The sequence below is a fragment of the Apis mellifera genome, linkage group LG8 (genome assembly GCF_003254395.2).
Source record: "Apis mellifera strain DH4 linkage group LG8, Amel_HAv3.1, whole genome shotgun sequence".
Lineage (NCBI taxonomy): Eukaryota > Metazoa > Arthropoda > Insecta > Hymenoptera > Apidae > Apis > Apis mellifera.
The window spans coordinates 9,567,378-10,433,990 of record NC_037645.1 but is presented as its reverse complement, the minus strand read 5'-3'; the positions used below and the strand labels follow the sequence as shown (position 1 = coordinate 10,433,990).

General features: G+C 34.4%; 15 protein-coding genes, 4 long non-coding RNA genes and 1 other non-coding gene across 49 annotated transcripts; 12 read left to right on the top strand and 8 right to left on the bottom strand.

The window, feature by feature from the left end:
• The first annotated feature begins 300 nt into the window (after window positions 1–300).
• On the top strand, window positions 301–3,143 carry LOC725804 (cuticle protein 18.7). The gene is made up of 2 exons (XM_006568268.3): window positions 301–886; window positions 2,089–3,143. Exons 1-2 carry the CDS (start codon window positions 432–434, stop codon window positions 2,513–2,515), a joined length of 882 nt encoding a protein of 293 aa, XP_006568331.1. The 5' UTR covers window positions 301–431; the 3' UTR covers window positions 2,516–3,143.
• A 944-nt stretch (window positions 3,144–4,087) lies between these two features.
• Window positions 4,088–6,420, top strand: LOC102655690. The gene is made up of 5 exons (XM_026442256.1): window positions 4,088–4,260; window positions 5,141–5,408; window positions 5,507–5,596; window positions 5,663–5,807; window positions 6,267–6,420. The coding sequence occupies exons 1-5, from the start codon at window positions 4,088–4,090 to the stop codon at window positions 6,326–6,328; spliced, it is 738 nt and encodes a 245-aa protein (XP_026298041.1). The 3' UTR covers window positions 6,329–6,420.
• Window positions 6,421–20,982: 14,562 nt separating this feature from the next.
• Window positions 20,983–568,592, bottom strand: LOC552709 (polypyrimidine tract-binding protein 2). 16 transcript variants are annotated; one of them, XM_026442206.1, is made up of 17 exons: window positions 567,807–567,888; window positions 305,390–305,441; window positions 282,285–282,361; window positions 219,065–219,118; window positions 177,663–177,767; window positions 143,207–143,356; window positions 106,851–107,000; window positions 71,313–71,453; window positions 48,012–48,063; window positions 44,197–44,255; window positions 36,567–36,795; window positions 33,817–34,034; window positions 30,834–30,867; window positions 29,124–29,216; window positions 28,012–28,228; window positions 27,747–27,888; window positions 20,983–26,615 (listed from the first exon to the last, which is right to left on the bottom strand). In XM_026442206.1, exons 4-17 carry the CDS (start codon window positions 219,068–219,070, stop codon window positions 26,547–26,549), a joined length of 1,665 nt encoding a protein of 554 aa, XP_026297991.1. In that variant the 5' UTR covers window positions 219,071–219,118; window positions 282,285–282,361; window positions 305,390–305,441; window positions 567,807–567,888; the 3' UTR covers window positions 20,983–26,546. The 16 variants fall into 16 exon arrangements, with proteins under 16 accessions (XP_026297991.1, XP_026297986.1, XP_026297987.1 ...); XM_026442201.1 differs by lacking the exon at window positions 282,285–282,361 and having other exon boundaries at window positions 567,807–568,591; XM_026442202.1 differs by lacking the exons at window positions 305,390–305,441; window positions 567,807–567,888 and adding an exon at window positions 327,980–328,061.
• On the top strand, window positions 460,068–468,493 carry LOC413047 (venom carboxylesterase-6-like). The gene is made up of 9 exons (XM_006568066.3): window positions 460,068–460,645; window positions 460,750–460,887; window positions 462,536–462,698; window positions 463,360–463,889; window positions 465,456–465,621; window positions 467,226–467,404; window positions 467,627–467,774; window positions 467,891–468,032; window positions 468,135–468,493. The coding sequence occupies exons 1-9, from the start codon at window positions 460,433–460,435 to the stop codon at window positions 468,409–468,411; spliced, it is 1,956 nt and encodes a 651-aa protein (XP_006568129.2). The 5' UTR covers window positions 460,068–460,432; the 3' UTR covers window positions 468,412–468,493.
• A 13,757-nt stretch (window positions 568,593–582,349) lies between the features above and the next one.
• Window positions 582,350–589,678, bottom strand: LOC413048 (bifunctional 3'-phosphoadenosine 5'-phosphosulfate synthase 2). 2 transcript variants are annotated; one of them, XM_006568065.2, is made up of 10 exons: window positions 589,379–589,678; window positions 586,725–586,895; window positions 584,685–585,210; window positions 584,417–584,517; window positions 584,080–584,267; window positions 583,775–584,021; window positions 583,462–583,668; window positions 582,902–583,007; window positions 582,662–582,838; window positions 582,350–582,578 (listed from the first exon to the last, which is right to left on the bottom strand). In XM_006568065.2, the coding sequence occupies exons 1-10, from the start codon at window positions 589,424–589,426 to the stop codon at window positions 582,475–582,477; spliced, it is 1,875 nt and encodes a 624-aa protein (XP_006568128.2). In that variant the 5' UTR covers window positions 589,427–589,678; the 3' UTR covers window positions 582,350–582,474. The 2 variants fall into 2 exon arrangements, with proteins under 2 accessions (XP_006568128.2, XP_396499.5); XM_396499.7 differs by lacking the exon at window positions 589,379–589,678 and adding an exon at window positions 587,031–587,478.
• Window positions 589,679–590,558: 880 nt separating this feature from the next.
• On the top strand, window positions 590,559–593,913 carry LOC725186 (chromatin modification-related protein MEAF6). The gene is made up of 4 exons (XM_001120359.5): window positions 590,559–590,762; window positions 591,006–591,209; window positions 591,497–591,533; window positions 592,888–593,913. The coding sequence occupies exons 1-4, from the start codon at window positions 590,691–590,693 to the stop codon at window positions 593,220–593,222; spliced, it is 648 nt and encodes a 215-aa protein (XP_001120359.2). The 5' UTR covers window positions 590,559–590,690; the 3' UTR covers window positions 593,223–593,913.
• Window positions 593,914–594,282: 369 nt separating this feature from the next.
• On the bottom strand, window positions 594,283–596,652 carry LOC107964828 (cuticle protein 19). Its single transcript, XM_016913470.2, has 4 exons — window positions 596,491–596,652; window positions 595,361–595,413; window positions 594,980–595,229; window positions 594,283–594,675 (listed from the first exon to the last, which is right to left on the bottom strand). Exons 1-4 carry the CDS (start codon window positions 596,524–596,526, stop codon window positions 594,403–594,405), a joined length of 612 nt encoding a protein of 203 aa, XP_016768959.1. The 5' UTR covers window positions 596,527–596,652; the 3' UTR covers window positions 594,283–594,402.
• Window positions 596,653–598,119: 1,467 nt separating this feature from the next.
• Window positions 598,120–599,902, bottom strand: LOC100577575 (28S ribosomal protein S15, mitochondrial). Its single transcript, XM_026442480.1, has 4 exons — window positions 599,502–599,902; window positions 599,202–599,335; window positions 598,828–599,023; window positions 598,120–598,405 (listed from the first exon to the last, which is right to left on the bottom strand). Exons 1-4 carry the CDS (start codon window positions 599,726–599,728, stop codon window positions 598,141–598,143), a joined length of 822 nt encoding a protein of 273 aa, XP_026298265.1. The 5' UTR covers window positions 599,729–599,902; the 3' UTR covers window positions 598,120–598,140.
• Window positions 599,903–600,210: 308 nt separating this feature from the next.
• Window positions 600,211–606,255, top strand: LOC413051 (uncharacterized protein F13E9.13, mitochondrial). Its single transcript, XM_396502.7, has 8 exons — window positions 600,211–600,456; window positions 600,847–600,929; window positions 601,000–601,140; window positions 601,225–601,424; window positions 601,519–601,646; window positions 601,717–601,904; window positions 605,801–606,057; window positions 606,246–606,255. Exons 1-8 carry the CDS (start codon window positions 600,381–600,383, stop codon window positions 606,253–606,255), a joined length of 1,083 nt encoding a protein of 360 aa, XP_396502.5. The 5' UTR covers window positions 600,211–600,380.
• LOC725263 (tumor protein p53-inducible nuclear protein 2) lies at window positions 605,905–624,326 on the top strand. 5 transcript variants are annotated; one of them, XM_016913469.2, is made up of 4 exons: window positions 605,905–606,057; window positions 617,946–618,132; window positions 620,434–620,843; window positions 621,225–624,326. In XM_016913469.2, exons 2-4 carry the CDS (start codon window positions 617,970–617,972, stop codon window positions 621,378–621,380), a joined length of 729 nt encoding a protein of 242 aa, XP_016768958.1. In that variant the 5' UTR covers window positions 605,905–606,057; window positions 617,946–617,969; the 3' UTR covers window positions 621,381–624,326. The 5 variants fall into 5 exon arrangements, with proteins under 5 accessions (XP_016768958.1, XP_006568121.2, XP_001121135.1 ...); XM_006568058.3 differs by lacking the exon at window positions 605,905–606,057 and adding an exon at window positions 606,571–606,592; XM_001121135.5 differs by lacking the exon at window positions 605,905–606,057 and adding an exon at window positions 606,659–607,153.
• Window positions 624,327–625,697: 1,371 nt separating this feature from the next.
• Window positions 625,698–627,500, bottom strand: LOC100577889. Of its 2 annotated transcripts, none has more exons than XM_026442481.1 (3): window positions 627,219–627,500; window positions 626,694–626,858; window positions 625,698–626,538 (listed from the first exon to the last, which is right to left on the bottom strand). In XM_026442481.1, the coding sequence occupies exons 1-3, from the start codon at window positions 627,328–627,330 to the stop codon at window positions 626,225–626,227; spliced, it is 591 nt and encodes a 196-aa protein (XP_026298266.1). In that variant the 5' UTR covers window positions 627,331–627,500; the 3' UTR covers window positions 625,698–626,224. The 2 variants fall into 2 exon arrangements, with proteins under 2 accessions (XP_026298266.1, XP_006568120.1); XM_006568057.3 differs by having other exon boundaries at window positions 626,694–626,888; window positions 627,219–627,310.
• Window positions 627,501–627,729: 229 nt separating this feature from the next.
• On the top strand, window positions 627,730–629,890 carry LOC113218919 (dynein regulatory complex protein 9-like). The gene is made up of 5 exons (XM_026442062.1): window positions 627,730–628,144; window positions 628,253–628,508; window positions 629,028–629,185; window positions 629,276–629,340; window positions 629,492–629,890. Exons 1-5 carry the CDS (start codon window positions 628,079–628,081, stop codon window positions 629,685–629,687), a joined length of 741 nt encoding a protein of 246 aa, XP_026297847.1. The 5' UTR covers window positions 627,730–628,078; the 3' UTR covers window positions 629,688–629,890.
• A 5,321-nt stretch (window positions 629,891–635,211) lies between these two features.
• On the bottom strand, window positions 635,212–653,318 carry LOC413052. 2 transcript variants are annotated; one of them, XM_016913467.2, is made up of 5 exons: window positions 652,901–653,318; window positions 649,522–650,058; window positions 646,346–649,432; window positions 645,449–645,610; window positions 635,212–635,332 (listed from the first exon to the last, which is right to left on the bottom strand). In XM_016913467.2, the coding sequence occupies exons 2-4, from the start codon at window positions 650,037–650,039 to the stop codon at window positions 645,511–645,513; spliced, it is 3,705 nt and encodes a 1,234-aa protein (XP_016768956.2). In that variant the 5' UTR covers window positions 650,040–650,058; window positions 652,901–653,318; the 3' UTR covers window positions 635,212–635,332; window positions 645,449–645,510. The 2 variants fall into 2 exon arrangements, with proteins under 2 accessions (XP_016768956.2, XP_396503.5); XM_396503.7 differs by lacking the exon at window positions 652,901–653,318 and adding an exon at window positions 651,058–651,778.
• LOC102656668 lies at window positions 638,862–644,901 on the top strand. Its single transcript, XR_411079.3, has 2 exons — window positions 638,862–639,772; window positions 639,999–644,901. It is a non-coding gene; the product is annotated as an uncharacterized LOC102656668 (long non-coding RNA).
• A 1,601-nt stretch (window positions 653,319–654,919) lies between the features above and the next one.
• Window positions 654,920–670,043, top strand: LOC408973 (neprilysin-1). 4 transcript variants are annotated; one of them, XR_001703863.2, is made up of 15 exons: window positions 654,930–655,094; window positions 657,337–659,219; window positions 660,528–660,750; window positions 662,785–662,823; window positions 666,093–666,338; window positions 666,482–666,690; window positions 667,080–667,259; window positions 667,352–667,563; window positions 667,688–667,904; window positions 668,110–668,292; window positions 668,367–668,529; window positions 668,600–668,916; window positions 669,000–669,268; window positions 669,409–669,584; window positions 669,768–670,043. XR_001703863.2 is itself a non-coding variant. In XM_016913409.2 (14 exons), exons 2-14 carry the CDS (start codon window positions 659,112–659,114, stop codon window positions 669,410–669,412), a joined length of 2,370 nt encoding a protein of 789 aa, XP_016768898.1. In that variant the 5' UTR covers window positions 654,920–655,094; window positions 657,337–659,111; the 3' UTR covers window positions 669,413–670,043. The 4 variants fall into 4 exon arrangements, 3 of the variants coding, with proteins under 3 accessions (XP_016768898.1, XP_006568118.1, XP_006568117.1); XM_016913409.2 differs by having other exon boundaries at window positions 654,920–655,094; window positions 669,409–670,043; XM_006568055.3 differs by having other exon boundaries at window positions 668,113–668,292; window positions 669,409–670,043.
• LOC107964818 lies at window positions 660,757–666,086 on the bottom strand. 2 transcript variants are annotated; one of them, XR_001703867.2, is made up of 4 exons: window positions 665,728–666,086; window positions 665,232–665,446; window positions 664,724–664,850; window positions 660,757–661,086 (listed from the first exon to the last, which is right to left on the bottom strand). It is a non-coding gene; the product is annotated as an uncharacterized LOC107964818 (long non-coding RNA). The 2 variants fall into 2 exon arrangements; XR_003305166.1 differs by lacking the exon at window positions 664,724–664,850.
• Window positions 670,044–686,191: 16,148 nt separating the features above from the next.
• Window positions 686,192–807,044, bottom strand: Ecr (ecdysone receptor). 4 transcript variants are annotated; one of them, XM_016913298.2, is made up of 6 exons: window positions 806,201–807,044; window positions 753,212–754,470; window positions 689,148–689,629; window positions 688,777–689,037; window positions 687,632–688,007; window positions 686,270–687,089 (listed from the first exon to the last, which is right to left on the bottom strand). In XM_016913298.2, exons 2-6 carry the CDS (start codon window positions 753,735–753,737, stop codon window positions 686,845–686,847), a joined length of 1,890 nt encoding a protein of 629 aa, XP_016768787.2. In that variant the 5' UTR covers window positions 753,738–754,470; window positions 806,201–807,044; the 3' UTR covers window positions 686,270–686,844.
• LOC107964817 lies at window positions 746,813–778,602 on the top strand. The gene is made up of 2 exons (XR_001703865.2): window positions 746,813–748,664; window positions 776,041–778,602. It is a non-coding gene; the product is annotated as an uncharacterized LOC107964817 (long non-coding RNA).
• Window positions 807,045–819,079: 12,035 nt separating the features above from the next.
• Window positions 819,080–831,156, top strand: LOC113218920. The gene is made up of 2 exons (XR_003305088.1): window positions 819,080–824,815; window positions 830,314–831,156. It is a non-coding gene; the product is annotated as an uncharacterized LOC113218920 (long non-coding RNA).
• A 7,354-nt stretch (window positions 831,157–838,510) lies between these two features.
• Window positions 838,511–838,593, top strand: TRNAL-CAG. Its single transcript has one exon. It is a non-coding gene; the product is annotated as a tRNA-Leu (tRNA).
• The last annotated feature ends 28,020 nt before the right edge of the window (window positions 838,594–866,613 follow it).

Genomic DNA, 866,613 nt, shown 5'->3' with positions numbered 1-866,613 from the left:
CTTCCCGCGCGCCACTCCACGGCGAGAGAGAGAGAGCCACGAAAATGGAGAGCCCCCAGTAGTGGCGCAGCTCCATTTTTCCACGGCTTCTCCACACCCGCAGAGCCGGCCGTCTACATCTCGTTTTACAAACACTTGCTTACCTTGCCCCCTTGGGGAGAACGGAAACGCGGGTGCCCAGGCCACCGTCGCGAAAAATCCGCCCTGGTTCCATCTACCCACCGCGTTACGTGATCCCACGTTGCGCGACGTGGACAGCGACCAGAGTATGCACGGCTATAAAAGCCGTCCTAGCGACGACGCGTCTCATAGTCATCTCCTCTCGCAACGATCCTCCTCTCGAGATCACGATCCCTGAGTGAGTCAGAGAATCGGGCAGGAAGGAAGCCTGAGAGAAGCCTGAAAGGAACGTCTCTAGAAGAACGATCATCATGGGGCCGGTTGCCGTTGGTTTGCTGTTGGCGTGCCTCGTCTCCGCGGCGTCCGCCAAGCCGGGGATCTTGTCCGGGCCCCTGATCGCCACTCTGACCCCGGCGGCGCCGGTTGGGCCGGACGGCCGGGTGCTGGACACGCCGGAGGTGGCCGTGGCCAAGGCGGAACACGCGGCCGCCCATCTCAACGAGAGATTGAAGCTGGCCGACGAGGCGGCCAGGTCGGGCGGCGGTGGCCCCTCGCCATCTCAGGCGACCGTCACCCTCAAACAGCCCTCCCTGCTGGTAGCAACCCCGAGCGTCTTGGTGCCGGGCGCGCCTCTGGGTCCTGACGGAAGGGTGGTCGACACGCCCGAGGTGGCCGTGGCTAAGGCGGCTCACGCAGCGGCCCAGGCGAACGAGAGGCTCAACTTGGCCAACGAGGCGGCTAGGTCCGTCGCTGCGGATCTCAACAGGTGATTTTCTTCCTTCCTTTTTCTTTTCAAAGACTCAAGGCTTTCGCTAATTTCTATCACTATCATCATACCATCCTTCCTTTTTCTTTTCTTTTCTTCTTCGACAGAGCGAAAGACTTTCACGAATTTCTATCATCATCATCCGAATTTATTAATCTCTAGGATTTAAGGTTAGGGATCGATTTATTAAAGTATAAGACTCGCTTTTAGACCACTGGTACCTCTGGTCACAGGTCTCAACAGATGATTTCCTTTCTTCCTTTTTCTTTTCTTTTCAAAGACTCAAGGCTTTCGCTAATTTCTATCACTATCATCATACCATCCTTCCTTTTTCTTTTCTTTTCTTCTTCGACAGAGCGAAAGACTTTCACGAATTTTTATCATTATCATCGAATTTATTAATGTCTAGGATTTAAGGTTAGGGATCGATTTATTAAAGTATAAGAGTCTCTTTTAGACCGCTGGTACCTCTGGTCACAGGTCTCAACAGGTGATTTCCTTTCTTCCTTTTTCTTTTCTTTTCAAAGACTCAAGGCTTTCGCTAATTTCTATCACTATCATCATACCATCCTTCCTTTTTCTTTTCTTTTCTTCTTCGACAGAGCGAAAGACTTTCACGAATTTCTATCATTTCTATCATCCGAATTTATTAATGTCTAGGATTTAAGGTTAGGGATCGATTTATTAAAGTGTGAGAGTCGCTTTTAGACCGCTGGTACCTCTGGTCACAGGTCTCAACAGGTGATTTCCTTTCTTCCTTTTTCTTTTCTTTTCAAAGACTCAAGGCTTTCGCTAATTTCTATCACTATCATCATACCATCCTTCCTTTTTCTTTTCTTTTCTTCTTCGACAGAGCGAAAGACTTTCACGAATTTCTATCATCATCATCCGAATTTATTAATGTCTAGGATTTAAGGTTAGGGATCGATTTATTAAAATGTGAGAGTCGCTTTTAGACCGCTGGTACCTCTGGTCACAGGTCTCAACAGGTGATTTCCTTTCTTCCTTTTTCTTTTCAAAGACTCAAGGCTTTCGCTAATTTCTATCACTATCATCATACCATCCTTCCTTTTTCTTTTCTTTTCTTCTTCGACAGAGCGAAAGACTTTCACGAATTTCTATCATTATCATCCGAATTTATTAATGTCTAGGAGTGTTTAAGGTTAGGGATCGATTTATTAAAATGTGAGAGTCGCTTTTAGACCGCTGGTACCTCTGGTCACGAACGGAATAGTGGCGCCAGCAGTGATCCAGGCGGCAACGGTGGGCCCCGACGGAAGGGTGCAGGACACGCCGGAAGTGGCGGCGGCGAAGGCGGCCCACGCGGCGGCCCAGTTCAACGAGAGGATCAACCTGGCCAACGAGGCGGCCAGATCAGGGGGGACTATAGTGACGGCTGCCCCGGCAGTGGCGGTGCCCCTAGTGGCCAGCAACGCTGTCGTGGTGCCAGCTGCGCCCATCGGCCCTGACGGAAGGGTGCAAGACACCCAGGAAGTGGCCGTGGCGAAGGCAGCCCACGCGAACGCTCATCTGAACGAGAAACTGAACCTGGCCAACGAGGCAGCCAAGTCTGCCGACGTGCTTGCTGTTGCCGGCCCCGCGCTCGCCTATGGACGCCTCGTCTATTGATTGAACCGGTATCGTTTCTGACACGTTCACCGCTTGCTGCTCGAGTTACTCACACTAGGAGTAGGAAATCATGAAATTTTGTCGTTCGAAAAGGCAAGAGAAGCTTTCATAATAATCCATATCAAGTAGTGATTCATGATATATATATATATATATGTAATGTGTGTGTAAAGTTTTCCGACGTAGAAATAGCTTTTTGTATGAAAATTATTCGTGTTAGAATATTATCGTAGGTTATCCAGGATTTGGTCATCGCAGTGAACGTGTTAATTAAAAATAAACGAAGGATCATTCGTGATTAATTAGTCGATACTTATTAGTTGCTCGTAGCGAGGGGAACATGGGGATGGGGAACACACGATATTCGGTGTTCTCTCGAAGAAGGTATACCTTTTTTTTTTTCTTCCAACGATTCGATTGGCCAGCTTCTGTTTTATCGTTTAATTATTAGATTCGAGAGCAGAAAAAAAAATGGGCAAATTAATCGTCATTGCTTTCTTATCCTTTTCCGTGATCCTTTTAATTTTGTGATGTTATGATTTCGAAAAGATAAAATTGTTGAAATACTGCCATGTAGAAGTGAAACGATGATTGTAGACTGGTTTAAATAAAGTGAATTTTGAAGAAATTATCGTGTTGTTATTGATAAATAATATATATATCTTTTATATCTCTGAAACTAATAAATTAATGGTAATTGTATCACCAGACAGAAGAATATCTTACCTTTCAACTGGTAATAAATTCACGATTTGTTTGACAGGAAAAAAAAAGAGAAAAAAAGTCCGAGCTTCAATTTCACTTTGACACGGTAGTCTAAGGGAATTGATACATATTAATATCGCGGCAATTTTAGAATCGATCGCATTGAATTTGGGTCGAGGATCGTATGCAAATAGCCTGACAAATGATTACAAAACGGAAGATTCGTAGACAGATGCAATAATGGCACATTAATTTCCTAATAAAATAATATTTAAAATAAGAAATAAATTAATTATAATCGTGATTACGTAAAATTTATTAATTTTACGAATTAAGCTTTTATAATTTTAATAGTTGTTGAACTTATTACTAGGAAACCCTACTATAAAATAATTTATTATATAATTAATATAATTATTTGTAAAAATGTATTTAAATCGTGATGCAATTTTCTGAATTTTCTTAGCAAAAAATTATTGTTTCAACCATTACACCTTTTATTAATTTTTTTCTTGAAGACATCAGCGACGAATCTTTATTAGCCAGACTCTGCCTTTCACTGATGTAATATATAAGAGCAGAAAATAATAATAAAAAAAGGTTGCATCAAAACAGACAGAATCTACAAAATTCAAAACACTCTGAAAATTCCAGTTTTACTAAAATCTCTATTACCTCCATTCAACGCCATCACAAAAAATTCCCTAACCTCAAACATATGTTGTCCCCAAACAGAATTCCAATCCAGTCGTTCAACTTCTTCTACAAACCACTTCTCCCTTTAAACTGTCTTTCAAATTCTTCTTCACAACGTGCATTCCTCTGTATAGGTAGTGGCACGAGAAAAAATATCTTGGCTCATAGATTATGACGATAGAAAATGGCGACGGTGAGAAGATTCCTTGGATCGCAGGCGGATGTTTGCGCCAGGACGGCCCTGAAGAGGCGTACATATTAGGATATGGCAGGGTGTTCAGGTTTTCGAGGAGGAGGAAAAAAGTTCCAGGAGTGAAAATGTTCCAGAGCCGGATTCCAACCGAGTGAGTCCTTGGGCCCGTACTCGACCAGTTTCAGTACTCGCGCCTTTGATCCTCGTGTTTCCGCGATCAGGCTAACACCCCTCCTTGCTTTCTATATATAAGTGGGCAATACGTGGCTGGAATTTACAAGATATCGAATCGAATCACCATGAAGAGCGTGCACGTAAGAAATAAGTGTGGTCGCGTGGGTGAATGGAATGGAAACGTTCGGTTGCTTCAGGCCTCTGTGGACGTAGATAGATATGGGTGAGAATGGTCTGGTGTCACGGGGGATGGAGCAGTGTCTCTCAAGCATTTGGAAAGATCTTTGTCCCTTGGTTAGATTTAAGAGCGTTTGTCAAACGTCTCGAGGATTAGAGAGTGATCGAAGCAGTGGAATCGAGTAGGGATTTGTTGTTCTCTTTTCATTTTTATTAGATCTTCGTGGCTCGTAAAATGAAATGGATTTTAGGAAATATCATCAGTTCTTTAACAGTTGTTACATGATATAGATAGAATAAGATTGGCATTTGAAATTTACAAGTAAATATCGATTACCTTGAATTTTAAAATTATAATCTAGGGAAACTGTAAATTAGAATTTAATATATATATATTATCTAAAGATAATCTGATGATATTGAATTTTGCTTATCCAAAATACATTAAATAAATTCAATTCATTTTCTAATATTAATCTTTTCACCTTTCGTGAAAAAACTCTCAACAATTTTATTTCAATAACTAGAAGCTACAACAAACAATTGATTAAAAAAATATTCTCCGAACGAAACGAAATACTCGATTGTTGATTTTTAATTTGTAACTCAAATTGCTAAGATTTAACGATATTAATTTTAACACAATAATTTAATCGAGCGATTGATCATTATTGTTTGTAAAATTATCCAAAATTTAACCAGTGCCCTTATTTACAGATCCTTCTCTTCTCTTGCTGCTTCATTTCTTCCTGTTTGGCTCAGCTAGCTGCTCTCACGTACCAGGACAGTTTCGGTTACAGTAGCCCTTACTCGGCGAGGTCGGAAATCAGAACGTCGAACGGCGAAACGCGAGGCGCTTACAGTTACATCGATGACGCAGGAGTTATTCAGACCGTCGAGTACGTCGCTGATGCAACGCACGGTTTCCGGATACTGTTCACCAATTCAGTAAGATTAATGGCAACACCGATGTAGATTAGATCTTTTTGAGTTTCTTTATTCGACTCGATAATATTTATATTACGTATATATATTTTCACTGTTAGATGCAAAATATCGAAGGAGTTGGTGATCAAAGGAAACAGATGGAACAGAAAGAAGATAGATTAGGGAAGGATTATGCATTGCAAGGATCTGTAAGTTTCTTTCTTTTTTAAATGGATTATTTTTAACGTAATAAAATTACTTTCAATATATCTCAGATGGAGTTTAATAATGGAGCAAGAAGGAAAGAGAATTTACAGTTTAAACCTTCGATTGTCAATGAACCTAAGATATCCGTGTTTAAAATCTCTCAAGGAAATCTTCGGATTAATCCATTCCATTTTTATATACCAATAAACGAAGGTAATTAAAAAGTTAAAATATTTGATATATATTTTTTCTCCCTCCCATAAGTTTCAACTTTTTCAATAATTCATCATATTTTAAAGAGGTTAAAAATTGGAAAACTCGTAATTTTTTTTTAAATTTTCCAATCTTCAATTTTATTTTGTCCATTCTAAATATATACTTTTTGAGAAATTAATTCAGAGAATTTTCATCTTAACCAATTATTTTATACAATTTTTCTTATAGATAAGAACGATCCTAATTAATTTTTTTCCTCCAAAAAAATCTCGATTGGAGCGTAATCACGTATCTCAGTGAAGGTCGTTCTTCGCTTCCTGAACCGATGATCTTTCAAGAATGAAATTTTGTCACCAACATTTAATCACACTTTCATCCACGAGAGTTAAATAGGATTTAAATTTTTCAAATTTTCGTTCAGCTTTACTTTATCCTCTTCTTCTTTTCTTGTTCCAGACCGAGCTATATTAAAATATGAAGAAAAAAAAGAAAACGAAAAAGAACAAGACGATTCATAGAGAGGATATATCTGAATATTTCTCAATCCACAATTTATTTCTATATTACGAAATTTTATATTGTTTATATTTTGATTGAAATATTGTATTTCGTTAATAAATAACACGTAAAAAGAAATTAATTATTTATACAAATTCCAAAAAAGATTTTCTTATTGGGATATTTTTATTGGATTAAAGAAAAATATACCATGTTTAAAAACATGGACAAGTAGAGTGATTTGTGAGAGAAAAAAAATGAAAAGTCGTGCGGTTCTTGTACATTTGTCAATTTATTTTTATTCTTCTTTACAAAATAATGCCGGCTGCCGTAGGACAATGAAACGTAGGAATACACGACGCATATAATTCATGTCAATAATTAATATCGATCGAAAATTAACTCTAACATCTCCATCGTCCTCTTCGTCGTCGTCCGCTATTTGTCATTTTTCCTTTAGAAAAGTCACGCTTATTAAAAAAAAAAAAAAAAAAAAAAAAAAAAAAAGGAAAAAAAAGGAAAAAAAAAAAAAACGTCTGAATCGTGTCAACACACATTGTCAAATAATTCATTGTATTCGTCCCGTTTCGTTATCATGAAGGGAAAACTTAAACTTAAATCGTAGAAAGGCCATTTTGTCAATTAACGATACATATCAATACTTTGTCATCAATCGCATGAGAAGCTTATTACGATAAAAACCTATATTTACATATACCGAAGATATGGATAGCGTGGTGGAAATTTTTATGGATAGATTTGCGAAAAAAAAAAAATAAAAGGAAATTAGACAGAACAATGAAACATCGACTTAGACAATTATAAATATTTCTTAACTTATTAACGTAACACGTATGTAATAATTTTGCAGCTTCGATTGTGTGCAGATTCGAAGAGAAGAAGAGGGATTAAAACAAAAAGAGGAATGATGGAAATTTAAGAATTTTTTTTTAACAGATGTGAAAAGAGAATGAAAAATTGGAATGGAAATATGGTGGGATTATTTGAAACGTTCGGGACAACCCTTTTTCCTTTTTCTTTTTTTTTATTATGCACAATATTCGAATTTACCTTTGAAAATTAACCCTCTATAATTATTCTCATTATCTGTCAATATATCAATTCTTTTATTTCGTTATATATATCGGAATTAAATCTTTAATTGTTATTATATTTATAAACTTAATTCGTGAATTTTAATTACAGAGAGTTAATTGTTTAAACGAAATTTTTTTTTAAATATTTTTATTTCTGTCAAATAAAATAATTTCTCATTAATCAAGTATCGAAAGATGAAGTGAAATGAAGAGTAAAAGGGTTGAACCGAATTTCCGTCCCTGGAACACACTAACCTCGATTAATACTGAAAAAACACCGTTAAACGCGATCGATAGATCTTGATCCTAATGAACCTCTCGGTTCTATCCAAGTCTTAACCAGTTATAATTCTTAACCATTAATGATCATCGTCATATGCTCAATGATCGATTGATTAATTTGTGGCGTTTAATGATAAAAAAAAACCTCAGTAATAACGAGGGTTAATTAAAATTTTCGATCGCTATATAATCGATATACATTAAGAAGATAATAATAATTAATAATATTTAACGGAAAATTTATTATAAACTTATCATACTAATAATCGTAATAACGTTAATGAATAATAATAATAATAATAATAATAATAATAATAGTAATAAAATGACGCGAATGTCCCCTGTGTCACTCGTTTTTCGCACCCCGCCGTTACCATTATCGCAATATACGTCAACATCCCCTTATACATATAATATAAATCTAAATATTAATATATATATTTTATATATATATATATTTTTATAATATTCATATTTATATATAACATATTCGTCCTAAAACTGCACGTTCACGTGCGATTAAATCTGATTAGCGATTTTTTTTTTTTCTTTTTTTTTTTTAAACACCACCTCCCTCACCCTTCACTTTCCACCCCTCTTCAATTATATATCTCTAATTTTCTCCTTTTTTCATTTATTGTTATTTCTTTTTTTTTTTTTTTTTTATCCTTTACTTCGAATTCCATCGAACGTCGAATATTTTCGTTCGATCGAGAATCGTTTATTTATAATCAGGGAACGAATTTTCTCGAATATTTCCATTTCTCTCGTGTCGAGAGAAAAGTGATAAATAATTTAACAAAGCTATAAAAATAATCTTTCAATCTTGATATGTAATACTTATTCTTCTTTGTTTTAATAGCTTTGTTAAATTATATTATATCTAAGTTTAAACACTTTAAACATTTTCTACAATGTTGAATAGAAATTCATTTGTAATATTATTCGTTAAAAAGAAAAGAAAAAAATCGATTAAAAATAATTTTTACTTGCAAATTGCATTTAAACGAATTCAATTTCTTTTTCTCCCGAACAAACTTTAATCGAGATTAATTTCAATTTTGAGAGATAATAGATACATTTTATTTTTTTGTTTGCAAATTTAAAATTCAAAACGATTATCAATAATAATTTTTTATTCGAATAGGTCGACAGAATTCGAAGTATTCGAAGTATTTTCCTTTCGTTTATATTCTTTTTTTTTTTTCTTTTTTCTTTTTTTAAAGCGTGGCAAGTGAACGAGATCGGAGGATAAAAGAAATACTGTTGGATCGAGAAGCATTTTATTCAATGTCCTCCCCTCCATTGCCGCACAGCTCTAGATTTTTTTTTTCTTTTCAATTAATTTTACAACGTACTCGACAGTTTGATATATTGATGCTTCGACAACTTCTCCCCCTTTTCTTCTTCTTTTAATTTTTTTTTTTTTTTTTTCTTTTATTCGGTCCCGAACTTTTCACTGTAGAGCTACCCCTATCGTTTTACGCTCCTCTAACCTCTTCGACCTCTCTCTTTCTCTCTCTCTTTCTCTCTCTATCTCTCTCTCCCTCTCTTTCTCACTGTTTTTTTTTTTTTTTAGTAACGTGGGCGGTATTCTCTTGAAACGTTAACAAAAGAATTCACACTAAGCCACTTTTCGTCCTTCTCACGATACACCCGATCGATCATCGAAGTTTTGAGTGAAATATCATTTGTTGTGTTTTGCATACGTTTAAAACTTTCTCATATATTCTTTGCTTAGTTTTAAAATTGTTCGAGGATAAAGTATTTTTCTTTCTCAACATTTTAATAATTGCTGTTTATAATTTTCGAAATTATATTAAAATTTTATTTTCAATAAAATTCATTTTCTTAAAATATAAAAAAGAATGAAACACATTTGGAAATATACGTTTGTGTTGACGTTTAAGAATGAAAAAGATTTTTATAGTATTTATAGATATATGATAATGATCGAGTTTTGTTAATTAATTAATTCCAGGACGAGAAGTGGCTCGACAAATATTTATACGGTTCCTCTTTTAATCTTTTAATTACACGCTAATAATTCGCGAAACTACGTCGATTTATTCTTAGCGACGATAAAACATTATACAACGTTTCTTATTAATCTTTTTTTTTTTTTCTTTTCTTAATTCTCATATAATATATATATATATATATATATGTCTATGTTCCTGTGTGTATCGTGTGTTTCTCATGTAAGTGTGTATTTGGTGTATGCACCATGTGAGTATATTCAGCTCTTCGTCTGTGCTGGTTGAATGTAATATTTCCAATAAAAATTGTATAGGTTTATTATATATCTTTTTCTCTTCTTCCTTTACCTCTAATGCTTGGAATTATTATTTAAGTCGTGTCTTCACAAAAATGAAGATGAATCTGGATTGGAAAATAAAAAGAAAAAAAAAATAAATAAATAGATAAAAATAAATGAAAATTTATAAAATTACGGTTGTACAAATTGTTTGGCAATATAGATTTGTTAATTATTGTTAATTTTTTCTATAATAACATTAGCAGTTTGGCATTTGAATATTTATATATATATATATATACATATATAACTTTCACAATATTTATTTTTATTACTTCATTTGGTCTCTGCTCCAAATAAATGAAATTATAAATTATTATATAATTTTACACTCTCAAATCATTCAAAATTTGAACGAAATAAGAATTTTTCTTTTCAAATAAAAAATTTCTAAATAAATAATTGCAAATACTTATCAATGTTAATTAAAATGCACCATAGACCGAATAATTATTCCAAGTATCAAATATAGTAGTATATGATTTCTCATTGACGTGTGATATTTTTCGGAAAAAACTTTCTTTCTTTTTTTTTTTTCTTTTTTTTTTTCTCGAAGAACATCCAGCATTGACTCTCGTAGCATCGTTAATCTTATATCTACACAATACTGTTGCGAGTATCGAATAATCTTATCGTCGACTAATTAGTATCAGCGACAGTTATCCGACGTTACACGATAAATTACGGGCAATTGACTTTTATGTCCCTATATTATAGTGTTTCAGACGTACACGTCTCGTAGGAGACGAGTTTTTTTTTTTTTTTTCGATATAGAAATAGAACGATCATTCTCTCTTTCTTCGTTCTCTCATTCACGCTAACAGCTTTCATTTTCTCGGAAAGATACGAGTCTTTTATCGAGATTTTTTTTTTTTTTTAGAGTTATTTTTCGCTCTCTGTATACACACAGTTGGATATTTTCTACGAAAAAAATTAGAAACTTTTTTTTTTTTTTTTTTCTAGAAAATTCTCTTCTGGAACATGCAATTAGATCGAGAAAATGAACTATTCGAAGTTTTCCTTCGAAGCCACGATGCAAAAACGATGATAAAATTGATTTTGAACTTCTTTCTTAGAGATATCTATTTGTTCAAAAAAAAAAAGAAAAAAGAAAAAATGTAATTCAACACGGAGAGAATTTTTCAATTTTGAAAACGAAAGAGTGTGGAAATAAGAAGTTTTAAAAAATTGTATAAATAGAATTTTTATACAATTCTTTGAATCAATTTATTACACGACGATAATTTTTAAAAATTCACTGAATCATTGCATCATCATTCACCACTTTTTTCAATTTAATTTCTTTGATGTTTGATGTTTTTATGTTGCAAAAAAGTTTATGCATCGTAGCGTGGAAGAAAATCGATAGAAAATAGGAAAAATTCAGATAGGGAAAAATGTCGATACTATTCTATTCTCACAAATTGTTGCAAAATTGTGCAATCAGTCGTAATTCAATATTTTCAAAAACAGTGCATTGTTAAATTTCGGCCAAAATCCGAAAAGTATACTTTTCTAACTCATTAGGAATAATGTAATACAAACACTATAGTGCAATAATTAATTAATCCGTTAATTATTAATTAATACTCTCTTTTTCTAATTTTAATTATTAGAAAAAATGTAACTTAATGTAAGAAATATATTTTTATCTTCAGAAACAAGAGAGAGAGAAAAAAGAAAAGAAAAGAAAAGACAAGGGAGAGACTACTACTTTTTTTAGGATACTAACTTAGCAAGATTAAGTTAGATTAATTAATTATCACATACTATATCTCTACGATTCTTTAATATTATTAATACACATTTACAAGGAATTATCGTCGAATTATATTCTCCTATGTTAAACATTATCTATAATTAGTACTATCATTATTATCATATTATCGATTAACGTTAACGACACTAGATTCAATATTACTGTATTTCGCTTAATTAATACTTCCCGCGATTTCAACCACGTAGAATCAAATTTTTTCTTTTTTTTTTTTTCATCTTGCAAACGCTGCTCAAAATTTCGAGAAATTTCTTCGATAGCACGTTCCTCCTCTTATCACAGATAAGATATATGATAGCACACGTCGCGTTTGCAATCGATCAATTTGCGTCGAAATTTACCAATGCACTGCACCCTCGATTGAATCGAAGCTTACCCGAAAAAAGAATCGGATCAAGACCCCCATTTTTCACGCGAAAATCAAAATGTGAATTTCCTTCGCCTTTTTTTCGCCGAGTTATTAAATAAGATATGTGAAACGTGTCGAGGAATTATATAGGAAAAATACTTTTAGAATGTTTTTTTTTAGGCCTCGTTAAAATCGTGCGTTTTTTTTTTTTCTTTTCATTTCTTCTTTTGCGATTATATTTAAATTAATCATTGATGATCATCGATGAAGAAATTTTTGTTCTTGCTTTGAAAGAGAACGTATTTTGATTTGATCTGGTTCAAATCATCCTGTTTCTGATTTGTGAAAAACAAAAATTTATATTATATTTTGAAAATGAAACGCAATTACAGTGAAACAGAACAATTTTCATAAGATACATATTATAAATTATTTGTTCGTGTTTGTACATGTTGTTCGAATGATTTAGCATAATGGTGTACAGAGGACAGCATCATGCAAAAGATCTTATTGAGAAATGATTGTCATTATTGATTCGTGATAGTCCCATTCCATCGTTCATATTCGTTTCTAAATATTATTAAACGTGTTATTTCTATCGCTCTTCGTCATCAATAAATTTTAATTACATCATATTTACATATGTGAACAAATTACTACAACTACAATATTAATTAATATTTAAATCAAAATTAAATCAAAAATTATGAATTTAAAAATATTATACAATTTATATGGAAAGTTTATAATCAAGTAACATAATTACAAACAAAATAAAATTGAATAAGATTACTTTAAAACCTGAATAATAATAAAATCCCTTATTATTGTAATCGAAATCTTAATTAAAGTGAATTAAAAAAATGATTTCTTGTTAAACATTGCAGAAGATTCTAAAAAATATAATCAGAAGAAGGAAGCCTCCCCTTTAAAATGCCGTTTGTTTCGTTTCGATTCGACTTCTGGTTCCGGAGATATCATCGTCCGAAGGGAATAGTAATTTTTTCTGCCTAGCGTATATATCGCTCTCTCACTTCCACACTCGGATCTCTTCCTCGCGCTCACTAAGTTATAAGATCGAGTCACGTGACTGGTAACTCAATACTCAATGAAACTTGCCGAGTCATTTATCGCTAGTATTGCTAGTGAGTCAATCACTTTCAGGCAAGTATATAGGTCACGTCGTTGACCTACATTACCATCCGAATTAAAGTTGAAATTTTTAACCATTTATATCTCCGGAACGGATCGAGATATCGTCTTGAAACGAAATGCGTTTTAAAAGATGATGTATCGACTACGTTTGGGGGAAAAAATTTTAATTACATCGATGAAATTTTTCTCCTATTTTAAAATTTTTTTTCATTATCGACGAAGTTGATCGTGATGAACGTGTGGAAATTATTTTCGTGTGATATTATTGAAATTTTGATATTTTTTTTTTTATTGGAACGATGGAAGGTAATTACGAATCATCAATGACAGCAATAATAAAGATGCTCCAGTGAATATTCACGTGCTGAGAAGGTCGAAGCTTCGAGTGACAGTAACAGCATTAGTAAAATAGAGGAATTTGTGCAAAATGGAATCTGCCTTCAAAAAAATTCTATCGTATCGAACAAGTCAATTTTTAAAACATCTTATTCGATTTTCTTTTGTTCGTCCCAAGATTTCGATAGGTGAAGGTGAAGGAAAGATTGGAAATTTTTTTTCGAAGGATGATTCCTTTTTGTCATAATAATTATAAATAAAGTGCCGACAGTAGTAGCGATAGTAGGCCGTTCATAAGTTGACGAAGAGGAGGAAGACGACGATAGGCAGTAGAGTAGTGAAATGGTCGATGATCGGTTTTTGAGCTGGAAGAAAAGTTAGTGGAAACAGAAAAAAGGCGCGAACACGCTGTTGAGAAAAGTGGAAAGAAAAGCGAAGGGTTGTCTAAAAAGTTGAAAGGCTCGAGTGGAAAATTTCTTAACGCAATTCCATATAACTATAATAATTAAATTGTTTGAAAATATATGCATATATATATAAAAAAAAAAAAAGAATAAGAAATACTTAAAATAAAAAAAAAGGAAAATCAATATATTCACGAATATCTTACTTTTCTTTCTATTAACAACTCAATTTTGTTATTCTAAAATAAATAATGAAAAAATTATTATTATTATTATTATTCTGATGAAACGACGAAGTCCATGAAGCAGTCTCCCTTCTTTTTCTTCTTCATTTTTACGTCTCGTTTTCTTTTCACGACAGAGTTCATGCTGGAGAATGAAAACTTTCGAAAAATAGAAAAAAAAAAAAAAAAAAAAGGAACGAGATACATGTATATGTACATCGAGTATTACAGCATACAGATAGAGCTACATATAAGTATATTGAAAATTATAAAACACTGTTAAGTGAAATCTTTCTTTTTTTTTTTATACAGCTACCATTAACAATATCGAAAAATAATAATTAATCAAATTATTTAAGCTATACTTTTTTTCTCACAACTGTAAAGTTTAACATTGTATACAAAACGGAATAGGAATTTTCAACTGTAACAATATAATTTTTATTTTATGATAAATTTTAGAAAAGAATTTTATTCCGAATTCTCTCAACCGATTCGTTTCTCTTCGTCTTCGAAACGTGTTCGTCAGTCCGTTCCCCAATTTCTACGAGACTCGATTATCCACTTTCAATCGTTTACCAAATCCTTAAAATCATTCTTAAGTCCTTAAAAATAAGTTAGAATAAAATAAAAATAATGATTACGAGATAAATACTGCACGTAATGTGTTAATTAAACAATTAACTAGCGATGGAACATATATCGAGCAAATAAAAAGATACTTAAATGGTGAAATTTGAACAAACGACACACGTGTCTTCGTTTCCATTCGTAAATATCTTCTTCTTTTTTTTTTTTTTTTTTTTTTTTTTTTTTTTTTTTTTTTTTTTTTTAAAAAGCCTTTCTGCCTTTGGCCATTTCAAAACTTGTACAAACGGACTCGTAACGAATTCGTTTAAAAAACGTATGGCCTGTGCCTTCTTCTTTATTTTTCTCTTTTTTTTTTTTTTTCCCCTCCTTTCTTTTTTGGCATTTAAAAAAAAAAAAAGCTTCAGGGAGTTTCATAAAAATTCAAGACCTCGCAAATTGCGAGTTGCTTCGAGGTGAATTCATTCGAAAAATGTGGCCTTGTGCTGCTCGATCCCGAAGAAGAATTTTCGGGGTGGGGGGGGGGTTAGAGAGATTCGGATGCAGAACTGAGCAGTGCTTGATTGGATTTGGAAAACGATGAGTTTTAGTTTGTTTGAAGACAGAGTTTAGCGGATTTTTTTCTCCTCGTTTTTTTTTATCTTTTTTTTTTTCTTGTTTTTTTTTTTCATGTTTGTTGTTTGTGCTGCTTTTCGAGTTGTTGGTTTAATTGGATTTCGTTTGAATTTGATACGTTTTGTGATTGGTATCACGATATAAATTAAATCTGAAATTATTTTCTAGGAGAATAAAAATCGTCTACTATTTCAATTATTCTGTGAGAAAATCTATACGTTTTAAAAAATTCCGTAGTTTTCATTTAAAATATTCCCCGATGTAATTTTTAAGTTTTGGAAATAAATAAATATTTTTCTAAGAAGCTTGCTTCGATTTGTTGATATTTAAACATTTTGGTCCAAGAATTTTTACCTCGGTATCCGAATTGATCAGAATTATCTTCTTTATATTTCCAATAAAGATTTATATAATTTTTAATTTTTTTATTATTTTATTAAATTATATTTACGTAATATTCTTTTAATCCTTCAATATTATTATTATTACATTTAAATTTTATATAATTTAATTCTTTAATATTATCGATTAAATTATAGTTTCTTATCCAACTTATCTATTATTATTATTACTTAATTACATTAACGCATTGAATGCTCAAGATAATTATTCAAATTATTCATTATCCTTAAATAATAATAAAAATTGGAACAAGATCTACGATCACGAATTATTATCTTAACATTTACAATTACCGATTAAGTGATATTTCTTTTTTTTTTTTTTCAATTTTAAATTAAACTTAAATAATTCATATCTATTCGTATAAATTCACTTAACTTCTAACAAATCTATTAACATTTCCTGTTTAGCAACACCAACAACATAATGCATAATACAATTCCACTTTTCCACTATCTAATTGCCGATAATAAAAAAAAATAAGATTGCCCAACTCTGATCTTGAAGATAAGACAGAAAAGACAGAGATAGAACAGCGTGTCGTCAAGGTTTTAGAAGAAAGACGATTATTGTTAGAGAGAAAAAAACATTAAATGAGAGACGATAAATAAATAAAATAAATTTAAATTGCAAGAGGAAAAAAATTTTCCGTTGTTTCGATGCCATCTTTCTTCCGTTCATTCCGTTAAAAATACGGAAATGGAACGTCGCGAACGATCGATCATTCGTGACGTTCAATCTAAAAAAAAAAAAAAAAAAGGAAAAAAAATTGAAGTAGAATTAGCATGGACAATTAGTGAAGTGAAAAGTGATCGAACGTGTGAGAAGCTTCTTTAAAAAACGCCTATTCGTTGAGTTAAATGTTTGAAGTAAAAATTTTTTTTTACTGCAAAAATAATATACACCTTTATTAAAAATTGTGGGAATTTTTTTTTTTAAACCAAAAATTCGAGTTTAATAATTGATCAATTTTTCAGCAAAATTTTTCGAATAAACACGCGAGGAATACGATTTTTTTCATTCTCCAATTATCAAGACGAGTGATAACAGGATAAGAAAGGAAAGACGAAATTCACAGAAGCCTCTCACGCTTCGAAATAAAAGTTAAAAAATAGTTCGAGTATAGAAAAAAAAAAAAAAGGAGAAGGTAGTAGCTGGATACACAGAAAGAACACAAAAAACGGACAGGTTTATTTATCTTTTCATTCATTGTTGCTTTTTTTTTTTTTTTTTTTTTTTTTTTTCTTTCTCTTGACAAATCGGCTATATTTTTGTATACGTAAATTACCCGCTCGCTAGTAAATCATATTTCCTCATCGTGCATATATATATATATATATATATTTCTTTATCGCGTTTAATTCTTCTTTGTATTTCTCTCTCTTTTTTATTTTTTTATTTTTTTTCCCCTTTTATATTCTTTATCATATAGAGACTTTACTTCCCTTCCTTCACTCGATTACTGGGTTCTCGTTTTTGCATTTTTTTTTTTCCAAGACGAGAAAATCACGATTAGGATGATGGGATAGGGAGGAGGGGGGGAGGGGTGGGTGTGAATGGAGGAGTGGAAAAATAATAATGTCGAAACTGAAACTTGCTTGTAATCTGATTGACGGTTGAACGATTGATCGAGAATCAAAAAAATTAAAAATTAAGAATGCGTAAATATACACGTTGTATAAACGTGTACCATCATCGAGAGGGAAACAGGAAGTGAGAGAAAAAAAAAAGAGAGAAAAAAAAAACGGTGGTTCCTTACAATCGATAATAGTAGCAGTGACAGGGGGAAGGAGGGAAGGAGGAGGAGTAGGGGGGGGGGACGAACAGGCAAGGGAACACCGAATCAGTTGCGAGAAAACCACCCCTTCGCTCGGTCGACCGATTCTCACCCCTTTGCCTCCCTCCATTCAATTATCGCTCTCTATATTTCGATATAAATGTTCCTAGAGGGGGTGGGGGGTTTTACAGATAAGTATTATTCGAAAGTAATACTCGTTCGAGGCCACTGATGGGGAGGAATTGAACTTGGGGATGGCAAAGGGTTTCAATCGCGAAAAATTGACTTCTTTGAAAAAATTATTTTTTTTCCTTTCGATCGAAGATATTATTTGGCAAAAATTTTTCTATTTTAATTCGTTTCGATTAAACTTTTAACTTTTATATACGAAAATTAATTCAAACAGCTTTTTCGAAATTTTCCAATATTTTTGTGGCGGGGTGAGGGATCACGTTCTCGAAGCGACGTAAATTTTTCGTAAAAATCTTTTTTCTTTTTTTATTCGGATTGATCACGTAAAAAATTAAAACAACGTTTTCGAGAACGTTTTTGAGAATTTGAGGTCGATACGAGAATATTTAATTTGCGTACTCGAAGTAAATTTTTTTCGACGAAAATGTTAAGGGGTGGTTATACCACAGACGAAGATAATAAAGCGCTACTAATAGTAGTAACAGTAGATAGATAGATAAAGTATAAGATATAGTTATAGTAGTAATAATAGCAATAGTTATAGTGATAGATGTAGTAGTAGTAGTAGTAGTAGTAGTAGTAGTAGCAATAGTGATAGATAGTATAGTAACAGTAATCATAGACGATAGATAGATACAGCAATAGTAATAATATGTAGTGGCAATTACAGTAGTTAATTAATAATAAATATAATTAATAATAATAGTCATAGATGATAGATAGATGTAATGATAGTAATAGTAGCAATAGAGATAATATAAGTATGAAATTATAGTAGTATAGTATAGTTTTTTATCGTAGTAGTAGTAGTAATGGATAGTAGTGGTAATAGTAATAGATAGAAGTAATAGATAGTTATAATAATAGTCGTAGATGATAGTATGTAGTGTTAATAGCAATAGTGATAGATATAGTATAGTAGTTATAGTAATAGTAATAGTTATAAGTGATAGATGCAATATATAATAGTAATAGATAGTAATAGTAATAGCAATAGATAGTAATAATAATAGTTACAGTGAGTAGTAGCAGTATAGTAGTAGTTATAGTAGTAGATGTAGTGATAGATATAATATAAGTCATAGTAATAAGAATAGTCCATACAGCCGCAATAATAGTAGTACTTTATATAATCGTAATAGTAAAGACGATATAATAAAAGTAATAGTGATAAGAGTAAGAAATATACGATGCACGTATATTAAGATAGCAAGAGAATATGAGAGAAAGAGAAAGAGAAAGAGAGAGAGAGAGACAGAGAGAGAAATAGAAACAGAGAGAGAGACAGAGAGAGAGAAGAGGATAGAGAGAAATGAGAAAGACAGACAAAGTGAGAATAGCATGACTATAAGAGAAGTTATAAGCAATATAAGATAATACAATAAGTATATCTTAAGCGAATAATAACGATAATTATAATAATAATAAAATTAGAAATAGAGGATAGAATTAGAATAGAGAAGAGAAACTCGAAACGGTGAGAGGATGTGAGATGAGAGGAAAATCAAAAAAAAAAAAAAAAAAAAAGAGGGAAGGGGGGAAATCGTAGCGCCGAAAAAATCGAGAAAAAGGAAAGATGAAGTGTGATTGGTGAGCCTAACAACTAAAAAAAATATTCGAGACCTTTTCTTCGAGACCTTTTTTTTTTTTTCATTTTCTTTTTTTTTTTTTTTTCCATTTTGTCTAAGAAGAACTGAACCAATCGAGAACGCTCGATCTTACAAGAAAAAAAAAAAAAGAATCGTTTCACGTGTCCGTGTGTACACAGATTCGTGTATTCGTTTATATATGTTTATATAACGTGTATATGTGTGTGTATTCTTTATCATTTCTTTATTTTACTTTATTTTACTTTATTTATTTTTTTTTTTCTCTTTTTCGCTTGTAACTAATACACTTCTACATTTCGTATTCTTTCTCATTCTTGTTCGCTCAGTAAAAAAAAAACTAAGCTCGTGCGTCGCATTTAACCGATACAGTCTAATGTTAGGTTAGAGAATTAAAAATATCAAAGTAAAAAAAAAAAAAAAAAAAAAAAAAAAAGAGGAAGGAAAAAAAACAAAAAAAAAATAAAAAATTATATAGTGACATAAGTAATAGTAGTAAATAGTAAATAGTATATAGTAAATAGTATAGTAGAGGATACGAACTAGGGAATAATTAATGACAATGTTAAAAAGTAATTAAATGAGTAATTAGCGCTTAGAATTAATAATAATAGTAATAGTAATAATCGTGGATAGATAGATAGATAGATAGATAGATGATTATCAATAGTAATAATTATAATCGTAATAAAAACGAATGCGTAATAACGATTAAAGAGGGGGGGGGGTGAGGATTAATTAATAGTAGCAACGACAAGTCGTATGATAGTGTATACGTGTGTTTGTCGGACGATTAAAAAAATAGGCTAAATAATGGATTAATTATCTTAAAAAAAGAAAAAAGAAAAAAGAAAAAAAAAAGAAAAGAAAAGAAAATGAACGTGATTAAGAAATGAAAAAATAAAAATATATATATATATATGTATATATATGTTCAGAAGCGACGTTGAACGCAATGCATGGATTAATACCGGAAGTCAAGAAACCTACGCGACAATATGCACCTTCAGATAAATGGTGGGAAATATTCGCGTCGTTGGACGCGTGAAAGACGTCGAAAAATGTGACCCGGAAGTGGTTTCTGTTTCGCTTTTTTCTTTTTCTCCTCACTTTTCCTTCTTTTCTTTCTATCTTCAAAAAAATCAAATTTCCCACAAACATTGATTTCTGTGTAATTAATATTCCTCTCTCTCTCTCTCTCTCTTTCTCTTTCTCTCTTTATTCCTTCCCTAAATTAATTATTCCTTAAACCTCGCGAATACTCCAAATACTTTTCCACTCTTTCCAGCATTTCTTCGTTTCCTATCTCTTCTCCCTTCTCCCTTTTCTTCTCCTCCCCCCTCTAATAAAAAAATTCGGCAAGCGGCAAGGGAGAGAGCGCTCGAGAAAGAAGATATCGATTCCTCCACTTCCGGGTCGCGTAAATCGCGCGCGATTAATCAAAAAAAAATACTTTCGTAATGGGGCGTTGTAATGTTCGTGTCTGTACGTGTGTGCGGGCGGGGGGGGTGGGTGGGGGTGGCTCCGTTCGTAATCGAGGTATAAAAATCCGTAAATAGTAAATCGTGTATAATTAATAATAATAATAAATCGTGTCGTGTCGAAAGAAGACACGTGGAAGAGCGATCGTAAAACGTGTCCCATACACCGTTTCGATATTTATTCTATAAATTCGATCGTGATGATATGGGTGTGTGCGTCTCTGTCAAGATGGTCAGGTGTGTAATGCGTATATTTATACGTACTTGTGTATATGTGTGTGTGTATGTGGTGTGTATTCGTGTGTATTTAAATGCGAAGAAACGTGAAGGTGCGAGCGCAAAAGTGTATAGGTACTTAAATGCTTCGCGGAGATTATCGATCGTCGTCGAACTAATTGTGTTTCTAAACTATAATTATATGTATGCTCGTAGTATAGTTTCTTTCTTCTTCTTCTTCTTCTTCTTCTTTTTTTTTTCTTTTTTTTTTAATTTAGTCTATTATATTGGTTCGATATTTCATCTTCCTCTTGCTTCTTCTTCTTCTTCTTTTTTTTTTTTTTTTTTTTGTTTGGATTTTAACAGTTTCCTAAGGATTCTAAGTTTTTATTAAAGTTTTTATTGGCTATTAATGCTGGGTAACTCGTTCCTTGAAGTTTTCTCTGAAAGTTCTCTAAGGCTCTGAAAGTCTAAGTTTTTAAATATAAAATGATTGTCGTGAGTTGTTCGATCTCGTTAAATATAAATTTGGATTTATATTACTTTTCCTCTTTTCTTTTTTTTTTCTTCTTCTTTTTTCTTTTTTTTTTTCTTTTTTTTTTTTTTTAATAGTTCACGCATTCGGGAATTTATTCGACTCGAGATGGAAAATGAATTTTCTTGAGTTTTTCTTGACGACCCTTCCAGATCTTTTCGAAAATTTCGAAAGATACAGAAATTTGTAAGCGTAATGATAAAATTATTCTTTTTTTTTTTTTTTCATTTACTTCTTTAACACGACGAAAGAGAATGGAAGACTAAAACATTATTTTCCTTCGTGAATGTAACGAAAATAAAATTTCAATTTTTTCAATTCTTCCACTGAGTCAAGTAAAACTGATAAAACAAACGAAAGAAAAAAAAAATTATTAACTCGATTAAAAATTTTTATTTTCACTTTAAAAATCATATTCTTTGTAAAATAATATCTGGAACGGGTCTTCCTGCTAAACCAGCTCAACTGTAATTGCTCAAACTTCCATTTCCATATCTGATCGATCAAATGAAAAATTTCAATCCTTCAAATCTCAAAAAACGATCCATTGTTTCCAAAATCCGTTTCCAGTTTTCGAAACGAAACGGACGTCTAAAAAAACATAGATATTCCGTGATCGTTAAAAAAATCTACTACTTCTAAAGTGTCTATCAAGGAGTTGGATCAACTCTTAGAAGGGTGGCCCATTCGAATAATAATAAAAAGCTACAGGGTTGAAAAGAGAATGAAAGAGAATCGATTTTCGTTCCAAAAAAAAAAAAAAAAAAAAAAAAAAAAAGACACATTCGATTCGACGACGATCGATCGACGAGAAAAACGAGTCTCTGGGTTTTCCTCTGCCTCGTCCAGTGGACATCGATCACTAATCATCCCGGGTCTTCTGGGTGACACAACCGATTTTTTCCCCTAACGACAAACTTACTATGAAACAGCTTAACCTTTAAAGCGCTCGCTCGGACAAATCGCGAATAATCCATCGCGGTATCTCTACTACGTGTATATCTCCGTGTACAAAAAAGCAAAAAATTGATTTGTCTCGCGAGCTGATTGTGACTTGCAACGCAATTCCTGGCCCACGATTCCGATTCCCTTGATCGTCTCTCTCGTGATACTTTTGATAACAAACTTTCTAGCAGCAAATTCTGTCTCCGAAACGAAAAGATTTTTTTTTTGTTGTTAAAAATCGATTTTTTATACTCGATACATTTCTTCCTCATCGTCAAATTTACTTTTTTCTCTTCTCACTAAGAAAAGGATTAGAAGTTCTTCCGATCGGATTTTAGAATTTGATCTCTTCTCATTTTTTTATAATAACGTATACTTTTGATTTGATCGTTGAACGATTCTTGTTTCCTTTACATTCCTCAGAAATGTGTTATGTTTATGGTTATTCTCAGGTTTGTCATTCTTTCTTGAAAAAAACAGAAATTCGTACTATAAAGATTATATTCTTTCACGTGAAAAAATCTCTTACACGATCTATCCTATTTCTTCCTCTCTCTATTCTTCATCCATTTTGAAACTTTTATAACGCGAAGAGAATATTTCATCTCACGTTTTTTGTTCTTTTTTTTTTTTCTTTTTTTTCTTTTTTTTTCTTTGTTTAATATATATATGCATATATATATATATATATATTATATAAAACGCATTCTATTATTAAGCTTAACATTTCTCTACATTCGCTCATTTCCATTCAGAAAAATTCTTTCCTCTTCGTATTGACTTAAGGATCTGATCGTTACGATTACTATTTTCCATTCTCAAATTGACAATTGTAGAAAGATTGGAAGAACTTCTAACGAAATAAGAAGAAAAAAAAAGGGTCAAATTCAAAAGAGAAACTCTCGCAGAAAGGAACGGCGTGAAAAAGTGGCGCAACGAAAGAGAATTCCCACTTTCCTTTTAAAGTGACGTTTTGAGAAAGGCGAGAAGAATGCTCGAAGAAGGAAAAAGAAGTAGAAATAGAATGGTGAACTCGAAAAAAAATCCCGGCAGATAGCTTGAAATAACAATTCTATCTCAAGAAATAGTAGCAGCTTTTTCCAACTCAGGCTCAGGGATACCCTTTTTTTTTTCTTTTTCTTTTTCTTTTTCTTTTTCTATCCTTTCATCTTTCCTCTCCACTCTTGCTTCTCCTTTCTATCTTTCCTTCTTTTCTCCATCCCATCTTCTTTTGTTTCCTCCCCTCGAGAATTATCAATACAGAGAGTCGAGTGATTGTCGAGTTCAACTATACATTATAGTACTCGTTAAGATCTGGAGGCTTAATTAGAAAGGGGGGGGGGTATAGGGGGATAAGGGGACTCTACTACACGAGTCTCTAACACGCTAAATCGTGTGTACACTGTGTGTGTGTGAACTGTGTTTAAATGTAAATGTTCTTTTTTCCTCTCTTTGCGTGTGTATGCACGTTTGTTTCCTTGTCATCTTTGTCATGTCGTACGTTTTGTTTTTTATTCTTTTTAAATCTTTTTCTTTTTTTTCTTTCGTCCACTTAACAACTAATTCCTTAGATAAAATTCTTTAATGCTCTAGTGTCTCGCGACTGAACGCAAATTACTGTCTCCCAAGCAAAGCAAGAATCATCGAGATGATCTCTTGCTTTCTCTCTGTTTTCTTTCTTTTTTTTTCTTTTTTTCCATTTTTCTTTTTTCTATTCTTTTTTTTCTTTTTCTTTTTTTTCTTCGAAATTCGATGGGGTCGTCGAGAAACTCTTCGCGTTCAATTAATATTTTAGGCTCAGTTTTCTCAGCTTTCTCTTCCCAGCACAGCTGTAGTGCTACTTTCATCATGCGCTGCTCTTTAATATTCTTCTCTCTCTCTCTCTTTCTCTTTCTCTTTTTTTCTTTTTCTTTTTCGTCGCGTTTTGGCGCAATTGTTTATTCGACGTCGTAATGATCCAATTGACGAATAGAATAGGATAGATAGAAGCCCGGTTGACCGATACTTTCGCCCGGAAAACCGATATTCTATCACGTTTCTTCCCTGACGAGCATTTTTAATCATGTCAATTACAGCGACCGTGGAAGAGAAAAGCAGAAGATTACAGAATCATACTCATACAGGCACACCGAATCGCTATCCTGAATCGAAATCTAACTCGAGGCATCACTATATATATATATAGATATACCTCTTGGAAAACAAGAGAGAGAGAAAAAAAAAAGGAAAAACAAAAGAAGAGAAAACGTTGGATCGATGCCCAAAGCACGATGGTGCTTTCTTTTCGAGGGAAAAGCACACAATGATATGTGTCGTCGACAGAGAAATTTTCTTTTCTTTTTTTTTTTTTTTTTTTTAAAAAATCATAGAAGAGGAGAAGAGAGATGCAGAAGAAGAAGAAGATCACTCGAGAGATAAACATACTTTCGAATCGGTCCAACGATTCTCTATTCCTTCCTCTTGCTATAAATCGTGTTAATTAGTGATCCTCTTTTTCATCGCCGTTTATTTATTTATATATATAATTCGCGTAACAGCCATCGTGGAGAAAAGCTTGCTCGAAATAGGCGCGAAATATCGTCCCCTATCTTTCTTCCCCTATCGTTCTCTCCTTTTTTCTTTCTTTCTTTCTTTCTTTTTCTTTTTTTTTTTTTATGGGCGAAGAACAATCGAACAAACAGCTGGTTCCCTTGTGAATTGTGGTGTGAACGACGCCTAAGGCCCCGATTAGGCATACAAACCACCGTACAACGTTATCCTGAACTTTCAACAGAAGGATTATTCACGCATACATATATATATTTATCATCATACTTATCTCTCTGGATATTCCCTGGATTTTGTGTGCTTCATTCGCTCGCTTCCATTCATTCTGTCTCTCTCTCTCTCTCTCGTGTTCACGAGCTCTCTATCTCTCTCTTTCTCTTTCGTTCTTTCGGCTCGTCGTGCTCAGATCATCTGTGTTTCTCTAATTTATATAATATTTATATATATATATATATGTATATGTACCGCGTGTGTCACGACAGATTCGTAATAGATTAATTTTTTTTTTTTCTTTTTTTCTCTCTGCTAGCTCTCGATTACCACGAAAACCGTTAACGTCGATAATCCTAAGTCCTTATCAGTTATTAATAAAATATAGATTATTGGGATGTATTAGCCGCTGCGCACTTTTGGACACACCTGTTACATTGCGATATATCAAATATATATATTATGTTATTATATTGAAGTTTTTTGCTCGAGTGTGTGTTGTTGTTGTTGTTGCTTTTTTTTCTTTCTTTTTTTCCAGTGTGTGTGTGTGTGTGTGTGTGTGTTCGAAGGATGTCTGAAGAAATGTAATGCAGGGTGTATAACATAGTGTGCGATGGTTTGTCCGTGTTTGCGTGGGTGTTTGCAATTATGGTGAAAGTACAGATACCACGTGTTGCAGGGAAAAAGTCTTTTCTTTTTTTTTTTTGGAGATATTAAAGGAAGTGAAGACCTTGTGTGTTTTCCATTTTGCTCGCCCCTTTGATAAAACGCATTAGATGCAAGATCTTATTTGAGCGAGTGAGGTGTCAGACTTTTTTCGCCCGATATCCCTATTTTTATTGATTGATTGATCGATATTTGGTCTGTATAGGAGAGGATAACCGATGAAACCCGCCCATTTCAAACGCCTTCTTCCGAGCAATACGTAGCATCGTGCTTGCATCTTGCTTGTTTAATTATTTATCTCCTAATAACCTCTGTAGACACTAAGACTCTTGTCTACTAGCGTGGCTCGAACCAGACCCCGAATTTCCTTGGTCCGCACAGGTTTTTTGGTTTTTTTAACAGGTTTTTTTTTTTCAACGCTTTTAACATTTGGGAGTTTCACTTAAAATTTTGGATCACCTTGGGTCCCCTTCTCATTGATCGCGGTTTCTGCAGGTTGCTTAATTGTGACTCTTGTTAGATGTTGCTCTTCGAGAATGACACTCTCAGGTGATTGGACTCGCTTAACTGGTAATTGTGCATTTTCTGCAATACAATGAACAATCTTTGTTAGTGAGAGGTAAAGAAAAAGTGGGTTTAAAGAAGTGATTTTTAATCAAGGATCACCCTTGAAATATTATTGAAATTCTTTAATGTTATTTCTTAATTTTAATCTTTATCTTTTTCTTAAATTTTAATAGAAAATATATATTATATATATTTGAATTTTCACAGATAAGATTGAAGATCGCATGTGAATCATGACAGGAAAAAGAATATATATATATTTTTTAAAATATTAACTATATTATTCATAATTCAATGATAAATGTTTGAATTTGAATTTTATTTCTGCATTCAATTTCAATTCTTCTAAAAATATACAATTTGTTAAAAATAATATTATTTTGTTATAAAAAGAAATATATATTTTTTTAACATTATTTACAATAATATTCCACGTATCAATTTTTTTTTTAATTACAATATCCGGAATATTTTTCATCATTCTCTGGTCGAACCATATCCATATTTATATTTCCACGCGAGTGACAATGTACTATAATAAAATAATTCATTACCTTTACAATATGTTTTTGATTTCATTGCACAATGAAAAGATATTCAATAACCCCCCCCCCCCTCACGATAATATTCATATTTAATGTAACAAAAGATTAATTATCTTGGCTGGAATCACGAAACTAGGGAACAGGCGCGCAGGATGAATCGTGGAAAATGACGAACAATGATTATTTTATGACGAGTTAAAACGATTTAATTTCGAGCAGGCGAGTAACGCAGATTTGTTATTTATAATTCCGCTCAATTGTATCAAAGGCAAACAATGCCAGGCGCCAATGGCTAAACTAATTACGCCCCTCTGATGAATTTTCACATGGTAAATAATAAACGCGTTATATATAAATTCACCTTAGCCTCGTCAACGCTGTTCGAAGCACGAAACAAAACGAGAATTACAAATATACAATTCGAATTCGAAGCATTAAATCGATCGAACTTTTATATATAATTTCGAATTTAGATTTATTATAACATATGATAATATCACAATCGTTGGTAATTTCATAATTAGAAAAAGGAAAATCAAGTGTATTAAAAGAAGATAATAATAATAATAATAATAAGAAAATTAAATCCAAAGAGGACACTTACGATCAAAGCAGCTACAGCATCGTCCATGCTTGGCATCTGTATAAGCGCCATCTTTCTGTCTTTCGGGAAGAACTTGAATGCCTTCACGGTGAAGCCATTTTTGGTGAATGCATCCCTGATCTCCTCTTCGGTCACAGTTGTACTGAAAATATGAACAAAATATTTCAAAATTCTCAGGTATTAATTATTGAAATGCTTCGTTATTATTCTTGGAAATAAAACTTTATATATAATTATGGAAAATTAAAGATAAAAATTTGCTTACGGAATATTTGATAAATGCAGAGTGGAACTTGGTGGATAAATGTTCTGATAATTCTTGGAGCCCGGTTTCTTGAACCGATGAAGAGGACTATTGGTGTAATCTTTCGTCAATCCAGCGTCTGGTTGGCCCTCCTTCGGCAATTGAACCGTCTGATGCTTGCTGAGCATTACCTTGATCTGCTTGCCAAATACTCGCAATTTGTCCATGTGCGTCAGTGCTGGGAATTAAAATTTTAAATTATCAAAAAACGATTTCTCAAAATGATTCGACGACTAATTCTTTATACGTGTGATAAACAATCATTGAACCGTTGATGTCGATCAAAATTGATCGATATTTTAATAAAAAGAAAAAAAAGATTTTTTTTAAAACTTTTTCGAACTTGACAAAGTTCGACAGATTTTTTCATTAAAATTTCTTCTGTCGATCGATCATTAATTCACAAAAGATCATCAATGAGAGAAATACAAAAAAAAAAAAGAGATTTTTTAAAACTTTCTTGAACTTGACAAAGTTTAATAAATTTCTTCTTTAAAATTTCTTCTGTCGATCGATCATTAATTCACGAAAGATCATCGATGAGAGAAATACAAAAAAGAAAAAAAAAAAGATTTTTTTTAAAACTTTTATACGAAAGAGATAAATATTTTTCATTGACAAAGTTCGACAGATCTTTTCTTTAAAATTTCTTCTGTCGATTTCTTCTTCGATCGATCATTAATTCACGAAAGATCATCAATGAGAGAAATACAATAAAGAAAAAAAAAAAGAGATTTTTTTTTTTAAATTTTTATACGAAAGAAATAAATAATTTTCATTGACAAAGTTTAACAAATCTCTTTTTTAAAATTTCTTCTGTCGATTTCTTCTTCGATCGATCATTAATTCACGAAAGATCATCGATGAGAGAAATACAAAAAAAAAAAATTTTTTTAAAACTTTTATACAAAAGAGATAAATAATTTTCATTGACAAAGTTTAACAAATCTCTTCTTTAAAATTTCTTCTGTCGATCGATCATTAATTCATGAAAGATCATCGATGAGAAAAATACAAAAAAAAAAAACTCTATTTCAAAAAAAAAAAATGGAAATTATGGAAGAGACAATTACCCAAGTGCGCCTGATGCGGTTCGGCCATCTGAATCAGTGCCGAGTCCTTCTTGTTGTAGAGAATCTTCACACGCTGTACATCCCCGTAAACGCCTACATGCACAACACGCAACACATCATTTTAATCAGCCCCTCATCATTAACAATCGCGGGCGTCTAAAGATTATCGAGTCGAAGAAACAGGACAATAATAATAATAATAACAATAACAATAATAATAACAATAACGATAATAATAAGAATAATAAGAATAACAATAATAATAATAGTAATAATAATAACAATAATAATAACAATAATTATTGATAATAATCGGTGATAATAATCGATCGAGATCGGGGTACGATCGGACTAAGATCTGGGACATGCAAATTAGGCAATCGGTTCAGCCAATCAATCATGTGTATACGTGTCGTTAAAATTTCACGATATATCAAAATCGATTATATATCAATTATATATAATTTAAATATGAACTTTATCATCGATAACATTTTATCATCGGATAAAAGTGAATTTATGAATCGTTAAATTAAATTTTCTTTAATAATAAGTTGTTATTATTATTACCACTGGATAAAATTTATTTCATCGTTTGCAATAGGATTTTATTATTGTTTCGTTCTTCTTTTTTTTTCTTTCTTTGATATATTTGATATATTTCTTTCGTAATTTTCCTTTGTAAAATTTTTCGAGGCGGGTTTCATTGATCAGAAGAGATTAAGAGATAATATGGCTGAACCGTTTGACCCGCGAAAAGTGAGTTCCTATGGATATATTACGATAAAATAAGCGAAAGCTTATGTAATATTAAGGTGTCTGGAACTGATATTAATAAAATATTAATGAAACAATTTAGAAGAGATGCTTGGAAATAGAGAACATGAAAAAAACGGTGTCGGCCGATGATTAAGAATCGAACAATGATTATGGGCATGGGGGCGGGGGGGTTGGTGAAAATTCGATGAATGAGAATAAGAACAGTTATATAGCGTAATTAAAAATAATAAAATAATAAAAAAAATCGTAGAATTAAGAATCGTAAGAGACGTATAAAAATAAATAAATAAATAAATAAATAAATAAATAATAAAAACAAGAAATTCACAGAGGTGAGTAAAAAAATAAAAATTTAAAATAAATAAAACGATAAATAAAAAGGGGAAAGAAAAAAATAAATAAATAAATAAATAAATAAATAAAAATCATAAGTACACGTGACTGAGGAGAGTGATTAATGATTCATAAATCTTCCACAAAAAACATTCTTTCAAAAAGAAGAAGAAAAGAAAAAAAAAAAAAAGAAAAAAAGAAAAAAAGAAAAATCAAAAATCAATAAAGAACAATCATGACGAACGATCGATGATACAAACTACTATACATATCGATTTTTACATTATATATTCTTGTTCAGTGTTTCCATGTATCATGTATCAAGGTAATAAAATTTGAAAATGGAAAATAAATGAAAAAAGTAAAAAAATTATTCGATCTATTTTTTTCTTTCTTTTTTTTTTTTTTTTTTCACTCTCCAAAAATGCTCACAGTTACTACTGATCTATGTAAAAATGTCTATGTGTCTAAGAAACGTGTCTTTGAAAGTGTGGAGTGTACTTGTACGTGTACTAGTAGTGTGTCAGTGTATCCCGCGCGTGTAAATATAATAATTAATAATGTAATATAATTAATAATATAAATGTGGAGACGTACCAAACAGGGTAAAGAGAGCGTCAGGCGTGACCATCTACACAGAGAACAGACAGAGTCCAGTCAGTAGTCAGCGAGTATAATAGGATTCAAATGTATAGTGTTGGCACGCGCACAAGTTTCGCAGGCCTCATTTGTACGGCCTTGTTCTCAGAACAATTTACGAATATTCCAGACTATTTACTGACTTTGTAACAAAATATATGATAAAACTGTGTCACTATGATGAATTTGGGTATCTCAAACGAAAAAAAAAAAAAAAAAAAAAAAAAAAACAGACAAAAATTTGGAAAAAGAAGCTTCGTTTATGAATTTTTTAAAATTTAAAATGATTTTTTGGTTGAATTTAATTTTTAATTTTTTTCCTAATTTCTCTGATTTTATTATAATTGTTTTGAAAATTCATTTGACATGCATATTTTGCTTAATTCGTTTTTTTTACTTAAAATCGATTTTTACTTTAATCTAATAAATTCGAATTTTATTTTAGATTCAAAAAAACAATTCTTTTCTTCGATTCTAAAAGAAAATAAAGTTAAAAATAATTCGACAATTTCCAAAAATAAGAAAAAGAGAAAAATTGTTCAAAAATAGGGACCACAGTGACCATAGTTTGCATTAATGAAAAAGAAGAAAAAAAAAAAAAAAGAAAAGAAAACCATAAATCAAAGTCAGCGAAAGGGCTGGAATTTCTTCTCCCAATGAAATTTCCTGCGGCCGCGATCGAGAGAGGAGAGAACAGGAGAGAACAGAGAGAGAGACAGAGAGACTTAGAGAAGCAGAGAAAAGAGCGGGGCCTTCTCGTCAATATGAATCCCTCGCGGTTCTAACCGTTCCTCGATACAGGTGATTTCACGAGGGGTTAAAAAAAAATAAAAATAAAGAAATAAAAGTATAAAATAAAAGTAAAAATAAAATATAAAAAAAAACAAATAAATAAAAAAAGAAAAAAAAACATTTAAAAGAAGAAATATCGTAACAATATGTATATAGATATATTGCACCCTTTCTACAAAAGTGAAACAATTCGAAAAAAAACAAATTCTTACGAGATATTTCGAGATTAGATAGAAAAATTAAAAATTGTCTCCGATTTTTTTTTTTTTTTTATCACTTTCGAAGTCAGGGTGAGATACAAATATATGTATATATAAAAGAGAGAAGGGGATAGAGATAATAAAAAAACACTTGATCGTTTGCTCGCCAGAGGAAAAAGACACTTGGTTGGAAGCTTGTGCGCGCGGCGCAACGATAGTAGTACACATAGTTATAGTACAGTAGTGACAATAGTTGCAGCTGCGAAGTGTGACGTCAACACACAGTTTCTTTGAGTGAGGCGCCTTTCGTTTCCATCCGAGGATTTGCTTTCGATGTACAGTGATACGATAAGTGATATAGCATACCACAAACATTAGTATATATGATAATTCAGAAAAATAGTATAATAGCTGTTATAGTACGATAAATTAGAAAAATCAATTTCTTTTTTTTCTTTCTTTCTTCTCAAGTTGAGAGAATAAAGTTCGAGTGAAAATAGTATTTAAAATGAAAATAAAATATAGCGTAGAAATAGCAGAATTTTATTATAGCATACGTAAGAGAAAAGTTGAGCTTGTTCTGTGAAAAGAGATTTATGAAATATATTGGAAGAATGATCTTGGACATCTTGAGAAAGATAATTGTCACAATTTTTTTTTTTTCTTACAAATTATTTTTACAATTACATTTCTTTCTCCTATTCTTTTCAATAATTTTCCTTTTAAAGAAAAGGTTAAGAAACGAAAAACGCCTCGCCGGAAGTAAACGTCGCGATTAAACAAACGCCACGAATTACTTAGGAATAGAGGATGATGATCGTTCGGAACGATTTCTATATGTGTGTTTCTCGAAAATGAAGGGGGTATAATAAAAAATAGGGGCAGAGGGTAAGAGAAGAAGGGATAGTCACGTAAAGAGGGCACATACGCATCGAGATCTCGATTTTTTTGCTTGTCGAACGAAACAACGCTTCATTCAAAATAAAGGGGGGGAGGAGAGAGAAAAAAAAAAAAAAAAAAGGAATGAAAAAAAAAAAGAGATAAGAAAATTAATAATCGATAAGTATTTTTTTCATCGTATTTGGAGACGGATCGAGAAAAAAAAAAACGTTCGACAAGGAAAATTCGGATCGAGGGATGGAGAAACTGCTAGGGTTGCCTACGTAGCACTACGTTATAATATCATATCGTTGTATTTAGATGAATTTTTAGTGGATACGTACGTACCTAAGCCAGTTTCGTGTACATAGGTAGACGTTGAGAGAAATAAAATTTATAACGAGAATATATTGTTTGAAAAAATGTTTCTTCTGATTTTATAAAAGTGGAAAAATATAATAAATTCACGCTTCATTCAGAATATTAAAAATAATTGTATCTAGGATAAAAGAAATACTTTTTAATAAAACGTTGAAATCTTTACAGCTTTATTTCTCTCAGCGTTGATTTAAAATTATCCTAATCGAAAGCGTACAGCACGTTGATCATAATTTGCATATCTCATCGATGCTGATTTTTTTTGCTTAAAACGTTACGGTTGGTAACGTTCTGTACACTTTGGCGGTTCGTTTCTTTGGCAAGGCACGAAGGAAAATTTGAGGCACGATAATTTTACTTCCGGATAAAAAATAAATAGAGATGTGAAACATTTCTTTTTAAATTACCATTAATGCTCTTAATCTCATTAATAATTTTCCTTTACATTATATAAAAATTAAAAAAAGAAGAATATATGATTTTATTTAAAACAATCTTTTGTATCATTATTATTCCTTTTAATTTAATAACAAATAAACAAATAATTACAGAATGAAAGAACAAATAATTACAAAAGAAAGAAAAAAGAGGAAAAAAATCGAGATTTTTCTTCGTGCCTCCATTTTTTGGATCTCCATGTCCTCGACCACATCGCATAACAATTCCATTGAACGCCATTCAAAATCACTCACCTCTTCGTTGAGATTACTGACGAGCAGGACAGCGGAGGTTTGCGCGTTGGTGGGGACGCGCACCCCAAGGCCAGCTGCGCCCAAAGGGAACCCACCGAGGCCAGCCAATCCGCCGGCAGGTGGAACCCCGTTGTACGGGCCTGCTAAGGGCGAGGGTAGACCGTGCATGGCCGCAAAGGGCGTGGGCAGCACACCCGGTGCCCCTGCAATGGACTCTACTTCAGAAAATTTACAAGCTATAGTTAGCATTGTTTCTCTAATTAGACTTGGGTGATGGAGGGAATTCTGGAGACTGAGGGAGGGGGAGAAGTCTAGGATTTTAATAGTAGAGATAGAGAGAGATGGAATCGAACTATTATTATTATTATTAGCAAAATTATTTAATTAAAATTAAAAAATAAATTATTTAAGAGAAGTTTGAAGAGAAGTAAATTTTAGTAGAATTTTTTGGAAGGAACTCTAGGATTTCGATGATGAGGATATATAGGATAAATGGAACTGTAATTAGCAGAAGGAATTTGAGAAAAGAAAAAAGTAAATTCTGTAAGATTTTGATCATGAGGAATTAAACTTGTGTAATAAGGATCTAAGGATCTAAGGATCTTTATTATATATGAAATTAAAATGAATAAGATTTTGATAATAATCGCAGAAAATGTTTTTTAAAAAAAGCATAATGCTACAGAATTCCTTTTTTTCTTTAAATAGAGATTATGGAAGAATTCTAAGATTTCTAAAATGGTGGGCAATTGTGGGAATTTCTAAGATACTGAATGGGACTATATATTGTAAGAAATAAACTTTGTAAGATTTTTTGTTTCTTTCCTTTCTTTTTTTTTTAATCACGTAGATATTAATGTCTTAAGATTTTTGTAATTGAATGATTCTTCTCTCAATTGTGATATATTTTGTTATACCTTTAATTCGGTATAAAAAATTCTTCGATATAAATAATTTTTTAAAATTAATAAATGTTACATTATATAATATAGTTAGTTAAAAATAACTCAAGAGGTAAGACTATTAGTTTACAAATTTAAAAAAAAAATTTTTTAAAATTATTAATAAAAAGACGAGGAAGGAAAGGAATTTCAAATGCGTAAAATAAAAATAGAAACGAAAGAAGTGAAGATCGAAGATGGATATAAAAAATTCTTCGATATAAATAATTTTTTAAAATTAATAAATCGTTACATCGTACAATATAGTTAATTAAAAATAACTCAAGAGGTAAGACTATCAGTTCGCAAATTTAAAAAAAAAAATTTTAAAACTATTAATAAAAAGACGAGGAAGGAAAGAAATTTCAAATGAAAGAAGTGAAGATCGAAGATGGATATAAAAAATTCTTTGATATAAATAATTTTTTAAAATTAACAAACATTACATCGTATAATATAGTTAATTAAAAATAACTCAAGAGGTAAGACTATCAGTTCGCAAATTTTAAAAAAAGATTTTTAAAATTATTAATAAAAAGACGAGGAAAAAAAGAAATTTTAAATGCGTGAAATATAGAAACGAAAGAAGTGAAGATCGAAGATGGATATAAAAAATTCTTCGATATAAATAATTTTTTAAAATTAATGAACGTTACATCGTACAATATAGTTAGTTAAAAATAACTCAAGAGGTAAGACTATTAGTTTACAAATTTTAAAAAAAAATTTTTAAAATTATTAATAAAAAGGCGAGGAAGGAAAGGAATTTCAAAATGCGTGAAATAAAAATAGAAACGAAAAAAGTGAAGATCGAAGATGGATAAAATCGAAACGTCGGCCTGGATCGATCGCCACTGGCGTTGAAACGTAATTAATTAATTTGCCGGGGAAAATATATAGTCTAACCGCGCGCAATTCGATACCGCGCGAAAATGAAGCTGAAAACGAGGGGTAAATTGGAAACGAATCCGATACAGCGACTGACTCGCGATACGACAATTTATCATAAACCTATCAGCCTGTCGAGTGACAGGGAGAGACCTCCCCCCGTCTATTCTATTAATATAATTAATTCTAATGGACTGAACTGTTCTAATAACACGGTGACTAATTGATCGATCTGATTTTTATGGGTTCATCATTGGCAATCGATGTCGCGACAATGATTTTACGAAAAATTGCAGGGAAAGATATTCTTGGATATGTCAAAGCGATGGAAACATTTATTCCATTATTTCGCAGAAACGAAAATTTATTATTTATTTGTGAATTGTATTCAATTATCTTATAATTTTTAATCATAATAAATAATAGAGATTTTTGAAACAAACAAATAAATAACATTATTCAATTATATTCTCATACTCTTGAATTTATGAGCAAAACTGCGTTGAATTTTTTATATTCTCATCCCTCTAGATTTTTTATTATTCAAAATATATAAAATTCATTAAGAATTTAGAACAGTAGAACATCCTGTTTCAAGAGAATGAAATAATTATTATAGTTGCAAATTGTTGTAAACTATTTTATTAATAATTCGTATAACTGCTAGTTTTACCTCTTGAATAAATAATCTAAATTCAACATTTTCACGAAAATTATAATATTTAAAAATCATTAAACATTACACTGTTCAAAATAAATAAATAATAACAATTCAATTTCGAATAATTTAATTTCAAATAATTCAAAAAATCCTTAAATAATTAATTTTCAAAAAAGTCTATACATATATACATCTACTAATTTCTTTTCCATATTAATAAAAAAAAAAAAAAAGAAATCGTGGAAACCCACGGTTCTCACCGGGTATTCTTGCACGTGGCTGCGATCCAGCGCCCATCAACAACTGTGGAAGAAGTTCGCCGCCCAAGGCAAGAGATGCCGCGTCCAAATTCGCGTCGCCAGTTGGCAAAGACGGGTTGGTATAATCCCTCGACTTGTCGTTGTTGTACTTCACGTTCAAGTTCTGCATCTTGCTGTAGTCGATGCGCAACGTGCAACAGGAATTATATATGTTCTGACCTTCCAGCGACTGAAACAAAGGAAATGAAACAAACGTGAAACGAATACAAGCTTACATTATCCAACGATTTTTTTTCTTGACAAATTTCAAGGACACATTTATCAGCATAATCGCCGTGTAATTGTATAACTAACCCCCTTGTATCGCTGGTCTCCACCAGTATCCACCAATTACACTAATTAGATCCCTCCATCCCCATTCGAATTACCACGAAACACAAAATCCAGCCAACCCCCTCCCCCAAATAGAAACCGATCTCCCACCGAAATGATTCGACCGAAACCGCATCGCCCCCTTCGCGTTTATCCTTCACTCTCCACCGCAAACGAATCGCCAAACCGAATAGCGCCACTTCTAGCGGCAACCAGTTATACCACGTTCGAATCCACGTGGCTCCCTCTATCAAAATCTGCTGTGCCAACTTAATATCAACGATTTTACTTACTGCAGATTTAATAACACAAACATATTTATCCCGAGCTAACATATTTCCATGCTCTCGACCAAGAAAATTAATCAAAATCATAACTCGACGATTATTCGAATCACGAGAGAGAAAAAGAGAGAGAGAGAGAGAGAGGGGGGGGGAGAGAGGGAAGAGGATAACAATAACGATTGCTGGCCCGTTCGACGCGTTTCAACGCTATTAATAGCAACTGTAGCACTCGACTAATGCAGACGCAGGAGCGGAAAGATGCAGCCTAATTATGTATGCACGTTTCGACTCTGGGCGGGCATAGGCGTAGCCAGAGAGTAAACCCGTTGTCGGCCGGGGCCACGATGTTTGACCTGCGTGTGCATTGTTGCAACATGCACGCGTGTACACGCTCCGCTGTATCTCTCCGCCGGCCATATTTACACGGGCTAATGAATTTCATACATAATTACCAGCTTGCCAGGGCACAGCCGGCCCTGGCCCCGTGGCGTGGGATCCACACCCCTTTGGCCGATCCTTTGGCCAACTCGTGCAAGGATATTTGGAGCGATTAGGTGACGATGTTGGCCCCTTGTTAAGTCAAGTGGGCCGGCTGGTATTTAACGCGAGGTCAAACGAATTTCCCCATTTAATTGTTAATTGTAAATTGTTCGTCTTCGGTTGGAAAGAGATGATCCAAATTGAAATTACACTCGAAGTGTTCGCTATGTTTTTGTTATATAATATTATCTCACATTGTTTATTAATTATCATTCTTCTTGAATTATTGGAACTTTGAATGTAAATTTTTCTTGTTGAAAGTTGTTGAACGAATGTGATTTAATATTGGAAATAATATTGTATTATATATACAATTCGTAGAACTAAACTAAACGTAAAGTTAAACTATTGAATTTATTTCAATCAAGGATCAAGAGCAATCGATTCATTTTTTTGAATTATTAGAACTTTGAGTCGAATCTAAATTTTTATTGTTGAACATTCTTAATAATATTGTTAACAATATTGTTGACAGTTGTTGAACAATTACACGAATGTGATCTAATATTGCAAATAACTGCACTATATATACATAATTAATAGAACTATTGAATCCATTTATTTTGAATTTGGAGTTCATTCGAATAATTAAAAATAAGGACCAAGAGCAATCGATTCATTTTATTGAATTATTGGAACTTTGAGTCGAATTTAAATTTTTCTTGTTGAAAGTTGTTGAATAATTACACGAATGTGATCTAATATTGCAAATAATATTGTACTATATATACAATTCATAGAGTTAAACTAAATGTAGAGCTAAACTATTGAATTTATTTTGAATCAAGGACCAAAAGCAATCGATTCATTTTCTTGAATTATTGGAACTTTGAGTCGAATCTAAATTTTTTTTGTTGAACAATTACACGAATGTGATTATATTTAGAGCGTAATATTGAAAATATTAATGAAAATTTTTAAAATTTTTTAAATAAGAATTTTTAGTTAGGATTTATGTAATCCAAATGATTTATTAACAATAAATTGCTAATTATTTAGCTTTAACTAATATTTAAAAAATTATTTATAATAAGTATGTTTATATAAGAATGAATTAAATTATAAATTTTAAAAAATAGTTTAAATAAAATATAAGAAGTAATTATTTATATTAATTACATTAACTGCACTATATATACATAATTAGTAGAACGAGCTAAACTATTGAATCCATTTATTTTAAATCTGGAATTCATTCGAATAATTAAGAATAAGAACCAAGATGGACTTTTATTGTTTGTCCCTTTTCAGATTCATTTTCTTGATGATTATTGGAACTTCGAATCTAAATTTTTTTTGTTGAAAGTTGTTGAACAATTATATAAATATGATCTAATATTGCACTATATATACAATTAGTAGAAGGAGCTAAAATTGAATCCATTTATTTTGAATCTGGAATTTAGTTCATTCGAATAATTAAAAATAAGGACCAAGAACAATCAATGAACTTATTGTTTGTCCTTTTTCAGATTTATTTTATTATCTGTGGAAGAAAAGTCTCGTGAAAGGGACTGGTTGATTTGGAAGGAAATGATATCGATATGACATAAAAACTTTTTTACTTCTCGTAATACGCTAATTTGTAACTTGATAATTTAATTTAGAAATATAATTTTCGATATTTGAGTATTTAAGATAACTTTTTTATACGAATAAGTATAATAAATAGATATATTAATACTACATCTGGAAGCAATTAATAATTTCAGTTTCCAGTCTAATTTGATGAAAATGAAAATAATCTAAATAATCTACGATTTTGAACATTCAAATTTTACATATATATATATATATATATATATATATATATATATATATATATATATATATATATAACTTTTCTACCACCGATGCTTCAATCATTGCAACCCATTATTGTACAAACGTTTCACGTGTACGCGATTACCTTCTTTTTTTCATGATTCCATCTCCAATTCCGTGCCTTCGTTTCATCCCTCCCTTCCCCAGAAGGGAAAGGAAGAGGAAAAAAAAAAAATAATAATAATAAAAGAAATACATCTCCCCCCCTTTTTCGCAAAGTTTCTCCCTCCTCCCTCCTCCAGTTTCAAACTATTTTCAAAGCTTGACGCTCGTTCGAGCGGCGGGCACGATATTAAAATAATTTCATTCCAGATATCCGGCCAACTTTGTTAACCCAGATTACGTATTCTTTGTACGTCATAGAAAGCTGTAGCTTGCCATTTCGCTGCGTACCGTGATGGGCGTGCACAGGGCGAAAAAGAGAAAGGGGGTGGAGGATGAGGGGGTAAAAAAAAGAGAGAGAGAGAGAGGGAGAAAAGAAGAAAAAAGAAAAAAAAGGGAAGAGGGCAAAAAGAGACGGAGAGGAATATTGCGTTTCGGATTATGCGCATTCCGCGTTCCGTGTTCAAGAGTTTCAGAATATTTTTCAATTGAATTTTTCAACCCGATTTCCCTTACAGCCGGCTAATCAGTTTGAAATTTACCTCTCCCCTCCCCTCCTACTCTCCCGTTCCAATTAATTAACTCCACGCCACGATTTTATGAGAATCGGCTAATTCTTTCACCAAGGGATTAACCAAAATTAACGTATGGTGCCATTTAGAGAATGGTAGAATTCATTCGTTCGAAGATTTTTTCAGATTGGATGGAGAGAAGGGAAACAATGAAAGAAAGAAAAAAAAAATGTTTTGGGGGAATTTGTATAATTTCTAATTTCTAATTTCATATTATTTTAATCTTCGAGAAATTAGGATGAATTTTTAAGATGGATGGAAGAAAAGTTGAATTCTGTACAATTATTTATTAAAAATAAATTCTTTCTTTTTCTGGAAAAAAAATTAAATTCTATACAATTATTTATTAAAAATAAATTCTTCCTTTTTCTGGAAGAAAAGTTGAATTCTGTACAATTATTTATTAAAAATAAATTCTTCCTTTTTCTGGAAGAAAAGTTGAATTCTATACAATTATTTATTAAAAATAAATTCTTCCTTTTTCTGGAAGAAAAATTGAATTCTGTACAATTATTTATTAGAAATAAATTCGAAATGTTAATATTAAGGAACGGGAATATTTTTGAAAAAAAAGAAAGGAATATTTCGTGGATGAGTAGTCAGGAAGCTTATACCTTTTATTGACTTGCTCGTTCGAAATCAATTTATGCGAAAAAAATCGCGTGTTTGTATTTAAAAAAAAAAAAAAAAAAAAAAAGAAGAGTGTATCGAGGCGTATGCGAAAAAAAAAATCGCGTCACAGAACGATGGAGCTCGTTAAACAGTGAAAAATATTTCGCTCCGACTTTTATCTAACGTCACTGCTCGAACCGCCACTCACTGTCCGCATATTCCATGATTGGAAAAAAATATTTATACTACTTGCTGCTTGCGTACATCGAAATACATTGGAAAATATAAAGAAACAATATAATAATACAAACGAGTTTAAACAATCTCGATACCTCAAAAAGAACGAGACCTTATATCGCACTTTGAAAAATTTTTAAGAAGAAGATATTACAACGAAACGTACTCAAATCTAATACATCTAACGATTCTTTGATAATTCCTCGGAAATATAGAATTTTTACAAATTTTTCCAACGAGAAGAGACGAGAAAACGTGGACATAATTCCATCGAATTAAAAGATTAATCGTAAAAATTGTCTATTACCCGATACATTTATTTCGTGTTACGTATGAAAAATGAAATAAAATAAAAAAAAAAGTGAATTTTGGATTCACATTTTCCTTTTTTTTTTTTTACCAATTTATGAACATTCCATCAGTATAAACTCCATGAATAAAGAACGAGGAATATTCGCGAGTAGAAGGGAGGAGGGGGGGACTGCTCGCGTGTCCCCCTTTTTCTGCAATTTTATATCCGTAGAAATTTCAAACGCGATTATTTGCATTTCTCCCGGACGGTGATGTAATTGCCTGCCGCGAAACATATTTCGCTGCGTTCAATTAATATTTACGGTCCGCGAGCGAGTTCAAACAACCGGGATTATAATATCCGTGGCTGGATTAAGTGCACGCTGATGTTTCCGAGTTATGAGAGTGGAGACGCGGAAGATTGCAGGGGCCCGGTGTGTGTGTTTAGCTCGTGTGCACGGGGCAGATTGTTTGTCAATGTGGCACAACGTTGTATTTCGTTGGATCATGTTGGAAGGGTAATAGAGTAATTGGATAGTTTTTTTTTCTTTTCCCTTTCTATTTATTTATTTCCTTCTTTTTTTCCTCCTCCTCTCCTCTCTCACTCTCGACAAACAGGAATTGTTTGAACAAGCGAAGGGATTAGAAAGGAATTGAGTGGCTTCTAGTGATGAGTTGGTTTGCTTGTATTTTATACGAAAAGTACGGATTTTGGGAGAGAAGAAGGAAATACGGAGAAAGGAGAGGTTCTCGTTTAATTTGAATTTGGCGCGCGCGGTGGCGCTTCGATCGATCGGTAAAAAAGAATTCAACATGGCGTCGAGGGCAAATTGCCTTAATGCAAAGTCTCGAAAGATCTCGAGACTTGCGATAATAATAATCGGTTTGAAATTGTTAATCCTCGTTTCTCGAAATTCTTCGCGAAGATTATTTTTTATACGGATGATAAATTGGATCGGGGTATAGACGCGATTAAAAGGGCAAGTTGAAACGTCGATATAATAAAGTTCCATTTATAGAGGGTAAAGCTGGCTGGCTAACAGAAAATGGAAAATTATACAGAATAACATTTTTCTTCGATTGACTTTAGAATTCTATAAACTTCGATCGGTTCGAGCTCGTTCGAATAGAATCGGGACTTATATCTAAGAGGATTATCATGAAAAAACAGAGTGATAAAAAACAGAGGGGAAAACAGAGGGGATAAGAGGTTGGAAAATAGTAAAAGTCGTCGGGTTTCGACTGGGAATCACTTAAAGCGTCTCTGCGAATCAAGATTCTTTCCGGACCGATGTATGGAATGAAAAAAAAAAATAAAAATAAATCTTCCTCCTTTACAACGAGAACAAGAATTTTCGCGATCGATACGTTAATATTATTATATCTTTTTTTTTTTTTTCAATCCTTCGACAATAAAATTCGTAACAAGCTGATTTTAAACGCACAAATATACGAAAGAACGATCTGTAAATCGAATTCAACGCTTGGAATATCTTTCGTTGTTCGATGAAAAAAAACTTTGACAAAAATTATTCGACGTAGAAGAATTGGACCACCCCGTATATGAAAGTAATACATAATCATAATCCATAATAAAATACTGATATATAACACCGAAAACATTTGATTTGGACGAAACACCGTGTAAAAATTGCGACAAAATTTCGTTGCACGGCTTGATAAACGCGAATAACTATCGTGTAACACGAATATCGAACTATTTTTGTTCACACGTATATCTTATTGATTTGCTCGAACTTTCGCTCAAAGCAAGGACGACAAAATAATTGTATTTGTATAGAAAAATTAACTTTATGATTATATAAGATTTTGTGAACGAAAAAGTAGACGCATCTTCTTATTTCTATTAAACTTTCTTCTCGATGAAAGAAAAAAATCAGGATGAATTAATTATTCGAAATTCAAAAAAGTCTAACTCGAATTCGAGCGAAAATAAAAAAAAAAAAGAAGGGATCGAAGATCGAAAAATTCGGACTCTCTCTCTCTCTCTCTCTCTCTCTCTCTCTCTTTCTCTCTCTCTCTCTATATATATATGTATGTATATAACTCGAGAGTAACCGCATCGAGTAAGCTGTTGCAGTTAATTTTGAAAGGGGATGTTTATTACAGGAAACTGTGGACTGTTGGCCGAGCTTCCGCGGATTTCTATTCGAGTGGCCGAATTAACGTTCGTTAACGAGCACAATCTCGCGACAGAATTTCGGACCAGAGATCGTGGCGAGGATAGAGGTTTGATAAGAAGGGAGGGTAGTGATGGTTCTTGTGGAGGATTCTTCAAGTGGTGCGAGTGGTTTTTGAAACTGGTCCGACTTTGCTTGTATTTTCTTGTGAGATTTGCGGTTACTTAATTCTTAGGGAGAGAAAAAGAAAAACCTCTGATAATTCTAACTCAAGAATAAAACAAAATAAAGATCCGATTCGTTGTTGAGAATCGAAAAAAAAAAAAAAAAGAATAGAAATATAACGGGAGGGAAAAGAAAAAAAAATCGTTATGTTTCGTTATTATTATTTTTTTTTTTTTGAGAGGAGAAAAGAGATTAAAATTTACATCATTCGCCCTCGCGGCACCTGGACCTTCTAATGGACGACACTTTGGCTGGTATTTCCACGAAAAATTTCGATCTGTCCCATGGGAGAACGGGGATAAACAATGGGGCCGCACGAGAAACACGGTTCTCCAGAGAAGCGAAGAAGAAAAAGGGGGAGGAAAAAAGGGAAGGTAGGTAGAAATTTTTGTATACGTTTATGGTGAAAAAGTTAAAATGGAATACTCACGAGTTTGGCGGTTTGCGCTGACAGCATGTCGGCGTATTGTATTAGTGCCTGGAAAGTATCTGAAACAAAGGAAAAAGAAAAAAAAAAATATTAGATTGGATTGCTGGACAAATTTTTGGGGTGTAATAACGATAAAAGGGTGAGAGGAAAAAATATATCATTAAACATAAATAATTTGATTTACGAGAATAATTGTTTTAATAAAATATCATAACATTATTATAAAAATAATTATTTTATAATAATAATAAAGATCTTGCAAAAGAATTTTAATTCCAAGCCCATCTTCCAAATCGTTCGAATCAATTCCACCAAGCGCTTAGGTTGCTTAAAACAAAAAATTTAATTTCTCTTAACCTCTTTGATGGAGTAGAAAGATTAAATTAAAAAAGTTTCGTTAAAAAACTTTCCTTGGAAGAATCTGTTTATGGAAAAACAAAAACCCATTCTCTACCTATGAAAACGAATCCCTATATACAATATCCTATACGAATGAAAATAATGAAAAGAATATACGAAACCAGGGATTATCGTTCGATATTCGAGAGCAAATGCCATTCTCACGGTGGTTTGCATCGGTGAAAATTAAATAAAAGCCGAAAATTAAATGGAAATAAAGGGGGATCGGTCTGGATTCACTGGTAATATGTTGTGACAACGGTCACATTTTTTCCCCTCTATGGAACAGAATTTTTATTATCCCCCCTCCTCCCCCGATCCCACTCCCCGATCCACGATCAAATAACGATGGAAATTGAATAACGTTGCTACCGGCAAAAAATTCGATCTCGTTGTTGCATTATATAGCTAATAAAACGTTTTTTCATGCATTTTTCTGCCTTTTCCATTTTTTTCCCCCTTTTTTTTCTTTTTTTTTTTTTTTTAGCGAAAGATCCGATCAACATCGACAGTTAGTTTTCCGTCATTTTCTTTTATATATGTATTTTCCTTTTTCGCTGTTATTTTATAATACTTTTATAAATAAAGGGAAAATGATATTGATTGATAAAATTCGGTTTTGTGATTATATAAGAATATCGAACATAATACACGTTCTATACTAAATTCTATACTCTATACAATTTCAATGGCATCATGCTATATTAGATTCACATAACTTCCAAGATGTTTCATATTAGATTTGTACAATCGGTACAATTTTTCTTTGTTAAATTTACAATAATATTTTGATACTTGTATTGTTTTATATTACATTATGTATAAATTTGCGTCCTATACTCAATTCAAATTCATTATGGATTCCATTAGATTTAGTTCATTCGAATAGCACGCGCTTCTAATCCTATCCAATGCTATAATTTTCGACTAATAAATTCTCAATAACAAATTCTCGATAATCGATTCCTTTAACAGACTATATATAACTATATTATATCGTTTGCATAAGAAATTAAAAAAAAATCAGAAGATCTTGATTATTCAATTTTCAAGACATGATTATTCAATTTTCGAATCTTCACTCATAACTGTTTTTAATGTTTCTCCTTGCAAAGAGATTTCAAAGTATTGAGAAATGCCAAGTTATCTTATATTTATAAAATGCCATCTTTCTTCTTTATCCTCTTCTTTCTTTGTTTTTCAAATGTGGAATCAGCATTGTGGAATTTTTTAATTTGGATTTTTCATTTGTACCGACTTTCGCGGGTAAAATGAAATTTTCAAATACCTAATTTACGAAGTTACAATTGGATAAGTTCCCCCTCGTGAATTTTCAATTGACAAATGTTCATTCGGTGGGCGAAGTTTTGATTAAGGAAATATTTTCATTACGATATTTCGCGAGCGATGAATTTTCAATTTTTAAACTTCCAATTTCGAAATTTCTCCCAATACCTTTCACTTTCTAGAGTTTTTAAAAGTTTTTAATATTTGTACAACTCTAAAGTTCTTGTTTTCGCGTATTTAATCTCTAAATTTGAATTTTTAATTACCATAAAAAATATTCAAGGAAGAAAAAAAAAATCTTTTCGATATTATGATTTTAAAAATTATGTTATCCGTTCCTTCAACACGATATACGATATACAAAATATTAGCTCGAACACATCATCTTATAATTATATATTTCTCTTCGAAATAAATACTATCAAACTGTGCAAAGTAACGAACATAAAGGAAGAAGGTACAAAAAAGGAAGAAATAAAGAACCTAATCAAAGAAACAAAAACTAAAAAATTCAAAAAAAGAGGCAATTGGAAATTGAACGAACGAATAGCCACTTGACCGAATGAAACTTTAATTGGACACTGAATGCTTCTTCGCTTTAATTTAGGCCTCCGTGATTTCGCCAATCAACCGCTATTTGTCTCAAAGCCGTCCTCTTTGAAAATTTCTCGTCCCTTTCAATCAAGGACAACAGCCTCTTTTGTTCGATCGAGCGTCCATTGATTGAACGTCTTTTGGACAACCAATTGTCGCCAAGAAGCAAGGTATCGATATTGTTTTTTAACAGCCAGCCATATTTTCTTGCTTCTCATCCTCGAACGTAATTGGTAATCTCGTTTCTTCGGGATGTATATAGATCAGTGAGCGAGATGGTGAGCAAGAAATAAATTTAAATTGTTATCTCGATATCGAGATTTGATACTTGGGCTGGAATTAACGAAACGTAGAGGAACGTGATAATAAAAGTTTGAGAGGAAATTATACGAAATTATACGAAATATATTTTGCAACAGATCGAGAGATATATCGTGAAAGATTTAAGGAGAGAATTTTAAATTTCATTCTCTGTGAAAGTAATTGGACAAAGGAAGGAAATTTTATTGGATTTAGAGAAGACGCAGAGAAGATGAAAATAAATAATTGATCGATGTCGTATTTGAAAAAAAGTATATAACGACGTCCATTTTGTTATTGCAACGGTTCTTTCGAACATCTCGAAAGTAGAAAGGAAAGAAAAAGTTGCCACGACACGAAATAAAATATTCGAGAATTTTACCAAGTCTGAATCGGTCTGAATTTCTAACTGGTATTTTTACCCGGAACGAAGCATGCTTTTATCCAACTGGTGTCTAAAAAAAAGAAGAAGAATATCGATCTCGAAATTTGTTCCTCGTCAAATCGCAAAGAGAGAAAGAAAAAAGATTCGAGGCTGAAAAAAAACATTTACATTCAAGAAACGAATTTTATTTAACGCGTCAAACTCTCTGATCCCAACAACATCCGATCGAGTATCCGACTACATTCTAGATCGAGAAGCTTCTTCTCGAGGATCAACGAGAACAATCAATTTCAATCCTTCGTCGAGGATGTTACAAATGTACAAAGGAATTAAGGGAGTAGGTACATATTTCTGGGACACCCGGTATACTCGAGTGGCACCGAAGGTACTAACGGTGTCGACGTCGTCGAGGCAGAATACACTTCAAGTGTACACTGAAGTACTAAAGTGCCGTGCATGTCTGCCAGCAAGAGTGGCGTCTATACAAGGTGGCCCAGTAGCTATTGCACTGGAGGAGGAAAACAAGAGCCACTTTGAAATGTTCGAAATCCGTCAGTCTTTCTCGGTTCTACTCCTACTTTCTTTCGAGGTGTACGTGGAAATTTTTCAATGGAAACTCGCCGCGGAGATAGAGATTCTAGAATTTGTCATCAAAAAAAAAAAAAAAAACAGCTTATATTATATTTTTCTCTCTACACAAGTATCGATCACGAGATCGAGTAATTTTAATTAAAAAAAATCACGAGAGATGATGCTTCGTTTCCATAATTAATATAAAAGAAATAGTTTCAGATTCTTTTTTTTTTTAAATAAAATAATTCGTTATTTCAAAATAAAAATAAATACTTACTGTTCTTCGTGAAAGTGACGATTTTCAGCACCTTGCCGAAACGTGTGAATATCTGGAACAGAAATAAGAAAAAGAAATTAGAAGGAATCGGGAATTGTTGTTCAGCCATCGACGTGGCTATAATCGTCGCACAATCGTCGTATTGTTAGGACACAACAATAACACAATTGGCCATCTTCCTTCTCTTGTCACAATCTCTACAACAACAGAAGGGGGCAAAGCAAGCAAGCCTCGGGAAGGAAGGAAGGAAGGAAGGAAGGAGCAAGCCCACATGATCGTTCGAAATTGGTACTTGGTACAGGTGATTGCCAAGGCTGCGTGCAGGGGCAAATATTGGCCTTTGCTATTATTAATTCGATCGTCTGGCCCACTCAATCGGCTATATGTATGATAATGACGGCGATTCGGGGCCGATGATTATCAACCCGTGGCGTACATGCAACGTAAGCAACGAATTTTCGAGCACGCTTCGCCGTTGCTTCCAGCCACGATAACCCTTTCGGGATTCGATATATATATGTGTGTGTATTGTGATAAGATAGGATAAGAATAAATGAAAAAAGTGTGGAATTTTTTTCATTTAAAAAATTTCTCCTTTTAGAAGAGAATTAGAAATCTCTATTTTTCATAAATATTTTATCCTTTCAAAATTTTTTACTCTTCCTGTGTAATAACTTTCGTTTCAACTTCGAGCAGAAATCTTTCCACAATTTTCTAAATCAAAATTCTTTACCATTTCCTTTCGTTCGTGATGGATAATCAAAATTCTCCCTATAAAATGATATATTTTCTTTCTTCCACACATGACAAAGCAACGAGCAGATCTCGTCAGAGATGGGACGAAGAGGAATGATGTATGTGTATATATATATATATATATGTGTGTATTATAAGAATAAGAAGTCAAATAATAGTGAAAAAAGGTAATTTTTTTAATTTAAAAAATTTTTCCTATCAGAAGAGAATTAGAAATCTTTATTTCTCATATTTTATCCTTTCAAAATTTTCTATGTAATAATTCAAATTATTCTCTTATCATTTCCTTTCGTTTCTTTTGAGCAGAAATCTTTTAATCACTCAATTTTCCACAATCTCCAATCTTTTAAATCAAAACTTGACGAGCATTCCTATGAAACGTATGTAAATATATTTTTTTTCTTCTACGCACAACAAAGTCGACAAAGCACGCAACGAGCAGATCTCGTCAAAGATGGGACGTGGAAGAGGAGTGATGTATGTGTATATATGTATGTGTATTGTGAAGATAAGAAGTCGAATAACAGTAGAAAAAGGTAATTTTCTTAATTTAAAAAATTTTTCCTATCAGAAGAGAATTAGAAATCTCTATTTTTCATAAATATTTTATCTTTCCAAAATTTTTTACTCTTCCTATGTAATAACTTTCGTTTCAATTTCATCAGAAATCTTTTAATCATTCCACAATCTCCAATCTTCTAAATCAAAATTCTTTATCATTTTGTTCGTGATCGATAATCAAAATTCAATGAGTATCCCTACGAAACGATTTTTCTTTCTTCCACGCACGACAAAGTCGACAAAGCACGCAACGAGCAGATCTCGTCAGAGATGGGACGAAGAGGAGTGATATATGTGTATATATATGTGTGTATTAAGAAGTCGAATAACAATGGAAAAAGGTAATTTTTTTAATTTAAAAAATTTTTCCTATCAGAAAAGAATTAGAAATCTCTATTTTTCATAAATATTTTATCCTTTCAAAATTTTCTATGTAATAATTCAAATTATTCTCTTATCATTTTCTTTGGTTTCAACTTCGAACAGAAATCTTTTAATCACTCCACAATCTTCTAAATCAAAATTCTTTACCATTTCGTGATCGATAATCAAAACTCGACGAGCATCCTACGAAACGATGTATTTTCTTTCTTCCACGCACGACAAAATCGACGAAGCACGCAACGAGCAGATCTCGTCAGAGATGGGACGAAGAGGAGTGATATATGTGTATATATATGTGTGTATTAAGAAGTCGAATAACAATGGAAAAAGGTAATTTTTTTAATTTAAAAAATTTTTCCTATCAGAAAAGAATTAGAAATCTCTATTTTTCATAAATATTTTATCCTTTCAAAATTTTCTATGTAATAATTCAAATTATTCTCTTATCATTTTCTTTGGTTTCAACTTCGAACAGAAATCTTTTAATCACTCCACAATCTTCTAAATCAAAATTCTTTACCATTTCGTGATCGATAATCAAAACTCGACGAGCATCCTACGAAACGATGCATTTTCTTTCTTCCACGCACGACAAAATTGACAAAGCACGCAACGAGCAGATCTCGTCTTGTCAGAGAGAGAGGAGTGATACGTTTAATCGAGCGTGATAACGCTGCAGTTATTATCCCTGAGACAGAGATTAAAATTTTAATTGCAGCTGGTTGGACCCTCGTCGTGTCGCCTGCCTACTGTTCCACTTTTCCGTTCTCCACTTTTTTTCTCGGCTTGTTTCGCGGTTTGGATGGATAAAAATACGGCCGATCCTTTTGTTGTTTATGAGAAAAACTAATTACCCGAGCTTTAGGGCGCATTTAAACGAGAACGAGCGAGCGAGCTCTTTAAACGTAGACTCGTCGCTCTCTCGCCAACTTTCTTCTTCTTCTTCTTCTTCTTCTTCTTCTTGCCGTGACGTGTTGTGTGTCAACCGCAGTGCGGTATTTAATATGAAAAAAGATTTTTAGCAACAGTGGATTCCAACGAATGAAAAAAAAAAATTTCGAGAAGAGAAGATTCGATTTTTACGATGAACGGTTGATTTCTTCTTTTTTTTCCGCGAAAGTCGATCGAGAAATTAAAATTGTATTCCACATTCCACGTTTATCTATTTAATTAACGTAACACTTTTAATTATCATAATCCATCGGTTTGATCGAAAGGATTAGGTAAGGGATTAAGTCGTTTTAAAATATCATTCAATTAGACGGACGGATATTGCAAATTGTAAACACTTTGGTTTATTATTAATTAGGTTTTAAATTTTTTGCCGCATTGAATGTCAATTATGTAAATACAATTATTGCGAGAATCATTATTCGAAGAAAAAAAAGAGGAAAACGTGATTATTCTCGAAAATATCAATCTTACAAAAAAAAAAAAAAATGAAAGCGATGAAAGATGAAAGTGACTATAATTAAATATAATAAAAAAAAAAAAATGAAGCGAAAAACGTTATAGTTGATTTAAAAGAGTACCATAGATCAAATGTAAATACTTCTCTGCCTGAATGCTTGCCTGTCCCAACCCTTTCTCCTCCTCCCAACTCTTCCCCTCCTCTTCCCCCCATTTTCATCCATCATCCTCTTTATTTTTCAACGCGTCGGATTTATCGTAACGCCGGGGAAAAAATATAAATTCTTCATTCGAGCCGTCACAACGGCTCGATATTGAATATTCGATGAGAGAGTTAAAACGCGTGACACTGCCTGCATTAGCTATCCCTCTCCCTCCCCTCCCCCCTCTCCTCACGTCGATGCGATTCCATTCACATTTGCAGATATTTCTCGCGTCGTCCCGCCGCCATGCATTTTTATGAGATTTCAGTTATTTACCGACGGAATTACCCACGTTTCGACAAGGAAATAATAATGGTCAGTAGACCACATTACGCACTATTGCTTTGTTCATTCTCTCTCTCCCTTTCTTTTTTCCACTCGATTTCGTGAAGAAAGCGCGTGAAGATCGTTGGTTTGGATAAGTATGGTTAGTTCTTTTATTCCTTTTTTTTTTTTTTAAATGGATAAATTGTCGTGGAAATTTCGTCCATCGATTATATATATATATACAGTGATACAAATATTTTTGATTAAATGAAAAATGATTATAATAATAATGCACGATAGTTTTGTAGAATAGAAGATTTTGAAAGAGGATTTTTTTCATTATTCGAATTTCTAAAAGTGGAAATTTTTTTATGAGATAAATTTATTATTATTTACAGATTTTATAAAAATTATTCAAAAAAGTGTTTGAGCGAAACCAATCGTTAATTAACATTAAAGATTGAAATGAATAATAATCGAATTAATTTCAAAGATTTTTTTGAATTATACAGTTTTAAGGTGTATGTGGATGAAAAAAAGGAGGAGGGGAGGAAGAGAAGGAGGAAAATGATATATCAAATTTCGCGGATAAAAGTTCTTTATCTTGTTCGTTTCATATGAAATTCTAATTCATACGTTTCGAATGTTGCCAGATAGTTAGATAATGATTTTTATGAAATTTAAGTTTTAACGATGTAAACGTAACGATAACGTTTCATGTGAAAATTTTTTTAACGAGCCACTCATTTCCCCTCATATCGGATAAATCATGACCAATTAGCGTACTGAAAAAGAAAACGAGGGAAAAAATATTACTTCCGTATATCCCGCGTATTAAAATAGTTGGTGCAATAAAGTTGTTATCTATTCGCTCGTTCGATATTCGATAAAAATAATTAGAGGATCAATTATAAAAATATACTCGGATTACCATTAATCCGATATATAATAAAAAAAAAAAGAAAGAAAAAAAAAGTATTTCATCCAATTTCAAATCCGATATATATTTATATCCGAATTTTATATTATATCAATTTACGAAATTTCATTTTAATTAATGAGAATTTATTTATTTTTCAGAAGCGTATCTTTTTTTCTCTCTTTCTTTTTTTTCTTTTTTTTTTTTTTTTTAAGTATTTAAACAGCTTTCAAACGCAGCAGTAGCTCATTCAATGAAAAAAAATACTTTCGAGACTCAAAGGATTAATTTTTCTTCCATCATAAATTTATAAAATCAAAGGATAAATAAATAAACAAAACAAAAGCGAAAGTTGAAAGCTTCTCGAAAAAGCATTAAACACATAAAATCAATAGGATCTCTGTGGAACCATTTGAGCGCTAATTATTTAAGCTCGACTCTTATTTCCCCGCAAACGAACCACAGTGAGAGCGTTCTCCCTCTCTCTCTCCCTCTCTCTCTCTGGCCAATGGATTCCGCGAAATTAACCAGAAAATGAACAGAAACAACAGTAGGCGGATGCGCGTAAAGTATCGCTAATAACAATAAAAATCGCCACTTTCCGCCGCCAAATGCTCATTATCGTTAATATTCTCGATGGCTCGTTTTTAGGCTAATTGCACACAGATTCGAACGTATTCTCCAAAGTGGAATCGCGTGTTTAACATTTATTCGCCTCCAGTCATCAGGCTTTTATTATACAATCATTATTACTCTAAGAAAATATTTAGATTAGAAGAAAGACACAAGTTTTAGGTTATTAAACAAATAATAATGTAAACTAATAATTATTAATAATTAATTAATCCTTGGAGAAAGGGAGGAATTATATTGTGTCAGCTTTTAAAATTTCATCTTTTAACATTTATTCGGCTCTAGTCATCAGGCTTTTATTATACAATCATTATTCTAAGAAAACATTTAGATTAGAAGAAAGACACAAGTTTTAGGCAAATAATAACGTAAAATCATAATTATTAATAATTAATTAATCCTTGGAGAAAGGGACGAATTATATTGTATCAGTTTTTAAAATTTCATCGACTCTTCTTTCAAAGAATAGTAAGAAAATTCCTTACTTAACGACAACACGTTAATAAAATTTTTCTTCAAGTTGATTAAAAAAAACAGACTGTTCAATGTTAAATAATTCAACGACGAATCGCTGCGAAATATTCCAATGGACGAAGTTGGAAGCATGGATGCTTCCTGTTTGAAATGCCGTTTGTTTCATCCCGATACGAGTTCCGGTTCCAGAGATATCATCGTCGGAACCGAATCATAATTTTTCTCCGTTTCTCGCTCGCATTTCCCGCGCATCGAGCGTGGCCGCTATTCAACGATATCCCGCTGAGTCAACGACTTCTATCAGCGAGTACTCACTTCCTAGAGTAGGCCAAGTAGTCACTGACCACTATCACTTTATGCTTGTACTTTTGAAACCGTGTATCTCGGGAACGCATTAAGATATCGATTTAAAACAAACCGATTTTTTAAGGGCATTGCTTCGTCTGTTTATCTAATACGGAAAAGACTCGAAGAAAAATTTTTAAATTATTAGATCCATTATATTTTTGAATATGCGTTTCTTGAAATAATATAGATAAATTAAGTCATTGATCTGTAACACTTTAGATATAGAATTTTGCAAATCTGTATTTCTGGAATGCATTGAAATATCGATTTAAAACAAACCGATTTTTTAAGGACATCGCTTCATCTATCTAACACGATTCGAAGAAAAATTTTTAAATCATTAGATGCATTGTATTTTTAAATATGCGTTTCTTGAAATAATATAGATAAATTAAGTCATTGATCTGTAATATTTTAGATATAGAATTTTGCAAATCGGTATCTCGAGAATGCATTGAAATATCGATTTAAAACAAACCGATTTTTTAAGGAAATCACTTCGTCTATCTAACACGATTCGAAGAAAAAATTTTAAATTATTAGATGCATTGTATTTTTAAATATGCGTTTTTTGAAACAATATAGATAAATTAAGTCATTGATCTGTAACACTTTAGATATGAATTTTGTAAATCGGTATCTTGGGAACGCATCGAGATATCGATTTAAAACAAATCGATTTTTTAAGGATATTGTTTTGTCTATCTATCTAACATGAAAAAGAATTGAAGAAAAATTTTTAAATTATTAGATCCATTATATTTTTGAATATGTTTCTTGAAATAATATAGATAGATTAAATCATTGATCTGTAACACTTTAGATATGAATTTTGTAAATCTGTTTCTCGAGAACGCGTCGAGATATCGATTTAAAACAAACCGATTTTTTAAGGACATAAAAAATCGTCTATCTACGAACAGATTTCGAGGAAAAATTTTAAAATTATCACAAGATTTTCAAGTTCGACTCGTTGCTGCTTTTAACACGATATCCATTTCTTTGAAGAAATGTTTAATTATATATATCTCTGGTCACGAGATCGCATTTATAGAAATTGAATAAGAAAAATTGAACGAACGTTTCCCGGCCAGTATAAACGCTTCCGGATAAAGCAACCGACGTAATTAACGAAAATCGAGGCCGGGTGCAATCCCGGGCGCTCGGCCCGATTCCGATTGCATTTTCGAATTCCAGGGAATCGATGATATTTCTTTCGCCGGCGGCCACGATTCGCGCGCGGTTTTGTTTAATTATTGCCGACGGTTATTTCGTCTGCTCGCCACGGTTATTTCGCTATCAGTGACGGGCAATTTGCCTGCCGCGTTTTTCAACCGATTGACCCCTTCCTCCTTCCTCCTCCTCCGTCTATCTATCCGCCCCTCCACCTCCTCCCCCGGTTCGACTCGACCGGTTTCATCGCGGCGACGAAACTATGATCGCAAATTAATGGAAGGAAAATTCGTATCGTTCGTCGGTCGAGATTTCTATTAATCGATTCGTATCGGAATCGTATTTACCGACCGAGTTTGGACTTTAAGGAAAGAAAGTTACTAGATCGGTGCGTGATTATTTCTCGGTTTAGAAGAAACGATTATTTTTAATTGGGGAGGAGGGGGAAATTGTAAATATCCATTGCAATTATTCCAAATCGAATCGCGAGAATATTGATAAAAATTGCGCTCCAAATGTGTTCCCTTCTCTCTCTCTCTCTTTCTCTTCTTCGATGGTAAAAATTACACTATTGTCGTTTGTCGAACGTGCGAGCTTTTGAACGGGTTGATTTCCCGCGGGATTTTTTCGTTGAAAGCTCGAATATCTCGGCCATCTCGGGATCGACGTGGATATTACGGCGATTGAATACCGTATGGACATAATTTATCCCCCCTCCCCTATGCGGAAATTCATACACGTTAATATCCTTAAATCCTCAACCATTTCGATTAATTCATACGATGATTATTCTTACTTTTACTTTAATCTTTAAGCAATTTTTAATTTAATAATTCGGTCAATCGAGTCTAGAGAGATTCTATTCTATCGATTTTTACGAATATATTCGATCCTTTCTTTCCTTTCTTGCAATTTCAATTTTAATTTTTCGAGAAAAGCTTACGACTTACGACAATTTTGTGTGCGGGGGAAAAAGTATATGGAACGTTGCACTTTTTATACCGTTTTATAAAAATACATAAAAATATTCCAACCGGGATACAAGCATCAAAATGATTTATTCGAGACGGGAAATGAAGCAGAGGTTTTACTACACGTTCCCCTACGTTATTTTAATTTTTTTTAACAACTTCGTATTACAACCCAACAACATTGCATAAAATTAAAATACAGTTTACGAGGGTGAAGTTTGGAAAACGTAATTTTTCGTTTCGCATCTCTCTCTCTCTATTTTTCCACGATTTGTCAATGCCCAGGGAGGAGTAGCTACTACGTCGGTTGATTGAACATTTATCCGCATCATGAATACGTCGTTGTCGAATACGTCGTTTTTCAACAACAACAACGAAAAAAAAACGTATTACATATCGTTTGTTTGATACGGCGGAGGAAACTGGGCGAGGGAGGGAAAGAGGGAGGAAGAGGAGGGAGAACGAGAGGGTTGGAAATGGAAATGGGAGGATAAAAAATTCAACGGCACTCCGCGGTTACGTTTAATTAAAATACAGACAACCGGGGCCTCGATTTTTTTTCAATAAATATCCGCCGCCGCTTTTATCGCGTTTGACGTCACTTGGAAACTCCACTTAACACCGTTAATGTGTTTGTTATTGTCGCACCTGTTTTAATATTTAACGCGATTCCGACGATCTCCTCGAGTTTTTTTTTTCTTCTCAACTTTTTCTTTCTTCTTCTTCTTTTTTTTTTTTTTTTTTAGTGAAACATCAACGCGAAACTCGTGAAATGAACGTGCGATCACGTTTATATATGATTAGAATTTTTTCAGAATTTAAATTTAAAAATAATAATTCGAATTGGAAATCGAGGAAAGAAATTTGCAGCTTGGTTTATTTAATATATAACGTTTGTACATATAGAGCCACGATAATAGATAAAATAAATTAAAACTGCCAAAGTCTCATAAATACTCGAAGCTCTCCTCCCCCTCCATCCCCATTGAATTTTTCGAAAGAACTCGGGAAAGATAATTCGTTTGGGGCACACCAGGGAATGCTTTATTATCCGACTCCTTATTGTGTCATCATTTCCACCCGACTGGCTTCTAGCAGCCACCGAAATGGACTTTTGTCGTTGTCGATGAAACGAGAAGGGGTGGCGGCAGAGTCGTTTAAGAATTTTTCGCTCGAGTTTGTCGCACGAATCGAGATCCTGCCACCACCGATGAGAAAACTTTCGCGGAATCGACCTTAAACTTGCAACTGTAAATTGGAGGACGTGACTCGAGCATTTTTTTCGTTTTTCCCTTTCTCTCTTTCTTTCTTTCTTTCTTTTTTTTTCCTATCCTTTCGTTGATTTTTATTAGGACTCGGACTCGTCGAGGGACGAGCTTCGAAATTGATATGGATCAATGGTGGGCGAACAAGTTTGGAGAACTATCAATTGGTTAATATTATCATTCAAAATTAAGGCAAGAAATTCTTTGTAATCCATTAAATGAATAGTTTTAAACATGATTCTCAGAACTTGATACAGTTAAAAGAAAAAAAATGAGATATTTGAATTTTATAAATTTATCATCATTACATTATTTTGAAAATTCTTTTCTTTTTTAAACACTCATATACGTATTATTATCCAGAGAATTAATTTTTAACGCTTGATTGGATTTTTCGATTAAATATCGAGCGCAAACGCGAATTAATTGTGAACTTTTATCAAATAAAAATTAAAAATGAAAAATTCTTTCGAATATAATAAATTATTTTTACACGCTCTTTACGTATATGTGTATACAAATTATGATCCAAAAATAAACTAAATGAAGGTAACGACAATTATTGCGAAATGGTATAAAAAAAAAAAAAAAGAAAGGTCGTTGCAAAATGGGTAACGATAAAAAGAGCACGACACGTGCTCGTAATTAAACACAATCACGTGTGTGTCCTGTGACAAAACATTTTCCAATAAACCTTCACTTTCAATGCTTTTCAATTAACCGACCTTTTCACCGTGCAAAAATTTCTCTCCATTACGTGTCTCGTTATTTAAAAACGATTTCCTTTAACGATATTTCTCTCAAAACACCAATTTCTGCTTGACGAGGCCATTGACTGCTTGATCGATATAATGTTCGATTATGTCCAACAATTTTTTTTCAGAAATTTTTCCCTTTTTGCATAATGCGGATATAAAGAATTTTACGTTTAAATAATCGAAAGAATCGAACAAAAAGAAAAATAATCGATTCACGTATTGATATTACCAAAAAAAAATTTATAGTTTATTTTAAAATTGGTTTAATTTTTTATCGATCATTCGTAAGCTACAGATGAAGGAAAAAATATAAAATTCAATCGCAGATATTATATTTTAATTACATTTCTCCCTTCATTTATTTTTTTCCCCTATTATTACTATTATCGAATGGGGAGAGAAAAAATTAAAATTGCGATCGATGGACAATTCGATTCCAACAATTTAACAAATTTTAAGCTATTTTATTTAGGAAGATTTAATAAACATTTTTCTCATCGATCGTTTTCAATATTTCCATTGATATTAATATCGTATTTCACGTCTACTACTCTGAAACTAATATCGGTATCACGAAACGCCTCAAAAAATAAAAATATTTAAAAAATAAAGAATTTATAAAAAAAAAAGGAAGCAAACACGCGTTAAAAAATTCATAGAAATTTTCAGATTCATACGGATTGTTCACTCTTCTGCCGACAATGCTTGTCCATTGATCGTCAAATCACGTCACTGTCAATATAGTCAAAATATAGAGGAGCAATTTCAATTTGAATCGAATATCCATAGGAATCGATTCAACTGGTTAAAAGTACCAGAATACGTAATACGTTTAAACGTACGCTTATCCGTTAAAATCTACAATATTATTCCACATACGAAACGAAATCGATCCAAACTATTTTTCGATGATTCGATGAGGTTTACAAATATTTCTCCTTTGTAACGCTGTTCCTTTGAAAAGAGACTCTTTCTTAACATTTCCATGTTGCATTATTAACATTTCTTGCAAATTAATCAATCAATAATTAACATTCTTCTTCGAATTCATCAATCTCCAATCTTATTACTTATCATACGTTCATTTCTTTACACTGTTATTCTTATTATCTCATCTCATTTATTTACTCCGATAAAATAGATCCGCAGAAAGAATACTCGAAGAAATTTGAAAAGAAAAAAGAATCATTCACACAAAATTTTTCCCTCTCGTAATACGATAATTTAATTTTATAAATATATTCGAGGAGCTAAAATAATAATTGTACGTATATATACTTTAATTATAAATATAATTTCATTCAATATAACTTTTCTATCATTGGCAGGTCAGGAAAATCCCTCTTATCCTCCTGCCATCCCCTCTTCTTTCCACCAGTGAACAATAATATCAGGTAGCAGAGGAATAGAACATCTATATACGTCTTCTCGAACGCTGCCAATCAAAGGCAGGATCGACAACCCTCGCCCAATTCCATTGCCAACAACAACAACCGTGACAGGAAGAAGGAGAGACAGAGCGAGAGAGAGAGAGAGAGAGAGAGAGAGGGAGAGAGGAGAGTTCATTTATCGAAACGATGGCCGTTTAACGATCTCGAGGGGGGTGAGCAACCCCCGGCCCAACCGTGGCAAACGTTGTCCCTTTCACGGCCATCTCGTGGCACGCACCGTCGACGGTGGCCGCGCATGTACATATTGATCGATGTAACAGTTATTAATTCCCGTTCTCGATTATCGACGCAACCGTCTCTTACTGATGCAATAACGCCCCAATAATAGTAACGTAATTCCGCTCCCAGTGTCCACGATCCCGGGGATTATTCGTGGACAGGGCACGGACAAGGTGGCGAGAGTTTTTTTTTTTTTTTTTCCTCTTTTTCAGATTCGGGTCAAATTTTCCGTTTCACCGGGTGTCCCGTTTCAATCCGCTCGAATTTCTATTTGAAATTGTTGACAACGGTCGAGGAAAGATTGGAACAGGGAGGGGGAAAAATTTGAACTCGAAAGCCGGGGGTAATATCGGGTTTCTCTGGTTTTAGATCAATGAAGATTGATCGTCGCGTTCCTTTTTTCTTTTTTAGATTCGTCTAATTTTGATCGCGTTTAAGAATTTAGGTGGAAATCACGCGATTTAAATTTTGGTTTAGATTTTAATCGTATCGAAATCGAATGTTTATAATGTAAACAAGTAACTTTTGATCCTTCTTAATTATCTTAAGAATTTTTGTAAATACGTGTCTTTAAGAATTTAGGTGGAAATCACGTGATTATATATGTTTATAATGTTTGCTATTATTATTTGCTTATATTATTATTATTATTATTATATTATTATTTGCTTATATTATTTGCTATTATATAATGTAAACAAGTAGCTTTTGATCTTTCTTAATTATCTTAAGAATTTTTGTGATTTAGATTTTGGTTTAAATTTTAATCGTATCGAAATCGAATGTTATATGTTTATAATATTTGCTATTATTATTTGTTTATATTATTTGCTATTATATAATGTAAACAAATAGCTTTTGATCTTTCTTAATTATCTTAAGAATTTTTGTAAATACGTGTCTTTAAGAATTTAGGTGGAAATCACGTGATTTAGATTTTGGTTTAGATTTTAATCGTATCGAAATCGAATGTTTATAATGTAAACAAGTAGATCTTTTCATCTTTCTTAATTATCTTAAGTATTTTTGTAAATACGTGTCTTTTTATTATTATTATTATTATTTACAAGCTCGTAAGATTAGTATTCGTAAAAATGATGGGAGGGGAGAGAAGGGGGAAGGGATATATCTCTATGGTAAACGATATTGAAATTTATATTAAAATTTATCGTATTTATGTTTACGAGAATCAGGATATTTTCTACAAATATTGTTACTTGGTAAAATCCCCCTAAAATAAACCGGCAATTTTCATAACTCCGACAACAATAATTAAAACAACAAATCCTCCAAAATGAATACCGAATCCGTAATAAACACTTTCATATAATCAAAAGCGTGTTACGCGAGGCGGACGAGTGAATGAAATAATTTATAATCCTATCACAATAACCGGCCACGAGCGCGATACATATTTTTAATCCTTATTAAAAATTACACGTTATATAGCAAAAATATACAAACTTTACCGCAGTTTTACCAGAAAATAATCTCATCGATCATCCATGATACAAATATCTGTATTTCGTATATTTTCTCCCTCCCTTTCTCTCTCTCTCTCTTTCTCTATCTTAATTCTATAATAAACGGAGGAATGTTTCATTAATTGGAACAGAACACCCTATCCCTGGGGCAAAGACTGAGATAAAAGAAAGATAAAGCCAAAATGTAAAATTAACAATATAATTAAAAGGTAGTAGTAAAATTAACAAATAAAGATTAATCCTTTAATTCTTAGATCAAATTAGATAAAGTAAGGGGAGCTTAATGAATTGCGTGTCAACTCGATGTATTTACAGTTAATGCATAACCTCGGTATACATAAATAAAAAAGAGAGAGAAAGAGAGAGAAACGTTATAAACAAAAATAGTTTCATTCAATTCTACGTTAAAATTCTAATTTAAAACACGATGTATCGATTTAAATATATTTTAAAAATATCGTTACGAATTAATTCTTCTTGGAGAAACGTTTTCCAATAAGAATTTCATCCCCAGGTATTATAATATAAAATATAGAATATAAAAACGGAATAAAAATTAGTTCCATGGAAGGCGTACGCCTGAGAAATCTCTTGATCCAACTTTGGCGCCCACGAGAGAACAAAGATAAAGATGAAGAAATGACGAGATCGTTCCACAAACATTTCCCCCCGAAATTTCTCTTTGAATAAGAGAAAGCGTGGAGGGGAAAAAAAGGGACAGGGGAAAAAGAGGAATCGTTCGCCATTTAAAGGGACTACACGCATAAACGTCAAAAGAGCGACGTTTACGTTTTCTTTCGAGTAGCATTTCCAGCCTAGGACTCGGGGAACGTGTTCAGAGAGAAATTACAGGGTTGAAACGACCGGTTTCGAGGATGCCATGCCGCTTTACGACCGTCTATCCACCGACTGTATAATCCGATTTACCGAACGAACTCGCCTCCATTTCTGCTTACCTTCCACTTTCTTTCTCTTCCCCTTCTTTCTCTTCCTTTCCCAAGCCATCTTACTTACTCTTGCTTCGCAACAGGGATGATTTTTCACGGTTTAGCTATGGTAACCGATCGCCTCTTCGAGGCTGATGGCCCTTTTATTTCCTCTTTCCAAATGACGAGTTGAACGGATAATTAAAGGATATCCCTTCTGGCTTCGTTTGCTTACATTTCGTTCATGGGGGATACATTTTATCCTTCGATTTTTCTTCCATGGAAATAAATTTTCGATAATCTGATCGAAAAGTCTTTGAGAAGAATTTTTTTTTTTGTATACAGGATGATTTGAATCAATTCATGAAGTAATTGATTTTTGAAATATTTAGAGAGAATAAGTGCTTGTTTTTTTTTTGGAGAAAATTGAAATTAGATTAATAAAAAAAAGTTATACAATCGGTGAAATTTTATATTTTTGAATTTAAAACAATTTTGTTATCAATGGTTTATTCATATCCATATGGGAAATGAAATAACTTTACTCGAATTTGAAAAACTTGTTCAAGCTTTTTTCTGAAAAACGAAATCTCCCAGGCAATTTCGTTATTTTCGCTCGTACCATGAATTCCATCTTGCATCGAACGATTTTAATATTTCTGGTTCAACTTTTATTCTTCAGATGGACGATCTGGATTGAACGCATTTAATTTCTTTCGAATAAATGCTCGAATTAAAGACCGCGAAATCGGTGATTCTCGGGGGACTTGCACTTTCCATTCCACTTCGATGCGAAATCGGGGAGGAGAAGGAGGAGGAAGGGGTGCTTCGAAGTGACGCCATGAAAACTTGGTAATCCGACGGGGCGCTATTAGTCACCGCCTTAAAATTTCTAATGATCCGTGAAGTTAACGAAACGTATCCTATTAAAGGAGCAATTGATCATGGACCAACTTTTAATGGTTCCCTCCTCTTCTTTATTGTCGATTACTCTTTGGTCTGGCAACAATGAAAAAAATCGCCTTCATAGGGGATGCTTTCTTTTTTTCTTTCTTTCTTTCTTTGATTTGTACTTGTTGAACAATAAAAGAATTTTCTTTAATTACAATGGATACTTCCAATCAAATAATTATTCTCCTTGTTAAACTATAATTTCTATGGACGGATACTAAATTGACGAAAAATAAAGATAGATTTGAAGTAGGTTAAAAAATGGTGGACTATTAAGGACTGCGAGGGATTTGCATATAATGTAAATCGATTATTCGGATACAAATGGTAATAGGGCCATTGGATCTCGCGGACTTTTTCATTCGTTATTAAATTTTTCGCGTTCCAACTCCACGGATATCCGCTCCCCTCCCTCCCCTTCTCTCCTCCGTGTTTCAATATTTGCAGATTTCTTTAAGTTGTCCCGCATCGATTTCATTTAAATTGCGAGGATTATATTCCTCGACAAAAGGATTACGATCGAGGCAGTTATCCAACTCGTGGAAAATTCTGATTTAGCTTCAGCTTTCTCTCTCGACACGTTTGACATCTCTGTAATTTAATCCACCGTAACGTTACCAAGCATTTCTCCTCTCATGATTCGAATACGTATCGAGCAGTTTTTTAATATTACAAATAAAAAAATAACGTATTTCAAATAATATTACCCGTCCACGTATTATTGTTTATATATATATATATATATATATATAATTAATTAAAGGAAAATGCACAATTTTTTAACCGTACGTTTCTCACCACGAAATATGCAAATTTTCGTCGATAATCTCATTCACTCGTATTTAATTACAATTAAACAGAAATTGCGGTTTGAATAATGCAATGGAATTATCCATTAAATTAATATTAAGCTAATGTGAAACTAACGCCCCAGTATTAATTAATCATGATTATCTATCACTTTGAAATGACATAAAAGAAAAAAAAAAAAATCTAAACGAATAAAACGAGTGAAGGATAAAATTGGAAAAATTTTATTCAAGCAATATCGTTTAAAACTCAGCATGAATTATTATCCGTATAATTCAAAGTGAAATCTAATAATAAAAATATTCTAAAAAAAGAAACTTTTTGAGCATCTTTGTAGAAACGAATTCATAATCAAGCAGCGAAAAATTAAAAAAAAAAATAATAAAAAGATATATTCAAAAAATTTCACCCTTTTTTTATCTATTCCTTCACCAAAACTGAAAATAAGATAATCCAATTGCAATTAAAATTTTCCTCCCGTGAAAAGTGTCACGATCTCAAAAATTTACATTCCTTCGAAATATCAGTCGCGAAACAAACGACTCGACTGACAAAATTTCTCACACGATCCAATTTCAAAAATTTATTTCCCTTCGAACACGGAAAATTTTTCCAAACACTGGAAGAAGAAAATTTCTCCTTCGAAATAAAAAAAAAAAGAAAAAGAAATGTCTCTCAAATACCATGGAACTCTAAAACGGATACCTTTGCAACACCCACGACGTGCACAAAAGCGGCGGAGTAGCGTTTCCGGTCAGCGGGCAGCGAGTCGACTTAGCGCGATGGTTGGGAGAGCTAATCTTTCGGAGCGATCGCGATGCGTGTAAATCCGGCGTCGAAATCGCCGCGTAAGCCTACTTACGCGGCCAAACAACGGCCAATGCCGCCTCCTGTAATCCAACCGTGTTTTCTACTCGGTCCATTATCGGCTTACCACCGCCCCAACTTCAAAAAGTTCGAATTCGAGAATCGAAATCTTCTTCTGGACGGATCTTTCGAACGGTATCGAAGATGTCTCCCTGTCTTTCGCAATTTCCAAAACTTTTTAGGATGCGATTTTTCTTTTTTTTTTTTTTTGGATCGAAGTACATCGAAGCTTTCCCGCGTTAAATTATTCGTACGATGGCACAACAGAAAGCGTGTGGTTTTATTGGGAGGAGTATCGAAGATTTAAGGAGGGAATATATTTTTTTTTTTCGAGAGGAGAATGAAGAAATAGGAAAATGTTTCTTGGCTTCTTCTTCGTTTCCCAAACTCGAAGAATCCCTTTAAATTTTTGAATATTATTATTCAGAAAATTTGAAAACGTCTTACTTTTCATATCTCGTATCCCTAAATATAAAAACCGAGATAAATCAAAGATAAGCTAAAATAAACAAAGAGAATCTTTTTCGGAGTTGACAAATATCCTCCTCCCACGTTCGAACCGAAAAAAACCTTATTTCCTCTCGCGCGTAAAAAGGGGAAAGCGAAGGAAACAAAAAAAAAAAAAGAAAAAAAAGAAGAAGCAAAGAGCGCTTTTTACGACACACTTTCCATTTTTCCTCGCGAACCCGCGAACTCTTCATTCAGAATCTTTCTAAAAGCCACCTCCCTCTCTCTCTCTCTCTCTCTCTCTCTCTTTTTAAACTGTATTCAACAAAAAAGACACGACACTCAGCCGGAAAGGGTTCCCAAATTCGTGGACGAATGCAGCACGTGTATCGTTCGATCGAACGACCGAATTCCTCGTTTTCCCAAAAATGGGCTGAAAAATGGGCGGCCCTTTAATCGAAAACGGGCGTTTTCAATTAAACAACACGTTACATTACACGTTACATTTCCCGTGTCCCATTATCAACTTCATTATTATTTATAATAATGAAGTTCGATCGATTCGAAAATTAATAATTTTGAACGGCACGAATACGCGAAATAAATAAAATGTAACGTGAAATTGTCGACGGGGGAGAGGGGGGATGATATTTGTCACGATACAATTTCTCTAATTTGTTTTTAAAGCAAATAAAATGTAAATTGTTTAATTGTTGCGGAACAAAGTCACAAACAACAATTTCTTTACTTCTTCCTGTCGAGTTGGATCGAGAGGTTTACGAATTATTGATCGATTGAATTAACTCGTTCGAGGGAACGAATGATTTTTTCCAATATATATCTTCTTATACTCTCTTCGAGTAATTCTTGGAACAATGAAAGAGAAAAATGAAAGAAAGAAGAGGAGGGGGAAACGAAACGGAGCAATCATTTGCTATTTCATTTTGTACGTATATACATCGATCTATATATCTCTCATTTCGCTCTTATATTTTTAACAAAAAACTGTACCGTATTTACAATAGGCATTGTCTTTTACATTTCCTTTATCCGAACTTTTATTGCACATTTCCCCACGGTGAATCGCTCTTTTGTTCCTCTTCCTTTTCTCTCCTATTCCTCATCCTCTCTTCCTCCCCTTTCCTTTTTTTCACTATGGTGCAAATTTTCTGTTTTTTCGTATCGAAAATGATCGACACGGGAAAAACGAGAGAGAAAGTTGTGTACGATAGAACACAGCGTGCGCTGATGTCGGAGGATTCCTTTTCGAGATCGATTTCTCGATAAGCGAAAATTCTCGAAACATCGCGATATCTTTTTTTATCGCGGTTCAGCGATCAGATTCGTTCGAAAAATTGAATTCGTATCGTTAATTAATTGGCTGACTTTATTAAATTTATTTATTTATTAAATTTATGTAAAAAAAAAGTAAAGGATATTCAGAGTTCAGAAGAGGGAAATATTTTACTTTGGAAAAATATCAGTGAATATTATATATTCCGTTTATGAAAAATTTATAACTTTTAAATTAGTATCGCTGCGGTATTATAAATAAGTTGCGCGGTGCAGAGGATTCGTAAACCGATCAATGAAAAGGTATTTTTATTATTCGAATTTTCGACAAATAATTGATTAAATAATTATCTTGATATTTTATATATAATAAATCGACACGATCGATCTGAGCCTATTTTTAAATAATTGCGACTAACATTAATTGTCTTCCGAATTCTTCACATTATCAAAATTAAAATTCTCCAATTATTTATTATAATTTGTTAAATATATCAATATTTTAATTTATTATTTTATATTTTATAATTTTTATAAAATTATAAAATAATAATATTTTATAATATTTTATAATTTATATTTTATATTTTAATTTATTATTTTATATTGTTTTATTATAATTTGTTAAATATATTAAAATTTTGTTCTCCAATTGTACGAATTAGTATCGAGAAGGAATGAATCTTTTTTAAAAAATTGTTAAAAAAAGATGAGAAGTCATCCATAATATAGAACATGCTTCTTTAACATTTCTTTATCATTATCATCATTATAATAGTGATTGAATAATGATAATTTTAATCGACTCGTTAATCGATTACTATAATCTTCAAATCTCGTTAAAAATTTTCTTTTTCAATTGTATGAATTATCGAGAAGGAAGGGATTTTTTATTCGTTAAAAAAAGACGAGAGATCACTCGTAATAACCATAAAACACGCCATTATCATTGTTACAACAGGCAGAATAATACTTTGGTAAATTTAATCGACTCGTTGATCGATTATTACTATAAATCTTACTTATTAAATTCATCAAAAATTTTGTTTTCCAATTGAATTATCGAGAAGGAAGGAATCTTTTATTCCTTAAAAAGAGACGAGAGATCCATAATATTATAGAACGTGCTTCTTTAACAACCATTATCATCATTATAATAAGCAGAATAATGGTAATTTTACTCGATTACTATAATCTTATTCGTTAAAAATTTTCTTTTCCAATTGTATGAATTATAGAGAAGGAAGGAATCTTTTATTCGTTAAAAAGAAACGAGAGATCGTCCATAATAACTATAAAACACGTTTTTTTAGCAACCATTATCATCATTATAATAGATGGAATAATATTTTGGTAATTTTAATCAACTCGATTACTATTATAATCTTCTCATTAAATTCATCAAAAATTTTCTTTTCCAATTGCATGAATTATCGAACGAATCTTAATTATTCGTTAAAGAAAAAAAAAAAAAAAAAAAGATAAGAAATCATTATAATAGGCAGAATAATGCCTTGATAATTTTAATCAACTCGATTTCTACTATAATCTTACTCATTAAATTCATCAAAAATTTTCTTTTGTAATTGTATGAATTATCGAACGAATCTTTTATTCGTTAAAGAAAAAAAAAAAAAACATAAGAGATCATCCGTAAGACACATTTTTTATTTTTTAACAACCATCATCATTAGAATAATGCCTTAATAATTTTAATCAACTCGTTAACTCGATTAATATTATAATCCTACTCATTAAATTCATCAAAATTTCTTTTCCAATTGTATAAATTATCGAACGAATCTTTTATTCATCAAAAAAAAAAAAAAAAAAAAGATAAGAAATAATCCGTAGAACAAGTTTATTTTTTTTAACAACCATCATCATTATAATAGGCAGAATAATGCCTTTATAATTTTAATCAACTCGATTACTACTATAATCATTAAATTCATCAAAAATTTTCTTTTCCAATTATATGAATTATCAAACGAATCTTTTATTCGTTAAAGAAAAAAAAAAAAAATATAAGAAATCATCTATAAGATACGTTTTTTATTTTTTAACAACCATCATCATTAGAATAATGCCTTGATAATCAACTCGTTAACTCAATTACTATTATAATCCTATTTATTAAATTCATCAAAAATTTTCTTTTCCAATTGTACGAATTATCGAATCTTATTTAAAAAAATCGTACGAATCTTTTATTTAAAAAAAAAAAAAAAAGATCATCCGTAACATCGTAGGACACGCTTTCTCTTTTCCCTTTTTTTTAACAACCATCATCGTCATAATAGGCAGAATAACGGGGCGGTAATTTTAATCGAGTCGTTAATCGAGCATCGTTCAACGTGATTAATCGGACGCGAGAATCGGTTTCTGCGCTCGGTACAGGTGAATTAATTCAATAACAACGCCCGGTTCCACGTTGCATAATTCCCGCGCATCGTTAATTGCTATTCGTAATTCCGTAAATATGTAATCCACCCACCCCCAGGAGTGGTGAGGGGAGAGGCCCCGTTTCCTTATTACGAATTCGTAATGCAAAATTGGTGCGACGAACCGTGTAACGCGATCGCTCCACGCAATTGCGTGTTCCAATGACTTCGCATTATGACAATCAATCGCTCGTTTTCGTCCTTGCTTCGTTGCAACCGCGCTCGCTGCGCCCTTCAATTAGAATTAATTCGAACACGGCGACATAATCTATTCGTAATCTATTGATACAATGGGGGCTGCTGTACGCTGTATTGCATTGTATACACCCAATTGCAAAAATTCCCATCTACACTTTGTGAACGCGTTCGATATCGCGCGACACAATCGACGGGGCATCCCACGTGTCATAAATTTTGTTGCACAATTCGCGATGCATGTGGATTGCATATTTTACGAAGCGTCCTATCCGATGACTCTACTTCCACTACACGCAGCAGACTTTTAAAAGTGTGAAAGCAGTGTATTATGTACGGTACACGATGATAATCGTCTTACTTATTTTCGTTCTACTACACTTGTACTACTTGCATATTATCCGTGTATTATTTCGTATTATGCTATTTTGTATTGAAGGGATAATTGAAAGAGATGAGGGAAAAGAAAAAAAAAAAGAAACGAGCGTTACACGTTAAACTGGAATGAATGAGAAGTTTCGTGGAACGTAACAATAAATTTGTAAAAGATTAAGTCGATGAAAGGGGAGGAAGTAACCAGGGGATAATTTACCACTGAACTTTTTCACGTTGGCATCATGAAAATCCTGATATTTTGAACGAAATACTTTCAAGGGTAATACGGTTCCACAACTTTCGGGGAAATACGGGGCATACTTTTTACAAGTATGCATTATATCCACTCCTTTTTATAACATTTACAACGAGAGAGTTAATATTTTACTTTGCCGAAACGTTGGTAGAATTATTTTACATTTATGAAATAATTCCCCTTTCCATGGGAACGATAAAATTTTGTTAATCTCACGTAACGTTTTTATCACTGCTACTTTTATCTTTGTTAATTTGGAACGGTGGAAAATAATTATCTTGATTTCTTTTCCTATTCACTCGTACAATCTATATATATTTTATTATCGATTTCTTTAAGATTGTCTTCCATTTTGCCGTTCAAAAAAATCTTTTTCATAGAAATTACACGAATAATCCGTAAAAAAATCTGTATACATATATTTCCTACATTATCGACCGGTTCATCCGCCATTTCGTTGTATCGTTGAAGAAAATGGCGCCCGCCGAGAGAAACCAATCCTAACCTCAATCTTTAGCCGCAAAAATGACAAAGTTGGAAATATTCATGAAATGTTCATCAAAATACATATCAAAATCGACGAGAAATGATCGAATGCGTTGCATTTCGAACGAGGGAAACGAAATAATAAATCCTGGGAGCCTGGATGATTTGCAACGAAACTTGTAAGCGTTATATCGGGGATTGTTTAATATTCCATTAACGAGAACTCGGAGGAGGGGAGGGAAAATCTAGCGAGATCGGTGAACGAAATATGCCACGTCCCTTTTCTATCGTAATCCACGCGCGCGAACTGGCGAAAGGAGAAAATATCCGATTAATCGGGAATCGAATTCGCCGGATACGCCGCGAAATCCGATTAATTTCCCATCTCCTGCATTATTCCCGCCGATTTCGACCGTTTTTACCACGCGAGGGCACAATCTCTCGTGTTGTTTTCGAATAAATTTCACGCAATTCGTTCACGCCGATTCTCTTTTGAATTCTTTCAAGGTGTGAATATTCTGCGGGATGCGAAAAAAAAAAAATTTGAAACGTTTTGTTCGATTTCCGCTTCTTCCCCTTTCCTTTCTTCTCTTTCGAAAAACGTTCGACGAATTTTTTGAAAATTCTTTTCTAATATATAATTTTTTGAGATAGAAATCATTCACGTTCTTCGGAAGTAAATAATAATTCAAAATTTTTAAAGTTATAGAAATTGGATACGGTTTCGATAAAATTTATTAAGAATAAATGCTTCGAAATTCTAGAGGATTTTTTGATATGTTTTTTTGATACAGTATTTCCTAATTTTCTCTAGAAAGTTCAATGAACAACGATGAAAAAGAAAATATCAATGGAACGCATAAATTATCGAATCTTACACGTCGATAAGCGGTAAAACATGTCCAATTATCGTTTTCCAATTAGGGTAAACGAGAAATTAATCAATTGGATGTAGAAACAGAAGTCATAACTTACCTGATAGAGCACGTCTAAGGAAATTGGATAAACCATCTGCTCGACGATGACTCTGAGAACGGTATTGGGCCCCCCTTGGGTCTCTGCTTGTGTCTGAGCCACTTGATTCTGTCCAGGAAGCGCGACTTGGTTGTTCGAGTTCTATAACAAACAAAAAAAAAACAAGTTAAAATTAATCATCTGTTTTTTGAAAACAAAAAAAAATATTCCGAAAAAAGAAAAGAAAGAAATATCCATTTTTAAAAAAGTATTTAAAAGTATCGTCTCCTTGTTCGTTTCATCGAAACGTTATAAAAGTTGTGAACTCGTATAAGAATCCCAATCAATATCTTCAACTCAACTGAGATAACAACTTCATTATCAATTTAAATTAAAAGCACAAATATAACCGTTTCGCAGATTTTCAATTTCCCATCCAAATATAAAACAAACACAATTACTACAATCCAAATAAAAAAAAAAAAAAAAGAAAAAAAATGAATGAAAGAAAAATAAACCGTTTCAAATTGCACAAAACACCCAAATTCATATAAAATTAATAAGTTAATAACTTTGCGTATTGTATCGTTATAAAATTTTTAATAGAACGCAAATATTAATATTAATATATATATATAGAAATATATTCCCATAAATGTGATTAAAAGAATTTGAATTTTCTACGATCGAATAAAACTCCATCGCCAGATGTCGCCCAAACTTCATTCGCAGTTCGCGATTAGCATAAAATGGCGAAGAAACAACCAACGGATCTGTATTACGACTTTCAATCAACGACAACGATGGAACGAAATTACGAAATAGAAAAATCGTACTTTTTTTTTTTTTAAACGATACACGATTGATACAAATGTTTCCATACGATACCGTTATCGTAATTTCCAAACCCGTTCCCCGTTCGGGCAAACACATTTTTCCAGATTATCCGCCGATAAAATAAAAATAAAAATAAAAAAAATAAAAAAAAAAAATAAAAAATAAAAATAAAAAATGCGAACTTTATGCGTCACGGGAGTGTATATTTTCATCCATTTGCGTCATCCCTGTCCAAATAAAAGTAAACACGTTGTGTACACCGAAAAGTAAAACACACATGGCAATTACTTCGATTCTGTACAACCCGTTCGAAGGAAGGCGAACGGCGAGAAATGTTTGAAAAATGAAAGATCAATAATGGCGGTAGAGAGAGAAAAAAAATTAAAGTATACGTTTTTATATAGGGGAATTAGAGATAAACGAAATTACCATTTTAATTAAATGGTACTCCGGTTGCGTTTAATCAAATATATATCCGCGTATGTATGTGACGACAGAAAATCGATGCACGTAAGATGAGATTGGCGATGGAATTCGTCATGGTGGTTTTTCCATTATCCACAACCCTACTATACTTCGATATAACGTTAACGGATCGAACGTGAGTTACGTGAGTTACATATTTAACTCACGCTCTATTTAATCGAAAGATTCTGCGAATTAAATCCAATTCACATCCAGTCGACTGGACCCAACGCAACTATGAATCGAACGTGCTTCAATGTATGTAGTACGTAAGTAACGTTGTTGTATACAAATCACGAGTGGAAAATCGTAGCGAAAAAAGAAAAAAAATCATACGTATTTGAATATTCCTCAAAATTTGTCGAATCGATAAAAAAATGTAACAGTCTTCTTTGACGTTCGATTTGTAAAAATATTCTGTATACGTTAAAGCTAGGAAGTATCACGAAGTTTTTTTGGTCTGAAATAAAATTTCACTCTTTGGATCATAATTTTATAAAGTGGATACGATATGTTACAAACGAAGTATCGTTTAAGGTATTCGAAGAGGTATTATTATATTATATATAAGGAAATTTTTGAAGTTATAATCGTAAAATAAAAATTGCTTTCGAGAATCGACAGGTAAAACTGGTGTCTTAAACGAATTCTACAAAAATACTAGGATAATTGAAATTGAATCGAGATTCTTCGAGTCACTTCACTAACAAAAATATAATCTAATTTCCTGAATAACAATGAAGAGAAATTATAAAGTGTCTATTAGTTAAATCAGTAAAAAAAGAATTTGTCAAAAAGCAAGAATATTCTCGTAGATAATTCGTCTACGATAAAAGTTCGAATTTCCTTCCATGATGGCGAGTTTCCGAGAATTTTGAAGTGCTCGGCATTTACGATGGTGGCTCGGTCGGTCACGTAGATCGTTCCTGTGAAATTAGAATGGCCACCGGACACACACGGAGGAAGTTGAAATATTTTTTTTATATCAAACGCGGTATATAAAAATTACTGGAAATTCAATGTAGTAAAATGGATAAAATAAAATTCGAAATATTCAGATCTTCCAGATATTTTATTTCGTACGAGCGAGTTAATTTTTCGTGGCAATATTCGGATAACACGGAGGTTGTATTCGACTTTGGATTTGTCCCTCATCGATTTATCTTCAAATTGTAAACATTAGAATATTATCCAACTTTCAAGATATCCAAAATTTTTTCTTTTTGTATTACTAACATCATCTTCTTCGAGACCACCTCGAATAATAATTTTCAAAAGTCACGCACATTTCTCAAATAAATCTTGAATCATTTTATCTATTTAGAATTCATTTTATTTATTTCTCGATTCTCGAGACCGATCCAACTTGACCGATCTGTAAAATTGTGATTGAAAGAAGGAAATTTCATTTTAGACGGTAAAACTCGATAGGTAAAACAGGGAGCAAGGTTACAAGTTTCTTTACGCCTTTGGAGCCGCGAAGAAAGATAAGTGGAAATTACGGATGTGGTGTGTTGCCACCATCACGAAAGCGCTCTCGTTACCGAGTTTCGTTTCAACTTTGTAAACTGTTGTCGCTGGTGGAAATCGTGTCTCGTCCACTTTTATCTCGGTCACGTGATCCCTCAACCGTTCATCTCGATTAACCTCTAATCGCTCTGGAACCCCTCCCTTTCTCAATCTTTTGCTGCAGATCCCCGTACACGAGGATTGTAAATATTTTTCGATTGTTAAATATTTTTACACTTTTGAACTTCTGAACCTATCTATTCGTATCGTATAATTCAATCTCAACGTTACAACTCGATTTTTAGAGTTCCCTTTCCTTAGACGATCCTCGCCTGATCTCGAGATGATTAGGAAAAATTTTCAAATTTTAGAATAAAATAGAGTGAGTGAACAAACCAACAATTTGCAACTTTTAACGTTATAAAGGAATGTTGATAAAGGATTCGATTCTCTCGACGCACACGCTCGTATTTTTAAATGCGATTATTAATTAAAATTCAAAGAAGCAGCAATTCTGAAAGAGGCGTCCCGCCCCGGATCGTCGTCGTCATACATCCAAACAAGCATCAAACATCCTGTTAAAATTTTAAAACGCCACTCGAAAACACCGTATGTACGCTCAAGGGATCATCAAAAATCCACGACCGGTAAACACACGTTTTCAAACATTTTCACAAATTCCCCATTGAATTATTCCTCTTGCTGCAACAACAAATAAATTTTCAACTTTTTTTTTCCGCCATAATTGTTTAAAGATTACACATACATATATAAAATATTGGGTTGGCAACTAAGTAATTGCGGATTTCAGTTGAAGTTGATGACGACCTAATCAAAGCAATAATCGATTCGGATCGTCATAGTACAATTCGTGAAATTGGAGAGAAGCTTCATGTATCGCATACATGCATTGAAAACCACTTAAAACAACTTGGCTATGTTCAAAAACTCGATACATGGGTTCCTCACGAACTGAAAGAAAAGCATTTAACGCAACGCATTAATAGCTGCGATTTGCTAAAGAAACATAATGAAAATGATCCATTTTTAAAACGACTGATAATTGGCGATGAAAAATAGGTTGTTTACAACAATATCAAGCGAAAAAGATCGTGAAGCAGGCTACGTGAACCAGCTCGAACAACATCAAAAGCTGGTATTCATCGAAAGAAGGTTTTGTTATCAGTTTGGTGGGATTACAAAGGAATTGTCTATTTTGAACTCTTACCACCCAACCGAACGATCAATTCTGTTGTCTACATTGAACAACTAACGAAATTAAACAATGCAGTTGAAGAAAAGCGGCTCGAATTGACAAATCGAAAAGGTGTTGTATTCCATCGTGACGATGCAAGGCCACACACATCTTTGGTCACTCGGCAAAAATTATTGGAGCTTGGTTGGGATGTTTTGCCATATCCACCATATAGTCCTGACCTTGCACCATCTGATTACTTTTTGTTTCGATCTTTACAAAACTTCTTGAATGATAAAAATTTCAATAATGATGATGATATCAAATCGTACCTGATTCAGTTTTTTGCTAATAAAAACCAGAAGTTTTATGAACGTGGGATTATGATGCTGCCTGAAAGATGGCAAAAGGTCATTGATCAAAATGAGCAACACATTACAGAATAAAGTTATTTAGTTCCATGAAAAAATTGCCTTTGATTTTCTAAAAAAAATCCGCAATTACTTAGTTGCCAACCCAATATAACAAGGGTTAATATTTTAGATCGAACCTGCAGATAATAATTTCGCATTGGCCCCCAACAAATGTTTTCACCTTGGCTCCAAGAATGCTTTTCACTCGGATGGGTGACGTGGGTCGTCGCGAGATAATCAACCGCACTTCCACCTCCCCATAAACCGGCGTTTCCGGGAAAATGGCGAGCTGCAACAATGCTTCCAACGCTGCAGGATGGATTTTCAAAGTCGAGGTTTGGAAAAAGGGAAGAGGAGGGGGGATGTTTGCCGGATGGTGGATTTTTAAAGGGCTGGAAATGGTGTAGGGGTTTAATCAATCGACGGATGGGGCGGTTTTAATTCTGACAAAGAGGAGAAGAAATCTCTTCTCCCATCGTGCATAATTTGAAATGAAAATTCAATTCCGCGGGGGTCCTCTCCCTTCCCCTTTTCTCCATCTCTTGAACGAGTTTTTTCCAAGCTTGAAGAAACGCGAAAGGAATTTCTTTTTCAATTGTTAAAATTCGGAAGAAGAGGAGTTTGGAGAAATAGAGAAGAATTTGCAACGATTTTGTTCATCTTTTCGATTTTTCGATAGAGAATTTGATTTTTGTTGAATGGGAAATTTGAAAAAAAGAAGAGGGAGGGGAGAAGAGGGGAAGAAGTTAAGGCTACACGATAATTTCCACTCATTCCACAGTTCTCGTTTTCGTTTCTTCAATTAGCAACCCAATAATTCTCTTTGCGTGCTGGCCATAAATTTGACCCCTGAGCAAGTTCCCCTTACCTCAGAGGGTTTCCTCCCTTTTTTCGAAAGAATCCCATCAGACTCGTAGATCTTCCAAGGAGACACGCGAAATCGAAGGAATCTCCCGGCAACGAAATGGAAAAGCATTGTGCAGCTGTGAAAATTCACCCTCTTACCTCAGATTTAATTTCCTTCCAGGTTTTTCCATCTCGACGAATAAACTTGGGGAATTTTTAATGAAATTGATTTTCGATCGATTCGGGCGAAACTCGAATCACGATGGAAATATAAATTTTATTATTTAGAAAAGAAAACTTTCCAACGCGAGTTAGAAATTGAATTTTTCCTGGCGAATTTTAAAATTAGAATTATCAATTCTTTTTCTTTTTCTTTTTTTTTTTTTCTAAAGTAAATAAATTAATGCGTCGAATCAAATCATTAAATTGAGCAGCCTAGAAAAGAATAATATTCGATGAATTGATTTTCGATCGCAAATCGAATCATCAATGGAAATGTAAATTTTATTATTTAAAAGAAAACTTTCCAACGTAAGAAAGAATTTTAGAATAATAATTTTAATGGCGAATCAATTCTGGATATATTTTAAAAATTTCTTGGATAAATCATTAAATCGAGCAACCTAGAAAAGAATGATGAAATTTTCGATTACAATTTTGGAACCACGGTGGAAATGTAAATTTTATTATTTAAAAGAAAACTTTCCAACTTTTCCTGAGAAAAGTTTCAATTTCTAACTTTAGTGGATATATTCTAAAAATTTCCTGGAAAAGTGAATAAATTAGGGCGTGAATGACACATCGAAATCATTAAACCGAGCAGCCTAGAAAAAAAATGATGAAATTGATTTTCGATCGCAATCACGAAAAGAAAACGTGAGAAAGAATCTTAGAAATTGGAAAAAATTCTCATTTCACATTTATAATAGCGAATATCAATTCTGGATAGATTCTGGATCCCTTGGGAAAAGAAAGAGAAGCGAATAAATTAGCGCGTGAATGACACATTGAAATCATTGAAATCAGCAAGCTGGTTAAGAAAAAGTCAAACATGTTATTCCAATCGTACTTGCCCCTTGGTATTAAATAAAATTCCATTTGAATTTGAATGAAATTATATAATACAACGAAATTCTATGACAACCCTGAGGAAAAAAAAAAAAGAAAGAAAAGAAAAAAGAAAACAAGCGTTCTCTCCCCATCTTTCGACCAAAATTTTCCAAAGAATATCGCGTGAATTCACGTTCTCGAACAAACCGCCTTAAAACCTCCGCCTCCTGTGTCTCCTTTCTTCTCCAGCTGGCAAACTTTCCAAAGAAAGTCTCTCGGTAAGAGAGAGAGAGAGAGAGATAAAAAAAAAAGAAAAACCAAGGGGTTTGCTTCTGTTGAAGAAGCTTCAAAGGAACGCCCCTTCTCGCCGTTTAAAAAGATGCAGATGGTTTAATTATAGTGAATGTCGATGATAAAGTCGCCAGCTGCGAGCTGGAAAGGCTCAATTAAACTTGTATCTTAATTTCTGCACGGGGACGAGGAGATGGCGTGGAGATAAGAGGAGAATCGTGGCGGGTGAAAGAAATGTAAAACAATCGGTGAGAACGAAGCGGAAAAAAGGAGGAGGGGATGAGAAAAAGGAAGGAAGAGAGAAATGGAGGAAAGAGATTAGTACGACGAGAATGAGGTGAAAATAAAAAGAGAAAAAAGTTTCGAATCGATGAAGGATGTTTTTCGATCGATTAAAATAAGAAAAGTATCTCCTCCCCTCCCCTGTTTTTACGAAATTTATATTTGAGAAAATTACTGTACTGAAAAAAAATAAAAATTGTAATATAAACTTTCGCATTTTTCCAGACAATTTCGTCCCCAATTTTTAAAAAAAAAGGTACGAAATGAATAATACCTCTCGAAATATCCCACGAATATCCAATTATTTCGTCGTACAATTTTTCCTTTTTTCACAAAATTCTCGCGCCAAGACACGATCGAAAATTTCGAACGAATATTTCGTTCTTAAGTGACGAATAAATTCGACACGGGAGGCACACATTCGCGAAATTCCATAATCTCGTCGTTCGAGTTGAACAAGCACAGTTTAAACACGCACACACGTATATATATTCGTTGATCGGATACCCTACTAATTACATTCCTCCCGAAATGAAACAACAATTTACAACAACGAGGCATCCGTATAACTCGAAATAAATTCCATTCCTTCGAAAAACGATGCCGTTTAAACGTTCACGACACGTCCTCCCCTCCCCTCCCTTCTTCCCTAAAACAGGAAATTCTTCTGCAGAAACATTTGGAAGATTTGGAACCGGGTTAAAAGTTTCGTCGAATTATAAATTCCCTTCAGCCACCTGTGCATCCGCGTTCATCTATCATTAAGCACGATTTGCAAAAGAGAAAAAGAGAGAGAGAGGGAGGGAGAAGGGTTACAATGGGCGCAGGTTCCATTGTGTCGAGGCAACAATAATACGTTAAACTTGCATTGAAAACGTTCGGTTGTTCGGCGGTTTGAAATCTCGGAAAACGATCGGCTCGATTCACCGTGAATATCGGGGGAAAAAAAACGATCCGAGCGTTCAGAGACGTCGATCGGTTGGGATAAATAAAATCGTTGGCAAAATTGATTCTGTTTATTTCGAATTAATTTTATTACGCGATTTTGTTACGCGAAGATGAATATCCACATCGGGATCAGGATTTTCCAGGATTTTCGCGCAAATGTGCGTGGATAATAAGTTATTGTTGCGGACGCTTCGTTCGATTTTCCAAGTTTTATTCGTTATTCGAATTTCATTCGATGATTTTATTTTTGAACCCGATGCTTTGCGGCTCGGTGGAAAATTTTGAAAATTAATGTTTGCCGCGTTTCAAATTAATTTTAATACGATTTTCTCGTGTTATATTTCGGATAATAAAGTATTGCTCGCCGAGTTTATTTATTTCATTTGAGAATGCTTTATTTACGATCTCATTTTTGAACATTTCCTTTCTGATTTTTCCGAAAATTTTAATTCTTCTCTTGCGTTATTCGATATATATATTTCGAGATATCGTCGATTCTTTCGATTCTTTCTATCTATATTTCGTCTATCTATATTCATTTTGCTTATAATTCAATTTTTTACGAAAATTAAAAGAGAAATTTAAAAGAGAGAGAGAAAAAAAGGATACTCGCTGTATTCTTCCAATTTCAAGCGAGTACAAAGAACCTCCCCGTTCGAGAAAGGAAAAAGGAATTTTTTAAAAGAATAAAACGCGAGAAACGATTAAAAAATTTCGAAGGGAAAGAGATCCGTCCAAGGTTTCGGTAAATTGCAAACGTTGATGTTACAATTTTATTTGGCCGCGTTGAAAAGTCGGGGGAAGGAGGGGAAATGATGAAAGGAAAAGACGCACACGAGTTATGCTTGCGAGTCGAAGTAATCCAAGAAGTTTCGAGAGTAGCAAGATTGCCTCGGCTGAGACCGTTACTTTGACTATGCACTCGAGCGAAGCTTTCAACAGGCGAAATAACTACTCTAAGGGGGTAGTTTCCAACCCCTTCTGATGGCCCGTCCCTGAACTAACCGTGTAAGTGCTCGGACTGAGAACATTACCATAACCTTCCTACTTGTTGCGACTGATATACTCCACCTTTTACTTCTCGGCTCGAAACAATGTAAACCGATTCCGACCTTCTTCACGATCTATTTAAAATTTAATACCTTCTTCCTCTTTCTCTTTTTCTTTTTGAGAGAATTTTTTTTTACAAAAATTTTCAACCTTTCTAAAAGATTCTTAATTGCTACTTTCTCTTCGTTCACGTGTGTTTATTCATCATCCCAAACTGTCTATAAATTGTAACATTCGTGATTCGAGAAATGATTCAAATTGCACTCCTTCGAACTAAATCAAGTGAGGGAAAAGAAGGGGATGGCTTAATAAGAAATCTTGAGGAATCTCAAACGGAAACGTGGAGTACAACTGTAATAAAAATATAGGAAGGGGGAGCAGAGAATATTTTTTACAAAAATTTTAAATAATATTTATATCTAAATTAAATTTATTTCTAAAAAGAACTAGATATTAATAAGTTCGTATAACATTTAATTTCTATATTAATAAATAATATATATTCTATATATATTCTATATTAATAATAAAATCTATATTAATAATTTTATTGCTACAAAAAAAATTATATAAATTTAGCTCCCTTATTTTCGAGATATTTAAAATTATTAAACAAATTTTAATCAACCCTGATACAAAAATTAATTCTACTTTTTAACATTTTTTATTTTTCATTTACATTACTTTCTAAAAGATTCTTAATTACTACTTTCTCACTCTTTCTCTTCGTTCACCTATATTTATTCATCATCCCAAACTATAAATTGTAACATGAACGATTCAAACAGGATTGCACTCCTTCGAACTAAATCAAATGAGGGAAGGGAGAGGAAGAGCTTAATAAGAAATCTCGAGGAATGTCTCAAACATGGAGTACAATTGTAATAAAAATACAAGAAAGGATAATAAAAATACAGGAAGAGAGGATTTTTTTTACAAAAATTTTAAACCTTTCTAAAAGATTCTTAATTATTATTTTCTCACTCTTTGATACTTTCTCTTCGTTCACCTATATTTATTCATCATCCCAAACTGTCTATAAATTGTAACATCATAATGAACAAATCAAACTGGATTTCCTTCGAATTAAATCAAGTGAGGGGAGGGACTTAATAAGAAATCTCGAGGAATCTCAAACAGAAACTGTAATAAAAATACAGGAGAGGGAGGACAGAATTTTTTTTACAAAAATTTTCAACCTTTCTAAAAAATTCTTAATTATTACTTTCTCACTCTTTCATACTTTCTCTTTGTTCACCTATGTTTATTCATCATCCCAAACTGTCTATAAATTGTAACATGAACGATTCAAACCGGATTGCACTCCTTCGAATTAAATCAAGGGAAGGGGAGCTTAATAAGAAATCTCGAGGAATATCTCAAACGGAAACGTGGAGTACAACTGTAATAAAAATACAGGGAGGGGGGGAGGGATTTGTGACAGGTATATAAGACAGTGGAGCACCACCGGTTGGATAAGAAACGAAGAGAAATCGGGGATTTGTGAAATATAGGGGAACACACCTGGAAAATACACCGGGATCCGGGGAGGAACGTTGAGATATGGAAAAAGCGTAAGGAGACGGTGAGAGGAGAAATATGAGAATTGGCGGGGCATCGGGGATACGAATAAACATCAAATTTGAGAAATGCCAGCCTGACAACTCTTCAACAGAGATTGCAAGAAAAGGGAAGAAGAAGAAGAAGAAGAAGAAGAGAGAGAGAGATTCATTCCTACTCTTGGATCATAATAATAAAAATGGACTTAATTTTCCTCGCTTGATTAAGTTCATTCCCAGCCTTGGAGTGAAGTTTTTTTTTCTCTCTTCGAACCAGGAATTAACGAAATTAATTTGACTTTCTTTCTTTCTTTCTTTCAAGATTGAATCTTTATTTGTTTTATTTACTTTCTTTTCCCTTTTTTATACAAAGACTTTGAACTTTTCATATTAATATATAAATTAATTTATCTTCACAGAGAATAATTTTAACACAAATTTCATACGATTTCTTCTCAGAGGAGTGATGGAAAAAGAAGGATCGCAATTTGGGCAATAAAATTCTTCGCGATTGCCAATTATTTATTTCCACTACTTAACCAATTAGAATCAATGGATACGAATATATATATATATATATATATATATATATATATATATATATATATATATATATATATATATATATATATTTCCTCGAGAATCTCACACTTACTTATTTTTATTCATACTCAATTTATATTAAATAATTAGCAAGCATCCACTTGCAAAATTACTCGCTGAAAATTACACTCCAATTTAACTATTGTACTCGATTTAATAATAAACTGTGAGCAACGACACCAATTGTAACAATCTGAGAAAAACAAGAATAATTTCCAATATTTAACTTCTTTCTCCTCAAAAGTGACTCGAACAAGATTAAAAAATCGAATCTAATTTAATTAATTATTCCAACAACGTGCAACAATCCTCCTCCCTGAAACGAGCAAGAAAGAAAATTCGTAAATTCACGCAGAGACGCATTGTTCTCGAAAGGCAAGGAAAGAAGAAGGAAAGTCGTTGAGCGACCTCGTGATCCACATTCGCGAAAAATTCGTAGCAACCTTCAACTCTCGCCGTCTGGTTAAATATACATCGACCGGCCGCGGGTTGTGGTTCTTTCGACAGAGGACGGTCCAAATAATACGAGCGATAAATAACAATGCCTGTGGCGTTTACTATCAGTTGGACGATTTTTAACTCGGCGAACTTTTCCGAGGAGCACATTTTCGGGGATGTTTCATATTTGATCGAAAAAATAATATTTATTTTTCATCCTCTCTCTTCTCCTTTCAGACAACTCGTGAAAATTAATAAAGCAAGTCGTAGATATAAATAAATATCGTAGTATCAATTCATATATTTAAATCTTTTTATCCCATGCATGGTAAAAAGGGTTTTATTTGACTGCAATATGATTCATGATCGATATGATGTTAAAAATTACAATATACTATAATATATATAAGGATTATAAGACTAGACTAAACAAATGTCGAAGAAATAAGATCTCAGGGATGGATGGTATTATTATATCCACGTTAAAGAGGGTAGAAAGGAATTTCTTTAGGGTCGTGGATTCGCAGGGGTGCTCTAATGTAGCATCATCAAATGGTACTCCATAACCCTTAACCCTCGTCCATCACGAATATTCCATCGTCCTCAAACTTATTTTCCTCGAAAACTATTCCCTGATCCCAACTCAAAAATTTCTCGAATCAAAAATCCAAATTCCATCCATCATCCAATCCTGTAATTACCGAATTATTAAGTCAAATTTTTTCTCGAATCTCGAAGATCTCGAACAGATCTCGATACTCCAACGAGGTTCCCTTTTCCTCTTCCTAATAAAAAGAAAAAAAACGCTCTGAAACGCGAAAATAAAAAAAAAGGAACCGAATTGCAAATATCCCCGGTTCAATTTCCTCTCGCAGTGCACGAGAAGAGAGAGAAAGAAAGAGAGAAAGAGAGAGAGAAAGAGCGCGAGCTTCTTGTTTATATTCGTCGAAACCGAAATATTTAAACGATTGTTTCCCGCTGGCGGGGAAATGGCGGGCGCAACGCGGCACGAAAAGAAAATGAAGAAATTAAGAATTAACACGATGACGAAAGACGAAGAATGGAGGGAAAGAGAGAGAGAGAGAGAGAGAGGCCCGCCTAGAAAATTGCGCTTGTTCAACCAGCCTCGAGGAACACGGCCCTGCGATTTGTTTGCGGAACGAGCCGAGCATCCTGTTACGAACAGGAGGGGTGCCAGGAGAAGGGAGGGGGTGCAACGAATCGAAGAGGAATGGCTGTTGGAAATTTCGATGCGGGGCGGAGAGGAGGAGGAGGAGGAGGAGGGGAGAGAATCGCGATGAAAAATTCCAAAGCTACCCTCGGAATTTGTTCCGGTATAGCTCTGTTTTTACCATCTTAATATTTGATTCGCGGTGATTTGTCTAGGGAGATCGGGATGGGAGATAGGTGAAACGAAATAAAAGTTTTTTCTTAGATTCTTAGGAAAGGCGTTTTCAAAGAGAGAGAGAGAGAGAGAGAGAGAGAGGGGAGGAATAAGAAGTTGTTTGTAACTTTTAAGGAATGGAAACATGGTTTGTGAGGGATGGGAGGGAGAGTGACGAGTTATAGGAAAAGTGAATCGTGGAATAGGAAACGTTATAAATTGCGAGAAGTGGTTTAAAGATTTTTATGAATTTGATATTGGAGAACATTGATGATATATGTATTGTTATTCTTGTCGATAGATGCAATTGCAGTTCATATGAATCATAATCAAAATTAAGAAAGTCCAGTACGAAATTAAGAAGATCCAGTACTGAGTCCTAAGTTCCAAGGAGTTGGCCAAGTTGCATCTCTTAAGACCAAAAATTTAGAACTGGTTAGAATTAATCAATGAACTTGAAAATCTATTTCTTCTCTCATTGAGCGAATTTTTTCCTAATCCTTAGAAAATTGACGTTCTAACGAATGAATCTAACAATCTACTATAATCAAATATATAAAAGAATCACACTATCTGAAACTTCGTCGAAAACATTCAAAGTACAATCCTCTATGTAAGTATTAACGAAATAATACGAAAAACAACAAAATGACGATAATCTGTCGCAATCTTTTGCAATCTTCTAATTTTCCAGTTCAAAACAATCATAATCATTTGAAATTTCGTCCAAGAATTCAAAGATACGACCATCTCTATAAATCTCTCATGAAACAAAGATTGCTATCTTTCGAAAAAAAAGAAGCTCTCAATATGAAACAAAGAACATGAAAAACGGGACAATGACGACGATAGTCGGCCATCAAGCTGCAATTCGTCGAAACAATCCGAAACAGTCATACTTCGAAACTATAATTCGAAGACTATAATTCAAACAGAATACAACTCTTGCTATCCCTATACAAATCTCGATGAAACAACGTTAAAGTGAAGTTCTCAATATAAGAAACAGAAAAATAATCGGCCACTGTGCTGCAATCCGTCGAAACAATTCAAAACAGTCACACTTCGAAGACTATAATTCAAACAGAATACAACCTCCGCCATCCCTGTACAAATCTCGATGAAACAACATTAAAAAGAAGCTCTCAGCGTGAAAAACGTAAAAATAACGATGATAGTCGGCCACCAAGCTACAATTTGTTGAAACAATCGCAACCACACTTCGAAATTTGATCCAATAATAATATAATTCAAACAACCTACGCCATTCCTGTACAAATCTCGATGAAACAACATGGAAGGTTGCGATCTATTGTTAAAAAAAAGCTTTCAACGTGAAACAAACAACGTGAAAAACGGGACAATAGTCGGCCATCAACCTGCAATCTGTCGAAACAATCCAAAACAATCGCAACTACACTTTGAAACTTGATCGAAGAATACAATTCAAACAACCTCCGCCATCTTTATACAAATCTCAACGAAACAACGTTAAGAAGAAGCTCTCAACATGAAAAACGTAAAAATAGCGACGATAGTCGGCCACCAAGCTGCATATAATGCTCTGAATATAAAACAAATATAATACAATATAAAACAACGTGAAAAATGCGACAATAGTCTGCCACCAAGCTGCAATCCATCGAAACAATCAGGAAACAGTCACGTTTCGAAACTTGATCGAAGAATACAATTCAAATAGAATACAACCTTCGCTATTTCTGTACAAATCTCGACGAAACAACATTAAAAAGAAGCTCTCAACGTGAAAAACGTAAAAATAGAGACGATAATCGGCCATCAGGCTGTAATCCATCGAAACAATCGCAACTATACTTCGACAAACTCGATCGAACAACACTAAACGCAAGCTCGTTACGATCCCTGGCAAAGAAGAAGGAAACAACTTCGTTCAAGTTTGCGCGGAATATTTCTGATCGCGGAAATGGGAAATCCAGAGGGCGAAAAGTAGGTGGCGCTGAGCTGGGCGGAAAGGGAGAAACGAGCAGGGCGGAAACATTGGCGGGAAGACTGATTATTCTGACTGCAGAAGAGTTCGTCTGCGTGGCTGGCCACTCCATCATTTTGACGGCCGCGAATCCCTCTCGTAATATTGTCCAATGAACGCGCCCTCTCCTTTTTATTTCTCCACGAATCAAGTACGACGGGCATTAAAAAGGGGAGGAGATGGCCGTCGAGCGCCGAAAAACAGGCTGATAATGGAATCCAGCGTTTCGAGGGAGAAAGAGAGGGATGAAGACTGGAGATACGTCAGTGGAATTTCTCGTGATTGAAATCGATCACGATCGATACTTCTGAGAATACGGATCTTTCTTTTATACTTCCCTCTCCTTCCCTTTTGCAAGAAAGAGTGTTTCATGCTTTGCCTCTTTTTGAGTTTAAGAGTGAGCTTTCTTCTTGAACATTTTGAATTGGAGATACAATTTTTGGAAATTGAGAATCTTCGTTTTACACTCCACTTTATAAAAAGAAATGTTGCTTGATGCTTTGCCTTTTTTTTTGCAAATTTAAGAGTGCAAATTAAGCTTTCTTCTTGAACATTTTGAATTGAAGATACAATTTTTGGAAATTGAGAATCTTCGTTTTACACTCCACTTTGCGAGAAGAAGTTGCTTCATAATTTTTGCGAGTTTAGGAATAAACTTTCTTCTTGAACATTTTGAATTGGAGATACAATTTTTGGAAATTGAGAATCTTCGTTTTACATTCCACTTTGCGAGAAGGAGTGTTGCTTCATGATTTTTGTGAGTTTGAGAGTGAGCTTTCTTCTTGAACATTTTGAATTGGAGATACAATTTTTGGAAATTGAAAATCTTCGTTTTAACATTCTACTTTGCGAGAAGGAGTATTGCTTGATGCTTCGTCTCTTTTTGCAAGTTTAAGAGTGAGCTTTCTTTTTGAACATTTTAAATTGGAAATACAATTTTTGGAAATTGAGAATCTTCATTTTATACTTCACTTTGCGAGAAGGAATGTTACTTGATGCTTTACTTTTTTTTGCAAGTTTAAGAGTGAGCTTTCTTCTTGAACATTTTGAATTGAAGATACAATTTTTGGAAATTGAGAATCTTCGTTTTACACTCCACTTTGTAAGAAGGAATGTTGCTTCATGCTTGGCCTTTTTTTGCAAATTTAAAAATCAGATTTCTTCTTGAACATTTTGAATTGGAGATACAATTTTTGAAAATTGAGAATCTTCATTTTACTCCACTTTGCAAGAAAGAGTGTTGCTTCATGATTTTTGCGAATTTAAGAATGAGCTTTCTTCTTGAACATTTTGAATTGGAGATACAATTTTTGGAAATTGAGAATCTAGAATAATCATACATATAATTTAATTTATGAAACACGCTTGTCAAATTGGATAATTGGATGATTGAAATAGTTAATACATCGAATCGTGGATAATATATATCCTTTTCCCTTTTCGCGTATTTAACAAAAAATCAATCATTAAAGGACTCGAATTTTCCGAATCTTTGCTTTTCAATCCTTATCACGAATCGAGGTGCGATTAGCGCCTCTTTTCGAGATCGCAAGTTTTCGACTTTTCGAAACGAATTGTGACGCGGAGAAAAGATGAGAGCAGTGGTTGCGGTGAAAGGACTCGCGTGAAACGGGGCGCAAGGTCCCCCCGCTTCGATTTTTCTTTCCGCCCGTTTCGACGATGGCGGGGGATGAAATATGAGCAAAACGGATAACGGGGTGAGCCTCGCAGCCGGAAAATGGAAGCCGGGGAAGCTGAAAGAACGTGTTTGGATTTCGCACGTTCCACGCGAAACGGGGGTGGGAGGGTGACGGTGCACATCGCGTGCCGTTCGTTCGATTAAATTCGTGAAAACGAGAAGCTAACGTTTCCCCCTCCCCCTAAATGGAATCGTGATTGCGTACTCGCTTTAAGAATTCTGACGACCGTTTCAACTGTCGTCGATCAGTTAATTCTTGCACTGGAATGGGGGGATTAAATGTGAAAAATGTGTACAGTTAAATACAGGATAGAGCGTGGAATTTAATTAAACGGATCAAAATTGGACGATTAAAATGATTTTATACACTTCTTATGTGAAGAGATAAGGAAACCTATTCACAAAATTCAATGTTATGTTCTTATTAATTGGAGATCTAGCTATGGATGAAGAGTGAAAGTCAACTCTCGAGGTTTAAAGGGTTAAAAAAGCTACCCTTAAATGAGATATCAAATTAAGTATCTCTAAACTATCATCTATATTGATTTTTAATTGATTGATAATTGACAATATAATAATTTTGTCAAACTACGAAAAGGGAAAAATTCTTAATAAAATTAACAAACTAATAAACTCTAACAAAAATATCTAAATAATTCATTAACAATATAATAGAAATCATTTTAAGTATCGTCGATATGTTAATTTTTTAGAATATCAAATTGTCAAATTAAGCATCCATAAATTACATCAAGTATAATAAATGTCAACATAATAATTCATTTGGCAAACAACAAAAATGTCTAATAAAGATCAACAAACCGATAAACTCTAACAAAAATATCAAAATAATTTAGTAACACAATATTAGCACATTATTTTAAGAATCATCGATATTTTTTACTTGGAATATCAAATTGTCAAATTAAGCATCCATAAATTACATCAAGTATAATAATTATCAACGCAATAATTCATCTGACAAACAACAAAAATGTCTAATAAAGATCAACAAACCAATAAACTCTAACAAAAATATCAAAATAATTTAGTAATACAATATTTGTACATCATTTTAAGAATCGTTGATATATTAATTTTTTGCTAGGAATATCAAATTGTCAAATTAAGCATCCATAAATTACATCAAGTATAATAATTATCAACGCAATAATTCATCTGGCAAACAACAAAAGTGTCTAATAAAAATCAACAAACCAATAAACTCTAACAAAAATATCAAAATAATTCAGTAACACAATTAGCACATCATTTTAAGAATCATCGATATTTTTTACTTGGAATATCAAATTGTCAAATTAAGCATCCATAAATTACATCAAGTATAATAATTATCAACGCAATAATTCATCTGGCAAGCAACAAAAATGTCTAATAAAGATCAACAAACCGATAAACTCTAACAAAAATACTAAAATAACATGTAAATTAATAACACAATGCTGTAACTGTCCACTTCAACTGTCGTCAATATGTTAATTTTTTGCTTGGAATAAAATCAAATTGTCAAATTAAGCATCCATAAATTACATCACCTATAATAATTATCAATGCAATAATTCATTTGGAAAACAACAAAAATATCTAATAAAAATCAACAAACCAATAAACTCTACCAAAATAATTTGTAAATTAATAACACAATGCGTAACTGTCCACTTCAACTGTCGTCGATATGTTAATTTTTTGCTTGGAATATCAAATTGCCAAATTAAGCATCCATAAATTACATCACCTATGATAATTAACAACGCAATAATTCACTCAACAAATAACGAAAGCGAATAATTCTTCTAACAAAATCAACAAACTTGGATAAACTGTAATAAAACGAAAATAATTTATCGATTAATAAGCAAGTAACAAGTATCCAAAAGACGCTTTTTTCAAATATTCAATCGCAATGGTTGATGGATGCAACGAGTTCGACGATACTTCTTTCCGCCATTTTCGAAAAAACGGGTCGATACAACGGTTTTAACAACGAGCCATTGTTATTCCTAGTGCGAATTCCACGTGGCGATTTCAAGTCGTAGTCGGTCGCAACAACGGTCGCAAGATGGCGTAATATTTTTAATGGAGGGTGTCTTGGCGACTGATCTACGCGACACGGTTGGCATTGTTCCTCGCATTCCTCCCTCATCCTTCTCGCCTTTCTCGCTCCTTGCCCTTTTGCCCTCTTTCACCCTCGACATCCTCTCCCTCCCCTATTATATTTCTCGAACAATCTTTGAAAACGTTCCGTGGAAATTTCGAGACGTTGGCATTTTTCGACGTTTCACGATTGCTTCCGAGAGAGAATATCATTTTATTATATCCGATCTTTGACAAGCTTTGGATGCTCCGTGGAAATTCCGGACAGGGGTTGGAATTCAGTGAACGTGTTATCAAAATTTTCACGATTGGAATATCGTTTCCGAGATTCAAGGATACTTTGGCGTCAAGTTTTTTCCAAAATAACAAATAAATCTTCCTCAGTTCACTTGTTAAAAGTGATTGCGAGAAGATTAAACGACGTTGAAACGAATTACTTAAAGAAAATTCAACGAAGCCTAAGAGAGCTTGAAGGTGTGGAATAACACGATAGATCGATATCAATTATTCAACGCACGAACCCATCCTTTCCTTCGTGTTTTTCACGTTGTCCAACTTACGTCAATCCCTTCGTTATCCTTCGTGTCGTTATCGTTTCAACACTAGTTCGTAAGAAAAAAAAACTTGATCCCCTTCCTGGCTCGAGTGACCAACTAAGAACTACTCTCCAAGTCGAAAAGAAAAAGAAGAAACAGCATAAAACAGGAACAGAATCGTTCGAGCCTGTTGGAAGAATCGTTGTGTCAAATTAAATCTCGATGTTGCCTAAAAAAAAAAAAAAAAAAAAGATCATCGGTCTTTGATCGCCCTTCCTCGCTCGAACGAAATTCCTTTTCCCTCGTCGAGAAAGTTTCGTGAAGAAGAGGAGGAGGGGGAAGGAAGCCGGTAAGGCAGAATTATGTCACGGCTTTGCGAGGGATATATTTTTTTACGGGGCTTCGTGGTTAAAGGCCGGCGAAACTTTCCTTTCCTCCTCCCTGCAAGGTAAAAACCATTAGCCAACCCCGTATATTCTCGTCACAAAGACGAGGAGCCGGGAGGTCCGGCTGGGAAACAGGTGTCTGGGCCCTGTCGCGGGAAAAGAAATCCCCTCCCCTCCGCGACATTCTTGGTTGAAACGATGGCTCTCTCTCTCTCTCTCGACTTGACGTTTCCTTCTGATGAAAATGGAAGCGGAGGAAGAGGAGGGAAGAGTTTGATTGGAGGAACGTTAACTCTACGGTTTCTTTACGATCAAGTGAAACGCGTTCCTCCTCTTTGATTATTCATTTTGATTTAACACTTGATTTTTTGATTTGACACTTTCATCACTGCGGCAAAAGTGCAAAGAGAAATGATCGAGTTTTGCGGCATTTTTTTGGTGATTTTTATCATCGAGGAATCTCGTGAGAAAGGAATGATAAAAAATACCGATGCTACATTTCCAGAGGAAGATACTCGACGTACGACAACTTCAATTGCGCGTGTTTTATATATACATGGCATTTTATGGAGAGTCGCCTGTAGTAGTACGTCAGTGGAATTTTATGGAGAGATATAGTGTACAGTCGGTGTATAAAGTAACGAAAGGGTTAAAAATATTCAATATTTCGGCAATGACGCACTTGCTCTCGAAAAAGAATATTTCGAAATGATTTATGTTTGTTTAATTACATGGACAATCATAGAGAATGAAATTCGATATTAATTTTAGAGAGGATATATATAGTTGATACTGTATAGTTGATTTATATATTGTAACGAAAGGGTTAAAAATATTCAATATTTTGGCAATGACGCACTCAAAAAAAAATATTTCGAAATATTTTCAATTTCGACCTACGTTTAATTACATAAACTATAGAGAATGAAATTCGATATTAATTTTAGAAAGTATATACTTAGAAAGTATAGTTGATTTATATATTGTAACGAAAGGGTTAAAAATATTCAATATTTTGGCAATGATGTATTCAAAAAATATTTCGAAATATTTTCAATTTTGACTTACGTTTAATTACATAAACAATAGAGAATGAAATTCGATATTAATTTTAGAGAGGATATACCGTATAGTCGATGTATATAGTAACGAAAGGGTTAAAAATATTCAATATTTTGCCAATGATGCACATGCTCTCGAAAAAAAATATTTCGAAACGACTTACGTTCGTTTAATTACATGGACAATCATAGAGAATGAAATTCGATATTAATTTTAGAAAGCATATACTGTATAGTCGATGTATATAGTAACGAAAGGGTTAAAAATATTCAATATTTTGACAATGACACATATGCTCTAAAAAAAAATATTTCGAAATATTTTCAATTTCGACTTACGTTCATTTAATTACATGGACAATCGAGAATGAAATTCGATATTAATTTTAGAGAGTAAGAGATTTTCTTACTTAACATACAGTTAAGGGATACGGTTAAGCTAAGATAAGAAGGAACGCGTCTGAATTATTCCAGATTACCGACTAATGGGGAGGAATAGGGGATACAGAGTTAGGAGGAGTTAAGCGATGGGGAGTCGCGTAAAAATGCCTCTCGAGCCCCGAGGTCTGTCAAATTGCGACAGAAAGCTCTTTACGTTGTCTTGAAATTCGAGCGGCAAAGAGAAGGAAAGTGGAGAAGGAAAGGATGAAATTAAGAGGAGAAGAGAGGGGGAGGGGCGGGAGAAAAAGTTTTTGAGTTAACGACACGAATCGGTTCGAGAGATTGGGAACCGAAGATGTAAATAAAAAGTATTGGAAAGCAGGTGGAAAGTAACTGGAAATTGGAGCGAAGCGATTGAATAGAGGGAGGGAAAAGGGCGTTACAATTGCTTGTTGCAATTTATAAACAACAAGAATAACTGAGAAATAATAGCGATAAACTGAGGAAGGGGAAAAAAAAACTGGAAATGATTTTGATGTTATTTCTGATTCGATCGGGAACAAGAGTTAAAGACGTTTCCTTCTTCGATAGGTGAAGTGTCATTTCACTCGAGACGAAGGAAATGGGAAAAGAAAACACAAAGTTAAGGATTGGACGTAGGAGTGGACGTAGATTTTTCTCTCCTCCCCTTGCGTTTCCTCTCTGAGATAATAAAAATGAGTAAAGAGAGGGGGGAGGGGGAATATAAAGGATGCGATAAAAAGAGAAAGAAAGAAAGAAAGAAAGAAACAGAGAAGTAAAAGAGACAAACGCTCTTTGGGAACGAACCAAGAGTCTGTAGTAATATAATTAGTATACATAAAATGTAAAAAGCTGTTTTTTTTAACGTCTTTGTTAAATATAAATTCAGAGGCGAGCTTCTCGCGCTTCTTACTTACCAACTGACATATTACCCCCAAGGGGGGGGGAGGTGGACCTATGTATTAACCGTACTCCTTCTCCCTCCCCCACCGTGTAATAATACTTTTTCTCCACAACGCGCCAACAAAATCCCCTTGTTTCGCGTTTTTGTTTATGCAACGAAGGGCCAGAGGACTTGCATAACGCTGCGATTACGTGCTCCACTTAACCAAGGACCAAGACTTAACGGCGAATTTGTGGTGAACTTGTTCGTTGAAATATACGAAATGTACGGACAGTTGTTGTCTATTATTATCTATAATCCGCTTATCTAAGCATCTCGTTGTTTTTTTGACAATTGGTACCCTGTTTTCCAAATTATCTCGATTTTGAAAAATCTGTCTACGAGTAAATTTCTTTACCGTTTCTGATACAGAAATTGATAAAACGAAGGAATAGTTTTACATGTTTCAAAATTCTTGCGCCATAGATACCTTTATCTTAAATCTCAATAATATACCTTGCCAATTTTCACATTATTTCTCACACATATCTTTTTTTAATTCCAAAATTCTTATCTTCTTTCTGTGTCATCCACAATTCTCGATACAAATCCATATTACAAGTTTACATTTTGATATCTTTTCCATCTCCTTTTAAATTCCAAAACTATGTCTACGTAATCAATGTGAAACCTACGAAACTATCGATTTGAGGGTTATTATATCCCCATTTCACATTTTTCCAAATCTTTTTTTAACCCCAAAATTCTTATCTCCTCTCCTCCCATATCGTCCACAATTCTCGATATCGAAATCCATGTTACAAGCTTACACCTTTACAAGTTGACGTCTTTTCTATCTCCTTTCAAATTCCAAAAGCTCTAGCTTCTAGTCGAATTCTACATCTACGTAATTAACGTGAAACCCATGAAACCATCGATTCGAGCGTTATTATCTTTTTCTAATCCCAAAATTCTTATCCTTTCTCTTCCCATGTCGTCCACAATTCTCGATATAAATCCATGTTACAAGCTTGTATCTTTACAAGTTGACATCTTTTTTATCTCCTTTCAAATTCCAAAATCTCTAGTTTCTAGTCAAATTCTACATCTACGTAATTAACGTAAAATCCATGAAACCATCGATTCAAACAATTTTCACATCTTCTTTTAGCTCTAAAATTCTTATCCCTTCGTATCACCCACAATTCTCGATACAAATTTACAAGTTGACATCTTTTCTATATCTTTTCAGATTCCAAAAGCTCTAGCGAATTCTATGTCTACGTAATCAATGTGAAACCCATGAAACCATCGATTCGTTATTACATTGCTCATTTCAGTTTTTCAAACAATTTTCACATCTTCTTCTAGCTCTAAAATTCTTATCCCTTCGTATCATCCACAATTCTCGATACAAATTTACAAGTTGACATCTTTTCCATTTCTTTTCAAATTCCAAAAGCTCTAGCGAATTCTACGTCTACATAATCAATATGAAACCCATGAAACCATCGATTCGTTATTACATCCCCATTTCACATTTTTCTAAACAATTTTCACATATTCTTCTAGCCTCAAAATTCTTACCCTCCCTCCGTGTCATCCACAATTCTCAATACAAATTTACAAGTTGACATCTTTTCCATCTCCTTTCAAATTCCAAAAGCTCTAGTGAATTCTACGTCTACATAATCAATGTGAAACCATCGATTCGTTATTACATCTCCATTTCCACAGTTCTCCAAACAGTTTTTACATTTTTTTCTAGCCCCAAAATTCTTCAAAACCCTCCCTCCGTGTCATTTACAATTCTCGATACAAATCTATTACAAGTTTCCCTGTTACGAGTTACATCTTTGCAAGTTCACAAGTTCAGAAACTGGCATCATCTCCTTTCCATCTCCTTTCAAATTCCAAGCTCTAGCGCGTCGAATTCCACGTAATCAACGTGAAACCCACGAAAGCATCGATTCGAGCGTTATTACATCCCCCATAATCCCAATTACCAGGCGGAGCTAGATGCGGCTTCATAAAATTCTTATCGGGAGCATCAACTTCCGCCGCGTTTCCCCCTCATAAGGGGCATGAAACACGATGGTCAAGCGGTGTTCTACAAGCTGGCCGCCGCTATCAAGAACCGCACGTGCATGCAACCGAGGCTTTCACGGCGATTGCTTCCCCGGCGTCGTTTGTCACGAGGATGCTCAGCGAGAAATCATTCGATCCTTGACGCGGGAGGGGGCGGCCTCGCAAGCCGGAAAATCAAACAATCTTCAACCGTTCCGTTCACGAAATCCATCTGCATCCGTCTTCGTGGAATCTTCCCAATGATTCGCGAAAGAATCTTTGCCAATTTTACTGGATGAAGTTGAGAGTTTTTTTTTTTTTTTGAAAATAGATTTTTCGAATAGAATAATTTATTCTATGATGGAATATTCAAATTTTGTTCTAATATTCGAGTGTTCAAGTTTATTCTAAATTATAGAATAATTCTGTATCGATCTTTGATTTTATTGTTTTTGGGATCTATGTAAATGATTGAAAGAATACGATTGTTACGTTGCATCTTTTTAAAATAATGTAACAATATAATATGACGAGAAAAAGAATGGAGAGAATTTGTAATTTAAAAGTTTATTTTATTGGAAAAAGAAATGGATGACCATATTCATGTTTTTGGAATTTTTGTAATTGAATTGGAAACAGCATAGCTTTTTATTTTCGGGAAAAAATTCGATGGGGAATAAAATGTTATGAACGAAACTGAATTATAATCTGTATTTACGGCGCACGAACGAAACAAATATCTCTCTATGAATCAGGGAGGAGCGGAAATTCAGGTCGAAATAGTGTGCGATTCGTGCGGCATTCCGGTGAATCTTTGCACACCCCTTGGACAGTCCACTGCTTTATTCTTCTGGCGCACTTTATGCGGCTAAAATACTTCGCATTCGCGGAAATTTCCGCTTGAACGACGCGGGTTGAAGTGGTTTCGAGAAATTCTCCGGCGTCTGTCCACGCGTGACTGCGTTTAATTTCGTGCTTCGTTCGAGGGAAAAAACCGCCCCCAGATCGAATTTCTCGTTATATTCGAGCGATCATAGAGAAAACGTTTGAGGTCTCCCTTCAATAATTTTCTATTTTATTCGCTTCCGAAAATCATATGGCGTTATCGATAAGAGGTGAAAGAACTTTTTTAAAAATAGATCTCGAATAAAATGATAAATATTCTTTGTATTGATTGAAATACTATCTGCATTTTTTCCTATTATCTTCAAATGTATTAATATATCTATTAAGATTCTCTCTTTATAAAATAGAAAAATATTTTTAATAAAAAAAGAAATAATGAACTTTTTTTAATTACAATTTCAATCTAAAACTATTATCTTTTTTCGAAATATATATATTGCATCAATAGTAGCAAATCTGACCAATGATGTATTTCTACCATTTTTTCTTTACAAACTTCCAATAACCGAAACTTGTACGTATTCATAATACGAATATTATCTAAACTATTTCTTAATAATCTTAATAATTTTTGCTCGAAAGTCTGACCAACGATGTATTTGTATCACTTTCTTACTTTACAAACTTCCAATAACTGAAACTTCGTATGTATTTATAGTACGAATATCATCTAATCTAAATTACTTTGTTGATCTTAATAATTTTTGCTCGAAAGATTAACCAATAATATATTTGTACCACTTTCTTACTTCACACGAAGTAACCTCGTAGTATGAATACTATCCAAACTAAACTACTTCGTCAATCTTAATTTTTGCTCGAAAGTCTGACCAACGATGTATTCGTACCACTTTTTTATTTTACAAACTTCCAATAACCGAAACCTCTATGTATTCCTAGTACGAATATTATCCAATCTAAACTACTTCGTTAATCTTAATTCCAATAAATTTTACTCGAAATATACAATACAATAATAAGTCTGACCATCGATGTATTCGTACCACTTTCTTATCTCGCGCGTTAAATTTTCAATAAACGAAACCTTTTACGTAGTACGATTATTAATCCAATCTAAACTACTTCGTTAATCTTAATTCCAATAATTTTTGCCCTAAATATACAGCAATACAATAATAAACCTGACCACCGATGTATTCGAATCACTTTCTTACCTCACACGTTAAATTTTCAATGATTGAACGTATTCGTAATACGATCTAAACTACTTCGTTAATCTTAATTCCAATAATTTTTATTCGAAATATACATAATTAACATTTTAATTAATAGTAATAAGTCTGACGAATGATATATTCGTACCACTTTCGTACATGATTGAACATATTCGTAATACGATTACTGTCTAAACTATTTCGTTAATCTTAATTCCAATAATTCTTGCTCGAAATATACAATAATATAATAATTGCAATAGGCCTGACCATTGATGTATTTGTACTACTTTCTTATCTTATCTTATCGCGTTAAACTTCCAATAATCGAAACCTCCATAGTACGATTATTAAACCAATCTAAACTACTTCGTTAATCTTAATTCCAATAATTCTTGCCCTAAACATACAGCAATACGATAATAATAATAAACCTGACCATCAATGTATTCGAACCACTTTCTTACCTCACACGTTAAATTTCCAATGATTGAATTCGAATATTCGTAATACGATCTAAACTACTTCATTAATCTTAATTCCAATAATATTTGCCCTAAATATACAGCAATACAATAATAATAATAAGCCTGATCACCGATATATTCGAATCACTTTCTTACCTCACACGTTAAATTTCCAATGATTGAACGTATTCGTAATACGATCTAAACTACTTCGTTAATCTTAATTTCAATAATTTTTATTTGAAATATACATAATTAACATTTTAATACATTAATAGTAATAAGACTGACAAACGATATATTCGTACCACTTTCGTACATGATTGAACGTATTCGTAATACGATTATTATCTAAACTACTTCGTTAATCTTAATTCCAATAATTTTTGCTCGAAATAATTACACAATTAACATTTTAATACATTAATAGTAATAATGTCTGACGAACGATATATTCGTACCACTTTCGTGCATGATTGAACGTATTCGTAATACGATTACTATCTAAACTACTTCGTTAATCTTAATTCCAATAATTCTTGCCCTAAATATATACAGCGATACGATAATAATAATAAGTCTGACCATCGTTGTATTCGCACCACTTTCTTATCTCGCGCGTTAAACTTCCAATAAACGAAACCTCGTATTCGTACAATACACTCGGCGATATATAGCGACTCTGTTTGATACAGTTGGCTGATACGCAAAATCAAGCTTCCAAGCACGTAAACTTTCAGCGATCCTAAACCACGTGAAAGATCGTTCACCCTTATCCGCCATTTCCCTGCTCGCGTGATCGCGAAATTTCCCATTCCCCGCGGAATAGGTGTCCGTTTCCGCCAAGTTGCCGGATCACCGAGGAGGAGGGAAGGAAAGAGCAGTTTGACAACTCTCCCTCCCCCATGGGGATCCTCGTGTCATCGTACAACTCGAGCCACTCCCCTTCCACTCCCCCACAGCTTTGTCAGACTTTATCAACTACCCCTCTCCGCTTATTAACGGTTAATTAAACATTTTATCATCAGAGATCCTCGATTCTCCAACGAATCACGAGGCTTTCGATTTTTTTACGCGAATATTCGATTTATATACACCGGGATGATGATAAGTTGGAATCCATCCATGAATTATAGATGGCGCGGAAGTGGGTTATGAGGGAAGTTTCGAAGACGATGGGGGGAAGGGAAGGGGTAAGTTTCGTTTTCTGAAGAACGAACTTTCGAAAGATCGGGTTAATTCGACGAATGAGAGCGGAGGGGAGGATAATTTCAACAGGAAAGAAATGTAAAAAGGTAAATTTTGATCAATGAAGAGCGTTTTACTCGACATTGGATTATGTTAAATGTAGAAAAATATTATCAAGATGTTGAATTGTTTGTTCAAACTTTCGATTTGTCGAAATCATCTTTTCCTTTCTTCTCGAGATGTACAACGACTATTTTCGATTGAAAAAAAAAAAGAGAGGAAGGGGAAAAAGAAGGAAGCTCGTATTTCCTGTTCCTTTCCAAAGCTATAAGAAAACTTTCGTAATTAATAAGTAATATCCTCACTTTATGGCGGGGAGGAAACTGTCGTAAAAAGTTGGCTCGCTCGTTTCTTACCCGCGAGAAAAACAATACAAATAAATATCGACGATATCGTGTCTCATCGGAGGAACTAATTCCTCCGGAAACGCTTCCCCAACGGTGTGAATGCCATCGATTACAAGCTACACGTTAATTGATTTCCTTCTCTGAAAGAAGCAAGCAAGAAAGAACGACTGGTAGTACGATCGAATCGAACGAAACAGATGGAGAGAATTCTTTGTTATTAACCTCGTTTACAAATTAATTTTTTCAATTCGTGTCTTCATAATTCACTTTTAAACATCGCGGGAATAAACATGAGAGATACGAGATAATATTTATTTTGGAAAATATTGGGTTGGCAACTAAGTAATTGCGGATTTTTTTTTAGAAAATCAAAGGCAATTTTTTCATGGAACTAAATAACTTTATTCCGTAATGTGTTGCCCATTTTGATCAATGACCTTTTGCCATCTTTCAGGCAGCATCATAATCCCACGTTCATAAAACTTCTGGTTTTTATTAGCAAAAAACTGAATCAGGTACGATTTGATATCATCATCATTATTGAAATTTTTACCATTCAAGGAGTTTTGTAAAGATCGAAACAAAAAGTAATTAGATGGTGCAAGGTCAGGACTATATGGTGGATGTGGCAAAACATCCCAACCAAGCTCCAATAATTTTTGCCGAGTGACCAAAGATGCGTGTGGCCTTGGATTATCATGATGGAATACAACACCTTTTCGATTTGTCAATTCGGGCCGCTTTTCTTCAACTGCATTGTTTAATTTCGTTAGTTGTTCAATGTAGACAACAGAATTGATCGTTCGGTTGGGTGGTAAGAATTCAAAATAGACAATTCCTTTGTAATCCACCAAACTGATAACAAAATCTTCTTTCGATGAATACCAGCTTTTAATGTTGTTTGAGCTGGTTCACGTGGCCTGCTCCACGATCTTTTCCGCTTGATATTGTTGTAAACAATCCATTTTTCATCGCCAGTTATCAGTCGTTTTAAAAATGGATCATTTTCATTACGTTTCTTTAGCAAATCGCAGCTGTTAATGCGTTGCGTTAAATGCTTTTCTTTCAGTTCGTAAGGAACCCATGTATCGAGTTTTTGAACATAGCCAAGTTGTTTTAAGTAGTTTTCAATGCATGTATGCGATACATGAAGCTTCTGTGCAATCTCACGAGTTGTACTGTGACGATCCGAATCGATTATTGCTTTGATTAGATCGTCATCAACTTCAATCAACTGAAATCCGCAATTACTTAGTTGCCAATCCAATATTTACGAATTAACAAATGTAAATATCAAATTTCAATCTTTTTTATTAGTTGTCCAACCAATGACAAATACTCGACCCTTGTCTCTTCCTCTTCGTCAATTTTCACATATATTCGGAGACTAGAAATTCTCGTTGAACTTTGAAAAGTAACGTGACACGATTGTGCATGGTTGGAAGGACTATCGAGAGAGAGAGAGAGAGAGAGAGAGAGAGAGAGAGAGAGAGAGAGAGAGAAAAAATTGTCGCGGAATGGAACAAAAATTCGGCGGGGCACGAGCAATGGCAAAAGCCCTGCACGTTAGAAGTGGATTTGTTTTCCCGGGGTACAACGCGCGGTGTAAATCGAGCTCGCATAGAAGTACAATCGAGGCCCGCTGTTTGAACCAGGGAATTCAACAGCAACCGAAGAGGGAAATTTTATTACATGTTAACAAATCGGAAGAAAGAGGCGAGCTGCAAAGGGAAGCAGAGGGGGACGCAACGTGGAATTCGATTTACTAGATTGTTGACTAGCTGATAGAAGAACATTACCGCAAAATTTTTCCTCTAATGATACTTTATTATTAACGATATTTTTATTCTTTTCAAATTAAAACATTATTACGTAATTGAAAATCTTCGTAATTGAAACGTAACTGTCTATGAAGACTGTCTCTCTTCTCTTGGAAAAAAAAAAAGAAAGGAATTCCTTTGCGGATAAATATATCGAACAACCAAGGATAAATGAAGCAAAGGGATGACAAAAGATTGTAGAATATCTGGAAAGACAACTTATATCGTATATCGTATCCACTGGGCTGAGAAACGTAGGGGAGCCAAGTGGACTCGATTGCCCCGGGGATTGTTCATAAATTATGGACGTGTTAATTATAATGGAGTTTCCAGGACCGTCCCCGTTTATTGACTACGAATCGTTGATGAGGCTTTGCACGGCTTCCCATTTTGGCAATAATTTCGACGATCGTGTTGCGTTGTTTCGATAGATTAGTCACGAAAGGGAATACAATTTCTTTTTTACAAAATTAAAATATATACCCTTTTATACAATATTATTACAGATATACACAATTATAGATAGACACGTTTGTTGCTCGATAAGAATATTCATCCGAGTTTCAATATCTAAGCACACGATCGGATTCTTGGTAAAAAGAAAATTTTGAGGTCTGAATTTTATTTTAATTACACTTTTCTACGAATCCTCGAACATTTTTGATTGCTCAAAATCACAATATTAAAAGATTAAGAAATTATTCTTCGAATACAACGAAAGAAATTCCATAAATTCGAAAATAAACAATTTCGAATAATTTTTCCATTCATCAAGAAATGGAATAATGTTTTTAAAAAAAAGGTGTCCAAATGAAGATTTATTAAGAACCTTGTAATCATTTCGCCTGTCTATCCAAATTCAAACGAGTGGAAAATATATCGGTGGAACGATCGAGATGGGGAAATTTATCGTAAAAATCCAATTTTCCGCCCACCGTAAATCTCTCGATCGCGTAAAATTCTTGGAAGCCGAACATTTACACGCGGGCATCGAATGGGATACGTTAATTAATCACGTTCATGGAATGATATCGTGGGTGGTGAGGCGGGATGGAAGGAAGACAATCTGAATCTCGAAAACGTGTTTCACAGGCTTTGAGAGGAGATACTCGACATTGTCTGCGCGTAAAGCTTTCGATTACGCGCTTCCAATGAGATACACCGGCCAAGATATCGATAATCGAAGCGTGAATGTACCCGCAAACGGTTCGAATATTATCGGAGCCGAGGCAGACGGCCGTCTTAATCATTTTAGGATAAAATTAGACCCAAGTTTCGAATACAAGTTTTATTCGTCGAATTTAATGTTGCAATTGTACGAAATATTGAGAAATTCAAAGATGTCAAGCATTTTTCTTTTCGAAATTCGTAAGAAAAGAAACTTTAAAAATAATTGAAAACATAATTGTAGTCTTCTTCAAAATTTCCAAAAATCTATATATGTTTGTTCGAATGTTATTCTTTATTTGTATATATTTATTCTATCTTTATATAACCATTTTCCAATAATTATAATTTTTAATTTTCGAAAAGACAAACATATGACCATTTTCTTTTCAATATTTTATTAATTTTCAGAAATCTTTACGTAATAAAAGAAATCTTAAAAATAATATTCAAAAACATAATTGTAATTTCGACTCCCATTCTTTACTTCTTTCTTCCAAAATTCTATTTATTTTACCCCCGTTCTTCTAATATCTTTCGAATCCAATATTCCACGAAGAAAAGAAAAGAAAAAAAAATACGAAACTCGAAAAGTATGGCCTCAAAAAGTATTAGAATTCTCTAATTTCGCGCATCTTTGTTCACGATGGCGAGGGAATGAAAATCGAGAGGTTGAATATGGTGAAATATGGTGAATGTGAAGAAGAATTGATAATTTTCCGTGTGAAGAAGAATTGATAATTTTCCGTGTGAAGAGGAATTGATAAATTTCCGTGTGAAGAGGAATTGATAAATTTCCGTGTGAGGAGGAATTGATAAATTTCCGTGTGAGGAGGAATTGATAAATTTCCGTGTGAGGAGGAATTGATAAATTTCCATGTGAGGAGGAATTGATAAATTTCCGTGTGAAGAGGAATTGATAAATTTCCGTGTGAAGAGGAATTGATAAATGACCGTGTGAAGAGGAATTGATAAATGACCGTGTGAGGAGGAATTGATAAATTTCCGTGTGAGGAGGAATTGATAAATAATCGTGTGAAGAGGAATTGATAAATTTCCGTGTGAGGAGGAATTGATAAATTTCCGTGTGAAGAGGAATTGATAAATTTCCGTGTGAAGAGGAATTGATAAATTTCCATATGAAGAGCAATTGATAAATTTCCATGTGAAGAGGAATTGATAAATGTCCATATGAAGAGCAATTGATAAATTTCCATGTGAAGAGGAATTGATAAATTTTCATGTGAGGAGGAATTGATAAATGACCGTGTGAAGAGGAATTGATAAATGACCGTGTGAGGAGGAATTGATAAATTTCCGTGTGAAGAGGACTTGATAAATGACCGTGTGAAGAGGAACTGATAAATTTCCGTGTGAGGAGGAATTGATAAATTCCCGTGCAAAAAATTTTCTACTTTATTTCTCATATGATCTCAAATGATCTCCATGTTTAATAAATACAATAATTTAAATATTGTAAATTTTTATGAATTCAAAATCAATTCAATCGATTTTTCATAACAAATTCAATTAATAAGTTTACAGTTTGTTCAGTGTTTATCATTCTTTGTATGTAAAAACTGCGTAGAAAAAGTTAGTCATATGCATTTATATAATATATATCGATTCGAAGCTTCTGAGAAATGAAAAGTTTCGTATGACAATAACGTTATTCTATCATCTCTATCTTTTTTTAATTTTCTTCACAAAAATAGGGAGATATGGTAAAATATTAAGAAAAAATCGGATAACAAATTAGAAATGACAATATCAAGATAGTAGTAGAAGAATCGACAAAGGAAGGATAAGGAAAATAATAAGAGTGTGAAATGATAAAAGCAGGAGAAGGAAAAGCAGAAGCAAAACGAGAAACAGAAAATTGATAAACGATTGTGTGAAAAGGAATTGATAAATAATCGTGTAAAGAGGAATTGATAAATTTTCGTGTGAAGAGGAATTGATAAATTTCCGTGTGAAAAGGAATTGATAAATTCCTGTGTGAAGAGGAATTGATAAATGATCGTGTGAAGAGGAATTGATAAATGACCGTGTGAAGAGAAATTGATAAATGACCGTGCAAAAAATGTTTCTACTTTATTTCATAAGATCTCCATGTTTAATAAATACAATAATTTAAATACTGTAAATTCTTATGAATCAATTTAAAATGAGTTCAATCAATTTTTCGTAACAATTCAATTAATAAGATTGCAGTTTATTCATTGCTTATCGTCCTTTGTATGTAAAAATTGGACTCATTCAAGGATCTTTTATATTTTTATTTAATCTCTATTATTGTAAAAACATTTTTTTTTTTTTTTAAGTATTTTCTTGATTCAGCTTTCGAGTTCGTATGTTCGAAACGGGTAAAGAAGAAACACATGAATGATAGTAGTAGAAGAATTGACAAAGAAAGGATGAGGAAAATGATAAGAGTGCGAAATGATAAAAGTAGAAAAAGAGAAGGAGGAGCAGAAGTAGAACTAGAAACAGAATTGATAAACGATTGTGTGAAGAGGAATTGATAAATGACCGTGTGAAGAGGAATTGATAAATTTCCATGTGAGGAGGAATTGATAAATTTCCGTGTGAGGAGGAATTGATAAATTTCCGTGCGAAGAGGAATTGATAAATTTCCATGTGAAGAGGAATTGATAAATTTCCGTGTGAAGAGCAATTGATAAATTTCCGTGTGAAGAAGAATTGGACTCATTCAAGAATCTTTTATATTTTTATTTAGTCTTTATTATTGTAAAAACATTTTTTTTTTTTTAAGTGTTTCGTTGAATTGCTTTCGAGTTCGGATGTTCGAAACGGGTAAAGAAGAAACACATAAATGATAGTAGTAGAAGAATTGACAAAGAAAGGATGAGGAAAATGATAAGAGTGCGAAATGATAAAAGTAGAAAAAGAGAAGGAGGAGCAGAAGTAGAACTAGAAACAGAATTGATAAACGATTGTGTGAAGAGGAATTGATAAATGACCGTGTGAAGAGGAATTGATAAATTTCCATGTGAGGAGGAATTGATAAATTTCCGTGTGAAGAGGAATTGATAAATGATCGTGTGAAGAGGAATTGATAAATTTCCGTGTGAAGAAGAATTGATAAATTTCCATGTGAAGAGCAATTGATAAATTTCCGTGTGAAGAAGAATTGGACTCATTCAAGAATCTTTTATATTTTTATTTAGTCTTTATTATTGTAAAAACATTTTTTTTTTAAGTGTTTCGTTGATTGCTTTCGAGTTCGGATGTTCGAAACGGATAAAGAGGAATCACGAAACACATGAATGAAGAATCGACAAAGGAAGAATGAGAAAAATGATAAAAATGCAAAATGATAAAAGTAGGAAAGGAGAAGGAGGAGCAGAAGCAGAATTAGAAATAGAATTGATAAACGATTGTGTGAAGAGAAATTGATAAATGACCATGTGAAGAGGAATTGATAAATTTCCGTGTGAAGAGGAATTGATAAATTTCCGTGTGAAGGAGAATTGATAAATAATCGTGTGAAGAGGAATTGATAAATGATCGTGTGAAGAGGAATTGATAAATTTCCGCATGAAGAGGAATTGATAAATTTCCGTCTGAAAGGAAATTGATAAATTTCCGTGTGAAGAAGAATTGATAAATTTCAACCACTCATTAAAAAGTAATTGCGCGAACAGCCTTCGCAATAAGTGAATATATATAAAAGGTGGAGAGGAGGGATCCAAGAGAGAACGCTTTCTTTCTTCGTTTGCCTGCAAATTATCGCACATGTCCGGTTCTCGCATATTCACTCGTCACATTGGAAGGGGTAAACAGCCCTTGGCCGGAGGAAAACCGCGCCAGGGTAGTATGTTTTTCAGACTTCAGCCTCTTTCCCCCAAAGCTTTTTAATAGTAATTTCGGTTGGAAGATAGCGTTGAATGCGCTTCTTGAACGGTACGGGGGTGAAAAAAACTAGGTGGAACGGCCGATTTTTCTTTGAGTTTTCCACTAATGCGCGGTAAAATTCGTTTTATCGTGGATTTTTAGAGCGACTTGTTTTTGAATTTCTTTCTTTCCTTTTTTTCTTTTTTTTTTTTCGTATGATATTTGGAAAGTTTGCACTGTTGCAAATTTATTTCTTCAAATTGAACGAAAAAAAATTTTTTTTTTTTGGAAAGATGGAAATGATATTACTTCTCTTTCGTGAGAATAATAAATAATTTTTTTTAAAACACATAACTATGTAATGTTAAGAAGGAAATTTTTAAGGAGATTAATTAAATAAAAAGAAATTCTTGAATCAATTCCTCGCCTCGAGATCAATATTCAAAATTAATATTGCAAATTTAAATATAACAGGCAAGAAATTTCAAAGTCATAATTAAATAATTGATTAATTGGGGACGGATATTGATGATGGATTACTTACCGCATTGTTGGTGTGCGTTTGATCCGTTTTGAGTTCACGATGGTTGCTGAATTGAACGTAGACTGCTCTGCCACGGAGCTGGGCCATGCACGAGGCATAGTAATTTACCATTGTTGCTGCAGCATTTTCATCCGCCATTTCCAGGAACGCCTGCAACATAAAATGGAGAGGACATGGTTAGAAAAGTAAAATTGGTCAATGATCATCCCTAGATAGATAAATTAATTATAATATCCTTTTTTTAATTAATATTTAATCTTGATATATTAACGTTTCTCGTTAAACGAAAATTTTATATATATATAAGAAAGAAAAGAGAAAAAGAAAAGAAGATAATCGTCAGATAAATAAATAATTTAACAAGACTTAATAACTCGGGCAAATAAAACACTTTTTACGACGTAAGGATGGGGCAATAATTTTTCCCCAACAGTTGGCTTTAATATAACTTGATCCAATTTAATTCCTTTTGCACGGAAGACTCACGCGAAGAATAATAATTCTTCAAAAATTCCCGGAGGCAAAATAATTTCCACGTGATCGATAAATGATTAATGAACGAGGATTCTTTGAAAAATCGCGAGATGCCTTCGAAACATTTACGAAAACGAAGAGGAAAGAAATTTTCTCCTCTTTCGTAAGACGATTATCAATTATCGAAGTCGAAAGAGAAAAAAAGGGCGAATTTTGAAATCGAACGTAATTGTTGTATGTGTGTTCCTCCTCTTTCGTGAGACGATTATCAATTATCAAAATCGAAAGAGAAAAAAAGGGCGAATTTTGAAATCGAACGTAATTGTTTTGTGTGTGTGTGTGTGTGTGTGTGTGTGTGAGTGAAAAAGGAAGAGAGAGGAGGAGAGAGGGAGAGACTCCACGTCGTCCCGTGGAATCCAAATATTAATGCAGAATTATCTCTGTAATTGAATTTCCGCGTATTCTTCCGTCAATGTTTCATCCAAGCGAGATTTCCTCCACCGACCACAGATATAACAACTTAAATATTTGCCTGGAACAATAAAAACTACTTTGCAAGCCAATGAAACGTCAACATTCCGCGGCTTTTTTTATTTTTTTCTCTTAGTCTCAAGTGCGTGTGTATTTTTTTTTTTTTTTTTTTTAATACAAGGAAAGAACGATTTAAAGGAAACGGGGAAATTCAAAAGTGGAAATTGAGAAATAAATATAACGGTGTTAAAGGTAAACTGTTAACTATAGCATAGTCGTGAAAGAGGAAATCAATGTTGAAATTATGATAATGGATGGGAAAGATTGTGTACACGCGTTAATGGTATGGAATGATTAATTGTTAAATTAATAGATATTAATAACTGGAAATGAAATTAGAGGATGAGCGTGTGTATTATATTAATTATTGTTAATTCGAAATTGTGTAATATTTGCATATTAGATTGGTCTCATCTGGAAAATGTTTCTACCGATTGATCTCAAATTGGTTTTCGAATCAAATTTAATGTAAAACTGAAGTTCTTTTTTTTTTAGAAAAAATTTTATCATAAAAGACAGACTTTTTGCCATAAAACAAAATAAAAATTCTGCACCACTTTTAACGTTTTAAAAATTCAAAACGTTGGAAAAATTAACATTATTTGTATTATTTATCACGTTATATTTTAATTTAAAATAATTTTTGAAAAATAAGAAATTCTTATTATATTTGTAATATTATAAAATCTACACGAAATAAAGCCTAACAGTATTAGCAACGATTGAATCTACAAAGGAGTGGAATGTGTTTTTAAAAATGATAAATAATTAATTGTACTTCATTGCTAAAAGTAGAGGTATCGATTTCTCGTTAAAATGTCTCGGAGAACACTTTTTCATTCTTCCCTTTCTCCTTCTTTAAGCATTCTCTATTTTTCCCTTGAAACGAGACATTTCACTTTGAGCTCTGTAAAAATCCAGAACAGGGGATACCTTTTTCCCTTCTCCCTCCCCCCTTTTTTTTACACAAAGAAAAAAAAGAAAAAAAAAGATATAAGAAAAATTAATCTTCCAGCGGATATTTTTAAAGATATCTTTGAAGACCACTGATTATATTTCCATAAAGAATCTTTACTTTAGGTAATTGGATAAAAAATTAACAATGTTAAAAGTAGTTTCGAGAGAGAAGGAAAATAAATAAATAAATAAAAGATTCTGAAATTTAACGACGAGTAATACAATTTTTAGAAAAATCTCAGGCGTATAAAATTACCGAGAAAAATTTTACATCGAGTTTTATAACAATAATTAATATAACAAATCGCTTATTAATATTTAATCCCGCGTCAAAGATAATTTGCATAATAAAGATTTTCTTTTCTCCAGGTATCAGAATCCAAACTCAACATTCTAATTTTATTTAACTTATTAATTTCCCTGTATTTCGTTACGCTAGCTAACTTTTATTAAAAAAAAAAAAAAAAAAAAAAAAAGGAAAGCAAAAAGTCACTCGACCATCCCCTGCAGTAATAATTTCCTTAGCCATTTCTTTTCTTGAAAAGAGAGAACGAGAGAGAGAGAGAGAGGGAAAAATCTGTCGAACAATCCGGCGGAGCAAGTTCGAGATTCCAGGTCGATTCGAGATGGAGAAGGAGGAAACAGCCATGGAACGCATTTTTACATTTGCCTCGGAGCACAGTAGCCGCCATAATGGAATATCTGAAGTTCAGCTCGGGTAAACACACTTGGGACACGGGGAAATTCAGCGGAAAAGAAGCGGGATGAAAAGGAAAACAGACGATTTTTTTTTCCAGCCCCCTCCCTCTTAAAAAAAAAAAAAAGAAAAACTCAGCATGCACTCAGGTTAAAGCTCGAGCTTCAATTACGTTATCCATATTGAAAACGATATACGACTTCGATTGTAACGAGGATCTACTTCTTTTCTTCTCTCTCTTTCTCTCTCTCTTTCTCTTTCTCTCTTTCTCTCTCTCTGAAATTTCTTTTTCCATCTTGTTTATAAATGTATAAATATGTATAAATATTTTTTATATTTTTGTTTCTTCTTGTGAAGATTTAAGTGTAATTATTTTTGGTAATTTTTATTATTTTTGGTCTTTTTAATGGTTGAAGATCAGGTTGAATTTTTTCAAGTTTTCAAGTAGAAGATATTTTATTCTATATTTCTTCGTTTCGAGTAGTTTCCAAGAATTTCGCCTCATCCTCGTTTTCCTTTTCTCTCCTTTTTACATTTTTTTCCCCTTACATCTCTCTTTCTCTTCAAACTTTTTAATCTTCCCTTCCTCTTGGTCTCATTTTAATACGAATCTCTGAAGAATATATATAACACGGATCAAAAAAAAAAGTTTAAACTTTCCATACGCTTTCAAATTCCGAAATTTCAACTGATGTGAATCATCATGGAGAAATTTCCTGGAATTTGATTCAGATTTCAAACTTTCAACTGGGAAACGAGTTTCTCGTCATCGAAGTGGTTTGGCGAACGATTTCTGCGATTCAATCGCATCTCGAACTATTCCTTTTCTTTTTCATTTTCTTTTTTTCTTTTTTTTCGAGAAGAACAACAGGCAAAGCAGAATGTAATAACAAAATAATTCCTGCATTCCTGTTGTCGATCTCCAACGAGGAGGATTTTCTTTATTAAATTCCAGCCTGTACGCCTTAAGTATTCAACCCCTTCGAGCAGTCTGCTCTTTGTGAAACGCGGTGAAACACACTCCTTCCGATCATTCGAACGTCTTTTGTTCCTCCCACTTCTCCTCTCCTTTCTTTTTTTCTTCTTCTTCTTCTTTTTTCCCAGGAAAACCGAATAATGCACCATTGAATCCTTAAATACGAGAGAGGACGTCGTATATTGTTGAAAAAAAAAAAAAAAAAAAAGGTGGACTTGTAATGGAAGGAGAGGAAGGGAATACCACAGGCTATATTGGAACGAACGTTGAGAAAACTTTGAAAAATCGTTCGAAATGTAATCCAGAAGGAAGAATGTCGTACGTGAAATCTTCAGGATCTCAGAATGTTTCTTTTTTTTTTTTTTTTTAACAAAATATGAAAACGAGATAGGAAATAAATTATTATTATTATTATTTCCTAACTTACTTAAGATAAAGAAAGAATAAATTAGAATAGCTATGAATTCCACCTTAAGATTCTAATTATTCCAATAATATGCTACTTGATTGCACGATAAAATCGATCATTTAAAGCATACACATTTTATATATTAAGTTATACTTTACTAATATATTCTCATTTTAATTACGAATCGTTCGACGCTTCAAATTCGTTTCTTTCTCCATTATTTATACTGGAACTGCGCCGTATCATCCATCGATTGGAATTTGAAAGCGTGGAGCCAGCTTTGTTCCGCTATTCGTTTTAATTCGGGCGCGCGATTCCCATTAAACGAGTCGCAAAATCCGATCAAAGAAAGTAGTAGGAGCGAGGAACTTCCAACAACTAGAATTAACGACATCGAAAACTATTAAATTTCTGCAAACTCTCCTCGCTACGTAAACAGTGACGATGGTGGTGGTGGTGGTGGTGGTGGTGGTGTAGTAGAAAATGTGTTTGAGCGAAACACGGGATTGGAACGAGCGACGATCACGCACAGACCTCGAAACGAAAACGAGGGAACGTGATCGCTCCGAATCTCGAATTTTCTCCACGCTGCGCTATGATACTACGTGTACGTTTCATTGATTCGAACGATACGAAATTTTCTTCCTCCCTTATAAATAATAAAAGTAGAACATTAACGTTGAAGAATTAAGAATCTCGAAATCATCTCATTTTCCTTCCAACTTTTCAAATTTTTATTCTAATTTAACCTTTGCGATTCGAAGCTTTTCAATCTATCTATCTCTTATATAGGGTGTCCCAAAATTAACAAAATTTGAATTTGCCGCCATTGTTGGCAACTCTGAAAAAAGAACAGTTTGACAGCTGAGAGTTTAGGGTTAGTATTTTATGATTCACTTAAAAAAATAAATATCTAAAGACTAAAAACTCTCTTTTATATTTAATTCGAATCTTGCTTTAATTTTGGGACACCCTTTATGTAAAACTTTATATATAAAAGCATGTTGGAAATATTTTTCTTTAAAAGAGTCACTCATTGTTGATATAATATACCCAATTTTACACAAATAAATAGAAATCCTCGCTAAATCAGGAAATATTTATATATACGAACTCTCTTTTTAACTCTATATTTAATTCAAATCTTGCGTTAATTTTGGGACACCCTTTATATAAAACTTTATATATAAAAGCATGCTGGAAATATTTTTCTTCCGTCAAAAGAGTCACCTATTATTGATATAATATACCTAATTTTATACAAATAAATAGAAATTTTATTATATATACTCTCTTTTTATTATATATACTCTCCAATTTTACACAAACAAATAGAAATCCTCGCTAAATCAGGAAATATTTATATATACCAACTCTCTTTTTAACTCTATATTTAATTCAAATCTTGCGTTAATTTTGGGACACCCTTTATGTAAAATTTTATATATAAAAGCATAGAAATATTTTTCTTCCTCTTCAAAAGAGCCACCCATTGTTGATATAATATACCCAATTTTACACAAACAAATAGAAATCCTCGCTAAATCAGGAAATACCTATATATACAATCTTTATCTCACAATATACAAATCCACAATTAAATACATTTTAATTAAAATTCGAGACAAGCTCGACTCGACTTCTTCGAAACGCGACACTATTTATGCGACACTACGTATTTAAAAAGCCCAATTCGAAAATCTGATACCGACGAAAAAAAAAAAAGAAGAAGAAAGAAGAGGGGGAATGAAAAAAATTACGAGAACTCATATAGAAGCGGGGTTCGTTAGAGAAATTTCAGCATGCGGAAAAACTAGGAAATCGAGTTTCGGGCGATCATTCATTCATTCGTTCGTTCGTTCGTTCGTTCGTTCGTTCATTCATTCGCATTTCCATGAGAGGTCATCACTCTGAGGAAGGGGAGGGAGAAGAGAGAGAGAGAGAAAGAGGAGGAGAGGGCGAATAATATCGCGACGGGACCAACGCGCCGCCCCTGAATTTAACCCCGTTAACTCCGTTTCGAGGCGCTAATGACGCATAGAGCCGCAATTGGGTTTTCGTTCGGCGCGGGCCGAAACGCGGGGAGGATTTCTCGCGAGGGCAAACCGGACCGCGTCGCCGCCGTTCTAATGTCCGACCGCCGCCCATTGTTCGCCACTGTTAAACCGGAGCCGTGATTGCCGTGAAAATGATCTATTCAAGGGGAAATGAGTATGGCGCCACCCAGGCGAAAGTTTTCAAGGGGAGGAGGGGTAGAGGCGATGCTCGATGTTTCTATCTTCTCCAATGGGTGAAGGGTGGTGAGATTAATCTGTGTCACTTTCCTTCCTTTCTTTCTTTTACTTTCTTTTTTTTAATCTCTGGGATTCAAAGAAAGAATCCTGTTTAAAGTGATAAAAATAGCGTAACATTCCGAGAATTAGGAGTTATATGTCTGTCTCCATTTCAACGAGGATTCCTCGACAAATATTTCATGTTTTAGAGTAAAAGTTTTGGTGCAGGACGACATGTTTGTTTCAATTTCTTTGTTTGTAACGACAAGTGTGAAAGGTTTAGTAAAAGAGAACTATTGTATCTCTGTTCGAAAAAATGTCCATTCCAAATATTTCTTGTTTTAGAGTTTTAAAAGTTTTGTAGTATATTTGACGATTGTTAAACGTGGCTGTTTTAATTTATTTATTTTTCAGTAACGACGTTTACTGAAAAATGTCTATTTGGACGATTCTTCGACGAATATTTTATGTTTAGAGTAAAAGTTTTGGTTAAACGATGTTTGTTTCAGTTTCTTTGTTTGTGAAAGAATTTAATAAAAAATAGTGTAGTAATGTTTGTAACGTATCTCTGTCTTCTTAAAGAATATCTACTTTAACGATTCTTCGACAAATATTTTATCTTTAGAGTAAAAGTTTTTATGTAGGATGATGCTTAAACGTGTTTCAACTTCTTTGTTTGTTAAAAGGATTCAAAGAATACCTGGTTCAGTAAAAGATAATTTGAATAATGTAATATTTCGAGCATTAAAAATTGTATTATACATCTATAAAATTATTATTAATTTTTCAATATTACACGATATGGAAGAATGTTAATACATTCATTCTAAAAGCCAAAACGAATACAAAAATTTACAAGAACATCCATTGATCGATATTTTTCTGTGCCAAATTTATATTTGTTTTGATACATAAGAAATTGATCCAACAAACGTATTTATACCTCGTCTAACTTTGTAACAATATTACAACAATATCAATATTAATCTACATACACTATAACAATATAACAATATATACATGGAATATTTCTTTCAATCGCATGTAAATATATTTTTACGTATCAAAAAGAAGAAATTAGATATTGAAAATGTTTTCTCGATTTTCTTTCCCTCTCCCTCCTCCATCTCCCAGGATGATCTAATACGCATCGACACGAAAGTTCGATGCAATTTCGAAGGGAAAATCTTGGTAAGAAAGTGTGGAGAGATCCGGGAATGTACAATCATGGGAAAGAATGGGTGGCATGACGATAATCGTAGAGGCGTGGATATCCCTTGCGGTAACCAAGCCCATTACAGGGGTACAGGTCGCGTTTATGGGCTCGTAAATCAAATAGAGGGGTGGGTGGCATCGAGCGGATTATTATTTTGCGGATACACCCACCTTCCTCTTCCCTCTTCACGAGTTGCCTGCGAAAAGTTAAGGATCGTTCGATTTAAAGGAAGAAGAAGAAGAGAAGGAGAAATCGCGGCGCGACGATCGAGTATCAATCAAGATTCATCGATCATTATACTTTCGTCTAATCGATGGAACGAATAAAGAATTCGTACGAGGAAGAGAGAGAGAGAGAGAAGTAGCACTAAGTCTAATCGAATAAATAGAGAATTCGTATGAAGAAGAGAGAAAGAGAGAGAACTAGCACTAAGTCTAATAGAATAAATTCGTATGAATAAGAGAGAGAGAGCAGTAGTACTAAATCTAATCGAACGAGTAAAGAATTCGTATAAAGAAGAGAGAGAGAACTAAGTCTAATCGAATAAATGAAAAATTCGTATGAGAAAGAGAGAAAGAGAGAGAGAGAACTACCATTAAGTTCATTTAACGATTTATTTATATTGGCGATAATTATTAAAAAATTATTAAAGAATTCGTTTGAGGAAGAGGCAGAGAGAAGTACCACTAAGTCTAATTGAATAAATGAAGAATTCGTATGAAGAAGAAAGAGAGAGAACTAGCACTAAGTCTAATCGAATAAATAAAGAATTTGTATGAAGAGAGAAAGAACTACCATTAAGCTCATTTAACGATTTATTTATATTGATCGATATGGTAATTATTAAAAAATTATTAAAGAATTCGTATGAAGAAAAGAGAGAGAGAGAGAGAGAGAAGTAGCCTTAAGTCTAATCGAATAAATGAAAAATTCGATATGAAGAGAGAGAGAGAGAGAGCAGTAGTACTAAATCTAATCAAACAAATAAAGAATTCATATGAAGAAGAGAGAGAGAGAGAGAAAGAGAGAGAGAGAAAACTAAGTCTAATCGAATAAATGAAGAATTCGTATGAGGAAGAGAGAGAGAAAACTAGCCCTAAGTATAATCAAATAAATAAAGAATTCGTATGAGGAAGAGACAGAGAGAAAGAGAGAGAAGTAGCACTAAATGATATTACGTACGATTAATAATGAAAGCTCGTTTAACGATTTATTTATATTGATTGATATGATAATTATTAAAAAATTATTAAAGAATTCGTATGAAGAAGAGAGAGAGAAAACTAGCCCTAAGTGTAATCGAATAAATAAAGAATTCGTATAAAGAAGAGAGAGAGAGAGCAGTAGTACTAAATCTAATCAAACAAATAAAGAAGAGAGAATTCGTATAACGAAGAGAGAGAGAGAGAGAAAGAGAGAACTACCATTAAATGATATTACAGAATTCCAGACGATTAATATCGAAAGCTCGTTTAACGATTTATTTATATTGATTGATATGATAATTATTAAAAAATTATTAAAGAATTCGTATGAAGAAGAGAGAGAGAAAACTAGCCCTAAGTGTAATCGAATAAATGAAGAATTTGTATGAAGAAGAGAAAGAGAGCAGTAGTACTAAATCTAATCAAACAAATAAAGAATTCGTACAAAGAAAAGAAAGAGAGAGAGAGAGAGTAATAAATGAAGAAATCGTATGAGGAAGAGGGAGAGAGAAGTAGCACTAAGCGATCACAAAATTCTGAGCGATTAATATAAGGAAAGCTCGTTTATTATTACATGGCCCGTATATTACGGAGTTGTTTGCAACAGTTAGTTCAAGCAATTTATTTTCACGCGTCCCATAACGTCTCGTGAAAATCATTTCGAACGGGACTCGACGTCTCTCCGTCCGTCCGCGGATCCCCCTCCTCCCGTCCTCCTGTGAAATGGAAAAATGGGAAAGATGGCAAATATAACGACACGCGTGACGCGCGCGCGCGCGCGCGCTCGTGCACGTATACAAATGCGATGGAAGTTTCCACCGGACAGGTCGTCCCAGAGGATCAGGAAGAAAAGCCGCTTCTGTCCTCGAGCTCGGGGAACAAGCGAGGAGAAAGAAGGAGAAGAGGATCATCCTTTTCTTCCCTTTCCCTCCCTGTTTCTGTTTCTGTTCCTCTCCTTCGTCCTCTCGCGCGGAAGAGAGTTTCTTTCTTCTTCTTCTTTCGGAGTCGCTCGATCAAAATTTATTCACGCACAGAGGCGGAAATTCTCCGCGGACTTCCGCCCATCTCTGAAAGTACCCATATTTTTCGACACCGAAATGTACTTTTACTTTCTTTCTTTTTCTTCGTTCACGCGCGAAATAAATCCCAACTTGTTATTATTATCCAAAAATTAGTTAAATCGGGGAGAGGCGTTTTCCTGCGATCGAAATTTAAATTATATTCCTTTATTCCTTTCGATATATATTTTCTACGATGCAGTAGGATTTACGGTTAAAATATTTCCAATAAAAGTGACGGCATTCAAAATACAAAATTCATATTTGCACGAATTTTTCAAGGAAGAAGATTGTACGAAAGAAGAAGAAGATTATTTTGAATTATCGTCACTCAAAGTATACAAAATCATATCGAAAAAACTGTACCTGTAATAAATCTGCAACGTATCATTCCAATGGATAAAATATAATTCTATTTAGAATTAAAAATTCAATTTAACAATTGCAAAATTTCGCAAAAAAAAAAAAAAAACTACTTCTCCCCGTTTAAATAAAAATCCCGCCAAAGTATCAGCAACGAAGCTCGAACCGAAACAACCCTCCTCTCCGCGATTGATGAAAAACGTAAGCGTCCGGTAAGCAAACCACCCTCCACCCTGCTCCAGAGCTAAGAAGCAGAGTTATTTCTGATTTAAATAAACTCTCCGAGGATCTCGTCTCAACGATTCGAGCCCAGCCCCGGCTTGTTTGCTCGTCGATGACGCGAAGGCGCGGCTCACGAGGGGGTTGGAGCATGAATGTAATTTATCCCGGTTATAAGGGATGCGAAACGACTACGTTTGAACACGTCCATCCCCTTTACCGCGCCTCCTCGAATTCCCTACCTTCTTCTTTCCCTCTCCGTCATCCTCCTTTCCTGTGCCACCATCCCTCCCCCAACTCACCCCCACTCACCACCCTCTTCTCCCCCGTTTAAACGAGAAACCGGGCGCACAGAGAGAAGAGAAAGAGAGAAAGAGAAAGAAAGAGAGGGAGAGAGAAAGAGAAGAAGGGGTAGACCGAGGGGGTTGTTAAGGTGGAAGCTCCTAAGGTGAATCAAAGAAATATTATATCATTAATACAGACCCCAGGGTGCAATGGGGCCGACGAGTGTCTGCGCCGAGTTCCTCTCGTCCACCCCCCCATTGCCAAGAGGGCAACCCCCATCAGGTGGAGGGGGAATATATATCTTGATAATTTGACGGGGTGTACAGGGCGTAACCATTGTTTACGGCTTATAGGTTCTGTTACGGGACGAGTTTACGGGCGGCGGTTTACGGAGAGGAGGAGGAGGAGGAGGAGGAGATCGAAGGATAGGATCGAGGCGGAAGAAATAATTTATACGGTTATAAATTGATTCCGAGATAAATTCTCGTTAATCGAAGCCACGATAGATGTTGATCGAGGTGAAAACAGGATTTGAAAAAATAATCTCCGTAACGAGACGTGTATTTTATTTTCGTTACGTTACGTTATTTTGAGAAGAAGGAAAGTCCATTTACGAATTTACCCAACTATTTAAGATCTATTTAAGAGAAAATTACGATGGAATTAGAATTGACATTAAAATTTTTCGAAAAGCAAGCAGAAGGAATAAGATGAAAGAAAAAAATCACAAATTTATCGATCACCACAACTACGTAATAATAACAAGTAACGAATGAATAATTCCATTCAGTTTACAACGTGAACTCTTAAATCCTCGCCGAGTATTATATTAAATACTATTAATCCTCTCTCCTCCCTTCCCTCCCCCCTCCATCTCCCGCGTAAAATAAATAAACGCGGAAGAGGCGATAATTTCAATTTCACTCGTCATTACAGAATTAAGGGAAATCCTTAAACATCCATCCGGCTAATTATTCATCAAGAGGACGAGGCGCGTGTAGATTCATCACCGGACGAGCTGAATCACGCGACCGAGCCCTCCTCTCCTCCCCTCCCCTTTTGTTCATTTCAAGTATATATATCCCAGGAGGGAGGGAGGGGAAGGGAGAATAACATTTACGAGGCCCGAATGATTTATTATAAGCAGCTTCGTCCGGTGAAAACCATAATGCACCGAAGGAGGGGGGGAGGGAGGGGGTTATATCGAGTTTTGTGCGCGGCCGTGAGAACCGGCCGCGTGCTCGCGTCATTGTAGACTCGTGGAAACACGAGCTTTAACCGAAACCGAGGTAATCCTCTTAGCCTTTCGAGTGTTTATTAATTTTTCGGGCTAAAATCCGATCTCTCTCTCTCTCTCTTTCTCTCTTTCTCTATATATGTATATATGTATATATCTCTTTACGCGCGATCGAGAACGTGGAAAACGAGGGAAAATCTGAATCGAATTCATTCTGGCTGGGAATAAAAAAATCTCACGGTATTCACGTCTCAATCGATTGAGTTTCGTTCAAGTCCATTATTATTCTCTTTTCTTTTTTACATATATATATGTATATAACTAGCTTAATAAAATTTTACTTTGTCCTCCAAGAAAAGAAACGAAATGAAACAAAGGTTTCATTAGGAATTAGATTGATAAAAAGGAAATACAAGAACTCTTACGTTTGATTATGTTTCGGAAATTTAGAAATAAAGATTTCCTCGACGAAAGAACGCCAATAGAATCCAAATAATAACATTCTCTCCTATATAAACTTATATATAATAGAAATGCAATAAGAAGAAAATTTGTTTTCCAATTTTCTACACTTTTTGCTGTTTCCATATCGTTCACCTTACACGCAACGATAACATAAAAAGCGCAAGAGAGAGATCCAAAATTCTATGTTCGTTTAGAAACAGTAGAAAAATCCTCAACGTTATTTGTCTATCTGGAGGAAGGAGAGACTGGACAAGGAGAGAGAGAGAGGGAGGAAGTGTCCGTGAAGATGGCATTCGAGGAATTAAATTATGCGTTCATCCCCCTCCTCCTCGTTTCCGGGGCCAGCTCAGCCATCTGCTTTCTCGAGGGTAAACGGAAAACACACACACAGCGCCTCTCGACTCGAAACTCGATAATGGGTGCTAATTAATTAATCGAACCAATGGAGCCAGCCACGTGTCTCTGGAGAGCGGGTGGATATCAGAGCTTAACCTGCCGGAACCTCGCTTCCGGCGCCGTGGAAAATTATTAGCGCTGAACCGCTCGAGCAAAAATTGCCGCTTCGACAATGGAAAATGCAACTCGTGGAACGTTGGCGGTGGTGGTAGTTGCTTCGTTTCGTATTCGTCGTGTAAGAGGGTGAGCCGATACGGGGAGGGAGGGAGGGAATCGGAGCAGGGATTTCCGGTTTGGAATTGGACGGCGTTTGGGATCCAGTGATTTGTTGCGCGATTCGAGAAGATTTTTTTTTTTTTAATCGAATGATTCGGTTTAGGGAAAGTGATACGATTTTTCTTCTTCTTCTTCTTCTTTTTTTTTAAGTAAAGATATTTAAGCAGAGGGAGATATTTTTATTTGGTATATTGATGGTATAAAAATGAATATTTGGTATAAAAATGAATAAACACGCGATATTTTGTTTATTTATTTTTTTGGAATTATATAGGAAGAATAAAAATGTTGAAGTTACAGGAATTATTTAATTCTTGGATATATTAAATATCTGATTCGCGTTTGTTCCGCGGTTCGCTAAATATTTTTAGTTTTTAAAAAAAACTTCCGTTCCGGATAATTAACTTGGACAAATGGTCCACGGCCCTCGAAGAAAAATTATACCTACTTTCAGATTTCGAATTCCACCCACGGGACGTGTACGTTTAGTAGTTTATGTTTGTTCCTCGGTCATTTTTCAAAACTTTATGGGACACATGTGCTCCATTAGCGGCAAAAGGAATTTACTAGGTAAAAGTATTCGCGTGTGAAGGGGAAAAAAATAAACGCGAAATGTGCAGGATTGCGATAAAAAAAAAAAAAAAAGGAAAATGAAAGAAAGGATGATGGAATCGATGATCAGATGATTAGAAATAAATCGATAATGCGGAATGATTTAATGATACGTATCGTAAAGGATACGTAGTTGGTTAGAAAAGTTACAAAGGGGATTTAACGAAAGGCTAATCAATCGTGAATTGATGAACGCGCCAGTTGGTAACAACTATTTGGACCATTGTTCCGTGATTATCGTGGAAGTTGCTTAATTCATGGCTAGATAGATTTGGAATATTGAATACCCTAATAGTTGTTTCTGTTTCTCTGAACTTTGTAAATGGACTAATAGTGTTCCATCGCCAATTGAACTTGCACTGCAAACTGCTCACCGCCGCAACTTCCCCTCCCCTTTTAATCGGAAAAACAAATATTTCCCCTATACTTTCACACAAGATCTCTCGTATTTTCAAATTTTCTATTTATCTTGACGACACGTTTATACGATTGTTCGATTGCGGTGGCAAAGCATTCCTAAAATTCATTTACTATTAATTTTTTCCGTTTACACAGATCCATTTTATTTAACTATAAATTTAACTACACTTAGACTTTGTCCAAAATTTCTCGCAGCCGAATACATTGTCACCAATAATAATTGAAAAAGAAATGAAAAATGAAAACAGAGAGAGAGAGAGAGAGAGAGAGAGAGAGAGAGAGAGAGAGAGAGAGAGAGAGAGAGACAGACAGACAGACAGACAGATAAACAGACATATAGACAGACATATAGACAGAGAGACAGAAAGAGACAGAGAGAGAGAGAGAGAGAGAGAGAGAGAGAGAGACAGATAAATAGATAGACAGACATATAGACAGAGAGACAGAGAGAGACAGAGAGAGAGACAGACAGACAGACATACAGAGAGAGAAAGAGAGAGAAAGAGAGAGAGAAAGAGACAGACAGATAAACAGACAGATAAACATATAAACAGAGAGACAAAGAGAGACAGACAAACAGACACAGAGAGAGAGAGAGAGAGAGACAGATAAACAGACAGATAGACATATAGACAGAGGGACAGAGAGAGACAGACAAACAGAGAGAGAGAGAGAGAGAGAGAGAGAGAGAGAGAGAGAGAGAGAGAGAGAGAGAGAGAGACTCTATTCCTCATCACATCGTTTACAAAATGATATTTTACGGAAAAAAAAAAAAGAAAAACGATAAAAATCATCAAGATCATGCACCTTTCTACACTTTTATCCAAACCCACCCCCCTTTACCCGCCAAAATTACTTTCCAGTCACCGCAGTGACTTTTTTATCCCCTCGTCCAACGAATAAAAAAGAGCTACAGGTGTACTACACAGGTTGAGGGATTCGTGGAGGGTGTTCGAATCCAAGTAGCACCCTCCCCCTCCCCCTGTGTACCTCGGAACGGAACGGCCGGAAGTCGGGATGAAAAAGTTTCTCGACCAACTTTCCGCGAATAGATCGTGAGAGGGAGCCAAGTGAAAAACGTAACTAGCAATAGGGACAACACGACACATATACACACACACACACACACACACAGAGGATAACCCTCTGAGGGTGAAAGAGGGAAAATAGTGGCTCGTGGTTGGCCAATGGGAATCGAAGCCGCAGAAAAGCCTCGGTGAAAACTCTTGGTCGACCACCCCTGTCGGTTACCTACCCTCTAGCCACTCTCTCTCCCTTCCCCTCCACCCCCGATTCTCTGTAATTTCCTCTTTCTTTTCTGTCTTCGTCGCGGCTTCTCCTCCACGGAGAAAAAAAGTCGCTCGCAAGCCGAAAAGCCGATCGTGCGCTCTTTGGACTTTTCGGGTTTTTTTTTTTTTTTTATTACAGGATGTTCGTCGCTTTGGAGAAGAGTGTATCGCGTGCACAATGTGTATGTGTGTGTATGTGTGTGTGTGTGTGTGTTATGTGTGTGCAGTTGGATAGTCAGAGTGATACGTTTGAATTTCGAAGAGAGAGTGTTTGTTGGATATGCTGGAGACAGGTGTTCAATGGAAAATGGGATAAAGAAGAAATGGTTAAGAAATTATTTAAATTATTTAATCTGCTTGGGATTATTTTGTGAATCGAATAAAATTATTCGCGCGATTGCAATTGGATAGTCAGAGTGATACGTTTGGATTTCGAAGAGAGAGTGTTTGTTGGATATGCTGGAGACAGGTGTTCAATGGAAAAAGAAGAAATGGTTAAGAAATTATTTAAATTGTTTAATCTGCTTGGGATTATTTTGTGAATCGAATAAAATTATTCGCGCGATTGAAAAAGAAAATTTTAATCAAGTCGAGCCGATATTATCTCCGTTTCCACGGAGATATTCATATTCAAGTTCGATTCCTTTTAATTAGCTTCTGAAGAGATAATCGGATGCGACCACTCCCTCGTTATTTCGTATTTGCATTCCCATATAAACATCGTCGATTGTTTGCGTGGGTCGAAAGAATTCCTGTCCTTCGTCTTTGCAGCTAAGATTTTTCTTGGCTCGGGGAGAAGAATAATGGCAACATCCTCCGTTTCCAGTGTAAACAAGTCAGGAAATAATAATACGATGATAATAAGATGAAAAAAGAAACTCGACGAGGGAGATTTTTTAACCCTTTGCGCGAGAGTCACCATTTGAGTTATTTATGTTTGATTTTTTTAGAATATCGCTTTATAAAGATTCCTAAGCTGTTTAATCTTAAGAAATGTAGAATAATATATTGTTAAATGGCTAGATTTTTCATCTCAAATTAGACCTTGATCTTCGGCGTTAGTCTGAATCTGACAATCGTGAGAATAGAAATATTATTTTCAAAATTTTTAAGTTTTGTAAGTATGAAGTACATTAATGAAATTAATTTCAAGTAAAGATGAGTTTGACTTTTCATTATTGAATGACGAAATTATATTCATAAAGAAATTGGAGGAAATGTTGAACATGAAAATAAAATAAAAGGTATATGAAAAATAAGAATAATAGACAATGAATGTGAAAGTAATAATTATGAGCGAAGATATTATAGAAGATACAGAAAATTCCAAATGGATAATACGCACAGAATCGAAAAATATATCGCGAAGAATACAATTCGTACCCGAAAAGTTTGCAGGATCGCAAGTATCTTCAAACAAACCATAAATGAACTATTACATATTCTTTAAACTATTTCTTAATTTAATCTAATAAATTTATTAAAAACAAATAATTATGCGATAAAAAAATTAGAAAGAAACTGACAAACCGAGATCTGCACCTTGTTTCAAAATAAAATATTTCCACAAAACAACAATATATGACTTTTTTAAAACTTTATACGTAAAGACATATAAAATATTAAAATACAAAACTTCATGCGTCAATTTGTGCGTGAAATCATAAAAATCTCGTCTGGAGCTGCGAACGGTTGAACGTTCATTAAAGGCAACGCGAAATCGTGGAGGGATGCGCGCAACCGATTTCCCCGCGGGGAAAAAAATCTCTCGAAGGTGGAGCAGGGTTTTGGCCGCGTGCGGGTTAACCCGTACACGTCGGCCGAGTCAATCTCGGCCGAGGCTAACTTTTCAATTTTTCGTAAAGGGAGGGGGGGGGGGAGAGAGAGGAGGGCGGTTGGTCGTCGAAGCACACGTGCGCGCGCGCTCGCGTGTGTGTCGCTCAATTTCCTCGGTGACGAGCGGGCCAACTACCTGTAGACGGGCCGATTTATCACGGGCCTATAATTGAACGGAAGCAATTTATTAATCGGCCTCGCGCCCTACGATCGATCCCTGCCTCCCCTGCCGCCCCCGATTCTTTTATTCAGTAGCCGCGCGGCCAGGCCCTGGATAAGGGGGGTCCCGACCTGGTTTCCGTTTTTATGGAGGATTTATCGGCGTCTCGAGGGGCTGAGGAGAATTTCTCTTTCCTCTCCCTCCCCTCTTTTTCGAGGAAGCTAGGTATCAAGGAATTGAAAAAATTGAAAAATTTAAGAGGTTAATTGTTAATTGTTTGAGCTTGTTTGAGGGGAAAGTATTTGGTTGAATAGAGAGATGTCGGATGTAATTTTGTTATGAGGAGAATTTCTTTTTCTTCCCTTTCCTCTTTTTCGAGAAAGCTAGGTATCAAGGAATTGAAAAATTTAAGTGGTTAATTGTTAATTGTTTGAGCTTGTTTGAAGGGAAAGTATTTGATTGAATTGAGAGATGTTGGATATAATTTTGTTATATATTTTTCGAGGAAGCTAGGTATCAAGGAATTGAAAAAATTGAAAAATTGAACAATTCAGGACATTAATTGTTAATTGTTTGAGCTTGTTTGAGGGAAGGGAGGGGAAAGTATTGTATTGAGAGATGTTGGATGTAATTTTGTTATGAGGAGAATTTCTCTTTCCTCCCTCCCCTCTTTTTCGAGGAAGCTAGGTATCAAGGAATCGAAAAAATTGAAAAATTGAACAATTCAGGAGCTTAATTGTTAATTGTTTGAGCTTGTTTAAGGGGAAAGTATTTGGTTGAATTGAGAGATGTCGAATGTAATTTTATTATGAGGAGAATTTCTCTTTCCTCCCTCCCCTCTTTTTCGAGGAAGCTAGGTATCAAGGAATTGAAAAAATTGAAAAATTGAACAATTCAAGAGTTAATTGTTAATTGTTTGAGCTTGTTTGAGAGAAGGGAGGAGAAAGTATTGAATTGAGAAATGTCAGATGTAATTTTGTTATATTGATTTTTAAATTAGGATGGATTAGAATTGAATCTCGTATATAATATAACCGAGATCCGACACGAGTGGTTAACGTCGAAAGATATTGAATAAAATAATCGATCGTCGAGCACACGTGAAATATATACTAGAATAAACGGTGTATATTTAAAGTGTAAAACAAAGTGTAAAATTTAATTTCCCCGTCTCATTTCCAAGTTTTCCAAAAAAAAAAAAGAAAAAGTATATTCTATATTAAACGTCAATTCGTCAAATTTATCGACTGTCGATACATCGTCGAGTCTCTCGCGTATAATGCGTGAAAACAATTTCACAAAATTCGCAAAATTTCGAAAATAGAATAAAATAAAATTAAGACCATGACGGGATACCTGGAACTATGATCCATCAATCACGAAACGCGCGTAGAATCCTAGGTCAAAATTCAAAACGAAATCGGAACGAGCAACAAATTCGGAATCGGGTTTCGGTTCGACTGACGAGCCATCTATCGAATCACGGTACACGTTAGCCTACTTTCGACTAACGATCGCGGGGGAAAGCGACGATTCTACGTCGGTTTGACGAAGTTATCCACGGTTGACCGGGCGAAAATTCGCCACGGCCTTCCAGCAACTGCGAGTTAAACGACGGGATCAATGCCGAGGTTAGAGCCGGGTCTTAAGCGAGTTACTTTAATCCAATAGCAAACAGGATGAGATCCGATTAAGCCGTGTTAGCCGGCTATTTCCAGCGATCCCAACGCACCGGCTCGCCTCCATTTTCCGACAGCTTCCGCTCCGTGTCAACGTCCAACGTTCGACGTTCTTCCAATTCGTGGCGTATCGTGGCCGGCCAACGTTTTGCGGCCCCCTCCGTCAGGTTTGAAATATTTATCTCTCGCGATTAGAATCCTCGTCAGAGATTAATATTTATGATTGTTTTAGAAGGATAAATAAAATCATGTATCATGAAAAGATTTGTCGGGATTAAAGCATATTTTCCTCTCTAAATCCTAAAAGGAGGAATATAATCTGATTCTAGTCGTTGAGAATTGTTCTTTTTTTCTTTTTTGGTGTTGGTGTAAAAATCTATCTTTTTTTTAAATGGTATAATTTAATTTTTCGTTTGTGCACAGAGAAAAGAAATTTGTTCTGAACTTTCGAAATGTATTTTCAACGGATTCGTATAATACTCGAACTCGTTCAGTTTTATAGCAGACGTGATAATAATGTATATTGGCATAATTCGTTCTAATTAAGATTGAACGCATTGAGAAGAATTACGAGCTTTTTTCCCTTCCCCTCCCTCCCCGCGTCACAGACATCTGTCATTCGTAAGCTTGGCTCGAGGAGTTCATTCAACTCCCACAGTCAAGAAGTTCATTCACCTCCGTACTATCGCAATATTAGACGTCTCTGAAGGACCTTCCACCTACTTCGGATCTAATTTGCCCAGAATCATAGACAGAGATTTAATTACCAATCCCTCTGTATCTCTTGTCCCGAGAAATAACTTTGATATAATGATAATTACCTTCAAGCTAGAATACTCGCTCTTTAAAAAGAAATAAATTGATTACCAAATATATATATATATATATATATATATATATATATATATATATATATATATATAGCATTTTAAATCTCAATAGAAAAAATCATGTATATTCTATAAAAGACAAGAATCGAAAAATATATTCAAATCAATCTAATTTGATTGAGAATCATAGATTTAATTATCAATTCCTGTGTGTTTCTTATCCCGAGAAATAACTTTGATACAACGATAATTACCTTTAACTAAAATCATTTTTTAAAAAGAATAAATCGATTTTAAATCCGAATAGAAAAAAATGCTCAATCGATAAGGCGACAAGAATCGAAAAATATATTCAAATCAATCTAATTTGCCCAAAATCATAGATTTAATTACTAATCCCTCTTTGTGTCTTTTATCCCGAGAAATAATTTTGATGCAACGATAATTAATTAGAGTCATTTTTTAAAAAAAATAAATCGAATTTAAATCCGAATAGAAAAAAATGCTCAATCGATAAGGTGACGAGAATCGAAAAATATATTCAAATCAATCTAATTCGGCCAGAATCATAGATTTAATTACCAATCCAATTAATTACCAATCCCTGTGTGTCTCTTATTCCGAAAAATAATTTTGTTATACAACAATAATTACCTATAATAACCTAGAAAAAAATGCTCAATCGATAAGAATCGAAAAATATATTCAAATCAATCTAATTTGATCAGAATTATAGATTTAATTACCAATTCCTGTGTGTCTTTTATCCCGAGAAATAACTTTGTGTTACAACGATAATTACCTTTAATTAGAATCATTTTTTAAAAAGAATAAATCAATTTTAAATCCGAATAGAAAAAAATGCTCAATCGATAAGGTGACAAAAATCGAAAAATATATTCAAATCAATCTAATTTGTCCAGAATCATAAATTTAATTACTAATCCCTCTCTGTGTCTTTTATCCCGAGAAATAACTTTGATACAACGATAATTACCTTTAACTAGAATCATTTTTTAAAAAGAATAAATCGATTTTAAATCTAAATAGAGAAAAATGCTCAATCGATAAGGCGACGAGAATCGGAAAATGTATTCAAACAAATCAAACACCCACTCTTGTGTATTTTACGTCCACGTCACAAAGGTTATTCCATCGCGTAAAAAAAAAAAAAAAAAAAAAAAAAAAAACACGACTCTAACAAGCGTGCCGTTTACGAGGAGGAAAGAGGTGTATATAACAAACGCAGCGACATTGACATCGTTGGATCCTAAATGCATGGCGACCGTGGCTTCTGTTCCCAGTCGGGACGCGACAACGAATCCCGATTATTGTGGCGAAAATTGAACTCGTCCTTGGGTCATCATTGCCAATGAGGAATAGTCAAAAAAAAAAAAAAAAAAAAATTAGAAAATGTCGAAATTTAATATATGATTTTATTGCTTTCTCGAAATAAGAAAAATACAATACGTTTCTGGATAAAATTTGTGTATCGTGCAGCTTTATATTTGCTTATCGGTATGAAAATTGCGTTGTAATTTTTCTTTCTGAATGTTCCAAAGTTTCGAATTAACTTCGAACTTGGAAACAAAATATAGTGTATAAGCTGTGCAATTTTCATGGTGTATCAGGAATTGTGTGTAAAATTTTCATTATGCAAATTAAATTTCTTTATATCCGATATGGTTATCGGTATAAAGAAAATTGAAAATTATGAGAATATATTGAATAAAATTTAAAATTATTTTGAATAAAAATAAAAATGTACAAAATTTGTAATTTTGATTATCCAAAAATTATAAGAAAGTAAAAGAATTCATTCTAAAAATTAAATTTCTTTTATATAAAATATATAAAATTTTATTTATCGATATAAAAACTGTACCTCGATGCAATTTTTCTTTTTAATAAGAAAGATATGAATTAGGAAAATAGAAACAATTATTTTGAACTTATAACTTATATATAGAAATAAAAATCCATATAATTACAAGTGCAGTGGAAGTGAAATTTTTTCTGATATAAAGATAAAAAAATTTATTGCGCGTAGTTTTATATTTTGTTCATCATTCATATATAAATTTCATTGTCATAACTTTAAGAGAGTAATTATCGATTATTTTAAAAATAAAAATAAAAATAATACGCTATGTTGTATAATTCGTAATTTAAACGTTCAAAATCGTGAAACGAAACAAAGGGAGAAAAAATTCGGAGCGAAATTTAACGGATAACAGTTCCCTCTTTAGCATCCGTTAGAGGAAAAATCGTAATGACAACACGTGGTAACGAGGCCGTAAGAACGACGCGGCAGCATAAAAAACCATTAACCCGGCCGATTAACCGCATTAATTACCAATTAAACGCGACTCTTCCGGGTTAATGATCGCCGATCGCGACCAACCATCCTCTCGTCGACGAGTTTTCAGATAAATGGTAGCCAATGGTAGCAATGATGAAAATGGCAAACAGCCGGATGAAAGCGGATCAACAGCTACGATTATACGATGAAAATCTCGATTCATTAACGACCAAAAGGGAATAATGAGTCACCTAATCGCTGTTTCCCTTACATGTGATCCGCCATTAAATTTGATACGTTGTGTAGTTAGACGAAGGGTAATGTAATTACATAGGAGGGAGGGAGGGAAGGAGAGAGACAGAGAGAGAGAGAGAGAGAGATAAACGCGCGTGATAATGCTTTTTCTTTCTCCAACATTCTCGAAAGAACTCAATTCGAACGAATAAATTTGAATAAGAAATAATATTATGTTCCTCGATCCAAATATTTTTAAATAATTTTAAATAATTATTGCAAAGTATAAATATTCCGTTTCGAATCATCAAATGAATTATCACCTTCAAATTTTTTTCTTCCAATTGATATTACTTTTAATGAAGTAAAAATTAGAATTAACGTGCTTTCCATCTTGGAAAGAATTTTAATTATATTTCTCGTCTTCACGTATTCGGTTTATTTCTCTACAAAATTTCGAAAATTAAACGATTTTTTGATTTTAAAAGAAAATATCTATCATCAATATCGCGTTAGAAAAGCGTGAATCGAATTAAACAACGGTTGATTATTTTCGTTAACAGAGCACAGACCGGTCTTATGATACGATCCTCAAAGACGATCTTAATTAAAACTTTCTTATATCGTTGTAAAGAAGTCTCGAAGTCTCTTTCCATTTCTCCTTCCGCGATACGCGTGGATCAACCGACAAACGAGGAAGGGAGGAAAAGAGAGAGGGGAGGAGGGCTCTCTTCCGCCTCGTGGTATCGTGGAATCGGTAAAAATGTTTCATTTCCCCGGGAATTTTGTTGGCGGCCGGAAGTGATGACCCTGAAACCGGTTATTAAAAACGTTCCAACGCGTGTTTCAAGAGGTCTGAAACGGTTTTCATTGCGTCTGAAACGCGATTCTTCTCCCGAGAGGAGAGTTTTTCGCAAGTTCGACGGTTTCTCGTTCCCCTAATGACGACATTCTAAGTCCTCGAGTTCTCTTCAGACCGGAAACTGTGGTATTTCAACTCGATCGCGTCTTCCCCGGATTATTTTTCTCTCACATTCTCCCCTCCTTTCTCGAAATTTTAAATTCTATTCTAATCTAATATTTTCTAATATTTTCCAAAATGAACATTATTCCAATTATTCTTGTTATAATTATTTTAACTAAACTAAAATTATCATTTATTCTTATTATAATTATTTTAACTAAACTAAAATTATTACATAGGAAGATTTGAAAGCAACAATTACCATTTTATTCATGAAAATATCATAAAACAAAAATTTTTTGGAAACCATAAAGGTTTCAGGGGAGGAAACACAATTCTTCTTCTTCTTCGACAAAAATTGCAAATTAAATATCTACAAATCCCAAAAAGAATGAAGTACACTTTAAATTCTTCTTCTGCGCACGAAAATCAAGATATTCTTCCTCAAACGTACTCCCACAAAAATATTCGCAAGAAAGAACGGATTCGAAAAATCGGTTTCATCCGAACATGACTGAGAGAGGATATCTTGCCCTTTCACGTTTCCCAGGAAGACGTACGTCGGGGGAGCGCTGATATTAAGCCACTGGAATTCGTTCCAGTTTCTGACGGACGGAAATTAAGAAAAGAAAAACGCCCTCCCCCTCCCCCTGCCCCGATTGATTTCGTTCGCCGATTGTTCCGTTCGGATCACTGAATTTCGAATCCGATGTTGCTCGAAAGAAGGGGAAGAATCTTTGATCATAATTCGAGTACGAAAAGGAGGAACAACTCTTTTTTTTTTCTATTCATAGGAAACAATCAGCTGGTGGAAAGCAGGGAGGAAACAATTCTTACTTGTACACGATTCTCATTATTTCCAGCCTTCCTCACAAAGTTGAATTGAGAGAGAAAAAGAGATGCATCTCGATTTCCTCGAAGAAAGATAATACAATTCTCCGTGTCTTTTTATTTTTCTCGTTGCTCGATGATGTTCGATTGTTCGGGACGATTAGATAGAAATGAAAGAAAAAATTTGAAATTCGAGTTAGGGAAGAATTTATTAGAATGGGAATAAAATGGGATTAAATTAATACCCTTAGCGCATGGAAGTGCATGCCGCCTGCCACTTTTAATTACAACAGATCTCGTTATTTAATTTCCCTTTTCATCAAGAAAATTAACAGACATTTCCCTTCCCTCCTGCGGAAAGCAATTATCGAATTAATAGCGTCCCAGTGTATTAACAAGCCCCCGTTGGAAAGGGGGGAATGTAATTCCCCCTCTCCTCCGTTTCAAACAAAACAAAAACCATAAAACCGGCCACGGTAAATTCGACGTCGCTTTAAAAATCCCTTTAAAACGGATCTTAATTCCTTCCCCGCGAGAGCGGGAATCGACTTACAAAACCGAGAGCTCGGGCTCGTAAAACTACGAGCGAAAGTACACGTGATCTGATTCACGCCTCATAAAATTAAGGGAAAAGAGAAAGGAAAAAGAAAGAAAGAGGAAGGAGAGGAGGAAACGGCCACGGCTCGTAAACTGTAATTTCTAGAGAGCCGGGACAAAAGGACAAAACAGGAATTTCCTCGATTATCCTTCAAAAGATTGCAGCTTTGAAATAAAAAAAGTGATCGTGCAGATGCTTAAGGGATGCTGATTTATACATGCGAGTTTACTTTGTAAGAAGCAGGATTGACGTGAATGCACGTATTAGCGATGTAAAAGTAATATAAAGAGTGCACTTAACAGATTATTGGCGCAATGACTTGGCTCTAAATTCGACTTGGAAGTCTCGTTTGTATCTTTCTTTGCTACACGGGAAAAAATTAAATTGCGATAAACGAATTTGGAATCCAAATTGTGCATTTATGAGAAATTCGAAAATACGATCCTGAAATATATTCCACTTGGAAATACTGAAATTCGAATAGGATCCCGTATAAATATTTGGCATATGGAAATTATATACCGAAATTTAATTCAAACCTTCTTTTGTAATTTGTCGAACCCAAATGGAAAAAATAGCGAGAAGAAAAAAAGATGGACGAATATTTATGGATGAATTTCGAAAGTCACTACTTGTACAAAAAAAAAAAAAATAAATGGAAACACATTTAATGTAACATTTTCGCGAGAACTTTACGATCGAAAGGAGAAATTGACGAAATTTTTGAAAAATAAACGGAGCGATTAATTATGAGAATAAATTAAAATCGTGCAGGGAAGCGATACACGTACGTGTAAAAAAAAAAAGAAAATAATGCACACCATTTTTCACCGCTCTTGTCTTAAACAAACAGCAAGTTAACCAGCAGAGTTGGGCAAACTTGTTGTATGCTCGTTATTGAATTTATTAATTTCATTACAAGGCCGGGTAATTAAAAAATGAAATTTTCATCGCGACCCATCTCGCTCCCTAATGAGTCCGGCCATCGTCAAAGGTGGTGAAAGTTGCGATTCTCTCTCTCTCCTTCGTTTCGCCACATTTTTTTCTTAATTAATAAGTAAAGAGGACGAAGAAAAAGAGAGGAGGAAACAACAGAGAGGGAGAGAAAAAGTTTCGACAAATATTTAGAAAAGAAAAAAAAAAGGAAGAGGAACAAAAGACTGAAACATTGTTGAAAAATGTCAGGAAGAAGGAGAAGTAGGTCGTGAATCAATTGGGGGGGTTGATATTCAGATGGACGAGCTCGATACATGCGATACTAGCCTAGCGTGGAAATCGATGGACGCACGCCATAATGCAACAACCCACGATGCAATTTTTCCCTCCCCTTTCTTCAACTTTGACCCGATGCAACAAGTTTTGATTTTGCGAATTGCCAAGATAGATCGATACGAGATGTTACTCAGTCAAAAGGAACTCGTTCCTTGCTTCGAATATAACACGAAATACAATACTTGCTAACGATATGAACAAACATTAGGACAATTGTGAACAAACGTAAACGGAGGACGTTTAATAATTAGGCGAACGAATCGAGCGTTCGCGCAAAGTTCGGTTGAATCCACTTGTTCCATTCTGTTTTCATCCCCTCCTTCCCCCTCTCCCCGTTCATCTCGAGACGTTACCCCAAACCATTCGCTGGAAACGTTTGACCGAAGGTATATAAACGGTCTGGTTGGGCCAAGTTTAATCGAATTTAAATTGAATTTAAAATGTTAATATTAGAGAAGAATGGATCGGAATGCTCGCGTTTTTTATCATATTTCCCTGGCATTCCTTGCCATCCAAGTATCTTTTACCCGAACGAAACGTTTTCATATTATAACCATTTCCTTCCATCGTGACGTTTTCTGATTTCTCTTCCCATCTCTTCTTCCCTCCCCGATTCATTTTTCTTTTAAAATTTAATTTTCCTTATTCTCGTTCTTCGTTACTTGCGTAATCTTTTCTCAAGTCTTTCAAGTTTTCCTTTAACTTGACGAATTTGAATTTATATTTTACACCGAATTTATATTTTATATATTTTAGATATGGAATTCTTTTTTTCTTTTCAGATATCGTATCTCTGCTTTATCGTTTACTCGTTCGTTACTTCTTTGCTTCTCCTGATATATTTCCTAGTATTTTTCCGTGTGATTTGACGTTTTTCTTTTATACGGATTTCCGTTTACACTATTCCGTGTTTCTCCCATGGTTTGTGTCTTTTATACGACTTATGAATTTCCCATTATGTTATTTATTCTTTTTTTTTATCATCTTTTATCTTTTGTTTGGCTTACATTCTTCGTAATAACATATGGAATTTTTATCGCAAGAAAATTTTGAAAATGAAGATGATTTCTTCGTCAAAAAGAGTGTCTCGAAAATTTAGAATTTAATTTCTTCCCGCAAAGTTTCGAAAAACGCTTGGAAAGAGGCGATAAATGATTTTCGAAGAAAATGGAGAAAATTTTATCGTTCAAATGTGTTTGTGCATTGTAAGAAATAGATTTTATGCGAGTAGCGAAACTGCGTTAGATAGAGCGTTCCAAAATGTGTAACGCAAACTCGAAGAAACTAATTTATCTCGACGAAATAGAGGAAGAGATTAATTTAATTTATTCGGAAGAAAGTTACGTTCGCCATTATTGTTTAATCGCGTTATGAAATGTTTCCCCGTCCTTCTTTTTGATATCCCATTTTACACGGTGTTATTAAAATGTTAGAAAATTAAACAAAAAAAAAAAAAAATTAGAAAAAAGAAACGTAGAATAATGTTTGAGAAATTGCGAAATAAGTGTGAAAATTCAGGTGGAAACATGATTATGAGAAATCGATGATCGGAGCCATAGTAACCGCGATACTGACGAGCGAAACAAATATAATCGTACAGAAAATGGAAAAACGATCGGTTTGCGTACAAATCTATGTTTTCCTTTAACACAAATTATCTCGAACGTAAAATTTTAAAATGTGGAACAATATTCATTGATATTAACTGATTCCTTATTATAACAATAAGGAAAAAAGGAGTATACTAATGATGAAATGTTGAATAACAAAAACGAGCCAGTGAAATAAATTACCGCTTCATTTCGGTTATCCTTTAAGCCATGCAAATAGAATGAAAGATTCTTTAGTTTGGATATATACTTGGAGTTTAACTTTGTGTCGCAACACGTGGAACATGATGAAATATAATTAAAATTTAATATTTCTTAACTTCAACCTAGACCTTCCTCTTTTTCGAAAAATTCAAAATAAAATGAATTTTGAATTACGAGTATCAGATTGAAAAGATAATAAACTTCAAACTTTTGTTGCGTTATATTTTCTTTTCCAGATTCATCCATGTATCAAATAAATATAAATAATAGAATAGATAGATAGAAGTTTCATCACTTCACGTTTTCAAATTTCAAAATTTCTGATGAATGGATCAACACTTAAAAGATCCACAAATTTTTATTATTATAAAACATCATTAAAAATCTACAAGTGATTCTTCAGTCACTATTTCTCTTCTACATACTCATTCAAAAACAAACAATCTTTCAACACATATATTCATCACTCCTTTAAGTATTCAAATTTCAGTCAAAATCCCTGAAAATGAACATAATCGGTTCCCAAAAGGCTCACGAATTCGCAGCCAACTCTCTATTCATTCTACTCATTATTCCTCTTTCAACACGACATATACCCATCGCTTCTTTAAATATCCAAATTTCAATATTAAAATCCCTGAAAATGAACATAATCCCAAAAGGTCCACGAATTGGAAGGTAACTCTCTATTCATTACTTATTATTCCCTTTCCAAACACAAACAATCTTTCAATTCTAATACGACATATACCCATCACTCCTTTAAATATCCAAATTTCAATATCAAAATCCCTGAAAATGAACATAATCGGTTCCCAAAAGACCCATGAATTCGCAGATAAATCTCTATTCATTTTAGTCATTATTCCCTTTCCAAACACAAACAATCTTTCAACACGACATATACCCATCATTCCTTTAAATATCCAAATTTCAATATCAAAATCTCTGAAAATGAACATAATCGGTTTCCAAAAAGTCCACAAATTCGCAGGCAATTCTCTATTCATTTACTTATTATTCCCTTTCCAAACACAAACAATCTTTCAACTCTAACACGACATATACCCATCACTCCTTCACTCGTATATCCGAACTTTCAATTAAAAATGATCAATTCCTAAAAGATCCACGAATTCGCAAGCAACTTTCCACTCATTCTTCTCATTATTCCCCTTCCATACTCATCCAAACGCAAACACTCTTTCCACATATCCATCGTCCCTCCAAAATTTCAATAAAAATTCCTGAAAATGATCCCAACCGATTCCCCAAAAGAATTGACGAATCCTCCGTTCATTTTTCTCCCATTTTTATCCCTGTCTCAACACGACGATGCACACCCCTCCACGTTATCCGAAATATCAGTGAAAATCCGTGACAGTGATCATGACCGTGCATCCCAAAGGGTGCATGAATCCTTGGTACACACTGGCAGCAGGGAACGATATCGAAAATCCAGCGGGCCTGGCGGCTGGATCCATCCTGTTGGGATCGGACAAAGAGGGCAGCGGCTGTTCCGGTAACCAACTTAACCGGAAACTTCGAATCAAAGCAAACACAGCGAAAGTGCCCGCGGGGGTCAGCTCGCCCGGTTCATCGTGAAACTCGATTTACTATCCACCACCGCCAGGCATTCACCGCCCCGTTGATCCTCGGGGGCGGAGGCATCATACAGGGGGAGGAGGGGGGGGGGGATTGGCGGCGCTTTGACGCAACGTTACAGCCGTGGCACACCTCCATCCATTGTCGTGTTCCAACAATGCTGCTTCGCAGTCTGTTTGCGTGTAATTGGTAAGCTCGGCCCCGCGAGCTGTAGTCTGCTACGCGGTAATAAACGGCGAGAGAGTTTCCTCCCCTCCCCCAGTGACGTGATCGAGTTTACTTGAATCGTCTTGGGCGAGGGTTTCTGGTGGGGAAACACCCGTCAAACCCGTGAGATCGGTGTTTCGAGCCCCGATCATTCGTTTTCCCTTAGTTTGACGAACGTTTATGACGCGATTCCTCTCTTCGTGAAACACGGAGAAGTTTGATTACACGCCGTAAGGATCCGTTCAAAATCGTCCGAAATTTCAAGTGGATTATTAAGAGAAGAATTGAAACATTGTCTCGATCGATTTCACTTTCTGCAAATTTTCCAATTCTTTGGGATAACGTGAAATTGTAGACTTCACGCGATGTTGCATAGTTTATCCCCCTTTCGTCTCATCTTTCACTTTTGTAACCCTATCTTCGCTCCAAGTTGACTCTATTTCCATCCACTTTCCCGGGTAAAAAGCGTCAATTTTCTATCCATAATCATCTATGGTTACACATTTCCTTTCTCTACATTTTCTACCGAAATATCGGGCTACTAATGACAATAACCCATGGGGTGTATGGTATATTTTATCAAATACATTCTCCCTTCTTTCCAAAGCGTGTTTCTTTAGTTAAAATATTCTGCATGATCGATCAAAATACAAGAGCCATCCATATTGCTACATCTTTAAAAATAAATAAATTAAGGTTGAAAGTGCCCTAACAATAAATTATCCAAATTTTATTTCAATTTTAGAAACGTATATTCCAAAAAACTAAGAATCAAATTTCACGATCAAGATTCATTTATTCTAACGCATTCATCCTCTAAAAATTATCAAATTTTTCCAAGAAATTTTTCACTTTCAATTAGAACCTATCGCGACAATATCTTTGACAATAAAAGAAGAAGAAGAAGAAGAAGAAAAAGAAGAAGAAGAAGAAGAAGAAGAAGAAGAAGAAGAAGAAGAAAAAGAAGAAGAAGAAGAAGAAGAAGAAGAAGAAGAAGAAGAAGAAGAAGAAGAAGAAGAAGAAGAAAAGGAGGAGAAAAACAAATTTAATGGCTGCAAAATAAGTCGAGTCAAAGGGGAATGCGAGCAATGCAAGCTCGCGAGATCCTGATTGCGGATATTTAATGCATGCTAACGGAAACGTGAACGGTAGGCAAGCGGAACGCGTGTTAGGGCGGTCAGTACAACAGGTACGATAATGCGTGCTCCCGGTTTGTTTATACCGGGGGGGATTAAAATAATGCATCGATGCACCGGTCCGCCGCATTGAGCCAGATGAAGAGATTTAGCCGCTGCGCAAATTACATACGCATTAACGGCGGAAACGCGGCGTACGTGGTGCCGTGTACGTGGGCCGCACGATGAACGCGCGTGTGCGTGCTCTTTGTGCGAAGGAGCGGGTAATAGGATTCGATTTCAACCGTGCGAGTCTGTTTCAAGGTTTCCACCAGCCTCGCTTCCCAACTGTCGCGAAGAATTGATGGATAGGTTGATTTAATGCAACCGGGTGAAAAGTTGGAGTGGAAATTTTGTAACAAGGAAGAAAACTTTTGCTTGGGATCGAGTACGATTCGAGGTTAGGGCGAGGTTTGTTGCGTATGAAATATTATTATGGAAGGGAAAGAATTTTTAGCAAGGAATGGAAAGATGTTTGTCTTGAATTTGGATTTGGCAATTTAAGGAATATTATAATATCTTTTTGATCTAAGAGTTTGGATAGACGTAATTATAATTAGTTGAATGTTTAGGGAGTTGAATCTTATTGATTTTGAAGTTTTAGTTTATTGTATATGTTAATTACAAATATTGCATTATCTAATGTTAAAGTAATAGAAACTTTGGAGAATCAAAGTAAAAGGTATTGATCAAAACTTATTTGTCAAGTTGTGAATCTAATAAAAAATTCAAACATAACCTACAATTGCATCATATATAAATTTTCTTCACGAAAAATCATTTTAAATTCATCGTTCGAAGATTTAACGTAGAATAAGCGAATATAATCGAGGTAAATACGTGTTTCGCGACTAAATTAATATTAATTTATCTCGAATCGATGTTGTATTGTAACACACATTGCAATATAATCTAATCTAACCTAACTTAATCGGTGTAAGTTTGCATTAGACGAAGAGAAACAGATGTATACCAAGATGTATGTGGTATATAATAAAAATAGAGTTATATATACCTTCTATTTGTGAAATATAATTGCACAATTACGATTCAAAATTTTCACGAGAAATCATTTTAAAATTATCCGCGTCGAAGATTGAAACGAGGCGGTAATCGAGGTAAATGCACAAACGCGACTATTAATATTAATTTATCCCGAATCGATTGTATCGTAACACACATTATAACGTAATCTAACCTAACCTAACTTAATCACTTTAAATTTGCATTAGATAGACATATCGGTAAGACATACAATGAATAATAAAATAGATAGAATAAATAGAGTTATATCCACTTGTATGAAGTCCATGTTATAATTGCACCATTACCATCCGAAATTTTCTTCACTTTCGCGAAAAATCATTTTAAAATCATCCGCGAAGAAGATTGAAACATCGAACGAATCGAGGTAAATGATAAATGCGCGTGTTTCGCGACTATTAATATTGATTTGTCCCGAATCGATTATATTGTATATTAGATCGTAATCTAATCTAACCTAACCTAACTTAATCACTTTAAATTCGTATTAAATAGAGATATAATGAATAATAAAATAAATAGAATAAATAGAGTTATATTTTCCACTTGTATGAAGCCCATATAATAATTGCACTATTACAATCCGAAATTTTCTACTTTCGCGAGAAATCTAATCTAACCTAACTCAATTTAAGTTTGCATTAGATAAATATATAAGTAAGACCTATAATGAATAATAAAAATAAAGTTATATCTTTCCATTTGTATGAAACCCATATAATTGCAGCATTACGAAATTTTCCAATTTCGTGAAAAGTCTAACCTAACCTAAGTTAATCAGTTTAACTTTGCATTAGATAAACATATCCGTAAGACATATAATGAATAAAATAGATAAATAGAGTTATATTCCATTTGTATGGAGCCCATATAGTAATTGCACCATTACGATCCGAAATTCTCCACTTTCGCAAGAAATCTAACCTAATCTAACTTAGTTAGGTTTAAGTTTACATTAGATAGCCATATCGGTAAGACATATAATGAATAATAAAAACAGAGTTATATCTTTCCATTTATATGAAACCCATGTAATAATTGTACTATTACGATTCGAAATTTTCCACTTTCGCGAGAAATCTAACCTAACCTAACTCAGTTTAAGTTTGCATTAGATAGACATATCGGTAAGACATATAATGAATAATAAAATAGATAAAATAAATAGAATTATATTCGATACTTTTCATTTGTATGAAGTCCATAATAATTGCATCATTACAATTTTCCACTTTCACGAGAAATCTAATCTAACCTAACTTAATCAATTTAACTTTGCATTAGATAAACATATCGGTAAGACATATAATGAATAAAATAGATAAAATAAATAGAGTTATATTCGATACTTTCCATTGGTATGAAGCCCATATAATAATTGCACTATTACGATCCGAAAATTTTCATTTTCGTGAGAAATCTAACCTAACTTATCACTGAAACCAGGCGATAATCGAGATAAATAATAAACGTAACTATTAATATTAATTTATTTCGAATCGATTGTATTGTAACACACATTGTAACGAAATCTAATCTAACCTAACCTAACTTAATCAGTTTAAATTCGCATTAGATAGACATATCGGTAAGATATATAATGAATAACAAAAACAGAGTTTCTTTCCATATCTTTCCATTTGTATGAAGTCTATGTAATAATTGCACCATTACGATTTTCGCGAGAAATCTAACCTAACCTAATTTATCATTGAAACGAGGCCGATAATCGAGCTAAATGACAAACGCAACTATCAATATTAATTCATCTCGAATCGATCGTATTGTAACGCACATTGCAACCTAACCTAACCTAACCTAACCTAACTTAATCACTTTAAATTTTCATTGGACAGACATATCGGACGTAAAAGACATACGATGAATAACAAAATAGATAAAATAAACAGAGTTATATATTTTCATCTACACTTGTACATACAAGCCCGTGTAATAATTGCGCCATTACGATCCGAAATTTTCCACATTCGCGAGAAATCATTTTGAAATCATCCGGCGGCGAAGATTGAAACGTCGAACGAGGCGGTAATCGAGGTAAACGATAAATGCGCGTGTTTCGCGACTATTAATATTAATTTATCCCAATTCGGTTGTAACGTACACAGGATGCGACAAATTATTCCGCGGGACCGTATCGTTCCGCGGCGAAATATTCCGGCGTGCAGAGATTCCATTCATCCTCGGAACACGCGTAATTTTCCAGGGGGGGGGGGGGGAGGCGAGCCCCCTTCTAAATGAAAACGCATCGCTAAATCTCTCCCGGCTTTCAATTTCGCGTTGTAACGCGCTGCGCGGAAAGATGGCGCGCAGGTCGATTTTCGCCCACGCCTCGGATCGGATATTCTAATTATTTTTGGCAATTGTGATTAATTCGATACGTGATCGTGAGATGAGTTATATTTATATATGTATATTTAAAAGTACATAGAGAATATTTAAAAGGTATATCGAAATAGCGTTTTATCTCTAGCATTCCGCGAAATAAAACTGAAAATTGATTTTTTGCTTCGGTTTCGCGTTACGAATCTTGTAATTATTTTTGGTTATTTGGTTACACGATTGTGATTAATTTGAAACTCGATAGTTAACGATTCTTTCGTTGTGTTATAGAATATTTAGGGTGCGTGTATGTTTTTTTTTTTTTTTCCGTGTATTCCGCGCGAAACAAAATTGAAAATTGAATAAATTCTTTTTCTTTTTCTTTTTTTACCATTATATTTTCCGCGAAATATTTTTTATACGTGTATTTTTCCACCCGGCTATTCTTCCCGCCGTTTTACAATAAGCGAGTTTTTGTGGAAAAAGAATTTCTGTCGTTATTAATATTAATTATTTTTTTATAGGAAAGGAAGAGTTGCACATTTGAAAATTTCAGTTCCCCGGGAATTAGGATAATTAAAATTAATGTAAACCCACTTGAAAAATTTCGTATCTCATATCCAACGCCCATACACTTTATCTCCTTTTCACGGAATACTAACTTCACAACCTCGTTTTCTCTAGGAAATTTTGTACAACCTGCCTTTCAGAAAAATTTTCCCTCCACTTAAAACTCTACCGTCGTAAAACTACCGTGTTTAACAAAAGAATTTGCTTTAAAAGAAACTAAAAAGTAAAAAAAAAAACAGCCGTTTTTTCCCTAACGAAAGAATACTTAAATTATGTGTGTAAACGTTAGAAAGGCTAAATTTTCTGGAAAAACTACGGTTTCGGATGGCCGTAAGATATTAAGTAAATCACAAAGATTATTCAACTTGCAAAGTTTACGTTATTCTTATATAAAACTTATCCACAACTTTTTTCTTTCCCTTTTCGTTCTCAAAAAATAATAATCTTAATTTCCTCCCTCCCTCACGCGTGAATAATAAATTAACCTTAATTACAACCGAGAAAAAATTTCTATCGAAACTCTGAAAACTCTCTCCTAATTCTCTTTCCATTTCGTAGAGTATTAAATATAATTTAATTTGAATTCTGCTCTCTTCTGCTCTCGTCATCAACAACAAGATTCTCGTCTGTCATCGATATTATAATTCGAAGCCAGAATATATTAGGGAAACGAAATTTTGAATTACAGAAGGATCGAAACTGAAATCTCTGTGTGAAATGCACGTGATCAAACGCGGAAACAAAAGGGAAACAGAGAGAGAGAAAATGTTCCCGATGCGTAAAGTGCACTACGGATAATAATGGATAATGATGGTCGAACGGCCGATCATCTGGCCGAAATCGATGATTCGATTGTTTCTCTTATTGCTCGGCTCGGCCATCCGCGTCCCGGTTGCCAAGTGGCTCGATCATGCGGATCAAATTCCGTTTTTGCTTGGATTTTGGTCCAGTCTCTGCGTATCCCATCATCCTTCGATTCGAACCGTCATTTTTCACCCGATCCTTTGCTGGGTAATTCGATCGAGAAATTTGATAATCGATAAAACGAAGAAATTGAACGACATCAAATTCGAAACACAAAAATTCTGGCAAAGAGAAATATAAAAGTTTTCGTTATATTTATAACGGTTCGTTTGATTACAATGATTTGCAGAGAATATAGGATTAATTTAACATAAATATTGCCTGAATTGAATAACGAATTATCTGGCAATAAGTTTGGCAAATTTGGGGTTTGATCGATTTCTTGTCTAATAGATACTTTATTTCGAATTTTGACCGTTCAACTCTTCGTTATCGAGGAATTTCGAGCATCGATCGAATAATTAAATTTCGCTGATTGCTCGTTCCTTATTTAATTCGTCACCAATTGTTAATTTGTCATTTTTCAAGGACTATATCTCGATTAATTATTATTACAATTTGTCATTCCGTTTCCTGAATTTATCGATTCGATATCATAAACTTGGTATTGCTAAATCTTTTAATTACAAACAATTAACCGTTTATTCGAACATGGATGGAAATTTTAACTCACCTGATTTTTCCCTTTGAGAACGAGGACGTTTGTGACACGGCCGAAGGGGATGCCAAGATGGATGATTTCACCCTCCGATACTTCGTTGGGGATGTTTCTGATGTGGATAACCCTCGAAAGTTTGCCGTTGTGGCTCTTGTCGAGTTTAACCTGCGCACAAAGTTTCTACGGTTAGTCACAAGTTATACTTTTATTCAAAATATCTCGTTAAAAATCAATTATAATTCAAATTCCATCCCGATGCTACAAAATAATTTAAATAATAATTATATTGAATAACAAGTTGCGACAGTTTTTTGGAAATTGTAACCAAAAAAAAAAATTTGAATATTACATCAGTATCTCTTATTAGTATCGTTAGTATTTCTCTGCTCGAGGCAATGAACGATACTTTAGCAGGTAAAAACGCAACATTAGTACAAGATAATATAACCAGAATACTCGTCATTGCTTGTTTCACAAGAGAAACCAATCACACGTGAACCAGGATAAAACATTCCCACTGTTCATCACCTTCACCCTATCGCGGATAAGGTGTTCATCATCAAGAGCGAGAACAATGGCAATCCTCTTCAGCGTCGAAATATATACGTACAAATACGACTCCATTCATATTCGCCCCGATAAGGGCGAGGCCTTAATTCCTCTCTCTCTCTCCCTCTCTCTCTCTCTCTGAACGAAATAAAAACATCTCCTGGGCAGAATCCAGAAACATTTCCAAGCCGACCCATCCGATCGAATTCTATTCGATTTTTCTGAGAAGAGGGGGGAAGCGGCCTCTTAAAATTCCATCAGTCCTCGTTAAAATCGGAAGAGGAGGAGGCCGCACGCGTGCAGATCACACTTCCGGTGCACAAGTAACGAAACTTTTCGCCCGGTTTCGTATAAATTTAAATCGAAATCCCGCCGCAGGCGGAATTTTCAATCACGGCTCAATCTACTCGAGACTCTCTCTCGCAGTCGCTCTCCCTCTTCCTCCTCCTCCTCTTCTGTTCCCTTCAAGCCCTGGCTCCCTTTTATTCGAGGCGAGGTTTCGGGGTTTAACCGATCGGAAAACGCGCTTCTTACCGAGTTAGAGGAAGAGGAGGAGGAGGAGGAGGAGGGAGAGACACTTCTACATCTCTGTAAACCCTTCTTCCAGATATTTTCGCTCGACACGCGTTGGTTAAGAAATCGTATATGCTCGAATCGACGTCCCATTTCCTTCTTGTTTGGAAACTTAGTTACAGAAAGAGGGAGAAAGAGAATTGTTTCCTCGAATTTGGCGCCAAGTTTACGAAATTCGTGGAGGAGAAATAAATTTTTGTTTCGATAACACGATCTCTCTGTTGATATTCTGAAATGATATTCGTGAAAGGGGACGAGACTCACTGAAAGTGTCGAATCGAGAGAGCATTAAAGAGAAGAAGAAGAAGAAAAAAAGAAAAGAAAAGACACGATAAATATGAAATCTACGATTCGATTATTTACGTGGTTTTAAACAGGTGGCATCGATATTCCAGCTACTCTCGAGGACGAGAGTATCGAAGTAAGCAAATAAAACGATATAACGCGATAGGTGCACGCGAATTATCGTGGTTACAAGGAATAATGGTGGAATTACGGATTAAATCTTGCCTTCGAGAGATTTCTTGTGCGACTTGAATGCGAAGTATAATCGGTCGTGCTCGTATAATAGCGTATTATATTCGTAATATTATTCGATAATCGGGCGCGCGCGCGCGCGTACACGATGAATAATGAAGGCATCGTTTCGCATAATTCCGTTGCGCTGGATATATGCGCGAGATTCGAATCGAATCGAACACTTTAATTGCCGCATAAATACGCCCCACTTCTTCCGCCTGTTTATATCGTTATGCGTATTATCCTTTTTCTCTTTCTTTTTCTTTCTCTCTTCTTTTCTTTTTTTTTTTTTTTTTAATTGCATTCCATCATCGAGCGGAATAAATAAAACGGTATAAATGTTAATGCATTCGATCCAATTCGTAGATAAACGACGAAGGAGAAAAATTTTAATTATACTTAAGTTAATAGTAGGAATAGCGAGTGAGTTAACGGTTAATGGTATAATGTAAGAATGATTAATAATAATTTTTAAACGACACATCCTTGTTTCATCGAATAAATTAAATTTAAAAATATAAAAATAAAAGAAAAATGAAATGTTTCAATTTGTTGTGATGTACGTCTCGTTGTCGAAATTCGTTAAGAAGAAATTATTGGGATATTTTTTATCGTGAAATAGACGAATATTTTTTGCTTGATAAACGATCGCTCTCTCTCTCTTTTTTTTTTTATTTTGTATTTTGTGTTTTATTTTTTTATTTTTTTAGAAATCAGGAAAGTTTAGAGAAATTGCATATCGAGATATTTATTTAAAAATTGATCTTCTCCGAGTGACAGTTAATAAATCACTAGGAATATATATTTGTGAGGGATACATGATCAAAATTTGTAGGTGTCCCAGTATTGTAGACGTCGATTTGCCTGTCATCCACGTGCCACATGGAAAAATGCACCTGGCAGATTGAATATCGTTTTCCTATCATTTATCTTCTCCGGATAAATCGACGATTTTGTAAAAAAAAATTTGCCAATAATAATTTCACTTATATTCTCTTGTATGAATATTTTACTATCCCAACGCCAAAGATCAAAGAGGCAAAAATAATTAACCTATTATTAAAAATTTCACTTCCTAAATAACATTGTAATTTTGTATTTATAATTTAATCCCTTCCTTCTTTTTTTTTCTACAAATGAATCGTAGCTAATAATTCAAATTGTATAATATTCAAGATTCTGAAAGAATCTTTCTCAACCGCATTCCGAAATTCCGCGACTGTTAAAGAGAACGTTAAACGTTAATACAACACACGAATCGAAACAAGCGAAAGAAAAAGAGAGAGAGAGAGAGAAAGAAAGGATGAGTTTCTAGTCGAGCATGTAACAACTATCGAATACTCTTCGAGACTTGAGGGGCGGAAGAATTGGGGCGGGATCAAAAGAAATCGAGGGTTTAATTTCAAAGGCTAGCCGAATCCGCCAGGAGCCACTCAGAACAGAATCTCTTCGGGAAGAAACGGTGGAAAACTCGTCGAGTGGATACTTTTATGTGCTTCGAACTTTCGAACGACAGCACGATAAACGAGAGTAAATTATATAGATTGTACGAAAATGATACGGATTAAGAAAGAGATTGAGACTAATAACACAAATATTTTTCAATACAGTATCTTCTGAAGAAACAATGTCACACAATTTTAACAAATTTCTTCGAATAATCTTCAAAATCTTTATCCCCTTTCGATCAAGCTTAAACCATCCGATTCATCTGATCCGAATGAGTTTACGTAATTAATTAACGTAAAAAATTAATCAAAATTTCACTTCACAACAAAACTGCACTTTTTATTCTTCACAATTTTATTTATTCGTGTGGTTTCGAGTTTGCTCGATCTTTACTCGATGCTTCGAATGATAAATTATCCGACTGATTTTTTTTAGCCCACCTGTTAGCCCAGGTTCAGAATTCTGAGCTCGAGTGAAAAAAAAAAAAAAAAAAACCTAAAGGAAAATTTAATAAAAATCGGGGATGTGCGGGGAGTAAAGAGAAAGAAAGTTGGAGAAGAGAAATATCCCGGGACAAAAGTCGAGCGCGAGCAATTCCGAAGAAGAGGCTATCAAATGAGACACTCGAGATGTCGAGGGCGAAACGACGCGTCACGCGAGTGGCTGTCGATCGCAGGGAAGAAGAGGCTTAATTGGCCGGCGTTTCCCTCGCTCTGGCAAAGGTAGCTTAGGCAACGAGAAACGCTGCAAACAAGGTTTGCTTCGAGGATCGTTCAACCGTTCTCCACGACGACCTCGAGGACCACGGAACACGGTTCGTGCGCCTGGACAACGTGCTGCTGCTGCTTCCAGTGTCTTCGTTTCTTTCCACTTATCTGTACCAAACTCGACCGATAATTTCTTTCATCTCCCCCTCCCGTTCTTACTTTTGCCTTTCCTTTTATCCAGACTTACGAAACTTGTGCGAAATCACGAAATTATTTATTTATTTATTTATCATTGAGTAAAGTCAATTATAGAATTTGATAACGTTATCACTTTTTAAACGGATTTTTCAAAATCTATTTAATTTCTCTTTCTATATAATTTTTAGGGAAAATATTCATTTTTCGATCGATTGATAACGTGATTTCTCGATTTTATTTAACGAAACGGAGAGAAAATTGTTAATAATGATAATCGAACGCGAAGTTTGTTATATATAAAGGGTTAAAATGGAAGGGTTGATAAAAATATTACTACTTTCACTCCCCCCTTTCAGTCTCTAGGCAGGCTCGTCTCTCGTCGGGAATACGTCTTCCTTCATCCGAGCCGATAATTGGACATAATAGAGGCAATTCGCGGAAAATCGCTTGTAGGAAATGGGTACCGTGACCTCCTCCCATCGGCTGATAACGAGGGAGGATGCGCTCCGCCAACCGGAAGTCAACATTCCAATTCCGTTAGAAAATGCCCCGCCACGGAGGACCCTGGTTTTCTACCCCCGGAGGAAACAAGCGGTGCCATTTTCCTCCTCCCCTCCTCCCCTTTTCACCGTATTTTCACAACCCTTTAATAATTCTTTCGTTAAATTTCGTAAATATTGCTCCTTTAAGAAGAAGCCGAGGGTACGTAAATTTATCAAATTTAATGATAATATTATTTTACACAAAAGCAATTTAACAAAGATAAAAAGGAAATTAAATATTATTCGAATACTAAATTTCTAAAAAAAAAAAAAAGAAAAATTCAATAATTTATCAAAAATCGAAACATCGTTTTAAAAAATATCGTGTAAAAAAAGAATACGAATTCAAATAAATAAATAAATAAAATGTAAAGATGAAATGAAAAAGAAAGAAATGAAAGAAATGAAATTTTCAATTACCATATCTGTTGAAAATCGTGGAGGCACAACTATAACGTGGCTGGTGGAACACACAGGTCAAATGCCGCAAAGATCGTGCAGAAATATCCTTGCAAGAGATGCACCGCGATATGCAGTGGCAAACAAGTTCTGACGCGATGCACCACGTTCAAACACGCGAGAGGGGTAACCGATCCTGCCCCAATAATAAAAATCAGCTGTCGCATTATTCGTGGAGAGGAGACTCGGCCCCAAGAAGAGATTCCCATCGATATCGTCCTGTTTATCCTGTTCCATCCAGCTACGACGAGTCTATCCTGTCGTCTTTGTCGTCTCTGCGCTCAATAGGGTTTTCGCTAACGCGATTGAAAATCTGCCCTGAATTCCGACGTATAGCATATACTGCCACGTGTGAGAAATCGTGATTTTCTTTTTTTTTTTTTTAATTATATTTTAATTGTATTGTATCGCGAAATAATGATAGATGCATAAAAAGAAAAATGATATAATTGTTACAATAAAATTTCGTTTCAAATAAATTAAATTTTTACCTTGATGTAATTTTTCATATATAAATTTGTAATTATAATTCAGTTCAATGTTTATTCTCTTTTTATTTGGTTCAAAATTCTTGTTTTTCTAAAGAACAATTTTTACGAGAAGTTTTTATCTTTATGTATGTTATTTCTATAAGAAGTATATTGAAGCTTCTTTCAAATCGAATTTTATAAATATTCTATATATTTTAAGGATGCAGTAAGAATGTTTTGAGTAGTTATGAGCGATAACCAGACTTTAAAATTTAATCTTTTACGGCCTCAAGTTTGTGGCGTACTAACTTAAAATTCTATCTCTGTAATATTACGTATTTGAATCTTTAATGTTTAATCTCATTTCATAAATGCAAAAGTAGGATTTTTCTTGGAAAAAGAATTTCTGATAGAATTTTATAAACATTTATGCGATAAAATAATGAAATAAAAAGAAATAATTTATTTGGATACACATTTTTTAGTGAATTTTTAGTGAATTATAAAAACAATTTAAAAAGCGTAAAAAGCATTCGTTTCTTTCTCTATATTCACATTATATTTCATATGAAATATTTAATAATTGCATGAAAAATGATTATTTACGTATACGTAATGAAAACGATAGAAATTTGTATAAAATTTTAAATAATTATTTAAATTTAAATATATAAATATTAATAATAATAACTAACACAAAACAAGAATAATATTGCATTAATATTGCGATATTAATAATTAACTACTTTATTATTCATTCCGTATTTCAAAATTAATATATAAGAAATGTAATGAGAAATTTTATACCACCTAAAACTATAAACTTCTTTTCAATATGATAATTATTTTATATATATATACACACTTTACACGTCTTAAAATTACGTAATCTATTTCAAGGCAATATATTCCAAGAATATAAATATAGGTAAATATTACAATGAAATGAAATTCTTGGAAACATATCGTAGTCACGCAAGAACTTTCTGGTTACATTGTGTTTACATATTTAGTTTTTGTTATTTCTTGCATGGAATGGCCATGAACTAATATTCAAAATATGCCGATTACATCCATAAAAATAAATGAAAGAAAATATTGCGTGTATATATAATCGAATTATAATATATATTAAAATTTTTAATTTCAACCTTACTTCTTGTATTAATTCAGTATTAAAGTAAAATGAAAATTATTATAATAGGTTTTCAATTACAATAAAACAAACCGATAAATATTAAAAATATAATCTAACCTAACCTAACCTAACAGCGTAACATTCGAAGATCAAATTAACGTGCAATATACTAAACGCAATTATCACGTACCATATTTATGAATAATCATAAAAATATATATTAACGGTCAGAAATGTTATGAACAATGATATATGTTATAAACAAGACAAGCAATATATTCTACAATCACGCCATGACACATTGCATAGATACAACAATACTGCCATATTGAAATATCGATTCACATATCGAAACAATCGATACGAAACTTCGACTTCCATATATCCATACATTGTAACATTTTAAAATTAAACGAAACGCGATTAATTAAGAATAAAATAAGATACTCACTTGTACAGACAAGACATCCAATAAGAATCTAAATCGTTTTTTATTGCACGTTTTACTTTGCAGATTGTTGCGCATGCCCATGGATCGTTTAAACATTGACAGACGATAGAAGCACCGATACGAGATAGAAATAACGCGAGAACACGTGTCAAGTGAAAGAATACGTGAAATCGTTATTCCCCACGATCACGTTAAACCACGACGCGATTTCTCCATTGCGACACATTCGAAATACGATGATAAGCAAAACTGAACGCGCGAAGAAAGTAACAATGACGCGATGTGCCGGTCGATGTCACGTTGACGTTCGGGCATCTCCGTCGTTGCTCGACCTTTCTCGGCTAAGACGCGCTTGATATTTAGTAGTGGGGGATCTGGTGTCGCTCTTTAGATATAATTTCCCGCAAATAATGAATGGTGTAAATACGTATTATTCTTATATTTTTATAACTTAGATATATTTAGATATATTTATATATCTCTTTTAAATATTTTATTTTCATTTTAGGATAATAATTATATATACGTTTAGTAATTTATCGTAAATTATATTTTCGTATTTGCGTGGAGATAAAATATAATTTCTCTTTGTTTTCAAATTAAACAAGGCACGAAAACATTTATTATAAATTCTGTATAATAATGTATAAAGATTTATTTTATTTTAGTTTATTCATTTGGATTATAATATTTTCTAAATTAAAGAAATACGAATTATTTTCGCATTATTTTTTTCTTCTGATATTACAACGAAAATATATGAGAAGAAAATATTTGAAAACAGGGCGCACGTGCCAGGACGCAACAGGCGACACTATACTCGCATCCCCATTAGAATTCCAAGTAGGTTCCCTCCTCTTTTTCTCTTTCCTTTCGCTGGCGTAACTTCCGCCCTTCGGGCATGTTTCCACCCTCGATCGCAAACAGGGAACCCAGATTCTTTTCTTTGAAAACGAGCCAGAGAGTGCAAGTCGAAACCAGGTTTGGGTCGCTTTCTCGCGATAAATGCACTCGAGTGAATCTGTAGAGTGCATAAAGGCGAGTATTCATTGTGATAATGCTTTTTCAAGAGATATTAGATATTTTTCTTACTCGGATACCCCTTTATTTTTTGTCTATTCACGTATAGAAGAATAACTTAAAAAAATTTATAAAAATCTTCAAGATCCTTTTACTTGTCGTATCGTTGATAATATTAATTGCTTTTAATTTCAAGAAATATTACACTATGAAAATTATCCTGTCTTAAAAAACGATTATTATCTTGGAAATTATCTATATAAAATATCCATGCAAAAAACATTAACTTATTACGACAACCAGTCTCGACAAATTTATAACATAATTAATCCTCCGGCAAAATATATATATTTCCAATTTCCAATAGAATCCAATGTCATCACCATTCTGAAAGTACACGATAAATCAACGTAAGAGAGAAAGAGAGAGAAAGAATCGACGTCTATCAATTATCCAGACAAATCAGAAACATCATGGACAAAGCGTCAAACAAAAGAGGAAAGGAACAAAAAAAAAAACGAAAGAGAAAAAGAAAAAGGAACAATACGCGAATGCAAAAGTGCTCAGTTATCGCGGTTGATCTCTCGTCCAATCGAATTAATTGCGATCCACGAAGAGGGTGGATGGAACACAGATGCAACGATCCGTGACGAGGAAAAGCCACGTTGCACAGGGAATGAGAGATTCGAAGAAAAATCGAGCGTGGCTCGTCTTTCGTTTTTCAATTATCCGCGGTAAAGGATATCGACGATTCTATAAATGAACACCGATCACGGCGAAGACTGATGGACGTAACGGGGCGGGGAAAAAAGCAAAGGAGGCTGCTGTTCGTTTAATTGGTCGCCACCCTTTTTCCGAAGGAATCGCCCCAAGACGAATGAGAAACGGGGGGTGAAAAAGGGTGGATCGAACCCCGGCGGAGGGAAAAAGGGTGCAGGAAAAAAGGGTATCGAAAGAGTGTATATTCTGCGCGCAAAAAAAATTTTACGAAAATGAAAATGAATATTAATAAAAGTTGATAAAAATGGTTTTCCAAGTTTTTTTTTTTTGCTTTTAAAAAAAATTGTTCGATCGAGGAGAAATTGGGAATTTTTAATTAGAAGAATTTTTACTCGACAATGGGAAAAATTGATTAGCTTGTTAAATTTTATTATCGGTTTGAATAGAATTCGAAATGGCTGTTTTTGGGGAAGAGAAAATGTAGCTTTTTTTTTTACGTTCAATTATGAGCTTTCCATTAAGAACAATTTTTTATGCGAATATTGGGGATGGAATGTAATCTCATTCCTTAATTTTATATTCCGTTTGGGAAAGCGCGATTCAATTATTTAAAAAATATAATTTTACACAACGAACGGAGAAACTTTTTTTAGGAAACAATTACACGAGAAAATTACAGTACATAATAATAGGCTAATTTAAATCTACGAGTATTCAAAAATGAGGGAATAAAATGAAAAGATTCAACCTTTTTTTCAATACCTTAACCAATCGATTGTATAATATTAAAACAAAATTCAATGTAAAACCTTTCATGAAACATTTAATATCTTCCAGTATAATAACTGTATGAACAATGCTTCCGAATATTCCTTGTATTCCGTCTCTCATTATTCAAATTATCCCTGCGATCCTCCGTGTAAGGCAAGAAAAAGTTCCTCAAATTAAAATACCACGGATCAGTAACATTGTTTTCGAAATTATCTACCATGAAAATTACTTCGATATTTCTAAAGTGTCAAAAATTAATAAAAATAATAGAAATCCCCTCTCTTTCTCATCGTATCGATTGATAATACATCAATCAAAAATATAGTAAAAAAAAAAAAATTCCATCGTAAATAATTCTATTCACAAAATTTCCCTTTCAACTATTTTCCCTTTGGTCACAGATCGAGAACCACTGGCCAGGAAAGATTCGCATCGTGCCGGTATTATTACAAAGCGACGCATTAAACTACACGATATTTTACTTTTATCTCGATTTCCCCTAATAAAATAGCCAGCCTTCCCTTCCATACTCGTGCCCGTATGCGCCCGTGTAAATGCCAGTCGCTACCATTTTTCATCCCTCCGACACGTCCCCTTTAGACTCGCGTTTCGATCTCTCGATGAATACACACACATACATACACACATACACTGTGTATCGATTTCGATAGTTCATTCGACCTTTTTATACACGTATATATCTCCACCCTTCCACGATCTCGCTGCACTCGGTTGCTACATTTTCAATACCACCCTCGCGATTCGTAGCGGAGGCAATCCACGATTCCTCGTTCGGCCGACTGGTTTACACGATCAACCGTGGCACGATGGAGGAAGGGATGAAAGACAGGAAGAAGGAGGGGAGAGAGAGAGAGAGAGGAGCGGGAAAAAAGACAGGAAGAAGCGCAACACTTTATTTGAATGGATTGCATCGCTACACAGCTATGCATGAAAGGATAATTTAGAGGCTGAGAAGAATCGAGTTTCTTTCTCTGTCGGGGAATAATAAGTGAATTTTTTTTAAAGGAATTTTACGTGTAATGTAATATTGAATATTCAATTGAGGTAGAAATTAATCATCCCTAAATTATTTCATCTTGAAACATATATAATTTTATATTTCTAGAATTCAAAAGATTAAGTGAACGAGCATTAACGAAGGCAATTGTCTAAATTGTACCCCATAGTTTTCAATGTTTATAAATTATGAAGAAAAATTTATAAAATTTCGAAAACGATTACACGTATAACGTATATAATTGTTTTTGATACGTTCATTTATATATATATTCGATGATGTAAGACAAAGGATTAATCCGATAAAAATTGTTAGGCATCCTTTTCCCCTCGAATGGATCGAATTACACTGTTATTACAATCACGATCGATCCTCTTTCGTGAGAGAAACACTATTTTATTATTTTTTATTCTCCCCCCTTCTCCGCAATATCGATAGATCGAGACAGAGGATAGTCTATTCGGTTTTTTGCGCGATAGAGAGTTATTACCGCCTTTGTTTCGTTGAATGCAGCCGAACTTACTGTCGTTTGTCCTAGCTTCCTCTCCCTCATACCGGGCTTTTGTATTATTTTATTTTATTTTATTTTATTTTTTCTTTCTTTCTTTCTTTTTTTCTTTTTGGTTTCCTGTAGGTGAACCGGATTTTCAATTGTTTTACAAGTTGCTAGGTAACAGCAAAAGGCAATTGTCTCATTGAATTTTTTAACTTCAATTTTTTAGCTACGAGCACCCTTCTGTTCTTTTGAAGATCTCATTATCGTCTGAATTTTGTTCTGGTTAAGCAATTGCACAATTCTTTCCCCATTTTCGATATACGAATCTAATTATAATTAACGTTACGTGATATTATAATAAAAATTGATTTATATATATGTAACAATTTTTAAAACTTTTTAATTATAAAGTGTTCTACGCTGGCAAAAAAATATAAAATTTGGGGGATAATTTTATACAACTCTCTCTCTCTCTCTCTCTCTTAAAACATTTTATCTCTAGTTTTCATCCTTTATAATTTACATTCGCAAAAAATGGTTAGAATAGGACAAAACGTAAAATTTAGCGAACTATTTTATACAGAATATTTCATATTTCATATTCTAACATTTTCATCCTTCGTAATCTACATTTAAAAAAAAAAAATTATATTTAGAATGAAACGAAAACATAAAATTTAGCGAACTATAAAATCTCTTCCTTGGAATATTTTATCCCTTTTCACGAGGAATCAAAAATTTGCGTGAGAATGTCGAATCATCGGTTTTCAAAATTCCAAATTTTCTCACTCTCACTCGTTCTTTAATTTCTTTAAACGTTATTTTAAATTTTCTCCTAAAGAATTTCGTTACGAGTATAGAATAAAATCGAAAAGAAAAGAAATTATTAAAAAATTAACAGAAACGGAAATTTAATTCCCCCATCGCGAGATTGATGTAATAATTTTAATCAAGATACAATCGAACGAGTTCAACGAATTCATTCAACGAAGGAAAACGCGAAAAAGTGTGCGTGGTGGGTGCATGGATAAAGAACGACAGGGAACGGTTACGATTGGCGGGAGAATTCAGAAGCTGGAGAACGAATCATGAAATTCTGTCGGCGAGGGCAACTTCCGTCACTGTCAGATCTTTTGACGTGTGCTTATCAGTCGTGGATTTTCGCGTCAAACGTGCAGACGGATCCGTGCTCGTCGAATCGACGAACGAGCGAGGCAGCCAGCCCGGCCATTTTCCGGACATTTGAGGGACCCACTTGAAAAATTCCAAAGCGACGCGTGGAAAACCCGCTTAAGGAACGATCGAAATGTATAAATTCGAGGCGGAAAAAGCGGAGCGGAACGTCGGCGAAGAATTTATTATCATAGAGAGAAATTCTGATTTATTCTCCCTTCCCCTCCCGAATACATCAAATTTGTCTTTCTCTTTTTTATTATTATTATTATTGTTGTTAAATTTGTATCGTTGAACGGATGATACAATCAGGATGATATTTCCGATCTGGATATTCCAAAAGCAAAAATTTAAAATACGAAAATCTACGCGTATAATAAACTTATCGAATCATGGGGCATAAAAGCATCGAGAGCATAATACGCTTTACGATATTTGGAAAAAAGTAAAGCAAGCTTTTCCCATTTCTTTGGTCGCGCGGATAAAAATTTTTGTAAAAAATCTACGCGTTCAACGTTCGTTCGTTCGTTTCGATCATTCGCGTCGACTCGAAAAAATACGATTCGCGACGAAAAAGTTACGCAAAAACCGTCCGACGAAGAAAAAAAAAAAAAAAGAAAAAAACAAGAATTAAATGCAAAACAAATCGGCCAAAGTTCAGAGATCGCGCACTTCCTCTTCCTTAACAAATAAACCGTCCATTGATGCGCAAAAACATATCAAAGCTCGAAAAAACTTGATTCTAAATTTCTCTTTGTAACTCCATCGGAGGTAACAGGTATTATCCTTTTTCCAGGGAACACAGAGGAACGAGAGAGAGACAGAGAAAGAGAGAGGGGAGGGGTGGGGAGGGCAGAGTGTTCGGTTCCATCGGTTCTTTCTGCACATATATTCGATAAATTTCCGGCGAATAATAACAATAAACGGATACACGAAACGCACGGTTCCGTTCGAACCGTGTTGCCTCTACTCTGCTACATATATATATATGCCTCTCCCGTTTTTCGTTCTCGCCCCATTGTTTTCGCAAAACAGAGGGCAAACGTCAAATGTGAAAACAATTCGCCCGCTAATAGGAACAATTGGAACAATGCAGGCGTCGTTAAACTTTATTTACACACGGCGAGCTGGCGGATAAAAAAGAAGGGAAAAAAAAAAAAAGAAGCGAAATGGGAAATGCTTCACAATGTCCATTTTGAGAGAGAGAGAGAGAGAGAGAAGGATGGGAGAAGTAAAAATGTGAAATTTCACGAAATTTAAATCATATCCTTCTGTCCAGAAGACAGAAGACAAATTTTCCTGAGAAGAAATTCTCGAAAGACTCGAAAGATTATTTCCCGATCGGTGAAAAATCAAGGAAGGAATGAAATTGAAATGATCGATCTCTCTAAGAAGGAAATCGAGGGAATAATTATACATAATATACATTGAAAAAAATGTATTTCCTTCGTCGAGCTTTCAACGCAGACTCAAGCTTTCAACAAATCCAATGTGGATTCGAGTTGAATCATTTCTCATTGGTTGCAAGTAGCGGCAACAATATATATAATCGTCCCTAATGCGCTTCCACTGTCAACTATTTTTCCTTTCGGAAAATGCGTTGTCACGCGAGCCCAATAAGCGGTAATTGAACGGCGAAAGGCACAACGGGAGGGATACAGCCGTGTTTCACTCGTACTCGTCGTCGTCATCCTCGACGAGGAACCGTGTGGCTCTTGTTTACGAGGCTTTGTCCGCTACGTCAAAGAACGAGGGCCGTAATCGTAAAACTGTATCGAAGGATAATCGCTAAATCGAGGAGGAGTAGAAGAGTGGTAGATCCAGTAATAGTAACAATTTTAACGGAAAGTAAAGGATCAAAGGTTTCAATACTAGAAGTTATCTCTTATACAATAATTTAACCTTAAATATATATATAAAAATATATATATAAATATATATATAAATATATATATATAAATATATATATATATATATAACCTTAAAATATATATATAATCTTTGGAGAGTTGGATGAATAATTCAATTTCTGAATTTTTAAATTTTTCAAATTTATAGTTGCTATCAATTTCCACTGAAGGCATTAAGATAGATAGATAGTTTTTGTGAAGTGAAAGAGGAGAAATTCAAAATTTCTATTTGGATTTTTCTTCTTATGAATGCATAAAGATCTTTTATATCTATTATTTTTAATAGATTCAATAATTTTAATAATTTAATTTTAAAAAATTTAAGAAAAATACATTCATCTATTATTTCTTCTTATGAATGCACAAAGATCATCTATTATTTTGAATAATAGAAATCTATTATTTTAATAGATTCGATAATTTTAATAATTTAATTTTAAAAAATTTAAAATAATACATTCACCTATTCTTCCTCATGAATGTACAAGAATCTATTATATTATCGTGAAATCTTTTACAGAATTATTTTACATAAAACGAAATAACGAAATGAAAAAAAAAAAGTTTATCAATAATTTCCATAATTTAATTTTAAAAAATTAAAAAAAAATACATTTACCTATTCCTCTTCATGAAAGCACAAAGATCTACTATATTATATGCAAAATCTATTATTTTATATAAAACGAAACAAAAAAAAAGAAAGTTTATCAATAATGTTCTTTTCTTCTTTGCTCTTTGATTTTAATAATTTAATTTTAAAAAATTAAAAAAAAATACATTTACCTATTCCTCCTTATGAATGCACAAAGGTCTACTATATCATCGCGAAATTTATTATTTTATATAAAACAAAATAAAAAAAAAAAGAAGAAAGTTTATCAATAATTTTAATAATTTAATTTAAAAAAAATACATTCACCTATTAATTACAGGAATATTCGATTATTCATTAAATTAAATACTAATACTAATATTCAGAAATACTATTGTCCAGAACTGTCAGAGGGTTACTGCGATCGCCAGCGCCTACCAGATGAATTCCTCCGGCGACGAAAAGGTGGCAATAGGCGAAGTTGATAGGGGCGAGGGGTTAATAAATTGGCCGACGGGCCGATAGAGGGGTCTTGCCAGTTTTATGGAAAGGGTGTAGAACCGTAGAATGGACAGTCGGCTTGGAAATACCGGTTATTGATGAACCGTGCCAACCCCCTCCCCTCCCTCCGCCCGGTCGCGTCTGCACACCACGATACAATGGCGTACGCTGCGTCCATAACGCGTTTAGACACGGTGCATCCCTCCCCTCCCTATCCCTCCCTCACGACATGATTAATCGTGGGCCTCTGTTATCTCCTCCGAACGACAACCGTCCGGAAAACGGAGGAAAACGAAGGGGTGGATAGGTGGCGTTATTCCTAAGGGATGAAACAGAAATTTGCACCCTACCACTACTATTACAATTATTTTCAACTCTCATTTATGTATTTTTCTGTTTCTTTTTTTTTTTTTTACATGTGTTGGATTGAAGGAAAAAATAAAGGAATTTCTGAATTTCTGAAGCGAAACGAAAATTCGTTTGCGCCTTTTATTTATTTCTAACGTTTTTTTATTCTTTGATTGGTGATATTGGAGAGGAAAGAGAGAGACGAATTAGAATTTTTCTGCCACTATTTATATATACTTATTCTTTATTATTTTTTAATCTATCTCATTCAAAGAGATATTTTCAAATTTAGAAAAAATTATCGAGGTTTCGATATTTGTTTCTTCTCAAACATTCTCTTGACATGAAAGTTAGCGTACGACTGTTTATGTAAACAGAGAAGGGATAAATGGGGGTTGTTGGTGAATAGGCGATGTGGTCAAGGTTACATCGTAATAATGGAATTTCTAGGCAAGCGAATTGAGTTTCAGGGGGGGTGGTTAATGGGAATATATATAGGAGAAACAAGGGTTAATCGTGAGCTTCTGTTTCGCATGGTTGGTCGTGAATATGGAAGGGATATATAAATTCTCGATCGAAGGAGAAGAATCAAGAAATTAAGGACGAATTTAAGGGATGCCTGTCACAATAATTCGTGCCGAATCAAAATTTCATTCTCTTCATAATTCTGATCTTTGTAATTTAAAATCAGACATAAAATGAGATACAAAAAAAAGAAAATCATTTATTAAAATACAAAAATTGACTTAATCGATCTCAAGAATTTTTCTTCGGGATGGAATCGACAAAGATCGAGCCAAGTCGATTCGAGTCGTTTATCAACCCTTTAACGAAGAAGAAACGGGAATAATTGAGATGATGACTCGAGACAACGTTCATAAATGACACTTTTCGATGGAAAAAGTAGACGAATTGAAAACTTTCTCCCGATAACTGATCGATCGAACTGATATTTATTTTGCCTGTTTAATATGTTTGATAACGAGTTCCATCGTGGCAAATATGATGCACCCCCTTCCTTCCTGTTGGAGAAGGGTCGAAATATGGGTTGAAAAACGATTCGTTTAATTCCAGATTTTCTGCGTGAGAATTTTCTACGTTGGCCTGAAGAAAAGTCATCGAGAAAGCCACAATAGAAGACGCTGTTTATTCAATCAATCAGGAAGATGTATACACATGTGATGATATAAGGATCTTTCCATTAATTAATTTTTGTTTAATCCATTGATTTTATTTTTAAGTTTATAGTGATAGTAAAATTAGAAAGAAAAATATTACTTTGAAATTGTAAATATATGTTATACACAGTTGTGAATAGTTGTAAATAATTCCTTTTCTGCCAAAGATTAATAATACTTCTTTGCAAGTAAATAGATACATCAAAATGAGATTTTCTCGACTTTTGTCTAATCCTATCTTATTCGAAAATTGTATATAATTTACCAAACTTTGAAACTTCATACATTAATACAATAAATAAATTATATTTATTATAATTGTTCCAATTTTTATATAAAAGAACCGAAAATGTTCGCTTAAACCTTCAAATCAATTGAGAGAAAAATTCGAATCGAAGAAAACTTGGGAAAACGATTTTGGAAAACGTCCTTTTCATCCAATCGCTCCAAAAAATAACTCGAAACTTGTCCCAGACTGTATATCGATCCATCGTCCAAAATTTTGCGTTGGCCAGTTCCGAGGAGGCAGGGCGCAAATTAGAAACCGTAACTCGAAACGGGGGAGGGCAACAGGAGAAACAGAGAAGGGGGTTGGAAAGCGTCAAAAGCACCCCCGAGGGTACACTTGCCGGTCGCATGGTTAATATAGGGTTATATTTGCCCACGAATCCAAACATATGTAAGGGAAACTTTCGAAATACCCGCTCGCCCCGTTCAGGAGGAGCTTCTACTCGAAACTCGACTACGAAATTCAGGAGCAAACGCAAACATTCCTCGATTCCGATTCCGGGAAACGGATCGACGCTAAGAAGCGGAGATAAGAACGAAGAGATGGAGATTAAACGTTTCCGCGCGAAGATTTTGAAAGATTTTGAAAAATTCCTCTTTCCAGGGGAAAATCAGTTTCGTTCGACGAAACGCGAGATTTTAATTATACATTTCGCTCGAAGATATAAAATGTTGGGAGGGGATTCCGTAAAGCGGAAACGAAGAACGAATTTATCCGTCGTTTCACGGAACATCTGGCCGTCTTAATCCCTTTTGATTATCAACCGCGGAATATTTTACAAGGCGCATTGTCGTAAAACTAGCCGCAATATCGCGACATTGAAGTTTAACTAATCTTGCAAACGTTGAAAATACGTGGATGGAAATGAACGATTGGATAATTTAAACATTTAATTAAAGATCGAGAAACTTTCTTTAATACAATCTTATGAACATTCGAAGAATATTTAAAAATAGGAATCTCTTTCGAATTATAAATTCGTCCATCAAAGATCACGAAGATATCTTCTTGAAAAATCGAAGAATATATCGATCCTCGAATCAAACTGATAAACTTCGAAACTCGAAGGCTAAACCGTCGAAGAGTAATAAAAAAAAAAAAAGAAGGAAAGAAAACTTCCTCTCCAAAACTTTCACCGACAAATTCTTATCAAATTCTTCGACATCGAGGATATACTTTTTTCTCTACTTTCGAGCTATCGCAATAAAAGAATGGAGGAAACACGCGATCGAGCCTGATCCGACGATAAGGATAGGAGGGTGGATTTTTTAAAACGCGAGGGGAAGGGGGGAGGGATAGTCGTCGAAGGTTAAAGCGGCAAAGTTTCGACCGTTCGCAAGGCTTATTTATTCCGGACAGGGTTTGTTTAACGCGGAACCGTTTCCCTTATTTTTACACCCACCACCATTACGAAGCTCGCCGCTTCTGCACGCAGCGGCGTCCAATTTTTTTACGGCCACCCCTTCCCGCCTTTACGAGCGCCAATATCTTTTTATCGCCGCGGTTCACGCTGCTAACCAGCTCCCTCTTCGTTTCGGTTCCGAAGCACCAACCGTTTAAATCTTAATCACCGACTTCAATTCCGACGCCATTCTCCACGCCTCCTTTTAACTCTCGGTTCTAACTCAGCGATGCCCTCTGGCGAGCGAGTTCCGAACCAGCGTTCAAGCGTCGATTTTAATTCTTGCGATTTTCCATCGTGAAGGAGGGAGGAAGAGGAGAAGGGGTTAATTATTGTTTGTTGAAATTTTTGAAAGGAATAATTTTGGAGAGATATTAAAGGAAATATTAAGATGAGGGAACGTTTGATTTTAAGGTTTGTGAGAGGAAAATTTTTTTTTGCGAATTCATTTGTAAGGGAATAATTTTTGAATTGGAGAATGCTTCCCGATTCGAAACATTCGTCAAGTTTATCGCGATAAATTTTAATGAACTAAACGGAGAAGATATTTTCAGTAATTTCCTGAAGTGAAACGTTACTTCCTGAAATAAAATATCGCTTCTTGTACTTTTTTTCCTTGCATTTGAAATACGAAGAGGAGATTTTCAGTCTGGGTAATAGTATTGTTTCCTTTTTGTATTTGTTAATAAGAAGAGATCGAGAGAAAGAGAGAGAGAGAAACGTGATATTTAATATTTTATAACCATATAACTTCACGAATCGAGATTTGCATGAAACATAGTTATTAAAATTAAAATCTTTGTTACGGCGAAACATTGTGCACAACGTAATATTAATAAAATCTTTCCTTTCAGTTATATTATCACATTTAATTCTATTCTCGCAAATTAATTTTCTTTATTATTTATGCTTCCCGATATAATAATTTTGTTACGAAAACTTTTCATTCGTATCTTGGAATATTTCTGAAAGAGCAAATAATGAAAAATATTAATATCACGAATAGACTTATATTATTTTTAATAACACAAGAAATAATGCCCGTGAAATAAAATAATTTAAACGCATAAAAAATATCGTTGGATATAGTTTTCGTTAGTAATTGACAATATCGCGAGATATTTTTTTTCCTTTCTTTTTTTTTTTTTTTTTTTTTTAATCAATTTCAATAATCCTTCATTCGAATGACATTTTAAAACAACGAGTCGAAAAATGACCGGCGTTATATCTACGTGATACCGATTGTAAAATGTGTCTGACAGCAGACGATCTGTTTTCACTTGCAGTCTATCCCGCCAGCCAGTAGTACGGATCAATCATAGTTTGCACTGATCTCTGATACGCGCATTATTCTGAAAGTTGTTCCATGTAAAACTTAACTAAGATTCTCAAGCTACACCACAATTTACTCTGCCACGAGTAATTGGAAATCTTTTCTAATAATCTAATAAAAAATATTTCCATTACATTTTTTATTTCTTCATTAAAATACGAAAAATTATATATATATAATACTTTTGAAATAATCGAATCGATGAAATTTTATTTTCGTAAAAATTCTAATCTCTTCTAAGTGAAAAAATAAAACGTATTCTATTCGAAGATGGAAACGTTCCATCACACTTTCTTCTACAAAATTCACAACACACAAAGTTAAACAACAATTGAACCAAAATTTCATCGATTCAATTCTCAAGCTTCTCTCCTGTTCAAATATAAAACAATTTCGCGATCAAAAAAATATAGAAAGACATATATTCAATTACAATTAAATCACTAACACGATAGAAAACTACTTTACCCTAAAATATATATATAAAAAAAAAAAAAAAAAGAAAGAAAGCTCTAAACACCAAGTTCTTCCTTTTATATTTCTACAAATTTTATTTCACTTTCATTCAAATTTCGTTTCAAAGAGCCGCACACGTGGTGCAGCGATTTCCACGCAACAATTTTGCAAGGCGAACCACGAGGCGAACCGCCAACTAAATATATACCGAGATACGGAAAAGTGAACGAGGATGGGGAGGGTGAGTTACGGTCAGATTACAAGAAGAAACGAGACGGAACAAGAGGATAGAGAGCGAGAGGGGGAGGGGGGAGGAGAGGAGGAGGGTAGGCTGGCACGCAGCCAGCACCGGATCTCAATGGGAATCGTGTTACCTGTCTCGTGCTAGTTTGTAGCGCCACCCTAATCTCATATCCGGTGTGATTTATCGCCCCCTGGCTGTGCGGCGCGTGCCTTACGAACCCGACGGATTTCTTCCCAAGGGTAATCGGGAATCGGCCTCGAACGGATCCGCTCCACGGATTCACGTTCCGCGAAAAACGACGCGTCGTCGTGGAAAAGTATTCGTAAACGATCGATTGGACGAAGGAATATTCGTGGCGAGAACTGATCTGTGGGATGAGAGAAAGAGTTATTCGATTTTTGATGCTGTAAATGAAATTTTGAGTTTTTGAGGTTAGGTTTCCTACATTTGTAACATTATTGTATTGGAAAAGTATAAACGATCGATTGAATAAAGGAATATTCGAGAACTGATCTGATGAGAGAAAGAGATTTTGATGTTGTAAATGAAATTTTGAATTTTTGAGGTTAGGTTTCCTACATTTGTAACATTATTATATTGGAAAAATATTCATAAACGATCGATTGGATAAAGGAATGTTCGAGAATTGATCTGTGGGATGAGAGAAAGAGATTTTGATGTTGTAAATGAAATTTAGAATTTTTGAGGTTAGGTTTCCTACATTTGTAACATTATTGTATTGGAAAAGTATTCATAAACGATCGATTGGATAAAGGAATGTTCGAGAATTGATCTGTGGGATGAGAGAAAGAGATTTTGATGTTATAAATGAAATTTAGAATTTTTGAGGTTAGGTTTCCTACATTTGTAACATTATTGTATTGGAAAAGTATTCGTAAACGATCGATTGGACGAAGGAATATTCGAAAATTGCAGGATAAGAGAAAGATTTTGATGTTATAAATGAAATTTTGAATTTTTGAGGTTAGGTTTTCTAGATTTGTAACATTATTGTATTGGAAAAGTATTCGTAAACGATCGATTGGATAAAGGAATATTCGAGAATTAATCTAAGAGATCAGGGAAAGAGTTATTCGATTTTGTAAATAAAATTTTGAATTTTTGAGGTTAGATCTCCTAGATTTGTAACATTATTGTTGGAAAAATATTCGTAAATAATTGATTTTGATATTGTAAATGAAAATTTAAATGATTGAGGTTAGGTTTCACGTCAGGTATGACGTTATTGTTGAAAAATATTCGTAAACAATCGATTTGAAGGAAAATAATTGATTGTGGTGAAAGAGTTATTTGATTTTGACATTGAAATTTTATTTTTGATGGTTGTTAAGATTTGGATTTATAAACATCATTGTAAAAAAGTATTCTTAAATGATCGATTGGACGAAGGAAAATTGGTGACAAAAGTTGATTTGTGAGAAAGAATTATTTCATTTTGGTATGAAATTTTGAGCGATCGAGGTTAGGTCTCATGTGTGGCGTCATTGTTGAAAAATATTTATAAATAGTCGATTTGAAGGGGGATAATTAATTATAGTGAAACAATTATCATTTAATTTTGATATTAAAATTTCATTTTTGGTTGTAAAGATGTTGTAGACTCGATTTGTAGAGTGAGAAAGAGAATTACTCGATTTTCATGTTGTAATTGATAAATGAAATTTTGAATAGTTGTTGAGATTAGGTTTCATAAATGCATGACAGGGTTAGGTTTCATTGTGAAAAAGTATTCGTAAACGATCGATTGGACGAAAGAAAATTGATGGGAAGGGTTGATTGGATGAGAGAAAGAGTTATTATTTGATTTTGGCGTTGAAATTTTATTTTTGATAATTGTTAGATCGCAAGGTTAGGTTTCATAGACGTGTATCCGATCGATTGAGCGAAAAAAAAAATTGGCGGCAAGAGTTGATGCGTGGGCGAGAGAAAAAGTTATTATTTGATTTTCGCGTTGAAATTTTATTTTTGGTGATTAAGGTCAGGTTTCATAGACATGTGCGACATCATTGTGGAAAAAAAATATCCGTAACAGATCGATTGGAAGAGAGGAAAAACTGTTCGAAACATTAATTTAATATGTAATAAAAATTATTTAATTTTAACGTTGAAATTTTTATTTCGATCTTCGGAAAATTTAGATTTCATCTTTTTTTTTTTTTTTTGATACGTTTTATCAGAGAATTCCATCCATTTAATTCCATCAAATTCCTAACAACAAAATTCCTCCTAAATTTCTAATATTTTTTATTAAATTCAATTAGATTTCTACGAATTCCACTGAAAACCGCAATACAACAAACAATACCCTCACACCCTTTATCCGTCCACCTATTAATTATCAAAATGCGAATTTCTCAATTCACTTTACTTCCATCCAATCTCCGAAACAGCTTCCCAAACCATCCTCCACCACCACGAGAATCGAATCAAATTCAATACAAACACGTTTCATGAGAGCGATGAAAAAAACATTAAAAAAGAGAGAGAGAGAGAGAGAGAGAGAGAGGAAGAGAAGAGAAGAAAAGAGGATATCTGGAAGGAATCGAGGTCGAGGAACACGTCTAATCCGGTCATATTCAAAAACTGGCCGTTTCTCCACGCGTTTCTCCAGGCCAGGGAATGAAATTAGCGGAATACTACAAGATACTTCACTGTCTGCCCTCGTGTACCGGTAACGAAGCGAAATTAAAGCAAGGGGAATACACTTCAACCGTTCTGGTTACGCGCGAAAGAACCGGAATTAGACAAACGTGGGTGAAAGGAAGGGGAAGGAGAGAGAAAGGAGAGAGAGAGAGAGAGAGAGAGAGCTCTTTTTCTTCTCGTGAAAAAGAGAATGAAGATTCTCCATTCCAGGCGAATCTCATGGAATATTAATAAACGTGGACCGATGCTTTTCTTATACCGTCTCTCTAATTTTCGTCATTTTTAACGTTTCTCTATATTTCTCCCTCTCTTTCCTCTCACTCGTCCTCCCGTATTCTCGTTTCATTTATTCTTCTTTCGCCAGAAGAGAAGAATATTTTGAATGAAATGAAGAATAAGAAAGGGGAAATTCAACGATTGAATTGTACGTATTTTTCTTTCAGAATCGAATCCATCTTGAAATTCCAAGGAATTCTTAAATCCTCCCCTCTCCCTTCTTCTTCCATCTTCTCCAAAAGAAATGCAGAAATGAAGAATTAGAAGAAAAGGGAAGAAAAGAAATTCGATGATTGAATTGTACATATTTGAGATTTTTTTTAGAATCGAATCCATCTTGCAATTCCAAGGAATTCTTAAATCCTCCCCTGTCTCTTCTCCTTTCACCTTCTCCAAAAGAAATGAAGAAATGAAGAATAAAAAATTCGACGATCGAATTGTATGTATTTGAGAATATTTTTTTTTTTAGAATCGAATCCATCTTGCAATTCCAAGGAATTCTTAAATCCTCCTCTCTCCCTTTTCCTTCCACCTCCTCCAAAAGAAACGAAGAAATGAAGAATAGACGATAGGGAAATTCGACGATCGAATTGTACGTATTCGAGAATATTTTTCTTTCAGAATCGAATCCATCTTGCAATTCCAAGGAATTCTTAAATTCATCCCTCTCCTTCCACTTCCTCCAAAAGAAAGAAAGAAATGAAGAATAGGAAAGGGAAAATTCGAATTGTATTCGAGAGTATTTTTCTTTCAGAATCGAATCCATCTTGCAATTCCAAGGAATTCTTAAATCCATCCCTCTCCTCCACTTCCTCCAAAAGAAAGAAAAAAAGAAAACAATACACGATTTCGCGTTTAATCAACACCGAATTATACATCGTCGCAACAGAGAAGATCAGGAGATCTGCACACTCTGGAGTCCAGCCTATACTATACGGGAAAATTTCGCGAAAATTTTTCGATCAACGAGGAAACGCAGAAATTTTCCATCGGGATAAAATTTAAAAGCTTTCCTCCTCTCTATATGAAAAATATTCGACGAAAAGTGAGAGGGGGCGGAAATTCGGCATTAAAATTCAAATTCGAAAGGGGGGAGCAGAGGGGGAGAGAAAGAGAGAAAACGAGAGAGATAGTGAGAGAGAGAGAGGAGAGGATGGCAAGCTCTTTTTGCACGCTTTTACACCCGACGCGAATAATTATTTCCCTCTCCCCCTCCTCTCTCCTCCTCCCCCCCTAGCAAAATGGCCGTATCGAAGCTTATTAACGACCGTTTAATTGCCGGCTGCGATAATTATATCCGGCCGCGTCGATTAAATTCGCTTAAAGGTATATATATCCGGTGAAATATCGTAAGAGAAGGGGATAGGAAGAGCGAGAGAGAGAGAGAGAGAGAGAGAGAGAGAGAGAGAGAGAGAGAGAGAGAGAGGGCCGATTCAAATTCGGCGAAAATGTTTGGTTGCAAAACGTAAAAAGGAGGCTCCGAGTAATTACGTTTGTTATCGGTTATACGAGCCGGGCTTGCTCAAAATCCAATATTGTTTGGATGGAAATTACAATACTACTAATGAACGTGTCGTCGTTATGGAAAGTTTGCCAAGTCGGTTATTTTATCGATGTTAATTTCGATTCGCGCGCCACGCGATCCCCGTCGTCGCTCGTCGCCGCTATTTTTCCAATGAAAAAAGCGAAATTTGTTTTCCCGCGGATAACATTCCGCGGATGGAAAGGATGAAAACAAGAGGGATAAAAAGATATTTTTAGGAGAGAAAGGATCGGGGGTGGGGGGTGGGAGAGGAGAGGGGGGAGGTGAAATCGTACACGGTTTTTTTTACGAGAGAGCGAAATGTTATTTTCCATTCGGGGAAATGAGATTTTTTAAAAATTTTTCCTCCCTTTCCCTCCCCCTCCCGGCCCCTCTCCTATCTAAAACGCGGAAACGTGATTATGAAAAAATAAAAATTATTGTTGAAGGGACTTTTAGCGGAATATTGTACGTTTTTTTTCCCTTTTTTTCCTTTTTTTCTTTTTTTTTTTTTTTTTTTGATAGGTTGGAAATTATTTTTGACGTAAAACGAGAATTTTTAATATCCTTTGTTGTTAAACGAGATGAAGAGAAAATCGAAATTTCCTCGAAAAAAAAAAAAGGATTCGCAATGGAATGCTTGTACATTTATTTATAGAAAATGAATTTGTCTAAACAATTGTATTATGTATCACGCTCGAAGAGAGAATTTTTATGAAAAAAAAGGATTTAGAAATATAAAATATGTCATACAACATAGCTTTATTACAAATTTCATATTTCCATAATAATAATTTTTATGTTGAATAATTCTAAGTTTCAAACTTTTTGATATCAATTTTTCTACAAGAATTAAAAATAAAAAAAAAACAATATATGTTAAATCTCCTAATACGAATAACACAAATTTCTAGAATAAATTCCAACGATTCATTTCATCAATAAAAAAAAAGAAAAAAAAAAAATCCACCTTTCAAATATCTCTTCAAATTCTTCTTGTTTCCCTCGTTTGTTCTCGAATCTCTCTCAAAAATCAAGAAAATTGCCCTTTGTCGAAGGGTATTAAGAATCTAATACCGCGTATCTCGAAGCAAATCTCGAAAATCGAATAAAAAAAAAAAGAAAAGAAAAGAGAAGGAAAGACGAAAAGGAAGAGCGGAGCAAACAGATAAAGGGAACAACGGTTAACGAAAGGCACAAGCAAGGATGCTGGGAGCAATTTATCTAAACGGTTCGATTCACGAGGCCACTCGAGCCAAAAGCAGAGTCCATCCGGAATATTACTGGGCGCCATTGCGCTTTGCTTCCTTTGTGCGTGGACCACGAGTCCTTTAACTCGAGGCCACTGACGAGGCGAAAGGAAACTGAAGAAGAAGAAGAAGAACAAGAAGAAGAAGAAGAACAAGAGAAGGAGAAGGAAGAAGAACGATGGAAGAGTGGACGTACTTGACGGTCTACGTACGGAGAGAGGGTAGCAAGAAGCAGCGAGAGAGAAGTAGGGTTTTCCTTTTTTCGAGTGGGGCCATTTTCTGCCTGAGGAATTTCTAATCGATGGAAATGGAAGCCGGTGGATGACTGGAGAACCGACAAGAAGTTTAATCGAGATCCTTCCGAAGAGTTTCTTAGTTTTTGGGATGAAAAGGGAACGAGAAACTATGGAACAGTCGCTGCTTATTACGAGCCTAAGAAATGTTACGGACACGCGTTGTCGAAAACAAAAATTGTTTTCAACTTTTCTTTCGAATCGTTCAATCGTCCTTGGATTAATTGAAACATTTACATCATTGTTCGAGAATTCACTTTATTCTTTCCCTCCCTTGAAAAAAATAATCGCCAAAGAGAATCGAATTAAGCGAGAGAGAAATTTGATTAATGAAATAATTATCGATTTAAAATAGGGATGGAATGTCGATAACTTGACATTCTCGGCCGATTACACAGGAGGGGGTGGTGGTATTGGTGAAAATATCTAATGTCACGAGATATTGGTTGGAAAAGAGAATCAGGTTGAAATAAATGCGGTGGAAAGGCCAGTGAAATCAGGTTGGCGGTCCGAATTAAGCGACATCCAGATGCTCGGAAAATAGACGACCCAATATACGTGTTCCCTTAATAAAACTTATCACAGATTGATTTATTATCGTTTCAAAACCACGGCTTACGCTCGCGTACGTGGCTGACCTACAATTCCAACTCCTCCCACACGGATCTTATTTATCGTGATTGCGATCGATACGACAAATAATTTTACTCGAAACTTCGTATCGATTTATTTTTATATTTTTCTTTTTTCTTTTTTCATTATCAACTATTCGACCAACCAATTGTTCGCATGCATGCGTGCGTATAGCTCGATCCATAATGCTCGTCTCTGCAATTGTTTTCTCCATTCAGGGGAGGAGGAATTTCATATGAGAAAATGCGCGGGGGAGGGGAAGGAAGGGGCCGATGATCCACAGGGACTTGTGAAAACCTGACCGAAACCTTCTGCTGCTCGCCCCTCGGCGTGTCTCACATATTTCACGTAGGAATGTTTCTCCGCCAATGCGTTCTCTGGAACGGCACGCCGCGATTTCCCGGATGCCATCATCCGCGCATCAACTCTAGCGCGGATAATCCCGATTTTACATTCCTGAAAAATTTCTTTTGCCTTTTCCCGCCCCGAGAAGTGGATTTAAGAGGTTAATTAAGGGTTAATTAATAAGGTGCTTGCGGGGATCAAGGGATTTCGAACATCCCGAGTTTTCTATCTCAAAAATTTTTTTCCAATGAAATGCTGTAACTTTCTTTCTTGTTTGTAGAAAAGATATATCTTATATCGATAATTTCTTATTGCAAAGATTTCGCTTGATATAATATCTTCTTTTTAAATTAGTTCCAATCCCATAAGAGTTTGAAAATTTTTAATAATCCACTTGATTTCCGATTTCACGGTTTCAGTCGCATTGAGATTAGATCAATATTAAATAATTTAATGTGTCTCGACAACGTATTAAAAAGAGCTACTTGATTTTCTCAAATATTTCATCTAGAATATCCTAAAATGAAATAATTCTTTACATTCCTTAGAATACAAAAATCGAAAAGGGAACCCGTTTGAATCATCATTATTTTCCAAATAAAATGAGCAAAATGGTAGTAGCTACCTCTCCAAACTGAGCAAGAGGAGTGAAAAGGGATTCGTGGTTGGTTTAAAAAAAAAAAAAGAAAAAAAGAAAAGAAAGGTTTCCACCATGTTGGCCAGATTCGATCGAGAAGAAAAGCGGCGAACAATCGATTATCGGAGGGGCGGCGGAGGTGATCGGGGCTCGGGACAAGGAAGATAAGATTGCACTTTTGAAATTAGCTCGCCAGGCCGGAAACGACTTTTCTTCAGCCAAGAGAGGAGGAAGAAAGAAACAGGCCGGGCCGAGACGTTGCCGGGCTTCCGTCGGGCTTAATCGAGAAAATGGCTGAACCGTGGCGCGTCGTGAAAAGGGGGATATAGGCGCGTGATCTCGCGAGATCGGAAGCCATTTATGGGCCCTGATCGACTTAGAATCGTCGACTGCGTGTAATCTGCTTAGAAGATGCTATTCTCCCAGGTAATTACCGGATAGATCGCCCGCCCCATCCCATCTATCCGCGAGAAAATTGCGTTTTTCGCGTTTACGTACCTCGCCTTCGTCCGTGACATTATACAGGAATTCCGACGATTCTCAACCTTTTGTCCCTAACTATGTTTCCTTGCCTTTTCTTTACTGGAAAATTTTCACGTATTTTTACATTTTATTATATACATCGTCGAAAGATCGAACAGAATTCAATAAGATATAATAATGGCGAATGAGATTAGATAGAAGGATATCAACCTTTTGTCCTAATGTTTCCTTGAAATGAAACTTTTTTCTCTCTTTTTTTTTTTACTGGAAAATTTTCACGTATTTTTACATTTTATTATATATATTGTCGAAAGATCGAACAGAATTCAATGAGATATAATAATGGCGAATGAGATATTAACGGATTAGATGGAAGGATATCAACCTTTTGTCCTAACTATGTTTCCTTGAAATGAAACCTTTTTCTCTCTTTTTTTTTTTACTGGAAAATTTTCATATATTTTTACATTTTATTATACATCGTCGAAAGATCGAACAGAATTCAATAAGATATAATAATGGCGAATGAGATTAGATAGAAGGATATCAACCTTTTGTCCTAATGTTTCCTTGAAATGAAACTTTTTTCTCTCTTTTTTTTTTTACTGGAAAATTTTCACGTATTTTTATATTTTATCATCCATCGTCGAAAGATCGAACAGAATTCAATGAGATATAATAATGGCGAATGAGATATTAACGGATTAGATGGAAGGATATCAACCTTTTGTCCTAACTATGTTTCCTTGAAATGAAATCTTTTTCTCTTTTTTTTTTTTTTTACTGGAAAATTTTCACGTATTTTTACATTTTATTATATACATCGTCGAAAGATCGAACAGAATTCAATGAGATATTAACTAGATGAAAGGATATTGATGAACAAAATTTGTTAAAATTTGTGAAAAGCAGTGATTAAATATTTAATAAACCGAGACGAATGATTGATAAAAATAAATAAAATTTAGAACGTGAAAGCGCGAAATTTAACGAGATCAAAAAAAGACACACGTTGCGCGTCTCAGCGTAATCTTCAATGCGTTGAATTTGCATTCAACGGGAGGGGACAGCAACAACAACTTTCCAAATTTAATTTTAACCGTGATAACAAAAGAACCGTGTAACAATTTCCACCATTCGCATTCTTCGCCACCCCTTTGAAACATTTCGAAACTTCGAAAACTTGGGAAACTTGGACAACTTGAACCGTCGTCGGGCGGCCAACGTCCCACGGGTCGTCAACCTGGCCTTTTCATCAGAAGCGGCAAAAACCATGAGGGGAGAAGAGAGGAGGTGGAGGCGACGATTGAAGTTCAAAGGGGAATAGGAGAGAGAGAGAGAAAGAGAGAGAGAAAAAATAATAATAATAATGTCCGGTAATCGACTCTGGGTCTTTACACCTTTAACGAGACCTTGACGCGAACCCTTTCTTCCTCAAGGGGTGAAATCCACGCGCTCCCCCGCGAATGAGCGTCACAGTGACCATTTGTGGATAATGGGACGGAACGAAGCGGAAAATGGCACATCAAAAAGAAACTGGGACAAAGGGGACCCTGTTGTCCACCTAATAAAGCAGAGTGGCCAACGCCACTCACGATATTAGGGCTGGTTCTTTCTTTTTTTTTCATGGTGACCCTTGCGTCATCGTCGACCTTCCATAAAAGAGAATTTTTTGCTGAGAAGTCAATTCCTTGTGTATCGTGTGTATTATTTCGATAGTTTTGGAAAATTTTAAATAATCTTTTTTTTTTTTCTATTATTTCGATTAAACTTTTGGAAATTTTTGGAAAATTTGAAAATTCTAGAGTTCGACTATTCTTAGTAAGATTCTGGTTAGGTTAGGTTAGGTTAGGTTAGGTTAGGTTAGGTTATTTTAAATAATCTTTTTTTTTTCTATTATTGATGTGATTAAACTTTTGGAAATTTTTAGAAAATTTGAAAATTCCAGAGTTCGACTATTCTTAGTAAAATTCTGGTTATTGGAAAAAGCCAAAGATATTGGAACAAATTTTCTTTTTCATAATAGTCACTTCTCTCGTCGAGAACTTTTTCTGACAATTTATCTTTTTGGAAATTTGAAAATTGAGAAATTTTAGGATATTTTTAACGTTCTCACTTTGAATCGGTCAAAAATTATTTTTACCTCTTACTCTAAAAACAGAAAAATTCTTCGTTCGATTACCAATATTTACTTGCTCTATAGACTCATAATCCTCTTAAAACCACATGCACCATTTGTTTTCGTATTAATTATAATCTTACCACCACAATCCCCATTAGTAATCGATTCCATATGATATATTATAATATTATATATATATCCGATCGACTCTCCTAATCCAAACAGAAAACGTCACATTCGCCAAGAATAAATATTATTGTCAGAATAACACGTTTGCGTATTCTGCAAGAGATTCGCGACAACGACACTGGTTACGACGACGACGACGACGACAGGTCGTGGATCGTTAACCGCAGAGGAGAAAACAGACGTGGACAACGGATTCGGTGACAAAGCGCGTCCTCAACTTTTTACTTTGAAAACATATACGCTCTACTTTTCCACGCTCTCTCCACGCTTTGAAAAAAAGAAAAAAAGAGCGCGAAATCGTTAAAGGGCCACGAAAATTGTGATGTTCCTTTCTTTTCAAGGGTTAGGTCGGGTTAGGTCTGGTTAGGGACAAGTTAGGTCTGGTTAAGGATGAGTTAGGTCTAGTTAGGGACGGGTTAGGTCGGGTTAGGTCGGATATTCGATGTTTAGAAATTCTCTCAGGGGATTGAGTTGTCGAGAACGATCAGTCAGACGGAGTTAAGGAGATTTTTTTGTCTAGGATTCGTGACCATTAGAGAAAAATTGGCCCAGTGATAATTTAATGTCTCGAGAGTGTCTCGAGGTTGCCCTTAATGAACCCACAGTGCTTGGCGAAATGTCTCTTGTCACTTCTAGAGAGCCTACTTTAGCCGATCTCTTGTTGAAGAGAAGAAGTCGAAGAACGAAATTGTTAAGGAAATTATACGTAAAATTGTAAAACTGTATTTTTAATAATTTAGATTCTTAAGAAACACATTTTCTCTTGTTCACAGTGTGCAGATGGACCAAGCAAACGAATTTGGCTTTCCAACAAGCGAGTATATTTACAAGGAAAAATGTAAAGTTGTTTAAAATCGAATATTGAAAAAATTGTTCTGCATCATCGATCGAGTTATAATGCACCACCTCTCTTTGAGGCATCAAGAATCAGAAGCGGAAGGGACAAGGATCGAAAATCCTTGAACCATGTACACACAACCCTTTTTTTCCCCCTCCCCCTCCTTCCTTTTTCCATCCGTGCGGACGAATGATTAACGAGGGTTGCAAGTTTTGATGCACCCGGTGCACGTGCATCATCCGCAGAGCTTACGAGCACACAGCTGCCTCTATTCGCCTAAACTTCCGACATTTTTTCGTTCCTCTCACGTCACGCGTGACTGACAATAATAAATATTTCCCTCCCTTTGTCGACATCGAAAAATTCTCCCTTTTTCTCACCCTCTCTTTTCTGGTCATCTAGGAAAACGAATTTCTTCCATTCTTTTTTTTTTTTTCTCTCTCTTTCTCTCTCTCTCTCGTTCTTTTCCTTTTCTCCACGAAAATCACATAATACGAACGAAGAGAGATTTCAAAAGAGATTTTAAATTTCGAAATTTAGAAAGAGAAGTCGAAGATTAAACGAAGAATATATATTTTTTTTACACTCCGATGAGGATAATCTAAGTTGTTGATTATTTTTATATAATTTTTATAAGCTTATCTTTATGCTCTTTCTTTTTTTTTTTTAAATCCATACCAAGTATTCATCCAGAAATATTAATCGTATCAGCGAGTACTGATTTACATCAAACGCAGTTAATATCGCATTTTCAAATGGGGAAATTCACAATTGATATCTGATTGGCTGGGGTCAGAGAACAATTATAAATTTAACGAATTACCGGAGATATCAATTTATATAAATGTTAAAACGTGAAGATTAAATTAGAGACGAGATATAACGCGATAATTTACACAAAATAATTTAAACAATATAAATACTATCCATTTCGATTTTCAAACATACCGCGTGTAATAATACTTTATTGACACGTATCAAACATGTATCTATCATTCTTCTTCCATTTTGTCCATTTATCTTTTTCCATTTTAAAAAAATAATTATTACAGTTTCCTTAAAAACCTCGATCATACCAATCGTCCAAAATATAAAATATAATGAATAATATAAACTGTCTCAGAATGTCTCAGAATTTTTACACTTGAACGCATGCTTCCACGATGCTTAACATAATTCGATTTAGATTTATTCGATTTTTAATTTAATAAACGATTCGTGTTCGAACAATCGAGAGGAAAAAATTCGGTGGTAAGTCTCCCTCCATACGTCTTGGAAAATGTTTGTCAAAGGCGAGCTAGTATAATTAATATCGGTTGGGTAACAACAGGTGTGCTCGATTAATTTTCCCTCGATTCGAGACAATTTGTTATCAGTTTTTGCGGCTGACACGGGATGAACGTTTAACTGCTTAGCCGCGGTTCCACCCGTTAATTTCTGTTAAATATGCCAATTTCGTGCCATTTTTCACCCATGCGCCCCCCGGTTCCCCCGCGCGTGTACGTAAAAAACAGAAATTGGTACATCGTTGAAACAGGGATATGACTGACGAGTGATATTTTTTTTTTCTTTCCTTCTTTTTTTTTTTTTTTTTTTTTTGCTAACCTGTCATAGTTGGAAATTTCCAGAGGGGACAGTGAAAAATAGATACGATTTTTCGACAGAGACACGGAACGATTGGTTAATCCTGTCGTATTTTCAGCTTTCGGATACGAGGAGGGTACGAATTTTCCTACGACGTGTTTTCCGTGAAACGAATGAAGTAGTCCTTTTTTTTGGTTTACCTTTCTCGGGCACGAATTTTCCCATAATCGAATCGTATATTATCGTAAATTCTATTTGTAGGGTATTAAAGGATCAGTAAATTGAAAAATATATTTTTTTGTAATATTCTACGATTGAATTTAAACGAAATATTATATATTGCGATCGAACGAAACACGTTCGTGGATAAAAGAAATACAAAAAATAGTTACGAATTGTTTCGATTCTGCGTGAAAAAATATTTTCGAAAAGTTTTAAAAAGAATTTATGGGGTAATGAAAGATTCTTTCGCGATAAAAATTCAGATTCAATCACAAGGCAAAGCTTCCAAAAACTGCTCGATAACCGCTTCCGTTTTTTCTTTTTTCTTTTTCTTTTTATCAAACTCTCCCTCAATCTTTTGGCAAATCGCCTTTGATGGTGCTATATCATAAAGTTTCCCGGATTAACCATGTTGGAATAATTAAACTTAACGAGAAGAGAAAAGAGAATTTGAAAAAAAATCATCGAGGAAAAAGTGATCCGGTCGCTTTGGCGAGGAGTTTTTCGTCGTTTTAACGAAATTTTTTCACCGAAGAACGACTGAGAGGTCAGAGGATCTGCCACCTCTTTGCTCCGATTTCAAATGCATCTCCAAATTTCCATCGGACCTTGGCTTGGTTTCTTGTTCACCAATGCGAAGAAAAAGAAAAAGGAAAAAAAAAAGAGGGAAATCAAAATTTGAAAGGAATTCCTCGAGGGAATTTAATTTTTAAGGGAATATTTGTCGCAAGAGAGACTTTTGTCGTGGAATTTTCTTCGGGAAAGATGTAAAGAGCAAATCTTTGAAGAATAATCTTTGTTGGAAGAAAGCAATTTCTTAACGATTATTTATCAACAAGGATTTTTCTAAAATTTTCGTATATTTTCGTAAAAATCGAATTAAAATCGGAGCAATATCACTTACCTTCTTGGCGTCATTGTTGTTATCGGCCGCGTGATGTGGTTGAGGACTCATTGCAGCACCATTGCTAACTGCTCCGCTCTGCGACAAAAGCTCGTCGCTACCCCTCTGAAACAATAAGAAAAATCCACCAAATTTTAACAATAATAATCCATCAAATCAACAATAATAATTAAAAACATTCTCTCGTTATAAATAAAAAAAAAGGATACACACAAAAAGCAATAAACGATACCATTAATTAAATATAAAACACCAAGATTAATTCAAATCCAATTCTCAACCAGCTTCCATTCCCAAATCGTCTTAAAAAAAAATTCCAATTACATATTCCTCCTCCTCCTTCTCCATTCTCAACCCAACTCCCTAAAACTAACTCCCTCCCTCCCCACCTTACCAAGAAACCATACCGATTCCCCGGTTACACCGGTCCCAAGGTGGATTATTAAAATCCTTCCAACTCCGTAAACACGTTTAACCGTCGATTCTCCTCGGTAACAGGATCAGAACATCCCCTCTCCCTCCCTTCCCCGGCTCTAATTCCACGAGTTGATCCCTCAAAGGAAGCGCGACGACATATAAACAGGATCCTCGATGCGTGCGCCCGATTCCTAGATCCGATCCCCGCTAAAGTAAAGTAAAGAGCGCTCGGGTCGGCACACAAGTATGGCGACCTTTCAACCGGGGAAAATACCCCGCTGCTCGCCGCGAGATAATTCATAAGCTCGTGGCGGTGGTGGTGGTTGTTGGGAGAGGTGGCGCTGCCAGTCATCTTGCTCGAGAGACAGAATGGCAGATCAAAGAGTCCCGCAAGGATCATGCCGCGAGCTACCTAAGAAAAGACTCGAGTCGTTCGTGGGGAGGGAAGGAGGAGGAGGAGGGAAGGAGAGATGGGTCCTTTGACGAATACTTATGGAAATAATCCTTCTGCTTGGTCTTTGCTACCGCTCGATAAGATATGCATAGATGGGGGAGGGAAAGAGATGGGTTGCGAATTGTTCGGGATTCGGTTTGTCTCTTGTACCCCGTTTTGGACCCCTTTTTGGGATCATTAAGATCATCTCGTCGGCTGGAATTTATGGAAGAGGATCATTTTTTTAAACGATGTTAATGCATTAAGAAATTGGAAAAAGTGGGAATCTGTTTTCTTGTTGCTTTTTCTCGGACGTCTTTCGATTCTCGATTAAGTGGTTTGTAGAAAGAAAAAGGGGAAGTGGAAAGAATGTACGGTGGATGTACAACAACGTAAAGAACACTCGAGAAAGAAAGAAAATTTCTTAAGAATCTCTTACGATGTCAAGAAACGAGAAGGAAGAGGGTTTCTTGTATATATATATATATATATATATTCGTTGGATATACACGAACTGTTTTATCTCAGTTAACTGGGATTCTGTCGTGCAATTGAACCACTGCTTACAACTCGCTAATCTATGAATTATCTTCCAAAGAAAATTTACTCGATTCCAATTCTTCTTTCAATTCTCTCCAATCATCAAACCAAGACAAGATCGATTGTACTTTTTCGAAAATAAATTCAAACAATTTCTTTCTTTCTTTCAACATGAGTTTCGATAAAAAAAAAGAAAATTGGCAAAATCAAACCTCCTCGAGACAAAGATCGATCGAAGGTGATAACTTTCACGGAATAATCCTCGCGAAATCCCCTAAAATCCCGATTGGAAATTGGACCTCTCCTCCCCAAATCGAACAAGATGAAGAAGAAGAACGCGAAATGCCAAAGATCCTCTTCCTTCGCTCGTCATTTCGTCGCGAAACTGTTTCACGATCGTCCAGAGTCCAGCTGTCCCCTTCGAAAGGGTCTCCGGACGCTTGACAAAGCAATTTCACGTCCGAGCTGCAACGCGATCCGATGAGTTTCCGTGGCCTCTTCCCCTCCACCCTCCCTCTCCCTCTCTCTGACTGCCTCTCCCTCCGGTTATTTGCTCTCGAGGATTCGCGCGGCTCGCATTAATTGCAGGACAAACACGCGGCACGCTCCGCTCGCTTGACAATTTGCTCGACGACAGACCTAACAGGGCCGTGTTTCTTGGACGGCCAGTCCAGGATGGACAATGGATTTCGTGCCATGCCTCGTCTCTTGGGGGTTAATTGGTCTTTTGGGAGTTTCCACGAGTGGTAGTTTGTTTAACTGCCTTGGTTTCGGATAATAATAATTGCCGGCCACGCTTGTCGGCCAGGAACAGGCGAGGAAAGGTTCTTCTTCGCTATCTAGTGTCATGAACATTTCGTCGACTCTTTTCTTAACGAATGAATCGCGAAAAATGGTGTATCTCTGTCGTTAAATCGCGATGGTGAACAGGGAAAGAGTGAATCTTGAGCTTGGACAGAGTATAGGCATTAGATAATTGGTGAAAAAATTTCGAACACGACTCTATTCATAGCTAATACAGTATGAAAGTAAGTTCAACTATTGAATTTTACTGAACAATAAGAACAATATATATTTTTCATTCTATTTCCTGTTCTGTCTCAAACTTTCTCTTACAGAAAAATCATACATCCTGAATTTTTCCAAAAATTCGATCGCCACGAATAGAATAAGAAGGACGACAAATTCTTCTCACCTCTGGACCCTAGAGCTCAGTTCCCTTGATCTCCATTCCGTGCAATTTTCATTATCCCAAGATCCTTATCCCAAGGGATCCTCCTGAACAGATCCTCCAAGAAATTTCCCTGCTTGAAAAAGCTTATTTTCACGATTGAAATTTCCCATTTACCTATTTCACCACCTATTTCGTACAAGTGGAACACTCGCGAGCACTTAATTTAATTTGCCACGTCGAACGAGCGCTTACCAAGCGCTTTTTTGCTCTCTTTTTTGCTCACAACAAGGAAGCTGTTGCAACAAAAGAAGAAATCTCGACGATCGTCGATTTTTCCAAAAAATCGGGACGAGATGATGGATCGTCTCACCAGAGGGGGACGCGAAAGTGAAATCTTTTTCGAAGGGATGGGCTATCCTCCCCCTCTCTCTCGTGAAATAATATTAGCTTGAGACAGTCCTGAGAAGCGATAAGACGGTGCGCAACACCGTCGAGGGACTGGTTATCGTTTTCCAAGATGGATGGCTCTCGAGGATCGTGTCAAACTCGTGTATCGTTCTGGGGACAGGTGGACGGCACAGAAAAGGATCTTTCGCGTCTGCCAATCTTTGGAAAATTACGAGAAGATAGGCAGGATAAGCCGACTGTACTTGCGACAAGTACTTTCAACAATTCAGAGATTTGTTTTTTTCTTAAGCAGCGAAAGTAGAAATCGATCTCGAGAAATCGTGCTCGAGCGAGAAATAAATAAAACGTAGCCCTCTCTCTCTCTCTCTTCTCGGCGGAAAATTCCAATTTTCTGAGCTATTTGACGGATCAATCGGGTCCGTCGATTTCATTTTCCCCGATACACTTTAACCAGAAAATCATGTTCGATCGTATCGTGTATATACACGCTCGCGATACGTATATAAAGGTATATTATCGTGGAAGGCCGGCAATCAGGATGTAGAGAGGGAGGGACAGTTGAGGGACCAGTTTGTTACCCTTGGCGAGGCAAATGGATCGTGATCGACATCTGGGTTGAGTCAGCACGGTCAGCCAGAGGGATCGAAAGGTTGATTGTTTCGAGTGTAACTATATACTATAAGAGTCCACCATTGGATGGATGAAGTCCACCATTTCTTTTCTTTTTTTAATCATCGAAGCACCTTGTGAAAAAAAACTAATTTCGACGATCATTATTATCCTATTTCACTCCAAAATCGAACGAGACACGATGAAATTTAAATTAAATCGGTGAAGAAAAATCGATTGGAATCGGGGAAAGACTGGTCCAAATCAATCGTATCGTCAATTTTCCTCGTTCTCGAGAAAAGGGTGATCTAAAAATAAGATGAAAAAAGAAGGGAAGGGAGGAGAAGAGAAAAATGGAGAGGGAACGAAGGGAGGCAGGCAGCCAGCCAGGCAGATAACCGAATGAAGATTTGTATGAGCCGGAAGATTTGTGTCAGCCTGTCGTGATTTTCATCTAGCCCCTTCTTCTTCTTCTCCTTCCTCTTCTTCTTCTTCTCCAGGCCAAATGACGCGGAAACAGGGCAGAAATTAAAGCCGCTCGTTAGGGCGAAAACGGTTTCGAAGTCGAACGGATCGAACGGAGCCGTTCATCCGCGAACGCAGATTCGATATTCGAGACGCAAAGGAAATTCGAGGAAAAGAGGAGTGGATCCGTGTCTCGTGTCACTACTTTCCTAATATTAAATTGGATGATTGGTAGGCGGGCAGGGAACACACGTTTCACGGAATTCAACTTTGTCCCTTTCTAATCTCGAGATAAATAAATCGGTTGAAGGATCGTTTTTACCGAGTGTCGGTAAGTTGTTTCGTACAAATGATATTTAATCTCTTTTCCACAATTAAACGAAACAACGCGTATCCTTTCTTCTTTTTAATGGATTATTTACTTGATTCTCGTTCCAAAAAAGAGAGGGACAGAGATTCGCGAATAATCTCGATTTTTTTCGTCGATCGTAAAATCTCTTGAAAAAAAAGTGACGCGAATTTTTTTTTATCAGGACAAAACGATCTGAAAATAATTATTTAACATTAAAATTCTCGTTAACAACAACGAATGAAAATTTCCACGAAAGCTTCCTCCAACTGATACACACACATACTGACGTTATCAACAATCGATCCCGGATAAACATAAAATCGAGGGAAAACATTGAATTGCAAAGCCGATAGGGTAGGGAAATTTTGACCTCGATTTTTTATTCAAACCTCTCCCTCTCTCTCCTCTCTTCTCCTCTTCTTCCTTTTTCCGTTACCCTTCTCATCATCTCGTTGCGAAATACGAAAAGGAAAATACGAAAGGAGGATAACGACGTCCACTATCGACCACCATCGGGTGGCCACACTTTCCTAATCATCGTAATTAAATATGCATCCCTCTGCTCACCGAAACACTCCATCTATAGGTTAATGAGGTTGATTAGAAGGTTTCGTCTTAATTAGTACATCGTGGCAAGCTCGGCGGTTTCTAATTTGTTTCACCGTTTCAGCGATGAAGTTTTCGGAGACGTTATATCGGGATGTCGACGAAGAAGGGAGTTTGATCGCGATGGATTCGTTTTATTTTCGAAGAGAGAAAGAGAAAGAGAGGGAGAGAAGGATGTGAAAAAAGGAAAAAAAATTATTAATACTCGAAACGAAAATCTGCATATCTCCTGAAACAATTCCCGGTTAATTAATTTCACGCTTAATGATACAAATTACACTCCCATATTTTTAATTGATCAATTAAACACGTTTATTTCACGTTCAATTTCGTTAAACCGCGTATTTCTCGACCGTATGAAAAAAAGAGAGAAAAAAAGCCAATTAAATACAATTTAATAACAACGAATGAGGGGAAAAATATATGTGTATATATATATATAAAGGATCATTTCCACATTTCCGTGCCCCGTCATTGCTCGCTATACATCACGTTCGCCATCTCGAAATTCAATTTCCCCCATTATCCGCGCCTTCAATCGAAACAATCGAAATTAAAGTCCCATTCTCCTCTCTCGCATAATTTTCATCTCGCAAATTGTCGAGATCCATACTTTTACGATTTAACGATAACGGTAACAATAATATCAACCCCCTCTCCCCCCTCGGTATTCCCGATTAAAATTGAACCATCGATACAACTTTATCTAACTTTTATCGAACTTTGTTAATTTGCTCGATGAAAATATACCACCCTCCGATCTTGATCCGATTTTTTTTTTTTAATATCGATTCTCACAAATATAGGATCTTTCTTTCACCCTCAGTAAACATTTTTATTTGATGATTGTTCGTTAAGAAAATTATCGACGAAAATATTTCTATTCGAAATGATTTAGATTAGGTTAGGTTGGGTTAGAGTTTAAAATATAGGATCTTTTTTCACCCTGAGCATGGATATTTTTATTTGATGATTGTTCGTTAAGAAAATTATCGACGAAAATATTTCTATTCGAAACAATTTAGATTAGGTTAGGTTAAGTTAGGTTAGAATTTAAAATATAGGATCTTTTTTTCACCCTGAGCATGAACATTTTTATTTGATGATTGTTCGATAAAAAAATTATCGACGAAAATATTTCTATTCGAAAAGATTTAGGTTAGGTTAGGTTAGGTTAGGTTAGGGTTTAAAATACAGAATCTTTTTTTCACCCTGAGCATGAACATTTTTATTTGATGATTTCATTAAAATTATCGACGAAAATATTTTCATTTATTATTCGAAACGATTTAGGTTAGGTTAGATTAGGTTAAAATTTAATTTTAACCTAGCTTTTCACTCGGTACAAACAGATCGGTTAATTTGAAATTAATATTTACGTAAATTGCCGTCAAATAGAAATTCGTTTAATTCCTTAATTATTCTGTACAATGCGTTCAAATCAGGTTAATAATTCGTTTAATGAAACAATGATAATAAATCATCGAGATCAGAAGTAACTCTACGTACTACGAAATATTTTCCTTTCTCAGGAATGAGAAAGCAAGAATAATTCTTTTCTTTTAATCGAATCTCTCCGTTAACCAGCTTATCACGCCAATAAAGCAAAAAAAAAGAATGTAATAAAATAATTTCACAAAATTGCGGAATACTTTCACCAAAAGAAAAAAAATCTCGAAAAAATTTTGCAACTCTCGCGTTTCCAAAGTATCGCTCTTTCGAAAATGCCCTCGGACAGACGAATTTGCGCCCGTTTCTATCCGCGTAACGATGCGTGCCGCGGAAAGAATTTCTTTCACCTCTTCCCCCCCTTTCTCCCTTCTCCCCTCCCCTCCCTTCGCCAGGTTTTATTATCTTTCCTCTCCCTCTCTCCTTCCTTTTTTCGGCAAGAAGAGGAGGAGAAGCAGCAAGAGGAAGAGGAGGAGGAGGAGGAGGAGGAAGAGGAGGAGGAAGGGAAAAACCGGCAAACTCACTTTGTAGCCGGCAGCTTTGTTGCTGAAACTGAATCACGGCCAGATCGCCGGGCAAATGAAGCGAGCATCGTTCTTTCTGTTTTTTAATACAGCGTGACGCAAGCTCGGAACAAAGGGATGAATTAACGACGCTGAAAAACGAGGAATTCTCCGGGCGCTGGGCGCAAATACGTCACTGTGTATATACACTCACGTACGTGTACGTGTGTGTGTATACGTAGATTCGTCAGTTAGAGAAATTTTGGATTTTGTTTCATTTCGAGTCCGATGCCATTGCTACTTTTTTCTTTTCCTTTCTTTTTTTACGACCAATAGTAGATCGGATAAAAAGTTTCGATATTAATTTTTATTGGATTATTATTACTCTTCAAAGGGATCGCCCTCGATAATCGCTTGTCCTATTGTCATCGCCCAACGTCGATTTTAATTGGAATTATTAGATTGCGCTACACGGTGTACACACAGGTAGCGCGAGGGATTATTCTTCTTCTTCTTTTTTTTTTTTCCTTTTCTCGTCGAACGATACCGAACTGGAGATTAATTATCATCAGCAAAGGGAATTGGATAAATTAATAAATTTATGTGTACACACCAGGGAGGAGGAGGGGACAATTAAGCTTTCGAGCCTTCTGATCCTCTCTTCTTTACAGAAAATTTACGACGGATAAATGGAAAGGTTTTCAGTTACGAGTTTAATTTTGTCGAATTAATAATTTTTCTTCTTCTTATTCTTCTTTTACTATATATTATATTTATCACTATTATCTTATTATTTTATCTTCTTCTTCTTTTTTGATATATTCACGTAAATTTTATTATAATCTTTTTCAGTTTAATTTTGTCGAATCAATAATTTTTCTTCTTTTTCTTCTTCTTCTTTTACTATATATTATACTATATATTATTTTATCTTCTTCTTCTTTCTTGATATATTCACGTAAATTTTATTATAATTTTTTTCAGTTACGAGTTTAGTTTTGTCGAATCAATAATTCTTCTTCTTCTTCTTCTTCTTCTTTTTCTTTTTTGATATATTCACGTAAATTTTATTATAATCTTTTTCAGTTACGAGTTTAATTTTGTCGAATCAATAATTTTTCTTCTTTTTTTTACTATATATTATACTATATATTATTATTATTTTTATCTTCTTCTTCTTTTTTGATATATTCACGTAAATTTTATTATAATGTTTTTCAGTTACGAGTTTAATTTTATCGAATCAATAATTTCTTTTTCTTCTTCTTCTTCTTCTTCTTTTTTTATTATATATTATATTACATATTATTTATTACTATATATTATTTTATCTTCTTCTTCTTTTTTGATATATTCACGTAAATTTTATTCATACGTGTTCATAAATCTGGATGATCGGTATCAAGTTTCGAAAAGCATTAAGTTTCGAAGGGGGGAGGGGATGATGACGAAAAGGAAGGGAAGCAGCAGTTGACGTTTCGCCAAGTTTCCGACACGGGGTGAAATACAGGAAACGGAGTTTCCGTATGTGACACGATGTAAAGCAATTATAATCCTGCGCCGTTAGGCTGCCGTGAATCCGACCAGACTGCGGAACAGTTTGCACGCAACGATCGCGGTTTATACGATTTGAAAGGTGAGCAAATCAGACAGATGCATAAGCAAGAAGTAGAAGAGATACTACTAGCTCTAAGAACAATTTAATTTTTATAAAGGAATTAAAATTCCTTTGAAAAGAGATTAGTTTAAATTTAAATTAATGGAAATAAAATGGGAATAAATTATTAAAGAGAGAATAATCTTTTTGGAATTTTGTAAAAGGCAAGAATTATTTTCGCCATATGAAAACGATCGCGATGCGCACACGTGTTATTGTTTGCCTCGTGTTTGCAATTTGTTCCGCGTTTCAATTCAGCAAAAGTTCTAGGTCTGATTGAAACTGTTCCAGTTACGTTTGAGTTATGAATTATCACTGGCCTCTGAATTTCAAATAGGAACGAACGAAAACTGATTAGCTCGGACAAAACGGAATCGCGCGAGTAAATAGAAGAATATTGCATCGGAAATGAAATAACAAATGAACACAATTTAATCAAAATTAAAATGTGTAATCGAAATAAATGATCGCCCGGATCATTTGCAATCTCAAAGTATCGTAGTAAAAAGTAAAACAAATCTATGAAATCTAAAAATCTATAAAATCTATTTTAAAACTTTCTTTAACTAAAAGTTTCTGGTAAAACTAGATCCTAGCAAGATTGCAATTCCTCGTCTAACAAGAGTTCTGGAAAGATACAAAATAACGTTGCACGATTCCAAGTAGAGGATAATTTAAATGAAGTTTCATTCTCAGAAACCGATAACGATATCATCTGTTTAACCTTTTGATGCAAACAACTTTCTAAAGACAACTGTTTAGGAAAAAATTATTTACCGTATTCTATATAACTTCACAGAGAGATACATTTATGAGAAGATTAAGCATTCCTTCAATTAAACCAATCAAAAAAATAATCCCAATCTTTCAGTACAACAAATGTTTTTTAGAAGAAAAAAGAATCGATCCAAAACGTGATGTTACAATTTTCTAATTTTAATTTCAATGCTAACAAAAACTTAAAAATTGAGAATCTCTTCAGAATAATATTCCAATAATACAACGATTCAAAAGAAAAAAGGAAGGAATTCTTAAGAAGCTTCAAATTCGCTTCTTTTTAATCGCATCTTTTAGAACATGTCTTTTAGAGAGAAAGAAAGTTTTACCATAATAATTTTACGATTTTATAATTCCACCCATAGAGATTACGCGAATTCGTGGAAAGGAAGGATTCCTGTACAAACATCGGCCGATGATGAGAGAAACAAAAGCGAATCCTTCCCTTCCGACGTCAGACGAATTAATTACTCGGAGTCATCTCGAGCGAGACCGAGTTTTTCAACCGTTTCTTGATCCGCCCTTCTAAACGGCGATTTATCGAGATTCCTTCGACCGCACTGATCGAATTTTATTAATTTTATTTAATTCTCGATTGAATATCGGCCGCACAACCGGATTCGGTGCACGATATTTCGATTGTTTCTCGATCCCTATTCAACCAACGGGTTTCGCGGTTTATTCAGATCAACGTTGTTTCACGAAAGATTGCGATATCCAGTTATTAGCTTCTTCTCGAGGATATCGATATTCGGCTCAACAAGTTCCACGGTGTGTAATTCTTTGTTGCCGTTCTCCGAAAAATTCTTGTCTTTCGAACATCGAATTTTTCGATCAGATTTTTTTATCAACGATTTTTCTTGAAGATATCGATATTCGGCTCAACAAGTTCCGCGGCGTGTAATTCTTCGTTGTTGTTCTCCGAGAAATTCTTGTCCTGCGATTTCGAACTTGAATTTTTCCTTTTCGATCAGATTTTTTTATCAGAGATTAAGGAGATTAGATTTTCTCGATCTAAAAAATTTATATAATACATATAAATATTATAATATTTAAATATTTTTAATTATTCTATGTTATGATATTATTATACATTATAATATGTTTAAGATGAAAATTTTAAGATTGTACTATGTTTATTTTATTATTATCTTATTTAATAAAATCATTCAGATCGAGGGAACGAGAAACGTATATTTTTTATCGATGATTTTATCAACTAACTAAATTAAGGAGATAGATCGAGGGAACGAGAAACGTATATTTTTTATCAACGATTTTATCAATTATTAAGGTGACAGAGGGAACAAGTGTCATGTTGGTATAACACATAGATCTAAGGATCATCGAAACGAATTTATTAATCGAAAGAAGTTAAAAAATAATCCAATTAAACCGTAACTATTTGAGATGGTATTTTACGATCGGTGGGGAAGCAGGAATTTTATTTCGAAACAAAGTTTGTACTGAGTGATGGTCCTACGAGAACGAGCCACGAAACCGAACAATCCATGGGTGCCTACGCGAAGCCCATTTATTCCAATTTATTCCAACCATCTGACAATCTTCGAGCCGTATCCCTGGCCAAAGACAAACACTCAAATCGAGGAATGGAATCGTGGCCACCGACTCTCCGTTTCCGGTTTCTTCCTCCTCCTCCTCCTCTCCTGCAGTGGAGAACAAGAAGACGTGAGGGTGGTTGGAAGCCGCGACGACCCTCGCAATCTCGTTCCCTTCCAAACTCGTTCTCGCGACGGCAACCGCGGCAATCGCATTTAATTTCAACGAAAAGCGGATATTCAAATATCGAGGAAGCACTCGACGACTCGCCGCGACTCGCGCGAATAGAGGCGCGCCACTTTTTCCGCCGCGAAACTTCCTTTCTTTTGCGGACGCGGTTAAGCCATTCGGCCTCATGAATTTCAAAGCGGGCCGGGGAAATGCGAGATCCCCCGCGTCTTCCTGAAAAATAAACCTGAAACGAGGGACGGACGGGTTGGTTGGAAAATCTTGCCTCGTGAAATTTTCTTTTTTCGAGTGACGAGAGAGAGGGGAGAGAATGGAAAGCGAGGATTTGAGGAAAGGTGATTAGGAAAGTGTTTGTGGGTTTGTCTGATGAAAGGAGTTGGAGAGAAAAAAGGTGAAGGTGATGGAAAAGGTAGATGAGTAAGTTTGTGGATCTGATTGAAGATTATAAGATATAAGGTGGAAGAGGAGGGAATTAAGGGAGGGAGGAAGTGAATGGGGATTTAAAGGGGAGAGTGAAAAATGTTGAGTGAGTTTGTGGGTTTGTTAAAGGGATGGAGAAGAGGATTTGAAAGTAATTGGAATAGAAAGAGTTAGGTGGATTTGTGGGTGATGATTAAGAGTTCCATTAAAAGTGAGGAGAGTAGAAGATGAATGGAAAGGGTTGGTTTGATTGGATCTGATTGAAAGTTATGTGTGAAATAAGAGAGAACTAAGTTTGTTGGTTTGTAAATAAAAGAAAAGAGGAATGAGAATTTAATAGTAATTGGAATAGAAAATGTTGGTTTGTGGATCTGAGTGAAAATTATGTGTGAAAGAGATAAAATAGAAAGAGATAAAATGAGTGAAGAGATGAGAATTTAAAACTAATTGCATTTGTGAAGAAAGAGAAGATAAAGTGAAGTTTGTGGGTTTGTAACTAAAAAGAAACGAGGATTTAAAAGAAATTGGAATAGAAAATATTAAGTTTGCATATGAAGAAGAAGAAAATAGAGTATGAGGAAATGAAAAATGTTAGTTTGTGAGTTTGAAAGAAGAAAAAGTGAAGAAAAAACACAAATGAATGAGAAAATGGCAAATAGAAAACTAAGTAAGTTTGTGCATCTGATTAATAAAATTATGTGTGAAAGAAGTGAATTAAATTAATGGATTTGTAAATAAAAAGGGATGAAGCGAGTGAAGAGATGAATGAGAATTTAAAACTAATTGCATTTGTGAAGAAAGAGAGGATAAAGTGAAGTTTGTGGGTTTGTAACTAAAAAGGAACGAATGAGGATTTAAAAGTAATTGGAATAGAAAATGTTAGGTGAATTTGAATGTGAAAAAGGAGAAAATAAAGTGAATAAGGGAATGAAAAATATTTGTGAGTCTGAAAGAAGTAAAAAGAAAGAAAGAGAAAAGACAAATGAATAAGAAATTGCCAAATAGAAAACTAAGTAAGTTTGTGGATCTGATTGAAAATTATGTGTGAAAGAAGTGAACTAAATTTATGGGTTTGGTATTATGGTAAATGAAAAGGGATAAAATGAGTGGAGAGATGAATAAGGATTTAAAACTAATTGGATTTGTGAAGGAAGACAGGATAAAGTTTGTGGGTATGTGAATAAAAAAAGAATAAGGATTTAAAAATAATTGGAATAGAAAATGTTAGGTGAAGAAGAAGAAGATAAAGTGAATAAGGAAATGAAAAATGTTAGTTTGTGAGTTTGAAAGAAGTGAAAGTGAAGAGAAAAGACAAATGAATGAGAAATTGCCAAATAGAAAATTAAATAAGTTTGTGGATCTGATTGAAAATTATATATGAAAGAAATGAACTAAATTTATGAGTTTATAAACAAAAAAGGAAGAATTTAAAAGTAATTGGAATAGGAAATGTTGCTATGTGGATCTAAAACAAATAAAAATGAAGAGAAATTAAAATTGGCGAATAGGAAACTAAATAAGTTTGTGGGTCTGGTTGAAAGTTACGTGTGAAATAAGAGAGAACTAAGTTTGTTGATTTGTAAATAAAAGAAAAGAAGAATTTAAAAGTAATTGGAATAGAAAATATTGATTTGTGTGTCTAAAAGAAATGAAAATAAAGAGAAATTAAAATTGGCGAATAGAAAACTAAATAAGTTTGTGGGTCTGATTGAAAATTACGTGTGAAAGAGAAGAATTAAACGAGAGAGGAAGCGAATATAAAGTGAATAAAGAATGTTAAGCGAGTTTGTGGGTTTGTAAGTAAAAAGAGATGAACGAGGATTTAAAAGTAACTAGAGGAATAGAAAGTGTTAGGTGGATTTGTGGGTGATGAGAGAAGAGAATTGCACGCGAAGGAGGAGAGGATAAAGTGAACGAGGCTTTAAAGGATGATTAGGGAGTAAAAAAAAAAAAAATGTTTGTGAAGAATTCGAGGAGGGATGAAGTGAGAGAAAAGTTGGACGAGAATTTAAAATTGGAATAGAAAATGTTAGATTCGTGAATCTGATTGAGAATTGCACGCGAAAGAAAAGAATGGGAGAAAGAGAATGGAAATAATGAGAATATAATTGAAGATAATTGGCAGAGAGGAAATGTTAAGTGGGTTTGATCGAGAATAGGAGAAATGAGAGATGAAATAAACGAGATACGTAAGTTTCTCGGAAGAAAGTGTTGAAATTAACCGAATTAAATGCTCGAGATTACGACACACATACACGATAACCATAAAATTTATAAAAATTGATGACAATCATCCCATTTGTCCTCTTCAAAATTCTGAGAAGCTAAAGAAGCTTATTCCATTCAAATATTTCAAAAATTTAAAAAAGAAGCACACTTATTGAATCGTAGCCAAATTGTATAAAAATAAAAGAGCATCCGTGATATCAGGAAAAATTTATTTATTTTATTTATATCTCGTGATGCCCTAGAAGACATACACACACACACACACACATATATCACTAAGAAAAAGAAAGAAGAAGCACGACTTACAGCTACTACGAATCAGCAACTGTAAATTTTCATCTTCGCGGCCAGTCCGCGAATATTCCTCGGGGAATGTTTCGATCACCTGACCTGGAGCAGAAGTTATGCGCATACCATTCCATCGACTCGAAGAACGATGCAGATATACGAAAGAATTATGAATGGGCGAAAGGTTGATCGATATTCCCAAGAAAACGGTGCTTTCTCTTTATTTCTTCACTTCTTCCTATCCTTCGACCTCGGACGGATTCTTCGCAAGATAAGGAAATATCCAAGACCCGTTAAAATTTCTCCCTCTTTTCGTATTTCAATTCGAAAAATTCAATTCTACAAAATTGGATATACGCGGGTATTCGTTTCATTTTAAGGCGATAAATCTTGTAAAGAGGTGTTACGTGCTCCCCATGAAAAAGGATACACGTATATATCACGTGTATTTAAAGGCACACCAGAATAAATTATATAATAAATAACGGTAGACTTTCGAAACTGGTGCAAGATAATTGTCAAAGAGATGCTAAAATTTAAAAGTAAATATAAAATAGTAATATAAAATATAATAGTAATATATAATAGTAATAATAGTAATAGTATATAATAGTAATATAAAAGTAAATAGGATTTGGTTCTTCTCTGGATGGTTGAAAGAGTATCGACAGAATTAAATCATAATGGAATAGATTTATTTGACCGACAAGGACAATCTAATTATCTAATTTTCTCTGTACGAAATGAAATTTCTCCAAGAGAAATGTCTCACCTTATGATGAAATTAAAAAAAAATTTTCTAGATTTAAAGATTAATCGAATGCATCTCATGCGAACGACAAAATTTTCTTCCCTCCCTTTCTTTGCCAAAGGGAAGAAGAATTCCTTCGTATCGTATCCGAATAAATTTAATAATAAATTTATCGACATGTTGAAACGCGGGGGCCACGATCCAATCCTCGGCAAGATGGGGAAGATCAGGCTCGGATCACGGGAAAGGGCGTGTTATATTTCCGTTATATGCCCGATACAATTTCGATTTCATCCCCGCGTATTATTATTCCATACAAGCGATGAAAATGGTCCCGAAGGAGAGCTCGAATGGGAAATTTAGTCGGCCGGATGCCGATTAAGGTCGGCTCTGGCGCAGATGAAATTTAAAGCGTTTCCGTTTCCTCGCGAAACCTGCTCGAGATCGAGATCGAGTCGATACGAGCGGTCAGGTGACTTCACCGGATATCACCATCGTCTCTGGACGCCGTCAGTTTCGTAAATTTCTCCCATGTTTGACCATTATTTCCTCCTTGATCACTATTCGATAAATATTTTTTGAAACGAACGAAATAAATGATTCGTTGATGGAACGAATGGAATGAATTGAAGAGGATAGGGAAAAAAAAATGAGATTACTTTTATAACAAAGTTATTCGTTTTATCATCTTTGCGATTATTTCGAAGATTGAATTTGGATATAATGTTTACCGAGGAATAAAGGGAAAAAAAAAAAAAGTGTATCATCGTTACCATATTAATGGCCACGTCTACCGAGGAAAGTTTTTTAATATTCGTCGGTTAACAAGTTGTTTAACTTTTAATAATCGAAGAAGTAGTCGGAACAATTTACTTCAACGAACCTCGATTCTGTAAAAATAGAAGTTTCCTTCCTTCTCCTTCCATGTAACCTTATTTCAAAATTTCCTTAATTTTTTTTTTTTCTCCAAACTATAATCAATCATCAGTATAATTCCGTAGAGTAAATCGACTTTGCATTTTCTTCGTCGAAATTTAACGTATTATTAAATGCATAAAATGCATAGCTTCGATCATTAACTTTTCATTTACTCGTACGAAAAAAAAGAAAAAAATGAATTTGCAATTAATTCTATATTAACAACATTTCGATCTTTTCCCCTTTTTTTTTTACATGTATTTCACCGTTTAATTTTCTTAATGCTACGTCTTATCGTTCCATTAAAAATGAAGGTATAATTGTCACTTCGTTTCAAGCCATAGTTTCACACGGCCTCGAAAGAGATTATTTGCATTACATTTTGTTTCACAATAACAAACGTACGCTTCCCCCTCGCTTGTTTATTTCTTTCCAGTTTAATTTCCTTAATGTTCCCCTTAATTTATTATTCTATTAGGATGGAAAGTATAAATTATTACGTCGTACGGGTATCGTATATGATTGACACAAATGACAGAAATATTCTACTTCCAACAAGTTTTACTTGAACAACAAGTAAATTGAGATGAATCGAGCAATCGAGCCTATGATATCTTAAAAAAAAAATGAATGAAACTTCAAATATACTTCAAATTTACACCAAACAATTCTTCCCTTTAGAAAAAGAAACAAACGAGAAGATAATAATATGTCGAAAAGTAATTAGAAGGATTAGAAATGATATCTTAAAAAAAAAAAATGAATGAAATTTATACTTTAAATTTACATGAAACAACTCTTCCCTTTGGAAAAAGAAACAAAAGAAAGAATAATATGTCGAAAAGTAATTAGAAGGATTAGATATGATATCTTAAAAAAAAAAAATGAATGAAATTTATACTTTAAATTTACACGAAACAACTCTTTCCTTTGGAAAAAGAAACAAACGAGAAGATAATAATATGTCGAAAAGTAATTAGAAGGATTAGAGGCCTATGATATCTTAAAAAAAAAAAATGAATGAAACTTATATTTTAAATTTACACGAAACAATTCTTCTTTTTGGAAAAAGAAACAAACGAGAGAATAATATGTCGAAAAGTAATTAGAAGGATTAGAGGCCTATGATATCTTAAAAAAGAAAAAAATGAATGAAACTTCAAATACACTTCAAATTTATACAAAAGAATTCTTCCTTTTGGAAAAAGAAACAAACAAGAGAATAATATGTCGAAAAGTAATTAGAAAGATTAAAGGCCTATGATATCTTTAAAGAAAAAAAAAAAAAAAATGCCCAATGAAACTTCAAATACACGAAACAATTCTTCCTTTTGGAAAAAGAAACAAACAAGAAGATAATAATATATCGAAAAGTAATTAGAAGGATTAGAGGCAATCGTTCTCCAAATGAAGCCCTAACCTAACCCTTAAGATTAACAAATCAACCATCGAGGCTTCTCAGACTTCCTCCCCCCTTCCCCCTCCCCAAACACACACATACACAAACATACACACACACTCACACACAACCGCTGAAATCCAATCTAAAAAGAGGAGGAACAGTTTTCTGCCGGGTGGACGAAAATCGCGCGAGAGACGCAACGCAATCTTCAACGGCTTCCGGACAATCGTGGAGCGTCCCTTCCGGTTCCGGGCCGGGGCAGGGCGGGGCAGGGCGGACTCGATCGTTCCTGCCAATGTAATTGCTATTATGTGGTGGGGAAAAATGGCCGGTTGGCCGGCGTTCGATGGCTCGATTTTATCGTCGATCGACCCTAAGAATACCGCGAGACTATTCTTGCGCCCCGCCAAATTGTTTTGGGGAGGAAGGGGAAAGGTAGGAGGAAAAATTTGTTGGAAAAACTGTCGGGTTTGTCGTGCACGTTTTTTTCGAGGGCGGCTCGAAGAGCATCGAACGACGAGGATCGAGAAGGAAGAAAGTTTGTGTAAATAATTTTTGTTTAAAAATTAATATTAGAATGAAAAAGAAAAGGAAGAGAAGAGAGCTCTTTTATATGTCGCAAAATATTATTGAAGATATCTCTTTGTTTAAGAGAAAGGATTTGGAAAAAGTATTTTTGCTATTTGTCACACGTGCATTCTTCACCAAACATTTTCAAGCACATCGAAAAGATTGCATCCGTAATACGCGCACTGCTCGACACACGCCCCTTTTCCCACCCCTGCATGACCCTTGTACATCCCTTTCGACGACATGTCCCACCACCCTCAGTGAACCGCGACTGCCTCGAAATTGGATTGTTATTCTATTTTCGAAAGCAATTTGCAAGTGTTATCAAAAAGTTTCCTCGCGTCACTCCCTTCCCTCTCTCTCTCTGTCTCTCTCGCTCTTTTTCTCTCTGTTTAAACCCCTTTTTTTTTTTATTCGTCGGAGCTTCTTCGTGTCTCACTATTTAATATTTTCGCGCCTCTCGTCCCTTTAATCAACTCCACGATTAGATAAATGTCCTATTTCTGTTTCGACAAAAATGTATCTACTTTTATAACTGTGAGAAAAATTTAACTTTCTCATTCGTTACTCCAATAATCTCATCATTGAGCTACGTTGTAATTTTTTATTAATCAATGAACGACACCACACGTGCCTTCAAAAATATATCTACTCTCAAAAATTTAAGTTTCTCGTTCGTTATTCAAGTAAATAATAATCTTATCGTTATATAATTTTGTAATAATTTTTTATTAATCAATGAACGATTTCACATGCAAAATATAAAATATTCAAAAATATACTTACTCTCATAAGTTTCTTATATGTTGTTCAAATGAAACAATAACCTTATCATTATATAATAGTATAGCTATAATTTTCTATTAATTAATGAAAGAAACTAATTTTCAAAAATATACAATTTTCTCATTCGTCATTCAAATGAATAATAATCTCGTCATTATAGTATATTACATTGTAATTTTCTATAAACCAATGAAAGACATCACAAAAATACTCTCATAAGTGCATAAATTTAAATTTCTCATTCCTTATTCCAATAATCTCATCATTATAATTTCTTATTAATCAATAAATAATTCCAAATGTATCTTCAAAAAATACCTACTCTCACAAGTACAAAAATTTAAATTTCTCATTCTTTATTCCAATATCAATAATCTCATCATTATAATTTTCTAACATATTGTCATCTTCAAATAAACATTTACTCTCATAAGTGCATAAATTTAAATTTCTCATTCTTTATTCCAATAATCCCATCATTATAATTTCTTATTAATCAATAAATGAGTCCAAATGTATCTTCAAAAATATACTTATTCTCATAAGTACAAAAATTTAAATTTCTCATTCCTTATTCCAATATTAATAATCTCATCATTATAATTTTCTAACACATTGTCATCTCCAAAAATACATTTACTCTCATAAGTGCATAAATTTAAATTTCTCATTTCTTATTCCAATAATCTCATCATTATAATTTCTTATTAATCAATAAACGATTCCAAATGTATCTTCAAAAATATACCTATTCTCACAAGTACAAAAATTTTATTATTTAAATTTCTCATTCCTTATTCCAACGAATATCAATAATCTCGTCATTATACGTTATAATTTTCTGTAAATCAATTTCTGTCAAAATTTCTTCAAATCAAATGAAACACGCTTAAACATACTTTCAAAAATATTCTTATAATTGCAAAAAAATGAAAAATCTAAATTTCTATCTAAAATTCATCGATATCTTTTCTTATCCAAAAAAAGAAAAAAAAAAGACTACGACTTCTTAACTATCATTATTTTCCACGAATCAACAGGGGTCCGCCAGCTGGCGGCCGCCTTGGCCACGAAACGGCGCCCGATCGAACCAATTCCTGCCCCCCCCCCTTATCCCTACTTCGAAACCCCTTTAAACGGCGCAAGTCATTAAGTCATCTCATTACGGGGCCTGGATCGGAATTAACGGACGTGCTGACGTTTACCCCCTCCCTTGTACAAATTTCCCCACCCCGCGCCGCGTCCCCTCCAACTTCGACTTTAATTCGTATACACGGATATCACTTTATGCCCGACCTAATGTCACGAATTAATTAAACTTCCAGCCGTTTGGCAGTTCGGCGGGGGGAGGGGAAGAGACATTGAGAGACCGCGTTGGAAACTGGCGAGAAAGATATTCCTGAGCGAAAAGTGGGAGTCGTGTGTGTGTGTGTGTGTGTGTCGCGCGTTTCGTATTTACGAGAGATGGCGCTGCGCTGCGCACATGGGAGGGTTATGGTGATTTATTAGTTTTAAGAGAAATCGTCGGAGTGTTTTCAGGAGTTTCGAATTAATTAAATTACATTTTCGATCCCGAGACACGTTCTCTCTCGCCCTCGGGATCGGGGGAACTGCGTTCGGGAACTGGCTGTCCAATGTATTCGAAGTTGCGAAGTTGGAATTTTCTTTTTCCTTGAAATTTAAAAATTCAACTTTCGACGATCGATGCTTTTAAAGGGGGGACGTTTGCGTGTGCGTTTCGAGAGAAAATGATCTCTCTTCGATGCAGGAGAGGATCTTGGAGGAGTACTTGAAATTTAATTTTGAATATTGCTCGACTCGATGTTCCCCCTCTTCGAAAAACAAACAAAAGGAAACAAACTCGCGACACTTTCGATATTACGATGGAAAGACGCCTTCCATCGGCTCGTTAAGATTACTGTGGATCGAAGCGAAGTCTAGGGGACCTTTCAGAAACTTGTGTACATAACCATCTTCTTATTGTATCTGTCACTCGTCAATCGTGAAAATTACAAATAAATAAATTGATTCTAACATAAACGAGGGATAATCGATTTTTCGTTATCGTAAAATTAAATGCATCGTTCTCTCTAAAATTATCTTTATAAATTATCCCTTGGATTACAATCCAAACTGTATGATTGATTTAATGATTAGAATTAAAGTTATTATAAATTAGAATTTTCAGTTCTTAAAATTATACAAAAAAGAAAAAAATATTGAAAAAAATATCAATTCAAACATATCTTGATCAGAGAATTTAAAATCTGTAAAATTATCCTATGAAGCTAATCGAAGAATCTTCTAAATAGGGTACAGAGAATCGTAGAAGAGGTTGACACGTGATCGAAGCAAGGCGGACTTGTTAGCTCACAAACGCTCGAGCAGACAAGTTACTCCATTTTCAGCGTTCGAGAGTAGGCGAGTACCTCCCTTGGGCGATGGATGAGCCAAGTAATTCCATTCGAATACTCTCTCTCTCTTTCCTTTCATCCTCTTACACATCCTTAAATAACACGCTTGCCCTTATTTTAAAAGCACACGGATTCCTTTGTTTCCAGGAGAAATTCTCGAGTTGGAAAATGATCTTTGCATTAAAAATAAAAATTCTAATCTTTTCTCGTCGAATGAATGATCGATTTTAAGTCCGTATTATTCTCAATTATCGGAGACGAGATTCGATTCGAGCGATTGGCGATATTAAAAAAAATAAATGGACGATAAAATCGATTGGCCTGCAACTGCTCGTCGAAGAAGAACGTAACAAAAGAAACATTTAGAAACGTTTCTCGGAAAAGCTCGACTGAATTGCGAATTTTCTTCTTTCGCGTGCAGTGACATAACCCGTCTCGGATAGAAGCTTTTAATCATTCTTCTGAGAACTAGAACGAACCCAACTGTTGATGGCCTGGACACGGAACCGTACCGGCGCAAGTCCACTGACCCGAAAGTTTCGCCCGGGGCGGAGAAAATTGGAAGCATTGTCCGAAACACGCCGACTTCTTTCCAAACGATCTGTTTCGATACACTGTGATTTTGTGTTTCGGACCACTAGAATTCTTTGTTCTCTATACCCTCTCTCGTGGGTGTAAACACGTGTAAACACACTGGCCGAGCTATTCTGCGGGTTAACATTAGACAGCAACGACAAAATATTTCCTCCAACTAAGTAAAAAGTGAAGGATAGATTAAAAAAAAAAAGAATAAAATGTATCCAACGATAAAAACGTTTTCAAACATTTGCAAACATGCAACTCTACTCCACTGAACCGTGGAATATCATTGTAAATTTTCCCCTCAGTATTGTGAGAAAAAGTAGTCTTTCAAAAGATTGCTCACCTCCCCGTTCAAAAAGTTTCGAAAGCCATCGCCTCAAATTTTTGTTAAACATTTCGCTATCGAGCACGCTACGTGCAAAAGTTCGGGGCCATCGAAATCCGGACACCCCATTCTGCCATAAAACAAAAAAAACCCGAGAACCGACCGAGCCATCGATAGTATTTCAGTTGTGGAGTAGCCCGCGCGAGGAGGACGTACGAGCGTCGAGTGGCGCGTAAATCAAATTCCCTTATAGTCCCATGGCGCGTCCGGCGCGCGGTTCGTTCCCGCCGTGAAAATACGCGGCCCAGGTTTCTATATATATATATATATATATATATATAAATACGCGAAATAAAATACTGGGAAGAGCAGAGTTTTGCCGCGTTTCTCCGTTCCCGTGGGTGCCATTTTCGATGGGCCAACCTGTCGGCCACTCTTCCTACTCCCAATTGAATCAATGGCCCTTCCTTCGCCCTGCACCCCTAATAGCGGCCCATGACAGACGGCTATTGGATTTCAATTCGACTCGTTGCTTCGCGCGACTGTAATATCGATTCGCTCGAAGGGAACCAGTAGGTAAGGTTAATTGGTCGTGTTTGTTCGTCGTTCGTTAAGGTTTTTTTTGGAGGGGGAAGGGAGGGAAATATACAATAAACATATACAATATACAATTATACAATTTTCGTGCGATTACTCGCTACGAAGTGCGATGCTTTACGGAAGACGAAGATGAAGGTGAATTCGTACGAAATTTGTACGTTTGAGATTGTTTGTCAAAGTTTGATGTGAGTTTTGAGACGTGTATATTCTTCGAATGAATCATTTATTAGAAATTTCATCAGGTTTAAAGTATACTTGTACGTTCAAGGTTTATTTACCAAGATTTATCGAATGAAGAATGAATCACTTATTAGAAATTTCATCGGGTTTAAAGTATATAATACTATTTGAGATTGTTTGTTAAAGTTTGATGTGCGTATATATTCTTCGAATGAATCGCTTATTAGAAATTTCATCGTTTAAAGTATACTTGTACGTTCGAGGTTTATTTACCAAAGTTTAGAGTTCAGAGTCTTTGTGAATTATAATTTTCGAGCAATTACTCGTTGGAGGTTGTTTGTCAAAGTTTGATGTGCATTTTGAGACGTGTATATTCTTCGAATAAATTACTTATTAGAAATTTCATCGGGTTTAAAGTATATAGTACGTTTGAGATTGTTTGTCAAAGTTTGATGTACGTTTTGAGATGTGCATATTCTTCGAATGAATCGCTCATTAAAAATTTCATCTGGTTTAAAGTATACTTGTACGTTTGAGATTGTTTGTCAAAGTTTGATGTATGTTTTGAGACGTGAATATTCTTCGAATGAATCATTTATTAGAAATTTTATCTAGTTTAAAGTATACTTGTACGTTTGAGATTGTTTGTCAAAATTTGATGTGCGTTTTGAGACATTAATATTCTTCTTAATAAGCATGAATTATTAGAAATTTGATCGAGTTTAAAGTATACTTGTACGTTCGAGGATTGTTTACCAAGGTTTAGAGTTCAGAGTCTTTGTGAAAATGTATAATTTTCGAACGAATTATTTGGAGGTTTCGTCAGGTTTGGCGTGTATGTAAAAGCTTAAAACTTCGAATGATTCTTCCGGTAAAAGTGTAATTATTGGATCGAACGTGTGTGATGATTTTTATTAGAAAAATACGAGGGAACGAGGTCAACGAAACGTGTTTCGACCGAATTTATCTCCGTTTAAACTTCATTCAACAACATTCCATCGGGGTATTAAAACATCAAAGACTACTCGTTTAACACCCGCTCCTTTTCAAACTTGGTGAAACATTCCTCGACTCGCTCGGAGCGGAATCGAGGTTCTATTGTGTTGACGGGACATTTAAATTAATCATAGATGAGAGGGGAGGTGTGGCTCTATTTTTCCAAGCCTCGAGCGTTTTTTAACCTTCGCAAAAAGAAACGGTCGAGCACGAAAGGGAAACAAGGGTGACGCCACACACGCCCACTTGGTGTGTGCACTTTAAATGGAGGGGCTGGGCACCCGTATAAATATGGAAATTTCGAAAATTGAGTTAGCCCCGGCCAAGTGTCGTCGAGTTTTTTTTCTTCAAGGTGAACCGTGGTTGTCGCTTGATTTTTCCGCGAACTTCTCGCGATTAAACTCGTTCGTTTCCACAAGGAACGGGGATAGATTAGTTTTTATTAGGAAAAAATTGTTTGACGATGATGTGGATTGATCAAGGTTGATTGCATCTCGACGCGAAACGATACAGAATCTTTTGTGTTCAAAGTTATCGAAGTTATCGAGAATCCTTGGATTCAAAGATTTTTCATTACCTCGAATATCGACATTTTTTTAAAATTGTCGTCTTACTTTCAAATGCACCTCGCACTTCCACTCGAAGTTTTCCCGAAGTCTCTCATTCAATACTTTTCAAATTTTTAAGTCTTCGAACTTTCGCATCTTTAAGTCTTCAAACTCTTCTCACTCCTTTCGATCTTCAAATTTAAAGACGTTTGAAAACAGTTAAAGTTTTCACTTTCGCAAATGCCATATAAACCAGTTTCGAAATTTCAAAATCTTTCCAATGTGAATCTTTTTTACATAACACCTTCTCTGGTGTTCTTCACAATTTAAACAGAAATAAAAGAAAAGTTAAATTTTCGCAACAGATGGAAATAATTGTCGATCAAATTTCTTCCTCGTGAAATAATTTCAGATTCTGTATAAGATGTATGCCCATGTCTCTAATTTAACAGAAAAATAAAGCTAAGAAATGAAGAGTAATTTCTAGAAGAACGTCCACTTGGAATAAAATATACCCAAGACTTCTACCACTCTTAGCCATGCAGGTTCATCGAATATTTACCTGACCAGCGCCATTGAATATTCCCTGCTGGCAATAGATTTCGAGTACGGTGTAATACGAGGCGTTGTGGCGCTAGTGTGCACTTTACAAACCGGGTGTTCCTTAAGTCACTATTTCAATCCCTTTTCCTATACATATATATAATATACCTCATTTATCTTAACATTTATATTAAACGATACATCCGAATCCACCATTTAAATATAAATCAATAGAAAATCACTTTTTGATTCTTTTCTGATTCGAGAATAATTAACATTCGATCAAAACCAATTACGTACTTATTATAACACAATAATCGATTCTCTTCCCCAATAAAAAAATTTGTCTAAAATTTTATCGTTGACGTAAACTATTTTTAAAATTTTATTTACCACGTATACGGGACACCCAATAGCGAAGAGGCGGAGGTAAAACGAACACCATGAGAAATAGCGGAGGGCGTGGGGGTTGGCGTTGAGCGACTGGTCGAGGAGAGTAGGGAGTATCGAATTTTCACCCCATCCGAGAGCATTCGTATTAATATTTTACAGGATACCGGTGAACCTAGGTAAGCCAGCTAGAAACGAAGCTCGATGGTGCAGATGCGTGGCATCAATGGCGGAGAAAGTCGATCCCGCGTCTAACTTTAACCGCAGTAATGAACCAACGGGGAAAATTGAAAAGACACCGAATACACCTGTCGATAAACCGTATACAGGATACTCTATGTAAGAGGATTTTCAATGCTGGAATTTCATATGGGCGACCAGTTGAGAAATAATCGAATATGGATGCCATCTAAGACGATGATGTAAATGCAAGAGAGATAAAAAGGAAGAAGTAAAAATGTAAATTTTGAAAATTTCCTTCGAGGAATTGGAAAGAATTAGGAATCCAATTAGATTAGAATAATCATCTATTGATCGATTATTTTTATTTGTTTGTCAATTTTTCAACACTCTCTCTCTCTTTCTCTCTTTCTCTCTCTCGCTTCGTCGTATTATTTTCGTGTTAAATTCGTGTTAAATGGAAAGAGAAGGAGGCAAAGTTTCTCTATTAGGAACTATCCTCTCGGACTACGATGATTAGAAATTTCTGGAAAGGTCGAGTTCGCTTTGAGAAACTGCGATGGAAACTTTGAGGAAATTAATTTATAAAGCAGAGATGGATAAAAAATCGAACGAATATAATATCTGGAAAAGGCAGATTTTTTTTTATCGTGACGAATATAAAAAGGGTATGGAACACAGGTGGGAAAGGGGTTGGTGGACAGTGATTGCGGAGAAAACAGCGAAAAGGAGGTAAAGAATGAGGGAAAAGAAAAGAAATCCGTAATAATCCGGGAAACGTTTCCTCCAGATTATTTCTGCCACTCTTTCTCCCCCACTTTTTTTCCTCCTCCACCCTCTCCCTCCATCCATGGGATGGTCTGAAGGGGATGGAGATGTCTCTCTGGTGCAGGTAAACGTGCGCGAGATTTATCTCGTGAGTTTTTCCCCGTCCCAGCTGCGTGAAAACTTGCCCACCCCCTCCCAATCCCTTCTTCACCCCTTCTCACACGCACACGCACGCAACCTCCTGGCCGCCCTTTATTTATTTACTTAAAACGTCAACCCTCCCACACATAAGGGAGATGTAATAATATTTTTCGCTCGACGAGATAAATCTGCGATTAATTTCTTCTTCGTTCGTTGGAGTGGTAATTACGTGGGGGAGGATAGGATAGGATCGATTTTCTGAGGGAGAGTTGTCTTTTTTTTCTTTCTTCGAACTCGTGCATCTTCAATCGACGATTAATTTTTTGTGGAAAAATTGGAAGTTGTTAATATCGATCATTTTTTTTTATCATTATCATAGATTTATATCGTAATAAATATTATTGAATGACAGTGATTAAATTTGTTAATTTTGTAAGATTAGGCAAATCTAGAGAGAGAAAAATATATATATATATTATTCGGCCAATGCGACAAAAACATTGAAATTTAATTAAATCAACGATAGAAATTCGGGGATCTATAGTTAATAAAGGGCGGAATAATTTCAGATAAAATTAATTAACTTGTAACGCGAAGGATCACGTGATATTAATTAAATTCGACTATGGTCACGCGGTATAATTTATATCCCATTTCCCTGGATATTAAGTGTCTTTCCAAAAGCTTGGATAAAAATAAATTCGCCAATTCACGACGAGATCGAAGATACAAAAATCAAATGTACACGTTCAAAATAATTATATATATAATTAAGATAAATTACAACAAGATGGAATTTGTTTAAACAAAAATTCCAATCTTTACGAAACGTTCGTACAGGATAGTCAGATCTTTTTTCTTCGCGTGCACACACCTTATAAGGGATGCTATCGATATATTTATCGTGCAAACAAGTTTGTAATATGCTCGTGTAAAATCAATATTCTCGAATCGACGCCCAGTGAAAAATAGAATCACGTAGTGTAAACTATTTTCTCATGGCCTAATTTCCTCCTTCTTCTTTTTTTTTTTTTTTAATTAAACGAACAGCATCGTATTTGCCATCGATTTTCCATCGAATTTCTTTTCTTATAAGGATTCAGAGATATATTTTATTTTTATTTGTGAAAAAATTTTCAAATTCAAAACTGGATCCGATTTGATATATTTGGCATAGAATTAGGTTTAAAGATTTAATTGATCGGAAAATTTTAAGAGGAGCAAGAATTTTAAAAAAGATTCGAAGATAAATAATAAATTGAACAACGAAGTAAGAATTTTACGACTTGTGGAAGAAACACGATCGACTTTTCTTCGATAAATTTCCCACGGAGAATCGACATTGAAATGCTTCTTGATTGCGAATAATTCGACCTGTTTCCCCCCGGTGCAAACCTGTTTCGATTTCGCGAAACACAAACACGTCAAAACTTGGAATGGAAGACCGTGGAAAATTAATTCGCGCTAAATTCAATGGGATTCGAGAAACTTTCAATGCCACGAAAACGAAGCAACCGGGCGAGATCCTTCTTGCCGACTACTTCGATAATAAAGAAAGATGCAGATTCTGATTTCAATCATTATCATCATCTCCTAACTATTTTTTCCCTTCTTTCTTTCTTTTCCAAATTTGCATCGAGTTTACCGAATTACGAAACTGATTATAATTTTATATAAAGCAAAATTGCAAAATTGCAAAGGAAAATCTGTTACGTTAAAAAAAATAATTGAGAATTTCATCGGAGAATTTTCTGTTCAAAGAGTATCTTCGCCTCTTGCACAAAGATGGTATCGATGCGGTGCAATTACTCGAGCCGCGGGCAATTAGCCGCAAGCGGCGCGAAAAATTTAAATAGTCCGTCTTCCGTGGCCTTAAATTGCTGCGGCCGGCTCGCCCCTGTCCTTCATCCATCTTCCCGTCATCCGAAAATTTATCTGCGGCCACGAGGCCCGGCAAGGATAAGGTACGAGGCTGGCCAGGCCGAGGAAATTATATCGCCACGGAAATTGAAGCTTCTTTGAGAACCGAGCCAACAGAGGGAGGCAATTCGAATTAATGTTTGGCCACGAATGTTTTGACGTGTATATATATTGCAATAGTTAATTGTTAAGTAAATACGTATTGCAGTTTAATTATATAAGTCCTGTGTAAATAGTATTTTGTAAATAGTATTACTTTAATGATAAGGAATAAGGTGTATAACGAAAAACATAATAGAGTATAGTAATTTAGCCATGCAATGATATAGTAATTGTTCCATTATTATTATATCCTACCAGAGTTGGATATTAATAATTATTGAAAAATTAATTAGTTAAAAATTTTGAATAAAATTATTTTAAGCCCATAACAGTCAATGTTATTCCATGTTATGTTAGTCTAAATATAAAGTATCTTTGGTACAACAACGATATAATATGTATGATATAATAACAAAGTAGTTCTTTTCTATCATTGCTATATGCTATATCATTGCTAGAGTTGGGTATTAAAACATTGAAAAATTAATTAGTTAAAAATTTCAAATAGAATTATTTTAAGCTTATGATTATAACACATCAATATATTATTTCATATTGTGTTACTCTAAATATAAAGTATCTTTGGTACAGCAATGATATAATATGTATGATATAATAACAAAGTAGTTCTTCTATCATTGCTATATCCTATCCTATCCAGAGTTGGATATTAATACATTGAAAAATTAATTAGTTAAAAATTTTGAATAAAGTTATTTTAAGCCTATGACTATAACACATCAATGTTATTTCATATTGTGTTACTCTAAATATAAAGTATCTTTGGTACAGCAATGATATAATATATATGATATAATAACAAAGTAGTTCTTCTATCATTACTATATCCTATCCTATCCTTTCTATCCTTTCTTATCCTAGTTGGATTTTAAAACATTGAAAAATTAATTAATTAAAATTTTCAAATAGAATTTTAAACCTATGACTATAACATGTCAATATTATTATATGATATTATTGATATATAATAATATAGTAATTCTATGTTATGTTACTCTAAATATAAAGTATTTTTGGTACAGCAATGATACAATAATAACAAAATGGTTCTATCATTACTATATGATCATCCTATGACTTGGTATTAATACATTGACAACTAGTTAAAAATTTTGAATAAATTTAAGCCTATGATTATAACACGTCAATGTTATTATATGATACATTCATTGATATATAATAATATTGATACATAACATTATTGATATATAATAATTCCATGCTATATTACATGTCAATGTTATTTCAAATATGAAGTATCTTTGATACAATACGTATGATATAATAATAAAATAATTATTCCATGACCAGAGTTAGTATATTAACACATTGAAAAATTGACTAGTTAAAAATTTCGAATAAAATTATGTTATTTCAATTACTTATTAAAATGAATAACATTTATTTATTATATCATACAATTATTATGAAGCAACTTCAACTATTAAATTTTGCTCAGCATTGCCTATGATTATAACGCGTCATATGGTGTTACAATAGAATACAATATAAATGTTAATCTAAATGAAGTATCTTCGATACGTCTGATACAATAATAAAATAATTCTTCCATCACAATTGCTGTATTCCACTGCAATCAATGTTACTCTATTCAATTACTTTCAATTAACATAAATCATGCTTCATTACGAAAGATCAATAAAAATCATTGGCAAAACATTCTATCCAACTGAAACATCATCCTCCCTCCCGAAAAAAGATCTCGAGTCCTTTCTCGACCAATCATCCACCCATCTGGAAAGGGTGCAAAGTACCCCAAGAAGCAGATGATCACGAAGGGAAGAGGGTGATTCCAGCGATCCTTATCGGCGATTATCGCGGCAGACCGCCATGATCCAGCCGCGTTTCCAAGCTTGAGGAGGAAACCCATTAAACCGGCGCGAGAGAACGAAACGAGAACCGGCCACGGGGTGGGAAAAGACCCGGCAGTTCCTCCACCCCGTCGTGATTAATGCGAATGGGGGGACGCGGAAGAAACAAAGAATCCCGGCTGCTGGAGAACTTTTTCCATCCTTCGAAACGAGATCTTGGGGGTATCATTGAAAATTAGGCTGCTCGATTAAGGAATTGATCGTCGAACAATCATTCGAGAAATTTCGAAAGGATTTCTGAAGGATTCTTAAGAAATAAGAATATTTTTTAGAATTTTTTAAGATTGAGATTAGTGAGAAACTTATTGACAAAATTGATGGTGGAAAAGGAACTTGAATTATATAATGAATATCATCACTTTCCTTTTCCTATTAATCTCAATTTCAATTTTTAACAAAAGTGGAAAATTGAAACAACAATTAAATTAATCTATTTCATTTTCTCTTTACTATATTACTGTCATATTAAAACGAGAGAAAGAGAGAGAAAGAAAAAGAAACGTTAATAAATTTAACCTTTTTATATTATCCAATTCAACTTGGATTCTTAACAGCAGTAAAAAAAAAGAAAGATTCAACTTCTAATAAGAATTTAAGAACTTGAGGTAGCGTTAACGTCTTTTTAACGTGGAAAGATTATATTATACACGTCTCTTTTAACAAAATTAACTTCTTTAATAGCTTCATCTTAATACACACACATATATAACGTCCTTATTAAAAGAAATTTCATTCAAAAATATTTCTTCCAAGATCGTCGTAACGCAGAAATATATCCGAAAATTCTTCTCTTCGAATCTTAAAAACTTAAACGGAAATAAATATTTATTGAAAATACCCTTAATACGCTTTTTCATTTTCACCCTGAACGTTTTAAAATTCACCTAAAATTATCTAACCTAATTTAAACTATAGCAGAGGGGGAGCAGGAAGGGTAGAAAAACGCGCGGAAACGTGTGTTGGCCAGAGGCGAACACCGAAGAGAAAACACGGAACAAGAGTTGGGATAGGATAAATGGCGGCGATTCCGCGCGTAACAGAGAAGACGAACGGGGGACGAGTTTAAATGTTGAAGAGCGGTGAAAACGAGTGGAGCAACGGAACCCCCGTGGAGGGAATTTATGGGAATGGAGGGGTGGAAAACACGGACGGCCGGCAAATATTAATGCGCTCATTAGCCGCTCTTCATATTCATGCTATGAAAATTCATCGTTTATTATGTAACGATCGCCGGCGGCGGCCAACTGGCTGGATAAAATCCACGCTGGATTACCGATTAACGCTGATCGACGGTTCCCGATCGGTTTCCTGATACGCCCGATTTTAATCCTTCGTTTTCGAAAGTGCAACGTTTTCGATAAAACCGGTTTTCTTCCAAGAGAAGAACCCCTTTTTTTCGATTTTTGTTTCCTTTTGTTTTCATATTTGTGGAGAAGTAAATTCGAGGAATATCTGAGGAATGTTAAGAGTTTAACAGCTTCTAAGTAGATTTTAATTCTTTTTTATCTTGAATTTGGAACGGAAACGTTTCAACGTTTCTTCTCGATTCTTCTTCATTAGATATTTCGTTTTATTTGTGTTTGCTAAATTTATCGTTAAAATCTAGGAATCTAATCGAAACTTTAGAAGTTCGATCAAATTTACATTCCTTGTACTTACGAAAAAAAAAAAAAAAAGAAAAATATTAAAAGAAATCCACGTTCCGTGACCTTTTTCCTTCAAATACACGGAGCATTACGTTAAAAAAATAATTTCACGAAAAATAACGCGAATAAATATGAATTAATTAAATTTCAAATACATGATATTTCTCGCGATATATTTCCACGAAAAAAAAAATCATTTCGTTTCATTCTCCTCGACCAACCTCCTCGACACACACCTCGATTCACCACCCTCTCCTCAACTCAATTATATATATATATATAACCGCGACCACTGTTCAGTTCCACTTATTTCAATAACACAATTACATCCTTCATGCACAGCTTCCCCCAAGTGTTTGAAAAAGATCGTGCCAGTTTCTGTTCGCCATCCAACCCCCTCGTGCCACCCCCTCGTACATCTCAGCCGAGAAACGGCCGCAATAATGCGGCCTGGCCTCGTTTGCGCGCCACCAGCCGCATACGCCGGGATACCGGAAACGAGGTGTCCGCGGTTATCTTTTTAGAGCAGGCCGCGCAACAGGGGCCGAAGAGAATGCGCGCGGAGAGAGAGAGAAAGAGAGAGAGAGAGAGAGAGAGAGATGGGGACAAAGAGAGAAGGGGGACGACGTGTTTGTAACAGCGGTGAAATGCTCCACGATACGATTGTGCCACGCGAAAAACACGCGTCGACCCCATTCCACTCGCCACCGTTCGTTCGTTCCTCTGATGGGTCGTGGGGATACCGATTGCTGGATGCTGGCCGATGATGATGATGATGATGATGGTTCGATTGAAGTTTTTTAGTCAAAGTCGAGGAATCAAAAATTGGAATATTTCTTTTTGGAATTTTTTTGAAAGATTAAACTTATTAGAGACTGAAACGAATTCTATAATAGGCTAGAAGAAGTGAAAATTAATTTGGGAGAATTTGGGATGACGATGATGATTCGATTAAAGTTTTAGTCGAAGTCGAAGTGAATTCGTGAGGAAGAGAAAAATTGGAATATTTTTTTTGGAATTTTTTTGAAAGATTAAACTTATTAGCTTGGGAGAATACAAAATTCGTAGAGGAAACGTTGCTAAACATTTTACTTAAAGATTCGTGAGAAATTTGATAATGATGGTTCAATTGAAGTTTTTTAGTTAGTCGAAGTCGAGGGAGAGAAAAATTGGAATATTTTCTTTTGGAATTTTTTGAAGGATTAAAGATTTAGAGATTTTAGAGATTGAAACGAATTCTATAATAGGCTAGAGGAAGTAAAAATTAATTTGAGAGAATTTAGGATGATAATAGTGATTCGATTAGTTTTAGTTGAAGTAAATTCGTGAGGAAGAAAAAAATTGGAATATTTCTTTTTGGAATTTTTTGAAAGATTAAACTTATTAGAGATTGAAACGAATTCTATAATAGAAACGTTGCTAAAAATTTTACTTAAAGATTCGTGAGAAATTCGATGATGATTAAAGTTCGATTAAAGTTTTTTAGTCGAAGTCGAGGGAGAGAAAAATTGGAATATTTCCTTTTGGAATTTTTTAAAAGATTAAACTTTTTAGAGATTGAAACGAATTCTATAATAGAAACGTTGCTAAAAATTTTACTTAAAGATTCGTGAGAAATAATTCGATAATGATTCGATTGAAGTTTTTTAGTCGAAGTCGAGGGAGAGAAAAATTGGAATCTTTCTTTTTAGAATTTTTTTGAAAGATTAAACTTAGAGATTGAAACAAATTCTATAATAAGCTAGAGGAAGTGAAAATTAGTTTGAAAGAATACAAAATTCGTGGAAGAAAAATTTTACTTAAAGGATCTTGAAAAGATTCGTGAGAAATAACTCGATGATGACAGTGATTCGATTAAAGTTTTGTCCAAGTCGAAGCGAATTTCGCGAGGGGAGAGAAAAATTGGAACATTTCTTTTTTCGAATTTTTTCAAAGATTAAACTTGCGACCATGTTTCCTCATACTTATATTTCATTATAGAAACGAATTCCATAACACGTCAGAAAAAATAGAAAATTAAATGGTTTCTGGAAGAATACAAAATTCCCGTTTGAGAAATGTCATCCTTACATCCTTTAAACCATCTTGGAAAAAGATTCGCGAGAAATAACTCGTGCTCATCTCCCGATCCAACTGGTCGGAAGGGTAAAATCCATCGCAGGGCATTAATCACAGGCCAATTTCTTTAATTAAACCGCGACAGAGCCTAACAATTTCCTGTCCCTTTCCCCCTTATCGCGAGGGGACGGGGGTGGAAGGAGAGGAGGAGGGCGCAGTCGATCGGGGAAAAATCCTTTGAAATCCTGCGCTTCAAAGGCGATGGAAGTTTGACGGCGATGTCACAGGCAATCCACTTCCGGTCTTATTTAGTAAATCGACTACTCCCCAGGCCAACCTCCCCTCCCCTCCCCTCCTCCCCTATTGGCCAAGGGAGGAAGAGCACGAGTCTGAGAGAAGTATCTCAGCAATAAATATATCGGCTTATGGCCGTCTCGAGGAGTTTCACGAGTCATCGGAAGCTCGAGAAGCCAAACTCTCTGCTCGATGAAATAGCACTGGGATCCCTTTGGACCCTTTCCCCCCTCCCTCTCCACCTTCACCGATCGCCACGGACCACGCATTCACGAAATATCGAGACAACCAAAGAACTCGAGGATTCCCTTATCTTATCTTAGATGATGCTCGTTAGATGAATTAAACGAAGAGTTTCCGCGTGTTTGATCGTGCAAACAAGATTTCATTCTTAATGGATTCCTCGTTCGTTGAATAATTATATAAGCGTGTGAAAAAAATTTTATATATTTATTCGAAATTGTAAATAAATATTAAAAAAAAAAGAAAAATGTATCAAAAGTATCAGATCTCAGGGTTACGATTATTTTAATCGCGAGAAAAGAGGCGTAAATGTTGAAAATTTACGAGCATCGAGCAACTTCTTCTCTCAAGGATTACCCGAGGATAACGATCGGATATGGGTACACGCACTTCCGGCGCGACACGGGCGGAAGTTCGACGCTAGACTCGAGGAGCCCGATCCAACCCGATAAAGTGGATTCGATCGAGGCTCAGAAACACGTAACGCGTTATCTATTAACCCTCCGCTTGATAAACGATTCGCTTCCTTCCATAAACGCGAACTTGGAGCGTAAATCGACTGGAAAAGGGATAAGCTAGTTGAATATTCGAAACCGTTCTGGTTTCCTTTCTTTATTCCGTTCTTCTTTCTATTTATTTATTTATTTCACCAAAAATGGATAAAATAATTTCATGACTGATGCGTAAGAAAATTTACAGAGTCTTGTCAAAACATAATCTTTAAATTCTATAAATCCAAAAGAGAGAGTCGAAATGAAAATCGTCTCACGATTTCGTTTCGCCTTGCCTCGAGAATAGAAACTTTAAACGAAACCATGTCAAACAAGAAGACGTATAAAAATATTCCCGAAAGATCAGAAATAAGATCGTATTCAATCTTCTCACCCCTTCAAACTTCGTCAAACAATCGAGGAAAAAAAAAATATGAAAATCTAAAGGTACGAGATCCGTCGTTGTCTTCTCCTATTTCGATCAGTAACCCGCCCCCAGTAATTGGCCCCCTACGATCTTACAAAGGAATAAAATCCTTGCTCGGGATCAAAATCCCCGGTGCGCGCCGCACATTTCTCCATGCACCATGGCCATTTCTCCCTTCACTCGTGGCTGAGAGCTGACTCGACGAATGGAATTTCCATGGCAAGGAATCTATTCTCGCGACGGGGCTGACGTATTCGCGGCTCAGTGAAAGTAATCTATCATGTGACGGATAACGCGATATCCTGGATCACAGAAGATCCTTCACAGAGAGTTGGATATCCCTTGGATATCTTTTGTAGAGTCGTATCGTGCAAAAGGGATTCTTCTTCGAGTGGCAAAAGACAAAACGTAATTCGTAATAAATTTGAATTATAGACGAGATCAGACTCCGTTCTAATCCAATTGCGATCTAGCTAGCCCTATTAGCTTCCTTATCATTGACCAGCTCGATCATTACGAGAATATCTAGATGGAGTACGAGTTGTATACCTTTTCTTACACTTTGAGTACAGGTTAATAAAAGTGATTGGGATATTACAACGCGTCCCTGAAACTCTGCCGTCCATGTTTCTGTTCGACAAACTATTGCATATAGCTGTACAGCGGTGACAAGAATTTTCGAGGGGGAAGGGAAAAGAAGCAAATTTTCGAGAAATATATTTCGCAAAAATGATTGGAAAATGCCCTAAACAGGAGGGCAAAGGAACGATCCCTTTCGAAAGACTTGTCACCATTCATTCCTCTTCCAGTTCGATGAAAAATGCTGGTGACACAGTGTCGAACTAGATCGCAGCTATTCACAGTGTACACGGAAATGAACGTGCACTCTCGCAAGTTGGAGCTTTGAACCAGCCACTCCTCGCTCTTTTCTTCGAGTTTTGGCAAGAAGACGTACGACATTTTTCACCGAATAACGAAAATCCTCAAGAGGTAGTAAATCCTTGGAGAAAGAAAAAGAGAGAGAGAGATTAATCATGGTGACCAAAAGACGATGTAATTAATCGACTCGTGAGAAAAGCGAGTTGTTAACCGGTTATAATTAAACATCTCTTCGAGATTTCGATCTTTCCCTTTTTTTTTTAATCCTACAAACAAACGTCATCGATTTATCAAATATTCTTGATACGATAATGAATTACAGCATATAAATAAATTACTTAATGCAATTTTCTCTTGCTATTTGCTAAAAAGAAGAAGAAGAAAAAAAGAATTCTCAAAGGAAGAAAGTTTATTTCCAAATTTTATTTTCTATTTTTTCCCAATTTTCCAAACTTCGAAAAAGAATTTGAATTCCGCGGGAATAAAAATTTCGCAATATCGATGATGATCCATCCATAGCTCGTAGCTGCTCGCAATTTTACGACGAACGAAGGAATTTTATTCATCATCGTGGATAAGTTCGGTAAATGACTTATGCATGTTTCGATACGGCCGGCCGTTTTCATGGCCGAGTTTTATGCACGGTTGCATATGGCCAAGGAGGAGGAGGAGGAGCGGAGTTTACTGCAAAGTTGACTGTTTTTACTGGCGGGTGACGAGCCTTTACTCTTTTACGAACCGTCGAGGAAGGGAGGGCAGAGATTCCTGACTCGCGATCGACCCTTGTATCGCTATTTTCATTTAACCCTTTAAATTATTCGTGTCGAAGCACAGGTATAATCTAGTTTTTTCTTTTTTTTTTTTACGGTTTATCGAGCATTTTATCATTCTCGTTTCTCATCATTCATGCGGATCCTTGAATTATTTTGAACGGTGTGCCTCGACAAACCGAATGAAATTTTAACTTTCGTTGTACTTTTATCAAATGTTTATACACACACGTATAAAAGTTAGAACTCACGTTGGGATTAAAATTTGTGAGAAAAATTTTTATTCTCCGTTCAATTTTCCCACGTTTTACGCAATATTGCAAAAATATATTTAAAGAGGAGGAATATTAATTATTATATCGGGGAAATTTTACTTTTGCGAAATAAAAATTGACAAAAAATTTACGATTATAAAATATAATTTCAATTGGCTCGTATAGCAAAAATCCATCAAATTCGAAACACTCGATACGTATTTTCGAAATTAATTCGATATCGTTGCACAATGATAAGATAAATGGAAAAAGAAATGCGCTTAGGACGATACACCGTTCCTCCTTCGCCTTTGGAAGAGGAAACGGATCCAAGTCTGAAAAATTAATTAAAATCGTCCGCCTCCGGGGCCCTTGCCGATCTATAAACCGAATGAAAAATTAATATTTCTTTCTTTCTTTATTGCGCGGCCGCGCACAAGTGAAATTTCGTATTAATTAAAACGCGGTCCTTCGAACGCGGTGTTCGAAAAATAGAGAATTCTCGTTCGTCGTTCTGTCAAATCCATGCGCATATTTTTCTATAAGTTTCGACGCGATGGGGGATAAATAAAACGCGGAAAAATTCGATTTCAGTCTCGATACAATGTTCCTTACTACAACACAAGTGTCGAATAATTAAGGGATACGAAAATATTTCTTTCGTCCTTCGTTCGAACCGAACAGCGAAGAATTTTAGGAAACGCGAGCAACGTTATTTCCCTTTTTATTTCTTTCCCTTCCAACGCCACCACTTTTCATCCCCCTCAGTTATCGACTTCGCTCGTTGTTTCCATCTTCTCATGTTTCTTATTTCGTTTATTTTTTCAAAATTGTTGGATATTTCGTTTATACAATTATCTCTCCCGTAAAATAATTTCCTCGAAATTATTTTTAATTTATTTAGAAAATTTTTAAATATCGCCATAGAAAAAAAAAATTTAATATGATGATGAAAATTATAATTCTTCGAAGAGATTTTGTTCGAACTTCGCATTGATCCCAATTTTCGATATTTCACAGATCGATACATTCTGTTGTATGAAAAAAAAAAAAAAAATTGAATAAGAATAGAAATGTTTGAAACGAAACAATAATATCAGGAGTTAAAAACGCGGCCCACTCCTCTCAATGGACTCGTGAAACGCGAGATTCCGCTCGTTTCCTCCGCGATCCGTCTTCCTGTAAGCACGAAGGGCCACCCTCCCTTCCCTTTCTTTCACAGCTCTTTTCACAATCCACGCCTGGCGAGCACATCAAAGCGTTCGCGCCCCTCGGAATTTTCTCCTGCAAATTTCCCTCCCCCGAATAGAGGAACCCATAGTAATTTCCGCGAGACCGATCTCGCCCCAGAAATATATATATAAGATCGAAATTTTGGATCTGATCTTCTCTCTGAAGATATTAAATGACAGAACAAAATTACGTTACAAAATCGATAAATAATCTTTGAAAGGAAACGATCGATTAGCTGGTAAACGCATAAAATTCTTCTGTTAACGTCAGTTCGAAAAAAAAAAAAAAGAAAGGAAAGAAGAAATTTAAAGGAAAATGGTAGAAGGAAGAAAAAGTTGTAAAGTACAAGCTATAATAATAAAAAAAAGTTCATCAAAAACTTGCTTCGTTACCGAGTAAACATAATATATATGTATAAATAATAAATTCTCTCTTGTAGCAACTGTATTTTATAAAAAAAAAAAAAAAAAGAAAAAAAGAGACAAGTTTTATTATTACAAACGGATCCAGAAAACTAGAAATCTGATAATTTTCTTGCGAGCATTACGTCACAACGCATCGTATGGAAATGTAACGCAAATATAAAGGGGAAAAGAAAAAGAAAAGGGGGGAGGAGAAGAGCGCAAAGTAGACCGATAATGAAGCGGAAAATAAGAGAGAGAGAGAGAGAGAGAGAGAAAAGGCAGGTGTAAGTGGTAACGGCCGACTTGGAAAACGGCGTCGAGCATGTCAGAAACATGTTTGACTCTAACGATAACCGCTGGGTTGCCCGCTGATAAGGCCTGTCCTCGTTTATGCGGAAAATAAAGATAAGCCGCGGGGCCGAGGGCGAACAGTTTGTGCAACAGTTCCATTAAAAGAAGCAAGAAAAACAACGTGGCCAGGAGGGGAGGAGCGGAGGGGATAATGGAATCGACGTGTATATGCACACAACATGCATGGGGCTGAATGCATGGGGAGGGAGAGGGGGGATGACGTCGAGCTTTCGAGCATAATTTGCTGTTTACCCTGGGCGAAATAGAATTTTAACGAGCAAAAAGCTGGCGAGTGATCGATACCCCGATACGAAGATCGTTTTCTTGGAATCAAAATGGTTTGTCAAAAGGGGAGGAGAGAGGGGGGAGAGAGAATGGCAAAGAATGAATTTCCTCGAAGAACAAGAGTCAGTCTCTCTTGATTATTCAATACTTTCGTGTTTCGAAGTGGAAGCTCGTTCGCGTATTTCCATCCTTTTTCACGTTTAATAATTTCGTATATCGTAGAAATATTTTGAACATTTTTGGAAATTTTTTTAGAAATTTAGTAAATTCTTCATGGAATTTGGAATCACTATACATTTACGAATCGATCGGAGGAAAAATTTAGTTCGCGTTGAACGTAATAGTTCAATCGTTATACTCGCGATACACTCGATCCCATCACTACCGAATTTAAAATCGTCCGCGAGGCAATACGGAATTCCTTTTTCTTTCTTTTTCTCTCTTTTACGCATAAATTTGACCAAAAAAATTCGAAGCAAATTGCAAAAGTAAATGAAAAAAGAATGAATAAATTTAGAAAAAAAAAAAGAAAGAAAGAAAGAAGCGATGTATTAAAATGATGGAGGGCGAGAAACAGGGCGTTCTGGGGACGGAAAAATCGCCAGTTTCGCGATTCCTTTGTAAGAAGCGCGAGGAAAACGCTCGGCGCAACTCAGGACCAGGTGAAAAACTCTTTCTGGAAACTGTTTACGCGCCTTTGAGGAGCTGCAAATTGAAAGCGAAATAGGGTCGGATTTTCGTGCGTCGCGTGCCTCCATTTTTCTCCTCTGCCAGACACTTTAAGACCCCATCCACCCACTGTGTTTGCGCGCCTCTGTGCGGGTGACGATGGTGTCTCGCTACAATCTCTCGCTATTTTCACGACGTATAAACGACGTGGAATCAGTGTTTAAGTAAGTGAAATTGTTCCTATCCGTGGGGGAATTTTCCTCGCGAATTATCCGCCCTGGAAATGTCTGTTACGGTGGAACTGCTTCTATTATGATTCCTTAGAGGAGATATTCTGTCGCGAGAGGTGTTCCAATATTTTTCAAATTTTTATTTTCTCGATATAAAATTGTTCGAAACGGAATAACCGAGAAAAATTACCGAGTGAATCCTATATATTTGTAAGAAAGAATCATGATTATCATAATTGGAAAAAATATATAATACATTGATAAAAAAATATGCAAAGTGTCCCAAAAATATACGAATATTCTGATTAATTCTGAGATAACTTGATGAGATAATGACAATCAGCATTCTCTTTTGAAAAAATTCTTGGTATGGATTTAGATAGAATCACGATTACTTCAAAATATTTAGAATTTGGAAAAGAACACGCAACGTTAATCTACGAATTTTTGCAATAAAAATTCGAGGTTTTATCCAGTTACCGACAACAGAATTATTTTTCATGGAATTTCGCGTCCCTTGGTGGCCACCCTGATGATATGCAAATATATTCGTCTACATCCCCCCCTCCCTTCTCCCCCCAAGGGAAGTGTCTCATTTTATAGCGCAAGTAACGTAAGAGGGCGATACGATTTTCCCTGTTAAAACTGTCAACTGGAGATTCTAATATTTGCCCAATACAAATTGTTTACCGACGATACCTTTCCCGCGATATTTCTTTCCCTGTATTCGAAAATACACGCGTTTCAATTTTTACTCCTAATGTATTTCAAACTTTTGCTATTTAAAATCGTACGATTTTTATTAAAAAAAAAAAAAAAAGTAAATAAATAAATTTTTAAATTCGAACAAAATGTTTTCTTGCGATCAAATCGATCTAACTTCTGTTCAATATCTTCTAAATCGATTGGAATAAATGTCGATAATGCGGAGGAGAACGGATCTAAAATCTAAAATTGGAACGAGACGCGTCGATCGATAAAGTTTGATTTGCGTTTTTTTAAGAAAAAGAAGCGGAATCAGGCCACGCTGCGTGGAGGTATTGTTGCTTTATTTGTGGCTTACCATCATCAGGGACGCGCCCGCCCCTCGAGCGTACTGGAATTCCGGGACACTCACCTGTAAACAGAAAAAGAAAAGGGGAATTAAATACCTTTTAAAATTGTAATAATTAATTTATCATTTAATTTGATGCGTTAATAATACAAACGTTCGATTTCTTTTCTCGACATTTCTTTCGACTTTTATTATAAAGCATTTTTTTAATTAAGGTGATGGACAAAATGTACGATTATTACGAATAAAGTTACTCTGGCAATTTATCCCAATTCAAAACGTAATAATAATAATAATAATAATAATAATAATTAGAAAGAATCGTAATGCCAAAGGTTACGAAGGAAAAATCGACTGTAATATCTACGAATAAATGTTATTCGAGCATTTTAATAAGTTTAGATTATTCGAAGTAACTTTATTCGAAATTTTTAACTAGTCACTTTTTCAACGAGTTAATCCCCAACTCTGCATATGGTATATTCGCGATACGCGGAATGTATTTGTGGAAGGTTAAATTTTTTCACGACAGAATGCAGTATATCAGTATGATCAGATGGGAAAAATTTAATAGTTAAAGTTATGAATAAAGTTACCTCGATAATTTATCGGTTTAAAACGTAATAATAATAATAATTGGAAAGAATCGTGAATGCCAAAGATTATACGAAAATCGAGTATCTGCGAATAAATGTTATTCGAACGTTTTAATAAGTTAATCAATTATTAATTTATTCGAAATTTTTAACTAGTTATTTTTCAACGTTGTTAACGTTTAGAGAGAGGAATAGTTCTAAAAAATTGGTGGCAAAGGGCGCAGCGATCGCACGACGTAAAAATTCATACAATTTTTCTTCAATTATTTTTTCACTTATAATAGAAAAAAAAAAAGGGAGAAGAAGAAAATACAAAATCCCATATATTAATCATATGTATTACTACGAATAAATATTATTCAAATGTTTTAATAGGTTAATCAATTATTACTTTATTCGAAATTTTTAACTAGTTATTTCTCAACGGATTGTTAACGTTTAATTCCGGTTAGGGAGAGGAATAGTTCTAGAAAATGGGCGGCAGATGGCGCAGTGATCGATGTAAAAATTCATACAATTTTTCTCCAATTATCTTTTTATTTATAATAGAAAAAAAAAGAGAAGAAGAAAATATAGAATTCCATACATTAATTATATATATTACTACGAATAAATATTATTCGAACGTTTTAATAGGTTAATCAATTATTACTTTATTCGAAATTTTTAAATAGTTATTTTTCAACGGTTGTTAACGTTTAGAGAGAGAAATAGTTCTAAAAAATTGGTGGCAAAGGGCGCAGCGATCGCACGACGTAAAAATTCATACAATTTTTCTCCAATTATCTTTTCACTTATAATAGAAAAAAAAGAAAAAGAAGAAGAAAATATAGTATCCCATACATTAATCGTCAAGTTAATTATATATATTGTTATTCAAGTTATATATATATGTTATTCAAGTGTTTTAATAGATTAATCAATTATTACTTTATTCGAAATTTTTAACTAGTTATTTCTCAACGGGTTAATTCCGTTTAATTTCGGTTAGGGAGAGGAATAGTTCTAGAAAATGGGCGGCAGATGGCGCAGCGATCGACGTAAAAATTCATACAATTTTTCTCCAATTATCTTTTTATTTATAATAGAAAAAAAAAGAGAAGAAAAAAATATAGAATTCCATACATTAATCGTCAAGTTAATTATATATATTACTACGAATAAATATTATTCGAGCGTTTTAATAGGTTAATCAACGGGTTGTTAATCTTAATTCCGGTTAGGGAAAGGAATAGTTCTAAAAAATTGGCGGCAGATGGCGCAGCGATCGACGTAAAAATTCATACAATTTTTCTCCAATTATCTTTTAATAGAAAAACACTTATAATAGAAAAAAAAAAAAAGAGAAGAAGAAAATATAGAATCCCATACATTAATCGTCAAGTTAATTATATACATTACTACGAATAATTGCGTGTGCCTTATCGTATATATATACTCCGTTCTTCAATAATGCAACACGATAATTTCACGATACGTTCATTCCCATTTAGATGAAACAATGGAAGAAACTATATAACGATAGATTGAAATCTAATTTTATGGATCGTCGAGATAGAAATAGACTTGCACTTTCTAAAAAAAAATATACACGCGAAAGGAAGGAGAAGGATAAAAAAAAAAACAGGTTAGAAACAATATATTAGAAACGTTGAGGAAGAAAATCGGCATGAAACGATGGCCAATATTGTCTGTTTACGAAGCCGGGGGACCATTTTCTTGCCACGATCGAGGGAGCGAGGAGGGGAGGCGGTGCAAGTAGTAACGGTCGACGCATCGTCAGACGCCGGAAATTAATCCAGGGGAACGCGTTTACATGGTCGGGGCCGCTCATTCTGCGAGTGAATGCCGCGTCAGTCGATCAATTTCGCCAAGATATCCCGTGGTCTATTTAACGGAGCAGCAACAAAAGCCGGGCGGGAACAACAGGGATGGGAACAGAGAGAATTCCACCAAGGATGCCTCGAGACATCACGATTGAAAAATTATGTCGATGCCAGATTACGTGCACGATGGAACAGTATTTTAAATACCTTTTTTCTTCCTTCCTTCCTTTCTTTCTTTCTTTCTATGTTTATTGGGGAAAAAAAGGATATTATTGTATTCGTCGAGTATCTAATGTATGCGTATATTTTTTTTTTTTTTGTCTTTTAAATGGAATGGAAATTTACGAAGAGAGAAATGGAAAATAAATTAAATATTGAAATTGAAAGAAAAAGAAGAAATTAGGAAAGGGTATTGAAAAATCTCGTGATATCCACGAGGGGATTTAAAAATATCCAAATTTTTTCTATTTGCAAAAAAAGAGATATATTCGAGCGACATATTCGAGAATCTGAAAATATTCAAGACTTGCAAGAAAACTCGAATATAAAGATGCCCGATATAGATATCTAATATATGCAAAGAGTCTAAAAATATTCAATATATTCCGGGGGAATATATCTCAAAAAATATACTCTGAAGAATATTGGAAAACTATGAAGCAGGCTACTATTATATATTTCGGAAAAAAAATTCCAAAATATCGGAGGAATTCGACAAAAAATTTTCCAACATCTGAGGAAAAATTACGAAACATTCCGTGTCGAACTCTTTCGAAAAAGACATGGAAAACTACGAGAAATATCCAATATTCGTGAAAAAAAAAAAATCCAAAACATGTTTAATTCTAAAACGCCAGAAAGAATTGCAAATGGATGGAAACTTTGATACATCCGATATTAATAATTTAAAAAGAAAAAAGATATCGAGAAAGGATCTTGCAAATCTGTCAAAGGGCGCGAAAAAAAAAAAGAAGAAACATTATAAAATTCCCCTAGTATTCGTGAACAAATCTGATAATATTCGAACACCCACGACGACACGCGTAGCTTCGATTCGCCTTCGCTTAAGAACAGAAGGGGGGGAGGGGGGGGCGGTTCCATCCCCGTGGAAATGCAACTTCTTTTGAAAAGCGAATCCGCACGAGGCTCGCCTCGTCACGCCACGTCCAATTTGTGCGTGCGTTTTGAAGAGCTGTCACGCGCGACCTGCTTTTCCAGGAAAATTCGCTTATTAGCATCGTTCCCTATTCCCCCGGATATAATATTAAAATTTTTAACCCACCAGCAGCCTCGAGCTTCCTCTCTTATTGGTTGTTTCGATCCCACTACGATTCTTTTCCTTTCTTTTTTTTTTTTAATTTTTTTCTCTCGAAAGAAATCTAATATTCGCGAGAAAGGATGGAGAAAGAATTAATTGAATAGCGGATTATCGTTGGAAATGTGATAGGATGTGATAAGTGATATTATTATTGTTAAATTATTTATCGAGGATATTAAAATTCAACGATTTTTAGAAATATCGTAACACGTAATCCTTAAGTCTAATGTAACTCTGAATTTTTCTTAAAAATTCTAAACAAAAGTTCAAGATTGATCTTTTTCTTTATCCAAGTGTAATAGAGTAATGGAAAAGTAGAGTAGAAACGAATAATAAATCTGTTAAAAAAAAAATTCATAAGCTTTATATATATATATTTTTAATTTTAGACAAACTTTCAAAATAGGAAAGTAAGATTTAATGCTACGAGCATAAGCGACGACGACGACGACGACTCTTTAGATTCAGCATACGTAGGAAAAAAATAATTATTAAATCCCTTGAAGCTGTATACATTTTCGTTAGAAAGAGATTCTTCAACTGCATAAATGTAAAGCGCGGGAAAGATTTCCTCTCGGAAAGGTTTAAGATTCTCTTTAAAACATCCCTCCGTTTTCTCCATTAACATATTTCTCTATTTGCAATGTAAAAGAAAACGGAGGGAGGGGGAGGTTTCCTCGTCCACCTCGTGGGCCGTTTTAAATACGGATCCAAGGAAAAATCTGCCATCGTCGTCGAGAATTATTTTCTCGAAAGGTGAGGAAAAATTTCCAAGAATTGCATCGATTCTAATAGGCGATCGGGTTATATTAAATTGAGCCTTTCGAGCCGTGGAAAAATCGATAGCTTGTTGTTTGCACCGATATATATCTCCTCCTCGTTCACTCATTTTTAATCGTTTTTAATGCGAAAGTGAACCGAGTCGATTATAGAGAAATTCGATGTTTTCAACTCGATGTTTAGGTTAGACATCGATTTATTAATGGAGGATGGCAAAAGCGAGTGCATTTGGATCATTGGTCATCGTTTGATCGATGCAATATGTTTTTAATTATAACAGATAGATGATACGATAATCTGAAATTTAATAATATAAAATTCGTGAATTTCATTTGTTATCAATGCTTCATTTTTTACGGCTTTCAAAATAAATAAATCATTGTCGAAAGTACTTTCATTGAACAATTATAAATCAATCATAATATTCTTGCATACTCTTAGAAACAACTTTGAAATAATTTTTAGAATCGTTATTATAGAAGCATCTTCTTTTTTAAAGAAACCTCTTAAATGTCTGATAAAAATAATTGCAAATAACTTGGAACAACATCACTTTCAGCATATCATTTTTTCATTGCCCGTAAAAATTTCCATTATTTCAAGAGTTGCAGAGAATAACACGGTTAGTGAACTAATTCATGCAACAGGATAGGGAATTTTTTTTATCCCTATTCACCTAGTTCCTCCAATGATTCCCAAAGACAAAAAAAAATGTAAATTTTACTTTTATGATGAATTTGATATTTTCTTCGAAATTAATTAAAACATAAATATAAATTTATAATATAAATATATAAATAAAATATAAATTCTCGTGAAATAAAAATAAAGGGAAAGGAAGGAAGTGAAGTACACACGTTTCATTCACGAGCATCGTGAGTTGCTCGCAATATGGATAAAAGCATAAGAATTTTAATCATCGCGTGTTGCGGCTTGATTGGTAAGTAACGATTTGTCGTGATATTTTTTTCGTGACACGTCATCTCGTAACACGTAACTACGTATTCACGACTTGGTCACGCTTCGCTGTTTCAATCCGCCGAAACTTTTCATTGCTCGTAAACTAGCTCTAAAATAATCCTCAAAAGAAAAGGTGGTTAAATTTACGATGCTTTAATTAATCGAGTCGAGGAAACCAGCGAGAGAGTCGAGAAAAAGTTTATACTCGACGATCCTCTTTATTGATATTCTTAAAAAAAAAAAGAGAAAATTTCGACTAATTTACGACCTACAAGTAAAAGTTAAAACAAAGACAACCGAACGTTTTCCCACGAAACTTGTGCCACCCAATCTAAAATCCTCACACGGATCCTCTGGTATCGCGCACGAAACGTACTCCCTTTCCAAACCTTCTCCAAGCCCCTCCCCCCCCAAACCCCGCCTCAATTGCCATTTACATGCGGCTCGCTCCTCCGTCCCCATAAATAGCGAATATCGAAGGACGACACGATCTTATCGGTCGCTCGTTGCCGACCGTTAAAGGGTGTCCGATAATGGCGAGCTTGAAGGGGAAAAAGCTGGCAATCGTGCAAGTTGCGTGACCAGCCTGATAAAATCTGCTCGACCCTGCTTGCCCCGCCGCGCTTCTCGACAATTCCTGCCCACCAAGATTCCTCTCTTCGTGGTCTTTCTGCAGTCTAGTTGCTCAGGATTCGATCCTAAGTGTCTCTTAGACACTTTTCCTTCAACGTTATACGATCGAACAGTTTCGTCAAAAAGCTCACTAAACCTCTTGATCAAGTTAGCTACAATGAAAATCCCAAGATATTTTCCAAAAGTGAAAAAAAAGAGTCATTTCTTCAGTTGTCGGTTCATAAATACAACCAGGATCGAAGCCTATAATCAATTCTTGCCTGCCAAGATTCTTCTTTTCTTCGTGGTCTTTTGCAGTAGTTAGAATTGGATCTAGCGTCTCTTAGATACTCTTTCTTATCACTGAATCTCTTGACGAAAAATAAATATAACCAGAATCGAAGTCTACAATTAATTTGGAAATTCTTGTCTGCCAATATTCTTCTTTTCGTGGTCTTCTGCAATCAGAATTGGATCTAGAGTCTCTTAGACACTCTTTCTTATCATTGAATCTTTTGATGAAGTTAGCTGCAACGAAAATCCAAGGATCTTTACGATATTATCCAAAAGAAAAATAAATATAATCAGAATCATAGCCTACAATCAATTTGGAAATTCTTGCCTGCCAAGATTCCTCTTTTTGTGGTCCTCTGCAGTAATTACAATTGGATCTAGCATCTCTTAGACACTTTTTTTTATCACTGAATCTCTTGATGAAATTAGCTACAATGAAAATCCCAAGATATTTTCCAAAAGTGAAAAAGAAGAGTCATTTCTTCAGTTCTCAGTTCATAAATACAACCAGAATCGAAGCCTATAACTTGCCTGTCAAGATTTCTCTTTTTGTGGTCCTCTGCAGTAATTACAATTGGATCTAGCATCTCTTAGACACTTTTTTTTATTACTGAATCTCTTGATGAAATTAGCTACAATGAAAATCCCAAGATATTTTCCAAAAGTGAAAAAGAAGAGTCATTTCTTCAGTTCTCAGTTCATAAATACAACCAGAATCGAAGCCAATAACTTGCCTGTCAAGATTTCTCTTTTCGTGGTCTTCTGCAGTAGTTAGAATTGGATCTAGAGTCTCTTAAACTCTTTCTTATCACTGAATCTCTTGACGAAAAATAAATATAACCAGAATCGAAGCCTACAACTAATTTGGAAATTCTTGCCTACCAAGATTCCTCTTTTCATCTTCTTCTACAATAATTAGAATTGGATCTAGCGTTTCTTAGATACATTTTCTTCAAGATTATACAATCGAGCAGCTTCAGAAAACTGACGCGTATCACTGAATCTCTTGACATAGTTAGCTGCAACGAAAATGCCAGGATATTTTCCAAAGGAAAAATAAATATAACCAAAATCGAAGCCTACAACCAATTTGGAAATTCTTGCTTGCCAAGATTCCTCTTTTTGTGGTCCTCTGCAGTAATTACAATTGGATCTAGCGTCTCTTAGACACTCTTTCTTATCACTGAATCTCTTGACGAAGTTAGCTACAATGAAAATTCCAAGATATTTACGATATTTTTCAAAATTTTTCAAAAGGAAAATAAATACAAGAAGCCTATAATCAATTTAGACATTCTTGCCTGTCAAGATTCCTCTTTTCATAGTCTTTTACAATACTTAGAATCTCTTAGACACTTTTTCTTTAAGATTATACAATCGAACAGCTTCAGAAACGTATCACTGAATCTCTTGACAAAATTAATTGCAACAAAAATCTCAAGATATTTACGATGTTTTCCAAAGGAAAAGAAGAAAATAAATACAACCGGGATCGAAGCCTAAAGCCTACAACTTGGAAATGAATACGGATGAACAATCGTCCCATCCCCGTCGAGAACAGGAAAAATAAATAAAGAAAGAAAACATTCGTTTAGAATCATCCGCTCTTAGCCTCGTTCACGCTTAATTCCTCCCAAAGATAAAGCAAAGTGAAAGGCGAAGGAGAAAAAAGAAAGAAAGAAAGAAAGAAAGAGGCATCCGGCGGAAGGCGACGCCTTCTAGGTGTATCCAACATCTACCTTCGCCTCGAAAGACGATCGAGGGTTGGAGGGTTGGTATAGGTATGCGGGAGGAGAAAATTCGCAAGCCAGGGTGTAACGTTGCAACGAGGCAGGGCAATTTATCTTGTTGTATTAGTAAATGGATGATAATGACGTCTAGAGTGGAGGAGGGGGCGGTGGAAACTGTCGGAAGCCCCTGTAAGCAGCTGCAGTTACCGCCACCCCAGGCTGCGGCCGACTTAAGTGTACATGCATTAGTGTTGCGCTTTCCTTAAGTGTGGCAACGTGGCCGTGTAGTCGTGACAGTTCGCGTCTATGCGACGCGAGGCTAAGAAGGTGTATCTTTTTAAAGACACGTATTCCGTGTAGGGTGTGTGTTTGTCGATACACCCATCCCGTCTCACCCTAAGTGAAGTCGTATTTTGAAACAGCGCTTGGTTTTCACGCTGTGCTAAAAAGATTCTTATTTCCTTTTTTTTTTTTTTTTTTTTTTATATACAAGAAAACGTCTCCATCCCCGGTATCAATTTCAATTTTTCTATTACGATGAAAACGATATTTTTATATCAACGAGTTTTATACGAAGAATACGCATTATCGATGCGTTGTAAAAATGAAACATGAAAATTCTTCTTCTGAGGAAAAATTTGAGGTAGATTAAAATGGTTTTAAAATAGAGAGAAAAAGAAAAGTGGAAAAGTTGAATAAGGAGAGAGAAGTTTTTCTTGTTCTTTCTCCATTCGATTTCGAATTATTTATCGCGAAATAATGGAATAATTATAAAATGTAAAACGTTGCAGGATAAAAGAGCGTGAAATTGCTGCGATAAAAAAGGAAACGGACGCGTCAAATGTCAAATTGTTGAACGCATTCCGAGAGAAATAATAGAAAAAATTTTGTCGATAACTCGAATTAAAATTTTGTAATCACGCGTTATTTTAAACAATTACGATATTTCGTGCAAATTACCATTTCCCTGCTAAAGTCTTTCTTTCAACGAACGAGCGAAAATTCTGCATGCATCGACTCGGTGAATACCCGAGGCCAGTTTCTCCCACAAATTTCACCTCGAAAACGTCATTGTCAGAACGTTTCCAAGACGCCACGTCGGACGTCCCCTATTGTTTCTTGGCCCCGTCGTAGAAACGTCCACCGGTTACAATACTAATTGGTAGCCGGTTGGTAAACAACCGTGAAAGCATCCGGAGAGCGGCCCCTTTCCCTCGCCACAAAGCCGGCCCGCACGACTTTTCCACCCCCTGTGCAGCATCACCGCTCGAGGATAACAATGGGGGGATGAACGGCCCTCGGTGTGTTCCTCGGCTACGAGCAAGCATAACGACTCGCGTAAATTGGCGGCGAGACTTCCCGCCTGTCTTCTTTGACGACCTCGCGATCCCTGAATCGATTTTCTCTCTTTTTTTTTTTTTTCTTTGTGTGAGGTGGAGTGGACGAAAGGGGAGGAGAATAAAAATTAATTGTATCTCTGGAAAGATTCTTTTTTACGCGAAATAAAAGAGAACCGAACGAGTGAATTTGTCCGAACGGATGAATTTAAGGAATAAGAGGAGTAATCCGTCCGATTTAGATGCTTCTATTGTTACTCGGAATATTCAGTATTAATAAAAGCAATTCAGTATTACACTACTTTGATTGATACTTGAATTTCTATTGATACTTGATAGAATATAATACTAATATCTTATTGTTAATAATACTATAGTAATATAGAGAATACTAGTGCTAATATATAATTCTGGTGACATATATTCACTATACTAGTAATATAATACTTAGTATTATACTTGCCATAGTAAAATACTTATAATACATATTTATATTCATATATATACTTAGTATCTTACTAGTATCTACTAATAATACTATAGTATAATAGTATAGAAACTACTAGTGCTAATATATAATTCTGTTGATATATATTCACTATACTAATAACATAGTATTTAGTATATTATACTTGGCATAATATAATATTTATAATACATATTTATACTCGTATAAATACTTAGTATCTTATTACTAATATAATACTTATTAATATATTATACTTGGCATAGTATAATACTTATAATACATATTTATACTCATATATATACTTAGTATCTTACTAGTATCTACTAATAATACTATAGTACAGTAGTATAGAAAATACTAGTGCTAATATATAATTCTAGTAGTATATATTCATTATACTAGTAATATACTACTGAGTATATTATATTTGGCATAGTATAATACTTATAATACATATTTATACTTGTATATATACTTAATATCTTACTAGTATCTACTAATAATACTATAGTATAGTAGTATAGAGAATACTAGTGCTAATAATTCTGATGGTGTAATACTATATTTATACTGATATATATATTTAATATAGTTGGTATATATTTAGTATATTGTGATGCTATTGCAAAAATATATACCAATTAAACCACTCTGTATTTATTTGTTTCTTTCACAATGTATCAGTAATGCTGTTTTAACGCAGCTGTCCCGCAGTGAACGTTGACGAAAAAGATTGATAAACACACTAATGGACACTAATCGATAGAAAGACACGGGGAACAAAGCAAAGCGAGGAAGGTTGTTGTCGGTTCGACCCGCGAAAAAAAAAATAAATCTTCATTAATATCCACAAAGTTCGTTTAACCAAGGTCCTAATGAATCCTAACGCGTCCTTCCATTAATCTTCCTCCCGATTCCACTTTGCTCAAAGGCGGCGCGTGTAGCACGCATGCATCGTGACTATAATGCAGTCATCATAACTCATGCCTCGCGAGTTTCGAATACCCACGGTGATTCTAATTTAGTTGCGACGAACCGAGCCGCGAACAATGCAGCCTCCGCGGGCCAATTTACATTTTCGTTCGTCTGATGGGGAACAACGTCGACGATGACGACGTGGAAAAATCGTAGCCGTGATTTTCAGGCAAATGCCGCGACGACTTCTTCTCGGTGAGTTTCTTGGATACTTGTGAAATTTTCCATCCAGTTTCGTTCCGTTTTCTTATGTTTTAATGTACTCTTCTTTTCTTCTTCTTCTTCTTCTTTTTCTTTTTGTTCGAGTTGGAAGATCGAAAGTAATTTCTTTCGTGATTAAATTTCAATCGTCGTCCATTTTTTCGCGAGTTTAGTCGTATATAGTCAGACTGACATCTTGGTAATGAAGGGGAGGATGATGAGACAATGTAAGAAGGGGAAGACAAATAGTTGGAATTTGAAAAAATAAATCTTTTTGTCGGGATAATCCTTCGATCTTTACATCATCTTCAAACTATTTTAATTTCACCAATAAATTTTCCGCCTTATTAAGCTGTCACTCTTCTTCGAAAGAATGGAATTATAAGGTGGCTACTTTTATGCAAAATCGAATTAATCTCGGGGGAAGTTTTTCTGTTCGAAATTACAGCTTTCATCGTGTGCCGACGTAATTAATTTAATTTCGCGAAACTGTATTTCAAAATTTAATACGTCTTTCATATTTCTAAGAAATTTATGAAGACTCGCCTCATCTTAGAAATAAGAATCAAATCTTTAAGAAGAGGAATAAGAAGTTTCTTTCGCTTTCCATTATACGCAATTTTTATTTTTTTCTTTTTATATGTAAAAAAATTTCAAAAAATTGTATTTCCTTCTAGGAATGATAATAGTAACTTTTATTCAACCAACGTAGCCCCATTTTTCAATTGTTTTAGAACTCGATAAACAAGTCTTGATCGATATTTTTGTATACCAACTTTTAGCCTTTAAAATCAATTCTCGAAAGGTGTCTCTCAATCAAAAGAATTACAATTTCTTTAAAAGCATTAATACGATATTAAACAGATATTAAACAATTTCTCAATTGTTTATAACTTGATAAATAACTTCAATTGAATTCCTCATATACCTAATCTAATCGACTCTCCAAAAGTATCACACGAATATATTACAATTTTAACAATACTTTTTCTTCGAACACATAAATGACTTTTTGAAAAAAAAGCGAGAGAAATATGGTCGAGCCAATAATCTAACCTAACCTAATCTAATCAACTCTCCAAAAACATTCCACAAATATCATACAATTATATATACCAATTATAACAATATACTTTCTTCGAACACGTAAACGATTTTTCTTTTAAAAAGAAATGTGATCAAATCATGTCCAATAACCTAACCCAACCTAATCAACTCTCCAAAAGCATCCCATGAATATCATACAATTGTATACAACAATTATAACAATACACTCTCTTCGAACACGTAGACGTAGAATACGTAGATTCCTTTTTAAAATCGATAATCTAATCTAACCTAACCTAACCTAACCTAATCAATTCTTTAAAGTTATTCTACAAATATATTACAATTACAACAATATACTTTCTTCGAACACATGCACGATTCCTTTTTAAAGCCGATAATTTAATCTAACCTAACCTAACCTAAGCTAATTAATTCTCCAAAGCTATTCTACGAATATATTACAATTATAATAATATATTTTAATTGAACACGTAGACGATTCCTCTTTAAAGCCAATAATCTAACCTAACTTAACCTAACCTATCTTAATCAACTCTCCAAAGACGTTCTACGAATATTATATTTATACAATTACAACAATAGACTTTCTTCTAACACGTAAACAATTCCCTTTTAAAAAAGCTATAAAAGAAGCGCTAACCTAACCTAACCTAATTAATTCTGCAAAGTTTCTACGAATATATTACAATTATAACAATATACTTTCTTCAAACACTAGTAGACTATTCCTCTTTAAAACGGATAATCTAACCTAATCTAACCTATCCTAATCAACTCTCCAAAGGCGTTCCACGAATATTTATACAATTACAAACAATACATTTTCTTCTAACACGTAAACGATTCCCTTTTAAAAAACGAACCTATAAAAGAAGCGCGATCGAATCTCGTCCGAGCCGATTGCCATCAAACATAATTTCCCGCCGATGATCGGGAATCAGCATCGCGGAAATAGTCGTCTGAGGGTGTAATTCCCTCTTACGAGGAAGAGGGAGGAGGGAGAAGTTGACCCTTCTCCCTTCTCCCTCTAAGGGAAGGAAGGAAGACGCGCGTGGTCGCGTGCCCACCACGATATAGGCCGAGAAGAAATAAGAGAAGCGCGGGGCGATGTGAAAAGAGGCCGACTTCGAATTCGAAGTCGGAGGGGAGGAGAGGGAGAGGCCTCCTCTCCGGTAATGAGAAAATCACAAAGGGCTTGCGCGGCCGGTGAATGGGGGCGCCCTCCATCGTCGATCCTTTTCGCCGGATGCTCGGGATCACCTTCGAGTAATCCGTTTTTCAATCTTATCCACCAGCGGGGGATTTGTCCCCTCCCCCTCCCCTCTCCTCCTCCCAGATATCGCGTTTCCATCAAGGATGTCGGGATTAGCGTGCATTGTGTCGCGCGTAATGACGCGTTCGAAAAAGAGAGGGGGTGGCGGTTTCACGATTGACTTATTACGGGGAGGAAGAGGGGTGGATGTACGTTTTCTTTCTCTGCGGGGGATGAAGAAAAGGGATGCCTTTGTAGCCACGCCGATGTTAAAATTTTTTTTATTCATCAGCAGCTCGGATTTGGATATTCCAATTCGAATTAAATTTCGTTTCGTTTGAAGATTTTGAAGATTTGGTCGCGTTTGTTAGTCAGTTTTCGGAAGGTAAATTATTTTATATAATTTCTTCTTCTTTTCCAGTGTTTGTAGTAAATTATTTTATATAATTTCTTCTTTTTTCTTCTTCTTCCTCAGTGTTCGTGGTAAATTATTTTATATAATTTCTTTTTTCTTCTTTTTCTTCTTCTTCTCCAGTGTTTATAGTAAATTATTTTATATAATTTCTTTTTTTTTTCCTCTTCTTCTTCGGTGTTCGTGGTAAATTATTTTATATAATTTTTTCTTTCTTCTTCTTCTTCTTCTTCTTCTTCTTCTCCAGTGTTCGTGGTAAATTATTTTATATAATTTCTTCTTTTTCTTCTCCAGTATTCATGGTAAATTATTTTATATAATTTCTTCTTTCTTCTTCTTCTTCTTCTTCTCCAGTCTTCGTGGTAAATTATTTTATATAATTTCTTCTTTCTTCTTTTTCTTTTTCTTCTTCTTCTTCCTTAGTGTTCGTTGCAGTTGTGAAGTTGTAAGTCAATTGTCGATTTATTGTGATTCGGTGATTGGTGATACGGTGAAGGGAGAATTTTCCATCCCTTTAAAAATAACTTTGCAATCCTCTTTGAAACGAAGTAGAATATTTGAAGGCGCGGGTCAAGGTAAAAAATAAAGAGGAAGATGGTCCAGGGTAGTAATAATCGTAGGAGAAGGGAATATCGAATCTTTTTTTCATATTAATGAAAAAATTGAGGGGGAGGGGGAGGACATAGAGGTAATGAAGCGTGATATTCACGAGGTCGAAATTTCCTCGGAGGAAGGAATTCGAACATAATGAGTGGAAAATTGACTTCGCCGAGCTTCTTCGTCTCGCTGTTTGCGTCCCCGAAATTAAATAAACATGAATCCCCCCCTCTCTCGCTTCGGTTTCGGAGAAAATGAAACGAAATCACGGCGATTATTCCGGCTGGCTCCATTAAAAGTTTCTCATAATTCAATCTCTAACTGTATCGAATCGAGAGAAAGGAAATCTCGAGTTCCGCGATGATGACACGAATTCGTCATCGGTCAAGCGTGTCAACAAGAGAGATTGTAATAAAAAGTGTAATAACAAAATGACAGGAATTACGATATTTCAATTGCGATTTATTTGTTATTAAATCAATCGTTTGATTGAAACGTGTTCAAAATCATTACTGTTATTGTATTATTATATCCCCATTGAAATCAAATTTACATTACAAATTTAATATTATAAGTTTTCAAATTATCTTTATAAGTTTTCACTCTTCGTTATCGATATTTCATTTCCACACTTAAAATGTACGTACATTCCGTTAATTAACGTAGATACGAATTATTTATCATCAATTTTGTAATTAATTTTTCCCATCTGACAATTCGTAATTTGAAATTTGAACTTATTAATCTCGAAATGGTAATATTTTCAAATTTTTAAAATTTGGAAATTAAAATGAAAAAATTCTATTTCTTTCAATTCACGTCAACGATCGAATAATTATTAAAAATCAAAATTCAAAAATTTAATATTAATATCCCTCTACTTGTCTATGGGATCGCAAGTATCGAAGTATTAAAATCATCGCATAAGTATTCAAGAACACGTAGGGGCTGTTAACGCGGAATAATGATGGAGAAGGGATAGAGAAGAACGAAATTAAAGCAAAGGCTGACCGAGCTGTTTCCGGTTTTTCCATCCCGGATACCGGTAATTGAAAAGATCAGAATAAGCACGAATATATATATATACACGATAAAATGTGCGGTGTGGTGATTTTTAAAATTTTATCTTCATAAAAAATTTCCGGGAGAAAATTCGTTTTCAATTATTTTAGATAAAAAAAAATATCTTGGCTCTCCCTAGTTTATTAACCGGATTTTTTTAATTAAGGAACGAGAGATTTACGATCTAATGCAGAAGTAATTTATAAAATTTCAGGGGAGGGATAATATTTCGAAAAAAAAAAAAAGATCAACGTCTCGGAATATCAAATTGAACGACATCGAAAGAAAAAAAATGAATAAACAATTTTAAACGCACACAATCGAAACAAGCAATAAATCGCAAAAACGAATGGACAAAATTATCGTATTTGACGAATAAATTAAACTATGATTCGCTTTCATTGTATACATTGAAATACAAATTTTCGTTCCAATTCGTACGTCAATTGTGCCGAACACAATTATCAAATAAATTCGAAGATAAATATTTAAAAATTTCTCATTGATTCTCATCCATCTATCTATCTATCTGAAAAAAAACTGACCCGTTTAAAATTAATAAATTTAAAAAACCCATCGTTTAACCCGACGACCGAAAAGAAAAACGAGAAAAAAGGAAAGAAACAAAAACAAAAGGGAGGGGGGAGGGGAAAAAATAGCTCGCTAAATCCGACCGCAAGCAAAAGTTATAACCAAAGAGTAATCGATGCAAGAGCGCATTGCTCCCGGGGCAAAAAGCCGCAAAAAGCTTGCGGCATAGAACCGTGGAGCGGAACCGTGGTTGGAGAACATTCCTCCTCCTCCTCCTCCTCCTCCTCCTCCTCGGCTAGACGGGCGCGTGTCGCAGAGAAAGGGGGTTGTTGGAAACGGTGAAAATAGCCGGCAAAACGAAAATGTGGAACGCGCGGGGAATGGGTTTCCGCGAGGGTATCGAGTGGAACGCGCGAAAGGGATGGAAAAACGCGGTGGAGAGGAACGACACGTTGCCTTCCCGCCTCTTTGTTTCGACCCCTGGCTTCGTATGGCTGGGTGTATTGTCGACACGCGATAAAGGAGGTGGAAACGAGGACGGTGGGTTAATTTCGTTGAAACGATCCCGGTTGAAACACCGTTTCATGGTGGATGGTCAGCGATGAAAGGGGAGCGTGGCTTTCAACGAACCCGTTTCAACCAAAGATTCGAAACGCGTTAATTCATGTGACATTAATATTCGTAGGCATCGAGACTAATTCGAAATTTTCTCAGGAAAGTTCATTCTTCCGTTCTTCTTTTTTGAACCAGTTGTAAAGTATTCCCCAGTTTGTCTTATCTAAGTATCCTTAATTATGTTAATTATGCAGGACAAAAATGAGATATTCGATCGTGTACTCGCGATTTGCCATTTTTTCTCAAATATTTCTCTTTATCGAGAAATGTTGACTCCGTGGTTGCTGATGAAGCAGCATGAAGTGAGAAAACTCGCTAGGAATTAGAAAGGATGTAATGTACAGAAATTTAGGCAGAAATTTACTTGGGAAACAAACGTACGAATATTGTTCAAACCCATCGCTGAAACACAAGATTCTTCGAACACTTTTCCTCTCGCAAAAATGCACTCGTCGTTCAAAACGAGCTTCGTTCCAAGTCTCGATATCTCAAGTTAGGCTAAAGTTGAATGGGAATATTGTTAATGTTTGTCTCTCCAAAATGTGATAAAAGACAATGTGACAACGATAGAAATGGTTAAAATTAATGGTGACGAGCATTCTCGATCATACATATGCAAAATTAATAAAAATTAAATAAATTAAATTATTATATAATTAATAATAAATTAATCAATTAAAAATAAACAAAATTAGTTTTAGTATCGTTTTTTTAGAATCGAATCCATTTCTGAGATACGCGAGCTCTAAGATATTGCTTGATCATCGTCAAGCAATGAGTGAATCTTGAAAAAAAATCGCTGACTCAGCGAGTATCATCGAGACGACGATATCTTCAAAACTAGAAATCGTAATGAAACGAGAAGCATTTGAAAGGAGACGCTTCCCAGCTTTCGATCGCGTAAGACAGAAAGATGAACTTATTTTTTTTAATCAATCGAGATTCATCGTTGAGATAATCGAGAGACTGTTTCAAGTTCGTTTTTAAAAAATCGTTTCGATCCGTTTCAACTTGAAAGAATTGTTATTCCATTATTGAAAGTGGGAGAATCGTTAATTTACGCGCATAGCTGCTTTTGAATTGATAAATTCGAGAGGAAGCACGGTTGACTAGAGATTAGAGGGTCGAAACAGAAGGATTACAATGGTATTAAATGTTTGATGGAACGCGTTCAACTTGGTAGAATTTATTGGAAAGTTGTTATTCGCAAGTAAATTATATATCTTTCTAAAAGAAGTACAATAACGATCCTCCTTGATTTCCATCTTTTTTCTTTTCTCTTTAAACAAGAGAGAGAAAAATCTTCGACAATTAATCCACATTTTGCGACAAGACAAACCGAAAGATTTGTTAATTAGGAAAAGCTTCTATACACACATACATATATATACATAAGATAACGAATATATCTTCGTTACGCAATTTAACAAGGCGAAGAACAATTCGAAGGTGCCAATTAAACAAACCAGGGAACTGTAACACGAATAATACGAGAAGTTTAATGAAATAATTCGACAAACTCTAACGTGACAATTCGACAATAACAGAAAACTTATTGCCAAGTCGGTCGGTTCGTCACAATCTGACAGAAATCGTGCCTCGAGAAACATTCCTCGAATTCCTTCGAGAAATTCGAAATCCTTGATACGAAGAAGGGAAACTTAAACTTAAAATGGAACACGGATTATTTTGTTCGAAATTCGCAGAGAATCGAATCGAGATAAATAATCGAAATAATAAAGAAATAATTAAAAAAAGAAGAGGAGAAGGAAAGAAAACGGACAAAGATGAACCCAATTCCTTATGCAACGCGTGGAGGGAAGCGTGTCCCGGGTCCTTGACGGATTTTACCGCCGGTTTACGAGGAAACGAGCGGATTCGAAACGAATCGCTTCCGTTTCGCGAGTTCTACGCTGTAAAACCCCGCCCGACGACCATTTCCGCGAGTATATCGCGTCGTAAAAGGAACGAGTTGCCCGACACACGGCCCGATATTGGACCGCGGGAAGAAAGGGAAAAGGATTAGCGAGGGGAGGAAGAGGAAGAAAAAGAGGAAGAACGGAGACGTGGAAATTGAAGGGAAAACAAGAGGAAGGAAGTTCGAGAAAACGCGGAGAAGTTTGAGGAATGGAAAATCTCTCTGGAAACACTTTTTCCATCGAAACAGGGATAAAGAAAGAAAGAAAGGAAGGAAGGAAAAAAATAAATAAACTTGTCTCCGAAACTTCGTATCCGACGAAAAGTTAGCTCTTAAGAAAATTTTCTCCATTTCCTCCCCTCCAATACAAATAAATAAAAAAAAAACAGATATTTCGATATTTCAAATAAATTTTTTCCTCAAAGAGGATGCGATAATTTTCACCCCAATTCACCAACAACATCGAGCATAACATCGATAATATATCAAATAATACGAATAATAATCTCGCTCGTGGGATAAGCAACATCCTGGAGAAATTCACTTTTCGTCTCCGCCTCCGTCGAATTCCACCCAGAAGAGAAGGAGAAGGAGGAGGAGGAGGGAGAGAAGAAGGTTTCGAGCGTGCAAAATGGCGTGGCATGGTGCGGCCGGCAGAGGGGTGTTGCACACGGGCGAAATTACACGTTCCACGATAACGTCATTAATCATTCTGTTTCGAATGTTCACCGTGTAAATAGAGGATCGTTTTGAAGCGCGGCCGCGTTTCCGCGCGGATTATCTCCCCGCCGCGAGACCGGCCGGCCGCAGTTTGTAAGCGTGCATGAAATATTGAACTATTAGCCGGCGGCGATATATCATTTTAATATCGCCCCGAATCAATAGCGTTGTCCGCCGGGTTAATTACACGCCCTTCCCGGCTTGATCATCAAGCGACAAACGCTTCCGGTTCCCCCTACTAACCTTTCACTTCCTCGTTTTGTCCTCCTTTCTTCTTCTTTCTTCTTCTTCTTCTTCTTTTCTTCGCGAAACAGTTGCATCGAATCTCGGTATTTTTTACGAAGAAGAAGAGTTTTTCGCGCGATTTCAATTCAAAATTGAATGGAATTTGCTTCTCCATAAATAAAACGAAAATAAAATTAAAATTGTGTCGCATGTTACACCTTCCTTTCTCGTTCCAATAGTTTTGAGGAGCGTGTGAGAAGAGTGAGATTGAATTTTCGTATTAAAATATAATTATAAACTGTTGACAATCGAAGTGAAAAAGAATCAAGTCAAAGAATTTGAGAAATAGAAATTTGAGAGAGATTTGATTCGTCGAGGGATGATAAAAAAAGATTGAATTTTCGTATTAAAATTCGTGACAAATATAATTATAAACTGTTGATCGAGATGAGAAAGAATCGAGTCGAAGAATTTGAGAAATAGAAATTTGGGGAGGGGATAATGATTCGATTCGTCGAGGGATGATGAAAAGAGATTGAATTTTCGTATTAAAATTCGTGATAAATATAATTATAAACTATTGACAATCGAGGTGAGAAAGAATTGAGTCGAAGAATTTAAGAAATGAAAATTTGGGGAGGGAGGGAGGGATTTGATTCGTCGAAGGATGATGAAAAAAGATTGGATTTTCGTATTAAAATTCGTGATAAATATAATTATAAACTGTTGACAATCGAGGTGAGAAAGAATCGAGTCGAAGAATTTGAAAAAATTGGAAATTTGGGGAGGGGATGATGATTCAATTCGTCGAGGGATGATGAAAAGAGATTGAATTTTCGTATTAAAATTCGTGATAAATATAATTATAAACTGTTGACAATTCGATGATCGAGGTAAGAAAGAATCGAAGAAAGAGTCGAAGAATTTGAGAAATGGAAATTTGGGGAGAAAGGGATTTGATTCGTCGAGGGATGATGAAAAGAGATTGAATTTTCGTATTAAAATTCGTGATAAATATAATTATAAACTGTTGATAATCGAGGTGAGAAAAAATCGAGTCGAAGAATTTGAGAAATGGAAATTTGGAGAGGAAGGGAGGGATTTGATTCGTCGAGGGATGATGAAGAAAGATTGAATTTTCGTATTAAAATATAATTATAAATTGTTGACAATTCGAGGTGAGAAAGAATTTGAGAAATGGAAATTTGGGGAGGGATTTGATTCGTCGAGGGATGATGAAAAAAGAAAGGAAGGAAGATAAACACGAGGGGAGGAAGAGGTTAATGAAATGACAAACGAGTGGAAAAGGGGGTTTATAAAAGAGGAAGGAAAGATGAATTCATCGATATCCTGGCACTTGCGGCGCGCTTCCGGTTTCCGTGACTCCCTTCAACAGCCGTTGGTCGTTCAATCACAACGGGCATGCGATCGTCCGCGTCGAAGGTAATCTCGAGCCCGTTCGAGATCGGGAACCTCGTCGACCGTAAAAATGGATTAGAATAACGCCAACGTTCCAGATAAATGTCACCGATAACCCGTTGATAACAGGGCAATGATAGTTAACCTACGACGTTGATAAGCCGATGATAAAGAGACGAGGGAAAAAGTTTTAACTCTTTTCGAATTTCACGAATTTAATTCCTCCCTCGAAATCTAACATTCAATCGCAACTTCTTCTCTCCATATTTCCAAGAATAAAAAGAAAATCTAAATAAATTTACGCAGTTTCTTCTTTCTTTCTTTCCTTTTCCAACTTTTGATTCGAGGAAATCTCTTTCATCATTTTCAATACTCTTACTGTATTTGACAGTAAATCCTTCTCACTAAACAATCCTCGAGAAAAGTTGGCCAAAAACAAGCCAAATTCCAAATTCCAAGAAAGGTCATTGCAACAGTTTCGAAAATTAGAATTAATCGATAATTGAAGTCGGTGGCGGAACGCGAAAACAAAGAAAAGGAGAGAAATCTTGAGAGGAGAGGTATCCGACATTAGCCGATTCTAATCGAAACTGGGAAAAGCTCGTTATCGGAATTGTCTCGAGCTAAGCAGAACCGGGCTAATAGCGGAGCACAATGGGCACGGCTCGTGGTCGTGTGAAACACGGCACGTTGCACGGGATCAGGCGGAGGAGGCACAACCGAGTCGGATGTTCGCAGCCCCGGTTTTAATGGCGAGAGACCTCTTTCTCTTTCTCTCTCTCTACGCTGAAACTATTTTCTATTTCTTTCTTTTTATCGCGCGTGAAATAGAAGATATTTCTTTCCTCTATTTTATTATTGTATATATCGTATTTCAAAAATGTAATCGAATTTAAACACTGTCTATCCTCGGTGTACAAGAAAAGACAGGTGGATGTAATTCATTCATGAACAGTTCCAATACTATTGGGTATTAAAGTTGATGCACTTCCAGGACGAATTAACCAATTAAATTTAATTAGAAAACCTGTCCTGGAATCTTCTTCGGTCAATGTTCGGAAATTTGTGGAATAAATCATAGATTCGTGCCGATTATAATTGAATCAACTTCATTCAAATATTTTTTAAATCATAGATTCATTCCAATTATAGTTGAATCAATTTCATTCAAATACTTTTTAAATCATAGATTCATTATACTTGAATCAACTTCATTCAAATATTTTTTAAATCATAGATTCACCAATTATAGTTGAATCAACTTGAATCAACTTGAATCAAGTTGAATCATTCAAATACTTTTTAAATCATAGATTCATGCCAATTATAGTTGAATCAATTTCATTCAAATATTTTTTAAATCATAGATTTATTTCAATTATAATTGAATCATTCAAATATTTTTTAAATCATAGATTCATGCCAATTATAGTTAAATCAATTTCATTCAAATATTTTTTAAATCATAGATTCATGCCAATTATAGTTGAATCAACTTCATTCAAATACTTTTTAAATCATAGATTCATTATAGTTGAATCAACTTCATTCAAATATTTTTTAAATCATAGATTCATTCTAATTATAGTTGAACTTCAAATATTTTTAAATTGATAATTAATAAACAAAATTAAAAAATTAGTTAATCTAATATAACATTAGTTTGTCAAACTAAAATGTTGATCGACGAATTTAGAGGATTAACAATTCCAATTCCATTCTGAATTGTCAAGGATGAAATTTATATTTTGTCGAGAAATCTGTGTAGCCTTAGCCTGTTTCATAACTGTTTTCAATATGAAATTAGTCAAATTAAATTAAATTAAACTATACGGATAAACTAAATCAATCTTCGTTAAAAATGAAGAAATCTAGTCTAGAAGAATAGAATCGATTCGAATCTGAGTAGAGATTCACTCTTCACGAAAGTGAATCCACTCTGAACGTTATTCGCCAAATAAAACTTGAATCCTATGAACCGCTAAAACGACAGAACAACCTATCTAACCGTTTCATCCCCTGAAATCCGCGTCGGTAACTCAGTTGTCTCAGCAGTCGCGACACTCGCTATTCTTTATCTCGATCTGCCTGCCTTATTTCGTCGCTGCGTTATCGTCGGCAAAGCCAACTCCAATTACAACCGCCAGGTCGCACGCTCGGTCGGCCAATTGAAAAATAATAGAAACCCCTCGATGCTGCCTCGATGCTACGTTTCAACTCCCTGTTGGGGGTTGAACGAAACGCGTCGCATTCGCTTAGAGATCATCAATTTGCAATTGCAATTGCAATATTCGCGTATCGTTTCATCAGTAAACACTTTTGATTCGATGTTTATTGAATTGTCTTCTCGTTCTCTGATTAAATAAATAATCTTCAAACAATGGTCTTTGTCTTTAAAACAGTTCGTGTATCATAGACCATTCTTTCTGCGAAGATTCAAAAATCAGAAGATATCGAATCTGGTTTGAAACGTTTGCAATAGTTTGCAATAGTGTAAATTATTTTTTTAAAAAGTAACAAAATTTTTTAACAAAATTCGTCAACATATATTACTCAAGAATCGGATCTGATCCAAAAGGTTTCGTCTCTTTCAATATTTTCGTCGATGGAAGAAAAGAAACGAACTCTAACACAATATTCAATTATCGACCATCATCCAGGGAGTTTCCCCTCGATCCAGAGAGAGAATCGAGCGTGCAATTATTAATCGGCGGGGGAAGTGGAGGGGGGTGAAATTCGATAAATTCGGGGATGAAACGGCGATGTTGGAGCGAAAGCGATTATCGCGCCCCGCCCGTGAAAAATGATACCAAGTCGGGGAGGAAAAGACAGATGTTCAGATCATCATGACAACTCCTTCCTCCTTTTCCTTTCCTTTCCCTTCCCCAACCGATCCACCTTTCGAAATTTGATACTTTCTTCTCTCGATCTCTGCGATTCTGCACGAATGATTCACGAAAAACTCCTTTTCCTTCCCTGGAAAAATTAGTGAAAAATTAACGCGTGACGCATCCTGACCAAAGAGGCAAAGGCTAGCTTCGTTCCTCCTTTCTTTGAAAATGAATTCTTCATGAGTTTCTTTTTTTATTTTTCTTCTTGTCGATTAAATCTCGTCCGGATGATTCCTCGATTCTCGATCGAAAGTAGAAACATTTCCCCTGGCCAATTTCTAGGGGACTGAACGAAACAGCTTATAAAGGAATTAATTATCGTCTCCCTTGCGCGACATCTAAATCCCCCCGCAAGAAGAAGAAGAGGCGGAGGAGGAGGAGGAGGAAGAAAAGGGGGAGAAAAATGGGAGTGGAAGGGAAAGGTGGCGGGGGTATCCAATAAACGAGAACAAACAGAGGTCTAGGGGGCGATCACGGGGTGACACGCATCGGATTTCGGGATTTGCAGGATCCCAGGAGCCTTGGCCCGGGGAATGGAAGGTGGGGAAGAAGAGGAAAGGGGGGGAGAAAAGGAAAAAATGAGACAGGAAGCGTTGATCCACGTAAAGCGGACACCAAAGTGGACGGTCGTCGCCGGCCTGTCCGCTAGATATATTTTCTATTTTGTCCACGTGGACGAGACTCGCATCCCTGAAACGTTCCGCGAAGATTCCTTTTTCCTATTTCTTCCCTTTCGGGCCATGGATCAGGCGGATGGAAAATTGATTTGGCAAAATTCTTCCTTCCTTTTAAATAAAACAGAGATATAGTTTTGATTTTAACTCCACCATTCCTAATAATAAAATAATATGATCTATTACGTGGAAAAGAAGAGGACAATTAAAAGCAAGGTTCACCGGTTTCTGAGGTTCAAACACAATTCAAAAAATCCTCCAAGAAGCTCCCTGCTCATTTGGCGAGATCTTCAGTGAGATGCACAAGCTAATAATATCCCTTTGATTGAGCGACATCCTTCATCTAAGGAAAATTTCCGAGAATGAGATTCCTTCAGAGATATTCTGATATTCCTAGGAAACAGTGTTTGGAATAATTCTTCTCAAGGATGATATCGATTGCCTTATTACTGTTGAGACTGTTTGCACGGCTGGAAATGTCTCATTGACACTCAAGTCGAATCGTTTCCTCCAAATTCTTCTCTCAAAAAGGAGATTGTCACATCGTCATCGTTTGCACGCCTCGCCTCGAGTTAATGCATAATTTGGAATAATTAATTCTTTCCTCTCACGCGACAAAGTTAACAAAAATTGACAACAAATCTAAAAAATAGTAGTGTCAAGCAAAAGGAAAAATTCCGATCGACGAAAAGCATCGTCGAGGGAGGAGGAAAAAGGCCATCTGGCGGCGATAAATGGTAATTAACGTTTGCAACGCGGCAGTTTACAACTCGCCAGCCATAAATGTCCAATCAAGGGGTCGAAGTTCGCTCGACGACGGCTCTCTCCTTAAGCTGTCGAGTTAGTTTCCGCCACGCTAGTTTCCACCATTCCTTCTTTCCACCTCTTCCGTACCCGCCCAGATTAACCCACCATCCCTCCCTCCCTCCCTCTCTCGACTCGTATTTCTAAGTAAATTTCGTTGTATAATTAACGTTTAATATCCAGCCAGACCTGTGTGCGCGCCGCTTTTCGCGGTTTGCGTCACGGTGAAGCCGGATCGCCTCGAATTAACTGCACCGACGACGCGACGTAATCTGAAACGCGACCGGGGGATGGGGACCTCATCCTGTTTGATCGGGGATCAAGGGACCCTTTTTAATCCTGCTCTCTCTCTCTCTCTCTCTCCCTCTCTCTTATTTTTCCTTTCTATGCACTCTCCCCCTCCTTATTTCTTGCGGTCAAATTTATTATTAATTCGGGATTAACGGTGTCGAATTACGAATTCGATCCCCACAGGTTTCCTACGGTTTATCACGCGATGTAACGCGTTTCATTTTCGCGGCTAAATCTCTCGAACGAGGAGATGTTTGACGAAACACTTTCTGATCTTCTGACAAGTGAGACTTGAGAGCTTGCTACTTCTTCGAAGAAACTAGAACTAAGAATAATACAATTTCGCGGCTAAATCTTTCGAACGAGGAGATGTTTGACGAAACACTCTCTGATCTCTGACAAGAGACACTGTTTGCTACTTCTTCGAAGAAACTAGAACTAAGAATAATACAATTGGGCTTCGATCAATTTTTCACCAGCCAACTCTTCACCTAGAGGATTGATTCGAAGCCCCAAAGGAAGACGCAAGAAGGGGTGAACGAGATTCGGGATGCGCTCAAACCCTGTCGAACCAATTAAGTCGGGCGCATTGTACAGGCTGCTTTCAGGCTTTGTTGGCAGTTATATACAACGGCTGGGTTGATGCACAACGATGCAATGTATCAGTTTTATAGAGGCCGTTTCCTGCGGCCAGGCCCCGAGTTTCTTATGGCGCGTTCGATTGTTCGAACGTGTCGTAACCGTGTCGACGCCGGTTTTAATAGCCTCTGCAACGACGTTTCGCCTGTTTCTCTTAGGCCCCTTTCTCCTAGTTTCACAGTTTTCGTGCGTGGACGATGGGATATAAAATGGAGTGCGTTACAGGGACGAGATTACACACCCGATGGAACGATACGTACTCGAAAAGATATCTCTTGTCCAAAGACTCTGAAAATATCCAATATCCTATAATACTTTGGCTTACCAAAATGTAATACCACTCTCAATTCCTCGAGGAAAAAATATTCTTCTCAAGCCACGTCCAACGTTCCTCGAAACGTGGACGAATCCTCTCCCTTTCTTGAAACGGAGTCGAGCCACCGGATTTCGATTCGGTGTAAAACTATCGGTTTTTGAAAATCGATACAATATGAGAGAAGTAGAGAGAAGTACGCGCACAAAGGCGGTGAATAGCGGTGAAGGCATAATACACTTTCGTCGTCAGAGCATCGGTCGGGGCCAGGGATTACGCGTATACATAAAATCCTCCCTCGGGCAGTCCTCAACCCTCCCCCTCCCTCAAAGGCCCCCTGGCCTCTTTGTGCCCTTCGCCGTGCCCTCCTCTCTCTCTCTCTCTCTCTCTTTCTCCTTCCCCCTCTCTTTTCCCGTATCTGGCACACCGTCGCGCGATATGAGCGAGTGAGTCGTGTGTGATGTGGTATTTCCAGGAGAACGTTAATTAATAATTTAATCGAAGAGGCTGCTGCTCCGGTCCTGCAGCCTCCGGATCCGCTGCCTCTCTAATTAAAACCGACCCCCGCATGACGAACACGCTATTACACGAGCGTACGCGAGTGTGTGTGTGTGTGTGAAGGGGTGGCCAGACGCGTACACTCACTTTTGGGGAAAATAAGGGGGGGGAAGGGGTCCGGTTCTGGTCAGAGGGTCCTGGCGGACACTGGCCACGCGTTCATTGATCCGTCCGTTGAAATCTGACGTTTCCATCGGCGGAGGGGGCGGAGGGGGTGAGAGAAAGGGTGGAGGAGGGTCGTCGGTTTCGGGGAAGCAGGTGGTTTCGAAATTGTAAAGAGGCTCCTCCGGAGCGAGGACGGGTCGATTAACCCCTATTCACATTTTTATGATATATATAGATATATATATGGATTTCTTGCGAGATATTCTGAACGAATTATAATTTTCTCTTCATATAATGTTAGAGATTAGTTTTTGAAAATATTCCTTGGTTCTGAATCAATAGAAAATATATACATGGATATATATATATGGATATATATACATGGATTTCTCGAAGATATTCTGAACGAATTATAATTTTCTAACGTTAGAGATTAGTTTTTGAAAATATTCTTTGGTTCTGAATCAATAGATTTGAACTTAAAACAAATATCATATATATAGATTTCTCGAAGATATTCTGAACGAATTATAATTTTCTAACGTTAGATTTTGAGTTGAACATTAGTTTTTGAAAATATTCCTTGATTCTGAATCAATAAAAAATATATATATACATGGATTTCTCGAAAATATTCTGAACGAATTATAATTTTCTAATGTTAGAGATTAGTTTTCGAAAATATTTCTTGGTTCTGAATCAATAGATTTGAAGATAAAACAAATATCATACTATATAAATATATGGATTTCTCGAAGATATTCTGAACGAATTATAATTTTCTAACGTTAGAGATTAGTTTTCGAAAATATTCCTTGGTTCTGAATCAATAGATTTGAAGATAAAACAAATATCATACTATATAAATATATGGATTTCTCGAAGATATTCTGAATTATAATTTTCTAACGTTAGAGATTAATTTTCGAAAATATTCCTCGGTTCTGAATCAATAGATTTAAAACAAATATCATATTGAGAAGCAACAGTTATTACAAATCTTCTATCAGCAATCCCTTACATTAGAGACATAAAAGTATTATGAATTTGAGGATTATTATGGATTCTCAATTTAATAATATTTTAAATCTATTTTTTCTCCACATTTCATTCTACTATTGGTGATTCTATTTATAGTAATTCTCCATTTAATTAGTGATCGTCGAATCCACTAGACTCAAATTTCAATAATTATAAATATATTTATAATTTCAATTCATCCATACTTTTCAATCGAAGATCTTTAAAAATTTTACATTATCTTATTAATTCTCAATTTCCTTGGCGAAAGAGACTCGGTTCCTGTCCTGTTGTATCGAGTTGTTCAAAAGGAAAAAAATATTATCATGTTCAGATATAATCCTATCCAAAAAGATAGAATATATATATATATACACACACACGATCTCCATCATTTGGAGGAATAACAAGCCAGCGGCGGGGTTAAACAGGGAAAATCCAAAATTACGGGGGGAGGGGGAGGGGGAGGAGGAAGACAAGCAAGACACCGAGACTTGCGCGGAAACACGTTAAACCGGGGGATGTTACCGTAATATTACATCCACTATTAACTCGCGTAATGAGAGCTCATAAGAAACGTACACCGTCGTAAACAGAATATTTTATTACGCGAGAGTAATGACGAAAACCCCCACGGGTATCCGGCCCCGTGTGGATAAAGGTATGAAATATCCCCGGCTTATTACCGTCCCCCGACATTTCAAATTCCCGGATTTTTTTGCCCTTCCAACGGAATTTTTTAGATTTCGTCCATTCTTCGCCCGCCAAGAATTACGCGATATCGCGTGAAATTGTCGCGTGTGGATTGAAAAAGAATGTAATAACAATAATAATAATAATAATTAACGATAAAAATTAGACGGACTCACCGAGATGGACTGAAAAGCTGGAGCAAGTTTTTTGGATGCTTACCTGTAACAGAGAAGAAGAAACGAATCGTGAGTTATGAATAATGATCGTAATTTTTTTTTTTTCATCAGTTTAAATCAGTTTGGAAAATTGAAGATGGTATTTTTAAGAGAATTTTTAATCTGTCTCTGATAGATCTTTTTAAATGATTCGAGGAAAGGGATGCAACTATAATTATAGTTTGTTACGAATACGAATCAACAGCCCACCATAGAATATTATATTTATTCGTTTAATGTCGTGTAACTCCTTCGGGCAAGAAAATGAAATTATCATCACAGGTTCTGTTAAATATAATTTCCAGTCCGAATTTCCTCCCCTCCCACGTTGCCACGCGAGCGGGGAAAATGAAATGAACGTTTCAATTCGTATGAAAAATTAAAACGAGGGACAACACAACACGGAACGAGAGGAACGCGGATTCGGTTTATCAACATTTTAACTAAAACAAACGAGCCCTAACGCAAACGCGAAACAATGAGTTGGCCGGAATTTCGAACAAATCAAAGCTTGTTCAGCTCTCGGCGAAATTAAAAATTCACGTCACGAAAGTTGAAACCTATCTCTGACCTCTGATATATCGTGGAAAAAGGAAAGAAAGAAGAGCTAAAAAAAAAATAATATCATCTCGAATCTGATGATAAATTTTCTTAAGAAAAATTTATTATATATATATAAAAAAAAAAGAATTCGAAGAAAAGTAAGGAACGAAGAATTAAAGATACGTAGAAAATTAAATAATTAATTTTCTATAATTTACGAATAACACTGTTAATATAATAAAAAAATAATATCATCTCGAATCTGATGATAAATTTTCTTAAGAAAAACTTATTGTATAAAAAAAAAAAGAAAAAGAATTCGAAGAAAAATAAGAAACGAGGAATTAAAAGTACGTTTAACGTAGAAAATTAAATAATTAATTTTCTATAATTTACGAATAACACTGTTAATATAATAAAAAAATAATATCATCTCGAATCTGATGATAAATTTTCTTAAGAAAAACTTATTGTATAAAAAAAAAAAGAAAAAGAATTCGAAGAAAAATAAGAAACGAGGAATTAAAAGTACGTTTAACGTAGAAAATTAAATAATTAATTTTCTATAATTTACGAATAACACTGTTAATATAATAAAATCAAATCTGATGATAAATTTTCTTAAGAAAAACTTATTGTATAAAAAAAAAAAAGAAAAAGAATTCGAAGAAAAGTAAGGAACGAGGGATTAAAGGTATGTTTAACGTAGAAAATTAAATAATTAATTTTGTACAATTTACGAATAACACTGTTAATATAATAAAATAATAATATAATAAAAAAATAATATCATCTCGAATCTGATGATAAATTTTCTTAAAAAAAACTTATTACATATATTAAAAAAAAAAAAAAGAATTTGAAGAAAAGTAAGGAATGAGGAATTAAACGTTTAACATAGAAAATTAAATAATTAATTTTGTACAATTTACGAATAACACTGTTGGAAGAAATTTCAAACGTGTTCCAAGGAATGTGTTTCCAGGGTATGTGATGGTTTACAGGATTATTGAAACGATACGGAGCACAGAGGATCAGTAATGATGATCTAAATGGACCTTGTCGCGCCTCAAAGTTCTCGAGAGAGATAACAGAGTCCCGAAACAATGGAATTTCTGTGAGCTAGTTTATACTATTTTGCCTCGATATTCGCAAGATTTCAACAATGCAACGTACAACGCGGCTCGTTATACGTTATACACGTACGAAGGATTCGCTCCCTTTGAACGAAAATTCTGAATTCCGTGTTTTTCGAATTGTTTCGCTTTCAGAAAAATCGTCGAGGAAATTTTTGGTACATAATCGATTAAAAATCGATTAAAAATTTCAACTAAAAATAATAATATCGACGTTTAATCCTGCACAATAATACCAATTACACATTATATAATATTATATTATAATATTATAGTTATATCCCTTTGAACGAAAATTCTCAATTCCGTGTTTTTCGAATGCTTTTGTTTTCAGAAAAATCGTCGAGGAAATTGAAAATTTCCACGAAATAATAATATCAACGCTTAATCCTGCACAATAATACCAATTACATGTAACATATTGTACATATTACTTGGGTAAATTACGATATCAATACAATAATTAATAGCTCATTCTATCAAATATTTCAAATTTAATCGTTAAACAAAACAAGTACTTTGATCTAGAAATAAAAAAGCAACAACCAAAGCCATTGTTTCGAAAGAGAGTATAAAACGATTAGATTGGAAAAGCACGAAATACTATTATTATTATTTCTAAAAAAAACTATAAAGACTCTTGAATTACAGAATTTTCTAAAAAAAAAAAAAAAGAAAAGAACAGAATCCTCTCCTAATCCTGGCCTCAAACGCGATCCAAACAAAGTGTGTATAAATCCTCGCCAGCCGGCCATCTTGCCCGGCTAATTAGCACGGCAGGAAACGGCAAAGCGATCGTTTTGCAAAGCAGGATCGACGCAGGATCCTCCCGACGGTTAACGAGAAAAATTCAGACGCAAGGGTGAGAGAAAGAAGAAGAGGGAACGGGGGCGGCGGGGATGAAATTAGCGAGGACTAAGCAACGCTTAGACCGTATATACATCCCTCCGGGGGATGAAAACTCCGGAGAGAGGCGATATTAATACCGGCTCTCCGCATGACGCATGCTCTAATTTCCCGAAACTCCATTAGAGGGATCATGAGCGGTTCCCCGAGACAGGACAGATTCTGAGAAACTGGCGTTCGACCAAGGGCAAGCGAAACGACGTGTAGGATATATACTGCGTGTATAGAAAGGCGAGATGCGTTGTTGAAAATAATCTTTTCCAATCTAATCGTTCTTATCGTATACTTTATTCGTGGTTTCGATCTAATCTATACTTTCTCGTATAACATAACAATACGAAAGGAGAAGACAAAAACGTGCAAATTATTAAAAATAAATTTCATCAAAATACACGTTTCTTTATTTCAATTAAATAAAAATGTAAGGTAATGTATTAAAAATATTAAAAAAGAAAACGAGACAAGAGAAAGAGAGATGTGATAATAACAATAATAAAGAAGAAATATATAATTAAGAAACAATTAAGAAATATACAATAAAGAAGAAATATACAATTTCGAAAAATATTAAAAAAGAAAACGAGACAAGAGAGAGAGAGATGTGATAACAACAATAATAAAGAAGAAATATACAATTAAGAAACAATTAAGAAATATACAATAAAAAAGAAATATACAATTTCGAGAAATATTAAAAAAGAAAACGAGACAAGAGAGAGAGAGATGTGATAACAACAATAATAAAGAAGAAATATATAATTAAGAAACAATTAAGAAATATACAATAAAGAAGAAATATACAATTTCGAGAAATAAGAAAGAAATATACAAGAAGAAATATACAATTATATATATATAAAGAATATATATAAAGAAGAATTAAGAAACAATTAAAAAATATACAATAAAGAAGAAATATACAATTTCGAGAAATATTAAAAAAGAAAACGAGACAAGAGAGAGAGAGAGAGAGATGTGATAACAACAATAATAAAGAAGAAATATACAATTAAGAAACAATTAAGAAATATACAATTATTCGAAAAATATTAAAAAAGAAAACGAGACAAGAAAGAGAGAGAGAGAGATGTGATAACAACAATAATAAAGAAGAAATATACAATTATTCGATGATACTAGAAGGGAATTGGAAATACTTTGGACGTTCGAAAACACCTTCGATTCGAAAGAAAACGGACGTCGATTTCGAAAAAGAAGAAAGAAAAAAGGAAACACACGAGTCGAATCGAGTCGAATCGAATCGAAGGCATCGCCGCGTCGAATCCCTGGAAGCGCGTAGGGATGTATAAAAAAAGGAAGGAGGGGAACTCCCTTCCCCCCCGTCCCTCGAGACGCCTAATCGCGTTTCCTTGGCCAATCGGCCAAGAGGGAACCGGGGGAAAAATGCAATCGCGCGGTACGATTAATGTTTAAAAAGGCGCAACCTCCATTCCTGGAATTGCTGGCCCGGCTTCCCGTGAAACACCCGCGAAACGAGCGGAATTTTTCTCCACGCCAGGCCTCTCTCACGACCCGTGCGAGATTAGCCCGACCCTAACTGCCCACCACCGCCGCTCCATCACCCTTTATTAATCCCTCCGACGGCGCATGCCATGCCTTCCAGCAACGCGTTTCTCAAACGTACGAAATCGTGCATTGTATCATCGAATAATTGTACATTTCTTCTTTATTATTATTATTATTATTGTTACTATTATCACATCTCTCTCTCTCTTTCTCTCTCTCGTCTCTGTTTTCTTTATATATCAGTGTCTTCCTCTTAAAATTTAAATGTAACTTTCGATATTTCGACAGTTTTTTGTCTCTCTCTCTCTTTCTCTCTCTCGTCTCTGTTTTCTTTATATATCAGTGTCTTCCTTTTAAAATTTAAATGTAAGTTTCGATATTTCGATAGTTTTTTATCATTTCCTATGCAAGGAAAATTCGTTTACATCATAATAAGGCAATTCTCTGTTTTCTTTTTTAATATATATATCAGTGTCTTCCTCTTAAAATTTAAATGTAAGTTTCGATATTTCGATAGTTTTTTTAATTTTCTATGCAGGGAAAATTCGTTTGCATCATGATAAGGCAATTATAATAATAATACTTTCGATACTTATAATAATTACTATAATAATATAATTACTAAAACTATAATATATAATTACTTATAATAATAATCCCCATGATTTTTCTTCACAACGATTTAATTCAGAGTTTATTAACAATTTTTCCTATAACTCTTCATCGAGCAACTATATACAACAGAGACTATATAAAAATCGAGTTTCGATAAAAATGGAGGGGAAGGAAGCTTGTGCTGATAATTATTCGATCGCAATTTGATTGAATAATAATGAGAGTATCGATACGGATTGAAAAACAATTTCAAGCGATATCCAATTCGAATTCCATATCGGTGGCAAGGGATGTAAAAAAGAAATTCTACCAGCTCCTTCACCCTAAGGAGCGATCATCCCTGGACGCTTGGATTGGCCGAGTTACCTCGGAAGGGAATAATCTCGAACGAGGATTCCAACTGTTTGTCCACTCTCTCTCTTTCTCTCTTCTCTTTCCTTTTAGTTTGCTCGACGGAAGAGATGGAAGGAAAACCCTTTTCCTCGCTTCTTCTCCGGGGCAGAGACGACAGATGCTCGATCCCTTATCCACTCGAATCGAAGATATCCACGGAAGCGTGTCCTGGGAAGGGAATATCCGGTTGGAAAAGGTGGCGAGGTTTCTCAAATTTACGCGCCACGGATTTCGTTGCTCGTTTGCGAGTCGAGGACTCGTGAAGCGTGGCGGATCGAAAACGTTTCGATTGGGATGGAGTTGGATGCCCATCCGTTCACTGTGTCACATTGTTAAGAATCCATGGATACTGGATACTGCTCCCCTTCTAGAAATTGTCGACTTCGTTTCCTTAATCCGCTTCTTCTTTTTAAAAAAGTGTTGCTCGTTCGAAGTCAAATTTATTTACATCGTTTTCTTTTAATCTCACTCGAAGCAAATATTAATTTACATTTATTGAACGAAAGAATTCGTAGAAATATGTAAGATTCGTTTAGTAAAGCAGTTTACTATTCTGAAATATAATTTACTTTCTTGATATTATCTTAATTATTATCATTCCATCGTCGAATTTCACTTCACGTTCACTTCCTTCGAAATTTTTAAGAATACTGTTATTCATTGTTGCTCCAAAATCGAATTTCTTTTTTCTATCTGTGTTATTCGTTCGAAATTTAGTATACTCATTTTCTTCTAATCTTACTCGAAACAAATATTAATTTAATTAATTAATTTAATATTAATTTAATATTAATTAATCTGAACAAAAGCGTAAGAATTCATAGGAATATGTAAGATTTATTTAGATTCATTAAGATTCATCTTAATTATTATAATAATATATATATATTTCGCTATCATTCCACTATCTTCCAAGATCGAATTTCACTTCACGTTCACTCCTTCGAAATTTTTAAGAACACTATTCTTCATTGTTATTCCAAAATCGAATTTCTTTTTTCTATCTGTGTATTATTCATTCGAAATTTATTATACTCATTTTCTTCTAATCTCACTCGAAGCAAATATTAATTTACATCATTAAACAAAAGCATAAGAATTCATAGGAATATGTAAGATTCATTTAGATTCATTAAGATTCATCTTAATTATTATCGTTCCACTATTGTCTAAAATCGAATTTCATTTCACGTTCACCTTATTCACTATTATTCCAAAACCGAATTTCTTTTTTCTATCAGTGTGTTATTCGTTCGAAATTTATTATATTCATTTTCTTCTAATCTCACTCGAAGCAAATATTAATTTCCATCTATTAAACAAAAACATAAGAATCCAATATTAATAATTCGTACGAATAAGTCATATATTCACTTTTCAGAACACACCATTATTATCATTCCATTGTCTATCGTCTAAGATCGAATTTCATTTCATGTTCACCTTGTTATTCACTGTTATTCCAAAACTGAATTTCTTTTTTCTATCTGTTATTCGTTCGAAATTTATTATACTCATTTTCTTCTAATCTCACTCGAAGCAAATATTAATTTTCATCTATTAAACGAAAGCATAAGAATTCATAGGAATATGTAAGATTCATTTAGTAAATCAGCCTATTATTTTGAAATATAATTTATTTTCTTAATATTATCTTAATTATTATCATTCTACTATCATTCCACTATCCAAGATCGAATTTCATTTCACGTTCATCTTCTTATTCGCTGCCATTCCAAAACCGAATTTCTTTTTCTATCCTATTCTATGTTATTCCTTCGAAATTTAGTATACTCATTTTCTTCTAACCTCACTCGAAGCAAACATTAATTTCATCTATTAAGAATTCACATAGGTATATAAAATTTAATAAAGCAGCCTTACCATTCGTCTAAAATAATTCACTTAATCACCCTTAATAATCCTAATATATGAACAATACTTCACGTATTCCTTCGAAACTTTTAATAACCCTAACACCCGTTATTATCCCCCGTTATTATTATTTATTCGTCATTCCAAAATCGAAAAAAATTTCTTCCCCTCGAAACGAACAACTCGCCCAACTCTTCCTTCCTCTCCTCTCCTTTCCTTTCGACGCAGCAAGGCTCTTCTTCGCTCTCCTCGAGAATCGAGAATCGAGAGATGAGATAAAACGAGAAAGAAAGAAAGAGAGAGAGAAAGAAAGGAAAAGAAAAGGAAGCTATCGCCACTTTTCCGCCCGGGGAAATGCCTCGTGTGTGGGATTCGGTTGATGCATAGTCAATCTCGGCGCGGTCTCGGGGCGGATGCCGGCAGCGGCTCCGCGGAAAGTCAAATTTGCTCATGATAATGCCGCGAATTTCTCACGGAAAAGTGGAGGAACTGTTTGCGCCCGCAGCTCGTCGCCGTCGTTTTACGGGGCGCTAAGGCTCCCCCGCTTCCTTTCCTATTCCCGACTTCCGCCGCGGTGGACGGGGAGGGGCAGAGGGATAGGGGAGAAGAGGATATATACCTCGAGAGGATGAAATACCTCTGGTGTGAATTTAAGTTTGCTCGGGGTCGGGACTGGATAATCGCGAGGTTAATCCTTTGGAACGATTGTTCCAAAGAAGTTGGGCGCGTGTATTTTTCCCCTTCCCTCGTTCGAGGATAGGGGAAGAGGAGATTGGAGAGAGAGAGAGAGAGAGAGTTGGAACGTGTGGAGAGCGAGTTTTTTTTTCTTTCTTTCTTTCTTTCTTTTCCTCGTGGAAAAATAATATTATATTATATTCGATGCAGTTTAAGAAATGTATTTTTTCGATTTCTTTTCTTTTTTGGAAACGATATATAGATCAAAAGAGAATTATATTTATATTTTTATATTCTTTTATATTTTTCGTTGAATGGATTTCATGGAAAGTGTGATAGATTGTCGAAATAGTTATTTAATTTTATTAGTCAAAAGTTTAAACGATAAAGAGATACTAAGAGAATAAAAAGAATGTAAGTGATTCTTAGAAAATCTGATTGATTTCCAAGTGTGTAAAAGAAATTGAATTTCAGATAGAATTAAGTAACGATTTAATCAAAAAAGTAAAAAGAAAAATAATTCGAATACGAGCAAAATAAGAACAAGCATTACAAATAAAATGCAAAAATCGAACAGAACAGAATACGAATCTAAAATCTAAAAATAAAGAAATAAAAATAATAAAAAAGAATTATCTAAAAAAATTAATCATCGTAAATCAAAATCTCTAAATCTAAAACCAAAAGAAATTAAAAATCACATCGAACATTCAATGAACAAAACTTGAATCCTCCTCAAGAATTAATTTAAAGAACGAGGAGTTAAAACCTGAAATTTTTAAAACCAAAATCAACGAAAAGAAATTAAAAATCACACTCAAAGAACAAAACTTGAACCTTCCCCAAGAGACATTTTAAAGAACGAAGGGATAAAACCTAAAATAGCACGAACCTAACCTAAAAATTGTCGTGAATCAAAGTGTAGAAATCTATTTTTAAAACCAAAATCAACGAAAAGAAATTAAAAATCACACTCGAAGAACAAAACTCGAACTTCCCCAAGAGACATTTTAAAGAACGAGGACTTAAAATCTGAAATAGTACGAACCTAACCTAAAAATCGTCGCAAATCAAAATCTATCTCTAAAATCAACGAAAAAAAAATTAAAAATCACACTTGAAGAACAAAACTTGAACCTTCCTCAAGAGAAATTTTAAAGAACGAGGAGATAAAACCTGAAACATCACGAACCTAACCTAACCTAAAAATCGTTGCGAATCAAAATCTTGAAATCTATTTTTAAAATCAATGAAAAAAAATTAAAAATTACACTCAAAGAACAAAATTAAAACCCTCCTCGAGAGACATTTTAAAGAACGAGGGGATAAAATTTGAAATAGCACGAACCTAACCTAAAAATCGTCGTGAATCAAAGCGTAGAAATCTATTTCTAAAATCAAAATCAACGAAAAGAAATTAAAAATCACACTCGAAGAACAAAACTCGAACCTTCCCCAAAAGACATTTTAAAGAACGAGGAGTTAAAACCTGAAATAGCACGAACCTAACCTAAAAATCGTCGTGAATCAAAGCGTAGAAATCTATCTCTAAAATCAATGAAAAAAATTAGAAATCACACTCGAAGAACGAAACTCGAAACCCTCCTCGAGATATATTTAAAAAAAAGAAACGAGAACGAGGAGATAAAACCCGGAATGAAAACGAACTTAAAAAAAAATTAAGTAGCGCGAAACTTAAAAATTGATCAAAGTTCGGAAATCTATTTCCAACCTCGAGAAAAAGGATCGTAAAGGATGGAGGGGGGAGGAGAATTGCTTGGACGGAGGAAGGAGAGAAGGAAAAATCGAGCGTCGTCTACTCGGTTGGATTAATGTCGTTCTAACGAACCGTGGCTTCCGGTTTAAAGAAAACGTTACGCCCATCTCGTGGGACTCCTCGTTCCTCCTCCGTGATACTCGAGGGGCTACTTCAGGATCGATTACTAAACTTGGGACATCGATTCCCGCCCGTTTAAGCCTCGCCCATCGATCCCCGTGTCAATTCCATGCCGCGGTTATTCGTCAATCTTGTCGATTTTCATTCGAGCCCGACCTTCCACGATGCAATTTGGAAAACAGCCGGGAATGCCATGAATGGAATTCTTGGGAATGGAAGTGGTAACCAAATCTAAATGCGACACAACAAGTCTTCCGATGAAAAAGTCTTCCAGATTTAAAAAAACGTTTATTTGATTTCTTTTTTTTTCTTTTTCTAAATTGTTCAATGTTAATGATTTAGAAATGATTGTTTGATGGTGATTGAGATCGAGGTTGGATAAGATTGCCAAGATTTTAATTCGATTCGTCGAAGATCAAAATTTTAAGAAGACAATTCGATCGATTGTCGAATTTGAAAAAATATAAAGTTCTTGGAAATTTTTTAAAACCGTTCGATTCGAGAGAGAAAATTCTAAAAATTCTAAAAATTTTGAATCGTCCAACTCTTCGAAAAAACGTAAAATTCTTGGAAAATTTCAAAATCGTTCGAGAGAAATCATTGAAGAGAAGGAGAGAAAATTCTATTCTTCAAATTTTGAACTACCTAGAATTAGAAATCTGTAAACTATTCAATTCCGAGTTACGTCGAAAATGAGATCACCTCTCCAAATTCGCAAAGTACGTGAAGAAGAGAAGTCGGTTCATCAGGCTTCGAGTCTATTTCAACTTTGTATAAAAACAATCCGTCAATTCCTCCTCGGGAACAAAGGAATCGAAAGTCAAAGAGGGATCGATCTCAGAACGGACAAAAGGCTCTTCTTTCCGTTATAATTTAGTTAGCAGGCGATGCCGCGGATAAATTCCACGTTAACCCAATTTCGCCGAGATTTCTGGCACGCGTTAAGCGATCCGCGTCCCAAAAGTCTCGAGATCTCCCGGGGTGAGCATCAAAAGGCGAGCGGACGTCGTGATTTACGGAGCGAAATTTTGCCAATTCTCGAAGGAGTCGAGACGGGCCTTGGTTTGGCGAGCATGCACGAGGATCGAGCACGGCAGGTAAGCTTTCCGTTGGTTTCCGTGGAAAATTCGAGGGTAAAACGTGAGAGAGAGAGAGAGAGTTAGGGCTACCAAGGGCAATATAAATCCCCTTAAATTGCAACCACGACCTTCGATCTCGAGGCAATTATTCTCCGAACGTAGCTTTCTTTCGCCTCGTTTCCTTTGATTTTCCAAAACGGCCTCCTCTCTCCTCTTTGTTTCCATTTTCCAATAATTCACTTGCTTTTTAACAAGTATTATGAATTATAATACTTTAATAATTTTAATATAGAAATTATAATAATTTCCAGATTGGAAGATTGGCATACTTTAGAAGGAATAATTGAAACTCGTCATTTATAAGTTCGTTTATAAAATAATTATAATTTCTTAGCTTTTTTTCTTTTCGAACTTTAATACAAAATCAGATTAACATCGATGGTCCATGAAAATGGAAAGAAAATGAATAAAATCTTCTGATAGGTTGCACAACTTGTCGCATTTATTAATCTAAAGCAATCGATAATAGTAATAATCTCAACATTATCGCAAGCTTTTGGAATTTTCCCTTACCTTCGAATCTTTCCACTGGAATTATGGAATATAGGGATCACGGAGATTACAGAATTGCCTCGATTATTAAATTTTCATTTCTGTTTCTACGTTAAAAAAGAAAAGAAACAGGGTATCTAAGAAAAGAGCGGGGAAATAAATAAATGAAATTGGAAATAATTTTCTCTGCGATATATAAAAGTTTTGGGAAACGTTTCGGCCCGTGTGTTGGGGGCGGACACGTGAGCGGACGATCAAGCGGGACACGGCGATAAACCGGTCACGTAGACGTAGCACGGGGGACGCGTAACAGGGCGACATTTGTTTCCGACCGCGGAGAAATGGTGGCGCGATCAAATTTGCATGAGCTGTCCTCGAGAGATCCGCAATTTTTCGTTAATGCCTCGCCCGGAAAATTGAAACGATCGCTCAAACGATTTCTATCTCTCTCTTCGATCATCGTTCGTTTCAATTTCATTCCAGAGCTATTCTTCTCCCGTTTCTTCTCTCTCGCGATATAAAATGCGAGGATTGGAATGAAAATGTACCATTTCGATGTTTCAACAGCTTAACTCTTGCAAAAATTTTTATACCAGGAGGTTAATTAATTTTATTGTCAAATTATTATCGTTCTACTCCCTCAAACGTTCTCTTTCTCAACATCCTCTCACTATATATGCGCTTAGACAAGTTTCAAACGAACCTGAATATTCCATCTTCAAAATTTTCCTCGAAGTGAAAAGATATAATATTTTTATATAAAACAGTAAGGATTGCATGGAATGAAAATTCGTTGCCAAAAAATGTACCATTTCAATATTTCAATAGTTTTTTGCAAAAATTTTTATACCAAGAGGTATAATTAATAATATAATAATTAATTAATATTATTGTATTGCATAATTAATTTTATTGTCAAGTTATTATTATTCGCATAAAACTTGTTTAAATAGATTTTATAATTCAAGAAATTTGCTATTAAAAAATTTGATTCCCTCAAACATTCTCATTCTCACAATATATATGCGCTTAGATAAGTTTCAAACGAACCTGAATATTCCATCTTCAAAATTTTCCTCAAAGTAAAAAGATATAATATTTTTATATAAAACAGTAAGGATTGCATGGAATGAAAATTCGTCCCCAGAAAATATACCATTTCAATATTTCAACAGCTTTTTGCAAAAATTTTTATATCAGAGGTTAATTAATTTTATTGTCAAGTTATTATCATTCGCATAAAATTTGTTTAAATAGATTTCGTAATTCAAGAAACTTGCTATTAAAAAATTTGATTCTACTCCCTTAAACATTCTCATTCTCACAATATATATGCGCTTAGACAAGTTTCAAACGAACTTGAATATTCCATCTTCAAAATTTTCCTCGAAGTGAAAAGATATAATATTTTTATATAAAACAGTAAGGATTGCATGGAATGAAAATTCGTCCCCAGAAAATATACCATTTCAATATTTCAACAGCTTTTTGCAAAAATTTTTATATCAGAGGTTAATTAATTTTATTGTCAAGTTATTATCATTCGCATAAAATTTGTTTAAATAGATTTCGTAATTCAAGAAACTTGCTATTAAAAAATTTGATTCTACTCCCTTAAACATTCTCATTCTCACAATATATATGCGCTTAGACAAGTTTCAAACGAACTTGAATATTCCATCTTCAAAATTTTCCTCGAAGTGAAAAGATATAATATTTTTATATAAAACAGTAAGGATTGCATGGAATGAAAATTCGTTGCCAGAAAATGTACCATTTCAACAGCTTAATTCTTGCAAAAAAAAAATTTTTATATCAGAGGTTAATTAATTTTATTGTCAAGTTATTATCATTCTACTCCCTCAAACGTTCTCTTTCTTAACATCATCTCACTATATATGCGCTTAGACAAGTTTCAAACGAACCTAAATATTCCATCTCCAAAATTTTCCTCGAAGTGAAAAGATATAATATTTTTATATAAAACAGTAAAGATTGCATGGAATGAAAATTCGTCGCCAGAAAATGTACCATTTCAACAGCTTAACTCTTGCAAAAAAAAATTTTTATATTAGAAGTTAATTAATTTTATTATCAAATTATTATCATTCGCATAAAACTTGTTTAAATAGATTTTATAATTCAAGAGACTTAGACTCCCTAAAAAATTTGATTCTACTCAAACGTTCTCTTTCTCAACATCCTCTCACTATATATGCGCTTAGACAAGTTTCAAACGAACCTGAATATTCCATCTTCAAAATTTTCCTCGAAGTGAAAAGATATAATATTTTTATATAAAACAGTAAGGATTGCATGGAATGAAAATTCGTCGCCAGAAAATGTACCATTTCAACAGCTTAACTCTTGCAAAAATTTTTATATTAGAGGTTAATTAATTTTATTGTCAAGTTATTATCATTCATATAAAATTGAATTTGTTTAAATAGATTTCGTAACTCAAAAGAGACTCCCTGAAAAAATTTGATTCTACTTCCTCAAACGTTCTCATTCTCAATCTTCTCTCTCTATTTAATTCTGAACAAGTTCGATATTGAAATCCACGCGAAATTCGAAAAAACGAAGGAATCGAAGGAATTCGAGTTGTAATTCAATTCGATCGCGTAATTTCGATGAAAATTCTGTGTGATCAATCACCGATCGAGAAAAGGAGCGGAGAGAAATTTCTCCTTCGTTTCGTGGGATAAAAGAGAGAGAGAGAGAAAGAGAGAGAGAGATGGAAGGAAGATTTAAGTGGATAAGACCGCAAGTGGTAGACCCACCGCTTTCGATGTTTGTCTGACCATCACGGTCTGTTGCTACTTGGGCGGAAGTTCGTCTCGGTCTCCCCGCGTTTCTCTCTTTCCGGCCATTTCCGCGGTTTCCGCGACCGTGAAATCGACACTCGAAAAGCTTCCAACACGTCTTTCGAATTTTTCTCCCCTCTATTTCTGTTTTACTTGCTTGCGAATCAGCCTGAATTTTTATTAATTAGTTGATTAAAATTTTAAAACTGATTCAACTAAAGTCTGAATTAAATATATATATATATTTAATTATGTATTTTAAGATTGTACAATTTATTGCGAGACTATTCTCTTTCAACAACTTTTTTTTTTAAACTTCTTAACATAATTTAGATCAGAACGAGATTAGAAGTCGTACGATTGAAATCAATGGAAATAAAAAGTAATTAGTTACAATTTATTCTTTCTTATTATTATTATTTTTTATTAAGATTGAAACGGGAGCCAAGATTAAAACGATTAAATAATAACAATAAATAATTAGGCAAATTGTAAAGTTCAATTGTAGGAGGAGAAAAGAAATTCTTCGAGAAAGAAATTGAACAAAAGGGAAAAAATGAATCAAAGGAGAAGAGAAAAGGTTGGTTGGGATGGAAATCGAGGGGAGGAGGGCGAGGAGTGATAATTAGAGTGGAAAAAATTCGTAACAACGAAAAGGATACAAATAATAATTCGAAAGAAATGTTCTTAGGAATCAATTAAAGGAAGAGCACTGATTTATATTAATTCTCCATTGGATATAATGGATGGTAAGGGGGAAGAAAAGCTGTCCGAGAGACAAAAAGGAATCACGCGCCGTGAAGCCGAGTGTCGTGGGACGTTTAATTGAAACGAGAGAATAAAAAAACCAGTCACGGAAAAAAGGGAGGAGCGAAGGAAGGAAGGAAGGAAGGAAGGAAGGAAGGAAGACGAAAGAAGGATGAACAGGGTCCTCTTTTCGTCTGACAGCCACTGGCTGCTGCAACCTGTTGAATTCCAATCCACGTGGCCGAGAATCTTCTCGAGAAGTTATTTTTCCTCAAAATTTTTATCGATTGATCAATCCTCCTCCCCTTCTTTTCGAGAGAAAATTTCAACAATTTTTCCAATCCATTTTCTTCTGATACTCGAATAACTCTTGGCTCAACATTTTTATTCATTCGTATTGCTCTAAAAAAAAAAAAAAAGAAATCTCTTTCGAAAGAAAATTTCAATAATTTTTCCATCCATTTTTCAATCCATTTTGTGATACTTTTTGTGAATATATAATTGTGTACTTGAATAATTCTCAAAATTTGGACAAATTTTTATTTATTCGTGTTGCTCTAAAAAAAAAAAAAGAAATCTCTTTCGAGAGAAAATTTCAACAATTTTTCCAATCCATTTTCTTGTGACATTCGAATAACTCTTGGCTCAAAATTTGGACAAATTTTTATTTATTCGTATTACTCTAAAAAAAAAAAAAAAGAAAGAAATATCTTTTCTCGATCGAAAAGAAAAACGTAAACAAATTTTTCCAATGCGTTTCTTATAACTCTCAAATGATTGTTTCGATTTATTAAACGAAATCGTTTAAAACTGCGTAATGACGCGGAACCTTGGCAACTTTATAAAAAAAAAAGAAAGAAAAGCACTTGTAAGGAATAAGCGAAACGAAGCGAAAAAAGATTCGGATCGCAGAATAAAAATTACAAAGACGAAACGTTCGAAAGCGGGGACAAGGGCGTCCAGTTCGTTCGTTCGTTTTGCGTGTTTAAGAGACGAGGGCCTTCTGTCCCGAGGACGAATCCTCTTTTCACCGGACGAATCTGTATTTTTTTTTTCCTCTGACCGAACGAAACGAAATCGAAAAGCACGATTCACCGAGACGAGTTTAACGAGTTTAAATTGAACGAAGATGAAATTTCGTAAATTTTAGAAAAAGATTTATATCGAGATTTTGTCAATAACAAAATTTTTATCTCCAATTTCCATTATATTATCGTTACTCGTTTCAGAAATTTGAAATATGAAAATCTTCTGGAAATAAATTGAAGTTAATGAAAATTAATATTCGTGCGATTCGTGAAAATCTTTAAATGACGATAATTGAACGAGAAACGTTCAAACAATAATAATAATAATAATAATAATAATGATGTTAATAATAATAATAATAATAATAATAATCATAGATAATTCGATACGTAAGTGAACCGAGTTCGTTTGCATATCAAATTTGCATTTACATTTTATACTGCTTAATGAGATGTTCCGTAACATCTCTGGTCAATTTTAATTAACTTCTCCGCAATTAACATTCTCTCTTGCGTTAATTTTATTATCGTAATTTCATGCATGATAATTTATTATTCGAGTTGGTGTATTAGTTTGAATTTCACTTACCACCAGAAGAATATCAAAAAATCTCTTAACATCCCTAATTTCGGATTCTTACCTGAAAAAAAAAAAGAAAAAAAAAAGGATAAAACGATTGTCAACCAATTTCCAATTTCTGTTTTTAAATAGAAATTCGTTTTCGAAGTTGTTGTAAAATTAAAAGACCACTTTTACTACTACGAAACTGCTTTACCTACAAGCGATAACATAACCTTAATTCTCGCCTGCCTAACCTAAACAACAAACTCGATCGAGAAATGAAAAACGGAACGAAACGTTACTCATTAACACCAACGACCATAAATTTCTAAACCGTACATACGGGAAAATTATCACTGCGATATATTCGCGCGCCGATCATAAAATCAATCCAGATTTTCCACACCGTGTACTCGCAACGAATTGAATGATCAAACTTGGCAAGCTGTTGCACCGTGTTTCTTTGAAGCGAGCGCGGCCAATATAGACGCGTGTGCGATTCGGTAGCGCAATATCCCCTAATGCATCGCGTAAAGATCAACAATCGGTGAATCATGGTGATTGGATACACGAAACATCTGTGTCGCGTTTGATCGTACGTTTCAATACAAACAAACGAGCGAGCGAGCGTACGAACGAACGAACGAACGAACGAACGAACCGACAAGTTACGAGATTTTGTCCCAACGTGAACGCGGCTTTACATTTCACGCTCGCTGCGTACGAGCCGCCAATATTATCTTCGCCGTGGCCAAATACGTACGTGCGCATACATACTATCACGAGAAACATTATATTTCCTCGTCAAATTTGTTTTCGTCGTAGGAGAAAATTAATGGAATTACTGTTTGTACCGATTCCTTTTTTTTTTCTTTCTTTCTTTCTTTCTTTCTTCAATTCCTCTTTTCGGAATGTTAATCCTCTGGAATCGAAACTTTCATTAAAAGTAGATAGTCTTCTGCAAGATTAAATTTTTACGAACGTAATTAATGAATCGAAGCTCAAAGATTTGTTTCTTTTCTTAAATATTATCTTGGATATTTTATATACTTTTAAATTTAAATGCATATATATACGTAAAATAATATATTAATATGGAAACATTTTACTATTGATATTATAGATTGGATTTATTAAAATTGTCTAGTACTTTATAAAAAATAAAATTGCGAATATCCAAAATTTATGAAAAGAAAGGCACGTTCGAAGGACGAAAGATCCTTGGCGAGAAATTATCCCGGGTGTACGTGAATAGAACTCGAAGAGGCGGAGAAGGAAACGTGTTTGAAGTACGTGGCTTCTAAAATAGAAAGGAATGATAGGGGACTGTAAAAGGTAGCACACGCCATCAGAAGAAAAGAATGTGGTGGAAAGATGGAGGGAAGTGCAATGACCAAGTGCAGCCGTTGGCTGTGCAATGTTGAGCGCGCGAACGTTACGCTAAGCTGCATCTCCTTGCATTCCTCCGCTTCAAGGTTGAGGTCAAGGCGCGCCTAAACGGCCATACTCTCTCGGTCTATGCACTCGACGCGCGTGATTAATGAAAAAATGAATAATGCCAGAGAAATAAGATTCTTTCTTTGGGAAAAAATTACAAAACCGATTTCCCATTAACTCAAATATCATAATTAATCTTATATTATATTCTTTTTTCAAAATCTTCATTCGTATTATAAAAATTTCTTCTCTCCAAAAAGTTTAATTATCGAATCGAACGAAAATATTAATTGGAAAAATTATAATAAACCATTGTGATTTCAATGATAAAAAAATCAATCAATTTAAATTGAAGAAATCCTTCTAAATTTCCTAATACAATTTGTTACCTAACTTGTAAAAAGAAATTTCTTTTCTGCAAAAAAATTCGGATAAAAAAAACATTCGCAATTATCGAATCAATAAACGAAAATATTAATTGGAAAAATTATAATAAACCATTGTAACTTCAATGATAAAAAAACAATTAATTTAAACTAAAGAAATCCTTCTAAATTTCCTAATACAATTTGTCACATAACTTGTAAAAAGAAATTTCTTTTCTGCAAAAAGATTCGGATAAAGGAAACATTTTCAATTATCGAATCAAAGAAAACAAAATTGGCAAAATTATAATAACTTCTGAATATTTATTTACAAACTGTACAATTTCCACCATTAACGAAATTGCTGCTCACATTTAGCAAACAACAACAACAAACCGAACAAACAACCCAATCCTCGTCTCAGCACGAAAATTAAAGAAATCCTTTATAAAATTCTTCTAAGATGCAATTCAAACTTGGAATGAAATCCGAATGGAAAAAACATTCATGAGCCAAAATTAAAAAAAAAAAAAAACAAGCTCGTCCCGCTGCCAACTTTAATCAACCTAACCTAACCTAACCTGACCTAACTTAACCTAACCCAGCCTAACCCAACCTAACCTAACCTAACTTGGCCTAACTCGCAACAAAATCGAATGAAACTCCAAAATTTCACGGAAGAGGGAGATCTTTGGCTTCGAAAAATTAAAGGAAAAGAGAAAAATCCCCGAATCGATATTGGATAGAAAGAGCATCGATCCTTGCCCAGGAGTGGAGACACGTTTTCCAGCCAGGTGTGCGTGTGGGAAAATGAGGAAAAAAGAATAATAAAAGGGCGAGACGGAGGCAGCGAAAGAAGAAGGGAGAAATAATTCAAATCAAAGGGCTCGCGGGAGGAGTTGCGCGTGTGTCGGGTCGCGGGCCGGCCCCATATAACCTTTTAGCCTGGTCGAGAAATTGCCAGCCCCGCCGTCAAGCTCCTGCAAAAGGATGGAGCGTCGCCTTTTTTTTCTTTTTTTTTTTTTTCCTCGAGCGGCACTGATTCCATTTCGCAAGAGCTTCTCAAGAAGATGAAACTTTTCGCCATCCGTACTCCTCCACCGTTGATTATTCGTATGCAATGGATGATCACGTACGTGATCCCTCTTTCCCCTCCCCTCCCTTTCCTCCATCTTTGTTGCGCTCGAATGGTATGGCGAATACTCGATAATTTATGCGAATGTTTGAAAATAACGAGATGGTATCGATCTTGTTGTTGTTGCTGCGAAGAGGAGAGGAATTTGCATATTCGCGCCTCTGTTCTCGAAGCTAAGAAAAATTCGTAACGAAATCGAAAAGAAATGTTTTATTGATTTAAAAAATTTGACGAAGGGTTTTATAAAATATCTTTTATGAATTATTTTCTTTTGAGTATTTTGAGATGGGTGAACAGGATAATTGATTAAATTGTCCATGAAATTTATAATTGGTCTATTCTTTAAAAGGAAGAACCAAAGTTTGAAATTTGTTAAAAAGAATATCTGATTTTTAGGGGGTGTAAACTTTCGAGGGATGAAAACAATCGAGCTTTTCTTCTCTCGAAGAATAATTGTTTCGAGAGGGAGGAGGAGGAGGAAGAAGAAAGAAGGTTTTAAACGCGAAAGAGTGAAATCAGGTGAAAGAATATTCACGAACATTGCACGTTTCCAAGGATAGTTTAAATGCATTCCCGATCGTTCTACTTCCAAATGATCGATGTCTCGAATCTCTTTACGTATTACGCAACAAGAAAGTACGCCAAGGACCGAATAAAATAAATAAAAGATGAACAGATACAATGATTTATGTCTAATAGCATGGAATACTTTTCCCTCGCAATCCTCAACTGGTTCAAATAATTTCCAGAAAATCTCTTACCTCTCCACTTCAACTGTTCAGCAATTCTATTTCGCATCACTCACAATTCTTTAACGTATATCTTTAATTTCAATCGCTACATCCTTTTACAAAAATTTCCTCGACCATTTCCTTAACAATCCTCCAATTCTGTTCCACGTTGAAGATAATTAATCCTTATCAAATTATTAATCACAAATTGTCCATCAAATTTGTATAACTTTATACATAAACATACTTAAAAATTCAATTATATTTTATATTCTTGAAAAAAAGAGAGAGAAAGAGGAAGAAAAGAAAAGAAAAAGTGACAGAATGAAAGAGATTCCGATTTCTTCGAAGGGGAAGCTTTTTTTAAAAGACGCGTTTCAAGAAAGCGTCCACACCGGATTAATCGCAAAATTGAATCCGAACCACGCCACGAAACTTTGCATTATTCGGCCGGCAAGATATAGAATCACGGTTTCTATATTTGCGCGTGGTAGAGAGAACCCGTTTGGAAGGCTGTCTGGCCACACAGGCAGGATGTGATTATAGACTTGATGACCTCACGCTGGCCAGATTACATTGTTGAACCGAGCACACCGAGCCTGGCAATGCCATTCGACCTTGCCAAACTACCTACAAACTTGAAATACCGATCATCCCGATGAAACGATCTCGTTCCTCGGATTAAATTGCCCTTTTGGTCATTCCATGCCCTTTTCACGTCACATCTTGACCTATTAATTAAGGGAAGACGGGTTAACTCCGGTTAATCCCACCGTCCATTGCGTTCGTTTAATTTAATTCAACTCGCTTCGAGAATTAAACGCGGCAACTGGGTATTAATGATTAAAACGCGGCCTTTGCCGAAATAAGCGAAGGTTGGCCAGGATGCTAATTGGCCGCGCGTCAGTCTCCGCGTTTATTCGGATTTTAATGGGTCGATTTCATGGAAATCTTGGAAATTTCGTGGAAAAGAAAATCGAGGAGGAGAATAGTAGGCATTTGAAAAATTGATCTGTACAGATACTGTATATTACATTTTTGATATCTATAAATTGTAATAATACTTTAGAGATAATCGTAGCGTGTTTAAATTTATAAACAATCAAAAATCAAAGATAATGTATAGAAGAAAATTTTGCATACAAGGAAAAATTATAAATTATTAACGTTAGAAACGTAATAATACTTTGATAATCGTATCGTGTCTAAATTTATAAAACAATCAAAGATAATAATTTCTCGAGTATAGGGAAAAATTTAAGTTCCTATATAACTAGAGATTTTACAATTTCATCGTATTTAGTTTGCTAGAATTTTTGCATTCAAGAAAAAATTATAAATTAACGTTAAAAACGTAATAATACTTTAGAGATAATCGTATCGTGTTTAAATTTATAAAACAATCAAAGATAATGTATAGAGGAAAATTTAAGTTCCTATATAATTAGAATTTTATCGTATTTAAAATTTTTGGATCCAAGGAAAAATTATAAATTAATGTCAAAAACATCATAATACCTTGGAGATATCTAAATTTATAAAACAATCAAAGATAATAATTTCTCGAGTATAAGGAAAAATTTAAGTTCCTATGTAACTAGAGATTTTACAATTTCATCATATTTAGTTTATTAGAATGTTTGCATCCAAAGAAAAATTATAAATTAACATTAAAAACGTGATAATACTTTGGAGATATCTAAATTTATAAAACAATCAAAGATAATAATTTCTCGAGTATAGGGAAAAATTTAAGTTCCTATGTAACTAGAAATTTTACAATTTCATCATATTTAATTTCCTAGAATTTTTAGACCTAAAAAAAAAATTATAAATTAAAATTATAAATTAAAAACGTAATAATACTTTGGAAATATCGTGTCTAAATTTATAAAACAATCAAAAATAATGTATAAAATTTAAGTTCCTATATAACTAGAGATTTTACAATTTCATCGTATTTAATTTATTAGAATTTTTAGACCCAAGAAAAAAATTATAAATTAACGTTAAAAACGTAATAATACTTTGGAGATATCGTGTCTAAATTTATAAATCAAAGGTAATGTATAGGGAAAAATTTAAGTTCCTATATAACTAGAGATTTTACAATTTCATCGTATTTAGTTTAAGAATTTTTAGACCCAAGGAAAAATTATAAATTAACGTTAAAAACGTAATAATACTTTGGAGATATCGTGTCTAAATTTATAAAACAATCAAAGATAATATATAGAGAAAAATTTAAGTTCCTATATAACTAGAGTTTTTACAATTTCATCGCGTTTAAAAATGTTTGGAGGCTCAAAGAAAAATTATGAATTAAAAACGTTGAAATACGCTTTTCAAACGAAATTACCAGGAGGGAGGAAAAAGATACGTGCCAAAATTTTCGAGAACAATAATCGAGATCCAATCAACGGGTCGTTCTTTCGTTTCACGCCGAGTCGTTGTTCGTCCTCCATGGCATGAAATTCGCGTAAAAAAAAAAAAAGAAAAAAGAAAAGAAACGGGAGTTGGAGGGGAGCGGCGTGAAACCGTGGAACGAGGCGCGTGGAGCGAGAGAAAGGACGCGCAAAGGGATTTTCAGATAATGTGACAGGCGAGAAACAGGCGAAAGCCCTTAGAGCGGCGTTTCCCTCCGCCATACAGGCGAAATGCGACCGTTTACTTTCTATAAAGCGGCGAAACACTGTCGTTCCATTACGATTCCGTCTGTTCTTCGATTCGACACCTCGACGAGAATAGACTTTTATCGGGGGAGAGGGGGAGGGAGGAAGAGGGAGCCACGTTTCGAAACGGATTATTCTACGAATTTTCGGCAGTAAAAGGGAAATTTTATCAAGTTAGCCCCATTTGAAATTGACGAGTCTTGCTTCTCATTGCATACAATGTATTGAGGATCATTTTTCAAACAAAGATATTTTTTTTCTTTCTTCTCGAATCTCGAGGATGCGAATTATATCATGCACTCGAATTTACAGAATGGAAGTAACAATACATCGTAATGATTGATTATTTTCTTATCGATTCAAATTTATTTTTAACCGTCTGCCAACCTCGCTCAATCCTGCAATCAAGGCTGAAGGGAAGAAACTGTTGAGCATCGACGCTCAAACGGGAGGGAAAAAACAGAGAGATTTTCGTGAGTAATATCAACCTGTCGACGTTAACGCGACAGCGAGCCGAAAACTTTTAAAGCTTTTTTCTTCTCGAAAGATATATATCCCTATATATATATATATATATATATATATATATATATATATATATTTGGAATGGAATCGTTTCGAAACGAGATTCCTCCAGAATAGCACAAGGTAAAAGTGTAAAGAATCGAGCGGTCGAGGATTGAATTGGAAGGGAAACTTTGGGAATTTTTTTAAGAAAGAAATCTCCAACTCTTTTACAGGATTTTCGCAGCATTTGAACGTACGTTTCATAAACAGAAAATTATAAAATTACACACAATTACGTAACAAGTCTCGTAGTTCCACTCGCTCATCGTTAATTCCTCTCCTCTTAAAATAATCAGGAAAGAAAAAGCAAAAGAAAATAAAAAACCGACTGAAACCACCCAACCTTGAAGATCGTAACTCGAGATTCATAACTAACATCAACGTACATTCGAAAAAAAAAAGAAGAAATCCTAGATCTCGATCCTGGACGATTTCCTTTCTTCGAATTCTCCGAAAAGATATTCCATCCTCGAAATCGACTTCTCTTCTGCGCGGGAAACAGGGGGATGATAGCGGGTGCATAAACACACTTATCGTTCCCCGAGATTTAGAACGCGCGTTCCGTTTGAGCCGTTCCGGATAGCGGCAGATACACAGACTGCGAGCAACACGAATATCTCAACCGGCTTATTTACATACCCCTTCTTCTTCACCCGCTGTTTCCACCGGATAAGGTGCCTCCTGATAGTATCGAAAACGGGGGGAGAGGGAGAGGGGGTACGAGCAACCTCGAAGCGCAAGCGGAATCGACGCCGGTCTAGGGAATTTTTTTTTATTATTCCACGATAATTGTGATATTTCCGATCCGAGGATATTCCAACAAATTCGAATAATATTTTACGCAGAACGAGGAGGAGGAGCGTTGAATATGCAATAAATATTGTATATATAGGTGGAAAAAAGGATGTAAATTAATAAAAAAAAAAAAGAAGAAAAGAGAAAAAGGGAATAAAAAAAAATAATAATAAAAATCGGAAATGAGTAAAACACGATACGTATATACGATATTCTTGGGAATATATTAATAACTATACGCGGAAATATATCGAAATATGAATATAGAACGAATGTGTGAACGTTCAACAAATGAAACGAGATATATATATAAAATACGCGGGGTAATGTAAAAATGTATCGCGTGTAGAATAATATAGAATTTGAAGCGGTGTGGAATCGTAAAAAGTATGAGGAACGATTGAATCACGTATGATACGTGGATATGCAAAACGAATACGATATATAGAAATATATATATACGTGCACGGTTAATATATAATTTCGAAACGATCAACAACGCGTACAACCTAAACTGAATTATTAACCGCACAAATATGAAACTAATTAGTCTCTAAAAATTCTTCCCTTCCGCCAACATCGATCCATTGAACATCGATACCCCGAAATACGTATCCACGACTCTTTTATACACCGACCCATCGGATACCGATATCGCGTGCCACAACGATTCTCCAAAACGAAATATTAATTATCAATAAATAATTCCCTACAACCGGCCACCGTTCTATACAACTATTCTCCTCTTTAATTAACGCTAATTAATCATAAACACGCACGCACAATAGAGAAATAATTCGAATAATTAATGAAAATTAATGGGGAGATGGAGAGAAAAAAATACAAGAGCGTACAAATTATTACAATTAAATTAAAAAATATATATATATATATATATATAGAACAATGAATTTAATTGAAATCGAACGAAAACTGTGAATTAAAACGCGAACGAATTCGAAACAGGGAAAGGGGAGAGAGAGAGAGACAGAGATAGAGATAGAGAGCTAGAGAGAGAAAGATAGAGATAGATAAATAGATAGATAGATAGATAGAGATAGAGATAGAGATAGAGATAGATAGATAGATAGGGGAGAGAGAGAGAGAGAGAGAGAGAGAGAGAGAGAGAGAGATAAAGATAGAGAGAGAGAGAGATAAAGATAGAGATAGATAGAGATCTAGAGCGATAGATAGATAAATAGGTAGATAGAGAGAGAGAGAAAGAGAGAGAAAGAGAGAGATAAAGATAGAGATAGATAGAGATCTAGAGCAATAAATAGATAGATAGATAGAGAGAGAGAGAGAGAGAGAGAGATAAAGATAGAGATCTAGAGCAATAGATAGATAGATAAAGAGAGAGAGAGAGAGAGAGATAAAAATAGAGATAGATAGAGATCTAGAGCGATAGATAGATAGATAGATAGATAGATAGATAGATAGAGAGAGAGAGAGAGAGAGAGAGAGAGAGAGATAAAGATAGAGATCTAGAGCAATAGATAGATAGATAGAGAGAGAGAGAGAGAGAGAGAGAGATAAAGATAGAGATAGATAGAGAGAGACAGAGAGAGAGATAGAAATAGATAGAGATCTAGAGCGATAGATAGATAGATAGATAGATTGATAAAGAGAGAGAGAGAGAGAGAGAGAGAGAGAGAGAGAGAGAGAGATAAAGATAGAGATAGATAGAGATCTAGAGCGATAGATAGATAGATAGATAGATAGATAGATAGAAAGAGGGAGAGATAAAGATAGAGATAGATAGATAGAGAGAGAAAGAGAGAGAGAAATAGATAGAGAAAGAGAAAGAGAAAGAGAGATAAAGATAGAGATAGATAGAGATCTAGAGCGATAGATAGATAGATAGAGAGAAAGAGAAAGAGAGAGAAAGAGAGAGAGGTTTTATCGAGATTTCCGTACAAGTGAATGAAAATAAAATGGAGGAGGGGGTGTGTTGCACAGCGAAAACCGGCGTGTCGGATTTATCGAAGGGAGAATATTCGTGATATTTTGAGACGACGACAACGACTCTGCAAGAATCTCTCTTCTACGCGCGAATGCAGTTTTCTCGCGGCCAACTCCCACCACTCCTCCTCCCTTCTTCGTTATGGAAATAATCGTTTGGAAAGCGCTCGATGGGATAGAATTCGAAACGGACGTATGAAATGTATCCGCATGGATGGATGGATGGATGGATGGGTGGATGGATGGAAGGAGGGGAAGAGAAGATTAATAAAATGTGTTTCACAACTCATATTTTGAAGTTATCCGAGGGATATTGGAAAATTATGTCCCGGATTAAATTTCTTGATTAATATCGTATAATATTGAGAAATGTTACGCGTGTTTTTCTTCCCGCTTAATTGGCGAAATTTTTTTGCGTAACGTTGAATGATTCGCGGATGATTTTCTTTCGATTCAATTCGAGAAGAATATCGGTTATAACGAGCGAAATGTAGATATTTTTTTCCTTTTTTTTGGATCTTGGAACGAGAATTTTCACTCCGTGTCCGGAGGAGGGAAACTTTTTTGATCGAATTTCCCCCTTATTTTCGTAGCTTTTCACTGTTTTCGCACGCATATAACGCGGATAACGTAACAGAGTTACAACTGGTTTCGGTAGATTTTCAGCTCGGTAGCTTTTTAATAGACAAAGTTTATATATTTAATTAGTTACTACGAAGTTTAAGCGGATTATAGAATATTGGACGTAAGTTACTTTTCGATAAAATGCTTGTTGCTGAATAACGTGTTAATCGATTAACGTTGTTACAGTTTCCCGCGTCTTTGAAATCTTGATAAATACCCGAAAACTTTTATAAAACTTTGGCAAAACCTTAAAAAATCGCGCGATTATTAATACAGCAAATGCGAAATGCGCCAAGTTCTTGATCAAAGATTCTTAAGGAATTTCTTTGCTCTCATCAAGTAGTTCTGATAATGATAATAAATCAATCAACTGAAAGATTCAAATCGTTTATCGATGATAGTAGAGGATTAAAAAAAGAACACAAATATCTTAACTCGTTTGGAAACCAAATATTTTCTTATCAATTATCCTTTCTTTCAATCCTTTAAATTTCTTTAGAGATTTCTCTCAGATCTGCTCAAAACGGAGAAAAAGGAAGACAAAATCGAATGGAATTAGGAAGAAAAATCGCTTTTCAATTTGGTTCTCAAATCTATTCAAAACACAAAAGAAGAAAAGAAGAAAACATAAAAATAAATACAAATCAGAAAAAGACAAATCATATGGATTTCTGCATCCAGAAACGGGGAAGAAATCAAGAAGAAAATAATTTTCAAGTTCTCTTAATTCTTTTCCTCAAACCTATTGAAAAAGAATGACATGAAAATGTCATTTTCAAGTTCTCTTAATTTTCTTTCTCAAAAAACGACGCGAAAAACATAAAAAAAAAAGATAAGAAGAAGAAACCACAAAGAAGAAGAAGAAGACAAATCGATTCTTCCACCCAGAATCGAATAGAACCAGGAAGAAAGTCATTTTCCATTTCAACTTCTCCCAATTCCTTTTTCTGTCAAACCTACTACTAGAAAAGAAAGACACAAAAACCATAAGAAAAAAAGAAAATAAAAGAAAAAGATAAGAAGAAGAAACAGAGAAAGCAGAAGAAGACAAATCGCGCCATTTCAAATTCTCTCAATTCCTTTCCTCAAACTTACCGAAAAAGTGACATCGAAAACGTCAAAAAAATCATAAGAAGAAACCAGAAGAAGAACCAGAAGAAGATAAATCGCATCTCTACTCCTCCTTCATCCAGAAACGAAGAAGAAATCAAGAAGAAAGCAGTCATTTCCAAGTTCTTTTAATTTTCTTTCTCAAAAAGCGACGCGAAAAACATAAAAAGAAGAAAAAGAAGAAGAAACAAAGAAGAAGACAGATCGCAAATCGGTTCTCCTTCGCCCAGAAGCGGAAATCGGATAGAAAAATCGTTTTCCAGTTCACGGACGGAATTTAGCCACACGAGTGGCGGGTATTAAAGGGTAAAAAAAGGGGGGGAGGGGTGATCCTCTTCGTTCCGCTTCTCACCTCCTCCCCTCGCCGTGAAAGAATCACGGTATGGCGGCGCGAATCCGCAATATGGCGCCCGCCTTTCATCCCTTTCAAACCCAGCCATCCACCGCTCGAATCTTGGAAAGATTATTAAGACGTGTAAGGGAAGAGCAAAGTAACCCCCCTAAGTCTACTTAATGCTCGAGTTCGCCGGCCTGGCATTTAATTATTCCACGACATGATACTCGTTGTTAGTCAAACGCAGCCCCGCACTGGCTTTATTGCGCAAAAATGAGGATAGGTGTGTTTGGCCTCCTCCTTTCAGCGTCGCCAACCGAGCCTTCCTTCGCCAAGGATTTTCCACGTGCTCGTCGTGTTTGAGCTGGTTACTGGTTTCCGTTCTCATTTTAACGTTTCCTCTCCATCGTTTCTAAAATTTCGAGTGAAATTTCGAGCGAACCAGACGTTTCCAACCTTTTATTAATCCTTAAACTTTAAATTAAATCGATTAAATAATACGAGTTTGGGGTAAAAGAAGATTACTTATTTTATTATTTTTATTATATAAAGGAAGCTAAATCAGGAATAATTTAATTTCTTTCAATTTCAATTGGATAGAGCAGTCTCTTCGTTTCTATTTTTATTTAATTTCCTAATCGAAAAAATTAAGAGCTAACCTACTTTTTTTCAGTGTCACCCGAAATGGATATCGAATGATGAGACGATCGAAAAAGGAGAATAATAAGATTCGCGAAAATTCATCTTAAAAACAGTATATTTACTGTTATTATCCAACTTATTTTTCTCACAATCGATAGAGAAAAAAAGAAAACCAAGGATCCGATAATTTCGAAAATAAAATCCCTCGAAAAGAGTGGGAGAAAGAAAGGGGAGAGTTGGAACAATGGGAGAGGAAAGAATAAAGAAAGATTAGAAAAAAAGAGGAGTCCTTTTTTTTTTTTTTTAATAAAACGGAAGGAAAGATAACTAAAAATTTCGCAAGGGATTCGCTTTGAAAGAAATTTCGAACCGGCTGGATTTTCATTCTCTCAAAGGGGCAAACCCAGTCTCTCTCTCTCTCTCTCTCGGCGAAGCTTCAATAAAGCGGCCCTGTCGGTTACGGTTGAACGAGGGAGGAGTGGTGAAAAGGCTGATTCTGCCCTCCAATTCGTCCTGGGCCGTATTCACTAAGAAAATTACCCCGCGGGCAAATCGGAATCGGGCAAGAATTTAAAGAGCCGTGGCTCTTTTTTGCACAAAGCCTTCCTTCTCCTTTTTGCCTCGCTCGGACTGCTCACTTGTTGCTGTGACAACCTCGGCCATTGTTAGTGAATTTAAACCGGTGTACAAACGATAATTGGCGCGATTAATAATCCCAATCCCGGATCCAATCCGAGGGACAAAAGATTACAATTTGAAAAAAAAGGAAAGAAAGCATTAAAATTTTTATTTTTATTATCGAGAAAGTTACAACAGTCGAAACTTGTTTGCATCCATTATCCAATATTTCAAATGGTGGTAAAAAGTTTTGTTAATTAAACGTAAAAAGGGAATATTTTGTAAGAAAATATACGAAGAATTTTCTTCATCTTGGGAGAAATTTCTCTTTTTGAAAATTGTATCAATTTTGCAAGCTTCTATTTTGAAGAAAAAAAATTTAAAATTACCTTGGAAAATGTTTGAAGAAATTTTGGAAAAAGATTTACAAATTAGCTTTTTAAAAAATTCATTTTAACTCGTTGATTTTAATCGGTTAATTTTTGAGAGCTCGAAATTCCAATTTCATAAATTAAATCGTATAATTAAATCTCATTTACAAAAAAAAAAATGAAATATATATATAATTTTCAATTTCACAGAAAAAAATAATTTCTACCAAAAGAAAAAGAAGAAGAAGAAGCAAACAAGCAGAAATGCGCATAGAGAAACACGAGGAGCGCAGCTTATGCGCACTTAGACGTTGTGTTTCCGGGCAAATTCATCCGGAAGTCGAGGAATTAGACGAGCTGTCACGCTTTGGCAAACCGGATTGAATCTGGAACGCTTAGCAGGGACTTGCACTATTCCATGGTCTAAAGATTCTGGCAATTAGTGGTAAGAGATTCTATAAAGGGGTGGCGCGAGAGGGGCGAGATTTCGAATTCAAATGTCGTCGTCACACGTTTGACACGGTGACAAGTTCCAGTTATCAGCAACTTCAAACGTGCCACCTGTTTTACCCTAATTCGAGAGTTTCGATTTTGCTCGAGGCGATTGGCAGGCCGTGATTACGGGCCAATTTCCTGATTTTTAATTTCGCTTCATTTCGTTCCACGATATTTATATGTTAATGCGTTACTTTCGAAAAAAAAAAATATATATATATACACACACATATACACATATACATAGGAATCGAGGAATTTCAACGTGGAATAAAAATGTAGAAATTACAAATCGGAAAAGATAAAAATTATCAATTGGAAAATTTGTCGTGAAATTTTTCTATTTATAAAAAAAAAAAAAAAAAAACGATATTGTTGCGAATGTCGAAAGCACGGGCCAGGATTATGTGTTGGCGTGTAGCGTCGGAATTATGCATAAGAATAGCAGGAATAATATTTTAAAAATAAAATTCGGAAAATTCACTATGAATATAGATTGTGCCTCGAATAAATATTTATGGGCGGAATACGTACACAGAGTATTTCAGAGATTTTCGTACGAATTTTTTTTCTACACCCCCTCCTCACCTCCTCCTCCTCTCTCTTCCCTACCCTTCCCCCGAAAAGGGATCGCGCGAACGAAGTTTCGTGTATAAGAAAATAATGTAAACGAAATACGATTAGAAATATTGCATGGAGCAACAGTGAACGTTCAAAAAATAAATCGAAAAATAAATCCTAAGCCTTGTACCAATCGTAAGAGTTTCGAATCCGCGAAAATAATTATGGAAAAGAGATGTAAAAAATTTCTTAAAAGATTTTCGAAAGTGAATTTTTTTTTAATTCCAAGCGAAAGATGCTTAAGAAAAAAAAGGGAGAAAAATTTCAAAAATTCATTTCCACGAACATCTGGACTCATCGAAACGTCAAAGGATGAGAGAAAGAAAGAAAGAAAGTTTGGCGAGATATTCGTATACCATCATCTCCTTTCCACTATTTTCACTCCACTTTGCATTAAAGTATGCAACGCGCGCGTATAAAAATAATAAATCTTGGAGTTGTTACGAGGTTCCTCGCCGTGGAATTTCATTTCCTTCTGAATCGTCAACATTTCGTTTCGCATTATTCATTATTATACGTAGAAGCAACGCATTGGGCGCAAATACACGGATGAAGAAGATGGCCCTTTCATCAGGCGCAAGATATCTCATTTCCCCCCGTTTTGCGACGCGTTTCGCTTTTTAACGTTTCAAATCCGGCGAGGATTTCTTCAGCCTCGATAAAGTTCCCTTTTGCCAAGGCAACTTTGAGATCCAGCCCCCCTTTTACAGGGGGATCGACGAAATTTTTATCAAGTTTGGTTTTTTTCATAACATTCAGGGGTTCATAGCTCGACAATAGGGTTGCAAGAAGATAATTTCGAATTTTTGTCGTGCAAAAATATAAAAGAGATTCGAATTGCATTGAAACAATTACTTTCTAATCTTAGAGATTAATAAATTCGCTTATTGCAGATGCTAGAGGTGAAATATATTGGAAATGCATGTACCTAGGTTTATCTAGGTTTATCCTAGAGCGAAGTAGAGAAATGCAAATTTGTATTTAATCTCTTCCGTTGGAACGAAGTGATATCGCGTATCGATGATTATCGAGAAATGACGTTTGCTTCAAAATTTGCACGATTAAATTGTGGCAGAGTTCATACCCCTAATCCACGTCTGCGTAGATGAAATCTATCATCAAATCTAGTGCAAAGGGTTTAGGTTAGCATTTGTAATCTCATCTCAATCTTGAAGTTAGAGCTTCCTAATTCTCAAGGAGGCGCAAGTCCCTCTAATAAATCTCAATCGCAACTTCTATTACAATTTCTATTCATTTTCGAACCTACGTCGATACTTCAATCTCGAATTCAAGAAGATTCTCAAACACTGTATAGTAATAAATCACAACTATTGCACGATTTTATCAATTTCAATTTTTCCCAATTATTTTTTTTTTATAATAAAAATTCCAAATTGCAAATATAATTTTCTACCTCTCTTAGAATCTCAACTTTTAACTTCTTTTCAACTTTTATTTCTAATCTCTTAAGATTCTATTCTCTAAATCACCAACTCCATGCCAAAAATTGCAAATGCAATTTCTACTATATAATTTTATCAATTTCAAATCTAAATCAATATTTCTAATTCCACTTCAACTTACTTTCAAATACTCTTCAAAAAGTCTGTCTTCTATCCAAAAAAATTCCAAATTACAACTAATTTTCCATCTCCCCTTGAATTTCAATTCTCTTCAATTTAATATATTTCCAATCTCACAAAATACTATTCTCAGAATATTAAAAATTGAAATTTCTATTGTAATTTTATCAATTTCAAATCTAAATTAATATTTCTAATCCCATCCCAACTTATTTTCAAACATTCTTTAAGGAATCTTTCTTCCATCCAAAAAATTCCAAATTACAACTAATTTTCCATCTCCTCTTGAATCTCAATTCTCTTCAACGTATTTTCAATCTCACAAGATGCTATTCTCTAAATCACCAATTTCATGCCAAAAATCACAAATACAATTTCTACTATAATTTATTAATTTTAAGGAATCTTTCTTCTATCCCAAAAATTCCAAATTACAATTAATTTTCTATCTACTCTTGAATCTCAATTCTAACTTTTCTTCAACTTATTTCCAATCTCACAAGATGCTATTCTCTAAATCTAACCAACTCCAAAATACAATTTCTACTATATAATTTTATTAATTTTAAAGAATCTTTCTTCCATCCCAATAATTTTAAATTACAACTAATTTTCCATTGCCCCTGAATCTTAATTCTAACTTCTCTTCAACATATTTCCAATCTCACAAGATACTATTTCTCAAAACACCAAAAATCCCAATCACAATTTCTATTGTAATTTTATCAATTTCAAATCTACATCAATATTTCTAATCCCACCCCAACTTACTTTCAAACACCCTTTAAAGAATCTTTCCTCCATCCAAAAAAATTCCAAATTACAACTAATTCTCCATCTCCCCTTGAATCTCAATTCTCTTCAACTATTCCATTCTTCTATTTCCTTTTATTCTAATCTTCTATTTCCAATCTCACAAGCTCCTATTCTCAGACCGCCAATTCCAAAAATCCAAATCGCAATCCCTACCACGTAATTTTATCAATTCCAAATCGACACCGACATTTCTAATCCCATCAATCTCGAACGCTCTACTCCCAAGGACCCTGGCTTTAACAACTTCATCCCAGTTCCCTCGATACAAATACTTTTCATACCAATCCACAATATCCAACACGGTTGTACGGTATCACGGGCGATCCGATATTCCGTGGGCGGGTAGGGAACAGTGAGATAGAGAGAGACACATAGACACATAGAGAAAGAGAGAGAGAGAGAGGGAGAGGTGGAGAGGAACGGGCTGTACACGGGTTGGAGGCTCGACGCGGCACGTTAATGACAGGAAACCGGCAATATGAACTTGACGGCTCGGTACCGCATCGTGTACCACAGTAACGTACCGACAAACCGCAGGTGCCCCTCCCCCCCTGTGACGACGTGGCCGCTTCGTTGCTATCCGTTACCCTCTCTCCCTCCCCCTCTCCTTGCGTCAACCATCCATTCCGCCCTCTCATTATCCGCCGAGTTATGTGTGGGTTTGCTCGCCCCGGCTCGTAAGGGGTGTCCTCGTTAAGGGAGGATTTTCACGGGGGTGGAAAAGTTGCGTTGTTTCTTTACTTAGAAGGAGTACTTAGAGAACGATTTTACTCTCTTTTTTCCAAGGGACTTGAATTCCAGTAGGGAATCGAAATTAAGTTCTCTAACCTTAAGCTCGCAATTACTACTACGGTAATTTGTAATTTTTGAATTGAATTTGACTCACCGGTGGAGGGGATGAACGAGACTGGGAGCGATCGGCGATCGAAATATTGTTAATTGTTTGAGGTAGTTTGAGCTTACCTGAAACAGAGAAAAGGAGACAAATAGGTTGAGAAATCCGTTTTAAAATTTGTATCGAAAGACTGTGTATAGGAAATTGCATTTGATTAAATTTTTTTTATTACGTTAGATACGTTAATTCTCTCTCTCTCTCCGACACGACAATTTCGAATTTAATTATCGAAAATTGAAAAATGTTCCAGATTCCAACGAGAAAGAGGACAAAGGACGAGTATTTATTTCTTTTTTTAAGGTAACGATTTAAAAACAGACGTTATCTAGACAAATTCTAGACGAATCCTCTCGCACAAAGGGTTTATCTTGTCGTCTCCTCCCCGTTGCAGCGTACTTTTGCACTTGATCTTTCTAATTCCATTTTTTTATCCCTCCCCCACGGCGTAACGAGGGACGATAAATCAAGGCCGGCATACTTCCGGCCACGAGAGTCGTCAAAGAACGAATCACGGTTTCTTTTCCAAGATGGGGAGGGGGGGAGTGGCCGAGTGTCTCGTGAGGTGAGGCGGTTGAATGCCTCGTCAAGATGTCACCTATTGAGACGAGGATCCTCGAGCTTTTAAATTCCGTGGAAACCGAGAAATTTAATTTCTGCCAGGGGCCACGTGGAATGTCGAGGCCGATTTTGTCGAGAAAAAAAAAAAAAAAAGAAAAATGTTCGAGATAAAGGGGATGAATAGAGATGTCGCTTTTTTTTCGTTGGATCCTAATGTTTCGAATATCCTGGATTTCTTTGTTTCCCCTGTTTCCTTTTTTTTCCATTGGGAATATCGTAGAAATGTATCTACGTTTCTTCCCAATCCTCGATTCTCAAAGTTGCAATAAATATTTGAACGAGGAAACGTTACACTCTAACGCTAAATTTTAAAATTTTAAAAATCCAAGGAATCGTATGCTCGGAAATTCAGAAAGAAAAATCCAAGAATTCAAAATATAATAATAAGCAAATTCAAAAATCTATAATTCAAAGAATCAGAGATTTAAAATGCAAAAGTTCAGAGATTTTTATAATTCAAAGGATCAAAGATTTAAGAAATTTACGTAAATTCCAAATTCCAAAAAAACTGAAAACAGAAAAATCCAAAGAGAGTTCAGAAATTCGAAATTTAGAAAATCAACATTGATTACAAAAATCCAAAGATCCTGTTCCTAATAATTCAAAATTTAAAACGATCCAAAAAAATCAAAAAGATAAAAGAATCGAAAATTACATAAAATTCCAAAAAATTATTACGAAGAATTTCGAAAAAAAATTAATGATGACGAAACAAGATGATCGAAAATCGAGAAGAATATAGAATAATAAAAAAATCATCCCCCCTCTCCGCTCTTCTGAGAAGAAAATACGGCCAAGGAAACGGAGTCGCACGTAAGGGGTTGCGAGGTGGCTAACGATAATTCCTATCGGGCGTCACGTGCCGCCAATATAAATCACCCCTTCCCCCCCACTTCCTCCCTCATACCCATCCCCCACAATTACCTAATACGTCCGCCTACACCCTATCCCCAGACACCATCGGTGCAAACCACCCCCTGTGTACTTCGCCATCAGCCCCTGCGGCCACTAACTTACGTTCCAACGCCAATAATAGATCCGGACAGCCTTGGAACCGCGTCTGACGAATTCCCCTAAATCACTGAGTATTTCTCATCGAGCCCTCCCCCGCACTGGGGTGCGTTCGGATATTCGTCACGAAATCATTTCCTTGATGAGATATTAAACCGGGCGTGCGTTTCGAGGTGTGTGTATGTGTGTGTGAGTCGATGTGTTGGTAGTTCCGGGGAGGAGAGGGACAACTATGGGATTAATCGGGGGAGGGAGAGGTATGTTTTCGGCAGGTTATGGGGTGTGGTATTGGATTCGAAGGAAAAGGGTCGGAGCTTGGGTCGTTTCGAGCAACGATTTCGGACGATTTTCTTCTCGAATGTGCGATTTATGTCTTGCGGTGGGTAAATAATAATAATCCTGGTATTAAATTCGAGGGAGAGAGAGAGAAAAAAAAAGAAACCTTGAGAGAGAAAGATTCGAATTCACTGTTCCTTTGCTTGTTAATTAATTTTCAATTTTACAATCGATTTTGTTTTTCGTCCCCTTTCCGAATTTTTCGAGAGGAATCGATTAACAAGTTGTTATTCGAGAAAACATGTTATCGAGCATTTGCCAGTGAATGTGAATCTATGTAAGAGGGCGAGACGGGGATAATTTATTGCGCAAATTTTCCTCGCGGCGCGTCTTTGCACAACGTCAATTATCAACGACGTTCCATCAACGATGGACGTTAAAATTCGTTATGGATAATAGAGCCGGGCCGTTCGAGGGCATCTCGTTGCACGGCTATAAATTTTCGGCCGAGAAACCCGCCACGATCTTCCCCCGCGCAATCCCGTAGAAATCGTTATTAGGCTGGAACTCCTTGTGCGGAAACATAAATTCGATCCTCGTCGTCAACGTCGGCCCATGCATTCTCGTTTCAATATTCGACGAGCCATCTTATCCAGACATCTTAATGTACGATTAAAACAATTTTAAAAACGTTAGAACGAATATTACTGTGCATTAATGTACGATTAAAACAATTTTAAAAACGTTAGAACGAATATTACTGTGCACAAAAGTGTCCAAGTGTTATTTAACAATCTTTATTTAAATCTCTTGAACGAAAAGTCATTTTTAGTTCAAAGTGAAAAAGAAGAGAGTCGATGAGGTTTCAAAAGACAATTTTTATTTAATAAATAAATAAAACGTGCTTCTACGTGGAGAAAAAAGAAAAGAAGATACAAATTAAAATTCGAACGTTAATTGTTGCATAACGAGATAAAGAAAAATCGATATTAATACGAATCACTTTCTCGATTCGATTTTCTGAAATTCTTTCGAACAGGACGTGGAGAATTAAAAGAAGAAATTTCTCTATTTCAGAGGATAGAAGTAACGGAACTCTTGCTGATTTTAATCTTGGAATTTGGCTAAGTCTTCCTTTTTCTTACAATATCTTTACAGTCCCATATAGGTTCTCAACAGGTTGTACAATAACTTTGGTCGAGAATAAAGACTTTGCTCTCGTGCCATCTTAACATATTACACGTATCGATAATTAAAACTATCCATCTAAGACTCCATTTCCTCGAATAATTAATCTTAATTTCTCAATTCCTTAATTTTTATCGTGGAAAAAAAGAGAAGTTTCAAGAAGCTTCCTCGAAATGAAAACCACTGGGGTACAGAGATCCTTTCTCACGACTTCCACGGTCACTTACCCCTGCTGCAAACAGCAACCCCTGGGCCAATGCAAGCAGGCCGCGCACGTACACTCTCTTTACTATGTCCCGTTTACTATGTCCGCAATAGATACCCGGGGCATTACTTTGCCTACATAAGGGGATGGCTCGAGTATACATTTTCCTGTTGAGGAGGAGGAGGAGGCGACCTGGCCTACGGCCTCCAGTAGCTCGAGTGCAAATTTTGACAATTTTTTTTTTAAACTCAGAGATAAAGTTACCTGAATATTATCCCATCGTTAATATTTGAATTTTTTAAATTTTTAAAAAATTTATGTACGAAATCGAATGAAATTTAAAGAAGGGATGGACACGATATTTCATATACTTTTTTTACGTATTTCATATACTCGTTTTAAGTATTTTTATTTCGAAAATATTCGAAACAAATGAAAGACTGAGAAACATCTAAGTTTCCTAAGATAATGTGCACAATAAATATTCTACGTTTATAAAATTTTCATATATACGTGTTAGAGTGGAAAGATAAAATTTGTGAAAAGAATAAAGGCGAGTAAGTCTCGATTTCTAATCTCTTCTTTCCACTTTTTCTTTTAGTTTCGTAGAAATTTTTCATAATTTTATATAATCAGTAATGTAATCGAGTGTAAACAAGTTTAATCGAACAAAATTTGATCAAGGATACGAGAAAAATGGCCAAGGAAGATCGACAGTTAGGGAAGAAAAATTGAAAAATAAAAATTATTTGATAATATTTCTACGTGGAACGTTTTGTAAGAAGAAAAATTTTTGGAGGAGACAAAGGGAAAATATTTGTCAAGGAGCCAATTGGCTACGAAGAATTAAGTAAATCAATACTTGTCTTCCATACATCGATGCTTCTTCTTCTTCAAAGATAAAAATACTTTGAAGATTTCAGGGTCAATTTCGTCTTTTTAAAATTTCTTTCTTTTTTCAGTGACGAGAATATTCTAATATTAATGTTATTCCAGTGATTTTAGGATACGTTTAATATTAATGTTATTCAATATTACTATACGATTAAATATTAGCACAAATACTCTAATATTAATAATACCCCACTTATTTTAGTATTCTATAATTCTAACATTAATATTAATATACGAGCAATTGTTAGTATGAATATTCTATTTCATACACTTCGTTATATTTCATTAATATTAATATTAAACAATTTTACTGATTAATATTACTGATATACAACGTTAATAATATTAATACGAATATTTCGATACTATCAATATTGTCGATAAATATTTTTTCACAAGTTCAAAATCGTCTTACTTTTCCACGTATCAAATTGTATCGAGCAATAACTATAAACGCGTTGTGTAAACGTGTTATAAATTCAAGGACGATGAACTTTTTCCAAACGCTTCGAGGAGAAACGCGAGTCGAGGATTCTTGGAAAATGGGCTCGCTCGAAAACAAACTCGAAACACGGGATTCGACGAGAAATATGCCGTGAAAAATACACAGGAATCATTTCTCTATGTTAGAATAATTTTCAAATATTTATATCGTTCATCTTCGTTAATTTCTAACATAAATTTCTCCAACTCGTACATATAAATAAACGAAATCAATGTAATAATATTAAATAATTCATAATTACTCTTATATTAAATTATACACACACAGAAAGAGAGAGAGGAAAATAACCTTATTGCATCTGTAGAAAGGGATGGCGAGTTGGGGGGGTTGGGGCACGGCCACGCGGTCGTAGAAAATCATGGCGGCCGATCTTCCACCGATGCACAACGAAACGCACGCAGGCACGCAGGCAGGCAGGCAGGCAGGCAGGCAGGCAGGCACGCACACGGTGAACCGGTATTGTTGAAAACGCACGCACACGCGTGGTGGAACAAAAGACGCGCACACACGAGGGGGAGAAAAATTGGAGCTCGGCTCGGCGAACGACCAAACTCAACGACGGTCGAGGGAAGACTACGAATTCGTAAGGTCGGGCAGAGGGGCGAGGCCGTTTATGTTTTGAGTCCGCTCGGGCCCGCTCGACGTCGCTTCGGACCGTTTAACCAGAAGTGGCCAGATTTTCCTTCTTCCAATCTTTCCAATATTTACTATTATTAAATATTAAATATTCAACGTCTCTTCCTTTCATTGTAATTATACAATTTAATAATGCTTTGTTGATAATTTTGTGTAGGAAAAAAATTCTGAAGATCAATTTATATATAATTCTATTATACACGAAAATATATATGTATGTATATTTCAGATCAATCTTGGAGACAAATTGCTATACCATCTACATTATATTCGCGTCATTTAATTTTTCTATAAAGAAAGAAAGGGGAAAAAAAGAAATTCCAAGGCCTGAGAGACTACATCTACTATATCCACGCCATCTAATTTTTTTATATCGCACGAAAAAAATTTCGAAGATCAATCTCAACCCGAGAACGGTCGGCTACATACACTCTTCTTCCTCCCCTCTCCAACATCCGCGCCATCTAATTTTTTCGCATAGCCCAATGAAAAGAAAAAATTCCAAAGATCAATCTCTGAAAAAAAATTACTCACACCCTGTCCATCTAATTTTTCCCTCACGCTACGCAAAAAAAAAAAAAAAAAAGAAGCAAAAGAAAAATTCCAAAGATCAACCCTCGAGAGATGCTGAAAGCCGGCTCGTCGCCATCGTTGTCGAAGCACCCTTTCGTTCCTCCCTAACTGCATCTACGTCTCAGCCTCCCATCCCCGAGGCCGAGCGAGAAAACGAGAGAAAGAGAGAGAGAGAGAGGGGAGGTAAAGCGAAGAAAAGAGAGCCTGCAGGCACGTCCTCACAATACTGCATTACGATACCACCCCATTTACACCCGTTCCCTTTTCTTTCGGCGGCCACCCTGCGACTCTCGAGCCCACCCTCCGTGCTTGCGGAATCGCTGTCGAAGGTTCGAGGCTACGCAAGAAAAGATGGAGGGGGGAGGGGGGGAGCGATCCTCGAAAATGAGATCGAAAGTAGGCTCTCGCTTGCTTGCACAAAAAGGAAGAGAAGCAAGGGAAGGGAGAGGAAGAAGGAGGGGAGAAGATTCGCGCGTCCTTTCTTCCTCCTCCTCCTTCACCTCCCTCTTTCGTTTCTCTCTGTCTGTTTCTCTCTCTCACCTCTCTTCCTGTTTTTCTTCCTCGAAGGAAACAAAAGGGGGAGGAAATAGCGGGCAGAGTAAATCTCTCCCTCTCCCTCTTCGTCGAAAACGTTGTTAGCAGGGTGAATTTAGGTCGCGTGATTCTTTTCTCACCTCGCTCAACCCCTCTCCCCGGGATTGGCATTGCGATCGTTGCGCGTCTTCGAAGGCAACGATTCGAATTCGTGCATTCTTTTCTTTTCTTTTCTTTTTTTCTTTTTTCTTTTTTCTTCCACGATCGTCCACGCTTTAAATGACCAAGGTGAAGACGAGATATTACGACGAGTAACAAGTAACGTGTCTCTCGAAGTGATATAATAACAAGAAGTGCGTTTTAGAAATGCGTTGCGCGAAATTTGAGACTCTGAGCAATGAAACATGGAGAGATTTGTATAAGACTGTTAATAAGAGTAAATATATAGAAATTTCTTGAATTTTTTGAGTTATTTTATAACGTGATATTAGCGAGATTATCGAGCACGAACGAATTAACGAACGAAAATTCTCTCGTGCTCTTGTATTTTTTAATAACGTACATCTACGATGGAAATCTATTTGCCAATACCTTTCGCAACGAAAAAAAGTCCTTTTGAAAACCTCCCTTAAAAAAAAAAAAAAAAAAATTCAGTATTAATAAAACGGAACAATAAAAATCGTATCGTGTTTAAAAATAACTTTTCAACATTTCATTTAACTGTATTGAAAGTATAAAATATTTAATACGAAATATTTCCCCGAGTAAAAATAAAATAAAAAAAAAAAAAAAAAAGGGAAAAAAATAACTCGATAACTTTTCACCGTCGAGAATATTAATTCGTTTCAACCGCCTCTGCCGCTCATAATTTCGTCGTTCCGCTTGTGTATTTAAAAAAAAAATTTCGATTTTCACTATGCTGGATCATCGAAGGAAAACGTCAGATTTAATCAGATTTCCAAATTTCACAAAAGTATTCCTCCCCTTCTCCTCGACTTTTATCTCTATCTCGTTCCTTTTTTTTTTTTTTTTTAACATACGATTCCTGCCAGCAGTCGAACAAATTTTTCCCCAAGATATCTATCATCTACTTGGCGCCATATCAGCCGCGACAAACTTTCGAAGGAAGAGAACGTCCCGAAGTTTCTCAACGAATCTTCAATTTATTCTCCCTCTTTCCCCATCTGTCCCAGAAATCGTTTCGATTCTTACGCGATTTACCATCGCGCCTCGATTAAAGAGCTGCCTGATGCACTCGATTGATTCCCAATCGAAGTTGGACGAGCAATCGGCACGCTCGAACAACGATGTTATCGGTTACTTCGCCCGAGATGCCCGAATGGAACGAATTTTCCATGGAAAACGAGGGGGGAGGGAAAGGGAATGGACGGGGGTTGTAATTGATTAATTGACGAACGGTTTCGCGAGCAAAATTCTATCCCGTGTAACATTATATTTTTGACGATCCTTGACATTTTTTTTCAATATTGTTCGAATTGCGTGAGAAGAAAATCTTAACTTAGGCATTATTTATTATTTCTCGACGAAAAAATATTTTTTACATTTCATTTTATGAAACAGACGTGTGAAAATTCTTACGTTACAACCTCAGGAATAATTGATTGTAATTTTTTCAATTTGTAAGGACGATGAAGGCGAGATGAATACGAAAAAAAAAATTCAAATTGTCTTGGGATGTTCGATGTGTTAACTGTTAGGCTAAGCTCGTAAAATAAATAACCCAGTTCGAGAGAAGAAAAACTTCGACGGCCACTTCCACCGAACGAGGCCAACTTCTCGCCGCCGATGAGGCCAATGAGCCTCGACGAGCCAATCGCAATCGTAATCTATTATCATCGTCCACATGTTTGCCAATAATTCGTCCACGAATCGTTAATCATGGCGGACAATAATAGTTGAATCGAAACAATAATAGTCACTCTCTCTCTCTGTTTTATATTTACTTGGACAGCTTCGAGTACATAATTATTATTATTATTATTATTACGTTCGTGTAGAAGATAGCATAGGGCAGACAGTTGGCACGACGTAGGCCAATAATGACAAACCAGTCGTTGGCATTGTTTAGTGTGAAAAAGTGAAGAAGTTTCGCGAAGGAATTTTGCGCTGTGCACATTGTTTACGTCAGGAATTTACGTTTGGAATTTTATTTTAAGAGAATTATCTCTCTCTCTCTCTCTCTCTTTCTTTTCTGTGGCCATTATTCGATCCTGTTTTAACTTATAATAGGCAAAATATTCTTCATCGATCTCGAAATTTGTTTCTCTCAACAGTGAATCGATCTCCAGGATTAATCGCAACCAGATTATTCTTCTAATCGTTTCAATTCCAATTAATTAATACCTATTTATTACAATGAAAATGAAATAAAGAATTAAAATTAGAAGGATATCTTGATCGTTCCTTGATTAGCTTGGCTCGAAGATGAAAATAAATATTCTTCTTCACTCGTCGATCTCGATCTGCAACGCGGTTTGTCTCTCAACAGTGGATCGATCTCCAGAATTAATCGCAACCAGATTATTCTTCTAATCATTTCAATTCCAATTAATTAATATCTATTTATTAATTTATTACAAAAATGAAATAAAGAATTAAAATTAGAAGGATATCTTGATGGTTCCTTGATTAGCTTGGCTCAAAGATGAAAATAAATATTCTTCTTCACTCGTCGATCTCGAGATTTATTTCTCTCAACAGTGGATCATTCTCCAGGATTAATCGCAACCAGATTATTCTTCTAATCATTTCAATTCCAATTAATTAATACCTATTTATTACAATGAAAATGAAATAAAGAATTAAAATTAGAAGGATATCTTGATCGTTCCTTGATTAGCTTGGAGAGCTCAAAGATGAAATATTATTATAAATATTTCATTGTAGTATTTTTGCACAATTATAAAAAAAGAAAGAAAAGGAAGAAAACAGCGTCACAAATTACCAAGCCATGTAAATTGAGGAAAATCGAGGAAAAAAGTTTTGCTATACTTTTGAGACACACTGGACAAGTTGACAATGGAAGGAAAAGCATTATATCTCGGGAAAAATTTATCACGACACGGAAGAAGACGGAAGGTTGCCGAATCAAAAATTCCAGTCGATAAAACCGTGAAAATTTATCTCGCCTTTCGTAAGCTCGAGGAGAAATATTCGTGGCTGATAAACGTGGAGATCGTTGCTGTTCCTATTACAAATTAATTAGAATAATTTAGAAAGCAATCGCGTGGAATTGGAGTAGCTTTTTACAGACAGAAAAATTTTGTTTGCGTATGAATTTTATTAGAATTAGTAACGTGCCATTCAGAAGCGTTGCTTTCTTGAAGTTTTTGTTTAAAAGCTAAGTGGAAACGAGTGATTTTTGGATTATTGAAAAATTTAGAATTTTGAATCGATATGCACATAATTCTTCGTTTCTTTCTTTCATCGATGGAGAAAGATTGAATCTGTTAATAATTGTAAAGAGAGAATGAATATAACGGTTGAATACAGTTTACTTATTATGATTTCTCCTTCTCGTTCCATCTGATATTTTAATTTTGGATAGCTCTAGCTCGTGGCGTTTGGTTATGTAAAATAACGGTTTTTCGGTGTTATTTTAATTGCCCGTGTGCGTATATATGCGTGTACATTGTACATTGGATGAATAATTAAACAAGGAGGTGAAAATATGTTTAATTAGTTCGAGCGTAATGGAATTTTTAAGACTTTTCCTCCTCCCCCCTTACCGGTTATTATAATTTTATTTACGCATATATGAAAACGTTAGATTAAAAAATATATATTTATATACGAAATTAAATCTGTTTTGATTATTTGAAACAAATTTCGCAAAAAAGTGAAAAAACGATACGCTTTTTCTCCGAGAGTTTTCATTTATTTTTCACGCTGTGTTGTTAATAATAGAAGTTTGGATTTGAACGAGATATTAAAATATATATATATATATACATCAGACGGGATTATTTTAACTAAGATGGACATAATTTATATTAAATTAAACGCTATTCTCGAATCGATCAATTTTAATCGAGGAGTAAAAATGAAATGTTCCCGTAAATGGAAAAACGAACGATTGTGAAATAAATAATTAACGAATTAATAAGATTTTTCGCGCAATTCTACCGGGCCGGAAATGGACGCAGACGAAACGGTGGTTGAGCACGGAGGAAGGGTAACAGACGTAGCCGCGAAATTATTTTTTCTTTAATCCGTCGGCAAGAATCTATCTCAACAATCGAGTTGAAATAGAGGAACGATTAAATATTCATACGTTTATTCCTCGGTGGTTTCAAATTAATTTTAAATTAATATTGAATTGTATTAAATAAATAACTCCTCCTCGGTTGGATAATAATTATTTTTTAGGGAACAGGAAAAGAGCGTATTTTCGGAGATTTCGATGCCCGCAATCCTATCCTATTTTTTCCCCAAGAGAAAGTAAGAAAATTGTATCGATTAGAAATATAAAATTATATAAAATTGACATTTCGCGTGACTGAAATCACTTGTCAAAGTAAAGAATTCGATATTGTTCTATTTTCTCAAACAAAGATATTCAAGATTAAAGATTTTTTATTTTTGCACAACAAAATTTAAATAAATAAAAATCTATCAACCTATACTGTACACCATTTATTCTTAAACTAATTTTTATAAATCTAATCACCCAATACATGAATAAAAAAAAGTCACATATATAAAATAGATTTATCTCTCAATCTTAACTTCAACTTCTCCCAGATAGATTTTGAGTAAAGTATATATATAGAATAGACGTGCAACTTTTCAATCCTCTTCCATTGCATTCCGGTATAAAAGTGACACAAGACAAATCTGAGGATTAATTGTCGATGGTTTCTTTTTCTTTTTTTTCGGAGTATCTTTAATGCTCAGGTCGATTCGAGGTCCTCTTCCCTCTTTCTCTCCCTCCCCTTTTCTTTTTCTTTCTCTTTTTCCTTTTTTTCGTAAGAAGCGCTGCTTTCCAAGACAAAAATTTCAAGAACCACTCGAGATAAGCTGGCCAGGAAACGGAGCGAGAGCTTCCCTGGCAATTTTCAGCGCAAGAACATTGCTGTTGCGTTATTCATGCGGACCTAAAGTAGCGTTCTTAAGAAGCATCTCGTGGATGACGTGCTGCTTTGTGAATTTTCCTACGGTCACTTTCGCATCGACGAAGTCATCCAGAATTTGTTAGAAAGTCTGAATATTCAAGGAGCTCGATGCTTAACCCCGGTGATAACAATAACATAATGGAAATCTCCCTAATAATTCAACGATTCGTCCCCGGTCGAGGAACACGAATCGACAAGTCGTTAGTCGAGTATTTCCCGTATTTTCATTTGCATGCATATTTTAATTCCATTTTAACGAATGTATGAATGTTGTACACGATTTAAGGACAAAAAGAAGATTGAGAATTTGAGAAAATTTATAAACATTTTAAATCCTAAATGTTTGAACAACAATTTCTTCTCTCCTCAAAATAACTTAATTTCTGAAAGATCTAGAAAAAGAAGAAAAGCTACACGTCAGAGAGTATCCCTTTCATTAGAAAAAAATTCGAGCTGAAGAAGAATTAATTAAAAATAGCAGGATCACGAAGAAAAAACCTTGAAACTTTCCCAACAAATTCACCTGACATTAGGAAAATCGTAAAATATATATAAATCATCCGAGGTCACGCTCGACACCCGGAGAAATTCGTTTCACAATGACCTGAGAGAGTTCGAGCTCGAACGCTCGACAGACCGAAACGCTTGATTCTTGATTATTTTCCCTCGACAGACTGCTAATTAGCCAATGCGCGCAACACCGTGAACGAAATATTTTCCCGTCAGCCTGTTTACGTTTCCTTCTCTGAGAAATGGATAAGAAGGATCGAGTCCTTCGTTTCATCCGAAAGAAGATCCAAGTATCATTCGTCCAAATAGAGGCAAGATTGTCACTAGTGATTTTTCTCTCTAAAAGAAGTTCTCTCTAAAAGTTTTGACTTGTAATGGAATCAATTCACACATCTGAATCATTCTCTTTCACAGTCTTAAATATATGAACTGTTCTTGAAAACAAATCTCTAAAAGTATAAGTTTTGACTTGTACTGGAATCAATTCACACATCTTCTGAATCATTCTCTTTCACGGTCTTAAATATGTGAACTGTTCTTGAAAACAAATCCCTAAACACGTGAACGATATTCCTTTTCTTCTTCTGGGATCTCATCTGAATAATTGAATAATTTCAACCAATCCCTCGAAATTAATAAGAAGATTCCTCTTCTAAAAAATTTCCTTCGAGACGATTACAACGATTTGAAGAATCGTGTTCCGTAAAGATTTATCGCGAATACAGTATCTCAATATGCATTTAATCCCCAACGATCCCGCGAGATCGCGTGAGAAATATTGGAACGCGATCGATCGTCGCCGATATCTCCAAGAATATTCACCACCTGACCCCAAAATAGTAAATATTCATGATGATGGAATCTGCCAATGTTTAAAATTTCACTCGAATCGATGGCTTCGAAGGCCTCTCCGAAGGCGCGGGGAACAAAACTCCCCCGAGTTAACGAGGCGAGGCGAGCAAGCAGGCAGCCAGCTTGGCAACCACTGGATCAGGAACAGATTTAGCCACGGCGATGAATCATCCATCCCGTTTGTCGTGTAAACAGGGGCGAGTCTCGCGCCCGGGAACCCCCGACCTTGCCCTCCTATCATCCCCTCTGCTCTCCTCCCACCCTCGTGTTTGCCGAGGCTTGCCAAGGCGAAGACGCGCCACATCCTCCTCCTCCTCCTCCACTTCCTCTTTAATCCCCAACGATCGACAGGTGTCGGGAGAATGCTGATCGAGGATCCTGTTCAAACTTGGGCTCTCCAATTGCGTTCCAAGGATGCTTCTCGGCAAGATGTCGCGCCTGCCACATCATCATATCCTTTTTCTTACCGATTTATCGATTCCTTCCTAATTTTCTGATTCTTTATGAGATGATAGGATGACGAGTTTTCTCTTTCTCTTCTTCTTGCCTCTGCAATATCATGTGTCTATCGATGAGATGTTGGCAATCTCGTTACGAATTCGTATTGAACTATTGGAGAAAGGAAGGTGTAATATACGATACGATAGAAATTGGCAATTGGACGATACAATTTTAATTTTATTTTAGTTTTATTCATGGAGGAGCAAATTCTAGTTTGAATTGAAATCGCGGGAAACTGCTCGTGAAAAATGGCGAGATTCGATGCAACTGTTTCAAGGAGAAGGAAAGAAGAAGAAGAAGAAGAAGAAGGGAAATCGTGTTTCGCCGCGAGGATCGTCGTGTCTGGGAATTTTTTCGCGAGACCCGCGACGAATGGGGCTTACGTCACGCTCGAGGAGCTAGCTAGGGAACGGTCGTTGCCTCTTGACAGCCCGTCTCAATGCACCGTTCCCGGGAAGATTTACGGGAACGAGCTCGCGATTTCGACTCGCGTCAACGTGGCCCTGAATCGTGTTTACGAATTTATATTACTCGCCCGTGATCCCAGATCGAAAATCCTCCTCCTTCATCCTCGTTCGTTCCTTCGAATTCGAAACTATTCTTCGTTCCTCGATTTTACAGTTGTTGACGGCAATCAATCGTGTATATCGCTTAACAGAATGATACAGCAACGTCTGATGGAAGTGTAACTCGCGGAGAAATTTGTTTCTATTGAAAGGCGTGTAATTAGTGTACACACTGATGGCCTATAATATGATATTCGAAGGAAGAATATAATCTGTAAATGGTATCGATGCGAATAAAATTAGAATTCCAATTCCTCAAACTCTATTTATAACGGTTTATGCGTTATATAAATAGAATTCAAGATTTATGAATATGGAATATTTTGTATTTAAAAAGATTAACATTCTGTGCAAAGGTAAATTGGTCAGGAAGTTGTTGTCTGCAATATGATTCATTAAGACATAACTCTTTCATTTCTCTTCTCGACATTGGAACGAATTACTCGACAAACATTCGAACTGTTCCTGGCTGGAGGACTTCGAGAATGAAAAGAAATGATGCAGGAAATTATTCTTGCCTCTTGGCGTGGCAGTCAACGTGTCAACGTTCCAAAAATATTTGAACAAATAACATGAATAAATAAAAAGAAATCCATTCCAAAATTAATTCTATCGCTGAATAATCTTCTAAGGAAAGTGTAAAAGGAGAACAGTTGCCATAGACTATCACTTCCAGCCCAAACACAATTTGCCGCAAGATGCTAAGGATTCTCCTCAGTATAATTTTCGCCTCTGAAAATTTGCAGGGCTCCCCCACTAGGGAGAAACATGCCGGAACGTTCGGCTACAAGTCTAATCGCCCTTAACACATCGAACGCCCTCGCGCGGTAGAGGAACGTGGGACGCGGCAGGTTGGGGGCATCGAATCGATCGAACGAGGAACAAGGAAGGACACCGGTGCGGAAGTTCCGCCAAGTTGCGCGTATTGGGCAGCTTATTAGCCGAGCATAAGCAATCGTCGAATAGGATCGAATGGAACCCCCGCGGCTGACCTGGCGTCCAGGGACAATCGAGTCGTAAAAGCTACTTAGTGCTTCGCGGTGGCGAACAAATGGACATCCGGGGGATCCGTGGCTAATTTATGCGATGGGCAAGCGATATTAACGAGGATCCTCCACCCTGGAGGACGCGCCATGGGACGGACGGGTCCCCCACTGCTGGAAACTTGCAACTTCGAGGGGGAAATCCTCCCCCTACCTCGTTGATTCTCGTTCAACGTTCTTCGGGAGGTGAATTTAGAGTCCCCGGTTTGGAAAGATGAAGCGTTATGAATTGGTAATGATAGGACGATTGTTGGGAAATTATTCAGAGATTTGTGATAGAGTGTATGTAGCGATGACAGGTGAGAGAGACGATTGAAGAGATTATGGAGATGGCTGATTGAAAAGATTATTCAGAAATTTGTTTGAGAGGCTGTGTTGAGGGAAGATAGGGTAAGTTTTGTATGGAAAATGTTCTTGTTGGAGAACGTTTAACGTTTAATTGTTAACGTGAGAGTATTGAAATTAATGTTACTCTTATTTGGCAAACTATATAAAGAAAATAATTTTGTAAGATAAATTTAATGGACTATATGAAGATTTAATCAGTTTATTTAGAAATTAGAAACGATAATTTAATAAAAATCGATTAAATTTCAATTCGACAACTCTATCAGGTTTTAAGCCTGATAGATCAACTTGACAAATCGCGTAAAATTGGTATTTTTACTCTCCTAATAAGAAAAATAAATAATTACAGGATATAAAAACTGGTTACAATAAAAGAAGCGAATAAAATCTATTTTGAGAGGAAAGAAACGTTTCATCAAAAGAATCTGTTAACTCTTGGAAGAGTTGTAATGAAAAAAATATGTATTTTTAAAAACTTCATCACCGTAATTCCGGTAATAAGAAATTATTGTCTTACAATTAAAGTATCCCCCTATGAAAAGAATTCTGCGAAATAACATTAAATCCTTACATTTATTCATCGAGGACGTAAAAATTACTTTATCCATTCAAAAAAAAAGAAGAATTCTTTCCTAATCACAAGAAGGAAACCTGGCAAACCCGTAAATTTAACGATCCAACACTTTTTTTCTTTCTTCCTCGAAACGACGATGATCACCATAAACCGAGAAAAGATGAAAACGAAAAGAAGAACGTTTCCGAAAATCCTCCATCACCGCGTTCATTCTTAAAGAATATTTGTCGCACTCACCATGGTGTCTTTGATGTGCTCGACCGGTTGCAGGAGGACCGTGGTTGCGGCTAGCGGCCGATGATGATGCTGCTGCTGCTGTTGCTGCTGCTGCTGATGATGATGATGGTGATGATGCTGCTGCTGCTGCTGCTGCTGATGGTGATGGTGTTGATGGTGGTGCGGATTACAATTGGCGAGATTTGTGCAGGTGCAGGTGCAGCCAATGTTGCAGGCTTGCTGGCCGGCGAAGAGGTGTCCTACCAGGCCGGGGGTGATCGCTGCTGCCGCCGCGTTGTTGATGCTGTTCAGCAGGGGCGGAGGCAGGGACACCGCACCACCCGGGACAAACGGGTACGAATGAAAATACGTGGTGATGGAGGATCGTGCCTCGTCGGCGCCTATCGTCTCCGCTAACCAACACTTGCCGTTCCCTAATTGGGGTACGAACAAGCCGCGGCCGCCCAACGAGTGCAGCCTCCAGAACAACCTGCCGCCGCCGCCGCCGCCGCCGCCTCGTTGCTCCTCACCGGGCCAGCCGCGTTCCAACGACGCCTGATGATGGCGAGCTTCCGTCTTGCTTGCTGCCGTTCGCCTTGACTCGCACGACGGCCACCACACTTTGGCCACTTGACTCCGTTCTTTCTTTCCCTCCTCTTTCAACGGATTCGTTTCAGCGGCGCGCAAGAATCGAACCGCGAGGCCGATTATATATCATCCGTTTAGATTCGCTTACACCCCTCTTTCTATCTATTCTTCTTCTGTTTACGACTGTTTTTTTCCTCTTTTCTTTTTTTTCTTTTTCTTCTTTTTTCCCCGTTACGCGCGCGCCTAGTCGTCCGGACGTGAGACGTTAGAGTGCCTCTATAGTGAGGGGGGGGAGAGAGCGGGCTCTGAGGGCCTGATCGGGGAAGGGGATGGTATATATATATATATACCTTAAGAGCTAACACGAGCGCCGCGTCTGAATCAGATTAGACGGGCTGTCGCCGTTCAAGTCCTTACCGTACTATTAGACAGAGACACGCACATACGCATACGTACACGTGGAGAGGGGCGAGTGGAGGGGTTTACAACAGACACACACGAGGCACACCCGATACACCCGTGGCGATACACCCAGAAGATTCGAGCCTTAGAAGATTGAGATTACGAGAGATTACGATTAGCCTAGAATGAGCGATCGCTCCGCCGTTAGAAATACGTTAGATGATTGTCAAGATGTGTGAGCGAGTTAGAGGGGGGTTAGAGGGGGTTGGTTGTGCGCGAGGTAAAAACAGGGGTGGTACGGTGGTACACGCACACGCACGCGGTGGGGGCACGCGCGCATGGAAACACGCACGCAACAAACATATATACACGCGCGCGCGCGCACACACACATACATAAACACACACACACGCGCGCGCACACGTGTATGCGCGTGTCGAGGAGCGTGCGAGGAGGTTTGAAGAGGAGGCGAAGTAATAATGACCCTCGCACGACTCGCTCGCGCGAGTTAATTGAAACGTCGTAGGTACGTGGATTCTCGTGATTCTTCCTTTCCTCCTTCCATAAGTGATCGCGCGATGATCCTCCCTTGAAGATATGATCCTCGGGGGGGAGGGGATCGGGAGGAGGATTTCAACTTGTTAATAAAAAAGAGATTTCACCTAGTCACCGAGTATTTATTTTTTTTTTTTTAGCTAAGAGAGCTAGCTGAAAAATGATTGTCACGAAGATTGACAAGAGAACGCCCCTGGAAAATAGGAGCAGATAAATAGGGAAGAGACGGTCGGGCCTTGCTCTGTCTTCCGATCAGAGGATCAACTGGCTAGGCCCAACGATCGGATATGTGCGAAGGATGTATACGTATATAAACGTATGTATATAAGTGTAAATATATATAATATATATATATATATATATATGTAGAAGTTTATATACATAAATATCTATGTAGATAATATATATATATATGTATGTATGTGTGTGTGTGTGTGTATATGTAGAGCGTGTACAGAAGTAGTACAGAGGCTGGAGATCACATGAAGACACGAATACTCGTTTACTCTCTTTCACTCGATAATCCGCAGGGGAGGGGAAATACCGCGCGTAGCTACTTTTCCACCTCTCCCTCTCACGATCCTTTTTTTTTTTTTTTTTTTTTTTTTTTAAATGATTCCTCTCTATTATACCCAACCCACTACTGTGCTTGATTGTCTTGACGCGATTCTCTTTAATGCGATCGGTCGCTCATTATTCACGCGCGACCATCTCTTTTTCTTATTTATACTTATTTTATACTTGTTATTAATCCTTAATTAACTTACACATAAGGGGAAGGGGGGGAACAATGCGTTATTATATCTAAAAAAGGGAAAGAAATATATATTGACGTTCTCTCTCTCTTTGTAATCCGTAATAATCTAACGCGCACGTTTTTTTCCTCTTCTCGTTTATAATCTCTCTCTCTCTCTTTTGTACCAGGTAGACGCGCAAAAACGTCCAACGTCCGAACGACTAAGAGCAGCAGCGCTCCCTAGCACCGACGAATCGCGGCCCGCCGCGGAAAACAAAAATATAATAATTCTCTATCCCGGCCTCGCGACTCTTCCAGCGAGCTCCTCGTCTGTCGTCCTCCTCTTTCTATCCACGCTCGCCGGCCTCTTCTCGCCCGTTCAGCTTTAAATGATCCTCCTGCTCCAGATTCTTGCTCGGCCTCCTTCTCCTTCCTTTCTCTTTCTATCTCGTACCGTTCGACGGCAACCGAGACGTAAACACCGAGTATATAACTCGAGTTGGCTGTGCACGCGACCTTGAAAACACTACTGGCCGCTCGCTCGGTTGGCAATGTAGGAAGAAGCCTTATCTGTTTTCCTTCTCCCCTTGTCTTCCCTCGCTGGCTGCTTCTGGCTGCACGGGGGGCGACTCGCGTTCGACACACACAGACACACACACACGGTCGGACAACGGGGGGAGGGCAGTGTGAGACTGATCAAAGAGCCGGTGCATACATGTGCCAGCTCCTGTGACAGCTGCTGTTGGTTGAACGTTGGCGGCTCGGCAACGGCCTCGGCCAACGGGGGCGGAGAGAGGGGGGGACCAATGCAGATTTTAGACAGGGCTCTCTCGTGCACACGTCGTATCACGTGTCGACCGTCGTTTTCACACTAGCGTCGTTGGGTTGGTTGGTTGCTTGGTCCGCGTCGGATCGACTCTCTCTCCTCGGCCGGCTGACGCGCGCGTGTGGCCACCGACACACGGGCAGGCGTAAACAGTGAGAGAAAGAGAGAGAGGGGGAGAGACAGAGATAGAGACAAAGAGTAGACCGGGACGGGCGATCGGCGGAGGACTAAGTGGGCACCGACGTCGAGAGTTGAAGAGACGGAAGGAGCGCGACCCGCACAACAGCAGTAGGCAACAGACAATCGTAGTCGGATAAGAGGACAACTTTTTTTTTACAACTTGGTCGTATATTATTATTTACGCGCGCGCGTGTGTGTGTGTTTGTGTGTGTATATATATACTTTCTGTTCCGAGAGGACACGGAGAGATGAGAGATATCGGTCGGGCGCGCGTGTGTGTCTGTCTGTGTGCACGTGTGTGACTGTGGTGTCGCGTCGGCTTGGAGAGGCTGTTTGCCGCGACCTGCACGGTGGGGAGGGCGGGGAGGTGAGGTTTTTCCGAGAGAAAGAGAGAGAAGGAGAAAGTGTGTGTGTGGGAGTGTGTGTGTGTGAGGCGGTGTGTGTGTACGTGAGAGAGTAACTCGGAGGCGGGAACGATTAAAGAGCGTCCTACTCGATCGCCTAGCTTGACACAACTGAGAGTAGTGTCTCTCTCGCGGCGCCCGCGTAGGCCTCCACCGCCACCGTCGCCGCGGCCGGGTCGTGTCGCCGCGTATACGCGGCTTTCAAACGTTACCCCCTGCTCTTTGCACCCCGGCGCACGTAGCGGCGCCAATCGGGAGCGAGGGATTGCCGAGATCTCGCGAAACTTCACGAGCCGAGTCGAGTTTGCGCGCAACCGGGCGTAAGTTCGTGCCTCGCTCCTCGCCGCTCTCTCCCTCCTGATCGGCTCTTCCTCCCTCCCTCCCTCCCTCCCTATCGTCGTCCCGCTGTCCTCGTCCCCCGCCCCGCGCCGCTCACACCAGTTATCCCCACTCGAGGGAGAGCTCGGCCGAGAGAACACAGTGGTGTGTCTTTACTAACCCTGTTTCGCTCGCTTTCGCCTCTTTTTCTTCCAATCCGCCTCTCTTTCTCGCTCTTTGCCCGCGACTCACGACTTCGCTCGGGGGATTCTCACCGTGGATAGTTCCTCGCCGGCCAGGTTAGACCGATTCCTTCTTCGCGAAGGGGAACGCGAGTGCTGGTGACTTATGTTTGGGTTGGATGGGATTTCACCGTGGTTGGCGGTGTGTTTGGTGATCGGGTGGTGGTGGTGGGGGAAGGATAACCGGTGAACAGTGGTGGTGGTGGTGGTGGACAGGAGTGGATTCCGTTTCTACGTCGATGATCGTTCTGTGACGTGTTACTACAGTGGTTTTGCGTTAATGGGAGATAGTTAGGATTCGAGTCGAAATATATTGTGATAGTTTTATATATAGTATGGATAGGTCCATGTGTCTCACGAATGTTTTCTTATTTTTAAGATTTAATGGCGCTTAAATATTTAATCGGTTCTTTCAATCTTCGATGTACGTGCGTTTTCCAAAGATGGTTTAGATTTATAAAATAAATCCTCTCGATACGTCTATTTTAATAATTATTTCGAGACGAGTTTTCTTAACTTTAATCGAAATGTAACTAGATAAATAAAATGCTAAAGTTTCGTCCTATCAAGTAAGATCGTTTCTAGCTTTATCTGAGAATTTTTACAACCTCTATCACTTGTAACTCGATAGATATGTATTTCATTATTTATGAAAGGAATTAAACAGAGCTTGGATTGCAAAATGTACAATATTGACAAGAGGAAATGGAGGAAAACGATGAATTTTAACAGAATTGTTTCGAAATACGAGAACTTTTCTTAATTAAAATTGACATTATCGAGTTGAAATAATCATCGATGTATAATTATTAAATGTGCAAATTAAATCAATGCTATTTGAAATTGAAATATTATTTATGGATCACGATAATATTAAATCGTAAAATAACATCTATCGTTCAATTTAAACTATATACATCAAATTTATATAATTCAATAAAAAAGAAATGAACAAAACTAAACTGGCGTTCAATTAATTCACGAATAATTAATATCACCCCGAATTCGTAATCACGGATATAAAAAAAAAAAAAACCTGACCATTCGTCGATCAACAACGACCCTTTTCAAACAACGTAACGAAACAACGTTTCCATTCACTCCTCGACAACGACGCTTCTCGAATAGTTTGTCCAAGACCGAGATTACGATCGTTCAAGTGGGCGTCAAAGGGGGATGAGAAACGGGCGAAAGAATCGAAATTCGAAGGCGTGATCAGCTCTCGAGAGAAAGAAGAAGAAGAAAAAAAGAAAAAACCCAGGAGAAGTTAGTGACGGCCACGAGAGCGCTCTCGATGCGTTCTTCGGGATTCTGATTGTTCAGAAACGAGCGGCGTCGATCGGGATCGATTGCGCAACGAACCGATTCACCCTCCACGGCCTCGAGAATGCTCGAGCAATCGGCCCTCTACCACCCTCGAAAGTGGTAACCTGATTATCCACATCGAATCAATGAGGGGAATAAAGACACAAAGGTTTTGCGGGGAAGAATTCGGATTTCTGATTTTTATGGACGGAGTGTCTTTTTTTTTACGGTTCCTCGAAAAAGATTCTTCGTTGAAAGACGATTTCGATCTCTGCAGATCGAAGAAGTTGGCAAGAATTCGAAGATCGATTGATTCAAAGAGAATAAAAAAGAATGGAGAGACAATTTTAGGGATGGTTTTAATTTCCGTAAAAGAAGGGATGAAGGGAGAAAAATTATTAAGAATCCTCCTTAATACGATGAGGGAATGTATTAAAATGATTCGTTTAAGGAAATCTCGTTCTTTAAGAACGTTTCGTGTGGAAAAAAATTTGTTGTCGAAAGGAAATGTTTATAAAAAGTTCCTACGGTATCTCCTCTTATCGTCTTACAATGTATAATTAATACAGAAGAAGAAAAGAGAAACGAATGTTTAAATATTTTGCTAATCTTTCCAAAGAAACTTTCGCAAGATCAACAGAGAGGAATTTGCTAATCCACCAGACACGAGGATTTCCATGGAGGTAGGAGGAGGGAGGAGGGGTGGTATCGTTAATTAAACGCGACCACGGGTATCATAAGATGGAACGAAGGTTAAACAAGGGGGAAGAATGGAGCTGACTTCACGTCTGACGTGCTAATATTCGCTCGGCCAAGTAGCTACGTTAATTACTGTCAAATCGAGAAGCGGCAAATGAAATAATTACTAGGCGTCGTAACTCTTCGAGATCGTAGCCACCTTTAATTAACGTACGAGATATCAGAGACTCTCGCGGACCTCGTGGACCTCGTTTTTTCGATACCTTTCGAGAGTAGGAATCCTATCCTTTTCCATTTTGATCGATGATCAGTTGCAAACTTTTTCTTTGATCGATAATCTTTAATCTTTCGAATTGATAAAGTTTCTAGCTTTTAAAAAAAAAGTTAATCGAAGAGATTTTATTTAGAGGGTTTCAATAATTCTAGACTTTAAAAAAAAAATTCGCTCGTTCTTTAAAAATAATTTGGATAATTATAGGGAATTTGAAATGATATTCAATGAGCAAAATGAATTTCAGTGAAACAAAATATTGGAAACAAACGAAACATGTCGCGGTAACAGGTAAATACAGGACGATAAATTTCCTTTTCTTTTCTTAATTACGGCGATAAAGGAAAGGGAAGAAGACGTTAAGAGAAAAATTTAATCAACTTACCAAGCTGCTCGCGTGCCAAAGGAAACGGAGCCAAAGAAGCCAGAAATCTTACCTGGAACAAAAATTAATATATTTTCTTAAGATTTAGTAAGACATCCGTGCCAAAAATCGCGTGCATCTGTAAAAAAAGAAAACAGAGGGGTGCGAATCTTCAAAACAAACCAATTAATTTTCCAGTTTCGATTCAATGATTTGTTTGTCGAATATATTTATAAAAGAAAGAAAGAAAGAAAGATAGAAAAAAAGGAAACATTTTATATTGAAATAACGAGAATGAGAAAAAATATACGTCACATTTTAAAACTTAACAAATTTTCATTCGAGCACCACGAGAGAAATAATTAAAAATTACTAAAAAAAAAAAAAATTATTATACGTTCATAGCGTGGCGTTTTCATTTCAGAAAAAAAAAAAAAGAAAAAAACATACATTTTAAGCTATAAAATTAAATTCTTTGCCTCGTGTACGTTATGTATTCAGCTTTGTGAAAGAAAAGATTACCAAAAAAACTTGCCAAGTTTTTCTACGTCATTAGTACATATTTATACACGTTTATGGAATTACGAAACCGAGTAGTAAAAAATATTCTTTACGCGAAAACATCAAATCTTCCGCAACTCGGTAACACGATTTTTAAATACGTCTCTCTGAGAAAAAAAAATAAAAATAAAGAAAAACGATAATTAAGTTCCTTTTACCTCGCATAAACAATCTTCTTTACAAAATTGGAAGAACTAAGTCGAAACTTACTCCAAATTAAAATCATCTACTCTTCTGTACCAAAATATCACATTGGATAAAGAATTAAAAAAAATTCTTTATTTCAACTAAAGAAAGAACAACAAACAACAACAACAACCTTTGAAATAATCAATAATTGGAAAATAGAAGAATCGTTCCTCTCGCAATTAAAATTAAACGTACTCCTGTAATACTTACACGATCAGGACAAATCCTCAGGTTCAGGTTCCATTATAATCTCTATTTAACTTCCGTATCAAATCTTCCCCAAGATCCCCTCCTCATCCTTTATTACACGAGATCCACCAAGAATACGCCAAGAATATTTTACTTTCGACAGGGAGAGGGCGAATCGAATAGAAAAGGTTGAACAGAAAATCTGACGCAGGTGTGGCGGATCGCGTGGCGGCGCTGCGATCGTTAATCCTACCTTGGCGACGACTTAATACGATGGGCAAACCCCTCCGGTTCCGCGCCAGCCCAGTTGGGAACCGAGCCTAAGTCCCCGGGAAATTGCTGGAAGGTTGGGGCTAAGCAGTATGCAGATCGCGAAATCGCGACATACGTCGAGGATTAGCCACCCCCTTAAGGGGGAGGCTGCCGGAAGATCGGCAGATCGAAATGTCCCCAGGAATTTCCCTATTTAACTTACTTACTCCAAGCCCTCTTCTCTCTCGTGTTTAAGAGAGATAATAATTTGTGCAATCGCACGCAACGATATTTTCAAAAATTACGATTATTTCAATATAAAATGTTTTCTTTTTTTCCTTCCTTTCTTTCTTTCTTTCTTTTATAAATATATTCGACAAACAAATCATTGAATATTCCATCCTCGGCTAGGAGATGTGATCCCTAACGGCGAGGATTTCTTCTTCGATAATTTTGGGATGAAGAAATTCGATTTAATTTTTTTCTACATTCGAGAGAGATTTATCTTTGCGTAAAAGGAAGTCATTTCGAATAGAGGTGATGACACGTTTCTAGAGGATCTTCCTCTGATCTTCTAATGGCAAGGGATCTTCTTTCAACCTTTTTTTTTTAGAGCTTATCGAGAACGGTTAGAGGAATTAATCCTTTTAATTTGTTAAAATGTCAGGGGAAAAATTTCCACGGGAATTTTGTTGGTAAGATGTCTGTAATTGTAATCTGTTTTTATAATTGGCAGAGAAATTTGAATATAGAATTCGATTTGATGGATGGGAATAAATTCCTATTTGAGAATTCGTTCAATGGAAACGTTAAATACAGGGAGGAATATTAAGAAAGACGACGGCCGATCCGATCGATTTTGTACATCGCCGCTTCCGGGGATGCCAGTCATCGACTGGCGGAATTGTGTAACAACGATTTGTCCGCGTTTAGCGGCGTCGTTATCGTGGCATCGGCCGTGCATAATTCTGTTTGAACGAATCATTATTGCGGTCATCCGTACATACGTGCCGGTAAATCCATTTACGGTCACAGCTGTCGATTGTTCCACGCGCTAAATTACCAAGGATGATTGATGTCGTGCCGTGCCCGATCGCCGCCCCTTTAAAGTCGAAACGGAACGACAAAAATGCCAAATCATTGTCAAAACGCTCGATTTATACCCGATATTTCGACCTATCGATTAACCGCCCTGTCTTTCGTTAACTCGTTTACACGATATATGTGTATCATTATCTATTTTTTTTTTATTTATTTAGATATATATATATATATATATATATCATTATCTATTCTTTTTTCGTTAATCCTTGTCTTTCTTTAATTCGTTTACACGATATATATGTATCATTATCTATTCTTTTTTCATTAACCCTTGTCTTTCTTTAATTCGTTTACACGATATATATGTATCATTATCTATTCTTTTTTCATTTATTTATATATATAACATTATCTAGTCTTTTTTCATTAATCCTTGTCTTTCGTTAACTCGTTTACAAGATATATATGTATCATTATCATTTCTTTTTTCATTTATTTATATATATCATTATCTATTCTTTTTTCATTAACCCTTGTCTTTCTTTAATTCGTTTACAAGATACATATGTATCATTATCATTTCTTTTTTCATTTATTTATATATATCATTATCATTTCTTTTTTCATTTATTTATATATATCATTATCTGTTCTTTTTTCATTAACCCTTGTCTTTCGTTAACTCGTTTACACGATATATATATCTTTTTTTTTCACGTCAAAAAATTAAATTAAACTTTAGAATTAAATAATAAAGGGATTTAGGTGATCAAACTTGCTTCGATCGAATATTTTCGTCGAATATCCACGAAAATCTTCGATCACGCGAAGATATATCGATTTATACCCGATATTTCGCCCTGTCTTTCGTTAACTCGTTTACACGATATATATATGTATCATTATCTAGTCTTTTTTCACGTCACAAAATTAAATTAAACTTTAGAATTAAATAATAAAGGGATCTAGATGATCAAACTCGCATCGATCGTCGAGTATCCACGAAAATCTTCGATCACGCGAAGATATTGCAGCGAGGCATGCGAGACTTTCGAAAAAGGGGGCGCCACGCATCCGTCGAATGGCCTATCACGTGACCAAGCTGTCGCGTCTCCTTCGTGGATCTCGTTCGATTTTTATCGCCGGTCACGCGACCGCTCGAATTCCTGGCGAGAACAAGTTTATAAAGAAAAAGGAGCCTCGATGATGGATGGCCAAGAAAAGTATTACAGTACACCTCGATTTTCCGTTGATGAATAATTTGGACGTTTGAAGAATGGTGGAGAGAGGACAGAACGAGAGGCGAGGAGTTTTTCTTACAAAAAAAGATAGCCGCAAAGAAATGCTTCGCGAATTTATTGGAGCAAAGGAATCTGGGATAAACAGTAATAAGATAATTTGGAACGAGGTTGATCCATATCAGAATTATTTGTCTGGTTGTTTATATACACTGTACTTGAAAATTGATCACAGAGACAGGAATTCCATCTTTGGATGATCGTTGGAATTACAAGTCGCTATATATATATCCTGTGACGTGTCAATATAGTTTCGACTCTCAGGATTATTTAAAAATATCACAATAATAAACAAATAAGCAGATAAATAATTCTGGTATGGATTAACTCCATTACACTGCTGTTTATCTTGGATCATCACAAAAGTTTAACAAACTCATCGATATACATATCTATTCTACCATTTCGAAGTCTGGGTGGAGTTTCTTTTGCAAAAACTTCTCAAAAAAAAAAAATAAAAAAAATAACCAATTTTTCCAGAAACATCACGACCTCGTGTTACAGACTGCACACATACACACGTATATGTATGTACATCTACGAAGCTAGGAAGGGTAATAAGACTTGATGCATGGCTCCCAGGATGCTGCTCCCCTAGATCTGCCATTCGTCCTGCCACCCTGCCTTTCTCTCCCTTCTCCGCCTCTTTATTTATTTAAAGCCCGTCACCGGGTTGGTTCGCGGCTCCCTCAGGAATCAGGTTGCTCGCGCTTATTCGAGAGTTCGACGCTCGATCGGACCCCATCCAATTCCCGCCAGACTGATCTCCACTTTGGACAGTGTCTGCGGCCGCTAGGAGGAAGAGCTAGAATACTCAGGATTTTTGGAATCGGGGTTTTTGATCGATTTCTGAGAGAGATTATTTCATTGGATAATGAAAATTGTCCCAAAATTAACGCAAGATTTGAATTAAATATAAAAGAGAATCTTCAGTATTTAGATATTTATCTTTTAAGAGAATCATAAAGTACATAGGATAGGGTTATTTATGGAATAACACATCGGGCACATACGCACCCTCTCGTCCAAATTTTTCATCATCTTTCTGCATAATTGTGGCCGAATTTCGTCGATGCAGCGTTTAATTTCCTCTTGCAATGCACGCGTGGTTGTGGGATTGTCGACGTAGACCTTTCACTTCGAATAACCCCATAAGAAGAAATCTAATGGCGTTAAATCGCACGATCTAGGGGGCCAATTCCGATCACCGAAACGAGAGAGTACACGACCAGGAAATGTCTCGTGCGGTGATTGAATCGTTTCGTTGGCTGTATGGCACGTGGCATCGTCTTATTGAAACCACGTATCGGCCACATCGATATCATCCAATTTCGGCGGAAAGAACTGCGTTATCGTGTCGCGATATCGAGCACCATTAACGGTTGCTGCTCGACCAGCCTCGTTCTCGAAAAAGTATGGTCCGATGACGCCTCCTGGCCAAAATCCGCACCAAACAGTGACACGTTGTGGGTGCGTTTGTTTTTCGCTAATCACACGTGGCTTCTCCGAACCCCAAACGCGGCAATTTTGGCGATTAACGAAGCCATCGAGGTGAAAATGTGCCTCGTCGCTTAGGATTATTTTGCTGGAAAAACCAGCATCCACTTTTTCACGATTAATAATCCATTCCACGTTGTTGTATCGTATAACGCTCCATTTTTACTAACCCTAAACCCTCTCAGCTATGAAACTGTTCTTTCTTCAGGATTGCCAATGCAAAAATGGCGGCAAATTTAAATCTTGCGTTAATTTTGGGGCACCCTAGTTTAAAAATTAATTCTCAATCCTGCCTAAGAAAAAAAAATAAAAATATTTGACGTAAAATGCTTTTCGAAGATATTTTAATGTAAAAAAGGGAAGAAGAAGAAAAGGTTAGTGAGAATTATCGACAGGTATTCGTGATCGAGTTGAAGCGGGAAATTTGTTACGCGCAAAGTAAAGTTTATGGGTGGTTAGAGATCGGCGAGAGATTGCTATTTGCTTAAAGGAATTAGAAAGGTGGTCGGAAAAGTACAAGGGACACACGCCGAGATCTGGGGAGGGAAGAGTTAGAGCCCGTTGGAGGGAAATTCACGGTGAGGCGGAATGGGTCTCGAAACGGAAATCCCTTTCTTCGACGACCCTTCCGCCCGTCTGAGGGATTAGCGAGGATCGAAGACCCCGGTGATTTGTGGTCGACGGGCAAATAGATTTCTCGGCCAAGCCGAATCTCGTCGATACACGTGTTTATTCGGATTAGCATTCTTGTTTAACCATTGAAAAATATCAGGAATATTTTAGAGATAAATTGGCTCCTGTTCGAATCGATATTAAAAATGTATATATATAATTGTAAAATTTATTTTTCATCTCGTTGTAAATAATAGTTTCAACTAAATAACCAATGCAACTTTTCATGATATCCAAGTTTGTTTGAAGACATTGCGATTAAATTTCTATCCCAATGAATTTCTTCTGCCTTGAACTTGAACGAAGCCTAGAAAGTTGACCAGAAGAATAAAATCGATTAAAATGTGCCGAAAATTCGATTTTTTCCAAAGGCAATCGAACAAGATTTCGAAAGGGGGATAACGAGAAATATTAAATAAGTTATTTACGTGTGCCACGAGAAAAAGAAAAGGAGCAAAATTATTCTCGTTTCTAGAGTAAATGGAGGAAAAAATTGAAGGGAGAGAAGAGATTTCTTTTGTGATCGAAGGCTGGAGCCGATAAACCGGAAGGCGGTTAAATTTATAGGCCGGCTCTTTGTCGTTTCCTTGCGAATTTCGTATTACAATGGAGGATTAAAGCGTGCAACGGACAGCCTCTCATCGTGTCCCTCGCTTCAAAGATCCCAGATTTCAAAAAGATCGACTCGTTCGGAAATGCGTTTATTTATTGACTCGTTAATATCATTTCCCAGTCACACGCGAGAAGAAACCATATTTTACGATTGTATCAAATTTCCAGGATTCTGCAAAGGTTTCTGCAATTCATTCACTTCGAAGGATAAATAGAAAATAGTTACATCGATTTACATCAGAAACGTAGATTAAGACGATAAACAGAAGAGAAGCAAAACAAAGCGACTTACAGAACGTGATTTATCCATTTAACAGAAAAAAAAAAAAGTAAACTCAAAGTGTCAACGCTAAAAAATTCCAACCATCGATCACACGAAGAAGAAATTAACTTAATCAAGAATCGCGGAGAGAAGTAATTAAAGAAATCCTTACATCCTTGACAAATGAAATTTCGACATTCTAACGAGCATCGTGCAAAAAAAAATAAAAATTCCTAAAACTCGCGTTGATTACGAAATTCGGTATCGAGAATTGAATTTTTCCACAGTGTGAAGATCCATAGTGTGAGCCGCGGGATGCGCCTCAAGGGCATGGAAGAGGGATGGGAGGGACGGCGCACGCTTTTTAAAATTCGTCTATCAGGGTGTCTACGACAGCCGGGGGCAACATCGCCCTGGGACGTCTTTTCTCCCCTCCTCATGGTGGAAAAGAGACAGGGAGAGAGGAAAAAAAACAGCGTGGCAAACCGAATTAACGCCGCCGCGCCGAGCAAACTTTGTTTGCCATGTTGGCCGTCAACCGCGCCGAAAATTTGATCAACCCGACGCGTTCTGAAACGAAACGTTTTTAAAAACGACACTCGCCATTAAAGTTTTAATAGACCTTTCCCCTCATATCGATGCAATCGTTGGATTTCTCGAAATCCCAGCGAAATCCGTGCATAGCGTTCTTGCAACCTTGTACTGTCATGTGACAGTACAAGTTCCTCCAAAATCGTGTCTACGAACTTCTTTTTCTTCCTTTTGGATAATAAATTTCCAATTATTCCACACACACACACACACACACACACACACACACACACACACACACACACACACACACACACACAAACACACACAAATATAAGAATCCTGATTTCTTAAATACGTATTGAATCGATAAACAGTGTGTACGATCAGAGGATCAGAGTTATTCATTTATCCTCCATATTGTTGCCAATCGTTCCGGTAAGTAATTCCTGGACAATGGACGGTCGATCGATAATTCGAGCATTGAAAAGAAATCAGCTTTCGCGCGTTGGGAATGGAAATGCAATGCCCTATTAACCGACGATCCATTAGAGATGCAACCGGTCGGACAATAAGGGGTTAAACAGTTATTAAACCGTTCATTTCGACGCGAGAGGAGGACTCGACAACGCGCGCGCGCGCGACGAGGGTGGAACGAGCGTGTGTGTCCACGAGCGTGGCGGAGAGGAGGGGGAGAGAGGTGGGTATCGTTCAATCGCACCCTTAATTAGCGTACTCAATTAAGCACGTGCGCGACAGACTGTGCACAGCCAACGTGGACAGTTTTTGCGTTTAAACTGCGTTAGAGGATCGAATTACCGACAATTATATGACTGTTCCGTCCGAATTGTTTGCAGTCGTTGGATGAAATTAGAAATGGCAACTGGATGGGAATTAAAAATAAAAAAAAGGAACATCCCCTCCTCTCCCCCTTTTTACACCTTCTCTTCTCGTAACTTGGCAACTTTGGAGAAGAGATTACGAATTGGTTAAACCGTTTCATAATTCAATTTCATCGATTGGAGAGGTTTGGAGGGAGCTGGAATCCCTTCTTCATCGAAAAAACGACATTTCTAAGGGGAGAAAGAAATTTTCGTGAAACTTTTGAGAAAGAGAGAGAGTTTCAAGACAGAGAGAGAAAGAGAGTGATTCCTTTCGCGATTTTCTATGAATTCAAGTTTGCAGTATCGCAAGATACGCGAATTCGAGCTGTGTTCCAAGCCTTTCGCGTCTCCTCCTCCTTCTGAGGAAAGATGGTAACGCGACAATGCAATCGAAAGGGGATGTATCCGACACGTGATGCACTAAAATCGTACGAGGGATCCGTTTTCCATTTGCCAGGGGCGGGACACCGCGAATTTCACCATTTTCCAAGATCGTACCAGGTAATGTCTATCGAACGGGGCGCGCAGTATCGGCCCTCAACCCCTTATTATCGTTCAAACGGATATACACGGATTTTCTGATATCCTTCCCTGTCTATAATCTCCCCATTTTTCATCATTTTTATCTTTCCCCCTTTCTTTTCCACTGTTTCCACTCTGTACATGCTATCATGGAAGTATCGGTATGAATGAAAGTAAAATATTTACTATTTCTTCAGATTTTTATATCATTTTCTTGTATTTAATACGTATTTTACATTTGTTTAGTTTTTATTTGCACAGAATATTATAAATATAGTTAGAAATAATGAAGATTAGATGAAAAAAGCTTGTAATGAATGAAACCAAAATATTTACTATTTTTTCAAATTTTTACATCATTTTCTTGTATTTAATACGTATTTTACATTTGTTTAGTTTTTATTTGCACAGAATATTATAAATATAGTTAGAAATAATGAAGATTAGATTAAAAAAAATAGTAGATTATATTTTACATTTGTTTAATTTTTACCTGCACAGAATATTATAAATATAGTTAGAAATAATGAAGATTAGATGAAAAAAGCTTGTAATGAATGAAACCAAAGTATTTTAATAATTTTAATAATTATTAACCAAGATTTTTTCAGATTTTTACATCATTTTCTTGTATTTAATACGTATTTTACATTTGTTTATTTTTTATCTGCACAGAATATTATAAATATAGTTAGAAATAATGAAGATTAGATGAAAAAAGCTTGTAATGAATGAAACCAAAATATTTTAATAATTTTAATAATTATTAACCAAGATTTTTTCAGATTTTTACATCTTTTTCTTGTATTTAATATGTATTTTACATTTGTTTATTTTTTATCTGCACAGAATATTGTAAATATAGTTAGAAATAATGAAGATTAGATGAAAAAAGCTTGTAATGAATGAAACCAAAATATTTATCAAGATTTTTTTCAGATTTTTACATCATTTTCTTGTATTTAATATTGTATTTTACATTTGTTTATTTTTTATTTGCACAGAATATTATAAATATAGTTAGAAATAATGAAGATTAGACGAAAAAAGCTTGTAATACGATCGTTCAAAACTTGTTAACAAAATGTTCGAAAATTCTATTAAAATGTACCTACGAATATTTTCCAGATATTTTATCGAAATTATTGAAATTTTTGTTCTTGCAATATATATAATTAGGATATTGGAAATGATCGTTTACGAGTATGCATTCACGAGAAACGTATCGAAATTTTTGTCTCGTGGACAGATAAGTAATTCGGAGGGGCGTAATTAAAAACGCATTAATAAACAATCGACCGGAAGCAGAGGGGAAAGGGGAGGGGGTGAAGGCCCTTAAAATACCCTGGGAGAATAGTTTTTGGCCGATATAAATACATTAAACTAAATGCCGTTGGTGAATCTAATAAAACTTGAAAACTGTTTAAAGTCGGGCAACTTACTTAACCCACTAATTAATTATATCTTAAACGCCTGGGCTGAGCCATTAATCACTCTCCCGAGCAACTGAATCCATTATTTTCCACCTGCCCTCCTTTTACCCCATGAAAAACTTTCGATCGTTTCGAGGCTTCGAACATCAACCTTACGACCGGACAGAAACAATACCACGCGCTCTTTGTTTCTTTTTCCTTAAACGATTTATCCAGTTAGATAATAAAGGTATCTTTCTCGAATATTATCGTCGAAAGATTAAATTTTTTTTCTACCCTTAAAGTCGATTAATATCGTATAATATATATATATATATTGGATCGAGTTTAAAAAGAGATAATATTGTTTCAAAAAATATTGTAGATTCTTCACGAGAAGATTATTCTATTTTATTTTACGACTATTTCATTCACGAGGGAAAGAAATATTTCATTTTATCTATAAAATATATATATATATATTTCAAATGTTTGAATCCTTGAATATTTATTTTATGCTCTCTTTCTGCGCGAAATGAAAAAGAATATTTATTTTAGTCTTTTAATCCTAAATATTTATGTAATATTTTGAAATAAATTGAAATTTGTTTTAGACATGACAAATTCAATGTTTATATACGGATAAACGATGGAAATATAACTGTGCGTAATAAACTGATAATCAAATTTCATTATTAACCCCGTTTTCCTTCTTCCTTTGCGAAATGTATATATATAAAAAAAAAAAAAAAAGTAAATTCTATTTAATTATTTCAACTCGCGTATGATACTAAAATGATCCAATCATCCTCCGACTGTTGAGAGAAAAATACAGCGCGAAAATATATATTTGGAAATAAAAAGGGGGAGTTTGGCATACAATTTTATCTTTTCTTTTTTTTTCCAGGGGAGGGAGAGAAGTTTCGCGGCTTTCAACTGACCCGCGAGTCGCGCCGCGAATTTCAATGGATTGCGTCCCGATGTTTGCTCGTTTTCATCCCCTCCGGCGTGTATATATTTCTTGTACATCAACCTCAACTCGTACAAAAGCGGCGACTGGCTTTCCATTAGTTTAATTACAGACAAGATCGTCGTCGTCGTCGTCGTCGTTGGAAACGCTGTTTTGAAGATGTTGGAGCAACTAGGGATTAGTTCCGTGAAAAAAAGAAAATAAATAAATAAGAGATTCTGTCAGAGGAAAATGGACGATTTCGTTTACGAAACGAGTAACAAGTCGTCGAAAGGCTTAATTAAACCGCCTTTCGATGATGTTTGAAGATGTTTGACCCGATCGATCAATGTTTGAGAATGTTTGAGAATGTTTGAGAATGTTTGAGACAGATTTTTACGGATGAGAATTTGTTGTTGCGGTAAAGAAATTGGAATTGAGTTACTTTTTGAAGATTGAAGAATAGTTTTTCACCGTTTGAGAATGTTTGCTACGGATTCGTGCAAATAATCGATAAAAAAAAAAGCGAAGAAGGAGAAATTGAAAAGTTTGTAAAATAATCTGATTGATTCGATTTAATAAATAATTTCCAAGCTGGAACATTATTGATCTCATAAATCGAGTGTATCGAGTTTTTCCTCTTTCCTATTAATTACCAATAAAATAACTCGTTATCGTTTTTTTCTTTACATCGATCATTCGCGATTACATATATATCATTATCCCCCCTCCCCTCGATACCTATTTATCACTTTTTATCGAGGCAATTTGTTATAATTTAATATCAAATATCGCCACAGCGATTACTCTAAGGCTTTCTCTATATCGATTATCGGTAATTAGTACAAAGAGCTATTGTGCCAGTGATTGGACATTGACTGTTACTGATAATTATATTATTATACTATTATTATACCATTACTAATAATTATTAAATATCATTATTGATAATCGGTATTCCCCGATATTTCCTTATACATTTTCACCAATTTTACACAAATCATTGATCGATAAAAAACGATCATTATGCATGTGCAGTTATCCATTGTCACGAAACGCTATTCATTCCAAATGATGATCATTGATGGGATCATCGATGATCGGCTATGAAAGTCCGATCATCGATCACGAACATTGATAAAGAGCAATTGAATTACGGGATTATAAAGACGTTATTATTATCAATTATGAATGAAAGAAAGAATTTTCGCACGGAAGGAACGCGTGAAACGAAGCGAGCAGACTTTCGTCGAACTAAATTTTCCGAACTAGGCTTCGAAACTAATATCGAACAATAAGGTTGCCACCAGCAACCCGGAAAGCTTGATCACCGGCGACGTCACGGTGCGAGGCAACGAATCAAAAGCTGCCTCGCATCGAAATAGCTCGAGTTCGGGATAGCCTGAGGAGGGGGAAGGAGGGAATAGGCCACGTTTCCACCACGAAATGTTTGTTCCATTGAAATATGCACGCGTTCTCGCAATGAAACGCCCGTTGAATGCGCGGCCAAAGATCTTGCAAAATGCACGCTAAACTAACTTCCAGGCAAACGGGCGCGTCGCAACCACGCGTTATCTTAAATCAGTTCTTTGTTACCACGACTCCTCCTTCTCCATCCTCCCCTCTCTCTCTTTATTCTCTCTCTTTATTCTGCAAATTTTATAAAATGCGCTGTAAACGAGAGATAAAAAAAAAAAAAGAAACAAACGACCTTTGGGATTCCTCGACACATAATAATAATCGCGACAACGGTTCGTCATTATCGTCGAACAAAAAAAAGAGAGAGAGAGAAATAAATAAATAAAAGACTCGAGAGAGAATGGGAGCAAATCCTCGTGATCCTCGCGTATAATAAAATAAAATTGGAAGGTGCAATTCCAGGGGAAAAAAATAACTCGAGCCATTAAGCCTGATATCGCTAGATATCGTGAAAAAAAAAAAGAAAAATAGAATCCAAAAAAAAAAAGGAAGGAGGAGCAACATCGAACGAGAGGAGGGGGGAGCTGCAAGAGTGGTATATGGAATTACGAGAAGGTAGTAGGCTCGAAAAACGTTAACGAGAGAGCAGCCATAGGCCGTTCTCTCTCTCCTCTCGCTCGTTCGACCTTCGCCCAATCCGCCCGATTTTTCCCCGTGGCGCCGCTTTTTCTTTTTTTTTTTCGCCCCCAGAGGCGGCTTCCGCCATTTTATTAGGCCAGTTACAGAGCCGGTGTCGAGACAATAACCATTGTTAAAGTTTCGCGGAGCAACGCGCTGGCCTCCCCCCGCGCTGTTTGCACGGCCGAGCTTCCAAGCTTTGTTTCAGCCTAGGCGCTGGATTTCGGTTGGCCAACCTGCTCTTGGCCCGGGAATCACCTACCTCCTCCCCCCCCGGTTACGAGTGTTACGAGCCTATCCCCTCTCCTCCTCTCTCCTCTCCGGCCTCGTCACGCGATCGTTTTTCGAAGGGTCGCTCCGTTTGATCCCCCGGCTCCCGGTTCTCGACGAGGGACCGCAATTTTTAATTGCGAACGATTTTGCGAGGGAAAAAAGATCCGCCAGATGAGATTTTGACAAGTGTCTGATTTTGAGTTTTTTTTTTTGATTTTCGAGAAGTCGAGAAAGTACTTTACTCGAAACTATTGTTTTCTGCTGTGAATCCTTTTGCAGAATAATTGGATAAGGTGTAAGGTCTTGGTGGAAAATTAATTGATACAGTGATAAAAAAATTAAAAATTTGATTTTTTATCGAGAAAGCTTTACTATTGTTTTCTGCTGTGAATCTTTTTGCGGAACAATTGGATAAGGTGTAACGTCTTGGTGGAAAATTAATTGATGGAAAATTGATTGATAATAATTGAATTAAGTGATAAAAAAATTAAAAATTTGATTTTTTATCGAGAAAGCTTTACTATTGTTTTTTGCTGTGAATCTTTTTGCAGAACTGGATAAAATGTAAGTGTCTTGATGGAAAATTAATTAATATAAAAATAGTGATAAAAATATTAAGAAATTTGATTTTTTATTTTTTTTTCACTCGAGAAAGCTTTACTCGAAACTATTATTTTCTTCTGTGAATCCTTTTGTAGACAAGATATAATTTCTCGTAGAAAATTAATTAATTGAATTAATTGATACAAAAATTAAAAAATTTGATTTTTTATTTTTTTTTCAGTCGAGAAAACTTTACACGAAACTGTTTTCTTCTGTGAATCTTTTTGTAAATAAGATTTAACGTTTTGGTGGAAAATTAATTGATACAGTGATAAAAAAATTAAAAAATTTGATTTTTTATTTTTTTGATTTTTCAATCGAGAAAGCTTTACTCGAAACTATTGTTTTCTATGAATCCTTTTGCATATTGGATAAGGTGTAACGTTTCGATGAAAAATTAATTAATACAGTAATAAAAAAATTAAAAAATTTGATTTTTTTTTTTTATTTTTCAATCGAGAAAGTACTTTACTCAAAACTATTGTTTTCTTCTGTGAATCCTTTTGTAGATAAGGTATAATTTCTCGTAGAAAATTAATTAATTGAATTAATTGATAAAAAAATTAAAAATTTAATTTTTTTTTATTTTTCAGTCGAAAAAACTTTACTATTGTTTTCTGCTGTGAATCCTTTTGCAGAGGAACTAGATAAGATCTAACGTCTCTTGGTGGAAAATTACAAATACAATGATAAGAATCAACATCTATCTATCTACTCTAAATATATACCTATGATGTCGATAAAAATTTTCAAACTTCGGAAGCTTCGTCGAGAATGAAAGGCAAGTTTTTCATTCTCAAGGAGAAGAGGATCGTCCCTTGGGTGGCGAAAGAGTGCATAAAAAGATAAACGAGGATACATCGTCAATTGACTGACTGTTAGACGTTATTGGGGATGGAACGGCGGTTTGATCGAGTGTGATGGATTCCCAGGCTTCGTCAGGCCAGGTCTATTCACGCAAATAATTATCTGCCTAGTGGGTGGAAGGTAAATGATTGCGCCTCCATCTGCGGACCCCTTCCACCCTTCAAAAATCATTCTTGATAAGGCAAGGTTGAAAAGAATATCGAAACCGAAAAACCGATTCTTCCTCGCCCCTATTTCTATTTTTTTTCTTTTTTTTTATTCACAATCGAATTGAATTTGAAAAAAAAAGTTGTTTTAAAAAAATTCAATAAATTGTTACATAAAAATTTAATATTATTCAAATTGTTATATAAAAATTCAAATTAATATTTGAAAAGCGAAGAAATACAGTTAGTATTTTGTAGTAATATTTTGATACTTTTTTTTTTCTTTTATACTTTTTCTTTTATATATATTTCTTTTATAGAAATGGATATAGAGTAAATTTTCGAGAAGAGACAATCTTTCTTCAAGAGAAAAAGAAGGCCCAGGACACCCAGGACTTTAATGAAACTCTTAAGTCATGTTGAGGTCCTTTCTCTCTCTCTTCGCAACGTATAAGGGCAAACGGTGGAAAGTTTTTGAAGTATCGGCTTGCCAAGTTTTTCGCGTGTCATAAATAAAAAGTTACGCTGCATGATCATTTATGGTTACCAGGGCCAAAGTTGAGACACGTCAAGAACCTCTTCCTCGAGAACCTTTTTTGTCCCATCTTTTTACATTTGTCAACCATCTCTTCCCTCTTCCCGCGGAGGTGATTCGCGAATAAGAGAAAATACCTGCCACGTGTTTCGTAACATGTCATTTTAAAGATAGAAAAAAAAAGAAAAGAAAAGAAAAGAAAACTCAACATCATCGGTTTTATCGTACTTTAAAATTTCCTGAAACGAAATGGAATTCAATTTTATCTTCGAACTTTGCCAAAACTTTCTAAACTTCGCAGATAGAAAATAACTAAGAACGAGAGAAGAGAAAAGGGATTAAATTTCCCGTGGATCCATTTGGCGAATATCCCCATTTCGTATATTTACGGATGTTTATCAAAAAACGAGGGTAAATAAAATGAAAATATAAATATATAACTCAATGAAAAAAAAATCGAATCTAAATAAAAATTTTCTTTCTTTTTTTAGAAAAATACATCGACCACTCCTTGATCGCGTTGTAAAATCATTAAAACCAATAACCGGAATTCTTCGACGTACGTGCGCAAAAATTGTTGCGCGGAAGAAGAGAAAGGGACAAGAAAACGAGTCAAGCCTCTCATCCCGCCAATAATAAAGACGCCATTGAAACTTTATAAAGTGAATATTATTGAGATAGCGCGCGGCCATGGCGTGACAGTGAGCGATGAGATCGGGCTCCCACCCGATTTTCTATTAAACGCCGATTTATTTATGGAATATTGAATGGGTAAAGCGGCGTGGAGGAAAATTCAAATCAATCCTGCCACCAAAGCCACGCGAATTTTTCCTCGCGAAAATAATAAGGCAACCAAAGGGAGGTCTTGGAAGCGAATTCCTTCTTCTTTCTTTTTTTTCTAGATTCGAAAAAAAAAATTTTCAAAGCTGTAGCAAATCCTTCTTCTCTCATTTTCGAACGACGACTCGACACTCTTCACCGCTCTTCACTCTCCTCTTTCTAAAATTAAAGAGACCCGCGCACATCGGATTTATTGCGTTTCCTCCTCGAGGAAAATTGGAAATTAAAGGGGCGGTAACGACGACAATTTTATCGTTTAACAACAACACGTTTACAAATCACGATTAAAGCGAGCTCCACGCGCACGGTGTGCATTGGTCAAGTTTGCTCGTTTGCATGAGCAAACAAAGGAATTGGGAACGGACGCCTCTACGTCGCGATAGATAGGACAATCCTTCGCCTCTGACTGGGACGTTGCATCACGAAGAACGTCACGGAAATGTGACTCGACTCCTTAGTTAAATTTCACTGATTTAGATTAACTTAGCAATCCTTTCATATTATTAACGCAAGATTTGAATTTGGCGCCATTTTTGCATCAAGTTGTTGGCAACAATTGAAAAAAGAAGTTTGACAGTTGAGAGTTTAGGTTAGTAAAAATGGAGCGTTATACGATACAACAACGTGGAATGGATTATTAATCATGAAAAAGTGGATGCTGGTTTTTCCAGCAAAATAATCCTAAGCGACGAGGTACGTTTTCACCTCGATGGCTTCGTTAATCGCCAAAATTGCCGCGTTTAGGGTTCGGAGAAGCCACGTGCGATTAGCGAAAAACAAACGCACCCACAACGTGTCGCTGTTTGGTGCGGATTTTGGCCAGAAGGCGTCATCGGATCATACTTTTTCGAGAACGAGGCTGGTCAAGCAGCAACTGTTAATGGTGCTCGATATCGCGACACGATAACGCAGTTCTTTCCGCCGAAATTGGATGATATTGACGTGGCCGATACGTGGTTTCAACAAGACGATGCCACGTGCCGTACAGCCGACGAAACGATTCAATCACCGCACGAGACATTTCCTGGTCGTGTACTCTCTCGTTTCGGTGATCGGAATTGGCCCCCTAGATCGAGCGATTTAACGCCATTAGATTTCTTCTTACGGGGTTATTCGAAGTGAAAGGTCTACGTCGACAATCCCACAATCACACGTGCATTACAAGAGGAAATTAAACGCTGTATCGACGAAATTCAGCCATAATTGTGCAGAAAGGTGATGAAAAATTTGGACGAAAGGATGCGTATGTGCCCGATGTGTTATTCCATAAATAAGCCTATCCCATATACTTTATGATTCGCTTAAAAGATAAATATCTAAAGACTAAAAACTCTCTTTTGTATTTAATTCAAATCTTGCGTTAATTTTATAGGAAATAGATTGGAAATATTTTTCAGAAAATTAAGAATATTGAGTTTAACGCTTGGATAAAAAAATTCTCGTTCACCAGCTCCCTCTGCAATCTCATAACTCCCGGATTGATCGAATCAACATTAAGGGATGCAGGAGTCAGATTAGACTTCCACCGGCCACCAACTTCGAAACGTTACGATCAAGTATTAAACGCGTTATCATCACATCTCCTCCCCTCCTTCTCCCTCCCTCCTTTCCTAATTCCAGCATCCCGAATCTCATCAAAATTATCGGCACCCCCCGTAGTGTCTTTCCTTACGTTTAATTAAAGACTACAAGATTAATTAAGTGATTCAATTAACCGGATACAACGTGCACCTGTGTGTGCGAAGAAACACGTCTCCCTTCCGACAAAGGCAGTGATCGTCCCCTCCAATCGATCGATAAAAATTCAAATCGGCTGTCCCTCGGCTAACAATCGAGCATCAAGATCTATCGTTTCATTCCAAGATAATTCTTTCGTTCAAGGTTATTTTCTTCTGAGAAATCGATTGCTCAGATGGCGTCACGTTACGATGATCTTAGCATTTAATACTGTTCATTTACATTCTGTGCCACTTAATTTGGTGAACGAATAAGAAGGAGCAGAGGTGTCGTATCCAGTAATTATTTTCAAAGTTATTGGTCAAAGAAACAAGAGGGATGCTTCGTTGCAATTTGAATATTCAAAATCATTGAAATAGGATCTAATCTAATCAAGAATGGAAATGCTTGGAAATATTTTCCATGTATAGCGTGTCTAGCTTATTATTATACTAGATAGGTAATTATTAATCTTAACTACTCGAGTTAGGAAATTACATAGTTTATATTAATTGAACTGAATCGAGTTGCAAATCGCGTTACGAGAGACTTTTTTTATCACATCAATGCGATAAAATTCTCATTAATGCCTACTTAATGCATTTTTTGAAACAGTGAAAGATAATACATTCGAGTAATTACACGTCACAATATTTCCTATATAATCATTCTTATCTCAAGTAGCAATGGCAAATAAGCTGATACATGTATTGCACATCTTTTTGCCATTCCACCAATTTATTTGTATCAAAAAAAACATATCCATCTCTTCGAATAAGTTGGATTCAATCTATTGAAAAATTCCATTGAAAGGGATTTAATCGTTTTTTCTTTTTTTTTAGGAAAACATATTCGAGCATTTGATAGTAGAAATGAGAAAGTTAAATAACGCAAAAAAAAAAAAAAAGAGAGAGAGAAAAGGTTGTTGAATATATCTCAAAGGGAAAGGGGATAAAATTGAATGCATTTACATTAAGCGACTTAACGTGATTCACGGGCACAGTTCACGCGAAAGAGGCCCGTTACGTTCTCGAACTCTCGGAACGAGGCGAGTTACGTTTCGCCCCGTTTTGCATCCCTGCCTTTATAAACACTCGCCTAACGACAATTGTTATCGCGTCGAGAATACCCCCCGGCCGTTCCGAAAGAATGCGATCGGGCTGGGAATGGGGGAATGGGGCGAACGATAAAATCACGGCGAATCCTCTTAATTGCCGAACGGCCGCTTCCACGAAGCGAGAATCGTTTGTAATTTGCCACCACTAGTTGCTGCTCGCCCCGTTGGATGGGGTAGAAATTGGAACGTCCACGGAATCGTGCAGAAATTTTCTTTTCTAAGCAATTGTGTCGTACAATTGAAATAAATATGATACAATAACGATGATAATTTATTGTTATTCCGGGATAATCTCTATAAATACAATGACAATAGAAAAAGATGTGTAATGATAATGATTTATTATGATGAAATTACACTTCTGCGTAAAATGAGGAAGGTTGGAAGAACTCTATATAAATAGGAACAATTTTTAAATAATGTATACGTAATATGATAAAATAATAATAATGTATTATGGAAGAAATTATACTTCTGCATAAAAATAAGGAAGATTAGAAGAATTCTATATAAATAGTAACAATTTTTAAAGGTATATAATAAAATAATAATAATTTATTATAAAAATAAGGAAGATTAGAAGAACTTTATATAAATAGGAACAATTTTTAAATATAATATATAAAATAATAATAATTTATTATGGAAGAAATTATACTTCTGCATGAAAATAAGGAAGATTAGAAGAACTTTATATAAATAGAAACAATTTTTAAAGGTATACATACTATAATAAAATAATAATAATTTATTGGAAGAAATTATAATTTAGAGAAGAAATTATAATTTTATTATTAATTTTTGGAAGAAATTACTTCTGCATAAAAATAAGGAAGAACTCTATATAAATAGTAACAATTTTTAAAGGAAGAAGAATTTTTAAAAATACATAATATAATAAAATAATAATATAATAAAATAATTTATTATGGAAGAAATTATACTTCTGCATAAAAATAAGGAAGATTAGAAGAATTTTATAGGAACAATTTTTAAAAGTATATATAATATAATAAAATAATAATAATTTATTATGGAAGAAATTGCACTTTTGCATAAAATAACGAAGATTATTAGAAGAATTCTATGAGATAATCGATAATCTCTATAAATACAGAGAAGAATTTTTAAAGAAAAATAACGAAGATTATTAGAAAAATTCTATATTCTAGAGACGAGATAATCTCTGTAAATAGAAGATTTTAAAAAAAAAATAAAATAATAATAATAATAATTTATTATGGAAGAAATTACACTTCTGCGTAAAATAACGAAAATAAGAAGAACTCTATAAGATGCGATAATCTCTGTATTATAAATAGAGACAATAGAAGAACTTTTAAAGGTACATAATATAATAAAATAATAATAATAATTTTGGAAGAAATTATATTTCTGCGTAAAAATAAAAAAGGTAATAATAAATAAATAAATAAATAAAAGTAATGAATAATAAAGGTTAGAAAAACTTTATATAAATAAGAACAATTTTTAAAGGAAGAAGAATTTTTAAAGATATATATAATATAATAAAATATATAAAATAATAATTTATTATAGAAGAAATTACACTTCTACGTAAAATAAGGAAGAATTCTATGAAGCATAATAATCTCTATAAATACGAAAAATAGAAAAATTTTTAAAGGTATACATAATGTAATAAAATAATAACAATAATTTATTAGAAGAAATCACTTGTATGTAAAATAATAAAGCTTAGAATAACTGTTAGACAGAAGACTTTTTAAAGATATACGTATTACGTACGTAAATATGGTCGAAAGAGGTGTAAGGATGATAGAGGATTAAGAGAGGGAGCAGGATCGTTGAATAGGTTAATAGACACAAAGTCACGAGAAATAAGTTGCATAAGCTCGCTGAACCGATTCAGAGATTCCTCTATCCGACGCGGAATGGCCACGGACAACAGTCGGTACCTGTTGCGTCGCAACAGTGGCCTCATAATGTGCCGACTCGGATGCGGATCCATCCCCATCCGTATTCCACGAATTAGAATTTTCAGCTCAGCCTTGAATAATTAATAAATTTCGATTATGGAAATATCTTTTCTAATCTCATTCTTGCTCCACGCGACATTTTCAAATAAAAAAACTTGGAATATCGTAGAGAAAAGAGAAATATTATCTGATTGATGAAAATGTTAATCAAAAGAGTTGCATAAAAATAAGAGCTAATTGTAAAAGTTGAACGTGTAATGGCGCCACAATCAACAGATGCATTCTTTTGCATGATCAAAATCATCGCAAATGTAATTATTATCTTTCAAATAATACCATTATTAATCTAAAAATTATTATTAATAATATAGAAATACATATAATTTTATCCTCTTTCCTATAAATAACATTTATCATTAAATATTTCTTAATCGTAACTAAAATTATACGAAATGAATAAGATACGGTAAAAATTGTACCAACAATTAAATTAATTATTGAAAAATAAACTATTTTTCTAAAAAAAAATATTTCAATAATTAAATCTTTAGAATAATAACCTATTAAAAGGAAGGAAAACCACATAATCTTAAAATTGAAAAAATTAAAATTATTCTTTTTAATGAATAAATATAATATATTCCATAATATAAACGAATATCTTGATTACTATATATATAATATATATATCTACCAACACATATAAATATTAATGATTTAAATATTGCATGAATAAATAAATGTAAAAATACTAATTCAGTTGAACCAATTGATAATATTCTCATTATAAATCCTAATTGTCTAAGAGTTGAATAAGCAACAACTTTTTTTAAATCTAATTCAAAATTTGCAACCATAATACCATTATGTTCATTTTCCAAGAAAAGGGAACAACGAATAGAAGAGAATTGCATAAAAATTTTACACGAAAAATTATTTCAAAAAAAAGAACAACGTTGTTCGAAATAAATTATATATAAATTTTACACGATAAAATTTCAACAACGTACAATTTATTCATCATTGTTGAATCACTTACCGGATATTGTTCAGTCGATTTAAAGATCCTCATCTGAGATGTATGCAGAAATATGCAGAAACAATTCAATAGCATGCACGTTTCATTAACATTGGACAAAACTGGGAAACTCGAAAAAAAAAAAGAAAAAAGAAAAAAGAAAAATTGGCACTATAAAAGAAGCAAGCTCTCTCTAAAGTGCGTCAACAAAAAGAAATAATCACTCAGAGAAAAAAATTCAAAGAATGATTCTTCACTTACCCCCGACACCGACTAATTGGTTCACCCTTTTTATCCAAAAACAATTCGTTTAATAAATATATCTATATTTTATATAAGATTTCTAATCTTTTATCTAATTTTATTTCTATATAAATTATCTAATATAATTATCACATGTATCAATAAAAGTATGAATTTCGTGATTGTGGAAAAATTTTAAAAAGAATTTAAAAAGTTTTTTTTAAAATTCAATTTATCTTTTTTTTTTTCTTCTTCTTCTTCTTCTTCTTGAAAATCGTTGACAGATACGCTGCCAATCCTAACTGGTTGATCGCGACTCACCTTTATTCCGAGGGTAGGAGTCAGCATCCCATAGTCGGTAAGGGGTGGCAGCATAACGGGGGATATGTTTGCCATCATCATACTGTCTAGAATCTTCGCACGTACTTTCCCTTCGTGCACAGAACACAAATCAATTTATTGCTTACTAGACCTACCTGAAACACAAAAGGTAAGGAGAAGGTTAGACGGGTGAGAAAAAAGAAACAAAAGAAACAAAAAGAAAAAGCAATTGAAAAAATTAGAAAATTAGAAAATTAGAGAAATAACATTCCCCAACTCGATTAAAATTAAAATATTAATTATTCAAAGACTTTAGATTTTTATCATTATGCATATCATTGTACATATCATTATACGGTTATGCATTTATTATAAGAAAAAAAAAGGAAAGAAATCGTGGGTCTTGTAAAATTTTAAATCTTCCAAAAAAATCTTTCAACAAAATTATTAATATTCAAAGACTCAGACGTTCTTAAATTTATATAATAAGAAGATTTCTATCACTGTGCATTCGTTATAAAAAAAAAAAAGGAAAAAAATCGTGGATCTTGTAAAATTTTAAATCTTTCAAATAAATCTTTCAACAAAATTATTAATTATTCAAAGGTTCAAGCATTCCTAAATTTATATAATAAGAAGATTTCACAATTATGCATTCGTTATAAAAAGAAAAAAAAAAATCGTGAATCTTGTAAAATTTTAAATCTTTCAAAAAAATCTTTCAACAAAACGTTCCTAAATTTATATATATATAATAAATAAATTTATATCACGATTATGCATTCCTTATAAAAAAAAAAAGAAAAGAAATCGTGTGAGAAATGAAAACAAAATTATCAACATTCAAAGTCTCAAAACGTTCCTAAATTTATATAATAAGAAGATTTCACAGTTATGCATTCCTTATAAAAAGAAAAAAAAATCGTGGATCTTGTAAAATTTTAAATCTTTCAAAAAAATCTTTCAACAAAACGTTCCTAAATTTATATATATAATAAATAAATTTCTATCACGATTATGTATTCTTAATAAAAAGAAAAGAAAAGAAATCGTGTGAGAAATGAAAACAAAATTATCAACGTTCAAAATTTCAAAATATTCCTAAATTTATATAATAAGAAGATTTCTATCACGATTGTACATTTCTTATAAAAAAAAAGAAGGAAAGAAATCGTGTGAGAAATGAAAAGAAAATTATCAACGTTCAAAGTCTCCAAACCTTCCTAAATTTATATAATAAAAAGATTTCTATTCACGATTGTGCATTCGTTATATAAAAAAAAAGAAAAAAAAAGTGGATCTCGTAAAATTTTAAATCTTCCAAATTTCTTTCACGAACGATCTTTCACAAAGGTATCGCGTTATAAATTTAAATTAAAGCAGCAACAAGCCGATAACACCGTCAACAACCACCCTTATCAACAACGAGCTCGTGATCGATTCATTCCCTTAAACATAATCAAAGAGCTCTGTACCAAGCGTTCCTCGAGCTGATCGTTGGAACGATGAAAAGCTCATAAGCACGGGCACGGATTTCTGATTTCTTGGAACACCAGCTTTTCCCTCCCTCTCTCGGCAGCGAGATGGTAATTCCGTACATCCGAACACGCACGCTCCCCCGTGCAAATCACCGGCTTAGGAGCTTGATTGTTTGCTCGCCGGCTAATTAAAGTGTACTTAGAGACCGGTTTCGTTCGTTTCCCCGGGATCATCGCCGCTCTAAACCTCTCCGACGCCCCTCCCCCCCCCTCCCTCCTTTTACGAGAACGTGCATTCTTTACCTTGTTATTAATTTAATTATTATTATTATTCCGAAAATTTAAAATAACCATCATATCGTTTTTCAAGTTGTCGATGAACAATCAGAAATACTTTCGACGGAGTCATTTTCGAGGAAAATGATAAAAATTAGGGAAATTGAAAGTATCTATCCAATAACTACCAAACAATATTTCTCCTCCAATCTACCTAATAGAAATATCTAAACCTATCTAAAAATTTTTTAAAAATTTCACTTTTTCTTTTCTTTTTCTTTCATTCGATTCCTCGAAATATACAGATTTCGACGAGTTGTATTTTAATATGGCCGAGCATACGATTATTACAGTATCGATTCGAATACGAACTCTCTCGAAGAAAAAAATACTCCGAAGGAAAAAAAAAAAAGAGTGTTCTCGGTGGGTGGAAACTTAGATTGGCTGGCCACGTGGCTGTCGTCGATCCGCGAGTTGGAACAACGGATAAAGAGGAGGGGGAGGAGGAGGAGGAGGAGAGGGGCTTGGTATGCGCGCGAGATCGCACGAAAGGGGGAGGGGGGGAACGTTGTAACGGCACGATCCGGGCCGGCTTAACCGGCAAAGCCGACGTAAGACCTCCCGCGAAATCTCTATTTCCCGGCGAACGCCGTGTTTCCACGCTGTTTTCGTTCCAGATCAAACCGTTACCCTTTATCCCTCCATCCTCCCCTTCCCCTTCCCCTCTGTCCACTCCTTCTCCCTTCCCCGTACTCGAGTCGTTTAACGATGGACAAAAAAAAAATAAGATACTCGTTTTGCCAGATTTTTCTTTGTTTCGACGCTTCCACTCTCTCTCTCTCTCTCTCTTTCTCTCAAAGGGAAATAGCAGGAAAATTATCGGCTTGCAGCGATTCATTCTCTCTCTCTCTCTCTCTCTCTCTCTCTCTCTCTCTCTTCTCCTTTCTCTCTCTCTAGATCTCTCTTTCTATCTATTTCTATCTCTATCTTTCTCTCTCTCTATTGCTCTAGATCTCTCTCTTTCTCTTTCTCTCTATCTATTTATCTCTCTCTCTCTCTCTATCGCTCTAGATCTCTCTTTCTATCTATTTCTATCTCTATCTTTCTCTCTCTCTATTGCTTTAGATCTCTCTGTCTCTCTTTCTCTCTATCTATTTATCTATCTCTCTCTCTCTCTCTATCTCTCTCTCTGTCTCTATCGCTCTAGATCTCTCTCCCTCTCTCTCTCTTTCTCTCTATCTATTTATCTATCTATCTATCTATCTATCTATCTATCTCTATCTCTATCTCTCTCTCTCCGTTTCTTTTTCTCTCTAGCTTTCTATCTCTATCTCTGTCTCTCTTTCTCTCTCTCTAGCTCTCTATCTTTATCTCTATCTGTCTCTCTTTCTCTCTCCATTTCTTTCTCTTTTTCTCTCTCTTGCCACTTTGCCAGGTGATAAGATTAATCATGATCAAGTAAAATGACTGTCTGTAGAGGATTAAAGATCGAATTTATCTATCCGAATTTTCGAAAATTGGATCAAGGTGAAAAAATAAGAAAGTTAAAGTTCGTTCGAAGAGGCAGAACTCGCGAGGAGACGAAGATTCCTGTTGCACGACGATCTGTTGTTTTCACCCTGAAGGAGGATGTCCCCCCTCCCTCCTTCTTCTTTTCCTCCCTCTCTTTCTTCCTTTTCCTTTTCTTTTTTCCTCCTCCCCCCCTCCCTTCTCTTTTTATACGAACGAATATTTTATTCAACGGCACTCGGCCAGCACGACTTTCGCGGCCGTTTGATATCGCAGTCTCATTGCATAAAACCCGAGGCTTGCATAAAACAGGGGGCCAGGCGTTCCTCGAGCAGCACCGGTCGGAAAGACAGGGGTTGGGGTGCCTCGGTTGAAAAGGGAGCCAGTTGAAAAAGAAAAAAAAAAAAACTTCATCGGGATTAAGCGCGACGCTTCAGCTTCACGCAGAAAGGATCAGGATCTCTCTCTCTCTCTCTCTCTTTTTTATTTCCATCGCGATAATAATTTGATGATTCACCGAACTCTATAAGTCACAAAAGCGACGAGTATAACACTCGAAATAATTCAACGATTCTGCACTCGTCTGAAATCATACGTCATTTTTTCTCTTAAAACTCGCCGAGAGAGAGAGAGAGAGAGAGAAAAAAAGAATATAACGCGTAAGATTAAAAACGATGATGAGAGGGGGAGAGAAAATCTAAAACAGAATCCATATAGATTTTCACCATATCAACATTATGAATAATGGACCGCCTGAAAACAGTTGTCAAAACTTCACATACATACATACATACATATATATATATAATAATCTCCCATTTCTCTTCGCCAAATAACCACGCCAAACTATTATACGCATCGCTCGCTCCTTCATTTCCCCCCCCCCCTTCCTCTTTCCATTCAGAATTAATCAAATCGCAACTCGTTTATCATTCGACCGTGCGTGGCAGCACGGTCGTGCATGTCGTTGCAACAAGTTCCGAGGAGGGATAGACGCCTGACATTTCCATTTCTCTCTCGTCCAGCTTTTATCCACCACTTCTTTCCTCTCTCTCTCTCTCTCTCTTCCTTTTTTTTTGTCACCCCTCCTCTCTCGCGACGAGGAGGTTAATCGCCGGCGAATTAGCCACGCTTGGATACAGAATTAATCAAACGCGTCTCCCCGACTGCAAACGTGGTGGAAACGTGTGGAGATGAGAGGGATTCGCGGTGGAAATAAAAGAAGAGAGAGAGAGAGAGAGAGAGGAGGAGGTGGACGACGCGTGACGGGCCACCAGCTTCATCCGCTGGTATTAACGCGGAATAACGTGTGCAATTATCGCTTTGAGCCTCGCAACGGGGTCACTGCCGGTTTTACGATTTCCTCTCGGTTCTTCTTTTTTCCCCTCTCTCTCTCTTTCTCTCTCTTTCTTTTCGAGAGACGGGAAAGGATCTTCTTCTTCTTCTTGCCGTTTAATTGAAGGATGATGGGTTATGGCTCGTGTATTATATAAGACGATTAATGAATTAAGATGGAGAGAAGACGAGAGAGATACTACTGTATAAGTATTTTTGGGAATATATCGAGGAAATGAATCTTTGCATTCGAATAATGATTCTTACCATTTGGATCGATATATCAATTCACGAATATAAATTCGTAAGCTCTCTCTACGTGATGATCTTGTAGAGTGTTGGATAATATACTGTCGAATGGTTAGATTCTTTTATCTCGAATTAAAATTACATTTACATTTCAAGTTTGATGAGTCGTGGGAATAAAAATATATTATTTTCAAAAATATTTTTGAATTTTGTAAACATGATAAGATAGAAAATAAGATGAAATTAATGGACGAGTTTGACAGTCGTGGGAATAGAAATATATTATTTTCAAAAGTATTTTTCAGTTTTCTAAGCATGAGATAGGAGATAAGATGAAATTAATTGGACGAGTTTGACAGTTGTGGGAATAGAAATATATTATTTTAAAAAGTATTTTTTAGTTTTGTAAGCATGAGATAGGAGATAAAATAAAATTAGTTGGACAAGTTTGATTTTTCGAATAACGAAATTATTTCTACTCGTTGAGAGATTGACGACAGAGAGAAGAAAAGTAAGGAATATGAAAATAGAGATATAGTATAAGAAGAATATAGAACGAAATGAAAAATAGGAATAATAGACAGTTATTTGGATTGCAAAATTCATAAAATAAGAAAGACGAAAGGCAGAATCGAATATTTTATCGCGAACCGAGGATGCATCTTGGCAATTATTATTAAAATATCATACAAAGATCAACAATATATCCTTTTTTAATATTCTATAACAAATTTTCTTTCCTCACGTGCAAAGATACATAAAATATTAGAATATAAAAATTTTATACATTGATTCTAAGAAATTCACCGAATTCATCATTGATAACCGAGCCAAGGAAAATTAAAAAGAATTAATATCCATTCTGACAAACGATTAATTAATTATCAAAATTAGACCTAAATAACACGCTCAGATATCGAATAATCAAAGGATTGGTTAAATCTAAATCAACCCTCGGTTCGATCGAATCTAGATTCGAGAATTAAAGCAACGATCGATTCGATTATTATTCGGAATCTTGCGAGAATCGAGATAAGGTTCTTTCGCGTTAACGAATGTGATCGTTGGGCCGTGTAGATTCAGTGGCTTCTGATCGATCGACACCACGCCGCTAATTGGCAATCGGTGTAGTTGCATTAGGAATATTGACAGTGACGCGTGAATGATGACGCGACGCGGCAACGTTTAACGCGATTTTCCGCTAATGATGGTTGCTGCTAGTGATTCACCCTGGTTAATATATCCCCTTCCCTGGTTAAAGGGGATTAAACGATCGAATATTATCGATTCGAGATATTTATTCGGGTAAAATTTATATTTCGAAGAGAAAGGAAAAGAGACAATGTTGAAACTCGAACGTTTTAGTCGAAGCGCGTTATCTTTGGACGCGCGCAACGATGTCAATCGTGACGGAAGTGGACTGGAACCGGAAGCGACGCGCCGAGACCCCTGGCCGGAGATGACGCGTGTTTCCAATTACTTCGCAGCCGGTGCGCGACGAGTGGCAATTTGCATTTTTCGCCAATATTTCGAGCCATCAAACACGAGTGTTGTAACCTTTTTCTCTTTCGTCCTCCTTCTTTGTCCATCCAACAATTTCATTCAGGTTTCTTTACCTGTTGCCTTTACATGTTGAAATTCTCGCGATATTTCATTAACATTTGAGGATTTTTTTTTTTCTTTGAAGAAATTATTAATTCGATTAATTAAGAAATTGGTATTATAATTTTTATACATAGAATCGAGGCTAAATCTAAATCAATTACAATGTCAGAAAAATGAAAACTAGTATTGGCCGAAATATAAATATAGAAATTCAATCAAAAGGCAATTTGGAAAAAAATATTGGCTCAATTTTCCCTCCCCCGTTTTCCTATTTCTCGTTCAATTACGATAACGGGAAATTCGTTAACGAAACATTATGTAGAACCTTCCATTAGTTCAATGGAGTTTATCGTGTATAAAATAGAGAAATAATTTATTTTTTTTCCCTCTGTTCCATTTCAGTTTGTGTAAAAAAAACAAATTTAAAAAAAAAAAAAGAAGAAGGAAAAAGCACTCGAACGAATCCTCTAATTTAGAAAAAAAAATTAATCGTAAATAAAAATCAATTAATTCCATTTATTTTGGAGGTTTGTTTTTTTTTTGTTCGAGGATTAAAAGTTATCGATAATTAAGCTTCTGTAAACGTAATATCTTTTTTTTTTTATCGAAAAAAATAAAACTATTGCGCGAGAAACAAAACTAACAACGTTTCTCTTTCTTTTTTTTTTTTTTTTTATTCAAATTAACATCGAACGATCTTTTTAAAGTTATTAAGGTAAAGTTTCCATAAGAAGGAAAGATTTTTAGTTCCAAATTGAAGGCTAAACTTAATCCAACTGCGAAACGAGCACGTATCTATGGTGGTATTTGCGTTAAAAAGGACTTACGCGAGGCGAAGGATAAACCAACGGGGCAAAATAACAAAAGACTTGATTACTATGATCACGTAGCCATAGTCCAGGAAAGAAGCTTCGTTGTTCCTCGAATCTGGTATTAAGCTCACGTTTAAACCTTAAAGATCTCCAATCCAATAAAACACGAATCATCTTCTTTCCTTCCTCCTCATCTTATTTCCAATCTTCTTCGTTTCTTTAAAATCGTCCAAGCGACTGTGATATCTTTACTGAAATCAATACTTAACGTAATCTTTGAAAAATTAGAGAGAGAAAAGAATGACAAATCTTTCGTATTCATTTATCATCCATATCATTTGGAGATTTAAAAAAAAAAAAAAAATCATATCATCGAACTACGAAAGCGAATCCGCCTTGAAGAAGATACGGCACTCTTGTCTCAGGCATATTCATACTGAAATTAACGATCCGTGGCTAACTTGGTGGCCTCTTATCCAGGGGTTACGAAGAAGCCGGTGGTAAGAGACGTCTGGAGGATCCCAAGGGATGTTTCTCTCTTGCGCCAACTACGACTCTTACGAGGCTCCTACCAGGCTGAGTTAGTTCGTATTTATATAGGAGTCTGCGCGTGATCCTTGGACCGATCTGTAAATTTCCCGTCCGTCCTTCCAGAATCCTGCGATGGTGAATCTTCTCGACTTCGAGAGGATTCGGAGAACGTATTTAACGTTCCAGAAGTTTCGATGATCCGTTCCATTGAATTTGGAAGAAAAAATTTTCATTTTTTTCAAGAGGAATAATTTTGAATCTCATAGAAGATAAGATAAAAAAATGTTTCTTAAAGCGAATAAACAAGGAGACGTTAAAATGGCGGGCAAACTAAATAAAGACGATTCTTCATCGAATCTTCGCCGGAGAAAGAATTTGAGAATTATCCCGGCTTCTTTTTCCCCGTTAAGCTTGAGTGCATCGCGTAAAATATTCAAAGATATTCAAAGATAATATCGAAAGGCTTTCCACGGCCTTCCTCGTTTCTTTTTCTTTGAGAAGGGAGCGCTGTGGAGGAACTTTCATATCGGACAAAACGCGCGAGCTTAATCGCGTTACTTTAACGAGAAACCCCCTTCTTGGTATTTCGAACTAATTCGAACTTCTGTCCAATATTCCAGATCTTCGAATATTTCGAATTGATTGGGAACGAGGATGTTCTACATTTATCCACGTATAATCTTTCTTATTTTGTATATATAAAAAAATTTATCTTGTATAAAAATAGATAAGTAAAGAGAGATGTTAAAATTTACCCAGAAAAATGATAAACGAATATAAATTTTTTATCGAGATCATATGACAATTTACGAGCTCAATCGATAAACACAATTCCTTATAATGAATAAAAATTTCCTTATAAAATACATTTTATCTCCCTTAAAATTAGAATCAATAAATAAATTATATTACATATCTATTAAAAGCTCATAATTAAACAATATATATCTCATTGACTAATTCCACGATACATATGCCACTTCTTATGCTATTGATACGAATATGGAACGATGAACAGCATATTTAAAAAAAATAATTTTAAAAAATTATGATAGATGAAAGAAAATCCTGTCATCGCACGAAAAAAGACGACTCAAGTCCGTTTATTCTATCCGAATAAGTAAATAATACTAGCGAGAGTAGCGGTAGCGCTTGGAGCCATCTAGCGGCGAAAGTCGGTATTACAGATCGGCATATATATTGAAGAGGATTGCTTCATGCTCGTAGCCGCCTAGCGGCAGCGACGAGTACTAAAGATCGGCCACGAGCTGTGTTGACCAAGACGTGGCATTACGTTATAATTTTCTCCTTCGAAATTAAATTTCGAAATAAATAATGGCAAAACATAAATATATATTATCAAAATATACTTCAAAATCTTCAAAAATTTTTAACTATTAATATTAATAAATTACACAGAAATTAAATTAATTTAAATTTAAATCTGTTAAATTTGTTGAATAATTTGAAAGATTGAAACAATATGTAATACGAAATATAAGACTGAAATATAACACGATAATACAAGTTTCCGTGAAAAATAAGAACGAGGAAAGAAGGCTTTTGCTCGCATTTATTAACAAGTCGTATTTCAACGACAGAGAATAGCTAATTAAACGGACATTTCCCCGAAGATGAGGCAAGATTATTCGACGATCGTCCCAGAAGTCTCGTTAAAGCCGGAGGCAACAGGTTCCACGAGGTTTCTATGCAACGCAGCGACTCGAATTCAATTCTGACAGATTGCGAATGCGATTGCATTCGCGGCACGCGCCGCGTTATGACGTTTGATCCGCGTTCAAAATGGCGCCTATTCGCCAGGAATCAACCGTTATTGTCTTTACTTTCCGACGAATCGGGTGAAATCGTAACGAGATAAACGGTCATTTAACCTATTTTGTAACCTACTCGTGATGAACAATTTTGTTTTACGTTATGAATATTCTGAATTTAAAAAGAAACGAAAAGAAAGGAAAAGAAAAAATATATATATTTTTTAAATATATTAATTAATATTAATAATTATTTTAAATATATATATATCGTTGTGCGTGAAATTTTCGTGAATTTGAAAAAAAGAAATAACATTTTCAATATATTCTATCGACTTCAAAATCGACATTTTATCAACGAATTATTAAGTAAAATATTATATTACTCTTCTGAGATGAAATATTTCTTTGGATTAATCCCTCAAAGTTGTATAAACGTTTCGCAATTGAATAAATTCGAGTAAAACAGGGAGTAAAAAAATTCAATCGTAGATAACCATGGGAGTTGAGGCAAAGTTGGCTGAAATCTGTTCTTTCTTACGAGATTTTGCCTCGGAGCCCGCGGTCCGAACAATAGGAAAAAGCACTTCTGAAAAAGTTGCGCGACACAAAAGAGGACGTAACGCGCAACAGAAATAGTTTCTCCTTCTCTCCTCCTCTTTATTCCCTCTCTCTCTCTCAATAGAAACTACGCTCGTTTTCATCCTCTCACGCAATAACGATTATTGAAACGAAGTCGAGCAACAAAAGGAAATATCCTTTTTTTTATCAATACATCCTTTTTAATCCTTCCTTTCCATAACTTTACTTCCTAAAAGCATGCTAAATTAACGAGGAAGAAGAAGGAGAGAAGGAATTTCAGAATATTCTCTTCGATACGATTGAACGATAATCTGCCATAATTTTTTAGAATAATCTCATAAACATACGAGAAATTTTACTTTACCAATTTTATAATATATAATACATTAATAATACATCAATTTTTAAATTTTATACAATTATAATATATAATACATTAATTTTAAAATTTTATACGTGCATTTAAATTCAACTAAAATTCAAACTTCAAAAATAAAAAAAATAAAGAAAATCTGTCAAGAACGCAAAGCAAGGGGAGTGAACATCAAGAAGCATCGGAAACAATGGAAGGAGCACGTCGCATCATGGCAGATTTGAGCGCCACAGGTGAAATTTAATATATCGCCTCGGAAGAGCCGCGCCACCGTCTTTGCCAGGCGCGGGCTTAATTACCTCCAGCGGCCTGGAACTCGCGGAAATTTCACTATCAACGCGTCACAGGGATGTTTCGCGCCACAGCGTCCCGTTTCTCTTTCTCTAACCTCTCCTACCCTGACCACCCCCCTCCCCTCCTCGCGTCTGATGTTCAACGCGAACGGCCTCGAAACATAATTAAAATTTTCTAATTAAGAATTTCGATAAGGAAGCGCGCTCCGGCCAGCTGGAAAGGGATGCCTGCCTCGCTGTCACGAGGCCCCGCCTTATTTTCCCCTATAACCAACCAACCCTTCCTCCTCCCCGCCAAATAAGATCCCTTATCACCGACCCGCTGTATTCACGCTGCTTAATATCGCACCCCTCGGTGTTTACCGAATTAACCGATCCTCGCCTCCCCTCCCTTCCTCGATTCTCCAGTTTCGACACTTGTTTTCTCTTTTTTTTTTCCCTTCTTATTCACTCGTACGATCGGTGCAATCGAACCATCCTCTTCTTTTTCACTCGCGTAACTTTATCCTAAAAGCATGCTAAATTATCGAGGAAGAAGGAGAGAAGAAATTTCAGAATATTCTCTTCGATACGATTGAATAATAATCTGCCAGAATTTTTGAGAATAATCTCATAGGAGAAATTTAACTTTAACCAATTTTATAATATTGGGTTGGCAACTAAGTAATTGCGGATTTTTTTTAGAAAATCAAAGACAATTTTTTCATGGAACTAAATAACTTTATTCTGTAATGTGTTGCATTTTGATCAATGACCTTTTGTCATCTTTCAGGCAGCATCATAATCCCACGTTCATAAAACTTGTGGTTTTTATTAGCAAAAGAGTGAATCAGGTACGATTTGATATCATCATCATTATTGAAATTTTTACCATTCAAGGAGTTTTGTAAAGATCGAAACAAAAAGTAATCAGATGGTGCAAGGTCAGGACTATATGGTGGATGTGGCAAAACATCCCAACCAAGCTCCAATAATTTTTGCCGAGTGACCAAAGATGTGTGTGGCCTTGCATTGTTATGATGGAATACAACACCTTTTCGATTTGTCAATTCAGGCCGCTTTTCTTCAACTGCATTGTTTAATTTCGTTAGTTGTTCGATGTAGACAACAGAATTGATCGCTCGGTTGGGTGGTAAGAGTTCAAAATAGACAATTCCTTTGTAATCCCACCAAACTGATAACAAAACCTTCTTTCGATGAATACCAGCTTTTGATGTTGTTCGAGCTGGTTCACGTGGCCTACTCCACGATCTTTTCCGCTTGATATTGTTGTAAACAACCCATTTTTCATCGCCAGTTATCAGTCGTTTTAAAAATGGATCATTTTCATTACGTTTCTTTAGCAAATCGCAGCTGTTAATGCGTTGCGTTAAATGCTTTTCTTTCAGTTCGTGAGGAACCCATGTATCGAGTTTTTGAACATAGCCAAGTTGTTTCAAGTGGTTTTCAATGCATGAATGTGATACATGAAGCTTCTCTGCAATCTCACGAGTTATACTGTGACGATCCGAATCGATTATTGCTTTGATTAGGTCGTCATCAACTTTAACTGAAATCCGCAATTACTTAGTTGCCAACTCATATATAATACATTATGATAATACGAGAAAAGGTTAAGGAGTGGTGTTTCAGTAATTCGAGTGGAAAAATTAGGTTCTCTTTTTCCTTGGAAAAGAAAAAAAAAATATATTGATATTTGTCAAAAGGATCGTTTGAGGTTTTATTAATTTGAAAAAGAAAGAGAAAAATTGAAAAAAATCATGGAGCAAATTTTCTCCGACGAAGAATCAATTCTTCCTATTACTCTGCCTCATCCTTTCATCCACTCGAATTTGCCGGTTTCCGGTGGGCATTCGGCCACGGGTCAAAGTCTCGAGCGGAATAGCAGGGATTCCCGGGTGCCGGGAGTCGTCGAGTGGCTGATTCCAAGCTAACCTCGTTCGTCCCTCTAACTAAGCGATCCCCTGTCGTGGATTCTCTCGTTTCGAAACTTAATCGAGCCGCATCATCGAGGATCCGCGGGTCGAAGAACGATCGTCGAACGATCGTAGCTCCTCTCGAGCCTAACGAATCACCTCGGAGCATCCGGTTCTCGACGATCTCTGGCACGCGTTCGGGGCTCTATCTCTACCGTGGAAATATTGAGCAGAAGTTTCTGTGGATCGTTGAAAATGAAATTCCTCGAATCAATAGAGTCAAATGGATGAAGACTGGATTTTTCTAAAAAAAAAATTTCACGAATCAAAGGCGAATCAAAAATTAGAGAATAGAGTCTTGTCTTGAAGCGGTTCCAAAAAGTCTCCAGACGAACGAAACTCGATCCCCAGCCAAAATTAATCCTCATCGATATTCGTGGAAAGTGGGGCAATGTGAGATGGAACCGGCTCGAATCTGTTTTTATATAATCGAGGTTGTTTGTTTGAACAACAGCTGGAGGGAAGGGAAAGATGGTTGCTCGTCAAGTTTTGAACGATGTCCAAATCGTCGTCGTCGTCTGGGGATGATTAAAAGAATGAAGAGTGCCACGCGCAGCGGCCGGAAGAGCTGCAGGGAGAAAGGAAATAACGAGCCGACTTGGCCGAGCCGACTTTTTTTTTCTCTCCCCCCTCCTTTTATGGAGGGCCATTAGCGTGTCTATAAATAAAATAATCGCCGGCCGTGTCTTTTGTCGTATTCCCTCGTAGCCTGCCCTTCTAACGTTGCTTCGACCGTTCCGTTGAACAATTGTTGTAGGGTAGGGCTGACCCGATCGATCCTCTGCCGCTTGAAAGAAATCGCTTTATTCGAATCCTATCGCGTACGTCTTTAATAAGCTTTGCTCGGGAAAATCCGCCATTGTACTGTTTCTCGTGCTACGCTTTAGCGGTTAATTTTGACGCTGATGAAATACACGAAGTTACAGGAATGGACGAAAAAAAAATTTCGGAAACAGGGTCCACATGCACGGACACGGACCCTAAATGTGTATTTGTTGTTCCTTAATTTATTGTGAGAAGAGGATATGTTGAAAATTTTTATTCCTCTTCGAATTTTATTATTCTCAATTGAAAGATGTTTGAAGTATCATTGATATTATCAGAGATTCGATTGAGTAATTTCGAGGTAACGCAATATAATCTATATCATTGTATTATATTATGTAAACGGGGTTCACATGCACGGACACGACCTAAATGTATATTTGTTGTTACTTGATTTATTGTTGTAAATTTTTGAAAGTATTCCTCTTCGAATTTTATTATTCTCAATTGAAAGATGTTTGAATTATCATTGATATTATCAGAAACTCGATTGAGTAATTTCGAGATAACATAATATTATCTATAAAAAGTCATAATAAAAGTCAAACATAATATTAATATTATCTATAAAATCTATAAAAAGTTTTTAAATATCCATATTCTTTTTTTTATCTAATTATAATAGTGAATTATCATTGCATTATATACTATGTAAACGGGGTTCACATGCACGGACAGAAAGCAAGTTAGATGTATATTTGCTACGCTTTTTTTTCGAATTTTGTTATTTTCAATTCTTTGAAAGAATCATTGATATTTTATTGATATTATCAGAGATTCGATAATATTGAGTAATTTCGAGGTAACACATGATATGATCTATAAAGAGTTTTTATTTAGAGATTTGATTATAATAGTGGATTATAATTGCATGCCATGTAAACGGGGTTCATGGACAAAAGGCAAGCTGATGTATATTAAGTTGATGTATATAGATGTATATTTGCTGTGCCTTGATTTATTGTGAGAAGAGGATAGATATGTTGAAAATTTTTGAAAGTATTCCTCTTCGAATTTTATTATTCTCAATTCTCTGAAAGAATTATCGATATTTTATTGATATTATCAGAAATTCGATTGAATAATTTCGAAGTAATATAATCTATATCTATCATTGCATTATATAAACGGGGTTCACATGCACGGACAAAAGGCAAGCTGATGTATATTAAGTTGATGTATATAGATGTATATTTGCTGTGCCTTGATTTATTGTGAGAAGAGGATAGATATGTTGAAAATTTTTGAAAGTATTCCTCTTCGAATTTTATTATTCTCAATTCTCTGAAAGAATTATCGATATTTTATTGATATTATCAGAAATTCGATTGAATAATTTCGAAGTAATATAATCTATATCTATCATTGCATTATATAAACGGGGTTCACATGCACGGACATGATGCAAGTTAAATGTATATTTGTATATAATATATGGTTTTTTTTTTTAATTTTGTTATTCTCAATTCTTTGAAAGAATCATCGATATTTTATTGACGTTATCAGAGATTCGATAGTAACGCAATATGATCTATAAAGAGTTTTTAAACGCACACACGTATTTCTCTGATCTAATTACGATAGTCGACTATCATTGCATATATCACGTAAACGGGGTTCACACGCACGGACAGTGCATTCTTCAATGTATACTGAATATTGTATAGATGCATTAAATATACGAAAAACGTGTAATTTAATAATCATTGAATCGTTGAATTGTATTCAAAGGAAGAAGAAGCTTTTTTCTTCGAATTACGTACGATTATTATTATTATTATTATTATTTTCCATCACTGAGTGGTAGACACACAAGAGTAATCATCACGAATTGTCGCATTGCACTCGATATCAATATTTGAAATTCGTTGGAACGAACGATTTCCAATCCCCAACTTACAGCGCATAGTTTTCACCCTCTAGATGAAACTACCCCTTCCATCGGAACCTGTGTGGCAGCACGTGTCATCTTCGCGAGAAGTTGAACGTGGCGTGCCCTCGTTCAGGCCAGCAAATCGAAACTGCTGAACTACTCCGAGCAATTAGTAATAAGTAATTAGCCATCAAGCACATGGCGGGATAGGGACAGATGGGAGGGTTGAAGTGGCGGAAACTTGGTAGCTCGGGAACGAGTATATACGAACGAGTAGAGCCTATTTGAATCTTAGATCGATCCTGAGACACTTTGGAACCGATCATTACTCCGAGTTGATCGATAAGAATTATTTCACTTTGATTTTATTTCATCGAACAACTTATTTGCAAATAAATTTAATTAAAAATATTCCAAGTAGACACGAGTATAAAGAATTTTATTAAAACATATAAAAATCGTTTAAAGAAAGATAAGAAATGTAACGATCCAAAAAAAAAAAAAAAACAAGACTAGTTTTTCTCACTAAAAAAAAAAAAAAAAAAAATCGATACCAAAATACGAGGAAATGAATGAAAAAAGAAGGAAGCGAACAGGTGATTATATCGAGCCCGGGCTTCAATTGGACGGAAGCGATCGAACGAATCGTTGAAAATCACGCGATAAAATTGATTTTAAGTCTGGCCTAAAAAAAAAAAAAACGAGTCAAGTGATTCGTAAGAGAATCACCCCGACGATAATCACCCTCCTCCCCCGAATACAAACTATCCGAATGGATACTCGTGGAGCTCGTAAAATAATTACCGATCAATCGAATCGGCGTTAATCGGGTAATTAGCCATTAACTGAACCGTGCCGGCTCGATCGTCTGTAATGTCTGTTCATACGCGAAATAGAGCGGGAGGGATGAGGAGGGAGGGGTGGAATATCCGCGATACGCGTTCATTTTAATCTCTCGAACGGTGCACCCCCGAACAACACACTGACACCGATATTTTCATAATTGGGAAACTATGGCCGTTTTGGTATCGTAGTCCGGCGAACGCTGTATAAAATGTATAATAGGCGAGATAAAATGCATAATGATGGCCGACGGGTGAACGGGTCCCGGGAATTATTAATTTAGGAAAAGGGTTTTATTTCGTTATCAGATATTTCGCTTTCAGATAATCGGGGTGATCGAAATGAGAGGTGATATGAGAGAGAGAGAGAGAGATAGAGACAATCTTTCAACGCTTTTGTTTAATTAAAATCAAACCTTTCGTTACTTGCTGGGACGAACTATCCGTCGTTCTCCATTAAAATGCGGCTGGCTATAGCCGCTCTGATGTAGAGATGTATAGTATAATACGTGTGACGATTATATATCAATCTCAATATTTATAATCTTAAATTTAATTAATTCAACATTAATCGCAAGATTATGATTTCGAGAAAGAACATTTCAAGGTATACATACATTATTTATTATACATAATTTTTTTTAAAATTTAGAATAATTCTATTTATTATTTCAGAATTAATATTTTTTATTTCATTTTTTTGAACATTCTTTCGTTCATCGATTTCTCCAAATATTGAAATTGATATATCATGACCTCCAAAAGATATTAAATTCTTTAACCCAATAGAAATTCCTCTACTTAATTCATTTATCTTAGTATCTTCAGGATTTACATTAAGTCATTATTACTTAATTACTAATAATTTAAAACTTAGAAAATCATATTTATTATTAACAATTCTATTAGGAATCTATTTTACAATTCTTCAAACAATTGAATATTTAAATTCAAATTTTTTGTTTTAACGATAGAATTTATGGATCAATCTTCTTTATAGCAACAGGATTCCATGGTTTACACGTATTAATTGGATCAATTCTTTTATTAATTCCTTTTTATCGAATATTAAATATTCATTTCTCTAATATACATAATATAAATTTTGAATTAGCAATTTGATACTGACATTTTGCTGATGTAATTTGATTATTTTTATATACATTCATTTATTTATTAATTTAAAATAAATTTTTAAAATAAATAATATCATTAATCTATAATTAAACATATATTCGTAGAATATTCCTCGATAATAAATATCATAAAAAAAAAATCCCATTAGAAAAAATTTTCATCGTGATCTTCTCCCTCCAAACTCTTTCGAATCCTCGATTGACCGCAGAGAGAAAACAAAGAATAAAAATAAAAAAAAAAAAAGGACGAACGAAAAACTACGTTCAGCAGCAATTTTGCCGGAATTATCCTCGCGATCGTCCGTGAAAATGGGGGTGAAAAAGTTCGTGCTTCCGCTGGCACGGATGCGGGCGCCATAAAATGACACCAATAGGGTAAAGATAATTCGATGAAACAACAACGCTCGTTATTCACGGGAGAACAATTCGATTCTCGGGGGCGGCGAGTCGCCGTTTCGGGGGGGGGGATCGTTGGATCGGTTCGTTTCATTCATTCATTCGTTCGTTCGTTCGTTCATTCATTCGTTTCGCGCGAGTTTCCCCATTTCGAGGGAATCGTTTACACAGAGATCGGGCCCGATAAGCGTGGCCCGTTCCCGATTTTATTAATTTGCAGAAATTAATTCGACCGAGCGCCACCGCTAACGCTTCAATTAAGACTGGACAGTCAATCAAAGCTAATTGAAACCGGAAAGGGGAGTAGTTGGCGTTGATTGGACGCTTTTTTTTAAACGCGGCCATTATTCGGCCGTTGCCTTTATAACGCGTCATGCCGTTTACGCACGCTTTTCATCCTGCTATGAAAAATTCCTCTCTTTCCCTTTTATTATCATTGATCGTCGTTTCTTTCCTCTTTCTTCTTTCGAGGAAAAGGGTTTATTTTATTCTCTTAATACGGTTTGGAGTTGATGGACGGTGGCGAGTTAATGGGTTCGGGTGGCGCTAGTGTGTTAGGATCGCGATTATTTGTAACCCGACTCTTGGGATAAGTTTGATTAAAGCTCGATGAGCTACGGTTAAATGGTAAACTGGTTGTTTTGCAATAACGTGTAATTAAGAAACTTAACCTTAGAAATTAGTTTATAACAGCGTTGTACGAATTGTAATTAAAGGTCGGATAGAGAATTCGCGATAAACGATGATTTCGCCCATGTTCCTCCCCCATTTCATTTCATTTCACGGCCATGAAATCCGCAATTCTCGTTTAGCATCCGACCCCATCTATTTTCAATATCGATCGACGTGTCATAAATTCGCGCTGCGAATGCCAGAATCGAACGACACAATCTCTCTCGTTAAAATCCCTCTTTCCTTGTCCCAATTAAACCCTCAGTCGATTAATTAAAAACTCCTGAAATTGAATCGTTGCGACATTAATCAAGACGATCTGGCAAGAGTCCGGGGACTGACTATCAATTATTGCCCCGAATGGAGCGCAAAAATCGCCGAAACTTTCGCCAAAAAAGAATTAAAAATTCGAAGAATTTAATTCTTTAAAGATTTGAAATAAAACCCTTCTAAGATCTTCCCTTTTTTATTCATCGAAATCGATGAATTTGTACACGTTGTACACTTAAGAATCTTCCTATACTCTTTCCTTCCTTCGAAACAAAAATATCTCCACCAATTATTACCGTTCCATCAAAGGTACTTGCATTAAAGCAAATCTTATTCTACCCTTCGTTCCAAGTAATTCATTTGCTTCTTTGTTGGGCAAATAATTAAAAAAGAAGAAAAAAGAAAAAAGCAAACCTCCAAATGTGCTATCTATTTCCTCCACTCGTCGTTTCGTTAATCATTTAGAAGAATTATTGGGCTAAAAAATGAGGGAGAAGCGGATCGATGGAGATCGAGCCCAACTCGGTGCGAAACTTTCTCACGGGCAGGCTTTCTCCTTTTTAATTCAACCCCGGTCCAATTGTTCCACCCGCGTTTCGGGATCGCAGTCGAAGCCGGGCATCGAGTACACTTGGCCACCTCAATAGGAACTCCCGGCGGATGTGTCGATAATTTTGTGGGCCCTCAATTAGCGAGGCCGGCCGTTTCTCGAGAGCCATTACTTCGATTACTTTTCTAGTGTTCCCCATCCGACACCTCCACCCCACGCTGGTTAATTAATACAGAGGAGGGGTAAAGCCGCGTTTTCACGCGCCGATTTCCTACGATTTCGGGATTGCTTCTCGCATTTTCCTCTCGGAATGGTTGGAGACAACAAAGTTCTTCGAGGAAGAGTGGAAGATTGAAAGATCGTTAGTGGTTTATGTTATTTTAAGCTTGTTCGCGTTTGTTCACAGAATTTTTAGTGCAAAGCAAAATTTTTGTGTAGTGTTTTATATACTGCAATAGTTTCTGTCTTACGAATTTTGATTGGCATTGTGTTCATTGACAATTAATAAGGAATATTTAGGAAGAGTGGAAGATTGAAAGATCGTTAGTGGTTTATGTTATTTTAAGCTTGTTCGCGTTTGTTCACAGAATTTTTAGTGCAAAGCAAAATTTTTGTGTAGTGTTTTATATACTGCAACGGTTTCTGTCTTACGAATTTTGATTGGCATTGTGTTCATTGACAATTAATAAGGAATATTTAGGAAGAGTGGAAGATTGAAAGATCGTTAGTGGTTTATGCCATTTTAAGGAGGAACTTCTTTGTTCTCAGAATTTTTGGTGCAAAGCAAAATTTTTGTGTACATTTTATGTACTGCAACAGTTTCTGTCATTATGAATTTTGATTAGCATTGTGTTCATTGACAATTAATAGGGAATATTTAGGAAGAGTGAAAGATTGAAAGATCCTAGTTAGTGGTTTATGTCATTTTAAGGGGGAACTTCTTTGTTCTCAGAATTTTTGGTGCAAAGCAAAATTTTTGTGTACATTTTATGTACTGCAACAGTTTCTGTCATTATGAATTTTGATTAGCATTGTGTTCATTGACAATTAATAGGGAATATTTAGGAAGAGTGAAAGATTGAAAGATCCTAGTTAGTGGTTTATGTTATTTTAAGGGGGAGCTTCTTTGTTCTCAGAATTTTTGGTGCAAAGCAACATTGTATGTACTGCAATGGTTTCTGTCATTACGAATTTTGATTGGCATTGTTCATTTTGTTGACAATTAATAGGGAATATTTAGGAAGAATGAAGATTAAAAGATCGTTAGTGGTTTATATCATTTTAAGCTTCTTTGCATTTGGTCTCAGAATTTTTTGGTAGAAAGCAAAATTTTTCTGTACATTTTATGTATTGCACGATAAGAATGGAGTCATTGATTTCTGTCATTATGAATTTTCATTGATCAAATGTTGACAATTAATAGGGAATATCTATTGAATAGAATGAATGTGCATCAGCTACTTTTGCATTTGTTCTTGGAATGTTGGAGCAGAAAACAAAGTTCTTCGAGGAAGAATGGAAGATTGAAAAATCCTAGTTAGTAGTTTATATCATTTCTCAGAATTTTTGGTGCAAAGCAAAATTTTTGTGTAGTGTTTTATATACTGCAACGGTTTCTGTCATTACAATTTTTAATTAGCATTATTCATTTTGTTGACAATTAATAGGGAATATCTATTGGGATCAATAGAATGAATGTGCATCAGCTACTTTTGCATTTATTCTTGGAATGTTGGAGCAGAAAACAAACATTCTTCGAGGAAGAATGGAAGACTAAAAGATTCTAGTTAGTGGTTTATGTCATTTTAAGGAGGAGCTTCTTTGCATTTTTTCTCAGAATTTTTGTGTACATTTTATGTATTGCAATGATAGGAATGAAGTTTTTGTCATTAATTGTCATAATTTTGATTAACAATTAATAGGAATGGATTGGAATAAATAGAGTGAATATGCATCAGTCTCTGATACTTTTTGCGTTTGTTTTCAGAATTTTTGATGGAAAGCAAAATTTTTGTGTGCATTTTATATATTGCATAATAAGAATGGAATGATCAGTTTCTCTCATTATGGATTTTGATTGACATTGGTCAAATATTGACAATTAATAAGGAATGGATTGGAATGCATCAGCTTTTTGTATTTGTTCTTAGAATTTTTGAAAGCAAAATTCTTGTGTATGTCATTGACAATTAATAAAGAATATTTATTGGGATGAATAGAATGAATATGTTTCTGAATAATTATAATTATATATATATATATAAGAATAACTCTTAAATTTTCTTTGTTAATTTCCTTTCTAATAAATACAGAGAAGAAGAAGGAAAAGAAGAAGAAGAAGGAGCAAAGCCCGCCATCTTGAATCTTCGACACAGAGCCTTAGCTACAATTTATGAAGATAATCCAACTATCAAATAGAATTACAAGAGAATCAGTAAAACCGTTCCATCAAAGGTACTTGCATTAAAGCAAATCTTGTTCTACCCTTCGTTCCAAGTAATTCATTTGCCTCTTTGTTGGCCAAATAATTAAAAAAGACGAAAAAAAAAAGGAAAAAGAAAAAAGAAAAAGAAGAAAAAATAGACGGAAGAGAAGGAAAGAAAAATCTAGGGGGGAAAATTGGAAAAACAAGGAAAGGAGAGAGAGAGAGAGAGAATAGAGGAGATGGGGAAACGAAAAGAAGCTTTTTCCAACGAACGATGGAAGACACACTTTTACCTTAATGGAATTCGTTATCGGGCAAAAATAATTCCCTTTGACGACCAACGAGGCATCGAGCAAGAATCGAGAATAAAACGTGGCGTGGATAATGCAAAAAAAAAAAAACGCGGGAAAATCGAAACAAGGAAGAAGAACATCTCGACCCGAATCCGTCTTGTTTCCTTCCTGAAACGAGGAACATCTGCCTTGGGCCATCTCTTAATAATACAAAAACCATAGCTCAGTATAATTGAAAACAGAAATGTATTCAACGATTAATATTACAATTTTCGAATAATTATAATTATATACAAATTTTTCTTTTCTTTGTTATATTCTTAATACGAAATAATTCTCTCTCGTTTTGTAACTCGATATTGCCAATTGTATATTGAATTTTTTTTCAGAAAAATCATACATTCATCATTTCAATAATTAAAAAATTAGAGAATTATTAGAACTATTTTAAAATTAGAGAACGAATCTCCTTAATGATATACAAAAATTAATCGAATTATTCCTATTTTTCTCTCTCTTTAAACTTTTCAAAACATCCGTCCAATGATTCGTGTGGACGAGGCTGACTCGATAACTCAATTATTCCTGAGAAATCAAAATAAACGTCCGTCCTTTCGCTTTCCCTCCGAGATCAAACTCGAATTTAATCGACACACACCGAGAACTGGGAAAGGATCGAAAATATTTTGTTTCGAGTGGAGAAGGGAGGAATTCGGCCCTCCATTTAAGGAAACGGCGTCGCAAAATGGCGGACGCCATTAGTCGGGAAATTTCGGACAAAGCTGTTTCGTACACGCGGCGCGCATCGGAAAAGCCATCAGCGCGCCATACACTTCCCCTCTGCTCTTTTCTATTATTCCAAGGATCTCGAAGACGTACGAGCTGACGGGTGATGCTTGTCTCTATTTGAGAAAAGGGGGCTGGAAAAAAAAAAGAAAAGAATTCCACGATATTGCCCCCAAAAATTGAAATTGAAATCACGAGAAGAGAAAGATCGAGAAACAATGACGTTTGATTGCTTCCAGGATGGGAGAAAAAAAAATATTATGTGCCATTATATAAATGGCGAATTTATTTTTTTTTTCAACACGCAAATATTGATATTTAGGTGTGAACGAAGCAAAGGTTGAAAGAAATGTCATTGTGACGAGGTGGCAATTTTTTTGATTTGAATTTGCTAAAAAAAAAAAAAAAGGGAGAAAGGAAGAAGAAAAGGTTATTTCGTAGTGGAGAACTCGAGATGGAGGCATCGACTCGTTTTAAAATTTAAATTAAAATTAGAGATGGTGCTAGAGATTTTAACAGGTATATAAAATAATCGATACGAGTAACGAGCTGTAACGAATCTCTCGAAATCATTGCGAAGTTAATGACGCGTTGAAAATTGTAGAGGATCGTAATCGAGAAATTATAGATACGATAATAACGATTTCTCGCTAACGTTGAAAAAGAATTTTGTGAAAAAAAAAAAGAAACATTGGGATAGATGTCGCAACAAGTAGCATGTTCGACGTTTCAATTGAAACTTGTGAGAATAAGTTATATATATTCAAAAATTTCAAACATTCAAATTCTTAATTCCATAATTCCTTATACAAAGATCTTTTTATCGAATTGATCCAATTTTTCAAATACCGAATAGTTTGAATTATAAACAAGCTTCAAGGAACTAACTTTTCAAAATTATAATAAAGAATTTGAATTAAATTATTAAATTGATTCAGAATTTTTTCTTCAATTATCTTTACACTTTACTTTATATATATTCTAAAAATTAAGAATTTGAATCAAATTATTAAATTAAATAAATTGATTCAGAATTTTTTCTTCAATTATTTTTACACTTTACTTTATATATATTCTAAGAATTAAGAATTTGAATCTTCAAAGAGTTCTCCAATTTTGGAAATAGATTATATCTAAAGAAAATTGCACATTTTCAAAGATTCTTAATTCTTAATTCCATAAATCCATGTACAAAGATTTTTTTATCGAATTGATCCAATTTTTCAAAGATAATACCAAATAGTTTGAATTATAAACAAGCTTCAAGGAACTAACTTTTCAAAATTACGAACAATAAAGAATTTGAATTAAATTATTAAATTGAATAAATTGACTCAGAATTTTTTCTTCAATTATCTTTACATTTTACTTTATATATATTCTAAGAATTAAGAATTTCAATCTTCAAAGAGTTCTCCAATTTTGGAAATAGATTATATCTAAGGAAAATTGCACATTTTCAAAGATTCTTAATTCTTAATTCCATAAATCCATGTATAAAGATCTTTTTATCGAATTGATCCAATTTCTCAAAGGTAATACAAAGATAATAATTTGAAGGAATTATAAAGCTTCAAGGAACTAACTTTTCAAAATTACAATAAAGAATTTGAATTAAATTATTAAATTGAATAAATTGATTCAGAATTTTTTCTTCAATTATCTTTATGTTTATATATATTCTAAGAATTAAGAATTTGAATCTTCAAAGAGTTCTCCAATTTTGAAAATAGATTACCTAAGGAAAATTGCAAAATCCGTATATACATTATCTTATCTACACAATTCGTCGAAGATAACAATGAACGTTTTGAACGAATCAACAAACAAGCTTCAAGGAAACTTGACTTTTCAAAATTACGAGCAAAAAAAAAGAATTCTTCCCCTTGGAACAAGCGCCACTATTGCTCGAAAACGAAGAAGAAGAAGAAGAAGAAGAAAAAAAAATCGGAATGGAGGAGTGGATGAAAAATGATGGGCGCCTAAGAAATAGCGGCAAGCAGACTCGATATCCGGAAACGAAATTGCACTTGAGCCGGCAATCGGCTGGTAATGGCCGACGTACGTTCACGGTAAATCCAACGAGGTGCAATCTCCAGCGACTAACGAACCGCGTCTAAGTGCCACCTACCACCAACTTCCAACCCCGTTCCACGCCTTTCCTCACCCCAGACGTCTTCGAAACAGGTGATCCTGATACTACAGACTAATCAGAGAGATTTTATTAACTGCCTTAACGGATTCCTGCAGACCTGGCTACTTTTAGATCGTAACAAAAAACCATATTTATTCATTTCTATAATCCTCAACTCTCAAGCAATTCCAATATCTTTTCCCCTCAATCTCAATATCTTTTTCTGCACCCAGTTTTTAAGTTTTCATCGATTCGAATCATTGCACCCAGTTTTTAAGTTGAAGATTGTTAAACAGTTCGCTCAACAATCATCATCATCGTGGACGGAGATTAAATCGAGATTCTCCGGGATCGAATCGAATCGAGTCAGTTGAATCGGTAGACGCGTGATACACCGTCGAAATTACCGGTCATAAATCAGAGTATAGCGTGTATATATAGAGGGAGCACATTCGTCACGGTTGTTCGAACGAACGAAGGGACACGACGGCAGCTGCGGGCTGACAGCTTTCACCGTAAAAACGGCCGGTGTGCTCAACAGATTTTATCGATGTTTCGCGGTTTATGCGTGTAACGTTTTAGGTTAGGTTTATTAGCCAACTGGATTCGATTATCGAAGGGATCCGTTCGTCGGGATAAATTGATGGCAAGGGATGAAATTTGTTTCATCGATTGCCACGCGCAACAATGTATCAATCTGGCAGGAGGCAATCGTATGGCAGACGAATACGATTGATCCTAATGATTTGTCGAAGAATCGAGAGGGATCCTTGTAAATCTTGATCTTTTGGAAAATAGGAGGAACGAAAGAAGGAACATGAATAATCGTAATTGTAAAATAATATAAATTTAGTGAAACTTTTGAGTTCTTTATGTATAATATAATAAATGTAAATTTTGATCTTTTATTATTAGAAAATAGAATAGGAGGAACGAAAAAAGAAACATGAATCTTTATAATCATAATTGTAATAATATAAATTTAGTGAAACTTTTGAGTTCTTTATGTATAATTGTAAATTTTGATCTTTTATCACTAGAAAATAGGAAGAACATGAAAGAAGGAACATGAATATTTATAATCGTAATTGTAATAATATAAATTTAGTGAAACTTTTGAGTTCTTTATGTAATAGAGATGAACATGATTTTAATTTAGAGGGATCCTTGTAAATTTTGATCTTTTATCATTAGAAAATAGAAACGAAAAAAGGAACTTATTGTAATAATATATTACAATATATTGTAATAATATAAATTTAATTAAATTTTTTTATGTATAATGTGTGATGGAGATGAACATGATTTTAATCTAGAGATATCCTTGATATCCTAAATATTGATCTTTTATCATTAGAAAATAGAAAAAAGGAATATGGATCTTTATAATCATAATTCTAATAATATAAATTTAGTCTTTTGAGTTTAGAACTTTTGAGTTCTTTATGTATAATGTATGATGAAGATGAACATAATTTAAGGGATCCTTGTAAATATTGATCTTTTATCATTAGAAAATAGGAGAAATGAAAAAAGGAACATAAATCTTTATAATCATAATTGTAATAATATAAATTTAGTGAAACTTTTGAGTTCTTTATGTATAACATGTGATGAAGATGAACATGATTTTAATTTTGAGGTATCCTTCCAGAGAATCGTTCCCCAAATAAACAAATTTAGCGAGAAAATAGCTGAGCCTTTATATATAGAGTCTTTATGATTAAAATTACAATGATATTAAATATCGTGAAACTTTTTACATAAAAAAATATCCACGCAAAAGAACGGGAGCAGTAAGTAAAATCTGAAAGAAATAAAAAACAAGGAAACAAAACCGTAGAAAACTGTCCTCCGTCGTTTTCCTCGAGTCCATAGCTCGCACATCGAGAACGAATTCTCTTAACTGCGTATATACCCTTTCACGATTCTCTCATAATCATTAAAAGTTTATCACATTTCTCGAAATGTGCCTCTCATCTCGCTTACCATCTCTCCTACCATCCAATTTCCAGCCCGTAATATCTCAAAACTAACTGTTTCGTCTTAGATTAAAAAGTTTCCTTTCTGAAATTCGTTCTATCCTATTAATTACCATTTACCAATAATTCAACGCTGTATCACGCGATTTAATCACAATCTTTGTCCGAAATTATCAACATCGACGCTTCGAAAAGAATAAAATAATAAACGAACAAAATAGTCTCCTTTCCGAAATTGGTTCTATTCTATTACCATTTACCAATAATTCAACGCTGTATCACGCGATTTAATCACAATCTCCGTCCAAAATTATCAACATCAACGCTTCGAAAAAAATAAAATAATAAACGAACAAAATAGTTTCCTTTCCGAAATTGGTTCAATTCTATTACCATTTACCAATAATTCAGTATTTTATCACGCGTTATCGCGATTTAATCACAATCTTCGTCCGAAAATTATCAACATCGATGCTTCGAAAAAAATAAAATAACAAACAAACAAAATAGTCTCCTTTCCAAAATTGGTTCTATCCTATTGATTACTATTTACCAATAATTCAGTATTTTATCACGCGTTGTGATTTAATCACAATCTTCGTCCGAAAATTATCAACATCGATGCTTCGAAAAAAATAAAATAATAAACGAACGTCACAAAATAGACAAAATAGTTTCCTTTCTAAAATTGGTTTTATCCTATTGATTACCATTTACCAATAATTCAACGCTATATCGATTTAATCACAATCTCTGTCCAAAATTACCAACATCAACGCTTCGAAAAGAATAAAACAATAAACGAATAAAATAATAAAATAATAAACGAACGTCACGACAAAATAGTTTCCTTTCCGAAATTGGTTCTATCCTATTACCATTTACCAATAATTCAACACTGTATCACGCGATTTAATCACAATCTTCGTCCGAAAATTATCAACATTCGAAAAAAATAAAATAATAAACGAATATCACAAAATAGACAAAATAGTTTCCTTTCTAAAATTGGTTCTATCCTATTGATTACCATTTACTAATAATTCAACGCTGTATCACGCGTTGTCGCGATTTAATCACAATCTTCGTCCGAAAATTATCAACATCGACGCTTCGAAAAAAATAAAATAATAAACGAATAAAATAATAAAATAATAAACGAACGTCACGACAAAATAGTTTCTTTTCCGAAATTGGTTCTATCTTATTGATTACCATTTACCAATAATTCAGTATTTTATCACATGTTGTCGTGATTTAATCACAATCTTTGTCCGAAAATTACCAACATCGACGCTTCGAAAAAAATAAAATAATAAACGAACAAAATAGTCTTCTTTCCAAAATTAGTTCTATCCTATTTATTACCATTTATCAATAATTCAATGCTATATCACGCGATTTAATCACAATCTCTGTCCAAAATTATCAACATCGACGCTTCGAAAAGAATAAAACAATAAACGATCAACTAGGTGAACAACTTCCAACGCTACGATCGGTCATAATCGTTTTTTTATCTCGCGAGAGTTATTTCCACGGGAAATATTCGTGATCCACCTTAACCGCAAAAACCAACATCGCCCGAACCTCTTAAACATAATCACAACCCGCCCAGCGTAGCCCAACGTTCCGGAGTCTCTCGTTAATTAAGAGTAATTGCTATCTCTGTCCCTATCCGGGGACAAAGAGACGGTTTGTCCTGCAGTTTGCAATCACTTAATCGCGGAACCGGGGAACGAGTGACGGCTAACTCGTCCCCTTCCCTTCCCTCCCCTCCCCTCCCCTCCTCGAATCCTAGTAATTACAGATGCTGAACGTAGGGAGGAACGTAGGTTGCTATTTCAGCCGATATCATCATCCCAACCTGTCTCGCAAGTGCAAGTTTCGTGCAAGGATTTCTCGAGGAAATTATCAACCGTCGATCGACCGAACATTCCATTTTGTGAAAAAAGTACAGGAACAACAATCGTCCAACCGTCTCTGTTCGCTGCTATTCGTATAGAACAAGCGCAGTGAGACGATCATTCACGTTAACGGAATGAAATATACACGTATCGAGTCCATCGACGAGCTTAATTAATAAACGAGTGGAATGATCGAGTGGAAATAACAAAGTCGGTTGATCGAATGACGGCAAAGTGGCCCGTTGACCTTACCGAACGATTCGTATTACAACGGCTGTGTATTATCCTCGTATGTAATACGATTTTGTCGTAGACGACAAATTGTGCAAATCGAGAAATTTATATATTTATATTTCCCTTATAATTTGGAAATTCGTTCTATAATTTCTATTATATCGAACACGTCTCACGGTTTAGTTTCACTTTTATCCACTCCCACTCGTCGTATTTCTTTCTACTCGAAGCGAGAAAGTTCGTAGGTTAACCGTAGGATGCAGCGTAGATGGCGCTACGTTGCGTCGCGAAACGTAAACATCGCTGCGCGAGAAGCAGCGCAGAATACAGGACAGAACATAAATTAATGATCTTTGCGTAAGTACCGTAGATAATTTAACGGGTATTAACTAACTCCCCTCCACCTCCTCCTCCTCCTCCTCTCCCTCCTCCCCTCGGTAGCCGGGGCCAGCCGTTAAAGCTACTCGGCCGGACTGGTTTATGAACGTTATTAATTAATTTGTATTTGTCGCGCGCCGCATGATCGTTATGGCTCGGGCGTCGTTAATAGCCGACCAATCAGGCTCACGCTGCCGCGTCCCACCCTCTGCCGGCCCAACTTTCAGTCTCATTAGCCGAAATATAATATCGTTTCCGCAGAAAGGAGACCACCGATTCCCGTATATAGCCGATTTATTAAATACAACCAACGATCGACGACTCTCGCCAATCCCCTTTTCCCCCCAATCGCGTTAATTAAATATTATAAACATTTATCGATTGATTTTCGATCGAAAAGTGCGTATATCGATAATTGACAAGGGAGGGAGGAGGAAGGGGAGGGTAATTGGATGTCGAGGAGGATGGACAGGTTTGACGGATAACTTTCACGCGAGCTGGGTAAAAGCTAAATGGAAGAATTTTAAAGGGAAAAAATCTTTGAAGGGGGAAGTATAAATTATTTGAATGGTTCGTCGATGCGCAAAGAGTTGGAGTGTTCCTTTCGCGCGTTTTAATAAATAAGTCAGAATGTGTGTAATTCATGGAAAAGGGTTCCGATATCTTGTTCCACGCGCATGGAATCAAAGGTGGTATCTCAATTTTTAAAACAGAATTATAAAATAAATAATTCGTCGAAATAATTAGAATATTCTTTTAACGCGTTTTAATAAGAACATCAGCATCATTCACAGAAGAAAAGAGGGTTCCAACATCTTATTCCACGTCGTTTACATGTGAAATCAAAATATGAATTTTTGAAACAGAATTATCCAATAATTCGTTATTATTTCGTTATCAAAATAATCAGAGTGTTTTCTTTAGCGCGTTTTAATAAGTAGATTAGTGTAATATAATATGATAAGTAGATTACTCATTCACAAAAGAGGGTTCCAACATCTTACTTCACGTCGTTTACACATGAAATCAAGATTGATATGAATTTTTGAAACAAAATTATCCGAATAATTATCCAAATAATTATCCAAATAATTAATTCGTTATTTCGTTTTCGAAATAATCAGAGTGTTTTTTTTAGCGCGTTTTAATAAGTAGATTAGTGTAATATAATATGATAAGTAGATTACTCATTCACAAAAGAGAGTTCCAACATCTTATTCCAAGTCGTTTAGATGCATGGAATCATAGTATTTCAATTTTTGTAACAGAATTATCGAAATAATTAAAGTGTTCTTTTGGCAGGTTCTAATAAAAAGATCAGCCAGAATGTACATCATTCACAGAAGAAGGTTCTACGTTTATATGCACGGAACCAAGAGTGGTATCTCAATTTTTGAAACAGAATTATCGAAATAATTAGAGTGTTCTTTTGACACGTTCTAATAAGAAAAGGAACCAAGAGTAGTATGAATTTTTGAAAGAAAATTATCGAAATAATTAGAGTATTCTTTTGACGCATTTTAATAAAAAGATGAGCCAGAATGTATAGCATAATTCACAGAAGAAAGTTCCACATTTGCATGCATAGAACCAAGAATGGTATCTCAAATATCTCAATTTTTGAAACAGAATTATAAAATAAATAATTCGTGAAAATAATTAGAGTATTTGGCGCGTTTTAATAAGTAGATTAGTGTCATGATTCACAGAAGAGGGTTCTTCTTCAACATCTTATTCCACGTCGTTTACATGCATGGAATCAAAGGTGGTATCTCAATTTTTGGAACAGAATTATCGAAATAATTAGAGTGTTCTTTTGATTTTATTCTAATAAACAGATCAACCAGAATGTGCATCATTCACAGAAAAGGATTCCAACATCTTGTTCCACTTACATTGAATCAAGAGTGGTAATCGAATTTTTGAAACAGAATTATCGAAACATTTCGTCGATGCAACGAGCTAAAGCGTTCTTTTGGCGCGTTTTAATAAACAGATAAACCAAAATGTGTGTAATTCCACGTTTATATGCACGGAACCAAGGATAGTATCTGAATTTGTGAAAGAAAATTATCGAAATAATTCACAGAAAAGGGTTCCACGTTTATATGCACAAAACCAAAGATGAATTGATATTTGAATTTTTGAAAGAAAATTATCGAAATAATTAGAGTATTCTTTTGAATATAAAAAAGCGTTCTAATAAAAAGATCAGCCAGAATATGCATCATTCACAGAAAAGGAAGAAATATCTGAATTTTTGAAAAAAAATTATCGAAATAATTTGTTGAAATAATTAAATAATTATTCTTTTGACGCATTCTAATAAAAAGATCAGCCAGAATATGCATCATTCACAGAAAAGCAACCAAGGATAGTATCTGAATTTTTAACAGAAAATTATCGAAATAATTCGTCGAAATAATTAGAATATTCTTTTGACGCGTTCTAAAAAGATCCAAAGAAAAGGAACCAAGGGTAGTATCTGAATTTTTGAAAGAAAATTATCGAAATAATTTGTCGAAATAATTAAATAATTATTCTTTTGACGCGTTCTAAAAAGATCCAAAGAAAAGGAACCAAGGGTAGTATCTGAATTTTTGAAAGAAAATTATCGAAATAATTCGTCGAAATAATTAAATAATTATTCTTTTGACGCATTCTAATAAAAAGATCAGTCAGAATGTGCATCATTCACAAAAAAGGAACCAAGTAGTATCTGAATTTGTGAAAGAAAATTGTCGAAATAATTCACAGAAAAGAGTTCCACGTTTATATACACAGAATCAAGGATAGTATTTGAATTTTTGAAAGAAAATTATCGAAATAATTAGAGTATTCTTTTGAATATAAAAAAGCGTTCTAATAAAAAGATCAGCCAGAATATGCATCATTTACAGAAAAGGAAGAAATATCTGAATTTTTGAAAAAAAATTATCGAAATAATTTGTCGAAATAATTAAATAATTATTCTTTTGACGCGTTCTAATAAAAAGATCAGCCAGAATATGCATCATTCACAGAAAAGCAACCAAGGATAGTATCTGAATTTTTAACAGAAAATTATCGAAATAATTCGTCGAAATAATTACAGTATTCTTTTGACGCGTTCTAAAAAGATCCAAAGAAAAGGAACCAAGGGTAGTATCTGAATTTTTGAAAGAAAATTATCGAAATAATTTATCGAAATAATTAAATAATTATTCTTTTGACGCGTTCTAATAAAAAGATCAGCTAGAATATGCATAATTCACAAAAAAGGAACCAAGTAGTATCTGAATTTGTGAAAGAAAATTGTCGAAATAATTCACAGAAAAGGGTTCCATGTTTATATACACAGAATCAAGGATAGTATTTGAATTTTTGAAAGAAAATTATCGAAATAATTTATCGAAATAATTAAATAATTATTCTTTTGACGCGTTCTAATAAAAAGATCAGCTAGAATATGCATAATTCACAAAAAAGGAACCAAGTAGTATCTGAATTTGTGAAAGAAAATTGTCGAAATAATTCACAGAAAAGGGTTCCATGTTTATATACACAGAATCAAGGATAGTATTTGAATTTTTGAAAGAAAATTATCGAAATAATTTATCGAAATAATTAAATAATTATTCTTTTGACGCGTTCTAATAAAAAGATCAGCTAGAATATGCATAATTCACAAAAAAGGAACCAAGTAGTATCTGAATTTGTGAAAGAAAATTGTCGAAATAATTCACAGAAAAGGGTTCCATGTTTATATACACAGAATCAAGGATAGTATTTGAATTTTTGAAAGAAAATTATCGAAATAATTAAATAATTATTCTTTTGACGTATTCTAATAAAAAGATCAGCCAGAATGTGCATAATTCACAGAAAAGGGTTCCACGTGCACGGAACTAAAGACAGTATCTGAATTTTTGAAAGAAAATTATCGAAATAATTAAATAATTATTCTTTTCATGCATTCTAATAAAAAGATCAGCCAGAATGTGCATAATTCACAGAAAAGTTCATGGAACTAAAGACAGTATCTGAATTTTTGAAAGAAAATTATCGAAATAATTAGAACGATTTTTTTCAAGCATTGTTCAACAAGCATTGTTTTAACAAACAAATCAACCAGGATGTGTGGCACGCGCAGAGGAGGGTTCCACGTGCAAGGGTGGTGTACCCGATACGGGGGAAATATTTCAGTTTCGCTCGATTAACAAACCCCTCTAAGCCGAGGGGGGTTTGTGCACGAACGCAGGTGCGTGGGCAAGTAAGTTTTAAAATTTATAACCACCTACAAATTTCCAACTCGCGAGCACCACTACCGTAACCGGATTAATGCGCAGCCTTGCCAATAAAGACCGCCGCCGTTGCCCTCCTCAATATTAAGGGGCACTTAAGACAACCTCTTAAGTCGAAACATCGTCACCCTTGGTGACGTCCATAACCCTATTTCTCTCTGGATACGTTCTTCCTGGCCTGAAAATTACAACCTTCCCAAGTTAAATTCGATCCTCCCCTCCTCCTCCTCCTCCTTGCTTTTTCACATTCTTCACAATCTCGATTCTTACTCTACACTCTTACTCTTTGTGCTCTAACTTTACGTCTCAAAATATTTGTATTAATCACGATTCAGGAAGAAGTGTGCAGAAAGGGATTCTGACTTGAAGGGATTGATAAATTTGTAAATACCGAGTAAAAAGTCTTTGCAACGATCCTTAATTTAGCGTTGTCTTAGATTTAGAGTTGTTGCGAGCAACCGGTTTACATCTCGAGAAACTCTTAATATCCTTTGATAATTTTACGAGCATAAAGAGAAAAAGAAAGAGAGAAAATAGTACCAAAAGATAGGATAAAATAGGAGGGGAAATCTAAACGCCAAAATTTGCCACTTACGCCATTTGCCTCTTCACGTCCTTCTAGCTCTTCAATCAACGATGCCTTGGAATTAAATATAGACCACGAAGAACTGAATTATATACGCAATTACCAGAATCCAGAGCTATATATACCCTGACAACAGTAATCAAAGAAAATTCTACGTACCACATTAACAAGATTCGAAAGAGAGCCTACAAATCGATCTACAAATTTACGAATCTATTATATTTTTATTCCGCTCATTGCTTCGACTTCGACGTGCAATGAGCGGATTACGGATCTGAAGAATTGTGAAAGAAAATCGCCAAGATAAGATAAAATATTTCCTTCCCTAAAATATACCACACGCGTGGTAAAACAATCTCTTTCGAGCTGGGAGCAAAATTGAGCGGGGAGCGTCAGGAAGACAAAGGGCGGCCACCGCTCGAATCCGCCCACTTTTTAGATCCGCAAAATATCGTCCTCGTTCTCGACTTTTAATAGTCTCCTGTCCTTTCTCCCCCTCCCTCGCACGAGAGGTGTTTCTCGCCAAGTCGTCGATGATTTACAGTATGTACACGGTGTCGTCGAGTGAATCGTTATTTCCTGTCCTGGAGAAGGAAGCCTCTCCCCCTCTCTCTCTCTCTCTCTCTCTGTTTCTTCAGGTCTAGAGAGCACGGTCTCTAAGAGCACAGGGGGTGTGTGTATCAGGTCCGCAAGCTTATATCGGGCCGCGCTGAGGGCGGCTTAATAATTTACAACGACAAGACACACGCCTCTGTTATTGGCCCATAAAATATCCCCGCTATGCCTCCACTCGTTCGCTTTATATCCTCCTCCTACGAGTCCTTGCGCCGCGGATTACCGCGGAGTTGTCGGCCGATGCGAACTTTTTTCGGCCGCACGCGAAAGTTGGAATTCGAAAAGTGTCGTGTTAGGATGCCTGGCTGTCGAATTTATCATTTGATCGTCGAATAATTTAATAATCGCTTCGAATAATCATCTAATAATTATTTAAGAATGATTTCGTTCTTTTTTTTACTATTCGTTATCCTTTGTTCTCTTCGGATGAAGATGGAATTAATTCGTGTAATGATCTCTCGAAATTACGACGAACCTTGTTACGTGGATGGAGCAAAAATAATCTGTTATTTCGCTTCAACTTCGGAATTCGCGTTATTCTACTCCGTTCGAATATTTTAATCTCCGTAAATACGTGTATACCAGGTTGAAATTATTTATGCGGATTAATGCTATCTCTCCACGCGCATTTTGAGAAAGCAATTTCTCTCTCTCTCTCTCTCTTTATTTAGATCTATCTCTATCTATCTATCTATCTATCGCTCTCTTTCTCGTTCGTTTTACGGTTTTCGTATCTCTCGATCTTTGTTGGCTTCCGAAAACCATGATTACAATCCGTTCTCTAAACGCTATCTACGCTTTTAGGATTACAGAAAGTTGGAGGAAAGATTATAAGGAGAGAGATTATCAGGAGATGATTGTAGACTGGGAGATTGGAAAGGAGTTGAAAAAGTGTCGAAATCCGTGGAAACTGTACAGATAATGATGCGAATCTCTGAAGCGAAGAGACATGCCAAGACCACCGCTCACGCACTATTTTCATTCTGTAAATATTTTATACCTATTTCTGCATCCCGATGTTTAGCCATCGTTCAGCTCCTCTCCCGGATTTATTCTCGGGCGTGTCTTAATCCAACGAATGCGCGGCGGATATTAATTGTTTATGATACTTTTCTTCGTATAAAAATCGATGTCGATGATTTCTCTCCTTTCAGATTTCCGATATCGATCGTTAAATCATTGAGAATAAGAGGGAATGAGATGAAGAGGGAATTCTTGATCAAGTTCAAGAAAGATGTATCGAAATTATTATTTTTAAAGCAACAGCGAGAATAACGATAATAATGGACGATAATGAATAATTGAATCAAAGATGAAGAGTAATAAATTTTTTATAAGCTACTTTATAAATTAATAAATATATATATAAATTTAAAAATTATATATAAAAAAAATAATTATAAATTTATAAATAAGAATGATATTTTAAAAAGTCCAATTTTATTATCTAATAAAATTAATTTATAAAAATTAAATCCCATAATTATTCTTACTATAATTATTTTAAATTAAATACCATTAATTTATAAATTAGTAATAAATTAACTCTTACTAAATTAAAATTTATTGAATTAAAAATTAATTTTCTATAAATTAGTCTAAAAATCATTATTAATAATATTGAAATACATATAATTTTATCCTCTTTCCTATAAATAACATTTATTATTAAATATTTTCTAGTTATAATTAAAATTATTCGAAGAGGGAATCGAAGAAAGGGAAAGAAAATTACGAGCAGTTGAGAATAGTTTCGAGTTCAAGAAACGAAAGATGTATTCCATATTGAAATTATTATTTTTAAAGCAACAGCGACAATAACAATAATATAATAATATAATAATAATAATGATAATAATAATAATAATGATAATAATCAAATCGAAGATGAAGAGAAAATCGAAGAAATGGAAAGAAAATTACGAGCAGTTGAGAACACTTTCCAATGATCAAGTTCAAGAAACGAAAGATGTCAATGATGTCCAATTCCATATTGAAATTATAATTTTTAAAGCAACAGCGACAACAACAATAACGATGATGAATAATCGAATCGAAGAAAAGGAAAGAAAATTACGAACAGTTGAGAATACTTTCAAATAGTTTCAAGAAACGAAAGATGTATTCCATATTGAAATGAATTATTATTATTATATTTTTAAAACAACAACAATAATAATAATAATAATCGAATCGAAGATGAAGAGGGAATCGAAGAAATGGAAAGAAAATTACGAAGTTGAGAACACTTTCAAGTTCAAGAAACGAAAGAATATTGAAATGAATTATTATTTTTAAAGCAACAACAACAATAATGATAATAATCGAATCGAAGATGAAGAAAATTACGAGCATTTGAGAACACTTTCGAGATCAAGTTCAAGAAACGAAAGATGTATTCCAATATTGAAATTATTATTTTTAAAGCAACAGGGACAACAACAATAACGATAATAATGATAAATGGACGCGATAACAGGCAGGGTTATAAAGCGGGGGATACGTTATAACGCAGTCTGTCGCTGATGATTTAATTACCATGAAATTTGGCTACTGTTTCACAATCGCGAATCGATAATGCGCAATCGTAATTTGAAGATGATTACGAATGAAACGCAATACGTTGACGTGATACGAATTTCGCGATAATGTTTCGCATTTACGCGAGAAATATAATGGGACGGTTGTAATAATGTAGTCAAGATTAATCATATCTTCACGTTTATTTATTTATTTATTTATTTATTTATTTATTTATTTATTCGTTCACCGATTACGATACTTTCGTCTGCCACGAGAAAACGAAAAACGTTTTCATCTCGTCTCGAAACCTGGCAACCAGCCTATTCTCGAAATTTTGAAAATATCGAGTTTTGGTATCGCATTGGGAATACAAGCGACAGGGAAATGCAATAATTTTCTGAATATCACTAGCGAATAACGAGAGAGAGAGAGGAGAGGGAGTGCTTGTTATTATAATTCTCTTCCGTTTGTATTAACGTCGTACAAAGAGACAGCAATTAACACGTGTTTGTACACAATAAATGAAATCGTGTGTAATATTGAACGTATTATACAAGATCGTAAAAGTATCGTGATGAGAAATTTAATATTAAAAATTCGTTTAAGAAGAATTTGATCACGGAATTCATTTTGATTGAAAAATTGTATCTTATGTAAATTCGTTCCAACCTCCTTTTAAATTCTCAAAATTTCAAAACTTCAATTTCTATCTAATATATGTACATATCTATTCTCTCTTGTATGTCAATTATCAAAATATTTCTTTCAAGAAAGATCGTCACAATCATCTCCTTCTAAATCTCATCAAAATCATTCAAAATTATATATTATTTCTTCAAATTTCTCATAAAATTCTTCGCAATTTTCACTCGACAAGTAAATATTTAAAAAAAGAACAAACATATAATCCACCACGTCAAATTCCTCGTTCATAAAATCCCCTCTCCTCCCTCCAATCCCCATAAAATCACCATATTCCTATCGCACGAATTTTCGTTCACACCCATACACACACATATACAAGAGGCTTCAAGCTTGACACTGAAAATACACATAAAACGACGTCAAGTTAGAGAGGAAGGGCCTAGGCTCTAGGGGCGGCCTCTCTATATTGCACCTTTCCCCCTATCCCCGCGGAGCGTCGTCAGAATGTCGACGTCGACGACGACGACGACCCTTGTGCGCGCCGTGACTCTGATCTTCGACGCGATCACGAGAGAGGCTTCTAATTAAAATCTCTGGACTTTTTTCCCTCGACGCGTTTCCAGCCCGGTGAGCAAGAGCTCGGTTACGATAGAGAGAGAGAGAGAGAGACGAGAGGGGGATGGGAATAATTGAAATCGTTCAACCACCCTTCGAGCAATTAACGCAGCGTGGATCGGATCCTTCTTCGTTTCGGCCGTTCTCGTTTTCGTCGGCGAAAAGAAACCATGATCGGAATTCGAGCGGGAAATTTCGAAGAGGTTGTAAAGGGTGTCTCAAAATTAACTTAAACAAGATTTGAATTTGCCGCCATTTTTACATCAAGTTGTTGACAACAACTGAAAAAAGAACAGTTTGACAGCCGAGAGTTTAGGGTTAGTAAAAATGGAGCGTTATACGATACAACAACGTGGAATGGATTATTGATCATCAAAAAGTGGATGCTGATTTTTCCAGCAAAATAATCCTAAGCGACGAGGCACATTTTCACCTCGATGGCTTCGTTAATCGCCAAAATTGCCGTGTTTGGGGTTCGGAGAAGCCACGTGTGATTAGCGAAAAACAAACGCACCCACAACGTGTCGTTGTTTGGTGCGGATTTTGGCCAGAAGGCGTCATCGGACCATACTTTTTCGAAAACGAAGCTGGTCAAGCAGCAACCGTTAATGGTGCTCGATATCGCGACACGATAACGCAGTTCTTTCCGCCGAAATTGGATGATATCGATGTGGCCGATACGTGGTTTCAACAAGACGATGCCACGTGCCATACAGCCGACGAAACGATTCAATCATCGCACGAGACATTTCCTGGTCGTGTACTCTCTCGTTTCGGTGATCAGAATTGGCCCCCTAGATCGTGCGATTTAACCCCATTAGATTTCTTCTTACGGGGTTATTCGAAGTGAAAGGTCTATGTCGACAATCCCACAACCACACGTGCATTACAAGAGGAAATTAAACGCTGCATCGACGAAATTCGGCCACAATTGTGCAGAAAGGTAATGAAAAATTTGGACGAAAGGCGTGTGTGCCCGATGTGTTATTCCATAAATAACCCTATCCTATGTATTTTATGATTCCCTTAAAAAATAAATATTTAAATACTAAAAACTCTCTTTTATATTTAATTCAAATCTTATTAATTTTGGGACACCCTATATATATATATATATATATGAAGAGAGATGAGGGTAGGTTTGAGTTTTGTTCAATTTATCATCGAAACTAAATAATTAATTGTGATATTTAATAAATTATAACGTATATAATTTTACAGTATAATTCTTTTGTATTGCGACTTTTTTGGATGGAATTAAAGTTACAAAAAAGAAAGAAAAAATTTCGCGATGAAATCTTTCTTCACATGTTCTCGATGTGGTGGAATTTTTTAAATTGCTACAACATTTCGCGCCAACATACACGTCTTCGCGTTATCGTCTTTCGAGATTCACTCGCAAACAATCGCGACAGGTGTCCCTTTGTCTCGTTGGAGGGACATTGTCACAGGGGAAGTGGTCCGGTGCTCGCGCGCGCGCGCGCGCGCGGTATTTATCTGGCGGAAACAGTGGCCATAACTTCGTTTCCATGAGAATTGTTTGGCAACAGGTGGGGAAAATTTCCACGCACAGGCCAACCTGCCAGCCTCGTTTGTCGTTTCCAACCCCGCGACCACCACCACCGCCATCTCCTCCTCTTCCTCCTCCTCCTCTCTCCATCCTGCAATCCTCCCCCCTTCGACCACCCTCCGGAGTCCCCGCGCCGGAGTACGAATGAAACAATTCCGTTTCCCTTCCCTTCGCTAGCCTGCCTAGTTTCCCCCTACTTTTCGAAACCGTTATTCGAGTTTCGAGGTTCGTTCTCTCCAAGACTGGAGGGACGAAGCTCTCTATTTCGATTCAAGTTGATAGAACGATCTCGAATTTGTCGACTTTTTTCTTTCGAGTCGAAATCATTTCCTTGCTTTCGACAACATTCATTTCGATTCATCGTTATTTCGATATATATATATATTTTTATTTTATGAATGGTATTACACGAAATCGATCGAATATTATTTTCAGGAAAATATCGTTTCGTTCGAATAAATAATAAATCAATGCGAGGCAAGAATATAATATAATCGTTGTTTTAAAATGTTTGTTCAAATGTATTACATTTTATGGCACTACTTGAATTCTAATCTCTTTTATCATCAATAATACCCGCAATTTCCTTTCCAAAAAGAAAAAAAATTCTCGAATAACTCACCAATTTCCAACCGCACGAAAGGAGGGAAAAAAGGAGAGGCTAAAAAAAAAAAAAAAAAAGAAAGGGGAAAAAAGTCCGATAAATATTTACGACGAAGTGACAAGCGGGGGAATGGGAAAGGGGGGAGGAGGGGGGCGAGCAAAACAATTCGGTTCTGCAAACAGGTAACGCCGTTTCCTCTTCGCCGAACTGGGCGAACCGCCTCGTGCTTGATCCTCAGGGGTGCAATCGGTTATTTAGAGTTTCACCGGCGACACGAGCCCATCGATTTCCCAATCGCACGCCAGTTCCATTTTTCCTTTCTTTTTTTCCTCTTTTTCCCCCTTTTTTTTCCTTTTGCCAAACGCTAATTCCACGTCTGTATTATTTCGAAAGTGAAAACATTTCGAAAACATTGGAGAGTGAAGAGAAATCGAACTCTTGTGGGATCCGTTGCAATTGGTTTGCAACAACAACAACGAGATGTTAATGGAAATGGAACGTTATGTTTTTTTTTAAAGGATTTTTAAAATGTAGACGCGTTTGATAGAAATTTAGGGTTCGAAAAAAAGATCGATTTTTCGTGAGTGGAAAATAGAAGGGAAATTCTGATTAGATTCCGCTCTTGTTTTCCAACGTGGGCATCTAAGATTCGAGGATAAGAAGAATTTTACTAGTCTTTCTTCTCTCTCTCTCTCTCTCTCTCTCTCGAATAGGCAATCTTTTGTTTCGTTCATACGTTGTACGAGAAAGAGAATTTCATTACAATTCCTTTGCTAATGGGCACCCCTTTACTTGGGAATCTTTATTATTAAAGAACTTCCATTTCGTTCACGCATTCTACCGTAAAGGAAATTTTTATTCCCGGTATCATAATATGAAAAATTTTTCGTTCAAAGAGAGGGAGGGGAAAGAATCCGTGGAAACGAACTTTAAACAAATTAAGATAATTCCGCAAAGTGCAATTTAATTAACCAATACCAGAAATTCCCGCATTGCGGAACAAAAAATTATTGCATTGGTTGCGTCGAATTGAATAAAAATTTAGAGACGCGTTCTCTTTCTTTCTTTCTTTCTTTCTTCTTCTTCTTCTTCAAAAAAACGAACAAACAAAAATTCGCAAGAATCGAATAATTCGAAAAAAAGAAAACTTTCTTTCGCTCTCCTTCTTCTTCTTCTTCTTCTTCAAACGAACAAAAATTCGCAAGAATCATTTATCCATTCTTTTCGATAATAATTCAAAACAATAATTCGAAAAAAAAAAAAGAAAATTTTCTTTTGCTCTCCTTCTTCTTCTTCTTCTTCTTCAAAAAAACAAACAAAAATTTGCAAGAATCAAATAATTCGAAAAAAAAAAAAAGAAAACTTTCTTTCGCTCTCCTTTTTCTTCTTCTTCAAAAAAAAACTCACAAACAAACAAAAATTTGCAAAAATCGAATAATTCAAAAAAAAAAAGAAAACTTTCTTTCGTTCTCCTTCTTCTTCTTTTTCTTCTTCTTCTTCTTCAAAAGAACAAACAAAAATTCGCAAGAATCATTTATCCACTCTTTCCAGCGATAATAATTCGAAACAATAATTCAAAAAAAAAAAAAAAAAAAGAAAAGAAAAATCTAAACGCATATCGATACAAAATATCCCGAAAGAAGACAGGCGTCGTCGGTGAAAACGAGGTGTCAACGAGGATTGTCGGGAGAATATCGGCTGTCGTCGGGGAAAATGGCGACGAGAAAGAGAACGGCGAGCGAAGACGTCGGGCCACCATGATTATTTTCACGGGACAATTCCAGCAAGCGTTCGACGGCCGGGCTAATTAAATGTTTCCAAACGAGCCACGGAGGAGAGCTCGTAATAAAAGGGATGCGTAATAGAGCGTAATTAAAAAACGGCATTACCATGGCGTTATTAGCGCGGGAAAGGAACCGAGCTAATTAACGACAATTAATTAACCTGCAGAATTAAACAAGCCGGCCAATTTTTTCCCCCTTTTCTTTCTCTCTCTCTCTCTCTCTCTTTCTCTCCTTTTTCGGGATACGTGCCGTTAATGTTCAATCTTCCGGAACGATCAATTCGCGTTTTACCTCGACCTGCGTCGTTTTTTCTTTTTCAAAGTAAATTTTCCTTTCTTTTTTTTTTTTTTTTTTTGGAAAAATTGCGCTCAACGGAATCGTATCGATGGAAGGTTGTTGTCGCATCGAATGAACAACAAGAAAATTATAATAAATCCAAATTTAGAAATCCAAATTTAGTTTCAAAGACTCTCTGATGGAAGAAAAAAAAAGGGAGAATATTTTTATCCAATATAAAGTGATTTTTATCCTATCTTCTAGCAAGATGTATTTATATGGCAAATATTGATATCAATATTCGTTGAATTTGACGTCATTAGAGGAAGAAATTCCTTTCTCGTGGAAACGTATTATTTTTTTTTTACAGTGATTTACACGGTGGCCCCTTCGTCGATCGATCCCTCAAGAAGGGGAGGGATCGTTGGCGAAACTTTTAGCCTTAACTCACCGCGAAACAAGCCGCGAAAAGTCTTTCGGGTCCCTCAGGAAACGGGGAGGAAACTCACCTGGAACAGAGAGAGAAGAGGAAAAATTAAGAGATGGTAATAAGTTTTACTTTGCAAAAAGAAATCATTAATCAATTGTTGGATTTATTCACTGTATACCTTTTTCGAAATCTGTCTTTTTTTATATTAAAATTTTTTGTAAATTATTTATTCAAAATCTACAGATTTTTATTTATAAAAATAAATTATCTTCGATACATTTTTTACATAAATAAACTCAATCTTGGATGTATACATATAATTGCATTAAATTTAATATAAAATATAGTTAGTTAACTCAGACTCATTTGAATTGAATTTTTGTTTGATAGTCAATTCTTCAATTCTTCAATTCTTCAATTTTAATTGAAAGAGAAAATTCTTTCGAGTTTTGTCTACTCTCTTTGCATAATAATCCTGACAAATATAAAAACAATTATAAAACACGTGAAGGAGGATCCATCTATGGGATCCTGTTTCCAGTATCTGAAATAATTTTCATTCTTCCTTAAATGTCTTCTTCGCGTAATTCGTTTATATCAGAATCCAGATCCAGATTATATATATCTTCATTTATACTGATTATTCTTTTTTATCAATTCCATATTTTTTGAAGACTTGCCCATAATACCCTTTGGAAATATCTTGAAAAAAATCTTCACTTAGGAAAATAAATTTTTGCCAAGCTTCCAAATAGCACTTTTTTTTTTTACAAAACTGTTGAAATTATTTCTCATCTGTGAATCTGGATTTGTTTTATAAAATAAGAAGATTCGTTTAGAAAAATTTAGAAAAATTCTTTCCTCTGCAAAATTGTACAACAATTTGTTTGATCTATTAAACATTCATTTCCTTGGTGTTGTTTCCATTCTTATTTTCATTTCTGTTATTCGTCAAAAAATAGGTATACAACATCTAGAAATAATAAAATATAAATTTATATTCCTTTGTGAGAAAACGAATAGAAATATATATTTTTTTATATTAAAAACCAATATACGTAATTTTTAAAATTTTCAAAAAGCATAGAATCGAAAACCCGTCAAATTGACAGATTCCGATAAATCTAATATCAAATCCTCTCCGTTCAACCAATTTCAACATAGAACAAATACAACAAAGAAACGTTTCACGTATCTTTATTTCGTTGATTGACGCGCCATCCGATTCATTACTTCCAAACTTTTCATCCCCTTAATGCCGATATTAAACAAGCTTGAAACGAACGAAAATGAAAATCGGATGGATCATCCATCGAGGATGATCATAATCGCGTGTAAACAGTCGGTTGCGAAATCAATGCGATCAAAGAGCGTTCGCAGGTATCGTCATCATGGAGGGGGATGGAATGGGGAGGCAGGATGTTAATCCAAAGTCCGGGGAAACGGGCGGACAACGATGTCGGCGGCCGCCATTACACGCGCGTAACAGGTGCCGAAATTTGCGGCGCGTGTTTTATCAACGGGGCATCGACGGTGTCCCGACGGGTGTTGCACGAAACGTGGCGTGCGTGAGCGCGCCCGGTTGAATAAAATATAACGGGAAACGGGAGGACGAGGGACGAGCGAGCTTTGCTGCCCGCGACTTGTCCCGAACGAAAATGATAATAAAATTTTAATGTCGGTAATCGGTGCATAATTATTGCGACTTTCTCTTTTTCTCTCTTTTTTTCTTTTTGAAAATTAAAGTTTGGAAGTTTTGTTGAATATAATATTTGTTGGGGAAATTTTAAATCGTATATTGTTCAAATATTTTATTTAAGGAATATAATGATATGAGAAGAAAGTCAAGATTCAAAAGACAGAAATATATTTTGATTTTGGAAATTTCAGAGTTTAATTACTATAAATTGGATTAACTTCTATTTTAAAATTTGTACTTCTTTTCTATTATTCTTGAATATTGTATAGTTTCGATATATATTGTATAGTTTCGATATACTTTATCTATTTCAAAATTTGTACTTTTTTTTCATCATTCTTAAATGTTTTTTATATGTTTCTTTTTATATTTATATATATGTAACTTTTATTGTCCACAACTACAAGATTCAAAAGACAAAAATATATTTTGATTTTAAAAATTCAGAGCTTAATTACTATAAATTGTAAATAATTAATTTCTATTTTTAATGATAAAATAATTAAATAAACAAGTTAAAATTTGTATTAAAATTTTTCCATCATTCTTGAATGTTGTATACTTTTTTTTTATATTTATGTATATGTAACTTTTATCGTTTTACCACAACTACGCGCTTCATGAATGCTAATATGTCTATTATAGCTTCTAGAATTTATATCTTTTAATAAAATATTAAATATGTAATTAACAAAAGTTCTAATCGAGCCACGACGCTTATTTAACTACTTACGAAGGATCCTAGGTAAGAATGAAACTATCAGATTGTTATAAAAAATAATAATTTACTAAAAAAATTATTTAGAATATGAATATCTTTAAATCATTCTATACAAAGAAAGATTGGTCAGGACAATTTGGACAAAAAGTTGTCTGCTATACGATTCACTAAGAAACGTAACTCTTCCATTTTTCCATTTTCGACATTGGAACGAATCAGGGCAGAAATTTTAACAGTTATATCACTCGACAAACATTCGAATAATTCATGCTCGAGTGAGAATCTCGGAATGGAGACAAATGACGCGACAGATTATTCTTTACCAAAATAAAATACTTAGCTTAAGTAACCAAGCTAACCAATACTCTTCCCAAAATTGAAAACTTCCTCCAAAACGACGGATTAACCCTCCCTGAACGATTCATCAACGTGAAATTCACACTCCATGAAACAACCTTATTACATATATATATACATAAATCTCTTCATCTTTCCACATTTTCTCCAAAAATACAAACTCTCTTCCCCAAAAAATCCAAAACCCTAAACAACATCTTCCGATTATTAACCAACCCCCTTTCTCAAAACTTCTAACCCAGCCCCTCTCCTTCCAAACTCATTCATCCCAAGATCCACAGCCACAAAACAACCTCCCCATTACCCTAACGAGCCCACCAGAGAACGTCAGAACGCAGTTGTGCCGCCATTCGAGAAAAGAAAAACGGATCTTCATCCTCCCTTCTCCCTCCCCCATAAGCCTCATCCCGAAAACCGTGAGACGAGGGAAGAAAGGAGAAGGAGAAGAAGAAGGAGAAGTTGCCAACCGCCCACTTTGGCAACCCTCCTCGCGAAGGGAAGCAAGCAGTTCCCTTTGTACGCTTCCAGGACGATTCCCCCTCCTTTTTCCGCCACGGGGGACAGGGCCTCCTCCGTGGAAACGTGCTCCGTCGTCGAGGGACGTGCCACGTTCCACGAAGACAACTTGCCTCCGAGGCAGGGCTCAGCCAACTTCAACTTCACCTTCGACCACAAGTTTCCACGTGACGGCACGGCCTAGGTAAAGGTTCGAGTTTTGAATTTGAGGGAAACGAGTTTTTGGTTTCTTCGTGGGGATCGAATGGAGAAGAGCTACGACGACAGAGGAAGGAAGGAAGTATTGAGTTGGCAACTAAGTAATTGCGGATTTCAATCAAAGCAATAATTGATTCGGATCGTCACAACTTGTGTGATTGCAGAGAAGCTTCATGTATCACATACATTGAAAACCACTTAAAACAACTTGGCTATGTTCAAAAACTCGATACATGGGTTCCTCACGAACTGAAAGAAAAGCATTTAACGCAACGCATTAACAGCTGCGATTTGCTAAAGAAACGTAATGAAAATGATCCATTTTTAAAACGACCGATAACTGGCGATGAAAAATGGGTTGTTTACAACAATATCAAGCGGAAAAGATCGTGGAGCAGGCCACGTGAACCAGCTCGAACAACATCAAAAGCTGGTATTCATCGAAAGAAGGTTTTGTTATCAGTTTGGTGGGATTACAAAGGAATTGTCTATTTTGAACTCTTACCACCCAACCGAACGATCAATTCTGTTGTCTACGTTGAACAACTAACGAAATTAAACAATGCAGTCGAAGAAAAGCGGCCCGAATTGACAAATCGAAAAGGTGTTGTATCCCATCATGACGATGCAAGGCCACACACATCTTTGGTCACTCGGCAAAAATTATTGGAGCTTGGTTGGGATGTTTTACCACATCCACCATATAGTCCTGACCTTGCACCATCTGATTACTTTTTGTTTCGATCTTTACAAAACTCCTTGAATGGTAAAAATTTCAATAATGATGATGATATCAAATCGTACCTGATTCAGTTTTTTGCTAATAAAAACCACAAGTTTTATGAACGTGGGATTATGATGCTGCCTGAAAGATGGCAAAAGGTCATTGATCAAAATGGGCAACACATTACGGAATAAAGTTATTTAGTTCCATGAAAAAATTGTCTTTGATTTTCTAAAAAAAATCCGCAATTACTTAGTTGCCAACCCAATAGATAAGTGGTGTATAACGCTTGACGGAGAGCAAGATCGAGCGTTATTTATTATACTCTGTTATGCTGGAAGACGCGTTAATATCGGTGGAAATGGAGATGCTTGTGGTCGGAGTGGATGGACGACCATCTTGCGCCATCCGTTCGTCGCTCGCGAGGATTGCAATTGAGAGTTGGAAGCTACGAAACTGGCTGAAACGTATCTGAAACGTTCTATTTCCATTCCCTTCTCCCCTCAGTTCGCCGAAATGGCGGAGCTGTAATTCGAAAAGTAAGCTTTCCCTCGACGAATTGGTATTTCGTGGTTTCTCGACGAGAGAAGAATGGGAAGGAAAAGTGGAAATTGGAGAATTGGAGAAATAATTATTAATTCTCGGGTGTATAAAAATAGGAGAGAGAGAGAGAGGGGGGCAAGGGGCCTTATTCGGGGAATGTTAAATGTTTCGAGAGCGAAATGGCAAGGATCGTTCGCGAGATATTATTCCGCGGTAAATGGAGACAATCTTGTGTTCTATTTTCTTTCCACCGCGACGGAGAAATATGAATTATTGCTCATTACGGCCGCCTCCGTGCTCCACGGATAAAGGCACGGGTTCCGTAGGAGGGCGGGGAGTGGGAATGGATAGGCGCGATTATAAGTTGGCGGGATAATGGGCAGCGCGGTGCTTTTAATTAAAAAGCCCGCGCCTCGCCGAGAATTACGTTGATACGGACCGAACTTGCGAAAATTTGTCTCTCCTTGTGTTTCGAGGGGAGAGGAGGGGGCACCTTACGTACGTCGTTGCGAATGCCGCCTCGAATCCCGTTCAAACCCGTCACTTTCGTAACGCGGTGTGCAATGAACAGAATTACTAGGAGAAGGAGAAGAAGAAGAAAAAGGAAAAGAAGAAGGAGGAGGAGAAAAAGAAGAAGAAAAAAAGGAGAAGGAGGACAAGAAGAACAAGAAGAAGGAGAAAAAGAAGAAGAAAAAAGAGAAGGAGAAGAAGGAGAAGAAGAAGAAAAAGGAAAACAAGAAGGAGGAGAAGGAGAAAAAAAGAAGAAAAAAAAGGAGGAGGAGAAAAAAAGAAGAAAAAGAAAGAGGAAAAGAAAAAGAAAATGTAAAAAAAGAAAGAGGAGAAAAAAAGAAGAAAAAAGAGAAGGAGGAGAAAAAGAAGAAGGAGGAGGAAGAGAAAAAGAAGAAGAAGAAAAAGGAGGAGGAGGAAAAGAAGAAGAAGAAAAATAAGAAGAAGGAGAAGGAGAAGAAAAAGAAAAAAGAGAAGAAGAAAAAAAGGAAAAGAAGGAGAAGGAGGAGAAAAAGAAGAAGAAAAAGGAAGAGGAAAAGAAAAAGAAAATATAAAAGAAGAAGAAGAGAAGTAGAAAAAGAAGACAAACAAGAAGAAAGACAAGGAGAAGGAAAAGAACAAGAAGGAAAACGAGCAAAAAAAGAAAAAAAAGTAAAAAAAGGAGAAGGAGAAAAAGAAGAAGAAGAAAAGAAGAAGAAGGAAAAGAAAATTATTGTCGTTGTCTTTGAAACCATTTTTTTTAAAAATTTGAAAAATTTTATCGTTGTCTTTGAAAAATTTTATATAAATTGTCATCGAAAGTGGATTCTCGTCAATATCTAGCTACGATTTTAATCGTTGCAGCGAGATTTTGATTATTCCAGATTTTCAAATATCGATCGTTCATCGTTTATCTTTCGATTCTCTCGGCAAAGGGGATATTTCTAGCATTCGTTCGAGAGAAGTTGCGAAACGTTGGTGGATTCTTGGGTTCTAGAGAATAATGTTGAGAAATCAGACTTGTAAATCTATCAACAACGGTGCGCTCTCTCGGTATTATCTTTCTATATAAATTTTAGACGTGTAACTTTTACATAACAACAACATGTTGCGACAAATCAGATTTTGAGCGACCATACGTTAGGCACAACTTCCAATCCTCCTCCGAGATTAATAAATCGAGCTACTTATGGATCCCAGTGGCAATATTGAGAACGATCATATCTATAAATTAAACTTATTTATCGTTCGCTCCTCGGATCCAAAAAGCTGAAACGCTTAATAATATTCGAACGTTTATCCTCTTCCTCTTCTAAACTGCTTAGTTTATCTGCATTGTATTTCTGAGATATATACAAATTCTTCTTAGATCCAATTTTATTTATTTATTTATTTATTTTTTAATTTTATGAATTACCTTGAATTTTAATGGACTTGTAACAATGAAAGAGATTAACTGGGATTGATTTACACAAACGTGTAATATTATATTTATTTTTGAGACTTTTTATAATCTATAAATCAAAATTAACAATAACAATACAGTTCTAAATAATCGAAAAGCGACCACTCGATTTTCCACGTTCAAACAATGAGCGTACACACAAGTTTCGCTACACTCTGTTCTTATTATTTATAGAGATGAGTTGCTTTAAATCGGAGCGAGAACTTGGTGGCTAAACTACGAGAAACAGATGTCGCGTAGATGCTAAACCATCTTTTCTTTTTTTTATAGAACAAAAGCGGATTACGAGAATTACGTAAGAAACGTTAATTTTCTCGCGACGTGCACGATTTTCGATCGAAGCAGTGAATTGCAACGAGTTATCGTGATTATTATAACATCGTGATCGATCGTGAATTAAAATCATGGATCGCCGTTGGAGAGAGCTCGAATACCAAATTAAATCGCGTCGACTCATCGCTCGCTAACAATCTCGAATTCATTCCATTCCCGGTACAGATAACGTGTATAACACTCGAGTATAACCCAAGCAAGTGTTATCAATGGAATGCAAGTTTCGTATAACAAAGGAAGGAATTGCAACCGGAGCCGGTGACAGTCGGTCAGAGCTGTGACACATTCGGAAGAAGAGGGAATCGAACAGAAAATGGTACGATGGATAAATACGATGGAGTGAGCCGAAAAAATGGGAAGAACAAGGTCAGGGATGAAAGGAACGCGTCGTTGAAAAAAAAAAAAAAAAAACGTTTGCAAACTGACGACGATAATTCGACGAATCGAGTTTTTCAATCTATCCGTGATCGTCGGTATTTCGAGAATTTTCTATCATTAATCTCGTAGGAGGTTATTGGAAATTAGAGAAGAAGCGTGGATTTGAGAAAATATTGACGTTGACATTTGCCAACAATGGATACATGGATAAAAAAAAATTTCTTCGACAAAAAAATTGAGGTTATTTTTAATTGAAAAATAAATTGTGTGATATATCATATAATTAAAAAAAAAAAAAGAAAAGAAAAGAAAAGAGAGATAATACCGGGTAATAAAAATCATGAATGATCGAAGAAAGAGAATCATTTGCTTCCATTGTAGAGGATGACATGTTCGACGCAAGGACTTTCCAACTTTTTTCGCGTTTCCAATCGATCCCATGGCGGACAAAGAGTCTCCTCTCTTCTGGCCGCAGGAGGATAAGGTAGAATGCTGGTTCATTCACCGGTGGTAAGGAAGCGCTCGAAGAAAAAGGAATCCTGTACCGACTTGGAACTTTTTTTTTCTAGAGAGAGAAAGAGAGAGAGAGAAAGAGAGATCTAGTTTCCCTTCGAGACTCGAGCAATACTTTTTTCCCACGAAATTATTTATTTTCGTTTACAATTATTTTTCTCCTGCAGATAATATAGGATAAAAAGAGTGGCATATAAACAAAATAAAACAAGCGACATATACGACGAATAAAATTAAAATCTGTATCAATACGTATATATATATAATATGAACGATGCATATATAAATATGCGCAAAATATTTTACGTACGAAAAAGCGTGTATCAAGAACAACCCTATTATCGATCGATTTTCAAAAAAAAAAAAATCACTTTCACGGAGATTAACCGTCCCGAAAAGCTTTATACAAATAAAAACAACGTTAAAACGCAATACGTAAAAACTCACCTGCCTCGAAAATCCTCGAAAAATAAATAAATAAAAAAAAAAAAAAAAAAAAGGCAATACAACAGCAACAAACGATTACTCCAATTAATTTAATAACCCCGCGTGTTTACACTATAACGAAAGAAACGTGCAACACTTGTGTTAATTTTATCACAAAGTAATTTCATTTTTTACCTACCGACTCTTGCTTATTTGTTGCGCACATTAAAATAATGAACGAGAAACGTTCTTTATTCTTATTATTATTATAACTGCGTTTCGATAAAAGATTAAAGAATAATAATAATAATAATAATGCACGAAAATGCATTATTAAAGAAGAGAAAGCAAAGAAGAAGAAGAAGAATAGAAAAAAAGAGAGAGAGAAAAAGAAGAAAAAGTAAATCCCCTTCCCTGTCTCGAATAAAGAGCGAGGTCCACGCGACACAACCGGTGGGATAGGTGTCTAGGTGAAGGGTGAAATACGAAACAAGGGGTCGGCTCCCTTGGAAAAGCGAGCAACAGGAGAGAAAGTGGTGAGGGAGGGAGGGAGGGGAGGAGGATGAGGCGCGGGTTCCGTGGGAAAAGGGGGTTGATGGGCGGGGTGGCGTGTGGTGGCGGAAATTTAGCATAAAATTACATAAGAATGGCGGGTAGTTAACGAGACGCGAACCGACTGGACGGGATGCCGCGGGATGCGCCGATTGTAATTCAAATCGCGGCGGCTTGGTATGTGCCCGTACACTCCGTGCTTGTACACTCCGTGGCAAGAGTTCCTTCCAAGCCTTCGCAACGGAAAGCCTCGATATCGATCGAGAAAAGAAAATGATTAAACTCGTGAAAAATCTCGATTCGATCGTTCGATCTCTTTTCGAAAAATAAATAAATAAATAAAAAGTTACGACGAGGCTTAAGGATTAATGTTGAGGAATTTTATTCTCTTCTTCTTCTTCCTCGATTGATTATTGAAAGCTCATCAAAATGAGGAAGAAATTTGTTGGATCGGATTCCAAAAAATGATTGAACTCCAATCCAATCTCTTTCGAAAAATAAATAAATAAAAATTTATGATGGCTTAAAGATTAATGTTGAAGAATTAATTCTCTTCTTCTTCCTCAATTAATTATTAAAAGTTCGTCAAAAAAGGGGAAAAATTTGAAAAAAAAAAATGATTAAACTCCTGAAACCGATCCGATCGTTCGATCTCTTTTAAAAAATAAATAAATAAAAAGTTACAACAAAGCTTAAGGATTAATGCTGTAGAATTAAATTCCTTCTCTTTTTCCTTAATTGATTATTGAAAGCTCGTCAAAGAGAAGAAGAGAAATTTGAAAAAAAAAATGATTAAACTCCTGAAGCCGATCCGATCTTTCGATCTTTTTCGAAAAATAAATAAATAAATAAAAAGTTACAACGAGGCTTAAGGACTAATATTGAAGTATTAATTCTCTTCCTCTTTCTCCTCGATTAGTTTTTAAAAGCTCATCAAAATGGGGAAAGGGAGAAATTTGAAAAAAGAAATGATTAAATTCCTGAAAACTTGATCCGATCTTTCGAAAAATAAATAAATAAATAAAAAGTTACAACAAGGTTTAAGGACTTGAAGAATTAATTCTCTTCTTCTTTCTCCTCGATTAATTTTTGAAAGTTCATCAAAATGGAGAAGGGGAGAAATTTGAAAAAAAAAATGATTAAACTTCTGAAAATTCGATCTCTTTCGAAAAATAAATAAATAAATAAAAAGTTAAAACAAGGCTTAAGAATTAATGCCGAAGAATTAAATTCTTTTTCTTCTTCCTCCTCGATTGATTATTGAAAGCTCGTCAAAGGAAGAAAGGAGAAATTTATTAGATTAAAAAAAAAATGATTAAACTTCTGAAACCAATCCGATCTCTTTCAAAAAAAAAAAATAAATAAATAAATAAAAATCTTCTTTCTCGATTGATCATTAAAAGTTCATCAAAAAAGGGAAGAGAAATTTGTTGGATCGGATGTAACTTTCCCGAATGGCGGGAACAAAGCTAGCCAGAGAGATCTGGTTGCCCACGCTCCCGTAACGCGATGGGGAGCGGTGATAGTTGAGCGAGATAATCGCAGGACTCGGCTGAGAACAATGGGGACTGCGAACCCCTAAGGCCAGCCCTCTCCAGAGAAGCCTTGACCTTGGTTCGGCAACGATCACCGCTTGGAATCGCGTGTGGGATTGGCGTCAACGCGACCGTTCTTAATATAGAAAACGCAACGTGCGTAAACAATAACGTGAGATCGAATCTTAAAAGTCTAAATCTAAAAGTCAACCATTTTATCAATTTCCAAAATTAATCAAATTTAATCGATTTAAAATTTCGAAAGAGAGATTCCTGTTGCAAGATCTGAGGGATGCAATTTGAATTTAATTTCTTCAACGACGTTGAAATCGTTGATTCCTCGCGAGGAGCGAAACGTTAAGGCCGATTTTCGCGAAAGGAGCAAGCGTAATGTCACGTGTCAGGGCAGACAATGGACGGCGAACACGGGGCCATAAGGTCTGCACACGACGTTCTCGCTGCCACTTGTTGGAGCACTGCCATATGTCGAGCCACGGACGTGCAACGGCAATCTTATGCGTGTATTCCCTCTCGTACAGCTCTGAACAAAAGCCTGCCCCGGCCTGATTAATCGTCAAACCTGTCTCCTCTTATTCTGACCTGTGCCCATTAATCCAAAATTGAAAACGATCGATCCTTTCTTCTTCCAATGCTAGATCGATACAAGCCTCGTTGATCAAAACGTTAATTTTTATACTACTCGTATTAATATTATAATATTATTCATACAACAGATGCGAAAAGAAAAAGCAAAATTATTTCAATCGTTCGAGGATGAAGAGAAGATTCGATCCTTATTTTCAGATTATTACGATCATTTATTTTTTCTTTTCACAATTTAAGAGAATCTCCTTTGGCGAGAGTCTCATTATTATTTCTTTCTTCCACAGGTGATGACAATTTATCCTTCAGCACCTTCACCGGGCTGAGAATCACTGAGCGAGTGAAGGTCGAGTTCGGGCAACGAGGATGTACCGAGCGGCAGTGCGTGTACCAACGAGTAATTTCGCGATAAGACGTGACCAGACTCGCGAATTCAAACTGGAAGCGTGGGTCCAATTGACCCGGCCGCTCCAACCGGCTAATTGCCAATTGTCGAGCGACGTTGCCGTTCTCGTCGAGGATTCGCCTCAACACCTACCGCCTGTCGCGACGTCGTCACCCTTTTTTACGAAGCGAGAGGGGATCGATGCACTCTAAACTGGGTCAAACTCATCCTCCCTTCCATTGGATCAATGCAATTTTCCTTCGATCGTGTATTCGTCAACAAAAATCACACACACACACATTTAAACAGATATATATATATATATATATATATATATATATATTGGGTTGGCAACTAAGTAATTGCGGATTTTTTTTAGAAAATCAAAGACAATTTTTTCATGGAACTAAATAACTTTATTCCGTAATGTGTTGCCCATTTTGATCAATGACCTTTTGCCATCTTTCAGGCAGCATCATAATCCCACGTTCGTAAAACTTCTGGTTTTTATTAGCGAAAAATTGAATCAGGTACGATTTGATATCATCATCATTATTGAAATTTTTACCATTCAAGGAGTTTTGTAAAGATCGAAACAAAAAGTAATCAGATGGTGCAAGGTCAGGACTATATGGTGGATGTGGCAAAACATCCCAACCAAGCTCCAATAATTTTTGCCGAGTGACCAAAGATGTGTGTGGCCTTGCATCGTCACGATGGAATACAACACCTTTTCGATTTGTCAATTCGGGCCGCTTTTCTTCAACCGCATTGTTTAATTTCGTTAGTTGTTCAATGTAGACAACAGAATTGATCGTTCGGTTGGGTGGTAAGAGTTCAAAATAGACAATTCCTTTGTAATCCCACCAAACTGATAACAAAACCTTCTTTCGACGAATATCAGCTTTTGATGTTGTTCGAGCTGGTTCACGTGGTCTGCTCCACGATCTTTTCCGCTCGATATTGTTGTAAACAACCCATTTTTCATCGCCAGTTATCGGTCGTTTTAAAAATGGATTATTTTCATTACGTTTCTTTAGCAAATCGCAGCTGTTAATGCGTTGCGTTAAATGCTTTTCTTTCAGTTCGTGAGGAAGCCATGTATCAGGTTTTTGAACATAGCCAAGTTGTTTTAAGTGGTTTTCAATGCATGTATGCGATACATGAAGCTTCTCTACAATCTCACGAGTTGTACTGTGACGATCCGAATCGATTATTGCTTTGATTAGGTCGTCATCAACTTCAACTGAAATCCGCAATTACTTAGTTGCCAACCCAATATATATATATATATATATAAAATGGAATAAACTTGACAAATTCGTCAAACATCGAGAGATGTTTGGAAAAGATTCGCTGGAAAATAATATTTTCGATCGATTTGAGTGAGAAAATTCTTTCCAGCCTACGCGAATGGCGCACGACAATCGACTTTTCCGTAAGGGAACAGTATTTTGGTCGCGGATGCGGCACACGCGGGGACAGATAGATAAATAAATTTCCGCCCGTGCTATTTCTGCCACGCGGCGCGAAGTAAATAATTCTCGCTGTTACAACCGCGTCAGCCGTAAAAACCTATTCTTGGTGGATCGCGCATCGGCCTATCCAGCCCCAATCTTCGCCCCATTCTTCCAACAACAACAACGGGTTTCAACGAACCCGAACCGTCCATACTCGAGATTCTTTCGATTCGAGGATCAAAATTATTATGTCTTTTTGGTTTTCGATGAGATTCGTCCTGTTCTTTGTCAAATTGTTTCATTTTCAAAAATTCTATCGTTAAAAGAGGAGATACGTCTTGTTTACAAATCATCGTAACTTTATTTGTATCAATTACACTCTCCTGGTTAGCGAGAAACGCCGCTAGCGAGTTCCCTGAAAAGCGCCGTTACGCGTATTCCAACAGTTGTGACGCATCGAGCGAGTTCAATATAGCGGATGAATAATAAAACTTGACTTGAAAATCTAATCGCTTCCTCCGCCCCGAAAGTAGTCATCGAAACACGTCATTGTAACTGTTTCGCCTTCCTTTCAATACAACAATCAACGATTCAAAAATTCGATTGAAAATAATATTCTCATCGAACATTTCGAACATCATACATAAGACTGAACGAGCGTACAATATCTAAAAGCTGTAAGAGATGAAGAGTGATGATCAAAAATTACCAAAAAAAAAAAAAAAAAAAAAAAAAAACCTTGGTCAAAACATCACGCAAGATTGACTCGAGAAGGATGAAACGGCGATTGGAGGTAGGTTTGGCCAGGGGTATCCCACGGGAGGGGCAAAACGCAGAACAAACGCGGAGCCGGTACAAACGGGCCGGGCTTAATGGACCGACCTCGCCGCTTCCACCTTCTATGGAAGACGTTTGCGCACCGCTCACGGTATATTATCGTGGCTTTGTGCCCGAGCCTGTTCCTACCTCTGCGGTCGGAGGATCCCTCCCCTCCTCCCCCTCCTCTGACTCGGTTGCCGTAGGCCGCGTTTCACCCGAATTAATCGCGGCCCCCATATACCAGCCGCCATTAATTTGATTAAATCCGAAAACGTTCCGCGTCCAACGATGAAATTAAATGGACGGTCGAGTTATCGGTTTCGCACGGCGAGGCAATGCTGAGTTTAGAGATTTTTCTATTTTTCTATCCGGGAGGGGAGAGAAGAATCGTCATTGCTTTCCTTTCTTTTTTTCCTGATTTGGATACATTGTGTCACGTTTGTAATATATATATATATATATATATACTTTTGGTTCGTTTCAATTCTTATCAATTCACGAATGGAATAGGAATATAAGAATGGAAAATTGAAAGTTTAACAAAATCTAACTCGCAAGTAAATTTAATTAATGCTTAATTTGATAATTTTGTGGTAAATTTTAATATTAAGGAATATTAAGAACGAAAGAAGGAGACATTTTCGTTGATATTATTCGATTTGTTCTCGACGATGGTTTATTAGACGAGCGATTTAGACGCCTGTAGATTGGCAATCGGCCAAGCGTGGATTGGTGTTCCTGTTGGCCGGGTTGCTCGCCGCGGGGTTAAAAGAGAGAAATTCGGATTCGACTTCGAAACTTTTCGAGGAAAAGAAGCCACGTTCTTCGAATTCAGAGCTGCTCGCGCGCTCTTTCACTTTCCTTCGCGTATTCGTAAAAAACCAACGATCGGCCAAAAAGTTGCCTAGGCACTTTCTCCTCCTCCTCCTCCTCCTCCTCCTCTTTCCGTGTCACAACCATGATTCTGCGACCGCAGACACGCTGTCAGTGCTGGTCAGTCGACCCTCTGAATTATTAAAGCCGAGTCAACGCGCGCGCGGTTGCATGTAAATTCGTATACCTGCCCTTCGCGCCTCCCTCCGCCCCTGCATCCCTTTGCCATGTCCATCGCGGCCACCCACCGGCTTTTCGACCGAGAGCCGCTACACGAATGCTACTACCTGGCCCACTCTGGCTTTGTTTGTTGCTACACGAGCTGCCCCCTCGCGCGCGCAGATTATTGTTTGCCCGCCAGTATGCGCAATTATGTTGAAAACCGTGGCGTCGAGAATGAAAAGTACTCTCTCTCTCTCTCTCTGGTAGGTGGAAAGGCAAAGCCACGTGAATTTTTTTTTTTTTTTTGAAACTCAACGGATGATTACAGGCTCTTTGTTCGATATTACGAAAGACAAAGATTGTATCGTTAATTTTGCATCGACAAGAAATTGGATATATAGTATGATAGAAAAGTTTTATATTATTTATTTACGAGAGAAGGAGAGGAGTAAAGTCTGAACAAAAATTTTCCTGGATTCGATAAGCGAATAATGTAATAAAGGAGAGAGTGATGTTTTAGCTCGAACAATTTATCATTCCAATTTCTCGAGAAACTATACCCGAAGGATCTCGTGGTGGCAAATAAAAGTTCGTCCCAGCTCGTTCGTTTATCCGTACGTACTGTGTACACACACGATATGGGCGCAATCACACGAAGAATCGTGACGGCCAGGAATCGATCTATTTGCCGAAGCGACGCGGGCCGGATATGACTGCCTGATGACCGGATAATGGTTAAAATGGTCTCACCTGCGTCCCCAAACAGTATGTCACTCGATTAGCGTGCGTGTTGGATGTGCAGACACGCCCCCAATTTACGAGCGTAACACGTATGTTTTTCACGTGTTTTCCCGTTTTGTACAACGAATTAAACGAAAGTTTTCGCGTGCAAATGTGTATTATCCGTTTCCTGGATATTTTTTCTGGATATTTTAGGAATACTATTTTAGTGTATTTACGTTAGATCGTTTTCATAAATGCTTACTCTGTCAGCTATGTCTTCACACGTTTCTATCCACGTTTTTACAAAATTTTAATCAACGATCGATAATCGAAGATTACTTCGATTCTGATTGATTGCCAGCTTCATCAATCGATTAAATCTAATTTTTTCCATGTAATCAGATAGATATCAATCCCTAAGGAACGGAGATGTCTAAGTATGCGGACGTATTAAAATTGTCCTTCGATACCTGAACAATGATTCTAATGGTTTTCAGTATACGCGTTAAGCTAGAAGAAAATTCGAGCAGTAGTTCTCATTCTGTGGACTTCAATTTTTATTATGAACCCATAAAGCTTCATATTGACAAATTACTTTAATTATTCTTCTTGAAAATACAAAAAGATATTACAACTCGAAGAAAAGTAAGAAAACATTATGAATTCTTGTCTTCAGGACAGGATAATTATGTTATATAAATGAACATAGAAAAAGATATTACAATTCGAAGAAAGGAAACATTATATATATATATATATGCAATGAATTTAGAAGAAAATTAGAGCAGTGGTTCTTATCCTATGGACTTCAATTTCTATTCTCAATTCAAAAAATTCTTATTGCCAAAGTACTTTAATTATTCTTCTTGAAAAATACAAAAAGGTATTATAACTCAAAAAAAGATTAGAAAACATTATGAATTCTTGTTTTTAGGACAGAATAATTATGTTATATAAATGAACATAGAAAAAGGTATTACAATTCGAAGAAAGGAAACATTATATATATATGCATTATATATATATGCAATAAGTTTAGAAGAAAATTATAGCAGTGGTTCTCATCCTATGGATTTCAATTTCTATTCTGAATCCATAAAACTTCATATTGCTAAATTTACTTTAATTATTATTCTTGAACGTTACAAAAAGATATTACAACTCGAAGGAAGATTAGAAAACATTATGAATCCCCGTCTTTAAAACAAGATAATTATATTTAACTATGCAAATATATTCATTCGTTAGAGATTAATATCTAGCTATGTCCTCTGAGATTTGAACAATAATTTTGACGAGTATATGTTAAGCTTAGAAAAAACTCGAGCAGTGGTTCTCATTCTATAAACTTCAATTTCTATTCTAAATCCATAAAGCTTCATATCACTTTAATTATTATTCTTCTGAACAATAATTTTGACGAGTGTATGCAATAAGTTTAAAAGAAAGCTCGAATAGTGGTTCTCATCCTATGGATTTCAATTTCTATTTCTGAATCCATAAAGCTTCCATATTACCAAATTACTTTAATTATTCTTCTTGAACATACAAAAAGGTATTACAATTCGAAGAAAAGAAATATTACATATATGCAATGAGTTTAGAAGAAAATTAGAGCAGTGATTCTCATCCTATAAACTTCAATTTCTATTCTGAATCCATAAAGCTTCATATCACTTTAATTATTATTCTTCTGAACAATAATTTTGACGAGTGTATGCGATAAGTTTAAAAGAAAACTCGAGCAGTGGTTCTTATCCTATGGACTTCAATTTCTATTCTAAATCCATAAAGCTTCCACATTGCTAAATTACTTTAATTATTCTTCTTGAACATAGAAAAAGGGATTACAATTTGAAAAAAAGAAACATTACATATATGCAATGAGTTTAGAAGAAAATTAGAGCAATGGTTCTCATCCTATGGACTTTTCTCATTCCGAATCCATAAAGCTTCCATATTACCAAATTACTTTAATTATTCTTCTTGAAAAGTACAAAAAAATATTGCAACTCGAAAAAAGGAAATATTATAAATTCTTGTTTTTAGGTTAAGATAATATATCTAATTATGCAGACATATTCGTTCTTTAGAGATTAATATCTAGCTATGTCCTCTGAGATTTGAACAATAATTTTGACGAGTATACGCATTAAGTTTAGAAGAAAATTCGAGCAGTGGTTCTCATCCTATAAACTTCAATTTCTATTCTAAATCTATAAAGCTTCCATATTGCCAAATTACTTTAATTATTCTTCTTAAAAAAGATATTACAATTCGAAGAAAAGAAACATTACATATATGCAATGAGTTTAGAAGAAAATTAGAGCAGTGATTCTCATCCTATAAACCTCAATTTCTAGTCCGAATCCATAAAGCTTCCATATTACCAAATTACTTTAATCATTCTACTCGAAAAGTTTTATTTAAATGAACAAAAAGATCTTGGCTCGATCTCGGCTCCCCGACATTGGTTTTTTTTCGCGAAGAGGCTTGAACGTAGCGACAAAAGGGAGATTTCTCAGGCGACGGCCGCCCGGTTCGGACGATCCGAGGCTCGAATGTCGGACAAGGTCGTCGAGGCGAGCCACGTGGCCGGCCATAAGTTGTAGAAGAACGCGGGCAGCATGCGAATTTCCGAAGAAAAATGCGCGTGGAACGCACGTTTAACACGAGGCGCGCACCGAATTTCACCCAAGAGAAAGATGATCCCCCTCCTCTCTCCCCTCAGAAGAAGCCATCCATCAGGGTTAAGGTCGCGGTATCCGCCAAGTTTTATCCTCTCCCTCTCTCCCTTTTCTCTTTCTTTCCAAGCAGGAAAATGCGTCCCTTTCGCTGGAAATTAAGCGTGAAACAACACGAAACGGCTTTTGCGCGTTAGGATAGAAAGGTGGATGAATAACGCGTCCGCCTTTACGTAACCCAATAGCTGCTCCTCTTGGGAATAACGCGGTACGTGGCAGGCCTCGATCATGCGAACCGTTATGGCGTCTTTGCGCGCGTGCGCAATCGAATTTTTCGAATAACCTGGGCAATCCAGGTTTTTCTTTCCTTTTTCGCCTTCAGCTACTAATCCTTCCTCCTTCCACCGTTCTACGTAACCCGCGTAAACATTTTTAAATTTCCATCCAAATTCCTTTGAAATGGAAATCCATTGCGCATCCATATATATTCTTACTAGAAATAGATTAGAAATTAGATTCCTAGATTAGATGTTTTTAGATGTTGACGATCATTCGTGATGAGAATATAAAAAAATATAGAAAAAAATCCTCGTAATTTATATATATATTGATAAAATTCTATGAAAATTCTAAAATTCTATGCTCCACTTTTACGAGTGTAAAAAAGGAGAAAAATATTTCAGGAATTGTAATTTTCAAAGGGTGATATTACATCCTTAAAGTAAAGATGTGCCGGAAGCCGTTGAAAAAGAAATAACAGCGATAATTCGAACGAGGATGGCGACAGGAAATCGTATCATCGCGGTCTTCCTAGAATCCGGCACGTTTTCCAATTGAAGGGCCAAAGAGAGACGGGTATTTCACGACGGGTCATGTACACAAGGTCACGTCCGGCGATCTTTAAGGAGACTTCCGTCGCACGTCCGGCGAATTTCTGATGGACCGAGGAAAATATTTTCGATCGGCCGAGGCGGCTGCATTCCCTCGGCCAGACGGTGACGCATAGCGCATACGTTACATCACGGTTCTCAACGATTGTCTGCTCGGCGACATTATTCTTCTTTTCTTTTTCCTTCCTTCGTCAGTGGTTCTCAACCAACGGGTCATTGTCCACTCGTTCCATCGAGAATGACGTTGTTTTCTCTCTTTTTTAATCACGTTCGACATTTCCTTCGTAATTTTCTTGATCAGGATACCTCGAAGCAGTGGTTCTCAATCTCCAAGGAAAAACACTTGTACGCGATATCACGTTGTTTATATATTTTTTTTCAAGCGTTGTCATTGGACGAAAAGCTATGGATAAGAGTGGTAAAAAAATTCAACAGACTACATTAAAGGAGAAGATTGGACGATTGAAATAATTCGAGAAGAGGGATATTTCGAGAGAGAGAGAGAGAAGGAGGAAATTAAATGTTCCCTTCTAAATAACGTGTTATTAAGAACATTAACGATTATTAAGACAGTTTCCCGGGGAGTGTGCACACCATCTGCTTCCACGGTGAAATGAAACATTCCAACTTTCCTTTTACCAGTTTCAATTTGTGATGTTAATTAATCCCGTCCGTGAAGAAGATCCTTGCGAATCAGAACGCATCAAGACACTCGAATACCCGGCCGTGCTAATGTTAATTAAAGTGACACGCGCGTCGACAAATTACGGGACGGAATACCCACTGCCAGATATTATAGCAGTAATTAATTTTATTAATCCTCGGTAAATAGTGCGACAAGTTTCAAACTTGGAGGGGAATAAAAGTCTTGAAAACTAGATTTTTCTCTCTCTCTCTCTCTCTCTCTTTTTTTTCGGGTCGCGATTATTTCTCATCCCTTTGAAATAATTTTAATATACATTTCTTCCTTCTCTTTAAAAAAATTACGACCGAAAATAAAAAATGAAAATTATCGAACGTCTTGACATTCTTCACAACATCGCGCCACGTATCGTTATTTTTATGACGTTATCTTTGAATCATTTGCCATTACACGTATATCGAGAAACACGCGGAAATTGTTGAATATATTGGTAGGATAAAACGGTTATGCTAATAATAAAATGAAAATTATTAGTCGTTGGAGAGGATTACGAATTTTCGAGAGAGAGAAAAAACACGCCTCCTTTAAAATCGCGATCCCAAAACAAACTCTCCACCGATCGGTTAACGAAATACGAAGCGACAACAAAGCTGCGGATCGAAAGCTGCGTTATTCGATTATCGAACGAGCAAAGCGGCAAAGCGATGACTGGAACATTCGAAAATGCGGAACGGCCGTTGTTGGAATCCTCCTCCAAACAGAGGCCAAAACTATTACGAATACTTAACGGTCTATATCCATAGTCTCCGCTCGTTGTTTCCATAATAATCCCCCCCTCCCCTCCACAGATACGAGAATTGATCGTAAAATTCACTCCAACGTATTTTGCATATATCATCGACAAGAAGAAGATGTTTCGAGGAAGTGAAATCATTATCGAAGTATAATAATCGAGGATGACGCACAACTCGTTATCGCGTTATCACGCTGTATCGTTTGTGATTCATTTTTACGATTTATTTGCCTGTAATATTGCGTTCGAAAGAAATAAAGAGAAATTAAAGATGGATGAGAAGGATGATTTAATCTTGGATCTTCATTTCGAAAAGAAGAGTCGTTATACTCTTTGTTTATTTTTCGCGTAATCAAGGAAAAATCTAGGAAGAATTACATCATTTCTTTTTTTTTTTCTTTCCAATATTATATTAAAGTATACATATATTATACTATATTTATGCTATATATACTATACATATATATTATATTGTATTTATTAATACACTTACACACACTATTTATACTATATATATTATATTGGGTTGGCAACTAAGTAATTGCGGATTTCACTCATAGATGGCTTCAGTTGAATTTTTAGGTTTACTGGCGTAGTCCAAATGTAAAACACATTTTGTTATTTGATAGTTGGCAATTCAGCTGTCAATCAGTAAAAAAAGTTTTTTGATCGGTTGCGTAGTTTTCGTTTGGCGTTCGTTGAGAAATGGAAAATCAAAAGAAACATTATCGTCATATTTTGCTTTTTTATTTTCGCAAAGGGAAAAATGCATCGCAAGCTCACAAAAAGTTATGTGCTGTTTATGGCGACGAAGCCTTAAAAGAACGGCAGTGTCAAAATTGGTTCGACAAATTTCGTTCTGGTGATTTTTCACTCAAAGACGAAAAACGCTCTGGTCGTCCAGTTGAAGTTGATGACGACCTAATCTAAGCAATAATCGATTCGGATCGTCACAGTACAACTCGTGAGATTGCAGAGAAGCTTCATGTATCGCATACATGCATTGAAAACCGCTTAAAACAACTTGGCTATGTTCAAAAACTCGATACATGGGTTCCTCGCGAACTGAAAGAAAAGCATTTAACGCAACGCATTAACAGCTGCGATTTGTTAAAGAAATAATGAAAATGATCCATTTTTAAAACGACTGATAACTGGCGATGAAAAATGGGTTGTTTACAACAATATCGAGCGGAAAAGATCGTGGAGCAGGCCACGTGAACCAGCTCGAACAACATCAAAAGCTGGTATTCATCGAAAGAAGGTTTTGTTATCAGTTTGGTGGGATTACAAAGGAATTGTCTATTTTGAACTCTTACCACCCAACCGAACGATCAATTCTGTTGTCTACATTGAACAACTAACGAAATTAAACAATGCAGTTGAAGAAAAGCGGCCCGACAAATCGAAAAGGTTGTATTCCATCATGACGATGCAAGGCCATACGCATCTTTGGTCACTCGGCAAAAATTATTGGAGCTTGATTGGGATGTTTTGCCACATCCACCATATAGTCCTGACCTTGCACCATCTGATTACTTTTTGTTTCGATCTTTACAAAACTCCTTGAATGGTAAAAATTTCAATAATGATGATGATATCAAATCGTACCTGATTCACTTTTTTGCTAATAAAAACCAGAAGTTTTACGAACGTGGGATTATGATGCTGCCTGAAAGATGGCAAAAGGTCATTGATCAAAATGTGCAACACATTACAGAATAAAGTTATTCAGTTCCATGAAAAAATTGTCTTTGATTTTCTAAAAAAAATCCACAATTACTTAGTTGACAACCCAATATATATACTATACATATATTATACTATATTTATTAATACACTTACACACACTATTTATACTATATATACTATACATATATTATACTATATTTATTAATACTTACGAATATGTGTCGATATATTCTGAGTACCAAATATGCGAAAATAAGGAGAATTTAGAGAACTGTTTATCAGCGATGTTACGGGCGGATGAAGGAAAAATGCGAGGCTCTAACCTCGGAGGAAATCTTTCTCGAGCATTCGAATTCGAGCGTTGTAAATTTACGGAAGGAGAAGGAGAGTTTCTGAAATCGTGGTGATCTCAGTAATTCCATCCTGCTAGAGAGAGACGCGGTGAAATATGTGCGGCCTGAATTTTGAATGCACCGAGTGATTTCCGATCTCGTCGGTGGGGAAGCATCCTCGAAAATCATAAAACCGCGTGATTATTTGTTCTCCCGTTTACCACCGTGCAGAGCCACGGCGTGTGATCCACGTTTCCACGTCCTTCGAATGAAGAAAAATTATAAATTTAGTTGGGCTCTTCCAGAAGAACAGTTTTCGAGAGCAATAGTTTCGTTCGAATTCGAATTGATCGATTAAGAATATTTTTTAGCATTATTTTTTTGTAATATAAATTAGGTATAAATTAGAGAAACTTTACGTAAGTTGTTTGCAGAAATCTGTTATGATTGAAAATTCCACCAGCGAGGATATTTTAACAATTTTAGAATTTAAGAAGTGGAGGAATTTATCGTTGTAAATTATCCATGAACGTGTAAAATTAGAATTCTCATAATGATTTTTATAATGAAAAGATAAATTTTACGTTAAAAGATCGTCATCTTAAAATAAGTGGGTTTCTTCTTAATAATCTAACACTCGAATCCTCTTCCTCTTCCACTAAGCCAAATCCCTTTCTCTACCTGATAACAATCCTCTTCAAAATCCCTTTTAATGCATAGAGGGAAACGTAAAGCAATCGAGATCGAGCAAACAATTCCAATCCACCGATATACAAAAAGCGTTAAGCATATTTTCAGTGGAACTTGGAAAGAAGGAAAGATTACACGTGTATTGAGATCACACTCTACAATTCATGATTGCAAAAGAAGAATATATTAAGAACATGAAAGGATTGGAAATGGCAAAAAAAAGAAGAAACAACTATAGATATATATTTCTAAAAAAATAACAATCGAAAAAACCTCATAACATTTACATACAAAAATACATCAATCTTATTTACATCCGACTGTCTCATACGAAAGGAAAAAACTTTTGCCAAAAAAGAATGTATCAACTGACCAGTCGATTGATCGATTGAAAGAATCAGAAAAGAGGATAAAACAATTACAGATATTTCTTTAAAAATAGCAATCGAATCTTTCTTCGAAATTGACGAAGAAAAAGAACAACTCTTTTCTAAAAAAAAAAAAAAAAAAAAAAAAAAAAGAAAGAAGAAAAAAATCTCAAGCCCGTGATCATTTTTCATCGAACGCAGAACAGAGAAATCGGATCCCGATTTAAAAGAAATCCCTCTTCCTGAATCGCGCACAGAGGCGAGCGAGCGTTAGAAATCGCGGATTATCGATGGAATAAGGTTACCGGTGGACGCGTTACGCAAGGATACCCCGGCACACTTGACCCAGCAACACACTTTCACTTTTCCATTCGAGCTACTCCCCGACGGACAAGAGCGTCCGCGTTTCCTTCCTCCCCGACCGAGTGATCGACAAAGCCGGTCAACCACGAAACACAGCCAACCGTTCGTGGCTCGAGGTCGAAGGTGAAAGTTCGCCTCAGAACGGAGACAGAGACGCAGAGACACAGAGATACAGAGAGAGAGAGAGAGAGAATTAGGAATCGAGCGATGCGTTGCCGGAGAGAAACCAAGTTTGAAGTTTTTTCCTCGGTGGTTGGCTGGCCTGGGTGTGCGTGATACGTCGAGCAAAGTTGGGAAAAGATTGTTGGACGGATTAACGAGAAAGGTGGCCTCGGGCCACGGAATTTTGAATTTTCTGAGTTATGAAACGAGAGAGAGAGAGAGAGAGAGAGAGAGAGAGAGAGAGAGAGAGAAAGAGAGAGAGAGAGAGAGACGATGAAACGGAATAATTTTAAAAGTATTAGAAAGAAGGAAGTTTCCAAGAAACTTGGGGAACGTCCTCCTCCCTGAAACTATAGATCTACTAGTAGCTAGATCTTTCTAAGAGTGTTGATTTTCAGCTTTATCTTCTCGAGCGGGCGAGGGATACTAGTTTTTGAACGGCAGGTATACGAGAGAGAGAGAGAGAGAGAGAGAGAGAGAGGTATGATGTTGGCAAAACTTGTCATGCTAAAATTACTGTGCGCTTCAGTTTTGAATGTTATTGCGGTCGAAATGGTTGGGAATAAAGGAGCCATGCGTGCGGCTTCATTCTTAATAATAATTTTGGAAATGGTTTTGCGGAATGACCTTCAGAGCTGGCTGTTGTGCCATAGTAAACACGGGCAGCCACCATCGCGCAACGGTAGTAGAGTCATAAATTAAACCATTAGGAAGGAATAGCGGCCGGGCGTCGAGAACGGCATTTAGAGACAGACCGTGCGTTCTCTGCTTTTAAGCAGAGTCTTCCAAGTTTAAGATTTCGATCGTATCAAGATTTCCATCTACGATTTCGCGGTTTATTTTTTCCTTTTCCGTGTTTCCTTTACAGGAAAGTGATCGAAGATCGAACGAACAAGGAGAATTGTTTCGCTTCTTAACGACGTAATCATAAATCAATCGATTGATCGTTCACGCGAAGATTAATCGAGGAAATGCTTCGAAATTTCTTCCACGTCGTTAAAGATTAATTATCGATTCAACTCTTTTTCTATCTCTTTCAGAAATTGATGTCGATCATTCCCGTGTTTCCATGCGATCTTTCTCGCTCTTCACGTGTATTAAACGTATATCTACAGTTACGTATTTGTGTAAGACGTGTATCACGTTACATCAGAGAAAGCCCAAAGTTGCTACGCGATACAGTATATACTGCCACGGTACTTTTCTCCATTGTTTGTAAACAATGGAACCTCGAAAATGCGTTCGAGGAAAAAGAAAAAAAAACAGGTATTAAGCGAAGCATTGTTATTAAATTTCATCGATATTTTTGTCGTCTTAACTGTCGACGCAACTGTTAATTATCAATTTATGACTAATTCTTCTTCTATCTCTTTCAGAAATTAATGTCCACTATTTCTCGACCACGATCCTTCACTCTTTATTAAACGTGTATATTTACCATCTATAGTTCCATATTCATCATCTATAGTTCGTTGCGTATTCGTGTAAGACGCACCTGTTATCATCAGAAAAAGCCCAAACTCGATCGGTAACAACGAGTCTTTTTCTTACGAACGATGGAGCCTCGAAAATGCGTTCGAGGAAAGATAAAAAAAAGTATCGAATTTCATCAATATTTCCACGCTCGATCCTCTCTTTACTTTTTCTTTTTCTTCTTCTACGTGTTATCTTTCTCTGTTCTTCGTTCGTTTCACGGTTTCCAAGATCATTCGTTCCGCGCAATAAACAAGATAAAACAATATTCGAAATAAAACGGTCCAAGCTACTACGCTTCTCTTCGAGAATTCTTCGTCAATTATTCCACATCCTTCCTCCAAGGAAAGATCGCTTATTCCGTTGAAACTTTGATGTCCAGACTTCTCCACTTCCCCCCTCTCCCCTCCAATGATCCTCTTCATCCCTGTCTGTTAACAAGGACCCGTTCGCGAAGAGAGAAGTGGAAAGGAGCCTCAATAATTCAAATGTTTACCGTCGCTTTCGAAGATAAGCTGATAAAAGCGCGCGCTCGTAAGCCGACGTACAAGACACGCGTCCACGCGCGCTTCCATCCGCTTTGCAACCGCTTCGAGACGTTTCTTATCTGATGGAACGCGTGTCTTTCGAGCAACGACAATATGGCCGCGAATTCTTTCTTCTATCGATTATTATTATAAATTAGAGAAAAGTTGATTGTTTTGTACTAATTCAAGTTTTGTTCAATTACATGCTGGATCGAATAATGAATTTAAAGGATTTTTGGGATAAAAGAGAGTTTGATTTCTGGGACGCTTCACTCGTGGATTAATATTAATGAAAAACAAATTATGAATTATAAATTATTGAAAAAAAAAAGATTCTTAAGTTTGGAAATAAAAGATGTGTCAAATATAGCGTATAAATTAGTTAAAGTCACGGATTAAAAAATAGTCTATAATTTAATAATATGATAGACTACGTACCATTTTCTTTTATCGAAGATAAATTTTTGAAACGACATATCACATTTATAGAAGAAATATAATAATCAAAATATTCGAAGAAATTCAACATTTCTTTAATTCTTTAATTTGAAAAGAAAATTTTCCAATACCTAATAGAATTCTTTTAATGAATCCGATGATAAATTCGTTCATTTTTATAAATTTTTATAAATCCAATGAATCCCCATCGATCGATAATATAATAATCAAAATATTCGAAGGAATATTTGAATTCAACATTTCTTTAATTCTTTAATTTGGAAGGAAAATTTTCCAATAATGGAATTCTTTTAATGATAAATTCGTCTATTTTTATAAATTTTTATAAATCCAATGAATCCCCATCGATCGATAATATAATAATCAAAATATTCGAAGGAATTCAACATTTCTTTAATTCTTTAATTAGGAAGGAAAATTTTCCAATACCTAATGAAATTCTTTTAATAATAAATTCGATGATAAATTCGTCCATTTTTATAAATTTTTATAAACGAATCCCTTTCTCATCGATCGACAATATAATAATCAATAAAATATTCGAAGGAATTCAACATTTCTTTAATTCTTTAATTAAGAAGGAAAATTTTCCAATAATGGAATTCTTTTAATAATAAATTCGTCCATTTTTATAAATTTTTATAAACCCAATGAATCGCTTTCCCATCAATCGATAATAATCAAAATATTCGAAGAAATTCAACATTTCTTTAATTCTTTAATTAGAAAGCAAAAATTTTCCAATAATGGAATTCTTTTAATAATAAATTCGATGATAAATTCATCCATTTTTATAAATTTTTATAAATCCAATGAATTGGATTCTTATCGATCGATAATATAATAATCAAAATTATTAATCAAAATAATTAAAATCTATAATATAATAATCAAAAATATTCGAAGGAATTCAACATTTCTTTAATTCTTTAATTAGGAAAGAAAATTTTCCAATAATGGAATTTTTTTAATGATAAATTCGTCCATTTTTATAAATTTTTACAAACGAATCGTTTTCTCATCGATCGAGTCGGAATGATCGAATCACGCGCGCGCGCAATTTTCATTGGTCGCGTGATTCACAGAGAGGAGAGTTTCTTTCGGCGTAAATGGAGCAAAACGGGAGATCGTGGAACGGAAAATACGATCCATTGGGATTCATCAGCGAGGTAAATTATTCAATCCGCCGATAATCCGGATGCGGCCAGGACGCAACGTGTTGTTTCGAAGACCGGGGCGGCCCGTTTGTTTCGCAACAATTTCACGCCGAATAAATGGCGTTTAAGAACAAAGGAGCGCGCGTCATTGGTCAAAAATAACGCAGGCCGGTGGAAAATAAGGATGGGAAGAAGCGGGTTGTTAAACTGAATTTCCGTGGGTTATCTGCCTCCCGAGCGCTTCGGTTTATTAAGCGGTATATTCGTTGATGAAAAACAATTTATTTATTTATGTTATTTTTACGATTTAAAATTTTCCACCGAGGTTAAACTTTAATTAGGATTCGTATTAAAAGTTGGATAAGTTTTTTACGTAAGAGATTTTTTTCAATTTTCCTTTCTTTCCTTTTTTTTTTTTTCCTTTTTTGCATAATATCTCAATTATTATTAAAATTAAAGTTCACGTGTAATGATCTTAAATGGAAAATTAAACAATACTAAGGAATACGATCCTCTGAGGTTGAAAACGTTACGTAAGATTGAATTTTTTTCTAAAATTATCGTGGAAAAGAAGAAGTTTAAAGCAAATTCGTGAATATCCAATTTATTTATTCGTCTCTCGCGATTTAAAATTTAAAATTAAACTTTGATTGAAATTAGAATTAGTTATACGAAAGTTGATTGGTTTTTATATATAAGAAATTTTCTTTTCAAACAATCTTTCATTATTATTAAAATATTATATACATATTTTTAACAAATTTGAAGAAATGATCCTCTAAAATTTGAAAACTAAATTTTTCAAAAAATCATTTACTTTACTGATCGAAAATAATATTTCGATAAATTTTCGGATTAATTTTCAAAAATGTCTGGCGATCGGAAAAATATAAATAAAACAAAGGGGAAAATCCTAGAAATTCGTTCCTTATCTAATCCAATTCCTATTCCAATGAAATATGAACGGACAAATCGATAAGCTTCCCTTTCGGGTCAAGGTGGTCCCGGTTTTCTTTCATCGAGACGAAAAGATTAGCTCCAGAAGAAGAAGAAGAAAAAGAAGAAGCTCCATTCAATAACGGTGCAAAAAAGAAAAAGAAAAGAAAAAGATATTCCATTTACTAGAACATCAGCGTCGATTGGCAAACTTAAAAAAAAAAGAAAGAAAGAAACGTAAGAGTACACACGGGGAAACAGGTGTTATCTTTCTGTTCTTCTTAAAGTGAAACGATCTTCTTAAAGTCGATAACGAGCCAAGTGGCGATCTTTTCTTTCCCTCATCCGCTTAAGATTCATTCGATAGATGGAAATCTATCTCTTTCTCTTTTTTTAATCACCTTCTTAATCAAGGCATTTTTCTATTTTTTCCAAAACTTTACAATTACAAAAGAAGTTAGTACTTTGAAATTTATATTTAATTCGAGGCATCTGACAATTTTGCCTTAATTTTTTCTTAAAAGTATAACTGGTAAGCAACATTCAAAAGAAGAAGAAGAAACTATTGTCAATAATAACCCGAATGTTACCAATGTTTTGATAAAAGATGGAAATGGAAACACGCTAGGATCTTCTCTCTCTCTCTCTCTTTTTAATCACCTTCTTAATCAAGGCATTCCATTTTTTCCAAAACTTTACAATTACAAAAGAAGTTAGTATTTTGAAATTTATATTTAATTCGAGGCATCTGTCAATTTTGCCTTAATTTTTTCTTAGTATATAGTATAACTGGTGAGCAACATTCAAAAGAAGAAAAAGAAGAAGAAACTATTGTCAATAATACCCCGAATGTTCCATTTGTACCAATGTTTTGATAAAAGATGGAAATGGAAATGCGCTAGGATCCTCTCTCTCTCTCTCTCTCTCTCTCTCTTTCTCTTTTTTTAATCACCTTCTTAATTAAGGCATTCCATTCTTTTCAATTACTATTTTTTCCAAAACTAATGTGTCTTCCATTAACTTGTACTTTGAAATTATACTTAATTCGAGGCGCCTGACAATTTTGCCTTAATTTTTTCTTAATAATATAACTGGTGAGCAACATTCAAAAGAAGAAAAAGAAGAAGAAACTATTGTCAATAATACCCCGAATGTTCCATTTGTACCAATGTTTTGATAAAAGATGGAAATGGAAATGCGCTAGGATCCTCTCTCTCTCTCTCTCTCTCTCTCTCTCTTTCTCTTTTTTTAATCACCTTCTTAATTAAGGCATTCCATTCTTTTCAATCACTATTTTTTCCAAAACTAATGTGTCTTCCATTAACTTGTACTTTGAAATTATACTTAATTCGAGGCGCCTGACAATTTTGCCTTAATTTTTTCTTAATAATATAACTGGTGAGCAACATTCAAAAGAAGAAAAAGAAGAAGAAACTATTGTCAATAATACCCCGAATGTTCCATTTATACCAATATTTTGATAAAAGATGGAAATGGAAACACGCTAGGATCCTCTCTCTCTCTCTCTTTCTCTTTTTTTAATCACCTTCTTAATCAAGGCATTCCATTCTTTTCAATCACCATTTTTTCCAAAACTTTGCAATTACAAAAAAAGTTAGTACTTTGAAATTTATATTTAATTCGAGGCATCTGACAATTTTGCCTTAATTTTTCTTAATAGTATAATTGGTGAGCAACATTCAAAAGAAGAAAAAGAAGAAGAAACTATTGTCAATAATACCCCGAATGTTCCATTTGTACCAATGTTTTGATAAAAGATGGGGAAATGGAAACACGCTAGGATCCTCTCTCTCTCTCTCTCTCTCTCTCTCTCTCTCTCTCTCTCTCTCTCTCTCTCTGATCTCTTTGTCTCTCTCTCTCTCTCTCTCTCTCTCTCTCTCTCTCTCTCTCTCTCTCTCTCTCCGCAACCTTTTCACGGGCTCGGGGAAAGGTCGAGTCCCCGATCCGCGGAGAACAATTCGAAGCGAATAGGAACGCCATGATCGAAGATAAGTGGTGCAACGGGGAGCATAATAATAATGGGCCGTGTTCCGGCCGCGCTTCGCCCAGGCCGCGAAATAACGAGGATAGGCAACGCGAGTTAAATCATAACGAAGACGATCTAAAATTACGAAATATTACCGCGAGATATTTTTCCATTGGGAAAAGAGACGATCGACCTTCTCTCTCTCTCTCTCTCTCTTTTTCGCGCGCGATATTTTTAACAATGTTTCTCGAACCGAAAAAAAAAAAAAAGAATCTTCTCGTTCGTTTATTTGTTTGTTTATTTATCCCAATCTTCCCTTCTCTTCGAGAAGAGAAACGAGATTCCAAGATGCGAAGTAAGTATAATACAGAAAAGGATAAGTTCAAAAGAGGATTGATGTATTTAAAGGGTATTAGGATGATTGAACGAGCTGTTTAGGAACATAGTTTAGGTGAAAGCGGAAATGAAGAGGCTTGGAAATTATAGGTGACAATCACCGAGGCAGAGAAAAATATCAGTTAGATTTATCTATATATAACTATATAACCGGTGAGAGTGTGTAAATCATCGAAATATTTTTACGAAATTAACGTTTAGATTCTTGCCTTGGTAATTCGTTTATATATATAATTTTTCTTCAATTTTATCGAGTTCGTTAATGAATAAAAAAAAAAAAAAAAGGAAGAGGAAGGGGAGAGAAAATTCAAGATACGTTCAAACGGTTCTGGATCACCTTCAACTTCGTTTCACTTCAACTTTGAACTTGTCAGTTGTGTCGACGTCTTCGCGTTGAAATTAATTAAATATCTGTCTATCCGACGAATCGTTCTCTCGTTGAAATAGGAAAATTGCTCGCTTCCCGGTTGAAGAACCTTCCTCTGGCGTGCAGCGATCGTGGATGGACTCAACTTTCCGTCCGTCCGTCCAATTCTGATACCGTTTTACCATTTATTCAGGTAAAACGTGAAATAATAATAATAATAATGCGCAAATACGATTTCGCCCATTTTGTTTTATTTTCAATTTGTGAAAATAAATTAAAAAGAAGATTTAAAGAATAAGATAAATAAGAGAGAAAAAAAAAGATAAGATTCGAATCTTAACTTTGTAAATTTGTAAATATAGGCGAGCAGATTGAACAAACAGTGTCCAAATATAGCCAAAAAAAAAAAGAACTCGTGGAAGTTACGAAACTTGTTGAAATTTAATCTAGATGAGTCGAGCGAAACTCTGAGATTCCTTTGTTATTTATCGAGCATAGAAAAAGACAATAAGGGGTGGAAGAGAGACTGAAAGTCAAAATATAATAAATATGGAACAACTCGAAAGCCAGAAATCCACGGATAATCACGCGCTTATGGGATTTAAGCAGTGATGAAATTTAACATATCGAAACGATTCTTTTGAATTTTACTATAATTTGTAAAAAGAAAAAAGAAAAGAGAGAGAAGAATAAAGGAAATAAATAAATAAAAATATTCGAGGAATTTAATCTGACTCGGTCAAATCTTCGTTAATAATTAGCCGAACGAGAAGAAAAGGACAACAGTTGGCGAAAGAGAGAGACGAGCGAAAATAAATATTATACCAATGATGAGTCACGAAGAATTTTTCCAGCGGAGGGGAGGGGATGATTATCGGATATCCCACTTCGTTTACTTCGATAAATTCTCATTGTACATTTTTTTCCTCTGAAATTACGATTAAAAATAATTCGAGATTCATTGTAAAATGTATTTTCACGTATATATATATATATGTGTGTGTAATCGATGCAAGATTAACTTTTGTTGATAGGGTAAAAGGAGAGAAAGAGAGTTGTTTATACGTTACACATACACACGCGGTAATAATTTTAATTTAATGGACAATTTGATCCGTGATAAGATTCCAGAGAAAGGATGTATCGTTTATCGTTAGCTCGCATCCACCATTAATGAAGATCGGTTTTGCAAGATAATTCCTTGTGCGTTTCCTTTATGAATATGGGTCACTTTCTCGAGTCGAGGAATTATTATCAACATCCTTTATTCCGAATATTGAAGATTTCATTAAAATGGAATGTTCGATATTCGAGAACTAATATGAGAAAAATATGATTATTTAGAGAGAAATAAGAGAAAGGATATAAATATATATATATATATATATATATATATATATGGAAGAATTTCATTTCTCATCTTTCTCCATAATGAAAATTTATAATTAATTTCATTGTTGATGCAACTTTCATTAATATTAAATTCTTTATTCTTTTTTTAAATTAATTAAGATTTTATATTTTATATTAGAGAGAGAGAAAAAAAATTAAATTTCTATTTCATTTTTCGTTTCTTAATCTTGCGGGATAATTTTAAAAATTTTTGAAAGTCTCTCTTTCCGTCCTTTCGTTAATTAAAATATTACTCGATATCCCGATTTAATGGTAATTAATTTAATCAGAATCGTAATAAATTCGAAAATTTAACCAAGCATCAACGTTTCTTCCTAAAATATGTCGATTCGTCATACAGAAAATTTTCCGCAAAATTAATCACATCGATAATTATTCATCTTTAATAACCGCCGCATTCAGAATTATTTTAAATATATTTCATTTTAATGGCATCCCCGTAATTATCAACAGGAAATTAGTCCATCCAATTTTCTGAATTAAATTAATTTCGTACGTTGTTTGTTAAGATGAATATTGCAGACAATATTTATCAAAATAGACCAATCTTTAAAGTATAATAATAATCTTCAACTCTTTCCAAATGTCGTCCCTAACCTCAAATTAATCTATATGAATATTCAATTTTTAATGATACAACTTTCACGAAAATATTTACACCTTCAATTTTAATCTTAAACCGAGCTACATAAATTCCAAAAGATCGACACGTTAAGACACACATAAAATATACACGCATTATCCTTTATCATCGATTCGAAATTTCATTGTTCCTTTAAACTTGGAACCAATCCAAAACAGCGCCTCTACCGGCGTTTCCCGAACTTCCGCGCAATTCGTAAACAAGCAAGCCAAAGGCCAGAAGAGCGAAACACTCGAAGCGTTGAGAGATACGAATCGAGGTAAAAAGAAAGATTCGAAAAGAAATTCCAAAAGATCGACGCACTAAGACACACGCATCGTTAAACAATGCTAAACTATTACGAAATCTCGCTAAATTTCGTGGAAAATATACACGCATTATCCTTTAATTACCATCGATTCGAGATTCCATCGTTCCTTCGAACTTGGAACGAATCCAAAACAGCGCCTCTACCGGCGTTTCCCGAACTTCCGCGCAATCCGTAAACAAACAAGCCGAGGCCAAGGAGGAGCGAAACACTCGAGGCGTTGAGAGGTAAGTGCGAATCGAGGTAAAAAGAAAGATGCGAAGAGTGGCCGATCGATCCTACGCGAATAAAGATTAGCATAGGCTGTAACGAAACGCGAGAAATTAGATATACGATTGCAAAGGCTACCGGCGATGATACTAGCGTGAAATTTAAATGAGCTCCGCCAACGTTGGTTCCTTTGTGCGACGACGATTTCGTTCCCTCTTATATCTATCGTTTAATTCGTCCCCTCTCTTTCTTCATTTACGAGCTCGTGGTAATTTTCTACTTAAGTGATAGAACCGTGTCGCAATAGCAGATGGTGGAAGCTAAGAAAGCGTTTCGTACATTATATTTCTGATCTCGATTTTTCTTTTTTTTTTTTTTTTTTTTTTGTTTCTCTACACCTAACTCTAGCGTATTGAGTATGATGCATCCTTGTTCTAATTCCGTTGGAATCTCGAACTAAATAATGAAAGATAATTTACGAATAATTGAGTGAATCGTGCATCGTTGTAAATTTTTGGAAATAATTTTGATATTTCGATATACGAAAAATTAAAGAAAAAAAAAAAGAAATTATACACTGTTTGATCTGATTCATCGATATCGTAAATACGAAAGTGTGTGTGTCATATGATTTCGATTAAAATTATTGATAAAAAGTCGTGACTTTTTCCTCGCTGGATAAAATTTTTTAAAGAAGCGACTAAGAAGTTCACAAGTCTCGGAGAGACATCAATCGATACCAATCGGTTCAATTGATGATCGATAGTTTAATTTATGATCTTATTATAACTCGATCCATAGGTACTATTCTTAGCTATGCAGCCGTTGGGTTTTTATCGTAACTTTGTCAACAATGCGAAGAATTTCTACGTGAAATTTTTTGTATAAGAATGTAAAAAAAGTTTGTATTTTCAAACTTCCTAATCACTTTGATTTAATAATATCTTAGCATTTTTACTTTCTCGAGTTTATCAGCTAAAAATTTTTTTCGTAGAATAATATACATAAAAAATTGTTAATTGTTTTTAAAAAAAAATTCTAAATAGCCTCTCAAACAGCCTGATAAACAATAAAAATCTTTCGCATTAAAAATTTCTAAACTCTCTCGAGAACACTATATACCAATAAAAAGAATATAAAATGGAAGAAACTATTAATTGTTTCTAAAAAATTTCTAGACAGCTCTTTAAATCTGATCACAAACCATCGTTCAATGACTCTGAACGAAATGTATATTGGATTTTTATTTTCGAATTATTGACTGAGCAACTCTTTAAAAAAAAAAATGTCTAAAATTCTTCAAACGTGATCCAAATAACTCCATCGCATTAAAATAGTATAACAAATATAGAAAATACTGTTAATCGTTTCTTTTCTTCAAAAAATTTCTAAATCAAAAAACCTGTTCATAACTTGCTTCCAAATCTCCAAAGACCCTGACAACCCGTGTCCCCCGTATTCAGACGATCAATTAAACCAATCAGACCCAGTTGGGGGGGGTTTTGACGAGCGGAAGAACAATGTAACGAACAATCTCCCTGGAGAAAGTCGGGAGAGGAAACCCGGTCATATCGAGCCGCATAACTTTGAGGTATCGATCAGAGAGGCGGCACACAAGCAAGCCGATTTAATTAATTAATTCACCGCAACGTGAATTACGGGCACTCGATTGGACGTTCGATCGGCGAGAAAATAGAGGTGGCACGCCTCGTGAACGTGAACTGGCTTCTAAGCCTCCAATTTTCGAGGGAGGGCGACGGTGCTGCTCCCTATCCACCTCTCCCCGAGTGACAGCCATTTTCGAAGAATGAATTAATCCCGGTCTATGACGCGTGCGACTCCCATCCTGGAATTTATGTTAAATTTATCGGGACGTGGAATTTGTTTGCTTATAATATTGTTCCAAGAATTTATTCTGTCTTCTGTATCGTATATATATAGGAATAAGACGAAAGGACGAATTTTTTATTATTTATCAAAGAGCATTTAAATATTCAATAATTATAACAAGTACAATTACACGAAGAGATTGTATTTTTCTCTTTCTTTTGAAAAGAAGTTATAGTAGATTTTCTTTTTTTATATATATATATATATAAAAGGAATTTCAACTTCATAAATAAGGATTAAACGAGATATATTAACTTTGAAAAAGTTGAAAAGTACTACGCTTGAAAAATATTGGGAAATTATTTAACCGTAATTAAGTGGTTTAATGTAGCACGCAATGCAAGTTTAAAATGGTTTATGATTAATGGAAATGCGGTATAGAAGAAGTGCACGCGAAAATATAGAAAAAAAAAAAAAAAAAAAATGTAGTACCTTAATTACATAGATGCCAATCTTTTATTAAAGAAACGTGTTCAAGCCTGTTGCTGTCTAGAATAATCTGCATATTACACGCCAACCTGGTGTGTTACATAACCGATGAGTTAAATATATATATATACAAGGTGATCAAAATGTCGATATGTATCTCCTCGGATTAATCAGGGGAGGGGGAATTTTTTTTAATTGTTTCGAATCGCTTTTAATTTAATTTAACGAAAGTTTGAGTGTTTTTTTTCGAGGGAAAGGAAGAAAAAATTAATTTTAAACTTCTCGATGTGCGAATTCGTTCGATTTTTAAAGATGATTCGTGGAAGTGATAACAATTAGAACAATTTGGATAAAGCAATCTACTTTTACAACAATTGTTTTACAAGAGAATACAAGAGATTTTGAGAATTTTTACATTGTATATGCAATTTAATACAATTCAAAATTCGAATGAGATACAAATTATCGACTACGTTTAAACTTTTGTTAAAAATTACGTATTTTAAAAATTGTAAAATGATTTGTAAAAATTTGAACACATCTGGGAGATAAATATTCTTTTTCTTTCTTTTTTTAATTTTCAAACGTTCTTTGTAAATATTTTTGTCATTCTTCTCTCGGATATTTAAATTTTCTTAAAATTGTAAACATATTTTTTTTTTCCTTCTTCTTCTTCTTCTTTTTCCTCGAAACTTGAAGAAGATAAGAGAATCACAAACACGGGAGATCAAATAAAAGTAAAATCCAACTCCATCCACTTCGGTTATGCAATTAAACGGCGCGAGAAGAATAAAAATTTCGCTCGATCTTTTTCGATCCAGTGTCCCCTTCTTCTTGCATATTTTTAGCGACCATTATAATTCACCACCCACCAGGCGAAAAAGAAAAACACGCTCTACGTCACACGATCTGAATTTCATCCAGCTTGGTGGATTCGCCTATATCGCATTAATTATTCGAAAAAAAAAAAAAAAGGAAAGGAAAGTACAGAAGAATCAAAAATACCATCGTGTATTTCCACGATGTAGATCGATCTCGAGATCGTTCAGTTTCACTTTCCATATTGAAGATTAAAAATCGAAATTTCCTTAAGTTTTTCTTAAGAATTGTACGAGTATTTTTATTTCGAATTTTTTAATTTTGTGTATAAGAGAGAGAGAGAGAGAAAGAGAGAGAGAGAGAGAGAAAATTTGTTTCCACGGATTTTTTTCTCTTTTTTAATTTTAACGCGTGTGAAAAATAATCAGACGGAGAATTACACGAGTGAAGCGAGAGAAATATTTGGTACACAAATCGTTTCGAGGAATAGAGAAAGTTCTTACGATAACGAAAGTGACAGATAAGATATTTTAACCGAAGAATTTCGCCAAAGGTGGATTGGAAATTCCACAGATTTATTTAATACTTCTTGAAATTTAAACGATAAAATATCCATATCCATACAAAGAAATAAACAATATTTTTTTTTCTTCCTTCTTTTTTTTCTAAAAGAATTAGAAAAATTCCTATTATAGAAATTTAATCTCGTCTCGAAACACAGATCGATTTCACGAATGAAGAATTCGTGTAAAATTATTCAAAAAATTAATTGGATTCTCCTATATATACATATATAAAATAACGAAAAATAACTTGAAAGAAAAACTTTAATCCCAAGACACGAAATAAACAATATTTTTTTCTCTTCCTCTTCTAGAAGAATTAGAAAAATTCCTATTATAGAAATTCAATCTCATCTCGAAACACAGATCGATTTCACAGCGAAGAATTCGTGTAAAATTATTCAAAAAATTAATCCTATTGGATTTCCCTATATATATACAAAATAATGAAAAATAACGTGAAAGAAAAACTTTAATCCCAAGGCACGAAATAAACAATATTTTTTTCTCTTCCTCTTCTAGAAGAATTAGAAAAATTCCTATTATAGAAATTCAATCTCGTCTCGAAACACAGATCGATTTCACAACGAAGAATTCGTGTAAAATTATTCAAAAAATTAATCCTATTGGATTTCCCTATATATATATATATATATATATATAAAATAATGAAAAATAACGTGAAAGAAAAATTTCAATCCCAAGAAAATAAACGAAAATATAAAAATATAAACATAAATAAAATAAACAATATTTTTTCTTCTTCCTCTTCTAGAAAAATTAGAAAAATTCCTATTAGAAATTCAAAATCTTGAAACACAGATTTCACGAACAAAGAATTCTTGTAAAATTATTCAAAAAATTAATCCTATTGGATTTTCCTATATATATACAAAATAATGAAAAATAACGTGAAAGAAAAACTTTAATCCCAAGGCACGAAATAAACAATATTTTTTCCTCTTCCTCTTCTAGAAGAATTAGAAAAATTCCTATTAGAAATTCAAAATCTCGAAATACAGATCGATTTCACGAACGAAAAATTCAAATATAAAATTATTCAAAAAATTAATCCTATTGGATAATTAATCCCCTATTATATATATATATATATATATATATATATATATAATAATGAAAAATGAAAGAAAAACTTCAATCAAGGCACGAAATAAACAATATTTTTTTCTCTTCCTCTTCTAGAAAAATTAGAAAAATTCCTATTATAGAAATTCAATTTCATCTCGAAATATAGAACGAAAAATTCGTATAAAATTATTCAAGAAATCAATCCTATTAGATTTCTCTATATATATAAAATAAACCATGAAACAATAATGAAAGAAAAACTCGAAATCCCAAGACAGGAAAGTTATCAAAAAAGGTTAATAGCGAAAAGTATCCAAGACAAGAAGAAACAAACGTTAAGCTCCCCGACGCAACTTGAAACCGTGAACGACTCCTCTTAACAACTCTTAAACTCTCTTTACACGGCCTGAAAACAAGAGAGAAAGAAAGAGAGGAAAGAAAAATCTCGACGAGATTGTACGGCAACTAAAAAAAAAAAAAAAAAAAAAAAAAAGAAGAATTTTCAAGGAGCAACGTGTTTCGGTGTTTCGACGAGCGAAGTGAAAACCATGGAGGAACGCGCGAGAGAAGAGAGAGAGAGAAAGGACTTGACGGATTAAAGCGTGCAAGTTCCGCGACCTTGACTCGCGAGAGAAGAAGCAACTAGTGTCGCACGTGCTTCCTCGGCCAAGAAGGCCGAGCAAGACGAATGGCGACGTTCAGTGGAAAGTTTTTCTCTCTTTTCTCTCTTCCTCTCTCTCTCTCTTTCTCTTCGAAATTTGCATGACACACGATAAGAGATCTCCCTCGCGACGACAATGGGAGCACGAACGCGCGAGCAAGATATCGATTTCGCGAATTTTCGTTTGAAAAGGAGGAGAGAAAACAGCGGAAATTGTGCTGTCGTTCATCAATTGATAATTTAAAAAAAAAACGAAGGTTAGAGAGGGAAAAAAGAAAGAATAAGAAATCTTGGATTCGATGTTTAGAATTAATGATCGATTATCTTAACATTAGAAAATTAAAAACAAGTTTTCAATGTATAATGATTCGAATCATTATAGACGCGAAGGAAAATAACTTCAAACCTTGCATAAGAATAAAATAATAATAAAAGCATGACATTGTCGACACTCATTTATATATTCACAAATGTTAAAAATAATATACATACCTTTCTTTCTATTTCTAAAATCAACTCTATTAGAAATAGAAAATGTTCGATTAATTAATTAATCCTCTCCTCTTCGATATTTAACAAAATATTTACTAAAATTAAAAGAAAAGAGAGAGAGTTGAAAAAAAGAAGGGAGGAAAGGGAAAACGAAACGAAGGCGAAAATCTAAAAACCTAGTTTCCGTTTGGCTGACATCGCCGCCGCTTTCTGTCGAATCGAATCGAAACTTGATAATTCGACCGATAGCGGCAATTGCACGTCGCCGTCATTCGATGGGTCGCAATCGATACGTAACGCACGCGAGAGAGCAAGCTAAATAAAACGGGCGAAAATAGTAAACGCGCAGTAATAAATATTTGATCCGCGCCAATCGTGTTTCCAACGATCATCCGATCATCCAATTTATCGCGGCCGAAAATGGTGTTTTTTCCGAAAAATGTGATTAAATCGAACAAAGAAGGAACGGGGGATAAATTAATCCCGGGGCACGGGGGCTCGGTTGATACGGATATGCGTATTTCCATCCGTGGAAAACCGCGTCGACCGATGAACAAACCTTCCACGGTTTATTTAATTATCCCTCTCTATCCGCTGTTTCCACTGTTTTTTCGCGGGGCTTTTTTATTTTATTTTCCTCTCTTTTTTTTTTTCTTTGTAAATGGCGTGAAGTTCTCGCGGTTTGAGGATTGTTTGAAAACGATTGTTCGATAGCGTTGTTTATTATAGGAAGATGAAAAAGAGAAATATTTGTTTGATCTAATTTTAATTTATCTTCTCGAAATTGGGTCGAAATCTTTTTGAAAAAAATTCACTCTCATATAAACAAAAAGGACGAAAGGAGAAAATTCTTCCTTCCTTTATCTTGCTCCTTCTTCCTCGAATTAAATTTCCCCTCGCGAGGCGGGAAGAAAGAAATGGATAAAAATGCGCGGTAAAAATCAGGGACGAGAAGGTTCGAGGAGTTTCGAGGCGCGTCTGCGTTCCTGGTGCTGAAAAAATTCCTGGCTAAAAACCGGTTCCAGATGTGTCGCGGCACGGTGGCCAGCCAGTGGCAAAAAGGACCCTTCCAAAGGCTAAAAAGCGAGGCGAGCGGCTTCGTCGAAACAGGTGGCCCTTGCGTCATCCGAGAAAATAACTTTCCATTTCACCAGAGTGCACGCGTGATACCCGTCATCGTCGTTATAACCAAATTTCGGAGATATCGATGGCTTGACGAGGCGCCAACAAAGACAAAGGGAAAGAAATGCTTCGAATATTTCAACCCGAAATAACCGTTTAAACGAAAATTCAGAGTATCTTTTTCTTCGTATTTTAATTTTTTTGAACAATTTTATTTTCTTTTTTTTTCTTCCTTCTCTCATCGTTCTCATCATCGTTCGTTTTATTTCTTGAAAATAATTATCGAAATTCCCAATGCACGATTTTAATCCGTCAAATGATCAACACCGGTCTCTCTAAAAAGACCGCTTCTCTCAATTGCTCTCAATTGCACAAGCAGTTCTCCCGCTCTTTAATTTTTCTCCCCGCGTATTTACTCGATGTTTGTGTTTTCCTCCGTTTAATTAACTATAAATAACAGTATCGAAAAGCGAAAATTCACGTGCGAGAGGCAAAGGGGAAACTTCCTGTCTTCCCGGCTAATTGCGGGAAATATTTAAAGAAAACTTGGCGAAGAAATTTAAACGAACCTGCCATTAATATCTCTCTTTCTAAGAAACTTCATCCCTCTCGATAATTTGGAAAAATATTCTAACGACGTTGAAAGAAAATTTGTCCGGGAGAAATTACGTATTTTTGCGAAATATTTTCGATCGTGAAATATTTTTCTCCGCTTATCTTTCTTGATTATTATACCGGGTGTTAATATATTCGCGACACAGAAAAATATTAATACATGGAAGAATGTTATTTATCGTTGCTACAAACAATTTAAATTTCCATAAAATGGAAAAGAAAGAAAAAGATGATTTTATCTAAGTCTGTTTAAATTAATAAAATCTCAAAAATAAAATCCATATTTTATTTTTACCTCCATCTCTAAAATTACCACGAATATAAATTAATTTTTCGAAGCTTGGCCAATCCATAAAACGTCCATAAGAGCATAACGAAAGCAAGCATTTGAAAATGGATCCTATAATTTTCTCCTTTCGACTTTAACTTTTCTTTAAAATCGCAAATAAAATTTGTCTGAAAATGTTTTGCACGTGTTATTACGTATAATTCCGAGACGGCCATACGCAAGTAGAGAGAAGGGTATATAACCCGGGGAAGACGGTCGTTTCTTATCCCCGAAGAGGTCTGTGTTACGTACAAAGAGTTTCTTTGCCTCTATAACGCAACGTACGAGCGAGCGTGTTTAGCTCGCAGGAAGGTACGCTCTGATTGCCGGTTTAAAGCCGGTTTCTATTGACAATAGCATCGTTCTTAGCGGGTCCCTCGTATCCTCCTCCTCCTCCTCCTCCTCCTCGTGGCGGGGGAAATTTCAGCCTCGGCTGAACAACAGGCGCCGCTTTAATTTTCGACGCAACACGAAAACTCGCGAAAACGACTTCGACTTCGACCAAAATGAAAATCACGAACAATGGAATGGTTATCGGTATTTAATCGAGTCTCGATCCTTCGAGCAACAGAGAAAATATATATATATATAATTTATATACGTATTTAGATTCGATTCAAATTTCGATCGATTTATAATAATAGAATTTAAGTATATAAATTTGACAAAAGAAGAAGAGAAAAGGAAAGGTTATCCGTGTTTTAATTCAGATTTCTTTAAAATTCGCTCAATAAATAATTTATATATATATTTAAATTCGTCAAATTTCGATTTATAATAATAAAATTTAAATTTGAAGAAAATATATAAATTATAAATAATAAATATATAAATTTGACAAAAGAAGAAGAGAAAAAGAAATATTAACCGTGTTTTAATTTAGATTTCTTTAAATTTCGTTCGATAGATCGTTTAATAAATATATCCGATAAATAATTTATATATATATATATATATATATATATATATATATATATATATATTCGATTCAAATTTCAATCGATTTATAATAATAAAATTTAAATATATAAATTTGACAAAAGAAAAAGAGAGAAAAGGAAAGGTTATCCGTGTTTTAATTCAGATTTCTTTAAATTTCGCTTGATCGATTTAACAAATACATATCAAATAAATAATTTATATATATTTAGATTAGATATTATTATATAGATTATATATATTTATATTAAAATATATTTATATATATTTAGATTCGATTCAAATTCCAATCGATTTATAATAAAATTTAAGTATATAAATTTGACAAAAGAAAAAGAGAAAAGAAAAGGTTATCCGTGTTTTAATTCAGATTTCTTTAAATTTCGCTCGATCGATCGTTTAAAATTGTTAAAATACATCCGATAAATAATTTATATATATATTTAAATTTGTCAAATTTCGATTTATAGTAATAAAATTATTATAGATACATTATTATAGATGCTATATACATTTAAGTATATAAATTTGACAAAAGAAGGAGAGAAAGATGTTTCAATTCAGATTTTTTTAAATTTCGCTCGATCGATCGTTTAACAAATACATCCGATAAATAATTTATATATATATTTAGATTCGATTCAAATTTCAATCGATTTATAATAATAATAAAATTTAAGTATATAAACTTGAAATTAAATATATAAATTAAGTATATATAAATTTAAAAGAAGGAGAGAAAAGGAAAAGGTTATCCGTGTTTTAATTCAGATTTCTTTAAATTTCGCTCGATCGATCGTTTAACAAATACATCCGATGATAACCTTTCCCAAAATTCCTTTGAAACGAGGGAGAACGTTCGTGATGAAAGAAAAAAAGGGGAGGGAGGGAACCAATGGAATCAAGAAATTTTCGTTAAAACCCAAAAAAAAAAAAAAAAAAAAAATACTTTACCAAACTTTATCATTACCATCAAAGAAAACTTTCCGCAAATCCAAATTCCAATTGCGTAAAAGAAATAAACAAGTCTAAAATTACCCTTGCTCCCCGGCTACCGACCAACCGACACTTCCTTCCTTCCTTCCTTCCTTCCTTCCTTTCGACCAACAACTCTCTCCAAACAGCACGCAGCGAGTTCGAGAAACGGCGGTGGAAAAAAATCCATAAAGGAAAGCGATGTCGTTGAGCAAAATCGCGAAGCTTCGTAGTTCCAAATATATATAGATATAGACGAGGAGTTAGTTTACGCTCGAAGCCAGGGTTAACGAAATAAAGAGACACGATACGTGCCGATCCACCGATGTTATATTCCCTTTGCAACGAGCGGAATGATTCATAGGGGAGGCTCGCCCGATTCTCACGATCCTGAGGAGGAGGAAAGAGAGAGAGAGAGAGAGAGAGAGAGTTAATGAGAGTGTGCACAGGTCGGACAGGTGTTGCGGGTAAATTGATGGAAGCGATCCTGCGTTCGTTGTTTCTCAGAAACGCGCGGGAATCTACGAAATAATACGTGAGTTATTTTGAAGGGAAGAAGGAAATTTTGTTCTGGAAATTTTGAGAAATTTTGGAAAGTTTGAGAAAAAGAAGGTTGGAGATTTTTGAGGAAATTTCGAGAGAATTTATTTAAGAAGGTATATTTTATATAGGAAAATGGTCGGTTTGAGAATTAATTTTGGAAAGTTTTGGAAATTGTAACTTGGCAAGGTGTTTGGGATTTTTCTTCCCGTCCCTGATTTTTATTTGGGGAAGAAGAGATTGGACGAGTCGGTTCGAGAATCGGGAAAATTAATTTGAATGAAAATTTTGAAAGTATTTATTCGGAGAAGAAAATTAGAAAGAAAACTTATTTGGAAATTTTTGAATTAAGAAAAGGAGAAGGTTTGGAAATATTTGTGATTGAAAACTAATTTGAAAATTTTAGAATTTGAAAAAAAGAAGAAAATTTACTTGGAATTATTATTTTCTAGAATGGATGCCCGCTTTAAAAATATTGGAACATGGTATTGGAATCGTTTGAGGGAGGGGAAAAAAATTAAATAAAGCGTAATCCATATTCGTTTATGAAAAAATAATTTGTTAATTCAAGTATAAACGCGCTCGCGAAATATAACGATATTTTCGCACTCGCCACTATGCAATTAACACATGAAATTTTGTCGAGCTCGTACATATTTTACGTCCAATTTCATACAATTCCAAAACTGTATCAAAATTAGAAATTCATTTCAAACGCCCGTGAAATAACTGAAATATCCACCGTGTTACACGTGCTAATGGAATGGTCGTGATCGCAACTGTTAAATTCAGTCGAATTTACGAATTTTTAACCAAATTTCCGATTAAATATCAAAAAATGTGTATGAAAAAAGAAAGAAAAAGAATCGAATTCACGTTTAATCAATATTTTTTTTTTTTTCCTACGTCGAATTAACATTCGAGCTTTAAATTAGATATCCAATTAAAAAAATATATCCCAATTTAATATATATTGCCACACGAATTAAATCTACATCGATCGATCTTCTCTTCGAGCCGAGTTTCGAGTTTCATCGAGGCGCAAAACTTGCCAAGTTCCAACACGTATTAATACAATTTATACTCAAGTTTGCCTCGACTTTGTTAGCTGGAACAGTTTTAATTATTTATAACATTATCCTAAATTTCAGACGAACCTGATTCTAGTCTAGAATTTTATTCTCTTTTCTGAACCATCAACTACTGATTCTTTTATTAAGTTCGCCAGGTAAAACTGGAAAGAGAGATGTTGAAAATTTTACGTAATTATATGGATTCGAGATAAGAGAGATAGAAAAATTGTTGTTGCGATTTTTTTCTCTCAAATGTATTTCATATTTAATTTTTTAAAACGTGTATAATTTTTCACCATTTCTATCTTCTTCTTAAACGATTAAATAATTATTGTTAAGAGTGAAATATTATACGTGTCGAAAATTATAGACTTGCTTTTATTAATTTTCAATAAAATGTATCGAATATGATTGGATATTATAATTTCAATATCCAAAAAAAAAATAAATTATAAATATCAATTCTCATAAAACTATCTCTTTAAACTATCGCTTTCATGTGAAACGAATATGTTCACTCCACAGCTAGAAATTGGAGATTTTATTTTGCCGAAGAAATGTTGGTCACGCTTTCGTCTGTGAACGCTGAAATTAAATATAAGACTTTCGACGTAAAATAAATATGTGTCTCAAGTGATTCAGTCAAATATACTTATAGGTTCAATACATAGTGTAAATAAATTAAAATAAATTTAGAGGATAAAAGATTATTTTAGAATGGTAATCCCTGGAAAAAACATTCGTATTCGTGAATGTATATATTTGCATATGGACAAAACCACTAATAGATATATACAATGTAAATATATACGTTTTTTTTTTTTACGTCATTAAATTTTGTTCATGCCAAACGATGCTTTTACTGCTTTCTTCTTCTTCTACTGAATTAATAGAGAAAAAAGAAAAAAAAATTTCTACACGAAAGCAAAATAATAATGATGTAAGACTTTACATCCAAAATAGAATTCTTACCAGCAATTTCTTTATTATTCCTTTCTATAAATTTTCTGCAAAAACACGCACTACATCCACTAACGTGGCCTCTATGCGTTTCAAGCATCTAATAATAAAACTTGTGATGTACCCTTGCAGACAAATCTATTTTTTTTCTTCTTTTCAGTAGCACGATATATTGATTAAAATAAATAATAATCTCTTTAACTAAGAAACTAATAAAAAATCCGTTTATCATTATTTTTATAACAGATCGATGTATCATTTTTTTCATCGAACGAAAAACATTTCGACATTCGAGCACATTCAAATAATTCCAAACGCTGTGTTCGATTGATGAAAATCCAAAAGATTACTATTATTCGCCTTTGAATATCATAAATATATGTAAAAAAATTTTTTCAAAAAAATTCAGAAAAGAAAATATAAATTTCAACAACAATTCCATTATAATAGATCTTAAACCTTCCATCATTTTTCTTTACAATCTCACGAAAAAAAAAAAGGAATCATAAAAAGAAAAAAAAAATACCCCCTATATAATGTACACAAAAGGAGAGGTTCCAACACGGCAAACATAATCCCGTAAAAGTCCCACGTACCGAACACCCCTCCACTCCAAGAAGCAACTTCCAGTTCCCTAGTTCCAAACAACCCTAAGTCCTCGAATCTCTCTCTCTCTCTCTCTCTCTCTCTCTCCTCCAGGTCAGCCAAGCAGGCTGCTGCCGCCGTGAAAATATCTCGGCCGAGTCTCAGATCGATACTTTTTCAACCGAACATATTGGCGAGGCACCACGTGCGAGGCTATTGGCTCCACGCGAGAAGAAGAAGAGGTCGTCGCACAGTGGTGTTCCTTCTTCTGGAAAAAGGTGGTCAAGATATTCATTTTTCCCTAAAAAAAATTCTAATATTTTCTCACGCGCCAAACTCGAATATCTAATCGTCAAAAAATTCGCGAAATTCAAAATAGAGAATTTTCTATCACAAACGTCGCTTTTATGCTAATTTTTTATGAAAATTCATGATTTTTCTAATTTAAATGATGAATTAAATATGATCCGTGAGGTACGGTCCCAGCAAAAATCTGCCGGTTAGTTTAAAAAATTGCAAAAATTTTGGGAATTTTATCGAAAAAAAGATTAAATTATTATGCCTGATATTTGTCATGTACTATGACCACAGACTATACTGCCCTTTATAGTCGACGAGTACCATTATTCCGCCCACTGCGAGATATCGCGGATATCGCGGCCTAACAACGATTTAATGGGTCAAAACAGAGACGATCGTTCCGGCAATTCCCGAGATAATTCGCTCTAATTAACGTCGATATCGCGACCGATCGAATGGGCTAATGGACCGATGAAATTTCTGAATGAACGGACAGAGAAAGGAAATTGTGCGAAAGTATGGACTGGAATTGCATATCTGAAGAATCTTTAGTCCCGTTTAAGTCGTTGAGATTGTAAAACGTACGTGAAATTTGATTCCTTGGACTGGCTGTAGCTGTTGAAATAATATATAAATAAGATTTGTTAATTGGATATCTAACGCAGCAGTCGAAAGAGTGCATAATAGTGCTGACATAAGTTGTTCGAATAATAATATAAATATTTGAATTCTACATATAACGTGATAACAAAGAGAAAAGTTTCGAATAAATAAATTAACGTATAAATATTTGGAAATATTTTGTTTCGATAAAACGAGGAAAAATTTGCAATTTGCTATTTTATACTATATTATATTCACAGCCATTTCATAACAAAAATTTATCGGAATTACTAATTTGTCTTGTGTGACGTAAAAAATATATGTACTTAAGATAACAACAACATTAGTAATTCTAATTGTATAGATAATAACGATATAGTATATTTACATTCTCGAACAATATATATATATATATATCAATTTTTATTTCGATCAACCTTCGATAAAAAGAAAATTAAATATTATATAAAAATAATTAATGATATTGAATCTTCGATTCAACGATTTTACATTCAACATTAAATTACATCAGAAGTTACGCTTCCAACAAAATATCCGCTTTCTAAGCGCCATTCTTACGCAAACAAACGCAACAATAGAAATCCTTTGTATGGATGGCAACGTCGCGATAATAATAAAATTCAAACATGTGGAAAAAGATGTCTACCTTTGAATAAAATTCATCCATAAGTTCTGAAAAAGAAATGAAATCTGGATGGAAAAATACAGGAAGAACAAACGAATTCGCAAAACTCGTTTCCATACAACCGATGCCATGAAACGTCGAAAAGGTTTTGGCGCGTAATGGAATGCGCGTGTCTACCATGAATCTCGGCGCGCAACGTAAACAGAGACTCGCACAAATATTTTGATTTCGCGGTTCGACACCAGTTATCGTGACCTAGACATCTGCGATCATATACGAATATTACGATACGAATAATAATTTGAAATAAATTTTCTTGAAATTTACGAGAGAGAGAGAGAGAGAATATACGAAGGTTTATCGAATACGAAGCGAAGCGACAATAAAAGTTACGATAAAAGGAGAAGGCATTTCAAGTTTGAACGGAGCATCGGGTGAACAGTCTTTGGACATGCGCCCTTGAATCTCGCGACCGACCGGTGGGGTATGTACACATTGACTCTGGAGCACGCGCGCACGAGGAAACGTCGCCTCGGCTCCGATCGGCCGAAAGCACCTTTATTCGTCGCGTAGGGGCGCAGCATGCGTCTACGACAACCGGCTTTGATAACAAACATTGCATACTAACCGTGGGAACGGTAGGACGGTGGTCCACAGGCGAAGGAAGATCGTATCCAAGAGAAAAAAAAACGTAGTGCTCCCTGAGAATGATCGGCGACGTTGTAATTATCGTACACACACACGTGAATATCCTTGGCACAAAGCACACAAACGAGAGGCACAGGTTAGAATATATATTTCCTTATCTCTTTTGTTTCACGATCCGTTGCGACGCCCGCGAATATTATATATATATATATATACCGGCAATCGGTGATGGCGTGTCACTTGGAAAAACAGAGATCGATGATTTCCGCGCACGCACTACGCGGCAAGTGAAGTGAACGAACGCGCGAACGCCGCGTGAATATCGAATCGAAGACAACGTCACACGGATGAGAGCAGGATAGGACGCAGCCGCTGCTTCGGTTCGGTTGTCACAGAGAGAGCGGTTCGCGAAAACGCTTTTAGAGGTTAGGAGATGGCGCGTCGCGAATCGGTCTGCGGATCACGCGTCTGCCGGCAGCTTCGACAACTTCCGGCGAGATCGAGCCTCTTTCTTCCGGTTCACCCGCGTGACGCTTAAAAAAAAAATGCCGTGACGAGCGACGTCAGCCGTTTCACACTGAGCTCGTGTTACACACTGGAAACTAGCAAGCCGGGCACGAGCGCACACGCCGCGCGAATCCGCGTACCACACGTAAAAACAAATGACAAGCGACAGACGAAGAAGAAATAGCAAGAGGTAGGAAACAAAAAAAAAAGCTGCGATAACGCGGAAAACTAGTTGCGAGGATGAAACGTCGCGCGAACACGAAAACTGCGCGTAATAGATCCGGCTAAGAGTTGTAGGCACGCCACGAGTAGAGGTAGGCGACGCTAAAACTTCGCCACGAGTCATGGCACGCCACGAGAGGAGCCGTGGGAAGAGGGGGGTAGAGCGAGACGACGAATCTAGAGGGGGAAGGAGAAGGTAGACGAGGGAACCGAAGGGAGGACGATGCCGACCACTCGACTCTTGGCTGCACGAGGGTATAGAGAGGTCAGGGGGGAGAATATGTCGACTCGCCGGAGGGACGTGGGGTGATTGAAGCGACTAGGTTGGAGGGGAGAAGCCGGGTAGGGGCGGTAGAGGATCGAGGGAGGGGAAACTCGCAGCCGGCAACAGCCGACTCCGATTCGACTCAACTCCGTTCTTCTTCTTCTCGTTCTTTCTCGCTCTGGCACCCTTTCTCCGTCTCTCGCCAACGTACCGCGTGTATTGGTGTATCGGCACATGATTCAAACCTCTCCGTGCACTCTTCGCATACACCGACGCACGTATTATACAGGGTGGTGTCTTTTGATTCGGAGAAGAGAACTCGAAGACTAAGGTAACGTAGTTTCGCATACGGGGAATTGAATGTTATATACGCAAGGTATTATTCGATTATTGTTGTCTGATTAGTGGGAGCCGGCGCCCGGTTACCAAGAGGCGACGTGACGCCCCAACCTGTGACTTTGGCTATGGATTTCTGCTGTGGTTACTCCATACTCCAATTTCACGATCATTTTGCGACAGTGCGGCATACTCGTAAAAATCGATATGCATACATATTGTATGTATACATATTACCGTGTATTGAAATTACAGTTTAATGTATCTTTTGTTACTTCCATGACGAATTCAATGCAATTTTTTTTTTTTTATGATAACGAATTATTTATTAGTTTTATATAACAATGAATTATTTATAATATATACGACCATTTAATTCATAATCCTTCGCCACGTTTCTATAAATAATAGCAATAGGGATACGTGTCTATATTATATTTTGTAACTACATACATACACCATCAGATGAAGGACGACAATAATTTTTTATTAAATCTGGACTACACGACCAAGTAAACCAAACAAAAGAAAACCAAAATAATTCCTGGAAATTTCGCTATTTGAATAACTGTTTATATATTGCGAAGCCAACGATCCGACTAATCCGTACGCAAATACGATGTACAAACTCGTGTAGAGGAGTGAATCCGTTTCCGTTCGAAGACACCCGATGTATGCACGTGCACACGCTCGCATAGGCGAAAAGAATACGTGGCTGGGCAAGGTGAGGAACCGAGAGGGCACGACGAGGGCCCTGAGACAGAGCGGTGCGAGCGACAAGGATGGGATGACGCCTATGAAAAAGGACAAGGGGCGCGGTGGGAGGATCGGGGGGGACTAGCGGGAGGGAAACGAACGGGAGACCTTGCACAGCGTGGCTCGGAGCCGCGTAGAAAACGCCGCTTTGTGTTAGGGTAGCCTGTGCATAAGAGAGGAAGTACAGGTTTAAAGGAAAAGAAGGCCCTCGTGCGTCTCCGCTGGCGGCGATTCGCGTGCGTAAAGGCCTGTTCACACGGCAATTCTCTCTCCGTTCTCGCTCTCTGGAATATCCACTTCAATTGGGCTGAGCCGTGATATTCCGCGCCCGTTCTTTTCTCATCGTGTCGGAACTCATCGTTTCTCACGGAATTGTGGAGGTGACTGACTAACGACGAACAAATTGGCGCGGGAAAGAAATGTTTTCGAAAGGAATTCATCTTCAAAGTTTCAAATTTTCTTTTCGTTTCTTAATTTTATATATTTGAAAAGATGAAAATTATATTGAAAATTATTATATATATCTATATACATCGATGCGAATATTTTTCATATTTCCAATTGTTATAATATTCGAATGATTAAAATTTATATATATATATATATAAAAAAAAAAACAGTTTCTATTTAAATTTGAGTGAAAAATATTTGAAGAAATTCATTGATTAGAAAATTAAACGATTGTTACGTAAAAAAATCCGATAGTTTTATTTTTAAAGAATTTGCGAAAAAAATCGCGCAAATCGAGTGTTATTTATAAATTGAATATACACGTTTCGAATATTTTTTGCGAGGCCAATTTTTTCCCATGCATATTTGAAAGCAACCCGCGCTACGCGGAATGTCGATCGAGTTCGCTGAATACCTCGCAAAAACATTGCGAGAAATCAAATCTTTGACCTTCGATTATAAATAACTTAGAAACAAATAGAGTATGAGCACACGGATAAAAATTTATAGAATAATTTATTTACAAATATACGCGCGTAGAATAAATTTTAAAAATAAAACAATTTTTTTACATTAATTTAAAATATCTTTTTCCAATAATATAATAGTTTCGATTTATTCTTATTAATATAATTTATAGAAATATATATTTATATATTAAATATATATATATATTTAGAAAGTTAATATATTATAATTTACGTACAAATAACTGCAACATCTGGTCATAAACAATGCTATGCGATTTACGTATAACGTTATATTACCTTGCAAGAGATGATACCGAATCGTTTATATAAGTCCCAACCCTTGCCGACAGATGGTAACGGTGTAAACGAGGCTTAAGCCGCGAAACGAAAAAAGTAGCGACGCGTTACGGGGCACCGCGTAAGAAAACTGCATCGAACGATATAAAATAAAAGACTGGAACCACTGTCCCTGACGTTTCTTGGAATCCTCGAACAGGCTCTTCCTGTCGCGGGACGTTGAACACGCGATCTATCGACCGATTAATATACTCGAAAATATACTCCATTCGTTAGAATTGTGCGACGTGGGTTATATAAAACTCACCGTGCGATACACCAATGTTACGTAAGATCGAACGCAAAATAGTATTCTCTCGCTCGACGATAACCCATATATAAACATTCGAATTACGTAAAAAAAATACAACCTTTTGTTTAATAACAATAAATTTATGTAACTGGGAATATATATAAAGTTTACGATGTTGAGAAGGGAAGGAGATGCGAGACAAAGAAGTTTCGCGAAGAGGGCGCGTCGATCGACGGTTACAGCCCTGCCAAACGTGCCTGCATGGGAACGTACCCATAGGATCCTGCCTGTCCACCGCGTGCACAAAGGACGAGCCACCTTTTACATGTAAACTCGTGCCAAGGGGGATCGTATTTGCGCGCACACCATCCAACAGGTTTCTCGATGTCCTCTTGCGCGTGATTGTCTTCGAAACGTTCTAAATTAGGAGAAGTGTACGAGGTAATTTGTAAAAAAGGAAGGACAGAGTTGAGAGTATATATATATATATATGTAATAGATATTGAAGATTTTAAAAATAATATCATAAATATATGTATATATCATTTTGTAATATGGAAATATAATTTTGTAAATTGGTAATTTTTTTCTTGTAGATATACATATGTAGAATTTCTATTAGATTTTATTAATTCGTGAAATATTACACGCGAAGAATAAATAATCATAAAATGATAAATATTTAATTGAAAATAAAATAAACGTAAAATATCGATCGAATAAACGATTTAATTTTTGAAGTTGAAATTGAGATTTTAATATCTCAATTTTTACGGATTACGTAAAAAATGTAAAGTATCGGTAGAGATTATTACACAATATTAATAATTTCCCGATTAAATTGCATTAACGCATTAATTGATTGCAAATATAAATTACAATTTAATCACAAATTAAAAAAACATCGAGTTTTCAATATTTTTTCAGATCGGGTTGATACGTTAAAATTTTTAAATTCAAAAATTTTAATCGAACAATATCTATCATGCTAAATAATAAAATTTCCACGAGATACAAATTAAATTCGTCGAACATTTATTTCCAAATTAATAATAATCCGAACGTCTGCAAATATTTATATACGAAACCGATATTTTAAATATAATAATTCTCTATAACTAATAAAGCAAAAATAGCTATTCCCTACTCTCGCCTCAAGGTTTCTCTCGCCCAAATTTTTGATCCCTGAAATTCTCCGTTGCGGAACAAACAATTCTGAAATAGTATATTCACAAACGTGTGCACGACGTCGTCGTAATAGCGTTACGTTAATTTAACGATCAACACCAACGATGGAGAAAAGTTTAATTAAGCTGGAATCCCAGCGTGCCTCGTGCCAGCCTTTAATTACCGATAAATTGGTAACATTATTACCAGGGAGCAACCGGTCGATTGCTTCTTTTTTTTTTTTTTTTTTTTCCATCATTGATATCACGAAACGCGGCGGATAATTCGTTTATGGGACGAAAGAATCGGGCGAACTCGGGTCTTTTTACGCCCAACGAGGACACGAATAATGCGCACACCGATGAATTATCATTTCATGCTGGACGTGTTCCAAAACGCGCGTTACCGATCCGACGCTACCATTATGTCGCGCGACCACCACAAAGCGTTGCTTCATTCACGATCAGACGGTTCATTGAGATCTTAACGCTGCTAAAACTCTGCAAATGGATTCATTTCCATAAGACGTTTCTATTTCGAAAAGGAATAAGACGCAGTTCAGAAACATTTCTACACAGATAATCATTGCTCTTTTCTTCATTTTAATTCGAAATTGTTCTAATTGAATTTGATTATTGGATTTATTCGCGTATATCTATGTTGTTAATCTGATGGTATCTTTTATTTTTATTTCTCGAATTTTTAAGAAAGAAGAAGAATTGAATGTATCTAAATTTATTTATAAATCACTTGCAATATTATCGAATTTTTGAGCGAAAGAAAAAAAATGAATATTTGATAAATAGGTGTGTAATGAATAATTATTTTGCAATATGGAATTTTGTAATTTAATTCGCTTAATTGAATGTATATTTTATAATTATTACGTGTCCAACGTGTGCATTACCAAATTTAAACGAATTTGCATAGATTCATAACACTTGATTACCGAATATTATTATTATTATTATTATTATTATACATACATACATATATACATACATATTTCAAAAAATAAATTTTCAATGCGATCGATACGAATAAAATATTCAAAATATTCAAAATAGGAATGTAAACAGAAAATTGATCATGTCGAAACAACATTCAAAATTATTATGCATACGCAACGAAGACACTTTGCTAAACGATATTTACATATATTATTTATTTTCAATTCGTATTTATTTTCACACGAATAAGATCTAGATCTTTTTTTTATTGTATAAAAATATAGCTCGAGATTATTAAACGAATATCTTCTTTTATTCTTTCCAAGGACACAAATTTTGATTCACGCACAATTTTTATTCCTCGAAAGTAAGAGAGAAATAAAATTATGCTGTCAAAAAAGAAGACAAAAGGTTAGGTGGAACGTGACAGGAAATAAAATTAAGGAAAACTGGTATTCCAGAAAAGACTTATTTAAAAGTTGAGAAATGCGCTCGTTTTCCACGTTTCAATAAACTTGGCCAATCGATTAAAAACTCTTCCAAAAAATTTAAATGTATTTTTATCCAACTAAAAGGAATTTCCAAATCGATCGTCGAATCTTTCGTCGTTTAACGGAACAATATACTTATATTTTAGATTTATATATACGTTGATTCGATATCAAATCGTTATCAGTATATTTATCAGATTAGAAAGATAAATCCAGGGTAAATAAAATAAACAAAACGGGGTCGCAGCTTCTTCGTCCACGGTTTTTCCGGACAAAGGCTTTTTTTTTTCCGGAGGAGAGGCCATATCTCAACTCGTGGAAACGTTAAACGCCGCTTTCAACGCGCGAATTAAGATTTATAGCGCGTTTGACCAGAAAGCCTTCCCAGCCTGCAAAGTCGCGCAGACGAAGACTTATGAGCTTTAAGCTCAGCAACATCGACCAACCCCCTTCTCCCAAGACTGAGAAAAGACTCAATAAGACTCGTTTTGGATCGAAATGAGTTTTTCTTTCAAAGGATTTTTCAGTTTCATAATTCAGGGCAGAGTTTACACGATGACGATTCGCGGAAAGAAATTCTCTCATCGACTTTGATTCTTTTGTTAGATGCTTTCAAGATTTCTTTTTTTTTTTAATTATTATTACGTTTTAAAAATGAAAATGGTTGAAAGAATTTCGTTGTAAATTTTCTGAGGAAAAAAATGGTTATTATTACAAATTGGTTATTATTTAACAATTTAACGCGAGTTGGAACGCCCTCTACGATGATTTCCATTGTGAAATCTCGTTTGAATGAAGTTATCGATCGAGCAATCGTGCGTAGCAATCATGTTCCTGAACCAGACTTGAAATTCAGGTTCACGGTTGTTTGATCGAGTTTGCCGAGAGAGTGGAGGAATCGAGAGGTGTGTCATTTAATCGCTTGCTTAAGTAATTGTTTCCGTTTCGACGGTTCTCTTCATGGCGGAACTTAAAAGCGCATCGACAATCTCCTTCTTCTTCTTCTCTATCTCTGTTGCACGACACAACAGTTCAAATAATTTCTTTCCGAATATTTCAATACAATTTATTTAAATAACATTTTTAATAGACCCTCAATTCTTCTAATTTACTCAATTTCTTATTCAATTTTTCATCTCCATAATAATATTTTCTATATGTTCGATAAATTCATTATTAATTTTAATAACACTAATTATTTTTCTAATGGAGAATATTAGTCATATTTTTTTATTTTATTTCATTAATTAATGAAGCATTAAAATTTAAAATAAAACTCGTCGATGAATAATCATAAAAACAACGAAACGATTTTTAAAATTCTTAAAGAAAAAAAGAAATTAAAAAAATTGATAAAATAAAAATCGAATGATATATAATGCACAAATATTGGAGATAAAAAGATAAGTAATGTAATTTTTTGGCTTATCGTTTCGATTTTTTCCTTATCCGTGTATCGTCTAATGAACGTTAATGAGAAGAGCTATCATTTCGATATATATATATATATATATATATATATCTTTCGCTTCGTTTTTTTTTTTCGTTCAAATTTACGACTTAATCAACAATTCAATTATAGAATTTACGATTGAATTTTAATGGCTCGTGACGAAAACACGAATAGCTAGTGTAGATTAACTTGTTGTAAAAAAGTATCGTATCGATGTATCATTAATACTAGTAATATTGTCGAGGAATTATCGCTCTGGAATTATATATATTTATTTATTTATATTTTATTGGAAATATTCTTTGAAAAAAATCTTAGAATTTTATTTTTTTCAATGCAAATTTCAATGTTCGTACGATCAAACTATTAAAAAAAAAAAAAAAAAAAGGATTTGAAGAAGGATAGGACGCGCATGTTACAAAACACAATTTTAATTTCCGTCGCAAAAATTGGTCAGAATGTTTCGCATACTCCTCCCGCAATTGCGCTGTTATAAAGCTTCCCATGATCGATCGCAGTAAGCTCTGAAAGGACATTAATAACACGCTTGGACCACTTCCACGGGATCTTTTATAATATATAGTAAGTTCAATTTCAAAATAAGATCGGGGGAAATTGAAAATACCGTAGGAAATTTCCACGTTGCAGCATCGTTGACCAGAAGCCAGCCATGTTTCTTCTTCAATCAATCCTTCCATTTAAAAAAAAAAAAAAAAGAGAGAGAAACAAAAGAGAGCAAGAAATTTCCTCCTTTGATCGATTTCTAAATATTTATTCCTCTTATAGTATCTTATAACTCTCAATTCGATTTAACATTGTTCCATTTCACCTGTTCTTATTTTCTTATTATGATCAATTATTCTATTTCTATTCTTCGAATTACCACGATTATCAACCTCATCATTCTCGTTTCCTACGAAGCGAGGCAAATACAATTATCGAGAGCTTCCCAATCTAATCAAATTTTCCTTAAAAAAAAAGAAAGAAAAATAAAAAAAAAAGAGACGCAATTCTCGAGGCAAGAAAAAGCATGTTTGAATCGAAAGACCAGCGCGAGGCAAGTAAAATTAATCTAAATTAAGTAATCGTCCATGCCCCGCTCTGTGAAGAGCCCGATACCTAAACGAGAAGAAGAGAGGAACGCTCGTTGCCCCATAATCGCGTATCCCCTCTCCCTCCCCCTCCTCACCCACGACCGCCATTTTACCGCGTCTCGTTCTCGCTCTTACTACTCGACTCGACAGTACGCGCCATCTGCTGTCTGTCTGGATCGGTTAATTAATTGACCGGCTCGTCCTTAAACGCGAGCTGCGTTTCGCTCTTCTCTTCTCTTCGTTTCATAGTGGCAGCCAGCCGATAATAAATAAATTCACGTCGGTGAAACCAGACCGTTAGTTATATCATCGATTCTTCGCGATCAGTCATTAGTGTTGGATTAGGAAACGTGGAGGCGTTTCTCTCGACATAACCTCAAATTGGATACGAATATACGCTTGGACCGATATAACGGTTTTGAATTATTATTTATAACGATATTTATTTTCGCTTTATTTTAAGTTTGTCTTATTTTGTATCGAAAAGAGTGCTTTTTGATCGTGTACGAGATTCATATGTTAATCTTCGTATAGTAAGATAAGAATCGCGTATCTTTTTAAGGAAGAAAATTCAACGGTGGGGAAAACTCTTTGAGACTTCAAGCGGCAAATTAACGGACATTAGCCCGGCTTTGAGAGCCTGTGGTGTAAATAAAAAAAGGGAAGAAGAACCACTGTCCCTCGAACTCCCATAAATCTTTCAATTAGTTCCAACCAAGGAGCAACAAGCGACGGCGAATCAAACGCGCGATTCTAGGAACAAGTTGCGCGATATAGGGAGATACAAACGCTCGAGTTGAGAACCCCTTTCGAAGTTCGGAAAGAAAGAATTATAATATTCTTGATTCGATCGGAAAAAAGTTGACAATTTTCGACGCGAATGCATTTGTATAAAACTCGACGCTTTCGAGAGATCAAAAGAGATCCAAAAGAGAAAAAGAATCTCGTTCTCGAAAATATTCTCTCGTAACAAATCTTGATTGAAACAAGGGCGAGCAAGGGATTATCAAACGCACGAATCTAGGAATGTGGAAGAGGGGCATAAATCGCGGTTGATCCGCGGATATTTCGCGCGTTAATTGCAGGGAGCAAGTCGATCACGAGGCAGAGCCGCGTTAATACCGAGTTAATTAACCGCGGTGTCACGAGCGACGAGACTTGTTGCAACCTCGTTCCTCCCGTCCCTTCTTTCAACGGGACAGTTGCCGCTGTCAGCTGGGCTCACGGCCAACTTTCGCCCCCTTGTTTGACTTCCTAGATCAGACTTGTCCACGATCCAGTCGACGCATAATAACTACCAACGCCGGATCGTGGGATCTACAACGACTTGTCGAATTTTTCGTGTTTCGCGGTTTAAACACGTTCGATTCGATTATTTATTATACGAAATAAGTGTATCGTCGAGCAAGTGAAAAGTTTCTTCTTTAATTTCCAGCTAAATTGAGAAGAATTTGATGATTTTTTTGGAATATGTAGTTCTCAGTATCGTAGGGCATTTTATTTATTTTAGGTAGTTTTTGTAAAAGAATTATTAAGCCAACTCGATCCAAGATCGATAAAAAGAAATCGGATAAATTTTGACGTAAGTTCCTTGCAAATTATCTGCAACGAAATTAATCTAACAGTTTATTCTGAAGAAATGTTTTTGTTAATAAGTATTTGATAAACAACGATCGTCAAATAAAATCTAAAATTCAGAACAATGATGATCTTGATATTGGAAAAAATGGTAAGATTTTTTGTAAATAATTACACCCCATTTTATTACTCACTATTTGAGATGCATTCGATGATATTTTAAATGAATTTTCAACTCGTTTAACAAATTATTTATAATAATTATATCGTGCGAATAAAAAAAATAAATTATTTTCACTGATGATTCATTCTATACTAAACAATATTTTAAACGAATTTTCAACTCATTTATAACAAATTCAAATTATTTATAACTATAATTATAATTATAATTATACCGATACTGTGCGAATAAAAAAATTGAAATTTTCACTAATTCATCCTATATTGTACAATATTTTATAATGATTTAAATGATTTTTCAACTCATTTATAACAAATTCAAATTATATACATTTACATATTATACAAATTAATAATACAAATTATATAAATTTATAACAATTATATCAATAACTGTGCGAATAAAAAAGTTGAAATTTGGATCATTCATCTTCCACTATACAATATTTTAAATGAATTTTCAACTCATTTATAACAAATTTAAATTATTTATAACAATTATATCCATACTATGCGAATAAAAAAGTTGAAATTTGGATCACTGATGATTCATCCTCCACTATACAATATTTTAAATGAATTTTCAATTCATTTAACAAATTATTTTCACTGATGATTCATCCTTCACTGTACAATATTTTAAATGAATTTTCAACTCATTTAACAAATTATTTTCACTGATGATTCATCTTTCACTGTATAATATTTTAAATGAATTTTCAACTAAATTTTAACAAATTATTTTCACTGATAATTCACTCTACATTGTACAATATTTTAAATGAATTTTCAATTCATTTAACAAATTATTTTCTCTGATGATTTACCCTATATACAATATTTTAAATGAATTTTCAATTCATTTAACAAATTATTTTCACTGATGATTCATCCTACATTGTACAATATTTTAAATGAATTTTCAACTTATTTATAACAAATTCAAATTATTTATAACAATTATACCAATAACCAATGCAAATAATTGAAATTTGGATCACTGATGATTCATTTTCCACTATAGAATATTTTAAATGAATTTTCAACTCATTTATAACAAATTCAAACTATTTATAACAATTATACCAATAACCATGCGAATAATTGAAATTTGGATCACTGATGATTCATTTTTCACTGTATAGAATATTTCAAATGAATTTTCAATTCGTTTAACAAATTATTTTCACTGATGATTCATCCTCCACTATATTTCAAATGAATTTTCAATAACAAATTCAAACTATTTATAACAATCATACCAATAACCATGCGGATAAAAAAGTTGAAATATTCACCGATGATTCATCCTCATCGCTATACAACGTGCTATTAACGCGCTTATTCCCAGGGGACACGCAAACTCTTATTTCGTAACAATAATCCCTGAAACCTCACCCCCAATTTAATCGCGCAGAAACACGTTTACACCACGTGTAACTGCACGTATAAGCACACATTAATAAATTCATCAATCCACTTCTTCCACCCCCTCCTTAAATCCCTTAAAAACCCAGTTGCAACGCGCTTCTCGCGCCCGATTATAGATAAGAAAAAAAAAAAGAAAAAACTGTCGAAGGAGAAGAAAAAGGAAAAAATATTCAGAAAAATATGCATATGTTCGCGAAGGTCACGCGACATTTCGTCGTCCAGGATTATTTATTCGACGTAGTTCGCGCGTTGAAGGGTTGTGTATCGTGCGATCTACGAGGGTGCACCGCGACGATCGAAGGTCGAGTACGCAACCCTTCCTTTTAATCCTCCTTCCTTCGATCGATGGATCGATCGATCGATCTCGAGTGAATTTAATTTATCATTACTTCCTTCTCGTTTAAATATCTATATATTTTCATCAGATTGTTCAATTATTTATCGCGAGAATGTTTTATTATAATAATAATAATAATAATAATAAAGATTTTTACATTATTTCTTTGCGGTTGCTTTTTCCCCTTCCTTCCTTCCTTCCTTCCTTCCTTTCTTCCTTCCTTTCTCGCGAACGAGGTTTGTTCATTAGCTAAACAACCCTTAACTGTAATTGGAGGTCGTGTTGTTTCGTTCCGCTCGCGGCAATTTCGGTTTTATTACTTCTTTCTCTCGTGAAAATGTTACTTATAATATTATTCCCGGCTTTATATGCTTTCTTTATTATTATTATTATTATTATTATTATTATTATTTATTCGTTTTATCATATCGATTAGATTAGGTTACGTCTTGTGATATTTTTCTTTTCTTCTCAGGAAATAAGTTTGAAGAATGAATAACTTGTGATATTTTTCTTTTCTTCTCAGGAAGAATATAAGTTTGAAGAATGAATAACTTTATTCTTACACTCTAATCATTTACAGTTATAGATTATATTTATAGATTGTTGCGAAACGAAAGAAAAGAAGAAGAGAAAGAAGAGGAAGAAGAAGAGGAAGAAATTATTGGTCCCATTGAGAAAAATTCGTCATAGGATCATTTCTATTTCGAGGGTCGATATTTAAAATCGTAACTACGAGATTATTACCCACGGAAAAGATATCAATATCGCGAAATGTATTTTTACACCCAATATTTTCGGATGCGGCAAACGTTGCCAAGAAACGTGGCCCATGCCTTTCTCTATTTTATTTTAAAACCATTTCTCGCGAATGTATTTTGAAACAACGGGAAGATGTAAAGCCCCTTTATTTTTTTTTTTTTTTTTTTTCGAAACGGTAACGTTGGCTTAAGAGAAATACAGCTTTTATTACATTTTTCTTCTTTTTTTCTTTAAATCGAGAACCTTTTCGAAAAAACGACGAAAGAGAATTTTCCTCTTTCTTTGTATTAGTATCGTCAAATATGAAGGAAATGAAGATTTTTAACAAGATTTTCACTCGCAAGACGCGTTTATTTCATTCTTTGTTCTTCTTTGTACGAAAGATAAACAAATTATCGAAGAAGAAAAACAATAATACAGATTAATACAGTCCAATACAATATTTTCTTTTCCAGAAGATTCTTAAGATTATCATCCAATTTTTCGATTCAAGAAACAAACACAAACACAATATTTCCAAAAATGTGACGAAGGAAAACGAATAATTATTAGTCACAACATTAATAAGGAAACTATAATCCATCATACATCCATAAAATTTCAATTTCAATCGCGAGACAACACTGAACTGTACTCGCTGAACTGTCCTCGCGATTAATAACAGAAACTTCAACCGTCCAACTCCTCCATAAACGGAAGAAGAAGTCTATCAAAAGAAAAAAAAGAAAGAAAGAAAGAAAGAAGAACAAAAAGAGGATGTTTCTCATCGAGATTAAAGTACACACCCCCTGTTCTTCTCGCCGGAGGATAACAATGAAACACCGAAGGATTTCCCAGTCGAAACTCGCTTATCTCTCGTTCATTCACTCGTTCGAAATTTGAAGAAGAAGAAGAAAAGAAGAAAAATGGAAGGGAAACAGAAAGAACACTTTTAATATCATCCCAGGATTGCTTTGATTCAATAATTAATTCAATAATTACACTTTCGTCCATCTTTGAATTATCCTCATACAACTTTCCATACAAAAATAAAATACTCTTTTCTCTTCTATTCTAGCCTCTATCGAGCACGATGATCGATAAAAAATAAATGTTATCAAAACCAAAAAAAAAAAAAAGAAAAAAGCCCAGAGATTCCAGACACTTGTAATTGACCTGATACAATCTAATCTAACATTTGGCACGACGGTATTCAATGTCCAAAATATATCCATTGAGAGATAAGATATTCTTTCTCTTACGGATTGTTGGAATTCGCAGGGAAGACGTCGATACGGGGCGTTGCGTAACTGGCATGGGATATCGATGGCGGAAATGGCCGCGCTTATCTCGGCCGTCAAACTGTTGACAGCAGAGAGCCGCCGTTTCCACTTCGGGCCGTCCACGTCCCGTTCCAGAGGATCCTCTCTTTGTGCGCCCTCCAAGGGTACGAAGTGAATTCCGTTTAATAGGAGCCCTGGACGACGATTCATTCATTGGAATACAATTTTGCTTTTACTTAATTTTTTACTGTTTTTCAAGCTCGATCAAAATCGATGTAGAAAGATTCAGGCAGAGATCGTTTTCGAGTTCCAAACATCGTTGCCAACATTTCTATCTCATTCTACAACAACAATTCAAAATTTCAACGTTTACACGAATTTTACAATTCACACCTGTCACGCTACACTTATTAATCATTAGAAAATTTACAAGCTTAAATTCGAATTTCAGTTGACAATGAATTATTGTTTGACAAACTGTTTGATTCTAACGAAATTTTAATATATAATACTTCGTGACACGTTTATTCGTATTCATCATACATTTGTACGTATATTATTAATCATTTGTTCGAAAATTTATATTCGAGTTTCTTGATTTTCAGTTGACGAAGAATTATTGTTTGTAACAAATGAAATTTCAACGTTTATTTCAACTTATCAGGAAGAATGGGCAAAATATTTATTAATCGTTTCTCTGGAACTTTAAATTTAAATTTTTTGATTTTCAGTCGAATTATTGTGATAGAAATTGTTTCAACAAAATTTCAATATTTGCAACTATTACATTTATTATATTCAATACAATAAATCCATACACTTATTAATCAAAAATCTTGAATTCAAACTCCTTGATTTTCAGTTGACAAAGAATTATTGTTCGACGAGCTATTCAATTCTAACAATTTATCAAAATTTCAACATTTACATTCAATGACACATTTATATCATATACTTATCAGGAACACTGCCCACAATAGACCCATTTATTAATCATTTCTCTGGAACTTTACATTCAAATTTCTTGATTTTCAGTTGACAAGGAGTTATTGTGTCACAAACTGTTTAACTCCAATAAAATTTCAATATCTACTATCTCAACTACATCATTACATTCAATATTCACAACTGATCCATATTAATCATTTTTCTAGAATCTTAAATTCAATTTTTTTGATTTTCAGTTGACAAGGAATTATTGTATCACAAACTATTTAACAAAAATTTAAATATCTATCAATGTCACGTTACACTCAATGTCCACAATATACTTATCAAATTCTTTGATTTTCAATTTTTTCAAGGAATTATTGTGTCACAAACAAATAAAAAGTTCAATATTTATAATTGTCTACAATAGAACCATACACATACTAATCATTTCTTAAAAAATTTCTTTAAATTAAAATTCCTTAATTTTCAATTGACAAGAAATTGCCTCACAAACTATTTAATTTCAACAAAAATTTCAATATCTATAACTGCCCACAACTTACTAAGACTCATACACTTACTAATCATTTCTTCAAAAATATCAAATTCAAATTCCTTGATTTTCAATTGACAAAAAATTATTGTATCACAAATTATCTTTAACTCCAACAAAAATTCCAATATCTATAACTGCCCACAATTTACTAAGATCCATACACTTACTAATCATTTCTTCAAAAATTTCTTTAAATTCAAATTCCTTGATTTTTAATTGGCAAGAAATTATTGTCAAACTCCAACAAAAATTTCAATATCTATAACTGCTCACAACAGATTCATATACTAATCATTTCTCCAAAAACTTTAAATTCATAAATTCCTAATTCCTTGATTTTCAATTGACAAAAAATTATTGTATCACAAACTATCTTTAACTCCAACAAAAATTTCAATATCTATAACTGCCCATAACAGACTTATACACTTATTAATCATTTTCTCAAAAACTTTAAATTCAAATTCCTTGATTTTCAATTTACAAGAAATTATTGTATTACAAATTCCAACAAAAATTTCAATATCTACAACTTATTATCCACATTCCATACACAATAACCTCACTTATCAATCATTTCATCAAAAAACTTAAATTTAAATTCCTTGATTTTCAATTGACAATCACAAACTCCAACAAAAATTTCAATCTACAACTGCTCACAATTTACTAAGATCCATACACTTACTAATCATTTCTTCAAAAATTTCTTTAAATTCAAATTCCTTAATCTTCAATTGACAAGAAATTGTCTCACAAACTGTTTAACTCCAAACAAAAATTTCAGTATCTACAACTGCCCATAACAGACCTAATCATTTCCCCAAAAACATTTCCTTAAATTCTCCTTGATTTTAATTTTCACAAAGAATTATTATTAAACTAGCTACTTTAATTCTAACAAAATTCTCACAAAATTTCTACAACTTCGTCACGAGCACGTTAATCACGAACAACAAACATCCACAAACTATTGCGATCGTCCCCCTGAAAAACCTTAAACCCTACGATCTCCGTCCTCCGTGGATCCATGCAGCCTCCAACCTCAAAAGAGCGCCCGTTTAAACCCACTCGACGGCGTTTTTCAACGCGTCCCACGAATTTCACCGGGTGCATTGCCTCCGGCGGAACAAAGACCGGGCGAAGCAGGGAGGAGAGATCGAGAAAAGAGAAGCCGCGATTCGAGCCCTCCCCAAAGAATCGACGCGAGCGAGGAACCCGCGTCTCTTATTATCCGCGCGCGCGCGCGCGTGTGTTAATTAATCGCGACACGCGACGGGGACTAACGACCACTCTCGTCTCTACGTGAGATTAAACGCCTCAGCCAAACCGTGACGCGTACCCAGATTACAGAAGTGTGGAGTGGAGAGCAGAGTACATCTCGAGAAATATATCGAGTGAGATTCGAAGTTGTGTTTTGCTTCGAGGAAATCGAGATTCCTGATCTCTGATACGAGATTTAACCAAGTGCTAAAAATCTATATCTCTTTAATTGAATAATATGAAGAGCTCGAAAAATCTTCCATTTACGAAATTTGATCCAGATTTAAAAAATCGTAGAGTTTTCCTCGTTTCGAAATGTAAAATTGAAATTTTGAATTAATTCGATCGAAGTTCGAGACAATAATAATTTAAAAATTAAGAACGGAAGAGGAAAAGAGTTGCAAGTTTCTGGAATAATTTAACTTGCAAGAATAATAAATGTAAGGGATCGAGCGATTCGTCGATGAGAGTCCATTAACGCGCGCGAAACTGGATCGCGTTTAATCATCATTTCGTATTGTTAATATCAATTACGATAAGTTCGGGCGGGGAGGAAACAACGATGACGTACGATCCGCGGCGAAAATCCATTGTTTCGGAATTGTATAGTTTCGTAGACATCCTTTACGATGATTGATAATCAGTTCCACGTGGTGTTGATCGTATATCCTCCTAGTGTATCAAATAATCCCAAAACAGGCCACGGATACGCGAATTTATTTATTAAATTTAATTATTAATTAAATTACGAATTAAATTTTAACTCTCTCTCTCTCTTTCGAAATTAAAAAAATTTGTTTCTTCCTTTGAAAAACGAATATATACATACTCGTTTCAGAATTCATCGTTGCAACAATTCTTCCACCCATTTTGTGTTGATCGTATATCCTCCTAGTGTATCAAATAATCCCAAAACAGGCCACGGATACACGAATTTATTTATTAAATTTAATTATTAATTAAATTAAATTTTAACGTTCCTCTCTCTCTCTCTTTCGAAATTAAAAAAATTTGTTTCTTCCTTTGAAAAACGAGTATACATAATTCGTTTCAGAATTCATCGTTGCAACAATTCTTCCACCCATTTTGTGTTGATCGTATATCCTCCTAGTGTATCAAATAATCCCAAAACAGGCCATGGATACACGAATTTATTTATTAAATTTAATTATTAATTAAATTAAATTTTAACGTTCCTCTCTCTCTCTCTCTCTTTCGAAATTAAAAAAATTTGTTTCTTCCTTTGAAAAAACGAGTATATACATACTCCTTTCAGAATTCATCGTTGCAACAATTCTTCCTCCCATTTTTCGACCACCCAGTGTGTCTCCATTTAACGCGGTTAAATGGGGCCACGCGACAGGGAGAGAACAGAGAAAGACATTGTGCAAGGACGTATCTAGCACGGATACATACATGCATACGTGTATTCGGAGATAACCGGTGAATGAGTCCGTTTATCGAGTTCCATGCTCGTATCTCTTCCTTTTCGATTCAAACGAACGACTTTACTACCAACTTACTCCCTCTCTCTCTCTCTCTCTCTCTCTCTCTCTCTCTCTCTCTCTGGTTGCGTAACTTCGATCCCATTCACGATGCGTTTGAACAGAGGGAGAACACGGAGGACAAAAACAAGACGCGAAACTTTCGACGATGTTTACGTATTATCGGAGAAGATAAAATTGTTATTATTTTATCATGGAAGGAATAATCTTATTGCGAAAATATTTGTGCGATCATTATCGTATATCGATCGTTGGAAAATGAAATCTTCGGGGGGGGCGTGATAAATAATTCAGCCGATTTTTTATCACGGTTACAAAATGCAAAATAGCATTATCGATTATTAATCGGAAACAAATGAATTCGAAATTGGTGGCAACTGGCGGTATCACTTTATTATTAACTTACCGCGTTCTCGATTCCATGAATAATTTAATAAATTTCCGTTTTCCATTACGGATTGCCGCGATTCGGAACGGATTTCATGCCTCGATCGCGACTGCCTTGATTTTCAACGTTTGTTCCAGTTTCGGGGAAAATAAAGTAGTTGACAAACGACGCGAGCTCGGGATTATTACGAAACGTTTTTTAATTACGGTTAAAAAGTAAACGTGATATTTCCGATATTTCGTTGAAAATAAAATTAATCACGGAGTTAAAACGCAGACGAATTTTAAGTAAAATCTTTGAGAAATATTAAGAAAAGGAGGAAGAAAAACTCAAAAAATTGTGTCGAATTCTTCCTTTTCTCTCCTCGTTTTTTCCCCCAGAAATGGCGGGGCCGAATGTATTCCATTTGCCGGGCAAAGCGTGCGAACAGTGGCTCCCTCTGGGCGGGCGAAACCACTTCCGGATCCACGCAGTATCCACACAGCATTGCGGGGCGCCCTCTGCGCGAGGCGCGCCTCCCTGGCCGCGTGTTTATTCAGGGCACGGCCGTTCATTACCCACATGACAATATTGGCTGATGGGAATTGCTTGTATCCCGTGATACGCACCATTTCATATGCGGGCCCTCTCTCGCCAACTTTTACGATAATTCCACGATTCCCCGCCATTGTCGCTTCTTGCCTCGAGCGGAGAATCGGTCGAGATATACAAAAAAATATAATCAATCGTCTCGAATTTTTAAATAAAAAATGTAAATTTTTAAACGTTTGGATAATAATAATAGTAATAATGATGATGATGAACTTTTTTTTGTGAAAAAATATTTTGAAAAATCCTTCGCGTTTTCCATAGAAGAGATAAAGAGAGACAAGGATGGAAATACAAATTATGCCTTTGCTAGTTTCAGACGCGTGGCCAGTTCAATAAGAATCAGGTTCGTCATATTGTTATCGCGCCTTCCATCGGGAGACATTTCTTTCTTTTTTGGAGAACAGTTTGTCTGAAAAATAAAATCGAGGAATAAAATGCAATTTAAAGAGATTTGCGTAGATTTTGCTTCGCATTCTCTCTCCTTTTCTTTTTTTTTTTTTGCTTTCGTTAGAATTACAAAAATTAAAAATTTAACGAATTGATGATTCTTAATAATTTTAATATTGGGTTGGCAACTATGTAATTGCGGATTTTTTTTAGAAAGTCAAAGACAATTTTTTCATGGAACTAAATAACTTTATTCCGTAATGTGTTGCCCATTTTGATCAATGACTTTTTGCCATCTTTCAGGCAGCATCATAATCCCACGTTCGTAAAACTTCTGGTTTTTATTAGCAAAAAACTGAATCAGGTACGATTTGATATATCATCATTATTGAAATTTTTACCATTCAAGGAGTTTTGTAAAGATCGAAACAAAAAGTAATCGGATGGTGCAAGGTCAGGATTATATGGTGGATGTGGCAAAACATCCCAACCAAGCTCCAATAATTTTTGCCGAGTGATCAAAGATGTGTGTGGCCTTGCATCGTCATGATGGAATACAACACCTTTTCGATTTGTCAATTCGGGCCGCTTTTCTTCAATTGCATTGTTTAATTTCGTTAGTTGTTCAATGTAGACAACAGAATTGATCGTTCGGTTGGGTGGTAAGAGTTCAAAATAGACAATTCCTTTGTAATCCCACCAAACTGATAACAAAACCTTCTTTCGATGAATACCAGCTTTTGATGTTGTTCGAGCTGGTTCACGTGGCCTGCTCCACGATCTTTTCCGCTTGATATTGTTGTAAACAACCCATTTTTCATCGCCAGTTATCAGTTGTTTTAAAAATGGATCATTTTCATTACGTTTCTTTAGCAAATCGCAGCTTTGTTAATGCGTTGCGTTAAATGCTTTTCTTTCAGTTCGTGAGGAATCCATATATCGAGTTTTTGAACATAGCCAAGTTGTTTTAAGTGGTTTTCAATGCATGAATGCGATACATGAAGCTTCTCTGCAATCTCACGAGTTGTACTGTGACGATCCGAATCGATTATTGCTTTGATTAGGTCGTCATCAACTTCAACTGAAATCCGCAATTACTTAGTTGCCAACCCATATTTCAATTCGGTTTCAAGATCAAGTTTGGTATAAATTGTTGTACAAGCAATTATTTCAAAATCTCACTAGCATTTTATCGTATAAAGTGATACAGTTGGCACTGTAACGTAATGTGAAATTGATTAGAGGTAAAGTTATATACCTCAAGTTTATTGGATCTGTAAGGAAAGTGTCCATATTACTGTCCTTATCGTATGATAAGAGTTCCTTCAATGCTAACTTGGGCAAGCTCATAAATCACCTTCCAAAGTATCCAACCCTCCCTTCCCTCCCCCGTGATACAACCGTATCAACCTGTTATGTCCATACTTTATGTCCACCAATAGTAAAACTCGACATAAAACCGAAAACCAATCACGGATCGACACTTTAATGCCTTCTCTCTCCTTCTCTTTATTTTACAACTGATCATTATCCGTTATCCGTTATCCGAAATTAATGAAGGATATGTGGAGCAAGATTTTATATCTCGTTCAAGAAGAGAAGGTTGGATATCTATGAATCTAAGAATAAGGATTCGTGAATTGTTCTCGAACTTGGAAAAGATTACACGGTCGAGATTCTAGGTTTAATCTAAGGAGTAAGTAATTCTATATATTGTTTCAAGAATACAAGAACTCGTGTAAATAAATCTCTGGTTCAAGTTTTATCTAAATTTATCCGCTAAAATTTTTCCTCCCAAGAAGTAGCAAATAAGAAATCACGATCGAATTTCTTCGAAAGAGTTTTGAAGAAAGTTTGAGAGAAAAAATGTGTGCGTGTAACGATTGAGGAGAGAAGATTTTTTCTTCTTCTTTCTCTTCTCAAAGAGACGAGAAGAATATATGATAAGAGAAGAATAAGATATGAGAAGAATATAAGTAGAGAAAATTTTTATTTGTCTCGATCGACGAGTCGAGTTAATAATCAGAAAATCAAAATACGAATCACGAACGAGACAATGTGAATAATGAAGAGAGTAATTGACAATTCTGTCAACTCTTTCATTCCACCAAATTTCCAATATTCTCTATCGCGACGTTCATTTGCCAAATTGACAAAAATTTGGCGATGAGCTAAAAATTATTGGAAAAAGCATTCGAGATTAATTATCATACGTTTCATCCTAAACGTAACTCGGTTTTGGAACCAGAAAATTATCCTTTGATAATTTTGATAGATAAACTATATTGAACAATGTTTGAGACGGGTTTAAGCAAGTTATTGAATAATAATTTCTAACTAAACAGGTATTGGTTATTAAATATTAGAAACGCACGATTTTTCAACGATTTGAAAAGATTGGAAAATATCTCTCTTTTTTTTTTTCGAGACGTTAAACGTTGCCAGCGTCGCAAACCACTTTAATTATCAGCCGTGATAAACGTGAAAGTAAAATATATATATTTTTGGAACGCGAGTGTAATAAATTGAATCAATAAACAAAGAAGGTAACAGGGAAAAGGATCGCTTTTGAAGCGAAAAAAAAAAAAGAGAGAAAGAGAGAAAAAGGAAATTGGATTATTTTACCAATTTATTGAACGTTTCGACGACTACGTTGCAATATTTATTTGAACCGTGCGCAACCAATTTCGCCCAATTTCGCCCAAACGAATACACTGTGCTCGTCGAAAAATTAATTATCAAAGAATGGAACGACAAAAGACAAGGGGAAAACAATATTCACCCCTTTATTTCGATATTATTTTGCACGCGCCTGTAATTAATTAACATTAATTTCATACCGTGTGCATAAATTTCACATTTGTTGACATAACGTTGTTTTGGAAAATTCGAAACAGGCAGATTTCGAGAGGAGATCTTGCGAAGCTTTCTAACGACAATCGCCGGCAATAATTATTTTCCTGCGAGAAACAAACAAATCCCTTTCTTTCTTTCTTTTCTCTATTTATTTGTTAAAATAAAACGATCGATTTGCACTTTATTTAATTCTTCGATCATTAGAAATCCTTTGCGCACGCGGAGAATCGAATATATCGAATAAATCGAATTTCGAAGATTCGATATTCTCGTATGGAAAAAATCGATCGAAAGCTCCGATATTTCAATCGTATTTTTTTTTTTTTTTTTTTTTAAATTAAGTTATATTCGATTTTCATATTTGTTTGGTATTATAAAAATATCATCCACGATTTAACGTGTTTAACCAATTCGACAGGTGTATCGAAATATCTGTATTTTATAAAATTATAAGTATTTAAGTAAAAATATAAATTATAAGTATTTATATAAGTATTTTATAAAATTTTACATTATATCATTAATATCATCCACGATTTAATATGTTTAATCAATTTGACAGGTGTATCGAAATATTTGTAGTATTTTATAAAATTTTACAACGCTATGCGAAATAAGATATACTATCAACAGTGAAATTAGTAAAGTTGAATGGAGGAGCTATTATATCATTAATATCAGCCACGATTTAACGTGTTTAACGAATTCGACAAGTGTATTGAAATATTTGTAGTATTTTATAAAATTTTACAATACTATGCAAAATAAGATATACTATCAACAGTGAAGTTGAGCTATTATATCATTAATATCATCCACGATTTAACGTGTTTAACCAATTCGATAGATGTATAATATGTCGAAATATTTGTATTTCATAAAATTATAAGTATTTAAATAAAAATATAAATTAAATATTTATATAAGTATTTTATAAAATTTTACAACGCTATGCGAAATAAAATATATTACGCAATTAACAGTGAAATTAGTGAAGTTGAATGGACGAGTTATTATATCATTAATATTATCCACGATTTAACTAACAATTTGACAGGTATATAATATGTTGAAATATTTGTATTTTATAAAATTGTAGTATTTAAGTAAAAATATAAATTATAAGTATTTATATAAGTATTTTATAAAATTTTACAACGCTATAAAATAAATATGATATACTATCAACAGTGAAATTAGTGAAGATGAATGGATTATGGAGTTATTATATCATTAATATCATCCACAATTTAACGTATTTAACCAAATATAATTTGATAGATGTATAATATGTCGAAATATTTGTACTTTATAAAATTATAAGTATTTAAGTAAAAATATAAATTATAAGTATTTATATAAATATTTTATAAAATTTTACAACGCTATGCGAAATAAGATATACTATCAACAGTGAAATTAGTAAAGTTGAATGGACGAGCTATTAATATCATTAATATCATCCACGATTTAACAGGTATATAATATGTCGAAATATTTGTATTTTATAAAATTGTAGTATTTAAGTAAAAATATAAATTATAAGTATTTATATAAATATTTTATAAAATTTTACAACGAAATAAGATATGCTATCAACAGTGAAATTAGTGAAGATGAATGGACTATGGAGCTATTATATCATTAATATCATCCACGATTTAACGTGTTTAACCAATTCGATAGATGTATAATATGTCGAAATATTTGTATTTTATAAAATTATAAGTATTTAAGTAAAAATATAAAATTTAAGTATTTTATAAAATTTTACAACGCTATGCGAAATAAGATATACTATCAACAGTGAAATTAGTGAAGATGAATGGACTATGGAGCTATTATATCATTAATATCATCCACGATTTAACGTATTTAACCAAATATAATTTGATAGATGTATAATATGTCGAAATATTTGTATTTTATAAAATTGTAAGTATTTAAGTAAAAATATAATTAGTTATATTATTAGCATAAGTTATTATAGTTATATAATTAGTATAAGTATTTATATAAATATTTTATAAAATTTTACAACGCTATAAGATATAGGCGATCAACAGTGAAATTAGTGAAGTTGAATGGACGGGCTATTGATAATAATCTCCATATTCGGAGCGTATGGATCAGATTCGCCATCATATTGGAAATTAATCAAGCGTTCTGTCATCATCCAGGTGTTATCAATCTCGATTATCTAGAGCAGAGACGAATAATACGTTAAGATCGTGTACAGATGCCACGCTCGAGATCAAAGTTACTGGTAAGTGGGTCTGCCAAACGTTACCATGGTAATCGGTTCGGCCACTTAAGCGACCAGTTGCGACCAGTTAATGCGTGAATTTAGTTTATGAGTTAAGTCCAGCGAATCTTAATTAATCGAGCTGGTCGAACAACTGGGATGACGTAACGCGTGTTCGAGGAGAAAAGGATGTAGCCAATTTTTAAATAGATTTTGAATATTTTTTTTTTTTTTTTTTTATATTCTTCAAATGCCAAAATTTTTCTTTCCTTCGTTTCGTTTCACTCGTTCATCCCATCGACAAGAATTCAATTGTATTATTATATTTCATCGAGGTGTATTTTATCTTACACCGAGAATTGAAAGGATGAACAAAAATTTAATACTTTCAGGGATTTTTATTAAAAATTCTATCTCCTCCAATTAATTTATTATAATTAACCTTGGAAATTTTTCTTCTTCAATTCTTTATTTCTCCAATTAAGATTAATTTTATAAATGAAAAAGAATTAGTAGTAACAAATAAACGTGACCAATTATTGTAGATTATTAAATTCACTTATCAGAACAATGGACAAAACAAATAAAACAAACATTACAATAATTATAAATTTCTCTCCTATAATTATAATTTTTCTCTCCCAAAATATCTGCCTATCTCGATAAATATTTTACAACAAACAGAGATCTTTATCCAACATCCCAATTTCTTTCAAATTCGAAACGAATAATTAATATTATAAATAAAATATTATAACAAAATATTATAACATTCTAAATCGGCAATCGGACGAAATTTATCGAAGAACATAACAGTTGATATGTCGCAATAAAACTCGAAGGGGACTCGATGAAAATGGATAAAAAATCGGCCGATTTTCGAATTCCTCGATCGGAGGAATGGATGGACAGGCGGAAGATCGGAGGATACGCAAACGCAACGGCGTTGGCCACGGTTCACCGGGTCTCGCTCGGCGAAATTTGCATGGAATACGTGGTCACGGGTGAACGCGTGCACAGCGCACACCGAGGGTGTGGATATAAACAGGGCGAGCGGTGGAAATTTTGCGAGGGGGGGGCGGTTGGCCGTCGAGGCGACGATTTCGCGAGTAATTTGTGACTCGTCTCAACAATGTCGGTTTATCGACGTTCGAAAATATCGTTCTAGTCGTTCTATCTCTGCCTGCGAAATATTGTCGCGAAGCTTTTAATAAGGAGTCGCGAGAGTGACGAGAAACGGAATTAGCACGATTCATCGTGCTAAAAAAATGGAACAATTTTCAAAAGGGGAAGAGTGCTTCTCCGATTTCCAGGAAAAAGAAAAGATAAGAAGATTCTCTTTTCTTTTTTCAATTTACGGGAGAATAAAAGAAAGAGAAATCCGTATACAAAAAAACGAAACAATCGTTTGCTGACGAAAAATATCGGTCAAAAGGTATCGAAAATTATTCGAAATTCTCGTGAGATGCGATGACGTACGTGCACGCAAAAAAAGAAACCAAAAAAAAATATTGAAAAAACAGGAGAAAAAGAGAGAGAGGAAAGAAAGGAAAGGAGGAGAGGAAAAAATTGGCGGGAAAAAAAATTAAACGTTTCTCCTTCCGCGTATAAACACGACAGATCGAGCGGTTTTTCTGTATCGGTTCTGATACCAGCGTGGCACACACCGTATGGGATCGTATTTATATCCGGGCGTCCATTTTGCGTGCTGCTACGGCCATTTGTCAACGGTCGGAATAGGCCTGTCCTCCATTTTACGTGTCGCGTGTGTCACGCCGCATTATTGGATAGAAAAGAGGACCGTCAGAAGTCGGGAATAGTCGGCCAGGCAAATTATAACGATAACTGGAAATCGATATCGATCCATTCGGGGGAATCCCCTTCCAGATAAAACGGTTATCGGGGAAGTAGCGTTTAAGGGGAGGGAGATGGAACGTTTGTTGGAACGTTGTTCCCCGATTGGGAATGCATTCTCTCTCTCTGTCTCTTTATTTTTATTATTTTACTTGAACGAACGCTTTCTTGACGAAATTGAATCATCGATATCGGCTCGATAATGGGTAAATGTGAGAGCGTTAAACGATCATCCTCTTCACTTGGCCATTTAACTTCTTAATAATAAAATTACGTAGCTCGAAAAATATACAATAGTTTGTTCGAAATGTTTGTTATCATTCGATGAGGGAATTGGCAAAGCTTTCGCCTGATATCACACAATACTAGGATAGATCGGGTCAGGTCGAGGCTCGTGTTCGAAAGATAACAGGCTGATAATATTCGCGTTTGCATCACTGTTTCGACGTTCGCAACATATATTAGTTTGCCATTTTCATAATATTATGCGACTGTATGATTCGAGATTGATGACTTTGACTCGAAAATCCCTGATTGTTTCCCCTTCGATTCACGATTCTTCCGAATTAATTAATTAATTTCCTTCTAATTAATCTTATCCATAGCACGATATTAAGTAAGAACTTGCTTGAAAGAAGAAATCAGATGATACAGGAGAAGAAGAATCGAGAGATCGACCATTAACTTTATCTTACTACTATATTGAAACTTGTTTGAATTAACAAATCAATATGCAAGAAACAACAATGTACGCGAAATTACACCCCAAATCCATTGGTCGGTGCTCGATTTTCTTAATTAATTTCCTTCTAATTAATCTTATCCATAGCACGATATTAAGTAAGAACTTGCTTGAAAGAAGAAATCAGATGATACAGGAGAAGAGGAATCGAGAGATCGACCATTAACTTTATCTTACTACTATATTGAAACTCGTTTGAATTAACAAATCAATATGCAAGAAACAACAATGTACGCGAAACCACGCCCCAAATCCATTGCTCGGTGCTCGATTTTCTTAATTAATTTCCTTCTAATTAATCTTATTCATAGCACGAAAGAAGAAATAAAAGAAGAAATCAGATGATACAGAACAAGAAGAAGAATCGAGAGATCGACCATTAACTTTATCTTACTACTTTGTCTTTCCTTAGACGTTTATGATATTGAAACTTGTTTGAATTAACAAATCAATATGCAAGAAACAACAATCTATGTACGCGAAATCACGTCCCAAATCCATTGCTCGGTGCTCGATTTTCATTCACAAATCATTTCATCAAGCATCAGGGACCATCTCCTCATTCTACTTGACTCGTTGCTCCTCTAATTGGCTAAACTTTCATCAAGACGGGCGAAGAGGTGTCGTAGGAGAATCGGTGGGATACCTTGGGGGCGTAGGGACGAGAAAACGTAGGGGAGAGGGAGGGGGAGGGGGGAGTGAATTCGCGGTACGTAGTAATAGAATAGTAAATAGTTGATTACCGCGTTACTGCACCCTGGTGGCCAACCTGGTGAGAGGGAAATCGTGGCACGGGTTGAAATGAAACCCAAGGCACACGACGCGATTGGTCGGTCATTCTTCTCGTATTCAAATACGGTTTCGCGAGAGGGAAATTAGTTTTTTTTTCCTTTTTTCTTTCTTTTTTTTTTTCTTTTTTTAATAAACGGATTTTTCGAATCTTTAAATCGAAGCTAAAGTATTCATCATTAAGAATATTTTTCTTGTGTATTTTTTTAAAGGGTTCCTCTGAAACCCTTCTTTCGACAAATTTATTCGCGCAATTCTCTTTCCACCTCTTCGAAACTCAATAATTTTCATTTTTATTTACAATATTTATTCTTTATCTCTTACTATTTAATGACAATAGTCATTTTAAGAAAAAAATAAAAGTATTCCCCAATTATTTGATTTTATCCATCCATCCTGAAGCTAAAGTATTCATCGTTAAGAATATTTTTCTTGTGTATTTTTTTAAAGGGTTCCTTTGAAACCCTTCTTTCGACAAATTTATCCCAGAATTCGTGCAATTCTCTTTCCATCTCTTCCAAACTCAATAATTTTCATTTTTATTTATAATATTTATTCGTTTATCTCTTACTATTTAATGACAATAGTCATTTTAAGAAAAAAATAAAAAAATTCCCAATTATTTGATTTTATCCTGAAAGTTGTTCCATTTTTCAAGCAACGAATAATTTACTTCCATTAAAAAAAAAAAAGAATCAAATTTCTTCGTACAACATTTCTCTAAATACGATAAATGAAATTCATCCCCAAGCTTTCTTTCGAGTGGAAAAAATTTTTGAGCGAAACACGCGTTCGAAGGGAACGAAGAAAAGAATCGGATGAGAATCAATTGGCGAGGGTGGAAGCACGCGATCGCCGAATTCCGCGAAAACGAAACGAAACTTTCGCGGACAGCTTAATGGCAATATCATTATTGCCGGCCGGCCGTTATTCACTCTAACAAACCGTTCCCCGCTGCATGCATTAATCTCTCCGGGCGATGCATCACAGTTTTCCTGCCGCCACCGCCGCCGCGTCCAACCGCCGCGCGCTCTAAATACGTACATTCGTTACCCCTGCGAAAGGATGCGGTTCCAGAGGTTGACAGGGACATCCTGTTTTTTGGGACGCCGCGTTCTCGCCTCTCCTCTTCTCCCTCTCTCCTTCTCTCTCTCTCTTTCTCTCTCTCTTTGGCGTCGCTTTTCGAACGGAAAATTGGATTTCCGTTCGCTAATCCGCGAAGAGGAGAGTTGAAGTGTGCAGAGAATGTGGAATAAAAAGAAATATATCCGTGTAAAAAGAAAGAAAGAAAGAAAGAAAGAAATATTGGAAGAGGAGAGTTGAAGTGTGCGCGAAGGGCAGAGAATGTGGAATAAAAAGAAATATATCCGTGTAAAAAGAAAGGAAGAAAGGAAGAAAGAAAGAAAGAAAGAAAGAAACATTGGAAAGGGAGAGTTGAAGTGTGTACGAAGGGCAGAGAATGTGGAATAAAAAGAAATATATCCGTGTAAAAAGAAAGAAAGAAAGAAACATCGGAAGGAAAGAGTTGAAGTGTGCGCGAAGGGCAGAGAATGTGGAATAAAAAGAAATATATCCGTGTAAAAAGAAAGAAAGAAAGAAAGAAAGAAATATTGGAAGAGGAGAGTTGAAGTGTGCGCGAAGGGCAGAGAATGTGGAATAAAAAGAAATATATCCGTGTAAAAAGAAAGAAAGAAAGAAAGAAAGAAAGAAAGAAAGAAACATTGGAAGGGGAGAGTTGAAGTGTGTGTGAAGGACAGAGAATGTGGAATAAAAAGAAATATATCCGTGTAAAAAGAAAGGAAGAAAGAAAGAAAGAAAGAAAGAAACATTGGAAAGGGAGAGTTGAAGTGTGTACGAAGGGCAGAGAATGTGGAATAAAAAGAAATATATCCGTGTAAAAAGAAAGAAAGAAACATCGGAAGGAAAGAGTTGAAGTGTGCGCGAAGGGCAGAGAATGTGGAATAAAAAGAAATATATCCGTGTAAAAAGAAAGAAAGAAAGAAAGAAAGAAAGAAAGAAAGAAAGAAAGAAAGAAAGAAAGAAACATTGGAAAGGGAGAGTTGAAGTGTGTACGAAGGGCAGAGAATGTGGAATAAAAAGAAATATATCCGTGTAAAAAGAAAGAAAGAAAGAAACATCGGAAGGAAAGAGTTGAAATGTGCGCGAAGGGCAGAGAATGTGGAATAAAAAGAAATATATCCGTGTAAAAAGAAAGAAAGAAAGAAACATCGGAAGGAAAGAGTTGAAGTGTGCGCGAAGGGCAGAGAATGTGGAATAAAAAGAAATATATCCGTGTAAAAAGAAAGAAAGAAAGAAAGAAAGAAATATTGGAAGAGGAGAGTTGAAGTGTGCGCGAAGGGCAGAGAATGTGGAATAAAAAGAAATATATCCGTGTAAAAAGAAAGAAAGAAAGAAAGAAACATTGGAAGGGGAGAGTTGAAGTGTGTGCGAAGAGAATGTGGAATAAAAAGAAATATATCCGTGTAAAAGAAAAGAAAGAAAGAAAGAAACATTGGAAGGAGAGAGTTGAAGTGTGTGTGAAGGGCAGAGAATGTGGAATAAAAAAAAAGGAAGAAAGAAACATTGGAAGGATTTGAAGAGAGAAATCGAAGGGAGATAGGAAATAGGTTTGACGTTGAAGGAACGAGAAGAGAGAGAAAGAGAGAGAGAGAGAGAGAGAGAGAGAGAGAGAGAATGGAAGAATTCCTCGCAATGATTAATTTTTAACGAGTTGGAGAGGACGATTGCTACGATTAGAATTTTTAACTCAGAGAGGAAGTAATTTTTGAGGGGAGCAGAAAAGAAACGATTCGCGTGGAACTACGGATAATGTTAATTGATTCCTTCGTGTAAATGAAATTAAAAGTTAGGTTAGGTTAGGTTAGGTTAGGTGGACTTGAAACGTTATTATAGTTATACGTACGTACCACGTATGCTAAATTTTATACGCACATATATAGAGTGTATTTTGAAATAGTGATAACAATTCAACAATTAATGATGATTTTTTAATATTTTTAAAAAATCCGATTAAAGTTATTCTCGATTTTATATAATTAATTTGTTTCGATTGCAATTATTAATGCAATTATTATGTGTACGTATGTAGAGTGTCCTCTATACAATAACCCAATAAATTGATGATGCTTAATATTTTTAATCAACGATCGATGATCAAAGTTTTGATTTTAAAAGAATATATAATGTGATAATAATCTAATAATTAATAGTGTTTTTAATCGATGATCTAAAACAGTTTCGTCAAAATTATTTTTGATAATTAATTTATTTCAATTACTAATGTCCTTTATACTAATAATGACAACAATCCAACAATTAATGATAATCGATAATCAAAATTATTTTCGATTTAAAAATTAATTTGTTTTATATATAATACACAAAAAATATAATAATTAACGATCAATGATCAAAATTACCTTCGTTTGTTTCAATTACTAATGTTTTTCGTACAAATAATGACAACAATCCAACAATTAATGATGCTTAGTATTTTTAATCGATAATGAAAATTATTTTCGATTTAAAAAATGTAATAATTAACGATCAGTGATCAAAGTTACCCTCATTTACTTCAATTACTAATGTTTTTCGTACAAATAATGACAATCCAACAATTAATGATGCTCAATATTTTTAATCAAAATAATCAAAATTATTTTCGACTTAAAAAATTAATTTGTTTTGTATAGTATACAAAAAATGTAATAATTAACAATCAAAGTCACCCTCATTTATTTCAATTACTAATGTCTTTTATACAAATAATGACAACAATCCAACAATTAATGATGCTCAATATTCTTAATCGATAAACAAAATTATTTTCGTTTTAAAATTATTCGAATAATATAATATAATATTTTTAATAATATAATATTTTCGATTTAAAAAATTAATTTTTTATATATATAGTACACAAAAAATGTAATAATTAACGATCAATGATCAAAGTCACTCTCATTTATATCATATAAATAATGACAACAATTCAACAATTAATGATGCTTAGTATTTTTAATCAAAATAATCAAAATTATTTTCGATTTAAAATTATCAAAATTATTTTCGTTTTAAAATTATTCGAATAATATAATATAATATTTATAATAATATAATATTATATTTTATATAATAATATAATATTATATAATAATATAATATAATAATATAATATTTTCGATTTAAAAAATTAATTTGTTTCGTATGTACATATATAGTACACGAAAAATGTAATGAATAACCATCAAAATCATTAATTTCAATGATTAATTTATCTCGATCAAGACTGTTAATCCGTCGATTAAATTTTTGATCACTTGAATATTCCGATCGCTGTTACGCTCGCTTAAAAAGTTTCGACAATGACGATCGCGAGACGAATCGAGGAAGGTTATTTTTTCCTCCACCGAATCCCCATGTATTATTCATCCCTGCTCCCCTGATACTTCATCCCTGAATACCCTAACGCGTTCAGAAGACACAGCCTCGTTCGGGGTTCGATATTCAGGATATAACGGTTTTGACACCCGGTAAATCCTGCAGATGGCGTGCATCACAGTTCTCAGGCGAAACGATACAGATTATTCGGTGCAATTGTGAGCCACGTGAACGTGAACAAAATTCCACGGACGTGGAAATAACCGTGGGACTAACGTTCGTTTATTCGAATTGCTTCGAATAAACATTTATCCTGTCAATTATACTCGACTCGCTTCGTGCACGGGATTAGTGTAGCGGGAGCAGTGGCGGAGTAGTACCGCCTTTCCACCACCAGAGGCCACAACGTTCTGGAGTTGGAAAGAAGAGAGATTTCCCCTCCTTCTCGCGCGTTGTTGCGTATTCGTTCTTTCGTATTCGTTCCTCGCACGCCAGAGGTGACGCTGTGATCTTTTTTGAGTGACGGAATTTTAGATAATTAAAAAGAAAAAGAGAGTCGAATAGTTGAGAAGAATTTGCAAAATTGTTATTTTATATATATAATATTACGACACGTTGTTATTTTCTTTGGAACGAAAAATAGTCAGTTTAGAAAAGAAGCTTATAAATTCATAATAAGTAAACGATTCATTTATTGATACAATTATTGATTTTTCTTTCTCATTAGAATTCTGTAAAATAAAACAATAATTATATTTATACGAAAGAATTTTTACTATTTCTAAGAAATTAAATTAATCTCTTTTAGGAACTCTATTTTCAAAACGAGACATGAAAAAAAAAATACAAAAAATTTCTTCAAAATAAACTCACCGTACCCATTCGAATGCTTACCTGCAACAGAAAGTTAAAAATAATCGTTAATTAAAATCGAAAAAACCAAACTTATCACGTAACAAACTTATATATCTTTAAAGAGTTTATTTCGAAATTGTTAAATTTCTTTCCAACGAACAAATCCCATAGGATACGCGTTATCGAGATGTTCATCAAATTTTACCGTATTTCCGGGACGTTAATCCCGGAAACGGGAAACCCTTCAAGGTCAAGGAGGTGGAACTCGGAAAAACTGGAACGAAAGTCGGGGGAAGCAGATGCGATCGAGTAAACGAGGTCGTCGTTACAAGTCATAAAGTAATCCTCCGCCCAGTAATTCACTCGTGCCGCTTTTCTCGCCGCTTGTCGTCGTTGTGATACATGGCCGCAGCCGCTCTGCAATTAGTTTCTCGCGACAAACAGACCTTTAAGGCGCAGACGGCGTTCGGCCATCCACGCGAATACCTGACATTACGGCATTAATACGGTTTAACAAGATCGATCAAAATCGATCTTTCGCTCTCCGTTCCTCCTTGAAACGAATTAATTTTCGCTCGACATCGAGTTTGTTCATTTTAAAAATTTGTTTAGAGATTAAATTATTTAAAAAATGGTTAACAATTGATGATATGACACGTTTAACGAGAATTTTATTTATTTATTTATTTATTTCTCTCATTGGTTATACTTCAAGTGTTTGATTAATTGATATTTAATTTATTTAGAGTTTTTTAATGTATGAGGTTTTTACATATGTATATTTGTTAAACTAAAGTTACAAGTAATATTAAATTATTAATTTAATTTTAAAATAATGAATAAATAAAAGTGTATAAAAATAATCAAATTACAAAATGTCAATATCACATAGCTAATTCAAAATTTATATTAATATTTGAAAAATTTAATACTCAATATAATAAAACTGAAAGAAAAATTGATCCAATTAAAACAAGAAGAATTCTGGTTATAAAAAAAATTGAACCATAAATCATTAAAACAAAGAAATGAATTTAAATATTTAATTGTTTGTAAAATAAATTCCTGAAAAAATTGTTGTTATTAAATAAAATTTTCTAAATTTTCAATCATTAGAAATTAAATAACTGCAAATCCTGAAGAAACTAAAATAAATGAATTTAATAAATTTCTATTGGATTGAAAAGTTTAATATTTTTTGCTGATCATATAATATCAATTTCATCATTTGCAGAAATTGAACAGTGAAAGATAGATTTTGAATGTAAACTTTTTAAAAATTCAAAATTATTTAAATAATCCTATATTGGGCGTTCAATTTCATACACAAAGTTTTTATTTTCATATAATAAATGTCTTTCGATAATCTTCTTATTCTTTGTATCCACGTGTTTCAATTGCGTTCGAGAATAGAATCATTTTGCAGATTCGTTGGCCGTACGAGAACCGTGTAACATAATTTTGTCTCAATGTAACGTAAATCAAATTGCGAATAAATTGCGTTAACGAAATGTCAAGCGCTTGTTGTTGAATTATTTGCCACGTTCACTGTTGAATCTGTGGAATGTAATAATATGAACGATAGCGTGGAGAGTATTATAATTTACGCGATGTTTAGAATCAATTGGACACTTTTATTCGTTCATTTTTCTTTTTCATATATTCTTTTTAATTAAGAGAGAACGATCTTGAAAAACTGTGCTCAAAAAATAATAAATACATGAGAACGCAGTTATACAAACTTTGTTATCTATAAATTCGTTATCTTTCGAAAAATTTATCACCGCAATATTATTAATTAACTTTCCTCTTGATCCTATCCTACAATAAAATTCTCCTCTCTCTCTCTCTCTCTCTTCCAAAATTATGCAATATTAAGAAGCCTTTAACTACCCAAATCCCATCCTTCCTACGTAAATCCTACCAAACTTACCCCTTCCATCTAAAAACAACTTCCACCCAACGTTTAAAGCTTGCTGAAATTCGAGCAACCCCTCGAAATCATCAGAACCGGCATCTCTGCGTTTTCTAACTCTGAATGAAGTCGTAAAGAACAAGTGTTCATCTCGATGTAACGTAACCCTCGAACGTGCACCCTTAATCAAGATGCAGAAATTCTAAGAAATGTAATTTAAAAAAAGAATTCGAAGAATTTTTCGCAAAATTCCTCTTCTCTTTTAATCACAAAGATGAAGACGAGTAGAAATAGAGGATGGCCTGTCCTCCAAACCTGTCAAACATATTTAAATCATTGTCTCATCGTCCAGAGAGATATTATTGGGTTGGCAACTAAGTAATTGCGGATTTTTTTTAGAAAAAGACAATTTTTTCATGGAACTAAATAATTTTATTCTGTAATGTGTTGCCCATTTTGATCAATGACCTTTTGCCATCTTTCAGGCAGCATCATAATCCTACGTTCATAAAACTTCTGGTTTTTATTAGCAAAAAACTGAATCAGGTACGATTTGATATCATCATCATTATTGAAATTTTTACCATTCAAGGAGTTTTGTAAAGATTGAAAAGTAATCAGATGGTGCAAGGTCAGGACTATATGGTGGATGTGGCAAAACATCCCAACCAAGCTCCAATAATTTTTGCCGAGTGACCAAACATGTGTGTGGCCTTGCATCGTCATGATGGAATACAACACCTTTTCGATTTGTCAATTCGGGCCGCTTTTCTTCAACCGCATTGTTTAATTTCGTTAGTTGTTCAATGTAGACAACAGAATTGATCGTTCGGTTGGGTGGTAAGAGTTCAAAATAGACAATTCCTTTGTAATCCCACCAAACTAATAACAAAACCTTCTTTCGATGAATACCAGCTTTTGATGTTGTTCGAGCTGGTTCACGTGGCCTGCTCCACCATCTTTTCCGCTCGATATTGTTGTAAACAACCTATTTTTCATCGCCAGTTATCAGTCGTTTTAAAAATGGATCATTTTCATTACGTTTCTTTAGCAAATCGCAGCTGTTAATGCGTTGCGTTAAATGCTTTTCCTTCAGTTCGTGAGGAATCCATGTATCGAGTTTTTGAACATAGCCAAGTTGTTTTAAGTGGTTTTCAATGCATGTATGCGATACATGAAGCTTCTCTGCAATCTCACGAGTTGTACTGTGACGATCCGAATCGGTTATTGCTTTGATTAGGTCGTCATCAACTTCAACTGAAATCCGCAATTACTTAGTTGCCAACCCAATATAATGAAATATTACAACGAGAGTAGAAGAAAGAAAGAAAGAAAGAAAGGATTTTTATTTTTTGAAAACCAATCATTTCTTTCGTCGTCGTTCAATTTCTTATTTCGAATCTTAAATTCGCAGAATTTCAAGGTAAGAAAATATACTCCATGCCCGTAACGCAACATGTATAAGGGCAGGATTGTGGTTACCAGCAATTAGGACGGCAACCCATTTTCACCGGGAGGCAAAGGAGCGAATGAAGCAGGAAGATTGGAGGCAGGCAACACGGCATAACTAATGACGAGGAGATAAACTGGTTGGTAAACGACGCGTAACGAAGGTGGCGCGGAGATTCCGCGCAGAAACGGAAATACCCAGGGGATGCCCCTTGTAAAGGAAATTGTTGTGAAGGATCCCGGCCGGAAACCGCTCTCTTCTGCCCTGCGGAAAAGATGGAGTTAGCCGTGTTGCGAGCCAAATTTTTCACTCCAAGGTCACTTTGTTGAATTCTCCTCCTGTGCAAATAATGGAAATAATTTTAAGAGAATTTGGTATCGTATTAAAATTTTCTAAATGGATTTAAATTGGAGAATTATTTTGATCAAATTTACTTTGTCGTTTAATGATCTTCTTCGTTTTTATTTCGATACTTATCATGTAGGTATAGAACAAATAAGAAGATATTTATTTTTGAGATGAAATTTATGTATTGATAAAATTTGTAAATTTTTTAAATTGAAGAGATTTTTGAAGAAATTTATTCATCGAAAGTTGTTTAATAATTTTCTTCGTTTCAATTTGTTTTCATTATATGTTGATATATGAACAAGTAGGAAGATATTTATTTTTGAGTATTGATATTGACAAAATTTGTAAATTTTAAATTGAAGAGATTTTCGAAGAAATTTATTTATTCGAAAATTCGACGAAAGTTGTTTAACAATTTTCTGTGTTTCGATTGATATTTATTTTTATTATATGTTGATATATGAACAAGTAGGAAGATATTTATTTTTGAGTATTGATATTGACAAAATTTGTAAATTTTAAATTGAAGAGATTTTCGAAGAAATTTATTTATTCGAAAATTCAACGAAAGTTGTTTAACAATTTTCTGTGTTTCGATTGATATTTATTTTTATTATATGTTAATATATGAACAAGTAGGAAAATATTTATTTTTGAGATGAAAGTATTAGTATGTGTCTTTGAGTAGAAAGTATTAATAAAAATTTGTAATTGGTTAAATTTTTGAAAATTATTTTCGCGACTATAACTGTAATTTATTTTCGAATGAAATTCAATATGGACTAATAATTTTTAACAATTAACTTTTAATATTTATTTTTGAGATTTATGTATTGACAAAATTTGTAAATTTTAAATTGAAGAGATTTTTGAAGAAATTTATTTATCGAAAATCGTTTAATAATTTTCTTCATTTCGATCGATATTTGTTTTTATATGTTGATATATGAACAAATAGGAAGATATATTTTTGAGATGAAAGTATTAGTATGTACTTTGAGAGTAGAAAATATTAATAAAAATTTATAATTGGTTAAATTTTCAAAAATTTATTTTCGCGACTGTAAATGTAAAAATTTATTTTCAATAACGAAAAAACATGGATTAATAATTTTTAGCATTGAATTGAAAAAAAATATCCCCCCTTATAATTCTCTAAAATAAAACATTTTACTACTATGTTATTTTACTACTATGTTACATTCTCTATCTTATCTCCTTCTTTATCTTATCAATTTGATTTGGCGTTAATTTAATTACATCTGTCTAATAACTTTAGCCTCCGTAAATAAAATTTGGCTTGTTTTACGAAAAGAAACGAAGAAAAAAAAGGAAGAAAAGATTATAATTCATTTACAAGTTTTTAATTAAAAAATCTTCGGAATTCGATCCATTTCGTAATCGAACAAACAAATGGTAACAATGTAACATTCCAATGTGTAACATTCCATAACAGATATGGAAGATTAGTTATTCAAAGTATATTTTATCAGCTAAGGTTCATTGGACATGACCGAATTCGTAAGTATCATTCACCCTCCCCCCCCTCCCCCTCTCCTTTAGATAGGAGTTTAATAACGTGGAATTAAGTCGAGGAATTAACTTAACAAATTATACTAATACTTCCCAAGTACTTTGGCCCGCTTAATTTTCGACTTAATTTAATTAGTTGACGGCATAAGTTGAAACTCAAATATTCGACAAGTTTTATCGTTAAAAAGTATCGGTAAGTAAACAAATATACGAAACTTCAATGAATTTAACGATAACAACAAAGCAAAATTGTCGTATCGCAAAATTTGCGTATACTGTGTATGCAAAATACACAATCTCAAATCTAGAAGAGAAACTATATAATCGAAGGGAACGTTGCAATTTTATTGACAACACGATTGAACACTGTTTTTCCATTAGAAAGAAAAAGATTGTGAAATATGAGAAAACAATGAAGAGTGAAACAAAATTAAAACAAACGATGGAGAAATAATAATCTTATCTGTAATAATCTCTAAAATTGGCAGCAAGGGCAGGGAAGACAATATATAGTAGTGTCTAACGCGAGTTGTAAAGTTGTATCCGTCTTACACGATCTCATAACGCAATATCATAGAATCAATCGAACAACCGTTTTAACACAACGGTTCCTCAATTTAATCCACTCTAACTGATTCCACGCAAAATTCGATGATCTATCGTTTTCTGAGCAACGCTCGTACGCGTTGAAGTGAAGGAAAGAAAGATCGGCGAGCGCCACTCATTCGAGAGAGAGAGAGCTCGAATCAGCTTAATCAGCCGCTCGATCTTCTTTCGTTTTCGCGCTCAGAAGCGGCTGATCCACGGATCGAGCGCGACCGCAGCTTCTCGGGAAGATTTTTGCTCGCGAAAGCCAAAGGAACGGGTTTCGATGGGAAGAAATTGCTCGATCGATAATTGCTCGTTGGGCGTGTTAATCGCGCTGGCTACGGTGCTCGCGACCGGTTTTAACTGGGATGCGAGGGTGACGACCAAGTTTGGCGACATTAAAGGACTTTGGAGCAGAAGCTCGAGGGGGAGGCTCGTGGCGCATTATCTGGGTATCCCTTACGCCCTGCCGCCCCTGGGCGACTTGAGATTCAGGGTAAGTTTGCTTCTGCTTCTTTTTGCTTGCACAGAGAAATATTTTCGAAGCATTTTGCAAAGTGTTAAATTTTTCTTTCCTCTTTATAATTGTGTACGAGATAGAGCCCCCAGCCGTGGGATCGAAGGTGGAACGGGACGTTGGAAGCCACGAGGAACAGCCCATCGTGCTATCAGATGTCAAAGGATGGGAGCATGGTTGGAGAGGAGGATTGCCTCTATCTCAATGTTTACGTGCCCAGAGTGAGTGAAAGACGCGAAAGTAGCGAGATAAGAGGCGAGGAAGAAAAGAAATTGAGGAGAGGGAGAATATTAAAAATTCTTGTTCTCTCTCTCTGTAATAAATCCTCGTCTCTCGTTTGGATATATGAATCGGGAAACGTAGTTCGAGATAATGTAGAGTGTTGTAGAAGAGAAAATTCACGTAAACTCAGTGAGCAATTATAGCGGCGTTTTGCGAAACAACAAGTTGAAACTCGAGCTCGATTAGATCGCAAGGTCCGCTCCCGATTTAATTAAATTTAAACGTTTCACAAGGTAACGCGTTTTCATAGATATGATTGAGAAAAAAAAAAAAGAAATGAAATTTTTTCTCTCTCGAATATTAGTTTCTTGGCAATGTTTGCAATAATTTAATTTCGATAATTGTTATGCAAATCTGGTTTCGATATTTATTTAAAAGAAATTGACAAAAGTTACTTTTTCTTTTGTAAATCGGATCATTTTTCATCGCTCTCCTTTCAGAATTTAGCGTAAAGATGTTATAATTTTCCGATAATTAATTTGTATCAAGTATAATCGAATTTATTATCGAGAATATACCATGAACAGTGGCGCTATCTACTATTCTTCTTTCATTTCTAACCAACTATCTTTCTTATAGTAGGTTCATGTAAATTCCTTCCTATCCTTTCAATTATATTCTTTCGAATAAATTATTTGCTTTTTTTTTTTTTTTTTAGAAAATGTCGTTCTTTAATTGTCGTAATATTTTTAAACGTAGATTTACATTTTATTTTTCAGTTATTCGAATGATAATTTTTCAAAACAGAAAATAATTTTATTCGATTATTGATTTTATTCGTTGTTGATAGAAATGACGATTTCAATGATCTTTTAAAACATTAATAAACGTAAATTCCTTCCTATCCTTTCAATTATATCATATTCTTTCAAATAAATCATTTGCTTCTTTTTTTTTTAGAAAATGTCGTTCTTTAATTGTCGTAATATTTTTAAATGTAGATTTACATTTTATTTTTCAGTTATTCGAATGATAATTTTTCAAAATAGAAAATAATTTTATTCGATTATTGACATCGTTGATAGAAATGACGATTTCAATGATCTTTTAAAACATTAATAAACGTAAATTCCTTCCTATCCTTTCAATTATATCATATTCTTTCAAATAAATCATTTGCCTTTTTCTTTTTTGAAAATGTCGTTCTTTAATTCCTAATATTTTTAATAGATTTATATTTTACATTTTTCAGTTATTTGAATGATAATTTTTCAAAATAGAAAATAATTTTATTCGATTATTGACATTGTTGATAGAATCGACGATTTCAATGATCTTTTAAAACATTAATAAACGTAAATTCTTTTCTATCCTTTCAATTATATCATATTCTTTCAAATAAATCATTTGCTTTTTTTTTTTTTTTTAGAAAATATCGTTCTTTAATTGTCGTAATATTTTTAAACGTAGATTTACATTTTATTTTTCAGTTATTCGAATGATAATTTTTCAAAATAGAAAATAATTTTATTCGATTATTGATTTTATTCGTCGTTGATAGAAATAATGATTTCAATGATTTTTTAAAACATTAATAAAACATTGGGAGAAACTTTAATAGATTTTTTCTTTTTTTTTTTCGTTTAGGAAATTTCAGAAAATGTGAAGAAAAGTGGGCTTCCGGTAATGGTATACGTGTACGGTGGAAAATTCTCCACTGGTAATGCTAGCAGCCACAAATTTCCACCAGATTATATAATGGATCAGGACGTAATCTTGGTTCTGATGAATTATCGTACAAATCTTTTAGGTAATAATTTTGCCATTTATTGACGCTATTGAAAATTTGAGTGAAATTTAAAAATTTTCACCAAATGTGCAAATTTACACAAGTTCAAATAGCAAAAGTTTCAAAATTAAAATTAGAAAATATCTAAGAAAAAAAAATAAATACAATTTTCCAATTTAAATATCCACTGTTTTTCTGAATGAAACTTAAAAATTTCGTCAATGTGCAAATTTACAAAATTAAAAGTTTCAAAATTAAATTAGAAAGTAAAAAATAAAAATTAACAATTTTTACGATCCAAAATTTCCAATTTCCTAATTTTTCCCTTCTCTCAATTTTCCAACTTCCGATAATAATTCTATATACTCGTAAATTTCCAAAATTTTCTAATCCTCAATTTCCCAATACTTCGTTACCCGATGCTTTAAATTTTTAATTCTAACTTCTCATGATCCCTGATCTCCACTTTTCCAATATATCAATATCCAATTTCCCAGAAATTTTATCCAGTCTCAAAAACTTTCCTTTCCTCTCAATTTCTTCAAAATTCAAATTCTTCAAAATAATCTTCAACCCCTTAATTTTCAATTCAATTCAATCGAATTACAATCTTCCATCGTTTTCAACATCGTCAAAATAAACAAAACAATTTCTGGAATATTTTGCCTTCTCCACCTGAAAGGATTCTTCAGCACTGGCACCAGAGCCTGTCCGGGTAACTACGGTCTGAAAGACATCGTGCAGGCGCTACGTTGGGTCCAGGAAAACATTCGCTCGTTCAATGGGAATCCGAAGAAAGTGACGCTGTGGGGTCACAGCGCTGGCGCCGCAGCCGTTCACATGTTGGCCCTTAACGAGAAAACGGAGGGGTTGTTCAACAGGTACATCCTGCAAAGCGGGTACGCCGTCAGCCCTTGGGCCACGAGCCCCACAAGCTTGATAAGAAGGATAGCGCTCGAGACAGCCGACCATCTTCATTGTCTTCCTTCGAGAAGGAAAGAGGAGGGGGATAAGGGGGGCGGGGAAACGGGGAACGAGGCGAGGAGGGGGGAGGAAGGAGGAAGGACAACGTACACACCGGATGTGGCGATCAGTGGAAGCGGGATGGAAGACGGGACGGAAGAGTACAGCGAGGAGGAGGAGGAAGAAATGATGAAGTGTTTGAGGAATGTTAAAGTCGAGGAGTTGGGGAATATACTGGATCGTTATTACGTAAGAAAATACTTTTTTCATTCTTCTGTGCGAAATTTTTACGCGGTTATTCCTCTTTTTTTATTTCGAAAATTTAAAGTATTCTCATCGAATTTTGAGCTATCGTTTTTTTTCGATGAATTTTCGATTTAGACAATTATTTTTCTTTCTCTTTTTTATTTATATCTTCCTCGAAAATTTGAAGTTTTATTCATGAGTTATCCTTTCCAAATGATAATTATTTTTTTTCGATGAATTTTCGTTGGGATTTAGGCAATTATTTTTCTTTCTTTTTTTTATTTATATTTTCCTCGAAAATTTGAAGTATTATATTGTTTCATTCATGAGTTATTCTTTCTAAATTATTTTTTTTTGACGAATTTTTGTTGGGATTTAAGCAATTATATTTTTCTTTCTCTTTTTTATTATTTATTATCTTCCTCGAAAATTTGAAGTATTATATCGTTTTATTCATAAGTTATTCTTTCCAAATGGTAATTATTTTTTTTTGATGAATTTTCGTTAGGATTTAGGTAATTATTTTTCTTTCTCTTTTTTATTTATACTTTCCTCGAAAATTTGAAGGATTATATTGTTTTATTCATGATAATTATAACATTCTTTTTCCACGAATGTTCATTGGGATTTAGGTAATTATTTTTCTTTCTCTTTTTTATTTATACTTTTCTCGAAAATTTGAAGTATTATATCGTTTCATTCATGAGTTATTCTTTCCAAATGGTAATTATTTTTTTTCAACGAATTTTTATTGGGATTTAAGTAATTATTTTTCTTTCTCTTTTTTATTTATAACAAATTTGAAGTGTTATATCGTTTTATTCGTGAGTTATCCTTTCCAAATAGTAATTATATTTTTTCAATGAATTTTCGTTGGGATTTAAGTAATTATTTTTCTTTCTCTTTTTTATTTATAAAAAATTTAAAGTATTCTATCGTTTTATTCATGAGTTATCCTTTCCAAATAGTAATTATTTTTTTTCGACGAATTTTCGTTGGGATTTAGGTAATTATTTTTCTTTCTCTTTTTTATTATTTATTATCTTCCTCGAAAATTTGAAGTATTCTATCGTTTTATTCTTTCTAAATGGTAATTTTTCTTTTTCAACGAATTTTCATTGGGATTTAAGCAATTATATTTCTTTCTCTTTTTTATTTATACCTTCCTCGAAAATTTGAAGTATCGTTTTATTCATGAGTTCTTAGTTTATTCTTTTCAAATGGTAATTATTTTTTTTCGACGAATTTTCGTTGGGATTTAGGCAATTATATTTTTCTTTTTCTTTTTTATTTATACCTTTCTAGAAAATTGGATGTATTTTCATCGAGTTTTATTTATTCCTTTATATAATAATTATATAGAGTAATTCTTTTCAAAATTAATCAACACGTTCTTTTTCGACAGGAATTTTCGTTGGGATAATTTTTTTCAAATATCAATTATTTTGAGCAATTTTACATAATCTTTTTTCTTTCAATCTTCCATCTTTTTTGAAAACGGGCTAATTCGTCTCTGGTTCTTATAATATTTGCCCGAAGAATAATAAATATCGAGTATTTGTCAAACAGAATGTATTGAATAAGTCATGCTGCCTCTTTAAACCGACCATCGAGGAGGAATCAAACGACGCTATCGTGACGATGCATCCCTTAACAGCGATAAAAAACCGCTTATTCAGAGATATACCATTTATTATGGGAGTGGTTCAGAAAGAAGGACTCGTGAATACGATCGGTAAGTTTTGAAAAGAACATTTTTTTTCACTTACACTAGATTATATTTTATTGCATTATACAAGTTGTATAACTTGTAGACGATTCAATTTTATTTTTAGGAATGAATACAAAAAAATATTCAAAACTTGATTATAGCTGCTTAATAATCAAAATATATGCACCTCGTTTCACAAAAATGTCGATCAAATTATATCGAAAAGTCGTACAACAAATTTACATAAATACGATTCTCGTTTAAAATCACACTTTCTTTTTTATAACGAAACAAAGCACATATTTTTAATTATTCGTGGATATTTACATCTTAACAATATACCATAATAATTAAATAATTTCAAGAAGTACAAGAAAAATTCGAATTTTAAATTTGATATCAAAAATAAGAAAAATTCGAATTTTAAGTTTGATTTCAAGAACAAGAAAAAATCGAATCTTAAGTTTAATTTCAAAAACAAGAAAAATTCGAATTTTATGTTTGATTTCAAAAATAAGAAAAATTCGAATTTTAAATTTGATTTCAAAAACAAGAAAAATTCGAATTTGAAGTTTGATTTCAAGAACAAGAAAAATTCGAATCTTAAGTTTAATTTCAAAAATTACAAAAATTCGAATTTTAAGTTTGATTTCAAGAACAAGAAAAATTCGAATCTTAAGTTTCATTTCAAAAATAAGAAAAATTCGAATTTTAAGTTTGATTTCAAAAATAAGAAAAATTCGAATTTTAAGTTTGATTTCCAGAACAAGAAAAATTCGAATTTTAAGTTTGATTTCAAGAAAAAGAAAAATTCGAATTTTAATTTCAAAAATAAGAAAAATTCGAATCTTAAGTTTGATTTCAAAAACAAGAAAAAAATTCGAATTTAATTTTTTGATTTCAAGAACAAGAAAAATTCGAATTTTAAGTTTGATTTCAAAAATAAGAAAAATTCGAATCTTAAGTTTAATTTTATGAACAAGAAAAATTCGAATTTTAAGTTTGATTTAAAGAACAAGAAAAATTCTAATTTTAAGTTTGATTTCAAGAAAAAAAAAGTTTGAATTTTAAGTTTGATTTCAAAAATAAAAAAAATTTGAATTTTAAGTTTGATTTCAAGAACAAGAAAAATTTGAATCTTAAGTTTAATTTTAAAAATAAGAAAAATTTGAATTTAATTTTCTGATTTCAAGAACAAGAAAAATTCGAATCTTAAATTTGATCCTCAAATTACAAAATAATGTACGAATTTTCGAAACATTCCGTGATTAGAGAAAAGAAAAAGAAAAAATCGAATCGAAGAAAGTTTTTCCGCTTTCATCTCTGTCTCTCACTCACTTTTTAATAATATAATGAGATCTTTTGTCTCCGTCGGATCATCCCGAACAATTACACCTTTCTCGAGTTGGCCTACTTTTCCCAACCACCTGGAATATCAGATTCCATCCTTCCATCCATTCCTTTGTTGCGTCAGACCAAGGTAGAATATAATTCGCAATTATGTATTTTTCAAAAATTTTCCCCAAGCAACGCCTACAATATTATATATTTTGCCCGCCGAGGGATTCAATTATAAGTTTTAATTAGATTTTTGAAAAAAAAAGTTGCTCGTTTTTTCAAATTACAAGAATACGTGACGAACACGAGCTGCCAAGATGAGCTGATAAATAATTTCGAGGAGCACGTGGCTCGATTGACCAAGTACGATTGGATAATTTCAAACTTCACGCCGTTGGCCGAGCCCATAGAGAAATTCTACTTCGACGGGAATGTGTCCTCTGCGAACGTGGTTCAAAATATCACGAACGTGAGTATTTAACAGAGACACAATATCTCGAAATGGAATAGAAAATTTTAATCTTTCGAATCTTTCGAATTTTTTAATTAAGAAAATTTTCCTCCAATTTTTCGAATCGTTCAAATCTCTAATTGCAAAATGATTTCGATCATAAATTGGAAAGAAGATATTTTCCAAAATATTCCTTTCCTTGATTACTGATTAAATTTATTAAATTTAATTAAATTACAGGTTTCAAGCGACGGCTTCATGTTATACCCGGCGTATCAGACGTTGAAGTACCAATCGAAAGCGATGAATTCGAGCACGTATTTTTACTTGTTCAACTACGAGGGCACGTTCAGCTACTTTTTCACCCTTGGATACCAAACCCGTTACGGCAAGTATTTCCAAATTCGACCAATTCGAAAGAAATAATATTCTTTTCCTTTTCTTCGAATATTATGATTCATCATTCCCCTTTGGTTTTCCAAAGAATAAACGAACAATTTGCAGGGGTGACGCATAATGACGACTTGAACTACTTGATCCCCACGTTGAACGTGAAATTAAAGGACCTAATGTTGCACAACACCGAGGACGATGTTACCATGATCAACATAATGAACGAATTGTGGACCAATTTCGCGAGCACGGGGTATAAAATCATTTCGATTCCTTCGATCGATTTTTTTCATATTTTATATATATATAAGATACAAATTCGAGGGATAATCAAATGCAAATCTTGAATTGGCAGCGTACCGACGGCTTGGAAGATATCGTCGTGGCCCGATTACAAGGATTCCGGCCAGTTCCTTTTGATCGGGGATGGAAAAATCCCGAGCGTGACCGTGGGCGACACGTTTTTCCAGGAACGAATGGAATTTTGGGACGAATTGTACGCAAACATAACACCGTACCTGACCTTTGCCCAAAAAGTATCCGACGACGCTTCCAGCAACGCTTCCACCAACGAATATTCCATACGAATATTTTTCTATTTGACATTAATCTTACTTGCGATCTGTTTATAAACAAAATTCAATTTAGACATGTATATACGAGGAATATTACAATATAAACTATTCCTAACGAACAAAGAAGACGCGAGAATTAATTAATTCGTAGAATCGTTCATCTTCCGTTTGAAGACTAAAAAAAAAAAAAAAAAAAAAAAAAAAAAAAAAAAAAAAAAAAAAACCTTGGAGTGAAATATATTCCGAAAATTGTCTGCTACGAGAGGACAACATTTCTTGGAGGAAGGGACGTGAATAACGTGTACAGAGAGGAGGATGATAATGACGAGCGGCGAGGATCCTTCCCAACGGATCGACGAAAGAGCCTACAAAAAAAAATATAATGGAATCCTGTGTGAAAATTAAGCGCGGAGAAGTTGGGACCGCGTGCATAAAATATTCGTACCCCGCGCTCGGGGAAATTAATCACGCTGCAGCCCCCGTTGTTCTTTCCTTCTCCTTCTTCCTCTGTCGTTAGTCATTTCCGGCCGCGGCGAATTGAACGCACCAACGTCTCGAACTCTTTCTCGTTTTATTTTTCTTTTTTTTCGTTGAGATCCCTTTTCTCAAAAAAATTTATCTTTCTTCTATTTACAGTCATTGTAATTTTGCAATGAAAGGAGGGAATTTCAATTTTTCGGAAAAGGAATAAGAAAAAAAAAAATTACGAAGCTTCTTCTCTTCGAAGAAGTCGAAAGACGAGGAATTGTTTATATTGTAAATAAAAAAGTAGATCACGACGTGGAATTTTAATTAGGTAAAGCAGAGAGAGAGAAAAAGAGAGAGAATGGCTACGAAATTATGGCTTTTGTGCAGCAAGATTTTAAACGATTCGTACCGCGGAATATTTTCTGCTGGGAGCAACCGAGACCAACTTGGGCCATTTCCTGCCTCCGGTTGTTCCAACGAAACTTGTTCCAACAACTGTTGATTTATACGGAAATTCGGAACACTTTGTATTCTAAGGCAAGTTTAGTCAGATGCAGATTTTCTTCCACGTGATTTTATACAATTTCCAACAGTTGCGTGAAAAATTCCCCTCCCCCTTCCAACCTGTTGGAATAATAATAATAATTTAATTTTTTCGAAACACAAATTTTCTCGCGATTAAATTTTGAAATGACAACAAATTTATTTTCGTAAGTTTCGGTAAATCAAAATTTTGTTCACGTAATACGAATCTCTGGAGGTGTCTTGAAGATTATAATAGCGTTTGATTACTCTTCTTCAAATTTTCAAAGTTATATATTTTTTTACATCAATAAATTCGAACGATTCTCAAACTTCTTCTAAACGTTCAAAATTCCGCTATAAAATAAAACAAAAAGAAAAGAAACTAATTCACAATTCGACTAAACAAGAGAAAGAAGAAGAAGAAGAAGAAGAAGGAAATAACGAGATAAAACAAAAACAAGAAAAAGCACGATCGACGACTGAAAAACTGAACTGAATTCCCCCCCCCCCCTGAAAAGAAAAATCAACAAACGAGTGGGAAAAAACCTCTCCAACTATTTCACGTATCCATTTCCTTTGTTGAACGATACTCATTCCGTGAATGAGCGGTAGAAAAAATTGTTCGACAATTCGAACGTGTCCGGGAAGGGGGACGATTGTCCACGGAAATGGACGACTGGAAGCTCGGCTGGAAATCGACACGTTGTAGCCCGCGATTCGCGCCCCGCTAAATTTTCGAAAGGGTACTTGGCCGGGGTGTTTGCCCTCCGCTGCACTTGGGCAGAGGGGGCTCGAAATCGCTTCGAAAACGATTATTCGACTGCTGGGCAAACAACCGCCCGTCGCACACTCCCCCGGAACTTATTTGTCTATGCAAATGGTCAATCAACGGTGGCGCCACCTCTGCGCCACCCTCCCCGCCTTGTTTCGCCCCGAGTATCCGCCATCACCTGTTTTTCCTCGCGCCTTCGCCCACCGACCTTTGTCCCTTTGTCCCTCGCGCACGGCCCGTTCGTTCGAAAAATAACACTACAACTCTCCTCCCCCCTCCTCCTCGGAGTACGTCCGCTCCTGCTGAGACCAACGACGGGGAAAACAGAGACGATCGCTCGCGGTATTATTGATCTTCGTTAGAATTTTTTTCTTTGTCTTCTTTTTTTTCAAAATAGAAAGAAAGAAGTTTAAAACTGCCACTCTTTCATTCTTCTAACTCTTCTAATTCTTCTATTTTAATTTCGAATTTTGAAAAGAACAATATTTTAGATTCGTTTCTTTTCTCTATTTCTTCTGTGGAATAAACGTTTCCTTGATCGTGAATTTTGAAACATGAATCTTTATATTTTTTTTTAGAAGAAGAAGAAAAATCGGTAATTAAACTAATTTCTTCTTTTTCCAAAACAGAAAGAAAGAAGTTTAAAACTGCTACCCTTTCATTTTTCTAAGTCTTCTAATTCTTCTATTTCAATTTCGAATTTTGAAAATATTCGAATAATATTTTAGATTCGTTTCTTTCCTTTATTTCTTCTGTCGAATAAACATTTCCTTGATCGTGAATTTTTCTATTTTTTTAGAAGAAGAAGAAAAATAATTGAACTAATTTCTTCTTTTTCCAAAACACGGAAGAAATTTAAAACTGCCACTCTTTCATTCTTCTAACTCTTCTAATTTTTCTATTTCAATTTAGAATTTTGAAAAGATTCGAACAATATTTTAGATTCGTTTCTTTCCTCTATTTCTTCCGTCGAATAAACATTTCCTTGATCGTGAATTTTGAAACGTGAACTTTTTTATTTTTTTTTTTTAGAAGAAGAAGAAAAATCGGTAATTGAACTAATTTCTTCTTTTTCCAAAACACGGAAGAAATTTAAAACTGCCATCCTTTCATTCTTCTAACTCTACTAATTCTTTTATTTTAATTTAAAATTTTGAAAAAACGACTCGAACATATTTTAGATTCGTTTCTTTCCTCTATTTCTTCTATCGAATAAATGTTTCCTTGATCGAAACGTGAATTTTTCTATTTTTTTTTTTAGAAGAAGAAGAAAAATCGATAATTGAACTAATTTCTTCTTTTTCCAAAACACGGAAGAAGTTTAAAACTGCCACTCTTTCATTTTTCTAACTCTTTTATTCTTCTATTTCAATTTCAAATTTTGAAAAGACTCGAATAATATTTTAGATTCGTTTCTTTCCTCTATTTCTTCTGTCGAATAAATATTTCCTTGATCGTGAATTTTTCTATTTTTTTAGAAGAAGAAGAAAAATTGGTAATTAAACTAATTTCTTTTTTTTCCAAAACGGAAGAAGTTAAAATTGCCATTCTTTCATTCTTCTATTTTAATTTCGAAAAAATTCTCGACTCGAACAATATTTTAGATTCGTTTCTTTCCTCTATTTCTTCCGTGGAATAAACATTTCCTTGATCGAAACGTGAATTTTTCTATTTTTTTTTTTAGAAGAAGAAGAAAAATCGGTAATTGAACTAATTTCTTCTTTTTCCAAAACACGGAAGAAGTTTAAAATTGCCACCCTTTCATTCTTCTAACTTTTCTAATTCTTTTATTTTAACTTAGAATTTTGAAAAAACGACTCGAACAATATTTTAGATTCGTTTCTTTCCTCTATTTCTTCTGTCGAATAAACGTTTCCTTGATCGTGAATTTTTCTATTTTTTTTTAGAAAAAGAAGAAGAAAAATCGGTAATTGAACTAATCTCTAGCGTTGTAATACGTTTTCGCAAGATCATTAAAAGACCTATGAGGAGTATTTTGGCGGGGGAATAACTTGGGAGAAAGTCATCGTCGTCTTCCTATCCGGCTTTTATCCAAAGAAATGTAAATGCAGCCGCGCAATCATTATCACCAGGGGCCACGGTGAGTAACGAACGAAATTGCCGCGGCTTTCCAAGTTTCCAGTTCGCGGAATCCGGATGCTGTTCGTGTCTCGCGATAATGAGGTATTCGCGGATTCGACGAGCATCGCCGCAACACCGACAGGTACGCGTGTAATTAGTAAAACTCCGGGAAAATCGAGCCGCGTCTTCGATGAGGTCTTCTTGCCTCTTTTATAGAAACTGCACGTTGATGAACATGATATAATTAGTGCGTTGGTTGGAAGTCGATGAATGGGTATCTTCCTTGTACCTTCTCTGTCTCGCGCTATATTAATATTTCGCGTTGTCTATTTGTTAATTTTATTATTTCTCACAATTAATCCATATTTTTCTTTCTCTTTTTCTCTGCAAATATAATATACGATATCTTTTAAATCTTTTATTTCAAGGTATTATCTCTTTGTTAATTTCATTACCTCTTACTATTAATTTTCGTTCCGATATATTTCCTTTTCTACAAATACATGTAATATTATATATCTTTTTTGTTAATTTCATTACTTCTTATTATTAATTCCATTCTGATATAGTTTTTTTTTGTACAAATATATCTTTTATTTTAATATTAATCTTTTTATTAATTTTATTACTTTTTAAAATTGATTCATTTTGATATTTTATTTTATTATCTCTTTGTTAATTTCTTCTTATTATTAATCCATTCTAATATATTCTTTTTTTCTACAAATATATATTTTATATCTTTTATTGTTTCTTTGTTAATTTCATTACTTCTTATTATTAATTCATTCTGATATATCTCTTTGTTAATTTCATTACTTTTTGAAATTAATATATTTTTTTTCTACGAATATATAAATATCACATTGGTCAAAAATTTATCTTTCCTTCATAAAATACTATATTTTATTTCACGATATTATCTCTTTGGTAATTTTATTACTTCTCACAATTAATTCATTCTGATATATTTTTTTTTGTACATATATCTTTTATTTCACAGTATTATATTTCTTTGTTAATTTTATTACTTCTTAAAATTAATCCATTCTGATATATTTCTTTTTCTATAAATATATATAATATTATATATCTTTTATTTTACAATATTATATCTCTTTATTAATTTTATTACTTCTTATAATTAATCCATTCTAATATATTTCTTTTTTCTATAAATATATATTTTCTATATATAATATTATATATCTTTTATTATATTTCTTTGTTAATTTTATTACTTTTCACAATTAATCCATTCTAATATATATTTTTTTTTTGTACAAATATATCTTTTATTTCACGCTATTATCTCTTTGTTAATTTTATTACTTCTTAAAATTAATCCATTCTATATATTTCTTTTTCTATAAATATATATAATATTATATATCTTTTATTTCACAGTATATATTTCTTTGTTGTCTGATATATTTTTTTTTCTATAAATATATATAATATTATATATCTTTTATTTCACAGTATTATATCTCTTTGTTATTTTATTATTTCTCACAATTAATGCATTCTGATATATTTTTTTTTGTACAAATATATCTTTTATTTTACGCTATTATCTCTTTGTTAATTTTATTAATTTACTTCTTAAAATTAATCCATTTTGATATATATATATATATATATATATATTTTTTTTCAAAGTCGGTCTTGAAAATTTATCTTATCTTCAAATACTACACCTTTTATTTTCACGGTATACGAAGAAAGATTTACAGGGTAGAGGGCATTAATTAATTATATTTTAAATTGTTATAAAAGAAACTTTCGAAAGATCCTTTCTTCTACGTTTTTCTTTACTTTTCCTCGCGTGCGTAAAGTAATTACGTACGTATTCCGTTTAAAAACGGAAGCAGCGCCATTAATTACTTTCTCGCCGTTGGATGGCGCTCGGTGGAATCCGAACAATGGCGACGAGATCGTTCCAAGACGAATAATAACTTGCCCTCCCTCGAAAATTGTAATACAGCTGCGTATACGAGCCCTTTGTCGCCCTTTGGGGAGGTTTAATTATTCGTGATTTCGAAATTGGCTTCGAATGGTTTTCAGAACGCGTCCAAAATGATGGATCGCCTTCTTTGGAATCAACAACAGGAAAGCTCGAAGACGTGACAAACGAAGTTTCTTCGACCAACTTCCTTTCCAAGATCATTCTTTCGACATTAGCGAATCAAAGAAGAACATTTCCACCCCTCCTCCTCTCGTTAGAAGAACAAATAACACGCTTGATTTGATCCGTAAAAAATATAGAATTAGTGTTGCTGTAATTTTTTGAAGAATACAAATTAATTTATCTTTCTAATTAAATTAAGCAATTTGGATAAATTAAAAATATTTCGAAATTAATTAAATAAATATAATGTTAAATTCTTTCTTTAATTTGGATACAATAGAAGCTTAAAAAAAATTAAAATTTCAAAGATTAAAACAGAAAAAAAAGAAATCCGTAAAAAATATAGAATTAGTGTTGATGCAATTTTTTGAAAAATACAAATTAATTTATCTTTCTAATTAGATTAAAAAATTTGGATAAATTAAAAATATTTCGAAATTAATTGATAAATATAATGTTAAATTCTTTCTTTAATTTGGATACAATAGAAGCTTAAGAAAAGTTAAAATTTCAAGTATTAAAACAGAAAAAAAAGAAATATAGAATTAGTGTTGGTGCAATTTTTTGAAGCATACAAATTAATTTATCTTTCTAATTAGATCCTAAAGCAACTTGGATAAATTAGAAATACTTCGAAATTAATTAATAAATATAAGGTTAGATTCTTTTTTTAATTTGGATACAACAAAAGCTTAAGAAAAATTAAAATTTCAAGAATTAAAACAAAGAAAAAAAAGAAATATAGAATTAGTGTTGGTGCAATTTTTTGAAGAATACAAATTAATTTATCTTTTTAATTAGATTAAGCAATTTTGATAAATTAAAAATATTTCGAAATTAATTAATAAATATAATGTTAGATTCTTTCTTTAATTTGGATACAACAAAAGCTTAAGAAAAATTAAAATTTCAAAAATTAAAACAAAGAAAAAAAAGAAATTCGTAAAAAATATAAAATTAGTGTTGGTGCAATTTTTTGAAGCATACAAATTAATTTATCTTTCTAATTAGATCCTAAAGCAATTTAAATAAATTAATATTTCGAAATTAATTAATAAATATAAGGTTAGATTCTTTCTTTACTTTGGATACAAGAAGCTTAAGAAAAGTTAAAATTTCAAGTATTAAAACAGAAAAAAAAGAAATATAGAATTAATATTGATGCAATTTTTTGAAGAATACAAATTAATTTATCTTTCTAATTAGATCCTAAAGCAATTTGGATAAATTAAAAATACTTCGAAATTAATTAATAAATATAATGTTAGATTCTTTCTTTAATACAATAAAAGCTTAAGAAAACTTAAAATTTCAAGTATTAAAACAGAAAAAAAAAAGAAATCCTCGATCCTTTCGTTCACAAAATTTTCTCCCCCGTGAAAAAGATCCCGGTTAATTCATTGAAACGAACACGTAAGAAATTAGACGGATATTATTCGAGATATCTGGTAGATAACGGCGGAGGAACGACGAATTCGGGACACGTCCACCTGTTCTCGATGATATTGTCGGTCGACTTGCCGCTATAATGACCCACGGGGAACCCCCCGTGGTTCCGCAAAAGTGGAATGGAAATCGGGGCCGGCATCGATTACGATACCGGCTGTGTCGCATGACAGGGCAGGGCGGAATCGGGCGGCACAATGCGCTAATGCGACACATTGTTCGAGGCTGGAAAAATTGGTGCTCGTTACGGGGAGGGGGGAGGGGAGCAACAATGGCGTGGACGATCGTCCACGCGTTCGCCGTCGAAAATTATAGCCGCGGCCATTGCGCCACGTTTCCGCCTCTCCGGAAGAATCGGCTCAACCTGGGGAAAGAAACGTGGGAAATCGAGGGAATTTCTCTGATCGCTGTACCAATTCCTTTGTAAAGAGAAAAATATGTAACACTATCGATTCGAATGTTTTCTAAAACGTTTTGGATCCTTGGTTTATTCGAAGAATTTCTTGGAAGATTATATTCAAATTGTTTAAGTCGAGCAGGAATTATTTCCTTAAACTTTTGGATCGATATTATTCTAATAATTTTAATAATTTTCGATGATTCTTCTAATCGTGTATACTTTTTAAAGAGTTTCTAAGGAAATTCGAGTTTCTTAAGAGCAGTTTGGAAATTTTCCTGTCCCAAAAATTTCTTCCTTTCAATTCTCTCAAATCTAACGGTATTCTCGAAAGCTCTCTAAATTCTAAAGTCTTAAGAGAAAAGTTGAAGTGCCAATCGAAATTCTCAAGTTCTTCAATTCTCCAAGTTCGTCCCCCTCCCCGCATTTCTTCACCTGACTTTTAAACCGCTCTTTAAATATTTCTCTCGAGCCGCCATCTGGCGAGAAGAAACCGAACAATTCGACGCGCGTTCGAATTTCGATTAACAGGATCGATTCCCGGTTCCGTGGTCTTAAATATTAGGTAAAGGGGGAGGGGGTTGCCCTCCGTAATCCGTTGCATCCCTCGAACGAGGCGGCGCTATGAGAAAATGAATATTTGAAAACGCGAAGGGATGAAGGAAGACGTTGAGTCCCTGTGTGGCCACGATCCCCAACGAGGCCGCCCAATCAGAAATTTTCCTCTCCCCGATCTTTCTACGTTCCACGCGTATCATTGCTTTAGGATTATTGCGATCACCTCTCTCCCTCTCCGTTTCTCCCCCCAGAATCGAATCTTCTTTCTCCTTCGATTGTATATTTATTTATCGAGGTAAGTAGTGGATACTATTCGCTTGCATTATCCATGGAATGATATTACTCTTCCAGGTACTCATCTGGGTACGATTTGGTAGGAATTTTTTGGTTATCTGGATCAATATCAATTTTATAACGTATTTTGTTTAAGATTTTATTTATGTTTATCTAATGTGAGGGAGATTTTAAGTTTTAGATTTCTTAAAATATGAATTGGGGAATAGTATATCTTTGAAGGATAAGAAAGAGGATAAGAAAGTAAATGCAAAATAACAATTGTATATAGAAATAACGATATCTAACCTTTAAAATCTAGACTTCAAAATATATGTATTAAATATGTATTAAATGTTTTAAATTAATTAGTAGTTAATTAATTATTATTAAAGAAAATTTTAAATTGTTGAAATATAGGATATCACAGGATGGGATATCTTTCGATTCTAGAGAAAGTAAATGCAAAAATATAAAGATATAAAAGTATATAGATTGAGGATTATTATGAGCAATTGAAGTAACAATTATATATACAAATAACAAATCTAACCTTTAAAATCTAGACTTTAAAATATATGTCTCGAATATGTATTGAATGTTTTAAATTAATTAATAGTTAATTAATTACTGTTAAGATGATTTTAAATTCTTTAAATATAAGGTATATAGATACATAGGATGGAATATTTTTGAAGGATCCATTCTAGAAAATAAAAATAAATGCAGAAATATAAAGAAAATATACAGATTGAGGATTATTATGAGCATTTGAACTAACAACACTTTGAATTAATTAAAGATGATTTTAGATTGTTAAAATATAGGATGTATAGACACATAAGATGGAATATCTTTGAAAAATCGATTCTAAAAGACAAGTATATATAAAATGCAGAAATATAAAGAAAGTATACAGATTGAGGATTATTATAAGCACTTGAAGTAATAACACTTTGGATTAATTAATATTAAAGATGATTTTAGATACATAGGATAGAATGGGATATCTTTGAAGGATCCATTTTAGAGGATAATAGTAAATGCAGAAATATAAAGATATAAAAGTATACAGATTGAGGAGTATTATGAGTACTTGAAGTAATAACACTTTGAATTAATTAAATTATTAAAATATAGGATGTATAGATACATAGGATAGAATATCTTTGAAGGATCCATTCTAGAGAATAAAAATAAATATAAAGAAAGTATACAAATTAAGGGTTATTACGAGGAATTGAAGTAACAATACTTTGAATTAATTAAAGATGATTTTAGATTGTTAAAATATAGGATGTATAGGCACATAGAATAGGATATCTTTGAAGGATTATTCTATAAAATAAAAAAATAAAAAAATAAATGCAAAAATATAAAGAAAGAATACAGATTGAGGATTATTATGAGCAATTGAAGTAAAAATTATATATACAAATAACGACATCTAGCTTTTAAAATCTAGCCTTCAAAATACATGTCTTAAATGTATTAACACTTTAAATTAATATAATCAATTAATTAATTAAAATGATTTTAGATTCTTAAAATATATAGAATATAGAATGGAATATCTTTAAAGGATTCTAGAGGACAAAATTAAGTGCAGAAATATAAAGAAAGTATATATAGTCTTCAAAATATACGTCTCGAATATGTATTACAACACTTTGGATTAATACAGCTTGTATTCTCACTTAATTAAACAGGGAAATTTAAAAAAACAACGATGTATAATTTTACAAACGAGTGAATCTCGAGTGAATTGTGAGTATAATCGAGGATGACTTTCGATCGAGGTTTTTCACCAAGGTTGATCGAGTTCGAAAATGATAGGTGACTCGAGTTCTCGTAATCGGTGTAATGACGATTTGTCACTGTCACGGACAATAATATGGACGGACGCAGGAGCGTAACTCAAAATGGTAGCCCGGGGCTTTCATCATGGGAATCTCGAAAGGTTGGGCGCATCAGCGACTCTCAAACGAATCGAAACGAATTATTATTATTATTCGAGACGGACACGCTTGCCAAATTTGATTCCAGGAAGAAAACGAAATTAAAAGTATATCGTTTTCCATTATTATTATTACAACGATCGTCGTTTTCCCTTTCTCTAATCATTTTCAAACAGTTTAAAAAAGTGTTTTTACATCTTCGAATTTCGAATGTTCAAATTCGATTCGAGATAATTCCGTTGCACGCAGCCACGTAATTTGACGTTCAATATAATTTGAGGATGTACTTTGAATTAGAATGGTAATTTGGTATTATTGTCGGCGTCAAGGAATATAGGACTTCATATATATATATATATATATTATATATATAGAGTGAGATAGAGAGAGCGAGATAGAGAGAGAAAGAGGGGTAATAATACTATTGAAATATTATTATCACTAGTATAGGGTTCTGTTAGCATTAATACCAACATTGTTACAACATAGTTTATTAGTTCTATTATTATCAGTTCTATTATCCCAATCATTAATATTTACATATCGCAACTTTTACCATTAACATCATTAAAATTCTCTTCAACACTGTCTCTTCACTATTTTTTCCCTAATTTCTTAACCTCCAACCTCCTTCTCTAACCTAACTTTCCAACCAATTTATAAAAACTTCATTTCCCACAAAAGATTTTTCTCCTTCTCGAAGAGTTAATAGCAATACATAAAGAAAACGAGGAAATCAAAAAAGGAAAAAAAAAGAACGATTCGTTCCGTTTCGTTTGGTTTTGATCTTTCGAGGTGGATAATAAAATAAGGAGAGAGAGGAGGAAGAAAAATGCTGTACAGGGCATAGAGGGACTCGATTCTTTTTAGAAAAATTTCCGGCAGGGCGGGACGATATGACGACTGAGAATCTCTGGTGTGCGTAATACGGAATCTGTCTCGGCCTCGGTGTACAGCCGCACTGCGGGGCACGTCAAGCCGGTGACACGAGATCCTGGCTCGCGATTCAGAAGCGAAGAAAACGATGGAGAAGCGGATGATAAGGGAAAACGCTTGTATACAACGTTTTCTTGCCTGAGGGGGAGGAGGAGGGGGGGAAGGAGAGGGGGAGGGGGGATGGATTGTAAGCGTTACACAGGATGGTTGATAAGTACCGGTATACGCGACTGATAAAGGGAGGATGATTTGTGGATGATGCGGGGAATATTTTTTCATGAATATGAGATGAATTCTCGTTTTGTTCTGTAAACGAAAAGCGCGATGGAAAAAAGGGGGATGATTAAAATTAAAATGATGGAAAATGATGTATTTTTATTATTGGCAGCGCATGGATAATTGTTTATGAAAAAGAAAAAAGGGATGATGATCGGGTGTAATTATTCAAAATTTGTTTGTAAATAATCGTCGAGCATTTTTCTTTAATTCTCTTTTGTATTCTGATTTGGTCCATGTCCATGAAATATATTTTACAATATTCTCCTTTATTTCCCATTTTTTTTCAAAATTAGTTGAAATTGAATATAGTCGTGGAAATGTATATTTTCTTTTTTTATTTTCAAAGTTTGAAAGGGAAATATTATTTTTTTTTAATGTTAATCGTGTATATGATAACGTTAAATTGAGAAGGAAAATTACGAGCTCTTATTCTTGTTGTCGACAATTTTTAAAACAAATGCTATTCAAAAATAAGTGCTCGCTTTAATATGTAAATATTTCCCGTTTAAACATGGATCTCCATTAAACGCTCGTAAATATCGATAACCTTTTCAAAAACGTTAAATTGAAATAAACATTAAAATTGATAAAAACGCGATGATGTACGCGATGGGAAACGTTTTATTCCTAAAAAATACGTACCTGTAAAAAGACACGTTTAAAAATAATATTAAAAAATTTGAGTAATGTTGAGATAAAAGTAACGATAAAAAAAAAAAGAAGAAAAAAATATCGATATTACATTTTTACTTTTAAAAAGTTGATTTTCAATCTAATGTTCTTCTTTTAGAATAATAAAAAATTAAATTGAAAAATATTTCTCTTCCTTCTTCTTCTCTCGAACGATTATAAGAATTTTTATCAACAGATAAAAAAAAATCGATCAATAAACATTTTTGTCAATTAAAAAACGCAGCTTCGATACGTGTTATTCAATTTCTCTTTTCCAGTTGGTTTTAAAAAAAACACTAGATTCCCCACAGACAGGAAAGAAAGAAAGAACGAAAGAAAGAAAAGTAACTAACCCGCGTCATATTGTCACAGTCAATTTTACCTACAATTACATTTAAACTTGTGGACAGCCTGGGCTCTCCATTTTCGACGTTTCGAAGGCAGCGCAGCTCTGCTCGTGCGGAAAATTACTCAGATGCCATACTCCCCTTCTCAAGCGACAAATTCAAATTCTGCGGATTTAATTCCGGCCGGCCAAAGGATACCCATAGATTTAAAAATAATTCTCTATGAAAATATTATCCTATCGCGATAAGGAGAAACAAATTTTTACATAAATTCGTAACAACTATTTTACTACCCACAATACGATATTAAAACGAAACCTGGAAATTCGAGACTCTGAAAAAGATATAATCCTCTACTCGAAGTAAAAATTCCAAAAACTAAAATCTAAAAAGAAGAAATATACACGAAATCGATTTCCGCGTCAACCTCAACGACCAAAAGATTGGAACCAGAAGAAAATGAGATATAGAGGTTAATGATAAATTCCTTTGTTCTCGAAGGATATTCTTCGGTTGTCTTCCTCGCCAAACGTCGAGAAACTCTTGCCTACATGTATACATAATGGATAACGGAGGGAGAGGTTAAGTAATGTATCGCTTGGGGAGAAAAATGATGTACCGAGTCGATTTCCGTAACAGCTTCTAGAGAATCGCGACGATGAATAATTGTAACAGCGAGTGGGAAACGTGACTCGGTCGATAAGGCAGAGAGACGACAGTAAAAATAATCAACGAGGCCGAATATACACCCGCGACGACTGTCTTAATTAACGATAATACAAAACTTTCGAAACAGAACTTGAACTTAATCCGGATCTCCCCCTCCTCCCTCCCCGCTACAACGCGCAAACAAACCTCTCGCGTGCAAAGCAACGAGGAGGCCCCTCGACTTTCCAAACTTCGCCTCTACCGAAACTGAGCTCGGCTCCCCCTATCGTAAGCGGCGCAACGGCGCCATCTGGACACACGGCAAGAAGCGGACTCGATCAAACTCGCTCCGCTCCCCGCTGCCTCCTCGCCTCCATCCCCACCACCGCGGCAACCAGAGATTACCGTCTCTATCGGGCTGCTCTTGTTAAACGCAGGGACAAAGCGCGGGAAGAAAGTTGGCCGCGGAAAGGCAGTGCAAAACACGCGGCGGCCAGATTTATCGCGGCGAAACTGTTGACGCGTCGCGAAGGCGGGGAGCTTTCCTCGCCCTCCCCGCCATAACTACGACACCGACGACGACCAGAACCGATGGAACAACCGAGGGGAACAGGTGCGGGCCTGATGGAAACGGTACGGACGGAAGTTTCCTTCGTTATTTCGACAATTAGCGGAGGCCGCTTGTTTCTTCTTGCGAGATGGGGGGGGGGGAAGAAAGGGATGACGAAAGGGTTGAAGGATTTCTCTCGTTCTTGCCGCGATAGTAGGTCTGATAGGTTCTTTGGCAGGTTGTGGTGAACCTAATACCGGTTTGTCAAGTGGATTTCGAAGGATTTTTTTTTTTTGATCGAAATTTTGCTACTAAGAGGATTGTACTTATGAAAATGGCTTGAGCCTCGTTCCAGAGAAGGTATTTTTCGGTTAAGGATTATTTCATCTTCGATCTATTGAATGTTAAGGCTTGGAAATTAGGTTAGGTTAGGTTTACGTTGAAATTGAACGTAATTATTCTTACGTAACTTTTCAACTTTTCTCACTAATCGAAAAATATTCGATTGGGATGCTTTCAGTGCGCGATTCGAAACCAAAAAATGCTTAGATTAGAACAGAAATAGATTAGAACGAGAGATAAACACTCAAAACTCGATAAGACGTTAAATTAATCGGAATCAATTTTTCTTTTTTTTCCCTGTTCAATCTTCGTCCTTCTCGATTTTTCAATCATCACTTTCAACTCTCGTCACCGTCACCGTCACCTTGTCTAAAAGCCACACAATTTTGCTTCGGCTGCAAGACGGCTTCGTTAAACGCTTCTAAAACTTTTTATTCCCGATAACGCTTCACAGAGGGCGCCACCGCTCCGCTTTGAGAGAGGAGAAGCCATGATGACCGGAAACAGGGGACGGATGAGGATCGAAGGGGGAGGGGTTGCGGTTCTCTGCAGCTTTCTTGGCCGCTTTCTAAGCTGCGGTCGGGAACCTGTCGATTTCACGCGACAAAAAGGCTGGGCCCCGATTTCGACTTGGCCGAGACTTTGTCCCCCTGTCGCCCCCCCTCTTCGACCACAGCGACCTGTCGTTGCTCGACCAAACTTGTCTGCCTGCTTGAAGACAAGTTTCCGAGCGAAACAACAGCAACAATTTCTGGAAACTGAGGATGAGATTTAATGCGAATTTTTATTTATTTTTTAAGGCATGCCATTTCAAATTAGATGGACGAAGCGATAAATGAAACAACTTAATATTAAATTTAATCTTCGCCTCGAAGCACGTCGAAGCTCGAGGCGAAGAGAAAAATCCAAATCGTTTCGATAAAAACTCGTTATTCCTGAAAAAATTGGAAAACTGGAAAAAATATTCCCTCGAGTAAAAATAAAATTTCCTAAAGTTTCCGTTCCATCGAATATTCGATACGAATACTCGAACACGCGGAATATGTAGATAGAGTAATAATAATAATAGAAAAAGAAAAAAAAGAAAGAAGGAACAGATGACTTCAAAGAACGATGTACCGATGTGCTCTTCAAAGGGCGCGAAAATTCACGACGCGCCGATTCGTCCTCGAACACGCTTTTCTTGCTTTCGCACGCGCTCTTTTGAAGTTGAAACAGAATCAAAGTCGAGCCTTTAAAACACACTTTTCTTTGACCCCCTTTCCCTAGTAAATCGGAGGGGCGAGAGACAAAGCAAAAGTATCCCTCGTTCTTCAAAATGTGTAGCAAGTAAGATCGATCGATCCCTCGTTGTTTTCGTTCAGGGAAGAAGAGGATGGACGATTTTAGAGAGGTGTTCACAAAAGCGTGTTCGAACATTGCGATTTTTTCTTCCTACAATCGTATCTTTCATTTTTAGAAAATCATCTAGCAATTCTAAACGAATTGTTAATCGATATTCATTTATATTTTCCGTTTATTATTGGAAGCGAATTTTTGTCATCTCGATAATTATTTTCAAACACTTGGTCGATAAATTAACGTTTCGACGAATCTCTTCTCTTCCCAAGCACACATCAATGGCTACTCGAACCATTTCCAATAAAGCGCTATAGACTCGAAAAGCTGCGTCCATATTGTCGCGCAACAAGGAAGACTAGATGGATACGCGTTAATTAGTTAATTAGACGTCGAATATGGGGAAGACTATCAATGTTTCCAAAGTGCATACTGGATTCTGCATATACTTTGCTGAAGAGAGAACACTTTCGAGAGAATAGATTGGATAGCACTTTTTTAAAATTTTTTTTAATTACTTAAAATAGAGAACAAAAACATGTGTCGTATCAGATTGTATTCAATTTCGTTTAAATTTCTCTCAGGTTAAATTGTTTAAATTTAAGAAAATTATATTTAAATTAATAATATAATTATATTATATAATAATAAAAATATATTATATAAAAAATAATTATATTATACATATTAATATATAAAAAACATATTATATAAAAATAATAATAAAAATATATTATATAATATTATATAAGTATATTATATTATATAAATAAATAATATAATTATATTAAATTATATTATTTTAAAATTAAGAATTGTTTTAAATTTAACAATTTTAAAAAATTGTTAAACTTAAAGAAAAACACGAGTAATACTTGAAGAATATTACGCACAAGATGATGATTCTGATTGATAATATCATTTGGAGATATTATGCAAAAGGATTTGAGGGAGGAGGGTCCACTCGACCGTTTTTTCGATCGGGAAATTTGTAAATCCGATATATAAAAATATATTATATAAAAAATAATTATATTATACATATTAATATATAAAAAATATATTATATAAAAATAATAATAAAAATATATTATATAATATTATATAAGTATATTATATTATATAAATAAATAATATAATTATATTAAATTATATTATTTTAAAATTAAGAATTGTTTTAAATTTAACAATTTTAAAAAATTGTTAAACTTAAAGAAAGACACGAGTAATACTTGAAGAATATTACGCACAAGATGATGATTCTGATTGATAATATCATCTGGAGATATTATGCGAAAGGATTTGAGGGAGGAGGGTCCACTCGACCGTTTTTTCGATCGGGAAATTTGTAAATCCGATATATAAAAATATATTATATAAAAAATAATTATATTATACATATTAATATATAAAAAATATATTATATAAAAATAATAATAAAAATATATTATATAATATTATATAAGTATATTATATTATATAAATAAATAATATAATTATATTAAATTATATTATTTTAAAATTAAGAATTGTTTTAAATTTAACAATTTTAAAAAATTGTTAAACTTAAAGAAAGACACGAGTAATACTTGAAGAATATTACGCACAAGATGATGATTCTGATTGATAATATCATCTGGAGATATTATGCGAAAGGATTTGAGGGAGGAGGGTCCACTCGACTGGTTTTTCGATCGGGAAATTTGTAAATCCGATCGATCAAGGAGGAGGCTGGAAACATGATAACAAGAGAGTAAACAATTACTCGTTAATGATTACATTCATTGGACGAGTGTTGGCCGATTCCGGGAATGGGATAACGCGAGATGGGGTTTGTATCCATCCCCATTTTCGGAATAACGAGGAATATCGATGTTGTCGATTTCATCGTGATTGAATTATTGTAATTATTTCTATTATACAACGTTATGGATAATTTTGACGTTTCAGGTTTTGATATTCTTCGAATCTTGTTATTATTAGTGATTATTAAATGTTTCTCTAAATACAGAAACATTCAATGATGCCTCGATGATATAATTATTATTAATGATCATTATAGATATCTGTATAAATTCGATATGTATATATATATATATATATATATGTATATATTTGTAATATATTGGTAACGTAATAGGGGTGGGATTGAATATGATGATAATTATTAATGCCGAGTATCGTCGAAATGTTTACGTAAATTTTCTAAAAAGTCTTCGTGGCAACGTGTATTTGTAACGATATTGGATAAAATCGGGGAGGAAATTTTATGGAGGGATAAGTATAATGAAATATAGTTGAAATGAAATGAAATAAGTACTGTGGTCTATCATCGAAGACTTCGATATTTCAATTACAATAATCTTAAGTTGCATCAACAATATCTCGAGTTGTATTAAAAAATCCATCGTTTATAGTTCATTCATAGTTCAGGCTGTGATGGGTAAAATTTAATATTTAAAGTTATGAATAAAGTTATTTTTAGAAGTTAATTCAATAATTTATAGTTAATTCATAATTTATAGTAATAATTACAAATAATTTGTAATGGATCGAGGTTATCTGAAAAACGAATTGACTATAATATATATATATACTATAGTTCTTTCTAAAAAAAAAATTTTAACAATAATTTATTGTTCAAAACATAATAATAATTGCAAATAATTTGTAATAGCAAATGGACGAATATTATTTATTCAAGCATTTTAATTAACAAAGTAATTACTTAAAGTAACTTATTTTTATTACTAGTTACTTTTTCAATGGATTAATCCAAATTTGTTCAAAGAAGAAACTTAAATATACATTACAATTCTTTCTAAAAAAAAAAAATTTCAACAATAATCTATCGTTCAAAATATAATAATAATTGTACTTACAAATAATGACAAATGGCCGAAGTTATATGAAAAACGAATCGACTATATAATATCTACGAATATTATTTATTTTTATTACTAGTTACTCTTTCAATAGATTAACGAATGGAAACCGAATCGACTATATAATATCTATATATTATTTATTTTACTACTAATTTTTACTGGATTAACGGATCCAAATTTGTTCAAAAGAGAAACTTGAATATATATAATTCTTCCTAAAAAAAAAATTTCAACAATAATTTATCATTCAAAATATAATAATAATTGTACTTATAAATAATGACAAACGGCCGAAGTTATATGAAAAACGAATCGACTATATAATATCTATATATTATTTATTTTTACTACTAGTTTTTATTGGATTAACGGATCCAAATTTGTTCAAAAGAAAAACTTGAAATATACACTACAATTCTTCCTAAAAAAAAAATTTCAATAATTTATCATTCAAAATATAATAATAATTCTACTTACAAATAATGACAAACGGTTATATGAAAAACGAATTGACTATATAATATCTATGAATATTATTTATTTTTATTATTAGTTACTTTTTCAATAGATTAACGAACCCAAATTTCAAAGGAGAAACTGGAATATATATAATTCTTCCTAAAAAAAAATTTCAACAATAATTTATTATTTCAAATATAATAATAATTGTACTTACAAATAATGACAAATGGCCGAAGTTATATGAAAAACGAATCGACTATATAATATCTACGAATATTACTTATTTTTACTACTAGTTTCTTTTTCAATAGATTAATGGACCTAAATTTGTTCAAAGGAAAAACTTGAATACATATAATTCTTCCTAAAAAAAAAATTTCAACAATAATTTATCATTCAAAATATAATAATAACTGCAAATAATTTGTAATGACAAACGAATCGACTATATATACTACATAATATCTACGAATATTATTTATTTTTACTACTAGTTACTTTTTCAATGGATCCAACTTTGTTCACGGGAAAAACTCGAAACCATACTTTTAAAAAAAAGTATAGTTCTTCCAAAAAAAGAAAAAATTCCAACAAATCTCATCTCACTTGGAAACTCTATCTTATAAAACGGGATAGATCGTTAACAACGGTGGGTCACGGAACACAACCGTCAGGTAGAAAAGCGGCAACAGCCGAGCGAAATCAAGGGGACAGAAACTCGCGCGCCATATTTCAAGGGAGAGGAGGAAGCACACAGAGAGAGAGGATTGAAAAACGAAAAGTTTCGGATGAGTTTCCAGCTTACTAGCCGGCCACGAAAAATAAGATGGCGGCCTGAAAGTGGTCGGGACGTAAATAATCCGTGGAAGTGGTAGAAAAGAAAACGCGGGTGGAAGCGGCAATCACACGGAGTGGCCGAGTTTCTTCGAGTTTCCATAATCTATCTTTCCCCTTCCCCGCGCCACTTCTCCTCAGTGTCAGGAAAGAAAGCGTAGAAATGACTCGTCCTCTCACCGATTACGCTCAGAGAAAGAACCGAAACCAGCCTGAAACGATGAGGTTTCCGAAAAGAAGGGAAAAGGTTCGTACGATATACGTCTCTTCCATTCGAATATATTGGGTTGGCAACTAAGTAATTGCGGACTCATAGATGGCTTCAGTTGAATTTTTAGGTTTGTTGGCGTAGTCCAAATGTGAAACACATTTTGTTATTTGATAGTTGGCAATTCAGCTGTCAATCGGTAAAAAAGTTTTTTGATTTGCGTAGTTTTCGTTTGGCGTTCGTTGAAAAATGGAAAATCAAAAGGAACATTATCGTCATATTTTTATTTTCGCAAAGGGAAAAACGCATCGCAAGCTCATAAAAAGTTACGTGCTGTTTATGGCGACGAAGCCTTAAAAGAACGGCAGTGTCAAAATTGGTTTGACAAATTTCGTTCTGGTGATTTTTCACTCAAAGACGAAAAACGCTCTGGTCGTCCAGTTGAAGTTGATGACGATCTAATCGAAGCAATAATCGATTCGGATCGTCACAGTACAACTCGTGAGATTGCAGAGAAGCTTCATGTATCGCATACATGCATTGAAAACCACTTAAAACAACTTGGCTATGTTCAAAAACTCGATACATGGGTTCCTCACGAACTGAAAGAAAAGCATTTAACGCAACGCATTAACAGCTGCGATTTGCTAAAGAAACGTAATGAAAATGATCCATTTTTAAAACGACTGATAACTGGCGATGAAAAATGGGTTGTTTACAACAATATCAAGCGGAGAAGATCGTGGAGCAGGCCACGTGAACCAGCTCGAACAACATCAAAAGCTGGTATTCATCGAAAGAAGGTTTTGTTATCAGTTTGGTAGGATTACAAAGGAATTGTCTATTTTGAACTCTTACCACCCAACCGAACGATCAATTCTGTTGTCCACATTGAACAACTAACGAAATTAAACAATGCAATTGAAGAAAAGCGGCCCGAATTGACAAATCGAAAAGGTGTTGTATTCCATCATGACGATGCAAGGCGACACACATCTTTGATCACTCGGCAAAAATTATTGGAGCTTGGTTGGGATGTTTTGCCACATCCACCATATAGTCCTGACCTTGCACCATCTGATTACTTTTTGTTTCGATCTTTACAAAACTCCTTGAATGGTAAAAATTTCAATAATAATGATGATATCAAATCGTACCTGATTCAGTTTTTTGCTAATAAAAACCACAAGTTTTATGAACGTGGGATTATGATGCTGCCTGAAAGATGGCAAAAGATCATTGATCAAAATGGGGAACATATTACAGAATAAAGTTATTTAGTTCCATGAAAAAATTGTCTTTGATTTTCTAAAAAAAATCCGCAATTACTTAGTTGCCAACCCAATACTTCTGTGAATATTACAACGAATATTATTGTTTCTTTCCTTTCCTTAGAAAAGACACGTAATGATCGAAGCGATATTCACTCTTTGGTTTCGAATTTATTTCGATTGGACACATTTTATCGATTGAAAATTCGAGTTTGGACAATCAATGTCCGATGAACTCGATTGCGCAAGAAACGATGATTCGATGATTCCATTTTCGATTTCTTTTTTTTTTTTTCCTTTCTATTTAGAGAATTGTCACGGAAAACTTGGCAGAACTCTTGAAAAATGAAAAAACCTAACCTCGATTCCCCCGCGTTCGCAAACCGCTCGAGGGTACGCAGGGGCGAAATATCGCCGGACATTGTAACGACGCTCATTGTTGCGCCGCTAATAATAATCAACCGGGCCCGTTTGAAGTGGCTGCATTGTTAATGAGTCGCGTAATTAGCACCGGGCAACCGGATCCCCGCGAGTTTCCAACCCGTTGTTCGAAATTCGAGCCGGCGGCCTCGCGTTAAATCCGCGCCCGCCGCCGCCCTTCGTCGTCGCGCAGTTTCAATGCTTAATGGCGGCCAGATGTTCCCCTTCCTCCCCCCCTCTACAGCCGGAAATCCGTCGTATACTTGGCGATGCATCGATGGAAGACTCGATTAAACGTGTCGAGGAAGGCGGGGTTCGAAGATGAGAGAGAGAAAGAGAGAGAGAGAGAGTTTTCGGATGAACGATTCGAGATCATGGATCTGGATAGATAGAAATTTAAATTTTTGTGCTTTGTGAGTGAGTTTGGTGAGCATGATGGATCGTTGCAAGTTTGGACACGTTTGGACTACTTTGAGATTATTACGATTGATAGATGCTGGAAATATTGTTTATCGTTGACGGGTTTGGATTGGTTTGAGATTAGTCTTGGCACGAGATAAATGACTTGTAGAGTTAATAAAATTAGGTTGGACTAGATTGATGATTTAATGATAAAAATAATTCAAAGTTTGAATTTGAATCTTTGAAATTGCTATTGGAGATCAGGATTGAAATCATGATCACTGATTAATAGATGTTGGAAATATTGTTTATCATTGACTTGGATTATCATTGGTTTGGATTGGTTTGAGATTGGCACGAGATAAATAATTAAAAGAATAATTTAAAGAAAAGTTAATAAAATTAGGTTGGACTAAGTTGATGATTTAAATGATAAAAATAATGATAAAAATAATTCAAAGTTTGAGTTTCGATATATTCGAATCTTTGAGATTGGAAAAAAAAATATTGTTTATAGAATTGGGTTTGGATTGGTTTGACACGAAATAAGTGATTCGTAATTAGAGTTAATAAAATTAGGTTGGACTAAGTTGATGATTTAATGATAAAAATAATTCAAAGTTTGAGTTTGAATCTTTGAAATTGCTATTGGAGATCAGGATTAGAATCATGATCACTACGATTGATATTGGAAATATTATTTATCGTTGACAGATTTGGATTGGTTTGACATTGGCCTTGGCACGAGATAAATTCGTAGATTCGTAATTAGAGTTAATAAAATTAGGTTGGACAAGATTGATAATTTAATGATAAAAATAATTCAAAGTTTGAGTTTGAATATGTTTGAATCTTTGAGATTGGAAAAAAAAATATTATTTATAGAATCGAGTTTGAATTGGTTTGAGATTGGCACAAAATAAGTGATTCGTATAGTTAATAATTAATAATTAGATTGGATTAGATTGGCTGAATGATGATTCGATGAAATTGATTCAAAGTTTGAATTTGAATACGTTTGAATCTTTGAGATTGGGGAAAAAAAAATGTTGTTTATAGAATCAAGTTTATATTGGTTTGAAATTGGTCTTGGCATGAAATAAATGATTCGTAATTATACTTAATAAAATTAGATTGAATTAGATTGGCTGAATGATAATTCGATGAAATTGATTCAAAGTTTTTGGATCTTTGACATTAGAATCCCGATCACTACGATCGATATATCGTTATATCGATCGGGTTAAGCGTAATTTGAACTGTAATTAGAGTTAATAAAATTAGGTTGGATTAGATTGATAGCTCGATGAAATTGATTCAATCTTTGAGATTGACATTGCGATTGATAAGTACGCATTGGTAATATTAACTGAAAGTTCGGCTACTCAAGTTTGAACTGGTTTGAGATCAGTATTGGCATGGAATAAGCGATTCGTAATCAGAGTTAATAAAATTAGTTCGGATCTGGTTGCTTGAATGATGACTCGATGAAATTGATACAAAGTTTGAGCATGTTTAGCTTGGTTTGAACACGTTTGTCAAAGATCGATACTTAACAATCTGGTAACAACACAATTGCGAAACGAGTTTGTTTCGCATTTTGCATAAATTTGCAAATTCCTCGTCGAAACGAGCGCAAATTTCTCAAAGTTCTCTCTCGTAGAATCTCGTAGGCGCGCTACGAGAGAGGATCCATCCTAGAGACTAAGTCGGCTCGAAATCAGCCTCGGATGTTCGCAATCAACCTGTCAGCGGGCGCCGTCTCCAAAGCAAATCCGATATTGTACATACGGCAGCCGGTATGGACAATCAACGCGGTGACGTTGGACGTCGAGCTAAGTCACAAAGGGAATCGTGAAGTGCGTCAGTATTGCGGCCAGATTGCCCCACGGATCGCAATATGATTCGCTCTGGTAACGTTGTATCCGAGGCTTAGATTGCCCCATCCCGTATATGATATATATCTCCTCCATCTCTCTATCTCCTTCCTCTTCCTCCTTCTCCTCCTCCAGTTCCCTATGTTTCATTGATAATTTCGCTCAATGTTTCGCTAGCCGATGCTCTGTGTACTCGAATTTTCAACTCTCTTCCATTCATCAATTCACGTATCGTTGAACGAGTCATCCTCGAAGAGGATGATACAAATTGAAGATTTTCCACGAGAGAACGTGATTTGAATTTGAATATTTGAGAATATTGGAGAAAGAAAAAGTGTTTGACGATGTTTGAACCGTTGTTCACTTCGATTCAAATTTGTAAAGCGTTTGATTAAAAAAAAAAAAAAAGAAGAAGAAATATCGAAGAAACTCGTTGGATAGAAATTGACGAAATCAATCCATAAATTTCGCTTAACGGGAGTTATATAAAAGCACGAGGGGGGAGAGAACAATATCGCATTATGCGGGAAAAACTCTTTTGTAAAACGAGGAGGAGAGTTTGGTGGTGTAAGCCGTCGATATCGTTAATCGAAGACGGAAATTCCTGACAAAGGATGAATAACCTGAATAACCAGGGAATACAAAAGGTGGATAAGTAAATAGCTGCGGGTTTACGTAACTCCCAAGGCCCGTTCAATTTTTCCTTCCTTCCTTCCTTCCTTCCTTCCTTCCGTCGTTACGACCAGCACGAGCTCGTCTTCCGACCCGTTCTTAACGTTCTCGATTTGACGTTATCGATTAGCCTGGGTGAAAACTGATATTCCCTTCTTCCCCCCATCTTTCACGATGAACGAGCAATCGTTAAGGGATCTAAGTGAAAAAGAAAGAAAAAATCGTGGGTTGGAGTCGAGTGGATCTGTTGCGCTTCTGTCGAAAAGTATTAGCATCTATGCACTATATTTGTGTGATTATGTTTGTGGATACCACTCTTTTGGTCAATAAACGTGTCTATTTTTACTATTGTATTATACACGTCAGATCTAATCAATTAGATTTTCTTTTGAAGATATTACTTCTTCAATAATTTTTAAAGAAATCGTTGAAGATAATTAATTAGGATTATTGTGTAAATAGGAAACGATGATTGATGATCACATGATTGAGTCGTACAGTTATTGATCGTAGAAGAAATTTTTATATGTGTAGAAATGATTGAAAAAGTTATTATGTTCCTAGAAGATTCTATAAGAAGACAGAGATTTCAATATAATAAGTGTAAATTGAAAATGATAGTTTAATTTGTTGTAAATTTTTATAAATTGGAAATCATTAAAAATTGTATTGTCAAAATGATACATTGTTTCTAAGAAGATACTTGCAAAAAACTATAAGAAGAAATTCAGATTTCAATATAATGTATATAAGAAATGATGACCACACTGAATCAACAATTGATCCTTGAAGAAATTTTTATTAGAAATCATTAAAAATTGTATTATCAAAGTGATACATTGTTTCTAGAGGATACTAGAAAAAACCATAAAAAGTTATTGTCAAAATGATACACTGTTCTTAAGAAGATACTTGCAGAAGACTATAAGAAGAAACTCAGATTTCAATATAATGAGTATAAACGATAATTGATAATCACATGATTGAATTATATAACTATTGATTATTGAAAAAATTTTTATAATTATTAAAAATTGTATGATACAAAATCATACGTTGATTGCTCCTAGATGATACTTGTAGAAGACTATAAGAAGAAATTCAGATTTCAATATAAGAAATGATCATATTGAATCATACAACAATTGATCATTGAAGAAATTTTTATAAATTGGAAAACATTAAAAATTGTTAAAATGATACACTATTTCTAAGAATACGTGCAGAAGACTATAAGAAAAAATTCAGATTCAGATTTCAATATATATAATAAATGATGATCACACTGAATAATACAACAATTGATCATTGAAGAAATTTTTATAAATTGAAAAACATTAAAAATTCTATTATCAAAATGATACACTGTTCCTAATAAGATACTTGCAAAAGACTATAAGAAGAAATTCAGATTTCAATATAAAGTATATAATAAATGATGATCACACTGAATCATATATATTATTGATTATTGAAGAAATTTCTATAAAAAAAATTGTATTATCAAATAATATAATACACTGTTCCTAGAAGATATTAGAAATAAGAAGACATAAGAAGTTTTGTCAAAATGTTATACACTGTTTCTAGAGGATACTAGGAGAAGACTATAAGAAGAAATTCAGATTTCAAACTAATAAGTAATAAATAGTTGATGATCACACTGAATCATACAATTGATCATTGAAGAAATTTTTATAAATTAGAAAACATTAAAAATTGTATTATCAAAATGATACACTGTTCCTAGAAAATATTAGATATAAGAGCAAAAGAACTTATTGTCAAAATGATACACTGTTTCTAGAGGAGAAGACTATATAAGAAGAAATTCAGATTTCAATATAAGATATATTGAAATATAAGATATAAGATATAAGATTCAATATAAGATATATAAGATATACACTGTTCCTAGAGGATACTAGAACACGAAAAGTTATTGTCAAAAAGATACACTATTCCTAAGAAGATACTTGCATAATACTACAATAAAAAACAATTCATCGAGTTTCCACGAGAAGGTTTCATATTTCAATATCCCCAACTATTAATCGACATTTCCCTTTTTTCTTTTTCTTCTCAAAAGTAACCTTAAAAAATCCACAAACCTCGTTCCCGAACGAACAATTAAATTCCATCGATCGAACGATTAACGATTCTAAAAACGAACCGCGATCTAAAAGATCCTCCGAATCGAATCGAGCGGGTATACCAAAGCTTCGTCCCGAAAATAAACCAAGCAACCACCAGGTTTGGTTATTGCAAACAGTCGCGTTCTAGCCGGCCCTGAAGGCTGATACGGTTTCCGGTTTCTATTGGCAACGCGATATGGAGACGCACGTCGAATCCGCAGTATCCATAACAGCGGTGTGATCCTTTCGTGGGCGGTAAATTGAAGCCGAGATACACGAGCCCGGATCGCTTTTCCAAAATTGAATTTTCCCGCGCTGCTTAAACGTTCCCGCCTTTTCTCTTCTTTTGTTTCCGCCCACGATCGATCGATCCATCGCGAATCATGGAAACGATGACTAATATTTAATCGGGGAAAAAGTTCGATCCTTCAAACTATTTTATTTATCCTTGGCTCGAAGAATAGGTCAAAACCTTGCCTGTAATAAAGGATATCCCTTTAAAATTAACGCAAGATTTGAATTTGCCGCCATTTTTGCATCAAGTTGGCAAGCCTGAAAAAAGAACAGTTTGACAGCTGAGAGTTTAAGGTTAGTAAAAATGTTATTAAATGTTAGTAACAATATTTTAAAAAATAATATATTTTAAAAATTCTCTTTTATATTTAATTAATCAAATCTTGCGTTAATTTTGAGACACCGTTTATAACGCAAAACCAAACTCTTCCGATTATTAATATATATATATCTACGTCTAATATTACACGTAGATAAGTTGGAAATAAATTCGTGCAGGTATCGGGTATCAATTTTACTCGAGCGAAATTCGAACGAGAATGTATTTAACTCGAATATAAATTAATTCAATATATATATAACAACGATTCTTTAAATATTTTACTCGAACAAGATGAAGAGATGTGTATATATATATATATATATATTAACGAAACGAGTGTTTAATCCAGCCAGGAAATGTGAAAATGCTTGAGGTTGAAAGGGTTAATAGGATCATTGAAGTCGTTTGTATTCACCGTTTCGGCCTTTGACGATAGAAAAAAATTGAACAAACCGAGCGTTGACAAACTTTATTCGGAGTTTTCCACGCTTTGTGAATATTTAAGGAAGCTGATGAGCCCACCGATGTGAGGAGGAAAAACGTTTGTTGGATATATGATTGCGTTATACATATTAAAAACTGTCCGTTAATATTGCTTGAAATTATACCAAACAGTTTTTTCCTACTTTCTCATTAAGATTTTCTCGTTTGTTGTCCTCATTTCTCTCTCTCTCTCTCTTTCTCTAAATATAGTATAATAAGTATAAAATAATTGATCAAATTGAATCAATTAATTTTTGGTGGCTTGAAACTTATTATAATTATAATGGATATCGATCGATTGATCGTGATCACGTTTTAACTCAAATAAAAAATTTACGTCGTTTTAAAAAAATCTTTTTTTAAAAACGATAGACGGAAAGCGAAGGGATCGAATAATAATTGATCTTGCTTTCGTATAAATAATTCGACGTTCCAATTTATTTGCACAATGGGAGAAGACACAATACGGGGAAGAAAGTTAACAACGTCATATTGTGAAACTTTAATTCATGCTCGTAACGGCCGAAATGGGACTGTAATCACACGGTGATCGCATGATTATTGACCGTACGATTATTGACGCAGGCAGCTTGCGTCAGTGGTGTGTGCGCGTAACAGGTCAGACCGCGGGATAATGCAATTGAAATTCGAGAACAGCAAGCAAAACATTCGTGGGAGTTTGTTTATTCAAAAACCTTGCGGCGAAGCGTTGAATTACCAGCAACAAGCCTTGTTACTTGCCAAATTTATAAGCATTCCCGATTCTAAACAGTGATAAACGTAAATGAATGCGTGTACACGCCTGTACATGCACACTGGAAGAAACTGATGTTAAAGATGAAAGATACGTATTTGATCCCCATGAATTAATACTTGATTTTTTTCTCGTTAACGATGAGGATATAGAGATAAAATTAAACGCCTGGAGATAGGCAACCAGCTGAAACCCTTTATTACAGTTTTTGATTATGAAGAATTTATAAAGAATATGTGTGTATAAATTTAAATATAAAATTAAGAAATAATATATATATATATATTTAATATTTATATGTTGTTTAACAATGAAGGTTTAGAAATGAAGTTAAAGTTGCCTGGAGGTAGGCAACCAGCCTTGAACTGAAAAGCCTTTATACATTTTGATTATGAAGAATTTATATATATATGTATATAAATTTAAATATAAAATTAAGAAATAGTATACATATTTAAATTTGACAATGAAAGTTTAGAGATGAAGTTAGAGTTGCCTGGAGGTAGGCAACCAGCTTTGAACTGAAAAGCCTTTATACTGCTTTTAATTATGAAAAATTTATATATATATGTATATAAATTTAAATATAAAATTAAGAAATAGTGTATATATTTTTGATTATGAAGAATTTATATATATGTGTACAAATTTATATATAATTAAGAAATAACATATATATTTAATTGTTCCTTAACGATGAGGGTTTAAAGATGAAGTTAGAGTTGCCTGGAAATAGGCAACCAGCCTTGAACTGAAAAGTCTTTATATAGCTTTTGATTATGAAGAATTTATATATATGTGTATAAATTTAAATATAAAATTAAAAAATAACATATATATTTAATTGTTCCTTAACGATGAGAGTTTAAAGATGAAGTTAGTTGCCTGGAGATAGGCAACCAGCCTTGAACTGAAAAGCCTTTATACAGCTTTTGATTATGAAGAATTTATATATATGTGTATAAATATAAATATATATGTTTAAATATAAAATTAAGAAATAGTATATATATATATTTTTGATTATGAAAAATTTATATATATGTGTATAAATGTAAATATAAAATTAAGAAATAATATATATATTTAATTGTTATTTAACAATGAAGGTTTAGAAATGAAGTTAAAGTTGCCTGAAGGTAGGCAATCAGTGAAAATCTTTGTAGAGTTTTTGATTATGAAGAATTTATATATATGTATATAAATTTAAATATAAAATTAAGAAATAGTATATATATATTCAATTATTTCTTAATGATAAGGGTTTAAAGATGAAATTAGAGTTGCCTGGAAGTAGGCAACCAGCCTTGAACTGAAAAGCCTTTATACATCTTTTGATCATGAAGAATTTATACATATATATATATAATATATATAAGAATCAAAGCCACAAATTAAAAAGTCTATCTTATAATACATTTACAATAATAAATTTACTTGCACTTTCGCAAAAGGAAAGAAAGAAATTAGACCACCGAATTAAAAAGAACTCTTTATAGGACTTATTCCACTTTAAAATCCAGTTTAAAATGTTTGGAGAATTATATAAATTGCAAAAACAAATTTGCTCGGATCCTACGCCCACAAAAAGAAAGAAAGGAGAAAAAAAAACAGCGTCAAACATTATTTTTAAAAATTCCATTCTCGAAAAAAGTTGTGGCACGAGTGATCCGTCGAATAAAAGGGAAATTCGAGTCGAAAATAGGGGCGGGAGAAACCCGTTAATACGGACTTACGCGTGGACGCGCCAAGGCTTTCTAAGCCCTTGCCAAATTTCTCCTAGTTACTATATTCTCCCGCATTACTCCATACGACTAATGCAGTTTAGCTTTGGTTAGGTTTCCACGATGCTTCCGCCTGTGCCCGCGTGTGCGTGCACACGGTACGTTGTGTGGCGGGCGTAGTACGTCACTCGAGAAACAGGTGCGCGCGCGCGCGCAAGCACAGAACGCGGAGAGGTTTGCATAATTCGAACTCTGGTTCAGATGAAAGCCGGCTTTCTCGTAATGTATTCTCTATGAATAACTCGGGTCGAGTGGTGTACACAAGTGATGATATATCATCCCTATAGTATGTATAGAAAAGAATAATTCAAATGGCGCATAATCGGATTTCGTCGATGCCATAAAAGAAGGTATCGTCGATGATTTAAACTCGAAATTGATCCCAGTTCCCTCGCATCCCATTTTATCAACCAGTATATATCGAGTCGAGGGAAACAATTATACGAATCGATTATCTAATTTCAGATATAATTCGACTTATATTCATCCATTTCGTCGCAATATCTTTAATCATAACATCTTGTATACTTTGATAAAATTCGTGAAACGATTAAAAATACAGTTGAAAAGAATCTAATCCAAGGAAGAAAGTGTTATACGCCTTGTCTTTATTAATTTTGAAGATTAATAGTTTTATTTTAATTTGAAATCTTTTTAAATTTATAAAATTTAAAAAATTAAAATAAAAGTTTATAGATTTAAGCTAAAAATTATTTAGTGTTAGTAATCTTAAAAAAGAGTTAAATTGTAAATTTAAAAATTGAAAATTAAATTTTTTCTAATACTAATACTATAATTAAAATTATTATAAAATATAAAACATTAAATTGCAAATTTAAAGATTAATTTTTAATTATAATAATTTAGATAAAGTTTAATACTTTAGAAAAAATGATACATTAAATGATAATAATATAAGTGCAAAATAGCTATGATATATATATATTTATTATCTTTATCATCAAGAAAATTATCTTTATAAAAATTTATTTTTAAGAATACATGTTTTAAAATAATAATTTCAAATTATTAATATTCTAGAAAGTATTAAAAAAAATAATACTCAGTTATAAGTTTTAACTCTAACTATTATGAAAATTAAATTTCATTTGATTACAAAAGCTAATAAAATTGGATATATTGCATAATTGAATATTAAAGTTAAAAATGTATATAAATGATATTTATTATAAAATTAAAATTTACTTTCTTCTACTTGTAATTACTATCTTGTTTTATGATATTAGATAGAAATTTCTTCTTTGAAAATTTTTCGTTCGAACGGAGGCCTACGCTTTCTCGTTCCATTTACGATCGCTAATCTATCCTAAGTGCGCGCTACTCGATGAATACCGAGTAAACGAGGAGATCTATTATTAGTGGCAACTACTGCTCACTTTGAGAAGCGCGTGGATCACTGGTCGTTGACCAATATCCCTGAGGATGAACTTAAGAAACTCCTTATCTGAACGATTTAATCGATTTAAAAGAAACTGTTGTGTTTCTCGATATAAATCCCTTAAATTTGAAAAATTTATATCAATCGGTTAGAATTATTCGACAAAGTATTTTTTTAAAGATAATAATAATATAAAATGTTATCACAGATGGGTTCATTCTACGCGTTACAATTTCCAAATGTACATTCTCGCTACTCGATGAATACCGAGTAAACGAGGAGGTCTATTATTATTAAACTCCTTATATGAATCTTATAAGATTTAATCGATTTAAAAGAAACTGTTGTGTTTCTCGATATAAATCCCTTAAATTTGAAAAATTTATATCAATCGGTTAGAATTATTCGACAAAGTATTTTTTTAAAAATAATAATAATATAAAATGTTATCACAGATGGGTTCATTCTACGCGTTACAATTTCCAAATGTACATTCTCGCTACTCGATGAATACCGAGTAAACGAGGAGGTCTATTATTATTAAACTCCTTATATGAATCTTATAAGATTTAATCGATTTAAAAGAAACTGTTGTGTTTCTCGATATAAATCCTTTAAATTTGAAAAATTTATATCAATCGGTTAGAATTATTCGACAAAGTATTTTTTTAAAAATAATAATAATATAAAATGTTATCACAGATGGGTTCACTCTACGCGTTACAATTTCCAAATGTACATTCTCGGCGGGAATAGAAAAGCGCGAAGTTGGGAAGTTAATAGAGGAGATAGTGAGGGCAATTTTACTGCAATCGCATTAAATTTACGACTGGGGAGATCTAACCGGGCTTCTCATTCTAGATTTTACCGTTACTCCTCCCCGCTCATAACTTTATAACACGTATATACCGGGGAGAGGTGAGGGATGGCTTCTTTGGTGGTAGAAGGATTTCACGATAATTTTATCACGATTTCGATGGCTTCGCAACGAGTTCGAATGTTTCTCATTTATTACGTACGGAAGGTAGAATCTGCAGAATTGTATCAGGAAAGTTATATAAACGTATATATTATATTATATTATATGAAGTTTGAAGTTGAGAGTATAGAAAATTTCTAAACGAATTCTCGAAATTTCGAAAGAAACTTTGAAATAATTTGTTTCATCGGCAAAATAATATCGATGAATTTTAACTGCAAGTAAAATTTATTTTTTTAAAGAACATTTAAATTGAGTATATAAGAAGAAAAAGGGGAGGAAGGATATTTCGAAATTCGTCGATGGAGCAAGATTCTAACCAAGTCTTTATACAGCTTTCACGACAGGAACGTTAATTAATACGTTAACGAAAAGGATGCGATCCCTTTGAGCTCGAGAAATTCGCACAAATTCCTGTCGCCTCTCCCCTTCCGTTCCAAAATCGATTTGTGATCCGCAAAAGTGGAAATAAAAATTCGAAAAGATCTTTAAATAATTTCCTCGTAATTGAAAAGAAGAAGAAGAAGATCGAAATTTCGATTTAAAAAAAAAAAGAAATCAAACTTCGTCAAACCCGTATCGCTACATTTCTTCTTCCTTCAAGTTTTATCTTCCATCATCATCTTCATGGAAACGTACGTTCAAATCTTGGCAAAAATCTAACAACGTCTGTTGGTTGTTGATTAACCATCCCGTGAAATCGGTAGACAAAGGGTCGAAGAATTCCATCCCCAGATAAGATTACGGGCTCGCAAAACTGCGGGCCGATTAATCCCAGCCCGAGTGTGGCGCTAGTTGTCTCTCCACGCCGCTTTTTGAGCGGAGCGCGGCAAAACAATCCTTGCGCAAAATTAACCCCCTCCCACCCCCGATTATTTCGTCGAGCGTGGATCGAGAGGGCGAGCTCGCTGTTGCGGAAAATGAAAGTTACCCCTCCCCCTTCGCCTCATCCGCCTAGGAAGGAGTTCAATCGTTCGCCTCCTTTGCTTCTTGACAGCACGCGTGCACCGACTTAACAAGTTTGTAAACGCCTCGTCTTCTTCCCCCCTCTCAGTTTAAACTCTCCATTAATTCCATCGTTTTGGAATTATTTTGCGTTCACCTCGAATTTATATTACTTTTTCTTTTTATTATTATTATTATTATTATTATTATTATTAGAATCTTTGCCTCCTTTGCTTCTTGACAGCACGCGTGTACCAACTTAACAAGTTTGTAAACGTCTCCAGTTTAAATTCTCCATTAATTTCATCGTATTTTGCGTTCACCTCGAATTTATATTACTTTTTCTTTTTTTTATTATTAGAATCTTCGCCTCCTTTGCTTCTTGACAGCACACGTGCTTAACCGACTTAAGAAGTTTGTAAACGCCTCCAGTTTAAACTCTCCATTAATTTCATCGTATTTTGCGTTCAAATTTATATAATTTATATAATTTCATCGTATTTTTCCTTCGAATTTATATTAGTTTTCTTTTTTATTATTATTATTATTATTATTATCAGAATCTTCGCCTCCTTTGCTTCTTGACAGCACGCGTGCACTTAACAAGTTTGTAAAGGTCTCCAGTTTAAACTCTCCATTAATTTCATCGAATTTTGCATTCACCTCGAATTTATATTACTTTTTCTTTTTTTTTATTATTAGAATCTTCGCCTCCTTTGCTTCTTGACAGCACGTGTGCACCGACTTAACAAGTTTGTAAACATCTCCAGTTTAAACTCTCCATTAATTTCATCGTATTTTGCGTTCACCTCGAATTTATATTACTTTATTATTATTATTATTATTATTATCAGAATCTTCGCCTTCTTTGCTTCTTGACAGCGTGCGTGCACTTAACAAGTTTGTAAACATCTCCAGTTTAAATTCTCCATTAATTTCAACGTATTTTGCGTTCAAATTTATATAATTTATATAATTTCATCGTATTTTGCCTTCGAATTTATATTAGTTTTCTTTTTTATTATTATTATTATTATTGTCAGAATCTTCACCTCCTTTGCTTCTTGACAGCGTGCGTGCACTTAACAAGTTTGTAAACGTCTCCAGTTTAAATTCTCCATTAATTCCATCGTATTTTGCGTTCAAATTTATATAATTTATATAATTTCATCGTATTTTGCCTTCGAATTTATATTATTTTTCTTTTATTATTGTTATTATTATTGTCAGAATTTTCACGATTATCAGAATCTTCGTCTCCTTTGCTTCTTGACAGCACGCATGCTTAACCGACTTAACAAGTTTGTAAACGTCTCCAGTTTAAATTCTCCATTAATTTCATCGTATTTTGCGTTCACCTCGAATTTATATTACTTTTTTTTTTTTATTATTATCAGAATCTTCACGATTATCAGAATCTTCGCCTCCTTTGCTTCTTGACAGCTCGCGTGTACTTAACAAGTTTGTAAACGTCTCCAGTTTAAATTTTCTATTAATTCCATGGTATTTTGCGTTCACCTCGAATTTATATTACTTTTTCTTTTTTTTATTATTATTATTATTATCAGAATCTTCGCCTCCTTTGCTTTTTGACAGCACGCGTGCACCGACTTAACAAGTTTGTAAACGCTTCCAGTTTAAACTCTCCATTAATTTCATCGTATCTTGCGTTCACCTCGAATTTATATTACTTTTTTTTTATTATTAGAATTTTCAAAATTCAAATTTCATTTTCAATTTCAATACTGAATCGAACATTCTCGTTGGAACGTTGAGGACGATTTTTCAAGAATTTGGAGGAGGAGCCCTTTGCTTTATATAGTTGTTAGAAGTAATTCAAATAAAGATTATTTTGAGATTTGAGATTTTGAGACAATATTGAGACAGCCATATACAGTCCCAATGGCATTATTTAGAGAAGAATCCTCAGTCTCTTGGGAACTTTGAGAAATGACGATCTTCACTCTCGAATATTTCTTAGATTAGAATATCTCTAAAGAGTTATTGGGATCAGCTGTGAAGAACTGAAAGAACAACGTATCCCACGTTGAAGAATTCACGAGATGAGCACGGAAAGTGGAACTTTTTGAACTTTTTTGAACTGTTCAGGAGTTGAAACTCTTTCAACTTCCCCTCAAAATCGAAACCTTTGAAACTTTCTGAATTCATGTGATATATATCTTCTTCATTAGCATCTGAACTTTCCAATAAATTAATTTTATTATTGCAAAGACTCTAGAGGATTGAAGCTAACTCAACCACTACTTTCCATTCTTTCTAGGCATTTTTGTGACAACTTTTCAAAGTTATCCATCAATTATCGAGCTCCTTACTACGATTGGTCAGAGATACCGGGAAGGCAAAAGTTGGAAAATATCAATGGAACGTAGCAGACGTTGTTCGTCCTGAGGGACATGCGGCCTCGTTAGACGAGGCAAAGAAAGGAGAGGAACGAAGGGATACGAGATATTATAATTGTACGGTTCAGCTAATGGAACATGAGCTCGAGGGAAGGAAACTCTGGAATGCATTTTAAGAACGGGAGGAAAGGAGAATCTCCTCTTCGTAGAATCGACGATTGTACGAATTCTTATAGTCACAGAAATTGAATGGATGTCATTTTAATTTCCTTTCGACAAAATAAATTACTTATACACATGCGTTTACACGAAATGAATTTTCTTAAACCGAATTTTCAATTCTTCTAATTTTCAATCTCGTAAAATTTAAATACGTAAATAAAATTTCTAAATTATTAATCTCTCCAGTCCTCTCAAATTCGCACGAATATTTAAAACACGGTTGAAAACACGATTTTCACGATTAATCGGGGAAGGAAACCGGGTTGATTCGAATTTGTTTTGCATTTGGTCAAGCCAGGATTCGCGTATGCGCGGTTTTAGGCTCGGCCTGAATGTTTCATGAAGGCGTCCACCTCCTTTTAATGCAAGCCGCGTTAAAGTGATCCCTATACATAATGTGCATGCATGAACGTGGAGGAGGAGGAGGATACAGTGAGTGAAGACGACCCTTATCGAATGTCGCGTCCTCAAACATGAGATGCGAACACGAAAGAGGCGACGAAAATGTAAATAATGCTGGCAACCGTGGAGAATTAGATCGGAAATGTTGCACAATGTTACGATACACGTAACAAAAGGATACAAATAATAATTGTTACATTGATCAATGCAATTTTATCGAGCTGATTCAATTTTTGTCTAAAGATGCAAATGGAACAAAATATTGGAGCTAAAAATAGAAAATTAACAGCAAGAGGGGATAAGTGAAAATGTTTGAAAAAGTAGAAAATTGTAGAAAAACAGATATCCAATTTCAAATATAAAGCCAATTTCAAATCATACTTGAATAATTATTAAATTTTATTCCTAGTATTTTGAAAGAACTTTAAAAAACCACGATCGATGCCAAATGTTAATAAATGATAAATGCTATAAAACACGATGGATAAAATTATAATAAATAATAAATGCTAGAATATTATAAAACACGATGGATAAAATTATAATAAATGATAAATGCTAGAATATTATAAAACACGATGGATAAAATTATATTTCTCCTATTAACGAGTTACTCGAAAGGATTATCTTCACTTTGGTGATTTCTGATGGAAAAAAAATATCAAAAGATCTCATCAGGAGCTTGAGACAGAACGATGGATTAAGGTTAACCCGACCAAGAAATCTGTGGTAGCAACGATCCGGAGTATCTATCCGCCATTAGACCAGTGGCGGCCATGTTTATCAGCCCCGTGATCTTCTTGCAAGGCATCGACAGGGCGTCTGACGCGCTAATGACCATTGTTAGGTATCGAAGGATACGATCATCATCTGTGCGAGGGGAGCTGACCCCGATGGATTTCGACCTGAAGCTGACCTAAATTATCCGGACCTAGGACGGAACATTCGACGTACATATCCGTTAAGCTTCTCAGGTTTCCCGCTCGTCCGTTTCACTTGCTCGGCCATCCAGTGGAGATCCGCTTTCCCCGATCAATGGGCAAACTGAATGCGCTGGTCGACAGTGTTTAATAAACACGCATGACATCATCGCGGATGAGGATGGGGAGTCCTCGAAGGGAGAGATGTGCCGTTAATGTTCGATGATGAAGGGTAAGATGAATTTTGGGCAACGATCCATGTGGAATTTGAATGGGTTTTCAATCGAACAGATGATTGTTCGATGATTTTTGAACAGCAGGTGATTACGATGTTTGGTTTTTGTTTAATTGTTACTCTTAGATTCGATTTTGTAATTAATTGTGCGATGTTAATTTAATTTTAATTAATATGAAGAGAGTAAATTTGTCCAGAGTTATGATGATACGTTAATGTGACGATCAGCGATACTAGCGCCATGTTAATTTTATTCTTCGAATATTAATAAAAATATGAGAAGAATAAAATTTTTCAGAGTTATGCTTACTAGTAGCTGTTGTAAGTATTATTAGAATTCGTAGGAATGTTAATGCTATGACGACTAGCGATACTAGCGCCATATTAAATTATCTATTTTATCCTTCAAATATTTAATTTCATAGAAATGAGGAAAATAAATTTTTCTAAAATTATATTCATTAGTAGATGTTAGCTGTGTTGTTATAATTTGTAATGATGTTAATGTTATGACGATTATATTATGTTAATACTAGCGATACTAGCGCCATATTAGATTATCTTTATTCTTTATTCTTCAAATATTCAAATTAATAAAAATATGAGAAGAATAAAATTCTCCAGAGTTATTCTCACTAGTAGCTGTTGTAAATATTGTTATGATTTGTAGTGATGTTAATATTATGACGACCGGCGATACTAGCGCCATATTAAATTATCTACTTCATCCTTCGAATATTCGAATTAATGCGAATAAGGAGAATAAATTTTTCCAGGGTTATATTCAATATGTCTTATAGATATTATTATGATTCGTAGTAACGTTAATACTATGACAACTATGTTAATACTAGCGATACTAGTGCTATATTAAATTATCTAGTTTATCTTTCGAATATTCGAATTAATAAAAATATGAGAAGAATAAAATTCTTCAGAGTTATGCTTACTAATTCGTTAATATTATGACGACCAACGATATTAGCGACATATGCTCATTATTAGTTGTTGTAGGTATTGTTAAGATTCGACCAGTGATACTAGCGCCATATTAAATTATCTACTTTATCCTTTAAATATTCAAACTGATATGAGGAGAATAAATTTTTCCAAAATTATATTTATTAATAAATATTGCAGGTATTGTTATGATTTGTAATGATTTTAATATTATGACGACCAGCGCCATATTAAATTATCTACTTTATCTTTCAAATATTCAAATTAATACGAATATGAGGAGAATAAATTTTTCAAGAATTATATATTCATTATAGTAGATATTGCAGGTATCGTTATGATTTGTAACGATGTTAATATTATAAGGATTATATTATGTTAATACGAGCGATACTAGCGCCATATTAAATTATCTACTTTATCCTTCGAATATTCGATTTCACATAAACATGAGGAGAATAAATTTCCAGAATTATATTCATTAGTAGATATTGTAGATATTGTTATGAAGAATAAAATTCTCCAGAGTTATCCTCATTAGTAAATATTTTTAGGTGTTGTTAATACTACGACAACTATATTAATATTATCGCCATATTAAATTACCTACTTTATCCTTCGAATATTTAATATAAATATATGGAAAATAAATATCTCTCTATAGGATTGTTATCTATTAAGTAAATGTTGTTAGTATACAATTTTTAACGAAAATCATTGAGATTAAGATCAATCGAATCGAGGAGTTAAATAAATTTTTAAAATCGTTTCCCAAGAGATGTTCGCGCCTTTCGATCAATTTCGAAGAACGAGGCGAAACTCGTCGAGGCGAGTACGCCGTGTACGCCCTCACAGTACACCATCAACCGATGTGTTAATATCACGAGCAAACTGCTCCATCAACCTCCCCCCAAATTCCACCACCCATCCCCGCAACTATCCGTCGAAAAACTGGCCACCCAATTTCCAAACACGTGCACTGTTGGGGACAGGGACAGTTTCGAGTCGACAAACACTGTCCACCGTTAAGTGGGTCCAGCATCAAACGGTTAATTAACGATTCGAGGAGATTAATAGCAGCCCTCGAGGATCCGGACACGCCACTCGAAATCGAGAGATACAGGAGGGCGGGACAAAGGGGAGCAAGGATCAGACGAGTGTGTGTCTGTGTGTATGTGTGGTAGGGGCACACGAAAACTCGAGTGCATCCAGCGATCGGTGATCGTAGAAGAGGGAAGGGAGGGGGGGATGGTATGGAGGAGAAAGGCTTTGTCGCGCGGCCTCGTTATCGAGAACGGAGCCACGCCGATATTCGACGTGGAATATCGACGGAATGTGTCAATGCGTCCTGATGAACCGCGGCGACACGCGTCCGCCGCCCGTTCCACGCTTTTTCGCCGTTCGAAAATTCGATTGCCGCGATCGAATGGACGGAGGAAGGAGGAGGAGGAGGGAGAAAAATTCGTTTCCGATTGATTTTTATTGCCTTGTAATTGTTCGACCACCCTCGAGCGGTGTCTCCTCTCTCTTTTCGTTCCTTTGTAATATTTCGGCAATAATTCGAGATGAAATTATTATTTATTTTATCCTCGTTGTTGCTCCTCGTCGATCTTGTTATTAGAAATCGTTTGAGACAGTGGATATTCGTGAAACGAGATCTGTATTTATATCTGTTCTCGATCGGTATTTGAATACTTTCTTTCGGTACGTGGATCTAACTTATCGATCGAGCCTTTACTCTTTTTCAGGGATAAAGAAGAGTTGTTGAGAAAAGAAGAGCGACGAGATGGATTCTAATGGACGAATTTCAACGTATATTTGGAAAGAAAGTACTTTAATTTAAAGTACGATAATATTTGTGGAATGATTGAAGCCTATAATAATTTTCAGTTGGTAACAATTCGATCGGTAATCGAAATGTTGTTACGATATATTTAAGGTTAGGTTTGTTAAAAATTCGTTATAACGAGTATGACAAAATAACAGGGGGACAATTTCTCTCTTTGAACGAACAATGTTATTATATCAAAATCCGATGTTCGAAAGGAGGAAGAGAATATAATAATGGAGAGACAAAATGGAAAATTTGTTATCGATTACCGGGCCGAGTATTATGGCGGCGAATTTGGCAAAGACACGCGATAATTGGTGCACGTCAAATACACACATAACACAAAGCCCATTTCTACCGATCGTTTGCGTTTCAAAAAGTTGAAATCCGGCCGCGGCTGAATTCGACAGAAAATTGACGTGTTATACTATCGCAGGATTATCAAAAAAGGAGGAACGGGAAGCGATCGTAAAAATCGCGGTGCAATCGAAAATTGCATAATTGGTTAAAAGAGAAGTGGAGAGGAAAAGAGGAGAGAAAACAAATTCTTTCGAAAAAAAAAAAAAAAAAACTATATTCAACGCCTCGTAAATTTCTTTCTATCCACATCGAAAAAGAGGAAAATAGATAAAATGAAACCAAGTATGAGAGACCAAAGTAAAATAATAATAATAATAATAACAGAAGTCCAATCGAAAATATTATTAATATAAATAATACTTGTTGTCGATCGATGTATATACTTCGATGTACATCGAAAAGACATCGGACAAGATGGAGGAGAAGAAGGGGTGAGTTGTTGTAGCCCGAAGAGAATAGTTTATTTCTAGCTGCTTTCAGCTGGTTATTCGAGTAAATCGATATCCGCGTAATACCTGGCTTTCCACGAGAGAACGTCCGGATATCCGATTATATCCGGCCATGTTGCCTTCTCAAGGGGCATTTGAAATTTAAATATGATTCATCCCCGTCTTCTCTGCGGTTCGATCCACCTTCTCGACCAGTTCTACCACTGCTTTTTCCAACGGACTCGCTTCGTAAATGATATATTTATAAATATATTCGCGATTCTATTTCTTCAGTCGCACAAGTGCATCGTGCAATTTCATGAAACGCAATCCGAGTTCACAATCATTACACGAGATCACTGATATTTGTTCACTTATGTCGTATTTCTTCACTTATAATTTATTCTTATTCAAGTATAAGTATTCCTTTATCCCGATTACATTCTCTATATTAATATATTTTGTGAAAGAATGTTTTTCATCCTGTGTATATGCATTTAACACGAATATTTTAACGAAAGAAATGTCTTTGATTCTGTGTATATGGATTCCTTAGAAATGGATAGGCAATATTTTGTGAAAGAAGTGTTTTTGATCCTATGCATATAAATTTAACATAAATATTTTGTAAAAGAAATGTTTTTGATCTTGTGTATATAGATTTCTTAGAAAAATGGATAGGCAATATTTTGTGAAAAAAGTGTTTTTGATCCTGTGTATATGCATTTAACACAAATATTTTATGAAAGAAATGTTTTTGATCCTGTGTATATAAATTTAACATAAATATTTTGTGAAAGAAATATTTTTGATTCTGTGTATATAGATTTCTTAGAAATAGATAAGCAATATTTTGTGAAAGAAATGTTTTTAATCATGTGTATATAGATTTCTTAGAAATAGATAAGCAATATTTTGTGAAAGAAATGTTTTTGATCCTGTGTATATGGATTCTTTAAAAATGGATAGGCAATATTTTGTAAAAGAAATGTTTTTGATCCTGTGTATATAGATTTCTTAGAAATAGATAAACAATATTTTGTGAAAGAAATATTTTTAATTTTGTGTATATGGATTCTTTAAAAATGGATAGGTAATATTTTGTGAAAGAAATGTTTTTGATCCTGTGTATAAAGATTCTTTAGAAATGGATAGACAATATTTTGTGAAAGAAATGTTTTTGATCCTGTGTATATGGATTCCTTAGAAATAGATAAGCAATATTTTGTGAAAGAAGTGTTTTTGATTCTCTGTATATAAATTTAATATAAATATTTTGTGAATGAAATATTTTTGATCCTGTGTATGGATTCCTTAGATATGAATAGGCAATATTTTGTGAAAGAAATGTTTTTGATCCTGTGTATAAAGATTCCTTAGAAATAGATAGGCAATATTTTGTGAAAGAAATGTTTTTAATCCTGTGTATATGGATTCTTTAGAAATAGATAGGCAATATTTTGTGAAAAAAGTGTTTTTGATCCTGTGTATATGCATTTAACACAAATATTTTGTGAAAGAAATACTTTTGATCCTGTGTATATACATTTAACACAAATATTTTATGAAAGAAATACTTTTGATCCTATATGGATTTCTTAGAAATGGATAGACAATATTTTGTGAAAGAAATATTTTTGATCCTATGTATATGGATTCTTTAAAAATGGATAGGCAATATTTTGTGAAAAAAGTGTTTTTGATCCTGTGTATATACATTTAACACAAATATTTTGTGAAAGAAATATTTTTGATCCTGTGTATATGGATTCTTTAGAAATAGATAGGCAATATTTTGTGAAAAAAGTGTTTTTGATCCTGTGTATGTACATTTAACACAAATATTTTATGAAAGAAATACTTTTGATCCTGTGTATATAAATTTAACATAAATATTTTATGAAAGAAGTGTTTTTGATCCTGTGTATATAAATTTAACATAAATATTTTGTGAAAGAAATGTTTTTGATCATGTGTATATAGATTTCTTAGAAATAGATAAACAATATTTTGTGAAAGAAATATTTTTGATTTTGTGTATATGAATTCTTTAAAAATGGATAGGCAATATTTTGTGAAAGAAATGTTTTTGATCCTGTGTATATGGATTCTTTAGAAATGGATAGATAATATTTTGTGAAAGAAATGTTTTTGATCCTGTGTATATAGATTTTTTAGAAATGGATAGGCAATATTTTCTGAAAGAAGTGTTTTTGATCCTATGTATATGTATTTAACATAAATATTTTGTGAAAGAAATGTTTTTGATCCTGTGTATATGGTATAAATGGATAGGCAATATTTTGTGAAAAAAGTGTTTTTGATCCTGTGTATATACATTTAACACGAATATTTTATGAAAGAAATGTTTTTGATCCTGCGTATATGGATTTCTTAGAAATAGATAGAAATACTTATCCGTTTGTACAATGTTTGTTAGATAAAAACGTAAAATTATAAAATAACGCGTCCCTGTTTCGTAAAAAAAAAAAAAAATCTTCCACAGAAAGAGACCCATATCCCCGCGATATTCCCGCAGACAAACAAGCAAAAAAGCCGCGACGTGATGGAGAAAAAAAAAACAAAAATAAATAAAAAATTTCTCTTACTTACGTGATTGGAGGCAGGCCGGGAGGCAGACGAGAGGGAGATTTTTCGGGTGCAGGATCGTATCGTCAACTTTTACTGGGGCGCTCGACGCCGATGGAGGGTTGGAAAAGGCAATTTTCTTTTCGCGGCTTCCGTGCAAACGAACGGAACAGGTATACACGTTTCTCTATGGCGGATCGGCGTGAACACACGCCGCTTCGAAAGTAATCCAGACCAACTCTCGAATCTCGGGAGAGGAAAGAAAGGGGGAGAGAAATACGTGAAAAAAATTGCATCGTATATCGTCCCTTATTCCCTTCAACCTTCGAAACTAAAACGATCGTATTGTGATATTTAAAGACCGTAGGGAAAACGTGATAAGTCTTGTGTTTTTCTTCTTTTTCTTTTATTTTTCTAGAAAAGACTCGACTGATTACGACGTATTCGTAATCGAATGGAATAAAAATTATTTACGAAAATTTGATCATTTTGATTCGAAGACAAGCAGATAATGATTGCAAAAATTGGACTGCTTGTTATCTGTACATATACTATATATATATATTATAGAATTTTGATATATTCTATAGTATATAGTATAATATATTCACATTATTATTACTGGTTGCAAGATAATTTCTATACCAAATTGACAAGAAAAATATGTTATTTTCTCAGGAATAACTTGTCACATTTTTCCTTCGCATTTTATTTTTCCAAACACAAGTCCACAATCGTAGTTTTTTTTTTAAAAAATATAAGCAGACAAATATATCCAAACCTTTCATTCGTTCTCTCAATTCTCACATCCTCGATCGACTCACCTTCTCGAAAAGAATCCTACTAACACCTTGAAAAAACACCTAGACGAGAATTATTCGAATTTCTAGGGAGAAAAAGCTAATTTCCTCGCAAGGACGTGCAGCGATCCTCTATATAAATCTATCAGCGAGTATTCAACAGTATTATAACAATTCTAGGGTGGAGAGTGACTTGTTGGAGAGACAGAGAAAGATGAACACGTGAGGGACAAAGAGTCGGAAGAGACGACGAAAGAGAGAGACAAAGAGAGAGAGAGAGAGAGAGAAATGAGGGGAAAAAGTGGGACATACGAGATGGGGACGATTCGAAAAACGTGATAAATTAAATTAAATAATTCTATACAATATCGCCGATACAGAAAATAATGAATAAACAAACTTAAGTTTAAATGATCGATCATGTCAACAAGAATATGAAAGCAGATTAAAAAGTGTGATTTTTCAAAATATAAAAAAACACTTTTTTTTTTGCCTATTAACATTTTTCTTATACCATTGATATTTGTAAAAATATTTATTTATTATCACGCTTGTGTGTGCCTCACCCCGTATGAAGAAGAAGAAGAAGAAGAAGAAGAAGAAGAAGAGAAAAAAACAAAAAAGAAGAAGAAGAAGAAGAAGAAGAACGAAAAGAGAAAAGAAAGAAAAATAAAGAAGAGACAACTGTAATGTAGGGGAGGCTCGTACCTTTTGCCCGCTGTGCAGAGTATCTCTGTAAAGTAAAACAGAAAAGAGAAGAGTTAGAAAAAACGTACACATAAATATACAAGACAGATATGAGAGGTTAAGAAGCAACTGAGAAAATGGCGGACTCGAGAGGCATAGAGACAGAGAAAGAGAGAGAGAGAGAGATGGGGAAAAAAGAAACAGAGAGAAAGAGAGAGAGAGATGGAGGACGAAGCGGTTAGAGGGCGCTGTGTAGAGTCTACGAACATAATTATAGCGGAGAACGAGGACACAAGATTCAGACAGAGAGAGACAGAAGAAGACGGAGAGACACGAAAAGCGGGTGAGAACAGAGGGTTTTTTGAAAGAAAGTAGTATACAGTAGTGTGTTCGAGGGATGATGTGTGTGTGTGTGTGTGTGTCTGTGTGTGTAAAGGAGAAGAAGAAATGCTGATCTGCTGCGCCACGATCCTGTTTTCGATTCGAGGGATGGCTGAAAAAAATAAAAAAGTAAACTTTTCCAGGCTGAGAGGTTTGAATTTCGTTCTTTTTGTTTCTTTTTATTATTATTATTATTATTATTATTATTACATTTTTCTCTGTTTGTTTGGAAATTTTTAGTAAATGAATATTTCAAAAATTTTATTATGTATATTTTTACACTTTATTTATTTATTGCGTATTTTTAAGCAATTTTTTTTTTTTCAGACATCCCACGAACGTATGAAATTGATTAAAGCCGAATAAACGACTATTAAATAATTATATGTTACACGTGTATATACTTTGTTTTTTTTTTAAAGAAAAAAAAAAAAAAAAAAAAGGTGACAATTCATTACACCATATAATAATTAATCGGAATTTTTATTGATTATATTATTTACAAATGGAGGATATTTATAATTCGTTAATGGAACTTTTGTTCAATGTTGAGATAAAAGCAAATGTTGAATATCAAAATGCAACGTTTTATAAGTTATTGAAATCGATATTTTGCATTATTTATAATTCTGAAAAGATACAATTTGTAAAACGTTGAAAGTACGAAAGTTGGAATACCTTTGAAATATATTTGCTCCAATTTTGTTTTACGATCGAATTATAATTAAATCGATCAGAATTTGTAAAGAATTTTGGCATGATTAACACGAGATGAAATGAAATATAATATAAATAAATAATAATAAAAGCAACGGAAAATCTCTATAATTTTATTTTTACGCATGATTCGAGAGAATAATGATCCTAATTTGTAAAATGAAAAAAGCAAAATGACAAAACGAAAGAAATTTTTTTTTTCTTTTCTTTTCTTTTTTTTTTTTTTTTTTTATACAAATTTTGAAGGTCTTCGGTACATGTATTCTTCGGTACAGGATCGCAAAGGGGCCCAAAAAACGAAAAAAAGCCGCCAAATTTCACAAAAAAAAGGAACAATTCTTCTTAGTCTACCTGCAACAGGATAATATTCCATTACTTTGCGCTCAATCTACCATAATGGCGTTTTTTCGAGAAATTATTAAGGACAGTATCTAGATAGAATTATTACGTAGATAAATGTTATCAGTAAACGTTAATTAAAAGAGTAGAAGAGAAGAAATTTGTTAATACGAAGTACGAAGAGATAATTAGTTTTAAGTTAATCATTAATACCTCCTTTATCCTCCTACCATCCAATCTCAGCCAAAGTGTAGTTAGTTTAAAATTATATTATATTATATTAAAAAAAAAAAGAAAAAAGGAAAACACATTTTCTTTTTTTCCTTTTTTTTTTTTTTAATTGTTAAGATATATTGTAATTTCAATTTAAGAAGATACTTATAAGTTCTGACTTATACAATTACTATGCTAACACATGTACTTGCATTCCATATATTTTTATTCCTATTTTTATTATTTTTTAAGAAAATATAAATATCATAACTTTACTTATACACGTCACAACACATCGTAAACCATATAAAATGTAAATTTATATTACTCTCTCTCTCTCTCTCTTTCTTTATAATTTTATAATTATAACCTAATTCTCGTTTTCACAAACCTTCAATGATTCTCCTCCTATATTACGTACAATTATTTAATACAACGATTTCTTCTTACACCATCAATCATCGATCATAATAAAATCAACTACTTTCTACGAAACATCTTCCAAAAATAAATAAATAAACTTTAAACATCACATCACACTACTAACCATTAATAAAACATTAAACACGAAAAAAAAAATCAAATAAGATACTTCACCACGTATGAAAACACACTTCCAATTCCTCTTCCTTCCCTCAACGTCAAAAACCAGAAGAAACAAAACCTTTCAAACCCTCGTCATTCCACCAAATTCCAAATCCCTATATCCCCAGAAAGGGGAGGGGGAGAAAAAGGAGAAGGGAAATCGATTGCCTCTCGAACGGAAGAACGATTAATCCTCGTTAATAAGATCGAGCCATGGTCACGGTTTTTCGGGCGGCCGTTTATAAATTTCCTTACCGAGATTACGTATCGCAGACAAGGAATTCTAATTAGTCAGCATGGCGCCGCGCTATCAACCCTTTGCGAACGGCTGCCTGTTGGCCTACGATAACGCACCCCGAGCCACTCCTCCCCCCCCCGCGAGGCGACCGCAAGGCGCTTAGGGGGGGGGGGAGAGGGATGCGTGCCGCGACTTAGGCCGACGACGCTCGAATGCGCGTGGTTGCAAACGTGCCTACCGTGCAAAAATCTCGAGTGAACGGACGTTTAAATATCTGTTAAAGCGGATCTCGTATATAGTATATGTGTATATAGTACATGTGTATATAGTATATGTGTACATAATAAATTATTCTTCGATTCGATTAAAGAAGAGGAAGAATATTTTTAATCGTGATACGAGTTGTTATTGGATTGAAATTTTAACAAAGTATGTGAATTAATTAATAAAAAGATTGAGAGGAATGATTGGAAATTAAGAGAATTTGGTAAAAAAAAGAAAATTTGAAGGTAGCAAGTATGATTTAAAATTTTGAATACAGATTAAATAGTTAAGGATTAATTGATTGAATAATGAATTAAAAGTATTTGTTTAGAAAATTATTTATCAGAGTATTAATAAGTATTAAGTAATTTGATTGTAAATAGGTGTTAAATTAATAAATGATCTTAAACAAAATTCTCGAATTTTAGATTTTGTAAAGGGTTAAGAAATATTTATATTAATCTGATTCAAACAAGCATTTATATATTATAATATATTATAATGTACATTTTAAAAGTATTTTTAAAAATTGAAAAATTTAAGTTAATTTTTTATACTAATTATATAAATCATAAATAAACAAACATGAATAATAGTTAATTTTTTAATTTAATTTTTTAAAATTTAAATAAAATCTAAATAAAATAAATAAAACTGAAAAAAAATACGGTTTCCAAAAGTTAAATGACAAAATTTAAAATTCAATATTTCAGAATATTTCTTTATCAACACGAATTCTAGAAATAGAATTCATATCGCAAAATGAATAATCACGTAAATTATTATTCTTAATTTAAACTTTAATTTGTCAATTTGTGTTAATTTTTCCTTTTTTTAAAAAATTTGATTATCACTATTTCTTCTTTCCTCCTTTCCAGAATCAAATCAAAATTTCGCAATTTCGCAATTTCCAATTTTTACTTCTTCTATTTTCCGATAATTCGGTTATATAGGCTTATGAAAGTATTCATCGACCCATCTCGAAATATACAGAAATTCAATTGATCGGGAACAGAGGATAAGAGGGTGCGTGGATTATTATTGTTTGAATATGGACCATTTGCGAGCTTTCTGCGATCGACCGTGTCGACTGAGCTTATGAAAACGTTCATTAATCCATATCGAAATATCCGAATAATGGAGGAAAAAAAAAAAAGGAAAAAGGAAAAAGGAAAAAAATCAATCACAGAATATTTCAGAATAATAACAATCTGAATCTTCCTCAATATTATACAAAATTACTCTTAGAATCTCATCCCAATTCCGATAATCTTGTCTGATAAATTTTTTCTTCAATTTACATACAATTTCTCTTCGAAAAAAAATAAACAAACAAACAAACAAACAAACAAACATGATAGACGTATCTGGGTTAATGCTAATACGATCAAACGTATCATTGTATTTCTTATCATAAATGTATCCGTCTCTTCCGGGTTAAAAGACGAGAGGAGGGAGAGGGTTTATCGAGAAAAGTTTTTCCCCTCCGGTTTTCGTTTCCAGCCCCGGATGGCTGGAATCTCTTTCAAAGCGGTGGAAACGAAAGTTTGCGAAAACTATGCGAAAAAGCAATGAATTAATTTTTAAATTCCTCCTCGATGTCCAATATTCGCTCATTTATAATCATCGTATCCTCGGACCTCAACTCTCCCTCCTCCTCCTTTTTCTGTATTAATATCATAAAATCGTGAAACGCGACTCTAGCGATACAATAATCGATTTTGTTCCGTTTTAATTGAAGTAGCGCCACCATCTCCAAATAATTCATTTCGATGTATTTTACAATTTACAATTTCGCTCCCAATGATTTCAACTTTCCTCGATGATGGAAATAGAATTAATTAACCTACTCTCTCTCTCTCTTTCTCTCTCGGCGGGTTTAAATAATCGAAATTCAATATTAAATTTAATTATTTAATAAGCGAATTTTAATCATCGAAATTATATAGTTAAATCGTTATATATATCTCGAATATTCATATAGAATAATAGAAATCGGAAAATTCGAATTGAAATTCAGATTACGGTGTACTGGATCGAGCATACTGTGATCTTGATGATGAAAAAGAGAAAGAAATCTGGAAAAAGTTGTTCCTCGAAAATGAAGTGAATTTTGTTTCTAAAAATCGAAATTCAATATTAAATTTAATTATTTAATAAGCGAATTTTAATCATCGAAATTATATAGTTAAATCTCTCGAATATTCATATAGAATAATAGAAATCGGAAAATTCGAATTGAAATTCAGATTACTGGATCGAGTATACTGTGATCTTGATGATGAAAAAGAGAAAGAAATCTGGAAAAAGTTGTTCCTCAAAAATGAAGTGAATTTTGTTTCTAAAAATCGAAATTCAATATTAAATTTAATTATTTAATAAGCGAATTTTAATCATCGAAATTATATAGTTAAATCTCTCGAATATTCATATAGAATAATAGAAATCGGAAAATTCGAATTGAAATTCAGATTACTAGATCGAGTATACTGTGATCTTGATGATGAAAAAGAGAAAGAAATCTGGAAAAAGTTGTTTCTCGAAAATGAAGTGAATTTTGTTTCTAAAAATCGAAATTCAATATTAAATTTAATTATTTAATAAGCGAATTTTAATCATCGAAATTATATAGTTAAATCGTTATATATATCTCGAATATTCATATAGAATAATAGAAATCGGAAAATTCGAATTGAAATTCAGATTACAGTGTACTGGATCGTGTATACTGTGATCTTGACGATGAAAAAGAGAAAGAAATCTGGAAAAAGTTGTTTCTCGAAAATGAAGTGAATTTTGTTTCTAAAAATCGAAATTCAATATTAAATTTAATTATTTAATAAGCGAATTTTAATCATCGAAATTATATAGTTAAATCGTTATATATATCTCGAATATTCATAGAAATCGGAAAATTCGAATTGAAATTCAGATTACTGGATCGAGTATACTGTGATCTTGACGATGAAAAAGAGAAAGAAATCTGGAAAAAGTTGTTCCTCGAAAATGAAGTGAATTTTGTTTCTAAAAATCGAAATTCAATATTAAATTTAATTATTTAATAAGCGAATTTTAATCATCGAAATTATATAGTTAAATCTCTCGAATATTCATATAGAATAATAGAAATCGGAAAATTCGAATTGAAATTCAGATTACTGGATCGAGTATACTGTGATCTTGATGATGAAAAAGAGAAAGAAATCTGGAAAAAGTTGTTCCTCAAAAATGAAGTGAATTTTGTTTCTAAAAATCGAAATTCAATATTAAATTTAATTATTTAATAAGCGAATTTTAATCATCGAAATTATATAGTTAAATCTCTCGAATATTCATATAGAATAATAGAAATCGGAAAATTCGAATTGAAATTCAGATTACTAGATCGAGTATACTGTGATCTTGATGATGAAAAAGAGAAAGAAATCTGGAAAAAGTTGTTTCTCGAAAATGAAGTGAATTTTGTTTCTAAAAATCGAAATTCAATATTAAATTTAATTATTTAATAAGCGAATTTTAATCATCGAAATTATATAGTTAAATCGTTATATATATCTCGAATATTCATATAGAATAATAGAAATCGGAAAATTCGAATTGAAATTCAGATTACAGTGTACTGGATCGTGTATACTGTGATCTTGACGATGAAAAAGAGAAAGAAATCTGGAAAAAGTTGTTTCTCGAAAATGAAGTGAATTTTGTTTCTAAAAATCGAAATTCAATATTAAATTTAATTATTTAATAAGCGAATTTTAATCATCGAAATTATATAGTTAAATCGTTATATATATCTCGAATATTCATAGAAATCGGAAAATTCGAATTGAAATTCAGATTACTGGATCGAGTATACTGTGATCTTGACGATGAAAAAGAGAAAGAAATCTGGAAAAAGTTGTTCCTCGAAAATGAAGTGAATTTTGTTTCTAAAAATCGAAATTCAATATTAAATTTAATTATTTAATAAGCGAATTTTAATCATCGAAATTATATAGTTAAATCTCTCGAATATTCATATAGAATAATAGAAATCGGAAAATTCGAATTGAAATTCAGATTACTGGATCGAGTATACTGTGATCTTGATGATGAAAAAGAGAAAGAAATCTGGAAAAAGTTGTTTCTCGAAAATGAAGTGAATTTTGTTTCTAAAAATCGAAATTCAATATTAAATTTAATTATTTAATAAGCGAATTTTAATCATCGAAATTATATAGTTAAATCGTTATATATATCTCGAATATTCATAGAAATCGGAAAATTCGAATTGAAATTCAGATTACGGTGTACTGGATCGTGTATACTGTGATCTTGACGATGAAAAAGAGAAAGAAATCTGGAAAAAGTTGTTTCTCGAAAATGAAGTGAATTTTGTTTCTAAAAATCGAAATTCAATATTAAATTTAATTATTTAATAAGCGAATTTTAATCATCGAAATTATATAGTTAAATCGTTATATATATATATCTCGAATATTCATATAGAATAATAGAAATCGGAAAATTCGAATTGAAATTCAGATACTGGATCGAGTATACTGTGATCTTGATGATGAAAAAGAGAAAGAAATCTGGAAAAAGTTGTTCCTCGAAAATGAAGTGAATTTTGCTCCTAAAAATTCGCTCGACGTTTGTTCGTTATAAAGCTTGTAAACCAACTTTATATTATAACTTTATATTATATGATACGCTAGCAATATCATATAAACTGGCCGCGTCTCTCGTTGCTCGCTCGATAACTCAAACACCTCGGCCATTAAAGTCCATCAAAACCTTCAAACTCACACATAAGTGCCAAGAACACAAAGAGACGACGGGGCATAATCGGGGTAACGCTGGGATTGGCACTTGAAACGGCCACGGAACCAGCCTCGACGGCTCCCTCTGCGCGCACGCACGCACACACACGCACAGTCGGCAAGCCTCGTCCGTGAGTGGAGCCAAGTTGGAGGCAGGATGATGCAGCAGCTACAGGTAAATGTAATTAGGGATTGATCGAATGGTAAGCACGGGCCTGTCTAATTGCCCGATCGGATAACTCTCTTCGGAAGTTCAGAGAGGCTGTTGCTGTTGCTAACTTATATACTGCTCGCTCTACTCGTGGATATTTCTGCGTCGAAGTCTTTGATAAAGGAAAGAAACGAGGGGATATGTGTTATTTTTGAATAATTATTGGATATGTGTCATTGGATTTATTGAGAGAGGATGGTAAGTTTCTCAAAATAGGTGGGATTAATTAATTTGAAAGAAAAAGAATTTTTGATGAGATCGTGTAAGTAGAGGTACGATATTAGAAGTAATTAGGGAGAGGTCGAATGGTAAGCACGTTTAATTGATCTCTTTGAAAGTTTTCAGAAGTTGCTTGTTGCTATGTTGAATACTCGTGAATATATTTCTGTGCCTTGAGTATTTTCTTAATCTTCGTGCTCAAGTTTAAAACGTAGTTGGTACATTATTTTTGAAAAAATAATTATTTGATAATATGTCGATTGAATTTATTTAAAGTGGAATATTTTTTCGAGAATAAATCATTAATCATTAATTCAAAAAGATCTGTGTCTTAAGTATCGATATTTTCTTGTGCTCAAATTTAATAAAATATAGCTGGGGACGTGCACTATTTTTCAAAAAATAAATATTCGATAATATGTCGATTGAATTTATTTAAAATGGAATATTTTTTCGAAAATAAATCATTAGGTGTAATTTGATAGCATAATTCAAAAAGGTTTTAAGTTAAGTCGTGCTCAAATTTAATAAAACTGGGGACGTGCACCATTTTTGAAAGTTAAACAATAATTATTTGATAATGTGTCGATTGAATTTATTTAAAGTAGAATATTTTTTCGAAAATAAATCATTAGGTGTAATTTGATGGCATAATTCAAAAAGATCTTAAGTATCGATATCTTCTTAAGTTAAGTCGTGCTCAAATTTAATAAAATTTAATAAAAAAAATAATTGTTCGATAATACACTTCATTGAATTTCAGAGGATATTCAGAGGATGATAATTTTTTCAAAGTGGAATATTTTTTCGAATAAATCATTAATTCAAAAAGGTCTGTGTCTTAAGTATTGATATCTTCTTAATGCTCAAATTTAATAAAATATAGCTGGGGACATGCACTATTTTTCAAAAAATAAATATTCGATAATATGTCGATTGAATTTATTTAAAATGGAATATTTTTTCGAGAATAAACCATTAGATGTAATTTGATAGCATAAAGATCTTAAATATCGATATCTTCTTAAGTTAACTCGTGCTCAAATTTAATAAAAGTAAAAATCATTTTTGAAAGCTAAAGAATAATTCGATAGTACACTTCATTGAATTTATTCAGAGATAACTTTTTCAAAATGAGATATTTTTTCGAAAATAAATCATTAGGTGTAATTTCATGACATAATTTAAAAGAACTTTTGACATGATAGATAGGAGTGTACACAATAAATACTAGAAATAGATCGTCGCATGGTTAATTTAATAAAAATTCGAGGGGAGTAGATTTTACGCGGCACGATATCAGTTTTCCATTGGTATTATTTTCCGCGTGGCACGAAACGCGGCAAGTTTTAGAAACCACCCAGTACAGTTCTCAACACAATGACACAAAGCAAATTAGACGTGTGATATCTAGGTTACCTTAACTTACGAAACAATCTCACTTAATTTTACTGAACACTGGAAATGTATCATGCAATGTAGTTAATGCACTTAAAGTCTCGTTACGGTACACGGCTGGAAACGAAGCTTTCCGTACCTCTGTTTTCGCGGCCAGAAATAGAACGGACCACTTTGGAAATGTGTCCAAAGCGGGTGCATTTTTCAAAACCTTCTCTCCCCTTTCTCCCTACTTTCTTCTTTCTTGAAAAATATTTTTTTTCCAATATCTCTTCGATCTCCACGCTCGATCAAAAATCTATTTGAAATTAAATTATCGAAATCTCTCAAAGAGTATCTCTCTCTACTTTTTTCTTCCTCGAAAAATATTTTTTTCCAAAATTTCTTCGATCTCTTTCCACGTTCGAAAATCGATCAAAAATCTACTTGAAATTAGATTAATCGAAATCTTTCAGAATATCTCTCCTTACTTTTTTCTTCCTCGAAAAATATTTTTTTCCAATATTTCTTCAATCTCTTTCTATGCTCAAAATGACGAAAATCGATCAAAAATCTATTTGAAATTAAATATCGAAATTTCTCAAAGTACATGTATAAATATATATATATATCAAGAGTATCTCTCCCTATTTTTTTCTTCCTTGAAAAATATTCTTTCCAAAATTTCTTCAATCTCTTTCCACAGTCGAAACGATTAAAATCGATGAAAAATCTAATTGAAATTAAATATCGAAATCTCTCTCTACTTTTTTCTTCCTTGAAAAATATTCTTTCCAAAATTTCTTCGATCTCTTTCCATGCTCGAAAATCGATGAAAAATCTACTTGAAATTAAATATCGAAATCTCTCAAAGAGTATCTCTCCCTACTTTTTTTTTCCTTGAAAAATATTTTTTTCCAATATCTCTTCGATCTCTTTCCACGCTCGAAAATCGATCAAAAATCTAGTTGAAATTATTTTATAAATTATATTTATCGAAATCTCTCAAAGAGTATTTTTCTCTTCCTTGAAAAATATTTTTTTCCAAAATTTCTTCGATCTCTTTTCACACTCTAAAATCGATCAAAAATCTAGTTGCAATTAGATTAATCGAAATCTCTCAAAGAGTATCTCTCCCTACTTTCTTCTTCCTTGCAAAAATATTTTTTTCCAAAATTTCTTCCACGCTCGAAAATCGATCAAAAATCTACTTGAAATTAGATTAATCGAAATCTCTCAAAATATATATATATCAAGAGTATATCCAAAGAGTATATCCAAAGGTCATAATCAACCGGAAACAGGGAGAAGGAAATCAATGGAAACAGGTAGGGGGGGAGAAATCTGGTATAAAACGAGTGGCACGGATCGAATCCACCGCCTCGTTATCCGGAACTGAACGTTCAATCGAACGTTTATGAGCCACCTGTGCGATGCCAATGGGACCCGGCACGCATCAATAAGCAAATAATCGAACGTGTTCGAGGTATATATACGTATCGATGACGATTCGATAGGTTGCCTTTCCAACGAGCACGGCCACTCAAAATTCTCCGCGACCGCAAACAATCGCACGATCGACCTCATCGACGCCCACTTTGCCCCCATTAAACGAACATTTGCCGCGAAATGAATTTTCTCCATCTATCTTCTCGCTCGATAAATGCTCGATCAAAGAAATGGAAAGTCGACGAGAAGGCAAAACGTAAAGATTGAGATTTCAAAACACGGAACACCTTTCTACTTCGTTTTTCTCGATTCGAGGAATGGATTTAAATGTTTGGAAAAAAGAAAGAAAGAAAGGAGATCATCTCCCCAAAGAAGGTATCCTTTTCCATTCCTCCCCCAAGATGTAATAAGAAAATAACGAACTGTTTAACAAAACCGTTGAAAAATGAACACGATGGATTTCAATCTGCCGTTATTTCTACAAACGGTTCTCCTCCTAACCTATTCGTGAAACCAAACCCAACAAAAGCGCGTCCAATTTCGAAATGAAAAGCTTCTTTCCGCGGGGAGGGAGGGAAATCCCAACTCGTCAGAACTGGGAGAACAGACGGATACAATTATTAATCGAGTTTCGAGATCGAAAAAGGAAAGAAAGGAAAAAAAAAAAGAAATGAATAGGCCGCTTTGAGAGCATTTTAAATGATAGCCGGGTAAAAAAAAAATCCGCGGTATATCAAAAACAGGCGAAATAAAAGGCGAACCAATAACGAGAAGAATCCCAAACCGAAACAAACGTCCATCATACAAACGTACACCTGAAGGAATTTTCATTTTTTTTTTCCTTTTTTTTTTATTTTTATTTTTCGGTTCCCTACTATTATTTCTCCTCTCTCGTTTTTTCTCTCCGATGCTTGTTTGTTTCCATTTGTCTCCCTCTTCCCCGCTTCCCCCCTCCTCTCGTTTTAAATTTTCAAAACGAAACTGGCAACCATAAGCCAAGAACGAAACTTGTTCTGCACTTTGCTTTTCATTTAATTGAATCGACACGCCACAACGATTGCTATTATTTCTCATTTCGATTCACTTTGATTGGAACAAAGTTATATTTTTTACTTCTTCTTCTTTATTTGTTTTCTTTGCAATTCTTCTTTTTATATATACTTGTAAAAGATATATAAAATAATCGGTGCTGAATTTCAGACTAGAGCTTGTAAAACTAAAACAAATTCAGATTGGCAAATGACGAAATGGATATGAAACGTGTTCCAATCAAAAAAAAAAAAATTGATAAATATATATGAATATAACGACGATTGAAAAATTAATAAATAATAAACCGATAAACTTTCCAGAAAAATAGAAAAAAAATATAAATGGAGAATATCTTTATTTTTCAGATATACTGTACACCTCTAATATTTGTCCCTCGAGCTGAAGAGATCAGAAAAGGAATTGGAGCGTATGATTGGCTGCTGGTTGCGAGTCCTTCTGAGGGATCATTCTATAGAAAACGAAAATCAACGAAACTGCATCATGAGCATCCTCGATGCAAACGGTTTCAAATGGCAAGACAGGATATCGACTTGGAAAGTTGGTGGGGAAGGGAAAGAAACGGGGAGAAAATAGAGTGAGTTTCCTGGAAGAGGAAGACAATGCGATTGCAATATGTCAGATGTACGAATATGTCAAATGCATGCCAAGTCTCTCAATGGGAACAATTTGAAATTTCAACAATTTTTCAATCCATCTTATATATGTATGTGGATAAATGAAACGTTTATGTTGTTGATGATGATAAGATTTAAAAAAAAAAAAGGATGTAAATATAGACTAGAAAAGAAAATTGTAGAAAAGTCAATAGTGGAAAGAATCGGTTGGATTGTGCGGTGAAACCAGCCAACAAGTTAGTCCAATTTTTCAAAAAGTGTACAAATATAAAATTTCATATATGATATTAACAGTGCAAATATTAAAACATAATTTTATTAAACCAACAATTCCAAACTGTGACTGTCTATAAAGTTTTCCCAATGTTGAGGATAAAAGGGAAAAATATCAAAAAAAAAAAAAAAAAGAAAAAAAAAATCAGAAAAATATAGGCTATGAAAGTTATTCAAACGGGATAACAAAAGCCCGTTATATAATTATTGAAACAACCGGCCAATATTGGCTGGTTGACTAAACTTTTTTTTTTTTTTTTTTTTTTTTTTTTTTTAACGCATCCCCACGCAACCGGCAACGTGTTCGTCGAATAACGTTTTGTATTTTTGCGCACGCTTTTTTCTCGGCTTTCATAAAACATCAATTTCACCATCGAGAAGAGGGGGGAGAAAAAAAAAAAAAGTCGACCAACGAAATCACGGTTGTATGTCGAACCTCTTTACCGCAAGCCATTACTTCATAAACTAATAAACAAAGCTGCAATGGTTGAAATTTTTCTATCAAACCGCAATACTTGCATTTAATTTTTCATATGTTTGTTTTGGTTGGATGCGGTTTTGATAAAAATGTTTCGAAAAATTGTAGGGAAAATGATAAATATTTTGGCACGTATCCATTGTAGACGCAGAATTCATTAAAATGAGAATATTAGAAATTTGGGTACGATGTAAAAGAAAAGATTATCTTTAAATTATAGAAAAAATTGTTATTTTGCAAATTTCAATTGAGTTGGTTCCTTCTTGATTAGCTCCCAATATCTAACTCAACTCAACTATTTACTCCTTAATAATTACAATCTTTAATGATCTGATTTTCAATTATAATTCCTAAATATCTAGTTTTCCAATCCTTAATAATTTTCAATGATTAACTAATCTATTATCCAGTCTTTTACTATATTCCTTAGCAACTATTATTAATATCTGGATCCTCAACTATAGTCAATAATAACCTATTATCCACTATCTTATCTTATCCACTAATATATATATTATCCACTTCTTCACTATATTTCTTAGTAATTATTATCTATATCTGGATCCTCAACTTTAATCAATAATAACTTATTATACATTTCTTCACTATATTTCTTAGTAACTATTATTAATACTGGATTCTCAACTATAGCCAATAATAACCTATTATTCAGTTTTTTATTATATTTCTTAGTAATTATTATTAATACCTGGATCTTCAACTATAATCAATAATAACCTATTATTCAGTTCTTTATTATATTTCTTAATAATTATTATCAATACCTGGATCCTCAACTATATTCAATGTTATATTTAATCTATTAAATTATATCAAACTATATTCAATCTATTATTCAGTTCTTCACTATATTTCTTAGTATAACTATTATCAATACTTGGATCCTCAACTATAGTCAATAATAACCTATTCTCCACTTCTTCATTATATTTCTGAATAATTATTCAGAATATAGATCAATACTTCATCTATATTCAATGTTATATTTAATCTATTAAATTATTTCAAATTGTATTCAATCTATTATTCAATTTTTCACTATATTTATTAGTATTATCCACTTCTTCATTATATTCTTTAGCAACTATTATTAATACTTGGATCCTCAATTATAATCAATAACTTATATCATACACTTCTTCACTATATTTCTTAATAATTATTATCAATACTTGGATCTTCAACTATAGTCAATAATAACTTCTTATTCAGTTCTTCACTATATTTCTTAATAATTATTAATAGATCCTCAACTATATTCAGTTCTTCACTATATTTCTTAGTAACTATTATTGCTCACTATCTGGATCTTTAAATATAATCCTGAATTATTATCTATTCAATGATCTAATCCTCAACTATAATTCCTAAATATCTAATCTTTTCCAAACCTTAATAATTATAATCTTCAATAATACCTAATCTATTATCCAATCCTTCACCATATTCCTTAGCAACCATTATCAATACCTGGATCCTCAACTATAGTCAATAATAACCTATTATCCACTTCTTCATTATATTCTTTAGCAACTATTATTAATACTTGGATCCTCAACTATAATCAATAACTTATATCATACACTTCTTCACTATATTTCTTAATAATTATTATCAATACTTGGATCTTCAACTATAGTCAATAATAACTTCTTATTCAGTTCTTCACTATATTTCTTAATAATTATCAATACCTAGATCCTCAACTATATTCAGTTCTTCACTATATTTCTTAGTAACTATTATTGCTCACTATCTGGATCTTTAAATATAATCCTGAATTATTATCTATTCAATGATCTAATCCTCAACTATAATTCCTAAATATCTAATCTTTTCCAAACCTTAATAATTATAATCTTCAATAATACCTAATCTATTATCCAATCCTTCACCATATTCCTTAGCAACCATTATCAATACCTGTATCCTCAACTACAATCCTGAATTATTATCTCTCAATCATCTGGCTCTCAAAGGACAAAGAAGAGATAACAAAAGAAAAGAAAGAAACGCTTTTTAATATCTTCTCACAAATTATTTTTTAACGGATGAATCAACGTCCCTCCAGAATTTTATTCCTATACACTATACAAAACTTTGGGATAAAAATCATCTTCTTGTCAAAGAAAAGTATGGATCTAACTGGCCACGGTCAATCCATAATTCACGGTTCACAAGTTTCGCTCGAATTTTCGCCGCAACCGTGCTTCACTCGTCATTATTAATTGACCCAATTTCGGAGGTGGTCGGGAGGGGAGGGTAAGGGGGGGAAGCAGGGAAGCCCCGTGGCGCGATCGGTTGATCGCGATTGGACCATTTTCCTTCGTCAAATCCGCGAGTTCTGAGGATCGACCGCGGAGCGGCTTTGTTTGCCCGGCCGATACCCAATCGGGGACGGCTCGAATTTGACGATCACAGAGATTGGAGAGCCGCCGAGAGACAGAGAGACAATCCGAGCCCTAATGGGTCCGTAAACATTTGCGTGCGAAGATCAAACGGCATATCGCGGTGGTGTCGTTGCGGCTTCCCATCGAATTTCCACGTTCATAGACACCCCCCCGACGACAAGTCTCCATCAACTTCTTCGACTTTCCCCTTACTCTCCTGTGAATCGATATGTGAATGCAACGATCCAAAATTAAATCCAAAATTAATGAAATCTTGTTCCTTATTTATATTTAATAAAAGTCTGCGTTACAGTGCGTTAAAGTGAAAGATCGTTATCTATTTGTTCTTGCAGAGTGTTTGGTTACCAACTTATTGAATAGAACGTCGATTATTCGAATTAATTGATGGATTGATTGTTTGAATAACGAGGAGGGTTAAGAAGAAAAGGTGCATTTACGTTGTGAAGAAATTAAATAATTGTTAAATATGGATATCTCTTTTAGGCAGATATTATATTGATCATTTTTTTAAGACACTTTTTCCAGGATACAATATTTCAAGGATGGAAACATTGCATACAAGTTTAAATACATATTTATTTTAATTAGTTATTTGGTTCGTTTGTTTAATCTTGGTATTTTATTTATATCTTTCATAATGGTAAAAAAAGAATCATATTGATGAAAGTCTCGAGGTGCGTTACAGTGCGTTAAAGTGAAAGATTGTTATCTATTTGTTCTTGCAGAGTGTCTGGTTACGAATTTATCGTATAGAACATCGATTATTCGAATTAATTGATGGACTGATTGTTCGAATAACGAGGAGGGTTAAGAAAAAAAGGTGCATTTACGTTGTGAAGAGATAAATAAATAATAATTGTTAAATATGGATATCTCTTTTAGGCAGATATTACATTGATCATTTTTTAAGACACTTTTTCCAGGACACAGTGTTTCAAGGATGGAAACATCGTTGCATACAAGTTTAAATACATATTTATTTTAATTAGTTATTTGGTTCGTTTGTTTAATCTTGGTATTTTATTTATATCTTTCATAATGGTAAAAAAAGAATCATATTGATGAAAGTCTCGAGGTGCGTTACAGTGCGTTAAAGTGAAAGATCGTTATCTATTTGTTCTTGCAGAGTGTCTGGTTACGAATTTATCGTATAGAACGTCGATTATTCGAATTAAATGATGGATTGATTGCTCGAATAACGAGGAGAGTTAAGAAGAAAAGATGCATTTACGTTGTGAAGAAATTAAATAATTGTTAAATATGGATATTTCTTTTAGGCAGATATTACATTATTCATTTTTTTAAGACACTTTTTCCAGGATACAGTGTTTCAAGGATGGAAACATCGTTGCATACAAGTTTAAATACATATTTATTTTAATTAGTTATTTGGTTCGTTTGTTTAATCTTGGTATTTTATTTATATCTTTCATAATGGTAAAAAAAGAATCATATTGATCACTTTTTTCATCGAGAAAAGAGATTGAGATCCGGGGAGAAAAAGTGGAGTAAAAGGAAAAAGGAAGTAAATTTTTATGACTCTATATTTGGATATTTGGAAAGAGAGATAACTTTTGTATTAATAGAATACTCTGAAATACGAATCACGATTCTTCGGAAAATATAGAATCGACTTTGGGCTTTGACAATTTTTCGTACTTTTCATTGCTTTGTTTTCATGGAGAGGAAAAAAAAAAAAAGATTCGTCGGTCAGCAAACTGTTTCATTTTGTCAATGCTTCAAAATACAGATACGTTACAACGATCGTGCTTGTTTACACAAAGTTTAAAATCGTCCATTTCTCTTTCCCTTTATATATATATATATATAACTTTTTTCCTTTTTTTTTTTTTTTTTTTTAGTTTTTGAATGTTACGACTTTTGATCAGAATTATACTAAAAAAAAAAAAAAAAAAGAAGAAACGTTCATTGAAACACAACAATTATGATTATTGTTGTTAAAAATAATTTGACCAAATATGAAACAAATAATAATATTATTATCTTCGTTATTATATTGTAATTAAGTTCTTTTTATTATTCCAAATTTAGCTTGCTTTTACTTTGATGTAAATTTTTTAATTATAAAAACACACAAACATACACACAAAAATTTTATTCGTGCTCTTAATTCTATTATCGATAAATTACTACTAAGAAGAGAATGTTAATAATTAACAATTAACAAACTTATAATAATAACAGATAAGATACATAAGATTCAATTAATATATTAAATACAAATAACACCAGATATTACTACGAGAGAATTGGAGGATATATTCGCCAACCAATGGAGAGAGAAGAAGAAAAAAAGAAGAAGAAGATAGGAAGAAATTCCATACGTTCGACTGAAAGCAAGATCCTCCTACGCGATACGAATCCCATTCTCGGTCGGGGAAAAGCCTTTCCAGCCGATCTGTCGGCTTATTTTCGCCGGGCTTGTGAAGGAGGCCGGCACGGAGGCGACGATAGAAAGGAAGAAGAATCACGGCTGACACCGCGTATACACGGACTACTGAATTTCAGCGCAGGCAGGAGGGCGTGGAATGGCGAGTATCTGCGACGATAAATCCCTTTTTCGACGACGAAGGAGGGAAAGCGGGCAACCGCGCCTTGATTCCCGCCTTTCAGCCTTTCATCCGGCATTTTAAAGTATTCCGCGGTATGGATGCGTTCGACATTTGTCGAACATTCTCTCGCATCGAGGGATGATGTGATATCTTTTTGACCATCGAGAGGATTCGGATGGAATGATTTTTATTATTTTTTAAATGTCCGTTCACAATTATCGTAAAATATCGTATACGTTCGAAATTACAAGTTTCGTTATTCATTTTTATATCCGATAAATCGTATCGAAGGACAGGTTAATCTACCTGTCTCTAATTGATCGATCTAATTGGATCTGTGAATAGATATTAGGAGATGCTTACTGACTTGGCCCGTTGAATTAGAAGCCGATAGAATTTGATTGCTTGCAGAGTGACCGAGGGCAATGGCAAATGATTATTTGCCAACTAATTATCGATTGTCTAACCCCTGCCTCCCCTTGTCTGATTACACTAGTAGCTGCTCAAACGATTCCGGATAATTGCCTCCGCGATTGATTACTGATCAACTAATCGAATCCTTCCAACGAAACCCCGCCTATCTGTGACAGTCTGATTATAACGAATCTGGATTGATGAAGAGATTTCGAGATTCACGGAATAGAGAAATATTTCGAATATTTTTTTGTTTATTTGTCTCGCATTCGAGTCGAACGATAATTAGACAAAAAACGAATGGATAGAAAATCGAAGAAGCTAGTAGGAAGTCAAAATATATCTTCCAATTAGAAAAAAATTGATAAACGAATGAAGAGTCGAATGAATAAGGCATCCAAATTCGAAGGCATCCACAAATTCAAAGACATCCAAATTCGAAGACACCCAAATTCGAAGACACCCAAATTCGAAAGCATCCAAATTCAAAAACATCCAAATTCGAAGGCATCCAAATTCGAAGGCATCCAAATTCGAAAGCATCCAAATTCGAAGGCATCCAAATTCGAAGGCATCCAAATTCGAAGGCATCCAAATTCGAAGGCATCCAAATTCGAAGGCATCCAAATTCAAAGGCATCTGAATTCGAAGGCACCCAAATTCGAAAGCATCCGAATTCGAAGGCATCCAAATTCGAAGGCATTCAAATTCGAAGGCATCCACAAATTCAAAGACATCCACAAATTCAAAGACATCCAAATTCGAAAACATCCAAATTCGAAGGCATCCAAATTCGAAGATATCCAAATTCGAAGGCATTCAAATTCAAAGACATCCAAATTCAAAGGCATCCAAATTCAAAGGCATCCAAATTCAAAGGCATCCAAATTCAAAGGCATCCAAATTCAAAGGCATCCAAATTCGAAGATATCCAAATTCGAAGGCATCCAAATTCGAAAGCATCCAAATTCGAAGGCATCCAAATTCAAAGGCATCCAAATTCGAAGGCATTCAAATTCGAAGATATCCAAATTCGAACGTATCCAAATTCGAAGATATCCAAATTCGAAGGCATCCAAATTCGAAGATATCCAAAATCGAAGGCATCCAAATTCGAAGGCATCCAAGATTTCTTGTCCGCTCGAAACAGAACCAAGAAAGAAGAAAATGAAGAATGAAAATAAAATGAAATGAATGCAAACTTCTTCGTTACGGTGGCAACAACAAGTGACAAAGCCAACGAACGAAGATCGGTATTTGGCGATGACTTTTCAAAAAAATCGCGTTAATTCGTGGCGAAGTTGGGACGGGGTTTGTTTTATCAGGAACGAGGGGAGGAAAAATCGACCAGTGACGGGACAATAGCTTGGCCGTCCTCTTTTCCACTCCGTGGCCAGTCCCCTAATTAACCCCCGCATAATGGAGCGTGAGAGGGGAGGAGGGAGGAGGAGGAGAAGGTGCATGGAGGTTAAGGGCTGCCAGAGACGACTAGCTTTGATATTTAATCGCGTTTAACGCAAGCGTCGAGGGGGCCAGGTCGCTTTTAATTCTGTTTGTCCCGCAAAAGAGGGGATTTCCTGGCAGCGCCCCCACAGGAATCGTGCAAAGGATCACGGGATTATGGCGACGGACCCGTTCCATTCGAATTACCATTTCCTCTCTTTGTCCCTTTTCCTTTCCTCCTTTCTTTTATAGATTCGCCTCGTTCTTTCTTCTTCTTTTTTTTTTTCTTCTTTCTGAAGGAATTTATTTTTTCGACCGTTGTTCCAATTGTAAACGAAATTTCTCGTCGCTTTAAAGGATATATATCACGATGACGGTAAGGTTTTTACGAGCTTGACTTTTTTCGAACTCGAAGAGTGAAACGAAGGTGTGACTCAAGTTTGAGAATTGTTTTTTATTAATCGAATTACGTTGCGTGATAAATTTTCAATTTTTGGAATACATGCCTCAAAATGACAATTTTACAACATCGACAATCATTTCCTAAATTATACCTTATTCCAAAAAAAAAAAAAAGAATCTGGGATTTAAACAATTATAAATGATTTTGAATGAATTTGTCTCTGCAATCCTGGCTAAAATAATTCCATTTAAAAAAATGGAAAAGTTTCATACGTTTTTTCTAACGACTCTTGAAAGATAACTGACACTCCGAGAGAAACGAGACACTTTGGTGTCTTGAAGATTTATTTACGAAAATCGATCGATCGATCGATCCCTCATCTTCACGTCTACTTTCCTCGACAATTTCTCAACAATTTACGAGGATCCAAAGTATATAATTATATACGAACGAAACCATATTTTCCGCTCGACTTGGAAAGAATTCAGATTCAGAGACCGGTGACTCGAATATACGAAACGAAATTACGAAATTACGAAACGTCTTCAGAGAAATAGGAAAGGAAGTTCTCGATTAAATGGGGTGAAGGAGAAAAGGGGGAGAGAGAGAGAGAGGGCCGGACAAACCGCGGCCCCCGTAACGAGCGCTGGAGGCTCGTTGTTTCTCCAAACGAGCGCGGCAAACGGGCGAACGTAAGATTCCTTTGTAATTCGGTTTATCCTCGCTCGGGGCCCTCCCTTTGTCCTGGCATTTTTAATTCCCCGTAGTCGCGGCAGCGTTGTTGCTCCGTTCAACGCTGCGAAATTTACAACGATAAACATAGAATAGCGCACAAAGGGAAGAAAAATGGAAGAAAATGGAGAATTACGTGGAGGAGGAACCGCAAAAGTGAGGGCGATTTAATAATAATTGCCTTCGATGCCCTTTTGCCTTTCCGTGTGTACCACTATCCATAGTGGTTCTCAACCTGTGAATCGTCGCTTAGAAGATCATTGGTGAAATTTTCAATTGATAAATAAGAAAACGGTTTAATAATTGCGCTCGAAAATCTTGCTTTTTCGTATATTTTGTGCGTAGCAGTGGTTCTCAACCTGTGAATCGTCGCTTAAAAAATCATTACTGTAATTTTCAATTGATAAATACGATTTAATAATTGTGCTCGAAGATGCAAAAGTTGCTTTTTCTGTGCGTAATAGTGGTTCTCAACCTGTGAATCGTCGCTTAGAAGATCATTGGTGCAATTTTCAATTGGTAAATAAGCAAACGATTTAATAATTGCGATAAGATAAATCGAAGATCTTGCTTTTTCGTGTATTCTGTGCATAGCAGTGATTCTCAACTTGTAAATCGTGTTTAGGAGATCATTGATGCAATTTTCAATTGGTAAATAAGCAAACGATTTAATAATTGCGCTTGAAGATCTTACTTTTTCGTGTATTCTGTACATAGTAGTGGTTCTCAACTTGTAAATCGTGTTTAGAAGATCATTGGTGCAATTTTCAATTGGTAAATAAGAAAACGATTTAATAATAATTGTGCTTAAAGATCTTGCTTTTTCTGTACGTAGCAGTGATTCTCAATCTATAAATTGTCGCTTAGAAAATCATTGGTGCAATCAATTAGTGAAGAAAAAAATATAAAATAAAAATAAAACGATTTAATAACAAATGTGTTCGATGTGATTCAATCACAGTTGTGATTTGGAAAAAGAAAAAGATTATTGTTGAAGTTGAAGTGCTATAAAAGTTTTATAATAATATTGAAGCGATTATTTTATTATATAAAGTTAAAAGTTTGCAATGATATTTATTTAATTATCCTTATTTTGTGTAAACGAAAGAAGCTTATCTGAATATATTATCCAAACATTCAGTAGATATTTTAATATAAATCCTCGTGTATAATATATATCAGGAAGGAAAATTGGCAGAGTTGTATACAGGAACGAAACAAGTTGTTGAGTAAAATTTCATATTTCATGAAAAGTAATTCCGCAGAAATATGCATTTTTAATTATCTTGCCCGAGACTTGGACCATCTGGCTCGATTGTAAAATAGCATAGAAGCCTTCGTTCGTCCATGGATTATCTTTTCAGGCAAATGTTTTTTCATCCTTTTCGAGTATCGCGTATCACGTTGAGTAAAAAAAAATAAAATAACGGAGACGAGATTTGTTGAAATATCGAGAGACGCGTTAATCACGACGTGCGAAAGGAAATGCGTAGATTTGTAGATTTTCGTTCTTCTTTCACTCGTTTTAACTATTTTTAATTCTTAATCATTGCACAGAACAAAAATAATGTGAAAGGAAATGCGTTTTAACCAAATTTTAAATAGTTGCGCGAATAAACGATATTAATCCCGAAAAAATGAAATAAAACTAACTTTTTTTTAAAGGATTAACAAAAATCAAACTCTCGAATATCCTCGAAACCAACCAAATTTCCCTTAAAAAAAAAAAAAAAATAAGAGAAAGATCCCGGGGACATCAGTTTCGATAAAGCTAAAGTTCGCGAGGAATTCAGCGATGTTTCGAGAATTAAGCAGCTTAGCAGAGGAAAAAAACAGAGAGTTTATGGGTGATACGCGCAACAGGAAAGTCCTGAACGGGATTTCCCCGCAGCAGAACGAAAATTCCGTTTGTGCCGATTTATCGAGGCTTACAGAAGGCCCATTCCTCCCCTCACCCCTCCCAACGAATGGTTCAACAACTTCCAATCGTTGCAACGATTATTACTCGTTACTCTCTCCTTAATCCGAACTCCGCTGTGTCCACAATTCGGATTTGTGGCGGTATTTGCAAGAATCTGTGGTATATGAACCTGTGGCTTAAACGGAATTTGAAATGTTTCCCTTTTGTTTCTTCTGCTTTTTTTTCCTTTTTTTTTTTTTTTGCTCCCTTCCTCCAACGAAATCCCGCTTTGAATCGTGGCGCCATTTTTTCCCCCCCGATTTTTTGGAAAAATTTCTCCCCGCCGATCATGGAGGTCAATTTTCAGCAAAGAAAATAAATTTGTCCTTACGGTTTTATGTATAATAAATTAGATTGTTATAATTATTAAAGAAGAGAGAAAGAGAAAAATGGGCTGAAAATGTTCATACACTTGCATTCATTATTAATTTATTTCAATTATTTGTACGTTCTCTTTCCAAATTCTCATCAAGATAAATAATAAATAAAACAAACTTGGAAATATCTCTGCTCGGTTAAATTCGCATCGTGCGAAGAAGAAAAAGGAAGAAAAAGAAAAGAAAGAAAAAAGTAATTTATTTCAATTACTTCTACTGTACATTCTCTTTCAAAATTTCTCTTTCCAAATTCTCTCCAAGATAAATAATCACAAACTTGGAAATATCTCTGCTCGATTAAATTCGCATCGTGCGAAGAAGAAAAAGGGAGAAAAAGAAAAGAAAAAAGTAATTTATTTCAATTACTTCTACTGTACGTTGTCTTTCAAAATTTCTCTTTTCAAATTCTCTCCAAGATAAATAATCACAAACTTGGAAATATCTCTGCTCGATTAAATTCGCATCGTGCGAAGAAAAAAAAGGGAGAAAAAGAAAAGAAAGAAAAAAGTAATTTATTTCAATTACTTCTATTGTACATTCTCTTTCAAAATTTCTCTTTCCAATTCCAATTTTAAAATTCTCTCAAAGATAAATAATCACAAATTTGGAAATATCTCTGCTCGGTTAAATTCGCATCGTGCGAAGAAGAAAAAGGGAGAAAAAGAAAAGAAAGAAAAAAGTAATTTATTTCAATTACTTCTGTACATTCTCTTTCAAAATTTCTCTTTCCAAATTCTCTCCAAGATAAATAAACTTGGAAATATCTCTGCTCGATTAAATTCGCATCGTGCGAAGAAAAAAAAGGTAGAAAAAAAGAAAGAAAAGTCAACGAACAAAAAGAGAAAACCAGTAATTTATTTCAATTACTTCTACTGTACATTCTCTTTCAAAATTTCTCTTTCCAATTCCAATTTTAAAATTCTCTCAAAGATAAATAATCACAAACTTGGAAATATCTCTACTCGATTAAATTCGCATCGTGCGAAGAAGAAAAAGGAAAAAAAGTCAACGAACAAAAAGAAAAAACCAGTAATTTATTTCAATTATTTGTACATTCTACTATTATCTCTCTTTCAAAATTTCTCTTTCCAAACTCTCTCCAAAATAAATAATCACAAACTTGAAAATATCTCTACTCGATTAAATTCGCATCGCGTGCGAAGAAGAGAAAAAGAAAAGAAAGAAAAAAATAATTTATTTCAATTACTTCTACTGTACATTCTCTTTCAAAATTTCTCTTTCCAATTTCAATTTTAAAATTCTTTCAAAGATAAATAATCACAAATTTGGAAATATGGTATCTGCTTGGTTAAATTTGGGGGTGTCGTGCGAAATATCTGCTTAAAATCGCATCGTGCGAAGAAGAAAAAGGGAGAAAAAGAAAGAAAGAAAAGTCAACGAACAAAAAGGGAAAACTAATAATTTATTTCAATTACTTGTACATTCTACTGTATATTCTCTTTCAAAATTTCTCTTTCCAAATTCTCTCCAAGATAAATAATCACAAACTTGGAAATACCTCTGCTCGGTTAAATTCGCAAGGGGGGAGACACGTTGTCATGCGAAGAAAAAAAGGAGGGGACATAAGTGAAAAAAACAAAACCTCGAAGAGAAGAAGGAGGAGGAGGAGAAAACGGAAACGGAAGGAAAACATCGACAAACATCGGAAACGAAGAAACGGTGGAAAGTTTTAATGGCGGAGGGTACGGGGCGAGCAACGCCTGAACCCGCCATGAAATATGCAAAGGCGTAGCGAGCGTGTATTGGGAGGGGAGGTGGAGAAAGAGGAGGAGGAAGAGGAGAGAGAGAGAGAGAGAGAGAGAGAAAGAGAGAGAGAGAGAGAGAGAGAGAGAGAGAGAGAGGGGGGGCGCATAATCGTCGCGGCTCGCGCCATTGTTCCGGCCACAATGCGGACGTATACAAAATGCGATCCTGATAAAAGTCGCCGCGGAAACGTCGTGGCGCGCGGCTCATGAATTTTTCGTCGCGATTTACGTGACAAAGCGGGCGAAAGGAGGACGAGAGGAGAGAGAGGGAGAGAGGAAAAGGAGACCTGTACAACGTTGGGCCAACCTCGAGTTATCATTGCGAGGCTGCTGCTCGTCAAGGAAGTCGAAAATTATGCGCGACACCAACGTTGCACAAAAGATCGCGAAACCCGTCGTGCAAATTGTTCCCCGCCGATTTTTACGCCTCTGCGGGGATCACTGTGTCAAGGTTCCAGAAAAAGAGTGGCGAATTTCGAGCGGTTTTCGGGAAAATTGTTATGGATTTTGTCGGATGTATCATATATAAAGTAGTGTTCGTGTTGAAGAAGTCGTGAAACAGTTTAAGTAATGGGTTTTGGAGATGGTGTAATGATGCCATGGATTCAATCAATGAAATGGATTTCTTCTTGGATACTTGGGAGGAGAAAAATGTTGTGTTGAATGTATATTTCAATATGGTTGTTTGTTTATCGATCGATAGATCTTTCGAAGAATAAGGATTTTGATGGTTGATTATTATGACATCATCAAGAGGATGATCAATTGTAATTACATTTATAAAATCAGCTATTTTATATTTTTGTTTCAAAAATTTGTAATCTGAATCTTTGGTTTGTTTTATCCAATTTTAATCTCGAAATGTGAAATTCACATATATAGAAAGGAAAAAAAATTGATGCCATTGAAATGGATTTCTTTTTGGATACTTGAGGAGAAAAATGTTGTGTCGAATGTATATTTCAATATGGTTATTTGTTTATCGATCGATAAATCTTTCAAAAAATAAAGATTTTGATGGTTGACTACTATGAGATCATTAAGAGTGATCGCAGCTTCCAAAAGATCGAGTTAAAGATGTTGACACGTAATTTAAAATGGAAGATCAATTCATAATTATATTTATGGAATCAGCTGTTCGTATTTTATTAGTGACATAAAGTTTGTCGCAAAAATTTGGGAATTGAATAATTTGTTTCATCCAATTTTAATTTCGAAACGTACAGAAGAGAAAAAAAATTGATGTCATTGAAATGGATTTCTTTTTTGGATACTTATCATTTGTTTATCTATCATTTATCTATCTAGATCTTAAAATATCGAAAAATAAGGATTTTGATGGTTGTGATCACCGAGATCATCAAGAGTGATCGCAGCTTCCAAAAGATGATGAAGAATTAATGCATAATTTAAAATAGAAGATCAATTGATAATTATATTTATGGAATCAGCTGTTCATATTTTACATGTTCCAAAAATTTGTAACCTGAATCTTTTTTTAAAATTTTATCCAATTTTAATTTCGAAACATGAAATTCACGTGTATAGAAGAGAAAAATGTTATGTCGAACGTATTTCAACATGGTTATTTATTTATCGATCGATAGATCTTCCAAAAAATAAGGATTTTGATGGTTGACTACTATAAGATCATCAAGAGTGATCGCAGCTACCAAAAGATCGAGTTAAAGATGTTGAAGATCAATTGTAATTACATTTATAAAATCAATTGTTCACATTTTACAAAAATTTATAATCTGAATCTTTAATTTGTTTCATCCAATTTTAATCTCGAAACGTGAAATTCATATATATATATAAAAAAACATATAAAAAAAAAAAAAAATTGAAATTTCACGACGATTTTCAAGTAGCGAGTATTACAAGAGCGAAAAATAAACGACGCGACGTTTCGATCATCGCCCAAAGTGTTTTGAATTTCACCGATTAACAGGTTTTTATGCGCGGACCCATCGAAGCATTGTTCTTCATCCGGAATACGTTATAAAACGGGCCGCTGGTAAATACGGTATACATTAAAATATATTATCCCCGGTATAATAAAATAAAACGCAAGCACGTATGGCCGAGCGGAAAAAGGGAAAACGGGGATTGGAATAATGAGAGTTAAAGGTAACCGATGCGTATGATCGTGCGTACTGGAACATTTCACGGGGAATAAAATGAAAAATGAAATTTCAAAAAGGGGAAAAAAAAAAAAAAAAAAAAAATAGGAGGAAAAATGAAAAAGAAATGAACCATTTATACACATACATATATATAAAAGTGAGAATGTTTACACAGTTCTGATTCTTTTCAAATATCCACAATGTCGAATCGAAATTGTGCGTCTGTTCTTCCTCTCCAATTCTTTTTTTTCTTCTTTTTTTCCCCTCTTCCTTTCCTCTTTTTTATCACATACACAAACGCTTAAACTTTAAAAAAAAAATAAACAAGATACGATATAAAACAAGAATGGAATAAAACAAATCTCCACTTCCCCCACATTTCATAATAATATTTATGAAATACATGCGTACATAAGCATGCGAGATTTAATCGTGAACGCTCGTAAACACATTTACAACTCTTTTAAGATTTACTCTTAAAACTATTTTAAAAAAAAAAAAAAAAAAAGAAAAAATAATTGCGAGAAGAGAAAATTCGAAAGAATCTTCTTCAATCTCATCAAATTAACGACTCAGAATTTGAAAAAAGAGTTCGCTTCTCTTTCTCCAACGGGGGGACTAAACCGAGAAGAGGGGAGAGGGACAGGATATGAAACCTCGTTTATTTCGAGATTCTGAAATCCGGGGATGAAAAGAACTCGAAAGAAAGAACATTCGAGATCGCAATAATCCACAGAGACGAGGGGGGAGTAATCGTGGGAAAGAAAAAGTGGGGGAGAAATGTCTTTAGAAATGCTCGTGCCCTCCCCGTCGAGTCGTCGTCTATCCCGACCCGTGTAATCCGGCTGTGATCAGCATGGCGGCCATTTTGACCGGCCCAGCGAAAGAGGTACGAGACCGAAGAAACACCTTCTAATTTGTAATGTAAATATTCTCCCCCCTTCCTCCCTCACCCCCTCCCTGACGAGGGAATTAAAAAGAGCACCGCCAGCAGCTAACATTTCCTTCGCGTTATCTTTTCCCAGTTGGATCCAACGCCAGTGGATAACGTTTCGTGTTGAAACTGGATCGGATCTTCTTTTTTTTTTTTTTTTTGCTTTGCTTTGGGACCAATGTGCGCGAGGGAATGGGAAAAGAAAGAGAGAAATAATAATTGATTCGAAGAAGGAATATTTTATTTCGTTACTTGCTTTCGATATCCGCCATTTTTTTTTCTTTAAGTTATTAGAAAAAAGAAAACTGTTGAATGGAAATATATATGGAAAATAGCGTTGACGATAATAATTGATTCGAAGAAGGAATATTTTATTTTATTGCTTTCGATATCCGCCATTTTTTTTTTCTTTAAGTTACTAGAGAAAAGAAAACTGTTAATCGTTGTTCGAAAGTGGAAATATATATATGGAAAGCGTTGATGATAATAATTGATTCGAAGAAGGAATATTTTATTTCGTTACTTGCTTTCGATATCCGCCATTTTTTTTTCTTTAAGTTATTAGAGAAAAGAAAACTGTTAAGTGGAAATATATATGGAAAATAGCGTTGACGATAATAATTGATTCGAGGAAGGAATATTTTATTTTATTGTTTTCGATATCCGCCATTTTTTTTTTCTTTAAGTTATTAGAGAAAAGAAAACTGTTGAGTGAAAATATATATGGAAAATAGCGTTGACGATAATAATTGATTCGAGGAAGGAATATTTTATTTTATTGCTTTCGATATCCGCCATTTTTTTTTTCTTTAAGTTATTAGAGAAAAGAAAACTGTTGATCGGAAGTGGAAATATATATATGGAAAATAGCGTTGACGATAATAATTAATTCGAAGAAGGAATATTTTATTTTATTGCTTTCGATATCCGCCATTTTTTTTTTCTTTAAGTTATTAGAGAAAAGAAAACTGTTGAGTGGAAATATATATGGAAAATAGCGTTGACGATAATAATTGATTCGAAGAAGGAATATTTTATTTTATTGCTTTCGATATCCATTTTTTTTTTCTTTAAGTTATTCTTCAAGATATGAAATTTATTTATTTTCGAGAGATGGGAATCACGGATCGATGGAATAATTTTTCTCGAATCGATTTTACTTACCGTTTGCAAAGTTAATCAGTCCAGAAAGGATTGTTACTGAGAGGCTGTTTGACTTGTTTTCATACCGTTATCCTCGAACGATCTCGCGTCATTCCATTCGTCGCGCACGAGCGAAACTCGAAAATAAAGAAGATGGAAGGATGCAGGAAAGAAAAAATTCCAAATAAGGTCGATAAGGATGAAGGGAGTGGAGATTAGCATTTTAATCGTTTGTTCGAGCGATTTAACTCGATCCAGTCACTCTGCCATCACTCGTCCACCTTCGAAAATCGTTAAATTTTCCTCGAAGGCGCATTAATATCTCATCCCCTCGTCGTTTAATTTAACTCGGATCCAAGAGGAATGTGTAATGCAATTAATTTTTATCTCACCGAGTATAAATTCGAGTGTAAATTCCCCTACTTTTCTAAGGAATTCTTCATTACATTTGCCAACGATCGTGGCAAGCATAGAAATATTTTCTACCCCTAATTTAAATAAAGATCGATCGACAAATTTCCCATAACGATGGAATATACGAGAGATCTGTGAAGATCCTAAATCATATTTAATTGAAACAATATAGAAGAGAATGGTTTATTAGAATTTATTATACACACAACAGGCAAGAGACGAGTGATAATATTCAAAGGATTGAACGGATATTGGAAAAAAAAAAAAAGAAAAAGGAAAAAGAAAAGAATCGAGGAGAAATGAATAAAAATTATTAAGATTTCACGATTCGCAGATTTTTTTTTCTCTCTCTCTTTATTGCGATAATACAAGATTATTATTATTATTATTCCGGAACGATGAACAATGTTTTATTCGCGATGTTTTTTCAGCTTGTTATTTGGAACATACAAAAGCATATCGTTATTAATTTTATTTCAACATATTGATGATTATTATAACCTGTACGATTTCGCTCCGGGGTCAAAATAAAAGAGGGGGTAAAATGAAACGCGATATTAAAGTTAATTAATAACATCATGATAATTTATCCCGCGCTCTCCTAAAATTTTATTCCTCCGCTTCTCTTATTTCTTTCGTGTGTTTTTGATCCAAATTACAAATTGGTCGATTTTCTTTCATTCTTTCGGTAAAATAAAATTTTTAAATAAATTATTCTACCCTAAGAATTTGGAGAAAATTATCTCTAACTTTCTATTTCTAGCAACAATTTTGCTTCGCTTTTCGTTTCGTTAAATCCATCCTCTACGAAAGATAGAAATTAATGGAGACTTATTTTTAGAAATTCTGAGAATTTTAAAAAGTTTAATTAACCTTCCAATTCGAAAATCATTTATATCCTTTAATTATTTCCCGAAATCGTCGAAATTTGGTTATATTTATTGCAAATAACCACGACTTGGACGCAAAATTCATTAATTATCGGGAAGAAAATATATATATATATATATATCTTATTAATTTTCGATTTTAGATTAACGATTTATCTTCAACATTTTTGATCATTTCATTCTCGATTATTCCTATCTCTCTTCCTCCTTTTAAGGAAGAAGAAAGTCTGCAAATTGTCGTGAATAATATATTAATATCAGTAAATGAATATTCGATTAATTGTTTAATCATGTTAATAAAATAAAATTGTTGATAAAAATTCAATAATAAATTTTAATTTAAAAGATTAAATTTGTTATTTATTAAGTTATTATTATTATATAAAATTGTAAACATATAGAATTAAAATTGATATTACTAGTCCAATTACACCCCTTAATTTAATTAGGAATTGTAAAATTGAGTATGCAAATAAAAAAATATCATTCAGGTTTAATACGAGTATTTGGAATATTTATTTGCAATTTTAAAATTATCTGGATCCTCCTAAAATGATAAGGAAATTGAAAATTAATAAATATAAAAATAAATGAAACAATACAAAATCCTAAAAAAGATCTTTAGTCGAAAAATAAATAAAATGGACGAAATGAAATTTTATAGTTATTAAAATTTGAACCTGAAAGGATTTGATGATCCTTAAATGTTAAATGATATATTGAATGATATATTAATATCAGTAAATGGATATTCGATTAATTGTTTAATCTAATCATGTTAATGAAATAAAATTGTTGATAAAAATTCAATAATAAATTTTAATTTAAAAGATTTATTAAGTTATTATTATATAAAATTGTAAACATATAGAATTAAAATTGATATTACTAGTCCAATTATACCTCCTAATTTAATTAGGAATTGTAAAATTGAGTATGCAAATAAAAAAATATCATTCAGGTTTAATATGAGTATTTGGAGTATTTATTGGATTTGCAATTTTAAAATTATCTGGATTCTCCTGATAAGGAATGATAAGGAAATTGAAAATTAATAAATATAAAAATAAATGGAACAATACAAAATCCTAAAAAAGATCTTTAATCGAAAAATAAATGGACGAAATGAAATTTTATAGTTTGATGATCCTTAAATGTTAAATGTAGAGCAAATAGATGAAGAGTTTCACTTTCGTCGAGATAAAAATTATTATTTCGAGGGAAATTGCGAAATATCGGGCGTTGATCGGGCGATTAAGATGGAGCAAGGCAAGCGTGCAACAGAGTTGATCTCTCAAGGTGGTGGCCAGTTCCTCCATTATAGCTTCCGTTGCGTGATCGCGAAACGAACTGGGATGGCGGGATATCGAGGGATACCCCCTTCGTGCGTGTTCCCCGTTGCTGTGCAACTGTCTATTCCCACAGCGTTAATCCCAACAGCGTTTCCGGTTGACGGGTAAGGTTGCTGGTTAGAGTGGACACAACACGTGTATATATATATATATATATATATATATATATATATATATTCGTACGAAATTTCGCCTCTGTTATACACGGCGAGTGTCGTGAAATTCGTGGTCCAATCGCGGTGGAAAAGGGGGGAGGGGAGGGGGGAAGGGGGGACGTTCGAAAACACGTCACAACCGATCCAAGAATACTTTTTGTTCTAATTTGAAATATCGTGAAATATCGATTAGTAGTTTTTTAGTAGAATTGTGAAATTTATTTCGATTAGTGGATTAATCTCAATCTTTGAGAAAAAATTTGGAAAAAATATGGAGAATGAGAAAATTGTATCGATTATTACTTTTTGTAGAATTGTGAAATTTATTTCGATTAGTGGATTAATCTTTGAAAAAAATTTGGAAAAAATATGGAGAATGAGAAAATTGTATCGATTATTACTTTTTTAGTAGAATTGTGAAATTTATTTCGATTAGTGGATTAATCTGAATCTTTGAGAAAAAAAATTTGGAAAAAAATATGGAAAATGAAAAAATGATGGAATGTCGTAGAATGATTTCTAATGAAATTTGAGAAAATCGTATCGATTATTATTTTTGCAGAATTATAAAATTTATTTGGATTAGTAAATTAATCTCAATCTTTGAAAATAAAATTGGAAAAAATATGGAGAATGAGAAAATCGTATCGATTATTATTTTTGCAGAATTGTGAAATTTATTTGGATTAGTAAATTAATCTCAATCTTTGAAAATAAAATTGGAAAAAATATGAAGAATGAGAAAATCGTATCGATTATTATTTTTTCAGAATTATGAAATTTTATTATTTGGATTAATCTCAATCTTTTAAAAAAATTGAAAAAAATATGGAGAATTGTGAAATTTATTTGAATTAGTAGAATAATCTCAATCTTTGAAAAAAATTGGAAAAAATATGGAGAAAATAATCGTATCAATTATTACTTTTGCAGAATTGTGAAATTTATTTGGATTAATAAATTGGATTGATCTTAATCTTTGAAAATAAAATTGGAAAAAATATGGAGAATGAGAAAATTGTATCGATTATTACTTTTTGTAGAATTGTGAAATTTATTTCGATTAGTGGATTAACCTGAATCTTTGAGAAAAAAAATTTGGAAAAAAATATGGAGAATGAGAAAATGATGGAATGTCGTAGAATGGTTTTTTTTTAACGAAACTTGAAAAATCGTATCGATTATTACTTTTGCAGAATTGTGAAATTTATTTGGGTTAATAGATTAATCTTTGAAAAAAATTGGAAAAAATATGGAGAATGAGGAAATTGTATCGATTATTATTTTTGCAGAATTGTGAAATATATTTGGATTAATAAATTGGACTAATCTTAATCTTTCTTTGAAAAAAATTGGAAAAAATATGGAAAATAAAAAAATGATAGAATGATTTCTAACAAAACTTAAAAAATCGTATCGATTATTATTTTTGCAGAATTATAAAATTTATTTGAATTAATAGATTAATCTTTGAAAAAAAATTGGAAAAAATATGGAGAAAGAGAAAATAATCGTATCGATTATTATTTTTGCAGAATTATAAAATTTATTTGGATTAGTAAATTAATCTCAATCTTTGAAAATAAAATTGGAAAAAATATGGAAAATGAGAAAATCGTATCGATTATTATTTTTTCAGAATTATAAAATTTATTTGGATTAATAGATTAATCTTTGAAAAAAAATTGCAAAAAATATGGAGAATGAGAAAATCGTATCGATTATTACTTTTGCAGAATTGTGAAATTTATTTAGATTAATAAATTGAATTGATCTTAAGCTTTGAAAAAAAATTGGAAAAAATATAGAAAATGAGAAAATCGTATTGATTATTATTTTTGCAGAATTATGAAATTTATTTGGATTGGTAAATTAATTTCAATCTTTGAAAATAAAATTGGAAAAAATATGGAGAATGAGAAAATCGTATCGATTATTATTTTTGCAGAATTGTAAAATTTATTTCGATTAATAGATTAATCTGAATCTTTGAAAAAAATTTGGAAAAAATATAGACAGTAAAGAAAATGCGTGATGATAGAATAATTGCATAGTAATGATATACGAATATACCATAGGATATATTGATGATCGACGAAAGAGAATCGATTTCAGTTGATTTGAGAAGAAATTTTCAGAATTTTGAAAACGTTCGTATCGAAATTGCGCGCATAATATAATTAAAATCATCGAAACTCACCGAAAATCGTCGAATTCTCCCCGCATCCGTTTGAAGTAGACATTTTCAAGTTTAAAATTATGATATTGCGTCCCATCAAAATTATGATATTGCGCATTGCGGTTTCAAATTTTCATTTTCACCAAAATCCGAATAAACCGAGATCCACTCTTTGATTACAAGATCAACAATCCCAACAAATTAATTCGAAACAAAAATAATAAATCCTCTCTCCGATCCTTTCTCAAAGAAGAAGAGAGCAAAGATAAAGGGATATCCTTTCTCCTATCCTGTTTCCTACGAAATAAGACACATTTATCATTTCATTCGTAGATAAATCGAAAGGAGCCCAAAACGATCCCCAAATCCTTGATTTCTTTAACACTCTTTGACTTTGCTTATTTAAGGATCTTGATAAATATTTGGAAAGATATTTCACGTGTAATAAAACTATCGAATCGTTCATAAAAGTAATGCAAGGATGGTTTATTAAAAAAATTATTTAATAGAACGTAAAACTAATATTTTAATAAATATTTGACTTAAGGAATATAAATATTGTTATTGATATCAATAAAATTAGAATTCCAATTCCTCAAACTCTATTTGCATAATGATTTATACATATTATATAAATAGAATTCAATCGTGGAATATTTTATATTTAAAAATATTAAGATTCAATATAAAGCTGAAGTTGATCAGGACAATTTAAACAAAAATTTTGTCGTCTGCTATACGATTCACTAAGAAACTCTTCCATTTTCAACCGAATTTTGGAACGAATCAGGGTAGAAATTTTAACAATTATACAAAAATACGATTCGAGTTCCTGTTCGAGCGAGGATCTCACGAATGAAAAGAAATGATCGAAGGGAGATCGTTCAACGACTCGAATTACTAAAATATCGAATAACTTGGAATATACAATTGCCTGAAGCAGTCAACACTAAGTTAAGGAAATAAAATTCGATCTATCCATTTTGCCACCTCCTTCACAGAGGGGATGAATCTCGAAAATCGTCGCAGCTGGCGGCGTCGATATCTCGATCCCAAAGGCACACAAAGAAGGGGAGGGCGCGAATGACAAATCGTCGGCAAATAATAAATCTGTCGATCCACGGATGATTCTTACTTTCTCCCTTCCTCTCTGAAGATCGCCAGGAGTCGCGTTTTGCGTCGACTATTGAATCCTTCCTTCCCTTCTTGAAACTCGAGGAATTTCCTCCATCTCGCAATTTATTTTCGTCCTCCTCTTTTTTCTCCTTTTTTCGTCGTTGCCTCTCAGAGAAAAAGCAAAGGTACATATATATATATATGGTAACAAGAGAACAATTTGTTCATTGACAGAAACACGTTTCATAGACAGAGATCAAAGAGAAGTTGAGTCGAAGAGAAATTGAGAGACGTAAAATAATATTCATCCAGCTTTGGCAAATATTATTCGAGAGTACGTTGGAAATTATTATTGGATTAAATTTGGCCATTTCGGATGTGTGCAATAATGGAGGAAGAAAAGACGAAGACGAAATCTTCGAGATTTCAAATAAAATTGGAAAAAACAATGCTCCATCCTTGGTCAGAAATGATATAAATTTCCAAGCTTGGAAAAAATCTAGACCAAGATTTTCTAAAGATTAATATAATGGGAATACATTATATCCATCCAATTTTCATTGCATTCCCTAAATCCTTTCCGCATGAAAGTGATTAAAAAAAAAATAAATCCAAAAACTATCGAGGACGCAACTCGTTCGAGTTTCCCTCGAGTTTCCTTCGAAATCACAGCGTTTCGAAACTCGGATTTCGCGCGAGGGATCAATCTCATTAATTTCCATCAACGACGACTCGAGTCGAGGAGTCTTCTCGGATTCGAGGGAGGGGGAGGGAAAAAAAGAGACGAGGAGGGCTCTATCTAGGCTCTTCTGGATATCCAACGAGCAAGGAGGAGGAGGAGGAGGAGGAGGAGGATAGGAAAATTCAGCATTACGCTTCCCCATTAATCGACCCTGATGAGAAATCAGCCGAAGGAAGGAAATCAAAATCGGACCAAGAAGACGACGCTGCAACCGAGATGCAACCGTCCCATCACGATTTCCACGTTTCCTGATTATTCCCTCTCCATTTATTTATATATATGTGTGTATGTGTATGTATATACGTATGTATTCGGCAATATTGTCAATATGGAGCTATTTGGATCGATCGAAGAGGAATATTTTTCAAATTTTCGAAAATCATCCCCCTCCATGAGAATTGAAATTTCTCGAAATTTAATTAATATCGGATTTCGAAAGAGATCTTTTCTTTATACTTCTATATATACACGTAATTTTCTTTTAAATTAATTTTTCGAGAATAATTTATACGCGTTCCATATTATCAAATTAATTTAAGAGTTTTAAAATGGTTGCCTGGAAATAATCCTTGTTAAAAATATATTATATAATAAGATTTTTAGATCTTTTCTTTTTTATTTTATTATTTTATTTATATATATTTAGTAATTATAATATCACTCTTCTCGTTTATCAATCGATCGTTATTTGTCCGAAAATATTCTCTATATTCCGCCTAATTTGTCCCCCCAAAAAAAGATTCGCCGTTGAAACGGCGACAATATCGACTGTATCCGATCTTGATTCGGAGACACCGAACGAGAAAGAGAGAAAGAGAAATAAAAAAAGAAAAAGAGAGAGAAAAAGAAAGAGAAGAAAGAAAGAGAAAGAAAAAGAAAGAGAGAGAAAGAGAGAGAGAAAGAAAGAAAGAGAAAGAAAGAAAGAAAGAGAGAAAGAGAAAGAGAGAAAAAGAAATAGGGAAAGAAAGAGAGAAAGAGAAAGAGAGAAAGAGAGAGATAGAGACAGAAAGAGAGAGAGAGAAATAGAAAGAGAGAAAGAGAAAAAGAGAGAAAGAGAAAAAGAGAGAAAGAGAAAGAGAAAGAGAGAAAGAAAAAAAGAGAAAAAGAAAGAAAGAGAAAGAGAGAAAGAAAAAGAGAGAAAGAGAAAGAGAAAAAGAAAAAAAGAAAGAGAAAGAGAGAAAGAAAGAGAAAGAAAGAAAGAAAGAGAGAGAGAGAGAGAGAGAGAGAGAGAGAGAGAGATAGAAAAAGAAAGAGAGAAAGAGAAAGAGAGAAAGAAAAAGAGAGAGAAAGAGAGAAAGAGAAAAAGAAAGAGAAAAAGAAAGAGAGAGAGAGAGAGAGACAAAGAGAAAGAGAAAGAAAGAGAAAGAGAGAAAGAGAAAGAGAGAAAGAAAAAAAGAAAGAAAGAGAAGAAAGAAAGAAAGAGAAAAAGAAAAAAGAGAGAGAGAGAGAGAGAGGAGCGAAGCTGCGGGCGCGGGTGGCGGCGTCACAGGCGCACGGATGTACACGCGTCATGGGACACCGTGTGTCAGTTTTAATTAGCGCGCCACGGGCATCGATGCCGGGAGCCCATCAAACATGGGCCACCGGTCACGTTACCACCGGTGATCGTTAATAAAATTCCACCGCCATCGTCTGCCATTCGCCATTCGAAACGTGAAGTCGTGGGCAGCGCCCGTCGCCGCTTCATTCGCCGATCTTATTCGATAGGAAGATAGACGGGATAGGGCGAGAAGACATAATCCTTGCCGATCCTTCGGGCTCGGATGAACGGTTTCCGTTTGCTTTTCAAAACAACGCTAACGCGCTATAATGTTGGGAATAACGATAACGATATCGATATAGTTGACCGGTTGAACCGGTAACAATGACGATATGATACGGCTGAGTATATAAAAGTATATAAGTATATAAGTAATAATATATAAGTATATAAATAATATGAGTATATAAGTAATAATGATAGGTGGTTGAAGCATGTGATCAAATTGTTACGATAAGATGAAACGAATGACAAAAAAGTCGAACGATCGTTGATACATAATATATTATATACTTCCAATTAAAAAAGAAAAAAAATAGAAATTAATTTCGATTATGGCTTATTGACACAAACTTAATTATAACGGAAGTTGAGTATCTCTGCGACAGTCACTCGATTATGTATTCGCCTCCTCCGATCTATTATTCTTATATTTAGGATAAGGATAATTTATTACTTCAGCTTTTCATTTCTTTTATATATAGATAATAATAGACACTTTCTTGCAAAGAATTTCTTAACACGTTTCCCTATATTTCGATATAACTCACAGGTAAAACTAAGGTAAAAGGTAAGGGAATAAAAGTGGAACGGAATGGAATATAAATAGGAAAATGTGCGTACAGGGGATTATTATGTCTCTTATAAACGTAGAGAAGGAGAGAAGGAAAGTTTTCGCTTTAGTGTAGCAAACGTGTATGACGAAGAAGAAGAAGAAAAAAGAATTGACCTAGTATATACTGGAGGAAGTTTACGATGAGATGCATAGCTAACCCTCGAAGCAGGTGCTTGATCACTTTGCAGCTGGAGCCTGGATATGGAATATACTTGCTCCAACGCAGGTGCAGAAAGGTAATATACCTTTCGCTGTTGCTCATATTTGAATTTAACCACGCAGCTTGAAGGGGGACTAAGTAATAATAATGGGTGGTTGAAGCATGTGATCAAATTGTTACGATAAGATGAAACGAATGACAAAAAAATTGATATATAATATATATATATACTTCCAATTAAAAAAGAAAAAAAATAGAAATTAATTGCAACAAAGGAAAATTGTTAACTCTTGTGTATTTTATATTCTCACGAAATCGATGAATATTATTATCTTTATAAATTAATTCTTTTCCTCGATTTTCTTTTTTTTCTTTTATACCAATTATTTTTTCCCCTTCCTTTGGTTATTATAGATATAAATGTATCACGCGTTGGAAACGATATATAATAAACAATAAATGCGTTTCCGGAAACGTTCGCAGATAATGGGAGGTAAAAAAAGAAAAAAAAGAGAGAGAGAGAGAGAGAGAGAAAGGAAGGAAAAAAAAAAAAAAAGAACCGATAAGGGCTGCCTTTCTGGAGCAAAGTTACACGAAGCGCGGCACGTTGGAACGCATGCGCTGATAACGATAAACGATACGGGGCCACACATGCGGGTTGTACACATGTAGAACCCGCGGAAAATTCTATACAATCACTCTAACGACGCGTGAAGTTTGATTTTGACGCACGTTGCAAAAGAATCGAATCGAGTCGTGTTCGATTGGCTGTGGGGAAATGCTGCATATAACGAACGCGATTTGAAATCTGCCCTCTAAAATAGGATATTAAATGGGGAAGAATGTTGCAACGAAGATGCGATTTATGATTTTATTAGGGTATTTGCTTCTTTTCGGATATTCACTTTGAAAGATTACATTTTGATCGACAATATGGCCAATAAAAATTAGAATCAATCGATAGAATTGTTGGATCGAATGTATAAGGATATATTCTCAATGGAATAATGTTAATCATCCTTCGAGAACAGAGGATAAAATATCTTTGACAAAAAATTATATTTTGATCAATATGAATAAAATGATCAAGTATGAGAATATATTCTCAATGAAATCATGTTAATCATCCTTCGAGAACAGAGGATAAAATATCTTTGACAAAAAATTATATTTTGATCAATATGAATAAAATGATCAACTATGAGAATATATTCTCGACAAAACTCTCTCTTTTTCTCTTCTTCTTGTATAAAATAGGCAAATGATAATTCTTCGAAAACAAAGAATAGAATTTTTGACAAATAATTATATTTTCATCAACAATATGGCCAATAAATATTCTCAATAGAATTGTTAATTGTCTTTCGAGGACAAAGAATAAAATATCTTTGACAAGAAATTATATTTTGATCAACATGTAGTGAATAGAATTAAGTATGAGAATATATTCTCAATAGAAGTTATTCTCTTCTTTTTGTATAAAATTGGCAAACGATAATTCTTCGAGAACAGAATTGAAAGAATAGAATTTTTGGCAAATAATTATATTTTCATCAACAATATGGCCAATAAATATTCTCAATAGAATTGTTAATTGTCTTTCGAGGGCAAAGAATAAAATATCTTTAACAAGAAATTATATTTTGATCAACATGTAGTGAATAGAATCAAGTATGAGAATATATTTTGAATAAAATTGTTAATTGTCCTTCAAGGGCAAAAAATAAAATATGTTTAACAAAGAATTATATTTTGATTAACAATATGGCTAATAAAAATTATTATTAATAAAACTGTTAATCATCCTTGAAGAGCAAAGAAGAGAGTAAAATATCTTTGGTGAAAAATTATATTTAACAATATGGCTAATAAAAATTAAAGTAATCAATAGAATGATTAGATCAATGATCAAGTAAGACATATTTCAATAGAACTGTTATTCTCTTCCTCTTGTATAAAATTGGCAAACGATAATCATCCTTCGAGGGCAAAGAATAAAATATCTTCGACAAAAAATTATATTTTGATCAACATATATTGAATAGAATGATCAAGTATGAGAATATATATAAAACTCGATAAAATTATTATTCTCTTCTTCTTTTATAAAATTGGCAAACGATAATTCTTCGAGAGTAAAGAATAGAATTTTTGGCAAAAAATTATATTTTAATCAACAATATGACCAATAAAAATTAATGTATTTGATAGAACGATCATCCTTCGAGGACAAAGAATAAAATATCTTTAATAAAAAATTATATTTTGATCAACAACATGGCCAATAAAAATTAGAGTAATGAATAGAATGATAACAAATATAAGAATATATTTTCAATAAAATTATTAATCGTTCTTCGAGGGCAAAGAAAAAAATATCTTTGACAAGAAATTATATTTTGATCAACATGTAATATGAATAGAGATAGAATGATCAAGTATAAGAATATATTCTCAATAAAATTGTTAATCGTTCTTCGAGGCAAAGAATAAAATATCTTTGACAAGAAATTATATTTTGATCAACATGGTCAATAAAAATTAGAGCAGTGAATAAAACGATAACAAGTATGAGAATATATTCTCAATAAAATTATTAATCGTCCTTCGAGGGCAAAGAACGAGTAAAATATCTTTGGCGAAAGATAACATTTTAGACAACAACTTGGAACAATAAAAATTGGAGCAGTCGATAAAATGATCAAAATGAGGAGGACACAATTCCATAGAATCGTTATTCTCCTACAAAATTGGCAAATGGTCCTTCGAGATGGGGAAGAATGGGTACGAAATATCTTTGTGGCGTAAATACGTAATATACGAAACAACGGTATTAAACACGTTATACGCATACGGATCGCAGTCGTAATGATAGTCAAAACAACGTTCCAGCCAGTTCACGCTTGAATTATAACTCACTGTCAATGCACCCAAAACTCGTGGCATCCTTTCGCGTCGTGGCACGGTGCCATGATCTATTAGCGTCAAGAAATGCTCGTTATGTTTCTGACGATGGACCATATAGAGATAGCGGCGACTGGGTCACTTCTCTGATCGATCTTTCGATCGTATTAATTCCAAACAGATAAAAAAAAAGATAAAAAATATAATATTCTATAACATTTTCAAAATTCACAACGTGGAATCCACTTCTTATTAATATCAAATTCCTTATCCAAATTCAACTCTTCCCATTCAACTCTCCCCTATTCTTCTCCCCTTCTTCGCTCGAATTATGATACAGCGCTAATTAGTCCGAGAGGTAACCGAACCAGTGCATTAACCAGGACAAAACGAGAGAGATTCCCTTTGTCGAATCTCTCGCTCCTTCTCTTTTACGCTGTCCTAAGTGCCTTTGCAAATATTGCTGATGCTTTGCAACAGGATTATATCTCGTTAAAACGAAACTTGCCGAGCACACACAAGGCTAGAATGACTTTCACAGCCTTCAATCACTATTGGGTTGGCAACTAAGTAATTGCGGATTTTTTTTAGAAAATCAAAGACAATTTTTTCATGGAACTAAATAACTTTATTCCGTAATGTGTTGCCCATTTTGATCAATGACCTTTTGCCATCTTTCAGGCAGCATCATAATCCCACGTTCGTAAAACTTGTGGTTTTTATTAGCGAAAAACTGAATCAGGTACGATTCGATATCATCATCGTTATTGAAATTTTTACCATTCGAGGAGTTTTGTAAAGATCGAAACAAAAAGTAATCGGATGGTGCAAGGTCAGGACTATATGGTGGATGTGGCAAAACATCCCAACCAAGCTCCAATAATTTTTGCCGAGTGACCAAAGATGCGTGTAGCCTTGCATCGTCATACAACACCTTTTCGATTTGTCAATTCGGGCCGCTTTTCTTCAACCGCATTGTTTAATTTCGTTAGTTGTTCAATGTGGACAACAGAATTGATCGTTCGGTTGGGTGGTAAGAGTTCAAAATAGACAATTCCTTTGTAATCCCACCAAACTGATAACAAAACCTTCTTTCGACGAATACCAGCTTTTGATGTCGTTCGAGCTGGTTCACGTGGCCTGCTCCACCATCTTTTCCGCTCGATATTGTTGTAAACAACCCATTTTTCATCGCCAGTTATCAGTCGTTTTAAAAATGGATCATTTTCATTACATTTCTTTAGCAAATCGCAGCTGTTAATGCGTTGCGTTAAATGCTTTTCTTTCAGTTCGTGAGGAACCCATGTATCGAGTTTTTGAACATAGCCAAGTTGTTTTAAGTGATTTTCAATGCATGTATGTGATACGTGAAGCTTCTCTGCAATCTCACGAGTTGTGCTGTGACGATCCAAATCGATTATTGCTTTGATTAGGTCGTCATCAACTTCAACTGAAATCCGCAATTACTTAGTTGCCAACTCAATATATCTCTTTCTATTTAACTCTTCTTTGAATTGTGGACAAAATTAGAAGCCACAATTTCTATTAAACAGGTGTGTGAAATTGTATAAAGCCACAGTGTTCTAACTTTAATTATATATCAATTATATATCTGTTCTTCAGGAGGAAGAAGAAGAAAAAATGGATTCTTTCTTTCTTTCTTTCTTTGACAAGAGAAGTAGACTTGGATTAGTTTTTTAATTTTCAAAAGGAATCGATAAGAGGAAGAGTTTACATGTGGAAACGAAACACGGTTTTGGTTTTGGCTTAATCCTCCGAATCGAAAAATTATCCCGCAATTATTTTCTCAGCAAACGCGCGCAGATTCTGCGCAATGAATAAATTCATCAAGAAAAACACGGCCAAGTTTCCCTATCCCCCGCGATATTTGCATATTGAAGTTTAGTTTGTTCGAAGAAGAAATTCTCTTCTATTTCTTTAATTAAACGACTACGAACAAAAAAAGTAGATATTTCGTAGTAGAAACCTTGAAATTTAATAGAATCTGAAAGAATTCTAGAAGCGACTCGGAAAATCGATCGATTAAACTCGATATAAAAAAAAAAGAACCATTGGGACGCATTTTCATTTCGCAAAAAAAAAAAAAAACGTCCATCGAGACGAGGCGTTTTCATAAAACGCGTGCACGCTCGTTCAAATAGTTGACCAACAATTTTCCAATCTCGTCGATTCGAGCGTTACAGATGCCGCTCGTAACTTCGAGCTGAAATCATCGAGATGATTCGATTACGGTCCGATGCGGATGCGGCCGAAAAGCATCCACCGCGACGGCCATTTTACTCGTCGAACAGAAATCGATGTGTCGAACGTGGAAATCAGGCAGGCGTGCGTTACAAACTGCCGGTAATGTTCACTCGTTCGCCGCGTATATACGATCGAACGCATTTCGCACGTTTCGGTGTAGATGTCGCGTAAATATAGCTTCCAATACACTTCCTCTTTTCTTTCGCAAAGAAGAATCAAAGGATCCTCTTACATCGATCAAAATATTATCTTTCCTTTCCTTCTTCCTCGATCACTTAACGAGCGTGATCGAATTGTATAATTTCGTTGAAATATTGTTTGGAAGATTAAACAATCGAGAAATATATACTATATACAATTAAACAATCGATCGAATATATTTATGCATCTTCATCTCGAGTTCATCATAATAACGATAAATAATCATCTCGATCATTTTTCTCGACACCAGATTGATTGAATTGGAAAAACAATTGAAAGAAAAGATTCGCATTTCGATTAATCTGTCCCGAATGTGGATTAACAATTATCAGAGGCGTCGTTTCTTTCTCTCGATCGAGTGGAGAGACGAGTCGATCCTTGGATTTTTTTTTTTTCTTTTTGAATACACCATACAGAGGGCAGGAAAGGCCATCGATGACAATAGACGAAAGAGAGAGAGAGAGAGAGAGAAGAGGGGACGTTTTTCACGAGATGAATGCTCGGTAATTGCTACTAGAGAGGGACATGGTGCTCCGTGCCAGGGAATCCCCGCGTCTCTTTCGTTCTCCCTCCCTCCCTCCCTCCTCTTTCATGCACGGAGCAAATTGGCCCCGAACGAAGCCCTCGGATCGGTGCATTACCGATGCATCGCTGCGCATCCGTCGATTGAACTTTTCGACGCGGCCTCGAAACAGCCTCCCCTCCCCTCCTCCTCGTCGTTTGGGCATTTATATCGATGAATACGATGCGTGTCTCGACTCTCGTGTCAATCTCTCTCTCTCTCTCTCTCTCTCTCTTCGATTCTTTTTTCCATTGAATGGACATCGTAATTTTTTTCCATCCAGGGTCGAACAGGTTCCTTTTATCCTCCCCCCCGCTCATCTTTCTACTTGTAGAAAGGGGAGAGGAGGAAAAAAAAAATGTCGATCGGTTTAAGTGCTCGGAGGATGGAAATGGACGGCGACAATGCGCGAAAATCGTCCGCCGTAAATACCCGGTGGCGAGGGAAAGGGAGGAGGAGAGGGGAATGGTTTCTCGTAGTAGCGGTAATAGAGGAATAAAAAAAGGCGGAATTAAAAGTGGAACGATCGTAGTGTTGGAGTTTTTTTAAATTTTAACAAAGATGGAATTTTGCTTGATATAAAACACGCAAATTTAAATGTCAATCTCGTTCAGAGAAGGATATTATATAAAACAGAGATGATAAAATAATATTCCAAGTTTTTTATTCCAAAATCTCAAGTATATCTTTTGATATAAACGAACGTAACAATTTCTTTCTGGAAATCTTATTAATCTGATTATTGATTCATTATCGCGATACTTAGACTCAAGTTCATTGACTTAAGTAAGAAGTATAGAAAATTTTTCTTGATATAAACGAATGTAACAATTTCTTTCTGGAAATCTTATTAATCTGATTATTGATTCATTATCTCGACAGATACTTAGACTCAAGTTCATTGACTTAAGTAAGAAGTATAGAAAATTTTTCTTGATATAAATGTACAATTCTTTAACAATTTTTTTCTGGAAATCTTATTAATCCTGTCTGATTATTGATTCATTATCGCGACAGATACTTAAGTAAGACTCAAGTTCATTGACTTAAGTAAGAAGTATAGAAAATTTTTCTTGATATAAATGTACAATTCTTTAACAATTTCTTTCTGGAAATCTTATTAATCTGATTATTGATTCATTATCGCGATACTTAGACTCAAGTTCATTGACTTAAGTAAGAAGTATAGAAAATTTTTCTTGATATAAATGAACGTAACAATTTCTTTCTGGAAATCTTATTAATCCTGTCTGATTATTGATTCATTATCGTCACAGATACTTAGACTCAAGTTCATTGACTTAAGTAAGAAGTATAGAAAATTTTTCTTGATATAAATGAACGTAACAATTTCTTTCTGGAAATCTTATTAATCTGATTATTGATTCATTATCGCGACAGATACTTAGACTCAAGTTCATTGACTTAAGTAAGAAGTATAGAAAATTTTTCTTGATATAAATGAACATAACAATTTCTTTCTGGAAATCTTATTAATTCTGTCTGATTCATTATCACGACAGATACTTAGACTCAAGTTCATTGACTTAAGTAAGAAGTATAGAAAATTTTTCTTGATATAAATGAACGTAACAATTTTTTTCTGGAAATCTTATTAATCCTGATTCATTATCGCGATAGATATTTAGACTCAAGTTTATTGACTTAACTAAGTAAGAAATATAGAAAAATTTTCTTCCGAATCATCTCTGCATTGTATCATAATCGAAAGGTAAACGGTACGAGTGGTAAAACGCATGTCGTGCCAATTTATCGATCGAGTAGCAATTTCCAGCCGCGCTCGTGTTCCAGTTTGCGACGCGACAATGTCGCCCCCCTCTCCTCTCCCCCCGTTATCGTCCCCGAGGACACGGGAGAGAATCGCGTCACGGAGAGAATCGAATCGCGCGAATCTGGAGGAATCGGCCCTTTGAGGCGGCCGCTTGCGATCGATCGATGGGACGACTATTGAAACGCAATATTGAGAACGGAGAGATAGGCGGTCGCATTCAGCGAGCCCGATCCCTGTTGCATTTATCAACCGGGCAGCGGTTTCGTTACCCTGCGCGTTCGCCAAAATCGGACACCGTCTCTCTCGATAACCAAACAATTTCGTAAATTTTTTTCCCCAGTTTTAAATTAAGCATTTCGTCGATTTCAACTCTTTTAATAAGAAGAGAGAGATTTGAAGATTCTGGAGCTGTATATTAAATATTGAAATTTTTGAAAAATTTGAAATTCCATATAGTAGAAATTTAAAACTGTTGCTTTTGATAATAAATAATAGACCATATCAATCTTAATTTCTGTGAAAAATAATTTTCAAATCGTGTAATTCCTGGAGTTCAGTGATGTGTAAATTTTTTCCCCTCCAGTTCCAAACTGCATTTCGTCGATCAACTCTTTTAATAAGAAGAGAGAGATTTGATGATTTTGAAAGTGTATGTTAAATGTTGAAAATTTGAAATTCCAAATAGTAGAAATTTAAAACTGTTGCCTTTTGGTAACAAACAATAGATTATAACCTTAATTCCTGTGAAACCTTTAATTGGTTACTAAAATTACACGAATTTCTGGAGCTCAATGATGTGTAAATTTTTTCCCTCCAAACTGCATTTTATCAACTCTTTTAATAAGAAGAGGAAATTGATGATTTTGTATATTAAATGTTGAAAATTTGAAATTTCAAATAGTAAAAATTTAAAACTGTTGCCTTTTGGTAATAAAAGTCAACTTTAATTCCTGTGAATAATCTAATTGGTTAGTAAAATTACACGAATGGATGTGATGTGTAAATTTTTTTCCCCAGTTTTAAATTAAGCATTTCGTCGATCAACTCTTTTAATAAGAAGAGAGAAGAGATTTGAAGATTCTGGATGTATATTAAATATTGAAATTTTTGAAAAATTTGAAATTCCATATAGTAGAAATTTAAAACTGTTGCTTTTGGTAATAAAAGCCAATTTTAATTCTTGTGAATAATTTTTAATTGGTTAGTAAAATTACACAAATTCTTGATACTCAGTGATGTGTAAATTTTTTTCCTTCCAAACTGCATTTCGTCGATCAACTCTTTTAATAAGAAGAGAGAGGAGATTGATGATTTTGGAGCTGTATATTAAATGTTGAAAATTTGAAATTTCAAATAGTAGAAATTTAAAACTGTTGCTTTTGGTAATAAATAATAGACCATGTCAATCTTAATTTCTGTGAAAAATAATTTTTTAATCACATCGTGTGATTCCTGGAGCTCAGTGATGTATAAATTTTTTCCAGTTTCAAACTGCATTTCGTCAATCAATTTTTTTAATAAGAAGAGAGATAGAAAGAGAGGAGATTTGAAGATTCTGAATGTATATTAAATATTTAAATTTTTGAAAAATTTGAAATTCCATATAGTAGAAATTTAAAACTATTGCTTTTGGTAACAAACAATAGACCATATCAACCTTAATTTCTGTGAAAAATAATTTTCACATCGTGTAATTCTTAGAGCTCAGTGATATGTAAATTTTTCCCCCTCCAAACTGTTCCAAACTGCAATTCTTTTAATAAAAAGAGAGAGGAGATTTGAAGATTCTGGAGCTGTATATTAAATATTGAAAATTTGAAATTTAAAATTGTTGCTTTTAGTAACAAACAACAAACCATATCAACCTTAATTTCTATAAAAAATAATTTTCACAACGTATAATTCCTGAAACTCAACGATATATCTTTCGTTTTCTATCAATAAAAATACCAAATACCAATTACTTATTATCCTCTAACTTAACTCGTTTTCCCAACAACAAACAACAATTGTACATCCAATTCCAATCCCTTCCTACCTAGACGTAAATTTCAGACGTAAATAATCCCTGACGGACAAACACGATCGAAAGGATAAACATTTCAAATGCCTTCGTTCCATCACGATCCCCAAATCCTGAGAAACTCCATTCATCTCCTCCCGCTCAATTCCAACCTACGCCCCCCTTCCCAAAATCGGCCGACATCCATCAAAACAACGTTTGAGGAGCAAGAACGGATCATTGATCGGATGAGTTTGGAGGGGAAGGGAAGAGTAGCCGCGAACGACGTCACCTAATTGTCCTATTATCGCGCCGGTGGGCGAGGAGGTGGAATCGCGTGGACGTCAGGACGAGATGTATTGGCGCGTATTAAGACGTCTTATTAAGTAGGTGCACGCGGCCTATCGATAAATCTTCGATGCTGGCGCTGCTCCACCACGCGTCTTATTGCATATCTCACGGACCGATGAAGTGGCGAAACCTAATTTCGTACCTCTACATCTCTCGAAATATAGACGTCTTCGAGTTATGGACACGAGTTCGTAATTACGAAATGAAAATTGGAAATTGGGGGAACGCGGCCGATTGCTCCTGATCAAATTCGTCCCAATCAACGGTTTATATTCCTATCCGTTCGATCGACGATAATAAACGTCCCCCTTCTTCCTTCTGACATTTCGTCCCCGCTTATCGTCTCTTTACATTTTTCATTGCACACCACGTCCATCGCTCGCTCGTGCCTGACATTACTCGCATCGACGAGAATATGGATCCTCCGACGGATTACATTTTTCATCGCGCTGTCCACTCGTGTCTGACATTATCTCGTATTCGAGAATACGAATCTTCTCGCTTTTGTCGTTCCTTTTTATATCTCTCGTTACAACATTGTCCGTTAATCGCGCATTCCATGTTCAATTCCAATTAATTCATTTCGTTACTTATTTGGAATACTTTTAAAATCCGCACAAAACGGTGCTTTTTTTGTAATGAAATTATTTATTTCTCTGATTTTGTTTGATCTCGATGAAGAAAGATTTAAAAAAAAATAAATAAAAAGACAATTTTCACTTCACAGGAATAATATTATTAAAGAAAAAGAAATTAGAAATGCAAGTTGTTATCCGAGCATTTGTCATCACTCGTGACGACGGAACGATGTACTTGGGGGAAAAAATTATCCACCAACGATAGCCGGTTGGATGGGGTTTATCGAATTCGCAGCTCTGACGTGACCGTGGGTTGATAAAGGACACCTGTTCGGGGCGAAACGTCGGAGCAGTTACCGCGTGCGTCGAAATACCGACCGGAAAGTTAACCCCGCGCGAAGCGCGATGGCTTCGGAATATTTCAATCTCCCGTCAATCGTTCGAGACCAAGGCAAATAATAATAATAACTTGGATTTTTATTAAGTCGATGGCGATATAATCATCGTTAAATTCAAAATAAATATTTTTTTAAATATTAGCAATACTTTTTTTTTCGAGTAATTTATTGACGAATATAATTTATTGAAGAATAATTTTTGTTTATTTTTGAACGTATTTTTCCTCTTACTTTTCTCTTCCTTCTTCTCTGTTCGAGAAATAGAAACTCTGTGTTATTTTTTTTTTCCTATAATTTTAGAGAGCGTAAAAAATTCCCTAGAATTTAATTCTAGGGATATAGAGTTGTATCGGTTGTCAAAAGATCACGATTCGAATGGATATTCAAATTTGATTCTTCATACTGAATAAAAATATAGGAAAAAATATCTTTTAAAAAAAGTTTTTCTACAAAAAATAGATATATACATACATACTTCGCATCGTTATGCGAATTATAAGATGAATAATTTTTCATATAATGATGAATAAGTTAGAATAGAGAATAACTTGATAGTTCCGTAAAATGTATTATTAAGTCGATGGCGATATAATCATCGTTAAATTCAAAATAAATATTTTTTAAATATTAGCAATACTTTTTTTTTTCGAGTAATTTATTGACGAAGAATAATTTTTGTTTACGTTTTACTTTTGAACGTATTTTTCCTCTTATTTTTCTCTTCCTTCTTCTTGTTCGAGAAATAGAAACTCTGTTATTTTTTTTTTTTTATAATTTCAGAGAGCGTAAAAAATTCCCTAGAATTTAATCAGAATGAATCCTAGGGATATAGAATTGTGTCGGTTGTCAAAAGATCACGATTGAATCGAATGGATATTCAAATTTGATTCTTTATACTCGATGAAAATATAGGAAAAAATAATTATCCTTTAAGAAAAGTTTTTCTACAAAAAATAGATATATATATATACATACTTCGCATCATTATGCGAATTATAAGATGAAATTTTAATTTTTCATATAATGATGAATAAGTTAAAATAGAGAATAACTTGATAGTTCCATAAAATGTATTATTAACCCGGTGTTTTCTATATATAAATTCATTCAGTATAGGCATAATCTTAAAATATAAGTAAGTACAGTTAATAATCCATTAGCAAGATGATGTGATAAAAAAAGCAATTGATAAGATTGAAACATTAAGTGTTAAAATACTTCAAATTGCACTTTAGATAGAGATGAAGTGGTAGTTAATAATTCCCAACTCACAATCGTTTTCTTCCTTTCAATATTGCATGTAATATAAAATATATTTGTAATAAACATACATACAAAAGGTAATATTTCATAAATATAAATAGAAATCCAAGAAATCCTATTTTACGAAACATTTAATAACACCTTAAATTCAGAAATATAATGTGTAATAATTATACATAAAAACATTACACTAAACGACTACACATTACTACACACTACTACTAATAAAACTATAACTAGATTAGAAATATATTTAAAAACAACATACATTTTATTAATCCAAACCAGGATTGATTGAAAAAAAAAAAAAAACTGAAAGAAATCTTGTACAGAGTGTTTTAAGAAAAATATTGAAATAATATCTATTCAAACATGTAAATAAAAACCATGTGTAATTTGTTCTTGTTCCTCCACAATTTTAATTCAGAAATTTAGCCAATTAGATTCTCATTACTGGTAACTTTTGATACAGAGAAAAGAAATACTTGGAATTTCTTATCAATATACTTTTGTCAATAAAATTATTTTGTCAATTAAGAAAGTAATCCAGAATTGCCAGAATTAAAAAAAATATGACTATATGGGAATAAAAAATAGTAGAAGGGAACATTGAGATCTTTGAAGACTTGGGAACTGATATATAATATAAAGATACAATGTAACGCTTTCATATTGATATATAATGACATATGGATTGTGAAGATATCATCATGATTAATAGTGTGCTCAATTCATATAACTTTACATTACTAGGAAAATTTTCTAGCAATCCTGAAAAATTACTTTCATTTTTTCAATTCTCTAAAGAAGAGAAAACAAGACATTTTACTTCACTATTATATATTACTTCACTATATATTATATATATCTAATACGTTTTTTTTTTTAAAACCCTGTACAAGAAAACATTAAGACTTCCCGAAGACATCACATATATTACCCAGAATTAATCGACTCATTCGGTATGCACGAGAGCAAAAAGAAAAGAGAAGCTAGCGAGCGCGATGACAAAATAATGATCATTGAAAAGCGTCTCGAGAGCGTGTATACGTGTGTGCATGCATAGGAGGAGAAAAAGAGAGAGCACGAGCCACGTAATGCAACACACCAGTTTGACGAGCAACATCACGTGGTCACCGACACGCAGAAGCAGAAAAGCTGCGAGTAACATTTGGTTACGCACGTGTATGTATGTACAAGTTGTTTCAAAAAGTTAAAGTCAAACAATAATATGTTAGTAATCATCAAAAGCAAAAAAGAAAGTCTTTATAAGTAAATTCTAAATATCATTAATTATTTATAAATATTTTCAACTATAAATCTTTTATTTACTTCTTTCATTAAATCTGCTAATCTCATATTCTCTATAGATACATTATAGATATAATCTCTATAGATACATTCACAAATTATGGTATAGTGTGTGTATATATATATATATAATAAATGATATTTAGATCCATTTTAGATAAAACTTTTTTTTTAATTTTGATAAGTACTATGCTAATGAAGCATAACCTTACTTTTTTTGGAACGCGCTATATACGCGTATGAGGAGGCAAACGAAAGCATGGAGAAAAGGGTACAACGTCAGTTCAGAAGCAGAAGAAAAAAGAAACGAGAAGTTTGAAAGAGCGCTTGCTCGAACTGACGGTATATACTTGTCTCGCTCTTCTTCGTGTAGCGTATATTTTATCTCCCTTTCTCGTACTGGCATAGTCCGCAACATCGTTTACCTCTCTCTTTATGACGCACAGATCGATTCTTTCTTTCTCTCTTGCTCTCTCTTTCCTCATCCACTCAGCTACACCCTTTCCTTTCCCTTTCTTCGGCAACCGTGCGCGACATCACGCATACAGATATATAACTAAGGTACAACCTTGTTCAAAAGTATGAGATATTTATTATTTTATCATTTATTGCGAAGTATAAATTATAAATATTAAATTTTCTTCTTTCGTATAATTTTCAATGCAAATAAATTTATATTTAATTACATTTGTATCATTTAATTATATAATTCTTTTAAATTATTGAATACTTGTATATGTGTTTTGTAAATATATGTACAAATACGTACTATAATTACACGTACTTTATTTATAATATTTATCATTTTATTTTGAATTTATTTTACACATAAAAAGATTATGTAAATATCTCGATCTAAAGACATGATTTTTATAACCTAAAAAATCATATATTGATTAAATTTTAATTACTAATTATTAAACTCGTATACTTTTTCTGTATTCAAAATAATTTTTTTTTTCGTAACATCCAAATATTAATGTATATTTAGAATATATGAAAATATAAAAAAATATTTACGAACTGTAATCGAATATTCATATTCGTTAACAACGCGATATTTAAATAATCTTTTAAAATAAACTATTTAATCTAATTCTAATTTCACATAACCTAAATTTGAATAATGATTTATCAATTTTCATGATATTTTTCAAACATTTCTCTCCGATTGAGCAAAGTATTCTCGTATACTTTTGAACAAGGTTGTATGTACAGAAACGCACGCACACAAACGTACGACGCCCTCGTCGATAATTCCCATGTGCACGAACTCACCCGTTCATCCTGATGGTAGATCCCCACGTTGACGGTTCTCTCCAGGTCCGATGTTAGGTTAAGTGAACTCCCGCGTTTGACGTTTCCCGGTTACGCACACGATCGCCGAAGTATATATCCGGCAGCGATCTCAGCGACGACACGAGGACGCAGTGAAAACAACAGGTTGCATGTGACGGCGGTACAAATATGGCGGCGAAAAAAATCACTGTTCAACCCGGCGCGATGTAAACCGCGGCTGTTTTCGCGTGTACGCGCTATAAACACTATCTCCGATCGCGTGTCTCTTTCTCGCACCCTTCACGTATACGTTGCGTGTCTCTGTCGCGTGTCAGGTAACCTTTTTTCCCCTGATGTCCGTTCGCAATGTCTCTCTCTCTCTCTTTTTCTCTCTCTCTGTCGCTCTTTCACTGTTAAGCTTGACTCGACCGATTCACCTGTCCCTTTAACTTTACCGTTTTTTCTGCCTTCGTAGTGAAAAAAAACTGAACGAATCGTCACCGCCGCACCCGAATGCTGCTACGCTCGCCGCCGTCACCGCCTCAATCGACGTGAACGTTCGAAACGATGCGGATTACAGGCTCTCATGCGGACACACACGCGGTCCCGTTCGCACGTACACACCGGAAGAAAAACTGGTAGGATGATAGACCGCCGGTCGAGCGGAAAGAAAAGGGGGAATCTCGATGAACACAGATCGTACACACGACTCACACACGCCAAATCGTCGTCACGAGCGACAGGAGACACACGCTGCTACTTTTGGGCCGTGGCATTTCGCAAGATAGATGTACGCTCTGATGTGTTCAGTTGCGCATGTTACTGCCACCTCGCGGCAATTTTGCTAATTTGAACTTGTTTAAATAATTTGTAACCATCAAACGGTTACGGATCAATTTCTTTAATTAATCTAATTTGTAAATGTGTTTATGTAGATATTTAAATATTATTTAGTACAGCATATGTTTAAAAATTATTCACCGATATTCTTTTTCTCTCATTTTCGTGTCACATGCGATATTATCGATTTTACTGAAAAAGACTGCAGCGCTATTGGAATAGTACAACATCAATTTCGATATTGCGACATTTAATTGTTAAAATTTTCAATTAAAAATTAAAATCTAATAAAGAAATGGATATTTATCAATTCTAAAAATATAAAATATCAAAAAACAATATGATATCTAGAAATCAAAGATAAAAATTAAAATAATAATATTTGAAGTTTTCTACGTACATCAATTTCTTAACTATTACTATTTTATACTTTATTTGATTTATTTGTGATATATAAGCATTTATATGTGTGTGAATAGTAATTATCTTTATTATATTGAAAACTTGAATCACTAATAAGATTTTAACAGATAAGATTATTTAAGATATTTAAAAGATAAGATTTATCAAACCATATTTATTATGAGTTAATTAAAAAATATTTCAACTCGTCCTGGATTTTGTTATTAATATTTCTAAAATTATATTTTAGAAATAACAAAATCAAATCAATAACGATAAAGAAAATCATTAAGAAAGTAACAAAATTTTCAATTTTCTTTGCTCTTCTCTAACGAATATTATACATTTTATTTTAATTTATTTATAACCTAAAAAAAAATTTAAATTTATTTTCATAATCAATTATTTGTTTATCCATTAAAAAGTCTGATCTCTTAAAAATCGATTAAAAAGAAATAGAAATAATATTTTGATCCACCTTCAAAAAACACCTTATATATATACATATATAGTGCTAGACATAATCAATATCCTTCCTACAAGAAATACCTAGGCAAATGCGTTCAACCTTCTACCATCTTCTAACATCCCTATAAGGTTGTTTATTCGTTCTCTGTCCTCGGTGTTCGACTTTCGGATTTGTCTTCAAATGAAGCCTTTCTCCATCGTTCTCAACTTCAATACACATAGATGTGTTAGATAAAATGGCTAATGAACATCAAGAATATTAACATAACTAACGCATACTTATTTCCTGTTACTCGCATCATGAAATATCACACGAACTCCTACCTTCATATTTTCCTGATCATGTGAGGCCGAATGTTTCGAAGTTCGTGAATAGATGAGAGTCGGTTTGCGAAACATCGGTTTCTATGTTGTTATATATGTCCACATATTCTTTTAGAAGTATTTTCTATTAGAGATTCATAACTTTACAATAGATCGTTTATACACATTTCTAATCCTATTAACATTGGAATTACTAAAAGAAAGATTATTATTGATTAGAGAATTTAAATTATAAAAAAAAAAAAAAAGAATTTGGATATCAATATTAAAATACAAATAAAGAAACAAATAGAGAAACCAGTAACTCAGATATGTTGCAATACATACTTTACCTTACAGTATGGAACTTACATTATTAAGAATTACCAATAAGAAATATTTAACAATCAATAAATAAAATTTGCATATCAACGATATTGGCTCTTCTTTAATTAAACAATCTTTCATCGAGTTAGAATCCTTATGCTCTGATCTTTTCATCTTTTGGTGTCTTATTATGACTTTATTATTAAATGATAATCAATATCACAATAATATGCAAAAAAAATTTTTATAGAATTATTAATTCTCTTATAACAAAGTTTAACTATCATCATTTAATAATCTTCATATTTCAAATTGAAAAAAGCTTGTGATCTTAAATTGCGTTTAACGAATATTTACTTTAATCATTGATCTATCGTATTGGCGAATAGTGGCGGGAATTTTAAAAATGTTTCAGGTATGCTGGTGTCCGCGAGCACCTCGTTTTCGATCCTATAGCTTCCAGGGCTGTAGAAGTAAAAAGATGTAAGTACTTGAGGAACATCTATCTGATGCTCCTTCTTCCTTTGCGCCCCTATTACGTTGGTCGTTTCTGTTTCTTTCAAAGCCACTGGAGCGGCAAATGCTTCCACCCTCCAGAAACTTAAGGGCGGGCCCTTGAGTGAACTCGCGATAGATCCGCATATATGATGCATTCCTGATCCTTCTGGAATCGTCTTCAGAGACAAACTCGACTTCCGTTTCAGAGGAACATTTATTAACCATATAAACATTCCATCCAAAAATTTATTTATTTTTATCTATATATATTTAAATCATTGAAACTTTCCGTTCAACGATTATTCTTTTTTAAAAAATTTAAATAAATTCTTTTAAAGATTAGATTAGAAGAGTTAAAAAATTATGATTAAAATTAAAATTAAATAAAATAAAAAATTTTATCATACAATATTAAAATAAATTTCATATCTCTTATTCTTAATTTCTATATTACTGTAATTATCATAAAATCAGAACAATCACAGAATCATAACTACGAAATCTTCTACTGAAAGCTAAAAAAGGCGCTTAATTAAATTACAATTACAAAATAAACAATGAAAATCAATATCTTGGAAGAGAAGAATGCTTGGAAAGGAAATACATAAGATTTCACAAGGGATGAGACAACTCTACGCGCTTCCATGCTACCCTGGTCGAAGGTGTTTCGTATTACACGTGCCTGTAAGCTTGAAACACCCTGGACAACATCTAAACCGTTCCGTCAAGTTGTTTCGGGGAAATACTCGTGGATGGAGTGGCTCGTTCATAATTTGATGGTATGCTCATGTAAAATTAGCATATTAATAAGAAAGACGGCGACAGCGGTCAGGATAGCAGGATGAAATCGCAGGAGGATCATCATCGAGACTCTTCTCCTTCTCCACTTCCGAGGATCCTTCGTTGCTCCTTTGTTACTCTGTGTTCCTGATGACCGAGTCTCCACATTTAGAACTCAATGAAGCGGATCTAATTGCGGTTATTACGATGACACTGCAACTCATTGTCCGCAAAGCTTTCTAAGATTTATGCAATCGCTTCGTTATATTCAGATACTTTGATCCAAATCGTTTCTTAAACCGTGGAGATTTTACATTTAAACTTAAAACCTTTTTTCTTTTTGTGCAATTATTATTATTATTTTTTTTTCTACAATTTTTATAAAAGATACCTTAGCTTATTTTATAAAAATCATATATGAGAATTTTATTAAAAAATAAACGTTTAACAAATGTATCAAATATAATAATTTGATTTAAATTACTGTGCTGTTATTAAATACGTTTACTTTTAAATTTAAGGTTTACTATCATATGATACGATAGTGATATATTTTGACAGAGAATAAACTTTTTTGTAGTAATAAAATTTGTCGGTATGATTAATTATAACTGTGATGAAGATAAGTTGGACGTGTTTTAAAGAAAGTCAAATATCAACCTGTTTCCGGGGCAAAGCTCTAAAGCAACCATGGTCTCCTGTTAACAGAGATATCACTTTTCATTTTTTTCATATCTCATCGCCGAGTTTTTGGTGGTTTGGGGTCAAGGAACCAATTGAGCATCATTTCACGTTTAAAAGCGTTTAATTATCCGTTATAAATACGTTTGTTAAATATGTGTTTAAATAAATATACATATGTCGCTTACAAAATAATCATATAACTTTGAAAAATTAATCGAGCTAATAATAATTTATTAATTTATTAAATTAATATTGACTCCAATTTTCCTTTGGGACAATAAACAAATTATGAAGAAAATTGTATAAAGGAAATGATAAATACTTTACAAGCACAGACAGCTTCTCTCGCATCGAGTGCTCTTTAAAAATGAGAAAATAAATAAGGTTAAAGGTCAAGTCAATCACCTGATTATTTGTGTTTATATATATATACGTTCGATGGAAACGATTTCCTCCGTTATATCTTACAATCCTGATACCAAACGTATCGTGATTTGCTCTTGATGCTGCCTTTTCTCCCTTTCTTTTCTCGTTCATGTGACCTCAACAATGAAAACAGCCAATCACGATACTCGACAATAACTGCAAAACATGGACTCCTGATTGTGGATGTATCGAGAACGATTCGACTTTCTCCTCAATTCTGATATCTCTAAATACAAGAATAGGCCAATAAAGATGTAACGAGTCTTTTAACTTAATTTCAAACACATCGTAATATTACCTTTAGAAAATTTACCCGTTATTCATATTTTACAAAAATTGATTGATAATCGAGCAAATAATAAACAATCGATAAGAATTTCTTAGAAATCTTTTCAGTAATATAAAAATTATATCATGATTTGTAAATTACATCGATACGGTTATCGCATGTACTACGCGTTGTAACTAATTATCTCGACGAATAAACAGATTGAAATTTCTGTTTCTGAGAGAGAACGGATAATGCGGCAAGCCACACGACGTGACAGAAGCGTATTTGGTGCCATATTACATGCGCAGTGTAAACAACTCCGTTACATCGATGTAGCAGGGAAATAAAGGGATCGAGGAGGTTCCCTGGCGGGAAACTGGCGAACCAGAGGCACATATTATCGCGAAGCAAAAACAGAAGAATCATACGAGTTGTATAAATCAGAATTAAAAAATGTTAAATACGAAATTTTTCGTACGAATTCTATTTCTATAATTTAATTTTGTTTCAAATTAGAGATAATTTTAGAGATAATTTTGATATCTCTGCCTTTATATATATATTATATATACATATGAATATATATATTATATATATATATACACATGAATATATAGATATATATATTCTACTTTTTTCTTATACGTATCACAATTTATGATGATAATGGAAATATAAGGATCATATAAAGATATGAAATTGAGAGAAAGTTACTTATGATCATAACGAGTGAGTTTAAAGTGGAATCCAACGACTTTGCATGAAACATGAGGAATATTCTATTGTAGTTTGTGCACGAGGAATATTTAACGCAGATAGCAGAATTCATATCTTTCATATATTGCCAAATAGGAAAGTAGAATGTTCAAGAGGTTTAGGTTATGGCGTAGTCGTCATATTTTCATCGACTTCTCACCATGGCAACACCCTAGCAGCCATTGCGAGCCGCCAATTACAAGTATGTGGTATTGAAGTACCGTTACGTGGAAAGCATTATTGGGCGTATCTGAGGAGAAAGCACGTTTGTAGACGTCCGAGTAACACGTGCATTGCTTTCTTAGAACTGCTTCATTAATTCATCGATGTTTAACTTGTTTGATGTTTTATTTTACAACTACTTACTTACTACTTCATTTTACTTTTGCATCAATAAAATTTCGTGTCGATGCTTTTTTTTAAAAATGAAATTTGAAACGAACAATACAATTTCAGCATTATGTTGTAAATTTTACATTTACAATTTAAAAAAGAAAATTTATATTTTGTATAATCATAATAATATTGTTCTATTATCTTTTTTTTTTAACAATCTTTCAACAATCTTTTATTTATATAAAAATCAAAATCATGTCTTAATATTTATCATGCTTGCTAACTTTTAATTTAAAAGGAATCATAAATTTTAACATTATATATTGTTTTTATATCATTATATACTACCAGGGTGAAAATCCTTCAAAACATATATGATTCAAGAATCTTATATTCACCTTGCAACATCTGATGAGATCCTGTTCAAAATGCGTAGATGTGTCTCGTTGAAGAAAAAGCGTAAGAGAATGAATATATGATGAAACACCGTTTCAATTTTCCTAACTAAAACAGATGGATAACAAGGGGAAAGAATTTCAACTTGATATTTCCTTTAAATTAAACTTTATAAAAATTTTGCTCGATCGTGAAAGAAATAACGATTTATAAACCATTAATTACATAATTTGTTTAAAAAATAAATATAAAAGATACTATAGTTCCAATCTTTCATAACTATCTTTACACATTAGATATAACCTAAAATACAATTACCAAAATTATTAGAAAAAACACGACTATAAATAAACAACAACTGCCAAACATCTTAATGCAAATGTTAAAAATTATCAATACGTAATCACCATACCTAGAACGCAAACCAATCCACACTTCACCCCATCTTACTCCTCCCTTCATCAATCTCTCCGCCCACCCCTAGGGGAACCCCTGGAACATCCGATTCATTCCCAATACACATATTCGTCGTGCAACACCGTACACTCGTAAAAACTCGTTTTCCCCACCACGCGCTGAAGAAGAAGAAGAAGGACGGGTCGGCGCGGGGCGGGGCGGGAGGATATTCCTTGGACCCTTGGCGGCCCTTCCAGGACGCCGTAGGCCACGTAGGGGACGCTGGACGGAGAGGTTCGAAGGCCGAAACAGCTCCATCCACGTGCTGCGATCCTGCTGAAAATGCGTGGGCGCGGTCTCCCCGAGGGCTGGCCGAGGCCAGCGAAGGTCGCACCCTTTTTCGACTGGTGTATGCCTGGCCCTTTCGTCCAACCTCGTGCGACCATCTGTCCCCTACCAGCGCCGCGCGACCGCGTTGTCCTCCGACCTCTCCACCTTTCTTCGCGACCGATCCTGAAGGAACGTTCGCTCGGCTTGTCCCACTTGCACAGGGGGCACAGGGCGCAGGCGTCGCGCCGCGCGTAGCCCACGTGGCCACGCTTCCCACTTTCTATTTTCGCCTCTTCTCTTATTATGGGATAAATGCCCCGGCAGAGGTGGAGTGTATCAACCCCCCCCCCTCCTATCCATTGTACTCCATCCATCAGGGAATCGAATGTGATTAAAAAGAGACGTCCCCTTTTTTTATTTACTTGTTTATTGAGAGAAGTGATTCTTAGTATTTATACTTTGTTGCTCAAATAAGATTATCGATGGAATTGTTAAAAATTGAAATGTTTATAAAATTTCTATACGAGATATTTTTACTTGTTTATTGAAAGAAGTTATTTGTATAGTATTATTTGTATATATATTTGTTGCTCAAATAAGATTATCGATGGAATTGTTAAAAATTGAAATGTTTATAAAATTTCTAGAGATATTCGATTGATAAATGATCAAAAAAAGACGTCCCCTTTTTTGAGTTACTTGTTCATTGAGAGAAGTGATTTGTTTCTTGCTCAAATGAGATTATCGATGGAATTGTTAAAAATTGAAATGTTTATAAAATTTCTATACGAGATTTTTTTACTTACTTGTTTATTGAGAAAAGTGATTTGTATAGTATTATTTGTATATATATTTGTTGCTCAAATAAGATTATCGATGGAATTGTTAAAAATTGAAATGTTTATAAAATTTCTATACGAGATTTTTTTATTTACTTGTTTATTGAGAGAAGTGATTTGTATTGTATAGTATCTATATTTGTTGCTCAAATAAGATTATCGATGGAATTGTTAAAAATTGAAATGTTTATAAAATTTCTATACGAGATTTTTTTACTTATTTGTTTATTGAGAGAAATGATTTGTATTGTATTGTATCTATATTTGTTGCTCAAATAAGATTATCGATAGAATTGTTAAAAATTGAAATGTTTATAAAATTTCTAGAGATATTCGATTGATAAATGATCAAAAAAAGACGTCCTCTTTTTTGAGTTACTTGTTTATTGAGAGAAGTGATTTGTTTATTGCTCAAATGAGATTATCGATGGAATTGTTAAAAATTGAAATGTTTATAAAATTTCTATACGAGATATTTTTATTTACTTGTTTATTGAGAGAAGTGATTTGTATTGTAGTATCTATATTTGTTACTCAAATAAGATTATCGATGGAATTGAAAATTGAAATTTTTATAAAATTTCTATACGAGATTTTTTTACTTACTTGTTTATTGAGAGAAGTAATTTGTATTGTATCTATATTTGTTACTCAAATGAGATTATTGATGGAATTGTTAAAAATTGAAATTTTTATAAAATTTTTATACGAGATGTTCGATTGATAAATGATCAAAAAAAGATGTCCCCTTTTTTGAGTTACTTGTTTATTGAGAGAAGTGATTTGTTTCTTGCTCAAATGAGATTATCGATGGAATTGTTAAAAATTGAAATTTTTATAAAATTTTTATACGAGATGTTCGATTGATAAATGATCAAAAAAAGACGTCCCCTTTTTTCAATCACTTCTTTATTGAGAGAAGTGATTTGTAGTATCTATGTTTATTACTCAAATAAGATTATCGATAGAATTGTTAAAAATTGAAATTTTTATAAAATTTTTATACGAGATGTTCGATTGATAAATGATCAAAAAAAGACGTCTCCTTTTTTTACTTACTTGTTTATTGAGAGAAGTGATTTGTAGTATTTATATTTGTTACTCAAATAAGATCATCGATGGAATTGTTAAAAATTGAAATGTTCATAAAATTTAGATATAATATAAAATAGAGATATTCGATTGATAAATGATCAAAAAAAGACGTCCCCTTTTTTCAATCATTTGTTTATTAAGAGAAGTGATTTGTAGTATCTATATTTGTTGCTCAAATAACATTATCGATGGAATTGTTAAAAAATTTTGATAATGAAAATGAAATTTGAAATTTTTATAAAATTTCTATACGAGATATTTTTACTTACTTGTTTATTGAGAAAAGTGATTTGTATTGTATAGTATCTATATTTGTTGCTCAAATAAGATTATCAATAGAATTGTTAAAAATTGAAATGTTTATAAAATTTCTATACGAGATATTTTTACTTACTTGTTTATTGAGAAAAGTGATTTGTATAGTATCTATATTCGTTGCTCAAATAAGATTATCGATGGAATTGTTAAAAATTGAAATTTTTATAAAATTTCTATACGAAATATTTTATATATATATATATATATATATATATATATATATTTTATATATTTTTTTACTTACTTGTTTATTGAAAGAAGTGATCTGTATTGTAGTATCTATATTTGTTGCTCAAATAAGATTATCGATAGAATTGTTAAAAATTGAAATGTTTATAAAATTTCCATACGATTAATAAGTAAGAAATGAAATAAGATAAAATTGTTGTATTTGATAAATGTTTATTTAGGATTACAGGATCGATGCATTGGCTCAGAAGCAAGCATAGTATCGGGTTACCTTCGTTCAATCGCAACTCGGTATCCACTGAACGTGTCGATACACCCTCGCTTGCCCACCCTTCACGCATGCCCCTATCCCCTGCCTCATCGACGCACAGTGGGATTGCTGAAAAGGCGAACTCTGTTGCGCAATGCGGCATGCGCGATTCATTAGGACGTTCTCCACCTCTTTAGGCTTCGGAGCCTGTGTTTACGCATGCCACAGTGTCGATTTGCCGGCCTACCAGACCCGCCTGAAGGGTTGATTTAGACACACTTTCGAGGCGTTTACACAGATTTTCACTTTGCAGATTCACTGCAAATTTAAAAAAAATTGGAAAGATTATATTTTTAAAAAACATTACTCTTAATCATTATTAATTATCATTAACCTCTAAATAAAATAACCAATAACAGAAATGTGTAAAAATATACGAAAAGATAAACTTTCTCCATAAAATTAAAATTATCCTTCTAAGAAAAAAGAAATTGAACAACGCACGATTATTCGATTCCAAACAAACTCAACTTCTTCCAAAGATAGCCAAACAAACATTCCAAAGTACACTACGTATCTTTCCAAATTACACAATTGTTTCCATCGACAAACCGTTCCACTCTCACTCAACACACATATCTACATACACAAGTCAACGCTAAACCCGCTAAATCGCCGAAACACGACACCCACACTAAAATCTCGCGTACACACAATACACGCGTGCCTCTCCCCCCTTAGTCGGCGCCAAGGCCAAGTTCATCGGGTTCGAGGCGGCAGAAACGGCGGGGTCGGTTCCTCGGCGTTTCTGTGTTCCTGTTCAAAGAGCGGGGGCGGCTCCCGCGGAGGGCAGGCCGTCAAACTCGCGGGGCGGAACCATGACATGAAGAGGCGGTGCGGAATCGCGACCTCGTGGCCGACCAGCACCCGATACACGAAATTGTGCCGATCCACGGTCCACGGGCGAGAGACGAGATCGCCCCCAGGTGGGCGATCTGATCTCTCGGCCGTGGACGGTTGCACGGAAGCTGGTTTGCACGGAGATGGATCGAGGCGTCGCGGCACGCGCGTGGAGGCGCCTGTTTCACTCTACTCCTCGATGGGAAGGCAGCTCCAAGACGGAAACGCCCAGGCGTTAGGTGTATCTGCGTGGCGTCGCTGATGTACGCCCAGAAGACGGTGTGTAGGTGCACCTTCTTAACCCTAAACTCGGACTGGTGGGCTGTCTGATCGTGATCGTGATGCGCGAATGGATCGCGCGTCTTTTCGAATCGATTTTTTTTTCCCTACTCGATATTTTATCCATTGGCAATAATCCGTCGTGGTGCTGGTACGCGATAGGCGAATGCCCAATGAAAGTGCCTGGGCATACGTGGCCGGGGCTTGTATATTTTTAACAGTTTGTAATTGGATTCCACTGTAATCACAAGAGTTTGTCACTTTTTCTTTCATTTTCGTTCATCGTTCGTATCTTCTTGAAAAGATTCCGTAAACTGATTATGGAAAGTGATGATTATCAGAGATTGTCTGTCGGTTGTAAAATATTTTGCGAATCGTTTTCAAGTATCTTGATCTTGCTTTTCGTTACTTTCGAGTGAGTAGTGATAATGAATCAGATAAATTGTATGAAGAGATTTGATTAAAATTCTATTTATATTATACTTTGGATATGATGTGAATCATATGAACGAAGAGATTAGATGCAATATGTGCATTGAATAATCACGTTTATTAATCCAGAATGAAAAGTATATTTTATCATACAGCAAACTTGATTTGTTTATCACGTCCATTGATTTTATGAATTTATTGTTACTATGGATTACAAGTACTAGAAAATAATAGATAATGCAGAAGATGATAAAAAATGTATTATCATAATTAGAGTTTCTAGATAAGATAATAATAACGTTAATAATGCTCTTGAAATTGAATTAAAAAACTGTTCTTTTCCAAAAAAATGGTTTTTAAAAAGGCACTTTTCATTTTCATTTTTCCATAAAATAATCCTTTTTCATATACATGCATGTATACCATAAAAGGATTGAAAAAGATCTCCATTTATCCATCCCAGATCCAATCCCACCCCTAACTCCAGATACGGAACGACACGATCCATTAATCCTCTGAACCGCCCCCTGGATGGAGAGCGAACTGGCCTCGACCAGCCCCAGGGGTGTCGCACCCCAATTCGCCATCCCAACCATCTCCTCGCCTATCATCTTCCCCTGTTCCTCTTGTTTACTCTTGTATTGTCCAGAACCATCGCCACTTTACACCCGCTCATTAATCTTCGTAAACGTTATCCGCCAACAAACCGTGAAAAATCATCCGCGTGACACGAATTCATGTTCCCCTAACACTTTTGTGTGTCATCCAATAATCAGCCGGCTCTTTCGTGGTATCCTGATAGCGCTGCTTTACCGAAGCGATTTGCTACCGAGGAGTGGGGGGAGACCAAACCAACCTAAATCCCTTCACCTTCGTGTACTTATTCCGATTCCGATTTGTGTAGAATCGAGTTTCAATCGAAGATGGCGTGTAACAACGACATCGGTCGTCGTTACTTTGTAACGAGATGCGGTTATGGGATGTCATATTCGTGAGAGGTACGTATGAATATTAATTACACCGCAGGTGACATTGCTCAGGCAGGCATCAGGATATAGGAGGTGTCTTGGATTGTAAGGAGGTTAAAAACCCTTTGAATCCAGGGTGGGTCTACGAGGGTGGATGAAAGATTAGTTATTTATTCCTGGAGAGTTCATTTAAATAAAAAATATGAATTTGAAGAATGAATTCCAAATAGAGTTGAAAGAAAGAAAGAATTTTGAAGGCACGAATTTATTTTGAAAAATAACATTTATCAAGTTTTATAACACCTATTTAAATGCATTCTTGAATAAATGTTAAAAGAATAAGGAATTTTATAATGTATTCATATTAATAAAAATACAAGTGATTTGTGATAGAGTAAGAAAGATAGGATACATTTGTAAGAAAATATAAAAATTATATAATAACGTGTTATTAAAAAACAAATGCTATCGTAAAAATGACTTGGATGAAATTATCTTGATACGATAAGCGATAAAAATTGCATTTTCTAAAATATTTTTTAAAATACTTTCCCACGTGATACAAATGTAGATTCAACGAACGTACCTATATACCGATAAATCTCATCGCTAACCTAGCCTAGGCCTTCGACCCGCCAGTTTCCCGTGAAGGGTTCCTCGCGAGGATGTTATCCTGTGAAAAAAGCGTGGGTGGAATCCCGACGAGGTGAACCCTTTCTCTCCAACGCCGGCAACAACCCGAATCCCTTCAAGCGTCCGTCATTCGATCACCCGCCATTAATTTTCCTCTCTCTCGTCCAATCCCCCGTTTTCCTAACCTCTATCCACTCTATCCGTCGTTCTCCCTTCCGAATCGGCCGCGAAACCGACAGTTTCCGAACAACGTGACGAGCCACCAGAGCAACATGAATCCCTAAGGGCAACGATCTTTCCACACGAAGCACACCTTCTTTCACCTCATACACGCCTGCTTCGAAAATGTGAATATATTTTATTCAACCCTTTCCTTCGGGCACCGGATTAAATTATTCCTATTCGCGGGGTTGTGTCCGTTCCGTTGCAAGCGAACCAACCGTGCGTGGAAACACACGGAACACGCGAACACACTCTGCGTTTCCACTACGTCGGCTAATCGACGAATCGCGTGCCCGAAACGACGCGTCACGTCGCGTCGTGACTAACCCATGGCCGTTGCGCGGTGTTTATACCACGGATGGAAAGCCGCAAGGAATTTCGCACGACCACCATCCTCCTTCTGCTAGCCTGGGATCAAGGGATCAAACCAATAGACTGCCGATAGCCCTTCGGATTATTAGAACGATCGGAACTCGACCCTTCCTCCATCTGGCTTGGCTTCGCACCGCTTTCGATTCTTCGCGACGATTTGGACGGTGGAGACCCCTGCGCGGAAATTGCCCGAACTCCTCGGCCCGGATTATTCCCTGTTCCTCAGTCGAGTTATGATGCCATCGATCTGATGCGTTAATGGACAGTTTTGACAAGCTGATGATTACGGCTTGGCACGCCTGGTATGGGGGCAAGGAGCATTTCCATGAAGGAGAGAGAGATTGGATACAGGTATACCACTCCTGTTTCCAAGCGGTTGGCGAGTGCGTGTGTAGGAGAGTCGTAGTTACTCCCACTTTCAGTCTCGGAAGAGAGGGAACGCGTAACGGATAATAATCCGGTATAAGCGGGAATAACAGTGCGAGGTAAATATTCGAGATCTAAAATGTTATAAGAGTTTTTTTAAGAAATTTCTTTAACCGAAATTAAAAAATCCAATGCACGCATCAAGAAAGTTTTTTGGAATGATTAAATAAATATTAGAATACTTCTTGCTACGTTATGTCAGCCTTGCTGCGATGTGTGATTCGAAGCACTTGAATAACTAACCTTTTCGTTTAAAACGATCATTTTTTACACGATGGTACTTACAATAGAAAATACTAGTGACATTTTTCTTTGATTTTACTGAAACTGTATGACTAGTATCCAATTTGTATTATGAGAACGTTTGTTATTCTTTTAACAAAAATTATAAATATATTAATCTGATATCACTTTGTATAGAAATATTTTTATTTTTAATTAAATTTAAACATATATATTACATTATTTATATGATTAGTGCAAAATAATCCTTTGTATATATGAAAATTATATTATATCTATGAGAAATTAATTACGCTTCTTTATTTAGTTGTTTCTTATAATAATCTGCAATAATTTGCCACGCTTTTGGCGCCATGAATCCTTGTGGCGGATTTTCACCAGATTTTGCTAGATCTGAAATAATCAAATAATTTATTAATATTATTAACAAGTTCAAGTATTACAAAATAATAAACAGTTAGATAAAAATATCTCACTTCTCATTTTAGTTCCCGATATAAAACTAAAATCTTGAGATCTTTCTGGCTGATAGAACGCCATTTTTTTTATTCTATTGTCGTAAGCTGCCACTCTGAATGGAATTATTTCGAGATTTTGAAGACCAGGCGCGATCGACAGTACTCTGGAGCCGTGCGTTCCATCGTATAAGTTTCCTAATTTTAAATGAATCAAATGTAATGCGTCTTCGAATTAAATTACTTTTCTCAGAATATTACCGTCCGGAGTTTTTGACTTGTCTGGATGCGGTAAACCAGCAGGATCACGGCCAACGATGTAAAAGTTCGCGCCCGCCATCATTCTTGCTTTTGCGTGCCATTGCACCTGTATATATATATAACAATTAAACTATTGAAAAATATTCGTTCATCGATTCCTTTTCCTTTAATTTAATGAGAATTAATTTATTATTAATTTATAAGTTAATAGTATTTAAAATAATTATAGTAGGAATGATTATAGGGTATAATTTTATTAAATAATAAAATTGGATATTTAAAAATGACATTTTTGTTTATAAATTTAATTTATAAAAAAATTATTATAATAATATTTACTTATGAAGTTTATGTTGAGAAATCAATTATTGAAATTTTATCAAGAAAATTGAAATACTGCATAAAAATACGTGGATAAAAATTATGATCGATATAAAAAAATCAAAACTTTCAAGTTATTTTAAATATTTTTTTTTTTTTTTTTAATTTTCTTTACAAGCTCTCTTTCAAGTTTTATTTTTAAATTCTCTACGATATAAAACTATTGATTGATGTGATACCTCTGTGGGTCCAGCATAAAGCATCGGGCTTGGAAATATGGCGAGGATGGTGTCCTCGTGTAACACGCCTTCCTCGAGAACGCTTTGGTGTTGGTTTATCCTTACCGGTAATGGCACATCGTCCTCTTTTGTCCATCCTCCCAGAGGATGTAATAAAAGAACTGGTTTCTTGAAACCTCGCTCCTCGACCAGATATCTTCTTGTATCCTGCTCGTGACGTTCATTTTAAATTATAATCGCCACTTTCTAAATTTCACTTTCGCGATTTTAATTTTCATATATTAATGGCGTGGCGACGACGACTTTACTTAACCTGCATCAAAAGTGCGTGGCCATTGTGTATCGGGTTTCTCAACTGAAATGCGAAGACAGCGTCGGCGCCCATCTCTCCGCACTTTTCCCTGATCTCGTTAGGGGTGAGCCTGAACCCGTCAAGCCCGTCGTTCCATCTGATCCTCCCCAAAACCTCCAATTCCCCCCCAACGAGCCAATCACCCGACTCGTGGATCATTTTCACGTGAGGATGACCCGGATCGTTCGTCCCGAATTCTCTGCAACATCTGTCGAATTTGCAAATTAATTTTTCTTAAAGGAAAAGGAAAGATAGAAATTTCAAACCTTTCTTCCTTTCGATGGGCAAAGAATTCTGGTCTCCTTAAAATCGCCACAGCTCTGCCTTCGTGCCTCAAAGCGAGGGCCGACGCGTTGGCGTGCCTCTCCTTTCGATTCGTGTCGACAGGAAGCACAATGGGCACGGATTGATTGACACTCTCCCCATTTTGTTCGATGATCTTAAAATGTTGACACTAGTTGAAAACAGGAGAAACTTTACATTTTCTATTTTCTCTTAATTTAAACTTCTATTTCTACGTTTATTTTATTTTTAGTAACACAAGTAACAAAGGTGATATAATCCTTTAGATTTAGTTAGAAAGCAAGAATAAATTTGCATCACCTGCAAATATTGGTCCTCCCTCATGAAACCTCTAAGCGGGGTTGCCCATCCCTCGGCCAACACTTGGACCCATTGCAAATCGACATCGGTGATTTCGATACCTTCGAATCGAATAATTTATTTAAGGAAAGAGATGTAGAATATTCTAATAAATAAAATAAAATTTCAATTGAAAATTATTAATTTCTCGTTCGAGGAAAAAGATTCGTAATAATTATCATCTTTATCTCTTCTGAGAAATTAAAGAAAAAATATATTTCCAACGTACTAGGAAGACTGTCCGCCTCCCTCCTCGCCTCTTCCATCCTCTTCTCGTCCACAAATAATTCCTCGACTTTCTCTCTTATAGGCGGAACCACTCCCTTCTTTTTCAGGAACTCGATCACCAATCTCGTGGACGTTTCCAAATCGTGAATCTCCGTGTTCACGACGAGATCCGCGTTCACTGGTACCTCGTAATCCTGTCCTATCCCCGTGAAGCTCTTGATCATCCCTTTCCTAGCTTTCTCGTAAAGGCCTTTCACGTCTCTCGCCTCGCAGGTCTGCATCGACGCTTGCACGAATATCTCGAAGAATCTCAGGTTAAAATCCTCGTGGATCTTCCTTGCCGATCTCCTGTCCGCTTCGAACGGCGAAACGAAGCTGCAGATTGTTATTATACCGCAGTCGGAAAATAATTTCGCCACTTCCGCCGCCCTTCGAACGTTCTCCTCGCGATCTTCCTTGGTGAAACCGAGGTTCCGGTTCAACCCATGCCGCACGTTGTCTCCGTCGATGCTGTACGCTGGTATACCCTGAGAGGAAGAAATTTTCAGTAATGGATTTTTCGACATAATAAATAAACATAATATGATAAACTTTTTATAAATTAAATTTATAAACAAAAATGATATTTTGAAAAATCCAATCTTGTTATTTAATATAATATATATAAATTTATATATATAAATTTAATATAATATAAATTTATAAAAATTAAACCCCATAATTATTCTAATTATTTTAATATATATAATATAAACGTGTAAATAAACATTGATATGATAAACTTTTTATAAATTACTTAATAAATTAAATTTATAAACAAAAATAATATTTTAAAAAATCCAATCTTATTATTTAATGAATTTATAAAAATTAAACCCCATAATTATAATAATTATTTTAATATTCACTTACATAATTTTCACTTATATAAATATGTAAATAAACATTGATATAATAAATTTTTTATAAATTACTTTATAAATTAAATTTATAAACAAAAATAATATTTTAAAAAATCCAATCTTGTTATTTAATAAATTTATAAAAATTAAATCCCATAATTATTTTAATAAATAATTATTTTAATATACATAAATATATAAATAAACATTGATATGATAAACTTTTTATAAATTACTTTATAAATTAAATTTATAAACAAAAATGATATTTTAAAAAATCCAATCTTATTATTTATAATAAAATAAATTTATAAAAATTAAATCCCATAATTATAATAATTATTTTAATTATAATAATAAATTACTTTATAAATTAAATTTATAAACAAAAATGATATTTTAAAAAATCCAATCTTATTATTTAATAAATTTATAAAAATTAAATCCTATAATTATTTTAATATACAGAAATTTATAAACAAAAATGATATTTTAAAAAATCCAATTTTCTTATTTAATAAATTTATAAAAATTAAACCCCATAATTATTCTAATTATTTTAATATATATAACATAAACGTGTAAATAAACATTGATATGATAAACTTTTTATAAATTAAATTTATAAACAAAAATAATATTTTAGAAAATCCAATCTTGTTATTTATAATAAAATAAATTTATAAAAATTAAATCCCATAATTATAATAATTATTTTAATATATATAAACATGTAAATAAATATTGATAAACTTTTTATAAATTATATTATAAATTAAATTTATAAACAAAAATGATATTTTAAAAAATCCAATCTTATTATTTAATAAATTTATAAAAATTAAACCCCATAATTATTCTAATTATTTTAATAATATAATATATAACATAAACGTGTAAATAAACATTGATATGATAAACTTTTTATAAATTACTTTATAAATTAAATTTATAAACAAAAATGATATTTTAAAAAATCCAATCTTGATTATTTAATAAAATAAATTTATAAAAATTAAACCCCATAATTATAATAATTATTTTAAAATTTGCAAATAAATAAAGATTGGTGAAAATTTCTATTTTCCATTCAATCGTCATTTCTATTTATTATGGTTAAGTCAAGTTGGAAAACTTACTTGAGAGACGAGGTAATTTTCAAGTTGAAACGATATGGAAGTCTTTCCAGCCCCGGACAATCCTGTCAGCCAAATGGTACAACCGCGAAATTCTTTGAATTTTCCGTACGTTTCGCCTCGTCTCTCCCTCGACACGTGATGCATCTGTTGTATCACATTCGTCGAAAGTATCTGGAAATTATTCGAACGAAATATCTAGAATTGTTTAAAATTAAGATAAAAATTATTTCTGAATTTAATTTAATTAAATAATTAAAAAATGTAAGACGCGTGAAAATAAATAAATTTTTCTTTTCTTTTTTTTACCTGATTACTTTTCCTCTGCGTACTTTGATTCTCGAACAAGGACTTTGTGTATATCCCCATTATGCAATACTCGATTGTCTATGACTTTTAAGAGATTTAAAAAAATTAAAAATTATCTTTATCCTTTAATCGTTCATTTTCATGTTTCTTCTTCTTCAATTCTATATATATATCGAATGTCGAACGAGGGAGAAAGTTAAGTTCACTAACTGTTTATCAAAATGCGGACAACAACATTGTTCGGAATCTTTCTCTTCGAAGAGAACGGAGACGGACCGGGAAAGGAAGTGTCTAGGCGCATAGGAAGTTCGGGATGGACTAAGCGTGAGATTTTAAGTTCCGTCAACAGAGAAAGTGAAAAGGAAAGTAGTAAGTTTCGGCTCGATAGTGGGAGACGAAGAATTTCTCATGGCATGATGCTTCGAATATCCGAAGAAACTGAGAATCGTTAAACGAAACGTCGTTAAAAGTGAAACCTTATCATATCATATCTTTCTCGTATCTTTTTTGATATGATCTTTGCATAACACATTCGTGCGTTTTGAATATGTCTCTTAAATAAAATTAAATATTTGTTGTTAAACAACTTTTTGATTCCCAGATTTTTTTTTCCAATTTTTTGTATCGTCAAATAATTTTACATTCTAATTTTCAATATTCAATGTTCAAAAAAAGAATATTAAATAAAATTGAATAATATTATATATATTTAATCACATTAATTGTTATAATAATTTAGAATAAATAAAATGTTCTAATTACAGGTTCAATAGTTAATTATTGTATTTTAATTACAGGCTCAATAGTTAATTATCATTGTTATCCTAATTACAGGCTCCGATATTTAATTATAATGAATTTATTTTCTGAAGAAAATATTATCGATTTATTCGCGATTTATCACGATAAAGTTCAATCATCATTGATCTAGATACAATATCTAAATAACCATTGATAATACTCGCTTATTAATTTAGTTTACTTAGAAATAAATAATATTTAATAAATGAGCATTTATACGTGTAATTTCATTCAGTTTATTAAATTAAAGATATATATAGAGGAGTGACAAAAATATTAAAATTAATTGATATTAAAATAATATTTTAATTTGATTATTTTTAACATTGATATATTATAGATGGATGAATGTAAATAAATGTAATATAACAATATATCTCAAAAGTGTTTCAAAAGTTATATATTACATATTTCATAATTTCAAGTTTCATAATGTACAAAAATAGATAGTTTAATTAATATAATTAAATATGACTTGAATTAATTCTTGTTCATTCCAATCTCACTTAATCAATGTAGTTTAAATTTGGTAATATTACAGATTAAATACTGAGATATATGTATATATTTCATTTATATTATTTTTTTGAAATAATACTTTAAATAAAGACATTAATTCATAATAAGAGGAGATAATAATATGGAAACAAACATATAATAATGTGATGAAATTATCATTAAATAATCATTAACTGATAATTTCTTTCCAATTTTTTGTATCATTAACTAATAATTATGTAATATTAAAATTATCATTAAAGATTTGTTAAAGAATCATTAACATATTGTAATTTTAAATTTATTTTAAATTATTTTAGATTTAAATAAATTGATCCAAACAATAAGATAATGTATAAATTAAATTGTTATTAAATTATTCAACTTATGTTAATCAACTGATTTGTTAATCCAATCATTACCTATATATGTGCCAATGTAAATTAAAAATGTAAATTAAAAGCTGAACTTATTATCAATCAAATTTCTTCACTTTTAATTCTTTAAAAATATGGGATACGCATATATGTAAATTTTTTCAATGCAAATAAAATTTATCATCTCGTTACGCGAGGAATATTGAAAGACGTTTAAAATGTAAAATACAAGCTTTGCACAGGGTTTCGTGACTTCTATTTCGATTTCTTTGCAGATGAAAAAAGAAAAAGAGAATGCATAATGAGAGATAATCTGCGATCTAGTTTCACAATAGTGAAATAGCAATGGATAGATTTTTGCAAAGTATCAGAAAAAACTTGTCGAAAGTTGGCCATTGGTTGAAACTAGACAATATGTTATTATATGATATTATTTTATAAAGATATTTTACTGAAAATAAAATTTTGCTTTCTCCAATATAATATATGATATTTGCAGTTTTAAAGATATAATTTTATTACTATTAATAATTTTAATTTTCTAATTATTATTAAAATCGATAATTAAAAATCGAATGTAAATAAATTTTAAATCAAGTTGAAAAAATCAATTTCTCCAAATTACATCTCACAACTGTCAATTAATTCAAAGAAAAAAAGAAAAATACTCACGTAATTGATGCCTGCATTGAAGTTCTCAACCTTATTCTCATGATTCATTCTTCTTCAACCACTATCCTTCCAATTCTTTCTTCAAAAGATATCTATATTATTATCTTAAATGTATCTAAACTCGATAGAAAGTGAAATAACATTCAGAATTAACGTTGGATAAAACACTGAAATTCTTTTATAAAAATATCTCTTCGAGATATCACTGATTGTAAATGGTAATTATCCACGTGGATGGATCTGTTCGAGGTACCACTGAGAGAATCTGGTGACACGTGTTCTTTCATATATGATCGGCAAGCGCCAAGAAGGCGTAGATCGTTTGCAGGAGGGGAGGAATCGCGCATTCTCCCTCCCTCATCCTCTGTCCTTCTTGCTTTTTTTCTTCTCTACTTCCTCTGCAAATACGACCTTGAACGTAGGAAAAACTCTGAACATTGGAAAAACTCGAGGACAGCTAAATTTCTCGTTTCGTGATTCAGTTCAACCTTTCAAATTGTTTGTAGCAGAGTAGAATAGAATCTTACGTACTATTTGCTTAGAGCTATGTTAGCAACTTTGATTCTTTTTTTTTTTTTTCCATTCAGAATACCGAGAAATATTGATATTTCATGATTTGTTATTGTAATTTGTATCGTAATTCAAGGCAAATTATAGCAATTATAATTTTCTTTTGTAATTGTTTTTATAAATTGGCTTCCATATAGTTGCTTGTAATGTGTGTCTTATATTTTGTATTAGTGCGATTTGAAGATTTTCTTTCTTCTTTTTTTATGAAAATAAGCAATGGATGCATGAATAGTAATATTAATATTCAACGAATTGTGTAAGTGTAATATATATATATATAATTTTATATTATATTATATGTATTAATAAATAAATATCTTAGAGTAGATAGTATAGTATTTTTAGAGAAAATGAAAAAATAGTAAACAACTTTTTTTTCCAATATTTATTATATATTTTATAAAATTTTATAGCACTTTATTATATAGAAAAGAAATGATTGAATAAAAAAGAATTTATATTTATGGTTATGTTTTCTTATTTTGTCTCTGTAATTAATTATTAAATTTTCGAAAGAATTTTAGAAGTGTTAGGAAAATTGTATTTGGTTCATTTAAATATACCCGCTTTTGTATCATTAATATTTTGAATCTGTATTCAGACTGCGATAACTTCAAGTTAGTCGAGAAAGTTTTCATCAAAAAAATAAAGTTGTTATGTATTTGTTGAATGTAGAAAGACGTATTTTAAGCAAAAGAGTTCTAGTAACTATTGTTGTTGTATCAATAAATTTAAATGCATAATGTCGACAAAATCCTCTGTCGATTTGCGAGCTGAACTTGCTGAATTAGTGAAACGAAAAGCAGAAATAGCTGTAAGTATCAAAAGAATTGTCAAATACACGTTATATTTTTTCTGTTAAATTTATTTCTATCTTTTTGCAAAATGTATTTATTTAAAACGAACGATATTATCGAATTTGTTATGAAAAAGAATTTTATTTATCATTTGATATTCATCTTTAAAAACTTTCTGAAAATTACATTAGGTTATTTTAGATGTTTAGAGGTTATGTTGGTCCAATCTTTTGATTGTTCATTATTTTATAATTTTACAGGATACTCTTGCCAATTTAGAACGTCAAATCTATGCGTTTGAAGGTAGTTATTTGGAAGATACACAACTATATGGTAATATAATACGTGGTTGGGACAGATATTTAGCCAGCAATAAAAATGCTAACAGTAAAGCAGATAAACGAAATAGAAAATTCAAAGAAGCTGAAAGGCTATTCTCAAAATCTTCTATCACCTCTATGGCTGTTAGTAATCAATATTTTATTTTATAAAATAAACAAAATTAAATTTATATTAAATTTCTAAGAATATTAGTTTAAAATTATAACGTTTCGATAAAAATATACATTTGTATATATAAAATATTATAATTACTAGAATATAAATGTTGTCTTCTATATATATATAATTATTTTTTACTATTTTACATTTTTATAGAGGATTATAGAGGAAAAAATATAAATTGAATATTCAAAAATATTTCTAAAATGATATATAATTTCAATAAATTAGAAATATTAAATTTTTACAGGCAGTTAGTGGACTTGTGGAAAACACCCAGGAAAAAAGTAAGGACCTCAATGGATATTCCTGAGATAGCTAATTCTTTAAAGAAAAAAAGAAAACAATTTATTTTTCATCCTATTGTCCCTTCCAACTTTTCTTTTTATCCTTTCCTCGGCAATAATTCTTTTTAATTTTTAAGTTATCCTTTAATGTGTTTCTTTTTCTTTTTAATGTATCGATCAGATTGTCTTTAAAAAGAAAGTAAAAAAGAGCATAATAAATGTGGATTGTTATGAAACACAATTGATTGAATTAAAAAAAAAACTCGAAGGATATCTATTATTATTTCGAATTTTAATATAATTTCTTTTCTGTATTTAATTGTTATAAATAAATTTTAATTTATTTTTCAATCTATTTTGAAAAGAACTTTTCGCATAACATTCTTATATTTTTCATTGATTTTTTTCTTTCTGTTTTCATGTGCATTCATCTTTTTTCTCTATTTAATGATAAATTAATTCAACGTCTATTCTCTTTCAAAATTCTATAAAAAGTTATTCTTTGATTCTATCTGCTATATTGCATATACTTTTTTCTACACATTTGTTATTAGAAAACTTGTGATTTGCTTTTATTGAACATGCTGAAAGTGTACGATATTAGCTCACCATTGTTATTTTATTTTCCATATTTATCTTTCTTCTGTATCTAAATTTTAAATAAATTTCTTTCTTTTTTATATTAATGTAGGTATAAAAAAATATCTCATTTTATACTTTCGATAATATTTATTAAATCAATCAAAGTGTGGTAAAGTAACAATTATTCATATTTAAAAATTATATCACATTGTTCTATTTTAATTTCAAAAGAAAATTGGTACTCGATGATACACTTTCATGTATATATTCGCTATATATTTGCTTCTAGGTGATAGTTTCTTTCTACAACATTATAGAATGTTAAAGAATATATAAAAAAAGAAAATTTTGATCGATTAAACGAAATTCAAAATTTTAACTCTACTATTTATAATTTTTATTATTTGACACATTTGAATATTATTTACCATAGAAAACTTTATATACAACTTAACATTCAAAATTTTATATCTCTCGTACAAAACCTTGATACATCTATGTCATTGATGATTATTCCTTTGATAATCGAAACTTTTTAATCGATCAAAACAAAATCGCATTTTTATTGAACGATAAAAGCGGTTAAATAATTCTTGACTGATTAATCTCTCTAATCGGCTAATCGGTCAATTGAACGCATTGTAACCGTACAAATTGTCGATCGAGTCGAATCGACCGATCAATTCTTCGATCGATCGGTCAAACTATTTTATATATATTCACGTACCGATCGTAGGATCGCGGTTTTCCCATTCTAAAAACTTGATTCCAGTTGACCGGTACAGTGAATCGGAGTCGCAGATCGGCAACAGCGGTAGCGAAGACAATTGCAGCCTTGTCAATTCTCACGGAACGACAGCCAATAGCGGTAGCAGCAACGGTAATAAGGAGTCGACGGGAAAAAATCACTCTGTAATTGGCCAGTACAGCCAGAACGGATCTATCGTCTCTTCCTCGGAAATCGCCGGACAATTTGCGAACGGGCATGCGAGCAACGGCAGCCTCGAGCACGTCTCTTTAAAGGAGAACACGGGGAAAGATTCGTCGAAAAATAAATCTGGGAATAGCGCGAAAAAGAACAGCAACAAGAGATCAAGAAATAGGTAGAATAGATAGTGAGAAATTGGTATGACAATGAAATAGTTCGAAACGACTATTCGAAATTTCTTTTTTTTTTTTTTTCTTTTTCTTCTTCTTTTAATTTCTATATCTCGATTCTCGATATAAAACATTTGAATTTCTTCTATAGGAAAGTGAAGAATGCTATAGTCTTTATCATTAGCGATAAGAGTGTTAGCTGTAGGATAAAATTTTAAGTGATAAAAAGGTCATTTTGCCATCCAAATAGTATTTCTATTCTATGTCTAATTGACTCGAAAAAAACGATAAATATAGTATTGTACAAATATAAATTTCAGGTCTAGGAATAAGATTGTTAGAAGAATTAGTTGAATAGTACATATATTAGATTTAAGGGACAAAAATATCGGAATCTTTTCTATTTTTTGTAATTTTTTCTTTTTTCAACGCGTAAAAAACATGTTACCATTAGTTGAGATTAGTCAAATTTTATAATTGCTCTGTTTATTATTATTATTATTATAAAAGATAAAGCTATTTTTAGTTTCAATTTAAATATATAATACATAATAGTTCACGTTTTTAAAAAGATTTATGTTAGAAGTAGTTAGCATTCCATTTATTTTTATTATATAAGAGATTTTTTTTATTTCATATTTAATGTATATAGAAAGGTGCAGTGCAGAGGTTGTAGTTGTAGAAAGATACAATTAATTATTACGTAAGGAAATAGGATAATTTAGATATATAATTAAACTATTTTTTGTAATTACGTTATTCTATAATTTCAAACTTCACATTTGATTAGTTTATTTTTTCAATTGAATCCTTTTTTTATCGATACTTTTCTAATAATAAGTTTATCCGTAATTCTTCGTGAAAATGTTATTATTTACATTTGTAAAAATATTATGAGAAAAAAATACTAAAAAAAAAAAAATTGAAAAATATTTTTTGTAACTATTGTATTTAAATAAAACATTGTTAGTAAAGAAGAATTTAGAATTAATTGAATTCTGATATGATGATATATATATAAGGGAGAGACATAACAAATATTTCAATTAGATAAATTAATTCTTTGACATATTTTTTAGAAAACATTCTATTTTTTTTTCTTTTTTACAATAAAATTGAAAAGTTCCATTTATCCATACGCATTCTTTTAGAAATACAATCTTTATATAGGATAAATAAGTTTTTATCTTTAACGAGGATTGGGAACAATAGTCACTGGTAAAAATGCTTTCAAATTACCATCTTGTTTCACCACATTTTTCGGAGGTTCGTTCCTGGTTACAACCGCGTTGAAACCATTATGATCGTCAGCCGTGTACGTTACCGTCCGAATTGATCCATCCGCCTCGACCACGGAATATTCGCCCTTCACCGTGTCACCATCCCTTTCCTCCCATGCCGATTTCGAATCACCGGTGTATCCATCAAGAACACCATAGTTGAACGAGTATCTTGGATAGGCCTCCGGAAAAATTATTATTTTTACACATTTTAATACAAATTTTCCTTTCTTAGCACACTGATTATTCAGATACGAATGAATAGAATGATATGAATCAACGAAGAAAAAATTAGAAAGACAAGAAACATAATATAAGATTTGAAAGATAATGAACGAATTGGAAGAATATGAAGAGATAAAGATCTTAATGCGATTGTATGTAAAATTAAAATATCTCATAATATAAATATTTAATATTTATGCAAGATTTTTTTAAGTAAAATTTATTTATACTTATTTTTTATAAATCTCTTTTTAAAGTTACCATGTATTCCGCTTCTTTTTCGTTTTTCGTGTCAGTCGCGACAACGGCGGAGGCCGTTTTAATAATCGGTGGAGCAACGTACACCAACGACGACGTCTTCGGTAATAATCTGTACGAAATAGGAGAGGAAACTTTCACGTAAGTCGGAAACACAGGCTCCACTTTGCCTCCAATTGATTTAAGAGCACAAGTTACGGGTACCGCGGCACCATTGGCAGCGATCGCATCGATTGGCGCGCAAGGAAATCTTCTAAGGAAAAAAAATATTCGATTTGATAATCCTAGAAACTGGAGATAATGTTTTTTCTTTAATTAAGAATCTTCCTTTTTGTTATTGAATACGAGTTAAATGAAAGAAGAACAAAATTTTAATTATCTTACTGTTGAAGAACACCAGCAATTATTAGCTTCAAGAAACAGCATAAAATCACGATCTGTAAAAAAGGAAAAATATATTAATCTCTCAAGAGATTTATTAGTCGATATTCTAAAAAATATTTATTAAGAAAAAAAAAAGTATTACAATTTCTATTATAATAATTTTTGACAATCAATTTTATCAATTATTCTGGCAAATAAAAATCAGCAAGACCAAATTATATTTTAAAGTAATATATTTTGACAATGTGTATATACTTTTTTATACAATCCATTGAATTGAAAGCTTTATCATCAAGCTCTTATTTTTATTACTTGAATTAAATTATTCCTAGAAATATGGATATACATAAAGTTATAATGGAAATAATAAAAATTGAGAGACATATGTATGTGAATCAACTTGTCATTGCACAACCTGCAATGGCTACTGCTACTCTTAAGGAGTGCCACTATACAAGTAAACCATCTGAAACCAATGTGTATATGCGTAGGTAAGTACTTTATTCAGCGGTTCTCGAGCATTATTATGCTTAGATAAAAAAAAAAAAAGAAAAAGAAAAAGGAATCTAAATCGCAAACCTTCGCCACGATTGACACGCTCGATACTTGATAAGAGTGGAAAGAAAGGTCTAAATGTTTTTTCCTTCGTAAAAGAAAAGATTATTATAGTTGGAAAGAAATCGAGTGAACGTAGGAATCGATACAAACGTGCATGTACGTTTCTTGCTAATTGTGAACCGCTAGATTAAGCAATTGCACTTTCGACTAACAACCGCGGAAAAATACGAAATAAAAATTGTTGTTAGATATATTTATAAAATTAATATTTTGGGAAATTGATTGGGAAAATAAAAATATTAGTTTTTTGAATATGATAATTGATATTACATAAATATTATATTAATACTTTAATAATTAATTTTTATAAGATTTCATTGTATTCTATATTTTTGACAAAATTTGATAATTTGTATTTGAATATAGAAATATTAATATCAGTTATAATGTATAATATAAACATAAAAAATTCTAGAAATATATTTCCTTTTTTTATTTTAAATACATATAATTTAATTGAATTTTTGAAATAGTGTTTAAATTCCTTTTTTATATTCCTTTATCTTACAAACCTTTTCAATAATTCTTTTGGAAAGCTGTGACTGCATGTTTTAAAAACTATTGAAACCACAATTGATTAAAATTCGCACCAAAATATACACTATTTCAGAGTCTTTTTTGAATTGTCATTTATTATTTAAAAATTGTTTCCAATAAATTACATATTTTAAAAAAAAAAAGAAAATGTCTTTACTTGTTAGTTAATAAAATATTTATTTAATTAATATATGCACGAAAATATTTTGAAATATTTATGGTACGTGATACACTTATATAAAGAAAACTTCGATAAAATTTGAGAAACAACTAACAAAACTTTCACGGCGGTCCTTCAGAGAATAGAACATCAGTATCCAGCTCATCTTTATATACAACTTATATAGGGTGACTATAAAAACTTTTAAAGTATATAATGTAATTATTTGTAATATAAATATTTTATGTAAATGTATATAAATATATATAAATGTAATATACATATTATAAAATAATATTTATTTATTTTTAAGATTTACTTTTTTTAAATTTTGTTTTTTACTCAATGATATAGTAATAAAATTACTTCAATGTAATATAAACAGAATATACGTATATAAATAATATAAATTCACATTATTTTAATTTCTAATAGATAACAATAATAATTTGAATAATTCTTATCATCTTATGTATGATTAAATTAATCAAGTATTCATTTCAAACACCCAATATATACGAGAACATTCACTTACAATTCTTGGATCTCTCTTAATACAACGAGGGATGCGCAACGTGCAACCGTGGGAACGTCATCACCTGTTGAAACTAATATAATACCGTAACTTTTAATCTCATAACAATAAAATATTTATATTTTATAATTAATTAAAATTTAATAAATTTGATTATTTTGCATTGATTCTGAGAATATTTCTAGTATTTTTATTAAAATTATACAAGAAAAGTAATATGTAATGTATATGAAATATAATGTAATTCTTCAAGAAATATATATATTTTTTTTTAAATAAATTTTTTATGATAAGAAATGTAGATGAGAATCACTATGGATCAACTTATATATTATCATTACATTATTTTTCCCCCCTTTTAAAAAAAATATTTAATAAAGATAAATTTAAGAATCTAATTGTCTTTTCGCAATGCATATTTGTTTTATTTTGTTTGGTTGTATACTATTAATTTCGTGATTTAATATTTCTCAATTTACATTTCAAAACTGCTAGCAAAAATGACGCTAATTATCATAATATCAGATGAGAAAATTAGATACCATAATATTCATTCATTGCAGATTTTAAATTGGTATATTTTTTATATATTTAAAAATTAAATAACATTTTACAAAACTATTTATTTACATTGAATAATTTTTGTATTATTTTTAATTAATTAAATAACTCTTATTAATTTTACACAAATATATAATAAAAATTAAAGAGAAAGTATAAATATAATAATATATATTATTTATTATAGCAATTATTAAATTAATTATAATTTAATTGAAAAATATAATTTTTCTGTTTTAAATCTTAAATTTAATATTAATAATATATTAATACATAGTTCCATATACAATATGTCATAACACAATTTGTTATAAAAAGATATTTAAGAGAATAGATTAAAAAAAACAATGAAAGAATATAGAAAAAAATTTATTTATTTACATTTTCTTTTGATAGTTCTTCTACTTTTTTTAATGTAGCTTCAATATCTTCTTGTGTTACTGAACGTTCTAAACCATATTCTTTTTCAACTTTTGAAATATATTCCAATTTTTTAACCTTCTCAGCATAAAATATTTTTTGTTGTTCTTTTAATTCTTTTTTAAATGCATCCAATTTTTCTTGAATAAGAGTATCACAATAATTTTTTGTCAGCTTTCTTAATGCGTCTTTTCTTGATACTTTACCAGTAATTCTATAATCAATTAAAAATTAAATTATACATATAATAAAATCATATCAAAATATAAAATATAAAAGTATAATTTTTTTAAATTTTATTAATTTTAAAAGTGTTATGATATATATTTATCAATATAATTATTATTCATCATATTTTCTTTCTTATATATTGCATTAATATCTTTATATATATATATATATAATATATATATATAATATATATATATATATATATATATATATATATATATATATATATATATATATATATATATATATATATATATATATATATATATATATATATATATATATATATATATATATATATATATATATATATATATATATAAATACAATGAACTTTAAAAGAATATTATATATCCTAGAAATAAGAAAAAGATTTCGTATAATGAAGACAGAAAAAAAACATACTCTGGTTCAGCAGTATATGTGAGATTCAAACGTTCAAGAACCCATTCAAAGCGTTTATAATCCCATTTTCGTAATAATTTAAGATACTTCTTTCTTTTATCAATTAATTCTTTTAGAAATACTTTTACGCTTACATTTCTAGGATGGATTTCCATATGTTTTTGAAGATATTGTATTTCAGCGGTCAATGCAGCAACTGAAACAATTTATTTAAATTATTATAATAAAAGTTATTATGATAAAAATATATTTCTAAATATAAATCATTTATTAAAAGAAAAGGAATGTCATAATTTTTTGTATGAAAACATTTATAATAGTATAATATCAAGTTTTTTATTTTTTATAAATGCATATAATCAAATTATATTTACTTTTAACTTCTGGAGAACCTCGATCACAAACATGTCTTTTTACAAGTGCTATTATTTTCTCTCTTGATAAATTTCTAGTTTCTTTGCCTCGTTGAAATTCTAAAGTAAATATTTTCTTTACAAGATCATCTGCACTGCATATGATTAATTAAATATAATTAAATATAATTAATTATTTAAAATTCTTTAAAGATATTTATTTTATATAAAATATTTCAAAATTGTTTTTTAATTTTCAATAAATTGTTGTATTGTATAACAATATTATTAATACATAATAAGTTTATATTTATTACTTACTTTTTCAATTCTTTTGAATTTTCATAATAAAGTTGAGTATCAGTTGATTTTATAGGTATATTTAATCCTAAATCACCACTTTTCCGAGGATCTACAGATGAAATTTTAACTGGTCGTACCCATTGAATTTTATAATCATCAACAGTTGCCATTCCTCGGTATAAATAACCTCCAAACTTATTCATTCTTATGCTTATTAATTTACAAGAATTTATTATTGAATTCATGTTAATTTATAAATTTAAATATTAGACTTATTAAAATTAAGTAAAAAAAAAATTTAATTAATACACAATTTCCTATTCTTATTGTTTAAATATTATAATTATAATATTTTGTGTATTATCATATACATGATAGATTTCACATCTATATTTAAGAAACTTCGTGTTTTATCTTCTAAAATACTATTAAATAATGAGAAAAAGACAGCGCCATCTCTAGTGTGCCTCAAATGAAACTCAAAAAGGAAGGATAGAACATAATAGAAGAACGATAGAGAGCAAAGAATTGATTGATTATGCCATCTCTTGAGTATCATAGACATTTTTTTTAAAGATAGAGTAAGAATTAATAAAGAGATATTTTTGATATTAAAGAGATGGTATTATTAGTCAATTCTTATTCTCTTTCTATCTTCTTCTATTCTTATTCTATTTTTATTCTCTTCTCCTACTACTTTTTATCCTTTCTTTCTAAGTTTTATTTGCGACACACTGAAGATGGCACTGATTTTATCATTTTTACTCTATCTCTGTCTATTCTTTTAATAAGAAATATAATTATTATTGATTTATAGTTACAATATAAATTATAAATCTATATTTTAAATTATAATTTCTGAAAGTGACTTTAAAATAAAACAATTATAATATAAATATGTTAAAATTTTATAAATTTTTTAAGAAAGAAAGATGCTCCGTGATTGGAATGGTACACGTTGGTGCTTTGCCTGGTATAAATCAAATTTAAAAATATATATTTAAAATATAAAAATGGAAAAAATATATTACATTTATATATAAAAAATTTATATTCAAATTTATATTATATTTTTTTATAATATATATTATAAATCTCAATGTAAAATTGATATTCTAAAAAGAATGCAATAAATAAAATTGATATAATGATTCTATCATTATTGCTTGTAAAGTGTGAATGTAATAATTTATGTTATTTTTTTGATAAAAGACATTATAACAAATAATATTTATTTTGCTTTTTTTTAATAATCAATAATATATTTATGATTCAAAAAATATCTTTTTAATAATAAATTATTGGATTTATTTAATAATTATTTTTTCATTTTATAAAAGTGATAGTAAAATAATATTTTTAGGCACACCTTCATATAATGGTAATATTAATCAAATTATAAGTAATGCAATAAAGGAAACAATAATCTATAGAGATTGTGATATTGTAAGCTTAATTAAAAATTCATATTTTATTAATTTTATAGAATTTATAAATTAAATATTTAAATTTAAAGGATGGTATTTTAGTGGAAAATATGCATGACAACCCATATATGAGACCCGAACATTTAACACCTGAAACGACAGCAATGATGACTAGAATTTGCACAGAAATTAAGCAAGTATTACCTAAAAATATACCTTGTGGTATACAGGTATAAATAAAAAAATTTATTAAATTACATAACGCATGAGAATCTAATATTTACAATTTAAGAAAAAAAAACAATAATCAATAGATTTTAGCAGGATGTAATAAAGAAGCAATAGCTGTAGCAAAAGCAACTAATTTTCAATTTATCAGAGCGGAAGGATTTGTCTTTTCTCATATTGCAGATGAGGGATTTACAGATGCATGTGCTGGTTCTTTATTGAGATACAGAAAACAAATTGATGCTGATGATATTCTTATTTTTGCTGATATTAAAAAAAAGCATAGGTGATTTGTTTAATAATTCAAGAAAGAAATTTATTTGTTAACATTTATTATTAGCTTAATATAAAAAAATATCAATGACATTTTAATTCCACAGTTCACATACAATCACTTCTGATGTAAGTGTATTAGAAACAGCAAAAGCAGCAAAATTTTTCTTAGCTGATGGAGTAATCTTGACAGGAGATGCTACAGGTTATCCAGCAAATGAAACAGAACTTATAGGTATTTTTTTAAGTTAAATTACAATTTTTATATTTATATTTTTTATAAAAAATTTACATTTTATATACAGAAATTAAACAAAATGTTGATATACCTATTCTTATTGGTTCTGGTATTACAACAAAAAATATAAAAAATTATTTGTCTTCTAATGCAGTAATTGTTGGATCACATTTTAAAATTAATGGAATATGGAAAAATAAAATAGATAAAAAGAAAGTAAATAATTTTATAAAAAAATTAAGAATTCTTCAAAATGAAAAATACTAGATATTTATTTTTTATTTTTATTATATTTTATTTTGATTATTTTTTATTCATATATTTATTATCAATATAATTATTATTTTTTATACCTATAAATAATTAATTTTTTTACTCTTTAATTTTTACTCTTTCTAATAAATCTATTATTTATATTTATAATAAAATTTGTTATATAATAATTAATTATAATAATATATGATATAATAATTGATATAATAATGATATGATAAATAATAATTACAAATTCGAACGAAATAATAGAAAAAATTAATTATATATTAAAGCGAATATATTCATAACTAGTTTGTAGAATTTATTTTACACGATATATAAATAAACTTTTAATGAAAAAATATAATATAAAGCTTGAAATTAAATTTATTATTACAAAGTCATAAGTTATATTACTCGAAACTTTTCGTGTAAAAATTAATTTAATTTGAAATAAAATAATTTCAAATTGAAAAAAGGTATATTTAAATAATAATTATATATATATATTATATATATATATATATTAATAATTAAAGTTAATTATTCAGAATAATAAACTTATTTAAAACAAAAACAGTGAGACGATTCTATCTTCATCACACTACTGGCAGTTTTATCTATATTACATTGGTTTATTCTGTCTATCTAATGCAAACTTAAATTACTTATAATTTAATAAATAAATTCCAATAAATATTTTTGTATATCAATTTTTGTTTTAATCTTTAAAATCAATCTTTCAAATATGTCTTATGAATATTCTATATATATTTATTATCATATTATATAAATAAATTGGCTCTGGTATGATTTTGCTTATGTTTTTATATCTTCCTTTACGATAGTGAAATTATTTTAACATTATGCAAATTCGTAGCAAATATTAAATAGTAATTTATGTATATAACTTGGTGCCAAATTCTTTGTATTAGTCATACTGTAAAGAATATGGCAAAGAAAAATTTAATTCTTATATTTTATATTTAATATTGATAAATATCCTGTTTATATATGTATAAATATAAATAAATGATTTATTTACAATTTAAATAATGAAATAATATAATTTATACATGTAATTTAAGATTTAGAATATTTTTAATGATTTCCATTATTTTTATATTGCCAATGAAAGTTTGCTTCATAATTTGATTTCAAATTTTTTTTTATTTTACAAAATTTTATACTTATTAAATTTTATGTATAAATGTTTGACCATTAATAATTTTTCCATGGAATATTCAAATAAGTTCCCCTATTATATTTTTATCGTAATTTTATTTTCGTACTTCCCTGCTTCTTAATTATCTCTCTCTCTCTCTCTCTCTCTCTCTCTCTATATATATATATATATATATATATATATATATCTTGTAACATAACATTAAAAATCCATTTCCTTTTCTTTTAAGATACCCTTATATTCAAATTACAAATACATTAAATACATTTGAAAATACATTTTGAAAATCAAATTATTTAAAACTTAAATTTTTAAAATAAAAAATAAAGTATTTAATTAGTAATTTTTAACATTGATTTATTTTTTAATTGCGTAAATTTTTTTCAATTAAGTTATTAATAATTTTTATTATCACTTCAATTGTTAAGAATTATTGGAATCAAATTATTGATAATTTATTTCAAATTTCGAAATTAAATTATATTTAAATAAAAATCAAATTATATTTAAATAAATAAAAAGATATATTTCAAATTCCAAAAATCAAATTAGCAATCAAAATTTTTCGAGGATTAAAGAATAAGTCACTCGATCACTAGATTTCAGCATTGACTTATTTTTCGAGAAGTATAAAGGTTCCCGGAAATCAATGCCAAAAGTGGAGTATGCAATATTGGGTCGTAGAAAACAAAAAGTTTCTCGTGTACGCTTGGTTACTGTCGTGCATTGACTTGTATCAATCCAACAGGGAAATGGAGGGATCCCCCAAATAGTATTGACAGGATTGACTCGCGCAGGCGTTCCAATGCTAGTTGGCCTGCCACTATGCTACTGTTCAACAGTGGTATTCTAATCTCATCCATTCTATAATATCCATTTTTATTATTCGAATCCTCGAATATATTTTCGTTTAATTTTACACCTATTTCATTATACGTTCATCCATGTATTCAGTATATATAGTAAGTGATGGGTGCATTCTATTATAACCTCTTCTCAATCTCATTTGTAAACAATGATAAGATTATATTTGATTTACAAATACTGATCATCCAGTAAATAAATGTTACAAATTGCATTTAATTACCTTAAAATATTATAAATATTTATGTAAATAAAATTATATTATTTTATTTGTTCGTTTATTTTTTTTTAAGTGAAATTATTTGAATGATACATTTTATAAAATTTTGTTTAATAAATATTTGATTTTGTTAACAAATTTGTTATTAACAAATATTTTATATTATTTAATTCCATATAGTTTTTTAAATACTTTTAAAAATATTTATTATTTACAATGTTTAATTTGATCTATTGTTTATATTAACATTTAGATTTAGATATATCTTTTGTATTCTTATTAAATTTTTATTGTTATTTTAATTATTATTTATCTTTTTTATTTTAATTAACTTATTATTTTTATTTTAAATGAACGATGCCCAACTTTGATACAATTATAATATCGAATATTTATATTTTTAATGCTTTTAATTAAGATAATCTATATAAATATGTAATTTTTCTTAGACTTATTACAATTTAAAAAAGCAAAATACAAGAATTCATCTATTCGAAATGACGTTTCAACCATTGATTTTTTTTTTCAACCAGGTTGGTTAACCTCACTTCATTTTGAGAAACACTGCTACATATGATGCCATCTTGCCACTATAGTGCGATGTCGCTACGGGCTAAACGAAACTACTTTGTTCCGGAGGAACGTAATGACGAGGGATGGAAAACGGATAGATTTTCAGGTAGAAATTCTTTGTCTGTTGTAGCGGAGATTTTCGATACCATGAAACGGAGGGTGGGTAGGAATTTTTGTGATGAAATGGAAATTTTGTAGGCAGTGGGTAAAAAGGAAGTTTTCCAAGCATCCCAACGTTTACAGCGACCAGCAGCTGTTCGCCCAGCTGAGCGTTCCCCCACCAATGATTTCTCCTCACCGCCGAATCAATGAGTTATAAGGCCCCTCGTCAAATTTTCAATCTCGACGAAGAGGACTCATCTTATAAACGCGTTTATAAAAATACGTGCTACATATTAAATTACGAAACATAGTTGTTACGTCAATTGACGTTGCAAAAGCTATTCGCACGCGTCCGGGTGTGAATTCTGAGTGGCCAAAATGAAGGTCAGCGTAAAAATAAAAATTACTTAAAATACGTTTTGCGTTGTTTTTCGATTCCCGTAATTTAAAAACATTATCAACATTTACTTTATATTTTTGTGATCGAGTCTTATGACAAAGTTTTTTGATATTAATATTACATAAGCATATTTCTCATTAGGAACATAATGTCTATATTTTGTGTAATATAAATAATAACAGTTAAATCTAAATTATCATGTACTACGTATTTTATATGAATACTTTGAAACTAAACTAACTACCAGTCACGGAGCCCTTCATTGATTTTCCACTTCCTGCATTTGAGGTGATTTCTTAGTTTCTTGTATTAATATCTTTTTCCTGATTAACTCATTTATATCTTTTAAAAATTATCGCTCTTAATTTAGTCTGATAAGTTAATCTATAAAGAAAAAAATTGACCAAGTATACAAACGATTATCTGTAAATAATAATAATTGTTTACAAATTTTATATAAACGATAAAAATGGCTAATAACTTTTTATCAAATGATTATAGAATTATAGAATTATCAGATTATAGAATTTTTTGAAGTCTGGATTTCTTAGATAACAGATTTGCAAGATAGTCGAGAGTGGGATCGATGCAGAAGAGGCACCAGAGATTCCGCACGATTCTACGGTCCTGATATCGCTTTAAAAGCCCTCCCCACTGCTAAAGCCGCCCCACCATTGGCCCGTACCTCAGCTCTCGCCCCTCAGCAACGGCTTGACTGCCCAGCCAGCCAGCCAGCCAGTCGAAATCAGCTGACGACTATTACTGCGGGCAGTTGCTACCACGGCTCCTCAAACGCAACACTGTTCAGGCGAGTGGATCCTTTTCTCTTCATACTACACTTCTTCTTCCTTCTTCTTTCTTTCTCTATACAACACAAACTTGTTTCTCTTTACGCGTATTACAACTGTATCTGTCCGGTGTCGTTGAGGGGTCAACGATACCCCATGGCATCTCGCGCAACCCGATATACGCGACAACAATCGTCATTTGTTATAGTCGAAGATAAAACATTGCTCGGACGCCGCTAGACTTTTCTTTACACGGCTTGTCTGTTTGTTCGTTTATTCGTTCCTTTTCGCTTGATCTCTACGTTTACGGTGTGTATACCGTGAGTGAGTGCAACGAAGGGGAAACGGTAACGAAGCAAGAAATAGAGTGAGAGAGATAGAGAGTGAGAGAGAGATAGAAAGAAATGAAGGAACATCGAGTGTGTAACGAAACGGGACGAAAAGAGGGATATTCGTTCGTGGGAGAAGGGACGATTCACTACTCTGCCAGAAGTACGAATGCGTGTGCGTGAGTGGTGCGACCAAGTGTCGTCTCTGCTGTGTATATGTATGTGTGTAGGTTTTCCGTTTAATTACTTTATTATTATTACATCGAAAGAAAATTATTCGAATCTGCACTGTTCACTTGTTTCCTATTATTGTCAAGGGGGAGCGGGAAAACGAGAGAAAATGGAGATGAGAGAAAGAGAGAACAAGAAAGCCTGAATTCGAGATCAAGGTCGTTGTCACAGAGGTAGTTCGAACGCGCGTCTCCTTTGTATGTACGTACGTATGCACGTATACGTGCCTCTCGATGCAGGTATGCGTCTATGAGCGTGTATACACGGAAACTTTGCTTTTTCGGAGAATACTATACACGTAATCGGTCGGTGCCAAAGCGGTGGTGTGCGCTGTGACGTAGGGGATCAATTTTACCGACCGAGCAGCCACGAGCGCGTATAGAGGCGCGAGAGTTCGTGAAAGTGATTAGAAGAAGACAGAGAGCGGCCTTGTAACGCGGTCAGGATCGAAGTGCGAAGATGTAGAGCCGTGGTTTCGTGTGCGTCACGGCGATAGAGCACGAAAAGAGGAGGAAGGATGGGCGGCGAATGGGACTGAGAGACGCGGATATATTATGTACGTATAGTAGTCAGGAGAATTCGATCGAAACAATGCAGTGACAGCGAAATACACTTGGTAACCGACCGCTTGATCGACGCACGATTGTTAGGAAGTGCAAGGACAACCGAGACCAGTGGTTGTCACCGATGCCACGTTCATTTCTTTTTTTTTTTCTTCCTCTTCTCTTCACTATAAGAACAACTAATTCTTTCTAGACGACCAGTTCCTGAACTCGGATTGTGTAACGTTCGCGAACGCGTGATCCAAGTTAATGTCTCTATTTTCGTATCGATACATATCATCTCGCGAATTGAGACATGGACACGAAAAAAAACGACACCCAACAGTTTCTGGCTTCTTCGATAGTTCTGGTGCGCGCGATACTTAATTCCTCGAACGAGTTTGTTTACTTGGACGGCTAGGAAGTTCTGACGAGTGGGACTGCTCGCTAGAGAGATATGAGGAGGAGGAACATCACACTTATTCATTCTCTCGTTCTGCGTTCAAGCTATTTGTCACTTTCTGTTGGCTGTCTTTATTCCACGATCGTTGTATTGGCGACATCGTGACTAGCTCGGTAAGAATATCGCTTAATGGGAACGCCGTTTCTGTATCGAATTTTCGAGCTCTGATCTTGGCTATGATTGGCGGATCAAGATAGATTCACGGTTTACATTAATATTAGAATAATGGAAGAGTTATAGTTATGAGATTGATATTTAATGGTAAGTTATGCGTTTCATGGATAAAATTTTATTTTTTTTTTTTATCTGAAATTTAATTAATTTTAATTAATTGAATCATATTATAATATTTTGAATAAGTTATATAGTAGATGTTACAGCATTTGAATTACCAAACTATTTCCAAAATTAGAAACTTCGAGTAAACTGTGTATTTTACGTAATAGAAATCCTTGATATTGTTCAAATCGCTATTAAATTTCAACGTTAGGTTATTTTTGAACTCTAAATGAAATGAAGTTCAGGGTGAAGGCTTCGATCGAAAATTCTCAAAATGCTTCCATTTCAAATTTCGTTTCGAACATTTCGAATCTCTTTCGACAATTCTTAATTTCTTCAATAAATTATTCTTCTGTTTTGATCAATCGTCGGTCGCGCAGTATTATTAGAAAGCTCGCAAACCCTGTTAAAGATTTCATAATCGACAAGTCTCCTCGTTGGTTTTAGAGGATTGTTTGTTGTTCAATCTCCTAATCCTCTTACCAAAGTCTTCTTATTGTCTTTGTCCTGAACCTTTGTCGTTTGTTGGGATGATTCAGAATATGTACACTTTTTTTTAAATCTCCTTTCAAATTTTTCACTATCTAATTTCTAATTAATACGGAATAATAATTTCCCCTCGGATAAAATCTAATTTCCCAATCCGATCAAAAATCTTTTATCCCCTCCTCTTATATTCGGATACAATACATACTTTTCTTCGTTCCAGCGGTTATGTTGCTCGTTGGAACACATTGACCCCGTTTAATCGGCAATTCCATCGACAGATGCCAACAAGCTCGCCGCTTGTTATGCAAACTGAACGTGTTACATAATTTTTCGAGATAGAAACGGAAATGTTTTTTTTGGCGGACGCCGCCGGTATAATCGACCGAGAGTTCATTGAAAATTTCTTGGAAAGCGAGACAGATGGATTCGATGCCATGTGATGATACAACGGTCTCCCGTTATTAGAGAAGGATCTTTGCGCTTCGATGATGATCTCGAAAGGGAGGGGGGGGGAGGCGGGAGAGGAAAGAGGAGTTTCCAGAATCGTAAATTATGACGATTGTCTTGGATACCGTTAGAGTTGAATCGGTGATTAGTAGTAGTAGGCTCCTCTCCCTATCCAAGAGTTTAGGCGTTAATCTGAAACGGTTAAATAAACGTTTCGTTGAATTTTATTATTGTTCGTTTCCTCGAGTGTTGCTCCTTATGAGTATTTTTTTTATGTGTTTTACAAGTTTTAAAAATAATAAAATCAAAGTATTTAAAAAAAGCGATGAAAAATTTCAAACGAATCGATAACTTTTACGATTATTTAAATTTAATTTGGATTCAAATTTGTTGTTCGAATTTTGATATTGATATTATCTTCTCATCAATTGCATCGGAATTGAATTGGTAATTAGGTCAGCCTCGATAGAATTTAAGCTTTGGTTCAATGAAAGACTTTAACCTATTATCTTCATTGACTTGTCTTTATTAAGGATTCATAGATCATCTCTAAACGAAGCTCTAAAACAGTTTCTTTTTTTTTTTTCTTCTAATTTAATTAGAGCTTGTTTATTTATCAATTAAAGATCTCGAGGTGAAAATAATTAAAAAAAAAAGAACATAATATAAATTTATTTACTTAGAGACTTAACTTTTTCTCTTCGATGGAAAGAAAAGAAAAAGAAAAAGAAAAAAAACAATCGTTCGAATTCATCGAGCGAGAGGAGGAGGGGAGTTTTTTTTTTCGATTGCCTTAAAAATCGCATTTAATCGTTTCTTGAATCACCAGTTCCACAATGAGTCACTGCATTTTGCGCTGCAACTCTAGACTCTACGAGCAACGATAATATACACGAGCCGCGTTTTTTACTACGACCATAACAATTTATAATTAGTGGAAATATTTATTGTCATGATCTAACAATGATTCGTATTATGTGCTTATGAGAGAGGGGGGGGGAGGAAAAAAAAAGAAAAGAAAAGAAAAAACAATTATTTTAACGATAAGCGAGGAAGAAAAGAAAAAATAATTCGTTATGCAATTCTTGACACGTTGTGCGTGTCTTCATTTACATATAATTATATATATATATATATATATATAAAATTATACCAGATGATATTTTTCCTTTTCTTCTTTTTTCAAACAGATAATATTTTTTTTTTCTGCTAAATTCGAATCTTCAATGTCACTTTCCATCTTAGTATACGTTACATCAGTATGCAAATAATAATGTCCATTTAATGCAAATTTTGTTTTCGCCAATTATCATACGCCACGTGTCCACACAATTGTACGTAATAAATGGAGCGAGGGAGAAGAAGCTTAATAACAAATTCGTTCTTTCGTTCCTCCCCTCCTCTTCAACTTTTGGCTCGATCTTACCCCGATTTTTTTATCCCGTCACGGTGATGTGGATTTATCGATCACGATTCATCAAGCCAATTAGCAACTTCCTTACCGGTACCAAGATTTTCCTGGTCAAGTTACAAGCCATTTCGAGATCTTATCGTGCTGCAAACAAATCGTTCGATTCGAGCCTGTTGAATTATTAACGAAAATAATTGCAGTTTTGGACACTTATGTCCTCGTAATGATATTTCTGGCACTAGATTTTGATTCTTCTTAACGAGCAATCTTAGCAATATCGAGCCAGTTTGATGATTGGAAAGCAGAATTTCTCTTCTTTCGTGGAATCGAGAACGATTTGATTTCTTCAAATTCTCAGTGTTTGTGGAATTGGAGAGTTATTGGAAATTTGTTATCGATTAGGAGCGGGATTAAGCTTAATTTCTAAAAGAAAGAAGTCCATTGTATTGGCAATAAGATTAGGCATTAAGAAAGAATCTTTGTCGAAGAGGCATGTAAGAAAAGTTAAGGGCTCTTTGTTTCTGCAAGCGAGAGGGTATTATCGATGTCAATAAATCCTTGTTATCTTGCTTGGAAATTGGCTTGGAAAGGAATATTCTGCTTGATTTAGACTCTAAAAAAATGAGAGGAGGGAAAAAAAGGAAAGGATAAATATTCACCTTTGTTAAGAAAAAGTGAAAAGGACAAAAGATTTAGGGGGTGAAGTGTATAATATAGGCTTAGAATTTTTTGGATGTCTAGTTTCCATCACGTAGAAATGAACATTCGTTATTGAACTTTGATTAATGCGATTATTGATAAGGGTCTGAAGAGGTTGATCTTTGATCAAAATGTTAAAAGGCACGTTCGCTATACACGTGACGAGTAATCTTAAATGTAATTCCAGGAAAAAAAAATCTTTCTTCCCTCTTTATATTTGGTATCTCGCTCTGTTTACAAAAAGATATTTCCTCTGTACAATAGCGTACAATTTAATTCTATCAAATAAGGAAATTTGTTATGTACAGGAAGATTAGAAATAGAAATTCTTCTATTTTCTTTGACATTATTAGATATTATCTTCACTATCTTCAACTGTTATAGTAAATTTAGATTATTATTTAAAATTATATATATAGTGTATCAGATTAACTTCATACAAGCTTGTTTAAAGTGAAAAAAAAAAAAAAAAACTGTTAATCACTGTTAATCAGGGATTAAAGTGAAAATTATCAATAAATCTATCCAATGACAGAGCAGATATATATATTTCTTCATATATAAATAATACAAATAAGTTTAGATTATTATTTAAAATTATATATAGTGTATGAAATTAATTGTTTCAAATTGACTCCATTCATACAAGCTCGTTTGATATTAAAAAAAAAAAAAAAAGAACAGTAAAGGGTTAATCACAATTAGGAGTTAAAGTGAAAATTAATATATAAAAATATATATAAAAATATATATAGTGTATCAGATTAACTTGTCTCAAATTGACTCCATTCATACAAGCTTGTTTAAAATGAAAAAAAAAAAAAAAAAAAAAAAGAACAGTAGTGAAAATTATCAATAAATCTATGCAATGACAGGGCAGATATATATATTTCTTCATATATAGATAATACAAATAAATTTAGATTATTATTTAAAATTATATATATATAGTGTATGAAATTAACTTGTCTCAAATGGACTCCATTCATACAAACTTGTTTGAAATGAAAAAAAAAAAAAGAACAGTAAAGGGTTAATCACAATTAGGGGTTAAAATGAAAATTAATATATAAAAATATATATAATCAGATTAACTTGTCTCAAATTGACTCCATTCATACAAGCTTGTTTGAAATGAAAAAAAAAAAAAAAACAGTAGTGAAAATTATCAATAAATCTATGCAATGACAGAGCAGATATATATATATTTCTTCATATATAGATAATACAAATAAGTTTAGATTATTATTTAAAATTATATATATATATAGTGTATAATGAAATTAATTGTCTCAAATTAACTCTATTCATACAAACTTGTTTGAAATGAAAAAAAAAAAAAAAAAAAACAATAAACTGTTAATTACGATCAGGGGTTAAAGTGAAAATTATAGATAAATCTATGCAATGACAGGGCAGATATATATATATATATATATATTTCTTCGTATATAGATAATACAAATTCCTATATATATATTAGAGATAATACACGTTGGTTGAAACGGTGTTTCGTCGTAATAATCACCGAGTTACAATTGTAGCGATGAAATCAGCGACTTTTCTGACGCAACGATAAGGCTGTACGGTAACCAGTGCGATTAGTCTGATTATGATTCACGAGAAACGCGAGCGGAGCTGGAGCTCGTTTGTTATTCGCACGATATCCAAGCAAAACAAGATAACGTGTATTTTACTCGAACGATTAATGAAAAAATGGTGGTAGGAAACAAAGAGGGAAAAATATAAACGGGAGAATAAATAACGATGGAAATAACTGGCGAATAATATATCGTATCGTCATTCAGTTCCTCCCGATTAATTGTCGAGATACGTCCATTAAAATAAGTGTATTTCCACTAACTATGATATCCGTTCAACTATATTTATTAACCGAGTTATGTAACTCAAACTTTAACACGTTAACCATAGACTTATCACAAAACGAGCAATTCGATCGAATTCCTAATTAATTAGCTCGATTATCATTATACGCATATAATCTCTAATACCATTATACATATATATATATGATACAATTAAAAATATTGCTGTTGTTAAATAATGTAACATCAACAGCATCAATTTCACCATATAATAGTCATTACACTAACTGTGTCAACGTTTAATACAACTCGACTTGGCTAAAATTACTCGCACACCACCGTTAAATCAATCCATTTTCAAATATTAAATTATATAAAAAATATCAAAAATATTCGATCGAGATAACCGTCAATCGTATTTCCATCCGTTGCCATATTTTTGTCATTTTTAAGTCGATAAAACTATCATCGTACTATCGTCATCCGTCCACCATTATTCGCGAGTATATCTACGCTTCCCGATTTTCCACATTATATATATATTATTAATTTCAACGCAACAGTTGTCTTAATCCGGTTTAATAATTACGAAATAACGTGTATTTCGTTGATTCGTACATTTGAAATTGTAACAACATTAAGAAAAAAAAAGGAGAAATGGACGAAAAACAACGAAAAAAAGGGAAATCGTGGGGCGACGTGATTCCAAGGATCATTGCCGCGAAAGCGAATCGTTGCCTATTAACATAATTACGCGGGGAGACACTTAACATAATGAAGACACAACGAGACTGACTAAACAGCGGTTGTTATGTATATAAAGTGCACGCGCGTTGCGTCGAAGCGTGGCATAACCGATGATGGCAGACACGCGGAAAGTCGATGCACGCGTTTATATTTACTGCTTCGCGAAAAAACGAACTCGTGTCGCGCCTGTATTGCCACGCGATTCGCGCGCCCCCCCACTCCCGAAAAGAATTCGTCGCGAATCACTCGGTCGAGATCGACCCGATCCCTGATCCCATCGAGTATATACGCGTGCGCGTGTGTGTGTGTGTGTGTGTGCGTGTGTCACGTACATGTGCATCGAGTATTTGGCGAAATTGGTATTGGAGAAGATCGAGTTTGGAACGCGTGCGGAACGGGGCAGAAGCAGATATTCTATCGTTATTTCTTTTACGACAATCTCGTGCAGCGTATAATTTGAGAACGTGCGGTTATGTGCTTCGCGTAGCTGCACGGTCGAGGCATCGAGTCGAGGTTAGATATCATTAATTGGGAAACGGAGGAATATTTCGTTTCGCATCGTTGTTTAGGAATTTTAATGGGATTATCGATCGAGTCGAAGAATGAAAATGTGACTCGAAGGTTAATACTCCGCGTAATCCTAACGTAACTTTAACGTTGGAAGTTGAATATTTTCTTCTTCTTCTTCTTTTTTTTTTTTCTTCGCTTACCGCTTTTTGCGCAACACAGTGATTTTACAATTTCCATATACGTGTCTTTCTCGAACAACTTTTTTTTCCGTAGAATTACATGATTTTATCTTTTCTTAGAGTTAAAACAAAGTATGCGTTAGTTTATTTTTTTAAAAAAAGAGATGATTCTTAAACGAAATATTCGTATCCCTTGGAAATAAGTCTATTTCCATCTCGTTTCATCAATTTAATCGATTCCATCCTTTTTTTTTCCTATTTTATTCAACAACAAGAAAACTCTGACCGTTTTATTTTCAATTTATTGTTCCCTTCCCATCTTCTTCTTTCCCTCCCCTTCATACATTTCACATCGAAGTCCAGCCTATCGAACACGTTGCATCACAGTTCCGTTATCTGTGGTGAAATTAGCAAAACAGATGTTTAACCGCGATAATGAGCAAGCACAGTTTACAGATCGCGTTTTCGCTGGTCCATGAATCATTTGAGCGTGGCGAGTGGACACGAACGTAGTTTCCTACACGAGTTTCGCGTGGAATGTTATCGAATCTTTTCGCGTTATCAGCGGATAAACAAATAATCGTGGCGCGAGTATTTTAATTATTTCCTTCCGTTTGTTTGTTTTTTTTCTTTTTTTTTCGTTTCATTTACTCGCCGGGTCAAATTATGTAGTTAGTAGCAACGACGATCCAATCGTTTTCAAAAAGATCGTATGCACGAGATCTGGACGCACAATAGGAAGAACAAAAGATTTTTTTTTTTCTTTTTTTTTTCGTTACACGAAGTGACTGAACCGGATAGCAAAGTTGTGTTTGGTTTTTTTTGTGTATACAGCCTTATCTGATGCTCTGTACACGTGGATAATTATCGTTGGACTTTTGGTACGTTCAGTTGCACTTTGTCTAGTTTTGTCATTTGAGCGAGTGAACGAGCGGCAAATCGGTTTGCGCAATAAGACGATCGGGTGAAAAAACAGCTGGCTGTGTAGCCCTTTGTGAATAAAAGGGATTTCTCGTCGTGTCGTGTTGTGAGTAATTATTTTGTAGAGTTTATTTTTTTTTTTTTTTACAACTTTTTAATCACAAAATTGGTTCTCAAACCAGTTCTCTCCGAGTGTGTATGTGCGCAAATGTTTTTTTTTTAAAACAATACTATTAAAATTATCGGTTTATATGTTTGAAATTGTAAAAGAAATATAACTAACACGATTGTAATTATTATAATAGTTTTAGCTTACATTATAGTTTTACCTTAATTAATGTCACTTTAAATGCAAAGGAGCGAAGGCTACGAACAACACAAGCGTTTAACTTGTAACGATTATGATAAAAAAAAAAAAAAAAAAATAGTTTGTTTGCGAACAGACGCTCTATTTATTCGCTTATACCTTGGTGGTATGAATACGTTCAAATGCACAATGCAGTGAGTGTTACATTTCCATTAAAAAAAAAAAAAAAAAGAGAAAAACTATATAGAGATAAAATTATTACAGTTGAGAATATAGGTCAAATGCAATTAAAATCGTATAATTTTAATCACTTTATCTGCTCGTGATATTTATTTTTTTTAAATTCGAGTCGAAAAGAAAATATATACTAACTTCGTTTTCTATAAAATTTAAATCGAAAATTGTTACTCTGGAATATTTAAAAAATTCTTTCTCGTTACGTAGACATTTAATTATAAAAATATTCAATTATCGCGTAATCTATTACATTATCTTTCTACTAAGTCTCGTTTTTACAAAGAATTACGAAACAATTTCCATTCAATCCTATCAGTTGCTATCAGTTGCGTCATTTCGTCTAATTATTCCACTTATTACTAAAGTAAAAATCCCTCCTCAAAAATACTCATACACCTCTACCAAGTATCGTCTTGCAAAGAATTACGAAAAATATTTCCTATCAGTTGCTATCAGTTGCATCATTTCTAACCATTCCACACTACTCGAGTAAAAACCCCTCCTCAAAAATACTTCTATCGAGTATCGCCTCTACGAAGAAGAATTACGAAAAAAATTTCCATCCAATCCTATTATCATTTTATCCATTGTCCTAACCTATCTCTCCTCGAAAAATACTCGACGCGAAAGAATTTTCTTCGTCAACGATATTTATAGTAATAGCATAATACCAAGTATTTACAGTAATTTACAGCGTGGCGAGTTTAAAAAGTATTCGATCGACGCGACATCTGTAACGTCTCCGCAACGGTTGAAGAAGTTTTCGAATCCACGCGAAAAGTCTCCGTCCAATCCTATGGAAACCTATGCTCTGGCTCTGGCGGTTCTTGGGCTGGAGAGGGAGGAAGGGAGGGAGGGGGGGGGGGCGCGGCAGCGAACGACAATTTGCCAGCAGAGAGAACTACTGGCGAAACAAGTAAACAACAGCGTGCAACAGTGTTGACGCTAGTGGCTCGATAAATAGCAGAAACGCAGGCATCGGTGTCCCATTTGCGGGGAAGCGAACCGACCGTTCTCACGCGCGGCCCGCGTTTTTCCATTGCGCAACGGTCGTAAAGGCAATTACAAGGCCTCTCTCGCGATACACGCTCACGATCGTCAAGAGGTATGCTACGAAAAAAAAAAAAAAGAAATATCTTTAAACGCAGCCTTTAAAGCCACCGGAATCGGCCCGTGTTCAATTTACCGCGGTTGTGTCCACCACAGCCATTTTCTTACGTAATACCATACCATACCGTTGATCATCCTCCGTGCACGCGCAACGATAATTATAACATGGTGACCATGGGCCCGATAGTAGACGATTCATACCGCTACGCACTTTGCTCCATTGTACGATAAAAAAACAAACTACATTTGTTTCTTTATGGAATTCACCTCGGAATCTATTTGAATTTGTCCGTTGCGTCTCTCTCTCTCTCTCTGTGTCTGTCTCTCCGTCTCTGTCTCTCTAAGGATATGAATTTGAGAGTAAAACTATCCAGAGCTGTTTTTCGTCAAAAATATATATAACATTGGACAGTTCAGTTAACTGTGGACGTATAGTAGATAGGTTCAAAGACGGTTTTACTTTCGAATTTGTAACTTAAGGATGTCGGTTAGAGGATCTAAAAATATCTGCGGTTTTTTGGGTCGGTTTTTCCAAGATTTCCAGAACCCCTAATCGTATTTCGAGATTAGTTTTGTCGAAAAAGAAACTCGTCCCGAAAATCTTGGAAAAGATATTTATCTTTCCCGTCAGGGGATACTTTCGAGGACCCGACCCGACCCGAGCCGACGATACAAATACACACATTTATATATACACACGCAACCAAAATTTTCAGCTTCTTTAAATATCGAGTAGAATAAGTTCGAGATTGAAATTCAATGGAAAGTGAAATACCGTGTTTTCAGTTAGAATTATTCGAAAAGTAAGTTTGAAACCGAGTTATTAAACCGAAGCGACAACCTTGCAATAAATGAATAAATGAATAATAAGTAAAATTTCATTCGTTATTCATATAATTTCGAATAACAGCGGCTGCACGCCATACGAGCCGCGTTTAACATCCGCCTCATTTGCATCACTTAATGGCTTCTCGTCAATTTCTCGGAACGCATCTCTCTCTCTCTCTCTCTCTCTCTTTCCCTTCCCCTGAAACCACGAATTTCATCAAGGCGTTATACACACCCCTCCCCCTCCTTTATAATCGTCCAAAACGAAACTGAAGTGGTGGGAGTGGGGGGGCATGGATGGATGCATGAAGAACGTTTTCACCTAGAACGGCCACCGTTCGCTCGGATTACAGGGGCTGAAGAGCAAGAAGGTCAGGATGCTGAGCAGCTTGGCAAACTACTTACTCGGAGGTAATATCTCCGGCGCGCAAGATTCACGGGAAAGGTCCAATAACGAAAGCCCGGAGTCCCTTCCAGTAATAGCGAGGCTCAGTCAGGTGGAGGTTGAGGGCGAAGACTGGATCCTCATTGACCGTGCTGGTACGTTTCAGACCTCGATGAATCGGCCTTTTTTCCTCTCTCTCTCCCCTCCCCCTCCCCCTTGGACCATGAAATTCGAAAGGCCGATTCGACGTGTGCGTGCTTGTGTGCGTGTACGTGTACCCCGTTTAGAGAACGAGTGGCATCTCACGCCAGAGTGACGCCCGCTTTCCGTCCCCTTTCGAGGGGGGTGTAAAACGAGACGCGTCGTCTTTGGACGATGAATAACGCGATTACTCCTTACGGAGCCTCCATACAACGTACAGCCTTTTTGGTCGATTGTTTTCTCTCTCGTGGGGAGGGAAATGTTTGGGGTGATGGATGTTTGCTAGTCTTGTATTTACGTTACGGGGGAAGTATGGAAAATCGATACCATTGTTATTTCCTTTTTTCTTTTTTAAATATTTCGTGTACATTAAATTATACATACATATATTGGGTTGACGACTAAGTAATTGCGGATTTTTTTTAGAAAATCAAAGACAATTTTTTCATGGAACTGAATAACTTTATTCTGTAATGTGTTGCCCATTTTGATCAATGACCTTTTGCCATCTTTCAGGCAGCATCATAATCCCATGTTTGTAAAACTTCTGGTTTTTATTAGCAAAAAACTGAATCAGGTACGATTGAAATTTTTACCATTCAAGGAGTTTTGTAAAGATCGAAACAAAAAGTAATCGGATGGTGCAAGGACTATATGGTGGATGTGGCAAAACATCCCAACCAAGCTCCAATAATTTTTGCCGAGTGACCAAAGATGTGTGTGGCCTTGCATCGTCATGATGGAATACAACACCTTTTCGATTTGTCAATTCGGGCCGTTTTTCTTCAACTGCATTGTTTAATTTCGTTAGTTGTTCAATGTAGACAACAGAATTGATCGTTCGGTTGGGTGGTAAGAGTTCAAAATAGACAATTCCTTTGTAATCCCACCAAACTGATAACAAAACCTTTTTTCGATGAATACCAGCTTTTGATGTTGTTCGAGCTGGTTCACGTGGCCTGCTCCACCATCTTTTCCGCTTGATATTGTTGTAAACAACCCATTTTTCATCGCCAGTTATCAATCGTTTCAAAAATGGATCATTTTCATTACATTTCTTTAGCAAATCGCAATTGTTAATGCGTTGCGTTAAATGCTTTTCTTTCAGTTCGTGAGGAACCCATGTATCGAGTTTTTGAACATAGCCAAGTTGTTTTAAGTGGTTTTCAATGCGTGTACGCGATACATGAAGCTTCTCTGCAATCTCACGAGTTGTACTGTGACGATCCGAATCGATTATTGCTTCGATTAGGTCGTCATCAACTTCAACTGGACGATCAGAGCGTTTTTCGTCTTTGAGTGAAAAATCACCAGAACGAAATTTGTCGAATCAATTTTGACACTGCCGTTCCTTTAAGGCTTCGTCGCCATAAACAGCACATAACTTTTTGCGAGCTTGCGATGCATTTTTCCCTTTGAAAATAAAAAAAGCAAAATATGACGATAATGTTCCTTTTGATTTTCCATTTTTCAACGAACGCCAAACGAAAACTACGCAACCGATCAAAAAACTTTTTTTACCGATTAACAGCTGAATTGCCAACTATCAAATAACAAAATGTGTTTCACATTTGGACTACGCCAGCAAACCTAAAAATTCAACTGAAGCCATCTATGAGTGAAATCCGCAATTACTTAGTTGCCAACCCAATAGAATCTCGACACGGCTGACCGTGTAACTCTTTCCAAGTTCGAGAACAATTCACGAATTCTTAGATTCATAGATATCTAACCTTCTCTTCTTGAGCGAGATATAAAATCTTGCGAAAACTACGCAACCGATCAAAAAACTTTTTTTATTGATTGACAGCTGAATTGCCAACTATCAAATAACAAAATGTGTTTCACATTTGGACTACGCCAGCAAACCTAAAAATTCAACTGAAGCCATCTATGAGTGAAATCCGCAATTACTTAGTTGCCAACCCAATATATATATATAGACTAATGATACTTATTTTTGAGAACAATCGATAATACGAATACAATCGGTAATAAATCTTAAAAAAAAAAAAAAAATGTTTTAAAATGTATTTTTAAAACGTGTCACTCGTTTATCGCGAAACAATTTTCACCGATAATTCAAAAGTAATTGCGTTTCGTGGTTGCGATAAAAAAGTTCCAAAGTTTCCTATTTTAAATATTGCTCGATCATCGATTGCGTAAAAGTGATGGAGCTCGAGTTAAAAGCGTTATTGCATATCCTAACCTCTTATCGAACCGAGACTGAGATCTGTGGTGTTTCAATTGCACAGTTGAGGGCGCGACGGCGCTGGAGGAGTCGTGGTATGTAACGCCACCCGCATGTTTCACACGGGCGGGCCCCGTGAACGTAGAAACATCACCGCTAGAGGACCTGCTGATAGAGCATCCCAGTATGTCCGTGTACCGAGCCACAGCGTCTCCGGTCGCCCCCGAAACCCCACCGCCCACGCCTGACGCGTCGGAGGACGTCGTCGTCGGGGAGGACGACGTTCTGCCCGACCTGGTCTCCAGCGCCCCGGACACCGCGGCAACCGTCGCTCCGCCGGAACGTAGCCCGAGGAGAAGCGAGGACGAGCGGCAAGCAACCCGCAGAAGACCGGCCATCCACGATGGGAGACCTGCCGTCGATCGCGCCCGAACCGAGAAGAGGATAGCCCAGCTTCGCTCGGCCTCGCAGAAAGTAAGCAATTTTTTCGTATTTTTAATTTGCACGATAATATTACGGTTAATCGGCGTCGAGGGACGCTGCGGTGAAACACTTTGTCTCCTCCTCTCGGTCGGCGGTATCTGTAGTTAAAAATAGACGCAGCGGATTCTGATAGTCAGAAACGAGGAGAAAAGCGTAGAAAATTGTAGAGTTTTAATATACGTGTGCATGATAATTGTGAAAAAAGAAAAAAGAGAGGAGAAGTTTTCAAAGGAATTATTGTATATATATATATATGTGTGTGTGTGTGTGTGTGTGTGTGTGTGTGTGTGTGTGTGTGTGTGTGTGTGTGTGTGTGTGTGTGTGTGTGTGTTGGATAATTTCGATTGAATTGTAAATTGAAATTGTGCGCAGGTTTTCGAGAAGAGGTCTACCCAAGCGTTGAAGAGAGGCCGTCTGGAGAGGAGTAACAAACTGAGGGAGGTGTTCAGTGTAAAAGGCAAGCGGCCACGCCGCCAGGACCGCTTGCGTATCCAGAACAGTGGCGCAAACAACAACCGGAAATGCTAGTCATTCGATCTCAGGCCAAGGTGTACTCAAATACTTTCTTCCCGGAGAGAAAAAAAAACGCGATTTCTGGCGTTTTAAAATTCAGCTCAGGCGATTGAGATTTAAGTGTTCATCGAGCGTTACTTTCAGCCTACATTCAGCATATATATATATATATATGTATCAATTATTATGCCTAATGTATAAAACTGAATAATGATAAACGTGAAAAGGCGAATTGGATAGCGAGAGGAAAGGTCAAGTCGATAAAAAAGAATGGACAAAGCGTGCAAATATTAATTCGAAAAACGAAAGAAAGAGAATAGAAAAATAATGGCGTCATGGCGTCCTTCCTTATCGTGTTTTATACATTTGCTCCTATATTTGCCTCTTCGAAATTATTGCCTCTCGAGGATTGTTTTTCTCGAGATATTATTACGAAGAAAGCGAACGATAGAGTGAAACGAGAATAAGGAAAAGAAAAACAATTGTTTCTTCGACAAACTTGATACTACGAGCTTGATGCCTTCTGCTAATCGAGAAGAAACGTCGTCTGAGGAAAGAAAGGAAAAAAAAAAATAAAATAAAATATACGATACAAAAAAGGGAAGAAAGTATTTGAAACGTAGCCGATTGGTCCACGGTGAGAGAGAGTCTCGTTGTAGAATATCTCGTGTATAATGACGCGTGTATGATACTCGGTTGGATCGTGTGTATACTTTTTAGCCTCTATTTAGTTATGGGCAAATGTGTTTTTACTCGTATGTTTAACGTTTAGTTTCTATTTAAGTTGTTTACAACCTGTCACTCATGCGCCTATGTATAGCAGACAGGATTTATTAACGTATAATTTTTAGCGTAATAACCCACCCTGATTACCCCCTCTTCCCTCCGTTTCTTTCTTCCCTTCTTCGAAAGTCGCGGCAAGCGAGCCGCCATTTTTGTTTCTTTCCACGGACCGGTCCACGTTCAATTTGCGGCGGCAGTCGGTTTCGAATGCTGATTGAAATGCCAGAAACACACATTTTTTCGGGACCACGCTTTCTTTTTTTTTTTTTTTTTTTTTTTTTTAGGTTACGATTAGTTCATTAGCTGGACACTTTCAACCGTAGACTCGACCCGTTTAGAAAATAAAAAAGAAAGAAAAAGGAAAAAAAAAAACGATAAAATTACACAACGGACGACGAGATGGACGAACCACTAGCGTTAATAGGTCACGTGCGAGCTCTCTGAGACAGCTCTGAAGACAGCTGATAGTCGTAGAAAACGCCGGTTGGCGGCGTTACTGTACCGTTCTCGTCTCTCATGGTGTCCTTCCGTCTGAATATCGCCACGAACCGTTAAGCAATAAAAAGAAGAAAAATCGCTATCAATCGGACACTGTATTTATTCAGCGGCACACATGGTATATGGTACTGTCAACTGAATAATATCGATTGAAAAAAAACTTATTAAACGTAACGTTTTAGATGACGAAAAAAAATAAAAAGACGTGTCTTGTGAATGAACGAAGCGATTGAAAGCGAAAAACAAACGGACAACAGAGTTCTTCTCTCTCGAGTTCTCCTCGATTCGTTTTCACACGAAAATCGTTATAAATCTAATATAAGATAGAAGAAGACGAACGAATCGATCGAAGAGAAAGAGAGATAGAGGCAGAGCTGCAACTAAGATTCCAGCTGCAGAATCAATTTCCAATATATATATACACAATATATATATATATATATACATAGAGCTGATGCGCGTTATAGCGCATTTCAACAAGTATTCGCTTCTCGTGGATGAATGAAAAAACAAAACAAAAAAAAAAAAGGAAAAAAAAAACCAAAAAAAAAAAAGAAAAGAAAAAAAAAAGGAAGAAAACATAGTGCAAGCTGCCCTGGCCAAATCGAGGCGGGGGGAATTTTTTTCATTCACACACTCGATTGGTCGTCCACTCGAGCCTCAATTGTTGAAGATACTTGTACCTGGATGACTGATAACATAGAAAGAAATTTTTAATCGAACAGTTTTTCTTCGAACTCCTCAGACTGCTCAGGGTAGACTGTTGACCTAGAAAAAAAAGAAAAAAAAGAAAAAAAAAAAAAAGAAGAAAAAAAAGAAAGAAAGGGAGAAAGAATCAATCGATCGATTATATAATCCAATTTCCATCAGTTTTTAAGCACGGAGAAGCAGATTTAATTACAATGGACGGGATGAAACAGTCTGCATTATTCGATGGTCGGCTTATATCGTTATCATCACGTTGACGAGATTGAACCAGAGTTCACGTACAAGTGTCCTTAAGGCCGGACAGGTGGAGCAGGTCGGGAGTGAAGAGATTTCGGGTGTCGGCCGAATTGGACGACTTATAAATAGAAAAATTTATCAGGGCCGCGTGTTTGTGGACGAAGCGTGTTCGTGTTCAGGTATTGGAAAATTGTGCAATACCTGTTTCCCTTATCGTGATAATTAATTAATAAAACCCTTAACCTCCCTCAGATGATTTCTTCTATGAAGAAACCATCCACCACCAGGCGACACCCGGTCGTTCAAAACTCAGCCAGCAATCATCGTTTTGGATGAAGATGATAATAAATTCAGAAATCGTTGCTAGCCAACTCTCTAGGCAAGGACGCTTACCCTCCACTGCCTGGAAATAGTTTCTCTCTCTCTCCTGAGAGCTGCTCCACCAGCAGCTGGTCCCTGAAGCTGGATATCGTCCAAGACAAAACTAGTAGCAATAGAATAACCTCGTCCAATCAAACTATTGGATGATAGTTGACAGACAGCTGTGATTCAAACTGAATTCGACTTCGGACGACCCTCTCCTCTCCGCAAGGAGAATAGCTAACTAAATCAATGTTTCAAGCAGGAAACTTTTCTCCTCTGTGGTCCTAAATTCGGGGAATTTTTCTATTTAAAGAAAAGAAGAGAAGAAGAGAAGATGGAGATATTCAGAGAGAGAAAAAAAAAGTTAAAAAAAAGTTAAAAAAACAAGAAAAAGAGAAAAAAAGGAAAAAAAAAATAGAAATTTGGAAGGAATTTCGGTTATTCTCGATCCCTCCCTCCCTCCCTCCACTCGTTAGCCAACTCTCGACTTAGTACTTAACGGCGTCCCAACGTGATCTGGAATAACCCGGGTTCCATCATCATTTCCAAGATCCACTTGGTTCACGACTCAACTTTCTTTTGGCATTTCGAAGGAGAACGAAATTGATCGCGAGGACCGCAAAGGAAGCAACTCGTTGGAAAAAAGAAATCAGTCCGGTTTTTAATCGAATAGCGATTCTGTAAATAATAAAAAGAAAAAGAAGAAAAAAAATAAAAAAAAAATATATATATATATATATATGAAAAAGAGGAAAAAACGAGTGTTGTAAATGATTAAAAGAATAAGAAAAAGGAAAAAAAAGAAAAAAAGAAAAGAAAAGGAAAAAAAAAAAAAAAGAGCTACGTTCCCGTCGGATTTGCGTTAGCCGAAAGCTGCATACAATAGTCCGAAACAACACTTATATAGAGTTCGAATGAAGAAATTGAGAGATTGCGAAGGCGTGTACTGGCTCAGAGGCGTTGCTCGCAGAGACGTTGCGTCCGCGTGTGGAAAATTTGCAAAATCTTTTCTCTTCTCCTCCTCCTCGTGTTGTACAGCTCATAAATTAGGGTGATTTCAATTCGAGCGATCGATACAACACTTTGCAGATTCCTTATTTTGTTATACACAAGGATAAATGTTTCTGCGATCAATTCTTCTAGGCACGGATGTCTCTGCACACGTCTTGAGGGGTGTTCCTTGCTCTCGTGAAGCGCGTAAGGTTAATTCACATGTACACACGTATTGTATAACGTCTACCTTTCTCTCTCTCGTAAGGAGCGGTGTTCATCCTGAACCTATTATTGCTGTGTAATAATTATATTATAGAGAAGAAGAGGAAAGAAAATGAACAAAAAAAAAAATTAACAAATAAATAAACGAATAAAAATCGAGGAATATAAAGGAGGGATGATAAACGATGATGATGATGATTTATATAAAATAATGATGCGGCGAAATCGAGTTAGTTGAACGACATTTGTGATCCGGACGTACACCTTTTGTTGCGTATCTACGTTTGAATCGTTTCGTTGTAAAAATGATTGACTTGTATTATTTGAATGTATGCTCGTACACCTTGACTCTATAACTTGATGATTAATAAAATATTTTATGTCACTAATTTTTTTCATTAATCATGGATCATCATATATATATATATATATAATCTCTTCGTCGTCTTATATACTTTTTAATCCTTATTTATTACAATAATATAAGTTTTTCTGAAAAGAAAAAAAAATGCAAACAACGTGTTATGATTTTTTTTTTTTTTTTCTTAAATCAGATCAGACATATTTTTCCATATATATACCAATGATAAGGACGCGAAACAGGTATATTTGGGGAGATAAAAAGAAGTATACCTATTTTTAGAAAAAAAGAAGAAGAAATTAATTATCTCTTACTAACTATCCCCGATTATTTCTTAGAATTTCATCCTCGTAAGAGAGACACGCATATCTCTTTGATAATATTTTTTTTTCTCTCTCTCTCTCTCTCGAGAAAGAGAGATTAGAATCTAATTACCCTTCCTAATTCCCTAAATCATCTATCGACTGTCACTTCGTATTCTATTGCCTAGTGAAGAAGAAGAATATTCATTCCAGGATTGGAACCGAACAAAATTTTCCATTTCAGAAAGGAGAAAACAATCTAATCGTTCTTTATATTTGCAGAATTTTTCCAAGAAAAAAAAAAAAGGAAATTCATCAGCAGAAAGTCGAGAAGTAAAGTAAAGTATAAAGGGATAAAAAATGTTCGATCGATCATTCGATTCTTTGGTCTCTTAATTGGTCAGGTAACCGCTTAGATCCTCGTCAGATCGTTTGAAATCGGCGATGTAACTGCAACTGTGCACGGAATGAGGCGTTTTGTCTTTTGGGCTCAATATGGAGCGCAGGGTGCCGTCGTAGTTCAGGTTCAAAGACATCTCCCTCCTCAGCTCTGTGCAACGACCGACCTCGTAATCCATGTCGATCTCTCTACCCTTTCGATTTTTCGTGAACAACAGTTCTAGGCTGTATATGACGCTGACCAATTCCTCCTCCAACTGAGGATCGCAGGAAAAGGAGACCATACCTGGCTCGCAACCGGGAGCACCTATTCAATTCATGAATAAATTATATAATATCGTGTCTCGAATCGATAATGCATATCGATTGAATTCGAATGAAATTTTATTCTTAACTTTTTTTTAAAATTAAAGGATGAATTTTATTTAAAAATTTTAATAATTTTTGGTTATAAATAACAACCTTGAGTGTCCTGCACAGTCTCCCAGCGAACCAAAGCCTCTTGCAAAGGTTTATAAAGCTGCCTTCTGTTAGGACAACACCAGTTGGCCACTTTGGCGTCCAATTGTACTCTGTCTTCGGTGCCTAGCTGACTCCAACTTAGAAACAGCTGCTTCAGTCGCGGCACTATCATAGAATCCCATCATAAATACGTATCTATGGCCAGTTTACAGTCGTCAGTTATAGATATAAAATTAATTACAATTTAATAATCGATTTATGAAAACCTTTGATGGAAATTCTTTGTTTACAGAACTCCATTTATCTTTTCTTTTTTTATATATATATCGATGGACCTGTTCCAAAAATATTTCAAATTTTTATTTTATCGTACGCTTTAATAAAATAATGGAGATTAAAATAAAAAGTTTTATATCTGTGTATATACATAAATGGGGCACTGTAATTTCAAATTTGTCAATGTTTTCCTTTATGGATGTAAGAAAGAAAGAAAAAAAAAAAAAGAATTTTGAAAGTTGAACAAACCTTCGGGTATCAGAACGAATATCGTGTCGCATATCTGCTCGAAGACAGACTCTTCCATCGATTCATCGGCGTCGTTCTCGTGGTTGATGGTGATCGTGGATTTAGATTGCATCGCGCATTTTCAACCCCGAGGGAATTCCTGTCATTTTGCCCACGATACGCGAGTGAAACGAGAAAAAAAACAAAATGTTGTCACATTCGTGAATAACTTCACGGAAAAAAACGATCGTTATCTTTATTACGAATTATTAATGTAGTTTTATTACTAAGTTTAAGGAAGTAAGAAATAATATGAAATGATTAAATCGATGTAATATTAATAATTATGTTAATGATAAAAAAATGGAAAAATTTAAATTTATATATATATTATTATATTATTAGGATTATTTTATTATATATTATAATATCGTTTAAATACGTAGAGTAATTAATATATTCGTAGTCATCTTTGATCGATTTTTTAGAAATAATATAAAAATATCGATCGAGGTTTTTATTTGTTAAATTCAAGTTTTTTATGTTAGAGAAAGTAAGACAGAGACAAATTGGCTATGTGACAGAGATAAAAATAGTTCGCTTTATCTTCATCTCGCAATTTAGTGCTGAATTTTTTATAATCTACAACAAATATTCAAACCTCGTGGTTCGTGTCCATGCTAAATTCAAAATATTTCCCGTAAAATTTTAATTCGATTTAATTTAGTTAATTTTACGTTTTAAAAGACGATCTTTCATTGATAAAATATTATTAAACGAATATCAGTTTATGCTTCTTTTGCTCTTGATACAAAATTTTTTAATAACAATTGTTTTGACTCGAGTTAACGAATGGTTTGCAAAATTTAAATAATTCTAAAATGGAGGAGGAGTATCTTAATTCCGAGTTGCGTGGAATTCTGGAACAATTCGTGAGAATTCGTGATGTGTGTCTAATTTTTTTATCCTATTCTTTTTAATTCACCGTTAAATATTCATTATTTGAAACCTATATTTTTCCAACTTTCTTCTCTAATTTTATTAAAAATTAACAGGCATACGTCGCGATGGAAACTTACTGCGAAGTGCAAGAAGAAGCACTGTCGATTGAGAAAGAACGTTATGAGAAGATGAAAGAGAATCTAGAGAAACTTTCGAAAACTTATTTGTTTCTCGAAAGGAGATATAAGACCACTGTTGAGAAATTGCAGAATGAAGGGAACGATCTTCGTAAAATAATCGAGGAACTGAAAAAAGATTGCGATGATCTGCGTCTCATTAATGCAGAACGTATTGCAAACGACGAGCAAAGTATAAAAATAAATCTTATTAAAATTTTGATTGATTATTATATAACGAATTTTTTTTTGTTTTTCGTTATATATTTAAAAACCAATCGATAAGAAACATATCAGTTCAGAATTATTAATTTTGTTATCGAATCAGAAATTTTTATTCATATCGCTTTCTTTCTTATCGATCGATCAGTTCAATGTTTAATTTTTACGATTTACGATTTATAATCGTGTCTGTGAAATACTTCGTCATTTTATGAATGCTTAAGGAAATATTTTTTTAAAAAAATTTATAATCAGATGTGACACGAATAAAATTTTCTTTTTCAAAATTATTTTTAGGAAATTTTTAAATATATTTTTTTAAAATAATTTTTTTAACATTGCCGTTCGACATTACCGTTTATCGGTAATTATGTAATTACATATGAATCACTAACTATTTATTAAGTATCGTTAATCAATTTTAAAATATTTATTGTTTATTTTATATTAACTTTCTATAATTATTATATAATTATTATTTTCAACACAGTGCGCGGATTGCAAGACGAAGTGGAGTGTTTAAAAGTGCAGTTATTAATGCAAGAAGAGAAACATAACGAGGATATTGCATTACTGAAGCAACAACACACGGATGAAATACAGAGATACAAAATGTTGCTGCAAAACGCGAAACTAACCTCTACTTCCGTAAATAAATTTTTGAAAATATGTAGAATGATTCAGAAAATTTGTAATTTTATTTAAAAGACAAATATATTTTCTTCTGTTTTCGATCAGAATGAGCCTAAAAAAAGAGGACGGCCCAAAAATTCGGGAAAAAATAAAAAAGATACCTATTTTAGGTATGCTATTTTAAATTTGTTATTTTCGAATTTTCAAATTTTTTTGAAAGTTTTATAGAATAATTATTATTTTAATTCTTTTATATATATTTAATTCCAAATCACTTGATATATTTAATTAATTTTATATACAAAAATATAAATTTCATAGATGGCCAGAATTGAATATAGAGAAAATTAATGATACAACACATACGGGTTTCGAGAAGGAAATCGTAAATAAAAACATTGGAACGAAGAAAAGGAAATTGTTCCACGAAGACAAAGATACCATAGTGGATATTGTTCAAAGTATACACAATTTATCAGTTCAAAATATACAAGAAAACGAGATTAATACAAAATAATTATTGCGTACATTACAAATAATATAAAAAATATATATATATTAATTTAGTCCAAAGTTAAATTCATTTTCGTAAATAATTTCAGTAAAAATTAAACTAAGTATAATTTTTGGTTCGAGTCTAAGATTCTTAAATGATAAACGTATTAATGTTACATAAATAAATCAAGATATATCTGATAAAAAAAAAAAATGCTTATCTTTGACAACAAGAATATTATTATTTACTAATTTTTCGATTCAGCGAATTCCAGCTGTTCGTATAATCGATCTTTAAGTGTCCATACGTATTCAGATCAAGATGAGGAGGTGGAATAATTTGTACCATGTATTTTTCTTCCTCCCTCGATGGATAATGCTGTTGTAAACGATAATCCGGGATATCTGTGAAAATGAAAATAACATAAGAGAGATATAATTGTTATTAAAAATTTAACCGATTAAAAATTAGACCTACCTGATTCTATAGAGTCCATTAGTGGAAAGCTAGAATCAACGCTCATCGACCTTGAAAAATTGAAAAAAAGAAAAATCAATTTAGAAAGAAAGGAAAAAAGAAGATCAAATATATTTTTTTCAAAATACCTATGGATCTCTCGCATAGGGGTCGATTTGCATCTGTGTCCGTATCGCCTGTGGTCTTCCATGAATTCGCCGTGTCTCACATCTAAAAAAAAAAAAAAAAAAAAAAAAAGAAAAAGAACGGAAAAAATTATCGAAATCGAACACTTTAAAAATTAAATTAAGATGTTCATTTCTCAAGAATTAAATTAACGAGTTAAATTATTTCGAAACAACGAGCGATATCTCTTTCAATTATAACCGAGGAGAAAGTATTCAACAAAACTCCACGTTCTCTTAACAACAAAACTTTCTCGAAGCTTCTTAAAAAAAACATTGATCTTCCGGTTACTTATCCAGAGAAAGATCGATTATGGAGGAAAAAAGTTCCACTTCGTTACGTGTTCGAACGAGATGGATTTATTTTCCACTTTAGATCCATCCATGGTCAAACATGTTTGACCAGGTTTCAATTCCCGACGTTCTCTGCCGAGTAATCCATCCGATTAACAACCGATTATACACAGGTCTTCGAGAACGAAATCTTTTAATAGACTTAGCTTCGATTCATTGACGAGAGATTCGACACCCACGTACGCCTTTGTCTTTGTTTTTTTTTTTTTTTTTTTTTTTTAATGTGGTGGCAGGGTCGCGGGATTCGGAACAAGGACAAGTGGAAATCGCGATGACACGTGGATTTTTATTCGAACATAATTTTTTTTTTAATTATAATTATTTTTTGAAAAGTTCCTCGAGAAAAGAGAAGTAATAAAATAAATATTTTTCCATCGTAAATATATCATCTTTGAATTTTTTTTTCATATTGATGATACTTTTTTTTTAGAATAATTTATTATCGTGTTTTCGTTCAAATTTTTCCGTCCAAATTAAATTAAAAAAAAGATGAAGGAGATTAAGATCAAATAAAATGAAAAAATAAGAAGAAGAAATAAAGAGCATTCTTTGATCTTATTTTTAATTAAATCGAGGATCAAAGACAATTTTTTCATCATCGTCGATCATCGTCTCCTCGTTTCTTCAATCTCATTCATTTCCATCGTGAATGAAATTGTCATTCGTGACGTTGTAAAAGAGAATTTATTCATTCGCAGGTGAAAGCAGAGGCGTTTGAAAGCCGCTAAAAAATGATAATCAAGCCAATGTTGCGCGAGGACGTTCGTGACTACTAGCGCCGCGTGTCACGATTTGCCGTCGCGATAGGGACTTTCTAGGACATGATAGAAATCGTGGTCGAGTTATTGCGACGCATGACAAATGGCAACGTTGTAATATTTGACCAAAAAAGTTGATCATGCGTATTCTTTTTTCATTTCAATCGAGCCAATATATCTGGAATTAAATATTTGTTTTTTTCGTTAAACATTTATCGAAAAACGATTTGGAAATTCGATCAGTCGATAAAAATGAATTTTAATCACTTTTTTCTTTTTTTTGATTTGTAAGAATCAAATCAATTATCAATTTATATAGTGATATTATAATATGATATAATTATGAATGTCGTAATGAGGATATTCAGAGTTTCACGTTGATAGTGTAACATTGAAACAACAAGATTAAAGTAATTAAAAAGCGATTACTGTACACACGGATGATTAATTAGTTTTTAATTAACTTTCATATTTGGATTGATTGTATAATTCGTTAACGTAATTGTTGTTAATGCGTATCGATTATTTAATGTTGTTTCTGTTGCAAGATTTATTGGGAACAGATTGAGAAAGCGTAAGTTTTCTAGGTTATAGATGGAATCAAAGATTTTCTGCTCAAGGTCGCTTTCCCCTCCACTATTTAATCATGTGTAAAAGCATTTGTATAAAGTGATTAGGAAAAAAAGTGTAAGTAATTTAACTAATTTGTTTATTTCCAAGTTTAATTGTTTTAGACTTTAAAAAGAATTTAAAATATATAATTAAATCAATATAATATTTTCTGTATCATAGAATCGTTTATGAAGTAAAAAATATTTGTAAATCTTTTTTATGGTATAAATAAAAATTGTGTAAGTAATTTAGCTAATTTGTTTATTTCCAAGTTTAATTGTTTTAGATTAAAAAGAATTTAAAATATAATTAATCAATCAATATAATATTTTCTGTATCATAGAATCGTTTATGAAGTAAAAAATATTTGTAAATCTTTTTTATGGTATAAATAAAAATTGTGTAAGTAATTTAGCTAATTTGTTTATTTCCAAGTTTAATTGTTTTAGATTTTAAAAAGAATTTAAAATATAATTAATCAATCAATATAATATTTTCTGTATCGTAGAATCGTTTATGAAGTAAAAAATATTTGTAAATCTTCTTTATGGTATAAATAAAAATTCGAAAAAAGAAAAACCTTGCTAAGGCACGAAAAATTATTTTTTATACTTTTTAAAAATGATTTCTCGTTAAAAGATTGTTATCTAAAGAACGATTGATAATACATCTTCAAAATTGATAAGATAACAATATTAACATTCGAATATGATACGAATTTTATGTATATTACTGAGATTAAAAATCTCAGTTTTTCATTAATGCATTCATTCAGAAGAGAAAAATATCGAACGAAATATATACGACAAAACTTTCAATCGGGAAATTTACAATTCCCTTTTACCGCGTGTACACTTATAATCAATTCCCTTTCTACCAATCTCGTTTCAAGACACACCCAACACGTGTAACAACCAGTTACTCTAATAATAAATTACAAACAATTTATTCAGAAAATGAGAATATAAAAAAAGCAGGTAATAAGTTACAACAAAATTCTTTTTTTACCATAAATTTCACACATCATATATTAATCAATTAAACATTTATATCAAATTTAATTTTTTTCTATATTATTCGATATTCAATTCATGTTTAATTTCAATAATTTTTTGCCAATAAAATTGCAAAAGTTAAATTTGAAAATTTTGCAAAGCAAAAAAATTTTACGATAAACGATTAAATTTAAGTAATCATAAATATATCGATGTAATGTATTTTTAAATATATCAAAGATATATGGAACGAAAAGAAATGGACGTGGATCGCTTAAAAGGAAAGAAACGGTTTTGCTCGATGGCAACGACGTAACTTAACCATTAATGGAATTTCTGAACCGGACCCAAAACGGAAGTGCGTTCCTCGACCAAGCGCATCGCGGCACGTGCAGCGCACCGATGCAATGCATCAATTGCATAACCTTTTCGAATAACTCGTAACCGAGTCACCGCGTGGTGGAATATCAATTAACAGACAGGGATCGGCGAGAAGAAAACGCGTCCAACCACGACTTGTGGTTTCTGATCACGCGATCCTTGGCTCGTAGCCAGTTTATACACCGAGTTACGTGTTGTGTTCCTTTACTTTTAATAATCGAGAAAGAAATTTACACTATACACGAGCCATACACGAGCTCAAAATTACATTGAAGTTGCATTGTCATAAACACACGATTACAAACTTTATATTTTAATTTTAACTTAGTGTTGTATTTATTTATATCGAATGTAGAATTTTAGGTTAGGAGAAGTTGAAAGAGAATAATATATTAAGCGAAATTAATGGATTGATAAAACTGTCGATAATGATTGTAATTATAATACGTATCGAATTACAGTGTTTTAAACTGACACGAATGTAGAATTTTAGGTTAGGAGATGTTGAATCAAGCGAAACTGATAGATATGATAAAATTGTCGACGATAATCGTAATTATAATCGCATTGAAGTTACGTATAATGGATGTAGAATTTTAGGTTAGGAGAACTTGAACTAATAGATTAATCGGGTGAAACTAATAGATTGATCATCGATATTTTCCATTTTAATTGGAGTAGTATAATAATAAGAGTGCAATAATAAAAATTGGGTCAGGAGAAATCTGAAGAAAAGAACGATGAAATAGAAATCTTTTTCTTGGATTCGACTTAATATGTTTAATATCGAATAAGTGAGAAAAAAAGATCGAGTCTTTTGATGAATAAAAAATCAGTGAGATATCCCCACGAACATCTTCTACTAGGAAAAATATAAACACGATATCCGGAAAATGTTATGAACTGAATATTGACCGACGTGAAAGCAAGTGAAAACCAGCATCACGGTTTTCTGATCACGTATATCGGGTCAGTATAATTATAGACGTTATTATGGACCTAGAACTTCCTTTTTCAAGGTTCAGATCAAAGAAGAGTGCATCTTGTGCATGGATTCGTTACGATGAATAATTATTAATTTATATCCTGATTGAAAATATCAAAACGTTATGTGAATTAATGTAACACATGTTCTAAAGTAAAACACAAAAGAATCTAAAACATCAGAGATCATAGAAATTTAATTTAATATGAAGTTTATCTTTGTGATACATCTATGTTTTTAATTATATATATACATAGTATATATTTAGATCTTTGATGTTCAACAATAGATGTTCAAATAATCACTGGATAATTATCCAACACAAAATCTATTACTGAAAGCAAATTATCCATCAAACATTTTAAAACAAACTATTTATTGAAATGAATAACATATTATCACATAGAATCACATATTACAATGAATGCTACAAATAATTTTACTTATAATACAATTGGTTATTAAAGAAACTTGTAGAAATGAATGTAATAATAAAATGTTTACGTTAAATAATTAAAAATTAATTAAACAACCATTCAAGCAAATGAAATTAATTTCATCCAAGAGTAATTGTTCATCAAATAATTGATAATACACACAGCTGAATAAACTGTCTATTAAAGTGCCACATCTATCAAACAACCAATTAACCAACAAAATGGATAATTAATTTTTCTTCTCAAAACAATTTTCTGTTGTTTGTAATTTAGCGGAGAGGCCTCGATTGGATGGGTGGTGAGGACAGTCAGGGAAAAAGCAATTAATCTTACCGGAGAGAGGCGTGTAGACCGGATATGGGGCGACGTAATCCGGTACCTCGTCCTCGTAGATTGGCTGATGATAGTAGCAACTATTGTTCGTCGACCTGGCTGGTCCACAATACAACTCTTCCACGAAAGCAGGTGCGTCGTAGCCAGGTTCTCTCACCGACGGCATATACCTGCAACCAAGTTTGCCAGTTTTCTTTTTTTTTCAAATTTATGCCGACTACTATCATTTCTTCAATCTTATAAATGCAGATATTATACGCTTTTTCAAATGATTAACAATGATAATCAAAAAATCATTAAATATAATAACGAGCAAACGACTCGTAATAAATAAATCCAAGAGAGAATTATTGTAAATTCATCGCGAACGAGTAAATAATGACGTTCCACGCTAACTCTCTTTAACTTTCTTGATTTGCATTACTTTCATTTTCAGAGTGATATATACGTCTTTAATTATCCAGCTGCTATCCACGATGCTATACATTTTGATGAAAGAAAATGATCGAATAAAAAATCGTTAAAGATACAAAAAAAAATTAAGAAATACACAAGAAAAGATTGTTACAAATTCATCGTTAGAAATTCTCTCGACTTAAGCTTTGAGGTTATGTTGACGAGCAAGTACAAGTCGTTCCATCTGTGGCGAAAAAAGTCAAGTTGATTCGTTTTCATTGCTCGTTAAAAATTCTACAAATCGAGAGAGTGGAATTAGACGACACGTTGGATACAACGATTGGAATAATTTAAAAAATACGAAACACTTTTGTACGAACGTGTATCTCGTTATTACGCGATATTTACCGAGCAGTTGAGGCCTTAAACCAACAGCACGATAATATTAGAAATGTCCATTTAAAGGCGAGTCACAGTTAACCGTTTCCAGTAGCAATCTTCGTTCCAGCGTTACCAGAAGAATTTTTTTTTCTTCTTTTTTTTTTTTTTCTCCCCCACTAAATTAGCCGGCGATTCGAAACGAGTCGAGGGCCTTTCACCGGCTCTGATCCAAATGATCGATTTAAACGGCGTTACAGGGTTCAATGCACCACGTTGGATCGCTGATGCATGCCCATTACGATTAAAGGAAGTGTCTCTTTCCGGCAATTAAATTGCCTCGTAATTGTGTCTCGTGCTGTCTCCAACCTCTGGTTGTGCAATGTTTTTTTTCTTTCTTTCTTTCTCTCTCTCTCTCTTTCATTCCCTCCATACGTGTCTTTTCTTCTTATTTCACTTCGAAAAAACCAAGTGATTCGATTTCATAGAAATTTCAGTAGTAATGCTAGCAGTTGACGTAAGTAATCGTTCACGGAAATTTTAACGAGATTTCTTTCAAGATCTCTTTATACGGTTATCGTTCTCGCAATACGTACACTTGTAACACTACAAATATTACTTGGATACCTAATACGGATGCTCGATTGTAGATATTCCTATATATAGGATAAAATAAAATTTTCTTCTCTTCTCTTCTCGATCTTTAATTAAAATTCGATCCTAAAAGAATAAAAAATCGTTAAAGATACAAAAGCAAAAAAAAATTAAGAAGTACACGAGAAAAGATCGTTACAAATTTATCGCTAGACACTCTCTCGACTCTAAGCTCGACGCTTTGAGGTTATGTTGACGAGCAAGTACAAGTCGTTCCATCTGTAGCCAAAAAAGTCAAGTTGATTCGTTTTCATTGGTCGTTAAAAATTCTACGGGCAAATCGAGAGAGAATTAGACGACACATTGGATACAACGATTGGATCTTAAAAATTATCGTAAAATAATAAATGGTATCTATCTTGTTCGATGAAATGTTAAATTGTTTTTATCTTTTCTTATCTTTAACAGATTTAAAAACTCGAGAAAGTCTCGTACTCGTTTTCGTGATCATTTTCGATTCAGGTTATCATATTTGAATTGGCACGCACTTAAGACAGCATAATAATACAAAAATTATGAATCATATGATTCGATAACAGATCGTATCGCTCGTACGCTTTTTCATTTCATGTTTATTATTTTATCTCTCTATTATTAATAATATCCCTTTTCCCTCCCCATATTATTTATTTCCACGTCAGTGTTTTACAAAATTGTTATTTCGAAAATCGCGTTTCCTTGATGCGTCGAGCCAAGGTGTGTGCAAAATTTAATAAGTTTTACCGCGTTGCGAGAGCAATGCTCAAGAACACGGTGCCCTACTTCGCACCCACAGATACGATCTTTCTCGAACTGATTGCAAATGTATGAAAATTATATTGGGTTAAACAGACTGTGAATGGAAAAAAAAAAAGAAAAAGAAAGAAAAAATATTGCACCCATAAACTATCCAAGTTTATGTAATCCCAAACAGAAAAGAGAGATGGAGAGCGAAAACGTTTTTAAAACTGGAAATTCGAGCACGCTTTGCGAAATTCATTATATTCCTCGCTCTCAAATATTTTTAATTTCGTGAAAATTAACTGTTCGCATAATTTGTTATTAATTTGCAACGTTTATTTACGATTTTTTTTTAATCACGTTGAAAACTACATGCATGGAATTGTAGAATTTTTATAGTTAAAAATTAATGGAGTGGAGCAAATAAATTATATCCCATTTAAATAAAGGATTCTTACTTGTCCTTTCCAATTGTCAAAATCTTCGAGAGAATGAAAAAGTCAAATTGTGACAAATTATAATTCGAAAGAAATCGTAAATAAAGTTGCACTCGAAGTGAAAAAAATTCTTCGTTCCAAATTTTTACGAATTTAACATAAAATCGAAGGATTGGTTTTAACATTTTAAAAGTTTGAAGTTCACTGGGAAGAATTGCTCGTTATTTAGATCATAAGCAGATCGCAATCTCAAGTGTCAACAATTAGTTTTACCATTTAATTAATTAACGAGAATTTTATCAGATTCGATCTGCCAGTCTCCCAGCTTAATTAACATTTCTAGTTCCACACAGTAAAAATGTGCGTTCAAATTTGCAATAATTTCTAAGAAACGCTTTAATTCTCATTAATTGAAATAGAAAACTTGAAAATCAAGAATTACAATCAATCTCTTGCCTAAGATTTTTTTCAAAATATTAATACTTGAAAACTACTAAAAAGTTTTAATTCTCATTAATTGAAATAGAAAATTTGAAAATCAAGAATTACAATCAATCTCTTGCCTAAAAATTTTTTAAAAATATTAATACTTGAAAACTACTGAAAACTACTTTTCATCAAATTCTTCCACATCGACGATGCATGCATGAAATTAGTCACCCCTTAATAGGAGGAGGACATCCTTGTTATCACATTAGCCAATTTTATTAGAAACTTTCGCTCGATTATCGTTTGGACGAGTTTGGACGAAACCCAAACGAGCTCGAACAATTTCAAAAATCATAATTTTATCAAAACACGCCATACTTTGATAAACCTCGATTATAACTTTTCGAATAATATATTTAATATATAATATATTTAATATATTTTCGATAACGCTTTATTTAAACAAAAAATTAAACATAATATAAATTTTGCATTTTGATCGATTTTTGAAAATTCTTCCAGAATCGTTCTCTCGACTTCGATCGATCGAAAGAATCGTCGATTGTCAAAACTGAAGAAGAACCAAGAATCCCATTAGAGCCACGTGGAATTTGGCGGTTGAAAAACCACTCACCAATACTCGGAGTGGGCACGCGCGTCTTGGGAGAGGCGACAAGCCGATCGGTGGCGATGATGGCGAGGAGGAGGCTGTTGCGCCACGCCGGCCACGCTGTGTCGGCGAAGGTACGCGTAATTCTCGAGATCCCACGGATCCACGTAGTGCCTGCTCGTCGAGCTGCAACCGTCCCCGGAGCTACCGATAGAAATGGAACCGACAGAGTCCCAATATATCGATGATTCGGTTGGCATTTTCATTTCTTCTTCCTCTCTTCAAAATTTTCACCGATCATCAACTGTACTCCTTTTTCCAAAAATCAACCCTTTTGAATTTTTTCACATCGAAATTGTACATATATATATATTATGGAAAGAAGAAATTTTCTTGTCTCAAGACAAGATTTATTGTAGTTGATAACAGTCGTGAAAAGGTAAATAGAAGAAAGGTTCCGTCTTGTTTATTAATTCTTCTAACTACTTTTATTTTTTCCACTTTCCACAGAGACGGTTGTTAATTCACGTTGATATCGGAACAGAATTCTGAATAATTGAATCACAATTCGATGTCGGTTTCGTTCGAGATCGAGCTTAGCTCGTTTCCGGTCGATCGAGGAGGCGCATTGCGCGCGGCACGAGCACGATTTCGCTTCTGTCGATCCGTTCGAACGGCGAGCTTCACCGTTTTCTTCTCCTACCGGCCGCCAAGCTGGATCTCTTGGAAGACAAGTGAAACTGAAGACTTTCACGCCTGCGCTACCACCCCACCTTCCTCTTGAACCTGGTGCATCGTCTTATTACGCCTGTAATCGCCTGTATAATTGCCTGGATCATGGGGCCGTCCCTCAACCAGTTGAAATTCGTATAAAATTCGTATATTCGAATTTCGAATTTAAATTTTGTATGATTAAAATATTGCGCAATTTTAATTGGTTCCAACTTTGAGAAAATTATTACAAACACTTTGACTAAAAAGGGGAGGTGAGAATTAATATTTAATTAATTAAGGCAGAATATAATAACACGTATTTCTTAAGAAAGTGTCTCTGAAATGAAAGAACCATCCAGGGCAACATTCCATTTTCAAATTTACATATTCGAATTTCGAATTTAAATACTTTGTGAATTAAAATATTGTGTAATTTTAATTGGTTCCTTTGAGAAAATTATTTTTTCCTCTTTCAAACACTTTGACTAAAAAGGGAAGGTGAGAATTAATATTTAATTAATTAAGGCAGAATATAATAACACGTATTTCTTAAGAAAGTGTCTCTGAAATGAAAGAACCATCCAGGGCAACATTCCATCCTGTCCGCCTCTATTTCTCTCGGTTCGAACCCTTCCCCCCAAATACGCGACGAACTTTTTATTGGAACGATCGTGAACCGGATTTAATTGTATGAAACGCACGTGAACAGAGGCCTGTCACTCGCCACCCGGGGCGGGTCAATTAAAATTGTGCTAACCGCGAGAAAAATGGCGTCGTGGAACCGACGTGACTGGCACGGGATTGCGTAATTATCGATCGTGCAATTGAGACGCGAGGGAACTTGCTAAGAAGGTAACGCTGTGCTTTCGTCGAATTAATCTATTCCATCTTAATTATCCTTAAAAATGATTCAAGCTGTGTAATGCAGTGATAATGATCGTCGATAAATTTTTCTGACGCGATGGAATTTTAATCGTGATACAACTGAACCTAAACGTTTCCTTGAACACGAAAAAGAGGAATAAGAATAAAGGAAAGAAGATCAAGAAATTTGATTCAAACAAATGTTGGAATTGCTCGAAAATTGGAAACTTTTATGCAAAGTTTCATGGTATACTTGTGATATTGAAATTTGATCATTTACTTAACCTCAACATAACCTAACTTAAGTTCGAGTTCTCTTTGCTTTGATTTGTCAAATGTAGAAAACGTGACAGTGAGTGAAAAAGATAAAAGAAAGAGATGTGAAAATGAAGACGAGGGAATAACTTTCTTAAAATTAAGACACGTGAATAAATTTAAAAAAAAATTGTATATTGGAGGAAGAAACCTCTTAGAGAAAAGAATTATCGAACGGTTATATGGATCGTGTCTGAAAAACGAGAAAAGCAATTTTTTTTGGGAAAATAAAGCAACTAACGGGTGTAAAATCAGTATACAAAATATAATTGATTGGTACATTTAATACAATCAAAGGTTCAATTCAATCACAAGACAGCTGTATAGAAATAATAACGCTATGATCACAAATGAGCAGCAATGGATGCTGATTAAAAACTATATTAAAATTATATATGATGTCGGCAGCTAAAGGTATCTTTTCGATAATCACAAATAAACAGCCAGATGTTAGATATATCGCAGCTGATCTTTTTTTTTCTTTTGATCGAAATTGTTTCTTTTTCCTTTCGAGAAAATGATGTTTATTCATTATCCAGATTTGTGTCTAAATTTCTATTAGGATTATATTTAGAAATCTAGAAATTAACTGAGAAATCGATATAAGTACAATAATTACAACGATATACGAAATTAGTTTTTTTTTTCTTTCTCTACGAATAATTTTTTTTACTAAGAAAAATAAAATATTCTCTCTCTCTCTCTCTCTCTCCTTTCGACAAATTCATTCATCTCGATTGTGTGATAGCTTTTGCTTTCTACCTTCTGCTCGTGAATATTCACGATGTTCCGCGATCCGTTCTATCGAAAACTGAAACTGTTAGAAAGCCGGAATCGTCCGATCCTACACTTTCTTCAATCTTGACATCGAATGCATTCAACCGAATATGTCTGATTTTTTCCATCTATCTCGCGTATAAAAATCCACGAGGATCAAGACTGACCAAAATAATTAGATTTATTTTATTGTTAAAGAGCGAGTCTTAAATCTTAAATTCCATAAAAATAGTTTCTATCATTTTGATGTTGAGATTTCACGTTTGTGAAAAATTTAAAAGATTATAGATTAGTCAAAATGATAGAATACACTGGATAATATTACTATTGAAGATATTATTATTATATATTACTAGAAACGAGATATATTAGTGATTGGGTTTTAAAAAGTTCGTTTAAGAATTTCTGATGATCGATAAAACGTAAAATTCCACTTTATATTTGACGAGATGAAAGAGAATAATTCACGATAAAAAAGAAATCACAAATTTCAACTATAATATCGAATGGAAACAAAATTGAATTAAATTCGTTAATTAATTCCTCTTGCTCCTTCACTTTTCCACTTAATCGTTATAAATATCTACAAATACTATAAAAATGTATATTAGAGTGTATAATATCAAAATACTTTATATAATTTCATTTAATTGTAATTAATTATTCCTACAATTACGGGAAAAATTAAATAAAATCATTAAAATCAAAAGTTTAATATTACTACTTATAACCTATAATTTTCCAGTCACGTCGGTTCGGTGGTTGGAAATTAATTCGGGAGATGATCGTGACATATATCCTTGGGGAAAATATAGAATTGGGGAAAAAAAAACATAAATATTCGAATAATATATCAAAAATAATATTAATCAATCTTGGCCGTGCAAATGAAAAAAAAAAGTTCAAAATTTCGACATTTTACGTTTTATTTGTGATGTATCGAACATTTTTCTTTCTCCATCGAAAGATGACGAGAGGAGCCTTGACACACGCACACAGGCTCCTTTTATAGATTACGTACACTGGGGAAAATAGGATCGAAGGGTCTAGGGTAATCTAGAGAGTTAACTTTTAAGAAATAAATTAGAGAGCCTATCTCACTTGATACTGGAACATGAATTACCGACTTTCGGCAACGCAGTTGGAGAATTGAAATAAACGGGGAATGGGAAAACGCTGTTCGTTTTTTCTCTTTTTATCATTCGATTCTCGCCCCGTTCGAACTAGTTAGCTTAAAAAAATATTGACTTTTTAGATTAGGTTAAGGATAGGGATTAAGTAGAAAATAGGGATTGGCTGGCTATCTCGTCACGATAATCACAGTGTCTCCCGTTTTAATCAGTACAACAGGCTATTTATGCAGAAAGGAATAACGTAATATAATAGTATATCAATACCTTTTCTCTTACATAACTTGAACCCTAATGTGTTATATTAATACCGTCTGTGAGAACAGTTGCATCTACTTTACCATCTTTCGATACTTATCTGAGCATGTGGTCTGAGTATTTTATAAAAATTTGAATTAAAAAAAAAAAAAAAAAAAAACAATTTCCAATTAATTTTCAATCTCAAATTAATCTCTTTTTTTCAAAAGATATTTTTATAAATTGTAAAAAAGTAAACATGATGAACATGATTCTCGCAGATAGGTGCACGTTTAAAAAAGAAAAAAAATATAAAAAGTGTCTCCTTTTGACAATATTCGATAGGATACTTTACTCAGGGTTTTTTTTTTTTTTCTATCAAAATCCTTTCCGCGAAGAACTGATGACACTATGATCGTGAAAAATTAGGCGAAACGAATTCTTCAAAAGCACGCATTTCCAATTACACACGAACTAAAAAAAAAAAATCCTGGCCAGGACGCGTTGGCCAGGATTGAACGTAAGAAAGAAAGAAAGAATATAATGAAAGGAGGAAATTTTAAATTTAACTTCAGTCAGCTATGAAATGCCTATATGTACACTCCTGACAATATATATATATATATATACGATTACAATCTAATCTCTATCCTTAAAAAAAAAAAAAAAAGGAAAACGGAGAAAAAGGAAAATTCTCTCACTCTCACTCTCACTCTCATTCTCTCTCTCACTCTCTCTATTTCTATCTTTGAACAATACCGCCTAGAGCCTTTAGTAACGCATATCACAGTTACAAAAATTCAACGTTTCTCGCTACTTGGCAATCTTTCTCCTCCTCCCCACTCCTCCCCCCGCAGTATCAAATCGTTTTTATTACACATTTATTACACGTACATCTATCGGACCCCAATGCTTTCGTCAGCCGAGCGATTGCATCGCTTTTACTCGACAGCCATTTGCAGCCTTCTCCATCGAAGTGAGACATTTAAGGATAGAGAAGTATGCCAGCAGAGACAATTTTTTTTTTTTTTTTGCTTCTACAGGCAGTTGAGCTGGCTTTGAGCGCCGGCGATATCATTGGAATTGACAGAACGGTTTACATGCACGTAGTCGTGCCTCTTGGAAATTCTCTAAGTGCTTCTCTTTTCGATCAATTGGAACTCTTTTTCGATCGACAATTGGTTAGGAAATAAAAATTGCTTTTTTATTATTATTATTATTATTGTTTCGATTCAATTAAGATCAGATTAGAGAGAAATAATAAATCAATTTTGAATCCAGATATTTCCTCGATTTTTATAGATGGAACTTGAATTGTATGAATATTAGAGAATTACGATTGGACGACGTCGAGCGGAAAGAGAGGTTATGTTAGCGCGGTTAAACCAATCCATCGATGACACGTATCATATATATATCGATTCCTTTCCTGAAGAATTTAATCATAAAAAGAGATAGACGGTTTACAACCACTTTCACAAGATCACTGTCATAAATATGCATGGAAGAGGTTTAACTCTGAAAGTGGTTTTTTTTTTATCGGGTTTAAATGGAACCACGTACGGTTTTTTCGTTTCACTTCCGTTTCACGTAGATTTAATTACCGGATAACCGATTGTCGACATAGAAGAGTTTCAATGATTCTAATTGACACGGTCTAATATATCAATCGTTCAATTTTTATGGCCGTATTCGTTCATATATGGTGTAAATAAAAAAAGATATAATTTCTTTTATTACGTTACAACGATATAGGAAGATTTTTTTTTTATAACACGATACAATAAAAATCTTTTTATCAGTTTAAACAACAAGGATGACAAAAATTTAAAATTTTTGAAAAAATGGAAGAATTTTTTGTGTGATGTAAGAATTACACCGTATACGATGAACGTATATACCATAAATCAAAACGAGCAATTTTTCTTAAAAAAAATATTGAATATTTAGGATAAAAAATTTAATAAAAGAATTAATTTTTTTCTTTTTTTTTTTAAGGATAATTGCTCGTTACTCTTACATTTTCATGTATTAATACAAAATAATTGATATGAATCCTTTTTTTTTTTTTTTTTTTTTATAAGAAGCACGTATTCAATATTTGTAATATATATATATATATATATAACAATGAATTATCATTTGAAAAAATCTATTTCCATCCCTAATCCATCGTATAAATCTTACCGCGCCAAACTCACGATTATATATGCTGGCCCAAGAGGAATATTTATTTTCTACAAATTTGAAACTCGCTACGTTAGCTCGCGAAAATATCTTTTCAGCATTCACGTACTTTTTTCCTTCGCCCAATTTCTGGAATGCAATCTCCTCTGCACAATTATAAAATTACGAAAGAAATTAAAAAAAAGAAGAAAAAGAAAAAAAAAAGAAAAGAAAAAAGAATAAATACTCCTTTTTTTCTTTTTTTTTTTTGGAACTTTGTAACCTTTTAATAAGGGCCTAAAAAGTGTTTTAAATATATATACGTAAGATAATATCTTTTAGAAGAGACACTTATTTAATTATGCTCGCAGCTCGTAGCCTCGTTTACGCGTTGTATGGCGATCGTTCATAAATATACATATATATATATATATATATATATATATATCTAATACATACATCACTACGGTTATTTTACAATATCTTCAAGCAACAGAGAGCTGCTTTTTTCACATCTGCCTTCATTTGACCTGGTCTAACAAAAGGGAAGCTGCTAAATCTACATTGTATTCAGTCTGCTTCAAAGCACCCTCGCACTGTTGTCGGTCTGCCAAGCCCAGCCTGAAATTACAACCAAGCCAATTGCGTCATTGTTTAACTTCATTTATTGCAGTTTCTTGCCTAATGAAACTATAAACAATATATAATATAAATTTTTCGAAATATATATTTATTATTAATTTTCAAATATTTCTTCTTTCATTTAACTCGGCTTTAAAATTCAATATAATGAAAATATTTTGAGTTTTTAATATTACTCGTGAAATCTCTTACGAAATCTTTCGAACAAGATTTACCAATGTTTATATTATTTATTGTCTATAAAAATTTTGCTCCAAGCAATTCTCTACGATCGAACAGAGAAATCGAAAGTATCGTAAGTGTATGTATATACGCGAAGAATTTTTGTGATAATTAGTTAAAAAGTGAAAGGAATATTAAACAATACTTTCGCGTCGAGAAAATTGACAAACAAAAATTCGAGGCTCTTTTCCATTTAATTTTTTCCAAATTATTTACCTATCATAATTTTATAGACTTATGATCGACTTACACACATTCAATCAAAATAAATACAAAAATATAATTGCCAACATTTAATCTTTGCCAATATTTAATGTACATTTTTTAAGCTGTAAATAGTTATTTCAATATTACACTCCGAAGAAAAAAAACCTAAAAATAAAAAATTCATACATCCAAAATTCCATTATCGTTGTCAACTTGTCAAAATTTCACCGATAATATCATTCCAATTGTTGAAGAGGATCCCGATGAACGAATAAAAAAACTCACCTGACCAAGGACTCGATCTTGGCCTGCCTGTCTTTCAATATCTGCTTCGCGGCCTGATGAGTGTCCCAGCCGGTTGCCTGCAGCGCAATGAGTATTTCCTGATGCGACGCGTCGCTCGTCTCCCTCTGCACCTTCATCACTTTGTTCGCTCGAAATTCGTCGTTAAGGGACATGACCAGTTGCTGAGAGGCTGTGGTTAACGGGGGGCTGACCCCGGGCGGGTACGCGGACGTGGAGGGGGCTAATTGAGTATTGACAACCGTCTCGTTCATCTGGGAGGCGGGGAGGCATCTGGTCGAGGATTGTTGCAGCGTCATGGCTGCGCCCTCTTGACTGCACGGATTCGCTATCTGCAGCAAATTGGGATTGTTGGCCAGATTGGACTTGATCGGCGCTTGTTGGCCCAAGCACTCGTTCGAGACCGGCTTCATAGGGCTCCACGTGGCCGGGGGGGGAGGCGGGTTGTACATCGGCGGCTGCTTCAGATGAGGGCTGAAGTCGCACGGATGGCCAGACACGTTTCTCGCCTGTTGCCCGGATCGTATCTGAAGATTCGACCCAGCCTGCCCGTCCAGCAAGTGGCTATGACTTAGATTGGCGGCCGGGTCAGAGTTGTTGGTCGAGGAGTTGCCGGCCGCGTAGTAATTCCTCAGAATGTTTTGCTGCACCGTCTTGTTGTACAACGTGTTGAACTCGTTCTGGGACAGTTGATCGAGATTGGGTACGGTTTGCTTCAATTCCGCGTACACTTGCTCCGAGAACATCACGTTGGGAGGTTTCACGTTGTACGTTTGTTGGAGATCGTTCTGAATCTGAGTTATCCCGTGAACGGTGGGCAAGGAAAGGTTCTGGGCGTTCATGGTCTGGTTGGAAATGGACAGCGAGTTCTGGGCGTGGTTCAAGTTCTGTTTGAACACGTTACTGGGCGCGATTTGCAAGAGGTTGAGGTTCGTTTGGGACGCCTGAGTCTGTTGCCAGATTTGCCCTACCATCTGTTCCGTGGTCGTCTCCAAGACGCGTTCGGTGCGAGGTTGTTGAATGTTTGTACTCTTGGACGGCCAGGAGTTTTGAACTTTGCTGGGCAGATTGCTGCTTCTGTAATCCAACTGAGGTGATTTCCGTTTGATGGTTTGAGGGGGAGGTTTCAACGCCGGGATCGTGCTGTGATCCTGCAACTTGTTGATGGACGAGTACGAGTCGGGATCCGGATTTTGCTGGCTCGCGATCATGTTTTTGCTCGCCTCTTTCTCGCCCAAATGCTTCTCCAACTCGGCCAGGAAAGCAGGATCCAATTTCTTGGGCGAGATACTCTGAGAGTTTATGGCCAACTCGCTCAGACTTTGGGCCAAATCGTGATTCGATCTCGGCTTCGACGGGCTCTCGTTGGGGGCGAGGGGCGGGGGGGGAGGGGCGTCAGAAGTTGTTTGCAAATTTCGACTAGAGACATTTGCGTAAGTCTGCGCGTCATTCTGCAGATCCTCAGGCCAATTGGCTATAGGCGGACTAGGTTTATCTATCTCGCTGTAATGGTTCTGACTGTACGTTGCGCTACCTTCCTCCGTGTCCACGTTCACGTTCAGATTAATACTGTCGTTCCTACTCTCTTTGCTCAGGTTTATGGAGTAATGACTCATTCCGTCCGATCCGGATTCCGAGGCGAAGTAATTTGTACTGTTCTGGCTACTGTTACCAGCGTCCTGGTTTTGTACGTTTCCGTAACTTTGCGTCTTGAAGTATCGATTGCTCACATCTGACGGAACGTGGCTGTAATATCTCGAGTGGGGCAGTTTCAAAAATACCGAGGACGTGTCGAACGGGTCCGAGTATGCTGGATCCACGTTCCCGGGGAAATTGGCGTAAGTTCGAGGATCGTCCACGTCCTGCCAATTCGCCTGTTGCTCCATGTCATCGATAGGCTCGTCGAGAATGTTGACCACCCGTCGACAAGCGGTATCCGATTGCGCCTCGTTCGTATTCACGATTTCTTCCGGCGACAGGTCGATCAAACTGCCCTCCTGGTTGCCGGTCGGAAGACTGGCATTCGTCGTTTTAACAGGACTAGCACCGACGTCGTTTTGAAACTTCGTGTAATTGAATTGCTTGCGCGAACGCGGCGTGCCGCAATATTTCTCCTTCAAAATGTTGGGGTCCGGTACAGCGACCCCGACGATGTCGGGCGGCTCCATCGGATTTCGAAGATAAACGTCGTCTATGAAAGTGGGGCTGCCCCAACTCTTTCCAAACGGTGCACCGTGCCCGGTGTGAATGAAAGAATTCTCCAACGGTTTACTGATGTCTTCCGGCTGTTTGCGCCTCATAGGGTCGACGTAACAGCGGGGGAAAAGGCCGATTTGAAAGGTTCGCTGGTTCTGACCTTTCCACCAATAATTCTCCGGTTGCCCGTCCAAAATGATTATTTGATCGCCTTGTTTTATCGTCATTTTGCCCGGATCGGACACAGCGAACGAACTGATCGCTTTCATCACCGTTGGGACCATAGACGTGAGGGATACTCGCAGAGAGGCGAATGTTGGTCTTTCCGAAGGATCGCAGGCCCAGCAACGTAACATCAGTTGATACATCTCGGGCGGTGTTGCCTCCGGCTCGTGCAATCTTTCACCTTCTTTGTCAATTTTTCGAAGAATCTCCGACCCTTTCAAACCGACCCACGGCTCCTCCCCGAACGTAAGCATTTCCCACAACGTGACGCCAAACATCCACACGTCGGACGCATGAGTGAATTTCCGTCTTTTCAACGATTCCGGGGCACACCAAGGAAATGGCACCTTCTTGTGTTCTGACATCACGTAACAATCCTCCTGTTGGGGCAGCGCCCGCATTAGGCCAAAATCACCGATTTTCACTTTGTCTATCGAACTCAGAAGAACGTTTCTACAAGCTAGATCACGATGCAGGAAACGCTTTGCTTCCAAATAGGCCATACCAGTGGCCACTTGCAAAGCATAGTCGCACAATGTTAATACTGAAATTTGACCACACTGTTTTCGCAAATAATCCAACAGAGCTCCAAGAGAGGCAAGTTCCGTCACCATCATCATTGGTTGTGATAATACTACACCGTATAATCTATAAAAAAAGTAATAATAATATATTAATTTATTTAATTAAAATTAATTATTTGATTTTATCCGTTAGTCTTTATAATATATGAGTACCTAATGAGATTTTGATGATCCAACGTATGCATTACTTGAACTTCAGATACAAAATTCTCTATAACACTTGGTTGAGCATCCGCTTTCAAAACTTTCACAGCAACTGGTAATTTTCTACCAGAAGGAGAAGTCCATTCTCCACGTCTCACTATACCAAAACTACCATCACCCAATTGATCGGATAACGTTACATCTTTGTCTTGAATGAGACAGGTTAGCACCGAGGAACTTTCAATTGGTTGCGAAGATTTCTTATTGCTTTTCGTACTGCTTCCAGGCTTGATCTTGGTTATCAAGTTTTTCTTCCATTGCGTGGTTCTCTTTTTCTTAACCGCTTCTAATAATCTTCTAATTCCTGGCTTTCCTAAACCTATCTTTTCAAGATCTTCTGGTTGTACATAATCAAAATGATGCAATCGAGTGATTTGTAAATCATCCCGTATCCTAGTGAAAAACTGTGAAAGTTGAACATCGTGCAGCAGTTCCTGCAACCATTCTGTACCCTCATCATCTGCCATGTTCAGTTATTCTAATATCCTGAAAGAAAAAAATGGATTATGTAAAGTATATTGATGAAATAATGAAATGAAAATTTATTAATACAACATAGAAAATGGATAAAATTAAAACAAGAATATATAATTACCACACAATATGAAAAGGTAGAAAAAAAGGAAAAGTATGAAATAATAATTTGTTTATTTAAATATTACAAAGATATAAGGATATATATAATGATAGTAAAACAACAATGAAATCAATAATGTTAAATTCATTTATTTTTATTCGTATACAATATTAATAGAGATCATGCAGTACATAAAAACAATTAGTATCAGAGAATTATGTAGGTGTATAGAATGATATAAATACAGTATTTATGGTTTATTCTTATCTCCCCTTAAACAGGAAATGAGATAATGCTTAGCTGTAAGAAGAAGAATTGTCGGCATATGTCATGTTATATATTGTAGGTACAAAAAAACCATTTATAATGTTGGGCTTTGATGCAGAATAAGACGCAAAAGCAAATTTAAATCATGCACATTTCTCATAGTCTCTATCTGCTTTGAAATATTCTTAAAAATAATTTAATCAAGAATCGGATAAAACGTATAATCCAATATAAAAATATCAAAGCTCTCTTGCTCAATAATTTATTAAATAATGGTATTGGTAAAGTATCAGATGACAATTTATAAATCAGAGACTTCGGTTATATAAATCACTTTTATAATTAAAAAATTTTTTTTTCTTATGCAAAACATTTTATAATTATTAATTTCATCGATATTAAGTTTAATACTGCAAAAAGAAATTGAAGAAAGATGAAAAAAAATAAATAAATAATAAAAAAATACGTTTATAAAAGAAATACACTATAACTATATATAATCGAACAAAAAAAAAATCAAGCGTGACATTGATTATCCTGATATATATTTTCCCTTCACCATATATTGCACTTTCAAAACAAAAAAAGAAAAAAAGAAAAAGGAACAGATCATATCCTCAGGGGATAAAAGCATTGATTACCTTTCGATGGAAGAAAACTGTCGAGAGCAGTTACGTTTCCATTCCATCAGCGCGCATGTTCGTCTCAACACAAATCTGTTTACAGTCACTCGGTGCATGTGCAATACGGGGAAATCCTATATGAAATTAGACGGCGGCGAAATTTGAGCGGAATCATCGCCACTTGAGTAGCCTCGGCATTTTTCTTTCTCTTTGTCTCTTTCTATATTTCTATCTCTCTCTCTCTCTCTCTCTCTTCCTTTTTCCCTCTCCCTTTTTTTTCTTTTTGTTGTTGCACTGCGAATAAACGTACACGACAAGATGCACACAGTTTGGAGGAAGACGGTCAGAAAGCGACGACTAATTCACGACAACGTACACTTCGTTGGAATTCCAATTGCACGACGTGCGAGAGACTTTCACCGTATGAATTTCTCACGCAACGCATTGTTATGCACCCGATTGTTCGTAAGACGATTTAACCTAAAATGCGCGCGCGATTTTTTCAATTTCAAACCGTGATAGTTCTCAAATAGAAGCGCCGAGATGCGTATTGATGCACATTACGAGTCGTCTCCGTTGCATTTTCGTTTTTAACTTTTATAAAATTTAAATGCACGTACAAACGACAAGAAACCTAACCACCCGACAAAACACAGTACCGCCTACTGCCACGGACCATGCACGGATGCAACTGAATACTTGTCAACGAGATGGCGCCATTCTACACCACTACATTCTACATGCAGAAATCAATCAATTGCAAATCCAATGATTAATATTTTATTTAAAATCAAACTTTTAAAATATATTTTATAAAAATAAATAAAGTGACGAGGGTACATCTATACATAAAATGATTATAAAAATTTTTGTAAATATGTTTTATAATATTATTGCAAGAAATAGGAAAAATTACTAGATAGGGCCGAGTGTTTCCCTAGGGAAGACAAAGGGAGCGGGAATGTTTAAATTCTTATTTTAAAGTTATTCGATGATTAAGAAAAAAGATAAAAAATATTTATTTTTTACAATAAAAAAAATTTTTGGATAATAATTTCTTTGCAGAAATAAATGAAATATAAAATTTTGAAAGAAAAAAGTGAAGTGAAATTTTAATCTTTTTGAGAAATTAATTTTATGATATAAGATAAAGATATAAAAACATAATTTTAATAATTTTATATATTATTCATAATAATTATTATGAATGATAGAAAGATAATTAACAATTTTAATCAAAATATTATAATAAATGTTTCGTAATATATATATTATGCATATCATGATGTGTGTAAATGATTAAATCAATATATATATATATATATATATATATATCTTTATTTTTACTTTAATCTTACCTTGATTAATATTACCTTGATAATTTAAAAGAACGATTACTATTGCTTGAATATCAAGAATGATGCTGAAACTAAATATTTTATCACACTATAATATTAACCTATTTTATTTTTTCAAGAATTAGTTAAAAATGTGTATGTTGATAAAGATAAAATTATCTATTTACTTATCTATTTAGCAAGTAATAACGAAACAAGTATAATCAATATATAAAACGTATTATCAGCAAATATAATACAAATACGCAAATAAATTTTGAGATTTAAAACAAATTTTTTAAATAAAAATATAAAAAATTAAAATTGATACGTAATACGATAAAAATCTTTATCAATAAATATATGCAATAAGAATAGAAAGGAAAAGATTGTTACGTTTCGAATAGAAACCATTCGAATCAAGTCAAAATTATTTGAATAAAAATATACGTTAATCAAGCATGTTTTGATACAACGAACGAACACAAAGATGTATTCAAAGGATGAAAGAATTTTAATCACACCTTATCCTACAATATCCTTAACATCGGAGCTGAATGGCAACGATACTAATTACAAAGTTGATAATTATTGTTATCGTGTCACCTACATCGGTCGTGTGCCGTGTAGAAATAACTCTCTCGCATTTTAACATCGTTTCGTGCACTATTATGAATTCGTGGCGCGTCTCGAGATTACGTCATCCCTGTTCAATAATTCAAAAACAGGTTGCAAATCCGTTCCACCATTTAAGAAACGTCTCGATAAAGTTGCTTTTCGTTGCATGCAAGATGAAATCTTGCATACATTTTTCTTCGTCGACCTAACCTTATTCCGAACACTGCACACAATATGGAAACTTTATTACGACGATTATTAAATGTAATATTTCGCGATGTATCTCGTGCAATGTAATACAATTTTACTTTAGATTAATTTTACTTTTTTACTTTTATCAACAACGAATGAAATTCAATAATTTTAACGAGAGATAATTATCGATCGATCATATTTAGAATCTATAGATTGATTCGATATTATTATCGAAGATTATTTCAATATCGAATCGATAAGATTAATCATACGTAACAAAATAGATTTGAATTTCTTTTCTATTTGTCTAAGGATCGATCTTAATGTTAATAATGTTATAGAATAAATTTAAGAAATTCTTTCTTAAGTGAAGTATTTTCTTTTTTCTTTTTCGGGAAAAATAAATTTTTTTAAACAAAATCGAGCACAAAGTTGTTAGGGTTAATAGTTGAAAAATTATTGGGCATGTGACTTCTCAAGATTACGATAATGACGTGAATTCACAATGACAGCGCATGCTTGATATCGACTTGTAGCAGCAACAGTTTCGTAAAACGCAGTCACAGCCGCAGTAGCGACAGCAATAGAGAATCACGATAAATAAAGAGGGAAACAGAAACACTGGTAAGAATCTCACGAAGATTCTTTAAACAATTTTTCGATTCTTCCTCACGATTAAATATTACAAATTGTAATTTTTTCATTTTTTAATCTCTTAAACAATCATTTATTATTAATTCCTTGTTTCTTCTTTATGTACAATTCTTAATCTTAAGACTTAAATACTATAATTTCTATTCTTATTATATTTTTATTACCTCAATTATTTTTAATCCACTTTTTTTTTTATTTGCAATTTTAATTTTATTTTTTTCCAAAAATTAACTTTCAAAATTTAGATTAAATTCAAAAAATTGTTGGACGATTAAAATAAAAATGGCAAATTTACATTTTCACTTATGGCGTAGATTTTAAAATAACGCCACGTTATTAAGATCAAACATCGTAAAGTTCCACGCCCTCATTAACACATACCTTCTAAACGATTTCATTAAGACCGCTCGAGGAATGGAGGGATTCGTAAAAAAAAGGAGCAAAATTCCGCTCGTTTTTAATTAGCCTCAAAATATTCCTGAGCTTACGACTTCAAGTATTAGAAACGTTCAAAAAACATGGGACTCGTCGACAGAAAAGAGAAGAGAAAAAAAGAAAGGAAAAGTAAAGAAAGGAAAAGAAAAGAAAAAATAATAAAAAGAAGCGCCATCGGCGTTCGCACGATGGGCGCAGCCGCGCCGAAATTCTATCGCCAGTCCAGCATTGACCGTCGTCCGTGTTCGCATTTTTTTCTGGTTTTCCGCTCGAGAAAACAGCCTTGGAACGATAAATACATCTACAAGAAACGTACAAACGACGTAGAAAAATTTTAACGTCGATAAAAAAGAAATATCTGATATACTTGGAATTTTTTTTTTTTCTTTCTTTCTTTCTTTCACCTCCGTTTTCTCCTACGTTCGTCCAAACGGAAATTTTATTTTATCATTCGTTTCATCGATTTTAAAAGTATAATAGGATAGGAATTGTAACACCCGTATGTATTTGTATTTTTTTTTTTTTTTTTTTTATAAAAGGAGGTCAATCTGATTTGTTTTCTTTATTTTTTTTTTTTTTTTGAAAAGTAATTATTCCTATGACGGATATTCGAACTAAATTGTTCATTTTCGTGTTTCACGGATATTAAAGTGATAGTGGTCCGTTTGGACAACGCATTGAATTCGAGACGTCGCTTGTTGCATTCGTGATATCGTAAACAATTGGAGATGCTCAAGTGGGTGGCACTGTGCACGCCACCCTTCCGCTCTGCGGCATGAATTCCGTGGTGGAGGAATTTTGGACAGCTTCTAGGAGGTAGCTATTCGACTTTATTGAGAAATTAAAATTAAAATCAATTATCTTCGATTTATACTTTGATTCATCTCCTATCATTATTTTAATTTATCAATTTTTAATCATATCAAATATCATTTTTAAATTTTATAAATTCAGAATTTTGACGAATAGGTAGAAGATTTCGAAAATTTGTTTATTTTATATCGAGATTTAAATAACACAATATATTATAATAACAAAAATCATTATTTTAATTTATCAATCCCTTTTTAATCATTTTGATTATTTTAATAATACTTTAATTATTTTAATCATACGAACATTGTATCATTTTTAAATTTTATAAATTCAAAATTTTGACGAATTTTGACACGATAGAAGATTTCGAAAATTTATTTATTTTATATCGAGATTTAAATAACATAATATATTATAATAACAAAAATCATTATTTTAATTTATCAATCCCTTTTTAATCATTTTAATTATTTTAATAATACTTTAATTATTTTAATCATACGAACGTTATATCATTTTTAAATTTTATAAATTCAGAATTTTGACGAATTCATGATAGAAGATTTCGAAAATTTATTATATATCGAGATTTAAATAACACAATATATTATAATAACAAAAATCATTATTTTAATTTATCAATCCCTTTTTAATCATTTTAATTATTTTAATAATACTTTAATTATTTTAATAATTCATACGAAGGTTGTATCATTTTTAAATTTTATAATTTCAGAATTTTGACGAATTTTGACACGATAGAAGATTTCGAAAATTTATTTTATATCGAGATTTAAATAACACAATATATTATAATAACAAAAATCATTATTTTAATTTATCAATCCCTTTTTAATCATATCAAATATCATTTTTAAATTTTATAAATTTAAGAATGACGAATAGGTAGAAGATTTCGAAAATTTATTTTATATCGAGATTTAAATAACACAATATATATATATTATAACAAAAATCATTATTTAAATTTATCAATTCCTTTTTAATCATACGAACGTTGTATCATTTTTAAATTTCATAAATTCAGAATTTTGACGAATAGGTAGAAGATTTCGAAAATTTGTTTATTTTATATTGAGATAAAAATTCAAATAATACAATATATATTATAACAAAAATCATTATTTTAATTTATCAATAATATCTTTTTAATTATATCAAATATCATTTTTAAATTTTATAAATTCAAGATTTTGACGAATACACGACAGAAGATTTCGAAAATTTATTTTATATCGAGATTTAAATAACACAATATATATTATAACAAAAATCATTATTTTAACTTATCAATCTTTTTTAATCATATCAAATATCGTTTTTAAATTTTATAAATTCAGAATTTTGACGAATAGGTAGAAGATTTCGAAAATTTGTTTATTTTATATCGAGATTTAAATAACAGAATATATATTATAACAAAAATCATTATTTTAATTTATCAATTCCTTTTTAATCATATCAAATATCATTTTTAAATTTTATAAATTCAGAATTTTGACGAATAGGTAGAAGATTTCGAAAATTTGTTTATTTTATATCGAGATTTAAATAACACAATATAATCTCTATGACTATTGCAATTTACTTGAAATAAAAGTTATAGTGGATCATTGCAAATATAATTTCGTCGACTTTGATTATTCAAAAAAAAAATATCGATTTTGATCGAAAATATTTTCTCCATCGTTACTCGTTTACTCACTTAACTGCTTAACTCTATCGTCCCACTCCCACTTTCGGAAAGTGCACCGCAAATATTCATCAATAACGCGGTAAACTTGATCAACCGCTTGTTGCATGCATCTCGAGTAAGCTAAATGGGCTTAAATATAGTTTGATGCTTCATCGTATCTTCCTTTTTTTTAAGCAATGCAACTTTAAGAATATTATAAACAATCTTTAATAATCCGACTATTATTTGAAAAAGAACCAAAGAATGTATTTATTTTATTCTGAGTAGAAGAAAGAATGGGTGGATTGTCCAAGATTCGATTTCATTAAAATTTGAATTTCATTTATAATCATTAATTCACTCGTACAATATATTTTCTTTCTATTATTTTTAATAAAATTCTTTCCAATATTATTCAATGTTCTTATAGGAATGAATACTTTAAAAGCAAATAAAAAAAAAAAGTTATTTATCTTTATCAATAATGGATAACCATATATTTTGTTAATTTCAATATATTTCAAAATTTTTATTCGTATCTTACAGACTTTATCTTGGCGATATATTTTTTTTTAACATCCCCATAAGAAGTCCTCGTCTCGTTTCAAAAAAAAAAATCAAACGACAAGCAACGAAATATTTGATAAGCCAAGTACTCGAGCTACTAAAATAACCATACACCGGTATCACATGAATTGATATAAACTAGATTTATTAATAGAAAAACGGAGACATCGATCGATGCTTAAGGCCGTACGTATTGGTTCATCTTCGTTTTACAACCAGCTTCAAATTGATCGGATTAAATCAATTAAACTGGCCAATTACACGAGAATAACGATCAAAATTTGTGTAACATCCCATCCGTAAAAATCGATGTTTACATAATCGATAAAAATTAAGAAAAATAACGTTAGATCGATTGAAAATTTTTAGATCGAAAACTCGAGTGTGTGAATTCAAATTACTTCCAGTGCTTTCGTATATCGAGAAAGAAATCTGTAAGAAATAATAAAAAATAATCGAAAATGTGCCGGACAATGGCGCGGGAAGGGGGATGGAACGTCGAGGAGGGTGAATTTGTGCAGTAAGCGGACGACCATGTCGATGTACGCACCCCTCTGATCAACGAACTGTGTCAACCCCCCCCCCCCCCCCTCCCCAAGGTAGAACGGTCGAAGACGCTCGAGGAACATTAATACGTCACGCGTCCCATGCGTGCGTTACATTTTGAATATCGAATCGGAGCAGAAATTGGCCTGAATGAGATGCAAATTTCAGATTTTCATCACACGCCGTTAGATATTTCGAGAGAGAGATTGTATGTTGGAAACTTATTTTATATATTATTTCACGCTTTCGATTTAAAATGGAATATTTCTCTTATCGTGATCGACGATTTATTTGAGAAAATTCAATCACGAAGAAGGGAAAAACGTATATATATTATTAAAAGTAAACGACAACATCTTGTAGTATCTCGAATTGCTAATAATAAAGCTAAGTGAACGAATAAACGAAACTGAAAGGAAAGAGATAAAAGAAGGTGTAAATTTCTCGCTTAAAAGAGAAAGCTTAATTAATTAAATTAAAGCTTCGAGAGAAAAAGAAATAGAAATTAAGGAAAATATATATATTTATATACGCGATAAATAAACACGGGAGATGATAAAAGATCGTGGAAATTGGATAGAAAAAGCGATGATCTGTTCAAAACCCCCACCCCGGTGGCCTGGCTCGAATTGTAAACAAAATCGGAGGTTGAGGGTGAGGAAGAGGGCGAGTGGAGGGGGCAGGGAGAACGGAGGTGGTAGGTGTCGGTGGTATACTCGCCAGTAGCACGGCGGTCACAGATCCTTTCGGAACACAGAAAAGCTGGCCGACCTTCTTCATCCTCTCCGCGTCTCATCGCCGACGACGATGGATTGGCACTCGATCATCTCGATTCGATTTCTTCCTCTGAATTCTATCTGAAATCGATGAATTGAGAGTAGATCGTATTTCTCCGTAATTTTTTTTTTTTTTTTTGTTCCCAACTCGAGGAAGATAAAAATTCTCGAAGTGACTGTTTTGCCTTGTTTCTTTCGAACGTGTTGAACGAGATTAAAAATAAGAAAATTCGAGAAAGAAAGGAAAGAAAGAAAGAAAGGATGTGTTTATCGAGGATCGATGATCGATCGGCCGCGGCGGATCGAGTGTAGCCGCGATGCCAACATTGCACCGGTCGTTGACACAGTTCCCCGCTTCAAATTCGGCCCGGTGTGTCTAAACCGCCCCCCCAGTTGATCCAGGGATTTTGATTATCACTTGGTTGAGAAAGGATGAAGGCTGAAAGCAACAACGGGTACCTGAAAACGAGCGTGATCGTGGAGCAGAACGAGATATCGCTTGGTTCCGGTCAGGAGACACCTGCCACCAGTCCTCTTCAGGTGAGGGATCTCGTTACACGCTTATAATTACGTATAATCTTATTTATTCGTTCCGTGCAATTGATCTTCTCGCTTATCCTTACTTTTATATCTATCGTTATTTTTCTAAAGATTTTTTTTAAGTCACTTATATTATTTTTTGTGAATATCGAATAGAAGGAAAAGAAACTGTTCAAATTCAATCATTTGATCAATCAAATTATTCAAGAATATGAATTACTTCTCAAATTTCTTTTATAAAAAAAAAAAAAAATAAGAATCTTAAAAAGAAAGAAAAATAAAAATAATGTGACAATTTATCTTAAAAAAAAACTATAAAAAAAATTAATATATTATTATAATTATATTGTAAATATAATAATAATATTAATATATTGTTATATTATTATAAAAAGAAATTATAAAAATTTATGAAAAATAAAAAAATGTCACACGACTTCATCATATAAAAAGACACTACTATAAAAAAAATTAATATATTATTATAATTATATTAGAAATTATAATAATATTAATATATTATTATATTATTATAAAAAGAAATTATAAAAATTTATGAAAAAAAAGAAAAAATATCACATCACTTCATCATATAAAAAGACACTACTATAAAAAAAATTAATATATTATTATAATATAAGATATCACACGACTTCATCATATAAAAAGACTACTATAAAAAAAATTAATATATTATTATAATTATATTATAAATATAATAATATTAATATATTGTTATATTATTATAAAAAGAAATTATAAAAATTTATGAAAAAAAAGAAAAGATATCACATCACTTCATCATATAAAAAAACACTACTATAAAAAAAATTAATATATTATTATAATTATATTATAAATTATAATAATATTAATATATTGTTATATTATTATAAAAAGAAATTATAAAAATTTATGAAAAAAAAGAAAAGATATCACATCACTTCATCATATAAAAAAACACTACTATAAAAAAAATTAATATATTATTATAATTATATTATAAATTATAATAATATTAATATATTGTTATATTATTATAAAAAGAAATTATAAAAATTTATGAAAAAAAAGAAAAGATATCACATCACTTCATCATATAAAAAAACACTACTATAAAAAAATTAATATATTATTATAATTATATTATAAATTATAATAATATTAATATATTGTTATATTATTATAAAAAGAAATTATAAAAATTTATAAAAAAAAAAAGAAAAGATATTACACGACTTTATCATAAGAAGATAAGACTATTTCATAACTGGTGGTAGTAGACGCTAAACTTTGTTGCCACGACAGGTGACTTATGGCCCCCGTGGAAGCACAACGACCACGGTCCTTCAGCATCCTGGGAACAGGCGGAAGTCGCTAGGAATAACGCGGGCTACGTCAATCAGGCGAAGAGGGCCGGCCAACAGGCAGCAATTGCTCGGTGTGCTCGCCGTCACACTCCTCGCCACTTGTCTTTTTATTCTTCTGCTGTTGGCGTTGAACACGAGCCGCGAATGCGTGCAAGAGCCCCGTAAGTATTGAATTAGCCCTAAATGATACGATTAGTTCCGATGGGTCTGGTTAATTAAACGGCCGACAGTGGATCGAGCGTGATACCGCCAGCACTCCTCTCAACTTGATTCGGGCAAGGAGTGGGGGGACTAGGTGTCGAAGAATAGCAATACGAGGAACTATTGAGTTGATCCGAAGATTGGCGTGGAATTAGAGTGAGTTAGGGTCTTTGCTCTTCGAGCGCGACGGAGAAGGAGCGCTAGGGTAGTTGCGGGCATAGAGCGCGCTAGTGTCGAGTCTCGGCCAGTACAATGGTTTCACGAGGAGGCGTTGAATCGTAGATTCGAAGATTGATCTGGAAATTGAAACGAGTTAGTTCGATGTTGGAATAGATTGCGGGATATTGAATTTTCGATGAATGAGAATCGATCTTTTCTTTTTTTTTTTTTAGGATATCGCGTAAATTTTAATTAAAATAATGATTCTCGTACTAAAGCTTGGAATCGAAGTTGAGTAGTTGAGGTTATCCAAGATAGATGGAAAGATTTTTTTTTTTAAACATTTATTCTTAATTTATTAATCTCTCTCAGTCTCTTTCTATATTTAGATATATTTAATATTTGATAGTAATTGAATCAGAGTTAAATTTAAAGATTTTGTCTTTTAATATGGAAATCAAATATGGTAATGTATTCCAGAAAAATTAAATTAGATTCTTGAAAAGTGAGAATTCTGGAGATTTTTTAATTAGTCAAGATCTTCTAACAATATATCTTCTTTTTCAATATATTGCAAAACTTGTTGCATTGTTGTGTGGTGAGAAAATTGTTAAAACTTTTATTGGGAAGTTCGTCCATCTTTCTTCGTGGACAAGTCTTTCTAATTTTCCTCGCGGAAAACCTTCTTTAAAACACTTTAATTACAACTTTACGGAATACTTTTAAAGGAATGTTGCAGAAAAGGCCGCGTTCCCGTGTGAAATTACTCGAAAAAATATTTGTATTTTTTGCATAAAACTATCTTGAGCAAAAAATTTTATTTTTCAACGACTGTATAATCTCGGATACTTTAAATTTAAACAAACTATTTAATTATCCAAAATGAATGCAATATTTGCTTGTAAAAAAAAGAAAAAGAAGATTAATATTTGAAAAAAAATTATGTCAACAATTTTTTCATTTTTTTTTTTCGTCATTTTCTTAGCTTAAAATGTTATCAAATATATCTGCAAAAATTTCTCGATGAAAATTTCGATATAAGAAAGTTATAATCAAAGTTACTTACAGAGAAAAAGAAAATTACGAAAAAAAAAAAAAAAAATAGCAAACCGCTTTCAAACCTCGTGTCAGAAGCGAGCATCAATCAGCCGAATCGAATCGAGTCGAGGCTATCAAGTTCTGCTCGAAAAGGCCGGAGTTGCCTCATTGCTTGTGGCAAAAGAATTAATCATTTTTGTGATATCGGTTAAAGAAAGGTAGAACGGAGATTTTTTTTTTTTTTTTGATGAAATAATTTCGTTTGATAAATAAATTATTGTAAATACAGAGAACTCCTTCTTCGTGAAAATAATTGTATTGTTCTAAATTAATAATTTTTTAATTTCGACGTGATGATCGGAAATCTTTGAAATAATAAGATGATCGATTGATTCGAAAAGTGATCGATTTGATGTGTAATGACTCTATAAACGAATTATTCATTATTGGTTAAATGAAAAGTCCACGTGGAACACCTTTCGTAAAGATAAAAATACGAACAAGATCATTTTTTTTATTTCTGCATCGTATGCTGGAAACAGAAACAATAAAGCCACGTTTATCGAAGTGGAAAATTGCTTTTTATTGTGGTTCGATGTTACTACACGGATCTGTGTTAATGACGCAGAAAATTGCCATCTCCTTTTTCAATAAACTGTATAAATATATTATATGATTCTAAACGAATCGTTCACACTGAACGATTTTCACGTTTTCGCGTGAAATATAATTTAAAAATAATATTTAAGAATCACGGCATGGTTAAAATTAGTTGTATTTTTTCCCCTTCGTTTCAGGTCCAAACGTTTGCATGACAGAGGAATGCATCAGAACAGGTAATTCCAAAATTTATTATAATAATAAAATAAATATTACCTTCTTGCGATCCCTAAATTGAGAACCACTGTATTAAATTCCATTATCCAAATACTATATTCAAACTATTTAATTTTCAAAATATTTTACAAAATTCCAATCACATAAATCACAGAAAATACTTTTCACTTTATATAAATCTCGAAAAATTATCTCTCGATATATCAAAAAATTCCAATTATTCGAATAAAATCTTTCTTAATCCTTTTATAAAATTATTACTAAACTTTCGAAAACTCATCTTTCAAAATTTCACAAAATTCCGATCGAATGTACAAATCGAGAAAAACCTTTACTTAAAATCACCAAGAAATAAACAAACACAAACGCTATCACAAACGCCATCACGTCTTCTTTCCTAACCTCAATATTTACCAACGTAACGGCGTAACGCTGCGCGCACATCGAATCCCGGCGACGGACAAATATCGAAGCGAAAAAGGAGGAGAAAAATCGGCTGTTCGAGCGTGGACGCTCGATGAAATATTGCTCGACCGATATAGTAGAGCCAAATGGAATTAGATCAGCGAGAACTGATTGGTGGCCGGTCGGAATTGCGTTGTCCAGCGTGAAACGTGTGCCGCTTCGCACACGTCTGCAAATCGGATTAACCGCCCCCCACTCCTCTCCCCACTTCCCCCTGTGGAATTGCCTGTTGACCGAGGACCGGTGACTGCCATTCGATTTTCATTTGTCACGAAATTCGCCGTTCGACCTTCCGACGATACGTGGCCGTCGTTTAATTGCACCGGAAACGCGGCCAATCCCGGAGACACGTACACGCGGCCCAATCCCCCGATTATTTATTCATCCGCAGCGAACGACGTGAAACGAGTTGAATTTTTGATCGTTCATCGTGATTTTCCGATATTTGTCAACGATATTCCAGCTTAAAGCGATTGAATTATTATACGTGATGATTCGTTTGTTAGAATTTGATTATCACGGGCAATCGTGCCAATCTAAAATTTTATTTCGATTTAATTTTTCGATTCTTTGGGTCGTATTGGAGATTATTTGGAAAATGACATGACTTTTTTTTTATCTTAAAAAATATCATATAAGTATCGTTTGAGTATTTCTCAATTTTAGAAAGAGATTTGATTTTGATTTTAGAAAATTTCTAAAACTTAGAAATATATGAATTTGTAATGAATTTAAAAAATTAGATTAGATTTTCATTGCAAATTGCAATATTTTTATATTGGTAAAAATTGAATCAAAATTGATTTATAGAATGTAAAATAAATAGAGGGTTGAACGTCCGAAGAAGTGAATCGATTCTTCTCTGACAATTGAAATTTCAAATAACGGGAGTAGTTGAGGTTCCATAATAGGTGTAATTAAATTCTTTTTTTTTAATGTCTCATAATTACCATGTCTCTCTACCGCGGATTGGACGAGGGTACCTCTGTGTACGAAGGAAAAAAATGCAGGAAGGAAAAAATGGTGCTCGACCTGAATTTAAAATGGCTGAAAAATAACAGCCACTCCGCCAAACACCAGTACTTGAGGAATCTGAGATTGACTTGTTTATTAAATATAATTAGGAAAACGTTTCCCAGCGTGGTTTTCCCTAGTTTCGACCTAGACGTTAATTATCTCTGTGTTATTTATGAAAAAAAATGCCCATTTTTCTTTTTCAAATCAAAAAATTGATAATAATTTATTTGAGCTTGAGAGAAATTTTAAACATTTCAAAGATTTCGATTATTACTTCGAATATACTATGTTTCAAAACGAAGTTAAATTATATGTTAATGAAGCGAAACTTTCAGAATCTATTTTCCTTTTTTTTTTTCTCTCAATAATTATTTTAATAGATAGATAGATAGAACTCAATCAAAGCTTGATACCTACTATGAGATTATCCAATGATGGTGTTATTACTCGTTACAAATAGTTTATCGAAGGTGTAATCAATGTTGAGATCACTGCTGCCCTCGTTAAAGCTCTCTCGCTCGATTGGACGACGAAGATACAAACCCTATCTCGTAAAATTACCCGGTTCGATTAAACGATTCGGATTTACTCTCTTTTAACTTTGTTTTAAAATTGTATTCAAACAATTCGATTACTTAGAAATTAATTCAATTATTTGTCCAAACTAAAAAAAAAAAAAAAAAACTCTATGGAAAGGAATTGAATTTATAACCTATGTCTTCAGAGTTACTCGTGTGTCTATAATTTTCAAATTTTGATTAATTACACTACATTGCTATTGTATCTATTGTATCTAAACAAAAATTAATATTTTGGATAGAAATTTAAAATTGTGAAAAATAATATTTGGTGTGAAACATTATTTATGTAAATTATTATCTTATTAAATGCATAAACGATATAGCTTATAAATCATGGCACCAACCTGTTGACAGAAAATGAGATTGCGCAGAACAATCTTATAACGGGGTTGATTAGCGTTGATATTATGTCCACGTTCATATTCGAATCGTTGTTAAATATCTATTTTTCCTTCCTTTTCTCCTTTTTCTCCTCGTTTTCTTTTTTTTCTTTTTTCCATATTTTCATTTTATTACTTCAGACGTTTCTCCTCTATTGCCGCCGGTGAAATTCAATTTCCTGCCGATGACAGGGTAATTTTATATTCTTGCGTTAAAGGTATTGGGACCGATATCGGCTTCAGAATTTAATGTCAGCCAATTTGATGTTTGTCAATGTGACCTTAGATGAATCCGTATGAATAATTTTTAATATGAAAATGAAGAGAAAAATTTCATCATCTTTCATAAAAGGGAAATGGAACATTTGTCATTGAAAACCATGGAAATATTTTGTACATTATCCAATTTTGATTTAAATTTTTGATATTGTAAAAAAAAACCAAATGTATAAATTCTTACCTCAATATATTTAATATTCTACTATAAATCTTCATAATTCTACTATAAATCTTCATAAAGTAATTATAACTCGTTGTGTAATTACGTCACTATCTTTTATCACTTATAATCACTTATAATCACTCACTATAATAATAGTAAATAATTGGTAATCATAAAATCACATTAAAAATAATAATTTAATAGCTAGTGATTTTATGTTTTGATTATGTATTATAATCACTATTAGTCATGTTATATTATATTATCTTCAATTGCTTTTCTCGTAGATACACTTGGTAGATACACTTAATATATAAAATATACAATAATATAAACACTTGCAATAAATATTTGAATCCTAAACGGATGCAATTTTTTTTTAGCTGCCAGTCTACTTTCGGCGATGGATCGGACAGCAGCGCCATGTGTAAATTTCTTCCAATACGCGTGTGGAACATGGAACCGTCGTCACGTGATCCCAGAGGATCGAAGTTCGATCAGCACGTTCGAAGTGTTGGCCAATCAGTTACAAGTGATTCTGAAACGCATCCTGGAGGAACCACCGAACAACGAAGACAACAACGCCACCTTGAAGGCGAAGATGTTCTACAAGTCTTGCATGGACATCCGTGGGTACAACGAAAATTCTTTTCGAACTTGCATCTTCTCGAGAAATCTTACGTGTCATCTTGAACTTCGGCTAAGACAAAGAGAAGAAGGAAAAATGAAGTTTTGAGGTTAAAAAGTGTTCTCTGTTTATTTGTTTTTACAGCTCGTATAAGAGAGATAGGAGATACACCGTTGAGAAAGACGTTAGAATTTCTTGGCGGTTGGCCAGTAGTGGTTGGACCATCATGGAAGCCGCCTCCATATTCCGTCGAGGTTTTGCTAGGTCGATTGAGAGGACAGTACAACGAGGGAGTGTTGTTGGAACAATGGGTCGGTCCAGATGACAAGAACTCCTCAGCCAATATCCTCCAGGTGCGCCGGCAAAGTAAGGCCCCTTGGTCTACAACTGCACAGTATAATTGAATTTCAATGTTACGTTCTTAAAAATTGAAAAGAATATAATAGAATCTTTAATCATTTGAAAGATTTTTGTCGAAATTTTTCTTATGAAATATAAAAGATGATCAGATGAAACGATTGCCAGATACTGAGTTTAAAGTAATTTTCAGTAGTGTCCAGTTTTTGGTATCACTGAACTATTATGAACTGTTGGTTGGAACTTGGAAAAAATGGAATTCTACCGTAAAATAAGTACTAGTATGAAAATTTCTATTGCGCTTCCAATTTAAGATAATATCATTTGTTCAATCCACGAGTAAACGAAAAAAAAAAAAAAATGACCATTCAATTGTTTTCGTCAGCTGGATCAGATGCAAGTAGCGTTGCCAAGTAGAGACTATTACTTGAAGAAGAGCAGTGAGTCTCAACTACACGCGTATCATCGTTACATGACAAACGTTGCTGTGTTGATGGGTGCTAATAGACAGACAGCTGTCGAGGAATTCAATCGCGTGATCAATTTGGAGAAACAATTAGCAAATGTAATTATGAAATATTTAATTTAATCGAGATAATTTAATAATAATTTTCAGAAAGTATAAAATTCGAATCAATGAATCGATGAAAATTTCAGGTGTCGATACCAGAGGATGATAGACACGATACGTCCGCTATTTATCGGAAGTTGACATTGCGTGAGCTGCAGCGAGAAATTCCACAATTGAAATGGCACGAGTATCTTCAAGAATTCATCAATTCTCCTATAACGGAAGAAGAGCCCATTGTTGCGTATGCCATGCCATATTTCATGCAAATGGGCCGTATCGTAAAAAGAACGGATCGCAGGTAATGGAAAAATACTCGATTCTTTCTCAATTTCTGGAATCTACCATATTCTACAATTTTTTTAATCTGTCAAAAGAAAAGTCAAAAGAAAACAATTTGTTAAGTATATATATCATTTTTACAGAACGTTGCATAATTACATATTGTGGAGATTGGTCATGTCCATAATGCCTCACATGATAGACGAATATCAGCAAAAGAGAGTCGAATTTCGGAAGATACTATTGGGTATATTAAGTGAGAGGGATAGATGGTCTCAATGTGTTGAATGGACGAACAAAAAGCTTGGTATGGCCGTGGGTGCACTTTTCATTCGTGACAACTTCAATCATGAAAGCAAGGTGACTTTTATTCATCATTGATTCATTCTTCATATATAAGTCATATAATAATTGAATAAAGAGAAATAAATTGATAAATAGGTTTAAAGTTGAACGATAATTTATGAATAAAAAATGGACAGCAATTTTTGAAAAAAAAAAAAAAATTTATGGAAACTCACTTGTCAACTTTTGATAATTCTGGAGGACACGATTTGTTTTTCAGGAGACGGCACTCGAGATGATTCGTACCATACGAGAGGCATTTAACGAGTTATTGGCCGAAAATCATTGGATGGATAATGAAACTAGAACCGTGGCCAAGAACAAAGCTAACTCAATGAATGAAAGAATTGGATATCCTGAGTTTTTAAAAGATCCTGTTGAACTTTCCAAGGAATACGTAATGGTACTTGATAATTTCATAAAAGAAAAAAAAAAAATTTCAAATAATTTTTACTTTTTTTTGTTTTTCACTAACAGTTAAACATTACCGAGAATCATTTCCTTGAGAACGTGCTAGCTGTGTTGAGGTACGATGCTTATCACAATTTGGAAAAATTGCGAAAACCGGTTGATAAGGACAAATGGTCAACAGAGCCAGCCGTGGTGAATGCCTTCTACAATCCGAATAAAAACGATATTGGTAAATTTAATCTTGTTCAAATTGAATTAAATTTTAATCTCCTCTATATAATATCTTCATTTTATTTTAGTTTTTCCCGCGGGAATCCTTCAGCCACTCTTCTACTCCCAGCATTTTCCAAAATCGTTGAACTATGGTGGAATAGGTGTGGTGATTGGCCATGAGATTACTCACGGTTTTGATGATAAAGGACGTCAGTTTGATAAGGATGGAAACATGATGCAATGGTGGAACAATGCCACTGTGAAAGCTTTCAGGGAAAGGGCTCAATGTATTGTGGATCAATATTCAAGGTACAAATTGCAAGAGGTTGATCTGTACATCAATGGAAAGATGACTCAAGGAGAGAATATTGCTGATAACGGAGGACTCAAACAATCATTTCGGGTAATATTATATATTTAATGTTTGTAATGAACGATCATCTTACCTTGAGATGTATTATCAATTAAGAAATCATTGTTGTTTAGGCATACAAGAAATGGGTGTCGATACATGGCGAAGAACCGTTACTTCCTGGTGTAAATCTCACTCATGATCAGTTGTTTTTTTTGAACTACGCTCAGATATGGTGTGGATCCATGAGACCAGAAGATGCATTGACGAAAATACGAAGCAGCGTTCATTCACCAGGCCCAATAAGAGTTCTGGGTCCCTTATCCAACAGCGAAGACTTTGCCAGGGCCTATGATTGTCCTCCAGGCTCACCGATGAATCCAACTCAAAAATGTAACGTTTGGTGAGTTCATTTAACTTGTAAGATACTAAAACTGTTACTTAACTGTTTAGATTCTTAAACAACCAAACATCCAGATCTAAAATAATTTATAATATTTTTTTTAATAATATTTATCAATGATACTTTTGTAATAATTGCAGGTAATGCAGAATTCTTTGAAAGAAAAAGAATAAACAAACAAATATTTGGATACTTGTGGCGATATTCAACTCCACAATTATATTTCGTGCCATAAGAAGACTTTAATCATCTTATTGACTAGTGACCACGATGAAAGACCATGAAAGAGTATTATTTCATCGTGGTTCACTTTGCGGTATGAATATTCTATACATCATTCAACATATTAACTGAATCTTAAACAAAAGATAATCAAATCTGTAAATGTTTATGATCCTGTCGATGAATACATTTTACAGAATGATTTAAATTCAATCTAATACCAATATTTCACTTATTAAAGTCGTAGCTGTTTCAAATTAATTATTTTCTTTATTAGTTCCGGTGATTCGATTTGCTGATCGATGTACAGTTGAAGAGAGGATTTTATTTCACAGTGTATATGAAATGCGTGTGTATGAAAAAGTGCGCCTGCTAAATAGAAATCGTGGAGAGGAAAAGTTGACTATAATGTCAGCCTAAAATTCCATGGATAAAAGTTACATAAGATGTATATAAAAGATATGTTTTAATCATGTAATCCTCTGTGTGATTCATCTCGTCGAAGACGAGTCTAAAATAAATTTTTCGATCAAATGAAAGAAACAAAAATGAAGAAAATATATTTATTACTTCTTTCAATTTCCCTTCTCATTTTTTTTATTATAATTGTTAATAATTATAGAATTATTAATTATAGTTGATTAATTAATATTAGTAGATTGAATTTTGTAAAAATTTTATATCAAGTATAGATTCTTGATCAAGTTATTATATGATCAAGTTATGTACTTTAAAATTGAATATAGGATAGTAATAGAATATTCAAAATCTACTTTGGACAGATATATATTCATACTCCATAGATAGATGTAAGGAAATCACATGGAATAAACCTGAAAAAATTTTTGGACTTTTTATTTTTTCTAGATTATTTAAATTAAAGATTTGTTTTATTAATTAATATATTTTATATTGAAAATCTTTTAAAAAATAAAATGAACAGAATATAATGAATATAACATAGACTATCTATTAATGATTCACAAAAATGAAAGGAATTTATTAAGAATCGAGTATTTGTTGAAAGATTTATTCTATATTGGAACATATCATCCATACATAGCACGGTCAATACCGATCTCGCTTTGTTTCGTGTAAAAAAGGTGGAAATAAAAATAATATACAACAGACAGAGGGCTCTCCCTCTTTCTCTTTCTCTCACTTCTGATCTAATTGTCATACTACTCTCAATATCATTTATCTTCTACTTCCCTTAATAATTTACAAGAATTCACAAATCGAAATTAGAGATCTGTACATTCTTGTATAATTTAAAAGAAAAAATTATTTATCATAACACATGTTATTAAACGTCTACATATATATATATATATATAATATATAACAATAAAATCAATATTTATAATAAATCGGTATCGATTACCGAGTAAATAATAGATAACAATTAAAATATTTAATAAATCTATATTTTACAAGAGGAAATAAATTATATCTATATCTCATATCTTCGAATTTCATTCGAACGTATATATAATATATATATGTATGTATATTATATATATATATTTAAAAATTATGATAATCGGAAGAGAAATAAATTAATGTACAAAATGCTAAAGAAATTTCTCGAGATTATTTCGAAGATTATGCCAATCCTTAGCGTGTTCAGTGAGAGAAAGTAAAGAAGAGAAAGAACATCAGTCGACTCGATCAAGTCATCCAATTAATCGCGAATAACAATATGGCTACCAGCGATCTCTCGGTTTATGTACATGCAGCGGGTAAATTTATTTTTTCTTCTTTATCTTTTTTTTCTTCGTAAAACGATTATACTAGGAGGAGTTCTGTAAATGTTCATCTATATTTTACATTCGCATTTGCAAGTGTTGATGCTTCGCTTGAAAAAAAATGAAAAATTTTTTTCAAATCGTTTCGCAATTCTCGAGCAATGTCATTTTTCGATTAAAAGATTGAAACTATTTGGACGCATTTGATTTATTCGTCGTGTTGATTTGCTGAAAATTTTTTTTATTAGAATTTCGATGAAATTATTCAAATTTTGTACCTGTTTCGCTAATTTCATGAATCATATTGTGATCTGCATAATTGATATAATTATTAATACACGTGCAATTAAAACAATTCATCACTTATTTAGTATACGATTCATGAAAAGTTCCTCGTTTTCTTTCTCAACAATATTTTTTTTTTGAACAACTCACAGGCAGAATAATACATCAAAAAATTAATCAAAACGAAATTTCCAATTTGCTTCTCATCGAAGTTTTTATTTTCTTTTCTACTATTATTTTTTTTTCTCAAAAAAATAGTGATTTCTTTACAATATTTCTTCCTCTCTCTCTCTCTCTCTCTCGCTCACTCGCTCGCTCGCTCGCTCCCTTTCTCTCCCTCTCTTTCTCTCTCCATTAATCTACACCCTGATGCCCATGCATAATCGATTTATAGTAAATTTTTATTGCGTCCACGAGGTCGGATACGTATTTGCAATTATTTTTCTTTTTATTCTCTCATTTTTTTCTCATATTTATTCTCATCATTTCTTTCTTTATATCCAGAAAAATATATATGTTTTATATACGTATGCATGTATGTATGTACGTGTGTATGTATGTAATGTATATATGCAATATGTATATTTATATACATAACAGTGCCACGAGATGGAAATCGTCAACAATGGACAACATTTTCTTTCTCTCTCTCTCTCTTTTTTTTTCGAAATAAGTACCAAAGTAAATCTGTCTGTCGTCCTGTTTCGTGTCACATTTTCGATTCTGTCATTTCGCGGAAATGTACAGGTAATAAAATATATTTATGATTAAAATCCTTGAAATTGCCAGCAATTTTATCTCTTCTTTTCTTCCTCTTATATCTTTTTTTTTCTCTCTCTCTCTCTTCATGTTTAATATACTCTTAAACACTACGGATGTGCGACTCTAATATGATTAAATCAAGATGGCGGAAGAAGCCATGTTTCTCGATAAATTCTAACCTCTAACGGAAACATCAAGAAAAACCTTTGAAATTAATCGTACTATTTTTTTAAAGTTCTCTGCCCGAGAGTTGTTCAATTCAAACAAATATTTTCTTTATTTTCATTTCTTTTCCTTGAACGAAACAATTTGTAAATTAATTTATTCATCTTTTATGTTAACGTTCAACCACCGTGTCTCTTGTGACACATTAAGAGACAAGTCAAATGATCCATGGACGAGAGTTAAACGTGAAGAATAGAGGATGATGCGAATATCTCCATTTGACAATGTGATGTTCTTTTTTTTTGCAAGGAGGCTTGTGAGGCTTGTAACATTACATTATTGAACATCTCAGTGTGTAGATTTCTTTATATATGGAGAATTTGGCATCAGCCTGCTATATATATATATATATAGAAAAATTGAAACAGATCTCCTCCATAGTTCGGCCAGCAACAATGAAACGAAAAAACAAGGGAGTGTGGGTAGTACAATGTACAAAGCTAATTTACAAAGGTGTCGTTCGGTTACCCTCTGTATTTCACGGTTTTCGCCTCGCGCTCTTCCTCGTCTCTCTCTCTGCTTCTTTTATTTTATGTACACAATGCACTCTTTTTTTGAACTCTATGGCTTCTGTGGTTTCTCTATCTCTCTCCCTCTCACTCTCGTACACCACTCGCATTCCGTGTCTTCATTTTTTTTTTTCTTTTCTTTTCTTTTCCCCGTCTTCTTATTTCTACATAATTAACGCTTTTTTTTTTATAGATATATATATATATATAATAATATATATCGCCATTCGCCACTTTAAATCGCCGCCATTTCGTCAGAGAAATCATCGATTACGAATTGTTGCCCCCTCGTACCACCATCCATTTCGTAACGTTCCTCTCTCCCTCCCTCCCTCCCTTTCCCTCCTTGCCGATGAAAAGGCTTGCAATACTGTGTAAGAAAAATAAATAGCTTCCTCTCTTTTTCTACCTCTTTGTTATTAGAATAAACTTTGAACGTTTCTTGGATTTTTCTTTTTTTTTTCTTCTCAGGAAAATAAATATTTCAACGATTCCATAGATATTTCCTCTGTTCTCTGGTATCGTTTTCCCTCTCTTCTTGTGTTTGTTTGTGTTCGCTTCTTTTTTTTTTGTTTTTTTTTTCGTGTTTTTTTTTTGTTTATTTTTTTTTTTTTTTTTTTTAAGATTAGAATTTAACTTGTGGAAAATGGCATGCAACGCCCTCTTCGCTCATCTATTTTCTCAATTGTGTTGTACTCGACTAACACTGGGGGGGGACACACTGATCTGAAAGAACCCCTTTTCCAGAATGGTTTTGCAAAATATTAAAAAGGAGAGTTTCTTTTTTCTTTTCAATTAAAAAAATTTCAATCACAAAAAGCAGTTTTCGAATTCCATTCTTTTTTTTTTTTTTAATGGAAATCTCAAATTCTTTTTGTCTTTTAGAATTTTTTTATCTTTTCTCATCCCGCATCTCACAGTATTGCATGTCAACAAAGCGCGATAAAATTCGTAAAAAAAAAAACGAACAAGCTGCGAAAACAATTTTCATTTCGTTAAAAAATCGGCGTGATCGAAGAACAAGCTTGCAGTGTATTAAAAATTGCAAAAAAAAGAAAAAACTTTTCTCCTTCACTCATAACGCGATCAACACTTGTACATTTTTAATCCTTCCTATCGTATGGAATTCGAGAACGTCTCAAAAAAAAATCGAACTTTATAATTTACATAGTAAGTTAAATGCACAACGCATCTTTGCTTTAAACTGTTTCTCGTAGTATCGTTCGTTTTGAGACATTTCGAATTCGGAATAAAACTGAGATCCGTAGAGATCTTCGACACAATTTTTCGTAAGATTCTCTCTATTCGAAATTTCGGATAAATGCAAGAATTCTGCCGGTTTTACCTTTTACCTTTCTTTGTTTAAAGAATCAATATTGACGTTTTAGATATTAACGTTTTGTACTCGAACAACATTCAACAATTTTTTTTTTTTTTTTCACTTTTCAGAAACTCTGCTCTCTCTATTTTCGTTCAAATTTTTTGTTATGAATTATTTTTACATTCGTACAATTATAATTTTTTTTTTTTTTATAAAAGTTTTATCATTGTTCTTATGTACGTTGAAAGGATATTTGTTGAATAAAGACCGACTGAATTTTTGCACTTACCTAACAGCTTTATTCGCGCAGCACAACTTAGCAGCCTTGAGTTTCCAGTGGTTTTCAGCCATTCTTTCTCGGTTCATTGCTTATATGGAGCACTTTTGATATTCACTATTGCTTAAGAGGTGGAAGTTAATCTTTAAATTAACTTCTGCGATATTCACTTCATGCCTTCACAAATATTACAACAAATTTTCTTTTTTTAATTAATTAAAATTAAAATTAAATTATCCACAGAGAATATGAATGATTCTTCGTAACGATTTCGTAAGAATTTCCAGAGAAATTGAAATTGCACGATATCTTTGTTGTCAACCTTAAAAAAAAAAAATAAAAAATAAAAAAAAAATAAATAAATCATCAAAAAATTAACACGATATAAAATCATAATCAAATTTCGTAAATTTTAAATAAATTTTCGAATTATTAAATATGTTCTGATACCGACCGAATTTATGGGATACCAACTAACCTGAAAAAGGAGTCAGCCCCCTGGAACATAAACTGGCAAGAACATTCTTCGTCCTTTCTTCAATATATTTCTCGCATTATTTCTTCGCAAAAAATACACATCGATTTAAAAGACAGATACATCATCTCGTATAGCTTCTCTCGTCCAGTTTTACTGTTTAGCCCTCTGTCGTTTAATCTTGCAACTATGCATTCGGATTCATTTTTCTCATCACCTCTCACTCCCTCTCATTCTCTCGCTTCCTATTCGCTTAACTATCTCTCTCGTATATCTTCATTTTCATCGTGCAACATCTGTATTATTTATATATGTTTAAAGACTTCATCGATATCATCATCATCATCATCATCATCATTTAGCAATCGTTAAAATTATTGTACATTATTTAATTAGTAATCGTTAGAATATAATATTGTTGATGTACATGTGGCTCCACCAAATTCATTGCGGAGAACGCGTAAATTACTAGACACGCGTGAATATAAGGGAATCCCACTTAGTCGAGAATACCCGAATTCGTTTCTTTTTCTTTTTTTCTCTCTCTCTCTCTCTCTCTGTTTAAAATTCATCCTTTCTTCGAAGAATTTTTCTATTTCAGGTAATTTTTCTCAATGATTTTTTTTTTTAAACGATTAATTACTTTTAATTTTCTTTTAATTTTTCTTTTTCCCTTAGAATTTCAGATATCCTGGACAGCAAAATATTTCAGGTATTCGAGAAAGCCACTTCTCAGAGCCACTTCACAGTCGACGTAGCTTTTCATTCACATTTTTACAACTTTGAATTACCAATTCGGGGATTTTCAACCGAAAAAACGATGAAATTACAAAATAATTTCAATCCTAAATTCTTAACATATTTCTTTTCGAATTTTATAAATTTATATAAATTCGAAATTTCTCAATATTTTCTCCGTTATATAACATTTATACAAAGAAAGGATTTTGTAATTCCATCGTAAGTATTCCTAATAAGTTTAATCCTAATGTTGTTTATATCCGATTTGCAATTTTTCAAGATCAAATCGACTGAGACAATTATTTCGCGCGTGCCTATCGAATATCTACGTCATGTAACTTCTATTAAAGACGCACACGGGCGTAATAAGTCGAACTGCATCGCCGCATTGCCAATTCGCAAAAAAATCTCTTTGCACTTGCGCGACGAAATTCTTTTCTTTTTTTTTTTCCCACCATTTCTCGGTTTCTTCTTTTGTTTATTCTCTCTCTCTCTCTCTCTCTTTCACATTTCTAAGCGGAGTGCACACCGAGTCCCTTTCTTTCCTTTTCACACACAGATTCAGTCTCTCTCTCTTACACACACGCGCGCATACACGCATCCATGCACTCATTCATGCACAGTTCGAACAGAACAACCACTAATACATGTTGTACATACAAAGTATCGCTTGCCAAAGTCATCGTTTAATTTCACGCGCGCGCGCGCGCGCGTTTATGTTGTATACACACGTGTGAGATTAGTGTTGGGAATCGTAACGCGACCAATATCTGCCTTGAAAATTTTTATTATTTTTCTCCCCTCTTTTCAATTCCTTTTTTCTTTTCCTTTTTTTTTTTTTCTTTTACGAAGGAACAAATTCGTAACTCGATAAAAATTTGACTACTAAAAATTTATAATAAAAGAGGTGTACTCTACACAGTACATCAGAGTATCGTTAATTTTGCAACACCGTTCACTCGAATTTCTACGAGTGACGCGAAAAAATTGCAACTACGCGAAAAATTTTGCGATAAAAAGTTCTACGCGAACGCGTCGACCTCGAAAAATTTTCAAAGACACTCATGTAATAAATGCGTATCTCTTTATATACATACGTTTTCTATCCCTTTTTTGTTTTTTCCAAGTGTCTCTTTTAAAAAAAATTCCTACAGCCAAAGAGACGAAAATTTTGACGGAGGTCGACGACTTCAGAAGACGATTCCAAGCGATTTGAAAGTTCGCGCGCAAACCGTTCGAACCGTTTTTCGGCGGGAACATTTCAAATTTTAAAATGAGAAACAACGCCGCGAGAAAAATTTTCTTTTTTTTTTTTCTTTCAACAAATACGTCCCTAAAAAGAATTTCGAAATAGAATCGAATTTAACAAATCTAACCTACTAGAATCACAAATGTTACCGCAGAGTAACTCTGCAAATTCGATTAATTATTAATTTAATTTAATTTTTTTTTTTTTTATATCAACTTCGATCCATCGATAAATATCATCGTTGTCAAAACGAATCCCAGGGCCACGAGGATCATCGATCTCACGATCAACCGTGATAACTAACTCTTAAATTAACTTTCTTAAAAAACAACTTTCCAATCACAAAGTCGATTTGATTCCCATCACTGTACACAAAATACCACGTAAATGTGTATGTATGTATGTATATATGTATGTAAGCATGTCATGTGTGTGTGTGTGTGTATCAGTGTGCAACCTAGCGAATATATAATATATTTGTATATATATAAAACGTTCCAAATAGAAATAATCATTTTTACCAATTACATCAATCGAATAGCGGAGCAAAAAAACTCCCGTCAAGTCTGTTGTTCAAGTCATGTTTTTCCTCCCTTGTTATGCGATTTTTTTCTTTTTTATCGTTTTCTACCAAAACGTGCAACAATAATTGTTTTTTCTTTTTTTTTTTTTTTTTTCTTCAGTCTAATACATTCCAAAAAGCACCAATTCGTATTACAATAGCAATCCAATATGGCCGCACAATCCACGAACTAACCTCTCTTTTTCTCTCCTCTCGGAGAAAAATCTCTCGCATTTTTTTCTTTTCTTTTCGTTCGACGCGCTTACGCTTCGTCTACTCAAGAAAAAAGGGAAAAAAGAAAAAAAAAGGAAAGAGAAAAAAAGAAAAAAGGAGCAGTCAAAATCCTAGCAGTGTTCGTCCCTTCCCTACCGGACTCAATTTTCTCTTCGAATTCTCAATAATTTTAACAATAATTTCGATTATGTATATATATATATATACATAATTGCTATAGTAGAAGATACGAGACACGCTTGAAAATTTTTTCTTCTTTTTTTTTTTTTTTTTTTTTTCATCGAACAAGCGCACGCTTTTTTGAACATCGTGTTGTTGATGCACGATCGATCGAGTTTCAAGCAGTATAGTTGTATAGTTGTGCTTCAGTATTAACATTCTCTCCCTCTCTCGCTCTCACTCTCTCACTCTCTCTCTCACTCTTACGACTAGTAAAACGTTGACGTTACTTTCGAGTCAAGAGACGAATTTACGAATTTAAGAAATACGCACGTGCTCGTTATTAGCTTCCTCGTTATTAAAGCTAATATATATATATATATATAGATTGTATCGGTAAAATTTAATTTATAGTTGATAGTGGCAGCATACACTTTTGCTTCGACGTCGTCCGGATTATCGCGGATTCGACAATGAAATATAATCTTATCTATCCGGTGGTAAAGGCTGCTGATAATATAATATATTAGCCTTCATCGCCCGTTAATATAATCCTTAACTTATATAGTCGAACGCCGCCATTACTATCGATGTAATAACGCAGTTTCAGAAAATCAAGATTCCAATTTTTTCCAAGCATGGAACGAGCACACACACACACGCACACCCTTCGACGATAAAAATATCACATTGATTACGCACCAGCGATAACACTTCGTATTTCGAGTAAGTAAATAGTAATAGTGTTGATGGAAATGCCCGAACTACGCGAGGAGACGACTCTCTGTATATAGTTGAAAATCTATATATATATGTGTGTGTAACTCGATCGGTACAGTCGATCGAAAAAAATTTCTCGTCGAATCGAATTATATGCGCGCAACTATATATTCTATGTAACATTTTCAATTTTTTTACACACAAGTTTGCAAGTAAATACTTGTACGATCGTTATATCATCCATTTTCATTCCAAATGGATCATCGATCGTTGTGTAAACGTTAACCTCGGTCAAAAAAATGGCTAGCTTCAGCCTAATATTAAACTCGTCTAAACAAATCTCCACCGAATCTTAACTATTGTCGATTTTATTATGGAACAGCTATCGGATAAATCAGATCGACCATACATTAATCTTTTTTAATTTTCGTTAATTTTCAGCGTTTTGTATTCCTTCTCGCGAAAACAGGCTCGAGATTAATAAATAATCTCGAGTCGAGACAACTGTACACGATTCGACAACTATACCCTTTCTCGATTGATCGCACGTTGTGTCGTTTGTGTGTGTGTGTATGTGTGTGTGTGTGTGTGTGTGTGTGTGTGTGTGTATGGCCGCGTGCATTTTCATTAATGCGAGTATAAATGTTAGTGTCGAGTGTTAGTAATAATAATAACAGCGGTAACAGGAGCAATAATAATAATAAATAGTAGTAGTAGTAGTAGTAATAGTAGTAGTAATAGTAGTAGTAGTAGTAAGTCGACTGGGTGCACATCCGACGAGGGCAGGTCCTACAAAGTGACAAGTAACGACGGTTCTTTTAAAAATTCTGGGACAATTTGTACAATTTGTCTTTCACTGTGTATCGATGTCACTCTTGCAATCATTTTTCTTTTTTTTTTACATTATCCTTCGAGATTTATGCCTAGCAGCGATGATAGCAGTTCTAATATCTCACTATGTTATTTATTCTCGTTTTTTTTTTCGTTTTTTCGTCTCTTTTTTTTTTTTTTCTTTTTACAGTAAATTAGTATAGCAATCAACCGTTACTATTTTGCCGACAGTTGATAAGTGCGATCAAAAATTTTTTGTACGTTCGGGTGTTATACAAGTTGGCAGCCCCGAAAATTTTGTCGAGATTAATTATACGATATTTTCACGAATCGTTTTCGCAATAATAAAATCAAAATCCGTTTGTATATTTTTGTTATTTACAAGGAATTATTCATGCGACAAGTGTAAAACAATCTTCATTATCGTTCGAAACTAACAACTTGCTCGCTTATTGCAGTTTTTATCACCACACAATTAATTTCGTTTTATCCCTAGAATTTCATTCGGACGAAATTTTGAAAATTTTGAATTTTACGTACATGTATAGTGGAAGAAAGTCAAGTAAATAATAGTCTTCCTAGAGAAATACCATTTTCACCGATTAATTTTTTAAAAAATTGAGCGATATTCTCGTCGTTAAAAATCCCAAATTTTTTAGCGTTATCGAAGATAGCAAGAAGAGGACCAATTTCACGAGGAGAAAATTTATTTCGATCGATGAGAAAGATTTCGAAACGATTTTACTAAATTTTTCAACAAAATTTATCTTTTTCTTTTTCATGAAATTGGTCTCGAAGGAAGTTAGTCAACGAAGAGAAAGGATGAAAAATATAGAATTTCGAATTTTAAAATTCTCAGGGCTCCTTACTCACTCTCTCTCTCTCTCTCTCTCTCTCTCTCTCGTTACAAGTAACAATTATACACAATATTGAATTGCATATATTAGCGAGAAAAAGAAGCGAGAACGAAAATTCGTCAATGTATTTATAAACTCAGAGAATAATGCATCAAACTACCATAACAAAGTATAATCATTCAACTTTATTTATAATAATCTTCAGCTTATAAGCTTGCTCCGTTTCTTTCATTTTTCATCGTTTTCCACAGCTTCCAATAAATTAAACTCTCTCTCTCTCTCTCTCGTTCGCTCTTGCTCTTTCATTCCCTCTCTCTCTCTCTTTCATTCACACTCTTTCTCTCCCTCTCTGTTTCGCAGGGCTGAAACGTTGTTGTTGCCTCCAATGAGAAAAAATACCGTGTCTCAACCGTGTGTCAGCTAATTACGAACGCGTATTGAATCATCCTCCATCTCGCTCCAACGTGCGAAAACTCGATTCACGGTGACCGACCACTATATCGACTATAAATACCGACATTTAGCGGTATTCGAGATTGAAGGAGACGCGAGGCTCTGCTCGCTTTTGTACCGACTGTACCGTTCAAAGTTTTACCAAAGATCAATTTCTAGGGAATTTTTTTTAATCCAACTCTTCTCTCTTCTGTGTATGCGAAAACACATATGGATTTTGACATTTCATATAAATTTGGATAGATTTAAAAATTTTATAAATCTTACATTTTTACATTTCTTTCTTTTCTTTCTTTTTTTACAAGTTTTCATATAGAACTTTCTTAACACTCTCCTCGTCCTATCTTTCGATATACAACTATACGTGAAAATTAAAAAATTCCAGCAACGATACAACAAAACAACTTCAAAAAACAGAAAGGTTTTTTCAAAGTTATTTAAAAATATTACTTTTAATCACATAGATGATCACTCTCGAGAAAGTGATATACATATATATATATATATATATATATATATATATATATATATATATATATATATATATTTATAAGAAAATAGTTGTTCAAAAATTCGCTCTAACATCATCATCATTTTCCTCTTCGAGCAGTCGTCACCGTGCTCGATCGATCCACAATCAGGAATAATTTTACACATGCACACGAATCTACATACGTGTAGGCGAAAAGAAACATCTAGGAGTAAACGGGACAGATCAGGATGCCTGGGCGGACAAACAGACAAGAGAGATTGCGAGACGCACGATGCGCATACGTATGCTACGTAATCAGCGTGTGTGTGTGTGTGTGTATGTGTGTGTGTTCAGTACATGTAATACGTGTGTACATATATACATACATATATATGCATTGCGTGTGCGCGCGCGCATACGTGCCTATGCTTGCTTGCTTATGTGTATGGAGTGTAAATGGTGGTTCGTCACATTTAAAAGGAGTATTATAGTTTGTCCCTTAAAAAACACAGAAACTCGAAACACTCTACGCTTGGCAGTATCATGAACAATTCGCACGCTCGAGTATATCGAACTCGCTCGAGCGAACGCACATCTATATACACATATGTGTGTGTATATATATATATATATATAGATGTGATATGTATGATGTATATACACATACATTTTTTGCATTTTTCTTCTCTATCTCATTTTTTTGTTAATGCTTATAATATCTCTAGATGTCGCCAAATAACGCGCGTGGTAGTAGTAGTAGTAGTAGTAGTAGTAGTAATAGTAGTAGTGTAATCTCCCCTTTTACTCTTTCACACTCCTCTCTTCCTTCTTCTTTTTCCCGATCGTTTTTTCATAATTACATTTTAATTTTGCATTCGAGAAAAACGACGACTACGACACGTTTAAACAACGAGAAATCGACGTCAACGGTTAACGCCCTTGGCAGTGATCGTAGAATTGCATGTAGTTTTTCCTTCGTTCGAATGTATGTATGTATGTTTACGTCTGTGTTTTATATATATATATATATATATATAGTTTGTGTATATGTGATGTGTACGCGTGTATCCTCCCTTCCCCGCGCGTACTATCTCGCATTCCTTCTCTCTCTCTCTCTCTCTCCATTCTTCCTTTTCCGTCTCGTAACGTCGCGTGACCGGTTTACGATTCGTCGAAGGATGCGGTTCACCTTGATTCCCGCTTGGATCTTTCAAACTTGTTCGAGAGAAAAGATCGACCGCATACAGGAATTCCTGCATATCTCCGCGACGACATCTGTCGCCAATCGCGCGAAGCGCGTTGGAAATCGAAATCAACGGCGAGAGGGGTCCACGCGCGTGTGTGTAAAAGGGGGAAAGTGCTCCTTTCAAGGGCGGTTCTAAACGGTTCTACGAGACAAAAAGTGTGTCGATGACGACCTGCCGTCGACGGTCCGTGACATTTTTCTTTTTTTTTTTTCTCTCTCCAAGATATACAGGCAATATTATTCTTTTGAGAATTACGGTTCTTTCATATACACAGACTGTCTTCCCTCCTCTTTTTTATTGCACGATTTTGACGTCGAATCGAAAACATTCGGAAGAAAATTAATCTAATCCTTCGTTTGAAACGTTCAAGCTCTGGAATTTAAGATTGGATCAAATATTTACAGGGTGTACTTTGCTCGCTTTCCTCGTTGAAAGCGATCAAGTTCCCCAAAACGAGTCTCGAGTCAATCGAGTAAAAAATGAACCAAGTTTAATTTATTCTAGAGGCAAACTTGAATCAAATTGAGGCAACGATTCATAAAATAAAACGAGCTTGAGCAATCCAAACGGAGGCTTGATCGAGAACTTTAGTCTCTATATACGAAAGAACAACTTTACAAAGCGATCAATTAACAATTTAAGGTTAGCCATTTGTATCGAATTATTTTACGATTTCACGTGTTTTCCTCGCGTGCTTAAACGTTAACGTTTTTTTTTTTTAAGGACTCTAGAGCCCGAACGAATATTTTTTTCTTTTTTTTTTTGTATTTTAATTATCGTTGAACCGTCTATGATTGATTAACGACGTTCAACCGACAAATACTACAGATATATATATATGCAATATAGGCAATGTCGTTGCGATGCGTGTTGCGCTTGAGAAAAAAACTTCCCTTCCAATTTTTTTTACCCAACTTACTCATCCGTTCCGATGTAGCGAAAAACGACGATATCCGAAAGCACTCGTTGTTAGTTAGCTGCATGAGTGTAGATTTCAGTGGTACAACAAAGTATAGGTGTCTGCAAAATATATACGGTGTGTGCAAATGTAAGGTCGGCGTGCTGGCTGTCTTTGTACAGATCCTCTTCATCTTGATTACTTTTCTTTATTAATCATCCTTTCGATCAATTTTTCCCCCAGATTCTCCATTTTCGTGTCCAATTTCCAAGATAAGATTTCCAGCAATGCCTCGAATTCGAGTAGAAGAGGTTAGGTATACATTATTACTAATATCGGATCAATTCGAAATGCAAGCGACGATGACATTACAAGATTTTCTCTATCTATCCGAAAGCATCTCTCTCTCTCTTCCTTCTGCGGTGTGGCAGTGTCCGCCTTGCGGCATAATTTGTTGGATCTTTCCGTTCGTGTTTGTGGAATTTTGCGCGGGACGCGTCGAGTCCGCACCGAAAACGTGTCGATCCGAGTCGGTAAAGCAGTGGACGTATAACGATTGGATGTAATTGGGTCACGTGACTCGTGCGACGTTGCCAAATATCAAACGTTTGGAGACATTCGTTCTTCGAGCGAGCCCGGATAGACACGATTCGGAGAGAAATAGTTGCTTAGATTAAATTCTCGTGGATTTCTTCATCCTCTTCGATAATTACAACTGTACAATAGTAAAACACAGCACGTCTATAGGATCTTACTATTTTTGTTCTAGGCAGAAAAATTACTATTAACTCGTTCGTTTCCTTTTCAAGATATTCATTTTCGTTTCACTTTCGAACGATTAATTTTTCAAAACGTTTCACATTCGTCGCGAATAAAATAAATACATCGCATTGTATTTTCTTTTCTCTCTTCCTTCTTCTCTCGTGTTATTTAATCGTTATTAAGAATTTACGTGTTTGTTTTTTTTTTCCTTTCTTTTTTTTTTTGTTTTTTTTTTTAAATTTGCTCTTTGTTTAACTTACTATGGAATACAACTGCATTATGAATCAGTTAATAGAGTTACAGTGTTACAACATTAAGAATCTTAGTGTACAGTGTGGTGTATATGCATACACAGCTATGATCTTTCCTCCTTATTTTTTTTTTTCCCAATTCTCCTGTGTGAGTCTCCCTCTCCTTATTATGTCTTTGGGTGTGCATGCGCGCGTGTACGTGGTGTGTGTGTGTATATACGTGTATATACGCGTGTCTGTCATTCTCGGTTCGTGTTTGAGAGTCAGCTGAAAGTCGATCGCAGAACTGTTATTAATAATACGCGACGTCCGTCTGCCGATCGGAATATTCTTAACGCCAGTTATCCATTTTTCTTCTCAACGATTGAGTGCGTTTATTTTATTTTATTTTTTAATGCTAGCATCGCATGTTCCAAAATATCGGTCGAGAAATCGTCGATACGTTTTTCGAAGCCCGCTTCTCTAATTCTCGTCTTCTCAGTTGAAATCTGTTCTTCTTCTTCTGCTCCCTCGCAAACAGATCTTCCCTTTCTTGTTTTAATTTCCTTCTTCCCGTTCTTTCTCTTCTTTTTTCCCCATTCATTCTTCCAACTATGTATAATCTCATGCATCCAAGTGTATCTCCTCTCTCTAAAATTTAATATTTTCACGCACTCTCTTTCGACCTCTCTCTCTCTCTCTCTCTCTCTTTCACACACTCTCTCTCCCTCGTTCTCTCACTCTGGCATAGATTTACAATATTTTGCTCGATTTTTGCTTGATTTTTCATCTTTTTTTTTTTCTTTTTTTTATTAAAAAATTAAAACGGACGGTTAAATTTTATGGTTTCGTTTGTCGGTGAGCCGATGTCCGCTGCTGAAGGCACAAGGCTTTGCACTTGAACTCGGTCACCTAGCCTAGCTTCACTGACTTACTACGACCTACTACCAACTAGCCTCGCTTACTTTTTACTTTTAAACATTTTTCCTACGTTTCTACCACGCTTCTCTCTCACTCTCTCTCTTTCTTTTCCCATCCCATCCCCTTCTTTCCAATGCTCCATATCTCGCGAAAAAAGAAAACTCGGACGCGCGCAAATGCCAAGCCTCGTCTTCGACATCTTGTTCGTCGCAGGGGGAAAAAAATCCATCCTCACTCGTCCCTCGCTTAAACCCATCACTACTCGCCTCGCGTATATTCCCTCCCTCGTATATAAACAATGTACATGCTAGCAATATATTATTATGCTATTTGTCGTGTGATATAGACTCTATGGTATCATTATTATGTATAATCGTATCGTTTGTTTTATCTTTTTTTTTCTTTTTTTTTTTAATCATCATCATCATCATCATCATCATTAATTCTTCTTTTGTTTTTTTTTTTTCCCTCGCACTCTCGATTTCCAGGTCTCGCTGCTCAACAGCTGAGACCGGGGCCCCTTCCCTCTCTCCTTTCTCCGTGCCTTTCAGCAAGTTTACGGTCGATAAAGAAGAGTGCGGTCGGTATACCTACCATATACATATCATAGCAGTATGATTTTATCGACGTAACTTCTCTCGCGCAAGTTCGGTCGAAAAAAAACTCGCATACGTAAATTTTCGCACACACACACGCATCCCGCATCAACTGACATCCCTCTCCGCCTCATTCACACTCGTAAATTCACGCTCGTCGCCCCGCCTTTTTTTTTTTTTTTTTTAGTTAGCCGCTACCTTATTAACATTACACGTTACACATTTACATTTATCGATTCCGGGGGGGTAGGTAGGTAGGTAGGTAGGTAGGTAGGTAGGTAGGTAGGTAGGTAGGTAGGTAGCCAGGTAGAGAATATAGTAATAATAACGTAACTGTAGGTAGGTAGCTCCTTATTACAGTCTCTGTACTGTCTCTACGTATCACAGCCTGGGTGCCTCGCCACTGCCTTTCCTCCTTCCTCCTTCCTCCTTCCTCCTGACTTCGCGTAAAATATTATTATCGTATCCTCCACAGCGTTTCTAAGCGTTTTCGTAAAGCACTGTCGAAAGCTGCCCCCCCCCCCGTTTCCAGCACAGCTTCACGAAGCCGGGTGAAGTGCGGAGAGAAGAAGGTGTGATGAAGTCGAATCGATCATTCCTCGATGCTTCTTCGGTAGACGTCACCTGTGTCTACTAATCGGGCCAGGCAGTGGCATGGTGGTGGTGGTGGTGGTGGTGGTGGCGCACTAGTACAGGAGGTTCTCCGCGTGGCGCGCAGCGTTCCGCAGCTCCATTCGGTGTTCAGCTTGAACGTTCCGGGCGCGACGCGGACTCGCGATGAAACAACACTATCAGCCGACGGGGATCGGCCACCGGGGAACTAGGGTGTCACGTCCCAGATCTCGGCGAGGAAAACTGGCAGCTTTTTGTTCTTGAACTTGAGGCTGAAGCACATCTCGCTGTTCTGGTTGCCGAGGGTCCGCAGCTCGGTCAACACGGACAGCAATCTGGCGAAAACCGTGCCCGGATTCGGTCTGCGCCTGTTGTCCACGTACGCCCTCAACGCCTCCAGATAGATCTCCTGAATCTTCTCCACCTTCCAGCCCTCGAGCAGGTTCGGCCTCTCTGCAAGAAAACAGGGGAATCTTTTCTTTGCTGGGGGGTCTTGGATGATCCGGTTAGTTAGTTGAGAGTCGAGGCTCGAACGTAACGAAATTCATAATATGATGAGTTAAAATATTAATTATCCTGTCCTTATGTATTTATAACACCATTGCACCGTGTTTCATTTAATTTTGGAAGAAATCCATGAACAAAATTTCTCTCTGCTTTACAAGTTTTAATATTGAAATAAAAAATTTTGAATACAATATATTAAATAATTATATTTAATAATAAAATATTGAATACAAATTTAATAATGATAAAAGAAATAATATTTTTTTAATTGAAATATCAAAATTTGATATTCGATATTCTAGAAATTCTATTATTTTAACTTTTTACATTTTCTTATTGGAAAAAATTTCTCCTTCTTAGAATATACTGTTTCAAAGATTAATCAATCTTTTTTCGAATGGTTCGAAATTATTATATCGATGGAGAAGAAATCGACGCTCGAAATCGTGACAAGGTTTTTAAGGCTAGGTATATTTTCTTTCACGTACCTGAGAATATGACGATGGCGGTCAACAACGCGTACTCGGCGTTGTTCACCTTCATGGCGTACATCTGCCGGCAGAAATGTAGCAAATCCTCGATCGTCTCGCCCATACCCGCCACGGTATAGCTGTCCTTCGTGTAAGGCTGATTATTGGCGAATATTATGCTGTCCGTCTGCACGTCGTACTTCCTCGCCATTCGAAGCATCATCACCTCGCTGGAGCAGGCCTTGAGCAGAGCGATCTGATCCTCCCGCATCAGCTCGTCGAAGCCTGGCAATCTCTTCGAGAATTCGACGATCAATTGGACCGTGAGGATCGTGATCTCGGTTATGTGCCTGAACTTGTAATCACTGATGTCCTCTCCCTCCGAGGGCTGATTCTAAAAATTTTAATAATTCTCAATTCCCCGCATTTTGATGATAAATTTATAAATAAATAATATAAATATATTATAAATAAATAATATAAATAAATAATATAAATATAATATAAATATAATATAAATAAATAATATAAATAAATAATATAAATAATGTAAATAAATAATATAAATAAATATAAATAATATAAATAATATAAATAAATAATATAAATAAATAATGTAAATAAATAATGTAAATAAATAATATAAATAAATATAAATAATATAAATAAATAATATAAATAAATAATGTAAATAATATAAATACATAATGTAAATAAATAATGTAAATAAATAATATAAATAAGTAATATAAATAAAATAATATAAATAAGTAATATAAATAAGTAATATAAATAAATAATATAAATATAATATAAATAAATAATGTAAATAAATAATGTAAATTAATAATGTAAATAAATAATATAAATATAATATAAATAAATAATGTATATAAATAATGTAAATATAATATAAATAAATAATGTAAATAAATAATGTAAATAAATAATATAAATAAGTAATATAAATAAATAATATAAATATAATATAAATAAATAATATAAATAAATAATATAAATATAATATAAATAAATAATATAAATAAATAATATAAATATAATATAAATAAATAATGTAAATAAATAATGTAAATTAATAATGTAAATAAATAATATAAATATAATATAAATAAATAATATAATAAAAAAAGAAACAAACTCACCGTGATCCTCTTGAGATCCTCCTCGCTCGGTTGCTCGTACTCGTTCTGGAAGTAGACGAGCCTGTGTATCAATTCCTCCTGCTCGGGGCTGATCGGTTTCACGTAGCCGTAAGGGCTGACAGGCGTCAGGATCCCGCTGCTTCCGGACGTGGACAACGACTCCGCCTCGGCCGGCTCGATCTTCACCCCCATCTGATCGCTCCGTATACCGCCGCTGCCCGGGGACCCGTTCATCGTTGTACTGTTCGGCTTGTCCTTCTCCTGCAACACAACCGTCCCCTCTCCATCTATAAACCGATCCTCCGAACCCGAACGCGGATACGAGAGGGAATATATCTAACGATTCCCCGGCCGAAACGAGGGAGGGATACCTTTTGCGCCTTCTTCTCCTTCCGCTTCACGGCGCACTGGTATTCGGGCACCACGCACTCGGGCCTCATCCCGACCGTCAAACACTTCTTCAACCTGCACTCCTGACACTTGCGCCTCATGTACATGTCGATCTCGCAATTGTTCCCGTATTTACACTGATAGACCGCGTTCTTAGTGATGCTCCGCCGGAAGAAACCTTTGCACCCCTCGCACGTGAGCGCGTTGTAGTGGTAACCGGAGGCGCGATCGCCGCAGACCAGGCACAACTCCTCCTGCTGCCTCGGGGTCGGTCCCTTCTTCTTCCTCGCGTCGCACCCGTCGCTGCCTCCTCCTCCACCACCCCCGCCTCCTCCTCCTCCTCCTCCTCCTCCTCCTCCGCCTCCGCCGCCGCCGCCGCCGCCTCCTCCTCCTCCTCCGCCGCCTCCGCCTCCGCTGCTCCCATACCCGTTCAAAGAGCCAGGCTGCGACAACTCGTCCCTAGCTGCCGACAACACGTTCAACATTCCCGTCAGATAGAGGTATTGTTATCATTGTTGTGAAAATTTATGAAAATTCTGGCTTCCGGTTATCGATACGGCAATTTACGGTACAACGCGCGCGTTACGCGTTCGTTAGATACCTAAAAATATTGAATATCTAAAGGGGGTAATACGATCCCCCCCTAAATGTTGTCCTAAATTCCATCGGTAACCCGATCTCCCCTGCGTTCCATAAATAGGTGACATCTTTTAAACGTTCCAGTAAACTTTATATATATATAGTTGAACAAATTCATTATGATAAATTGAATCGAAGAAACGTGTATATATATTTCAACGTTATTATTGAAAGAGAAGCTAGACTCCGACTAAATTCGTTCGTGTCGCTTGAACTTTTTTTTCCCCTCGTTCGGTGGACGATTACGATTATATATATATATAGTCGAACAAATTCATTATGATAAATTGAATCGAAGAAACGTGTATATATATTTCAACGTTATTATTGAAAGAGAAGCTAGACTCCGACTAAATTCGTTCGTGTCGCTTGAACTTTTTTTTCCCCTCGTTCGGTGGACGATTACGATTATATATATATATATATATATATATATATATATATATATATATATATATATACAGTTGAACAAATTCATTATGATAAATTGAATCGAAGAAACGTATGTATATATATTTCAACGTTATTATTGAAAGAGAAGCTAGACTCCGACTAAATTCGTTCGTGTCGCTTGAACTTTTTTTTCCCCTCGTTCGGTGGACGATTACGAGGCGCTTTATTGCTATACCGAGAGACGAGCGCGACGAGCGTTAGTGTGAGTGACTCGGTTCGGCCACGGGCAAGCGGGTTCCAGTAACCTACGTGGCGACATCGTCTCTATTGCCCCGTTTATCTGTGAAACTCGTCGAATGGAACGCCGCGCGCGCGCTGGAAGTCACGGTCGGTGAAAGTACGGTGCTGCTGCTGCGCGCTCTGCTCGCGCGCCGCCCTTCCAACAACGAGGCGAGGAATCGACGCGAGAGCCGCCCGGCCCGCGTGCTTTCGTGCGAAGGAAATTGTGCGCCCGAGATTCTTGAAAATACTCGAGAGCGTAGCTCCCTGTGGGATCCGCTCGAAAAAAAAATCTAGAGGAAAACTAATTCTAAATATAATATATTCTAAATGTATATTTATATATATATATAAAGTGTGTGTTTAATTTTGAACGGGAATAGTTTAATATACTTTTTTAATTCAAAATCGGTCATTGTGAGAATCAGATATTTTAAATTCAAGTTAGAAATATATATATATACGTCGGTTGCTAAATATAACGGTTCCAAGATCTGATACCGTTGATCGCTTGACTGATCAAAAATCTAGGAAAGATCTACGATTTTAAATATATACGTATGAAATTAAGATTGGAATATTTAATTTTGATTAGATTGGATTAGAAAAAAATCTCATTAAGGAAATTTTTAATTCGTTTTAAATTATATGAACGTCGGTCACTAAATGTATAACTGTTCCAAGATGACCGTTGATGATACGAATTTCTGATCTGTAGTTTATTAAAATAAATAAATATAAGTTACTCGATCGATGTTTACTCGCAAGTTGTAATTGTAAATTCCATTTAAACACGATCGAAGTCATTAAATTTCTCATCGCTTCAGCGAAGAAGATGATTTGAATTTCTCTTCTCGAGAAAAGCAAACGTGTATCGTATATATGTATATTCATGTATCTTTCTCAATTCCACGAAGAAGAATCTGAGGACGGGTTCCTCGGATCACCCGGAAGTACTGATCGCCGTGAAAATATCCGCCTTGGAACACTGAGACAGTGACCAGGCTAGATGGTCACTCGGTTATTACCCCTTCTTCTTCTTCTTCTTCATCGTTCTGCACGCTTTAGTTTCGCGATCGTTTCTCTTTTTTTCCATTTCTCTTCCAGACTTTCGTTCGTTCTCGTAAATTTTTTCAAAGATTCGTATCTTCGAAAAAAAAAAAGAAAAGTCGTAATTACAAATTAATTCTCTTTTACTACAGTTTCATCGTCGAGATTTTTATCCGTCGAATAAAAATTTCGAAAACAAGATTTTTAGTAAACATGATGACTCGATAAAAATTAAGTTTCTTAAATTGATGATCGAACTCGAAATCGATCATCTTGTGAAATTCCAATTAATTTGTTATTAACGTTTCTTAAGATACGTGTTATAAAATATTTGATTAATTAACTAATAATTCAATAAATATAATAAATAATATATACAATATTGGTAAAGAAAAAATTATTGTATAAAATATTAAATAAAATCCTGATAATCAACGATTTTCTCTATATCCCTACTTTAATAAATAAATAAAAAATTAATAACAAACCAAATTCATAAAATAAATAAAATAATAATAAATTTATTAATAAACAATTTATAATCTACTATTATTTAATGAAATAAAAATTCATAAAGTTAATATAATTAATCCGTAAGAATAACAATTAAATCTTAAATTACAAATAAAAATATATAATTCAATCAATTCGATTAAAATTAAATAAATTTATTAATATAAAATAATTATAATCAAAAATTTCCAAGAATTAAATTTAAATAATTTATTTTATTTAATAAATAAATTATTAAAGATATAAACATCATCTTAATAAATTTCTAATAAATCAAATCTATAATTCTTAATTTCTGGTGACCAAAGTCATAATTTATTCTAATTAACAACACGATAAACCCAAAACTAATTCACAAACAGATTAATGGTCAATCGATAACAAAATTCTTTGTCAAAGATTCTTGGAGACGAAGAGGATAAAGATTTCCTGTTGCAATGGAGAAATCGAAGGCCGATAAATTATTGGTACCGACCTGACACTGGCACAAAATTGATACCTACGCCGGTTTGTGTACATATTAGCAAGTAGTACATAACGATTCTATATAGAGCGAGCAGGCCATCATTTCAAATGCCCCAAACAGGTTTCCTTGCTACTTAACATTGGCTCGCTGTTGGTATTCATGCTAGTCTCCGACGCAGAATAATATTATCAAAATATAATTCAACGTTTGTTGCAACGATTAAAGGAAAGTTAAAAGAATTGATATCTTGATTCAATAATCATTATTAAAAATTTAACGAAATTTTCTTTTCCCTTCAATATATTTTTTTTTGTTATTAAAAAATTAAACCTGTGTAATTGTAAGTTTTGTTTGTATTTTTGAATTTTATTTACAATCGTTTTGTAATTTATATTCAAGTTATTTTCGATAAAAATTTAATATAATTTTTATGATTTTTTAAATTATGGCAATTAAAAAAAAGAAGAAGAAAAAAATTCTAAGTTTTGTAATTTATATTCGAGTTATTTTCTTTCCCCTTCAATGTATTTTTTTTTTGGAAAAATTAAATAATATGTTTAATTGTAGTTTTCTTTTATTTACAATATTTTTGTAATTTATATTCAAGTTATTTTCTTTCCCCTTCAATGTATTTTTTTTTTTGGAAAAATTAAATAATATGTTTAATTGTAGTTTTCTTTTATTTACAATATTTTTGTAATTTATATTCAAGTTATTTTCTTTCCCCTTCAATGTATTTTTTTTTTGGAAAAATTAAATAATATATTTAATTGTAAGTTTTCTTTGTATTTTTGAATTTTATTTACAATCGTTTTGTAATTTATATTCAAGTTATTTTCGATAAAAATTTAATATAATTTTTATGATTCTTTAAATTATCGTAATTAAAAAGAAGAAGAAAAAAAAATTCTAATTTAAATGTATAATCAGGAATCGAAATTTAAAAGATTCATCCTGTATGAATAATCTGCAAGAATCTTTACAGCTATCTTGCCGCTGACCTTGACACTGACTTCTTTTCAAGCCTGTGTATTTATAGAGTGCAAGATGGAGAATCATAGTCTGAGGGGCTCGAAGAAAGAGTCTGGAATCTCTCTGTAGTTCTAAACAGTTTGAATTCATGCGACGATGCGACAATAACTTTTTTTTCCCCGTAAAAAAGTACAAAAAACGCTTCGATCCCTATTTAAAGAGTTTCTTTTCCCCGCCTTGTTAAAATTCGTGCTTGGACGAGTAATATTTCGATTTAGTAATGGTTAAATCTTGCTTAGAATTTGAATGGCAAGCAAAATTTGATCGAATTCTATCTTTACTTATTCAACAATGCCAAACGTTCTAGATTCCTTCCTCGAATTCCTAAACAGAATTTCGAGGCAAGTCCGAGGCATACTAGCATACCACACGAGTTCGATCATACGTGCAATACAGGCGCAGTGAACTCATCTGGAAGTTTATTTTAAACCCGTAACACGAAATTTCACTGTTCTCGCTTCTCTAAAACTTATCCGAACGTTCGAACCGACAAGTGTTTGAAAATTTCAACAAAACTCTAAATCATCTCGTCTTTTCGCGCTTGCGAAAATAACATCGACTCCAACATCGATACCTTATACCTAAAACTATATATAAGATCAAACTATATATAAGATTATAAATATATATATATAAAACCGATCGAAAAAAAATATAAAATGAAAATATTTAAAGAAAAGAACGATAATAATAATCCTCAAAAACTAGGAAATTCAATTAACGATAGCAACTTTTATTATTGCTCGTAAAAGTGGGAAGGGAGGGGGAAAAATTTCTTCTCGGTCATCGAAAGCATCGGAAGCAAAAGTAGCAAACGACACGTAGTAGGAAACTCGATCGCAGAGCGTCGGTTTCTCCAGAATCTAGGAGGATCACACAATCTAGCGAGCGTTAGAAAAGCCTCCTGCTGTACAACCGCTATATACGACGACGACTCAACGTGGCCGGCCGCTCGCCTTCTATACTCTATACGCAGCAAAGTTTCCGTGCTGGTTAGTAGCTCTCTCACGGCGGAGCAGTGAGCGGCCTTGACTCTGGCTGGATGCCTGTGACTGTGTGTAGCCGCGCAGGTACCTCTCTTCTCTACACGCGTCCACGTTCCTTAGCACGCGTCCTTCTCGATCCTGCTGGCCCGCCTAACAGACAGCGAGTCTTCGCCTCTCTTTCCCTCTCTCCGTCTCTCTCTCTCTCCGTCGCGCAACCGGCTCCCTCCCTCCCTCCTCCTCGTCGCTCGCTCGCTCGCTCGCCCCTCCCCTCCCGCCTCGCCCGCCCGCCGCACTCCACCGACACACCGATCCTCCTCTTTCCCTCTCGCCTGTCCTTCTCCTTTCGCCTGCTCGCCTCGTCTCTACCGATCCGTGCTGTCGCTCTTGCCAACAGAGGAAAGCTAAAACGGGCCAGTGAGCACTGCTTCTTGCAGCCGAGCCTCTATTCCACTCTCCTTCTTCTATGAGGAGGGAAGGAGGGGAGGGGAGAGGGGAAGAGGAGGCGACGAGAACGACGTCCTGGGATAGAGTTCCTTCTTGTTGACTGGCAGAGGCGAGTAACCAGAACTGCTGCTATTCTTTTGCGGTTTTTGGCGGTTTCTCATTCACACCCCAGCCTTTCGCATTGCACACCGGCAATTTTAAGGGGGGAGGGGGAGGGGAGAGGGGCTCTGGTGTTCAACTTGGAGACCGGAGACTGTTTCTTCTTTTTCCTTCGTTTTCGTTTGTTTATGAATTCTCGATCTCGGAGAAATTTATCTTAGTAGTTTTTCTTTTTTTTTTTTTTTTTTTTCCCCTCGAGCAACTTTTTAACAAAGTTCTTCTTTCTTCTCGGAGAGAGTTCTCGGCAAGTCGGGGAGTTGAGATTGGAGTAGATCGTCGAATTTTTTAACGTTACACGTTGTAGTAGTACAAGAATATGAAAATCGATATGACGAAACTGAAGGAAGAAAAAAAAAAAAAGTTGAATAAATCGATCGATCGATTCTCATCAGATCACAACTGTTCCAAAAATAGAAAAAAAAAGTTTTAGGGAAACTTTTTCGTTGAATAAGCAAGCGTACGGGAAGAGCAACAGGATCGAGGACGAAGTGACTACGACGCTGGGACAAGATGGACGACTAGCGGCACATCGCTCTAACGCCACTGACTATCATTCAGGTCTCCACGGAATACACGCGCGTTTATTCCACCAGCCTTCTATTTCATTCTCGTCACATTTCTCATAGCCGCGGCTCCGCTGCGTATCGTTTCGACGTTTCAAAATTCATCGCACGCGCACGCGCTCTCGCTCGTGATTTCAGCATCGTCACATCGGCTCTACCACGGCTAAAATAATATTGGGCGAATTATGAAATTCGCGTGCAACGATCTCGCCCCTCCCCCCCCGCTTCTCGGAATAATCCACCTTGCGCGGCCGCCTCGGCTATCTCGCCGCGTGCCCATTTAACTGCTCCTCGCCCAGGCTACTAATTCTTCTTTCTTATCTCTCATCTTCTCTCCTTCTCTACCCTCGGCGCAAAAAATTCCCATTTCATTTTATTTTATCGACGCCTCGCCAGGAATTTTATGAGGACGTGTACATGTATTATATATATGTATATGTATGTATGTACATACGTGTTATACGTATATATATATATATATATATACGCTCAGCCACAATAATAATCCTGCGTTGCAAAATAGGTGGAAACGAGAGCGCGCGCGCGACCTTGTCCTACCCTCTGCTGCCCAGTCCCTTTAAATGACGGCAATCCCATCGGTGTTTCCATTCCGATACACACACACACAAACGTAACTAATGGATGTCATATCCGGTCACGGTATTACGATCAGATAAGATCTGGGAACAAAAAGGAAAAAGACGTGGCCAAACACGCGAACGGTCATCCTCGCAATTAGAGAAGGTAAACATGGGCGCAGTTGCATGGGAAAAGGAGAAAAGAAAAATTCCATTCCCATTCCGAGACACGATTTCGAAAAAATTATTCTCCTCTTTCCGATTTTTCGAGTCTTCTTAAAGAAAGAAAAAAAAATTAAAAAAGACGAATTTAAAAAGATTCAAGACTAGGAGGATCCTATTGTTCGCTGCGGATCGTGGATGGAAGGGACAAGTGGAGAACGGTCGCACGAAAAACGCGCACAGGAAATCCATGAATCACCGGCCACGAATTTATTTTCGTTGGAACGAAATCCTACGCAACCGTCGTGGACGACTTTGAAGGCCTCGAAAAACTCATTTCGTATTCCCGCTTCGTGGGCCGCTCGCTCGCTTCGTATGTTGAAACTTCACCCGCGGCTCTTTAACCCACCTCGTCTTTCCAGATTCCGTCGAAAAATATTATATATGTGCTCCCTGAGTGGCGACTGACTGGCTAATTTCCCACTTTCGAAATCCTCCCCCCTCCTCTCCATTTCTTTTTACTTTTCCACGCGCGTTTCTTTCTTTAAAATTAATCCAACCTTCATTAATCTCACGCAATTTCAATTAACACGATTTATATCAAATAAATTATACTATATACTTATCTTTATCTAAAGAAAAAATGCTTTTCTCACGAGAAACATTATTCTATCTCCGAGAGAGAGAATATCGATTATTGTACGTGGAACAAGTTTGGTGAGGTTCAACCGGTGTTGAAAAACCCTGCACGAGGGGGATAATACTGGTGGAACGCGGTAAAACGGAGTTGTTGTAAGTTAATGGAACAAAATGATTTCCAAGCGTTTCATTGCAACCGCCGGTGGGTTCAGCTGAGCGTGACACTGCCTCTCTGGCCATGATAGAATTTATCCTTGAACTAGAGTGGCGAGGAGCTCGACTCCTCTCCGAGAGAGGAGGGGGGGGAGAGTATCTGCGCGCGACGCGTACAGTCACGATCCTTCATATATATATATATATTCAATAAGAGAGAGAGAGAGAGAGAAGGAAGGTCCAAAATAAAATAATTTTCGGTTATCAGCTGGGAAAGAAAATTTTTACACGTTTGGATCTTTCTTATCGTGCCCCGCCAAGGACAAAATGGCGATGTTAAAGCGAGTTGGTTAGGCGCGCTATCGAGCCACGTTATTGGTTTGCGACTTGAGTACCCTACGAGCTTTACGATCCATTCTGATTTACAGGTTCCTGTCACAGATCGTGGACAGTCTGTTACGCGAAAGTCGCCACGCGGGCATACCGGATACGGTACTTTTACCGGAGGGAATACCACCTTCGTGCCAGCACAGAGAAAACGTGCATACCGTCCCAGGGTCTCCCAACTCGCTGCCTCTTCTCTCTCTCTCTTTCCGTGCTTTTAAACGTTTTTTTTTAACGAGCGTATCCCAATAATTTCATCCAATATTATATCTATATAGGTAGTAATAATGATTCTAGAAAGAAGAAAAAAAAATTTGGAATCGAGAGAAATTCGAATATTGGAAATTAATTTTCTTTTCAACCGAAACGAAGAAAAATTCGAGCTTGATATTCGCGCCCGAACGATGGATGGAACGAGGCATAGAGTTGAATAAACTACTACGAAACGCGCGTAGCGCGACGTCGTCGTTTGCCGTGAAAGTAATAAATGTGACAAGAACGTAACGATTAATCACTCTCTGCGGGTGTCTCGCGCTTGCGAAACTTTGGTCTACTTGGTAAACTTGGTTAAAAACTGGCGACTCAAGTTTGGCACGTTGCCAGAAACGTTGACTCATTTCCAGGTGAAAATGAAAATTCGCTTTTCAGTTTCACCGATCGCCGATCATCGAGCGATTAATTTAACGAAAATTCGATTTCCGATCTCGCTCGTTTATAACGTATTTTCGGCCCGGTGACTAACGTTTTCAATCGCGTTGGAAATAGACGCGTTAACGTCCAGACACGTGGTGGCGAGTTGGAATCGTTACGTTTGTTACAATTGTATCTCTTTATATCTTTTTATTTTATCCATTTATCCGTTTATCGAGCGTTATATTGCAATGTAATAATTATTTTTCTCCGATAAACACGAACCGATTCGAAAGAAATTTTGAATCGAGTGGTGACGGTGTTTAAAAATTGGAATTGCAGTTAATAATTATTAAGCGACAGTTGAAATGGTCGAAAGAAGGATCGTCCGCACGTCAGACGAGATATCGAAAGAGCACGGCATCATTCGTGCTCCCCGACGCAACAATGTTTGCCGAAGGGAACAATATACACAATCCGATTGACGCAGAATGGCATTCGCGAGATGTGGTGTGCAGGCTCTGAATATAGACCGGTGTATTTTAACCCTAGCTACTCTAATTACTCCCTGCTTGATAGCCAGCCAATTCCGACTTATTTTCACCGTCACATTTTCTTGCAAGTACCTTTAACGTCACTTTTCAGCCCCTCCCCTCGCTGCCCCACTTATTAATCGAATTAATCAAATCGCCAATGTAAACTCTATCTAACAGCTGCAAGCTTTTCTTTCGCTTCATTTTTCATATAACAATAAACGTAGACTACTTATGATCTTCGAATTCGATTAAAAAAAAAAAAAAAAAAAAAAAATACTTTACCGATAAACGATTAGTTTGAAGAAAACGAAGAAAGATTCTAAAAAGGCGATTGTCTTCAATTAGACGAGCTGCGTGGTGTGTATATATATATATATATATATATATTTTCGAGGGATTCGATAATCTCCAAGGCAACCGCGACGGTTGAGAACCATCGTTTCACGGGTTGATATCGTTTCCCGTGTACTACGTGGCTCGTTACCATTCCTTACACGATTCACCGATACACGCGACCGCGCACGCTCACACACGATACGACCATTTGACGACCACTGACGACGACCCACTTCCACTGTCTGGCCGCCGCTCGTTTTGTTGCTTCAGGTTTATTTAATTCTAAAGTAGTTTTCCCGCGTTCGAAGGAAAAGTTGCTACGGATCCAACGGAGTATCGAGAGAACGCTTTTTTTCCTCCTTCCCTCTCTCTCTCTCTCTCTCTCTCTCTCTCTCTCTCTCTCTCTCTCGCTCGCTCGCTCGCTCTTTCCCCCACTCTTCCGACCTGAAACTTTACACCGATCTTTCGGCTCAGTTTTTTCCACCGCTCTCGGCGAAGCGTTTGGGTAGGAAAGGAAGATAACGAAATTATCGATTAACTAGACGCGCGTTTTACGTACGTTCGGTGGAACCAACGTTGCCTAATATATCGTCTAATGAGAATATTTGTTAATATTGAAAATAGAGTTTCTTTAAGTTTCGATTATAATTCTCTCTCTCTCTCTTCGTTAATTCGTGCGTAATACGAATTACAAAATCGATTTCTCTTGAAGAGAAAAGGAAAAAAATAAAAATCAACGTTAAACCCGTCGGATGACGAAAAGTCTTGGAAATTTAAATGAGAACTCGTCGTCCCATTACGACACGGTTTCGAGTTCGGTCGGAAACAACGCACGTGGATACCCCAAGCTAAGGAGGAGACCTCGATTTAGAAGGAAGGAGAGAGAGAGAGAGAGAAAGAAAGAGAAAAAACTCGATCACCTTATAAAGTACAACCTGATACATCGGATTATCGCGTCCTTTCCTTCCAAGCGATCGAGCCTCTTCTTTCTCGAGTGAGAGTGACCTACTGACCTCTTCCTGCCTTTTTCTCTTTTTCCCTCCCCTACCCCTCTCCCTACCTTAATTTGGCCCTTCCCCTCCCTTTCCGTAACCTCTTATTATGTACGTGCTGAGAAGCATCTCGCGAAGGAATACACGACGAAACAAATATTTTTTTTTTTTTTTTTTTTTTAATCAAGACTCGTAATTATTCTCGTATGATATATCGATCTGATCTATTGTTTGAAAATTTGTTTCCTTTATATTTATTCTCGAGTTGGAAAAGATGATTTTTAATGAAAATTAAATTTTGTGTAAATTTAAGACGTTGTTTAAGAGTCGAAGGAAATGAGAGAAAAATTTGAAAAAAAATTATTTAAACAAATCACAACAAAGTACAACAACTGCGTATTTTCACGGAAACGAAATTTAAAAAACTCGTTCAAACTCGCTTTCTGCCGGCGATTTGTCAACGTGACGAAACAAAGAAAAGCGAAGAATTAAATCTAAATATTTTATGGGGCTCCGGTGGTAATTTGCACGAAACGAATTAAGCATAGCAACGAATCCTTGTAAAATTGTATTCGTCTTCGGAAGACGAAATGCAATTTGCGCGTTATTCAGCGTCATTCAAATCTCCTTTAATATCACATGTTATTCCGCTATCTATTATTAGTCATCCCTCCCATCCCCTCCCCTCCCTCCGAAAAAATACATACACGAAGAAGATTGGAAGAAGAATGAAATCGTGTGTTCGAAGAAAAAAAAAAAGAAAAAAGAACGTCTTAAAAAATTTACACATGAAAATTTAATTTTCATTAAAAATATTTATCATCTTTTCCAACGAGCGAGAATAAATATAAAGGAAACAAAACGACTTTTACGTACCAAGTAAAAATGATTTACATAGTTATTTGAATAAAAATTTATTTCGACGATGCTATTAATATATATATAATCGGGAAAAAGGAGAAGAAAAAAATCGGATATTTCTATAATTCAAATTTAAATTGAACTTTAAGAAATAATTGAAATTTATAAATAATAAATATAATAAATAATAATGAATAATAATAATCGTCAAATTTTTCTCTTTTTATTATCGGTAATTTAATAACAACAACATTTTCGAAAAACGAAAATGCAACGAATATTTTTTTCACCGAGTTTGTTAATCAATCGAAATTTTTGCGATACGATATTTCGTGAAAAGAAAAAAAATATAAATATATCGTCAACGGTTCGTTCGCCCTGGTGCGTCGCAGACGTGCGAATTGGACGAGCAAAGCTTGGCGCGGAAATTAATGAGACTCGGAATCGAAAAACGTCGAAAAACGTGCAAAAATTTTCGCGGCTGCGTCCTTTCACATCGCGCAAATACAATTCTCTGGAACTTTCCTAATTACTTGCGAAGAATTGCGCGCAATGATTGCAAATTACGAGACGGATCTCCTCCTACTACTTTTTGTTCTTTCATCCTCTTTTCTCTTCCTTTTTACGTTCGTCCATAACTGAAAGGCAAATAGGAATATTCCATATATTCGAAATTAAATTAGCGGTGAAATTAGCGTTTTGCGTGACCGAAATATGGAAAAAGATATTAAAATAAGATATTTTTATTTCTTGTTCTTTTTCTTTTTTCGAAAACATTGGATATATCAAGGTCGGAATATTCGAATGTCTGTGAAACGCTGGATCAGCGAAAATCTATTGTTGGATCGAATAATCTGAATAATTAAATTCTAATAATCGCGAAAAATAAAGACACCGGCCGATGGAAAACAATTCTTCGATTATATTATTCCTTCGAGCAAACAGTGTGTGACCTATCTAAAAAAACCTACCCATACATTGCTGCGATATATATACCTCGTTTATACCTCGAACGGTTATAATTTTGTTTATATAATTCCAAATAAATTTCGATCGAGCGAAAATTTGAAATTTTAATTTACGAGTCGAACAATCTGAACACAAAAAACGTAGAAACGCGAACAAAATCGAATCGATCTTCCTTTCTATACTTCGAAGAACACACTGTTATTATAAAATAAAATTATATGATACGAAATAAATATTGTATTAACCGATACTTTTTCCCCTTCCCCTCTCGAGATATATATATATATACCGTACGATATACAAGATTCCTAAATACGAGTCGAGCGAGCAAAACAATAATGGGAGGAGGGGGAGAAAGAAAGGAAGGGAAAAAAAAGAGTAGAGAAAAGAAACAAAATTCCTTCGTCCTCTATCGAGTCTCCTTCGAGAGAACGGTTACGTGTGTTACGAGGCACGATTCGGAACGAGTGGTTTCGAATCGTTTCTTTTTCCGTGCCCGGCCAGTTTCTCGGGTACACAACACAACACGGCCGACAACGCCTAACGTCTAACGGTCCGCCGCCGAATATTTACGAATCCCACACGAATCTAGCGCGTACGAACGAGGCGATCGATATTGTCCCGCGTGTGGAATTCGATGACCCATTTCGACGAGGTGGTATCATTCGGCGCGCTTCGAGGAAGCAATCTGGAATCTCGATTTACGGGGCGAATCGTCGAGAAACGAATGCAACCGCGTGCACTCGACTCGACTGTAGGAAGAGAACTGTAGGGGAATTGGGAGGAGGATTATTATTATCGAACGAAAGAAACGGTGGAAGACTTTCGATTCGATCGATATATTTAAAATAATTGTAAATATTCGAGGCATTTATTTTCGATTGAAAAATTTTCTAAACATTTTCGGTTATTATTTCGCTAAATATTAGGCGGTTAGCTCGTTCGAATTAACTCGAAAGAAGAACTTTTTTTTCGTTTAATTATTTCTAGATTAAAAGAAAAAATTCCCTAGAACTTCCAAGAATAGAATTTTTTTCGAATCTTCAATTATCATCAAAGTAAATCCACTTATTGTAGAGTTTAACTATTTCTAGATTAAAAGAAAAAATTCCCAAAAATTGCCAAGAATAGAATACACGATAAATAATTCCCTAGAATTTTTCTTGAATCTTCATCGAAGTAAATCCACTTATATATAGAATTTAAGTATTCTATTTCTAGATTAAAAGAAAAAATTCGCTAGAACTTCCAAGAATAGAATTTTTCTCGAATTTTCAATTATCATCGAAGTAAATCCACTTATTGTAGAGTTTAAATATTCTAGATTAAAAGAAAAAATTCTTTAGAATTTCCAAGAGAACAGTACATAATAAATAATTCCATCGAATTAACTCGAAAGAAGAACTTTTCTTTCGTTTAATTATTTCTAGATTAAAAGAAAAAATTCCCTAGAACTGTCAAGAATAGAATATACGCGTAGAACTTTTCTCGAATCTTTAATTATCATCGAAGTAAATCCACTTATTGTAGAGTTTAACTATTCTAGATTAAAAGAAAAAATTCCCTATAATTTCCAAGAATGGAAAGCACGCGATAAATAATTCCCTAGAACTCTTCTCGAATCTTCAATTATCATCGAAATAAATCCACTTATATATAGAATTTAAGTATTCTATTTCTAGATTAAAAGAAAAAATTCCCTAGAATTTCCAAGAATAGAATTTTTCTCGAATCTTCAATTATCATCGAAGTAAATCCATTTATTGTAGAGTTTAATTATTCAATTTCTAGATTAAAAGAAAAAATTTCCTAAAATTGCTAAGAATAGAACACACAATAAATAATTCCCTAGAACTTTTTTCGAATCTTCAATTATCATCGAAATAAATCCACTTATATATAGAATTTAAGTATTCTATTTCCAGATTAAAAGAAAATTTCCCTAGAACTGCCAAGAATAGAACACATGCGATAAATATTCCCTAGAACTTTTCTCGAATCTTCATCGAAGTAAATTCACTTATTATAGAGTTTAACTATTCTATTTCTAGATTAAAAGAAAAAATTCCCTAGAACTGCCAAGAATAGAATTTTTCTCGAATCTTCAATTATCATCGAAGTAAATCCACTTATTATAGAGTTTAACTATTCTAGATTAAAAGAAAAAATTCTCTAGAATTTCCAAGAATAGAACAGCATGTGATAAATAATTCCCTAGAACTTTTCTCGAATCTTCAATTATTATCGAAGTAAATCCACTTATATATAGAGTCTAACTATTCTATTTCTAGATCAAAAGAAAAAATTCCCCTAAAACTTCCAAGAATAGAACAGCACGCGATAAATAATTCCCTAGAATCGAATCTTCGTTAAAGTAAATCCACTTATTATAAAGTTTAACTATTCTATTTCTAGATCAAAAGAAAAAATTCCCTAAAACTTCCAAGAATAGAACAGCACGCGATAAATAATTCCCTAGAATCGAATCTTCGTCAAAGTAAATCCACTTATTATAGAGTCCAACTATTCTATTTCCAGATTAAAAGAAAAAAACTCCCTAGAACTGCCAAGAATAAAACAATTCGCGATAGATAATTCCCTAGAACGTATAATAATAGAACATTATATATATATAGAGTAAGAAATTTTTTTTACAAAATTTTTCTGCGTCAGATCTTGTATAAAGATCGAAAAAAAAAAAAAAGAAAAGAAAAAAGAAAAGAAAAAAAAATGTTATAAGATAAGAAGAAATAACCTGTTTGTGGTGAATCATTGGCAGGAGGAAAAACCGAAGGACCGTGACCTAGTTTCCGGGTCATCGGTACCGCGACTGCAAACGAAAACACAATGGTCCCACCGCGAGCGGAGCACTGACATATACGTGACACAACGTGTTATTTAAAGCTGATATATACATACCGGCGGTGGACACACGTCACACGATGCAATAAACCCGTTGAAGCAGAGCAGAAGAGAATGAAAATAATGAGACGAAACATCGAGAAGGAAGGGGAGGGAAGATGTTCGTCGCTCTCGTTCATTCGAGAAATTTATCGATACACGGGATTTCAACGTTGAAAAATCGTCGAAATTAATCGATCGTTCGAATTAAACATTTTCTATGGCTTAGAATTTTTATTGTTTGAACCGAGTCGAATTTTATTTTATTAATATAAAGAAATTTATCCAAAAATTTACGATTTATTATACTTTGAAGCTTAAATTTTCTGGCCAATGAGATATTTATACATAATTTTCCATATTTTTAAAAATAATAAAAAAAAGTAAATTTAATAAAGTATTGATCATGAATTAATTTAGAAATTTTCAAAATCTCTTCGAATTGCATTAATCGAATAAATATAAATTAATCGGACTTAATTAGAGGATGTTGACTCATTGTGATAAAATAAGAGAACTAGTAAGTTTCTGAACTGAAACAAACGACAGAGTTGCGTATATATATAAAATGCGTCATCGTGTACGTCACGTCTTGGATGCAATGATCTACGATAATTAAATTACACAGTTACGGAAATCGATAATTAAACATTCCAGGAAATAATTTTAATACGTTTCGTGCAATTTTAATTAATCTTATACGAACGTAAACCTTCACGTTTTCAAAAGATTGATCATTCTTCGTGGAAAATGCTGTTTCGAGCAATCAACCAATTTCACAATTTTTAAGTATCGATCGATTCAAATATTTCATTGTTACTCGTCAAACAGATTCAGACAATCAAAAAAAAAAAACTTGCCATCCATCGAGATCAGTCATCATAAGATAAATATTGAATCTCTTTTCGATTCATAAAAGAATCAGAAAAAGAATTTTAATTCAAATTACCAAAGCATTATAAATATACTAGAATTATTATTTACACGTATAGAAAAATTCCCTAGCATGGACAAAACGAAGAGCTGTAAAATTTTTATTTCACACTTCCTCGTAATATATAAAAAAAAGAATTGAGATTTCAGGAAGTCTGTGCACTGCAACGAGTCGTAACACAGTGATAACACAGGGAGAGGGGGGGAGGAGGGAGATAAAACGTTGAAGCGAGAAATTAAAAAAAGGGGGCGAACGAACGAAAAGAATATCGACGGAGAAATAAAAAAGAAACGGATACGCCAGAAAGATGGTGGAATTGTGCAATCGGCGCCAGGTATGGTGCAACATGGCGCAATCGATGACGAATGCCGTTACGGGGTCCTATGAGGACGTCGTTTCTCGCTTTTTCGATCCGGTTCGATCGGCCTCGACACGATTTCCCGCTGGAGAAAAAGGAAACCAGGTAAAAATAGGCACGCCTGGTATTTCGAGAGAGAGAGAGAGAGAGAGAGAGAGAAAAAAAAAGGAAAAGAAAACAACAACACACCAGTTTCGTCGCTTTCTAACGAAACATCGAGAGGAGCTGCTGAACGTGTGTAGGTCGATCACCTTTAAAGGACGTTTATCGGCTGGTTTAGAGGCGGTCAACTCTTCGACTTTCGATCCCTCGAGCACATTTTTTACTTCAATTGTTCTCAAGTTCCTTCTTTTTCAACGAATGGAATTAATTAAAGTTGGAAAAAAAAAAAAAAAAGTTTTACAATAATAATCGAGGTTATTTTATAAATTGATTTATAATTTGAAATTAAATCGGAATTAAAAGGAAAAATGATTATTCCGTTTATCGTAATAAATAAAAAACATCGAGGTGGAGAAAAGTTGCAATTAAAATTAAAATTCTTTCTTTTTCTTCTTTTTTCATCACGCAGAAATAAGAGAATAATATTGCTAATTATAAGAGGCGTATTAAATTTAATACTTTATTTTTTTCTCTTTTCTAGCCAATTAAAAGTTTTCCGAATGAAAAATAATCTTTCTTTTCGTTCGATTTCCTCTTGAACAAAAAATCCTTTAAATCAATATCAATATCATAGTATTTATAAAAATTTCTATAAAGATTCGATTTAAAAATCTAAATAAGCAAGAAAGGAAAAAGAATAATTTTTGTTTCGAAAAGAATGACGTAGGCAAAAGCGTCCTGATGCGCGACAATTCGAGCGCAAGCGTCCAACGATTCTCTTACTCGCGTAACGACGCGGTAAACGACGGAGAGAGAAAAGTCACCAGTGCAACAAACCTTCGATGGGGGTGGTGAATGGCGAGGCAGGATCGGTGACCGTTGGCAACACTGTGGTGGTGGTCGTGGCGGTGATGGTAGCCCGATAATGATCCCCGTTCGTCTGCAGGCCCCGATGAAGGTCCAGATCCCACAGCTGGAGTTCTTCGCTCTTTACGACCGCGCTCTCCGGCGTGGAGGGTTGGAAATTCGGCGGTGGCGACAGCACGCCGCTGCTCGAAACCTCTGGGCTCGACTCCTGCAGACTTCCTGCGTGCCTGTTACCCCATCGCCGCTTGATCCCCGCGACAGGCACACGGGGCACAGTCTGCAGCATCTCGTCAGCCTGCTCCACCTTCAGGATCACCGTTCCCTGTTCCCTCGACTCCACCGTCCCAATTTTCCTCGTTACTTCCGTCGGGGGAAAAGAAAATATCACTGTGTTGCACGCGCGACCACACTGAAAACCGTGGTCCCGTTCAAAAAAAAACGAGATTATCCCCTCAGATTTTTCCTTTCCTTTCCTCTCAGTGCAACGTAACACTCTGTTTACGGTAACAGAAACTACTACTACTACCACGCTAGTCGTTGACCTCGATAATTCGTTCGTCGACCGAAATTGCGGCAAGGAATACGAGGTCAGGGCAGCGCGCGAGAGAATCGATTCACTGTCAAGAGTCCATGGTCCCCGAGCTCTCACGCATCGTCCGTCTCGCTTGGCCGCGCTGCTTTTCCTCGTGTCCCTCTTCCTCTATACCGCGATACCACGCCGCACGAACACATATATCGTCGGAGGCCGTTCCTCTGTGTGTGCGCGTGTACGCGCGATAAACGGCTGTACGTGTGTGGAACGTAGGCAGGGAGCTCGTGACGGGAGACTACGATCGTCTTCGTTTCGCCTCGGTTGCTCTCGTTTCTCTTTCTCTCTCCCCTGCTCTCGGCTCCTCTAATGGCGGCCAAGCAGCCACGGAGTGTCGGTCATCGAAGAAACGGGGTCACGATCGCGCAAAAGGGAACGCAGTAGACGCGGACGGTAGGGAGAGAGGGAAGGAGAGAGAGAGAGAGAGAGAGAGAGAGATGACGTACAGGCAGCCAGCGAGCAAGCCTGTTTATCTTTCTCTATCGCAGGCACGCCGCGTTGTTCGAGAACGTCAACCAGCCGAATAGCCGTGGTAGAAATGCATGATTTTCACTGGCGAAATTCTCCGTATCTGAGGCTGCGCACGATCGACGAGAACGGACAGTCGGTACTCCGTGTATCGAGGTCACAAGCAGAACGTGTGTACGTTCGTTCGAGCGAGTCTCTTTCTTGTTCGTTCCACTTTTCCGTCACGCTGATATGCGCCACTCTTTCTCTCTTTCCTTCTTCTCGTTTTCCTCCACGCTGCTCCGTCTTCGCCAACCTTCTCTCTCTCTCACTCCTTTTCTACGACCGAGTTTCTTTCCTCCGTATCCTTTTCTCTTTCTACTTTCTCGTTTTCTCTTTGGTGCGACCACGCACACATACACGCACGCACTCTTATCTCCACCAGCGACAACCACCTTTACGACGACAACAATTTCATATCTTTTTCTCTCTTTTTTTCCTCTTCTCCGGAACGATCACCGCGGAACGGATCATCGAAAGAGACGCGAAGAAGACATCTTTCTCGTTTCACTTTACGAGAGCTTTGCACAGAACGCGCAGCGCTCGTCCACGATATGCACGTGTGCATTGACGACAATCGTGCGAGAGCTCGATTGTACGACGCATAAACAAAACACGACGACGATGTAGCAACGACGCGTTACGTCACACTTGGGGGCATATAGACACGCACACACGCACACAGACACGCGCGTGTTGCACACAAATTTTACAACGCGACTACTCTGCCGGCGATATTACCGATAATGCAATCGTCGACACACGAGATACACACTTTAAACACTCGCACACGCGTGAATGCTGGGTGAGCTCCTCTTTATTCTTCAGTTTTGTTCTTCCTTTTTTTTCTATCTCGTAGATGGCAGGCTGCGTGTTAACACGTACACACATGTGCGCAACGCCGAACGATGTTACCAAGTCTACGGTCCGCCACTGACTGAAGGCGTACGGCCTGGCCGTGCAGGCACGAGGGTGCCCGCCAGGCTCCGACGTACCTCGGCCGCCAACCGACCAATCAGCGCCCGACTTCTCGCTACTTTCACTGTCGCGCGTACCCTGCACTATAAGGTGCCCCATACCTGCGCTGCGCAAACGCAGTATTTTCTGCGCTACGGCCTCGACGTTTTCCACCTACTACGTTAATTTTCCCTTCTTTACGGGCAAACATCTGCAGCATCATTTTACTCTACGTTAGTATTACGTTTTCTACGGTAAATGGTTACGATCGCTCGTGATATAATTTAGTTTCATATGCTATATTACTTTGTGATATCCAGATTTTATTTTTTACAATGGTAAAAGGAAAGTTTTTTTATTATTGTCCATAATAAAATCGATTCATTTTAAACAAATTTTAAAATCTTAATTCAAGATCGTCTATATGCAGAATGTATGTAAAAAAAAAAGTATTGAAAAGTGCTCATTAAGATTATTGGTGAAACAAATATATATCTTTATATAGATCGGTTATCTTCGTAAAAATATGAGTTGCAAACATTCGCAAAATAGCGGAACAAACATCCGCGAGTTGCTTAATAATTTTAATACTTTCAATAAACCATAATTCATGGATTTATTGATTTCTCGCAGAAAGGTAATAAATATTAATTTCAACCCCCCCGTTATTTTATCTTCGATCCTTTTTATTTTAAATTTATATACTTCGGTATATGTATCAGTTTTAAGCTTACTATTTTTTTTTTTTCCTTTATTTCCTCGAGATTGAAGTCGTCGAGCAAAATTGCAGAAAATGAATCTTAACGAGTTTTTAATGTCTCCCATGAGAGTAACATATTATACAATAAACAGTAACGTCAATTCGTTGCTCGTTCCCCTGTGATAATTATTCCTTTTTCCAAATATTTACAGTTCGCAAATATTTTCTTACACGGATAACTTTATGCAAAAAACCCTTTCGTGCCAGATTCTGACCTTCGTAATTCAAGAAAACTGATTTCTTTGCAATTAAAAACTTCGATCTAACCTCGTATTTTTCGAATAATTTTCTGAAAGAAAAAAAAAAAGAAAGGAACGTTCTGTCTTCAAAAATTCGTATTCGATTTTCCAATTTAATAAAATTTTCTTAAATTGATCTTTTAAACTCTCCACAAATTCCAATTATGAAAATATGTCAAGGAAAATCTCGAAATGTTGGAACGAGACGAAAGGAAGGAAGGAAGGAAGGAATCAATTCTTGAGAGAAATAGCGCGAAACATTTTTCACGTTGTATCTCGCCGAATTATCATCGCCAATTCTTAGTCATCGTCATGACCTTTGACGTGGCTTTTGTTGTTTGCATTTTTATCGCGAACTTGCTAGTGCCTTGTAAGGCGGAACGATAAAAAAAAAGAAGAAAAAGAAGAAAAAGGAAAGAGTATATGAGAGTATGCAGCACGAGATAATCCGGATGAATACAATAATTCAGAGACTGGATGTTGAATTGGAAAATCCTGGTTCAAGATCCTGAAAAGAAAATCGATAAGAGTACCTTTTAATTGGCCAGAATTTCTGCCGAGCTCGTTTCACTCTAATCGAACTCGTTGTGCGTTCCTGGAACTCGATTGGACACGCCATTGAAACACTTTAATGAAACGCGTGCGTGTATCACACACTTTATATAAGCGTTCAATTTTCTAATTATTGCCTCGGATAAATGCTATCCATTGATCAATTTTGGATATTTATTTGGACTGTAATTACCCTCCTTCTCTCTCTATTTTTTATACACATTTTTCTTTCCATCAAAATCATCCGGTTTACTTTCAAACGAGTTCGAACCGTTTTAGTTACTATACGAAATTGATTATTTGAAAGAAGCGCGTTAACTTCAGGGTTAAGCAAAGAATCGATTTCCCGGAAGATTTCCCTTCCTCCCGATACTTGGCAACATTCTATCTTGCATTATTATGGCCATGTTCGAAAACAAACTGCGCCCACTATATTCTTCCTCGAAATCAAACAATCTTCGAATCTCCTTCTTTATTCACTTTATAAGATAAAGGAAAAGAAGAAGCAAGGATCGTGAACGGACGGTGACATCAACCGATTCGATCATTTTTCTTGCAACTCGTTCGAACCGAACCGAGAAGACCGAAGGCCGGAAATAAATTGACCAGTGGAAATAATTGGACAATTACATCTCTTCTCTTCTCTCGAAGGAACAAGGAAAGAAGGAAGGAAGGAAGAGGAGGAGGAAAATCATAGATATCAAAAAGAAAGAAAGAAAGAAAGAAAGAAAGGATGTAAATAGCAGAAGGCGTTGGAACGCGAAGGAACGGCGAAACGGTTAACGCAATGCCACGAACAATGCTTTGTATATTGAACTTGGCCTGCCCCTGCACACGCATTGCCAGAGCCAAGTCCCCCGAGTTGCGGAATGGGCGCGTTCGTTCGATGGAGTGGGGGGGGGGCACCCTTTTCCCGAGTGGTGGGGGGTTGCTACCCTGGCCGTGACGTCATCCACCTGTTACATCCTGAATAAATATACGCGCTGGCGCATGCGCCAGTGGTGCACACGCCTACACACACCTGGGCCTACGTGTGTGTGCAAACGTACGCGTGTCCCAGGTGCGCGCATACACACGGATGCGATAGACGTTGGTCGCACAGGGAAACGCGGTGAATGTCGCGGATCAGTGATGCGCAACCTGTGACCTACGACCCCCGTTTCTTTTCGATCGAGGGGCTGCTCAAAGCGAGGCCTCGCCGATCAGTACTTGTCGTTGAATAAAGAAATGATTTGTCCACGATTTTTAATTTTCTTTTCTTTTTTGACACGATTGAACATCACGAAAGTTGGATGTTGAAAATGTGAGAATTTTCACGATATCGTTGGATTAAATTCTATACTTTGGTATTGTTGAATAATGAAATGATATGTACACGATTTTCAACTTTCTTTTCTTTTCTTTTTTTTTTGTGGTAAATTTGACGATTGATTATCACGAAAGTTGGATGTTAAAAATTTTCACGATATCGTTGGATTAAATTCTATACTTTGGTATTGTTGTATCGTTGAATAATGAAATGATTTGTCCACGATTTTCAATTTTTGTTTTCTTTTTCTTTTCTTTTTTCTGTGGTAAATTTGACACGATTGATCATTATGAAAGTTGGATGTTGAAAATGTGAGAATTTTCACGATATCATTGGATTAAATTTTATACTTTGGTATTGTTATATCGTTGAATAAAGAAATGATTTGTCCACGATTTTTAATTTTTGTTTTCTTTCTTTCTTTTTTTTTTTCTGTGGTAAATTTGACACGATTGATCATTATGAAAGTTGGATGTTGAAAATGTGAGAATTTTCACATTTATATCGTTGGATATCGTTTAGATCAAATTCTATACTTTGGTATTGTTATATCGTTGAATAATGAAATGATATATATACATGATTTTCAAGCCTAGAATTTTTTTACTCTCTCTTTTCTTTTCTTTTTTTTTTCTGTAGTATGCAGTCAGCGATTAATTTAACACGATTGATCATCACAAGAGTTGAATGTTGAAAATGTGAGAATTCGATTTTTACGATATCGTTTAGATCAAATTCTATACTTTGATATTGTTATATCATTGAATAATGAAATATGTCCACGATTTTCAAGTCTCGAATTTTTTCACTCTCTTTTCTTTTCTTTTCTTTTTTTTTCTGTGATAAATTTGACAGGATTGATCATCACAAGAGTTGGATGTTGAAAATGTGAATTCTCAAATTCGATTTTCATAATATTACTTTGGACTCTTATATTGTTATATTGTTATATATCATTGAATAACGAAATGATTTCCAAGATTTTCAAGCGAATTTTTTCACTCTCTCTTTTTTTTCTTTTCTTTTTTTTTTTCTGTGGTATGCAATGAGCGAAAATGTAAGAATTCGATTTTCATGATATCATTTAGATTAAATTCTATAAATTAGTATTATTATATCGTTGAATAATGAAATGGTATGTGCAAGATTTTCAAGCCTGCTCGAATTTTTTCACTCTCTTTTCTTTTCTTTCTTTTTTTTTTTTTTTGCATGCAGTCAATGAAACGATTAATTTGACACGTTTGATCATCACGAGATGTTGGATGTTGAAAATGTGAGAATTTTCACGATATCGTTTAAATTAAATTTTATATATACTTTGGATTCTTATAATAGTATTGTTATATCGTTGAATAATGAATATTGAATTTTTCTCATTTTTGTTTTCTTTTTCTTTTTTTTTCTATGATAAATTTGACACGATTGATCATCACGAGAGTTGGATGTTGAAATGTGAAAATTCGATTTTCACAATATCGTTTAAATTAAATTCTATATATACTTTGGACTCATATTGGTATTGTTATATCGTTGAATAATGAAATGTCTACGATTTTCAACTCTGTTCGAATTTTTTCCTTCTCTCTTTTCTTTTTTCTGTGGTAAATTTGACACGATTGATCATCACGAGAGTTGGATGTTGAAAATGTGAAAATTCGATTTTCACAATATTGTTTAAATTAAATTCTAAATATACTTTGGACTCTTATAATAGTATTGTTATCTCGTTGAATAATGAATATTGAATTTTTCTCATTTTCTTTTTCTTTTTTTTTTCTGTGATAAATTTGACACGATTGATCATCACGAGAGTTGGATGTTGAAAATGTGATTCTTATATTAATATTGTTATATCGTTGAATAATGAAATATATCCACGATTTTCAAGGCTACTCAAATTTTTTCCCTCTCTCTCTTCTTTTCTTTTTCTTTTTTTTTATATGCAGTCAACGAAACGATTAATGTGAGAAAAATGTGAGAATTTTCACGATATCGTTAGGTTAAATTCTATATTTTGGTATTGTTATATCGTTGAATAATAAAATAATTTGTCCACGATTTTCAAGTCTGCTCGAATTTTTCCACTCTCTTTTCTTTTCTTTTTTTTTTTTTTCTGTGGTAAATTTGACACGATTGATCATCACGAGAAATGGATGTTGAGGATTCGATTTTCACGATATCGTTTAAATTAAATTCTATATTTTGGATATTGTTATATCATTAAATAATGAAATATGTCCACGATTTTCAAGCTTGCTCGAATTTTTTCCCTCTCTCTTTTCTTTTTTCTGTGGTAAATTTGACACGATTGATCATCACGAAAGTTGAATGTTGAAAATGTGAGAATTCGATTTTCACGATATTTTTTAGATCAAATTCTATATTTTGGATATTGTTATATCGTTAAATAATGAAATATATTCACGATTTTCAAACCTGCTCAAATTTTCTCCCTCTCTCTCTTCTTTTCCTTTTCTTTTTTTTGTATGCAGTCAACGAAACGATTAATGTGAGAAAAATGTGAGAATTTTCACGATATCGTTAGATTAAATTCTATATTTTGGACTCTTATATTGTTATATCGTTGAATAATGAAATATATCCACGATTTTCAAACCTGCTCAAATTTTCTTCCTCTCTCTCTTCTTTTCTTTTTCTTTTTTTTGTATTCAGCGAAATTTGACACGATTGATCATCACGAGAATTAGATGCTCAAAACGTGAGAATTTTCACGATTAGATATCAAATTCTATACTCTGAACTCTTACATCGATTCGTAAGAAGAGACAATTAGTCTTATCTTTCGACGAATAATTATTTTCCTTGAAATTAATCACCGAGGATCAAATTACGAATAGAAAAGAAAAGTTTGCTAGCCACTGTTACAGTTTTTCCACAGGGATGGACGGAGGATTGGTGGATGCACGTGTGCGTTGGTGGATGTCGCTTCGTCCAGCCAGGGCTGTCGGGGTGGGTCACGGCCAGGAGAAACGGGGACAACCCCCGGCGCGACCTGGAAGCGAGTGGCTGAATTTCTAAACCGTCCGCTCCCTGGTCAAAAAACGCCGTGGTCACCGTTGTACAAGATTTTCTTTTCTTCAGAAATTGGAGAATGAGTCTGCGAGGGACAAGGGTTCAACGACAGAAAGAAAAAGAAAAAGAGAGAGGGAGGGAAATTCCTTCTGCAAATAGAGATTTCTATGGAAGAATACTTTTCTTCCACCTTCCTTTCTTCCACCTCCTCTCTCTTCTTTCCCTTTTGTTGCAACTCGACAGACACCCGGTGGTAGCGGCTCACCTCTTTCAGCCAAGAATTTTAGAAATTTTAAAAATTTCGAATAAATTTGGTCGTTTAAATTTTTCAAAAAAAGAAAGATGAAGAATGTTTCTTAATCTGTCTGTTACTCGATGTTCGAGAGACGAAGAAATAAAGTAATTAATGGTGATTGGTGGAAAAGATGTAATTATAAACAGTAATTACGGGAATACGTTATTAAAATAAGATTTGTTTCCTTTTTTCCCTCCCTCTTTTGTTGCTCGACAAACAATCGATGATAACAACTTTTTGAGGCAAGAATTTTAGAAATTTTAAAAATTTCGAATAAATTGGTCGTTTAAATTTTTCAAAAAAAGAAAGATGAAGAATGTTTCTTAATCTGTCTGTTACTCGATGCTCGAGAGACGAAGAAATAAGGTAATTAATGGTGATTGGTGGAAAAGATGTAATTATAAACAGTAATTAATACGGGAATACGTTATTAAAATAAGATTTGTTTCCTCTTTTGTTGCTCGAAATGCAGCTCATCAAACAATCGATGATAACAACTTTTTCAGCCAAGAATTTTAGAAATTTTAAAAATTTCGAATAAATTGGTCGTTTAAATTTTTCAAAAAAAGAAAGATTTCTAAAGAAAGACGAAGAATGTTTCTTAATCTGTCGGTTATTCGATGCTCGAAAGACGAAGAAATAAGGTAATTAATGGTGATTGGTGGAAAAGATGTAATTATAAACAGTAATTAATACGGGAATACGTTATTAAAATAAGATTTGTTTTCTTTTTTCCCTCCCTCTTTTGTTGCTCGACAAACAATCGATGATAACAACTTTTTGAGGCAAGAATTTTAGAAATTTTAAAAATTTCGAATAAATTGGTCGTTTAAATTTTTCAAAAAAAGAAAGATGAAGAATGTTTCTTAATCTGTCTGTTACTCGATGCTGTAAGAGACAAAGAAATAAGGTAATTAATGGTGATTGGTAGAAAAGATGTAATTATAAACAGTAATTAATACGGGAATACGTTATTAAAATAAGATTTGTATACACGATACGTAGCTAATCGGTGAAAAAATTGGCAAATTCCTTTTTTCTCTCCCCCTTTTATTACACGAGAAAAGTAGTTTGACAAACAATCACCTGATGATAACAATTTATGATAACAAAAAAAGAAAAAGAAAGGTAGAATATTTCTTAATCTGTCGTTGCTCAATGCTCAAAAGACGAAGAAATAATGTAATTATAATGGTAATTGATAGAAAAGTTGTAATTTTAATTAATACGTTATTAAAATAAGATTTATATACACGAAACGTAGCCAATCGGCGAAAAAAATCGGCAAATTCCTTTTTTCCTCTCCTTCTTTTGTTGCATGAAATGCAACTCGACAAATCGGTGATAACAACTCTTTAAGGCAAGAATTTTAAAAATTTTTAAAATTTTGAATAAATTGGTCGTTTAAAATTTTCAAAAAAGAAAGATATCTACATGATATATCGAAAAAATAGAATATTTCTTAATCTGTCGTCAATCTAATTAATGATAGAAAAAAGGTATAATTCTAATTAAAATAAATTAATTCTAAAAAAATTTCGAATTTCGAATAAATTGGTCGTTTAAATTTTTCAAAAAAAGAAAGATATCTACATGATATAGTATATCGAAAAGATATATTTTTTAATCTAATTGTTAATCTAATTAATGGTAGAAAAAGTGTAACTCTAATTAAAATAAATTAATTCTAAAAAAATTTCGAATTTCGAATAAATTGGTCGTTTAAACTTTTCAAAAAAGAAAAATGTCTAAAAAAGATAGAATATTTCTTAATCTGTCGTTAACCTAATTAATGGTAGAAAAAGTATATATATAACTCTAATTAATACGTTATTGAAATAAGATTTATATACACGAAATCTAGCCAATCGGTGAAAAAATCGGCAATTTTTTCTCTCCCCCTTTTATTGCACGAAATGCTCGACAAACAATCGATGGTATCAACTCACCTGTTTGAGATAAAAATTAAAAAATTTAAAAAATTTCGAATAAATTGATCGTTTAAATTTTTCAAAAAAGAAAAATTTCCATATCGTTTCTATATCAAAAAAATAGAATATTTCTTAATCTATCCTTAATGTAATTAATGGTAGAAAAGCCATCTCGACAAACAATCGATGATAACAACTCACCTGTTTAAGGCAAAAATTTTAGAAATTTAAAAAATTTCGAATTTCGAATAAATTGGTCGTTTAAATTTTTCAAAAAAAGAATAGAATATTTCTTAATCTATCGTTAAATAAGATTTAATGGTAGAAAAAGCAGTTCGACAAACAATCGATGATAACAGCTCACTTGTTTGAGGTAAAAATTAAAAAATTTTAAAAATTTAAAAAATTTCGAATAAATTTAAATTCTTCGAGAAAGAAAGACGAAATATTCCTCGATCGTCGTCGTTGCTCGAGAGACGAAGAAAAAATCGTAATTATAAATGCAATATAATCGGTGGAAAAGGTGTAACTCTAATTAACACGTTATTAAAATAAGATTTATCACACGCCGCATTGGGTGAATGCAAAGTCGGCGAGTGTGTTGCACGGGGTATTTGCACCTCGGAGAGAAGAACGGAAGAAGAAGCCAAAGTGAATGCCTATTATAGGTGGTACGCGATGCGTGACTAATAGCTATAGCCGTAAAAAGAATCACGCGAGATGCTAGAGGAATTCATTCAAACAAGTCGAACGCATTTCGAACGCGCCGTTGATAGCGGTTTAATAACAGTGCAATCCAAGGCCGACGCGATATTCGCCACCGTGAAACGTTGAAAACGTGATATTTCTCTCACTGCGTTTCAAACTCCGAACCCGATTCGTTATTTCTATTCAATATCGTTACGTTCCAAATAATTTGTTCCGATCGAATCGCAATCGTTTTTGCCTTGCCGGCAAATTACGTTTAATTCCCGATTAGACTCTGTTTTATCGGTTGGAACCAATATCGATTCGATACAAAAATACCGACCGTTCCTTTATGCCAATTCTTACGAAAAATACTTCGAAAAGAATTTCCAACAATCCACATATATATATTATAGAATACTATTATAGAATACTATAGAATACTATAATATATATGGAATAGAATACTATAGAATGCTATATAATAGAATACTATATATAACAGAATACTATATATAGAATACTATATAATAGAATACTATATATAACAGAATACTATATATAGAATACTATATATTATAGAAATTTAGGAAAAAAAATTGTCCAAATTTTCGAATATCGAGTTACGTAAATAATTAAACTTCCATTAATATTAAGATTTCGATTAAATAATATTGAAACTCGATCCTGTTTCTCGCTCGCACCAAATAAAAAAAGAAAAAAACGAGCAAGTTGAGGAAAGCCGGGAGGAAAAGGTGGAAATCGACGGCAGAGAGTCGTGGCGATGTCTCGCCTCGTAAACAGAGGCACGAGGTCACCGTGATTAAGGCTCGTTCGTGAACTACGCTAAACGATCGGACGGCGAGGCCGCACAAGCGTTGCAGCCTGCTCTTCGCCGCTCGCCAGAGATCTTTGACCAGCGTAGCACCGACCTCCGGTCTCGGTTTCTGGGCCACGAAGAGTTGCCTCGTCTCGAACTAAATAAATTTTTTTCTCCAAAAATTTGCGAATCAAAATTTGCGTAACACGTGCGATTTTTTCAATCGTTAAAAAATTAAAGTCGAAGAATGTTAAAAAAGATTTTTAACGAGCAAGTTTTATATGGAAATTATGGATGTGTTTATCCATAGTGGCGTGATAATCATATGCAAATTTCATATGCATTAATACAATTCGTATTAACAATTTCTTGAACTTCAATCTTGAAGCGAAGTTTTAAATATAAACCGCGTTAAAAATAGACACAGACCAAAGGATCGATTCTCTCTCTCTCTTTGAAGAGACTACTTTTGAAATCTTGTTTAAAGATTCGTGTTTCAACAAAGCTTCTCTTATTTTTAAGTAACGATTCTTTTCTTTTTCAATAAAAATACACAAGGTGTATTTCTAATCGAATCGAAGTCGCCATTTCGATAAGATAAGGATCGATAACTTTTTTTTTTTAATCGAACTGAAATCTCTTTTTACCAATTTTTACCAACAAATTAATTTAATTTAATAATTAATTACAATTGAATTAAAATGCAACTGGACGAGAAAGCTTCCCCTCCTTTTTTTGACCGAACTGAAATCTCTTTTTACCAATTTTTACCAAATTAACTTAATTAACTTAATTTAATAGTAATAAATTACAATTGAATTAAAATGCAATTGGAAATTGAAGAAACGTCTCTTCAATTTTTTTTCTACCAACAAATTAACTTAATTTAATAATAATTAATTACAATTAAATTAAAATGCAATTGGAAATTGAAGAAACGTCTCTTCAATTTTTTTCTACCAAAAAATTAACTTAATTTAATAATAATAAATTACAATTGAATTAAAATGCAATTGGAAATTGAAGAAACGTCTCTTCAATTTTTTTTTTTTTTACCAACAAATTAACTTAATTTAATAATAAATTACAATTGAATTAAAATTGGAAATTGAAGAAACGTCTTTTTACCCTTGCCCCCCCTTTTTTAACTGAAATCTCTTCAATTTTTTTTCAACCAACAAATTAACTTAATTTAATAATTAATTACAATTGAATTAAAATTAGAAATTGAAGAAACGTCTCTTTATCCTTCCCCACCCTTTTTTTAACCAAACTGAAATCTCTTTTTATCAATTTTTACCAAATTAACTTAATTAACTTAATTTAATAATAATTAATTACAATTGAATTAAAATGCAATTGGAAATTGAAGAAACGTCTCTTCAATTTTTTTCTACCAAAAAATTAACTTAATTTAATAATAATTAATTACAATTGAATTAAAATGCAATTGGAAATTGAAGAAACGTCTCTTCAATTTTTTTCTACCAAAAAATTAACTTAATTTAATAATAATAAATTACAATTGAATTAAAATGCAATTGGAAATTGAAGAAACGTCTCTTCAATTTTTTTCTACCAACAAATTAACTTAATTTAATAATAATTAATTACAATTGAATTAAAATGCAATTGGAAATTGAAGAAACGTCTCTTCAATTTTTTTCTACCAACAAATTAACTTAATTTAATAATAATTAATTACAATTGAATTAAAATGCAATTGGAAATTGAAGAAATGTCTCTTTCTACCCTCCCTCCCCCTTTTTTTAACCAAACTGAAATCTCTTTTTACCAAATTTATATAATAATCAATTTTTACCAAATTAACTTAATTAACTTAATTTAATAATTAATTACAATTGAATTAAAATTGGAAATTGAAGAAACGCCTCTTTACCCTTCTTTTAACTGAAATCTCTTCAATTTTTTTTCTACCAACAAATTAACTTTATTTAATATTAATAAATTACAATTGAATTAAAATGCACTTGGATAAAAAATCTTCCCCCTCTTTTTTTGACCGAACTGAAATCTCTTCAATTTTTTTTCTACCAAAACAAATTAACTCAATTTAATAATAATTTTACAATTGGAATTAAAATGCAATTAGAAATTGAAGAAACGTCTCTTTCCCCGTCATTTATCAGTGGTCCATTTCACGCGATCCAAGTTGGAGCGATAAGGGAGATAAGGAAATGCGCCCGCGACGCTATTTAAGAAAAACTTTTTCAACTTCAAACTTTTCAGAATCCAAAAATACTACAACTGGCGTTGTACCGGCGCGAGCCGACGTAATAACTTTTCCAACGCGAGAACACAGAAGGAGACACAGAATCCGCGACGCATCGGCCGAGGCGAGAACCCGAGAGAGGCCTTGACGATCGTTGCGATCGTTAGTCACCGATAATACCGCTAACGAGACCTCCACGACCAATATATATATATATATATATATATATATATATATATATATATATATATATTCATACACGTGTCGCGACTGTGAAAAAAAAGGAAAAAAAAGGAAGAAAGAAAGAAACGTGCTCTTGACACTCGGTCACCTTTTTTTTTTTTTTCCAATCCACCGTTACACAACAGCTCCAAGTTTTTTTTCTTCTTCTCGTTTTCAATCCTCTCGTTTCGAATCTTCGTAGCGCCAACCGATTTTCCAAATCCGATCCAACCGATTATTTTTAATATAATATTATTAAATATATATATATAATAAATATAATATATAATATAATAAATATTATATTATATATAAATATTATATAATAAATATTATAAATATAATATATAATAAATATTATTTCCATCCATTTTTAATATTATTTCGCAGAGATGGAATCCACGAATGAATCGTGTGTTTTGAAAGTTTCATGGTTGATAGTTCTCTTTTATTCAAATGTGATTTTTCTTTTTTTCTTTCTGCTTCCTCTCTCTGTTGTCTCTAGCAAGCATTCGAGGAGCTCGTTTAACGGAGGACTACTCCAGAATTATGTTATCCTCGAGGAAATCTGAGGGAGGGAGAATCGATTTGAAATTCAACAGATACGTTTCGAGATAGCGTAACGAGATGTTGCTCGCTAATAAGGCGTTAAGAGGCATCCCCGATTATCGTTTCGTATCTTGCACGTGTCTCGAGTCGAGGGACGGGACTCGTATCCCTGTCCAAGGAAAGAATCCATCGTTGAAAGGGAAATATGAATGATACGATGAAAGATTGTATATACGAATAAAATTTCGAAAAAATATTTTGATATTTAATTTCTTTGCACTCCTGTTCGTTGCGCTCGATGGAATTTTGTTATTAGTTGATTTACGATTATCGTGACACGAATCAACTTTTATATTTTAATATTAATATTATATATGTAAAGGATATTGTTTCGTGCGATATTTTATGAGGCATCGATTTGTCATTTTTTTAAAAAAATTAAAAAATTTAAGTCAATTTTTCATACTAATTATATAAAATAATTATATACACAAAATCATGAATAATATGGACGATAATTAATTTCTTTTCGTTTAAATTTTAAATAAAACTTACAAAATTAAAAGTAAACAAAGATTAAAATAAAAATACAATTTAAAAACAAATTAAAACAATTAAAAGTGGAGCTTTTCCTTTTAATTCTTTTATAGAATAATTAGTAAGAAGGTGTTTAAAAAAATCGAAAATGACTCATTTGTATCATAAGATCCTGCAGATTTTTCGTACAAATTCTATTCTTCTACATTTTCTTTTCGATTCTGTGCATTTATTATCCATTTCGAATTTTGGAAATTATTTCATCTTCCTTCTTACTTCATTTCCTCTGTACAATTAATTTCTCTACGAACCCTAAGTAATCATTCAATAACGAAAAAAATCAAACTCATCCCCTCCACCCTTTCAAAATTCCTTGCAAAACTCAAAAACTTATATATGAATATGAACTCACATATGAAACTTATATATGAAAATAACAATCAAATTCATCCCCTTTCCTCCTTGCAAAACTCAAAAACTTATATATGAATATGAACTCAAATACGAAACTTATATATGAAAATAACAATCAAACTCATCCCCTCAACCCTTTTCTCCTTGCAAAACTATGAATATAAACACATATATGAAACTTATATATGAAAATAATAATCCTTCTATATATATATATATATATATATATATATATATATATATATATATATATATATATATAATAATAAATTCCTTCTTGCAAAACTCAAAAACTTATATATGAATATGAACTCACATACGAAACTTATGAAACTTATGAACTTATGAAAATAACAATCAAATTCATCCCCTTTATTCCTTGCAAAACTATAAATATAAACTCATATACGAAACTTATATATGAAAATAACAATCAAATTCATCCCCTTTCCTCCTTGCAAAACTCAAAAATTTATATATGAATATGAACTCACATACAAAACTTATATATGAAAATAACAATCAAATTCATTCCCTTTCCTCCTTGCAAAATGAATATAAACTCATATAAAACTTATATATGAAAATAACAATCAAACTCATTCCCTCCACCCTTTCCTCCTTGCAAAATGAATATAAATTCATATAAAACTTATATATGAAAATAACAATCAAACTCATTCCCTTCACCCTTTCCTCCTTGCAAAACTATGAATATAAACTCACATACGAAACTTATATATAAAAATAACATCTCCATTCAAAAGACTGTCTCCAAACTCAGCCTAACTCAAATATATCTGATCCAATAAAAAATCTCTAGCTTAACAATAATACTAAATTAATACTTATTATAATATATATTATTATTATATATAATAATACTAAATTACTCTAAAAAAGACCAAACATAGATAAATATCATTCGATCCGAACGATTGGATCAATTAACATCAATCAAAAAGAATAACGATTCTCCTTAAACGATTCTCTCCTCCTCGTTCGAAAATCTGTTGGGAGGAGACGAGCGCGTCACGAAAGAAGAAGGAAGAGGAGGGAGGGAGGGAGGGAGAGCCGGTGCGTGCAGGTTTCAGGGAACCGTGAACTTGAACCTGAACCGTGAAGCGTGGCCGGCCTCTCGGTTTCTAGGTTGATCCGGGTCAGGTGTGCCCTCGCCACGGGCCTTCGAATCGAGGTTAGGGCTGGGATCCCATCCCGCCCTGGCCGACCCCGGGGGTCTACCTGTCAACTCCTCCGTGCGCAAATCGCACGGATGACCTCCGAAGCGAGTGGCGCGCACGCGCCACTCGGCGACCAGATTCTGGAAACGGGACAGCTGCCGTTCCGTTTCCTTCCCCTCCTCCCCCCCGCAACACCCTTCGACCTTGGCCCGTCTTCGGCCGGCCCCGCCGAACGAACGAGCCGTTGCCATTCCGCCGATTTCGAAAGGGGACCACCCCTTTCTCGAGAAAAGAGAGAGAGAGAGGAACTGATCTTTCGATGATGTTCGATCTTCGTTGATAAAATTTTCGATCGATTTTGAAATTCTTCGAATTTTAATTCCTTCGGAATTTTTTACTTCCTTGGGATTTTTGGAATTTTTGGAATTTTCTCTGTTAATTAACAGTGTTCGTCGCTTCTCGTTGATATTGTTCTCGATTATACTTTTGGAGTTTTTATTCGTTGATAATAAACAGATTATTGTTAATTATTATTAATTATTTGTTAATAATGAAAAGAAATAATGGGATAAATTCGTATTTGTTTATCTATGACTTTTTATTTGTTAATAATAAACAGATTATTGTTAATTATTATTAATTATTAATTATTATTTATTATTAATAAAAAGAAATAATGGGATAAATTCGTATTTGTTCATCTATGTAATTTTTTCTAATTCTTTTTAATTTTTATCCATGACTTTTTATTTGTTAATAATAAACAGATTATTGTTAATTATTATTAATTATTATTAATAAAAAGAAATAATGGGATAAATTCATATTTGTTTATCTACGTAATTTTTTTAATTCATTTTAATTTTTATCCATGACTTTTTATTTGTTAATAATAAACAGATTATTATTAATTATTATTAATAAAAAGAAATAATGGGATAAATTCGTATTTGTTTATCTATGTAATTTTTTTAATTCATTTTAATTTTTATTTATGACTTTTTATTTGTTAATAATAAAAAGAAATAATGGGATAAATTCGTATTTGTTTATCTATGTTATTAGAATATATATATACTTTAATTATAATTTTATATCATACAGTCGGGTAAAATTGTAAACTATTATTTATATTTATTTTATATTCAATTGTCAGCTCCAATTTGTTCTTAGATATTATGGAATATCCAGTAATAATAAAATTAATTATTATAGGATCTTTTGTTATCAAGTTTGATTCGCTAGATCAGAGACAAAGTCTGTCTTCATTGGCCACGTGCCAATGACGGTTCATTGTCACTAAAGTTCGAAGTTCGAGAAGTGGTTCTTGTTCTATATATTCCGTTCTTCCCAAAATTCTTGCAAATTTTTCAGAATTCTTCTTCAGACTGGACCGAAGAAGATCTCTTTTCTGAAAAATCTTTCAACTAGAAGGATTAATTAGATAATAATCTTTGAGTAGAATATTGATTTAATTATTGTAATTAATTAATTAATGATCGATTCGTTAAAATCGTGAAGGGAGCGATTGAGTGAATAATTTTGAATAATAGGAAGAGCGAGCAGGCTCCTTCTATGATAAAAGAAAACGCGAGTCGAGCGTCCTTGAACAATCGCTCCTCTTCTTGCACGCGACTCGACTGCTTTGCGGATAATTTCCTCTCCCGTGTTATTCAAAGTTTCGAGAAAACGAATTCTTCCTTCCTTCTCTTTCAAAAAAAAAAATTTCGAATCTCTATTTTTCGTACGCTGAAATCGTAATTTTTTTCTTTCGAAATTCATCGATCGATGAATATAAATATATTCACAAGAGAGAAGCTTATTTGATCGAATTTGATATTTTCTTCGTATTCGTTCATTTTTCCAACGAGAAACGGAGGAGATAAATTTGTTTGTAAAAATTGTCACGTATTCGAGACGCTTTATACTTATTCTTCTTCTCGAAGGAGAAACTAAAAATTAACGTCAGGTCCGTTAAGATAAAAAAAAATTTCTTTTTTCAGAGAATATTATTACCTAAATATCGGCGAAGGACGCGTACGAACGAAATTTTGCATTCGATCTTTCGTGAAAAAATTTTTCGGGAGCAAGTCAACTCTTCACTTGCTTCGTTTGAAAATGTATACAAAAAATCCTATTGTTCCTCCCGACTGTCACTCCCTTTCCACGTGCGAAAAAATTTTTTTCTTCCTCTTCTCCGCCTGATAATCTCCATTTATTGTGTAATGTTACGGCAAATTAATGTATTGTGAAACACATTTAAATAGCCAAGCCGTTGCAACGTTAACTCGATGTTAATGCTATTTTTACGTAACAGGCAGAGTTAAAAGTCATGCAACAGATTGAAAATTACATTTTTCCCTTTCCAACACGTCTTTGACAATTTTCTCTACTCTCGAATCTCGAATAAAAATCATTCCTTCCCCTCCCCTCTAAAGAAACAATATATTTCTTAATCATCCACGAATTCGAAGCGTTTCTTTTTTTAAATCGAGTTTTAACGCGGAGAAGAAATAAAACAATTTTATTTCTTCTTTTTTTTTTTCAAGCGACACTTGGATGTAAAGAACAATTCCTGCCTCCATTATTTCCCACAATCTGCGCTTCTAATCGCCAGAGTTTGTCGGTGTCTCTGATGTTACCCGCCGACGGTTAGAGGAAACCGGACATGATTACACGGAGCCGGGTTGAAGCTTGGTTGAGCAGCGCGAGGTCTCCGGCCACGCATCGAAGAAAGAGAGAGAGAGAGAGAAAGAGAAATCTTCTTCTGTCCTCTCCTCCCCCCTCCTCTCCACCCCTCTCCGTTCATTCACCAACCACCGCTCGATCGCGTCCGATTCTCCGTCTCTTTCTCCCTTCCCCCTCCACTCTTCCATTTTCATCCGATTCTTAAATATTCCTTATTACGATCCATTCGCGACTGTTTGCCCAATTAACGAAGCAGCGAATGAAACCAGAATTTTCAGACGAAGAGGGGAAGAGAGACGAATGAATGAATCGTGCGTCCAGATTTTATCACTCACCCAGTTTGCGACGTTATTTTTGCCGTCGAGAATTGACGAGATACATCGGACAGTCGAAAAGGGTACTCACCTGGAACGAAGAGAAAAGAAATTAATTACGATATACGTGTATGTATATACATTTTAAAGTTTCGCGAATTGAAAAAAATTCGTTCGTTCCACGCGCGATGGAAAAAGCGTGGTTAATTAAACGGTCGAGAGAGACGCGCGTCAATCTCACGTTGGATTCGGGGATTGAAGAAATTTATTTTCCACGAGGACTGGTGTTGGGACGTTCCAACACCAGGCCACCCACCTGTTGTTGCTCGTTCACTCCGTGTCCGTCCTAATTGCCAATCGTAAAACTTCGGCCGCGCTTATCTCGATCTGTCGACGCGTGAACGTTTTTTTGTACTTTTCGCTGTTTAGAAGAGGCTCGAAACGTTTCTATTAAAACGCGCATGCGCGTGTGAGTGTGCGCGCGCATCGTGCAACGAATGACGGATAAATATAACACGAAAAGATAAAATAAATTCTAAAAACTCGGACGTTTATACGTTTGAAAATAATTCTGTTGAGAAAATTATTTTACGCTTAACGAAGTTAAGGATGCCGAATGCAGCGTATGTAATATTCACGAATCATAAAAGAAAAAAAGGAACGAAAATACAAGCGTCTGTCCAGTTGAAATAAGATATTTCGAGGTCGGTGGAGATCGAAGAGAGGATCGGTTGGCCGCGAATTGCACGTGTGAATCGAGCCGGCCGATTCGTGGATAAAGGAGGAACGAAACTTCTCACGGCTCGCGAAAAATGCAAATAACCGCGGCGTTGATCCTTTTGTGAACTCTCTCTCTGTGTCGGTAGAGGTTTCGTCGTCCAAATTACCATAACAAAATGTTCTGATTGCCTGCAAACTCGAACAGATCTCGACAAAACGTTTTGCACGGAAGGAAAAGGTTCCAGCTGTGGACACGCGAAGCTGTTCCGTACGAAATATTCGACGAATCGAAGGGAGTGCAAAAGGAAATAATCGATCGAGCGAACGGCGTGCGGTTTCGTTCGTACAAAGAATCGAGAGAAATTATTGTTTCTTTTTTTTTTTTTTCGTAGATCTCGAGGATTTTTATTCGGTCTCTGATCGATTTTTCAATACTGACGAATCGACCGAGTGGATTGGATATCGGAATGAATTATTCGATCGTTTCGTTGATCCAGATTGCGGAGAGATTTTTTTTCTTTCTTAATCGTGCGAATCGTTTCTATTAGACTCGCACATAATTTTTTAAAATTACTCCTTATCTATCGTATCGGATATACCAATTATAAAGAGATTTAAGTGATTAACGTTTCTTTTTTTAAAATTACTTACCCGTGGAACAGAAGTACAATGGGAAAAAGAGATACAATGTATCATATATTTCTCTCTCTCTCTCTCTCTCTCTCTCTCTCTTTCTCGTTGCTTTTTATTAAGAATCGCGCAATTTTTTCTCTCGTATTTATGTAAAGATACGAAAGATACGAAGTCCGTCAATTAGTTCGAGCAACGAATTTTCATTCACGAGTTTTCCACTCCAGGCAAGCGAATCCAGTTTATCCAGCTTGTACATATATATATATATATATATATATATATATATATATATATATATATATATATATGAGAGGCGCAGTCTTTAATTGTCCGTCACGGAAGGTTAAATTGGTAATTTCTCTCACGCTTGCGAACCGTCTCACGCGGATTTTTGCTTCGTCAGTCATCCCCCTTCTTGTCTCCCAGAAAAGAACCTCTTTTTCGACGTGACCAGGAAATTAGAGAGGTTCCCTCTCCCCTTCTCTCTTTCTCTGTGCAAGAGGGAAGCAAAATTCGACGAACCGAATTTGAATGAGAATTTTGAAGGAGACGAAGGTAGGTATTTTTTTTTTTGCTTTCCTCTCGAATATTTTTTTTTTTTTTTAAATTTCTAAAGGAGAAATTTGAGAAGCCAAGGAAAAAAATAAATATTTTAATAATTTCTATTACAAATTTCTAAAGGAGAAATTTAAGAAGCCAAGGAAAAAAATAAATATTTTAATAATTTACATATATTACAAATTGTGGAATTACGAATTTTTTTTCCTACAGGAAAATTTTTCATTCTAGAATTTCGTTTTCACGGGCGAAGATAAGACCCAAGGCTTGGCGTATATACCTGAGAAAAGATGGACAACCGTGACATTCCACGAGAGATTAGATTAGCCTCCCTCGAGATCAAAAGTGCGAGCGATTCTACGAAAAAAAAAAAAAAAAAAAAAAGAATCGAAATAACACTAACAAGATCCGATTGTCCCTCGTCAAAGGATTCCTTCTCTTTTTCAAAATCCTTTGCTTTTTTCACTGCGAATTTTTTTGATCTCTTCTATTAAATACACTCAAAAAAATTCAACCACCATCGTCTTTTATCATCATATTATATATTATAAAATACCTACTTGCATCTTTGGTCGCCCTTTGAAAGGCGAAACTCTCCTCTCTTTAATTCCCTTTTAATAAAAAGATTATCTAAATCGATCGAGATTGAACGATCCTCTTCCCTATTCGCTCTCCAGTCAAAAGTCACGAAGAAAAGGCGAAGCCTAACGGGACCCAGCACACACCCAGACGAAATCTCGTGGAAATCTCGTGGAAAACCTGGCCTTCCCTTCGAAAGGGAATAACCGCGGCGAAATCGAGGAAAGGGAATCCGGGGACGGTAATAACGGTAACCGGTGGAAAGCCGGTTTAACGTCGACCAGTTTCGTCTCGATATAAAATATACGGCGGTGGAAAACTATAGAATATACGAATTTACCTTATCCGTTCAACACGCATCTATCTTTGCAAACAGCAGATACATATATATATGTATATATATTCGAAGGAATGATCGAACGATGGTTTGGCTTAGACTCCGTTCGAGAGCGTGGGATTATCGAGCAAGTAGGGGAGGAGTGGGTTATTGAAGTATTGATCTTTGGGAATTGGTGTACACGCGGGATGCACACGAGCCGAAAATCAGGGAGCGATTTCTCCGGGCAGAAGCAAGTGGAGAGACAAACAAGTTGATGGGTAACAGGGATTATCATCTATTTTTATGTTTCGTGGATAATTGGATTCAGATCGTTCTTTATTTTCCGAATGTTGTATATATAACTTGCTCGCGTTCGATTACGATGAAAAAAGGAACGAGTGCATATAAAAATCGTTTAACGTTCATTTTTAATTGAAAACTTATTACGTGTCTTTCTTTCTTCAATTCAGAAAGCAGCAGATACGTTTCTGCGCGTGAAATACGAAATACACAATTCTCGTTTTCAAGAAGAAAATCGATTCTCTCTCTGTCTTTGTTCAGAGATGGAGAGAGAGAGGAGAGAGGAGGAATAAAATTTGACGTTTGCCCAGGCTGTTCGAGCGAGATGGTTTAGGTGTCGAGCACGTGTACGGAGATCCGCGCGACCTGCATTCCGCGTTTAGCATTCCTTCCTTGACATCTCGTCGCTCCTCCTCATCCCCCTCGTTTCTCACGGAGAACGCTCAAGGACGGGAGTGGGCGCGGAAGGCACACCCGAGCATGCTAATACACGGCCCTGATCACCGATCCACGCGATGACGTTGCTCGTTAAGCCGCATCTAACGGGTGCCCGAGGAAAAATAAAACGCCACCGATCCAACAGCCGATCAATAGCCGGGCGAGTAGGAGTATTGTAACGTGATGTAATGGGTCGTATGGTTACGGGGTATTTCGGATATATATATATATATATATATATATGGGGTCAATGAAATGTCAATGGGATCGCGCATAGACGGTGCGTCTTCTAAGCTCATTCTACCGAGTGTCCAAAAAAAATAAAACGAATCCAATAACGGAATGGACTATAATAATAGATTGTACGAGTATATTTCGCACATATAGGGTCAACGAAATGTCAATGGGATCGCGCACTGACGGTGCGTTTTCTAAGCTCATTCTACCGAGTGTCCAAAAAAAATAAAACGAATCCAATATTGGAATGGATTATAATAATAGATTGTACGAGTATATTTCGCACATATAGGATCAACGAAATGTCAATGGGATCGCGCACTGACGGTGCGTCTTCTAAGCTCATTCTACCGGGTGTCCAAAAAAATAAAACGTATCCAATAATCGAATGAAGTATGTAATGTAATGGGTTGCACGAATATATTTCGCATATATAGAATCAATGAAATGTCAATGGGATCGTTCACAGACGATTTATCTTCTAAGCTGCTTCTACCGAGTGTCCAGAAAAATAAAATGAATCCAATAATCGAATAGAGTATGTAATGTAATGGGTTGCACGAATATATTTCGCATATATAGGGTCAACAAAATGTCAATGGGATCGTGCACAGACGGTGCGTCTTCTAAGCTCATTCTACCGGGTGTCCAGAAAAATAAAACGTATCCAATAATCGAATAGAGTATGTAATGTAATGGGTTGCACGAATATATTTCGCATATATAGGGTCAAGAAAATGTCAATGGGATCGCGTTCGAACGATGCGTTTCCTAAACTCATTCTACCGGGTGTCCAAAAAAATAAAACGTATCCAATAATCGAATGGAGTATGTAATGTAATGGATTGCACGAATATATTTCGCATATATAGGGTCAACGAAATGTCAATGGGATCGTGCACAGACGATTTATCTTCTAAGTTGCTTCTATCGGGTGTCCAGAAAAATAAAATAAATCCAATAATCGAATGGAGTATGTAATGTAATGGGTTGCACGAGTATATTTCGCATATATAAGATCAACGAAATATCAATGGAATCGCGTTCGAACGATGCGTTTTCTAAACTGCTTCTACCGGGTGTCCAAAAAAAATAAAATAAATCCAATAATCGAATGAACTATAATAATAGATTGTATGAATATTTCGCACATGTAGGGTCAACGAAATGTCAATGGGATCATGCACAGACGATGTATTTTCTAAGTTGCTTCTACCGGGTGTCCAGAAAAATAAACCGAATCCAATAGCCGAGTGGATTCTAATAATAAGTTGTATAAATATTTCGCACATATAGGGTTAACGAAATGTCAATGGGATCGCGTTCGAACGATGTATCTTTTAAATCTGCTTCTACCGGGTGTCCAGAAAAATAAAACGAATCCAATAATCCAATGGAATATGTAACGTAATGGGTTGCATAAGTATATTTCGCATATATAGGATCAACGAAATGTCAACGGGATCGTATACAGATGATATATCTTCTAAACTCATTCTACCGGGTGTTCAGAAAAATACGAATCCAATAATCGAATGGACTATAATAATAGGTTCTACGAGTATTTCGCACGTATAGGGTCAACGAAATATCAATGGGATCGCGTTCGAACGATGTTTTCTAAACTGCTTCTACCGGGTGTTCAGAAAAATAATAAGTGGAATATATAATGTAATAGATACGAGTATTTTGGATCGAGCGAGATAATTTTTGCCTTTTAAACACCCGTTAGAGCTGAAATGCCAATGAGATGGCGCGTGAATGATCTTGCGTCTTTTCGAGAGAAAAATATTGTTTCTTCTTCGTTCAGACGATCTTGAATTTGGAGAAAAAGTAGCAAAGATTTTAAGATTTTAAGTAATATAATATCTTGTCGAATATTATTTAATTTGACGGCAATATATCGACATTTCGGAAACACAAAGACTTAAAAATTGTACAAAAAAATATCTTCTTAATGAATCTCTCAATAAAACAATCCTAAAAAAAAAAAATATATATATATATATATATAATAATAATAATTATCGATTCATCGTTATAATTTGTATTTAAATCGTCGAGATGATCACAATGCCTTTTTTTTTTTTTTTTCAGATCGGAATTACACGTATTGGACTTTGCTAATTGCCACGGAACCAAGTTCATTAGGCGGCGTTAATTAGAAAAAAACGTGGAGGACAATGGGCGTAGAATGAATTGTGCATTCGTCGTCTCGAAGGTCGAATGTGGGCGCACGAGATGACGATGCCACAAGTGCATGGGATGACGAATTTATCCTATATCGTTGCACGTTGCTTCGGCTCGTGCAATTTTCTACTTACGTAGGCCCCCAAAAATACGTGCCTCTTATTCGTTATCTTCTCTCGGTGTTAATATTTACAATAACAATAACGATAACGATAAATCTGATTCTATAGAAAAATAGAAAAATTTCGATAATTTATTTTAATTAATTTTGATCAATGAACGACAATATTTTATTATAAAGATTCTTTCAATATCTTTTTAAATATACTTTTTAACTCGAGAAAAAGAAAAAGAAATCTTTCGATGTATATATATATATATCTCGCAAAAAATAACCAACTTATTTTCATCGCAAAGAATCATCTTTCAATTAGAGCTCCCTCCCCGTTGATACTGAAAAGCACGTGAAAAAGAAGAATTTTTGCCGAAGAATTATTTTTCATGGATTTTTAGCGAACGCGCAAGGACGTCGCATTGTCGTGATAATCGACGCGAAAAAATTCAAGACTCGTTTGGCTCGTGGTGGGACAACGCGCAGTGTGACGTCACACAAGCTGTGTATTCGCCATTTTTCCATCCCATTTTTATCGCGCTTAATAACAACTTTAACCGAGCGATATTTTTAGCCGACTCCTCTCTCTCTCTCTCTGTCGAGATTATTATATCACATCCGATAAACGATCATCGTCACAATCGGACGACGTGCTTGCAAAAAGCAACAACAACAACAACAACGACAACGACGCAATTCACGAAGCCACGCGACGATTCCCATGGCTTTCGAATGAAATCGCCATATATAAATCGCTAACAATCAAATTAAGAAACGTTCAAATAAAGAAATAACAGTCGTTGTATATTCCTTGTTTCCTGGAGAAGATCCTTCTCTCTCTACCTCGTCTAAACCACAATTTCTCTTCTACAAGAAAACCGCTCGATGACAATTTTGAAGTTTCTCGTTAATCGTTTCCTTATGAGCCTCGTTTTATTTCGGTTTCCAATCGCCGAGACAAGATTATTATATTCCGATAATTTCCACGAATTTCGTTTCATTTTACGTTTCATTTTTGTAAAATTACGATAAATAATCGGGAACGAATATCTATGCGAGTCTGCGGCGAATGTAATATTTCGATTCATCAAGGATTACTTTATGAACGGAGAAAACAAAGAGAGGGAAGTAAACGTAGGAAGCGTTTAGAAAAGTGACGCTGACCTGCGCAATGGACGCGAGATGGGCAGAATGGCGGTCACGAGTGATCAGGTGGGTCACGGTCAGCCGGCCGTCTCGAGCAACATTTCGAAGAAAATGAATCCTTGCCTCGAGAAACACGCCGATTCGAACGAGTATCCAATCATGGTAAAGTAAATTCTATTTATATTCTCGTTACAAAACGAGATTCGATCGATAAATCGTATTGATCGTTTTCCCTCGTGAAATTTCTTCGATACGATTTCCATCGAATCCTCGTTTCGAAAATGGATTAATGGCGGCCCCCTCGTTCGCGAGGCGCACGAGCGCCGCACGCAGAAGCGGGGCAAAAAGATACGGGAGAAAGAGAAAGGGGAGAGAAGCTGGGAAGCATTAGAAGCATCACTGACCTGACACGTCACGCGTAAAGGCCAGCCGTGACGCGTGGAGATCGCGCGCGGATTAGGTCAAGGTTGCATACTTTACAACAGTCCGCGCAGTTTCCAGCGCGAGGGAAATAGGGAAATAGGGCACCGGTGACGAAAGCAACACGTTAATACCGACCGTGACGACAGCGCGGAAAGGACATGTCGCCGCTCGCATCAGCGCGATCTAACGACGCTTCCACCGAACTTCCCGGACCCTGAAACTTTGTAACCTCTTTTCACAACCGTCCGGCGTCTCACGTTTCACCGTTTCGCCACTTAACTTTCCCGACGTTGAATCCAATACGATACGTCGATTTATTTAATTCCATTCGATTCTCTTTCCCAATAATTATTATTATTTACTCGCAAAATAATCCTTTTCGACGTGGATCTCTAAGAAATTTTCAATCGAAAATTATTCAGAGTTCGTTCGTTCTGATTGGTCGAATCGTTTATAATCACGGGACAACGTGGATAGGTTTCGGAACGCGCGAATCGAGAAAGTTGTCCATCTAGGGAATGATGGCGGCGCGACGGTGCAAGGGCTGATATCAATCGAGTCCAATACACCGTGTCTCTCTCAACCGGTCACGTGTAAAGGCCACTCGTGACGTGTGTCGGTAATCCCTAGACGCGTCTTCTCTAAAGGTTCTACATTTTACACCGCATTACGAATTAATCCGAACGAAAAGAGAAAAAAAAAAGCGACATATAAATTACGTCACCTTCGACGAAAGTAACGTAACGAAATGCCACGAATAGAAATAACTACTACTCTACGGATTAACCTTTTTACCTTCCTCAATTGCATTGACGGAGACAATTTGTATTTACAATTTTGTAAATTATTCAAACAATCCTTTATTATTAGAATATAAATCGATTAAAATATAAAATAAATTAAACATTATATTATCATTAATAATATAATTAAGATACAAATAAGCAAGCGAAAAAAAATGTTAGAAAGAAGAGATCGATTTTACATAAAATTGGTAAATTCAATTACGCAGTGTGAGGAGACTGTGCACAAGCAATGGAAAATTTAGACGATCGAGCCACCAGTCGAAATATGGTTCCCCTCGATAATAACAGTGGCGCTGTCGACGCTCGGAAGCCTTCGAATCGAATGCTCTGGGGAGAAGTGGACCGGGCGGGTTGAGGATAACCGCAGGCGTGGCGGGAAGCTGAAAGGCGCGGAACAGGGAAATATGTCGATATCTGGTTATGACCCAGTTAACCCGGGAAAGTGGCGCGACACACGGAGAACCCAGATCCATGGTGATTTCGAGAATCCTGCTAGGTCAAGAACCTTGCGTGTCTCTTTATTAGATCCCCAACTCGATAATTTTGATTATAAATAATTCGATCGTTCTTTTTACTTTCACGTAATCTTTAGAGGATATTTTCACCCCTCCTTTTTAAATTTAAATATTATTAAATATTAAATATTAAATATTATATAATTTAAATTTTTTCGAATTTTCGAGTCTCTAAAATATCTAAATTTTAAATATTCTTCCGAATTAATTTTCTAAATCTAATCTGAATCTTCAAACGAAACGGACTTCTCGATAGAAAGAATCGAATCGTTTCGAATTTGAAATTATGTATTTAATCATCAACCTTCGATCTCATCGTTGATCCAACGATTGATGAAATTTTACGAGGGGCGAGGAAAGGAACACCGGTAACCCAATTTCGAAACTCGCGCACAATTAAATCGAGATTCACGACGACCCTGACCCGGCGTCGTGTATCTTCGTGGAAAGCATTTCCACGCGATGCCCGGAATACGAGCTATCCACGTGACACGTTAGACGCGAGCGTGCTGCTTTTTTTTTTTTTTTTTTTTCCGCCAGTTGAAAGCGCGGCAATTTATTGCTTTTCGTCGAAACAAAAGATTTTTTACCTTTCGTTTTTACGGAGGATGACTTTGAAACAAAACGAAATACAATTTTTACAATTTTTACAATTTTTCCCAGTACAAAAAGTATTCCATTTTTTCTTTCTTATAGTTTTGGAAAAATTGGAAAATTTAATAGAAAAATACAACACGTACAAATTTTTTCTTTCAAACAATATTCTAAATAAAATGGAAACAAACAAGATTCTTCATATAAACTCTTTGATTGACAAAAGAACAAAATAAATAATATATAATATATATATAATATTAATATAATATAATATATTAATAATAATATATTTATATATAATAAATAATATATATATAAATAACTCGTTTCTCGAGCAACATACTATATACCTACATATGGTCAAACAGGGTATCCAAATGCAAAATATACGATACATTATTCCAGATTACTACAAATTAATATTCGTTGCGAAAGCAAAAACCTGCAGATATAAATAAATGGTTAATCTCGAGAACCAATTTTAAAAAAATTACTACGAAAATTATTAATAAATAATCTCCCCACCAGATGTCTCTGATTGGATTGAAACTCGTCAAAAATTCTTCTTATTAATAACAATTTTTTCTTTTTCTTTATCTTTCATCTCTCTCGTTGCTGCAAATTAATTAATAGAGAAACTGGCGTTAAAAGGAAACTGTTCACCTGTGCAGACACGATGCACGTACAACCAAGTAAGAGGGACAGACCGTTCTGGTTGGCAACTCGAAAGGAGAGGGCCCGAGCAGCCAGTTAGACCGGCGGAAAAGGAGGAACGAGGCTGCAGATAGAAGAGAAGGTTGAGGTCTGGGTTCGAGGCCAGCTTCCTTCCTCACTTTCCCACACTCGCGGCTGCTAGTTACACGGTTTGCGTAATGTGCGTTTGCTGCACTCGCAGGCTCACCTACATTCCTCGTTTGGCGCTGCGGTAGCGACACCAGCGCCCCGTGGAAAGAATAACGATGCTGCGAGATTTGCAGATATCTTTCTCTCGAGGAAACAGAGAGAAACAGTTTCTGACTGAATTGATAGTGTTCAGGGGGTCGAATAATTAATCTAATAAGTTGAATAATTACTATAAAGTTTATTAAAAATACTGGTGAATTTAATGGAACTAAGAAATATAATGTAATTATTATAAATTAAATAAATTAAAAATCTAAATCATAAGGTTAATGATAAAATTATATTTAAAAGTAAATGTCTTGTCAATGTAAAAACATAGGGGATTAATCTAAAAATATTAGCAATTATGATATAAAGTATTAGTCTAATAAAAATAATAATATTAGATTGATATTTAGATTTTGAAACAATTTTAAATTCATTATATATAAAGTTAAGTGATTGAATTAGTCAAAAAATTCTTGGAAAAATAATAATTGGTGAAATTATGAATAATCATAATTTATTGAGAAATTATTTCTAGTTGATGGGTCAAATATTTCAAATAAATTTATCAATGTCAATTTCATTTCTTTAATTCAATTTTTGAGGTTTTTTTTATCAATTTTAATTTTAATTAATATAATAAATAAGTAAAAAATTAATAAATAAATAAAATAGATTATGAATCACTTTATTGGTATTATTTGAGGAATTAAATCTCATTATAAGTATTAAATATATATACTATATTTGATTAAAAATTATGAATAATCATAATTTATTGAGAAATTATTTCTAATTGATGGGTCAAATATTTCAAATAAATTTATAAATGTCAATTTCATTTCTTTAATTCAATTTTTGAGGTTTTTTTTATCAATTTTAATTTTAATTAATATAATAAATAAGTAAAAAATTAATAAATAAATAAAATAGATTACGAATCACTTTATTGGTATTATTTGGGGAATTAAATCTCATTATAAGTATTAAATATATATACTATATTTGATTAAAAATTATGAATAATCATAATTTATTGAGAAATTATTTCTAATTGATGGGTCAAATATTTCAAATAAATTTATAAATGTCAATTTCATTTCTTTAATTCAATTTTTGAGGTTTTTTTATCAATTTTAATTTTAATTAATATAATAAATAAGTAAAAAATTAATAAATAAATAAAATAGATTACGAATCACTTTATTGGTATTATTTGGGGAATTAAATCTCATTAGAAGTATTAAATATATATATACTATATTTGATTTAAAAGATCAACTCTTATAATTCAGACATCTAATGTTTGGGATTTTAAAAAATAATTTATAAAAATTTATTTTAGTTTGACAAACTAAATGTTCAATAATATCAATATTAACTAATTTTTCAGATTTGTTTATTTACTCAATTTAAAAAATATTGGAATTGATTCATTCTATAATTGGTATAAATCTATGATTTGTACCACAAATTTCTGAGCATTGACCAAAGAAAATTCCGGGACGTTTCCTAATTAAATTTAATTGGTCAATTTCAATAAATTTATATATCTGGTCAATTTTTCTTTTTTTTCATCCCATATTCAAAATTAACTCGTGGAAATTTCCTTCCCTATCGCAGCCTCGACTTTGGCCGAGCGTTCGAATAGACTTGCTCGCGACGAAAGGTCGAGAAATTAATTTTATTCCGTATTTCATCGAGAAACTATTATTAAAAACCCGCTTTTTCCTTTTTCCTCTTTCACGTCGTCGAATGTTTATTATTATCCCCACCGTTTGGAATAAATATGCGAGAAGACCGCGTACGAGGAAAGAAAACAAATAAATAAATAAATAAAGAGACCTCGATACGCAGGAAATAAACATTGCGCGCGCCATTTTGCCATTGTGCGCGTGAGAAAACGGGCAGGCTGAATTCAGCGGATTCCAAAGATTCGCACGATAACTGTCGTTAGCCCCGTGATACCCGCACAGAATCGGCTCCGATTATTTTCTTGGCAGAGCGGGAGAACGCATTCCTACCGTGTGAAAATCCTCTCTCTCTCTCTCTCTCTCTCTGCACGACCGTTCCGCTTGCGGCCGAGAAAAAACGAGATCGAATCGTCCGAAGTCGGCGGATTCTAAGGGTAATCGCACCTGAAAACGTGTTTCTGCGATGATATAAAACGAGCCTCTCCCCCCCTCGTCGTAAGAGAAAAGATAACGCGCTCCTCGGATTTCTATCTTCTTGGTGCGACTCTACCTTTTCATCCAGTCTAAAACTAGAGTCTATTTCTATTTTTTATTTCTTTTCTCTTCCTCTTAACTGCGATCGGATAATTGGAAAATTTTGTTTGCGTGGAGTAAGATAAAATTTTGAAAAAGAAAAAAATTTTTGTTCGAATCGATGAGGAGAAGACAATGGTGATGGTCTGCGTGACGCGCTCCTCCTCCTCCTCCTCCTCCTCCTCTCTTTATTCTTCGATACGGAATAATTATTAGACCGGTTTTGAATAATCCGTTCCATGGAAGCCCGTATTATATCGTTATATGTAATGAGTCATCGGGTATTATATAAACGTCAGAGAGGTCTACGTTACGTAGAACACGTTCGCGAATCTTTGGACGAATCCTGGCCGGCCAACGGTCAATGTCACGAAATCATTGCGTTCGGGTTAAGAGCGTGAAGAGCAAGAGAATCTCCGTCGGGGACAATGCTCCTCGCTTCAAGGATATCTGCGCTCTTCTTCAACGAACGAGAGAGAGAGAGAGAGAGAGAGAGAGAGAGAGAGAGGGAGGGAGGGAGGGAGAAACAGTTTCTGACAGTTTCTGGTCAAAACGAACAGCGAAGGAATCGAATTGTTCTTTTTTCTTTTTTCTATCTCTCTCTCTCACGCTCGTTGAAATACGTGCAAATGCATGTAAAACGTGCTGTGATGTAACGCAGCTCTGTTGCAATTGGATCACTTTTTCAAGGTCGCGTACATTTACTTCCCATCCATCCAGAAAAATATATACAACATTATTTATATCTCGTGGAAATTAAAAATTTAGATTCTTGTAAATTTTCGAGAAAAATTTTCATTCGAATCGTCTTTCGAATAATAATTATAGATATTCTCCTATGAGAAAGAGAGAGAGAGGAAATCAAGTAGAGAAACAATATAATAACATTACGCGTTGATCTTTCGTTTTCCACTGTTACGAGCACGTAATTGTAAACTCTCAGGGACGACGAAAGAAAAACACAATAAGATGTTCCTCTGTAACAGCGGTTAAGAGCCACTATTTGCTGTTACACACTGCTATTTGTGCGCAACAGCAAACTGTTTCGCGAGAATGTGTCTCTCTCTCGAGAGACTACTTCGAACTACATTTTCCTTTCATAACCGCGATGCGAGTGTTGTTCAAGTTAGCTTTCAATTCTCGGCTCGAGAATTACCACGCGTTTCAAAAAAAGTATCTCGAACTCGAGACACTCGTCATTTTCGCATCCCAGAAATCGAGCATTTAAATATTTCTTTCTATCTCTAGAACGAATTAACGCTCGAAGCGGAGGCAAGATGGAACAAAAGCGTCGCGATAATAAAGCGATCCGGCAAACAGGCATCGACGCGTCGACGCGACGTGCGCATGCGCGTACGAGGAGGCGTGTACCGTTCCGCGGATCTCGCAGAGACGAGCGAATTCGCGATGGTGAATGTCGGATGACGAGTAGCGATCACGTAGCTCGCGGAGGGAAAAAAAAAAGGAGACGGAAGTGTTCAAGGACCACGGTGATCGTAGTTCCCGCATCGTCGATCACGATGGGAGCGCTCGAGGTGTGTGTTCGAGTCGGCCAGAAGCGATTGTAAATCGATTTCGTAACCCGCTTTTCGAATTTCCTTCTTCTATCACTTTCGTAACGATAACGAATTTCGTAACTTGGCTCATTGTCGAAACTGCGGGCTCGCGGCAAGGTTTCCCCATTCCCGATCGCCATTAGATTTTTATTTTTCTTCTACGGGAACGGGCTCTTTTCTTTTCTTTTCTTTTCTTTTCTTTTTTTTAACCATGCAACGAATGGTTACAAATGGCGATCGATGCCAAAATATAAAAAGAAAACTTGTTGCGAATTCAATATATTTATCATCAGCTGATTGTATTTTTACACGTATAATATTATGCAATCTGCATGTTCATAAGGTTTGTTAATCACAGTGATTGCAGAAGAATGGAATTCTTTCATTAGCATACTGATTTATTTGTCATCGGTGCATTCTTTAGCCATACTTCCTCGTTTCGTTATTCTTTGTTTAATAAATGTGAGTATTTATTTACGTGCTAATTTATGACGGGATTTGTTAGGAACGGAATATTCGCATTTTAAAATGTTTTCCTCCTCTATACATTTTCAAATAAATGAGACGTTAAATATTGACAATCGTAAATCTAATACATTCTTCTCGAAATCTGGTTATTTTTCTTTTTTAATATAAATATTTTTTTTTTCTTTCTTTTTTTTTTTTCGTTTGAGAAACGGGAAAAAGGAAAAAAAAAAAGAAAAAAAATTCGAAAAATCAGTATTTTTCAACCGTTTATTATCCGATCGAAATTGATTAATAATATTCCTCCATTGCTCGTAGAAGTAGTGGAAAATCATGATTTCTCGATGGAAAATATTCCTTGTCGACTAAAGGTTGGCATTAACATACTTTCCAAGTTTTATGCCAGTCGAGAGGAAAAGTACGCCTTTTATAGATTCTCAGACAATGCGTCGATCGGCTCTTTCATTTCCTTTCTTCGATTTCCATCACGGAAAAGTAAAATTGTTTCTGTTAACTTTTAATATATTTTGTTACATTCCTTCGAGCTATGTGATGAATGTTTGTTTTCTCGATTCGCTTGAAATACTTTTCAGAAATCTAATTTTAGTCCATCTTGTAATTGTGAAACTAACTATTGGTAAAACTAACTAGTGTTCAAGTTAAAATCACTAAATACTATTTAAAATTTTGTATACTGAATTTTATTTTAATCAAATGAATAATATATATTTATCTATATTTAATATAGTATATAATAATTTAGTATAATACTTTCCATTTAATTACCTAATCTATATTGAATTAAATTCTAACCTATTTTTAAAAAAATTTCTATCATTGTTCTATTATTCTCCATTATATTAAAATGGAAATGAAAAATTATCGTTCCCTGTCAATATATATTTCTCAACAAAACATTTTATCGTCAAATTTTATATTTCATTTTTATATCAGCTATTTTTTTGTAATTCCATATCATAAGTTTAAAATTTATCAAATTTCTTAATATAATCATTTTTAATATAATCATTTTATTTTTAGTTTTATCTTCTCAATATATTCGGTGAATATCTGCTAGAATAAATGTACCAATGTGCATATATTACACAACCGTACACTATATTAGATTACTATTTACTGTTTACACAGTACCATGTATCACTTAAAGCTATTATCTTCATAATAGCAGGCTACGTTATCAAAATATTGGAATATTAAATAACAGTGTCATGTTAGATATTGAAATAAGCATTATAACGATAAGAATATTAGACAACGTCAACATTAACAGCAATGGCATAAAGAACTATCTCTGAACATTAATGTTGTATTGTTTGATAGTTTATATATATTTATAATATATCCAATATTAGTCTAATATAATTTAAGTATATTTGATATTACAATTCACAATAAAATAATAGAATGATAAATATTAATTATTCAATTGTGAATTTTATACATTATGCTTATTACGTTACAATGACTAATATATAATGCTTACTACATTCAATCTGAATTAAATGTCAGTTTAATAATCTATTTTAGACAAATTATTATGTATATATAAAATTATACTATAATATATTATTATATGTATATATAATAATCATATTAAATGCATATATAATCATACATGTCATTTTTAATCTATCAATTGCATAATGTAAAATTAAATAGTATTAAATATGAAATAAAATCAAAAAATTATAGCTGTATATTCTAAATTTTTTTTTTTTATGCATATTTACATCATTGCATTATGCACCATTAAAATTTTCCAAGAAAAATAATAAAAAAAAATGTTTCCACTTATCTTTAGATATATAGAGATTAGATACGTGCAATACATACAATTTTACTTGTTTAAAAATCGATTTTCTATAGCTTGGCAACTATATACTTATAAATTGCCGCTGAATCTGCGAAAGGGGACTAACACGGACAGTAAAAACTGGTCGAACGAGTGCGCCAAGTAAACGTCATTCCTTCCTAGCGTTCTCGTGTCCTCGTAAACCGAGGACGCCTCTTCCCGGTTTTAACCATCTAACGTTCCATCTTTTTAACGTTAGAAATTGAAATCGAATTGAATTCCGCTTAGAAAGCGCTAGTTTAATAAATGAAAGTAAATTTTACAAAAGAAACGTAATAATCGCCGATCGTTCGATTTTTCGAAAACGTTTCAAATCTAAATTCATAATTGCGAAATGTTAAAGAGAATAAGATTAAAAAAAAACAATAATAATAACATAATTTACAAATATAACAACAAACGAAATTATTCTTTCAATCGTTTCTTCGTTCATGTTATATCAACTTGTTAAAATACACGTTTTCACGTAACTATATATCCAATATAGCGCACATTAATTTGCATAGGTTAGAAAATTTCATATCAGGGACACGGATATATCGAGGTTAATGATCTTCGCTAAATACTGTATGCAAATTAATTACACGAATATCCTACCTCGTTTCGTTGATGAATATCGTTGACAGATGATTAATGAACACTCGCAACAGGCTGTCGTTAATTGTTCAAGATTTTTTTCGCACTTTTTGCACAATATACGTCACCAGTCGATTTTTCAACGACCGCCAAACGAAACTGTGGCGCCATCTATCGATCAAATTGGGAATACCGAGTGATTCTGCCCGGCCTGGTAGATGGCGTCACAGGGTCAACTTTATAAAAGCGCGATTTTATAAAACTTTATCAAACAATTCTTTCTCTTCTCTTCGTTCGATCAAAATCGTTCGTAAATAACTACGTAAACGAAATACGTATTAAAACTATATCATGCATACTTCATATAATTATGATCTTTTAAGAAGACAATGTGTTTCTCGAACAAAAAGTTTAAACCGTAAAAAGAACTTATTCGCATCGGTCAAAATGGCGGTCAAAAGAAACCAAATACGTATAATAATCCCAGCAAGCAAACGGTTTCATTTACGATCGAAAAATTTTTTCCAATCAAATATTTATTCCCATCATAAATAAAATCCATCTTCGCTCGATTTTCTCATTCTTAACAAACTCTCTTCATTTTTTTCACTCGATCGATATTAAAAGGAAAAAAAAAATGGAGGAAATGTTAACTCGAGAAAGATCGTACACGTGGACGAGATCGAAGTACAGTCGAAATTACAGCCTGATGAAAATTGCAAACTACATACGGACGGTTTGTAATCGGTTACCTGGGCAGAGCACGAGGTACCCTTATCTTGACCGTGATAACACGGATCACGATAAGGTACGAAGTAAAGTACGTCCTGGCGCCCGCACCTCGAACCAGCCCGATATCATGCGACCTAAATTCGCAAACCTCGAGTTGGTCATCGACTTCCACTGTTCCAACGAACACCTGTTTTCGTCGAGTCGAAATTTACCGATCGGATACAATAAATTTGAATGCAATTAGGAAAAATAATAGAAACTCGGTTAATTTTTTTTTTTTTTTTTTTTTTAAGACACGTAAGCCATTGGAAATTTATCTGCACTGTTAATTTCGATTCGATTAAAATTCAGATAAATCTTCGATTTATTTCTCGGACGATACGAGTGTGCAATCGAACGCTATTATCGCATTTCCGGAAACGGAGCAGTTTGTTTTCGAAAACGTGTAAGAAGAAATAAATCGATCGAGATACGAAGAAAATACATCGAAATACGTGAAATCGTTTAAGAGATCCAATAAATTGGAGACGCTTCGAAATTTCTCTCAAGATTTAAAAATAAACATATTTATAGAAAATAATACAGAAGAGAAGATAAAGATTGTATTTTTATTGAAAGAAAATTGAGATTTCAGATAACAACAAAATTATTATTACAGTGATAAATTTTAATTCTTTTTAACTTGTGATCGAAACGAAAAATTATTTCGTGAAAATTTTCCATTTACCTTTTTGACCGACTGGGTTTTTTATTTATCGACCGAGCAAGATAAAAAAAAAAAAAAATTGCAGAGAATTAAACGCAAACGTGAATCATCGGTGAAAATTCGAGACAGAGCTCGAGCTCGATTTCGATTGGACACCAGGCTGATGTGGGTCAGGCATGGCCCGAACAGATGATATGCCGATAGCGTTTCTGATAAGCGAAGCGACTGACTGATTACGCACCGACGACCTACATCAACGCCACATATACGTCTTTTTGCCTTTTTTCAACGATAACTTTGCTTTTTTAGCAAATCCCCCATATTTTTCTCAACTAGAGATAAAAATGATATATATATATATATATATATGTAATGATTCTCACTCGAGTTTTCTCTTTTTAGACTCGACGATCATTTGTGTCATTTGATGATTAATAATTAAAAAAGATTTTTTTTCGAAATTTTGAAACGACGAAGTTGATCAAAAATAGATGAATGTTATTTTAAATTAGAATAAAACAGAGAAAAATTATTCTAGAATAGAATTTTCAAAGTGTTTCCACGGTAAAATAAAAATTCTTCTCGAAACAATTTCAAACGTTTAATTAAAATTTTGAATATTAAATTTATTTAAGAATCTAATTAATAAGAAATAATTAATTGAATATAAAATGATTAAAATAACAAATATATCTTTATTTATTAAATCTAAAATGAAAGTGCTAATAATTTTTTTGGTGTGTAAAATTTATTTGCATAAAACGAAATATATATTCTATTTACAAGTTCATGAATTAATTTTAGTTATTGAAACTATTATATAAATTGGAATAAATTTAATTAACGTTGACATTAAAAAAATTTGTTTTCAATTTATCATTTCATAAGAGAGAATTATTCAAAAATGAAAAGTTCCAATATTTAAGAAAAATAAAATTTGAACTATGAAATTAAAAAATATCAGATTTAACAAATCTAATGGAGGATAAGTATACAATAATTATAAAAAAATAGAAAAATTCTTGAAATTACTGATACTATATAATATATTAATCTAGGAATTTTGTTGTTAGATTTAATATTAATTAATTTAATTCTAATAAAACTAACTCTAAAAAGAAGAGCAAATACCAGCAATGATATCCATTAAAACTCCCTAGAATTTCCTATTTATTCAAATTATTTATTTATATATTTATTAAATAAAATTATATGTTTATATATTTATTTATTTATATATTTAAATTATATATTTATTCAAATCCAAAGCCAAAATAATAATTCCTCTGGCAAAAAATTTCTATTTCAATGATCTATTTCAATCTCATCGATCTTCTTAAAAAAGGAATCTTAAAAGAAGAAAAGAAAGAGAGAGAGAGAGAGAGAAAAGAGGTGCACACCGCGACGTATAATACATACAGATTCGAGGTTACGTAAGAGAGCCGCAACAGGAATAAAAATACACACGGGACAGGAAAGGTGGAGGAGGTGAAGAGAGAAAGCGGAGGGCTGTGTGTTTGCCATAGCGTATATAGAGAAGAGTCGCCTCCTCCGGCTGTCTCGCTGATAAACGGCTGATAAGTGAACCGCTGGTAAATATAGAACGTCCCGATGCTCTCTGCTCGGCCACGTATCGACGAGATGTCTGCGCGCCGGTGTGCGGATATGTCAACGATACGTGCTCTCTCTCTCTCCCACCACAAACCATTCAAATTACGTACCCAACGCTCAATTTATAACGCTTACATCTCGATAGAATTCTATCGATTCGTCCGAAACGAGGATTTCTCCATTATTATTGTTGTTCGCTATAAATTTTTACGATTAATTCTTTCAAGAATGATTTTGGACGTATAATAACGATTGATCGAATCGCACGATTCATTTTGTTGGATTAAAAAAAAAAATATATATAAAGGATAGATAATTCGATAAATTCGGATGGTAAATTTCGTTAATTAAATATGACGATTGTAATATTTGATTGGAGCAAGCAAGTTGGTGGAAATATGATTTCTACGTAAATAGATAACATGTGGAAGCGTAAAAGCGGAGGTTGAATATACGCTTGTATATATACGCTTCCATTTGCGTGGTCCCTGGCTTGCGAACAGCTTTCGCGAACAGCGTGACTTCCGGTTCTCTAAACCGGAGGCGGATACGAACCGGAAACACCGACGGAAGGTCGCCGGAAGTGTCGGCGAAGGACATTGTGCAACTGCTTTCAAGATTGCGATTTTTATCCAACTGGAAAAAAGAATCGCAACTTTCCTAATAGCGTTTCCCCTACGTGGAAACGAATCCTTCCATTTACTTCGTCCTCGATAAAAAAAAAAAAATTTATATAATCTTAAATTCCAATGAAATTAGTTTCGTTTCGATTTTTCGAATTCTGAAACGACGAAGTTAAGAGAGAAATAATATCCGAAAGATTTCGCTCGAAATTCCTATCGTTTTACCACGCTTAGGGAAACTGAGAAGAGGAACGTTCAACTCGACTGAAAACAACGAGGGCAACGTTGCCACGCGTACACCCATCACCCTGCAAATTATTTCCAACTTAAAACCTCATCAAAGGAGAAGACTCGCGAAACGGTCTCGAGAAGCCCATCGAAGGTTCCAGAAAAAAGAAGAGAAAAAAAGACCTAACCTAAGCAAGCAAGCAAGCAAGGAAGGAGCGCCATAAAGAAGACCGGGCATGCGAGAGAGATAAACAACGCGAAATAACCGGATACCAGACCTTTCCGCGCAAAAACGGCTCACCGATGGAAAATTAAATGGCCGGCCGCGCGTGTACGTATCCGTGTGCGTGCGAGCGTGTGTATGGGTGTCTGGTGCGCGAGACGGAATAACAATTATATGGGCCAGTACAACCGAGCGCGTGGGAGGAACCGTGGCAGTCCGACATATTGTCATTAACCTCGTCCCATCGGCGCGCTGTTTCACGCTCACGGAGTTTAAGCGCATGTACACGCAAACAGGGACCCCGAGAGCAGTGCAGTTTACGTAACTGTTGCGCTAAACTGTCGTGTATGAATCGATATCACGCGACCATCGCCGTTGATCAACGCCTCTCAGGTATCGAAGGTTATGCGAGAGCTTAAGGCGAAAACTTTAAGGTGAACATTCAGAGCGATGTTTTTTTAATATAAAATTTCGGAGTGTAAAAAAAATTTCGATAAATTTCGTTAATTGGGGATCGTTTTCTTTCTTAAATTGGGTATAACGATAGAAGGTTCCAAGGAGGACCGATTATTCGAGAATTATAATATTAAATAAACGATTCATGGTCAACGATCGTCTCTCCGAATTATCGTGATTAATACATCGAAATAATTTAAATTCTATCGCTTTACAACGCATGGAATAGCATTTATTAATTGGCTGTAGATTATAGATCCATACCTCTTAGAGCCAATTAGCTTCGAGAATCTGGAATATCCGCTCGCAACCGTTCCGATTAAAACACGTATATACATATATAGCCTATAATACTAATTAAGCCTTAGAGGCAGCGTGGCCGTTAAAACGAATGACTATTGCGCAGAAGAAGCGAAATGACGAAGTGAGTTCCAAGAACAGAGAAAGGGAGGGGGATAGGGACAGGAGCAGGAGGACGAGGAGGAGGAGGGGAAGGAGGTGGGGAGCAAGTCACGAAAGTGAATCGCGTTCAGTTAGCACGGAGCCACCCGTCTCGTTTACTTTCTCGACCGTCTTTTACATCATCGTTTCGTAACTTGGCTTTTGCCCGCCCGACGCGATCTCCAAAAAAGAAAACGAGTGAATCCCCCTCTTGAAAAAAGAGCAAAAGGCAGCATCGATTTCCCCGAGTCGTCGATCCGATCGACGTCTCTAAAGAACGCGCAAGCTCTAAATAACGCGCAGTATATACACGTTGCTCTATCTGGTAGTATTAACCTCGCCTGCACCTCGCGCATGCGCGTATGCGCGCATGTGTGTGCGAACGGCCGTCAACACATAGCGCAGCATACACGTGCTGCCCGTCGTCCGTACACACGTATATATATATATATATACACATGAATACAGCACAACGGAGCCGAGATCTGTGCGTGTGCTCGCTCGAACCGTGCGCACCGTGCCGCGACACGCACACCACGTTCGTGCATCGCCACTCAAGGCCGTATCTGCATCCTGCTGTAATTCACACACAGCGCTACCCGCTATTAGCCACGCTGGAAAATCCAGCCGTCGGTTCTCAGACGCGATCCGAGACCGTGGAAAAGTGGAAAAATAATAAAAGAGGTGGCAAAACAAAGTCTATTTTTCTTCTTTTTTTTTAAGAATCGTGCACTGTTGCCGAAACGCGAGGCAACGATGGATTCGACTCGAAGGGAAATTTCCAATTCGTTTTCGCAACGTTTTTTTCTCGTCATCGTCGATGTATATGTATATATTGCGAAAAAAATAATTTTTGAGAGAACTTTTACGCGTTGCACACTTATCTGTCCATTGTTTAAACGGCGAATGATGCGGGTTCGATCACAAATACCAACGCGAAATACCCATATCGCGGCGAATAAGCGGCTTAGAAGAGTTCCGATAATGGCCACTGTTTCATAATCAATGTCACAGCCCACATAAACGCGTTTAAATAGGACTGGTCATAGATAATGCTAATAGATACCGGCGCGTTGAAAATTAGTACGGAATATCTATTAAGCTCTATTCTCCTCTCGAGTCAAGTTCACACGCCTCACCAGCCCGTTTCGCGCGCAATTAAATATCCCTGGAAAATTATTTTCCCCGAAAAGAAAAAAAAAGAAGCTTCGTTAAACTTCGTTCGTGCATCGTATTTTTTTTTTTTCTTTTTATCTGAGAATTTCATTCGTTCAAGGAGGTAAGAAGAATCTCGTTAGACTTTTATATCGTCACGATTAATCTAGGGATTTTTTTCTCTTTCTCTCAGTCCAATCCTATTAACTTTCTCCTCACACTTAAATTACACTAATAAGTCTCTGTTTAATAGAAATACGATTCTTATCCTAATAGAAGAAAAAAAATATGTATATATATATAGAGAGAGAGAAAAGTCCCTAGATTATCCGTTATCTAAAGAAAACCCTTTTAATAATTCGTGCCTTGTCTCGCAATTTAATAAATCCTTAGGCTATTAAAAGGAATTATACTCTTTATCGTAGTGAAAAATACGATTCGATATTTCGAAAAGAGAGGAAGAAAGGAGGGGGGGAAGAAAAAAACGGAAGTTTTAAGTGGAAAGTCGAGTTCCACCGATAACGGCCGATTATCAGAGGCATAATTTATCAATGAAATGAGCTGGCGTACGGCTAATTAACGAAGAACGAAAGCAAAAAGGATGAATCAGGCGAGCATCTCGCTCGCGAGAGAGAGAAAAGAAAAAATTCAAACATTTCTCGCGGCCGACGAAGAAAAGTTTATTATACCGATAAATCGATAATTTGGATTAATAAAAAACCGGGCAGCACACGTAACCCTAGCTGAGAAAACAAAGGAGAAAAAGTTTCGCCCTTACACAAGGGGCAAATTAGCACATATCGCTGGGCAGGGAAATGTAACATTCATCTCTATTTTTATCCCGCTTCGAGACACAATGCCACTCTCGTTACCCGCTGGGGATCAGCTGGGTTTCCTCCTGTTCTAAAACTATATTTATCTCATTTTTTTCGTCTCGTGGAACAAAATGTCTGGAAATTATAATCGTACACACACACATATATATACGAATTTAATTATAATTTTACTTCAATGATTCGATTTAAATATTCGAAGGAGAAGAGAAAAGTTATTTCAAAATATCCAGCCGTGGTTAATGTATGGACCGTATTATCGAAAATGATCTTCATTAACGTCAAGTAATATCCCTTTGTATCCCGTTGGGCCGTTTGTCTGGCATAGAATTTCGTTCGCCCACGAGACGGGAAGAAGTCAAGAGACATTAAGCCTGTTAACATCTCGTTTGATCCACGAATTTTCTGAACGAGAATTCGCCATTCACTCTTTTTTCTCTTTCCTTGAAAAAGTCTCGAGAAAAAAATTCGTTCCTTCCAAATAACGTTCACCTTAATTCCTAATTATTTATAATTAAACGAATATATATATATATGTATAAAATAATTTCATCCACTTGTCAATATAATATAAATTTCTGCATTTTACTAATTGTAATTCATCGCGAAAATAGAATTAAAGCGACTGCGCGTCTATAATTACAAAAAAAAAAAACAAAAAAAATATTAAACAACGCTTTGCCACGAATCGAATCAATCATCTAGTTTTCTAAACTTAACTAACCGCTTAATCGTCCAACTGACTTAAAAAAAAAAAAAGAAAAAAAAAATACGCGAGACCTCGACGAACCCCCACGCCCCCCCTCCCCGTCAAGAGCGCGAAGCAGGATCGTTATCGGCGGCGCCCATCGGCGGGGCCCGTATCGCGATCGGACGCGCGCTCGTAGCGTCGTCGTGCATCGGCCAACAACGCCAACAACGCGGGAGAACGGTGCAGTATGGCAGTAGTGCAAGCAATCACTTGAATTGACGGAAGTGGACGCAAGAGACACAACGGTCGCGGTGGGAGGCAAGGGAAGGAGAGGAGGCCGAGAGGAGGAGGAGGGAGAGGAAGGGGGAAGGAAGGCTGCGTGAGAGAAGAACGTGGCCGGTGACGTCACATCCGGCTGCTCGTCCAAGTTTCACTCTCTTTTTCTCGCAGGCCGCGCGCGCGCCACTGTCAGGAAGAAACGCGCGAATGACGCGCGCTGAATTCCTCATCGTACCCCCCTCCCTTCCCCACCTCCTCGACGCGCCCAAGATCCTCGCAAGGATTCGTATACACGCTGCGCACACATATCTATATATATATATACACGCATTTACGTATCCTCGCAAGGATTCGTATACACGCTGCGTATCTATATATATATATATATATATATATATACGTGCCTACGTATCCTCGCAAGGATTCGTACGCTGCGCATGCGTATCTATCTATATTCGCGTCTATATATCCTCGCAAGGATTCGTATACACACTGCGTATCTATATATATATATATATATATATACGCGTCTATATATCCTCGCAAGGATTCGTATACACGCTGCGCATGCATATCTATATACATTCGCACCTATGTATCCTCGCAAGGATTCGTATACACGCTGCGTATCTATATATATATATATACGCGCCTACGTATTCTCGCAAGGATTTGTATACACGCTGCGCATGCGTATCTATATATTCGCGCCTATGTTCCTCGCAAGGATTCGTACGCTGCGCATGCGTATCTATATATTCGCGCCTATGTATCCTCGCAAGAATTCGTATACACGCTGCGCATGCGTATCTATATATTCGCGCCTATGTATCCTCGCAAGAATTCGTATACACACTGCGCAAGCGTATCTATATAATATATTCGCGTCTATGTTCCTCGCAAGGATTCGTACGCTGCGCATGCGTATCTATATATTCGCGTCTATGTACCTCGCAAGAATTCGTATACACACTGCGCATCTATATAATATATTCGCGTCTCCTCGCAAGGATTCGTATACACGCTGCGCATGCGTATATACACATATATATCCATCCTTTTCGAAGGTCGGTTAATAACAAGGAAGGAAGAAGGACGGGTAGATAATAGAATCGTTTCGACTCACCTATCTTACTGTTGGGACTGTAAGGATCGTAGCTGCTGGTGCTCATAGGACTGGCGTAGCCGTTGTTGCTGTTGGGCTGTTGCTGCTGATGCGCGAGGGGGCTTGAGTGGGCGAGGGGCGGCTGCTGCTGCTGCTGCTGCGTCTCGGCGGCGAGCTGTTGTTGCTGAGGATTCCCGTAGACCACGTGCTGCGGCTGCAACGCGGCGGACGGGGAGCCGACCGGGCTGTTCGCGTTCGCGAGCCAGTCGTCGGATCTCGCGGCGCCCTTGCCCGCCGCGGCCATGCCGGGGAAGAGGGCGCCACCGGCCGTCCCGGCCACCGCCGATCCGACGGGGACCGACGGGGGCGTCGGCGTCGCGGCGGCCGTCGTCGACGTCCCGGCCAGGTGTTCGGGCGTCTCGGCCTTGACCAGGGTCAAGGACGCGGCCCCTGCCACCACAGAGGCGATCGTCCCACCGACCACGCCAACCCCGGCGCTCGAGCCCCCCCCGTTAGTCGTGTCCATGCTGGAGTCGCTGGTGTCCATGGTGGCGGACGTGGCCTGGTCCGTAGCGGCGGCTAACCTGGGAGTGGCTGCCAACACGACACCCCCCGTGCCAACCACTCCTGACGCCTCATCGTAACGCACCGCTACGTTCCCGCTCACTAAGCTTGCCACCGTGACGACGACCGGGTCTCTCCTTCTTCCTCCTCCTCTTCTGTTTCTTCTGTTTCTTCTTCTTCTTCACTTCTCTTCTCTCGAAAAGGTGCCCCTCGACGGGGGAGGGAAACGGTTTAACGGCGGGGAGGGGCAGGGGGAAAGGTCGACGATGACGTTTTTTCTCGAAGGGGAGGACGATCGCGCGCGCCTAGGCGCGCTCCTCTAAAGGGATCCTTTCAGAGGGCAGTGGTTCTCATCGATCGATCGATCCGAGGCTCCCGGGCTCGTTCGGCCTGAGAAACTGAGAGAGAGCCTTGGGTTGGCCGCACTGAGTGGATGGATGGGTATTTCAGGAATCCTTTGCCGGATTCTTTTCCTTCTTTTCTACGTTCCAGGAGTCTCGCTCCGTTGATTGTTGTTATTATGCATGCGATTATTATGCTTCGTACGTGTCACCGGGAATATCGCGGGATAACTGTCGGTTGTTGCACCGGTCTGGATTCGGGTGAGCTCGGGTCGAGGGACTTCCTCTACCGCATCTTGAAGTGCGCCTCGAACCGCGGTCCCAGGTGCATACCGATCGAGTCGTTTTTCGTCGCCCGTTGCTGTGTTGAGGTATCTGGAACGAAAATACGATTGCATCCTTTGATGGAATTTCTTTAAATGTTAAATATATATGTATATTAGTATGTTGCAAAGTTTCTTAAAAATAATTCTCGACGATAGGGATAATGATGGTTGGTAAATGGTTTAATTAATACCGTCGAGCGGGAGGGGAAGAAAGTTGAGATGCGTTTGACAAGGACAGCGGTTGCCTCGACGCAACTCGAGTCACGTGGAAATTGAGCAATCGAGAAAGAGGAGTGTTACGACAACAACGCACGTAGCACGGGAACAATGCAATTGTAAATTGATAGGATGGCTCGTTTCTTTTTCTCTCTCTCTCTTTTTCCTTTCGAGAGAGAACGGAGAGAGCGAAAGTTGACGTCGTCGATCACCGTGAAACCGTTCCTTCTCCCTTCCCGTTTAAACGATCAAAATTGCAACTGCAAGGAAATTGTTGCGCGAGGAACGAATTCCTAAGGAAAAAAGAGAAAGGAAGCAATTACCTTTCCCCTCAGCTTCTTAAAAATCCATCATCATCTCAAAGCAAACATCCACCGATCACTAAACCACAACCACTTGTTCTTCCGAGTACCAGCGTAACAACCATTCCAAAAGTAATTTTTTCTAAAAGAAAAAAATTGCGATATTAAATACGATAATCTCTATTAAATTGGAGCGACGAGAGAGAGAAAGAGATAGATAGATATAGATAGATAGATAGAGAGAGAATAATTTCCAAGATCGATATTCGAATCTCAACGAGTCGTATGGACCGCTCGCTTGGATCGCCGCGCCATCTGTTTCTGTACAGCCTCGAAACGAGACTAAAACGCAGCGGGAATCCCGGATAGGAGCCCGTGAAATCCGGCGGACTGACGGGGAAGAAACGTTTGCGAAGCGACGTGCGAACGCGCGATTCGAGGCACGGAGAGAGAGAGAGAGAGAGATAGAGAGAGTCCGTATGGTGGCGACGTAGTCCGTCCAAACCGTCCCCCTCCATGGCGCCCCATAGCCTTGAAACGGTGACCAATCGCGAGAAGGCGAGAACGGGCCGGGTCCGACTTTCTACGCGGCGCTGACCCTCCCCTCCACTCCCGAAAAGACGACGATCGAGACGATTTCGATTATTTCGACGTTTCGGCCATCCCCCCTCTTTGTTTACCGTTTCTTCTCCCATATTCCCCTCTTTCCCTTGCTCCCTCGTCCTAATTATATCGTTCTCTTCGACGAGAGAATCGTACGTCGGTTTTTCAAATATCACGTCATGTTTCGTGAAGAACTCGTTCGAATCGAAGAATTCTTATCCGTCTTCGTGGACGAATTGAATTAATCTTTCAGTAAGAATAAATTCTTTTTTCCTCTCTCTTTTGACGGAGCAAGATTAGAAGCTTGTCGATTTTATGTAATTGTCAAAGGTCGAGGTGTGTGGTTGGATCTATCGATCGGTTGTCATCTGGCCGACTTCTGATCGATTACTTAATCCTAATATTTCGGATCGACGATACCGCTCGCAAGATTTCGATCGAAAAATAAGCAAATAAATATGGAATTGTCTCGAAACGAAATGAAAATTGAAACTTGAGAATATCTGAAAATTTCCAAAAAAAAAAAAGTTCTTTTTAAATCCTCGAATTTCCAACTTCCTGTGGGAAGGATGCGCATGTAGTATGCAAATTAGATCGAGCTGGAACGAGTGCCCCTTCCACCTTAGATAACATCGAAGGGAACGGGGTTAGAAAGTTCGGAAAGTGCGTCAAGAGCGGATGAAAAAGTAGTAGTTGTACAGCGAGTAGTGGAATATCGATCGTCTACGCCCCTTCACTCTTGGCGCCCGACTCTCGAGGATTGTGGGTAGAGGGAGGGGGCAGGGAAAGGGGAAGGGGCAGCCTAACCTTCGACACTAACCCTGACCCACCCCACTAGCAGTCCGCCCGCCAATTCCTGCCTTCCTTTCTTCCGCCTTTCCCTCCGACCGAATTCCATCTCTTCCCCCATTGCCTTTCCACCGTTTCTAGAAATATATCTTTTGGAAAAAATAAGGAAATATATCTAGAAATAGTTTCTAGAAATATATGAGGAAATATATCTTTTGGAAATTTTATTGAACAAGTAAAATTGAAGGGAAAAGATGAAAATTGTATTTTTTAATTTTTTCTTTTTTTGGAAGCTTAAACCTCTCGAAGAAAATTCTATTTCTGGATATCCTTTGAAAGAGAGATTCACAATGTTGTGAAAAAAAGATTCGAGCAGCAGAAAATCCCTAGTTACGCCTGACTCTCGAACCAAGGCGACGGTATATTCAATTTCCAATAATTGCGGTTGTAAAGAGCAACCTCTCCCCCTCTTTCTATCTCTCTCTTCCGTTTTTCATGGTGAAAGCGGTGACGCGAGAGACGCATCGTCCATCGGTATCGAAACACGTTCGGATATTATTACGGATATTGAATTCGTGTCGGGGTTGGACGTGCGCGTCGAATCGTAAATTGAACGGCGGGGCGCGGCGCGCGCCTGCAGGATGGCAACCGGCACGGACGGCCGCCACGCGAGATTATATATCAACAGGTAGCCCCTCCCCATTTTTCTCGCATTAGCGCCGTTAAATCGAGCGAAATCCTGCCCTCGCGGACTCGATGGATATCCACGAATACCTTTCCGAGAATTAGTCGGTGTGTTCAACTAACAAATTCGAAACTCTGAAAATTTTCTCAGATGGAAAATCAGTCTCATATAATGGAAAGAAGAAGATGACAACAATATGAGAAATATAATTGTTTCATTCTTTTTTTTTTTAAATAATTCACGAGAGACGAGGAATCAATTTGGGATAATTTGGACGAAATTAAAAATTTTGATTTGAAAGAAAAAAAGAAAGATTGTGTAACGTGTATAGATAAAAGGAAAGAGAAAAGAAGAAAAAGGGGGAGAAAGAGTGAGATGGAGGAAGTGGAGAGGAGAAAAATAAGGTTGGAGAGGAAAAATAAGGTTAGAAACGCAAACAGGACATCTAGGTCAATGCCTGGCCTAGCTCTAGGATGCGAATCCCAGCTGCGACCTCCGGAGCAATAAATCCCTCCACCCTTCCAACCCCCTCCTCCGATCGAGCCGTGAACTCTCCTCCAGTGGAGAATGCGGGAGGTCGCATCCGAGCCTTGTTACTCGACGCCAGGGGCCTCGAGACTTTCAAACTCGACGAAACCCGACGAAAAATTGAAACAAGACTTTGCAACATTTAGGAGCTGCACTTTCTTTACTTTTAAAACTATTTGATTTAAGTAATTGGAATAATAATAAATAATTTTCTTTTAGTATACGACGAATATAAGAGACGTTGGAAAATTTCTAAATATATCTCTCTAAAGAAAAAGAAAAAAAGAAAAATTCGACGAAAAATTAAAACAAGATTTTACAAAATTTAGAAGCTGGACTTTCTTTAACAGGAATAAATAATTTTATTTTAATATACGATAAATATAAGAGATGTTAGATTCTAAATAATTCTAAATAATAGATTTTAAATAATTTCTAAATAATAATAAATTCTCTCTAAAGAAGAACTAAAACAAGACTTTGTAACATTTAGAAGACTTTCTTTACTTTTAAACTTGATTTAAGTAATAATAATAATTGGAATAATAATAAATAATTTTATTTTGATATACGATGAATATAAGATATCTAAAGAAAAATCGAAACAAAATTTTGCAAGATTTAGAAGCTGGAGTTTCTTTAACAGGAATAAATAATTTTATTTTAATATACGATGAATATAAGAAACGTTAGAAAATTTCTAAATAATAATAAATTCTCTCTAAAGAAAAATTAAAACAAGACTAAACAAGATTTAGAAGCTGGACTTTCTTTACTTTTAAACTTAATTTAAATAACAGAATAAATAGAATAAATAAAAAGAATAAATAATTTTATTTTAATATACGACGAATATAAGAGACGTTAGATAATTTCTAAATATATCTCTTTAAAGAAAAATTGAAACAAGACTTTACAAGATTTAGAAGCTGGACTTTCTTTAACAGGAATAAACAATTTTATTTTAATATACGATGAATATAAGAAACGTTAGAAAATTTCTAAATAATAATAAATTCTCTCTAAAGAAAAATTAAAACAAGACTTTACAAGATTTAGAAGCTGGACTTTCTTTACTTTTAAATTTAATTTAAATAACAGAATAAATAGAATAAATAAAAAGAATAAAAAGAATAAATAATTTTATTTTAATATACGATGAATATAAGAGATGTTAGAAAATTTCTAAATATATTCTTCTAAAGAAAAAGAAAAAAAGAAAAACTCGACGAAAAATTAAAACAAGACTTTACAAAATTTAGAAACTGGACTTTCTTTACTTTTAAATTTGACTTAAGTAATTGGAATAATAATAAATAATTTTATTTTATATATGATGAATATAAAAGATGTTAGATAATTTCTAAATATATCTAAAGAAAAATTGAAACAAGATTTTACAAGATTTAGAAATTGAACTTTACTTTTAAACTTGACTTAAGTAATTGAAATAATAATAAATAATTTTATTTTAATATACGATAAATATAAGATATCTAAAGAAAAATCGAAACAAGACTTTGCAAGATTTAGAATCTGGACTTCCTTTAACAGGAATAAATAATTTTATTTTAATATATGAATATAAGAGACGTTAGATAATTTTTAAATATATCTCTCTAAAAAAAAAACTTGATGAAAAATCGAAACAAGACTTTACAAAATTTAGAAACTGGACTTTCTTTACCTTTAAACCTAACTTAAGTAATTAGAATAATAATAAACAATTTTATTTTTATTTAATATACGACGAATATAAGAGACGTTAGAAAAATTCTAAATATATCTCTCTAAAGAAAAATTGAAACAAGACTTTGCAAGATTTAGAATCTGGACTTTCTTTAACAGGAATAAATAATTTTATTTTAATATATGAATATAAGAGATATAATATAAGAGACGTTAAATAATTTCTAAATATATCTCTTTAAAAAAAAAAAAAAAAATATGCTTGTCAGCAAAATCACGTTTACCGTCTTGCAGAACTGCTGACCGGTAAAACTCTCTGCCCCGGAAATATCCTCCGGCTATTGCTTCCGCGGTTCTACTTCATCAGAAGAAGAGAGAAAGAGAGAGAAAGAGGGAGAGAGAGAGAGAAGGGTTCGCGGAGCAGCAACGGGAGCAGCCCAGGGCTAGAATCTGCGGTAGAACTGGAGGAGGGGTTGGGAATAAGTACGCAGGACCGCGGGGACTACATCCGCCCGACGAGGATGGAGAAAGCGGAGAGAGGACATCTAGGTCAATGCCTGTCCTCGCTCCAGGGTTCGTATCCCGGCTGCAACCTCCGATCAACACCATCCACTCTCGACCCTCTGCGTCGAGAGTCTTCGTCTCCGCCGCACATCCGTTCATCTCTCGAACGAAGAATGAAGAACGAAGTCACAGTTGAATCTCTCGGCTCTGGCTGGGACGAAATTGCGTGCAGGGTGAAACGAACAATGGTAACAACGAAAATAACGAGTAGAATTTTTGAATCTCGATACTTGATTGTATTAACTTTCATTTCTGGAGAGAGAAAGAGAAAAAATAAAAAAGAAAAAGTTTGCCAAAAAAATTCAATTCTCGAGATTTGAAAATTCGAAATGAAATGAAATATTGGAGGGAAGTATATAAAATTTATTTCTATTAAAGAGAAAAAGAAAGAAAAAATTTGCCAAAAAATCCAATTCTCGAGGTTTAAAAATTCGAAATCAATTCTTTTCGAAATGAAATGAAATATTGGAGGGGAGTATATGAAATTTATTCCTATTACAGTGTCTTAGAGAGAGAGAAAAAAAGAAAAAGTTTGCCAAAAAATCCAATTCTCGAGATTTGAAAATTCGAAATGAAATGAAATATTGGAGGGAAGTATATAAAATTTATTTCTATTAAAGAGTTTTAGAAAGAGAAAAAGAAAGAAAAAGTTTGTCAAAAAATCCAATTCTCGAGATTTGAAAATTCGAAATCAATTCTTTTCGAAATGAAATGAAATATTGGAAGGTATACGAAATTTATTCCTACTTCAGTGTCTTAAAGAAAGAAAAAATTTGCCAAAAATTCGAAATCAATTCTTTTCGAACTCGAAATTAAATATTGGAGGAGGTATACGAAATTTATTTCTACTATACAGTGTCTTAGAGAGAGAAAAAAAAAGAAAAATTCGAAGTGTCTTTTCAAATTCGAAATGAAATATTGGAAGAGAGTATACGAAATTTATTCCTACTATATTATACAGTGTCTTAGAGAGAGAAAAAAAAAAAAGAAAAATTCGAAGTGTCTTTTCGAATTCGAAATAAAATATTGGAAGAGGATATACGAATTTTATTTTTATTATTATACAGTATCTTAGAGAGAGAAAAAAAAAGAAAAAGTTTGTCAAAAAATCCAATTCTAGAGATTTGAAAATTCGAAATTAATTCTTTTCGAACTCGAAATAAAATATTGGAGGGGAGTATACAAAATTTATTTCTCCTACACAGTTACACTCTTAAAGAGAGAAAAAAAGAAAAAGTTTATCAAAAAATCCAATTCTCGAGATTTGAAAATTCGAAATAAATTTTTTTATATATTCCTACTACAAAGTCTTAGAGAGAGAGAAAAAAAGAAGAAAGTTTACCAAAAATTCCAATTCTCGAGATTTGAAAAATTCGAAGTGTCTTTTCAAAATGAAATAAAATATTGGAGAGAGTATACAAAATTTATTTCTACTATACTTCTCTTAGAGAGAGAAAAAAAAAGAAAAATTCGAAGTGTCTTTTCGAACTCGAAATTAAATATTAGAGGGTAGTATACGAATTTTATTCCTACTACACAATGTCTTAGAGAGAGAGAAAAAAAAGAAAAAGTTTGTCAAAAAATCCAATTCCCAGATTTGAAAATTCGAAATTAATTCTTTTCGAACTCGAAATTAAATATTGGAGGGGAATATACGAATTTTATTCCTACTACACAGTGTCTTTCACCCCACCCGGTATAAAGGTCTACCGTCTCTCCCTCTCGCTCTCTCCTAGTAACTAGGCCATCAGATCGATCCTGCGGCGGCACCGACACCGCTGCAACTATTGCCACCATCGCCACCGCCGCCGCCGCCGGTTCGTCGTCTCAAGTTTGTCTGGCTTGGTCTGGGTTAGGTCTGGGTTAGATCCACTTCGAGGCCACTCCAGACTTGGGATTCTGGCCGCGCGGAGGAACCGAGAAACGGAGAGTTTGCCGGCTGATAAAATGCGGTTTCTTCTCGCGGTCGGCCGCAAAATTTTCCCCAGTTATCGATTCCAATCCCCCATTTTTTTCCCCCATTTTTGTCCGCTGTGAAAGTTTAACGAATGGGAGATTTTTTTCCCTAGAATGTCGACATTTTTGTAATTTAGGTATAATTAGGTATAATTTAGGTAATTTAGGTATAATTTATGCAATATTAGGAATTGAATTTTTAGGTTTTATTGTTTGAGCACATCATATATTTACAGTTGGATTAGATGTTGATACACGAGCTGATATTTTACTTCAGCAACAATAATTATTGCTGTTCCAACAGTAATGGAAATGAAATTAAAGTTTTTAGATGATTAGCAACTTATAATGGTACAAAATTAAAATTAAATATTTCAGTTTTATGATTCGATGAAGTGAAGGAATGATCGGAGGTTTTTAAAAATCGTGTCGTCGGAAAGAAATATTATTTCTGTTCAGACGAGAGTTCGAATTTTATCGAGAGAAGGTGAGTTCGAATTTTATCGAGAGAAGATTAAGGAGAGGAGAAGAATCGTGGGTGTGACCTAGATGCAAGATTCATCAGTTGGTAAGCAAGGATCAATTTTCCCTTTCCTAGGGAGTGGAGAAGAAGAAGAAGAAGAAGAGGCCGATCTTATCATTGACCTCGATTGGCCGAACGGCAAGATTAACCCGTGCCTTTTTCGTCCACATTATGCCAACTGTTGCACAATCGTTATTAACTAATTAAACGTTTGAAAGGAGTTTCTGTTTATCTTAAGGTCACTGGTTATGCGATTTAAACTCTTACCATCGTTTTTTTTTTTTTTTTTTTTTTTTTTTTAATTAAGATAAATCGAGGAATTCTTGTTCGATCAACCTAAGGAGAGCGTAACCTCTAAATTGAATTTCAATATCAAACTAAGGATTACATCTTTTCCAAGTTTCTTAAAATTTTGGTAAATTTTTTTAGTTTCGTTAAGTTTCAGTGATTTCAGATCGAGAATCCTTAATTTTTCTTCTATTCTATTTCTTCACCGAAAAACAGAGATCTTTTTCAAGTTTTTTAAAATCTCAGGTATCGATAAATTTTTTAGTTTTGTTAATTTTCAGTGATTTCAAATACGATCGAGAATCCTTAATTTTTCTATTTTCTTAAAATTTCGATAAATTTTTTAATTTTGTTAATATTAATTTTCAGTTCATTTATTTCAGATCGAGAATCTTTAATTTTTGTTCCATTTTATTTCTTAAACGAAAAATAGAGATTACATCTTTTCCAAGTTTCTTAAAATTTCCAAGTTTCTTTCTAAAATTTCGATAAATTTTTTAGTCTCGTCAATTTTCAGTGATTTCAGATCAAGAATCTTTAATTTTTCTATTTTATTTCTTCATTGAAAAACAGAGATTGCATCTTTTCCAAGTTTCTTAAAATTTCGATAAATTTTTTAATTTTCAATGATTTCAGATACGATCGAGAATCTTTAATTTTTCTATTTTCTTAAAATTTCGATAAAGTTTTTTAGTTTCGTTAAGTTTCAGTGATTTCAGATCAAGAATCCTTAATTTTTCTTCTATTCTATTTCTTCATCGAAAAACAGAGATCTTTTCCAAGTTTTTTAAAATCTCAGGTATCGATAAATTTTTTAGTTTTGTTAATTTTCAGTGATTTCAAATCGAGAATCCTTAATTTTTCTTCTATTCCATTTCCTAATCGAAAAACAAAAGCGCTCTCTTTGCACGTTTGAACGATCGATAACGATCGATAGCGATCGACATTGATCCAAGCGAAACGATGTTTGCACAATCGAGACCGAACGCTTGTCTGCTGACCCGCAAGTAGGTCGCGACCAGCCTCCTCCATTCGAAAGTTCATGGTCCACGCCACGAAGAAAACACAATGGACACAACCCTCCTCTCCTTACCTTTAACCTTTACCGATCATCATCTCCCTTGGAATTCTCCAAACCCCCATCTCTCTCTCTCTCTCTCTCTATCTATCTATCTATCTATCTATCTATCTATCTATCTATCTATTGCTCTAGATCTCTATCTTTATCTCTCTCTCTCTCTCTCTCTCTCTCTCTCTCTCTCTCTCTCTCTCTCTCTCTCTCTCTCTCTCTCTCTATCTATCTATCTATCTATCTATCTATCTATCTCTCTCTCTCTCTCTCTCTCTCTCTCTCTCTCTCTCTCTCTATTTATCTATCTATCTATCTATCTATTTATCTCTCTCTCTCTCTCTTTCTCTCTCTCTCTATCTATCTATCTATCTATCTATTTATCTATCTATCTACCTATTGCTCTAGATCTCTCTCTCTCTCTCTCTCTCTCTCTCTCTCTTTCTCTATCTCTATCTATCTATCTATCTATCTATTGCTCTAGATCTCTCTCTCTCTCTCTCTCTCTATATATCTATCTATCTATCTATCTATCTATCTATCTATCTATCTATCTATCTATCTATCTATCTATCTATCTATCTCTCTCTCTCTCTCTCTCTCTCACGAATTTAACTCACGAATTACAGGAAAAGAAAAGATTTCTTTTTTGTTGTAGTTTATTCTTAAAATAATTATATACCTTAAAATTAAAAAAAAATTTATATCTTGTAATATATTTAATATATCATATATTATATATATATATATATATATTTATTTAATATATTTATAATTATAATTCTTAAAATAATTTTCTACCGAAATTCGTATAGGAAATTTATTATCATCGTTTGTTCCGTCGTCGTCGATGCACTAATTCTGATTCTAAATATTCGTTTGGAAAATTTCAACCTCGACTCGATCGCTCTCCTCGCTCGATTGAATTAAATAATTGTCGCGATTCGAGGGGATTGGAAACGAGATTCGCAAGATTCAAAGATCTCTCGATTCTCTTCAAAGGGAAGGGAAGGGAAGGGAAGGGAAGGGAAGGGAAGGGAAGGGAAGTCGCAGAAAGGAAAGGAAAGGAAAGGAAAGGGAAGTGTTTAAGCAGAAACTGCTGAGCCACTCCAGCGCATCGGAGAAGGCTCGCAACACGCTCTGCTGACTACGGGATCTTTACTTTGTCTCTGGCCGAGTCTCTCTCGAGCAAAGTCAGCCTGTAACACCGTTTCTATTCAAACGGAGAGGGCCTCCGCGATCGATGTCCCTTCAATGGGACCACGAAGCCTCCGCCAGTTTCCACCCAGCTGCCCGCAATCCGTCGATTAATAATCTTCTTCCCTCCCTCATTTTCATTATATCTATTTCGTTATTTTATTAACTCGCGACAAAGACTCACGATAATTACGATAAAAGAATATAGACTCACAATAATTATCATAAAAGAATAAAAGAAGAAGAAGAAGAAATCTTGAAGTGATGAGGAAGAAGTAGCCATGCATCGTTTCAACTTTCTTTTTGGAAAGAAAAAAATAAAGGAAAATGCAAAGAAAACATTGTAAAATCGATCGAGAAAATAAATAAATAAATAAACTTTATGAAATTTATTTAATCGTATCATTTTCATTATACTATTTCGTTATTTTATTAATTCGCGATAAAGACTCACGATAATTACGATAAAAGAATAAAAGAAGAAGAAGAAATCTTGAAATCAAGACGACGAAGTAGCCATACATCTTTCATTTCAACTTTCTTTTTGGAAAGGAAAAAATAAAGGAAAATGCAAAGAAGACATTGTAAAATCGATCGAGAAAATAAATAAATAAATAAACTTTATGAAATTTATTTAATCGTATCATTTTCATTATACTATTTCGTTATTTTATTAACTCGCGACTGATTACAAAGATAATTACGATAAAAGAATAAAAGAAAAAGAAATCTTGAAGTGATGACGAAGAAATAGACATACATTTCAATTTTCTTTTTGGAAAGGAAAAAATAAAGGAAAACGCAAAGAAGACATTGTAAAATCGATCGAGAAAATAAATAAATAAACTTTATGAAATTTATTTAATCGTATCATTTTCATTATACTATTTCGTTATTTTATTAACTCGCGACTGATTACAAAAAGTCATAATAAAAGAATAAAAGAATAAAAGAAAAAGAAGAAATCTTGAAACGATGAGGAAGAAGTAGCCATACATTGTTTCAACTTTCTTTTTGGAGAAGAAAAAATAAAGGAAAACGCAAGGAAGACGTTAATAAAATCGAAAAAAAATAAATAAACTTTACGAAATTTATTTAATCATTTTCCCCATTTTCATTATACTATTTCGTTATTTTATTAACTCGCGACCAATTACAAAGATAATTACGATAAAAGAATAAAAGAAGAAGAAGAAATTTTGAAGTGAAGATCGTTTCAACTTTCTTTTTGGAAAGAAAAAAATAAAGAAAAAAGGAAGACGTTAATAAAATCGAAAGAAAATAAATAAACTTTACGAAATTTATTTAATCGTTATCCCATTTTCATTATTTATATTTCGTTATTTTATTAACTCGCGACCGATTACAAAGACTCACAATAAAAGAATAAAAGAAGAAGAAGAAATCTTGAAATGATGATGAAGAAGTAGCCATACATTTCAATTTTCTTTTTGGAAAGGAAAAAATAAAGGAAAACGCAGGGAAGATCGAAAGAAAAAAAAAAAAAAATAAATAAACTTTATGAAATTTATTTAATCGTCCCCAGCATTTTCATTATACTATTATTTTATTTTATTAACTCGCGATCGATTACAAAAAGTCATAATAAAAGAATAAAAGAATAAAAGAAGAAGAAATCTTGAAATGATGAGAAAGAAGTAGCCATGCATCGTTTCAACTTTCTTTTTGGAAAGGAAAAAATAAAGGAAAAAGCAAGGAAGACGTTAATAAAATCGAAAGAAAATAAATAAACTTTACGAAATTTATTTAATCGTCCCATTTTCATTATACTATTTCGTTATTTTATCAACTCGCGACCGATCACAAAGACTCACAATAAAATAATAAAAAAAGAAGAAATCTTGAAGAAGTAGAATCTAGAAGGAAAAAATAAAGAAAAACGCAAGGAAGACGTTAATAAAATCGAAAGAAAATAAATAAATAAATAAATAAATAAACTTTGCAAAATTTATCTACGCTTTTCAAATCGACGCGGTGCGATTCGTCGTGAACATGTTGGTTAAGCAGAAGTAATCTCCATGGATTTTTGCGTGGGAGAGGCGGGTGGAAGTGAATTTTCCATTGAAAATCGAGGAGAGCCGGGAACGTGGTTCGCTCGACAAAGAGAAAGAAAGAGAGAGAGAGAGAGAGAGAGACAGGAAGGGGGCCGAGGGATCGATTTCTCGGTTATTCCGCGCTGCACCAGGGGTGCATGCGCGTTGCAAGTAGGGCAGAAGAGACGCTGACAACGACGCCATCGTCGAACGCGTCCGTCGCAATGAAAACGCAAGTGGGAGCGCGCGAGTGGAAACGGAAGAACAAGTTGGAGAGGAGAATTTAGAAATTTAGAATGAAAAAATATACGTCGAGGAATTTTTTTTATTATTAATTTAATATTAATTAATATTAATTTAGTATTTAATTATACGAGAGATGGAACTATTATTAAGTTATAATAATATAAAAAATATGATAGCGAGAGGAAGAAAGACGAGGCTGAGAGAGAGAAAAAAAATAGGGGGATCATTAAGACGAAAAACAGATTGAAAGGAAAACCGGTGGAGGACAAAAGATTCTAGCAAAGAACGAAGATCAAAGGCGAATTACCGGGACAGAGTCGGGCGAGAGAGGGGAGGAGCGGGGAGAAAAGCTCGAGAGAACAAGTCAATGGAACATAAAAGTGTAACACGTGTCACGACGATGAACAAAGGAAGAAGAAAGAAATGTCTCGAAAAAGAAAACAAAAAATAAAAAAAAAAAAAACGAAAGAAAGAATTGTAAGGAAAGACGAACTCTCTTTGAAGAAGGAATTCTAGGTTAGAATAAAGAAGAAAAAAAAAAAATCAACCAATAACAGATATTACATATCGTTTTATTTATATACACACACGTATCGCATCTATTTTTCCTTTCCTATTTAATTCTAAACGAATTAGAAGAAAAATATTATTATTGTCTTCACCGAATTCACCGAGGAACGAGAAGAGGAGGAAAAAACATATTGGCAGTTGGGAGTTGAAAAGGGAAGAAGGATGCGCGAGAAATGGAGAAGAGGGGAGTGGAGGGGGAAGCGATGGAAGAAGGATCCGACAAAAAACGTCGACACAGGCTGAAGCGTGCGGAAGGAAGGAGATAAGCGGCCGCTCGCTCTCTCTCTCTCGCTCGCTCTCCCTACCCATCTCTACCTCTGTCCTCTGTCAATGCACACACAACACACACGTCGATCTAGTTCATAGAACAAGGCTGAATGCCAAGTCATACGAACGCGTGACACGACGCAGAGGTGAAAAGAGAGGAAGGTTTGCTAATAATGCTCGTCAAATTCTAGCGTTATTAAAACGAATATAATCGATCCTTGAATTCGAAACTCGTCGTTTTATTCTATTATATCGAGAAAGGAATAATTTGTTGTTGAAATTGTTTAAATCGTATCGTTAGCGTGAATCGATTACGCTCTCTCTCTCTCTCGAGTTAAATATAACGACGAGCGCGTGTGGGAGAGTTAATTTGGCGGGAAATTTGAATCGGATATTGAAAATCATAGCGTTTCCACGAAGAATTCTCATTCTTCTACGAGCTACTACTGAGTCTATCGGGTTACGCGTTAATAATAGCGCCTTTGATATTAAAATAACCCGGTGACGCGACATCATTGGTCCATTCGTAGATCACGGTCAAGGACACCCGTCACCATCTCGCGGCGATTCTTTTTTCGCTCCGCTCAACGACGGACTTCTCTTTCTCGATAAAATCCATCGTCCACCACGATTTTGCATTCACATTTCGTAAAACCAAAATTTTATTTTTCTCGTTTTATCTTTATTATCAATCGTTCGAACTCAACTTTCAAATTTATCGAATCAACGATCGAATCGATCGTTATCAAGAATCGGAATATAAATTCTTTTTTTTTTTTTTTGGAAAGAAATTTTTTTCTTTCGAAAACTCGATGAAGCTTATCTTACGTTCTTATCTTACGATAACGCGTATCACGGAATGCCTGTTGATCGATCTCTCGAGAAACTCTTGAACTTGAAGGAAGGAAAGGAAGGGGCCTTGAACCAACAAATTTTAAAAATTCTAAATTCGTGAATGAAATTTCACGAAGTTGAAACGGCGCGAGTCTCGAGAATGGATTTTCGTTTTTACCCCGAACCGTATCGAATTTCTCGGCTAATGGGAACAACGAAGGAGGAGATTGCCAGTTTCGTTACACGCGGGTCGAGAAATGCAACTGGGTCTCCACACCTCGAAATAGCACGTGCATCATTCTAGCTTCCAACCGCGAAATACATCACGAGTTCGTAATCCCCGCAAAATTATTAGAAACTGGAGACGGCGGACACCTCGACTTATAAATATCTAAGTAACGTTACAAAGCTGGAAAATAACCGGACGAATTGTTCGCAGTTTCCATTACACATACGCGGGATTTCGTAATGGGCGAAGTAAAATTGAAATTATAGCCAAAAATTTTAACCTTGAAACCGCAAACAATATACACTCGTGATGGAGAGGCATTATTTTATTTTACGTTTGAGTTACGATACAATTCTTTGAATAACACTTTTTGCAAAATCTTTTCCTGATATTGAATATTTCTAACCTCGATTCAAATTTTTCGAAATTATTTTGACTTTCTTTCTTTTCCTTCTTCTTTTTTTTTTATCGTCGAATACGTTAGGGAAAAATCCATAAATCGTAAATATCGTCGAGCGACACATGGCATCCTAACCTATACGCACCTTCGAACGAAACCGAAAGTTCTAATAACTTTTAACTATGCTTAACGATCGATTAGATTCGTACAATTCTGGGTGGAAATCTCCATTAAATAATTAAGAGAATTAATTTATGAGGAACTATACGCATCTTCGTCGTCACGAACGAAACCGAAAGTTCTAGTAACTTTTACGCGAACTACGTTTAACGATCGATTATATTCCTTTAGATTTGTACAATTCTGGATGGAAATCTCCATTAAATAATTAAAAGAATTAATATATAACAAATGGGACAAATGTATCGAATGCGTGCACTAACCTATACGCACTTTCGTTATCACGAACGAAACTAAAAGTAACTTTTTTCAATAATTTTTTTCAGTAATTTTTTCACGAACTATGTTTAACGATTATATTCGATATATTCCCTTCTATAATTGATTATATTCCCTTAGATTCGTATATATTCCCTTAGAACTCTGGATGGAAATCTCCATTAAATAATTAAATATAAATATATATAATTATACGCACCTTCGTCGTCACGAATGAAACCGAAAGTTCTAGTAACTTTTAGCTTAACGATCGATTATATTCGTACAACTTAGATTCGTACAACTCTGAAATCGGAAATCTCCATTAAATAATTAAGAAAATTAATTTATAACAAATGTATGGAATGCGTGCATTAACCTTCGTGTCGAAAGTTCTAGTAACTTTTACGCAAACTATGCTTAACGATCGATTATATTCGTACAACTTAAATTCGTACAACTTTGAAATCGGAAATCTCCGTTAAATAATTAAGAAAATTAATTTATAACAAACGTATCGAATGCGTGCACTAACCTATACGCACCTTCGTCATCACGAACGAAACCGAAAGTTCTAGTAAGTTTTACGCGAACTATGCTTAACGATCGATTATATTCCCTTGGATTCGTACAATTCTGGATGAAAATCTCTATTAAATAATTAAGAAAATTAATTTAGGAACAAACATATCAAATGTGTGCATTAACCTATATGCACCTTCGTCGTCACGAACGAAACCGAAAGTTCTAGTAATTTTTACGCAAACGATCGATTATATTCCTTAGATTCGTACAACTTTCGATGAAAATCTCCATTAAATAATTAAGAAAATTAATTTACCAGGGACAAACATATCGAATGCGTGCACTAACCTATGCATCTTTGTCGTCACGAACGAAACCGAAAGTTCTAGTAACTTTTACACGAATTATACTTAACGATTATATTCGATATATTCCCTTCTATAATCGATCGAAAGTTCTAGTAACTTTTACGCGAACTACGCTTAACGATCGATTATATTCCCTTAGATTCGTACAACTCTCGATGAAAATCTCCATTAAATAATTAAAAAAATTAATTTATAACAAACGTATCGAATGCATGCACTAACTTATACGCACATTCGTTGTCACGAACGAAACCGAAAGTTCTAGTAACTTTTACGCGAACTACGTAACGATTGATTATATTCGTACAACTTAGATTCGTACAATTCTGGATGGAAATCTCCATTAAATAATTAAGAAAATTAATTTACCAGGGACGTATCGAATGCGTACACTAACGATCGAAATCGAAAGTTCTAGTAACTTTTACGCGAACTACGCTTAACGATCGATTATATTCCCTTAGATTCGTACAACTTTCGATGGAAATCTCCATTAAATAATTAAGAAAATTAATTTACGAGGAACAAACCTATCGAATGCACTCGCGGAATTGGTTACACGATCGAAAATAGCACGCGTTCCGAAAACATTTATAGAACGGCGCTCTTCCTCGATCCTCTTTCCAATCATCGAATCATTTCGCAAATGCGTTGCAAAAATATATAAACGGAGAAATTTAGAAATTTATCTTTCCACCGATATTATTTTGTCTGAATACCTTCGTTCTTTTTAATCCTCGATTTACATACAACGATTGTAAATCGTAGCAGAGTTTAGAGGACTCGTCGTTTGTTAAGAATTATCGAGACTCGGGGGTTAAACGAAATTATGATTTCCCTTCTTCCTTTCTTTCCTTTCTTTCTTCTTCTTCTTTCCTCGCCGAGATGATCCAGAGGTTTGTGGCCGAGGGCCGTGACAGGGCGGCCAATATTACGAATGCAACTTTCCCATCTGTTTTTAAGATTTTACGAGGAACTATAAACTTGGCCGACCATGCTCTGGCAGAATTATTAGGCTCGTTAGAGCAAAGCCGCATTAAAGAAGCGAATTTGCGACCGGTCGGTCGCAATTTATCGATTTCACGGGAGCTTACGGGTAAAACGAGTCTTGGCCTCAGCTCTGTCTGGGAACCGGTCAAAAATAATCAATTTTCGGTGGAACGCACAGTCGCAACGCAAAGCCTTTCGCCTTTCATTTTTATGACGATCGATTCGATTTAAACTCGTCCATTCAAAACACGATATTTTCAATCCTCTTGAACGCTTCTTCATATCGCGTGTTCTACGCCACTTCTATGCAAAAACCAAAACTTCCCTAGAACACCGTTCCAAGGCATTAACACATTGTACCAGAGAATAACGCGTTAACTCCCTGAAGAATAATATTTTTCTCTTCTCCGACGAGATAGGTAGTTCGAACAGGTTGATAATTACACGGTAGAAAAGTTTCCCACGGAGGTGGGTGAAATAGATCGAAATATCTTGTGCGAAAAATTCGTCGAATTAACGAGCGTTATTCCACAACAAAGAACAAATTTTCTCCTTTACAGGCGTTGATTTGAATATAATGCTTCCGTATATATATAAAGAATCGTAGCACCATCGAAGAAAACGAAAGAATGGGAAAAAATTCCCTAGAACGATTTTAAAGAAACAACCCTAAAATTCTGTAATGAAACGAGCGTTATTCCACGACGAAGAACAAATTTTCTCCTTTACAGGCGTTAATTTGAATATAAAGAATCGTAGCACCATCGAAGAAAACGAAAGAATGGGAAAAAATTCCCTAGAACGATTTTAAAAAAATAACCCTAAAATTCTGTAATGAAACGAGCGTTATTCCACAACGAAGAACAAATTTTTTTCTTTACAGGCGTTAATTTGAATATAAAGAATCGTAGCACCATCGAAGAAAACGAAAGAATGGGAAAAAATTCCCTAGAACGATTTTAAAAAAACAACCCTAAAATTCTGTAATGAAACGAGCGTTATTCCACAACGAAGAACAAATTTTCTCCTTTACAGGCTGTAATATGCTTCCATATATATAAAGAATCGTAGCACCATCGAAGAAAACGAAAGAATGGGAAAAAATTCCCTAGAACGATTTTAAAAAAATAACCCTAAAATTCTGTAATGAAACGAGCGTTATTCTATAACGAAGAACAAATTTTTTTCTTTACAGTCGTTAATTTGAATATAAAGAATCGTAGCACCATCGAAGAAAACGAAAGAATGGAAAAAAATTCCCTAGAACGATTTTAAAAAAACAACCCTAAAATTCTGTAATGAAACGAGCGTTATTCCATAACGAAGAACAAATTTTTTTCTTTACAGGCGTTAATTTGAATATAAAGAATCGTAGCACCATCGAAGAAAACGAAAGAATGGGAAAAAATTCCCTAGAACGATTTCAAAAAAATAACCCTAAAATTCCTAAAATTGCCCGTGATAAACGATAATAGAATAATCCTCAAGATAGAAAAAGCTGTCTTGAGAAAAGTTTCGAGGTGCACAAAAAAAAAAAAAAGATCGAATTTCGAGAAAGTTTCGAGAACAATTAATCGAGAATGGATTGGTTGACGGTGACGATTCGAATAAAAGCTCGAGGTTTGTTTGATCGGTGCGAAAATTGTGTCGAGACGGCGCGGTGAGGTCAAGAACCACGGATACGTTCACTAGGACCTCCCGCGGCGAACGAATCCTCCTCCTCCCCCTCCTCCTGGCCGCTCATGGCCCCTTTGACCTCCCTGCTCCTCCAACGTTTCGTTCATTCTCTTCTTTTTTACGCGGTCGCACATGGCCGGGCACAACCGGCCGTTTGTGTACATTTTCGAGCACGTTGCTCGCCCGGTATTTTTGTCTCGAAGAACTCGCGAAGAAATCGGTGAAGCAAGTTCATCGCGAAATAGTCCGTTAGATTTTTCGATTTCGAAAATCGAAATGTTGGTAAATTTAAGAAAAGTTATTTAGTCTTAAGTCATTTCTTAAAGAGTTTCTCTACTCTAAATTCGTGAAATTTCCCAATATATTTGTATATTTTGTTTAATGTTCCTGAAAATTGTTTTTATCAACTTGTATCTATTATTTTCAAGTGTTTGGATTCTGGGATCTTTAATAATTTATCTTTAGTAATTTAGAAATTTCTTAATTGCGTTTTAATAATTTGTGTTTCAGTTTTGTTTTCTATATATTTTTTTAAATTTCAATATTCTCATATTTATAAAATTTTCCTATAGTATCTTAAACCGATCTTGGATTAATTTAAGTCTTCTATTTTCACAGATATCATAAAAAGTTTCATTTATATATATTTTTTTAAATTTCAATCTTCTATAATATCTATAATTTTCCTATAGAATCTTAAACTGATTAATCTTTAAGTCTTCTATTCTCACAGATATCATAAAAAGTTTCTTTTTCTACATATTTTTTTAAATTTCAATCTTCTATAATATCTATAATTTTCCTATAGAATCTTAAACTGATTAATCTTTAAGTCTTCTATTCTCACAGATATCATAAAAAGTTTTATTTATATATATATTTTTTTAAATTTCAATGTTCTCACATCTATAAAATTTTCTTAGAGAATCTTAAACCGACCTTGGATTAATTTAAGTCTTCTATTCTCACAGATATCATAAAAAATTTCATTTTCTATATAATTTCAATATTCTCATATTTATAAAATTTTCTTATAGAATTTTAAACTGATTTTGAATTAATTTAAGTCTTCTATTCTCACAGATATCATAAAAAGTTTCCTTTTCTACAATTTTTTTAAATTTCTATAATATTCTATAATATCTATAATTTTCCTTAAAATCTTAAACCGATCTTGGATTAATTTAAGTCTTCCATTCTCACAGATATCATAAAAAGTTTCATTTCCTATATATTTTTTTAAATTTCTATAATATTCTATAATATCTATAATTTTCCTTAAAATCTTAAACCAATCTTGAATTAATTTAAGTCTTCTATTCTCACAGATATCATAAAAAATTTCATTTTCTATATAATTTCAATATTCTCATATTTATAAAATTTTCCTATAGAATCTTAAACCAATCTTGGATTAATTTAAGTCTTATATTCTCACAGATATAAAAAGTTTCGTTTTCTACATATTTTTTTAAATTTCAATCTTCTATAATATCTATAATTTTCCTATAGAATCTTAAACTGATTAATTTCTATTCTCACAGATATCATAAAAAGTTTTGTTTTCCAGATATTTTTTTAAATTTCAATATTCTCACATCTATAAAATTTTCTTATAGAATCTTAAACCGATCTTGGATTAATTTAAGTCTCTTCCATTCTCTGTGAACACAAATATAATAAAATCTCATAATGATCGCCTAATTACCGTTTAAAATATAATAATAAAAATTCTATTATATACAATTTATTAATTATTATATAATTTAATATATACAAATATTACATAATGTAACATATAGATATAAAAATTTAACTAGGAATATAACTAGGAATTTCCCTAGTTAGCTGACCGATCAAAAAGCGTACAACTTTTACTCAACTGCTAACCGTTAAAAAGGGTTCGTTTGTTAGGGACGAAATTAAGGCAGCTAAATGATCGATTAAAGGCGGCAACGCGTCAAAGGTCTCGTTTTCATCGCTGCTAATTGCGTTCCCCTTGAAGATTGTTTGAGACAGGATCCTCGGCAAAGACGGGCAGGAATAACGATTCAGGAAGCCGACCAGTCAAACAGAGACAGAGAGAGACAGAGAGAGAGAAAGAGAGAACAAAGAGAAAGTTGGAAACAACTCGGTGAATCTCGGCGATCTTCGCAAAGCAAGAAGAAAAAGAAAGAGGAGGAAAAGAAAGAAACGCGGAACCACTACGCAACATTATACCGCCAACTGGTTACCTCGATCGTTCTAAGTAATTAAGAACGAGAGGAGAGGAGAGGAGAGGAGAGGAGAGGAGAGCCTTCTCTAAAACTGCGAACGAACCGAACAATCTCTCGATCGGGATCCTCGATAAAAATCTCTCCTCGTTCCTCGCGGATGTTTTGGTAATTAGAGAGGGGGAGGAAAAAAACTCCACTGCAAATGGAGTTTCGATGTCCCGGAATATAAAAATATCTAGCTTCCCTTTTAATTCCAACTTTACTTTTAACCGTTCCTTTTTTTCTCCTTCTTCTTCTTTCACTTTTCATACTTGATATACACTTATATATATATATATATATATACATACAAGAGACACGTTCTAATATATTAAACGGAGAAATCTGTCTACACAGGTACAATTTAGATGAAGAGGCCGTGACGAAGAGGAAAGCTAAAGCTAAAGGTTTCTAGGGAAATGTTTGAAACGGTGCAGCGTTACGAAACCAGGGCCCGGAATAAACCAGCGGAATAAATCGTGGTAAGAAAAAAAAAAGAAGAAGGAGAAGAAGAAGGAGGGGACGGACGAGTGGTTGGCGTGGGCGGGTATAATCTCTTGCGAAGTTTACTCGCGCATCTACGACACACCGGCAGGTTTATTGTGCCGGCGACAAACGCCGCCGGAGTACATCAAACGCGCTTGTTTACGCCATGTTTGGACGGCGACCTCGTGCGTTCAACGCGCAATTTCAAATCCTGCCATTCCCTTCTTAAATTTCGCTTTGCATCTTCTCTTTCCAATTCATTAAAAAAAAAAGAAAAAATAGAATCTTTTTAAAGCGACGAAATGACAATCCGTTGTAACGCGAAGCAGCTTCGTCGGTCAAAAAGAGTCGAGAGCGAAAAGCAAAAAGAGAGGCGTAGCGTCGATAAAAAAGGGCGAGGAGGCGGAAGGCGAGGGGGAGGGGGAAGGGATACCGAGAGAGGCGAGGTCCTTTCGCGATGCAAACAGAGGCGCGCCACGATCGCTTTTGATCCCGTAGGAATGTCGTCGGCCGTGAGAGAAACGAGAGCCCGGCCGTCCCGGTTGAGATAAGAAAAATCATACGACGAGGTACGACGAGGGAAGATCTCGTACGAGGCCCTCCCTAGTAGTGGCGAAAGTGAGGAGGAGGGGGGTCTTCGTAATCGGCCTTGAACCCGACCAGGATCGGTGATCTCAGCCGTGAATGTAGATTCTGATAAAGGATGTGGGCGTTCGTGAAGTGAAGAGAGAGAGACAGAAAGAAAGAAAAGGACACAAGGCTGCCACGGATTGCCAGAACGTTCGTTTCGCGAATAGCGAATCCGTGTCCTGCTCGAGTCGCGCCGCCAGCGCCCTCTGCGCTGCCAACGCGATCAGTGCGAATCCAAAGGAATCCAGATACTCTGTTGGAATTCTTTTTTTAACCGTGTGTGGAGGGAAAAGAGGGGAGAAACCGTATTTACTTTGTGCCAAACTGATAATAGAAGTCCCGAAGGCAAGTTTATCAGCAAGTTCGCGTATCCTTAAAGTTCTTTTTAAAGCGTGCCTCTTCCCTTTCGATTCTAACCTCTTAAGCGTCTCGGGATATCGTTCTTCGACGCTTGCGTTAGGAAAGGAAAATTCGATCATCGACGATAAGTGTGTGTTTGCCGTGTGTAAAAATGAGTATACTTACTATATACGATGAAAAATTATTCGTGGACTCACCTGCAACAGAAAAGGAAAAAGAAAAATCAGAAAATCACTTCGCTCGTCAATGATTTATCGATATTTATTAACGATCGAAAAAAAAAAAAGAAATGAGCAAGAAAATAGCCATGAAAACTTTGATTAACGACTAGTAAAACGGCACTAGTGTTTCGATTTTTGTGTTATCAGCGTATCCCAACGACCGATGCCCTCCACGTTCTTTCCTTTCTCTCTCTCTCTCTCTCTCTCTCTCTCTTTCTCTATCTTTCTCTAGGCCATCTGTGACGTGTTTCTCCTTGATTCTCACCGATGTCGTTTAACAATGCACTCTCGTTGGCTCGGATATAACCTCGCCATTGTCCCCCTAGACAGTTTCAGGCGCGCAAGAAAGAGCGAGCGAGAGAGAGAGAGAGAGAGAGAGAAAGAGAGAAGTGAGAGAGGGGGGAGCGGAGGTTGCCACGATATCCCGACGAAATACAGAATGTCTGGCTTAACTTGGCGCGAGCATAATGCGGACATTCAGACACATCGTGGAACAACAAGCGCGAGTAATAAACCCTCGGTTGTCTGACTTTTTGCAGTGCCATCTTTTTTCACGACCTCATCGATACACTGCTCTCTCTTGGAACGAACTTTTCAAGTTGCTTTAATGGCAAGTTTCTCGAGTTCGGCCGCGTGTGAAAATATTTGAATTTGGATTTTGATGGAAGAAGAGGTTTTCAGATGGAAATGCTTGTTGCAGAAACCGGTTGCAACAAGTGGTTACGTGGTCAATAAGGTTAATGGGCAAGATGAGTTTGAGGTTAGGTTGTTCGAGTTTAGCGCATGAGCGGTCGTACGTATATTTCTATGTTTAAATTAATTTAAGTATATAAGCATAATAATATGAAAGGAAATATAATATATATTATCTGTTAAAATATTTTTTAAACGCAATTAATCAATTTTCAACGAATCGAATTTTTATTGCACTCGAAGAGATTATACGGAACGGAAGAAATACGTAAACGGTCACAAATCATTCTCGAGTTTCCTCACGAAGAATCCATAAAACCAGCCTCGAAATCATCATTGGTACATTCAAGATACAATAATCACCAGAACAAATTGACCAATTCCGTTCGGTAAACAGTGCATAATTTAGATCTGTCAGAGTTCGCGCGCACGTGTTTGGTGCGAAACAATGAGAAGCGTGCCAAATTTCTCTGCAATTTCATTTTCGTGCGAGAGATCAAGTTGCAAGGAAAATAAAAAAAAAAAAAAAGGAAATAAATAAAATTAAAAATGACTGTCAATCTCGAGAGAAGCAATTTGATTTATTGTACAATTATTTAAATAATATCAATATCTGATCACGAGTTAAGGATAGTTCGATTGTAATATTTAGAATAAAATTTAGATAGATTTCTCCCCTCAAGAATTAAATTATTAAACGTCGAGCAGATAAAATATTCAAAATTTAGATTGTTCCAATATAGATTAACGAAATCATAGAGCATTCAACCATAGATTATTCAAAATCGTACATAGATGTCCAATCACTAGTTAAATGTAAAATATTCAACTGTATGTAACTCAATAAATTAAGATAGACAAAAATACATATATATAAAGTATAGAATATATATAAAGTATAATTTAAATAAAGTAAATATTATATTTAACTAAATATATTTAAGATGTAAAATATTCTTCAAACTAATTAATTATACAAATTATACAATATTATAACCTCAAATCTGATGAATCTTTTCTTGTGAATCAGATAGATGATAGACAAAGATAAAAGTATAATTTAAATAAAATAAATATTATATTTAACTAAACATAAAATAAAATATTCTTCAGACTAATTAATTATGTACTAAATATTATAACCTCAAACTAGTAAATCGTTTAATTACAGATTCTTAAATTGCATATTTCAAAATAAGAGTAATTCCAAAATATTTGTCACAAGATCCTAATTTTGAAAATTTTGGGAGAGTCTTTTCAATCAAACTGATAAAAAAAAGAAAGAAATTATCAGACTCTTAAACCACATATTTCAAAATAAGAGTAATTCCAAAATATTCATCACAAGATCCTAATTTTGCAAAATTTTGGGAGGGTCTTTTCAATCAAACTGATAAAAAAAAGAAAGAAATTATCAGATTCTTAAACTGCATATTTCAAAATAAGATTCCAAAATATAAGATCCTAATTTTGCAAAATTTTGGGAAGATCTTTGCAATCAAACTGGTAAAAAAAAGAAAAAAATTATCGTTTAATTACAGATTCTTCTATTCGTCACAAGATCCTAATTTTGCGAAAATTTTTGGAGGGTCTTTTCAATCAAACTAGTAAAAAAAAGAAAGAAATTATCAGACTCTTAAATCACATATTTTTCAAAATAAGAGTAATTCCAAAATATTCGTCACAAGATCCTAATTTTGCAAAATTTTTGGAGGGTCTTTTCAATCAAACTGGTAAAAAAAAGAAAGAAATTATTATTTAATTACAGATTCTTAAACCGCATATTTCAAAATAAGACTGATTCCAAAATATTCGTCATCCTAAGATCCTAATTTTGAAAATTTTGAGAGGATCTTTTCAATCAAACTTGGAAAAAAAAAAGAAATTATCGTTTAATTACAGATTCTTCTATTCGTCACAGGATCCTAATTTTTGGAAGGGTTTTTTCAATCAAACAAGGCAATAAAGGAGCGAGAGAGCCGATAATCCACGCATCCTCGACGCTGAGACGAGTCGAGCGAGTGCATTTCTCCTGGCTATTATTCCCGGCAAGCTCGGCCTTGCACTATCTTTGCCAACTCTGGCCAATCCTATTTATAGGGGTGAAGCTTTGAAAGTCGACGTCCAGGTCACGCCGGACCCTGAACGCCAAAATACACGCACGGCCAGTGTATTGGACAGTGTCTTCGCCCTCTTCGGGCCAAGATCCGCAACTATCAATCGGTTGATGACGTAACCCACGAATATCTATTGGGGATATATATATCGGGATATTCTCTTCAAAAAGAAAAACTTTTGTAATAAATTAACAATCCGATAAGAAATAATAATAATAACAGATCGATGATTTTGAAATAATATTAAAAATAATAATATATATATAAAATAATATATAATAATAATAATAATAATAATAATATATAATATAATAATAATAATAATATATAAAATAATATATAATAATAATAATAATATATAAAATAATATATAATAATAATAATAATATATAAAATAATATATAATAATAATAATAATAATAATATATAAAATAACATATAATAATAATAATAATAATAATAATAATAATAATAATAATATATGAAATAATATATAATAATAATAATATATGAAATAATATATAATAATAATAATATATAAAATAATATATAATAATAATAATAATATATAAAATAATATATAATAATAATATTAAAAATAATTTAAGTAAAATTCGCGATTGATATAAATGATTAATTTAAAGATAAATTGTTTCTTTCTAAATCCATCCATTTGATTCGAATTCGAATATTTTTCGTTCGAAGCGTCGATTTCAACGATCTCTCGATTTGACGGTGGCCTCGAAGATAATACCCGTTTATTCTCCACTTTGTCACCGCGAGTTGCAACGTTTCACCGTTTCTGGCACGGCCAGAATCGCGCACAGAATCTCCTCCAGCCCCCTCCAGACGTGCGCGCGACGTGCAATGATCCCTCGGCCGTGTTGGCACTCGGATCGATCGTTAACCAACGATTATTGCGACACGCGACACACGCAGCAACACACGAGGAGGATACGTATTCCATCCTCCACCTGTCCGGTCTTGGCTTTCAATTTGGCAACGTTTCGTTTCGTTTCTCGAACGTTAACCGAAACGCGATCCCCTTTTCCCGCCGTCGTGATGGATGGACGATCGAAGCTAAAAATGCTCTCCATCTTCTGGCGGTCATTTCAAATGTAATGCGAGTGTAATTTTTCTCTCATCCGTGTACTTTGTATCGATCGAGCACCAATCTAATGTTGATTTTAAAAAATAATTTATAAAAATTTATTTCAGTTTGACAAACTAATATTATATTAGGATTAACTAATTTTTTAATTTTGTTTATTAATTCGATGAAAGACCCCTCTCACCGATCATTTCAAATGTAATGTGTATGTAATTTTTCTCATTCGTGTGCTTTGTACCGATCGAGCACCAATCGGTTTAATTGAAAACTATCTAATTTTAAAAAATAATTTATAAAAATTTATTTTAGTTTGATAAACTAATGTTATATTAACTAATTTTTTAATTTTGTTTATTAACTCGATAAAAGACCCTTCTGACGATCATTTCAAATGTAATGTGTATGTAATTTTTCTCATTCGTGTGCTTTGTACCGATCGAGCACCAATCGGTTTAATTGAAAACTATCTAATTTTAAAAAATAATTTATAAAAATTTATTTCAGTTTGATAAACTAATGTTATATTAACTAATTTTTTAATTTTGTTTATTAATTCGATAAAAGACCCCTCTGGCGATCATTTCAAATATAATGTGAGTATAATTTTTCTCATCCGTGTGTTTTGTATCGATCGAGCACCAATCGGTTTGGTTGAAGACCAATCTAATGTTGATTTTAAAAAATAATTTATAAAATTTATTTCAGTTTGACAAACTAATGTTATATTAACTTATTACCTATATAAATATAAAAAATACCTATATAAAAATTAACCTTTAAATATTATATTAATTTTTTATTAATTTTGTTTATTAACTCGATTTAAAAAATATTGAAATGAAATTGATTCAACTATAATTGGTACAAATTTTTGAATATTGGCCAAAAAAAATTTCAGTTTATTAATTAAGTTTAATTGATTAATTCGTAATTGTAATCTATTTTAATACTTAAAGATGGAATTGTTCACGAATGAATAATTCATCTGTTGAATTTGGATACACTTTCGTTCCTAGGGAATTTATTTCGTTCTTATTAACGGCATATAATCGATTATTAAATTGATAAACGATCCTTTCGTTCGAAAAGGAAGGAATACGTTATTGGGATTAAATACTCTCTCTCTCTCTCTCTCTCTCTCTCTCTCTCTCTCTCTCTCTCTCTCTCTCTCTCTCTCTCTCTCTCTCTCTCTCTCTCTCTCTCTCTCTCTCTCTCTCGAGGAATTTATTTAGGAAGTCGCAGAACCCTCGAGAATACTTTAGCCAAGATGGCGCCGTATTTCACAGGCAATCAAGGCAACACGTTATTTTCGCATTGTCCGCCCGCAATTACGTCGATCGATAAATCATTCGTCGGGCTCCCTTCATAAATCAACCAACTGTCTCGAGACTGATCTTTAGCCTCTCTCTTCTTTCCTTTTCTTCTTCTCCCTCTCTTTCCCTCTCTCTCTCTCTTTCATAACACACACTTTTGAGTTCGTTATTTCGAGTGGATCGTTTCCATGGGGCTTTCACTTTCATTATCATTTTATTATCGCCATAAGCGGTGTAATAAAATCATTTTCCCTTCCCGACGACAAATTCTTTTCCTTCGATTTTTACTCGCGAAAATTGTCGTTACCTATTAATTAATAACGCTTGCATAGGAAATAAAACGAGGATGGAATTACTGGAAATTCAATGTGTATATACAAGAAGCATAAAAAAAAAAAAATATATATATCGCACGTAATGACGTGACCATAATTCGTTTTAACAAGTTTCAAGGTAAATTTGAAAAAGTTGACAATAAAAGAAATTCTTATCGAATCTTTTTTTTAATCGCAATTACATAAAATTTCAAAAAGCGCGAGTGTAAAAGAAATCAAATGTAATCCGTTCGATTCGATCGAATAATCCTCGTAAGAAAAATTGCAAGGGAAGAAGCAGAAGAGGGCGCTTGCGGGCAAAGTGAAGCCTGTAAAAAGCGAGCGCAACCCGGTCGCAACGAGGAAAATGTCAGGTCTGGTTGACGTAACTGGAGGTAAGGAACCATGTAATTACCGGGTAGGTGTCCGTGCAAGGAACGAGCGTGTTCGAGATTTACGGCTGACAAATCGCGGACGGCTGCCTTGGCCCGCATTCGACGTCCTCGAACGCACGTTCGATGCTTATCGACGCGTCGCGTCGCCACTGTCGCCACTGTCGCCACCGTGTCAATCGGAATATGGTTAAGTTCGGTCACGTGAGATCTCTCGCCTCGTGACTCTTGCTGCTCTTGTGATTGTTTTAAACGGAGGAATATCGAATCCTCGAAACGACGACGAACTCGAAGTGACCACGCTGTCGTGCGAAGGAAATTATTGCACGCGAAAAAGAAAGAGTGAAAACGAAAAGGTTTAATTCGTTCAGTTTTTTCGTTACTTACCGGATATTTCGGGATTTATATTATCGACGGATCGTATTTATTACGAAGGATGCCGGAGTGGAAGGAAGAAAGGTGGAGGGGAGAGTAGGAGAAAAGAGAGGGAGGGAGATGAAAGAGGGAACGGTGGAACTGAAACACGAGACTCGAAATGCATCGAATGACCTTTGGAGGAGGCGGATTACGGCGAACATTCTGGAGAACGTGGTCACGAACTTGGAGGGCAAGTATCGATCGAGCGAGCACGCGATGCACTTTTTCCTCTCGATTCCTCGAAGGATAAACACGTGGGGGGATCGTGAAACCGGAGACCCACTTTGTATTCCTCTTATTAATTTTTCACTTTGCTTCCTTCTCGACTGAACTGACAGAAATTTAAATTATCGGAATTGGATAACGATAACAATTTTTTCACTCGAATCCTTCCAGTTATAATTATTTATTTCGAAACTGCTCTTTTTAACCCAATAATTGTAAAAAATGTTTCTAAAGCATGAAATTTTACCGACCAAAAATTAAAAATCCGATAAGAAGAAAAGTTTAAAAAAATTTCAAAAGTTCAACTCTTTCTACAAATACAAATTGATATGGTAAGACTTGCAAGATTAAATCAACGGTTAAAATTAATTTCCACCTTCGTTTTTAAAAAAGAGGAAGAAGAAGAAGATAAATAAGAACGAAATCGTCCATTATCACGATTCCACCATTTTTGTTCACCGCACACAATTAATAAATTACAATTGGAGAGAAGGGTTCGCAATTAATCGAGAGAGAGAGAGAGAAGATTTCGGGGGGGGGCGAGGATTTCATCCCTGCGAGGAAGTTGGCGCGAAGCTGGCGAGCGGAAGTGGTTGAAAAACGGTCTCGAAGGTGGGCTTGTTACCGGGCCGATCGATAACACGGCCTCGTTGCACTCGATCCACTCGCGCTTTCGCGGGGCGAAAGAGAAAGAGGACCGGTTTTTCCAAGTAACACGCTCTATGCCACCAGATTCCACGGGGCAACGGTCCAAAAGATTGATCGATCGAGTCGAGATGAAACCGCGAATTTCATTTTATATTCTATACACGGTTCGATATTGAATTTGATGAATATTTTTCCTTTTTTTCTTTTTTTTTTAATCGATGATCGAAATATCGAATAAGATTTTATTCAATATTTTTTTGAGAATTAAAGTAACGATTTTGATATTTGATATTGAATTTGATGAATATTTTTCTTTTTTAATTGATGATCGAAATATCGAATAAGATTTTATCCAATATTTTTTTGAGAATTAAAGTAAGGATGATTTTATAAACACTAAATTTCATTTTAAATTCTGTAGATTGATATTTGATATTGAATTTGATGAATATTTTTCTTTTTTAATTGATGATCGAAATATCGAATAAGATTTTATCCAATATTTTTTTGAGAATTAAAATAAGGATGATTTTGTAAACTCTAAATTTCATTTTAAATTCTGTAGATTGATATTTGATATTGAATTTGATGAATATTTTTCTTTTTTAATTGATGATCGAAATATCGAATAAGATTTTATCCAATATTTTTTTGAGAATTAAAGTAACGATGATTTTGTAAACTTTAAATTTCATTTTAAATTCTGTACATTGATATTTGATATTGAATTTGATGAATATTTTTCTTTTTTAATTGATGATTGAAATATCGCGAATAGTGATTTTAGATTGACGTAGAAGGCATTTTGAATTTGAAATAAGTAAGATTTTATAAATGATAATTTTTGCAAATTTCATTTTAAATTCTATACAGTAGATTTTGAGATTAGTTTGATATTGAATTTGATGAATATTTTTCTTTTTTTAATTGATGATTGAAATATCGCGAATGGTGATTTTAGATTGACGTAGAAGGCATTTTGAATTTGAAATAAGTAATGATTTTGTAAATTTCATTTTAAATTCTTAAATACAGTTTGATATTGAATTTGATGAATATTTTTCTTTTCTTTTTCTAATTGATAATCGAAATATCACGAACGTGATATTTTAAATTGACGTAGAAGGCATTTTGAATTTGAAATAAGTAAGATTTTATTAGCAATTCAAGTGAATATTTTTTTGAAAATTAAACGAATTTAACGATTTTATAAATGTCATTTTAAATTCTATATATTCAATTCGATAAATATTTTTCTTTTTTTTTTTTAATTGATGATCGAAATATCGCGAACGATGATTTTAGAAGACATTTTGAATTTGAAATAAGTAAGATTTCGCAAATTTCATTTTAAATTTTATATTATATTTGAATATATTCTTTCCAATGATCAATCGTATTATAGAATTCGATTTTTCATTCTGAACAGTTGTTGAATGCAACTTAAAATAAAATAGTAACGATTTTTATTCACAATTCAAAATATTTTCTTCGAGTAATGATTAAATTTTATCTAATTTGATGAACATATTTCTTTTAATTTGATTTTAAATCGATCGTATAAAAGATATTTCGAATTTGAATGATTCTTCACTTCCAACAATCGTTAATGGATTATTTTATAAAAATATACAATAACAATAGAACCAATTAAAATATTCCAACTGACTTTTACACATCTTTTATACAATAAGATGAATAAAAAAAGTGATATTGTCATTCCACCTTGAATTTATAATTTTTAATTTCAATTTGAATTCACGATATCAATAATTTATCATTTTTATCAAATTTTAATAACATCAATAACATTCTATAAGTAAAAAATTGGTTGATGGTTGATTGGTAAAAAATCTTGTCACACTTAACAACATCACAGTATCATCGTCATGGCAACTAAAGGCAACGAAATTCAGGCAGACCTTCGTAGTAATCGATAACCCTGACCAGATTGTATCGCGCCCACGCCGGCTAACGTTGATGCAATAATTATACCGCAAAGTGAATTATAAGATGAATTATCAAATCGATAATTCGAATTGATTCAGATGAATTATTATAAAGTGATAATTTTATTGTCATACAATTATTATACACCGTGGATGTATCATCTCGGATCGAACTTTGATACTTTCGTAGTGAAAAAAAAAGAAACGAATTATTTAAAGTAATTAAAATTCTCAAAGATATCCTAAAAAATTTTCTTAAAAATTTTCTTTCCATTCTACTCTTCACGAGTAGAACGAACAAATGCATAATCTTTAACGGATTATACTTGTACAATCAAACATTATGCAATACACTGAATTTATGAAAAGAAAAAAAGAAACGAATTATTTAAAGTAATTAAAATTCTCAAAGATATCTTAAAAAATTTTTTTTTAAATTTTCTTTCCATTCTACTCTTCACGAGTAGAACGAACAAATGCATAATCTTTAACGGATTATACTTGTACAATCAAACATTATGCAATACACTGAATTTGTGAAAAGAAAAAAAGAAACGAATTATTTAAAGTAATTAAAATTCTCAAAGATATCCTAAAAAATTTTCTTAAAAATTTTCTTTCCATTCTACTCTTCACGAGTAGAACGAACAAATGCATAATCTTTAACGGATTATACTTGTACAATCAAACATTATGCAATACACTGAATTTATGAAAAGAAAAAAAGAAACGAATTATTTAAAGTAATTAAAATTCTCAAAGATATCCTAAAAAATTTTCTTAAAAATTTTCTTTCCATTCTACTCTTCACGAGTAGAACGAACAAATGCATAATCTTTAACAGATTATACTTGTACAATTAAACATTATATAATACACTGAATTTATAATGGACGAAAGAGGATTCTTAATTTAAATCAGTAAATTCAATATATATTTCTATATTCAATATATATTTTTGTTATAATCGAACGACTGGCAAAAAAGATAGAAGCGTATAATCGACCCTCTGAAAATAATTCATCCCTCCAATCATTTGAAAAAAAAAATCACCTTCCATTTCCATCTAATTAAAATCCGATTATGTTCCAAATATAAAAAACACAAGTCCAAAAATACATTAATACCCATCCAATCCAATTTATTTAAATCGTAGTGCTGAAAGCCAAAGGATGAAAACTGGAACAAGTTAAATTCCACCAAGCATCGAAGAAGAAGAATAAAAAAGATCGAGGAGGGACCTTAAGAATTCGAATCGAGAAACTCGATGATCGAGGCGGTGATTTCGAGAGAGAGAGAGAGAGAGAAGGGAGAAGAGAAAAATATTGGATGGAAGAAGGAGCTGGCCAACATGGAGTCTGCGGTGGATTCCCTCGGCGCGGAGTGTAACTCATGATGGCTATTATGGCGTACAGCGCACCGTAACAGCTTCACGGTGTTCAATAGCATAATTGCGATCGCGCGCTTTACCGCGTGCAGCGTATTAGCATAATATTCCACGAGGCGTGCCGGGGTGTAGTACACATCTCCCAATATCACCGATCATTCCGACGAGGAGAGATTTTTAATTCGACCCAACCTCGGTTAAGCTCGTTTTTCGAATTGATCTCCTGATAATTGATGTGATTTCACAAGTTTTATTCTATTGAGAGACAATTTTTTGAAAAATGTAGCAATTCACGAATTATTATCGTTTCGAAACTTTGGTTAAGATTGTTTTTCAAATTGATTTCAAGTTTTGCTCCATGAGAGACAATTTTTTGAAGAATAATCCGCGAATTATCATAGTTTCGAAACCTCGTTTTTCAAATTGATTTCAAGTTTTGCTCCATGAGAGACAATTTTTTGAAAAATAATCCACGAATTATCATCGTTTCGAAACCTTTCGGTTAAGCTCGTTTTTTAAATTGATTTCGAATCAAATTGATTTCATAGATCACATTTGGAAAGAAAATTTTTTGAAAAATGTGGCAATTCACGAATTATCATCGTTTCGAAACCTCGATTAAGCTCGTTTTTGAAATTGATTTCAAGTTTTGCTCCATGAGAGAAAATTTTTTGAAAAATAATCCACGAATTATCATCGTCTCAAAATCTCGATTAAGCTCGTTTTTCAAATTGATTTCAAGTTTTGCTACATGAGAGAAAATTTTTTGAAAAATAATCCGCGAATTTTTTGAAAAATAATCATCGTTTCGAAACTTCGGTTAAGTTCATTTTTGAAATTGATTTCGAATCGTGATTTCACGGATGCAAGTTTTGAAAAGAAAATTTTTTGAAAAATGTGGCAATTCACGAATTATCATCGTTTCGAAATCTCGGTTAAACTCGTTTTTGAAATTAATTTCATAGATCAAATTTTGGAAAAAAAATTTTTTGAAAAATGTGGCAATTCACGAATTATTATCGTTTCGAAATCTCGGTTAAACTCGTTTTTGAAATTGATTTTATAGATCAAATTTTGGAAAGAAAATTTTTTGAAAAATGTGGCAATTCATGAATTTTCATCGTTTCGAAATCTCGGTTAAACTCGTTTTTGAAATTGATTTCATAGATCAAATTTTGGAAAGAAAATTTTTTGAAAAATGTGGCAATTCACGAATTATCGTTTCGAAACCTCGATTAAGTTCGTTTTTGAAATTGATTTCAAGTTTTGCTCCACGAGATACAATTTTTTGAAAAATAATCCCCGAATTATCATCGTTTCGAAACTTGTCAATTGAATATATACTTTCAGGTATACGATTTTGTTCATGGAAAACGTTGGAGGGTTCAGTGGATGTTGGAAAAGAGCGAGAAAAGAAGAAACTAAAAGGAAATAATAAACTTCTTGGCGGAGTTAATTAATACAGATTTAATAAAGATTGGTTAAAAAGGGTCTAATAAGACGAGGAGGATTTTATATTATTAATATATGAAAGATTAAAAATTCATTGTAATTTGTCGTTGAGACAACCGTTGAGGGGAACCGGTTTTGTAATGGACATTTAAGAAAATGGAATTTCTGAATGATTGATCAGATTCACACGCCCTAATGGGTCAGCAGGAATACGGGGAACGTGTTCGAAGAAATACGGAGGGGGGAGGGATACATAATTGCCGTGAGTGCTCATAATTCTTCTGCCTCTGATCGATTATATAGGTATTATATAGGCCTAAACTACTTGATATAATTTAACTCGGATATCTTCCTTCCACGAGGAGATCCGAGGACCTCGTTTGAGGTCGAATAAACTTTCCTTCTTCTTATTCATACCTTAAATATATGAATGATATGGAATAATATACGAATGATAAGGAATAATCAGGACATTAGAAATATTATCGATATTATAAAATATAAAATATGAATATTTGAGGAGAAACGTTTCGATTTCGATTGATTTAAAAATGGATAAAAGAAAATTGAAATTTTGCGAATTCGTCGCTTCCTTCTTCCTAAAATAAATAAATAAACGTTGCAAAGGATTAATATCGATATTTCATCAAATGGTGGAGATATTTTCCCTTTAAAAAAAAAAAAATTGTTCCAAAAGATCATATTTTATATCAGCTTTACGTATCCCACTTTCTTTCGAGGATGGGAAGGAACGAGAAGTGCGCAAAGTAATAATATTTCATCTCAGACTTTTTCGACGGACAGATATCGCATTTCAGAGCGTTAAAGAACGATGAAAAGATAAGATCCTTATTTTTATTAAACGATTCAAAAATTTTTCCCTCTTCCTTCTCGTTCCTTTCCAAAAGAAAAAAATAATCTGCTGAAAGGATATGATAGAGAGAGAGAGAGAGAGAGAGAGAGAGAGAGAGAGAGAGAGAGAGAGAGAGAGAGAGAGAGAGAGAGAGAGAGATTAGTTTTTCCTCTTTCTTCCTTTCAAAAAGAAAAAAAAACTGTTGGAAGAATACAACAATAGAAAGAGAAAGATAGAGAAATTAACTTTTCCTCTTCCTTCTCTTTCTTTTCAAAAAAAAATCTATTGGAAGGATACAACGATAGAAAGAGAAAGATAGAGAGATTAGATTTTCCTCTTCTTTCCTTTCAAAAAGAAAAGAAACAGTTGGAAGAATAAAACGATAGAGAGAGAGATAAAGAGATTAGCTTTTCCTCTTCCTTCTCATTCAAAAATAGAAAAAATTGTTGGAAGGATACAACGATAGAGAGATTAGCTTTTCCTCTTCCTTCTCATTCAAAAAAATCTATTGGAAGGATACAATGGTAGAGAAAGAGAAAAATTAATTTTTCCTCTTCCTTTCAAAAAGAAAAATATTTATTGGAAGGATACAATGCTAGAGAGAGAGAGAGAGATAAAGAGATTAGTTTTTCCTCTTCTTTCCTTTCAAAAAAAAAAAAAAATTGTTGGAAGGATACAACGATCAGCTTTTCCTTTTTCTTCTCTTTCTTTTCAAAAAGAAAAATCTATTGGAAAGATACAACGAGAAAGAGAAAAATTAACTTTTCCTCTTCCTTCTCGTTCAAAAAGAAAAAAACTGTTGGAAGGATACAACGATATAGAGAAAGATAGAGAGATTAACTTTTCCTCTTCTTTCCTTTCAAAAAGAAAAAAAAACTGGAAGGACACAACGGTAGAGAAAGAGAAAAATTAACTTTCCCTCTTCCTTTCAAAAAAAAAAAAAAAATATCTATTGGAAGGATACAACGTTAGAAAGAGAGATAAAGAGATTAACTTTTCCTCTTCCTTCTCGTTCAAAAGGAAAAAAAAACTGTTGGAAGGATACAACGCCACAGAGAGAGAGAGAGAGAGAGAGAGAGAGAGAGAGAGAGAGAGAGAGAGATAAAGAGATTAACTTTTCCTTTTCCTTCTCGTTCAAAAGGAAAAAAAAACTGTTGGAAGGATACAACACTAGAGAGAGAGATAAAGAGATTAGTTTTTTCTCTTCCTTCTCTTTCTTTTCAAAAAGAAAAATCTATTGGAAAGATACAACGAGAAAGAGAAAAATTAACTTTTCCTCTTCCTTCTCGTTCAAAAAGAAAAAAAATTGTTGGAAAGATACAACGGTAGAGAGAGAGAGAGATGAAGAGATTAATTTTTCCTCTTCCTTCTCGTTCAAAAAGAAAAAAAAACTGTTGGAAGGATACAACGCCACAGAGAGAGAGAGAGAGAGAGAGATAAAGAGATTAACTTTTCCTCTTCCTTCTCGTTCAAAAAGAAAAAAAACTGTTGGAAGGATACAACGCCACAGAGAAAGAGAAAGAGATTAGCGGAGGGAATTCTATTGGCCCCCGTCCACGCGAGAGTTTACAATCGTTGGGGATAAGGGGATAAGAATCGCCGTGTACGAAGGTGAAACCCTACGCCGCTCGAGAATTAACGATTAGGAAAGGAACGTGGCGGGGTGTCGCGGAAATTCGAAATCGACTCGCAGGAAGAGGAGGCGATTGCGTTTCAAGAATCGCTTGCAATAAAAGCCGTGAGAGGACGGGACGAAGAGATATACCGGTCGGCGAAAGGTGGGAGTGGCAAGGGTCGCGTAAAAGCCAAGGTAAAACGGAGTTAAATTAATCGCGCTATCCAACGCGCACGCGAGACCATTTTTCCCCCGCAGGGGAAAATCGAGATCGAAATTCTTAGGAATTTTATATTTTTGAACGAATTACAAATCGATACGAACGGAGGAAGAGGGTCATAGTTGTAAAACGATAATGAAATTAATCCAAAAGGTAAAGATAATTAACCCCCCTTTTCGGGGATACGTTCACGTATGTTTTCAAATCGATCGAAATCTGTTGGAAAAAAGTTGGACAATCACTGCTTTGAAACCGTACGTTTGATGCGGTATATAGTATCTCTATGGAAGATTAAAGAAATTCTAATTTTATAGATGAAAGACTGTTGTTCGTATCTAGGGAATTTTCCACTTCACTCGGCGTAAAGTGGAATCAATGAGAAACGTTACGAGTAAATTTACTTACTTAATTAAATAAGTAAAATATACGATACGTATCTTTTTTCTTTAAATTAATCGAAATCTATTTAAAAAAACCGTTCATCTTTTAGAATCTTTTTCACTCGACAATCGAATACTTTGAAAACCGTACCTTTCTCTGCCTTATAATATCCCTACACAAGATTGAAGAAATTCTAACCTCTATAGATGAAAGACCGCGTATCTAGGGAATTTTCTCGGAATAAAAAGAGGATCGATAAGAGAAATATAAATTTACTTACGAAAGTGTATCTATCATGCATGAAACGAATCGATTCGAAAAGAGTTGTTCGAACTTGCGTAATCGATTAATAAAACGAATTCTCTAATAACGAAAAGAACACATTGATAATATTCCATGTAACACGGGGATATAAATTAAAATAAATTAAATAATACAAATATACGTGGAGTATAATCTTTAACACTTTAACACGGAATAAATGTACGATCGAGCGGAGGGATAGGAACGAGTAGATACAGAGAATTATTTGAAGAAGAGCCGGTAGTTGAAATATAGGTGGAGAAGCACCGCTATTATTTCCCGGCGAAGGATGGCGCTGACGGCGCAGGGGCGGCGGTAGAGGCGCATTTTGAATAATAGAGACCGCGGGTCTATTTATGCTCTGAAATCAATAGGCCAGAGAGAGCGTCTATATCGTCGCGGCTAGAAACGAACCACGGCACGCCGTGGATCGTTCAGTGTCGTTTCCTTCGTTGTTCGCATGCATTCACTCCACTTATAAACGCGTCTCATTGTGCCTCGGTAAGGCGCTTCTCTATCGTCCATCATAAATGGGGAACTAGCTGCTGTTCTGCAGACCTCTTTCTCCCCTCCCTTCCTCCCGCTCGCTCTCGCTCTCTCTCTCTCTCTCTCTCTCTCTCTCTCTCGCGCGCGGTCTCCGTCTACTCTACCCCCACCACTTCCCTCTTTTCACGACCAACACCGCAGAGTCGAGAAACAATATAGCTTCTCGATTCGTTCGGGGGAACGTATCGTTGCTCCACTTGAATAATCCGATTCCTCGATTTAATTATAATATCTCTATATATAATTGGAATTGAGAGGGTTAAAAAAATTTGGAAAAATTTCGTGATATCGATTAAATATCTTTCCTTAAGTTATGTATAGAGTTTTATATATGGAACTCGAGGTAATAAATATTTGGAAGCATCCTTCCATTAAAATTCCAATTAAAATTGGAAAACTGAATTTTTCTTAATCATTTTAAAATCTACTTTATTTATTTTTTGTAAAGAATAAAAGTAAAACTTGAAAATCGTGAAAAATTGAAAATTTAGAAGAAAAAGATAAAATTATATATGGAATATCAGCCGATCCAGGCTCGTCCCTTGTTACAGGCTCGGCCATTTTTTAATTAAAGAGAAGTTGCGAGTCAGCAATAAGCGAGACGAAATACCGGTGAAAAGTAACCGGTTCGGGGACCACGAAAGAACCAGAATCCGCGAGTGAAGCCTCGGGAAGGGAGAGGGAAGGACGAAGAGAGATGTGGAAGAGATATACATTTGTTCCTTTCACCATCGCGATCCAATTAAGATTCTGACTCTTCAATGTCGTTCCACGTCTATTAAATTTCCTTTTTTTTTTCTTTTCTTCTTTTCTTTTAGAGCATCCAATTATCAAAATTTTTTTGATTCTGAATAATTTTTGCTCGTTGGAAAAAATAATTAACGTCAATCTTCACTCTTTAAGGAAAATTTAAAAAGCTTAATTCTTAATAATTGATTTTTCGAACCGGATGAAGAAAAGATTCGAGAGTTAATCATAAGTTGGCCGTAATCCCAAATTTTTGGCAGAAAATTCTCGAAAAATTCTCTCCGTTCTCTCAGCCCATCTACAATGCTTATTTAATCTTTCAGTGTTTGATAAATTTTGAAGATTTCAAGATAATCTTTATAATTAAATGTAAAAATTATTTTTAAATCTTAATTGTAAAATGATTAATATCGACTAGTCATAAAAATATTATTTTTAGTTTCAGCTAATCAGGAATATATATTAAGTTTTCCAAGATCATGAATTATAATCAAATTTATAGTACAATTCTAACTAGACGTGCATTTTTAATAATATTTTTCTTTTTAGTTATAGCATTAATTGAAGCATTTAAAAATTGACCAATTAATAGGATATCTCCAGATATAGCTTTTCCTTCATAATCATTATTATTATTATTATTATTAAGAAATTTATTTTATCCAATACTGGCAACAATAATGAACTTTATCCTCCATTATTTGCTTATATTATTCGTCACCATCAAATTATGCAATTTTTAATTATAAAATGATTAATATCGATTAGTCATAAAAATATTGGTGTCCCATATATTATTTTCAGCTTTATAATCAGGAATATATATTAAGTTCTCCAAGATCATGAATTATAACCAAATTTATAATACAATTCCAACTGGACGTGCATTTTTAATAATATTTTTCTTTTTAGTTACACAATTGGATTACATTAATTGGAGCATTTAAAAATTGACCAATTAATAGAATATCTCCAGATATAGCTTAACAAATAATATTCATTGTTACCTTATAATCATTATTATTATTATTAAGAAATTTATTTTATCCAATATTGGGAACAGGACAAATTTTATCCTCCATTATCTGCTTATATTATTCGTCAATATTTATTCGAACGTAAATTATGCAATTTTTAATTATAAAATAATTAATATCAATTAATCATAAAAATATATTTTTGGTATCCCATATATTATTTTCAGCTTCACGATCAGGAATATATAAGTTCTCCAAGATCACGAATTAATAATGATCAAATTTATAATATAATTCTAACTGGACGTGCATTTTTAATAATTTTTTTCATTTTTTCATAATTTAATAATTTATAGTACAATTCTAACTGGACATGCATTTTTAATAATTTTTTTCATTTTTTCATAATTTAATAATTTATAGTACAATTCTAACTGGACGTGCATTTTTAATAATTTTTTTCATACCATTTTTAATTTGAAAATTTAAAAATTGACCAATTCCATTAATAGAATATCTCCAGATATAGCTTTCCTTTCATAATCATTATTATTATTATTAAGAAATTTATTTTATCCAATACTGGCAACAACAACGAACTTTTATCTGCTTATATTATTCATCAAATTATGCAATTTTTAATTATAAAATGATTAATATCGATTAGTCATAAAAATATTGGTATTCCATATATTATTTTCAACTTCAGCTAATCAGGAATATATATTGAATTCTCCAAAATCACGAATTATAATCAAATTTATAGTTTACAATTTTAACTGGACATTTTTAATAATTTTTTTTCTTTTTATAGTTATACCATTAATTGGAGCATTTAAAAATTGACCAATTAATAAAATATCTCCAGATATACCTTTCCCCTCATAATCATTATTATTATTATTATTAAGAAATTTATTTTATCCAATACTGGCAACAACAACAAACTTTATATCCTCCATTATCTGCTTATATCATTTGTCACCATCAAATTATGCAATTTTTAATTAATATCGACTAATCATAAAAATATTCGTATCCCATATATAATTTTCAGCTTCACTATCATGAATTATGACCAAATTTATAATACAATTCTAAGGTAGATGTGTTTTTAATAATTTTTTTTATACCATTTCTAACTCGAATATTTAAAAATTGACCAATTCCATCAATACTAAGATACTAGGAAATAATATTAGATACTAGAAATAATATTAAATTTTCATTATTACCTCATAATCATTAATATTATTATTAAGAAATTTATTTTATCCAATACTGGCAACAACAAATTTTATATCCTCCATTATCTGCTTATATCATTCGTCACCATCAAATTATGCAATTTTTAATTATAAAATTAATATCGATTAATCATAAAAATATTCATATCCTATATACTATTTTTATATATTAACTTTTCCAAGATTACGAATCACGACCAAATTTATAATACAATTCTATCTGCATTTTTAATAATTCTTTTCATCCCATTCCTAACATTCCAACATTTAAAAATTGACCAATTCCATTAACACTACTTACAAATAATATTAAATTCCCATTATTACCTCACCAATCATCATAATCATTATTAAACAATCTATTTCACCAACAACTTTCCCCTTTATCCTCCTCCCTTATTCATTCACATCGTTCATCAGACTATCCAACTTTCCCTTCAAAGATTTCCATCTCAAGAAAATACAAAAACCCCAAATTCAACCTTCCACCTTCAAGAAACGATCGAAACGATCGTTCGTTCCTTCATTCGAGGGAGGCGGATGTGTCCCATCCATGGATCCATAAACCGGCGTTCAGCGCCCAGGCTAGGAAAGGAAACGAAACGGTGGACCACCGGTGAACGGATTCAAAGGTGCGCGTAACACGTGCGTGGCGTGGCGCGAGGCGACGAGAAGAATACCGGATATGGGCTAGACTAGAGCCAGACGGGCCGGAATGGAAATCAATACAGTCTCAACACTCGTCGCCCTCTCCCTCCTCCTCCTCCTCCTCCGCCCTTTTTTCTCTTCCTTTCCTTCTTTCCTCCTCTTTATCATCTCTCTGTTTGTTGCTCTCTTTGTCTCTCTCTCTCTCGTTATTATTATTGGCCAGAGCCAGTTCTACAGGAGCGCAATGGATCCCGTCCAACGTCTCACTTTACTTGGACACGGCTTTTAAATTTTTCCAATTGGAATTGAAGGGATTTTTAAAATTTATCGATTCGTTTCGATTCGATTTTTCTGTATTCTTGAGAGGAAAGATCGATGAATCGATCGAGATAATTCAGGATCAACAGGTTGATTATATAAATTTTATATTCGATCGAGTGCAAGGATGAGAGGAATATAAAATATATATATATCGTAATATATAAATATATAATACATAATATAATAGGATGTTCGATTGAAAAAGAAAAATGGAGCACCGAGTTGCGATGCAAATTGTAAAATTTTAAAGCGCGGTGAAAAAAAGTCGCGATACGAAGCGAATGAATCATTGGCCGATGAATCAAGCAGTTATGCAAAGGTGAAGAAAGGGGAGGAATTGTTGGGCAGCCTCGAAGTGGAAACGAGGGAGAAAGGACGAAGCGATTCAAAGGTTTCCGTTGTTGAAACGAGATAACCGAGACCAAACATGGTCTTCTTGCCAGTGATTTCAGATGGAGACCGATTCGCGATCCTTTTACGGCCTGCTCACTCTCCCCGCCTTTCTTGCCCGAGTCTCACAAGTCTCCGTCCACTGTACCCCAAATTCTTTCGTCCCTTCGTGTCAACACACGAGAGATCCGACCAGTGTATGATAAAAGTGAGCGAAAAGAGTAAAACGTCTAAAAGAGAGAGGAATTCTATTCCTTTATGATACACTTTGAAAACATGTGCAAACGAGGCGATAGATTGGAGAATCTCTGGTTTAGAGCCAAGAAGTAGAATAAGAATCTAAAAAAAAAAATCTTTATACATCTTTGATATACCTTAAATCACACGAATAATGAAAAATCGAAAGGTCTCTGCAAGATTTCAGATGAAGGGTAAAAAACCTTTTAAAAAAATCAAACCATTTATCTCTTTTGAATGCACCCTAAATATTATATATTTTATATCATATGTTTAAACGAAGTGAAAGAGTTTCTAAAAAAATTTCATAAAAGATTTCTACTAAAACAATAACTAATTTAAAAAAAAAATAATTCTTATTTTTGCATAGTCCAATCCGAAAGATTTCAAGCAAGGAATAAAAACACCTTTAAAAAAATCAAGCTCTTAAATCCCTCTTTGATGCATCTCAAATGTCACTTTATATCCATATAAATATAAGTGAAAGAGTTTTTAAAAAAAAGTCTCTATAAAAGATTTCTACTAAAACAATAACTAATTTAAAAAAAAAATAATTCTTATTCTTGCATAGTCCAATCCGAAAGATTTCAAGTAAGGAATAAAAACACCTTTAAAAAAATCAAGCTCTCAAATTCCTCTTCGATGCATCTCAAATGTCACTTTATATCCTCTATAAAAGATTTCTAATAAAGCAATAATTAATTTAAAAAAAAAACAACTCTTATTATCTGCACAGTCCAAGCTTCATATACCTTATCCAAATATGCAAACGAGATGAAAGACCGAAAGATTTCAAGCGAGGGATAAAAACATCTCAAGAAAAAGCAAGCTCTATTCCCCTTGCACCTCAAATATCACTTTATATCCGTATAAGTAAACGAAGCGAGGGACCAAGTCTCTAAGAAAATTTTAAGAAAGGTTTCTACCAAGAGCGATAACTGATAACCAATTATAAAAAAAAAAAGCAATCCCTATACCCGTACACCTTATCCAAATATGTAAACGAGATGAAAGATCGAAAGATTTCAAGCGAAGGATAAGAACGCTTGAACGAAAAGCAAGCTCCATCTCTCTTCAATGCACGCCAAACATCACTTTGTATCCGTATAAGTAAACAAAGCGAGGGAAAGGATCGCTGAAAGAGTCTCTGAAAAAATTTCATGGAAGATTTCTACCAAGATAACCACGGACAATCATTTAGAAAAGGAAAAAAAAAAAAGGCAATCCCTATTCCTCTGCAGTCGATCGAGCCTTATCCAAATATGCAAACCGAGAAATGAAGGATATGGAGAGATACGGTGACGCAGCGCGCGCACGCGGTTTCTTCCACGGCAAGAATTCGGGCGAGGAGGAGAAGGTTTGCCGTGGAAGAAGGGAGGGGCGGGCGGCATGCGGTTGAGAGGTACGGTGAACCAGATATTCGAATGGCATCGACGGGTCTCGGTGCAGAAGGGGCGGGAGTAGGTGCGGGAAAGGGACAGTCTCGAGAGGCAACTGGGTATACGAGGTAGTGGGATATACGAGCGGAGATATCCAGGTCACAAAACAAGTGTCGCAACCGGCCACGCTGGCACGCTCCTGGCCAGAGAGTATACACACATGCACGCACACACACATATTCCCGGCCTGAGCGTGGCAATTTCGACTCCTGCCGCGGCGCGTAACCTGACGGGCGTGCCTGTGAACCGAACTATCGATTGGCCGCGTACCACCCGATGTTCCCGCGTAACGAGGCAGCGAATTAATTAAACCGTCCCGCCACAGCACAATGGCAAAGTTGAACAGTCTTTTTCAACGGTGTTTCGGAACGATCTTAATCGTACAATATCCGAAATATCGGTGGGGCTTGCGTTCTTTTACGTTCTTCGATCTTTCTGTTACCCGAACGTGTGGAATCTCGGTTATATTATAATACAATTCTTCTTTTTCGTTCCTCATATTTTTATTCCTTACAAGTATTATTTTTTATTTTGAGTTCGATCGATGGAAAAATTTTTTTAAATAATTTTTTGAAACGGATTGAATTATTGAAAAAAAATAATAATGAAAAAAGAATTGAGAGAGATGATTATATTATATAGGAATCTGAAAGTGGCCAACAATAACGATATATGCCGATATTTTTTCTTTTTCGTTCCTTCATATTTTTGTTCCTTACAAGTCAATTATTTTTTATTTTGAGTTCGATCGATGGAAAAATTTTTTTAAATAATAATTTTTTGAAATGGATCGAAAAAAAAAGGAAAAATAATGAAAAAAGAATTGAGTTTTTTTTCTTCTTCTTTTTCGTTCCTCATCATATTTTTGTTCCTTACAAGCCAAATATTATTTTTTATTTTGAGTTCGATCGATGGAAAAATTTTTTTAAATAATTTTTTGAAACGGATTGAATTATTGAAAAAAAATAATAATGAAAAAAGAATTGAGATAGATGATTATATTATATAGGAGTCTGAAAGTGGCCAACAATAACGATATATGCCGATATTTTTTCTTTTTCGTTCCTCGTCATATTTTTGTTCCTTACAAATCAAATATTATTTTTTATTTTAACTTCGATCGATGGAAAAATTTCTTTGAATAATAATTTTTTGAAACGGATCAAAAAAAAAAGGAAAAATAATTAAAAAAGAATTTTTCTTCTTCTTTTTCGTTTCTCATATTTTTGTTCCTTAGTCAAATATTATTTTTTATCTTCGATCGATGGAAAAATTTCTTTGAATAATAATTTTTTGAAATCGAATTATTGAAAAAAAATTAATAAAAAAAGAATTGAGAGAGATGATTATATTATATAGGAGTGAAAGTGTTCAACACTTTTTTTCTTCTTTTTCATTTCTTATATTTTTATTCCTAACAAGCCAAATATTATTTTTTATTTTGACTTCGATCGGAAAAATTTCTTTGAATAATAATTTTTTGAATCGAATTATTGAAAAAAAAAAAAAATAGTGAAAAAAGAATTGAGTTTTTTTCTTCTTCTTTTTCGTTTCTCATATTTGTTCTTCACAAACCAAATATTATTTTTTATTTTGACTTCGATCAGAAAAATTTTTTTAAATAATAATTTTTTGAAACGGATCGAAAAAAAAAGGAAAAATAATGAAAAAAGAGTTGAGTTTTTTTTCTTCTTTTTTTCGCTTCTCATATTTTTGTTCCTTAGTCAAATATTATTTTTTATTTTGACTTCGATCAGAAAAATTTCTTTGAATAATAATTTTTTGAAATCGAATTATTGAAAAAAAAAAAAGGAAAAATAATGAAAAAAGAAAGAGACTATTATATTATATAGGAGTCTGAAAATGTCCAACAATAACGATATATGCGAGCCGATATTTTTTCTTTTTCGTTCCTCGTCACATTTTTGTTCCTTACAAATATTATTTTTTAACTTCGATCAGAAAAATTTTTTTAAATAATAATTTTTTGAAACGAATCGAATTATTGAAAAAAAAAAAAAAGAAAAAATAATGAAAAAAGAATTGAGACGATTATATTATATAGGAGTGAAAGTGACCAACACTTTTTTTCTTCTTTTTCGTTTCTCATATTTTTGTTCCTTACAAGCCAAATATTTTTTATTTTAATTTCGATCGATGGAAAAATTTCTTTGAATAATAATTTTTTGAAACGGATCAAAAAAAAAGGAAAAATAATTAAAAAACAATTTTTCTTCTTCTTTTTCCTTTCTCATATTTTTGTTCCTTAGTCAAATATTATTTTTTATTTTCGATCGATGGAAAAATTTCTTTGAATAATAATTTTTTGAAATTGAATTATTGAAAAAAAATTAATGAAAAAAGAATTGAGAGAGACGATTATATTATATAGGAGTGAAAGTGTCCAACACTTTTTTTCTTCTTCTTTTTCGTTTCTCATATTTTTGTTCCTTACAAGCCAAATATTTTTTATTTTAATTTCGATCGATGGAAAAATTTCTTTGAATAATAATTTTTTGAAACGGATCGAAAAAAAAGGAAAAATAATGAAAAAAGAATTGAATTTTTTTCTTCTTTTTTTTCGTTTCTCATATTTTTGTTCCTCACAAGCCAAATATTATTTTTTATTTTAATTTCGATCGATGGAAAAATTTCTTTGAATAATAATTTTTTGAATCGAATTATTGAAAAAAAAAATAATGAAAAAAGAATTGAGTTTTTTTCTTCTTCTTTTTTGTTTCTCATATTTTTGTTCCTCACAAGCCAAATATTATTTTTTATTTTATTTTCGATCGATGGAAAAATTTCTTTGAATAATAATTTTTCGAATCGAATTATTGAAAAAAAAAAAAAATAGTGAAAAAAGAATTGAATTTTTTTCTTCTTCTTTTTCGTTTCTCATATTTTTGTTCTTTACAAGCCAAATATTATTTTTTATTTTGACTTCGATCGATGGAAAAATTTCTTTAAATAATTTTTTGAAACGAATTATTGAAAAAAAAAAATAGTGAAAAAAGAATTGAATTTTTTTCTTCTTCTTTTTTGTTTCTCATATTTTTGTTCCTCACAAGCCAAATATTATTTTTTATTTTGACTTCGATCATTCTTTGAAAAATTTCTTTGAATAATAATTTTTTGAAATCGAATTATCGAAAAAAAGAAAAAAAGAAAAATAAAGAATTGAGAGAGACTATTGGAAAGATAGTTTGGATAAATATTTCATATTCAAATATAATCACTCGGCTCGATACAGTGGAGGGAACAATTGACCGAGGAGTTGGCGCGAAATCACGAACGGGCTTCGTGGGACGTGGAAGAGGTAATCGAAGCACGTGTGAGCGAGCGATGCCGAGAATTTCAACGAACCCCCGATAACTGTAAAGCAAACGATTTTTTCTTCTTCTTCTCCTTCCCTATTGTTTGCCTACCATCGATTCTTGTCGCGATCTTCGATCGTGTCGCCTCTTGAATTAGATCTTTGGAATCGCGGGAAAAAGTCCAACGATATTCCGAATAATAACTTCGATAAATGTACAATATGCGTGTATCAATATGCGCTTTGGAATTATTTTCAACGTTTACTCATGGCTTTTCCCAATCAAATATCGAATCCTTCGTAGTAATAATAATAATAAATAATTTATTTTACTCCCTTTTTCCGTTTAAAAATATTATTCGAACAATTATTTAACTTTGCGATTGTTATTTCAACGATCGAAGATCATTTTTCAGTGGCGAAGAAAATTGGCCGACGGGATGCGCGAACGAAGATGGCGACATCTACGATGAATTTCAAACCGTAGATATTAACGAAGAAAGCAACGAGGCAAGCCAGATCGATATTGCAAAGAAAGAGAGATTTCGGTCGATTGCTATCCTTGTCCTCCCCCCTCCTCTTTTTATCGCGAACGAATTCTCTCGGCGGACGTCAGCAGTCGACTCTTCCATGGTCAATTGTTCGACAAACGAAAACGAATAAAAGAAGATCGTGATGCGAGGAAGAAAAGAAGATTGCTACTTCTGGTAAGCTCCGGAATGCCGACTATACCTAACAAGGTTCATTAACACTAACTATGAATATTAGCACATTGACTGCCGCCACGATACATCGGAATATATGCATGCACATGTATTATACAGGATGTCTCACGCGACTAATAAGTCGACTCTACTAGATTTAAAACGAGTGGAGAGAAAAAAAGAAAGATATATATGTAATAAGGCGAGTGAATGAGGTTTCAAATAATGCATCACGTGATGTTTACGTCTACGTTTGTATTAATAGAATCGTATGTACATATGTACGGTTTTAATTTTTGAGAAAAAAAAATGTGGAAACGTTCAATCAATTCATTATTAATCACTCTCGATGTTAATATATTTATAATATTTAAAACGTATTTTGAATTCAGTACACACCGGTTGTCATTCATGAAATTGTGACACGATAAAAATAGAATAAGAATTTCATAATATTATAATTTTAATTTCATACGAATAAATAATACAAATGTTCTCGTGATCTAATCTGATCTTTATCTATCTACATACGATTCCATATACAGATGGATCGATTAAAATAATTAATTCCGATATTATCGTTCATCGGTAACCTCGAAAAAACAAGTCGAACGTTCGTATGAATCGCGATATAGAAAGAAAGAGAGAAAAAGAGAGAGAGAGAGAGATTCATGATTATTCACGAGGAAAAATGAACGAGAAAAATTATACCAAACAAAAACTAACAGACAAAACCGTTTACACGACATAAAGGAATAACCGTTATCCACGACATAAAACTATTAACGCAAAGATATAAGCAACCAGTATCCAATTTTTTATCCAAAACAAAACATTTCACGTGAACACCGCTAACAATCGCAATAATAAATCGGTAACTACAACACGATTCATCATTTCTTTATCCTCTTCCAACCTCCGCATCCTCGAAATTCTCTTATTCCCGTATTGTACGTATACGGCGAGGAAGGAATCCAAGGTTAAAGAAATTAAAAAAAAAAAAAAAAAAAAGTGAGACGTTAAGATGCGAGCATTCGTCTCAAAAAGATTGCACCGCTCGATACGCAATGAAAAAAAAAAATTAAAATCGGAGGACAAAGTTGGGAAGAAGTTTAAAAAAAGAAGGAGGAGTAAATATATATATATATATATATATAATACGAAGACATCGAGGCTAGGCGACTAGATTGTCCAAGGCTTCTTAGAAAGCTCTTAAAATGCGAATAGCGTGGCCGTGAACGGCAGAACGATACTCGCGAAGACGAGCAGGCACGGGAAATTCGTCACGTAAACGGCGGACAATGACTCCCTGCTACCTGTGAGCCAAACGACTCGCTAAGATACCCGTTAGTTGCTCACCATGAAAAACCAACGAATCACCTACCGCAGCGCGAATCGTGTACCCGCGCATGCCCGTGCATCGATACCTAAATCGCTATGGGTCTCGCATTGGGTTTCGCACGCAACAACAAACCCGACACGATTGCCAATCGCGATTGGAAATTGCTAAACGCTAGCAGTTTTAGTTTTAGTCTTGAGAGAATTGGCGGTAAGCTTTTAAGCCAAATAGTAATTAAATTTCTAAATTCGAATCGACTCGGTGTTCGAAAACGATTGTTTTCAACGATTTGATTAATTTTATAACGCTCGATTTTACGATCATGCGTCCTTTGTATTCTAAAAAATTCTTAACACGTTTACGAGTGAACTCGTTCCAACTGTGTGCCAACTTCTGTTAGTATTTTCGTTCCTTTCTTCTTCTTCTTCTCCTTCTCCTTCTTCTATTTATTAGTAATACAAGTCACAAGATAGAGAACGCACGTTCTCATCACCAGATGCATGGGGATCATACCATGTAATATCCTACTACGTATCCCCATGGCAATCGCCTGGAAATCATAACAATGTTCTTCGCGTGGGTTAGACTCAAATATACGTATAATTTACCCGTCTGGATAGATTAAATCGAGCTTAAGGTTAAAACACATCTCGTGCAACAACTCTGTATATAGGTTAGATCGTTATTTTTGTCGACGAAAGCCTGGAATGTACGTTACGAACGGCAACGGTCGTCGAAATCGTATACGTGAATTTCATACGACGAGCCCGTCCAATAATAATCGTTTTTTTTCGCGCATGCGCGAGTGAAAGTGAGCGGGCACGGAGCAAAGAGGGCGAATGTCGAGCAACGATCGTAAAAGAAGTAAGGAAAGAAAAAGAAGGAAGAATTCCTTAAGATAATTTACTCGACGGAACGAAGCGAGGTGGGGAGGCGCGAGGAGGAGATCGACGCGGCAGATAGGGGGCCGCGAGAAGGAGGCCTATATCGAGCCCACCTTTCACTTCGACGAGGCTCCGGCTTTTTCGTCCACCCGTAGCCGCTAATTATCGCGCGAGAACGAAGATTCCCGCGGCTAGATAGCGCGTGGTAAAAGTAACCGCTTTCCGGATATCGAGTACGCGTTAACGAAGAGAGACGAGTCGTTTTCGAGAAAGCATCCGCCGCCGATATCGGATATACGTATCTCTCTCTCTCTCGCTCTCTCGCTCGCTCTCGTTCTCGCTCTCGCTCTCGCTCGCTCGCTCGGTGAACGCAAAACCGTGAGAACAATTTTCACAACGCGTGTCGATCGATTGTGAACGCGTTTCCTTCTTCTCTAGCCAATGTGCCGGTTTCTCATGAAATTTCAAATTGTGCTAAGGATCCTGTTTGCGCACAAAAGTGTATCGTGATTATTGGATGGATGGAAAAGTTTCGTTTTTCGAACGATTTCGATTTCGATCTCAATCTCGGTTTCGGTTTCGGTTTCGGATTAGATTAGAAAAATTAAACGCGGAGAAGGATAAATGTGACTCACCTTGATCGTGTACACGTAGAACAGGCCCCGCAATCGCTCGTAGTAAATTAATTAATCGCAAAGTGGAAGTACTCTAACCGTAGCGCGTTTCTAGAATTATGTATAAGCGTTCACACTCTGTTCTTGTACGATCCTCTTCTTTCTTCTCTCTTCTTAACAGCTATCGTTATTTTATTTTATTTTATTATTCTTGCTTCTACTTGTTGTTGTCGCTATTATTATTATTCTCTTTGCCCTTTAGCTTGTTGTTGCTCGACCCTCTATTACTTATGCGTGTATGTATGTGTGTGTACGTGTGTGTTACTATATATTCATTCGTTTATATAATATATATATATATATATCATATAAATATTATTCTTATAAATATATCTGTGTCTGCAGGTACTTTGCTGTCCTGGTTCGTATTATCAATCGATCATTAAAGGGCTCGAAGGGGGAGAGATTTGTTTCGTTATACAACGAAAGAGAATTTCTGAACCAAATCTTGGAAATCGTTTTCTTTCGCAACGTAACTTCGTTCGTTCGTTCGTTCGTTCGTTCGTCCGTCGATCTCGAATCGAGGATATTATTTATTCTTCCGACCAATCGCGGCTCTCTTTCTCTCTCTCTCTCTCGCGCACGTCCGTATACATACGGCCACCGGGGGACCTTTTATGCGTGTATATGTGTATCTATCTATCTATGCACAATGTGTATTTGTATATGTACGTAAAAAGGGCTGCGTGACTTTCCAAACGCAAACTTGATGATTAAAACGTTAAAACTCTTCCTCTCCTCTTCTATTTAAAATTTTCTCCCACGCTCTCTTTCTCTGATTCTTTTTGTCTCCGTATAGATATATATATATATATATAATGTTGCTATTATTATTAATATTTTGTATTATTATTATTATTATTATTATTATTATTATTATTATTTGTATTTCGCGTTCTTCGGAGGGGCCTAGGCACTATTACGCTGCGAAAAAGAGGTTTAAGTTTGAAGGTACTTGTACGCACGAGGTATATGTTCTCAAGGTAGAAGTTATTATTATTATTATTATTATTATTAATAATATTATTATTATAATTATTATTATTATTATTATTCTTATTATTATTATTATTATTATTAATTTTTCTTTCCCCAATGTAGGGAGCAATGCAGCGACTTGACCCGCTGTGAAGAAGAATTGTTGTCTCGTGTGTGCTCGTCCGGCCGATTCTGGCCGGGAGAAGGGAAGGGACTACAAAACTTGTCCGAGGTTCCTCTCCCGCTTTTTTTCCAACCCCTTCCCGCTCCTTCGATCTCTCTCGAGTTCTTCTCCACTGAGTTGCCAATTTAGTTTTATTCCTTAGTGTTGTTCGTCCTATTCTTTATTTATAATGTTTCTCTCTCCCCTCTCTCTCCACCCTTCGTCTCTTCCTTCGTCTTCTTCCTCCTCTTCCTCCTCCTCTCCTTCTCCTCCTTTCTCTTTCGCCTTTTCCTCCTCGTTTTCTTCCGAATGGTGAGCCTTCTCGAATTGGCAATCGAAGGCGGCGGCGCCCCCCTACGCCGCGGCACGCACACTCACGGAAGGTCAGAAGTCGTTATCACCTCCTCGAGTTTTCCCACTTGCTAGCCACATCGCCCTCCTCCGCCCTGCACCCGCCCTCCTCCTCCTCCTCCACCGGCTGCTCAACCACCACCACCACCACCATCTGGAACAAGAAGAAGAGAATACGGCCTCGTGTCGATTATATGCTGCCAGAGTTAGGGTTAGGTTAGTTACGTTGCATCCCTCGACTATCATTCTATTGGGTTGGCAACTAAGTAATTGCGGATTTCAGTTGAAGTTGACGACGACCTAATCGAAGCGATAATCGATTCGGATCGTCGCAATACAACTCGTGAGATTGCAGAGAAGCTTCGTGTATCGCGTACATGCATTGAAAACCGCTTAAAACAACTCGGCTGTGTTCAAAAACTCGATACATGGGTTCCTCGCGAACTGAAGGAAAAGCATTTAACGCGACGCGTTAACAGCTGCGATTTGCTAAAGAAACGTAATGAAAATGATCCATTTTTAAAACGACCGATAACTGGCGATGAAAAATGGGTTGTTTACAACAATATCGAGCGGAAAAGATGGTGGAGCAGGCCACGTGAACCAGCTCGAACGACATCAAAAGCTGGTATTCGTCGAAAGAAGGTTTTGTTATCAATTTGGTGGGATTACGAAGGAATTGTCTATTTTGAACTCTTACCACCCAACCGAACGATCAATTCTGTTGTCTACGTTGAACAACTAAGGAAATTAAACAATGCGGTTGAAGAAAAGCGGCCCGAATTGACAAATCGAAAAGGTGTTGTATTCCATCGTGACGATGCAAGGCCACACGCATCTTTGGTCACTCGGCAAAAATTATTGGAGCTTGGTTGGGATGTTTTGCCACATCCACCATATAGTCCTGATCTTGCACCATCCGATTACTTTTTGTTTCGATCTTTACGAAACTCCTTGAATGGTAAAAATTTCAATAATGATGATGATATCGAATCGTACCTGATTCAGTTTTTCGCTAATAAAAACCACAACGTTTTACGAACGTGGGATTATGATGCTGCCTGAAAGATGGCAAAAGGTCATTGATCAAAATGGGCAACACATTACGGAATAAAGTTATTTAGTTCCATGAAAAAATTGTCTTTGATTTTCTAAAATAAATCCGCAATCACTTAGTTGCCAACCCAATAGATATCGTATTTTGCGTTAAAGAGATCGTTTCGAGGATGTCATCCATCTTTCAGGTATCGTTTTATCGTATTATTGTATTTTATTTTGCGTTAAATTATTGGGAAGAGAGTGGAAAATATTTTCGTGCAATGAAGTTTTATATAGAATTAATTTTATAATTATTATTATAAAATTTACTATATACATTTTACATTTTAATTATAATAATCTTTTGATCAAAAAATTTGAAGGAGTGTTATTGTATTATTGTATTTTATTTTGCGTTGAATTATTGGGAAGAGAGTGGAAAATATTTTCGTGCAATGAAGTTTTATATAGAATTAATTTTATAATTATTATTATAAAATTTACTATACATTTTACATTTTAATTATAATAATCTTTTGATCAAGAAATTTGAAGGAGTATTTATTAACTTTATTAGTTATGTTACTATTACAAAGGAGACTTCTACGTAGATTTCTATCACGAAATAATTTTTATTATATTCAGATTCAGAACTTTGAAGTTTTGAGAAAGGAAGAGAAGAAAGGAACGTAATATCTTTGGAAGCGGAATGGTGGACTCGCAAGAGGATCGCGAGGTATGTTGCAGTTAAGATGCATGCGCGTTTCCCTTGGAAGGCGGAAAATTAATTTTCCACGGAATAATCGCGGGCAAAGTGGAACGAATCCGTCGCATAATTTGATTAATTTAATACGATTTTCCCTGATCTACCGAAATTCGAATTTTTGCAAAACGAGAGAAGAAGAAAACAGTCTGACAGCTTCTGCTTAAATTTATGTAAAATGAAATTCAATTATCGATATCACCTTCGATATCTCCTTTAATTAATAAACATTCTCAAAGTGAAAATTATATATGTTGGATATACGTGTAGTAAAAAAGGAAAAATTAAACGATTAAATATCTGCATAATTTGCGCGTGCATGATCTGTTATTACACAAAAATAAATTAGTTTTCGAGAAAATTTAGCGATAAAAAAATACATATATATATATATAGATAAGATATAGATATATATAGATATATAGATATAGATAGATATATATAGATAAAAGATATATATATATATATATCTTTATCTCTTTCCTCGAGAAAGGAAGCAAAAAAAAAAAGAGAAAAACGCGTACGTAATCATAATATACGTAAAATTTCTTTCTCTCGATGTAAGAGGGAAGATCCGCTCGTTTGTTACGATCCCGTTGTAATAATAATAACAATAACAATAATCGCGTCGGAGGCGTCCAGCGGCGTCCAGCCAGCCCATAAATAGAAGGGTAAATAGCCTGTAAATCAGCGGTTGTGGCCTCGATCGAGCGGGCAAAAGGAAAAGCGGGGCTCAGTTTTCGTGCTCGACGGCCCTGAACGCGTCAGAGGAAAGCGTGTATGCACGCGGCCGAGGGGGTTTCACGGTATTTTTAATTTCACCCTCTGTGCGATCGTCGTGCGAGCGAGGCGCCCGTGCGCACGCGCAACGCGCCGCGCGGCGGTGATGGCGGTGGCCGTTTCGCAGCGAGACGGGACAAAGAGGCGAGGAGCCATCGACGACGCATCGACCTCTTACGCATGCGAACGCGCGGAGAGGCAGACGGACGATCCACCTCCTCCCTCGACCTACGTCAATGCTGCGGGATTAAACTGGCACAGTGGCGCCCCCCTCCACCTCCATCTCTGTGCCCAAACTCGGGGACTCGGCTGTGTTAATCCCCCCCTCCATACGCTATGCTATTTCAAGATCCGGCAATTGCGATTGGTTGACAACGAGACACGTTGTTGTGCGATCCAAAGATTTGGACAGGAATGAGACATTATTTGTTCGGAAAAAAGGAAGGATTGTTTCAAATATTTTTGCAATTGTAAACGATAGTATGGTGATAAGAATTGAAAGATTGAAGGTTCGAGATCGAGCCTTCCTAACTTTATATTGAAATTATAGAATTGGAGAAAATTGGATTTGTTATTTTAAAAGTGTCTATAGTATAGATACTTAAGGGGAATTTTGGAGAGACGGAAATTCGGAGTTAAATTTTCGAGGGAGAAGTTGCGATAGTTTCTAGGGGATGGAGAAGTTAAAGGAATGTTTTACTGTTCCGCGAGAAATTTCGACCCACTTCTCCGTCAACCTCCCCCTCCCCGCCCATTCTAGATCGAATCTATGGCGGAGGATGAACCTTGGGGATAAGCGACCTTTTTAAAATTATTGCGAAAGATGGATACGTCGACTACAAAAGCGAGCGACAACGAAACGGAGAGAAAGACAGCCCGAATATCGACGATGGCAATTCGCACACAATGGCCGGATAAATTGCGAAACGTTTATCAAAGATCGAGATGAGATCTAGAATTTAAAAAGAAAGGAAAAAAAAAAAAGAACGTTCGACGAATTCGTCTTTTCTTCGCCATTGTCTCTCTGCGAAAGAGAATCCTTTCCACAATTTTCGAGAAAGGAACAACTTTATATTATCGCGTTATGCTGGAATGTTTTTTTCTTTTTTTTTTCTTTTAAGAAACCGTATGCAAAGTATCCTGTTGCACCGAATTGTTATTTTTGCATACGTAAAAAAAAAAAGAAAGAAAAGACAATCGGAGATAACTCCGCATTTTCGCTGCAAAAAAAAATTCCGTGATATCGCGTTTCAAAAAAAAAAAAAAGAAAGAAAAAGAAAACAAAAAAGTTAAATGATACACTCTTATTCACTGTGTATATACATAAAGATCAAATTTCTGATAAAAAGTATCTTATCTTTCCAGCAAATAAAAAAATGTCGATGACCCTTCGTAACAGAGTTGCTTCGTATTTTATCCGCTGTCCGCAAAAGACATATATATATACATAAGCTTCATATAATGCATACAACGCGAATCGTGCAAATTAAAGAAAAAAGAATATCGATGACCTAACATTAGTTACTTCAACTTTACTTTATCCACTACTCGAAAGAAATACGTCAATAGCCTCTCTGATCGCGAGTGAAAATTCTAAAAATTTTATTTCCAAGTGGAATACACAATCCCTAAACCCGCGTACAACACGCCGCGGCGGCGTATTACGGAATTAAGACGCGTTCCCAACGCGATCCCGTTTGCACGGTACTCGACGCGATTGCATCGCGATTGCCACGAGGCGCGCGCGCACTCGCAGTGGACACCGTATGCAAATGAAAACGAAAATGGAAGGCGTCTACGCACTTCCGGACAGATGTTAAGGCTCACGCGCATTGTCCTCCCCTCCCCCCCCTCCTTCCCTATTACTCTCCTTCCTGCTTTCTTTCCTTCCCTACTCCCCCGAGCTCTCTTCTTCCCCCTCCTCGCCCATTGTCCTTCGAGCGCCCAGCCAAGCAGAGACGGAGACAGAGGCACAGAGACAGAGAGAGAGAGAGAGAGACTAGCAATTGAGACCTCAATAATGTTATACTTGCGGTTGGCCAATGTCACACTCGCGCCACACGATGGAACGCAATTTCCTTGCACGAAAGGCGAGCACGAACGCGCAGGCAAACGACCTGCTACGAAATTTATCGTTTCGTAACAAATGGGATATTTCGACGACGCGGTACGCGGCGACTGTCTGCCATTGTAAAACGGCTCGGCTCGTGCGATCTGCCGAATTTCGCAAATGTTCGACGCGACACGGTCACACATTTTGCGGGAACATTTGCCGATGCGCAGCTGTGGATTGAAATAAAAGTACCGACGGTCGGCAATGGGTTACGAGATACGAATATAATTAATTTGGATTCGTTGGTAATATTTATCACAGTGTATACAATGCGATCAGGTTTGATTAATGACCAGTTGGCTGGGTATTTTTGTCGCGCCGATTGACTCGCTACGTGACGTCACTCGCAAATCTACGATCACAGAGTTGATCAAAGTGGTGAACTATTGTGAGTAGAATTTTTTTTTTTTTTTTGAGTGCCTCTCATGAGGATGTTGATCTCGATCTCCTCGAAAAGTGGTTTCAGAAGAGCAAAAATAATGTCGTTCGATCGCTAGAGGGGACGCGCCAGGGAATTCGAAAATTTCTAAAGTATCGAGTTTGCCAAAATCTAAATCTACTATTTCGTAACGAATGTAAATATTCGATAATACATTTTCTTTAAAAAACAATAATTATCATAATATAATATAAACATTAACAACGAACAGCAGAGAAATTCTTTGAAAAAAAAATTGTCAATTGACAATATTTATATAAACAATTTGATTTAGAACGATATTTGTTGATTCTTGAAAAAAAAGAAATCAATTTGAATCAGAGAAGTGCGGGAGCGTTCTCGGCGTTTATACAATGTTGCCAGATGTCGGAGATTAAGTGTTGTTGCTTTTCGGACGGAGCCAAAGAGGTTGTAGAAGGAAGAAGAGCCAAGAAGAAGTAACCGTGGGGGAAACGCAACACCGGTATTTTGCAACATTGATAGCAGAAACGTTTTCAGTGACAAACGAAACAGACCTCGTCTCCTGTTGTGATATCCAAGCTGGGTCTCTGATATACACTCGGGTTAGCCGACGCGTAAAAAACACAATGAGCACACAGCCACAACAAGACGTACATTCACGCATACGAGCGTCAAAGGACACTCGTGACACCGCGCTGGATGCGCTGTTGTGCCTGAACCAGACAAGGTCATTCATAAGTAGCTCAAGTTCAACTAATAGTATTGTATTACGATACCTACAACCCTCTTCCTCCTTTCTTCTCTCTCTCTCTCTCTCTCTCGATCGAGTTCTCCGCGCAAGCCTTCTCTCTTCCGCTCGAATCGCTTCCTTCGTTCACATGAACGAACAATGCCTGTTGATCACCGGTTTAATTAATTAATGCTCCACAATCTCCACTCCCATCTTCCTAGATTCCTAGACGCTCCATCGTAATTTTATCGACTCCTGAAATATATCTATATCTCTCGGTTCATTGTTAAATAATAAAATGTTTAATTTAATTTTTTGCAAGGTATATAGTATATTGGAATGTGTTTAATTTTTTAGAATAATTTGATATGGTCAGTGAAAATTTAATAGTTAAAGTTAAAGAATAAAGATTATTTTAACAAGTGATTAAAGTAACTTTATTCGAAATTTGTTATTTTTAATGCCCAATTCTATAATATTTGTGGAAAATAGTGTATATAGTATATTTGTGGAATTTTTAAAATAATGTAGTAAAATTGAATAGTTAAAGTGTCATTTTAATACTTAAAGTAACTTTATTCTTAATTTTCAATGCAATAATATATTTGTGGAACGTTGAATTTTTAAAATAATGTAGTAAAATTGAATAGTTAAAGTATCATTCTAATACTTAAAATTATAATAAAAACATAAATACTTTATTTTTAATTTTCAATGAAATAATAAATTTGTGGAATATATATTGTATTATGTATGAATGTTATTGTATAAATGTATATATTGTATTTGTGGAACATTGAATTTTTAAAATAAAATTGAATAAAGTATTATTTTAATATTTAAAATAACTTTATTTTTAATTTTAGTCATTTTTTCAATGCAATAATATATTTGTAGCATGTGGAACATAGTGTATTTGTGAAACATTGAATTTTTAAAATAATATAGTAAAATTGAATAAAATAACTTTACTTTTAATTTTTGTCTAATTTTGGCTTTTTCAATGCAATAATATATTTTTGACATATGGAATATAATGTATATAATGTATTTATGGAACGTTGAATTTTTAAAATAAAATTGAATAGTTAAAATGTCATTCTAATACTTAAAATAACTTTATTTTTAATTTTCAATGCAATAATATATTTGTGAAAAATAGTGTATTTGTGGAACATTGAATTCTTAAAATAAAATTGAATAGTTAAAGTGTCATTTTAATACTTAAAATAACTTTATTTTTAATTTTGGTCACTTTTTTAATGTAATAATATATTTTTGACATATGGAATATAATATATTTGTGGAACATTGAATTTTTAAAATAAAATTGAATAGTTAAAGTGTCATTTTAATACTTAAAATAACTTTATTTTTAACGAGTAATTTTGGTCTCTTTTTCAATGCAGTAATATATTTGTGGAACGTTAAATTTTTAAGAATAATGTAACATACATATAAACAATGATAGGCAAAATTTAATAGTTACGAATAAAAGTTACGAATAAAATTATTTCTATATTGTTATTGTTCGAAACGTAATGATAATTGCAAATAATTGCAATAGCAAACGTCTGAGAAAAATGAATGGACTATAATATCTATATGAATAAATGTTATTCATTTTAATAAGTAACATTATTCGAAATTTTCAATTAGTCACTTTTTGGGTTAATGCCCAACTCTGCATAATATATTTGCAATATGTTTAGTATACATAATTTTCTCCATCTTGCTTCATCTAAGCAAATTTCAATCACTTATAAATTAATAAATAAACCTTTTGAAAATTTTTAATACACGTTATTATTTATTTTAACCTTTAAAATAATTCAACAAACATATTCAATATTCTACTTTGTATATCGAGTTGTATTTAAAATTAATTAATCATCCCTTATAAATTTTAAATATCATTATTCTTTCTTCTAATAATAATAAAAATATATCCTGAAAACGATTTTTAATCCAAAAGAGAAAAATCATCCCTTATAAATTTTAAATATCATTATTTTTTTTTCTAATAATAATAAAAATATATCCTGAAAACGATTTTTAATCCAAAAGAGAAAAATCATCCCTTATAAATTTTAAATATCATTATTCTTTCTTCTTCTAATAATAAAAATATATCCTGAAAATGATTTTTAATTCAAAAGAGAAAAATCATCCCTTATAAATTTTAAACATCATTATTCTTTCTTCTAATAATAATAAAAATATATCCTGAAAACGATTTTTAATCCAAAAGAGAAAAATCATCCCTTATAAATTTTAAATATCACTATTCTTTCTTCTAATAATAATAAAAATGTATCCTGAAAACGATTTTTAATCCAAAAGAGAAAATTCCCTCGATATTATTATTTTCCGTCCTCAAGCAAAGAGCGAAAGAGATTGTCTTATCGGACTTATTCATCGCTTTATCCATTTTCACGGTATGAATCACCGATACGTACGATCCTCAGACTCGATAGAGAAGCCCGATACGTTACGTAAGACTTGTCCACGTTTCCACGCGAGGTAGAATCTCGTTTCTGATTAATCGGGGCCTCTTTTATTTTCCCTTTTATTTGCTTGTTATTTCAATCCACATGCACGACACTCGAAAGCGCAAAAATTTTATCTCGAAATCTTCATCTTGAATCGTGTACTCTCGCCGGCGGAATACGATCACGTTTTTGCAGCAAGATGACCAAAGAAGATCGAATCGATATTCGATAAAATTACTCGCTACGTAAGTGAGTAATGAGCGAGATTATATTATATTATTCCATGTTCCCTTCTTTTTAAAAAAAAAACTGGACATACAAACATAGAAAAGACACGATGAGAAACGATTTTCTTGGAAGACGAGAGGTGGAAAGGAGGGGAGGGAGAAAAAAAAGAAAGAAAATAATAATCGGTTGGCGAACGAGAAAGCTTGACCGTACTCGTCGAATCCCACAAAAGTGAATCTTTTACTCGCTCTAGAAAGTCATCTAGCTGAACTTTCTTGAAATTTTCACTTACCATTCGCGATACAAATGGACGCGAGCTTCAAATTCATCAAATTTTAGATCAGATCTTCTGGACTTTCAGAAATCCATTACTCGATTTCTTAAAAAAATTTCTTCCTCCGTAAAAAGAAAGTTTAAAATTTGATTCTTCTTTGATTGCCAAAAATAATAAATGGACGCGAGCTTCGATCAGATCTTCTGGACTTTCAGAAATCCATTTCTTAAAAAATTTCTTCCTCCGTAAAAAGAAAGTTTAAAATTTGATTCTTCTTTGATTGCCAAAAATAATAAATGGACGCGAGGTTCAAATTCATCAAATTTTAGATCAGATCTTCTGGACTTTCAGAAATCCATTTCTTAAAAAATTTCTTCCTCCGTGAAAAGAAAGTTTAAAATTTGATTCTTCTTTGATTGCCAAAAAATAATGTAAATAAAATATAATAATAAAAATAGATATAAAATATAATAATAAAAATAAATATTTCTATCTATAAAACTATACATCAAAAGTTAACAAAGAAACTTCACTTCGTCATGGAAAAAAAAAATTTATATTCGCGGGAACGGATACGATACGGTGAAGTTAGAGAAGAATATAAGAAGGTAAGGTTTGACGATTCACGTTCCCTGTCGTGCGAGCGCGCCATTTTTTATTGGCCACGGAAAGGGGGGAAAAAAGAGGAAGAAAAACGTGAAATAAGATAAGCGACACAAGGCAGCAACCGGTCTACTTGTGTACCTCCGCTACACCGTCGTGTGTGCTACACGCACACACACATATACGATTAACGGCCGGATCGATAATGTATTCCGCTCGAAAATAAACTGACCTATACCAATACCCGATGTTACCACTTCCGCCGAGTGACCCCTCGTCTCCCGATAAATATTTACGCGACTTCGAGCCCGAGGAGAGCCGCAGCGACGAGCACAGCCGTCGAAAATCCATCTCGTAAATCGGCGAAAATTTTACCGATTGAGAAAAAAAAAAAAAGAAAGAAAGAAAGGAAAATAACGGTTTCGTGCTGTACGCTACAATGTTTGAGGTTATGTTATGAGTGCACGTTACGTGTATTTCGTCATTTAGAGTTTCGTGCGATTTTATTTATATTGGAAATTTGTATGGAATATAAAAATCGAGACGAAGGAGAAATTTTTAAGAGAATCTTCGGTTAAAAATAATCGCTTACGAGATCGTTCTCACAGAGAATCGTTCTCACAGAGAAGGAAAGAGAGAAAGAATGTTTTCTGGCGGTTGAATTTTTTTTAAGACTTCGAGGAAAAGATTAGGAGAATAGCAGTGGTGAAACGATCGAGTTTGGGATGAGTCAGAAAGTGTAGGTCATAATGTTAGAGGAAAAGAGGGATAAGAATGGTGATTCAGTTCAATTGCATGCACGGCGCGACGCAATCGTTGCACGTATCATTATATGTTCTTAACTTTTGCATTTTGTTCCTAATGTTATAGATTTATGTATCGTCGTTGAATCGTTTCGATTCGTCTTCGCGTGAAAATAATCGAAAAAATTCGCTCCACGTGTACCGGAGCTGGCCGGAGTCGAAAGAAACCGCAGAAAGAACGTAATCCAATAACGCTTGAAACCGGGTCCGAAGAGCCCGATGATCCCCAATAGGGTGGCAAGAACAAAGGAATTCGAAGGATACTCACCGCAAACGCTGATGGCCACGTCACGTTCGAGACCACGAGACTACTTATCTAGAATGCACCGAAAAAAAAAAACTGCATCGATTGCACCCAAGTGTTAAGGACACCCGGCGGTGGACTCGGTTTATCGTGCGAACGTGACTTTCTCGACATTTTCCACGCTCATAATACTGTAGTATTGTCAGTATCAGTCCAATCCGCGTTAGGATCAATAACACATCTCTACTTTGAAATTTCTAGATTTTTTTTTTAGAAATTTAGGGAGAAATTAACATGAATAATTATTCTAGAGAATTTTTCTCCCCTAATTTAAAATATATATCATCGATAGTCGAGACTTTGGTTAATTTATCTCGAGTTCGAAATTTCTAGATTTTTTTTTAGAAATTTAGGAAGAAATTAACATGGATAATTATTCTAGGGAATTTTTCTCCCCTAACTTAAAATATATACTATCGATAGTCGAGACTTTGGTTAATTTATCTCGAGTTCGAATTTTCTAGATTTTTTTTTAAAAATTTAGGGAGAAATTAACACGAATGATTATCCCAGGGAATTTTTCTTTTCTAACCTAAAATATATACCATCGATAGTCGAAATTTCGGTTAATTTATCTCGAGTTCGAATTTTCTAGATTTTTTTTTAGAAATTTAGGGAGAAATTAATACGGGTAATTATTTTAGGGAATTTTTCTCTCCTAATCTAAAATATATACTATCGATAGTCGAGATTTTGGTTAATTTATCTCGAGTTTAAAATTTTTAGATTTTTTTTTTTAGAAATTTAGAAAGAAATTAACATGAATGATTATCCCAGGGAATTTTTCTCCCCTAACTTAAAATATAATATCATCGATAGTTGAGACTTCGGTTAATTTATCTCGAGTTCGAATTTTCTAGATTTTTTTTTTAGAAATTTAGAAAGAAATTAACATGGATAATTATTCTAGGGAATTTTTCTCCCCTAACTTAAAATATATACTATCGATAGTCGAGACTTTGGTTAATTTATCTCGAGTTCGAAATTTCTAGATTTTTTTTTTAGAAATTTAGGGAGAAATTAATATTCTAGAGAATTTTTCTCTCCTCCATAGTCGAAACTTTGGTTAATTCATCGACAAAATTGGAAATTAACTGAAAAAGAATAAATGGGTTAAAATTCACTTTAAATAATTACTTATTAAAATGCTCGAGTAACATTTACATTCGTAGTTATTGTAATCGATCGTAGCTTTTCGTGTAACCTCGACTAAGTTCGCCACTACAGTTATTCCCGATTATCATTATCTTTTGAACAAATAAATTATCGAACTAACCATCAAATCTTTAATAACTTTTCCATTTTTCGAAAGAAATTTGATTCTTGAAAAGTGAAAATTTCTCTCTCGACTGTTAATTAAAAATTATCATCAAAAATCACAGAGAAATGATACAGTTTAATTATTATTATAATCAATCGTAGCTTTTCGTATAACCTCGCCATTACAATTATTCCCGATTATCATTTAACAAATAAATTATCGAACTAATCAAATCTTCAGTAACTTTTCCATTTCTCGAAAGAAATTTGAATAGATTTATTGAAAAAAGTGAAAAGTGAAAATTTCCCTCTCGACTTTAATTAAAAAAAAATTATCATAAAAATTATCGCGAAGAATCGATCGGACACGATTTATCGCGTCGTTATCGAAACCGAAGGAGGGCGGTCCGAAGGACGAAACAAACGGGTTCACGAAACGATCGGGACACGCGCCACGAAATTCGAGCGGGTCGAGAGCCGCAAATTGCGCCAGCAGCAGTTTCGTCCCCGGTATCCCGATACACCGGTCGAGTCGCGTGCGCGCTCTCCTCTCATTGCACACCGTGCACTTGCCGCACCGTTCACGCAACGACCTGGCCTCCGGTTATCCGTGTGCCTTCCTTTCTGCCGTCCACGCTAACAGGCGTTCCAGTCTGCCCGCAATTGCATTATACGCGCGCGTTATGCAACGCGGAGAGGGCTCACGCCCCCTCTCTCCCTCTCTCTCAACCCCTGACTGCAAGCCTTTTCAGCAGCTCTTCGAGCATGCACGTTGCGTTTTCAAGCCGATAGAGCCTTGCACAGGTTACGATACATTCGGACGTACATTTCGCTTTTGTAATTTCGAACAAACCAGTTTAGGATGTGAAAAGTGAACGCGGACTGTGATAGTTTATAGACGCGGATAGTTTATTTTCTTTTTCTTAAATAATAAATTTTTTTCAACATCATTTTATTCGTACGCTTTGCAATAATACAGTTACGAAGTTTTCGTATTATTGAAACGATTTTACAGAGTCTGAAATTTTGATACACTTTGTAGCAAAATTATTTGAGAAAAGGTTATAGAATTTGTTAAAAGAACTTTTAACACGTATCGAGGTAAAATTATCGTCGATATCTAGAGAATTTGAAATTGGAATTGGTAAGAAAATAAAGATAAGATGCAATCAGAAAAAATGATTATTCAATATCTCGGCGAGAGAAACAGAAAGATGTTTAAAATTAAATCGATAAGCGACTTGTGATGTAAAACTTTGAAAACTTTGTCTGTAAACTTATAATACGTAGCTCGCAAAACGTTCGTAAACTTTCAACCGCGATCGCGATTGTTTCGAGCGCGCAAACTACTAAAAAACGTTCCTAGAGCTAATGACACTCCAAACGGTCGAAACGGTCGCGTCGTCTCGAGCGCAAAAAAAGAAAACAAAACAAAGAAGCAAGTCGAACGAAACGAGTAGAGGGCGAATCGAAGGAGAAACCTCACGTTTCGAAACTCGAGACGAAAAATATAACAGACAGGGACTGAAGTTCTGAGTTGGTGATCGTTAAATCACTAGATCCCCTATACAACAGCTTAAAACCGAGTTTACTGTTCCATTTAACCAAACGTGGAACAGCCAAGCGTGGATTATTAATGCGGCTTTCGCGTGAGATAAGCAAACCTAACCTTTACACTCGTGACTCGACTGGCTCGCGCTGGCGAGCATCTAGTCCGCCACTGTTTTCAATATTGATTTATTCCAACCGGCGACGAACGTTCGATACGAACTTGAACACAGATTTCTACGGATCAAGGATGCTCCTTCGATTCTTATTCCAAACAAAGACGTACTATTCCATCATTAGAGGTGTACGATATTTCAAAATCGTCGTATCGCTCGTTCGATTCTCATTCGAATTCCAAAGAAGAACGTATTCGATATAACGTGTCAAAATCGTTGCCAAGTAGAATAGGACGTTGGCGAACAGACGATTCGGTTTAACTGGAATTGAAAGATGATAGAATTTCCGTTGCAAATATATATATTTAGAGAGAGAGAGGAAAGAAAAATTATTAAAAATTCGACGAAATTTTTCAAACGACTTTCGAAATTCTTCAACGATATATATATATATATATATACGCAGATCGACGATTATGATTTATCGAGGCAAAATTTAACGCGTAACAGGTGTTTTCGAAAGTGGTTTGAAGAAAGTGGCGATGTGCCGCGCGTTTTATAGCGATATCTCGATGAACGGAACCACTCCCATAGCTATTACGGATTCACCAAACGTCCCGGGGACAAAAATGCATCCTCAGCTATTGTCCTCCTCCTCGGTTCGTCTTTTTCTTCGCGCTAGCGATGCACATTCCGGCTTCTTCGGCGAACCGCCATTTTCCTTGACCAAAAAGTCACACTTCTCACCCACCTGTTCTACTTAACTCGAGCGAATAAATAGTTCGAGTTCGATACTTTGATTATCTATATTTTTTTTTCCAATTAATCTAATCTAAAGTATCCGTTAAGTGAATTATTTCGCTTGACAATATTTTAAAAAAGTAAAATTGCAAAATCACGATACGTGATTTGCAATTATCTTCTAACAAGTTACAACTTGTCACTTCATCAATTATTTTTTTTTTTTAAATGTTAAAAAAAAAAAGGAAGGAAAGTAAGTCGAGAGAAAATGCTTAAAGGATAGCATTTTCTAAAATTGTCGAGGCTTTGAATTCTGTGTGCTTTCCTTGAAACTGTCCCTGCGAAAAGCACTTGAACCCCGGTTGCTGAAAGCGTGCTCATTCCCCCATTCATTCCCCACCTTGCTCATCATTTGCGAGTTCTTTCATCTTACATGCATCCACGTATCGTTCCCTTTCTCGCTTCCAACGCTCCCCGCCACCAACTTACATCGACACTTTTGCAATTTCGTATTATCTCGTTGCTTGCTTCGTTTCAATCTTATTCGAATAATAATTTTTTTTTAATCGATAATCGATTGCTTTTTCATCACAGAGTATAAAAAGTATATTTCGATCGCTTCGTATTAAGGAAACAACGATTGATTATATTGGGAAGAAAAGAATCATGGAAAGGAAGCGTTAAAGGTTGAGAACCGCTGAGGGAAAGACTACACGAGTCTATCGTCCTCAAGAACTCTCGGTATGAGCGAGCAATGTTTTCAGCTCGGTCACTAGTGCCAAGGGAAAGCGCCCACAATGCAATCGAGGAACGTACCACCTCCGACAAAAACATGAGCTCGTGTCTACACTCGAGTAGAGAGGTACTCGAACTATCCGCGGGGATTACGAATCCGAACAAACTCGACTTTCGAACCGTTTACGTCATCGAGAAAAAGGATCTAATTTAACCAGTTAACCAAATAGTCTCTCATTTCCTCCATTTATCAAACGCACATTTCCAATCCTAATTCCTCGTAATAACTTTAACGAACAAATTTTTCCAACTTAGCTAAATCATGCTAAAAAAAAAAAGAATCAAGCACAACGATTCCTTCGAATAATCTCTGTCCACAAATTTACTAAAATAAGACTTAAAAATATCTCGTCTAACGAACAAACTCATCGTTGAATCGAACATTTCCTACGAGACGTTCGTATAGTTATACGAGTCGTACAAATTTTGTCCCATCCCCGTGCGAAACGAGATACGTAAAAAAGAACGTAATCGGTCAATTCGAAGCCATCGCTGGTCGAGTTTGGCCTATACCGCGCACTCGGTCACTCGCACTGTCCACACGCACACAACGAGCGAGTGCCGCGCGCATGCACGCACACACACGAGTCCTCCGGCCGTATACGCGCGCGATACACCCATACGCGTACGAAGGTTGGGGGCGAGGGAGGGGGAGGAGGTCGGCCGGCTTGGTTGTATATGTGGGCTAAAAATGATACGCTGGCTAAGGTGACGTCATGCGAAGTTAGCCCCGTCTGCCGACGATTGCACTGGCTTGCAGTTTCGCAGTTGTTACGCTGTGGCAACGATGTGGCTGGGGCGCTGTATGGCTGGCTGGCTGGCTGGCTGGTTGGCGTCAAAGTCACCGCGCGTACTATCGTCGTTTTCGCGCTTCTTTATGCGAGCCGCGCGCCATCGGATCCGGTTCTTTGGCTATGCTCCCGGGGATCGATCACCGAGTGCGAGAGAGAGAGAGAGGGAGAGAGAGAGAGGGACGGGTTCAGAGAGAGGCATGTTCGGTGGAATCGATCAGGATATATAGGTTCTCCGGTGATGAGGATTCGACTGGACGTCTCGAGCAAGGTCGAATTCTTTAGCGTCGATTTATGAGCCGCTTTTTTCTTCTTCCTTTTTTGCACTTGTGCACGTTGGTTACCGGTGAGCAGGAAAATCGCGAGCGTATTTTTCGAAGTAGTTTCTCTTTTCAGAATTGTAATATTTTTTTTTTTTTACGGAGCAAAGCGTGTATGTATTTAGAGGTTAGGTTGAATTATAAGATTCGAAAAAAAGAAAAAGGAGAATTCTTCGTCGAACGAAACATGTTTCGTAAATGATGAAACATATCGATTCGTTTTACTTTTATCATAATATTTTTCTTCATATAAACGGACAAATCTATTCGTCTCAACGTTTTCATCGTTATTTTTCTCGTTTCGTAAAAATCATATATTGTAATGAATAATACGAGATCGATTACATTGATAGTTGATAGTCTAGTCTTAAAAATCTAATCTGAAACCGGTCAGAGATAAATATCTGCGCGTAAAATGAAAAATCAGTATCGTTTCTTGCACCCGTATTCGTTTGTTGCACGCGTGAACAACACGTAGCGGAAAGATAATTTTCAAAGTGTGTTCTCGTGAAGATGTTCTCGCGCGCGCTATTATCGATCGAGCCGGCTTAAAAATGATCCGAGATATGTAGTTATGCAGCTGGTTGAAAGGGGTACATTATTCATTTGATCTCTCCAGTAGCCTTGACGCGTCTCGTAGTCAGCTGATGCGGTGGCATCAACAGATATTCAGCGGTGCCACTGGGACAGAGTTTATATTCCTCCAACCGGATCCATCGATACGGATACGTGTCGAATGGGGGGAGGGAGGGGAGGGGGGAGGAAAACGTTTCGAGAATACTCTCCTAACCTGAAAAATGATATCTCTCCCTTGAAAATTTGCCAATCGATTTTTTTTTTAATTTTTAATTCGCCTCGATTCATTGGTTTTACCGGCCGCCAATGAACGCGTCTATCAATCAGAAATGACACCTCCAGTGATGACTACCTTCTTCTCGTTGGCTAAACACTAATTGACCTTAATCATCGACGGAGTTAACGTAACGTAAGGAATATTATTATTGAATTAATTCGAAATTATTCTCTCTCGATTATATATTATATTTTCCAGATGAGATATATTTTATTTATGACATACGTTGATTATTATATTTTAATAAGAAAATTATTAGAAAATATTGTAAAAAAAAAAAGAAAAGAAAATTTTACCCAAAACTCATACAAGAATAAGTTAATAAATTTTCTTAAACGTATCTGTTGATAAATCTATGAGTCTCTTTATGACCTGTTCTTTCAAGATAAGATTACACAGCACAAATAATATCTTCGAGCCTGTGCGATATATATTCGCGAGAGGTCAGTGTACAATGAAAATAACCTAAATCTTCTCTCACCTAGAATTCTATATCGATCTAATCGATTTCGAAAAATTAAAAATTAAAAAAAAAGAATTCGCAAAAAAAAAAAAATGAAAATAACCTAAATCTTCTCTCACCTAGAATTCTATATCGATCTAATCGATTTCGAAAAATTAAAAATTAAAAAAAAAGAATTCGCAAAAAAAAAAAAAATGAAAATAACCTAAATCTTCTCTCACCTAGAATTCTATATCGATCTAATCGATTTCGAAAAATTAAAAATTAAAAAAAAAGAATTCGCAAAAAAAAAAAAAAAATGAAAATAACCTAAATCTTCTCTCACCTAGAATTCTATATCGATCTAATCGATTTCGAAAAATTAAAAATTAAAAAAAAAGAATTCGCAAAAAAAAAAAAAATGAAAATAACCTAAATCTTCTCTCACCTAGAATTCTATATCGATCTAATCGATTTCGAAAAATTAAAAATTAAAAAAAAAGAATTCGCAAAAAAAAAAAATGAAAATAACCTAAATCTTCTCTCACCAAGAATTCTATATCGATCTAATCGATTTCGAAAAATTAAAAATTAAAAAAAAAGAATTCGCAAAAAAAAAAAATGAAAATAACCTAAATCTTCTCTCACCTAGAATTCTATATCGATCTAATCGATTTCGAAAAATTAAAAATTAAAAAAAAAGAATTCGCAAAAAAAAAAAAAAAATGAAAATAACCTAAATCTTCTCTCACCTAGAATTCTATATCGATTTAATCGATTTCGAAAAATTAAAAAAAAAAAAAAAAAGAATTCGCAAAAAAAAAAAAAAATGAAAATAACCTAAATCTTCTCTCACCTAGAATTCTATATCGATCTAATCGATTTCGAAAAATTAAAAATTAAAAAAAAAGAATTCGCAAAAAAAAAAAAATGAAAATAACCTAAATCTTCTCTCACCAAGAATTCTATATCGATCTAATCGATTTCGAAAAATTAAAAATTAAAAAAAAAGAATTCGCAAAAAAAAAAAAAAAAATGAAAATAACCTAAATCTTCTCTCACCAAGAATTCTATATCGATCTAATCGATTTCGAAAAATTAAAAATTAAAAAAAAAGAATTCGCAAAAAAAAAAAATGAAAATAACCTAAATCTTCTCTCACCTAGAATTCTATATCGATCTAATCGATTTCGAAAAATTAAAAAAAAAAAAAAAAAAAGAAATTACACGCTTGTAAGAATATCATCAATGATAATTTCAACAGAATAATAACAACTCAGCAACCATGTGTAATTTTCCACAATATCGAGGCGATAAGGAGCAATTTGATCGTAACACTGCATTTACCTCGAGTTACTTTCCGTGCGTGGAAAGCCACGAAAGCGAACGTCGATCGACAACAAAACCTCCTCTCTCTCTTTCTCTCTTCAGATATGAAAAACTTAATTATTTCGCGCAGCCAACTTTCTTTCATTGCAATCGTCGTCGTTAAACTTAATCGAGTTCGAATTTTTTGGATCATGAATTTGACGAATAATAAAACTGCGAGAAAAAAATTATTTTCAAAAAGATTTTTTTCGATCGTTAAATTCTTTCTTTCGAGATATTTTTATTATATTTTTAAAATTTGATACAACTTGAAAGTTTTTTCACGGGACAGGTTTTTACGACGAAGGTGACGTAAATACAACTTTATCAGACGATTTGTAATCGACGAGGTCAACGAAATGTGTTTTCAGAACAGAATTGCACGAATTGCAACTTATCGCGAATATTATCTTGGTAATTGCATTACGATGTTTGAAGACCTTGCGAAAAGTGTATCGCTCGAGAAATTCTCCGCGAGTCAATGATTGTATCCCATAAATTCGTGTCGAGAAATTCATGCTATTTCTATTTGGAAAACGAAATTGAACGAAATGGAACTACTTTTACTCGAAACTTTACTTTTGATAACTTGGGATTAAAAATAAAAGAGAAATATCACAGATCTGTAAATTTATCTTTAAGTACATAATACTTTTTTTTCAAATGTCATAAATCAAATCGAAAATTTTCATAAAGTTGTAAAGATATTCATCAATAAATAAAAAAAATAAATTTTCTTAATTAACGGATAATATATAACGAGCGGTTGATCAAACTCGAAATACAATATCAAGATTGTCGGGAAAATTCTCGTTTAACAATTTGTGAGAATAAAGCGTTACCGAATAGAGAAACAATTTCAATTGCCAATGAAGCAAATGGCCGATAAAGCGTGGCGGATGAAAAAGGTCTGGCAACCTGTCGTCGAGTGTCGCGTCTGTTAATCGGAGGGACGGACGTTTACCGAGAAACGTACGGTCAAAACACTCGCGAAATTGGGACGCGTGCCTATTTTTCGAGCGTGACGCAATCAGTATGCGCCGCGGTGCATCTCGAGCCTGCCTCATGTTTTCAGGCCGATCAGTTGCCGCACGCAGTGAGCCGAGCCGGGTCAAGCCACCGAACATTTAATTTTATCGTGTCGCCACACGGTTCTTTCTCCCCGATAAAACACCAAGCCTCGTAAAACAATCCGTGACGGTGGCCACACAAGAGAGGAAAAACGAACGAATCCATTTCTGCACGTTTCTTCGAAGAATAACGACAGACTTAGGTCGCGAGAAACGATATATTCGATCATCGAGACGCGCGAGAATCGATTTAGTTTGTACCGAATCAAGTCTACTGCTATTAATCGTAAAGATATTTCCCTGTACAAAAAACGTTAAATGTAAATTTTAAGCGCGTTTCATGCTCCAATAAGACGTGCGTCGGTTTTTTAAAAGGATCGCCGCCAAGCGAGACGTAATCCCTACGAAGATCTAGCTCGCAAATGCCTCGATGGCCTGGTTAAAAATGCCCGAGAAGGGTTTCCCGGCCAGGAAGGGGGATAACCTATGCTACGGATTCAGCCAATAAGGGGTCGGTAACATAGGGAGCCGAAAGACTTCGGTCGATCATGCAGGATGAATCACGTGAACGAGCTCGAAATCGAAGCGTTATCGATCCCCATCCAACGAGCGGGAGAGTGAAAAGGAGAAAAGGAAAAATAAAGAAAGTCTTGCTGTTATAGATAACACAGGGTCACCGGTTCATCGTTTGCGTTTCCGACAACGCATCCCTGGTTTCCTCGGAATAAACTCGCGTATCGTGATTACGCTCGCATATTTCTGGAGATGGGTCGTTGCTTCTGTTATTTAAGTGGCGATTGCCGGTACACTGGTGCGCGACGCGGTTTAGGCGCGCAGACGCAAGCGCATGCGCGTTACGCGAGCGAAGAATCATTTCGTCGAATATCTGATATGCTTGATTGTACGTTTTTCTTTTCTGCTCCCCCACCTCCTTTCGGTTTTTTATATTGAAAGCAAATATTGCCGATTAAATATTTTCTTTGTGTCCTCGAACGTGCGAGACGGGAATAAGCCTGATAATTCGAGCGAACGTGGATGAATAAGAACGGTTGTTTTCGAATTGTTGGAGATTATTGTGGTTCGAGATTTATCGGGAGGAACAAAGTTTGGGAAAATAAAGAGATATATACGTTTCATACGTATTTCGTATTTTTTTATCATTTTGAAAGTGATTAATTTTCAAAAGATCTAATAAAATTTTTAGATCGACACATCGTGCCGAGTTTTAAATCAGAAATTTCTAACGATCATAAAAGAAACTTTTTCCAATTTTTCCGATTACAGTACAAATAATTCTAACGTTTCAGATAAGCGGGAACGATAGGCAAGACACGTAAAAGGGAATCACAAAAGATTATTCCAATTGCATTTGAATTTACAATTTCGTATTTCGTGAGACCGCATCGAGTTAGACTTGGCCTAGTTACGACATGGACAAACATCGTTCTCTAAACTTTGAATTACCGCTTTCCCGTGATATATCCAGTCCGCAATTTTTCACGAAAAGAAGCAAGTCTTTTTTTCCTCGCCGCTACAAATCTCTGTCGGTCGTTACACAGAATGTATCAATAATCGTTGCCTCGTGTATTAAGCATACGCGAACCAGACGGTGATTCGAACGATCGAATTAAATTTATATAATTTCATTCGTATTCGAAATATCTTTAAAATTTTATTTAATCAAAAATACAAAAATTTCTCTTTTATCATTTAGAAGAAGAAGAATTATTATTTGCTGGTCTGTGTCTCTCTATGTTCGTTTTACATTGTTTACATTTTTACTTGTTATAAGTAACACGACCTTGGACGTTTAACACGCGAAGTAAATTTCACTTTGAGCGTGGTTAAAGACCTCTTCAGATGATCGTCGAACGAGAAACAAAGTTTTTTCAACACCTTGGCCTCGCTCGAGTCTCCATTATAACCGCAATAAAAACATTCTAGAATATACGGCAAAAAAAGGTAGAATCGGCAAAACGAACGGTGGAAAAGAATATTCGAGTTTATTTATAAAAATTAATACGAGAAAAAAAATTCTTACGATGATCTGGCAAGCTTATTTCTTTATTTATTTACAAGCTTTATTTACAATAGACGAAGAAATTATTTAATAATTTATAAGGGATCGATATATATACATATTTATTAATTTTATTAAATATAAACTGGCGTTTAACTTGCGTCAATCTGAACTTGTATATACGATTTTAAAGTTCAAATTAATATTTAAATTTAACAAAAATTAGATATAAGAAAATCTTTGCCTCATTTCCATTCCAGTTAAACATTTCAAATATATATATTTATTTCTTCTTCGCAGAAAGAATATATACAAAAAAAGAGATCTATATTCGAAAGAAGAAAACGAAGATTCATTATTCCGTTAAATGAATATAAAAAAAACTCGTTTAGAATTGCAAGGAAGAATAAAAAATAAATAATTCTATTTAAAAACTGAATTTCCTTTTATCTCGTATTCATATATTATATTCTTTAACGCAACGAGAAAACCAAAATATTTTCAAATATACACAGAAGCATAAGAAACTTCAAATTTACAAGAAACATTTATAAAAACTCTATTTACATTATATTTATAATACATATTCTTCTATATTCTTCACAAAATGTCGATCAAATTAATAACATTAATAATTCAATCAAATTGAATCAAATTACTTAAAAAGTAACTTTAAAAATTATCACTCTAAAAAATTATTAAATTACATATTCAAACGGATAATTTTCAGATCAATTGAACACCATAGATCATCGACGAATTTGAAAAAAAAAAAAATGGAAGGGGAGAAAATTTTTACACATATAACAAAAGACAAACATCGTCCTATTTTCAAAGAGCGAAGGAGAAGGGAGAAGATTCTTTCCCTAATTGCAATGGATACCAACTTTTGAGCACCGCCAACAATAGAGACAAAAGAGGCGGAATCGGAGAGCAACGTCTGTCCAGAATAATTTCAAGAAGAAAGAAAAAAAGAAAAAAGGGTAAGTAGAGAAACGAGTAAATAGAGATCGAAACGTTAAAGTTTTGTTCTTGGAGCGAGGAAAGCTTACGTAACTGTGCACAAGTGCAGCGCCGCCATAAGTACACACAGAACGCCGCGAAGGAAGGAAGAAAACTCGTGGTCGCCCATGGTATATAAAACACGTTGTGTTTATCGCTCGTTGCCCATTCTCCCGATGCGACACGACACTGTGGAGGCCGTGGATGCGCACCCGTGATAATGCACGCGTGTTATCAGCACGCCTTCCTCCAGTGCCGCCTTATCGGTCGCTATCGATACAACGATCGGATAAAACCACCGGCTCCGCGAAACACTTCAACCTCCATTCCAAGGAAATATACTTGGTTGGAAAAGAAAAAGAAAAAAAAGGAGAGATTCGAGATTGATTGCTCAAGAGTTACGGAGTTATGAGAGTTATAAGGTGTAATCTTTTCTTCGAATTTTTTTTATTCTATTTTTTTTCTCGTAGCGAACGCGATCAATAACGCGCGAGTTTGTAAACATTTTTTTAGACTGATGTAATCGTGCAATGATGATTAGAGTTGCGTGGTGTGATCGATGGAAGCACGAGTTGCGAGCTAATATATCAGATGTTCTTCCAATGAATTCTTTTTTTCCTTTTGTTCTTGAGCGTTAATAATAATAATAACGAATCCTGGTGCTTTCGTGAATATTTATGAAATTCTGGACACAGTATTGGAATTTTGATGTCTTTATTTTTTTTTTTTTTATTTGTTACAAGATTTCATTTTGAAAATATAAGAAAGAAGAAGTAACGTGGAGATTATCCAAACTCCATTATTACGATTAAAAATTAGAAAAATTAAATGAAATATGATATTTCAAAAATTATTACGATTAAAAATTAAAAATTGAATGAAATATTTCAAAAATAATATTTCGAGAATAAATTTTGAAATTTTGAAGAATTTATTCTAGCCTCCAAAAAACTCTCTGTTCATATTTCGAATATCGTGAAAATTCTCTCTCGACTCGTAACAAAAATCAATAAAAGTATAGAATAATTTCTGATCTATAATATTTACTGTGTCAAGTTAAATTTGAAACGGCGAGACAACTATCGAAAATTTATCCCCTTAACCTGTCTCAATTAAATAATCCAAAAAAAAAAAAAAAAAGAAAGAAAAGAAAAGAAAAAAAAAAGCTTGATTTAAAAACATCGATCGATTTATGCCGATGGTGTGATTCTAAAATTCATCGGACAAGCGTCAACTACCGTTTCCAATCCCGGGAGATCGCTCTCGGGATCCAATCGTTTCAATCAGTAACGATATCTGTAGATTTAAATTTCGAAGCGATGGCGGCCGGTCGTTAAATTTGAATTTGTAAATAGGAACGGACTCGTTGCGAGGAGAAACACTTGCACGCTTGGGAAGCCGTGTTTTGTCCCCATCGCTACGTATAATGCCAATCATCCGTTTTATATTTCTCGAAAGAAAAAAATCGTCGCCTCTGATTAATTATCGAGCGTTACGTCGGGATTGTCGGAAAGAAGAAATTTATCGATCGCGAAATATTTCACGGTAGCAGTCAGAAATGTACGCTGGATATTTTTCTCTATCGAATATTTCGAATTTGAAAAGATTCTCCGTGCAAAAGATAAAAAAAAAAATAAATAATTTGCAGGAATTAAAAATTTAAAATTTGTATCCAACTTAATAATTAAGTAAATATAATAAAGCAATTTAAAAGAATTTTCTCTAAATTCTGATATTAAAAACAAAAGAAGAAGAAGAAGAAATTGCGACTCGAATAACTATTTACAATTACGCCTATAAGAATATAACGTATTCTACGAATATATATGAATATCTATTTATAATATCTATATCTCAAATATATGTATATTTTTGATATAATTATTCACCACTGCAATAATTATTATTGCAAACCGCGATACTATGAATGTATGTATAAATAAAATCAAAAGCGCAAAAAAAAAAAAAAATGCTTTTTCTATACTTTATAACTTTACGTGGAAGCGTGAACCGAAAAAAAGAAGAGAAAAGCGCGGCAATGCATGACAGTAGAATGATCCGACGCGTCACAGACCTGCAGCGAGGCTTCAATCTCCGAGAGAATTTGGCATAGAGTTTGATAATCATAGTTGCACCGACGAACCGAGGCCCATGCAACACATTCGTTGTCGATAGGGTGGTATTATTTTTAGAGCGCATTCTATTTTCGTGGAGGTGGGCTCGCGATACATTCGGCCGATATTTATCGGCGGGTACACGCGCCTCTCGCTATTTACGGGAAGAATCGAAAGTGAATTGGAATCCGACTCTCGACTCTTTGCGAATCGTTCACCTTCGTTTCATTCACTGGCACGAATGACATGTATCGACGATACAATATGTGTACGCAATAAATACGTACGACGAGAAAAAAGTATATATGTACGCGCGTAAATCTTATTCACAATTTATTACTAGATATTGCGTTAATTATCATGGCAATGATGCGAGAAATTTCATTGGTTTCATTCGAAATAATGAATTCGCAATAAGTTTGCTATAACTAATTGGGAATACGTAGGAAATTCGTGTCCAATGCGAAGAATCCTAAGAATGTATACGATCGTCGTTAAATTTCGTATTCCGAATTTCTTCCAATTTTATTACCCTATGAAAAAGTTAATTCTGTAATATAATATATTCGAGGAATAAAATAAATGGAAGTTTAAGTGGTTGCGAACTACAATTTTTTTTAATACGACACCCACTTCAAATGAGTTCAAATGTACTATTAAATATTCTTCCTCCGTGTCAAGAGATCGTTAACAAGTATGAATAACAGAAGAAGGAGAAGAAGAAGAAGAAAAAAAGAAATATTCAAACAGTGAAATACTTTACTTGAACGTCGGATATATAAAACGCAATTGAATGATTAAAGAAAAAAATATTCAGTATGGATAAAAATTAAATATTTATCCATTTCCTTTAATTTTAACGTTTAATGATGATCAATTGTAATATTCGTTAAAAATTTTATCAAAAAGATATTAGGTTTCCCGATTGACTGCACATCGAATATAATAAAAAGATAAATATCACATGTGGAGAATTAATGAAAGAACGTATCCCTGTAGCGAAGGGAGGAAAGCAAAGTTTATCCCGGCGCATAAATTGAACGTGACGAGGGAGAGAGCGCGGCGTAGAAGCGCGCGCGCACGCACCAACACATCGTCGACCCACTCCCGGTCCCCGATCTGACCTCGCGCGCACATTCGTTCACGAACCTACCTCACTTTGCCCCGCGACAGACGTAAACAAAACCGTGGAGTGCCCCATAAAGAGCGATAGATACGCGACGAAGATTACACGTATGTATAACACTCGGCCCCGAGAAACAAACGAATAAGACGACAACTGACAACAACTTGAAAAGAGAAACATAACAAACATCTATTCTACGTTGTTAAACAGAGTACTCACATAACGACGTGTACACGATGAACCGGCAGTGGTCAGCGAGCGACACGGTCTCCTGTCGGAACACAGGCGGCAGGGCCAAACAGAGAAACACTTGCACTGCGTTATTATAATATAACACGTGTACCGCACGTCACTGGTTTCCGATCAGATCTCCCGTGAACCGGCCAACTAAGTCTGTTATATACACCAACGAATCGAACGACTCACGAATCCTAGAAGAGCACCGGTTTACACGGCCGGCCTCGCCTCGCCTCGCGAAACCACGACCAACCGTCCGCGTCGTTTTCGGTCTGCCCTATGGATATATATTCCCTTTGAACGCACCACCACCGTCAGTCGATTCCCCGTCGATTCTCCCAACGTCGCGTACTTTTCTATCCGTTTTACTTCTTCATCGACGACAGTCACTCGTGTGCTCGTTGGTCGTGTATCGGTGAAAGGGGAGCGACGTTAGTCTCGCGTGTGCACACGATGTTCCTACTACGGCTGCTTGTTCTCTCTCTCTCTGTCTCTTTCTCTCCGTTTCTGTCTCTCCACTCCTAGTCGATTATATGTTATTCTCCCTTTCGACGGTTGCTCCACAACGAGACACACGGCCACGGGGAATCGATGAACGAAGAAGATATATACACCGGGGCTGACGTTCCCGCTGCCGTGCCGCGAACGGCCAAACAAAACAGACCAGAAGACGTTTCAGAGCTATTACGCACGTTACAAACTCCGCTCACCGCTGAGAGTGCAAGCGCGCGACTGCGGCGCCCGACGCCGCTTATGCGCCGGCCGACTGCTTCCTGACTCGGCCACCGTCCTCGACAGTGGCGCCACCGTCGAGCCACTGCCCTATCACTGGTCGCGCACCGAAATTCGCCGCCTCGAGTCATGCAACGCGTCGCCGCGCGCGCTCTCCAATCTTTCTTTTCCACGAGTCGCTTTTCGCAATCTTTCGCTGCCGAGAGAGCCATTGATGATAAGTGCAGAGCTGCGTATTACGTGGGTTTAAGCGAACGATCACCTACGACGGGAGATAACGAATTTTTTTTTTCAGATCAGCGAATCAAAGAGTGGGGTTTTGGCAATCGGTTATTGGTAGATGAGTTGATGGACGATTAAGCGATAAGATGGGACAATTAGAGATCGGATCGAGATTTTTTTTGGTTTATTTATTTATTTATTTACTTTTTTACCGGTGATTTATTGTCGATAACTTTAAAGGAATTACGCTCGTTTTTCTTTTCCCTTTTTAACGATATTTAAAACAGGAAGATAAATAATAGGATTTTTTCGTTTTTAAAATATATACGACATTGCAAACTATTTGCACAGAGACGACAAAGAGTCCATCGTTCGCGTGTACCGGCTTTTGTATCGAGTTTCATAGTTAGGTTGAAAAGTGTTGACAACGCTTCTGGCTGAATAGAAAAACATTCGCGAGGCAAAAGCGACGATAAGGTTTCAGAAATTGTGCGACACACACACATACACACACACGCACACACGGACGAGTTCATTGCTTTGTTGGTCAATAGCCATTGCATTTCACCGTCAAAACAACAAGAGCCTTTATTAATTTATAGCGAGTGACTCAATGGTCCGAATAAAGCTGCTGAATATCATCGCGAACGCAACTAGTTTTATTGTACGCGTTTTCTAAAGTCGTGCCAGTCCTCCTTCCCACATCTGCCAATCGAAAAAGTATCACCTATTCCGCGAACCCCATACCCGGATCTCTCACTAATTATTTATAAACCATCTACGAATAATTCGATCGTATTTTAAATCTTCCTAAAATCGTTATTCTCTCAACAGGGAAATAAGTTTGAAGTTCCAGTATTCGTTCGTTGGCCACGTGACTAACGCGAGCCACCTTGAAAATTGGGCTAGTGGAACAGTCGGGCCGGTGGCGTAATAAAAACGATTCCTTCCATTTTGACCATCCGTGTTGGTGTTGCACGCGTGCAGATCATTCGATTCGTTATCCCTTTGAAATTTCGCGATCGCCAATGCCTTCGGCCGGGCCGTTGGACGAAGGAACGCGTCAGCGTCTGACGAGAAGACACGGGGTGGGGGGGGGGAAGAGAAGGCGGGGAAGAGAAGCTGCGCGGAGGTTTGCCTGCATTCTCTTTGCCGGCAATCTATGGTAGGAGGCATGTAGGACGAACGGATGGAGAACACCAGCGCCGATGTTCAACCACGCTGGAAGAGGAGTCGAGTCGAGTCGAGTCGAGTCGAGTCGAGTGAGCGAGCGAGTCGGGAGAAGGAAGAAGAGTGGGGAGAGTGCGAGCGAGAGAGAGCGCGCGATGCAAAGAACGGCGTTCGTTCGAGAGAGAGAAGGAGAGGGAGCGAGTCGAAGGATGGTTGGACGGAGAAGGATGGGGCGATCGTCGGTGGCTAGGAGCGGAGAAGGAACGGCGTGGAGGGGGCAGAAGGGAGACTCGGCAGCGAGACTGGCGAGTCTTGGACAGGCAAAAAACAAAAGTGCATCGCGGCAAGATGGCCGTCGACTGAACGACTCTCAAGGTTACGCGCTAGCATAGGGGAGACACCGAATCGGCCGTTTATGGTATATGTGTGCCAGCCTCAACTGCCTTTCCGAAACTTCTGCCCCGTTATTTATTATTTCGGGAATAAACGACGAGATGCATACAGGGAAGAAGAGATAATTACGTTGAAAAATTCGAACCTAAAAAATAGGGAAGCCCTATGAAAATCATATATAGTCGACATTACACGAAAAATCGTTCTAGGGAATTTTTTTATACTTTTATAATTTCGTGAATGAAATAATATTTCGCGTCAAGGTGTTTATCCATTAAAATTAATAAGCAGATACACCTCTCAGAAAAGGGATGAACAGTTTATGTCGAATGCAAAACAAATACAAATTACGTTGTAAAATTCGAACCTAAAAAATAGGGAAGCCCTATGAAAATCATATATAGTCGACATTACACGAAAAATCGTTCTAGGAAATTTTTTTATATTTTTATAATTTCGTGAAAGAAGTAATATTTCACGTCAAGGTGTTTATCCATTAAAATTAATAAGCAGATACACCTCTCAGAAAAGGGATGAACAGTTTATGTCGAATGCAAAACAAATACAAATTACGTTGTAAAATTCGAACCTAAAAAATAGGGAAGCCCTATGAAAATCATATATAGTCGACATTACACGAAAAATCGTTCTAGGAAATTTTTTTATATTTTTATAATTTCGTGAAAGAAGTAATATTTCACGTCAAGGTGTTTATCCATTAAAATTAATAAGCAGATACACCTCTCAGAAAAGGGATGAACAGTTTATGTCGAATGCAAAACAAATACAAATTACGTTGTAAAATTCGAACCTAAAAAATAGGGAAGCCCTATGAAAATCATATATAGTCGACATTACACGAAAAATCGTTCTAGGGAATTTTTTTATATTTTTATAATTTCGTGAAAGAAGTAATATTTCACGCCAAAGTGTTTAATTAAAATTAATAAGCAGATACACCTCTCAGAAAAGGGATGAACAGTTTATGTCGAATGCAAAACAAATACAAATTACGTTGTAAAATTCGAACCTAAAAAATAGGGAAGCCCTATGAAAATCATATATAGTCGACATTACACGAAAAATCGTTCTAGGAAATTTTTTTATATTTTTATAATTTCGTGAAAGAAGTAATATTTCACGTCAAGGTGTTTATCCATTAAAATTAATAAGCAGATACACCTCTCAGAAAAGGGATGAACAGTTTATGTCGAATGCAAAACAAATACAAATTACGTTGTAAAATTCGAACCTAAAAAATAGGGAAGCCCTATGAAAATCATATATAGTCGACATTACACGAAAAATCGTTCTAGGGAATTTTTTTATATTTTTATAATTTCGTGAAAGAAGTAATATTTCACGCCAAAGTGTTTAATTAAAATTAATAAGCAGATACACCTCTCAGAAAAGGGATGAACAGTTTATGTCGAATGCAAAACAAATACAAATTATGTTGTAAAATTCGAACCTAAAAAATAGGGAAGCCCTATGAAAATCATATATAGTCGACATTACACGAAAAATCGTTCTAGGGAATTTTTTTATATTTTTATAATTTCGTGAAAGAAGTAATATTTCACGCCAAGGTGTTTAATTAAAATTAATAAGCAGATACACCTCTCAGAAAAGGGATGAACAGTTTATGTCGAATGCAAAACAAATACAAATTTGTGCATCCCATCCCGAAGGCACGTTGGGGCACGATATATCGGATAGTATGCTCGCCGGAGACGGAATAATGGGGAGGGAAAAAAAAAGGGAAGAAAGAAACCCGTTCGCCGGTGCATCGCTTGAAAGCTTCCACGGCCGCTTCTTACAGAGCTATTTTCGCCTAGCTGCCGGGTAAATTTAGTACGGCAGACCAGTTTCTCAGCCATAGTACGACAGATCCGGTCGATTTCTTCTTTTTAAACGAGGCGATGAGACACGTCAGGATGGCCGAGCGGTCTAAGGCGCTGCGTTCAGGTCGCAGTCCACTCTGTGGGCGTGGGTTCGAATCCCACTTCTGACAAAACTTTTTTTTTCTTCTTCTTCCCTAGTATCGCCACCCTAAAACCATCCTAACGACCCGTGACGAACACCAACTCGTTATCCGCTCGTCGCCGATCCGTCGCCAATTATCGCCACCCGTAAAACAGATTTCAAGGTGTTCGGTTTCCATCCTTGGTGCCGATCGTTCCTTACGTTAACAGTTTAATAAATTATCTCGAAGAAATTGTTACTTGTTATATTATTCATCCGCTTATTCAACCTCCAAAGGTTCCATAGTTCGAAAAATGCTCGAAGGAGGGCGCTCGAGGGAACGCACGGAGTCTCTTATCTCAAGCGAAACGTGTCTTCGCAGGCACAGTGACGCAACGCCGACCACGTTTTCCACCCAATTCGATCTCGTCTCTCCAGCTACGTCAACCGTACTTTCGTACGCTCGTCAATTAATCGAGTTACGTAACACAAGAAGCAGCACGGATCAAGCCACCAGTCGCCGCCGCTTGATTTCACGGAAATCCTAACTGTAATCGTTTCAACGAGGCGACCTATCGTTGTGGCGCCAGCGCAGCCGTTGAATTATTCCCGGTAGCCTGTGCGCGCTCCAACCCCCTAACGTCTCTCTCTCTCTCTCTATCTCTCTCTCTCTCGCTTCTGATCCCCTCGCTCGTAAATTCGCCTCGTTCGACGCGACGATTTCACGAGGCGAGGCAAGTGCACCGATTCTAACCGCGGCCCGCGGATTGCATTCCACGGAATGGGCGGCCATTTCTCAAGCGGACTGTACAACTTCTCCTGCGGAGAAGCCGGAGCCGGAGCAGGACGAGGAGGCGGAGGAAGAGCAGCCGCGTTGGTAACCTTGGTGGAGGAATAGGGGTAACGTAAAGGAAAGGGGATAGATGAAACAACCACGGCGTGCGTTGTGTTGTTGCGCGCGGTTAGAGAGAGGCGCGAGCGAGTGAGACGGAGCACGGGTTTTATGCAACGCGCACTCTCTCTTTCCTCCGTGAACAATAACCTTACGCGTCGTGGCGCGCACGCGCGCACGAGTGTGCGCACAGTGTCACGACGACTGTGCAGGTTCTATGTTCCCCGTCACGCAGGTCGACACAGTTTCCTCGCGGCCCTATCCTTTCTCGCTCTTACTGTACCGACTGGCACCGTCCCCTTGTCTCTTCAGAAGTTTATAAACAATGTTTGATCGTGAAAAGTATAAAAAAGAAATATATGTATGTATGTATCTTGTACTTGTTCTTCTGATGATCTTTATATACACGATTCAGAGTAAACAAACAGGTATATAAACAGGTATATGTGTCTATCTAATTTATAAAAATATAAATTAATAATAATAATATAATTTGTAAAAAGAATATATGGTAATTTAATTATAATTATATTTATAAAAATATAAATTAATAATAATAATATAATTTATAAAAAGAATATATGGTAAAATCACCAACAGGTATATAAAGATATATGTGTCTATCTAATTTATAAAAATATAAATTAATAATAGTAATATAATTTATAAAAAGAATATATAATAAAATCATCAACAGGTATATAAAGATATATGTGTCTATCTAATTTATAAAAATATAAATTAATAATAGTAATATAATTTATAAAAAGAATATATAATAAAATCATCAACAGGTATATAAAGATATATGTGTCTATCTAATTTATAAAAATATAAATTAATAATAATAATATAATTTGTAAAAAGAATATATGGTAAAATCATCAACAGGTATATAAAGATATATGTGTTTATCTAATTTATAAAAATATAAATTAATAATAATAATATAATTTATAAAAAGAATATATGGTAAAATCATCAACAGGTATATAAAGATATATGTGTCTATCTAATTTATAAAAATATAAATTAATAATAATAATATAATTTGTAAAAAGAATATATGGTAAAATCATCAACAGGTATATAAAGATATATGTGTCTATCTAATTTATAAAAATATAAATTAATAATAATAATATAATTTATGAAAAGAATATATGGTAAAATCATTTGATACAAGTTTTGCAAGTATTCCGAAAAAGGTTAATGAAATAAACAAAAAATATATGTGTCGATTTTTTGCATTGGATTTATTGGAAATGACTTGCACCGTTTTCCAATGATCTTTATACACGATATATAAACAAATAGGAGTATACAACAAGTTTTCGTTCATCTACTTAATTTATTTATTACGCGCGTATATTTGTTGCTCACCGACAGAGCGACTGTAAGTCTGTTCGAGAAACAACACTCCCAACACCGCGTCCCATTCCGTATGATTCGTAATCTAGCTTGGCCGAGTGCCAATAGGACGTCGATCGAATAACGAATGCAGCGACCAAGACCTATTTTTAATTTTGCCTCTCTTCTCGAGATCGCGGAACGAAAGAATCGAAGATCGTTCTCTCTTCAATCAACATCTGTTAAAAATCCCTTAAAATTGCACGTCGATTTAATATTTCATTCGCGACGATCTTTTTCTCGAACGCTTACATTACGTTGCACACAAAGATTATTAAACTCTGACTTTCGTATCCCAGAGACACGTATCTCTTCTGTTCTGAACGATGAAACGAAACGAATCGAAAACAAATTGGAGACGAAAAATACGAAAAGTGTTGGAAGGATTCCGTTTCCCTCGATCCGGCCACGACTTTCTCGAGACCGAGCTTAGGCAGTTAGAATTGCAGTTTCCGGTGCAGGAGGAGGCAACGTTGTATTCGCATTGAGCGTCGCTGCGTCTCAAGGCCGGACCGTCCGAGAACTAAGGACGACGTTAAATCCCCCCTCCGTCCCCGGACATCCTCTCCGATCCCCACACGCTCGTCCTCGCTCGTATGCATCTCCGCGCTCGCCTCCATGATCCCTCCTTATCCTCGTCTTCTTCTCTCGCTCGCTCGCTCGCTCGCTCTCTCTCTTTCTCCCATATCTCCGTCCTCCCCCCTCTCGTTCGCTCGCCTTCCACGCTCTCGACTCTCGTCTTCCCTCACTCTCGCGCCAATCTTCCTCTCTCTTTCCCGCTTTACGTGGCAACCACGCAACCGCGGTTCTAAACGAAACTGCTCCACTGCGCTCTTCTCTCCCGTGAATTGCAAAACTGGATGCTGCTTTTTCCCTGCTTTACTACCGAAGGGAAACGATTTGCCCAGTTTCTCTTGTTCGTTCTCAATGTTTTTTTCCTCTTTCCCTTTTCTTTTTTCTCTTTTTAACGGAAGATTAAATCGACCTCGATTTTTACACTAAGATAAAAGAAAAAGTTTGTTTTCCTTTTTTTAATATCAATTTCCAAACGGTTGGAAACTTTTTATTCGCGGAGATCGTTTCTTCCGAGATGGTGCAATTATATATGTATAGATTATTACATATGATTGTAGCTAAGTTTAGGCAGGCATTCCTAGCTTTTTCTTTTCGAGTTTGGCACAGGTGTAAGTTAATTAAGATAAAATCGCGTGACTTGCGTGATCGGGAGCTAAGCGCTCGGCCGCGGGGTGTGAAGTCTTTGTGTGTTGGCTCCCCTCGGGGGATCAAATGGCCCATCTAATTACGTAATAACCGCAAATGCGTTGCACGTTCATTGGGGAATATGTTTCAAAGATATTTTCGCGCGTTTCGAAAAAGTTCGAGGAACAGGGATACATTCGAAACGAGATACGTTTCTTTTCTTCGCGTTATACGTTACGACGAATTTTTATCCCGCATCGCTCGATATCTCTGTTTCGCTTTTGTTTGTTTCGCGGAATGCACACCATTTTCGCGCGGCGCTCATCACTGACTCATCCTTCCGCGTGTAGGAAGCAAGAGAAGAGCATCACTTCGTTAGGATTCCTTACATGTCACTGGGTTACTATACTCGCATTCCGCGCATAGAACGGAAGTCTTTAGTATGAAGAAAGAAACTACTTCAGAATCTCGAGCGTCGTTCATCACGTTGCGCCCGATCCCCCCTCCCCTCCTGCCATGGTGAAGGGCTTTGCCCATCGCGAATTAATTTTCTGCTTCTTTTGACCTTGTAGCAAGTCTCTACGATAACAGTGAGACTTTTGATCGAAATAAAACATTATTTATTTATTTGTTTTTAATTGTTAAATGCTAAATTTGCTATTGTATAATTAGTTAACCAAAACTAGTTAAACAAAGAATTTTTTTTTATTCTTTGCATCGAAAATTCGAGAAAAAAAATAATTCGAGAACAGATATAGTAGTTATTTGTTTAGAATGTTGAAAATGTTTAAATAGCGCGAATGGCGCCAAATTTGAATTCTAACGATAACAGTGAGACTTGTGATCGAAATAAAACGTTATTTATTTATTTGTTTTTAATTGTTAAATGCTAAATTTGCTATTGTATAATTAGTTAACCAAAACTAGTTAAACAAAGAATTTTTTTTTATTCTTTGCATCGAAAATTCGAGAAAAAAAATAATTCGAGGATATAATAGTTATTTATTTAGAATATTGAAAATGTTTAAATAGCGTGAATGGCGCCAAATTTGAATTCTAACGATAACAGTGAGACTTTTGATCGAAATAAAATATTATTTATTTATTTGTTTTTAATTGTTAAATGCTAAAGTTGCTATTGTATAATTAGTTAACCAAAATTAGTTAAACAAAAAATTTTTTTTTATTCTTTGCATCGAAAATTCGAGAAAAAAAATAATTCGAGAACAGATATAGTAGTTATTTGTTTAGAATGTTGAAAATGTTTAAATAGCGCGAATGGCGCCAAATTTGAATTCTAACGATAACAGTGAGACTTGTGATCGAAATAAAACGTTATTTATTTATTTGTTTTTAATTGTTAAATGCTAAATTTGCTATTGTATAATTAGTTAACCAAAACTAGTTAAACAAAGAATTTTTTTTTATTCTTTGCATCGAAAATTCGAGAAAAAAAATAATTCGAGGATATAATAGTTATTTATTTAGAATATTGAAAATGTTTAAATAGCGTGAATGGCGCCAAATTTGAATTCTAACGATAACAGTGAGACTTTTGATCGAAATAAAATATTATTTATTTATTTGTTTTTAATTGTTAAATGCTAAAGTTGCTATTGTATAATTAGTTAACCAAAATTAGTTAAACAAAAAATTTTTTTTTATTCTTTGCATCGAAAATTCGAGAAAAAAAATAATTCGAGAATATAGTAGTTATTTGTTTAGAATGTTGAAAATGTTTAAATAGCGCGAATGGCGCCAAATTTGAATTCTAACGATAACAGTGACTTTTGATCGAAATAAAACATTATTTATTTATTTGTCTAATTGTTAAATGTAAATTAAATTTGCTATTATATAATTAATTAACCAACTAATTAGTTAAACAAAGAATTTTTTTTTATTCTTTGCATCGAAAATTCGAGAAAAAAAATAATTCGAGGATATATAGTAGTTATTTGTTTAGAATGTTGAAATAGCGTGAATGGCGCCAAATTTGAATTCTAACAATAACAGTGAGACTTTTGATCGAACTAAAACATTATTTATTTATTTGTTTTCAATTGTTGAATGCTAAATTTGTTATTGTATAATTAGTTAACCAAAACTAGTTAAACAAAAAATTTTTTTTTATTCTTTGCATCGAAAATTCGAGAAAAAAAATAATTCGAGAATATAGTAGTTATTTGTTTAGAATGTTGAAATAGCGTGAATGGCGCCAAATTTAAATTCTAACGATAACAGTGAGACTTTTGATCGAACTAAAACGTTATTTATTTATTCGTTTTTAATTTTTAAATGCTAAATTTGCTATTGTATAATTAATTAATCAAAATTAGTTAAACAAAGAATTTTTTTTTATTCTTTGCATCGAAAATTCAAGAAAAAAAATAATTCGAGGATATAGTAGTTATTTGTTTAGAATGTTTAGAATGTTTAAATAGCGCGAATGGCGCCAAATTTGAATTCTAACGCGTAATGTTACGTTCAAGTAATATTGCGATCGTCTTATGCAATAGGGACACCACGTTGCCTGCTTCCTGGAAGAGGTGCAGAAGCGAATAAGGATAATTGGAAGGGAAACAACCTGGTGGATTAACTTTGCCAAGGTCAAGTTTCGTTTTTTCGTGAAACAGGTGCATAGCACGGCCACGTGTATCCAAGGTCACGTAATAGGCCAACTTTAAACCCTCAGGGATTAAACTAGATATCCTTTTTCGAGGCATCTGTTCTCTCGACAACGCATACCTTCCTCTCCGCGTTTCTTCTTCGCTTTTGTGCCTCATAAAAAAAGAAAAAAAAAAACAAAGAAAATATTTGTAACTGTAAAACTTGTTCAGAGGAAAGAAAGAATCCGTAGTGTAAAATTCTCGAGAGAGAGAGAGAGAGAGAGAGAGAGAGAGAGAGAGAGAGAGAGAGAGAGAGAGAATTTGAAAGTGAGAAAGAATTTTTCGAGTTCGAATTGTATTAATTGTTTCGCAATCGTTTCGCTCGAGAGAGGACGCTTTCTTGTCACGAGTTGATAGACTACACGTGTACCGTGGCGAATCAGATCTCTGAACAGTTCTACTTAAAAGGTTAACTGCCTCGATCACGAGGAATCGTGTGCGTAGAAGCGAGAAAAATCAGTGGCACGTGGCGTGCCACGCTTTTCGAATATTCCGCATACGTTGCGAAATATCCTCCGTCACTTACTTAAAATGGAATGTCGATGGCCACGCGAACTTCATGAACGAATCCCAGAGGAAGAAAAAAAAAATATCAAATATTACTGCTATCCCTCCCTTCCGTAATAATTTTTCACCACTTATAATCGTATCGATGACTCGAAGTTTTCCCGCTTATCATATCACACTCGAATCACTCGAATCGTTAATATATCGTTGATCAGAATAATTAAACTTCTTTGCTCGGAGTTTTCAATTTATATTCTCTGAAATCGCGTATATATTATTCTAACGAATGGCAGCAATGGAATTAAGCACCAATTAAACTGTCATACGAGCGGAATAAGTGGAACACAATTTGCAAAGATTGAAAGTCTTTCGTACGTGCTTCTGATTTTCAATAACCCAAAATTACTTGCTTGTATATTTATATATATAAAGGATGTCCCAAAATTAACGCAAGATTTGAATTAAATATATAATATTTTAATATAATTAAAATATAAAATATAATATAAGATATAATATAAAAGAGAGTTTTTAAAATATTATTATTATTTTTAAAATATTGTTCAATAATAAAGACATATTGTTATATCGTATAACGCTCTATTCTTACTAAACTCTTACCTAAACTCTCAACTTAATGCAAAAATGGCGGCAAATTCAAATATATATATATATATATATATATATACGTTCGATATCGTAGGATTGACGCCAATGGGCACGCTTGAGAAAGTTCGTAAAAGAGCGGGACTGCGCGAGAGAGAGAGAGAGAGAGAGAGGGAGGGAGGGAGGGAGGGAGAGGGAGAGGGGAGGAGAGAGCGATTTTGTTTTAATTTTTCAAGCGACATCGCGAGCGGCCGCCGCGTGCCGGGACGAATTGAAAACAAGAAATAGACGAACAAACTGGCAGACTGTTTGGCGAGGACGCTGGCATTTACATAATTTTCCCATTCTTCGAGAGTGAGGAACGGTAATGCCACCAGAGAAATTGCGCTGTTAAGGAAAGAAAGTGAAATTTATGGGACGTTTGCGAACACCTCGAACCTGCTTCTACGCTTAACTCGTTGCACGATTCGCGGATTTTTATAGTAGGAATTTACAGCTATTCTCACTTGTCCCATGTTGTTTCGTGGAAATAAAATTATACCCACGATTATACCTTCCTTTAATTGTGAAATTAATACACCGTAAAAGCATACTCGCATTCGAGTAAAAGGGGGAATCGAGAGAATTAATCGTTCTGACGCGTGAGAACCGATTTCTGCTAAAAAAAAAAAAAAAATTGAATGAATAAAGTCTAATGACTTTTCTTCTTCGTAAACGAAGTTCCGTTTCCGGAGAAAATTGAGCTGAAAAAATCGTGGAAGCTGCCACACTTTTTTTTTTTTACGGACAAAGGAACAATTGCTCGCGATGAAAGTACTATTTTTATTTCCCTCCTAATATTTTTTATAATTACAAAATAATCTCTTAGGAAGAATCCATAAATTTTTAAATTCAATTTCCTCCTTTCAAATATCGTTCGACTCGGTTTTACGCAATTAACAAAATTTCCAAAAATATATATATATATATATATATCATTGCTCGCAATATCCAAACAATTTTTAACGAATCGAAACGACAAAATCGAATTATCCAAAATAAAAGAAAAAAAAAGAAAGGATCTCCGTGTCACCGTTAAATAAGTATCTCGAAGCCCATAAGGTGAGTCTATTTACGCAACACGGTCGACCGCAACAGTGTATTTTTCGCGATAGAGAATAGGCAACCGTGTCGCGTTTCGGGGGGGAGACTCGCGCGCCGCGAGACGAGCGGGGCTTGTTTATAATTTCGGTCAGGATGGAACGACGTACGAACGAGAAAGAGAGACGTCGAAGGATACCGAGAGATGGGCAAGACACGTGGGGGGACACGGGGACAACAAAACACGAGCGAAAAAGAGGGAACAAGTCGAGATAGCGGGCGGAGGGAAGGGGGAGAGAAGACGAGGAGGAGGAGGAGGTGGAGGAGGAGGGAAGCAGGGAGAGGGAGAGAGCGAAAGAAGAGCGGAGGGGAAGGAGACAATATGTGAAACTGCAGTCCAAGGCCAAGCGATCGTGACTGGTTTAATGGCATTCGAGTCCCAGCCTCGAGTGCAATTATATTACACTCGGAGAATGTGCATCCACCTTTGGTGCTCTGACACATTATACACGCTCGTGTGTGCGCGCGTCCCCTCCCTCCCTCCTGCTCCTCTTCCTCCCCGCCGTTCTAGCTCTCCTCCCTCCCCCCACACCGCTCCGTTCGGGTTTACCCACCTCTGTCAGCGATACGAGTTTAGGAGCGTGAGTTATTCGCGGCGAATTTGCACGGTTCAGATTAGGGTAAACGTGGTCGTGGTTGCCTTCTGCCCGAACGGTCAACCGTGACCACAACATAACAACTGTTTTCTGGGAATTTTTTTTATTCCTTTTTTTTTTTTGGGATTTCGTTACGTTTCGAGGATCTTTCGATTCTGAATTCTCTCTATTTAAGATAAATGGATTTGGTAAGATTCTGTTGGTGTTGTATTAAAAAGTTTATATACTTTGATACTTTAAGGTAGTTCGAGTTAAATATTTTAAGAGGATGTTTTCTTGGAATTAAATATTATTTTTTATTCATTTTTGTTAATTTAGAGAATCAATTTAGAGAAAAGAGAAATATTGGAAAGAATATTCGTTCCATTACGGATGAATCGATGTTATTAAAATTGATCGGAATATGAAAACTGATCGGATTTTTCCGAAATGTATTTTGTTTCATTATTAGGAAAAGGAAAAAGCGTCAAATCAATTTATAAAATGCGAATCGAATTTTTTTAATCCGGCTTTCAAATTTCCATCGAAACATCCGATTTAAACAAACGAGTATAAAAGAAATGAAAAAAAGGGATGTACAAAATTGGCGCCAATTAATATAATGGATTCGATTCAATCATTGTTGTTTTTATAAACTACCGGATTTTCGAATGGGAAGGAAAGACAGAGATTGTGGCTGCACGCTTAGATAAAGAAAGAGATAAAATTAATTCTTTCAACTAGCTAGCCTTTTGAAAAGTGATATTCCTCAGAAAATTTCTATCGATGAACGTTATTTTCTCGCAGATAAGAAGCGTAAGAAACTTCGATATAACAATTCTCTTCTATCTTTTATTAGAGATTAGAAAAGAGATTATAATCGTTCCTCCGTGTACAAATGAAACGATTTAATATTTTTCGTATTTTTTTTTAAAATAAATTTATCGTTTAAAGTTTATTATTTCAAATAAAAGATAATGAATAAAAAAAAATTATTCTAATAAGATAATATCATTTTATCATTATTAGGAATATTAAATTGCATATGGTGATAATAAAATAAGCGTACCTGAGAGCATAGTATTTTATGTTATTAATGAATTTGCAAAACTCATTAATTCTACTTATCTATCCCAAAGCGTATTAGCGTTTCGCATTCTAATTTAAGTTTAATTAAAACTAATTACCAAGCTTAAATTTTCCGTGTATCGAATCTTTATTTTTAAATTCATTTTTACCGAACGTATCTCAAAACAATTTATAAAAAAATACTATAAATTTTAATCCTCGAAACAATTCAAAAATATAATAAAGGAAAAATATTTTTAAAAATGAAATGAAATTGAAAAGAACGTCTTAGAAAATTAAATCGAACGTATACTGTACCGATAGAGTCCAAAGAATTGAAAGAGTTGAAAGACGGTACTGAGAACGGTCGAAATTTGCGAAAAGGAACCTGTTTCGATGTGTACGCACGTATACGTATGCGCACGGTTATACGTTGGCGCGTACACTGGGTGGAACAGCAGCAGCAAGCTGCTTAGAATTCTACGCCACAACGATACGTTATTCCGGTTTCTCTTTTGCCAAACTGCACGCGAACTGGCGGCAGCCTCTGCAAGCCTTCCCATTGGCGGGAACATGGCGCAATCAGCGAGCTACGATCTGCTCGGCCCTCTCCTTTTTTTTATTCCGCGGATTAAAAAGGATTTAAATGTATCATTTGCATTGCAAAGAGTTCCGTCGTCCTTACCTCCGAGACTAGCTCCATTCTCTTCTCTTTCTTCGCCTCACGGGGAAAAAGATTATTTCAGGTTATAAACATTACACATATATAGAGATATTTTCGCTCGATACGTATTTCCAAACCATCCATCTAAATTAAAAGAGTCTCGAGTTGCGACGAACATTCTCGTCTCGTCGTCATTAATCACTAGGATAAGTAAATCCTAGTGTAATTTACAAAATTCATTAATCAGTAAAATATTGTGCACATTCGCCCACTTGGAAAGAAATTTTGAAACGAATTCTGAGGCATGCGGTTAATAAATTCACCTTCGTGCGGCAACTTTCCTCGAATTCACCGATTTCGATCTCCCTCCTCCCATTAATACCTTAATTTATTACACGCGATCGACACAGCACACGTTTACATCAATCATGATCCTTCGACGTAACAAACGCTTCGCGTAATAACGAGTAGGAAACATAAACATAAGACGTTGGGATCCGTGATCTATGGGATCCCCCCCCAAGAGATGCGCCAACGCGGTAGTACGTGGCTCTATACATTCTCGGTAGGATATTGAAAGAAAGCGACTGTTGAGCAGCAGTTCTCCGCTCCACGTGATTCTCGTGGATTAATCGGCGTTAAGGTTAAGGTGGCCGGTCGGTGCACGCAGGGAGCGGGTCCGCGGTTTCACACAACGGCGGCGAGCGTGCGTGCGTGTGCATGGAACCGCGCGTTCCGAACCCGCCGCTAGAATACCCCGCTGGTATTGATCAAGGAGCGGTGAGCGTTGCGTGTTCTTGAACCCTGCCGCTCTTGCTCCCACTTTACGATACAGCGCCGCGAGGCGAAGCACCGCGCTGCCGCTCGGCCATTACCTGCACTACTCTATGCCGGTTGGTGCGCTACTACGGTGCGCACTAAACAGCGACCGTGTTTATACGTTATGTGTACATCGTTTGGAATAGGAGGAACGGAAGGACGGGAACGAAACGACAACGTCGCAACTTTTCTTACCAGGGTTATATAGAGATGGGACGGTTATTCGGCTTATTATACACGCATGGTAGAAATTATCGGTGAAATTGATGAAAGATTTCTCGAATTGGAATTTTTTATCGGAGAGAGTCTGACTCTACATTGTTGTTATTGTTTCGTGTGAGAAGAGAAGGGATCGAATGAGTGAAAATTGAATTGTGCGTAATTAATCGTGGAGAGATTACATTGTATACGCGAAATTTTTCGACGAGTGTAATTGTAGCGTATTCTCGAATATATTTGTAGCATGTAGCATTCAATATTTAGTAAGATTATCGTTAACACGATCCATAAGCTTGATATTTAGCGTGCATACATGGAAATTGGATAATTATAATCAATGGGTATATTAAGAGCGTTAAATCTGTATCTATGTCGAGTGTCGAGGGAATCCGTTCGGGCAAAATGTTATTTATCTGTGCCGTAACGAACATCTGTAGGTAGGTGGGCACGTTGGAAGCGTTTACAAGCGAACGATCATGCGTGACCTTGTTGAGACATTGCACCGGCGTAAACAGAGGCCGCGAGCGTGATCGTGGGCGTGTTTTATAAATCCCCTCTATTGGTACGACTTAAAACGGCATCTCTGAGAGATCTCGTTAAATCGTCGCAACGTGACCCGATTGCGGCGAAACAATCGAAATTCCCTATTAAAACGAAATATCGAATCTCGAACAACTCTTCGCGGAGTCGAAGAGGTTTCTTTTCCTCAAAATTGGAGAAGGCAATTAACGAATTAAAATAATCGAATCCGAGACGCTTTAGTTCACTAAGGGGAATTTTCTTCACGTTGGCAATGCGATTAAAAATAACCAAACGACCCGTTTTTGATTCAAAATTCTCGAATGTTATTCTAGTGATTTTTTTTTTTTTATTAAGGGATTCGAATTTTCTTTTCGGATAAGATGCTTAAAAATTTTCAATTCCTCCATCCTTTCGGAATTCCTTTTGAAAAACGCCCCACCTCCAATTATTCCATTACCCGGGATAAACCGATGATTGCACATCGCGCGAATCATCGTTTTTCCACCGCGATCGAGTCCCTTTTACGATACGTTAACAATAGAAATTCAATCTCCTAGAAAATAACGCCATCTCTATAATAACAGACCGCTTAGCTACGTTGAAAAAAGAAAGAAAGACAAAGAGATCTTGTTGAATCACGGTGTAATTAAAGAAGAAAAAAAAATGTAGAATAGATCGGCCCCCCCTCTCTCTCTTTCTCTCTCTCTCTCTCTCTCTCTCTCTCTCTCTCTCTCCCGATAATTTCGAATCAAAAGCTACAGCGCGCGGAAAGATTTTTCTTTCTCCCGCGACAACGTAACAATTTCGCTCGATGATCGAACGAGGGAGGGGAGGGTTTGGGGCCAACGTACCGGTTGATTAAAGGTCAACTTGAGGGAATCGACGATGCGGGTACTTGCCTCCTTTCCCCTTTTTCACGGGGATTTCGTTCGTGGACGAGCCATCATTCGAGCACCTTCGGCTGTTTGGGACTCGAAGGAACGAGATAAGAAATTTTCGAACACGTATTTTGCCTTCGTTTTTCCCGGATCCTCGTCCGTTTTTACGATTTGTTTACGACGCGAAAGGAGTCGCGATATTTTGAAAGAGAAGCGCGCGCATTTTTTCATCCGAATGAAAACGTTTTTTCGTCGCTAAAATTAAAATAAGGGGGAGGGGGGGAGGGGGAATAAAATTGGATCGGAATTTGGCGGTGTCATCGTTGAATGGTGTGAACGGGGGACACCAAGCTGTTGGAAACTAAGGGAGGGAGGACCCGCCCGAACGGAGTATAACGTCCTCGTGCTAAAAACGACGCAATGTCACCGCGCGCGAAAATACGCGCCAGGTGATGCACGCCATTCGCGGAAATCGGTCGTACTAAAAATACCCGCGAAACGAAAGTCAAGTATACAAGCAGCCGTATCCCGACCGCACAATCGTCCTCCGTAGTCTGTTTACTCAAACTTTCCTCAAGCGAGAGAATCTTTTTTCGCCCCGGTATTCGATTCAACTTCCCTGTACATATATATATAAATAGGTTATGTATGTATATATATATATATATATATATCAATTTTTTTATTTGTCTCTTATTATCGAATATTAAATATTCATTTTTCAAATATACGTAATATAAATTTTGAATTAGCTATTTAATATTGACAGTTTGTTGATGTAATTTGATTATTTTTATATATATTCATCTATTTATTAATCAAAAATAAATTTAATAACAAAAATTTTTTAATTTTATAAATTATATATATATATAGTATATTAAAATACATTTAATCTCCAATTAAAAAAATTAATTAAATTTAATATATATAATAAGATTTGTTATTCATTTATTCTATTAATATTAAATAAATTTATTGCAATTTATAAAAAAAAGGATTATGAAAAAATTTGAATGTGGATTATTAATCCAATTACAAAATTTATCATTTTCTTTACCTTTCTTTTTAATAACAATATATATTTTTTTTAATAACATATATATATATATATGGAGAGACTTAGAAAATTCTAACAGTTTAACTAAGATCTTAATAATATAAATAATATAAATATAAATATAAATAATATAAATAATATAAATATAAATATATAATAATATAAATAAAACATTCTTCTTGAATATTTCATCGATTATTCTCTTAATTTCATCTTAACAATCTAATAATTTTTTAAAAATTTCTAATCCCTTCTGGCTCCATTGAGACATGATTATTCCCAAAAAAAGGATCCACCGAACGAACGGGAGCTGATTAACAAAAAATAAGAAGCATAGGAAAGAAGAAAGTGAGCAGAGGGAACGAAAGGGTGAATAAAAGGGAAAGTCGAGGGGGGGAAGAAAGTCACGAACGATTACCTCGGAGGAAGGCATGAACTTCTCGGAGAAGGAAATTGCGATAACGACTGCAAAACAGTAACCGCTGGTTACTTATTTAAAAAAACGAGAACGAGAGAGGGGAGAGGTTTCCAAAGGTGGAGGAAGATCGGGGAGGGGAGGGGGGAAAAAGAGGTTGGGAGTGCAAAAAGTGGCCATTAAGATAAGCGGTGAAATATACGTGTGCGCGCATGCGCGTGCGTGTATCGAAGATGATTGGGGAAGAGAGTGGGGGTAAAAAGAGAAGGAAGAAGATAGTTAAGGATTGTCTCGTCGACGAGTTTATTAGCAGGATGAAATGATGAAATTGCGCGCGATCGGCCTGCTTGTGTATCCTTAACGATACATTTTTACAGGATCGGGTTGGGGGCTTGGCTAATTGTAACAGCAATCTATTGTAGTGAGTTGATAACTTCATCGCGATGAAGATGAGCGTGTTTTCTTCTACCGCGGTCATAAATATGCAAATGTCATTCATTATCCTTCATAAATATGTAGGGGAAGGGAAAATCTCAAGTTAAAAAGTTATTATATACGGATATACCTCGTTAATTTGGACGACTTGTGTCGATCGTTATCATTCCAAAAAAATAAATAAACTCGAAGATCTGAACAAAACAAGTTTTTCATTTGATTAATTGAAAAATTTCTGTCTTAGGGAGGGGAATAAAATTCTATTCTAGAAAAGACTATTTTTCAACATGATTTTCGAGAGGAAGAAAACTTGGATTATTCGCTCGACATGACACTCAATTTATCTCTTATAATACATCCTTCTATTAACCTATACTTTTCCAAAAAACTGTTGAAATTGTTGAAAAATTAAACCATATAGATGATTGCTTATGAATGGCTCGAAGCTAATAATTTCATCAATAATTTTAGCATTTTAGAATTTTTGTTTAAACATGTATCTTAATTTTGATTAACATTAGGATTAATAATTACAATAATTTTTTAAAATCAAAATCGTTAGAGATCAATCAAGATTTCCTTTTTTTAATAAATAATAACGTATAATAAATTTCACAAAAGACTATTTTTAAAAAACTCATCGTTTGAAAAGATAAACAAATATCTCTTAAAAAAATTACTCGATAAATAATCTGGAAATAGCAATCGAAGGAATCAACGAGAGTCCTTTTTCAGAACGTTGAATTCATTGTCGTTCGAATGTTTTCTTCATCTGGAATTGACAAAGAGGAACGGAGGAACTCGAGAAGAGTGCCACCTAGAAATAGAGACAAACAATCTGGTTCGAGTCGATCTACAGGAGAGCAAGGACGCCCGAGTACGCTATCGAACCACGCTTCGATCGTCCAACTCGCGCGCAAACATCATTATCGCTCTATGATTTCGAAAATGATCATTGTGCCGGGCGACGACACCTCGAGAACCAGCCTCGTAGCGAAAATTTCAAATACGTTTCTAACGTAATCAAAGAACGAAGTTCGTTAGAGAATTTTCCAAGATTCGTGTATTTTATATCACGAAGAATATAGAAATTTTCAAAAATTTATCCGATTTATTTTTAGGTTAAATTAGATTTTCGAAAGTTTTTTAACAAGATTTTAAAAACTCGTTACATCTCAAAATCAATACATTGTTCATATTTGGAAAAATCCAAAAATCGCCTCGAGCGCAACTACACGATTTTCGAGAAGCTGAATCGTTTGTTTCGAAATGCATTCTCGAGTACAACCATGGATAAGAGATGTAATATTTTACCGAGAACTCGTCTCGAATCGAGCTAACGTTTTACGTACACACTCACATATATTCCATATAATACATATATATATGTACATATTCTTGCTTCGACCTTAAATCAACGTCAACGAAACCATAACGAGCAACCATAGACCCCCGACCATAATAAAGCCTGATCGAGGCGAGCAAGGAAGAGCCATAGATTACGTTGGAACGGGCAACGAGCGCCAACACCGGTATTTTTCGAAACGTCATCGCGACCATACCGTACAGCGTCATCTAACAGGTCCCCGTGATTGGTACGCGAGATCGAAAACGAACTTCGAGAGAAGGATGCACAAGGCGCGCGCCGGTGGATCTCCCCTTTCGTAGGTTGGTATTTGGGAGGGAGGGGGGGGGGGTGGATGGTTCGAGTCGCTCGAGCCAGGGTAGGCACACCCGTTTCTATGACAACAGACACGCAAAAACTCCATTGATACCAGGAGATGTACGGACAGGAACGAGCCAAGTTTCCTTCCACCGTTTATGCACACACGATTCTCATCCTCCCCCCTCCCCCTTTCTTTCTTCGCTCGTTTCGAGATGGAAAAGCTCGGGCTGATCCTGGATCGTTGGAGGCGCATCAGCCAGATTTGGAAAATTCGGGAGATAGGATAGTCGAAAATAATGATTATCCTTTGAGAATATAAATTCATTAACCAATTTTGATTTTAACAAAAGTACGTATTTTTTATCGAAATATCCTTAAGATGAAGTCTTTTGAATAACGAATTGATTATTTCTTAGTATACTACAAAAAAATCCTAACTAAACAATTCTTATTTTAACAGTTAAAAGTATGTGCATCTTTTATCGAAGTGTCTCTAAGATGAATTATCAAAACAACTACATCGAATGAATAGTTTCTCGTAATGCTACGATGTAGCATAATAAACCATATATGAATTGTATAATTAAAAAAAAAAAAGGGAAAGCTTTTCTCGACGAGAAAAAGCTTGCAAACACATTCCCTCTCGAGGCCCGCTATCAATCGCTCGACAAATATCCACATCGAAGCAAATATCCCAGCATAGGATTCTCATCGACGTTGCAACGAATCCTCGCAACAACGTTCGATCGTTCGATCGTTCGTTCGCGCGACCGTTGCGCAACATTGTAGGGAGGATTATTTACATGGGCGATACTCTGACCTCAGAGCGGGCAAACGTAACAGACTTCTGTTTTCCCAGAAGCCGGAACGAGCTTCCGTCCAGCCAATAGCCGGCCTCGAGCAGACCACGTGGTAGAAAGGAAGGAAGGAAGGAAGGAAAGAAAAGATAGAGCGAAACGGTTTAACGGACAAACGGTGGAACCGAGTTGTGTACGTTCCAAGTTACAATTGGAAAAAATTACGTCGTAAAACGAGACGGGCGGCCACGGGTTCTGGCCGCTGGCCGTTCGCTCGCGTGTGTGTGTGTGTCGGATAATTAGGAGGATGACAGCCGCGCGCGCGCGCGTGCACGGTTCGGGGAATAGAAACCGAGCTATCGTGTTTCATCGCGCGCGCCTCACCGCCGCGCCCATCGCCATTTGCGCCAAGGATAAACACACAGCCGATGAAACCGAGAGCGTGACCGAGAGAACAGCGGTTGGATCTTTAAATTGCTCTCCCCCTTCTCCTCCCATCGAGAACGTTAATTGGGTGAAGTGCACTCGGCCGGCTTCGCGCAGAGTGTTTTTTAACGCGCTTGGAAATTGAATTGTGGCCGAAAGGTAGATACGAACGGAACGAATTTTATTATTTATATCAATATTCGATCCGAAAATTTGTCGATCAATTCCCGGCTAAATTTACTTCGCTTATAGAAATAGTGAAAAGAAAGAGAAAAAACGATCGATCTTTTCCTTTTCACCAAACCAACCAACATAATTACAATTTCGCTTCGAATATCCTCCTAATCTCTTAATGACTCCGCGTAAACTACCTCCTCCCCCCTCTCGCCTGTCGAGCGCGACAGAGAATCCGTCCTTTCTCGTCGCAAAACGTTTCGACAAAGTCATTATTCCGGCGGAATATCGATCGAGCGAGAGTGAGACCGAGCGAGCGACCGAGCGAGCGAGCGAGAGAGAGAGAGAAAGAGTAGGAATAAAATACCGTAGGCCAAGTACCGTAAGAAGGGGACTACGATTGGCAGGTGTAGGCGTAGGGGAGGGGTGTGGGGGAGATTGTGCGTGGACCAGGGTCGGGGTTGTTAGCCCGACCAATGTTCGAAAGCATCGTCGTCCCACGCGCGGACCTCCCGCGAGGTTCTCAACCTTGTTTACATAAATCATCGGAAAGAGGTCTGGTTCCTCGGACGCCGCTCGCTTCGTCCTTCGGCCGAACCAACGACCCCGCCTCGAGAATAAACCCGGCCGCGAGAATAAAAGCGCGCCGACCAAGCGAAGAAGGACGCGAACAAGGCTGGCCCCGCGACCAAGTTCAACGGGGCTATGGTGAAGGGTGCATGTCGCACGCTTGCAGCCATAATCTCGTTTCTCGAGATTATCGATACTTAGAAAAAAATAAAGGGATCGCGACCAATTTTGCTCGAAACGAAATAATTGGGTTTTAAAGTAATGGCTGTTGGACTTAGTGTTTACTAAGATGGGGAAAATTTAATGGTCCAAGTTAGGAATAAAGTTACCTCGATAAATTTAATTTGTTGAGTAACGCCCAACATATAATATAATATATTTTATGGAGAGTATATAATAGAAGCTACGAATAAAGTTACTTCGATAATTTAATTAATTTGTTCAATAATAATTGTAATTGATTGTCACTCTTTCAACATCCTGAATATAATATAATATATATATAATATATGTAGAATATAGTATACATAGTATATTTGTCAAGCGTTAAATTTTTGCACAATAGTATAACAGAATGTAGTATAATGTAATATAAATGTAGTAATGAGGAAAATTTAATAGTTGAAGCTATGAATAAAGTTACTTCGATAAATTTAATTTGTTGAGTAACATATAATATAATATATTTTATATAGAGTATATATAGTATATTTGTCAAGCGTTAAATTTTTGCACAATAGTATAGCAGAATATAGTATAATCATTGATGGGGAAAATTTAATAGTCGAAGCTAGGAATAAAGTTACTTTGATAATTTAATTAATTTGTTCAATAATAATTGCAATTGATTGTAACTCTTTCAACGTTCTGAATATAATGTAATATATACATGTAGAGTATATATGATGTATATAGTATATTTGTCAAGAGTTAAATTTTTGCACAATAGTATAGCAGAATATAGTATAATCAGTGATGAAAATTTAATAGTCGAAGCTAGGAATAAAGTTACTTCGATAATTTAATTAATTTGTTCAATAATAATTGCAATTGATTGTCACTCTTTCAATGTTCTGAATATAATGTAATATATACATGTAGAGTATATATGATGTATATAGTATATTTGTCAAGAGTTAAATTTTTGCACAATAGTATAGCAGAATATAGTATAATCAGTGATGAAAATTTAATAGTCGAAGCTAGGAATAAAGTTATTTCGATAAATTTATTTCGAATAATTTGTTGAGTATAATATAATATTATATAATAAAAAATATATATAAATAAAGTTTATTTGTGAAGCGTTAAATTTTTGCACAATAGTATAGCAGAATATAGTATAATCTGTGATGAGGAAAATTTAATAGTCGAAGCTAGGAATAAAGTTACTTCGATAATTTAATTAATTTGTTCAATAATAATTGCAATTGATTGTCACTCTTTCAACGTTCTAAATATAATATATATATATATGTAGAGTATATATAGTGTATATAATATATTTGTCAAGAATTAAATTTTTGCACAATAGTATAGCAGAATGTAGTATAATCAGTGATGGGGAAAATTTAATAATCGAAGCTAGGAATGAAGTTATTTCGATAAATTTAATTTGTTGAGTATAATATAATATTATATAATAAAAAATATATATAAATAAAGTATAATATAATATTATTATATTAAGTATAATTTGTTGAGTAATAACGCCCAACATATAATATAATATATTTTATGTAGAATATATATGGTGTATATAGTATATTTGTCAAGAGTTAAATTTTTGCACAATAGTATAGCAGAATGTAGTATAATCAATGATGGGGAAAATTTAATAGTCGAAGCTAGGAATAAAGTTACTTCGGTAATTTAATTAATTTCACTCTTTCAACGTTCTGAATATAATATAATATATATATGTAGATGATATGTAGATATATATATATGTAACGTAATATATTTTATGTAGAATATATATAGTATACATAGTATATTTGTCAAACGTTAAATTTTTGCACAATACTATAGCAGAATGTAGTATAATCAGTGATGGAGAAAATTTAATAGTCGAAGCTAGGAATAAAGTTACCTCAATAAATTTAATTTGTTGAGTAACGCCCAACATATAATATAATATATTTTATGTAGAGTATATATGATATATATATAATATATAATTTTGTGAAGCGTTAAATTTTTGCACTATATAGAATATATAGTAATGGGGAAAATTTAATAATCGAAGTTGCAAATAAAATTACTTCGATAATTTTATCTTTCGAAACGTAATAATAATAATTGTAAATAATGTCAAATAATATCTACGAATAAATGTTATTCAACAAAATAATTATTTAACATATAATCTTATTATATAAATTTTTTAACTAGCCAACTTTTTCGACGGGTTAATGCCCAATTCTGTTTACGAACGCTGCTCGCAATAGTTCGTCGAAGTGTGTCACACACTGCCACAGCGATCAAATTTCGCAAGCTGTTCGCGAATAACGATAGAAACCCAAAGGGATTAGGTTGAGATGCAGCTCGATGCTACGCACAACGTTGATAAATTATAGACGTTACGTTGGAATGATCCATATTTGCACAAAACTCGTTAAATTATCCTCAAATTAATATAAAAAAAAAATCTGTTGACATTCGACATAATTTCTTCAAAGTATTATATGAATATAAAAAAAAAAAATATCGCCGAGAATCAAAAAAGCAAGAGCGATAAGATCGCGTAAAATATTGCTCGCGATGCAAAGTGTCTCAGCTATGCGAGACGTGTCGCTCGACGCAAAAAAAAAAAAAAAAGAAACAAAGAAAAAAAAGAAAGAGAAGGAAAAGGCGTGGACAAAGAGGCGGGGCGAGGAGAGGAGGAACGAAGCTGCCTGGGAAGTTGGACGATAAAGAGCGACTAGAAGAGACGCTGCTATCGCGCTGGAACGTTTTCGCAAACAGCGCTCGAACGCAGTGTTCTGCGCAAGCGGGACACGAATAACACGAATAATTCGCGTGAAAGACGCTGCCCGCCCTAAAAATACGCTGCGTTATTTCCACGAGTATATTTCTCGTCCAGTAACGAGATTCAATCCCTCCCCCCCTCCGCCAGAGAATACGAACTAATCCCGAATCGATCGATAATTCAATTCCGACCCGAGATTCAATACATAAAATGCAATACAACAATGTACACGGCCACTTACTATTTCCATCTTTCCGTTCAGGTTCGAACAACTGGATTCAATCATCCAGACTCATTTTTCGTCGCGCTATATACGTATATACAATAACCTGTTCCGTATGTTTACTTTACGAAGTTCGTTCGTAAGAAATACGTTTAACCAGAGATCGACGAAAATTTCCGATACAAATAGAATTCCGTTAAAGCGAAACGATCATATTCGAACGAGATCTATTCCAGATCTATTTTCGAATAAGATTATAATATATATACTTTAGGTAACATTCGTAACTATTATAACCTTTCGTATAATTTCCCATTATTATTATTACGTCTCGAACGATATAAATTATTCTCGTTCTCAAATCGAGAAATCGCGTGCACGAGTCTCTGATTCGAATCTTACCACTCAGTTTCCGAAACAAGGTGAAAAGCGAAGGAAATGTCGGCGGTGGTGGGGGGGCGTTGCGGGCGATAAGGAAGAGCCGCCAAACTGAATGGCGGGGAATCGGCCGGGTAGAGAGGGCGCTTCGGAAGGCGGCGGGAGGGCGCGGTCTTGCACGGAGGGCAGCGGAGGGAAATCGTGGAACGCGCGGAGAGAAGGAAGGGGCGTCTGTGTCTGCGACCTTGGTTGGGGTCGCTCCAAGGTCGCCCCACAGTGCCGCCTCCCCTCTCCGCCTGCCGAGACGAGGCGCTCTCTCTCTCTCTCTCTCTCTCTGCTCTCTTCCCTTCTCGTCACCCGATCGGCAGCGGCGGCGGCGGCGGTGGCGGTGGTGGCGGCGGGCCTCCGCTTGAAACGGGACCGCAACTGCGTACGCGCCGCGCCACCGCCTCGCTCCCTCTTCCTCCGTCCGATTCTCTGCGTGCGTGCATGCGTGCGTACGTGTATTATGTATATATATATATGTATATATATATATATATATATGTGTGTGTCGCCAGAGATCAATGCCAGGGTCAATGTCACGGTTGCCACGGAGCTACACCTTGGTGCTGGGTCGCCGGGTTTCGGCCAACCTCCGCACACCCCTCCCCTCCCCTCGCCGCCGGTCAATGAGCCCGATCATGAGCGATGACCTGGACAACTTTCGACAACTCTTGCCGCTCGCGCTTCTCGATTTAAGCTGCTGCCGTTTTTTCTACCTGCTTTTTCTTCTCAGAGGATTGTCATTTTGATTTGTCCCTGGATATTCCAAGGGGATTTCGATCGGATCTCGGAAAGCTTTTGAACGTTGGTGTGCGTTACAATAGTGGTTGGATACGATGCGTACGTAAGTATCGGTGGTTACGCAATGGATGGAGAGATAAATTAGGTTTAGGAAACGAACGAAGCCCCTGTTGGAGGATGTTGGACGCCGCTCTCTTTGAAATTTCGTCGCTCGAAAAAGAAGACGCGTTGGTTGTCGTTATTTTTAGAGGACTTGTGTTTCCTGCGAGGGAAGTGTTTGAGAGACAAAGTTTCGATGATTTAAAGAACGACGACCCTCCGTGTGTGCATTTAGTCGAAAGGATTAACTGCTCGGTTGAAAGAAGCGAGTTATTAAGTTATTTGGTAAATAAGTAAACAGGATTAAATCCACGTGCACGAAGGCATCGACCTGTCGTCTCCGTCTCGATCTTATCACCGAGCTTACGTCACGTTTCGCCCACGAATCTTATCAATAACGACGGAATCAAGTGTTTTATTCTTCACTCGGCAAAATTCGTATACGAAAATATATACTTTAACGAATTTGGGTAATCGTTCGAAATTAAAATTTCGAAACGTGATTATGTAGAAAAATAGTGTCGAAATTGTTAATTAACAATTAAAGAGAATTTCGAGGCTCGTCTCCAACCACGAAACAAACGTGGAACGGAATCGTGGAGTGAACGGTCTGATAAATTCGCAGAGCCGTGACATTGACACCTTATCAAAGGCGGCTGCTCTTATCTGGACTGGTCGATAACACGCGGCGAAGAGCGAACGTTCTCGTAAAACCTCGAACGACCGTCGACGAGACCCGTCATCCTATTAAACGACCGTAACTCGATTTCTAAAATGAAATGCGGATGCAAACGATTTCTTTTTTTTTTTGAGATTAAATTTTTCTTTTCTCTTTTATCTTTCTCCAAAATATTTTTCGATTAGATCGCATTTCACATTTATTTATTTACGAGAAATATTATTAAAATTTAAAACATGTACGAATATATGATAATAATCGGTATGAAAATATGTTAATTGGTTTTTGAAACGCAACGCTTTCATATTAATCGTACAGCATTTTCAAACGTTCAATTCTCTCGAAAAATTACAATCATAAAGCGTAATGATAAATATTTATGCGATTTATAAATATAGTTATGTACCATGAGCAATAATTGATGGTTTATTTTCGAAAAATAGTCTTGGATAAAATTTTTCAAACACGAGAACGAGGCGGCTTAATTCCACCTGACGTCAAGTAAATGTAATATACATATATATACGATTCACGGCTTATTGAACAATTCAGAACGATCGCGAAGAGCGTGCAACGGCCATCTGACGTAAATGTATTTACGTCGGCTTTTCGAGAGATACGAAAGCATTTAAAAATATACGATCGATCACGGTTCGTGACCTTTCCCCAATATCTTATCTTCCGTTTCGCCACTGTCAATGCCAGGTGATGAAAAAAAATAGATAAAAATTTCCTCTTGTGAAATTTTTCCTCGCGATAAAAATCTTTTCGACAAACGAAAAGAAAATATAAATAAATTTTAAATCAAAACTTGAAAAGAAATTTCAATAATTTCAATCAAATGATAATAAATTAGATAGAAATTTAAAAATCACGAATAAAATTACTTTAGAAAATAATCTTACGCGAAACATAAGATATTTGAATAATTGGTTTTATTTTTAATTTTAATGGTTCATTGATTAATGAAATAAAATAAGAAAATATTACTAAAATATTCCACTTAGAAATACAATTAGTGTTATTAAAATTAATAAAGAATTTATTGAAACATACGTTACAAAATTAATTTAATCGATCGAAACGGGGAAGGATCTCGAGGTGTGCTGACCTTTCCAGCGAGAATAGCGTTAGGACGAAAAGTTTTCGGGAGGGGGATCCTCCTCCAATTAGTGGGATAAGCGTGACTGCGATCGAGGGGAGGAGGGGACGAGTCGCTAAATAGGCGCCACACGATCGTCCTTCAACTCTCTCCGCGCCGAATGAACGGGTTCATCCCTTCCGCCCCCTCCACTTTTCTCGGCCACTTGGCGTATTATGATCTTGTTCAGAGGCAGACGGCCTACAGACTCGCCGATCGATACAGCTTTCCCTCCGTTCGCCTCTCTGGGGAGGGGGAACCTTCTCGTTCGCGCGTCTTCGTCCCGCGCCGCTAGCGCTCGGCCCCCCACCACCGCTCCGCCTTCCCTCTCCGCCAATCGGCGCGAGCCAGGCCAACGATGGCGCGTACCACGTGACGCGGGGCACAGTGGCGTCGACGCTCGTTTCGAGGAACACAGGTTGATTGACTCTAAGACGTTATATATATGAGACGTTCGAGACTGGGTTAACGGTCTCGGCTCGTTTTATTTTAATTGTATTATAATTTGGAATCGCGACACGGATGATTTTGAAGAATTATAGAATTTCGTAGAAATTAAAGTATTCGCAGTATTGTGAGAATTTCTGCAATATTAACCAGCTTTTTTATTTTTATCTTTTATACGAGTCTGTTAATTCGAAATTGCACAAACGTATCGAACAAGGATTTACAAACAAGGCAAGGGTAAAAGGTAAACAATCTTGTTCAAATTCACTTTTTCGTTCAAGGGGGATAAGTTACAGAGGGGAGTCTGTCAATCGAAAGCAATTTTGGAAGCACGCCCATGTACTTCCCATCCAATGCCAAGGGGGTGTCTTCGACCGATCCGGACCTTCTGCTCTCACGAAATTAGGGCCTAGGTCGGGAATGTCGCAGCTGCATCACGCACAGTTTGCATTCCTTTTTCTTTCTTTCTTTTATCTTCCTTAATTTCTACCTTGCGAGAAATAAACAAATACCTCATATACAAATATTCACAAAAACGTATTAATTCAACAATGATTATCAAAATTATCGTCCAATTCGCTTATATATAATAACTATTATATATCCTTTAAAAGATAATCGTATCTTTTATCTTTTATCTCGAAAACTCCCAAAAATATTAAATCTCCTTTATCTATAAAAACTCCCAACCTAATATTAAATCACACTCCGTCCAACCGAAAAGAAAAAGAAAAAGAAAAAATTCCAAAAAAAAAAAAAAAATCTCAACGTCCAATTGCCCTCCCCCTGCGGAAGGGGTTGGCTGGTAAAGTGAGTCGGTCGGTCGAGCGCGGCGTCGCGACGCGTCCAGGAACGAAAGCGCGTCCGGGTCGGCCGCTAGAAAGGGAAAGAGGAGCGGAGGCAGCGAGGCAAAAGCGGCGGCAAGGCTGGCGACACAGTGGCACCGGTGCAGCGGCCGAAGTATTGTCCCGTTCCCGAGCAGCGTGGCCGCTGGTCGGGCGCGGTCAAAACTTACGCGGCCGCCTCGTTTATTGATCGGCCCGATGCAAGCAAGCTGGGCCACAGCTGGCCGGGCTTACCAACCTCGTTCGTTGCAAGTTCGAGCCGTCGCCTCTCCGAGCCCGTCCGAGCTATATACCTATCTACATGTTTACCACCCCCATCGCGCGAGACCTATTTTCGACCGGCGTCGCGCCAATTATCGGGATCGACGATCGACGGAGCTTCCTCCTTTCGAGAGGAAGGAGAGAGAGAGAGAGAGAGTGAATGAAACGAGGACGGATCAATTCTTTCTCTCTTCTCTCGGTGAAAGTTTGCTGAAGATTTTCTTTCGATCGAGGAATAATTTTTCTTTTCTTCTTTACCGATCGTTGATATTTGTTTCGTGACGAGAAGTAGATTTTTACGATAGTTTTTGATATTTTTGATATTTTCTTACGTTATTGTTTTACGAGAACGATGTTGAGAAATTTTATTTCTTTTTTTATAAATATTTTTAACAAGGGTATAGTAGATCGTTTCGAATTTTGAATCAAGAGATATTCTTTGAAGAATACTTTTATAGAAAGAGAAGGATTAAGGAAGAATCGAAGTTAGGTAACAAAATCTGGAACTGTTTTTGAAAATTAGAGAATTACGAAAAATGGAATGTCTCTTTTATATTTCGAAATAGTGACGTTCATGTTTTCGCTCGGTTGTAACAGAAAAATAGAGGAGGGAAGGGGAGTGGGGGGAAAAAAATTTCAATGGAAGAGTTTTTTCCAGTAGCGTTAGCGTCTGATTGTACATCTGTTTCTACTGCATGCCAGTAGGCCCTATTGTCAAGTAGAAAATAATCGACAATGGCAGACCTGGCTCGGCGAGGAGGCACAGCCGTGTCTGACTCTGATAGAATGCTTCTACTTGGCGACTAAATTTAAGCTTACTCACACCTGCGAATATTTAATTTTTCCATTCGTTATCAACCACGAACGTCAAATTAATTTAATCACGTTTATAAAAAATCGGAATAGAAGATCGATTTTGATCGATCAAAAAAAAAAAGGAAAGGAAAAGAGGCTTTGGAAAAATCGATTCATCCGTTCGAGTACGAAAGCCAAGCCGTTCGAAGCCGTTGTTTCAAGGTCGCTTTATACGTACTCCACAACGAACGAATATATTTCTTTCTAACTTTTCCAAACTAGCTTCTCTGTTCCAAAAAAAATTTATTTTTCCATTCTATTATTTTCGTGTCCCCTTCACGTATATTCATCTACCAATAAGCTAAAAAAAAAAACAGATAAACAGAATCGTCGAAGGTACAATTGCGATTTACGATTCCCTCAAAAAAAGGAAAAAGGGGAAAAAAATCGATCGGAATATTTCGAACGGATGTTCGAGCGGAGACGTTTTAAATATTCAGAGCTTGTGCACCTTGCGGGCACGTAGACAGTCGTACACGTATCGATTCGGCCCGATCTGTATGCGTATGCGGAGAGGAGAAGAGGTTTGTGCCGAGGCATCGCTCGATAACCACCCCTTTTTACCGCACGCCGCTTTGGCCTTTGCCAGCCGACTTGCCGATTTCCCTCGTCCTCGCCGTTCCTCCTCGTTAAAAAGGATCGTCCTTGCGAAAAGTCCCCCTCCCTCTCTCT

Excerpts from the sequence above, each read along its gene's own strand:
- LOC725263 (XM_006568058.3), top strand. Across the intron at positions 618,133-620,433 it reads GATCCTCATTGACCGTGCTG|TTGAGGGCGCGACGGCGCTG; the intron begins GTACGTTTCAGA and ends TCAATTGCACAG. Across the intron at positions 620,844-621,224 it reads TTCGCTCGGCCTCGCAGAAA|GTTTTCGAGAAGAGGTCTAC; the intron begins GTAAGCAATTTT and ends AATTGTGCGCAG.
- LOC413048 (XM_396499.7), bottom strand. The coding sequence starts at position 587,090 with ATGGGGATATACACAAAGTCCTTGTTCGAGAATCAAAGTACGCAGAGG. Across the intron at positions 585,211-586,724 it reads AAAATTACCTCGTCTCTCAA|GGTATACCAGCGTACAGCAT; the intron begins GTAAGTTTTCCA and ends TCTTCCTCTCAG. Across the intron at positions 583,008-583,461 it reads TTTATGCTGGACCCACAGAG|GTGCAATGGCACGCAAAAGC; the intron begins GTATCACATCAA and ends ATATATATACAG.
- LOC413047 (XM_006568066.3), top strand. The coding sequence starts at position 460,433 with ATGGGAAGAAATTGCTCGATCGATAATTGCTCGTTGGGCGTGTTAATC. Across the intron at positions 460,646-460,749 it reads TGGGCGACTTGAGATTCAGG|AGCCCCCAGCCGTGGGATCG; the intron begins GTAAGTTTGCTT and ends TGTACGAGATAG. Across the intron at positions 462,699-463,359 it reads TTATCGTACAAATCTTTTAG|GATTCTTCAGCACTGGCACC; the intron begins GTAATAATTTTG and ends TCCACCTGAAAG.
- LOC408973 (XM_016913409.2), top strand. The coding sequence starts at position 659,112 with ATGAAGGCTGAAAGCAACAACGGGTACCTGAAAACGAGCGTGATCGTG. Across the intron at positions 668,293-668,366 it reads TTTCCAAGGAATACGTAATG|TTAAACATTACCGAGAATCA; the intron begins GTACTTGATAAT and ends TTTCACTAACAG. Across the intron at positions 668,917-668,999 it reads GACTCAAACAATCATTTCGG|GCATACAAGAAATGGGTGTC; the intron begins GTAATATTATAT and ends ATTGTTGTTTAG.
- Ecr (XM_016913298.2), bottom strand. The coding sequence starts at position 753,737 with ATGGACACCAGCGACTCCAGCATGGACACGACTAACGGGGGGGGCTCG. Across the intron at positions 689,630-753,211 it reads CAGTCCCAACAGTAAGATAG|CTAGGGACGAGTTGTCGCAG; the intron begins GTGAGTCGAAAC and ends TGTTGTCGGCAG. Across the intron at positions 687,090-687,631 it reads CGCCATCGTCATATTCTCAG|AGAGGCCGAACCTGCTCGAG; the intron begins GTACGTGAAAGA and ends GTTTTCTTGCAG.
- LOC107964828 (XM_016913470.2), bottom strand. The coding sequence starts at position 596,526 with ATGCAGTCACAGCTTTCCAAAAGAATTATTGAAAAG. Across the intron at positions 595,414-596,490 it reads CCAAAAGAATTATTGAAAAG|ATCGTGATTTTATGCTGTTT; the intron begins GTTTGTAAGATA and ends CCTTTTTTACAG. Across the intron at positions 595,230-595,360 it reads ATTGCTGGTGTTCTTCAACA|AAGATTTCCTTGCGCGCCAA; the intron begins GTAAGATAATTA and ends TTTTTTCCTTAG.
- LOC102655690 (XM_026442256.1), top strand. The coding sequence starts at position 4,088 with ATGACGATAGAAAATGGCGACGGTGAGAAGATTCCTTGGATCGCAGGC. Across the intron at positions 4,261-5,140 it reads CAGAGCCGGATTCCAACCGA|AAATTATCCAAAATTTAACC; the intron begins GTGAGTCCTTGG and ends TTATTGTTTGTA. Across the intron at positions 5,409-5,506 it reads GGATACTGTTCACCAATTCA|ATGCAAAATATCGAAGGAGT; the intron begins GTAAGATTAATG and ends TTTCACTGTTAG.
- LOC725186 (XM_001120359.5), top strand. The coding sequence starts at position 590,691 with ATGTCGACAAAATCCTCTGTCGATTTGCGAGCTGAACTTGCTGAATTA. Across the intron at positions 590,763-591,005 it reads AACGAAAAGCAGAAATAGCT|GATACTCTTGCCAATTTAGA; the intron begins GTAAGTATCAAA and ends ATAATTTTACAG. Across the intron at positions 591,210-591,496 it reads CTTCTATCACCTCTATGGCT|GCAGTTAGTGGACTTGTGGA; the intron begins GTTAGTAATCAA and ends AAATTTTTACAG.
- LOC552709 (XM_026442196.1), bottom strand. The coding sequence starts at position 328,060 with ATGATGATGGCAAACATATCCCCCGTTATGCTGCCACCCCTTACCGAC. Across the intron at positions 107,001-143,206 it reads TTCTCAAAGGGAAAAATCAG|GCGTTCCTGGAAATGGCGGA; the intron begins GTGAGTTAAAAT and ends TTTATGTTGCAG. Across the intron at positions 29,217-30,833 it reads CGCTCTCTTTACCCTGTTTG|GCGTTTACGGGGATGTACAG; the intron begins GTACGTCTCCAC and ends TTGTGCATGTAG.
- LOC100577575 (XM_026442480.1), bottom strand. The coding sequence starts at position 599,728 with ATGAATTCAATAATAAATTCTTGTAAATTAATAAGCATAAGAATGAAT. Across the intron at positions 599,336-599,501 it reads AATTCAAAAGAATTGAAAAA|TGCAGATGATCTTGTAAAGA; the intron begins GTAAGTAATAAA and ends AATCATATGCAG. Across the intron at positions 599,024-599,201 it reads AGGTTCTCCAGAAGTTAAAA|TTGCTGCATTGACCGCTGAA; the intron begins GTAAATATAATT and ends AAATTGTTTCAG.
- LOC725804 (XM_006568268.3), top strand. The coding sequence starts at position 432 with ATGGGGCCGGTTGCCGTTGGTTTGCTGTTGGCGTGCCTCGTCTCCGCG. Across the intron at positions 887-2,088 it reads GTCGCTGCGGATCTCAACAG|ACCGCTGGTACCTCTGGTCA; the intron begins GTGATTTTCTTC and ends AGTCGCTTTTAG.
- LOC113218919 (XM_026442062.1), top strand. The coding sequence starts at position 628,079 with ATGGAGGAGGAGTATCTTAATTCCGAGTTGCGTGGAATTCTGGAACAA. Across the intron at positions 628,145-628,252 it reads AATTCGTGAGAATTCGTGAT|GCATACGTCGCGATGGAAAC; the intron begins GTGTGTCTAATT and ends AAAAATTAACAG. Across the intron at positions 629,186-629,275 it reads CGAAACTAACCTCTACTTCC|AATGAGCCTAAAAAAAGAGG; the intron begins GTAAATAAATTT and ends GTTTTCGATCAG.
- LOC413052 (XM_016913467.2), bottom strand. The coding sequence starts at position 650,039 with ATGGCAGATGATGAGGGTACAGAATGGTTGCAGGAACTGCTGCACGAT. Across the intron at positions 649,433-649,521 it reads GATCATCAAAATCTCATTAG|ATTATACGGTGTAGTATTAT; the intron begins GTACTCATATAT and ends CTTTTTTTATAG. Across the intron at positions 645,611-646,345 it reads AAGATCGAGTCCTTGGTCAG|GCTGGGCTTGGCAGACCGAC; the intron begins GTGAGTTTTTTT and ends TTGTAATTTCAG.
- LOC413051 (XM_396502.7), top strand. The coding sequence starts at position 600,381 with ATGTTAAAATTTTATAAATTTTTTAAGAAAGAAAGATGCTCCGTGATT. Across the intron at positions 600,930-600,999 it reads TCTATAGAGATTGTGATATT|GATGGTATTTTAGTGGAAAA; the intron begins GTAAGCTTAATT and ends TTAAATTTAAAG. Across the intron at positions 601,905-605,800 it reads AATTAAGAATTCTTCAAAAT|ATAACAGATTTGCAAGATAG; the intron begins GAAAAATACTAG and ends TGGATTTCTTAG.
- LOC100577889 (XM_026442481.1), bottom strand. The coding sequence starts at position 627,330 with ATGCAATCTAAATCCACGATCACCATCAACCACGAGAACGACGCCGAT. Across the intron at positions 626,859-627,218 it reads ATTCGTTCTGATACCCGAAG|TGCCGCGACTGAAGCAGCTG; the intron begins GTTTGTTCAACT and ends ATTCTATGATAG. Across the intron at positions 626,539-626,693 it reads GACTGTGCAGGACACTCAAG|GTGCTCCCGGTTGCGAGCCA; the intron begins GTTGTTATTTAT and ends TGAATTGAATAG.